General features: G+C 43.9%; 2 protein-coding genes across 9 annotated transcripts; both read right to left on the bottom strand.

The window, feature by feature from the left end:
* Positions 1-205487: 205487 nt before the first annotated feature.
* Positions 205488-711506, bottom strand: c3h8orf34 (chromosome 3 C8orf34 homolog). Of its 4 annotated transcripts, none has more exons than XM_067980317.1 (14): positions 711189-711506; positions 554633-554771; positions 552076-552207; positions 551212-551340; positions 498297-498325; positions 478315-478472; positions 472690-472856; positions 355003-355138; positions 327468-327559; positions 305710-305783; positions 291890-292010; positions 270429-270910; positions 245791-245884; positions 205488-206206 (listed from the first exon to the last, which is right to left on the bottom strand). In XM_067980317.1, the coding sequence occupies exons 1-14, from the start codon at positions 711252-711254 to the stop codon at positions 206199-206201; spliced, it is 1827 nt and encodes a 608-aa protein (XP_067836418.1). In that variant the 5' UTR covers positions 711255-711506; the 3' UTR covers positions 205488-206198. The 4 variants fall into 4 exon arrangements, with proteins under 4 accessions (XP_067836418.1, XP_067836420.1, XP_067836421.1 ...); XM_067980319.1 differs by having other exon boundaries at positions 355012-355138; XM_067980320.1 differs by lacking the exon at positions 711189-711506 and adding an exon at positions 587846-587893.
* A 13233-nt stretch (positions 711507-724739) lies between these two features.
* Positions 724740-1153201, bottom strand: prex2 (phosphatidylinositol-3,4,5-trisphosphate-dependent Rac exchange factor 2). Of its 5 annotated transcripts, none has more exons than XM_067980312.1 (41): positions 1152729-1153201; positions 1064731-1064802; positions 1064013-1064135; positions 1062902-1063006; positions 1060038-1060139; positions 1058910-1059071; positions 1043689-1043822; positions 1038910-1039022; positions 1029197-1029346; positions 1017167-1017311; positions 1014168-1014268; positions 1008613-1008716; positions 1000864-1000913; positions 992417-992492; positions 987407-987479; positions 986819-986961; positions 979932-980024; positions 972689-972837; positions 965697-965782; positions 940064-940200; positions 939662-939727; positions 935313-935430; positions 932722-932906; positions 924581-924742; positions 921629-921851; positions 918526-918733; positions 911749-911928; positions 894411-894505; positions 889237-889319; positions 887283-887373; positions 869221-869349; positions 865052-865093; positions 854374-854591; positions 842995-843097; positions 827352-827495; positions 827121-827235; positions 792299-792362; positions 791798-791988; positions 749802-749904; positions 743293-743360; positions 724740-727307 (listed from the first exon to the last, which is right to left on the bottom strand). In XM_067980312.1, the coding sequence occupies exons 1-41, from the start codon at positions 1152870-1152872 to the stop codon at positions 727265-727267; spliced, it is 4893 nt and encodes a 1630-aa protein (XP_067836413.1). In that variant the 5' UTR covers positions 1152873-1153201; the 3' UTR covers positions 724740-727264. The 5 variants fall into 5 exon arrangements, with proteins under 5 accessions (XP_067836413.1, XP_067836415.1, XP_067836414.1 ...); XM_067980314.1 differs by lacking the exon at positions 1152729-1153201 and adding an exon at positions 1077992-1078372; XM_067980313.1 differs by lacking the exon at positions 939662-939727.
* Between the last annotated feature and the right edge of the window lie 232 nt (positions 1153202-1153433).

Genomic DNA, 1153433 nt, shown 5'->3' with positions numbered 1-1153433 from the left:
CATGTGCACAATGCAGTGACTAAATGTATATAAGAACATAAGAAATAGGAGCAGGAGTAGGCCAATTGGCCCCTCGAGCCTGTTCCGCCATTCAATAAGATCATGGCTGTTCTGATCCTAACCTCAAATCTAAATTCATGTCCAATTTCCTGCCCGCTCCCCGTAACCCCTAATTCCCTTTACTTCGAGGAAACTGTCTATTTCTGTTTTAAATTTATTTAATGATGTAGCTTCCACAGCTTCCTGGGGCAGCAAATTCCACAGACCTACTACCCTCTGAGTGAAGAAGTTTCTCCTCATCTCAGTTTTGAAAGAGCAGCCCCTTATTCTAAGATTATGCCCCCTCGTTCTCGTTTCACCCATCCTTGGGAACATCCTTACCGCATCCACCCGATCAAGCCCCTTCACAATCTTATGTGTTTCAATAAGATCGCCTCTCATTTTTCTGAACTCCAACGAGTAGAGTCCCAATCTACTCAACCTCTCCTCATATGTCCGCCCCCTCATCCCCGGGATTAACCGAGTGAACCTTCTTTGTACTGCCTCGAGAGCAAGTATGTCTTTTCTTAAGTATGGACACCAAAACTGTATGCAGTATTCCAGGTGCGGTCTCACCAATACCTTATATAACTGCAGCAATACCTCCCTGTTTTTATATTCTATCCCCCTAGCAATAAATGCCAACATTCCGTTGGCCTTCTTGATCACCTGTTGCACCTGCATACTAACTTTTTGATTTTCTTGCACTAGGACCCCCAGATCCCTTTGTACTGCAGTACTTTCCAGTTTCTCGCCATTGAGATAATAACTTGCTCTCTGATTTTTCCTGCCAAAGTGCATAACCTCACATTTTCCAATATTGTATTGCATCTGCCAAATCTCCGCCCACTCACCCAGCCTGTCTCTCCCCCTGTAGGTTTTTTATGTCCTCCTCACTCTCTACTTTCCCTCCCATCTTTGTATCATCTGCAAACTTTGATATGTTACACTCGGTCCCCTCCTCCAAATCGTTAATATAGATTGTAAAGAGTTGGGGACCCAGCACCGACCCCTGCGGAACACCACTGGCTACTGGTTGCCAGTCCGAGAATGAACCATTTATCCCAATTCTCTGCTTCCTGTTAGATAACCAATCCTCCACCCATGCCAGAATATTACCCCCAATCCAGTGATTCTTTATCTTGAGCAATAATCTTTTACGTGGCACCTTGTCGAATGCCTTCTGGAAGTCTAAGTACACTACGTCCACTGGTTCCCCTTTATCCACCCTGTACGTTATGTCCTCAAAGAACTCAAGCAAATTTGTCAGACATGACTTCCCCTTCGTAAAGCCATGCTGACTTTGTCCTATTAAATTATGTTTATCCAAATGTTCTGCTACTGTCTCCTTAATAATAGACTCCAAAATTTTACCCACCACAGATGTTAGGCTAACTGGTCTATAATTTCCAGCCTTCTGCCTACTACCCTTTTTAAATAAGGGTGTTACATTAGCAACATTGGCCTCTGCACTAATTCACCTGCCATGGATCTCATTTTTTTCATTTTCTTTGACCTTATTCCACAGCATCCTAAGAAAACTATCTGGACACAGCTGACATAAAGTGTAACCAACTTTAATACCCTATCCGTGATTTGTGTATGTGCCTATTATTATGCTGCCATAGGGGGACCTTGGTGTAATATAGGTCAAAAATGCGACCATTGAGCTAAGGTTAACTGTCAGGGAGTTAAATTCACAGGATGGCAGGGCTGAGAGATATAGATTAAAATTCAGACAGATTGTCTGAACCAACAATGAAAGATAATATAAGATAAGTTTAATATTCCAGTGATCATTCACACTTACTCCTTCTGCAGCAACTCTGTTTATTCCAACTCAGTAGGGTTCATTGCCAAGTGAGGATAATAGTTCCACTCTTGGGGAAGAAGTCAATTTGAGTAAAAGCTGACACTAAACTCAGGCTGACTTGAGAAGAAACAGGAAGGTTGTGAGGGCAGTCGGGTTTATTAAAGGGAAAGCTGTGAGGGTGTTGACTAAGGCAAAGAGGTTTGAAATGTTTGAGGATAGTTGGAAGCCATCTTGTCGAAGTCAAATAAGACAATCCACTGATGTGAGCTAGTGTGTGTGTGTTCTTTATTTTGTATTATTGTGCAAAGAAAACTTGTATGGGTTGAATTAAGTGACTCTAGTCATAACAGCTGATACTCACCTTGTGAAATAAAGTCTGGCCTCGTCTCACCAATGTTTACTCAATCCGCCTTCAGAGAAATTGAAGAAGTATACATGCAAGGGCATGAATATCCAATCCAGGTTAGAAGGGGATGCTATTGTTATGTCCCTGGGTTACGCCACCATAAAAGTAGATATAGAGCAGTATGCATCAACTCCCATAAAAGTAAGATACTCAGACTGCTTGCAGGAACGACTGGTGCCACTGAACACAAGAAGGTATCCAGAGCAGGCACAAATTTGTGATGAGTGAGACCCAGTTGGTCACCCTGCACTGTAGATTGTTTGTGAGTAAATGATCACGCAGGGTAGTTATGTGGTAAGTTTGCTTTGTGGGGCACTTTTCCAAGTGGTCAATTGACAACAGCAATAAATGCTGGCCTTGCTAGTGACACCCATATCCAAAGAATGAATTTTTTTAATGTTTCAGTAAGGAAATGTGGCCTGATGCACTATGGGCACATGTTAAGCTGCAGCCATTTCTCATCCTTTGATGACGCAGTGAGGCAAGTGACTATCTCATTAGTTTCTGTTTATCGTGGATTGCCATAAATGAACCTGACACATCTGCATGTTTGGAGACAGGCATTCACTTACATGATTCTGTTTTGATGCTCACAGATGACCTGCACATTGATGGAATGAAAGCCCTTGTATTTATGAAGGTGATGGGATTGGTTGCAGGGGCCTGTGGGGCCACACCCTGGACTTAGAAAATCCTGTTATGTGAAAAATTCCAATGTAATTTCATCCAGTTGCTTGCTGCTCATGGAGAAAGTGATGAAAATGTTTGCCCTGGCCAACAGTGCGTTGGTCACCTGTTTGATACTGCTGTCAACTGTAGATTGACTGATATTGGTAACATTCCTGTGGCAGCTTGGAATGAGTCAGGCATATAAAGGTTCAGGGCTGTGACAGCCTGTATCTGTCCCATCCTCTATTAGTGCCATCGCTGTGGTGGAGCTTGGCTGGACGACAAATTCCAGCAGATGGCAAAGCTCGATCACTATCTCCCTAGTGAAGCAGTCTGCAAAAGTAGCTTTTCCTACTTGGAAAAGTACTTTTCCAGAAGTAGCAATCCAAAAGTTGTATCCCAAGGCAGGTGTGCCTTGATCTGAGATATGGCAGTTATAGTGCACATAATGGCAGTCCACCTCTGATGCAATCTGACTTCCCTCATATCCTTTCTTTCATCCCCTTCCTCATCCTCAAAGTAGCACTGAAAGAGAGAAATCTCTATTCAAAAGCCCATTCAAAAAATTATAATTGTAGCAACTAAAAATGGGGCAACCCAAACTCTGGAACAAAACCCTGCAAAGAAACAGATTAAAAAAAAGCACTGAAAATAATATCCAGCACAAATCTAAAAATAAGTGAGACTTTCAGATATTCTTTTTCATAAATACCAGGTCCCTGTTTAAGTGCTGACTTCTTGTTAACATAGAATGTGCTTGCCTCCAAGACTCATTTTATAAGGCAAACTCAAGGTATAGCCCATTCCTAGTGAGAATCATGGGAGAATACACGTGGTAATAAAATAAAACTCTCACCCGTTTTTGGCAAGAGCCTTAAGTTCTGACGAGATGGTTGCAAGTGGTATGAGTTCAAATCCCACCATAGAAAGCTGTAAAATTGAATTCAATACTTTGTGGGCTAGCACCAAATAATTACAATGTAAGCCGTTGTATTGTTGTAAAAAACCCTATCTGGTCTGGCTCCAGTCCCACACTATGTGATTGACTTTTAATGCACTCAGAAATGGATTACCTTGCCAGCATTGCCTACATCCCATGAGCACATGAAAAGGAGATCTGGCAGGATGGTTCTCTGCCTGTTTCCCTACCTCCTCCATTGCCTATCCTAGTCTGGCACTACCAGTGATGGCAGCTGGAAAACTTCTGTCATCTCAAGAAATGTTTAACTGCTTTCTACGTAGCTACTGACGTCGTACCAGGTTAATACAAATGAAATTGACTATGTCAGCAAAGTGGCAGTTACGAGTTACATCTGATTAGGTCTATAAATTGTATAAATCTGGCCATGAAGTATGCTACCAATACAATGAAGGTGTTCAGAAATATGTTCAGTTTTCTTTGCATGTATTTCTTAAATAGAATTGGAGAAATATCTGACACAGTTCATTGACTGGTCTAATGCAAACCTTTCTAAGGCGCCTTGAGATGTGGGAGTAACTTTCATTGATTTTAACAGTAACGAAAATCTGGCGGGTTCAATAACAGGGGAGCAATTCGCTCCGCCAGCTCACTACGTAACAAGTGAAGGTAAAAATTATCCCTGTGACGTGACACCAGACTAATTGAGTTCATTAGCAGGAGCCAGGTCTCCATACTGTAAAGTAATAACTGCACTTTTACAGTATTATCTTATCAGGTCTGCATTAAAATGTGACTGCAAGTTTACAAACGTCAGCTTAAACTTTCTATGAACATAAATATTACCTATTTTTGCCTGTTAGTGGTTGTATGGCAACATCAGATAATATTCTTTTTGCATGAGTCACCATATTTGCAGTTCTTTATACTGCAGTTGTTCACAGATCCCACTTTTGAACTTCACCGTGTTATCAAAAATAAATGTTTATAAAAAATACTTACTATATGAGCCTATGAGTGAAGATGATCAGTCAGAGGAAGGTTTTTATGTTCTTCATAATAATCTGGAAAGGGTAAAGAGTTTGTTTAATGATATTATTGACAGCTTAGATAAACAGTGAACAGTTTGACAACAATTTCTGCCTCTTTAAAATATCTATACAGTCTCTTCATATGGTCGCCTCTGCTGAATTTATTGAAAGGGAGGATTTCTTTAGACTGAAGGGTGCAGTCATACTGCTCTTTATGTGAAGCAGTTTCTGATTGGATGCAAAAGTGACAGTATAAGCCTGGAGTTAGGTCCCAATCTGACTCTATAAGGCAATGATGGAGGACACCTCACACCATATGGGCTTGGCACCATGTGCAGTATAACTTCAGTGCACTGTGAATCCAAGTTTAAAAATTGCTCAGGGTATCCGCTGGAACTCCTGTTAAAAATTAAAAATCTTTTGAGAAAGTAGATACTCACATCGTTGCTCTCAAAATATCCTGATATGAAGCTCTTCACATGTGCGTAAACACCATGCGGAGAGCTCCCTCCTACCAATCCGTAGCCCACAACATAATTCTACTGTTGCAGATTGCAAACCACACTTTGCAGATTCTGGACCGGAACCTCAGTATAACCGCAACACTAGAGAAAGGATAAATTTTTAACTACACTCATGGGAACGTAATGGGAAAAGACCCATCTAGCACATTCCTTCCAAGAAAGCTTTAGGAACCACTCTATTTTGTGGACTCTATCATTCCCTTTAATCTCTTGAGAAAAGGTTCTACAAAGTCTGAAATTTTATAATATCTATCTAAACCTAAATCTTATCCTATTTACCCTCCACTGGTAGCTCTCTTGGTAATGACACCACCATTGTCACACAACAGTGCAGGAGCCACAGTATCTCACACAGTGTTTGATCATTTCTGCTTGTATTCATCCTGGTGATCCCCAATCCTATTTCCAATATAAATATTCATCCAGCCGTTTTCAAAAATGGTGTTAGCTCAGCATTAACTAATTTTGGCTGGAATTTAGTCCATATTTCCATCATTCATTGGGAGAAAATGCTTTCCAATCACAAAAGTTGGTTGAGCATTGTTAATATTATTCTCATTCCCTCTAGTTCTGTAGTCCAAGTTAAATAACTGTTTACAGAAGGTGGCCATTCGGCCCATCATACCTGTGCAGGCCCTTTGAAAGTGTTATCCAAAATTAGTCCCCCTCCCTTGCACTTTTCCTATAGTCCTGCAAAAACTTTTCCTTTTCAAGTATATATCCAATTCATTTTTGAAAGTTATCATTGAATCTGCTTCCACCACCCTTTCAGGTAGATCACAGCCACTTGAGCATAAATTCTTTTCCTCATCACCCACTAGTTATTTTGCCAATTACCTTAAATATTTGACCTCTGGTTACCGACCCTCCTGCCAGTGAAAACAGTTTCTCCTTACTTACTCTATCAAAACCCTTTATATGTACTTCATTTCTCTCAGCATTTTGAAAATCTGAATCATGTCAGTTTCATCGTCCTTTCTCCAATGTAAACAACAACAACAACAACAACTTGCATTTATATAGCACCTTTAACATAGTAAAACATCCCAAGGTGCTTCACAGGAGTGTTATCATACAAAATTTTACACCGAGCCACACAAGGAGGTATTAGGACAGGTGACCAAAAGCTTGGTCAAAGAGGTAGGTTTAAAGGAGCGTTTTAAAGGAGGAGAGAGAGGTAGAGAGGCGGAGAGGTTTAGGGAGGGAATTCCAGAGCTTAGGGCCTGGGAAGCTAAAGGCATAATCACCATTGGTGGAGCAATTAAAATTGGGGATGCACAAAAGCCAAGAATTGGAGGAGCACAGAGATCAAGGAGGGTGGTAGGGCTGGAGGAGGTTACAGAGATAGGGAGGGGCAAGACCGTGGAGTTCAGTTCTGAGTCTATCTTTTCAGAGCCCTAAATTCTGGAATTATACAAGTTCTGCCCAATGCATCAATGTCCTTTTACTCCATTTACAGTCATCTACAAAGTTTCTCTTTTATCATAGTAAAGAATTCTTTCTGTTTTGCTACCTTTGCGGATTTCAGAACAAACCCATAGCAGACTCAACACAGATGATGCAGATATTGATGTTTTACTATAATCATTTGTCAAGGTCTTCTGCAGTATTAACAAAAGCATCAACACACATTTAACTTTACTTCTCTTATCACTCCTTTGAGTTTTTCTAGTTTTGAAAAGGATGGAATGTGCTAAAAATCAATGCTTGAGGTCATTCCTAATCAGTGCAATTTAGCTTAGTCAAAAAATAAGAAAGTCATATTTGTGCCAGAGCTGCCATAAAAGATAACTTAACAATGTTTCAATAAGCAAAAGTATATTCCTCACAAGTAAAAACAGGCAGCTTGAGAATAGGTTCTGAAATGTTCATCCCTTTGAATTCTTGATCTCTTTATCCATTATATGCTATTGTTACTGGTCATCTAACACATACTGTACTTGACAAATTCTACAAGTTCAAATTATAAAGCGGAATCAGTAATGTGCAACACGATTGGAAATTTCTTTAGCTGCAATAATTTTTGAATATACTAACGTGGGTTTAGTTTTCAAAAACAGACTTTCGGTAAAATCAGATTTGTTACAGAATTCTTCCAGAGATTTTAAAATACACATTACTAGATCCCAAAATGTTATTCTATATAAAAAAGGGCTGTAAATTAGAGTTGGTGATATTAGTGGATGAACTGTTATTGTGTTCATACAATATTCCTCTGCCTGCTATTTTAACAGGAATGAATCCATTTATTTTAACTCATTTCTAGGCTAAAATGCAACTCAAAATCCACACTGATACTGTATAGGAGTACGGTTAATTCTTCAAATGTTATCCCAATTGCCATTAATAAGAAAGTAGCTTGCGTTTTCTTATCATGCATCTGACAATATTTGCTAAGTATTTTACCGATCACAATATCAAATTTTCAAAAGGCATTCGATAAGGTGCCCCACAAGAGGTTGTTACACAAGATTAGGGCTCATAGGATTGAGGTAATATATTAGCATGGATTGAGGATTGGTTAAAGGACAGAAAACAGAGAGTAGGAATAAACGGGTCATTTTCGGGTTAGCAGGTTATAGCTAGTGGGGTGCCCCAGGGATCGATGCTTGGGGCTCAGCTATTTGCAATCTATATTAATGACTAGGATGAGAGGACAGAGTATAGTGTATCCAAGTTTGCTGATGATACAAAGCTCGGTGAGAAAGTAAGCTGTGAGGAGGACACAAAGAGTCTGCAAACGAATAGCGACAGGTTAAGTGAGTGGGCAAGAAGGTGGCAGATGGAGTATAAAGTGGGGAAATGTGAGGTTATTCACTTTGTTAGGAAGAATAGAAAAATAGAATGTATTTTAAATGGTGAGAAACTATTAAATGTTGGTGTTCAGAGGGATTTGGGTGTCCTTGTACATGAAACAAAGAAAGTTAACACCCAGGTACAGCAAGCAATTAGGAAGGCAGATTTATGTTGGCCTTTATTGCAAGGGGGTTGGAGTACAAGAGTAAGGAAGTCTTGCTGCAATTGTACAGGGCTTTGGTGAGACCACACCTGGAGTACTGTGTACAGTTTTGGTCTCCTTACCTAAGGAAGGATATACTTGTCTTAGAGGCAGTGCAACGAAGGTTCACTAGGTTCATTCCTGGGATAAGAGGGTTGGCCTATGAGGAGAGATTGTGTAAAATGGGCCTATACTCACTGGGGATTAGAAGAATGAGAGGTGATCTCATTGAAACACACAAGATTCTAAGAAGGCTTGACAGGGTAGATGCTGAGTGGATGTTTCCCCTGCCTGGAGAGTCTAGAACTAGGGGACATCGTCTTAGGATAAGGGGTTGGACATTTAGGACTGAGATGAGGAGGAATTTCTTCACTCGGAGTGTTGTAAATCTTTGGAATTTTCTACCCCAGAGGGCTGTGGATGCTGATTCGTTGAATGTATTCAGGATTGAGATTGATATATTTTTGGACTCTAGGGGAAATCAAGGGATATGGGGATCAGGCAGGAAGGTGGAGTTGAGATCGATGATCAGCCATGATCTTATTGAATGGCGGAGCAGGCTCGAGGGGCCGTATGGTCTACTCCTGCTCCTGTTTCTTATGCTCTTATGTTAAAATAGACTGTGATCCTATGGTACATAGTAGGATAAAAATCAGATGTAACAGGTTATTAAGCAGGACTGCATAGAATAACAGTGGCTAAAACATATTAGTCCTTGGTGAGGATTTCTTTATATTGTGACTTACAGGAATTTAGTTAGATTTAGTGATCTGTTTTTTTTCTGAAATTGCTATTTGAGATTCATGCTAAAGTTGCAAAATAAATTTGATGGAGTAACTCATGTTGCTATTGGCACAAAGTCACAAAATACATTTGATGGAGTAATGACAGTCAGCTAATAATAATAAAAAAACTAAATCCTTCTAAAACTCTCTCAGTGGGAGGCCCATCAACTAGATTTAGCTAAATTGCTACTGCATGATGTTTTATAGTGAATTCAATGTCGTATGGGCGATCATTCAGAATGTTATTATATTGCTACAGCTTTCGCTCAGATGAAAAAGTTAGTGTGTTATGGGCCAAAAGCTACATTATGTCAGCCACGTTAAATCTATGAACACACTATAGATATCACTTGAACAAACTGTGGTTTGTTAATCGCAATTCCAAAAATTACACGCTTAAGACTTAATTTCTCTAAGATTTGATCACTGCATGAAATAAAGCTTTATTTTTAGTAAAACTTGACAGGTAAATTGTTGTCTTTGGTAGACCCATGTCGTTACATGCCAGCAGTGGTTTTCCTTTATCAATTTCCCTATGGAGAAAAGTTTATTCACCTGGTCAAAGTGGTGTGGATTTCCAGATATGCTGGGTGCACGCGTAGTTTAGCTTAAAGATCAAGCTGTAATAAAACATGCGCAGCTAAGCGTCTGTGCTTTTTAAGGAAATGTTCGTTAGCCAGCAAGAAGGAAACATTCTTTTGGAGGTTTTAAATGATTCTGAAAATTGCAACCAAAATAATTGTCAAGGCAATTTATCACAAAGTTTTACTTATTATTGCCAGAACTTACTGCATCTTTACTTAAATAGTGAGTCCAACCATCAGTATCCTTTTTACAAATGCATTTGTATGAAATTCCTTTGCCAAGTATTTTAACAAAGCTTTTAATCCATTTATTTGAAAGAAGTTAAAATACCAGACAGATGAATTTCACATGAGCACATGAAGCTTCTGATCAATGATAATGCCCAGGATGCTGATGGTGGGGGATTCAGCAATATTGTTGATTGGGCATTTTCCATTGGAGATAGACATTGCCTGGGACTTTTGTAGCACAAATATGACCTACCACGTGTTAACCCAAACCTGGATGTTGTCCAGATTCTGCTATAGGCCGACATGGATTGCTTCATTATCTGAGAAGTTGATAATGGAGCTCACTATAGAATAGTCAGCAAACAGCTCCCTTCCAGACCTTATGATAGAGGTAAGGTCACTGATAAAGTAGCTGAAGATGGTTGAGCTGAGAATGCTACCCTGGGAAACTCCTAAAGTGATGTCCTGGGGCTGCAATGGTGCCTCCAACATCTTCCTTTCTGTCAGGTATGACTCCAGCCAGTGAAGGTTTTTCCCTTGACACCTTTGCCATTAACCTTAGTTTTGCAAGGACTCCTTGGTGCTATACTCGGTCAAATGCTGCCTTGATATTGAGGGCAGTTACTCTCATCTCTCTTCTGGCATGCAGATCTTATGTTCATCCCTAGATCAGTAATGACATAAAACCAATGATAATTCTTTGTGAAAGTTTGTTTTTTTTGGAGTACAGATGGTGACACACAATACTCAAATAGTCACATTTCATCTGTTTGTATTAAAGCTGGTGTATGTTATTTGATTGTACACTCCTTCTGTCACATGTAAGCTTCCTTAACAAAACTCCCATTTACATCATAAAGGGTGACTTGATTTGGATCAATTTAATCCAGATTAAAACATTTTGCTTTAGGGAGGAAAGAAAAAGATTATGTCTGTGGAATATATTTGCAGCTGCCACCAAAACAGGAGGAACACAAATAAGAAACAATGCAACCAAATTCAGAAGGATTTTGATCATTTAGGCAACTGACCCCACCAAAGTATGTGGGGTGAGGGGTAGGGTGTTGGTGGGTGCCTACACTACTACCGGGGCATAACAAGCATTCACCAGCCCCATGCTGCCAGAAACTAAATTACTAGGAAAGTGTAAACAGATTTTAATAGATGATTTGATTTATTTCTGGGGACAGAAAGGATTGAAGGATTTGGTGAGAAGGTAAATAGGTATCATTGATCTATGAAAAAGGGACAGGCCTGATTGAGCTGAAGACTCTTTTCCTGTTTCCATAAATGTTTAATCTCATTTTTCTTAGTTCAATAACAATAACTTGCGTTAATATAACTTGCCTTTAACATAGAAAAAAATCACAGAGGGGATAAGGATAAAAAGGAATGCCGAGGCAAAGAAGGAGATATCAGGAGAGGTGACTAAAAGCTTGGTCAAAGAGGTGGGTTTTAAGAAGGGTTTTAAAGGAGGAAATGCAGGTAGAAATCTGGAGGGGTTCAAGAAGGGAATTCCAGAGCATGGGGCCTGGGCATCTGAAGGCATGGCCTCCAATGGTGAGGCAAAGAGAAGGGGGGATGCAAAAGATACTAGAGTCAAAGGGACAGAGAGTTCAGGATGTTATTGTAAGGTTGAAGAAGGTTACAGAGATAGGAAGGAGCAAGACCATGAAGGGATTTAGACACAAGGATGAGAATTTTAAATTTGAGATGTTGAAGAACCAGGAGCCAAGTTAGGCCACTGAGGACAAGGGTGATGTGTAAGCATGATTTGGTGTGGGACAGGCTACAAGCAATTGAATTTTGGATGAGGTGAAGTTTACAGAGTGTGGAAGGCTGGCCAGGGGAGCATTGGAACAGTCAAGTTTGGTGGTGACAAAGGCATGGATGAAGGTTTCAACAGCAGATGCACTGAGGCAGGGCAGAGGTGGCCGATGTTACGGAATTGGAAGTAACCGAACTTTATGATGGCGAGGATATGGGATCGGAAACTCAGCAGATAGGACAGTGAGGTGGCAAACAGTTCACGTTTGTCTATTTCTATAGAAATATATAATGTATATAAAATGTTCGCAGAAATCAATATCTTGATAAAATTATTTTTTGTTCATGTGAGATAAAAATAGTTATGGCTATATTATGAGCTCACATCATTTTCTTATGACTGTAGATTGTGGCTAAGGCTGATCAGAATCTGCACATGGTTCACTTCACCAGGGAGAGAAAGCAGGAAACTGCTTTTGCTTTGTTTCCGTCTCATGCTCCTGCTGATCTACAACACTTACACGACAATTATTTGGGAACATGTTGGAAATCCAGATTCATTAAGAATTTGGTCCTTCAATATAAACCAATTCAGATATAACCTCTAACTGGGGCAATGGAACTGCAACCCATAAGTTTTGTTTCAGCAAGTATTTTACAGGTCTATTACATGAGACGCCACACTCAAGTGGCCGCAAAATTAACATAAGGTTGGAATGTTAAATTCCATTTTCTAATGTCTAAAGAAATAACTCTGGTAAAGTATGTCACTCACCCTTATGTTTTCCACTCATTCCCTGCAGGGGCTGTAGCCTGGTGAACGTCTCTGACCCTAAACCAGTTATGTCTAGAACTTCCTGAGTTAGCTCTGATTGTGACCTTAGAAGCAGTCATAACAATAAACTATGCAGGCATAAAAACCACTAAACCTGTAACATAGTATTAGTGGTTTTCATGCTTTCTGAGAATGATTGGCAGATTTGCATTTCAATTTTCTGGTGAAATAGAATAGCATTAAACACTGTGTAGTAATTGTGTTGAAAATGATAGAAGATTAGTATTTTTCAAACGAAGAAAAGAATTCCAAAAGACAGAAAATGCTTCTTTTTATTCTTTTTTACTTTCAACTTTACAAAAGAACATATTTTACAAAAAGATTAACAGCCGAATCACACTTTGTGTATAGGTGTGAAAGCTCCTTTGTTACTAACTTTGTGTAGAGTGTGTATAGTTACTGCCCAGTCTTTAGTCTGGTATTCTTTGCATTCTTTCAATGGTAGTTTTTAACTAAAGATAGGCTAAGTGACCCAGTGAAAGGTAACATGCAATTATACTAATTAAACAGTATTTCAACTGAAACTGATCTGCTTGACCTTCATTAACGTGCATAACTTATAGTGTACTGATGATAAACATAAGAAATGTTATGCAAAAACTAAACTTGTACAAAAAGTTATGGTTCAGGGACAACAGCTCAGAAAATTTGTTGAAACAATTATTTTTTTTAAAAAACAGGCCGTTGCCAACAAACTGACTACAGCTACTTGGCATAAAAATGCCTGAATAAAGATAAATCAAAAAGCATTAAACATTTCAAAAGTTACCAGGAATGGTAAGGAATGCACAAATCGCATCAATAACCGTAAAAGGATAGTATGCTTAAAGGTGGCCCATAACTGTGGGCTAAAAATAAAGGCCATGGGGTTATTAGCAAAGATGTGGAGATGCCGGTGATGGACTGGGGTTGACAATTGTAAACAATTTTACAACACCAAGTTATAGTCCAACAATTTTATTTTAAATTCACAAGCTTTCGGAGGTTTCCTCCTTCCTCAGGTAAATGTGCCTGAGGAAGGAGGAAGCCTCCGAAAGCTTGTGAATTTAAAATAAAATTGCTGGACTATAACTTGGTGTTGTAAAATTGTTTACAGTTATTAGCAAAGGCATTGATGAGCAGGCCACTAAAGCCAACCTCAGTATTCCACAGCTGAGGTGTTGGCAGTAGTGGCAGGGTCATCTCATGGGACAACAGGGCATTCACCACAGGCAAGTCAAAAGGTCCCCATTTAGGAGCACTTGCTCCTTCCACTGAGGTGGCACTTAGCAGGAACAGGAGATTAGGAAGCGGACAATAAACACTTACGGTTCTCACCAAGGGCAAGCAAACACTGATGCAGGGACACACATATGCAGGAGAGAATTAAATTAATTGCACTTTCTATAGAATGTCTAGCAATAATTTGTTGGGCAAAAGAAACATGTGACTGTTGGTGTTGGGGGGAAAACTAGCAATAGTAATAAAGGTATAGGAGATTTAATCATGTCGGGTCTCTTGGACTGCTTTTAACTAAAAGTCTGGTCAAACAGTTCTTGATTCACTAGTCTCCCTGGCCGTGTATCAGTGGGTCTGTATCTCCTTCCACCTTTTCCTCCTCTGCAAACAAGGTTGCAGGCTAACCTTATGGCTGCATGGGTTCCCCATAAGTCAGAACTGCAACTTCAACATCTCACTGGTGTGTTCCACCAGAATTCTTGTATTTTCTTTTGGCCTCAGTGTGGAAGATCCTGACTGGTGTTGCCATCCAGAGCAGCAAGGGGTATCCCTGGTCTTTCAGCAGCCATCCATCCATTCAGTCGGCTCCTTCAAATAGTTGTGGCCAAGATGAAAGCATTGTGGCTACTGCTGGGGTATCTGTATCCACCATTTTTTTTCCAGTTACAGTGGACAAGCCGGAAAATCACCATGGAAGTTAATCACCTTGGATAAAATGTGGTGTCCAATAATGATATATTTCAGACTTTAATTTTAAGTCGAGTTATGGTAATCATCATAGGCAGCATAGAAACATGATAGGGAAAAAATCCCAATTGCGAACTTCCGCCTGCCACTTTTACCTCAGCGTGACCCTCTCCCAAATTCCCAGGATGAGGTCATTTAAATAATGGGGTTGGCACTTATGCCTCTAGAGGCGCAACAGGAGTGCGGGCCTTATGGAGGCAGCGAAACTCAGAGAGGCATTGCACTGTTCCGAGACGGGGAACCAGAGGTCCAGAACATGCCAAAGACAAAGGGCCAAGATTTTTTGTATTTTTCACTGGACTTCTCAATGGCCTCCTGTAGCCATGACAATAGATCCTTCTGGGATCAATTGCCTTTGCCTTTTCTACTTCAGACCCCAATTTAGGCTCACAATGGGACCAATGCCTGCTCACAAGAGACTTTGATCACCCAGGCTATCCAGGGTGTTTCTGACATAACTCTGGGGTAGTGAAGGAAGGTCCACAGCAACGCCCCAATAAAGTTGGTTCAACGTAACAGGGTGGGCAATGGAAGCACCTGCTCCCTCTGATAGCGGAATTTCTGACCTTCTACATCTATATTAAAAATCTTAGACTAGAAATTACCGTTGGTGATATTAGTGTACGAATGCAAGGTTCTTGTAAAATTCCTTTGTTCACTATTTTAATAAGAGGTGTTAACCTGTTAAAAATAAATGAGGTAACGCCTCTTTTAATTTAACCAATAGAGAAACGTCATGCTTATGCTAATTTTGCGAACATACATTCGAGCCCTCGTGTCTCTCATTTTGTAACCTTTGTCCTTTAGGGAAGGAAACCTGCCGTCCTTACCCGGTCTGGCCTATATGTGACTCCAGACCCACAGCAGTGTGGTTGATTCTTAACTGCCCTCTGAAATGGCCTAGCAAGCCACTCAATTGTACAATCTCGCTAAAAAAAGTCAAAATAAGAATAAAACCGGACAGACCACCCGGCAGCGGACCACTAGGCACCAGACACGACAACAGCAAACCAAGCCCAGTCGACCCTGCGAAGTCCTCCTCACTAACATCTGGGGACTTGTGCCAAAATTGGGAGAGCTGTCCCACAGACTAGTCAAGCAACAGCCTGACATAGCCATACTCACAGAATCATACCTTTCAGCCAACATCCCAGACTCTTCCATCACCATCCCTGGGTACGTCCTGTCCCACCGGCAGGGCAGACCCACCAGAGGTGGTGGTACAGAGATATACAGTCAGGAGGGAGTGGCCCTGGGAGTCCTCAACATTGACTCCGGACCCCATGAAATTTCATGGCATCAGATCAAACATGGGCAAGGAAACCTCCTGCTGATTACCACCTACCGTCCTCCCTCAGCTGATGAATCAGTCCTCCTCCAGGTTGAGCACCACGTGGAGGAAGCACTGAGGGTAGCAAGGGCACAAAATGTACTCTGGCTGCGGGACTTCAATGTCCATCACCAAGAGTGGCTCGGTAGCAGCATTACTGACCGAGCTGGCAGAGTCCTGAAGGACATAGCTGCCAGACTGGGTCTGCGGCAGGTGGTGAGTGAACCAACATGAGGGAGAAACCTACTTGGCCTCGTCCCAACCAAACTGTTGCAGAAGCATCCGTCTACGACAGTATTGGTCGGAGTGACCACCGCACAGACCTTGTGGAAACGAAGTCCCGTCTTCACACTGAGGACACCATCCAACGTGTTGAGTGGCAGTACAACTGTGCTAAATGGGATAGATTCAGAACAGATCTAGCAACTCAAAACTGGGCATCCATGAGGCGCTGTGGGCCATCAGCAGCAGCAGAATTGTATTCCAGCACAATCTGTAACCTCATGGCCCAGCATATTCCTCACTTGACCATTACCAACAAGCCAGGGGATCAACCCTGGTTCAATGAGGAGTGTAGAAGAGCAGGCCAGGAGCAGCACCAGACTTACCTAAAAATGAGGTGCCAACCTTGTGAAGCTACAACTCAGGACTACATGCATGCTAAACAGCGGAAGCAACGTGCTATAGACAGAGCTAAGCAATTCCACAACCAACGGATCAGATCAAAGCTCTGCAGTCCTGCCACATCCAGTCGTGAATGGTGGTGGACAATTCAACAACTAACGGGAGGAGGAGGCTCTGCAAACATCCCCATCCTCAATGATGGCAGAGTCCAGCACGTGAGTGCAAAAGGCAAGGCTGAAGCGTTTGCAACCATCTTCAGCCAGAAGCGCCAAATGGATGATCCATCTCGGCCTCCTCCCGATATCCCCACCATCACAGAAGCCAGTCCTCAGCCAATTCAATTCACTCCATGTGATATCAAGAAACGGCTGAGTGCACTGGATACAGCAAAGGCTATGGGCCCCGACAGCATCCTGGCTGTAGTGCTGAAGACTTGTGCTCCAGAACCATCCGCACCTCAAGCCAAGCTGTTCCAGTACAGCTACAACACTGGCATCTACCCGACAATCTGGAAAATTGCCCAGGTATCTCCTGTCCACAAAAAGCAGGACAAATCCAATCCGGCCAATTACCGCCCCATCAGTCTACTCTCAATCATCAGCAAAGTGATGGAAGGAGTCGTCGACAGTGCTATCAAGCGGCACTTACTCACCAATAACCTGCTCACCAATGCTCAGTTTGGGTTCCGCCAGGACCACTCGGCTTCAGACCTTGTTACAGCATTGGTCCAAACATGGACAAAAGAGCTGAATTCCAGAGGTGAGGAGAGAGTGACTGCCCTTGACATCAAGGCAGCATTTGACCGAGTGTGGCACCAAGGAGCCCTAGTAAAATTGAAGTCAATGGGAATCAGGGGGCATACTCTCCAGTGGCTGAAGTCATACCTAGCACAAAGGAAGATGGTAGTGGTTGTTGGAGGCCAATCATCTCAGCCCCAGAACATTGCTGCAGGAGTTCCTCAGGGCAGTGTCCTAGGCCCAACCATCTTCAGCTGCTTCATTAATGACCTTCCCTCCATCATAAGGAAATGGGGATGTTCGCTGATGATTGCACAGTGTTCAGTTCCATTCGCAATTCCTCGGATAATGAAGCAGTCCGTGCCCGCATGCAGCAAGACCTGGACAACATCCAGGCTTGGGTTGATAAGTGGCACGTAACATTCGCACCAGACAAGTGCCAGGCAATGACCATCTCCAACAAGAGATAGTCCAACCACATTCCCTTGACATTCAACGGCATTACCATCGCCGAATCCCCCACCATCAACATCCTGGAGGTCACCTTTGACCAGAAACTTAACTGGACCAGGCACATAAATACTATGGCTACAAGAGCAGGTCAGAGGCTGGGTATACTGCGGTGAGTGACTCACCTCCGGACTCCCCAAAGCCTTTCCACCATCTACAAGGCACAAGTCAGAAGTGTGATGGAATACTCTCCACTTGCCTGAATGAGTGCAGCTCCAACAACATTCAAGAAGCTTGACACCATCCAGGACAAAGCAGCCTGCTTGATTGGCACCCCATCCACCACCCTAAACATTCACTCCCTTCACCACCGACGCACCGTGGCTGCAGTGTGCACCATCAACAGGATGCACTGCAGCGACTCGTCAAAGCTTCTTTGACAACACCTCCCAAACCCGCGACCTCTACCACCTAGAAGGACAAGGGCAGCAGGCACATGGGAACAACACCACCTGCACGTTCCCCTCCAAGTCACACTCCATCCTGACTTGGAAATATATCGCCGTTCCTTCATCGTCGCTGGGTCAAAATCCTGGAACTCCCTACTTAACAGCACTGTGGGAGAACCTTCACCACACGGACTGCAGCGGTTCAAGGCGGCTCACCACCACCTTCTCAAGGGCAATTAGGGATGGGCAATAAATGCTGGTCTTGCCTGCGACGCCCACATCCCATGAATGATTTAAAAAAGTCAGTGTATCTGTCATACAGGAGTGAGCCTGTAATATTGCTAACTGGTCAATAGAATTGTTGGGTTAGCATGGACCAATCATAACCACCAGAGCAAAGTTTGTTTTTTCTACTTTTATTTTTATCGTTCTATTTTACAGGAAGCTGTCATGTCTTTTTTTTAGTTTATTATGCACCTCTTAGGGTCTGTTTTAAGAGTAGCATTGGAGCAGGCTTAGTAGCAAGCCATGGTGTAAGATAACTCAACTGGGAGAAAAGGAGAAAATAACTTTAAAAAGGAGAAATACCCTCACAAAATATGGGACCAATAAGACAATCTTTGGCTTCAGTAGCACGGAGGCCTTCTAAGCAGCTGCTGTGTAGTGTGTCTCATATCGCAATTCGAAGCATCTGCCGTGCTTACAGCCTGCATACCCATTGTGCGCTAGGCTCATTAACGGCCTTATTTTTTATTTAAATTAGGGGATGTCCTCATAATGCCTTCAGAGCGCCTGCACAGCAATCCACTCATGACGTATACAAAATGGCGCTGCATTTGATGGCTCATACCTTCAATTGGAACATTGCTTTTAAAGGTCTAGTGTTCTTTTCAGATTTCTGTGCAGCTGCTTGCCATTCACTGCTACATTGCTGCTGTGAGTGAAAGCAAGTTAGTGATGCTTAATGGAGCCTTCCTAGCAGCATCTTATGGTTGTACCGCATTTGTTAAATCGAGCGGGTTCTATATCAGGCGGGAGATCCGCTTTGCAAGATTACTGCTCATAAGGTGAAGATGAAAATTTGCCCCGAAGAGTACAGCTATCAAATGTGCACTGACTGGCCAATATCTAAACAAGTAACTTTTAGCTATCAACTATGGCTATTTTTTAACCTGCTTAAATAGGTCAACCTCGGAAAAAAATTGTTGAAACAATCCACGTTATCATACAGTACAAAATGGATGTGTCATGTCAAACGTGAAGTAATTCCAGGGATACTAGCCAGCGTTAAATATAGACAGATTTACCCAGAGATTTCAGAGCCATCCTCCCATAATTCCAGTATGTCCAATCCCCCAGAGTCAGGTCCTAGTGGCCAGAGGGCAAATGTTCTGGTCACAATGACCGATGGTAAATTGGGCGGAGTTCACTCCCACCAGATCTTTGTTTAGCATGCGCTGTACACATTCTTCCTTCTCGGCTGGCCTAAAATGCTCTCACATGAAATGGGCTAGAGCTTAATTTAAATATTATAATAAATGAAAAGGGTTTTAAATGAATCACAGCACGACTTTCTATCGAAATGTTTTTGAAGAATAATTACCATAGTCCAAGTCTGACTCCCACCCACACCTGACGTAAAAGAAGTGGAGGCCAGTGTTGGGAGTGGGAATTGTCCTGTGGGAACGATCCCTGGCAGACAGGTAAGTGCACTGGGGGCATGGTTGGCAGGTGAGCACCGTCAAGGGAAGGGGGCAAGTCTGGATCAGGAGAGGCCCAAGTTTTCCTTGTGGGGCCCAGAGGAGCACACCTTTACTTACCTTCTCAGCCATCTTCTGGGCCTGCTCCTGCCTGGCACGAGGTTTCCTTGGCGAGGTTGGAACTAGGGACTGCAAGCAAGACTGCACGTTAAAATCGCACCAGGATATGAATGACGGACGACCTTGGGCCCCGACTTTTGCATTTTAATGAAGCCCTTGCCTGTCTGTGGTGTGGGCCTCTGGCGCTGCCCAAAAAATGCCTGTGAGTACAGCATGAACAAGGTGAGTACCACATGGCCGATATGTTACCCCCTCCCACACATTCCCCTTTCTCGTCGGGCATAGGGGGTTAAATTGGGCCTTTAATTTTCCATTATGTTTTTGGTGCTGCCTTTTGTTCTTTTTATTTTGTGGTTGGCGGGGGTCTGATTTCTTAAAAGTTTTTTTTGTATTTTTCTTAATTTATTTTGAGATTTTTTTTTGATAGGAGCAGTACTTAATATTGTTTTTGCACCAGAAATAGCCGAACGTTGCCTGCAAGTTCATTGGAAATGTTGGGAGTTCTTGCTTCCCCAGTTTAGGAGCAAGTTGGGACAAGATCAGCTGGTACTTCCTATGAAGGGAGGTGTACCGACCTGCTGAAAGGTGCTTGTGGGGCCTACCGTGGGCTAGACTCCTGAAAGTAGAGGTACAATTTTTTAAATATATATATGTATATATCAGTGGGTGGGTTGGGGGGGGGGGGCAAGGCATCCACCAGTGGCATTTAAGGTGACCTCCCCCTGACACTGCAAACACCAGTGGGGTCATTGGCGGAGGTCACTGGCAGATACAGGTGAGTGCCTGAATTGCTGGCCCACGTGTTTTTAGGCCCAAATCTACTGTAATGAGTAAATAAAAACTGACCTGCAAAAAGTTATTCCAATAATACATATGCTGTTAATAAAAATTTTGGAAAGACTGAAAAAAGCCAAGAAATGGCATTAGGGTATTCATTTAAATATTTTTACATGAATTGTGGGGTCATAAAGGCCCTGTGATGGATTAGAAACCTGTCTTGTTTTGAATCATAAATGACTCTATCGGGTGATCTTTCTGGCAGGCATTTTGATTCCTATCAGTGGGAGAGTAGAAACTGATAAATTGCAAAGAGGTCTTGCCCGATCTCCATTGAAATTTGCCCCATGCATATTTCCGTTGGGACTGTACATCCGTGCTGAGCACTTTAGCTCTATTTGTATGGGAGCCTTACGCATGCATGGTGCATGCTAATGAAGGCCTTTAGCAGGCTCATTTGTGTTACCAGTGTTTGGGCAGAAGTTCCAACAGGCAGTACTTCCACTCATTACAATGGGTGCTCTATTCCCATTCCAACCCAGAAACACTAGGCCAGTAGGATTGACATTCTATAAATTGAGCAGCACATATATAGTGACAGACGTGCCAAAGCTGCAGCCAATCCTGGGTTTCATTGAGTGATTGTGCACCACGCAGCTAGGTTGTGCGATCGTGCTTTTATGCGTGAATCCCTGTGAAGATGTGAGTGTGTCAAAGCTTGCTACTATAAATTACATCTGTGAATGTGCTAAGGCGTGATATTGTAAATTACAGCTGTAATACGTGCTGTATGGCTCTGCATGTTCAACAATGAAAGAGCTGTAAGGTTGTGTGAGTGCTTGGCATGGGCCAGCATTAAATATACAAGAGGTTGCTCAGCAACACTTTGCGGCACGCACATGTGGGCAATTTGCCTTCTAAATGGAACCATTGTGTACTCCTAACTTGGCACCTTCCTTAAAGTTGTGCAATTTTCTTCAACGTCTGTTCTCAGGTGGTATGGGTAATACAACTAGTGTTGACCCTGGCCATCACTTCCTGCTAGGGCATGTTGCCCATTAGTCCTCCTCACACCCATCTCATGCAACAGCGACCCCACTTTGCCAGCCATGACTCAGGGGTTTGAGAGCTCGGCTGCTCCATTACTAGCCCACAGACTCTATTTTCCTGCCTCCACATTTAAGTGGGATGAATTTCCGTGGGGTTTCTCTCACTGGTCCATAGCAACTTCAGCTGCAGAAACCCCAGAAAAATGGCAGGAGTGGCATTCACTCCATTTTTATGGGACATCTGCCGTTCTTCTGCTGAAGTTACTGTGAACAAGTGGGAGAACCCCATGGAAATTCACCTCCAATGTGTTAGTTGCCTTTTTGCCTCAAATATGGCTTAGAATTATTCACAGCATTTTATTTTGAACGAGAGTACAATTTTTGGCCCATCTAAGGTGACCTCCTTTAAAGTGGTTGCATTCCTTTAAATACTCCTTGGTGGGCTGGGGATCTTGTTTACATTATTATAATTAGACTGACTCAGAAGTTCCTGTATGGACAACCAATCAGCTGAATAAAAATTCTACCATGCTTGCCTCACACCAGGGGCATGATTTTGACCCCTAGCTGGGAAGGCGGCAGGGGGTCAAATTGTGGATGGGAAACCCGGAAGGATGGATTTCCCGCACGTTCTTATGATTTTGACGTAAGGATGCCGTTGAATTTTTTTTGTTGATTTTCCGTTCAACTGACCGGCTGATTGATAGGCTGGTCTCAGTTGGACGGGAGGGCAGCCAGGAAGAGGATGTGTTCAGATAAGCCTTCAGGTATATCTTTGATTGTATGGATAGGGGTGGAGTGGGGGGGGGGGGGCGGCATGGGTGGGCAAGGGGGGGGGGGTCAGTCATGGAGGGAGGGATCGGGGGTCAGTCATGGGGGGAGGGATCGGGGGGGGGGGGGGGGAGAACAGGGGTCATCGTGGGGCTCCATGATCGTTGGGGGGGGGGGGGGGGGGAGTCAAGGGTCGTCGCGGGGTCTGTGATCATTGGGGGGAGGGGGGGGGGGGGGGAAAGTCAGAGATCGGGGGTCCACGACCGTTGGGGGGTCGTTGCAGGTAAGCTTGTTGGGCTTGGAGCACTCCTGCTCCTCCAGGCGCACAAGCTGTGCCAGAAAGACACTTACCTGTAGTTTCAGGCCTTCTCGCCTCTGTTCATGGGGTTGAAATTGCAAATTCTGCAAAAATGAAGGCCATGCAGCCTCCTTGAAAGGTTTTAGTCACCAACCCGCCTCCTGGGAGCGGGTTGGTCGCCCGTTCCTCATCCCATCCTGGTGAAAAATGGAAATGGGCAGGGTGGAGGTGGGTTTGAAATGGTTGTGATTTTGAATGCCCCCCTGCCCCCCAACCCACCTGCCCCCCAACCCACCTGTTTTTCATCGTTAAAATTATGCCCCAGGTCTGGCCCAGGTTGTAATCACTTTAAATTGATTCGTGCACAGCTGGGCCCAGCCAGTTCAAATGCAATAAACACTGAGGTAAATTTGATGAGGTGCTACTCCTGGTCTGAATGTTTTCTTGATGGGAGTACAGATTGGAGAATCAGATATGTAAGTCAGTGCACCGATTCAGGATACTCCCAATTTTCTGGTGATTAAAATTAAACCCTACCATCTAGCCTGCATTTCTACTGTCCATGGCACCTTGGTATATAAATAACAGGACTTTGAGTTCTTTCTCTTCTCTGATGTCTGTCAATTAGATTTCAGAAAATGACACGTAACCACAGACAAGCTGTGGGAAGTGAAAGTTCCTCATCTTATTGTTTGCAAGAGAATGCCACAGTTAAGGCAGTTTGCAATGGAGAAGCCAGCCAAGTTGTCTGTCCAGACATTGTTTAAAAACTACTGGTCTGCAGGGAGGAGATGTAGCTTATTGTTTGGGATTGTTGACCCATCAGAGTGTGTGAGTTTGTTGCAGCAGGCATTTCAATCAGAGTGTCTGATGCTGGTGCTGATCAACAGCTCCATGCTCACAGCCCACCTGACAAAGATATAAATACTTAGGGTTCAATTTCAAAAGCCAAGTCCGGGTGCGTTGGGGGGGGGGGGGGCAAGGAAAATCGGAGAAATCTGGAGTGGGAACGAATCCTGGCTCCAATCCGACGACTTCTGCTTTTGACCCAGATGACCTGGGTGCGCACGCAGTTCCCAAACCTGGAAGCCGGCGGGACAATATTTAAAGCAGCAAATGTACCTCATTGCGGTACTTAAGGTAGTTTACTTTTTGCCTTTTGGGCAGTTAAAATGATTTTGAACTTACCTGGGTGGCTTTCCCACAGCTTCCAATTCACGGCTGGTGAACAGGAGTGAAGGGCCGGATCAGTAAAAAAATAAATAAACATACCTTCCAAAGATATCACCTGCACCTCCCCCCACTGAAGTCCAATGTCACTTGCACCCCTCTCCGATGTCCGATGTCACTTGCACCCCCCCCCCCCCCGATCTTTGCTCCCTCCCTCCGATGTCCGCTGTCTCCCCCCTCCTCTGATCTTTGTCTTCCCTCACAACTCTTCCCACTGGCCTTTTAAAATTGAGCCTTTTGTCTTTGGCAGTACCTTCTTGCTTTACCATTATATGACCAGAGGTTAACAAAGGGTTCTGTGGAAGATTACACTCACATAAAACTTATCATGGATGTTGGTCCAAAGTAAATATGTAATAGTGAGGAGAGCAGCCAGAACTGTAAGATGTTTATATTATTTTGAAACAAGGTCTGTGAGTTAAGTAAAATTCTGTAATCCAAAATATTCTGCTGTGTTTTCTCTTGCCCAGCACAAGAGATCCTTTGTGCTGGGCATGATAAATTTTATCCGGAGAACCCACTAAAAATGTAAGAGATTAGGGCACAAAATGGCACTCCCCCTGGCTGGGGAGTCGAGAACCAGGGGCCATAGTCTCAAGATAAGGGGCAGGCCATTTAGGACTGAGATGAGGAGAAAGTTCTTCACTCAGAGGATGGTGAATCTTTGCAATTCTCTATCCCAGAGGGCTGTGGAGGCTCAGTCATTGCATACATTCAAAACAGAGATTGGTAGATTTCTAGATATTAAAGGCATCAAGTGATATGGGGATGGTGCAGGAAAATGGCCTTGAGGTAGAAGATCAGCCATGATCTTATTGAATGGCGCAGCAGGTTCGAGGGGCCGGATGGCCTACTCCTGCTCCTATTTCTTATTTTCTTATGTACATGTGTACTAACACTCTCACGTGCAAAATGCAGCCAGCTGGAAAATTATAAGGAGATGGAATTTGGTTCAAAAAGTGCCTAGGCCTGCAGACCTAATTTTGTGATCCTTTGGTCATTTTGAGCCTGCCCAATTGGCACAGGTGATCAGAAAATTCATTCTCAAATCTTTCTGTTAAGGAAAATGTTGAACCACTAATCAATTAAAATATTTTAAAAATTGACTAGTGATGGGAGTACAAAATGGCATCTATGAAATGAATGGACTTTACAGAAAAACAATAAAAATTATGATGAGTATTTTTTCTTATATCTGCTATATGGACACCGTCTAATTATTCTCTACTTTCTCTTCTCATTGGCTTGCCATCTTTCCCTCCAATGTTATACACATTCTACATCAGAGGTGGCAGGCCTGGCACCTGCTTGTGTGACTCTTTGACACCCATCAGAAAATATGTAAGAGTAGCCAGGGATAGATTTTGCATCTAGTTTTCCCTCTGCTGCCTCTGGTCAGTGGCACCCGCTGCACCTTGCCTGGGTTTGTGAACTCAGCAGAGTGGAAATCAAAGCCATGCTGCCCTAGATAGAGAAAGTATTATCTGACTGCACTGGAACGTAATTTTATGGCTGAGGTATTAACAAAAGTTGAATAGAGTTGAAGAATTCTTAGATCGACAAGTTCGAACCAGCTGTAGCAAAGTGAGAGAGAAATTACTGACAACACCCTGTCAAGCAGAGTTTATATAGGGATAGTTCTACCATGTAGTGAGGCATTTCATGAGTGGTATCTGAGGTTATTAATCATCAAGTAGGTCAGTCAGTCAGTGAGTAGTCGAGATTTAACCCATAAATATCTGTATGTTAAAGACCCAACCCAGAAAGGAAAACATATTTCATTATCTCCCGAATAAGAATGGGAATGATTGTATCCAGAAAAATAAACACACAATATTGCCACATTCTTTTGAATGTTTGGTCTCAGAAAAATAAAAATGGAATGTTTCCTAAGTATTCATTATTGAGTTGCAGACAGTAAATTTCCAATAGTCTTAAAAAAGAATCAATAGAAAAGGGTTGCAAATGCATATATAAGTTTTTTAGTTTCTGAGGTCTCTGAGCTTATAGCGCTATGACTCAAATTCTGCTTTCGACAACATTAATGATGATTAAAAGAATATAGAACAAAAGAATTTAGCCTGGGGGAATAGGTGGTACAACAAGGTAGAATACTGCCCTTTCAATTCTGGGATCTGGATTGAAATACAGCCCAGAATGATCAGATGAAAGTTTCCTCTTTCTGTTGGCTGTAATAGTCCTATGTGAAATGAGTTTGGGCAATCTTAAATCAATTCCTAGAGGGTGTGAGTCCATAGTATAAAATTAACCATTAATTGGCAATCTCACCCAGAGAGGAGGTGGATGTGGGCAATGGAGGGGTAGAAATGAGTCTACCCCAAAAACGAGCCCAGACTCGCGCTGCAGAGGTAACAAGTGCCCGAACCACGAGGCCCGAGGATCGATAGAAATTGGTCTTCAGGCCTCATCTGAATAACTGGGGGGAGCTGCCGGCACTGGCCGCACCTTCACAAGCCGCTCGGCTTAAGGGGAAAAACAATTTTGGGCCATCTGCCTCACCGGCAGCAGCCCTCAGGTAAGTTCCGGGAGGAGGGCTTGGAGTGGGAAAAGAGTGGAAGGGACCGATCGCCAGGACTGTGAGTCAGGGGGGGGAGCACTTCTGCTCCTGCTAGCTCCACAGAAAGGTTTTTTAAAAAATAAAATTAATTAAAATCTACCTTCAGTTGGCAGCTGTTGAAGAATCCTGAGCAAGCAAACCCACCACCTGCACTGACAGAGGTCCTTCAACATGCATTAGGCCCCTAATTAACATATTCAAGGGGCCTAATGCCTGTTTCGGGTGTCCACCCGGGACTCCTAAAAAATAGGCCCCACGAATTTAGGAGTGGGACCACCGCCTACACAGATTGGGTACAGACCATCCCACTGTTAAATTGGCATGCTTTACGCCTGTTTTATACCTAAAAAACAAGCACAGCGCAAATCAATTTCTACCCCGAAAAGTTCTGACTGATGCACTAGCAAAGGTTATTTTGGGGGTTGAGGTGCATTGTTGGAGGGCAGTAGAAGTAGCTGTGCTCTGTAGTTGCCTGTGCTTTACCTCACCTGAAAATGCTTGATGCTGACAAAAGTGAAAAAAAGTATTATACTTCCCAAAACTGAAATCCTTTACCTTATTGAGCTCCAAATTCATTTACTTTTTTTTTAAGAGATTGAACTATTTTGCTTCTATAGTTCACTTAATTTTTTAAGCCTTCTTTAGGGTTGCCCCACTCCAGTATTTCCTGGCCAGGAAAGTAGGCAAGCAGGTTATTCCCAGAATCCATTTTTGGCAATGCCACTCCACATCCAGCCATTAGAGCAGGGGGTGAATTTCTCCGAGGCTTCTCCCATCACCATAACTTCTGTGAAAGTTCACCAGAGACCCCGTTTACGATGGATTGGGAGAAGGTCCACCCACCCAGGTCTCCCTCTATTCCTGTGAGAAGGTGCTTTTTCTGGTGCATCAACTGAGATTAGGAACTTTGCAAATGAAGAATTTTTGGTATATTACGCATGTGCCAGCACCCAAAGATTCAGCAGAATTAGAGAAAGAAAAAAGTTTCATTTATACAGCACTTTTTATGGCCTCGGGACATCACGAAGCGCTTCACAGTCAATGAAATATTTTTGAAGTTAAGCTAGATGGTATGAACCTTTACACATAGTCCCTAATCTGGCTAAAGCCTCCTGAATTTAAATTTGATTGATATGCAGCTCTGCTGTAGGTACTGTCAGATACTATCTAACAGCTGTTGCTAACTGCCTACAGCTAATAAACAAAGAGGGAAGTCAGGATGATAGTCACGTGGTGCTCAGTAAAAGGTTAAAAATATGGACACAGAAATCCATTGGAGTTCTGCCTGCTTCCTGCCATATCTCCAATGGGAGACCAGTGGAGCCCCACTGGGAAACAATGGAGACCCGGTTGTGATGATTCTCTGCTGACATCTGACATTCCTTGTATGTGGAGGTACCTCTGGCTGCCCCTTACAAGGCAAATGTCATCAGGGGGCCAAGACAGTGGCAGAGACTCACATAGGGATCTGAGAGGGACATGACTGGGGTTGGAGGGCATAGATGCCCCCTCCCCCCGAGGGCAGGGGGTGCTAGAAATCTGCCCATAGTAGTGCTGATGCCCACTGCACCATGTAAACTAGGTGCCCCCCTCACAAATTCCAGCTGAAAGGTGCCAGTAGACACTATCCCGGCATAACCACTGTGATGGCATCTTTAAGAATTCCGAGGCTACATACTGTTACATTTGTGACATAGAAGTTGTCTTCCATAGCCTGGAACAAGTACTCTTGGCAGATTTTCAATTAGTTTTCAAGAAAAATTCCAGCTGGCCTTATCCACCCAGTGCACTCTGCTGAATCATCAATACAATGGGAGAAAATATTTTCTACTGATATTGAAATGAAAGAAATTTGCATTTATTCAGTGCCTTTCACTATCTCAGGACATCCCAACTGCTTTACAGTCAAATAAGTACTTTTGAAATGTAGTCATTGTTGTAATGCAGGGAAATGTGGTAGCCATTTGCACACAGCAAGATCCCAAAAGTAGCAATGAGATACATGACCAGATAATCTGTGTTAATGACATTGATTGAGGGATAAATATTAGCCAGGACAACTCCTGCTCTTCTTCAAATAGCACCATGCGATCTTTGCAAGGGCAGATGGGGCCTCGGTTTAACATCTCAGTGTTGGACAGTGCAGCACTCCCTCAGTCTTGCACTGAAGTGTCAGTCTAGATTATATGCTCAAATCTCTGGAGTGGGATTTGAACCCACAACCTTCTGACCCTGAGACAACAGTGCTACCATTGAGCCAAGACTGATGACACCAAGTGAGACATGCAATCAGAAGTTGATTGTAATTAATGAAAATTATTGTCTCAACTAGGCAAAATATCACTTTTAATAATTATTCCAACACAATATTTACCAACAGCAGGATCTTTCAGTTCCTCTGATTCTAGTAATTCTGGAAAATGTTACTTTTTATTCCTCACTCATTTTCTGCCCTCTCTTCATGCTGATGGCTTTAACTCATTACTGAAGTACATAGTTCCATGGTTCAGGTGTCTCCTGATGCCTCACCCAAATTGGCTACTTTTCACATATGAGCCTTCACAGCAAGTATCTGCAAGCAACTTGACCACAAGGCATCACAGTCAAGCTCAATCCTGTTTTCACCCAACATCCACGCACGTACTTTCAGCAAGGTTCACTGGATAGGGATCTAATCAATTTCTCTTCCTAACCCAGGGCCACTGAGGTCGATTGTAGAGCCCTGGCTGGCAACATAACTCAAAGTAGAAACGGGGACTGGACGTGGACCCTTTCTGGTGTGTATGACTCAGCTATTTATTGGATATTTATCGCTGATCCATGAATTAAGCAAAACTCTTTGCTTTATATCTCTACTGGTAATTGTTATATATCCATCTTCTCCAAAGCATAACAACAGGAAGCTTTCAGATCGCGAAGAAGGATGGATCTACCTAGTATGAAGACCTTGCTGTGATGGACAAAGCATGAGAACTGAAAGGGTTCAACAAAGTCCCTGTGGTGAACATCCTATTGAGTGTATGGTGAGGCTGTAGGATGCGATCTTTCATATTAACAGCGGCAGGCACAGTAATGGGAAAAAAATGCTGACAACACAAAGCATTAAATATGTAACATATTTTTTCCAAGAAAAATTGCACTCTGTCTTGGAGACTGTGAAGTTTTTGAACCTGAGCTGGATAGCTCTATGTTTCCCCTGTAGCAGAGGGGTAAAATCATTAGTGGACGTGCATGCCAAGTGGACTAAATTAGTGGATTTTGGACTATAGAATGCTTTAACAGGCCAAATAAATATGGGGCTGATGATTCAAACTAATTGGTCAGATTTTCTGGCTGCAGAATTTACCATTTGGAAAATTTATTCCAGAAACTTCTTGGGGCTACATTCCTGTCATCAATAAAGAGAAACAAAAACATGTTTAGGACTTTTTTTTCACTAAAATGCAAACAAAATACTTATAAGAAACACAATTTAGGTTGTGGAAATAAGAAAGTATCACGGCACACCTGCATTAAAATTCTTTTTGTGTTTCTAATGCGCTAATGAGCCTCTTTGATCCTTATACATTTGAGAATCTAGATATAGAGTACTTAATTGTAGCCAAGAATGGCTCAACAGCAATAATGCAAAGACATTTTTAATAAACATCATCATGGAATGATCTGAGCACACATTTGGTGGAGAGGCCAGTTCCAAAATCATGCAAAAAAGAAATAAAACGTAACAAGCAACATATTAATAGTGAAAATATCAGGGCTTTGCAAATTACATAATGCATGCCTTGAGGAGGGCATGATGAATTAACCACATAGTGTGAGACTAGAGTCACTTGTAGGTCAGATTGGGAAGAGGTGGCAGGCTTCTTTTCCTGAAGGACATTAGTGAACTAGTTGGGTTTTTAAGGTAATTCAGTAGCTTACGTAGTTATTTTTCTGGAACCAGCTGATAAATTACCCTATTAATAAAATTCAATCTCACTATTTTATGGTGGGATTTGAACTCAGGGGTTGTAACAACAGTACCATAACTACTACACCACCAAACCCTGTATATGTCCTGTTTGGTATAAAAATAAAAACCGTGTGTGATCAACCCAGAAGATCATGAGAATCTCTATTTTATTATTTTTATAGCAATGTGTAACTATGCCTTTATTATTGTAATAATTTTAAAGTGTCTTTTTTGGTAGCTCTCTGGGAGAGAATACACTGGCTGCACAATTTCAAATGTAAATGCTGACTTCAAAGGGTGAAGATTCACCTCTGTTCATGTTAGTAGACACAAAATCCACCTGATGATATAAGTAATCAATGTTGATTACCAACTATCCATTGCCTATGCTTACAGTCTATTACACTGGCAATTATTACAGTCTTCTGTAATGCCTATGCCATCAGAAGGTCCTGTGAGTAAGATTTTCATCCATTGTGTAGCAGTTTTGCTTTTTTCTGAAGGTGTGTGAATTGTTTGAGTCCCTTTGAAATCTATTTTGATTGACAGTTTTGATTAATTCTGAAGCTACCATTATGCTCGTTTGGACATCAAAGGGAAGAGAGATAGCTCTGGGCAGAGGTTCCATGTTATTAAAGTTGTCCTGATTTGCCGTGCTACTGTTCAAGCCAGATTGAAGAAATGGATGACAAACTTCAGGGTGCCAGCCATGCATGTCCTTGTAATGTAAATACAGAGCAGGAGGAACATCAGGGGCCAAAGTCCAACCAAGAGAGTAGTATGTATTTTGTGGAGGGAGGTAGCAGTGGTAGTAAGTGCCACCTACTTGAAACCCAGGAATGTTTTGCGATGCAGAAAGAAGTTTAATGACCTCATCAGAACAGCTAAGGTAAGCTCCCTGCTCCCCCTGACCCTTTCTTGCCGTCTCTTTGTAGGTGTGGTTCTTCTTCATTCACTACCCTCATGATTCCAGAGGAGTCAGAGGTGACAGTGAGATCTGACAATAAGGAATGGAGGCTTTGTAGTAGTTAGCACCTAGCACCTGAGCCTGTGGACTCAAATCCCTGGGGTCCTGCTGTAAAACGAAAGATGCTGGATGAGTATCACAATCACATGGAGGCACTAAGGACCATTTTGTGGGACCTGAAACAGATTGAAGGGGGTCACAATGAAGTCCACTGCCTTCCTCAGTGCCAATATCCAAGAAGTATTCGACACAATGCAGCACTACCTGGAGCAGCTAGTGGCACCATGAACATCCGACACAATGGCCTCCACACCAGTCAATGCATCCAAACATAAATACTTTGATCAATGAGCTTCAGGCCTTGGGGACCATTGGAGAGAATGATGGCAAGCGGCTTCCCAGAGCTTTGGCAGGACATCTCTCAGACTCTGCAGGATAAAACTGATACCATTAGGTCTACCATTCCATTGATCAGCAGGTACTCATACCCAGGATCCAGCACAAGTGGCATGCCTAGAATCCATCTTCATGATGCTGTCCTCTCTCCTCATGTAAGGAATCTTACAACACCAGGTTATAGTCCAACAGTTTTATTTGAAAATCACAAGCTTTCGGAGCTTACCTCCTTCGTCAGGTGAGTGATGAAGGAGGTAAGCTCACCTGACGAAGGGGGTAAGCTCCGAAAGCTTGTGATTTTCAAATAAAACTGTTGGACTATAACCTGGTGTTGTAAGATTCCTTACATTTGTCCACCCCAGTCCATCACCGGCATCTCCACATCACCTCTCTCCTCATGGCAGCTCATGTGACCTTTCTTATCAGCTCCCTCAGATTCCTGCTCATTTAGGTGTCAGGATACAGGACCAGGCTCCCACTTAGCTGCAGTGGTGAAGCAACCTGCTGGAGTCCTCTCAGGGCTCAGAAGCCCTGAGACGAGAGCCATCTCAGTCCCAAAGGGTTCATGATACCACAGCACAGTCAAGCATCACCGGTGTCCTTGGCCATCAGGTACACCTTGACACAATACAGAATAAATTTAAGAACAACACAGAGGGGCACTGGGGTAGGCACACTGATAATAAGAAACACTTGCTGCAAACATATATGAGCACAGTAAAACCACTTTATGATATGAAGTCCACTGTTCTGAACCTAGTCTATTCTATGCTGTTTTACGTTTGAGAGGATGTTTGGAGGTCAGATTGCAATGGGTGACAGAATTCGCTCTATGCCTCCTTACTGAACTATTGCCTTCTTAAGCAGACCTCTTCTGAGAGATCATCAGACAGCGTGGCTTGTAGACTTTCCCAGTGTTAATTACCTCGAACAAAGCATAAGTCCAAAATGGACTGTACCTCCTTGTTGAAAATTGCTGTTCAATGTTCAGCTTCTAACCTCATCCAATTTACACAAATGTGTCTCTCTTGTTTTCATTGTTTTTTCCTAAAACATTGTAACATAAAATCTTCCCTTTAAGAGTATTATAATTTTTCCCCGCAATACTTTTGTCTTTTGTTCACAGAAAAAATACAGTTTGCATAAGAAGGCCAAATCTCACCTGAAGAGAAACCTGCGGTCTTAAACATCTGACCTGCCCTTCATCATAAGGTCAGAAGGGGGGTTGTTCGCTGATGATTGCACAGTGTTCAGTTCCATTCGCAATTCCTCAGATAATGAGACAGTCCATGTCCAAATGCAGCCTGACCTGGACAACATCCAGGCTTGGGCTGATAAGTGGCAAATAACATTTGTGCCACACAAGTGCCAGGCAATGACCATCTCCAACAAGAGAGTGTCTAACCATCTCCCCTTGACATTCAAAGGTATTACCATCGCCGAATCCCCCACCTTGACATCCTAGAAGTCACCTTGACTAGAAACTCAATTGGTCCAGCCACATAAATGCCGTGGCGACGAGGGCAGGTCAGAAGCTGGGTAATCTGCAGTGAGTGGCTCTCCTCCTGACTCCCCAAAGCCTCTCCACCACCAATAAGGCACAAGTCAGGAGTGTGATGAAATACCCTCCACTTGCTTGCAGATGCAACAACACTCAAGAAGCTCGACACCATCCAGGACAAAGCAATGCACATGATCAGCAGCCCATCAACCACCCTAAACATTCACTCCCTCCACTACTGGCGCACCGTGGCTGCAGTGTGTACCATCCACAGGATGCACTGCAGCAACTAGCCAAGGCTTCTTCGACAGCACCTCCCAAACCTGCGACCTCCACCACCTAGACGGACAAGGGCAGCAGGTACATGGGAACTCCACCAGCTCAAAGTTCCCCTCCAAGTCACACATCATCCTGACTTGAACATATATTGCCATTCCTTCATCATCACTGGATCAAAGTCCTGGAACTCCTAAAGAACAGCACTGTGGGAGAACCTTCACCACATGGACTGCAGCCGTTCAAAGAAGCTGCTCAGCACCACCTTCTCAAGGGCAACTAGGGATGAGCAATAAATACTGGCCTTGCCAGCAACGCTCATATCCCAAGAATGAATTTAAAAAAACAATTGTGTATGTATGTTAATCTGGCCAGGTTTAATAATTAACCTCTAGTTACATATATCAATCAATGGAGAATATGTAAGATGCATATTATGTCTCCCAACAAATAAACTATAACCCACAGTGAGACCAACTGTACAGGCTAAGCTACTTGGCCAGACTTAGGAGAAGTAAAACACAGCAAGATACCAATCCACAAAGAATTGATATACCCCTTATACAGCATATATCTTAGTCTGTTAAGCAACAGAAATTTGGGATGAAATAATCAGGTTTGTCTTTCAGTGGGCCTTGCACATGTAATGTAGTATTTGGGTAACATGGGAGGAGTTTCAACTCCTCATTTACACTGGAAAGCTGGGCGGCTGGCAGTTAAACTTGTTTTTAAAATTGCCTGCCCATTGGCCACCCAACATGATTTACATGGGCAGCTAGCTCTCCCACTTGAAACAAGCAGAAACCTACTTAAATATTTAAATCACGATACTACGCTGGTTGTAGGACTCGGTGCAATTTTCAAGTACCAATGGATTGCATGTGTGTCATGCTCGGTCTGCCCATTGGTACCAGGCATTGAGCGGCCTAACCAGCGGTCCTCAAAAGACTGCTGCATGCTGCTCAAAAAAAGGTAAGTCAAACTTTTTAAAATGAATCCTAGCTAATTCGAGATCCGGCTGGGTTCCTCTACTTAACCCATCTTCCATCATCCATGTGGCAGAGAAGGCGTGCTTCTTTTTAACTCTAGCTATTTTGAAATATTGCATGGAATAAAGTCAGAAATTTCCCTATTATGACAAAGAATGCCCTTTTGCATTTTACAGCTCTTGTAGCTAAGCTATTGTTGTGTGAAAACACAAAAACAACACGCACCAGAAAAATATTTATTTCCAGTTGTAGTTGGCTCTGAATTACAACCCTGCCTAATAGTTTCTTCTCTGCATTAGTTTTAACAAATTTAACGATAGCAAATAGACTTCAAGCAAAATATAAAAGGAAAGAATAGATACGTCAGTTTATTTAAATAGATAACCAGCTCTAAGGTGATAGTTAATTCTAAAACATAAAAAGGCTATTCGACCAAATCAGTCCATGTTGGTGTTTAAGCTCCATGTGAGCTGTAGTCCTAATCCCATGTGCCCACTCTGCTCACATATCCTTTTATCCCTTTTCCTTCAACCACCTATCTAACCTATTCTTAAATGGTGACTTTGGTCTCTGTTTCAATCCTGAACACCAATAGTGCATTCCACAGCCTCACAACCCTGTGTAAAAATATTTCTCCTGCTCTTACATTTAATCTAACACCTATGTCCCCTCATTCTAAACCCCTTAAACACTGGAAACAGTCTGTTTATTTCTACCCTGTCCCAAGACTTCATAATTTTAAACACCTCTATCAAATCACCTTTAAATCTCCTCAGTTCGAACAAAAACAGCCCCAATTTTTTGAGTCTTTTTTTGTATTTATATTCCATCATACCAGGCAATACCCAGAATCTGCAGCCTCTCAATTGCCTCAATAATCTTCTTATAGTGTGTTGCCCAGAACTGCACATAGTGCTCCAACTGTGGTTTTATTCCTATAGATTCACCATCACATAAATTGTCAATTAATTTATCACAATAAACCTATATTCTTGAATACCTTACATTGATTTATTGCAATATTTAATGTGACTTTATTAGAGGAGATATTAGTTGATTTGTTTCTAAAAGAAACAATATTCACACTGAGAAATGAATGAATGAAACTGTATCAGTGACAAATGACCCTCAGGGCTACCTTCCAGGATTGGTTCATCAGGTCTGCCAGTGGGAGACAAGTTAATAAGGGGAATGTGGGCGTATCCTCTCTAAATCCACCACTGATCAGTTTTAAACAGTAAATACGAGCTGTGCTGACAGTGCCCATCCTTCCTATGACTAACCCCAATCTGAAAAGGAATTCAACACTTACTTTCCTTTCTATTCCCTCCTGTGCAAATCTGCATAATTTCATTGGGGCAGAAATTGCTCGGAGCGGTGAAGTAATGGTCCCGCCGCTCCATGGTTTTAGATTAATGATCTTGCTTACCACGGTCTTTACTTCGGGCACTTCCTCCCCGATAGGAAGCGGAGGAGAGCCCAGTGTTAGTTCAAGCCGAGCTAGGACCCAAGGGAGAAGTGAGAGGATCAGACTCTCCCCTCCACCAATCAGATCGCAGCATTTTAGACAAGCTGCCAAACTGTCTGCGGGTTTGAAACGTGAAAACCAGGAAGTGAAAGGTACAACATTAAAATCGTTCTAAATACAGTTAAAGACAAGGGAAAAAAGTTTTAAAAAATTTAATTTTTTAATTTTTAGAACTTTTTCTTTAATGACCAAAAATTTTTTAAATAAGGAGTAATATGAGACTCCACATTTTTAAAAGTTAATTTTTAGTTGTTTGGCAGTCATTAAGACTTACCGTACTATTGAAACTTAGTTTAGACCTGATATTTTTAAGCGTACCTGTTTTGTGGCGATATTAGTTAATTTTCAGCTAGGCAGAAGAGCAAGTTGGCGCTGGTCCATTGATTCCACTGATTTCAGCCGGCGATATATCTTTAATTGGAAGCTGTCATATCGCCGGTGAACCACTAGGAGCAAATTCCGGTTTCTGTGTTTCACTGCGCATATGCGCACGCTGGAACTTGCTCCTCCATTTTGCCACTAACTGTTGAGTACTGTTGAGCTCACTGTTCTTCTCCAAACAATTTCTGCCTTATTGGGCTCGATTTTTGCACCCGCGATCGGGTGCGTTCGTGGCGGGGGGGGTTGCGAAAATCCGGGATTCCCGGGGCGGGTCTGGAGCCCGGCTCCAACCCGCCCACTTCTGGGTTCCCCAGTGATGCGCTGACATGCGTGCGCAGCCCCTGTATGTGGGACTCCCGCCAGCAATTAAAGCTGGCGGGGTGCCACATAAAGTACTTAAACAGGTACTTCAGGTCGTTTACAGATCTGATTGACCTGATATTTTAGGAGGGCTGCGATTTTGAAATGAACCGAGACTGTTTCCTGTACTGGGGGAAACACTCCCAGTTCAAATGGACGTGTTGCAGCCATCAGCCTGTGGTAGCTGCAAAGGTCCATTTGACAGGTGGTGGGGGGAGACCCTCACTCATTGCAGGAGGCCACTCTGTCACTTTGGACAAAGTTTGGCCTCCATCACCCTCCTCCTAACAATAAAATTCAGAAACTTCCACACTTACCCCGGTGTGCAGACACATTTACCTACCTTGTGGACCCCCTCAAATGTACATCTTCCGGATGGGGGCCACCGTAGCTGCAGACATGACCTCCTCAGAGGACGAACAGCGTCACCAGCCTCGCCGGCCACACTGTCCACCTCTGACACGTGGCGCGCAACACAGTGCTGTCCACCTGCACAGCAGGAGGGAGGGCAATAGCAGAGAGAGATGCGTCGCAGAGAGCACTACCCTCGCCACAGGGTCCACAGACCGAGGCTCAGCTTCCTGGACCTCTCTGAGCAGCAGTGCACACGGAGGCTCGGAGTCACTCAACATGTAATCGTGGACATCTGCAGCCTCCTTCATGCCGAGCTGCTCCCGGCTGGTCCGAGCACCATCTTCTTACCTGTCGCTGTCAAAGTCACCACTGCCCTCAACAACTTCTCCTCCGCATCCTTCCAGGGTGCCACCGGTGACATCGCCAACATCTCTCAGTCGTCTGCACAAAAGAGCCCTGCAAATACACCTACACCCACTCTGCAGTGACACAATGGGTGGCATCAGTTGTGGGTCTTCATAGTGATCCTCAGGAAAGTGCATTATTGCACAAACCAGACAAGATTCGCAAAGACGTGGCAGTAGTGGTGACAATATAATATGTTATGTGAGTTGATCAGAAATTAAATGTAGGTAAAAACCATGACAAACCCTCAAACACCCTTATGCATCCTCTTCATGCTCACGGCACGTTTGCCTTACGCTTCCTACTACACATATATGATGCATGCGCTGTGGCTGCAGCACAGGTAGTGGCAGGTTGGGTGAGGCTGACTGTGAAAGAGATGCATGAGAGGGTGAGTATGGGATAGAGCCATGAGATTGTATGAGGATTGGGTTGAGTGGCAGTGGTGAGATGAGCACTGGCGAGGTGAGTAAGTGCAGGTAAGATGAGGATGAGCTTTGAGTGGGTGTGAGGGGTGATGTGATAGAGTAGTGTTGGCAGTGCAGATGGAGATGAGGGGTGGGGGCGGTGATGTGGCAGACGGAGGGGAGGGGAATGAGTAAGAGTACTCACTTCGGCTGACCTACTTAGATGATTGTAGCGCCTCCTGCACTGTATGCAGGTGCTCGATATTTTGGTGGTGCAGGTGACCTCCTCTGCCACCTCGAGCCAGGCCTTCTTGGTGGCAGAGGCAGGCTGCTTTCTCCCGCCCAACGGGGGGAAAATCTCTATCCTCCCCCTCCTCCTCACCCCATCCAATGACACCTAGAGTGAGGCATCATTAAACCTGGCTGCTCCATGCTGTAATTTTTCCTTTTTCCTGCAGCATCAATCGGTGGTGGACTGCCCCTTTAAATAGGGCTCCTCCAGCTGACAGACATTGCTGTGCATGAGCAGTCCGCCTGCCGCGCAGCTTAGCAGCGGGAAACCCAGAAGCACAGGTAAGTGGATCCAATTAGCCTGCGATTGCGTGCGGAGCCCCCCAATTTCACTGGACGTGTTACCCACGTGCCCAGTCGACCCCCCGCTGAGAACCTGCCGCCCTGCTAATATCGAGCCCATTATGTTTGTCCTTTAGCAGAGCCTTCACAGTCCTTAACAAGCACAATTTATTTTTATTTCATTACTCTGCTTGCACCAATTTTCGGACTTACTATGGGAGCCATTCTTGCATCTTTCTTTGGATGGAGCAAGACTTGGAGGAGGAGCAGCTGCAGTAACAGCAAGCATCCACTTGGGATCTCAGAATACATCAGATGATGGGGGGGGGGTGCTCTGTGTGCTGAGGGGCGGTCATACTCAGTACACAAAATCTACAGGCCAAGAATCACCTTCCTGGACCTAACTGAGGAGCAGGAGGAGGCTACGCTTCTCCAGGCAGATTGTCGCAGACCTCTGCAACCTCTTGGAACAGGACCTGCTTCCTGCTGGGCCGGGGTGGTGGGGCACGGGAATGACATGCCACTGGCCCTCAAAGTCACAACAGACTTACATTTTTACCCCACTGGATCCTTTCAGCCTTCCACAGGGGACATCAGCCGCATGTCCAAGTCTGCAGTTCACAGCTGCATTAAGTAAGTGACCGACGCCCTGTTTGCCAGGGCTGAGCTGTATATCACCTTCCCCACTGACCTCAGCAGTCAAAAGGACAAAGCTTGTCCCTTTGCAGCAGTGGCTGGCTTCCCTCGCATGCAGGGTGTGATTGACTGTAGACATGAGGCCATCAAACCACCGGAACATGAGTTAGCAACATTTGTAAATAGAAAAGGATATTTTTTTTTTATTCGTTCATGGGATGTGGGCATCGCTGGTGAGGCCAACATTTATTGCCCATCCCTAATTGCCCTTGAGAAGGTGGTGGTGAGCTGCCTTCTTGAACCGCTGCAGTCCGTGTGGTGACGGTTCTCCCACAGTGCTGTTAGGAAGGGAGTTCCAGGATTTTGACCCAGCGATGATGAAGGAACGGCGATATATTTCCAAGTCGGGATGGTGTGTGACTTGGAGGGGAACGGCAGGTGGTGTTGTTCCCATGTGCCTGCTGCCCTTGTCCTTCTAGGTGGTAGAGGTCGCGGGTTTGGGAGGTGCTGTCGAAGAAGCCTTGGCGAGTTGCTGCAGTGCATCCTGTGGATGGTACACACTGCAGCCACAGTGCGCCGGTGGTGAAGGGAGTGAATGTTTAGGGTGGCGGCTGGGGTGCCAATCAAGCGGGCTGCTTTGTCCTGGATGGTGTCGAGTTTCTTGAGTGTTGTTGGAGCTGCACTCATCCAGGCAAGTGGAGAGTATTCCATCACACTCCTGACTTGTGCCTTGTAGATGGTGGAAAGGCTTTGGGGAGTCAGGAGGTGAGTCACTCGGCGCAGAATACCCAGCCTCTGACCTGCTCTTGTAGCCACAGTATTTATATGGCTGGTCCAGTTAAGTTTCTGGTCAATGGTGACCCCCAGGATGTTGATGGAGAGGGATTCGGTGATGGTAATGCCGTTGAATATACAGCTGGTGGCTGATCACAGGAACAACATTGTGCAGGTCCGTGCAAGATACCCAGGGAGCTGTCACGTGTTTTTATTCTCAGCCACTCAGACCATCCACCACTATTCAACCCTGGGAGGAGTTTGACAGGATGGCTGCTGGGGTTCAAGGGATACCCCCTGCAGACATGCCTGATGACAACCCTGCGCAACCTCACCACTCCCGAGTAGCACAGATACAATAGAAGCCAGGGCACAACTAGTATCTTTGTAGAGCACACGATAGGAATGCTCAAGCAGAGGTTTAGGTGTCTGGACTGCTTAGAGGCTCCCTGCAATGTGCTCCAGATATAGTGTCATTTATCGTCTGGTCTGCTGCATCTGGCACCACACTGCATTACCGAGAGGCCTGGAGGAGGAAGAGCAAAAGCAGCATGAGGAAGACCTGAGGGAAGGAGAGGAAGCAACAGAGGAAGGAGGGCCTTCAACTGCAACTCGGCTGCTGCCAGAGTACTCTGGCCCAGCTGACTTGCTGGTACCATGGTGGGTGCTGGTTGTGGTGGTGGGGGGGGTGTGAATGTGTCGACATGCTGACAATCTAAGAAGTCAGCATGTACTGCTCCTTTTGTGCCACTGCTGATCCCTTGGGGTTGGGGTTCATCACCTCCACTCAACTGCAGGAGGGCAGATTGTAGAAGATGTCCGACCCCTTCAAAGCCCCTATCCATCTGACTCTGGCCAGTGTGGAGCCCAGAGTCTGCATGACAGCCATTACAGCTTCCACCAAAGCTGCAAATCGTGCTCGCATGGACTCCTGTTGTGAAGACTCTGCCTGCAGTGTCCATGGAGGTTACCACACGATCCAGGGTAGATTGCAGAGTTGTGAGACAATGCGAGATGAAACCACAGAAGCTGGATGCAGACTCCTGCACACTCTCAGCCATAGTGGTGAGACTCCTTGGCACACCTTCCAAAGCCTGTGTGAGGCCAGCAATTTTCCTCTCATGGCTGGGCCCTGGAAGTCCTCATCTCTGTTGTCCTCAGCAGAGCTGGGAGAGGGCCTCTCACTCTGGCGAGGTCTCTCCTGTGCTGTCCCTGCAAACGGTTGCTGCTGTTGCCCACTGGTGCTGGTTATTTCACCACATGCAGATACCTCTAGCTCACTGTCAAGCCCACGTGGAGTGCCAATGTCTGAGCTGATGCCTGGGAGAGGTGAAGCACTTGATGGTGCATCCTCAGAGGGGTTGTCCTCCTCCGAGGTCTGTTTTTCTGCAGAAGATTTTTGGTGTTGAGGAGACCCTAGAAGAAAGAAAAAAGGGAGGCGAGTTCGGATGTCAGAGAGAAGCTGCAAATGATCAGGGAGCAGTGTTGAGAATGCAGGTTTAAGTTGCTAAGCTTGTTGCAGTAATGCATAGTTGAGTGAAGGGATACAAGTAATATGCAAACTCCTTGGGTACGCCAAGTACATCGAGCTTCCTCGATGTTCACAATCCTGCTTGGGCCAGTGATGTCCAGAGCTTCTTGCTCTGTCTGTGTGAGTGTGATTATGTTGGGGACCCTGGCCTTGTTTTATCCGACCACACCCTTCAACCAGACGAAATCGAAGTTCTCAGCCGAGGGCTCAATTTCTGCCCCACTACCAAAATGGACCCCACTAGTCTCGCGGCGGACACAGAGGAATTCATCAGGAGAATGAGGCTCCGGGAATTCTACCACAAACCCCAAGATTTCAGCAGCGAACCCAATGAGACAATCGACGATCCGGAACAGCAGACAGAGGGATCCGCGGTACAGCAACCGAAGAGGAAAGAGTCAAACTGGACTCCTCCGGAGGGTCGCTGCCCTCAGCTGGACATGTATGCTCAAGCTGTCAGGAAATGCGTCAATGCCAGATTCATCAGCCGCACTCAGAAGACAGTCCAGAATGTCACCCGAGCACAACGCAACGCCATCAACGCTCTCAAGACCAACCGCAACATCGTCATCAAACCAGCGGACAAAGGAGGAGCCATAGTCATACAGAACAGAACAGACTATTGCAAAGAAGCATACCGACAACTGGACAACCAGGAACACTACAGACGGTTACCCGCAGATCCGACCAAAGAACACACCCACCAGCTCAACAAACTGATCAAGACCTTCGATCCAGACCTTCAAAGCATCCTACGCACTCTCATCCCACGTAATCCCCGCGTGGGAGACTTCTACTGCCTCCCAAAGATACACAAAGCTAACACACCCGGACGTCCCATCGTATCAGGCAACGGAACCCTGTGTGAGAACCTCTCTGGATACATCGAGGGCATCCTGAAACCCATCGTACAGGGAACCCCCAGCTTCTGTCGCGACACTACAGACTTCCTACAAAAACTCAGTACCCACGGACCAGTTGAACCAGGAACACTTCTCACCACGATGGACGTCTCGGCACTATACACCAGTATCCCCCACGATGACGGCATCGCTGCGACAGCATCAATACTCAACACCAACAACAGCCAATCTCCGGAAGCCATCCTACAACTCATCCGCTTCATCCTGGATCACAATGTCTTCACCTTCAATAACCAGTTCTTTACCCAAACACACGGAACAGCCATGGGGACCAAATTCGCACCCCAATACGCCAACATTTTCATGCACAAGTTCGAGCAGGACTTCTTCACTGCACAAGACCTCCAACCAACACTATACACCAGATACATCGACGACATTTTCTTTCTATGGACCCACGGCAAGGAATCACTAAAGAGACTGCACGATAACATCAACAAGTTCCATACCACCATCAAGCTCACCATGGACTACTCCTCAGAATCAGTTTCTTTCTTGGACACACGAATCTCCATCAAAGACGGGCACCTCAGCACCTCACTCTACCGCAAGCCCACGGACAACCTCACGATGCTCCACTTTTCCAGCTTCCACCCTAACCACGTCAAAGAGGCCATCCCCTATGGACAGGCCCTGCGAATACACAGGGTCTGCTCAGACGAGGAGGAACGCGATGGACACCTACAGACGCTGAAAGACGCCCTAGTAAGAACGGGATATGACGCTCGACTCATCGATCGACAGTTCCGACGGGCCACAGCAAAAAATCGCATAGACCTCCTCAGGAGACTAACACGGGACGCAACCAACAGAGTACCCTTTGTCGTCCAGTACTTCCCCGGAGCGGAGAAACTACGCCATGTTCTCCGCAGCCTTCAACATGTCATCAATGAGGACAAACACCTCGCTATGGCCATCCCCACACCTCCACTACTCGCCTTTAAACAGCCACCCAACCTCAAACAAACCATCGTTCGCAGCAAATTACCTAGCTTTCAAGAGAACAGTGTCCACGACGCCACACAACCCTGCCACGGTAACCTCTGCAAGACATGCCAGATCATCGACACAGATACCACCATCACATGAGAGGACACCACCCACCAGGTGCATGGTTCATACTCCTGTGACTCGGCCAACGTTGTCTACCTCATACGTTGCAGGAAAGGATGCCCCAGAGCATGGTACATTGGCGAGACCATGCAGACGCTGCGACAACGGATGAACGGACACCGCGCAACAATCGCCAAACAGGAGGGTTCCCTCCCAGTCGGGGAACACTTCAGCAGTCATGGACATTCATCCACCGACCTTCGGGTAAGCGTACTCCAAGGCGGCCTTCGAGACACACGACAACGCAAAATCGTCGAGCAGAAATTGATAGCCAAGTTCCGCACCCATGAGGACGGCCTCAACCGGGATCTTGGGTTCATGTCACGCTACACGTTACCCCACCAGCGAACAAATGTTATCTGTTTTTAATATAATGGGTCATTTGCTGGCTCTCTCTGCCTTCCAGATGTTTCTGCCTCTCTCTGTTTTTCTTCTCTGTTTTTTTTCCCTGTTTGTTTTTTTGTTGAATGTGTATTCGGGGGTTCTGCAGGTGACACCTCTCTGTCTGAACACGGTGATTGCCTTGGCAACGGGCAGTTGCAGGGGCAGTCTGTAAACACCATGTATTGTTCTATATGTATAAATGCGTAGGCTTCAAGGAGATCCTGAACATTTACCTGAGGAAGGAGGAAGTCTCCGAAAGCTTGTGAATTTAAAATAAAATTGCTGGACTATAACTTGGTGTTGTAAAATTGTTTACAATTGTTTTGTAGAGAGTGAGTGGCTGTTGAGATGTGTATGGGTCGTACATATAGTGGATGTGGTGAGAGGTGTAGAAAAAGCAATATGGAATGAGGATGGAAGGTGCTGAATGTAAGGGGAAGTGTGTGTGACGTGAAGTGCGGAAGGAGTGGTGGAAGTGGCTTGTGGTTGTAAAAATGGTAGGATGTGAGAAGAGAATCTTGCTTGTGTGTGGTGTGAAGAGAGGAAAGGAAGAAGTGAGTGAGCTTGGAATGAACAAGCGAGGTGTCTTACTGTGTCCTTGTGATTGTACGCTGAAGGATGCGATTGAGAGGAGGTAGTAGTTGAGAGTGCTGCTGAAGGTGGGGGTGGGAGGTGTATTGTCAGGTGGTGTTGAGAGAGGTGAAGAGGTGTACTCACCCTTGTTGTTCTTGTGAGGTCACTGAACCTCATTCTACATTGGACTCAGGTCATTGGGGGTGATGCTGCTGGATCTGACCCTCGAGCCTTGGGGATGCTCCTCACACTTACATTTGAAATTTTAGCCACAGTATTGTGCAGGCAGAGGTCAAGAGGTGCATCCCCGCTTTAAGTATAGTCAGGGAACGCTCCAGAAATTGCATGGATCACAAGGGCAGGATGCCCGATTGTGCAGGCGATCGGGCGATTGGGAGGGCAGCCTATCCTTCAAATGTTAATGAAGCCCGGAAGTTAAAATGACCCGGGCCTCACGCCAACATCACAGGGTCTTGCTGCCCGCTTGCCACCCACCCAGAGTTAAAATCAGCCCTCTCAATTTTTATTCCCATCAACACTCTGAGGAAAATAGACCGAAACTGTGACTAAAATTTCAAGTTAAACTAGTACATAAGCTAGTTTAATGCGAGCATTAGACATAGGGAGCCATACACGATTTTTATAATACGACACTGAATGTGCCAGCATGGACACAATACTTTCTACAAATACTATTCTACCTTCAGTTCATTGTACAGTGGTGTTAATCTTAGTTTTTTTTTTCATGTTTTATGTTGGTATTGACCAAAATATTTTTCCTTTGCATCCTTTTCCTCATCATAACATTTCACCAAATTTAATTTAGGTGAGCTATTATATTAGTCACCTAGTTCAATTACCAATTGATAAAAGACACAGTTAGAGCTATTTGCAGATATTTCTGAGTCCTAATGACGTTTTAAACCCAGGATTTTACAAATGAGAATACTGTTGTCAATAACAACAAATGAGGCTGCATTGCTGCAGGAGTTCCTCAGGGCAGTGTCCTCGGCCCAACCATCTTCAGCTGCTTCATCAATGACCTTCCCTCCATCATAAGGTCAGAAATGGGGATGTTCGCTGATGATTGCACAGTGTTCAGTTCCATTCACAACCCCTCAAATAATGAAGCAGTCCGAGCCCGCATGCAGCAAGACCTGGACAACATCCAGGCTTGGGCTCGTAAGTGGCAAGTAACATTCGCACCAGTCAAGTGCCAGACAATGACCATCTCCAACAAGAGAGAGTCTAACCACCTCCCCTTGACTTTCAACGGGATTACCATCGCCGAATCCCCCACCATCAACATCCTGGGGGTCACCATTGACCAGGAACTTAACTGGACCAGCCATATAAATACTGTGGCTACAAGAGCAGGTCAGAGGCTGGGTATTCTGCGGCGAGTGACTCACCTCCTGACTCCCCAAAGCCTTTCCACCATCTACAAGGCACAAGTCAGGAGTGTGATGGAATACTCTCCACTTGCTTGGATGAGTGCAGCTCCAACAACACTCAAGAAGCTCGACACCATCCAGGACAAAGCAGCCCGCTTGATTGGCACCCCATCCACCACCCTAAACATTCACTCCCTTCACCACCAGCGCACAGTGGCTGCAGTGTGTACCATCCACAGGATGCACTGCAGCAACTCGCCAAGGCTTCTTCGACACACTTCCCAAACCCGCAACCTCTACCACCTAGAAGGACAAGAGCATCAGGCACATGGGAACAACACCACCTGCACGTTCCCCTCCAAGTCACACACCATTCCGACTTGGAAATATATCGCCATTCCTTCATCGTCACTGGGTCAAAATCCTGGAACTTCCTTCCTAACAGCACTGTGGGAGAACCTTCACCACACGGACTGCAGCGGTTGAAGGCGGCGGCTCACCACCACCTTCTCAAGGGCAATTAGGGATGGGCAATAAATGCCGGCCTCGCCAGCGACGCCCACATCCCTTGAACGAAAAAAAAAGATTACAAACTGAAAGGCTTCAGTCCATGCATATTGAAGAGATTTGTTTCAGTTATTATTGTCTAGTTTTATTATTATTCACGTCATTAGGTAAACAATGTAAGTGGTGGGATCTTTCCTAAAGCTATATCTAGATATCCTAACTGCTCTTATCTGATGTAATCTTCACCACCAACCAAATGTGGTCATGAATTGATAAAAGGTCTAATTTCCAATGTTTATGCGAAAACATTAAACCTACTTAGAACGGCCAACTAAATTTACATCTTCTCACCAACGCTCTGTCAGGTTCCACCATCTACTATGTCATGTTTTATTACAAAAACAAAAGAATAACTATATTTGTTACAGATACCCACAGTATTGTATTTGCACCACTGTTGTTTGCTTCTACCTTTTATATGGAGCTTTTGGCAGCAGTGTGATACTATTTTCAAGGTGTGCCATGTGACACTACTTGTGCTAGTCTTCTCCATTCAAATTTCCCAACAAAAATGACAGCAAAAATATCACACCAAAATGCTGAAATAAAGTTAAAATGTAAAATCATGATGAAAGCATCTTCAAAATAATAAAAATGAATCATAAGTAGAATGCCTTTACAAATCTACATTAGTTTCCTTAATCCCTAATGCCTCATTAGGGAGACAAAGGGCGGGGAAGAGGGGAGATGAAGGGCAGGGAAGAGGGAAAACGGAGGACGGGAAAATGGAGGACGGGGAAGAAGGGAAATGGAGGGTGGGGATGAGGGGAAATGGAGGGCATCGAAGAGGGAAAACAGAGGACAGGGAAGAGGGGAAATGGAGGGCAGTGAAGAGGCCTTCAAATCACTGTTACCATACCGAGGACATCATAAACCAATCAGAACTTGGAAATGCAATAAAACAACAATATAAATCCCACAAACACAAAAAGCTGAATAAATTAATTTTAACTCAAATTTTGGTTTAAACTTTTCAACCCTCCCCCTACAAAAAGCTAAATTTCAAAGCAATTACATCATTTACTGGAAATTGAATCGAAGAATCATCACACAATAAACAGACTCAAATTCAGGCAGCAACCTTTCTATACGTCAGCAGTGGGTTCCTACAATGTCATTCTCCTCAATGTTAAAACCAACTGCCAACACAGACTACCTGGCTTACTAATAAAATCCAGTCCTAAATTTTAGGGCCATTCTTTTCTTACTTCCCTCCAAAGTCCTCACACCATGAGAGTTACACCCAACTGCTAGGACAGCTACCATATCATTTCATGAACATGAATTCTCCATCTATTTCATTTTCCTTGATTCAAACATGTCTAAATGGGAAAATAAACACAATAGAATTACCCATTGTATAAGTGGAATATTGAAGTATCTAGGGTTGCAGGCATTCTTGAAGGTTTGATATGTGACATTCTGACCACATAACATCTGACCATGTGATGCCTGATCACATGACATCAGACCACATGACATCTACAAAAGTTATTGCATTTACCATATAAAGGTTGGGTCCCCGTATTTGAGTATTTGAGTATCATTGCTCGTGGTTTTGCGGCAGCACTTGTTGTGCGTCAAGTTCCAAGAACTAGGAGGCCTCCCGTTAGCAGGTGAAGAGAAGAAAACGGAGGACGGTGAAGAGGGAAAATGGAGGAGAGGGAAGAGGGGACACGGAGGATGGTGAAGAGGGAAAACGGAGGAGAGGGAAGAGGGGAAATGGAGGGTGGTGAAGAGGGAAAATGGAGGACAGGGAAGAGAGGACACGGAGGATGGTGAAGAGGGAAAACGGAGGAGAGGGAAGAGGGGAAATGGAGGGCGGTGAAAAGGGAAAACGGAGGACGGGGAAGAGGGAAAACGGAGGGCGGTGAAGAGGGGAAACGGAGGACGGGGAAGAGGGGAAATGGAGGGCATGGAAGAGGGAAAACAGAGGACAGGGAAGAGGGGAAATGGAGGATGGGGAAGAGGGGAAACGGAGGGTGGGGAAGGGGGGAAACGGAGGGTGGGGAAGAGGGGAAACGGAGGGTGGGGAAGAGGGAAACGGAGGGCGGGGAAGAGGGGAGACGGAGGGCGGGGAAGAGGGGAAACGGAGGGCGGGGAAGAGGGGAATAGAGGGCAGGGAAGAGGGGAAACGGAGGGCGGGGAAGAGGGGAAACGGAAGACAGGAAAGAGGGGAAACGGAGGATGGGAACAAGGGATTTCCGAAGGTGGGGGGAACGATTTGCAGAGGGAATACCAGAAGTGGGAGGAACTTTGATTCCACCAGTAGCTGATGGTAACTCACTGAAATTGCATTGATAACTAATAGTGGTAACACTCAGATTCCCCTCATAACCAACAGTAATATAATAACTCACTGATAGTCCATATGCAACTGGTCGTAATAGGTGTATTGCCTCGCTGTCCTACCTGTAACTAGTAGTAATTATTTAACCCCCTGATATTCACCCTGAAACCATAGCCAGGATCCCCCTGCACTGCACAAGGTGCAGGCGGGTTTCCCAGTCGATGCCACTTTTGACAGGCCTCATCTCCCTCCCCATCTCCTTGGACTCTGGTTTGGAATCCGGTTCCATGTTAAGGTGACAACTCTGAACTGGGAACCTTAGTCAGAGCTGATCTGTACTTGGACTTCACACATCAAAACCGGCCAGCACAGACCGACCTGAACTAAACCAAGAGATTGCACAAAATGCAACAGGCTCGGTGTTTGAGTCACTTCTCACAGGGCATGTCGATCTGAACTCAGCTCAGCACCAACATTTCGAAACCATTCCCTGAGCTCAGACTCAATAAAGGAGAGTTTCCATCGAATGAAAGAAATTACAGCACAAGAAGAGGCCATTCGGCCCCCGGTGCCTGTGCTCTCTCCTGTAACCACATTCCTTCCCAAATCTTTTTATATCCCTCCTTTTCAAATATTTATCCCATTCCTTTTGAAATTAAGTTTTAGTCTCTATCTCAATAGTCACATATGGTGAAGGATCCCACGATCCAATAGCCCTCAGTTCAAGAACCTTCCTCCCCCCTCCCCTTGGTTCATCCACTGAGAATCCTTGGTTTCCATTCCCTAGTTCCCCATTTGCCCACCAGTGGAAATAATCTTTCACTATTTACTCACAGGAAGGTCTCCAGGTTTCATTCACCCCATTACTGGCTGCCGCTCCCACTCACCACCTTGCTGCTGCTGCTCTGGGCTCTGCGGGAGATGCTGGGCCACACACCCGCCCCATTCCCAATTTCCATCTCTCCCCTCTAGCCTCCATTCCCCAGTTTCCCTCCCTATCCCGAGCCCCCATTCCCCAGTCTCCCACTCTCGAGCCCCCCCCAATTTCAGACCCTGCCCCGATTTTAGAGACCCCCCAGTTTCTGACTCTTCAGCTCCCTGTCGACCGTACCCCACACTGCAAAAGTGAGGATAACTGAAACTAAGTAAAAGAACGATAGAAAAGAATTTTAGATTTTTAGCGAAGTACATGTGAAAAAAAAGAAAAAAAGTCAAAACTGTGGGAAAGGAAAGCATGGGATGCAAAGAATGTTTCCTGAACAGGCGAATGAAGATCCTCATGGAAAGTTTTCAATTAACACAAAGAATCTTTACAACATAAAACTATATCACCTACCCATATCACCACAAGGGAAAGGGGTGGTGGTGGGATTTGGTCATGTCATCTCAGAATTCAAGGACTGGAAGGATTGTCTTAAGCAATGTAAAACAGTGTAACACTGCTTAAATGCTCAGATTCTGATCCTGAGCTCGACTCCTATACCAATACCCACAGATTAATTAACTTCTTTGGCAATGTTCTTTTGGTTTATTCCATTTATTCTCTCCTATAGAGGCTAATTGTCAACTGTGTGAAAGTAACTTCTCTGGGCAGCTCCCTTGGACGCCACCAGCACCAAGTTCTGGTCTAGTGACGTCATTTGATGCTTTGAAAGAATGTGGGGGGGGGGGGGGGGTGCTGGTGGTCGGCGAGGGAGGATTTTTACTTCTGCCCAAAACGGGCACAGAGTCGATGGAGCAGCCGTGCCAGCCACCAGAAGCCAGCATTGGGAGCCCGAGCCGTTTTCAGGTTCGGGAGTCATTTTTCTGCAGCTGGCCAGCTGTGCGTGCCAAATGGGCTCTCCACTGCAACTCAATGGTTGTGCCAGGGCGGGAAGTTGGCCGGCTGGCAGGTCATATCTGGGGGAGGGGAGCCAATGTGGGGGCGAGGAATGGGTAAGCACAGATCAGCAGCAGGCCACAGTGTTTTTGTGGACTAGCATGGCAACAAAAAAAATCACAGTAAGTAAAAGCAGACAGGACATGTTGCTCCTGTGATAGAGTCAACTACTGTTAGCCTCAGTTTATCTTCTCAAAACATTTTCCTTTGGGCAATCCTATATTCTAGCTTTGTATGGCTAACTGGAAAGTGGCCAGAGTGCACTCAGACTGGTGCAAAGATCACCCACACCGATGCCAGTAAGGGTAGAGAAGATACGCAACCACATCCTCTCGAGGAATAGAAAAACAAAAGAAAAGCTTTAGCCAGAGCCAAAGCTTGACCACAGCATTACGACGAAAGACCCACAAGCTGGTTGTTGATACTGTGCTAAAAATCAGCACCTGAGCTTCTGAGACACGGTGCGGATCAATAAAAGGAATGATTCTACAATCGATTTTTTTTTGAACTGCAACAGGATCATAACAAAATCGTTGCTGGATTAATTAAGTTCTGAGGTATGTAACTTGAACAAGACCTTGTGCAGATGCTGCTGGGATATGAAGCTGCTCTGATAACATTTTTATAAGCATTTCCTCCTACAATGTTCTATCAATGTTCGAAGGCATAAAACACAACAGGCACACCTATTGTAACAGACCATCTGATAAAGCACCATGTATTTAGAATGCCAAATTGTTGCTCTTTTACGCCTCAAGTGGTAGATTGTACTTTACTATGGGATGTAGTTTCCCCATCAATAATTTTAGTTTGTGTAAAATGGAGTTTCCTGTTTTGCATTCGCAGATTTACTTTTTTGGGTAAAATTATCAACAGGAAGAATTTCACCTATTTCTCTTTTGAAGGAATGCTGGACTACAGCAGGATCAGCAGCCAGTTTTCAATGTCATTGTCACCTGCAAAATAAAAATCCTCAGGCTACAATTCATACCATGACAGGCCAATCTTACCCACGAAAGAAAGAGTTGAATACTCACCCACCAACAGCCCTTCAGGCTGTTATCTTGTCTGAAAGTGTTTGAAAAGAGACAATTGAGGTAAAATAAATGCATTGTGACAGAATCCTGGGAAGTTTGCCAGCAAATGAGTGATGACATTTTTGACATCACTGCCTATCTGCACATTCACAGAGCACAACTTGCTCTGATTCCGGGAAAGGAATGCACTCTGTGGCAGTACACTGTACATGTTCTCATTTTTCTCAGGACCTTGAGGAAACTGAGTATGTTATTCCGGTTCCTTAATTTCCTGTCACTGACTAAAAGTGTAAAGAAAACACATTGAATGATCCGTCACCTTAAGCAAAGACGCTGTCTTATTCCGCTGGATGTTGTGGGCTCATTGTAATATCACCTGCAGGTCCTCAAAAATACCAGTAGCACAAAAGGAGACAGGGTTGTTATGTTTACTGACAGCGGCATAATCTCTCCCTCCATATAAACTCCTCTATCTGTATTCACAGTCAACCCCTCGACCCTGCCATCTCACGTGGCCTCTCTACTCCCATCGTGTCAATCATGGATAAGGCCATTTCTGATCACTTCCTTGTGTCCCTCTCCACCCACAACCCCCTCCCCCTCCCAAACCGACTTCCTTCTGTGTTTGCCCCTGGGAAAATACTCTTCCCCCAAGTCACTTACAACTGCACTTTCAAATTCCCAACTGTCTAGCCTTTGATCTTCCATTCACCACAACATTTCTGCAGCTACTGATCTGCTCAATCACACCCTCACCTCCACCTTTGACGTCCTTGTCCCCAGTAAAACCATTACACTCTCTCATCCTGGTTGTTCTCCCTGGTAAGGCCCTCATCTCCACTCACTTAAGTCCGAGGGATGCAGACTTAAACGTTTGTGGCAGACAACTGGTTCAGCCATTCATTGCCAGATCTGGGTGGACTACATAAAGCACTATTGAGTCCTGTTCTCCTCTGCCAAAGCTGCTCACTATTCCAGCTTCTGGAATGCAAAGCTAACCCCTGGCTTTTCTTCCCCACTACAAACCGTCTTCTTAAATCCCTCTCCCCTGTCTCCTCCACCCTCACCTCCAACACCAAATGCGAGGAGCTCATGGTCTTCTTGGTCACTAAGATTGAGACCACCCGTTCAGCTGTCCCTGCTGCTTCCCTTCCCCTCCCCTAGCCCACCAAGCCAAACTTCTCCTAAGGTCATCCCCTGCTCTAGCCCGAACTCGTATCTTTCTCTAGTTTCTCTTATCTCCCCTCATGCTCTCTCTAAGCTCACCTTGACCATGAGACCCACCTCCTGCTCCCTTGACCCTATTCCCATCAAACTGCTGACCATCTAACTTCCCTTCCTGGCCCCCACATTAGCTAATACTGTTAACAGTTCCCTCTCCTCAGGTACTGTCCCCCTCCTCTTCAAAATTGTGTCATCACCCCCTCCTCAGAAAACCCACCCTTGACCCCTCTATCCTTGCAAACTACCGCCCCATCTCCAACCTCCCTTTTCTCTCCAAAGTCCTTGATCGTGTTGTCGCCTCCCAAATCTGTGCCCATCTTTCCCGCAACTCCACGTTTGAATCCCTCCAATCAGGTTTCCTGCCATAGCACTGAAGCAGCCCTTATCAAAGTCACAAATGACATCCTAGGCGACTGTGACCATGGGAAACTATCCCTCCTCATTCTTCTCGACCTGTCTGCAGCTTTTGACATGGTTGACCGCACCATCCTCCTCCAACGCCTCTCCTCCATCGTCCAGCCGATGGGGCTGTGCTCACCTGGTTCCATTCTTATTTATCCAGTCATAGCCAGAGAATCACCTGCAATGGCCTCTCTTCCTGCTCCCGCACTGTTACCTCTGGAGTCCCCCGAGGATCTATCCTTGGCCCTCTCCTATTTCTTATCTTCATGCTGCCCCTCAGCGACGTCATCCAAAAACACCTCAAATTTCATATGTACACTGACAACACCCAACTCTACCTCACCACCACCTCTCTTGACTCCTCCACTGTCGCTCATTTGTCACATTGCTTGTACTGGATGAGCAAAAATTTCCTCGAACTAAATATTGGGAAGCCCGAAGCAATTGTCTTTGGTTCCCGTATCAAACTGTGTTCCCTAACCACCGACTCCATCTGTCTCGTTGGCCATTGTCTGAGGCTGAATCAGACTGTTCCCAACCTTGGCGTCCTATTTGGCCCTGAGATGAGCTTCCAACCACATATTCACTCCATCACCAAGACCACCTACTTCCACCTCCATAACATCACCCGTCTACGCCCCTGTCTCAGCTCCTCTGCTGCTCAAACCCTCATCCATGCCTTTGTTACCTCTAGATTCGACTATTCCAATGCTCTCCTGGCCGACCTCCCATTTTCCACCCTCCATAAACTTGAGCTCATCCAAAACTCTGCTGCCCGTATCCTAACTTGCACCAAGTCCTGTTTTCCCATCACCCCTGAGCTCGCTGACCTACATTGGCTCCCGGTCCGGGTATGCCTCGATTTTAAAATTCTCATCCTTGTTTTCAAATCCCTCCATGGCCTCTCCCTTTCTCTGTAACCTTCTCCGGCCCTACAACCTCCGAGATCTCTGTGCTCCTCCAATTCTTGCCTCTTGCGCATCACCGATTTTAATTGCTCCACCATTGGTGGCCGTGCTTTCAGTTGTCTAGGCCGCAAGCTCTAGAATTCCCTCCCTAAACCTCTCCGCCTCTCTACCTCTCTCTCCTCCTTTAAGACACTCCTTAAAACCTACCTGCCCTAATGTGGCTCGGTTTCAAATTTTGTTTGAGATCGCTCCTGTGAAGTGCCTTGGGACGTTTTACTACATTAAAGGCACTATATAAATGCAAGTTGTTGTGGCAAGATTGTGTTAATTGCAGAATCGTCTTTTGAATTAGTTCCTATCTTCTAATGGAAGCCAAGAACTGTTGGATTTGTCAACCAAAATCTCTACAAACAATGACTGTTGGGTCAAGTCAAAACCAGTCTCCAGCTTCTCCCCTTCTCCAGCCTCCGCAAAATCTTAAACTTCAAGATTTAGAATTTTCTCGAGTGAGTTCTAGAGCAGGGTGTCGAAACATACGACTTGCCTACACTTTAGACTTGGTAAAAGTAGACTGTAGTCATGTCTATATTGGAAAGAAGAAATGGGCTGAAAATTGTATGGGATCATAAAATGGCTTAGATGAATGAGATAGACACTGGTGTGCTCCAGTTTTACATGTGGGCATGGACATACGGGTAAGGAAAAAAAATGTGAGGGGTGGTAGAGGGCAGAGGACAATGCAGCTGAGGATACTGTCCTGACTTAGTGCTCATTTATTCTGCAGCAGCTCAGCACTTCTACAATAGTATTTGTGTGGAGCGCACGAGGGGGATTCAGTCCCAACCCTTTGACTATGTGCCGCAGATATCTTAAAATAGAGCTGTAGCTGTGACCCTTATGCTGTCAATGTAGATAAATGCAATGGCGTAGACCCATTATTGTACAGTATTTGCTTCTCACTAGTGTTTTGCAAACACCGCCCATTTCATTCAGCAATTCAGAGCAGTTTACTGTAATTTATAATTAATGCCCAAGGTTTATCTCACCAGGATTCAGAAAGGAAAATGGCGAAAAACATATACTCATATCATCATCATATTCATTAAAAATGGCATAGGCAATAATCTGTAATCTGCAAAACAAGGGAAATTTTGTGTGAAGTGCTATTATTGCCTAAAATGTATGCATGTTTTCCTCTGGCACTAATTCATTAACTAGATAACAGCAGGACCTTTTCTACAAAAGAAGAACATAAGAAAATAGATTTTGAGAAAGACCATCTGGCCCAAACCATCCCCATTTTCAATTTGTGACTTTACTCAACTTACTGATAGGCCAGTTATACTACAGATTTTAACTGCAAAAAACTTTCAGATTTGTAGTGTGTGAATTTGCACAAATCAGATGTAGGCGGTGGTCTGAGATTATCTGCAGGAAATGCTCTCATGTCGTTTGACTTCAATGTAATCACAGCTGGTATGAAGTGAAGTTTAGAAAGTTCCCAGGCTATTCATGGACCAGTTGAAAACTTTTCAGCTTTCATTTTTGCTGGAAGCAGCAAATACTCTCTCAATATTATGTTTAACTGGCATTCTGATGCTGGGGAGTCGAGCACACATAGACAGAGCTCCATTTTCCCTGGCCAAATAGCAAAGTAGAGCTGGTGATATAACCAAGGACTGCTAGCACTGCATTGCTGTAAAGAGGTTGGTCTCAAACTGGTACCTACAGGATAATGAGCAGGAAGTGACTAATCACAGTTAAATTTGTAAGAAGATGAAGGTCAGTAAAATTTATCTCTGATTGGGTGGGGAAGTTGATCCCGGGGAGCAGCGAGCATGGATTGGCAGCCCGCCACAGTATTTTTGTGGAGCCAAGAGGAGCATGAGTGCTCCACAAAAATAAAACCAATATAAAGATTTAGGGTCCTCTTGTGCAGCGGCCAGCAGAGGTCCCTTTTAAGCCGCTTACTGCCTGATACGGATTGGCAGAGAGTACGTGGTGCATGCTTTGGCCATTTGTACTTCACAATTGGGGTCCTCCAATGGCTTACGACCTTGATTTGCATATTTAAACAGCCTCCCGCTTGAAGCAGGTAAGTGTGTAGTTTGCCCATTTACAGGCTGCCTTAAAATCACAGCAGGCTGGCATTGGTGACCAAGGGGCAGTCAAGGTGCCCCCCACCCCCCCCCCCCCCCGCCACCACCGCCCCCACCCCCCCCCAGGTTTTCAGGTGAGAAACAGATGTGCGACAGTTGAAAATCACCCCAGTAGTTTTTATTTAATATTTTTAGCTCTTACCAATTTTAAAACTGCAAAATGATGGGCAAGATGCATCAATTGGATGTGGATATCTGGTATTTAGCAATACTGGGGAGGGGAAATGGGATTCAGTTGGTGACATCCAACCTTTCTTCCTTAGTTTCTTGTCCTTTTGACAAGTTGAATTGTGGCCTCTGAAGTATAAGAGACTCAAAATGTTTATGTCGATAAGTAGCGAGTTTGTTCAACAGTTGTCCATTCTATCCATTAGCCATTGAAGCTCCTAATAATTTTTATTCAGCAATTTCCCTACCGTTTTGATTCACTTTTCTGTTCTTATATTCCTGATGATTTTTTTCCCTAGTTCCTACTCACTGTGTGTTTGTGAACATTTAAGTGCTTTTTAATTAGCTCAAAGTTTCACATTAACTAAAAAGCAACCAATCAGCATGCTGTGCACTCTAAAGCTGCATCAGAAACTGTCCAACACCCTATGAAACATCCTGGATGCCATCCCTCACCCCAAACACACTGGACACACAGCAGCTGAAAAATTTTAATTATATGGATAGATGTACCTTTAGAGCTTGAAGAAGAACTGGCAATTATATAGCGCCTTTCACAACCTTCAGACATCCCAAAGCGCTTCACAGCCAATTAAGTAATTTTGAAGTGTAGTCACTGTTATAATGTGGAGAAACATGGCAGCCAATTTGTGTACCGAAAGGTCCCACAAACAGCAATGAGATAAATGACCAATTAAACTGTTTTAGTGATGTTGGTTGAAGGATAAACATTGGCCCGGGGAGAACCGCCCTGCTTTTCTTTGAATAGTGCCATGGGATCTTTTGTGTTAACCTTTTTACAGAATAAATGCTCAATCGTTATCTAAATGCCTGCAGCAGAGGCCCATTAATGTAGTACCATTATTTTCACAGGTAGTAACATAAGCCTGGATAGAAACAAAGAAACACAGACATGTTCCACATACTGTTATTAATCTGTGTGCTGTTCACACACAGAGTGTTCTGATTTTGCAGAGTATGTTGGCACGAATGCAAAATGCAAAATATGAGTTAATTGTGAATCACCTTTAAAGCATCATATCAAATGACATGGAAAGTGTCTGCATAGAAGTGCAACAGACCTTAGAGTTAATATCTTAGCAGAACTTCATTCCTTTTGTAACCCAGTAACTTTAATCCTGAATACGGGCCGTCCATTGTGTTCTGCCCCAAGACAGGTCCTAACTCAAGTCTCACACTTGGATTCTTGAACCACTTACTAGGGAAGAGTAGCTGAGGTGGTTTTCTGTTGTTTCCCTCACAGTTTTTACCTTCGGAGTACCTTCTCCTAGGTGGGCTGCAACCAAGGCTAAAGAGCCTTTACAATGGTGGGGGGGAGCTTACCCTCATTGATCGGACACAAGACCATCAACTCAGAATTCAGAGCTAGTGCTCTGGTGTCCGCTCGCGGGCTGTCCAGAGTAGGGCATGAACCCAACCCATCTGACTTCGAGGCAGGAATACTACCACAGAGTTAGTGGTCACTCCATCCAGACACGGGTACCCCACTGGATGCCATCCCAATTTTAGCGAGCAGATTCTAGTCTCCACTCGCTGGGGATGTCTGGAGTGGGGCTCAAATCCTTCATCTTCTGATTCAATACCACTAAGCCAAGGTCTCACACCCCCGAAAACTGTATTTCAGAACAAATGTGCATCATTAAAATTCAGAACATGCTGTTTCAATCCGGAAATTGTTTTTCAGGTTTTCACAGGAGCGTTCCTTACCAACAATTGGACCAAGACAATCCTGTGACCATCCAATGTGGAACACACAGCACACTACTTAGAATTTAAGACTGTAGTATCAGAGAAATCTTAGCACGGAAAGGAGACACTTGGTCCACCATACCTGTGTCAGCTCCACATCAGAGCTATGTACTCTAATCCATTTCCTGCTCTATCCACGTAGCTCACAATATTTTTACCCTTCTAGCAGGTGAAATTCTGTGGGGTTTCTCCTGCTTGTCTGCTATAACTTTGGTGGAAGAGCCATGGAAACCCCAGAAAAATGGTGTATACGGTATTTCTGCTGTTTTTCTGGGGTTCCCATGGGTCTTGTGCTGAAGTTATGGTAGACAAGTGGCAGAAACCCTGCAGAAATTCACCACCAAGTGTTTATCTAATTCCAGCTTAACTTATGTGATTGATTCACCTCCAATGTGGTGATGCATTCCATCTTCTAATAACCTTCTGTGTGAAGAAAAATTCTTCTACCTTCCCCATTTACATTTCCGGTACTAATTCTGAGTTTATGCCTCCTTGTTACTGATTCACCAAGCCGTGGATATAATCTTTCCCTATTTATCCTCTTGAAACTTTCAAAATTTTGAGCACCTCTGTAAAGGTGCCCTCTATCACATCATTGATATTCAAGAACATAATTTTTGTACAAGTTTCTGGTTGGTTTATAACAAAGAAGAAATGGTTGGATTCAAGTAAGACTAAGAACAGATTTCGATATCATGACACTTCAAATGAATAAAAGTCAAAAAGTCCTTTGCTCCAATGCTGGTTCAGAGCAATTGCTCCCGCTTGTGGGAATTGGATTTCAATTGCACTGTGATGCTGCAGATTGACATTCAGCCAGTATAATGGCCCAAGTGAATTGCCTGTCATTTTTCTGTGGTAATTTAAAACTTCTCTTGCCATGACCTGCTCAGATGATCATGAATTCAGTTTGCATCATCCAGATCAAAACAGAATGAAATCACTGGACTTCAAAGTGTAAATGAGATACATGGAAGGGCCCCTGTACGTTCTATTTAGAGACAACCTGGGTTTTTGCTGTCTGTTCCATTTGTAAGAGGAAAGTCACTGTTACTTAGCATTCAGAGTTAGTGACCACTACTGATGAATCATGTATCATACATGCATGATGATTCATCCAAAAATGGCAAACAAAAAAGACCAGGGGGTCAGTTTAAATAATAATCATCATCACAATTTCACAAGATAATTACGGATGAGGACTGCCATTTGGCCCATCTTAGTTCATCCACCCAGAGATTTTAAAGTCCACCCATTTCAGCATCTAAATGTTTCCTGAATGATTCCTGTGTTTTCACCTCCACTACTCTATTTAGAAGTTTATTGCACACATTAATCACTCTTTGTTTAAAGAAACATTTCCTGACATCAGTTCTAAATTTACCTTTTACTAGAATGAATCTGTGTCCTCTTGTTCTACTCCCACAATTTAATTTAAAGTATTTTTCCAGCTTTATCTTTTCCATTCCCTTCACTATCTTGTATATCTCGATAAAATCACTTCTTCGATGCCCCCTTTCCAAGCTGAAAAGCCCAAGTAGTTACAGTCTTTCCTAATAACTCAGCCATTTAAAACTTGGTTCCTTTCTGTACTGGCTTTTGAATGTCAGCCTTGCATCTCAGCGACCTGAACTGGACACAGTAATCATGTATAGTCTGACCAGAGCACTGTACAGTTTGATCGTGACTTCCTCCGACTTGTATTCTACTGATATGGCTATGTAGTTTCACATTCTATAGACTTTGTTGATCGCTTTTCTATATTAGTGGGATATACTGAGCATCTAGTCTGCTAAGACTCCTAGTTGATATCAATTTGGTCCCCTCACATGATGGGTGATACAGTGGTCATAGAATCATAGAAAGGTTACAGCATGAAAGGAGGCCATTTGGCCCATTGAGTCCATGTTGGCTCTATGCAAGAGCAATCCAGCTAGCCCCAATCCTCCACCCTATCCCCGTAGCGCTGCAAATTTTTTCCTTCCAAGTCCTTATCCAGTTCCCTTTTTGATGGCCATGATTGAATCTGCCTCCACCACCCCACCGGGCAGTGCATTCCAGATCCTAATCACTCGCTGTGTAAAAAAGTTTTTCCTCATGTCACCTTTGGTTCTTTTGCCAATCACCTTAAATCTATGTCCTCTGGTTCTTGACTCTTTCGCCAATGGGAACAGTTTCTCTCTATCTATTCTGTCTAGACCATTCATGATCTTAAATACCTCTATTAAATCTCCTCTCAAACTTCTCTGTTCCAAGGAGAACAACCCCAGCTTCTCCAGTTTATCCACGTAACTAAAGTCCCTCATCCCTGGAATCACCCTCGTAAATCTTTTCTGCACCCTCTCTAAGGCCTTCACATCCTTCCTAAAGTGAGGTGCCCATAACTGGACACTATACTCCAGTTGTGGTCGAACCAATGTTTTATTAAGGTTCATCATGACTTCCTTGCTTTTGTACTCTATGCCTCCATTTATAAAGCCCAGGATCCCGTATGCTTTTTTAACCACTTTCTCAACCTGCCCTGCCACTTTCAATGATTAGTGCACATATACCCCCAGATCTCTATGTTCCTGTACCCCTTTTAGAGTTGTGCCCTTTAGTTTATATTGCCTCTCCTCATCCTTCCTACCGAAATGTATCATTTTGCATTTTTCTGCGTTAAATTTCATCTGCCACGTGTCCGCCCATTCCACCAGCTTGTCTATATCCTCTTGAAGTCTATCACTATCCTTCTCACTGTTCACTACATTTCCAAATTTTGTGTCATCTGCAAATGTGGAAATTGTGCCCTGTGCACCCAAGTCCAAGTTATTAATATATATCAAGAAAAGCAGTGGTCCTAGTACCGACTCCTGGGGAACACCACTGTACACCTCCCTCCAATCCGAAAAACAACAGTTCACCACTACTCTCTGCTTCCTGTTACTTAGCCAATTTAGTATTCATGCTGCTACTGCCCCCTTTATTCAATGGGATTCAATCTTGATAACAAGCTTATTATGCGGCACTTTATCAAACACCTTTTGAAAGTCTTTGGAAAAGGTTCGGAAAAGAGCAACAAGAATGATCCCTAGTTTAAAGAACCGTAGTTACTCAGGTACACTTGAAGAGCTGAATCTATTTACTTTAGAGCAGCGTAGACTTAGAGGAGACCTGATAGAGGTATATTAAATAATTACAGGGTTGGATTGCGTGCCTCTCGATTATTTCAGTTTAACATTTTGTGGTGGACTGGGGACATAGATTTAAACTATGCAGAAGGAGGAACAGGCTAGATGTTAGGCAATTCTTCTTTTCCCAGAGAGTAGTGAAACCCTCTGGAATACATTGCCGATCGGGGTGGTGGGTGCTGACTTCAAGAGAGAGCTGGACCAGTTCTTGGTTGGGGCATTGATCACATCATATAAAAGGCAAATGTTCAATGTGATCTCCTGGACTAAGTTTGATCGCCTGAGGTGGGGGGGTCGGAGAGGAATTTTTCAGATTTTTTTCCCCATATTGGCCCTAATTTTTTGCCTCTCACAAGAGGTTACATGCCTGCAGAGGGGAGGGGGTTAGAATGTGCCCAGTCATGATGCTCCAGGCATCATGAGTGTACGGGAGGCTTGATGGACCTGCTGGTCTTTTCCTACCCCTAATTTTTATCTGTTTGTACGTTCATCCTAAGCAACTGAGCTGGCATAAAGACCAATAATGAAAGAAAAAACTGTGCAAGATTATCTTATTTTCCATACAGATCTTCAAGAAATCTGGAGATGAAATTACTCTCAGCAGTATCTGTATCTAGTGTTACCAGCTTCTATGAAATTTCTCTGCATACTACTTTAATGCATTTATTAACCCGTTTAAAGTAAATGGGTTAAGGAATGAGTTAAATATCACAGAGAGGAATTTGATAGGAGCATGCTAAAGCATTCATTAAAAAACACTGCTAAGATCAATTTTATCTCTTTTGAGACTATTATGATTTTCAAGAAAAAGAAATATAAAAATAGTTAAAATATAACAGGTAACATGGTCAGCTCAACTATGAAAATGCTAGGGCACTGGTCTCTCAACTAAGAAACTAGCCCCATCTGATATTCACTCTCAGTTTTTCTCCAAGTAAAATATCAGTATGCCATTCTTATGTTATTGGGGAAGATGGGGTGCTGGTGGTGATGATGGTGAACCAGCTTCACATGACTTTTCTTTGGGATTGTTCAAGCACTATCAGCTGAGCCACATGGCATTGATGGCATCTGTAGAAGTGACTAGAGGCTGGATTTCCCATTCTTTGACCCTGAAGGATATTGGAGAGGGGTAGGATGGAGACACAAACAATTAAATTGTAATATCCCACCACAGTAAAAGCCTTTTTAATCCAATGTTTTAAAATTCCATAAAGGGATGAATGCCTTACACATAGACTGCATTCAATATTTCAAGGTACAGTTCTATTTGAAATCTAGATTTCTGGAACTTGATACTCTTTAGTATGCACCTACCGTACAGCTTTCATTACAATGAACATTAAATCTGTCTTCGGTGAATTCTCCTTCAGATGCTCATAGACAACTGTGATTAGATAATTGCTTACTGTAGAATTTCAGATGTCAGTCACCAAGGCTCCTTTCTGTCTCTTCAGAGGAAAGGACAAAACTTTAATTTAGTTACATGTTCCATGCCATGGAATTGAGTATAGACTATTGTACTGAATGAGGAGACTGATAACAACGTAGCCTTAATTCCACAACTCAGTACACTGACAAGGCTAGTGCCGCTATTTAATCAGCCCCTGAAATGACAAGAAAATTTACCAAACTATATTCAACTGCAATTCTAGAGTCTAACTGCAAGTCTAGAGCCATCATTGCAGGAACACCATAGAAGCTTTTCTGTTGTTGCAGCCATCAATGGAGCATATGGCAGCTTCATTGTAATCTGCAATAGTCCCCCACCTAACAAGCGGCCAAGGACAAGTTGGTAATTCCTCCCCCATGGAAGCACAGACTGCTGCCCTGGTGTCATTGGGAACAGATTAGGCAGCATACTGTACACTGGGTTTTAGACACTTTGGGCCAGAATGCGTATTTAGTCATCCAGGGAAGCATGGCGAGTGAGAGGAGTAGGATGGTTTATGCTCACTTTTGAATTGCTTGCAATAAGAAAGAAGATTAACTTATTTCATGCTCAGTTATTCAGGGAGATTATAAAGATTGGGCATAGTCATGTAGGAAAAATAGGTTTGATATGCTGCAAAGTTCTAAGATGGGTGGCGCACTGAAGGAACTGGGATTTATGCAAAGGCAATTGAAATGAAGTAAAGGGAGGCTGTTAAACAGATGAGAACACTTCATTGATAAATTGAGTTCTGATGCCCCTTGTAACCGTCATTGAGAAGTCCTCCAAGACACAGTCTTCACGAAGCTCCATTCCATGTTCTTTTCCCACCAAAGCAGCTAGGGCAACCTCTCCAGGAATTGCCACGTTGAGGACTTTTTGGACTGCAAATTATATAGGTCATGGCAAACTACCACTATGCAGGTTACCCACTTGGGAGCATATCGCAAAGCCCCTCCAGATCTGTCGAGGCAGTGAAAACACACCTTTAAGCCCTTATCATTCTCTCAACAACAGCTCCTGTAGAATCATCTGCCTCAATATGATGCTTCTCAGCTGCTGATTTTGTAACTTGCAGAGAGGTCATGGTCCATGGTTGCTGGAGCTACACATTGTTGCCCATGAGCCATCTGGTTACTTCAGATTCTTCCTTGAAGAAATCAGGGAAGGCAGAATTCATGAGGGAAAAGTATCATGGCAACTTCCAGCAAATTTGGCATTTACATGGAAGATTCTTTGTATCTGGTCACGTATGATCTGTACATTCAGCGAGTGGAGACCCTTTCTATTCAGGAAGTTTGGAGGTTTACTGTAGGAACTCGCAGTGCTACATGAAGTGCCATCTATTGCACCCTGCAGATCAGTGCAGTTTTTATTCCTCAATGGAATGTATATTCATTGAGACTATTGAAATATTTCTTTAAATGTTTGCCATTGCTTATCTACCATCATACCTTATAATCTAATCTGCCAATCTACCTTAGCCAACTCGTCCCTCATACCTACATAGTTGGCTTTATTTAAGTTCCCGCCCCATCAGCAAAGTGACGGAAGGTGTCGTCGACAGTGCTATCAAGCGGCATTTACTCACCAATAACCTGCTCACCGATGCTCAGTTTGGGTTCTGCCAGGACCACTTGGCTCCAGACCTCATTACAGCCTTGGTCCAAACATGGACAAAAGAGATGAATTCCAGAGATGAGGTGAGAGTGACTGCCCTTGACATCAAGGCAGCATTTGACCGAGTGTGGCACCAAGGAGCCCTAGTAAAATTGAAGTCAATGGGAATCAGGGGGAAAACTCTCCAGTGGCTGGAGTCATACCTAGCACAAAGGAAGTTGGTAGTGGTTGTTGGAGGCCAATCATCTCAGCTCCAGGACATTGCTGCAGGAGTTCCTCAGGGCAGTGTCCTAGGCCCAGCCATCTTCAGTTGCTTCATCAATGACCTTCCCTCCAACATAAGGTCAGAAATGGGGATGTTCGCTGATGATTGCACAGTGTTCAGTTCCATTCGCAACTGCTCAGATAATGAAGCAGTCCGTGCCCGCATGCAGCAAGACCTGGACAACACCCAGGCTTGGGCTGAGAAGTGGCAAGTAACATTCGCGCCAGACAAGTGCCAAGCAATGACCATCGCCAACTAGAGAGAGTCTAACCACATCTTCTTGACATTCAACGGCATTACCATCAACAAATCCCCCACCATCAACATCCTGGGGGTCACCATTGACCAGAAACTTAACTGGACCAGCCACATAAATACTGTGGCTACAAGAGCAGGTCAGAGGCTGGGTATTCTGCGGTGAGTGACTCACCTCCTGACTCCCCAAAGCCTTTCCACCATCTACAAGGCACAAGTCAGGAGTGTGATGGAATACTCTCCACTTGCCTAGATGAGTGCAGCTCCAACAACACTCAAGAAGCTCGACACCATCCAGGACAAAGCAGCCCGCTTGATTGGCACCCCGTTCACCACCCTAAACATTCACTCCCTTTACCACCGACGCACTGTGGCTGCAGTGTGTACCATCCACAGGATGCACTGCAGCAACTCGCCAAGGCTTCTTCGACAGCACCTCCCAAACCCGCAACCTCTACCGCCTTGAAGGACAAGGGCAGCAGGCACATGGGAACAACACCACCCGCACGTTCCCCTCCAAGTCACACACTATCCCGTCTTGGAAATATATCGCCGTTCCTTCATCGTCGCTGGGTCAAAATCCTGGAACCCCTGACCTAACAGCACTGTGGGAGAACCCTCACCACACGGACTGCAGCGGTTCAAGAAGGCGACTCACCACCACCTTCTCAAGGGCAATTAGGGATGGCAATAAATGCTGGCCTTGCCAGCGACGCCCACATCCCTTGAACGAATAAAAAAAATAAAAACTCCATGGGAAAAGTGATTCGGCCATGGCTAACTAAAAAAGTTAAGGATAGTATTATATTAAAAGAAGAGGCCTATAATATTGCGAAGAAGAGTAGTAAGCCTGAGGATTGGGAGAGTTTTAGAAACCAGCAAAGGATGACCAAAAAATTGATAAAAAGGAAAAAAATAGAATATGAAAGTAAACGAGCAAGAAATATAAGAACTGATTGTAAGATCGTCTTTTAGTATGTAAAAAGGGAGAGAGTAGCAAAAGTAAACGTTGGTCCCTTAGAAGCTGAGGCAGGAGAAATTATAATGGGGAATCAGGAAATGGCAGAGAAGTTAAACAAATATTTTGTATCTGTCTTCACAGTAGACGACTCAAAAAGCATACCAGAAATAGTGGGGAACCAAGCATCTAATGAGAGTGAGGAACTTAAAGTAATTAATATCAGTAGAGAAAAAGTACTTGAGCAACTAATGGGACTAAAAGCCGATAAATCCCCTGGACCTGATGGCCTACATCTGAGGGTTCTAAAAGAGGTGGCTGCAGAGATAATGGATGCATTGGTTGTGATCTTCCAAAATTCCCTAGATTCTAGAAGGTCCCAGCGGATTGGAAGGTAGCAAAGGTAACCCCGTTATTCAAGAAAGGAGGAAGAAAGAAAACAACAAACTAAGACCAGTTAGCCTGACATCAGTCGTCGGGAAAATGCTGGAATCCACTGTTAAGAAAGTGGTAACAGGACACTTAGAAAATCATAATATGTTTCGGCAGAGTCAACATGGTTTTATGAAAGGGAAATCATGTTTGACAAATTTATTACAGTTTTTTGAGGATGTAACTAGCAGGATAGATAAAGGGGAACCCGTGGATGTAGTATATTTGGATTTTCAAAAGGCATTCGATAAGATGCCACACTAAAAGGTTATTACGCTAGATTAGGGCTCACAGGGTTGGGGCTAATATATTAGTACGGATAGAGTATTGGTTAACGGACAGAAAACGGAGAGTAGGGATAAATGGGTCATTTTCAGGTTGGCAGACTGTAACTAGTGGAGTGCCACAAAGATCGGTGCTTGGGCCTCGGCTATTTGCAATCTATATTAATGGCTTAGATGAAGGGACCGAGTGTAATGTATCCAAGTTTGCTGATGATACAAAGCCAGTTGGGAAAGTAAACTGTGAGGAGAACACAAAGAGTCTGCAAAGGGAAATAGACAGGTTAAGTGAATGGGCAAGAAGGTGGCAGATGGAATATAATGTGGGGAAATGTGAGGTTATTCACTTTGGTAGGAAGAATAGAAAAACAGAATATTTTTTAAATGATGAGAAACTATTTAATGTTGGTGTTCAGAGAGATTTGGGTGTCCTCGTACAAGAAACTCAAAAAAATTAGCATGCAGGTACAGCAAGCAATTAGGAAGGCAAATAGCATGTTGGCCTTTATTGCAAGAGGGTTGGAGTACAATAGTAAGGAAGTCTTACTGCAATTGCACAGGGCCTCACCTGGAATACTGGTCTCCTTATCTAAGGAAGGATATACTTGCCTTAGAGGCGGTGCAACAAAGGTTCACTAGATTAATTCCTGGGATGAGAGGGTTGTCCTATAAGAAGAGAATGAGTAAAATAGGCTTATATTCTCTGGAGTTTAGAAGAATGAGAGGTGATCTCATTGAAACATATAAGATTCTGAGGGGGTTTGAGAGGGTAGATGCTGAGAGATGCTGACTCTATAAGTGCAGGCAATTGGGACTAGCTTAGTGGTATAAACTGGGCAACATGGACATGTTGGGCCGAAGGGCCTGTTTCCATGTTGTAAACTTCTATGACTCTATGACTGTATTGTTTCCCTTGGCTGGAGTGTCTAGAACTAGAGGACATAGTCGCAGGATAAGAGTTCGGCCACTTAAGACTGAGATGAGGAGGAATATCTTCACTCTGAAGGTTGTGAATCTTTGGAATTCTCTACCCCAGAGGGCTGTGGATGCTGAGTCGTTCAATATATTCAAGGTTCAGATGGTTAGATTTTTGGAGAGTAGGGGAATCAAGGGATATCGGGATTGGGCGGAAAAGTGGAGTTGAGGTCGAAGATCAGCCATGATCATATTGAATGGCAAAGCAGGTTCGAGGGGTCTTATTGCCTACTCCTGCTCCTATTTCTTATGTACATTGAACTGTGTATCCATAAATTTTATGAAATAAAATATATTTTGAAATAAAAAAAACACTTTATAACAATGCTAAACCTGTAGTGTAAATGCACCCTGGAAATATAACTCTGTTTTACCCTTGAGTTAGACTGACCCCTCATCTTAGTGTAGGTGAAGAGCAAACCTGCTTTGAATCAACATTACTGTTATAGTAAATGCTCCTGGGAAAGCTATTGTCAAATAATAGTTTAGATTTGCTTCAATCAACTTATACAAACTCAAATTTCCTGTTACCTTGGGGTCCGAGAGAACATTTTGTCTATTTCCAAGACTGCACTGACCCTTCGCAGAAACCACGGAAAAAATGAAGGATATTCTTTCGAATCACAAAACTTGATCATATTGACCTTTTGGCATTCAATACACGCATACACACACACACCACACACACACACACACCACACACACACACACCACACACACACATACACACACCACACACATACACACACACACCACACATACACACACACCACACACATACACACACACACACACCACACACATACACACACATATACACACACCACACACACACACACACCACACATACGCACACACCACACACATACACACACACACCACACACCACACACACCACACACACACAACACATACGCACACACCACACACATACACACACACACCACACATACACACACACCACACACATACACACACACCACACCCACACACACAATTCTAACATTAGCAAGATTACTTTCTTCTCCACAATACTACGAAGATCCTGCCTGACAAATATTGTGAATCTCTGTGTTTCATGTAATCCTGCTTCATGCCAAGTTTCAGAATTTTATAGCATATACTAATGCAAGTTTCTGACTGAAAACGTGGTGATTTGAAAAGGTCAACGATAATTCCTTTTCTCAAAGGGTTGATAAAATTATGGCGCCATTACAACAGCATAGTTATACAATGAATAACATATTTGTAAAAAAATAAATACATGTGGAAAACATGTATTTTCAGTTGCTTCAGTTCACATAGCTTGCTTAAAGTAACTTCACAACACTTAAAATAAAGTACATTTAAAAATGGACTCTTCTAATCAACAGCAGCAGGTATTTACTTTTGTTAATCTTTTATGAAATGTAAAGACCCTACTGGACAAATCTGGTGCCGTATTTTCCTGACACACTTATAAATTTCAGACAGCTAATATGTGCCGAACCTACAATTCTCACAGCCTGCATATTAAGCACTGACAATCCCAGCTTTGGAGTGTTGCTGATTTAATCAAATTCATGCCCTATCTACTCCTCCTCCCACCAAGGTTGCCATGTCTCTTCAAACAGAGAGAAAGAATGACTGTGTCTGTTAAACACAATTCAGGTTCCAAAACTCACCCATTCAAAAGATTGAGGCACATGGAAATGAACCTCAGAAAAAGCCTAGCAACTGACTTCATACATAGCATGTGAGCTGGAAGATGAAACCTACCCTCATCTCCACATGAATAAAGAGATTAAGATTTCTTTCAGTGCTGCAAGGTCATTGACAGCCAGTGTCAACAGCCCTTTCTGCCCTCTCAAAGCCAAACTATCAAACAACAGATCTTGCCACTAATATATTTCTGATCGTTGATCATTTCCTACACACTGTTACCCCGGGAACACAGTGATCTATTTAGCTAGGCTGAGTTCTATCTCCCTAAAGTTTGCACTTCTCTCTGCCCTCAATCTGGATTTATGCTGGACGCTATCAAATTACCTGCTTGATGCATGCACTGGCATGACAGGAAGAACAGGAGACCAACAGGGATTTGAATCAGACTATTTACACCAGGCTGATTCAAATCTATTTGCTTTGGAACTAGTTTAAAACCAGCATCAGGAGATGATTGTTTAAATGCCTCGTCTTAAGAACATACCTGCCATTTATGACTCCTGAACTACAAAATTTTCATTTAAAAATATTAACTAAAGACTTGTCTTTATGCAAAGGAGCTTGATTGATCCAGACTGACAGATTTGTCGAATGTTTTTCCAGAAGCAAATCAATCACGCTGTGTTTAATAAAATTATGAATTTATTTAATGCATTTATTTTACAATAATATATTTAAAAATTAAAAATGATTCTTTCCTAATTATCTCTGTTTAAGTTGCAGCGCCTGTTAGGCAGAACCATCTGACTACAGAGCTCTCTATCACTGCTGTCAATGGTGCTTAATGATCAGCCAGCAGGAGACATGCTTCTATGGGGCGGGACAGTTCGTGCCAGTTTTTCTGCCTCCCCTGAGAGACGCAGCACTCTACAGAAACACTGGGTTTTATCCAACAGCCCAGCCAAGAACTAGCAAAACCTACCCATTCAGTGCAAATGTAAACTTAGGCTGGAATCCAAATTCAGGCCTTGTGGTTTAGAAGCAATGCTCCACTGCTGGAGCTCCTAGGCCACCCTGAGCAGCATGAGGTTTTGCACGCTACCGAATAAGTAAATGTCAGTGATTTGTACTATGACCCAACTATTTGCCTCTGTGACCCAAAGATTTCTTCTACCAAAAAGCTAAGTTTTGATTCCAGGTTTGTAATTGTTAATTAGCATTAGTAACATAGTAAACTAGTCCATATTTTAATTTTCTTCTCTCTTATCAGTACGTCTGAAGCATAGTTTTTATATACCCTAGTCTCCCAGTGTTGTGGAATCCATCCTGTTTATATCACAGGGCAGATTCCACAGCAACTAACAGGGAAGCTGGCACAGGCAGCATTAGAGGTAACAGGCAACCTGGGCGAGAAGAAACAAGCAGCAAATTACAGAGAGCCCATGTGCATATCCTTGTAACAGAGATATGGAGCTAGAGTAGGGGTCAATGGAAATGAAAACCGAGAGAGATGTGTGTTACAGGTGGCTGATTCGATATCACCCGTTTTACACTATCGCACAAAGTCAAAATTACCCCCACTGGTTTCACAAGAAGAATGGTAAAGGGAGGACACTGAAAAAAATAAATCTCACAGACTATTTTATGTAGAATATCCACTGATGAATTTATTTTTTCATTGAATAATAAATTTGTGATGATGCCCCTTTAAGAAAACTTCATCTGAAAAAATTAAGTTTTCCAAATAGGGCTGCATGGTCAATAGATTAGTGTGCAGGCAATATTCACAAATTTAACTAACAGAGCTAGAATTGGATTAAAGTATGTGTGTTTGCCAAGGTGGTTCAGTTTGTTTAGATTGTATCCAAAGATGGTTGCCCAGTAATTGCAGATCTGCTGTCAGGGGACTGGAAAAAGTACTGGAAGTTCTAAATGGCGCCAAGGTTGATAATGTGAGCTTGGTTTCATTGGGAAAGAGGGCGATTGAATCCAAAGACTTGTGTCAGAGATTATAAAAACAGAAAATTTGTATTTAATTATATGAATAGCTGAATGGCAGGATGGAACAAGGCCACTGTGCTACAGTGAGAAGTTCTTTTCCACAGATCAAGTTTATGGAACAACTAGGAATAATCTGCTTTATAAACTCAGCTGAAAGCCCATGTGTTGAGTGTTGCTGTAATAATCCATTGCAAGATTGTCTGCCAGCTGCAGTGCAAGCTCTTCCAACGACTCTATGTTTTCATCTTTCATTACAGAACAAATTGTCTCAATGGGTGAATGACAACACCTTAGTAGGTGAATGTATTGTGTGATGTGGCACTGAGCCATACAGTGGATCTCAAGTTTGAAATACAGTTTGCAATGAATTAGCTGATTTCTGGCAGGATGGCAGGAAGCTGTCTCATGACTTCTGCTGAAAAGCATGCATGTCAGGTGAGGACAGGATCAAGCTTGGTTGTGGTGCCTCCCACAGTTGAGCAGCCTGCCAAAATTCATTCTCAGGGCTGACATTTGGTGAACTACCACTGTGATGAGAGAGAAAGAGAGAAAGAAAGAAAGAAAGAACATGCATTTATATAGCACCTTTCACAACCTCTGGATGACCCAAAGCGCTTCACAGCCAATGAAGTACTTCTTGAAATGTAGTCCCTGTTGTAATGTAGTCCGACAGACAGCAATGAAATAAACTACCAACTACTTTCTTTTTGGTTATCCTGGTTGAGAGATAAATATTGGCCAGGACCCATGAGGACCCCTGCTCCTCTTCGAATAGTGCCTTGGGATCTTTTACATCCACGTGAGAGGACAGGCTGGACCTTGGTTTAATGCCTCATCCGAAATACAACACCTCCAACAATACTGGGTCAAAATCCTGGAACTCCCTTCCTAACAGCACAGTGGGAGAACCTTCACCACACGGACTGCAGCGGTTCAAGAAGGCGGCTCACCACCACCTTCTCAAGGGCAATTAGGGATGGGCAATAAATGCTGGCCTCGACAGTGACGCCCACATCCCATGAACGAATAAAAAAAAACTCCCTCAGTACTGCATTGAAGTGTCAGCCTGTATTATGTGCACAAGTCTCTGGAGTGGGGCTTGAACCCACAAAGTTGATTCAGAGGCGAGAATGTTACCACTGAGCCATGACTGGGATGCTGGTGCCTCAATTTTAGAGGCCATAAAATCAGAAGTGAAACGAATAGGGCATGCTGACCTGTGCACCAATGCTCCAATTTGTGCTTCCATCAAGTAAAATTCTGTGCCAAGCACAGTTTCACAAGTCTCACAAATCTTCAACTTCTTTCAGTTCTGACAAAGGGTCATCAATCTGAAACATTAACCCTATTTCTTTCTCCACAGATGCTGCCTGACTTGCTGAGTATTTCCAGCATTTTCTGTTTCTATTTCAAATTTCCAGCATCCGCAGTATTCTGCTTTTGACAGTCTCACAATTGTGGGACTTATATATGAAGTAGTATTTTAGGTACCTAAACAAATTAATTTGGCTTTTGTTAAGATCACTTCCAATTCTGTTTCATTCTAAGAGATGTAATGGGACCTGTACTAAATAGTTCACATCACACCAAATGTAATTTCATTATAGATGCTGAGATGAGATGAGTGCAAAACACAGCGGTAGAGATATTCTACTGTGCGGGGTTATAAACTTTCATTAGGATTTCTTGACCTGACAGACAACCAACGTCTCCTGTGACTTTGATTGTCAAAGCAATCAGTTCTTGACTTCCATCAGGAGTTGAAGGCTAATTTAGAAACAGATTATTTAGTGAACTGCTCTCGCCAGTATACTTAATTTAAAACTGTTCAAACCTTCTATGCTGCTGGCACATTTCAGGTTCCTGCAGATTTTTCTACAGGCCTTGGCTACCATACTCATTGTTTGCATAGGGTGGAATATTGGCATTCATTTTCCAGAAACAAGGGAGCAACATCAGAAAATTCATATTTTTATGAAATAACTGCCTGTTCCATAGACCTGAGAATAATAAATACACCTTGAGAGAGCCCAATCCTATTCCACAAATGCAAAGAGTTGTGCTGTGTGAACATGCTGGTCGTCTGTAATGCACACAACACCATCACCCAAATGTTAGTTATTTCTCAAGATCCTGGCACTGAGTGTTAATTCTGTCAGTAGTTGAGAGAGATGACAACTTGCAGGACTGACTGTGAATTGAGCGTGCCTCTCTGTCTTCATGTGGATTAATATGTGCAAACTTAAATTCATAGCCAGCTAATGCATTTTCCAAACTTTTTTTAAGTTGATAAATAATAATAAAAAAACAAAATAATACAAAAGTCTCAGCTAGATTTAACCTTAAGCATTGGGAAAAATGGGAGGGGTCCATAAGCAGTGAGTTAATATGGACCCTGAGAGGCTTTTATATTAATGCTAGAAATATTAAACAAAATGTTACAATTATAGTCGTATGTAGCTATGGAGATCTTAGATGTTATAGGTATCTCTGAAACCTGGGTCTGTTTTGAATCTGGGTAAATAGAGTGAGCGCAATGCCACCTGGACAAATCCCACTACATGCCCCCCTCAGCAGGAGGGCACCACTAATATGAAACGAGCGTCTGAGTCTTGGATGCAAAGTATGGGGCAGAATTTCAGTTAAAGGGATAAAAGGGATTCTGAAAGGACAGAATAGAACATAAAGGAGCAATGGAGCTCTGTTTGTTAATGAGTGTTCTAGATACAAATGATATTGGTCTGCACAGTAAAGCAGAAGCAATTGGATGCAGATGGATCATGCACTATGACTCACCTTGGGTGTCCATCACTATCCGAATCCTCTAATACGTGTGCAGCTGTGCTGATGCTTGGCGGAGATGACGGTGACATAGGGTGCTGTGAGGTGCTAACTTGTTCAGGAACTCTGTGGAAGAAATCTTTTCTTCCTTCCCTAAGAAAACAGAATGAACAAAACATCAAAACACTGCCTCAAATAACCATCTTCAAGCATTACTTGCATGTAATAATACTGTCTGTGATGTTACTGATGTTCAGCATGTGATTGACTATCTAACAATCTCTCAGTAAGACAACTATTACATGATGTGAACTTTAAGGTATTACTCATGAGGTTGGGGGAGCCTACAGTTTCACCGTATCTGCATCCCCTTAGTGCTTTCCTGGACTATTATCTTAAGAGTGACCTCCTTGAAAGGGGCGAGGGGGTTGAAATGTTGGGACTGCCAACCTTTACAAATTTGTTCCCAACAATTCTATCTTATTCTCCAAGCACAAGAATACTACAGAGACATGGAAAGTACATAGGGCATTATTTGAAGATCATCAGGGAGTTCTACTGATCAATCAAAATTACCACCTGGCTAACATTCACCCCTCAACTAGGCCAGCCTGGAGATAGTGATTTTGATTGACAGCTCTGTTTTAGATCTATGAGATAGAGCAGGGTAAATGATTGGCTGTCATCCTTTTGATGGCTAACACGGCTGGTCTTTCTCTATCCGTCTTTTCCGTATGTTCATGTTTGTATTTAACTATTAACAGTTGAAATTCCTCTGTGAGTTATTTTTAGCACAATGAGTTTGTTAAAATAGTGCATAAAAGTATTTGATGGAATGATTTTAAGTCATTCATTTTAAACAGCTTAATTATTTCTTAAAAATGCAAACAATAATTTGTCAAGAATGCATTAATTTGTGCACTAAAAATCAAATACAAAGGTATTTCAACCGACTTAGTGTACAATCAACATTTTAGGGAATTATTTGTCATAGCACTAACACATCAACATTGGAGGCTATCTATCATACAAGGTCCCCTGTAAATGGAGGAATCAAGGAACAGTGCCATTAAAATTCTAATCACCTAACCGATATTGCCATCAAGGCTGTCAGATTCCAGGCTGTCATCAATATCAAATGCTGCGTTATGGTTTCCAAATGTTATTGCTGCCAATAATTAACACTTCTGTAGAAATTTCTATATGGATATCAGCTTCCTTCCACAACTGGTGCTTTGATTGAAATTCAAATCTGAATTGACTAATGTGATGTGTTCTAAGAGCTCCAGAGAAAGTGCTCCAGTATCTGTGTGCCAGATGATCCAATTGGCATGCATTAATACAGAACCCAGTGGCCATACTCTTTCCTCCACCCTTGTCTAGCAAAGCTATTAATTTCAAGTAAAACATGAATCCAGGCCAAATTCCAATTTTTTACTGTTTCAAAATAGGATGATTGAAGTTTATAAAGTAGATCCAGCAGTTAGAATTTTGCTGTAGATGAATATCCTTAACGTTTATTTTATTTAGAAAGGAAGAACTTGAGTTTATGAAGCACCTTATCATGTCCTCAGGACATCCCAAAGCGCTTTATAACTAATGGATTACTATTTTATAATTTCTCATGAAGTACTGCAGAAAATATAAAAGCTTGCTAAATTACATATGAAAGATATGATCATAGGGACGATGTTATGAATGCGTACTTTGAACAGGATTCATGCTGCCCATGATGTTACACCCATTCATTTTAATTACGGCCAGCATGCCCATAATTTCTCGATTTGTGTGGCTAAGACTCCCGGTGAGAAGAACACATTAATGAAACCGGTCCTCACGCAAGTAGAATAAAAAGCTTGGTTAGCCAATTTATCCCTGAGTCGGATACCAGATGAGTAACAATATGGTAAATTCAGCACTCCTGCACTCCTGGTGGGGAGCTGGGTTCGGAGGGAGCACAAGTTGGTGAATTGGAGTTGTTGTAACCCTATCTCTGACTAATGCTCCCTGCACAGCAAATAATTAATGTTTCAACTTAACCATTGCAGCTGGATAAATGAATCTTATATAAGAATGATTTGTTTTTGAATTGATTGTGGCCTGAATTTCAAGTGCCAGCGGGTTCTGGCAGGAAGTTGCTCTGGTGAATTAATTTCCCATCCTCCCGTGGCAGAATGATCCCCGGCCAATTTTAATCACCGGGCCTCATTTAAATCCCGTCAGGCAACTTCTCTTCAGCCTCACTGTCGCCAACACTCCACGCTTTACCTGCCCCGATGATGTCAATGGCTTCCTCCTCCATCTGGTTGAGGGCCAAAATGGAAGCCGGCCCTCCCCTGGTTCTGGTCCTCTCCTGGTTATTGTGAGCCAGCTTCTCCTACAGAAAGAGAGAGGAGAGTTAATCAGTGGGTGTTGAAAAGGGATGTACAAGTGTGTGGGTTATCTGCATATAGTGTGCACGCTGAGTGGGAGAAACAGCAAGCTGTAAGCAGGATGGAGAGGTGGACATGTGAAGGGAAGTGACTCCACTGTGAAATGAAAAAACAGTCAACAGAGGAGTGAAATGCTTAGCAGTGACTACCAGGTAAAAGCAGACGACTGTTAGTGCTCAATGTGAGGGCAGCAGCAATAGGCGAATGGAATGAGGAGAGTTGGTGCAGTGTCTCCTTGTGATTAGTGGAGAAGCGAGTGGAGCGGGGGAGGGAAGCATTTAGCATGCTGGAGGAGGGGCGGGAATTGCTGTGGCCAGGTCTAATGCAGAGAAATCGAGATAGGAAGACCTCGTGCTCACCCTTCCTGCCCAGTTCAGGTCATTGAAGCGCATCTGGCACTGAATCCACGAGCTGGGAGTGATGCTCTGAGCATTGACATTGTCTGCCACCTCCCTCCAGGCCTGTTGAAGCATCTGTTTGGACACCTGCCTGCTATCTGATGGGAACAGGACTTGCCTGTGTGCCCTCGACTGCTCCACCAGCATCTCCACTGCTGTATCAGAGAAGCGAAATGCTCTTGGCTGCGACATGTTGAAGTGTAGAATCCTCCCAGTGGCAGCACCGAATTAAACTGAGTTGAATGACACTTTGCTGTAAGACTTGCATTCACTCTTTAAATGAGCGTCGAGCCCACTGGAAATCGCACCTTCCAATTGGGCAGGCTAAAAGTCAGCGCCAGAAAAACGAGGGCAGCCTGCCAATGAAATTTAAATGAGGCCTAACCATCAAAATGGTGCGGGTCTCAGACTGATGACATCAGGCAGGCGGTCCAATTGCTCCGCCCACCGCCCATCCAAAAACTGCCTGCAGGTAAAATTGGCCCTACTGTTTCATAATAGGTGTGTGATGTCATGAACTCACAATGTATTATCATCAGATCGCTAATTTACAGTGATCACTAAGGCGAATTCTGTTCTGTAAAATCAACCAAGTGCAACCGGGAAAGTGTTACAGGAAGTAAATGTGACATGCTTTATGCAAGACTCTTAAGAGATTACTCGTCAATCTCCCATGGCATTGTACATTGGGGAGCCAAGATCTAGAATTCGCTTTAACTCCCAGCAGGTTTCCGTAGGGAAACTGCAGGAGTCAATTAATTTGCCATCCACCCGGGAAGTGGATGCTGGCCTATGGAAGATCAAGAGGCCTTTGGCTGTCTGCCCCCACTGAGGTAGGTGTGGGGACAGAGTTTTGGGACATCTCGCAGTAGGGAAAAAGGGAAGTCCGGGGCAGGGGAGACCTAAACTTTCCTTGTGGGGCCTGGAGGAGCACTCCTAATCCTACTGGCCCAACAAGGAAGATAAAATTGCAGTCGGGGCCCAAAGATGTCATCAGACCTGATTTGTGTATTTAAAGAAGGACCTCACCTGTTTTCAGTGGGCGGTTTAACCGTCTACCTAGAAGTGGCAATAAAAATTGGCAATGGTGGGACTCGGGCGGGGCATCGGTGGATGGATTTTAACTGCTTACCCACCTGGTTTCCACCTACGGGTTTGGTTAAAACTCCCCCACCCCCCAAGTAGAGATTTCAATTGAAGCAAGATGAGATGGCGGAGGAAATTGGATGTAATTCAGTTTCCATCTTAAAGTAATTTATTCTGTCATTATTTTTATATAATACTTTGATTTGATATAATTATTTAAGGTTAAATAGCAAGACTTATGGTAATTTGAAAATCAGAGAAATAGCACTGGTTGGAGCATAGGAGTTTTTGTGCAGTACAGGCTGAGAATCTGGAAGTAACCTGAGATGGTACATGACCACCACGACTGGGAAGGTATCATGCGCGACTGGTTTAAATAGGCAATTTCCATTGTGAATATGGACATAGGAATTCATAATGGAAAAGGTTGTCAGAAAATGCACTCAAACAAAAAAACTTTAACATATTACTGTTCCATTTCCCATGGGAGTTTGCAGGTAATCAAGACAAAGTGTAGCCTTCAGGAGAGGTAGGGTTAGAGGCTGGGGAGGGTGGTAATTGGACCACAGGGCACAGCTGTAATTCAGTGCCCATTTTAAAATCAAACATTCATTCCTTATTTTTATTTTTTACATTATAAATTCCTACGTCTACATTTATAATGGGAAATGCCTATTTAATTTGTCACACTGTAATTACACCCTCCTGCCAGTGGTGATTGTTATGGCTGGCTGTTATGCTAAAGGATGCAATTTTCAGTTCTATTTCTTCTACTTAGCCCCAATGGCCTTGGTTTTCCCAGTTGGAATTCCCAGTTCTGTTATGGGCCAGAAGATCTAACTCCAGCAGCAGCTGTCTCCAAGTTTTCCCAGCCTTCCTCGTTCTCTGCTTACTATTTTCTTTTTTTCTTCCCCATTATGTATGATCTTATGTTTGTATACCTTTTTTGAAGTTCTGTGATCTTTCTGTCAAAGCCTGTTGCCCACTCTCTTTTTTTATGTCTCCTAGTCTCTTTTTTAAGGCCCACTTTGTTCTTTTTCCTTTCTTGCTCTTTTTTGAAGGTCCAATTGCTTGTCACTGCCCAATTGTGCCACCACCACTGCTGCAGCCATTACTTGCACGTCAACTGTCCCCCCTAATTTTGGAATATTTACCCACTCTTCTCCCCTAGGCTTCCTGGTATCTCATCACTGGTTTCCCAGCAATGAGCAAAAAAGGGGTTGAGCTGGCTCATGGCACAAGTTCACCTTAAATACCTGATTCAGAGGACAATTTTCACTGAATTTTGTAATTTTGAAATCCCCTAATTTGAATAGACCATTGGTGCTGAAAAACTTGTCCAGAGAACGTGGCCTGTGACATACTTGGCTGGAGAGTGTAAAATCTGGTGAGGCAGCCACTGTTAAATGGCTGCTGTTTGCCATTAAAGGGGAAGTTATGAAGGTGATAGAAAATTGGATTAAGTGTTCATAATGGCACAGCAGAGCCATTTGGGCAACAGTTCCCCTTTAGATGTTGAAGAGTTGGAGGCCCTGGTGCATCAAACAAAGGTGGTCCTCTTTGGGACTGAAGGCCACCCTCCAGTAAAAGCACAGGTGCAAGCTGCATGGGTGGAGGTTGCAACCAAATTTCCAAGCATTCTTGCAGATTATTCCCATTTTACGCCACTTGCTACTCCAATGGATATGCAAATGTGCGAACACAGGAAATTCTCATGTAAATTGTCCACAACATCAGTGATCACAGCTCATTTACTATTGGCTTAAAGATGGTGCAACTCACTGCGTGGAATTCCGAGCCCCTAGTACCTACCTCACACTGTACGTCTTCCATGTCATCTTGCTGGGAGTTCTCAGCTTTAAAATGGTAAGGGATAAAAATTAAATACATAGGTAAAGGAATATATATAAAATAAAGGCCACTCATTTATGGTTTTAACAGAATAATGGACATTATCGCAGATCTTGATCCCCAAAGCACTAGTTAAAAATCTCAGAATACCATGTAATAAAAACAGAATTTCACTTGTTCAGTCACGATAAGTTAATAGCCCTGTTTTAAAGTCATACATGGCATAATGACCCTATTGTTATGAAACAGTGTATCGTCTGACTCACCGCAAGCAATGCCATAGAAGTTATATTAGTGTGAGCGTGTGTGTGTGTGTGTGTGTGTGTGTGTCTGATGTACACCTTGTTACAAATGACAAAATAATCATACAAAAAGAGAAAGAAAGTCAATCACTGACTTGGAGCCTGAAATTAATGAACACCTTCCAATTGCAATGAAACTTTGTGGTCTTAGAGGGACACAGAGCCACGTTAGCAGCATTATGTATTACATGGTGTAATGCAAACAGCAAAAACCTGCAGATGCTGGAAATCTGAAACAAAAACAAAACATGCTGGAACACTCAGCAGGTCAAGCAGCACCTGTGGACAGAACAGATCAGCCAACGGTTCAGTTATAAGGCCTTGGGGGAGAAATTGGACATGTGACCAAAACGGGTGGTAAGTCAAGAAACAATTCAGCATTGGCCCTCATTTAAATGGAAGTGGTGAGTTGCAGGCGCTAATCAGACATCCTGATGCAGTTTGCTGGTTGGGGCCTAATGAATTCTGGCCAGCTCTGGGGGCGAGTCGGCCTGCAGGTAGGTCCCTTTAAGGACCGCTGATTAGGCTGCTCACGACTTGGTACAAATCCGCTCATTTGTTTCTGAGTTTTGTACCAGGCCTTTTGTAACCAGCATCGGACCCTGATTTGCATAGTAAAGTACCCTTACAACAACAACAGCAACAACTTACATTTATATAGCACTTTTAACATAGTAAAATTATAGCTTGATTGGTACCCCATCCACCACCCTAAACATTCACTCCCTCCACACCAGTGCACAGTGGCTTGATTGGAACCCCATCCACCACCCTAAACATTCACTCCCTTCACCACCGGCTCAAAGTAGCTGCAGTGTGTACCATCCGCAGAAGCCAAGGCTTCTTCAACAGCACCTCCCAAACCCACGACCTCTATCACCTAGAAGGACAAGGGCAGCAGGCACATGGGAACAACACCACCTGCACGTTCCCCTCCAAGTCATACACCATCCCGATTTGGAAATATATCGCCGTTCCTTCATCGTCACTGGGTCAAAATCCTGGAACTCCCTTCCTAACAGCACTTCACCTCACGGAGTGCAGCGGTTCAAGAAGGCGGCTCACCACCACCTTCTCAAGGGCAATTAGGGATGGGCAATAAATGCCGGCCTTGTCAGTGACGCCCACATCCCATGAACAAATAATAAAAACATCCCAAGGTGCTTCACAGAAGTGTTATCAAGCAAAATTTGACACCAAGCCACATTAGGAGGTATTAGGACAGGAGACCAAAACCTTGGTCAAAGAGATAGGTTTTAAGGAGCATCTTAAAGCAGGAGATTTAGAGAGGTGGAGAGATTTAGGGAGGGAATTCCAGAGCTTAGGGCCTAGGCAGCTGAAGGTATGGCTGCCAATGGTGGAGCGATTAAAATCAGGTTGCGCAAGAAGCAAGAATTGGAGGAGTGCAGGGATCTCGAGGGTTGTAGGGCTGAAGGAGGTTAAAGAGATAGGGAGGGGCAAAGCCATGGAGGGATTTGAAAACAACGATGTGAATTTTAAAATTGAGGCGTTGCTGGACCGGGAGCCAGTGTAGGTCAGCGAGCACAGGAGTGATGGGTGAACGGGACTTGGTGAGGGTTAAGATATGGGTAGCAGAGTTTTGGATGAGCTCAAGTTTACGGAGGGTGCAAGGTGGGAGGCCGACCAGGAGAGCATTGGAATAGTCGAGTCTGGAGGTAACAAAGGCAGGGATGAGGCAGCTGTTTCAGGCAGGCTGGCTGCTCGGCCTTTTACAGGCCCAGCTAAATATGGCATCAGGCAGGCCTTGGGCATCAATGGGGCAGCTAAAGTGTCCCCCCCTCGAATTTTCAGCTCCTGGCCACTCATTTTTCAGGCGCAAAATGGATGGTTGTGAGTTGAATGTCTTCCCCTTCATGTTCCAGTGTGCCAGTATTGACTGACCCCCCGCTGAGGGTTCCACCATTTTCTGCATTTGTTATACAGTACAAGCCATTTTTTTATTAAACAGTGCATCACCTGTCTTGTCATGAAGAATGTCAGGGAGATCAGCTGGTTTTTTAAAGACTTGGATTATACCTTCTTAAATTAAAAAAAATAAAATACATCTGGATCTCTTGTGTTTTTCATTGTTTGATCATCTTAAACCTGAATCCTTTCCAATTCCTGTATACCTGTGGTATCCAAAAATGGACAAAAAAAGTCCCATCTGGAATTTCTGTGGGGTTCTAAACACAGCCATTAATGCCATTTCTCTGGGGTTCCACCAATCACCCACTAAAGTTAATGGCAGGAGTTCAGGGAAACTCCACGGAAATACATGGCCTCTGTGCGCAGTCTCTATACTTTATAGTGTGCCAGTATCTTCCTTGGTTATACTTTATTCAATATGTTGTTTGCTGCTTTAACTTTTCTCATACACTGATTCTCCTTTCTTGTACTAGATTAGCAATTATGTAGTAATATTTTCAGTATATTCCAACAGCACACCTATATACATTTACCCATTTTATCTCGAAAAGATGCCACACTAACATAAGGGTTTAGGTTTTCCACTCGCTGCTGCCAATTTTTGGAAAATCTGGGCAGAATTTGAGATTATTTTATGATAAAATATTAAATTTGTGAGAATGCTACAAAACCAATCTAAGGAGCCATAACATTACCAAATAAAATATTTCCACACCAGGTTGAAATGCAGCCAAAGAAAACTGGTACCAGGCAGGAAAGTGGAGTTGAGGTTGAAGATCGGCCATGATCTGAATGAATGGCGGAGCAGGCTCGAGGGGCCGTATGGCCTACTCCTGCTCCTATTGTTTCTGTTCTTATGTTCTTATCACAGTTATTCAATTTGTCATTACTGACTAATTCACCTAATGTCCCACTGCCACGTTTGTCTTACATGAAGTTAGCCAAGGCTCTGTAATTTACTATGGTTCCGACCTTCTCTCTTGCAAAAGTCTCTAAAATGTCTGTTGTGCAGCAGAAACCTCCAGCTGTTTGTATTGCTGCCAATTTTTCCTGTTTTTGATCAAATATTTTACCTTTTCGTCATTCTAGAAAATGCATGTCATGAGAAAATGGGTGCATTTTTTTTCTTTTTAGAAAATAAACAATTTAAGCAGGAAGTGGGAGACTTCTAGCTTCAGGTTCCGATAGCACCTAACACTTCTTGCTGAGACTATGGTGGAAAAGATGGATACGAGTTAGGATAAAGATCCTGTGGCAAACAATTCTAACCCGTACAATGTTTGGTTTTTTTTCAGCATATAAAAAAACTCCATTACAGAGGTGTTATCCGCAGGCCCAAGAAAATTCAGACCAAGGACTTATCACATCATCTCCCTCAAAACTGTGGAACCCTTTAACTCCATCAGCATTTCATTCCTCCTGCACTCTTTAGGCTTTTAAAAGCCAAGCTTGGCTTCACCTAATCACTGCTTCCTGATTTACCTGGTCTCCATCACACTTTTCAGTCATGCTGGTATCCTTGGTTTCTCAATAAAAAAAAGTGCCGCACTTTATGCCTGGAGTCAGGCGTCTTCAGAGCTGTTCATAAGTTTCATTGACTGAAGATAAAAATATAGAGAATTAACTTAACCATTAGAAGAAGAACTATCTTCTAATACTACATTTTGTTAAAAAAGGGAGTTGTCGCAATATTTTTGAATGATGGATGATATTTTTCTTGAAGCTAGGGCAAGGTTGCACTGGTCAATGTTGTCAGATCCATTGCCAGAAAAACACAATAAAGTGGGCTAACTGAAATCTTAATGTAGTATGAAGATTAATAGTCCCAATCTATAAAGTTTTAATAAAAGAAATGGGCCATGAATTTCAGCATCTGGGCATTTAAACTGAAAATACCCTGTAACATCAAACTCTCCATAAATTAAATTAAAAAGGCAAAACTTATCAATATTAAAATGTTGTTTTACATGCGCAAAATTCTAATTAAAACCTCTGTATTTTCTTTGCTGCAGATCAGAAGGATATAACAAAAAGGCAAACAGTGAAAAAAACAAAATAATTTACATATGTATTTGTTTAAAGCCATTAATGTATCATTACATCTGGTACCACTCAGTTTGAAACCAGTGCTAAAATATTTGCACATTCTGTCTGGTTTTATTTGAACTCAGAGGTGACATGCAACATACAATTCAATAAGTCCCGTAAGTAATTTACCATTGTAGCTTGTGTGTGTGCTACAGTTTATAAATATAATATATATATGTATATGTATGTATCAAATAAATATGTAAGAAATCACAAATAAAATGTAAAATATTTGCAGGTGTACACATATGCACACACATACTAGCACAGACATTTTGCATTTATTCAGAAAATTCATGACACACTTTAATTAATCCCTGCTGTTTGTGCTAGACGTAATGGAATGCAGCTAGTTTTCAACACTTAGGTAGGGCGAGTAAGCTACCTCTCACAGCATGAAAATGGATTACAGTCAATTTCTTTTCAGAGGATGTAGAAAATTCCAATATAACATTTGCTTTTAGCTGAAATTGCTTTTCACAAAAATCCACCTTAATATAAACTTTGTACCAGTGGGGGATCGGGGAGTCATGACCCCTTCAATCATTTTGAGGTTGGCCAACACGGCACTGGAGAACTGTCCCAGGAACCTCTGCTGCATGCCATCGGCCTGCAGGTTTGGCCTGCAAATCTATGCGGTTTCTGGTTCAGCCTTTGAACCATGTAAGCCGGCATGCCTCAGTTCCCAGCCTGATCCCCTTTGGCGAAGCCACTACGGGCTCCAAAACCCGGAGGTTGTAGGCCGAAAGCATCTAAGCAATCAGGGTAGGGATCTGAGCAACCTGCCAATACCTCATCTGAAGCCACAGGGGATGCACCACGTAGAAGTGCTCGGAAGAGGAAGGCTGAGGTTTTGCAATCACCAAGGGCACAGGGTGTCTGACGGAATGTCATGTTTTTCATTTATGTTTGTTTTTTTGTTAAATGCACATTAAATGTTATTCTCACCACCACTGCCACATCTTGCCCATTCTTGAGTCCCATTTCTGAAAGCGCCCTTTCACGTGCTTCATCATGAACGCCAAGATATGATGCCATCTATTGGGCACGTGTACAATGGGTGTATGTGTGGTTGAAGGACTGTTTTGTGAAAACTGAAGTGGGAGATGCTGGTGTTGGTGGTGCTGGTGGTTGTTCCAGGCAGTCTGAGTCATTCACTGTCTTCAGTTTGCAGATCTCATTATGAGAACCTGTTATGGATAAGGGAGTCCCTGGCATTACGAGCAGCTCTGCGCGCCGCTGCTCTGGCGATAGGTTCTCCATCTTCATCCTCCTTCTCCTCATCATCTTCCTCCTCATCATCTTCATCAATGTTGCCAGCAGATGAGGATGCTTCATGAGCGCATTTGAGCTCCTCCACCTGTAACCCTCTCTGCTGAGCGATATTGTGCAGGACGCAACACACAACTATTCTACACACCTTCGCAGGTGAGTTCTGAAGGGCACCCCCCAGGTCGATCCACACTCCTGAAACGCATCTTCAGCATTCCTATGGCTTGTTTGATGACAGACCTGGTGGTGATGTGGCTCTGTTTGTACCACTGCTATTCCTCATTGGTGGGGTTTCTCACAGGTGTCATGAGCCACGTCTGCAGGGGGTATCCCTTGTCTCCAAGGAGCCAGCCCTTAAGTCTGTCTTGTACGTGAAAGAGGGCTAGGATGTTGGAATCATGTTAAATGAAGGAATCATGGCAGCTGCCAGGGAATCTGGCACACACCTACAGAAACCTCTTCCGGTGGTCACAAACCAGCTGAGCATTGATGAAGTGATATCCCTTTTGGTCGATGAACAGTTCTGACTCATGTGGAGGTCCTCAGATTGCTACGTGTGTGCAATCGATTGTGCCCTGTACCCGTGGTAAGCCAGCCAGAGAGTGGAAACCCACTGCCCTCTCATTCTGGCTGATGTCGGCGATGGGAAAGTTGACGTAAACAAGCCATCCATCACCTGTCATATACACTTATGGGCAGATGACTGAGAAACCCATGTGATATCACCGGTGGTGTCCTAGAAGAATCCAGAAGCAAAGAAGTTGAGGGCAGTGGTAACTTTAACTGCAACGGACAATGCATGGCCACCGGCCCAGCCGGGAGCAAGTCTGCATGAAGGAGCCTGCAGATGTCTGCGACCACCTGGCGACTCAATCTGAGCCTTCGTAGGCACTGCTTCCTCAGAGAGGTCCAGGAAGCTCAGCCTCTGCCTGTGGACCTTCTCATGTGTGTAGTACCTCCTGAAACCTCGGCCCCTCCATTGTTCCCCTCTATGCTCTTGTGGAGCTGCAACTCCCAGAACTGCACGCCCTGCCTGCCGTGGATGCTGATGTGCCTCCTCCTCAGATGTAGTGCTGAATACATCCATTGCACCCCCTATCCTGATGGTGTCGGTTTGAGGGGGTCCAAAATGTAGGTAAATATGTCTGAGCACAAGAATTCTCAGTGTGAACAAAGAAATCTCAGTCTAAACACAAAGAACTCCCAGGCAAAGGTTTGTCTGAGAGAACTGATTGCCCTGCTGCAAAAACTCACCTTTTATTCACATGTGTCAATCACTGGTTTAAATGGGCCAAATGAGGGTCGGCTGCAACTCGCCTCCGTTTCCATGCCGTGTTTCAGAGGCCACGGGAGACATGTCCAGGTACAGTTAAAATTGTTTGTGTATTCAATAAATAAAAAGTTAATTCCCTTAAGTGGTTTGAATGCCTAAATTGGCCCTTTAAATATTGGCCCACCGGCTTTAAGTGCCGGTGGAACTTCTGGGTGTCAGAAGCCCGCGTACTTCCTAATGCCTCTGGGTCAAACCTGGAAGTGGTCACGTTGGAGCTGGGATGCAGTCCTGCTCCAATTTCTTAGAATTTTCACTGCCCATCCGCCCCCAACCCACCCATTCTTGGGGGTTAAAATTACCCCCCCCCATTTCTGCCACGTTTCACCATGGTCAAAAGCATAGACAAATTTCTTTGAACTGATTGGTTCATCTACAAACTTTTTCATTTTCATAAAATGTGAACACCCTAGAATGGTAATACAAAACAACATTTCAAGCTCACTTCATTAAATTATACCTTCCAGCCTGTCATTACCAACCTGTCTGTTTTCTCTATGACAATGCCACAGGAGATCAACTAGTACATATATAAAAATGTTGCGTCTAGCTCGTAGCTTGTTCATTACACTTCAGCTATCACTCCTGTCTATATGCAAATGTATGTGTCACATTTGCATTTGAATGGCTCAAATTTTATCTTCATAAAATATCAACAAATCACAGCTGAATGGGTGTGAAATGAAACGATCAGCAAGGAAGAAATAAAAATGACAACCGTCCATCATCCAAAAAGATCCAAAAACTATGAATCAAAAATGAACAGTCAGCATAGCTACCGGTTAAAAAAAAAGGCAAATAACTCAAATTGCTCAAGGTATTTTTGACAAGTTCTTTTGCCTGCCATCTTGTGTTTAGTACTATGCAGAGGACTTGCTCACACGTGCCGACTGTTTGCATTTCCCACTGTCAGTAATTGCACTGGGAACCTGCTCAGTGTGTCAGCATCTGCACCGACAGGGCACTTCTCCCTCCTCGTCCTACTGCTACCTAAATCCAGCTGCTATTGCATGGACTGGGTCTCTCTCTGGGTCATTGCTCCCAGCGCTACTGCCAAGGATTGCAGCCTATGTATACAGTAGGTGGGACCTCTTATAAGAACATAAGGTGGTAGTACTTGTGCCCAGACCTACTGAGATGAGAGAATTTGAGCAAATCAGATCAGAGGATCTAAAGAGAGTCTGGTGACCACCTGTTGGTGGCCACCAGGCGGTTAGTACTTTTTTAATATATCACCAGGAGCACGATTTCCAGAGCTGGAGGACATTTGGCCGTTACAGACCTCTCAGGGCCGTGCTTGTGACCTGAACCCAGAAATGTAGCTGGGTTTGTGCTCAGGTCTGGTCAGGCACAGCACACTTCGGGTGCACCCCACCTGCCGGTGTCTGGGCATAGGAGCAGAGGAATATTTGGGCCTAAAATGTCTATAGTTGTGAAGTAAATATCATTTTGTGAAGTTATAACTCAACTATTGTACATTTTTTTAGTGATTTTATAAAGTTGTAGAGAGAAGCAAAAAATATACAAGTTTTTCAATTTTTGCTCTTTTGTTTAAAATAACTTGATGGTTTTATGTCTAGGCCACAGTTGATAAAAAGCCCTGATAGGTTGACTAAATTTATAGAACTGACTTCAAGTTGATGGAAAGAAGTTATTTGGTTGTTAACATACCTAAAAATTTCCACAGGTTACTTCACTCACAGTAACCTGTGACATTCCATATGGCTTACCTCCAAAAGAATTTTTTTTTAACTTGGCTCCTAAAATGTTATTTCTAGGAGCCAAATCCTCCTAGGACGAATGATTGACTGCGAGGACTGAAGTGGCAATACAATGAAGCCCTCTTGTTATTATGCCCAGCTTGCTAGCCAATTTTAAAAATATATTATGTGACATTATAAAAACAAATGAAAAGCAGAAGCAACGCCAAAAAATTAAAATGAAAGCAATGAAAGAAAATGAGAAAATAGTCCAATATACTGGATAGAGCAGAGATAGCAAAGTAAAATGATAAGCTGTATAACTGGAACAAGTGAAACTGGAAAAATCCTGTAAAAAGATAATAGGAAGACCACCAAAAAATTGGTAAAAAGGAAGAAAATAGAATATGAGAGTAAACTGGCAAGTAATATAAAAACTAATTGTAAGAGCTTCTACAAGTATGTAAAAAGGAAGAGAGTAGCAAAAGTAAACGTTGGTCCCTTAGAGGCTGAGACAGGAGAAATTATAATGGAGAATCAGGAAATGGCAGATGCGTTAAACAAATATTTTGTATCTATCTACACAGTAGAAGACACAAAAAGCATACCAGAAATAGTGGGGAACCAAGGGGTAAATGAGAGTGAGGAACTTAAAACAATTAATATCAGCAGAGAAAAAGTACTTGAGAAACTAATGGGACTAAAAGCTGATAAATCCCCTGGACCTGATGGCCTACATCCGAGGGTTCTAAAAGAGGTGGCTGTAGAGATAGTGGATGCATTGGTTATGATCTTCCAAAATTCTCCAAATTCTGGAACAGTCCCAGTGGATTGGAAGGTAGCAAATGTTACCCTCCTATGCAAGAAGGGAGACAGAGAGAAAACAGGGAACCACAGGGGCCAGTTAGCCTGACGTTGGTCGCAGGAAAATGCTGGAATCCATTATTAAGGAAGTGGTAACAGGGATCTTAGAAAATCATAATATGATTAGACAGAGTCAACATGGTTTTATGAAAGAGAAATCGAGTTTGACAAACTAATTAGAGTTTTTTTAGGATGTAACTAGCGGGGTAGATAAAAGAGAACCAGTGGATGTAGTATATTTGGATTTTCAAAAGGCATTCAATAAGGTGCCACTTAAAAGGTTGTTACACAAGGTAAGGGCTCAGAGGGTTGGGGGGAATATATTAGCATGGATAGAGGATTGGTTAAAGGACAGAAAACAGAGAGTAGGGATAAACAGGACGTTCTCAGGTTGGCAGGCTGTAACTAATGGGGTGCCGCAAGGATCGGTGCTTGGGCCTCAGCTATTTACAATCTATATTAATGACTTAGATGAAGTGACCAAGTGTAACGTATGCAAGTTTGCTGACGATACAAAGCTAGGTGGGAAAGTAAGCTGTGAGGAGGACTCAAAGGAGGTGATTTTAATCCCCAAGAACGGATGGGTTGGGGGCGGTTGGGAGTTGAAAATAGTTGTTTTTTGGGTCGCGACCGCAACCCGGCTTTATTTCCAGGTTTGACATCGGCGCAGAAAAGGACAGGCTTCCCACTGGGAATGCAAAGTCCGAAAATTTTGCGATTGTGACCCAACAAAACAATTATTTTCAACTTCCACCCATCCTCAACCCACCATTCTTAGGGTTTAAAATCACCCCAAAGAGTCTGCAAAGGGATATAGACAGGTTAAGTAAGTGGGCAAGAAGGTGGCAGATGGAGTATAATGTGAGGAAATGTGAGGTTATTCACTTTGGTAGGAAGAATAGAAAAACAGAATACTTTTTAAATGGTGAGAAACTATTAAATGTTGGTGTTCAGAGCGACTTCGGTGTCCTCATATGTCTATTAAAATATATGTCTATTAAAGAAACACAAAAAGTTAATATGCGGATATAGCAAGCAATTAGGAAGGCAAATGCCATGTTGGCCTTTATTGCAAGGGGATTAGAGTACAAGAGTAAGGAAGGCTTACTACAGTTGGTGAGGCCACACCTGGAATACTGTGTATAATTTTGGTCTCCTTATCTAAGGAAGGATTTACTTGCCTTGGAGGCAGTGCAACGAAGGTTCACCAGATTAATTCCAGTGATGAGAGGGTTGTCCTATGAAGACAGATTGAGTAGAATGGGCCTATACTCTCCGGAGTTTAGAAGAATGAGAGCTGATCTCATTGAAATATATAAGATTATGAGGGGGCTTGACAGGGTAGATGCTGAGAGATTGTTCCCCTGGCTGGAGAGTCTAGAACTAGTGGGCTTAATCGCAGGATAAGGGGTCAGCCATTCAAGAGATGAGGAGGAATTTCTTCACCCAGAGGGTTGTGAATCTTTGGAATTCTCTACCCCAGAGGGCTGTGTATGCTGAGTCATTGAATATGTTCAAGGCTGAGATAGATTTTTGGACTCTAGGGGAATCATTGGATATGGGGATCAGGCAGGAAAGTGGAGTTGAGGTCGAAGATCAGCCATGATCTTATTTGAATGGCAGAGCAGGCTCGAGGAGCCGTATGGCCTACTCCTGCTCCTATTTCTTATGTTCTTATATTAGACAAAGCTTTGCTGCAGCAACTCACTGTCAAAATTCTTTGGGATGCAATCCAGGGTCTCCACTATTTTCCGGGGGAGTTACAGCCGGAGACTGGCAGAATTCCTGAGTAATTTTGCTCCCCTTATGTTTGCTAGTCAGGAACCATCCGAAGTTAAAGCAATAGATTGTCCTCTTCATTGCGCCGAGCTCTTCAGTTCCCAGCTGATTCATTAATGTCCTGCTGCTACGTTCTGCTGGCCCCTCCATTGCTGCTAGATGCCACCTAACCTCAGTATTGCCAGAGTCTGCCCCCCCAGTGCCCTAAACACCCACCCCCCCAGAGTCCTGTTGGACTCCAGGATCCCGTTCTCCAGATTCCAGGACCTACCATACTGCATTTCCACTGCTCTCGGATCCCTGAATTATTTTTCATGCTCCCAGAGCGTGAGACCTCCCTCCATTATGCTTCTAGTGTTATAAATTGGATAGCCAGGTGATGAAGGATAGACTATTAGAGCCTGGTCTTCAGTTGCTTCCAAGCCTTTATTCACAGAGCTCCACATTACACCCACACCACACCCTAGATAAGCTCTCTTATAAATGGTACAAGAGAATTCCCAATTGATACACACCACCTGAATACAATTAACACTAATTGCTATAAACCACATGGATACAATTAACATCTAGATCCCAAAACCTCCCACTCCAATGTTCCTGAAACATTGGGCTCGATTTTTGCACCCCCAATCGGGTGCGTTCGTTGCGGGGGGGCTGCGAAAATCGGGGATTCCCGGGGCGGGTCTGGATCCCGGCTCCAAGCCACCCACTTCCGGGTTCCCCAGTGACATGCGCGCGCAGCCCCCGCATGTGGGACTCCCGCCGGCAATTGAAACCGGCAGGGTGCCACTTAAAGTACTTAAACAGGTACTTCAGGTCGTTTACAGATCTGATTGACCTGATATTTTAGGAGGGGTGGGATTATGAAATGAACTGAGACTGTTTCCCGTACTGGGGGAAACACTCCCAGTTCAAATGGACGTGTTGCAGCCATCAGCTTGTGGCTACTGCAAAGGTCCATTTGACAGGTGGTGGGGGGAGACCCTCACTCATTGCAGGAGGCCATTCTGTCACTTCGGACAAAGTTTGGCCTCCGCCACCCTCCTCCTAACAATAAAATTCACAAAATTGCACACTTACCCCAGTGTCCAGACACATGTACCTACCTTGCGGACCCCTTCAGGTGTACATCTTCTGGATAGGGGCCGCCGTAGCTGCAGTCATGACCTCCTCGGAGGGCGAACAGCATCACCAGCCTCGCCGGCCACGCCATCCACCTCTGACACGTGGAGCTCCACAACACAGTGCTGTGACACATCCACCTGCACAGCAGGAGGGAGGGCAACCGCAGAGAGAGATGTGTCGCAGGGGGCACTACACTCACCACAGGGTCCACAGACCGAGGCTCAGCTTCCTGGACCTCTCTGAGCAGCAGTGCACACGGAGGCTCAGAGTCACTCGACATGTAATCGTGGACATCTGCAGCCTCCTTCATGCTGAGCTGCTCCCGGCTGGCCCGAGCACCATCTTCTTGCCTGTCGCTGTCAAAGTCACCACTGCCCTCAACAACTTCTCCTCCGCATCTTCCAGGGTGCCACCGGGGACATCGCCGACGTCTCTCAGTCGTCTGCGCAAAAGAGCCCTGCAAATACACCTACACCCACTCTGCAGTGACACAATGGGTGGCATTAAGTGTGCGTATTCATGGTGAACCCGATGAAAGGGACCTATTCCACAAGCCAGTCAAGAATGGGCAAGACATGGCAGTAGTGGTGATAATAGTAATATTTATAGTGCATGTGGCAGAAAAGCAATATAAATAAAAAACATGACAAATCGTCAGACACCCTTGTGCATCCCCTTTGTGCTCACAAAACCTTCGCCTTGAGTTTCCGGGAACCCCTATGTGGTGCTACCCCTGTGGCTTCAGCAGAGGTAGTGGCAGGTTGCTCTTGTCCATGCCCTGACCGATTAGATGCTTTGGGCCGATGCCCTCTGGGTTTCGGTGCCCATGGGGTCCCCTCCAAAGACTGCTCCACCTGCACCTGTGCAGGGGCAGACTCGGCCACCTGGAGAGGAGGAAGCATTGTGGGTACTGGTTGAGAGGGGGCAACGGGTGAGACGTGGGAGCGCTTTGAGTGGTGTCCCCACTTCCATGTCCCCTTTCACCATCATCCCTCTCGTGGCCCAGGCCCACATCACTCCTTCCACCCTGCTGGACGGCAGTTTGGAAGACTTGTGTGAGGCCTTGGAAGGCCACTTGTAAAGTATCTGTCAGCCTGTTTAAGGCGGCAGAATGTTGCTCACCCTGCATCCGAACGGCTGTTGTTAGGGCCTGAATGGACTCATTGTTGAGCTGTGCTTGACGCTCGAGGGAGGCTAGCCTTTCCTCCATCGCAGACATTCCCGCACCTACCCGCGACACTATCACAGAGATGCCTTCACGTCCCTGCGACACTATCTCGGAGATTCCCTCCTGTACCTGTGCCACTATTCCACTCAGGCAGGAGTTGGACTCCTCCATCCTCTGCGCGATTGTGGAGAGTGCGCGTGGCACCTGTTCCAGCACCTCGGCAATGTGCTGCTGCCCCTCAACGACTCTCCTTTTCACGGCTGGCCCCCAGGGTTCAGCATCTGTGTCCAGCTGAGCAGAGCCTGGAGAAGAGTACTCCCACCGACGCAGAGTCTCCACGGCTGCCCCTGCCACCAGGGTCTGCTCGTGCTCACATGTGCGTGGTGACTCACCATGTGCAAGCCCAACTAAGTGAGGACGGGGACCCACCGAGGTGTGTGTATCTGCGCTGGTGGATGGCTGGCTCAGATGTGACGATGCCCCCTCAAAGGCCGGCAGGTCCTCTGAGGAATCGCCCTCCGCTGTCACAGCGGTCGCAGATGGCCCTGCAAGAGGACAGAAAGCAATATTAAGCATGTGGACAAATGTTGAGGTGCTGCCGATGCCAAGTGATGTTAAGATCATTCGCTATCATGAGTGCTGAGTGTTAGATTTCTGTCACCGGCCGCTTGTGCAATCCCAGCCTCGGCATCTGCCACGGACAGGCACTCCAGCGTCCGGCTGATCTCCAATGCCTGCTGCTCTGCGTCTGTTAGTGCCACCTGGTGTGGCGGGCCCCCTCCGGTCCGTGCCCTCTCCCGGGCGTTCTGGCATCTCTTCTCCTATCAAGGCAAAACACAGAGGCATGATTGAGTGATGGTTACATGGTGACCCGCTGCATGCATTGGTGTGGGTGGGGTTGAGCATGAGGGAGATGCATGGGAGGGTGCGTGTGAGATATAGCCATGAGATTGTATGAGGATTGGGTTGCGTGGTAGTGTTCGAATGGGGACAGGGGCAGTGAGTACTTGCAGGCAAGGTGAGGATGATAGTTGAGTGGATGTGAGGAGTGATGCGAGAGCATTGTGGTGGCAGTGCAGAAGGGGTTGTGTGGTGGTGGAGGTGATATGGAAGACGGAGTGTGGGAGAATGCGTAAGTTTACTCACTTTGGCTGACCTGGTCAGGTCATTAACTCTCTTCCTGCACTGGACCCAGGTTCGTGGCACATTGCCGCTGCTGGTGACCTCCTCGGCCACCTCCAGCCAGGCCTTCTTCGTGGTGGAGGGAGGGCACTTTCCCTCCTCCTCCTCACTCCATCCAGCAGCACCTGGAGTGAGGAGTCTGAAAATCTTGGGGCAGCCTTCCCTCTGGCCTGCTCCATGGTTCAGAATTGGTTGTTTGCTGCAGGAGGAGCATTGGTGGACTGCCCCTTTAAATAGGGCTCCTCCAGCTGACAGACTTTGCTGCACATGCGCAGTCCGCATGCCGCGCAGCTTTCCAGCGTGAAACCCGGAAGCACAGGTAAGTGGCTCCAATTAGCCTGCAATTCCGTGCGGAACACACTAATTTCACCGGGCGCGTTACCCACACGTCTAGTCGACCCCCCGCTGAGAACCCGCCGCCCTCCTAATATCGGGCCCATTGAGTCTCCACTCCCAATGCTGCCAGATTCTGGAAGCCACTCAAAATAATGTTGGTACTGAAAGACCCCTGAGCCTCTTCCAGGTGTTTGCAGCTTCCAGTGCTACCCTTAATACCCAAAAAAGTAACTGTCCCTGGTAATTCTATTTGGCATAAATCCATTTCTTGTAAAACCTAAAATTCACCGTCAGCAAAGCTACAGGAGATCTGCTAATATTAAAAGAAGGGATTGGGCCCACTGTAAGAGCACATGCTGGCTGCTCTGTGGTTAGACAATTGTTCGATAATTTCTGCCAAAGATCACGTTGTAACCTATTTTCTTATTTTGTGGTGTTTACTATCTTTTTCTCCCTTTGTTATTTTATCCTTTTCTAATGTTCCTGCGTTATGTGTCTCTAATCCCCAAAAGAGCGATGGGTAATTTGCTCCCAGACCTCTGGACATTGGTTTCAAGACAATTCTCCTCCTGATTTTAAACTCTTCTATAATGATGTTTCTAGCTTCTTCCCACATTGACACAGACGAGATTTCCAATTCAGTGGAATAAATGATCTAACCTGCTTGCCAGCTCTCTGCAGCATTGTGTGCTGGTGCCCCAGTGGGCTGTCCCACTGTACCTCTAGTTTCTTATATAATCTCTGGGGTAGATACTCACTGTAGCTTATTACCAACATATTATGGTAGATGACATCACATTAGCCAGACTGTAATCTTTAGTTGTGAAATATAACCTTAGAATTACTTGGCAATGCCAGAATGTAAAAATATTTTTGTAGCAAACTGCATTTACAGTACATTACTTTCTTAACACAAAAGTGAAACCTAATTCTGAAATTGCTGTGCTGCTTTATTCAGCTGGTTATTATCCTCCGCCCTATAATTTTTAAAGTGATGTTAACAAGGGCAATGTCAATGTTTTCAGATCTTGCACAGAAATATGTTGTTGTCACATTGAATGTAACAGAACTGGTTCAAATAGCATTTTATTTTAGACAAATATATACCTCAATTGTCTGGCTTAGAAATTAAAAACTAGAAATATATTTAATTGACATTTTGTTACTATAACAATTCCACTAGTCTTCTGTACAACAGTGTGACTGGCCAAACCAAACATCTGTACTCTACTGAAACACACACTTAAAAAGGGCAATTTTATGAATTTGTGCTCCCAGTGTGGAGCTTTGGCCATTGGGAATGCATTACGGGAATTCAAGCATGCTCCGCCCACAACTCTACATCCATTAAAATTAAGAGATGGAAAATCATGACAAACGAAAGCCTGAATTGCCAAAGGGTGCCGTTCCATGCTGGGGGCCATTTTAACTTTTCGGCGGTTAACCAGCGGAGCGCACCTCTGCTCAGCCATCGAGTGACTGAGGAGGCCCCAGCCATTTTGAGCTTTGGCCTCATTTAAACCTTGTTGGCAACTGCATGCCCATAATGGGCACGCTGCTGCAGCTTGCTGGCTCTGGGCTGGTACAATATTGGATGGCTTGGAAGATCATACCCCTCTATCAAATATTTTTGTTGGGACTGATCCAGCTCTCTTTTGAATTTGCTGATCCACTGTCCCCACTGCCTCCCTTGGCTGTTCATTGCACACATTCACCACAGTTTAGTAAACTGTCTTTTTCCCCTCCGTCTTTTAAGGCCTTGCCTTAAACTGTGACTATGTTAAACATATTTACATTTATCTTGTCTATACATTTTCAAATGAAGCATTTTCTATATGATCATTCCTGGCCCATCTCTTCTCCAGTGTTACCATTCCCAGCTAATGTAGCCTCTGCTCTTAACTCAGTTGGCTAATCCCAGCTATCACTTCAGTTGTGTTTCCTGCACTTTCTCCAATGTCTTTCTCATGATATGGTGATCAAAATTGTTCACAGTGCTCCAGGGTTGGACCAGCACTCCGCGTAAACTCAGCATCACTTCCTGAGATTTGTGCTCAATTCTTCTGGCTCTACACCCTAGATCAGATTTGCTCTCTTTACTGCTGCTACACACTGTGAGGATGGCTTCAGGATTGTATCAATGAATACCTCAAGAGAGCACCTTTGGCTTACTCCTACTGATTCCACTCTTTCTCCTGCTTGGGTCTGACTCTAGAGCAAAAAACTGTGAGCATTTTGATATATAAAAGGTGCTATATAAATTTGAGTTGTTATTGCTAGAATTCACTTTCGGAGCGTCTGAATTACCTTTCTATGGCAGATTTCATTTTAATAATTCCCAAACTTGGCCTGGAGCATTACGCCACTGCCATAGACCCCTGCTGACCCAAACTCAAGATTAATTCCTGTATCCTCTACCGTATATGATAAATGGGAAGTATCCTGTCTTTCTTTAACTTAATGCTTCCTTTCTCCCCATTTCCTTTCCTGAAGACATTACCTTAGAATCATAGAATAGAATCATAGAAGTTTACAACATGGAAACAGGCCCTTCGGCCCAACATGTCCATGTCGCCCAGTTTACACCACTAAGCTAGTCCCAATTGCCTGCACTTGGCCCATATCCCTCTATACCTATCTTACCCATGTAACTGTCCAAATGCTTTTTAAAAGACAAAATTGTACCCGCCCCTACTACTGCCTCTGGCAGCTCGTTCCATGTTCCTTCTGTTGGGAAATGATTTCATGGGTGCCAGGCTCTAATATTTCACCCTAGCAGTCATTTTCCAAGTGTGAGTCTAGACAGTGAGTGTTGGCAGACTATTCAACCTTGGGGTATCACAGCCAATTCAGTCTTCACCTGATATACACAACCATACATATGCGCACACACACGTATACATGCCGACATACATACACATTTCAACAGTAATCACTGGATAGCATTCAGGAGCAGGAAAACTGCCTTTTTATTCTATTGGGATGGGGGTGTGTGGTTGCATCCCCTCTTTGTAAGACTTTTGCATGAATTACGCATATAATTTGAAGTCCTTTGTGTATGCATTACACTTTATAAAATCTTTTAAGTAATGTGGAGAAACTGGGAGGAAACATTTTTTACAATAAAGAAGGCCCTGTGACTTACCTGATAGTATGATGCATTGATACCACACTCTCCAAAGGCCACAGCAAATTTTATCAATGTACCAGCCCAAATGCACACACTGACTCCCATCACTTGAGGTACCATTGGGCGGGATTCTTCTCTTTGGGGCCGAGTAGGACAGGGCAATCTTCCACCTGCCCCTCCGACTCTGCCCCAACCCCAACCCATTTCCCTGGATCAGGGGTCATTGACGATTAATAGCGGGCTCCTGGTTGGAGTCCCACTGTCAAGCGGGCGTCTACCAGTGCCCAGTTAGAGATTCTTAGTGGCAGTCACACTGCCACTACCACTGGAGTACCAGAAGAGGTGCCAGGCACTTAAAGGGACAGAAGAACCCCAAAGATCAACGAAACTGCAGCTTTGCAGCCTCACACAGCTAACTGTGTGGGGACAAGATCGGAGGGACAGGAGATCTGTACTAGGCCTTCTCCCTCCATTCCCTGACCTTAGGGTCTTTATCGCTGCTACCCCGGTCCTACCATCACCTTCCATATGGTGGTCCTGGGAAGTGGCAGCAAATGGGGTGGATCGTAGAGAAATGGACTGGGGAACTCACAACCCCCCACGCCTCACTGCTGGCATTTGCAGGTGGCAGGGAAGGGGTGGGCAATGGAACCCAGTGGAGCGGGGACGGAAATGCAGGTCAGGGCAGTGAAGCAGCAGTAGGTCTCACTGCCATATTGTTCCTCATTCTCCACTGCTATCTCGCCCCACTTAAGGTGGGATCACAGAGGAAAATCCAACACTTTGGCCCTGAATTTAACTGCCCCCGCCTGGTGGAAACCGGACAGGGAAGCAGTTGAAATGAGATCTGTCACTTACCCCTTTGATCCCACTGCCTTCTCACTGGGTCCCGACCTTAAATTGCTCTTTTAAGCAGGTGAGTGAGACACCCGCAGGAAGGAAGTGGGGTCCTACTTTAAATCTTCAAATTGGGTCCGTTGATCTCACCAGGAGCCAATCTGCTTTTTTACTTGAGGGCCTGAGCGGGGGCTTCCCGCTCAGTGATGGCTTCCCTATCAGGCCATACCTTCCAGAGGCTGGATCGGGGGGCCAGAAGAGGCCCAGCGGTAAGTTTTAAAATTTTATTTGAGGTTCCCTTGTGGGTCAGGCTCCTCCAGGCTTTACATGGAAGCCTTGGGCCTCCCTTGCCCCAGGTTCCCCCTCCCTCCCCAATTGCGGCCAGAACCCCCCCTGAAGGCAAGGGACCATTCCCACCGGTCGTCGACTGCGACCTCCTGTCAGCTAGTGGATCTGGCTGGGTTCGGACAGGACTACAGGAACTTATATGGCAATGAGGCCAGGCCTCCATGTCCCCGGACTTCCCGGATGCACCGCCCACTTCGGGGCTCGTGCGCTCCGTGCCAGCCCTCCCCATTTAAAATCGGGCCAAATCTATCTCTACAAAAGCAAGTACCACTTTAACATTTAAAAGAAATAAAAATAACTTTTACGGAATTAAAGTGCTGCCATTTCTCAATGCATTCATTGTAGAAAAAGGATACCACATGAATCTAATTGTGAGGCTAAAGTTATTGAATACTGCTTGAATATGAAGGCTTCTGAGATGTCAAGACCTTGAAAATGTCATGCTGAGGAAGTCGATGTGACAAGAAAAATAATGAAGGATTAAAAGTAGATAAATGTAAGGAATCTTACAACACCAGGTTATAGTCCAACAGTTTTATTTGAAAATCACAAGCTTTTGGAGATTATCTCCTTCGTCGGGTGAGTGAGTGAATGAAAGGTTCTCAAATCGCATATCTTATATTAGGCTGGGACACCATCACACCAATCAAAGGTGTCGTTGGTGTTCAGACAGGTTAGCCACGGAAAACAGTACGTCCCAGTATACTGAATACACAATGGGTCAAATTACACAGACAAAGAGAGAAAGAGACCCGAAAGGCAGAGAGAGAGAGAGAGAGAGAATGTCCAGTTGTACTAAAAACAGATAACTTTTTTTCCCCTGCTGGTGGGGTTACGTGTAGCGTGACATGAACCCAAGATCCCGGTTGAGGCCGTCCTCATGGGTGCGGAACTTGGCTATCAATTTCTGCTCGACTGTTGGACTATAACCTGGTGTTGTAAGATTCCTTACATTTGTCCACCCCAGTCCATCACCGGCATCTCCACATTAAAATTAGATAGGTATTCTGGAGTTTTGCTCGACTACCCTTTGGGGGATAGGGGGAAAATTTGCAGAATCTTTTCTTGTAGGTTAAATGAAGTAACGGAGAGGGTTGATGAGGGTAGGGCGGTTGATGTTGTATAAATGGACTTTCAAAAGGCATTTGATAAACTACCACATAATAGACTTGTTAGCAAAATTAAAGCCCATGGGATTAAAGGGACAGTGGCAGCCTGGATACAAAATTGGCTAGGGGATAGAAAGCAGAGAGTAGTGGCGAACGGTTGATATTCAGACTGGAGGAAAGTATACAGTAGTGTTCCCCAGGGGGTCAGTATTAGGACCACTGCTCTTTTTGGTATCTATTAATGGCCTAGACTTGGGTATAGAGGGTATAATTTCAAAGTTTGCAGATGTCACTAAACTCAGAAATGTAGTAAACAATGTGGAAGATAGTAACAGATTTCAGGAGGACATAGACTGCTGAAATGGGCAGACACATGGCAGATGAAACTTAACACAGAGAAGTGTGAAGTGATGCATTTTGGTAGGAGGAATACGGAGAAGCAATATAAACTAAATGGTACAATTTTAAAAGGGGTGCGGGAACACAGAGACCTGGGGGTGCACGTACACAAATCTTTGAAGGTGGCAGGACAAGTTGGGAAGGCTGTTAAAAAAGCACATGTGATCCTGGGCTTTATTAATAGAGGCATAGAGTACAAAATCAAGGAAGTTATGCTAAATCTTTATAAGACACTGGTTAGGCCTCAACTGGAGTTTTCTGTTCAATTCTGGGCACCACACTTTAGGAAGGATGTCAAGGCCTTAAAGAGAGTTCAGAAGAGATTTACTAGAATGGTGCCAGGGATGAGGGACTTCAGTTATGTGGAGAGACTGGAGAAGCTGGGGTTGTTCTCCTTAGAACAGAGACGGTTAAGGGGAAATTTGATTGAGGTGTTCAAAATCATGAACGGTTTTGACAGAGTAAATAAGGAGAAACTGTTTCCAGTGGCAGATGGGTCGGTAACCAGAGGACACAGATTTAAGGCAATAGAGCCAGAGGCAACACAAGGAAACATTTTTTTTACGCAGCGAGTTGTAATGATCTGGAATGCACTGCCTGAAAGGGTGGTGGAAGCAGATTCAATAATAACTTTCAAAAGGGAATTGGATAAATACTTGAAGGGAAAAAAATTACAGGGCTATGGGGAAAGAATAAGGGAATGGGACTAATTGGATAGCTCTTTCAAAGAGCTGGCACAGGCACGATGGCCTCCTCCTGTGCTGTACCTATTATGATATTATGATACTATGAAATGGGCTTGGTAGTTGACCATAGAATGGATTGTAAATTGTTTGTGGAAGGAATGACCATCTTCCTGTATATTTTCTTATGTTCCTTAAACTCTTGGACCAGATTTGATAAAATCAGTTGGTGTCTGTGGTGTTACACAGGTCCACATGGTATGATTTAGGGAAATTAATCTGACTGCATAACATTGAAAAAAATAAGGTTATATGTAATGTCAGCCAGATCCATCAGTGGGATAGTGCACCAAAAAGTTTGTGGTTTCTTCTATAATTGCACAAGTATTTTGTTCCTGTTAACAATTCCTACACTGCAGACTAGAGGGAATACTGGACTAGACCTAGCTGCTGTTTGCTAAATGGTACCAAAACTATAATCAGTTTGACAGACAACAGTGTTCATATACTTCTGAGGGAATATAATTTAGTTTAAGATCTTGGCCCATTTACAGTTAACTGAAAGCAGTTAAGGAAAGATTAAACCACTTCTATCAAGAGACACCATACACAAGTAATCCCTTGCACTGGCTCATCAAAAGTTTATAAAAATTACTAAGTGAAGTAAAAATGATCAGTCTAGTCTTGAATGTATTCTGACTGTCTGGTTTCAATTTTTAATTTTGGAACTGACAGTATAATGCCTCACAAAGAGTCTTAAAGAGAAAAAAAACATGTGCATTCACAATGAATTCATTGAAAAGAAATAATCAGTCATTGATTTTTCTTCAATATGCCTTTGGTGTAGCTGCCGACAGAAAACAAGCTCATTGTTCCATGGCTGGCATCTAGAAATGTCATTAATCCCAATTTTTAAAGTATGCTTTGATCATTATTGCTCCAGATATGCTTTATGACGTGCACAATCTTTCTCAGGGGCCTTATCTCCCGTGCAGATTCTTTTTTAATCTTCACATCAGTGTACATAAAAAAACAGCAATCTGTACGTCCTCAACAGACCCTAACAGCACCTCACTTAATCATCTTTTGAATTCACAGGGCAAAATTTATCAGCTGAACTAATTTTTCCTTGTGTACCCAAACTGGGATTGATGCCTTATCGGCAGGTGTGGGTAGCACAAATGTATTGGAGGTTGTAGGACGACATTGCAATCCACACCCCAGCTTGCTCCTTAACATCGGATAGGATCATAGGAACAGGAGTAGACCATTTAGCCCCTCGAGCTTGTTTGCCATTCGATGCGATCATGGCTGATTTGTGACCTAACTCTGTGTACCCGCCTTAGCCCCATATCCCTTAATTCCTTTGGATAACAAAAATTTATCAATCTCAGATTTATCTAATACTTAGATTTAAAATTAACAATTGAGCTAGCATCAACTGCCATTTGCGAAAGAGAGTTCCAAACTTCTAACACCCTTTGTGTGTAGAAGTGTTTCCTAACTTCACTCCTGAAAGTCCTGGCTCTAATTTTTAGGCTATGTCCCCTAGTCCTAGACTCCCCAACCAGCGGAAATAGTCTCTCTGTATCTACCCTATCAGTTCCCCTAAATATCTTGAAAACTTCAATAAAATCACACCTTAATCTTCTAAATTCCAGGGAATACAACCCTGGTTTGTGTAATCGCTCCTCGTAATTTAACCCTTGGAGTCCAGGTATTATTCTAGTAAATCTACGCTGCACTCCCTCCAAGGTCAATATGTCCTTCCTAAGGTGCGGTGTCCAGAACTGCTCACAGTACTCCAGGTGTGGTCTAACCAGGGTTTTGTATAGCTGTAGCATAACTTCTACCCTCTTGTATTCTAGTCCTCTAGATATAAAGGCCAGCATTCCATTAGCCTTTTTAATTATTTTCTATACCTGTCCATGACATTTTAATGATCTATGTACTTGAACCCCTAAGTTCCTTTGGACCTCCACTGTTTCGAGCGGGATTGGGGTAGCAAGGATGAGGTAATATGGGGAGCTTCACAGCCCTTATCAGCTCGCCACTTTATTTTTTTCCATCATCAACACAGTTGGAGTTGTATCCTCAGTGGGGCAGGACTCTAAGGAGGAGATTTTCACTGGTGACGCCAGGTGGAATCATGGTGGTAGCACCCCCCTAAAATGGTAGGGAAAAACTTATTACCCCATTCCTGCTACCGTTCTGGCTGATGCCATCTTCAGAAGGGCCTACTGCTGGGTGGCCAGAGCGTTCGCCTTTCTTTGCAATGAAATCTAATCAATCACTTAATGGACACGACCCGCGATAACAAAATGAGGACTATATTCTTTTTTAATTTCTTTTTGTGAAAGGTGAGATTCCCTCATTAAGGTATTTTCTCCCCTTTGCTTCATTTAGTTTCCTCCATGCCATGCACCACTCTCAGCCAACAAGATTCTGCCAATACTACTCTGAAACCACCTGCTGAGAGTGGCACTGTGATTATTCATTTCACTTCTGTGGGGAGATACCTTGCATCTGCTTGGCACTTCCCAGTGCTAAGATTGAGATCAGGAACTCTAAGAACTTGTCTCCCAATTTATATAGTACATTAGTAATGCAATATTATGATTGTGCAGAATATTGGTTGTGCAGTAAATTGATGGCATAATACATTGATAAAGCAATACATTAGTAGTGCAATATATTGGTTGTGTGGCACATTGCTGGTGTAGGACATTGGTAGTGCAGTATATTGATGCTGTACATTGGTAGTGCAGTATATTGATGCTGTACATTGGTAGTGCAGTATATTGATGCTGTACATTGGTAGTGCAGTATATTGATGCTGTACATTGGTAGTGCAGTATATTGATGCTGTACATTGGTAGTGCAGTATATTGATGCTGTACATTGGTAGTGCAGTATATTGATGCTGTACATTGGTAGCGCAGTGTATTGATGCTGTACATTGATAGCGCAGTATATTAGTTGGGTTGTACATTGGTGTTGCAATATATTCACGGTGTGGCATGTATTGGTAGTACACTGCATTGGTGAAGTAATATATTGGTACTGCTGTGTACTGGTGATGTAATACATTGACAATGCAGGACACTGGCAATTGTAAGAATGGTATCGATAGCCAGACAAGAATATTCATCAAAGGCACCAGACAAAACCTTAACCCTTCACTGTAACTACTCGTCAAGGAATTGTCTGAGGTTTACCACCTAGTTTATGGCTAGGAGTTAATGATGCATAAATTTGGCTTACTGAGCTGTCTTACATAAACTAGTTCAGATTATAATAACAACAATTTAAATTTATATAGCACCTCTAATGCAGTAAAATGTCCCAAGGTGCTTCACAGGAGTGTTACCAAACAAAATTTGACACTGAGCCACATAAAGAGGTATTAGGACAGGTGACCAAAAGCTTTGTCAAAGAGGTAGGTTTTAAGGAGCATTTTAAAGGAAGAGAGAGGTAGAGAGGTGGAGAGATTTAGGGAGGGAATTCCAGAGTTTAGGGCCATGGCCGCCACTGGTGGAGCAATTAAAATCGGGAATGCGCAAGAGGTAAGAATTGGAGGAGCACAGAGATCTTGGAGGGTTGTCGGGCTGGAGGAGGTTAAAGAGATAGGATGGGGCGAGGCCATGGAGGGATTTGAAAACAAGGATGAGAATTTTAAAACCGAGGCATTCCCGGACCGGGAGCCAATGTAGGTCAGTGAGCACAGGAGTGATGGGAGAACAGGACTTGGAGCGAGTTAGGATACACGTAGCAGAGTTTTGGATGAGTTCAAATTTATGGAGGATGAAAGGTGGGAGGCTGGCCAGGAGAGTTTTGGAATAGTCAAGTCCAGAGGCAACAAAGGCCGGCGCAAGGGTTTTAGCAGCAGACAAGCAGAGGCAGGGGCGAAGACGGGTAATGTTTCGGAGGTGGAAGTAGGCGGTCTTTGTGATGGAGCGGATAGGTAGTCGGAAGATCATCTCAGGATCAAATAAGACGCCAAGGTTGCGAACGGTCTGGTTCAGCCTCAGACAGTGGCCAGGGAGAGGGATGGAGTCGGTGGCTAGGGAACGGAATTTGTGGCGGGGACTAAAGAAATTGCTTCGGTCTTCCCAATATTTAGTTGGAGGAAATTTTTCCTCATCTAGTATGGACAAGCTGTGTGACAAATGAGAGACAGTGGAGAGGTCGAGAGAGCTCGAGCTGGGTGTCGTCAGCGTACATGTGGAACCTGAAGTTGTGTTTTCGGATGATGTCACCAAGGGACAGCATGTAGATGAGAAATAGGAGGGGACCAAGGATAGATCCTTGGGGGACTCCAGAGGTAATGGTGTGGGAGTGGGATGCAGGTGATTCTCTGGCTATGACTGGATAGAGAAGAACGGAACTAGGCAAGCACAGTTCCACCTAGCTGAATGAAGGAAGAGTGGCGTTGGAGGGGGATGGTGTGGTCAACCGTGTCAAAGGCTGCAGACAGGTCAAGAGGATGTGGAGGGATAGTGCATCATGGTCACAGTCGTATGTCATTTGTGACTTTGATAAGGGCCTTTTTTAGTGCTGTGGCAGGGGTGGAAACTTGATTGGAGGGATTCAAACATGGAGTTGCAACTTGTGTGGAGTATTCACACAGGGCAAAGAAACATTGCAAGCAACCATGCACTATGCATTGAGTGATGGAGCCTCTGGTGACAGCTCTGACAGCTTCGATGGAAATTTAGACTGCTGCCATCTTCGCTCTGGGTTCCATCATCTCCTCTGGCTTTCAAAGCTGGAAAGAGAGTGTGCTAGGGACTCCCAAAGGGTTATTAAGCTCCTGCACTCTGTTGTTGTGCAGAGCAGTGGGAGTGCTGAGGCACTAAGGATATGCACAAGGATTATTTTTAGTTTTCAAACTTCACTGTAATGATTCATGAAATGAACCGTTATGAACCTGTTTGCTGTTGTCATGCAGTTTCTTTACATATATTTTAGATCAGGATGAAGGCATTCATCAGATGGGTTTAAGGAGTGGATGTAATGGTAGGAAGGACTGTTGGTGCATTTGTGTGGGGGGGAATGATTCAATGGAACCATTCATTTATAATTTGCTGCCCTGGAGCTTTTTTTAAAAATTTGTTCATGGGATGTGGGCGTCGCTGGCAAGGCCGCCATTTATTGCCCATCCCTAATTGCCCTTGAGAAGGTGGTGGTGAGCCGCCTTCTTGAGCCGCTGCAGTCCGTGTGGTGAAGGTTCTCCCACAATGCTGTTAGGAAGGGAGTTCCAGGATTTTGACCCAGTGACGATGAAGGAACGGCGATATATTTCCAAATTGGGATGGTGTGTGACTTGGAGGGGAACGTGCAGGTGGTGTTGTTCCCATGTGCCTGCTGCCCTTGTCCTTCTAGGTGGAGGAGGTCGTGGGTTTGGGATGTGCTGACGAAGAAGCCTTGGCGAGTCACTGCAGTGCATCCTGTAGATGGTACACACTGCAGCCACGGTGTGCCAGTGGTGGAGGGATTGAATGTTTAAGGTGGTGGATGGGGTGCCAAGGGTTGCTTTCTTAGTAGAGTGATGTTGTGAATGCAGCAGACCACGACAATTCTGGAGACCCTCTCAGAGTTATAATAAAGGTCCCCTCCAAACATGTCAAGGTAGCGGGAGCTCTCTTTTAGAAGGCCAACTGTTTGCTGTATCAGAGCTCTGGAGGAGGCGTGGCCTTCATTATATTATCCATCTGCCTCTGTGCTTGGGTTCAAGAGCCAGGTGTCAGAGGATATTCCTTGTCCCCAAGCAGCCAGCCTGACACATGGTGGTCTGGGTTGAAGACAGAGATGGGATTGAGGACTGGCGCAGGACAAGGGCATTATGACTACTGCCAGGAAACTGGGCACAGACCTGCATGATCCGCTCGCTGCCTGTGGTCACACACCAGCTGCACGTTCAGGGAGTGAAAGCCCTTCATGTTGATGAATAATCTTCAAATGGAGCACACGGGACAACATGGGTGTAATCAATCACTCTCAGGACCCGTGGGAGGCCAGCAATTTGGGTGAAGCTCAGAGATCTCTTCTCTTGTTTAGCTGCCGCCTTAGGAAAGGACTAAAAGTTGACAAATGTCGCTTATGTCACCTGTTGCAGCCTGGATTGCCCCAAGGCATAGAAATTGAGGGCCACAGTGACCTTTGCAGCCATATGACCTGGTGCTGGGCTGCAGTTCTTGCTGCAGTGGGTGACATAGCTCAGTGACAGCCTCTCTGATAAAGTGTAGACGGCAGACACATTGCTCCTCATTGAAGTTGAGGTAGAAAGTTCTACTGTGGTACTCTCTCATGGTGTAAGGCCTCCTGCACTCTCCCTTGTTTGCCCTCTTGTGCCAAGAGCTTCAGATCTCTGCACTCTTCCTTGTTGCTGCTCCTCCTCCTCCTCACACTCGAGCCACAATGGCAGATGCAGTAACAGACTCATTTTTCACCAATAAAGAGCTCAAGCCCCTGCACAGAGAAAGTGCTGAAATTCCTAAAACTCATTTTCCACAAGTTTTGAAAACACCACAATAGCCAAAAAGAGGCCTACAAGCACACTAGCAGCCTAAAACAACTAACCAGAGACTTACCCGAGTGCAGCTGAGGATCCCTTTAAATATCATTGACGCAGCCTGCTTACCGACTGTTGGTGCCAAGAATTATTGGACGGGGTAAAGAATCGGCGAATCTGGCACTTCCACAGTTCAACTTGGCAAAAGGGTCCTTCAACAGACGAAGGATCTTTATGTTAATATATTAATGACAACCTTGCTCCATACAGGCGGCCCGTCGGGACAACTAAAAGTCGCTCAATCCGAAATAGTGGCCAGTGCACTTCCGGGAGAGATCGGGCGTGGGACATTGCGACCCGAAATTTGTCCCCCCAATTCTGATTCTACACCCAAAAAATGGGTACAGCGATGTTAAATTTCTCTCCCCCAATATCTGTCAAATAATAGCTCCCTGAAGCAATGAAAGTTTGTACTTGCAGGAATGAAGTTATACAAGGCAATGAATGTACTGTTACCGTCACTGTTCAACGTTACTATAGCTGTGCTTTACTACCAGCTGGAGTACTTTAATTTACATACCAGACAGTGTAAATAGGAACATTATTTAATCAGAATTAATTAAAATGGATCAAGCTTCAAAATTAATTTTCAGTTCTATTAAAAGGCAAAAAACAAGCTTCTCAAAGGCAGCTGAAGTGTCCTGTATAACACAGGCCTCTTTGTACACTTTAATATTGTTTCTTGGCACAGACTCGGTAATTGGTGACAAAATGCCTTGGGAGAACTTGTGCAGCGCAGACTGGCCGACATCTGTGCTGTATGCAGCTTTGTGTCTCAAGTAAGCTGCAAAAAGAATGAGAAGGATATTTTCAGACTCTTGCTTCCATTTTAAACTCTTGAGTGAGCTCCTATTCAAGTTTATAACAAAACACAAAGATACTGAGTGTCTTCAACTGAACTAACCAAGAGCTGGATCCCCATGGTCTTGTCCAGTGCCTGACTGCTGTATAAAGTGGTAACCCCTCTGACCCGAAGTTTCAGTGTGACTAGGGAATGTGTACATTGTGAACTAGAGCCAAAATTTGGAGGAGACAATCTCAGCTCTTGGTATTTTAAATATACTTGCAACAGTCTACCAGGCTAACATATCTCAAAATTGGGGTGTAAAAGGGAGACAAATGTCAACTGCGATGGGGCCAGAGGGCCCCTTCTGCCTCTCCCCTTTGATGTTGCCTCTGCCTATGTTGAATAATAAACAAGTCAGCGTCATTTTATGAACTTTAAGCTGGTGCAAGTTAGGTATTCTATAGCACAATGCAGCCAGTGTTTCAGATGAATAACCTAATGGTGCAGCACAAAGGCAAGTCAGCAGATTAGTGTAAGCAAACCTCATTTTCAGCTGATATATTCTGCCCTTGTAAAAGACTTAAAGTAAAATGTACAATAAAATCAGCTGAAAAGGATAACTGCCATCACAGCCCATCAGTGCCCACTACCTTTAAGGTCAATAAAGCATCATATATGATAAGTTTTATATGAAATCTAATTGCTTGAGTCAAAGAAGCAAATCAGGAAGAATATCTGGCTTTGCATGAATATTTGAAATTAAAATTTTAAAATCTCTTCTATAATTTATTTTCCAATGTGCAAAACAAAGCATGCTTTCAAGTTGAACTGTTATTATTAACTGCATTGTACTGCTTCACTTAATCCTTTGTGACCTGCAGTAGTACCTCTGCACTAATACAAAAGCATAATGTTTACAGTTTTCAAGATAATGCCAAGAACTTTGTGAATTAAAAACAAAACTTAAATAACTACAGAGTTCTAAGGAAGGGCCCATACCCAAAAATTCTTGCCTGTTCTTTCCACAGATGTTGCCTGGCCTGCTGAGCCTTTCCAGCATTTTTTGATTTTGTTTCATGATTTCCAGTATCTGCAGTATTTTCCCTTTGTCCACAATGACTCTTTCCATGTTGGACTAGAAACGTACTGATGTAGGAAGCAGTCCTGGGTACATTCTAAAAAGCGTTCCCCACATGACCACATGCATTACTTCTATATCAGTTTATCCTGGGATAGTTAAAATCATCCTAGGATATTGTCCTGTTGTTTTTAAATATCTCTCTCAACTTTCTGCAGATCTCCACCTCGATCCCATCTCCACTGATTACACCTCTATCCCATCTCCACCTGTAATATACATTAAGAATTGTGTCATTTCCCTTCCTATTTCTTAATTCTATCCATATGGATTCTGTCTTAACACAACTCCCTCGGACATCCTTATGTTCTAGTGCTGTGACAGAATCCCTTACGAGCACGACCACTCCACCCCATTTTTTCCTGTCTATCTTTCCTGAAAAAGTTATAACCAGAAATATTACGTTACAAATCCTGTCCAAATTTAAGCATTGCCTTTCGTAAAGCCACTATATGATATTCCTCTTTGGTTCTTACTGCTTCTAATTCCCCAATTTTGTTCTGAATGCTTTGTACAGTCACATACATACCACTCAATCCTGACGCCAATTTCTTTGGAACGTTGACCCTTATTCTTTTTCCCGATTTTCTCATTTAACAAACAAATTGTATAAAACAGTGCTCCATGGACAAACATAAATGAAAAGGGATGAAAAACACTCGTCATCCAAACAAAATTCTGCAGCTCTCAGGTAGGATTAAGAACCTGTGAGAAATCTTTTGAAGCTCTTTCGGTACTCAAGGGGTTAACTCTGTCCTGTGGTTGGCTCCATTGCTCGCTGCTAGTGCTGGCCACATCAATGAAACTAGCTTATATTTGGAAATAAGTCAATGGACTGTAGTATGTTTATCTTGCATCTGAGAATGTTTACCAAGCCTCCCAGATTCCCCCAGTGGAACAGCTGTTTTTACCAGAGGATAAATAGATCTTAACTAGGATGTGTGGTTCCCTTACCCATTGCATCATGTGCAGATCAAGGGGAAAAAAATCAGCAAAAAGGTGCATCAAAGTGTGCGAATTCAGCATGGAGTCTGTGACTCAATATTACTGCACGAGCAAACTGTGCAGAAAACTAATGGTGCATGGTTTATAGGCACTCAATCGAAATTGTCAGTTCCTATAGAATTTAAATGGATTTCAAAAGAACTTGTATCTCTGTGTCACTTACCTGACTAGAATCTTATTTCGAGTGCTTCTCAGTATATGACTTCATCATGGATTGAGCACTCAGTGCTAAATGAGGATAGAAAAAGTTCAGCAACAACATTATCGCTTTTATATAGTGCCTTTAGCATTGAAAAATGTCCCAAGGCATTTCACAGACAAAAATGGATGCTGAGCCAAAGAAGGAGCTGTAAGGAGGGGAGACTGAAAGCTTGGTCAAAGAGGTGGATTTTAATGAGGGGCTTAAAGGAGGAGAGGGAGATGGAAAGGCGGAGGGGATTCCAGAGTGCAGGGTCCAGACAGCTGAAGGCACAGCCACCAGTGGTGGGCATAGGGGGCAGTGGATGCACAAGAAACCAGAGTAAGAGGAATACTGAGATCTGGGGGGTTTGTACAGCTGGAGGAGGTTGCAGAGTTTGGGAGGATGAGGCCATGAAGTGATTTAAGCACAAGGATGAGAATTTTAAATTGGAGTACAGCCGGGTACGGTAGCATAGTGGTTATGTTACTGGACTAGTAATTCAGAAGCCTAAACTAATAATCCAAGAGTCATGAGTTCAAATCCTGCCATAACAGCTGGGGAGTTTAAATTAAATACAAATCTGGAATTTTAAAAAAAACTAGTATCAAGAATGATAGCCATGAAACCACTGGATTGTCATAAAAACCCATCTAGGTTCACAAAGAAAGGAAACCTGCAAACCTTACCTGGTCTGGCCAAAATGTAGCTCCAGACCCACAGCAATTGATTCTGAAATGGCCGAGCAAGCCACTCAGTTGTAAAATATTGCTAAAAAAAAAGTCATTTTAAGAATTTTAAGGACGGACCACGAGGCACTGGACACAACAAAGGCAAACCAAGAAACCAAGCCCAGTCGACCCTGCAAAGTCCTCCTCGCAAGCATCTGGGGACTTGTGGCAAAATTGGGAGAGCTGTCCCACAGACTAGTCAAGCAACAGCCTGACATAGCCATACTCACAGAATCATACCTTTCAGCCAATGTCCCAGACTCTTCCATCACCATCCCTGGGTATGTCCTGACCCACCAGAGGTGGCGGTACAGTGATATACAGTCAAGAGGGAGTGGCCCTGGGAGTCCTCAACATTGACTCCGGTCCCCATGAAATCTCATGGCATCAGGCCAAATATGGGCAAGGAAACCTCCTGCTGATTACCATCTACCATCCTCCCTCAGTCTGACGAATCAGTCCTCTTCCATGTTGAGCATCACTTGAATGGAAGCACTGAGTGAAGCAAGGGCACATAATGTACTCTGGGTGGGGGTCTTCAATGTCCATCACCAGGAGTGGCTCGGTAGCACCACTACTGACCGAGCTGGCCGAGTCCTGAAGGACATAGCTGCCAGACTGGGCATGCGGCAGGTGGTGAGCGAACCAACAAGAGGGAAAAACCTACTTGACCTCGTCCTCACAAATCTACCTTTCGCTGATGCAACTAGGGGGCATAATCTTAGAATAAGGGGCTGCTCTTTCAAAACTGAGATGAGGAGAAACTTCTTCACTCAGAGGGTGGTAGGTCTGTGGAATTTGCTGCCCCAGGAAGCTGTGGAAGCTACATCATTAGATAAATTTAAAAAAGAAATAGACAGTTTCCTAGAAGTAAAGGGAATTAGGGGTTATGGGGAGCGGGCAGGAAATTGGACATGAAGCTGAGTTCGGATCGGTCAATGCCCTGTGGGTGGCGGAGAGGGCCCAGGGGCTATGTGGCCGGGTCCTGCTCCGACTTCTTGTGTTCTTTAGATTTGTGGTTGGGATCAGATCAGCCATGATCTTATTGAATGGCGGAGCAGGCTCGAGGGGCCGATTGGCCTACTCCTGCTCCAATTTCTTATGTTCTTATGTTCTAGTATTGATAGGAGTGACCAACACACAGTCCTCGTGGAGATGAAGTCCCGTCTTCGCACTGAGGACACCATCCAACGTGTTGTGTGACACTATCACCGTGCTAAATGGGATAGATTCAGAACAGATCTAGCAGCTCAAAACTAGGCATCCATGAGGCGCTGTGTGCCATCAGCAGCAGCAGAATTGTATTCCAGCACAATATGTAACCTCATGACCAGGCATATTCCTCTCTACCATTACCAACAAGCCAGGGGATCAACACTGGTTCAATGAGGAGTGTAGAAGAGCATGCCAGGAGCAGCACCAGGCATACCTAAAAATGAGGTGACAACCTGATGAAGCTACAACTCAGGACTACATGCATGCTAAACAGCGGAAGCAACATGCTATAGACAGAGCTAAGTGATTCCACAACCAACGGATCAGATCAAAGCTCTGCAGTCCTGCCACATCGTGAATGGTGGTGGACAATTAAACAACGAACGGGAGGAGGAGGCTCTGCAAACATCCCCATCCTCAATGATGGCAGAGTCCAGCACGTGAGTGCAAAAGACAAGGCTGAAGTGTTTGCAATCATCTTCAGCCAGAAGTGCCGAGTGGATGATCCATCTCGGCCTCCTCCCGATATCCCCACCATCACTGAAGCCAGTCTTTAGCCAATTCGATTAACTCCACGTGCGATCAAGAAACGGCTGAGTGCACTGGATACAGCAAAGACGATGGGCCCTGACAGCATCCCAGCTGTAGTGCTGAAGACTTGTGCTCCAGAACTAGCCGCACCTCGAGCCAAACTGTTCCAGTTCAGGACAATGTGGAAAATTGCCCAGGTATGTCCTGTCCACAAAAAGCAGGACAAATCCAATCCGGCCAATTACCGCCCCATCAGTCTACTCTCAATCATCAGCAAAGTGATGGAAGGTGTCGTCGACAGTGCTATCAAGCGGCACTTACTCACCAATAACCTGCTCACTGATGCTCAGTTTGGGTTCCGCCAGGACCACTCGGCTCCAGACCTCATTACAGCCTTGGTCCAAACATGGACAAAAGAGCTGAATTCCAGAGGTGTGGTGAGAGTGACTGCCCTTGACATCAAGGCAGCATTTGAATGAGAGTGGCACCAAGGAGCCCGAGTAAAATTGAAGTCAATGGGAATCAGGAGTAAAACTCTCCAGTGGCTGGAGTCATACCGAGCACAAAGGAAGATGGTAGTGGTTGTTGGAGGCCAATCATCTCAGCCCCAGGACATTGTTGCAGGAGTTCCTCAGGGCAGTGTCCTAGGCCCAACCATCTTCAGCTGCTTCATCAATGACCTTCCCTCCATCATAAAGTCAGAAATGGGGATGTTCGCTGATGATTGCACAGTGTTCAGTTCCATTCGCAACCCCTCAAATAATGAAGCAGTTCGTGCCCGCATGCAGCAAGATTTGGACAACATCCAGGCTTGGGCTGATAAGTGGTAAGTAACATTTGTGCCAGACAAGTGCCAGGCAACGACCATCTCCAACAAGAGAGAGTCTAACCACCTCCCCTTGACATTCAACGGCATTACCATCGCCGAATCCCCCACCATCAACATCCTGGGGGTCACCATTGACCAGAAACTTAACTGGACCAGCCATATAAATACTGTGGCTACAAGAGCAGGTCAGAGGCTGGGTATTCTGCGGCGAGTGACTCACCTCCTGACTCCCCAAAGCCTTTCCACCATCTACAAGGCACAGGTCAGGAGTGTGATGGAATACTCTCCACTTGCCTGGATGAGTGCAGCTCCAACAACACTCAAGAAGTTCGACACCATCCAGGACAAAGCAGCCCACTTGATTGGCACCCCATCCGCCACCCTAAACATTCACTCCCTTCACCACCGGTGCACTGTGGCTGCAGTATGTACCATCCACAGGATGCACTGCAGCAACTCGCCAAGGCTTCTTCGACAGCACCTCCCAAACCCATGACCTCTCCCACCTAGAAGGACAAGGGCAGCAGGTACATGGGAACAACACCACCTGCACATTCCCCTCCAAGTAACACACCATCCCGACTTGGAAATATATCGCCGTTCCTTCATCGTCGCTGGGTCAAAATCCTGGAACTCCCTTCCTAACAGCACTGTGGGAGAACCGTCACCACACGGACTGCAGCAGTTCAAGAATGCGGCTCACCACCACCTTCTCAAGGGCAATTAGGGAGGGGCAATAAATGCTGGCCTCACCAGGTCGAGATTGGGGACGGTGGTGGGGGGGAGGGGTCTGATGCTGGAGGTGGAGATCGGGGGCGGGGGGGGTCTGATGCCGGAGGTGGAGATAAGGGGCGGGGGTGGTCTGATGATGGAGGTGGAGATCGGGGGCGGTGGTGGGGGGTCTGATGCCGGAGGTGGAGATCGGGGGCCGGAGGGTGGGGGGGTCTGATGCTGGAGGTGGAGATCGGGGGCGGGGAGGGGGGGGGGGTCTGATGCTGGAGGTGGAGATCGGGGGCGGGGGGTGGTCTGATGCTGGAGGTGGAGATCGGGGGCGGTGGGGGGGTCTGATGCTGGAGGTGGAGATCGGGGGCGGGGAGGGGGGGGGGGTCTGATGCTGGAGGTGGAGATCGGGGGCGGGGGGTGGTCTGATGCTGGAGGTGGAGATCGGGGGCGGTGGGGGGGTCTGATGCTGGAGGTGGAGATCGGGGGCGGGGAGGGGGGGGGGGTCTGATGCTGGAGGTGGAGATCGGGGGCGGGGGGTGGTCTGATGCTGGAGGTGGAGATCGGGGGCGGTGGGGGGGGGTCTGATGCTGGAGGTGGAGATCGGGGGCGGGGAGGGGGGGGGGTCTGATGTTGGAGGTGGAGATCGGGGGCGGGGGGTGGTCTGATGCTGGAGGTGGAGATCGGGGGCGGTGGGGGGGGTCTGATGCCGGATGTGGAGATCGGGGGCCGGGGGTGGGTGGTCTGATGTTGGAGGTGGAGATCGGGGGCGGGGGGGGGTCTGATGCCGGAGGTGGGTGGGGGGGTGCGTGGAGGAGATTGAAGGCAGATGAAAAGCAACAGCTGTAAGCCCTCTTGACAGCTGATGAAGCTGTTTGCCTCGCTCTCTCCAGAGCCACGATCAAATGAGAGGAATCCTCCCTCCACCTTTCTATATAACAGTTCCATCCCACAATCAATACAAATCCTTCCAATCAAACCTGTTCCCAAATCTTCAGGAGAAGAGTCAGATATCACAGTTTGGGAGAGAGTCAGAGGTAGCAGTTGGGAGAAGAGTCGGAGATCGGAGTTCAGGAGAAGAGTCGGAGATCGGAGTTCGGGAGAAGAGTCCGAGATCGGAGTTCGGGAGAAGAGTCAGAGATCGGAGTTCGGGAGAAGAGTCAGAGATCGGAGTTCGGGAGAAGAGTCAGAGTTCGGAGTTCGGGAGAAGAGTCGGAGATCGGAGTTCAGGGGAATAGTCAGAGGTCGGAGTTTGGGAGAAGAGTCGGAGATCGGAGTTCGGGGGAATAGTCAGAGGTCGGAGTTTGGGAGAAGAGTCGGAGATCGGAGTTCGGGGGAATAGTCAGAGGTCGGAGTTTGGGAGAAGAGTCGGAGATCGGAGTTCGGGAGGAGAGTCGGAGATCGGAGTTCAGGAGAAGAGTCCGAGATCGGAGTTCGAGAGAAGCGTCGGTGATCGGAGTTCGGGAGAAGAGTCAGAGATCGGAGTTCGGGAGAAGAGTCAGAGTTCGGAGTTCGGGAGAAGAGTCGGAGATCGGAGTTCGGGAGAAGAGTCGAAGATCGGAGTTCGGGAGAAGAGTCAGAGATCGGAGTTCGGGAGAAGAGTCGGAGATCGGAGTTCGGGAGAAGAGTCAGAGTTCGGAGTTCGGGAGAAGAGTCGGAGATCGGAGTTTGGGAGAAGAGTCGGAGATCGAAGTTCGGGGAGAGAGTTGGAGATCGGAGTTCGGGAGAAGAGTCGGAGATCGAGAGAAGCGTCTGGGATCAGAGTTCGGGAGAAGATTCCGAGATCGGAGTTCAGGAGAAGTGTCGGGGATCAGAGTTCGGGAGAAGAGTCCGAGATCGGAGTTCAGGAGAAGAGTCGGAGATCGTAGTTCTGGGGAATAGTCGGAGATCGGAGTTCGGAGATCGGGAGGAGAGTCGGAGATCGTAGTTCGGGAGGAGAGTCGAAAATCGGAGTTCGGGAGAAGAGTCGGAGATCGGAGTTCGGGGGAATAGTCAGAGGTCGGAGTTTGGGAGAAGAGTCGGAGATCGGAGTTCGGGGAAATAGTCAGAGGTCGGAGTTTGGGAGAAGAGTCGGAGATCGGAGTTCGGGAGGAGAGTCGGAGATCGGAGTTCAGGAGAAGAGTCCGAGATCGGAGTTCGAGAGAAGCGTCGGTGATCGGAGTTCGGGAGAAGAGTCAGAGATCGGAGTTCGGGAGAAGAGTCAGAGTTCGGAGTTCGGGAGAAGAGTCGGAGATCGGAGTTCGGGAGAAGAGTCGAAGATCGGAGTTCGGGAGAAGAGTCAGAGATCGGAGTTCGGGAGAAGAGTCGGAGATCGGAGTTCGGGAGAAGAGTCAGAGTTCGGAGTTCGGGAGAAGAGTCGGAGATCGGAGTTTGGGAGAAGAGTCGGAGATCGAAGTTCGGGGAGAGAGTTGGAGATGGGAGTTCGGGAGAAGAGTCGGAGATCGAGAGAAGCGTCTGGGATCAGAGTTCGGGAGAAGATTCCGAGATCGGAGTTCAGGAGAAGTGTCGGGGATCAGAGTTCGGGAGAAGAGTCCGAGATCGGAGTTCAGGAGAAGAGTCGGAGATCGTAGTTCTGGGGAATAGTCGGAGATCGGAGTTCGGAGATCGGGAGGAGAGTCGGAGATCGTAGTTCGGGAGGAGAGTCGAAAATCGGAGTTCGGGAGAAGAGTCGGAGATCGGAGTTCGGGAGAAGAGTCGGAGATTGGAGTTCTCGAGAAGAGTCAGAGATCGGAGTTCGGGAGAAGATTCCGAGATCGGAGTTTGGGAGAAGAGTCGGAGATCGGAGTTCGGGAGTAGAGTCGGAGTTCGGAGTTCAGGAGAAGAGTCGGAGATCGGAGTTTGGGAGAAGAGTCGGAGATCGGAGTTCGGGAGAAGAGTCAGAGTTCAGAGTTCGGGAGAAGAGTCGGAGATCGGAGTTCGGGAGAAGAGTCGGAGATCGGAGTTTGGGAGAAGAGTCGGAGATCGGAGTTTGGGAGAAGAGTCGGAGATCGGAGTTCGGGGAGAGAGTTGGAGATCGGACTTCGGGAGAAGAGTCGGAGATCAAGAGAAGCGCGGGGATTAGAGTTCGGGAGAAGAGTCCGAGATCGGAGTTCGGGAGAAGAGTCCAAGATCGCAGTTCGGGAGAAGAGTCGGAGATCAGAGTTCTGGAGAAGAGTCGGAGATCGGAGTTCGGGAGAAGAGTCGGAGATCAGAGTTTGGGAGAAGAGTCCGAGATCGGAGCTCGGGAGAAGAGTCGGTGATCGGAATTTGGGAGAAGAGTCGGAGATCGGAGTTCGGGAGGAGAGTCGGAGATCGGAGTTCAGGTGAAGAGTCGGAAATCGGAGTTCGGGAGAAGAGTCGGAGATCGTAGTTCGGGAGGAGAGTCAGAGATCGGAGTTCGGGAGGAGAGTCAGAGATCGGAGTTCGGGAGAAGATTCCAAGATCGGAGTTCGGGGGAACAGTCGGAGATCGGAGTTCGGGAGTAGAGTCGGAGATCGGAGTTTGGGAGAAGAGTCGGAGATCGGAGTTTGGGAGAAGAGTCGGAGCTCGGGAGAATAGTCGGAGATTGGAATTCTGGAGAAGAGTCGGAGAGCGGAGTTTGGGAGAAGAGTCGGAGATCGTAGTGCGGGAGGAGAGTTGGAGATCGAAGTTCGGGAGAAGAGTCAGGGATCGGAGTTTGGGAGAAGAGTTGGCGATCGGAGTTCGGGAGAAGATTCCAAGATCGGAGTTCGGGGGAATAGTCGGAGATTTGAGTTCGGGAGTAGAGTCGGAGATCGGAGTTCGGGAGAAGAGTCGGAGATCGGAGTTTGGGAGAAGAGTCAGAGCTCGGGAGAATAGTCGGAGATTGGAGTTCGGGAGAATAGTCGGAGATTGGAATTCGGCAGAAGAGTCGGAGATCGGAGTTTGGGAGAAGAGTCGGAGATCGGAGTTTGGGAGAAGAGTCGGAGATCGGAGTTCGGGGAGAGAGTTGGAGATCGGACTTCGGGAGAAGAGTCGGAGATCAAGAGAAGCGCGGGGATTAGAGTTCGGGAGAAGAGTCCGAGATCGGAGTTTGGGAGAAGAGTCTGAGATCGGAGTTCGGGAGAAGAGTCGGAGATCAGAGTTCTGGAGAAGAGTCGGAGATCGGAGTTCGGGAGAAGAGTCGGAGATCAGAGTTTGGGAGAAGAGTCCGAGATCGGAGCTCGGGAGAAGAGTCGGTGATCGGAATTTGGGAGAAGAGTCGGAGATCGGAGTTCGGGAGGAGAGTCGGAGATCGGAGTTCAGGTGAAGAGTCGGAAATCGGAGTTCGGGAGAAGAGTCGGAGATCGTAGTTCGGGAGGAGAGTCAGAGATCGGAGTTCGGGAGGAGAGTCAGAGATCGGAGTTCGGGAGAAGATTCCAAGATCGGAGTTCGGGGGAACAGTCGGAGATCGGAGTTCGGGAGTAGAGTCGGAGATCGGAGTTTGGGAGAAGAGTCGGAGATCGGAGTTTGGGAGAAGAGTCGGAGCTCGGGAGAATATTCGGAGATTGGAGTTCGGGAGAATAGTCGGAGATTGGAATTCTGGAGAAGAGTCGGAGAGCGGAGTTTGGGAGAAGAGTCGGAGATCGTAGTGCGGGAGGAGAGTTGGAGATCGGAGTTCGGGAGAAGAGTCAGGGATCGGAGTTTGGGAGAAGAGTTGGCGATCGGAGTTCGGGAGAAGATTCCAAGATCGGAGTTCGGGGGAATAGTCGGAGATTTGAGTTCGGGAGTAGAGTCGGAGATCGGAGTTCGGGAGAAGAGTCGGAGATCGGAGTTTGGGAGAAGAGTCAGAGCTCGGGAGAATAGTCGGAGATTGGAGTTCGGGAGAATAGTCGGAGATTGGAATTCGGCAGAAGAGTCGGAGATCGGAGTTCGGGAGAAGAGTCAGGGAATGGAGTTTGGGAGAAGAGTCAGAGATCGGAGTTCGGGAGAAGATTCCAAGATCGGAGTTCGGGGGAATAGTCGGAGATTGGAGTTCGGGAGTAGAGTCGGAGATCGGAGTTCGGGAGAAGAGTCAGAGATCGGAGTTCGGGAGAAGAGTCGGAAATCGTAGATCAGGAGAAGAGTCGGAGATCGGAGTTCGGGAGAAGAGTCGGAGATCGGAGTTCGGGAGAAGAGTCGGAGATCGGAGTTTGGGAGAAGAGTCGGAGATCGGAGTTTGGGAGAAGAGTCAGAGCTCGGGAGAATAGTCGGAGATTGGAGTTCGGGAGAATAGTCGGAGATTGGAATTCGGCAGAAGAGTCGGAGATCGGAGTTCGGGAGAAGAGTCAGGGAACGGAGTTTGGGAGAAGAGTCAGAGATCGGAGTTCGGGAGAAGATTCCAAGATCGGAGTTCGGGGGAATAGTCGGAGATTGGAGTTCGGGAGTAGAGTCGGAGATCGGAGTTCGGGAGTAGAGTCGGAGTTCGGAGTTCAGGAGAAGAGTCGGAGATCGGAGTTTGGGAGAAGAGTCGGAGATCGGAGTTTGGAAGAAGAGTCGGAGATCGAAGTTCGGGTAGAGAGTTGGAGATCGGAGTTCGGGAGAAGAGTCGGAGATCGAGAGAAGCGTCTGGGATCAGAGTTCGGGAGAAGATTCCGAGATCGGAGTTCAGGAGAAGTGTCGGGGATCAGAGTTCGGGAGAAGTGTCCGAGATCGGAGTTCAGGAGAAGAGTCGGAGATCGTAGTTCTGGGGAATAGTCGGAGATCGGAGTTCGGAGATCGGGAGGAGAGTCGGAGATCGTAGTTCGGGAGGAGAGTCGAAAATCGGAGTTCGGGAGAAGAGTCGGAGATCGGAGTTCGGGGGAATAGTCAGAGGTCGGAGTTTGGGAGAAGAGTCGGAGATCGGAGTTCGGGGAAATAGTCAGAGGTCGGAGTTTGGGAGAAGAGTCGGAGATCGGAGTTCGGGAGGAGAGTCGGAGATCGGAGTTCAGGAGAAGAGTCCGAGATCGGAGTTCGAGAGAAGCGTCGGTGATCGGAGTTCGGGAGAAGAGTCAGAGATCGGAGTTCGGGAGAAGAGTCAGAGTTCGGAGTTCGGGAGAAGAGTCGGAGATCGGAGTTCGGGAGAAGAGTCGAAGATCGGAGTTCGGGAGAAGAGTCAGAGATCGGAGTTCGGGAGAAGAGTCGGAGATCGGAGTTCGGGAGAAGATTCAGAGTTCGGAGTTCGGGAGAAGAGTCGGAGATCGGAGTTTGGGAGAAGAGTCGGAGATCGAAGTTCGGGGAGAGAGTTGGAGATCGGAGTTCGGGAGAAGAGTCGGAGATCGAGAGAAGCGTCTGGGATCAGAGTTCGGGAGAAGATTCCGAGATCGGAGTTCAGGAGAAGTGTCGGGGATCAGAGTTCGGGAGAAGAGTCCGAGATCGGAGTTCAGGAGAAGAGTCGGAGATCGTAGTTCTGGGGAATAGTCGGAGATTGGAGTTCGGAGATCGGGAGGAGAGTCGGAGATCGTAGTTCGGGAGGAGAGTCGAAAATCGGAGTTCGGGAGAAGAGTCGGAGATCGGAGTTCAGGAGAAGAGTCGGAGATTGGAGTTCTCGAGAAGAGTCAGAGATCGGAGTTCGGGAGAAGATTCCGAGATCGGAGTTTGGGAGAAGAGTCGGAGATCGGAGTTCGGGAGTAGAGTCGGAGTTCGGAGTTCAGGAGAAGAGTCGGAGATCGGAGTTTGGGAGAAGAGTCGGAGATCGGAGTTCGGGAGAAGAGTCAGAGTTCAGAGTTCGGGAGAAGAGTCGGAGATCGGAGTTCGGGAGAAGAGTCGGAGATCGGAGTTCGGGAGAAGAGTCGGAGTTCAGAGTTCGGGATAAGAGTCGGAGATCGGAGTTCGGGAGAAGAGTCGGAGATCGGAGTTTGGGAGAAGAGTCGGAGATCGGAGTTTGGGAGAAGAGTCGGAGATCGGAGTTCGGGGAGAGAGTTGGAGATCGGACTTCGGGAGAAGAGTCGGAGATCAAGAGAAGCGCGGGGATTAGAGTTCGGGAGAAGAGTCCGAGATCGGAGTTCAGGAGAAGAGTCGGAGATCGGAGTTCGGGAGTAGAGTCGGAGTTCGGAGTTCAGGAGAAGAGTCGGAGATCGGAGTTTGGGAGAAGAGTCGGAGATCGGAGTTCGGGAGTAGAGTCGGAGTTCGGAGTTCAGGAGAAGAGTCGGAGATCGGAGTTTGGGAGAAGAGTCGGAGATCGGAGTTCGGGAGAAGAGTCAGAGTTCAGAGTTCGGGAGAAGATTCCAAGATCGGAGTTCGGGGGAATAGTCGGAGATTGGAGTTCGGGAGTAGAGTCGGAGATCGGAGTTCGGGAGTAGAGTCGGAGTTCGGAGTTCAGGAGAAGAGTCGGAGATCGGAGTTTGGGAGAAGAGTCGGAGATCGGAGTTCAGGAGAAGAGTCAGAGTTCAGAGTTCGGGAGAAGAGTCGGAGATCGTAGTGCGGGAGGAGAGTTGGAGATCGGAGTTCGGGATAAGAGTCGGAGATCGGAGTTCGGGAGAAGAGTCGGAGATCGGAGTTTGGGAGAAGAGTCGGAGATCGGAGTTTGGGAGAAGAGTCGGAGATCGGAGTTCGGGGAGAGAGTTGGAGATCGGACTTCGGGAGAAGAGTCGGAGATCAAGAGAAGCGCGGGGATTAGAGTTCGGGAGAAGAGTCCGAGATCGGAGTTCGGGAGAAGAGTCCGAGATCGGAGTTCGGGGGAATAGTCGGAGATTGGAGTTCGGGAGTAGAGTCGGAGATCGGAGTTCGGGAGAAGAGTCGGAGATTGGAGTTCTTGAGAAGAGTCAGAGATCGGAGTTCGGGAGAAGATTCCGAGATCGGAGTTCGGGAGAAGAGTCGGAGATCGGAGTTCGGGAGTAGAGTCGGAGTTCGGAGTTCAGGAGAAGAGTCGGAGATCAAAGTTTGGGAGAAGAGTCGGAGATCGGAGTTCGGGAGAAGAGTCAGAGTTCAGAGTTCGGGAGAAGAGTCGGAGATCGGAGTTCGGGAGAAGATTCCAAGATCGGAGTTCGGGGGAATAGTCGGAGATTGGAGTTCGGGAGTAGAGTCGGAGATCGGAGTTCGGGAGAAGAGTCAGAGATCGGAGTTCGGGAGAAGAGTCGGAAATCGTAGATCAGGAGAAGAGTCGGAGATCGGAGTTCGGGAGAAGAGTCGGAGATCGGAGTTCGGGAGAAGAGTCGGAGATCGGAGTTTGGGAGAAGAGTCGGAGATCGGAGTTTGGGAGAAGAGTCAGAGCTCGGGAGAATAGTCGGAGATTGGAGTTCGGGAGAATAGTCGGAGATTGGAATTCGGCAGAAGAGTCGGAGATCGGAGTTCGGGAGAAGAGTCAGGGAAGGGAGTTTGGGAGAAGAGTCAGAGATCGGAGTTCGGGAGAAGATTCCAAGATCGGAGTTCGGGGGAATAGTCGGAGATTGGAGTTCGGGAGTAGAGTCGGAGATCGGAGTTCGGGAGAAGAGTCAGAGATCGGAGTTCGGGAGAAGAGTCGGAAATCGTAGATCAGGAGAAGAGTCGGAGATCTGGGTTTGGGAGAAGAGTCGGAGATCGGAGTTTGGGGGAAGAGTCGGAGATCGGAGTTTGGGAGAAGAGTCGGAGATCGGAGTTTGGGAGAAGAGTCCGAGCTCGGGAGAATAGTCGGAGATTGGAGTTCGGGAGAATAGTCGGAGATCGGAATTCGGGAGAAGAGTCGGAGATCGGAGTTTGGGAGAAGAGTCGGAGATCGGAGTTCGGGGGAATAGTCGGAGATCGGAGTTCGGGAGAATCCTCGGAGATCGGAGTTCGGGAGGAGAGTCGGAGATCGGAGTTCGGGTGAAGAGTCGGAAATTGGAGTTCGGGAGAAGAGTCGGAGATCGGAGTTCGGGAGAAGATTCCAAGATCGGAGTTTGGGGGAATAGTCGGAGATCGGAGTTCGGGAGTAGAGTCGGAGATCGGAGTTTGGGAGAAGATTCAGAGATCGGAGTTTGGGAGAAGAGTCGGAGCTCGGGAGCATAGTCGGAGATTGGAGTTCGGGAGAATAGTCGGAGATCGGAGTTCGGGAGTAGAGTCGGAGATCGGAGTTTGGGAGAAGAGTCAGGGATCGGAGTTCGGCAGAAGAGTCGGAGATCGGAGTTCGGGAGAAGAGTCGGAGATCGTAGTGCGGGAGAAGAGTCGGAGATCGGAGTTCGGGAGAAGATTCCAAGATCGGAGTTCGGGGGAATAGTCGGAGATCGGAGTTCGGGAGAAGAGTCGGAGATCGAGAGAAGCGTCTGGGATCAGAGTTCGGGAGAAGATTCCGAGATCGGAGTTCAGGAGAAGTGTCGGGGATCAGAGTTCGGGAGAAGAGTCCGAGATCGGAGTTCAGGAGAAGAGTCGGAGATCGTAGTTCTGGGGAATAGTCGGAGATCGGAGTTCGGAGATCGGGAGGAGAGTCGAAAATCGGAGTTCGGGAGAAGAGTCGGAGATCGGAGTTCGGGAGAAGAGTCGGAGATTGGAGTTCTTGAGAAGAGTCAGAGATCGGAGTTCGGGAGAAGATTCCGAAATCGGAGTTCGGGAGAAGAGTCGGAGATCGGAGTTCGGGAGTAGAGTCGGAGTTCGGAGTTCAGGAGAAGAGTCGGAGATCAAAGTTTGGGAGAAGAGTCGGAGATCGGAGTTCGGGAGAAGAGTCAGAGTTCAGAGTTCGGGAGAAGAGTCGGAGATCGGAGTTCGGGAGAAGAGTCGGAGATCGGAGTTCGGGAGAAGAGTCGGAGTTCAGAGTTCGGGATAAGAGTCGGAGATCGGAGTTCGGGAGAAGAGTCGGAGATCGGAGTTTGGGAGAAGAGTCGGAGATCGGAGTTTGGGAGAAGAGTCGGAGATCGGAGTTCGGGAGAAGAGTCGGAGATCGGAGTTCTGGAGAAGAGTCGGAGATCGGAGTTCGGGAGAAGAGTCGGAGATCAGAGTTTGGGAGAAGAGTCCGAGATCGGAGCTCGGGAGAAGGGTCAGAGATCGGAGTGCGGGAGAAGAGTCTGAGATCGGAGTTCGGGAGAAGAGTCGGAGATCGGAGTTCAGGAGAAGAGTCGGAGATCAGAGTTCTGGAGAAGAGTCGGAGATCGTAGTGCGGGAGGAGAGTTGGAGATCGGAGTTCGGGAGAAGAGTCAGGGATCGGAGTTTGGGAGAAGAGTTGGAGATCGGAGTTCGGGAGAAGATTCCAAGATCGGAGTTCGGGGGAATAGTCGGAGATTGGAGTTCGGGAGTAGAGTCGGAGATCGGAGTTCGGGAGAAGAGTCAGAGATCGGAGTTCGGGAGAAGAGTCGGAGATCGGAGTTCGGGAGAAGAGTCGGAGATTGGAGTTCTTGAGAAGAGTCAGAGATCGGAGTTCGGGAGAAGATTCCGAGATCGGAGTTCGGGAGAAGAGTCGGAGATCGTAGTTCTGGGGAATAGTCGGAGATCGGAGTTCGGAGATCGGGAGGAGAGTCGAAAATCGGAGTTCGGGAGAAGAGTCGGAGATCGGAGTTCGGGAGAAGAGTCGGAGATTGGAGTTCTTGAGAAGAATCAGAGATCGGAGTTCGGGAGAAGATTCCGAGATCGGAGTTCGGGAGAAGAGTCGGAGATCGGAGTTCGGGAGTAGAGTCGGAGTTCGGAGTTCAGGAGAAGAGTCGGAGATCAAAGTTTGGGAGAAGAGTCGGAGATCGGAGTTCGGGAGAAGAGTCAGAGTTCAGAGTTCGGGAGAAGAGTCGGAGATCGGAATTCGGGAGAAGAGTCGGAGATCGGAGTTCGGGAGAAGAGTCGGAGTTCAGAGTTCGGGATAAGAGTCGGAGATCGGAGTTCGGGAGAAGAGTCGGAGATCGGAGTTTGGGAGAAGAGTCGGAGATCGGAGTTTGGGAGAAGAGTCGGAGATCGGAGTTCGGGAGAAGAGTCGGAGATCGGAGTTCTGGAGAAGAGTCGGAGATCGGAGTTCGGGAGAAGAGTCGGAGATCAGAGTTTGGGAGAAGAGTCCGAGATCGGAGCTCGGGAGAAGGGTCAGAGATCGGAGTGCGGGAGAAGAGTCTGAGATCGGAGTTCGGGAGAAGAGTCGGAGATCGGAGTTCGGGAGAAGAGTCGGAGATCAGAGTTCTGGAGAAGAGTCGGAGATCGTAGTGCGGGAGGAGAGTTGGAGATCGGAGTTCGGGAGAAGAGTCAGGGATCGGAGTTTGGGAGAAGAGTTGGAGATCGGAGTTCGGGAGAAGATTCCAAGATCGGAGTTCGGGGGAATAGTCGGAGATTGGAGTTCGGGAGTAGAGTCGGAGATCGGAGTTCGGGAGAAGAGTCAGAGATCGGAGTTCGGGAGAAGAGTCGGAAATCGTAGATCAGGAGAAGAGTCGGAGATCGGAGTTCGGGAGAAGAGTCGGAGATCGGAGTTCGGGAGAAGAGTCGGAGATCGGAGTTTGGGAGAAGAGTCGGAGATCGGAGTTTGGGAGAAGAGTCAGAGCTCGGGAGAATAGTCGGAGATTGGAGTTCGGGAGAATAGTCGGAGATTGGAATTCGGCAGAAGAGTCGGAGATCGGAGTTCGGGAGAAGAGTCAGGGAACGGAGTTTGGGAGAAGAGTCAGAGATCGGAGTTCGGGAGAAGATTCCAAGATCGGAGTTCGGGGGAATAGTCGGAGATTGGAGTTCGGGAGTAGAGTCGGAGATCGGAGTTCGGGAGTAGAGTCGGAGTTCGGAGTTCAGGAGAAGAGTCGGAGATCGGAGTTTGGGAGAAGAGTCGGAGATCGGAGTTCGGGAGAAGAGTCAGAGTTCAGAGTTCGGGAGAAGAGTCGGAGATCGTAGTGCGGGAGGAGAGTTGGAGATCGGAGTTCGGGATAAGAGTCGGAGATCGGAGTTCGGGAGAAGAGTCGGAGATCGGAGTTTGGGAGAAGAGTCGGAGATCGGAGTTTGGGAGAAGAGTCGGAGATCGGAGTTCGGGGAGAGAGTTGGAGATCGGACTTCGGGAGAAGAGTCGGAGATCAAGAGAAGCGCGGGGATTAGAGTTCGGGAGAAGAGTCCGAGATCGGAGTTCGGGAGAAGAGTCCGAGATCGCAGTTCGGGAGAAGAGTCGGAGATCAGAGTTCTGGAGAAGAGTCGGAGATCGGAGTTCGGGAGAAGAGTCGGAGATCAGAGTTTGGGAGAAGAGTCCGAGATCGGAGCTCGGGAGAAGAGTCGGTGATCGGAATTTGGGAGAAGAGTCGGAGATCGGAGTTCGGGAGGAGAGTCGGAGATCGGAGTTCGGGTGAAGAGTCGGAAATCCGAGTTCGGGAGAAGAGTCGGAGATCGGAGTTCGGGAGGAGAGTCAGAGATCGGAGTTCGGGAGGAGAGTCAGAGATCGGAGTTCGGGAGAAGAGTCGGAGATCGGTGTTTGCGGGAATAGTCGGAGATCGGAGTTCGGGAGAAGAGTCGGAGATCGGAGTTCGGGAGAAGATTCCAAGATCGGAGTTCGGGGGAATAGTCGGAGATCGGAGTTCGGGAGTAGATTCGGAGATCGGAGTTTGGGAGAAGAGTCGGAGATCGGAGTTTGGGAGAAGAGTCGGAGCTCGGGAGAATAGTCGGAGATTGGAGTTCGGGAGAATAGTCGGAGATTGGAATTCTGGAGAAGAGTCGGAGAGCGGAGTTTGGGAGAAGAGTCGGAGATCGTAGTGCGGGAGGAGAGTTGGAGATCGGAGTTCGGGAGAAGAGTCAGGGATCGGAGTTTGGGAGAAGAGTTGGAGATCGGAGTTCGGGAGAAGATTCCAAGATCGGAGTTCGGGGGAATAGTCGGAGATTGGAGTTCGGGAGTAGAGTCGGAGATCGGAGTTCGGGAGAAGAGTCAGAGATCGGAGTTCGGGAGAAGAGTCGGAAATCGTAGATCAGGAGAAGAGTCGGAGATCGGAGTTCGGGAGAAGAGTCGGAGATCGGAGTTCGGGAGAAGAGTCGGAGATCGGAGTTTGGGAGAAGAGTCGGAGATCGGAGTTTGGGAGAAGAGTCAGAGCTCGGGAGAATAGTCGGAGATTGGAGTTCGGGAGAATAGTCGGAGATTGGAATTCGGCAGAAGAGTCGGAGATTGGAGTTCGGGAGAAGAGTCAGGGAAGGGAGTTTGGGAGAAGAGTCAGAGATCGGAGTTCGGGAGAAGATTCCAAGATCGGAGTTCGGGGGAATAGTCGGAGATTGGAGTTCGGGAGTAGAGTCGGAGATCGGAGTTCGGGAGAAGAGTCAGAGATCGGAGTTCGGGAGAAGAGTCGGAAATCGTAGATCAGGAGAAGAGTCGGAGATCTGGGTTTGGGAGAAGAGTCCGAGCTCGGGAGAATAGTCGGAGATTGGAGTTCGGGAGAATAGTCCGAGATCGGAATTCGGGAGAAGAGTCGGAGATCGGAGTTCGGGGGAATAGTCGGAGATCGGAGTTCGGGAGAATCCTCGGAGATCGGAGTTCGGGAGGAGAGTCGGAGATCGGAGTTCGGGTGAAGAGTCGGAAATTGGAGTTCGGGAGAAGAGTCGGAGATCGGAGTTCGGGAGAAGATTACAAGATCGGAGTTTGGGGGAATAGTCGGAGATCGGAGTTCGGGAGTAGAGTCGGAGATCGGAGTTTGGGAGAAGATTCAGAGATCGGAGTTTGGGAGAAGAGTCGGAGCTCGGGAGCATAGTCGGAGATTGGAGTTCGGGAGAATAGTCGGAGATCGGAGTTCGGGAGTAGAGTCGGAGATCGGAGTTTGGGAGAAGAGTCAGGGATCGGAGTTCGGCAGAAGAGTCGGAGATCGGAGTTCGGGAGAAGAGTCGGAGATCGTAGTGCGGGAGAAGAGTCGGAGATCGGAGTTTGGGAGAAGAGTCAGGGATCGGAGTTCGGCAGAAGAGTCGGAGATCGGAGTTCGGGAGAAGAGTCGGAAATCGTAGATCAGGAGAAGAGTCGGAGATCTGGGTTTGGGAGAAGAGTCCGAGCTCGGGAGAATAGTCGGAGATTGGAGTTCGGGAGAATAGTCGGAGATCGGAATTCGGGAGAAGAGTCGGAGATCGGAGTTTGGGAGAAGAGTCGGAGATCGGAGTTCGGGGGAATAGTCGGAGATCGGAGTTCGGGAGAATCCTCGGAGATCGGAGTTCGGGAGGAGAGTCGGAGATCGGAGTTCGGGTGAAGAGTCGGAAATTGGAGTTCGGGAGAAGAGTCGGAGATCGGAGTTCGGGAGAAGATTACAAGATCGGAGTTTGGGGGAATAGTCGGAGATCGGAGTTCGGGAGTAGAGTCGGAGATCGGAGTTTGGGAGAAGATTCAGAGATCGGAGTTTGGGAGAAGAGTCGGAGCTCGGGAGCATAGTCGGAGATTGGAGTTCGGGAGAATAGTCGGAGATCGGAGTTCGGGAGTAGAGTCGGAGATCGGAGTTTGGGAGAAGAGTCAGGGATCGGAGTTCGGCAGAAGAGTCGGAGATCGGAGTTCGGGAGAAGAGTCGGAGATCGTAGTGCGGGAGAAGAGTCGGAGATCGGAGTTTGGGAGAAGAGTCAGGGATCGGAGTTCGGCAGAAGAGTCGGAGATCGGAGTTTGGGAGAAGAGTCGGAGATCGGAGTTCGGGGAGAGAGTTGGAGATCGGACTTCGGGAGAAGAGTCGGAGATCAAGAGAAGCGCGGGGATTAGAGTTCGGGAGAAGAGTCCGAGATCGGAGTTCGGGAGAAGAGTCCGAGATCGCAGTTCGGGAGAAGAGTCGGAGATCAGAGTTCTGGAGAAGAGTCGGAGATCGGAGTTCGGGAGAAGAGTCGGAGATCAGAGTTTGGGAGAAGAGTCCGAGATCGGAGCTCGGGAGAAGAGTCGGTGATCGGAATTTGGGAGAAGAGTCGGAGATCGGAGTTCGGGAGGAGAGTCGGAGATCGGAGTTCGGGTGAAGAGTCGGAAATCCGAGTTCGGGAGAAGAGTCGGAGATCGGAGTTCGGGAGGAGAGTCAGAGATCGGAGTTCGGGAGGAGAGTCAGAGATCGGAGTTCGGGAGAAGAGTCGGAGATCGGTGTTTGCGGGAATAGTCGGAGATCGGAGTTCGGGAGAAGAGTCGGAGATCGGAGTTCGGGAGAAGATTCCAAGATCGGAGTTCGGGGGAATAGTCGGAGATCGGAGTTCGGGAGTAGAGTCGGAGATCGGAGTTTGGGAGAAGAGTCGGAGATCGGAGTTTGGGAGAAGAGTCGGAGCTCGGGAGAATAGTCGGAGATTGGAGTTCGGGAGAATAGTCGGAGATTGGAATTCTGGAGAAGAGTCGGAGAGCGGAGTTTGGGAGAAGAGTCGGAGATCGTAGTGCGGGAGGAGAGTTGGAGATCGGAGTTCGGGAGAAGAGTCAGGGATCGGAGTTTGGGAGAAGAGTTGGAGATCGGAGTTCGGGAGAAGATTCCAAGATCGGAGTTCGGGGGAATAGTCGGAGATTGGAGTTCGGGAGTAGAGTCGGAGATCGGAGTTCGGGAGAAGAGTCAGAGATCGGAGTTCGGGAGAAGAGTCGGAAATCGTAGATCAGGAGAAGAGTCGGAGATCGGAGTTCGGGAGAAGAGTCGGAGATCGGAGTTCGGGAGAAGAGTCGGAGATCGGAGTTTGGGAGAAGAGTCGGAGATCGGAGTTTGGGAGAAGAGTCAGAGCTCGGGAGAATAGTCGGAGATTGGAGTTCGGGAGAATAGTCGGAGATTGGAATTCGGCAGAAGAGTCGGAGATCGGAGTTCGGGAGAAGAGTCAGGGAAGGGAGTTTGGGAGAAGAGTCAGAGATCGGAGTTCGGGAGAAGATTCCAAGATCGGAGTTCGGGGGAATAGTCGGAGATTGGAGTTCGGGAGTAGAGTCGGAGATCGGAGTTCGGGAGAAGAGTCAGAGATCGGAGTTCGGGAGAAGAGTCGGAAATCGTAGATCAGGAGAAGAGTCGGAGATCTGGGTTTGGGAGAAGAGTCCGAGCTCGGGAGAATAGTCGGAGATTGGAGTTCGGGAGAATAGTCGGAGATCGGAATTCGGGAGAAGAGTCGGAGATCGGAGTTTGGGAGAAGAGTCGGAGATCGGAGTTCGGGGGAATAGTCGGAGATCGGAGTTCGGGAGAATCCTCGGAGATCGGAGTTCGGGAGGAGAGTCGGAGATCGGAGTTCGGGTGAAGAGTCGGAAATTGGAGTTCGGGAGAAGAGTCGGAGATCGGAGTTCGGGAGAAGATTACAAGATCGGAGTTTGGGGGAATAGTCGGAGATCGGAGTTCGGGAGTAGAGTCGGAGATCGGAGTTTGGGAGAAGATTCAGAGATCGGAGTTTGGGAGAAGAGTCGGAGCTCGGGAGCATAGTCGGAGATTGGAGTTCGGGAGAATAGTCGGAGATCGGAGTTCGGGAGTAGAGTCGGAGATCGGAGTTCGGGAGAAGAGTCAGAGTTCAGAGTTCGGGAGAAGAGTTGGAGATCGGAGTTCGGGAGAAGAGTCGGAGATCGTAGTGCGGGAGAAGAGTCGGAGATCGGAGTTCGGGAGAAGATTCCAAGATCGGAGTTCGTGGGAATAGTCGGAGATCGGAGTTCGGGAGAAGAGTCGGAGATCGAGAGAAGCGTCTGGGATCAGAGTTCGGGAGAAGATTCCGAGATCGTAGTTCAGGAGAAGTGTCGGGGATCAGAGTTCGGGAGAAGAGTCCGAGATCGGAGTTCAGGAGAAGAGTCGGAGATCGTAGTTCTGGGGAATATTCGGAGATCGGAGTTCGGAGATAGGGAGGAGAGTCGAAAATCGGAGTTCGGGAGAAGAGTCGGAGATCGGAGTTCGGGAGAAGAGTCGGAGATTGGAGTTCTTGAGAAGAGTCAGAGATCGGAGTTCGGGAGAAGATTCCGAGATCGGAGTTCGGGAGAAGAGTCGGAGATCGGAGTTCGGGAGTAGAGTCGGAGTTCGGAGTTCAGGAGAAGACTCGGAGATCAAAGTTTGGGAGAAGAGTCGGAGATCGGAGTTCGGGAGAAGAGTCAGAGTTCAGAGTTCGGGAGAAGAGTCGGAGATCGGAGTTCGGGAGAAGAGTCGGAGATCGGAGTTCGGGAGAAGAGTCGGAGTTCAGAGTTCGGGATAAGAGTCGGAGATCGGAGTTCGGGAGAAGAGTCGGAGATCGGAGTTTGGGAGAAGAGTCGGAGATCGGAGTTTGGGAGAAGAGTCGGAGATCGGAGTTCGGGAGAAGAGTCGGAGATCGGAGTTCTGGAGAAGAGTCGGAGATCGGAGTTCGGGAGAAGAGTCGGAGATCAGAGTTTGGGAGAAGAGTCCGAGATCGGAGCTCGGGAGAAGGGTCAGAGATCGGAGTGCGGGAGAAGAGTCTGAGATCGGAGTTCGGGAGAAGAGTCGGAGATCGGAGTTCGGGAGAAGAGTCGGAGATCAGAGTTCTGGAGAAGAGTCGGAGATCGGAGTTCGGGAGAAGAGTCGGAGATCAGAGTTTGGGAGAAGAGTCCGAGATCGGAGCTCGGGAGAAGAGTCGGTGATCGGAATTTGGGAGAAGAGTCGGAGATCGGCGTTCGGGAGGAGAGTCGGAGATCGGAGTTCGGGTGAAGAGTCGGAGATCGGAGTTCGGGAGAAGAGTCGGAGATCAGAGTTTGGGAGAAGAGTCCGAGATCGGAGCTCGGGAGAAGGGTCAGAGATCGGAGTGCGGGAGAAGAGTCTGAGATCGGAGTTCGGGAGAAGAGTCGGAGATCGGAGTTCGGGAGAAGAGTCGGAGATCAGAGTTTGGGAGAAGAGTCCGAGATCGGAGCTCGGGAGAAGAGTCGGTGATCGGAATTTGGGAGAAGAGTCGGAGATCGGAGTTCGGGAGGAGAGTCGGAGATCGGAGTTCGGGTGAAGAGTCGGAAATCGGAGTTCGGGAGAAGAGTCGGAGATCGTAGTTCGGGAGGAGAGTCAGAGATCGGAGTTCGGGAGGAGAGTCAGAGATCGGAGTTCGGGAGAAGAGTCGGAGATCGGTGTTCGCGGGAATAGTCGGAGATCGGAGTTCGGGAGAAGAGTCGGAGATCAGAGTTCTGGAGAAGAGTCGGAGATCGGAGTTCGGGAGAAGAGTCGGAGATCAGAGTTTGGGAGAAGAGTCCGAGATCGGAGCTCGGGAGAAGAGTCGGTGATCGGAATTTGGGAGAAGAGTCGGAGATCGGAGTTCGGGAGGAGAGTCGGAGATCGGAGTTCGGGAGAAGAGTCGGAGATCGGAGTTCTGGAGAAGAGTCGGAGATCGGAGTTCGGGAGAAGAGTCGGAGATCAGAGTTTGGGAGAAGAGTCCGAGATCGGAGCTCGGGAGAAGGGTCAGAGATCGGAGTGCGGGAGAAGAGTCTGAGATCGGAGTTCGGGAGAAGAGTCGGAGATCGGAGTTCGGGAGAAGAGTCGGAGATCGGAGTTCGGGAGAAGAGTCGGAGATCAGAGTTTGGGAGAAGAGTCCGAGATCGGAGCTCGGGAGAAGAGTCGGTGATCGGAATTTGGGAGAAGAGTCGGAGATCGGCGTTCGGGAGGAGAGTCGGAGATCGGAGTTCGGGTGAAGAGTCGGAGATCGGAGTTCGGGAGAAGAGTCGGAGATCAGAGTTCTGGAGAAGAGTCGGAGATCGGAGTTCGGGAGAAGAGTCGGAGATCAGAGTTTGGGAGAAGAGTCCGAGATCGGAGCTCGGGAGAAGAGTCGGTGATCGGAATTTGGGAGAAGAGTCGGAGATCGGCGTTCGGGAGGAGAGTCGGAGATCGGAGTTCGGGTGAAGAGTCGGAGATCGGAGTTCGGGAGAAGAGTCGGAGATCAGAGTTTGGGAGAAGAGTCCGAGATCGGAGCTCGGGAGAAGGGTCAGAGATCGGAGTGCGGGAGAAGAGTCTGAGATCGGAGTTCGGGAGAAGAGTCGGAGATCGGAGTTCGGGAGAAGAGTCGGAGATCAGAGTTCTGGAGAAGAGTCGGAGATCGGAGTTCGGGAGAAGAGTCGGAGATCAGAGTTTGGGAGAAGAGTCCGAGATCGGAGCTCGGGAGAAGAGTCGGTGATCGGAATTTGGGAGAAGAGTCGGAGATCGGAGTTCGGGAGGAGAGTCGGAGATCGGAGTTCGGGTGAAGAGTCGGAAATCGGAGTTCGGGAGAAGAGTCGGAGATCGTAGTTCGGGAGGAGAGTCAGAGATCGGAGTTCGGGAGGAGAGTCAGAGATCGGAGTTCGGGAGAAGAGTCGGAGATCGGTGTTCGCGGGAATAGTCGGAGATCGGAGTTCGGGAGAAGAGTCGGAGATCAGAGTTCTGGAGAAGAGTCGGAGATCGGAGTTCGGGAGAAGAGTCGGAGATCAGAGTTTGGGAGAAGAGTCCGAGATCGGAGCTCGGGAGAAGAGTCGGTGATCGGAATTTGGGAGAAGAGTCGGAGATCGGAGTTCGGGAGGAGAGTCGGAGATCGGAGTTCGGGTGAAGAGTCGGAAATCGGAGTTCGGGAGAAGAGTCGGAGATCGTAGTTCGGGAGGAGAGTCAGAGATCGGAGTTCGGGAGGAGAGTCAGAGATCGGAGTTCGGGAGAAGAGTCGGAGATCGGTGTTCGCGGGAATAGTCGGAGATCGGAGTTCGGGAGAAGAGTCGGAGATCGGAGTTCGGGAGAAGATTCCAAGATCGGAGTTCGGGGGAACAGTCGGAGATCGGAGTTCGGGAGTAGAGTCGGAGATCGGAGTTTGGGAGAAGAGTCGGAGATCGGAGTTTGGGAGAAGAGTCGGAGCTCGGGAGAATAGTCGGAGATTGGAGTTCGGGAGAATAGTCGGAGATTGGAATTCGGGAGAAGAGTCGGAGAGCGGAGTTTGGGAGAAGAGTCGGAGATTGTAGTGCGGGAGGAGAGTTGGAGATCGGAGTTCGGGAGAAGAGTCAGGGATCGGAGTTTGGGAGAAGAGTTGGAGATCGGAGTTCGGGAGAAGATTCCAAGATCGGAGTTCGGGGGAATAGTCGGAGATTTGAGTTCGGGAGTAGAGTCGGAGATCGGAGTTTGGGAGAAGAGTCGGAGATCGGAGTTTGGGAGAAGAGTCGGATCTCGGGAGAATAGTCGGAGATTGGAGTTCGGGAGAATAGTCGGAGATTGGAATTCGGGAGAAGAGTCGTAGAGCGGAGTTTGGGAGAAGAGTCGGAGATCGTAATGCGGGAGGAGAGTTGGAGATCGGAGTTCGGGAGAAGAGTCAGGGATCGGAGTTTGGGAGAAGAGTTGGAGATCGGAGTTCGGGAGAAGATTCCAAGATCGGAGTTCGGGGGAATAGTCGGAGATTTGAGTTCGGGAGTAGAGTCGGAGATCGGAGTTCGGGAGTAGAGTCGGAGTTCGGAGTTCAGGAGAAGACTCGGAGATCAAAGTTTGGGAGAAGAGTCGGAGATCGGAGTTCGGGAGAAGAGTCAGAGTTCAGAGTTCGGGAGAAGAGTCGGAGATCGGAGTTCGGGAGAAGAGTCGGAGATCGGAGTTCGGGAGAAGAGTCGGAGTTCAGAGTTCGGGATAAGAGTCGGAGATCGGAGTTCGGGAGAAGAGTCGGAGATCGGAGTTTGGGAGAAGAGTCGGAGATCGGAGTTTGGGAGAAGAGTCGGAGATCGGAGTTCGGGAGAAGAGTCGGAGATCGGAGTTCTGGAGAAGAGTCGGAGATCGGAGTTCGGGAGAAGAGTCGGAGATCAGAGTTTGGGAGAAGAGTCCGAGATCGGAGCTCGGGAGAAGGGTCAGAGATCGGAGTGCGGGAGAAGAGTCTGAGATCGGAGTTCGGGAGAAGAGTCGGAGATCGGAGTTCGGGAGAAGAGTCGGAGATCAGAGTTCTGGAGAAGAGTCGGAGATCGGAGTTCGGGAGAAGAGTCGGAGATCAGAGTTTGGGAGAAGAGTCCGAGATCGGAGCTCGGGAGAAGAGTCGGTGATCGGAATTTGGGAGAAGAGTCGGAGATCGGCGTTCGGGAGGAGAGTCGGAGATCGGAGTTCGGGAGAAGAGTCGGAGATCAGAGTTTGGGAGAAGAGTCCGAGATCGGAGCTCGGGAGAAGGGTCAGAGATCGGAGTGCGGGAGAAGAGTCTGAGATCGGAGTTCGGGAGAAGAGTCGGAGATCGGAGTTCGGGAGAAGAGTCGGAGATCAGAGTTCTGGAGAAGAGTCGGAGATCGGAGTTCGGGAGAAGAGTCGGAGATCAGAGTTTGGGAGAAGAGTCCGAGATCGGAGCTCGGGAGAAGAGTCGGTGATCGGAATTTGGGAGAAGAGTCGGAGATCGGAGTTCGGGAGGAGAGTCGGAGATCGGAGTTCGGGTGAAGAGTCGGAAATCGGAGTTCGGGAGAAGAGTCGGAGATCGTAGTTCGGGAGGAGAGTCAGAGATCGGAGTTCGGGAGGAGAGTCAGAGATCGGAGTTCGGGAGAAGAGTCGGAGATCGGTGTTCGCGGGAATAGTCGGAGATCGGAGTTCGGGAGAAGAGTCGGAGATCAGAGTTCTGGAGAAGAGTCGGAGATCGGAGTTCGGGAGAAGAGTCGGAGATCAGAGTTTGGGAGAAGAGTCCGAGATCGGAGCTCGGGAGAAGAGTCGGTGATCGGAATTTGGGAGAAGAGTCGGAGATCGGAGTTCGGGAGGAGAGTCGGAGATCGGAGTTCGGGTGAAGAGTCGGAAATCGGAGTTCGGGAGAAGAGTCGGAGATCGTAGTTCGGGAGGAGAGTCAGAGATCGGAGTTCGGGAGGAGAGTCGGAGATCGGAGTTCGGGAGAAGAGTCGGAGATCGGTGTTCGCGGGAATAGTCGGAGATCGGAGTTCGGGAGAAGAGTCGGAGATCGGAGTTCGGGAGAAGATTCCAAGATCGGAGTTCGGGGGAACAGTCGGAGATCGGAGTTTAGGAGAAGAGTCGGAGATCGGAGTTTGGGAGAAGAGTCGGAGATCGGAGTTTGGGAGAAGAGTCGGAGCTCGGGAGAATAGTCGGAGATTGGAGTTCGGGAGAATAGTCGGAGATTGGAATTCGGGAGAAGAGTCGGAGAGCGGAGTTTGGGAGAAGAGTCGGAGATTGTAGTGCGGGAGGAGAGTTGGAGATCGGAGTTCGGGAGAAGAGTCAGGGATCGGAGTTTGGGAGAAGAGTTGGAGATCGGAGTTCGGGAGAAGATTCCAAGATCGGAGTTCGGGGGAATAGTCGGAGATTTGAGTTCGGGAGTAGAGTCGGAGATCGGAGTTTGGGAGAAGAGTCGGAGATCGGAGTTTGGGAGAAGAGTCGGATCTCGGGAGAATAGTCGGAGATTGGAGTTCGGGAGAATAGTCGGAGATTGGAATTCGGGAGAAGAGTCGTAGAGCGGAGTTTGGGAGAAGAGTCGGAGATCGTAATGCGGGAGGAGAGTTGGAGATCGGAGTTCGGGAGAAGAGTCAGGGATCGGAGTTTGGGAGAAGAGTTGGAGATCGGAGTTCGGGAGAAGATTCCAAGATCGGAGTTCGGGGGAATAGTCGGAGATTTGAGTTCGGGAGTAGAGTCGGAGATCGGAGTTCGGGAGAAGAGTCAGAGATCGGAGTTTGGGAGAAGAGTCAGAGCTCGGGAGAATAGTCGGAGATTGGAGTTCGGGAGAATAGTTGGAGATTGGAATTCGGCAGAAGAGTCGGAGATCGGAGTTCGGGAGAAGAGTCAGGGAATGGAGTTTGGGAGAAGAGTCGGAGATCAGAGTTCTGGAGAAGAGTCGGAGATCGGAGTTCGGGAGAAGAGTCGGAGATCAGAGTTTGGGAGAAGAGTCCGAGATCGGAGCTCGGGAGAAGAGTCAGTGATCGGAATTTGGGAGAAGAGTCGGAGATCGGAGTTCGGGAGGAGAGTCGGAGATCGGAGTTCGGGTGAAGAGTCGGAAATCGGAGTTCGGGAGAAGAGTCGGAGATCGTAGTTCGGGAGGAGAGTCAGAGATCGGAGTTCGGGAGGAGAGTCAGAGATCGGAGTTCGGGAGAAGAGTCGGAGATCGGTGTTCGCGGGAATAGTCGGAGATCGGAGTTCGGGAGAAGAGTCGGAGATCGGAGTTCGGGAGAAGATTCCAAGATCGGAGTTCGGGGGAACAGTCGGAGATCGGAGTTCGGGAGTAGAGTCGGAGATCGGATTTTGGGAGAAGAGTCGGAGATCGGAGTTTGGGAGAAGAGTCGGATCTCGGGAGAATAGTCGGAGATTGGAGTTCGGGAGAATAGTCGGAGATTGGAATTCGGGAGAAGAGTCGTAGAGCGGAGTTTGGGAGAAGAGTCGGAGATCGTAGTGCGGGAGGAGAGTTGGAGATCGGAGTTCGGGAGAAGAGTCAGGGATCGGAGTTTGGGAGAAGAGTTGGAGATCGGAGTTCGGGAGAAGATTCCAAGATCGGAGTTCGGGGGAATAGTCGGAGATTTGAGTTCGGGAGTAGAGTCGGAGATCGGAGTTCGGGAGAAGAGTCGGAGATCGGAGTTTGGGAGAAGAGTCAGAGCTCGGGAGAATAGTCGGAGATTGGAATTCGGCAGAAGAGTCGGAGATCGGAGTTCGGGAGAAGAGTCAGGGAATGGAGTTTGGGAGAAGAGTCAGAGATTAGAGTTCGGGAGAAGAGTCCGAGATCGGAGTTCGGGAGAAGAGTCCGAGATCGCAGTTTGGGAGAAGAGTCGGAGATCGTAGTTCGGGAGGAGAGTCAGAGATCGGAGTTCGGGAGGAGAGTCGGAGATCGGAGTTCGGGAGAAGAGTCGGAGATCGGAGTTCGGGAGAAGATTCCAAGATCGGAGTTCGGGGGAATAGTCGGAGATCGGAGTTCGGGAGTAGAGTCGGAGATTGGAGTTTGGGAGAAGAGTCGGAGATCGGAGTTTGGGAGAAGAGTCGGAGCTCGGGAGAATAGTCAGAGATTGGAGTTCGGGAGAATAGTCGGAGATTGGAATTCTGGAGAAGAGTCGGAGAGCGGAGTTTGGGAGAAGAGTCGGAGATCGTAGTGCGGGAGGAGAGTTGGAGATCAGAGTTTGGGAGAAGAGTCCGAGATCGGAGCTCGGGAGAAGAGTCGGTGATCGGAATTTGGGAGAAGAGTCGGAGATCGGAGTTCGGGAGGAGAGTCGGAGATCGGAGTTCGGGTGAAGAGTCGGAAATCGGAGTTCGGGAGAAGAGTCGGAGATCGTAGTTCGGGAGGAGATTCAGAGATCGGAGTTCGGGAGGAGAGTCGGAGATCGGAGTTCGGGAGAAGAGTCGGAGTTCGGAGTTCGGGAGAAGATTCCAAGATCGGAGTTCGGGGGAATAGTCGGAGATCGGAGTTCGGGAGTAGAGTCGGAGATCGGAGTTTGGGAGAAGAGTCGGAGATCGGAGTTTGGGAGAAGAGTCGGAGCTCGGGAGAATAGTCAGAGATTGGAGTTCGGGAGAATAGTCGGAGATTGGAATTCTGGAGAAGAGTCGGAGAGCGGAGTTTGGGAGAAGAGTCGGAGATCGTAGTGCGGGAGGAGAGTTGGAGATCGGAGTTCGGGAGAAGAGTCAGGGATCGGAGTTTGGGAGAAGAGTTGGAGATCGGAGTTCGGGAGAAGATTCCAAGATCGGAGTTCGGGGGAATAATCGGAGATTGGAGTTCGGGAGTAGAGTCGGAGATCGGAGTTCGGGAGAAGAGTCAGAGATCGGAGTTCGGGAGAAGAGTCGGAAATCGTAGATCAGGAGAAGAGTCGGAGATCGGAGTTCGGGAGAAGAGTCGGAGATCGGAGTTCGGGAGAAGAGTCGGAGATCGGAGTTTGGGAGAAGAGTCGGAGATCGGAGTTTGGGAGAAGAGTCAGAGCTCGGGAGAATAGTCGGAGATTGGAGTTCGGGAGAATAGTCGGAGATTGGAATTCGGCAGAAGAGTCGGAGATCGGAGTTCGGGAGAAGAGTCAGGGAAGGGAGTTTGGGAGAAGAGTCAGAGATCGGAGTTTGGGAGAAGATTCCAAGATCGGAGTTCGGGGGAATAGTCGGAGATTGGGGTTCGGGAGTAGAGTCGGAGATCGGAGTTCGGGAGAAGAGTCAGAGATCGGAGTTCGGGAGAAGAGTCGGAAATCGTAGATCAGGAGAAGAGTCGGAGATCTGGGTTTGGGAGAAGAGTCGGAGATCGGAGTTTGGGAGAAGAGTCGGAGATCGGAGTTTGGGAGAAGAGTCGGAGATCGGAGTTTGGGAGAAGAGTCCGAGCTCGGGAGAATAGTCGGAGATTGGAGTTCGGGAGAATAGTCGGAGATCGGAATTCGGGAGAAGAGTCGGAGATCGGAGTTTGGGAGAAGAGTCGGAGATCGGAGTTCGGGGGAATAGTCGGAGATCGGAGTTCGGGAGAATCCTCGGAGATCGGAGTTCGGGAGGAGAGTCGGAGATCGGAGTTCGGGTGAAGAGTCGGAAATTGGAGTTCGGGAGAAGAGTCGGAGATCGGAGTTCGGGAGAAGATTCCAAGATCGGAGTTTGGGGGAATAGTCGGAGATCGGAGTTCGGGAGTAGAGTCGGAGATCGGAGTTTGGGAGAAGATTCAGAGATCGGAGTTTGGGAGAAGAGTCGGAGCTCGGGAGCATAGTCGGAGATTGGAGTTCGGGAGAATAGTCGGAGATCGGAGTTCGGGAGTAGAGTCGGAGATCGGAGTTTGGGAGAAGAGTCAGGGATCGGAGTTCGGCAGAAGAGTCGGAGATCGGAGTTCGGGAGAAGAGTCGGAGATCGTAGTGCGGGAGAAGAGTCGGAGATCGGAGTTCGGGAGAAGATTCCAAGATCGGAGTTCGGGGGAATAGTCGGAGATCGGAGTTCGGGAGAAGAGTCGGAGATCGAGAGACGCGTCTGGGATCAGAGTTCGGGAGAAGATTCCGAGATCGGAGTTCAGGAGAAGTGTCGGGGATCAGAGTTCGGGAGAAGAGTCCGAGATCGGAGTTCAGGAGAAGAGTCGGAGATCGTAGTTCTGGGGAATAGTCGGAGATCGGAGTTCGGAGATCGGGAGGAGAGTCGGAGATCGTAGTTCGGGAGGAGAGTCGAAAATCGGAGTTCGGGAGAAGAGTCGGAGATCGGAGTTCGGGAGAAGAGTCGGAGATTGGAGTTCTTGAGAAGAGTCAGAGATCGGAGTTCGGGAGAAGATTCTGAGATCGGAGTTCGGGAGAAGAGTCGGAGATCGGAGTTCGGGAGGAGAGTCGGAGTTCGGAGTTCAGGAGAAGAGTCGGAGATCAAAGTTTGGGAGAAGAGTCGGAGATCGGAGTTCGGGAGAAGGGTCAGAGTTCAGAGTTCGGGAGAAGAGTCGGAGATCGGAGTTCGGGAGAAGAGTCGGAGATCGGAGTTCGGGAGAAGAGTCGGAGTTCAGAGTTCGGGATAAGAGTCGGAGATCGGAGTTCGGGAGAAGAGTCGGAGATCGGAGTTGGGGAGAAGAGTCGGAGATCGGAGTTCGGGAGAAGAGTCGGAAATCGGAGTTCGGGAGAAGAGTCGGAGATCGTAGTTCGGGAGGAGAGTCAGAGATCGGAGTTCGGGAGGAGAGTCGGAGATCGGAGTTCGGGAGAAGAGTCGGAGATCGGAGTTCGGGAGAAGATTCCAAGATCGGAGTTCGGGGGAATAGTCGGAGATCGGAGTTCGGGAGTAGAGTCGGAGATCGGAGTTTGGGAGAAGAGTCGGAGATCGGAGTTTGGGAGAAGAGTCGGAGCTCGGGAGAATAGTCAGAGATTGGAGTTCGGGAGAATAGTCGGAGATTGGAATTCTGGAGAAGAGTCGGAGAGCGGAGTTTGGGAGAAGAGTCGGAGATCGTAGTGCGGGAGGAGAGTTGGAGATCGGAGTTCGGGAGAAGAGTCAGGGATCGGAGTTTGGGAGAAGAGTTGGAGATCGGAGTTCGGGAGAAGATTCCAAGATCGGAGTTCGGGGGAATAATCGGAGATTGGAGTTCGGGAGTAGAGTCTGAGATCGGAGTTCGGGAGAAGAGTCAGAGATCGGAGTTCGGGAGAAGAGTCGGAAATCGTAGATCAGGAGAAGAGTCGGAGATCGGAGTTCGGGAGAAGAGTCGGAGATCGGAGTTCGGGAGAAGAGTCGGAGATCGGAGTTTGGGAGAAGAGTCGGAGATCGGAGTTTGGGAGAAGAGTCAGAGCTCGGGAGAATAGTCGGAGATTGGAGTTCGGGAGAATAGTCGGAGATTGGAATTCGGCAGAAGAGTCGGAGATCGGAGTTCGGGAGAAGAGTCAGGGAAGGGAGTTTGGGAGAAGAGTCAGAGATCGGAGTTCGGGAGAAGATTCCAAGATCGGAGTTCGGGGGAATAGTCGGAGATTGGGGTTCGGGAGTAGAGTCGGAGATCGGAGTTCGGGAGAAGAGTCAGAGATCGGAGTTCGGGAGAAGAGTCGGAAATCGTAGATCAGGAGAAGAGTCGGAGATCTGGGTTTGGGAGAAGAGTCGGAGATCGGAGTTTGGGAGAAGAGTCGGAGATCGGAGTTTGGGAGAAGAGTCGGAGATCGGAGTTTGGGAGAAGAGTCCGAGCTCGGGAGAATAGTCGGAGATTGGAGTTCGGGAGAATAGTCGGAGATCGGAATTCGGGAGAAGAGTCGGAGATCGGAGTTTGGGAGAAGAGTCGGAGATCGGAGTTCGGGGGAATAGTCGGAGATCGGAGTTCGGGAGAATCCTCGGAGATCGGAGTTCGGGAGGAGAGTCGGAGATCGGAGTTCGGGTGAAGAGTCGGAAATTGGAGTTCGGGAGAAGAGTCGGAGATCGGAGTTCGGGAGAAGATTCCAAGATCGGAGTTTGGGGGAATAGTCGGAGATCGGAGTTCGGGAGTAGAGTCGGAGATCGGAGTTTGGGAGAAGATTCAGAGATCGGAGTTTGGGAGAAGAGTCGGAGCTCGGGAGCATAGTCGGAGATTGGAGTTCGGGAGAATAGTCGGAGTTCGGAGTTCGGGAGTAGAGTCGGAGATTGGAGTTTGGGAGAAGAGTCAGGGATCGGAGTTCGGCAGAAGAGTCGGAGATCGGAGTTCGGGAGAAGAGTCGGAGATCGTAGTGCGGGAGAAGAGTCGGAGATCGGAGTTCGGGAGAAGATTCCAAGATCGGAGTTCGGGGGAATAGTCGGAGATCGGAGTTCGGGAGAAGAGTCGGAGATCGAGAGACGCGTCTGGGATCAGAGTTCGGGAGAAGATTCCGAGATCGGAGTTCAGGAGAAGTGTCGGGGATCAGAGTTCGGGAGAAGAGTCCGAGATCGGAGTTCAGGAGAAGAGTCGGAGATCGTAGTTCTGGGGAATAGTCGGAGATCGGAGTTCGGAGATCGGGAGGAGAGTCGGAGATCGTAGTTCGGGAGGAGAGTCGAAAATCGGAGTTCGGGAGAAGAGTCGGAGATCGGAGTTCGGGAGAAGAGTCGGAGATTGGAGTTCTTGAGAAGAGTCAGAGATCGGAGTTCGGGAGAAGATTCTGAGATCGGAGTTCGGGAGAAGAGTCGGAGATCGGAGTTCGGGAGTAGAGTCGGAGTTCGGAGTTCAGGAGAAGAGTCGGAGATCAAAGTTTGGGAGAAGAGTCGGAGATCGGAGTTCGGGAGAAGAGTCAGAGTTCAGAGTTCGGGAGAAGAGTCGGAGATCGGAGTTCGGGAGAAGAGTCGGAGATCGGAGTTCGGGAGAAGAGTCGGAGTTCAGAGTTCGGGATAAGAGTCGGAGATCGGAGTTCGGGAGAAGAGTCGGAGATCGGAGTTTGGGAGAAGAGTCGGAGATCGGAGTTTGGGAGAAGAGTCGGAGATCGGAGTTCGGGAGAAGAGTCGGAGATCGGAGTTCTGGAGAAGAGTCGGAGATCGGAGTTCGGGAGAAGAGTCGGAGATCAGAGTTTGGGAGAAGAGTCCGAGATCGGAGCTCGGGAGAAGGGTCAGAGATCGGAGTGCGGGAGAAGAGTCTGAGATCGGAGTTCGGGAGAAGAGTCGGAGATCGGAGTTCGGGAGAAGAGTCGGAGATCAGAGTTCTGGAGAAGAGTCGGAGATCGGAGTTCGGGAGAAGAGTCGGAGATCAGAGTTTGGGAGAAGAGTCCGAGATCGGAGCTCGGGAGAAGAGTCGGTGATCGGAATTTGGGAGAAGAGTCGGAGATCGGCGTTCGGGAGGAGAGTCAGAGATCGGAGTTCGGGAGGAGAGTCCGAGATCGGAGTTCGGGAGAAGAGTCGGAGATCGGTGTTCGCGGGAATAGACGGAGATCGGAGTTCGGGAGAAGAGTCGGAGATCGGAGTTCGGGAGAAGATTCCAAGATCGGAGTTCGGGGGAACAGTCGGAGATCGGAGTTCGGGAGTAGAGTCGGAGATCGGAGTTTGGGAGAAGAGTCGGAGATCGGAGTTTGGGAGAAGAGTCGGAGCTCGGGAGAATAGTCGGAGATTGGAGTTCGGGAGAATAGTCGGAGATTGGAATTCGGGAGAAGAGTCGGAGAGCGGAGTTTGGGAGAAGAGTCGGAGATCGTAGTGCGGGAGGAGAGTTGGAGATCGGAGTTCGGGAGAAGAGTCAGGGATCGGAGTTTGGGAGAAGAGTTGGAGATCGGAGTTCGGGAGAAGATTCCAAGATCGGAGTTCGGGGGAATAGTCGGAGATTTGAGTTCGGGAGTAGAGTCGGAGATCGGAGTTCGGGAGAAGAGTCGGAGATCGGAGTTTGGGAGAAGAGTCAGAGCTCGGGAGAATAGTCGGAGATTGGAGTTCGGGAGAATAGTCGGAGATTGGAATTCGGCAGAAGAGTCGGAGATCGGAGTTCGGGAGAAGAGTCAGGGAATGGAGTTTGGGAGAAGAGTCAGAGATCGGAGTTCGGGAGAAGATTCCAAGATCGGAGTTCGGGGGAATAGTCGGAGATTGGAGTTCGGGAGTAGAGTCGGAGATCGGAGTTCGGGAGAAGAGTCAGAGATCGGAGTTCGGGAGAAGAGTCGGAAATCGTAGATCAGGAGAAGAGTCGGAGATCGGAGTTCGGGAGAAGAGTCGGAGATCTGGGTTTGGGAGAAGAGTCGGAGATCGGAGTTTGGGAGAAGAGTCAGAGCTCGGGACAATAGTCGGAGATTGGAGTTCGGGAGAATAGTCGGAGATTGCAATTCGGGAGAAGAGTCGGAGATCGGAGTTTGGGAGAAGTGTCGGAGATCGGAGTTCGGGGGAATAGTCGGAGATCGGAGTTCGGGAGTAGAGTCGGAGATCGGAGTTTGGGAGAAGATTCAGAAATCGGAGTTTGGGAGAAGAGTCGGAGCTCGGGAGCATAGTCGGAGATTGGAGTTCGGGAGAATAGTCGGAGATCGGAGTTCGGGAGTAGAGTCGGAGATCGGAGTTTGGGAGAAGAGTCAGGGATCGGAGTTCGGCAGAAGAGTCGGAGATCGGATTTCGGGAGAAGAGTCGGAGATCGTAGTGCGGGAGAAGAGTCGGAGATCGGAGTTCGGGAGAAGATTCCAAGATCGGAGTTCGGGGGAATAGTCGGAGATCGGAGTTCGGGAGAAGAGTCGGAGATCGAGAGAAGCGTCTGGGATCAGAGTTCGGGAGAAGATTCCGAGATCGGAGTTCAGGAGAAGTGTCGGGGATCAGAGTTCGGGAGAAGAGTCCGAGATCGGAGTTCAGGAGAAGAGTCGGAGATCGTAGTTCTGGGGAATAGTCGGAGATCGGAGTTCGGAGATCGGGAGGAGAGTCGGAGATCGTAGTTCGGGAGGAGAGTCGAAAATCGGAGTTCGGGAGAAGAGTCGGAGATCGGAGTTCGGGAGAAGAGTCGGAGATTGGAGTTCTTGAGAAGAGTCAGAGATCGGAGTTCGGGAGAAGATTCCGAGATCGGAGTTCGGGAGAAGAGTCGGAGATCGGAGTTCGGGAGTAGAGTCGGAGTTCGGAGTTCAGGAGAAGAGTCGGAGATCAAAGTTTGGGAGAAGAGTCGGAGATCAGAGTTCGGGAGAAGAGTCAGAGTTCAGAGTTCGGGAGAAGAGTCGGAGATCGGAGTTCGGGAGAAGAGTCGGAGATCGGAGTTCGGGAGAAGAGTCGGAGTTCAGAGTTCGGGATAAGAGTCGGAGATCGGAGTTCGGGAGGAGAGTCGGAGATCTGAGTTTGGGAGAAGAGTCGGAGATCGGAGTTTGGGAGAAGAGTCGGAGATCGGAGTTCGGGAGAAGAGTCGGAGATCGGAGTTCTGGAGAAGAGTCGGAGATCGGAGTTCGGGAGAAGAGTCGGAGATCAGAGTTTGGGAGAAGAGTCCGAGATCGGAGCTCGGGAGAAGGGTCAGAGATCGGAGTGCGGGAGAAGAGTCTGAGATCGGAGTTCGGGAGAAGAGTCGGAGATCGGAGTTCGGGTGAAGAGTCGGAGATCGGAGTTCGGGAGAAGAGTCGGAGATCAGAGTTTGGGAGAAGAGTCCGAGATCGGAGCTCGGGAGAAGGGTCAGAGATCGGAGTGCGGGAGAAGAGTCTGAGATCGGAGTTCGGGAGAAGAGTCGGAGATCGGAGTTCGGGAGAAGAGTCGGAGATCGGAGTTCGGGAGAAGAGTCGGAGATCAGAGTTCTGGAGAAGAGTCGGAGATCGAAGTTCGGGAGAAGAGTCGGAGATCAGAGTTCGGGAGAAGAGTCCGAGATCGGAGTTTGGGAGAAGGGTCAGAGATCGGAGTGCGGGAGAAGAGTCGGAGATCGGAGTTCGGGAGAAGAGTCGGAGATCGGAGTTCGGGAGAAGAGTCGGAGATTGGAATTCGGGAGAAGAGTCGGAGATTGGAATTTGGGAGAAGAGTCGGAGAGCGGAGTTTGGGAGAAGAGTCGGAGATCGTAGTGCGGGAGGAGAGTCGGAGATCGGAGTTCGGGAGAAGATTCCAAGATCGGAGTTCGGGGGAATGGTTGGAGATTGGAGTTCGGGAGTAGAGTCGGAGATCGGAGTTCGGGAGAAGAGTCAGAGATCGGAGTTCGGGAGAAGAGTCGGAAATCGTAGTTCGGGAGAAGAGTCGGAGATCGGAGTTCGGGAGAAGAGTCGGAGATCGGAGTTTGGGAGAAGAGTCGGAGATCGGAGTTTGGGAGCAGAGTCAGAGCTCGGGAGAATAGTCGGAGATTGGAGTTCGGGAGAATAGTCGGAGATTGGAATTCGGGAGAAGAGTCGGAGATCGGAGTTCAGGGGAATGATCAGGGAACGGAGTTTGGGAGAAGAGTCGGAGATCGGAGTTCGGGAGAAGATTCCAAGATCGGAGTTCGGGAGAAGAGTCGGAGATCGGAGTTCTGGAGAAGAGTCGGAGATCGGAGTTCGGGAGAAGAGTCGGAGATCAGAGTTTGGGAGAAGAGTCCGAGATCGGAGCTCGGGAGAAGGGTCAGAGATCGGAGTGCGGGAGAAGAGTCTGAGATCGGAGTTCGGGAGAAGAGTCGGAGATCGGAGTTCGGGTGAAGAGTCGGAGATCGGAGTTCGGGAGAAGAGTCGGAGATCAGAGTTTGGGAGAAGAGTCCGAGATCGGAGCTCGGGAGAAGGGTCAGAGATCGGAGTGCGGGAGAAGAGTCTGAGATCGGAGTTCGGGAGAAGAGTCGGAGATCGGAGTTCGGGAGAAGAGTCGGAGATTGGAGTTCTTGAGAAGAGTCAGAGATCGGAGTTCGGGAGAAGATTCCGAGATCGGAGTTCGGGAGAAGAGTCGGAGATCGGAGTTCGGGAGTAGAGTCGGAGTTCGGAGTTCAGGAGAAGAGTCGGAGATCAAAGTTTGGGAGAAGAGTCGGAGATCAGAGTTCGGGAGAAGAGTCAGAGTTCAGAGTTCGGGAGAAGAGTCGGAGATCGGAGTTCGGGAGAAGAGTCGGAGATCGGAGTTCGGGAGAAGAGTCGGAGTTCAGAGTTCGGGTTAAGAGTCGGAGATCGGAGTTCGGGAGGAGAGTCGGAGATCTGAGTTTGGGAGAAGAGTCGGAGATCGGAGTTTGGGAGAAGAGTCGGAGATCGGAGTTCGGGAGAAGAGTCGGAGATCGGAGTTCTGGAGAAGAGTCGGAGATCGGAGTTCGGGAGAAGAGTCGGAGATCAGAGTTTGGGAGAAGAGTCCGAGATCAGAGCTCGGGAGAAGGGTCAGAGATCGGAGTGCGGGAGAAGAGTCTGAGATCGGAGTTCGGGAGAAGAGTCGGAGATCGGAGTTCGGGTGAAGAGTCGGAGATCGGAGTTCGGGAGAAGAGTCGGAGATCAGAGTTTGGGAGAAGAGTCCGAGATCGGAGCTCGGGAGAAGGGTCAGAGATCGGAGTGCGGGAGAAGAGTCTGAGATCGGAGTTCGGGAGAAGAGTCGGAGATCGGAGTTCGGGAGAAGAGTCGGAGATCGGAGTTCGGGAGAAGAGTCGGAGATCAGAGTTCTGGAGAAGAGTCGGAGATCGAAGTTCGGGAGAAGAGTCGGAGATCAGAGTTCGGGAGAAGAGTCCGAGATCGGAGTTTGGGAGAAGGGTCAGAGATCGGAGTGCGGGAGAAGAGTCGGAGATCGGAGTTCGGGAGAAGAGTCGGAGATCGGAGTTCGGGAGAAGAGTCGGAGATTGGAATTCGGGAGAAGAGTCGGAGATTGGAATTTGGGAGAAGAGTCGGAGAGCGGAGTTTGGGAGAAGAGTCGGAGATCGTAGTGCGGGAGGAGAGTCGGAGATCGGAGTTCGGGAGAAGATTCCAAGATCGGAGTTCGGGGGAATGGTTGGAGATTGGAGTTCGGGAGTAGAGTCGGAGATCGGAGTTCGGGAGAAGAGTCAGAGATCGGAGTTCGGGAGAAGAGTCGGAAATCGTAGTTCGGGAGAAGAGTCGGAGATCGGAGTTCGGGAGAAGAGTCGGAGATCGGAGTTTGGGAGAAGAGTCGGAGATCGGAGTTTGGGAGCAGAGTCAGAGCTCGGGAGAATAGCCGGAGATTGGAGTTCGGGAGAATAGTCGGAGATTGGAATTCGGGAGAAGAGTTGGAGATCGGAGTTCGGGAGAAGAGTCAGGGAACGGAGTTTGGGAGAAGAGTCGGAGATCGGAGTTCGGGAGAAGATTCCAAGATCGGAGTTCGGGAGAAGAGTTAGAGATCGGAGTTCTGGAGAAGAGTCGGAGATCGGAGTTCGGGAGAAGAGTCGGAGATCAGAGTTTGGGAGAAGAGTCCGAGATCGGAGCTCGGGAGAAGGGTCAGAGATCGGAGTGCGGGAGAAGAGTCTGAGATCGGAGTTCGGGAGAAGAGTCGGAGATCGGAGTTCGGGTGAAGAGTCGGAGATCGGAGTTCGGGAGAAGAGTCGGAGATCAGAGTTTGGGAGAAGAGTCCGAGATCGGAGCTCGGGAGAAGGGTCAGAGATCGGAGTGCGGGAGAAGAGTCTGAGATCGGAGTTCGGGAGAAGAGTCGGAGATCGGAGTTCGGGAGAAGAGTCGGAGATCGGAGTTCGGGAGAAGAGTCGGAGATCAGAGTTCTGGAGAAGAGTCGGAGATCGAAGTTCGGGAGAAGAGTCGGAGATCAGAGTTCGGGAGAAGAGTCCGAGATCGGAGTTTGGGAGAAGGGTCAGAGATCGGAGTGCGGGAGAAGAGTCGGAGATCGGAGTTCGGGAGAAGAGTCGGAGATCGGAGTTCGGGAGAAGAGTCGGAGATTGGAATTCGGGAGAAGAGTCGGAGATTGGAATTTGGGAGAAGAGTCGGAGAGCGGAGTTTGGGAGAAGAGTCGGAGATCGTAGTGCGGGAGGAGAGTCGGAGATCGGAGTTCGGGAGAAGATTCCAAGATCGGAGTTCGGGGGAATGGTTGGAGATTGGAGTTCGGGAGTAGAGTCGGAGATCGGAGTTCGGGAGAAGAGTCAGAGATCGGAGTTCGGGAGAAGAGTCGGAAATCGTAGTTCGGGAGAAGAGTCGGAGATCGGAGTTTGGGAGAAGAGTCGGAGATCGGAGTTTGGGAGAAGAGTCGGAGCTCGGGAGAATAGTCGGAGATTGGAGTTCGGGAGAATAGTCGGAGATCGGTGTTCACGGGAATAGTCGGCGATCGGAGTTCGGGAGAAGAGTCGGAGATCGGAGTTCGGGAGAAGATTCCAAGATCGGAGTTCGGGGGAACAGTCGGAGATCGGAGTTCGGGAGTAGAGTCGGAGATCGGAGTTTGGGAGAAGAGTCGGAGATCGGAGTTTGGGAGAAGAGTCGGAGCTCGGGAGAATAGTCGGAGATTGGAGTTCGGGAGAATAGTCGGAGATTGGAATTCGGGAGAAGAGTCGGAGAGCGGAGTTTGGGAGAAGAGTCGGAGATCGTAGTGCGGGAGGAGAGTTGGAGATCGGAGTTCGGGAGAAGAGTCAGGGATCGGAGTTTGGGAGAAGAGTTGGAGATCGGAGTTCGGGAGAAGATTCCAAGATCGGAGTTCGGGGGAATAGTCGGAGATTTGAGTTCGGGAGTAGAGTCGGAGATCGGAGTTCGGGAGAAGAGTCGGAGATCGGAGTTTGGGAGAAGAGTCAGAGCTCGGGAGAATAGTCGGAGATTGGAGTTCGGGAGAATAGTCGGAGATTGGAATTCGGCAGAAGAGTCGGAGATCGGAGTTCGGGAGAAGAGTCAGGGAATGGAGTTTGGGAGAAGAGTCAGAGATCGGAGTTCGGGAGAAGATTCCAAGATCGGAGTTCGGGGGAATAGTCGGAGATTGGAGTTCGGGAGTAGAGTCGGAGATCGGAGTTCGGGAGAAGAGTCAGAGATCGGAGTTCGGGAGAAGAGTCGGAAATCGTAGATCAGGAGAAGAGTCGGAGATCGGAGTTCGGGAGAAGAGTCGGAGATCTGGGTTTGGGAGAAGAGTCGGAGATCGGAGTTTGGGAGAAGAGTCGGAGATCGGAGTTTGGGAGAAGAGTCGGAGATCGGAGTTTGGGAGAAGAGTCAGAGCTCGGGAGAATAGTCGGAGATTGGAGTTCGGGAGAATAGTCGGAGATTGCAATTCGGGAGAAGAGTCGGAGATCGGAGTTTGGGAGAAGAGTCGGAGATCGGAGTTCGGGGGAATAGTCGGAGATCGGAGTTCGGGAGTAGAGTCGGAGGTCGGAGTTTGGGAGAAGATTCAGAAATCGGAGTTTGGGAGAAGAGTCGGAGCTCGGGAGCATAGTCGGAGATTGGAGTTCGGGAGAATAGTCGGAGATCGGATTTCGGGAGTAGAGTCGGAGATCGGAGTTTGGGAGAAGAGTCAGGGATCGGAGTTCGGCAGAAGAGTCGGAGATCGGATTTCGGGAGAAGAGTCGGAGATCGTAGTGCGGGAGAAGAGTCGGAGATCGGAGTTCGGGAGAAGATTCCAAGATCGGAGTTCGGGGGAATAGTCGGAGATCGGAGTTCGGGAGAAGAGTCGGAGATCAAGAGAAGCTTCTGGGATCAGAGTTCGGGAGAAGATTCCGAGATCGGAGTTCAGGAGAAGTGTCGGGGATCAGAGTTCGGGAGAAGAGTCCGAGATCGAAGTTCAGGAGAAGAGTCGGAGATCGTAGTTCTGGGGAATAGTCGGAGATCGGAGTTCGGAGATCGGGAGGAGAGTCGGAGATCGTAGTTCGGGAGGAGAGTCGAAAATCGGAGTTCGGGAGAAGAGTCGGAGATCGGAGTTCGGGAGAAGAGTCGGAGATTGGAGTTCTTGAGAAGAGTCAGAGATCGGAGTTCGGGAGAAGATTCCGAGATCGGAGTTCGGGAGAAGATTCGGAGATCGGAGTTCGGGAGTAGAGTCGGAGTTCGGAGTTCAGGAGAAGAGTCGGAGATCAAAGTTTGGGAGAAGAGTCGGAGATTGGAATTCGGGAGAAGAGTCGGAGATTGGAATTTGGGAGAAGAGTCGGAGAGCGGAGTTTGGGAGAAGAGTCGGAGATCGTAGTGCGGGAGGAGAGTCGGAGATCGGAGTTCGGGAGAAGATTCCAAGATCGGAGTTCGGGGGAATGGTTGGAGATTGGAGTTCGGGAGTAGAGTCGGAGATCGGAGTTCGGGAGAAGAGTCAGAGATCGGAGTTCGGGAGAAGAGTCGGAAATCGTAGTTCGGGAGAAGAGTCGGAGATCGGAGTTTGGGAGAAGAGTCGGAGATCGGAGTTTGGGAGAAGAGTCGGAGCTCGGGAGAATAGTCGGAGATTGGAGTTCGGGAGAATAGTCGGAGATTGGAATTCGGGAGAAGAGTCGGAGAGCGGAGTTTGGGAGAAGAGTCGGAGATCGTAGTGCGGGAGGAGAGTTGGAGATCGGAGTTCGGGAGAAGAGTCAGGGATCGGAGTTTGGGAGAAGAGTTGGAGATCGGAGTTCGGGAGAAGATTCCAAGATCGGAGTTCGGGGGAATAGTCGGAGATTTGAGTTCGGGAGTAGAGTCGGAGATCGGAGTTCGGGAGAAGAGTCGGAGATCGGAGTTTGGGAGAAGAGTCAGAGCTCGGGAGAATAGTCGGAGATTGGAGTTCGGGAGAATAGTCGGAGATTGGAATTCGGCAGAAGAGTCGGAGATCGGAGTTCGGGAGAAGAGTCAGGGAATGGAGTTTGGGAGAAGAGTCAGAGATCGGAGTTCGGGAGAAGATTCCAAGATCGGAGTTCGGGGGAATAGTCGGAGATTGGAGTTCGGGAGTAGAGTCGGAGATCGGAGTTCGGGAGAAGAGTCAGAGATCGGAGTTCGGGAGAAGAGTCGGAAATCGTAGATCAGGAGAAGAGTCGGAGATCTGGGTTTGGGAGAAGAGTCGGAGATCGGAGTTTGGGAGAAGAGTCGGAGATCGGAGTTTGGGAGAAGAGTCAGAGCTCGGGAGAATAGTCGGAGATTGGACTTCGGGAGAATAGTCGGAGATTGCAATTCGGGAGAAGAGTCGGAGATCGGAGTTTGGGAGAAGAGTCGGAGATCGGAGTTCGGGGGAATAGTCGGAGATCGGAGTTCGGGAGTAGAGTCGGAGATCGGAGTTTGGGAGAAGATTCAGAAATCGGAGTTTGGGAGAAGAGTCGGAGCTCGGGAGCATAGTCGGAGATTGGAGTTCGGGAGAATAGTCGGAGATCGGAGTTCGGGAGTAGAGTCGGAGATCGGAGTTTGGGAGAAGAGTCAGGGATCGGAGTTCGGCAGAAGAGTCGGAGATCGGATTTCGGGAGAAGAGTCGGAGATCGTAGTGCGGGAGAAGAGTCGGAGATCGGAGTTCGGGAGAAGATTCCAAGATCGGAGTTCGGGGGAATAGTCGGAGATCGGAGTTCGGGAGAAGAGTCGGAGATCGAGAGAAGCGTCTGGGATCAGAGTTCGGGAGAAGATTCCGAGATCGGAGTTCAGGAGAAGTGTCGGGGATCAGAGTTCGGGAGAAGAGTCCGAGATCGGAGTTCAGGAGAAGAGTCGGAGATCGTAGTTCTGGGGAATAGTCGGAGATCGGAGTTCGGAGATCGGGAGGAGAGTCGGAGATCGTAGTTCGGGAGGAGAGTCGAAAATCGGAGTTCGGGAGAAGAGTCGGAGATCGGAGTTCGGGAGAAGAGTCGGAGATTGGAGTTCTTGAGAAGAGTCAGAGATCGGAGTTCGGGAGAAGATTCCGAGATCGGAGTTCGGGAGAAGAGTCGGAGATCGGAGTTCGGGAGTAGAGTCGGAGTTCGGAGTTCAGGAGAAGAGTCGGAGATCAAAGTTTGGGAGAAGAGTCGGAGATCAGAGTTCGGGAGAAGAGTCAGAGTTCAGAGTTCGGGAGAAGAGTCGGAGAACGGAGTTCGGGAGAAGAGTCGGAGATCGGAGTTCGGGAGAAGAGTCGGAGTTCAGAGTTCGGGATAAGAGTCGGAGATCGGAGTTCGGGAGAAGAGTCGGAGATCTGAGTTTGGGAGAAGAGTCGGAGATCGGAGTTTGGGAGAAGAGTCGGAGATCGGAGTTCGGGAGAAGAGTCGGAGATCGGAGTTCGGGAGAAGAGTCGGAGATCGGAGTTCGGGAGAAGAGTCGGAGATCAGAGTTTGGGAGAAGAGTCCGAGATCGGAGCTCGGGAGAAGGGTCAGAGATCGGAGTGCGGGAGTAGAGTCTGAGATCGGAGTTCGGGAGAAGAGTCGGAGATCGGAGTTCGGGTGAAGAGTCGGAGATCGGAGTTCGGGAGAAGAGTCGGAGATCAGAGTTTGGGAGAAGAGTCCGAGATCGGAGCTCGGGAGAAGGGTCAGAGATCGGAGTGCGGGAGAAGAGTCTGAGATCGGAGTTCGGGAGAAGAGTCGGAGATCGGAGTTCGGGAGAAGAGTCGGAGATCGGAGTTCGGGAGAAGAGTCGGAGATCAGAGTTCTGGAGAAGAGTCGGAGATCGAAGTTCGGGAGAAGAGTCGGAGATCAGAGTTCGGGAGAAGAGTCCGAGATCGGAGTTTGGGAGAAGGGTCAGAGATCGGAGTGCGGGAGAAGAGTCGGAGATCGGAGTTCGGGAGAAGAGTCGGAGATCGGAGTTCGGGAGAAGAGTCGGAGATTGGAATTCGGGAGAAGAGTCGGAGATTGGAATTTGGGAGAAGAGTCGGAGAGCGGAGTTTGGGAGAAGAGTCGGAGATCGTAGTGCGGGAGGAGAGTCGGAGATCGGAGTTCGGGAGAAGATTCCAAGATCGGAGTTCGGGGGAATGGTTGGAGATTGGAGTTCGGGAGTAGAGTCGGAGATCGGAGTTCGGGAGAAGAGTCAGAGATCGGAGTTCGGGAGAAGAGTCGGAAATCGTAGTTCGGGAGAAGAGTCGGAGATCGGAGTTCGGGAGAAGAGTCGGAGATCGGAGTTTGGGAGAAGGGTCAGAGATCGGAGTTCGGGAGAAGAGTCGGAGATTGGAATTCGGGAGAAGAGTCGGAGAGCGGAGTTTGGGAGAAGAGTCGGAGCTCGGGAGAATAGTCGGAGATTGGAGTTCGGGAGAAGAGTCGGAGATCATAGTTCGGGAGGAGAGTCAGAGATTGGAGTTCGGGAGAATAGTCGGAGATTGGAATTCGGGAGAAGAGTCGGAGATCGGAGTTCGGGAGAAGAGTCAGGGAACGGAGTTGGGGAGAAGAGTCGGAGATCGGAGTTCGGGAGAAGATTCCAAGATCGGAGTTCGGGGGAATAGTCGGAGATCGGAGTTCGGGAGAAAAGTCGGAGATCGGAGTTCGGGAGAAGATTCCAAGATCGGAGTTCGGGGGAATAGTCGGAGATCGGAGTTCGGGAGTAGAGTCGGAGATCGGAGTTCGGGAGAAGATTCGGAGATCGGAGTTTGGGAGAAGAGTCGGAGATCGGAGTTTGGGAGAAGAGTCGGAGCTCGAGAGAAGCGTCTGGGATCAGAGTTCGGGAGAAGATTCCGAGATCGGAGTTCAGGAGAAGTGTCGGGGATCAGAGTTCGGGAGAAGAGTCCGAGATCGGAGTTCAGGAGAAGAGTCGGAGATCGTAGTTCTGGGGAATAGTCGGAGATCGGAGTTCGGAGATCGGGAGAAGAGTCGGAGATCGGAGTTCGGGAGAAGAGTCGGAGATTGGAGTTCTCGAGAAGAGTCAGAGATCGGAGTTCGGGAGAAGATTCCGAGATCGGAGTTCGGGAGAAGAGTCGGAGATCGGAGTTCGGGAGAAGAGTCGGAGTTCAGAGTTCGGGATAAGAGTCGGAGATCGGAGTTCGGGAGAAGAGTCGGAGATCGGAGTTCGGGAGAAGAGTCGGAGATCGGAGTTCGGGAGAACAGTCGGAGATCGGAGTTCGGGAGCAGAGTCGGAGATCGGAGTTCGGGAGAAGAGTCGGAGATCGGAGTTCGGGAGAAGAGTCGGAGATCGGAGTTTGGGAGAAGAGTCGGAGATCGGAGTTCAGGGAGAGGGTTGGAGATCGGACTTCGGGAGAAGAGTCGGAGATCAAGAGAAGCGCGGGGATTAGAGTTCGGGAGAAGAGTCGGAGATCGGAGTTCGGGAGAAGTGTCGGAGATTGGAATTCGGGAGAAGAGTCGGAGAGCGGAGTTTGGGAGAAGGGTCAGAGATCGGAGTGCGGGAGAAGAGTCTGAGATCGGAGTTCGGGAGAAGAGTCGGAGATCGGAGTTCGGGAGAAGAGTCGGAGATTGGAATTCGGGAGAAGAGTCGGAGAGCGGAGTTTGGGAGAAGAGTCGGAGCTCGGGAGAATAGTCGGAGATTGGAGTTCGGGAGAATAGTCGGAGATTGGAATTCGGGAGAAGAGTCGGAGATCGGAGTTCGGGAGAAGAATCAGGGAACGGAGTTGGGGAGAAGAGTCGGAGATCGGAGTTCGGGAGAAGATTCCAAGATCGGAGTTCGGGGGAATAGTCGGAGATTGGAGTTCGGGAGTAGAGTCGGAGATCGGAGTTCGGGAGAAGAGTCAGAGATCGGAGTTCGGGAGAAGAGTCGGAAATCGTAGTTCAGGAGAAGAGTCGGAGATCGGAGTTCGGGAGAAGAGTCAGAGATCGGAGTTTGGGAGAAGAGTCGGAGATCGTAGTTCGGGAGGAGAGTCGGAGATCGGAGTTCGGTAGCAGAGTCGGAGATCGGAGTTCGGGGGAATAGTTTGAGATCGGAGTTCAGGAGAATCCTCGGAGATCGGAGTTCGGGAGGAGAGTCGGAGATCGGAGTTTGGGAGAAGAGTCGGAGATCGGAGTTTGGGAGAAGAGTCGGAGATCGGAGTTCGGGGAGAGAGTCGGAGATCGGATTTCGGGAGAAGATTCCGAGATCGGAGTTCGGGAGAAGAGTCGGAGATCGTAGTTCGGGAGGAGAGTCGGAGATCGGAGTTCGGTAGCAGAGTCGGAGATCGGAGTTCGGGGGAATAGTTTGAGATCGGAGTTCAGGAGAATCCTCGGAGATCGGAGTTCGGGAGGAGAGTCGGAGATCGGAGTTCGGGTGAAGAGTCGGAGATCATAGTTCGGGAGGAGAGTCAGAGATCGGAGTTCGGGAGAAGAGTCGGAAATCGGAGTTCGGGAGAAGAGTCGGAGATCGTAGTTCGGGAGGAGAGTCAGAGATTGGAGTTTGGAAGAAGAGTCGGAGATCGGTGTTCGGGGGAATAGTCGGAGATTGGAGTTCGGGAGAAAAGTCGGAGATCGGAGTTCGGGAGAAGATTCCAAGATCGGAGTTCGGGGGAATAGTCGGAGATTGGAGTTCGGGAGAAGAGTCGGAGATCGGAGTTCGGGAGAAGAGTCGGAGATCGGAGTTTGGGAGAAGAGTCGGAGCTCGAGAGAAGCGTCTGGGATCAGAGTTCGGGAGAAGAGTCCGAGATCGGAGTTCAGGAGAAGAGTCGGAGATCGTAGTTCTGGGGAATAGTCGGAGATCGGAGTTCGGAGATCGGGAGAAGAGTCGGAGATCGGAGTTCGGGAGAAGAGTCGGAGATTGGAGTTCTCGAGAAGAGTCAGAGATCGGAGTTCGGGAGAAGATTCCGAGATCGGAGTTCGGGAGAAGAGTCGGAGATCGGAGTTCGGGAGTAGAGTCGGAGTTCGGAGTTCAGGAGAAGAGTCGGAGTTCAGAGTTCGGGAGAAGAGTCGGAGATCGGAGTTCGGGAGAAGAGTCGGAGATCGGAGTTCGGGAGAAGAGTCGGAGATCGGAGTTCGGGAGAAGAGTCGGAGATCGGAGTTTGGGAGAAGAGTCGGAGATCGGAGTTTGGGAGAAGAATCGGAGATCGGAGTTCGGGGAGAGAGTTGGAGATCGGACTTCGGGAGAAGAGTCGGAGATCAAGAGAAGCGCGGGGATTAGAGTTCGGGAGAAGAGTCCGAGATCGGAGTTTGGGAGAAGAGTCTGAGATCGGAGTTTGGGAGAAGAGTCCGAGATCGGAGTTTGGGAGAAGAGTTTGAGATCGGAGTTCGGGGGAATAGTCTGAGATCGGAGTTCGGGGGAATAGTCGGAGATCGTAGTTCGGGATAAGAGTCGGAGATTGGAATTCGGGAGAAGAGTCGGAGATTAGAATTCGGGAGAAGAGTCGGAGAGCGGAGTTTGGGAGGAGAGTCTGAGATCGGAGTTCGGGAGAAGAGTCGGAGATCGGAGTTCGGGAGAAGGGTCGGAGATTGGAATTCGGGAGAAGAGTCGGAGAGCGGAGTTTGGGAGAAGAGTCGGAGATCGTAGTGCGGGAGGAGAGTCGGAGATCGGAGTTCGGGAGAAGAGTCAGGGATCGAAGTTTGGGAGAAGAGTCGGAGATCGGAGTTCGGGAGAAGATTCCAAGATCGGAGTTCGCGGGAATAGTCGGAGATTGGAGTTCGGGAGTAGAGTCGGAGATCGGAGTTCGGGAGAAGAGTCAGAGATCGGAGTTCGGGAGAAGAGTCGGAAATCGTAGTTCGGGAGAAGAGTCGGAGATCGGAGTTCGGGAGAAGAGTCGGAGATCGGAGTTTGGGAGAAGAGTCAGAGCTCGGGAGAATAGTCGGAGATTGGAATTCGGGAGAAGAGTCGGAGATCGGAGTTTGGGAGAAGAGTCGGAGATCGGAGTTTGGGAGAAGAATCGGAGATCGGAGTTCGGGAGAAGAGTCGGAGATCGGAGCTTGGGAGAAGAGTCGGAGATCGGAGTTTGGGAGAAGAGTCGGAGATCGGAGTTAGGGAGAAGAGTCGGAGATCGGAGTTCGCGAGAAGAGTCGGAGATCGGAGTTTGGGAGAAGAGTCGGAGATCGGAGTTCGGGGAGAGAGTTGGAGATCGGACTTCGGGAGAAAAGTCGGAGATCGGAGTGCGGGAGAAGAGTCGGAGATTGGAATTCGGGAGAAGAGTCGGAGATCGGAGTTTGGGAGAAGAGTCAGAGATCGTAGTGCGGGAGGAGAGTCGAAGATCGGAGTTCGGGGGAATAGTCGGAGATCGGAGTTCGGGAGAATCCTCGGAGATCGGAGTTCGGGAGGAGAGTCGGAGATCGGAGTTCGGGTGAAGAGTCGGAAATTGGAGTTCGGGAGAAGAGTCGGAGATCGGAGTTCGGGAGAAGATTCCAAGATCGGAGTTCGGGGGAATAGTCGGAGTTCGGAGTTCGGGAGTAGAGTCGGAGATCGGAGTTTGGGAGAAGATTCAGAGATCGGAGTTTGGGAGAAGAGTCGGAGCTCGGGAGCATAGTCGGAGATCGGAGTTCGGGAGTAGAGTCGGAGATCAGAGTTTGGGAGAAGAGTCAGGGATCGGAGTTTGGGAGAAGAGTCGGAGATCGGAGTTCGGGAGAAGAGTTGGAGATCGTAGTGCGGGAGAAGAGTCGGTGATCGGAATTTTGGAGAAGAGTCGGAGATCGGAGTTCGGGGAGAGAGTCGGAGATCGGAGTTCGGGAGAAGATTCCAAGATCGGAGTTCGGGGGAATAGTTGGAGATCGGAGTTCGGGAGAATCCTCGGAGATCGGAGTTCGGAAGGAGAGTCGGAGATCGGAGTTCGGGTGAAGAGTCGGAAATCGGAGTTCGGGAGAAGAGTCGGAGATCATAGTTCGGGAGGAGAGTCAGAGATCGGAGTTCGGGAGAAGAGTCGGAAATCGGAGTTCGGGAGAAGAGTCGGAGATCGTAGTTCGGGAGGAGAGTCAGAGATTGGAGTTTGGGAGAAGAGTCGGAGATCGGTGTTCGGGGGAATAGTCGGAGATCGGAGTTCGGGAGAAAAGTCGGAGATCGGAGTTCGGGAGAAGATTCCAAGATCGGAGTTCGGGGGAATAGTCGGAGATCGGAGTTCGGGAGTAGAGTCGGAGATCGGAGTTTGGGAGAAGAGTCGGAGATCGGAGTTTGGGAGAAGAGTCGGAGCTCGAGAGAAGCGTCTGGGATCAGAGTTCGGGAGAAGATTCCGAGATCGGAGTTCAGGAGAAGTGTCGGAGATCGTAGTTCTGGGGAAGAGTCGGAGATCGGAGTTCGGAGATCGGGAGGAGAGTCGGAGATCGTAGTTCGGGAGGAGAGTCGAAAATCGGAGTTCGGGAGAAGAGTCGGAGATCGGAGTTCGGGAGAAGAGTCGGAGATTGGATTTCTCGAGAAGAGTCAGAGATCGGAGTTCGGGAGAAGATTCCGAGATCGGAGTTCGGGAGTAGAGTCGGAGTTCGGAGTTCAGGAGAAGAGTCGGAGATCGGAGTTCGGGAGAAGAGTCAGAGTTCAGGGTTCGGGAGAAGAGTCAGAGTTCAGGGTTCGGGAGAAGAGTCGGAGATCGGAGTTCGGGAGAAGAGTCGGAGATCGGAGTTCGGGAGAAGAGTCGGAGTTCAGAGTTCGGGATAAGAGTCGGAGATCGGAGTTCGGGAGAAGAGTCGGAGATCGGAGTTTAGGAGAAGAGTCGGAGATCGGAGTTCGGGAGAAGAGTCGGAGATCGGAGTTTGGGAGAAGAGTCGGAGATCGGAGTTCGGGGAGAGAGTTGGAGATCGGACTTCGGGAGAAGAGTCGGAGATCAAGAGAAGCGCGGGGATTAGAGTTCGGGAGAAGAGTCCGAGATCGGAGTTTGGGAGAAGAGTCCGAGATCGGAGTTTGGGAGAAGGGTCAGAGATCGGAGTGCGGGAGAAGAGTCTGAGATCGGAGTTCGGGAGAACAGTCGGAGATCGGAGTTCGGGAGAAGAGTCGGAGATCAGAGTTCTGGTGAAGAGTCGGAGATCAGAGTTTGGGAGAAGAGTCCGAGATCGGAGCTCGGGAGAAGAGTCGGTGATCGGAATTTGGGAGAAGAGTCGGAGATCGGAATTCGGGAGGAGAGTCGGAGATCGGAGTTCGGGTGAAGAGTCGGAGGTCGTCGTTCGGGAGGAGAGTCAGAGATCGGAGTTCGGGAGGAGAGTCAGAGATCGGAGCTCGGGAGAAGAGTCGGAGATCGGTGTTCGCGGGAATAGTCGGAGATCGGAGTTCGGGAGAAGAGTCGGAGATCGGAGTTCGGGAGAAGATTCCAAGATCGGAGTTCGGGGGAATAGTCGGAGATCGGAGTTTGGGAGAAGAGTCGGAGCTCGGGAGAATAGTCGGAGATTGGAGTTCGGGAGAATAGTCGGAGATTGGAGTTCGGGAGAAGACTCGGAGATTGGAATTCGGGAGAAGAGTCGGAGAGCGGAGTTTGGGAGAAGAGTCGGAGATCGTAGTTCGGGAGAAGTGTCGGAGATCAGAGTTCGGGAGAAGATTCCAAGATCGGAGTTCGGGGGAATAGTCGGAGTTCGGAGTTCGGGAGTAGAGTCGGAGATCGGAGTTTGGGAGAAGATTCAGAGATCGGAGTTTGGGAGAAGAGTCGGAGCTCGGGAGCATAGTCGGAGATCGGAGTTCGGGAGTAGAGTCGGAGATCAGAGTTTGGGAGAAGAGTCAGGGATCGGAGTTTGGGAGAAGTGTCGGAGATCGGAGTTCGGGAGAAGAGTTGGAGATCGTAGTGCGGGAGAAGAGTCGGTGATCGGAATTTTGGAGAAGAGTCGGAGATCGGAGTTCGGGGAGAGAGTCGGAAATCGGATTTCGGGTGAAGAGTCGGAAATTGGAGTTCGGGAGAAGAGTCGGAGATCGGAGTTCGGGAGAAGATTCCAAGATCGGAGTTCGGGGGAATAGTTGGAGATCGGAGTTCGGGAGAATACTCGGAGATCGGAGTTCGGGAGGAGAGTCGGAGATCGGAGTTCGGGTGAAGAGTCGGAAATCGGAGTTCGGGAGAAGAGTCGGAGATCATAGTTCGGGAGGAGAGTCAGAGATCGGAGTTCGGGAGAAGAGTCGGAAATCGGAGTTCGGGAGAAGAGTCGGAGATCGTAGTTCGGGAGGAGAGTCAGAGATTGGAGTTTGGGAGAAGAGTCGGAGATCGGTGTTCGGGGGAATAGTCGGAGATCGGAGTTCGGGAGAAAAGTCGGAGATCGGAGTTCGGGAGAAGATTCCAAGATCGGAGTTCGGGGGAATAGTCGGAGATCGGAGTTCGGGAGTAGAGTCGGAGATCGGAGTTTGGGAGAAGAGTCGGAGATCGGAGTTTGGGAGAAGAGTCGGAGCTCGAGAGAAGCGTCTGGGATCAGAGTTCGGGAGAAGATTCCGAGATCGGAGTTCAGGAGAAGTGTCGGAGATCGTAGTTCTGGGGAATAGTCGGAGATCGGAGTTCGGAGATCGGGAGGAGAGTCGGAGATCGTAGTTCGGGAGGAGAGTCGAAAATCGGAGTTCGGGAGAAGAGTCGGAGATCGGAGTTCGGGAGAAGAGTCGGAGATTGGAGTTCTCGAGAAGAGTCAGAGATCGGAGTTCGGGAGAAGATTCCGAGATCGGAGTTCGGGAGAAGAGTCGGAGATCGGAGTTCGGGAGTAGAGTCGGAGTTCGGAGTTCAGGAGAAGAGTCGGAGATCAGAGTTTGGGAGAAGAGTCGGAGATCGGAGTTCGGGAGAAGAGTCAGAGTTCAGGGTTCGGGAGAAGAGTCGGAGATCGGAGTTCGGGAGAAGAGTCGGAGTTCAGAGTTCGGGATAAGAGTCGGAGATCGGAGTTCGGGAGAAGAGTCGGAGATCGGAGTTCGGGAGAAGAGTCGGAGATCGGAGTTTAGGAGAAGAGTCGGAGATCGGAGTTCGGGAGAAGAGTCGGAGATCGGAGTTTGGGAGAAGAGTCGGAGATCGGAGTTCGGGGAGAGAGTTGGAGATCGGACTTCGGGAGAAGAGTCGGAGATCAAGAGAAGCGCGGGGATTAGAGTTCGGGAGAAGAGTCCGAGATCGGAGTTTGGGAGAAGGGTCAGAGATCGGAGTGCGGGAGAAGAGTCTGAGATCGGAGTTCGGGAGAACAGTCGGAGATCGGAGTTCGGGAGAAGAGTCGGAGATCAGAGTTCTGGTGAAGAGTCGGAGATCAGAGTTTGGGAGAAGAGTCCGAGATCGGAGCTCGGGAGAAGAGTCGGTGATCGAAATTTGGGAGAAGAGTCGGAGATCGGAGTTCGGGAGGAGAGTCGGAGATCGGAGTTCGGGTGAAGAGTCGGAAATCGGAGTTCGGGAGAAGAGTCGGAGATCGTAGTTCGGGAGGAGAGTCAGAGATCGGAGTTCTGGAGAAGAGTCAGAGATCGGAGTTCGGGAGAAGATTCCAAGATCGGAGTTCGGGGGAATAGTCGGAGATCGGAGTTCGGGAGTAGAGTCGGAGAGCGGAGTTTGGGAGAAGAGTCGGAGATCGTAGTTCGGGAGAAGAGTTGGAGATCGGAGTTCGGGAGAAGATTCCAAGATCGGAGTTCGGGGGAATAGTCGGAGATCGGAGTTCGGGAGTCGAGTCGGAGATCGGAGTTTGGGAGAAGAGTCGGAGATCGGAGTTCGGGAGAAGAGTCGGAGATCGGAGTTCGGGAGAAGAGTCGGAGATCGGAGTTCGGGAGAAGAGTCGGAGATCGGAGTTTGGGAGAAGAGTCGGAGATCGGAGTTTGGGAGAAGAGTCGGAGATCGGAGTTTGGGAGAAGAGTCAGAGATCGGAGTTTGGGAGAAGAATCAGAGATCGGAGTTTGGGAGAAGAGTCAGAGTTCAGAGTTCGGGAGAAGAGTCGGAGATTGTAGTTTGGGAAAAGAGTGGGAGCTCGGGAGAAGATTTGGAGCTCGGGAGAATAGTCGGAGATTGGAATTCGGGATTCACGAGCCTCGGTAAAGCCGTTCTGGAGGCGTTAAATTTAAAGGTGAGTGACGTTAAATAATGAAAAACCCACAATAGCTATTTCATCATGGTTAATTGCCCCACTAAATACGCGTCAGCTGGAACTAATTGGGAATGCAACCTCCACTATTCGGCTGCACGCACGCATCCAAACGCGTCCACGTTAAACCCAGAAATGGGCGTATTGGAGCAGGATTGTAGTCGTGATTTAAAAACCTGCCATTTTGACCTCCCTCCCACCCCCAACCCACCTGTTCTTGGGAGTTAAAATTCCACCCCCCATCACTGACTGCCTGACCCACCTTCCTCCATAATGCCTGTACCATTCTGTTCTGCGGCCCCCTTTCTCGAGTGCCAAAGAGCCGGTCTCTCCTTGATCTTTCCTCAGCCAGTCAGTGGTATCTCGACACCAACGTATGACAACACAGTGTCAGAAATGGTTTAATGACCTGTTGAGGTTGTCCAAGGTAAGTAAAGGCACGAACACTCAGGAACACCCTTAAAGAATGTTGGAATCATGATTCACGCCTATACTTACCATGCCCTTGCAGTGTAAATGACAAAGTGAATGTTACAGTTAACATTCACAAGGCACCTCACGGCTTACATGCACACTCCATTCCCACCATTCCACTGTGATTATCCCAGTGGCTTGAGACCAGTGGTGGTAGAGCTGGGCCGATAAGAGAAAAGAGTGGTGTGCAGCTTGTACCTGAATCAATCTCACAATGGGAAGGGCTGCACAAACCTGGGTGAGACAAAATGTTGCGGCATCCAAGTGATTTTGTCCACAATCAGCGGCAAAGAAGAGCTGCAGTGGAGAGGATCAGCTACCATCCTACCATGGGGCGGAAGCTTTCAATTCTTCAGGACACATACCGCGAAGATGGAAAGGTTGGAGGTAAGGCATGCATTACCACAGGGTGGAGAAATGACTGCCCTTCACTGAGGAGAATAGGGACCCTAATCTCAGGGGCTCCGTTTTCAAGAGAAAAAACTGATAAAGGAGCATCAATCTTACATGGACTGGAGAATTGCAAATGTTACACCCTTGTTCAAAAAAGGGTGTAAGGATAAACCCAGCAACTATAGGCCAGTCAGTTTCAGCTCGGTGGTGGGGAAACTTTTAGAAACGATAATCCGGGACAGAATTATCAGTAGCTTGGACGAGTGTGGATTGATTAGGGAAAGCCAGCACGGATTTGTTAAAGGCAAATCATGTTTAACTAACCTGATAGAGTTTTTTGATGAAGTACCGGAGAGGGTAGATGAGGGCAATGCAGTTGATGTGGTGTATATAGACTTCCAAAAGGCATTTGATAAAGTGCCACATGGTAGGCTTATCATCAAGATTGCGGCCCATGGAATAAAGGGGGCAGTAGCAACATGGATACAGAATTGACTAAGGGACAAGAAACAGAGAGTAGTGGTGAATGGTTGTTTTTCAAACTGGAGGGAGGTGTACAGTGGTGTTCCCCAGGGGTCAGTGCTGGGATCACTGCTTTTCTTGACATATATTAATATGAACCGACCAACATACGAATTAAGAACAGGAGTAGGCTATTCAGCCCCTCGAGCCTGCTCTGCCATTTGATAAGATCATGGCAGATCTGATTGTGACCTCAACCATACTTTTCCATCTACCTACTATAACCTTTGACTCCATTGTTAATCAGGAATCTATCTAACTCAGCCTTAAAAATATTCAATGACCCTGCCTTCACCGCTCTCGGAGTTCCTCAGACTCACGACCCTCTGAGACAAAAAATTTCTCCTCATCTCCATCTTAAATGGGAGACCCCTTATTTTAAAACTGTGGCCCCTAGTTCTAGTCTCTCCCACAAGGGGAAACATCCCTCAGCATCAACCACGTCCAGTCCCCTCAGGACTTTATATGTTTCAATAAGATCACCTCTTATTCTTCTAAACTCCAGTATGTACAGGCCCAACTTGTCCAACCTTTCCTCATAAGATAACCCCCTCATCCCAGGAATCAGTCGAGTAAACCTTCTCTGAACCGCCTCTGAAGCAATGATGTCCTTTCTTAAATAAGGAGACCAAAACTGCACACAATATTCTAGATGTGGTCTCACCAATGCCCTGTACAACTGTAGCAAAACATCTCAACTTTTATATTCCATTCCCCTTGCAATAAATGACAACATTCCATTTACCTTCCTAATCACTTGCTGTACCTGCATACTAACTTTTTGTGATTCATGTACTCGGACACCCAGATCCTTCTACACCTCAGAGTTCTGCAATCTCTCTTCATTTAAATAATATACTGCTTTTCTATTCTTCCTGCCAAAGTGGACAAGTTCACATTTTCCCACATTATACTCCATCTGCCAAATTTTTGTCCACTCACTTAACCTATCTATATCCCTTTGCAGACTCCTTATGTCCTCTTCACAACTTACTTTCCTACCTACCTTTGTGTCGTCAGCAAATTTAGCAACCATGCATTTGGTCCCTTCATTCAAGTCATTGATATAGATTGTAAATAGTTGAGGGCCAAGCACTGATCCCTGTGGCACTCCGCTCTTTACATCTTGCCAACCTGAAAATGACCCATTTATGCCTACTCTCTGTTTCCTGTTAGCTAACCAATCCTTTATCCATGCTAATATGTTACCCCCTACACCATGAGCTCTTATTTTGTGTCGTAGCCTTTGACGTGGCACCTTGTCAAACCTTCTGGAAATCCAAGTACACCACATCCACAGGATCCCCTTTATCCACGTTGCTTGTTACTTCCTCAAAGAACTCTAATAAATTAGTCAAACACAATTTCCCTTTCACAAAGCCGTGTTGACTCTACCTGATTGAATTGAGATTTTCTAAGTACCCTGCTATAACCTCCTAAATAATAGATTCTAGCATTTTCCCTATGACAGATGTTAAGCTAACTGGCCTGTAGTTTCTTGCTTTCTGTCTCCCTTCTTTCTTGAATAGAGGATTACATTTGCTACTTTCCAATCTAATGGGACCCTTCCAGAATCTAGGGAATTTTGGAAAATTAATACCAATGCATCTACTATCTCTACAGCCACTTCTTTTAAGAACCTAGGATGAAGTCTATCAGGACCTGGGGACTTGTCAGCTTTTAGTTCCAATAATTTTTTCAAAACCCTTTCCCTGGTGATTGTAAATGTTTTAAGTTCCTCCCTCCCTTTCACCTCTTGATTCACAATTATTTCTGGCATGTTAAGAAAAGACATACTTGCTCTCGAGGCAGTACAAAGAAGGTTCACTCGGTTAATCCCGGGGATGAGGGGGCGGACATATGAGGAGAGGTTGAGTAGATTGGGACTCTACTCATTGGAGTTCAGAAGAATGAGAGGCGATTTTATTGAAACATATAAGATTGTGAAGGGTCTTGATCGGGTGGATGCAGTAAGGATGTTCCCAAAGATGGGTGAAACTAGAACTAGGGGGCATAATCTTAGAGTAAGGGGCTGCTCTTTCAAAACTGAGATGAGGAGAAACTTCTTCACTCAGAGGGTGGTAGGTCTGTGGAATTTGCTGCCCCAGGAAGCTGTGGAAGCTACATCATTAGATAAATTTAAAACAGAAATAGACAGTTTCCTAGAAGTAAAGGGAATTAGGGGTTATGGGGAGCGGGCAGGAAATTGGACATGAAGCTGAGTTCGGATCGGTCAATGCCCTGTGGGTGGCGGAGAGGGCCCAGGGGCTATGTGGCCGGGTCCTGCTCCGACTTCTTGTGTTCTTTAGATTTGTGGTTGGGATCAGATCAGCCATGATCTTATTGAATGGCGGAGCAGGCTCGAGGGGCCGATTGGCCTACTCCTGCTCCAATTTCTTATGTTCTTATGTTCTTATGTTATTTGTATCCTCTACAGTGAAGACGGATGCAAGATATCTGTTCAATTCATCCGCCATTTCCTTATTCTCCATTATTAATTCCCCAGACTCACTCTCTAGAGGACCAATGCTCACTTTACTTACTCTTCTCCTTTTTAAATACCTGTAGAAACTGACTTGGACTTGGATGTACAGGACACAATTTCAAAATTTGCAGATGACACAAAACTTGGAAGGGTAGTGAACAGTGAGGAGGATAGTGATAAACTTCAAGAGGATATAGACAGGCTGGTGGCATGGGCGGACATGTGGCAGATGAAATTTATCGCAGAAAAATGCGAAGTGATACATTTCGGTAGGAAGGACGAGGAGAGGCAATGTGAACTAAAGGGCACAACTCTAAAAGGGGTACAGGAACAGAGAGATCTGGGGGTGTATGTGCACAAATCATTGAAGGTGGCAAGGCAGATTGAGAAAGTGGTTAAAAAAGCATACGGGATCTTGGGCTTTATAATTGGAGGCATGGAGTACAAAAGTATGGAAGTCATGATGAACCTTTATAAAACACTGGTTCGGCCACAACTGGAGTATTGTGTCCAGTTCTGGACACTGCACTTCAGGAAAGATGTGAAGGCCTTAGAAAGGGTGTAGAAGAGATTTATTAGAATGATTCCAGGGATGAGGGACTTTCTTTATGTGGATAGACTGGAGAAGCGGGGTTGTTCTTCTTGGAACAGAGATGGTTGCAAGGAGATTTGATAGAGGTATTCAAAATCATGAAGGGTTTAGACAGAGTAGGTAGAGAGAAACTGTTCCCATTGGCGGAAGGGTCAAGGACCAGAGGACATAGATTAAGGTGATTGGCAAAAGAATCAAAGGTGACATGAGGAAAAACTTTTTTACACAGCGAGTGGTTAGGATCTAGAATGCACTGCCCAAGGGGATGGTGGAGGCAGATTCAATCATGGCTTTCAAAAGGTAGCTGGATAAGTACTTGAAAGGAAAAAAATTGCAGGGCTATGGGGATAGGGCAGGCGAGGGACTAGCCGGACTGTTCTTGCATAGAGCTGGTGCAGACTCAATGGGCCGAATGGCCTCCTTCCGTGCTGTAATCTTTCTATGATTCCACGTGCAGGCAGTGTAGTCTATCCTCATGCTTATGGTGGAGATGGTGCATAAGTTGCAGGAGTCCACTTCCCACTTCCTACCTATACAACAGCATGCAGGAAGTGAGCCAGTCCATGCAGAACACCCTGGAGAGTATGGCAGCCCAGGATATATCTGTTGCAACAAGTCATCAGGAGGAGGTTCTAAGGACAATAGTGACTTCTGGAGTGGCAACTATGACTGCTTCGCAGGTCAGCCTTTACAAGATAATTTCACAGAGACTCCAGTACTTGAAGGCCCTGAGAAAATGGTCACCTCCATTACAAGAGCCTCCTAGTAGTTTGGAGCGGCTGTCAACACCTAAGACCCCAGGCCTTCAGTTGGTACTTATCTTAAGTGTTAAAATAGGGGCACTTCTCCAGTGGAAACCAGGCATACACAGCTCCAGCATAAATTCCTGGCCCTGAAATGGCGTAATTGCTGATTTACATCCTCTCCCAATCCAAGGATTTTGGTACTTCATTATTCAAGCTTCATTCTCTTCTCCTCCAAATACTCATCATCCTCCTCTTCATAACACGAGACCAAGGGTATTACCATTGGGAAGTCCATTACGTTCCTTGACATGTTTTAAATGTTTTCATAAAGTTCTGTACTGTTGAGTGCCTGAGATGTAAAATGGCTTCACAAATTCACAATGCCAGTCAATCTGTAAAAGACCTGCAGGTTAAAGCATTGCCTGAAGCTATGGCCTCTACTCTGCACTCCCATCTCTAGGACATCATACTGGCCTTCGCAGTGCCACATTTATAGTGGCATTGTTTCCTGGGGGTGGCATAGGGACAGAAAGCAAGCAAAATAGCAGGGTCAAGCAAATCACATTTACAGGAATTGGGGTGAGCTTAGAGTGGGCAGCTGCACTGATTGGCAGTTGTCCAGCTCTTTTTGGGGTGGATTCTCACAGGACCCTGGCCACCATATTGTCACTCTCATATCCCGCCCATTTTAGCGAGGAAAATCTGGGCCACAATCTCAGGTAAGTTTATTCAAACTAGATCCACCTCCTCATAATAGATTTTAATTGGTGCTTTTTTTCCATTGGCATCATTCAATCAAGGCTATGCTAAGTATTAGGTAGGCGAATGAAAGTGGTAGTAATGAATGGAACTCATGTATTTTGTCATGCGGCACTGGGCAGTAATATTACCACCCATTGGATAATCTAGGCATTCATATTGTAACTTTGTCATTTTGTGGATGGTGCAATGGAACACTGCATAAACACCCTGTATAGCTCGTCCACCAGTATTAAAGGACCTATTTTGTTAAGGCAGCGAAAGGTGACAATCTGAAGCCATTTGTCCCAGCTGGCAAATTCTGGGCAGAATTTAGGCACCTAATGCTGATATCCATGCTCTAAGCAGAGAGCCAATGGGTTCAGTTTTGTACAATACCAAATAGCTGAATCTGATTTATGTACAGGACTGCATCATGCTTGTGCTGGATCGTTCAATGATAAATTGGGAGGAAAAAATGTAAGTATTAGTTGGTCTGTTTGACCATAACTTGGTTTGCAACCAAGCAGACTTTCGTGGTGTGTTGAAAGGAACACCAACCACAAGGGTCATCAGGGCCAAATGGAACAGTTTCAAGCAGGAAGTTGCTCCCTTGGATGGGTATCCCACCTACCATTCAAAAACATCCAGATTTCATCTGAACTCAGACCAAAAACACATCATATTCAGTGCTGAAAAAAGGCATATCCTATTCAAATATTGGTATTGGCTCACAGCCCTAGTTTGATGAATGATGTGCTATAGCATTTGCCAAAAAGTGGAAATGCTTTGATATATGAAGGAAGGTTGGGGCGGGACTTCCACCCACCCCATTAATCCCGCTTGACCCTGACCCATTTTTCTGGGATAGGGCTGTTTATCTATGGTCTACCCTCAATGGGGCTAGGAGGAACATCCAGGATCTAACTCTTTTTCCTGGACTTTGTACAGTCCAAATTAATCCAGACTTGATGAGGATGGTCTGCGGCAGAGGCATCCAACCTGCAGCCCTAAGGCCACATATGGCCTCAAGCCTTGACAGCTCAGTCCCACCTATGCCTATATTTCTTATTTGCTGGTGTGTCTTGTTTGAATTTTATAGAACTGGAGGTTTGGTTTTTAGAGCTGTTGCCTCATTGGTGGATAAATCCTAAATTAGAACACCAAGATCTGTTAGTATCAGCAACTTTAGATATATGCAAACTAATGAGAGCATGTATTTCAATTTTATATGGGGGCACCAAGGCTCCATGATATGTATCTAAGCAGCACATGCAGGAAAAAGCTTGGACACCCCTGGTCTACTGCATGCTAAAATCAACCCTCTACAGTATTGGAGAGATGCGACTAGGCTTTCAGTCTCCTACCTGTTTACACCATGAGTACCAAAGCGGCAGTTCTAAATTCTATATGGCTCTGAAGCATGGTGCTGGGTCACGCCTGTTGCTAGCGCATATCAAACAATGTCCGTTGCGCGGCCTGCGATTGTCCGATACGCATGATGATGGGTAAGATTCCTTGTTGCCAGCATTTGGCTCAGATAATTTTCTCTGTAAAGTTCTCACAAAATAGCATTAGAAGGACCGGGGACATAAATTTGAACTATGTAAGAGAACATATATATATAAGAACATAAGAAATAGGAACAGGAGTAGGCCATGTGGCCCCTCGGGCCTGTTCCACCATTCAATAAGATCATGGCTGATCTTCGACCTCAACTCCACTTTCCCGCCCGATCCCCATATCCCTTGATTCCCCTCGAGTCCAAAAATCTATTGATCTCAGCCTTGAATATATTCAATGACTCATCATCCACAGCCCTCTGGGGTAGAGAATTCTAAAGATTAACAACCCTCCAAGTGAAGAGATTCCTCCTCATCTCAGTCTTAAATGGCCAACCCCTTATCCTGAGACTAAGCCCCCTGGTTCTACGTTCGCCAGCCATGGGAAACAACCTTTCAGCATCGAGGCATAGACTGGATGTTAGGAGGTTCTTCTTTTCCCAGAGAGTAATGAGGCTCTGGAATACATTGCCGACTGGTATGCTGGGTGTTGACTCTCTGCATGACTTCAAGAGGGAGTTGGACCGGTTCTTGACTGGGGTATAGATCACGTCAGACAGAAGTGTCTTTGTTGATAACATTTGGTTCATGTGATCTCCTGGGCTGGATTCGTTCACCTGTCGGGGGGTCGTAGAGGAATTTTCCAGAGTATTTTTTCCCTTATTTGCCCTGGGTTTTTTCTCTGTTTTTTTGCCTCTCCCATGACTTCACATGGCTGTGGGGGGGTAGGGGGAGGAAGTGTTAACATTATGCTCCAGCCATCATGGTGTGGGGCAGGCTTAATGGGCCAGCTGGTCTTTTCCTGCCCATCAATTTTGTAATTGTAAACAATTTTACAACACCAAGTTATAGTCCAGCAATTTTATTTTAAATTCACAAGCTTTCGGAGACTTCCTCCTTCCTCAGGTAAATGTTTCAGGAGCTCCTTGAAGCCTACGCATTTATACATATCGAACAATACATGGTGTTTACAGACTGCCCCTGCAACTGCCCGTTGCCAAGGCAATCACCGTGTTCAGACAGAGAGGTGTCACCTGCAGAACCCCCGAATACACATTCAACAAAAAAACAAACAGGGAAAAAAAAACAGAGAAAAAAAACAGAGAGAGGCAGAAACATCCGGAAGGCAGAGAGAGCCAGCAAATGACCCATTATATTAAAAACAGATAACATTTGTTCGCTGGTGGGGTAACGTGTAGCGTGACATGAACCCAAGATCCCGGTTGAGGCCGTCCTCATGGGTGCGGAACTTGGCTATCAATTTCTGCTCGACGATTTTGCGTTGTCGTGTGTCTCGAAGGCCGCCTTGGAGTACGCTTACCCGAAGGTCGGTGGATGAATGTCCATGACTGCTGAAGTGTTCCCCGACTGGGAGGGAACCCTCCTGTTTGGCGATTGTTGCGCGGTGTCCGTTCATCCGTTGTCGCAGCGTCTGCATGGTCTCGCCAATGTACCATGCTCTGGGGCATCCTTTCCTGCAACGTATGAGGTAGACAACGTTGGCCGAGTCACAGGAGTATGAACCATGCACCTGGTGGGTGGTGTCCTCTCGTGTGATGGTGGTATCTGTGTCGATGATCTGGCATGTCTTGCAGAGGTTACCGTGGCAGGGTTGTGTGGCGTCGTGGACGCTGTTCTCTTGAAAGCTAGGTAATTTGCTGCGAACGATGGTCTGTTTGAGGTTGGGTGGCTGTTTAAAGGCGAGTAGTGGAGGTGTGGGGATGGCCATAGCGAGGTGTTTGTCCTCATTGATGACATGTTGAAGGCTGCGGAGAACATGGCGTAGTTTCTCCGCTCCGGGGAAGTACTGGACGACAAAGGGTACTCTGTTGGTTGCGTCCCGTGTTAGTCTCCTGAGGAGGTCTATGCGATTTTTTGCTGTGGCCCGTCGGAACTGTCGATCGATGAGTCGAGCGTCATATCCCGTTCTTACTAGGGCGTCTTTCAGCGTCTGTAGGTGTCCATCGCGTTCCTCCTCGTCTGAGCAGACCCTGTGTATTCGCAGGGCCTGTCCATAGGGGATGGCCTCTTTGACGTGGTTAGGGTGGAAGCTGGAAAAGTGGAGCATCGTGAGGTTGTCCGTGGGCTTGCGGTAGAGTGAGGTGCTGAGGTGCTCGTCTTTGATGGAGATTCGTGTGTCCAAGAAAGAAACTGATTCTGAGGAGTAGTCCATGGTGAGCTTGATGGTGGGATGGAACTTGTTGATGTTATCGTGTAGTCTCTTTAGTGATTCCTTGCCGTGGGTCCATAGAAAGAAAATGTCGTCGATGTTTCTGGTGTATAGTGTTGGTTGGAGGTCTTGTGCAGTGAAGAAGTCCTGCTCGAACTTGTGCATGAAAATGTTGGCGTATTGGGGTGCGAATTTGGTCCCCATGGCTGTTCCGTGTGTTTGGGTAAAGAACTGGTTATTGAAGGTGAAGACATTGTGATCCAGGATGAAGCGGATGAGTTGTAGGATGGCTTCCGGAGATTGGCTGTTGTTGGTGTTGAGTATTGATGCTGTCGCAGCGATGCCGTCATCGTGGGGGATACTGGTGTATAGTGCCGAGACGTCCATCGTGGTGAGAAGTGTTCCTGGTTCAACTGGTCCGTGGGTACTGAGTTTTTGTAGGAAGTCTGTAGTGTCGCGACAGAAGCTGGGGGTTCCCTGTACGATGGGTTTCAGGATGCCCTCGATGTATCCAGAGAGGTTCTCACACAGGGTTCCGTTGCCTGATACGATGGGACGTCCGGGTGTGTTGGCTTTGTGTATCTTTGGGAGGCAGTAGAAGTCTCCCACGCGGGGATTACGTGGGATGAGATTGCGTAGGATGCTTTGAAGGTCTGGACGCCAACGCAACGCCATCAACGCTCTCAAGACCAACCGCAACATCGTCATCAAACCAGCGGACAAAGGAGGAGCCATAGTCATACAGAACAGAACAGACTATTGCAAAGAAGCATACCGACAACTGGACAACTAGGAACACTACAGACGGTTACCCGCAGATCCGACCAAAGAACACACCCACCAGCTCAACAAACTGATCAAGACCTTCGATCCAGACCTTCAAAGCATCCTACGCAATCTCATCCCACGTAATCCCCGCGTGGGAGACTTCTACTGCCTCCCAAAGATACACAAAGCCAACACACCCGGACGTCCCATCGTATCAGGCAACGGAACCCTGTGTGAGAACCTCTCTGGATACATCGAGGGCATCCTGAAACCCATCGTACAGGGAACCCCCAGCTTCTGTCGCGACACTACAGACTTCCTACAAAAACTCAGTACCCACGGACCAGTTGAACCAGGAACACTTCTCACCACGATGGACGTCTCGGCACTATACACCAGTATCCCCCACGATGACGGCATCGCTGCGACAGCATCAATACTCAACACCAACAACAGCCAATCTCCGGAAGCCATCCTACAACTCATCCGCTTCATCCTGGATCACAATGTCTTCACCTTCGATAACCAGTTCTTTACCCAAACACACGGAACAGCCATGGGGACCAAATTCGCACCCCAATACGCCAACATTTTCATGCACAAGTTCGAGCAGGACTTCTTCACTGCACAAGACCTCCAACCAACACTATACACCAGATACATCGACGACATTTTCTTTCTATGGACCCACGGCAAGGAATCACTAAAGAGACTACACGATAACATCAACAAGTTCCATCCCACCATCAAGCTCACCATGGACTACTCCTCAGAATCAGTTTCTTTCTTGGACACACGAATCTCCATCAAAGACGGGCACCTCAGCACCTCACTCTACCGCAAGCCCACGGACAACCTCACGATGCTCCACTTTTCCAGCTTCCACCCTAACCACGTCAAAGAGGCCATCCCCTATGGACAGGCCCTGCGAATACACAGGGTCTGCTCAGACGAGGAGGAACGCGATGGACACCTACAGACGCTGAAAGACGCCCTAGTAAGAACGGGATATGACGCTCGACTCATCGATCGACAGTTCCGACGGGCCACAGCAAAAAATCGCATAGACCTCCTCAGGAGACTAACACGGGACGCAACCAACAGAGTACCCTTTGTCGTCCAGTACTTCCCCGGAGCGGAGAAACTACGCCATGTTCTCCGCAGCCTTCAACATGTCATCAATGAGGACAAACACCTCGCTATGGCCATCCCCACACCTCCACTACTCGCCTTTAAACAGCCACCCAACCTCAAACAGACCATCGTTCGCAGCAAATTACCTAGCTTTCAAGAGAACAGCGTCCACGACGCCACACAACCCTGCCACGGTAACCTCTGCAAGACATGCCAGATCATCGACACAGATACCACCATCACACGAGAGGACACCACCCACCAGGTGCATGGTTCATACTCCTGTGACTCGGCCAACGTTGTCTACCTCATACGTTGCAGGAAAGGATGCCCCAGAGCATGGTACATTGGCGAGACCATGCAGACGCTGCGACAACGGATGAACGGACACCGCGCAACAATCGCCAAACAGGAGGGTTCCCTCCCAGTCGGGGAACACTTCAGCAGTCATGGACATTCATCCACCGACCTTCGGGTAAGCGTACTCCAAGGCGGCCTTCGAGACACACGACAACGCAAAATCGTCGAGCAGAAATTGATAGCCAAGTTCCGCACCCATGAGGACGGCCTCAACCGGGATCTTGGGTTCATGTCACGCTACACGTTACCCCACCAGCGAACAAATGTTATCTGTTTTTAATATAATGGGTCATTTGCTGGCTCTCTCTGCCTTCCGGATGTTTCTGCCTCTCTCTGTTTTTTTTCTCTGTTTTTTTTTCCCTGTTTGTTTTTTTGTTGAATGTGTATTCGGGGGTTCTGCAGGTGACACCTCTCTGTCTGAACACGGTGATTGCCTTGGCAACGGGCAGTTGCAGGGGCAGTCTGTAAACACCATGTATTGTTCGATATGTATAAATGCGTAGGCTTCAAGGAGCTCCTGAAACATTTACCTGAGGAAGGAGGAAGTCTCCGAAAGCTTGTGAATTTAAAATAAAATTGCTGGACTATAACTTGGTGTTGTAAAATTGTTTACAATTGTCAACCCCAGTCCATCACCGGCATCTCCACATCATCAATTTTGTATATTCATATTAGAAAAGTTGTACACATCTTTTTCTACCGCACTTGCAACTTTTTTTTCCTCGACAGTATTGTTGCCTAAAACTCTATCTTTTGTAAAGCAGAAAATCCAGTTCATAATTAACCATCACTTGTTCAACAAGACTTACCAGAGCATGTATACATGAAAAGGAAAAACTATAAGTGCTGAAAATCCAAAACAAAAACAGACAATGCTGGAAACACAGAGCAGCTCCAACAGCATCTGTAAGGTGAAAAGATAGGTCAATATTTTGGGTATAACCCTTTGTCAGAACTGAAAACTAAGAGATAAACAAGCATTTTAGTATAGTTATAAAAGGAACCAGGGGGAAAGAAACAACAGCTTAGATTTTCTTCATCACAGTGCTCTGTTTCCAGGCACAGCGGAGAAGAAAAAGGGGTGGAGACCCATTACACCTGTTACAGGCCTTCAGACTGCAAATCAAGACTTCTGTGATCTTGCCACAAAGGAGAGCTGAAGAATCGATAATCACACCTGTGTGTTGCTGCACATCCTTGGAGATGGACCTCAGAGCCTGCATGTAGTTCCTCGAACAACTTTCTTTTCAGATGAATACCCATGAGTTCTGGGTTCTACGATTGTGAAGCTGTAGGCAGCCTTTTCCTCAGCCTCCGTTGGGAAGGTGACAATTCCTCAGTAGCACTGTCCAATTTGCACCCAGTGCCATTGCCAGTGCCAGCTCCCTAGTAACCACATTACTAGCAGGCTTGCTGGCATGGACACCCAGAAATCTGTGCTATCAATTTCAACGAGGAGGGCTTAGAGGCCCGGTGAGTGCAAATCTTTTTTTTAATCGTGTAACATCGGTGCAACTCACCACATGGAAATTCTCCCTGTTTAACAAGCAAAAATTGGCTTTTTTACTAACTTTTCGCAACTACTTTTAAATTCATTTTTGTAGGGTAGGAATCCTTGGATCAGTGGCAAATGTAGCTGAATAGTCTGTCGGTGCTTTCTACTAACATTACACTACTTTTTAATTACTTCCAGGCCCCATAAGGAAACCTAGGGCATCCCCTGCACTGGGCTTCCTTCCCACCTTGGATTTGGAACTCCCTCCCCAGGCCTTGGTTTGCGGGTCCCCAGGGGAGGCCGCCTGCCACGATAACTCGCTCCCAGCTGCCGGTGCCACATCACCGACACCAGGTTCGGGTGGGAGTCGGGTCTAACTCATTTAAATGAGACCCAGGAAATAAAATGGTCCTGACGTGCTCTCCATTGGATCCAAGGGACAGTGGCAAGATGGATCCAAAATTGGTTCAGTGACAGGAAGCAATGGGTAATGGTCAACGGGTGTTTTAATGACTGGAAGGCTGTTTCCAATGGGGTTCAGCAGGGCTCAGTACTAGGCCCCTTGCTTTTTGTGATATACATTAATGATTTGGACTTAAATGTAAGGGGCATGATTAAGAAGTTTACAGATGATACAAAAATTGGCCGTGTGGTTGATAGTGAGGAGGAAAGCTGTAGACTGCAGGAAGATATCAATGGATTGGTCAGATGGGCAGAAAAGTGGCAAATGGAATTCAATCCGGAGAAGTGTGAGGTAATGCATTTGGGGAGGGCAAACAAGGCAAGGGAATACCCAATAAATGGGAGGATACTGAAAACTGTAAAGGAAGTGAGGGACCTTGGAGGACATGTCTACAGATCCCTGAAGATAGCAGGACAGATTGATAAGGTGGTTAAAAAGGCATATGGGATACTTTCCTTTATTAGCCGAGGCACAGAATATAAGAGCAGGGCAGTTATGCTGGAACTGTATAAAACACTGGTTAGGCCACAGCTTGAGTACTGTGTGCAGTTCTGGTCACCACATTACAGGAAGGATGTAATTGTACTAGAGAGGGTACAGAGGAGATTTATGAGGATGTTGCCAGGACTGGAGAATTTTAACAATGGAAAAAGATTGGATAGGCTGGGGTTGTTCTCATTGGAACAGAGGAGGCTGAGGGGTGATTTAATTGAGGTGTATAAAATTATGAGGGGCCTAGATAGAGTGGATAGGGAGGACCTATTTCCCTTAGCAGAGAGGTCAATAACCAAGGGGCATAGATTTAAAGTGATTGGTAGAAGGATTAGAGGGGAACTGAGGAAAAGTTTTTTCACCCAGAGAGTGGTGGGGTTCTGGAACTCACTGCCTGAAAGGGTGATAGAGGCAGAAACCCTCAACTCATTTAAAAAGTACCTGGATGTGCACCTTAAGTGCCGTGACCTACAAGGCTACGGACCAAGTGCTGGAAAGTAAGGTTAGGCTTGGTGGCTCATTTTCGGCCTGCACGGGCATGATGGGCACGATGGGCTGAATGGCCTCCTTCTGTGCCATAAATTTTCTATGATTCTATGATTCCACCTGCTCCATGCTCGCCCCAGTTAAAATCGGGGCCAATGTATAGACCTTTCTATAAGCCATTAAAATGACAAGGCTGTTTGAAATCTGTATGAGCAGAGACTGTGCCTATAGCAGCTGGTGATCTTGCAGCATTAGATAACATGAATAGCAATGTTGGCATTTGGACAGATGCTGTTGGTTATAGGATGGAAGGACTGGGACATTTGTTGGATATGACTGTTAATACAGGGGACCATGCATTGTTCAACTGAAGTTCTCTTCAATAAGTTGCTGACAAATAGCTCTGGCTGCAGATAACTGTTGGACCATTCTTGCTTCCTCACCATCCTCCTTTTCATCAGTGTCCTCTCCCTCGTCATGCTGAAGGTCCTCCTCCAATGATGACTCCATGCGTTGTCTTTGTTGCAGGGCTAAGTTGTGCTACATACAGCACACCACAGTCATACAGGACACTGTCTGTGGGCTGCATTGGAAGAGGCCACCAGGCCTGTCCAGACATCTGATTCATTGTTTCAGGGTTCAATGGTCTGCTCAATGAGGGCTATAGTTTAACCATGGATCTGATTGTAGTGGAGTCAGCGCCTGTGCGTGGGTTCATAAGAGGTGTCATAAACCCGATGTGCAAGGGTTAGCCTTTGTCTATAAGCAGCCATCCTTTAACTTGTTACACAGGGTCAAAGAGTGAGGAAAGAATGACAGATGCAACATGGAAACATCATGGATATTGCCAGAAAGGCAGGCATAGACCTGCATGATGCACCACTGGTCATCACAAACCAGTTGAACATTTATCGAATGGTACCCTTTGTGATTAATGAAGGTGGCAGTACTGTGTGAAAGGACAAGCAGGGTGACAGAGGTGTCATCAACCATGGCACAAAACTGAGGGAATCCTGAAATCTGTGGAAACTCTAGACTCCCATCCTACTGCTTCCGGATATCGATGGGGAAAGTCATGGGGAAAGTTTACATCGGCAAACGAGACATCAGTCACCTGTTTAATAAAACGAGACATCAGTCACCTGTCGAGCAGAAATTGATAGCCAAGTTCCGCACCCATGAGGACGGCCTCAACCGGGATCTTGGGTTCATGTCACGCTACACGTTACCCCACCAGCGAACAAATGTTATCTGTTTTTAATATAATGGGTCATTTGCTGGCTCTCTCTGCCTTCCGGATGTTTCTGCCTCTCTCTGTTTTTTTTCTCTGTTTTTTTTTCCCTGTTTGTTTTTTTGTTGAATGTGTATTCGGGGGTTCTGCAGGTGACACCTCTCTGTCTGAACACGGTGATTGCCTTGGCAACGGGCAGTTGCAGGGGCAGTCTGTAAACACCATGTATTGTTCTATATGTATAAATGCGTAGGCTTCAAGGAGGTCCTGAAACATTTACCTGAGGAAGGAGGAAGTCTCCGAAAGCTTGTGAATTTAAAATAAAATTGCTGGACTATAACTTGGTGTTGTAAAATTGTTTACAACTGTTTAATAAAAGCATGGATTGCAGAATGACTGATGTTGCTGATCACCCCTGTGACAGCCTAGAAAGAGCCAGAGGCAAAAAGTGACAGTGACTGCAGTAGGCAATGCTGTGTTAGCAGTATCAGTTGGCTGTAAGTCTTCTGGAAGGATATGATATCACTCTGTCACAACCTCCCTGAAGAAACAAAGCCACCTGATACATTGTTCCTCAGAGAACTGCAGGTATGTTGTTCTGGGCCTATAAACTCGTTTGGGAGGGTAAGGATTTCTCTGATCATGCATCTTTCATTTGCTCTCCCTGCAGTTCTGTTTACTCCTTCCTCCTCCTCCTCCTCCTCCTCCACCTCCCAGAGTGGGATTCCTAGAAGAACCCCCATGACAATACAAATGCAATGCCAAAGTCCCCCTAACAGTTCACAGCCTACAATAGGCACTAAGAGAACTTGTAATAATCTTAAAGTTAAATACCCACAAGTCAGTGCAAGAAAAATATCTTCAGAACTTCCATACAGCTTTATCGGAGAACAGCTCAGGATTCCTTTGAATCACATTTGAAATGATCACCTCAGAACTTCAACCATTCCTGGTTGATAGGGAGGGAGCAGGAAGTGGTAAGGTTGGGAAATTGCATCAGTGTTATAAAGACATCATGTAACCCTGATTTGTATGTATTCATGAGGTCCCTGCCTGTTCAGATGGGAGCTCCGTCCACCAGGAATTATTCCCCCCTTGAAAATCAGGCAAATAGAGCAACCAGCTGAGTGCGAAGAACTTGGACTCCAACTCCACCCGCTACTGCTCCATTTTGAGCAAAAGTAGGGCAGTAAGAAGACCAGAGACTCCCTCATTACGCCTTTAGTAAAGCAAAGATTACTTACCCCACAGCACCACACTTTTCACAGTAGTATGGAAATAAATTACTGTAAACATTAGTAAAGACAGGGAACTAGGTCCCACAGGGAGCAATAAGTACTTCAGCAAAGGGAAAAGTTGGAGAAGGGCATGGACAAACATGGTTAGAAAACACATTGAGGTTTTAACAAGTTATGAGAAGGATTAATATTTCTATAGATAAATATATGCATAAAGATTGAATACTGCATGGAATACTGTGAGTCCAGTACTGACCATGGGTAATCTCATCTGTGGCACAGCACAGGTCAGCATCAAATCATGTTAGATTGGTGTCCTGAAGTTTTGTTTTGCATGATTTTCTTGTAAGATTTGCTGTATTGGTGATGATGCCACTCACAACTCAATCCTAATAACACTGCTCCTTTGAAAAAATTAAAACCAGGAAGGGCTTGTTTTATTTTACCCGTGAATACCAGCAACATTAACTCCCAACAGGAAGCAGCCCTTTCAAATTCAGGTTACAGCACAGAAGGTGGCCATTTGGCCATCGAGTCCATATGCAAGAGCATTCCAACTAGCCCCACTCTCCCGCATTATCCCCGTAGCCCTGCAAATTTTTTTCTTTCAAGTACTTATCAAGTTACCTTTTGAAGGCCATGATTGACTCAGCCTCCACCATCCCCTTGGGCAGTGCATTCCAGATCCTAACCACTTGCTGTGTAAAAATGTTTTTCCTCATGTCACCTTTGGTTCCTTTGCCAATCACCTTCATCTATGTTCTCTGGTTCATGACCCTTCTGCCAATGGGAACAATTTCTCTCTATCTACTTTGTCCAGACCCTTCATGATTTTGAATACCTCCATCAAATCTCCTCGCAACCGTCTCTGTTCCAAGGAGAACAACCCCAGTTTCTCCAGTCTATCCACGTGACTAAAGTCCCTCATCCCTGGAATCATTCTAGTAAATCTCTCTAAGGCCTTCACATCTTTCCTAAAGTGCGGTGTCCAGAACTGGACAAAATACTCCAGTTTTGGCTGAACCAGTGTTTTATAAAGGTTCATCATGACTTCCATACTTTTGTACTCTATGCCTCTATTTATAAAGCCCAGGAACCTGTATGCTTTATTAACCACTTTCTCAACCTGCCTTGCCACCTTCAACGATTTGTGCACATATACCCCAGGTCTCTCTGTTCCTGTACCCCGTTTAGAATTGTGCCCTCTAGTTTATATTGCCTCTTCTCATTCTTCCTACCGAAATGTATCACTTCGCATTTTTCTGCGTTAAATTTCTTCTGCCACGTGTCTGCCCATGCCACCAGCCTGTCTATATCCTCTTGAAGTCTATCACTATCCTGCTCTCTGTTCACTATCCTTCCAAGTTTTGTGTCATCTGCAAATTTGGAAATTGTATCCTGTACACCTAAGTCCAAGTCATTAATACATATCACGAAAAGCAGTGGTCCCAGCACCGACCCCTGGGGCACAACACTGTACACCTCCCTCCAGTCCGTAAAACCACTGTTCACCACTACTCTCTATTTCCTGTCCCTTAGCCAAATCTGTATCCATGTTGCCACTGCCCTCTTTATTCCATGGGCCACATAAGCCTACCATATGGCACTTTATCAAATGCCTTTTGAAAGTCCATAAACACCACATCAACTGTATTGCTATCATCTACCCTATCTGTTACCTCATCAAAAAACTCTATCAGGTTAGTTAAACATGATTTGCCTTTAACAAATCTGTGCTGGCTTTCCTGAATCAATTCACACTCGTCCAAGTGACTGTTAATTCTGTGCCAGATTATCGTTTCTAAAAGTTTCCCCACCACTAAGGTTAAACTGACTCGTCTCTAGTTGCTGGGTTTATCCTTACACCCTTTTTTGAACAGGGGTGTAACATTTTACAATTCTCCAGTCCTCTGGCACCACCCCCCATATCTATGGATGTTTGGAAGATTATGGCCAGTACCTCTGCAATTTCCACCCTTACTTCCCTCAGCAACCTAGGATGCATCCCATCCGGACCGGGTGACTTATCTACTTTAAGTACAGCTAGTCTTTCAAGTACCTCTTTATCAATTTTTAGCCCATCCAGTACCTCAAATACATCTTCCTTTATTGAGACTCTGGCAGCATCTTCCTCCTTGGTAAAGACAGATGCAAGGTATTCATTTAGTACTTCGGCCATCCCTTCTGTCTCCGTGAGTAGATCTCCTTTTTGGTCCCTAATTGGCTCCACCCCTCCTCTTACTACACGTTTACAGTTTCCATGCCTGTAGAAGACTTCTGGATTCTCTTTTATGTTGGCTGCCAGTCTAGTCTCATACTCTCTCTTTGCCCCTCTTATTTCCTTTTTCACATCCCCTCTGAACTTTCTATATTCTGTCTGGTTCTCACTTGTGTTATCAACCTGACATCTGTCTTAAGCCCCTTTTTTCCATTTCATCTTACTCAATATCTCTTTTGTCATCTATGGAGCTCTGGCTTTAGTTGCCCACCTTTCTGCCTCGTGGGAATGTGCCTAGACTGTACTTGAACCATCTCCTCTTTGAAGGCCAATATTCAATTACAGTTTTGTCTGCCAAACTTTGATTCCAGTTTACCCGGGCCAGATCTGTTCTCATCCCATTGAAATTGGCCCTCCTCCAATTGAATATTTTTATTTTAGAGTGGTCCGTGTCCTTTTCCATAGCTATTCTAAACCTTGTGATACTATGATCGCTGCTCCCTAAATGCTCCTCCACTGACGCTTGCTCCACTTGGCCCACCTCATTCCCTAGATCTAAGTCCAGCAATGCCTCCTTCCTTGTTGGGCCAGAAACGTACTGGTTAAGAAAGTTATCCTGAACACATTTCAAAAATTCCTCCCCCTCTGTGCCCCTTATATTATTATTGTTATCCCAGTCTATATTAGGATAGTTGAAGTCCCCAGTTATCACTACTCTATAGCTTTTACATCTCTTTGTAATTTCCCTGCAAATTTGCTCCTCTATATCCTAGTTGGTGGCCTATAGAATACATCCAGTAGTGTAATGGCACCTCTTTTATTTCTTAACTCTAACCAAATAGGTTCTGTCCTTGACCCTTCCAGGAAATTCTCTCTCTCCAGTATGCAATGTTCTCCGTAATCAATACTGCCGCCACCCTCCTTTCTTTCCTTCCCTATCTTTCCTGAACACCTTGTATCCAGGAATATTTAGTACACAATCCTGCCCTTTTTTGAGCCAGGTCTCTTTATCTTTATCGCCTCAACATCGTATTCCCATATGGTTATTTGCGCCTGCAGCTCACCAACCTTGTTTACCATGCTTCGTGCGTTTACACACATGCACTGCAAACCAGTCTTAGACTTTCTTGTACTTTCTCTTAATCTGATCCCACCTAATACTGTACTATTACTTGCTCTGGTGTTATCTTTCTCCCCTGATCCTTTGTGCCCCTTGTTTCTCCTTTCCAATGCTACATCCTGGTGCCCATCCCCCTACTAAATTAGTTTAAACCCTCCCCCACAGCCCTAGTGAACCTCCTCGCAAGGACATTGGTCCCAGCTCCGTTGAGGTGCAACCTGTCTGGCCTGTACAGGTCCCACCTTCCCCAGAACTGGTCCCAATGCCCCAGGAATCTAAAACTTTCCCTCCTGCACCATCTCTCCAGCACACATTCATCTGCTCTATCCTCCTATTCCAAAACTCACTAACGCGTGGCACCGGGAGTAATCCGGAGATTACTACCTTTGAGGGCCTGCTTCTTAATCGCCTTTCTAACTTCTTAAAATCTGCGTGCAGGACCTTACCCCTCTTTCTACCTATGTCATTGGTACCGATATGGACCACAACCTCTGGCTGTTCACCCTCCCTCCACCCCCCCCCCCCCCCCAACCCGAGAATGTTCTGCAGCTACTCAGTGAAATCTATGACCCTGGCACCAGGGAAGGAACATACCATCCTGGAATCATGCCTGTGGCTGCAGAAACGCCTGTCTGCTCCCCTAACTATAGAATCCCTTATCACTAATGCTCTCCTGACCTTCCTCCTCCCTCCCTGTACAGCTGAACCACCCGTGGTGCTGTGGACTAGCATGGAAAAATAGGTTCAGTTCTAAAGCCAATTCAATTAGAAATAGTACAGCTTTATGTCTTCTCTCGAGAAAGGTCTCCAAGGCACAAATCGCAAATCTTGTGACATGGTAACACTTAATAAATAAGAAAAATCCACAAGGACTGGTGAAGCCTATATTTTAAAAAGAAAATGTTGCATCACCAACTCAGATGAGAGATCTTTTGTTAAAAACAAAGAATCCATTATTTTCCCTTAAGAAGAAAAAATGAGCGAGTTCCACCTGAGTCCTGTGGTCCTTGTGAGCTGTCTGCACCTGCCTGAAGCCAAGTCCAGAACATTTCAAGAATTTTCTAAGCAGTATTCATCCCTCTGTGAAAAGCATCATAGTGTTAAAGGGGAAGAGGCAACACCCTGTCAGGTGCCATGGTTACTAGTAAGGAAAACAGTTTCCTAGAATTTGGAGTCAATGGAAGACCTGCATATACTGACCCTTATTTGCATTTCCTATCCAGTTACCACCAGACAGTAAAGACTGGTCACTAGAAGACAGAACCCCTTCTATCTGTGGAGACAACCCTGACTTGATGTAAAAGCAGCTTTAGCATGTCAGGGAGGACCCACAGTGAAAGGATGCCCACTTAGTCTGATCAACAAAATGATTCATCTTTGTCAAAACTACCTCATCCTAAACACAAAAGAGACCTCATTTAGAATGCATAGCACTTTCATTTGTACAAAATCTTTTATTTAATTTGAAATGTCTAGACTAATTCAAAAAGAAAACACAAAATAGGCAACTACTTCACATCGGATCTATTGCTAACTCTTACTGAAGTCTCTGAGCTGGACAAAGTCAAAAAACTGATCCTGGAGATTCAAACCCTACAAAGCTTGTCTTGCCTGATTTATGACTGTATTTAAAGAAAGGGTATTACAAATCTTTTGTAGCAAATGAGACCATCGACTTCGTTGAGTGTCTCTTTTTCTGAACTTAGCAGCAAATTAGTCAATTTCAGCAAACAGAATGCACTACATGGCTAGAATTCCTTGCAGATCCATCATTTTTTGATAGTCTCCTTCAGTACACTTGCAACTCTGCAGATTTTTCAGTTGAAGTTGATTGAATAGTTGTGCAGTGATATTCATCAAACTTCTTGCATAGATTGAATTTACTGCAAAGTTGCTGCAGACCACAAAATGTTATGGATGGAGGCCAGTTCACATATAGATGCTTCATGTATATCATATAAAATTGAAATCTTTCTGGCAGTTTTTTTTTTAAGAGAAAAACTTCTACACTCTTCTCCTCTTCTATCTTGAAGGCACACATTTTGTTGCCACGCTGTTCTATGGGTGCTTTGCATGAGCCTAGCAAGTGAGTATCAGCAGGTAATTTAATCATGGGAGCCATCACATCAGGCCACAGTTTTGTCCTGACCTAACATCCCTGTACATCCAGTGTCAAATGTATATTGAGACAAGTACACTTACCCTGCCTACGAAAAACCTGGCTGCCATAGTTCCTACTTTTTATTATTGCATTCCAACAACATGGCCCCAAAATTTCACACCGTTTTCGGTTCTTCTCAGGCCTAAAATTGGGCAACTCACAACTTGCCAACAAATGGAAGCCACTTCTACCAGTTTTCTATTCCAAGAACAAAGCAAAATTGCAATTTCGAATTGCAACTCAGACCTTCCCGCACTCCGTCCACTGAATTCACGTACCTAATATGAGAAAAATTAGGCGCAGCTGTTGCCAGGATTAGCTGAGATTGGTGGAAGTGAGGATTTTTTGAGAAGTTTTTGAAGACTGCTGAAAATTTGAGCAGAGATTATTGAAGCTGGGAACAACTTTTTGGAGTGAGTTTTTGGCAATGAGCCTAGACAGCCTTGGACTTACTTCTGACTGCCTGTGGGAATGTGAGACTACCAGGAGATTTTGATTTCTCCCACCAAAGTGACAACTTCTCAGGAGCAGGTGTGGCATTCCCTATGGGCATACCTTTCTATGCCATAATCATGCTCTGTGAATTACCCGGTACCACATCCTCACTAACACTATCTAATTTCCCTGGGTGATAGTGTCTGAGTTAGTGTGTGGGACTGAGAAAGCAAGTGACACAAGGGTGAGATAGAGGAGATTGTGACAGAGGAACGTGGGACAGGACGTTGGTGCAGTAACTTCTGGGTGGGCTTGACCTCATGGAACGAGGAAAATCCTTAACGCCTTGAAATAGTCAACCAATTGTTCTTTAGTCCCGCTGAGATGCTGTCCTATATACTTTGCAACCTGGTTGATATAGACCTCTCCAGACTGTCCCCCAGTACTTGCAGTCCTTTGTTCACTGCTGCTACATTGAGTTAACTTACTTACCTGGATCTCTCATGATGCAGGGGAAGGTTTGCAGATGTGTCTGGAGCTGCCATTTTCAGTTGCCCTGCAATAATGTGAAACCCTTTTGAATGTTGGTGCACAGCAAGGCAGTGGATGCCACTGTTATTCCAGCCACTCGGAGCACATCTTGGGAGAAGGCTGTGCAAAACCTCCATTTGGACTTGATGCTCTGCTAGCATCCTTCATTTCAAAGTGGGATCCCTGAGATCATCATTTGCATGCCCTGCAGCCAAGGGTTAACATTTCTTAAGCCTGTGCTCAGCTACATCAGGCTCCACTTCCACATCTGTGTTCTCTGGCTTCCTTGTGCTCAGTGTCTCCCTACATAACTTCTACATAATCTGAACCCCCTTGAGTGACTGTCTCTGGGATGCTAAGTTCAAGGTTGAGGATGAATAATATTGAGTGGTCACCAGTGCTGGCAGAGGTAGAGAGGACTTGGCCATCATCATCCTTCTCTTCTGTTACCTGGCTTGTAGACTCTGAAGGAAAAAACACAACGGTTAACATGAGCACCATGCTATCTAAAACCAATACTTTGCGAATCTCTTATGAGGAAAGTGGTAGCTGGCAGGAACATTGGAGAATATATGAAAACATTATATAAGAAAAGGTTTATGTGATCATGAACCCATTGAAGGCATATTCCTTCCTACAACTACATCCCCAATTGCCACTGCCATTCCAATGATTGATAGTGCCTCCTTTTCATGATGATTTAATCTGCAGCTGTGGCCTGACATTCCCATATCTTCTTCTGCAGGAGGAATGCAGGCTGTAGCAATCTCCAGATCCTACAGACACAATAATCTGTCAATATTCATGGAATGGATGGTAATAATAGTAGTTGGAAGGGATAAAGGACCTAGGATGTGAGCATTCAGTGTGCTAGTATGCATTAAAGGATGTGAGGCAGCTGACATGAGTGAAGGCATGGCAGACCGGTCAGAAAGGTAAAAGCCCATGGGATACAGGGAAATGTGGCGAATTGGATCCACAACTGGCTTAGTAACAGGAAACAAAGGGTAAAAGTTGATGGATGTCTTTGCGAATGGAAATCTGTTTCCAATGGTGTGCCACAGGGCTCAGTGTTGGGTCCCTTGCTGTCAGCGATATATATTAATGATTTGGACTTGAATGTAGGGGGCATGATTGGCAAATTTGCAGACGAAGCAAAAATTGGCCACGTAGTTGATAGTGAAGAGGGTAGCTGTAGACTCCAAGAAGATATCAAGTGGAGTGGGCGGAGAAGTGGCAAATGGAGTTCAACCCGGAGAGGTGTGAGGTGAGGTGAGAGTGACTGCCCTTGACATCAAAGCAGCATTTGACTGAGTGTGGCACCAAGGAGCCCTAGTAAAATTGAAGTCAATGGGAATCAGGGGGAAAACTCTCCAGTGGCTGGAGTCATACCGAGCACAAAGGAAGATGGTAGTGGTTGTTGGAGGCCAATCATCTCAGTCCCAGGACATTGCTGCAGGAGTTCCTCAGGGCAGTGTCCTAGGCCCAACCATCTTCAGCTGCTTCATCAATGACCTTCCCTCCATCATAAGGTCAGAAATAGGGATGTTCGCTGATGATTGCACGGTGTTCAGTTCCATTCGCAACCTCTCAGATAATGAAGCAGTCCGAGCCCGCATGCAGCACAACCTGGACAACATCCAGGTTTGGGCTGATATGTGGCAAGTAACATTCGCGCCAGACAAGTGCCAGGCATTGATCATCTCCAACAAGAGAGAGTCTAACCACCTCCGCTTGACATTCAACGGCATTACCATCACCGAATCCCCCACCATCAACATCCTGGGGGTCACCATTGACCAGAAATTTAACTGAACCAGCCATATAAATACTGTGGCTACAAGAGCAGGTCAGTGGCTGGGTAATCTGTGGCGAGTGACTCACCGCCTGACTCCCCAAAGCCTTTCTACCATCTACAAGGCACAAGTCAGGAGTGTGATGGAATACTCGCCACTTGCCTGGATGAGTGCAGCTCCAACAACACTCAAGAAGCTCGACACCATCCAGGACAAAGCAGCCCGCTTCATTGGCACCCCATCCGCCACCCTAAACATTAACTCTCTTCACCACCGGCGCACAGTGGCTGCAGTGTGCACCATCCACAGGATGCACTGCAGCAACTCGCCAAGGCTTCTTTGACAACACCTCCCAAACCCACGACCTCTACCACCTAGAAGGACAAGAGCAGCAGGCACATGGGAACAACACCACTTGCACGTTCCCCTCCAAGTCACACACCATCCCGACTTGGAAATATGTCGCCGTTCCTTCATTGTCACTGGGTCAAAATCCTGGAACTCCCTTCCTAACAGCACTGTGGGAGAACCTTCACCACACGGTCTGCAGCGGTTCAAGAAGGTGGCTCACCACCACCTTCTCAAGGGCAATTAGGGATGGGCAATGAATGCTGGCCTCGCCAGCGACGCCCACATCCCATGAACGAATAAAAAAAAGGTAATTCACTTAGGGAGGGCAAACAGTAAAAGGGAATATGCAGTAAACGGGAATATATTGAGAGGGGTAGAGGAAGTGAGAGACCTTGGAGTGCATGTGCACAGGTCCCTGAAGGTGGCAGTACAGGTAGATAAAGTTGTGAAGAAGGCATACGGAATGCTCTCCATTATTAGCCGAGGTATAGAATACAAAAACAGGGATGTAATGATGGAACTGTATAAAACGCTGGTAAGGCCACAGCTGGAGTATTGTTCGCAGTTCTGGTCACCACATTACAGGAAGGACGTAATTGCTCTGGAGAGAGTGCAGAGAAGATTTACAAGAATGTTGTCAGGGCTTGAAAATTGCAGCTACGAGGAGAGATTGGATAGGCTGGGGTTGTTTTCCTTGGAGAAGGAGGCTGAGGGGAGACTTGATTCAGGTGTACAAAATTATGAGGGGCCCAGATAGAAGTACCTGTTTCCCGTAGCGGAGTGTTCAAGAACTAGAGGACATAGATTTAAGCTGATTGGCGGGAGGATTAGAGGGGACATGAGGAAAAACTTTTTTACCCAGAGGGTGGTGGGTGTATGGAATTCGCTGCCCGAATTAGTGGTAGAGGCAGGGACCCTCAACTCTTTTAAAAAGTACCTGGACCTGCACCTAAAGTGCTGTGAGCTGCAGGGCTACGGACCAGGTGCTGGAAAGTGGGATCAGAATGGGCACCTGGTTGTTCTTCGAGCCGGCGCGGACACGATGGGCCAATGGCCCCCTTCTGTGCTGTATCTTTTCTATGGTTCTATGGTTCTAAGGCAGGTTACAATGCTTGAGGGGCGAGGAACATGATTTTGATTGATGCCCCAAAGGGCAGTATTTGAATAATGGGGCAGGAAATATCCTGCTATCTTACTGTGTCTCAGTATGCATTCCTGTTTATCAGCTGACCACTCACTTAACCTTAGCTGACCTTGTAATGTCATTGAACTTCTTCCGACACTGTAAGGGGTCCGCAGGGTTATCGAGGTGTCATTCACTGCCGCAGCCACCTCCATCCATATTACCTGTGCTGTTGCATTTGGAAGTTTCTTCCCAGTGATTCCAATAATGGCACCTCTCCATTGTTTTATTTCTGACAGCAAAGCCTCAGCAAATTTTGATGCTTATTTTGTTCCTCCTCTTGTAACTGCCAATGTGTGACATCACCTCACCTGTTTAAATGGAACCAGCCTTTTAAATCAGGATGTTGAGCCCATGTTTCACTCTCTTTCCGAATTTTCCAGTCTCCCCCCCTACCATGTATCTGGCCTACTGCTGGCCGGACTCACAGTCTTGCCCTACCCAGCATTACACAAGGCAGCTGACCCCGGGATCTCTGATGGTGTCACTGCCCTTGGATATTGGCGGGAAGACGTCCCATCCTGCCACACTTCCACCAAAGCATTGGGCACCCAGAAATTTTGGGGCCACAATGTTTAAAACAAAACGAAACAGCCACAGTATTGCCAGTTATAGCTGTCAACCAGCAACTAGTGGCAACTTAAAAGATTTGGTTTGATTGCGGAAGAGGAACCAGATGGCAGCACTAAGTGTGCTGTGTACGTACACAAGGGGAGCATTCACACATGCAGTGACAATTACCAATTTGTTTCAGACTTCACTTGGTCCCAGAGTAAGTTGGCGTTTCGAGGTAGATGCTGCTCACAGATATGAACTGACCATAAGAGGGAGCCAACAGCCATTTTCCAAGTGGTTCCCCTTCGGTGAATGTACTGGGGTGATTATGCAATGGTGAACAACTTGGGAAAATGTCTGCTTGTTATTTTTGATGCCAGCAAAATTGGTCAAGGTAAATATTCAGAGAAAACTGAAAGAAAGAACAATACCACAGATGATTTCCAAAGGGTCTCCTATAGTTTGCACCACTGCAGCACATTAGCTTCACTATTTGATGAAAAGGTGAATATTAGACTCTACAAAGGAAACATGTAAATAGAAATATTTGTATAACTACTTGTAACAAAGCATGTAGCACTCAGTTAGGGGCGAATGCTGACTATTCGGAGTAATTGTTCCTGCACTTATGTCGTCCATTAACTTTTGCCAGAAATGCTTAAAATAAACATTGAACCATATCGCAGATTTTGCAAAAATCTGCTGCCATATTTATAGAAAACCTAGTTGCCTGCCTATGATAATGCTCACAGATTATTACGGATTGGGGTGGGAGGGGGGGTGTTTCACTGCTCTCTTCAGTTGTTGGTAGGCAGTACTCATTGTTATGTGATCGGAAGCAGAGTCCTTGTTTTCCCGCCCTACTTATACCCTCTCTGAACCTTTCCTTTCAGTCCATGAGTTCATTCCCTGCCTCTCTTTCTCTCTCGTGTTACTATTTTAGTTCCTAATTGCTTCTCTCCACTACACAGCTGTGTTATGACCCGATTTGCTGTACATGTGTACTTCTTCAGGCCTGGTTGGTATCCTGCTATGTCTACCTTTTTCTTCTCGCAGCCACAAGGTTCAAAAAATAATGAAATAAAGTTGGGAATTCAGCTGAAGCTGCGATGTGCCCTGACATTATTTAATTATACTTAATTCAGTCATTTTCACACAGAGCCATTTTAAATGGGGCGGGGGGAGGTGGGGGGGGGAGGCGTTGAGACATTTTTTGATGAGCACTTTGCAAGAAAAGATAGAGGATGGCGGAGCCATTTTTGATGGACACGTTGCTCCAGTTGGGCCTCAATTAGATGGGCCAAGCGCCACAGTGAACGTTCTAGTGTCTTTATGATAGAGAAGTTTATTTTATGGAATTTGAGCTTTTATGACCAGAATTAATGAGAAAAGGTGTACCCGAGGTCAGGGATGTTCATTAGGCCAGGTGGGTGTGTCAAATAATTTTTTTTTTGCATTACTGTGTTTGGGTAAAAGTGTTTTTGGTGGAAAATGACTGGGGACAGAATTGGATGGAAATGTTTTGGGTAATATAATTGGTGCATAACAAAAGTAGAAAGTAACTAATTAAAAGAAAAACGAACGGGGTTTAAAATCATGTGAGATGTAAAACATTTGGATGAAATTCCTTTGTTCACTCTTTTAATGCAGGCATTTATCTCAAATGGAAGAACACCTGTGTTAAAATAGTCGACAAAGGAATTTCTCATGAATGTGTTAAGCGTTTGTAAGCCAATATTGCACAGCATGGTTTCACCCCCAACACAGCCAGCAGAGATTTACAACAATAACTTGCATTTATACAGCACCTTTGACGTAGTAAAACATTCCAAGGCACTTCACAGGAGCTTTATCAAACAAAATTTGACACCGAGCCACGTAAGGAGATATTAGGACATGTGATTAAAAGCTTGGTCAAAGAGGCAGGTTTTAAGGAATGTCTTAAAGGAAGAGAGAGAGATAGAGAGGTGGAGAGGTTTAGGAAGGGAATTCTAGCGCTTAGGATCTAGGCAGCTGAAGGCACGGTTAAATGATTAAAATTGGGGATGCGCAAGAGACAAAAATTGGAGGAACGCAGAGATCTCAGAGGGTTGTAGGGCTGGGGGAGGTTACAGAGAAAGGGAGGGGCAAGGCCATGGAGGAATTTGAAAACAAGGATGAGAATTTTAAACTCGAGGCGTTCCTGGACTGGGAGCCGATGCAGGTCAGCGAGCACAGGGGTGATGGGTGAGCGGGACTTGATGTGAGTTAGGATACGGACAGCAGAGTTTTGGATGAGCTGGAAGGTAGAAGATGGGAGGCCAGCTAGGAGAGCATTGGAATAGTCCAGTCTGGAAGTAACAAAGGATGTGGGTTTCAGCAGCAGATGAGCTGAGGCGGGGCGGAGACGGATGATGTTATGGAGGTGGAAGTAGGTGGTCTTGGCGATGGAGTGGATTGTGGTCGGAAGCTCATCTCAGGGTCAGTCAAGATGCCAAGGTTGCGAATGCTCTGGTTCAGCCTCAGACAGCGGCCAGGGAGAGAGATGCATTCGGTGGCTAGGGAATGTTTGTGGCGGGAATCGAAGAAAATGGCTTCGGTGTTCCCAGTATTTAGTTGATCAGTTAATCAATGAGGAAGAAGAAGAAAACTAACTGCTCCACAGACAATAGGTTTGACAGACTCAATGAACATGGCCGACACAAAAATGTTGTTATAGATATTTGGTGACATTCCAGATTTTTTTGAAGGAAATTCAATACTACATTTCAAAATAGCTAGAGTGCTTAAAATGCATATCCAGCACCTTTGATTTCTGACAGTTTGAAATTATAGGGTAAGGAAGTCATTAAAAATAGATACTCATTCTTTACATGTGGAATTTGTGTATATGAAGTATGTTTCTCCTTTGAAGCACTATTTTGAGTTTAGTCATTAACACAAAACAAGTTTAGAACTGCAATTTCTTCCAGAGCTCCTAATAACTCTTAAAAGTATTACTCACAGCATTTTGTTGTGGTAACTTTGTAGTTATTCAGTAAAAGATTGTTTAACCACTTGACTACTGACATTCAATAGATTTCTTGTCTTTGGTGTAAAAACATAACTCACAACATACTCTTAATACATGCATTTAAATCTGTTGTTGGAACTATTGGGCAGCCTGACATATCCAACACTGAGATCAGTGCTACTCATTTAAATTTTTATCAAAGGCCACACAATATCATGCTCTCAGGAATTCTGCAGCACAGTAGACCATGGAATGATGGGATGCGTGTCTGCACATGCAATTAATGTACAGCTTAGCTCCAGTTTTCAATTATACCACTGTGGGCAACTAACAAATGGAGTCCATGCGCTTTCCCATAGAAAGATTTAAAAAACTATAGGCCTAATTGTTCGATTAAATTGTTCTAATTTAAGTTTTGTTTTAGGTCAGGCAGATGTCTTAAACATACAGAATCCCACCACTGTGCTGTAAAGTTTCCAAACTAATCTACATTGATTTTCTGTTTACCCAATATGGAGTGCATATTTTAGCAGTAATTTTCCAACTTAGTGCTTCAGGCAGGGAACTTTACCAGCCAGGAGAGTATATTCAAATATTTGCATGTGACTTTCCAACCAGTTAAGTTAGAAAATTACTAATTTTCCCTCTGGAGAGACATATCACACTTACCCAAGTTGAGAGTTTAGGTGCTGGTAAGCTGCATGGATTTACCTAGTAAAATTCTAACGGGTAACAGGTCCTACCACTTGTCCAGTTAGAACCATCCAACCAATTAGGGCATTGGCTTGCAGGTTTATCTGGAGCCAACCAGAAATGATCCAAGCCCCCACTGACAGGTCTACTCCTCCAGATTCCACTTAGGACCCAGACTGGCTGGTCACTTAACAACAGCGCTCTGAAGTACTGTGAACCTGACTGGCTCAGGTTTCAGGTCACAAACTCTGCAATGAAAGGTTGACTCAGTTCCATTCTTCCATTAACAGGCATGTCATCTTGGAAACAAAGAGACCCCACTTACCTCCCTGCCCCAAAGATTCATGAACCATCTTACTGTATCCTCAGATGTCCCAAGCACTTTACAAACAATGATTTCATTTGATGTGCAGTCACTGGTGTTATTTAAGCAAACACTGCAGCCAAAGTCTCACAAACAGCAAACGAATGACTGACCGGATAATTTGTTTCTTGATGGTATTGGTTGAGGGATGAATGTTGGCCGCTCCACTGGGAGAACTCCGTGCTCCTTTTTGACTAGTGCTATGGGACCCTTTACATCCAGGTGAGTAGGCATATGTGGCCTGAGCTAAATGTTTCATCTAAACGATAATATTTCCAACAATGCAGAACTTCCTAAGAACTAATGCCAGCCTAAATTATGTGTTCAAGTCCATAATGGGGCTTGCACCCACAACCTTCTGACTCAGAGGTCAGAGTGCTACCAACTGAGCCAAACTGACACCAAGGTGAATAGTTTTATTTGGTCATTAGGCAAATCAGAAGCACAGGTTTAAGCCCTTGCTAGGTAGACAGCAAGTACCAGGAACTCCTCACAAGTGGCATGATGAGCAGTACAACTCACCATAAAATATGTGAAGATATTGCCACCACCTTTCTGACCATAGCAAGGATATACACCATTGAATGTTAGTTTCAACAGTTGGGGATGTGGAGCTTCAGGAACAACTGCTCATTTTGCCCAACTGGTCCATGCTGGTGTTTATGCTCCACACGAGCTTCTTCCCATCCCTTTTCATCTAACCCTATCAGCATAATCTTCTATTTCTTTCTTCCTCATGTGTTTATCTAGCTTCCCCTTAAATGCATCTATGAATTGCTGGAAATGCGGGGCATAAGTGCGAGCGAGGGCAACAGGGCATCTGGAACCTTAGTGAACAACAAGACCAACAATCTATCTCCTTAACCAATGAGATTTAAGGATTTAGAAAGAAACAGAGGAATGGCGGAGAAGGAAATAAGGTGAATTAGAGTCAAATTAGATAGAGAAAGAGAAATAAAGAGAGGGAAAGATAGATTGGATTAAGAGAGAGAGAAAAAAAGAGACAAAGGAAAAGTAAGAAAAAAATTTAAAATTTAACATTTAAAAAATCTCTAACAACAATTTACTTCCTGTAGGAATGAAATTTCACAGTTTCAATTGTTCCCTTTCTAGTTTGGAGAGGTTGAGTGGCATTACAGGAACATAAATCGTGTCATTAAAAAGGTACTTACGCTGTTAAGTTCCAGCCCTAACTTATTGCGACGAGTTTAATTGGCAATTAATGTGCAAATGCAGCAACTTCATGAAACTCATGGAGAGGTTGAGGATGAGCTGCCGTTTTCACAAGGCTAACGGCAGAGCGGTGCAAATCTTCCAACAACTTATGGTGATTCGCAATTCACGGGGTATCTCTTTTGAAGTACTTTTGAAGTGTGGTTATTGTTGTAATGTAGGAAACGTAGCAGCCAATTTGCACACAGCGAGGTCCCACAAATAGCAATGCGATAATGACAAGGTAATCTGTTTTAGTGATGTTGGTTGAGGGTTAAATATTGGCCAGGACACTCATTCAGACTCCCCTTCATTACTTGAGCAGAGTCACCAAAACCACTGTAAAGGGTGAATATCAAATTAAAGCGAGTAGCCAAGAGACCAGAAGTGGGCCACTTCACCTTTCTACACAAAAAATTTGGAATAATTCAGACTTTTCAAGGTTAGGAAGGAGCTTCTCCTTATAAAAATTAAAAGCAGTTCCTCTTGAGGTAATTTTGTTTTAAAAATGTTTACTACAGTACTGAGGGAAATTAGAAAAAAATATACTCACCCAGTGTGCTGATAAAGCCATCAACACATTGCCTTGGGTGTAGAGGGACACGATGACCCCAAACAGAAGGAAAAGTGACATTTCCTCTGACATCTTCTCATGGTACTGTTGCCTTTCCGAGGCTTCTTTCCTCAGCTTCACAGCATCATGGCATTGCAGCACCAGATCGCCAGCACAGAGCCATGGAGATGGGCACGGTTCAATCCAGCACAATCCAGAATAAGTCCTCAACAGCCAGTCGCTGCATGCAGCTCTCTGCTGCTCCCATGTCCATACACACACATAAGGGCCGTTCCCATGTCCATACACACATACAAGCCGCTCCCATATCCATACACACCCATGGGCTGCTCCCATATCTGTACACACATAGGGGCCGCTCCCATATCTGTACACACTCACGGGCCGCTCCCATATCTGTACACACACATGGGCTGCTCCGATGTCCATACTCACAGATGAGCCGCTCCCATGTCCATACACACACACACCAGCTGCTCCCATGTCCATTCAGCGTAAGTCCTCAACAGCCAGTTGCTGCATGCAGTTCTCCACCACTCCTATGTCCATAAACACACACAAGCCATGTTCATACACTCGGGCTGCTCCCATATCTGTACACACACCCTGACTGCTCCCATGTCCATACACACACACTGACTGTTCCCATGTCCATACACACACACTGACTGTTCCCATGTCCATACACACACACTGACTGTTCCCATGTCCATACACACACACCAGCTGCTCCCATGTCCATACACACACACCAGCTGCTCCCATGTCCATACACACACACCAGCTGCTCCCATGTCCATACACACACACCAGCTGCTCCCATGTCCATACACACAAACTGACAGTTCCCATGTCCACACGCGCACAGTTCCCATGTCCACACGCGCACACAGACAGTTCCCATGTCCACACGCGCACACCGACTGTTCCCATGTCCACACGCGCACACCGACTGTTCCCATGTCCACATGCGCACACCGACTGTTCCCATGTCCACACGCGCACAGTTCCCATGTCCACATGCGCACACCGACTGTTCCCATGTCCACATGTGCACACTGACTGTTCCCATGTCCACACGCGCACACCGACTGTTCCCATGTCCACATGTGCACACCGACTGTTCCCATGTCCACATGCGCACACCGACTGTTCCCATGTCCACATGCGCACACCGACTGTTCACATGTCCATATGCGCACACCGACTGTTCCCATGTCCATAAACATACTGATTGTTCCTATGTTCATACACACACCGACTGTTCCCATGTCCATAAACATACTGATTGTTCCTATGTTCATACACACACCGACTGTTCCCATGTCCATAAACATACTGATTGTTCCTATGTCCATACACACACCGACTGTTCCCATGTCCATACACACACACCAGCTGCTCCCATGTCCATACACACACACCAGCTGCTCCCATGTCCATACACACACACCAGCTGCTCCCATGTCCACACGCGCACAGTTCCCATGTCCACATGCGCACACCGACTGTTCCCATGTCCACATGCGCACACCGACTGTTCCCATGTCCACACGCGCACACCGACTGTTCCCATGTCCACACGCGCACACCGACTGTTCCCATGTCCACATGCGCACACTGACTGTTCCCATGTCCACACGCGCACACCGACTGTTCCCATGTCCACACGCGCACACCGACTGTTCCCATGTCCACATGCGCACACTGACTGTTCCCATGTCCATACACACACACTGACTGTTCCCATTTCCACATGCGCACACCGACTGTTCCCATGTCCACATGCGCACACTGACTGTTCCCATGTCCATACACACACACTGACAGTTCCCATGTCCACACGCGCACACCGACTGTTCCCATGTCCACACGCGCACACCGACTGTTCCCATGTCCACATGCGCACACTGACTGTTCCCATGTCCATACACACACACTGACTGTTCCCATTTCCACATGCGCACACCGACTGTTCCCATGTCCACATGTGCACACCGACTGTTCCCATGTCCACATGCGCACACCGACTGTTCCCATGTCCACATGCGCACACCGACTGTTCACATGTCCATATGCGCACACCGACTGTTCCCATGTCCATAAACATACTGATTGTTCCTATGTTCATACACACACCGACTGTTCCCGTGTCCATACACACACCGACTGTTCCCATGTCCACACACATACACCGACTGTTCCCATGTCCACACACACACACCGACTGTTCCCATGTCCACACACACACACCGACTGTTCCCATGTCCACACACACACACCGACTGTTCCCATGTCCACACACACACCGACTGTTCCCATGTCCACACACACACACCGATTGTTCCTATGTCCATACACACACACCAGTTGCTCCCATGTCCATATACACACACGACCTATTCCCAAGACCATTCACACACACACGAGACACTTCCATGTCCATACTCACACATGAGCTGCCCTCAGACATGAAGTCCAGGGAGAGCAGTATGAGCCCGTACTGTGCTTTCACACAGATGAGTTGAGGTGGATGGCAGCCTGCCAGAAGCAAACCTAAAGCAGAAATAACACTGAAATGAGTGAGTCACTGAGGACTTAAGCGGCCCCCTGAATTAGCTGTTTTTTGGGCTGCTGCACAAATGGGGGCTGAAAAAGCTGATGTTCATTCCAAAAGCAACTATGCATACGTGAGGCCTTTCGCTTTCAGTTTGTACAGAAAAACAAACTTAATTGCAGAATGTGACTGCAAAACACCGATAATAATCCTGAAACTCAATCTAATAAAAAGGAATGTAATTTATTCACTTGCTTTGAAGCACTGACTTTGGTCTTTGACCTTTTCTCAGGGCTGTTTTTCAGTTGAATATTGTTTTTTGAGTTGTGAGCATTTTTTGAAGCTGTTTGTCAGCTTTTCTGAATTTTGTAGTTTGGCATGTATGGATTACATAAAATGGTGGGGGTATACCTGAATTCCCAAAGCAAATTCCTAGGCTGTGAGGCTCCATGTCTGGTGCATGAGTCATAAAATTACCACATCTAAAAGTAGATGGATGCCCCACCCCTCACTGGCTGTCCGGTGGAAAACCAGGCAGGGCCAAGGAAACTCTCAGCCAGGGAGCCCCCGCCACCAGCCATGTTCCCTCTGATGTAGGAGACTGTGTTTGGGCTGGATGGAGGTTCTACCTCAAACAAGGTCCTCCAAAAGGGTGGCAGAAGTTTGGAACTCTCTTCTGCAAATGGCAATTGATATTAGCTCAATTGCTAAATTTAAATCTGAGATAGATAGCTTTTTGGCAACCAAAGGTATTAAGGGATATGGGCCAAAGGTGGGTATATGGAGTTAGATCACAGATCAGCCATGATCTTATCAAATGGCGGAGCAGGCACGAGGGGCTGAATGGCCTATTCCTGTTCCTATGTTCCTAAAATGTAGCAGCACAGCTCGGGAGCCCAGTGTATCTGGGCGAATTTGTGGGCCTTCCACTGCAATCTCGCCAACTTGCAATGGGAGTGCACCGGAATCCTGCAGATTTTTGGGGTTCTTATCTTACTGCAAAATTGTTCAGCTGGTCAGTGGATTCTGACCGTAACTCCAGTAGGAGTCTGGGGGAATGGTCGCAAACTCTGCCAGGGCCTGGATATGCCAGGTTCTGGCCCTTATGATGCAGCTTCCAGGAACATAGGAACAGGAGTAGGCCATTCAGCCCCTCGTGCCTGCTCCGCCATTTGATAAGATCATGGCTGATCTGTGATCTAACTCCATATACCTGCCTTTGGCCCATATCCCTTAATACCTTTGGTTGCCAAAAAGCTATCTATCTCACATTTAAATTTAGCAATTGAGCTAGTATCAATTGCCATTTGCGGAAGAGAGTTCTAAACTTCTACCACCCTTTGTGTGTAGAAATGTTTTCTAATCTCGCTCCTGAAAGGTCTGGCTCTAATTTTTAGACTGTGCCCCCTACTCCTTGAATCCCCAACCAGCGGAAATAGTTTCTCTCTATCCACCCTATCCATTCCCCTTAATATCTTATAAACTTCGATCAGATCACCCCTTAACCTTCGAAACTCTAGAGATTACAACCCCAATTTGTGTAATCTCTCCTCGTAACTTAACCCTTGAAGTCCGGGTATCATTCTAGTAAACCTACGCTGCACTCCCTCCAAGGCTAATATGTCCTTCCGAAGGTGTGGTGCCCAGAACTGCTCACAGTACTCCAGGTGCGGTCTAACCAGGATTTTGTATAGCTGCAGCATAACTTCTGCCCCCTTGTACTCCAGTCCTCTAGATATAAAGGCCAGCATTCCATTTGCCTTCTTGATTATTTTCTGCACCTGTTCATGACACTTCAATGATCTATGTACCTGAACCCCTAAGTCCCTTTGGACATCCACTGTTTTTAACTTTTTACCATTTAGAAAGTACCCTGTTCTATCCTTTTTTGATCCAAAGTGGATGACCTCACATTTGTCTACATTGAATTCCATTTGCCACAATTTTGCCCATTCACCTAATCTATCAATATCCCTTTGTAATTTTATGTTTTCATCTACACTGCTTACAATGCCACCAATTTTTGTGTCATCGGCAAACTTAGATATGAGACTTTCTGGAGACCTTGTTTTGGGGGCGGAGCCACCCCTTTCCCCAAACAAGGCCATTGACGCAGATCGGGGGGTGGGGATGTGGTCGGGGATGTGGTCAGGTACTTCCTATGCTAGAAATTTCCACTTCCTGCGCCTCAAAGGGACATGGCATAAGTTTATAGACTAATACACCAAGTGAGATGAGGCGTACCAGCCACTTGCAGGATCCCAGTGGGCCCCACCTGGAAGGCCAGGCCAGGTAAGTGGCCTGGACCCCAAAGACAAGGTAATTCTAAACGTTTTTAATTCATGATTATATCAGCCCTCATACAACAGAGGCTAGAGGGGTCACAAAAACATCATGGGCGGGGAGGGGGGTGGGGGGAAGGGGAGAGACTGGCATTGGACTTTCTGGGGGGGCTGGCGGGAATCCAAGATGCCCCGTAGTGGTGTGGGTACCTTCTGGCAATATTTAAATAGGGGCACCTCCCACTGACCCCATACACTCTGGTGGTTCATTGGTGGAGGACACTGACAGGCATGATGCCAGTGTAAGAGGGCAAGAACTTGCATTTATACAAGGTGTAACTACCAGGATTGCATCCCTAAGCAATTTCTGCAACAACGGGGGAAAAATTGGATAAGGGTCTGTTCTGGGCGATGGTAGCACAATGCGCTAACACCCCGCGCCCGATGGACCCTGGGCAGGCAAGACGCAAGTTTGGAGCCAAGGGAGCACTTACCTGCAATCAATTACCTTTCCAGGCCTTGCACGTGGAATCAATGCAATTTGCACTTTCCATCACCAGAGGGAGCGCCATCTCTTAAAGGAAGGATGTTTCTTAGAAATCTCTTAAAGGAAGCTATTTGCTGAAAATAACAGTCCACTGTCTGCATGGAGTCTGAACAGAAATCAAACATCGCACACGTAAAACACAGATGCAGATCCCATCCCTATGTTTACACACTGATGAGTTATGTTAAAACATTGAATAAAGGTTGCGCACTACTAAATCCCACATCCTCCAATTTGCACGCCAGACCTCACCAATCTGTCAGTCTGAGTTGGTACCAGGCCTGCGAGAGTGCGTGCACCAAGGTTCTCTGCTGTTGCACTGGAGACCTTGGGTGCAAGAGGTGGACAGAAGGACGGACATCCTATATCCGCTGGGGGGGGGGGGGGGGGGCGGTGGGCAAGAGGCCCTCCAGACACGTACTCAAAAGACAGTGGGAGGCAGTGGGGGACGAAGTCAATGCCAGGCACACAGCAACATGAACATGGATGCAGTGCAGGAATAACTTCAATGCTTTGACATGAATGGTCAAGGTGAGAGGTCAACTCTCAAGTGGCGTCTCCTACCAACTGCTCCACGCACTACACCCCCCATCCCCCACATGCCAATAAACTCTTTCCATCAGTACTCAACTCTTCCAATCAAATGCTTCCTCTTGCCCTTACACATTACCACTGTTTCAAGCCACCCACCCACAACTCACAGGCCACACACACTGGCAGCTATTAACCATGACAGGCACATCACCCAGGCACACGTCCTACTTCCTTGCAGGAGAAGGTGGTGCATATCAAGAGGCAGCAAATGGCAGTGGCCTTTAGCCCCTCGAGCCTGTTCCACCATTCAATGAGATCATGGAGGTCTTAGCCCCATATCCCTTAATACCCTTGGTTCACAGAAATCTATAAATCTCAGATTTAACATTCACAAGTGAGCTAGCATCAACTGCCGTTTGCAGAAGAGCGTTCCAAACGTCTCCCACCCTTTGCGTGTAGAAGCATTTCCTAACTTCATTCCTGCATGTCCTGGCTCTAAATGTTAGGCTATGTCTCTGCGGCCTAGTATTGAAGTCTAGGAGACCTCCAAAAACAGTTACAAATGTCTCGGCAGCCAGAGGCAATAATTCAGCCACTAACCTGTAAATCCTGCATGATCCCTTTAAATAGCGATGGTGGGGGGGGCCTCCAGGCACTCTAAGACACGTTCAGATGGTCGGGGTTAAGACTGTGCATTGAGTTGAACGTTAAATCCCAAAATGCTGTGTATCACTTTAAATCAGCATTGCACACTGATTGAAGCCATTTTCTCTCTACTTTACATGATTCCATCGTTCGTAATCTGCGCCTGCGCAAACTCCTATACCAAGATGACATCTGGCACACATCATGCAGGAAATGTGCGTGCGCCCGTTGCTTCGGCCCAATTTAGCGCCCAATGTCTTTATGATAGAAATAATTCATTGCAATAACAGGATTCAAATATTTTTAAAAAACACACAAAGCAACCACATACAATCCCCAGAGTGTGTGTTGAAGTACTTAAAAATATTGGGCTGGATTTTGCTCTAAAAATAACGGTGAGCCAAATAGCACTCACCGTTATTTCAGTGCAAATGGCAGAGGTACTTTCGGCGACCGCAAATGCGCAGTTAAACGTGGAAGTCCGGAAGTTCCTCTACCAAATGCCATGCTCCTCCATAAGCTATGCCGGAAAGAGATCTCGCCGGCTGGATCCCCCTTGAAATGATTGAAACAGCACGATGTTCGTGCACTGCCCTGATGGAAACAAAGTAATCTCGCCAGAAAAAGTTACATCAAGTTTTTTTTAAAAGTGTAACCAAAATTTTAAGAGGGATAAGTCTTAATGACTGCCAAACAACCTCTCTGGCACTGAAAATGTACTTTCACAAGTGTGGAGTCTCATTCCTTCTGATTTCAATTGTTGCTGTACATTATTTAAAAAAAGAATAATTTTTATTTTTTAAAAACTTTTTTGTCTCTTTTATCTGACTTTTAATTCAATATTTCTTACCCTCCCTTTATTTTGCTTTCTGTAACTGATTTTACATTGAATTAATAAACTTGCAGGATGGTCATGTAATTAGCAAATGAATTTCAATATAAATAAGTGTGAGGTGGTACATTTTCATAGGAAGAATAAGGAGGCTACATATTCCTTAGAAAATAAGAGTCTAAATGGGGTCAAGAAGCAGATGGATATAAGAATACAGATACACAAAAGTAGCAATGCAGGTTAATACGGCCATAAAAAAAGCAAACCAAGCAATGGGGTTCATTTCTAAAGGGATAGAATTGAAAAGCAGAGAAGTTATGTTAAACTTGTATAGAACCTTGGTTAGACCACACTTGGAGTATTGTGAACAGTTCTGGTCTCCATATTATGAAAAGGATATAGAGGCACTGGAGAAGGTGCAAAAAAGATTTATTACGATGATACCAGAACTGCGGGGTTATAGCTATCAGAAAAGATTGAACAGGCTGAGGCTCTTTTCTCTAGAAAAGAGAAGACTTTTAAGGGTGACCTGATGGAGGTCTTTAAGATTATGAAAGGATTTGATAGGGTAAATGTAGAGATGTTTCCACTTGCAGGGAAGACCAGAACCAGGGGCCGTAAATATAAGATAGTCACTAATAAATTCAATAGGGAATTTAAGAGAAACTTCTTTACCCAAAGAATGGTTAGAATGGACAAGGAGTAGTTGAGGCGACTAGCATTGATGCATTTAAGGGGAAGCTAGATAAACACATGGGGGAGAAAGGAATAGAACGATATGTTGATGGGGTTAGATGAAGCAGGGTGGGAGGAGGTTCGTGTGGAGCATAAACACTGTCATGGACCTGTTGGGCCAAATGGCCTGTTTCAGTGCTGTACATTCTATGTAATTCTACGAATTTACTATTCTAACTTATGCTTCCCGGTTCTGTGTCTGCGCTGCTTATTTACACGCTTCAATCTGAATGGTTAAGGGGATAGACAGCAACTTGCACCGTTCACACAGGTCCCAGATGCCCCAGAGAGGGCACCGAGCTGGATTGAGGTCCCGATAAGAGGAACTTGCAGTGCAAAAGCCCATGAAAAGTCTACAGGCAAGTCCAAGTCTATCGAGCATCAGGCACCCTTGATTCACTGCTCATAGCAAAATCCGACCCAATAAACTTAAAATATTAAAGAGCCTGACAACATGTATTTGGGACTTTGTTATAGTAAATGAGAAAATAAAGTAAGAAATGATTTAGTGTTTGCAGGTTTCGTGAGCAGAAAAGTGATCTGACAGGTCCAGATGGGAAAATACAACAGTGGAGAACTCTGAATCATTGATCTCAGCAATTTACTTTAATTATCATCATGTCATTCTCGACAAAAAGGGAAACTGCATTAAATGCCTGCATAGTGCATTCAATTTTCCTTTTGTTCCAAAGTTTTATTTTGTCGTCAATTACAAAATAAAAATACACTGATATTGTGTCAAACATTCAATTTTTTTTAATCAAGTAAAAACTCTCATTATTTATAAGTAATCCAAGCCAAAGAAGAACCCATCCCGACAACCATTAAGCTGCAGTAAAATCTAGTGTACAGGTCAGTTGCTTGAGGTCTTTTGTAAGCCCTCTAAAGCAAGGATCTTCTTTTATGTTTAATAAATAGGCATCGATTTGACAGCAACGAATTGCACAACATCTGTAGAGATAAAGGTGTGACTTATACACTAGATTTTACAACGAACATTTATGACAAAATTGCATTGAAATTAAGTATTAAAATTCCCCCAACGTAGGATACGTGGCCTTTGTAACACAATTTTAGTCCTAGTCATACTTGATTAAAATGATTTATTGCAAACAGGCCACAGTAAATGATGTGCAAAGCAATATTCTATTATTATATTCCTTATATCATTCCTCATTAACAGCGGTAGTACTTATAAAAATATAAAAATTGTGTAGCTTTAATTCAAGATACAGAAGATATTCAAACTTTCCCTTTGTCTTCAGTTGCATAATCAGTGTTAATTCTTTCTTGAAGGTCTCTGCCCAGGTCATAAACCTTGAAGAAACAGAAAGTATAGATTATTAGTACTGTACTAGACATAGAACTTTGGCAAATAATCTTGACCCCGCAAATGCATGGACCCCAATCGCGGCAGTTACACTAGGATTACACCAGCTGTTGCTCTCCAGCAATGATCCAGCTGGAGTCTGTGGGATGACATCTCATTTGCACGGGGCTGGCGGGCATCTGGGTACATCTCAGGCATGTCTGTACCGTGCTGCTGAAAATTCCTGTGTAAGGTGAGCTTTTAATTCCCATCTTCGGGAGTCCAGGACACTTACCCGGTCTCTTCCTTCCTTCCAGCCAGTAAGGCTCACTTTTGCCCTTCAGCTCACTGGAGGACATATCCCACAAGATATTGCCCCACAAAAGAATTAACAGGTCACGTGGATTGTATGAGCTCTGTGTGAGCAGAGTGCACTTCACCAAAGAGGCTATAAGAGAGCTGTGCCACCTTCTGCACTAAGGCCTACAGCCAAGATCATTTGCCTAGACAGCTCTATCTGTGGCAGTAATAGATGTCATGGCACTCAACATTTATGCCACCGGTTCATTTCAAGCAGCCATGGAGACCTGTGTTACATCACCCAGGGCACCATGCATTCATCAGGTCATTGATACTATTTGTAGGACAGCAGACGATTTTGTTCAGTCTGGCATATACGTCAAGCAGCTGCATGATAGAGGCACACAGATTTATCAAGTTGCTAGGTTTTACAAAGTTCTATTTGTAATCATATGGCACTCACATAGCATTAAGTGCTGACTAGCATGTGAGGAGTGTCTCCCAGGTACCATCAGACAGCTGACATAACCAGTCTGCTGGTAGAACCCTGCTGAAGTGAAGGAATGCTCTGCATGCAACTCATTCTTTCAAGGGCAAGTGCCAAAACATAATGCAAGCTACATAGCCAGAGAACCCCTAAACCTACAATGCAGCGAGAAGGAGGACTTGTGCAGAAAGTCAAATTAAAGGGTTAACATTGTGTTGGTGCCCATGGTGCCCAAGAACAAAAAGGGCCAGTGGCCTGTCTGTTACTTTACCTGACGTTGTCAAGTCATTAAACTTTTATGACATTGGTCTAGAGTCCTGGGGGGTGAGAGAGGTGGCACTCAGCGCTACTGTCACCTCACTCCACATGGCTCTCAACAGTTTTGAGGTTTCTTCTCATGGGCACCTAACAGTCTCTGCTGCCTTTTATCCAGGAGTGTCTGAAGGTCAGGCATTTAGTCTCGCACAAGATTCACTACTTACCTAAATTTACTGACAAACAAAGAAATAGAACAGCAGTGGGAAACATTTAAACGGTGATCAATGGAGTCCAGGAGAAATATATCCCACTAAAAAGCAAGAACTTGTCAGCAATGAGACACCATGGATGAATAAAGAAATAAGGCCAAAACTGAAACTGAAGAAAAAGGCATACACTAAGTACATGGACAATAAAGGAGAGAATGACAAAGGGGAATACGAAAAGGTTAGGAAAGAAGTCAAAAAAACAATTAGGAAGGCAAAGAGGAGCTACAAGATTAAATTATCAAAGAATATAAAAAGTAACAGTAAAGTATTCTACAGACGCATAAATAACAAAAGAAAAATCAGGATAGGGTTAAGGCCACTAAGGGATACACACAATAAACTCACAGGTAATGACAGCAAAATGGCAGAAATATTGAATAGTTACTTTGCCTCAGTATTTACCAGGGAGACTAACATGGTGGGAATGATATTAGAAGTAGAGATCAAAAAAGATATAATGACATTTAAGATGGAAAGAGGGGATTACCTGCAAATATTAGAAGTTAGGGAAGAGATAGCAGAGGCACTATTACACATATATATATAAAAAATAATTAGAAAAGGGAATAGTGCCAGAGGACAGGTGGACAGCTAATGTGATTCCGATATTTAAAAAGGGAGATAGAACAAGTCCAAGGAACGATAGAACAATTAGCTTAACATCGGTGGTAGGAAAGATAATGGAATCCTTGCTCAAAGATGCAATAGACAAACAGAAAACATAATAAAGAATAGTCAGCACGGATTTCAGAAAGGAACGTCATGCTAGACCAACCTTACAGAATTCTTTGAAGTAACAGAAAGGGTAAACAAGGGTATTACAGTAGATATGATATATTTGGATTTTCAAAAGGCCTTCAATAAGGTACAGCACAGTAAACTCATGTCTAAGGTCAGTGCATATGGAGTCAGGGGACAAGTAGCTGAATGGATAGCAAGCTGGCTACAAAATAGAAACCAGAGGGTAGGGGTTAAAGGTCGTTATTCAGACTGGCAAAAGCTGGGAAGTGGTGTTCCACAAGGATCGGTGCTGGGGCCACTGTTGTTCACCGTTAACATAAACGATTTGGACTTGGAAATCGGAAGTACAATTTCAAAATTTGCAGCCAACACCAAATTGGGGGGGCATAGTTAATATTGAGGAGGACTGCGACAAAATTCAGGAAGACATTAATAAACTTGCAGTGTGGGTGTGTAATTGGCAAATGAATTTCAATACAGACAACTGTGAGGTGGTACATTTTCATAGGAAGAGTAAGGTGGCCACATATTTCTTGGAAAATAAGAGTCTAAATGGGGTAGAGGAACAGAGGGATGTGGGTGCACAGATACACAGGTCAAACCTCCTGCTGATTACCACCTACCGTTCTCCCTCAGCTGATGAATCAGTCCTCCTCCATGTTGAGTACCACTTGGAGGAAGCACTGAGGGTAGCAAGGGCACAGAAAGAACTCTGGGTGGGGGACTTCAACGTCCATCACCAAGAGTGGCTCGGTAGCACCACTACTGACCGAGCTGGCCGAGTCCTGAAGGACATAGCTGCCAGACTGGGCTGCGGCAGGTGGTGAGCGAACCAACACGAGGGAAAAACCTACTTGACCTGTCGCAGATGCATCTGTCCATGATAGTATTGGTAGGAGTGACCACCGCACAGTCCTCGTGGAGATGAAGTCCAGTCTTCGCACTGAGGACACCATCCAACGTGTTGTGTGGCACTATCACCGTGCTAAATGGGATAGATTCAGAACAGATCTAGCAGCTCAAAACTGGGCATCCATGAGGCGCTGTGGGCCATCAGCAGCAGCAGAATTGTATTCCAGCACAATCTGTAACCTCATGGCCCGGCATATTCCTCACTCTACCATTACCAACAAGCCAGGGGATTGACCCTGATTCAATGAGAAGTTTAGAAGAGCATGCCAGGAGCAGCACCAGGCGTACCTAAAAATGAGGTGACAACCTGGTGAAGCTACAACTCAGGACTACATGCATGCTAAACGGCGGAAGCAACATGCTATAGACAGAGCTAAGCAATTCCACAACCAACGGATCAGATCAAAGCTCTGCAGTCCTGCCACATCCAGTCGTGAATGGTGGTGGACAATTAAAGATCTAACGGGAGGAGGAGACTCTATAAACATCCCCATCCTCAATGATGGCAGAGTCCAGCACGTGAATGCAAAAGACAAGGCTGAAGTGTTTGCAACTTTCTTCAGCCAGAAGTGCCGAGTGGATGATCCATCTCTGCCTCCTCCCGATATCCCCACCATCACAGAAGCCAGTCTTCAGCCAATTCAATTCACTCCACGTGATATCAAGAAACAGCTGAGTGCACTGGATACAGCAAAGGCTATGGGACCCGACAACATCCCAGCTGTCGTGCTGAAGACTTGTGCTCCAGAACTAGCCAAACTGGCTACAACACTGGCATCTACCCGACAATGTGGAAAATTGCCCAGGTATGTCCTGTCCACAAAAAGCAGGACAAATCCAATCCGGCCAATTACCGCCCCATCAGCCTACTCTCAATCATCAGCAAAGTGATGGAAGGTGTCGTCGACAGTGCTATCAAACGGCACTTACTCACCAATAACCTGCTCACCGATGCTCAGTTTGAGTTCCGCCAGGACCACTCGGCTCCATAACTCATTACAGCCATGGTCCAAACATGGACAAAAGAGCTGAATTCCAGAGGTGAGGCGAGAGTGATTGCCCTTGACATCAAAGCAGCATTTGACCGCGTGTGGCACCAAGGAGCCCCAGTAAAATTGAAGTCAATGGGAATCAGGAGGAAAACTCTCCAGTGGCTGGAGTCATACCTAGCACAAAGGAAGATCGTAGGGTTTGTTGGAGGCCAATCATCTCAGCCCCAGGACATTGCTGCAAGAGTTCCTCAGGGCAGTGTTCTAGGCCCAACCATCTTCAGTTGCTTCATCAATGACCTTCCCTCCATCATAAGGTCAGAAATGGGGATGTTCACTGATGATGCACAGTGTTCAGTTGCATTCGTAATCACTCAGATAATGAAGCAGTCTGTGCCCGCATGCAGCAAGACCTGGACAACATCCAGGCTTGGGCTCATAAGTGGCAAGTAACATTCGTGCCAGACAAATGCCAGGCAATGACCATCTCCAACAAGAGAGGGTCTAACCACCTCCCCTTGACATTCAACGGCATTACCATCGCCAAATCCCCCACCATCAACATCCTGGGAGTCACCATTGACCAGAAACTTAACTGGACCAGCCACATTAATACTGTGGCTACAAGAGCAGGTCAGAGGCTGGGTATTTTGTGGCGAGTGACTCACCTCCTGACTCCCCAAAGCCTTTCCACCATCTACAAGGCACAAGTCAGGAGTGTGATGGAATACTCTCCACTTGCCTGGATGAGTGCAGCTCCAACAACATTCAAGAAGCTCGACACATTCCAGGACAAAGCAGCCCGCTTGATTGGCACCCCATCCACCACCCTAAACATTCACACCCTTCACCACCGGCGCACTGTGGCTGCAGTATGTACCATCCACAGGATGCACTGCAGCAACTCGCCAAGGCTTCTTCGACAGCACCTCCCAAACCCGCGACCTCTACCACCTAAAAGGACAAGGCCAGCATGCACATGGGAACAACACCACCTGCACGTTCCCCTTCAAGTCACACACCATCCCGACTTGGAAATATATCGCCGTTCCTTCATCGTCGCTGGGTCAAAATCCTGGAACTCCCTTCCTAACAGCACTGTGGGAGAACCTTCACCACACGGACTGCAGCGGTTCAAGGCGGCGGCTCACCACTACCTTCTCAAGGACAATTAGGGATGGGCAATAAATGCTGGCCTCACCAGCAACGCCCACATCCCATGAACGAATAATAAAAAAACCCACAAATCACTAAAAGTAGCAACGCAGGTTAATAAGGCCATAAAAAAGCAAACAAAGCACTGGGGTTCATTTCTACAGGGGTAGAATTGAAAAGCAGGGAAGTTATGATAAACTTGTATATAACCTTGGTTAGACCACACTTGGAGTACTGTGAACAGTTCTGGTCTCCATATTATAAAAAGGATATGGAGGCATTGGAGAAGGTGCGAAAAATATTCACAAGGATGATACCAGAACTGAGAGGTTATCGCTGTCAGGAAAAATTGAAGAGGCTGCGGCTCAGACTGAGGGGTGACTTGATAGAGGTCTTTAAGATTATGAAAGGGTTTGTTCGGGTAGACGTAGAGAAGATGTTTCCACTTGTGGGGAAACCAGAACTGGGGGCCATCAATATAAGATAGTCCCTAATAAATCCATTAGGGAATTCAGGAGAATTTTTTTTACCAGCGAGTAGTTAGAATGTGGAACTTGCTACCACAAGGAGTAGTTGAGGCGACTAGCATAGATGCATTTATGGGGAAGCTAGAGGGAGCACATGAGGGACCAAGGAATAGAACAATATGTTGATGGGGTTGGATGAAGAAGGGTGAGAGGAGGCTCGTGTGGAGCATTAACACCAGCACGGGCCTGTTGGGCCAAATGGCCTGTTTCTGTGCTGTAGATTCTATGTAATTCTATGAAATACCTGCTGCTCCCCCAGCCTGCTATTGACAGTGTAGAGTGAGTCCAAGTAGGTACAAAGTGAATATTGGCACCACTGTGTCAGCCAATGAGCTGGAGGCTGGGTGGGGTGTGACTTGCGGCAGGACTTAAAGCAAACAGTCCATTTTACAGCAAACAAAGTATTTACTCAGCAAACAGAGTCCATTTAAGAAAAGTCTCCATGAACTACAGCAAACAGAACTCATGACCAAAACTACAGCAAAGTCTTCCAATAAAAGCAACGTTATTTCTCCAGCAAAATGCAGTGAGTGGAGGATAGTTACATAAAACAAATTATGTGCGTAAAATCAATCCCGGTCACTTGCAGCAGTCTCTAAGCCTGATTGACGGGGAGAATGACCCAATCGTCTCCATTCTGGCTGCAAATAGTGGTGGCACTATTTGCAGCCAAATTTTTAAAGGCTGCACTTCAAGTTTCCTCCCCTCACTTTGTATACTCCTCCCGTGTTATTCAAGGGTTGAGTTATACCAAGACCAGTGAGTGAGTATGCAAAAATACTCACACCATGAGTAATGTTAGGGCCAGCACTGAACTGGATTGGTGGATGTAAGTACCGGGTCAGTAGGATTTGTTCAAGGCAATTGGTTCTGTGCAGTCTCAGGGCATGAATGTTTTATGATTGGTTTCTGTCTCTCTGTTTGTCTGTCTCCCTGTCTGTCTCTGTCCCTCCACCTGTCCCGATCGGGTTCGGCACCCGGCTCCAACCGCAGACTTCCGGGTTCCCCACTGACGTGTCTGGGTGCGTGTGTGCCTCCCGAATGCGGAAGTCCCACCGGAAATTAAAGCCGGCGGGATGATACTTGACACAGTTGTTGAGGTAGTTTAATTAGCTGAACTACTTAATTTTCTCCACATTGAGGCAGAGATGAGACTTTGAAGCATCTTCAGCATGTTTCCCATGGTGTGGGAAACACTCCATGCTGCAACAGACATGCTTCAGCCATCAGCCAGTTGCACATTCAATGCTTCTTTGACAGATGGGGAGAAAAGGTCACTTATTGCAGAAGGGCACTCAGTTCGTTCACACAAAGTTTTGGCTGCGAGATCTTTATGGTTTCACTGAAAATTCTTACTTTCCACTCAAAATTCTTCTGTTCACAAATATTTACCTACTTTCCGAACCCCCTCAAACTCACACCGTCAGGATGGGAGGCGCCATGGCTGCAATCACCACTACATCCGAGGACAGGCAACTTCACCAGGCACAGAACCCACCGCCGACACTTGGACCTCCACTGCTGCAGGAGTTCCTCAGGGCAGTGTCCTAGGCCCAACCATCTTCAGCTGCTTCATCAATGACCTTCCCTCCATCATAAGGTCAGAAATGGGGATGTTCGCTGATGATTGCACAGTGTTCAGTTCCATTCGCAACCCCTCAGATAATGAAGCAGTCCCTGCCCGCATGCAGCAAGACCTGGACAACATCCAGGCTTGGGCTCATAAGTGGCAAGTAACATTCGCGCCAGACAAGTGCCAGGCAATGACCATCTCCAACAAGAGAGAGTCTAACCACCTCCCCTTGACATTCAACGGCATTACCATCGCCGAATGCCCTACCATCAACATCCTGGGGGTCACCATTGACCAGAAACTTAACTGGACCAGCCATATAAATACTGTGGCTTCAAGAGCAAGTCAGAGGCTGGGTATTTTGTGGCGAGTGACTCACCTCCTGACTCCCCAAAGCCTTTCCACCATCTACAAGGCACAAGTCAGGAGTGTGATGGAATACTCTCCACTTGCCTGGATGAGTGCAGCTCCAACAACATAGAAGCTCGACACCATCCAGGACAAAGCAGCCCGCTTGATTGGCACCCCATCCACCACCCAAAACATTCACTCCCTTCACCACTGGTGCACAGTGGCTGCAGTGTGTACCATCCACAGGATGCACTGCAGCAACTCGCCAAGGCTTCTTCGACAGCACCTCCCAAACCCACGACCTCTACCACCTAGAAGGACAAGAGCAGCAGGCACATGGGAACACCACCACCTGCACGTTCCCCTCCAAGTCACACACCATCCCGACTTGGAAATATATCGCCGTTCCTTCATCGTCGCTGGGTCAAAATCCTGGAACTCCCTTCCTAACAGCACTGTGGGAGAACCTTCACCACACGGACTGCAGCGGTTCAAGAAGGTGGCTCACCACCGCCTTCTCAAGGGCAATTAGGGATGGGCAATAAATGCTGGCCTCGCCAGCGACGCCCACATCCCATGAACAAATTAAAAAAAAACAGTGCTGCACCATAGACACCTGCACAAGTGCACAGAGGGCAACAACAGAGAGCGACGTTGCAGGAGGCAACAGGAGGCAACCCTCGCAACAGGGTCCACAGACTGAGGTTCAGCTCCCTGGACCTCTCTGAGGAGCAGTGCATACGGAGGCTCAGGTAGTCACCAGGTAGTCACAGACATCTGTAGCCTCCTTTATGCCGAGCTGCTCCTGGCTGGGCTGAGCAGCATCCCCTTACCTGTCGCTGTCAAAGTCACCACTGCCCTAAACGTCTTTGCCTCCGGATCATTCCAGGGTGCCACGGGGGACATCGCCGGGGTCTCTCAGTCATCTGTGCACAAGTACATAAGGCAGGTCACCGACGGCTTGTTTCACAGGGCCTCGCAGTACGTCAACCTCCCCATGGACGACCTCAGCCAGACGGAGAGGGCAGTGGGATTCCACTCTGTGGTTGGCTTCCCACGGGTGCAGAATACAATTGATTGCACCCATATAGCAATCAGAGCACCTCCACATGAGCCAGGACTGTTCATCAACAGGAAGGTGTACCACTCCATCAACACTCAACTCATTTGTGACCATCGCAAAAGATTCCTTCACGTGTGCGCCAGATACTCTGGCAGCTGCCACGATACCTTCATCCTAGAGTCATAGAGTCATAGAGTTATACAGCACGGATAGAGGCCCTTCGGCCCATCGTGTCCGCGCCGGCCATCAGCCCTGTCTACTCTAATCCCATATTCCAGCATTTGGTCCGTAGCCTTGTATGCTATGGCATTTCAAGTGCTCATCCAAATGCTTCTTGAATGTTGTGAGGGTTCCTGCCTCCACAACCCTTTCAGACAGTGAGTTCCAGACTCCAACCACCCTCTGGGTGAAAAAGTTCTTTCTCAAATCCCCTCTAAACCTCCCGCCTTTTACCTTGAATCTATGTCCCCTTGTTATAGAACCCTCAACGAAGGGAAAAAGCTCCTTAGTATCCATCCTATCTGTGCCCCTCATAATTTTGTACACATGGATTCCTCTGGGAATCCAACATCCCACCCCTCTTCCACGCACCGAACACCCGCAAGGGCTGGCTCCAAGGGGACAAGGGATACCCCCTGCACACATGACTCATGACCACCTCTACGGAACCCCATCACCGAGCAACAGCATCGATATAACGACAGCCACATCGCCACCAGGTCTACAATTGAGCATGCTATAGGGCTGCTCAAGATGCAATTTAGGTGCCTTGATCGTTTTGGGGGAGCACTTCAATACGCACCAGACAGAGTGGGATGCATTATGGATGTGTGTTGTGCCCTGCACAACAGGGCACGAGAGGGGTGCCGGTTGAGGAGACCCCATCAACATCTGCCATCACTGAGGAGGAGGAGGTGGAAGAGGAGGAGGAGCAGAAGGAATCCATGGGCATTTTTTTTTTTTTTTTATTCGTTCACGGGATGGTGTGTGACTTGGAGGGGAACGTGCAGGTGGTGTTGTTCCCATGCGCCTGCTGCCCTTGTCCTTCTAGGTGGTAGAGGTCGCGGGTTTGGGAGGTGCTGTCGAAGAAGCCTTGGCGAGTTGCTGCAGTGCATCCTGTGGATGGTGCACACTGCAGCCACAGTGCGCCGGTGGTGAAGGGAGTGAATGTTTAGGGTGGTGGATGGGGTGCCAATCAAGCGGGCTGCTTTATCTTGGATGGTGTCGAGCTTCTTGAGTGTTGTTGGAGCTGCACTCATCCAGGCAAGTGGAGAGTATTCCATCACACTCCTGACTTGTGCCTTGTAGATGGTGGAAAGGCTTTGGGGAGTCAGGAGGTGAGTCACTCGCCGCAGAATACCCAGCCTCTGACCTGCTCTCGTAGCCACAGTATTTATATGGCTGGTCCAGTTAAGTTTCTGGTCAATGGTGACCCCCAGGATGTTGATGGTGGGGGATTCGGCGATGGTAATGCCGTTGAATGTCAAGGGGAGGTGGTTAGACTCTCTCTTGTTGGAGATGGTCATTGCCTGGCACTTATCTGGCGCGAATGTTACTTGCCACTTATCAGCCCAAGCCTGGATGTTGTCCAGGTCTTGCTGCATGCAGGCTCGGACTGCTTCATTATCTGAGGGGTTGCGAATGGAACTGAACACTGTGCAGTCATCAGCGAACATCCCCATTTCTGACCTTATGATGGAGGGACGGTCATTGATGAAGCAGCTGAAGATGGTTGGGCCTAGGACACTGCCCTGAGGAACTCCTGCAGCAATGCCCTGGGGCTGAGATGATTGGCCTCCAACAACCACTACCATCTTCCTTTGTGCTAGGTATGACTCCAGCCACTGGAGAGTTTTCCCCCTGATTCCCATTGACTTCAATTTTACTAGGGCTCCTTGGTGCCACAGTCGGTCAAATGCTGCCTTGATGTCAAGGGCAGTCACTCTCACCTCACCTCTGGAATTCAGCTCTTTTGTCCATGTTTGGACCAAGGCTGTAATGAGGTCTGGAGCCGAGTGGTCCTGGCGGAACTCAAACTGAGCATCGGTGAGCAGGTTATTGGTGAGTAAGTGCCGCTTGATAGCACTGTCGACGACACCTTCCATCACTTTGCTGATGATTGAGAGTAGACTGATGGGGCGGTAATTGGCCGGATTGGATTTGTCCTGCTTTTTGTGGACAGGCAATTTTCCACATTGTCGGGTGGATGCCAGTGTTGTAGCTGTACTGGAACAGCTTGGCTAGAGGTGCAGCTCGTTCTGGAGCACAAGTCTTCAGCACTACAGATGGGATGTTGTCAGGGCCCATAGCCTTTGCTGTATCCAGTGCACTCAGACGTTTCTTGATATCACGTGGAGTGAATCGAATTGGCCGAAGACTGGCTTCCGTGATGGTGGGGATATCGGGAGGAGGCTGAGATGGATTATCCACTCGGCACTTCTGGCTGAAGATGGTTGCAAACGCTTCAGCATTGTCTTTTGCACTCACGTGCTGGACTCCGCCATCATTGAGAATGGGGATGTTTGCAGAGCCTCCTCCTCCCGTTAGTTGTTTAATTGTCCACCACCATTCACGACTGGATGTGGCAGGACTGCAGAGCTTTGATCTGATCCGTTGGTTGTGGAATCGCTTAGCTCTGTCTACAGCATGTTGCTTCCGCTGTTTAGCATGCATGTAGTCCTGAGTTGTAGCTTCACCAGGTTGGCACCTCATTTTTAGGTACGCCTGGTGCTGCTCCTGGCATGCTCTTCTACACTCCTCATTGAACCAGGGTTGATCCCCTGGCTTGTTGGTAATGGTAGAGTGAGGAATATGCCGGGCCATGAGGTTACAGATTGTGCTGGAATACAATTCTGCTGCTGCTGATGGCCCACAGCGCCTCATGGATGCCCAGTTTTGAGCTGCTAGATCTGTTCTGAATCTATCCCATTTAGCACGGTGATAGTGCCACACAACACGTTGGATGGTGTCCTCAGTGCGAAGACGGGATTTCATCTCCACGAGGACTGTGCGGTGGTCACTCCTACCAATACTGTCATGGACAGATGCATTTGCGACAAGTAGATTGGTGAGGACGAGGTCAAGTAAGTTTTTCCCTCGTGTTGGTTTGCTCACCACCTGCCGCAGGCCCAGTCTAGCAGCTATGTCCTTCAGGACTCGGCCAGCTCGGTCAGTAGTGGTGCTACCGAGCCACTCTTGGTGATGGACGTTGAAGTCCCCCACCCAGAGTTCTTTCTGTGCCCTTGCTACCCTCAGTGCTTCCTCCAAGTGGTACTCAACATGGAGGAGGACTGATTCATCAGCTGAGGGAGGACGGTAGGTGGTAATCAGCAGGAGCTTTCCTTGCCCATGTTTGACCTGATGCCATGAGATTTCATGGGGTCCAGAGTTAATGTTGAGGACTCCCAGGGCCACTCCCTCCTGACTGTATATCACTGTACCGCCACCTCTGGTGGGTCTGTCCTGCCGGTGGGACAGGACATACCCAGGGATGGTGATGGAAGAGTCTGGGACGTTGGCTGAAAGATATGATTCTGTGAGTATGGCTTTGTCAGGCTGTTGCTTGACTAGTCTGTGGGACAGCTCTCCCAATTTTGGCACAAGTCCCCAGATGTTAGTAAGGAGGACCTTGCAGGGTCGACTGGGCTTGGTGTTTTGCCGTTGTCGTGTCCGGTGCCTAGTGGTTCGATGCCGGGTGGTCCGTCCGGTTTTATTCTTATTATGACTTTTCGTAGCGAGATTTTACAACTGAGTGGCTTGCTAGGCCATTTCAGAGGGCAATTAAGAATCAACCACATTGCTGTGGGTCTGGAGTCACATATAGGCCAGACCGGGTAAGGGCGGCAGGCTTCCTTCCATAAAGGACATTAGTGAACCAGATGGGTTTTTACGACAATCCGGTAGTTTCATGGCCATCATTACTGATACTAGTATTTTAATTCCAGATTTTTATTTAATTAATTGAATTTAATTAATTAATTGAATTTAAATTCGCCAGCTGCCGTGGCGGGATTTGAACTCATGACTCTGGATTTTAGTCCAGACCTCTGGATTAAAAGCACGGCTTACCTGGCTGCTCGTGAGGCCAGGGAGTCATTGATATGTGAACGGTTCTCCTAACATCAGAAATAGTGAAGAATCCAGTCCTCACCACCTAGATAGAGCAGCGTCCCCCCCTTCCTGCACAAAAACAGTCCTGCAACTACACATACGCCCACTGTAAAGTGACCCAATGGGTGGCATCAAGTGTCGCCGTTCATGGTGAACCTCATGAAAGGGCCCGATCACAAAAGCCAGTCAAGAATAGCCAAGACGTGGCAATAGTGGCAACAATAATAATATTTAATGTGAGTTTAACAAAATGCAAATATAAATGAAAAACATGACGAACCGTCAAACACCCTTGTGCATACCCTTTGTGCTTACAAAACCTTCGCCTTTCTCTTCCGACTACTTCTACGTGCTGCATTCCCTGTGGCTGCAGCAGAGGTAGTGGCAGGTTGCTCTTGTTCATGCCCTGACTGCTTACATGCTTTGGGCCTACGCCATCTGGGTTTTGGTGCCCATGAGGGCCCCTCCAAAGACTGCTCCACCTGCACCTGTGCAGAGGCACTCTCGGCCACCTGGAGAGGAGGCGGCATTGTAGGTACTGGTTGAGAGGGGGGCAATGGTGAGACATGGGGGCACTTTGATTGGCGTCCCCACTTCCATGTCCCCTTTCGCCATCGTCCCTCCCCTGGGCCAGGCCGACACCACTCCTACCACTCTGCTGGACTACAGCTTGGAGGACATATATGATGCCTCATAAGGCCAGTGCTTGTGTATCTGTCTGCCTGTTTAAGGCAGCAGAATGTTGTTCACCTTAAGTCCGAACGGCTGTTGTCAGGGCCTGAATGGACTCATTTGTGAGCCGTGCTTGAAGCTCAAAGGAGGGTAGCCTTCTCTCCATTGCAGACATTCCCGCACTTACCTGTGTCAGTATCTCAGAGAGTGCTCATGTTCCTGTGACAATATCTCAGAGATTCCCTCCTGTACCTGTGCCACCATTCCACTCATGCAGGAATTGGACTCCTCCATCCTCTGCACTATTGTGGAGAGTGCCCGTGGCACCTGTTCCAGCACCTCGCAAATGTGCTGCTGCCCCTCGATCATTCGCCTTTTAAAGGATGGCCCCCAGGGTTCAGCATCTGCATCCAGCTGAGCAGAGCCTGGAGAGGAATGCACCCACCGACGCAGACTCTCCACAGCTGCCCCTGCCACCAGTGTCTGCTCGTGCTCACGTGTGTGTCAACTCACCAGGTGCGATCCCAACTAACTGAGGACTAGGACCCACCGAGGTGTGAGTATCTGCGATGGTGGATGGCTCTCTAAGATGTGACGGTGCACCCTCAGAGGCCGGCAGGTCCTCTAAGGAATCGTCCTCTGCCATCACAGTGATCGCTGAAGGGCCTGTAAGAGAACAGAAGGCAATATTAAGCATCATCATAGATGTATCATGTTGCGATGAGCATACTGAGGTGCTGAAGGTGGCGAGGCATGTTAACATCAATTTGTATTGTGTGTGATGAATGTTAAAGTTCTGTCACCAGACATTTGTGGGTTGCCAGTCTCGGCATCCCCGATGGACAGGCACTCGTGGGTTCGGCTGAGCTCCACCGCCTCCTGCTCTGCGTCTGCGAGGACGACGATTTGTTGCGGCTCCCCATCCTGTCCTCGCCCTCCCCCGTGCATTCTGGGCTCTCTTCTCCTATAAGGGGAGAAAGTACAGACGTGTGAGTGAGTGATGGTGAAATGGCCAACCGATGAATGCATTGGTTTGGGTGAGGCTGACCGTGAAAGAGATGCATCAGAGTATGAGACAGAGCTGTGACATTGTTTGAGGATTGGGTTGAGTGGTGGTGGTGGGTGACTAATGGGGAGGTGAGGAAGTGCTGAGGAAGTGCAGGTAAGTTGAGGATGAGCCTTAAGTGGGTGTGGGAGTGATGTGATAGAGTAGTGTTGGCAGTGCAGAATGAGTTGGGGGGGGTGGGGGCGGTGATGTGGAAGACAGATTGTAGGAGAATCAATAAGTGTACTCACTTTGGCTGACCTAGTTAGGTCATTGAAGCGCTTCCTGCACTGGATCCAGGTGCGGGAGATGTTGCTGCTGCTGGTGACCTCCTCTGCCACCTCGAGCCAGACCTTCTTGGTGGCAGAGGCAGGCCACTTCCTCCCATTTGCCAGGTAAGAGACATCCCTCCTCCTCACCCCATCCAGTAGCACCTGGAGTGAGGCATCGTTGAATCTTGGACCAACCTTGCCCTCGTGCTGCTCCATTGTGGTGTGTGAGTGTTTGCTCCAGGAGCAGCCATTGGATGACTGCCCCTTTAAATAGAGCTCCTCCAGCTGACAGCCTGTGATGCGGGTGCACAGTCCACCCGCTGCACGGCTTTTGGATGGCAAATCCGGAAGCCACGTTAAGTGGCACCAATTGAATCACGATCACGTTGGAAACAGACATTTTTTTATTGGGCGGGTTACCCACGCGTCCAATCACCCCCCCCCCCAACTCCCGCTGCCATCCAGCCTCCACTCTAATATCGGAGCCTGTCTGTCTGTCGCTCTCTCTCTCTCTCTCTGGGCATGATTTTTACCTGGAGTTGGGGACTCAGCGGGTGGGTAAATAACCACATGGGAAACCCGGACGTGAAGTTAGCGGGTCGGCATCTGCAACTAAATTGAAGGCACTTAATTTTACTTCTGGGTTTCATGTTTCCAAGCTGCGCAGCGGGCATACTGCGCACCCACATGACGCCATCTGAAGTCCACCATTTAAAGAGCCAATGCAAAAATGAATTTTGGAGGAGAAAGCAGGAAGTGAAGCGATGGATGCACAGAGAGCAAAGGCAGCACCCAGGTTCTCGGATGCGTCACTTGAAGAGTTGCTGGGTTGTGAGAAGCGGGGGGGGAGGGGGGTCATCTACCCATGTGATCGGAGGAAGAATCTTGATTCTGCCACCAAGAAGGCAGCGGTTGGAGGTGGCAGAAGAAGTCAGCAGCAGGAGCATGGTGCCCAGGTCTTGGCTGCAGTGCAGGAAGCGTGTTAATGACATAACCAGGTTGGGAAAAAAGTGAGTACATTTGCTGATTCACCCACATCCTGTGTTGTGCAACAGTCCCCCTCTCACTCTGTGTTGCCAATCCTACTCCATCATATTGCTCCTCACACCCACTTAACAGCATCAACCATCCGTCACTTTTTATGCACTTCCTCACCTCCCCACACCCACCCCAGCCACTCACCCCAATCCTGATGCAATGTGATGCATCTGTCTGATAGTCACCCTTTGATGCATCTGTTTCATTGTCAGCCTCAGCCAAAGCAATTCATCCATCGGGTGACGATGTCACCTTCAATCACTCACAGGTCTGTTCTCCCTCCCCTTGTAGGAGAAGGGAGCGCAAAACACAAGGGAGAGGATGAGGACTGTAGGTGGTGCACCACAGATAGTCCAGCTCACAGATGCAGAGGAGGAGGCCATGGAGATAAGTGGGACAGCTGCATCCCTATCCATCGGAGATGAAAAGACTGGGAAGTCGCAGATGGCTGGTGACAGAACTTAAACATCTTTCACACACATGATGTATTTATTTCATCAATCACTGAACTCTGACAGACCTCAGTATGGTGATTGGCAAGATTGTCACTGTGCCAATGACCAATTCATATCGCTTTCTGTTGTCTTCCAAGGCCTTCAAATGCACAAGAAGAATGTGGTGAGATGGAAGACATTGATTCCTCAGAAGACCTCATTCCTTATGAGGGTGCTCCATCACAGGACATACACGAGCACAGATACTGGCACTTCGGTGGGTCCTATTAGCCAGTTAGTTGGGTTGTCACCTGGTGATTCACAACTTACAAGTAAGCAGGAGCAGATACTGGGGGCAGGGGAGCTGTGGAGAGTCCGTGTCGGAGGGCACACTCTTCTCCAAGCTCTGTTCAGCTGGACACAGATGCTGAACCCCGGGGGCCATCGTTGAGAAGGAGAACGATTGAGGTAAAGCTGCACCTTTGTGAGGTACTGGAAAAAGTGCCACACACTCTCCACAATAGCAGAGAGGATGGAGGAGTCCAACTCCAACACTGGTGGACTGATGTCACAAGTGTGAGATTGTCTGCAATGGAGAGAGTGACTGCCTCCATTGAGCTTCAAGCGCAGCTCTCAAATGAGTCGCTGCAGGCCATCACCAGGGCTGTGCAGACTTTGGAAGCCAGCATATCGGTCACCTTAAACAGGATAACAAATACCTTATCATTGGCTTAGAAGGCATCACTGTTCTGCACTAAGTTGCTCTCCAGCAGAGTGGCAGGAGTGATGTTGCGCTGGCCTGGGAGAGGGATGACGGCGAAAGGGAACATGGAAGTGGGAACTGCACTCAAAGCACTCCCACATCTTACCCGTTGCCCACCCCTCAACCAGTACCCACAATGCTACCTCCTCTCCCGCTGGCCGAGTCTGCCCCTGCACAGGTGCAGGTGGAGTAGTCTTTGGCGAGGCCCTCATGGGCTCCAAAACCCAGAGGTCGTAGGCCGAGAGCATCTCAGCAGTCAGGGCAGGGATCTGAGCAACCTGCCATTACCTCTGCTGAAGCCACAGGGGATGCACCACGTCGAAGCGGTAGGAAGCGTAAGTTTAAGCAATTGTAGTTCACGAAGGGTATGCACGAGGGTGTTTGAAGAAATGTTATGTTGTTCATTATCCTTTTTCTTATATTGGCACATTACATTTATTGATTATCACCACTACCACGTCGTCCCATTATTGCGTCCTGAGTGTCAAGTCGCCCTTTCATTTGCTTCATCGTGAATGCCAATATATGACGGCACCCATTGGGCGAATGTGCAATGGCTGTATTCGTGGTTGAAGGACTGTTATGTGCAAAGGGAGCAGGGGGGGTTTAGTGGTGGTGGTCGTGACAGTGAGTATCTCAATTTCTTTATTTGCAACTTTCATTATGAGAACCTGTGAGATATAAGGGCATCCTAACATCATGGGTAGCAATGTGCATGGATGGTCTGACGATGGGTGTCCCATCTTCATTTTCCTCCTCCTCCTCTTCAATGTTGCCACTAGCAGAGGATGATTGATGAGCGCCATCGTCGTCCTCCACCTGTAAACCTTTCTGCTGCATTATGTTTGTGCAGGACGCAGCACACCACAATTATTCCGGAAACCCTCGCTGGTGAGTACTGAAGGGCTCCCCCAGACCTGAAGCACATCTTCAACATGCCTGTGGCTTGCCCAATGACACACCTGGTGGTCTTTGGCTCTGATTGTATCGCTGACGTGCCTCGTTGGTGGGGTTCCTCACAAGTGTCATGAGCCACAGTTGCAGGGGGTATCCCTTGTCTCCAAAGAGCCAGCCATTAAGTCTGTATCCTGTCTCGAAGAGGTATGGAATGTTGGACTTGCGTAAAATGAAGGACCACCTGCCGACACAATCTGAGCCCGAGTAGGCTCTGCTCCTCTGAGGTCCAGGAAGCTCTGCCTCTGCCTCTATACCCTCTCAAATGGGTAGTGCCTCCTGGGTCCTCAGCCCTCTCTGCTATTCTCCAGGTCCTTGTTGTGCACCTCTTTCTTGTGCACCAGCAGATCCCAACACAGCACCAAGTGGCTGACGTGGATTTTCATTTTCCTCCTCCTCCTCCTCAGATGTCCTCTCGAGTACATCCATTACAACCCCCCATCCTGATCTTATCAGTTTGAGAGGCTTCAAAGTCTTCCTAAAGCTGTCTCAACAAAGAACTCTCAACCAAACGTTTGCCTGAGAGAACTGAGAAACCAGTTGCAATGCTTGAGCTTTTATTCAGATGTGTCAACCACAGGTTTCAAGGGCCAAATCAACTTTTGCATGAATCTTGCCTCCTTTTCAATGGGGAGATTGAGAAGCCATAGGAAACTCATGCATGTGAGGTTAAATTCATTTCAGACTTAGAATCCACATAAAATTAGGTGCCCCAACTATTTCAATGAGGTAAATGTCCCCTTTAACAATCCACCCGCCGCATTAAGTGGGGACGGGACTGCTAGGTTTCAGATGCACACGTGCATCCAAACACGCCTCGGTTAAACCTGAAAAAGGGCGCGTTGGAGCCGGGTTGCGGTTCTGCTTCAAAATGCTGCTACTTTAACCTCCCACCCACCCCCAACCCACCTGTTCTTTGGGATTAAAATTACCGTGTCTGTCTTTCTGGGACAAAAGTCGTACCGTACCACGTAGGGTGCTGGAATTTGATAAAGTCAAATATGTCAAAATTACACCTATTCTAAAACACGTGCTAAATTACAGTGGAACTGGATGTTGGCAGAAGATGCACCTGCCTCCAAAGTAATGAATGTCTGCAAAGAACAAGATAATGAGGGCAAAAGCTGTTGTACTAGAAATTAGATTTACACCAGAATTGCACCTGACTACTTGAGCATGTGGAAAAGATGGATAAGTTACCTGCATGACTTGTTAAACCAAAAAGTAGTTAAGTTAACAGGCTGAGTATTCACAAACTTTGTCTGAAACATCAGCTTTGCCTGAAGCACGAAGAGAAATCTTTTTCTTCCCGCCTTCTGACATGGTTCCCATATATATCCTGATGAGAAAATGAGAGGCATGCAGGGTAAGGCTACACTAAAGGAGAAGACGAACAACTAGGAGGTTCCATTTCACCAGAATCCACAAACCATGTCACTCTCTTGAGAATGTATCAGAAGTGATCTGTTTAAGGAGGAGCGGCTCGTTAAAAAGGCATAGAAAGAACTACATGTCCTGATTGAAGCTGACCTCCAACATCGTTCCAAACACACAAAACGAATGTACCTTGAAACAATGGTCTTCATATCACAAAGTGCTTTTACTGTGCACATACAGGTTTACAATAGGTGCTTCTTCTTGTCAATGTGCCTATGTAGGTGGCTCAATGTGCTATTCTTAAACAGGTACTACCTGAGGGCCAGGGATGCCAGTGGTGCTTGGCTGTGCTATGGTATTGTGAGCCTCTTAGGACCAAAGTGGCCCTCGAATTAGGGCTTCTGAGTCCTGGGATGACGCTTCAGCAGACTACGTCACCATTGCTCATATGTAGGCAGTTTGGCACTGGAAACTCACATCAAATGAGCAGGCATCTGATGGAGCTGGTTGGAAAGATCACATGAGCTGTCATTAGGAGCAAGGACAATGTTATGAAGGCAGACTCTAGTCACGCCACTTATGCGGGACCCTGACCATAATTATAGGCCAGTCAGTCTAACCCTGGTGATGGGCAAATTATTGGAATTGATTCTGAGGGACTTTCTAAATCATCATTTAAAAAGGCATGGGTTAATCAAGGACAGTCAGCATGGATTTGTTAAGGGAAGTTCATGTCTGACTAACTTGATTGAATTTTTTGAGCCGGTAACAAGGAGGGTCGATGAGGGTAACGTGTTTGATATAGTCCACGTGGATTTTAGCAAGGCTTTTGACAAGGTCCCACATGGCAGACTGATCAAAAAAGTAAAAGCCCATTGGATCCCAGGGAAAGTGGCTAGTTGGGTCCAAAATTAGCCCAGTGGCAGGAAGCAAAGTGTAATGGTTGACGGGTGTTTTTGCAACTGGAAGGCTGTTTCCAGTGGGGTCCCACAAGGCTCAGTACTAGGTCTCTTGCTTTTTGTGGTATATATTAATGATTTGGATTTGAATGTGGGCGGCTTGATCATGAAGTTTGCAGATGATACAAAAATTGGCTGTGTGGTTGATAGTGAGGAGGAAAACTGTAGACTGCAGGAAGATATCAATGGACTGGTCAGGTGGGCAGAAAAGTGGCAAATGGAATTCAATCCAGAGAAGTACGAGGTAATGCATTTGTGGAGGGCAAACAAGGCAAGGGGATACATAATAAATGGGAGGATACTGAGAGGTGTAGAGGGACAAAGGGACCTTGGAGTGCATTTTCACAGATCTCTGAAGGTAGCAGGACAGGTAGATAAGGGGTTAAAAAGGCATTCGGGATACTTTCCTTTATTAGCCGAGGCATAGGATATATGAGCAGGGAGGTTACGCTAGAACTGTATAAAGCATTGGTTAGGCCACAGCTTGAGTACAGCGTACGGTTCTAGTCACACATTACAGGAAAGATGTGATTGCACTAGAGAGGGTACAGAGGAGATTTACGAGGATGTTGCCAGGACTGGAGAATTTTAGCTATGAGAAAAGATTGGATAGGCTGGGGTTGTTTTCTTTGAAACAAAAGGAGGCTGAAAGGAGATTTAATTGAGGTAAACAAAATTATGACGGGACTAGATAGAGTGGATAGGAAGGACCTATTTCCCTTAGCAGAGAGGTCAGTGACCAGGTGGCATAGATTTAAAGTAATTGGTAGAAGGAATCGAGGGGAGCTGAAGAGAATTTTTTTCACCCAGAGAGCGGTGGGGGTCTGGAACTCACTGCCTGAAAGGCAGTGGGATTGAGCTGGATAGCTCTTTTTCGGCCGGCACAGAAACGATGGGCCGAATGGCCTCCTTCTGTATCATAACTTTCTATGACTCTGATTCTACGATCAGAAAATTTATAAATTGCAATGGCAGACATAGCTGGTGATACAAGACAGATAGATATAAAGTGATAAGTAGCTCTAGCGGGAGATAGGCAGATATTAATTAATTAATTCTTTTAAATATGTAAAACTTTTACTAGACATCTTAAAAAGCCAACTTCTGCAGTAAACCTGAAGTCCTCTCAGTAGCTTATTGGCTATAAATTAGAGAGTTTACATCTCAACAATTACACAAGTCAAACTTAATCTAACTTCTTTGATACCTGAGTACAAAATATTTGTATTTAGTACACAACATAACTTTCTGACCTCTTTACAGCATAATAGAAAATTAGTGGATTCCATTTGTGATGACAACTTCTTAGGCCCTAAAAAGGTGTTGGATCATATTATGGTTTTGCCTCCAAGTCAGAAGCATTCAATATGAGACCTGAGCCCTGGCAAACACTGCATTAGTGGCACCTGACAAAAGGTGGAAACATTAGGTGTGAAATCCAGCACCCTATAAGGATCAGGAAACTAAATGTGTCAAAGAGTGACTTACGCAGTCAGATCTGATAATCTATTTTACCTGACTACTCCATTCATGTGGGAATGCAATCCAGCCACTATTTTAATCAGACCATGTACACAGTGTGGGAATTCTTCATTTTTTCATCTTTACTGATAATAAGCATGCCAGAAATGCTCAAATATATTTGATCAATATCTCAATTACAGTATCACAAACCTCCATTTCCAACCTGAGCCTCATTTAAAAAGTGACAAAATGTCATAAGTAAAATCACGAAAACTTTAGACCTTGGTTGAGCCATCTGTGCTAAAATTTGCAGTAATCTTTCAAAAATTATTTTAATGGAGTCCCTGATGGCTCCTTGGGCAAATGCACTATATGGTGTGGCACTGAGGCATAGCAACAAGATCTCAAATATGTTCCCCTGCCTATGCTGATTTAGATGAAGTTAGCTAAGGTGACAGTGCATCACTACAACTGGACACAGTGTCCCTGGACTATGAAGAAAAAAAAATATCAGCTAGTATTCTCTCTCCTGATCATTACCAGTGACATATGTGGTTCTGAATATCTGTGCACCAGAGCTAGCCACCCTCCTAGCCAAGCTGTGCAACTATGACAATGGATTCTACCCAACAATGTGGAAGATTGCCCAGGTATGGCCTATCCACAAAAAAGCAGGATAAATCTAAATCAGCCTTCTCCCAATGTAAAGTGATGGAAGGAGTCAGCAATAGTGCCATTAGGTGATATTTACTCACCTATAACTTGCTCATCAACGTTCAGTTTAAGTTCGGCCAGAACATCAGTGCCATATCTTATCCCAGCCTAAATCCAAAAGAGCTGAATGCCAGAGGAGATGTGAGAGTACCTACACAACATTGAGACAGCATTCGACCAAATATGGCACCAAGCAGTCCCAGCAAAACTGAGGTTAATTGGATCAATGGGAAAACCCTCCAGTGGCTAGAGACAAAGGACGATGGTTGTGGTTCTCAGTGGCTCATCATTACAGGAGTTCCTCAGGAAAATATCCTTGGCCCAATCTTCAGGTGCTTCATCAATAACCTTTCAGTCATAAGGTCAGATGTGGGGTTATTTGATGACAATTTCACGGTGTTCAGCTCCATTCACAGCTCTTCTGATAATGAAGCAGTTAATGTCAACCGATAGCAGGACCTGGATAATGACCAGGGTTTGTTGACAAGTGGCAGGTAACATTTGAAGTACACAGTGCCAGGTAATGACCATCTTGAACAAAAGAAAGTCCAGCCAGCTCCCCATGACTTTCAAAAGAACCACACTGCCACATTCCTCATCATCAACATCTTAGAGGTCACCACTGACCAGAAGCTGCGTACTCTAATGAACGGCTCACCTCCTGACTCCTCAAAGCCAATTCACCATCTACAAGCCTGAAGTCAGAGTGTGATGGAATACTCACTTACTTGTCCAGATAAGTACAACCGTAACAACACTCGAGAAGCTCAGCACCATTCAGACAGAGCAGTTCGAATGATTGGCACTCCTACCAAAAGACTCACTCTGTGCACTCTCCATCATTGGCATATTGTGACTTCAGTATGTACACTCTACAGAATGCAATGCAGCGACTCAAAGTTACTTTGATACCATTCCCCTCCCCAGTGATCTCTAGGAATATAGGAACAGGAATAGGCCATTTAGCCACTCGAGCCTGTTCCGCCATTCAATGAGATCATGGCTGATCTGTGACCTAACTCCATATACCCGCATAAGCCCCATATCCCTTAATACCTTTGGTTAACAAAAATCTATTAATCTCAGATTTAAAATGAACAATTGTGCTAGCATTATCCGTTTGCGGAAGAGTTCCAAACTTCTACCACCTCTGCGTGTAGAAGTGTTTCCTAACTTCACTCCTGGCTCTAATTTTTAGGCTATGTCCCCTAGTCCTAGATTCCCCAACCAGGGGAAATAGTTTCTCTCTATCTACCCTATCAGTTTCCCTTAATATCTTGAAAACTTCAATCAAATAACCCCTTAATCTTCTAAATTCCAGGGAATACAACCATAGTTTGTGTAATCTCTCCTCATTGGAATCCAGGTACCATTCTAGTAAATCTACGCTGCACTCCCTCCAAGGCCAATATATCCTTCCTAAGGTGCAGTGCCCAAAACGGAACACATTACTCCAGGTGTGGTCTAATCAGGACTTTGTATAACTTCTACCACCTTGTATTCTAGTCCTCTAGCTATAAAGGCCAGCATTCCATTAGCCTTTTTGATTATTTTTTGTACCTGTCCATGACATTTTAATGATCTATGTACATGGACCCCTAAGTCTCTTTGGACCTCCACTGTTTCCAGCTTTTTACCATTTAGAAAGTACTCTGCTCGATTCTTTTTAGGTCCAAAGTGGATGACCTCACACTTGCCTTCATTGAAATCCATTTGCCACAGTTTTGCCCATATCTCCCTGTAATTTTAAGCTTCCATCTACACTGCTTACAATGTTGCCTATTTTTGTGTCATCGACAAACTTGGATATGTGGTTCTCTATCTCATCATCTAAGTCGTTAATAAATAACAGTGAATAGTTGAGGCCCCTACACAGATCCCTGTGGGACACCACTAGTCACATCCTGCCAATTTGAATATCTGCCCATTATTCCTACTCTCTGCCTCCTGCCGCTCAGCTAATTTCCGAACCAGGTCAATAATTTGCCCTCAATCCCATGAGCTTCAACTTTAGCTAACATTCTCTTATGTGGGACTTTATCGAGTGCCTTCTGGAAGTCCATATAAACAACATCCATAGATATTCCTCTGTTCACTACTTTAGTCACCTCTTCAAAAAATTCAATCAGGTTCGTCAGGCATAACCGACCCGTTACAAATCCTTGCTGGCTCTCTCTGATCAGCTGAAAATTTTCAAGGTGTTCGGTCACTATCTTTAATTATGGACTCTAGTAATTTCCCGACAACAGATGTAAGACTAACTGGTCTATAATTCCTGGTTTCCCTCGGACACCTTTCTTAAATAGCGGTGTGACATGTGCAATTTTCCAATCTAAAGGAATGGTTCCTGAATCAAGAGAACTTTGGAAGATTATAGTTAGAGCTTCTGCAATGTTCTCACCTACTTCCTTTAAAACCCTGGGATAGAAACCATCCAGTCCTGGGGATTTGTCACTCCTTAGTGCCATTATTTTCTTCCACCACTGAGAAGGCCAAGAGCAGCAATGTCATAGGAACATCATCAAATACAAGTTCCCATTCAAGTCATACGCCACACCTTGGACATATATTGCCATTCCTTCATCATTGAAGGTAATGAATTCCAGGATATTAACCTAACAACACTGTGTGAGAACCATCATCACCACAACAACTGCAGTGTTTCAAGGAAGAGGCCAATCTCCACCTTCTCCTCAGGGCAACTAGGTTTGGGCAATAAATTCAGCCTTGCTCACATCCCAAGAACAAATAAAAATGAATGTGTAGACTTCAAATGAGCACAAGATCAAACTTGGACATGGCTGAAGTGTTCTTCATGGTGAAATAGTTTACCAACACTCATTGTCTATACTCTCAAATGAAAAATGGTGCCCTAGCGAAGTTCCACAGGTGCCCGTGGAGCTGCACTCCAAAGAAGAATTTGGAAAGTGGGGAACTTAAAAATCAATTGTTCCATTTGACCTGATCATTCCTTGAGATTGTCAGAATCATTGGGCTCGATTTTCCCAGGAAATTGAGGGTACTTTGGGGGCGGGGGTGCTCTGAAAATGGGGGAAATCCCGTTCAGGTTCGGAAGCCGGCTCCAACCCGCCAACTTCTGAGTTCCCCACAGACTTGTGTGCACGCTGGCGTCCCGAATCCGTAAGTCCCACCGGCATGATAGTTAAAGAGCCAAAGGTACCTCACTGAGGTACTTAAGGCACTTCACTTGTGACATCTTAGGTAGTAAGAATGATTTTTAAAACCAGGCACAAAGGGCCGGATCAGCCAAAAAGAAACAAAATAAATTAAATAAAAAACCATTGCACGAAGTTAAAACACAAAATCAACCTAGCTTTCCAACCTACTCAGATGTCTCCCTCTCTGATCGCCCCCTCTTCACCCAACACCCCACTACGATCTTCCCCGCTCCCCCCCACCAATCTTCTGTTCCAGTGCCGGATGACGGCTTGCTCTCTCTTTCTCTTCCCACCTCATGTTGCAGCTCCTGACGGCAGTCAGCCTGTCAATCAGGCTGGCTGCCGGGCGCGAAACCCGGAGAGTACGTTAATCACCATCAATTACAATGCGATCGTGTTGGAAACGGTAAGTTTTGTTTATTCGGGTTTGCCAAGCGCACCTTCAGCCCCCTGCTGCCAACCCACCACCAATTCAAAATTGAGCCCATTGTATTTGGAACTAAGACATTAATTATTTAGTCTGCCAATGACACATTTGGTGCTGTAGTAACCTAATTTTTTTAACATCATTTATTAAGCTATAAAACACGCAGGAGCTTCATTACTTTAAGCAAACTGTGATCTTATGATGCACATAGGACCCCAATGCAATTTTAGTGTTCCCCAATGGGTGGTGCGCATTAAACCCCGCCCTGTGGAACACAATGTAGAGCGGCCTAATCCGCAGTTTCATAAGGGACCGCCAGAAGCTTCTCCCAAAACGCTCCTTGTAAGTTACTAACTTTTGTGGAGTCAGGAATCATAGAATCGTACAGCACAAAAGGAGGCCATTCGGCCCATCGTGCCTGTGCCGGTTCTTTGAAAGAGTTATCCAATTAGTCCCATTCCCCTGCTCTTTCCCCATAGCCCTGCAAATTTTTGCCTTTCAAGTATTTATCCAATTTCCTTTTGAAAGATACTACTGAATCTGCTTCCACCACCCTTTCAGGCAGTGCATTCCAGATCATAACAATTCGCATCATAAAAAATGTTTCCTCATGTCGCCTGTTTCTTCTGCCAATCACCTTAAATCTGATTCCTCTGGTTACCAACCCTTCTGCCACTGGAAACAGTTTCTCCTTATTTACTCTGTCAAAACCCTTCATGATTTTGAACACCTCTATCAAATCTCCCCTTAACCTTCTCTGGTCTAAGGAGAACAACCCCAGCTTCTCTAGTCTTTCCACATTACTGAAGTCCCACATCCCTGGTACCATTCTAGTAAATCTCCTCTGCACCCTCTCCAAGGCCTTCCTAAAGTGTGGTGTCCAGAATGGAACACAACATCCCGGCTGGGGCCGAACCAGTGTTTTCTAAAGGTTTAGCATAACTTCCTTGCTTTTGCACTCTATGCCTCTATTAATAAAGCCAAGGATCCAGTATGCCTTTTTAAAAGCCTTCTCAACTTGTCCTGCCATCGTCAAAGATTTGTGTACAGACACCCTCAGGTCTCTCTGTTCCTGCACCCTCTTTAAAATTGTACCATTTAGTTTATATAACCTCTCCTCATTCTTCCTACCAAAATGCATCACTTCATACTTCTCTGCATTAAATTTCATCTGCCATGTGTCTGCCCATTTCACCAGTCTGTCTATGTCCTCCTCCTGAAGTCTGTTACTATCCTCCCCACTGTTTACTACATTTATGTCATTTGCAAACTTTGAAATTATGTATTGTATACCTGCTTCCAGGTCATTAATATATATCAAAAGAACCGACTCTTGGGAACACCACTGTATACTTCCCTCCAGTCTGAAAAACAACCATTCACCACTACTCTCTGTTTTGTCCTTTAGCCAATTTTGTATTCACGCAGCCGCTGTCCCTTTAATCCCTTGGGCTTCAATTTTACTAACAAGTCTATTCTGTGGTACTTTATCAAACGCTTTTTGAAAGTCCATATGCACAACATCAACCGCACTACCCTCATCAACCCTTTCCGTTACTTCATCAAAGGACTCAATCAAGTTAGTCAAACACGATTTGGGGTATACGGAGGTTCCACTGCATCTATATCCCATCAGAACCTTAAAGCTGGGCTGGGAGCACATGGGAGTTCCTTTCTGATTTCCCTGAGGCTGTTCTGCACTCCCAGCCAAACCATACCATACCATACCAATCCATACTGGCTTTCATTTATTAACCTATATTTTTCAAAGTGCCAATTAATTTTGTCTCGGATTATTGTCTTTAAAAGCTTCTCCACCACCGCCGTCAGGCTGATTGGCTTGTAGTCGCCAAGTTTAACCTGCTCCCCTTTTTTGAACAGTGTTGTAACATTTGCAATCCTCCAATCCTCTGGCATCAATTTTCTTTTGGCCCTATTCATGTCAAGCTGTCAGTCAGTGTTCCAAATGCTTGGGCAGCTTGACATGAATATTTTATCGCGGCTCGACCGGTGAAATTAATCACACAGGCGGTGGGCTCAGTGCATCTATCCTCTGCCCGATGAATAGGGCCACACGAAAATTGACCCCCATGATGTGCAAAGAGAATGGATTATTTTTGTATGTAGCAAAGAAATGACATGATTTGGTCATTCTTAGCAGTAAGGCAATGCTATAATAATTCTATTGCAGATGGCTATCTAAGACTATGGTCCCAAATTTCTACAGGGCCAGAGGCGCACTCTCGGCTTAAGTTGGCTGGGAGTGCAGAGCAGCCTCAGGGAAATCGGAAAGGAACTCCTCCCATGTGGTCCCAGCCCAGCTTTAAGGTTATAATGGGATGTAGATGCAGTGGAACCTCCGTACACCCCAAATATGGACCATGACATTGGAGGGGACGGAATGGAGAGGTGCTATTCCCATGCCTTGGCCTTGGGCTCCCTAATGCCCGATGAGGACACTGGCATCCAAGTCTTTTGAGCAGGATATTGTGGGGACAGAGCTAAGATTGGCCAAACACAAGCTGTTTGAAGCCTGTAGTTTTATGCTTGAAAACATTTAGAGAGAAAACTTGAATGGTCAGTATCACATTCTACCCTAGATTCCCATGAATTTTAATTTAATTAATAGTTTTAAAAAAATAATTCTTGGATGTGAGCATTGGTGTCAAGGCTATCATTTATGATCCATCCCAAGTTGTCCAGGTTTTATACAACTGCGTGGCTTGCTAGGCCACTTCAGAGGGCAGTTAAAAGCCAACCACATTTGTGGGGGACTGAAGTCATATATAGGCCAGACCGGGTAAGGACGGCAGCTTTCCTTCCCTAGAGGACATTAGCGAACCAATTGGCTTTTTACGACAATCGATAGATTCATGGTCAATGTTCTACCGATACCAGCTTTTTATTTCCAGATTTTTTTTAAAACTGAATTCAAAATCTCAAACCTCTATGGGTTTTTTCATTATTCGTTCATGGGATATGGGCGTCGTTGGCGAGACCGGCATTTATTGCCCATCCCTAATTGACCTTGAGAAGGTGGTGGTGAGCCACCTTCTTGAACCACTGCAGTCTGTGTGGTGAAGGTTCTCCCACAGTGCTGTTAGGAAGGGAGTTCCAGGATTTTGACCTAGCGACAATGAAGGAACGGCGATATATTTCCAAGTCAGGATGGTGTGTGACTTGGAGGGGAACGTGCAGGTGGTGTTGTTCCCATGAACCTGCTGCCCTTGTCCTTCCAGGTGGTAGAGGTCGCGGGTTTGGGAGGTGCTGTCGAAGAAGCCTTGGCGAGTTGCTGCAGTGCATCCTGTGGATGGTACACACTGCAGCCACAGTGCGCTGGTGAAGGGAGTGAATGTTTAGGGTGGTGGATGGGGTGCCAATCAAGTGGGCTGCATTGTCCTGGATGGTGTCGAGCTTCTTGAGTGTTGTTGGAGCTGCACTCATCCAGGCAAGTGGAGAGTATTCCATCACACTCCTGACTTGTGCCTTGTAGATGGTGGAAAGACTTTGGGGAGTCAGAAAGTGAGTCACTCACTGCAGAATACCCAGCCTCTGACCTGCTCTTGTAGCCACAGTATTTATGTGGCTGGTCCAGTTAAGTTTCTGGTCAATGGTGACTCCCAGGATGTTGATGGTGGGGGATTCGGCGATGGTAATGCCGTCGAATGTCAAGGGGAGGTGGTTAGACTCTCTCTTGTTGGAGATGGTCATTGCCTGGCACTTGTCTGGCATGAATGTTACTTCCCACTTATCAGCCCAAGCCTGGATATTGTCTAGGTCTTGCTGCACACGGGCTCGGACTGCTTCATTATCTGAGGGGTTGCGAATGGAGCTGAACACTGTGCAATCATCAGCGGACATCCCCATTTCTGACCTTATGATGGAGGGAAGGTCATTGATGGAGCAGCTGAAGATGGTTGGGCCTAGGACACTGCCCTGAGGAACTCCTGCAACAATGTCCTGGGGCTGAGATGATTGGTGTCCAACAACCACTACCATTTCCCTTTGTGCAAGAGTTTTCCCCCTGATTCCCATTGACTTCAATTTTACTAGGGTTCCTTGGTGCCACACTCGTCAAATGCTGCATTGATGTCAAGGGCAGTCACTCTCACCTCACCTCTGGAATTCAGCTCTTTTGTCCATGTTTGGACCAAGGCTGTAATGAGGTCTGGAGCTGAGTGGTCCTGGCGGAACCCAAACTGAGCATCGGTGAGCAGGTTATTGGTGAGTAAGTGCTGCTTGATAGCACTGTCGACGACACCTTCCATCACTTTGCTGATAATTGAGAGGAGACTGATGGGGCGGTAATTGGCCGGATTGGATTTGTCCTGCTTTTTGTGGACAGGACACATCTGGGCAATTTTCCACATTGTCGGTTGGATGCCAGTGTTGTAGCTGTACTGGAACAGTTTGGCTAGAGGCGCAGCTCGTTCTGGAGCACAAGTCTTCAGCACTACAGCCGGAATGTTGTCGGGGCCCATAGCCTTTGCTGTATCCAGTGCACTCAGCCGTTTCTTGATATCACGTGGAGTGAATCGAATTGGCTGAAGACTGGCTTCTGTGATGGTGGGGATATCGGGAGGAGGCCGAGATGGATCATCCACTCGGCTCTTCTGGCTGAAGATGGTTGCATACGCTTCAGCCTCGTCTTTTGCACTTACATGCTGGACGCTGCCATCATTGAGGATGGGGATGTTTGCAGAGCCTCCTCCTCCAGTTAGTTCTTTAATTGTCCACCACCATTCACGACTGGATGTGGCAGGACTGCAGAGCTTTGATCTGATCCGTTGGTTGTGGAATCACTTAGCTCTGTCTATAGCATGTTGCTTCCGCTGTTTAGCATGCATGTAGTCCTGATTTGTAGCTTCACCAGGTTGGCACCTCATTTTTAAGGTATGCCTGGTGCTGCTCCTGAAATGCTCTTCTACACTCCTCATTGAACCAGGGTTGATCCCCTCGCTTGTTGATAGTGGTAGATTGAGGAATATGCCAGGCCATGAGGTTACAGATTGTGCTGGAATACAATTCTGTTGCTGCTGATGGCCCACAGCGCCTCATGGATGCCCAGTTTTGAGCTGCTAGATCTGTTCTGAATCTATCCCATTTAGCACGGTGGTAGTGCCACACAACACGTTGAATGGTGTCCTCAGTGCGAAGACGGGACTTCGTCTCCACGAGGACTGTGTGTTGGTCACTCCTACCAATACTGTCATGGACAGATGCATTTGCGACAGGAAGATTGGTGAGGACAAGGTCAACTAAGTTTTTCCCTAGTGTTGATTCGCTCACCACCTGCCGCAGGCCCAGTCTGGCAGTTATGTCCTTCAGGTCTCGGCCAGCTCGGTCAGCAGTGGTGCTACCGAGCCACTCTTGGTGATGGACATTGAAGTCCCCCAGCCAGAGTACATTCTGTGCCATTGCCACCCTCAGTGCTTCCTCCAAGTGGTGTGCAACATGGAGGAGGACTGATTCATCAGCTGAGGGAGGACGGTAGGTGGTAATCAGCAGGAGGTGTCCTTGCCCGTGTTTGGCCTGATGCCATGCGATTTCATGGGGTCCGGAGTCAATGTTGAGGACTCCCAGGGCCACTCCCTCCTGACTGTATATCACTGCACCGCCACCTCTGGTGGTCTGTCCTGCCCGTGGGACAGGACATACTCAGGAATGGTGATGGAAGAGCCTGGGACATTGGCTGAAAGGTATGATTCTGTGAGTATGGGTATGTCAGGCTGTTGCTTGACTAGTCTGTGGGATAGCTCTCCCAACTTTGGCACAAGTCCCCAGATGTTAGTGAGGAGGACTTTGCAGGGTCGACTGGGCTTGGTTTGCCTTTGTCGTGTCCGGTGCCTAGTGGTCCGATGCCGGGTGGTCCGTCCGGTTTTATTCTTGTTATGACTTTTTTTAAGCGAGATTTTACAATTGAGTGGCTTGCTAGGCCATTTCAGAGGGCAATTAAGAATCAACCACATTGCTGTGTGCCTGGAGTCACATATCGGCCAGACCAGGTAAGGACGGCCGGTTTCCTTCCCTAAAGGACATGGTAGGATTTGAACTCTCATCCTCTGGATTATTGGTCCAGTAACATAACCACTACATAGCTAAACCCTGTTGTCATATGGGAATGTGTCAAAGGCCAGCCGAAAGTCCAATCAACAAAATTATAGAAAATTTACGACACAGAAGGAGGCCATTCAGCCCATCATGTCCACTCCGGCTGAGAAACGAGCCACCCAGCCTAATCTCACTTTTCTGCATTTGGTCCATAGCCCTGCAGGTCACTGCTCTTCAAATGCACATCCAGGTGTTTGTTTTTTTAAAAATGAGTTGACCGTTTTTGCCTCTATCACCCTGTCAGGCAGTGAGTTCCAGACCCCCACCGCCCTCTGGGTGAAATTTTTTTTCCTCATTTCCGCTCTCATTCTTCTGCCAATCACTTTAAATCTATGCCCCCTGGTTATTGACCCCTCCGCTAAGGGAAATAGGTCCTTCCTATCCACTCTATCTGGTCCCCTCATAATTTTGTGCACCTCAATCAAATCACCCCTCAGCCTCTTCTGTTCCAAGGAAAACAACCCCAGCCTATCCAATATGTCAGCATAGTTAAAATTCTCCAGTCTTGGCAACATCCTCGTAAATCACCTCTGCCTCCTCTCTCGTGCAATTACATCCTTCCTGTAATGTGGTGACTAGAACTGTGCGCAGTACTCAAGCTGTGGCCTAAATAGTGTTCTATACAGTTCCAGCATAACATCCCTGCTTTTATATTCTATACCTGGCTAATAAATGATTCCATTTGCCTTCTTAACCACCTTATCTACCTGTCCTGCTACCTTCAGGGATCTGTGGACATGCACTCCAAGGTCCCTCACTTCCTCTACACCTCTCAGTATCCTCCCATTTATTGGGTATTCCCTTGCCTTGTTTGCTGTCCCCAAATGCATTAACTCACACTTCTCCGGAATGGAACTCCATTTGCCACTTTTCTGCCCATCTGACCAGTCCATTGATATCTTCCTGCAGTCTCCAGCTTTCCTCCTCACAATCAACCACACGGCCTATCTTTGTGTCATCCGCAAATTTCTTAATTGTGTCCCCTACGCTTAAGTCCAAATCATTAATGTTTACCACAAAATGCAAAGGACCTCGTACCGCGTCCTGTGGCACCCCAATGGAAACAGCCTTCCAATCGCAAAAACACTAGTCGACCATTATCCTTTGCTTCCTGCCACTGAGCCAATTTTGGATCCAATTTGCCACATTCCCTTGAATCCCACAGGCCTCTACTTTTTTGACCAATCTGCCATGTGGGACCTTGTCAAAAGTCTTGCTAAAATCCATGTAGACCACATCAATTACGCTACCCTCATTCGATCCTCCTTGTCACCTCCTCGAAAAATTCAATCAAGTTAGTCAGACACTACTTCCCCGTAACAAATCCATGCTGACTGTCTTTGATTACTCCGTGCCTTTCTGAGTGACAGTTTATCCAGTCCCTCAGAATTGATTCCAATAATTTGCCCATCACCGAGGTTAGGCTGACTGGTCTGTAATTACTTAGTCTATCCTTCGCTCCCTTTTTAAACAACGGTACAACGTTAGCAGTCCTCCAATCCTCCGACACTACGCCTGTATCCAGTGAAGTTTGGAAAATGATTGTTAAAGCCTCCACTATTTCCTCCCTGGCTTCTTTTAACAGCCTGGGATATATTTCATCCAGCCCTGGTGATTTATCCACTTCCAAAGATGCTAATCCCCTTAATACTTCCTCTCACTGTTTATCCCATCCAGTATTTCACTTTCCTCCTCCTTAAATTCAATCCCTGTATCATGCTACTCATGCAGACAGATGCGAAGTATTCATTAAGAACCATACCCACATCTTCCGCCTCCAAACATAGTTTACCTTTTTAGTCTCTAATAGGCCCTACTCTTTTCCTTCGTTATCCTCATGCTCTTAATGTATTTATAAAACATCTTTGGGTTTTCTTTGATTTTACCTGCTAATATTTTTTCATGCCCTCTCTTTACTTTCCTAATTTCCTTTTTAACTTCACCCCTGCACTTTTTATACTCCAAGCTTTCCGTAGTATTGAGTTCCCGGTGTCTATCATAGGCTTTCTTTTTCTGCCTTATCCTTCCCTGAATGCTTCTTGATATCCAGGGGGCTCTAGATTTGGCAGCCCCTCCCTTTTTCTTTGCGGGAACATGTTTACCCTGAACCCCTTGAATCACCCCTTTGAATGTCTTCCACTGCTCTGATACTGATTTACCTTCAAGTAGCTGTTTCCAGTCCACTTTTGCTAAATCACTTCTCAGTTTAGTAAAATTGGCCTTTCCCCATTTGAAAACTTTAACTCCTGTTCTGTCTTTGTCCTTTTCCATAACTATGCTAAAACTAACTGTATTATGATCACTACCAGCAAAATGCTCTCCCACTGCTGCTTCTTCCACCTGCCCCTCTTCATTTCCTAGAACTAAATCCAGAACTGCACCCCCCCCCCACCCCCCGCATTGGGTTTTGTTATATACTGGCTAAAAAAAATTCTCCTGTATGCAATTTAAGAATTCTGCACCCTCGATACCATTCACACTGTTTGTATCCCAGTTAATATTAGGGTAGTTGAAATCCCCTACTATTGCTGCCCTATTGTTTTAGCACTTCTCAGAAATCTGCCTACATATTTGCTCCTCTATCTCCCTCTCACTGTTTGGGGGTCTATAGTACACTCCCATTAGTGTGACTGCCCTTTTTTGTTCTTTAGCTCAACCCATAAGGCCTCATTTGATGCTCCTTCTAAAATATCATTCCTCCTCACAACTGTAACTGTTTCCTTAACCAAAATTGCACCCCACCTCCTTTTTTATCCCCCTATCACGTCCAAAAACCCGGTAACCAGGGATGTTGAGCTGCCAGTCCTGCCCCTCTTTAAGCCATGTTTCTGTAATAGTTAAGATATCATACTGCCACGTGTCTCTCTGTGCCCTCAGCTCATCCGCCTTATTTCCTATAATCCTTGCATTGAGGTAAATACATTTAAGGACTGCCAAACTCCTCTGTTTATTTTCTAACCTTCGTTCCCTCTGCCTTCCAGACTCACTTACTAATTTTCTGCCTTCCATTTCCAATTCTGACTTTATCCGATCTGAATCCACACTCATCAGACTTGCACGGCTTCCTTTATTTGTACTATGCGTTGAGCAGCCTGCCAGAGGCCCATAAAAAGGGACTGATGCAGATCTCTCAGAAAAAAAAGGTAAATAAAAGGTTTTCTTTAGAGATTTAGCCAGAATGCTTCTTTTTATCCCTTTCCTTTCAACTTCTTTGACATCCTAATTATTCTGGACATATCCTCCCCTACTTTTTTTTGTATTTCCTGAACAACATGAGTACATATTGTATTCATTCCAATCTTGAGTTGAACCATGTTTCCACAATCCTTATGACATTATGGCACCAATTTTCCTGGCTCCCCTCTGCACGATGCTGGACAGGCACAGTGCATTGAATGTACTGCACATGTTTAGGCCGAGCTGTGGCTGATTATTGTGTCTGAGATCATGAACATGGCCCAGGGCACCTCCGGCGCAGGCCTGCCCCCTGGAAGGGCCTAGCGCCTCAAAGCAGCAGAACAAAATGGAGTGCAGCTGCAGTTGTGGGCCTGGTCACTGGCCTCGGGGCCTTCTGGTTGCTGTTCAACAGGAAAAAGTTCCCTGATGTTGCTGCATATGAGGGAAGAGGCCTCTTCTGTGACTCTTGTCATCAGCAATGGGTACGTTGTTTGTTGAACGTCCTTCTTTTCATAGCAGGATCCATGAGATCCGAATCCATGGCCTCATCAGCCAAAAGAAACCATCTCCACAGCCTTAACAGGAACAGGTGAATACTCAGCCACTCCCCACACCTCCAGTTCACTCGTGCTCTATGAGTCACTTGCTTCAGTATCTTTATGGGCTCTATCTAGATTCTCTGGGTGAAAGTCTATGGGCTGGTGTGCAGCAAACAGCTCATATAACAGGGAGGATAACAGCTAGAAGGAACCTGTGACATGAGAGGTTAGAGATGTAAGGGGCATCATATTAAAAGGGCATGTGAGTGGAGTTCCAAATACAGCTTCCAGGTGGAACAGCTAGCTAGCCATTGAACTATAATGCACTATAAATTAACACTTGTCATTCCAGTTAAGAAGTGAGTGTGATTAGTGGAGGGGCGTCCTATGGTGCCAAAATGAAAAAAGGGAAGATTTCTCATAGTGGCTGCCCTCATCATGTCACTGTACTTTTTCCAGCACTAGACCACTACTCTGGGGTGAGAGTGGTGGCACTCACTGCCACCTCCCTCCACATGGTACTGGTGACTGATTTAGATGATCTCCTTTTCTGGAGAGTCCAGCAGGTGGTGTCACCTTTGGTGGCTCTGGTCCTGGAGGGTCTGGAGCATCTAAGAAATTATTGGCTTGGCTCTTCTCCTACCACCACTTGCCTGTGGCCTTCCTTGTGAACCATCAGTGTGTGAAGTTGAAGCAATAATGAAGTTTTGAGAAATCACAAAAGAATCTTTTTGTAAGAAATCACTGCAGTTCAACATTCTGACAAAAGCCGAAGGAGAAAAAACACACCACGTACACAATGTGCCTCCAGTAAAACTGCAACCACCTTAAGTTGCTGCTGGCCTTTAAATCCTGCAGCAACAAGTTTTCTCCCCCCCCCCCCCCCCCCACCAAAAAGGCTTTCCCTTGTTACACAGAAGTTGCGCTCCTGGCCCTTCATTTAATATGCTAATGAGTTGACTGAATTACTGCAGGGTCAATGGAACAATTCACTGGTGGGCAGAAGTCCCTTCTTTCCAGCGTTACTTCAGTATAAATGGCTCCATGGATTTTAGGGGCCAGTGTGTGAGCAGGGGTCAAAATGACACTCCCTCTGATTTTCTCTCACTGACTGGGGAAGCTTGCTGCTGTCATTCAATGCATCCTCTAAAAATGATCCCGCTAAAATATAGAACCTCAGCTCTTATCATTCTGTTGTGCAGTGCATTAGAACATTAATGCATAATACCATTGCATTTGAGGGACACCATGATATTTGGCTTTAATAATTACAGGCTTACATTTGGTGCCAATTTTGATGTTTTATTGTATAATAGCAGGGCCGATTTTCTTCATGTCCTGGTGTAAGGCAGTTCTAAATGGTTAAGAACTGCAGCAAATCTCACTAGAATAGTAATGTGAGTCATACATTTGCCTGATTATTCACAGCTCCAGTGGCAGATTTGCTTGTGTGTGGGAAGTATATTACAGTTGGGGGCAGAAAATTGTCTGTAGGTGATATTTAACAGGCAAGTGATGGACTATCTAACATCTGGCTCTGTGTTTGATAGCTGTCGGCATGGGAGGTGGTACGTGGTGGTTGTGAGGAGGGTGACCCTGCTTATCACTCCATGGTACTGTGCCCATACTACACCTGTCCAGTACCTGGGCAAAAGGGAGGAAAATTAGGATTAATGGCTTATGCCCAATTTTCCCTGCACTGGTCAGTTCCTGGTCTCACCAGTGCTAGTCTGGGAAGACTAAGTGAAGGGCAGTTAGTTTTCCATAAGGAAGGAAGGAAAACTGATGAAGAATCATCCCACCTCACTCATGCCACATCCTAACAACTGTTCCATATTCTTGGCACAGTTGTTAAGTGACACAGCAAGATCAGGGACCAGAAAAAAAAAACTAAATGAAGCTTTAAATACTCTCCCTCCCTAACCCCCTTCACAAAAAGGGATGACAATGACAACAAGTTGCATTTATATATTGTATTAAAAAAAAAAGTGTCCCCCAGCACTTCAGAGGAAACAGACAAAAATGAATGCCGAGCCAAAGAAGGATATATTCGGACTGGGTGACCAAAACCTTGACCGAAGAGGTGGGTTTTAAGGAGGTGAAGATGTGGAGGGGGTTAGGGAGGGAATTCCAGAGCGTAGGCCTAGGTGGGCAAAGGGAGTGGAGGATGCACGATGCCAGAGTCAGGAGGAACAGAGAGTTCACAGTAGGGGTTGTAGTAGTGGAGGAAGTTAGAGATAGGGAGGGGCAAAATCATGAAGGGATTTAAATACAAGGGCGAAAATTTTTAATTTGAGGTATTGGGGGACCGAGAGCTAATGTAGGTTGGCATGGATAGGAACGATGGGTGAGTGGTGGGTGATGAGATATTGGTGTGGGATAGGAAATGGGCAGCAGAGTTTGGGATGAGCTGAAATATACAGAACGTGGAGATGGGAGGACAGCCAGAAAAGCACTGGAATAGTCTAGGAGGTGACAGACTATTTATTAACTTGTTGCAGGTAGTAAGATTTATCTTCAATTATCAACTGCTTTTCTGAACACCTCAGGGTGTCTTGGCATATGAAAGTATGTCTACTCTTGCTAATGTAGTGACTCATTTTCAACACCATCATTCACCAGGTAAGATAATCTTGTATATCCCTTGGGCAGTAAATGTAGATAAATCACAATGATAAAAAAACATTTGCTGTATTGATCATTTCCTTTTAGATTCCACATGAACAATAAGAGCCTCACTGAACAGTTATAGCTCACGTAGTATACCATACTTGGAGAAGTTAAAGCATGACTATCTCAAAACAGTGATGTAAGTTTTATTGATTTCCCTTCTTACTACAAAACTGCACCCACGTGAAGTGGTTCTGCAATCTGCAGGGGCTCCTATGCTCTGGAATCTGCCTATTTACATTGTGAGGTGGACTCCACAGCACCAGCAGCAATGGAGCGCACGTATGAGCTCGCACAAGTGCTGTTGAGCAACAATTGCGGCTTTCATTTTCTGGCTGCAGGCTCTCCCCACTGCCTAAAAGAAGGTTCATAGAGACCAGTAATGAGAGGCTCGCATTCCACAGAGCCATCAACCTGCAAGAGTGTGAGGGAAAAAAGGGGACTGCGCTGAACAATTATATTTGTTACCAGAAGTATTGTAGTTCTGGTAGCGTAGGCAAATTACATCTTTTGATTATGTTCTCAATTTGTTAATTGAAATGAAGGTAAGTTTTTTGAGAAAACTTGATAGAATCTGAAGTTACACTACTGTTAATTCTGTCAGCCATCTATCTAAGGAGCAGGCTGTTACTTTGAACTCTTGTACTGGATTGTTGTATTACATATGTTTAGTCTATGGGATAGGAAATGGGCAGCAGAGGTTTGGAGGAGCTGAAGTATACAGAGTGTGGAGATGGGAGGACAGCCAGAAAAGCATTGGAATAATTGAGTCTGGAGGTGACAGACTATCTATTAACTTGCTGCAGGTACTAAGATTTATCTCCAACTACTAACTGCTTTTCTGAACACCTCAGGGTGTCTTGGCATATGAAAGTATGTCTACTCTTGCTAATATAGTGACTCATTTTCAACACCATCATTCACCAGATGCTCCACTGTACCGGAGGCATGAGCGCTGCCTCATCTTTAATATAGTCCTGCCATCAAAGTTGGGACTACCATTGGCAGTAATATAAAAGGGCATAACATTCACTGTCCCAGGTCACCGTGATCGATACTCACATTTGTCTTGACCTAGATCCACACCTTCACTGTCCGTGTCACTTGGTAATGTCCATGGCTGGCGAGTAACTAACAGCTGATGAAAAGATTCATCCTAAAAAAGTTAAAATATATCTTAGGATCTATGCACATATTAATATTAAACACTTATTAAAAGGATATGGGTGGCTTTTGATTTAAATTGTATCAAAAAGCTGTAGCCACGGGAAATTTATTTTTACAACTGTTAACCAATGGAGATTTTCACAAAACTGTAAAACACACACAATAGACTTAGACATCCTTCAACCTACAAGCATTCTGTTTAATTTATTTTATATACTCTGATAAGGAGCGGCATGAATTTTTAAAAAAAACTTTTGTTGAAAGGAAGAACTTACATTTATGTAGCACCTTTCACATCCTCAGGACATCTCAAAGCATTTTACAACTATTGAATCATTTATGAAGTGCAAAGGTTCCACAACAGCATTGAGATGAATGACTAGTTAATACTTTTATGCTGGTGTTGTTTGAGGGATAAATGTTGGCCGGCACAATTCTCCTACTCTTTAAGTAGTGTCATGGGATCTTTAACGTCTACGCGAGAGGGTAGACAGGGCCTTGGTTTAACATATAATCTGAAAGACTGCACCGCTGACAACACAGCACTTCCTCAGTACTGCAATGAAGTACCAGCCTAGATTATGTGCTCAAGTCCTGATGTGGGGCTTGAAACTAAAATCTTCTAGAACAGCGACAAGAGTGCTACCACTGAACCAAATTTCAGTTGACACGATTGTATTAGAATTATAGCATTTTTAAAAAAAAATGCTGCAGTCATCAACTCTTATCATACATATAAGCAATAAATAACCTTGCATCTCATTTAAAAATCTATTTCACAATTACTTTAAAAAATCTCATGATTGCTATCTTGCACTGTGTCACGGTGTAACGTTGGCTCATTATTATTTAGGAGAAAGTATTATTATCTGAAGGATGTTTGTTGTTTTGGTTTCTTGGCAGTTATATCCATTTCGTGGTCTCCCTCAGAAAATTTAAATAATTGAAGAATTGGCAGTGATAATGTAAATCATACACTGCATATCAGAGACAATGGGATCATAGAGTAAATAGCTTTTCCTATTGCATACTTTCTTACTAATTCATCAGGATCTAACATTTTAAAACATCCACAAATAAACCTAAATTGTATTTAATGGAGAGACTAGGTGGCATGCAGCATTTGGACGGTCAGCTCTGGTACTTGGATTTAAAACCAAGCCAGGCAGTTGGCTAAAAGTCTGTTTTGCTGCTGGCTGTAAGGCCCCTACATGAAAAAAAGTTTATCACCCTCAGACAGTTCAAAGTACAGAGAAATCCTCCACAATTTGGCACAGTTCAGCAATAAATTGTCAACATTGCTCACATTAGCTAAAAGGGTGGCTGATGTGGGACGTGGACAAGATCACATTTGATCAGTACTGGTTGTTCTTCTGATGTTAGGGTTAAGGTTGAAGTGGATAGAAGGGAGCTTTGCTCTGCATCAGGCCATGCTGTTCCTGACCAGAGACTACTTCATGTTGACATTCAGCACTAACACCTGCCAGCTTAATTAGCACCTAAATTCACCAAAAATCCATACATTAAAAAAATACTGAAATTAGTAAATAGGAGAGTTGAAGGAGTCAAAAAAAAAATCTATTTCCAAATTCATATAACATCTTCCAGGGAGAGATTCTAATAAATGATACAATGGTATGCTTACAACTACTGAAACTTCTCAGCACTGACATGTTTTTATACCTTATTAAAAAATGACATTGCTCAAAACTTAGGTCAGCTGCTGGTGTTGGCTCCAACAGCTAAACAGGGAGGAAAGTCTTGAGGGTGAAACTGGTGTTTGCCAGTAACATGAAACAGGCTCATTGTGAATTGGCAGCCTGTTTTACACTGCGTCCGATTTTCTTTTCCATTGAAGCCGCTAACAATGACCTCCCCCTCACACTGTATTAAAGTTCTTGAATAGATCATCATTACTATCCAGAAAGTAGCACGGTGCTTTTTACACCTGAAAATGTTCCATCGCTCAGAGCCTTGGGTGTTTTAACCCCACAAAAAGCCTTCCATGTTATGAAATTGCTTGCTGCTATTCCACGGCATAATGTTCAGGGTGGTTGTGATCATTACAGACACTATAGTGGAGATGGACTGTAGATTGGGTTACAGTATGTGGCATAATTAATTTAAAGCTTCCTTTGTAAAGCTAAGGCTCCACAGGCACTACTATTTGGAGGTAGGAGCAAACTCAGCCTATAGGTTCTGGGATGGGTTGGTGCAGTGTGTCTCTGGCACTGCCTGACCAGCCTGTTATTCCACTGTTGGTTCTCTTCTTCATCTAAACAGTAAAAGTATGACGGAATGTCTCTAATAATGAATCAGATTAAAAAAAACGACTAGTTAGAACTCAACAATTAAACAATCAAATGCTGGAATTTCTGCAGTGGCTTGGTCAGCATTTGAAGAGACAGGTTAATGTTTGGGTGGAGACCCTTTCAGCGAATCCTTTTCTCTTAGATGCTGATACAAATTTGACACCAGATTAAGTAGGTAGTATTTAATATAATTATTCAGTAAAATGTAGGGCCCCATCCTGAACTTTTGCACGGGGTACCGCAAGGCAAACATCGTCCTTGCAAAGGAGGTAGTAAAGCAGATGGCAACAGCAAAAATGTAAAAAAGGTCCAAAAATCAATTGAGAAGTAAGAGTCCAAAGTTTCAAAATATATTTGCTGGGCTCTTTAAATTCATATCCACCATTTTCGCACCATGTAACAACCCTGCACCCCTGCTTTATATGGATGATGTTAATGAGGTTGAAATGTAAAACATGCCATCACCATGCCATTACCTCATTTCCATAGAACTACCCAAAAATGTCATATGCTTCCCCCAATGATGGCAATGACATTGGAAAACAGCTCATGTGCAAAATTGGGTTGAGTTCCAGTAGGGTGGGACTACTGTCCATTTTCTACGTCTCATTGCCTGTTTTACCTTGCTATGGTGGACAGCCAGGAGCAGAAACTCCAGGCTTTAGAGTCGATAACACTGGATGAAATTAATAAGCACTTGGAGACACATGAGCCAATCAGGACCAGTGAGCATGGATTTCTCCAAGGCAGATTGTGCTTGACCAAATTTATAGAATTCTTTGAAGAAATAACAGAAGATAGATAAAGGAAATGCAGTGGAAGTTGGTTCTAAGCATTTGATAAGAGATATATGGTGAAGATAGCACCGTATGGAATTAAGGGGAGTATAGCCACATGCATAGAGATGGGTGGAGGCAGAGCAAACAGCAGAGATAATAGGAAGTTTCTCAGAATAAAAACTAATGGTTGGTTGGCTTTGAATAGTGGTGTTCCATAGATGTTTGTGCTAAGATCATTCTTATTTACTATATTCTAAAAGGCCTGGGTGGTTGAATTTCCACAGGGATTCTCCTGATCGGCCGCCATAATTACAGCGGAATATCCACGGAAACCCAGGAGAAATGGCATTTGCAAATCTTCAACCAAAGTCACAGCGGATGATTGGAGAACCCCTATATTTGAGAATTCAGGGAACAATATCAAAATTTGCTAATGCTACCAAATGAGGGTATGGCAAATTGTGACGAGGATTGTAAAAGACTATCGAAGGTCATACACAGGCTAGCAGATGGGAAGATGGGTGGCAAATGCAGTTCACCTTAAAATGGTAAGATTTTAAATGGAATAGAGGAGCAGAGGGACCTAGATGGAAGTGCAGGTATATAAGTCATAAAAAAGGCAAACATAATCCTTGATTTTGTGTATAAAGGCATAGTATACAAAAGCAAGGCAGTTAAGTTGAATTTGTACAAAACCTTAGTTAGGCCACAGCTGGAATATTGTGCACTATTTTGAGCATTCCCTTATAGAAAGGATATAAAAGTAGTGGAAAAGTTCACTAGGATGCTAGCAGCAAAGAGGGATTACAATTAGAAAAAGAAACTTGAGAAGTTGGAGCTTTTGTCACTAGAGCTGAAAAGATTAAGGAGTGACCTGATCGTAAGCCTTCATAATCTTGAAGATGTCTATGAGGTAAATAGTGATGATTTTTTCACTGATCAGCAAGACGTTCCAATTTTAAAATATCAAGAATGAAAGGTGAGGGAGTTCATGATTATGAAGTGTTATAAGATAAATATTAATTGATTGCTTTCACTGGTCAACAAGACAGTAACATGAGGATCTAAATTTAAAAATCAAAAGAATTAACGGAGGTTATAATTTTTGTTGCCATAGAGGGTGATTAGAATGTGGAATTCTCTGCCACAAAGCGCAGTCCATAAATTATTTTAGAAGAGAATTAGTTATTTGCTTAAGAAAGAGGAATATTGAAGGGTAAGGCGAGGGGTGAACTGCAGAGTGGGTTAGACTAGAAGGCCCATGTGGAGAAAACACTGGCTCAGACTTAATGGGATAAATGGCCTGTTTCTGTGCAGTAACATTCTGCCACTTTCCTTTAAGTATCTGCATCACTTCAAATTTTACCTGAATTGCAATTTTCTGGTACCATCACTAGACTACCTCCCTGCATACATCCAAAGCTGTACCTAGGGTTATGAATAATTTTGCTGACAAGTTGACCGAAGAAAATCGTGAGCAATCACCTTCAGGTGAGCTTTGTATTTGTTTCTAGTCATGTGACTAAACTGCAGATAAAAACTTGATTCTTTAATCAATTTGTTATAGTAAAACATATTGTCAAGTAATTATAAGACCTAAGTTACCTTTACTCCATTGTTTTAGAAAATGTCAGCATTTCAGATCCTTTTTTGTAGAAAAACTCTTACACAATGTAAAAAGTGAATATTCTTGTTAATTAGTGCATTGCTCAGGGATTTCCTATACAATTATCATCAAATAAAAATCCTATACAAATATCAGGTCACTAAAATTGGTCCGGAGAGGATATCTTCCCCCTTGGGAATCCTTTTACCTTCAATCACTGATTTATCTATAATACAACACCACAAAAGATAGTTGTAACAATTGAAAAAGTCAGAAGACATTCAAAGATATTGTAGAGAGCAAAAACTTAATGGAAAGTGGACCACTGATTTGTAGTTTTCCCAGAAAAATATATATGGAATTGCAGAATACAATTCCAAAAAACACTGAGAAATCCCAGAAAATCCTGTGATCCCCAAAATAAAAATGGAATTTGACTTATTCAAATCACCATAAGCCAATGACCCCAATTATAAATGGCAGAAAATTTGGAATGTGATCCCTAAAGCACTGGTAAAAAGAACCAAGAATTCCACATAGGAAAAGCAAAAATTGACTTTTTCAGTCACCGTAAAAGAGTGGTCCTGGAAATGGCTACTGATACAAACTGTGTTCAACTGTGAACACTGATCATACAGAAACAGGGTGAATGTTTTGAAATGTTTATATCAGATAGGCTGACAAGTCTAATATTTACTCCAAAGAGGCACTGAACTTCAGGCATTGTGTTTGACAAACATAAGCACTCTCTGGAACATTAAAAATTTGTATAATTAACTGTAGATACAAATGCGAATTTGGATGAAAAGATCAATCCACTGCTGGAAAATGGTAAAGCTGATAGGAGAGGAACGGGTACGGTAGCATAGTGGTTATGTTACTGGACTAGTAATCCAGAGACCTGGACTAAAATCCAGAGTCATGAGTTCAAATCTCCACCACAGCAGCTGGCGAATTTAAATTCAATTAATTAATTAAATTCAATTAATTAAATAAAAATCTGGAATTAAAATACTAGTATCAGTAATGATGGCCATGAAACTACCGGATTGTCGTAAAAACCCATCTGGTTCACTAATGTCCTTTAGGGAAGGAAACCTGCCGTCCTTACCCGGTCTGGCCTATGTGACTCCAGACCCACAGCAATGTGGTTGATTCTTAATTGCCCTCTGAAATGGCCTAGCAAGCCACTCAGTTGTAAAATCTCGCTAACTCCCTTCCTAACAGCACTGTGGGAGAACCGTCACCACACGGACTGCAGCAGTTCAAGAAGGCGGCTCACCACCACCTTCTCAAGGACAATTAGGGATGGGCAATAAATGCTGGCCTCGCCAGCGACGCCCACATCCCGTGAACGAATAAAAAAACAACTGCTCCACAAAAATCCTTTTCCACTCCTTCAAAATAAAACAGTTGTGCTGATAAAAATTATGAGGAGGGCATGCTGTTGCTTAAACATTGACTTCATAAGGTCGCAACGGCTCACAATTGATGATGTAGTAATGGGCCTTCTGGGTTAAATTCAGCCCAATACTCAGTATACTGTCTGATGTTAATGTACGTATGCTTTATATGTTCATCTGAAATTCCTCTCTCTGCTACTTTAGTGGAGGCATTAACTCATTTAAAACAAACAAGTTAAAACCTCTGCCAACATAGCAGATAAAAAATGTTATTCAGCTAGCATCCCACTGCATAATTTCAAGGCCCTAGTAACATGATCAATGGGTCACATTTCTGAAAAGACCTTGATGTAGTTAAAAGAAATAAAATTACACACTTATTCTTTGTTTTGCGAAGCCATTTCCACCTGAAAGGATGGCAGATTAACTTTATAACATGAATATTTATCACTCAGTTTGGTGCCACCAAATAAAACCAGCTAATCCATCCCCCAAGCTATTTTTTTTAAAAAAGATCTGCCACGGTTCACTCATTTTAATTTAAAAATGAGACATCTTACAATGTATCTCATTCTGAAAAGTAAACACTATTCTGTAGGATGAAATGGATTTGCATTTGCCTCAATCGTCTTGATCATAAATTTCATTCCTAATATTTCCCTGATGTCGACAGGTCTGAGAGTCACTAAAGGACACAATGTATCAGCATAGCTGCAGACCCACTAAGAAACAGTAAATCTATAACTATTGTTTTGACTCAGATGGTACTGTAGTCATGATTGATGGCTCCGAAGATGGCCCAAGGCTGAGAAGTAAATAGTTTATGCAGTGTTCTGGATGGTTGTGGAAAAGTGGACTGTGAATTCTTTGAAATGACAGGATTTACTGCTCAGTGTACAATGTGTGATATACTGGCTGTAACTGGGTTAAGGTTGGATAATATTGACTTTGGGGAAAAAAAACTGAAGCGCTAAAATTAGTCAAGTGTATAAAAATAAAAGTAAAATGATTGAGGCCTCGGTTCTTTTCATATGTCAATTCTCAATATTGCACTCATTCATGCCAGATACATCTTTTTGAAACAAAGAAAATTTTTAACACCCTCCCCCTGGCGGAAAAGGAGTTAAAATGCAAGCACTGAAAGGTCAGCCTAGATTATGTGCTCAAGGCTCTGGAGTAGAGCTTGAACCCTTGACCTGCAGACTCTCAGGCGAGAATGCTACCACTGAGCCAAGGCTAACACTTTAATTACACAAACATTGGCATTGACCTTACTGTCTCTTACTATCAGTCAGCCTGTAGCACGGCAAAGACACTACAGTCTTAGTTACAAACAGTCACATCAAAAACCATTGAGATCTGAGCAAATATACTGACTGGAACATTTTCACTGACTTCATAGTAGAACTAAGTCCAAAGATTGAGATTTCACCTAAGATGCTGATGGTAAGAGCATTTGAGAATAATACATTAGCAACCTTATGTTAGAACACTATTAATGGAAACTGATTGAATCATGGCCAAGACCTATTAAACAATTTTTTTAAATTGTTCTAATTAAAGTGAAGGATATTAGTGCTTAGAAATATAAATTCCCATTTCATACACCCATTGTTAGCATGAAGCACTCAGAATTGGTATATTAGACATGTGCAAAGTGTGGCTGTATTCACATCAGAACAATGGGGGCTAAGTTGGGCTGCATAGCGCTCGTTCTGTAGGTACTACGCAGGCTCCAAGCCCCCAAAATGGCGTCCGAGATGCGTGCGCATGACGTGCACAGGACGCCATCTTAGTAAAGATGGTTGCACACGTGTACCTAACAAACGTCAGCAGCACGTGGAGTAGGGAGATTATGCCATAGACCAGTGTGCAACACTGCTTTGAAGCAGTCGGCGCCATTTTCAAATTCCCTACTCCACTGTCTTAACCTCGCACAGCTGAACAGGAGTTAAAGGGCATGAAGGACACCCCCCCATCAGCGCTATTTAAAGGGAGCATGCAGGATTTACAGGTTAGTTGCTGGATTAGTTATTCTGGCTGCTGGGACAATTGTAGGTGTTTGTGGAAGTTTCCTATACTTGGAGAAAGTTGCAATATTCTATAGAGCGTGGTCTGGATGGTCTTGCAGTACTGTTAGTGACATTTAAAATAGTGTGCAGAACAACATTGCTTCTAGACATGGGTAGCTTGCTAGGGCTTCCTCTGGGAATTGAAGATGACTGGGAGCATGCAGAGAGGCCAAGCTGCGAGAAGAGGGAGGAGGAGGCAGAGCAGGGCACTCAGCAGGAGGCCATATCCAGCGAGGGCCTTCAGGGAACAATTCTCCTACCTCAACTTCAGTGACGACCAGTGCATCCGATGACCACGAAAGAGGTCATGTCTGAGATTTGTCAACTGTTGCAGCCACAACTGCAGCCTCAGAGCAGGGCAAGGACAGCATTGCCTGTGGCTAGCAAGGTAACCGTGGCGCTTAATTTTTACGGCTCTGGCTCCTTTCAGGCTGCTTCTGGAGATATAAGCAACATCTAGTAGTTTGTAGTGCACTGCTGTATAAGGGAAGTCACGGAGGCTCTGTACGCACTCACAGATTCATCATGTTCCCTCTTGACAGTGATAAGGAGCAGGAGCGAGCACGAGGGTTTGATCGCATTGCATGCTTCCCCATGGCGCAGGGTGCCATTGACTGCACGCATACCGCCATGCATGCTCCACATCTGAACTTAGCCATATTCATGAACAGAAACAGATTCCACTCCCTCAATGTGGAGCTGGTGTGCGACCATAAGCAGCGCATCATGCAGGTCAATGCCCACTACCCTGGCAGCAGTCATGATTTGTTCATTCTGCGGCAGTCCACCATGCCACCTATATTTCAAACAGCATGGCAAGTCAAAGACTGGCTACTGGGCGACAAAGGTTATCCCCTCATGGAATGGTTCATGACTCCGGTCTGGAACGCACACACACACGCGCTCAGCAGAAGTACAACGAGAGCCAAGCTGCCACATGGAACATCGAGCACATCACAGGCATCCTCCAGCAACACTTCCACTGCCTGGACCGCACTGGAGGAGCCCTGCAGTATCCAGCTGAGCGAGTATCAAGATTTGTCGTAGTACGCTGCATGCTGCATAACCTGGCCATCATGAGGGAACAGCCCTTGCCACCGCCTATCAGGCGAGAACCTGAGCCAGAGGAAGAGGAGGAAGTGCAGCAGGTGGCGGAGGAAAAGGCAGGGAGGCTACAACGTAGACAGGCTCTGTCTGCCAGGGCTCTGCGTGATCAGATTATTAATGAGCGATACCAGCAACCTCAAGGACACCTCCCCATTCACCAACAGTCCCACATTCCTTCCCTTTCTGCTCCCACACGGCCATCAAATCGTCCTCCTTATGATTACACATTGCTTCCTCCCTCAGCTCATCGCAGAAATAAAAGCAAACACCAATTGCAAATCCAAATCTATTAACATATACAATAAAGCAAACAAACTGATACTATTCACCCTTATGCATTCCTTAGTGCCTGTTGCTCGTGTGCCTTACCTTTCTTCGTGTTCCTACGAGGTGCTTCCCCAGTGGCCGGAGCACGGGAGATGGAAGGCTACTGACATTCAATTGAGGAGACTGCAGATGGCCTTGGAGGACGACCTCGAGCAGCTGTGGGCCGGGAGGGCCCGGCTTCAGACAGCACCATTTTGGCCTGGCTGACTGATGGGCAACAGCAAGGGCACTGATGGAGTGGCAGGGGTGGGAGCAGGATTGCGGTCATCCTGAGAGGACAGCAGTCTTCCATGGCGCCACTGTCACTCTCCCGGGGTAGCGCCTCAGCAATCCTGGTGATCTGCTGAAGAACGGATTGAACTGCTGTGATGCCCTGGAAGCCCCGTTCAACAATGGTACCCAGAGCCATGATAGCAGCAGTCTGAGCTCCAAATGCAGCAGTCAGACCTTGGATGGCAGATGTTTTTGCTGCAATGGAAACTGAGACATCTGTCATCAGACACTGCATCATGGTGGGTTCCACAGATGTGCTGATGGAGGTGACCACCCGTTCAATGTGGGAAAGGGTGGGCTCCAAGCTCTGCGCAATGCCCTGTGCCAAGTTGGAGCTCGGCTCCTCCATGCCCCGACATTGTGCGTAGCCTTTCTGGCAGGCTTTCTAGTGCACCAAGCATTATACGCCCATCAGCCTTCTTCTGTAGCCTGGCCCATCAAAGTCATCATCTGACGCCTCAGCAGCAGAACGAGTGTGCTCTCGCCCTCCAGCAAGCTGGCACCTGCGGTATCCGTTCCCCCTACTCCGGATCCTGCGCACTTGTGCCCAGTGTCTCACCACGTGCAGATTCCTCCTCTATCCTAGCCTCTAAAGCACGTGCTGTGTCAGTCTGAGCTGGTGACAGAGTGTCAGATTGAGCGATAGTGTGTCTGTATCATCACTGTCATCTTCCTCTGCCTCCTCTAATTGTGCCGGTTCCAGTTCTTGCGTTTCTGAAATGACAAAGGGACACTGATTGAGTTGTGATGCGGGGAGAGGAGAAAGTAAGACGTGCATGCTGACACCATCTGCGGCGCATGAGTCAGAAAAAACTGGAATGAGGGAGAAGCGGGGATCGAGGAGGAGGATTCGGTACGCAGAGACCCAAATCATCGATACCTCCAGCACTGCCAGTGGCCATGGCCTCAGCAATGGCCCATCCAACGATGGACAGCACTGTCTCCTCCATGGGGGTAAGGACGTGTAGTTGTGCCTATCCTCCCCCAGGTCTTTCCTGCTGCCTGTTATGCGTCACCTTCTCCTGCAAGAGACAGAGAGTAGGGATAATGGGTAGGTACTCACATTGGCAGGATGTGACTAGTGGAGTCCCGCAGGGATCTGTCTTGGGGCCTAAATTATTCACAATATTTATTAACGACTTAGATGAAGGCATAGAAAGTCTCATATCTAAGTTTGCCGATGACACAAAGATTGGTGGCATTGTAAGCAGTGTAGATGAAAACATAAAATTACAAAGGGATATTGATAGATTAGGTGAATGGGCAAAACTGTGGCAAATGGAATTCAACGTAGACAAGTGTGAGGTCATCCACTTTGGATCAAAAAAGGATAGAACAGGGTACTTTCTAAATGGTAAAAAGTTAAAAACAGTGGATGTCCAAAGGGACCTAGGGGTTCTGGTACATAGATCATTGAAGTGTCATGAACAGGTGCTGAAAATAATCATTAAGGCTAATGGAATGCTGGCCTTTATATCTAGAGGACTGGAGTACAAGGGGGCAGAAGTTATGCTGCAGCTATACAAAACCCTGGTTAGACTGCACCTGGAGTACTGTGAGCAGTTCTGGGCACCGCACCTTCGGAAGGACATATTGGCCTTGGAGGGAATGCAGCGTAGGTTTACTAGAATGATACCCGGACTTCAAGGGTTAAGTTACGAGAGATTACACAAATTGTGGTTGTATTCTCTAGAGTTTAGAAGGTTAAGGGGTGATCTGATTGAAGTTTATAAGATATTAAGGGAACAGATAGGGTGGATAGAGAGAAACTATTTCTGCTGGTTGGGGATTCTAGGAGTAGGGGGCACAGTCTAAAAATTAGAGCCAGACCTTTCAGGAGCGAGATTAGAAAACATTTCTACACACAAAGGATGGCAGAAGTTTGGAACTCTCTTCCGCAAACGGCAATTGATACTAGCTCAATTGCTAAATTTAAATCTGAGATAGATAGCTTTTTGGCAACCAAAGGTATTAAGGGATATGGGCCAAAGGTGGGTATATGGAGTTAGATCACAGATCAGCCATGATCTTATCAAATGGCGGAGCAGGCATGAGGGGCTGAATGGCCTACTCCTGTTCCTAAGAGGGAAGTGAGTCAATGAGCGTTCTACAAGATGTTTGGGTGATGTGGCAGTCATGGTTGAATAGCTGCCAGTGTGTGTAACCCGTGAGTTGTGAGTGTGCAGCTTACATGAGTGGTAATGTGCAAGGATGAGATGCAGCATCTGATTCGCAGCATAGGTAGGTGATGGGGCAGTGTAGTGCATGGAGTAGTGGGTGAGGCTAGTGGTGCAGTTGGTGGGATATGCCACATGATAGATGAACACACTCACCTTGACCACTCGTGTCAAATCATTGAACTTCTTCCTGCACTGCATCCATGTGCATGGAGCGATGCTCCTCACATTGACCTCGTTCACCACAGCCTTGAAGATGTGTCTGGAGGGCCTCCTGCCCCCCTGCGGATATAGGATGGCCCTCTGTCTGTCCACCTCTTCCACCAAGGCCTCCAGTGCACTGTCTGAGAACCTTGATGCACGATCTCTCCCAGGCACAGCCATTCCTCAATATCTTCCATCCCTGGAATCACTTCACATCACTTTGTGCAGCCACAGTGCACCTCCCCTTTAAGAGGCGCTGGATGCCTTTAAGTAGTGCTAGTCACTCCCAATATCGGGGCCCCCTGCTGACATGTGCAGCCACTCACAGCATAGGTCACGTGGCTGAACGCAGCAATCATGTGCATCATCAGGCAGCGCAACTGTTACGTGCTGCCTGCATCTCCATGACTGGGCGCCGGTTAATCGCGCACCGCGATCCCCAGGACTGTTTTTTGGGGGTTAACCAATCCGAGAGGCATTCTGGCCCCAATTCATGAAAGCCCGTGATTCTGGCACTAGTGTCGGAACCTCCGTCTCTTACTCTGGCAGAGTTTGTGAGGTTAGGGAAAGGTTCTATGTTTTTGTAGGGGGTGCTCGCACTACTATCTCATCTCTGGAGGGACCAGTTAAAGTAGCAGTGGAATGCTGTTCCAGGAGTGCTAGTGGCACCAGTACAGAAGATGAAAATTAATAGCCTACATCAGCTCCCTTCATAGGGGCCAAAAGACTAATCAATTGCTACTAAATCTTTGAGGATCCATGCCATGCTGCAGGCCTAAGCCCCCCCCCACACTCAATTGAAGGCCCTTAATGTAACTTCCGGGTTTTGTGTCTCCAAGCTGCGCAGCGGGCGTACTGCACACCTGAATGACATGCTGTGAACTGGAGTATTTAAAGGGCCATTGAAACCATGGATTTTGAGGGAGAAAGGAGGAATGTGCAGAGATGCAGCACCAAAAGGAGTAAGGCAGCACCCCGCTTTAACAACTCAAGTTGCTACTGGCTGGTGTGAGTAGGAGGGACATACTGTAGCTGGTTGATCAGGGAAGCACCCTGCCTCTGCCACAAAGAAGGCCTGGCTCGAGGTGGCAGAGGAGCTGAGCAGCAGGAGCACGGTGGCAAGGACGAGGGTGCAGTGCAGGAAGCGCTTTAATTACCTAACCAGGTCAGGAAAAGTGAGTACAGTTACTGATTCACCTACATCTTGTGGTGTTCAATACCCCCTTTCACTCTGTCTTGCCAAGCCTACTCCAACACATTGCTCCTCACACCCACTTAAGTCTCATTATCAACTTATCTTCACTTTCTGTGCACTTCCTCACCCCCCCATTTGTGAATCCACCACTCCCACTCACCCTGATGTAATGTGATGAATCTGTCTGATAATGAAGCAGATGCATCAGAGGGTGACTGTCAGCCTCACTGAAAGCAATGCATCCAGCAGGTGACTAGGTCATCTTCATTCACATGTCTGTTCTTTCTCCCCGTGTAGAAGAGGGTACAAAATGCACAGGAGAGGAGTAGGACTGGAGGGTGGCCACCACAAATATTTCTCTGACAGAAGCTGAGGAGGCGGCGTTGGAGCTCAGCCTCACGGTTGAATACCTGACTGTTGGGGATGACGAGACTTGCACCCCGCAAATGGCTGGTGACAGAACTTTAACATCCTTCACATACATCATGAATTTATGCTGTCAACGACTGACCTGCTGCACACTTCAGTCTGCTCATTGTTAATATTGCTTTATGTTCCCTTCCAGGACCTCCAAGGAGTGAAGAGGAGGCACCCGCCATGGAAAAAGGCAATTCCTCAGAGGAGCTCCATTCCTCTGAGGGTGCACCATCACATCCAGTCATCATCAGCACAGATATTGGTACTTTGGTGGGTCCAGTTAGGCAGATAGTTGGGTTGTCACCTGGTGATTCACCACTCAAGCTTGTACGAGCAGACACTGGTGGCAGGGGCAGCTGTGGGGAATCCGCATTGAGGGGGGGTGCACACCTCTGCAAGCTATGCTCAGCTGGACACAGATGCTGAACCCCGGGGGCTATCATTGAGAATAAGAATGATTGAGGTACAGCTGCACTTTTGCAAGGTACTGGAAAATGTGCCATGCACACTATCCACAATCACCTGTCGTATACACTGAGACTCTGGAGATGTCACCGGTGGCGCCCTGGAAGGATCTGGAGGCGAAGAAGTTGAGGGCAGTGTTACTTTGAATGCGATGCGCAATGCATGGCCACCAGGCCCAGCCAGGAGCAGCTCTGCACGAAGGAGCCTGCAGATGTCTGTGACCACCTGGCAACTCGATCTGAGCCTGTGTAGGCACTGCTCCTAGTGAGGTCCAGCAACCTCAGCCTCTGCATCCTCACATGGGTAGTGCCTCCTGCCACCTCGGCCCCCTCTCTCCGCTCTTCTCCAGGTCTTTGTGATACACCTCTGCCTTTTGCACCTGCAACTCCCAGAAATGCACGCTGTGATGTGCCTCCTCCTCAGATGTACTGTGGAATAAATCCATTGTGCCCCCCATCCTGATGTCAATTTGAGGGGGTCCAAAATGTAGGTAAATATGTGTGAAGAATTCTGAGTGTGAACAAAAAAAAATCTCAGTTTAAACATAAGGAACTCCCAGCCAAAGGTTTGTCTGAGAGAACTGAGTGCCTTGCTGTAAAAACTCACCTTTTATTCACATGTGTCAATCACTGGGTTAAAAAGGTCCAAATGAGGGTCGGCTGCAACTTGCCTCCATTTCCACGGCATGTTTCAGAGGCCATGGGAGACATGTTCAGGAGAAATTAAAATGGTTTGTGTAACTCAATACACAAGTTACACAAACGCGTCTGGGTCAAACCCAGAAATGGACGCATTGGAGCCGGGATGCGGTCCTGCTCCGAAAACAGACAGTTTTCACTGCCCACACACTCCCAACCCACCCAACCTACTACACTTGGCTATTAACCCCACCACATTAGCACCCAAGCAAGCAGCTGTGGGGTGATCTGACAATCATCTCCAGGTCCAATCTTGGTCTATTTCCTTAATTCACCAGCAGCTTCTACTTATTCGAGCACCTCGTCCTTTTCCACCCTCTCACTTTTCCTTTAAGATACCCATTGTCTCCTCTGTGCTCTTTACTTACCAAAATATCCCTTTTTGCCTCACTCACTCCCCTAATTGAGTGCAGAGACTTTTAGTTCAACATGAACTCATACTGCTTTGTCTCTTCTAAATTCTCTGCTTTCAGACATTCACCCTCCACATAAGCGCAACCATCCACACACATGGACATCTCCTCAACCATGACATTATACATGGTTTCATACACAGGTATTCATAACCAACAAGGTATAACTAGAATCAAAAATAGAAAATGCTGGTCAATTGACATAGCAGGTCAATTAGCATCTGTTCAGTCCACGGATGCTGATGAACCAGCTGCGTGTTTCCAGCGTTTTGTGTTTTTGATTCAAATTTCCAGCATTTGCAGTTTTTTCCCCCTCGAGGGTATAGCAAGACATTTTGAGCTCCAACTTCCTCATCTTCCTCCTGACTCATATTTCCACTGATAACACTTTCATCTTAGCATTCCACTCTTCAAAAAACCAACTGCATCAACTACCTGCTTCAGCTCACAATTGCCTTGCTTCCATCTTCAATGCACTTTTTTTAAACCAGATGCTGTGTAGTCTCTCACCACGCCCCCCTCTGACCTCTCTCCCCCACCCGGTATAGTAACCTCAAGTATGGTGGCCGCAGACTTTGGTGCAAGTGGTGACAACCAGCCTGACCATCCACTACCAGATCTGGTTCAACCACATCATGTTACTGCTGCCTCCCCTCTATGGCCAAATCCCCCTATTATACCAGGGTCAGTCTAAAAGGCAAGAATGACCCCATGCTTCTTTTCCTCACCACAAGACCTCACCCCCTTTATGTAGCTTGTGCTTATCTTAAGGTGATGCCCCATAGTCTTTGATTTGCCTACCAGTGGAAATTATCTACACTTACCTTGTCTATTTCTTTTAGAATTTTCAAAACCTCTATCAAATTCCCCTCAATATTCTCAATTCAAGAGAAAACAGCATTAGTCTTTTCTTATAATTCAGACTCCTCGTTCCTGGCATCATCCTGGTAAATCCGCATTGCACTTTTTGCAAGAGTATTATATCTCTTTGACAATGATAAGCCTAGACTGCATACAGTATTCCAGATGTGACCCAATCATTTTATAATGAGTCACCATGACCTCTTTGCTTCTGTTTATATTCTGAAATCAATATAAATTGCCAAATCCCATTTGCTTTCTTAATGGCTGTTTTTACCGATCCACCCACTCATGTACTTGTAAGCAGCAACAACTTCTTGCATTTATATAGCACCTTTTAATGTAGTAAAATATCCAAAAGGTGCTTCACAGGAGCATAATCAGACAAAAATTGACACCAAACCAAAAGGAGACATTAAGGACAGGTGACAAAAGGCTTGGTCAAAGAGATAGGTTTTAAGGAGCGATTTAAAAAAGGTGGAAAGGCAGAGAGGTTTAGGGAGGGAGTTCCAAAGCTTAAGGCCTAGACGGCTGAAGGAGTGGCCGCCAATGGCGGGGGTAAAGGAAGTGGGGGATGCACAAGAGGTCAGAGTTCTCGAAGGGTTGGAGGGCTGGAAGTTGTGACAGAGATAAGGAGGGGCGGGGCCATGGAGGGATTTGAACACGAGGATAAGAATTTTAAAAACCGAGGCGCTGGTGAGTCGGGAGCCAATGTAGGTCAGTGACCACAAGAGTGATGGGTGAACGGGACTTGGTTAGGATATGGGCAGCAGAGTTTTGGATGAGCTTAAGTTTATGGAGGTGGGAAAAGGGAGGCCAGCCAGGAGAGCATTGAAAGAGTTTGGAGGTAACAAAAGCATGGATGAGGGTTTTAGCAGCAAATGCGCTGAGGCAGGGTTGGAGACGGGTGTTAGAGGTGTAAGTAGGTGGTCTTGGTGATGGAGACATTTCATTTCTTTCAAATGTCTCTTAAAAACCTCTAACAGTTACTTCTTAATCTCACTCATTCACATTGTTTCTCCTCATTGTTACTCACCTCATGAATGTTCTTTATATGAGGGGCACTATGCAAATGAAGGTTTCTGTTGCACTTTAAATACTTTGAAACATAAAGGGCAATTTAACCCGATGGAAATTATATTTTTTTATATACTGGCCAGCTGGAGTAAAGGGTTCATATTGCATTATCTACCTGATTGCTCTTACTTGCTATTTTTTGGTCAAGGTGCAAAAACTTCAGTGCAGTTCTCAAAGCGTTAAAGTACCAATAATTCTCCATGTGTAATTAAAAACATACTGACACTGCTTAAACCTTGCTGAGGGATATCACATCTGAATGCTTTTCTCCATACAAATCAACACACATGTTTCTGTTTTAAACAAAAATCACAAATGTTCTACCCACATCAAATACTGTGCGAGAAGGTCGCTTTTTATGCTGGAGCTCTCTGCTGGAGATAATAACACTATGAATCGAGGGCCAAGACTGCTCTGAACTCTACAAAATTAAAAAAATAAAGAAATAAAGAACTGCCCACAGCTAAAATATAAATCAAGTAACCGGCCTAAATAATGCATGAGTTGAAACAGGATCAGTACATGCAACCTTACCTGTACAAAAGAGGAATTACACTTCTACTATTTCACCGCACTAGGAATAGACAATTATTTTCCAGAAAACTGTCATTGCAGGGGACTTTCTTCTGTGATCTTTTATTTAATAAATTTCTTTTGTTAAACGCATATTCACAAATATATAGAACTTTTCTGCATATACTTCCACAAATATTTATCTGCCTGATTTAAGATAAATGTAAATTCTTAAGACCTGAACTTACACGTGTTTCTTATTAAAGCTAATTTGTGGCAAGTTGCTGACTGGGGATAATTATTGATTATCTGACTGGCATATTGGAAGGATTTTGTATGTCTTTGTATCCTTTTTGAAAGACTGCTGCACGGAAACAGATTTATTTCCGATGAATTGTAACAAGAAAAATTTACTTGTTTATGGGAACTGCGAAGGTGTTTTTACTTAATGGTCACAATTCTTGACCAGCATCAAAACTGACTCATTTGATTAATGGAATTGAGGATTTCAAATAAAATCAACAGACAGTTTTATTTGAAACAAAATAACATATCTGAACAAGGTTATTTTGCTAATGGGGCTGAAAATCCACAGGGGCTGTATCCTGGCATAAGTAGTAGGATGTGCTTACCAGGGATCTCTGGCACTGACCCTGCCAAAGTCTGTGGGGCCAAGGGGAGCTCCCTTCATATTAATAGCCTGGCAGGCACCCAGGCCATTCAGAGCATATCTGGAGCAGTTGCCTGCTCACACACTGAGGCAGACGTGTGCTAAGTTAGTAGGATGTTGGCTGAAAGCAGCCACCAGTGTCCTTGGTCCCCTTTTCAAAGGGGCGATAACAACATTTTTTTTAAACTCCAAGTCTTTGGGAGTCCAAGCAGTCACCCTTGCCTGGACTCCACAAAGACTTATTTCCACCACTGAAGTGGCCAGTACACAACACAGCATACTGGCTGCCAATGATCCACCTGACGACTAAGAGGCCGGGCGTATGGGTGCAACAGCAACAATAACTTGCATTTATATTAGTGCCTTTAATGTAGAAAAACATCCCAAGGCGCTTCCAGAAGTGCATTCAGACAAAAATGGCTGCTGAGCTAAACGAGGATATATTAGGAGGGTTAGTTAAAAGCTTGGTCAAAGAGGTGCGCTTTAAGGAGGGTCTTAAAGGAGGAGAGGGAGATTAAAAGGTTTAGAGAGGAAATTCCAGAGCGTTATGGTGGGACTGTGTTGGAAGGGCCATGGATTTTCAGTTTCAATGGATTATTCAATTGAGATACCAAGGTGAAGACCAAAGGCAATAGTGCAGAGTACCACCAAAACTGGAAAGAGTGGTAGAGAAAATGAGGTAAATTAACAACTAGTGGTTAAATTATTCCAATTTGGGGTTTTAAAGGACTGTAGAATGTAGGAGGAAGGGAGAGCTAAGAAATGTAGGGAGTTTCACTGTCTTGACAGCCAGATTTAGAATAGGAGATGGTGCAATGAGTCATGACTTCAATATACTGAGGATGCAGAAAGGAAGAAAAGTATTTAGGATATTTGAAGCATATTATGTACAAGAAACTCAGGAGTAATAGGCAGAGTAGTTTTAATAAGAGACAAGGAAGAGAGGTTGGAGGCTATAGGTGGGACAAGGAACATCTGCCAGATCACTAGCTTTTTCCTGTATTTTGTCCAGGAGTGCGAGAGAGATTTTGGAAGACCATCCATAGCTATGGGAGCTATAATTCAAGTCTTAGATGGATTTTGGCTTTATAGAGTTTAAAGACTGTCAACTTGGCTTAGTTACTTGTCAGCGTGGCTCAGTCAGTAGATTCTCATCTCTGGGTCAAAGATGTGGATTTGAGACCCACAAAAGGACACAAGCACATGCTATTGACTGACACTGCAATGGATTACTGAGGGAATACTGCATTGTTGCATGAAAGTTAACCAAGGTCTTATCTGCCCATTCAGGTGGATGTCAAAGATGCAGTGAGAAAACAGTAAAGTTGGTATTTTGGGAGGCTGGACCAAATGGCCTTCAAGATAACAAGTGGAACACCTTCAAAGGCATAGTGTTGAACATACTAGATTACTACATATCTAAGACAAGCAAGCTTAGACTAACCAAGCAAGATCCTAAACAGATTAATAAACAAATCAGAAGTGTAATTAAAAGGAAAACTTATTTTTACAAAGCCTGCAGGAAGAAAGAGGAAGGGTTTCACTGGGATGAATATAGAAACATGCAGAAATACGTTAAAAGGGTGATCAGAGATATGAATCAAGAAACTAGAAAAAAGAGATGTGAGCACCAAACCCTCCACAAACAAAAATAACCTAGACAAAGTTAACACTTTTGATATAAAGGGAGTTGGAATTCTTAGTCCGTCTGAAAAGGGCTCAAAATAAATAAATATCCAGGAATAGATGGATTTTCTGAGAGTGCTATGGGAGACTAGGAAGGAGATTTGAGACACATTAACAACTATTGTAAGAAAGCCATGGAACACTGGGGAGGTACCAGAAGATTGGAAACAGGCCATTGCAGTGCCCGTATTCAAAAAGGGTATTAAGAAAGGCAAACAAGCAAATACAGAGCTACCAGTCTCACTTCAGTTCTGTGTAAAATAATAGAATTGATAATCAGGACAAAACTTAAGGATTATCTGTACAAAAATAACTTAGTGAATGGCAGGCAACAGGAATTCAGATTGGGAAGATCACTCTTTGAGGAAGTGATAACCCAAGTGGACTGTGAAAGTGTTTCTAGATTTCCAAAAGGTATTTGACAAAATTCCACACAAAAGGCTATTAGTTAATCTCAAAGTTGTAGGCATACAGGGTAAATCTTGGAAATGGATATGAAATTAGCTGTAGGGAAGAAAACAATGGGTGCTTGTTAAAGAAGGAGGCCCTGAAATTCCATGGTGGCTCTTGCGGTCTCCCACCATAACTCTGGCAGGATGTCGGTGGAACCTCCAGGGAAATGGCGCAAACAAGCATTTACATTATTTCCCTGGGGGTTCCACCACTCTCAGCAGGAGACCAGTAGAACTCCTGAGGAATTCAGGGCCATCATGTTGGAATGAGGGAGATATGAAGTGGGGTGCATCAGGGTTTAGTGTTGGAACTACTACCGATTCTAATTTATATCAGTGACTTGGCAAATTTGCAGGTGACACCAATCTAGGAGAGACATTGGAACTAGAGAAGGCAACGCAGAAATTTCAAAATGAGCTGGTCAAAATATGTAAGTGGACAAACAATGGCAGTTGAAATTTAATACAGATAAGTGTTACAGAATGGATAAACAATATGGATGATACACGTACTCCAAATATGGTTTTGAAATAGCTAAGAATGACATTGAAAGCAACCTAGGAGTCTTGATAGACTTGATGTTCAGCATGTCCAACTAATAGAAAGCAGCAAACAAAGCCAATAGAACGTTGGAATATTCAGGTTTGGTCACTGAGATACAAGGGAGACATTCAAGCATACTGTGAAGTATACAGTGGTGTTCCCCAGGGGTCGGTGTTAGGATCAGTGCTCTTTTTGATATATATTAATGACCTGGACTTGGGTATAGAGGGTATAATTTCAAAGTTTGCAGATGACACAAAACTCAGAAATGTAGTAAACAATGTGGAAAATAGAAACAGGCTTCATGAGGATGTAGACAGACTGGTGAAATGGGCTGACACATGGCAGGTGAAAGTTAATACAGAGAAATGTGAAGTGATATATTTTGGTTGGAGGAGTGAGGAGAGGCAGTATAAACTAAATGGTACAATTTGAAAGGGGGTGCAGAAACAAAGTGACCTGGAGGTGTATGTACACAAATCTTTGAGGGTGGCAGGACAAGTTGAGAAGGCTGTTAAAAAATCATATGAACCTGGGCTTTATAAATAGAGGCATTGAGTACAAAAGCAAGGAAGTTATGCTAAAACTTTATAAAACATTGGTTAGGCCTCAGCTGGAGTATTGTGTTCAATTCTTGGCACCACACTTTAGGAAGGATGTGAAGGCCTTAGAGAGAGTGCAGAAGAGATTTACTAGAATGGTGCCAGGGATGAGCGACTTCAGTTATGTAGAGAGACTGGAGAAGCTGGAGTTGTTCTCCTTAGAGCAGAGAAGGTTAAGAGGAGATTTGATAGGTGTTCAAAATCATGATCGGTTTTGACAGTAAATAAGGAAAAATTGTTTCCAGTGGCAGAATGGTGGGTAACCATAGAACAAGATTTAAGGTGATTGGCAAAACATAGGCGACATGAGGAAACTTTTTTTAATGCAGCAGTTATGATGATCTGGAATGCACTGCCTGAAAGGGTGGTGGAAATAGATTCAATAGCAACTTTCAAAAGGGAATTGGATGAATACTTGAAAGAAAAAAAATTAAAGGGCTGTGGGGAAAGAGCAGGGGAGTAGGACTAATTGGATAGCTCTTTCAAAGAGCCAGCACAGGCACAATGGGCTGAATGGCCTCCTTCTGTGCTGTATCATTCTGTGACATTACTAAGCGCTGGAGGCATGGCAGAGAAGATTAATTCCAAGTTTCAACGGGCTGAGCGATGAGGACAGACTGGAGAAAAACTGGCTTATCAGCCTTGAAAAGAGGCATCTGAGAAGTATCATCGATAACAGTATAGAAAAGGTAAATTTAGAAAATTAATTTAAACTAAATTACAACAGTAGGAAAAGGAGAGACAGGTTCAAGCTCTCAAAAACATTTAGGATGGACATTAGTTAGTTTGTTTGCGCAGAGTGATCAACATTTGGAATCTACCCCAATAAAGAAGGAAAAGGAGGAAAGAATTTGCATTTATATAGCGCCTTTCATGACCTCTGGACGTTCCAAAGTGTTTTACAGACAATAAAGTACTTTTTGAAGTCTAGTCACTGTTGTAATGTAGGAAACGCTGCAGCCAATTTGCACACAGCAAGGTCCACTAAACAGCAATGAGACTTTTTTTGAATTCATTTGTTTATTGATCCACTCATGTTAGTTTACAAATCCAATCCTCGTATTAAAGTCAAGGACAAATTCTAGGGACTAGATAATCTGTTTTAGTGATGTTGGTTGTGGAATAAATGTTGGCTACGGCATTGAGAGAATACCCCTGCTCATCTTCAAAAAGTCTGAGAAGTCAACCGGGGCCTTGGTTTAACGTCCGTTCCAAAAGATGGCACCTCCAACAGTGCAGCACTCCCTCAGTACTACACTGAAATATCAGCCTTGATTATGTCTCAAGTCTCTGGAGTGGGGCTTGAACCCACAACCTTCAGACTGGAGAGGAGAGAGTGTTATCACTGAGCCATGGCTGTGAAGATGGGCTGAATGGCCTTCCTCATTTGTGATTACCTTGTAATCATCCAAACTTTTGGTATGAAAAAGGAAACCAAGCTAACCAGAGATAACTGGAACTATGGTGATGATGTGAGAGTTGCATTTGAGATAAGAGATAGCAATACCAAAAAGGCGAATCGATGAATGAGGAACAAGGGTGGAGCCATTGGCCCAGAATTTGCTGTCAAAATAACAGTGAGGCTAACGGCGCTCAGCGTTATTTATGTGCAAATCACACAGCAACTTCAAGCAAAGGCAGATGCACAGTTAAACATGAAAATCTGGAAGTTGCTGTCAGAGATGCGCCACTCCGCCGCTAATTTGGTGAAAATGGCATCTCATTGCATTTCAATGGTGAGTCAGGCATTGAACGGCATCAAGTTCCTGTACTTGGATGGTAGATACGAACTAAACTCACCACAGAAAGTTAGGGCTTGTCCATTTCCATCTAAGTACCTTTTTTAACGGCATGATAAGTCTTATTTACTGCCAAACAACCTCTCTGGCACTGAAAATTAACTATTACAAGTGTGGATTCTCATTCCTTCATGTTTTAATTGCTGTTGGAGATTTTATTTTTAAATTTAAATTACATTTTTTTTTTACTTTCTCTTTTCTCTCTCTCAAACCAATCTTTTGTTCCCTCTTTATTTCGCTATCTGTACCTGATTTGACATTGAATTCACTATTCTAACTTACACTTCCTAGTTCAGACTCTGCACTGTTCATTTCACAATCCTTCAATCTAAGGAGATACACAGTTGCTTGGCCTGTTGACACAGATCCTAGATGCCCTGTAGAGGGTGCTGTGCCATGCCATTTCCATCTCCCACTGACAGCAACTTCCAGTGGCATTTGCATTCCATGGAAATTAAACAGGCAAAGGCAAATCTAACAAACGGCAGGCACCATTCGTTCACTGGCTACAGTAAATTCTGGCCCATCAAACTTAAGAATACATTTTCTTCTATGAATTATGCTGTTATTTTTCATGTCCCATGTGAAAGTAAATATTCAGATAGTATATTTAAAGTACGCTTGAGCCACTTGCGTTCCTTGGCAACACTGCAAGAAAATAATGTTTCCCCTCATTAATATTAATTTAAGTTGCAATGCTCACGTCAAAACTACACACTGAAACCTTTATCCAAATTTTCCTCATGCTAAAATTATTTTCTGACAGCATTCTCATAAGTTAATGTGCATAGACAGAAAATATAATTTCCAAATGTTTTGGTTCCTTCTTCAGTCTTTCAATCATTTATTACCAACTATCATGTGAATCTCTTTATTCTCACCTCAGACAAATGGCTCCTTTGTGCAAGATTCTCAGCATTTATTCCAGCCTGGGTAGCTGGAGAACTCTGGGGTCTCCTGACTTGACTGGTGGGTGTTACCGGTCTATTCCTTGGATTGCTGAAGATGTCTTCTTTACTCGCCGGGTTGTTAGAAATTGCAGTTCGAAATAATTTACTATTAGGGGTTGCAGGCCTACTTCCTTGAGCTGATGACGTTCGAGGCCTGTTATACTGGCTGTTGGGAGTCTCTGGCCTACTCTTTTGGTTACTGGAACTCTGTGGTAATTTACTTCCTTGGAACTGAAGTGGAATTTCTTTCCCAATAAGACTTGGTGGTGTTCGAGGTCGAGAATTCTGCCCCAGTAATATCTGTGACAGACTTCCATGGTAATTTGACATATTTAATCTACTTTGAATTTTGGAACTCCTTTGCCTTTCAGTTTCAATTGTTAATACGTTTGTAGCAAGATCCTTGTCAAGTTCTGCAATAAGAACAGTTTAGTTTACATAAGTCATAGCACCAGTATAGTAAAATGAACCTTTCAAGAGTAACACTATGTGATACAAATCTTTCTAATTAAAATTGGCTGCAATGGGAGAGGACAGACACAGAATTACAGCCTGAAAGAAAAATACATTTTTAAAACTTTTTTGTCCTTGAGTAATACCATGGGAGATTAACTAGTGTTTCTTTTTTTAAAAAATGGCTGGTCCAGGAAATACTTAAACTTGGAGCTGCTGGTATCCCAAGATATTTTTTAAAAATGGGCCACTTGTTTTTTTTGCCCATTATTGTTACTTTTTAAAAATAGTTGCAATTGGTAAGAGGTGTTTGTTACCGCCATCAATCTCCTGATTAAACTATTCTTCCTGCATGGATAACAAGGGATTGTAATCACTATATATTGATTTTTTAAAAATAGGGTTACTCAAGCTTCATTTCCAAATCACTGAAAAGAACTGACACTTCCTTTTTCCCCCTATCCAGTGAATATGGAGCCCTAGCAAAACTTCTCAGCATGTGCTATTGAATCAAATTAAAAACACATCAATGAAATAACTGGATTGATGAATGTATCTGTCCTGATAATGTTTGTCAGTACTCACTGTTTACACCAAAATACTCATAGTATCATTGTAGGTACAGCACAGGAGGAGGTCATTCGGCCCATCGTGCCTGTGCCAGCTCTTTGAAAGAGCGATCCAATTAATCCCTCTCCCCTGCTCTTTCCCCACAGCCCTGTAAATTTTTTCCCCCCTTCAAGTATTTATCCAATTCTCTTTTGAAAGTTATTGAATCTGCTTCCTCCACCCTTTCAAGCAGTTCATTACAACGGGCTGTGTGAAAAATGTTTCCTCATGTCGCCTTTGGCTCTTTTGCCGATCACCTTAAACATGTGTCCTCTGGTTACCGACCATTCTGCCACTGGAAACAGTGTCTCCTTATTTACTCTATCAAAACCCTTCATGATTTTGAACACCTCCATCAAATCTCCTCTTAACCTTCTCTGTTCTAAGGAGAACAACTCCAGCTTCTCCACATAACTGAAGTCCCTCATCCCTGGCACTATTTCAGTCAATCTCTTCTGCACCCTCCATAAGGCCTCGACATCCTTCCCAAAGTGCGGTGCCCACAATTGAACACAAAACTCTGGCTAAGGCCTAACCAGTGTTTAATAAAGGTTTAGCATAACGTCCTTGCTTTTGTACTCTTATGCCTCGATTAATAAAGCTCAGGTGCTATTTTAACAGCCTTCTCAACTTGTCCTGTCACCTTCAAAGATTTGTGTATGTGCACCCCTAGGTCTTTCTATTCCCGCATCCTCTTTAAATTGTACCATTTAGTTTATATTGCCTCTCCTCATTCTTCCTAACAAAATGCATCACTTCATGCTTCTCTGACAAATTTCATCTGCCATGTGTCTGCTCATTTCACCAGTCTAAGTCCTCCTGAAGTCTGTTATTATCCTCCCCATTGTTTACTACATTTCCACTATGTGATACAAATCTTTCTAATTAAAATTGGCATCTACAAACTTTGAAATTATACCCTCTATACCAAAGTTCAGATCATTAATATATATCAAAAAGAGCAGTGTCCTCATACCGACTCCTTGGTAACACCACTATACACTTCCCTCTAGTCTGAAAAACAACTGTTCACTACAAATCTCTGCATTCTGTAAACATCCCCATCCTCAACGATGGCGGAGTCAAGCACGCGAGTGCTAAAGACAAGGCTGAAGCGTTTGCAAGCATCTTCAGCCTGAAATGCCGAGTGGATGATCCATCTCGGCCGCCTCCCGATATCCCCACCATCACAGAAGCCAGTCTTCAGCCAATTCGATTCACTCCACGTGATATCAAGAAACGGCTGAGTGCACTGGATACAGCAAAGGCTATGGGCCCCGACAACATCCCAGCTGTAGTGCTGAAGACTTGTGCTCCAGAACTAGCTGCGCCTCTAGCCAAACTGTTCCAGTACAGCTACAACACTGGCATCTACCCGACAATGTGGAAAATTGCCCAGGTATGTCCTGTCCACAAAAAGCAGGACAAATCCAATCCGGCCAATTACCGCCCCATCAGTCGACTCTCGATCATCAGCAAAGTGATGGAAGGTGTCGTCGACAGTGCTATCAAGCGGCACTTACTCACCAATAACCTGCTCACCGATGCTCAGTTTGGGTTCCGCCAGGACCACTCGGCTCCAGACCTCATTACAGCCTTGGTCCAAACATGGACAAAAGAGCTGAATTCCAGAGGTGAGGTGAGAGTGACTGCCCTTGATATCAAGGCAGCATTTGACCGAGTGTGGCACCAAGGAGCCCTAGTAGAATTGAAGTCAATGGGAATCAGGGGGAAAACTCTCCAGTGGCTGGAGTCATACCTAGCACAAAGGAAGATGGTAATGGTTGTTGGTGGCCAATCATCTTAGCCCCAGGACATTGCTGCAGGAGTTCCTCAAGGCAGTGTCCTCGGCCCAACCATCTTCAGCTGCTTCATCAATGACCTTCCCTCCATCATAAAGGTCAGAAATGGGGATGTTCGCTGATAATTGCACAGTGTTCAGTTCCATTCGCAACCGCTCAGATAACGAAGCAGTCCGAGCCCGCATGTAGCAAGATCTGGACAACATCCAGACTTGGGCTGAGAAGTGGCAAGTAACATTCGCGCCAGACAAGTGCCAGGCAATGACCATCTCCAACAAAATAGAGTCTAACCACCTTCCCTTGACATTCAACAGCATTACCATCGCCGAATCCCCCACCATCAACATCCTGGGGGGTCACCATTGACCAGAAACTTAACTGGACCAGCCACATTAATACTGTGGCTAGAAGAGCAGGTCAGAGGCTGGGTACTCTGCGGCGAGTGACTCACCTAACTCCCCAAAGCCTTTCCACCATCTACAAGGCACAAGTCAGGAGTGTGATGGAATACTCTCCACTAGCCTGGATGAGTGCAGCTCCAACAACACTCAAGAAGCTCGACACCATCCAGGACAAAGCAGCCCGCTTGATTGGCACCCCATCCACCACCCTAAACATTCACTCCCTTCACCACCGGCGCACAGTGACTGCAGTGTGTACCATCCACAGGATGCACTGCAGCAACTCGCCAAGGCTTCTTCGACAGCACCTCCCAAACCCGCGACCTCTACCACCTGGAAGGACAAGAGCAGCAGGTACATGGGATCACCACCACCTGCATGTTCCCCTCCAAGTCACACACCATCCCGACTTGGAAATATATCGCCGTTCCTTCATCGTCGCTGGGTCAAAATCCTGGAACTCCCTTCCTAACAGCACTGTGGGAGAACCTTCACCACACGGACTGCAGCGGTTCAAGAAGGCGGCTCACCACCACCTTCTCAAGGGCAATTAGGGATGGGCAATAAATGCCAGCCTCGCCCACATCCCATGAACGAATAAAAAAAAAATTCTATCACCTAGTCAATTTTGTACCTCGCTGCTACTGTCCCTTTAATCCCATGGGCTTTAATTTTGCTAACAAGTCTATTATGTGGCACTTTATCAAATGCCTTGTGAAAGTCCATATACACATCAACCACACTACCCTCAACAACCCTCTTAGTTACTTCAAAGAACTCAAATCAAGTTAGTCAAACATTATTTTCCTTCAACAAATCCATACTGATTTTCATTTATTAGCCTATACTTTTCCAAGTGCCAATTTATTTTGTTCTGGTTTGTTGTATCTGAAAGTTTCCCCACCACTAACGTTAGGCTGACTGGCCGGTAATTGCTGGGTTTATCCCTCTCCCCTTTTTTTGAACAGGGGTGTAACATTTGCAATCCTCCAGCACCATCGCCATATCTAAGGAGGATTGGAAGATTGTGGCCAGAACCTCCACAATTTCCACCCTTACTTCCCTCAGTAACCTAGGATGCATCCCATTTGGACCGGGTGACTTTTCTACTTTGATTACTGCCAATCTTAAGTACCTCTATCTATTTTTATCCTATCCAATATCGCTACTACCTTCGCCTTTACTGCTACAATGGCAGCATCCTCTTCTCTAGTGAGGACCGATGCAAAGTATTCATTTAGTACCTCAGCCATGCCCTCTGCCTCCACAATAAGATCTCTTCTTTTTATCCTTAAAATCGATCCCACGCTTTGACTATTTATGTTTATAAAAGACTTTTGGGTTCCCTTTTATGTTAGCCACTCACCTATTTTCATACTCTCTCTTTTCCCCCCTAGCTCCCTTTTTTAGATCTCCTCTATACTTTCTGTATTCAGCCTGGTTCTCAACTGTATTATGAACCTTACATTCGTCATAAGCCTCCTTTTTCTGATTCATTTTAACCCCTGTATCTTTACTCATCCAGGGAGCTCTAGCTTTGGATGCTCTTCCTTTCCCCCCTCATAGGGATGTGTCTCTGTACCCGAGCCAACTCCTCCTTAAAGGCCTCCCAGTCTTCAATTACTGTTTTGCCTATCAATTTTTAATTCCAATCCAGCTGGGTAAGATCCCTTTTTAACTCACTGAAATTTCCACCTCCTCCAGTTAAGCATTTTCACATTTGATTGTTCCTTGTCCTTTTCCATAACTATTCTAATCCTAATGATATTATGATCACTGTTCCCCAAATGCCTCCCCACTGAAACATGCTCCACCTGCCCCAATTCATTCCTCAGAACAAGATCCAGCACTGTTTCCTTCCGCGTTGGGCTGGAAACACACCGTTACAGCAAGTTCTCTTGAACACATTTCAGGAATTCCTCCCTTTACACTGTTATTGTCCCAGTCTATATTGGGATAATTGAAGCCCCCCCCACTCAAAAGAAAAAAAAAATCCATGAAAATTAATTATGATGTGTCGCATTTGAAAAGAGTGACCATAGTGAAATTCCCTATTTAACTGAGAACTTGATGGTTGAGTTAGATGGAATGCTGTGCTAGTGAGAGGACACCAGTTTTAATAGTCGGGGTGCCATGTGCATCTGTGCTCCTCTCAAGTAATTCATTTGTTTGAGGAGCATATACCAAGAGGTACATTAATCATTTCATTTGTGCTGCATTTCCATTTGCTGATTTATTGGTTGGCTCTTTTGCATCTAGAGTGCTTACAGCCACACAGTTAATAAAAAAAGAATTGGTATATATCCATGAACTCGGACATTTTACGTCAGGGTAGGAATTTTTTTCCCCTTCAGTATTAAATTTAAGAATTTGGGAAATCATTTTAAGAAAGATTCCAAGCTGCTCAGTTTCTACTTTTTGAAGAAGAGGTGAACACTATGAATGGTAAATACTTGCCCGCACATCACTTGTCCATGCTTGCCCAAAGGAATAAATTAAACATTACTTCATTTCTGTGTGGAACCCTTACAATTCTCCATTTTATTAGGAAATGAGCATTCTAACAGATAGAGTTCGGGTTCGGGTTTCTCACTAGGATTTTCGGTGAATTACTCCCTCTCCTGGAGGATGCAGCCAGCTGCTAGCGGGATTGCATGGCCAAGAATAAGTCTCACACTGCCACGTTACCAACGCCATCAGGGAAATTCCCCAATTTTAGCATTTTGACAGAGACACAATTCTCCAGTTCTGACCTAAGTTGACATTTTGCCCCGACTGACAAAGCACCCATCAGTGATGCTGCACCTCAAACTGACACCTCCAGCAGGCATGGCATCCAGACTGTCAATGCATCGAAGGCTTTACAAGCTCCAAGATCTGGTCAATTGTCTTTGCTGGCCCTTATCCAGGAATTAGCGACCCAGCTCCTCAAAAGGATATCCGAAGTTCAACCAGACTGCAAACTCCATCAAACTATCCCAAGATGACATGCCAACCGAAGCTGACCCGCACCCCGAGGAAGCAAAGCTCTGCAGGCTGACAAGAGCATTCCAGAATGACACTCACCGCCATTCTAAGGAAGTACAACTTGCTCTTCCAGCATCACTCTGAACTAACTAGTCCCACTAAACTTAGAAGTTATTCCAAAGCTCCACGGTGTTGTCCATTAGCCAAGCTGAACTGAGTACACAAACCTCCGAGGTTAGACAAGGCACCCTGCGACAGAACACAACATGCTTTATCAAAGGGTTTTAACAATGCAGGCTGCAACAGCAGCCATCACAGCAACACTTTCACCTTTGAAGCCCTTGTCCCCACTAAAACATTTCCCTCTGCCATTCTATTATTCTCATTAATCTCAGTAGTTAGTGGTGTCACACAGTCCTACCATCTTATACCCTTCATCATACAACAAACAATAGTCCTTGATCAATTCATACCAAGTTTCTTTTAATTCACTCCATACAAAGATACACTACAGTAACCTTTGGCGACACCTAGTACGCTTTCCCAATCCCAGGCTCTTGCAACTGCCTTTCAGCTCATCAGCTTCTTTACAGGCCTCAGGCCCAGCTACTGTCTCGCTTCCTCTTTGGGCTGTGTTCAAAGGGCTCTATCTCAGCAGCAGCCCCATTTCTCATGTGCCTCACCCTTTTAACTCTCACCTGACTGGGGAAAGTCTCCACCCACTCCAGCCTTAATTACTTCTTAAAATTGAGGTCTTTTAAAATGGCCATACCCCTCCACGTATAGGGGAAGTTTCTTAAAAGGGCCACACTTACTCAGGGGTCAGGGCCTCCAGCCACTCTGCTACAATGGGTTCCTAATAGTTTCTTGAGAAGGTGCTGTGCTCCATGTGGTCTCACAGTCTACAATTGATTGTCTGATTAACTACTTTAATTGTGCAATTGCAGTGCTATTAACCTCAGGCTGCTCTAACCTGCATAAGTATAGTATGTCCGCGGGTATAGTCCGCTACATGCCGCATGTGGAAACCAGTGCACTTAGTGTGCTCCATGTGAAGCCCTCTATCTCCATTGTTTGCTGCTCTTTGTCTAGTGAGTGCGTACAGAGGACAGAAGACATATGGTGGACTGCACCAAATGTGCTGCAGCTTTATGTGCAGCAAAGGACACAGGGGGAGCACATGGAGGAAACACCTGTGCACTGCAGACAAAAGGACATATTTTGGGCCTTTCCAAACATGCTACAATTTTACATTACAGCAGACGATGGGCACATGGAGCAAAACACTATGCACTCACTAGTCAAAGGGCACCAAACAAAGGACACAGAGGGTTTTACACAGAGCACACCAAATGCAGTGGACTCCACATGCAGCATGTAGTGGGCTATACTCATGGACTTTCATACAGTGAAATCAAACCCATGGATTTTCACAGAGTGAAGACCTGGCGGATTCCCCAAGATGATTTTGCACAGGATAATTAAGCCAGGAGAAGTGCGAGGCACCAGTCTTGTACAACTACCTAGGAGACCACGAGTCACTACTATGATTAATTTACTTGTTGGTGATACCATCATGAATCACTACAGAGGTTAATAGTACTGCAATTATACGACTAAAATAGTTGATCAGATAATCAATTGTAGCACTACGAATTGCAAGCACACAACTCACCAAAAGCAACTATTCTAGTGATAGATCCTTAATTTACCAGCACAGATTGATTTCAGACAGCAAGGCACTGGGCTCCTGGAAGTTTGAGGAAGAGATATCATCGAGCTGCTGTCCCCGAGCTGGCATCATCAGAGGCCTGGCCCGGAAATGACATCATTAGAGGCCCAGAACCTCTGGATTAAGAGTCAACAGCGGTGTAAATTACATCAAGAAAATGCCAGGCCTATGAATTTTTTAATGTCAGGAGTACATCCCTGGATGCCACTATTTAATTTGGTAATGCTATAATGATGATGTTTGTAAGTGAGGAAGCAAGTATGAAGCTTTGATGGTAAAATTTCACTGAAAACTAAGAGAAACACTAAGAGAAAGCAGTAGAGGCAGTTTACTGTCTGTGTAATGTTAACATGTTAAACAGGAAAACTTCACATTCCCTTCTCTAGTATAGATCTCATCACATGATGTAATCAAATTAAGTGGCGGCACCGGGGGAAACATTCCTGACTAAAAAATGATTTATATTTGTTTCTATTAAATCCCAAGATTAACAATCTGTGGATATTTATGGCAGGGATGGTATTTAACATTACTCTTTAATGGAGAATCCTTACTGATTGAAACTTGCACTAAATTACACACAAACCAAAACCAAATAAGACATCAAAAGCAAGAAAAATGAATTGGTCAGAAATAAAAGAGGTTGCCAGCTGCAAATTCATGCGAAAAATGTATTGTATCATTTTGTTTGGGGTTTTAATTAAAAACAAGAGCCTTCAGCGATTTAAGTAACCTATAATTTGGTAGAAATATGAACTAAATATTCATGGAGTGTGCCTCGCCACAACCACTTAAATCCACATGTGAATGTTACTAAACGAGTACCAACAATTCACATGCAAAAGCATCACTGCACTTTGTGAACATATGGGTTCTTATGGCTGAAGTTTGAGTGATGTTCTTGAACCAGAGTCTACACATTGTTAGGAACATGCTACAACAATTATTATAAGTATGAATTAAATATTCTTGGGCTGTCCCTGACCACAAATAATGAGGTTCAAATGTATACACTTGTAAGTAATCTACTGTCTACAATTCACACGCAACATCAGACCCAACCCACCATGCATACACGAGAACAAAATTTAAGGGCAGAAAAGAAAAAGAATTATAAATGTGAATTGATTGATAAGAAGAAGAAAATACTGGCATTGAAGGATCAACTACTAGGAATTCCACAGAAGGGAGTAAAGGATATGGCAGCTTTTAGTTTGTTTAGAATAGTTATTTGCAGTCAGCTTTATAACATGAAAGAAATATGGGCTAATTTACCTCAGTTTTGCACCTGGTCATTTCCCAGTATATATAAAAAAAGGGGTGCAGAATTGTTAAGTTAGGTCTCCACCCCTGTTGCATTGTGTTGGTACTTCTGGGGTTTCCCTCAAGAGCAGGCTATGTGCTTGTGCCTGGAGAAGGTGCAGGGATTCAAATGCCATGTAAATGAGGTGGGAAAGACATTACCACGTCTCCTCTCTAATTTTCAAGGGTCTTCACTGGGCATAGTTCAGAGGGGAGCGTTGCCTATAATTAGTGGGCACTTCTTTTTCCCAGACTTTCACAGCTCAGAGGATCTGAAAAGGGCAGGCATCAAGTGCATGGAATCACCAAAGAGGCAACACCCCTTTTTTTGCAGATGCAGCAAGGGGAGTTTGGAGCTGTTTTTGGACAGCAGCCAGAAGACCATTACTGCTGCTGCAGGCCTGCCCTCCAAAAACACCATCTCGATACAGGTATGGTAGTATAGTGATTATGTTACTCGACTAGTAATCCAGAGGCCTGGACTTATGATCCAGAGAACATGAGTTCAAATTCCACCAATTGGCAGTTTGGGAATTTGAATTCAGTTTAAAAAAACCTCAAAATAAACAGCTGGTATCAGTAAAAAAGACCATGGGCTCAATTTTAAAACGGAACTGCGGGTGTGTTGGGGGAAGGGGGGCGAAGAAAATCCGGTGGGACAATATTATAAACAAGGAATTCAATAAATCTAATTAAGAGTGAAGACAAGCAATTTCAACGCTGCCTCAACGTGTCTCCCGTGCTGTCTGAAACACGCCATGGGGAACGAGTCATGTTTCAGCTGGCAGCCATTTGGGCATTTGATAGATGGGGATAAAAGATGAGTTATTGTATGAGGGCACTCAGTTCTCTCAGACAAACTTTTGGCTGGAAGATCTTTGTGTTTAGACTGAAAATTCTTGGTTTCCACTCAGAATTGTTCTGTTTATACATATTCACCAACTTTTCAGACCCCCTCAAACTGACACCATCAGATGGGAGCACCTTGGCTGCATTCACCAGTACATCTGAGGACGAGGAACATCACCATCCTCGCCAGGCACGGCGTGCACTTCCGCCACTTGTAGCTCCACAACACAGTGCTGCGCCACAGGCACCTGCACAAGAGCACAGAGGGGAACGACAGAGGGAGTGAAGTCGCAAGAGGCACTACCTTTGTCACAGGGTTTACAGACCAAGGCTCAGCTTCCTGGACCTCTCTGAGGAGCAATGCATACGGAGGCCGAGAGTGAGTCGGCAGGTAGTCACAGACATCTGCAGCCTCCTTCATGCCGAGCTGCTCCCGGCTGGGTCTGGCGGCATCTCATTACCCGTCGCTGTTAATGTCACCACTGCCTTCAACTTCTTCGCCTCCGGATCCTTCCAGGGTGCCACCGGTGATATCGCCGGGGTCTCTCAGTCGTCTGCATACAAATGCATAGGGAGGTCATCGACGGCTTGTTTCGCAGGGCCTCGCAAAACGTAAACTTCCCCATGGACGACCTCAGCCAGACAGAGAGAGCAGTGGGATTCAACTCTGTGGCTGGCTTCCCACGTGTACAGGGTGCAATTAATTGCACCCATATAGCAATCCGAGCACCTCCACACGGGCCAGGGCTGTTCATCAACAGAATGGGGTATCATCACTCCATCAACACTTAGCTCATTTGTGACCACCACAAAAGATTTCTTCATGTGTGCGCCAGATTCCCTGGCAGCTGCCACGATTCCTTCATTCTGAGGGAATCCAACATCCAGGACCTCTTCCATGCACCAAACAGCCTCGGGGACAAGGGATACCCCCTGCACACATGGCTCATGACACCTCTGAGGAACAGTGTCGATACAACAACATCCACATTGCCACCAGGTCTATAATTGTACATATAATAGGACTGCTGAAGATGTGATTTCGGTGCCTCGATCGTTCTGGGGGAGCGCTTCAATACGCACCAGCGAGAGTGGGTCACATTATTGTAGTACGTTGTGTCCTGCACAACGTGGCACAACAGAGAGGGGTACCCGTTGAGGAGGCCCCATGTCCTCATCCACCATCCACATTTGCCATCCACATTGAGGAGGAGCAGGAGCGATAGGAGGAAGAGGACGATGAACCCATGTGCTCGCGAGGCCAGGGAGTCACTCATATGTGAACGGTTCTCGTAAGATCACAAAGTGAGAAGAATCCAGTCCTCACACCACCTGGAATGAGCAGTGCCAACACCAGCCCACCTCCCCCCCCCAACCCCGCACAAAACAGTCCTGCAACTACACATACACCCACTGTAGAGTGATCCACTGGGCGGCATCAAGGAGTCGATTTTGAAATGGTGGCGGGTTGACAGCGGAGGGGGGTGAAGGTGTGCGTGGCAAACCCGCATAAACAAAACTTACAGTTTCTGATGTGATCGCATGGTGATTGCTGATAATTAACGCCCTTTCCGGGTTTCGGGCTTGGCAGCCAGCCTGATTGACAGGCTGGCTGCTGTCAGGAGCTGCAAAGCAAGGCGGGGGGGGGAGCAAGGAAGAGAGCGAGACGTCATTCGGCACTGGAACGGAAGATCGGGGGGGGAAAGAGTGGAAGATCGGGGGGGGGGGGGGGGTGAAGAGGGGGACATCAGACATCGGAGCAGGGTGGAAAGGTTGGTTGATTTTGTGTTTTAATTTCCTTCTATGGTTTTTGATGTACTTTATTTTGTTTCTTTTTCCCTGATCCAGCCCTTCATGCCTGGTTTCACCAGGCGAGAATCAGAAGTGGTGGGCAAGCCGCCCAGGTAAGTTAAAAATCGTTATAATCACTTAATCTGTCACAAGTAAAGTGCCTTAAGTACCTCAATGAGGTACATTTGGCTCTTTAACTGTCATCTAGCCGGCTTTAATTGCCGGCGGGACTTCCGGTTTCGGGTCACCCGCGCGCACACAGGTGCGTTCTTGGAAAACTCGGAAGTCGGCAGGTTGGAGCCAGTTTCTGAACCCGAACGGGATTTCCGGAGCCCCCCCGCCCCTACAATTTCCCCCCAAAATTGAGCCCCAAGTGTCTCCATTCATGGTGAACCTCATGAAAGGGAACTATCACAAAAGCCAGGCAAGAATGGACAAGACGTGGCAGTAGTGGTGAGAATGGTAACATATAACACGACTTCAACAAAAACCAAATATAAATGAAAAACATGACAGTCTGTCAGACACCCTTGTGCATACCCTCCATGATCACAAATCCTTAGCTTTCCGCTTCCTACCGCTTCTACATGGTGCATCCCCTGTGGCTGCAGCAGAGGTAGTGGCAGGTTGCCCATGTCCATGGCCGGACTGCTTAGGTGCTTTCGGCCTACGCCCTATGGGATTTGGAGCCCATGAGGGCCCCTCCAAAGACTGCTCCACCTGTATCTGTGCAGGGGCAGACTCGGCCACCTGGTGAAGAGGCAGCATTGCGGTTACTGGTTGAGAGGGGGGCAACGGGAGCACTTTGAGTGGCGTCCCCACTTCCATGTCCCCTTTCGCCATCATCCCTCTCCTGGACCAGGCCCACATCACCCCTACCACCCTGCCAGAGAACAATTTGGAGGACATGTATGATGTCTTGTAAGGCCAGCTGTAAAGTTTCTGTCTGCCTGTTTAAGGCATCAGAATGTTGTTCACCGTGAGTCCGAACAGCTGTTGCCAGGGCCTGAATGGATTCATTTGTGAGCCATGCTTGAAGCTCAATGGAGGTTAGCCTTCTCTCCATCGCAGACATTCCCACACCTCCCTGTAACACTAACTCAGACATTTCCGCAGTTACGTGTGACACTATCTCAGACAGTTCCTCACATCCCTGCGACACTATCTCAGAGATTCCCTCCCATACCTGTGCCACCATTCCACTCATGCAGCAGTTGGAATCCTCCAACCTCTGCGCTATTGTGGAGAGTGTGCGTGGCACCTGTTCTAGTACCTCACAAAATTGCTGCTGTCCCTCGATCATTCTCCTTTTAAAGGATGGCCCCCAGGGTTCAGCATCTGCGTCCAGCTGAGCAGAGCCTGGAGAGGAATGCACCCACCGACGCGGGCTCTCCCTGCCACCAGTGTCTGTTCGTGCTCACTTGTGTGAGGTGACTCACCAGGTGCCAACCCAACTAACTGACTACTAGGACCCACCGAGAGGTGAGTATCTGTGCTGGTGGATGGCTCGCTAAGATGTGACAGTGCACCCTCAGAGGCCGGGAGCTCCTCTGAGGAATCGCCCTCCGCTGTCACTGCGGTCGTTGAAGGGCCTGTAAGAGACAGACGGCAATATTAAGCATCATCACAGATGTGTCATGTTGTGATAAGTATACTGAGGTGTTCAACATGCTAAGCATTGTTAACATCAATTTATGTTGGGTGTGATGAACGTTAAAGTTGTGTCACCAGATGTTTGTGGGGTGCCAGTCTCAGCGTCCCCGATGGACAGGCACTCGATATTGCAGCAGATCTCCAGGGCCTCCTCCTCCAAGTCTATGAGGACCACTATTTCCTGTGGCCTCCCTCCAGTCCTCGCCCTCTTGCGTGCATTTTGCGCTCTCGTCTGCTAGAAGGGGAGAAAGTACAGACGTGTGAGTGATGGTGAAGTAGCCAACCGATGAATGCATTGCTTTGGGTGAGGCTGACTGTGAAAGAGGTACATCAGAGGGAGACATCACATTGGATCAGGATTGGGGTGAGTGGTAGTGGTGGGGTCACAAATGGGGAGATGAGGAAGTGCAGGTAAGTTGAGGATGAGTCTTATGTGGGTGTGAGGAGTGATGTGATGGGGTAGTCTTGGCAGTGCAGAATGAGTTGGGGGGTGGGGAAGAGGTGATGTACACCACGGAATGCAGGAGAATCAGTAAGTGCACTCACTTTTGCTGACCTAGTTTGGTCATTGAAACGCTTCCTGCGCTGGACCCCAGTGCGGCAGATGTTGCTCCTGCTGATGACCTCCTCTGCCACCTCGAGCCAGGCCTTCTTGGTGATAGAGGCAGGGCGCTTCCTCCTGCCGGCCGGGTAAAATAGTTCCCTCCTCCTCCTCATCCTGGCCAGTAGCACCTGAAGTGAGGCATCGCTGAATCTTGGAGCAGCCTTGCCCCTGTGCTGCTCCAATGGGTCTTCTTGCTCTTCGCTGCAGCAAAATCCATTGGAGCAATGGCCCTTTAAATCTAGACGCTCCAGCTAACAGCCTGTTATGCAGGTGCGCAGTCCACCCATGCCCAGCTTTCGGACGGCAAACCCGGAAACAAGGTTAAGGGCACCAATTAAGTCGCGATCGCGTAGGGAACGGTAAGTTTTTATTATTCGGGTTTGCTGCGCGCCCATTGACCCCCGCCCACCTCGCTGCCATTCCGAAATCGAACCCCATGAATATGTCAGATTGTCATACAAACCAAATTGCTTCACTAATGCCCTTTAGGGAAGGAAACCTGTTGTCCTTACCTACTCAGTCCCACACTGATGTAGTTGACTCTTAACTGCCTTCTGAAGTGGCTCAGCAAGCTACTCAGTTGTCAGGTCAACGAGGGATGGGCAACAAATTTTGGCTTTGCCAACAACACCCACATCCCGAGAATGAATAAAAACAAACAATGAACATCTACTGAAATGAACTCTGAAGGCTATGTGGTCAAACAATTTTTACTTTCCACAACTAAGTTCACCAAAATTTCCAATAATTTCCTGCACTCTAACTGCAACTCTTTCTTACCTCTGTATCTATCCTTCATGCCAGCTACCTTACTTCCTCCTAATCTCTCAATTCTTAAAGTGATGCGAGGTTGAGAGGTAGGTGACTGCAAAGATTCCTCTGGAGCCTTCAAGGACAGAGTTGACTCTCATCTCAGTGAAGCTGCTGTCCCTCAGGACCAGCTTCTGATTGCCATTCTCATGCATTGTCAAGGGAGCCAGGCCCAGGTCTGAAACTCCCTTAGGTGCTTGCATTTGAGGGGCTTTAAAGACGTTGGTTCATTGTCACTATCATCTGTTGCCATTCCTTTCAACTCACTGGTGCATGGCACAGGCTCAGATGTACTACAGGTCGGTATCATTACAGACCAAATAGTGCCAATCAAGCCCTGTGAAAGTGTTGTTTTCAGGCTGACTGTCACAGAATCTATTGGATCAGTAGTAGTTGCCACCCCAGAAGCCACCAAAGTCATTAGAAACACCTAGTGGTACCTTATTGCTTCAGAAATCTCTCGTCACTCTCTCCAGGGTGTTCTTGCCAAGAGAAACTTCCTGCAATGTATAGCAGTGCACTCCTCCAACTTCCTTATCATCTCAACCATACGTAAGGCAACTGTCTCCAGTGATTCCACATGAGATCTATGCTCCTGAATCATTGCTCTTTTGAAGACTTAGCTGGAGATCTGGGTCCATAGGCTCCTCAGATGAGGGCGGTAATTTCTCCACAGCGCTCAGGGACAGTACTCTCTCCCTTATTCCACTCCAAGATTCTCATGCTTTCTACTGATAGGTGCTTCACATAGTGAGAACCCTTCTGACTCACTAATTACTTCCTCCTGAGTGCATGTACCTGGGCTGGCGCTGAAACAGGTAAGATGCCATGTCAGAATTGGGGAGGATGAGGGAAGAGTTATGGATCTTGGTGAGCCTGGCTGTTCATTTGAGCAGCTGGCCTCTTCCTCTATGTCATCCCCATGGATTTCAAAAACACAGAAGCTTGTTCATCTGTGTAAACATTTACATGACTCCTCCTTGAACAAATAGTGGCTGATTGCTTGGCCACTACTATACATAAGGCTAAAAAGACTTCTGCTCCCCCTTGCCCTGCCTTTAATAACTTGATCTTGGCACCTCGTCATCTACTTCGCGACCTCTTACAACCTCTCCTGTTTGTGTTCCTACAAGCTGCAAAGCTTCCCCCTCATGTAGGCGTAACGTTTCCAGTAGCCTTTTCTCAATAAACTATAAGGAGACATTGGGTTGCCCAAGTGTCATCAAACAAAAAAAAATGAACAAAACTGCCCCCTCTTTAGAGGGGCACAACTAATAGAGAACTAAACCATAAAATAAAGGAAACTTATAAAATCAAATAATAATATTACATCTGGTATCCAGTGTGCCCTCCAGTTCCGTTGTTATGCGCTACCTCTTCCTTTGCAATGTCACAGAGTTAAAGAACTATGACTGGCAAATACACTACTCATAGTATCATAGAACGGTTACAGCACAGAAAGAGGCCATTCTGCCCATCGAGTCCGTGCCGGCTCTTTGTAAGAGCAATCCAGTCAGTCCCATTCCTCCGCTCTTTTCCCATGGCCCTGCAAATTTTTTCCCTTCAAGTATTTATCCAATTCCTTTTTGAAAACCACGATTGAATCTGCTTCCACCACCCCCAACACAACTACTCACTGCGTAAAAGAATTTTTCCTCATGTCACCTTTGGTGCTTTTGCCAATCACCTTAAATCTGTGTCCTCTGGTTCTCGATCCTTCCGCCAATGGGAACAGTTTCTCTTTATTTACTTTATATAAACCCTTCATGATTTTGAACACGTCTATCAAATCTCCTCTTAAACTTCTCTGCTCTAAGGAGAAAATCCCCAGCTTCTCCAGTCTATCCACATAACTGAAATCCTTCATCCCTGGAACCATTCCAGTAAATCTCTTCTGCACCCTCTCTAAGGCCTTCCTAAAGTGCGGTGCCCAGAATTGGACACAATACTCCAGCTGTGGTCGAACCAGTGTTTTGTAAAGGTTCAAAATAACTTCCTTTCTTTTGTACTCTATGCCTCTATTTATAAAGCCCAGGATCCCGTATGCTTTTTAAATCGCTTTCTCAACCTGTCCTGCCACCTTCAAAGATTTGTGCACATATACTCCCAGGTCTCTCTGTTCCTGCACCTCCTTTAGAATTGTGCCCTGTAGTTTATATTGCCTCTCCTCATTCTTCCTGCCAAAATGTAGCACTTCACACTTCTCTGCGTTAAATTTCATCTGCCATATGTCTGCCCATTCCACCAACCTGTTTATGTCCTCTTGAAGTCTATTACTATCCTCCTCACTGCTAATTACACTTGCAAGTTTTGTGTCATCTGCACATTTTGAAATAGTCCCCTGTACACCCAAGTCCAAGTCATTAATATATATCAAAAAAGCAGTGGTCCTAGTACCTACCCCTGGGGAACACCACTGTATACCTTCCTCCAGTCCAAAAAACAACTGTTCATCACTACTCTGTTTCCTGTCACTTGGCCAATTTTGTATCCGTGCTGCCACTGCCCCTTTTATTCCATGGGCTTCAATTTTGTTGAGAAGCCTATTATGTGGCACTTTATCAAACACCTTTTGAAAGTCCATATACACATCAACCGCATTGCCCTCATCAACCCTCTCTGTTACCTCATCAAAAAACTCAATCAAGTTAGTTAAACATAATTTGCCTTTAACAAATCTGTGCTGGCTTTACTTTATTAATCCACACTTGTCCAAGTGACTATTAATTTTGTCCCAGATTATCATTTCTAAAAGCTTCCCCACCACCGAGGTTAAACTGACTGGCCTGTAGTTGCCGAGTTTATCCTTACACCTTTTTTGAACAAGGGTGTAATGTTTGCAATTCTCCACCCCCATATCTAAGGAGGATTAGAAGATTATATACCTTTGCTATCACTGGGGAAGGACCAGGCTCCATTTAAACACCTCTCCTTCAAGATTAGAAAACCCCACTGTGGCAAGCAATATGAGTTCTCACAATGGTTTGGAGTTAACATCTGCATTACTGTTTCCAGAAGCTCCTTGTGAATAGGTCAATTTTCCGGTCATCCTCAGGGAATGACAGAGAGAGGGTATTCAAGGTAATGAGGTGAGTCATGCCTTCGTCATTCCTACTATTGCTCATTACACAGTGACCCTCTGCTAAACACCCATGCCCCTTGGAGAATAACAGATCAACTCGGAGATATAAATATGCAATCACTACTTGGGTGAGGCATTAGAGGGTGCTCAACACCCGTGGACTGTGTTCCCAGCATACATTCAATGTCTTCATGAGGGAAGGGGAGAGAACTTGTGAGAAAAAGATGAAAAAAAGAAACAAAGTTATTAGAAAGTCAGGATTACTTAAAGCTTTAAGTAATCCTAAGAAGACTGCATAAAAATGAGCTACAGTGATTAAATGGGTGCAATCAGTAATTGAGATTTTAATTAAGTTTTAATATTGTATAGTGGCATTCAGTGCTTTTGTCAGTGCAATATATTATTTACATCAATGGTCCTGTATTTTTATATCAAGCTTCCCTTATACCAGCGGGATTAGCGCCACAAGGGAAAGAATTTTCAATGGAAGTACTTACTGTTTAACAAACTAAAACAGTACAAAACACGATGCGGCAGATTTTCTCCTCACTGCAATCTGGCGTAAAGAATCACCTATGTGCAGCACATAGAGGAAATTTGGGCAGGAAGGATTGTTAGCGAGCAACATGCACTCTTGATTTTCCATTCTAAATCCCAGCAGGCGGCTGCCTTTCAATTTGTGCAGGGGCCTAGGGTAGGTGGAACCTCGATTTGCCCTTAACTTGGCTCCTGATGGCAGAGGCAGTGGGTCCGAGGGGAAGGGTTTTGCACAACATGAATTTCCTCAGCCCCTACCTCCCTAGCGCTCAGTGACATGGGTGCTGGAATGAATCCAGCGTGCAGGTCAGCCAAGGGGCGGAAGTAGGGCTCAATGGATTGAAATGAAACAATGGGAAATTTAAGTCAACGCTACTGGAAAGGGAGCGATCAGTGAGGAAGTTTATACTCTAAGAGAGGGCCACCAGCAGCTTCCCGAATGGCCAGCTGCTGCCACGTTTCTGCCTCGCCATCTGCAGCCCAATATGTGTCCATACTGGTATGCATGTCATCCTAATATATATTAATGTGCTGACCCCACCCTGATCCTGATACCCCGGCGGAGTCAGGAGCACCCGCTCCAGCTCACGTACACTGGTGGCGTGAGCCAAAGGGTTTTCAGAGCCAATGGGCCTGATTTTAGCAGGCCTGTGGGTTTCCGGCGGGTTGGGTTTCGGGTGCGTGGCCTCCGCGCCCGGTGAAATTAGTGGGTTGCCCGCGCGATCATAGCAGGCAATGTACTAATTGGAATCACTTACCTGCTCCTCCGGGCTCTGCGCTGCTGGTCTGTGCGTCGGGCGGGCTGCGCATGCGCAGTACGATCTGTCAGCTGGAGGCTCTCTACTTAAAGGGGCAGTCCTCCACTGACAGATGCTGCAACCAATGGAACAAATTACAGCATGGAGCAGCCCAGGGGGAAGGCTGCTCCCAGTTTAATGATGCCTCACCCCAGGTATCATCAGATGGGGTGAGGAGGAGGGGGAGGACAGAGATCTTCCACCCGGCGGGCGGGAGGAAGCGGCCTGCCTCTGCCACCACGAAGGCCTGGCTCGAGGTGGCAGAGGGGGTCACCTGCACCACCAACATATCGCCCACCTGCATACAGTGCAGGAGGCACTGCAATGACCTCAGTAGGTCAGCCACAATGAGAACACGTAGTCTTTCCCCTACACTCCGTCTGCCACAACACTGCCCCCACCCCACATCTCCTTCGGCACCGCCAACACTACTCTGTCACATCACCACTCAAACCCCATCCTCATCTTACCTGCACCTACTCACCTCGCCAGTACTCTCCCGCCACTAACACGCAACCCAATCCTCATACAATCTCATGGCTCTATCCCATACTCACCCTCTCGTGCATCTCTCTCACGGCCAGCCTCACTCAACCTGCCACCACCTGTGCTGCAGCCACAGGGCATGCATCGCATATGTGCAGTAGGCAGCGTACGGCAAACGTGTCGTGAGCATGAAGGGGATGCACAAGGGTGTCTGAGGGTTTGCCATGGGTGTTACCTATATTGAATTTCAGAGCAACAAACATCACACATTATATTGGCACCACCACTGCCATGTCTCCGCGAATCCTGTCTGTTGTGTCCAATAATGCCCGCTCCTGGGTATCACTATGAGGACCCACCACTGATGCCACCCATTGTGTTACTGCAGAGTAGGTGCAGGTGTATTTCCAGGGCTCTTCCACGCAGACGACTGAGAGACATCGGCGGTGTACCCGGCTGCACCCTGTAAGGATGCGGAGGAGAAGTTGTGGAGGGCAGTGGTGACTTTGGCAGCGACAGGTAAGAAGATGGTGCTGGGGCCAGCCAGGAGCAGCTCGGCATGAAAGAGTCTGCAGATCTCCACGACTACATGTCGAGTGAATCTGCGCCTCCGTGTGCACTGCTGCTCAGAGAGGTCCGGGGAGCTGCGCCTCGGTCTGTGGACCCTGTGCGGAGGGTAGTGCCCTCTGCGACGCGTCTCTCTCTGCAGTAGCCCTCCCTCCTGCTGTACAGGTGGATGTGTCACAGCACTCTGTTGTGGAGCTCCACGTGTCAGAGGTGGACAGCGTGGACTGCGAGGCTGCTGGGGCTGGTCATGCTGTTCGTCCTCCGAGGATGGCAACGCACCACCCATCTGGCAGGTGTTGGTCTGAGGGGTTGTGCAGGTTCCTCGCACTGGGGCTGCGGTTTCACGTCGGTCTGTCCTCTGGCTTGGCGGGGGGTGGTGGAGGGCAGGGGTTGCCCTACGTGACGCGGTGGCCTCCTGCGTGGGTGAGGGCTCTCCCACCCGCTGTGGAGTGCACCTTGGCAGCTGCCACAGGCTGCTGGCTGGAACACGACCGGTTGAAGGGAGATTGTTTCCCCCAGTCTGTGAAATTCACTGCCTTGAAGCTAAAATCCCACACTTCCTGTTTTGACAGCTGCTTCAGCTCATTTAATGACCTCAACAAGCAAGGTAAGTACACTCAAGTGGAACCCCGCTGGCTTTAATTGCCTGCGGGATTCCCAACAGCGGGGCCTGCGCACGCAGCCCCGCACGTCAGCGCGGCACCCGGAAGTGGCCGGGATCTCGGCACGATCCGGTCACGTGACTGGTATCGGGATTTTCGGGGCCCCCCGCTGGAAACCCGACGCTAAAATCGAGCCCAATGTCTTTACAAATGGTAATAATCCTGCTTCTGTTTTTGCATAATTATCCAGCATTTATAATGTACATTTTTCATAATTATTACAGTACATAGGTATCCTATCAGGGTATCCTATTAGAAGAACTAAATAGAGACGGAATTCATACGTACCAATGAGATGCTTCTCCACCGCTAACAGTTCCTTTGAGGCCAAGGAATCTTTTGGCTGTTTCTGATTCAAAGACCCTCCACTTTGGTAAGACAATACACTAGATTCCCAGAATGGTCGGCGCTGTATGTACAGAAAATAGGGAATATATTTTACAATTCAATTCTGTGAGCTTTGTTTGAATATTTAAATACTTTTTCTTCTCCTCCTCTCCAGAATGCAGCCTCCTCTCTAGCCACTCTTTGGTACCTACCCCTTGTATGAACCTAGACAGTGAGGCTCTAAAATTCTGCACGGGCTCAATCGGTCTTTTACTATAACTCAGATAGGGGACTGGTGGAGCTCCCAGGGAAATGGAATAAATGGGTGAAAATGACGGCCCCCAAGAAATGTTAGGGCTGGAATGCCAGCAGGCTACTTGACCATGAAAGGTACCATGGCTGAACTCAGTTCTGTCCTCACTTGACGTTCACACATGCACACTTTCCGGCAGGGGTCTTCTTCAACTGTTTACACCATTTACCTGGAGTTTCACCAATCTCCTGCCAGAGTTAAAGCAGGAGACCTGGACAACCCCAGCATAATTTCAGGGTCCTGCCATTTTTCTGCAGGCAGTAAATAGGAAAAGTTGTTTGCACCTTGTCATTTTAAACCCTGCTTTCTCATTGTCTACCTGCCTCTAAATCCCACAATAGAAAGCTACCATCAAATCTCAGAGAAAAGAATTGGGTAGATTAATGAGAGCAAAACTATTGCTCCATTTTTGTTTGCTTGAGGCAGTGATCCAAATAGATCCAGTTACAGTCCTGGCCTTACCTCAAAGGTGCAGAACCCTGAAGATTACAAGAGGTCCTATTAACGCTGTTAAATGTACAGCAGAACACAATTATAATGAAATCTGATAGTGTGAAATTTGTAATGAAGAAAAATGTGTGTATCCCAATTCATTCACAATGTAACTAAGTGGACTAACCCTTGGGAAGTTGTTATTTGCTTTACAGCACATTGGTCAAAAATGAGCATCATAAATATACAGTGGATGGGATTGAATTAACAAACGATCTGAGAGTGTTGGTTGGCACATCGCTTTCAATACCTGGATGTGGTGAAGCAATTAAAAAAGCAAATAGATTACTGGGGTATATTGCCAGAACAGTAGAATGCATTCTCCTTTAGAAAATCAGGCAATTTTGCCTCAAACTTGCCTCAAAAAATGACCAGTAAATTTTGACCAGAAAAGCTCGCCAGTCGCTATTACCATCCACGCAGAGCCCATCCTGCTGCATGTAAATAGATGCGAATGGGAATGGCCAAGCTGCCCCTCAATTTCCAGCAATTAGCACCCCTAACCTGACCACAGGAAACACCACCACTTTATAATTGGTGGTTAGAACAGCAGAGCGGTATCCATGTTGCAGATACTACAAAGAGAAGGCCATCTTTGCTGAAATGGGCTGTAGATTTCCTAAACTTTTGCAGCGATTTTTGCTCTTTTCAGCTCTGGAGCTTCCAAAACGGTTCACCAACAGTTAAAGTGAGTAGTGGAGAAATTGAAGTATTGGACTGGGGAAATGGATTTCCCAATGGGAATCATTCTATTCTTGTGTCATGAAGAGAGGAATGAGAAAATGGAAGAGGCTTAGATTAGAGGAATTTAGAGTGAGGCATCACAAAGATCAAAGATGCTAGCTTCCAACATTTTGATACCCACTTCACAAGGTTCACAGACCTAAAGGGTCTTACCTAGATGTCTCTGCCTAGCACTGCCTCAGAAGGGTGCACTACCCCCTGGAGGTTATTGGAGAGTTATGCCACCACTTCAATGAGGACCACAGCATTATCTGTAGCAGTGAAAATGGCCACTGCCTTGAATTTTTTTCCAACTGGACCTTTCCAGGCAGCAGCTCACTACTGTATAAAGGTCACTGTTCAGGCAGGCTTCACCATTCATTACCCCATAAATGGAACCCGTAAAACAAAAAGAGCAAGCAGTCCAATTCTATGCACTGGCAGGAACCCCACAGGTTCAATTGATGGAACACAAGGCCTTGAAAGACCAATATGAAAACCCCATCAATTTTATTAACAGGAAAGGTTTTCATTTAATAAACATTCAGCTGGTGTGAGATGCCAATCATCTTATTTTGCACATTAATGTTGCTACCCTTAAAGCTGTCAAGATGCTTTCATCATGTGGCAATCTACCTCATTAGCCTTGATGACTCTGAACCATGGGTTAGATTTTCAACTTACCATCCAGGTGTAAAACTGGTATTACGATCGTCCATCTGCTATAGAAACCATCCGATTATCATTTCCATTGATTTCAGTATGACATCTATTGACAGAGGGGCTGAACAAATATAATGAAACCCATGGAACTACAAGAAAAATGATAGATCAGACCATTGGCATTCTGGCGTCGTTTTTTAGGTGCCTGGACAAATCTGGTGCAGCCCTGCAGTACATCTCAGCAAGAGTATTGAGAATCATAGTAGCTTACTGCCTGCTGCATAATTTTGCTATGCAAAAAGGATTACTACTTCCTGATGCTGGTGGATGACAATGAAGAGGAGGGAGATGGCCGCAACAGAAGGACGCTTCACAGGAAAGAGAGGAGACGAAGCAACAGATCAATCAGTATGCAGCTGGAGAAGGGAGGCAGCAATTTATTGATAATTGCTTTCACTATTAAAAAATAATTGAGAAGGCAAATAAAAAATCCTTCCCACATGGCAGGTTTCCTTCTCACCCTCAACTACTTCATTAAGACCGGCATTTCCAAAGGCATCTGCACCATACCTCAACAATAGAAATCACAAGGTCTCACATTATATCAATTCAGTTAACTAAGTTGCATGCACCCAGAAATATGAACTAAAGTCAATGTGGTCAATGCATTTTTACTTTCCTGTATAATAAGTTCCAAGTGATTCAGCAATTTCAAAAGTTCACTACATCTGCTTCATACCACTATGTCTATCCACTGTGTCAGCTAACTTACTTGCTCTAGCCTCCTACTTTTAAGAGGTACCCCCCATGTGATACGAGGTTGAGAAGTGGGTGGCTGGGAAGATTTCCCTGGGACCTCTGAGGACTGATGTGACTCTCTTCTCAATAAAACTGTTGACCTTGAGGGTCCTGCTTCCAGTAGCCTTTCTCTTACAATATCAAGGGGTGTTAGACCCAAGTCTGAAGTTCCTTTGTGTGCTGTCATTGAAAGGGGCTTTAAGGAAGTAGTGTCATTGTCACTTCCATGAGGCACAGTGATATCTGTTGCCATTCCTTGCAGCTCACTGGTGCTGGGCACAGGTTCAAATGTGCCATCGGTCAGTGTGAGAAGCCCTGTGAAAGTGTCATCTCAAGAGTGGACTCTCAAGGCACCTATTGAGGCAGTGGTAGCTGCCACTCGGAAGCAACCAATGTCTTTAGTGCTTCCTCCTGATGTCTTGTTGCTGCAGTTATCTACTGGACAGCCACTTTCTCCAGACTGCCCTGCAATAAGTTGAAACACTCTTAGATGTTGGCGCACAGCGCGCAATGGACTCACCAAGCCATTTGCCACACATCTCAGGAGAACCTGCAGAGAACCTCCGGCAGTGTCTGCTGCTCTGCCTGCATCTTTCTCTTCATGGCAGGACTCATGAGATAATCATCCAATGGCTGACATGGTTTATGCCTCTGCTCAATTATATCAGGCTCCACTTCCACATCTGTATCCTCTGGCTTTCTTTCTTCTGCTCTATGTGTCAATTCCTCATTTAAACTATCTGAAGCCCCTCGAGTGGATGTTTTGGCTGCTGTGTGCAAGGGAGAGTGTGAATGATGGGGTGAGTGAGTGATCCCCAGTGATGCCAGAGGTAGAGGCTACTGCAAAGTCTTGCTCTTCAGCAGTGCCCTGGCTTACAGACTCTGGAGGAAAAACAAGTTTCGTGTGCTTGAACAATATTCTACCTTAACCATCTACTTTGTGGGTTTCTCAGGAGGAAAGCAGTAACTGGTGAGGAGATTGCAGAATACATAGAAACATTAAAAAAGAAAAAGGCATACGATCTCACAAACCCACTGAAGGAACAGACACTCCCACATCTCCCTCCCAAATTGCCAAGCCAGAATGAAAGCCAATTATGGCCTGTCTCCCTGAGCCTCTGCTGTGTGTCATCCAATGAGCTGCAAAGCTTCCTCCTCATGTGCACTCATACTTCCAGAGTTTGCTTATGAATAGTGCAGGTTTCCTTTCATTCAGTTAGTGACATAAAAGGAGTGTAATAGGTAAAAGGAAGAGTCATCCATCTACCATTTATACAGAATGTGTCTTCAGTTGCCTTGGCCAATCTTGTGAGGTCATTAAACTTGTTTCTGCACTGTGTCGCAATTAGTGGGGTGCTGGAGGTTACACTGACTGCCTCTGCCACTTCTCCATGTTTGTACCATTGTCTTATTCTCAGTCACAATTATTCCATCCATTCTAGCTCTCACTTCAGCCAATAAAATATCTATGGATACTTCGGAAAACCTGGAACTCTTCCAGCTGCTAAACCCCCAACCCCAGGTTGCTCCTCCTTCAGTCATTCTTGCAGTCTTTCATTTCCTCTCATATGGTTCCAGAATCACAAAATGCACGTGGTCCTTTGATCAGCTTTATGGCTTTAAATGCCACAGCATTACTTGATTTCCCTCCCTCCCAGCAGCAGTTTTACCACTGTAGACCCACCCCAGACAAGTAATGAGAGGCATTCCAGGAAAAAGCAGCGAGTTAACGATGGAGTTATGCAGAAAATCCAGCCGCAGGTATCCAGAGGTTATGCTGGGGCTTTACAATGCATTGGCCAGATGACACTTGTACTGTATTCAATTCTGGACATCTCTCGACATAAAACACATATGCTTTGGAGAGGGGGCAGACAATAGAACTGATCCCAAGTGAAAAGGGGATGAGCTATGAGAAAAGATTAGAGAAGCCCAAGGTCTACATTTCAGAAAGGAGGTAATTATGGGGAGGAATCACTTTGAGGTATATTAAATGGTATAGATAAGGTTAATTCACAATATTACTTCAAATGAAGCTACAAAAATTAGATTAGAAGATATAAATTTAAATTGGTGAAAAGTAAATTTTAAAAAGTAATAAATGTTTGGAACAATCTGCTGGACACGGCAATAGAGGCAAAAACACTCAAAATTCAGCTGGATGCCAGAAAGGGAGAGATTGCATTCTAAAGGGATAAGTTCGTTAGTCCAAATGGACTTTTCTTGTTCTTGACTTTTTGTATGGTTTTATATTAATTGCTTAACCCAAAAGGATATGCCGATAAGGTGAGATAAAGTAAATAGAGTGGGAAGTGGCTCGTGTGGAGCATAAACTCCCTCAATAGCCTATTCCTGTGCTGTAAATTCTATGTAATTCTATTAAAAGGAGCAGTGGGATACACCTCATTGATCAATGTAATCTGGTGTCTCTGGGCAGAATGTGCTTAATCTCTGTCTACAGACCGACAGATCAATAGAAACTGGTGCCTCCAGGCAGAATGCACATAATCTCTGTCTATATACCAACTGATTCTTCTGATTACATTTTTTTTTAAAGTGTTCATTCCAGATCAACTACAGGAAACAGTCTGTCTCAGGATTGCAATCTTTTTAAGAAGCACACAAGCAGTTTCAGCAAAGACTCTGAGCTGAAACTGATTGTTTATTTGGTTAAAAAGTTGCAATCGCTATACTTTGTGTTTAGGACTTCAGAGTAACTCCACATGCACAATCCTAATGCATGTTCAGTTCCCCGGTATTGCCAAATCCTCCTCACAGAAATGGAATCAGTTTAGTAATACAAAATCAGCACTAGAAGTAGCTGCAATAAAACTCTTTATATTGTCACATAAACTAATTTTACCCTTTTTTCCACCAATACCCTTCCTTCTTCTGCTGAAAGCACTGTTAGATTTTCAGGCTACAATTTCATGGGTGCCAGCAAGTGGCCATTCTTCACGTGTGAGCTTAAGCAGCATCAGAAAGCTATTTGGCAGAAGGCAACATCACAGTAGGCCTGATCCTGCCCCCCTCCCCCGATGTCCACACTTGCACTCTCCAGCAGAGGTCACAGAATAACAAGCAGGAACTTTGGCTAAAAATTTTCCACACCCTGGTCGAGGGACACCAGTGCCAATTGTAGTGCCTATGCCTACACCAGGTCCCAGCTCAGATTAGCTCATCCAGCACAGGGGTGGGGAGATGGGGGAATCAAACCTGAGGTCTTCCTGGTCTATACTGCATTTATGTAAGGAGTCTTACAACACCAGGTTATAGTCCAACAGCTTTATTGGAATCACAAGCTTTCAGAGGCTTCCTCCTTCCTCACCTGATGAAGGAGGAAGCCTCCGAAAACTTGTGATTCCAATAAAGCTGTTGGACTATAACTTGGTGTTGTAAGACTCCTTACATTTGTCCACCCCAGTCCATCACCGGCATCTCCACATCATGTATACTGCATTTACTCACTGAGCTGTACAATTTTGTATTTACAACAGTTCCACCTTAACCACAAAGCTAAATGTGGTTATATTATAAACACAAGGTCAAGTCTAGTTTTTGAATTTATAAAATGCAGTGAAATCCAATTATAATGTTCAATGCCCTCTATTTGATCATTAATCTGGTTGGTCATTGTGTGCTTATTCACCTCTCTCCATGCATCAGAGCATTAATGAGTGTCAAATGATATAATGGATCTTATTTACATTAGAACAATAGCACAATAGTAAAAACAGAAAATAATAAGAACACGGTAGTGAAAAGTGTCTAAAGCAGTCCAGAAAAAGTCTGCAACTTTCCTCTGCTGTTAAATTGATTCTGAGAGAATGGAGAGCCAGGCTGTCTAAGTGGCAAAGTGCAGCCAATCAATCAGTGTTGTAAATTGCTTTCTCCCCATTTCCAAGTTGTGGTGTAGAGGTCATAGGCATGTCTCCATTTCTTGCTGTGTTGCTACAAGTGTTCCCTTTTTGTTTCCCCCAGTCTCATCATTACTTTTGTCTCCGGTATTCACTTATCATGTTTGAGTCCATGAGCTTGCAGCAAGTCTCAGCATGTTCCAGGTTTGTCAATGTATTAAATCCATGGGTGTCATTCCAGTTGGTGAAGGGAAGTCACCATCCAGTGCAGAAGTATTGGGCTTGGTCATTCAGAGCTGTAAACCCATATTAAGGAAGAAGTTCGCAATGCATGTCTAAGAGACTACTCCTAAAGCAGTAACGATTACTGGAGTAATCTCATTGCTAAAAATTGGCGGGTTATATTGTGTTTGTGGTTAAGGTGAGAAATGATCAGAAAATCATGCACAGCTGCACCCTACTTCTCACTACACACTGCCAGCAGGTGAGGCTTCCCACTGAAATTGCAATGTCAGAAAATTACCCCCCACCACCCAAGTGTACATCTAGTAGGTTAGCATGCCAAGCAAAGTCACTGTTTTAGTGAGGCTGTTCGCTGATGATTGCACAGTGTTCAGCTTCATTCGCAATTGCTCAGATAATGAAGCAGTCCAACAAGAGAGAGTCTAACCACCTCCCCTTGACATTCAATGGCATTATCGTCGCCAAATCCCCCACCATCAACATCCTGGGGGTCACCATTGATCAGAAACTCAACTGGACCAGCCACATAAATGCTGTGGCTGCAAGATCAGGTCAGAGGCTGGGTGTTCTGCAATGAGTGGCTCACCTCCTGACTCCCCAAAGCCTCTCCACCACCTATAAGGCACAAGTTAGGAGTGTGATGGAATTGTCTCCATTTGCCTGGATGAGTGCAGCTCCAACAACATTCAAAAAGTTCAACACCATCCAGGTCAAAGCAATCCACCTGATCAGCAACCCATCCACCACCTTAAACGTCTACTCCCTCCACTACCGGCACACGGTGGCTACAGTGTGTGCTAGCCACAGGAAGCACTGCAGCAATTCGCCAAGACTTCTTTGACTGTACCTCTCAAATCCGCAACCTTCACCACCTGGATTGACAAGGGTAGCAGGTGCATGGGAACACCATCACCTCCAAGTTCTCCTCGAAATCATACACCATTCTGACTTGGACATATAGGGCCCGATGTTACCAAGGCTGCGGGTTCTCGGCGGGGGGTCTATTGGGCGTGTGGGTAACGTGCCCGGTGAAATCAGTCAGCTCCCCGCGCGATCGTAGCCCAATTGGATCCACTTACCTTCTCCTCCGGGTTTCCCACTGCTGATCTGCGTGTCGGGCGGGCTGCGCATGCGCAGTAAGATCTGTCAGCTGGAGGAGCTCTATTTAAAGGGGCAGTCCTCCACTGACAGATGCTGCAACAAACAGAAAAAATTACAGCATGGAGCAGCCCAGGGGGAAGGCTGCTCCCAGTTTAATGATGCCTCACTCCAGGTATCAATACATGGGGTGAGGAGGAGGGGGAGGACAGAGATCTTCCCCCCGGCGGGCGGGAGGAAGCGGCCTGCCTCTGCCACCAGGAAGGCCTGGCTCGAGGTGGCAGAGGAGGTCACCTGCGCCACCAACATATCGCCCACCTGCACACAGTGCAGGAGGCGCTCCAATGACCTCAGTAGGTCAGCCAAAGTGAGTACACTTACTCTTTCCCCTACACTCCGTCTGCCACATCACTGCCCCCAACCCACATCTCCTTCTGCACTGCCAACACTACTCTGTCACATCACCCCTCATACCCACTCAAACCTCATCCTCATCTTACCTGCACTTACTCACCTCGCCAGTTCTGATCCCGCCACTACCACTCAACCCAATCCTCATACAATCTCATGGCTCTATCTCATACTCACCCTCTCGTGCATCTCTCTCACGGCCAGCCTCACTCAACCTGCCACTACCTGTGCTGCAGCCACAGGGCATGCATCACATATGTGCAGTAGGCAGCGTAAGGCAAACGTGTCGTGAGCATGAAGGGGATGCACAAGGGTGTTTGAGGGTTTGTCATGGTTGTTACTTATATAGAATTTCTGACCAAGTCACATTACATATTATATTGGCACCACTACTGCCACGTCTTTGCAAATCTTGTCTGGTTTGTGCAATAATGCCCTTTCCTGAGGATCACTATGAAGACCCACAACTAATGCCACCCATTGTGTCACTGCAGAGTGGGTGTAGGTGTACTTGCAGGGCTCTTTTGTGCAGACGGCTGAGAGACGTTGGCGATGTCCCCGGTTGCACCCTGGAAGGATGGGGAGGAGAAGTTGTTGAGGGCAGTGGTGACTTTGACAGCGGCAGGTAAGAAGATGGTGCTCGGGCCAGCCAGGAACAGCTTGGCATGAAGGAGGCTGCAGATGTCCACGACTACATGTCGATTGACTCTGAGCCTCCCTGTGCACTGCTGCTCAGAGAGGTCCAGGAAGCTGAGCCTCGGTCTGTGGACCCTGTGGCGAGGGTAGTGCCCTCTGCGACGCATCTCTCTCTGTGGTAGCCCTCCCTCCTGCTGTACAGGTGGATGTGTCACAGCACTCTGTTGTGGAGCTTCACGTGTCAGAGGTGGACGGCGTGGATGGCGAGGCTGGTGATTCTGTTCGCCCTCCGAGGAGGTCATGACTGCAGCTACGGCGGCCCCCATCCGCAAGATGTACATCTGAGGGGGTCCGCAAGGTAGGTACATGTCTCTGGACCCCGGGGTAAGTGTGCAAGTTGGTGACTTTGATTGTCAGGATGGTGGTGGAGGCCAAACTTTGTCCCAAGTGACAGAGTGGCCTCCTGCAATGAGTGAGGGTCTCCCCCCAACACCTGTCAAATGGACCTTTGCAGCTGCCACAGGCTGACAGCTGCAACAGGTCCATTTGAACTGGGAGTGTTTCCCCCAGTGTGGGAAACAGTCCCAGTTTGCTCTAAAATCCCACCCCTCCTGACATATTCCCTTAATCAGGTCAGTTAATGACCTGAACAAGCAAAATAAATAGCTTCAAGTGGCATCCCACTGGCTTTAATTGCCTGCAGGATTCTCACCAGCGGGGGCTGCGCGCGCACGCTGGCGTGTCAGTGGGGAACCCGGAAGTGCGCGGGTTCGAGGCGGGCTCCGGTCCCACTCTGGGATTTCCCGATTTTTGGGGCCCCCCCGCCAGGAACGCACCCGATAGCGGGTGCTAAAATGCTGCCCATAATCACCGTTCCTTCATCGTCACTGGATCAAAATCCTGGAACTCCCTACCTGACAGCATTGTGGGAGTACCTTCACCAAACGGACTGCAGCGGTTCAAGAAGACAGCTCTTAAGAATGGGCAATAAATGCCATCCTTGCTAGCACCACCCACATCTCAAAAATGAATTTTAAAAAAAATTTCGGCTTCCAAATTGATTATCCATCCTTGGTGAAATAGTAGCGAATTCTTTTCCTCACTATACAGTCTTCAGATTGAATATCTCACTTCCAAAGTTAAATTTGAACATGAACATTTTCATTTCTTCAGCTTAAGTCTTCTCTGTTAGCTTCTGATAGCTCAGCTAGGTGTTAGAGAATGTCAGAACAATACAGATCAGCATGGTGTCAGGTTTAATCTTCCGTCTATGGTGAGTTAGGTTATTAAGCAGTAGCGATAACACTACTGGCTTCAGTGCCCTGGTGTTAGAAAGGGAAAAATGTCAATGGCTCCTGCTCCTAATTGCTATTCAGTAACCCCTGCTGAAAATGTATAACATTAAGCAAGAACAGGATTGAGCTCAACTGTGATGCCCACACAGGACAGGGTTGGACTCAGCTGTGATGCCTCAGATGGTAGAATAGCCTGACAATATTCACTGTGTATACTAACACATGGAGAACAGTCACTTGGGTGAGGTGCCTGAAGCACATGGAACTGGACCCCACTACATAGTTAGCATCTGCTGAAGAGGTGGGGAAACAATTGGTCGAAAGAAAAAAAATCGGATGGGAGCAAGACACAGAGTGGTGGCAGAAACAGTCAGTCTCCATTTTCTACCAGTCCTGCAACCCTGTTGAAAACCATATCACCTTTTCAAAGTTGATGCATCTAGGGTAGTTTTCAAAGTTGAAGCATCTAGGTTGATGCTACTAGAAAGTAGCTTTCCATTAGCTAGTTCATTCGTGGATTTTGTAAATTTTATTGCAAAAAAATGTTAAGTCCACCTTTATTGCTGTGGTTCCTGTTATAGATGTCCAAATGATGCATTGTGCATTCACAAAAGGACATTTTGAAAAGGAACAGGTTTATCACAGTTTGAATTGAGTGAGATTTGGATTCGTGGGAGTTTTCTATTCAGCATATTAAGTTGCTTACTAGTTGGTCATTTCCACTCAGACAGGAGATAATAATGACTAGTGTAGGAAATTAAGGATCAAGTGTACAAGAATAATCTAATTAATAGCAGTCAGCCTGGATTCAGAAGGTGAAGGTCCTGCCTGACCAACCTCCTTGACTTCTTTGAGGCTATGACAACCCAGGTGTAGAGTGGAAAACTATATGATATGGTGTACCTCACTCTCAAAAGGCTTCTGATAAAGTACCACACACAAGGCTATTAATTAAATTCAAAACTGTGGGTATTCAGGGTATATTCTTTATCATCGGCCCTACTCAACTTACTTAATCTCCTGAGGGAAAATTCTGCAATTTGTTTTCCTGATTCCCCTGGGGTAATTGATTGAAATTCCAAAATATTTAACTATTCTTACACTTCCTTTATTCAGTTCTGGCTAGTTAATTTTCACAGATGACATTTCCAGGCTCTGAGCACTACAGAAACTATTTTGTTGATCATTTGTGTCTATACTGTCAATTGTTAATTTTATACATGCGCCCTGCTTCTGAATTTACTCTCTAAATAGCCTGCATTCATCCACATCAGCTAGAATTCTCAGCATGTCGCCCTCCTCTCCCAATCATCTTCAGTGAAAATAATTTCAGTTCTATGAGTCTCTCCTCATAACTTGGAGTACTAAATCTTGGAACTATTCCTATTGCTCTTCTTTGAACCCTCTCCAAAATGTAGCCTTTTGAAGGTAGAATGCCCAAAATTGCATTAAAAAGGGCTAACTCCACAATCCAATACACCCAGCGGTGAAGCTCAAAAGGAGTAGAGACCAGGGCTACAATTTTCTGACCTGTGAATGCGGGATCACAGAATTAGTCCTAATTTTCCTGTGGTTCCATCAGTAGTCTTTACAAGGTTAGAATCTCTTGTTTTGAATTGTGAACAAGTTCCATTCAGATTAAGCCTAATATTTGATTAGCCTTATTGGTAATAGCTTTGTGTTGACTGGAAGCCTTCAGTGATTGGTCAATAATCATAGAAAGATCCTTTCCCTTCCCCACCTTTACTAAAGGACACCCATTCTCTGTGGTACCTGATGATGTATCCCCATGGAATCGAGCCGCGCTGTTAACCCATGCAAAATTGAACCCCTTCATTTTGTATACATTTACACAGTCCCTGTTTGAAGATTAAAATCTATTTCCCATTCCTTAACCTTTCTGCTTAATTTATACAAATCTCTTTTGAATGCTATTTATTATCCTTACAAATGTGATACCATCAGTAATTTTTATATATAACGTGTAATTCTCCAAATTGTTTATGAATAGCGTGAATAGCAGGAAACCCTGAACAAATCCCTGTGGAACTCCACAGACTGCAGCCAACTGTTACACCTGAAAGCTGTAGTTTACCAGAAAAAAAGTAGTAATAATCCAATGAGCGGATTGACCAAATGGTCATGAGAGAAGCATGTGTAAAGTTAGACCTCATTCAGAGTGATATAAGCTCTTTCAAACCACTATATGTAAGGACTTCTGTATGTGCAATATCTGAACATAAACATTAGCAATCTGATTACATTAAAGCTATTATCTTATTTTTTAATAAAAGTCTGTATTTTATACTTTTACATAGCTGTGTTACAAGTTGCATCCCACCTTAAGGTGTCAGGTTTGGCTCAATAGTAATGCTCTGAATTAGATGGTCGTGGGTACAAACCCCACTCCAAAGACTTGAGCACATAATCTAGGCTGACACTGCAGTACAATACTGAGAGAGTGCTGCACTGTTGGAGGTGCTGTCTTTCGGATGAGGCGTTAAACTGAAGTCCCATCTGTTCTCTCAAGTGGTTGTAAAAGATCCCAGGACACTATTTGAAGAAGAGCAGGGGAGCTCTCCTGGTGTTCTGGCCAATATGTATCCCTCTGCCTACAACATTAAAACAGTTAATTTCATTAATTATATCATTGTTGTTTGCAAGACCTTGCTGTACACAAATTGATTGCAAGTTTACCTACATTAAAACAGTGACTACACTTCAAAAAGTATTTAATTGGCTGCGAAGTGCTTTAGAATGTCCTGAGGATATGAAAGGTGCTATATAAATGCAGTTCTTTCTTTAATCTTTATATTTTTAAATGCCCAAAAACAAAATTAAATGCTGGTACAAAATATCTGGACAGGAATTTAATAATTAAGGGTATAAAATGTGATGGGGAAAATTGCCACACATTTCTGCTGACAAAATAAACATAGAGACAAAAAAATGCTTAGGCTGTGAAAAAGAAGTTTGACAAAAAATAATAAGCCTTCAAAGATTCCTAAGTTTCTTTATCAATTTCCTGTAAGCAAGCTATGTTCAGTGAGTAGTCTGCAGATATTACTGATTTTATCATGCAAAAATCTATACGGATTTCTCCCCCTTAGGCTTGCATAATACTTGCAATAAAATTTAACCAAATATTCAATTCAAACAAAACTTCAGACTGGTAATGGATTTTGCAAGCGGGTTTATCATGACAGATCATCCATTGCAATAGACAAGTCATCTGTAATTCAATCTACTTACAGGCCCTGACACTTGAGAAGCACTCTCAAATTCTTCTTCATCTTGCATCACTCTTTCCACCCCAAGCAATGGAGCTGTTCCAAAAGAATACATAACTCATTTCTAGACACTTACATCATCTATTAAGCAATAATTAATCTCAAACAGCATAGTCATAAACATGTGTGTTAAATAAATAAGAACGAAGTGTGTGCATTAGAGGATATTTCAGGGCCATTTTAGTCTCTGGTGTCCCAGAACAGAAAGAGTGCAAGAGAGTATACAAACGGGCCAAAATCCATCTTGGTGGATATCCACCCATTTTGCGTGCCACAATTTTCCGGAGGGATTTGGAGCAGGTGATAGGAGCTCCCACCAGAAATTGGCAGGAGCTTCTTAATAATATTTATATGATGTTAAAGGAATTCCATGTCATTTCAGGCCCTTACAGCAGTAGATATTAATGACACCCATATCTCATGATGATCCAGTGTTGCTGGGCTTTATATGGAGGTAAATGAAAAGGGCCTGGCAAAAAGATTAATTCTGTTGTATCCGCTGTTTAATGTAATTTGTGCACTGATTTTCTGCATTTTGGGGGGGGTTTTTCTGCATCCACCTGAACCTTCATGAGCCTTTGTGGTAATTGCTCTGCTGCTTCTGTTTTTTCCAGCTCCACTGGTGCCACCAATCAACTTTCCGATGGAGGTCCCTCACTTCTCTTTCTCTAGCAAATGGTATGTGCCTCATAGCCTCCTATTCCCAAGGAAAGCTGTGAAAGCAGACCTGACTGCACAGGTTTGATATGTGAAGGCCTGACTAATATGATGGATAGTTCCTTGGAACCACCCCTATCATGGTGTATCAGGGCAATCACAGCCAGCAAAGTTCACTAAGATGATGCCACCAACCATGTTTGCAAGGATATCTAAATCTGCACCAACACCTGTCAATAATTAACTAAATGAGTTGACTCGGGAGAACTGAGTTCCATTAGTGCATTACTATTCTGGTGAGAATTGCATTAACCATTTAGAACTGACTTATTGCAATACCTGAAAATCAGCCCTGATCAGATCAAATCTGACTTATCTGACATAAGCTTCCATGCATCAACATCAGCCAATGCTTTTAATTTGTTTTGTCCAACATCACACATTTTACTTTCCAATAAAAAAAATGAACTTTTTGCCATCAATTAAAAAGCAATCACCCTAGTGTGGAATACTGTGGAGATAGTCTCAGTACTATTTACTGTCTATTCATTGCTTCCATTTTAGGACTCAGAATAACTGGAGATGAAATTGGTTAACAGCAATAACGCAAAATACACTGATAGCGAATTGGCTGCCAGTTTTACACCACGGCTGATTTTGTTTTTCGATTGAAAAAAAAAGTCGATCTCGGTGTAAAACCAGCTGCCGATTCACTATCAGCCCATTCTGCACTATTAGCTTTGACCGATTTCACCCCCAACTGTAGATAACTAAACAGTACCATGAAGCAAGGAACTTAGCTACTGTAGAACATATTGTTTATAACAGTACCTGGGAAGGGGCTGAAATACAATGTAACACAGAGTAATAACATGCAAGCTCCTGCCTTCAATTCCTCGCATTGGAGGAAGATTTTCTACCTTTGCTACTTATAAGGAAATTGTAAATGTAAATATAAAGAAAGTATTTACAATTTTAACAATAATAATGAACAGAAGAAACTCTCCCTCATGGTGATTTCCTGATCTGAGCCGTGCTGTTCTAGTGTATTAGATAGAGCAAGATAGAGATCAAAATGAGAGAGATACTCCTTGGCAGCCAATCACAGAACAGCATTATGGATAAACAGGGCATCACAGCAGAGCCCCAGATCTGTATGTAGCAAAAATAAATAACAGGTTAAAAATAAAAGTATATAAAAGTGATCTACAAGTAATGGAGTTACCTTTTCCTTTCACAAAGCTTAACACGTCTACAGAATGAAAGGATAGAAATGACTGTTGGCGAGGTTAGTATACACATGTAACATACTCGTACCAATTTCCTTTCTCTGCTACTTTAAGCACCTTGGGACATTTTACTACATTAAAGGCGCTATATAAATGCAAGTTGTTGTTGTTTTAATGTAGGTGCTAATCTTTTTATTGTAAATAACATCAGCAACAGTATATAGGTTATCTTTACATGTTACTATAGCAAGCTATATAATCAGCTTAACATTAATCTGTTTTTTCTAAAACAGTGCAATGAAAATTAAATCCTGAAAACACAGTTGCAGAATATTGGAACAGCATTTTATGGAGTCCAATATAAAAGGCAGCATATTTTAAGTGATATATTTAAAGTTTGCATTATATATACATTTGAATTTTGAGAAATCTATAACTTGTTTGGATGACAGTTGTGACTGGATTTATAATCAGATGAATGGGTGCAGGCCATTGTAATTCTACTCCTGGATCAGGATTAAGCTTAGATCAGTAATACATTCATACAGACTCCTACTTTACACACATCCTGCTACTGTAATAATGTGGTATAATTGTAGCCTGATAGGATAACAGATGCAGATACCAGATAAGATACACATTTCATAGTCCTCTGGCCATATATTTATATCCTATTATTACCTGACATTCAAATTAATCAGTCACAGGTTTCTGAGCAGCTACTAGACACATTGGTAGCAACACATATCACCACTGGAGATGTAATAATTAACAGGAGTAAACAGGGCAGCAAGTGAGGAGGATGAAATGGCATTTGTGGGGTCAAGGGTAGTTTCTTTTGGCCAAGAGGCCTTAAGTTTGAGGCCTCTGATAGGTGGCGCCTCCTGCAGTTCTGAAATGCAAATCGGCAGCTGGGAGGAGTCTTGTGGTGAAGAACGTGGAAAGAATAAGCTGATCAGGTGTAATTATAAGAAATAGGGTTAGAAATAGCAGCGTAGATTTTCTTGTCCCTTCTCCAGGGAATGGCCATTCCCCCAGGTGTAAAGGCCATGAAATAAAAATATGGAGTGTCAATTTGTCAGGTCTTTGCCCCTTTTATGTTGTCGCAGGATTTTATGGGCTTCACTGAGGTTGGGTGAGGGGCACAGAGCTGGCCCTCTGCAGCTTTGTTAATGAGGTTCCCGCCTCATTGCTGGCTGGGTGCCATACAGCAAGGATGCCCAATGGAACATGGTTCTATGGCCCGTTCCCAGTCATCTACAACCAGACAGTCTGACAGGCTAAAGACAGGAAGGCAAGGCAGGTAGATCCGTTCCTGGCTGTTTAGGGGCAATCGAGGCTGCTGATGGCCCTGATCTCAGTGGCCTGAGACCTGCAACTGTGTTCAAATAGCCTGCTTGTTCTGTTGGTGCTAGGCCCTTCTAGGGGGCAGGACTGCACCGGGGGTGCCCTTGGTCTGAATTATTGGCCCAGGGCAAGAAATCCCGAGTGGATTACTCCTGTCCAACAGCGGGCTATGGAGGCAGGGAATGCTGCAGCCACCTGCTGCCACTTACATGTGGTGGCGCAGGCTCAAAGCAGGCAGCTTAAGTAACTGGCAGGTTCACAAGAGTAAAATACTGACGGTTTGTTTTTTGGCTGGGCAGAGTTATAGCAGAGTGCCTCATCACCCCATTTTGCTGCATTAATAACTGTGAAGCCACCCGAATGCTGGCAGTTTTGCCAAGGAAATCCAGGCTGTAGCGTGGAGGCACTTGCTTGCTTGCATAGTCTGGGTGGAGGAGGGGAGATCAACACCCAATATGCTCTGCATCTGCCACGAATAATGTCATGGAGAAAAAGTTGTCTGCACTGCAGTCTGTTATTGAGTACATAGAAACACCAGTGGCATCTGCAGTGTAGACCTCAAGCAGGCCATGGATACACATTCAATTTGCTGCTATAATTGTCTGGAAATTGCACTGGGTGCAAACGAACCTCGCCCGCTGCTCAATTGTTATAAACTCACCCGCAAACTATTCGTGGGCTTCTGGGCGCTGACTTACTTCAATGGCGAGCTGCAAAAAATGCAGCAGTTTTTCCTGGTCTTCTGCCAGCTGTGAGAGCAGGGAAAGGATCTCGCTCTCCCCTCAACCAATCAGCATGAGGCATCCTTGACAAGCTGCGCTTTAATTTTTTTAAAAAATTGTCCAACAACAATCAATTTCGGGAGGAATGAGATTCCACATTTTTAGAAGTTAATTTTCAGCGGTGAAGAGGTTGTTTGGCAGTCTAACACAAAGGAAGATGGTAATGATTGTTGGAGGCCAATCATCTCAGCACAAGGACATTACTGCAGGAGTTCCTCAGGGCAGTGTCCTAGGCCCAAACATCTTCAGCTGCTCCATCAATGACCTTCCCTCCATCATAAGGTCAGAAATGGGGATGTTCACTGATGATTGCACAATGTTCAGTTCCATTCGTAACCCCTCAGATAATGAAGCAGTCAATGCCGACATGCAGCAAGACCCGGACAACATCCAGGCTTGGGCTGAGAAGTGGCAAGTAACATTCGCGCCAGACAAGTACCAGGCAATGACCATCTCCAACAAGAGAGACCATCTCCACCTCCCCTTGACATTCAACGGCATTATCATCGCCGAATCCCCCACCATCAACTTCCTGGGGGTCACCATTGACCAGAAACTTAACGGGACCAGCCACATAAATACTGTGGGTACAAGGGCAGGTCAGAGACTGGGTATTATGCGGCAAGTAACTCACCTCCTGACTCCCCAAAGCCTTTCCACCATCTATAAGGCACAAGTGAGGAGTGTGATGGAATACTCTCCACTTGCCTGGATGAGTGCAGCTCCAACAACACTCAAGAAGCTCGACACCATCCAGGACAAAGCAGCCCGCTTGATTGGCACCCCATCCACCACCCGAAACATTCACTCCCTTCACCACCGGTGCACTAAGGTGACTTAGTGTACCTTTTATCTGGAGAGATTAGTTAGTTTCCTGCTGGGCAGTGCAGCAAGTTCGCGCTGCTCCATTCATTCAGCCGGTACGCTCTCCTTCCCGAGCAGCTTTCAAATGAGCAGGGCAGATGGTTGAGCGATTTACGGATTTCCGCGATTGACTGCGCATACGCGCTCGCTGGAACTTGCTCTTCTGTTTGTCCTGAAATAATTGTGAGCCCTGTTGGCCTCGCTGTTATTTCATGAGCAATTTCTGGGCCAATGTCTTAAAAGTCCAAATTCCAAGATACAGTTATAGTTTGCAGGAACAGTGTCCCGTAAAATTGCCCAAAGGGTTGCCTTCGAAATTCGTAAGAGAAATATTCTGTAAACTGCCTTAGTATGCCCGTACAATATGGAGGTTAGCTGCTGAACTGAGTTATGGGAAATTAATAGTTATACAGGCTTTTAAGCAATTAAGTCGTAAAGTCATATTGGAAATTAAATCGTGTTGGAATCTTTACTCAAACATGCAATAGAAAAACATCTAGAAACCAAAAACGTAATAAAAAATAGTCAGCATGGACTTCAAAAGGGAAGGTCATGCTTGACCAACCTTATTGAATTCTTTGAAGAAATAACAGAAAGAGTAGAAAAGGGTAATGCAGTGGCTGTAATATACATAGACTTTCAAAAGGCCTTCAATAAGGTACCGCAGTGTAGGTTCATGACTAAGGTCAGAGCATGTGGAGTCAGGGGACAAGTAGCAGAATGGATAGCAAACTGGCTACAAAACAGAAAAGAGAGTAGGGGTTAAAGGTAGTTACTCAGACTGGCGGAAGATGGGAAGTGGTGTTCACCATTTACCTAAATGATTTGGACTCAGGAATCGGAAGTACAATATCAAAATATGCGGATGCCACCAAATTGGGGGGTAGAGTTAATATTGAGGAGGACTGCGACAAAATTCAAAACACATTAACAAACTAGCAGACTGGGCATTTAAATGGCAAATTGTTTTCAACATAGATAATTGTGAAGTGGTGCATTTTGGTAGGAGGAATGAGGAGGCTACCTACTCCTTGGAAAATAAGAATCTAAATGGAGTACAGGCACAAAGGGGTCTGGGGGTACAAATTCACAGATCATTAAAAGTAGCAATGCAGGTTAACAAAACCATAAAAAGTGCAACAAAGCATTGGGGTTCATTTCTAGAAGAAAAGAATTCAAAAGCAGAGAAGTTATGTTGAACTTATATAGAACCTTGGTTAGACCACAATTAACAGTTCTGGTTTCCATATTACAAAAAGGATATAAGAACATAAGAACATAAGAAATAGGAGCAGGAGTGGGCCAATTGGCCCCTCGAGCCTGCTCCGCCATTCAATAAGATCATGGCTGATCTGATCCTAACCTCAGATCTAAATTCATGTCCAATTTCCTGCCCGCTCCCCGTAACCCCTAATTCCCTTTACTTCTAGGAAACTGTCTATTTCTGTTTTAAATATATTTAATGATGTAGCTTCCACAGCTTCCTGGGGCAGCAAATTCCACAGACCTACTACCCTCTGAGTGAAGAAGTTTCTCCTCATCTCAGTTTTGAAAGAGCAGCCCCTTATTCTAAGATTATGCCCCCTAGTTCTAGTTTCACCCATCCTTGGGAACATCCTTACCGCATCCACCTGATCAAGCCCCTTCACAATCTTATATGTTTCAATAAGATCGCCTCTCATTCTTCTGAACTCCAATGAGTAGAGTCCCAATCTACTCAACCTCTCCTCATATGTCCACCCCCTCATCCGGGATTAACCAAGTGAACCTTCTTTGTACTGCCTCGAGAGCAAGTATGTCTTTTCTTAAGTATGGACACCAAAACTGTATGCAGTATTCCAGGTGCGATCTCACCAATACCTTATATAACTGCAGCAATACCTCCCTGTTTTTATATTCTATCCCCCTGGCAATGAAAGCCAACATTCCGTTGGCCTTCTTGATCACCTGCTGCACCTGCAAACTAACTTTTTGATTTTCTTGCACTAGGACCCCCAGATCCCTTTGTACTGCAGTACTTTCCAGTTTCTCGCCATTAAGATAATGCTCTCTGATTTTTCCTGCCAAAGTGCATAACCTCACATTTTCCAATATTGTATTGCATCTGCCAAATCTCTGCCCACTCACCCAGCCTGTCTATATCCCCTTGTAGGTTTTTTATGTCCTCCTCACAGAAGCACTGGAGAAAGTGCAAAAGATTTAAAAGGATGATTTCATCAAATTACATACAATGTACAACACGGAAACAGGCCATTTAGCCCAACAGGACCATGCTGGTGTTTATGCTCCACACGAGCCTCCTCCCACCCTTTTTCATCTAGTCCCATCAACAAATCCTTCTATTCCTTTCTCCCTCATGTGATTATCTAGCTGCCCCTTAAATGCATCTATGCTAGTTGCCTCAACTACTCCTTGTGTAGCGAGTTCCACACTCTAACCACTCTCTGCGTAAAGAAGTTTCTCCTGAATTCCCTATTGGATTTATCAATGAATATCTTATATTTATGGCCCCTAGTTCTGGTCTTCCCCGCAAGTGGAAACATCTTCTCTATCCTATCGAATCCTTCCATAATCTTAAAGACCTCTATCTGAAGACTAGTAATCCAGAGGCCTCGACGAATAATCCAGAGTCATGAGTTCAAATCCCGCCATGGCAGCTGGGGAATTTAAATTCAATTAATTAAATAAAATCTGGAATAAAAAAAACTAGTACCAGTAATGGTGACCATGAAACTACCGGATTGTCGTAAAAACCCATCTGCTTCACTAATGTCCTTTAGGGAAGGAAGCCTGCGAGCCTTACCTGGTCTGGCCTATATGTGACTCCAGACCCACAGCAATGTGGTTGATTCTTAATTGCCCTCTGAAATGGCCTGGCAAGCCATTCAATTGTAAAATCTCGCTAAAAAAAGTCATAAGAATAAAACCGGACAACTTGGCACCGGACACGACAAAGGCAAACCAAGCCCAGTCGATCCTGCAAAGTCCTCCTCACTAACATCTGGGGACTTGTGCCAAAATTGGGAGAGCTGTCTCACAGACTAGTCAAGCAACAGCCTGATATAGCCATACTCACAGAATCATACCTTTCAGCCAACATCCCAGATTCTTCCATCACCATCCCTGAGTATGTCCCGTCCCAACGGCAGGACAGACTCACAAGAGGTGGCGGTACAGTGATATACAGTCAGGAGGGAGTGGCACTGGGAGTCCTCAACATTGAATCCGGACCCCATGAAATCTCATGGCATCAGGTCAAATACGGGCAAGGAAACCTCCTGCTGATTACCACCTACCGTCCTCCCTTAGCTCATGAATCAGTCCTCCTCCATGTTGAGTACCACTTGGAGGAAGCACTGAGGGGAGCAAGGGCACAGAATGTACTCTGGGTGGGGGACTTCAATGTCCATCACCAAGAGTGGCTCGGTAGCACCACTACTCACCGAGCTGGCCGAGTCCTGAAGGACATAGCTGCCAGACTGGGCCTGCGGCAGGTGGGGAGCGAACCAACACGAGGGAAAAACTTACTTGACCTTGTCCTCATCAATCTACCTGTCGCAGATGCACCTGTCCATGACAGATTTGGTAGGAGTGACCACCGCACAGTCCTCGTGGAGATGAAGTCCCGTCGTCGCACTGAGGACACCATATAACGTGTTGTGTGGCACTATCACCGTGTTAAATGGGATAGATTTAGAACAGATCTAGCAGCTCAAAACTGTGCATCTATGAGGCACTGTGTATTCCAGCACAATCTGTAACCTCACGGCCCGGCATATTCCTCACTCTACCATTACCAACAAGGCAGGGGATCAACCCAAGTTCAATGAGGAGTGTAGAAGAGCATGCCAGGAGCAGCACCAGGCACACCTAAAAATGAGGTGCCAACCTGGTGAAGCTACAACTCAGGACTACATGCATGCTAAACAGCAGAAGCAACATGCTATAGACAGAGCTAAGCGATTCCACAACCAACGGATCAGATCAAAGCTCTGCATTCCTGCCACATCCAGTTGTGAATGGTGGTGGACAATTAAACAACTAATGGGAGGAGGAGCCTCTGCAAACATCCCCATCCTCAATGATGGCGGAGTCCAGCACGTGAGTGCAAAAGACAAGGCTGAAGTGTTTGCAACCATCTTCATCCAGGAGTGCCTTGTGGATGATCCATCTTGGCCTCCTCCCGATATCCCCACCATCACAGAAGCCAGTCTTCAGCCAATTCGATTCACTCCACGTGATCTCAAGAAACGGCTGAGTGCACTGAATACAACAAAGGCTCTGGGCCCCGACAACATCCCGGCTGTAGTGCTGAAGACTTGTGCTCCAGAACGAGCTGCGCCACCAGCCAAACTGTTCCAGTACAGCTACAGCACTGGCATCTATTGACACTGTGGAAAATTGCCCAGGTATGTCCTGTCCACAAAAAGCAGGACAAATCCAATCCGGCCAATTATCTCCCCATCAGCCGACTCTCAATCATCAGCAAAGTGATGGAAGGTGTCGTCGACAGTGCTTTCAAGCGGCACTTACTCACCAATAACTTGCTCACCGATGCTCAGTTTGGGTTCCGCCAGGACCACTTGGCTCCATAACTCATTACAGCCTTGATCCAAACATGGACAAAAGAGCTGAATTCCAGAGGTGAGGTGAGAGTGACTGCCCTTGACATCAAGGCAGCATTTGACCGAGTGTGGCACCAAGGAGCCCTCGTAAAATTGAAGTCAATGAGAATCAGGGGGAAAACTCTCCAGTGGCTGGAGTCGTACCTAGCACAAAGGAAGATGGTAGCGGTTGTTGGAGGCCAATCATCTCAGCCCCAGGACATTGCTGCAGGAGTTCCTCAGGGCAGTGTCCGAGGCCCAACCCTCTTCAGCTGCTTATAGGAACATAGGAACAGGAGTAGGCCATTCAGCCGCTCGTGCCTGCTCCGCCATTTGATAAGATCATGGCTGATCTAACTCCATATACCTGGCTTTGGCCCATATCCCTTAATACCTTTGGTTGCCAAAAAGCTATCTATCTCACATTCAAATTTAGCAATTGAGCTAGTATCAATCGCCATTTGCGGAAGAGAGTTCCAAACTTCTACCACCCTTTGTGTGTAGAAATGTTTTCTAATCTCGCTCCTGAAAGGTCTGGCTCTAATTTTTAGACTGTGCCCTCTACTCCTAAAATCCCCAACCAGCGGAAATAGTTCTCTCTATCCACCCTATCTGTTCCCCTTAATATCTTAGAAACTTCGATCAGATCACCCCTTAACCTACGAAACTCCAGAGAATACAACCCCAATTTGTGTAATCTCTCCTCGTAACTTAACCCTTGAAGTCCGGGTATCATTCTAGTAAACCTATGCTGCACTCCCTCCAAGGCCAATATGTCCTTCCAAAGGTGCGGCGCCCAGAACTGCTCACAGTACTCCAGGTGCGGTCTAACCAGGGTTTTGTATAGCTGCAGCATAACTTCTGCCCCCTTGTACTCTAGTCCTCCAGATATAAAGGCCAACATTCCATTTGCCTTATTGATTATTTTCTGCACCTGTTCATGACACTTCAATGATCTGTGTATCTGAACCCCTAAGTCCCTTTGGACATCCACTGTTTTTAATGTTTTACCATTTAGAAAGTACCCTGTTCTATCCTTTTTTGATCCAAAGTGGATGACCTCACATTTGTCTACATTGAATTCCATTTGCCACAGTTTTGCCCATTCACCTAATCTATCAATATCCCTTTGTAATTTTATGTTTTCATCTACACTGCTTACAATGCCACCAATCTTTGTGTCATCGGCAAACTTAGATATGAGACTTTCTATGCCTTCATCTAAGTCGTTAATAAATATTGTGAATAATTGAGGCCCCAAGACAGATCCCTGCGGGACTCCACTAGTCACATCCTGCCAATGTGAGTACCTACCCATTATCCCTACTCTCTGTCGCCTTTCGCTCAGCCAACTTCCTAACCAAGTCTGTACTTTTCCCTCGATTCCATGGGCTTCTATCTTAGCTAACAGTCTCTTATGTGGGACTTTATCAAATGCCTTCTGGAAGTCCATATAAATAACATCCATTGACATTCCCCTGTCCACTACTTTAGTCACCTCTTCAAAAAATTCAATCAGGTTTGTCAGGCACGACCTACCTTTCACAAATCCATGCTGGCTCTCTCTGATTAACTGAAAATTCTCGGGGTGTTCTGTCACCCTATCCTTAATTATAGACTCCAGCATTTTCCCCACAACAGATGTTAGGCTAACTGGTCGATAATTGCCCGGTTTCCCTCTCTCTCCTTTCTTAAAAAGCGGAGTGACATGTGCAATTTTCCAATCTAGAGGGACAGTTCCTGAATCTAGAGAACTTTGACAGATTATAGTTAGGGCATCCGCAATGTGCTCACCTACTTCCTTTAAAACCCTGGGATGGAAACCATCTGGTCCTGGGGATTTGTCACTCTTTAGTGCTATTATTTTCTTCATTACTGGTGCTTTACTTATGTTAATTTTATCGAGTCCCTGTCCCCGATTCAATATAAGTTTTCTTGGGATTTCCGGCATGCTATCCTCTTTTTCGACTGTAAATGCTGACGCAAAGTAATTGTTCAACATGTCCGCCATTTTCCCATTGTCAATGACAATATCCCCACTTTCAGTTTTTAAGGGGCCAACACTGCTCCTGACCACCCTCTTTTTCCTAATATAACTATAAAAGTTCTTCGTATTGGTTTTGATATCCCTTGCGAGTTTCTTTTCATACTCTCTTTTTGTAGCCCTTACTATCTGTTTTGTGACCCTTTGTTGATCTTTGTATCTTTCCCATTCGCCAGGATCTGTGCCATTTTTTGCCTTTTTGTATGCCCTTTCCTTATGTCTTATACTGTCCCTTACCTCTTTAGTTGTCCATGACTGTTTTTTTTGGCAAGTAGTGTTCTTGCCCCTCAGGGGTATAAACCGATTCTGTATCACGTTAAATGTTTCTTTAAACATTTCCCACTGACCATCAGTCGTTTTACCCATTAACAGATTTGCCCAGTTCACTGTGGACAGTCTCTGTCTCATCCCATTGAAGTCGGCCTTGCCCAAGTCTAGAATCTTAGCAGCTGATTCACTTTTTTCCCTTTCAAACACTACACTGAACTCGATCATGTTATGATCACTATTGGATAGATGTTCGCGCACAGTTAAGCTGTTAACTAAATCTGGTTCATTACTCATTACTAAATCTAGTATGGCTTGCCCCCTTGTTGCCTCCAGGACATACTGCTGTAGAAAACTATCCTGGACACACTCAAGAAATTCACTTCCTTTCTGACAGTTGCTAGTCTGCTTTTCCCAATCTATGTGAAGGTTAAAGTCCCCCATTAAGACCACTGTGCCTTTCTTACACACTTGTCTAATCTCTGCATTTATACAATCTAGCACTTCACAGCTGCTGCCAGGGCTCCTATATACAACTCCCACTATAGTCTTAGATCCTTTCCTGTTTCTCAATTCAACCCATAAGGTCTCTGTTGGCTGCTTACCTCTCGTTATATCCCCCTTTATCATTGAAGTGATTTCATCTCGAATCATTAAGGATACTCCTCCCCCTCTTCCATTTTCCCTGTCTCTCCTGTAGACCTTATAACCTGGTATAATTAGTTCCCAATCCTGACCATCCTGCAGCCAAGTCTCAGTAATAGCTATCATGTCATACCCTCCAATTTGAATTTGAACCTGTTGTTCATTTAATTTATTCCTTATACTCCGTGCATTTGTATATAGAACTCTTAGTTGGGCCACACTTCCTAGCCTGACCTTCAGCTTTGATGCTGGGTTAATCGCCTTAAGCCTTCTCGTTTTTATTTTATCTGTCTTCATCAATGACCTTCCCTCCGACATAAAGTCAGAAATGGGGATGTTCGCTGATGATTCAACAGTGTTCAGTTCCATTCGCTACCCCTCAGAAAATAAAGCTGTCCTTGCCCGCATGCAGCAAGACCTGGACAACATCCAGGCTTGGGCTCATAAGTGGCAAGTAACATTCGCGCCAGACAAGTGTCAGGCAATGACCATCTCCAACAAGACAGAGTCTAACCACCTCCCCTTGACATTCAATGGCATTACCATCCCCGAATCCCCCACCATTAACATCTTGGGGGTCACCATTGACCAGAAACTTGACTGGACCAGCCACATAAATACTGTGGCTACAAGAGCAGGTCAGAGGCTGGGTATTCTGCGACGAGTGACTCAACCCCTGACTCCCCAAAGCCTTTCCAACATCAACAAGGCACAAGTCAGGAGTGTGATAGAATACTCTCCATTTGCCTGGATGAATGCAGCTCCAACAACACTCAAGAAGCTCAACATCATCCACGACAAAGCAGCCCACTTGATTGGCACCCCATCCACCACCCTAAACATTAACTCCCTTCACCACCGGCGCAATGTGGCTGCAGTGTGTGTACCATCTACAGGATGCACTGCAGCAACTCGCCAAGGCTTCTTCAACAGCACCTCCCAAACCCACGACCTCTGCCACCTAAAAGGACAAGGGCAGTAGGCACATAGGAACAACACTACCTGCACATTCCCCTCCAAGTCACACACCATCCCGACTTGGAAATATATCGCCGTTCTTTCATCGTCACTGGGTCAAAATCCTGGAAGTCCCTTCCTAACAGCACTGTGGGAGAATCTTCACCACACGGACTGCAGCGGTTCAAGGCGGCAGCTCACCACCACCTTCTCAAGGGCAATTAAGGATAGGCAATAAATGCTGGCCTCGCCAGCGACGCCCACATCCCATGAACAAATAAAGAAGTAAAGAAATCAGGTCACCCCTCAGTCTTCTCCTTTCTAGAGAAAAGAGCCCATCCTGTTCAATTTTTCCTGATAGCTATAACCACTCAGTTCTGGTATCATCCTAGTAAATCTTTTTTGCATCTTCTCCAATGCCTCTATATCCTTTTTATAATATGGCGACCAGAACTGTTCACAGTTCTCCAAGTATGATCTAACCAAGGTTCTATACAAGTTTAACATAACTTCTTTACTTTTCAATTCTATATCTCTTGAAATGAACCTCAGTGCTTTGCTTTTTATGGCCTTATTAACCTGTGTCACTGCTTTTAGTGATTTGTGTAGCTGTACCCCCAGATACCTCTGCTCCTCTACCCCATTTAGACTCTTATTTCCCAAGGAGCATGTGGCCTCCTTATTCTTCCTACCAAAATGTACCATCTCACACTTATCTATATTGAAATTCATATGCCAATTACACATGATGCCAGAACTGAGAGGGTACAACTATCAGGAAAAACAGAACAGACTGGGGATCTTTTCTCTGTAAGAGAGAAGACTGGGAAATGAGCTGAAAGACGTCTTTAAAATGTTGAAGGGGTTCGATAAGGTAGACGTGGAGAAGACGTTTCCACTTGTGGGAGAGTCAAAACTAGGGGTCATAAATATAAGACAGTCACTAATAAAGGCATTTGATAAAGTGCCACATAATAGGCTTGTCATGAAGATTGAAGACCATGGAATAAAGGGGGCAGTAGCAGCAGCATGGGTACAAAATTAGCTAAGTAACAGGAAGCAGAGAGTAGTGGTGAAATGTTATTTTTCGAATTGGAGGGAGGTGTACAGTGGTGTTCCCCAGGGGTCGGTACTAGGACCACTGCTTTTCTTGATATATATTAATAACTTGGACTTGGGTGCACAGGGCACAATTTCAAAATTTGCAGATGACACAAAACTTGGAAGTGCAGTGAACAGTGAAGAGGACAGTGATAGGCTTCAAGAGGATATAGACAGGCTGGGGCATGGGCGAACAAAGTGGCAGATGAAATTTAATGCACAAAAATGCAAAGTGATGTTCTTCCTACCGAAATATGAGGAGAGGCAATATAAACTAGAGGGCACAATTCTAGAAGGGTTGCAGGAACAGAGAGATGTGCACAAATCATTGAAAGTGGCAGGGCAGGTTAAGAAAGTGGTTAAAAAAGCATACGGGATCCTGGGCTTTATAAATGGAAGCATAGAGTACAGAAGCAAGGAAGTCGTGATGAACCTTTATAAAACACTGGTTCGGCCACAACTGGAGTATTGTGTCCAGTTCTGGGCACCGCACTGTCGGAAAGATGTGAAGAGGGTGCAGCAAAGATTACTAGAATGATTTCAGGGATGAGAGACTTCAGTTGCGTGGATAGAAGAAAGAAGCTGGGGTTCTCCAGTCATGGAACAGAGAAGGTTGAGAGGAGATTTGATAGAGGTATTTAAAATCATGAAGGGTCTAGATAGAATAGATAGAGCAAAACTGTTCCCATTGGCAGAAGGGTCAAGACCCAGACGATATAGATTTAAGGTGATTGGCAAAAGAATCAAAGGTGACATGAGGAAAAAATTTTAAGGCAGCAAGGGGGTGTGGTGTAGGCAGATTCAATCATGGCTTTCAAAAGGGAATCAGATAAGTACCTGAAAGGAAAAAATTTGCAGGGCTACGGGGATAGGTCAGGGGAGTGGGACTCGCTGGATTGCTCTTGCATAGAGCCGGCATGGACTCGATGGGCCAAATGGCCTCCTTCCGTGCTGTAACCTTTCTATGGTTCTATAAGGTATCCAGGATAAACTTCTTTACTCAGAGAGTGGTGAGTATGTGGAAGTCACTACCACATGGGAGTAGTTGAGGAAAATGTCATTGATTCATTTAAGGGGAAACCAGAGATGTACATGAGAGAGAAAGGAATAGAAGGATATGTTGATAGGGTGAGAAGAAGGAAGGTGGAAGGAGGCTCGTGTGGAGCGTAAACCCCAGTATTGACCTGTTGGGTGGAATGGCCTGTTTCTGTGCTATAAAACTCTATGTAAAAGTCACTGGCCTCAATATTAACGCCCCCACAATGGGTAGGAGAGGGCCGGAGGGGAGGTTAAAAATTTAACAACTGGGAACGCGTCCCCAACCCACTGCGTACGCGCCTGCTGCCTTTTTTACAGTGGCGGGTAGCATGCCGCGCAAATGTTCCGCCTTACAGAGGTGGGGCTCTGCATTAATATATTTAAATTAGGCTCCACAGTGCATTTGGGAGCCTGATAAAATTTAACAGTTGCGGGCCGGGTTTCCCAGAGTTCAGAAAACCTGGCAGTAAAAGGGAGGCGGGAGCTACCAGCTCTAGAAGGTAAGTGACTTTTCCAGCAGTCCTAATGGACCAGGAGGAGCAGGAGTTCTCCCCTCAGCCCCTCAAGGAAGCCTTCGGCCTCCCCTCTGCCGATCGAGAATGAGATCGAGAGGTTTACGGAGGGAATTCCAAAGCTTTGGGCCGAGGCAGCTGAAGGCACAGCGCTAATGGTGGATCGATTAAAATCGGGGAGGCGCAAGAGGCCAGAATTGGAGGAGCGCAGAGATCTCGGAAGGTTGTAGGGCTGGGGGAGGTCACAGAGATAGGAAGGGGTGAGGCCATGAAGCGATTCGAAAACAAGGATGAGAATTTTAAAATCAAAGCGTTGCCGGATCAGGAGCCAATGTAGGTTGGTGTGCACAGGGGTGATGGGGGAATGGACTTGGTGCGAGTTAGGATACGGGCAGCAGAGTTTTGGATGAGTTCAAGTTTACGGAGGGTGAAAGATGGGAGGCCAGCCAGGAGAGCATTGGAATAGTCAAGTCTAGAGGTAACTAAGGCATGGACGAGGGTTTCAGCAGCAGATGAGCTGAGGTAGGGACAGAGACGGGTGATGTTACGTAGGTGGAAGTAGGTGGTGGAATGGATACGGGGTTGGAAGCTCATCTCAGGGTCAAATAGGATGTGAAGGTTGTGAACGGTCTGGTTCAGCCTCAGATAGTTGCTCGGGAGAGGGATGGAGTCAGTGGCTAATTTGTGGCGGGGAACAAAGACAATGGCTTCGGTCTTCCCAATATTTAATTGGAGGAACCGATCTTCGGGTAAGCGTTCTCCAAGGCGGCCTTTGAGACACACGACAACGCAAAATCGTCGAGCAGACATTGATAGCCAAGTTCCGCACCCATGAGGACGGCCTCAACTGGGATCTTGGGTTCATGTCACGCTACATGTAACCCCACCAGCGAAAAAAAGTTATCTGTTTTTAATACAACTGGTCATTCTCTCTCTTTCTCTGCCTTTCGGGTGTGTCTCTCTCTCTCTCTCTCTCTCTGTCTTTGTGTTCTGACTGTTTGTGTATTCAGTAGTCTTGTATGTAATGTTTCTCCATCTGAACACCATTCCACTCTTTTGATTGCTTTGATTATATCTCTGCCGAGGTGTGATAACGGGCAGTTGGAAAGATTATCTGTAATCACCAGGCATTGTTGTCTGACTATATATGCTGTACCTTTATGGAATCCTACACTCACCTGACGAAGGAGGAAAGCTCCGAAAGCTTGTGATTTCAAATAAAGCTGTTGGACTATAACCTGGTGTTGTAAGACTCCTTACATCACTAAAACAGAATAATCTGGTCATTATCACATTATTGTTTGTGGGACCTTGCTGTGTGCAAATTGGCTGCCGCGTTTCCTACATTATAACAGTGACTACACTTTAAAAAGTACTTAATTGGCTGTAAAGCGCTTTGGGATGTCCTGAAGTTGTGAAAGGCGCTATATAAACACCACTGGAAAGTTCATTATGACCATTAGTAGCAGTAATATCAACGCTCACGTATTTTCCATGAGTCTCACAGATTTGAGGTCCATCTCACGGTCTCACTTAAGTGTGATCTCAACTCACGGAAAATGAATTCTTTGCATTGCTGCACTGAGTTCCTGAGCACCACATCCTTCTCCACTTCTTTGCCCAACCTCAGGTGAATCAAACTCTTTCTGAACAATTGTGCACACCAAATGATTGGCAGCAAAGCCAGAACCAACTGTGTGGTCCTCAAACAACGATTGCCAATCTTTACACCAATCACACTTGAAGGAGGGTGGTGTTTCCACTAGCAAGTTGAGTTGAATCCACACAGTGGGGAAAATAATTTTCTTTCTAAGGATTGCGTAGGTCGTTCCTATGGAATCGTGTGGCGTCGGCGTATCTTTTAGTGATTCTTTTCTTTATATTCGTTCATGGGATGTGGGCGTCGCTGACAAGGCCAGCATTTATTGCCCATCCCTAATTGCTCTTGAGAAGGTGGTGGTGAGCCGCCTTCTTGAACCGCTGCAGTCCGTGTGGTGAAGGTTCTCCCACAGTGCTGTTAGGAAGGGAGTTCCAGGATTTTGACCCTGCGACGATGAAGGAACGGCGATATATTTCCAAGTCGGGATGGTGAGTGACTTGGAGGAAAACGTGCAGGTGTTGTTGTTCCCATGTACCTGCTGCTCTTGTCCTTCTCGGTGGTAGAGGTGGGTTTGGGAGGTGCTGTCGAAGAAGCCTTGGCGAGTTGCTGCAGTGCATCCTGTGGATGGTGCACACTGCAGCCACAGTGCGCCGGTGGTGAAGGGAGTGAATGTTTAGGGTGGTGGATGGGGTGCCAATCAAGCGGGCTGCTTTGTCCTGGATGGTGTCGAGCTTCTTGAGTGTTGTTGGAGCTGCACTCATCCAGGCAAGTGGAGAGTATTCCATCACACTCCTGACTTGTGCCTTGTAGATGGTGGAAAGGCTTTGGGGAGTCAGGAGGTGAGTCACTCGCCACAGAATACCCAGCCTCTGACCTGCTCGTGTAGCCACAGTATTTATAGGGCTGGTCCAGTTAAGTTTCTGGTCAATGGTGACCCCCAGGATGTTGATGGTGGGCGATTCGATGATGGGAATGCCGTTGAATGTCAAGGGGAGGTGGTTAGACACTCTCTTGTAGGAGATGGTCATTGCTTGGCACTTGTCTGGCGCAAATGTTAGTTGCCACTTATCAGCCCAAGCCTGGATGTTGTCCAGGTCTTGCTGCATGCAGGCTCGGACTGCTTCATTATCTGAGGAGTTGCGAATGGAACTGAACACTGTGCAATCATCAGCGAACATCCCCATTTCTGACCTTATGATGGAGGGAAGGTCATTGATGAAGCAGCTGAAGATGGTTGGGCCGAGGACACTGCCCTGAGGAACTCCTGCAGCAATGCCCTGGGGCTGAGATGATTGGCCTCCAACAACCACTACCATCTTCCTTTGTGCTAGGTATGACTCCAGCCACTGGAGAGTTTTCCCCCTGATTCCCATTGACTTCAATTTTACTAGGACTCCTTGGTGCCACACTCGGTCAAATGCTGCCTTGATGTCAAGGGCAGTCACTCTCACCTCACCTCTGGAATTCAGCTCTTTTGTCCATGTTGGGACCAAGGCTGTAATGAGGTCTGGAGCCGAGTGGTCCTGGCGGAACCCAAACTGAGCATCGATGAGCAGGTTATTGGTGAGTAAGTGCTGCTTGATAGCACTGTCGACGACACCTTCCATCACTTTGCTGATGATTGAGAGTAGACTGATGGGGCGGTAATTGGCCGGATTGGATTTGTCCTGCTTTTTGTGGACAGGACATACCTGGGCAATTTTCCACATTGTCGGGTAGATGCCAGTGTTGTAGCTGTACTGGAACAGCTTGGCTAGAGGCGCAGCTAGTTCTGGAGAACAAGACTTCAGCACTACAGCCAGGATGTTGTCGGGGCTGTATCCAGTGCACTCAGCCATTTCTTGATATCACGTGGAGTGAATCGAATTGGCTGAAGACTGGCTCCTGTGATGGTGGGGATATTGGGAGGAGGCCGAGATGGATCATCCACTCGGCACTTCTGGCTGAAGATGGTTGCAAATGCTTCAGCCTTGTCTTTTGCACTTACGTGCTGGACTCCGCCATCGTTGAGGATGGGGATGTTTACAGAGCCTCCTCCTCTCGTTAGTTGTTTAATTGTCCACCACCATTCACAACTGGATGTGGCAGGACCGCAGAGCTTTGATCTGATCCGTTGGTTGTGGAATCGCTTAGCTCTGTCTATAGCATGCATGTAGTCCTGAGTTGTATCTTCACCAGGTTGGCACCTCATTTTTAGGTACGCCTGGTGCTCCTCCTGGCATGCTCTTCTACACTCCTCATTCAACCAGGGTTGATCCCCTGGTTTGTTGGTAATAGTGGAGTGAGGAATATGCCGGGCCAAGAGGTTACAGATTCTGCTGCTGCTGCTGGCCCACAGTGCCTCATGGATGCCCAGTTTTGAGCTGCTAGATCTGTTCTGAATCTATCCCATTTAGCACGGTGGTAGTGCCACACAACACGTTGGATGGTGTTCCCAATGCGACGACGGGACTTCATCTCCACGAGGACTGTGTGGTGGTCACTCCTACCAATACTGTCATGGACAGATGCATTTGCGACAGGTAGATTGGTGAGGACGAGGTCAAGTAAGTTTTTCCCTCGTGTTGGTTCATTCACCACCTGCCGCAGGCCCAATCTAGCAGTTATGTCCTTTAGGACTCGGCCAGCTCCGACAGCTGTGGTGCTACCGAGCCACTCTTGGTGATGGACATTGAAGTCCCCCACCCAGAGTACATTCTGTGCCCTTGCTACCCTTAATGCTTCCTCCAAGTTGTGTTCAACATGGAGGAGGACTGATTCATCAGCTGAGGGAGGGCGGTAGGAGGTAATCAGCAGGAGGTTTCCTTGCCCATGTTTGATCTGATGCCATGAGATTTCATGGGGTCCAGAGTCAATGTTGAGGACTCCCAGGGCCACTCCCTCCTGACTGTATATCACTGTACCGCCACCTCTGGTAGGTCTGTCCTGCCGGTGGGACGGGACATACCCAGGGATGGTGATGGAAGAGTCTGGGACATTGGCTGAAAGGTATGATTCTGTAAGTATGGCTATATCAGGTTGTTGCTTGACCAGTCTGTGGGACAGCTCTCCCAATTTTGGCACAAGTCCCCAGATGTTAGTGAGGAGGACTTTGCAGGATCGACTGGGCTTGGTTTGCCTTTGTCGTGTCCCTGCCTAGTGGTCCAATGCCGGTTTTATTCTTGTGACTTTGTTCAGTGTGTACCGTATGGTTTTTCTAAACTAATACCCTGCAAGGTATTTGAAATTGGGTATATTAGCTATCTAGTAGAAATTGATTTTGTGTAGGATTTTTTGCCTGATGAATGAGTTTAGATAAGTGATATAATTTTTGAGTCTCCAATCGTCTCAACTGAATTTAAACACCAAGATTTTGAACCTATATCAGTAACTTAATATATGGATTAAAATTTGAAGTGAAGTGTATAACCTGTTTTAAAAAATTACAAGCCCCCCCCCCTTCCTTTTTAACTTTGAATTTTTTTCCCCTTAAAAATAGTTGCTGAAGATTGACAGTGATGTGAGTTAGAAACTCATCCGCTGCTCCAGACATGAGGTTTGGCATATTTTAACACCCGGGCCTCATTTCAATACCACCGGCAGACCTCCCACCTGTCCTGATTAGGAGGTTGCAGCAAGCGTCGGAATATCACATGGCCCAGAGGCCAACTGCCAAGACCAGGTAAGTGGCATGATCGGCTACCAGGGCTGTCCCATGGTGGGTATCGTGTTTGGGAAGGGAGGGGAGGCGAGTCCACGGCAGAGGAGGCCTAAGGTCTCCTTGTGGGGCACAGAGGAGCATTCCTGCTCCACCTGGTCCTACAATGAAACATTTTAAAAGAAAAAAAAAATTCTCTCTCTGGGTCTCTTCTGGCCCTGATTCTCTTCCCGACTAGCTTGGCCTGGTGGGAAACTCACCACGGCTTCCCGCTCAGGCCACCGAGTTAAAATTGAAGTCAGGTCCTGATGATGGTTTCTGTCAGGCAGGTAAAGTTAAAATCGCCCCCTGGATTCTCTGACCTGTACCACACCTCTTAGTTTATTCCAAGTAAGTAGCGACCTTTTTTTTTTAACATAGAAACGTTCTTACTCACACACTGCAAGGGTCTCAGGTACTGCTTGTTCAGGTGAGTGCGACAACTGTGTTCCATCATCAGATTCTTCCATTAAACTACCTCCCTGGAATCTAGGCAAAACAGTATAAAAATGTATTGTTAATTTCGTGCTGAGTTTCACTGTGCTTTAGTAAATCATAGGAGTTAGAATTTGAAAGTACCATTGTACCTTAAACCAGTTGACTTACTAGAACAGATCTTGCAGAGTTAATACAAATAGATTTTGAACAGTGAAAAAATATGAACCATTCCAAATTATTTTTGCAATAAAACAACAAACTCAGGTAAAAATGTTGTATGAAAACAAACTCATACAAGTGGGCTAGCTAATCATTATTGTACAGTAATCTAAACTTGGAGAAAATTTGTATGTAATAGTGATTTACATACATCAGAACTGCATAATAGAAGGTTTTACTGTAATCAGTTGGGATGTCATGAAGGCAACAATAAGAATAAATTTATGGCACTATATTGCCATTCATAGTTGACACTTATAACAGAAACTATGCAGGCAATATAGTCTTGGAAATTATGGCTTCCTTTTGGGATGGTAATTTTGTACTTTTCAACTCTTTTGTACGTTATCTGCAGGCATTATTTCATGAATATTTTACAGTATCTTTAGAGCGTGTATATATGTCAATTTGTGTGTACCTGTGAGTTAATGATGGAGAAAGAATGGAATATATCAAGGCAGGACTTTGCAACAGTAAAATTGCAACTATTAAAGCAATACATCCTCCTTACTCTTGTACTTTGAGAAACATATTTTACCAACCTCGGACTGCTTTGAATAGGCGTACAACATTTTTTGAGTGTATACACCATACTTCAAGCAAGAATGGTAGGCAATGACACTCAAACGCCATTCACTAGGAGGAACATAAGAATATTCCAGCTTGGTTCATCTCCTCATTTTCCTTCCCCCTCTATGGAGAAACGTCTGGTTTCTATTGTACTTCCTGCCAATGGTACCACTGAGATGAAAATCCATGCTTATATTTGGAACTGATATGCAAAGCGTGAAATCCACACCTTTTAACAAATGGAAAAGTCTTTCTTTTTTTAATATTTCTGAGTCAACACTGACCATTAGAGCACTGAGACTTAAAACCCACTGTGGCTAATTCTGACTTTGGGCGAGAGTGAAAAATGGGTGTTATTGATCCAGCTGCCTGTTATACACGACCTCAATGGAAATGAAAATCGTGAGAGATGTACAATGGGTGGCTGAATAGATATCACCCATCTTACACTATCACCCAAAGGTCGTATTTCCGCCCCCCCCACCCCCGACTGTACTTTCCTTCGTTTAAAAAAATTCAGGGCAACCTTTTCCTTTGTTTGCTAATGTGAGATGATAGTATAAAGTAGGGAGGTCTGCTTTATTGAGGCATACATGGTTTCTTTCAAATGTTACAAATAGTTATGAGGTAAAAGTGTATGACGAAGGACTGTAAGTCTCTTACGTATTATTGAAAAGTACTTAACATCCAGAGCTGCTTCTTTTCTTGGTAACAGCATCAGAGGTGGGCAGAGCAACAACCAATCATTTAAAAATACAACACAAGGCCCTTTGTGGATAGAACACCAACTGCAAAATCTTTACAGGATAGATATCACTGTTCCTTCATCGTTGCTGGGTCAAAATCATGGAACTCCCTACCTAACAGCATTGTGGGAGAACCTTCACCCCACGGACTGCAGCGGTTCAAGAAGGTGGCTCACCACCACCTTCTCAAGGGCAATTAGGGATGGGCAATAAATGCTGGCCTCGCCAGCGATGCCCACATCCCATGAACGAATAAAAAAAATCTGGGGTGGTCTAGGCCAAGGCCCCGACAGGTCGCATTTGTGCCCCTCAATAGACCTTGGCACTGGTATCGTTCTGGTGCCCAGATTGCTGGGCACTCAAGAGATGTGACCAAGGGAATTCTAAGGAGTGAGGCCATCCCATCAGCCCCACCTCCTTCCTGACATCATGGGCTTCTATACAGAAGGTGGAATTTCCACCCTCCTCAAGCCCCAGCAGAAATTCCTCCCACTGCATATCCAGGGCGGCGACTCTTCATAACAGGGTGCCACCCAAATTTCCGGCAGGGGTGCAACCAGACCCCAAGGAAATTATGGGGCCCAGGTGTCTAGCTCCAATTGGTGCATTTTATGTCCTATATTTCTATATATCCCCCAGCTTTAAAACTGCTAAGGGATAAAAAAATATATAGGTAAAGGAATGTATGTAAAAGGCCACTGATTTACACTTTTCACAGAATAACGGACAGGACGGTGAAATTTAATCCCCAAGGCACGAGTAAAAATCCCAGAACACCATTTAATAAAAGTGTATTTTGCCTTATTCAGTCACTATAAATCAGTGGCCCTAATGTTATCCTCTGTGCGGCATAAACACTCTTAATGTTAGAAAACAAAATATCCTCTGACTCACTGAGCAACACCACAGGAGATCTGCTAGTGAATTACAGCATTTACAGGTGTTAGATAGCAGAAAATTGCAATGATCTTCATGTATCATTAATCAAGGCTTCCAGAAACGTAATACAGGCAAGAAAAATTGAATCAGCAGAAAAAAGGGGATTTCAGTTTTATTTTCAGTCTATTTTGAGCTTCTTTACTCCATAGATTCCAAACAGTGCTCCTAACATCATCTGAGCTGAAGGTACAACTGTTAAAAAAACATTGCTGCACAATGCAGATGTAAGCATTTAACATGTTTTATAATATTTGAATGCCATGTCGAATAATTGTGAATTGCAAACTACTTAATATTATAATGGGATAACAGACGATGTTTGAAAATGTTTGAGACCACTTAGGCTTTTTCACAATCTGAGAGATGGAACATGGTTTTTAAAAAATAATATGGGTAATTTGATGCTCCTTTTTGTGGAGTTTTCTTTTCCTTAATGTTTCTGACAGCAGCCAACCGGCCAAACTAAAATTGGGATTTTACACTGCTCCTTGCCTTTAAGACAAGCATAACTTCCCGTTTGCTAATTTAAGTGAGTGCTGATTCTGGGGTGATAATTCCGCCCAGTGCTCGCTCAACAAATGCAAATTAGCTGAATCCAAAAAATCAAGCAAATTCAGTGGAGGACAAGTCAGGCACTGGGGTCACAGGTGAAGAGGAAAATCAGCCAAGGGTCCTCTGTTAATAATATCACATAGATTTCTTTACCCAATTTCAATTGATATAACTAATTGAGGATGTGGATCTTCATATGCCCTTTTAAATGAAGACACTTCAATAAGGTTCCCCAGGGAGAACATAGATTTCTTTGAAGCAACTGAGTTGAGCTCGATAGGAAGGATGTCACAGGGGTCTCCTTTTAGTTGAAAAGCAATCAAGCAGTTTGGGTAAAGGCCTCTTTCTTGACTAACTTTGATTGCACACAGGCAATAATGAATTAAAGTATCACTTTCTATAGTGTTTTCTTTTAGATCTCTTTATGCGGCCAATGCCCAAATGGAATAAATATTCTTTTGAAATATTTAACTGCAATACAATGACATATAAGATGTGTTACAACAATGATATGGACTATGTGTTACTTTATTGGAAATCAAAATTCTGCTACAGCTCCGTAGAACATGAAGGTAATTTGCACTGTAGACGTGGGCTGTGCGATCTGAACTAACAATTAAAGCTTCAGTACACTACAATTCCAAAATTATTTTTTCTCAAAGTTTAAGTAGGGGTTAACAATAGTCTGTTTAAAAACTACAAAATATTTCTTCCTGGTGCCATCTAGCATATAAAATTTCAAATTGCAAACCACATGCTCCCAAATTGTCCTCAGCTGCAAAAACGTGACATTTTCAGAACAAATTGTGCTGAGACAAACAGGGTTTAGATGGATAGGTGGAATTTTAACTCCCTCCATCTGGCAGAAACCAGACAGAACAGGAGTTAAAATCGAGCGGCTCCATTCCCTTCCCTCAGCAGGTTGAATCCTGCTGTTTTTTCCGGTGGCTGAGGCGCTCGCCTGACTCAGGCAGCAGTCTCATTAAAAGAAGATAATCAGGGTCGTATGACGTATATAGTACCTACATAGCATTTTAATGGCATTCAAGTGCCAATGACATCAGTAAAACCTGTTGCAGAAGAAGCAGAGGCCCTAAAAGGTAAGTTAGAGATTTATCTTTCTGGGGCTAGTAGAAGTAGAAGTACTCCTCCAAGCCCCACAAGGAAAGTCTGTATGGTCCTCTGCTGCCCACCTGTGAAATCTTGCCCCCCCCCCCACCCCTCCCACCCATGACTTACCAGAGTACCAGCGGGCGGCCTCAGGGGAGCCTGACCTTCCCCTCTTTATGCCCGTTTCGGGCAGGCAGCTGACCAGCAGGATATAAATGAGATCTAGCCGTTAATAGCGGCCAGCTTCCCACGGAGCCCTCTCATCAAAAGTGGCCAAGTATTTTTTTAAACTATAAATACATTAACCATACACCAAATCCTGATTTAATTAAAGCATGCTACTCTTGAACAGAAATGTTGAATTTTCAATTAAGCATGTCACGTGGATCTCAATATTTGCTTTATATTTGACAGCTTTTCTGTGTATATTGGCAAAAAAATGTTTTAACCCTGTGTGAGACACCGTACCTTTAATTTGCTGAAAACAACATTAAAACAAAAAAAAAATTAACTGCCTGGTTTTACTGCAGTAGTACTAACAGGTAAGCTGTGTTAGCAGATGTTAAAGAATAATTCACATTGCAGATTATAAACTCTCTTCCCTATTTTCTATTTATCTGGTTGGACAGTTTGTCTTTCTTATATATAAAGAATAATCCCAATGTAGATACACTGCAGAGTTCAGTGAGATTGGCAGTGTATTACTCAAATACTTGTGGTGTCAAAACAGATGGCTGCTGCCTATTTGGGCAAACGTTTTGCCATAAACCCTTTTGATGTGCTAAGCTCAATATTCAAATTGTTGCATGTTATTGCTCATCTATTTTACTTAGAAACCCACCAGTCTATAGAGGAAGGAAGCATTTTGTACCAAAACACATTTTAATTACAGAGCTATTTTATTAACCACAGCTTTGAAAGACTTTATTCATTCTTGTGAAAACTGTCTTCACTTGCAAGTGATGGTGATTAAACTCAGTCTTAGTGTGCAAAACAAGGAGTTTCCTGAATAAAATCAAACTGTAAAACCAAATATGAAATTGGTTAGTCTTTAATTCCTGTTTTTGAAAATAGGATAGTGCCTGTAAATAAAATCAAAAGTTTCACACTGAAGATAGTGAAAGTGTTTTTCAAATGTCTGATTAATGAAGTGCTGGGAATGTGGCTGGCTGCTTACAAGTGACCTGTATCTCCAGTACCGATTATCAGGCTCTGGCGTCAGTATTCAACAGAGCATGAACTGAGAACACTAAACAGCATATTAAATCAAAATTCAAATCTGCTTGCTACTGTATGAAGCAGGAAGAATAACCAGTTAACCAAGGAACACTGACAGATAAGAGTAGAAAAGCTTGCACAAAAACTGAGGAACAAAAAATCTTTCACAATAGATTCTGATAGGTGTACCAGAGGAAGCCTTGAACACAATGTTGAGAATACTTTGAAATTTGTAGGACTTGTGAGTTTTACATGGCCATCAGTGACAGGATGAGAGAGGTATTTGTGATATAAAAATGAGCTCCAATTTTAATCTTGGCAACCATTAGGTGACAATTTAATAGAAAGATTTCTCTCAATTTAGTAATCAGCAATCTCTGACTTTATTTTATCGACACCACCATTCCATATGTTTCTATAACCATCAAATGAAGTGACTTTAAAATAATCCTGGCTAACTGAATTATTGTAACTTATTTAGTTTTATTTTTAAGCAGTGATACTGGGGCCACTATCTATTGGAAGAGATGAAGATGAGGAAGACTGAAGGCAGGAATAGCAAACAGCAAGTTTAAATACATAGGCTGAAAGGGTGGAAGATTGGATAGTGAGGCTTGGTAACAAGACAGGAAGAAATTAAAGAGTAAATAACAATAAAAAAGGTAAGAGCAGAAACATGCGAGAATTTTCTAACTGCACTCAGGGCAGAAGCCTTACCCTCTCCTGGCAACACATATCAAAAATTTGAATGAACGCTGCACACGATTTAATATAATGGCACGAAAATTGTGCACAGCTTCTGCCCGCATTTCTGATGTGCAAGACTCCTTGCTGCAATTGCAAAGTCAGACAATCGTTCCTAAAACGTGGAGGAAGTTCTTTGGCTGCTAATAAAGGACACCACCCAAAATATTAACATAACTTTTTCTTTCAGGTGTTGATTAACATGGTGTGCAATTCCAGCACTATTGCCGATGAAGATCATTCTAATGTCTTACATTAAACAACATAATGCAATGTAATCATCTTCAATAAACTGCATAGATACTGAAGTATAATCAGCAATTTGATTTGTTACACAAGTGGGATTGGGAGGCTTATGCTGGTTGAATGACTTGTGAGCACAAATGGTGAATCGATTGTATTGATTCAACTCACTTGTGAATTGAAAACTGCAGAAGAAATTGAAAAAAAAACACTGCAAGAGATTTTTACAAAAATAAATTGAGCAAACTATTTGTGGTAGAGGCATTTGACATGATGGGAATTCTGTAATGGTTATTGGTCAGGGGTATGCAGCCCCAATTAAAGGAGATGGCAAGAACCAGTTGGACAATGAGAATGAGGTCAGGTACATAAGAACTAGGAATGTTGTGTACAGAAATTAAGCCTGGTGCTAGATCACAGAGAAAATGGGCCAGGCAGGAGGATGAGAAATTGAGACCACAGATTGCAGCTTTTGTATGGCTAGTCAGGAACAATGAAGATATATTCATTTTTGGCACTGGCCAGATGGACTGGTCTTTTCTGGCCCTGTACTTTCCTATGCTCCTAGGTTGCTATGTTTTATACACAAAAAAATCTGGTTGCTTCTACTGTCCTAACATGGTTTCCCTGGGGGTTTCATTCTCAGTAACTTTCCATTGAGGACTGGAGCTCTAAACAGAAGGAGTTTGTAAGAGTTCTTCTCAGATTGTGTAGTAAATATTTTTTTTTGGTTCTTGAAAAATAAATGAAGTGGTTTCCTTTCACATTACAGGCAGATAAATAAAGAAATTTCCACAATAAATATGCAGGAGCAGCTCTTTTACTGTTTAGGGTTTGGATTAAATTAATTACCTTTTCTTCCTTACCAAATATCTCCAGCAGGTCTTAATGTTACTAAATGTATGGCCCTGATTTTGGATTTAAGTTATATCAGGTGGATGGTTGGCAAAGTGACCGCAAAGCCCACCCAATGTTCTCCATTCCATTTTGATGGTTGGACCTCATTTCAATTTAACTGGCAGGCTGCCCGTGTGATTTGAGCATTGATAGGCAGCCTGCCATTTTGGGGGCTGGGAAAACCATCAAGCCAGCCACGGGCCTGCAGCACCATATTAAAGGGTAGGGCTGGGCCGAATGGGGGTGGGGACAACAGAGAGAATTATTGAGGGAGCATCGTCAGCAAAGAGTATGGACAGCAATTCTGCTCATCCTGAAAAATGCCAGATAGTGATTTTTTTCTTCTTGGCCGACTTAAGGGATGTTGCTTCTGGCCTTTTCCTGCATTGTAAAGTGGGGGGAGGGTCCAGCACTCAGCGGGTTCCATGCTATCCTCCACCAAAATGTTACTGGGGCCCTATCCTCATCATTGGACTCTGCTGTACCTGACATAAGGAGGCTGTTTCCGGTGGGAGCACTGGCTGCCTAAATTGAGGGCCCCCTCAAAGATTACAGTGCACAGGCCTTGGGCGGAAGTCAATTCTTGCAATTTTGGTCTCACTAGTGCCCCGTTCTCATTGAAAACAGGGTGGTGGAGGGAACAAAGTTGGGGCCTATGTCAGTTTATACCTCCCTCCAGATCTAAATAATGGTACAGTCCTTTCAGAACTTGTTCAGCATTGGTTGTTATTGAGTTCTGAGTATAAACAAATATAAATAAAGCTGCTTTACCCATTTAGATTACATGACAAAATACAAAGGTTTGCTCATATATCTTAGCAAACTGACTATAATGTTGGCCATGGTCAGATGATACAAAGAAATGTTATATACACATGCAAGATGCTGATGGAGTAAGAAGAGAGACTTCAAAGCCCCCTTCACAACACCACCATTTGGCTGCAATCTGAAACCACAGTACCACCAAGAGCTGCTCACGTGGAAATTTCCATTATAACTGATTACATAGGCACCTTCAAAACAAAATGTGAGGCCAAAAATCATGACCATAGGAAGTGAAGTTTCTGGACAGGAAAAATACGCATAAACAGGATTTTTTTTATACAATGGGGCGGATTTTGCTGTCAAAATAATGGTGAAGCGAACAGCACTCAAGTTGCTGTACCAAATGCGATGCTTCTACAAAAGCTGTGCAAAAACAGGCTCTCGCTGTCTGACTCCCCATTCAAATATATTGAAATGTGAAGTTCCTGTACTTACCAGATAGATACTGACTAAACTTATCAACAAAAGTTAAGTCAAGTCATTTCAGGTCTAAGTACCATTTTAATGGCGTGGTAAGTCTTAATTACGGCCTAACAACCTCTCTGGCACTGAAAATTAACTTTTACAAGTGTGGAGTCTCATTCCATCAGCTTTTAATTTTGTTGGGTAATTTTAAAAAAACATTAAATAAAAAGTTCTCTTACTTTTTCTTTGTCTCCTTTATCTCTGTCTCATAATCCAATATTTCATTCGCTCTCTTTATTTCATTTACTGTACCTGATTTGACATTGAATTCATTATTCTAACTTACACTTCCTGGTTCAGTCTGCGCTGCTTATTAACGATGCTTCAATCTGATTGGTCAAGGAGATACACAGCTGCTTACCCTGTTCACAAAGGTCCTAGATGCCCTGTAGAAGGAGCTGAGGTTTTTGGATCTCTAATGTAGAGGAACTTGCCAGGCAAAAGCTCATAGACAGTCTATGGGCAAGTGCAAGTCTAATGAACAGCTAATGCCATTCATTCGCCGCTTACAGCAAAATCCGGCCCAAAATGGATAAATTGCTGCCAATTACTTTTCTATTTCCTAGTTTTCTCTTTCGCTGTATCTGTGTTCAGTTCTTGACCATATTTAAGGGAGGTCAGGTAGCATATAGTATGCATCATTTTATTCTCAATGTTAGTTCAGAAAAGGTTGCTAGCTGGAGTTTTCCAACTTCAGCACTCACCTGCCTGTGATTTTTGACATATTAGGGGTGAATTTGTCTTGGGCAATAGCGCATCAACAGTCAATAAGAAAGAAAATTGGGCAAAGCGTAAAGCTGGCTGCCGGCCATTCTCATCAGTTTTGCCAGAAAATAATATGCAGGTGAGTGCAGGAGTGGGAACCGCCGAAGAGTTCATTCATGACTTACCTTTTTGATGTTTTATACAAAAAAAATTAGGTTTACCTTAACAGCTTAATAATGATTTCCCTGGGAGTTTTTATGTGCGGTCATTTTCAATCAGTATCAAAGAGTGCAGGCGAGTGTAGAGTTTACAAACAGTACATCCCACCATGCTTTGTGAAAGGCCCATCATGCTGACAACCATAAAATAATAGAATATATCTTTCCAGACAACTTCTAGGAGCTGTCGACTGCTAGCTTGAATCTCTTCAACTATCAGCAAAGAATCTGGGTATCTGCATTAACTCAAGGCTCAGCTATCTCATAATTGGTGCAGGTTTCCAACTGTAAACTTTGTTATAAACACTTCAAACACAAAAAATATTGTAAGAGTAATTTTAGACTTCTAGTAAATGTTGTAACTTTTTATGTCTTTATTATGTTCCAATAGTAATTGGTCAGCTTAGTGGAGTTGCCATGGGTGAAAGGATATTCAAGAAAAGTTTTAAACAATTTAAAAAGTATATATATTCTCAGGATATGGGCAACGCTGTCAAAGCTGCATTTATTACCCATCCCTAGTTGCCCTGAGAAGGTGCTGGTGGGCCTTCTCCTTGATATTGACCCAGTGATGATGAAGGAATGGCAATATATATATATAAAAAGGTCAGGTTGGTTTGTTGCTTGGAGGGGAACTTGGAGATGATGGTATTCCCATGACATTACTGCTCTTGTCCTTCTCAGCAGAAAAGGTCACAGGATAGGGAGATGCTGTCAAAGTAACCTTGGTGAGTTGATCCACACCTCCTGTAGATTGTACATACTGCAGCCACAGAGCACTATGAGTGAAGGGGGTGGAGATTGAGTCTAATGGCAGGTGCACTGATCAAACAAACTGCTCTGTCCTGGCTGGTACTGAGGTTCTTGAGTGTTGTTGCGGCTGCACCCATTCAGGTGTGTGGTGACTATTCCGTTACGCTTGACTTGAGCCATGTAGATGGTGGATAGGGGTCAGGAGGTGAGCCACTAGTCACAGAGTATTCGGCCTCTGCCCTGCCTTTACAGCCACTGTATTAATATGTCTGGTCCAGATAAGCTTCTGGTCAGTGGTGACCCCAATAATGTTAATGGTGGGGGACTCGGCCATGATGGCACTGTTGATGCTCAAGGGGAGATGGCTCGACTGTCTCTTTTTCAGATAGTCATTACCTGCATTTGTGACTTGAATGTTATCTACCAAATGTCAGCCCAAGCCTGAATGTTATCCAGGTTCTTTTGTAAGCTGCTTCATTATTGGAGGAGTTGTGAATGGAGCTGAACACTGCAGAATCATCAGGAAACAGCCCCACTCCTGAACCTTATGATTGAGAGAAGGTCACTGGTGAAGCAGCTAAAAATGGTTGGACTGAGGATACGTTCAAGGAACTGCTGCAGTGGTGTCCTCGGGCCACGATGATAGGCCTCCGACAACCACGACCATCTTCATTTGTGTCAGGCATGGTTGCAGCGACCGAAGGGAATTCCCTTTGCACCTCAATGATCTCAGTTTCGATAATGTTCCTATCAAAACTCAGTCAAATGCTGCCTTGATGTTGAGGACAGCTGTTTTTTTTTGGTAGCTATTGCTGACTATTCATTTTTGATTTGTACTTTTTTTGAACTCCTTAATTGGTTTTCATTCCAGCTTGCTACTACCTGATTTGTAGGTTCTGTATTTGTTCAGTCATGATTTGTTGCTGTATAATGAATATAAAATATGAGCCAATTAGATGGAGTGTAAAGCAAAATTTGCATAAAGAAGTGATGCCAAATGTGATGTCTGAAGTGTGATGGACAAAACGCACAAATAGGAGCATTTTCATGTATATACCAGTTCATTTCATAATACATTGCTCATGGTCAACAATACACTTTTATAGCAACAGGAGCATTACATCATGCTAACATAATGTATTATTCTGCTAGTAAAGCTATGTCCCTTTAAGGCTATAAAGTCCAGTTGCTGTTAAATAGTCACAGGTGAGCTCCATCAGAAATTAGTTGCAACTTAGTGAGGGAAGTTTATAGATTGGTAGCTTCTTGCAAGTATCAAGTGGCAGATCAGAACCAGGAATGAAATGCCTGGGGTTTTTCCCCCCCCTCTTTTAAGTGTGATTGCTAAGGTCAGTCAGAAGCCACTTACACAATGACTCTTATGCCAATAATTTATTTTCTGTTGTGGGGGAGTTTCTCCATATATTGCAATTGATTGTGGCTTTCATTCTGTTTTTTTTTTAAAATACTTTTTTGACTGTGACAAAGAAACTTGCAGACAGACAGGTGTAGCAAATGAAATGCACGTTGATGTTTTCATTTTAATAAGTATATGAGCATATTCTTAAAACACACTCCAAATCAATGAACTGTTAAATTTTTACAAATGGAATTCTTTGGCAGTTTTCATTTTTAAGCAAGTTTTATTAAGCTGGTGGGAGGCATCAGAAATGACAGTACCAGGCAGTTGACTCCTGTGATAAAATCACAGATTTGGACTAAAGTGCTATTATACCACATAATTTGAAATACAGTGATAATACAATTTATTGTCACACACCCTGTACATCCATAGGACATTGGTTTGTAACTTTAAATTGGAATTAAAAGCTTAATATGAAGTTGCAACTTGGCATATTATTTTATTGTATTTGTTTCTAAATCAGAGATGGACAAATCTGTATCTGGAACATTCATGCAGTCATATGATAGTTGTTTCACTGTATTTGGGTAAATATGATGCTGTCATTCAGGCATTTCATAATATAGTGCAGTAATATGATAGTTTTAATTGGCTGACATTAGACTGAAGATCAATGATGCAAAACCATTGTTAACCTTTTAAATATGGTTAGAAGGTCAACATGGGTCTTTCCAATAAAGTCAAAGTACCACTATTTTGAACTTGCTAATGCTATACTGAGCTGCTCTCCTGAACCGTAAAAAGTTTTATTGACAAAGTATTCTTCCAAATAACAATCATAAATTAACTGGAGGATTACACCTAGTTTTGTGTTCCACAAAAAATGGTTGGAGATAATCAGATTACTCTGATTTGGTAAGAGTCTGGTCATAACTAAAGCATTATATCAGAATGTGATAGATGAGTTAACTTATCAAAACAAGCTTATAATAACTGGCTTAACGAGTTGGCAGCTACATCCTTGAAACCTGTAAGTTACTGCAGTGTAAAACTGGCAGGAAAATAACACTGTGTAACATGGCACCTTTGCCTAAGAAAAGCCCAGACTTAGAGCAAGATGTTGTATTGAAGAAACTGGTGGTAGAGAGGAGGCAGTTGTACTTAAAACCACTAAAGCTCATTCGAGCCTCAATCCTCATACAATCGCATAAGCAGAGATCACTGAGCAGCTGATTTACTTTCTCACAATAAAAAAACCTGGGAGGATGTCAAACAGACTGCCAAGCAGAAAATCTTGATCAACCTACCAGATTCTCGGACGCACCAGCATAGCCAAAGACCATTTATGGTTTTGCCGAGGATTCTACAATCTTGTTAAATTACTTTTTAATTATACAAGGATTTACTAAATTTACAAGATGTATATCGCATTGCCTCTCTTTTTTCTCTAATGAAAGCAAGTTTAATTCTGTGAGTTTCTCTTTATAATTTTTAAATCATCCTGGTTGCCCTTTTCTAATTCCTCTCCAATATATTTATTTTTAGGGTGACCAGCTGATTTACTTTCTCACAATAAATTTGCTCAGTGATCTCTGCTTATGCGATTGTATGAGGATTGAGGCTCAAATGAGCTTTAGTGGTTTTAAATACAACTGCCTCCTCTCTACCACCAGTTTCTTCAATACAAAACTTCCAAATATGGCTTCATTGATTAGGTATCAAAAAGTTAAAAATAAAAATCTGCTTACCATAATCAAATGCAGCGCAGTACTTAATTAGCCTCATTCAATACATAATTGATAATTACACGGTCTTTTTCTTCTTGCACCTTTACCATTGAATATCCATTCATTTTCTTACATTTCTCTTTCTCTGCTTTCCTATGTTCTTATTTATACATATCAATCCACCAGATATTCTTTAAACATTCATTTAATGTTCTGAAATTCCTTTGAATGCCTTGACTTAGCCACATACTTTAGTATCCTCATGTCCCTTTCAGGTCTTGCCTTTCCCTATCTCTAACCTTTTCCACCCCTACAACTCATCGCTCAACCCACCTTAAAACCCACCTTTTTGGAGGTTTTTGGTCACCCCTCCTAATATCGCCTTCTTTGGCTCAGTGTCAATTTTTTCCTATGGGTCTGTAAAACGCCGGAGAATGTTATTTTTCTAAGTTAAAGGAATATATAAATACAAGTTGTTGTAGTAATACTGGAAAATGCTCAATGGAATTTTAAGTGATATACTATCAACGTTTCTCTAAAGAGATAGGGCCAGCACGGTTTTACAAGCAATAAGTCATGCCTCATGAATCTACGAGAATTCTTTGGGGAGGTAACTAAATTGATGGATGAAGACCATCCAGAAGATATAATTTATTTATATTTTCAAAAGGCCTTTTTAAAAAATTCTGCACCAGAGCATTTTAAGAAGAAGATAATGATAAACTGGCACTCTGGATTGAAAATTAACTTGCAATAAATAGAAGATTGTGATAAAGCTCCTTGTGTATATTCTGGTCTCTTGCTTTTTAAACTGTAGGTGAATGAAACTTTTATTACAGTTGCTGGTGATACAACTAAAACAACGAGCATTTATACAGTGCCTTTAACGTAGGATAACATCACAACAAGCTTCACAGAGGCATAATCAGAAGCAAATGGTGGGGTTTAAGAGAGGGAAGACCAGAGCATGGGATGTAGACGGCTGAAGGCACAGTCGCCAATGGTGGGACAAGTGGAGGGAGATTTCCGTGAGGGGGAAGGGGAAGAAACCTGATTGGAGAGATTCAAACAGGAATTTGTGGGAAATAGGGGCATGGATTTGAGGCAACAACACATGCAAAGACTTTGGGGAGGTTTTGGGCACCCACCTAATATCATCAGATTTAGGCCCGGGCTATTTTAACTCCTGGGTCTCATTTGCATCTGATTGGAAGGCTGCCCACCCTATCGTGCCAGGACAGACCGCCCACTTTCTGGGCAGGACTTCCGGCAGGCCTCCAGAGGTCTATGTAAAGGATGAATGCACCTTTTTAAAAGGGAGGTTGATTCATTTCTGGCAGGTTTGAGTTGCAAGGCTGCTCCCAAGATCTCTGACACCTCCCTGGAGGTCTTAGTAGAAGAGGTGAGGGCAAGGAGGGACGTTCTGTTTTCCACGAGTGGGAAGAATATTCCCAAGACATATATACACCAGGCCTGGAGAGAGGTGGCAGAGATGGTCAGTTCCAGGAACATCATCACCAGGACCTGGATACAATGTAGGAAACTCTTCAGTGACCTGACAAGGGCAAGTACAGCTCTTCATGTCTCCATTTCTCTCAATAACACTTGGTAACAGTCCTCTCCCCAACCCACCCCAGAACTCTGAACAATTCATTCCCCTGCATCACATCTGTCTCCACCCATCACAAGGACACACTATAGACCTCTCATTCTCATTCACAACACAGTATAGGAACAGGAGTAGGCCATTCAGCCCCTCGAGCCTGCTCCGCCATTTGATAAGATCATGGCTGATCTGTGATCTAACTCCATATACCGGCCTTTGGCCCATATCCCTTAATACCTTTGGTTGGCAAAAAGCTATCTATCTCACATTTAAAATTAGCAATTGAGCTAGTATCAATTGCCGTTTGCAGAAGAGAGATCCAAACTTCTACCACCCTTTGTGTGTAGCAATGTTTTCTAATCTCACTCCTGAATGGTCTGGCTCTAATTTTTAGACTGTGCCCCCTACTCCTTGAATCCCCAACCAGCGGAAATAGTTTCTCTCTATCCACCCTATCCGTTCCCCTTAATATCTTAGAAACTTCGATCAGATCACCCCTTAACCTTCGAAACTCCAGAGAATACAACCCCAATTTGTGTAATCTCTCCTCGTAACTTAACCCTTGAAGTCCGGGTATCATTCTAGTAAACCTACGCTGCACTCCCTCCAAGGCCAATATGTCCTTCCGAAGGTGCGGTGCCCAGAACTGCTCACAGTACTCCAGGTGCAGTCTAACCAGGGTTTTGTATAGCTGCAGCATAACTTCTGCCCCCTTGTACTCAAGTCCTCCAGATATAAAGGCCAGCATTCCATTAGCCTTATTGATTATTTTCTGCACCTGTTCATGACACTTCAATGATCTGTGTATCTGAACCCCTAAGTCCCTTTGGACATTCACAGTTTTTAAACTTTTTACCATTTAGAAAGTACCCTGTTCTGTCCTTCTTTGGTCCAAAGTGGATGACCTCACATTTGTCTACATTGAATTCCATTTGCCACAGTTTTGCCCATTCACCTAATCTATCAATATCGCTTTGTAATTTTATGTTTTCATCTACACTGCTTACAATGCCACCAATCTTTGTGTCATCAGCAAACTTAGATATGAGATTTTCTATGCCTTCATTCAAGTCGTTAATAAATATTGTGAATAACTGAGGCCCCAAGACAGATCCCAGCGGGACTCCACTAGTCACATCCTGCCAATGTGAGTACCTACCCATTATCCCTACTCTCTGTCGCCTTTTGCTCAACCAACTTCCTAACCAAGTCCGTACTTTTCCCTCGATTCCATGGGCTTCTATCTTAGCTAACAGTCTCTTATGTGGGACTTTATCAAATGCCTTCTGGAAGTCCATATAAATAACATCCATTGACATTCCCCTGTCCACTACTTTAGTCAACTCTTCAAAGAATTCAATCAGGTTTGTCAGGCATGACCTACCTTTCACAAATCCATGCTGGCTCTCTCTGATTAACTGAAAATTCGAGGTGTTCAGTCACCCTATCCTTAATTATAGACTCCAGCACTTTCCCCACAACAGATGTTAGGCTAACTGGTCTATAATTCCGTGGTTTCCTCCTCTCTCCTTTGTTAAAACGCGGAGTGACATGTGCAATTTTCCAATCTAGGGGGATGGTTCCTGAATCTAGAGAACTTTGAAAGATTATAGTTAGGGCATCTGCAATGTGCTTACCTACTTCCTTCAAAACCCTGGGATGGAAACCATCTGGTCCTGGGGATTTGTCACTCTTTAGTGCTATTATTTTCTTCATTACTGTTGTTTTACTTATGTTCATTTTATTGAGTCCCTGTCCCCGATTCAATATTAGTTTTCTTGGGATTTCCGGCATGCTATCCTCTTTTTCGACTGTAAATACTGACGCAAAGTAATTATTCAACATGTACGCCATTTCCCCATTGTCAATGACAATATCCCCACTTTCAGTTTTTAAGGGACCAACACTGCTCCTGACCACCCTCTTTCTCCTAACATAACTATAGAAGTTCTTCGTATTGGTTTTGATATCCCTTGCAAGTTTCTTTTCATACTCTCTTTTTGTAGCTCTTACTATCTGTTTTGTGACCCTTTGTTGATCTTTGTATCGAAGTTTACAACATGGAAACAGGCCCTTCGGCCCATCTTTCCCATTCGCCAGGATCTGTGCCATATTTTGCCTTTTTGTATGCCCTTTCCTTATGTCTTATACTGTCCCTTACCTCTTTAGTTGTCCATGGCTGTTTTTTTTGGCAAGTAGAGTTCTTACCCCTCAGGGGTATAAACCGATTCTGTATCACGTGAAATGTTTCTTTGAACATTTCCCACTGATCATCAGTCGTTTTACCCATTAACAGATTTGCCCAGTTTACTGTGGACAGTCTCTGTCTCATCCCATTGAAGTCGGCCTTGCCCAAGTCTAGAATCTTAGCAGCTGAATCACTTTTTTCCCTTTCAAACACTACACTGAACTCGATCACGTTATGATCACTATTGGATAGATGTTCGCGCACAGTTAAGCCGTTAACTAAATCTGGTTCATTACTCATTACTAAATCTAGTATGGCTTGCCCCCTTGTTGCCTCTAGGACATACTGCTGTAGAAAACTATCCTGGACACACTCAAGAAATTCACTACCTTTCTGACAATTGCTAGTTTCCTTTTCCCAATCTATGTGAAGGTTAAAGTCCCCCATTAAGACCACTGTGCCTTTCTTACACACTTGTCTAATCTCTGCATTTATACAATCTAGCACTTCACAGCTGCTGCCAGGGCTCCTATATACAACTCCCACTATAGTCTTAGATCCTTTCCTATTTCTCAATTCAACCCATAAGGTCTCTGTTGGCTACTTACCTCTCGTTATATCCTCCTTTATCATTGAAGTGATTTCATCTCTAAAAACTAAGGCTACTCCTCCCCTCTTTCATTTTCCCTATCTCTCCTGTAGACCTTATAACCTGGTATATTTAGTTCCCAATCCTGACCATCCTGCCGCCATGAATTTATGCCTGTAGTTCATTTAATTTATTCCTTATACTCCGTGCGTTTGTATATAGAATTCTTAGTTGGGCCACACACCCTAGCCTGTCCTTGAGCTTTGATGCTGGGTTAATCGCTTTACACCTTCTAATTTTCACTTTATCTGTATGCCGAAAGTACACTTTCATTCTGCTGCTCTACGCTTTTCCCTTTCACTTGTTCTTGAACAACTATTTGTATTGTAAATTTCCCCTGGGTCCTCCCTCTCTTGCTGCTTTCAACTTTACTCTCTTCTGACTCCCCGCTCAGGTTCCCATCCCCCTGCCATGCTAGTTTAAACCCTCCCCAACAGCAGTAGCAAACCCCCCTGCAAGGATATTAGTCCCGGATCTGTTGAGGTGCAACCTGTCCGGCTTGTACGGGTCCCACCATCCCCAGAATCGGTCCCAATTCCTCAGGAATCTAAATCCCTCCCTCCTGCACCAACCCTCCAGCCACGCATTCATCTGGTCTATTCTTCTGTTCCTATACTCACTAGCACGTGGCACTGGGAGTAATTCATTCATTCATGCATAAAACAGTAGCCATTAACAGCATTCTGTTTTCACATAGGCTATGGCAATGGCAATGGGCCCTGACAGCACCCGGCTATAGTGCTGAAGACTTGTGCTCCAAAACTGGCCGCGCCTCTAGCCAAGCTGTTCCAGGGCAGCTACAACACTGGCATCTACCAGACAAAGTGGAAAATTGCCCTGGTATGTCCTGTCCACAAAAAGCAGGCCAAATCCAATCTGGCCAATTATTTGGGGAATCAGGGGGAAAACTCCCCAGTGGCTGGAGTCATGTCTAGCACAAAGGAAGATGGTAGTGGTTGTTGGAGGCCAATCATCTCCACCCTAGGATATTGCTGCAGGAGTTCCTCAGGGCAGTGTCCTAGGCCCAACCATCTTCAGCTGCTTCATCAATGACCTTCCTTCCATCATAAGGTCTGAAATGGGAATGTTCGCTGATGATTGCACAGTGCTCAGTTCCATTCGCAACCCCTCAGATAATGAAGCAACCTGTGCCCACATGCAGCAAGACCCGGACAACATCCAGGCTTGAGCTGCTAAGTGGCAAGTAACATTCGCTGCAGACAAGTGCCAGGCAACGACCATCTCCAACAAGACAGAGTCTAACCACCTTCCCTTGACATTCAACCGTGTCACCATTGACCAGAAACTAAACCGGACCAGACACATAAATACTGTGGCTACAAGAGCAGGTCAGGGGCTGGGTATTCTGCTCCTGACTCCCCAAAGCCTTTCTACCATGAGACACTCGTCAGGAGTGTGATGGAATACTCTCCACTTGCGTGGATGAGTGCAGCTCCAACAACGCTCAAGAAGCTTGACACCATCCAGGACAAAGCAGCCCGCTTGATTGACACCCCATCCACCACCCTAAACATTCACTCCATTCACCACCGGCGCACCGTGGCGGCAGTGTGTACCATCTATAAGATGAACTGCAGCAACTCGCCAAGGCTCCTTAGACAGCACCTCCCAAACCCGTGACCTCTACCACCTGGAAGGACAAGGGCAGCAGGCACATGGGAACAACACCACCTGCACGTTCCCCTCCAAGTCACACACCATCCCAACTTGGAAATATATCGCCTTTCCTTCATTGTCGCTGGGTCAAAATCCTGGGGTGGATAAAGGGGAACCAGTGGACGTAGTGTATTTGGACTTCCAGAAGGCATTCGACAAGGTGCCACATAAAAGATTATTGCTCAAGATAAAGAATCACTGGATTGGGGGTAATATTCTGGCATGGGTGGAGGATTGGTTATCTGACAGGAAGCAGAGAGTTGGGATAAATGGTACATTCTCGGACTGGCAACCTGTAGCCAGTGGTGTTCCGCAGGGGTCAGTGCTGGGTCCCCAACTCTTTACAATCTATATTAACGATTTGGAGGAGGGGACCGAGTGTAACATATCAAAGTTTGCAGATGATACAAAGATGGGAGGGAAAGTAGAGAGTGAGGAGGACATAAAAAACCTACAAGGGGATATAGACAGGCTGGGTGAGTGGGCGGAGATGTGGCAGATGCAATACAATATTGGAAAATGTGAGGTTATGCACTTTGGCAGGAAAAATCGGAGAGCAAGTTATTATCTTAATGGCGAGAAACTGGAAAGTACTGCAGTAAAAAGGGATCTGGGGGTCCTAGTGCAAGAAAATCAAAAAGTTAGTTTGCAGGTGCAGCAGGTGATCAAGAAGGCCAATGGAATGTTGGCTTTTATTGGTAGGGGGATAGAATATAAAAACAGGGAGGTATTGCTGCAGTTATATAAGGTATTGGTGAGACTGCACCTGGAGTACTGCATACAGTTTTGGTGTCCATACTTAAGAAAAGACATACTTGCTCTCGAGGCAGTACAAAGGTTCACTCGGTTAATCCCGGGGATTAGGGGGCGGACATATGAGGAGAGGTTGAGTAGATTGGGACTCTACTCATTGGAGTTCAGAAGAATGAGAGGCGATCTTATTGAAACATATAAGATTGTGAAGGGGCTTGATCGGGTGGATGCGGTAAGGATGTTCCCAAGGATGGGTGAAACTAGAACAAGGGGGCATAATCTTAGAATAAGGGGCTGCTCTTTCAAAACTGAGATGAGGAGAAACTTCTTCACTCAGAGGGTAGTAGGTCTGTGGAATTTGCTGCCCCAGGAAGCTGTGGAAGCTACATCATTAAATAAATTTAAAACAGAAATAGACAGTTTCCTAGAAGTAAAGGGAATTAGGGGTTACGGGGAGCGGGCAGGAAATTGGACATGAATTTAGATTTGAGGTTAGGATCAGATCAGCCATGATCTTATTGAATGGCGGAGCAGGCTCGAGGGGCTGATTGGCCTACTCTTGCTCCTACTTCTTATGTTCTTATGTAACTCCCTGCCTAACAGCACTGTGGGGGTACCTTCATCACATGCACTGCAGTGATTCAAGAAGGCGGCTCACCACCACCTTCTCAAGGGCAATTAGGGATGGGCAATAAATGCTGGCCTTGCCAGCGACGCCCATATCCCATGAATGAATGAATTTTTAAAAAAACATGGTCGCAATTGCAAAACAATGAAATCTTCTCATGACTCCTTCCTACTTCACACCCCAGCCACTTGGTTCCATTCAACACCTCCCCATCCAGCTTGCAGCATGCTTCTTCCTGATCTCAGCATATGCACTACATGTGGAAGCCCAGCACATTTGTACTTTCCTTTTATGTAGCCATTCACTAACTCTCCCGTCTCTTTCTGCAAGAGAAAAGGGCACACAACACAAAGGAGGAGTAAAACTAGGGGAGGAACACCCAGTATCATGGCCCCCACCCAGATTGAGTTTGAAGCCCCAGAAATCAGTGGCCCTTCAAGGCTGATGCTCTTTGGAGATAGCGAAGCTAGCGGCTTATCTGAGCTCAGACCCTGCCTATTACTTGCACTCCTTCATGTACCTCAAACAAATCGCGCAGCCAGCCAGCTTGACAAATTCAAATTGCTTTTTGAAGGCTGCAACTGTGCAGCCTGTCAGTGACAGGCTAACTCTTAATCAAAAGTAAAATACTGCGGATGCTGGAATTCTATTGATTTAATCACTCCTGCCCTCCACCCTATCAGAGACTTTCCCTTTTGTTCTTTCCTCCCCCCTTTTCCCTGGCTCTGTACTTGTTTAAAAACTGTTTAATCTTCAACTTCTCCCAGTTCTGGCGAAAGGTCATCCACCTGAAATGTTAACTCCGTTTCTTTCGCCACAGATGCTGCCTGACTTGCTGAGAATTTCCAGCATTTTCTGTTTTTATTACAGGCTAACTCTTCACCCTTTTCTCTGTCCTCTCGGTCCTTCTCAGCAGCAAGACCCTCCTGAAGACAACTCAGAGGTAGATAATCCTCCTGAGGATGTATAGTCATGCGCTCCATCCCTCTCAAGCACCAACACAAATTTAGCACCCTAGGTGGGTTAGACAGTGAGTTCGAGGGGTCTGCACTTGGTGAAGCACCCAGCACGAGTGAGCAGGAGCAGGAACAGCTTGCCAGAGGGTGAAGTTGTCTCCCAGCTCTGTTGAGCAGGACAGAGATGCTGACTTCAGGGGCCCAGCTATGAAAAGATAACAGCTCGCCTTACACGAGCAGTTATACGAGGTAGCAGTAAGTCTGCCAAGGAGTTTCCGCAGTATAGCAGCAAGTATGGAACAGTCCACTTCCAGCTTGTGTGGCTTCATTTTGCAAGGCATCACCACTCTGCAACGTACATTGGAGTGTGCGGCCACCTCCAGGGACATTGCAGCCGGGCCATCACAACAGGAGTTTGGTGAGAGTTCAAACAGCCGCCATCCAGAATCTGGGTTCCACCTTGGAGAGACCGGTGAACTGAAAAATAGGGGCTTTCAAGGCATTACTCATTTCCTACAGTCTGCTCTCATGCAGATCAGTGGGGGTGATGAGCCACAGATCCATGGGAGTGGCAATGGCACAATGGGAAGTGATGTATCAGGATGTCAGCATGTCTGTTCCCTCACCACCCCCTCATCCAATACCTGCCATGGTGCCAGAAAGCCAGCTTGGCCAGACTGCCGCAGCAGCAATTGACTTCCCACAGTCTGCAATTGGGCCCTCTCAGGCTTGAGCTCCCAGAGGTCACTGGACACAAGCGTGTCAAGGGTTCCAACATGAGCAATAGCAGCTTTGTTGAAGCTACTGTGAAACTGGCACAGATTTGCATGATCTTTTTGCAGTGTTCACAGACCAGCTGGATGTTAATGGAGTGAAAGCCTTTCCTATTGATGAAAGCTGCTGACTGGTCTTCTGGTGTATTGATGGCTACATGAGTTTAGTTTATAACTCCCTGCATACAAGGAAAGCCAGCCATTGCTGCAAATTCTACATCTTTAATTTTTGTCTGTTGGCATCCATAGGAAAGGTGATGTATTGGTTGGCCTTGCCAAATAGGGCAGTTGGTGACTCGCTTGATGCAGCTGTGCACTGCAGACTGGGAGACGTGAGAGATATCCTCTGAAACACTCTGGATTGAACCCAAGGCAAAAAGAGGGCAGTGGTGATTTTCACAGCCACTGGCAAAGCATGGTCACCTTGGCCAGCAGGCAGCAAGTCTTGTTGCAGAAGGATGCAGAGACGAATGACAGCCTGTCTGGAGAAGTGCAGCCTCCTCATGCACTGCTCCTCAGCAATATGCAGGAAACTCACCTGGTCTCTAGACTCTGTGGGCTGGCTAAGGCCTTCTAGGACCTGTCCCCCTCACCTGCTGGCTTCTAACATGCTCATCTTCTGCTCCTCCTGGTTGTTCAGCCTGCTGCTGCTGCTCCTCTTCCTCCTCATTCTCTTCCTCCACCCAAAACCATGAAGCAAAAATGGCATCAATGATAAGCTGTGAGCATTTGTTTTTTTGCCTTACTCACCTTGAATAATCAGAAACAAGCAATTACCAAGTTCAGACATCCCTTGGAAACCCAAAAAACACATTAGCACACAGATCTCTATGAACAGAGTGCTTGCACGTGAGTACCACTTTAAATACTGTTTCCAGTAGCCTTCTGAAACCAGTCCTACTGGGTTTTACTTGGCAAGTTCAGCGCTGGGCTGGTCCTCCACTTTTTGGTGCTAAAAATGCCTCATGGTCCTAATGACATCATAGGATCAAAATTTACATGCAGCCCTCCTGCTTCTGCTCTCTGGGCCTCATGGTTTCTCCTCACCCTTTTCGCATATGTTAAGTAAGTTTAATTGTTGTGGCTGTATACAACTGTAACATTGGCCAGGATATTCCTCGGAGCTGTTCCCGAATCCACCGGCGTTACTTCACTGGAAGTGTAGCGGAGACCCCATTTATGCGCGCAAACAGGGTTTCTGCTGCACTTCCGGTGAAGTAATGGCGGTATAGCGGGAGCAGCTCCATGGAATTTCCCGGCCATTGTATTTAAAAACTGAGATTATAAATTATCGCTTTTGGTAATGCTAATGGATAATGTAATATTAAAACATGGTAAGCAATATTAAATACTCTTGGAGCTCAAAATTTTACAGCTGTTGAAGTCATTTATGGCTGTCCTTCAGGTTGATCTTTAAACCTACTGAAGTATAGGTTGTACTCAGTGCTTTTGTTTTTCTGATAACTGAAAAAAAGTATTTTCTTAAATGTGACTTGGATAACATAATAGAGAGCTATACATCCAAATTTGCCGATGACACAAGATTGGTGGCATAGTAAGTAGTGTAGTAAGTAGTAAGTAGCATAAAATTACAAAGACATATTGATAGATTAAATGAGTGGGCAAACTTGTGGCAGATGGATTTCAACGCAGGAAAGTAAGTGTGAGATCATCCATTTTGGACCAAAAAAGGATAGATCAGGGTATTTTTTTAAATGGTGAAAAGCTAGGAACAGTGGAGGTCCAAAGAGATTTAGGGATCCATGAACGCAGATCACTAAAATGTAGTAGTCAGGTACAAAAATAATCAAAAAGGGTATTGGAATATTAGCCTTTATAACGAGAGGGCTAGAATATAATGGGGAGGAAGTTTTTATACCTTTTGCTATACAACGCCCTGGTTAGACCACATCCGGACTACTGTGTACAGTTCTGCGCATTGCACCTTAGAAAGTATATACTGGCCTTGGAAGGAGTGCAGCCCAGATTCACCAGAATGTTACCAAGGCTCCAAGGGTTAGATTTTGAGGAGAGATTACATAAACTAGGCTTGTATTCCCTGGAATATAGAAAGTAAAGCAGTGATTGGATTGAGGTTTTTAGGATTTTGAAAGGAATTGATAGGGTAGAGGGAAACTTTTTCTGCTGGTGGGAGAGTCTAGGACAAGGGGACATAACCTGAAAATCAGAGCCAGGCCATTCAGGAGAGAAGTTAGGAAACACTTCTTCACGCAAAGGGTGGAAGTGTGGAACTCTCTCCCTCAAAATGCAGTAGATGCTAGCTCAATTAATAATTTTAAATCTGAGATCGATGGATTTTTGCTTGCCAAGGCTATTAAGGGATATGGAGCCAAGGCGAGTAGATAGAGTTCGGATACAGATCAGCCATGATCTCACTGAATGAGGGAACAGGCTCGAGGGGCTGAATGGCCTGGTCCTGTTCCTATGTATTAGCATCCAGTGCACCAATGGAAGGGCTAAGGCTGAGCTTCGGGAAGGAGTACACGCGATGATGAGATGATGTGACTGGTCGGTTTGGTGCTCAGGTTAGGACAAAAGTTCAGAGGTGAGGTAAAGTGAAAGGCTGATAGTTGGAGAGGTTTCAGCTCCTCTAGAGCAGCCGAGGAGATTGGCACCATGATACCAGCACTAAGAAAGGCGCAGGGAATCAGAGACGAGATTAAGACCAGCTAAGACTATGATTGGAGGTGCCGTGCTGATGGTGGGCGTTTAGTGGTAGAATGACTGATCTTTCTGCACCACAAATAGCAATCACTACAAAACCCTGATAAATTTAACTGAAAAGTGCTAACTTAAATTTCAAACAGGGTTGCTATAGAACTAGAGTGGAGAAGGCCATTTTATTTTCTAGGGATATAGGAGTTAGAACAGCCTATTGGAGGGCCATCATAGATCATAAGATAATTACGGATGAAGATGGCCCTTCTTAATTCATCCATCTGGAAAAGCCCTACAATCCTACCATTTCACTATCTAATCGTTTCTTAAAATGATTCCAAGGTTTTTGCCTCCACTACTTTATCTGGAATTCCACTCCATTGCCTGGCCGGTGGGCAGGAGCAGGAATTTGGCGGCAGGAGGCCGCAGCCAGGCCCCAGGCAAGTGGTGAGGTGGGGGTTCTGGAAGAGGTGGGTGGACGGGGCAGGGAGGGCCCAAGGCTCCCTGGTGAGGCCCAGGGGAGCATTCATTTAATGAGCCTCAATCATATTTTTTTAAAAACTCGCTTAGAATTTTAAGAAAACATTTGGAAAGGATCTATCTAAATTTATTCACAAATTTAGTAACCTCCTCAAAGAATTTTTTGAGGTATAACCTTGTTTGCTTCTAATACCATGCTGACTACTCCAGTGGGTTCTATACTCTTTAGATGAACATTGATAGGTTCCTGGTCTTGCTTGAAGCATTTTCCCCACAACTAATGTTAGAGACAATAAAGGAGTACTCCTAATTTTCACACTAAAAGGTGGTCTCTAGTTTGTCATTTAAATTATTTTAATAAATATTTTTAAAATATTATAACTTCAGACTGTGACCCGTTATAGTTTCTGCAGGTTATCTGTTCTAGTAATATGTCAGAGCCACAGTTTCGTCATTCGAGAGTCACATGACAGCAAAATTTCAAAACTAAAATTGAAACACATCAGGTGCTAACACTACAGGGAACAGCATGAATTTTCGAGTACAATATTTTTAATTATCTGTATCATTAGCTAGCTGAACAGCAGCATTGTTTAAATGTAGTTAAACAAACCTTCAAAAATAAACATCACTGGCTGGTTCAAGCCTGTATTGTGCTGTGAGGTAGTTACCATCAAGATAGAACTTTCTTTTAGTTTGCGGAAGTTAGAAATTTCCATTTGCTATCAGGGGAGTTAGTTTCACGATTTAGCATTGCTGGTGCAGACCTCTGCACTACAGGAGTGCAGATCAGGTATTTTAGTGCAGAAGTCAGTGTCCTCTGATTGATTTTCTATCCATTAATTTTAATGGATAGAAAATCATTTGGGTGCACTGACCTCCAAGCTCAAATTCATAATATCCAATCCAATTCCAAAAAACACTGCGCTGGGAGTGCAGAATCATAAAATATGCTCCATGGTACCCTATATCCATAGTTTCTTGATAGGTATGCTTCAATGGAATCAGGTGTTGAAGGAAACAATGCTTGACTACAATGTTATTAGAATGTAAGGATTAACCTTGAGTTATTCATGCCTGTATGTGCCTGCTCCATGAAGACGCAGTTTCATTGTTGTTTCTTAGAATGGTATAAAACTCACTGGCTTATTTTCATAAGATTACATCAGTGTTGTCAAGACAGTCTCAATCTGCTAGTGTAAATATGTGTAAGTGTACAGTAACATGACCAGTTATCTGTGATGCTCTTAGACAAGTGTGGGCGTGAACTAGCTATAGATAAGACTTTGTCATCGGCAGTCCAGCGCCTCTCAGTTAAAAAAAGGGATCAAGTTGAAAAGGAGGGTTAGGATGAACTACTAGCTGAATTTGGGAATTAATTAAACTAAAATGAGAATTTCAAAAGGCCAAGATCTAAAGGTTAAACATATTTCAGTGTTTGGAATTGTACAGGCTCACACATGTTTAGGCACAAAAGCCTCAGCTATTTTTTCGCTGTGATATCTGAAATTACTACTGTTCGGATACCTGAAGGTCCTATACTGTAGAAATAATACGCAACAGGGTGCTCAGCAGCTGGGCTTTGTGGCAGCAAGTGGGTTAAGCATTTTATAGCAGTAGAAATAGTGAACTAACTGTGTGGAGGTGAAGATTTCTTGTTTAAAATTATAACTTGAAAACTCAGATGCAGCTTAAAAGCTGTGCTGCTCAAAGTAGGAAAGCATAGTGACTTCCATATTTGGAACTCAGGAGTAGTTTTACAACTGATTAACATTTTGGCAGTGATGATACTGTATCGGTTCCTACTATACCTGGCACACCTCGAGCAGATGTTGAGCGTAACTTTGGCTTGAGGTTCTGCAGAGTACACACTTCGACCTTGGCTAAACCTGCTACCAGAAGGTACATGGTCAGTGATGCCCTCCATCCTTAAATCATCCAGGTCCTCTGTAATTCAAAGAAAATTTAATGAAGGAATCTGCTTGCAGATGAAATAAAATAAAAATGCAATGATAGAAAACAAGTGAAGATTCGGTGGCTACACTTTTCATTGTAATTTCATTGAGTTAACTTGTCTTGTCAATAGCATGATTTTTTAAAATGGTAATTATACACAGAATCCATTCTGCATCAGATTTAAATCATTCATATAAAATTAACTTCTGAAGATTTAAGAAAGAATACTTCATGGTCATCAGTGGAAGCTGTGAATAAAGGTTTGGAAGCAATTGAAGACTAGACTCTAGTATTCTATCCAGTTTATTACATGGTAGCAGAGAACGGTTGTCTAAAAAGATGAAGGAAAGAATACTAGAGCCTGGTCTTCAGTTGCTTTCAAGCCTTTATTCACAGAGATCCACATTACCTACTGCGCACCCTCTAGATAAGCTCTCATAAATGGATACAAGAGAGTCCCCAATTGATACCCACTACCTGCATACAATTAACACTAATTGATATAAATCATATGGATACAATTAACAGAAGCGACATTTTACTTCAGGGATTTAAAGTCTTTATAACTTATAAAAATTTAAGAGACCATTGGAGCTTAAATTCGGTGCACCTGCTTTACAGGCATAAAATAGGTATGGTGACCAATTTAGCAGTGGGACAGCCAGCGCCCAATCTGCCCATGTGTTTGGACCACTGCTAAATTCGTCGGGCCCATTTTTCAGGCGTCCCTGGCTGCTGCCTAAAACAGGCATTAGAACCCGACAGACGTAAACAAGGGGCCTAATGCCTATTTTAGGTACCCTTGCTGAAATTGGTTGTCAATGAGTGGAGCAGGAGTCAGGCCTGCTCCGCTCGGGATTCTTTAGCGGTCCCTGCAGCCACCAATGAAGAGCAAGTTTTTTTTTAAATTCAGAAATTGTTGCTGTGCAGCCAGGTGGAGCTGGTGTGCTTCTCCGACCCCACAGCACTCACAATCCCCTCCCACCCTGTTGCCGCTCCGCTCCTTCTCCCGGGACTTACATGCGTCTTTAGAAAATGGGTGAGCTACATGTGGCCATAACCAATTTCCATCTGATTATATTTTTCCCACATTAAATTCCATAACTTAATTTGACCAGATCCCTTTGAATAGTATCACTGACCTGTACACTGGTCACCTGACCACATGGCTTAACACTGTCAAATGTTATAATATGACTGAAAATAACTTCCTTCTAATTTATTATGAATAGAGAACAGCCCAGACCCTTGTGGAACTCAGTTTATAACAGATAACACCACCATGATATGAAGTCATATTCTGTAACAGGCCAGTCACAATTGTCAACATTTTTAAAAGTTTGGACACTCTTTTAAAAAAAAGTGCTGATGAAGAGTTAAATCTAGAGCAGGCAGGAAAACCATACCTTTTGTACACTTGGAAAAATATTAATTTTATTTGTAGATAAATTGAAATTGACTATCATATAACATGTAACAGATACCAGCAGTACAAGGAAACCTTTTTGGTATCACTCATGAGAAGGGCAGCACAGTGTAACTGAGAGGAGAGGTTTTCTCAAGCATTCAGACTTAGATTTAAATTTTCTGAAAAAAACATAACAGAACTATTCAGGTTAAGGGATTTATATAATTAAAATACTGTTCATGGAGAATGTTAGCAAATTAAGTTGTTAGTTCAAGTAACCAGTTCAAGTAGCCCCAACGTTAATCTGGAAAATCTGCAGTCAGAAGCCTAAAGATGTTTGAAAACTTCACAGGAGCTAAGTGTTGCCAAGTTCAGAAGCCAGAAAAAATAACAATTTGGATTGATGTCAGACAGCAGGATCGTTAGTTAAATGTGCTAAGAGTAAATTAAGTTAAGAAGAGTGTTACATAAAAGTCGGTAAGTGTGTTCAGCGAACAATGCAGAATGTCACTGCACTTCCCTCTACTGGTAGAACGTATCACAATTAGTTTTAGAACGGGTCTGTTATAAAATAAGTGGAATCAAACAAACAGCCTAGTTTGATCAAGTGTGTGGTTAAAATAGTTTACCTTGTTCACTGAAATAATTCATAGAGTCACTGTTGACAACTGAGCACTACAGTGGGCTGTGATTCAAATCCCACCCCAGGACTGAGCACATAATGGTGCAAAGCATCTCTGGAAATGCTGCATGGCGGAAACTCCGCCCACCTCTTTGGCTTCCCAATGACCCTGTCAAAATCCTACGGATGGGATCATTAACTTAATAGTTACGGGTGCCCACCCAGTGCAGCAGACAGAATTTCTGAGCAGCACCCTGCCATGCAGAGAAGGGGTGCCAGAGGCGTGGTCTGGCAGAAGATTGAAGGCAAGTTTCATTTTTCCCTTTGGGACCCAAGGCTGGCAGGCCCTGATTCAAACAACAGTTGAAACCTCTGGGATCGAATGTCATTTGAAATTGACATTGTGAGGCTCGCATGCAGCACAGAATGGTACCAATGCTTGCTCTCTGCAGATGCAGGTATCGCTGGGCGTCTTAGTGTTGTATATAGTGGGATTCCCGAGTAGCATAGGAATGCCCTCCAGACATGCCCCGAAACTGCAGTTGGAATGAGGGGCAAGGGCCAAAGGTCCTTTGGCCCTTGCCCCTCCCTCACCCATCCCTTCTCAGTGAGAATTTAGCGTGCCTCGAGTAATGGGGTAGAAGCCCAGTTAATCCAGGTTCTGTCCCTTGTTCTGGTGCCTCCATCAACTGCAAAACAATTCTGCCCCAAAAGAGTACGGAATTTCTGGGCTTTCATGTCCATAGAATTTTCTCTGAGTTCAGGAAAATTTGATCTTAGAAATTATTTAGATATGTCTGAAAATGTCTCTAAGTCCAAGAGGCATAGAAATGTATGAAAGGAGATTGGGTGGTGCAGTGTGTTTAAACACTTTTAGACCTGGTTCTTAGTTTTAATTCATGGGATAAAAATCTCTGGTGGCTGCTAGGGTCTTGAGTAATATGAGTTTCACCGGTCTCACCAAAGTGGGTATAAGCCAAGCACAAAATTGGTCATACTTTAACACTAAATTGACACTAAAATAATAGTTTCACACAGAGGGCTGATGCAGAAAATGGAAATGTCACAGTTGTGCAATAGGAAATGCTTTTCTGAGTTTGGCTTTAAGACTCAGTAGAGAGCACTTTGATCATCACCATCTGGTCCACTGTATATCTGACTTGCGAGTGCAGAAAAGGGTTCCATTTGACTCTGACATCCCTCAACTCAATGACAAAAATTCACCAAAAAGGAAAACAAGCAGTCCACCTAGATGATATTGGCAAAATGCAGATCTTACCTAGGGAACAGAAATAAGTAAAAACATTTCAAGAAATGAATTCTTGTGACAGGATCTGAAAAATAGAGAATGGAAACCCACCTATAGGATGAGTCCATTCCTCCCATCCATAGCTGGAAAAGGTCCAATAGAAAGTCTTGGATTGCAACACTCATCTCATTTGTATAGATTTGCTTATCTTTTCTTCCCTAGTAGGAAGAGCATTTACTCACAGATCCAAGTTAAGTTCCTTTGCACTAGACAACGAGGTTGGAAAATTCTAACCACATGCGTGAACACTGCAAAATCTCACTGCTATTGCTCAATTCTCCTCTTAATGTAATAATGTACATTAATCTTAATACTTTATGCTAGTAGTAGACAGTGCAATTCATTATTGTTTAAGCCAATGATTATATAATTATTCATAGAGTAGAATTTCTAAGAGGGGGAAGGGTTCCCCGATCTCTTGCTGTAAGTTTGGTAGAAAATTAGTCGAAACCCAGAGACACACGTATCTGTTTACGCTGTTATTCGGGGTTTCTGCCGATCTTCACTGAAGTTATAGTGGAGATTGGAAGACCCCCTGCAGAAATTCCAAGCACATGTTTTTGATAACAGTGGCACACATCGGCTGTTTAAGCCGTTTCTCTGTGGTTTTCACCAATCTTTCACCAAAGTTATGGTGGATGATCAGGAGAACCCTTATGAAAATTCTAGGCATACAAGTCTAAACAGGGCCAGAAATGCATAAAAGAGCAAAGTCTTTCAGTTACCAGACGCATGCTGATAATGGATAGCTGTGCATGGTTGCAGTTGTCAGGGAAAAATAAAGGAAACATCTTTGTAGCAGGTTTATAGATGCTGCCTAAGTTTATTTGCTTCATGAAAGAAATCAATCACAGATTTAAACTAAGCAAACAAACCCTAGTTGATCTACATGCTGACTTTTAGATAGATTTAGAATTATGGTCAACAATTCAGGCTTTCCTACTGCAAAGTAGTTGAGTAGCTGTCATCTTCTGTACTTCTGAAAATTTCTCTGGCATTCTTCAGTTTGTTGCATATATAATTAGTAGTCTTATTACTACTGCTCTAGCCAAGCAAGCTAGTCACATTCTTGATAACCAAAGACCACCAAGAGCTAATTCAACAAGATTTTTTCCCTAGACACTTCTCCAGAGTCTAAATATGCTAATAATTCCATACTCTTGAACTATGTTCTCCTTCACAGAATTAAATAATGATTTATAAACAGAAACAACATAAGGGGGTGATTTTGTGATTGCGTGCTCCCAGTGGGAAGTCATGCTTAAAAGGGAGCAGGCGAGAGGGAAAAAGCTGCAGCACTGTAGAACTGAGTCTCCAATCCTGGCTTCCTGCTGGGAGTGCAGAATCACCACTGTAATTTTATAAATATAAAGAGACCACCAATTTTCAAGATAATAACTATCAAAACCATTCAGTCTTGCTGGTGAAACATAGAATATCAGTGTAGTAGGAACAGAATTGGAGACCATTGGCATTTAAAATGCCACTAAATTGTACCACAAAATAGAAAATGCTGAAAATATACAGCTTATCAATCAGCATCTGAAAAGAGAAAGGTAGGTTATCGATAAGCTACCTTTTTCTCTTTTTCAGGTGCTGATTGACCTGCTGTGCATTTCCAGCATTGTCTGTTTCTAGTTTGGATTTTCAACATCCATAGTTTTTCTTTTTATTAAGTTGTGCCATCTAGTCCAATAATACAGTCCAGTATAGTCCTTAGAGATGTATCCTTCAGACTACATTGTTACTCATCTTGGGACCATACCCAAGTTTTCTTGGGTATTTGAGCATTATAATTGCCAATTTCATGATTACAATTTCAGGAAATCCACAGCCACAGCAAATCAGTCAAATATTTTTTTTAGAAACTAAACAGGTAGAAGTCTGTTTCGATTGAGCAACAGTAAACCGTTTTAAAGCTCCCAGTTCTGATGTACTGCTTAACCTCTGAATCCTCAAATAGCTGCCACTTAGCACCAACTAGGTGAGACAGCTAAGTGGCAGCTATTTGAGGATTCAGAGGTTAAGCAGTCCATCAGTTAAGTGGCAGTTAGGTAAACTGGTGAATCTTTATTCAGCAGTCCATGGGAGACTCAGGAACTGGGCAAAATTTTTTTTAAAGCTGTCACCAACTTAGAAATAACGTTTAAAATGTAACTCAAATGTCTCTCCTCACCAATGCACTGCTCAGCTATTTAAAGTGCCATCAAGCAGGGCGCATTGTTTAACTTACAGTAACTAGGTTGTATTAGGAGAGCTAGTGTTAAAGACCATAAGAGATAGGAGCAGGAGTAAGCCATTCGGCCCCTCGAGCCTGCTCCGCCATTCAATGAGATCATGGCTGATCTGATTTTTACTTCAACTCCACTTTCCCGCATTTTCCCCATATCCTTTGACTCCCTTGCTGATCAAAAATTTGTCTAACTCAGCCTTGAATGTATTCAATGACTCAGCCTCCACAGCTTTTTGGGGTAAAGAATTCCAAAGATTCACGACCCTCTGGGAGAAGAAATTCCTCCTCATTTCAGTCTTAAAAGGGCGACCCCTTATTCTCAGACTATGTCCCCTAGTTTTAGATTCCCCCATGAGGGGTAACATCCTCTCAGCATCTACCCTATTGAGTCCCCTCACAATCTTGTATGTTTCAATAAGATCTCCTCTCATTCTTCTAAACTCCAATGAGTATAGACCCAACCTGTTCAATCTTTCCTCATAAGACAACACTTCCATACCCAGAATCAACCTAGTAAACCTTCTCTGAACTGCCTCCAATGCAAGTATATCCTTCCTTAAATAAGGGCACCAGAACTGTACGCAGTACTCCAGGTGTAGTCTCACCAGCACCCTTACAGTTGTAGCATGACTTCCTTGCTTTTATACTCCATCCCTCTAGAAATAAAGGCCAATATTCCGTTTGCCTTCCGGATTACCTGCTGCACCTGTATGTTGACTTTTTGTGTTTCATGTATGGGGACACTCAGATCCCTCTGTACCGCAGCATTTTGTAGTATTTCTCCATTCAAATAATATTTTGTTTTTTTATTTTTCCTCCTAAAGTGGATGACTTCACATTTTCCCACATCATATTCCATCTGCCGATTTTTGCCCATTCGCTTAACCTGTCAATATCCCTTTGCAGACACTGTGTCCTCATTGCAACTTGCTTTTCCACCTATCTTTGTATCATCAGCAAATCTGGCCACAAGACACTCTGTTCCTTCATCCAAGTTATTGATATATATTGTAAATAGTGGAGGCCCCAGCACTGAACCCTGCGGCACCCAACTAGTTACAGGTTGCCATTTTGAAAATGACCCTTTTATCCCAACTCTTTGTTTTCTGTTAGCCAATCCTCTATCCATGCCAGTATATTACCCCCAATACCATGAGCTCTTATCTTGTGTAGTAATCTTTTATGTGGCACCTTATCGATTGCCTTTTGGAAATCCAAATATACTGCATCCATTGGTTCCCCTTTATCCACCCTGCCTGTTACTTCCTCAAAGAACTCTAATAAATTTGTCAGACATGATATCCCCTTCATAAAACCATGTTGACTCTCCTTGATTGTATTATGAGTCTCCAAATGTCTTGCTACTACTTCCTTAATAATGGATTCTAGCATTTTCCCAGGTGTTAGGCTAACTGATCTATAGTTATGCTTTCTGTCTCACTCCCTTCTTGAATAGGGGTGTTATGTTTGCGGTTTTCCAATCCGCTGGGACCTTTCCAGAATCTAGTGAATTCTGGAAGATTACAACCAATGCATCCACTATCTCTGTAGCCACTTCCTTTAAGACCCTCGGATGCAAGCCATCTGGTCCAGGAGACTGGTCAGCCTTTAGACCCATTAGTTTACCCAGTACTTTTTCTCTAGTGACAGTGATTGTTTTTAGTTCCTCCCTCCCCTTTGCCCCTTGATTTTCTACTATTATTGGTATATTATTAGTGTCTTCTACTGTGAAGACAGATACAAAATGTCTGTTCAATTCCTCTGCCATTTCCGTGTTTTCCATTATTATTTCCCCAGTCTCATCCTCTAAGAGACCAGTGTTTACTTTAGCTACCATCTTCCTTTTTATATACTTGTAGAAGCTTTTACTGTCAGTTTTTATACTTCTTGCTAGTTTACTCTCATAATTTATTTTCTCCCTCTTTATTATTCTTTTAGTCATCCTTTGCTGGTTTTTAAAGTTTTCCCAATCTTCGGGCTTACCAGTAATCTTTGCCATGTTGTATGCTTTTTCTTTTAACCTGATACCATCCTGGACTTCCTCAGTTAGCCATGGTTGGTTCACCCTTTTTGTGGCGTCTTTCCTCCTCACAGGGATATATTTTTGTTGCGAGTCATAAAATATCTTTTTAAATGTTTGCCACTGCTTATCCACCATCATACCATCTAATCTGTTTACCCAGTCCACTTTAGCCAATTCCACCCTCATTCCTTTATAATTGCCCTCATTTAAATTTAATACAGAAGTTTCAGACCCAAGATCCTCACTCTCAAACTGGATATGAAATTGTATCATGTTACGATCACTGCTTCCCACTTTGCGATCATTAATTAATCCTGTTTAGTTACCCATTACCAGATCCAAAATGGCCTGTTCCCTGGTTCGTTCCTCGACGTATTGGTCTAAGAAACAGTCCCTAATACACTCTATGAACTCCTCCTCAGGGCTATTTTTACCAATTTCATTTGTCCAATGTATCTGAAAGTTAAAATCGCCCATGATTATTGCATTACCTTTTCTACAAGCCCCCCTTATTTCCTGATTAATATTTTGCCCTACAGTGTAGCTACTGTTAGGAGGCCTATATACTACTCCCACCAGTGATTTCTTTCCCTTGCTATTTCTTACCTCCACCCAAATTGATTCGACATCTTGATCTTCTGAGCCAAGATCATTTCTCACTATTATACCAATTTCATCCTTTATTAATAGAGCTACCCCACCACCTTTACCTCTTTTCCTATCCTTCCGAAATGTTAAATAACCCTGAATATTTAGCTCCCAACCTTGGTCACCTTGCAACCACGTCTCTGTAATGGCCACGAGATCATACCCATTTGTTTCTATTTGTGCCGTCAATTCACTTATCTTATTACGAATGTTGCACACATTCAGATAAAGAACCTTCAATTTTGTCTTTAAATTAAAGAAAATGAAATGTCCTGAGATATTACCACTGAAGAGCGCCACTGAATATTTCTGCGATAAATGAGACTGTTATCACAACTCCCTAAAGGAAACATCATGGAAAGCTCTGCAAAATAAAGATCAATCTCCATGAGAAATTAAAGTGTCATATGAATACCCTGGGAAAAAGACCTATAAGGCCAAGCTCCAAGGTGTGTTGGGCAGGGTGGGGGAGTGGAATCTTTTCCTGAAGCTCAATGAATAAAAAATTAAAAGAAAAAATGTTGCTCAATTCTGTAGTGCCTTAGGGCCAATTTTCAAAGCATTCAAAGGAGAACTCCTGGGCTTCATTTAAATCCCATCAGCTGGCTTCTCACCCATCTGTCCCGTGTGTTGAAGTAGTCTGCAATTAGAAAGGTGGAACTTGTTATCTTATAACTTCTCATCCTTTCAGGTCTTGTATATGTAGGTCTGATGTGATCTTACATTAAAGTCATGAATTTTGTGATCCTTGCTAATGAATTCCAGAGATGTAGATAACACTACAAGTCTTTTGCAAATATGTAGCTTTGTCACAGTGTTATGGCAACTGTGATAACAGTAACATTTTTTGAAAACTAATCTATTGGTTTTCTTTCAATTTATGCAAGCAATACACAAAAACAGGGTTTGCAGCAGTGATAGATTTAGAAATTACCAAAGGGCAATTCGAGTGCTGAGGGAATGAGATTTTATTTTCTAATGCGGCCTGGTGCCACGTGCACAGAAAGTTTAGATTTTTGACACTTGATTTGGTGCAATTTTGGGTATTTTGGATCCTACTGTAATTCTGGGTGTATCTCTAATTAAGAAAAACATATTGCCATTCCAATCCACTCCCTATTTTACTTCTAGACATTGCCGATTCCACAAGTGCATTGACAGAAATGCTCAAATAAAGTCCATTAATTCATTCACACCAAGGAATAACATCTCAAAAAAAATGAAAATAAAACTTCACATAAGACAATAGTTGGGCATATTCCATAGAATTCTTTTGAGGAAAATGAAAAAAAATTGCATTTTAGTAACTTCTTGGTTATGTAAACTTCTTTGGCGACAAAGACTAAACAAACACATCTAACAGCGACTCTTAGAAACCATCAGCTCATTTCAAAATTCTCTGCCTTTACTCCTGCCTTCCAAATTATCTGTTTGTGATTGGAGCTTGTCAGTATCAACCAGTTAAAGCTGATTTTTCTTGTGAAATGCTGATAATTTGACTCATGGCCTGAAATGCTAACTATTAGCTTAAAAGGCTGACAGTTGGTATATACGTCAATTCTTGATGAAGGTAACAGCACCAAGAGATTTTGTCACAGTAAATACTAGTCAGCAATCCCCAGAGTCTTAATTAGCAGTCTGCCCCTTTCTCCTCCCCGTAGCTCCCTTTTTCACCTCATTTGTTTTCAAGATGTGGGGTACATTGGCCAGGGTGCATTTATTGTATTTCAAACTGACCATCAGCATTTCCCTACCCCCCTGAGCATTTCCTAATAGAAATCAGCAGTTCTTTCTTGTGCGCACACTCACAATTTCATGCATGAGTGAAGTTCAAGTGATTGTGCAGATGAATTGAAGCTTGTTTTATGTGTTGAAGCTGTATGGAACACATGGATCCTGCACTGACTCAAGCTGGCCGGTGAGGAGATTACAATTCTCTTTCCAGTTTGTGAGTACTGTACATAACGTACTTGGTAACTGCAGAAAAATATTTTTAAAAGAGATTGCAACAATGGAAGAGTTTATTCTACCTGGAAGAGAGCCTGCCAATAAATTGAACCATGGTAAGCTTGAGGGCAGGAAATATTTAAAAAATGAGAAATTCAAACTAGAACACTAATGTTGAACAGATCCAGCATCCTAATCCTCTGTGCACACACCAAACAAAACAACTTGAGAAGGAAGTAATATAAATAGGAAGTGACCCAGCCATTCCTAGCATAATAATAATTAAAACTTTTGTCCAAAATAAACTAAACCATTGTGGATGAAATAATTACAAAGAATATTCGGAATGAAAATATTTGGATGCAATGGAAAAGTAAATGAAAATAAAAGCAGCTAATGTGTCATAAGATAGTGACTGGGGAACTCTTGCACTGCTGACTCTCATGTCCTCTTGTAATTCATGGAAGCCCGCATGCTAATGCAACTGATCTGCTTCCGCTCATTATGTGTTATCTTCTTTTGGTACAAAAATCAAGAGTTAATTGTGACTTGTAACTATTTTTTATTTTAATACTTTATATGTAACCGGCACAGAATAAATTACTTTTGGCTTCTAAGTCTGAATGAAGTACATTTTAAAATACACCAAGTGTGTCAAAGATCAAAAGTTACTATTTGGGGGAGGGGGGGGGGGGGAGCGGAGGCATGCCTCCAGACTGTCCGAGGCAATAAGCCTTGCATTAATTCCATATACAACTTCACAAATTTCTGGATATACAACTGAAGTTTAGTTTTTCCCTGCAATACAAGTTATGGATATATTGGGTATTCTTGCAGCTTAAGTTACAATAAGCTCATGACCCACTGCATTTGCAGCAAAAGCACTTGTTTTCACATCAGAGAAAAGGCTCTTGGGTTTCAGTTTTCACAGAAAAAGGGACCAAATTGTGAAATGTGATCCCAAAATACTGGTGAAAATCCTAAAATACTATGTAATAAAACAGAATCTAATTTAGTCATTATAAAGCAGTAGCCTTGGTCATTGGCTTATATTCAGAGCTCTTTGATTTGCTTACTATTTGAGATGTCAGCTTTGAGAATGCTTTTTGAAGCTGCTCATCAGCTTTTGAGAGTTTGAGGTTGGCATGTATGAGCTCCTGCTAAGGGGTGCCAATACAAAGCAGCGACTATCACTGGTAGCACTCAGGCAGTCACATGTAGTAACTGGCCCCCCAGGCAGTCTAGCAAACTGTATTTAGTAACCACCTCCAGCAACAGTAACAGGTTTCAAAGTAATTTACTCCCTAGGATGCCTACTTACAGCAATGTAGTCTTTTAGTAGTCTTCGAGGACAATGTTCCATGGCTTGCCCAGCGTACTGTTTCGATGACTTCGACAGGAGTACGCCAGATGGGCCGGAAATTAGGCCAGGGCTTGATACACAAGGTCGCAGACTTTCATGTGAGTTTTTGTGATGGTCTGTTGGAGGCAGAGCTTCTGCTTTCCCAAACAAAGCATCGGGAACTGGGGGTGGAAGTGCGAGCACTCCCTTCATCGGGAGTTCCCATATTCCCAGCCCTCTGGGGGACTTGGCATTAGGTCGGTGGAGGTATGCCTGGTGAGACCAGGTGCACAAGCCGACTAACAGCAGAAGAAGGATCTTGACCTGGACTCCCAAAGAAAAGAACAAGAAATGTGTTAAAAATAAAATATTTCAATGAGGCCCCTTACAAAGTGGAGGTGGGGGGCACTGAAGATAGTTTAAAGATGTTGCCTGGGAGCTTACCAAAGCCCCCTCTTGCTCATGACAAATCCTGCTTTACTATTTTTTTTAAAGCTGCATTCACTATATTTCTGAACTATTCTACTTTCTCTCCACCCTCCAAAAAAGAATACTTTTCAATCAAGAGTTACTCTTCAGGTATCTGAAACCATGACATTTCTCAGCTTTAAAGGTCAGGCATGTACTTTCTATCACAAGAGCCTTTCAATCTATATCATCATTTAGAAACTTTCTCAATCAGTTTACAATGTTGGGTTGAGATAAATTATGTTCACAACTTATGTTACACAGAACGTTACACTTTCAGAGCAGCATCACAAATGAGAAAGAGGTAGGGAGAGAGAGAAAAAGAGGATAAGCCAGGATACAGCAAAAAAAAGTTTGGAGGAAAAATACAACCATAGCAGATTGACAAACCTTGTATATTCTGGATCACCCTAGATAACAAAACCTAAGGTCAAACTCGTTAATGAACATTAAAATTAAATAATGGCACATTGGATATTGTAAAAAAAGTCTCTAACTTAAAAGGAAACAATTTTGCAAAGAGTTGACCTTGCTCCAACCTACAAGCAGTTTATGCAACATTGCTGACATCAGGAAGATGACCACTCGTATTTGAGATAAAAAATATTGTAACTAATACATTAAATTTTTCAAATAAAATCAACTTAATCCATCATTAACACTGGAGTGGAGGTTGGATATGAAGCATATAAAGGCCCTGAAATTCCACAGTGGTTCTCTTGGTCTCCTGCCATTACTCTGCCGAGAGACCGGTGGATCCTCCAGGGAAATGGCGTGAATGGTGTTTCTGCCCCACTACCAGCGAAGTTATGGCAGTGGAACAAGAACAGTTCCAAGGAAATTCCGGGCCCATATCTTTATTAGTACATTGCACCATGAGCACTAGTTCTTACTACACATATTGTACCAAATAGTTAATATAATCTAATTAATTAAAATATATAGGATTTGGGGGTCAGAATGGAAGGAACACTTTTGTTGTGGACAATCCTCTCCTTTGCTGTTCTGCATCTCTTACATTGGGATTGATTGGATATATACCACAATGGCGCTCAATCAGAAGGTAAATATTGATAATAGTACTGGAATTTCCTTTTAAAATGAATGTTTTGTATGAAAACCCAATGTACGAATGCATTAAGGGTGAATTCCTCAATCCCCCCCATTCATGTCAGTGTGGAACGGCTGCATCTAGTATATTTTAGGATTCAATTTTACACAGCAAAAGAATCATAGAACCAACAATGGTCACTCTAACTTATTAGGAAAGACGATCACCTATTTTCTTTTAAAGCATGACTCACTTTGATGTATGTCACTCTTAAAAGTAAACACAGATAAAAAATGGCCATCAGCTTTGCAATCTGTCAACCTGGCTAATTAGAAATGTCATTCTACTGAACTCCCAATTATCAGCACTTAATTTGTTGATTCTAAAGCATTTTGGATAGTCTGATATATTCTACTGCTCTATCAATGAAAGAGACTGACAACTGGTAGATGGGGGCTTAAACACGAGACCTGCGATATTGCAAAGCTGTAAGCAGTACATGGAGTAGTGTCTTCCCTGCACAAGCAACACAAAAGTCAGTCATGTTAACCACTTCAACACGCTTCCAGAGAGCTTACCACATTTTTCCTATCTATAAGATGCCCTTGTACCTTACATTATCAATCACTAAAGATTGACTCCTACCCCTTCCAGGAACAGAGTAAAAATATAAAATGTAAAATAATCAACTTGGTTACATGTCTATCTATTCAGAAGTCTTTTTGTTTATTTTCCAGAATTGTATACTGTTTTACCTGCTGGTGCTTTTGAACAGTTAGCTGACACCACATTTCCAGCAGCACGCACCAATACAAGAGGGAATTTTAACTTAACCCGCCCAACGGAAAAATAACCAATGCGGGTTAGCCATCCGTTTTATACCTGGCAAGATTTTGAAGTCAAAGGAAAGCAAAATATAAAACAAGTGGCGAACCCGCACTGGTCAGTTTGCCATTGGGCGGGTTATGTTAAAATTAGCCGTAATGAGTCTGATGGGACAACTGCATGTATTGGTACACTAGTGTTATGTGGTTCAGCATCAGAAGTTTAAATGTGACATCCAGCATGATATATAATCAATCTAAATAATTTCACATCAAATACATAAAACTGAAAGCAAGTTATTTTTCAGAAATTCAGACAGAATGTAACTCAAATTAGAATAATATTGTGAGACCACCCATTGGGTGCAGAAGGCATATCTATTCTATACGGCAGAAATGTGGAGGAGTATTTGAATAAATCCACCAATAAATTAGCAAAGAACAGGTGTGGAAAACTCATTTTAAGTTTCAACAGCTGTAAACGATCAGACGGATTAGGGTTAAAGTGGCTGAACAGCTAGAACTTTTATCTCTTGCAGCTGTTATTCCTCCAAATGCGTTTTCCCACACAATTCATTAGTTTCTGACCCCTAGCCAGGTTTGAGGGGGATTATAATTCTTAGCTACTATCACATCAGCTCTTCCGTTTGTGTTACATGTAGTTACACTATAACAAACTACTGCTGATAAAATAAAGCAGTAAAACACTAAAACAAAGCTGGGTCATGGATCAAACAGAAAGCAACTGCAAAAGTTAAATTAGTAACTATTACATGAAAGGATATGAAAATGATTAAAATCTACCTACATGCCTGTTTATTTTTGAGAACTAAATTCGATGTATTTAGTTGTAATGTCTCGATTTATGAATGGAGCAGTATATAAAATCAGTATGCAACATATGTACTGAAATAAACCAAAACATAAAAAGATATAATTCCACTACTTTCCCAAGAGACTCTGCGGCACTAAACAGAATTATTTGGAAGTTCTAACTCATGGCACTTCAACATTGGAGGTCTCACATTTTCATTAAATGCAGTTTCTTTCTTTTTATAAAAAACATAAAGGAGAGAGTGTGGCTTCCTTTCCAAATCAGAGAAAGATACAAACAAAAAAAAATCATGAGGTGCTTCATCCCAAGAGATTATTATTGGCATATGAACACACTTGAAGTTTCAGTAGAAGACTCAGCTTTGGAAAGACTGTTCAGGCGGTTCAGACCATTTTAGTTGCGGCAGGAGAGAACTTGTGCGATATCTACTTCAGTGGAATCTTAAGCCCAGTTATTTGGATCTCAGTGCATAAAGTATGACAAATTTAATAATATAATTAATTTGTCGAGTTAAACAGTGATTCAATGACATCATTATGCTATCAAGCTTTCAAGACATTTTATGATTAAAAGGGCAATAAAACTGACAATGGAGTAAAAGTAACAATTTGAATGTTTTTGTTGAGCCTTTATAAAACACTGGTTCGGCCACAACTGGAGTTGTGTGTCCTATTCTGGGCACCGCACTTTAGGAAGGATGTAAAGGCCTTATCCTTTTTTAAAAATTTGTTCATGGGATGTGAGCGTCACTGGCGAGGCCAGCATTTATTGCCCATCCCTAATTGGCCTTGAGGTGGTGGTGGCGAGCCGCCTTCTTGAACCGCTGCAGTCCCCGTGGTGAAGGGTGTTCCACAGTGCTGTTAGGTAGGGAGATCCAAGGTTTTGACCCAGCGACGATGAAAGAACGGCAAAATATTTCCAATTCGGGGTGGTGTGTGATTTGGAGGGAAACGTGCAGGTGGTGGTATATTCATGAGTCTACAATGTGGTACCTTATCGAAGGCCTTTTGAAAATCCAAATATATTACATCTACTACATTACCCTTATTTATTCTTTCTGTTACTTCTTCAAAGAATTCAATAAGATTGGTCAAGCATGACTTTCCTTTCTGAAATCCGTGTTGACTATTCTTTATTATATTTTCGGCTTCTAGATGTTTTTCTATAACACGTTTGAGTAAAGATTCCATTATCTTTTCTACCACAGCCGTTAAGCTAACTGGTCTGTAGTTCCCTGGACCTGTTCTGTCTCCCTTTTTAAATATGCCCACCAATCTTCTGGTACAATTCCCTTTTTGAATGAATGTATATATATATATAAAAATATATAAATAATATGTAATAATACCTCTGCTATCTCTTCCCTAACTTTTTAATATTCGCAGATGCAATCCATCCAGACCAGGGGTTTTATTCTCTCTAATTTTGATTAGTTTATCAGTTATCTCCCCCCTTTGTATCTTAAATATCTTTATACCTTTTTTGATCTCCTCTTCTAATGTCCTGCCCACCTTATTAGTCTCCCTGGTAAATATTGAGGCAAAATAACTCTTCAATATTTCTGCCATTTCACTTTCATTATCTCTGAGTTTATCTTGTGCATCCCTTAGTGGCCCTATCTCTATCCTGATTTTTTTTTCTATTGTTATTTATGTGTCTGTAGAATACTTTACTATTTCTTTTTATATTCTTTGATAATTTAATCTCGTAGTTCCTCTTTGCTTTCCTCATTTTTTTTTGACATCCTTCCTAACCTCTTCATATTCCCTTTTGTCATCCTCTCCTTTATTGTCTACTATTTAGAGTATGCCTTTTTTAGTTTCAATTTTACCCATATCTCTTTATTCATCCATTATTGGCAAGGTTGTTCTTGTTTTTTTTAAAAAGAGGAATATATTTCTCCTGAGCTCTATTGATCACCATTTTAAATATTTCCCACGGCTGTTCTATCCTTCCGTTTGTCAATTTCTTTCCCCCAGTTTACCTTCCCTATTCTCATCCCCATAAAATTTGTTTTTTTCCAATCTACTACTTTGGTCTTTGTCTTAGTTATGTATTTCTCAATCATTATTTTAAACCTTATTACATTATGATCGCTATTCCCCTACGCTTACTTCTCTTATCTGTTCTGGTTCATTTCCCATTACTGGATCCAGCACTGGTTTCTCTCTTGTTGGGCTTCTCTCATACTGGGTAAGAAAGGAGACATGTACACACTAAAAACTCTTCCTCTTTCCCTGCCTCTTCTTGTCAGTTTATTTGGGGGTAGCTGAAATCTCCCATAGAATGGTTACAGCACAGAAGGAGGCCATTCAGCCCGTTGAGCAAGAGCAATCCAACCAGTCCCACTCACCCAAACTTTCCCCACAGCCCTGCAACTTTTTTCCCTTCAAGTACTTTTCCAATTCACTTTTGAAAGCCATGATTGAGTCTGCCTCCACCACCCCCTCAGGCAGTGCATTCCAGATCATAACCATTCACTGTATTTTTATAAAAAGTTTTCCTCATGTCACCCTTAGTTCTTTTGTGAATCACTTTAAATCCATGTCCTCTGGTTCTTGTCCCTTCCACTGACGGGAAAAGTTTCTCTCTATCTACTCTGTCTAGACCCTTCATGATTTTGAATACCTCTATCAAATCTCCTCGCAACTGTCTCTGCTCTAAGAAGAACAACTCCAGCTTCTCCAGTCTATCCATGTAACTGAAGTCCTTGATCCCTTGAACCATTCTCGTAAATCTTTTCTGCACCTTCTTTGGTGGACTAGCCACATAAATACTGTGGCTACAAGAGCAGGTCAGAGGCTAGGTAATCTGCGGCGGGTGACTCACCTCCTGACTCCCCAAAGCCTTTCCACCATCTACAAGGCACAAGTCAGGAGTGTGATGGAATATTCTCCATTTGCCTGGATGAGTGACCCATTAGGAATTGTGGAGTATGTGGAGTCAGGGGACAGGTAGCAGAATGGGTAGCAAGCTGGCTACAAAACAGAAAACAGAGAGTAGGGGTTAAGGGTAGCTACTCAGACTGGCAAAAGGTGGGAAGTGGTATTCCACAGTGATCAGTGCTGAGACCACTGTTGTTCACAATTTACATCAACGATTTGGACTCTGGAAGCTGAAGTACAATTTCAAAATTTGTGGACGACACCAAACTGGGGGGGGGGGGGTATATTTAATACAAAAGGAAGAATGAATTAAAATGCAAGACGACATTAATAAACTTGCAGAATGGGCATGTAATTAGCAAATGAATTTCAATATAGGTAAGTGTAAGTTGGGGCATTTTGGTAGGAAGAATATATTGCTTGGATAAAAAAAAATCATAATATGATTTGACAGAGTCAACATGGTTCCAAGAAAGGGAAATCATGTTTGACCAATCTATTAGAGTTTTTTTTTGAGGGTGTAACCAGCAGGGTAGATAAAGGGGAACCAGTCGATTGTATTATATTTGGATTTTCAAAAAGGCATTTGATAAGGTTGTTACACAAGATAAGGGCACATGGGTTTGGGGTAATATATTAGCATTGATGGAGAATTGGTTAAAGAACAGAAAGCAGAGAGTAGGAATAAATGGGTCATTTTCAGGTTGGCAGGCTGTTACTAATGGGTGCCACAAGGATTGGGCCTCAGCTGTTTACAATCTATATTAATGATGTAAATGAAGGGACCAAGTGTAATGTTTCCAAGTTTGCTGAGAATGCAAAGCTAAGTGGGAAAGTAAGCTGTGAGGAAGACCCAAAGAGTCTGCAAAGGGATACAGACAGGTTAAGTGAGTGGGCAAGAAGATGGCAGGTGGAGTATAATGTGGGGAAATGTGAGGTTATTCACCTAGGTAGGAAGGATAGAAAAACAGAATTTTTTTTAAATGGTGAGAAACTATTAAATGTTGGTGTTGAGGAATTTGGATGTCCTTGTACACGAAACACAGAAAGTTAACAAGCAGATACAGCAAACAATTAGGAAGGCAAATGGTATGTTGGCCTTTTTCTTAAAATTCGTTCATGTGATGTGGGTTTCGTTGGCAAGGCCAGCATTTATTGCCCATCCCTAAATGCCCTTGAGAAGGTGGTGGTGAGCCACCTTCCTGAACCGCTGCAATCCATGTGGTGAAGGTTCTCCCACAATGCTGTTAGGTAGGGAGATCCAGGGTTTTGACCCAGCGACGATGAAGGAACGGCGATATTTTTGCAAGTCAGGATGGTGTGTGACCTGGAGGGGAATGTGCAGCTGGTGGTATTCCCATGTGCCTGCTACCCATGTCCTTCTAGATGGTAGAGATCACGGGTTTGGGAGGTGCTGTCGAAGAAGCCTTGGTGAGTTGCTGCAGTGCATCCTGCAGATGGTACACACTGCAGCTACAGTGTGCTGGTGGTGAAGGGAGTGAATGTTTCGGGTGGTGGATGGGGTGCCAATCAAGCGGGCTGCTTTGTCCTGGATGGTGTCGAGCTTCTTGAGTGTTGTTGGAGCTGTACTCATCCAGGCAAGTGGAGAGTATTCCATCACACTCCTGACTTGTGCCTTGTAGATGGTGGAAAGGCTTTGGGGAGTCAGGAGATGCAAGGAGGTTGGAGTACAAGAGTAAGGAAGTCTTGCTACAATTGTACAGAGCGTTGATGAGACAACACCTGGAGTATGGTGCACAGTTTTGGTCTCCTTACATAAGGAAGGATGTACTTGCCTTAGGAGGCGATGCACGAAGGTTCACTAGATTGATTCCTGGGATGAGAGGGTTGTCCTATGAGGAGAGATTAAGTAGAATGGGCCTATACTCTCTGGAGTTTAGGGGAATGAGAGGTGATTTCATTGAAACATAAGATTCTGAGAGGGCTTGACAGGGTGTTTGCTGAGAGGCTGTTTCCCCTGGTTGGAGAGTCCAGAACTAGGGGGCATAGTCTCAGGATAAGGGGTCAGACATTTAGGACTGAGATGAGGAGAAATGTTTTCACACAGAGGTTTGTGAATCTTTGGAATTCTCTAACCCAAAGGGTTGTGGATGCTCAGTCGTTGAGTATATGCAAGGCCGAGATCGATAGATTTTTGGACTCTAAGGGAATCAGGAGATATGGGGATCGGGGCAGGGTAGTGGAGTTGAGGTTGAAGATCAGCCATGATCTTATTGAATGGCTGAGCAGCCTTGAGGGGCAGTATGTCCTACTCCTGCTCCGATTTCTTATGTTCTTATGTAGTCTAAATGGGGTAGAGGAGCAAAGGGATTTCTGGGCTACTATTACACAAATCTGGGGTACAGTTATAGCACCTCCCAATCACAGGTTAATAAGGCCATTAAAAAGGCAAACCAAGCACTGGGGTTCATTTCCAGAGGGATTGAATTGAAAAGCAGAAAAGTTATGTAAAATTGTATAGAACCTTAGCTAGACCACACTTGGAGTTCTGTGCACAGTTCTGGTCTCCATATTATAGAAAGGATATAGAGGCACTGGAGAAGGTGCAAAAAAGATTCACAAGGCTGATACGAGAACTGAGAGGATATACTTATCTGGAAAGACTAAACAGGCTGGGCTCTTTTCTCTAGAAAAAAAGCCTGAGGGGTGACCTGACAGGGGTCTTTAAGATAATGAAAGGGTTTGATAGGATAGAAGTGGAGAAAATGTTTCCACTTGTGGGGGAATCCAAAACTAACAGGTCATCATCAATATAAGATAGTCACTAATAAATCCAATAGGCAATTCAGGAGAAACTTTATCCAGATATTGGCAAGAATGTGAAACTCACTACCACAAGGAGTATTTGAAGCAAATAGCATAGCTGCATTTAAGGGGAAGCTAGATAAGCAGACGAAGAAGAAAGGAAGAGAAGGGTGTGCTGATAGAGGTAAATGAAGTCGGGAGGGAGGCGGCATAGACCAGTTGGGCCGAATGGCCGAATGGCCTGTTCCTGTGCTGCAGACTCTAGGTAATAATTTAGTTTAGAAGGCCGAGGAAATAGACTAGGACTGAGGTACGTCAGGTCCCAGCCTTCACGGCCGGTTTCCACCAGGACTCGTTTAGTGCATAATCTCTAACTGTTCCGAATAAGGTCCCTCCCATCAAAACGGTATGGCTGGGGAGTGGAGACTCCCATGCCAGGAGTTTCCTCATCCCTCGCTTGGACTCTGGTGGATAGGCGGTACACTGGGTGGGAGGAAGTATACTGGCCTGTGAAAGTGGCCTCCCCCACCCCATGTTTTCAGGCCTGAGACTTGGCCTGGACACCTCTAGATTTGTCAAAATATATTTTTTCTCCTCCTCCCCTTGCCTGGGTTCAGATTCGATATTAGGAGTTCGCAGCAGGGGGGGGGCGTCGAGTGGGCAACGCACTCAGTGAAATCGGGGGGCTCCGCACAGAATCACAGGCTAATTGGAGCCACTTACCTGTGCTTCCGGGTTTCACGCTGGAAAGCTGCGCAGCGGGCGGACTGCGCATCATAGGCTGTCAGCTGGAGGAGCCCGATTGAAAGGGGCAGTCCTCCACTGACTGATGCTGCAGGAAATAGGAAAAATTACAGCATGGAGCAGCCCAGGGGGAAGGCTGCTCCCAGGTTTAATGATGCCTCACCCCAGGTATTATTGAATGGGGTGAGGAGAAGGGGGAGGACAGAGATCATCCCCCCCCGGCGGGTGGGAGGAAGCGGTCTGCCTTTGCCACCAAGAAGGCCTGGCTCGAGGTGGCAGAGGAGGTAACCTACACCACCAACATATCGCGCACCTGCATACAGTGCAGGAGGCGCTGCAATGACCTCAGGTCAGCCGAAGTGAGAACACTTACTCATTCCCCTACACTCCGTCTGCCACATCACCGCCCCCACCCCACACCTCCTTCTGCACTGCCAACACTACTCTGTCACATCACCCCTCACACCCACTCAAACCTCATCCTCATCTTACCTGCACTTACTCACCTCGCCAGTACTCAACCCACCACTGCCACTCAACCCAATCCTCATACAATCTCATGGCTCTATATCATACTCACCCTCTCATGCATCTCTTTCACGGTCAGCCTCACTCAACCTGCCACTACCTGTGCTGCAGCCACAGGGCATGCATCACATATGTGGAGTAGGAAGTAAGGCAAACGTATTGTGAGCATGAAGGGGATGCACAAGGGTGTTTGAGGGTTTGTCATGGTTTTTACTTATATTTGATTTCGGTTCTTCTCACATTACATATTATATTGACACCACTACCGCCACGTCTTTGCGAATCTTGTCTGGTTTGTACAATAATGCCCTTTCCTGAGGATCACTATGAAGACCCACAACTGATGCCACCCACTGTGTCACTGCAGAGTGGGTGTAGGTGTATTTGCAGGGCTCTTTTGTGCAGATGACTGAGACGTTGGTGATGTCCCCAGTGGCACCCTGGAAGGATGCGGAGGAGAAGTTGTTGAGGGCAGTGGTGACTTTGAAAGCGACAGGTAAGAAGATGGTGCTCGGGTCAGCCGGGAGCAGCTCGGCATGAAGGAGGCTGTGTGGGTACAGTAACATAGTGGTTATGTTACTGGACTAATAATCCAGAGGCCTGGACTAATAATCCAGAGTCATGAGTTCAAATCCCACCACGGCAGCTGGGGAATTTAAATTCAATTAATTAAATAAAATACGTAATTAAATACTAGTATCAGTAATGGTGGCCATGAAACTACCGGATTGCCGTAAAAACCCATCTGGTTCACTAATGTCCTTTAGGGAAGGAAACCTGCCATCCTTACCCGGTCTGGCCTATATGTGACTCCAGACCCTCAGCAACGTGGTTGAATCTTAACTGCCCTCTGAAATGGCCGAGCAAGCCACTCTGTTGTAAAATCTCGCTTAAAAAAAGTCACAAGAATAAAACGGGACGGACCACCCGGCATCGGACCACTAGTGCACCGGATACGACAAAGGCAAACCAAGCCCAGTCGACCCTGCAAAGTCCTCCTCACTAAGATCTGGGGACTTGTGCCAAAATTGGGAGAGCTATCCTACAGACTAGTCAAGCAACAGCCTGACATAGCCATACTTACAGAATCATACCCTTCAGCCAACGTCCCAGACTCTTCCATCACCATCCCTGGGTAAGTCCTGTCCCACCAGCAGGACAGACCGACCAGAGGTGGCGGTACAGTGATTTACAGTCAGGACGGAGTGGCCCTGGGAGGCCCCAACATTGACTCTGGACCCCATGAAATCTCATGGCATCGGGTCAAACATGGGCAAGGAAACCACCTGCTGATTACCACCTACCGTCCTCCCTCAGCTGATGAATCAGTCCTCCTCCATGTTAAACACCACTTGGAGGAAGCATCTGAGGGTAGCAAGGGCACAGAATGTTCTCTGGGTGGGGGACTTCAATGTCCATCACCAAGAGTGGCTCGGTAGCACCACTGCTGGCCGAGTCCTGAGGACATAGCTGCTGGACTGGGCCTGCGGCAGGTGGTGAGCCAACCAACACGAGGGAAAAACTTACTTGACCTCGTCCTCTCAAACCTACCTGTCGCAAATGCATCTGTCCATGACAGTATTGGTAGGAGTGACCACCGCACAGTCCTCGTGGAGACGAAGTCCCAACTTCGCACTGAGGATACCATCCAACGTGTTGTGTGGCATTACCACTGTGCTAAATGGGATAGATTCAGAACAGATCTAGCAGCTCAAAACTGGGCATCCATGAGGCGCTGTGGGCCATCAGCAGCAGCAGAATTGTATTCCAGCACAATTTGTAACCTCATGGCCTGGCATATTCCTCACTCTACCATTACCAACAAGCCAGGGGATCAACCCTGGTTCAATGAGGAGTGTAGAAGAGCATGCCAGGAGCAGCACCAGGCATACCTAAAAATGAGGTGCCAAACTGGTGAAGCTACAACTCAGGACTACATGCATGCTAAACTGCGGAAGCAACATGCTATAGACAGAGCTAAGTGATTCCACAACCAACGGATCAGATCAAAGCTCTGCAGTCCTGCCACATCCAGTCGTGAATGGTGGTCGACAATTAAACAACTAACGGGAGGAGAAGGGTCTGCAAACATCCACATAATCAATGATGGCGGAGTCCAGCACGTGAGTGCAAAAGATAAGGCTGAAGCGTTTGCAACCATCTTCGGCCAGAAGTGCCGAGTGGATGATCCATCTCGGCCTCTTCCCGATATCCCCACCATCACAGAAGCCAGTCTTCAGCCAATTCGATTCACTCCACGTGATATCAAGAAATGGCTGAGTGCACTGGATACAACAAAGGCTATGGGCCCCGACAACATCCTGGCTGTAGTGCTGAAGACTTGTGCTCCAGAATTAGCTGCGCCTCTAGCCAAGCTGTTCCAGTACAGCTACAACACTGGCATCTACCTGACAATGTGGAAAATTGCCCAGGTATGTCCTGTCCACAAAAAGCAGGACAAATCCAATCTGGCCAATTACCGCCCCATCAGTCTACTCTCAATCATCAGCAAAGTGATGGAAGGTGTCGTTGACAGTGCCATCAAGAGGCACTTACTCACCAACAACCTGCTCACCGATGCTCAGTTTGGGTTCCGCCAGGACCACTTGGCTCCAGACCTCATTACAGCCTTGGTCCAAACATGGACAAAAGAGCTGAATTCCAGAGGTGAGGTGAGAGTGACTGCCCTTGACATCAAGGCAGCATTTGACCGAGTGTGGCACCAAGGAGTCCTAGTAAAATTGAAGTCAATGGGAATCAGGGAGAAAACTCTCCAGTGGCTGGAGTCATACGTAGCACAAAGGAAGATGGTAGTGGTTGTTGGAGGCTAATCATCTCAGCCCCAGGACATGGCTGCAGGAGTTCCTCAGGGCAGTGTCCTAGTCCCAACCATCTTCAGCTGCTTCATCAATTGACCTTCCCTCCATCATAAGGTCAGAAATGGGGACGTTCGCTGATGATTGCACAACGTTCAGTTCCATTTGCAACCCCTCAGATAATGAAGCAGTCCGTGCCCGCATGCAGGGAGACCTGGACAACATCCAGGCTTGGGCTGATAAGTGACAAGTAATATTCGTGCCAGACAAGTGCCAGGCAATGACCATCTCCAACAAGAGAGGGTCTAACCACCTCCCCTTGACATTCAACGGCATTACCATCGCCGAATCCCCCACCATCAACATCCTGGGGGTCACCATTGACCAGAAACTTAACTGGACCAGCCACATAAATACTGTGGCTACGAGAGCAGGTCAGAGGCTGGGTATTCTGCAGCGAGTGACTCACCTCCTGACTCCCCAAAGCCTTTTCACCATCTACAAGGCACAAGTCAGGAATGTGATGGAATACTCCCCACTTGCCTGGATGAGTGCAGCTCCAACAACACTCAAGAAGCTCGACACCATCCAGGACAAAGCTCGACACCATCAAGGACAAAGCACTCCTCTTGATTGGCATCCCATCCACCACCGGCGCACTGTGGCTGCAGTGTGTACCATCCACAGGATGCACTGCAGCAACTCGCCAAGGCTTCTTCAACAGCACCTCCCAAACTCACGACCTCTACCACCTAGAAGGACAAGGGCAATAGGCACATGGGAACAACACCACCTGCACGTTCCCCTCCAAGTCACACACCATCCCGACTTGGAAATATATCGCCGTTCCTTCATAGTCGCTGGGTCAAAATCCTGGAACTCCCTTCCTAACAGCACTGTGGGAGAACCTTCACCACACGGACTGCAGCGGTTCACCACCACCTTCTCAAGGGCAATTAGGGATGGGTAATAAATGCCGGCCTCGCCAGCGATGCCCACATCCCATGAACGAATAAAAAAAAATGTCCACGACTACATGTCGAGTGACTCTGGGCCTCCGTGTGCACTGCTGCTCGGAGAGGTCCAGGAAGCTGAGCCGCGGTCTGTAGATCCTGTGGTGAGGGTAGAGCCTTCAGCAACGCATCTCTCTCTGCCGTTGCCCTCCCTCCTGCTGTGCAGGTGGATGTATCACTGCACTGTGTTGTGGGGTTCCATGTGTCAGAGGTGGACGGCATGGCCGGCGATGCTGTTAGTCCTCAGAGGATGTCATGACTGCAGCTACGGTGGCTCCAATCCAGAAGATGTACATCTGAGGCGGTCCGCAAGGTAGTTACATGTGTCTGGACACCGGGGTAAGTGTGCAAGTTGGTGAATTTTATTGATAGGAGGAGGGTGGTGGAGGCCAAACTTTGTCCAAAGTGACAGAGTGGCCTCCTGCAATGAGTGAGGGTCTCTTCCCCCCCCACCCCACCTGTCAAATGGACCTTTGCAGCTGCCATAGGCTGATGGCTGCAACACGTCCATTTGAACTGGGAGTGTTTCCCCCAGTACGGGAAACAGTCCCAGTTGTTTCTAAAATCCCACCCCTCCTAAAATGTTATGTTAATCAGGTCTCAAAGTAATCATTAAGGTATTTCAGGTCGTTTAAAGTGTCACCCCGCCAGCTTTAATTGCCGGCGGGAGTCCCACATGCGGTGGCTGCGCGCGCATGTCAGCACGTCACTGGGGAACCCGGAAGTAGGCGGGTTGGAGCCGGGCTCCGGACCCGCCCTGGGAATCCCCTATTTTCGCAGCCCCCCCGCCGCGAATGCACCCGCTCGGAGGTGCGAAAAATGAGCCCTATATCTTTTTCATGAAACACACATACTTTTTGAGCTTAGTATAAATATATTGGTAGTTTTTCTGCCTATTACATAATATACAATTCCCCAAAATAAATCATACCATGTTTAGATGAAATGTGGAATTATCAGTTTTCTAACCTCCAGTCACCTCTTTATCTGGAGTTATAATAAGGCTGTATTAGAAAATGTCAAAGAGGTGGATTTTACTTTTGGTGGCTAATAATGGGATACTCATCATCTCTTGTATTTTCCACTGGCAAGAGAAAGACGGCAGCTAGTCCAGGGATGCAGGTAAGTGGGTTGGAATAAGTAGTCTCTTTTAATGTCCCTATCCCTCCTCCAGTCATTTCCATTTCAAAACATAACACAATAAATCGCTGTGCTTGGTATATATGTTCTTGCTTAAACTGCCAACTAAAATTCTTCTTGGGTGCATAAAATCTGAATCTGTTCAACTAGATTTGTCGTGCACTATATGAAAGAGCATATGAAAAAGCAAACTGTTCACTGACTATTTTCTTTCAGGCTTAAATAACTTTAATAAATCCTTCCATTGTAACTGGAAAATTCTTCAGAAAAGATATTTAATGTTGACATTTAATTTTACTTTATTTAACACCAAGGTTGGTCATTTCACAGCCCACTGTGCACTTTACCGAGATATACTTAAAGGATCCTCCTGGTCTTTGTAAGGCAGCAGAATAACACGTGGTCAATGGAGTGTGCATGTGACAAAACCAAACAATATTTTTGTCAATAGTTGTAATAAATCACTGCGATATTTGATGCAAGGACTACTTGGGGTTTGGTTCATTTGTATGACAATGGGGAATCAGCTGTCTTGTAGCCGTTGGCATAACACCTGATTCTTGTTGTTTACAGGCTAACCTACAGCATCAGCACTGTTATCATCAGCCTCTCTGGTATCCTCTAAGACATCTAACATCAGTCTTTTCTTGATTGCAAAGCTGTGAAGCACACAACTTGCTACTGCAATTTGCAAGTTGGTGCTGAATGAATACTGGAAGGCACCCGCAGACTCATCCAGACCCCAGAACCTTACTTTGAGCATTCCATTAGCTTGCTCAATTCTTATTCTTGCCTTCATATGTTTTCCTTGTAACAGTCCTCTGCAGCACTGGTGGCCCTATGAAGAGGTGCCATGGGAGTAGTGGGTATGTCCTGCCATCCAGCAAACATCATAGCCCTCACCCCTGCTGTTGAAATCGAGCTCAGACACAAGACTGACAAAGTATAAAAGCATCATTACAGCTCCCAGTATGTTTTGAACTCCCACGCAAGAATTTGTGCATGTCATTGCAAACGAGCTGGACATTTAGAGAATGGAAGCCTTTGAGGTTCATATAAATATGGAGTTTACATTTGTACCGTGCAATGCCACATAATAGCTCCCACAATCCTGAAGAATCCGTAAATTCGGAAAAATTTGATGGCCCTCTCAGTCATCTCTCTGGGGCCACCATCGAATTGTGTAAATTAAGCTGCCCTGGCAAAGAGGGAGGGCACTGCATAGCAAATTGACTGATCTGACAAAAGTCCTGTGTGGCTCCCTGGATTGAGCCTGCAGCATAAAAGTTGAGAGTGGTCGTGACTTTTTCTGTCAGAATCAGTTGTATGTACTATGGATCTTGATTGCCGATCTGGCTGCAGCAACAAACAGAACTCCTCCAAAGCTTCAGGTCTAAAGTACAGTCTCCTGAGACAGGGCTCCAGGGAAAGGTTTCGGAAAGTGCCTCTGGGTCTATACATCCTGCTGGATGGGTAGTGCCAGGATGATCTGGCTCTGCACTGATGCTGCCTGATTAATTTGGCTTCTCTTACAGCCTCTTGCTGTTCTCTTCCTCTAGCATTTAGGTCATATAAAGTGGGATTTCCATAGAAATCAGCTGAGCATAGTTATGAATAACTTTTATTTGCCAACAATGTGAATTCATTGAGTTGGCCTCACTACAATCATCAAATAACCAATCTGTTAGAAAATAAACATTTTCTCAGCAAACCAAAAATCATTGATATTAAATCATCTGCCTTATAATTCCTCCCATGCTTCCACCGTGTTTAAGAGATACAAAATAACGTCTTGAATAAAATGACTATAAATTATAATGGTCGGAAAATTCCTCGGAGCTGCTCCTGCTCCACCGGGGTTACTTTGCTGGAAGTGTGGCAATATTTGAAGATGAAAAGGCTTATACTTCCTCAGCCAGTACCACCAAAAACAGATTAACTAGCTCATTTCTGCTTGTGGGATCTTGTTGTCTGCAAATAGCTGCCCTGTTTGCCTACATAGCTATAATCACTATGGACATTATTGTACATTAAGCACTTTGAGATGCTTCGGAGACATAGTGTTACATAAATGGAACTTTTTTCAAATGCAAAATTCAATGACCTTTGGGATAGCTCATTTCTTTCATTATGTGAACATAAAAAACATAAAATTATGTTGATTTTGAGATCACAATTGCTTTGTTTCTTGATCTTATCTGTCATTTTTTGACAATTCTCCCACTTCGGGGAAGGAGCGACGTTCATAAAAGTTGTGTCAGCACTTAGTAAAACTCTCCGAAAATTCCCCAGATTCTAGAATGGTCCCAGCTGATTGGAAGGTACCAAATGTAATCCCACTATTCAAGAAAGGAGGGAGAGAGAAAGCAGGGAACTACAGGCCAGTTAGCTTGACATCAGTCTCCTGAAAATGCTGGAATCTATTATTAAGGAAGTAGTAACAAGACACTTAGAAAATCATAATATGATTAGGCAGAGTCCAGCTGTGGTCTCACCAAAGCCCTGTACAATTGCAGCAAGACTTCCTTATGCTCCAACCCCCTTGAAATAAATGCCAACATGCTATTAGCCTTCCGAATTGCTTGCTGTACCAGCATGCTAACATTCTGTGTTTCTTATGTGAGGACACCCAAATCTCAACACCAACATTTAATAGTTTCTCACCATTTTTTAAAAAAAAATATTTTTCTATTCTTTCTACCAAAGTGAATAACCTCACATTTCCCCACATTATACTCCATCTGCCACCTGGTTTATGAAAGGGAAATCGTATTTCACATATTTATTAGAGTTATTGAGGGTGTAACTAGCAGGGTAAATAATGGGGAACCAGTCAATTTAATATTTGGATTTTCAAAAGGCATTCGATAAGGTACCACATAAAAAGGTTGTTATGCAAGATAATGGCTCATGGGGTTGGGAGGTAATATATTGCATGGATAGAGGATTGGTTAATGGACAGAAAACAGCGAGTAGGGATAAGAAGGTCATTTTCAGGTTGGCAGGCTGTAACTAGTGGGGTGCCACAAGGATCAGTGCTTGGGCCTCAACTATTTACAATCTACATTAATGACTTAGATGAAGGGACTGAGTGTAATGTATCCAAATTTGCTGACAATACAAAAGGTAGGTGGGAAAGTAAGCTGTGAGGAGGACAGAGTCTGCAAAGGGATATGGACAGGTTAAGTGAGTAGGCAAGAAGGTGGCAGATGGAGTATAATGTGGGGAAATGTGAGGTTATTCACTTTGGTAGGAAAAATAGAAAAACAGAATTTTTTTTTTTAAATGGTGAGAAACTATTAAATGTTGGTGTTGAGATTTGGGTGTCCTCACATAAGAAACACAGAATGTTAGCATGCTGGTACAGCAAGCAATTCGGAAGGCTAATAGCATGTTGGTTTTTATACCAAGGGGGTTGGAGCATAAGGAAGTCTTGCTGCAATTGTACAGGGCTTTGGTGAGACCACAGCTGGAGCACTGTGTACAGTTTTGGTCTCCTTATCCAAGGAAGGATATACTTGCCTTGGAGGCAGTGCAACGAAGGTTCACTAGATTAATTCCTGGGATGAGAGGGTTGTCCTATGAGGGGTTGAATAGAATGGGCCTATACTCTCTGGAGTTTAGAAGAATGAGAGGTGAGCTCAGTGAAACATACAAGGTTCTGAGGGGGCTTCACAGGGTAGATGCTGAGAGGTTGTTTCCCCTGGCTGGAAAGTCTACAACTAGGGGACATAGGATAAGGGGTCGGCCATTTAAGACTGAGACTGAGAGGTGAGGAGGAATTCCTTCACTCAGAGTGCTCTGAATCTTTGGAATTTTCTACCCCAGAGGGCTGTGGATGCTGAGTCATTGAGTATATTCAAGGCTGAGATAGATAGATAGATTTTTGGACTCCAGGGGAATCAGGGGATATGGGGATCGGGCAGGAAAATGGAGTTGAGATTGAAGATCAGCCATGATCTTATTGAGTGGCGGAGCAGGCTCAAGGGGCCATATGGCCTACTCCTGCTCCTATTTCTTAGGTTCTCCTCATCAGTGCTTGCTGTAAATCACAAATAGTGCGAGCTCAAGCAGTTCAACCCATGGAGTATATCAAAGTTTTGAATGCACTTTTCAACCTTGGAAAGATCATTTTGGACTATTTTTAAATCATCCAACTGATTTAATTTTAAAATTAAATGACTTTCCATTACCTTTGACATTTGACATAAAAGTAGATAAGTCACCCGGTCTGGATGGGATACATCCTAGGTTGCTGAGGGAAGTAAGGGTCGAAATTGTAGAAGGACTGGCCATAATCTTCCAAACATCCATAGATATGGGGGTAGTCCCAGAGGACTGGAGAATTGCAAATGTTACACCCTTGTTCAAAAAAGGGTGTAAGGATAAACCCAGCAACAAAAGGCCGTCAGTTTAATCTCAGTGGTGGGGAAACTTTTAGAAACGATAATCCGGGACAGAATTATCAGTCGCTTGGACAAGGGTGGATTGATTAAGGAAAGCCAGCATGGATTTGTTAAAAGCAAATAGTGTTTAACTAACCTGATAGAGCTTTTTTGATGAGGAGCAGAGAGGGTTTAGGAGGCAATGCAGTTGATGTGGTGTATATGGACTTTCGAAAGGTGTTTGATAAAGTGCCACGTAATACGCTTATCAGCAAGATTGCAGCCCATGGAATAAAGGGGACAGTACCAACATGGATACAGAATTGGCTAAGGGACAGGAAACAGAGTAGTGGTGAGCAGTTTTTTTTTGGACTGGACGGAGGTGTACAGTGTTGTTCCTCATGGGTCAGTGCTGGGACCACTGCTTTTCTTGATATATATTAATGACTTGGACTAGGGTGTATAGGGCACAATTTCAAAATTTGCAGATGACACAAAACTTGGAAGGGTAGTATACAGTGAGGAGGATAGTGATAGATTTCAAGAGGATATAGACAGATTGGTGGCATGGGCGGACACGTGGCAGATGAAATTTAACGCCGAAAAATGCGAAGTGATACATTTCGGTAGGAAGAATGAGGAGAAGCAATATAAACTAAAGGGCACAATTCTAAAAGGGGTACAAGAACAGAGAGATCTGGGGGTATATGTGCACAAGTCATTGAAGGTGGCAGACCAGGTTGAGAAAGTGGTTAAAAAAGCATACGGGATCCTGGGCTTTATAAATAGAGGCATAGAGTACAAAAGTATGGAAGTCATGATGAACCTTTATAAAACACTGGTTCGGCCACAACTGCAGTATTGTGTCCAGTTCTGGGCACCGCACTTCAGGAAAGATGTGAAGGCCTTAGAAAGGGTGCAGAAGAGATTTACTAGAGCAATTCCAGGGATGAGGGACTTTAGTTACGTGAATAGACTAGAGAAGCTGGGGTTGTTCTCCTTGGAACAGAGATGGTTGTGAGGAGATTTGATAGGCGTATTCAAAATCATGAAGGGACTAGACAGAGTAGATAGAGAGAAATTGTTCCCATTGGCAGAAGGGTCAAGGACCAGAGGACATGGATTTAAGGTGATTGGCAAAAGAACCAAAGGGGATAGGAGGAAAAAAAAACACACACACACACACACACACACACACGTTAGGATCTGGAGTGCACTACTTGAGGGGGTGGTGGAGGCAGATTCAATCGTGGCCTTCAAAAGGGAACTGGATAAGTACTTGAAAAAAAAATTGCAGGGCTACAGGGAAAGGGTGTGGAGTGGGACTAGCTGGATTGCTCTTGCATAGAGCCGGTGCAGACTCGATGGGCCGAATCGCCTCCTTCCGTGCTGTAACCTTTCTATGATTGTCAAATGGGTCAGAATTTAACATGGAGCCTTGTTACATGAATTTCAATATTTATTTTCTTTGCATTCTGCAATGTAATGCTAGTTGATCATTGAAGAATATTCTGGAATTTTCATTGTTGTATAGAATGATGTGCAGCAGTAGAAATTTACATAAAAACTACAAGAGCAGTTATTGCGAGCAAGAAACAGCCTGAGTATTTTGAACGTACTCACATGGTTAATGGCACTGGGATGTGGACACATTCCTCTATATGCTGCACTGCACGGTAAAGACACACACTCACACCGAAAAAGTCCCGTCTGTGAAAATACTCGAAAAATGATTGATTTGCCTCAGGAGTAAAATCTCAACTCTGAAGGTTATAGTTATCTCTAGAGTTCCCTCTGACACAGCCCATAAGTATCAAGGGAATGAAGTTTCCAGTGTAATGAGGCAACACTTGCCACATTAGCTCGCTTGCTTTATAGATACTGTGCATGGTCAATGCTATCTATGGTCTGCTGCAGTTTAACACTGCAGAGTTCAAAAGAGAAGTTAAATGAAGCAGAGCTCAAGGCAAAAATCTTTTTTTGTAGCAGTGTAAAAGAAAACACACTGCTCCAATCTGCCCCACAGGAGCAATTAAAACATTACATTCTGGTGTGAAAAGCATATCGGTTATATTGAACCTGTGCTGAGGTCACACTGTTTTCCTGTTAATATATTTTACTTTTGGTAGAATCCCAAAATCTTTTGCTGCACTCATTTTCTCAAATAGTGATAAGCATCATATAACAATAAAGGCCAGCAGGTGTGGGCTACAGGACACTCTGCTTCCATCTGCTTCTTATTAGTGCTTTGGCATGATACTATACGATCTTTCCATTCCAGCTGTCGAAATTCATCATTAGCAGCCCCTATTTCAACCAACTAGGTGCTATAAACCAATCTCTACAGTTACCATCATTCCTTCAGCAAGTTAGATAAACAGGAAAGAACACAAAATGACTCATCCTGCTCAAAAAAAGGATTTTTTCTTAATTTAATATGTAGTCTGGTGATTGATTCCTCTTAATTCAACAATGTTCTTTTAGACATCAATTTTTGAGGATTATTTAGATTTGCCTTGTCTAAAACCCAGAGGCTAGATGAATAAGAAACTTTATTTGGACAATCCTCATGGAAACAGAGATGTTTTCTCAATCCCGCAATAAGGGCTGGCGTCAAACCATCTGACTTGGTGTTTGCCAACTTTACAATTTCTTATGAGGGAACAAAAATAGTTTTCAGTAAGGCCAACAGTGCTGTTCTTTACAACTGAACAATAACCATTTTCAATAAGGCTAATCTGCTGAATTATATTTAAACAGGGGATAATCACATCTGATGTAACTTGTTCAGGAGGAATAGTGTGATTTTAAATTTTTGCTTTCACAACACACAGGAGCTGAGATTTTAAAAAAGTTGATCAGAAAAAACTGCTGAGTGAGCACAACTCTATTTTTAATGTGTCAATTTTAAAGTATAATGGGCACATTTAAATGTGTCCCAAACTGTACTCACTTCATAGATTTCAGGGCTTTGCATTGATAGTAAAACTTACACTGTACTTACTTTTTAAAAAGTAAGAATTTACTCAGAACAAAAAAATTCTCATGGAAATATCAGTTTAAATAAATGTGTGAGGTGCATACGCTACTTGAGATAACACGTGGCAATGCTAAAGAATGGAAGCTATCCCCATTTTGCACCAAGTGACACCATCAAGTGCCCTAGGTCAGTTATGGCTGGAGTCAGTTGAAGTTCATATGTTCTCTACACATGGAAAACATGCAAAGAGATTGGAGGTCACCATGCGAAACGGCCGACCAGCAGCATTCCATTGAGACCAGGCAGTTAAAATCTGCTATGCCTCCAATGAAGACTCTTGCACTGCATTGCTGTCCACTCCCATCGGCCTCCCATCGGAAGTTAAAAAGGATCCTAATGTGTGGGTTTTCATAGCAAAAACAAAAGTTGGCCAGTGACAAGATGTGTCCTTTACAGGAAATAATTTTTGATTAGAGTTCTGCACCAATCTCTCAGGTCATCCTCCTTCACCTCTTCCTGTGGATCTGCAGCCCCACGTTACTCTGATGCATGTTTGGTCCTCTTGCATGGCAAAATTGTACAGTACACAGAGAATGGTGATGATGCAGACAATTTTATCTGGCATATGTCCCCTGCAGTGACCTGGAAGAATCCTGTTGCATAGAAACTTAATAGCATTGTGACCTTCTTAGATATGGGAAGAACAGTTCCAGTCCTTGAGGTTGTCCGTAATTCAATCTACAGCACAGTATTTAGTACTTCTGACTAAGGTCCTAACCTAATAAAGAGAAAAAGGACCTTGGAGGTAATTGCAGCCCAAATTACTGTGACCTCCCAGGTCAAAACGGATGATTGTTGCAAAAGATTCAATAACTTCTGTAGGCTGTTCAAGAAGCTTGCTGGCAAAAAACAGGGCCACTTGCACCACGTTGATGGACCACCCACTAACAAGGACCTTGTCACATTACATGGTTTCTAGTTCAGGAGTGTAAATTAGATTCAATGGACAAAGTGCTGATCAACATGATAGTAAATGACAGCCTGAAGTATCAGTTACAGATGTGGAAGAATTTATTATTGCACAATTAACAAGTTTCAAGTGAACCAACTCATTTCTTTAATATTTTAAAATTAAATAAACTTCACATTAACAGTTTGTTACATCGTGCCATAGCAGAAACTAAGAAGATGCACAGTATGTACAAATCAACTAACACTGAGCCTCATTTCTATACAGAGGCACATTAGCTGTTTAATATAATATTAATCAAAAGCAAACAGAATATATTATTTTGCTTCTTTTTCCACAGAAGGGCAAACACCAGGCTATGTCACAGAGCAAAATGTTCCAGAATGGGAGGGGCAGTTCCAAGGCTGCAGGCAACTACCAGGGGCCTTCTGCATACATGCCAACCATTTTTCTTGGACTGTCAACATTTGGGACCCAATGACCACTGCCACATTTGCTGCTAAAATCAACCTATATTCAAACTTCTCACACTCCTCCAAGCTCTCCCCACAGAGGTAATTTTATGGGTTTATGCTGCTAGGGGCAATGCAGGTTTGAAAATCGGATGCATACTGCCCACAATTTTCCAATCATTAAAATTAATGTTTCTGGCCCTTAGGATAGATTGGTGGTTGCTAGTGGAGAGGGAGAGAATTAGGTGGGAACTGAGAAACAGAGGAAATGGATGCAAAGTGCACTTTCACCCAGTTTAATTTTTTGCCTGCTCTATTAGGAATGTTAGACATTTCTGAAGCTTTCATTGCAAGAAGTCCATATTTCACTGCACTTCTGGTGTAACTACTCATTTTCAAATCAGAGGTAACACCACTGGGTTTTGGTTTTAACAAAAAGATGGAAGGGATCATGGGATGCGATCTCAAAAACTACCATAAAAATCCTGGAATCTCATGTAATAAAAATTTCACTTCTTCAGTCACTGGAAATGAATGAGCCTGGTTATAGGCCTATAGTCAGAGCTGTTTTTGAGTTGTCAACTTTCCCAGGGCTGAGTGTGTTTTTTGAAGCTGTTGGTCAGCTTTTGCTAATTTTCTAGTTTGGCATGCCTGCGGCTGTCCAGTGGCTCAAGGGCTAGGAGGAACTAACTCAGAAGAGGTCAACTAAGTCACACAGTTTATTTCAATAGATTTCCCAGAAGTTTCAGAAAGGTGTGGGTGGATGGGTTTGATAAAAGGTGCAGAGAGATTTGATAGTTGCAGCCAAACTGTGTTCTCCAGACTGATTTTGTTCAGCTGCAAGAAGCCATTCAGGCTAGAATGAACCAGTTGTATGGTGCCGTTCAAGTTCAGACTAGAAGCCTTGGCGAGTTGCTGCAGTACATCATGTAGATAGCACACATTGTAGTCACGATACATCAGTGAACATAAGAAATAGGAGCAGTAGGAGGCCATCCAGCCCCTCGAGCCTGCTCTGCCATTCAACAATATCATGGCTGATCTTCTACCTCAACACCATTTTCCTGCACGATCCCCACATCCCTTTAATATCGAGAAATCTTTCGATCTCTGTTTTAAATGCACTCAATTACTGAGCCTCCACATCCCTCTGGGGTAGAGAATTCCAAAGATTCACCATCCTCTGAATGAAGACATTTCTCCTCATCTCAGTCCTAAATGGCCTACCCTTCATTCTGAGACTGTGACCCCTGGTTATAGACTCCCCAGCCAGGGGAAACATCCTCCTTGCATCTACCCTGTCCAGCCCTGTAAGAATTTTGTATGTTTCGATGCGATCACCTCTTATTCTTCTAAGCTCTAGAATATACAGGCCTAGTCTACTCAATCTCTCCTCATACAACAATCCCACCATCCCAGGAATCAGTCTGGTGAACCTTCGCTGCACTCCCTCTATGGCAAGTATATCCTTTCTTAGGTAAGGAGACCCAAAATTGTACACAATACTCCAGTTGCAGTCTCACCAAGGCCCTATAAAATTGCAGTAAGACATCATTACTCTTGTACTCAAATCCTCTTGTAATAAAGGCCAACATACCATTTACCTTCCTAATTGCTTGCTGCACCTGCAAGTTAGCTTTCAGTGACTCATGTACAAGGACACTCAGGTCCCTATGAACATCAACATTTCCCAATCGCTCACCATTTAAAAAATACTCTGCATCTCTGTTAACTTCACATTTTTCAACATTATATTCCATCTGCCATGTTCATGCCCACTCACTTAGCCTGTCTATATCCCCTTGAAGCCTCTTTGCATCCTCCTCACAACTCACATTCCCACCCAGTTTTGTGTCATCAGCAAACTTGCAGCTGCACCCTTCCAGGCACGTGGCGAGTATTCCATCAAACTCCTGACTTGTGCATGGTAGGTGGTGGAGAGGCTTTGGAGAGTCAGGAGGTGAGCCACTCGCCATAGAATACCCAGCTTTTGACCTACACAAGTAGCCAAAACATTTATGTGGCTGGTCCAGTTGGGTTTCAGGTCAATGGTGACCCCCAGGATGTTGCTGGTAGGGGACCCAGCAATGGTAATGCCATTAAAGCTCAAACGGAAGTGGTTAGGCTCTCTCTTGTTGGAGATGGTAGTTGCCTGGCACTTAAATGGCACAAATGTTACTTGTCATTCATCAGCCCAAGCTTGGATGTCATCCAGGTCTCGCTGCATATGGGTTATCTGAGGGGTTGCGAATGGAGCTGAACACTTTGCAATCATCAACGAGCAGCACCACTTCAGACCTTATGATGGAGGGAAGGTCGTTGATGAAGCAGACACCATCCTGACTTGGAAATATATCGCCGTTCCTTCATCGTCGCTGGGTCAAAATCCTGGAACTCCCTTCCTAACAGCACTGTGGGAGTACCTTCACCACACGGATTGCAGTGGTTCAAGAAGGCGGCTCACCACCACCTTCTCAAGGGCAATTAGGGATGGGGCAATAAATGCTGGCCTCGCCAGTGACGCCCACATCCCATGAACGAATTTAAAAAGATAGTTGGGCCTAGGAGGCTGCCGTGAGTTATTCCTGCAGTGATGCCCTGGGGTTGAGATGATTAGCCTCCAACAATCACAACAATCTTTTTATGTGCTAGGTGTGACTCCAACCACTGGAAAGTTTTCCCCATGATCCCCAATGGCTTCAGTTTTACTACGATTCCTTGGCGCCACACTCGGTCGAATGCTGCTGTGATGTCAAGAGCAGTCACTCTTATCTAACCTCTGGAATTCAGCTCTTGTCCATGTTTGGACCAAGACTGTAATGAGATCTGGAGCTGAGTGGTCTTGGCAGAACCCAAACTAGACTTCAGTGAGCAGGTTATTGGTGACTATGTGCCACTTGATAGTACTTTTGATGACTGCTTCCATCACTTTGCTGATGATTGGGAGTAGGCTGACAGGGCAGTAATAGGTCTATTAACTATGAAAGGCTAGCCCAAGCTTCTATGGCTGCTCTAAAATGAGATGCAATACAATGTTGGAAAATGTGAGGTTATGCACTTTGGCAGGAAAAATCAGAGAGCAAGTTATTATCTTAATGGCGAGAAAATGGAAAGTACTGCAGTACAAAGGGATCTGGGGGTCCTACTGCAAGAAAATCAAAAGGTTAGTTTGCAGGTGCAGCAGGTGATCAAGAAGGCCAACAGAATGATGGCTTTTATTGCTAGGGGGATAGAATATAAAAACAGGGAGGTATTGCTGCAGTTATATAAGGTATTGGTGAGACCGCACCTGGAATACTGCATACAGTTTTGGTCTCCATACTTAAGAAAAGACATACTTGCTCTTGAGGCAGTACAAAGAAGGTTCACTCGGTTAATCCCGGGGATGAGGGGGTGGACATATGAGGAGAGGTTGAGTAGATTGGGACTCTACTCATTGGAGTTCAGAAGAATGAGAGGCGATCTTATTGAAACATATAAGATTGTGAAGGGGCTTGATCGGGTGGATGCGGTAAGGATGTTCCCAAGGATGGGTGAAACGAGAACGAGGGGGCATAATCTTAGAATAAGGGGCTGCTCTTTCAAAACTGAGATGAGGAGAAACTTCTTCACTCAGAGGGTAGTAGGTCTGTGGAATTTGCTGCCCCAGGAAGCTGTGGAAGCTACATCATTAAATAAATTTAAAACAGAAATAGACAGTTTCCTAGAAGTAAAGGGAATTAGGGGTTACGGGGAGCGGGCAGGAAATTGGACATGAATTTAGATCTGAGGTTAGGATCAGATCAGCCATGATCTTATTGAATGGCGGAGCAGGCTCAAGGGGCCGATTGGCCTACTCCTGCTCCTATTTCTTATGTTCTTATGTAAATCTGCCCCAACCTGTCCCATTTCCTGAGGCCAGAGGTCATCAGAGATGCACAGTGGATTCCCAGCTGCATTTCTGCCATCAAGAGGGAGCCTACCAGTATAAAGAGGAGAATCTGATGGTGCTGCAGCAGAGACAAGGCCTTCAGCAGGTAAGTGTTGGGGGATAGCCTTCATAGGGTGGGGGTTGGGGTCCGGGGGGGGGGGGGGGGGGGGGAGTGGAGGGTAAACTCAGGGCTGTTCCTGCCACTTCCATGGCAGTCCCAGAAGCAGCGATAACACAGGCAGACAGGACCCAAGCTCCACTGCCATTTACGTGCGGCAGTTGGGGAAAGAGAGAGGCCAGCGACAGTACCGGTGGGGACAGGGGCAAGGTAATAAAGGATGGAATGATGGAACAGTGGTAGGTATCACTGCCCGCATTTCCCTTCATTCTCTGCTGCTATCCTACTTGATCGGGTAGAATTGTGACGGAGAATAGTAGCCATTGTTATAATAAACTGCATCATCACATTTTTAATTAATGTAAATAGTATTCTTTTTTGGTCAAACTAAGGAAAATTATAGTGCTTGGATTTCCTTAAACACATCTTTCCAGAACATCCTTAATGTTGTTTATAATTTTATCCCAAAGGAAGTCAAAGAAGTCTATCGTAAATAATATATTTTTTAAAGCTTTTCCCGTTAAACGTGAAGTTGTCTAGACTGTTGGTAACAATTTGGATTGTAATAGTAATCTTAAAAGGCCTAGTTATTGCTAAATAGACATACAATCCTACTTGCAGCGGAATCCGGGTGGGCAGTTAAAATGGCCGTAACAATTTACCCGCACCAATCCCACTGCCTACCTGCAGGTTGCAATCTTACCCGCTGGAAGGCAGCGGAGTCCTTCTTTAAATATGCAGATCAGGCTCAAATGATGTCACTAGAGCCTGATGGCAATTTTAACCTGTGGCCTACGCAGGGAAGCCGTTGTGGTTTCCCCACCAGGCCAACCTGGTAGCATGAGGAGCCAGGGCCAGAAGTAACCCAGAAAGTTAACTTAATTTTATTTTTTTGTTTCCTTGTGGGCAAGACAAATCAAGAGTGCTCCTCTGGGCTCCACAAGGGAACCTTAGGCTTCCACTGCCCTAAGCTTCCCTTTCCCACCCCAGCCACAATGCCCTCCCAACCATTTACCTGAGTGCTGGGGACCATTCCTTCAGGTCTCCGGTGGGGGCCTGCTGCCACTTAAAACCTGCCCAGGACGCCTAATAACTGGGCATTACAAATTTAGCACTGGGACCAATGCCTGCACAGATTACGTAGAAATTGGTATGCATAGCACAATGATTTGTCCCTAACAGTCCCTTGAAGTTCTCTCAGATGGCAGCTTATCTATCTCTTTACAACAACTCTCGATCAGTCTTAAGTCATCTTTTCTATGATTTAATAAAAAGAATTCTAGCTTGCTGACTATATTAAAACTAGTCAGTAAAGAAAGCAATGATATTGACTTGATATAAATAGAACCATTGTGGAAAACCAGCAAGCTGGTAACTACAGAAACCATTCAGCAACCATTTGCAGGAGGCTGCTTCAGAATATACCAAAGCTGTCAGATTTCCAGAGGGAAGTAATTACTGGGTGTCAGCTGTCTGGAAAGCCACAAAGGAGCTTATTTGGCTTTACTTTGCATTCCATCGCACTAATAAAGTGTTATCCAGAGTGAAGATGCAGTGAAACTGGAAACCATCCCCTAACCCAATGCCTGAAATGATTTCACCGTGAAGTGACTACACAAGCACTGGATGGCAGACTGGATTTACACACTGTCCATTCAATTCTTGTATCTAGGTTTAACTCCAGCCAGACTGAGATGAAAGCTGCCACACTCTCACTGATGGACATAAGGATCTGAAGTGAAGTTAATTTATGCAGTCTCCACTCACTTCTTAGTCAATAGCAATCTTTTTTTAAAAATAACTTTTCATTTTTAGAATTTTAAGTTAGATAGGACATGTGAAGATGAGCAAATGTACAAATAAAGAAAAAGGACAGAGGTCAACGGTCACACTCTTGTGCATCAGAATTACATATTGCAACAACAATGAACTTACAAATAGGTAACCGGTCAAATGCCTGAGGCAAGATTAAGCCAATCAACAATAAAGTTGAGAATGTTAACTAAGACTAAGCTAAAAAGAGATCTGAAGATGCCAATTCATCGGTTAGTAGGGACCAGGGCACCAAGTAACAGAATTTATACTAGGAACATTTTTAGGCAAAATGGTGATTTTCAGAGCACTGAAGAATCAGCCCAACAAGAGGGAATGGGTATTCGGGGAAAACCTGTAGGAAGATAAAAATTAGAGGAAGATTGGCAAACAATAATATGGAGAGGGACAGACAGGTGCATCGGGGGTATTGCCTGGAACAGGTTCCCCCTCTCCCCATACTGAGAGAAGGGGGAAGAAAACTGACCCCAGCTCCACCAAGTTTAGGCCTGGAGAAAACCCAAAGTTTAACTGAGAACATCTGGACTAGCCCATCTCACCCATCCTTCTACACAAACATTCAAGTGGAAGATGCTACAGAAGCTCCATACAGGTTAGTAGTGCTGAAAGCACATTGCTGGTTTGTCAGGCAACTGAGAAGTTAGCAGTCCAGACTCAAATGCCACTGATGCAGTCTGTGTATATTTGTTAATGTAGGCATTTTCAGTTAGCGGTACCAGGTGTAGCCCCTCCAATGGCAACGCAATAGTAGAAAGGTGCAATGCTTAGGCAAGCTGTAAAAATGGCTCTTGCTGGAACTGGAACTTTTATACCAGTGGACTGAGGTGTTCTGAGATTCAAGCTAAGGCATATTGTTGGCACCGAATTTTTATTGGAGTGCTGATACCAATCTGATAATCAAGACTCAAATTTGGCAATTAGATTTCATTGGGACCAGATATTTCAATGCAAATTTTGAATTGAAACAGATCTGGTAAAGGTTACATATTGTAGTAAATATGCACAACAACATGTAAATCAGCTCATTTTAATTCCAAAGTGTTGAGTATTTTAGACTTTTGTATTTAGCAGGAAAGGTCAATGTGGAGATAATACTTGTCACTCAGTGCCAGCAATACCCATTGACACATTAGTTACAACATGAAACCAGGTGCACAATAAGCCTGATCGACCATTTCTACATTTCTGATGAGAAATAGGAAGATGGGACTGATAGAGATCAACTACAAAAGCAGGCTAGTTGGGCCATAATAAATGACAGCCAATCATCTCAGCCCCAGGGCATTGCTGCAGGAGTTCCTCAGGGCAGTGTCCTAGGCCCAACCATCTTCAGCTGCTTCATCAATGACCTTCCCTCCATCATAAGGTCAGAAATGGGGATGTTCGCTGATGACTGCACAGTGTTCAGTTCCATTCGCAACCCCTCAAATAATGAAGCAGTCCGAGCCCGCATGCAGCAAGACCTGGACAACATCCAGGCTTGGGCTCATAAGTGGCAAGTAACATTCGTGCCAGACAAGTGCCAGGCAATGACCATCTCCAACAAGAGAGAGTCTAACCACCTCCCCTTGACAATCAACGGCATTACCATCGCCGAATCCCCCACCATCAACATCCTGGGGGTCACCATTGACCAGAAACTTAACTGGACCAGCCATATAAATACTGTGGCTACAAGAGCAGGTCAGAGGCTGGGTATTCTGCGGCGAGTGACTCACCTCCTGACTCCCCAAAGCCTTTCCACCATCTACAAGGCACAAGTCAGGAGTGTGATGGAATACTCTCCACTTGCCTGGATGAGTGCAGCTCCAACAACACTCAAGAAGCTCGACACCATCCAGGACAAAGCAGCCCGTTTGATTGGCACCCCATCCACCACCCTAAACATTCACTCCCTTCACCACCGGCACACAATGGCTGCAGTGTGTACCATCCACAGGATGCACTGCAGCAACTCACCAAGGCTTCTTCGACAGCACCTCCCAAACCCGCGACCTCTACCACCTAGAAGGACAAGAGCAGCAGACACATGGGAACAACACCACCTGCACGTTCCCCTCCAAGTCACAAACTATCCCGACTTGGAAATATATCACTGTTCCTTCATCGTCGCTGGGTCAAAATCCTGGAACTCCCTTCCTAACAGCACTGTGGGAGAACCGTCACCACACGGACTGCAGCGGTTCAAGAAGGCAGCTCACCACCACCTTCTCAAGGGCAATTAGGGATGGGCAATAAATGCCGGCCTCGCCAGCGACGCCCACATCCCATGAACGAATAAAAAAAAAATTAGGTAGCATGTTATGGTAGCACTAAATGCCATAATAGGAAGAAACCATATGGGTTCTACAGGTCTCGCAGGGAAATGGCATCAACAGCTAAAAATGGCCATTTTCACCATTTCCCCTGGGGGTTCAGCTGGTCTCCCACCAGTGTTCTGGCATAAGACCGGTTAAACCCCATGGAATTTCAGTGCCTAATTTGGAATAAAACACATAATTGTCGGATTGATTGATTCAATACGGGTTAATTTTAAACTTCACCCCTTGGGTGGTAACCTGGTGGAGCGGATTGCCAGCCCATTGTAGAACGCGCCCAATATTCATTCCATTGAAATTAATGAAACCTGTTTTGCCAGGTTGCTGTCCAGGTGGCGTAATTGAAAATTACTCCAACTGAAGTTACTTACTAATTATATTCTAAGATGAACCACGGATGGAAATACGCACACTAATATAGATTGCACATCACTGAGCAATGCCATGGGAAATTAACTAGGGCCCAAAAACCTATGGAGCCACCATCCTCAGCATAAGTGCTGGATTGCTCCCGCCCATGACCTCTGGTAGTGACCCTGACAAAGTTTGTGAAGTTCAGAGGGATGTCACTTAATTTGAATAAAGTGGAAGGACACTCATGCATCTAGCGGTGCACAAACTGCAGCAAAGAGTCCTAGGTGTGTGGGGGTTGTCCAGGAACCCCCCCCCCCCGCCCCACCCCCTCAAACCCAGAAATGGGACAAAAATCAGGCCCCTTGTTAGTATGACAATGTTAGGCTGTTGTTTGACTAGACTGAGACAGCTCTCCCAACTTGGGCCCCAGACATTGGTGAGGATGATTTAATTTATAGTATATATTACAATTTTAAAGATGAAGAGAATTAGACATTTTTATTCAAAGTACTTTCCAATCTTTCTCCAAAAAAAGTTAGAAAAGTACAAGTTGTCAATTTACTCAACTCAGAGACCCATCATTTCAGACCTATTCTCTCCAGTAAGGAGTCTTACAACACCAGGTTATAGTCCAACAGCTTTATTTGAAATCACAAGCTTTCGGAGCTTTCCTCCTTAGTGAGCAGTTCCAATGAAATCTGTTACAGGGAGGAGCCATCTGTGCCACAGAGAATCTCCATTCATTTCAGCAGCACTTCAGACTGAATGGAGACCTGATCCACAGCCACCAAAACAATCTTGGGTATACAACTGTATTCAGCCAATGGAATGATTTCTTACAATCTCGTGATTTCAGATCCTTTCCCAGGTCTGTCTATGGCCCTTATTGAAATGAATGGTTCTGTTCTCAGTGCAAGCTTCACTTCATTTAAACTCTTGAAAAGGGAAAGGAACCCAAAATTGTGAATTTCTATAAGCCGAGAAAATTGATCACATTTTATAACTGGTATTTAATTCCTACATTTTTTTTTAGAAAAAGGATGGGGGAGTACTTTGAACAGAAAGTCTATCCTTTAGATTTTCCTTCCCCTTGAATTCTTAGTCATCAATGGGGCATAAATTGCTCACCCGAGGACAATGTTCATCAATGATGTCCTCTCTCTCCACCGGCGAAGACAGGGAGCAAGTTTGCGAATGCGGACATGCGCACAAAAACCAGGAGATCACAAGCTTGCTCCCATTGGCTCGCCGGCAGTTTCACAGGTCCAAATTAAAGGGCCACCTACACTACAATCAATAAAATCAGGGAACATTCGTAAACTTACCCATCTGCCCAGCTGGAACAAGGATACTTATGCCACCAATAGGTACGCAGGAAAATACCAGCTCTACACTACTTTTTAAATGGGAGGTCTGAATCCTTTACCTCAGATAGTATTGCTTACTGTGCCCATATTGTGTCAGTGCTGCTTTGTGCCAGAAAATTATGGGGTGATATGAGAGGTTTTCAAGATTATGAAGGATTATTGATAAAGTAAATAGTGCTAGATGTTTCAATGAATGTCAAGAAAAAAAATTCTTTCCACAGAGCGCAGTTAGAATGTGGAATTCTCTGCCGAAAACCATTGTTGAATTAAAAATTATTTATTTTTTTTACTTTTAACTTTTGTAAGTTTCATTACATTAAATCATTTGCTTGGCTTTTTATAAGATATGTTAAAGTTTTATTTAAACTAACATACAGAAGTTAACTGTAAAAGGAATAATTTCTAGTTGCCCGCTCGTGACTTCTGTTCTTGACAGATTCTGTGGGCGTGGCTTCCATTCCCACAGTCTATATTGGGTCCGAGTGAACCTGTGCTGAATTCACAGTGCTGAACTGAAAAATAATTGAAAAGAGAGCACGTGGACGTTGGAGACCATGAGGCAAGTTTCCTCGTTGTGTTTATCCGCAGGATGTGCGGACAGCCTTGCCAAGCCCAGTCGGAACAATTTCCGGCCCATTGTTATTTCACAGTAATAAAAGTTACTGACAGTCACTAGTATGAAATAAAAAGACTCAAATCGACACCTCCCCTCAAACTTCAGCGTAAACACTATAAAAACCTGCTTTCTTGAATGATTTCAGGTTGTAATCTCACCTTAGTTCAGATGACAGTAATAAATTACAACAGCTCTTGCACTTTGTGACAGGTAGCCATTATTTTCTGGGTAATTTGGATGGCTTCTATTCATGGAGAATAGAAAACCTTATTAGTTACAAATTCCTCTTATTGCTGACAATCAAATACATAAGAACCAATTTATAAATAACACATTATTGGCAAGTATTATGAGAGAACTAGCGTTGATTTCATCACCTTTACTAGAAGCATCAGAACATCAAATGAGCCAAAGAACAGCAAAACTGCAAGAGTTGACAGGGAGCCAGCTAAACTGCTGAAGGCAGGAGCAATGCAAGCATTAGCCTAATGTACTAGATCAGTCACAGAACATGGGAGGTCTCAATCCTTTACCTCAGACAGTATTGCTTACTTTACCCATATTGTGTCACTGTTGCTTTGTGCCATAAAATTATGGGGTGAAATGAGAGGTTTTCAAGATTATGAAGGATTATTGATAAAGTAAATAGTGCTAGATGTTTCATTGAATGTCAAGAAAAAAAATTCTTTGCACAGAGGGCAGTTAGAATGTCAAATTCGCTGCCGAAAACCAGAGTAAATAATTTTTTTTAAAAAAGGAAGGATATAGTTGCTTGAGAAAGAGGAATATTAAAGGCTATGGGGAACAAGCAGGAGAGAGGAATTAGACTAAGTGGTTTATGTGAAGAATACCGACATTGAGACCCTCAACCATGCTTTTGTCACATTTATCTGAACAATGCCAATGTTCTCCTGGCAGGCCTCCCATCGACCATAAATTTCAGCTCATCCAAAACTCTGCTGCACAAAACTTACCTTGCACCAAGTCCCGCTTACCCATCAACCCTGTTCTTGCTGACCTTCATTGGCTCCTTGTCCAAGGCATCAGATTTAAAATTCTCATCCTCATGTTTAAATCTCTTCATGGCCTTGCCCCTCCCTATCCCTGTAACCTTCTCCAGCCCTACAACCCTTCCAAACTCGTCATACTCTGGCCTCTTGTGTCTCCCCCCTCCTTTTGCCCCAACGTTGGCGGCCGTGCCTAAGCCCCATATTCTGGAATGCCCTCCCTGAACCCCTCAGCCTCCAAGTCCCTGACCACGTCTTTGAAAAACGCGTCTTTGACCAAGCTTTTGGTCACCCCTCTTAATATCTCCATCTTTGATTCAGCGTCCATTTTAGTCCAATTATGCCTCTGTGAATCACCTTGGGACTTTTTCCAACATGAAAGGCAATTGTATAAATACAAGTTCATGTTAATCATCTCTGTCTACATCAATCCCTATAGCCTTCAATCGCAATCCCAATCAAACCAAATATTTTTCCAGTTCTTTTTTGAAGGAGATATTCATCTCAGTCTCAATTGCTTTCACTGGGAGTCCATTCCATCTATCTGCTACTCTGTGGGGGAAAAAGGTTTCTTCTAATATCTAGTCTTGTTTGAAACTTGTCAGTTTTAAACCTGTGCCTGCTAGCTCTGTGCTCACCATCAAGTCAAAATAACTTACTTATATGTTTCAGTATTTTAAAAGACCTTAATCATGTTCTCGCTCAATCTTCTTTTCTCCAAAGAAAAGAAGTTTAGCTTTTTGAGGTTTTTCTTCATAACTTAGAATTCTAAGTCCCAAAATCATCATCATCATCACCCACAGTAAATCCAACCCAAATACATCAGTGGTCTTCTGAAGGTAAAGTGCCCAAAATTGTATAAAAATTCCAAATGTGAAAGCACAAAATCTGCATTAGCTTCACAAATGTAGGAAAGCATTTGACTCAATCTGACACAACACACAATCTAGCAATACTAAAATCACATACAACACTGGAAATTGGTGAGTATGGTATACTATAGAAATGGTACAGTAAGGTCAGCATTACTGTTAGATTAATATCTAACTGATTAGCTTGAGACCAGGATTAGATGCAAGCAGGTTGCTTGTTGTCACTCTGTCTCCTCAACATGCAAGAAAGAACTTATATAGCACCTTTCACAACCTGAGGATGTCCCAAAGCACTTTGCAGCCAATGAAGTATTTTTGAAGTGCAGTCACTATTGACTCAAAGGAGATTATGAGCAAGGTGTAAAATAGATTTGACAGTGGGGTGAAAATCCCATTGGCAACTAAATAGAAAGCACAAATAATATGAATTAAATGCTTAACTTGAACAAACTAAAAAAAAATACAATTCGGTTTAAAGAAAAATTTTAAATATATAGAGGTCAATTTTCAGTGTACACTGGTGATATGGAACCTCACCCATCCACAGTGTATACCTACTTTCTGAAATGTGCTGCCAGCGAGCGAGGTTCCCTGCTTCCAGCACGTGCACTGAAAATTACTGCCACCCTTTTAGGCTTTAAATTCATACTGTGAGATATTAGTAACAAGTGTGTTAATGTTAAATTCTTCTTCCACTATTTTCATGAAGGAGTTCCATTAGCTGCAGCAAAGCAGATAAAGTCCGTCCAAACTAATTCTATTACTCCCTCTTGTGGCAATATACTACAGTTTAAATATTGAGGATTATTTACTTTGAAAGTTAAAATATTCTTAGCACACTTTTTTTTTCTACTATATAAATCTTAATTAAATAGATGTTCCCTCAATTCCCTTTGTGCGAGATGTGTAGCTGCTCCTGATTCACTGCACTGAATAATCTTTTCTATTGCTAATTAAGAATTCATATTTTAAGACCTTTCCATTAAACAATCCTTAATTATAAACCACAATCTCAGCTCTTAAAAAGTGTTGTTTAATTTTTAACCCTATTTTAAACTGCATTAAATCTCCAGTCAATCCAAGAAAAAGGACCAGCTACTTCTAGACAGCTTTTAGGTCAATCTATGTTTGATTTATGCATTTTAGCCTCTAAAAATAGTACGGACTATCAAAAAGACACTTCATAATATTATGTGTCTTACTCACCCAAAAATAGTGCAACAGCCCAGAATCCAATTGCCACGGCTGCCTAATGGCTACACATCCCTTCCTGCTTGTAGGATTCTAGTGAGGAACATTACTAATCCATTGGAACCATTTTTTTTGGTTTGTGGAACAGTATGCATTATGGTGCAGTGATATCAGCACATCAACATCATTTCTGGTGTTACAAATGTATTATTTTAATTTTAATTTTAATTTTAATAAAATCGAAGATAACATTTTTGAAACTGCATTATGAAAATTTACAGTGCAGCAGATGTAAAGCTTCATTTACAGCATGAACTTTCCTCTCCAAGATTCTCAATATTACTTTAGAGATTCTGACTTTATTCAAGTTATAAGTAGCTTTTCTGAGCACCAAAAACAACAGCTGTTTATTTGTGTGTTATTTGTTGTTTTCCTTCCATGTGGACCTGACTTTACACTAAATACAGATGTTGATGAGGACTGCTGGACATGTAACTCCAGATGGTAGGCTCTAATATCAATCAAATCATGCAGGGTGTCTAGATATAGATAGAACTGGACAGAGGCCTATCAAATGGTATATGTTCAGCACTAAGACCAAGTAATCATGCCGTTCAGAAAGCTTTACTATGATATTGCCCACAGCTCCACTATGCGAATGTAGAAATCTCTTTTGGACCTCTATTTTAGTAATGACTTCCAATCTATGATGGAAGAAGTGGGGAAAAGATGACTGGAAAGCAAGGAGGTAAGCAGGAATTCTCAAGAAAGCTCAACCTAGCTTGTCACATTTAGTGGGTCTAAACAGCATGCTGCTGCAAGCTCTATGGGCCCGATATTAGGAGGGCGGCGGGTTCGCAGCGGGGGGTCGACTGGGTAACGCGCCCAGTGAAATCGGGGGGCTCCGCACGCGATCGCAGGCTAATTGGAGCCACTTCCTGTGCTTCTGGGTTTCGCGCTGGAAAGCTGCGCAGCGGGCAGACTGCGCATGAACAGCATAGACTGTCAGCTGGAGGAGCCCTATTTAAAGGGGCAGTCCTCCACTGAATGATGCTGCAGGAAATAGGAAAAATTGCAGCATGGAGCAGCCCAGGGGGAGGGCTGCTCCCAGGTTTAATGATGCCTCACTCCAGGTATTATTGGATGGGGTGAGGAGGAGGGGGAGGTCAGAGATCTTCCCCCCCCCCCCCCCCCCGGGCGGGAGGAAGCAGCCTGCCTCTGCCACCAAGAAGGCCTGGCTCGAGGTGGCAGAGGAGGTCACCTGCACCACCAACATATCGCCCACCTGCATACAGTGCAGGAGGCGCTTCAATGACCTCAGTAGGTCAGCCGAAGTGAGTACACTTACTCATTCCCCTACACTCCGTCTGCCACATCACTGCCCCCACCCCACATCTCCTTCTGCACTGCCAACACTACTCTGTCACATCACCCCTCACACCCACTCAAACCTCATTCTCATCTTACTTGCACTTACTCACCTCACCAGTACTCATCCCGCCACTACCACTCAACCCAATCCTCATACAATCTCATGGTTCTATCTCATACTCACCCTCTCATGCATCTCTTTCACAGTCAGCCTCACTCAACCTGCCACTACCTGTGCTGCAGCCACAGGGAATGCATCATATATGTGCAGTAGGAAGCATAAGGCAAACGTGTCGTGAGCAGGAAGGGGATGCACAAGGGTGTTTAGGGTTTGTCATGGTGTTTACCGATATTTAACTTCTGATCAACTCACATAACATATTATATTGTCACCACTACTGCCACGTCTTTGCGAATCTTGTCTGTTTGTGCAATATGGCCCTTTCCTGAGGATCACTATGAAGACCCACAAATGATGCCACCCATTGTGTCACTGCAGAGTGAGTGTAGGTGTATTTGCAGGGCTCTTTTGTGCAGACGACAGAGACTTCAGCGATGTCCCCGGTGGCACCCTGGAAGGATGCGGAGGAGAAGTTGTTGAGGGCAGTGTTGACTTTGACAGAGACAGGTAAGATGGTGCTCGGGCCAGCCGGGAGCAGCTTGGCATGAAGGAGGCTGCAGATGTCCACAACTACATGTCGAGTGACTCTGAGCCTCCGTGTGCACTGCTGCTCAGAGAGGTCCAGGAAGCTGAGCCTCGGTCTGTAGACCCTGTGGCGAGGGTAGTGCCTTCTGCGACGCATCTCTCTCTGCGGTTGCCCTCCCTCCTGCTGTGCAGGTGGATGTGTCACAGCACTGTGTTGTGGGGTTCCACGTGTCAGAGGTGGACAGCGTGGCCGGCGAGGCTGGTGATGCTGTTCATCCTCCGAGGAGGTCATGACTGCAGCTACGGCGGCCCCCCATCCGGAAGATGTACATTTGAGGGGGTCTGCAAGGTAGGTACATGTGTCTGGACACTGGGGTAATTGTGCAAGTTGGTGAATTTTATTGTTCGGAGGAGGGTGGTGGAGGCCAAACTTTGTCCAAAGTGACAGAGTGGCCTCCTGCAATGAGTGAGGGTCCTCCCCTCCCCAACCTGTCAAATGGACCTTTGCAGCAGCCACAGGCTGATGGCTGCAACACGTCCATTTGAACTGGGAGTGTTTCCCCCAGTACGGGAAACAGTCCCAGTTGTTTGCAAAACCCCACCCCTCCTAAAATGTCATGTTAATCAGGTCTCTAAACGACCTGAAATACCTTAATGATTACTTTAGGTGGCACCCCGCCGGCTTTAATTGCCGATGGGAGTCCCACATGCGGGGGCTGCGCACGCATGTCAGTGAGTCACTGGGGAACCCGGAATTGGGCGGGTTGGAGCCGGGCTCCAGATCCGCCCCAGGAATCCCCGATTTTTGCAGCCCCCCCACCACGAACACACCCGCTCGGGGGTGCGAAAAAGGAGCCTTATATGTCTGCGGGAGTTTAAATGGGCAGAAGATCTGTTGTTAGCAAGCACAAAAATCTGCTGCACCAAATGTCTGAAAGGTCTGTTGCAGGACACAGCCCTCAGACTTGCTGATGCAGATGTGGAAGTATTTCTACAAGAGGTTAGGAACAGGAGGAGACCTATTTGGAATGGAAAAATGCAGGGCTCCAAAGAGAATATCACAGGGCAGTGAAGGGAGATGGTCAGGGCTGTAAGTGCAAACTTCACAACCCCATGCACTGCATCTCAGTGCAGAAAAAAAGTTTAATGACATTACCAGTCAGCAAGGTAACAAGATGCAGCCACATCTTTTAATACTACATTCTAGTAAGCAAACCTGCCACGTAGAGTGACCTCTGCGCACAGTTAAAGTGCTTGAATTGCTTACCATAAATGCCCAGGAGACAGTGTGGAACCTTTTTACAGCACCAGCTTTCAACTGGGGCATGTATGGCTATGTGGACCTCAGGAATCCTGCCACTCAATTGCAGTGCTCTGTCAGATTGGCACTGGTCATCAATGGGGAAGCTAATGAAATTACTAACCATAAAGAATAACACATCTGTGATTTGCTTGATGCATCTGTAAACAGCTTTTTGGCTTAAATTACAGATTTTTTCCATGGCAGCATGGAATGACTCCATGGCATAGAAGTTAAATGCAGTGGTAACCTTAATAGCAATTGGCAGAGCAGCACATACGATGGAGGTAGGTTGCATGTCTACTGGCAGCATGTGGCATAATTGTGTGATTGCTTCCATTGTAAAGCAAAGTCTCCACAGAGACTGCTTCTTGGTTAAATGCAGGTAGGAGCATCTCTAGCTGTATACTCTGGGTGGGTGCCATGTGCTTGCAGTGCTGCTCATCACCCTAGCCTCATACAAGAGATGTTCTGTTGACTTCTACTTTTGGTCCTATCTACTTCTACTCTTATCTAAAACTTATCCCTTTCCGTCACAAATGGGACATAATTTACAAGCCCTTACCCTGCATACAGCAACTCACCAAGCTCTCATTTATACCAGCTGATGAAAACAACTTCTAAACCTTCGCAAGAACAATACCTGCATGCACAACAACTTTAGTGCAACTATAATTTTAATTACAAGTTATACTGGGTACATGCCTATTGTTGCTTACTATAGTGGTTCCCCTTGGTGCCAGTGTGAGAAGTATGTGTTCTTAACCCTAGTCTTGTGCTTCTTCTCGGTGCTGCCCGAGTGGAACATGTGAACCCCAACCGAGAAGCCTGAAACCAGCTCAAAATTGGGCTTTGGGGCTCATTAGCATTTAATGTGCGAGCTGCCGACGCCTGCCGTGCCCCCACAGGTCGTTTGCACATTTGGTGAGAATGAACGTTGGGTCACTTGACTCGGCAGCAGCGGCCCGGGGGCGGGTTTGGAGCAAGCAACGGGGGAAGAGGACGATCACAACGACTGCAGCATCAGGGAAGCAGTCTTTAATTTAAAAAAACTTACCTTTTCTTGGCAGCCGCAAGTGCCGCTGACGAATTCTGAGCGGGACAGGCACAACTTCTGCTTCTGCTCCACTCATCGGATACACTTTTTCCAGAGCGGTCCTTCTACACGCGCTAAGTCCCTAATTTGTCATTATTGCGCCTGCTTTATATTCGTCAAACAAGTGCAGTATTTCTACCCCAATACATTTTTATGATTTTATATGTTTTAAAGGATAGCCATTGAAGAGAGTTTGCAAGGCACTTAGCAGATCTATTAATAGAGATGGGCACAACAACTTAACTGCCTGCATAAATCTTCTAACTGCTAAATCAAAACTGAAAAAAAATCAATTGCAATTTAAAAGGGTCTACTGGAGTACAAAGTTACTTGACTTACCATAAGCAATAAAAGGGATAAATAGCTTTTAAGCACAAGTAAACATCTCTATTAAGGAGACTGTTGAGAAATTTGATGAAGTCAGCATCAGAATGAACTATTTTACAAAGGTTTGAGTCTCATCTTTTTCAAAAATGTGAATAAAATGCATGAACAGAAGTTTTAAATTTTGCCAGAACAGAAGCCCAACTCTAGCACGTCATTCGCTATAAAAGCACATTCTAAATTGAACTAAATTTTTTAAAAATCTGTGTCATTAATTTACTGATGCTAGCAGAGTGGTTCCCTGACCATGATCCCAACCCAAAGTCTGGTTTCTCTGTGGCTATGGTGAGGCAATGAAAAGGATGTTTTTTTCCACCATGCAGTTGAGTTTTTAAATGACTTTTAAAGAGAGGGTAACATCTCTTCCATTGAAAAAACTTCCCCAATAGCAACAATTTCATTTAACTCATCTATTGTGAAATCGTTGTGCTTTCTCTTCTACCTGTTTATAGAAGAATGTAGGCACAACATGATATCACTAGATCATGTTAGAGAAGCATAATCAATGCTGTATTATACAATTCCATTGATTTCTTTCCTTTTACCAGTTATTATAATTTTACCAGTAGGCAGCCTAAATGTTTTGCTTGGTCGTAATGCCAGGGTCAGGTTATTTTAAATAATTTTAGGAGGCACTTGGCCTCCACCTAGGGACCCATCTGAGAGCAGCTGGAGAATGCAGCAGGCCTTTTCAAAATCACAGGGTTAGAGAGTTCAATCGATCACCCTGCCATCAAATCTACATCTTTTAAGGAATTTAAAGTTTCAATACCCTGTCCGCCACCAATAACAACGGTCGACACCAGAAATGAAAGAGGTGTCCCTGCCATCCAGCATTGCTAAAGCACAATGGAGGGAAATATGTCATATGACGTATTCTCATAATTTGCCTCTAACTATTATACACCCTCTCACATTTGGTGGACATATTATATGCCCGATATCATTGCCAGTAAGAAATACCGGAAGTGGTGGGGTGAGTGTAGAGCCAGCAGAGTGGCTCTTGAACATTCTGATGCAGTATACTTAAATTACTCCTGGGACCCAGGTCACATGAGCCGAAAATCTAGACCAATGTTTTCATGCTAAAGTTATCCCTGTATAGAAATATTGAATTCTTTGGTATCGGTTGAAATTGAATTTCTAATGAGCCATTTTGCTTCAGACAAAGAGAATAATTTTGCCAAGATCTCAAAATGGTAATGCAGATTAGCCTGTCTTGTGACTTTCTTTTTTCAAACCAATTTTCAAAAGATGAGCTGGGAAGTCAGAAGAGGCCTGTGGGATTTTGGAAAAAGAATGAAAAACTATGCCTCATATAACTATTTTTCACTGTTTCTAAGCAGTAATTATAACAAATCTAGGGGGCATAGTCGCAGGATAAGGAGTTGGCTATTCAAGACTGAGATGAGGAGGAATTTCTTCATGCAGAGGGTTGTGAATCTTTGGCATTCTCTACACCAGAGGGCTGTGGATGCTGAGCCATTGAATATATTCAAGATGTGGAGATGCCGGTGATGGACTGGGGTTGACAATTGTAAACAATTTTACAACACCAAGTTATAGTCCAGCAATTTTATTTTAAATTCACAAGCTTTCGGAGGCTTCCTCCTTCGTCAGGTCCTTTCACATCGTTCACCTGACGAAGGAGGAAGCCTCCGAAAGCTTGTGAATTTAAAATAAAATTGCTGGAATATATTCAAGGCTGAGATCAATAGATTTTTGGACTCTAGGGGAATCAAGGGATATGGGGATCAGGCAGGAAAGTGGAGTTGAGGTCGAAGATCAGCCATGATCGATTGAATATTGGAGCAGGCTCGCGGGGCCATATGGCCTACTCCTGATCCTAGTTCTTATGTTGTTATATCTCTTACTAAAGTTTGAATCTGTCCTATTTGGTCTCATTTAGTTGTTTTTTTTTTAGGACTTTTGCATCTTGCCAGTCTGATACAACACATCCTTCTGTGTCTGCCTGTGTCCTGTTTCCAAATAAATGAGGCTACAAGTGAGATTATAACACAAACTGTCCCATTATCCTTCTGTAGGGTACCGTAAAATTCTATTTTTGAAACACTAAATTTCATCAAAACATCAGAGACTTCGCCTGCATATGTGACCTGACCCTGCTGGAAATCTGCCACATTTTCTTGGGGGCGGGGGAGCTCTAATAGCACATACAAGGCAGGTTTAGAGTGGTAGCACTGCTACTAAGAGGCTAGGAGGGAGGGAAATACTGTGTTATTGCAGTGTTTAGAATAGTACAGCTGATTAAAGGGCAAATGCCTTTTGGAATTCTGGAACTACACCACAGGAAAGGAGGGCAAGAATGACTGAAGCGGGGGCAACCTCACAGGGTTCAGCAGCAGGAAGAGTCACCAGGTTTCCTGATGTATCAGTATACTTACTGCTGATAAGTATGGGGTCAAGGATGGACCCTCTCCAGGGATGGGAAGGAAGCCACATGTCCTGACAGAGTAAATAACTGAGTGAATGCAAAACTTTAATGGTCACAAAACATCTCAGGAGTTGCTTAAGTGCCTCTTTTCTACCATACCACTGTGTGTTCTCAGTGCCTGACACAAGAATGGTAGTATGCATGTCAGTGAGGTGATTAAAGATCGTCTGCACCTGAATGTAATATCACCGTGGTATGGATGCAGACACTTGGATGAAAGCAAGTGTATTTGCCAATCAGATTCCTTTCTCAGTGAGTTTTCTCCTTGCAAAGGAAAAGGTTGCCAACAGTCAGCGCCAAAGAATTGCCATAGGGGAGGGGGAAGAACAGCCACTATTAGAACATTACGTACAGATGAGGAGGAAGCACAGTATCTCCTCGGGAGACACACAGTGGAGTTAGTGGGAGATGAGGAAATAGGAAGTAAGCTGCAAAGAATGGCTTGGTAAAGGCAGAGATATAGTACAGTAGACTGTAGCTATCTTCAGCCATTCAAAGTTTATAGCTGGTCCAATGCTGAGCTGCAACATCTTCAAAGTGACATGTGAGCGTCAATCCTCCTAAAAATAATTTCCTTTCTTTACCCTCCTAAGGGAATCTCATGAACAAGATGATGCATGCTGAGAAGAGCAGCCTGTAACATCGAACTCAATAACGCCAACCTTACCAGTTCCATCAAGGCCCCTTATGCACTCAAGTACCAGCACAGATACACCCACTTGGGAGGATTTAATTATGGAGTCAGAAGGGATATTACTGGGTGGAGCGTTAGTGAGCAGGAGCTGGGAGGGGGTGCAAGGCATTGCTTCATTTAGGGTGGAAAAATGACCACCCTTGGCTGAAGAACCTAGGGACCCAGATCTCAAGGATCCAGTCGTCAAAAAAAATGATACAGGAGCACTGATTTCATGTGCAGGTAGTAGAATCCGTTTCCATGCATGTGGTGGAGATGGTGGATAAGTTGCTGGAGAGCATTACCTGCATCTGCAACAGTATGCAGGAAGTACGCCAGGCTATGCAGAGATTGAGGGAGTCCAGGAGATATCGCCTTATTGCCACAGATAAGTAAGGAGGATGTTCTAGGGACAGAAGTGGCTTCTGGAGTTGCAGTTACAACTGCTGCAATAGATGTCTTGTGGGACACCCTTAAAAATTTCAAAATCATTTAATTTTTTTAGGACTTAATTGGGACTATTTAGTCTATTGTCATGCCCCCACTGTTAGCCCAAAAAAATTAACCAGAAAAGCACCAACATGTTATGGGGACTACCTCACACCTCCCCAGAAATGCACTACCAATTTTTGGCTTTCAACATTTGGATTTCCCCTTTCAGGCTTTCACGTACAATGGGCCAAATCTTGCTGGAGTGGGGCATCTCGCCGCGTGCCCCATTAGTTAGACTTTTTTCTGCACCCTTCAGCTCAATATTTTTTGCATTGTAACTTGCTGGAAGTGCGAGCTGATGATGATGTGACAAGGGCAACTAGGCATCTGGGACCTTAGTTAATGGTGGGACCAACAGTGCATAGCCTTAACCAATGAGATTTAAGGATTGAGAAAGAAACAGGAACGACGGAGAATGAGGGTGAATTAGAGTCAAATCAGGTACAGAAAGAGAAATAAGAGAGAGGGAAAGAAAGTTTGTTATAAGAAAGAGAGAAAAAAGGACAGAAAAGTAAGAAAAAAATGTTAAAATTTTACATTTTTAAAATCTCTAAACAACAATTGACTACATGCAAGAATGAAATTGAACACTTTAAACTGGTCCCATTCTGGGCCAGAGAGGTTGATTGGCAATGCATTAACACCTTGTTAAAAAAGGTACTTACGCTCTTAATTACCAGAATTAACTTTCTACCAATGAGTTTAATGGAGAATTAATAGACCAATCCAGCAAGTTCTTAAAAATAATGGGGATGCCATGGGTGAAATGCCGTTTGTGCGAAGCAAATGGCGGAAATCGACCAGCTCTGGAGATTCACAACTCACAGCCTATCTCTTAATCCCCTGAACTTGCTGGCCGATTTGCATATTAATAACAGCATGCATCGTTAACACATTGTTATTTTTCCTTACATTTTTCCATCCAAAGCAAACATAGAAATGTTGAGTATATGTACAGCTTATGATACCAAAGGCCATGTAACTAACTGTTTTCAAATGTTATAGGCTTATAATTAGGGTCATTCTTTACTTGTCAGTTTTTTTGGGCTGTGTCAGCTCTTTTGAAACTTTTGGTCAACTTTTGCTAGTTTTCTCAGTTATTAGATATGTTCTAATCCAGCAAGATTTGGTCAGGTGGACGAAGAGAAACCTATTGCATCCACCATGGAAAAAGATCAGTTGAAGGTGGGTTACATCTGTTCTGGTCACCCACATTATTAATTGGTGGAATTGCAATATTGGTGATTCTTCCTTTTTTTTTGCCACAATCAATTTATTCCCTTTCTTGTAACTCTTTTTCTCACTCTCTCTCTCATCCATTGGTTACTATGTGCACACAATGCACATTACACAATCTCTAGCTACCTATCAGCACAGTACTTCTTTAGGATCAGTTGGCAGTATGCTGGTGGATAGATAGATGATTCTTATGATTCAGTTAAACAGGCCACACACACTAAGTTTACCTCTAAAGCTTGGAGCACTACTGCATGTATGTATTTGTAACCACTGCTGCTATTGGTGATCATTTTCTTCAACAATCAATATTAGATTATTATTCATTGGGAGCTTCAATTCTAAGGATTTTCATGCCAATCCTTTAGAATATATACTATAATGTTAGGTACGCAGCTCATTTTCTGCAATCGTATGATAAGTACACTTTCCATTTGAGTTCTGTTGGCAGGGCTCAGCATTCCTATCTCAAATACAGTACTGTTTAGATGCAATAGCCAGCTGCCCTACAGTAATCTCAGTACAAAGTAAATCTGGGCAATAACAAAGCACAAAGGGATTTTACCATGCTGGTAATTGTTTTGCAACAAGAGGAAGTCAAGTACTAAAACAATCATCTGTTGCAAACAGTGCTGCAGTTAACCAATCATGGTGCTACTACTATATAGATATTGACAAAAGGGAACTCTGATCAAAAGAAACGCAATTACATAAAATCTGTTTACAATCGGAAATTTTGTTTCATTCTCATGATATGCATAACAGCACTAGTGCTAGGTATGGGCCTGTACTAAAACTAGAGGTCTCACACACTCAGTTCTTATGTTCTCATTAATTACGATCATAGATTGTTTTTAAACATACTGGGCCCGATTTTACCAGGCCTGCGGGTTTCCGGCGGGTTGGGTTTCGGGTGCGTGGCCTCTGCGCCCGGTGAAATTAGTGGGTTGCCCGCGCGATCGTAGCAGGCAAACTACTAATTGGATCCACTTACCTGCTCCTCCGGGGTCCGCGCTGTTGGTTTGCGCGTCGGGCGGGCTGCGCATGCGCAGTACGATCTGTCAGCTGGAGGCTCTCTAGTTAAAGCGGCAGTCCTCCACTGACAGATGCTGCAACCAATGGAACAAATTACAACATGGAGCAGCCCAGGAGGAAGGCTGCTCCCAGTTTAATGATGCCTCACCCCAGGTATCATCAGATGGGGTGAGGAGGAGGGGGAGGACAGAGATCTTCCACCCGGCGGGCGGGAGGAAGCGGCCTGCCTCTGCCACCAAGGCCTGGCTCAAGGTGGCAGAGGGGGTCACCTGCGCCACCAACATATCGCCCACCTGCATACAGTGCAGGAGGCGCTCCAATGACCGCAGTAGGTCAGCCACAGTGAGAACACGTAGTCTTTCCCCTACACTCCGTCTGCCACAACACTGCCCCAACCCCACATCTCCTTCGGCACCGCCAACACTACTCTGTCACATCACCCCTCATACCCACTCAAACCCCATCCTCATCTTACCTGCACCCACTCACCTCGCCAGTACTCACCCCGCCATTAACACGCAACCCAATCCTCATACAATCTCATGGCTCTATCCCATACTCACCCTCTGGTGCATCTCCCTCATGGCCAGCCTCACTCAACCTGCCACCACCTGTGCTGCAGCCACAGGGCATGCATCACATATGTGCAGTAGGCAGCGTAAGGCAAACGTGTCGTAAGCATGAAGGGGATGCACAAGGGTGTCTGAGGGTTTGCCATGGGTGTTACCTATATTGAATTTCAGAGCAACAAACATCACACATTATATTGGCACCACCACTGACATGTCTCCGCGAATCCTGTCTGTTGTGTCCAATAATGCCCGTTCCTGGGTATCACTATGAGGACCCACCACTGATGCCACCCATTGTGTTACTGCAGAGTAGGTGCAGGTGTATTTGCAGGGCTCTTCCGCGCAGACGACTGAGAGACATCGGCGGTGTAGCCGGCTGCACCCTGGAAGGATGCGGAGGAGAAGTTGTGGAGGGCAGTGGTGACTTTGGCAGCGACAGGTAAGCAGATGGTGCTGGGGCCAGCCACGAGCAGCTCGGCATGAAAGAGCCTGCAGATCTCCATGACTACATGTCGAGTGAATCTGCGCCTCCGTGTGCACTGCTGCTCAGAGAGGTCCGGGGAGCTGCGCCTCAGCCTGTGGACCCTGTGGCGAGGGTAGTGCCCTCTGCGACGCATCTCTCTCTGCGGTTGCCCTCCCTCCTGCTGTGCAGGTGGGCGTGCAACAGCACTGTGTTGGGGGGCTCCACGTCTCTGCGGCGGACGGCGTGAACTGTGAGGCTGCTGGGGCTGGTCATGCTGTTCGTGCTCCAAGGGTGTCCAGGCACCACCCATCTGGCAGGTGTTGGTCTGAGGGGTTGTGCAGGGTAGGTGGGTGGTTCCTCGGACTGGGGCTGCGGTTTCGCGTCGGTCTGTCCTCTGGCTTGGCGGGGGGTGGTGGGGGGCGGGGGGTTGCCCTATGTGACGCGGTGGCCTCCTGCGTGGGTGAGGGCTCTCCCCGCCGTCCCCCCCACCCCGGTGGAGTGCACCTTGGCAGCTGCCACAGGCTGCTGGCTGCAACACGCCTGGTTGGAGAGAGACTGTTTCCCCCAGTGTGTGAAACACTCTGCGTTGAAGGTAAAATCCCACACTTCCTGTTTTGACAGCTGATTCAGCTCATTAACTGACCTCAACAAGCAAGGTAAGTACTCTCAAGTGGAACCCCGCTGGCTTTAATTGCCTGCGGGATTCCCACCAGCGGGGTCCGCGCACGCATCCCCGCACGTCATCGGGGAACCCGGAAGTGGTCGGGATCGTGGTGCGATCTGGTCACGTGACTGGATATCGGGATTTTCGGGGCCCCCCCGCTGGAAACCCACAGGAAACCCGACAGTAAAATCGAGCCCACTGAGTAAAATCAGAATGTAATCTGTAACATGCTAACATGATCTGAATGTGTAATTCTTTTTAGTCAGTGCTGTTAGGACTCCAGTTAGATGGACTGTTACAGAACTGCAATCACATGCATTAGGTGCACAATTTTGAAACGGTGGCAGGTTGGCAGTGGGGTGGGGGGGGCGGGGAGGGGTGAAGGTGTGCGTGGCAAACCCAAATTAAAAAAAAACTTACCTTTTCCGACGCGATTGCGATGTAATTGATGGTGATTAAAGTTGTTTCCGGGTTTCGCGCCAATCAAGTGGGCTGCTTTGTCCTGGATGATGTTGAGCTTCTTGAGTGTTGTTGGAGCTGCACTCATTCAGGCAAGTGGAGAGTATTCCATCACACTCCTGACTTGTGCCTTGTAGATGGTGGAAAGGCTTTGGGGAATCAGGAGGTGAGTCACTCGCTGCAGAATACCCAGCCTCTGACCTGCTCTATTAGGAATAGGAAACATGGCTGACTTTTTCCCCTCCATGGCTTAGGGATGGTGACAATAAACGTGGTTCCCCCACCAGACCATAACTGAGATAATTTAACTCAGTGTTACTGATGACCGAACCAGGGACCTTCCTGATCCCTATGGATCAGTACCACACCTTGCAGTGTAATTACGCACTCATCAGGGGACTTCCCAAGAAGAACTAAATTTTGTCCATGGAAATTGCCGAGTTTTCCTGCAGATGACATTTGTTCTTTTTGTTTACTTGTTGCCGTTCCTATATATTTCCCTTCATATATGAAAATACAGACAGAGAAATGTACTCTTAACAGTTTGATTTTCTCAAAAGCAGCATGTATCCACCCTTTTCTTCATTAACGTCAGTCACTTACAGAAAAGATTTTGATTCAAAGTCATCATAATATTTGTGGCTTACTACTTCTAAATTCCTCCCTGGCGAAGGGGGAGAGAAAACTGGATGCAGGTCTTGTAACTGTGACTCAGGAACAGACTGTCTGACCCAGCCGCTTGATCATAAAAGGTTCGAGGTCCAATAGGAGGAAACAGCAATCCCCCTTGGAGTTGGAAGTCCTGGCTGTTCGAGGTGTTGGTTGTGAGTTTCTGCAGGGTTCTCACACTCAGCCACCACTACTTTGGTAGAAGAACCACAGAAAGTTTGAAAAAATGGTTTCCAGGGTTCCCCCAGGTTTTGCGCCAAAGTCACGGTGGATGATCGGGAGTACCCTCCCCCTCCCCTCCCCCCGGTATTCACTTCTTTGTCTTTGCTGATTAGGCAAGGCAAATAAACAGTACATTGGTCCGGGAGGGGTGGGGGGCGGGGGGTTGTGGGTGGTGGCGGGGACAGAGATTGCAGTAGTGGAACATTCCACTCATCACTAAGACAAAGTACTGGTCTGGTTACTTTGCAAATAAAGCCAAAATGTCCATAGTTGTTACATGCTTAGTCAACATGCCTGCACAGTTGCCTAAGACTGAAGTTATGCCTAAATACTAAATTAGGTGCTTTATGACAGTATTATACTTTTAGCCTACTGTATTATAAATATAATATATTTGACACCGATGGCAAATGCGATATATTAGCCCTGACATTTCCGGGGAGACGGTGGAGGATGTGGGGGAGGCCGAAATTGGCCGAGAAACCTGGTAAGGCCAGCGACATGGAGGTCCCGCCAGTCATGTGGGGGGGGTTACTATCGAGGCCATTGATTCTGAAGCTAAAACTTCCTGTTAGTTTTGAGATTCAAGGTGAAATAAATTCTATTTGGGATTGAGACACCATTATGATTTTTAAGATGCCAGGCAGTTCACCCTGAGAGACGGGAATTAGCTCATGTGACATACTAGAAATATTACAGCACTTGCACTTTGTAATAATCCTCTAAATTAAATACATTCATGAATATTAAAGTTATTGAATTTTAAGAGCACAAAAGCTACCTATTGACAGAAGCTTTTTTGGATGGAATGAAGCACTAAATTTCATTCACTACTAATAAATGACTCATACAGCTGGCTCAGGCAGTTCTTTACAAGCATATACTACAATGATCCACTATGAACATTAAATTACAAATCACATTTATGTTAATCAAGTTACACTGCTTTATGTAGCTTTTCATGTTTTATTTTGTTTTCTCTGTGCATTTTAATGCCATGTGGGCAGTATTGTGCCCCGTGATGGTGCAATAGCTGGAAAGCAATGATCTTGTTTTATCTTTGTTTTGTGCTGATGTGCTCCTCCATTCTGTTTAATTTCATCTGGTCTCGTGTAAATCACTGCATCAGTATCCATTCATGTCTATTCTTTGGTGCTCGGGTATTTGAGAAGCTGCCTATCCATTTTTCAGAATATCTATTGGCCATATCTATCTGCATCCATTTGATTGTCAGTCAGCTTGTCTCAGTTGACAGTACTCTTGCCTTTGAGTCAGGAGGTTGCAGGTTCAAACTTCACTCTTAGGATTGAACACATAATCTAAACAGATACTTCAGTGCAGTAGTGAGGGAGTGCTGGATTCTTGGAGGTGTTATCCTTTGCAGGTTCAGATGGACATTAAAGATCCAATTGCACTATTTGAACAACAGCAGGGAGATGTCCTTGTCAATATTCCTCCCTCAACCAACTTGATTAGTTGATCATTCATCTCACTGCTGTTCGTGAGATTTTGTGTATGAAATGGCTGCCACAATTTGCCTACGTAACAGTCACTGCGCTTCAATGTAATTGTACAGCATTGAGACAGGATAAGGTGTTATATATAAATACAAATCTTTCTTTTCAGTCCAGGAATGCTTTCCCAATGACCATTCAAATTGATGATTTGGAATTAACATTCCACACAAGCTGGGCTTACAGATGAAACCTGAAAACTACACACTGAAGGAAATGTGCACAGCTAAGAAACCGACAGATCATTCCATCAGAAGCAGAATGTAAACTGCTGTATAGAGTTTACTTTTATTCAAAGAATATAGACCACACCACCTGGAGGAGAGTAACTAACATTTCTTCATCCAGTAGACCACATATGCTAAGGGTAACATGGGCAACTTCCATAATCGCACTCAGAGGGGGTCATGTCTGACTAGAAACCAAGACAGAATTAAGCACAGGACTGACGTTCATATTAATCCCTAGCAAAAATAAGAGCCTGCATCTAAGAAAAAAAATGCAGTCCCCCTCATCTATGCCACCCATGCTCATCATGGGGCAGCCGTCTATATCGGGCAAATATCGCTAACCATTTGCCAGTGCCATAGGAATAAATTACGAAGGCACTGCTTATAACATATCAAATGCATTGGCTATTTTGAGCAGTTCAATAAGTTCTTAATAAGAACATAAGAAATTGGAGCAGGAGTAGGCCATATGGCCCCTCAAGCCTGCACCGCCATTCAATAAGATCATGGCTGATCTTCGACCTCAACTCCACTTTCCCGCCCGATCCCATATCTCTTGATTTCCCCTAGAGTCCAAAAATCTCTCAGCCTTGAATATACTCAATGACTTCAATAAGTTCTTCAATAAATTTGCACCTCTGATTCCCTGTATTTACCGATTTGTGCATGTAAAGCACTAATGGAATGCCTAGTCTTTAACCACTGCATTTGTAAAAACAGCCCTTGTCTTGGTAATTGGATTCCAGCTGAGAACAAAATGAGTTCCAACAAGGATTCTCTTCATCAAAGGCATCAAAATAGAGTCATGAAGGGGGAGAGAAGCGAGAAACACACAACCAAAACAGGCCATAAATTCACAGGCTGCTGTTTAATCCTTAGCATCTGAATATTGTTTGATTTCAGCCATGATTCTATGGCTGTTGCTGTTGAGAATATGTTAGCTAGCTTCAGTCACTAGAGAAACAAAATGAGGAGGCTTAACACTGGAGATTGATGTACAGTTCAACTTATTATGATGTGGAGATGCCGGTGATGGACTGGGGTTGACAATTGTAAACAATTTTACAACACCAAGTTATAGTCCAGCAATTTTATTTTAAATTCACAAGCTTTCGGAGATTTTGTCTGAGGATTTTGCCTGAGGAAGGAGAAAATCTCCGAAAGCTTGTGAATTTAAAATAAAATTGCTGGACTATAACTTGGTGTTGTAAAATTGTTTACAATTGTCAACTTATTATGGTTCAACCATCCACTGCTTATAGTGGGCAAATCGCATTAACACCAATGCGCTCTCTATCAGTGGTGGGAACTGCACTGCTCAGATATTTCTTATGGGCTTGTCATTGTTGGGCTATTTGTATCAATAATTCAGTGCAAAATTCGTAACTCACTGGCTCTCAAGATTTGGGGAGATTTTCCTCCACTTTGTTCCCAAAGAGTGCCGTGCCAAAAAAGGACAACTCAACCCCTGCATTGGCTATATTTTGTGCGGCATCTACAATATTCTGAGCTAAGCACAGATATGAAATCTGACATCCTAATGGTACACCACATCATAGCATCCAAGAAAGTCTGTAACTGTTGGTAGTCTATCTCTTGTTTTTGTAGATGTAGTTTCCACATTATATTGTGAGGTTTGATTAACTGTATGTACACTGAATTCACCCAGACTGACAACTGATAGATAGCAATGCAATGCAGCCCTGACCTGAGTTCTGAAAGTGCACTATGGTATCAAGATGGCTGGAGTCTCTCTCTTGGGGGATGGGATTGGAGAATTAGATTTTGTGCCTGTGGATATTTTCCATTCTGCATTTCTATCTGGTATGGAACTAAGAGAAAAATAATTGTCACAAATTGCTGGAATGCGTCCTGTATCTCTTGCCTATTCTATTCTATATAGGCCTCTTGTAAAGCATCTCATCCTATTTGTTGGTCTTTTCCCTCATTAAGTGCTCCTTGGCACTTGCAAAACCCTGTGTCTGAGAAATATGAAGCATTTCCCTAATTATTGCAACGCCAATGTTGTCAGTAGACTTGGGGACATCAGTTGTATGGAGGGAAGGCTTCTGGCACTAACTATTCTCCATGACATTGCATGTTTCTTCTTTCTCTTCACTCAACAAAACCAAGTACAGTAGTTGAAATTTTGTAGAACCACAGTTTTTGATCTGTTTCTTTCACAAATTACAACTTAGAACTGTCATTTTGCAGAGCTGCAAAATCTTCTCAATTTCTTTCATTATATGAAGCTGGAATCCAAAATAAAACCGTAAAAGCTTTCAAGACTGAAAAAACAAATGAGAAAGTTTACTTCTTAAACTTCAGTTTAGAAATGTAGAAATTATGATGCTTCTGATGAAAGGGAATTAAAAGTGCTAATTATATATGAGCATTTGGTTTTGGAGCAGTTAACATACATTTCAGTGAGTTCTCCTAGATCTTTATGTGTCTCCTGAAATCATCTGTTGTCACAAAGGAATCAACAAATGGAAATTGTCCAACCACTCGATAATTTTCTTACATTCTTCGGCAACTTTATTAAAAAATAATTATTCTCAGCAATAGTGTAGGCAAATTAATGGGAAGCCCATAAGGGGCAACTGACAACAAATCTGACACATTACATAAGCAATTAAAGTTTATGAGAACTGGGAGCAGAATTGTAATAATGAATAATTCACCCTGCAAGGTTTAACTGTTTATGTGTAAGCTATGACAGCAAAAATCTGCATTTAAATGTTCTCAGAGCTTTGGGGAAAAGTTAGAACTACATGAATTATAAAAATGAAGATAATATAGAACTAAACTTTTTTCAAAGAACATGCATTAGCACATCAGGGATGACTTTTGTTGCAGCACAACACAATCATCATTGCAGCCAAACTGATCATTCTAAGGAAGCCTGGTGGTTCATTGATATGCCAACACCTTGTGCCACAGGTAGGCAGGATTCATCCTCATGATTTCAAAATGGGGAGGGGGGGAGCACTCCCACTCCTCCTGGCCCACAAACAGTTTTGGAAAAGTACTTACTTGCTGGATCCAGCAGATCTCGCCTCCCTTTAGCTGCCGGGAGCCAGGAAACTCGTACTGGAGGCATTAAATTCAAATCACTGACAAAACCTGAGGCATGGAGCCTCATTAACATTAAATGACCAACCTGTCTCTCGAAAGCAGGTTACTTGGCTGTCCTCAAACCCCCTAAGAGGCATGTTCACAGGGTTGGTAGTCGCGGTTCCCATTTTTAACCATTCAACCCCCTGGGCCACTGTCCGGCCCATCCCAGGGAGTGGGGGGGGGGGGGGGTGTTAAAATTACCCCTGACATATTTGTTCATAAAATGAGATCTGCTGCTCTTTTTTTAAGTATTTAAATAGCAAATCTGTCCTATTCTTTGAGACTTGAGAACTGTCTGTGTGTGCCCTAAGAACTCTGTGTTTACTTGTGTGTGTGGGGAGGGGGGAAACTATGTTCTGCAATGCACCATTTCATAACACTTCCATGTCCCAGTCATTAAATCTGGCTCAATAAATTGGGTGCCAGGTCATATCTGTAACATTTTATTTTCTCTCGCACATGCTACAGCTGGAGGAATAAAATATTCACTATATTTATAATAAGTAGGTGGCAATTTAGATCCTTAAGAAGTGTGAAAGCAATATTATTACAGGTGTGTTGTGATTAACTGGTTTTCTGTCATCTCCACTATTGTGTGTTTCAAGAGGAACGGAGATTCTGATAAGCAGAGGTAATTCATCAAAGGAATGTAATAAAAGTTAGTGAGGTGTTTTATTTATTTGCAAAATGACAGATGCACAAGTCAGAATTTAAATTGCTCTCAACTTGTATTTTTGGGGGAGAGGTTATAACTACAGCAACTGACAGTAAAAAGATTTACAAAGTTACAAGCATATACAAGACTCACAAATTAGCACTCAACCTTGTGATATTTGTCCATTGCAAAGGATCAGATGGAGGATTGCAATATTCTGGGGTTATTTTCATAGTGCTTGCAACTGCTTCAATATGTTACAAAGGGCTGCCAGCACAAATGATACTTATTTAAACATCTTTTTTTTGAAAGAACAATGTAGATTTCTGGGCAATATGATGTAGGGTTTAAAATTATATTTTAAATGCAACATGGTAGATAGAAGCAGACTGTTTCCTGTAGTTGAGGGGTCAAGAACAAGGTGCCATAGATACAAGATTAAATGTAAGAGATTTAGAACAGAGAGCAAGAGAAACTTATTTATACAGAGAGTTGTGAGGCTGTGGAATTCACTTCTAGGGTTAGTGATTGAGGCAGAAACTATGTCAATATTCAAGGTTAGATTGGATAGGTGGATGAAGTAAAATGGGTTGAATGGATATAGGCACAGGGACACCCAGACCAAATTACCTCTCCAAAAAGTTTGAAGCCCTGACTTCCGTGGGGAGGATGAAGACTCTTGCAGGACCATCAATTGGATTACAATGGAACACAAAAACAAGAGATGGCTCAAGAGGAAGAGGGAGAGGGAGATTAGCAATTCAGTTGGAAATGAAGTAGTAATAAGATAGTGATAGTTAGACGATTGAACACTATCTTTTGCAGTCTAGACTGCGAGTCTTAGATAATTGTTGCCTCCTAGGTGCGAAGGTAATGGACATTTCGGAAAAATAGGAAAAGATTATGGAAGGAGAGCCAGTCATCATGGTTCAAGCGGGAGCCAATAATAAAGGAAAGGAAAGGCCTGAATTCCTGCAAAAAGGCTTAAGAGGTTAGGAAACAGGCTTAGGAACAGGACCTCGACGGTGGTAATCTCTGGATTACTCCCCCAGCTATCTGCTAGAATAGGGAAGGACAAGAGGATTAGGGAGCTCAATGCGTGACTAAAGGGGTGGTGTCAGGAAGAGGGTTTCTGTTTTATGGGGATTGGCACCAGTTCTAAGGAGTTAGCTTAAACAAAAAAACAAGGGAAATGGAGTAGGTTTAAATACAAACAAGATAAAGTGCATGTATTGCAATGCTCAAAGTGTGGAAAATAAACTGGGGGGGGGTTTGGAAGCAATTATATCATAGGAAGGTACAGATTAAATGACACCAATAGAAACTTGGCTACAAACTGAACAGGAGTAGAAATTAACATATTGGGTTATAATACCTTTAGGAGGAATGGAATAGGTAAGAAAGGAGAAGGAGTGGCAATATTGGTGAAGGGAATAAATGCTGTAGAGAGTACATAAAAAGGTTCAGACAGAGTCAACATAGGTGGAGATCAAAGATTAAAAAAAGAGATTGTTCTCTTAGTTGGGTTGTATTACAGACCACATAATTGTGGGAGAGAAATGGAAGAGGAAATCTATAAACATATCAGGGAGATGAGTAGGAGTAGCAAAATTATTGTTTTAGGAAATTTTAATTACCCACTCATTGGGGCAAAAAACTGATGATAATGATATACCCTGCCTGACTTTGCTCTCCATGGAAAAGTGAGCTAGCTGAGGTGAGGTGGAAGAGAGAAACTGGCACACAAGACTGTAGATCAATAATGGGACATTTTAAAAATGGAGATGGCAAAGATTCAGAATAAATATATACCATGAAAAAAAGTGACTACTTCAAGTTTCAGAATGCCCTAGATAAATAAATTGGAAGGCGGCCAATAATTATAATAAAAATAAGAAAGAATACAAAAAAAGGTTAAGGGATAAGGAAATCAAATACACCAGCAAAAAGAGAATTGTTAAATGAGAGATGTGATCCCTGAGGAGAGGAGAGCGAGTTAGTAAAGGATAAATGGAAAATGGCAGAGATACTTAACAAGTACTTCACTTTGGTGTTTACAAAATCTTTTTCGGCTGCTTCATCAATGAGCTTTCCTCCATCATAAGGTCAGAAATGGGGATGTTCGCTGATGATTGTACAGTGTTCAGTTCCATTCGCAACCCCTCAGATAATGAAGCAGTCCGTGCCCGCATGCAGCAAGACCTGGACAACATCCAGGCTTGGGCTGATAAGTGGAAGTAACATTTGCATCAGACAAGTGCCAGGCAATGACCATCTCCAACAAGACAGAATCTAACCACCTCCCTTTGACATTCAATGGCATTACCATCACTGAATCCCCCACCAATATCCTGGGGGTCACCATTGACCAGAAACGTAACTGGACCAGCTATAAAAATACTGTGGCTACAAGAGCAGGTCAGAGGCTGGATATTCTGTGGCGAGTGATTCACCTCCTGACTCCCCAAAGCCTTTCCACCATCTACAAGGCACAAGTCAGGAGTGTGATGGAATACTCTCCACTTGCCTCGATGAGTGCAGCTCCATCAACACAAGAAGTTCAACAACATCCAGGACAAAGCAGCCCGCTTGATTGGCACGCCATCCACCACCCTAAACATTCACTCCCTTCACCACCAGTTCACCGTGGCTGCAGTGTGTACCATCTACAGGATGCACTGCAGCAACTCACCAAGGCTTCTTCGACAGCACCTCCCAAACCCGCGACCTCCACCACGAAAAAAGGACAAGGGCAGCAGGCACATGGGAACAGCACCACCTGCACGTTCACCTGCAAGTCACACACCATCCCGACTTGGAAATATATCGCCGTTCCTTCATCGTCGCTGGGTCAAAATCCTGGAACTCCCTACCTAACAGCACTGTGGGAGAACCTTCACCACATGGACTGCAGCGGTTCAAGAAGGCGGCTCACCACCACCTTCTCAAGAGCAATTAGGGATGGGCAATAAATGCTGGCCTTGCCAGCAACGCCCACATCCTGTGAACAAATTTTTTAAAAGTACTAATGAGTACTATCCTAACCAAGTCCAGGATAGTACCTCAGCCATCCCCTCTGCCTCCATGAGTAGATCTCCTTTATGGTCCCTAATCAGCCCTACCCCTCCTCTTACTACGCTTACACGCCTGAAGACGACTTTTGGATTCCTTTTTAGGTTCACCGCCAGTCTATTCTCATTCTCTCTCTGCCCCTCTTATTTCCTTTTCCACTTCCCCTCTGAACTTTCTATATTCTGCCTGGTTCTCACTTGTGTTATCAACCTGACATCTGTCATACGCCTCTTTTTTCTGTTTCATCTTACTCACTATCTCTCTTGTCATCCAGGGAGCTCTGGCTATGGTTGCCCTACCTTCTTGCCGCGTGGGAATGTGCCTAGACTGTACCCAAATCATCTCCTCTTTAAAAGACCCCACTGTTCAATTACAGTTTTGCCTGCCAATCTTTGATTCCAATTTACCCGGGCCAGAACTGTTCTCATCCCATTGAAATTAACCCTATTCCAATTGAGTATTTTTACTTTAGAGTGGTCCATGTCCTTTTCCATAGCTATTCTAAACCTTATGATACTATGATCGCTGCTCCCTAAATGCTCCCCCACTGACACTTGCTCCACCTCATTCCTAGAACCAAGTCCAGTAACGCCTCCTTCCTCGTTGGGCCGGAAACATACTGGTCAAGAAAGTTCTCTGAACACATTTCAAAAATTCCTCCCCATCTTTGCCCCTTATATTATTATTATTATCCCAGTCTATATTAGGATAGTTGAAGTCCCCAGTTATCACTACTCTACAGCTTTTGCACCTCTCTAATTTCCCTGCACATTTGCTCCTCTATATCCTTCCCACTAGTTGGTGGCTTATAGGATATCCCCAGTAGTGTAATGGCACCTCTTATTTCTTAACTCTAACCAAATAGATTCTGTCTTTGACAGGACATCCTCTCTTTCCAGTACTGCAATATTACTCTTAAATCAATACTGCCACCACCCCCCTTCCTGTCTTTCCTTCTCTATCTTTCCTGAACACCTTGTATCCAGGAATATTTAGTACCCAATCCTGTCCTTTTTTGAGCCAGGTCTCTTATCGCCACAATATCGTATTTCCATGTGGCTATTTGCGTCTGCAGCTCACCAACCTTGTTTACCACACTTCGTGCATTTACACACATGCACTGTAAACCAGTCTTAGACTTTCTTGTACTCTCTCTTAGTCTGATCCCACCTAATATTGTACTATTTCGAGCTCTAGTGCTATCTTCCTCCCCAGATCCTTTGTGCCATTCATTTCTCCTTTCCATTGCTACATCCTAGCACCCATCCCCCTGCCAAATTAGTTTAAACCCCCCCCCCCGTCCCCCCAACAGCACTAGCGAACCTCCCCAGGAATCTAAAGCCCTCCCTCTTGCACCATCTCTCCAGCCACGCATTCATCTGCTCTATCCTCCTATTTCTATACTCATTTGCACATGGCACTGGGAGTAATCCAGAGATTACTATCTTTGAGATCCTGCTTCTTAATCTCTTTCCTAACTCCTTAAAATCTGCCTGCAAGACCTCATCCCTCTTTCTACCTATGTCATTGGTACCGATATGGACCATGGCCTTTGGTTGTTCACCACCACCACCCCCCCCCACCCCGAACACCGAATGTACTGCAACCGTATTTAAATGGGGTTTTCACTGCACTTCTGATGAAGTTACAGTGGCGGAGCAGGAGCAGCTTCGAGAAAATTCCAGGCCCATGTCAACATATAAGAATAGGTTAGATAGTTGGTTGAAGGAAAGGGAAATAAAGGGATATGGGAACTGAGCAGGCACATGGGATTAGGACTACTGCTCATGTGGAGGATAAACACCAACATGGACTGGTTGGGCCAAAAGGCCTGTTTCCATGTTGTAATTTCTATGTAATTCATAACTGATACTTCTCTACTACACTGAAGAAAGACCTATATCATGCACTGTCCTCACTTAGTATGTACTACTACAAATACAATCTCTCTGATCTGGAAATCAACCTTTAATAAACAACCTTAATTCTCCATAAATTTACTGCTGACAGAAACAAAATGCCTACTCTAGTAGCAGTCACTAATAATGTGTGCATTATCGTGATCAGTATTTGTACAAAGAAACAATTCATTGTCCTGTGTGCATTTGGGAGCACTGGAACCTCTCATAAATCTTTGATACCTTTTTATGAACCAGAAATAAGCTGACACAGGGGAATGTGAGAGGAGACAAATCTATAATAAAATGTAAATACATGAATTTTAGGAGTATTAGAAATAATAGCCTTCAGCTTCAGCATCTTGTGACAGCAATACTATGATGTGATGGAAATATCAGAATCAAACAGGCTAAATCCTGAGGATGGAAATGAATATAATATTCAGGGATAGAGAGTGTTTAGAAACCACAGAGTGGACAAAAATATTGGTGATGTAGTCCTTTATGTCAGGGACACTTAGGAGGTAAAATAAGTTGATCCTGAGGGAGGTGGATAGCTACAGAATGAACTACCCTAGTTAAATGACTCTAATGTGAATAAATCCAAGCTAACAATAGGGGTATGTTACAGGCCACCTGGTCAGGATAAAGAGAACAATTTGCTCTATGAAGAGATAGGAAGGGTATTTTTGAACAGGAAAGTTATTTTAATGGTACTTCAATCAACCAAAAAAGGTATAATGTTGAGCATGCAGGATCAATTAATCCCCAAAACCAACAATTTCCGACGAAGCAAATGTAACCCCTGAATGAATTAATACAAAAAATAAAAGTGAAATGCAGAGGAAAAATGCCTCTATAAATTCTACAGGCAGAAAGAGTAGCAATTCACTTAGATGAACATTAGAACATGCAAAAAAAAGGATGATGAGAGGGGCAAAGAGAGACACGGAAAAAGGCATAGTAGCTGAAACTAAGCATAACAGTAAAAAAAAGTTTTCAGTATCATAAAAGTAAGTGGGTAGTCTGAGAAGAGGTGAAAACGATAAAAGATGAAAACAGGTTTGAAACTGAGGATGAACATTAAATAGTAATTCTGAGTGATTACTTCCTCCAAGTATTCACAAGGAAAGGCATGAGCAACACGCCCTTCCCAAACAAAGATATCCCAAGTATAATCAATCAATGACTTCATTATAAATGAGATGGAAATCCTAGAAAGATTAAATGGGCTCAAAACAAATAAATCTCCAGAGATAAATGATATTTATCCCTGAGTGCCGGGAGAGACTAGGGAGGAGATTTGTGAAGCACTGATAATCATTATGAGGGAATCACTGAACACTGCGATGGTACTAGAATATTGAAAACTTACCTCTGTGGTGCCCATGTTCAAAAATAACAATGAAATAGACACAGGCAACTACAGTTCTATTAGTCTTATTTTCATTCATTGTAAAGTGATGGAACTGATAGTTAGGAGTAAAACTGAGGATCATCAGTATGACAATAACCTAGTTAACAAGGGTCAGCATGGATTAAGTATGGGAAGATCCTGTCTGACCAACATCTTTGACTTCTTTCAGGAAGTGACAACACAAGCAGACTGTGGTAAGCCCTATGACAATTTACCTGACTTTCAAAAGATTTCTGATAAAGTTCCATGTGAAAGGCTTATTACTTGAATTTAAAGCTGTTGTTATTCAAGGTAATCCTTGGGAATGGAAATTGGCTGAAGGGTGGAAAACAATAAATACTCATTAGAAAAATGATGTTGGAATGGGGGAGAAGTATGCAGTGGAGTACCTCAGGGCTCGCTGCTGTTTCTAATTTACATAAAATGACCTTGATTCAGGAAATCAATGCAAAGTGGTCAAATTTGCAGATGATACCAAATGAGGAGGGGCAGTGAAATTCAAAGAAGCAGCTCAAAAATTACAGAATGAGCTGGACAAAATATGTAAGTGGGAAGAGTGATGGCAGGTGAAATTTAATGCAGAAAAATGTTATATGTAGGAAGGAAAAATAGATAACACATGTACTCCATGATTAGTATTGAAATAGCTAAGGATAAAGCTGAAAACAACCAAGGAGTCTTGGTTGATTTGAGGCTAAACATGTCCAACCAATGCAGAGCAGCCAGCAACACAGGTAATACAATGTTGAAGTACATAGCCAAAAAAGTAGAATACAAGTCAGAGGAGCTAATGATCAAACTGAAAAGTATTTCATGCTGCTAAAGGGCACCTGTGTAACTTGGCCACAAGGGCAATGGCCCTCCTCATCTGTAACTATATTGTGATTAGAAAAATTCTACAATTCAGGCCTACAGAGACTTGCACTGTTTAGGGGCTTTGAAGAAGTTAACACTGCTGCCATTCCATATACTACCACCAGAGGAAGCCAGTTCACTGCTAATATAATTAAACACTTCACTCTAGTTTAGTGTTTAGTCAGCATAACAACTTCCATCTGATTGAAATAAACAGCAGTTTACAACCTCTGTTCCAAGCGCTGCTTTCTGGATCATATCAATGCTACCCAGGAGGTCAATAATGTTAAGGCCTGCTGTAAAGTGATAATCTTGTACTACTGAATACTGTTAAATTAGAAATCACTGCACAAATGCGAAATATGAGATATTTAGTTGTGTATCAGATATCTGAGTTGTCAATGTGCCAAAACCAGAGCCACAAACTTTGAGGAAATGTTTATGTAGGAAGTGGGATTGATGTATTACATCAATTGAAGCTTAAAAATCCAATGTTCATCATTACTTTTTAAATTAAAAAATCTGTGCTTCGATATTGTAACATTTTAGAGAAGATACAATGAATGGTGCAGATTCAGCCGTTTTTACATGAGGTGCATTTTGTGAGGCTCTGTGCAAGCAGCACGACCTTGCATATAATCAATGCCTATCAGAAAATTATGGGTGCACTGCCAGTGATTTTCTAATATTTGGTGGCTGCATTCAGACCAATAGCACGAAAGGGTGCTACAAGTCGCGTGGGACCCTCATTTAAATATGATAATGAGGCTTTTAAATGATTCCCGTGCACGCCCTGGATGTCTACGGAGGAGCTTGATCCAATATAGTGCGTGGCGTGGAATAATTGCGTACATGCCACCCACCATATTGGACCCTTAGGTCCCCGTTTTATGCCTATAAAACAGACATGGTGCGATGAAATTTCTGGGCTGTGAACTCTTGCATAAGTCCCTTGCTCAATGTTATCACTTCTCCACATGACTAAAAAGTAGAAACTAAGTTTTGTACTTGTAATTTATATTTAAACAACTGAAAATTTTAAAATAATCAAAATCATACATTTGAAATGGGACATTGAAATGGTACACTATGATAGTAATAAAAAATTACTTTTGTGTGATCAAAATAGTAACTCAAGGTTATTTACAATAAATAGCACCCACTGCATATGTAATGCTGCTGTTTCATTCATCCAGACTTCATACACTTGGAAGACTTCAACTGTGTACACAGATCCTTTCCATCATTGTATATTGACTGCTGGTATGGTATGAAAAATGTCATAACACGTGTCGGCCAATCACATAGAATAACAAGATTGCAGCACTAAAAGATTAATCAAATTGCAGGATTTAACTTGCACTGTCAAGCATCAAGTTTTTTTTAATATTGATTGAATTTGTAAGTCTGGATTGTAGGTGTGGATTGTACTGTTCTCCTCAGACTGTTTCTGCATGGGAGGTTGGGGACACTCATTCCTACCTCTGTGATCATCTGGCTGGATTTTCTCCTTCACAGAAGGATTCATCCACTTGCCAAGATGATGTCAATCTAATATCGGGTTCCCAATGCTCCCGTTTTCGGCGCAAGTCTGCCGAAATCAGTGGTTCATTGCCCGAGCACTGCCACTGGCAACTTGGGAGAAAAGGTAGTTGGGAGATGACCTACCTTTTGTTGTAAACAATTTTACAACACCAAGTTATAGTCCAGCAATTTTATTTTAAATTCACAAGCTTTCGGAGGCTTCCTCCTTCCTCAGGTAAATGTTCAGGAGCTCCTTGAAGCCTACGCATTTATACATATAGAACAATACATGGTGTTTACAGAATGCCCCTGCAACTGCCCGTTGCCAAGGCAATCACCGTGTTCAGACAGAGAGGTGTCACCTGCAGAACCCCCGAATACACATTCAACAAAAAAACAAACAGGAAAAGAACAGAGAGAGGCAGAAACATCCGGAAGGCAGAGAGAGCCAGCAAATGACCCATTATATTAAAAACAGATAACATTTGTTCGCTGGTGGGGTAACGTGTAGCGTGACATGAACCCAAGATCCCGGTTGAGGCCGTCCTCATGGGTGCGGAACTTGGCTATCAATTTCTGCTCGACGATTTTGCGTTGTCGTGTGTCTCGAAGGCCGCCTTGGAGTACGCTTACCCGAAGGTCGGTGGATGAATGTCCATGACTGCTGAAGTGTTCCCCGACTGGGAGGGAACCCTCCTGTTTGGCGATTGTTGCGCGGTGTCCGTTCATCCGTTGTCGCAGCGTCTGCATGGTCTCGCCAATGTACCATGCTCTGGGGCATCCTTTCCTGCAACGTATGAGGTAGACAACGTTGGCCGAGTCACAGGAGTATGAACCATGCACCTGGTGGGTGGTGTCCTCTCGTGTGATGGTGGTATCTGTGTCGATGATCTGGCATGTCTTGCAGAGGTTACCGTGGCAGGGTTGTGTGGTGTCGTGGACGCTGTTCTCTTGAAAGCTAGGTAATTTGCTGCGAACGATGGTCTGTTTGAGGTTGGGTGGCTGTTTAAAGGCGAGTAGTGGAGGTGTGGGGATGGCCATAGCGAGGTGTTTGTCCTCATTGATGACATGTTGAAGGCTGCGGAGAACATGGCGTAGTTTCTCCGCTCCGGGGAAGTACTGGACGACAAAGGGTACTCTGTTGGTTGCGTCCCGTGTTAGTCTCCTGAGGAGGTCTATGCGATTTTTTGCTGTGGCCCGTCGGAACTGTCGATCGATGAGTCGAGCGTCATATCCCGTTCTTACTAGGGCGTCTTTCAGCGTCTGTAGGTGTCCATCGCGTTCCTCCTCGTCTGAGCAGACCCTGTGTATTCGCAGGGCCTGTCCATAGGGGATGGCCTCTTTGACGTGGTTAGGGTGGAAGCTGGAAAAGTGGAGCATCGTGAGGTTGTCCGTGGGCTTGCGGTAGAGTGAGGTGCTGAGGTGCCCGTCTTTGATGGAGATTCGTGTGTCCAAGAAAGAAACTGATTCTGAGGAGTAGTCCATGGTGAGCTTGATGGTGGGATGGAACTTGTTGATGTTATCGTGTAGTCTCTTTAGTGATTCCTTGCCGTGGGTCCATAGAAAGAAAATGTCGTCGATGTATCTGGTGTATAGTGTTGGTTGGAGGTCTTGTGCAGTGAAGAAGTCCTGCTCGAACTTGTGCATGAAAATGTTGGCGTATTGGGGTGCGAATTTGGTCCCCATGGCTGTTCCGTGTGTTTGGGTAAAGAACTGGTTATCGAAGGTGAAGACATTGTGATCCAGGATGAAGCGAATGAGTTGTAGGATGGCTTCCGGAGATTGGCTGTTGTTGGTGTTGAGTATTGATGCTGTCGCAGCGATGCCGTCATCGTGGGGGATACTGGTGTATAGTGCCGAGACGTCCATCGTGGTGAGAAGTGTTCCTGGTTCAACTGGTCCGTGGGTACTGAGTTTTTGTAGGAAGTCTGTAGGTGACCACGGACCCACGGACCAGTTGAACCAGGAACACTTCTCACCACGATGGACGTCTCGGCACTATACACCAGTATCCCCCACGATGACGGCATCGCTGCGACAGCATCAATACTCAACACCAACAACAGCCAATCTCCGGAAGCCATCCTACAACTCATTCGCTTCATCCTGGATCACAATGTCTTCACCTTCGATAACCAGTTCTTTACCCAAACACACGGAACAGCCATGGGGACCAAATTCGCACCCCAATACGCCAACATTTTCATGCACAAGTTCGAGCAGGACTTCTTCACTGCACAAGACCTCCAACCAACACTATACACCAGATACATCGACGACATTTTCTTTCTATGGACCCACGGCAAGGAATCACTAAAGAGACTACACGATAACATCAACAAGTTCCATCCCACCATCAAGCTCACCATGGACTACTCCTCAGAATCAGTTTCTTTCTTGGACACACGAATCTCCATCAAAGACGGGCACCTCAGCACCTCACTCTACCGCAAGCCCACGGACAACCTCACGATGCTCCACTTTTCCAGCTTCCACCCTAACCACGTCAAAGAGGCCATCCCCTATGGACAGGCCCTGCGAATACACAGGGTCTGCTCAGACGAGGAGGAACGCGATGGACACCTACAGACGCTGAAAGACGCCCTAGTAAGAACGGGATATGACGCTCGACTCATCGATCGACAGTTCCGACGGGCCACAGCAAAAAATCGCATAGACCTCCTCAGGAGACTAACACGGGACGCAACCAACAGAGTACCCTTTGTCGTCCAGTACTTCCCCGGAGCGGAGAAACTACGCCATGTTCTCCGCAGCCTTCAACATGTCATCAATGAGGACAAACACCTCGCTATGGCCATCCCCACACCTCCACTACTCGCCTTTAAACAGCCACCCAACCTCAAACAGACCATCGTTCGCAGCAAATTACCTAGCTTTCAAGAGAACAGCGTCCACGACACCACACAACCCTGCCACGGTAACCTCTGCAAGACATGCCAGATCATCGACACAGATACCACCATCACACGAGAGGACACCACCCACCAGGTGCATGGTTCATACTCCTGTGACTCGGCCAACGTTGTCTACCTCATACGTTGCAGGAAAGGATGCCCCAGAGCATGGTACATTGGCGAGACCATGCAGACGCTGCGACAACGGATGAACGGACACCGCGCAACAATCGCCAAACAGGAGGGTTCCCTCCCAGTCGGGGAACACTTCAGCAGTCATGGACATTCATCCACCGACCTTCGGGTAAGCGTACTCCAAGGCGGCCTTCGAGACACACGACAACGCAAAATCGTCGAGCAGAAATTGATAGCCAAGTTCCGCACCCATGAGGACGGCCTCAACCGGGATCTTGGGTTCATGTCACGCTACACGTTACCCCACCAGCGAACAAATGTTATCTGTTTTTAATATAATGGGTCATTTGCTGGCTTTCTCTGCCTTCCGGATGTTTCTGCCTCTCTCTGTTTTTTTTCCTGTTTGTTTTTTTGTTGAATGTGTATTCGGGGGTTCTGCAGGTGACACCTCTCTGTCTGAACACGGTGATTGCCTTGGCAACGGGCAGTTGCAGGGGCATTCTGTAAACACCATGTATTGTTCTATATGTATAAATGCGTAGGCTTCGAGGAGCTCCTGAACATTTACCTGAGGAAGGAGGAAGCCTCCGAAAGCTTGTGAATTTAAAATAAAATTGCTGGACTATAACTTGGTGTTGTAAAATTGTTTACAATTGTCAACCCCAGTCCATCACCGGCATCTCCACATCATACCTTTTGTTGCACATTATTTTACTTAGATGGAGAGATTCAAAGGTCGCCGGGCTGATGTTTTTAAAGGTGTAGCAGTCAGTCCATCAGCTGTTTGCCCCACCCCCACCTGCTTGTTGCACTTTCGAATCTCTGGAAGTTTGTATTGGAGGGAGCTGCTGCCTGGGTGCATCGAATGTGCAAGGCCAGGAGCAGTTACAGCACGTGGTAGAGCTGCTGTGGATCAGAGGAGGATGGACTGTAAGCAATTAGAGTTTGTGTTTAAACACAAGCAATTGTTTGAAATGAATCACTGCCTTACTTAACATTTCATTTGTTTCGTACAGGTACACCTTACCTTGCAAAACTATGTAGCAGTTCCTTTTTGGAGTATCACTTGCCATGGTTTGAAATTGAATTTACATTTTCTGAGCGAAACAGTACAGGTACAAAGTAAAAGGTGCTCCATGATTTTTTTTTGCCCGCAAAAAGCGGTGCATTTAATTGGATTACATTTGTTTCAGGAACCAGGAGCCTCAGGAGTGGCGGATGCAGGGAGATCAGGAGTTGGGATTCGAGGAGAGAGGGTGATCGGGTATTGGGAGATCTGGGGGTATATGTGCACAAATCTTTGAAGGTGCCAGGACAGGGTGAGAAAGCGGTTGAAAAAATCATACGGGATCCTGGGCTTTATAAATAGAGGCAAAGAGTACAAAAGCAAGGAAGTTATGTTGAACCTTATAAAACACTGGTTCGGCCACAACTGGAGTATTGTGTCCAATTCTGGGCACCGCACTTTAGGAAAGATATGAAGGCCTTAGAGAGGGTGCAGAAAAGATTTACGAGAATGGTTCCAGGGATGAGGAACTTCAGTTATGTGGATAAACTGGAGAAGCTGGGGTTGTGGTTGTTCTCCTTGGAACAGAGAAGGTTGAGAGGAGATTTGATAGAAGTGTTCAAAATCATGAATGGTTTAGATAAAGTAAATAAAGAGAAACTGTTCCCATTGGCGGAAGGGTCGAGAACCAGAAGACACAGATTTAAGGTGATTGGCAAAAGAACCAAAGGCGACATGAGGAAAAACTTTTTTTTTAAAAACGCAGCAAGTAGTTATGATCTGGAATGCGCTGCCTGAAAGGATGGTGGAAGCAGATTCAATCATGGCTTTCAAAAAGGAATTGGATAAATACGTGAAGGGAAAAAATTGCAGGGCACCGGGGAAAGAGCGGGGGAATGGAACTAACTGAATTGCTCTTACAAAGAGCAAGCACAGGCTGGATGGGCTGAATGGCCTCCTTCTATGCTGTAACCATTCTATGATTCTATTCTAGGGAGAGAGGAAGACTGCGAAATGGGAGCTTGGGGGAAGAAAAGAGAGGTAGACTGGGGGTTGGAGGAAGATATTGGGGTTGGGGGAGGGAAAAGAGACAGTGGGGAATGGGTTGGACGTGGGGATCAATATTTTCTGCACAGTCAAGAGCAGCAGCAACATGCGTGGGACCAGCACCATGAGAGAAGCAGCCAGCAAAGGGGTGAGTGAAACCCTGGAACTGACCAGACCTTGTGCAGTGCAGAAGGATTCTGGCTGTAGTTTCAGGGTGCGTATCAGTGGGTTATAGGATTACTACTAGTTACAGGTAGGATATTGGGACTTTACACCTATTACTACCAGTTATATATAGACTATCAGTGAGTTATTGTATTACTGTTGGTTATGAGGGAAAGCTGTATTATTAATTATTGGTACACTTTCAGTGAATTACTATTAGGCAGTGGTGGAATCACAGTTCCTCCCACCTCTGGTTTCCCCCTGCGAATCGTTCCCCCGCCCTGTTTCCCTTCTTCACCTACTCACAGGTGATCTCCTGGTTCTCAAAACTTCTCACACAACAGCTGCTGGCGCAAAACCACAAGCAAAGATACTCGACTACAGGGGGACACAACCTTTGTAAGGTAAATGCAGTAACATTTGCAGATGGCATGTGAACATGTGGTCAAGACATCACATGGTCAAACCTCCAGAAATGTCTCCAACCGGAGTTGGCAACCCTAAACTAATAAGAATAATAGTATTTTAAATATTGCATAGCATTCAAGCAGCAAATCACATTTAGGCGTTGATTTCAACTTGGGGAGCTTGTGGAGCTGCAGGGAACACCCCCCCCCCACACACACAGAGTTGAATGTGCAGGTCATTTTAACTCCTAGGCCTCATTAGCGTTTCCAGAGCTATCTCCTGCCCGAAATTGGCGGCAGTGACCTCAGGGCTGGCAGGTGGAAACGGGAATTCAAATGGGACCCCAGGCCACAGAGGACCCAAGGGAACGGTCCTTGGCCCAAAGTTAGTACGGGCGGGGTGGTGTGGGGGGGGGGGGAATTTGGAAGGAGGTGCCAGCATTTGGAGGGAAAGGCAAGGCTGGGGAAGAAGTCTATAAAGACTCCTTGTGGGGCCCAGGGAGCCCTCAGCCATGATCTTATTGAATGGCGGGGCAGGCTCGAGGGGCCGATTGGCCTACCCCTGCTCCTATTTCTTATGTTCATTCCTGCTCCCCCTGGTCCAGAAGGAATCCTTGAAAGAGTTAAATAAAAATACTTATCTTGGCCTCTTCTGTCCATTCTTTTGACTCCCGCTATGGTCTGGCTGTCAGGTTTGGCCAACATCATTATCTTTTGAATTTAAATTAAGCCTCCGTCTGCCAGGAGTGGCCCTCCTGTGCCTGTTTTGAGGTGAGTTACAATGGTGGCAGGCAGGAATGTGGTGTGAACCCCACCACCCCCCCCAGCCGCCATTTTATTGACCCTCCCTGCTGGCACAAACAGGGTTAAAAATCTACCCCACAGTATCATTAATCCTGATGACCCAAGATAGACTTCAGTATTACATACAATTTTATTGTAGATTAAATTTTCACCAGCTGTTTTATATCTGTTTAATTGTCACAGAAATAATTTGAAAAATTGAATAATTGGATACTGTTTTATTGCCAACCACCCATGCCCTTTTTAATGCTTTTCTTCTCTCATATTTCATTCATGAGTAACCATTTGGGCAACGAGTTTAGAATTCTCAATTATTTCAGCTCAGCATCATTCTCTGTTAATCAGCCATCGATGCTACATCTGCAACAGACCAATAGGTAAAGATTTTTTTTCTAGCAGATGAAATTTGTAGAAATTGATTTCTGTTTATTGCACATATTGTACCTTGAATACAGATCTTCACCTAAATTGGCACCAACACGTAGCGAGGTGCGCTGTGTTTACATTTTACTGATGAAATAGTAGGGCTGATCTTCCTCCTCCCCCAGCCTGAGCATAAGTCCAGCAGTGTGCTGCTGGAATGCGCCCAACTGGAGCGTAACAGAACCCATCTAAACATCTGGCTTCAGGTCATTAACATGCGGGCATGCAGCCGCTTTAAAAGGATAATCTTTTTGGAATATTGGCTGCAGAAAGGAACAATGAGCTGAAAAAAAACATCTGGCAGCAGTGAGTGAAAGGTGAGGCCATAGAAACCTTGCTTTAGCAAGTGCAGCTCAGGAGGGACCTCCTCTTTTCTCAAGGTGTCAGATGAGCAAGACAGTGGGACGATGAGCTTGGCAGGAGGTGGTAAATTCCCTCAATCCAAGCAGCACAACATAGCAGGTATGGGTCCAGTGTCACAGGAAATTCAATAGCCTCACCAGGAGGGTCAAGTTAAGGAAATGCTGCATCAGTTCATCTTTATGAACTGGACCAACTATTACTATCATGAACTGTTTCTTCTTACCCATAGATCCCTTCTCTTTCTCTCCACTATGCCATGGAGGTCCATTATGTTGCACCGTTCACTTCCCAGCACCTCCCTTGCACAGCACCACTTCCTCCACTAGAAGGCTGCACAGGACAACCTGCTGTGAACTCTCGCCATGACCAGCACCCTCATACAGTACATTTCTGTCTTCACACTACCTACAGAAAGCACCTGACTCACAGGTTTTGGGAGATTTCACGCCGCCAATGTCAGCTAATCAATGCATACTTCTACTTTTGTAGTAGAAGATGGCACATAACAGGACAACTACTGGAGTAAGTCTGGCCACCTTGCATCCTCTGACCACTTTTGAGGAGCAGACCATTCAAGTTCAGGAATGAGGCTGGCCCAGGTATTGCTGGAACGGAAGGAATGAGATGCCACACTTTTAATTGTTCACTTTCTGGGCGAGAGGTTGATTGGCAATTAACAGTTATCACGTCGTTAAAAGGGTACTTCTGCTGTTAATTACTAGACTTAACATTATGTGACGAGTTCAATGGGCAATCAATGTGCAAATGCAGCAACTTCATGAAAAATCACAGGGAGGTTAAGAACAAGATGCCGTTTTCGTGAAACTAATGGCAGAACAACTTGCGGCGAATCTCTTTCTCGCCACAAATTGCTGGCCAATTTGCACATTAATAACGGCATGCGTCATTCACACGCCATTATTTTTGCAGCAAAATCTGGGCCAAAGTTATTGACTTGTAATGTGACCAAAATTTGCTTGTAAAGAATCTGTCAAATGACACATCCAGTATGTTTTAACCTGATATCTCCCCATTACAAGTAAAATAAATTCAGGAACAAATGACGAAACAATCTCCCTTCATTAAGAAACATGACAGTTTCACAGTCTGTTATTTTGTGTGCAGAATGAAAAGGCAACTATTACCAGAGGAGGTGAATGCTTTGCTAAGGTTAGGGGTAGACCAAGACTGTACTGTGAGGGTAATACCACAGCTGCAATGCAATGCCATTGGCATGGTGCCTACCTGACCTCAATTTGTACTGACACCAGATGTATAATGGATGAATTACATTTCCAAGCACCATCAACTGATAAGCAGAAAGCAGCCATGCATTTTACTCCATCAGGAGGAAACCAAATAGCATATGCCTTTTAATTGCTCCACACTCATGTATAATGTCTCATTGTAACACTTAGCATTATCTACAATTGAGGAGGTTTTTTTTAAATTAACAAAGCTTGGTGATGGGTTATGTCTTATAGTGCAAGACACCGAAGTTGAATAGGACAGAAGACGAGATAAATAAAAGCGGTGGTTAGCTAAGATTAATGCTTACTTTAGAGAACCTCTAGCCACTAAATACATACTTAATTGTTCCTAACTTAAGAAATGTTTATTTTCATTAGAATTTACTTGTCAATGAAAGTAAATATTGTTAATAAAAGCACAAAGGAAATTAATTTTAAAAGACCAAGAAACAAGGAAATAGGGCAAAAGATAAGAAATGAGGGTGCAAAGAGAGGAAATCAGTATTCAGAAAAAGGGAGCAAATATTTTTTTAATGACATGGAGAATTCTTTGATTCTATTGTGGACTATTAGGATATTCATAGACAGACATCCTTTTCTGTTGATAAACAACATAGGATGTTGCACACTTGCTTGAATGGCCACCTTATTGTGGTCAATGGCACACTGTGCCCTGTAGTGTCATGTTTTTCCAGTGAGCCTGCTGCTGCTGCATCCCAGTGCTGAATTTAATGTCCTGGCCAATATTTATCCCTCAGCCAACATCACTGAAACAGATCATTTGGTCAGGTAGCTCATTGCTGTCTGTGGGATCTTGCTGTGTGCAAATTGACTGCCATGTTTCCTACATTACAACAGAGATTGTACTTCAAAAAAGAACTTCATTGGCAGTAAAGCACTTTGGGATGTCCTGAGGTCATGAAAGGCCCTTTATAAATGCAAGTCCTTCTTTCTTTATGTGGTATGTTAGAACAGGGCGATGTCACATCAGTAATGCTGCAGTGAAAGGCAAAATCAGCAAAGTGAGCTGATCCTTGCCAAATCTCCTGTCACTGTATGGAAGGACCCTGTGACTAAAATTTAAATGTCATTGTTACTGTTGTTGCTGCTGGGAGCTCAGCGCTGATGTTGTTCCCGGCTGCAAATCCTTTTCCAGGAGCTAGCACATCTTCCTTGACGAGCCCCCTGCAGAAATTAACTTTTATGGCTGAGAAGAACTGGAAAAATATTTCGAACCGATCACTGCTACTGGACTTTGTTATTGGTTTTATGCAGCTTGGCTAGAATATTGACATGTCCTGATCACACTTATACTGTGTGCCAATTCAATAAAAAGTTGATACAGTAAATTATTAGTAGATTTTCCAGTCCTGGAGCTGAAAAAAAGCAAGCTTTGTGCTCACTGTGGTTGTGCAAGGTTAGCATCATTAAGTATGTACAGTAAGCTCCCACCCTGGACTGCTTCTACCCTTGGGAGTTCACTAGCAGCAGGTACAGAAAATAGAACACAGGGGCTGCTCTTTAGAACTGGAGCTGCTTCAATCTGGCTGAGACCTGACAATGGCTAGGATAAAAACAAAGCATTTTTTTGTCTTTGCTGGTTACAATAGGGTTACTGCAAGCTGTTTCTTCAAGCTGCATTCTAGTCTGGTTTGTCAAAAGCATTTATGTGCATCTTTGCCTGGTTCTTATCAAGCTAAAAGGGGATTAATATGCTAAAATCTGTTGAATACAAAGTCATTAGTCTCAATCTGTTGTGTAGTGCCCTTGATACTTGGCTGGGCAACACGATAACTTCCAGCAATCACAGGTCATGCAAAGTGGTTTGGACAAACATCCTGTGTGGTTAACATCCTGGGGTCTTTTTGGGGTAGTGGGTTTGATTGACTGCTGTGTCTGGAGTAAAGGTGTGGGTGGGATCAGTGAGTGGCAAGGACAGTGATTTTTTTGTAGTCCTTTTGATGGATAGTTCTGTGGGCAGGAGCTCCAGACTGCAGGCTTATATTTTTGGTTGCCTGTGCTCAGTTCACCAATCAGCCTGTAGCCAGCAGGGATACTGGGCCATGCAGAGGCTCCATGGTAGTGTTTTGCAAAGTAAAAAGTGAGTGACTGTCTCTCAGAGGTCAGCTGTATGTTGAGGGTTGGAGCAGCAGAACTGTTCTTGTTGTTTTGAGATTTCAAGGAGAATAATAAAGTTTATAATCATTGCAGGTATACAGATTGTACTGAATACTGGCAGTGCAGAAACCAGAAAATGGCAGAGGTGAGTCTTAGAGTACCTTGATTTCCTTATGAAGCTTTGGAGGTGCTGCTGCAGGGCATGCAGCAAAAGGAGTGTTCTTCGTAACAAGCTCCAGCACTGCTACATCCACCCTGGGGGAATTTAGATAAGCAGTTTGAAGAAGATGCACCAGATAAAACACAGAGCATCAATGAACAGGAGCAGGTGGTGGCAGTGCAGCAGCAGGAACCAGCTTGCAATCTTCCTTAGCTGTTCAGTCACGTAGGGCCTCTCCTCTCGTGTTGCTGGCCAGAGGTGTCCTTTCATGCAGGTCAGTTGACATACTGCAGCAATGCCCATAGCCGCAGCAGGCACAGGTGAGATTGGTGTCTCTTAGGGAAAAGGCACATTGACACCATTCTAGCCAGTCCCCTCAAATTACTGTAGACATGCCAGAAAATGGTCAGCCAAGGCAGCCACTGCAGCAGCAGACATGGCAGAAGCAGTTGCACAATCATTTCATGACCCAGCACAAGGAGGCAGAGAACCAAGAAACTCCTACTGACATCCAGCAGCTAGCCACCTAACCCACTCCTTCCACTAGGACAGCAACTATAAAAAAGGAGCAAAAGGATAGGAACTAGAGCACACACATACACTTTCACCAAGGGAAGCATCAGGGCAAAAAAATATTAGACGTGCGCACAATTCATTATGAGGGGTATTAAATTTGGTTGCACTTTATTTCAGCTGTGTCCAGAGTTTTCTTCTGGTGGTGTGGAAGAAAATATTAACAGATCAAAAAAGACGATCATCCATAATACTGGGGTTAGTGCAGTGGCCAATGTTGTAGGAGGTGTATTGGGTCATTGCACTGTCCAATGGTATAGGGCATTGGATTGGCATGGCATTCGACTGAAGGCATCATTCATGAGAGCCTGTAGTTGCTGCCTGCAAAAGTCTTTTAGCAGGAATATATGTTTCTGGCTCATGTCAGGGTCTTACTCTGCTCTTGCTCCTCAACCTGCTCCATAGTTATGCCTTGCTAAATGGCAAACTGCAGCATGCAAACACACAAAAAGGAGAAAAGATCATCACATCCATTAATCCCGCCCCTTTCAGAAATCATGCAACAACAGACATCATTTACCCAATCCTTAACCATACAATCTCCTGGGAGTGGCAGAAAACCAGAAGAAAAAAAACTGATGATCAAGCAAGGTGTCAAGAGCCATTGATAATCCATTACTCATCATCATCCCAGCTAATCACCTTGCATAATTGAAAAGTTCCTTTTCATTCAGGAGCTTGTCAAGTTCCCTTTCAAAGGGCTGCAGTGAATCGGAACATCTACAATGTTCAGCTGATCTGTTTCAGAGGACAACGAACCTCTGAAAAGAAATGCTTCCTGCCATCCAGCTTAACTATTTGCCTAAGGATTTTGTATGCATGCCCTCTGGTATTACCACCCCTATCCATCTCAAATAATTTATCCGTGCGTGTGGCAGCCTAGATAACCTTAGAGACCCTGACAGACCGAGCTCATAAGACACTCAAATGTCCAGGGACTAGAAGTGCTGCTCCAAGATGCCTTTCGTGGATAAATAATTTGTTGCAATGAAGTTCATGACAACTTCAATGATGCCATGAGCCAGGGTTGAAGACAGCCGTGCGGACTTCCTTCTCCTTCAAATAGTCCTGGCACACAAGATCGTCTTGAAATAGTCATGACAGCTGGCTTGAATGTAGGCTTTATCAGCATGATCCCGTGTTGCTGGTCACTGACCACCTGAACATTGACAGAATGGAAGCCTTTGCAGTTCATGAACATCATGGAATTCTCAGTAGGTGCCAAGATGGCACATGGATTACGCCAATCACTCCACGCATTCTGAAGAATCTTGGAAATGGAAAAACTGCAAAACTCTCATTCTATGCTCAGATTTTCATGGGGAAAAATGATGAAGGTGTTTTCCTTGGAGAATGATGCATCACTAGCCTACTGGATGCATTTGCATGCTGTGAATTGATTAATGTTACTGATGTGTCCTGTGGTAGCTTGAAATGAGCCTAAGAAAAAAATGGTCAGGGCTGTGGTGATCTTGACTACAAACCTGAACAACTATAGGCTCATTAGTCTCACAATGGTGACAGGCAAAATAATGGAATTGATCATTAGGAACAAAGTTGATGAGCATCTAAATGAAATAACCCAGTAAGTGGTATCCAACATCATTTTTAAAGGTGCAATCTCCTTGACTTTGTTCAGAAAGTGACATCCAGTTGACATTGGAAAGCCCTATGATATAGTATATTTAGACTTCCAGAAAGCTTTTGATGAGGTTCCACATAAAAGGCTGCTACACAAGCTTAACGGAGTTGGTATGCCGCATGAAATTTGAAAATGTATAAAGAATTGATAGAAAACAGGTAGTAGTGGGTACTTGTTAGGGGAGTAAAGTCAGGTTAGGAAGATGTACTGAGTGGAGCGTCTCAGGGATCAGTGCTGGGGCTCCTACTGTTTCTAATATACAAAAATGACCTAGCTTCAGAAATACAATGTAAGTTGGTCAAATTTGCAGAAAGTACTGAACAGCAGAATCTGATGAAGCAGCTCAGTCATTACAGAAGGACCGAGATAATATTTGCAAGTGGACAGAACTTTGGCAGATGAAATTTAATAGACAAATGCAATAAATTGGAATACAAATGAGATATACTTAATGAATGATGCTGAATAAATTGGGGTAGTGTCTGAAAGAGATCTGGCAGTATTTGTAGATTCAATACCAACTATGTCAAGTCATTGCAAAGGAACAACGAACAAAATAAACAATGCTGAGCTACACTGTCAAATCAGTAGTGTTCGAGGGCAGCAAGCTGAAGCTGTATAGTTATCTGATCAAGCTGCACCTTCAATATTACTTTCACGTCCTGGTTACTGAGGCATAATGAAAACATTCAAGCGCTTGAAGCAGTGCAAAGAAAAGCCATGAGGCTCATCCCTAGTGTCCTAGGAAACTGAGTTATGAGGAAAGATTAGAATAACTTGGACTCCTCAGTCTTTAAAAGATGATTTAGCAAGTGATTTAGAGGTAATCAAGATGCTAAGTGGAATAGAAAGGTTAGTCCTGAGCACTGTTTAAAATTAAATCATGACTACTGGACAAGTAGATGCAGGTATAGACTGGTAATAGTGGCAATGATAAAATCTTGCTGTCAAAAATCTCTCAAATAAACAAGTTGCCCAAAAATTCAGGTCCAAAAAAACAAAGTTATGTCCACTTTCATTTGTGCTCCAAAGAAAAATCCTGTTGGTCCCCTTTTAAACATTGACTCCTTGTCAGTGCAAAACCTGCCTGCATTTTTTTTAAAAAGCACATTGCCAGAGAGAACATCAGGGAATCATGCCCGTACTCAATTCAATCTCTTTACCATGAAATCTCATGGCATCAGGTCAAACATGGGCAAGGAAACCTCCTGCTGATTACCACCTACCGCCCTCCCTCAGCTGATGAATCAGTCCTCCTGCATGTTGAGCAACACTTAGAGGAAGCACCTAGGGTAGCAAGGGCACAGAATGTACTCTGGGTGGGGACTTCAATGTCCATCACCAACAGTGGCTTGGTAGCACCACCACTGACCGAGCTGGCTGAGTCCTGAAGGACATAGCTGCCAGACTGGGCCTGCGGGAGGTGGTGAGCAAACCAGCACAAGGGAAAAACTTACTTGACCTTGTCTTCACCAATCTACCTGTCGCAGATTCATCTGTCCATGACAGTAATGGTAGGAATGACCACCGCATAGTCCTTGTGGAGACAAAGTCCCATCTTCACACTGAGGACACCATCCAACATGTTGTGTGGCACTATCACCGTGCTAAATGGGATAGATTTAGAATAGATCTAGCAGCTCAAAACTGGGCATCCATGAGGCACTGTGAACCATCAGCAGCAGCAGAATTGTATTCCAGCACAATCTGTAACCTCATGGCCCGGCATATTCCTCACTCCACCATTACCAACAAGCCAGAGGATCAACCCCGGTTCAATGAGGAGTGTAGAAGAGCATGCCAGGAGCAGCACCAGGCGTACCTAAAAATGAGGTGCCAACCTGGTGAAGCTACAACACAGGACTACATGCATGCTAAACTGCGGAAGCAACATGCTATAGACAGAGCGAAGCAATTCCACAACCAACAGATCAGATCAAAGCTCTGCAGTCCTGCCACATCCAGTCATGAATGGTAGTGGACAATTAAACAAATAACAGGAGGAGGAGGCTCTGTAAACATCCCCATCCTCAATGATGGCGGAGTCCAGCACGTGAGTGCAAAAGACAAGGCTGAAGCGTTTGCAACCATCTTCAGCCAGAAGTGCCAAGTGGATGATCCATCTCGGCCTCCTCCCAATATCCCCACCATCACAGAAGCCAGTCTTCAGCCAATTCGATTCACTCCACGTGATATCAAGAAATGGCTGAGTGCACTGGATAGAGCAAAGGCTACGGACCCTGACAACATCCTGGCATTAGTGCTGAAGACTTGTGCTCCAGAACTAGCTACGCCTCTAGCCAAGCTGTTCCAGTACAGCTACAACACTGGCATCTACCTGACAATGTGGAAAATTGCCCTGGTATGTCCTGTCCACAAAAAGCAGGACAAATCCAATCTGGCCAATTACCGCCCCATCAGACTACTCTCAATCATTAGCAAAGTGATGGAAGGTGTCATTGACAGTGCCATCAAGCGGCACTCACTCACCAATAACCAGTTTGGGTTCCGCCTGGACCATTCGGCTCGAGACCTCATTACGGCCTTAGTCCAAACAGGGACAAAAGAGCTGAATTCCAGAGGTGAGGTGAGAGTGACTGCCCTTGACATCAAGGCAGCATTTGACAGAGTGCGGCACCAAGGAGCCCTAGTAAAATTGAAGTCAGTGGGAATCAGGGGGAAAACTCTCCAGTGGCTGGAGTCATACGTAGCACAAAGGAAGATGGTAGTGGTTTTTGGAGGCCAATCATCTCAGCCCCAGGACATTGCTGCAGGAGATCCTCAGAGCAGTGTCCTAGGCCCAACCATCTTCAGCTGCTTCATCAATGACCTTCCCTCCATCATAAGGTCAGAAATGGGGATGTTTGCTGATGATTGCATGGTATTCAGTTCCATTCACAACCCCACAGAAAATGAAGCAGTCCGAGCCCGCATGCAGCAAGACCTGGACAACATCCAGACTTGAGGTGAGAAGTGGAAGTAACATTCACTCCAGACAAGTGCCAGGCAATGACCATCTCCAACAAGAGAGAGTCTAACCACCTCCCCTTGACATTCAACGGCATTACCATCGCTGAATCCCCCACCATCAACATCCTGGGGGTCATCATTGACCAGAAACTTAACTGGACCAGCCATATAAATACTGTGGCTACAAGAGCAGGTCAGAGGCTGGGTATTCTGTGGCGAGTGACTCACCTCCTGACTCCCCAAAGTCTTTCCAAGACAAGGCACAGGTCAGGAGTGTGATGGAATACTCTCCATTTGCCTGGATGAGTGCAGCTCTAACAACACTAAAAGTTCAACACCATCCAGGACAAAGCAACCCGCTTGATTGGCACCCCATCCACCACCCTAAAAATTCACTCCCTTCACTACTGGTGCACCGTGGCTGCAGTGTGTACCATCCACAGGATGCACTGCAGCAACTCGCCAAGGCTTCTTCGACAGCACCTCCCAAACCTGTGACGTCTACCACCTAGAAGGACAAGGACAGCAGGCACATGGGTACACCACTACCTGCACGTTCCCCTCCAAGTCACACACCATCCCAACTTGGAAATTTTTCGCCGCTGGGTCAAACTCCCTATTTAACAGCACCGTGGGAAAACCTTCACCGCACGGACTGCAGCACTTCAAGAAGGTGGCTCACCACCACCTTCTCAAGGGCAATTAGGGATGGGCAATAAATGTTGGCCTTGCCAGCGGTGTCCACATCCCATGAACAAATAAAAAAAACACTCCATTATTACATTTAAACTAAACTTTCATGTAATTTAGGCAAGAGCACTGTAGCCTGACCTAAAAGGCCAGCTGGAAGATGACATGCAGTTCAATAATATCATAGATGGGGCAAGATGAATACCTGTCCCAGTTTCCAGGCCCCCATTGTTCCACACTGGCACCACTGGTAATAAAGGTCTTGAAATTGCATTGCATGAATGAAATAAATGGACTAATACCTCCATTAAATAGTGGAAAGGGCAGCTGTTACAAATATTTAAAGGGTTGTTACACTGATATTCATGCAGCATAAGCTTTGAATTATTTTAGTATTTGTTCACATACATACATCATACATACATATGTATGTATAATTGAAGAAAACCCACTTCTTACCAACATTACTCTGCACTTTAAATTATTCTTTGAATCTCAAGTTAGCACTTAAATGCATTGCTGCAAGTGCTCTTATGTGCTTGAGTAAATTGCATTTAACTGTCTTCAGTTGGTTATGCTAATTATGTAAGAATCAACAAAATAAGCACTAACCATAGGATACCGTGGTCACTACAAATACAGAAAAACACATCACATAAAACATAATGGGTAAAATGTTCCACTACTTTTTGCCAGTTTTCCAGTGATAGTGGTGGGGGTAGGGGGACAGGAGCAGGCATTGGTGGAAAATGGGTCAGGAAAATGCTGGATCCAACCCCATTTTTGTGTCAGATTTTTGGCATCACAATATGGATGGGCATATTTAAATGAGACAATAATGGCAGTGTGATATCATACATCACATTTTCATCATCATTGCTTTGACAATGTTGAAGGCTAGGGAATAGGAGGAAGTCCATTAAATATAATTAATTCAGGCAGCATAATTGTATTAATTTGTGCATGACACACCATAAATGATTAACTAATGGGTGTCAACACACATTTCTGCTTTGTGTTTATATGTTTATTAAAATTTCAGGCACTGAAAGTTTTACTAAAGTATTCAAATTATTGTAAATACAAAATCACTATTGCTGAATGTGCAGATGTTCCTTCATGTCTCTATCCACTTTCTCTGCTGAGATTAACTTTTATCTTTAATGCTGATGATTTCTGAATCTTCAGTCTCTTAAAAAGAGATGGCAAAGAAAAGCATAATTTGAAAGTTAAGAAACAAAACCACTGAATCATACACAGAAGATCAACTAAAATACACAGGCAAAAAGTGCAGGTCAGCACCACAAGTATAGAAACCACATAATCCCTGATGGTAATTTCTGGTTAACATTACATATATAAAAATGCAAAAACAAACATTTTTTTTCAAACAAGCTTTTTTAGCTTAAACTTTATGTGGAGAAAATGTCGTTCTGAAGCATTGCAGCTTTATTGCCTCCAATCTAGCACTGTAAGCTTTATAACAATTCCTTAGCTAAGCTAGGGATTGACTGACCAACCTTTAGAAGCTCAAGAGCCGCAGAAAGGCAATTTTATCTAACAAAGAGCTGGAAGTGTTCAAGCACTTTTAGATTAAGGTTAGGTCCTGGGAGAGTGCAACAAAAGTGAATCTCCAGTGCCATCAATTCGACAGGGGTTGGGTCAGTTACATTCAGGAATGTCATTGACAGTTTGAGAGCAATCCACTTGCAGCTCATGGTATTCCATTATAGTAAAAGTACCTTAAGTTAAAAGGTGTACGAGTATGGATATTTTCTGTGTAATCTGTGGCACATTTTTTTGTTGAATAGAATCTCACATCACATCCCTCCAAAACTCAGCTCAGAACCAATATCTTTAAAACAACCTGTGGCACACTCTCGGCCTCAGGCTCCATAATGGAAGGAACTCAGATCAGCACCAACATTTGTAAATATTTTGTAGCCCATTGCTTCTATCCAAGGGGGACTCATTTTATATTATAATGGGATGGGGGACAGAAGCTCATGTACTGAAAATGATACTTTTTTTAATATACCAATGTTCTACAGCAGGGTTCATTTTTGGTTTCCCAATCCCCATAAAGATTCCAATTAAACAGCACTTGACATCTCAAAATCTTAGCATTTCAGCTATATTAAGCATGAAACTCTACCATTACCAGCAACAAGCCACACTTTTGAAACTAGAATCATATTGACCTTAGAATCAAGGAATTGTACAGCACTGAAGCAGGCCATTCTATTATTAATTTTTATCCTTTCATTGCTTTCTATCACTTAGTTCTATTATTGATTCCTATTCCTTTATTGATTTCATGGAATTATATAAGCACAGAAGGAGGCCATTCAGCCCATCGTACCTGTGCCAGCTCTTTGAAAGAGCTATCCAATTAGTCCCACTCCCCTGCTCTTTCTTCATAGCCCTGCAAATTTTTCATTTTACACCAAGTTACATCGAAACTACAGCACAGAAACAGGCCACAGAAACAGGCCATTCGGCCCAACTGGTCTATGACCAGTTTTGCTCCACACGAGCCTCCTCCATCCCTAATTCATCTAACCCTACCAGAATACTCTTCTTCTCCTTTCTCCCTCATGTGCTTATTTAGCTTCTCCTTAAATGCATCTATGCTATTTGCCTTGCGGTAGCATGTTCCATATTCTTACCACTCTTTGGTAAAGAAGTTTCTCCTGAATTCCCTGTTGGATTTATTAGCGACTATTTTATATTTATGACCTCTAGTTTAGGACTCCCCCACAAGTGGAAACATTTTCTCTATGTTTACCCTATCATTATCTTAAAGATCTCAATCAGGTCACCCCTCAGTCTTCTCTTTTCTGGAAAAAGGAGTCCCAGACTATTCAGCCTTTCCTGATGAGGATATCCTCACAGTTCTGGTATCATTCTTGTGAATCTTTTTTTGCACCCTCTCCAATGTCTCTACATCCTATTTATAATATGGAGACCAGAACCGTGCACTATACTCCAAGTGTGGTCTGACCAAGGTTTGATACAAGTTTAACATAACTTTTGATTTTCAATTCTATCCCTCTAGAAATGAACCCCAGTGCATGATTTGTCTTTTTTATGGCCTTATTAACCTGCTTCATTACTTTTAGTGATTTGTGTATCTGTACCTCTAAATCCCTTTGCTCCTCTATGCTATTATCCAAGTAATATGTGGCCTCCTTATTCTTCCTACCGAAATGCACCACCTCACACTTACATATATTGAATTTCATTTGCTGTATTCTAAACAACCTTTGTGTTCACATGTCAGTCAATTAGTCTGTAGGCCAAACATCATCTGCTGATGCATCACATTCCTTAACAAGGTAGTAACACATCTCATGCCACCATGTTTATAAACATCAAAAGTAAAAAGTAACCTGAGACATTGCATCTCAAATTGACATCAACCAAAGACATTCTGAGTCAACAATCTTGAATACATGCAAACAAATCTCTGACAAAGACCTTCATAGAAAACTGCTGGTACTAACACACCCTTTCAGGCAGTGTAGTCCAGATCATAACAACTTGCTGCTTAAAAAAAAATTCCCCTCATCTTCCCACTGGTTCTTTTGCCAATTATCTTAAATCTGTATCCTCTGATTATTGACCATCCTGCCAGTGGAAACAGTTTCTCCCTACCAACTCCATCAAAACCCTTCATAATTTTGAGTACCTCTATTAAATCTCCCCTTAATCTTCTCTGTTCTGAGGAGAACAATCCCACATCTCTGGTCTCTCCACATAACTGAAGTCCCTCATCCCTGGTACCATTCCAGTAAATCTCCTCTGCACCCTCTCCAAGGCCTTCACATCCTTCCTATAGTGTGGTGCCAGAATTGGACACAATACACCAGCTGAGGCCTAACTAGTGATTTATACACCTTGATCCATAGCAAAATTACCTGATTTACTAGCTGCTCCTTCCTCAATGCCACTACTCTCTTAATGCTGCCACCTGATCAACACATTGACTGATGCTTTCCCCTCTTTAGAAAATGCCAGTTCCATTGCAGTCTTGCTCGTAAATGCTGATCCTATCTCATCTAAGCTCTAGTCCCACTCCCTTAAAAGCTCTGGACCATAAAAAATCATGCTGGAGTGAATCTAGTTTGCAGCTGCCCAATCAGAGAGCGACACTAACATCAATCATGTTGAAAAGTCACAGGGTTGCTTTTCAGCAACAAAAGAGCCGCATGCAGTCCATGAGCTTCATATGTTGGCCACTAATGAGCTAAACATAACCTGATGCCCAATACAATTTATCCAGTGGAAACCCAAAGATAAGTCTCATCTCCACTGAGCCCCAACAGCATTGTAAAGTATAAGGTAGTAATTAACCTATCAATAAATGAAAGCTGAACAAATCTCTGACAAGCATTCCTGTTGCTTCTTGTTCGGGACATTTGTTGGAAAAGCACAAAAGGATTACATTCTTGTTATAAAATGTCTTAAACTGTCCATTTATCAGTAATCAGTCTTTTATCTGAATGTTGAGGGTCTGCTACATAAACCTCATTAGCAATGTCATTTACACATCACTTCAGCTGATCTATGAAATAATTCTAGTTCAAGTGAAATTCTTCCATGTTGCATCTCTATTACTTAATGGAAGTAACAACCCAGTAACGATCCTTTATGTTCCTACACTGGTGCTAAAAGCAATTCCGACTTCAGCAGCAACAGTGTAAACTAAATAAGGAGGCACTGCTGATTCAAGATGCATCAAGAGCTGCTTCAAGAGATAGCAATGCCTTAATCGGCAAATATAAATGTTACTGACAGCAATGTGGCTGTTATTTTTTCTGGTTGTGGTCAAGACAAGTGCTCAGCTCACCTACACAGAGCAGGGATCAACAGGTCCTAACTGCTGACTATTACAGACCTTCTCCACCCAACGGGGTGGACTGACAGCCAAATCATCGTGCACGTTGTCAACAGTGCTGTGGATTCTAGGCCATTTACCATTTCATAGCACCAGGAGCTTCAGAATATTATCAAACCACTTTTATTTGAAATAATTCTGCAATATCAATAAGAAAGAAAAAAGAAAGAACTTGCATTTATATAGCACCTTTCACATCATCAGGACATCCCAGATCAGTGAAAAATAAACTAAATAAATTAAATAAAATTACATTTCCCATTGTAAAAACATAAATAAACATATTTTACAAACGATGTCACCTCACCCCCCCTCCGATGTCCAACACACCCACCCCCCGATGCCTCCCCCCCTCCGATCTTTGTCTCCCCCCCCACCCCCAATCTCTCTCCCAACGGCTGATGAGGTCTCTCTCTCTCTTTCTCCCCCCCCCCCCCCCCCCCCCACCACCATGGATGTGCAGCTCCTGTCGGCAGCCAGCCTGTCAATTCGCCAGGCGCGAAACCCGGAAGAGGCTTTAATTGGCCTCATTAGGGTTGCGATTGAACCCACCTACTTCCCTTCTGGGTTTGGCACCCCTAAATCACCCCCCCCCCCCCACCCTGGACTCTTCCTGCTGGCATATGATGTTGTGACCGCTACAGATAGACCTCACTGTGAATAGCAAAAGTTGATGCTATTTCTTATAAAGTCATGGAAGAATAGAGCTGATTTTCACTTCTGCACTCCTGTCGCAGAGCATTTATGTCAAGAATGCATATCAGAATATTGGGTGTCGAGGATCATGTGCCTGTTAGGCAGTCTGCACAACTTTCTGTCCATTAATTTAAATGGATGGAAAATCGGGCAGGTTGCCTAATATGTACTCCCAGCACAATGCTGTGTGTCGGAAGCAAAAAGAGGGAAATTCCCTCTAAAATTTCCTTTTGTTTGTAAATTTGGAGGAAATTATACCACTAAGATAAATAAAATACATTTTCTTTGCGTTTACACGCAGAAGAAATTATATTTCCATTTTGTGGTACAGTTCAATTCTATGAAATGTAACAATGTATATACCAGCTTTAACAAGACACTTCAAAAAGGGGGAAGGAGGAGTAACAGACACTGAGCAAAAATGTGCATTAAAATGTGCTTCTGAGGAAAGTGTTGAAAATTATTGTGGAGAATTCGATTACGTACTCAAGCAAGCAGACTGCTTATAGCTCTTACTAACAAGTACAACCTTGCAATTTTCTGCTGTAGATTTCTTCTACTTTTCCCAGCAAAGCCAAACAGTTGTGATACAAGGTGCCCTTCACAAGGAGCAAGTCCTCAGCTTTGACCTTATCTTATGACTTTCAAAACAGGAGGCAGCACTATTTTTAGATCAAAGCAGCCACATCAGAGCATTTGGTTCTCAAATCCAAACTGTTTGTTCATCTTTATTTCAAACACATATTACAAAATATTTTTTAAAAACATTATTATATCCTTGAACTAGAATATGATTGGCTGAAATTATCAGACAACCTTGGGATAGTGTTCATATATGGCTGCAGGGAAAGTATTTCTCAAGACAAACTAGATAACAACAGATCCAGTCATCGACATTCCCACCAAATCAGCTGAAACAAAGTTATTCTTAAATTGGTCTATATTGAGCCTGAATTTAAACAAAAGAAAAATACCCTGAATGAACTGGAGATAAGTCTGGTAAGCTCCTGGCTTACCAATGAAAGAAAATCATCTTATATTCTGCCATCTTAGTATGTGGAATAGCTGGAAGTAAATGTCAGGATCTCAGAATTGGTGTTTTTTTCAAATGGGATCAAAAACCTAGGGAAGTACTTTCTGTTTAAAGTAGTCCCTATCCGTCTCTATCCGATCAATATATATGGAGTAATTTTGCGAGGCTCTGCTGTGGCCGTGAGCAGGGTTGCAGATAATGCTCCTGTTCTACTATCTACACTCGCCACTTGTGAAGCTCGACACTGGCAGTGGAGCCTCACAAAATTACCTTAAAAAAGTACAAGTATATTTATCGCTCTTATTAGAATAACTTTGATTTTGCCCACTGAGAGATCTATCATTTCTGTCCAGGGTTTTCTTGTCTCTATGGCTGCTGTAGTGACTGCAGTCCCAAAGAAGTTCCATTCTTTTCCTTGGGGCCTGAAAGGTAATCTGCAGCCATTGCTACTGATAAATAAACCACTGACAGCATATGCAGTAGTATACAGCTGATGGTGTGTTTTTGGTGGTATTGGGCTCGATCTTGAAAGTAAAAACAGGTGGGTGAGGGGCGGGGGGGTATTGAAAATTGTCACCATTTCAGACCCACCCCCAACACACCTATTTCTGGTTTCCATAGGGGCGGGACAAGGGGCAGGCGGCCAACCCGCTCCCAGGAGGCGGTAATACCTTTCATGGTGGCTTCAGGCCTCCATTTTTCACTAATTCCCAATTTCAACCCCGGGTGGGCCGGGATTCTCGGGCCTTCTGTTTTACGCCTCATGAAAGGAGGTGAGAAGGCTCGAGACTGCAGGTAAGTGCCTAGAAAGGCACAGCTTGTGAACCCGAAGGAGCAGGAGTGCTTCCCCCAAAGCCCAACAAGCCTACCTGCACCGACCCCCGCCACCCCAACCCGATCGCGGACCCCCTCCCAATCACAGACCTCTGACCCCCCCGATTGCGGACTCCCAACCCCGATCGTCCAAACCCGACGCCGACCCCGATCCCGATCCTCCCCCTCCGACCCCGATCCCGATCCTCCGACCCTGACCCTGATCCTCCGACCCCGATCCTCCGACCCCGATCCTCCGACCCCGATCCTCCGACCCTGACCCTGATCCTCTGACCCCGATCCTCCGACCCCGATCCTTCGACCCCGATCCTCCGACCCCGATCCTCCGACCCTGACCCTGATCCTCCGACCCCGATCCTTCGACCCCGATCCTCCGACCCCGACCCCGATCCTCCGACCCCGACCCCGATCCTCCGACCCCGACCCCGATCCTCCGACCCCGACCCCGATCCTCCGACCCCGACCCCGATCCTCCGACCCCGACCCCGATCCTCCGACCCCGACCCCGATCCTCCGACCCCGACCCCGATCCTCCGACCCCGACCCCGATCCTCCGACTCCGACCCCGATCCTCCGACTCCGACCCCGATCCTCCGACTCCGATCCTCCGACTCCGACCCCGATCCTCCGACTCCGACCCCGATCCTCCGACTCCGACCCCGATCCTCCGACTCCGACCCCGATCCTCCGACTCCGACCCCGATCCTCCGACTCCGACCCCGATCCTCCGACTCCGACCCCGATCCTCCGACTCCGACCCCGATCCTCCGACTCCGACCCCGATCCTCCGACCCCGACCCCGATCCTCCGACCCCGACCCCGATCCTCCGACTCCGACCCCGATCCTCCGACCCCGATCCTCCGACTCCGACCCCGATCCTCCGACCCCGATCCTTCGACTCCGACCCCGACCCCGATTCCGATCCTCCGACCCCGATCCTCCGACCCCGACCCTGATCCTCTGACCCCGATCCTCTGACCCCGATCCTCTGACCCCGATCCTCTGACCCCGATCCTCCGACCCCGACCCCGATCCTCCGACCCCGACCCCGATCCTCCGACCCCGACCCTGATCCTCTGACCCCGATCCTCCGACCCCGATCCTCCGACCCCGACCCCGATCCTCCGACCCCGACCCCGATCCTCTGACCCCGATCCTTCAAACCCGATCCTCCGACTCCGACCCCGATCCTCCGACCCCGATCCTCCGACCCCGATCCTCCGACCCCGACCCCGAACCCGATCCTCCGACTCCGACCCCGATCCTCCGACTCCGACCCCGATCCTCCGACTCCGACCCCGATCCTCCGACTCCGACCCCGATCCTCCGACCCCGATCCTCCGACCCCGACCCCGAACCCGATCCTCCGACTCCGACCCCGATCCTCCGACTCCGACCCCGATCCTCCGACTCCGACCCCGATCCTCCGACCCCAACCCTGACCCCGATCCTCTGACCCGATCCTCTGACCCGATCCTCTGACCCGATCCTCCGACCCCCGACCCCGATCCCCCAAACCTCCCCTCAACGATCGCGGACCTCCGCGATGAACCCTGAACCCACCCCACCCCGTGACTGCCCCGATCCCATCCCCCATGACTCGTGACCCCCATGCCTACCTATGCCCCTTGCCCTCCTATGCCCCTTGCCCACCTATGCCCCCCGTTCCCCTCCACCCCTCCATGCAAACAAAGACTTACCTGAAGACATCCTCTCCCTGGCTGGTCTCTCGTCTGACTGAGACCAGCCTGTCAACCAGGCGGTCAGTCGGATGGGAAACCGACAAAAAAAAATAAAAGACATCTTTACGTCAAAATCGTAAGAACGTCCGGGAAGCCCGTACTAATGGGTTTCCTCACCTTAAATTGACCCTCCCCACCCCCTTCCCGGCTCCGTTTCAAAATTGAGCCCATTAGGTCTAGAATTTTCTGCTCATTAGGGAAAACTGTAACCCAGAAAAAAAGCCACGGCTCCTGAAAATAAACATTTCTGCCTTCACCATTTCTGCTATAGGTTGGTTCTATCACTACTTTCATCAAAGAAGTTCAAACATGCCAACCTAGAAAACTAACAACAGCTGATCAACAACTTCAAAGAAGCTGATACCTCAAGAATGGCTCTGATTATCAGCCCATGATATGTAAAAACAAGTAGTTGTACAAGCTTTGTAATTAAGTTGTTGATGTACATAGCATTCCTTTACTTGTATCGAAAAAGAAGCATGAGAAAATGAAAGCTTGGAGTGGGAAATCCAAATGTTGAAGGCACAAATTTTTGGTGTATTTCTATGTGGGTCTGCAGAATGCCTTCCTGGAAAATGTTGATTTTCTATTCATGTTAAAAATATTGCATTCTGGTTCATTTTAAGAACATTTTAGATTTCATAATGAATAGATTTTTTTATCTAAAAAAAGAAAAACAAAGATGCATTTAGATTTTCAACAAACCAGCTAAACCATTGCTCCCCCAAAAGTTATCTAGATACTCAACCTCTCACCTATGCCCAGTTCAAAGAGATGCTCTACCCTCTCCAAACAGAGACATTGGGCTCGATTTTAGGGTCGGGTTACCTGCGGGTTTCCAGCGGGGGGGCCCCGAAAATCCCGATCTCCGATCACGTGACCGGATTCGGACGAAATCCCGGCCACTTCCGGGTACCGCGCTGACGTGCGGGGCTGCGCGCTCAAGCCCCGCTGGTGGGAATCCCGCAGGCAATTAAAGCCAGCGGGGTTCCACTTGAGAGCACTTAACTTGCTCGTTGTGGTCAGTTAATGAGCTGAAGCAACTGTCAAAAGAGGAAGTGTGGGATTTTACGTTCAAAGCAGTCAGTTTCCCACACTGGGGGAAACAGGACCCTTCAAACCAGGCGTGTTGCAGCCAGCAGCCTGTGGCAGGTGCCAAGGTACGCTCCACGGGGGAGCGCCCTCACCCACGCAGGAGGCCACCGCGTCACATAGGGCAACCCCTGCCCTCCACCAACCCCCGCCAAGCCAGAGGACAGACCGACACGAAACCGCAGCCCCAGTCCGAGGACCCACCCACCTACCCTGCACAACCCCTCACACCAACACCTGCCAGATGGGTGGTGCATTGACATCGTCGGAGGACGAACAGGATGACCAGCCCCAGCAGCCTCGCAGTCCACGCCGTCCGCCTTGGAGAGGTGGGGCCCCCCAACACGGTGCTGCGGCACACCCACCTGCACAGCAGGAGGGAGGGCAACCGCAGAGAGATGCGTCGCAGGAGGCACTACCCTCCGCACAGGGTGTACAGAGCGAGGCTCAGCTTCATGGACCTCTCCGAGGAGCAGTGCACACGGAGGCTCAGAGTCAATCGCCAGGTAGTCGCCGACATCTGCAGCCTCCTTAACGACGAGCTGCTCCCTGATGGACCAAGCAGCATCTTCTTACCTGTCGCCGTCAAAGTCACCACTGCCCTCAACTTCTTCGCATCCGGTTCCTTCCAGGGTGCCACCGGGGACATCACCGGGGTCTGTCAGTCCTCTGCACACAAGTGCATAAGGCAGGTCACCGATGGGTTGTTCCGCAGGGCCTCCCACTACATCAACTTCGCCATGGACAAGCGCAGCCAGATGGAGAGGGCGGTTGGATTCCATGCCATGGCCGGCTTCCCACGGGTGCAGGGTGTAATCGACTGCACCCACATCGCAATACGGGCACCTCCGCATGAGCCAGGGCTGTTCATCAACAGGAAGGGGTATCACTCCATGAACGCCCAGCTCATCTGTGACCACCGCCAGAGATTCCTACACGTGTGCGCCAGATACCCCGGCAGCTGCCACGATGCCTTCGTCCTCAGGGAGTCCGCGGTCCCGCCCATCCTGCAGGCACCCAACGCCGGCAACGGCTGGCTCCTCGGCGACAAGGGGTATCCCCTCCACACGTGGCTCATGACACCTCTGAGGAACCCCATCACCGAGCCGGAGCGTCGGTACAATGACAGCCACACTGCTACCAGGTCTACAATTGAGCAGACCATAGGGCTTCTCAAGATGCGCTTCAGGTGCCTTGATCGTTCTGGGGGAGCGCTGCAATACACACCATTCAGAGTGGGACGAATCATAGTTGTCTGCTGTGCCCTGCACAACATGGCCCAACAGAGAGGGGTGCCGCTGGAGGAGGCCCCATCCACACCCGCCACCCACATTGAGGAAGGCGAGGGCGAGGAGGAGGAGGAGGCGGAGGAGGAGGAGACGGAGGAGGAGGACGCGCCAGAGGATAGTGGACGACCCATGCGCCGAACCACGACTCACCGGGATGGTCGCCGGGCCAGGGAGGCACTCATACGTCAACGGTTCTCCTAGAGTCAGACAGTGCGAGGCGCTCGCATCTCCTCACCTGCACATGCGAGCGGCCATACCAGCCCCCTCCACTGAAGACTGTTGCCAGTACTCCTGCACCCACAGCAGTGTGCCCAATGGGCGGCAGCAGGTGTTCGCCGTCATGATGGCCTGCACGGAACGCACCTATTGCACAGGCCGCGGAAGAATGGACGAGAGGTGGCAGGAGTGGTGAGAATAGAGTATTTAATATGTACAATGTGACATGATATAAAAAAAATGTACAAATTAATAGACACCCTGGTGTATTCCCTTTGTGCTTATAACGCCTTTGGATTTCTTTTGCGGGTACCCCTACGTGGTGCTACCCCTGTGGCTCCAGCAGAGGTAGTGGCAGGTTGCTCGTGTTCTCGCCTTGACCGGGTAGATGCTTTTGGCGGACGGCCCCTGGGTTTCGGTGCCCGTGAGGGCACCTCCACAGACTGCTCCTCCTGCACCGGGGCAGGGGCAGACTCGGCCACCTGGAGAGGAGGCACCATTGCGGGTACTGGTTGAGAGGTGGGCAACGGGTGGGACGTGGGGGCGCCTTGAGAAGCGTCCCCTCTTCCATGTCCCCGGTCACCATCATCCCTCTCGTGGCCTCGGCCCACATCACCCCTTCCACCCTGCTGGACGGCAGTTTGGATGGCATGTGTGAGGCCTTGCAAGGCCACCCCTAGTGTATCCCTCAGCCTGTTGGTGGCGTCGGAATGTTGCTCACCCTGAATCCGTACAGACGTTGTGAGGGCCTGCAAGGACTCGAAGTGGAGCTGTGCGTGACGCTCGAGGGAGGCCAGCCTGTCCTCCACCGCAGACAGTCCCGCACCTACCCGCGACACTGTGTCGCCGGTACCCTCCTGTGCCTGCGCCACCAATGCCCACATGCAGGAGGTGGACTCCTCCATCGCCTGCGCTATTGTGGACAATGCGCGCGGCACCTCTGCCAGCACCTCAGCAATTAGCTGGTGGCCCTCGACGACTCTCCTTTTCTCTGGTGGCCCCCTGGGTTCAGCATCTGGGTCCGGCTGAGCAGAGCCTGGAGATGAGTGCTCCCTCCGTCGCGGACCCTCCGCGGCTGCCCCTGCCACCAGGGTCTGCTCATGCTCACTCGTGCGCAGTGACTCACCAAGTGCTACCCCAACTAGTTGGCGAGGGGGACCCACCGAGGTGCGTGTCTCTGCGCTGGTGGATGGTTGGCTCTGATGTGACGATGCACCCTCAGAGACCGCCATGTCCTCTGAGGAATCGCCCTCCACGCTCGCTTGACCCAAAGACGGACCTGCAAGAGAACAGAGGGCACTTTGAGGCATGTGGACCAACTTGACAGTGCGCCTGATGGCAGGTGATGATACGGTCACTCGCGATCATGGGTGTTGAGTGTCAGCTTTCCCTTACCGGCCGTTTCGGCAGCGACACACTCGCCATCGGCCACCGACAGGCAATGTCGCGTGCGGGCGAGGTCGAGCGCCTCCACCTCTGCGTCGGTGAGCTCCACCACTTGCGGCGGCCCACCTCCGGTGCGTGCCCTTTCGCGGTTGTTCTTGCTCCTCTTCTCCTGTGAAGGCAAAACACAGATGTGTGAGTGGGTGCGTCTTGCATCGTGAGACGCATCGAGCATCGGTGTGGTTGGGTTGAGCGTGGCGCGGAACGGATGGGAGGAAGTGTGGGCCACGTGCCCATCCCATTGCATGGGGATTGGGGTGTGTGGTAGTGTTCGGGTGGGGTCAGGGACGGTGGGTACTTGCGTGCACGGCGAGGATGGTGAATGAGTGGCTGTGAGGATTGCTGATGGAGCGCAGTGGTGGCTGTGCAGGAGGGGGTTGTGATCTGCTTGGCGTGATGGTGGGGACGGGATGTGGGAGGGTGCGTTGGTGTACTCACCTTGCCAGACCTAGTCAGGTCATTGAAGCGCTTGCGGCACTGCTCCCAAGTCCTTGGGGTGTTGCCCCTGCTGCTCACCTCCGCCGCCACCTCTGTCCATGCCTTCCTGGTTGCGGCGGCAGGGAACTTGCGCCCATCCTCAGGGAAGAGTGTTTCCCTCCTCCTCCTCACGCCCTCCAGCATCAGCTGCAGTGCCAGATCTGAAAAACGGGGCGCAGCCGTTCCCCTTTGTTGAGCCATTCTCCCAGACCTCTTGCTTGCAGCAGGAGGGGCTTTGGGAGACTGCCCCTTTAACTGGAGCTCCTACATCGCGTCGACGGTACTGCGCATGCGCAGCCGGCCGGCACGCAGCTGGGGAGCGCAGAACCCGGAAGCTGGGCTTAATGGGTCCAATTATCCCGCGATCGCGTGGGGGACGCACACAATTACCCGTCCGCGTTTTCCACGCTCCCGGAGGACCACCCGCTGGGAACCCGCAGGCCTGCTAAATTCGAGCCCATTGGGCCCGATTTTAGCACCCGCTACCGGGGGCGTTCTAGGCGGGGGGGGCCCCGAAAATCCCGAAATCCAGGTGCGGGACCGGATCGCGCCTCGATCCCGCCCACTTCCGGGTTCCCCGATGACGCGCCGGCGTGCGCGCGCAGCCCCCGCTGGTGGGAATCCCGCAGGCAATTAAAGCCAGCAGGATGCCACTTGAGAGTATTTACTTTGCTTGTTCAGGTTATTAACTGACCTGATTAAGGGACTGTGTGTGATTTTGGATAAACATGGGACTGTTTCACACACTGGGGGAAACACTCCCAGTTGAAATGGACCTGTTGCAGCTGTCAGCCTGTGGCAGCTGTAAAGATCCATTTGACAGGTGGTGGGGGGTGACCCTCACTCATTGCAGGAGGCCACTCTGTCACTTGGGACAAAGTTTGGCCTCCACCACCCTCCTCCTGACAATCAAAGTCACCAACCTGCACACTTACCCCGGGGTCCAGAGACATGTAACTAACTTGTGGACCCCCTCAGATGTACATCTTGCGGATGGGGGCCGCCGTAGCTGCAGTCATGACCTCCTCGGAGGGCGAACAGCATCACCAGCCTCGCCATCCACGCCGTCCACCTCTGACACGTGGAGCTCCACAACAGAGTGCTGTGACACATCCACCTGTACAGCAGGAGGGAGGGCAACCGCAGAGAGAGATGCGACGCAGAGGGCACTACCCTCGCCACACGTTCCACAGACCGAGGCTCAGCCTCCTGGACCTCTCTCAGCAGCAGTGCACACGGAGGCTCAGAGTCACTCGACATGTAGCCGTGGACATCTGCTGCCTCTTTCATGCCGAGCTGCTCCTGGCTGGCCCGTGCACCATCTTCCTACCTGTCGCTGTCAAAGTCACCACTGCCCTCCCGAACTTTTGCTCCACAGCCTTCCAGGCTGCAACCGGGGATATCCCCGATGTCTCTCAGTCGTCTGCGAAGAAGAGCCCTGCAAATACACCTACACCCACTCTGCAGTGACACACTGGGTGGCATCAGTGGTGGGTCCTCATAGGGATACCCAGGAGTGGGCATTATTGCACAAACCGGACAGGATTCGCGAAGACATGGCAGTAGTGGTGCCAATATAATGTGTGATGTGAGTTGTTCTTTAATTCAATAGAAGTAAGAACCATGACAAACCCTCAAACACCCTTGTGCATCCCCTTCATGCTCACGACACGTTTGCCTTACGCTGCCTACTGCACATATGTGATGCATGCCCTGTGGCTGCAGCACAGGTGGTGGCAGGTTGAGTGAGGCTGGCCGTGAGAGAGATGCACGAGAGGGTGAGTATGGGATAGAGCCATGAGATTGTATGAGGATTGGGTTGCGTGGTAGTGGCGGGATGAGTACTCGCGAGGTGAGTAGGTGCAGGTAAGATGAGGATGAGGTTTGAGTGGGTATGAGGGGTGATGTGACAGAGTAGTGTTGGCAGTGCCGAAGGAGATGTGGGGTGGGGGCAGTGTTGTGGCAGACGGAGTGTAGGGGAAAGACTACGTGTTCTCACTGTGGCTGACCTACTGAGGTCATTGGAGCGCCTCCTGCACTGTATGCAGGTGGGCGATATGTTGGTGGCGCTGATGACCTCCTCTGCCACCTCGAGCCAGGCCTTCTTGGTGGCAGAGGCAGGCCGCTTCCTCCCGCCCGCCGGGTGGAAGATCTCTGTCCTCCCCCTCCTCCTCACCCCATCTAATGATACCTGGGGTGAGGCATCATTAAACTGGGAGCAGCCTTCCCCCTGGGCTGCTCCATGCTGTAATTTTTGCTGTTTGTGGCAGCATCTGTCAGTGGAGGACTGCCCCTTTAAATAGAGCGCCTCCAGCTGACAGATCTTACTGCGCATGCGCAGCCCGCCCGACGCGCAGATCAGCAGCGGGGAACCCGGAGGAGCAGGTAAGTGAATCCAATTAGTGTGTTGCCTGCTACGATCGCGCGGGCAACCCACTAATTTCACCGGGCGCGTGGCCCAACCGCCGAGAACCCGCACCCCTGGTAAAATCGGGCCCATTGTACCTCATCCAACTCACATACCCTCTCCTCTTCCACCCTACCGGTTCAGACTGGTACTCAACTTCCATGCCCTCCCAATTTAAACTGGCATTCTTCCTGCCTACTCTCTGTTCAAGCTCGCACTCATTTCCACCTCCCCCCAGTTCATGCTGATGCTCCTTTCACACCTTCAGTTCATGCCAGCACAATTACCAACCCCCCCAGATTATGCTGGCACGCTTTCCCCCTTCCATTAATATTAACATTCTCCTTCCTTCCCCACCTGGAAGTGTTGCTCTCAGCTTCTATCCCTTCCCTCTCCTCTTAATTTCTCTTTTCATTTCCGTCTATTTCCTTCATTCCCGTCCATTGCTCTTATTCATTGCCATTCTTTTTCTCATTCATCCCATCAATTTCCCCATCAATTATATCCATTGCCCCTTCATTCCCATCCATTTCCCCCTTCAAATCACTATTCAATGTAATCTATTATCATCCATTTCCACCTCCTTATTGTCATCCATTCCCATCCTTCCCCACTTCTACCTGAGTCCATTGCTAATGGGTCAAATCAGGGTGCCTCTTTCCTCAGCCTGGATAATGGTAGTGATATCTACTATTGAATACTGTGGACAGGAAGTCCTCTTCGCATGAGAACACCTGGCTACAGTATGCAGCGACTGGGATTACTGCATCAATGCTGTTGATGAGATAGGAGCTCCAGTCAGACCCATTAGCAGTGAACCAAAGCAGGGGTGGGAACTAAGGTTGCAGCTGGAAAGAGGGGACTAGCAGATGAATAGATAAAAGGGCCCAACTGACTGGGACCCCAGATGGTGACTGAGTGTAAAACACTGATGGTTAACATGTATGGAGTTTCTCAGAAACCTCAATCTGCTAAATTAGCTGTAAGAGAGAAACCGAGTTTTAGACGAAGCTTCTCCCTTAGCTTGCAACCCTGCTGAAACAGCTTTACTAATGCAGCAAAACAGCTGTATCATTTAAGGAAGGAGAGTTTGCTGGTCAAAGGAAATGACCAAATAATCTCTTTCCTCAGGTGTAATTATTTATTTAGTTGCTCCAATATTCCTTGCTAAAACCCCTCTTCTGAAGGCACTGACTCACACGTATAGTTCTATGGACAAAAGGGATTGAATCAGCAACCTTCACTTTTGCTGCTTAAAACAAGTTGCATCAGTATTTGGGGATTTCACGACAGTTATTAGCATTACCATCTTTGCAGAATGGAGATTTCCCCTCCATCAGAACAGGTGTATGAATTTCTACTATGGTATAACCTTTTTGAAAGCCACAATTGAATCTGCTCCCACTACCCTTTCAGGCAGCGCATTCCAGATCATAACTACTCGCTGCGTAAAAAAGGTTTTCCTCATGTCGCCTTTGGTTCTTTTGCCAATCGCCTTAAATCTGTGTCCTCTGGTTCTCGACCCTTCCGCCAATGGGTACAGTTCCTCTTTATTTACTTTATCTAAACCCTTCATGACTTTGAACACTTCTATCTAATCTCCCCTTATCCTTCTCTTCTCTAAGGAGAACAACCCCAGCTTTTCCAGTCTATCCAAGTAACTGAAGTCCCTCATCCCTGGAACCATTCTAGTAAATCTTCGCTGCACCCTCTCTAAAACCTTCCCATCCTTCCTAAAATGTGGTGCCCAGAATTGGACACAATACTCCAGCTGTGGTCGAACCAGTGTTTTGTAAAGGTTCAAAATAACTTCCTTTCTTTTGTACTCTATGCCTCTATTTATAAAGCCCAGGATCCCTTATGCTTGTTTAACCACTTTCTCAACCTGGTCTGCCACCTTCAACGACTTGTGCAAGTATACCCCCAGGTCACTCTGTTCCTGCACCCCCTTTAGAGTTGTACCATTTAGTTTAGTCTTCCTGCCAAATCTATCACTTTGCACTTCTCTGTGTTAAATTTCATCTGCCATGCGTCCGTCCATTCCTTCAGCCTGTCTATGTCCTCACTGTTTACTACATGTCCAAGTTTTGTGTCATCAGCAAATTTTGAAATTGTGCCCTGTACACCCAAGTCCAAGTCATTAATATATAATCAGAAAAAAAAGTAGTGGTCCTCGTACAGACTTCTATGTACCTTCCTCCAGTCTGAAAAACAACCATTCACCACTACTCTCTGTTTGCTGTCAATTAGCCAATTTCGTATCCATGTTGCCACTGCCCCTTCCTGAACTTGCTTCAAATCAATACATCTAAAAAGCCTTTTGAGAGGTGCCAGGAGAAGGGAATTCAATGTTTATATTGCTACATGTAATTACTGTCCCAGATATTACTTATCAAGAACAGAAATAGGACAGACATCAAAAATTGTCACTACTTATTAAAACCAAAAATTTAACAATCTTTTGCGATTATTATAACACGCTAGTCATCTACCTATATTCTTGTACAAATGGACCAAAACCAAGTATGCTAAACACTGGTTAGGCCTCAGCTGGAGTATTGTTTTCAATTCTGGGCACCACACTTTAGGAAGGATGTCAAGGCCTTAGAGAGGGTGCAGAAGAGATTTACTAGAATGGTACCAGGGATGAGGGACTTCAGTTATGTGGATAGACTGGAGAAGCTGCAGTTGTTCTCCTTAGAGAAGAGAAGGTTAAGGGGAGATTTGATAGAGGTGTTCAAAATCATGAATGGTTTTGATAGAGTAAATAATGAGAAACTGTTTCCAGTGGCAGAAGTGTCAGTAACCAGAGGACACAGATTTAAGGTGATTGGCAAAAGAACCAGAGGTGACATGAGGAAACATTTTTTTACAGAGAGTTGTAATGATCTGGAATGCATGGCCTGAAAGGGTGCTGGAAGCAGATTCAACAATAACTTTCAAAAGAGAATTGGATAAATACTCGAATGGAAAAAAAATTACAGGGCTATGGGGTAAGAGCAGGGGAGTTGGACTAATTGGACAGCACTTTCAAAGAGCTGGCACACAGGCATGATGGGCCGGATGGCCGCCTTCTGTGCTGTAACATACTATGATGTTAAGTGTAGTCTTCAGATGAAGCTTGGTTAAAGAATGGGAGATAATTGGACCAGGTGGCACAAATGTAACTATGTCCCTGTTTTAAAGTCATGCGTTCTGCCCTTATTTTCATGTAATATTTGCTTTGACATTATAATCTACAATATATTAAAGACCTTACATCTCGCACTTTCTGTCAACTTTTTCGATTATAAATTTCTATGTCTAGACCTATAATGAAAACTGCCTCTATAAACTTGGCACTTTGAAATTACACAATGCAGCGCCACCACTGCTAAGAGGGTTTCATTATACCATGACAAGTTTACACAAGTAGTTTCCATTGTAAGTGTGGAAATAGTAAATTATAATGGGAAAAGTTGACAGGCAGTGAAAGCAGATCCAAGATTTTTAATTATGTTATTTGGATTATATTCAATTAACCAGGAAACTTTGCCTTGAAATGTATATGGGAGAAGAATTTGCATAAGAATTTTGCTCAGAAATTGGGTGGTGTAGAAGACAGTTGACTGCGGTAGGTTTTAAGATTTAGTGCTCCCAGCACAGAACTTTGCATGAAGGAAGCACATATTGAGAATTGAGATAGTCTATCCCCTCCATCAGAGCCAATGCGTACAGGGAGCACATTCTAATCCAGTAAATGCTTGAACTCATGAACTTGGGTGGGGGCCAGGTCAGTGCGGCAGTGTCATGTCATCCTGCTGCTCCTGTGACAGAATCACATATATCAATTATATATCAAAGGAATATGAAAGAGTCTGAGCACCAATGGATGCATAAATCTAGTATTTTTACTGGATACAGAAAAACCTACTGTATTGAATACAAAATGCTTATTTCCCAAATGTACTGTAGAGTGAAAGAAAGTGACAGCATAACATGTTACCAATTTCAAACCAACAAGGTTTTTAAATTGTTTATTACTGCTCTTGAATCAGCTACCAGGAAGTGTACAAAAGCTACTGGCATTACTGACAAACCTGATTTCCTGCCCAGACCCTTTCTAAAAATTTCAGAATATTTCTCTCTTTGGTGACAGATTAAAGAATCGCAGTGCTGAGAATTATGGGCACAAACTTATGTCCTCCTAGTTTAAAGCACATCAGGCTGATTTTCATGTCTCTAACACCCATCTGTGCAAGTTCCAGTTGTGTTCGGGACAGGAGGTAGGAAAGAGATCTGTATCATTATATCTCTGCCTCACTTGCACAAGATTTACATTTAAAGTCAGTGGAAAGTAAAATCAGACAGGCTGTGAAATATCCGGCCAATCTGGTCTGGTCAGTTCCCGCCAAGCGGGTTAGGTTAAAATTACCCCCTATATTGTTTTAAGAACTAGGAGTTAACAGAAAGAAACATCAGATACACTATTACTGGAGATAATAGTATTGAATATGCTATCCTTATTTTAAAAGACTACTATGATTAATTTCATGGGACTGTCATTCTATATAGGCAGATAGAAGCAGGACTAGCTTTGTTTATAAATATAATTAATACATTCTTCCTTGAATAAATGTAAAGCGAAGACTGGGGAAGGTATAAAATGGCCACCGTGTTCCACTGTATCTGGTTTCCAGAATGTAGCTTTTATCTTCAGCTTCCAAACAGAATTTACGGGGAAGGCGGACCTCATTAGAATGTTTTTACTCAGTTTCCCACCCGGCAGCCAGCCAGATTGAGAGGCTGGCTGTCAGGTGGGAAAGCCTGCTGTACAAGGCCGCAGCCAAGGACCAGAGAGGAGGGAGGGAGGAAGATTATAGTGGGTAGACGGGAAAGTAGGGTTGAGGTCGCAATCAGATCTGCCATGATCTTATCAAATGGCAGAGCAGGCTTCAGGGGCTGAATGGCCTACTCCTGCTCTTAATTCGTATGTTCGTATGTAAGAGATCGGGTTGGGGGGAGGATCAAAGGGAAGAGGTCGCAATGGGAGGAAGAGATTGTATCGTTGCGAGGTGGGGAGGGGGGCGTCTGAAGATCGCAGCAGGTTCGCTTGGGGGGCCGGGTGGAAGCACTCCTGGTCCTCCTGGCCCACAAGCAGTGCTGGAAAAGCACTTACCTGCTGGATCCGGCAATTTTCGCCTCCCTTTAGCTGCCGGGTTTCCCTGCTGGAGAAGTACTTTTAAAAGACTTAGTTGTTTCTGATATCATGCTGTTTCGTATGGAAAAATTCTCAGATCCTGCACCACCAGCACAGCTTCACACACATCAGGCAGCTTATCAGAACATTGCAAGTGCACTGCCTGCGATTTTTCCATAAGGTGCCTGCTACATGTGAGTCCCCACTGGTGAAATGGGATCCCAGAAAATTTGACTATAGGAGATGTGTTTTATTTGTTTAATTTCTGTGATTAATTCTAGTTAATTAATTCAGCCTAGCTCGAGCGTGGTATGTTAATAACACCATTTACTGGAGGAGCAGTGTTCCTCCTGGCTCCCCAAAAAACTCCAGGCCACTGCCGGTCCTACCCAAGGTGCCTCTGCCCAGGCTCTGTTGGCCGGCTCAGCAAGGGAGCCAGCTGATTTTCTACCCCCTCAGAACCAGCAAGCTGCAGCAGGGCATCCGCTTCATGCCCACACTTACCAGCAGCATGGAAATGAGGCCTGGGCCTCAAAGCAGCTCATACCACCAGGCCTCATACCGGCAAGAACAAGTGCCTGCCCGTTCTCCACCTGTAGTTAAAATTGGCCCCATTTTGAACCCAGGTTTGAGACTTTTCATTCACAAAGATACAGCCTCCTCCCAATGCAGTCACATGCGAGGGTTACAGATCATAAGACTGGTGAGGCATCTGTCAAGGCGGCCTCAGACAGCTGAGGCTCTTAAAAACTTCCCAAATAGTCACACATTCAGGAATGAAATGTCACGTAAGAAAATAAGAAATAGGAGCAGGAGTAGGCCATACGGCCCCTCGACCCTGCTGCACCATTCAATAAGATCATGGCTGATCTTCGACCTCAACTCCACTTTCCTGCCCCATCCCCATATCCCTTGATTCCCCTAGAGTCCAAAAATCTATCCATCTCAGTCTTGTATATACTCAATGACTCAGCATCCACAGCCCTCAGGGGTAGAGAATTCCAAAGATTTACAACGCTCTGAGTGAAGAAATTCTTCCTCATCTTTGTCTTAAATGGCCGACCCCTTATCTTGAGACTATGCCCCCTAATTCTAGACTCTCCAGCCACAGTAACAGCCTCTCAGCATTTACCCTGTCAAGCCCCCTCAGAATCTTATATGTTTCAATAAGATCTCCTCTCATTCTTCTAAACTCTAGTGAGTATAGGCCCATTCTACTCAATTCTACTCATCCTTTTAGGCTTTGCAAAAACTAATTTCAAAGGGGCCCATGCCCCAGGGTGGGGGTTGCCTGTTCAACTGGCCAGCCTCTGGCTAGCCAGAGGTTTGAAGATCATGCCCCCCAATTTCCTGTGGACACTGGGAACAAATAGAGAGTGAAATACTGTCATGGGGTTAAATGATGAAATTGTTTTCCCTTGCAAAAATGCATGTCACCTGCTGCATACGTCTGTGAACTGTAGGTTGACTGATATTGCTAATTCTCCTTGTGGCAGCTTGGAATGAACTAGATGGATAAAAGTTCAGGAGGTCAGATTCTGGGAAATACCACAACTCTGTCATTACCTCCCTAAAAAGCAGTCTTGTTGCAACATTCAAATTTAGTGCGTCTCTGCCTGTAAATACATTTTCTTCAATGATGGTGGTGTAGGCACTCTGCCTCTGATACCATACGACCTGCTTCATATCCCTTTTTCTCATCGTCTCCTTCATTCTCCAAATAACATGAATAAAAAGGGAGAAGAGTGTGCAGCTTTTCAAATTATAATTGCAGTAACTTAAAAATATTTGCAGCCAAACCTCTTGCCCAAAACCCTCAAAAAACAGACAATAATTGGCACTGAAATGAACACCCAGCGCAATGTCCAACACAAAGCTAAAGCATGATGCTGAATTTGGAGATTCTTCTCAAAAAATAGTGGGTCACCCTTTCAATGCTGACTTCCTATTACCCCAGAATCAAAGAATTCCTATGATTTATAAAAGTGTCTTTAACTCTGAGATTCACATGGGAAATTAAATATGCAGCAAGCTACATTTAAATTTCTCACATGAATCGCAGATATTAAAAAAAATTCTGCTAATTGTGAGCCTCACATGTAAATCACAAGAGTTAGCAATGCTGTAATTAGCATAGCTCTGCTTGTCGATTTGAACTGCTTTCCCCTCTCTGCTTTCTTTTGCTCAGGCTTAAAAAATGGTCTCTCCGCCTTCCTGCAAGAGTTCTGATGAAACGCCTCCATCCAAAATGTTAACCTGTATTCCCCTTTTCAGATGCTGGTGGGACTTGCTTTGTACTTCCAGCACTTTCAGTTTTTTTTGTAGGGCAAGTACAATCTGCATAATAATCTTAGACCACAGATAATACAGAGAACACTATAATTAAGAAGTACTGTGCTAAATTGCAGTCTCATTCTGAGATGAAAGATATCTTCTTATAGAGCAGCAAGGTCACAAAGCTGATCTTTTCCACACAACGTCATGTGAAATACTTTGAATAAAAACCGTAATTTGACACTTATGAATGCTGTCCTATATACAGTGTTATGATGCTGCCAGGTGTCTTACCCAGTAATTCCATGGCATCGTCCACATCGTCTATGTCTTCTTCTGCCACAGATGGTACAGCACTGTTCACAGAGTCAAAGGAATCCTGGGATAGCATTGCAGCTAAAAGCTTCTTGTGCTGTTGCTGCTGTTGTCTTAAGCCTTTACTCTTCTGCTCCAATTTTGTGCTGCAAGAATATTTTAGAATAAACTTCTCAATTTTGAATGATAAAGCTAAATACCCGCAACATGTAGTCCAAATCAGCTGATGAGTGATAAGTCAAAAACTGTTCATCGTGATGAAGCACTGTTTCGATTAAGTCATGACAAACTGCATTTTAAAAAAAATGATAACATGGAGACAGCATTTGAATTGAAAACAAATTGAACGTTAATTCTTGAATAACTTTTCAGCAAAATTTGAGCTTTCTGGTAACTGCTAATAATATTGGATTGACAAGGCTGATGAAAACTCAGGAGAGACAATTGGTTGAGAGAACATTCTAGTTACGGCTGCAGACAGCCCAAATTAGCAGAAAATGGTCATGAATGTGGACATATTGTAAGACCAAGGCTTAGAAATTCTTGTGAGAGTACAACGGCAGCAGATAGCCAACAAGGCAAGACTTCTGCCCATTCGCTTGGATGTGCACCTATCCCAATTTCCCGGGTCAAGGACACTTAAATATTTAGGGTGGGTGCCAGAGCAATTTACGGCACTGCTGGGGCAAGTACCTCAGGTGAGGGGAAATTGTTGTGTTTTGTTAGCACAGAGTAAGCTGGCCCATGGTTTTGGCTGAAGATTTTTTTTTTAAATTGAGGCTCAGAAAATTTGTGACTGATCTCGCAGACTTCTGCTGTAACTTCAGTGAGAGCCTGCCACAATTAGACTGGGACCAGAATATGCCCGATTCTAGACTTGCATCCAAATTTCCAGGATAGCCTGGTGGGGGCAGAGTTTGCTCCTATCCCTTACAAGGTTATCAGTAAAGGGGGGTGGGGCCAGGAACTTCAAATGTCGGAGTTTCTACGCCTCACGTTTTCTTTGGGATCCGGTGTATGGTCAACACTGCTATGCCCCGAGACCAGGTGTGCCAGATGACTAAGGGCACACCTGGGTGGGGGGGGGGGGGGGTCCAAGCTGGTGTTGAGGCATGGACTCCCGAAAATCTGTCCAAGATTTTTAAAAAATTTGTGAAGTGGCACTTAGACTTTTCTTCCCAGAGGGTGTTGGGGGGGTGGGGGGGGGGGGGAGCAGAAAAGTCTTGGCCAGACTTTAAGGCCTTTGGCCCCAGATGCACACTTTGTCCACCAAAGACATTTAAATAACGGGACCTCCCTCTGACCCTTCAAACTTTGGCAGGGTCAGCCGCAGTGATCAAGGCAGATGCACCTAAGCATTACACTGAGACACGCTACCCCCGCCCCCCAGATATTCGGGGCCTGAAAAATGTGATCGTTTTCAAGTATGGCAGTTTCTTAATGCAGTTGACTGCTCTACAATCAATTACATTAGGGAATCTGATATTTTAAATTTAACCCCTCCCCTTCTCCTTGGCCCAGCATTGCCTCAACAGAAATGGTTTGGGAAAATGTTGTATGAAGTAGTCCCGTCATTTACTTTTCATTATAGTATGCTCTCCTATACTGGGTGGATATATTACACACACCTGTCAGTTTGAGCAGAAAATGCTGAAAGTGCAGTGATGGGGAGGCGGGGAGCCAGTGGAATGATTTCCCACCTGATTATCCTCCTCCGCCTCGAAATTTAGGCCTCAGAACTACGTTAGAATCTGGCCTCTACAACTCAGTGCTGGGGAGCACTTTCCAGTTTAATTTCCCCAAGATTATAACATTTAATCGAGTTTAAATTTCTATACTATGACTCAACTCAATTCAAGACTTCCTGTGTCCTTCAAAATCAAGTGTTATTGCTTGTAATTGTTTACAGAAAAAGGAACATCTCTTTCAAGTTTAAGAGAACCTCTTAAAGATTTGAGGCTGAAAGTTATCTCTACCAGGATAAAGTGAGCAATCAGGTTCAGAACTTCCGAGGCCATATCAAGATGCAGAGCCTGGTATTACAGGACAACAAGAGTTTGTAGTAGTATAAATAATGGAGTTTGTGTGAATTGGACTATCTGTATCTTTGACTATTATAAGATCCTGTACTCTGTAAAACAAATAATAATTACACTTCCTCATTAGGTAACACAAAATAGTTGTTAACTTGATTTAGAGAATGCTAACTGAAATATTAGTTTCTGCAACAGATTTTGATAAAATCTAAATGAGCTTTATTCTTGAGAAATGCTAATTGTAATATGGGGCATGATTTTAATTCAGACAAAAGTTGTGGGCTGGGGGCGGGGGGGGGAGGGGCAGTATAAATTTTAAAAATCCACAACCCACCCATTTCCTGTTTTAATGGAGGCGGGTTGGTCACTAAAAGCTTTCAAGGAGGCTGCGGGCCTCCATTTTAACAGATTTTTTGTATTTAATTCCTGGGGGCCGGGATTCCCGGGCCTTCTCCTTCACGCCACGTGAGAGGAGGCGAGAAGGCTGGAAACAGCCTTTATAGCACAGCTTGTGGGCCTGGTGGAGCAGGGGTGCTTCCTCCAGGCCCAACAAGCTCACCTGCAGCGAACCCCTCCCCTCACGATCTCTGACCCCCCCCTCACGATCTCTGATCCCCCCTCGCAATCTCCGACACCTCCCCTCACGATCTCCGACCCCCGCGATGACTGACCCCCCGCGATGACTAGCCCCCAACGACCCCCGACCCCCCCCATGACTGAACCCTCTGATGACTGAAACCCCGATGACTCCAGAAGACTGAGCCGCCCCCGATGACTGAACCCCCCAATGACCCCCGACGACTGAACCCTCTGATGACTGAAATGCCGATTAATCTGATGACTGAGCCCCCTGATGACTGAACCCCCCCCCGATGACCCTGATGACTGAACCCCCCGATGACTGACCCCCCAACGACTGAGCCTCCCCAATGACCCCGATGGCTGAGCCCCCACAATGGCCGAGTCCTCCCATGACTGAGCCCCCGATGACTCAACCCCCCAATGGCCCCGAACCCCTCCCGATGATCCCCCCCACATCCAAGACTTACCTGCACGCATCCTCTTCCTTCCTCTTCTCCTGTCTGACTGAGACCAGCCAGTCAATCAGGCTGGCCTGTTGGGCGGGAAACCGTTAAATAAAAAGACATCCTTACATCGAAATTGTAAGGACATCCGGGATTCCGGTCAGGAATTCCACCCCCCTGCCCCCTTCCCAGCTCCCCAAAAAAATCATGCCCATGGTACCTAAAAAGGCATTGCATTTCTGTTCCTTAGATTACTTTAAATGTTTAGTTGGGAAAAACAAAAACAAATGTAAGTATATTTAAAATGCAAAAGCTCATGACTGACTAAATGATACAAAGATGGGAGGGGAAAGTAGAGAGTGAGGAGGACATAAAAAACCTACAAGGGGATATAGACAGGCTGGGTGAGTGGGCGGAGATTTGGCAGATGCAATACAATATTGGAAAATGTGAGGTTATGCACTTTGGCAGGAAAATTCAGAGAGCAAGTTATTATCTTAATGGCGAGAAACTGGAAAGTACTGCAGTACAAAGGGATCTGGGGGTCCTAGTGCAAGAAAATCAAAAAGTTAGTTTGCAGGTGCAGCAGGTGATCAAGAAGGCCAACGGAATGTTGGCTTTCATTGCTAGGGGGATAGAATATAAAAACAGGGAGGTATTGCTGCAGTTATATAAGGTATTGGTGAGACCGCGCCTGGAATACTGCATACAGTTTTGGTGTCCATACTTAAGAAAAGACATACTTGCTCTTGAGGCAGTACAAAGAAGGTTCACTCGGTTAATCCCGGTGATGAGGGGGTGGACATATGAGGAGAGGTTGAGTAGATTGGGACTCTACTCATTGGAGTTCAGAAGAATGAGAGGCGATCTTATTGAAACATATAAGATTGTGAAGGGGCTTGATCGGGTGGATGCGGTAAGGATGTTCCCAAGGATGGGTGAAACTAGAACGAGGGGGCATAATCTTAGAATAAGGGGCTGCTCTTTCAAAACTGAGATGAGGAGAAACTTCTTCACTCAGAGGGTAGTAGGTCTGAGGAATTTGCTGCCCCAGGAAGCTGTGGAAGCTACTTCATTAAATAAATTTAAAACAGAAATAGACAGTTTCCTCGAAGTAAAGGGTTAGGGTTTAAAAAGAAAACAAAGAAATTTTTAAAATGTGGCAAAAGATAATAGTAAAACTTAGACACCCTTACTGCAGATGAAGGTCTGATAGCAGTTAGGGACGTCATAGGAGACAATACAGTCCAAAAACATGAACATCATGGGCTCGATTTTACAATGATGGCGGTTTTCAGCGGGAGAGGATGAAGGTGCGCACGGCAAATCCGCATGAACAAAACTTACCGTTTGCGATGATTAACGTCCTCTCGGGGATTTGAGTCCGGCAGCCAGCCTGATTGACAGCCTGGCTGCCGTCAGGAGCTGCAATGCGAGGGTGGGGGGGGGGCGGGGGGGAACGAGAGAGAGAGTGAGACGTCATCCATGGAGTGGAAGACCGGGGTGGGGGGGGGGGGGGGGGGGGGAGAGTAGAAGACCGGGGGAGGGGGTGAAGAGTGGGGCATCGGGAGACCATCGGGGGGGGGGGTGGTGAAGAGTGGGACATCGGGAGACCATCGGGGGGGGGGTGGTGAAGAGTGGGACATCGGGGGGGTGGTGAAGAGTGGGACATCGGGAGGACATCAGGGGGGGAGGTGAAGAGGGGGACATTGGGGATGTGAAGAGTGGGACATCGGGGGGGGGGGGTGAAGAGTGGGATAACGGAGAGGGAGACATCGAACATCGGAGCAGGTTGCAAAGGTAGGTTCATTTTGTGTTTTCACTTCAGTCTATGGTTTTTTATTTAATTTATTTAGTTTCTTTTTGCCTGATCTGGCCCTTCGAATCAGAAGCGGTTGGCAAGCTGCCCAGGTAAGTTAAAAATCGTTCTAATTACTTCATCTGTCACAGGTAAAGTGCCTTAAGTACGTCAATGTGGTACATTTGGCTCTTTAACTGTCATCCCGCCAGCTTTAATTGCCGACGGGACTTCAGTTTTCAGGTCGTCCGCACGGACACAGGTGGGTCCCTGGGAAATTCGGAAGTTGGCGGGTTGGAGCCGGCTTCTGTACCCAAACGATATTTTCCGTGATTTTCAGAGCCCCCCCACCCCAACTCACCCGAAATTGCCCCTAAAATCACCCCCCCCATATCTCATGGTGTGTTATCTCACAGACTGAATAATACAGCCCATGGAATAAAATGGACTTCAGCATAACATATAAATATTAGATAGTCATTGAACACATCTCCTTAACATAGTGGGCAGTGCAAACTTAAATATTTTGGTACTATGCTAAGGAACGCCAGAAGATGCTCAATGCACTTTAAAGCATTTGCCTCTGGCTGTGTTTTAGTAAATTGTCTATAGAAGCTTGTTACATTTATGATGTTTATTGGCATTATCACAATAAAATACTGGCAGCTAAAAGATTTAACAAGAATGAAATTAGATGGGAATATCAGGCACTAGAAGCCTTGCTAACCTATTTCCTGGTATTTACCTTCCTGGGCTGTGGCTCTCTTCATTTTCATCTTTAATTCTGGGTACTGGAGGTTGCAGCATCTCTGCAGCCAAAGGATCAGCATCAGTTTCCTCACGACCAACCCACTCTCCAACCACTCTGGGTCTGACAAGGGATGAATTATAAGCCCGTAAATCCTTAAACAAAAAGATGAAAATGTTAAGTGATGGTTTTTTGATCATTGTACAAAAAAGTAGACTTAGATTTAACAATGGGCAGATAGATGACCCCAATAAAAAATGCTACTGCAAATGCATACAGAACTCATTTAATCTGCAGCCAGTGAATTCCCTCCCTAGACCCCTTTGCCTTCTCACTTCCCTCTCTGCCTTTATAAACGTCCTCGGAGCCCATTTCTTGACCAATGGCGGCACATGCATCCCCAAGGGTGCATCATCAGTGCTCAAAAGAGGGGCAGGAAATGCGGTACAGATTATTGTTATTATTAAGGCTGATAAGTGGCAAGTAACATTCGCGCCAGACAAGTGCCAGGCAATGACCATCTCCAACAAGAGAGAGTCTAACCACCTCCCCTTGACATTCAACGGCATTACCATCGTCGAATCCCCCACCATCAACATCCTGGGGGTCACCATTGACCAGAAACTTAACCGGACCAGCCATATAAATACTGTGGCTACAAGAGCAGGTCAGAGGCTGGGTATTCTGCGGCGAGTGACTCACCTCCTGATTCCCCAAAGCCTTTCCACCGTCTACAAGGCACAAGTCAGGAGTGTGATGGAATACTCTCCACTTGCCTGGATGAGTGCAGCTCCAACAACATTCAAGAAGCTCGACACCATCCAGGACAAAGCAGCCCGTTTGATTGGCACCCCATCCACCACCCTAAACATTCACTCCCTTCACCACCGGCGCACAGTGTGTACCATCCACAGGATGCACTGCAGCAACTCGCCAAGGCTTCTTCGACAGCACCAACCAAACCTGCGACCTCTACCACCTGAAAGGACAAGAGCAGCAGGTACATGGGAACAACACCACCTGCACGTTCCCCTCCAATTCACACACCATCCTGACTTGGATATATATCGCTGTTCCTTCATCGTCGCTGGGTCAAAATCCTGGAACTCCCTTCCTAACAGCACTGTGGGAGAACCTTCACCGCATGGACTGCAGCGGTTCAAGAAGGCGGCTCACCAGCACCTTCTCAAGGGCAATTAGGGATGGGCAATAAATGCCGGCCTCGCCAGTGACGTCCACATCCCATGAACGAATTTAAAAAAAGCCTGATAGAGATTTCTGGCAGGGTGTCACTACGATTTTCTGGTATCTCTTTGGAGCTGGTGCCTCTAGAGTTGTGGAAAATTTGCCCTGAATTTTAAAATCATACTGTCCCTGCAATTTAGATGGGCCCAACACTCTTAGCAGCCAATAGCTGGAAGCCTCACCCCACTGCATTTCCTGTGGTGGAGTAGGAGGTTAGGTTAGCCCATTTTCATAGTGTTCTCTTCCATTCCAGCAGCTGTCAGAAATGGTGAGGAAGCTGCTGTCCGGACAACCACAGGACATACAATATACTCTGCTCCAAAACGTCATTCAAAACACTTGTAATATAATGATAGTGTAAAGCTGCCATATCCCACTATACTTTGGGTGCATTGACTCCACAAAGACCATCCAAGTTGGAAGGTATCATGTGGTACAAGAGCTGGTCTTGGTACAACAATCCAGGGGGATTCAATGATGGCCATGATATTACAATGTTGATACTTTTATAATGGCCACATACAATTGGGAGCTCCAACTTCCTCTGCGCTATGCATACATACGCCGGCAAATGATGCAGTAAACACATGCCTGAACATGCATAATAGCAGTCTGAGTTTCATTGGAACCGAGAGTGATGTGAGTGGCAAGTACAATCTGGTTTTATTTAGTGCACTTCATTTGATTTTACATAATTTGCCTCACCTATGGTGACTAACAGGAGGTGTGATGCCAGAGGAACTGTAAATGCACACTACCATACTGATTTTAATATAAGATGGATACATAGATGGAGAAAGAGAGAGAGAGAGATTCATTATATTCCCTTTTCTGAAGGCCCTGATTTATGCTGGGAATCAGATAAGGTTCCTGATTGGTAGATAGTGGCTCCTGTTAAAATGTATGATTACTTGAGAATGCGCATGGATGGACATTGAGTAAAGACAGGATTGGTCACAAGGTGGAATAGCCTACTGACACTCATGTCAAAACTCACATATGCAGAATGGACCCGAGGTGAGATGCTGATAATGTTGATAGCAGAGTGTTGTTGGCTGGAACTATATCCTAGATATATCCGAGATAAGCTTGAACAGGGCATGAAGGAGAAACTAGAACGAGATGGAGGTTCAGGCTAGCATGTAGGGGGAAATTGGGGACAGCTTTGGCTTGATGTGTAAGTGGAAGGAGGGGAAATGTCAGCTGGTCTCTATTTTGGTAACAATGAAATTCATAAGTTCCTTGCACATATTGTTCGAGTTGAGGGTTAGAGGAGACTGGGAAAGGGGTTTAAGGAGGTAGAAGGTAGTAGGGAAAAGAAGCTTGAGGTTATCATTGCCCGCCAGGATGAAACTAGAGTAGTGGACAGTTTCTGCAGATGAGGGCGAGGCCCAGTAGAACTTGATGTGTTCGAGTCAGTTCTGTGATGGATGGCTAAGCCAAGTATGCTCAAGTTTGTACCACTTGGACTTGAAGGAGTGAAGCTGGGAACCATTTCGGGGACGATGACTGGGATGGAAGACAGTGCAGTTTTTTCTGGGGACAAGGGCATTGGAGGTGGAGGACAGGGTAGATAGAAGCAAATTGTTTCCAGTAGTTGAGAGGTCAAGAACAAAGAGCGATAGATACAAGATTAATTGCATGACATTTAAAACACAGGGCAGGAAAAACCTCTCCAAACCGAGACTTGTGAGACTGTGGAATTCACTTCCAGGGTTAGTGGTTGAGGAAGAAACTATGTCAACATTCAAAATTAAATTGGCTAGGTAGATGGAGGAAAAGGAGTAGAAGGGATATAGGATCAAAAGCAAAATATTGCGGATGCTGGAAATCTGATAAAACAGAAAATGTTGGAGAAGCTCAGCAAGTGAGGCAGCATCTGTGGAGAAAGAAATAGGGTTAACATTTCAGGTCGAAGACCTTTCATCAGAACTGGGATATGGGAACAGGTTCTAATTGTGATTAAAACTATTTGCTCCCGTGAAGGATAAATGTCAACACAGACTGGTTGGACCGAATGGCCTGTTTCTATAATGTAACTTCAATGTATTTGTATGTATTTCTATAAGGGAGTGGTTGATCAAATCAACAGCTGCAAAGGTATTGTGGCAACTGGAGGGTGAAAAGCTAAGCAATATCGAGTTCAAGAGGTAAGTGACTTGGGGGAGAGTTTTTTCCAAGAGCAGATGCAGAAGGAAGTGTGGATGTAGGTGGTGAGAGACACGAGGAAAATAGTTGGAGATGGCTTTGTCAGTGATTGAGACCACAGGATATGGCGAGGTTGAAGGGTGGCCATGAATATGGGTAGGAGAGTTTATATGGAGGGGCAGGTTTAGGGAGGGCAGAGCAGAGGGGCCAAGGGAAGCTGAGATGGTGAATGAAATCGCTGAGGTGAGGAGGTGCTTGGTACAATGTCGGGAGAGAAAAGCAGGGAGGATATCATGGTGAGAAATATGGGGTGGGGTTTGGGGTGTGGCAGACAGTGAGATATTAAAGGTGAGGTAAGAGGAAGAGAATAGGGTGAGGTGTTCCTCAAAGGGTAGAAATGGTGCCAGGGGAGCAGGGGAAAGGCCAAGGTGTGTCTCAATGATGATGGGCACGTTGCCACCGTGGCAATTTGAGTAGGTGATGGAAAGTATAGCCAGGTGAGGAGGCTTCAGTCCAGGTGCAAGCGAAACATTCAAACATCGGAGACAATTTAGAGAAGTGCCACAACGCTGATCACTAGTGTCAGAAGTATGAGGAATGAGAAGGTGAACTTTTCAGATTCAACCGGAGGCAACTGAACACTGACCATATAGAGGTATGTAAGATAGTAAACCGTATGGAAAAGCAAATGCTCTTAAAGAATCAGATAATTTGCAAATTTTACAATAATATGAACAAAATAAAAAGTAATTAGTATTTAAAAAGTAATAGTATTCCTTTGAAAATGTTTGTTCATGTCCAAGCTTATTGAAAATATAATAGAATAAGCACTGAAGCAGATTCTTCATCATTATAAACATCCTCATTCTCATCCGGACGTTTCATTAACTGCGGTTTACAAAGGAAGTGTCACTATCAAGCCCCATCAAAGCCAACTATGTACAGAAAATTATGAGAAATTTAATAAAATGCTTTTTCAAAATCTTTATTTCTGCTGATTTTCTGCATGGCTTTCTTTAATAGTAAGTGTTGATGGCATAATTGGGAGAACTGACAAGGTGTTACTGAGCCCAACACCATCACATAGGAAACCCAAGCAATGGCTTTCTGATCATCAAAGTTCATCCCTCTAATAACCCTAAAGACAGGACTTTTCACTTTGGCAGATCCTGGTAAGAAGTTGGCAAAGTCTGCTTACGCCCATCTGACTTGCCCATTGCTGATCCCAGTTAATTTTCCTCTGGGGTGAAACCAATTTAAATATATCTGGAGGGTGCCCACCAGGATTCATGCCTGCGCTGAGGAGTCTGCCTTGAGGGAGAGGAAATGGCTGCAACAGGCCTCGGATACCTGCGGCAACAGAGCTAGCAACTGGCTACTGCCTGTGGGGCAGCTAAATAGGATTGTGAACTTGCCCTCCCCCCTTGCTAGCAACATCCTCTCTGCCTGTGCATTGTTATTGTGGTTGTGTGCTCCCAGTCCGGCAATGCCTCGATTTCGAAATTCTCATCTTTGTTTTCAAATCCCTCCATGGCCTCGCCCCTCCCTAAACTCAGCAGGGAGGAAATTTAATATCTGAGCATATACAATCATTAACCCAGGGATTATCAGTGATATTGTTATTTCACATTAACATGTTAATTCAGCACCTTTGACAGAGTTGAATTAGCATGCACATATGAAATGTTAAGATCACTGAAACATCCGGGTTCAGTAACTCCTTCCAGTCAGTGTTTGGTATTCATTGTGTTTGAACAAACACATTTCAAATTAGACAAGAAAGTTTATCAAGGTGATGGATGTTAGTGCTGGCAACGCTATCGTATTCCAGCCATTCAATGTGAGCCTCAAATACTCCACAGTCAGGTATAGACTAAAACTTCCTGCAGCCTGCCCCAACACACTACCCTAAACCCAACCTCAGAACAGCAACACTTCCTGCAGCAGTATCCTTTCTTTGATCTCCCAAATTAGCCATTATTATTGCCTGCGGAATGAGTTTACTAATGTTAATAACAACTTTTTGAGGTGGGCCTGTCTTATTCAGCGATGGGCTGAGACAACCCATGCCCATTTCACATATAACAGTCAGGGTTGAATTTAATTTCCATTCCCCACACCAGCCATCCTATGGCCTCTCAGATTGCGAATTAACAGACGACTTTCCACATGCACGGTCCTAGCACAGGGCCTCACCCGTTGGGACTAGGTATGAGGAAATCGTAGGTATGCTTTCCATGATTTTGCATTCATTAAAGCTAATGATTTCTTGATGTGCTTTTCCCTGCTGGAAACACAATTTTGTATAATCAGCTGTCTAGTGCCCAACTAGGGTAACTTTTTGTTCTGTGGATCCGTGCTCACTACATCCTGGCTTTAGACTGATCAAACCCATTCACCTGGCATGCTTATTGCTAGAAGATACTTCATACTATCTGTCTCGGCTAGATTTGAATCTATGGCCCAGAGATGAAAGGCCCACAGGGCAGTCCTTACTAATATAATTAACAAAAAACTGTAAGCAAATTAACACTTCTGAATCAAATGATTGATTTCTTGTGAGAGCCATGATAAAGATGCTACAGCAGGGGTGTCAAACTCAATTTACATGGTGGACCTAATCAGACATCCTGACACTTGGCATTGGCAACATTCAGCAAAAGTTATTTGGGGTAGAAATTGGTATTCATTTTCCTCATTTTTTGGGGTGTAAAACAGGCACAATGCACACCAATTTCTGGGCGCAAAATCCTGCACCCAATCTGCGCCAGAGAAATGGCTGCCGCCATATTGGTCCTCAGTATTTTTAGGCAGACCTGGCAGATGCCTGAAATAAGCACTGATTCAATTTAAATACGCAAAGATGGGTCCTGTACCTGTTTCAGGACTCTTCTGCAAAATACGTGAAAAACTAGGTGGAAAGTGTGCCGTGCAAGCTCCGACAAATTTTTTCAATTCTACAGCGAACCACTGGAGAGACTGCTGGAGAGACGGTAGGGAAAGTTTTTTTTAGCTTCCACTTCTGTGGAGCATGGAGGAGCAGGAGTGCTCCTCCCAGCTGAAGAGCACTACTATGGCCTGCTGCCAACCAGTACTCGGCCCTCCTGCATCTCACTCACACACAGGGAGAATCCTCAGTCTCCGTCCCTTTGTTCACCATTCACCCACCAGTGGAAACAATCTTTCACTGTTTACCCACAGTAAGGTCCCCTGGTTTCACTCACCCCTTTAATGGCTGCTTCTCTCTTAGCGCCGCTCCCACTTACCATTTGCTGTTGCTGCTCCCGGCTCTGCTAGAAACGCTGGGCCTCACATGCCTAACCCATCACGTTCTCTAGCCCTCTCTTCCCTTACCCCCCCCCCCACAACCCAAGCTTCAATCCCCCGACCCCTAATTCTCAGTTTCCCTCTTCCCCTGCCCAAGCCACAATTTCCCACCCTCATTCCCTAACCTCTCTCTTTCCCCTGAGCCCCCATCCCCAACGCCCATTTGCCAGACTCTGACCCCCCTCGAGCCATCTCTCAACCCTTATTCGCCAGTTTCCATTTCTCCCCCGAGCCCCATCCCGATCCCCAGTCCGTCATCTTCTCTCCTGACACACAGTCCCCGTCACCTTCTCCCTGACACCCCGTCCCTCGTCACCCTTTCCCTGCCCCCAATCCCAATCTCTCAATGCACCCCCAGCTCCCGTCTCTGGGCTCCCAACTGCACCCCCTCCCACCCACAATTGGATTCTCATTCCCCAAACCACCCTTCCTCCCACAGTCCCAATCTCCTGCCCCCTAGTCCCTGTTGACCCTCTTCCAGCCCAGCCCAGCTCCACACCTCTTCCAGCTCCGTCCCCCTCTCCTCTCCACCATCCTGTTCTGTTTCCGATCAATCTTTGCGGGGGTGGGGGGGAGGGGGGGGGGGGGAAGGGGAGAGGGGGGTGACATCACTGGCGGGGGAAGGGCACTGCTGCGACACAAAATTTAAAAAGGCATATTTCTCCCGGGCTGTTAGAAGCAATGCACAGGAGAGTCATGTCCCATTCCAGGAGATTCAGCACAGCACACTGTTCTGCAGGCCGGATGAAACTGTTCCGCCGGCCAGATGTTTGACTCCCCTCTGCTACACTGATATTTGCTTGCATTGGCTGTTCCTAAAAGCAGAACAATCTGTTTAGTCATAGGCTGTAATGACAGCCAGTAGTGCAATGAAAGGGAGGGGGATCCAGCAAAACAAATTGCTGTTTCATTTTGATAAACAGATCTAGATTCCACAATTTGCTGGCTTTGAAACAGTGTCCTCCAAGCTCTGTCAGCACTAGTTAGAAAAGATTGAGGACACAACACATCTTGATGCAGATTAAGACAACAATTCAAATTCAGACTCATTTGTTTTATTTGGTTTAAAACACTGCTGACAGTGATGAGTGGAATACCCATGGTTGCATTGATCATGAAAAAGCAATTAATAATCAAACAGACCTCCCTCTTGAAGTAATGATTTATATATGAGACATCATTCCTAATATGCTTATAAATTCACTCAACAAATCCTCCACAAAAAAAGTTCTTCTTGTATCCTTGACCTATGCCACATATTTGAATTAATCCAATAAATTCATGTACTCTGAATGCAGAGTTAGCAATATGGTAAATTGTTGAGGAGGAGTTGCTCTAAAGCTAAAGCAAAGATATATTCAGAGGATAATAAAGCACTGGTACCAGTATAAAAGTATGAAAAAATTATACTGCATAAAATACTAGCGGTGAGGTTACTTAAAGAGTATTGACAGGTTACATTCATCTGCTTTAAGGTGCCATTTTAAGATAAGCCTTCAGAAAGGCCAATGAGATTAGTGCTCACTATATAGCCACTAAACCAAATAAATCTGTGAAAGTTAACCCATTATATGTACTTTCATAGGAACATAGGAACAGGAGTAGGCCATTCAGCCCCTCGTGCCTGCTCCGCCATTTGATAAGATCATAGCTGATCTGTGATCTAACTCCATATTCCTTAATACCTTTGGTTGCCAAAAAGCTATCTATCTCAGATTTAAATTTAGCAACTGAGCTAGTATCAATTGCCGTTTGCAACTGTAAGATCCGTAGTTAGAAATATTCACAGGTCATCACTCAAATAAAGATTTCATCTGGATTTATCCAATCACAAAGACATGATCTAGACCATGGGTTAAAACGTATTCAATTGAAAATAGATACATCAGGAAATCAAAATCGCTCCTTGGATATGCTAATTATTTTTGACTTTGTATTTCAGTATTTAACTTAGTGATTACAAATGCAATGTTTGGTCAATTCTTTCCCTTCATAGTTTTCATTCCTCATCTGCTGAAGGCACTGACTCATTGTAGTGTATGATTATACGGTCCCTCCTTTACCTAATCCAACTGCCATTCTTCATGTGTTACAACAACAACTTGCATTTGTTTGGCGTCTTTAACATAGTAAAACATCCAAAGGCACTTCCCAAGGAAGTGGGCGATGCACAAGAGGCCAGAGTTGGAGGAAAGTAGAGTCCTCTTATGGTTGTAGGGCTGGAGGAGGTTACAGAGAAAGGGAGCCACTGTAGGTCAGTGAGCACAGTGGCAATAGGTGAATGGGGCTAGGTATGAGTTAGGATATGGACAGCAGCAGTGGATGAGCTCAAGATTATGGAGGGTGGAAGATGGGAGGACGGCCAGGAGAGCATTGAAATAGTCAAGGCTAGAGGTAACAAAAGCATGAATGAGGGTTTCAGCAGCAGATGGGCTGAGGCAAGGGTAGAGGTGAACGATATTATAGAGGTGGAAGTAGGCGGTCTTAGTATGGAGAGGATATACGGTCAGAAGCTCAGGTCAGGGTCAAATAGGAGGCAGAGGTAGTGTACAGCTTGGTTCAGACTGAGACAGTGGCCAGGGAGGGGGAATGGAATCAGCGGCCAGGGAATGGAGATTGTGGCGGGGGCCAAAGATAATGGCTTCTGTCTTACCAATGTTTAATTGGAGGAAGTTTCGGCTCATCCAGGACTAGATGTTGGACAAGCAGCCTGATAACACAGAGGCATTGGTCGTGAGGTAGAGCTGGGTATTGTCAGCGTACATGCGGAACCTGAAATTGTGTCTTCGGATGATGTCGCTGAGAGGCAGCATGTAGGTGAGAAATAGGAGGGGGCCAAGGATAGATCTGTGGGGGATTCCAGAGGTAATGGTGCGGGAGCGTGGAGAGAAGCCATTGCAGGAAGTTCTCTGGGTATGCCTGGAGAGGGTGGAACCAGCCCAGGCCAGGGCAGTCCCACTCATCTGTACAACAGGGTAGAGACATTGGAGGAGGATGGTGTGGTCAACCTTGTCAAAGGCTGCTGACAGGTCGAGAAGGACGAGGAAGGATAGTGCTCTATGGTCACAGTCACATTTGTGACTTTGATTAGGACTGTTTCAATGCTGTGGCAGGGGTACAAACCTCATTGGAGATCCATACCTTTGAATGTTGGGAGGCTATTTGACTATAGGGAACGTTATAACCAACCCAGCTCCTATCCTCATCTCACTGCAACATATGCACACTTTTTAGCAGGGGTCACTGGATAACAATCAACAACAGGAACCCTGGCCAATTTTCTTTCCTCTAACCAACTGAATAAGCCTTATCACCATCCTGGCTAAGACCAGCTAACTCAATGTGGACTAATCGCCTTTCTGGTCTGTATACTCCAGTTCCAGACTTGGCAGTGCAGTTATCAACTGAGCTATCATGCGAGTTAGATTAACCTTTTAAATATAAGAACATTAGAACATAAGAAATAGGAGCAGGAGTAGGCCAATCGGCCCCTCGAGCCTGCTCCGCCATTCAATAAGATCATGGCTGATCTGATCCTAACCTCAAATCTAAATTCATGTCCAATTTCCTGCCCGCTCCCCGTAACCCCTAATTCCCTTTACTTCTAGGAAACTGTCTATTTCTGTTTTAAATTTATTTAATGATGTGGCTTCCACATTTAATGATGTAGTTTCCATTTTAATGATGTAGCTTCCACAAATATATAGGAAATAGAACAAGGTTTTGGATTCCTATTCTGAATGAATACAACTAACTATAACTGGCAGGGGGAGGGGAACCAGGACGTAACAGCAGAAAACTGGGAAGGACAAACAGCAACAGAACAAAGAACAGCATAGAAAGAGCAGGAACTAGATGGAGGAAAAACGCAAAGCCGACTAATATGGTTTTGGAATGCATGTGTGTTAATGCGAGGAGTGTTACAAATAAGGTTGACGAGCTACAGGTGCAAGTTGCCACATAGAGTTATGATAAAGTGGCTATAACGGAGACCTGGCTTAAACATGGGCAGGAATGGGAACTAAACATTCCTGGCTACAATCTATTCAGGAGAGATAGGGAAGGAAAAATGACAGGAGTGGGGAGTGGCAGTATTGATCAAAGATAATATTACAGTTCTACAGAGGGTTCAAAAACTGAATCTATTTGGTTAGAGTTAAGGAATAGAAAAGGAGCTGTTACATTGCTGAGTGTTTAATACAGACTCCCAAATAGTGAGGAGGAGATAGAGGAGCAAATCTGGAGGCAAATTTCAGAGAAATGTAAAAATGATAGAGCAGTAATAGTAGGGGACTTCAATTACCCTAATCTAGACTGGGAAAAAAACAGAGTGAAGGGTAAGGAGGGTGAAGAATTCCTAAAATGTGTACAAGAGAACGTTTTTCGGTCAGTATATTTCTAGCCCAACAAGGAAGGAAGCAGTGTTGGATCTAGTTCTGGGAAATGAAGTAGGGCAAGTGGAGTGTGTTTCAGTGGGAGAACATCTGGGTAATAGTGATCATAATATAATTAGGTTTCAAGCAGTTATGGAAAGGGACAAAGAAAAATCAAAGGTGAAAATACCCAATTGGAAGAGAGCCAATTTCAGTGATTTGAGAAGTGATCCAGCACAGGTGGACTGGAAACAAAGATTGGCCAAGAAAACAGTAAATGAGCAATGACAGGTCTTCAAGGCAGAGATAGTTCAGGTACAAACCAAAACATATTCCCATACAGAGGAAAAATGAGGCATCCAAAGTTAGAGCTCCCTGGATGATAAAGGAAATAAAGGTTAAAATAAAACAGAAAAAGGAGGTTTATAACAGATGTCAGGTACAGAATACAGTCAAAAAGCAGGCAGAGTACAGAGAATGCAGGGGGAAATTGAAATATAAGAAGTGCAAAGAGAGAGTATGGGAAAAGATTAGTGGGTAACATAAAAGGGAACCCAAAAATCTTTTATAAACATATAAAAAGTAAAAGAATAGTTAAAGGAATGGTGGGGTCGCTTAGGGACAAAAAAGGAAATGTGGAGGGAGAGGGCATGACTGAAGTACTGAATGAGTACTTTGCATCTGTCTTCACAAAAGAAGAGAATTAAGTTAATGTCGCAGTAGAGGAGGGGGGAGTAGAGATATTGGATAGAATAAAAATAGATAGAAAGGAGGTGCTAGATAGGTTGGCATAACTCAAAGTTAACAAGTCACCCAGTCCAGGTGGGATGCATCCTAGGTTACTGAGGGAAGCTAGCATGGAGATAGCTAAAGCTCTGACCACAATCTTCCAATGCTCCTTGGATATGGGAGTGATGCCTGAAGACTGGAGGATTGCAAATGTTACACCCCGTTCAAAAAATGAGAGAGGGATACACCTGTTAACTACAGAACAATCAGTCTGACGTCAGTGGTGGGAAAACTACTAGAGACCACTGTTGAGGACAAAATTAAATCAAAAGCAAAATACTGCGGATGCTGGAAATCTGAAATAAAAACAGAAAATACTGGAAAAGCTCAGCAAGTGAGGCAGCATCTGTGGAGAAAGAAACAGTGTTAAATGTTTCAGGGAAGACCTTCTATTGTCAGCACTGGTCGAGGACAAAAATAATTCTCACTTGGAGAAGCATGGGTTAACAAGGGACAGCCAGCACGGATTTGTTAAAGGTAAATCATGTCTAACTAACCTGATTGAGTTCTTTGATGAAGTAACAGAGAGGGTTACAGTGCAGTATATGTTGTATATATGGACTTTCAAAAGACATTTGATAAAGTACCATGTAACAGACTTATTCAGAAAATAGAAACACACGGTATTAAAGGGACAGTGGTAACTTGGGTATGTAATTGGGTAAGGGATAGAAGGCAGAGTAGTGGTGAATGGATGTTTTTCTGACTGGAGAGAAGTATGCAGTGGGGTCCCTCAGGGATCAGCATTAGGACCATTACTTTTCTTGTTATAAATAAATAACCTGGACTTGGGTATAGGGAGTACAATTTTGAAGTTTGCGGATGATACAAAACTTGGCAACGTAGTAAATAGTGAGGCGGATAGTAGCAGACTTCAGGAGGACATAGACAGGCTGGTGAAATGGGCAGATACATGGCAGATGCAATTTAATGCAGATAAGTGTGAGTGATGCACTTTGGAAGGAACAACATGGAGAAACAATATAATCTAAACGGTACTATTTTGAGGGGGGTGCAAGAGCAGAGGGACTGGGAGTGCACATTCACAAATTATTGAAGGTTGCAGGGCAAGTTGATAAGGCGGTTAAGAAAGTGTATGGGATACTTGGTTTTGTAAATAGAGATGTTGAATACAAAAATAAGGAAGTCATACTAAACCTTTACAAATCACTGGTTAGGTTTCAGCTGGAGTATTGTGTACAATTCTGGGCACTACACTTTAGGAATGAAGTCAAGGCCTTGGAGAGAGTACAGAGGAGGTTTACCAGGACGATACCTGGGATGAGGGGCTTCAGTTATGTGAAGAGATTGGAGAAGCTGGGATTGTTCTCCTAGAGCAAAGAAGGTTAAAGGGAGACCAAATAGAGGTATTCAAAATTATGAGGGGTTTTGATAGAGCAAGTAGGGAAAAACTGTTTCCTCGGGCAAGTGGGTCGGTAACCAGAGGTCACTGATTTAAAATAACTGGCAAAAGAACTAGAGCAGAAATGAGGAGAAATGTTTCACACAGAGGGTTGTTAAGATCTGGAACGCACTACCTGAAAAGGTGGTGGAATCAGATTGCAGAGGATCTGTCAAAAGGCAATTGGACATGTACTTGAAGAGGACTAATTTGTAGGGTTATGGAGAAAAAGCTGGTGTGTGGGACTAAACTGAACTGCTCTTTCAAAGAGCCGGCATGATGGGCCGAATGGCCCCTTTCTGTGATGTAAGATTCTATGATTCTAATTGATATAAAAACCACCTGCTTATAATCACTGAGAAAAGGAGTTAGTATCACTCCAAACATTTTAGGCTGTCCCATATTAATCCATGCCTCTCCAAGCAAGAATTAATTTTGTCCTTGAAAATGGCCTCTAGTAGTTTTCCCACCACGGACGTTAGACTGATTGGTTTGTAGTTACCAGGTTTATCCCTCTCTCTTTTTTTGAGTAGGGGTGTAACATTTGCAATCCTCCAGTCCTCAGCACCACGCCCATATCTAAGGAGCTGCTATTGTTTTGTAAGTAAATACGCTTTTATATAAGTTTTAAAAATATTCAATAAAAAAGCCCACTAAAATTCTTTGTCAGGTTTTCTTTTAAAGTACATAAACATAGCTGAGTTTTTAAGATAAATATATCTAACTGAACATAAGATATCAATTGTAAACAATTTTACAACACCAAGTTATAGTCCAGCAATTTTATTTTAAATTCACAAGCTTTCGGAGGCTACCTCCTTCCTCAGGTGAACGATGTGGAACTGCCAGCTTTACAATTGTCAACCCCAGTCCATCACCGGCATCTCCACATCATAAGATATCAAAGTAGAGGAACAAGTATGTATGTATGTATATATATATATTCTGGCCATATGATTTCTGGTCATCAACTACAAATTATTTCTTGGTGAACTTGTCACAGTCCTGAATCTTTCAGTGTGGACATAATGAAATAATGCACAAGCGGCATCTGCATTTAGAGCTGTTGATGACAACAAAAGGGATCAAAAACTGAATAAAACCATTCCATGAAGTATATATTGAAAGTCATGAGTCTGCACACACTTATCATTTACCACACGTATGGCCTGTGTCACAACGAAAATCGGGTGAGATGTATGATGGGTGGCCGATCTAATACTGCCAGCTTTAAGCCTCCAAAGTTTAAAGTTACCTCCCTGTTCACACTATTGCTATAATGCTTCAATGTTGGAGTTTAATGCATTCTTCGTCGTGTTCAATAACAAAAGTTTTCTCCCTTTTTAAGAAATCCTTTATTAGCTACTTGCAATTTCTTGACACGTGCACAAAGTAATTTAGTTCACGACTAACATTGTAACATCATCTGCATACCATCTGGGTTGGCTTAGCACTTTTTAGGATTTTATTTTTGGATTTGCTGGACTGCAGTAGGTCAGAAAAAGTATTTGACAATTTCTATCTCAAATTCCTATGTAGACATCATAACACCAGAACCATTATCCATTAAATTTAATTATCACAATGGACACTATACGATATGCTCAGATTTCAAACAAAACTGCAATTTACAAGTGTTCAAGTTTTTGAAAACAGAACAAAAGAACATGAAAATCCTCGTCTGCACAACTTTCTCCCATTTGTGCTGAAACATTGCACAATCCAAAGTTATCATCCCTTTGTCATTATGATTTGCAGAGCCAGTGGAATAGAAATGGGCTATTTGAAAATCTTTTTTATCCAATCAATTTAAATAAGATTCTAAATACTGAACGTGATCATTACACAGCCGTACACATATATCAAACATAACACATCCAGCCTTGATAATGGAATTCAAGACGCCTTTAAGAATGGTGTATTGGGAAACATATCTTAAACTGATATTTAACATCTTTCTATCACAGCAGTAACTATCCACTCTGTACATGTAGGTAGGCTGGACTCAAAAAAACCCTCAAATGAACATAACATTCTCCCTTATTCTCACTGTGAAATTCAAGTACGTTTACAGAATGATAAGTCCAATACAGTCCATAAAAATACATTGCTGGATTTAAATGGAAATTCTACACAAAATAATGCACTTTGAACTTTGATAGAATAAACTTAAAAAGTAAATTACATAGAAATTACAACATCAAAACTGGCTGTTCACTTCAACCAGTCCATGTTAGTACTTATCCTTCCCATGGGAGTAGTCCTGTTCCCGTGTGCTCGCTTAGTTCTCATATCCCTTTATCCCTCTTTCCTTCAACCACCTCTGCATAAATGTTGACATACCTCTGCTTCAATCACGAACGTTCGTAGTGTATTCCACAGCCTCACAACCCTCTGTGTAAAAGGTTTCTCCTGCTTTCTGTCCTAAATCTCTCATGTTTAATATTTTATCTTTTGGACCCCTCATCCACTGGAAACAATTTGTTTCTATCTAGTGTAGCATCCCTTCATCCCAGATTTTGCTGCCAAAATAACGGCGAGTTTAATGCACACTGCATTATTAATGTGTTAATCATCAGGCAGCATCCCAGTGAATCTGCACTGTACCCTTTCTGTTGACTCAACATCCTTCCTATAGTGTGGTGCCCAAAACTGCTCACAGTACTCCAACTGTGGTCTGACTGAGGTTTTGTATAGATTCACCATTACATCTTCACTTTTATCTTTATAACTCTTTCCATAAAACCCAGTATTCCATTAGCTTTTTTATGGCCTTACCCACTTGAGATGCTACTTTTAATGTCTTGTGAACCCGAACCCCCAAATCCCTCTGCTCTTCCATGTCACACAACTTTCCCCCCAAGTATAATTATAATTTTTTTTAACTAATACGTACCACCTCGCATTTACTGACACTGCCACTTTTTTGCCCATTCCACCAACTTAGCAATATTCAATTGCAATTTCTATTGGTCTTCAGAATGATTTACTGTAACTCCTATTTTAGTACCATCTGCAAATTTGGACACCACTCCCTCTAGTCCAATATTCAAGTCATTGATGATTGTAGTGAACAGAAGCAGTATCAAAACAGAACTCTGAGGAACACCATACAGCCTGATTCTTAAGACCTGAACAGCAGCTCTGGAAACAGTAGCAGTAGTTTTTTTCTGGAAACAGTCTTCCCCTGAACCGCACCCAGCGCGATTACAGGAAATCTATGCACAGAGGCACCTGACATTCATTTGCATGTAATTTACATTGCTGGGCCCTCTCAGGCAGTCGGGTGCAGCCACCTGAAAGCCATGCAAGAAATTCAGGGGCAGTGCTATTCAGGTGCAGAGTGATGACAAAGGATTAGTGCCCAATTTGCATCTGCATAATGCTTATTTTTAAAGAACTATTTGGACACCAAACCCAGAAAAATATGCCCTAATATTTCTTACATATTTTACTTGATTACTCATTTATGCATCTTATAAATATTTCCTTAACTTTTGCATACACAGCACAAAAACTAAATTTTTTCTATCGTCTCTCTCATTTAAAGTCATTCATGGATAAGGGCCAAGTGAGACTACCACAAAACATAGCAACCATCAGGACATAATTAATTCACTCACTAAGAGCATTAAATGCATTCAGTTTGTTGCTGTTGATATTCATAAAAATACCGGCACCCAATTAACAGAAGATATAATGGAACACTGTTCATGACTCAAGCACTGCTCAATTGTCCAAAATCACTACATAACATCATTTTAATAAAATCTCAACAACTACTCCAGCATTATGAATGAAATAAAGTATTTTTGTTGATTTATTCAGAAGATGTAAATGTTTTTAAATTGATAACTTTCTATTAATCATTTTGAATGTAAAATATAAATTTATACTCATATTCAGATTTTAAAATCTGGGAATTTTTCTGAATCTAGAATAGAGGATTTCAGAGTGCACAAATGCAGACCCGGATTAACATCCAGACATCCGCTCTTTTTCCCTGATCGTCCAAACATTTCATCAGCCTGACACATAGAAACCTTTTATAGATTTAATTTCACACTTATCAATGCTTCGCACACTCCGTTTACTCAATGCAGTATTATGATTGGTCATGAATTTCTTCTTTAAAATACGTGTCTATTGCCAGAAGCAGCATTGGAATTTACTTAGGAAACTGCTTAAAACACTCTGGCATGATTTTATTGCAACACAAAATAGCTGTAGGCTTCAGACAACTCTTTGTAAGCCTAGTGGATGTCTGGTGAGTGTTATAAATTATAACTGCAATTTCAGAGCAATAAATATTTCATTAGTGCCTTATGGGGCAAAACTGGGCACTCTACATGTGCCTGCAGTGCAGATATAATGCGCTCATTTTTTATATATCGCGTACATCGGGCAGTCGGTGCAGTGAAGTGTCCTGTTGTAGTTGCAAAAGTGGCATGGGAAGCTGCGGAGAGAAGTATTGGTAGTGCTGCAATTAAAGTAGGTTGGTGCAGGACTGTGCAGACAGTAAGAGGGATGTGAAAAGGGATCTAACCTTGGCAGTCCTGGTGAGGTCTTTAAATTTCTTCCTGATGACGTTAATGGGAGGCATGATCCATTTTCGTGGTCTGGCCTTATTATATTTAGGGTAAGCATTACTCACGCTCCCTATAGTCAGCTCACTGATTGGGAAGGTGGAAAATCTGTAGAGGATGTTTCTATTTAAAAGCAGCCTGAATTTCTTAAAGGGAAGGTGCCATTTTCATATGCTACGTATTAGAACTCATTTTTCATATTCTGCTGACAAGTGACTGCAGCCAGGAACTTCAGGTTTTTAGGTGGCGTAGTGAAGGTGCTCATAAAGCAAGTGAGCAGCAGAAAGGAGGTCATCTTCCCAAATGATGGTTGCTGCGCGCCCAGGCAATTTTCTCAGCAGCAATAAGGAGAGGTGACGGAACATGTAAATGCCAGAAACATTGTTCCTAGGACCTGGCAGCAGTGCAAGATAAAATTTAATGACCTCACCAGGACTGCCATGGTTATACTTCTTTTCACATCCCTCTTACTCTCTGCACAGTCCTGTACCACCCTACTTTAGTCGCAGCACTACCAATACATCCCTCCCCAGCTTCTCATGCCACTTCTGCAACTACCACAGGACACTACATTGCATTTACTTCTGCATGCACTTGTACACTCAGGACCTGCTGTTCCCCTCACACGGACTGCAGCGGTTCAAGAAGGCGGCTCACCACCACCTTCTCGAGGGCAATTAGGGATGGGCAATAAATGCTGGCCTCGCCAGTGACGCCCACATCCCGTGAACGAATAAAAAAATAGCTTCTTCCCCACATCTGCTGGGTCTTCCTCTCATCATATACACTATGCTTAGCTGCCTCACAGATCTTCAAAACCCTTCAACAGGACACCCACTAACCCATTTCCACAATTCTTGAAAGACTACTTGCAACAGGAGGGAGAGTACATCAAGAGGAGTTCCCTCCTTGATGCAAACCAACAAAGGAGGCCACCACTGACATAACTAACAGCAATCTTGGCTCTGCTCTGCACAACAGAGACCACCATATCTGACCACAACTCCACTACTAAAAACTTAACTGATTTTAACTTTATAATATAATAACATATAATTACAACACATATGGATAGAATACTGCACAAGATAAGACAATTATTCAATGAGATCTAAATAGCTCACTTTCAAATTCTGTCATTTGCAAGTTATATGTTTCCATAGAATGAACAGGGTATTCAACAATTCCATATGTCATATACTCTATTTCATATTTTCCTTTGGATGTAAAGTGCGACAAAAAGGTAAATAAGTGAGCAAGACTGGTAGTAAGTGAAACAGATCAAAATGTTCACTTCTAGTGCTATTTCGTAACAGTCTTGAGTTTCATATTTCAATGTGGAAGTATTCTGTTTATCTCATTCCTATCATTATAAAACACTATAACATAATCAGACTTATTTTTCCATCCTCACCAATATTAAGAATGGCTGACTTATCAGCTGTAAGTGCAATTACTTAATTATATGAGCTACCAGCAGGAGTCAGGTTGAGTTTGGTTGGATAAGAGCTGCCAATCAGTGTTGAGTTGGGTCAGTGCTTCCAGCAGGAGTCAGGTCAAGTGCAGTCATTGCTACAGACAGGAATTGGCTTAAGGCAGCACGCATTTTGGGCAAGCAAGTATCAGAAGTCTAAGTCTGTAAAATGGGCTTCTTTCTTGGGCCATTCAAATAAGCTTTCACTATCAACAACTAGATGAACAAAATATTCACCAGTTATGCCATTTACATGCCAATTTAGCTGATTGAGAAGCACGAGATAAGCATTAATACATATACGTAATGACTGGCCAGTTTTCTATTATTCCTGGTTTTCAATTTGTGTTGGATGAAACCAGCCAAAATAAAATCTGGAATAACAACCACATTTATTGGCAGCTGTTAAACATATGTCTCATCCTCCAGTTCCTTCCCCAGACTTCACATAATAATCCTCTGCAATACTTAAAAGCATTATTAGTATAGTTCATATAAGTTGTTTGTAACATTTAGTTACTAAAATCCATGTTTAAAACTTTGCAACATAACTAGATTATATTAGTGGAAAAAATAAGTCTTTACAATATTTCATTCCTGTTTAATGAAATGAAAATACAAAAACTAGCACCTACCTGGTCAAATTCATCAGGAGTAGCAATACCTGGCCAAAACAAAAAAAAGAGAAAAAATTAAAATTGAAATAAATTTAAAAGGTTGGGCTCTTTTAACAAATGGATTGCACTGTTTTTGTATCATGTGTAAAATTCCTATGTTAAGTTAAACAAATTGAATGAATTGTTAACAATGTTAGTGGCACTTGTATTATTCCTACTGCCAGCAGTGAAACTGTGATGAAGTATGAGTGACGGATCCTAGAACCTGCAAAAAAAAAATCAATATTTTTTAAAATTTCAACCCATTTCGTTACACAAGCCCAGCTACTGGAGTATTGAGAAGAGAGCTCATACCTCCAACAAGGGCAACAGATTATAGTTTCTTGAAATTAAATTGCAAACATATTGCTCATTTCTCATCAATGTAAATTAGTTGACAGACTACAACACGGAGCTTTGAAACCGTGCTTAAAACAAGGCAAAAGGTGATTGCAACACAATAACAATTTGAATATAGGGTCGATGGATGGTAACTTACAACATTTTCTATACTCAATGCTTACATTAAATTAAACTGTATAAATCCAGCCATTCAGAAGCGGGGGCACAATGACATTCTGAGGTACAAGGCAGAGCTGGAGTTGCAACTGAGGAATATAGGTCAGATTTCAAACCTGTGTAAGAGCTCGAATAAAGTTTAGTAAGTGTTCAACTTTCTGTCATTTTATTGCAGATTCAAGCACAATACCAAACCTAACATCCAAGATAATCAAAATTTAATTGATGACAATATTTTCCCCTGAAAAATAAATAAATTTGGCCAATACAGACTCAGACTAGTGTTCCACATGAGTCAGCCTGTATTTATTATTGTCGATCTGCAAATAATTTGGAGTTAGTTCCACTTCCAATTTTATGTCAAACTATTGCATTTTTACCCCCTGGAAGAATCAACTTCAAACAGACTCCAGCCCTTTTGCATCTAGCAACTGCAGAGATAATTTCAAGAGAAGCATTACTTCAAAGGTGTCTTGTCAGAATAACTGTTTCACACACCGAACTAGTATGCACTTCAAACATTGTGTTTCTCTCAGCAAGTGACTGTTTGAAATTAGAAAGTACTAAAATTAGAATACTGCTGCTTTTATAGTTTTACAGGACTGCAGCTGGAATACCAGATAGTTCATTTGCCACAAGTAGCTCCTCATAGCACTTGATTGGCTTTGAAGATTCTGTACTGTCAAACTGCTTGGCCAACAACCAGTCTTGGGTAAGTCTCATTTCTTCGAACTAAACAGTGGAAGACCAAACCATCATCTTCTGCCCCTGCACAAACTCTGTACCTTCATCACTAACTCCATCCTCCTCCCCGTCCACTGTTTTAGACTGAACCAGACTGTTCACAACCTCGACATCCTATTTAATCCTGAGCTGAGCTTCCAATCCCATATCCTCTCCAACACAAAGATTGCCTACTTCCATCTTCATAACATTGCCTGCCTCTAACCCTACCTTGAACCAATGAAATCCTCATTCATACATTTGCCTCCCCTCGACTTGATTACTCCTATGATCTCCTGGCTGACTTCCTATTCTCCAGCCTCCATAAAACTTAAGCTCATCCAAAACTCTGCTGCCCATACCCTATCCCATATGCTGGGTGACACTCACCTATCACCTCTGTTCTTGCTGACCTACATTGGCCCCCACTCTTATTCACATTCTCGAGTTCAAATCCCTCCGTACCCTCACCCCATCTCATCTCAGTAGCCATCTCCAACCCTACAATACCCCACTGAACTCTTTGTTTCTCTGATTCCTGACATGCGTCAAGGAAGGACCTCCTTTTGATGTTGTATTCTCTCTCCTGTTGCAAGTTGTGCACCCCCCTCCCTTTGTCCTACCATTGGCAGCCATGCTTTCAGTTGCCTAGGTCCCATGCTCTGGAATTCCCTCCCTAAAGCCCTCCAACTCTTTTCCTTTAAGATCTCTTGAACATCCACCTCTTCGACCAAGCTTTTGGTCCTCCTAATCTCTCCTTCATTGACTCAGGCTCCATTTGTTCCTCACACCTCACTGAAGTGCCTTGTGACGATTTATATTTTAAAGGCACTATATAAATGCAAGTTGTTGCTCTTGTGCGCTTTTCTGAAAATGTGCTGATATTTAACTCTATTTAAATGGAGTTGTGTTGTGACAAATTTTCTGTCAGTTTATTTAGTTTTCTGGTTTTAACAACTGATACTTTGCGAAATGTGATCTTTTGTATTTTTTTTAAGGGGAGACTCGTTTTTTCTGGTATTTTTCTCAGCAAAATTGCCCACCTCCTCCTGCATCTCATCCATCGTCTCCGCCACTGAAACTATTATACGTGCCTTTAACACCTCCAGTCTCAACTGTTCCAGTGCTCTGCTTGTGGACCTCCCATCCTCCACCCTCCATAAACTCCAACTTGTCGAAACCTCTGCCACAAGTATCCCACCTCTCAATATGTCCCACTTGCCAATCATCCTCATCCTTGCTGACTTGCACTTGCTCCGTTTCCAAACAGCAGTAAATTCAAAATCCTTGTCCTCATCTATAAATCCATTGGTGGCCTTGCACCACCTTATCTCCTCCAACCCTATAGCCCTCCTCCCCTCCCGAATGCTCTGTTCCTCTGACTCCAGCCTTTTGTGCATCCTCTCTCCATTTGCCCCACCACTGGTGGCAGAACTTTCAGTCACCTTGATGCTACTTTGTGGAACCCCCTCCCGAAACTTTTCCACCTCTCCACCTTTATCTCATGTTTTCTTTCAATTTTTCCAGTGCTGTTCCTAATTTTTAAATCGCTGTACAGATTCACAGTTGGTTTCAGATTTGTAAAGTGGAATAGGCGGGGGAAGCAGGAATCTGACTTCAAACCCGCTTGCTCATTCGTACCTGAAAGTTATTTGTGGAGTTTCTTAAAGTGGTGTTTGCAACCGTTTGCATTCCATTTAATAGCGATGTAGGTTCCAAAATGCTATGAACTACATAGTTAACTTGTCGTTGCCATATAGAGATCATTCATGCCGGCCACATATCTTTCATTAATATTTTGTTTGTTTGTTTTCCTATATTTCCTAATTCTGGTAATATTACCACTCAAAGGAGCTTAACATCTTAAATTAGATTTTAATTAGGGATTGTAATGGCCTTAATAATAACACACTGAATTTTTATCCCACCAATTCCCAAACTATTTGCCTGCCTTTATGAAGAACAACATTAACCTTTTCTTAACAAAAGTCATGTTATCTTATGTTCTTAAACTCAGCTGAAATGAAACCAGTTTAATGGTGAAGGGTAACAAATTGGTTGGGAATATTGTGGTTTAGTATAGGAGCTGTAAACTATTGGATTTACCGCTGGATTTAACATCCAATTCATCCCCACCATTAGGTGAGAGAAAAACATAGTTCTAAATTAAAAACATTGCAAGAGCAATAAGTCATAAAGTCAGTTTGCAATATTTCACCACCGTTGTTTCTTGATGTATTGCTGGTGCTGATGATTGCCTTACTTGCTGTTTCAACTGGAATAATAACTTACGATTATCTCATGGACCCCATTAACAAGGCATGACAAGATATACTTCTGAAATACTTCTGTGGTACATTTGTTTTTTTGATTGTGTTGCTAAGCTTGGGAGCTCAAGAATTGCAATGCCAGAAGCAGTTTAAAGGGCCACCAGAATCCCTAAAGTTTCCCATCCAGCTGCTTTCACTTTGAAAATTTACTGCAGCTAGTAAGGAACTTTAAATGGAACATCCCTCTCTTATTTTAAGTGCCTGCTATGTTAAGTTGCCTCTAATTTTCCTGTTGGCTAGTTTTATACAGGCATGACTAGCATCCAGTGTTACTAAAGATGGAAAATGACATACGATATCAGTCCATCAACACCACCTTATTAGAATACACTTGTCCTTATTTGGTTGGGCACTTCTGGCACCCAGCAGAAGTGACAACAGAAGATTAAAACCCTGACTGATTTTTCATCTCCCTAACCAAGGACAATTGAAACCTATTGGAGCATCTCCACTGCAGTAATGGCTGAGATCAGCCGACTCAGCACAGACTGGCGACCTTCCTGGTATGGCTCAGTATCTTCCTGGCAGTGCATTTACCCACACAACCAGCAGGGGAGATAACTTTGGAGGAAAGCTTAATGAACAACAATCATTGGGCAATTGGAAAATTATATTTCCTGGTGTTGCCATTCTGATGTCAGCCTAGAGAATCTAGAAACAAATAACAGAATTACAGTACAAGAATATCAGAAGTGTGATCATTAAATATAATTGTGGTACTTGTGTTCCTAAAGAACAGTTCCAGAAAACCTGGATCCTGATCACTTTATTTTCTTCATTAGCAGAAGAAACATATTCAGCACGTTATTCCATCGGAGAAGAACTGTGTTGACTCTTCCCATCCTGAAATAATGCAGCATTTAATCAGTACCCCATTAAGCATGACCTTATTAGATGACTCACACTGTATAGGTTACCTTTGAAATCTCCACTTCTCGTATAATGACAGTGAAATATGGCAAATCTAAGAACATGCATGCGCGGCTGTGCTCAAAATTAACAAGAAACCAAATGTTGGCTGCAGTCAGCTGAGAAGAACCAGCTCCTAGAACTCTTCTATCTGACAGCTGATGCCTGTTTTTAAAAGCAGGTCTTCAGAAAGACTTTCAAGTAAGTGGATAGTGTTTCCCTGATTAGCTGAGAATAACTTTAGAAAGGAATATTTTCCATAATCAAAAAAAATCTTACTACACCTATATCATTCTGATATCAGAAAATGCTGGAAATACTTAGCAAAAACAGAATTAACATTTCAGGTCGATGACCTTTTGTCAGAACTGGAAGAAGTTGAAGATTTAACAGTTTTTAAGCAAGTACAGAGCCGGGGAAGGGGGGGGGGGGCAGGAAGGGGAGGGGAGGAAAGGAAAAAAGGGAAGGTCTCTGATAGAGTGGAGGGCAGGAGTGATTCAATGACAAAAGGGATGATGGTGTAAGGCAAGGAGGGTGGTAATTGGTCAGGTTGAAAAACAAAAGATTGGTCTAGAAGAGCTGTAAATGGCAACATCAGAACCAGCTGTCTGAAAAAAATCATAGAATCATAGAAGTTACAACATGGAAACAGGCCCTTCGGCCCAACATGTCCATGTCGCCCAGTTTATACCACTAAGCTAGTCCCAATTTCCTGCACTTGGCCCATATCCCTCTATACCCATCTTACCCATGTAACTGTCCAAATGCTTTTTAAAAGACAAAATTGTACCCGCCTCTACTACTGCCTCTGGCAGCTCGTTCCAGACACTCACCACCCTTTGAGTGAAAAAATTGCCCCTCTGGACCCTTTCGTATCTCTCCCCTCTCACCTTAAATCTATGCCCCCTCGTTATAGACTCCCCTACCTTTGGGAAAAGATTTTGACTATCTACCTTATCTATGCCCCTCATTATTTTATAGACTTCTATAAGATCACCCCTTAACCTCCTACTCTCCAGGGAAAAAAGTCCCAGTCTGTCTAACCTCTCCCTATAAGTCAAACCATCAAGTCCCGGTAGCATCCTAGTAAATCTTTTCTGCACTCTTTCTAGTTTAATAATATCCTTTCTATAATAGGGTGACCAGAACTGTACACAGTATTCCAAGTGTGGCCTCACCAATGCCCTGTACAACTTCAACAAGACATCCCAACTCCTGCATTCAATGTTCTGACCAACGAAACCAAGCATGCCGAATGCCTTCTTCACCACCCTATCCACCTGTGACTCCACTTTCAAGGAGCTATGAACCTGTACTCCTAGATCTCTGGGAGCAGTGGTTATGATAGACAAGTTCCTCTACCTGACCCATTACCACCCTCCTTGCCTTGCATCATCATCCCTTTTGTCATTTAATCACTCCTGCCCTCCGCTCTATCGGAGACCTTCCTTTTCGTTCTTTCCTCCCCTCTCCTTCCTCTCTTCCCTCCCCCCACCTTTGCCTGGCTCTGTAGTTGCTTAAAAACTGTTTAATCTTCAACTTCTTCCAGTTCTGACGAAAGGTCATCGACCTGAAATGTTAACCCTGTTTCTTTCTCCCAGATGCTGCCTGACTTGCTGAGCTTCTCCAGCATTTTCTGTTTTTATCAGATTTCCAGCATCCGCAGTATTTTGCTTTTCATTCTGATATCGGTTTGGGACATTTCCAATTCCTCAGTGAAAAATTAAGAGAGAAGACAGATTAATTTGGAAAGAAGGTAGAATGAAGACTAACAGATTACAAAGGAAAGCAAAATTAAACAAAGACGGAAACGAAGCAAAACATGGCAGACACATGGCAGATGAAATTTAATGCAGAGAAGTGCGAAGTGATACATTTTGGCAGGAAGAATGATAAGAGGCAATATAAACTAAAGGGTACAATTCTAAAGGGGGTACAGGAACAGAGACATCTGGGGGTATATGTGCACAAATCTTTGAAGGTGGCATGACAGGTTAAGAAAGCGGTTAAAAAAGCATACAGGATCCTGCTCTTTATTAATAGAGGCAGAGAGTACAAAAGCAAGGAAGTTATGTTGAACTTTTATAAAACACTGGTTTAGCCACAACTGGAGTATTGTGTCCAATTCTGGGCACCACATTTTAGGAAGGATGTGAGGGTGCAGAAAAGATTTACTATAATGATTCTAGTAATGAAGACTTCAGTTACATGGATAGACTGGAGAAGTTGGAATTGCCCACCTCAGAGCAAAGAAGGTTAAGAGGAGATTTGATAGAGGTGTTTAAAATCATGAAGGGTTTAGATAAAGTAAATAAAGAGAAATTGTTCCCATTGGTGGAAGGGTCGAGAACCAGAGGACACAGATTTAAGGTGATTGACAAAAGAACCAAAGGCGACATGAAGGAAAACTTTTTTACGCAGTGAGTAGTTATGATCTGGAATGTGCTGCCTGAAAGGGTGGTGGAAGCAGATTCAAACGTGGCTTTCAAAAAGTAATTGGATAAATACTTGAAGGGAAAAAATTTGCAGGGCTACGGGGAAAGAGCGGGAGAATGGGACTAACTGGATTGCTCTTACAAAGAGCCGGCAAATGCTCGATGGGCCGAATGGCCTCCGTCTCTGCTGTAACCATTCTATGATTCTATAATTATGCAGACTTAGAATATTTACCATGAGCTGATGCAGCTGAAAAGGCAAGGCTTTAGCTGAGCCCATTAGCTGTACTGACTCATGATAACTGTCTCGATAACCCTTCAGCATTCTTATTTATTTGCCATTTATTAAAAAATTTGTGAAAAATGATAACAAATTATCTGTTAAATCACATTCAGTTGTATGATTAAAAAACAGCCGATCATAATCTCCGTACTTGCACACAGGCCTGACGCTGGGACTAGTGAATAGCTAAAGGAAGAATAGATCAGCGATTGTTGTGTATATATTTTTCTGATGACTGGAGCTCTGAATATCAGATTCCAGCAAATAGAGAGTGTCTGGGTTCAATAATATTTGCAATATTAATTTAGTTTTAAAATTTAATTGATATGATTAGCAGCACCAGGCGTACATAAAAATGAGGCGCCAACCTGGTAAAGCTACAACTCAGGACTACATGCATGCTAAAAAGCAGAAGCAACATGCTATAGACAGAGATAAGCAATTCCACAACCAACGGATCAGATCAAAGCTCTGCAGTCCTGCCACATCCATTCGTGAATGGTGGTGGACAGTTAAACAACTAATGCGAAGAGGAGGTTCTGTAAGCATCCCCACCCTCAATGATGGCAGAGTCCAGCACGTGATTGCAAAAGACAAGGCTGAAGCGTTTGCAACCATCTTCAGCCAGAAGTGCCGAGTAGATGATCCATCTCGGCCTCCTCCCGATATCCCCACCATCACAGAAGCCAGTCTTCGGCCAATTTGATTCACTCCTCGTGATATTAAGAAATGGCTGAGTGCACTGGATACAACAAAGGCTACTCGCCCCATCTCAGCACCAGAATATTGCTGCAGGAGTTCCTCAGGGCAGTGTCCTAGGCCCAACCATCTTCAGCTGCTTCATCAATGACCTTCCCTCTATCATAAGGTCAGAAATGGGGATGTTCGCTGATGATTGCACAGTGTTCAGTTCCATTCGCAACCCCTCAGAAAATGAAGCTGTCCTTGACCGCATGCAGCAAGACCTGGACAACATCCAGGCTTGGGCTCAAAAGTGGCAAGTAACATTCGCGTCAGACAATTGTCAGGCAATGACCATCTTCAACAAGACAGAGTCTAACCACCTCCCCTTGACATTCAACAGCATTATCATCGCCGAATCCCCCACCATCAACATTCTGGGGGTCACCATTGACCAGAAACTTGACTGGACCAGCCACATAAATACTACAAGAGCACGTCAGAAGCTGGGTATTCTGCGGCGAGTGACTCACCTCCTGACTCCCCAAAGCCTTTCCACCATCTACAAGGCACAAGTCAGGAGTGTGATGGAATACTCTCCACTTGCCTGGATGAGTGCAGCTCCAACAACACTCAAGAAGCTCAACACCATCCAGGACAAGGCAGCCCGCTTGATTGGCACCCCATCCACCACCCTAAACATTCACTCCCTTCACAGGATGCACTGCAGCAACTCGCCAAGGCTTCTTCGACAGCACCTCCCAAACCCGCGACCTCTACCACCTAGAAGGACAAGAGCAGCAGGCACATAGGAACACCACCACCTGCATGTTCTCCTCCAAGTCACACACCATCCCGACTTGGAAATATATCGCTGTTCCTTCATCATCGCTGGGTCAAAATCCTGGAAGTCCCTTCCTAACAGCACTGTGGGAGAACCTTCAGAACACGGACTGCAGCAGTTCAAGAAGGCGGCTCACCACCACCTTCTCAAAGGCAATTAGGGATGGGCAATAAATGCTGGCCTCGCCAGCAACGCCCACATCCCCATGAACAAATAAAAAAAAAACTCTTTTGTGATTCTAAAGGGACTAGATAACATAGACCGTGTCAAGACTTTTCACCTTGTCCAGAACAGTAGGGCCAGAGGACACAGCCTGCGATCGAAGGGCGGTAAATTCAAAACTAATCTGCAGAAACAATGGGCTTGATTTTAAAACGGAACTGCAGGTGCATTGGGGACAGGAGGGGCGATGAAAAGGAGCGGGCTGAAATCCCGGCTCCAACACGCCTAAGAACGCGCACGACCCAGAGTCACCTGTTCCTGCTCCTGTGCTTCAATACAAACCAGCAAGAGTGGGTTGCGTTATAGTAGTGTTGTGTCCTGCACAACATGGTGCAACAGAGAGGGGTACCGGTTGATGAAGCCCCATGCCCTCATCCAGCATCCACATTGATAAGGAGGAGGAGGAGGAGAACCAACCCATGGGCAGAGCAACGGCTCACCTGGCTGCTCGTGAGGCTAGGGCATCATTCATATGTGAATGGTTCTCGTAAGAACAGAAAGTGAGAAGAGTCCAGACCTCACACCACCTGGAAAGAGCAGCGCCAACACCAGTAACCCCCCCCCCGCACACAGTCCTGCAACCACACATACACCCACTGTAAAGTCACATTTCACATGATTACATTTAATGTGACTCTAACAAAAACCAAATATAAATGAAAAACATGACAATCTGTCAGACACCCTTGTGCATACCCTCCATGATCACAAATCCTTAGCCTTTCTCTTCCTACCGCTTCTACATGGTGCATCCCCTGTGGCTGCAGCAGAGGTAGTGGCAGTTTTCTCGTGCTCATAGCCAGACTGCTTAGATGCTTCCCAGCCTACGCCGTCTGGGTTTTGCAGCCCGTGAGGCCCCTCCAAAGGTTGCTCCACCTGCACCTGTGCAGCGGCAGACTCGGCCACCTGGATAGGAGGTAGCATTGCGGGTACTGGTTGAGAGGGGGGCAATGGGTGAGACGTGGGAGCGCATTGAGTGGCATCCCCACTTCCATGTCCCCTTTCGCCATCATCCCTCTCCTGGACCAGGCCCACACCACTCCTACCACCCTGCTGGAGAACAGTTTGGAGGACATGTATGATGCCTTGGACGCCCAGTTGTAAAGTTTCTGCCTGCCTGTTTAAGGTGGCAGAATGTTGTTCACCGTGAGTCCAAACGGCTGTTGTCAGGGCCTGAATGGACTCATTTGTGAGCCATGCTTGAAGTTCAATGGAGGCTAGCCTTCTCTCCATCGCAGACATTCCCGCACTTACCTGCAACACTATCTTAGACATTTCCACGGTTATCTGCAACACTATCTCAGACATTTCAGCAGTTATGTGCGACACTATCTCAGACAGTTCCTCATGTCCCTGCGACACTATCTCAGAGATTCCCACACGTACCTGTGCCACCATTCTACTGATGCAGGAGTTGGGCTCCTCCATCCTCTGCACTATTGTGGAGAGTGTGCGTGGCACCTCACAAATGTGCTGCTGTCCCTTGATCATTTTCCTTTTAAAGGATGGCCCCCAGGGTTCAACATCTGCGTCCAGCTGAGCAGAGCCTGGAGCGGAATGCACCCACCGACACAGATTGTCCCTGCCACCAGTGTCTGTTCGTGCTCACTTGTGTGAGGTGACTCACCAGGTGCCAACCCAACTAACTGACTACTAGGACCCATCGAGGGGTGAGTATCTGTGCTGGTGGATGGCTTGCTAAGATGTGACAGTGCACCCTCAGAGGCTGGGAGCTCCTCTGAGGAATCACCCTCTGCCATCACTGCGGTCGTTGAAGGGCCTGTAAGAGAACAGAAGGCAATATTAAGCATCATCACAGATGTGTCATGTTGCGATGAGTATACTGAGGTGTTCAACATGCTAAGCATTGTTAACATCAATTCATATTGTGTGTGATGAACGTTAAAGCTGTGTCACCAGATGTTTGTGGGGTGCCAGTCTCAGCGTCCCCGACGGACAGGCACTCGAGGGTACGGCTGATCTGCAGGGTCTCCTCCTCTGCGTCTGTGAGGACCACTATTTGTTGTGGCCCCTCTCCAGTCCTCGCCCACTCGTGTTCATTTTGCACTCTCTTCTAGAAGTGGAGAAATTACAGACGTGTGAGTGAGTGATGGTGAAGTGGCCAACCGATGAATGCATTGCTTTGGGTGAGGCTGACCGTGAAATAGGTGCATCAGAGGGTGAGTATCAGACAGAGACATCACATTAGATCTGGATTGGGGTAAGTGGTAGTGGTGGGGTCACAAATGGGGAGGTGAGGAGGTGCTGAGGAAGTGCAGGTAAGTTGAGGATGAGCCTTAAGTGGGTGTGAGGAGTGATGTGATGGAGTAATCTTGGCAGTGCAGAATGAGTTGGGGGGGTGGGGGAGTGATGTACACCATGGAATGCAGGAGAATCAGTAAGTGTACTCACTTTTGCTGACCTAGTTGGGTCATTGAAACGCTTCCTGCACTGGGCCCAGGTGCGGCAGATGTTGCTACTGCTGGTGACCTCCTCTGCCACCTCGAGCCAGGCCTTCTTGGTGGCAGAGGCAGGGCACTTCCTCCTGTCGGCCGGGTAAAATAGTTCCCTCCTCCTCCTCAACCCAGCCAGTAGCACCTGAAGTGAGGCATCGCTGAATCTTGGAGCAGCCTCGCCCCTGTGCTGCTCCATTGGGTCTTCTTGCTCTTTGCTCCAGTAAAATCCATTGGAGCAATGGCCCTTTAAACCTAGACGCTCCAGCTGACAGCCTGTCACGCGGGTGCACAGTCCGCCCACTGCACAGCTGTTGGACGGCAAACCCGGAAATAAGATTAATGGCCACCAATTAAGTCACGATTGTGTGGGGAACGGTAAGATTTTATTATTCGGGTTTGCAGTGCGCCCATTGACCCCTCCCTGCTGCCATCCCGCCGCCCTTTTAAAATCGAGCCCAATATTTCAGTGAGCGAGTGATCACTCTATGGAACAAGCTCCCTGGTGAGACGGTGGAAACAGTTAGTATTGATTCATTTAAATGCAAATCAGAGATTTCTTTCAGAAAATAACATTCTGGGATACAATATATGAGTAATTTGATGTGGAGATGCCGGTGATGGACTGGGGTTGACAATTGTAAACAATTTTACAACACCAAGTTATAGTCCAGCAATTTTATTTGAAATTCACAAGCTTTCGGAGGCTTCCTCCTTCCTCCTTTCCAACAACGTTCACCTGAGGAAGGAGGAAGCCTCCGAAAGCTTGTGAATTTAAAATAAAATTGCTGGACTATAACTTGGTGTTGTAAAATTGTTTACAATTGAGTAATTTGAGACATGATTTGCAATAAGTGTAACATGCTCTCCACCTCTGGGGTTTTCCTCACTTCATGTCTGGGTCTGTTGTAGACTAATTGATAGAGATTGATTGTTATAATTAGTCAACAACTCCATTATCGTTGTATCTTGCGACTACCAGGATAGTAGAAGGCGAACGTGGTCTTTTTTCATCCAGCAATTCCGATGTTCCCAATAGGTGTGGTGGGTGAATGGTTTATAAAAGTAGCATTTCAAATGTTCTCAAAGCAGACTATGTGCCTGTCCACTGCGAGGGATCACCAATCCAGATACATACACACTCGACAGCTAACTAAAGGCATAAATAAGAACTGAAAAGCACAAAATATAATCAAATAATATGCGCATTTATATAGTCCTTTATTATATCAAGACATGTGAAAGCTCTTTACACAATTAATTATTTCTTGAAGAGCGGTGATTTCAGCCGTCGAGACTCTACAATTACCTCGAAACCTCTCAGCCTCTCCACCTTCCTCTCGTCCTTTGAGGCCCTCCTTTACCCCCCTCCTTAAAACCCACTTCTTTGACGAAGCTTTTAGTCACCCCTCTTAATAACACATCCATTTTTCTGTGATTACTCTTCTGTGAAGCACTTTGTAATGTTTTTCTATGTTAAAGGCATTATATAAATGCAAGTTGTTGTTGTTGTTGACTGTTGTTATGTTGGTAAATGGGTAAACATGCTGCACCAGCAACATGCCATAAACAGCAATCAGGCCCAATTGGTCTGTTTTTTGGTGGTATTGGCTGAAGGAGGAATGTTGATCAAAAAACTCTGCTCTTCTTCTAATATTGCTATGGGATCTTTGACATCCACCCAAATCATAGGAACAGGCAGACAGCACCTCAGTTTAACATCTCGTCTGATAATACTGCATCCTCTCTGTACATAACTGGAGTGTTAGACCAGATTGTGAGCTCAAACCCTGGAAAGGGGCTTGAGCTCATGACTTTCTGACCCTACAGTAAATGTATTACCAATACATTAAGCCAAGGTGAAAAATAAAGAATAGCTAATCATAGAATCATAGAATCATAGAAGTTACAACATGGAAACAGGCCCTTCGGCCCAACATGTCCATGTCGCCCAGTTTATACCACTAAGCTAGTCCCAATTGCCTGCACTTGGCCCATATCCCTCTATACCCATCTTACCCATGTAACTGTCCAAATGCTTTTTAAAAGACAAAATTGTACCCGCCTCTACTACTGCCTCTGGCAGCTCGTTCCAGACACTCACCACCCTTTGAGTGAAAAAATTGCCCCTCTGGACCCTTAATTGCCCCTCTGGACCCTAATGAAGAAGCAATAAAGAAAAAGTAACTTTGACATGCAGGGCAAATAGGGAAAGAATGACAGAAAGGAGGAATCATGAAAATCAAGCCTAGGTTCTATCAGCAAATTGTAAAGTTGGCCTGGTAACAGCGCATGGTAATAGAAATTAAAACAGATGAAGAGAGAAAAATACAATGTAACATTAATAAAACCCTTTACCACCTACACTTTATATTGCTGCATTTAGGACTTTAATAAATAAATCAATCAATCTTACTTCAGCAAAAATTCATATTGTACTTGTGCAAACTGTAGCCTTCTGCTTTAAATAGTAGATATGTGTTACAACAAAAAGAACAACTTGCATTTATGTTCTGTTTTTAATATAAGGAATGTCCCAAAGTTTAGAGAACTAACACTGGAGAATATCAGTTTTCAAAATGATAAAGAAATAGAAGTGGCATTTATAAAGCACCTTCTCTCACATCTTCAGAATAACCCAAAATGCTTTACATCCAATGGATTACTTTTGAAGTGTAGTCACTGTTGTTATGTAAGCAATCATGGCAGCCAATGTCCCATAAACAGCAAATTAATAAATGACCAGTTAATCTGCTTATGGGGTCATCAGCTGTTGAAAAAATGTTGTCATGGGCATCAGGAGAAGTCCCTGCTCTTCTTTGAATAGTACCAGTGGTCTTTTACGCCCACCTGAAGCAAGCAGATTGGTTTGACATCTCATCAAAAAGATAACATCCCCAGCAACGCAGAAGTCACTCATTATGGCACTGAAGTACCAGCCTAGATTATGTACTCAAATCTTTTGAGAGTCTTAAAGTAGTAACCTTCTTACTCAGAGGAAAGGGCAGCTTTTTTTTTATTCGTTCATGGGATGTGGACGTCACTGGCGAGGCCGGCATTTATTGCCCATCCCTAATTGCCCTTGAGAAGGTGGTGGTGAGCCGCCTTCTTGAACCGCTGCAGTCCGTGTGATGAAGGTTCTCCCACAGTGCTGTTAAGAAGGGAGTTCCAGGATTTTGACCCAGCGACGATGAAGGAACGGCGATATATTTCCAAGTCGGGATGGTGTGTGACTTGGAGGAGAACATGCAGGTGGTGGTGTTCCTATGTGCCTGCTGCTCTTGTCCTTCTAGGTGGTAGAGGTCGAGGGTTTGGGAGGTGCTGTCGAAGAAGCCTTGGCGAGTTGCTGCAGTGCATCCTGTGGATGGTACACACTGCAGCCACAGTGCACCGGTGGTGAAGGGAGTGAATGTTTAGGGTGGTGGATGGGGTGCCAATCAAGCGGGCTGCTTTGTCCTGGATGGTGTTGAGCTTCTTGAGTGTTGTTGGAGCTGCACTCATCCAGGCAAGTGGAGAATATTCCATCACACTCCTGACTTGTGCCTTGTAGATGGTGGAAAGGCTTTGGGGAGTCAGGAGGTGAGTCACTCGCCGCAGAATACCCAGCCTCTGAACTGCTCTTGTAGCCACGTTATTTATATGGCTGGTCCAGTTAAGTTTCTGGTCCATGGTGACCCCCAGGATGTTGATGGTGGGGGATTTGGCGATGGTAATGCCGTTGAATGTCAAGGCGAGGTGGTTAGACTCTCTCTTGTTGGAGATAGTCATTGCCTGGCATGAATGTTACTTGCAACTTATCAGCCCAAGCCTGGATGTTGTCCAGGTATTGCTGCATGTGTGTTCGGACTGTTTCATTATTTGAGGGGTTGCGAATGGAACTGAACACTGTGCAATCATCAGCGAACATTCCCATTTCTGACCTTATGATGGAGAGAAGGTCATTGATGATGCAGTTGAAGATGGTTGGGCCTAGGACACTGCCCTGAGGAACTCCTGCAGCAATGTCCTGGGGTGGAGATGATTGGCCTCTAACAACCACTATCATCTTCCTTTGTGCTACGTATGACTCCAGCCACTGGAGAGTTTTCCCCCTGATTCCCATTGACTTTAATTTTACTAGGCCTCCTTGGTGCCACACTCGGTCAAATGCTGCCTTAATGTCAAGGGCAGTCACTCTCACCTCACCTCTGGATTTCAGCTCTTTTGTCCATGTTTGGACCAAGGTTGTAATGAGGACTGGAACTGAGTGGTCCTGGCGGAACCCAAACTGAGCATCGGTGAGCAAGTTATTGGTGAGTAAGTGCCGCTTGATAGCACTGTCGATGACACCTTCCATCACTTTGCTGATGATTGAGAGTAGACTGATGGGGCGGTAATTGGCCGGATTGGATTTGTCCTGCTTTTTGTGGACAGGACATACCTGGGCAATTTTCCACATTGTCGGGTAGATGCCAGTGTTGTAGCTGTACTGGAACAGCTTGGCTAGAGGCACAGCTAGTTCTGGAGCACTAGTCTTCAGCACTACAGCCGGGATGTTGTCGGGGCCCATAGCCTTTGCTGTATCCAGTGCACTCAGCCATTTCTTGATATCACGTGGAGTGAATCGAATTGGCTGAAGACTGGCTTCTGTGATGGTGGGGATATCGGGAGGAGGCTGAGATGGATCATCCACTCGGCACTTCTGGCTGAAGATGGTTGCAAACGCTTCAGCCTTGTCTTTTGCACTCATGTGCTGGACTCCGCCATCATTGAGGATGGGGATGTTTACATAACCTCCTCTTCCCGTTAGTTGTTTAATTGTCCACCATCATTCATGACTGGATGTGGCAGGACTGCAGAGCTTTGATCTGATCCGTTGGTTGTGGAATTGCTTAGCTCTGTCTATAGCATGTTGCTTCCGCTGTTTAGCATGCATGTAGTCCTGAGTTGTCGCTTCACCAGGTTGGTGCCTCATTTTTAGGTATGCCTGGTGCTGCTCCTGGCATGCTCTTCTACACTCCTCATTGAACCAGGGTTGATCCCCTGGCTTGTTGGTAATGGTAGAGTGAGGAATATGCCGGGCCATGAGGTTACAGATTGTGCTGGAATACAATTCTGCTGCTGCCGATGGCCCACAGTGCCTCATGGAAGCCCAGTTTTGAGCTGCTAGATCTATTCTAAATCTATCCCATTTAGCACGGTGGTAGTGCCACACAACACGTTGGATGGTATCCTCAGTGCGAAGATGGGACTTCGTCTCCACGAGGACTGTGCGGTGGTCACTCCGACCAATACTGTCATGGACAGATGCATTTGCGACAGGTAGTTTGGTGAGGACGAGGTCAAGTAGGTTTTTCCCTCGTGTTGCTTCGCTCACCACCTGCCGCAGGCCCAGTCTGGCAGCTATGTCCTTCAGGACTCGGCCAGCTCGACCAGCTATGTGAAATCTATGAGCAATGAGAGATAATGTGTGTGTGTGTGTGTGTGTGTGTGCGTGCGTGCGTGGGTGGTGGTGCTTATGATGTACAGTTGATCAGTTGGGACTGTGAGGAACCCATGGGATCATATTTGCAATCATAAGAATTTTTACTTTTAAGGAATTTGGAACTACACCAATATTATAACAACTTTGAAGTGATTAATTGTTGAGAGATATTTTCTGATGTCTTTGTTTCTTTATATTGGAGGAAGATGAAAAATCCGAGTAAGAATGGGACTGAAAACTAACAAATCCCCTGGACCTGATGGCTTACATCCTATGGTTTTAAAAGAGGAGGCTGCAGAGATAGTGGATGCATTGGTTTTGACCTTCCAGAATTCCCTAGATTCTAGAACAGTCCCCATGGATTGGAAGGTAGCGAATGTAAACCCGCTCTTCAAAAGATGAGGGAGAGAGAAATCAGGGAACTATAGGCCAGTTAGCCTGACATCAGTAGCAGGGAAAATGCTGGAATCTATTAAGGACATAGTAAAAGGGCTCTTAGAAAATCATAATATGATTAGGCAGAGTCAATATGGTTTTATGAAAGGGAAATAGTGTTTGACAAATTCATTCGAGTTTTTTGAGAATGTAACTAGCAACGTAGATGAAGGGGGACTGGTGGATGTAGTATATTTGGATTTCCAAAAGGCATTCGATAAGGTGCCACAAAAAAGGTTGTTACATAAGGTAAGGGCTCATGGGGTTGGGGGTAATAATATATCAGCATGGATAGAGGATTGGTTAAAGGACAGAAAACAGAGAGTAGAGATAAACAGGTCATTCTCAGGTTGGCAGGCTGTAACTAACGGGGTGCCGCAAGGATCAGTGCTTGGGCCTCAGCTATTTAAAATCTATATTAATGACTTAGATGAAGGGCCCAAGTGTAATGTATCCAAGTTTGCTGACGATACAAAGCTAGGTGGGAAAGTAAGTTGTGAGGAGGACGCAAAGAGGCTGCAAAGGGATATCGACAGGTTAAGTGAGTGGGCAAGAAGGTGGCAGATGGAGTATAATGTGGGGAAATGTGAAATTATCCACTTTGGTAGGAAGAATAGAAAAACAGAATAGTTTTTAAAAAGGTGAGAGACTAGTAAATGTTGATAATCAGGGATTTTGGGTGTTCCTGTACACGAATCACAGAAAGTTAAAATGCAGTTACAGCAAGCAATTAGGAAGGCAAATGGTATGTTAGCCTTTATCGCAAGGGGGTTGGAATGTAAGAATAAGGAGGTCATGCTGCAATTATATAGGGATCTGGTGAGACCACACCCTGAGTACTGTGTACAGTTTTCATCTCCTTACCTAAGGAAGGATATACTTGCCTTAGAGGGGGTGCAATGAAGGTCCACTAGATTGATTCCTGGGATGAAAGGGTTGTCCTTTGAGGAGAGATTGAGTAGAATAGGCCTATATTCTCTGGAGTTTAGAGGAATGAGAGGTGATCTCATTGAAATGTATGAAATTCTATGAAGGCTTGACAGGGTAGATACTGAGAGGCTGTTTCCCCTGGCTGAAGAGTCTAGGACTAGGGGTCATCGTCTCAAAATAAGGGGTTGGCCATTTAGGACCGAGATGAGGAAAAATATCTTCACTCAGAGGGTCGTGAACTTTTGGAATTCTCTACCCAGCGGGCTGTTGATGCACAATCGTTGAGTATATTCAAGACTGAGATCGATAGCACCTCCCAAACCCACGACCTCTACCACCTAGAAGGACAAGGGCAGCAGGCGCATGGGAACAACACCACCTGCATGTTCCCCTCCAAGTCACACACCATCCTGACTTGGAAATATATCGCCATTCCTTCATCGTCACTGGGTCAAAATCCTGGAACTCCCTACCTAACAGCACTGTGGGAGAACCTTCAGCACACGGACTGCAGCGGTTCAAGATGGCTCATCACCACCTTCTCAAGGGCAATTAGGGATGGGCAATAAATGCTGGCCTTGCTAGCGACACCGACGTCCCATGAATGAATTTTTAAAAATAGATTTTTGGATACTAAGGGAATCAGGGGATATGGGGATTGGGCCGGAAAGTGGAAATGAGCCATGATCTTATTGAATGGCAGAGCAGGCTCGAGGGGCCGTATAGCCTGCTCCTGCTCCTATTTCTTATGTTCTTCGGTTCTTAATCCACAGCCCTTTCTAGTTTGCAGATATTTCTTCAAAAGGGAGCGATGAGTTACATTTGTTTATGTTGCTTGCCTACCAAGTAGCAGAAGACACAAAGACTAAACAGCAGACAGAAATAATTCATATTTATCACTGGACTATCCTGCTGGGGGTCTTGCAAGCAAGCGAGAGTTCTCTTTTGTCTTGAAGGTTTGTGAATGCTTCATGCAGGATTCTACGAGGCCACTGTTATGATTTTTAAGTCTATTCTGATTGACAATTTTAATTAATTCTGAGGGTACTTTTGTACTAGCTTTCAAAGGGAGGAGAGGTATGTAGCCTGGGGTGTTAGCATTTGCTTTTCAGCATTTTCCTACTTTCCTGTTCCATTATACATGCTGCGCACTGATCGGATACTCTGTAAGAGTTCAGTCTCACATAAAACTTGTCATAATGGATGCACGGTCCAAGTTATGGGAGAGAACGGAGAAAATCTTAGAGCTTCTATTATTTTATAACAGATTAAATAAAGTTAAGAAAATATTGCAATCTTATCAAAAGCTGCTATTCTATTTTTTGCTTCTTAATAAACACAATTTAGTAGTTTTAGTCTAAACTAGTGATCAGTCACTATTGTATTTACTATTTCCCAGTCAATAACTAGAGGAGCGGGAGCAACTATCCTGGATACTTTGCACGCAAGGTCAAATTTGGCTCATAGGAAGCATGTATTTCCCTATGGAAGTTAACTTTTACATGAAGCATGCATCAAATGTATCTAGAGAGAACTCAAATCATAAGAGGGGCCACAGCAAGCTCGATGACTGTGAAATTATGGGGGCAAAATTCTGCATGTCAGAAATTTGGGACTTTACCAGACCAATGTCAAATGAGGAACAATTTACAAAGGTGAAAACACTCAACTTTTCTCTGAGCACCTTAATGCTTTATTTTTGTTCATGGGTTGGGGCTGACAGGTGTGTGTCTGAGAGGGAGACAGAGTGACAGGTCAGAAAGTGAAGTCAGGGTGTTTGAGTGAAAGAGAAAGGCTGATCGACAGTTTCTTTTCTCATTATAATTAGATTTTTTTTAAGTTGAATTTTGAAAGTGAACAAAGCCTTTTTGAGGGAAACAGATAGAAAGGGAGGCCAGGAGGGAGGAGAAAAACTGGCTGAGGGCGATGGGGATTCTGACCTCAGCACCCACCCAGTGACAGTGAGTGGAAGTAGATAAAACAGGATGCCGGGTTAAGAATGAGGTAAGTTACAGTGGAGCGAGGGAGAGGGGAGGATGTTGGGGTTAAGGAGTAGTTCAAGAGTGATTGGAGGAAGTCCAAAGTAATTAAAGGAACTTTTATGGCTCTGAGGAGGTGCCATCTTTCTGGTGAAATGTAGGCTTCTGTGGTTGATAATGCATTTGTTATGCAGAATCAAGCAATTTTATGTTTGATGACTTTTTTGACAAGGATAAGGAGTACAGCTTCAGAAACATATGGATATATTTTCACTTTTGTTTTGGTATCCATTCTTCTCTTGGCAGATAAATATCTATCCAGCTGTGCTGAATCCAACCCTGAAGCAATTACCATCTGAGAAGAGTAGTGACAAGGCTCAAAAGGGTTAGGAGAACCAAAAACAACTATCAAAAGCACACCAGCCAGAGATTGGATTCCATGCTGTCTTGTTAAGTGGCAGGAAGACCCTTCACCTGTCACCCTGTCCTTCCTAGGGTCTTCTCTGCGATATAACCAGAGGCTATGCAATCACAGACCATGGTTCATGTCAGTCTTACAAGATAGATTCTGGCACTTCACCCCCAGAATATTAGACAATTGACAATGTCCATATCATTGTGCCATCTGGAAATATCCAGGTGTACAATAACTTGGTATGCAGTTTGGCTGGGCAGAATTGGTAGAATAGATTGGCTCTCTGGTCAATCTGCTCATCACACTGACACAAGTTCAGCAAATTTCCTCTCCACAGCTCCAATATGTCGCCATTCAGAGCTCCATCAAGCAACTGAATAACTTTCTGGGCAGACTATGGGGCCTGAACTTCTTATTTCTGTGGCAAAAATGACCCAAGGAACACATTGTAAAGGATCACTTAAGGGCAGAATTGGCTAAAGTGGACTGAGTAAACAGATTAGATGGTATAATGGTGGATAAGCAGTGGCAAACATTTAAAAAGATATTTTATGACTTGCAACAAAAATATATCCCTGTGAGGGTGAACCAACCATGGCTAACTAAGGAAGTCAAGGATGGTATCGGGTTAAAAGAAAAAGCGTACAACATGGCAAAGATTACTGGTAAGCCCGAAGATTGGGAAAACTTTAAAAACCAGCAAAGGATGACGAAAAGAATAATAAAGAGGGAGAAAATAAATTATGAGAGTAAACTAGCAAGAAATATAAAAACTGACAGTAAAAGCTTCCACAAGCATATAAAAAGGAAGCGGGTAGCTAAAGTAAACATTGGTCCCTTAGAGGATGAGACTGGGGAAATAATAATGGAAAGCAAGGAAATGGCAGAGGAATTGAACAGATATTTTGTATCTGTCTTCACAGTAGAAGACACTAATAATATACCAATAATAGTAGAAAATCAAGGGGCAAAGGGGAGGGATAAACTAAAAACAATCACTATCACTGGAGAAAAAGTACGAGGTAAATTAATGGGTTTCTAGGCTGACAAGTCCCCGGGACATGATGGCTTGCATCCGAGGGTCTTAAAAGAAGTGGCTACAGAGATAGTGGATGCATTGGTTGTAATCTTCCAGAATTCACTAGATTCTGGAAAGGTCCCAACGGATTGGAAAACCGCAAACGTAACACCCCTATTCAAGAAGGGAGTGAGACAGAAAGCAGTTAGCCTAGACCAGTTAGCCTAACATCTGTCATTGGGAAAATGCTAGAATCCATTATTAAGGAAGTAGTAGCAGGGCATTTGGAGATTCATAATACAATCAAGGAGAGTCAACATGGTTTTATGAAGGGGAAATCGTGACTGACAAATTTATTAGAGTTCTTTGAGAAAGTAACAGGCAGGGTGGATAAAGGGGAACCAATGGATGCAGTATATTTGGATTTCCAAAAGGCATTCGATAAGGTGCCACATAAAAGATTACTGGACAAGATAAGAGCTCATGGTGCTGGGGGAAATATACTGGCATGGATAGAGGATTGGCTAACTAACAAAACAAAGAGTCAGGATAAAAGGGTCATTTTCAAAATGGCAATCTGTAACTAGTGGGGTGCCGCAGGGATCAGTGCTGGGGCCTCAACTATATCAATGACTTGGATGAAGGAACAGAGTGTCTTGTGGCCAAATTTGCTGATGATACAAAGATAGGTGGAAAAGCAAGTTGCGATGAGGACACAAAGTGTCTGCAAAGGGATATTGACAGGTTAAGCGAATGGGCAAAAATTTGGCAGATGGAATATAATGTGGGAAAATGTGAAGTCATCCACTTTGGGAGGAAAAATAAAAAAGCAAAATATTATTTGAATGGAGAAATACTACAAAACGCTGTGGTACAGAGGGATCTGGGTGTCCTCGTACATGAAACACAAAAAGTCAACATACAGGTGCAGCAGCTAATCTGGAAGGCAAATGGAATATTGACCTTTATTTCTAGGGGGATGGAATATAAAAGCAGGGAAGTCATGCTACAACTGTACAGGGTGCTGGTGAGACCACACCTGGAGTACTGCGTACAGTTCTGGTGCCCTTATTTAAGGAAAGACATACTTGCATTGGAGGCAGTTCAGAGAAGGTTCCGGGAATGGAAGGGTTGTCTTATGAGGAAAGATTGAACAGGTTGGGTCTATACTCATTGGATTTTAGAAGAATGAGAGGAGATCTTATTGAAACATACAAGATTTTGAGGGGACTCAATTCGGTAGATGCTGAGAGGATGTTCACCCTCAGGGGGAATCTCAAATTAGGGGGCATAGGGTTCGATATTGCCAGGGCTGCGGGTTCGCGGCGGGGGGGCTATTGGGCGCGTGGGTAATGCACCCGGTGAAATCAGTCTGCCCCGCGCGTGATCGCAGCCTAATTGGATCCACTGACCTGGTCTTCCGGGTTCCCCACTGCTGATCTGCGCGTCGGGCGGACTGCGCATCCGCAGTAAGCTCTGTCAGCTGGAGGAGCTCTATTTAAAGGGGCAGTCCTCCACTGACTGATGCTGCAAGAAATAGGAAAAATTACAGCATGGAGCAGCCCAGGGGGAAGGCTGCTCCCAGTTTAATGATGCCTCACTCCAGCTCTTATTGGATGGGGTGAGGAGGAGGGGGAGGACAGAGATCTTCCCCCACAGCGGGCAGGAGGAAGCGGCCTGCCTCTTCCACCAAGAAGGCCTGGCTCGAGGTGGCAGAGGAGGTCACCAGCACCACCAACATATCGCCCACCTGCATATAGTGCAGGAGGCGCTGCAATGACCTAAGTAGGTCAGCCAAAGTGAGAACACTTACTCATTACCCTACACTCCATCTGCCACATCACCACCCCCACCCCACACCTCCTTCTGCACTGCCAACACTACTCTGTCACATCACCCCTCACACCCACTCAAACCTCATCCTCATCTTACCTGCACTTACTCACCTCGCCAGTACTCATCCCGCCACTACCACTCAACCCAATCCTCATACAATCTCATGGCTCTATCTCATACTCACCCTCTCATGCATCTCTTTCACAGTCAGCCTCACTCAACCTGCCACTACCTGTGCTGCAGCCACAGGGCATGCATCACATATGTGCAGTAGGAAGCGTAGGGCAAACGTGTCGTGAGCATGAAGGGGATGCACAAGGGTGTTTGAGGGTTTGTCATGGTTTTTACCGATATTTAATTTCTGAGCAACTCACATCACATATTATATTGTCACCACTACTGCCACATCTTTGCGAATCTTGTCTGGTTTGTGCAATAATGCCCTTTCCTGAGGATCACAATGAAGACCCACACCTGATGCCACCCATTGTGTCACTGCAGAGTGGGTGTAGGTGTATTTGCAGGGGTCTTTTGTGCAGACGACTGAGAGATGTCGGCGATGTCCCCGGTGACACCCTGGAAGGATGCGGAGAAGAAGTTGTTGAGGGCAGTGGTGACTTTGACAGCGACAGGTAAGAAGATGGTGCTCGGGCCAGCCGGGAGCAGCTCGGCATGAAGGAGGCTGCAGATGTCCACGACTACATGTCGAGTGACTCTGAGCCTCCTTGTGCACTGCTGCTCAGAGAGGTCCAGGAAGCTGAGCCTCGGTCTGTGGACCCTGTGGTGAGGGTAGTGCCCCCTGCGACGCATCTCTCTCTGCGGTTGCCCTCCCTCCTGCTGTACAGGTGGATGTGTCACAGCACTCTGTTGTGGAGCTCCACGTGTCAGAGGTGGACGGCTTGGCCGGTTGATGCTGTTCGCCCTCCGAGGAGGTCATGACTGCAGCTACGGCGGCCCCCATCCAGAAGATGTACATCTGAGGGGGTCTGCAAGGTAGGTACATGTCTCTGGACCCCGGGGTAAGTGTGCAAGTTGGTGAATTTTCTTGTTAGGAGGAGGGTGGTGGAGGCCAAACTTTGTCCAAAGTGACAAGAGTGGCCTCCTGCAATGAGTGAGGGTCTCCCCACCCCCCACCTGTCAAATGGACCGTTGCAGCTGCCACAGGCTGATGGCTGCAACACGTCCATTTCAACTGGGAGTGTTTCCCCCAGTATGGGAAACAGTCCCAGTTGTTTCTAAAATCCCACCCCTCCTGAGATATTCCCTTAATCAGGTCCGTTAATGACCTGTAATAGCAAGGTAAATACTCTCAAGTGGCACCCCGCCGGCTTTAATTGCCTGCGGGATTCCCACCAGCGGGGGCTGCGCGTGCACGTCGGCGCGTCTGTGGGGAACCCGGAAGTGGGCGGGTTGGAGCCGGGCTCCCGACCCACTCCGGGATTCCCCGATTTTCGGAGCCCCCCCCCGCCAGGAACGCACCCGATAGCGGGTGCTAAAATAGAGCCCATAGTCTCAGAATAAGGGGTCGCCTGTTTAAGATGGAAATAAGGAGGAATTTATTCTCCCAGAGGGTCATGAATCTTTGGAATTCTTTACCCCAAAAAGCTGTGGAGGCTGAGTCATTGAATACATTCAAGGCTGAGTTGGACAAATTTTTGATCAGCAAGGGAGTCAAAGGATATGGGGAAAAGGCGGGAAAGTGGAGTTGAGGTAAAAATCAGATCAGCCATGATCTCATTGAATGGCAGAGCAGGTTCAAGGGGCCGAATGGCCTACTCCTGCTCCTATCTCTTATGGTCTTATGGGATCATCCCAAACCTCGTCAACCAGTACACTGCAAATCTATGAATAGAACAAAGTTACATATTTTTAAAATATACATCATAGTAAAATAACACTGGTGAAACTGCTTTTATTTTACTCATTTTGTTTAGCAGTTAAGGCTATCAAAATTGAATAGATCTACTGTGACATTGCAAGCATTGCACAAGGAAACTTAATTTTTCAATCTCATTTTATGTGTAGATTTGAGTCCTTCGGCTTGTTGCCTGTTCATTCTCCTGGATGCAACTGCCAGTGTTTCTGGAATATTCAGTCACATGTGGTGCTCTTCTATTGCATGAGTCTTAATATCATTAATATATTCATGGAGCTTGACTTAAACCATTTGCAACAGAGAAATTATGACCCCCATTTAAATGTTGCATTTGTATCTATTTCCTGTAAAACTCAAATTATGAAAATTCACTCCTGATGCAGAGTCTCACTTGACAGGAGAGGAGATTTGAGAATCGGGATCAGAGGTGAGTGCGCATGATTCACAGTGCTCTCAATTTTCCAGCCATTAGAATCAAGAAAGAAGGTTAGGAGTGCTGTGAATTGGCTGCCTCTGCACCTGATTCATCAATTTCCACTCCGGCAACTCGGCTTAGCATGGCTTGACTAGTGGAGTCTGCCATTTTAAAACTGAGAATATGAAGCATGACTTGGCCCACAAATATAAAGCATTTTCCACCATATTAAACTTACACTGGAATATGTAAACTGGTGTTAGTAGCACCCCAAGTAGCCTTAACTGCCATTTCTCTTTTGTCAGTAGGTCAACCAACTATTCAAAAATAACCCCACTGAAACTTTCTTTTATTCACGAAAAAATTGATGACAGAAGAGGTTTAGTAGTCAGGCCAATTTTCACGTGTCGGTGTAAAACCAGTAGGAATCAGATGTTAACTCCTGCCTACTTAGCTGACTTTCCAGATGCAACATAATAAGGGCAAGCTGCCGGCATAAATAGTGTCTGAAAACGGCATGAAAATCACATGGTGCTGCAAGTCTTAAAAGCCTGAAGCACCTTAAAAGAGCATTGCACCTTTGCTACTCTTCGAATGTCTGGAACTGAATAATGTTCATGAGCAGTCAAGGGAGTGGCAGGTCGCCTCAATTTTTCAGTGGGGTCCCATAAGTCTTGGTAGATAAAGTTGCAAGAGGAAGGGCATTTTATTCCCCATGGATGGACTCCATGTCCCATGGTGCATTGGTAAAAGGCTTTGCAAGAGAGATCAACTATGTTAATGCCAGCAGCATATACCTCAGGTATATATGAGTGTTATACGAGTCTACAGTGCTGAAAAAAATTCAATAATCTCACCGGGTGTGCTAAGGTAGGAAACCTTACTCACATCGCTCATATGTTTAAACTCTGAAGAGCATGACCTGCACCCTTACTGCCTCCCCGGTCAGTCATTTCCTTAAAGCTTCTTATAGTTGCTCACTAGGCAGCAGATAAGATTTTACTGCACCTCCTTTCTGCTTTTCCTCACACTATGAAAAGCTGCTCTCCCAACTCCTTCCATTGATTATTATATACTTGTTCCTGTCATCATACACACTATGTTCAGCAGGCTGATAAATGGTGAAACAGATAGTTATTTTTCCAATGTCAGTTATTTATCCCTCTACTCTTGGAGGAGAAGACTGCCCAGAACATGGAGGAGATGGCTCTCCAAAATTCCAGACTCTCAACCCTTTTGAAGAGAAATTTCACGAGTTTAGAAGTATTCACTAGAATTTAGAAGAATGAGAGGGGATCTCATTGAAACATAAAATTCTGACAGGGCGAGACAAACTGTATGCAGGGAGGATGTTTCCCCTGGCTGAGGGGGGTCCAGAACGAGGGGTCACAGTCTCAGGATACAGGGTAGGACATTTAGGACTGAGATGAGGAGAAATTTCTTCACTCAGAGGGTGGTGAACCTGTGGAATTCTCTACCACAGAAGGTTGTGGAGGCCAAGTCACTGAATATATTTAAGAAGGAGATATATTTCTAGACACAAAAGGCATCAAGGGGTATGCAGAGAGAGGAGAAATATGGTATTGAGATAGAGGATCAGCCATGATCATATTGAATGGCGGAGCAGGCTGAATGGCCGACTCCTACTCCTATTTTCTATGTTTCTATGCAGGCCTAGTCCCAGTTGAGGGTGTGGCCAACTTTTCTGCCTCCTTTTTCAGGCCCTACTACTTCACTCACTGCCACATCAGGAAATGATCCAAACCTTGTCTGGCATAGCGCAGAAAGTGTCCAGACATGTAATTTCTCTCCAAGCTACTTTTGTCCTTCCTCTCTTTCTGTAGGTTCGGATGTAGGTACCAGGGAGGGGGTGAGGAAAGCAGTCCTGAAAATGCACCATCACTCATTCTTACTCTGCCAAGCACAAGCTCAGAAACAACCACCTTGTGGGATTTTAAAAGTGACTTGGAAAGGAATGCACCAGGTAATCGGTAGAGCACAAGTAAAAGTGGCAATAGCAATGGAAGAAAAGTAATCAACTGTCTGGAGGACTAGCTGAAGAGGACAGGTATGCAGGCCTAAATGGCTCAGCTTTTAAAAGGATACTTAATGAGCATGATAGATTACTGGAGGCTTGCTTAGGAGCTTTTACTACTTTAGCTCGTGTGAAGGATTCCACAACCCACATGTGTGGGGTTCTGATGGGTGGCACTGAAATTCTGCAGTCCACCATGCAGCATGTGGTCACTCCAGGGACATCTGCAGCATAGTCCCTTCCCATGACAGAGTCTGTAACATCAGTAATAACATCTCTCTGTGATGCTTATACTCCCTGGACTCTATTAACAGCTCTGCATTGGACAGGCTTGGAGAGTGTATGAATAGGGGCTTCAGTCAGCTCAATATTATCCTCGAGTCTGCTCTCCTTCTAATCAACGAGCATGTGGAGGCAGACCCAGTAGCAGGGGCTGGCGTGCAATGGGTATGGATGATGTTGCTGTCTCTGTAGATAGCACCACATCTATACACTTATGGACCCTTCGACCAATGCCTGTTTGGGGGCCGGAAAATGTGCTGGGCCAGACTGGCTCTGGCAGCTGCCGAGATGGATTAGCCCTCAGTCAGACCCCCTCAGGTCCATGCTGGTATTTATGCTCCACATGAGCCTCCTCCTTCCTACTTCATATAACCCAATCAGCATATCCTTCTATTCCTTTCTCCCTAATGTGTTTATCTAGTTTCCCCTTAAATATATCTATGTTATTCGCCTCATCTACTCCTTGTGGTAGCGTGTTCCATGTTCTAGCCATTCTCTGGGTAAAGAAGTTTCTCCGGAATTCCCTATTGGATTTATTAGTGACTATCTTATATTTATGAGCCCTCGTTCTGGTCTTCCCCATAAGTGGAAACATCTTCTCTATGTCTACATATCAAACAAACCCTTTCAAAATCTTAAAGACCCTCTATCAGGTCACCCCTCAATCTTCTCTTTTCGAGAGAAAAGAGCCCCAGCCTTCTCAATCTTTCCCAATAGGTATGACCTCTCAGTTCTAGTATCATCCTAGTAAAATTTTTTTGCACCTTCTCCAGTGCCTCTATATCCTTTTTATAATATGGAGACCATAACTGTTCACAGCTCTCCAAGTGTGATCTAACTAACGTTTTATACAAGTTTAATATAACTTCTCTGCTTTTCAATTCTATCCCTCTAGAAATGAACCCCAGTGCTTGGTTTACTTTTTTTTTTAAATGGCCTTATTCACCTGCATCACTACTTTTAGTGATTTGTGTATCTGTACCCTCAGATCTCTCTGCTCCTCTACCCCATTTAGACTTTTATTATCCAAGAACTATGTGGCCTCCTTATTCTTCCTATCAAAATGTAATACCTCACACTTATCTATATTGAAATTCATTTGCCAATTACACGCCCATTCTGCAAGTTTATCAATGTCTTCTTGTATTTTGTCACAGTCCCCCTCACTATTAACTATGCCCCCCAATTTGGTGTCGTCCGCAAATTTTGAAATTGTACTTCCGACTCCCGAGTCCAAATCGTTTATGTAAATGGTGAACAACACCGATCACTGTGGAACACCACTTCCCAGTCTTTTGCCAGTCTGAGCAAGCACTTTTAACCCTTACTCTCTGTTATCTGTTTTGTAACCAGCTTGTTATCTATTCTGCTACTTGTCCCCAGGCAAGAGAACGCTAGGGAATCACTGGAAAAGCAGGGATGACTGCAGAATTTTCATGAGTAGTCTCCCACTGCAAACTACAAAGAGAGTGAAAACCACCAGACCAAGCCAGATTTTGCTATGATCTAATCCCATTCTTTGAGGTGAGACCAGTCTTCGTAGGCCTGCTGTTATATCCCATTCCTGGATTTAATGCTCACTGGAAAGATAGCAAGCTCCCCAAGACTTTAGGTCAGGATTATTTTGATCTGGGCCAATAGAGTGGCAGCAGGCATGAGCTTAAGAGCACCGGGACAATGCCAACCTACAAAACTCCGAAAAGCTGACTAACAGCTTGAAAAAAAAGCTGACAGCCCAAAAAAAAGCTGGCAATGAAAAAAAAACATCTGAATTTATGGCTTCAAGCCTTCTGAATAAATTGAAATCCTTTATAATACATTGGATTTCAGGATTTCTACTAGTGTTTTGAGATCACATTCTGCAACACTTGTTTGTTTTTCTGTGAAAACTGAAACCCAGACTGTCAACTAACTTTATACCGACTGCATTAATCTAGTTTTTTTTTCAAGAGATCATAATCTGGTCCATTTCTATAACCTTTGCACCCGTAATTTCAAATTAGTTATGATTTTTACACTAGTTTTTACATATTGTCATGGTGTTTTGTTTTCTAGTTAGTTCCTTTTTGTTTATTTCAAACCTACAAAAGATTGGTGCCTAATTACATGAATTGGTATGATCTATCTTTACATCAGAAAGAGTGCATGTTCAGAGTCTGATACAAATAAAACAAGACGGTTTCAGATTGTAATAAGACTTTAAATCCTTAGGATTGTGATTTCAGCTGTATTTAAGCACTGAACAACTTCACTCATTTCTGTTGGAGATATCACAAGTATCATAAAATGTGCACACTGGACTATGCCTCAGTATTATATACTCAACAAAAGAATAACTGAGAAGGCACAAGGCAGATGCAGAGCAGAGATAATTTCAACCAAATGAAAAGGGTCTGACTGAATTATCTAGAATGTCAGTTAGCAAGGTTCACAAATACAACTCTTAAACAAGTCTGAGTAAAGTAAAAAGGATGAATCTAAAATTAGATGAATCTTTCAGAAGCTGCTGCCAGGTCTCCATGCTTGGGGTTATAAGAAAGTTGTTATATGATGAAAACAATAATGATATCACTGCAAAACAAAGAGATGATGACAGTCCTGTTGATGTTAACATTAGTTTTTTTTTTAAATGAACATTAAGGGCAGTTCTGATTTCTGTTAAAGTCCTTATGATAGTAAGAAACTGATTATGAAATATATAGTAATATATTAGCATATGTTCTGGGACTGCAGTTATAATACAACATAATATTGTAAGAAAATTATTTCTTCAATGCTTTTTATATTAAAGAGCTCGTATCCCTAAAGATAACTGTGAGGAAGCAAGACTGAGCAGGTATTGAACAATCTAACCTTCACCAGCCTCTTTTATTACCTCAATTATTTAATCATGTTCAATGCAATTTTCCAAAAAAATTAATTTTGTCCTCAAATGTTGATGACAATGTCCAAATTTTTAAAAATTCAAATTTGATTTTGAGAAGTCTTAAACTTACAGGCATGATTTTCTGGACAAATTGCAGGCATAAATTGAGTATTCACAGAAACCAAAACTTTGACCTTTTGTTCACTATTAATTGGACAATTCTGCATGTGGCTTGACTAAAGGACAGACATTGATATGAGTGGTACAAAATGGAGGACCTCCCCAATGGCAAACAGCAATGCTCCTACACCCTGATCAGACTTTGCAGCTTCATCACCCTCTATTTTTGGTTCAATTTTTCCTCGGTATTTTCTAGTATGCTTCCAGTATATAAAGGCATGCTGCTTCTATGCTTTTCTTTACATGTCACTCATGCACATAAAATAAAGCTAATTTAATGCTTAACAAAAGATCAGACCTTATTAGTACCCATTATAAAGCCACCCTTCTGCACCTCTGCTTCCTTTTTACTGTTTTTCTTTCCTGACTGTTCTTTGCTACTTGTTTCTTTTATTTCTCTTTGCAAAATTTTCATTGCTATTTTATTTTTTCTACTTTTTCTGTAGTTTCCTACATTTCTCACACTCCTCCAATTCTATACCTTTACTTTCACTGATTCCTTGGGTCGCCACAGCTAGGAATTTATTACATATATATCTATCTCCAATACTGTTCCTTCACTCCATGCCCCTAATACTCCCATGTCCTCCCTCATGCATTTAATGCCTCTCAGATCTACCTCCAGTTATTCAGCATCCCTGTCCCTCTCCCATTCGATTGACTGCATACTCCCCTCCAATTCATTCTATCTGCCAGTTTGAGTCTGAACACAAAATCTTTTTTGATAAAATACCTGGGGGCCAACTTTCCTGGCCCTCTGCCTATGCTGGACAGGCACAGAATGCACAAAGTGCACTGCACCTATCTAGGCCAAACCTGGTCTCACCCCTGGCACAGACCCATCGCAGCAAAGCTTTGCTCTGGTAATTCGGGCCTGATAAAGGAGCAGATCTGCCTGTCTGCCATCCACGCGGCCTACTGGATATTGATTGAGAACAGCCAGAAAGTCTCCACATCTTCAAAAACAAGGCCCACTTATCTTTGAGTCTGTCTTTCCCTTGCTGCCAGGCCCCCTCAGACCCTCCACCCTGAGGAGGGTCCTGGCAAAAGACCCCACTGCTTGCTTTGAGAGACATCAGTGTATCAGAATACCCAAGATCCACAGAAAGGAAATTGAGGCAGGACTGCTGGAATTGTCCCTTGCACTTCATTTGCATGAATACATTGGGCCTGTGTCTATTGCTATGACCCCCTGTTATCTGTTGTTCTTGTTATCTGAAACTCAGTATTAGAGGACATTACCATTAGGGGGCAGGGTTATCCCAGATTCTCCTGTGAAGTGAAACTGGTTGAACTGAATATGCAGAGAAGAGCAACAAGACCGATCCCAAGTAGAATCATAGAATCATAGAATGGTTACAGCACAGAATGAGGCCATTTGGCCTATCGAGCCTGTGCTGGCTCTTTGTAACAGCAGTCCAGTTAGTCCCATCCCCCTGCTCTTTCCCCGTAGCTTTGCAATTTTTTTCCCTTCAAGTATTTATCCAATTCCTTTTTGAAAGCCACAACTGAATCTGCTTCCACCACCCTTTCAGGCAGCATTCCAAATTATAACTACTCGCTGCGTAAAAATGTTTTTCCTCATGTCACCTTTGCTTCTTTTGTCAATCACCTTAAATCTGTGTCTGGTTTTCGATCCCTCCGCCAATGGGAACAGTTTCTCTTTATTTACTTTATCTAAATCCTTCATGATTTTGAACACTTCTATCAAATCTCCTCTCAACCTTCTCTGCTCTAAGGGGAACAACCCCAGTTTCTCCAGTCTATCCATGTAACTGAAATCCCTCATCCCTGGAACCATTCTTGTAAATCTTTTCTGCACCCTCTCTAAGACCTTCACATGGCCTTCACAACCAAGCTGACGCGGACACAATGGGTCGAATGCCCTCCTTCTGTGCCATAAATGAAATTTCTATGAAATTTTCTATATCCTTCCTAAAGTGCGGTGCCCAAAATTGGACACAATACTCCAGCTGTGGCCGAATCAGTGTTTTATAAAAGCTCAATATAACTTCCTTGCTTTTGTACTCTATGCCTCTATTTAAAAAGCCCTGGATCCCGTATGCTTTTTTAACCGCTTTCTGAACCTGTCCTGCCACCTTCAAAGATTTGTGCACATATATCCCCAGGTCTCTCTGTTCCTGCACCTCCTTTAGAATTGTACCATTTAGTTTATATTGCCTCTCCTCGTTCTTCCTGCCAAAATGTACAACTTCGCAGCTCTCTGTGTTAAATTTCATCTGCCATGTGTCCGCTCATTCCACCAGCCTGTCTGTGTCCTCTTGAAGTCTATCACTATCCTCACTGTTACTACGCTTCCAAGTTTTGTGTCATCTGCAAATTTTGAAATTGTGCCCTGTACACCCAAGTCCAAGTAATAATATATAAAAAAGCAGTGATCGTAGTACCGACCCCTGGGGAACACCACTGTACACCTTCCTCCAGTCCGAAATACAACCGTTCACCACTACTCCCTGCTTCCAGTCACTTTGCTAATTTCGTATCCATGCTGCCACTGCCCCTTTTATTCCATGAGCTTCAATTTTGCTGACAAGCTTATTATGTGGCACTTTATCAAATGCCTTTTGAAAGTCCATATACACAACATCAACCGCATTGCCCTCATCAAAAAATTCAATCAAGTTAGGTAAACATGATCTGCCTTTAACAAAGTATAGTAGGATTGAACTACGAAGAAAGATTACGGAAGCTTTAGCAAAAAGCACTTTATAGACAATGAAATATTTTTGAAGTGCAGTCGCTATTGTAATGTAGGAAACGGAGCAGCCAATTTGCACATATCAAGATCCCACAAACAGCAATGCAATAAATTACCAGATCATCTGTTTTTTAGGTGTTGGTTGAGGGATAAATGTTGACTAGGACACTGGGAGAACTCCCCTACTCCTCCTTGAAAAGTGGCGTTGACTCAGCAGATGGGTGTCGGTTTAAGGTCTCATCCAAAAGATGGTACCTCCGACAGTGCAACGTTCCCTCAGTACTGCAGAGAAGTGCCAGTGTAGATTGTGTGCTCAAATCATAGCATTCAACAGGAGGATTTAAGGATAGTGTGTAATTTGATGCTTCCTTGGAAGCACCCAAGCACATTATAATGTGGTTTCAGTAGCAGTGTATGAGAGAAGGTATACCAGAGTGGTCAATAGCCAGGATACCCAGATTGGCCACACCCACACGCTACTAACAATCATATATTTTCAGGCCCTGGCACACTTATCTAGCCATGATAATGGGAAATGGTCTTCACATGGTCCAGGTCAGCTGTCAGATTCAGAGGTGTGCCACCTGCTGCAAGGACACCTGCAGCTGCAGTGCAGCAAAGGGTAAGCAAAACCAGTCCAACTATGGCATAAAACCTGCTCAACCTCCTTCTAGTCAAGCTGCAACACTGACATGTAGGAATGGAACCATGGTGTGGCCACACTCTTCACAACCATCTCATGCAGCATCACCTCCACTTCAGCAACCATCAAACAGGGGGTTGGATGCTGGGCTAATCTGCCACCTGCCTGCACTCATTCCTGCACATTGGGTTCCTTTCCCTTCGTTTTTGCTAGTCATGTCTTTGGTTTCTCTCCCTTCAGTCTTGGCAAAGGTTGTCATGGATTGCAATGACTTTTAAGCTTTTCCAAAGATTATAAGAATCTCCCCTTATTTGGCCACTTCCCTTTAATTGCTTGCATCTCTTTAAATTTCACTTATATACAATTTTCCACTCCCACCACTTGCTTACTCCCTATACCTGTCCAAGTCTGCATCTGAAGCTGGAAATAATTTATGCAAATTCACTGACTCTTGAGAATTGACTACAATGAGCACCTTACCATTCTGGCCAGATTTGCACCAGTTTTTTAACCATTTAGAACTGACTTAAACTAGTACACGAATTCCAGTCCCATAGTATTGAGAAGCTCTCATTAAGCTGGGCTGAGGTTCAAAATTGAAGTAAAATGTCATTCATGGTGAAAATTCAATCAGTTCACCCTTACCTAGAAATATCAATACATGCAGTCAAACTTGTCCCATGCAAGGAAGACAGTTCAAGCCATGTTTAACAACAAAGCAAATACCAGGTCAATGATAACAATAGCCTCCTGAGTGGTAAATTAACAGCTCTGAATGAGTTTTATGTAAATTCAATGTGTGTTTAATTCAGAAAATGCAGCTTTGTAGCATCTGTTTTATTATAACCTAGTTAAAGTTGCAATGACATGAAAAATTACATACACTGCAATCTCTATTAAATTTGATAATGGCTCTTTTTGGAGATAAATTTATCATTTTTACACATCTGTTAGTAATATTACTAAGAAACAAATATTGATGAAGGTTTATATAGGTGTCTTTAAAGCTTCCTTCCAAATAGCCACCTTCCCCCTTTCAGATACATTCCCAATTACAGATTGCATGTTACTAAGATTAAGATGACTCAGTAAAAGATGTATTTCAACGTTAATCATCACTAATTTGCACCTTATTGGTGTTTGTTTCAAATCATTGTTTCTCTTACTATCTCTGATCACTTTCTACACCAATACTCAGAATGACTCCAGTAGCCTTACTGTGCCAACAAGTTTAAAATTTACTCAGGTCTAGATAATTCAGTTTTCAGTTTCAGATTAATAGAATCTAATGACCTTGTTATACCAACAGCACTGATCTAAGTGAAGTATATTAAATAACTATGTCTTACATTGACAGAGTTATGCTACCCTTAATTAGTGAAACTCAGAGTGCAACTCTGCATCAACAAACATTGCACATGATTTTGTGTACTTGCCTGCACATGTGAAGTGGCATGTAGTTTTAGAGAACACCAGTGTGTGCAGACAATTTCCTCTGACCACATGAGCTTAAACATAAGCAACAGTCTGTCAACTGGCTTGAGGAGGGTTAGATTCATACTAGTAATTAGTCGGAGGAGGTTCATTGCGCATTATGATTTGATGATATCATGACACTCACTGGATTCCAGGGCTGTGAGCTGGTTCCAATTGTTATACTGTAGCCAGTACAGTGCTAACCCCTCTGGCTGTCTAGCCTGGAGTGTCCAAATCAACACCCCACAAGCCTCATACAGCTCACAAGCTCTGACTCGCCAACTCGTCCAGCCCAGTTTCTATTTATGCTTATATTCTTACTCTGCTGGTTACTCCAGCTTGAATTTCACAGCCTGGAGGTTTGGAAAGCAGTGTTCTTAGTATTAATCTCTCATTAGTGGATAAATCTAACTTTGAACATCAAGATTTGTTTGAGGTACGTGCAAATTAATGGGAACATTCATTTAAACGTTATATACAGCCCATGGGGTTCCATGGTACAACACCTACATGGTCCATGAAAACAAAAGGGTTGAACGAACACTCCTGGTCTCGCTGATTTTCCTTCCCTCTCCTTCCCCAAATTGATGAGGCTCAAATCTGGGAATCAATGATATGATACATCATAGGCACTAAAGTCCACGTCCCACCTTGGTACTATGGCACTGTGTGTTGTGCCTCTGTAATCCACTGTCCTTTAACTATAACACTTTCTCCCACAAAAAATTTACGCAATAGGATTTAAACTTGATAAACTGGAAACTTCAAATTCAGCTTCTGACTTCTTCATCAGAGGCTACACTGTGCATGTATTGATACTTAAGTAGACTAGCTTAAAATATTTCATACTTATTAGGAGCCAATGGTTTAGAATTTTCCATATGTTATGAACATGGGAACACTGAAAGGTCCATATTTTTGCACTGAAATAGGGGACTGAAAACTGATTAAAACATTATGGCCAGCCTCCCCTGTATAAAACATGCTGCAGCATTTATTGTAACTGTTATTAAATACATAAATTAAAATTGTGGTAGTACTGCTGACACCTCGGGGTAGTGCAGTCAGGAGTAAATCCACGGCATCGTGGGAGACTCGGCTGCACGGGGGGGGGGGGCAAAAGCAATGTAGTTATTGGAGATTTCATAGTCAGGGAGATAGACAGGCATTTCTGCAACCGCTGACGTGAGTCTCGCATGGTGTGTTGCCTCCCTGGTGCCAGAGTAAAGGACATCACTGAGAGGGTGCAGAACATTTTGAGGGGGGAAGGGGAACAGCCAGAAGCCATGGTCTATGTGGGAACCAAAGACAAATGAAGGAAAAGGGTGGAGGTCCTGCAGTCAGAGTTTCAGGAGTTAGGGAGGAAAATAAAAAAACAGGACCTCAAAGGTAGTAATCTCTGGATTACTCCCAGTGCCACGCGCTAGTGAGTATAGGAATAGTAGGATAAATGGGTTAATGTGTGGCTGGAGCAATGGCGCAGGACCCCCGATGACCCCCGATCCCATCCCCCATGACTCATGACCCCATGCCAACCTATGCCCATTGAAACCCACCCATGCCCCCATTCCCAACTAATACCCCCCCATCCATACAAATAAAAGCTTACCTGCAGACTTATCTGAAGACGTCCTGGCTGTTCTCCTGTCCGACTGAGACCAGCCTGTCAATCAGCCAGTCAGTCGGACGGGAAACTGGCAAAAAAACAGACGCCCTTACGTCAAAACCGTAGGGATGTCCAGGAAACCCGACCTCAATTTGACCCCCCGCCCCCTTCCCGACTCCGTTTTAAAATCACCCCCAATGTGTTTCCAGCCCAACCAGGAAGGAAATGATATTGGATCTAGTTCTTGGGAATGAAGTAGGACAGGTGGAGCATGTTTCAGTGGGGGAGCTTTTGGGGAACAACGATCATAATTATAAAGTGATCTTGCCCAGTGGATTGGAATCAAAATTTGGCAGGCAAAACAGGAAATGAACAATGGGAGGCCTTCAAGGAGGAGTTGGTTCGGGTACAGAGTTGACATATTCCTACAAGGTGGGGTTGGAGGAGAAGGGAGAGCATCCAAAGCTTCAGTTCCCCGGATGACTAAAGGTATAGAGATTAAAAAGAAACAGATAAAGGAGGCTTATGACAAATGTAAGGTTCATAATACAGTGGAGAACCAGGCTGAAAATAGAAAGTACAGAGGAGATCTAAAAAAGGGAATAAGAGGGGCAAAGAGAGAGTATGAGAATAGCTTAGCAGCTAACAGAAAAGGAACCCAAAAGTCTTCTATAAACATATAAATATTAAAAGGTTAGTCAAAGGAAGGGTGGGACTGATTAGGGACAAAAAAGGGGATCTTCTTGTGGAGGCAGAGGGCATGACTGAGGTTCTAAATGAATACTTCGCATCTATCTTCACTAGAGAAGAAGATGCTGCCATTGTAGCAGTAAAGGAGGAGGTATTAGCGATATTGGATAGGATAAAAATAGATAAAGTGGAGGTATTTAAAAGATTGGCAGTACTCAAAGTAGAAAAGTCGCCCGGCCCAGATGGGATGCATCCTACCTTACTGAGGGAAGTACGGGTGGAAATTGCAGAGGGTCTGGCCACAATCTACCAATCCTCCTTAGATATGGGAATGGTACCGGAGGATTGCAAATGTTATACCCCTGTTCAAAAAAGGAGAGAGGGATAAACCCGCCAATTACAGGCCAGTCAGCCTGATGTTGGTGGTGGGGAAACTTTTAGAGACAATAATCTGAGACAAAATTAATTGGTATGGGCTAATAAATGAAGGTCAGCATGGATTTGTTAAAGGAAAATCATGTTTGACTAACTTGATTGAGTTTCTTAATGAAGTAACATAGAGGGTTGATGACGGTAATACGGTTGATGTTGTGTATATGGACTTTCAAAAGGCATTTGATAAAGTACCACATATTAGACTTGCAAGCAAAATTAAAGCCCAAGGGATTAGAGGGACAGTGGCAGCGTGGATACAAAATTGGCTAAAGGACAGAAAGCAGACAGTGGTGGTGAACGGTTGTTTTTCAGACTGGAGGGAAATATACAATGATGTTCCCCAGGGATCAATATTAGGATCACTGCGTTTTTTGACATATATTAATGACCTGGACTTGGGTATAGAGGGTATAATTTCAAAGACTGCAGATAACATGAAACTCAGAAATGTAATAAACAATGTGAAGGATAGTAACACACATAGACGGACTGGTGAAATGGGCAGACACATGGCAGATGAAATTTAACGTAGAAAAGTGTTAAGTGATACATTTTGGTAGGAAGAATGAGGAGAGGCAATATAATCTAAATGGTACAGTTTTAAAGGTGGTGCAGGAACAGAGAGACCTCGGAGTGCATATACACAAATCTTTAGGAAAAAGAGGGTGGTGAAGAGCAATAAAAACTGCTAATGGTAATATTGTAAATGAAAATAAGGAATTGTCGGACATGTTAAATAATTACATTGCTTCAGTAATTACAGTAGAAGACTGGACACCCCAAGGAAACTAATTTTGAATCGGGGACGAGGACTCACCATAATTAACATAAGCAAATTAACAGTAATGAAGAAAATAATGGCACTAAAAAGTGAAAAATCCCCAGGACCAGATGATTTCCATCCCAGGGTTTTAAAGGAAATAGGTGAGAACATTGCAGAAGCCCTAACTATAAACTTCCAAAGTTCTCTCGATTCAGGAGCTGTTCCTTTAGATTGGAAAATTGCACATGTCACTCCACTATTTAAGAAAGGTGAGAGAGGGAAACCAGGGAATTATAGGCCAGTTAGCCTAACATCTGTTGTCTGGAAATTATTGGAGTCTATAATTAAGGATAGAGTAACTGAACACCTTGAAAATTTTCAGCTGATCAGAGAGAGACAGCATGGATTTGTAAAGGGTAGGACATGCCTGACGAACCTGATTGAATTTTTTGAAGAGGTGACTAAAGTAGTGGACAGGGGAGTGTCTATGGATATTGTTTATATGGACTTCCAGAAGGCATTCAATAAAGTCCCTCATAAGTGACTGTTAGCTAAAGTTGAAGCTCATGGAATTGAGGACAAATTATTAACCTGGTTAGGAAATTGGCTGAGCAGCAGGAGACAGAGAGTAGGGAGATTGGGCAGGTACTCAAATTGGCAGGAAATGACTCGTGGTGTCCCACAGGTATCTGTGTTGGAGCCTCAACTATTCACTGTATTTATTAATAACTTTGATGACGGGATAGAGAGCCACATATGCAATATTTGCCGATGACACAAAGATAGGTAGCATTGTAAGCAATGTAAATGGCAGCATGAAATTACAGAGAGATACTAATAGATTAACTGAATGGACAAAACTGTGGCAAATGGATTTCAATGTAGGCAAGTGTGAGGTCATCCACTTTGGATCTAAAAAGGATAGATCAGAGTACTTTCTAAATGGTGACAAGCTTGAAACAGTGGAGGTCCAAAGAGACTTAGAGGTCCAGGTACATAGATCATTAAAATGTCATGGACAGGTACAGAAAATAATCAAAAGGGCTAATGGAATGCTGGCCTTTATATCTGGAGGACTAGAATACAAGGGGGTAGAAGTTATGCTACAGCTATACAAAGCCCTGATTAGACCACACCTGGAATACTGTGTTCAGTTCTGGGCACCAAACCTTAGGGAGGATATAATGGCCGTAGAGAGAGTGCAGCGTAGATTTACTAGAATGATACCTGGACTCCGAGGGTTAATGCTACGAGGAGAGATTACACAACAGGGTTGTATTCCCTGGAATTTAGTAGATTAGGGGTGATTTGATCGAAGTTTTCAAAATATTAAGGGGAACTTAATATTAAGATGAAGGCAATAGTGAGAAAGCATCTTAGCTCAGAAAATTAGAATGTAGAATCAGTATGGGTGGAGGTAAGAAATAACAAGGGGCAGAAAACGCTGGTGGGAGTAGTTTATAGGCTTCTTAACAGTAGTTATAGTGATGGACAGAATATAAATCAGGAAATTAGAGGAGCATGTAACAAGGGTAATGTAATAATCGTAGTGAAGTATAATCTTCACATAGACTGAGCAAACCAAATTGGCAAAAATAGTTTGGAGGACAAGTTCATGGAATGTATTCGAGACAGTTAGAACAATATGTCGAGCAGCCAACTAGGGAAGAGGCTATTTTAAATCTAGTATTGTGTAATGAGACAGGGTTAATTAGTAATCATATAGTTAAGGATCCTCTGGGGCAGAGTGATCATAATATGATAGAATTTATATTGAGTTTGAGAGTGATGTAGTTAAATCTGAAACTAGGGTCTTAAATTTAAACAAAGCCAATTATGTAGGTGTGAGGGGCAAGTTGGCTACGGTGGGATTGGAAAATTAGATTAAAAGATATGATGGTAGATAAGCAATGGCAAACATTTAAAGAAATAATTCATAATTCTCAACGAATATACATTCCCTTGAGGAATAAAAACTCCAATGGAAAAATGTTCGAACCGTGGTAAACTAGAGAAGTTCAGGATAGTATTGGTTTAAAAGAAGAGGCTTACAATGTTGCTAAAAAGAGCCTGAGGATTGGGAGGGGTCTAGAAATCAGCAAAGGATGACCAAGAAATTGATGAAGAGGAAGAAAATTGAATATGAGAGTAAACTAACAAGAAATATAAAAACAGATTGTAAGAGCTTCTGTAAGTATGTAAAAAGGAAGAGAGTAGTGAAAATAAACAAGGGTCCCTTAAAGGCAGAGACAGGAGAAATTATAATGGGAAATAAGGAAATGGCAGAGACGTTAAACAAATAATTTGTATCTGTCTTCACAGTAGAAGACACAAGAAACATATTGGAAATAATGGGGAACCAAGGGTCTAATGGGAGTGAGGACTTAAAATAATTAAGATTAGTAAAGAAAAAGTACTGGAGAAATTAATGGGACTAAAAGCTGACAAATCCCCTGGACCTGATGGCCTACATCCTAGGGTTTTAAAAGAGGTGGCTGCAGAGATAGTGGATGTATTGGTTTTGATCTTCCAGAATTCCCTAGATTCTGGAACAGTCCCTGTGGATTGGAAGGTAGCAAATCTAATCCCACTATTCAAGAAAGGAGGGAGAGGGAAAACAGGGAACTATAGGCCAGTTAGTCTGACATCAGTAGTAAGGGAAATGCTAGAATCTCTTATTAAGGACATAGTAACAGGGCACTTAGAAAATCATTATGTGATTAGACAGAGTCAACACGGTTTTATGAAAGGGAAATCATGTTTGACAAATCTATTAGAATTTCTTGAGGGTGAAACTAGCAGATAAGGGGGAACCAGTGGATGTTGTATATTTGGATTTTCAAAAGGCATTTGATAAGGTGTCACACAAGAGGTCGTTACACAAGATTAGGGCTCATGCGATTGGCGGTAATATATTAGTGTGGATTGAGGATTGGTTAATGGACAGAAAACAGAGAGTAGGAATAAACGGGTTATTTTCAGGTTGGCAAGTTGTAACTAGTGGGGTGCCACAAGGATTAGTGCTTGGGCCTCAGCTGTTTACAATATATATCAATGACTTAAATGAGGGGACCGAGTGTAATGTATCCAAATTTAGAATCATAGAATCATAAAAAGGTTACAGCACGGAAGGAGGCCATTCAGCCCATCAAGTCCATGCCAGCTCTATGCAAGAGCAATCCACCTAGTCCCACTCGCCCGCCCTATCCCCATAGCCCTTCAAATTTTTTCCTTTCAAGTACTTATCCGGTTCCCTTCTGAAAGCCACAATTGAATCTGCCTTCACCACCCCCCCGGCAATGCATTCCAGATCCTAACCACTCGCTGTGTAATAAGTTGCTGACGATACAAAGCTAGGTGGGAAAGTAAGCTGTGAGGAGCACGCAAAGAGGCTGAAAAGGGATATTGACAGGTTAAGTGAGTGGGCGAGAAGGTGGCAGATGGTGTATAATGTGGGGAAAAGTAAAATTATCCATTTTTGTAGGAAGAATAGAAAAGCAGAATATTTTTTAAAAGGTGTGAGACTAAGAAATGTTGGTAGTCAGTGGGATATGGGGGTCCTTGTATATGAATCACAAAAAGTTTACATGCAGGTACAGCAAGCAATTAGGAAGGCAAATTGTATGTTAGCCTTTATAGTAAGGAGATTTTGCTGCAATTATATAGGGCTCTGGTTAGATGACACCTGGAGTACTGTGTACAGTTTTGGTCCCCTTATCTAAGGAAGGATGTACTTGCCTTGGAGGGGGTGTAACGAAGGTTCACTAGATTGATTCCTGGGATGAGAGGGTTGTCCTTTGAGGAGAGATTGAGTAGAATGGGCCTATACTCTCTGGAGTTTTGAAGAATAGAGGTGATCTCAGTGAAACATATAAAATTCTTAGAGGGCTTGATAGGGTAGATGCGGAGAGGCTGTTTCCCCTGGCTGGAGAGTCTACAACTAGGGGTCACAGTCTCAAGATAAGGGGTCGAGATGAGGAAACATTTCTTCACTCAGAGGATTGTGAATCTTTGGAATTCTCTACCCCATTGAACACCTCTATCAAATCTGTTCTAAGGAGAACAACTCCAGCTTCTCCAGTCTCTCCATGTAACTGAAGTCCCTTATCCCTGGTACCATTCTAGCAAATCTGTTCTACACACTCTCTGAGGCCTAGACATCCTTCCCAAAGTGTGGTGCCCAGAATTGAACACAATACTCCAGCTGAGGCTATTCAAGACTGAGTATATTCAAGATTGAGATCGAGGGATATTTGGACACTAAGGGAATCAAGGGATACAGGGATTGGACTGGAAAGTGGAATTGAGGTAGAAGATCAGCCATGATCTCAATGAATGGTGGAACAAGCTCGAGGGGCCATATGGCCTATTCCTGCTCCTATTTCTTATGTACTTATGTTCTTAATTGATAGTTTTTCCCTATCTACCCTATTTCCGCTGGTTGGGAAGTCTAGGACTAGGGGACATAGCCTAAAAATTAGAGCCAGGACTTTCAGGAATGAAGTTAGGAAACACTTCTACACACAAAGGATAGTAAAAGTTTGGAACTCTCTTCCCCAAATGGCTGTTGATGCCAGCTCAATTGTTAATTTTAAATCTGAGATTGATAGATTTTTGTTAAGCAAAGATGTTGAGGGATATGGGGCTAAGGCGGGTATATGGAGTTGGGTCACAGATCAGCCATGATCTCAATGAATGGCAGAATAGGCTCGAGGGGCTAAGTGGTCTCCTTCTGTTCCTATGTTCCTTTGAAGGTGGCAGGACAAGTTGAGAAGGCTGATAAAGAAGCAAATGGGATCCTGGGCTTTATTAATAGAGGCACAGAGTACAAAAAAGCAAGGAAGTTATGCTAAACCTTTAGAAAACACTGGTTAGGCCTCAGCTGGAGTATTGTGTTCAATTCTGGGCACCACACTTTGGGAAGGATGTCTAGGCCTCAGAGAGTGTGCAGAACAGATTTGCTAGAATGGTACCAGGGATAAGGGACTTCAGTTACATGGAGAGACTGGAGAAGCTGGAGTTGTTCTTCTTAGAACAGATTTGATAGAGGTGTTCAAAATCATGAACGGTTTTGATAGAGTAAATAAGAAAAAACTGTTTCCAGTGGCAGAAGGACACAGAGGACACAGATTTAAGGTGATCGGCAGAAGAGCCACAGGCAACATGAGGAAACATTTTTTTACGCAGGAATGCACTGCCTGAAAGGGTGGTGGAAGCAGATTCAATCGTGGCTTTCAAACGCAAATTCGATAAATACTTGAAGGGAAAAAAAATTTACAGGGCTATGGGGAAAGAGCAGGGGAATGGGACTAATTGGATAGTTCTTTCGAAGAGCCGGCACAGGCATGGTGGGCCGAATGGTCTCCTCCGGAGTGCCTACTATGATACTATTGAAATGCAGAGGGCATCGTTGTTCCAAAATCCTGGACTTTTTCCGCTCAGCTGCAAGTCAATCCATTAGATAACTCGACTAATGAAAAGTAATAGTGTGTACAAACAAAACATCAGAAATACCAATTACAGTTAAAAATAAATGTCATTAGTAAAGGTACTAGATGGTCAATCAGTCTGATTGATAATACAATCGTTTTTATTAATCTATCAGTTTGACTGGCAGATGATGCTGGTCTGCTGAGTTCCTATTATATTTCTGATTTTAACAAAACACTGGGAGTGTTCTCACTGATGCTGACTTGTGCACTAGGAATTATGTATGGTTTGAGATGGGATAAGTAATGGGTCTCACTACTGACAGCTGTAATTAACATAGACCCCATTTCAGACAGGGGACACACTTTTATTGAAAGAAACAGCATTTTTAAGATAATCAAGGTATTCAACTTTGTGGCCAAGCTCAGAATAAAATGTTGATAATACTGATTATTGTGACAACAATAAATCTAGGGAGATTCCTTACTGGCATGTGTGTGCTGATGTGCATGACAGTTGTATTCTTGAAGGAATTGTTATAGACATCAGACCATGCACACGGTACATAAAGAAGCTACATGTCAAAAATAAGCTCAAAACTATTTTTAAACTGAAGAAATAACTGAAAATGTTAACCCATAGCATTTGCAAGAAGCAGGATCCAGTTTTAACCGGTTCTCTCAATCCTGATTTATTAAATAAAAACACTGCAGCAGTGTACTAGCTGCTTGCTGGGATAGCCAGTCTACTTGTGTCCCCGATGTAAGCAGGTTATTAAAACTGTGGTGGCAGAACTTGAGGGCACAAGTAGAAAATTATCATCCCTCATGTGAGATGAGAGATCAGAAGCAACAATAAAATAAACTCCCACCAAAATTAGCTAATGTGTTGATTAGGCCCTTAGGAAAAAGCATGCGCATGGTTCGAAGGACATAGGCATAAATAGAGACACAGATAATCAAGTGTTCCATGATGCTGACACCATGGAAACGCATTTGTAGAATACAGTTGGGCCAGGTTGAATAATAGAATTTGTAGTGTTAGATTATTACCTAGTGTTCCATAAGAGTACCCTGGGAGTAAGGGAGACATTTCTCACTCTTTGTAAAAGTTTGATCCGTTGCTAGTCACCTTTCTCAGCGTGTTCAACGCTTAGCATATTTGGCTATGCAGCAGCATGGCACATTCACAGGCTGCAACTTACATCTGAAACTGTCACAATAAAATCTTAACGGTATTTAATGCAGTGTATCCTAGCTGCATGGTCAGTTACTGACATACAAGATAGGCTGCATGTCAGTCAATCATTGCACATGCACCTTAAATTTAAGGAATCTTACAACACCAGGTTATAATCCAACAATTTTATTTTAAAATCACAAGCTTTCGGAGATTATCTCCTTCGTCAGGTGAGTGAGTGAAAGGTTCTCAAATCGCATATCTTATATTAGGCTGGGACACCATCACACCAATCAAAGGTGTCATTGGTGTTCAGACAGGTTAGCCACGGAAAACAGTAGGTCCCAGTATGCTGAATACACATTGTGTCAAATTACACAGACAGAGAGAAAGAGACCCGAAAGGCAGAGAGAGAGAGAATATTAAAAACAGATAACTTTTTTTCCCCTTGCTGGTGGGGTTACGTGTAGCGTGACATGAACCCAAGATCCCGGTTGAGGCCGTCCTCATGGGTGCAGAACTTGGCTATCAATTTCTGCTCGACGATTTTGCGTTGTCGTGTGTCTCGAAGGCCGCCTTGGAGAATGCTTACCCGAAGATCGGTGGCTGAATGTCCTTAAATTTACAACATTTAAGACAGCTATCTCTGTTTGCAGGACAAAATGGCACATAATAAGGGGCACACCAAAAGTGGAGAAGGGCCCAGAAATTACAAGCTCTTGATTCCCTTTGAGAAAATCCACCTGAACATTCCTGCCTAGAAGAATATCAAGGGAATAGGGGAAGGTGAAGCTGGAGTTCTCTGCCAAGCTCAGGGTTAAAACCACCTTATTCTTATGTCTTTTTCCCCTTCTCACTCACACACAGGCATATAAAGAAACACCAAAACATCACACACACTATCTTGCAATAAAAGTTCTGTTTGAAGGTGCCTTTGGAGCTAATAGTCTAACATTTGTTCCTCTTTTGTTATTTTAATCCCAGAAGAGCAGTCTGCCAGTGGGCCAGAACAAGAGAATACCTCACAGCATTTCATCAACATTTCCAAGCAGCAGCTCAGCTACACACACCCTGGAGGATGCAAACAGTGAAATAGGTGGCACAGAGTGAGTCACAGTGCATCGGTGAGGAGGAGCAAGTGTGGTGACTTCTGGGATGGGCACAGAATGTCATCAATAATCCCGCAGGACAGTGACTTTACATAGCTATGTCATGCTCCTACTGCTGTTAGGTGGGAAAGGGGATGAATGTGCTGCCCTGCTCAACAATATATTAGTCATTTGTCTGATACATCTATGGGTAGCACATTAGCTGATAGAATAATTGAGGAAGAAGGTAAACTTGAGTGCTACTAGCAGTGATGTCCCAATGGTGGAGGTTGGCAGCAGCCTCCTTGCAGTAGAAGGCTCTCTGTGCAACTGCCTCCCTACTGAATTAAAGCCTGCAGAGGCAGTTCACTTTTGTCATTGCCAGATAGTTGTGTGTGGACCTGTAGGTATGGTTGGTGGCATGACAGTAGTATGCCTCTAGTGTCATCTGATCTCTCCCTGGCATACTTCCTTTGACCTTTCTCCTCTTGTATGAAATCCTGTGATTGGAGCACGGCGAAGTCCCCATTTCTTGCAATAGACTAGCAAGTTAAAAATTAATACTGCACCTTTTACCTCAGCCATATTTTCTAAATAAAGGGCCTCAGGATTATAATGTCAGATGCACCAAACTTTCAAGACTGAGATCGATAGATTTTTGTTGGGTAAGAGTATCAAGGAATATGGAGCTAAGGCGGGTAAATGGAGTTGAGGCACAGATCAGCCATAATCTAATTGAATGGCAGAGCAGGCTAGAGGGACTGAATGGCATTCTCCTGTTCCTATGTTCCTAACTGCACTGGGGATTCATCGAGCACAATTGAGAAGGAGCAGTGAGAACAAGCAAGGAAGGCGAAGGGACAGGCTAACCAGAGGGTTAGCTCACATCCTAGATCTGCTGAAGAGGGCAGACTTCAAGGGCACAGCATTTATAAAAAGATGATTTCTGTGCACCAGTAATTGCTGAATGCAAATCTTATTTTGGGGCTGTTTCTACTCAAGTTCACATCATTTATATACATTGATATGAGCAATGGTTCCAACACTGTCCCCTGGATGCCATCATTTTTTATATCCCTTCATTCCAAAAATATTAATTAACCACTCCTCTGTTTGTTTGTCCTTTAACTTACTTGCTTTCCATGCTGCCACACTCCCATTAATACACAATCTGGATGGAAATATTTCCAAAGAAGTTGGTGATTCTTATAAGCTAAATCTTAGTTGGGTTCTGCCATTTTGCCCACAACTGTTAATAGCAGCATGTAAAGGAAAAGTATCTCAGATACAAAGAAATACTTTGAAATTCAGTGACTGAAAGTAATAACAGCACCTGTGAGATGAATGACCAGTTAAATCTGTTTTTGGTAGTATTGGATGCGGGAGGAATGTTGGCCAGGATAACCCATTGCTCTCCTTTGAACAGTGTCAAGGATCTTTAATGTTGCCCTTCATTTAATATCTCATCTGAAGGATGGTACCTCCGTCAAGTATTGGGGAATGTTAGCTTAGATTATGTGCCCAACTTCTAGAGTGGGTGTTGAAAAGCAAGACTGCCACCAACTGAGCCAAGGGCCCCACTGCTAACTTGAAGCCGGGAAGAGAGTAGGGTTTGCGGACGGGATACTCGGGAGTAAGGGTTTCCTGCCGGTCCGACTGAATTTAACGGTAGGACCTGCTTTAAAATTTTTCAAAAGGTTTCTCGCCTGATAGCCAGTTTGGTTGACAGGCTGGCTGCCTGTCGGGCAGGAAAGCATCCAAATGGGCCTCCATTAAACCTGGAAGTGGGCGCGTTGGAGCCTGGTTGCGGTCGTGCTCGAGCTCGAATAATCAATTATTTTAATTACCCACCCGCCTTCAGTCCCCCGTTCTTGGGGGTTAAAATTCCCCCAAGGTGTTATACAAGTACCCACAATTTGGCTACGGGCTATAATAAAATGATCCACACATACGTACATATATAGAGTTCAAAGCCTTTACAATAACAAGTTAACTTTTTTAAAGTATTTTTGTTGGCTTGTAATGCTTTGAGGATCAGAATTTCAGAATAACAAAGTATTTTTTGGAATTGAGCAATATTAAAAATTAAGAAATGTTTTTTCTTCTGTAGTTCTATAATTTTATAACATTCACCAAAAAAAGATGTACATATTCTGAAAATTGAAAAAATCTGTCAGGCCTCAGAATTTTTTTTTTTTTTTTATTCGTTCACGGGATGTGGGCGTCGCTAGCAAGGCCGGCATTTATTGCCCATCCCTAATTGCCCTTGAGAAGGTGGTGGTGAGCCGCCTTCTTGAACCGCTGCAGTCCGTGTGGTGACGGTTCTCCCACAGTGCTGTTAGGAAGGGAGTTCCAGGATTTTGACCCAGCGACAATGAAGGAACGGCGATATATTTCCAAGTCGGGATGGTGTGTGACTTGGAGGGGAACGTGCAGGTGGTGTTGTTCCCATGCGCCTGCTGCCCTTGTCCTTCTAGGTGGTAGAGGTCGTGGGTTTGGGAGGTGCTGTCGAAGAAGCCTTGGCGAGTTGCTGCAGTGCATCCTGTGGATGGTGCACACTGCAGCCACAGTGCACCGGTGGTGAAGGGAGTGAATGTTTAGGGTGGTGGATGGGGTGCCAATCAAGCGGGCTGCTTTATCTTGGATGGTGTCGAGCTTCTTGAGTGTTGTTGGAGCTGCACTCATCCAGGCAAGTGGAGAGTATTCCATCACACTCCTGACTTGTGCCTTGTAGATGGTGGAAAGGCTTTGGGGAGTCAGGAGGTGAGTCACTCGCCGCAGAATACCCAGCCTCTGACCTGCTCTCGTAGCCACAGTATTTATATGGCTGGTCCAGTTAAGTTTCTGGTCAATGGTGACCCCCAGGATGTTGATGGTGGGGGATTCGGCGATGGTAATGCCGTTGAATGTCAAGGGGAGGTGGTTAGACTCTCTCTTGTTGGAGATGGTCATTGCCTGGCACTTATCTGGCGCGAATGTTACTTGCCACTTATCAGCCCAAGCCTGGATGTTGTCCAGGTCTTGCTGCATGCGGGCTCGGACTGCTTCATTATCTGAGGGGTTGCGAATGGAACTGAACACTGTGCAGTCATCAGCGAACATCCCCATTTCTGACCTTATGATGGAGGGAAGGTCATTGATGAAGCAGCTGAAGATGGTTGGGCCTAGGACACTGCCCTGAGGAACTCCTGCAGCAATGCCCAAGAATGTCAAAGAATCAAACAGTTTCCACTGATGAGCTATTTGCTGCCTAGTTGAATGCTGCAATCATCTTACAGCAATGCAAGTGCCAACAGCTCTAAGTTTGGTGACAGCATTGTGGGGTAAATGAGGCAGTGCTGTAACCTTCAGAATAATCTAGACCCTTGTGTACTCTACAGCAGCAATAGAAACTGTTTGGTTACGGGCACGCTGAAGGCTTGATCACCTGTTCAGGCCACCAGTACGGTTTTCGACCGATAGCTATGGATATTCCCCATCCATCAGCAGCCAGACATGAAAGTTGCTAATTGTGAATTTTAACCTCTCACAACTGAAAATGGCTTAAAGAGCATGACGGACCCCCCCCCCCCTCCCCACCCCACCACCAGCGATATTTAAAGCAATCATGCAGGAGTTACAGGTTGGTGGATTATTTCTTCTGGCTGCTGGTGCATTTAGACGCGTTTTTGGAGGTTCCCTATACTTGGATAAAGTTTCAATACTCTACGGGGAGTGGGCTGGCAGGCTGACAGCAAGGGCACTGGCGGAGTGTCGGGTGGGAGCAGGAATGCTGTCATCCTGAGAGAGAACAGCAGGTTCAAGTTCCATGGAGTCACTGCCACTTGCTGCCTCCTGTTAAGCGCCACCTTCTCCTGCAAGAAAGAGGGAAGTGGGAAGTGCGTCAGTGAGTTTCCTGCAAGATGTTTGGGTGATGTGGCTGTCGTGGTTGAATAGCTACCAGTGTGTATGAACTGTGAGCTGTGGGTGTGAGGGTGAGATAAAGCATATGATTTGAACAGTTGAGTACCGATTGAAAGAGATTGGTGGTACGTGGGTGATGGGGGTGTATTGAATTGAGCAGTGGATGAGGCTAGTGGTGCAGTCGGTATGACATGCCACTTGAAGCTTGAACTCACTCACCTTGACAACGTGTGTTAAATCATTGAACTTCTTCCTGCATTGCATCTATGTTCTTGGAGCTATGCTCCTGGCATTTACTTCATCCGCGACTTCCTCCCACTGCCTCTTGAGCATATATCTGTAGGGCCTCGTGCCTCTCTGTGGATACAGGACGCCCCTCCTTCTCTCCACCTCTTACACCAAGGCCTCCAGTGCATCATCAAAGAACCTTGATGCATGCTCCCTCGCAGGCGCAGCCATTCCTCAAAGTATCACAGCACAGATTCAATTCCCACCACTTCCTGCAGCCAATGCACCTCCCCTTTAAGGCGTGTAGGCTGCCTTTAAGAAGCGCGAGTCACTCGTGATATTGGGGCCCCCTGCTGATGCGTGCAGCCAATCAACAGCGCAGGTAGCACTGGCTGCACGCAGCAATCATTTAAAACAGCAGGCAGCACAAATGGAACGTGCTGCCTGCATCGCAACGACCGGGCACGGGTTAATCGCGGACCGCACTCCAAGCGCCCATTTTCAGGGGTTATCCAATTTAACCCCAATTAAATTTTAAATCTGTTGCTACAGGCGCTGTGAAATATTTCCCACTATACAGAATGGGATTACAATTTTGTGATGCATAGTACATAAACTCCACCTGTGTTTTTGTATTTATCAAGGAATGGATCACTTTTTGGAAACCTAATGCTAAAGCATTAAGCATGGCTAGATACAGCATGGCAGTTATACTGCCCCAAAAATATGCTCAGCTATGACTTTAGAAGAGCACCATGGTAACTTTTTTTTATTTCCCACACCAGTCATCCGTGGCCTCTATGAATGAGATTATCAATTTAGTACCAATTAGTCACAAGATAGAGGAATTTTAATGGTATGAGCTCCTACCTTCAAGGAACTGGATTAAGGCTGCCCAAATTCTCCTGACTTTTACAATATTCATAGTCGTGCACTTTCCGAAATGGGTTACTGGATTGTGATTAACAGTGGAAACCCTGGCATTTTTTTCTTCCTTCCCTTGCTAAATCAGCACAGACCATGAATCAAAACTAGGACCTTCTGATCTGTATTACTTAGTACTATGTCAAACTTTTGTCCATTAGATCACATTGGATTAATTTTAGAATAAAGGGTTGGATTCTCCTCAGCGATCTCACCCAAGATGGGGCTGAATAGCAGCAGAGAACAAGGCAAAATCTGGTAGTGAGGCCTCCTGCCGCCTCAGCACCACAACCTCAATTTTCCCCTTACCCCCGCTGGAACCACTGCAGCCTACTCCTTCCCCATGCCGCATGAAAATGCCATTGGGTGGTGGCAGGGACAGGGTAGGGCCCAGGTACCCAGTCCATTTCCCTCCAGTCCACCTAGTTATCATTTTCTTTGATCTGACAGTAGTTTTACTGCCACTTTTGATGCACATCTAAAACTTCAAAAGGTACCAATTTAACTTAGGAGTAAGATCGAGACCCGACCGTCAACACGATAAAATAAAACTCCAGCCCGGTAAAAGTATTTTATGTCAATCAATCTTGTAGGACACAAATAGGGTGATTGTGATTTCCTGCTAAATAGGGTGATTATGACTTCCTGTCACTATGCTAATCATAACAAATAATACTCACTACGAGAGAGGTTCTCCAGCGCCTTGCCCAACTTCTTACTTTCCTGAAGGATGTGATTCAGTTCATCAAAGTTGTGGCTTTCTGGTTTTGTTCGCCAGTCCCATGCAGCATGCTCTATTGATCTTGGCACTGCAAACATTAAGGAAGTTGTAATTACAAGTCAACAGCTTTTCCTCACTGATTCTCACTGACATTCATGCGTATTCTAAAGACTTTTCATTAATAGCGGGTTAACTTTGCTTGACACTTTCGCAATAACTAATTTAACTGAATAGTGCAGGTTCAGCAATATCAGTCTCAAATGGGAAAATGGGAGATCAAATTAATTTTATCTATCTGTATATATTTGCATAAAGCTTGTAAATATTTGCATTAAGATGAAAATGTTGTCTAAAAGATAAACTGATTTCGAATTTACAGGGTTATGCAAACTACTTTATCTATTTGAATTGTCTTGTTTTTAGTTCAAGCACCGACCTGCTGGTATTAAGAATATTTTCAGAAGCTTTATTTAGAAGTCACTTGCCCTAGTTTTCAAACGTCAACAATATAATTCAATTTTAAGTCTGAACGACAGCTTATACATAACCTAATTGGTTCACTATTGTATTATCTGCTGCATCATTGATAATTTCAAGCTCGCTCACACCATTGAATTGTTCTGGAATATAGCCAGTAAAAGAAGAACCTCCCTAAATAACCAGTAAGAGATTTCTATTTTTCAATATTGTACAATATTCCAACAGTCCCAAAATATTAGGCATATAGATATATCGGGTTTGATTACAACAGGTCACAAGAGCTGCAGCACTGAAATTAAGTAAGTAACCCAAAGGAAGAGCAACTAAATGAAAATATGCTTACAGGATTTTGATTCTGCCGATGGTGGCGATAGGTTGTTGACGGTAAGGTCACTCTTTGACTTTTTTGGCTTTTTGGCATTTGTTAGCCAAGGTTTATCATAACCTCTACAATCTCGCCGTGTCCCTTTGTTTTCTGAAAGAAAAGCAAACACTAAATCAGCATAAGGAACTGGAAACTGGCTAAACTAATGTGCCATTTATTAAATAAGAAATCTGTGGATGTTTATATATGCTTATTAAACTGAGATGTTTTGGTATTACTTATTTAAGGGCTCAACAGTATCCCCAAACTGTTCAGCTACATGTCATTATAAAATTTCTTCCTTACATTAGATATTTTCAGAACTTATCGGCTGGATTCTCCTCTTCGGGGTGAATATCTACCTGCCCCTCTAAAGCTGTCCCAACCCTGAGCCATTTTCCAGGATCGGAAAGATGCATCCTGAGGTTATATTGAGCTAACCAGAGTGAAAAGTGATAAAATTGCCCTCAGCATCCTTAGGCAGCAAAAAAAAGCCAGGGTTCCTACACCTAATTACTGGCCAGTGACCTCTCCTTTCCTCCACGTGGCTGGGGTTTCCGAGACTTGAGCATGAAACAGTCATTTGGTAGCAATCTGAAATCACTGTTTTCTTTTATCTTCCAAATCCGTGACCTCTACCACCTAGAAGGACAAGGGCAGCAGGCACATGGGAAAAACACCACCTGCACGTTCCCCTTCAAGTCACACACCATCCCGACTTGGAAATATATCGCCGTTCCTTCATCGTTGCTGGGTCAAAATCCTGGAACTCCCTACCTAACAGCACTGTGGGAGAACCTTCACCACACGGACTGCAGCGGTTCAAGAAGGCGGCTCATCACCACCTTCTCAAGGGCAATTAGGGATGGGCAATAAATGCTGGCCTTGCCAGCGATGCACACATCCCATAAACGAATAAAAAAAAACCACGCCAGTTGAAGCAACACTTTATACTCTGCCACAATATGGAGATAGGGCAAAGGCAGGCACTTGCTGAAGAGGAAACTATAAATCAAAGAAATGAATCTTACTATCATAACTAATCAAAAGCTTTGTTTCATGAAGATGTCCTGTGGTAAATCCGCAAAAGTAGTCTTCATAGAGAGAAGTGAGCCATCACACAGCTGATGAGTTAAGGACAGCAAGGTACATAGTTTGTTAAAACAATTTTACCAATCACAGAATACCTATTTTTACCTTTGAAACTAGTAAAATGAGGATAATGATTATGGCTGCAAGCTCACATTCTCTGCGTTCAACACTGTCGACCACTCCATACTCCTCTAATGTCTCTCCTCCAAAGTCTACTTGTGGCACTGCTCTCTCCTTATTCTACTTCTACCTGTCACGCTGTACACATGACTTCACCTCCAATTGTTTCTCCTCCCGTGCCCACCTCTGGTGTAATCCTTGGTCCCCTCCTTATCATCACGTACATGTTACCTCTTGGAGATGTTATTCAGAAGTACAGGGTCAGCCATCATGTGTATGCCAATGGCACCCAGCTCTACTTCATCATCTCCTCCATCGACCTCACACCTGTTGCCATCATATCTTCTCCAACTGCCTATCTGACATAGACCTGGATGAGACAAAACTTTCAGCGGGTTAATGTTGATAAAATTGAATCAATTCTCTTTGACTTCCACAAACACGTATGCATCTCTAGCCTTGACTCCACCTCTCTACCCGGCTGCCACCTCCGGCTTAGCCCAGAGGTGTAATATTAGCACAATGCTCTACCCCGAGCTCAGCTTTCTGTCCCACACCCAAGCTGTCACCAAGGTCATTTTCCATCAACTCCGCAATGTCATCTCTGCTACTCTCACCTCTGTTGTTGAAATGTGAATCCATGTTTTTATCACTAGTACTTTCCTTGCTGACCTCCCTGCTTTGACCAATCATCCAAAATACTACAGGTAGTAAGGACAGTGTTCCCATCACCCTGCCTTCGTCAAGCTCCTGATTCCTACAGAATAAACTTTAATATTCTTGAACGTGCCTTCAAATGCCTCACCCTACCTCTGTGATCTCCTACGCCCTTATGTCCCTGCATACACCCTCCAGTTCTCCAAAAGCAGCCTAGATGGCCAGCCAATACATCAAGCATGCCTGCTTCATGCAGCTGTACTTACTGTTGGTTGTGCAGGAGATGTAACTGGTAGGGTTTCTGGGAAAGCCCGGAATCCCACCAGACACCCCCAAAAGGGACAGGAAAGAAGAAACACTCACCCTGCCTTCCATCAGAAGTTCAGATGGGTGCTAGTAAAGAGTTGAAACCCAGCAGAAATGGGTTCTGTCTCAATTTCGTGTTCCGCCACTGCCAGAACACAGGATTTCCGCCTCATGAAAGTGTGGAATTTCTAGCCCAGTATTCTTTTACATAATTTAATTTCACAACAGAGCCATAAGATAGTAAAGTGACCTGTTGTGTGAACTAAACTTTATTCCTGAGGAAAAAAAGACATTCATAGGATTACTGCAACAGTTAATACCCTACATGTTTGAAGAAATGTACTGAAGTTTCTGTCATTACCAGTTTCAGCCCACAGAGCAGCTGAGCCTGAAAGTGTTCTTTGTAGCTGGCTGGGACTTCCTTGCTTATTTTGCAGGTGACTTATTAAAAATGGAATTGGCTGGTCAGGTGTCTCCGTTATCAGTTTTGTCATCATTTCCTAAGGGAAATAAACAAGAACAGGAAAAATGTCTGTTTCAAAGATTTGTTATTTAGCACCATCATCTTTTGCCACATTTTTATTTGCTAAACACATAAGAATGTGTCTGTTGGATAAACCTTGGCAGCAATCCTGACCAATAAACTTCACTTGCACAATACATTACTAAGGCTACATGGATGCAAGTGACATACCTCAGGTTAACACACAATGGAGGCTATACAATCATAATTAACACAACAGCTGGGGTCAGGGGGAGTAAAAAAACAATTGGAATCACAATTTAAAGTTTCAGTAATAGCATTAATTATATTTCTATACATTTGACATAATGAGCTTAGAATTCTATTAAGAGGAAGAAAGCACAGCACAAATATTACCAATGTTAGAAGTCTCCCCAGGAGCCTCTGCTCTCCCAGTGATGCCATAGAACCATAGAAAAGACACAGCACAGAAGGGGGCCATTCGGCCCATCGTGTCCACGCTGGCTCGAAGAAAAACCAGGTGCCCATTCTAATCCCACCTTCCAGCACCCGGTCCGTAGCCCTGCAGCTCACAGCACTTTAGGTGTAGGTCCAGGTGCTTATTAAAAAAGAGTTGAGGGTCCCTTCCTCCACCACCAATTCAGGCAGCGAATTCCATACACCCACCACCATCTGGGTAAAAAAGTTTTTCCTCATGTTCCCTCTTCCACCAATCAGCTTAAATCTATGTCCTCTAGTTCTTGAGCTTTCTGCTCGGGGAACAGGTACTTCCTGTCTATTCTATCTGGGCCCCTCATAATTTTGTACACCTCAATCAAGTCACCCCTCAGCCTCCTCTGCTCCAAGGAAAACAACCCCAGCCTATCCAATCTCTCCTCGTAGCTGCAATTTTCAAGCCCTGGCAACATTCTTGTAAACCTTCACTGCACTCTCTCCAGAGCAATTACGTCCTTCCTGTGATGTGGTGACCAGAACTGTGCACAATACCCCAGCTGTGGCCTTACCAGCGTTTTATACAATTCCATCATTAAATCCCTGCTTTTGTATTCGATACCTCGGCTAATAACAGAGAGCATTCCGTATGCCTTCTTCACAACCTTATCTACCTGTACTGCCACCTTCAGGGACCTGTGCACAAGCACTCCAAGGTCTCTCACTTCCTTGACCCCTCTCAATATATTCCCGTTTACTGCATATTCCCTTTTACTGTTTGCCCTCCCTAAGTGCATTACCTCACACTTCTCCGGGTTGAACTCCATTTGCCACTTTTCCGCTCACTCCACCAACCCATTGATACCTTCTTGGAATCTACAGCTATCCTCTTCACTATCAACTACACGGCCAATTTTTGTGTCGTCTGCAAATTTGCCAATTATGCCCCCAAAGTTCAAGTCCAAATCATTAATATATATCACAAACAGCAAGGGACCCAACAATGAGCCCTGTGGCACACCACTGGAAACGGATTTCCATTCGCAAAGACATCCATCGACTTTTACCCTTTGTTTCCTGTTACTGAGCCAATTTTGGATCCAATTTGCCACATTTCCCTGTATCCCATGGGCTTTTACCTTTCTGACCAGTCTGCCATGTGGGACTTTGTCAAATGCCTTACTAAAATCGATGTAGACAACATCCACTGCACTACCCTCATCAATACTCCTTGTCACTTCCTCAAAGAATTCAATCAGATTTAAAAGGCATGACCTTCCCTGAACAAATCCATGCTGACTATCCCTGATTAAACCATGCCTTTCCAAGTGACAGTTTATCCTATCTCTCAGTATTGATTCGAATAGTTAGCCCACCACTGAGGTAAGACTGACCGGCCTAGAATTGTTCCGCCTTTCCCTCGTACAATGGTACTACGTTTGCAGTCTTCCAGTCCTCCGGTACCTCTCCTGTATCTAGTGAGGATTGGAAAATGATCCTCAGAGCATCCGCTATTTCCTCCCTGGCTTCCTTCAATGTCCTAGGAAACCATCCATCCGGCCCTGGTGACTTATCAACTTTCCTCTCTCGTAATATTTAACTACTATGTCCCGATCAGCTCTTTCCTTTGTGAATACGGAGACAAAATATTCATTTAAAACCCTACCCACATACTCTGCTTCTACATACAAGTTACCCTTATCATCCCTGATAGGTCCAACCTTTTCCTTAGCTATCCTCTTGTTCTTAATGTACTGATAAAACATCTTTGGGTTTTCTTTAGTCTTACTAGCTAATATTTTTTCATGCCCTCTCTTTGCTTTCCTTATTTCCTTTTTTATGTCATCCCTGTACTTTCTATACTCCTCTAGGCTTTCTGCAGTATTTAGTTTTCTGTGACAGTCATAAGCTTTCTTTTTCTGCTTTATCTTGCTCCGTATACTTCTAGACAACCAGGGGGCTCTAAATTTAGCAGTGCCACCCTTTTTCTTTGAGGGGACGTGTCTGCATTGTACCCGTAGAATTTCACTTTTTAGTGCCTCCCACTGATTTCTCTTCAGTAGTTGTGTCCAGTCCACTTCTGCCAAATCACCTCTTAGTTCTATAAAATTTGCCTTCCCCCAATTTAAAATGTCTACTCCTGATTTATCTCTGTCCTTTTCCATAATAATGCTAAAACGAACTGAATTGTGGTCACTATCCCCAATATGGTCACCCACTGTCACTTCACCCACTTGCCCAGCTTCATTTCCCAGGACTAAATCTAGAATTGCAACCCCTCTTGTTGGGCTTGTCACGTACTGGCTAAAAAAGTTCTCCTGGACACCGATCAAGAATTTTGCGCCCTCTGTGCCCCTCACACTGTTTGAATCCCAGTTGATGTTAGGGTAGTTGAGGTCTCCTACTATTGTTGCCCTCTTATTTTTGCACTCAGAAATTTGCCTACATATTTGCTCTTCTATCTCCCTTTCACTATTCAGGGGTCTATAGTACACTCCTAGTAGTGTGACTGCCCCTTTTTTATTTCTTAGCTCAACCCATATGGCCTCAATTGATGATCCATTTAGCATATCATTCCTTCTCACAACTGTAATTGATTCTTTAACCAATAATGCCACCCCCCTCCTTTTTTATCACCCACTCTATCCTGCATCTAAACTCTATGTACAGGGATATTGAGCTGCCAATTATCCCCCTCTTTAAGCCAGGTTTCCGTTATAGCAATGATATCATGCTGCCATGTGTCTATCTATGCCCTTAGCTCATCTGCTTTGTTTGTAATACTCCTTGCATTGAAGTATATACCCTTTAGCCCCATCAAATTCCTTAAGGATACTTAAGGACCAGTTAAAAGACAAGAACTAATCTACAAATTAGAAGGAAACATGGAATGGCTCCTTCTTTCAACTGCCATACAATTGACCATTCTAAGACTGTATTCACACGACTCCAACCTACGCTGCAGAGCTGTTTGGCTGACATCTTGGGGAACCCTTTAAAACCTGTATCCCCTTAGAGTGACATGGGCTGGCAGACTTGAGATACATTGCCAGCTCTGCATCAATCTCTCTTGACTTAATCGTAATTACAATGTGCCATTTACATTTATCCAAATCAAAACTGGTTGGCATCAAGGAAGAGTGTTCTATGTGGCCTATTGGGAGCGCCACAGGTCTTTGGAGACTGTCCCAAGAATATCTTCAAACAGTAAAGTACCATGAACAACTATTACATATTTATACTAAAGCTGTTCCAGCAGAGGAAAATATGCCCATATTTATTGGAACAAGTTTCACTTCAAATAAATCCAAAAATAATCGTGTCACTTCAAACCATTTTGCTCTTACCACTGAATATAATTTCAGCTATCTTTGCTGTATGGATACTATGCAATCGACTACTTAAGAATAATTTATTAAAAATAGCCCTATTAAATATGTTTAATAATGCCAATATTTTGGCACACAAAAATGGTATCAATATTTAGGCTGGAAGTTTCAGCTTGTAGATGCCATACTGAAACAGGAGCTATGGCTTTTGGCTTGAAACCTGTAAATGCTGTATCCACAGTTATGAGATGTAACATTTGTCAAAAGTGGAAAATGTTGTGTTATTAGCTTAGAAACATTGAATGGTGCGTTGCGAGTTCTAGTCCAGCTGTACTTTGGTTGCTTTGAAGCAATTTGAGCTTTATAACAGAGCAGTATCACTGCAGCGAAGCCCAGGCTTTAACTCTGGATACAAGTGCACGAGATGACTTCACACCACCTCAGCTTAACATCGGCCGCGGTGTTACTGTAACCAATACGAAAGAAACATTTTTTACTTTAAAGTTTTAAAACAATAAAATTAGGAGGCGAAATTAGGCCGTGTAGCACCTGTTGTGGAGGCCCTATGCGGACACCTAAGTCACGAAAATGGCGTCCGAGATGTGTTCGCATAGTTCCGATGTGCAGTATGCAGGACGCCATCTTGGTAAAGGCGTTTGCGCACGCGCACCTAACGAACGCTGGCAGCATGTAGAGTAGGGAGCTTATGACTTGAATCATTGGTGCAACACTGATTTGAAGCAGCTGCCGACATTTTGGACCTGCATGCTCCAGCCAATGCACTGTCTTAACCTCGCACAGATGAACAGGACTTAAACGTCATGGAAGCCCTCCGACCCAGCACTATTTAAAGGGATCACGCAGGAGTTACAGGTTAGTTGCTGCATTAGTTATTCTGGCTGCTAGTACAATTGTACATGTTTTTGGAAGTTTCCTATACTTGGATAAAGTTGAAATATTCTATAGAGAGTGGTCTGGCTGGTCTTGCAGTACTGTTAGTGACATTTAAAATAGTGTGCAGAACAAAGTTGCTTCAAGACATGAATGGCTTGCTAGGGCTTCCTCTGGGAATTGAACATGACTGGGAGCATGCAGAGAGGCCACACAGAGCAGGACAAGCTGCTAGAAGAGGAAGGAGGAGGAAGAGGAAATGGAAGAAGAGGCAGGGAGGTAACAAGGTAGACAGGCCCTGTCTGCCAGGGCTCTGCATGATCAGATGATTAATGAGCGAAATCAGTAACCTCAACCACATCTCCCCATTCACCAATAGTCCCACACTCCTTACCTTTTCTCTCCCACGTGACCATCAAATCGTCCCCTTATGATTACACATTGCTTCCTCCCTCAGCTCATTGCAAAAATGAAAACCACCACTCAAATCAAATTCAAAACCACATTGAAAGAATTACACATGAAATCATTCAAACAAACTGATACTATTCACCCTTGTGCATTCCCTTAGTGCCTGTTGTTCGTGTGCCTTTACCTTTCCTAGTGTTCCTACGAGATGCATCCCCAGTGGCTGGAGCGTGGGTGATGGAAGGCTGTTGACCTTCAATTGAGGAGAGTGCAGATGGCCGTGAAGGACAGCCTCGAGCAGCTCTGGGCCGGCCTGGCTGGCTGGCTGACAGACAGGCAACAACAAGGGCACTGACGGAGTGACAGGGATGGGAGCAGGAATGCTGTCATCCTGAGAGAGGACAGCAGGTTCGTCTTCCATGGCGCCACTTTCACTCTCTCGGGGCAGCGACTCAGCAATCCTGGTGATCTGCTGGAGAGCAGATGGCTGGACTGCTGTGATGCCCTGGAAAGCCTTTTCCAAAGTGGTACCCAGAGCCACGATAGCAGCAGTATGAGCTTGTAAGGCAGCAGTCTGAGCTCCAAATGCAGCAGTCAGACCTTAGATGGCAGCTGTTTGTGCTACAATGGAAGCTGTGACATCGGTCATCAGACGCTGCATCATGAATGCTGATGGAGGTGACCACCCGTTCCATGTGAGAAAGGATGGGCTCCAAACTCTGCACAAAGCCCTGTGCCAAGTTGGAGCTGGACTCCTCTATGCTCCTTGACATTGTGCGCAGGTGTTCTGGCACGCTTTCCAGTGCCCCAAGCATTTGGTTGTGTACACCCAACAGCCTTCTTCTGTAGCCTGGCCCATCAAAGTCATCATCTGACTCCTCTGCAGCAGAACTAGTGAGCGACCTCGCCCTCCAGCGAGCTGGCACCTGCGGTATCCGTTTCTCCCACTCCAGCTCCTGCGCACTCGTGCCTGGTGTCTCACCACGTGCAGATCCCTCCTCTATCCTAGCCTCTAAACTACACGCAGTGTCAATATCTGAGCTGGTGGCTGCGAGTATCAGATTGAGTGATGGTGTGTCTGCATCATCGCTGTCGTCTTCCTCTGCCTCCTCTGACTGTGCCGGTTCCAGTTCTTGGGTTTCTGAAATGACAAAGGGACACGGGTTGAGATCTTGTGCGGGGAGAGGAGAAAGTAAGACGTGCGCGCTTACACCATCTGCAGCACGTGAGTCAGAAAAGATTGTGGGATGAGGGAGAAGTGGGAAGCGAGAAGGAGGATTCAGTATGCAGCGACCCTCATCATCGATATCTCCAGCACCGCCAGTGGCCATGGCCTCAGCAATGGTCCTTCTAATGATGGACAGCACTGTCTCCTCCATGGGGACGAAGACATGTCGGTGTGCCTGTCCTCCTCCAGTTCATTCCTGCTGCCTACTGTTACTCCACCTTCTCCTGCAAGACAGAGGGAAGTGTGCCAGTGAGCGTCCTGTAAGATGTTTGGGTAATGCGGCTGTCATGGTTGACTAGCTGCCAGTGTGTGTGACCTGTGAGTTGTGGGTGTGCGGCTTGCAACAGTGGTAATGTGTGAGGGTGAGAGGAAGCATCAGCTTTGAAGAGTTGCGTACCGATTGAAAACGTCTGTCGGTAGGTGGGTGACGAGGGGGTGTAGTGCGTGGAGCAGTGGATGTGGCTAGTGGTGTAGTTGGTAGGAGATGACACTTGACAGTTGACCTCACTCATCTTGACGACTCGTGTCAAATCATTGAACTTCTTCCTGCACTGCATCCATGTTCGTGGTGCTCTGATCCTGGCAATTACCTCATCCGCTACTTCCTCCCACTGCCTCTTTAACATGGAGGGCCCCTGCCCCCCTGCGGATATAGGATGCCCCTCCTTCTGTCCATCGCCTCTACCAAGGCCTCTAGTGAACCATCTGGGATCCTTGATGCACGCTCTCTCGCTGGCGCGGCCATCCTTCACCATTTTCCAGCACAGATTTACTTCCTAATGGACTTCCAGCACTTCCTGCAGCCATAGTGCAGCTCCTCTTTAAGAGATGCAAGCTGCCTTTAAGTAGTGTTAGCCATTCCCAATGTCGAGGCCCCCTGCTGATGCGTGCAGCCAATTAACAGCGCAGCTAGTGCTGACTGCACGCAGCTATCATTTAAATCATCAGGCAGCATGAATGTTACACGCACCGCGATCCCAGTGACTGTTTTCAGGGGTTATCCCCCAGTGACTGTTTTCAGGGGTTATCCAATATAACCCCCAAAAAGTTTTAAAATTTCCACTAAACCACTCCAATGTTAGTAAAGAGCCCACAGGATAGTCAGCCCTTTACCAACATTAAAATGTCCCCTGCATTGAGGCAGTGATTAGCAGAACTCCACACTTTTAATGCATGTATAATGTTTTGCTATTCCCCAGTTTGAGGACAAAGTGGAGCCGGTAATATAGCACAGTGCTCCCAGCTAACACGTCTCTCAGAGTAAGTACTGCTCTCAAATGATACCTGTAGTCCAATCGTACCATTAATTATTCGCACACAATACAGGCATTAATTCTGCGCGAGTCCTACTGCATGCTTACAAAAAGCAAGTATGCCATGTGTGACATTAGGACCTTAGCTGATGGCACTTTTTTTCTCACTTCATCACACAGGACAGTTCTTAGAAATGTTACAAAATATCAAGTCTCCTTGACATGAGAAGATGTCTGTGATGGTATGCAGTGTGTCTCCCTCTGTTTCTTAAAGTAAACAGCAGTCAACAAGTTTCTTAGATGTTTAAGTAACGTTAAAAAAAATTCCATGGCTGTGGTCAGCAGACTTATCACTCACATGAACTGAGGTTTGATTATTTTGATTTAAAAGCATAGATGTGTGTGGAATTTTCTCTGTGCACCATAGGAACAGGAGTGGGCCATTTAGCCCCTTGAGCCTGTTCCGCCATTCAATGAGATCATGGCTCATCTGTGACCTAACTCCATAAAACCGCCTGAGCCCCATATCCCCCAATACCTTTGGTTAACAAAAATCTATCAATCGCAGATTTAAAATTAACAATTGAGCTAGCATCAACTGCTGTTTGTAGAAGAGAGTTCCAAACTTCTACCACCCTTTGTGTGTAGAAATGTTCCTAACTTCACTCCTGTAAGTCCTGACTCTAATGTTTAGGCTAGTCCTTGACTCCCTAACCAGCGGAAATAGTTTCTCCCTATCTACTCTATCAGTTCTCCTTAATATCTTGAAAACTTCAATCAAATCACCCCTTAATCTTCTAAATTCCAGGGAATACAACCCTAGTTTGTGTAATCTCTCCTCGTAATTTAACCTTTGGAGTCCAGGTATCGTTCTAGTAAATCTAGGCTGCACTCCCTCCAAGGCCAATATATCCTTCCTAAGGTGCGGTGCCCAGAACTGAACACACTAATCAAGGCTTCGTATAGCTTAGCATAACTTCTACCCCCTTGCATTCTAGTCCTCTAGATATAAAGGCCAGCACTCCATTAGCCTTTTTGATTATTTTCTGTACCTGTCCATGACATTTTAATGATCTATGTACATGGACCCCTAAGTCTCTGGACTTCCAAAAGCTTTGGAGCTTGTCACCATTTAGAAAGTACTCTGATCAATCCTTTTTAGGTCCAAAGTGGATGACCTCACTTGCCTACATTGAAATCCAGGTGCCACAGTTTCAATTAATCTTTTGATATCTCTCTGTAATTTTATGCTTCCATCTACACTGTTTACAATGCTGCCTATCAACAGGTGAAGTAAAAATCTGTTCTTTATAAACGAGTTTATGATTTCACTATTGCTAGTGCACAAAGGAAATCTTCCCCGTGACCTATTTGAATGTATCTTACCCTGATAAGTTAACACTACTATGTATGATTAAGTGGCTTTGCAATTGAATGGTCTTAGTCTTTTTGATCACGAATCTCACTCATAATTTATCCCCAATAACTGGTAGTTAATTTGTATGTGGAAGGCTTATTATGTAAAGAAACAACCGTTGATTTATTGATCTATTGTAGTTTAATCTCTGCCTGGGCTAGTCATTTTAAATTTTCGGAATGACATGATTACAGGACATAATATTTCACAGAAAAAAGAGCTGCATAACATTTAAGATCGGGGTTAAATTTTCCTCTGTGACAGCAACACTGCTATAAGTGTGGTGGAGCAGACCTTCTACTTGCATAATAGAGGCACTGCAGACCTGGCAAATTTTCCAGGTTCAATCTAATTTAAATATATTCAGCAGGTTCTCAGTAGGGTTTCTGCCTGTACTGCAGAGCCCATGGGGAGGAGGTGTTGCAGGCAAAATGCCCTAATAAGTGCTTTAATTGAACAAAAATGCCCTAAGAATTGTCCTAATTAAAGAAAAATATCCAAAGAATTGCCTTAAATGTGTCCTCAAAGTGGAGTCAGTAGTCTTAATGTTGGGAAATCAAAATGGCTAATGCTAATTAAAATCATGACGGTTTACAGAAACAAAAGAATTCCTTACTGGTACTGGGAGGCATAAAAGTCATCAAGGCAACAGGCCCTAAAACATATTAGGGGGATATAAATACGTCACTCATCTGAACGTGTGTAAGACTCTTTGTTGAAAAGAAATTGAGAAGTTAGGGAGTGAAAGTTTGATCTGGCATGTCTGAATACTGATGCTTCGTTAACTGGAGGTCATCAGGGGGTACCAACATGGCTGTTTGAGGTTATTGGCACCAAAAGGATTGAACTCTTCTGACACGTCATTCAGATTGGTTCATAAAATCAAGGAGGTTTCTTCGAGAATAAAGGATATACAAGATGGTGTTTTGACACTAAAAATGTTAGTAGCTCTTGCAGTAGTAATAGAAGTGTAGAAGTTTTAAGTTAGCTTTAAGCTTTACATGGTAGTATTAAGTATTACACATAGCAGCTCTTTGTCTAGAGCATGTAGAAATATCTCTATCAAGGACAGAAAGAGCATCTCCGGGCAAGTCAGCCCCCATCCTCCGACAGGAGAGCGAGGGAGTGGGAGAGGGAGAGATTAAGATTGCACAGCTATGCTAACCAAATCTAAGTGTATCACTTATATTTACAGGTTTCCTTTAAACATGGAAATACACAAATTACCACACAGAAACAAGCTATTTGGTCCAACCAGTCCATGTTGGCATTTAGTCTCCATGTGAGTAAATAGTTCTAGTCACATTTACCTGACTTGCTCCCATATACCTTTATCCATTTTCCTTCATCCAACTATCTCCTTTTCCTTCATTCGCCTATTATTGAATATTGATGTAGTTTCTGCCTCAACCACTAACCCTGGACATGAATTGTACAGTCTCGCAGCTCTCAGTGTAAAGACGTTTCTCCTGCCCTCTGTTCTAAATCTCTTAAATTTAATCTTGTATCTATAGCTCCTCAACTACTGGAAACAGTCTGCTTCTATCTACCCAGTCCCATCCTTTCATATTTTTAAACACTTCTATTATATTGCCCAATGATCTGCGTTATTCTATTGAAAAAAGACACAATTTTTTAAGTCTTTCTTCGTATCTGCATTTCCTTGTACCAAGCAGCATTCTAGTGAATCTGAATTGTATGCTCTCCAAAGCCTCAATATGCTTCCGATTATTGTCGCTAAATACTGCACACAATACTCTAAGTGAAGTCTTAAGTTTTTAGATCAAGGGACGTGAGACTTAAACCAGCTAGGCCAGATACAGCTACCAGGTGAATTTACCCAGGAGCAGAGGACCCAAGAGGAACAGCTTTCACCTCTACATCAATGTGAAGTCTCTGATCATCATAAAACCACCATCCCAGTGGAAAACCAGGCAACCAGCTCTTAAGATCGAGGTTATATAGGTTCTAGAGACATTGCTCACTAGACTGGCTAACTAAAGAATCCAACCACAAATCAAACTACCAATTAATTGATGATTTGGCAAGAGAGGTTTAAATCATTATCTCTGTAGCCTGTGTGGAGGTTGGTCGTGTAATCCAAAATAGTTGATGTAAGACAGTTTAGAGAGCCAATTTTAGGCATCATTCACTGCTAGTCATAGACTGGGCGGTAAACCCTAGATGGACAGTTTCTTGACGAGGAGTTAAGGTGAAGGGGTCAAGGATTTGTCTGGTGCCCTTGATAAATGCTCTCGTCAGGTACCTATCCTCTAGTGTTTGTACAGTGTGGGTGCGGAAAGTTTCTACTGCAGGTCCCTGTCATCTGTGACAGCTTTACGGGGTTGTGATGCCCTTATCCCCAGTAAAACCGTTACTCTCTCCCACCCTTGTTGCTCCCCCTGGTATGGCCTCCATCTTCACTCCCTCATCCAAGGGGCTCAGCCTGGAACATATCTGGCACACAACTGGATTAGCCGTCCATTGCCAGATGTAGCTGGATCACATCAAGCACTATCGGGTCCTGTTCCCCTCTGCCAAAACGACTCACTACTCCTGGATTGTTCTGGAATACAAAGACAAATCCCGGCTTCCTTTCTCCAATCAACTACCAATCAACTCCTTAAACCCCTCTCCCCTGTCCCCTCTGCCCTCACCTCCAACAACATGCGAGGAGCTCATATACATCTTTGTTACTAAGATTGAGACCATCCGTTCAGCTACCTCTGCTGCAACCCACCCGCCCCGCCCACCAAGCCAAAATTCCCCCATGGACCCCCCTGCCCTAACCCTGAACCCACATCTTTCTTTAGTTTCTCTCCTATTTCTCCTCATGCCCGCTCCAAACTTATCTTGTCCACAAGACCCACCTACTGCTCTTGACCCCATTCCTGCTTAACTGCTGACCACCCAACTTTCCTTCATGGCCCCTGGAATGCTGGAATCCATTATTAAGGAAGTAGTAACAGGGCACTTAGAAAATCATAATATGATTAGGCAGAGTCAACAAGGTTTTATGAAAGGGAAATCGTGTTTGACAAATTTATTAGAGTTTCTTGAGGATGTAACTAGCAGGGGAGATTAAAGGAGAACCAGTGGATGTAGTATATTTGGATTTTCAAAAGGCATTCGATAAGGTGCCACATAAAAGATTGTTACACAAGATGAGAGCTCATGGGGTTGGGGGTAACATATTAGCATGGATAGAGGATTGGTTAAAGGACAGAAAACAAAGAGTAGGGATCAGCGGGTCATTTTCAGGTTGGCAGGCTGTAACTAACGGGGTGCCGCAAGGATCGGTGCTTGGGCCTCAGCTATTTACAATCTATATTAATGACTTAGATGAAGGGACCGAGTGTAATGTATCCAACTTTGCTGATGATACAAAGCTAGGTGGGAAAGTAAGCTGTGAGGAAGACACAAAGAGTCTGCAAAGGGATATAGACAGGTTAAGTGAGTAGGCAAGAAGGTGGTAGATGGAGTATAATGTGGGGAAATGTGAGGTTATTCACTTTGGTAGGAAGAATAGAAAAACAGAATATTTTTTAAATGGTGAGAAACTATCAAACGTTGGTGTTCAGAGAGATTTGGGTGTCCTCCTCCAAGAAACACAAAAGTTAGCATGCATGTATAGCAAGCGATTAGGAAGGCAAATGGTATGTTGGCCTTTATTGCAAGGGAGTTGGAGTACAAGAGTAAGGAAGTCTTACTACAATTGTACAGGGCTTTGGTGAGACCTCACCTGGAGTACTGTGTACAGTTTTGGTCTCCTTATCTAAGGAAGGATATACTTGCCTTAGAGGGGGTGCAACAAAGGCTCACTAGATTGATTCCTGGGATGAGAGGGTTGTCCTTTGAGGAGAGATTGAGTAGAATGGGCCTATACTCTGGAGTTTAGAAGAATGAGAGGTGATCTCATTGAAACATTGAAGATTCTGAGGATGCTTGACAGGGTAGTTGCTGAGAGGTTGTTTCCCCTGGCTGGAGAGTCTGGAACTAGGAGGCATAGTTGCAGGATAAGGGGTCGGCCTTTTAAAACTGAGATGAGAAGGAATTTCTTCACTCTGAGGGTTGTGAATCTTTGGAATTCTCTACCCCAGAGGGCTATGGATGCTGAGTCATTAAGTATATTCAAGGCTGAGATAGATAGATTTTTGGACTCTGGGGTAATCAAGGGATATGGGGGATCGGGTGGAAAGTGCAGTAGAGGTAGAAGGTCAGCCATGATCTTACTGAATGGCGGAGCAGGCTCGAGGGGCCATATGGCCGACTCCTGCTCCTATTTCTTATGTTCTTAGACTAACAGACGACTTTCTCAGTTTCATCCACTGCCTTGCTTGTTCCTATTTTTTAAAATCTCATATTCCATAGCTGTGTTTTTTTCTCCTATGCTATTTGCTCCACAACTCTTCCCCATTTGTCTGTTTTTCTTCCCCTATTTGATTTATGTTTGTTTTGTTGCTCTTTGGCTCCAATATTGTCCCTCTGTTATTGGCTGTTTCTCTCCCCCCGATGTTTGGGTTTATTTTTCTCTGCCTCTAATTTGATTCCCTGTTGTGTGCTACCTTGTGGCTGATCAAATAGCAACATTGGTGGAGGTTCTGGAGCAGGTCACTTGCCACCCTCACACCTCAGTTAACGTGATCCTTGCAAAAAGAGGAAAAAAAGACTGCTGACAAAAACATTTCCAAGTAAAAGGCACTGGGGTATAGTGACAGTAAATCTTCCACCTTAACTAATCAGTCATCAATAATCCACTATTCTCATCAACATATTCACTAATTCAAGCATTCAGGTTAAATTCAATTCATTCAAATATTACGTATATTACATATGATATAAGCTCAACAAAGTACAAATATTTCAGGCATGTGAAATTGAAAGCTTATTTAGAAAAGCATATTTCCTTTAATTCTATCTGTAAAGTAGTTTATAGTAGATCGTCCATAAAAGAAAAAATGGAAGTACTTGGCTCCAATACAATGCTGAGCAGTCAATGTCAACACAGTGAGACCACCACTAATGTGCAATTACACACTGCTTAACTGATATGTAGCTTCATTTTCCAGGGTGATTATTTAGCATTACTTGCTGGTTCGAGCGATTTGCCAATCGTTACATAAAGATGCAACTAGAAATAAAATTAATCAGATTACTGCTTTAATCAGATTTAATTACTGCTACAGCAAATGTATTTAAATTCTACTAAAGCAAGAAAAAAACTGTCACTGGCTCATGCCTTATTGATAATTTATTAGAGAATGACTAAAATAGACACCATCTTCAAATCAGGATTGGTCATGATGAATAATTCCTTCATTTTGCACTGTACTGAACCCCTGGGCCCTGATGAGTTATGCGCATTTTGATGAAAACAGACAGTGCGCTTTCACAGTTTGCAATCACCCAGTACAAAACAAACAGCAATCTATCTCAGTAAAATTTCTGGCACTGACTGATAAGAGCAAAGGTAGCAAATCAGAAGGTGATTTCAAGTCTCTCAAGATAATTTGATTCAATTCCTTTTATTTTTTTTAAAGGCGATAACATGGTTACGCATTTCCCACTGGAAGTAATTCATAAGAACTATGATTTCACACAGTGCAAAGAGTAATGTTCATCTGCAAGGCTGCACAATGCTAGCTCAGATTGAATACCTACAGCTATGCACTAAATCCGAGGTTCCCAAACTGGAGGCACGCCGAGGTTATCAGGGGCGCAAGGACGACGGGCTGGCCAAGAACAACAGCCACTGATGCAGCCTCATATAGCAAGGGGAAATGCATTATGGGGTGATCGCAGCTCAGGATGTTAGAATCCCCGCTGTTTCTCTAGAATTGGACAGTGGATCTATTAGAGCTGCTTCTGGCTCTAATAAATCCAATCTAATTGGTTACCATGCAACCGATAGGTCCGATGCCCACTTCTAAATAGCGGCGGGGATGCAAACATCCCACCCTGTGCTGGGATCGCCCTATAATGCACCTCCTTTGGCTATGTGAGGCTATATTAGTTAAAGTGAATGACATTTCTGTGGCATCTCCTGATTGCTGCATGAAAACAGAGATCCTTGGAGCAGTTGGCTATTTTGAGGCACACAATCCCTACATGACTAAAGGCAGGGTGAACATTTTGAACTTCTCTCAATTTTTCACCCCAGTTTTTGAAACCAATAGGATGGAACTCTGCCATCTTCTTGGGGACTATAAAATACTGTTTACGTAGAAAAAGCAGGGACATGAATGGAACATGTATCTCCAAACAGTTGGGCACAGCAAAAAAACTTGGTAACATCTGCACTAAATAAACGGACTAGTTCTGGTGAGCAATTCCTCAGTAATGTTTGGCCCAGCAGCTCCTGCTACCCAATTTGGTTGAAAAAAGGTTCAAGTTTATTATTTTCAATGGTCACCTTTCAGTTGCTGATGCAGCATTAATACAAAGGCATTCATCTGAAGGAAGGGGAAGTGGGGGTTGGTCTCCATTTGGAGGAAAGCTTTCAATGGCTATTCCTGGAGCTGCTTTTTAGATTGTTAATCCAATTAATGGGCCCACCTCTAAACTTTTCAACAATATCGAATTGTTGCTGCACATCTTAATGCTAAAATGCTGCATGACTACTTTAATATTCACAAATCATACTCATCACTCAAATAAAGTTAGTGAAAAAGCCTCAAGTTCCAGCTTGGTAAACTAAACATAATGACTATTCAATGCGCACTGGTCCCGGGATCCTGACCAATATTTTTCCCTTAATCAATGCCACAAAAACAGATTAATTGGTCATTTGTTTCATTGTTGTTTGTAGGATTTTGCTGTGCTTGCCTACATAACAACAGTCACTAGTTTTCGAGTAATTCATTTTACATGAAGCAATTTTAGCAGCATCAGAGAGGGTGAGGGGTTTCTGGGTCATATTTTCCAGAATGTGGTCATCTAAGAGGTAGTGCTGGACAGTCCAAGGCACGGGAATAGTGGAGAGGGAGAAAAGTGAGTGACCATCTACACGACCAGCAGAGGAAGACAGGACTCAGAGGTGCAGGGATACATAAGGGGGAATATTAAATCCCAGGCAGTCAGCCAACAGAATGTGCAATCCTGCCACCTGGAAGGTACGACAAGGCCCAGTCCATTTTAACAGCCAGGCCTCATTAACATAGATGTGGCAAGCTGTCAGCCCAGAAGAGCTGGAGGCAGTTGGTGGGGTTCCGGCTGACAGATATCGGGCAGCCTGCAGGCCACCTGGCTGGCACTCAATTAAGTTGTTGGAGGAAGTTTGCAAACACAGAAGGCGGAGATCCTGAGGCAGAAGCAGCCCAAACTTTCTTGGTGGGGCCCGAAAGAACCTAAACCTCCTAGCCTCACAAAAATAATGTCTAAACTCACCTGTAAAGTCCTTTGCCCCTTGCCCGCCAGGTTTGACCGTGGCGTCCATGTGGACGTGCCATCCAGTAGGCTGTTAAAATAGCTTCAGGGTCCTATGTACATCATAGAGCTATGATTACGTTTATTCGGAGGTTCCCACATCCCACGAATGAATAAAAAAGTCAGGCGAGCACTTTAAACACCCAAGAAAACAGCTCGTTAAAATGGCCACAGGGCAGTAATAGAGCACTAAGTGTTGGATTTTAATTCACGTTCAACCTGGCTTCCACTGGGCAAAGGGGGTTAAAATTCCCTCAATAGTGTTGGATAGTCACAGTGACTAAGAGGGTGGTCCTGAGCAAAAATGCAGCACCATGGATCAAGGGACTAACCATTGGAAGAGAAGCAGGTAGATTACAAGAATAGGTAGTAGTGAGAGATTCTATAGTCAGGGGTAGGCACAGCCTTTATTGCAGTTGTGACTGGGCGTCATGAATGGTACTTTGCCTGACGTGGTGCCACGTTGAAGGGCGTCGCAGAATGGTTGGAAAAACTTCTGGGAAGGGAGGGGAGAGCAGATGAAAGTCATGTTGGAACTAAAATCATAGATTATAAGTACATTTGAGGTATTGCAGAGGGAGTTTAAGGAGTCAGCCACGAGATTGAAAAACAAGACTGCGAGGACAGTAATCTCTGGATTGCTTCCTGTGGCAAGCACTGGACAGGTTAAGGCGAGGAAGATTAGGAAGGTCAACGCATAGCTGCAGAGTTGGGAAAAGGGGTTCACGTCCTTCAAGTACTGGAGCTAGTTCGGGAACAAGGGAAGGTAACATTGAAGGGACGGCCTTCACCTGAACTGAAGTGGCATCAATGTCTTTGTGGAGATGGTAAATAGACCAGTGCAGTGGGGGAGAATTTAAACTAATATGGCAGATGTGGAGAAAATCCAGGTTTGAAGCTAGAGAGGGAGAGCAGGATTAATAGAGCTCTTGGAATAGAGGCAGCAAGCTTTGCTGAAATAAATGAGAAAATATTATTGGAGAATAAAAAGAAATAAACAAGCTATGAGGTAGTGAGCGATAAATGCACTGTTGTAGAAGGAGCAAGGGTTTTCTAAAAATGACATGAGAAAACCAGAAAAAAGAATGAGGGTCAATTATTCAAAAAAAATTGGAATCAGGATTGATTTGTACATGAATGCACAAAGCATTCAAAATAAAATTGAAGAGTTAGAAGCATCAATAACTATGGAGGGATATGACATAATAGTTACAATGGAGATGTGGCTTAGGTTTGGACAAGTCTGGGAACTCAATATTCCTGATTATAGCATCTTCAAGAGACATAAGAAAGGAAAAAAAGGGGATGGGGTGGTTGCAGAAAGTTCTGTCACTGCACTAGGACAGAGGATGTCATGCAAGCTGGTATTAAGACAGAATCCATTGTTTGGCAGTAAGAAATAGGAAGGGAAATGGTACAATACCTGGGATGCATACAGACTACCAAACAATGGAGATGAGAAAATGAAGATGTCCAGCCAGTTCAGAGAGATATACAACAACATGCATAGTTAGGTTCAATGTAAGAATACAAAAGGATAAAGAAGAATCAAAGACAAGGGCTCTGAGCTTAAGAAGGCTACTTTCAGTGAGATAAAGATGGATCTGGTCCAAATTAGCTAAGCAGAAAAGTTAGCAAACAAGTCAATGGATCTGCAGTAGCAATCTTCAAAAGATACATAGAAGACAAAATAAATATATTTCTATGAAGCGAATAGGGGCTGCATCAAAGTAGAGAGTTCCATGGATAAAGAGAGATTAAATGTAAATGGAAACTTAAACAGGAGACATATGATAAAAGTTAGGACCATAAAACTAAAGATGATTATGAAGAATGTAGAAAGCGTAGAAGGGAAGTGAAAAGTGAGATCAGAAAGGCTAAAAGGGAATATGAAGAAAAAGGGTTAATGAGGCCTTTTATAAGCATGTAAAATGCAAAAGAATAATTGAAGAGAGAGCAGGACTGCTCACAGTTGAAGGATGGAGTGAAATTGTAGAGGTTGATAGTATATTGGAGGCATTTTTTTTTTTAACAAATTAAAGTAGAAGTGAGAATGCCAGTGTACTAGAGGAGCAAAGATTGGGTGAAAGTAGACAGCTCAATTTCATTTATTCAGCCTCCATTTATTTATAGCTGACCTCCCCAATTACATTTATTTAACTCATTAATTCACAACTGACCTGCTCCCCCAGAAGCCCATTTACATTTATTCACGGCAAATTTATTTAACTCGTTAATTAGCAAATAGCCCATTCCGCATGGGGCCTGATTACAGCAGGCACATTTATTTATTTAATTAATTCAAGGCCAGCTGGCTGGCTTTTACAAAGCCCAATTCCATCTATTAAGGGCACATTTGTTTCATGACTTCATGGCTGGCCTACTCCCCTGAAGTCCAATTGCATTTAATCAGGGCACATTTATTCATTTAATTAAATTGCAGTTAGTTGGCTCCACTGAAGCCCAACTTGAGATCTGAGGCCATATTTATTTAATTGATTTGCAGCTGGCCCAGCTCACCTGAAGCCCGATTCCATCTGTTGAGGGATTGTTCATTTCACTAATTTGAGACTGGCCCCACTGTTAAAAGTTCTATTAATTTTAAAAATATAACAAAACAGAAAAGTTGGTTGTGGACAAAGCAGAGTGTTGCAGTTTAGAGACACGGCTGTACCTCCTAGTGTTGGGAGGACTGAAAGCAAAGTGTAATGGTACGTTTGAACAGTTTAGCTTACTTATAGAGAGGTGACAAAGTTAACAAAAGTCTGACAAAATTATAATACAAGGAGTAAATGTGAAGTAGGGAGTGCTTGTGCACATATTTTTTAAATATTACATATTCAAGTTTTGAAACCATCACATGTTAAAAGGTCACACTTCAAAGTACCATAGTTGGTTAGAGATGTAAAAAAGTGTCTTAAAAAAGACAAAGTGTGCCAATTAGTGACTCCTGATTTTTTTGAACTGTGTGGGCAGTGATTTACAACCAGCTGCCAATCTACAGGGAAACAATTGCTATTTAATTGACTACCAATATTCATGAGGAATTGGCCTCTAATTATCTTTAGAATGGGCCTATTTACAGCAATTAGACTCTATGACCTTAAAGGGTCTCAGGTCCACCTTTGCAGCAAAATAATACAATGTGCATTACATGGTATTATCCATCTGTCCTTATAACACAGTGGATTTGTTGCCTTACTATGAGCAACACCACATGAGATCTGCTAGTACATATAAATTTTGAAAATAAAATGGCCAGTGCATCCTCAAACAGTTTTCCAACTTGAAATATTCACTAATTTTTTTTTTACGAAGTCCAGACTGCACGTCTCTCCAAGTAAGGGGTACAAGACAACGTTTAATTCTGACAAAATTACTAAACAATAAAATACAGGAAAGGATTTGCATTTATATAGCGGCTTTCGCTATTTCAGGACATCCCAAAGCGCTTTACAGCCATTAGGATCATAGAAAGGTTACAGCATGGAAGGAGGCCATTCGGCCCATTGAGTCCATGCTGGCTCTATGGAACAGCAATCCAGCTAGTCCCACTCCCCACTATCCCCGTAGCCCTGCAAATTTGTTCCTTTCAAGTACTTATCCAGTTCCCTTTTGAAGGCCATGATTGAAACTGCCTCCACCACCCCCTCGGGCAGTGCATTCCAGATTCTAACCACTCGCTGTGTAAAAAAGTTTTTCCTCGTGTCACCTTTGGTTCTTTTGCCAATCACCTTAAATCCATGTCCTCTGGTTCTTGAACCTTCTGCCAATGGGAACAGTTTCTCTCTATCTACTCTGCCTAGGCCCTTCATGATTTTGAATACCTCTATCAAATTTCCTCGCAACCTTCTCTGTTCCAAAGAGAACAACCCCAGCTTCTCCAGTCTATCCACATAACTAAAGTCCCTCATCCCTGGAATCATTCTGGTAAATTTCTTCTGCAGCCTCCCTAAGGACTTCACATCTTTCCAAAAGTGCGGTGCCCAGAACTGGAGACAATACTCCAGCTGTGGCCAAACCAGTGTTTTATAAAGGTTCATCATGACTTCCATATTTTTGTACTCTATGCCTCTATTTATAAAGCCAAGGATCCTGTATTCTTTTTTAATCACTTTCTCAACCTGCCCTGCCACCTTCAAAGATTTGTGTACATATACCCCCAGATCTCTCTGTTCCTGTACCCCTTTTAGAATTGTGCCCTTTAGTTTATATTGCCTCTCCTCATTCTTCCTACCGAAATGTATCTCTTTGCTTTATTCTGCGTAAAATTTAATCTGCCACATGTCCGCCCATGCCACCAGTCTGTCTATATCCTTTTGAAGTCTATCACTATCCTCCTCACTGTTCACTACTCTTATAAATTTTGTGTCATCTGAAAATTTGGAAATTGTGCCCTGTATACCCAAGTCCAAGTCATTGACATCAAGAAAAGCAGTGGTCCTAGTACCAACCCCGGGGAACACCACTCTCTGTTCACTACACTCCCTCCAGTCTGAAAAACAACCGTTCACCACTACTCTCTGTTTCCTGTTACTTAGCCAATTCTGTATCCATGCTGTTACTGCCCCTTTTATTCCATGGGCTTCAATCTTAATAACATGCCTACCATGCGGCACTTTATCAAACGCCTTTTGAAAGTCCATATACACATCAACTGCATTGCTCTCATCTACCCTTTCTGTTACCTCATCAAAAAACTCAATCAAGTTAGTTAAACATCATTTGCCTTTAACAAATCCGTGCTGGCTTTCCCTAATCAATCCACACTTGTCCAAGTGAGTGTTAATTCTGTCTTGGATTATCGTTTCTAAAAGTTTCCCCACTACCGAGGTTAAACTGACTGGCCTATAGTTGCTGGGTTTATCCTTACACTTGAACAAGGGTGTAACATCTGCAATTCTCCAGTCCTCTGGCACCACCCCCGTATCTACGGATGTTTGGAAGATTTTGGCTAGTACTTCCGCAATTTCCACCCGTACTTCCCTCAGCAACCTAAGATGCATCCCATCCAGACCAGGTGACTTATCTACTTTAAGTACAGATAGCCTTTCTAGTACCACCTCTTTATCAATTTTTAGCCCATCCAGTATCTTAACTACATCTTCCTTTACTGAAACTGTGGCAGCATCTTCTTCCGTGGTAAAGACAGATGCAATTTACTCATTTAGTACCTCAGCCACCCCTCTGCCTCCATGAGTAAATCTCCTTTTTGGTCCCTAATCAGCCCCACCCCTCCTCTTACTACCCGTTTACTGTTTACATGCCTATAGAAGACTTTTGGATTCCTTTTTATGTTAGCCACCAGTCTATTCTCATACTCTCTCTTTGCCCCTCTTGTTTCCTTTTTCACTTTCCCTCTGAACTTTCTATATTCAGTCTGGTTCTCAGTTGTATTATCAACCTGACATCTGTCACACACGCCTTTTTTCTGTTTCATCTTACTCTCTCTTTTGTGATCCAGGGAGCTCTGGCTTTGGTTGCCCTACCTTTCTCCTTCATGGGAATGTACCTAGAATGTAACCAAACCATCTCCTCTTTAAAGGCCACCCATTGTTTAATTACTGTTCTGCCTGCCAATCTATGATTCAATTTACCCAGGCCAGATCTGTTCTCTTCCCACTGAAATCGGCCCTCCTCTAATTGAGTATTTTTCCTTTAGTGTGGTCTTGGTCCTTTTTTATAGCTATTCTAAATCTCATGATACAATGATCGCCGTTCCCTAAATGTTCCCCCTCTGACACTTGCTCCACTTGGCCACCTCAATCCCCAGAACCAAATCCAGCAATGCCTCCTTCCTCGTTGGGCTGGAAACATGCTGGTCAAGAAAGTTCTCTTCAACACACTTCAAAAATTCCTCCCCTTCTTTGCCCCTTGTATTATTATTATCCCAGTCTATATTAGGATAGTTGAAGTCCCCAGTTACCACTACTCTACAGCTTTTGCACCGCTCTGTAATTTCCCTGCAGATTTGCTCCTCGATATCCTTCCCACTAGTTGGTGGCCTATAAAATACACCCAGTAGTGTAATGGCACCTCTATTGTTTCTTAACTCTAACCAAATAGATTCTGTCCTTGACCCCTCCAGGACATCCTCTCTCTGCAGCACTGCAATATTCTCCTTAATCAGTACTGCCACCCCCCACTCCTCTCCTTTCTTTCCTTCCATATCTTTCCTGAACACCTTGTATCCAGGAATATTTAGTACCCAATCCTGCACTTTTTTGAGCCAGGTCTCCGTTATCGCCACAGCATTGTATTCCCATGTGGCTATTTGCGCCTGCAGCTCACCAACCTTGTTTATCAAACTTCGTGCGTTTACACACATCCACTGTAAACCAATGAAGCACTTTTGAAGTGTAGTCACTGTTGTAATTTTGGGAAACTAATTTGGTTTATTGAAAAAGAAAGTAGTAAAACTTTTGTAGTGAACAAAATGTTTCATTTTGTAAAAATGAAATGCCTTTTACTTCACCTCTAAGTAACTTGCATTGGCTTTCTTATTCAACCTTTAACAGTTTTGGCTCAGTGCCCAGCAGTCCAACTGGGTTTTTCTGTCAGCAGAAACATCTATCCTTGTCCACTGATGCTGCACCCATGGCACCTGCCAGGTGCAGTCCATGAAGAGAACATTCATCACTCAGTTCTCATCCATGACTGCCCTTTTGAGAGAAGCAAATAAGCATACGTGTAAACAACCACACTTCCCCAAAAATCTCTTAGCAGAATTACACATATGCCTCCCTTTATTTTGTTGAATGAATGTAATATGGAAGGACTTGTTACTTTTTTAAATTCAGCCAGTTTTACCATATTCTCGGTTTTAAATTTCTACAATTTTTATTTAGCTCAGACAGTGAATGGGTCAGAGAAACCTTTGTGGCTTCCGATACTAATGCTATGGGTGACTCATCTAACAGGTGTTATGCTGCTCATAAGAATTGTGGAATGAGAGATGCAGTGATTGTGGGGACACATTGCCAGCCACTGACAAATTTGCAAATGTATCAAAGGTATAGGTTGGCAGCTAAGAGTTCAGGACTCCACTGTGACTTTAGCCCATGACTACAGCTTTATCAAGCAAATGTCCTAAATACCGCACTGTTGCAGCTCAACATTTGGCCTTTTCCAGTCACAAAATGATCAGTAGCCTCCATGCTTTCTAATTGAAATACTGTTCACTTCTTGTCCTTGTGGCAAACACACAGAAGTATACAATAAATGTTCCTATGTGAGGATGCAGGAATGAGAAAGACTACTCATCTCATCTAATTAGCCCCATCATAATCAATACCCAAAAAACTAATTTCATCACCCTTCTGCCTTACTGTCAAACCCTAAGTTATCCGTTTGGTGGGTTTTACCTTTACAACCAAACGATCCTTAGGTAATGTCACAAAGAAGTCCCAAAATTACCTTGTACAGTTCATTAACTCTGGGCTCCCACATTTCTCCCTTTATTTCTGGTGCAATGCTACAATTGTTGGGCCCTCAACATTTTTTTTAGTAACTGTTTAAACTTGTTTTTAAAGCTTTATTGATCAAATTGTAAACTTTGAACTACAAAAGCTTGCACCTCATAATATGTGGCAGAGTCCACTAAAAATAAACGATTATTTACTTTCCCTATGGGACCAGCAGGAGCAGGTATGCTGCCCAACATTCTGTTCCCACCCACCAACCAGCTGCTGTTTCCCACCAGTTTTGGGAGAACAACTGACTGGGGGCATGCAGATGAGGCCCAGTTATTAAAATCTCCTGGGATTCATGCTGCAGAGATTAGGTGGGTGGCAGATCCTGCCTGCCCGATTCCCAAGTTAAAGTCAGAACTATAGAAATTACAGCACAGTAGGAGGCAGTTTTCATGTACCAATGCCAGCTCTCCAACTACATTTGAAAATTGAAGATCAAACTGAATGTCACTGAATTTCAAATGTAATTGACTAAACTGTAATTAAAATAGCAAAGAGTTCCACTTCCGTCACATATAAAATGTTTTATGCTGACAGTCAGTGTTTTTGGGGCCCTGTTGCTTTCAGCATTTGCTGACAAACATCAACATGGACTGTGCCACTCTCTCCTCAGCACCAATCGGACTGTTACTGGTGCCGGATCAAGCCTGTGCATACTTCAGGTGGAAATTCTCACAAGAACAGAAGTTCCTGCTTACGCAGTGGCTGGAATCACTTCAAGCTGCAGTACTCAGTTAGGAATGGCTCAGAGTGGAGAAGGAAGGGATGAGAAAAGGATAGTAATGAAGGGCAGAGAGAAGGGGAAAAATAGAAGAGAGGGAAGACGGCAGAAACTGGAGTGGTGTTTTGGAGGGTCAAGCTGGAAATGGAGCTTTGAGCTGGGGCAAAAGGAGAATGTCAACATTAAGAGTGACAGCACAAACTGGGTGGGGGGAGGATGGGGTGAGGAGCGCTATTTGAATCTGACGGGGGGGGGTACAAAGTGCCAGCACAAACTGAGTGGGCAAAGAGTGCCAGTATGAATTGAGGAGGGGGAGGAAGAGTCGCTGTTTGAACTGGAAGGAAGAGGGAAAGAGTGACAGCTTTAATTGAGGGGTTTAGAGGGGAAAACTGTTCCAGCTTGAACTGGAAGGGGTGGAAAAAAGTACTAGCTTGAACTGGTTTCGAGAGAGGAGTGGGAAGGGGGGTGAAAGAGGGAGAAGTGTGCGGGATGAACTAGGAAGAGAGAGTTGGAGGAAGAGAATATGTCTCTGACCTCAAAGTGAAGAGAGTAGACTGTCTCTATGAACTGGGTTGGGAGAGGTTAAAGGCAGGACAGTAACATGTTGAGGTAGTTTCTGGAGAAACAATGGTCTGTTTGGTTGAAAACAAATCCAAAAGTCATTTAGTCATTCTTTCTTTTAAGATTAAAAATATATCAATTGTGAAGTTTAAAAGTGCTTGAAAATTAACCAGAATGCTTATATTTTAATGTAAAATTTCAAATTTCCATGGCATCATACCCCTGAATCCCTCCTTAAAACATACCAATGCCGTGTCTTCAGCATTTGGATTCCCCCTTCAGCCTTTCATGTTGTTATGTTATTTTTTCATCCAATACAAACGATATACCAACAGCTTAAGTTGCAAAGCCCACGTAACTGCTTGCTGTCACATATCAGAGCTGTTTTTGGGTTGTCAGCTTTTTGAGGCCTGTGAAAGCTTTTTTGAAAGTTCTGGTCAGCTTTTGGTAGTTCTCTAGGATGTCACGTATATTTACAACCATCACTCCTTCTGCATTCCCTGCTCCAGAATACCTATTGTAAAGGTTTTGAGCTGCAGTTTGAATCCAGCTGATTTGTAATTTTTTAAAATTATTCGTTCATGGGATGTGGGCGTTGTTGGCGAGGCCGGCATTTATTGCCCATCCTTAATTGCCCCTGAGAAGGTGGTGGTGAGCCGCCTTCTTCAACCGCTGCAGTCCGTGTGGTGAAGGTTCTCCCACAGTGCTGTTAGGAAGGGAATTCCAGGATTTTGACCCAGCAACGATGAAGGAACGGCGATATATTTCCAAGTCGGGATGGTGTGTGACTTGGAGGAGAACATGCAGGTGGTGTTGTTCCCATGTGCCTGCTGCTCTTGTCCTTCTAGATGGTAGAGGTCGTGGGTTTGGGAGGAGCTGTTGAAGAAGCCTTGGCGAGTTGCTGCAGTGCATCCTGTGGATGGTACACACTGCAGCCACTGTGCGCCGTTGGTGAAGGGAGTGAATGTTTAGGGTGGTGGATGGGGTGCCAATCAAGCGGGCTGCTTTGTCCTGGATGGTGTCAAGCTTCTTGAGTGTTGTTGGAGCTGCACTCATCCAAGCAAGTGGAGAGTATTCCATCACACTCCTGACTTGTGCCTTGTAGATGGTGGAAAGGCTTTGGGGAGTCAGGAGGTGAGTCACTCGCCGCAGAATACCCAGCCTCCGACCTGCTCTTGTAGCCACAGTATTTATTTGGCTGGTCCAGTTAAGTTTCTGGTCAATGGTGACCCCCAGGATGTTGATGGTGGGGGATTCGGCGATGGTAATGCCGTTGAATGTCGAGGGGATGTGGTAAGACTCTCTCTTGTTGGAGATGGTCATTGCCTGACACTTAACTTGTGCGAATGTTACTTGCCACTTATGAGCCCAAGCCTGGATGTTGTCCAGGTCTTGCTGCATGCAGGCTCGGACTGCTTTATTATTTGAGGGATTGCGAATGGAACTGAACACTGTGCAATCATCAGCGAACATCCCCATTTCTGACCTTATGATGGAGGGAAGGTCATTGATGAAGCAGCTGAAGATGGTTGGGCCGAGGACACTGCCCTGAGGAACTCCTGCAGCAATGCCCTGGGGCTGAGATGATTGGCCTCCAACAACCACTACCATCTTCCTTTGTGCTAGGTATGACTCCAGCCACTGGAGAGTTTTCCCCCTGATTCCCACTGACTTCAATTTTACCAGGGCTCCTTGGTGCCACACTCAGTCAAATGCTGCCTTGATGTCAAGGGCAGTTACTCTCACCTCACCTCTGGAATTCAGCTCTTTTGTCCATGTTTGGACCAAGGCTGTAATGAGGTCTGGAGCTGAGTGGTCCTGGCGGAACCCAAACTGAGCATCAGTCAGCAGCTTATTGGTGAGTAAGTGCCGCTTGATAGCACTGTCGACGACACCTTCGATCACTTTGCTGATGATTGAGAGTAGACTGATGGGGCGGTAATTGGCCGGATTGGATTTGTCCTGCTTTTTGTGGACAGGACATACCTGGGCAATTTTCCACATTGTCGGGTAGATGCCAGTGTTGTAGCTGTACTGGAACAGCTTGGCTAGAGGCGCAGCTATTTCTGGAGCACAAGTCTTCAGCACTACAGCCGGGATGTTGTTGGGGCCCATAGCCTTTGCTGTATCCAGTGCACTCAGCCGTTTCTTGATATCACGTGGAGTGAATCGAATTAGCTGAAGACTGGCTTCTGTGATGGTGGGGATATCAGGAGGAGGCCGAGATGGATCATCCACTCGGCACTTCTAGCTGAAGATGGTTGCAAACGCTTCAGCCTTGTCTTTTACACTCACGTGCTGGACTCCGCCATCATTGAGGATGGGGATGTTTGCAGAGCCTCCTCCTCCCGTTAGTTGTTTAATTGTCGACCACCATTCACGACTGGATGTGGCAGGACTGCAGAGCTTTGATCTGATCCGTTGGTTGTGGAATCACTTAGCTCTGTCTATAGCATGTTGCTTCCGCTGTTTAGCATGCATGTAGTCCTGAATTGTAGCTTCACCAGGTTGGCACCTCATTTTTAGGTATGCCTGGTGCTGCTCCTGGCATGCTTTTCTACACTCTTCATTCAACCAGGGTTGATCCCTGGTTTGTTGGTAATGGTGGAGTGAGGAATATGCCAGGCCATGAGGTTACAGATTGTGTTGGAATACAATTCTGCTGCTGCTGATGGCCCACAGTGCCTCATGGATGCCCAGTTTTGTGCTGCTAGATCTGTTCTGAATCTATCCCATTTAGCACGGTGGTAGTGCCACACAACACGTTGGATGGTGTCCTCAGTGCGAAGACGGGTCTTCATCTCCACGAGGACTGTGCGGTGGTCACATCCTACCAATACTGTCATGGACAGATGCATCTGCAAAAGGTAGATTGGTGAGGACGAGGTCAAGTAAGTTTTTCCCTCGTGTTGGTTCCCTCACCACCTGCCGCAGGCCCAGTCTGGCAGCTATGTCCTTCAGGACTCGGCCAGCTCGGTGAGTAGTGGTGCTACCGAACCACTGTTGGTGATGGACATTGAAGTCCCCCACCCAGAGAACATTTTGTGCCCTTGCTACCCTCAGTGCTTCTCAACATGGAGGAGGACTGATTCATCAGCTGAGGGAGGACGGTAGGTGGTAATCAGCAGGAGGTTTCCTTGCCCATGTTTGGCCTGATGCCATGAGATTTCATGGGGTCCAGAGTCAATGTTGAGGACTCCCAGGGCCACTCCCTCCTGACTGTATATCATTGTACTGCCACCTCTGGTGCATCTGTCCTGCCGGTGGGACAGGATATACCCATGGATGGTGATGGAAGAGTCTGGGACATTGGCTGAAAGATATGATTCTGTGATTATGGCTATGTCAGGCTGTTGCTTGACTAGTTTGTGGGACAGCTCTCCCAATTTTGGCACAAGTCCCCAGATGTTAGTGAGGAGGACTTTGCCGGGTCGACTGGGCTTGGTTTGCTGTTGTCGTGTCCGGTGCCTCGTGGTCCGATGCCAGGTGGTCCGTCCGGTTTTATTCTTATTATGACTTTTCGTAGTGAGATTTTACAACTGAGTAGCTTGCTGGGCCATTTCAGAGGGCAATTAAGAATCAACCACATTGCTGTGGGTCTGGAGTCACATATAGGCCAGACCGGGTAAGGACAGCAGGTTTCCGTCCCTAAAGGACATTAGTGAACCAGATGGATTTTTACGACAATCCGGTAGTTTCATGGCCACCATTACTGATACTAGTATTTTAATTCCAGATTTTTTATTTAATTAATTGAATTTAAATTCCCCAGCTACCGTGGTGGGATTTGAATTCATGACTCTGGATTATTAGTCCAGGCCTCTGGATTACTAGTCCAGTAACATAACCACTATGCTACCGTACCCTATATATCTCCTCTCTCTCATTAGAAATGAAAGAAAATGAAATTGGTTAGAATAAACATAGCTCTTGATCAATAAACTGTCACCAACAAGTTATGCAAGAAAGACAACTACAAAATAACACTAACACGGTTAGCTGTTCAGGGTCACTTCAGCTCAATTCCTTCCAAGTACACCTTCCACTGGATGAGTTGGAACTTATGCTTCTTCTGTTGCGAACACTGAACTGCACATGAATGAGACTGAAAGATTTTTAAAAGAAATCAGTGAAAGCAGAGAAAAAGAAACAAACTAAAGAAATGAATTGCCAAATTTCAAAAATAAACAATCTGCAGGAGTATATCCACTATACAGTTCTGCATACAATGCTCATCTCGATCATTTTTTTACTTGGCTTCCCATAACAGAAATTGGATTCAGGGAGAGCTGTATTTACAAAAGCTTCCCTAATAGAATATTGTTTGTATTTTTATGGGTATTGGCTTGGGGGGTGGGGCGGGGGGGAAGAGGGAGGGAGGGAGTGAACAGAGGCCAAAATTAGAATAGTGTGGACATATTATCTATCGATAAAATGAACAATTTTCCATCTCCATGTGTCCAAGGTATACATTGTGTGTGGGAAAGTGTTGGACATACTTGTAGGGCATTAAGATTCCTGATTGGTTCGGTTTTTTTCAGAAACTTGAGCCAGTTAAAAAACACTTCAATGGTTACAAATACACTTTCTTTCAAAAAACTGCCATTCAAAAAAGAACAACGAATCACATCCCTCAAAAAAAATGAACACGATAGCATATTTCTATTTTCCCCTCTTTTAACCTCCCGTCCCCATCATTTCCACTCATGATACGCAAACTTTGATTCCTAGATCTGCTGCTATCTCCTCATGCCCTTAGTCATATTTCTCCAGTATCTTACTGGTCCTCCTATCTTTTTCACAGGCAGCATTCTCTTACCAGCTGGCATGCAATGTGGACCTAAGCTGGGAAAGGCCCCCCCCACCTCACCCTACTTCATTCCCTTATGGTCTCTAGCCACAGAATTTGGGCAGCTCTTTCCTCATTGGAATTCAATGGCCAATAGTTGCACGGTCCCCCTCTAGTCTAAATATGCTCAGAGGTGTTAAGGGCAGCCTTTTCCTGTAAGCAGATATAAAAAGTAAACGTGATGGAATTTGAAAGAGCAGGGACAGTGTCACCCAACTGTCCATGAACGTGCTGTAGTGAAGCAACAACAAGGGAGCGTGAACTCTGGCCAACACCCATCATGCAGCCATATGATAAAAGGTGGCAACATTTAGCTATTCTTTCATTAGCAATCTTCGTAAGTCCGGAAAATTTCTGCTCCCACAACGTATGGATATAAGAGACAACAGTGACTCGCTCTGCCATCCCCACCCAAGCAATTCGAATCAGGATCCTGATCGGGAGTGCCCCATAGCTCCAAAGAGGGCAATCCCCCAATCTGCAGCACCTACTCAAGTTGCTACAGAGCTACATCCTCAAAAATGGCAGTCCTGCTCCTCTCTTTCCTTGTTGCCTTAGTTCAAGTGTTGTCTGGAAAAGTTGAAAATGGAAAATCTGCATTTCATTTTTAGTTGCGAGCAGCAGCCCTTGCTGATTCACTCAGTAGACCATTCTGCAACCCCAGCATCTGCCAATCAGCTCAGTATTTTCAACTGTCGTCTGCCCATTTCTCACTTCAAAAGCAGGAAACCAGCAGAGGAAAATCTGGTGGGGAACCTGTACAACTATTTGCCTACCTCATTCAATTTCAGGCAGGTCTTTAAATGGCCGTTCAGCACCCCCATCCAAAACAGGTAACAACTTAAATATGCAAATCAGGGTACAACGCTTGATGTAGGACGCCGATTGCAATTTTCATGGAGAGCTGGGCGGAACATGGACGGCGCATGCTGTTCCCACTTTCTCAGTGTTTATAATTATTTATACACACACACACACACACATATACTTCCATTTCAAAGAAAGACATTTAGAATATTTTATTATATCATGTTTCATATATATATTGGTTGAGATATTGATACGGCAAAGAGATTTTAGTTTATTAGTCTCTGAGGAGATTTCCTCCTTCAGTCCTATGTAAATCAATCAAATTGAAAGTGGCAGAGCTACAAAAGACTAATAAATATCCACATCACATGCAAGACTCCATTGTTATAATTGCATCGTTTGATTGGATCTCCAAGTACTGATTCAGGTCAGAATAATTTATATATTTTGATTAACATCAAAGAAAGTGATTATAGTTAGCTGCTCTCTTGCACACAGAGATTTCTTAACCCCTTCAATTGCCACTTTAGACCTAAAAAGGATAGATCAGAGTACTTTCTAAATGGTGCAAAGCTCGAAACAGTGGAGGTCCAAAGAGACTTCGTGGTCCATGTACATAGATCATTAATATGTTATGGACAGGTGCAGAAAATAGTCAAAAAGGCTAATGGAGTGCTGGCCTTTATATCTAGAGGACTAGAATACAAGGGGGTAAAAGTTATGCTACAGCTATACAAAGCCCTGGTTAGACCACACCTGGAGTACTGTGTTTAGTTCTGGGCACCTCACCTTAGGAAGGATATAGTGGCCTTGGAGGGAGTGCAGTGTAGATTTACTAGAATGATACCTGGACTACAAGGGTTAAATTACAAGGAGAGATTACATTAACTAAGGTTGTATTCCCTGCCATTTAGAAGATTAAGGGGTGATTTGATCAAAGTTTATAAAATATTAAGGGGAACGGATAGGGTGGATAGAGAGAAACTATTTCCGCTGGTTGGGGAGTTTAGGACTAGGGGACATAGCCTAAAAATTAGAGCCAGGACTTTCAGGAATGAAGTTAGGAAACACTTCTACACGCAAAGGGTGGTAGAAGCTTGGACTCTCTTCCGCAAACAGCAGTTGATGCTAGCTCAATTGTTAATTTTAAATTTGAGATTGATAGATTTTTGTTAACCAAAGGTATTAAGGGATATGGGGCTAAGGTGGGTATGTGGAGTTAGGTCACAGATCAGCCATGATCTCATTGAATGTCTGCACAGGCTCAAGGGGCTAAATGGCCTACTCCTGTTCCTATGTAAGTAATCCAATTTTGACCGTGGTCCTGTGAACTGGCATTCCATCCACCAGTCAATAGTTCCAAATTTCATCTCCGCTCAGACCAAACTGTTCAGATGTAGTGCTGTCGCAAACCCTTCAGTAACAAATGTAAGGCCTAACATTGTGCGACTACCCTCCTGATATGGACTCTTGCAATTTCAGGCCTCTGATGTACAGAGAGGAAAGTGAAATGATGCATATAGCTGGAAGAAAAATTGATAGAGGGGTGGGAATCCTCAAAAAAAAAGCTTGGCCCTACTTGTCACTGTCAAAAAAGATTATATCCATCCAGTGATGGAATATGCCTGTTAGGTAATTGCCAGAAAAACCATCACTCAGCATGAACACGAAATGCCTTGATAAAGGCCTACTCCCTACTAGAGTCCACTGACTACGGGAAGAGGCTTTCACCAGGTTGGCAGGATTATGATTGGAGGAGTCTTTTCAGAGCTCCACCGGAGAAGCTTCACACACTGCTTTTCTCTCTGGAACTTGTTTCACTAACTGGAATGCTTGACAATTGTAAACAATTTTACAACACCAAGTTATAGTCCAACAAATTTATTTTAAATTCCACAAGCTTTCGGATGCTTCCTCCTTCGTCAGGTGAACGGTGTGGAAACCGTTCACCTGACGAAGGAGGAAGCCTCCGAAAGCTTGTGGAATTTAAAATAAATTTGTTGGACTATAACTTGGTGTTGTAAAATTGTTTACAATTGTCAACCCCAGTCCATCACCGGCATCTCCACATCATGGAATGCTTGAGTTCTACATAGAAACTTTATGCAAATCTACTCATCAGCCAAATCCGAGTTGTTAGAATGTGCAGCAGGTTTTGGGAAACATGTAATGTACAAATTTCCACATTTTTTTCAGCTTCCAGCGACCACCATGATCATTTATTCTTACTACAATATTTATGGACCCCTTATTAATTATCAGTTGAACCCAAAGGGACTCAGTCTGAACAGTACCTGAGATAATTATTTTCTTCTTTCTAATGCTGTAATTGTGTCCTTAGTTAGTGATGCCATTCATTTTTGCTTTTTGCTTCCCCTATTATCTTCTGAGATTAGTGTCAGGAATGTTTTGTTCCCAGCATTGAAGCCAAGTTTCTGTCAAACATATTACATCACAGCCTTCATGTTCTGATCAGGTTCAAATTCAAGTCTGCTGAGAGAAAAGCAAAAAGGCATAGGCAGTTTACTGACTAGTGCCAACAAAGCCCATGTAAGTCCTGGTCTGTTCAATGCTAAGACATACTAAAAACAAATCTATTTAGCCCACTTACCGGGACAGGGCTGCATGGTTTATATTTTTCTTATTCGTGAGGAGGGTTTGAAGTTAGACGAAGCATGTAAGTTTTGATTATAACTGTTAGACGTACAATAAAGCAGTTTAACGATTTGTATCTGGCTTCATCTCTTAAAGTCTTATCAGTCCACCTACTGAAAAATTGGAGGAGCACACATGTGAAAGGCACGCTATCTAGATCAGATCACAAGTCTATTGTTTCACCTCTGGGTTATGCTATCGTATGATTAGATATTGGGCGGGATGGGCACACTTCTGAATGCAAGATTCTGGAACTGTTTCCAGAAGTAATCAGCGCTGCTGAACCTGACAGAATATCTAAGGCAGATTTAAAATTGTAATAAGGATATTTGACATCACCACGTTATTGCTACCGCACTTGAATTTGCCCATCCAGAAATGGATGTTGGAAATAGCAATAGATAATGGGTTGGGATCCTGGCAGAATGAATCTCCTGCCAATTTTCCACTCCTGGCCACCTATGCCAGTATAATGGGTGGTCAAGAGCAGAAGATCGACGCTTATAGTTCCCATGGAAATTAATCATTTTAGTTACGAACATATGAACAATGACGGGCAGGAAGAGACCCTCTGGTCCATCCAGCCTGTCCCACACAATTATGTGTATCACAATATATACACTCTCCATCCCACCCAAAACCATGTGATCTCCTGGCAGAGGCAAAAAGTCAGATAAAAACCCAGGCCAATTTTGGGGGGGGGGGGGGGAAATCTGGGAAATTTCTCTCCGACCCCCCCCACCTCCCACCCCGGGCGATCAACACTAGTCCAGGAGATCACTCTGGCCCTGATAATTCTATGTAGTACCTACGTTTTGTAAGAGGTGATCTCCGCCCCAGCCAGGAACAGGTCCAGCTCTCACTTGAAGGAATTCAGTGAATCAGCGTCCACCGCACGAGCCGGCAGCCTGTTCCAGAGGTCCACTATTCTCTGGGAACAGAACTACCTCCTGACATCTAACCTAGATCTGTCCTTATACAGCTTAAAATTGTGTCCCCCTGGTACTCCCTAACCTATTTAATTGGAACAAACTGTCAACTCGAACACAGTCTAGTCCCTTCATCATCTTACAAACCTCAATCAGATCACCCCGAAAACTATGCTTCTCCAAAGTGTAGAGACCCAACTCTTTTAGCCTATCTTGAGGACTATGATGATTTAAACTGGGAATTAGCCTATTGGCCCACCTCTGCACCCTTTCCAAAGCCTCAATATCACCCACCATGTGAGGAGACCAGAACTGGACACAGTATTCCAAATGAGGCCTGACCAAGGTCTTATATAGGACAAGTTCCTAGATTTTATTCATAATGCTTCAGCTATTCATGTATAAACTCTTTTATCCTGTCCTGTTATTTTTTTGGTCCCATTCTCCTTTCTTTTTTTCCCTTATTCTTACCTCCAATGAACTTAGTCTTGACTACCCCCCAACCTTCTCTAAAGCAAGTCTTTCCTTCCCAAATCTCTGCATTTACTAGTTTGGGGTTGGTTAAATATTGTAGAGAGACTGGAGAAAAGCCAACATTTTAAGTTGATGATATAAACTAGAAAACAAGTCAAATTGATGTTCCATTGTTCATTCAAGACAAATCAGTATACAGGAAAATGCAAGAAAAACCTTGGAAATAAATGCAGACATGGTCTTTTTGACAGCTGGAGATCAATCGAAGCTGATGATTCACACAGCTCCTGCTTTGTGAATTACTCTGCGCTGCAAAGCTTATTAATGTGACAATCTAACTGAACAGTAACTCAAAAAGGGAATCAAGGCACAAAACATTGTAAATTTGCTATGAAAGAAGATCTGAATGGAGAAAACAATACAGTCACTGTTTCATTAATGGATGTTGCGAATTTCTCATTGCACAATTTAATAATAGAGCAAAGATCTAGAGTCAAATGGCATCAATTTAGAAAATATTTTTGCCACACAATTATCTGTAAATCAATATTAGATTGTATATAAAGTCCATATATAAATTTCATATATTGAGATGAGCACATTAATAGAGAAGCCACACTTCAATATATGACAGACAGCAGAAAAAGTTGTAAAGTATTTATAGTTCAAATTCAAACCAGCTCTATATAGTTCAGTGAATATTGATTATTATGAAGCGTGTAAATGGCTTGGAGTTTTACTGTGATTGTTACTATTATTATACAGCCAATTTTCCAAATGCCCACTCCTGGCACGGAGCCTTGGTCGACAAAAGTGCATATGGGGAAATCACAAGCACGATCCCTCAACATGCACTGTTGGTGGTCAAGGCTCCATGCCACAAAGACCAATCAGAGTATTTTCTTAATGGTGAGAGACTAGGAGCTGTGGAAGAGCAGAGGGATTTGGGTGCCCATGTGCAAAAATCACTAAAAGCTACTACACAGGTATAAAAAGTAATCAAAAAGACTAATGGAACATTGGCCTTATCTTAAGGGGGTTGGAATACAAAAGTGAGGAATTGATGCTGCAGTTGAACAGAGTCTTGGTCAGACCCCATCTCCAGTACTACAATCAGTTTTGAGTAACGAACCTCAGGAAAGATATATTAGCCTTGGAGGGGGAACTGCAAAGGTTCACCAGAATTATAGCAGGGTTAAATTATGAGGACAGGTTGCATAAGTGTGGTTTGTATTTCCTCGAGTTTAAAATGATGGGGGGTGATTTAATCAAGTTTTTTTAAATGATAGAGATTCCATAGGGTAGATTAAGAGAAACTATTTCCAGATTCGGGGGAATCTAGAACAAGGGAACACAATCTTAAAATTAGAGCTAAGCCATTTAGGAGTGAAATCAGGAAGCACTTTGTCACACAAAGGGTAGTAGAAATCTGGAACTGTCTCCTCCAAAAGGTTGTGGATGTTAGGTCAATTGAAATATTCAAGACTGCGATCGCTAAGATTTTTGTTAGGTTGGGGTATCAAGGGATATCGATCAAATGTGGGTAAATGGAGTTGACATACAGATTAGCCAAGATCTGATTGAATGGTGGAGCAGGCTCAAAGTACTGAATGGCCTACTTCTGTTCCTATTTTCCTTCAAGAAGGATTGGGGTAGGGGCCTAGATTCATGCGATCAATAATGCCCTGCAATTTGGGGAAACCTTCCACATTGTAAAAGTGCAGTGTTCTCTCGTGCTGCTGTATGGTTTCCATGGGTAAATTGATGAAGGAACTTGCAGTGACAAAAAAGGAAGTTGTCACCTGCTTGATACATTGGCACTCTATTGATTGTGAGATTTGGAAGATACCCTCTGGTGTTGTTTGTTTTAAAAGTTGAAGTACTAGTCACCTTGACAGGCCATGGTGGAACAGTCTCTGTCCTACTGTTGATCTAATGGTCCGACTCCAGGAGACTACATATTTCTGTCACTGTCTCCTTTATGGATCAGTGCCACTTAAGACAGATCGTCTCTGATATGTCAATGTAGGTCTATATGAATAGGTCGTTGCAAACACTACTGGCACAAAACACCACAGAATTAGATAGAGTCTGAGTGGAAATTTTAATTTTGCAGGAAATCATGTTCACGAACGACAAGTCATGAACTCTTAATGTTCATCTTTTCTTCAATTGTTTAAATCCTTTTCTTTGTCTTTTATCATCATTTTTTCCCCCTCTAATTTTTCCTCATATTTTGTCCTTTTCACTCAGGGCCACAGTTGGTGCTACAAAACACAATGCCATTGAATCATCAGCCCAACCATTTCTACAGCAGTGCTTGCAACAAGGACAGATCCATTGACATAAATTCTGCCGGTGAGTATTTTGCATTTAATCAAATGTTCCAATATAATTTTGTCTTAAATTGGCTAAACATCTTATGTCAACAGATTCAAGCAGTTAATGAGTATGGTGTTGGTGGGATTTTAATTTTTGCCAATTTTCTCCCTCCTGATGATACTGACTCCTTGCTGGAATAAAGTCCTATGGGCGCTAGGCACTCGCCAGTACCTCATCCAAGCAGTTATTCTTTATATGTGAGCTCAGACAGTGAATGTCAATAGGCAAAGAGCATCATAGCCCAGTCATAGGAATATAAGTACTTAGGAACAGGAGTGGGCCATTTTGTCCCTCAATCCTGTTCCGCCATTCAGTGAGATCATGGCTGATCCATGACCTAACTCCACATACCCGCCTTAGCCCCATATCCCATAATACCATTGGTTAACAAAAATCTATCACTATCAAATTTAAAATTAACAATTGAGCTAGCATCAACTTCCGTTTGTGGAAGAGAGTTCCAAACTTTTACCACCCTTTGCATGTAGAAGTGTTTCCTAACTTCACTGCTGAAAGTCCTGGCTCTAATTTTTAGGCGATGTCCCCTAGTCCTGGACTCCCCAACCAGCGGAAATAGATTTTCTCTACCTACCCTATCAGTTCCCCTTAATATCTTGAAAACTTCGATCAAATCACCCCTTAATCTTCTATATTCCAGGGAATACAACCATAGTTTGTGTAATCTCTCCTCGTGATTTAACCCTTGGAGTCCAGCTATCATTCTAGTAAATCTACGTTACATTCCCTCCAAGACCAATATATCCTTCCTAAGATGCGGTGCCTAGAACTGAACACAGTGCTCCAGGTGTGGTCTAACCAGGGCTTTGTATAGCTGTAGCATAACTTCTACCCCCTTGTATTCTAGTCCTCTAGATATAAAGGCCAGCATTCTATTAGCCATTTTGATTATTTTCTGTATCTGTCCATGACATTTTAATGATCTATGTACATGGACCCCCAAGTCTCTTTAGACCCTTCCGCTAAAGGGAACAGTTTCTCTCTATCTACTCTGTCTAGACCCTTCATGATTTTAAATACTTCAATCAAATCTCTTCTCAATCTTCTCTGTTCCAAGGAGAACAACCCCAGCTTCTCCAGTCTATCCAAGTAACTAAAGTCCCTCATCTCTGGAATCATTCTAGTAAATCTTTTCTGCACCCTCTCGAAGGCCTTCACATCTTTCCTGAAGTGCGGTGCCCAGAACTGGACACAATACTCCAGTTATGGTCAAACTAGTGTTTTATAAAGGTTCATCATGACTTCCTTGCTTTTGGACTCTATGGGCTCGATTTTCGCACCACCGAGCGGGTGCGTTCGTGGCAGGGGGGGCTCCGAAAATTGGGGATTCCCGGGCGGGTCCGGAGCCCGGCTCCAACCCGCCCACTTCCAGGTTCCCCAGTGACGCGCTGACATGCGTGCGCAACCCCGGCGTGTGGGACTCCCGCCGGAAATTAAAGCCAGCGGGATGCCACTTAAAGTAATTAACTAGGTACTTCAGGTCGTTTACAGACCTGATTGACCTGATATTTTAGGAGGGGTGGGATTTTCAAGTCAACTGGGACTGTTTCCCCTACTGGGGGAGAAACTCCCAGTTCAAATGGACGTGTTGCAGCCATCAGCCTGTGGCAGCTGCAAAGGTCCATTTGACAGTTGTGGGGGGAGACCCTCACTCATTGCAGGAGGCCACTCTGTCACTTCGGACGCACCCGCTCGGGAGTGCGAAAATCGAGCACATAGAGTACAAAAGCAAGGAAGTCATGATTGACCTTTATAAAACACTAGTTTGACCACAACTGGAGTATTGTGTCCAGTTCTGGGCACCGGACTTCAAGAAAGATGTGAAGGCCTTAGAGAGGGTGCAGAAAATATTTGGACAAAGTTTGGCCTCCACCACCCTCCTCCTCACAATAAAATTCACAAACTTGCACACTTATCCCGGTGTCCAGACACATTTAACTACCTCGCAGACCCCCTCAAACATACATCTTCCAGATGGGGGCCGCCGTAGCTGCAGTCATGACCTCCTTGGAGGACGAACAGCATCACCAGCCTCGCCAGCCACGCTGTCCACCTCTGATATGTGGAGCTTCACAACACAGTGCTGTGACACATCCACCTGTACAGCAGGAGGGAGGGCAACCACAGAGAGAGATACGTCGCAGAAGGTACGACCCTCGCCACAGGGTCAACAGACCGAGGCTCAGCTTCCTGGACCTCTCTGAGCAGCAGTGCACACGGAGACTCAGAGTCACTCGACATGTAGTCGTGGACATCTGCAGCCTCCTTCATGCCGAGCTGCTCCCAGCTGGCCCGAGCACCATCTTCTTACTTGTCGCTGTCAAAGTCACCATTGCCCTCAACAACTTCTCCTTCGCATCCTTCCAGGGTGTCACCGGGGACATCGCCAACGTCTCTCAGTCGTCTGCACAAAAGAGCCCTGCAGTCTGCAGTGACACAATGGGTGGCATCAGTTGTGGGTCTTCATAGTGATCCTCAGGAAAGGGCATTATTGCACAAACCAGACAAGATTCGCAAAGACGTGGCAGTAGTGGTGACAATATAATATGTAATGTGAGTTGATCAGCAATCAAATATAAGTAAAAACCATGACAAACCCTCTAACATCCTTGTGCATCCCCTTCATGCTCACGACACGTTTGCCTTACGCTTCCTACTGCACATATGTGATGTATGCCCTGTGGCTGCAGCACAGGTCATGGCAGGTTGAGTGAGGCTGGCCGTGAAAGAGATGCATGAAAGGGTGAGTATGAGATAGAGCCATGAGATTGTATGAGGATTGGGTTGAGTGGTAGTAGTGGGATGAGTACTGGCGAGGTGAGTAAGTGCAGGTAAGATGAGGATGAGCTTTGAGTGGGTGTGGGGAGTAATGTGACAGAGTAGTGTTGGCAGTGCAGAAGGAGATGTGGGGTGGTGATGTGGCAGACGGAGTGTAGGGGAATGCGTAAGTGTACTCACTTCGGCTGACCTACTTGGTTGATTGAAGTGCCTCCTGCATTGTATGCAGGTGCACGATATGTTGGTGGTGCTGGTGACCTCCTCTGCCACCTCGAGTCAGGCCTTCTAGGTGGCAGAGGCAGGCTACTTCCTCCCGCCCGCCGGGGAGAAGATCTCTGTCCTCCCCCTCCTCCTCACCCCATCTAATAAGACCTGGAGTGAGGCATCATTAAACCTGGGAACAGCCTTCCCCCTGGGCTGCTCCATGCTGTAATTTTGCCTATTTTCTGCAGCATCTGTCAGTGGAGGACTGCCCCTTTAAATAGAGCTCCTCCAGCTGACAGCCAATGCTGCGCATGCGCAGTCCGCCCAACGCGCAGCTTTCCAGCGCAAAACCAGGAAGCAAAGATAAGTACCTTCAATCAAGCTGCAATCACGTGCAGAGCACCCTGATTTCACTGGGCGTGTTACCCACGCGCCCAGTCGACCCCCCCGCTGCCAACCCGCCGCCCTCTTAATATCGGGCCCAATGCCTCTAATTATAAAGCCCAGGATTCTGATGCTTTCTTAACTGCTTTCTCAACCTGCCCTGCCATCTCCAACTATTTGTGTACATATACCCCGAGATCTCCCTGTTCCTGTACCCCTTTTAGAATTGTGCCCTTTAGTTTATATTGCCTCTCCTTGTTCTTCCTACCGAAATGTATCGCTTTGCATTTTTCTGCCTTAAATTTCATTTGCCACGTGTCCGCCCATTTCATCAGCCTGTCTATATCCTCTTGAAGTCTATCACTATCCTCCTCACTGTTCACTACATTTCCAAGTTTTGTGTCAGAGAATCATAGAAAACTTACGGCACAGAAGGAGGCCATTCGGGCCATCATGTCCACGCCAGCCGAAAATGAGCCACCCAGCCTAATCCCACTTTCTAGCACTTGGTCCGTAGCCTTGTAGGTCACGGCACTTCAGGTGCACATCCAGGTACTTTTTAAAATGAGTTGAGGGTTTCTGCCTCTACCACCCTTTCAGGCAGTGAGTTCTGCAAGTGAGAGTGAACTGACCATGAGTGTGAAAATAAAGCAGGTGAAACACCACAACCCTTGTGAGTCAATTATTGTGTTCTATGTCAGTTATATTTTATTCCTTGCTATGTTACAGTTACCATTTATGGCTGTTCGAGCTTGTTCTGTTTGAACTTGTGCTGCTGTAAATTTTGGTGAAGCCGATCTGCTGTGGACAATAATGCAAGTCAAAAACAGTAATAAAGCCTGGTGGACCTGATGGCACTGCATCATAATTGTTGTTATAGTAGCAAAGCCTAGGAAAATATAACACCTAGTGTGAACATACAAACAGCGATTGACAGGAAAAGACCCTCTAGTCCAGCCAGCCTGCCCCAAACAATTGTGATACCTTGTGTATCACAATATATACACATTCTCCACCCCACACCATGTGATCTCCTGGGAGAGGCGAAAAAACAGGTAAAAACCCAGGCCAATTTGGGGGGGAAAAATCTGGGAAATTCCTCTCCGACCCCTTTGGCGATTGAAACTAGTCCAGGAGATCACACTAGCCCTGAATTCTATGCATTACCAACCTTTTGTAAGAGGTAATCTCCACCCCAGCCAGAAACAGGTCCAGCTCTCACTTGAAGGAGTTCAGTGCATCGACATCCACCACATGAGCCGACAGCCTGTTCCAGAGGTCCACTATTCTCTGGGAAAAGAACCACCACCTAACATCTAACTGAGATCTGATCTTATACAACTTAACATTGTGACCTCTGGTCCTGCCTAATGTATTTAATTGGAACAAACTGTCAACTGGAACACAATCTATTCCTTTCATCATTTTATAAACCTCAATCAGATCACCCATAAGTCTACACTTCTCTAAAGTGTAGCGAACCAGCTGTTTTAGCCTATCTAGATAATGAAGATGCTTTAAACTGGGAATTAGTCTAATGGCCCTCCTCTGCATTCTTTCCAAAATCTCAATATCACCCACCATGTGAGATGACCAAAAGTGGACATAGTATTCCAAATGAGGCCTGACCAAGGTCTTGTACAAGGACAAAATAATATACTTTGTCTTATAGTCAACTGTCATATAAATGCACCCCAACATCTTATTCGCTTTAGCAACTGCTTCACAGCATTGCTCATGAACCTTTGGAGACCTATGCACTAGAACACCCGGATCTCTTTCTTTCTTCACCTGCTTTAATGCTTTTCCCTAAAGAGTGTATGTATGTTGAGCATTTGTCCTCCCTACATGCATAACGCTGCACTTCTCCAAATTAAACATCATTTGCCAGTCACAAGCCCAGTTCCCCAACACATCAAGATCCGCCTGAAGCAGTTGAGCATCGTCTATAGTCCTGGCACACACACAGATCTTGGTATCATCTGCAAATCTGCAGATTGTACCCCCAACACCTACATCTAGTTCATTAATAAAAACAGAAAAGAGCAATGGTCCCAACACCAATCCCTGCGGGACACCATTGGTGACCGGTCTCCGAACAGATTCAAATCCATCTAGAACTACTTTCTGCCTATGGCATTCTAGTGCATAGGTCTCCAAAGGTTCATGAGCGTTGCCATGAAGCAATAGCTAAAGCAAATAGGGTGTTGGGGTGCATTTATATGACAACTGAATATAAGACAAAGCATGCTATTTTGTCTTGTACAAGACTGTGGTCAGGCCTCAGTTGGAATACTGTGTCCAGGTTTGGTGGTTTGGTCGTCTCACATGGTGGGTGATATTGAGACTTTGGAAAGAGTGCAGAGGAGGGTCACTAGCCAGTTCTCAATCCAGCTCAATATATTATCTTATAGAGAAGCCTCTTATGTTGTACCTTGTCAAAGGCTTTTTGGAAGTCGAAATAGACAATGTCTACTGGGCTTCCTTCATCCACCACCTTGGTAACTTCTTCAAAAAATATAATCAAATTTGTTGGACCTGACCTTTTTATGAAGCCATGTTGGGTGTCCCCAGTATGTCCCCCTCTATCCAAGTAATCATATATTACATCCTATTACTGATATCAAACTAATGAGCCTTTAGTTACCTGTAGCATACTGTAAGAAAACAATCATCATCTTCCCTGCATGATTCTGCTAATCAGTAATCTTAAGTGGTTTCTACTGCATTATATAGTTTTCATTTAGTTGGTAAAATAAACTAGATAGTCATTACACAAACAATGGAACACTGCATTGTGAGAAAACTATAGAATTAATAGAGTAGGCTTGTTCAATTTGGACTCAGGTCCACCAAAATATTTATTTACTAGCTCCAATCCCAGAAATAAACTAGGCTTTCAAAAACAATCTGATCTATAGGATAGAATGAATCATGTTTATTTCCCTCCCCCAAATAAATTGTCATAAATTGAGTTATTATATGTTTTGTGTAGTCCTTATTCAAATGTTCAAAATGACATGAACATATTAATTTTGTTACATAGTGTTACATTACATATTATTTACAGCACAAAAACAGGCCATTCATCCCAACAGGTCTATGCCAGTGTTTATGCTCCACATGAGCCTCCTCTCACCTCACTTCATCTCATCCTATCAACATATCCTATTCCTTTCTCCCACACGTACCTATCTAGCTTCCCCTTAAATGCATCTATGCTATTCACCTCAACTAATCTCTGTTTTCTGTTTTGTAGCCTGTTTGCTATCTGCTACTTGACCTCATGCTCTGATCTTAGTCATGAGACTACTATGTGGTACCTTATCGAAGGCCTTATGAAAATTCAAGTATATTAGATCTACTGCATTACCCTTATCTACTCTTTCTGTTACTTCTTCAAAGAATTCAATAAGGTTGGTCAAGCATGACCTTTCTTTTGAAATCTGTGCTGACTATTCTTTATTATATTTTCATTCTCTAGATGTTTTTCTATTACATCTTTGAGTAAGGATTTCATTATCTTTCCTAGCACTGGCATTAAGCTAACTGGTCTATAGTTCCCTGGACTTGTCCTATCTCTCTTTTTAAATATAGGAATGACATTAGCTATCCGCCAGTCCTCTGGCACTATTCCCTTGTTTGACTAGTTTATTATCTTCCCCCTTTCTATCTTAAATGTCTTGATATCTTTTTTGATCTCTTCTTGTAATGTCAAGTTCATTTTGTTAGTCTGCCTGGTAAATTCTGAGGCAAAATAATTATTCAATATTTCTGCCATTTCGCTTTCATTACCTGTGAGTTTATCTTGTGCATCCCTCAGTGGCCCTATCCTTATCCTGATTTTCCTTTTGTTATTTATGCGTCTGTAGAATACTTTACTATTTCTTTTTATATTCCTTGATAATTTAATTTCGTAGTTCCTCTTTGCCTTCCTAATTGTTCTTTTGACTTCTTTCCTAACCTCTTCGTATTCCCTTTTGTCATCCTCTCCTTTATTGTCCATGTACGTTTGTATGCCTTTTTCTTCAGTTTCAATTTTACCCTTATCTCTTTATTCATCCATGGTGTCTCATTATTGGTTAGTTCTTGTCTTTTAGTAGAATTTATTTCTCCTGAACTCTATTGATCGCCATGTAAAATATTTCCCGCTGCTGTTCTATCTCTGTCAATATTTTTTCCAGTTTATCTTCCTGAGTTCCATTCTCATCCCCTCAAAATTAGCTTTTTACCATTCTATTACATTGGTCTTTGTCTTACTTATGTCTTTCTCAATCATTATCTTAAACCTTATTATGTTGTGATCGCTATTGCCTAGATGTTCCCTGACGCATACTTCTCTGTTGATCACTGACTAATTGTTATGTCAAAATGCACAAGCAAATGTACTTCAACTAGTTAAAATACCAATTCCACTGGGCTTTTACATTTTGTATCGGCATACTATTGTAAAAATATCAAATCGAGAATCTCCTCAATACTTAAATATACGGGTGAAACATTAACTTTACCTACCGTCGTACATCATATCAATGAAATTCAGCTGCATATCCACAAAGGTACAATTAAATCCCAAATGTATTATGTAATAGATGTAGGATACAAAACAATATTGACAGTATAATGAAAAATTCTGTGAGCATAGGTACATCCAGTATATTATCTCCCTCAATATTAGGCAGTACTCCACAGGAAAAAAATAATACTGATTAAAATAGTTCAAGTAATCCTGTGTGAATGATTCTTTTACTACAGGTTTATAAATTTATTATCTTCAAGAGTTAACACAGGTGTCAATGGATACTCATTTCTTTGCTCTCTCAATTTCCAGACTTCTTTTATCACAACCACTAAAGCAGCTACGCTGAATCATTTCCAGTCTTAACCAGGAAGAATTACACAGCACAGTCTTCAACAAATATTTATTAACCCAAATAAGCCTAACAAATCAGCATCAAGATTTATTCCACCCAACAATATTTTGTGTTTACAAACAAAATGCACCATTTACATTTGAGTAACTAAAGTTCAAGGAAAGTACGGTTCACAGATGCCTTTTTAAGATTAACAACGCACATTATTTGTGGGTGCAATACCCACCAATACAGTAGTTGTGGGAAAGAATTACAAAATAATTTCATAGAATCATAGAATCGTTACAGCACAGAAGGAGGTCGTTTGGCCAATCGAGCCTATGCCGACTCTTTGTAAGAGCAATTTCACATGAAGTTGGTGTAGATTACCATACAAGAACATGTCAAATGTAATTAATATGGTTTTCTCTATCAGTCTGTTTCATTGCATTTCAACCATAATATAGTGGAGGATAGACGATGTCCTGAAATGAATATTTCTATAAGCAAGACTGACTCGATAACTCAAGAATTACATGCTGCAATGTCATCAGCATAGGAACATAGGAATTGCTAGACGCAAAAAGACAAAGGTCCATTTAGTTTGCCTTCTACCGTCCTGATAGTCACAGGATACAACGATAATGGAGTTGCTGACGAATCATAGCAATCAATCCCTATCAATTAGTCAACAACAGACCAAAACATGACGGAAATCCCCTAGTGGAGAGTTTTGGGAAGCAAAGGTCCAAGGTCACCTGTTCCTCCCAAGCATGCTACACTAACCACATGTCATATCTCAAATTACTTGTACACTGTATCCCAAAATGTTATTTTCTGAAAGAAATCTATCTAATTTGTATTAAAATGAATTAATACTAACTGCTTTCACTGTCTCCCTTGGGAGCTTGTCCCATAGATTAACCTCTAGCTCACTGAAATATTGGCCTGAACTTTTACTTTGAGCCGTGGAAAGTCGGGGGGGGGGCAGGGCGGAGGATTTCTGGATGGGAAACCCATTAGAATGGGTTTTCCACACGTCCTGAAGGTTTTGACATCAGGATGTCTTTTAAATTTGTTCCCTGCCTGACAGCCAGCCAGATTGACAGGACAGGAAAGCAGCTGGGGAGTGGATGGCAGGTAAGTCTGACATCGGGGGGGCTTGGGCCTAGACACTGGGGGGGGGTGGGTGGTCAGAGACATCGGTGGGGTGGTGGGGGTCATGGATAGATCGGGGGGGTTGGCAGATTGCTTGTGTCAGATCGCAGCAGGTAAGCTTGTTGGGCCTGGGAGAAACCTCTTGGCCCACATACAGTGCAATAAAGACACTTACCTGTTGATCAGGCCCTTCTCGCCTCCTCTTACATGGTGGGAATCAGAAGGCCCGGGAATCCTGGCCCTCAGGAGTTAAAAATAAAATAGTAATTAAAAATGGATTATACTGACCGACCCGCCTCCTGACAGCGGATTGGTCACCCACGCCACCCCTCCCCCGCCTCAATTTTTACAATTTTTATCTTCCCACCCGTTCCCAACCCACCCTTCCTTGGGGGTTAAAATGACCCCCCCTTGTTTCCACAGATTAGTTTTGAATTTACCACCCTTCAAGCGCAGGCCTTGTCCTCAGGTACAGAGATTGCATTTTGGAAAAATGAGTGCACAAATGCTTACCTATTTTAATAGAGGCATTAATCTATTTAAAGTAAATGATTTAACACCCGTTAAAATAGGAAAAGGATTTGCATATGAACGTGTTAAGTGTTTGTATACTAAACGTGTACAGATCAATTTCAATGCAATGACATGCACGTGCTCAATGGAAACAAAATATTACAGGCACGGAGCTGCACCTGTGAGAGGCAGCTTTACTTAATCCACCCATAATGGGACTCAGTAAAACAGGCTTCTTTTTCTCCATGCTAGGGTTCAAGTGCAAACCATCAAAAGTAAACATTTGCATCATCGTTTATATATACTAAAAATATTTAATTCTTTCAAACATTTTGTTTTTCTTTCACTCCTTTTTTGTTTAAAAACAATTCAATGGGATTGGTTTAGAGGAATTACTTAGCCTGGTTAGATCCACTAATATTATTTGCCTTTTTTTTTAGTAAAATGTCTTATACGTGGCACCTTATCAAATGCCTTATGAAAATCCACATATACAACATTCACCACATTCCCTTTATCTGTACACTCTGTGATTGCCTAAAAATCCAATTAGTCAGGCACAACCTGTCCTTTATAAATCCATGCTGACTGCTTCTGATTAGCCCATGTATTTCTAATTGCTCACTAATTTCAACATGTATTATGGACTCCAGATTTTATCCATTACATAGCTAATTAGCCAATGATTCCCTGGATGATCCTTTACCCTTTTCTTGAACTGGGGTGGAACATAGCATGCAAGACAAACACTATGGGCCTGAAATTCCTGGGCTGGAAGAGGGTGGAAAGGATGACCACAAAGGGGGCTGGAAATTGGAGAGTACGCTGATCTGCTGGGTTTCTACCCCTTTATACTGAGACCCAAATTTAGATCAGGAATGGGAAGAATTTGATCCACCCCTACCACTGCTCAGTGGAGTGAGTGTGGGGACATTCCTGGGCTACCCATGGAATTTCAGCCAATATGTCCTGGTTAGGACCAATGGAAGCCACACCAGATAAGAGCAGGATTGGCTTCTGTACTAGGCTTTAAAAAAGACCCCAAGCATCAGAGGGAGGCAAGGTAATCATTCCCAATGGACACTAACCTTGTAGACCCAAACGTTTCATGTCCTGCGGAAAGTGACCGAGCTTCCCAGAACAAATTGCAGGGGTCAGGAGGTGCCCCAAAATTTTGCCCCTTATTTATTTCGCAGGAACCAATCAAAAAATGCTGACTTCACTGTCTGAGCACATCGCTGGCCAACTTCTTTCCAAATCCTTTCAGTGACCAATGTACCCCTCCTCTAATACTACATCCGAGCACTACCCCAAAACTTCTGGCTCACCACAGGCAATACTTCGGCAGATCTGCTCATTGTGAACGCTTTATAGCCAGATAATATTGTTTGTGTGCTTCAGAACTTAATGCTTTAAGCATGTCTCCAGCTTTGGTAAGATAAAAACTGAAATGCGTGTTCAGATTACAGCTTCACCTGCTTAGCCCATCATGCTTTCAATGTTAAGACCATCAGCAGGAATGCTAAAAATTCCCAAGTTCAGTCTCCTGGGCCATAATACTACAGTTACTGGTCTCACGCAGTATCTGTATATCATAATTTGCAGCTGTCAAATCGAATTTATACTGCCGACTGTCTCTCGCTGCCGGCCGCATTGATCTTAGCAACAGAAGCATACTGGGCTGGTGTGCTTGAATGCATGCACAGAGCTCCACTCTCCGGGGTGGCTAATTTTTAATGTTATGAGAGAGGGCACGGGACTGTCAGTTTTCTCATAACATTAAAAAGCCTTGAAAGTAAGTTTATAAAGTTGGCAATGGTACTGCTTGGGCATTTTTAAATCATTGCTTCACACTGGGCTGCAGTTATACTACAACCCAAGCAGTGTGAAACTACAGATTGGGCACCAGACAAGTTATACTACCGCTTTCATCTCAATGTACATCAAGATCACTTTGCAGCAACAGCCTTAAATGTCCAATAAGTTCTTTCTCTGTCTGTTATTTGAGATTGTATTTGGTCTGTTTTACTGTTAATAAAATAATTACAATGTAACCAGCAGCACAACATATTTCAAAAGATGTAACTCATTCAGACGTAGTGAATGCTCCCAATGATTTTCTTTTACCTGTATCTTGTTGATATGCAAGACGAGCGATGAAGCTTCACCATCAACCAGTGAAACCAATACAATGGGCCGGAAATTGCTCCGAGCAGCGAACCAGCAGTGCTCGCCGCTCATTAGATTTGAAGTCGCTCACTAAGTTACTCTTTTTGGTGGCAACTTCCTTCTAATCAGAGTTCAAAAACTTCAGTGTTCTTTCTCGGACTGTGTGAGTGGTTAATGCCCCTCAACCAAATAGCTTCAAGCAAGCCACACTGTGAGAACCAGGAAGTGCAGTTCATTACAAACCATGCAAACTAACAACCAGGAAGTGCAAGACAAGGTTGGTAAATGTACAATAAAATGAGATAGAGAAAGCAAAATAAAGAGAGGGTGAGATTAAAAGACTCAGATAAAAGAAACAGAAAGAAAAATTGGCAGGATGTGACTAGTGGAGTCCCGCAGGGATCTGTCTTGGGGCCTCAATTATTCACAATATTTATTAACGACTTAGATGAAGGCATAGAAAGTCTCATATCTAAGTTTGCCGATGACACAAAGATTGGTGGCATTGTAAGCAGTGTAGATGAAAACATAAAATTACAAAGGGATATTGATAGATTAGGTGAATGGGCAAAACTGTTGCAAATGGAATTCAATATAGACAAATGTGAGGTCATCGACTTTGGATCAAAAAAGGATAGAACAGGGTACTTTCTAAATGGTAAAAAGTTAAAAACAGTGGATGTCCAAAGGGACTTAGGGGTTCAGGTACACAGATCATTGAAGTGTCATGAACAGGTGCAGAAAATAATCAAGAAGGCTAATGGAATGCTGGCCTTTATATCTAGAGGACTAGAGTACAGGGGGGCAGAAGTTATGCTGCAGCTATACAAAACCCTGGTTAGACCTCACTGGAGTACTGTGAGCAGTTCTGGACACCGCACCTTCGGAAGGACATATTGGCCTTGGAGGGAGCGCAGCGTAGGTTTATTAGAATAATACCCGGACTTCAAGGGTTAAGTTACAAGGAGAGATTACACAAATTGGGGTTGTATTCTCTGGAGTTTCGAAGGTTAAGGGGTGATCTGATCGAAGTTTATAAGATATTAAGGGGAACAGATAGGGTGGATAGAGAGAAACTATTTCCGCTGGTTGGGGATTCTAGGAGTCGGGGGCACAGTCTATAAATTAGAGCCAGACCTTTCAGGAGTGAGATTAGAAAACATTTCTACACACAAAGGGTGGTAGAAGTTTGGAACTCTCTTCTGCAAACGGCAATTGATACTAGCTCAATTGCTAAATTTAAATGTGAGACAGATAGCTTTTTGGCAACCAAAGGTATTAAGGGATATGGGCCAAAGGCAGGTATATGGAGTTAGATCACAGATCAGCCATGATCTTATCAAATGGCGGAGCAGGCATGAGAGGCTGAATGGCCTACTCCTGTTCCTATGCTACAAAAAAAAGTTTAAAAACATTTTTTTAAATGTCGAAAAATCTATTAAAATCAGGAGTAATGAGACTCCACAAAAGTTAATTTTTCATGCCAGAAAGGTTGTTTGGCAGTCATTAATACTTACCATGTTGTTAAAACTTAGTTTAGACCTAAAAAAACTCAGCATACCTGTTTTGAGGCGAGATTAGTTTGTTTCCAGCGGGGAGTGGAGCAAGTTAGCGCTGGTCCATTGATTCCATTGATTGCGGCCGGCGAGGTCCCTTTAATGCAAAGCTGACAGATCACCGGTGAACCAGGAAGAGCAAGTTCCGGATTTCCACATTTGACTGCGCATGTACGGTCGCCGGAACTTGCTCTTCGATTTCACCATTAATAACGGTGAGCACTGACTGCTATTTTAAAAGCAATTTCCAGCCCCATGCTTAATCAGAGCACCTTTAACTAGCTAACTGAGAAACTGAGACGACCAGTTTTGGAGCCACCTTTCAGTTTTTTTCAATTACAACAAATGAGCTGTTCTTTTTTTAAATTAAAACTTCTACATGTGCAATTTTGGTCCAAAGCTGATAAGCATAAGCTGTACAATCGAAACTTGTATGGTCACTTGAACTGCTGCAACTACACTATGAGGTATAGGGCACTTACAAGTTCCCCTTTGGTGAGGTATAGGTAGCAGAAGCAATTCATCACTGACTATCTCGGTTACCTTGTTCCATGGTCCCAACAAAATAATTGAACTAATAAATCATTGTGGCCCTCCTGACGAATCAGGAGTGCCTGTTTGTAAGCCCTGGAGGACACTTTCAAAAAGCAGAGGTGGCTGGAACGTACATTGTTAAACCAAGGGTATTCTATTTCCTCGGCATCCAACATTCTCTGGGTCAATTTATAAAAAAGAAATGTGCAATATCACTCGGAGGACTTACCTTTGCTTTCAGAGTGCTGTCATAGAGTTATACAGCACGGATAGAGGCCCTTCGGCCCATCGTGTCCGCGCCGGCTCCCTCACACCATAAGTATTCTGCTTTTGCCTCACAGTTCCAGTGAAAAAGGGGTCTTGCTCAACATGACTCATTTCTCTCTCCAAACAAAAGAGGGAAGAAATTGAGCATTTTTAACGTAAATCTTGTAGGGGGTTGTTGAAAAATAGAGCAGAACTCAAATTCCCTTCAAATTGCAATTTGGGGACACTTTGGGCCCGATTTTAGCAGGGATGCGGGTTCTCGGCGGATGGGCAAGCGGGCGCGTGGGTAACGCGCCCGGTGAAATTAGTGGGTTTCCCGCGCGATCGTAGCAAGCAACCCACTAATTGGATTCACTTACCTGCTCCTCCGGGTTCCCCGCTGCTGATCTGCGCGTCGGGCGGGCTGCGCATGCGCAGTAAGATCTGTCAGCTGGAGGCGCTCTATTTAAAGGGGCAGTCCTCCACTGACAGATGCTGCAACCAATAGCAAAGATGACTGCATGGAGCAGCCCAGGGGGAAGGCTGCTCCCAGTTTAATGATGCCTCACCCCAGGTATCAATACATGGGGTGAGGAGGAGGGGGAGGACAGAGATCCTCCACCCGGCGGGCGGGAGGAAGCGGCCCGCCTCCGCCACCAGAAAGGCCTGGCTCGAGGTGGCAGAGGGGGTCACCTGCGCCACCAACATATCGCCCACCTGCACACAGTGCAGGAGGCGGTCCAATGACCTCAGTAGGTCAGCCAAAGTGAGTAGACGTAGTCTTTCCCCTACACTCCGTCTGCCACATCACTGCCCCCACCCCACATCTCCTTCGGCACTGCCAACACTACTCTGTCACATCACCCCTCATACCCACTCAAACCTCATTCTCATCTTACCTGCACCTACTCACCTCGCCAGTACTCACCCCACCACTACCACGCAACCCAATCCTCATACAATCTCATGGCTCTATCCCATACTCACCCTCTCGTGCATCTCTCTCACAGCCAGCCTCACTCAACCTGCCACCACCTGTGCTGCAGCCACAGGGCATGCATCACATATGTGCAGTAGGCAGCGTAAGGCAAATGTGTCGTGAGCATGAAGGGGATGCACAAGGGTGTTTGAGGGTTTGTCATGGTTGTTACTTCTATTGAATTAAAGAACAACTCACATCACACATTATATTGGCACCACTACTGCCATGTCTTCGCGAATCATGTCCGGTTTGTCCAATAATGCCCGCTCCTGGGTATCACTATGAGGACCCACCACTGATGCCACCCATTGTGTCACTGCAGAGTGGGTGTAGGTGTATTTGCAGGGCTCTTCTGCACAGATGACTGAGAGACATCGGCGATGTCCCCGGTTGCACCCTGGAAGGCTGTGGAGGAGAAGTTCGGGAGGGCAGTGGTGACTTTGACAGCGACAGGTAGGAAGATGGTGCACGGGCCAGCCAGGAGCAGCTCGGCATGAAAGAGGCAGCAGATGTCCACGGCTTCATGTTGAGTGACTCTGAGCCTCCGTGTGCACTGCTGCTCAGAGAGGTCCAGGAGGCTGAGCCTCGGTCTGTGGAACCTGTGGCAAGGGTAGTGCCCTCTGCGATGCATCTCTCTCTGCGGTAGCCCTCCCTCCTGCTGTACAGGTGGATGTGTCACAGCACTCCCTTGTGGAGCTCCACATGTCAGAGGTGGACGGCGTGGATGGCGAGGCTGGTGATACTGTTCGCCCTCCGAGGAGGTCATGACTGCAGCTACGGCGGCCCCCATCCGCAAGATGTACATCTGAGGGGGTCCGCAAGGTAGGTACATGTCTCCGGACCCCCGGGTAAGTGTGCAGGTTGGTGACTTTGACCGTCAGGAGGAGGGTGGTGGAGGCCAAACTTTGTCCCAAGTGACAGAGTGGTCTCCTGCAATGGCTGAGGGTCTCCCCCCCGACCTGTCAAATGGACCTTTGCAGCTGCCACAGGCTGACAGCTGCAACACGTCCATTCGAGCTGGGAGTGTTTCCCCCAGTGTGGGAAACAGTCCCATGTTGATCAAAGATCACACACAGTCCCTTAATCAGGTCAGTTAATGACCTGAAATACCAAATTAAATATTGTCAAGTGGCATCCCGCTGGCTTTAATTGCCTGCGGGATTCCCACCAGCGGGGGCTGCTCGCGTACGGCGGCGCGTCAGCGGGGAACCCGGAAGTGGGCGGGATCGAGGCGCGATCCGGTCCCGCTCCTGGATTTCGCGATTTTCGGGGGGCCCCCGCCGAGAACGCACCCGATAACGGGTGCTAAAATCGAGCCCTTTGTCTCCTTATCCCACTAACATTGTGGTAGCTTAGACACCTTCTTGCTCCCCTTTATGGAGCAGCAGGGTGGCACTCTGTTTGGGCACCTCTGTTGCACCGCACCAGGCGCCCCCCACTATTACTTAAGTGTCCCTGTCCTCGGGATTTAGGACAGGTGAAAGTAGGGGGGGCAGAAATTCTACCTAGCTGTGCTTCCTGTGGCACAACAGTGCTGGGAAGTTTCCAATTTTTCAGGAAAAGTGTTCTTTCAATTCAAAGCAAATGTAAAAATATGGAAATTACAACAAAAGGAAAAGAAATCGCACTATTGTCAGCTGCAGTGCAAACTTCAGTTTGTCTTAAAACTCCACAAAATGTTATCATACAAACCCGCACCCCCAAATCTTCAGATGTGTCTGTAATCTTGAGAGTACAAAGGTAATTAAATCAATTTATCTTCTCATCCCAAGTGCCCAGAATCACAATCTGAGCTTCTACAAATATCATTTGATAGCATTTCCCTGAATAAACTCATTTCCTTTCCCAATGAACCCAATGAACCCAGTTTGACCATAGCCTTTAGAACAACATCTGTACTAAAAGGTGGCACAGAATGGTTGCAACAAGTTCGTTGTTACCATCATCATCAGTTGTGTCATTCATAGTCTGAGATCGTCCAGTACCGGTCCGCATTCGTTTGATGTCTATAGAACAATAGCTAGTGTAAGCTCCATACGACCATAAGAGATAGGAGCAGGAGTAGGCCATTCGGCCCCTCAAGCCTGCTCTGCCATTTAATGAGATCATGGTTGAGGTGATTAACTTCCTTTTTGTGTTTTTATTTTGCAGAGATGTAATTTTATTTTTAGCCTTTTTTTTAAAATTCAATTTATTCAGAAGACACAGCTGCAAGATTAACTCATTCTAGTCAAATCATTTGGATTTTACCTCAACTCCACTTTCCCGCCCTTTCCCCTTATCCTTTGACTCCCTTGCTAATCAAAAATTTGTCTATCAGCCTTGAATGTATTCAATGACTCAGCCTCCACAGCTTTTTGGGGTAAAGAATTCCAAAGATTCTCGACCGTCTGGGAGAAGAAATTCCTCCTCATTTCCATCTTAAACAGGTGACCCCTTATTCTGAGACTATGGCCCCTAGTTTTAGATTCCCCCATGAGGGGTAACATCCTCTCAGCATCTACCCTATCGAGTCCCTTCACAATCTTGTATGTTTCAATAAGATCTCCTCTTATTCTTCTAAACTCCAATGAGTATAGACCCAACCTGTTCAATCTTTCCTCATAACACAACCCTTCCATATACAGAATCAACCTAGTGAAGCTTCTCTGAACTGCCTCCAATGCAAGTATGTCCTTCCTTAAATAAGGGCAACAGAACTGTACGCAGTACTCCAGGTGTGGTCTCACCAGCACCCTGTACAGTTGGAGCATGACTTCCCTGCTTTTATACTCCATCCCCCTAGAAATAAAGGCCAATATTCCGTTTGCCTTCCGGATTACCTGCTGCACCTGTGTGTTGACTGTTTGTGTTTCATGTATGAGGACACCCAGATCCCTCTGTACCGCAGCATTTTGTAGTATTTCTCCATTCAAATAATGTTTTGCTTTTTTATTTTTCCTCCCAAAGTGGATGACTTCACATTTTCCCACATTATATTCCATCTGCCAAATGTTTGCCCATTCGCTTAACCTGTCAATATCCCTTTGCAGACACTTTGTGTCCTCATCACAACTTGCTTTTCCACCTATCTTTGTATCATCAGCAAATTTGGCCACAAGACACTCTGTTCCTTCATCCAAGTCATTGATATATATTGTAAATAGTTGAGGCCCCAGCACTGATCCCTGCGGCACCGCACTAGTTACAGATTGCCATTTTGAAAATTACCCTTTTATCCCGACTCTTTATTTTCTGTTAGTTAGCCAATCCTCTATCCATGCCAGTATATTACCCCCCAACACCATGAGCTCTTATCTTGTGCAGTAATTTTTTATGTGGCACCTTATCGAATGCCTTTTGGAAATCCAAATATACTGCATCCATTGGTTCCCCTTTATCCACCCTGCCCATTACTTCCTCAAAGAATTCTAATTTGTCAGACATGATTTCCCCTTCATAAAACCATGTTGACTCTCCTTGATTGTATTATAAGTCTCCAAATGTCAACAAGCTCAAGTCAACAAATTATCTACAACGATGCCTGCAACTCCTCTGGAAATTCCCCACTCACAAACAAAACAAAGAAAGACACAAGCTTCAAAACTGAAGTGCCTAATAAATATGGTAAAACTATCCCCTTCCCACATCACATGTAGGAAGGAGCGAGCTAAAGAAGCCAATTCTTGTTGGTGGACTAGCATGTATTAATATATGTACTATTTTTGGACAAACTATATTGGTTTGTGTGTAAATACACTGTGGTTTGAGTGTGAATTATATTGGTTCGTGTGTGAATAATAAAATTTTGTCTGTGGTTTATATTGGCTCTTGTTTGATTTATGTTGGGAGATATTTAAATTATGTTTTGTTTGTGAATTAGAAGATTAGAGGGTCGATGTTAACTTTCATTACCGCTGGGTAGAAAACTGGTGGGAGCAGATCGGTCACTCATTGTACACCATACCATTGACTTCGGGGTGTATAATGAGCAGCTAATCCGCGACCACCAGTTCTCCGCCACCACTAAAAGTTGAAACCAGCCCTAAGATTTCCTGAGGCGGTTTGATGCAGTAAGTTATAAGGGGGTATTTTATCATTTGAGCAGACAGCCAGCTGAACACGCCGGCTGACCACTGAAGTGGGAGACCTGGACCAAATCCAAGGGCTGAGCCTCACTTAAATAGAACAAGCGAACTTCCGAATGCAACTCATCGGATCTGGGCCAGCGCGATATCGAACGGCTCAGAGGCCACCTGGCCAGCAGCAAGGCAAATCCTCAGGAAGTGGAGGGGTCAATAATTGCAGGAGGCGGGTGAAGCCCGGGGAAGCAGTGACCACATAAATCATTTTTTAACCTGCCTTTGAGAGCCTTCTTTCCTTGGCCGACAGGCTTTACTGAATGGAACGACCACAGCAAACTCTTCGCCCTGTAACACGTAAAAATGGCTTCAGGGTCCTAGCTACATAATAGGACACCAATTTAAATGTATTTACGAGGCTCTCACCTAAGTCGGGCGGGTGGATCCGCATTTGTTACACGAGTGGAGGGAAGATGGCTGCAGGGCAGAAAAACAGTGGTAAGTCTGCGGCTCTGATTTGAACTCCTGTACTGCCCAGTTTCCACTACAGCATTTCCACATCGTTCACCTGAGGAAGGAGGAAGCCTCCGAAAGCTTGTGAATTTAAAATAAAATTGCTGGACTATAACTTGGTGTTGTAAAATTGTTTACAGTTTCCACTGGGCGGAGGGAGTTAAAATTCCCCCTATAATGTCTTACCAAATCAGACTGCCTCAAGACATCGCTGGATCGCTCAAATTAATTAAATTGGTTTGCATCGAAAGCACGACAGCTTAAGTATAAATTATATTGGTTTGAAACCTATTAATATACTGCATTCTGCTGCGTAATCTTGAGTGCAATGGATTTTTACATTAATAATAAATCAAGTGCATTTTTCGAGAGATGCTGCAGCTATTCTTATGCATGTGCTGCAGTGTTACATTTATCATAGTTCTCTTCTGCTCTAAGCACAAAGTACTGCATCCCATCATTTTTACAAGCATCATTAATGTCTAAAATTTTCCCTTTTCCAAAAGCAGGGTTCTAGTCACACAACCCATAAAGTTTCAATCGATTATAATACTTCGATTCATGTACAAATATTTTGATATGAATTACCATTTGTTTTTACACAATATAAAAGAAATGATTACCTTATATTTGTGTTTAATTCAGCCAAAGGAGCACTGTGGATATTGGTAGTGGCAGCATTAAACCTCATTCTAATTTCAAACATCAACAGCTTTACCTTCAACCTTCCCCATTCAATAATTATTTTACAAAAAGAAAGTGAACATTAATTTTAGAAATAAGTTCATTGTTATTTCATGCCAGAAATAATTGTGAATCAAGAGGTGAAAGGGAGGGAGGAACTTAAAACATTTGCAATCATCAGGGAAAGGGTTTTGAAAAAAATATTGGAACTAAAAGCTGACAAGTCCCCAGGTCCTGACGGACTTCATCCTAGGGTCTTAAAAGAAGTGGCTGCAGAGATAGTAGATGCATTGGTATTAATTTTCCAAAATTCACTAGATTCTGGAAGGGTCCCATCAGATTGGAAAATAGCAAATGTAACTCCTCTATTCAAGAAAGGAGGGAGACAGAAAGCAGGAAATTACAGGCCAGTTAGCTTAACATCTATCATAGGGAAAATACTAGAATCTATTATTAAGGAGATTATAGCAGAGCACTTAGAAAATCTCAATGCAATCAGGCAGAGTCAACACGGCTTTGTGAAAGGGAAATCGTGTTTGACTAATTTATTAGAGTTCTTTGAGGAAGTAACAAGCAATGTGGATAAAGGGGATCCTGTAGATGTGATGTCCTTGGATTTCCAGAAGGCTTTTGACAAGGTGCCACATCAAAGGCCATTACACAAAATAAGAGCTCATGATGTAGGGGGTAACATATTAGCATGGATAAAGGATTGGTTAGCTAACAGGAAACAGAGCGTAGGCATAAATGGGTCATTTTCAGGTTGTCAAAATGTAACGAGTGGAGTGCCACAGGGATCAGTGCTTGGGCCTCAATTATTTACAATCTATTTCAATGACTTGGATGAAGGAACCGAATGTATGGTTGCTAAATTTGCTGATGACACAAATGTAGGTAGGAAAGTAAGTTGTGAAGAGGACATAAGGGGCCCGATTTTAGCACCCGCTATCGGGTGCGTTCTCGGCGGGGGGGGCCTCGAAAATTGCGAAATTCAGTATCCCGACTGGATCCCGCCTCGATCCCGCCCACTTCCGGGTTCCCCGCTGACGCGCCGGCATGCGCACGCAGCCCCCGCTGGTGGGAATCCCGTAGGCAATTAAAGCCAGCGGGATGCCACTTGATAATATTTAATTTGATATTTCAGGTCATTGACTGACCTGATTAAGGGACTGTGTGTGATTTTGGATCAACATGGGACTGTTTCCCACACTGGGGGAAACACTCCCAGATCGAATGGACGTGTTGCAGCTGTCAGCCTGTGGCAGCTGCAAAGGTCCATTTGACAGGTTGGGGGGGGGGGGGGGAGACCCTCGCCCATTGCAGGAGGCCACTCTGTCACTTGGGACAAAGTTTGGCCTCCACCACCCTCCTCCTGACGGTCAAAGTCACCAAACTGCACACTTACCCCGGGGTCCGGAGACATGTGCCTACCTTGCGGACCCCCTCAGATGTACATATTGCGGATGGGGGCCGCCGTAGCTGCAGTCATGACCCCCTCGGAGGGCGAACAGCATCACCAGCCTCGCCGTCCACGCCGTCCACCTCTGACACGTGGAGCTCCACAACAGAGTGCTGTGACACATCCACCTGTACAGCAGGAGGGAGGGCTACCGCAGAGAGAGACGCGTCGCAGAGGGCACTACCCTCGCCACAGGGTCCACAGACCGAGGCTCAGCCTCCTGGACCTCTCTCAGCAGCAGTGCACACGGAGGCTCAGAGTCACTCAACATGTAGCCGTGGACATCTGCAGCCTCTTTCATGCCGAGCTGCTCCTGGCTGGCCCGTGCACCATCTTCCTACCTGTCGCTGTCAAAGTCACCACTGCCCTCCCGAACTTCTCCTCCACAGCCTTCCAGGGTGCAACCGGGGACATCGCCGATGTCTCTCAGTCGTCTGCGCAGATGAGCCCTGCAAATACACCTACACCCACTCTGCAGTGACACAATGGGTGGCATCAGTGGTGGGTCCTCATACTGATACCCAGGAGCGGGCATTATTGCATAAACCAGACAGGATTGGCGAAGACATGGCAGTAGTGGTGCCAATATAATGTGTGATGTGAGTTGTTCTGAAATTCAATATAAGTAACAACCATGACAAACCCTCAAACACCCTTGTGCATCCCCTTCATGCTCACGACACGTTTGCCTTACGCTGCCTACTGCACATATGTGATGCATGCCCTGTGGCTGCAGCACAGGTGGTGGCAGGTTGAGTGAGGCTGGCCGTGAGAGAGATGCATGAGAGGGTGAGTATGGGATAGAGCCATGAGATTGTATGAGGATTGGGTTGCGTGGTAGTGGCGGGGTGAGTACTGGCGAGGTGAGTAGGTGCAAGTAAGATGAGGATGAGTTTTGAGTGGGTATGAGGGGTGATGTGACAGAGTAGTGTTGGCAGTGCCGAAGGAGATGTGGGGTGGGGGCAGTGATGTGGCAGACGGAGTGTAGGGGAAAGACTACGTGTACTCACTGTGGCTGACCTACTGAGGTCATTGGACCGCCTCCTGCACTGTGTGCAGGTGGGCGATATGTTGGTGGTGCAGGTGACCTCCTCTGCCACCTCGAGCCAGGCCTTCCTGGTGGCGGAGGCGGGCCGCTTCCTCCCGCCCGCCGGGTGGAAGATCTCTGTCCTCCCCCTCCTCCTCACCCCATGTATTGATACCTGGGGTGAGGCATCATTAAACTGGGAGCAGCCTTCCCCCTGGGCTGCTCCATGCTGTAATCTTTGCTATTTGTTGCAGCATCTGTCAGTGGAGGACTGCCCCTTTAAATAGAGCGCCTCCAGCTGACAGATCTTACTGCGCATGCGCAGCCCGCCCGACGCGCAGATTAGCAACGGAGAACCCGGAGGAGCAGGTAAGTGAATCCAATTAGTGGTTTGCCTGCTGCGATCGCGCGGGAAACCCACTAATTTCACCGGGCGCGTTGCCCATCCGCCGGGAACCCGCACCCCTGGTAAAATCGGGCCCAAGGAGTCTGCAAAGGAATATGGATAGGTTAAGTGAGTGGGCAAAAATTTGGCAGATGGAGTATGATGTGGGAAAATGTAAACTTGTCCACTTTGGCAGGAGGAATAGAAAAGCAGTATATTATTTAAATGGAGAGAGATTGCAGAACTCTGAGGTACAGAGGGATCTGGGTGTCCTCGTACATGAATCACAAAAAGTTAGTATGCAGGTGCAGCAAGTGATTCAGAAGGCAAATGGAATGTTGTCATTTATTGCAAGGGGAATGGAATATAAAAGTTGAGATGTTTTGCAACAGTTGTACAGGGCATTGGTGAGACCACATCTAGAATACTGTGTGCAGTTTTGGTCTCCTTATTTAAGAAAGGACATAATTGCTTTGGAGGCGATTCAGAGAAGATTCACTCAAATGATTCCTGGGATGAAGGGGATTATCTTATGAGGAAAGGTTGGACAAGTTGGGCCTGTATACTCTGGAGTTTAGAAGAATGAGAGGTGATCTTACTGAAACATGTAAGATCCTGAGGGGACTGGAAGGGGTAAATGCTAAGAGGATGTTTCCCCTTGTGGGAGACACTAGAACTAGGGGCCACAGTTTAAAAATAAGGAGTCTCCCATTTAAGACGGAGATGAGGATAAATGTTTTCTCTCAGAGGGTCGTGAGTCTGTGGAACTCCCTTCCCCAGAGAGTGATGGAGGTAGGGTCATTGAATATTTTTAAGACTGAGTTAGATAGATTGCTGAATAACAAGGGAGTCAAAGGTTATAGTAGGTGGACGGGAAAGTAGGGTTGAGGTCACAATCAGATCAGCCATGATCTTATCAAATGGCAGAGCAGGCTCGAGGGGTGAATGGCCTACTCCTGCTCTTAATTTGTATGTTCGTATGTTGTCTACACAAGTTATTTATCGTATGTAACAGAGAAAACCTGTCAGGAAACTCATTTTTTTTGATTATTCTGTGCTGTCACATAATTTAACGATTTGTTCTGCTGGTTAACAGATTGATGCATGGGGTCGTGACCTTCAGTGATGTCAGTGACATTAACACTCTAAGGACAGCAGCAGCACTTCTACACCAAGTTAAAAAAATTACACAGTTTGAAGTTTTTAAAATTATTTAAGTAGCAATATTAAGCATTCCTATTAGTGAATATTACAGAATAGAATTAAGCCAAGATTATCCTGCTGTTGGTAACCAGGATTGATGTCAGTGCCTGGGGGAAAATCCTCCCCACGTGGTTTTTGATCTTAATTATGCTGTTCAGAAAGCATTCTAATGCAGCACCAGATTACATTTATTTATTTTTCTATATTGCAGGCAGGAATAGCCTGTATATTGACACTAATGAATTATCATCAATGCTCCTTTAAAATGCTCTAACAATTATCCTTTAAATATCCTTTCTTTGGACTATGTATATTCATTTTCTAAAAATATATTTTTGTTTAAATGGTGAGTGCACATATTATATCACTGGGGATCTGTGTGCGAAATCTTAATTAACATCAACGGTGTTACCTACAGCTGAGATCATCAATTTAGCCTCCTTATTCAGCCACACTCATCAAGCCCTCCAAACTAATTCTTTCAATATTGTCAACGCACACTTAAATAAAAATAGATAAAAATCAACAAAAATACATCGTTAATTAGATGACTTGAATTTCAGCCAACTTAACTTAAAATAAAGTACAAGTACCAAAGTGTACAGTAATGATTTTGGATGAGTATTTATTTCCTGATATGAACAGCTAAAGCAGTTGAGCCCCTTAATGTTGACGAATCTGGAGGAAAATCAAATAACTGAACATGGACAAAAACTAAAAATTGGTTAAATTCTGATTTGGCTCTGTTTCTCTGTCAAGTCCCAGTTGAGCACAATATAGTCATAGCACTAACTCCGACTCTTTCCCCACCCCACTCCACCCATGTCCTTATTTATGTACATGTATAAGATTGTGAAAATTATGGTGAGTCTCATACATACACAGACTGTGCCATGGCCTTCCCCATCACTTTCAAACACACATACACATCAATCTGCCTACAGTTCTGGTCACCACATTACAGGAAAGATGTGATTGGACCAGAGAGGGTACAGAAGAGATTTACAAGGATGTTACCAGGATTGGAGAATGTTAGCTATGAGGAAAGATTGGATAGGCTGGGGTTGTTTTCTTTGGAACAGAGGAGACTGAGGGGAGATTTAATTGAGGTGTATAAAAATTATGAGGGGCCTAGATAGAGTGGATAGGACTATTTTACTTAGCAGAGAGGTCAATAACCAGGGGATTTAAAGTAGTTGGTAGAAAGTTTAGAGGGGAGTTGAGGAGAATTTTTTTCACCCAGAGGGTGGTGGGAGCCTGGAACTCACTGCCTGAAAGGATGGTAGAGGCAGAAACCCTCATCGCATTTAATATGCACTTGAAGTGCCGCAGCCTACAATGCCACGGACCAAGAGCTGGAAAATGGGATTAGGCTGGGTGGCTCTTTATCTGCCAGCACTGACACGATGGGCCAAATGGCCTCCTTTTGTGCCGTAAATTTCTATGATTCTATCACTGATTATGCCAAAAGCAACAATTTCACAATACTGTTGCAAATCTAAATACACAACTGTTTACACATACACAGACTAATCCAACTTCTAAACATCAGAAGTACTTTCTATCAATGTAATTTAAAACAAATACAAGAAATTACAAATATATGGATTGGAGTTCAGCCAAATGAAGTAGGTGAGGCTAATCTGAATGGAGAATTGAGACCTTAATTGGCTATATCCAGGTCACAAAAAGCAAACCTTGACTGTGAAGGTGGTCTTCTGTAAATCTGTAATGCTTATTATTGAGGAGATACTGTGAAAACACATAAGCTGCAGTTATATTCGAGACACCGGTTTCAGACCAGTAGAGTGCCCTGTACAGCTGACAAACCCAAATAATGCTGCCTTCTGCTGACTGTGCCTTACACTGAGCTGAGTGACTGCAGATTTCCACTCTCTAGATGGCTAATTTTTAATTTATGTGAGAGCTGTAGGAGTGGCACCTCTCTCATAAGAGTCAAAACCAAGATTAAAATGTTTCCAGAAGATTTAACTGACAATGTGCGCACTTTTTAAAAACATGACTTTACAATAGCTGAAGTTCTACTGCACTCAGCATGAAGCCCATGTGGTGTGAGACTACCTATTAGTGTACGAGGGAGTCAGTTCACCTTCCTAATTCCCAAGTTATGCTGCTGTTTGCATACCCAAAATCTCTCCCTGGGATTTGCTTTACTTGAAAAAGGCTAAACATTATTTTGCTTTGTAATCTGTTGGTGGTGTTGTGCAATGACAGTATTAATGATTCTACCATTAACACACTCCAGTTAAAGCTCACCATTTGTCAAATCATTCTTCAATTTAAAAAGTCTTTATGTATATTTTGGTGCTAAATATCTCTCTTTAATAATATCTGGATTGTGTAGTATTTAAATTATGTAAATATGCATGTTAATGTTAAATATTATTTAACAAAAATGTGACTTTACTGTTGTCATAATTGGCTAATGCATATCTCTGGTAGTGCAGGCTCTCAAATTTTTTAATCTGTTATCACATGCTACATTGCTCAGATTAGATTGAGTGAATTCATACTAATTGTGTAATTTAAGTGGGATTGAAGAAATCTATTTGATTGTCAGCTGGCATTTGTTTACGACATCAAATTGATCGACACAGATCTCCCGTGACCAGAAGGATCACATAAAACTGCTGTTCATGGTATTTTCTTATTCTTTTGTTCATGTAGTATTAAGACATTTATGCATTTGTAGGTAATTCAATTGTCTGCTATTTTAACAAAGCTATTAGTCTGTTTAAAACACACTTGTTACTTTTTTTTCCATTCTTGGGATATGGGCATTGCTGGCAAACCAGCATTTATTGCCCATCCCTAACTTGAGAAGGGGATGGTGAGCCTGCTTCTTAAACCGCTGCACTCCATATAGTGAAGGTACTCCCTAAGTGCTGTTAGGTAGGGAGTTGCAAGATTTTGACCCAGTGACGAAGAAGGAACGGTGATATGTGTCCAAGTTGGGATAGAGTGTGACTTGGAGATGATGGTGTTCCCATGCATCTGCTATTATCACAGAGTGTGGTTTGAACCCATTTTAGTTGTATATACTCCAATAAAATATCTATTTTCTATAACGTTCTAATACTATTTGATTTATTTTGTCTATTAAATATTTCATTGGGGGACAGGCAACCAATGTAGATTAGAGAGGACTGGAGTGAGAGACTTAGTCCAGGACAGAAAATGTGCACCATAGTTTTGTAAAGGTTGGAGTCGACGTAAAGTAAAAGATGGGAGGCGTGCAAGGAGAGCACCTCTGTAGTTACGTCTGGAGGCAACAAAGGCAGGTATAAGGACTTTAGCAGTAGAAACCCACATCAATTGACTTGCGGCAGCTGGCGAGCTATTCATTTACTTCCACTATTCTCTTCTTTTTCCAGAGACTGATAACACAGAATACACAGCTTGTTAGCCCATCTCTTACTTCAGTTAGGGACCAACCAAAGCATTTGGGGAAGCAGGATTAGATTTCTCTAGTGTCAGTGCTAGCTAACAGTTATTTTTATTCAATGTTTGACAAGAAGTATAAAAAATTAATTCAACTGTGGAAAAAGATAATAGCATATATTATTTACCACTGTATAATTTATATTTGGCTACTCAAAAACTTTGTTGCATGAACCTAAACAAATGCAACCAATGCTGTTCCCATTTCACATGATCATGTTATAGTACCTCTAAGAGGATAAGTAAATGATGCTTAGAATAATCCTCGAAAATACCCTGAATTCTCATTTACTAAACATTACAAGAGTGATTAATAAACAAACTGAATTTAATTTGCTTGAGAGCAAAGCAGCATTAATCCACATTAAAGTCCTGTATTCAGAGAACACAATTTAAATTTCAAAACAGCATGAGATTTCTCTCTACTAATGGTTACAGTGAATGATCTGGTGAGTTCTATGCTGTAATTAGGGACCTTGTGGTGATTGAAGCACATGGCTATCACCATGTGCTTTATTGAGCTTTGTATTTCATGTTCAACATTAAACCCACTTGATTATTTACGACAGCCTGATAAAATTGCAATAGCTTCTAGAATTTTCATAATACACTGCTCCAGCTGCATGTATTCACAATACAAAGGATACAAATATGGTCCCAGAGCAGGCCCTGAATGGGCCAGGCTTGGGCCAAAGATTTTATGTGCGCCATGAAGGGGCATTTTTGCTCCTCCTGGCCCCCAAAAAAATAAAAATTAAAAAATTCCTGGACCATTTTTTTCCATGACCGCAAATTGGGCCACTCATTGCCTGTTATAAATAAATAGTCGGAGTGTGCACGATGTGCACTCCGCCCAATTGCTGGGCCTCTCTCTCGGACACCTGATTCAAACAAACAACTGATTCTGCAACAATTGTATCCAATTAAATTGGGATTTTGTCCCCCCCATGAGCAAAGATGGTTTTCAACTCTTTGTGTATCATAACATAATTAAAGAAGCCAATTTAAAGAGTTGGGTATCGTCGCTTTCTTGCTCCCCCCTTCTTCCCAAGATCCTGAAGCCCTCCTTGGCAGGCTGTGGCTCCCAATGTTGTTGTTGTTGTTGTAACTTCTGCTGTTGCTCCTCCTCCACCAAACATGTAGGGGCAGCCAAATCTACAGACTTTCCACCTACTAAGAGGCTTCCCAAGTACAGAAAAAAAGCCTTCAATAACTTTTCTACACATATGTGGAAATGCATAAAGAGATACCTGACCATATTAACTTTCTAATACACCTAAACCATAAATGTGGACCTGGCCATATTAATTTTCTAATACCCTTAAACCATAAAAAGAAGAAATGCATGATGGATAGTTGACCATATTAACTGACCAGCTGAATATAATAGAAAGCTTATGTTTTAGTTCTCACCAAAGACATACAGAAGCACTATTGTTCACTTATGTTGATAACTGTCTGACTAACAGAAATGAATGACCATATAGCCTTGAGACTCGGTACAGACCAACTGATAAAAAAGACTGTTTATTAAGGAAAATTACTTTCCCATGCTTGTGTGTAACATCACGAGGCAGTCATGAGGAACCAGAGGGTGGGTTCCCTATTTTGATTGATTAACTACCTGAACCAATAAAGAATATACATGTACGCCCATATTCTACGACAGGTGGGCGTTACTAATTTAACTGTATAAACATGAGCTGTTTCCTTTGTTCAGGGAAGACGTAGCCCTAACCATTGTTTAGGGTACAGCTTCCCTTGTATACAAGTTTCTTTTAATAAATTCTTACTTGTCTGAAAATAAGCGTTTGGAGTTAATGCATTGTATACAATAGGTAATTAAGTTTTTGACACATATATGGCACGCTTGCAGAAACCAATAATTCCTACCAGAAGAGATCCTATGATCCAGCTGCTTACATGTGAGTTCCTCTTAAAATTGTGCTCCACTCAATTTACTGCAATTCCCAGTTTCCTGTGGAAGTCCTGCTCTTAACATTAGTCCCACTGAATCACCTGAAAATTGCAATGGGGTCCTATCTGCATGACAGAATCTCTCTCAATATTCAAATAATGCTTGTCCCCCAAATGCGCAGTGTTTTGTTTTTAAGAACTGCAGCAGTTGATTCTATATACAAAGCATTAATAAGGTGTTCCTGAGAGTCATGGCTTCCAGTAACAAGAGTGGACAGTAGTGCCAGACCATGCCCTATAGCTGTTAATTACATGTATTCCCATTTCATTTTTATTTCAGCCACAAATCTCCTCTATTGGATAAAACTGCATGATGCATTTAAGGGGATGCTAGATAAACACATGAGGGAGAAAGGAATAGATGGTTACACTGATGGAGTTAGATGAAGTAGGGTAAGAGGAGGCTCATGTGGAGCGTAGACACCAGCACAGACCAATTGGGCTGAATGGCCTGTTTCTGTGCTGTAATGTGTGTAATTCTATGTAAAACTCTCTTGCCCCTCTAAGCTTCCCAAAAGAGAAGGTTTGTACTTGGATCAAAAACTCCAACAGAATAGTAACTTCACATGATCTTTCATAGCTACACAACAATTGCCAGAGATACAAACAAAATCAAATCACTCCTGAGAAAAGGGACTATCTAGACCATTTCACGTAGGAAATTAACCGTGTCCTGTAGCTGAATTGTTGATCAAATCATGTTCATGGAATGGGGACTAGAGGTACTTTCAATGGTTTATTCTTTATAAATTCTGTTCCTAAATCCATTTTGTAAAGTATAGTGTACTATAGTCATCAACATCCAACTGTGGCAGTTTAACAATTTATTCTGCAAAAATGGACGTTATCAATTATTTGATTTGCATTGGACCTATTCACACTGAAGTTCTCAAAGTGTTTGATACAACAAATTGCTTTTTGAAGAGCAATGACTGTTACTTTGTAGACAAACTTGCTTTTAGCATTTTTAGCTTTCTTTTTCTTTATACTTTCCTATTCCCCTTTGTTTATTCTCTGAATCCCTCCATATAAAGATTGCTTTAACACCTTTGTATTAAATCTCTGTCTGCTATTTTGACAAAGGCATTTATTTTAAATGTGTTGATTACCAATTTCACAGAGTGGTTCCACCATCTGTATCTTTTTCTGCCCCTTTATATCCCTTTTAATTTACCAGTGCCCCCATATAAGACCACCTGGTTAGACAAAGAATAGCAGCAAAGGAGATTGCTAAATGCTCTACTTCTGCTGCAGTTCTCTAACTGACCAACTGTTGGGCCAATATTGTACAAACTACAGAAAGTGAAAATGTACGACACAAATGCAAGTATCATTATTGGGGTAAATGTGTGCAAAATAAATTGTTATGTTGTTACAGTTGCATATTGATGATTAAGATGCACTTGGGTTGTGCACTCATCTCACACAACACCATTCCTAGACAAAGACAACCTGCTCCAAGATCTCTCTCTGTAACTGCATGCACACCAGCTGTGTGGGTGTCTTGCCTTTGATTATTTACTTCTTCCCTACAAGCAAATTTCTGGCCTCAGCTTAGTGCCTCCTTTAACAATCCAAGCAAGATCACAACATATCCATGTGGAATATGATAGGCATGAGCCTATATAGAAGTACCCCATAATGTGTCACATTATGCCACCAGCTGAGAAACATGCGGAGCATTTTCAATGAAAGTTTATGGGTGAAGCTTTTCCAGTTTCTCACCGATGGTAAAACTGTGCATTGTGGATTGGGTGTCAAGCCCTGAACCAACATCAGCGCAAAGCAGAGTGAGACTACCTCTTCCAGGGAATCTCACTCTTCTTCATTCTAGTGTCAGGTCAGGCATACAGTATTTTATGACTGTATATAGGCAAAGATATATGAACTACTCCAAAGGCTTAGTGTTTAGATGCACTATCTAGTTTATCACTGAGTCATAGACATCAAGAATGTCTTCCTGATCCCCAGTCTACACTGAAATAACCAAGCTCAGCCAGTCAGAAGTAGGGGTGCTACAGTTGTCCTCAGTGCATCTGGACTAGGGAGGGGAAAAAATCAGCCAGGGTTTCTGCTCAAGATCACTATCTAGTGACCCCTATGAGAAAGCATGGCAGTATGGACATCAGTGGGGATGATTTTCTCTAACTACCCTATAGAGCAGCATTATAAACTCTGGTTGGTATTTCTAGTGAAATCATAAGCACATTCTTTTTGAAACTGTAAACACGTTTGTTTATGATGTAAATGTAACACAAGTCTGAAGTTCCAGCCCGATCCATAGGGGAAAGAGGAGCTAGCATGATCTTTCACCCACACACTCCACATCACACCTTTAAAAAATCTCAACAGAACTCTCGTCAGTTTAGAGCTGGCAGGAGTCCTTCTGAAAGACCCTTGACCTTATCAGACCGATCTTAGTGGGGGTCAATTACGTTCTGTCTGGAAGCACAATGGCTTCTTTCGAAACTGAACGCTGTTGCTGCTCATTGTTTTCTTTGGCCCAGAAGGGCCTCAGAACACCTCAGGCAGAGTGGCTGTGGGCTGCTCTACCTTACAAGGGTGGGTCAGGGCAGGCGCTGCCAAAATGCCCTTGCAGCCACTGGCAGCCCATGCTGACCCATCAATTTGGGACAGGGTCTATATCTTTGTACTTAAGCAGACAGGGATTACACCATACTGCACTTGTGCCAGCTCAGCAGGATCCCTAGAATTTCAGGTCCATAGTGACTAGAAGAAATCATCTCCACAGGGTGAGGAAAAGATGCAGCTCAGTTATGATGTGATCAACTAGTCTTCCGACACTCATCGCCTAGGCTCACAAATGAAGAATGGCCATTTAGGTGAAGTACTGCATGACTGCAACACTTGCAGAGATCGGCCAAGACATACATCAGGACTTTCAGGAGAGGGGTAGAAAAAGAGAGAAAGTCTGTAGGAAAAACTGGATTATTTTGGAATACTTCAATAAATATACAGATCATTCAGGTCCAATTCCTCCATCACAATATAAGCTTTCAAAACTGCTGAGTCAGGTTTAATGCCTGAAAATATGTGCTATAAATCTTACAGGAAAATGCAGTTATCCAGGGGTTCAGTAGCACTGTTGACCCTGATTAAGCTGAAATCCTCCTACCATAAAGGCAACAATGATCAATTTAGCAGAAAGTTAGTCATGCAAAGAGTGAGCTATGTGGAGCATTTAAATGTCACAGAAGCATTGTGTATGGAATTCTAGTATACTGTATCTAAAAGCACTTTTGGAAATGATTACCTATGCAATGATTTATAAAAGAGAATACCTAAATACTCCAGCTTTCTCTAGCTTTTCAATTTAATTCTACTTTCTTCTTGCTCCTTTGAAAGCTGAATATGTTTGTGTTACAATTTATGGTTTTCAGGTTTTGGTTTTATTTTTTATATCTAATTTGATGTTTTATTAGTGCCTTTATTTGCCTCTCAGATTATTTTCAATGGAACCAAGTTTTATGGACGCCTTCAGTGAGACTTTTTTTGTCCAAGTAATGCTTAAGTTTTTGTGTGCCTCTCATCTGAAGGCACTGCTTCTTATTTGGCCATCAAGATCCTGCCCAGGTTCTTTCTTATTAAACTGTTCACAAACTGTTTCCTTCATGGCCTGAATGGTTAACAGTTACTATGTTGAGGGACCATTATCCACCTCACTCCTCCCAACTGAAAACCCACGTGCCCAGATTTGAAAGGAGGTCATTGTCACTGAACAACGTTGAGCTGTAGGACAGGGTCTTTTGGCAGCAAGAACAAACACAGCCCACATGGTATTTTTAGGGCTTTCAGTTTTCAGATTGCTGGGTTTCATCAGTGTTAAACTCAAGCTCAAATGTACTTGTTTAAACATCAGCTCCAAATTTTCTTATTCAGTACAGTTTTACTGGGATTCATGGATCTACCCTGAAAAATGGGAGTGGAACAAAAAGTATTTCACTGTACATGAAATAACACTAAGCATATATTCTCCTGGAAGTTAATTAAAGAGGGGATAATGGATATTTGAGCATGAATAACATAGTGGTTAATGGATACCTGGAAATTCCTACCTAATACCATTGTGGATGCACTGTTACCACAAGGATTGCAGCAGGTAAAGAAGATGGACCATTTCAGGGGAAACAGGATGGGCAATAAATGTGGCCGAGCCAATGTAACTCACATCCCAAGTACAAATGAAAAAAATAAGCTGGAATGATTATATTGGGGTTTGAGTTATATAGGGGATAAGAAGAAATCACGTAGGCCCAAGAAGTTATATTTCAGGGTTCTGTTAAGTGTGGATGTGTGCTGCAATACTGGAGAGTGGCTAATGTAATACCCATTTTCAAAAAGGAAACAAGATTAATCCACGGAATTACAGGCCAGTTTGTTTAACATCTGCGGTAGGAAAAATTGGGGAATCTTTATTTAAAGATGAAATTATTAATAATATAGACAAAGAGAAAATAATTAGAAGCACCAACATGGATTTCAGAAAGGAAGATTGTTCTCGACAAGCCTGATAGAGTTCTTTGAGGAGGTTACAGATATGGTGGACGGGGGAAATACAATGGATGTGGTGTACATGGACTTTCAGAAAGCCTTTGACAAGTTACCACACAGGACACTACTGGAGAAGATTAAGTGGCATAGAATTAGGGAAAAGGTAGCAAATTTGATTAAAACGTGGTGAGAAGGGTAGAAACACAATATAAGAGTTACGGGCAATTTCTTAGTGTTGGGAGTGGTTAGCAGTGTCCCACATGGTTCTGTTCTGGAACCTCTTCTGTTCATTGTGTACATCAATCATTTGGATATAGAGCTACAGGGAGCGATGTCCAAATTTGCAGATGATACCAAAATAGGAGGTATAGTAAATAATTCTGAGGACCAAAGAAAGCTGGAAGGGGATATTGGTAAGATGGTGGACTGGGCAAAAAAGTAGCAGATGGAATTCAATATCACAAAGTGTGAAATGGTACAGTTTTGTAAAAATAAAATTAAAAGTAACAATTAGAATTTGAATGGGGGAAGGCTGGGTGATGTGGAAGAGCAGATGGATTTAAAATTTCAGGTCCATGAGACATTAAAAGTAACACCTCGTATGGATGAGGCCATTAAAAAAAAAACCTAATGGAATGCTGATTTTTATAAGAGGTAGAGAATATAAAAGTCGAGATGTAATGGTGAATGTATATAAAATCTTAATGAGACCAGTACAGTGTGTAGTTCTGGACTCCACATAAGAAGGATGTTGATGTAATAAGCAGGGTAGAGTGCAGATTCACTAGGATGCTGCCTGATGAGGAAATACAAATACAAAGACAGACTTAAAGAACTTGGGCTGTTTTTGTTTGAACAGAGGAGATTATGGGGCAATTTGAAGCAAGGTGTTTAAAATTATTAAGGGATGGGGTAGAGTAGAATGAAACAGGCTATTTTCAGCGTTGAGGTGTCTAGAATGAGGGGACATAGGTACAAGTTTAGATCCGAGATTTAGAAGAGAGCGCAGAAGGAACTTTTATTTTAAACAGATGGTTGAGAGGCTGCAGAATGCAAGATCTGAGATAGTGACTGAAGCAAAAACCATGCTAACTTTTTAAGAATAGGTTAGATTGTTGTTTGAAGAAAAAAGGGATAAAGGGACATTGGAACAGGTTGTACACATGGGATTAGAACTATTGCTCATGTGGAGCATAAACACCAACACAGACTGGTTTGGCCAAACAGGCAGTTTCCATGTTGTAATTTCTATGCAATACATAGGAGGTGAGTTATACTGGGAATAAAGGATACCATACGCATTACTGAGAGTGATTTATGTTGGGAATAATACATGAGTGAGTTACATGTGGGTGAATAGATACCAGGGAGTACATTACACTGGGGATAGTGGATGCCTGAGAGTTAGTTACATATGGATTAATTTAACACTTGGAATTTATTACTTGTGGATAATAGAGCTGCCTGTAAGTCATGTTACTGACAATGGATCCTTAAAAATGAGTTATAGTGGGTAGAATGGATCCCTGAAATTGAGTTAATGGGAACTGGAGAGTGAGGTTTGATAAATGATTACCTGGAGAGAGTTACACTGCGTGGAGATGGCTATGTGGGAGTTTTGTTACATTGGGAATAATAGAAACGTAGGACTGAGTTACAAAGAGTTAATGGATACCTGGCGTGATTATGTTGCAAGTAATTGGTAAGTGTAAGTGAACAACACAGGGAATATTTGGAGTGAGTTATATTTGCAATAATGGATACCAGAGATGACACCTCTGACAGCGCAGCATTCCTTCAGTTTTGCATTTAAGTGTCAGTAAGATTATGTGCTCTGGAGTGGGGTTTGAAACCACGACCTTCTGACTTATAGGCAAGAGTGCTATCACTGAGTCAAGGCTGACACTTAAAATGTAGTAAATAATTAATGCATGGAAAACTTAATTTATGCACCGTTGGTAGCATGATAGACTCTGCATAGTATCCACAGATTGTCACTTAACTACGTGGGTCCGAATGAGGGATCATTTATTTGATGCCACCTTCTACACAACCACTGCAGCACATTGAATTCTTAACAAATGTATCATTTATTTTAAAAACATATTGTGGTGTGACACACATGCATTTAAGTGTAAAAGGCTGGGTGGACTCCAACAAAGATCCAGTGGCGGGGTTTGCAGCTGAACTTGTGCTCCCTCTCTGGAGACATTTGGTAGATTGATGTGGCAGGAAACAAGCATTTCCAGTTATCATGGAAGCACCATGCTCATAAACCGCCATTCATACAAGCTCTTTTATGCAGAAGACTGAGCCCTGTGGAATACTTTACCATCTGAATGCTTTTACTAATGGTTATCAAAAGAACTACAAACACGCAGGATAACTGTGCTAATCCAACAGCTGTCTTATCTTTCATCCTTAGAAATTTGAAAGTATGTACACAACAGGCAAAGTCCCTACAATGGTCTTATACTCATATGATCCACTTCTGTGAAAAGGAACGCCCTATATAAAATGTAGAAGAGTAAACCAGGGTAAACGCAACCTAGGGCTGCGAAGTCTGCTTCACATCCAAGGCTAAGTATGAAAACTCGATATCTCTGTATGCACCCTGGAACCAAGTGACGACTGTTGCACCCCATTTTCAGTGGGCAACACAGGATGCTAGGAGACAAGGCTAACAGAAGATGCATCACTTTCCACTGCTAGCCTTCAAAATGCAGCAAACATGGCAGTCCAAATTGTGACACAAGTCATTTGTAAGTGTCCAATTCATTTTTTCCAAATATATTTGTTATTTATTTCTTTCAATTATTTACAGCACTGTATTTATTTATTTATTTCTCTCTCTGTTTTATGGGTCCAAAATTCCACAGCTCTGGGGCTGCAAATGGAATACTTTCTGGGTGCACAACAACAACAACTATTACTACTACTACTACTACTACTACTACTACTTGCATTTATATAGCGCCTTTAATGTAGTTAAATGTCCCAAGACACTTCACAGGAATGTTATCAAACAAAATTTGACACCGAGCCACATAAGGAGATATTAGGACAGGTGAGGGTAGGTTTTAAGGACTGTCTTAAAGGAAGAGAGAGAGGTAGAGAGGTGGAGTGGTTTAAGGAGGGAATTCCAGAGCTTAGGGCCGAGGCAACTGAAGGCACGGCCGCCAATGGTGGAGTGATTAAAACTGGGGATGCGCAAGAAGCAGGAATTGGAGGAACGCAGAGATCTCGGAGGATTGTAGGGCTGGAGGAGGGGCAAGGCCATGGAGGGATTTGAAAACAAGGATGAGAATTCCAAAAATCAAGGCAGTCCTGGTCCTGGAGATGGAAGAATATGGTTTGAAGCCAAGCATGATCAATATCCCATCTCCCATAGCTCACATAAAGCTCCCAAACATTTAGCAAGAGGTTAATAGGAGGGGGGGGCCAAGTCGTATCTCGGTGTGTCTGTGAAAGACAGTTTGTAAGAGACAGAGCTTGCTGAAACTTCAGAACTATAAACACCCAAAAGTCAAGAGGTGGCCTGTTTCTAGATGCTATAAATGAACCAGGTTCCATTCGGGTTCAAGAGAAGGGGGATGTAAGATGGTTTAAAATAATCATAGAAAATACTGGTTCGCATAGTGCCATGCATCTTAGCAAGAGGGCGGGTGTACATAGGAGGGCAAAGGTCGCATCTCTGCGAGAAAAATCACTTACAGAAACTCAAGAAGTCATTGAAAGAGTGCTGAGGCATTAGAATAGTGAAAAACAGTAAGATTCAAGAGGTAGGTTGTCCTAATCTAGTATAAACATACTAAGACCTGATAACAGTGAAAGGTTATGTTAACACTGAGATATTAAACAGTCCTTGGTGGTTTTTGGAGAGTCAGCACAGTAGGATGGTTTACGACCATGAGATAAGACCAGCGGTGCTCATGTACAGAACAATGCAGCCAAATAGTATAAAGATGGGGCATGCTCCCTCCCGAAAGTTAGAGCTCTCAAGAGGGGAAGGTCGGGAGACCATTGCCACAGGCAATCCGCAAAGCTCAGGTCTGATCTACCTGGATTCGTGGACAGATCAGGTAGTATTGATTGCTTGTCATCAATGTAATCTGTAGACAGCTGTATTGTAACTGTAATACCGTTGAATGTAATGTTGAAGACAGCTGTACTGCAACTATGCTGTAAGTCAATCTATTAAACTTGCTATTTTATAACCACTTAGGCCAGAATCAAGCGGAAGTTATTGTTGATGGATTAACAACCCATAGTTGCAAAAGTAACGGGAGAAATCTGCAAACAGGAGCCAATGTAGGTCAGCGAGGACAGGGGTGATGGGTGAACAGGACTTGGTGCGAGTTAGGATATGGGCAGTAGAGTTTTGGATGAGCTCAAGTTTACGGTGGGTGGAAGATGGGAGGCCGGCCAGGAGAGCATTGGAATAGTCAGGTCAGAGGTAACAAAGACATTGATGAGGGTTTCAGCAGCAGATGAGATGAGGCAGAGGCAGAGGCAGAGGTGGGTGATGTTATGGAGATGGAAGTAGGCGGTCTTGGTGATGGAGTGGATATGTGGTTGGAAGCTCACCTCAGGGACAAATAGGATGCCAAGGTTGCGAACGGTCTGGTTCAGCCTCAGACAATGGCCAGAGAGAGGAATGGAGTTGGTGGCTAGGGAAAGGAGTTTGCGGCAGGGACCAAAGACAGTGGCTTCAGTCTTCCCAATATTTAGTTGGAGGAAATTTTTGCTCATCCAGTACTGGATGTCAGACAAGTAGTGTGGCAAATCAGAGACATTGGAGGGGTTGAGAGAGGTGGTGGTGAGGTGGAGCTGGGTTTCGTCAGCGTACATTTGGAATCTGACGTGTTTTCAGATGATGTCGCCAAGGGGCAGCATGTAGATGAGAATTGGGAAAGGGCCAAGGATAGATCCTTGGGAGACTCCAGAGGTAACGATGTGGGAGCGGCACAAGAAGTCATTGCAGGTGATTCTCTAGCTACGACTGGCAGGGATAAGAATTTAGGGTGAGACCAAATTATGCTGAGTCCCGGGCCCTTTTTGTTTCAAACAGAAATTGTGGTGGAGTTATGGGTTGGCGCATAATACGCCTACCCACAAATTAGCGTGCTTATTATGACATCATGCAAATGTGGGAAATAGGTCATTTGCTTCTTTCCCTTCATGCACCATAACAATGCTGGGATCAATGCTGAAGTCCAGCACTGCTAAGGGATCAAGAGGGGGGAATTACGAAGAATGGTTTCCTTACTGCAATTGATCACAGGGCAGAATTCAAATCCTGGCCACAATGTTGATTTTTTGAAAATCTTCAGCCAGCAGAGAAAGCCTAATTACACTGCGTATCACAGCAAAATCCACCCCAAACCTCAAACCCGAGTCATGTGCCCCAGTTGTGCTAAAAATGGTGTGGATCGGATGAGGGGCACAACTATGGAATGGGCCTCCCAACAAGCCTACCCAGAATTTCAGGCCAATTTGTCGATATGATTACAATTATTGTGTATAATATGCATCACTCATTAAGTCTATATCACAATGCATATATCCCTGTAACAGTAAAAAAAATTGTTTCCGATTCTCTCAAGTAACCACCATCTATTAAGCTAACCCTGTTGATCGGCAGAGAAGAAAAGCTACCAATCAGGAATAAGGAAAAGTTACCAAGCATCAACACCCAATGAAGTCACTCAATTCTTTTTCAAACCCAACAATCTGGAATTAGCAACTACACAATATGAACCAAATCACTTAAATAATTTCTTCAAACTGCACATTATTTTCTTCTTCACTTAGGCCAGTATATATGTATATACACAGCTAAAAGTAACATTTGTAAAGTAAAAAAGATTTACATAATTCTGAAAAAAATTAAGTCGTTCAAAGTTAGAAATGCCTGCCCAAAGTTTTCCTGCACAACCTTGGCCCTCTCTCTGGAAACTCCCAGAGTTAAAAATTTCACCTGAGCCTTGGGAGCTGGGCAATTTGCAACTTCTGTTGTCAAATTCTGTACCTATGAGAATGAAGCATTATGAGAGTTGGAGTTTTCATCCTGCTGCTGTACAACTTCAATACCCAGGATGAGACAACTGATGATGCCACTGTCAGAATACTTGAGGAGAAGCGATGGAGGTTAACGGCAATTGATACTAGCTCAATTGCTAAATTTAAATGTGAGATAGATAGCTTTTTGGCAACCAAAGGTATTAATGGATATGGGCCAAAGGCAGGTATATGGAGTTAGATCACAGATCAGCCATGATCTTATCAAATGGCAGAGCAGGCACGAGGGGCTGAATGGCCTACTCCTGTTCCTATGTTCCTATGAATGGTCCTGTATCTATCAGATGACATTTAATGTAGATAAATGTGGTGTTATGCACTTGGGCAGGGCTAATACCAAGCGTATATGTATATAATTTCTATTAGTTCATGGGATGTGGACGTCGCTGGCAAGGCCAGCATTTATTGCCCATCCCTAATTGCCCTTGAGAAGGTGGTGGTGAGCCGCCTTCTTGAACCACTGCAGTCCATGTGGTGAAGGTTCTCCCACAGTGCTGTTAGGTAGGGAGTTCCAGGATTTTGACCCAGCGACGATGAAGGAACGGCGATATATTTCCAAGTCAGGATGGTGTGTGACTTGGAGGGGAACATGCAGGTGGTGTTGTTCCCATGTGCCTGCTGCCATTATCCTTCTAGGTGGTAGAGGCCGCGGGTTTGGGAGGTGCTGTCGAAGAAGCCTTGGCGAGTTGCTGCAGTACATCCTGTGGATGGTACACACTGCAGCCACTGTGCGCCGGTGGTGGAGGGAGTGAATGTTTAGGGTGGTGGATGGGGTGCCAATCAAGCGGGCTGCTTTGTCCTGGATGGTGTCGAGCTCCTTGAATGTTGTTGGAGCTGCACTCATCCAGGCAAGTGGAGAGTATTCCATCACACTCCTGGCTTGTGCCTTGTCGATGGTGGAAAGGCTTTGGAAAGTCAGGAGGTGAGTCACTCGCCACAGAATACCCAGCCTTTGACCTGCTCTTGTAGCCACAGTATTTATGTGGTTGGTCCAGTTAAGTTTCTGGTCAATGGTGACCCCCAGGATGTTAATGGTGGGGGATTCAGCGATGGTAATGCCATTGAATGTCAAGGGGAGATAGTTAGATTCTCTCTTGTTGGAGATGGTCATTGCCTGGCATTTGTCTGGCGCAAATGTAACTTGCCACTTATCAGCCCAAGCCTGAATGTTGTCTAGGTCTTGCTGCATGCGGGCACGGACTGCTTCATTATCTGAGGAGTTGCGAATGAAACTGAACACTGTGCAATCATCAGCGAACATCCCCATTTCTGACCTTATGATGGAGGAAAGATCATTGATGAAGCAGCTGAAGATGGTTGGGCCTAGGACACTGCCCTGAGGAACTCCTGCAGCAACGTCCTGCAGTTGAGATGATTGGCCTCCAACAACCACTACCATCTTCCTTTGTGCTAGGTATGACTCCAGCCACTGGAGAGTTTTCCCCCTGATTCCCATTGACTTCAATTTTACTAGGGCTCCTCAGTGCCACACTTGGTCAAATGCTGCCTTTATGTCAAGGTCAGTTACTCTCACCTCACCTCTGGAATTCAGCTCTTTTGTCCATGTTTGGACCAAGGCTGTAATGAGGTCTGGAGCCGAGTGGTCCTGGTGGAACCCAAACTGAGCATCGGTGAACAGGTTATTGGTGAGTAAGTGCCACTTGATAGCACTGTCGACGACACCTTCCATCACTTTGCTGATGATTGAGAGTTGACTGATGGGGCGGTAATTGGCCGGATTGGATTTGTCCTGCTTTTTGTGGACAGGACATACCTGGGCAATTTTCCACATTGTCGGGTAGATGCCAATGTTGTAGCTGTACTGGAACAGTTTGGCTAGAGGCGGAGCTAGTTCTGGAGCACAAGTCTTCAGCACGAAAGATGAAGACTTTTGCCGGATCCTCTCGGCACTGGTCACGAACTTTTAGAGACTAATGCCCTATAACACCTAGGTCTCTCTCTTCTCACTCAACAGACTTTATTTCGGCATATCTGGTTCATGACCAGCGCCAAGAGGATCTAGCAAAAAACTATTTGGAAGTATAGGTAGAATGATCCAATATAAAACAAAAAGCACCGTAGTGTCCTTGTACAAGACATTGGTTAGGTTCAATCTCGAATATTGTGTCCAGTTCTGGTCCCTTCATGTTGTGCAAGATATGGAGTCCATGGAAAAAATTCAAAGCAGAGCCACTAGATTAAAAATCCTTAGCTATCATGGTAGGCTCAGAGAGCTGGGTCTTTTTACTCTAGAAAAGCATAGACGTTGAGGTGATTTGATTGAAGTATTTAAAATGATGGGGACTGGACTGTGTCCATGTTCACAAGTTTATTTAGATTGGATAAATTAGGGATGACCAGGGATCATGCATATAAATTACATGAGCATAGAACTAAGTTAGATATCAAGATTAAGTTCCTGGCCTGTGCAGAGTGTGCATTCACCGCAAACATTCATAAGGGAGCTCGATGAGTTTCTGGAGGAAACTGATATCACTGAATATGAAAGATAGGTGCGATGTTAGATGATGTACCACTTAGTCACTGATATCGCCTGGAATTCGTTTTTGATCTCCTTGGATCGGGGGGGGGGGGGGAGAATCTCCCAGATTTTTTTCCCCCACTGAATTGGCCGAGAGTTTTGCCTCTCCCAGGAAATTACATGGCTGCTGAATCAGCATGCTTGAATAGGGCAGATTCGATGGATAAAGTAGTCTTTTTTGAATGTTTGTATGTACATGACAAACAAGCAGAAAATTTACAAACAACAATCATGAGGTGCAAATGGCAGAAAAAATATATGAAGTGAAAAAATATAATTTTTCCAGCATTTTATGCAGTTTAAACCAATAAAAATTCGAAACTAATGGTGTGTGAATGAGGTTTCATGTATCGCTGAGGGAGACTGCTGTTGGCACTGGATTGGGAGGGGACATTTAATGTGAGATGCTTTCGACACAGCAGGTATTCCAATCAGGCCTGAATCGTGGTGAATGAGCCGAGAGTAAGAGATTCTACAAAGAGTAAGAGATTCATCATGGCTACTATCGACACCACAAACTGCCGGCTCACAGTGGAGAGGATATCCAAGAAGATCGCGCATATAGACACAGACATCAAGTTTTTACAGAGCTGCAAGAAAGCAGACAAGATCCCGAAAGGACTACAGATCACGAACCCACTCAAGTCGACATCATGTCTACAAAGAGACAAAGAGTTGTTTGCACCTTAATTAAGTTTGTAACGTGTTGGTCAATGGTATTACAAATAATATATCTGTGAGGGTTGTAGCTTTCAGTATCAGCATGATGTGTCATATTTTCACCTCATGTCAGTGACGTGATATCTTGTTTCAGTAAATTTGCTCCATTACAGCAATGGGCAAACTGAAGTTATGTTTAGATTGCTGCAAGATTATGGTAAGCATCAAAAATCATGTTCCAGTTTGAAGTCTACCCTTCAAGAACACTACAAGAGATCTTAAAGTATGATACTCATTGGTTTCATGGCAATGCTGAGACAAAATATTCAAGAATGTTTTAATTTGAGTGCATCTTTGTTTCTGTTTGTGTTCCACTTTCTCCCTCTCTCCATACGGCTATCAAACATTTTCTCTTGTTATTTCCATCTTTCTGTTCATCTCTTTTCTTCTCTCCCTCTTTTGAGTCTCTTGTTGGCCCTCTCATTTCCTGGGTATGCCTTCCACTGTGACACAATTTCTCCATGTGCCTCCTTCAATCATTTTCTATGCATGTCTTTCTCTTTCTAAATGTCTCCCACTCTCTCTTTCCTTCAGTATATGTCAATGTCTCCTTTTCCTCACACCTCTTTAGCTTAGATGAATCAGTAACCTGGATGGTCTTCTATTTTGGGCCAAGTTTTCATTTAATAGTAATCCTTTAAAAACTCAAGTAATTTTATTAACTGATAAAGTTTTGTAGCGGGTTTTGCACCTGCTACAATGTTGCAAGGTTTTCAGTTGTGGTCTCTGTGGTAACAGAGTGGGCATCTCACACAAAATTGTTACATATATACAGACTTCATGACTGATGATTCTTTCTTGAATTTAGTTGGTTAATTATTCAAAATCCATGAAGTTCCAGTAACAGTCTTCCATGATTTAAAAGAAAGGATTCTCATGAATAGTGGATAGTTGATAGCGAGAAATTAGATAAGGGCCAATTATGCGTGTCCATAATCCGGGAAGTGCCAGGATGCGACTGCCAGGTACTTCCACTACCGACCCAACTGGTTCCTCTGCACTTTCATGGTGGGCATCCACACCCCGACGGATGCATTTCAAGCAATCGCTGGAGTGGGGGTGGCAGGGGGCGGGGGGGGGAAAGAAAGATAGTATGCGGCACAGGCCAGCCATTTGTGGGTCAGCCAGTGTCACCAGGTACTTTAATGAGTAGTTGGGGCTTATCTTATGAGTACAAGAGGTGAAATAATCTATAAAAGACCCCAAAACATAAGTCTTCCCATCCACAACAAAGAATTGCAACACACGTGAGAAAAATTGGGGGTGCGGACCTTGGTGGGGTAGTGGGGGGAGCACTGAGGGAGGCAGAGACGGGAGCGCTGAGCTGTGACTTAAGTTAAGGAGCAAACACAGGGCCACAATATGGGCTCAGAAACAATTGGTCAGGTTCTAACTAATTCTGACAAAGGGTCTATGCTTAAAAAATCTTGCTTTTCCTTTTTTTTCATATTTCCAACATGTGTACATCTCTCCCTTCCCCATCATTAACGTATATTCAGAGTGCATCACTCAGTCCAATTTAGAGCTGCAGGATCAAGTACTGACTAAATCCTGAAAAATAATAGACCAACTCACTATCCCCAATAGGTGATATTCAAAGGTTCTGTGTCGCAGAAATGTTCTATCCCTTTTGTTGCGTGAATCGCAATATCAACAACATACAAATATCTTTTATTTAGCAAGAAAAGATGGAAGTGATTCAATAAAATATTTAGCAGTATAAAAATACCTGTCCCCTTCATACACATTGATTGTTATCATGGACAATTTTCCTTAAATAAATAAAAGGCCATTCCTTTTTGAATTTAGTTGGATGATTATTCAAAATCCATTAAGTCTTCCATGATATAAAAGAAGGGATTCTCGTGAATAGTGGACAGTTGGTAGCGAGAAATTAGATAAGGGCCAATAATGTGCGTGTCCATGATCCAGGAAGTGTCAAGATGCAGGACTGCCAGATACTTCCACTACTGACCCAGCTGGGCTCTCTGGGGTCAGAAGAAGGTTCCTTAATCTGCACTTTCCCCAATGATGGGCATCTACACCCAGTGTCCTTATTTTATTTTGCTGAAAACATGCTGCTAATTCTCCAAATAGTTCACTCATCCTTACTTAATGCTTTATACTTTGAATATTGCACATTCTATACAAATGGACTGACTTTAAAAGCTGTAATCATATCTCCTTGAAAATGGTTCTCTGTACATTTCTACTGTGCTCAATAGAATAAGCATTAAATAAATGCAACGTTCTTTGAAAGATTTATATATAAATATATACACACACACACAAACATGTGATTTGAGATGCCATAACATTTGAACAAACCCAAGAAAAAAATCTCAAAAAGGTGAATTCATAGTCAGCACAGAGGGGGGAGCGGCAGAATCCAAGGAAATTAAACAAAGTCTTTAATTTACTATACATACTATATCTTTAGCTATAAATCGGTTAAATAAATAATTAATGATTAATTAATTTAAAATCAAGCTAAAATCCATCTACTAAATATAATATAGACCTTAGTGTTAATTTAATTCTAGAACTAACAAATAAATAAATAAAAATTTGAAATGGCCGTGCAGGCTGTGTGTCAGGACTGGGGTATGGGGGAGGCTGTGGACAGCGAGACTGTCCCGGATTGCCACATCTGCAGGAATTGTCTCTGCCTAGAGTCACTCCTCCTCAGAGTCCTTGAGCTGGAGTGCGAGTTAGAGACACTCAGACGCATTGCTCAGCGGGATAAGGGGAACCAAGGGGAGGTAGAGAAGGAAGTCCTGCAGACACTGGTCCTATCCAACAGGTACAATGTACTTGCTACCTGTGAGATAAGGATGTAGGCTGCAGGGTGGATAGCCAGAATGCTAACCATGGCACCGGGGAGCAGGAGGCAGTCCAAGGGTGGTGGGGGGGAAATGATGGGAGGGTGGGGAGGAGCAAAACAGAAAGATTGTAGTCATAGGGTATTTGATGATTGGGGGGATAGATAGCATCCACTGCAGTTGCGACCAAGAGTCCAGGGGTTGTGTTGCCTACCCAGTGCAAGGGCAAATGACATCCTGAAGCAACTGGAGAGGAACTTAGAAAAAAAGGGGAAAGATCCAATTGTCGTGGTCCATGTTAGGATCCACGACATAGGGAAGAAGAGGGAAGTGGTCCAGCTGAGGGAATATCAGCAGCTAGGAACTAAATTAAAAAACAAGACCTCACAGGTGGTAATGTCTGGATTAGTACCCGAGCCACGTGCTAATTGGCAAAGGGACAGACAGATCAGTAAGGTGAATGTGTGGCTGAAAGAGTGGTGTGGGAAGGAGGGGTTCCATTTCATGGGACACTGGGCTCCACCTGAACCAGAATGGGACTAGTGTCCTCGTGGAAAGGATAAATAGAGCGGTCCACAGGACTTTAAACTACTCAGATGGGGGAGGGATCTGGGGAAGATAACATAAGTCTGAAGAAAAAAGAAATAGGAAATGAGAGTAAAGATCAGACCGAGTTAAGGAATGAGGGTAACAGAGGAATTATAATGGGGAATAAGGAAATGGCAAAGATGTCAAACAAATATTTTGTTTCTGACTTCACAGTAGAAGACACAGAAAGCATACCAGAAACAGCGGGGAACCAAGGGTCTAATAACAGTGAGGAACTTAAAGTAATTAAGATTAGTAAAGAAATTAATGGGACTAAAAGCCAACAAATCTCCTAGATCAGATGGCCTACATCCTAGGGTTTTAAAAGAGGTGGCTGCAGAGATAGTGGATGCATTGGTTTTGATCTTCCAGAATTCCCGAGATTCTAGAATGGTCCCTGTGGATTGGAAGATAGCAAATGTAACCCCGCTATTCAAGAAAGGAGGGAGGCCGAAAACAGGGAACTCTAGGCCAGTTAGCCTGACATCAGTCGTTGGGAAAATGCTAGAATCTATTATCAAGGATGTAGTAACTTAGAAAATTATAATATGATTAGGCAGAGTCAATACGGTTTGATGAAAGGGCAATCATGTTTGACAAATCTGTTTTTGAGGGTGTAACTGGCAGGGTAGATAAGGGACAACCAATGGATGTAGTATATTTGGATTTTCAAAAGGCATAAGAGACTGTTACACAAGATTAGGGCACGTGGAATTGGGGGTTATATATTAGCAAGGATTGAGGATTGGTTAACGGACAGAAAACAGATGGTAGGAATAAATGGGTCATTTTCGGGTTGGCAGGTTGTAACTAGTGGGCTGCCACAATGATCAGTGCCTGGGCCTCAACTGCTTATAATATATATATATATATATATATATATAAAAGTGTAAGATGAGGGGACCGAGTGTACTGTATCCAAGTTTGCTGATTATATAAAGCTAGATGGGAAAGTAAGTTGTGAGGAGGATGCAAAGAGGCTACAAAAGGATATAGACAGGTTAAGTGAGTGGGCAAGAAGGTGACAGATGGAATATAATGTGGGGAAATGTGACGTTATTCACTCAGAGGGTTGTGAACCTTTGGAATTCTCTACCCCAGAGGGCTGTGGATGCTCAGTCATTGAGTATATTCAAAACTGAGATCAATATATTTTTGGTCACAAAGGGAATCCAGGGATATGGGGATAGGGTGGGAAAGTGGAATTGAGGTAGAAGATCAGCCACGATCTTATTGACTGGAGGAGCAGGCTCGAAGGACAAATGGCCGACTCCTGCTTCTATTTCTTATGTTCTTATAAACGGTCAGGGAAGAAATACAGTTATAGAATATTAGTACAAAATGACTCTTAAAAACAAAGGGAGGGGAACAATTAGTAAAAACAAATTAAATTGCCTGTACAGCAATGTGCACAGCATCTGAAACAAAACGGGGATCAGAAGGCAACAGTTCATAGTGAGGAGCCAGATGTGGTAGGGATAACTTAAACCTGATTACATAAGGAACAGGACTGGCAGTTAAATATTGCAGGATATAATGTATTTAGAAAGAATAGGGAAAGAAGAAGGGGGTGGGTAGCTGCACTAATTAGAGATACCATAATGGCAGTAGAAAAAAGGGACATAAGTAACATTAAGATAGAAACAGAATCCATATAGATTGAGACAAAGGATAAAGAAGGGATTGACCACGTTAACACACATTCTAAAGACCACCTAATAGTGGAAGGGAAGTGGAGGATGAAATAGTCAAATCTATAAAATGAGTAAAAAACATTGAATAATCATGGGAGATTTCAATTACCCCCAAATAAACTGGCATGAAGAGGAAGAGAAAGGAGAAAAGGGAATGGAATCTTTACAGTGTACATGACTCCTTTCTTACCCAGTATGTGAGAAGCCCAACAAGAGAGGAATCACTGCTCGATCTAGTAATGGAAAATGAACCAGAACAGATAAGAGAAGTAAGCGTAGGAGAACATCTAGGCAATAGCGATCATAACATAATAAGGTTTAAAATAATGATTGGGAAAGACATAAGTAAGACAAAGACCAAAGATTGGAAAAAGCTAATTTTGAGAGGATATGAGTAGAACTAGGGCAGGTAAACTGGAAAAAAATGTTGACAGACAAAGAAAGAGAACAGCAGTGGATAATATTGAAAACGGTGATCAAGAGAGCTCAGGAGAAATATATTCCTCTAAAACGCAAGAACAAACTAGCCAATAATGAAACACCATGGATGAATAAAGAGATAAGGTAAAATTGAAACTAAAGAAATAGGCATACACTAAGTACATAGACAATAAAGGAGAGAATGACAAAAGGGAATACGAAGAGGTTAGGAAAGAAGTCAAAAAACAATTAGGAAAGCAAAGAGGAACGACAAGATTAAATTAGCAAGGAATATAAAAAGAAATAATAAATTATTCAACACACACATAAATAACAAAAGAAAAATCAGAATAGGGATAGCGCCACTAAGGGATGCACAAGATAAACTCACAAGTAATGACAGCGAAATGGCAGAAATATTGAAGAGTTACTTTGCCTCTGTATTTACCAGGGAGACTAACAAGGTGGGCGGGACATTAGAAGAAGGGATCGAAAAAGATATGAAAACATTTAAAAGAGAAAGGGGGGAGATAATTGATAAACTAATCAAACTTAGGAGGATAAGACCCCCTGGTCCGGATAGATTACATCTGTGAATATTAAAAGTAGTAGGGAGGAGACAGCAGAGGCACTATTACATATATATAAAAAGTCACCAGAAAAGGGAATAGTGCCAGAGGACTGGCAGACAGCCAGTTATTCCTATATTTAAAAAAGGGAGATAGAACAAATCCAGGGAACTATAAACCAGTTAGCTTAACGTCAGTGGTAGGAGAGATAATGGAATCCTTACTCAAAGATGTAATAGAAAGACATCTAGAGAACAAAAGTACAATAAAGAATAGTCAGCATGGATTTCAAAAGGGAAAGTCATGCTTGACCAACCTTATTGAATTCTTTGAAGAAGTAACAGAAAGAGTAGACAAGGGTAATGTAATAGATATAATATATTTGGATTTTCAAAAGGCCTGCGATAAGGTACTGCATTGCAGACTCATGGCTAAGGTCAGAGCATGCGGAGTCAAGAGACAGGTAGCAGAATAGATAGCAAGTTGGCTACAAAACAGAAAACAGAGAGTAGGGTTTAAGGGTAGCTACTCAGACTGAAAAAAGGTGGGAAATGATGTTCCACAGGGATCGGTGCTGGGACCACTGTTGTTCTCAATTTACATTAACGATTTGGATTCGGGAATCGGAAGTACAATTTCAAAATATGCGGACGACACCAAATTGGGGAGCGTAGTTAATACAAAGGAGGAATGTGTCAAAATGCAAGAGGACATTAATAAGAGTGCAGAATGGGCGTGTAATTGGCAAATGAAATTTAATATATGTACATGTGAGGTGGTGCATTTTGGCAGGAAGAATAAGGAGACCACAAACTGTTTGGATAATAAGAGTCTAAACGTGATAGAGGAGCAATGGGATCGAGGGGTACAGATACACAATTCACTAAAAGTAGCGACACAGGTTAATAAGGCCATAAAAAGGCAAATCAAGCACTCGGGTTCATTTCTGGAGGGATAGAATTGAAAAGCAAAGAAGTTATGTTAAGCCTGTATAGAACCTTGGTTAGACCACACTTGGAGTATTGTGCACAGTTCTAGTCTCCATATTATAGAAAGGATAGGGTGCAAAAAAGATTCACAAGGATGATACCAGAACCAAGAGGATATCCTTATCAGGAAAGGCTGAACAGGCTGGGGCTCTTTTCTCCAGAAAAAAGGCTGAGGGATGATCTGATAGAGGCCTTTAAGATAATGCAAGGGTGGATATAGAGAAAGGGTGGGTACAGTAGCATAGTGGTTATGTTACTAGACTAGTAATCCAGCGACCTGGACTAGTAATTTGGAGTTATGAAGTTCAAATCCTGCGACGGCAGCTGGGGAATTGAAATTCAATTAATTAAATAAAATCTGGAATTAAAAATACTAGTAGCAGTAATTAATGGCCATGAAACTACTGGATTGTCATTAAAAACCCATCTGTTTCACGAATGCCCTTTAGGGAAGGAAACCTGCCATTCTTACCTGGTCTGGCCGAAAAGTGACTCCAGACCCACAGCAATGTGGTTGATTCTTAATTGCCCTCTGAAATGGCCGAGCAAGCCACTCAGTTGTAAAATCTTGCTTAAAAAAAGTCATAATAAGAATAAAACCGGACGGACCACGAAGCACTGGACACGACAAAGGCAAACCAAGCTCAGTCGACGCTGCAAAGTCCTCCTCATGAACATCTGGGGACTTGTGCCAAAATTGGGAGAGCTGTCCCACAGACCAGTCAAGCAACAGCCTGACATAGCCATAATCACAGAATCATACCTTTCAGCCAATGTCCCAGTCTCTTCCATCACCATCCCTGGGTATGTCCTGTCCCACCGGCAGGACAGACCAAGCACCAGAGGTGGTGGTACAGTGATATACAGTCAGGAGGGAGTGGCACTGGGAGTCCTCAAAATTGACACTGGACCCCATGAAGTCGCATGGCATCAGGTCAAACATGGGCAGGGAAACCTCCTGCTGATTACCACCTACCGTCCTCCCTCAGCTGATGAATCAGTCCTCCTCCATGTTGAGTACCACTTGGAGGAAGCACTGAGGGTAGCAAGGGCACAGAATGTACTCTGGGTGGGGGACCTCAATGTCGATCACCAAAAGTGGCTCGGTAGCACCACGACTGACCGAGCTGGCCGAGTCATAGGAACAGGAGTAGGCCATTCAGCCCCTCATGCCTGCTCCGCCATTTGATAAGATCATGGCTGATCTGTGATCTAACTCCATATACCTGCCTTTGGCCCATAACCCTTAATACCTTTGGTTGCCAAAAAGCTAACCATCTCACATTTAAATTTAGCAATTGAGCTAGTATCAATTGCCGTTTGCGGAAGAGAGTTCCAAACTTCTACAACCCTTTGTGTGTAGAAATGTTTTCTAATCTTGCTCTTGAAAGGACTGGCTCTAATTTTTAGACTGTGCCCCCTACTCCTAAAATCCCCAACCAGCGGAAATAGTTTCTCTCTATCCACCCTATCTGTTCCCCTTAATATCTTATAAACTTCGATCAGATCACCCCCTAACCTTCGAAACTCTAGAGAATACAACCCCAATTTGTGTAATCTCTCCTCGTAACTTAACCCTTGAAGTCTGGGTATCATTCTAGTAAACCTACGCTGCACTCCCTCCCAGGCCAATATGTCCTTCCGAAGGTGCGGTGCCCAGAACTGCTCACAGTACTCCAGGTGCGGTCTAACTAGGGTTTTGTATAACTGCAGCATAACTTCTGCCCCCTTGTACTCCAGTCCTCTAGATATAAAGGCCAGCATTCCATTTGCCTTCTTGATTATTTTCTGCACCTGTTCATGACACTTCAATGATCTATGTCCCTGAATCCCAAAGTCCCTTTGGACATCCACTGTTTTTAACTTTTTACCATTTAGAAATTACCCTGTTCTATCCTTTTTTGATCCAAAGTGGATGACCTCACATTTGTCTACACTGAATTCCATTTGCCACAGTTTTGCCCATTCACCTAATCTATCAATATCGCTTTGTAATTTTATGTTTTCATCTACACTGCTTACAATGCCACCAATCTTTGTGTCATCGGCAAACTTAGATAAGAGACTTTATATGCCTTCATCTAAGTCGTTAATAAATATTGTGAATAATTGAGGCCCCAAGACAGATCCCTGCGGGACTCCACTAGTCACATCCTGCCAATGTGAGTACCTTCCCATTATCCCTACTCTCAGTCGCCTTTCGCTCAGCCAACTTCCTAACCAAGTCCGTACTTTTCCCTCGATTCCATGGGCTTCTATCTTAGCTAACAGTTTCTTATGCGGGACCTTATCAAATGCCTTCTGGAAGTCCATATAAATAACAGCCATTGACATTCCCCCGTCCACTACTTTAGTCACCTCTTCAAAAAATTCAATCAGGTTTGTCAGGCACGACCTACCTTTCACAAATCCATGCTGGCTCTCTCTGATTAACTGAAAATTCTCGAGGTGTTCAGTCACCCTATCCTTAATTATAGACTCCAGCATTTTCCCCACAACAGATGTTAGGCTAACTGGTCTATAATTCCCTGGTTTCCCTCTCTCTCCTTTCTTAAAAAGCAGAGTGACATGTGTAATTTTCCAATCTAGAGGGACAGTTCCTGAATCTAGAGAACTTTGAAAGATTATAGTTAGGGCATCCGCAATCTGCTCACCTACTTCCTTTAAAACCCTGGGATGGAAACCATCTGGTCCTGGGGATTTGTCACTCTTTAGTGCTATTATTTTCTTCATTACTGTTGCTTTACTTATGTTAATTTTATCGAGTCTCTGTCCCCGATTCAATATAAGTTTTTTGGGATTTCCGGCATGCTATCCTCTTTATCGACTGTAAATACTGACGCAAAGTAATTGTTCAACATGTCCGCCATTTCCCCATTGTCAATGACAATATCCCCACTTTCAGTTTTTAAGGGGCCAACACTGCTCCTGACCACCCTCTTTTTCCTAATATAACTATAAAAGTTCTTTGTATTGGTTTTGATATCCCTTGCAAGTTTCTTTTCATACTCTCTTTTTGTAGCTCTTACTATCTGTTTTGTGACCCTTTGTTGCTCTGTGTATCTTTCCCATTCGCCAGGATCTGTGCCATTTTTTGTCTTTTTGTATGCCCTTTCCTTATGTCTTATACTGTCCCTTACCTCTTTAGTTGTCCATGGCTGTTTTTTTGGCAAGTAGCGTTCTTGCCCCTCAGGGGTATAAACCGATTCTGTATCACGTTAAATGTTTCTTTAAACATTTCCCACTGACCATCAGTCGTTTTACCCATTAACAGATTTGCCCAGTTTACTGTGGACAGTCTCTGTCTCATCCCATTGAAGTCGGCCTTGCCCAAGTCTAGAATCTTAGCAGCTGATTCACTTTTTTCTCTTTCAAACACTACATTGAACTCGATCAGGTTATGATCACTATTGGATAGATGTTCACACAGAGTTAAACCGTTAACTAAATCTGGTTCATTACTCATTACTAAATCTAGTATGGCTTGCCCCCTTGTTGCCTCGAGGACATACTGCTGCAGAAAACTATCCCGGACACACTCAAGAAATTCACTACTTTTCTGACAGTTGCTAGTCTGCTTTTCCCAATCTATGTGAAGGTTAAAGTCCCCCATTAAGACCACTATGCCTTTCTTACACACTAGTCTAATCTCTGCATTTATACAATCTAGCACTTCAGAGCTGCTGCCAGGGCTCCTATATACAACTCCCCACTATAGTCTTAGATCCTTTCCTGTTTCTCAATTCAACCCATAAGGTCTCTGTTGGCTGCTTACCTCTCGTTTATATCCCCCTTTATCATTGAAATGATTTCATCTCGAATCATTAAGGCTACTCCTTCCCCTCTTCCATTTTCCCTATCTCTCCTGTAGACCTTATAACCCGGTATATTTAGTTCCCAATCCTGACCATCCTGCAGCCATGTCTCAGTAATGGCTATCATGTCATACCCTCCAATTTGAATTTGAACCTGCAGTTCATTTAATTTATTCCTTATTTGTGCATTTGTATATAGAACTTTTAGTTGGTCCACACACCCTAGCCTGACCTTCAGCTTTGATGCTGGGTTAATCGCCTTACGCCTTCTAGTTTTTATTTTATCTGTCGTGCCTAAAGTACACTTTCTTTCCGCTGCTCTACGCTTTTCCCTTTCACTTGTTCTTGAACAACTGTTTGTACTATTTGTATTGTGGATTTCCCCTGGGTCTTCCCCTCTCTTGCTGCTCTCAACTTTAATCCCTTCTGACTCCCCGCTCAGGTTCCCATCCCCCTGCCACTCTAGTTTAAACCTTCCCCAACAGCACGAGCAAACACCCCCGCGAGGACATTGGTCCCGGTCCTGCTCGGGTGTAACCCGTCACGCTTGTACAGGTCTCACCTTCCCCAGATCCGGTCCCAATGTCCCAGGAATCTAAATCCCTCCCTCCTACACCATTCATCCTGTCTATTCTCCTGTTCCTATACTCACTAGCACGTGGCACTGGTAGTAATCCTGAGATCACTACCTTTGAAGTCCTGCTTTTTAATTTCTGTCCTAACTCATTAAATTCACCTTGCAGGACCTCATCCCTTTTTTTACCTATGTCGTTGGTACCGATATGGACCACGACTACTGGCTGTTCACCCTCCCCCTCCAGAATGCCCTGCAGCCGCTCCGTGACATCCTTGACCCGAGCACCAAGGAGGCAACATACCACCCTGGAGTCACGTTTGCGGCCACAGAAACGCCTATCTGTCCTGAAGGACATAGCTGCCAGATTGGGCCTGCGGCAGGTGGTGAGCGAACCAACACGAGGGAAAAACCTACTTGACCTCGTCCTCACCAATCTACCTGTCACAGATGCATCTGTCCGTGACAGTGTTGGTCGGAGTGACCACCGCACAGTCCTCGTGGAGATGAAGTCCCGTCTTCGCACTGAGGATACCATCCAATGTGTTGTGTGGCACTATCTACGTGCTAAAAGGGATAGATTCAGAACAGATCTAGCAGCTCAAAACTGGGCATCCATGAGGCGCTGTGGGCCATCAGCAGCAGCAGAATTGTATTCCAGCACAATCTGTAACCTCATGGCTCTGCATATTCCTCACTCTACCATTACCAACAAGCCAAGGGATCAACCCTGGTTCAATGAGGAGTGTAGAAGAGCATGCCAGGAGCAGCACCAGGCATACCTTAAAAAGAGGTGCCAATCTGGTGAAGCTACAACTCATGACTACATGCATGCTAAACAGCTGGAAACAACATGCAATAGACAGAGTTAAGCGATTCCACAACCAACGGATCAGATCAAAGCTCTGCAGTCCTGCCACATCCAGCCGTGAATGGTGGTGGACAATTAAACAACTGAAGGGAGGAGGAGGCTCTGTAAACATCCCCATTCTCAATGATGGCGGAGTCCAGCATGTGAATGCAAAAGACAAGGCTGAAGTGTTTGCAACCATCTTCAGCCAGAAGTGCCGATTGGCCAATAACCCCACCATCATAGAAGCCAGTCTTCAGCCAATTCGATTCACTCCACGTGATATCAAGAAACGGCTGAGTGCACTGGATACAGCAAAGACTATGGGCCCCGACAGCATCCCGGCTGTAGTGCTGAAGACTTGTGCTCCAGAACTAGCCGTGCCTCCAGCCAAACTGTTCCAGCACAGCTACAACATTGGCATCTACCCGACAATGTGGAAAATTGCCCAGGTATGTCCTGTCCACAAAAAGCAGGACAAATCCAATCTGGCCAATTACCGCCCCATCAGACTACTCTCAATCATCAGCAAAGTGATGGAAGGTGTCGTCAACTGTGCTATCAAGTGGCACTTACTCACCAATAACCTGCTCACCGATGCTCAGTTTGGGTTCCGCCAGGACCACTCGACTCCAGACCTCATTACAGCCTTGGTCCAAACATGGACAAAAGAGCTGAATTCCAGAGGTGAGGTGAGAGTGACTGCCCTTGACATCAACGCAGCATTTGACCGAGTGTGGCACCAAGGAGCCCGAGTAAAATTGAAGTCAATGGGAATCAGGGGGAAAACTCTCCAGTGGCTGGAGTCATACCTAGCACAAAGGAAGATGGTAGTGGTTGTTGGAGGCCAATCATCTCCACCCCAGGATATTGCTGCAGGAGTTCCTCAGGGCAGTGTCCTCGGCCCAACCATCTTCAGCTGCTTCATCAATGACCTTCCCTCCATGATAAGGTCAGAAATGGGGATGTTCGCTGATGATTGCACAGTGTTCAGTTCCATTCGCAATCCCTCGTATAATAAAGCAGTCCGTGTTCGCATGCAGCAAGACCTGGACAATATCCAGGATTGGGCTGATAAGTGGCAAGTAACATTCACGCCAGACAAATGCCAGGCAATGACCATCTCCAACAAGAGAGAGTCTCACCACCTCCCCATGACATTCAATGGCATTACCATCGCCGAATCCCCCACCATCAACATCCTGGGGGTCACCATTGACCAGAAACTTAACTGGACCAGCTACATAAATACTGTGGCTACAAGAGCAGGTCAGAGGTTGGGTATTCTGCGGCGAGTGACTCACCTCCTGACTCCCCAAAGCCTTTCCACCATCTGCAAGGCACAAGTCAGGAGTGTGATGGAATACCCTCCACTTGACTGGATGAGTGCAGCTCCAAGAACACTCAAGAAGCTCGACACCATCCAGGACAAAGCATCCCACTTGACTGGCACCCCATCCACCACCCTCAACATTCATTCCCTTCACCACCGGCGCACAGTGGCTGCAATGTGTTCCATCCACAGGATGCAATGCAGCAACTCGCCAAGGCTTCTTCGACAGCACCTCCTAAACCTGCGACCTCTACCGCCTAAAAGGACAAGGGCAACAGGCACATGGGAACAACACCACCTGCACGTTCCCCTCCAAGCACACAGCATCCCGACTTGGAAATATATCGCCGTTCTTTCATCGTCACTGGGTCAAAATCCTGGAACTTCCTTCCTAACAGCACTGTGGGAGAACCTTCACCACACAGACTGCAGCGGTTCAAGAAGATGGATCACCACCACCTTCTCAAGGGCAATTAGGGATGGGCAATAAATGCTGGCCTCGCCAGCGATGCCCACATCCCATGAACGAATAAAAAAAAACTTGCGGGGGAGTCCAAAACTAGAGGACATAAATATAAAATAGTTGCTAATAAATCCAATAGTGAATTCAGGAGAAACTTCTTTACCCAAAGAGTGGTTAGAATGTGGAACATGCTACCACAAGGAGTAGATGCATTTAAGGGGGAGCAAGATAAGTACGTGAAGGAGAAAGGATTTGAAGGGTATACTGATACGGTTAAATGAAGTAGGGAGGCTTGTGTGGAGCATAAACGCAGGCATAGACCAGTTAGGCCGAATGGCCTGTTCCTGTGCTGTAGTTTCGATGTAACTCGATGTATATTTCGACTGTGAAAGTGGGTAATTTTAATATGAAGATTTTGATCATTTATTGCTATGCTGGATCATGGGCCTCAGCAACTATATGCAGAAAGGGCTCCATTTTGAAATTTTCAGGATTTTTTTTTATTGAATATGACACATCTACCCCAGAAGGCTGTAGATGCTGAGTCATTGAGTATATTCAAGACTGAGATGGATAGATTTTTGGACACTAAGGGAATCAAGGGATATGGGGATAGGGCGGGAAAGTGGATTTGAGGTAGAAGATCAGCCATTATCTAATTGAATAACTGAGCAGGCTCAAGAGGCTGTATGGCCTACCCTGCTCCTATTTCTTATGTTCTTATGTTCTTATCTTAGGATCAGATATAGCAGAAAGTTATGTGTTGCCTTGAGTCTCCAAGCAAGATGTGGTGGTTTTGTAAAATTCACATTGATAAACACCACATACAAAATAGGGAGTGCTGAGGAACATTCAGGCAACGAGCATGGTCAAATTCAGTCTCTTTTTAATTTGCTTTGTGCGGTGAAAGCTGATCCACGTGCACTCACATATTCTGGGTGTCAGCTTGCAGACAATAGATAATGTATGGTTTAAATAATGTGGCTCAATTTAAAGGAATGAAAGAGAAGCATAAAAAGGAAAATTGACACGTTCCTCTCCTTTCCCAAGAAATAGATAGGAAACCATCATGCCTGCAAAAATTAATGTAAAAGAGAGCTACGTGCTTATGGAAAACTCCAGAACGTTGCACATTCTGGCTAACTACACCACAGACATAGTTAAGTTTACGGATAAAATTGAAATCCAGGTATTAAGTTGTTGAAAGACTTTCAAAATGAAAAAGTAGAACAAGAAACTTAAAATCTTAAGAAAATTCTCAGACTATAATAAGGAAACTGGAGAGCATAAAACACAATCTTGGTAACCCAAAGCCATTAGTTGAATCTCCAGATTGCAGGCTACAGACAATTCAATTTCTCATGAACAGCACCACCAGCAATCTCGCTCTCTCTCTCGCATTCCCAGAGAACTGTCTGGAGGGAATGTCACTCAGAGGGGTTACTAATGGACTGATTTACCCAAGTTGCTTTCCATGTTTTAGGGTCGGTCAGCTTGTCACTGTTGATTTTGGGATTTTTCTTTGCACAGAAATGCTTCAGAAATTGAAATGTTTTTGTACCTTTGAAACTAAACATTAAAAATCATTGAAAATTAGCTTACATAAATTTTAAATTTTTGTAGTATTTTTGGCAAACAGTATAAACGCTATTTCAGTACATTGGGTGTTGTGAATGTCATTCACCACTTTGCAACATTTTATAAAACCGATTTTCAGTGATCTAATTTTGCTGGGATAGCTCTGTTAAATGTTCTCTCCATTTGTTTATTTCTTGTCAACAAATCAAACGTACATGTGCAGCTTGCAACTTGTCCTGGGCCTGCCCCCTTTAAAGAGATGTTGTCTTCAAGTACTCAGTATTCCCAAGACAATTTACCAGGTTAATACACAAAAGAAGATTTTGATGAAACAAATTAGCAGCAGAGTTGCAAAGCAGCATGCTGTTCTTGTACAGGTCTTTCCTGGTTCTACAGGATTACCTAACCTTCTCTTCCATGATTGCCAACATGGTCAACCGGTCCCTGTCCTCTGGCACTGTCCCCACCCTATCCAAAATTACTATGACTGCTTCTTAAAATAGTCTAACCTTGACCCCTTTGTCTCAAATTTCTGCCTATTTCCAAACTATCCTTTCTTGCCAATTTCTTGAACACTTCTGCCATTCAACTCTACACCCACTTCTCCCAATTCAAGTCTCTTGGATCTGGTTTTTGACTACCCATAACACAGGCTGGTCAAAGTAACCAATGACATCTTGTGTGATAGATAGGGCTGCCCAGGAATCTCCCAGAATGAGGCATGAATCTTCCGGGCTGCTGGAACTTTGCACTTTAAATTTCCCGCCGCAGTAGCGGCCTCCCTGCTCCGTGAAGTTACCAGCTGCTGCTATGGCAGAGAAGCCTCCTGCTCGAAGACGTCACCCCCTACCCAAATGGCCGCCTCCTATGCTGTAATTTCTATAATTCTATGAAAACTCTCCTTTGTTGAGTCTGAGCCCAGGGAGTAATTTATAAATGTTGGTGCTGAGCTGAGTTTAGGATGAAATGCCCTGAACACTGAGCCCGTTGCCCTTTTGTGTGATCTCTATTTGGTTCAAGTGGATCTGTGCTGGCCAGCTTTGACATGTGAAGTCCAAGTACAGATCGGCTCTGACTGAGGCTCCCAGTTCAGAGTTGTCATCTTCACAGAGAATCCCTTCCCGCCCTCCAATTCCCCTCTTCCCCTGCTGGCGGGTGGCCTCCTAGTTCTCTGAATCACTCACACACTGCTGCTGGCACAAAATCATGAGCAAAGATACTCAACGAAAGGGGACCCAACATTTATAAGGTAAAGGCAATAACATTTACAAAGTCACGTGGTCAGACATTAAATTGTCAGACTTCCAACGACAGTTCGCAATCCTGGTGATGGGGCTTGCTGCACGTCCTCTACCGTCTTCAACATCAACAACAATTCCACTTTGTTTCAACACATCTCCTCCATAGTGCACCTTCCTAGCACTTCACTCTCCAGGTTCCATTCCTATCTTGTGTGCCTACCTCTCTCCCTTTGCCACAAAACTTTAATCCACACTTTCATTCGATCAAGGAACAGTTTTTCATGTGCTTTCCTTGTTGGTCTCCTCCCCCCCTACCCTTCACAAATTTCAGTTAACCAACAACTCAATAGCCCAAATTCTTTCTAGCTTAAAGTCCTGCAGAACCATTATCCTTGCCTTTCCCAAGCTTCACTGACTTCCTGTTACTCAGCATATTGGGGAAGAATATCTGCAGGATTCTCCCAATCTACTGCCATAACTTCAGCAGAAGATCAGTAGAATTCCTGTACAAATGGTATAAATAGCTGGTTTTGCCCTTTCTCTACAGTTTCCACAGATCCCCCCGCCCCCCCCCCCCCCCCCGCCAAAGTTACACAGGAGACGTGCAGAACCTCCACAAAGAAATTCCAGGCAATCAATTCCAACGTCCTCAACCTCATTTTAAAAATTCCTCCATGGTCTAGCTTTACCTTATTTGAATAATCTTCTCCCAACTGCATGTCCCAGGCCACATCTTATGCTGCTCTGAATCTGGACCACTGTTCATACTCCCACCAGAGGCCAAACTTTCATCCAATATACCCCTTTACCTTACTGCCTCCCTTTCTTCAAAAATTTCCTTAGGCTCTGAGCAAAGCTTTGTTCCCCCTTTCTTAATCTTTCCTGTACCTTGCACAGCATCAATCTCCCCCATTGTATATGAGGGGCACTATATAAATGTTTGTTAAGATTACAAATCTGGTCAGTCCTTAAAAGGCAGCAATTCAATCCAGTGGCCCTGATGTGTCAGCAGAATCATTACCTTTTACTCATTAATCAATATTTGTTATTTATATTATACTGTATACTTTTTTTTAAATGTCATCATTACAGATGGGCTGAACACAGTCGAGTTATTGTGATGTGGGCGAAAGGTGAGTAAAAATGTTAGGACATGAAGCTATAGGCAGTTTTTGATTCAATACACTTTCAGTTCCCATGTCGTAATACCAGATTTTGTATTAACAGGGAATACAGTATAAAATAGAACAGAATAAACGTACATAACAAAGAATAGCACTTCTTTTACATTCTGAGTATTCTCAAATGGTCATTTGTATTTTTCTTTTAAAATTTTGGTACAGATATGCTGTTGCAATCCTCAAAAGAAGCTATAACAACCCTATGATACAAACACTTTCCAAAGTAAAATGGACCCGAGCCCATCGCTTCTATTTACCCTTTTTTCTTCTTTTCTCTTTACCCCTGCTAAGCCCCTCTTTCCTGTCATCAGGCCTTCTTTCATTTCTCCCCTCTTGGGTACTCTGACCCCCAAATCCCGACCACAACCCTTCAGCACTCCACGACCTTCTTACTCGCCTGCCGTTGTCCCAGGCTTGACTCCCTCTTAGATAAGCCCACAGATCCCTCTGTGCCTCTCTTGGCATTCTCCAAAGGGCCCATTGAGGCACTCGTCACTGTCTCCTTAAGAGCAGCAACCCCAAATGCACTATTCTACTGACTCACCGATTTTCCCGCCCAGCGTGCTCCTGGGGGCTAATCTTGCCAAACTCCTTCCCGTCCCACCCATCCCTCCCAGGGCTGACCCTGTAGATTCTGCCAGCAGATCAACTATCACCACCCCTCTCCGCATCTCCCTCCAGAATGTCCGTTCACTTGTCAACAAGGCCCTTGCTATCCATCAGCTAAATGGATGATTGCATTGACATCATGGCCTTGACGGAAACCTGGCTGATGGGTGATGACACCTTCCCCCTTAATGAAACCTCTCCACCTAGCTCTATCTTCCACCACTTACCCCGTTCTGACTGCCGTGGTGGTGGTGTGGCCCTGATCACCAAATCACACTTTGGTCTGTCCCCCTACTCCTCTGGCACCTTCTCTTCCCTTGAGCATCTCACCTTGTTTCAGCCCACTCGGCTCTCCTTTAAAATCCTCATTCTCTACCGCCCACCCAAGTACCACGCCAAATTTCTCACCGAGATATCTTCACTGCTTTCCTCCCTCAGCACTGAGCGAATTCTCATCCTCGGCGATTTCAACCTCCATCTCAACTCATCGTGCTCTCTCTCCTCTAAGTTCATTGCCCTCCTATCCTCCGTTAATCTCTCCCTCCATATAAACGCTCCTACCCCTATTCATGGCCACCCACTTGACCTTGCCATCTCACATGGCCTCTCCAATCGTGTCAATCAAGGAAAAGGCCATCTCTGATCACTTCCTTGTATCCCCTGGAAAAAACTCTTCCCAATTTCTTCACTCAGAGGGTTATGAATTTTGGAATTCTCTACCCCAGAGGGCTGTGGATGCTGAGTCGTTGAATATATTCAAGGCTGAGATGGATAGATTTTTGGACTCTAGGGGAATCAAGCGATATGGGGATTGGGCAGGAAAGTGGAGTTGAGGTTGAAGATCAGCCATGATCTGATTGAATGGCAGAGCAGGCTCGAGGGGCCGTATGGCCTACCCTTGCTCCTATTTCTTAGGTTTTTATATTCAAAGACAATGGCTTCGGTCTTTCCAGTATTTAGTTGGAAGAAATTTTTGCTCATCCAGTACTGGATGTCGGACAAGCAATGCGACAAATCAGAGACAGTGGAGGGGTTGAGAGAGGTAGTGGTGAGGTAGAGCTGGGTACCATCAGCGTACATATGGAATCTGACATTGTGTTTTTGGATGATGTCGCCGAGGGGCAACATGTAGATGAGAAATAGAGGGGGCCAAGGATAAATCCTTGGGGGACCTCAGATGTAATCATGCGGGAGCGGGAAGAGAAGCCATTGCAGGTGATTCTCTGGCAACGACTATATAGATAAGAATGGAACCAGGCAAGCGCAGTCCCACCCAGCTGGAGAGGCGTTGGAGGAGGATGGTGCGGTCAACCATGTCAAAGGCTGCTGACAGGCTGATAAGGATGAGAAGGGATAGTTTACCATGGTCACAGTCACATAGGATGTGACTTTGATAAGGGCCGTTTCAGTACTGTGTCAGGGGCGGAAACCTGATTGGAGGGATTCAAACTTGGAGTTGCGGGAAAGATCAGTACGGATTTGGGAGGCGACAACACGTTCAAGGATTTTGGAGGGGAAAGGGAGTTTGGAGATGGGGCGGTAGTTCGCAACGACAGAGGGGCCAAGGGTGGGTTTTTTGAGGAGGGGGTGGTGACACAGATTTGAAGGGGAGGGGAACAGTACCTGAGGAGATGGAACCGTTAACAATATTAGCTAATGTGGGGGCCAGGGGAAGGGAAGTTGGGTGGTCAGCAGTTTGTTGGGAATAGGATCGAGGGAGCAAGAGGTGGGTCTCATGGTCAAGTTGAGCTCGGAGAGGGCATGAGGGGAGATAGGAGAGAAACTAGAGAAAGCTGCGAGTTCAGGGCTAGAGCAGGGGGAACCTTAGGGGAAGTTTGGTTTGGTGGGTTAGAGGAAGGGAGGGAATCGGCAGAGGCAGCTGAACGGATGGTCTCAATCTTCGTGACAAAGAAGTCCATGAGCTCCTCACACTTGGAGGAGAGGGTGGTGAACCTGTGGAATTCTCTTCCACAGAAGGCTGTGGAGGCCAAGTCACTGAATATATTTAAGAAAAAGATAGATAGATTTCTGGACACAAAAGGCATCAAGGGGTTTGGGGAAAGAGTGGGAATATGGTATTGAGATAGAGGATCAGCCACGATCATATTGAATGGCGGAGCAGGCTCGAAGGGCCGAGTGGCCTACTCCTACTCCTATTTTCTACATATTTATGTTTCTAAGTTACAGCCTACCAACCTGAAAATGACCCGTTTATCCCTACTCTCTGTTTTCTGTCTGTTAACCAATCCTTTATCCATGCTAGTATGTTACCCCCAACCTCATGAGCCCTTATCTTGCTTAACAACCTTTTATGTGGCACCTTATCGAATGCCATTTGATAATCCAAATATATTACGTCCACTGATACCCCTTTATCTACCCTTCTAGTTACATCCTCAAAAAACTTTAATAAATTTGTGAAACACGATTTCCCTTTCATAAAACCACGTTGACTCTGCCTAATCATATGTTGATGTTCCAAGTGTCCTGTTGCCACTTCCTTAATAATGGATTCCAGCATTTCCCCGACGACTGATGCCAGGCTAACTGGCCTGTAGCTCCCTGCTTTCTCTCTCCCTCCTTTCTTGAATAGCGGGGTTACATTTGCTACCTTCCAATCCATTGAGACCGTTCTAGAATCTAGGAAATTTTGGAAGATCATAACCAATGCATCCACTATCTCTGCAGCCACCTCTTTTAGAACCCTCGGATGTAGGCCATCAGGTCCAGGGGATTTGTCAGCTTTTAGTCCCATTAGTTTCTCCAGTAATTTTTCTCTACTGATAATAATTACTTTAAGTTCCTTACTCTCATTAGCCCCTTGGTTCCCCACTATTTCTGGTATGCTTTTTGTGTCTTCTACTGTGAAGACAGATACAATATATTTATTTGACGCATCTGCCATTTCCTCTTTCCCCATTATAATTTCTCCTGTCTCAGCCTCTAGGGAACCAATGTTTACTTTTGCTACTCTCTTCCTTTTTATATACAATCTGTTCTTCTATTTCTTGCTAGTTTACTCTCATTCTATTTTCTCCCTCTTTATTAATTTTTTTGTCATCCTTTACTGGTTTCTAAAACTCTCCCAATCCTCAGGCTTACTACTCTTCTTCGCCACATTATAGGCCTCTTCTTTTAATCTAATACTATCCTTAACTTCTTTAGTTAGCCACAGATGGATCATTTTTCCCGTGGCGTTTTTATTTCTCAATGGAATGTATATTTGTTGAGAACACTGAAATATTTCTTTAAATGCTTGCCATTGCTTTTCAAACATCATACCCTTTAATTTAATTTCCCAATCTAACTTAGCCAACTCACCCCTCATACCTGTGTAATTGGCTTTATTTAAGTTTAAGACTCTAGTTTCGGATTTAAGTACGTCACTCTCAAACTTAATGTGAAATTCTATCATATTATGATCACTCTTCCCCAGAGGATCCTTTACTGTGAGATTACTAATTAACCCTTTCTCATTACACAATGCAAGATCTAAAATAGCCTGTTCCCTGGTTGGTTGCATAGCGTAATTCTTTAGGAAACCGTCTCAAATACATTCCATGAACTCGTCCTCTAAACTACCTTGACCAATTTGATTTGCCCAATCTATATGAAGATTAAAGTCCCCCATGTTTACTGCATTACATTTGTTACCAGCTCCTATTATTTCATGATTAATACTCTGTCCAACATGTAGCTACTATTAGGGGGCCTATAAACTACTCCCACCAATGTTTTCTGCCCCTTGTTATTTCTTATTTCCACCCATACTGATTCTACTTCCTGATCTTCCGAGCCAAGATCCTTTCTCACCACTGTCCTTATGTCATCCTTTATTATTAGGGCTACACCCCCTCCTTTTCCATTCTGCCTGTCTTTTCTAAACGTCAGGTACCCTGGAATATTTAGTTCCCAATCTTGGTCACTTTGCGACCATGTCTCTGTGATGGCTATTAGATCAGTTCCATTTATCTCTATTTGTGCAACTAATTCTTCTTTCTTGTTACGAATGCTCCGTGCATTCAGATAAAGAGTCTTAATTTTGACTTTTTACCATTTTTCCTGCTTTGACCTTAGTTGTTGTTGCACTATTATTGGGTAAACTCTCTGTCCCTTCCTGCCATACTCTGCTTATCTTTACCAAATCACTACGCTGTTCTATTGCCTTAACTTTTCTCATTAGATTTCTAAATTTCCCCTCACCTGACCTCCCCCCCCTACCCCCGCCATTTTTAGTTTAAAGCCCTATATACAGCCCTAGATATTCGATTCACCAGGACGTGTCCCGGCCCGGTTTAAGTGGAGCCCGTCCCAACGGAACAGCTCCCTCTTTCCCCGTACTGGTGCCAGTGTCCCATGAATCACAACCTCTGTCTTCCACACCACTCTTTGAGCCATGCATTTAACTCCATTCTTAGTTCTACCTATGTTGTTGGTTCCTACGTGGACCATGACAACTGGATCCTCCCCCTCATGCTCTAAGCTCTTTGCCAGCCGCGAGGAGATGTCCCTAACCCTGGCACCGGGCAGGCAACATAGCCTTCGGGACTCTCAGTTGCGGCTGCAGAGAACAGTGTCTATCCCCCTGACTATACTATCCCCTACCACTACCACATTCATTTTTACTCCCCCCACTTGAATGGCCCCCTGTACCACAGTGCCATGGTCAGTTTGCCCATCCTCCCTACAGTCTTTGCTCTCATCCATAGAGGTAGAAAGTATCTCGTACCTGTGGGACAAGGGCAAGGGCTGAGGCTCCTCCATCACTCGATCTTGGGTCCCCGTAAGTGCCTGACTTGGAGTCACAACCTCCACTTCCTATCTACACTATCTAACCTAAAGTTGTGTGGCTACCTCCTGGATCAAAGTGTCCAGATAACTCTCCCCCTCCCGGATGCATCGCAATGTCTGAGTCGAAGTTCCTCGAGCTGCAGATACTTACTGCAGATGTGGTTGCCAGGGATCATGCTGCTCTCCACCAACTCCCACATGCTGCAGTTATGACACACCACCTGCACTGCCAGCGCTTGTCGAAACAGAATTTATTTATTTACTTTATTAGAGTTTTTAATCTCCTGTTATTCTTAGTTTTATTAACTAATTAATTTATCTAGTTTAAGTTATTGATTTAAGCTCTTAGTAAAATGCCTGCCCTAACTTAGAGAGAAAAAAAACAGTAATACTCACCAATCAATTACCTACCTGCTGTCTTGTGATGTCACTCTTTCAATTTCTTCCTTTGGTCCCCACCCCAAACTCCATTCCCTAGCCACCGGCTCCATCCCTCTCCCTGACCACTGTCTGAGGCTGAACCAGACCATTCACAACCTTGGCGTCCTGACTGACCCTGAGATGAGCTTCTGACCACATATCCGCTCCATCGCCAAGACCGCCTACTTCCACCTCCATAACATCGCCCGTCTCAGCCCCTGCCTCAGCTCATCTGCTGCTGAAACCCTCATCTATGCCTTTTTTACCTCTAGACTCAACTATTCCAATGCTCTCCTGGCTGGCCTCCCATCTTCCACCCTCCATAAACTTGAGCTCATCCAAAACTCTGCTGCCCGTATCCTAACTCGCACCAAGTCCTGTTCACCCATCACCACTGCGCTCGCTGACCTAGATTGGCTCCCCATCTGGGAAAACCTCGGTTTTAAAATTTTCAACCTTGTTTTCAAATCTCTCCATGGCCTCACCCCTCCCTATCTCTGTAACCTCCTCCAGCCCTCAAACCCTCTGAGATCTGTGCACTCCTCCAATTTTAATCACTCCACCATTGGTAGCCGTGCCTTCAGCTGCTTAGGCCGTAATCTCTGGAATTCCCTCCCTAAACCTCTCCGCCTCTCTACCTCTCTCTCCTCCTTTAAGACGCTCCTTAAAACCTACCTCTTTGACCAAGCTTTTGGTCACCTGTCTTAATACCTCTATGTGGCTCGGAGTCAAATTTTGTTTAATAATGCTCCTGTGACGCGCCTTGGAACATTTTATTACGTTAAAGGTGCTATTTAAATGCAAGTTGTTGTAAAATAGTACAAATCATAGACATTAAAGCAAAATAACACTGTTATAGACTTTGTTTGAAAGTGTTTCAGTCGATGCTTTTAAGGGGAAGCTGGATAAGTGCATGAGGGAGAAAGAAATACAAGGTTATGCTGATAGAGTTAGATGAAATAGGGTGAGAGAAGGCGCTTGTGGAGCATAAACACCGGCCTAGGCCAGTCGGGCCGCATGACTTGTTTCTATGCTGTAAATTCTATGTAATTCTAGTCTTACTGTCAGTAATTATCTTCTGTTTACATTCTATTAACATTTTTATGCTATTTGTTTGTATTCTATTACAGGCATTTGCAACCCAAGCTTGCTATTGACTAGCTGCTACTTCTCACCAGACCCTATCTTCTCTCCTACTCTTTTCAATTTTGGTGGTTTCCTGCATTTGGTGGCTTAAAGAATTCTCAATATATTAAAATCTTTTGTCTGAAATAAGGAAGGAAGGAATAGATGCACTATCACTTCAAAACAGTTGATTTCAGTATGGGAGAAAATAATTCTTGAGGCATCTGTGGTTGTTCTGCAGTCAGAGCAAGTGCTGCTCACAGTTTCTCACAAAGGATTTCTTTAGATTACTGCTGCATTTGGAAAAACAAATGAGCTCAACCTTGTAAGATTTGTCTCAAAAGTAATAAGTTTCTTTCAGAAAAAATATCAAGTATTCCTTCTCCTCACGTAGAAGTGACAGCTTCAGAGATCTATCCCTAATTTAAAAAAACCTTTGAGAACTTGCTGTCCTTTGCTGTTCTGAAATTCCATTAACATTTTCTACTCCATCATGTAATAGAAGCTGAAATGATTTTATTATGGGCTGCAATATCCAATCTATGGTGCAACAATGAGGTATGCATTTTGCAACTTCAGCAAAATAGATGTTACATTAGCTCATCGTTCCTTGTTTGAAATAATCCTGCCACTTCCAAGAACACATTTATTTATTCACATTATTTACCACTTTTAACTTTGTATTTTCATCCTTGGTATATACATTTTGGGCAGACATTGTATGATAATTCTTCTAAATTGACAGACGCAGTATGGTAGCATATTTGCAACTGCATCACTACTGCATTACTGCATCAGGCCACATCCTTTAAGAAATATTAGCCGGAAATTGCTTTCAAAGTAATGGTGTGCCCAACAGCGTCACCGTTAATAGTGACGAAATCAAAGAGCAAATTCCGGTGACCGCACATGCGCAAACGAGGAAATCCAGAACTTGGTCTTCCTGGTTCACCAGCAATTTGTTAGCTTTGCCTTAAAGGAACATCGCCGGCTGCAATCAATAGAATCAATGGACCAGCGCCATCTTGCTCTCATGCCTAACTGAAAACTAATTAATATCGCCACAAAACAGGTATGTTCAAATATGTCAGGTCTAAACTAAGTTTTAACAGTGTGGTGAGTCTTAATGACTGCCAAACTATCTCTCTGGCACTGATCATTAAATTTAAAAAATGTGGAGTCTCATTCATTGTGATTTTAATAGTTGTTGGACATTTCTTTTTTCAAATAATTTTTTTTACTCTTTCTTTCTGTCTCTTTTAAATCGATATTTCTTACCCTCTTTATTTTGCTGTTTCTAACTGTTTTTACAATGATTCCATTATTGTAGCTTTCACTTCCTGGTTTTGACTCGCTGCAGCTTGCACTGACTGTGCGCAGTTTGTCAATAATGCTACAATCTGATTGGTCGAGGGGACAGCGCGATTCTCTCGTTGCTCGCATGGATCCTAGCTGCGCTGGAGTTAATGCTGGGCTCTTTTCAGGTTCACATTAGAAGTTGTTTCCCATAGTACAGACCGTATTAAGTTTGTGGGTGAGTATAAATCTATGGAGCGGAGAGCGCTGTTCATTTGCCACTGGGAGCAATTTCCAGCCCAATATTGCCTCCGGTGGGTGCTAAGCATTTCTATTTTTTACTTTTATTCTTCAATTTCCACCCCATCTCTTCCAATGGAATAACTCATGCTGAGGTACTGTTTCACAGGCAATGGAAGCTCTTGAGAATCTAACTCAAATGGCAGTTCCTCATATGTGAACCTAGACAAGGAGTGTTAGCAAGCTAGTTAATAATAAAGGAAACCTCAGTTGAGATCTAGTAGCTAACACAGCACAATTCTAAGATTCTCCTGGTCTTATAGCTCCATCCATATCAGGTAGTGAATTTACCTAAAACCAATGGTGCAGATCCTTCTGAAAGCTTCTAATACTGAGTATTTACAAAATTACGTAAGAGAAATTGATAAAATTGAAGAGCATTTCCTAACACAACATTCACTGAGTGAAGTGGAAACATTTATGCTTGTTAAAATATTTTAATAATTTAAGTTCACAAATACCACAGTGAAATATCCTAGAGCAAATAATAAAATTATGGGTCTACCTGGTAATTGCTTTCCTCTCTAACATTCACCTATGATGCTGTATATATTAGACCCCAATCAGTATCTGTCAATCTGGCAACTGCATTTCTTGAACTTCTCTCTCAATGCACCGTATGTCACTCACATTTGTTACAGCCACCAAATTTACAGACACACACTGGCTAAACTTCAGTGTGAAACTCAGATGTTTCATTTGAATTTTTTAGTTTTGCATTAAATGACTTTGATTTTCCTTGACTACGGTCCATTTTCCGGCGGTTTCGGGGTGGATAAAGACGAAAATGGTTTGGGGAGGCGTAGTGCCAAATCCACACTCGTAAAATTTACAGCTATTCCTGCTTAACTACAAACAGTTTTTAAAAATGTATTATTGGGATGTGGGTGATTCTGCCACTTTTTGCCGATCCCTAGCTAATCACAGAAGTTGGTGGCGGTGAGCCTGCTCTTTGAACTGCTGCAGTCCTTGCAGTGATGGTGCAAATTATTCTGTTTGGTAGTATCATAGAATCATAGAATGGTTACAGCACAGAAGGTGGCCATTTGGCCCATCGTGCCCGTGCTAGCTCTTTTTACGAGCAATTCAGTTAGTCCCCTTCCCCCGCTCTTTCCCCATAGCCCTTCAAACCTTTTCCACCTCAAGTATTTATCCAATTCCTTTTTGAAAGCCATGGCTGAATCTGCTTCCACCACCCCTCCAGGAGAACAACCCCAGCGTCTCCAATCTATCCACGTAACCGAAGTCCCTCATCCCTGGAACCACTCCAGCAAATCTCCTCTGCACCCTCTCTAAGGCCTTCACATCCCTCCCAAAGTGCAGTGCCCAGAATTGGACATAATACTCCAGCTGGGGCCGAACCAGTGTTTTATAAAGGTTCAACATAACTTACTTGCTTTTGTACTCTATGCCTCTATTTATAAAACCCAGTAGTTTTTTTTTAAACAAGGCCACTTCAGAAGGCAGTAAGAATCAACCACGTATTGTGGGGCCAGAAACACATGTAGGCCAAATCATATAGGGGTGGCAGGTTCCATTTCATGAAGAAAATTAGTGAGCCAGTTGGGTTTTAACAACAATCTGGTTACTTTTTATGGTTATTCTTCTGATGCTAGCTCACAAATTACCAACCTTATCGAATTCAATTTCACAAATTGCCATGGTAGGATTTGAACTCAATCTCTGTGTTGCTATTCCAGTACCACAACCACTAGGCTACGTTAACCAATAAATATCCCTTTAAAGTGTACATTCCATTCTCCTCCCTTGCCGCCTGTGGCCCACCTCCTGTAATGAATGCCAGTATAAAAAAAAGCTTAATAGTTGCTAGGTGACAGTACTGGCCAAAGTGCAGTTAAAAGGTCACTTTCTGAAGATCATTTATTAGGCAAAACTTGACTAGTGAATAGTCATTTTCTTCTGCTTTTTCCAGTTTAACCTTCCTAATAGGTTCAGCGTCACTCCTGGAGTTGTGGTCCTTTTTTTTTAAATATCACTTCACTCACCACAGCCAACAATTTGCTTTACGTTGTTATGTGAAGAACAAAGAGGAGCTGTGCATGGAGCCCAAGGTGATCAGACACCACGGAAGGTAACTGACAGCTACATCTCTGTATACAGACCAAGATGCTCAAGAATCAGCAATGTTGAAAAAAGCTTTGCTTCCCTCATGACGCAATAACAGGATTGTGCCACAATGGCACTCAACTTCTTTACCACTCTTTTCAGGCAGCATCAGGATACATTTTCAAGTAACCATGGCATTATTTGTTCAAGGAGCCCAGTTCATAACCTTTTCTGTGCACCAGCATATCAATGTCAGAGGGCTGTAAACTTTTATAGAGTGGCAGCAATTCCATTGATGGAAGGTGCAATTGGTAACACCCAAGTTGTTTTCCACAATTCCATAAACTATCTCAACAGTAAAGAGTTCCACTCTTTGAATGTACAGTGGGTATGTGATCCAATGCAGTGAGTTAACTCCTCTAACTAAGTCACCAGCAGATTATGACACAATGTCCCTAGTGCCTGAACTTATATGTGATGCTCTACAAGCATCCTTCTATTAAATGCCAGATCACTGGGATCTGGATCCTGAGGCTCCTCAGCCCAGGGCTGACATCTCCAAACCCTCCCGCGGGCAATAACTGCATCTTATAGCTATCCGCCTGCCAGGAGGATAGAGAGGCCCAAACAAGCATGTTTTTTTATTATTCTTTTTCCCACAAGGAAAGTTGCAGCCTCCCCTGTCCTGGCCTTCTCCTCCCCCCCTCCTTCCATCCTGCAAGAGCCCACTTCCCATCCACAACAGACGAGAAGTGGATCGGTGGCATGTGAATGAAGCCAAGGAGTTAAAATAGCCCGAGTCTCAAATTTTCTTCAGCAAGTGGATTTTGCACTCATGCTCAAGGTCTGTGCCCTTCAATACCTCTCTAGGGCCTCTTTGCACGTACAACTTGTATCCAACTCCCAAGTCGCCCCCATTGGGCTCTTCCACATGAGATTATTTTGTATTGATTAATATGGCAAGCAGTGCTTTAAAAAACAAAAGACTGGCTTCATCCAAGAAATGCTTTAGTTTCAGAGCAGAAGGCTGCAGCAACTTGAAAACACAAAGCAACTGAAAGGCTGCTGAGCTGTGTAGAGGTGGTGAGTTTGCTAATGGTAAATCTTTCTATTCGAGTTGCAGAAAACTGCTCACTCTCAAGCCCCATCTTCCAACTGGCTAATGTTTCTGAGCTGTTTTTTTGTCAAACCAAAAAAATCCACTCATCTCTACAATCATTTTCTATTCCTATTCAACTATGTTGTTGGAATAAATTTGGCATGGCTCATTCACAGTACTCAATTGTGTGTCAGAATCCACAGTCAGTGGCTTGGAATTGCAGTGAAAAACAAACAGGACATCCCAACTATTGCTCAAATTGTGCACCTACTCACGGTAAAATATAAGCTCTCATCAAAAAAAGATTATATCACTGAATGTTGTTACACATTGTCTACCAAAACATGGCTGCATTTTAGGCTTGTGAATGTCTCCATGTGTTGCATTACACAAGATGGTAACTTATATTGTGACATTTTTCTTATTAGCAAAGTTTATGTTACCATTATACTTTAATGTTGTTTTGCTGAAGTTATAGTCAATGGTATAGTCAATGGTATGCAGGTTACCAAAGCAACAGTTCTTCTCAGTGCTAAGCATATCTTGCAAATAGGAAAGATAGGGAAAGAAAGAAAGGAGGGTGGTAGCAGTATTGATCAAAGAAACTATTACAGCACTGGGAAGGGATGATGCCATTGTGGGGTTAAAGACAGAATCTATTTGGTTAGAATTAAGGAACAATAGAGGAGCTATTACACTACTGGGTGTTTACTATGGGCCACCAAATAGTGGGAAGGAGATAGAGTAGTAAATTTGCAGGCAAATTATAGAAAGATGCAAGAACTATAGAGTAGTGATAATGGGGGATGTCAATTATCCCACTTTAGACTGGGACAGTAACAGTGTAAAGGGCAAAGAGGGGAGGAATTCCTGAAATGTGTTCAAGAGAACTTTCTGGAACAATTTGTTTCTAGCCCAACCAAGAAGGAAACAGAGCCTGATCGAGTTTTGGGGAATGAAGTGGGGTAGGTGGAGCATGTTTCAGCGGAGGAACATTTAGAGATCAGTGATCAAAATATCATCAGGTTTAGAATAGTTATGGAAAAGGACAAGGAACAATCAAAAGTGAAAAAGCTTAACTGGAGGAGGGCAAATTTCAGTGAGTTAAAAAGGGATCTTGCCCAAAAATCGGTAGGCATAACAGTAATTGAACAACAGAAGGCCTTCAAGGAGGAGTTGGTTCGGGTACAGAGCAGACACATCCTTACGAGGGGGAAAGGAAGGGCATCACCGCTATACAAAACCCTGGTTAGTCCGCACCTGGAGTACTGTGAGCAGTTCTGGGCACCGCACCTTCGGAAGGACATATTGGCCTTGGAGGGAGTGCAGCGTAGGTTTATTAGAATAATACCCGGACTTCAAGGGTTAAGTTACGAGGAGAGATTACACAAATTGGGGTTGTAATCTCTAGAGTTTCGAAGGTTAAGGGGTGATCTGATCGAAGTTTATAAGATATTAAGGGGAATGGATAGGGTGGATAGAGAGAAACTATTTCCGCTGGTTGGGGATTCAAGGAGTAGGGGGCACAGTCTAAAAATTAGAGCCAGACCTTTCAGGAGCGAGATTAGAAAACATTTCTACACACAAAGGGTTGTAGAAGTTTGGAACTCTCTTCCGCAAACGGCAATTGATACTAGCTCAATTGTTAAATTTAAATCTGAGATAGATAGCTTTTTGACAACCAAAGGTATTAAGGGATATGGGCCAAAGGCAGGTATATGGAGTTAGATCACAGATCAGCCATGATCTTATCAAATGGCGGAGCAGGCACGAGGGGCTGAATGGCCGACTCCTGTTCCTAAGTTCCTATGTTCCTGTCCAAAGCTAAAGCTCCCTGGATGACTAAAGATATAAAGATTAAAAATGAAAAAGATAATGGAGGCTTATGATGAATGTAAGGTTCGTAATACAATATAGAGAACCAGGCTGAATACAGAAAGTGCAAAGGAGATCTAAAAAAAGGGAATAAGAGCGGCAAAGAGAGAGTATGAAAATAGCTTAAAAGGGAACCCAAAAGTCTTTTATAAACATATAAATAGTAAAAGTGTAGGCAAAGGAACGGTGGGACTGATCAAGGTCAAAAAAGGAGATCTTCTTGTGGAGGCAGAGGGCATGGCTGAGGTACTAAACGAATACTTCGCATCTGTCTTCACTAGGGAAGAGGATGCTGCCATTCAAACAGTAAAGTGGGAGGTGTTAGTGATATTGGATAGGATAAAAATAGATAAAGAGGACACACTTAAAAGATTGGCAGTACTCAAAGTAGAAAAGTCACCCAGTCCAGATGGGATGCATCCTAGGTTACTGAGGGGAGTACGGGTAGAAATTGAGGAGGCTCTGGCCACAATCAAATAATTCACAATCATTCCAATCCTCCTTAGATATGGGGACTGTGCCGGAGGACTGGAGGATTGCAAATGTTATACCCCGTTCAAAAAAGGGGTGAGGGATAAACTCGACAATTATAGGCCAGTCAGCCTAACGTAGGTGGTGGGGAAACTTTTAGAGATAATAATCCAGGACAAAATCAATGGGCACTAGGTAAAACATGGGCTAATAAACGAAAGTCAGAACGGATTTGTTAAAGGAAAATCGTCTTTGACTAACCTGATTGAGCTCTTTGATGAAGTAACAGAGAGGGTTGATGACAGTAGTGCGGTTAATGTTGTGTACATGGACTTTCAAAAAGGCATTTGACAAAGTGCCACATAATAGACTTGTTAGCAAAATTAAAGCCCATGGGATTAAAGGGACAGTGGCAGCGTGGATACAAAATTGGCTAGGGGACAGAAAGCAGAGAGTAGTGGCGAACGGTTGTTTTTCAGACAGGAGGGAAGTATACAGTGGTGTTCCCCAGGGGTCTGTATTAGGACCACTGCTCTTCTGATATATATTAATGACCAGGACTTGGGAATACAGGGTATAATTTCAAAGTTTTCAGATGTCATGAAACTGAGAAATGTAGTAAACAATGTGGAGGACAGTAACAGACTTCAGGAGGACATAGACAGACTGGTAAAATGGGCAGACACATGGCAGATGAAATTTAACATAGAGAAGTGTGAAGTGATACATTTTGGTAGGAAGAATGAGGAGAGGCAATATAAACTAAATGGTACAGTTTTAAAGGGGGTGCAGGAACAGAGAGACCCAGGGGTGTACGTACACAAATCTTTGAAGGTGGCAGGACACGTTGAGAAGGCTGTTAAAAAAAAATGGGATCCTGGGTTTTAATAATAGAGGCATAGAGTACAAAATCAAGGAAGTTATGCTAAACCTTTATAAAACACTGGTTAGGCCTCAGCTGGAGTATTGTATTCAATTCTGGGCACCACACTTTAGGAAGGATGTCAAAGCCTTAGAGAGGGTGCAGAAGAGATTTACTAGAATGGTACCAGGGATGAGGGACTTCAGTTATATGGAGAGAGGAGAAGCTTGGATTTTTCTCCTTAGAACAGAAAAGGTTAAGGGGAGATTTGATAGAGGTGTTCAAATTCATGAACGGTTTTGAGAGAGTAAATAAGCAGAAACTGTTTCCAGTGGTAGAAGGGTCAGTAACCAGAGGACACAGATTTAATGTGATGGCAAAAGAGCCAAGAGCAACATGAGGAAACATTTTTTTATGCAGCGAGTTGTAATGATTTGGAAAGCACTGCCTGAAAAGGGTAGTGGAAGCAGATTCAATAGTAACTTTCCAAAAGAGAATTGGATAAATACTTGAAGGGAAAAAAATTTACAGGGCTATGGAGAAAGAGCAGGGGAATGGGACGAATTGGATAGCTCTTTCAAAGAGCCAGCACAGTATGATGGGCTGAAGGGCCTCCTTTTGTGCTGTACTACCATGTTACCATGAAATCAATTATGAGCAATGTTAAGGGAGATCCACCAGTGAGTAAGGAAGGATTTAAAAAAGCCAAGATAAGACTTTTATAAAATTAAAGAAAGTTGGTCCATTGTCTTACATATGTGATATCAGCGAACAATCAGCATAGTGGCTCCGCAAAATGAAGCACACATTGAGTCTACAAAAGTACTACATCCGACTGCACCAAGATACAGGACAGAACCAATGATTCCCGACACAGTTGCTGGTTCCAAAAATGTGTAGCTCTTACTCAGTTGGCAGGAACCAGTGTAAACCTACCAGATTCACTATGGCTAAAAGATTCTAGCAAGATCCTGTAAAATATTGATCTTAAAAAAAAGTTAAAATAGTAGTGAGTTTCCAAACTTAACTAGACCCATAATGGGAAGGGGCAAGCAACAGCTCTTCTTCTCCACAAGAAAAGAGAGAAAACTCAGAGTACAGATGAATATGCACTGCTCTCAAATACCCTCCAGGGGTTGGATACACAGGAACATTGGAACACGAATAGATCACCTACCCGTTCCTCCTGGTTAACAAATAAATCATGGCAGAAAGCAGAAAAAATAATTTGAAAAATGATTGATCAAAATATATTTGGTAAAAACAATAGGCACAAAAAAAGATTAGTTGAAAGAAAAGATTAGAACCTTCAAATGTGGCAAAGTATTATTTGATCAAAATGGTTACGATAAGGTGAAGCAAAAGACAAAACATCAATTATACCAAGATAAAGAATTTTTCACAGGATTTCTGTAGACCTTGCTCAGTCACTAAGACCATACAATGAGAGCTTGTAATAAGGATAAAGTTAAATGTAACATAATACAGTGCTTTTATATTTAGCAAGTTTCATTGATGGAATACAAGCTTTAAATACAAATACCACCATTCTTTTTTACAACTGAGGTAAAACGGAAGCCTAATATTGAAGTGTAATTAAGTCATAAGGGAAGAAAGTAATATTCATTTATCAAATTTCTTGCATTGCTATTCTCATTAACTACTTCAATGGGTTTAATTCAAAAATGATTACATTGTATATTACCTTTCACTACATTATAAATAAGTGCAGCTCTTTTAGCCACCAAAATGAAGTGAATGCACACATGTTTGAAAGAATGCAGTAAATAAATTAGCTGAACTAAAATGTACAATATTCATACAGGTGGGCCCAAATGGTGTTCAGATCAACATTTTCTGGGATACAGATATTGTCAAGAAAATATAAAATTTTTCTGTCAACTTTTGTAAATTATTAATCATCCATTCATAAAAGTGCCAATAATTCCCAAATTATATAATCAAATAAAAAACAATAGTATTTATTAACATGTAGATATATTTTATCCATCTGTCTATAGTACTTTAATACTTCTTAAATTGCCGAGTTCTACCAGCTCTTTATAATGTTATGATTCATTAAAGTTTTGAATTTTCTAATTTTATGAGCAAATATCCAAACTCATACTTTCATTGAAACAGCACCAAGATCCATTTTTACTTAGCATTAGGGGTAATTTTAACTCCCTCCACCCGCTGGAAACTGGGCAGAATAGTAGAAAAAATGGAACGGCTCGATTTCCACACCACAGAAAATTGAATCCTGCTGTTTTTGCTAACAGCTGAGGTGACTAACTAACACAGGCAGGAGTCTCATTAATAAGATAATCAGGGCCCTGTGATGTACATAGGCATTTTAACGATCTACTAAGCGGGGCGTCTAGCTCAGTAAAACCTGTCAGGGAAGAAGTGGAGGCTGTAAATGGTAAAGTTTTAAGAGTGCTCCTCTTTGTTCCACAAGTAAAGTCCGGGCCCCTGCTGCCACAGGCTCCCTTCTTTCCATCTGTAAAACCCTGCCGACCCCTCCCCATGTGACTTACCCGAGTTCTAGCCGGCTTCCTCTTAATGCCAATTTTGGGTGAGAAGCTGGCCGGTGGGACATAAATGAGGCTCAGTAGTTACTGGAGGTGAAATTCAACTTTGGCAGGGGCGCAAAACAAGTGCTAGCGATCAACGGCCCATTTTACACAACACCCAATTTTTCTCTTCGTTGAAGTTAATGGAAAGGGAAATCGAGTGGGGTGTATAATGGGTGGCCGATCTGATATCATCTGTTTTGCACCCCTGGCAATTTGAATTTCAGCCCCAATATCCCTCGGGTGAGCATACTGCCGGCTTGCCACCTGGGAGTTAAAATTCTGCCTTAGTAGTGAAATACTGAATGGATGTTCAAAAGGTTTGCATTAAATACTGTTTGACCCATTGAAAACCATAGATCTAGTTAGGTATAACTACTTTGTTTTCAGTTAAACATGAAAAAATATTGATGCAGTCTTCTGAGTGCCACTGTGCCAAGGTCTATGGACAGTTTAAAAAAAAACAGGATCCGGTTTCTTGTGTGACACCTCAAGGAAAGTGATGTTCCTGCCCCTGTCACTTTGAGCACTAAAACACATTGCAGTGGAAAAATAGCACTTTCTTTTTCCAGTGGCACAAAATAACTAGCACACAATGTGGCATTAATACATTGTGTGCAGCACAAAAATGATAAACTGCTGTCCAGTAACTGCAGGATGTCTTCATTATCTACTCCAATTGACTGACCAGTGCTAAGATAGTTATTTAGAAATGCATTCATATTCCACTCTCGGTGTGTACTAGTTACTAATTCTCCAGGACTAAAACAAAGACATTGCCTGGGGAAAGCAATAGAACTATTAAAATACACAAAGAAAAACATTGGAGAAGCTTTTACACAAACCAAGTTAAAGGCATGTCACAAGAAGTTTTTTCTTTCCATTTTATTGATTTTCTTGTTTGAGCAATTTTTATCTTTTATTTTGCTTTTGCCTCTCCAACCTTGTGTCTCCACATCCCCTACCTTTATGTTTAATGCTGTAGTGGCTACATTTCAAGTTTACAACATATATTAAATACTTTCATTGAAAAAACTTCACAATCACATTGTTTCCACAAACAAATCTGTGCAGAATCATGTTTAAGAAAGAGGTCACTGTTGTGTTTTAATGCTCTGACCACATACATCAATGTCTCAACTTCTGTTATTTTCATCTTAAATATCTAAAAACAGCTGGATGAAAGCAGATTTACTCAGTGAGAACTTTGATTTGATAAGTATTTTAAAAGCTCTAAATGCATTGTCTTTCGCTCCTGTAGTTTTAAGGTTTCTCTTGCTTTCAGGCATCACCCATATCTGCATTTCAGTCAACAATTATCCTTAGTGTAGCAAAAATACAAAATGGATCATGAAGTGCACCAGTTAACTCTAACAAAACCAAGCTGCAGCCCCAAGGCTAGAAATTTGTTAGAGGAAATTTACCCAAAAAACATGTGACAGTTGTGAATAAAATCAGGAAATTCATGGATTTTGGGTCAAGGGGCAAACAAGAAAAACAAATATTTAACGTATTAGTCACGACATCTGAAGGAGAGGGACACGCTAGTTGTCAACAGTACTCACCTCCACTGAATTTCCCAAAAAGATCAGGAGACATTGCACAACAAACCCACCAGCTAATCTACTGGCCCACAGCTTCACCATGAACGTGCTCACATCTCCAGCTGGTGGACTCACCACAGACTCGACATTTAACAAGATTATTCCCTATGGTACAAGATGATTTCTTTTGACTTTGTTTAGATTGGGAGCACTAAGCCATTCAATCACCTAGCTACAAAGATAAATGGTAATGTTGGACTGATTTTTGTGTCTGTAATGCCCCAATTTCAGGTGCTGTTGGAAGGTGGAGGCCCTCATTTGAAAGTCATGGGAGCTTCACCAATTTATTTAAACATGGCCAAAATGACATCAACTCTAGTTTGCATTGTTCACACTCCGATAATGCCAGTTTCTGCCCACAAACCATGAGCAGTAGTTTAAGTTTATTTTTTTCTTTCAAATGGGAAGCATTTAACCATCATGGTTGAGGAATATTCTAGCCACAATCTTTCAATCTTCCTTGGATATGGGAGCAGTGCCAAAGGGCTGGAGGGTTGCCAATGTTACACCCCTGCTCACAAAAAGGGGAAAGAGATAAACCAGGTAACTCCCGGTCAGCCTAACATTGGTGGTGGGGAAACTTTTAGAGAGAGACAAAATTAATTGTCATTTAGAAAAACATGGGTTAATAAATGACAGCCAACATAGGTAAATCGTGTCTGACTAACTTGATTGAGTTCTTCGATGAAATAACAGAGAGGGTTGATGTATATATGGACTTTCAAAAGGCCTTTGATAAAGTGCCATATAATAGACTTGTTAGCAAAATTGAAGTCCATGGGATTAAAGGGGCAGTGGCAGCGTGGATACAAAATTGGCTGAGAGACAGAAAGCAGATAGTAGTAAATGGTTGTTTTTCAGACTGGAGGGAAGTATACAGTGGTGTTCCCCAGGGGTCGGTATTGGGACCACTGCTGTTTTTGATATATATATTAATGATTTGGACTTATGTAGGAGGCATAATTGCAAATTTTGCAGATGACACAAAGCTTGGAAATGTAGTAAACAGTGAGGAGGATATAGACAGATTGGTAAAATGGGCAGATGAAATTTAATGCAGAGAAGTGAAGTGATGCATTTTGGAAGGAAAAATGAGGAGAGGCAATAAAAACTAAATGGTACAATTTTAAAGGGGGTGCAGGAACAGAGATACTTAGCATAGGGTACGGTAGCATAGTGTTATGTTACTGGACTAATAATCCAGAGGCATAGCCTAAAATCCAGAGTCATGAGTTCAAATCCTGCCTCATGGATGCCCATGAGGCAGGATTTGAACTCATGACTCAAACAAGAAAATCAATAAAATCTGGAATTAAAATACTAGTATCAGTAATGATGGCCATGAAACTACCGGATTGTCCTAAAAACCCATCTGGTTCACTAATGTCCTTTGGGGAAGGAAACCTGCCGTCCTTACCCAGTCTGGCCTATATGTGACTCCAGACCCACAGCAATGTGGTTGATTCTTAATTGCCCTCTGAAATGGCCTAGCAAGCCACTCAGTTGTAAAATCTTGCGACGAAAAGTCACAATAAGAATAAAACCGGACGGACCACTAGGCACCGGACACGACAACGGCAAAACACCAAGCCCAGTCGACCCTGCAAGGTCCTCCTTACTAACATCTGGGGACTTGTGCCAAAATTGGGAGAGCTGTCCCACAGACTAGTCAAGCAACAGCCTGACATAGCCATACTTACAGAATCATATCTTTCAGCCAACGTCCCAGACTCTTCCATCACCATCCCTGGGTATGTCCTGTCCCACCGGCAGGACAGACCCACCAGAGGTGGCGGTACAGTGATATACAGTCAGGAGGGAGTGGCCCTGGGAGTCCTCAACATTGACTCTGGACCCCATGAAATCTCATGGCATCAGGTCAAACATGGGCAAGGAAACCTCCTGCTGATTACCACCTACCGTCCTCCCTCAGCTGATGAATCAGTCCTCCTCCACGTTGAGCACTACTTGGAGGAAGCACTGAGGGTAGCAAGGGCACAAAATGTACTCTGGGTGGGGGACTTCAATGTCCATCACCAAGAGTGGCTTGGTAGCACCACTACTGACCGAGCTGGCCGAGTCCTGAAGGACATAGCTGCTAGACTGGGCCTGCGACAGGTGGTGAGCGAACCAACACGAGGGAAAAACTTACTTGACCTCGTCCTCACCAATCTACCTGTCGCAAATGCATCTGTCCATGACAGTATTGTTAGGAGTGACCAACGCACAGTCCTCGTGGAGATGAAGTCCCGTCTTTGCACTGAGGACACCATCCAACGTGTTGAGTGGCACTACCACCGTGCTAAATGGGACAGATTCAGAATGGATCTAGCAGCTCAAAACTGGGCATCCATGAGGCGCTGTGGGCCATCAGCAGCAGCAGAATTGTATTCCAGCACAATCTGTAACCTCATGGCCCAGCATATTCCTCACTCTACCATTACCAACAAGCCAGGGGATCAACCCTGGTTCAATGAGGAGTGTAGAAGAGCATGCCAGGCGTACCTAAAAATGAGGTGCCAACCTGGTGAAGCTACAACTCAGGACTACATGCATGCTAAACAGCGGAAGCAACATGCTATAGACAGAGCTAAGCGATTCCACAACCAACGGATCAGATCAAAGCTCTGAAGTCCTGCCACATCCAGTCGTGGAATGGTGGTGGACAATTAAACAACTAACGGGAGGAGGAGGCTCTGCAAACATCCCCATCCTCAATGATGGCGGAGTCCAGCACGTGAGTGCAAAAGACAAGGCTGAAGCGTATGCAACCATCTTCAGCCAGAAGTGCCGAGTGGATGATCCAGCTCAGCCTCCTCTCGATATCCCCACCATCACGGAAGCCAGTCTTCGGCCAATTCGATTCACTCCACGTGATATCAAGAAACGGCTGAGTGCACTGGATACAGCAAAGGCTATGGGCCCCGACAACATCCCGGCTGTAGTGCTGAAGGCTTGTGCTCCAGAACTAGCTGCGCCTCTAGCCAAGCTGTTCCAGTACAGCTACAACACTGGCATCTACCCGACAATGTGGAAAATTGCCCAGGTATGTCCTGTCCACAAAAAGCAGGACAAATCCAATCCGGCCAATTACCGCCCCATCAGTCTACTCTCAATCATCAGCAAAGTGATGGAAGGTGTCGTCGACAGTGCTATCAAGTGGCACTTACTCACCAATAAGCTGCTCACCGATGCTCAGTTTGGGTTCCGCCAGGACCACTCGGCTCCAGGTCTCATTACAGCCTTGGTCCAAACATGGACAAAAGAGCTGAATTCCAGAGGTGAGGTGAGAGTGACTGCCCTTGACATCAAGGCAGCATTTGACCGAGTGTGGCACCAAGGAGCCCTAGTAAAATTGAAGTCAATGGGAATCAGGGGGAAAACTCTTCAGTGGCTGGAGTCATACCTAGCACAAAGGAAGATGGTAGTGGTTGTTGGAGGCCAATCATCTCAGCCCCAGGACATTGCTGCAGGAGTTCCTCAGGGCAGTGTCCTCGGCCCAACCATCTTCATCTGCTTCATCAATGACCTTCCCTCCATCATAAGGTCAGAAATGGGGATGTTCGCTGATGACTGCACAGTGTTCAGTTCCATTTGCAACCCCTCAAATAATGAAGCAGTCCGAGCCCGCATGCAGCAAGACCTGGACAACATCCAGGCTTGGGCTCATAAGTGGCAAGTAACATTCGCGCCAGATAAGTGCCAGGCAATGACCATCTCCAACAAGAGAGAGTCTAACCACCTCCCCTTGACATTCAACGGCATTACCATCGCCGATTCCCCCACCATCAACATCCTGGGGGTCACCATTGACCAGAATATTAACTGGACCAGCCATATAAATACTGTGGCTACTAGAGCAGGTCAGAGGCTGGATATTCTGCGGCGAGTGACTCACCTCCTGACTCCCCAAAGCCTTTCCACCATCTACAAGGCACAAGTCAGGAGTGTGATGGAATACTCTCCACTTGCCTGGATGAGTGCAGCTCCAACAACACTCAAGAAGCTCGACACCATCCAAGATAAAGCAGCCCGCTTGATTGGCACCCCATCCACCACCCTAAACATTCACTCCCTTCACCACCGGCGCACTGTGGCTGCAGTGTGTACCATCCACAGGATGCACTGCAGCAACTCACCAAGGCTTCTTCGACAGCACCTCCCAAACCCGCGACCTCTACCACCTAGAAGGACAAGAGCAGCAGGCACATGGGAACAACACCACCTGCACGTTCCCCTCCAAGTCACACACCATCCCGACTTGGAAATATATCACCGTTCCTTCATTGTCGCTGGGTCAAAATCCTGGAACTCCCTTCCTAACAGCACTGTGGGAGAACCGTCACCACACGGACTGCAGCGGTTCAAGAAGGCGGCTCACCACCACCTTCTCAAGGGCAATTAGGGATGGGCAATAAATGCTGGCCTCGCCAGCGACGCCCACATCCCGTGAACGAATAAAAAAAAACTTGGGGTTTACATACACAAATCTTTGAATGTGGCAGGACAAGTTGACAAAGCTGTTTAAAAAAAGCATACAGGATCCTTGGCTTTAAAATAGAGGCATAGAAGAAGCGATGGTAAACCTTTATAAATCACTGGTTAGACCTCAGCTAGAGTATTGTGTCCAATTCTGGGCACCACACTTTAGAAAGGATGTCAAGCCCTGGGGAAAGGTTGCAGAGGAGATTTACCAGAATGGTACCAGGGATGAGGGAATTCAGTTATGTGGAGAGACTAGAGAAGTCGAGATTGTTCACTTTACAGTAAAGAAGGTAAAGGAGAGATTTAATAGAGGTGTTCAAAATTATATCGGGTTTTGATAGAATAGATAGGGTGAAACTTTCCACTCGGAGGAGGATCAGTAACCAGAGGACACAGATTTAAGATAATTGGCAAAAAAGCCAGGGGAAGATGAGAATTTTTTTTTACTCAGCGAGTTGTGATGATCTGGAATGCATTGCTTGAAAGGGTGGTGGGAGCAGTTTCAATAGTAACTTTCAAAAGATAAGTGGATGTATACACTTGAAAAGGAAAAATTTGCAGGGCTTCAGGAAAGAGACTATTTGGATAGCTCTTTCATTGGCATGATGGGCCGAATGGCCTCCTTCTATGGTGTATGATTCTATGAAAAGGGTTCAAGAGGTTATCCAAGTTATTTGCAACAAAAAGTGTAATTTTTGTCTACTTTCATTTTTTTTAAAAAGAGCTTATATTTTGTACCGCTGGAAGCAGCATGTAACAGGTTAACATCCAAGGTCCCACAAGGCATCTCGTCAGTTGAAGTATCAGCTCAGAACAGATATGTTGTCTGGGAAATGACTCCAAGGTTGTAAGTTTGCTTCGGCCCACTCAGTGATCATCTGAAGTACTGATTGGTTAATCAATGCAGGGGGCAATTATTTGCAATCCCAAACATCTTACGTGATTGTCAAACCCACATTGTGTCTCGGCCGGGCTTGGGAACACCTTTCCACTTAAGCTGTCATTCTATTCAATTCACCCAGCATGGCATGTAATCAATCACTGCCAGAAGCTCAGATCTCAAGGATAGGCTGCACCAGGGTAGTGACTTTGATTGGCAGATTTTTGAAGCCATTGGGAAAAGGGCAGGTCCTTTGATTGGCTGGAGTCCTCTGATTTGCAGCTTGTGATCAATGACTTCCTCATGGATTTATATTATCAGTTTGAAAAGAAAGAAAATTGTTCCTTTGTTGTTTTATATATCAAGTAAAGTAGAAAAAATATAATTCAGTGTGTTAAACAGTGCACTATTCGTTCATCTATTTCACGTAAATAAGACTACTCATTGGTGCAAAGCCTTTGGACTCAATTTTAGGAGGGAGGCGAGTTGGCAGCGGGGGGTCGACTGGGCACGTGGGTAACGCACCCAGTGAAATCGGGGTGCTCTGCACCCAATCGCAGCCTAATTGAAGGCACTTACCTTTGCTTCCGGGTTTCGTGCTGGAAAGCTGCACAGCGGGCGGACTGCGCAATCGCATCATAGGCTGTCAGCTGGAAGAGCCCTATTTAAAGGGGCAGTCCTCCACTGACTGATGCTGCAGAGAGGAACCAAAATTACAGCATGGAGCAGCCCAGGGGTAAGGCTGCTCCCAGGTTTAATGATGCCTCACTCCAGGTCCTACTGGATGGGGTGAGGAGGAGGAGGGCAGAGATCTTCTCCCCAGCGGACAAGAGGAAGAGGCCTGCCTCTGCCACCACAAAGCGGCAGTGGAGGTCACCAGCACCACCAACATATCACGCACCTGCATACAGTGCAGGAGGCGCTTGAATGACCTAAGTAGGTCAGCCAAAGTGAGTGCACTTACTCATTCCCCTACACTCCGTCTGCCACATCACCGCCCCCACCCCACATCACCTTCCGCACTGCCAAAACTACTCTATCACGTCACTCCTCACACCCCTCAAAGCTCATCCTCATCTTACCTGCACTTACTCACCTCGCCAGTACTCATCCCACCACTACCACTCAACCCAATCCTCATACAATCTCATGGCTCTATCTCATACTCACCCTCTCATGCATCTCTTTCACAGTCAGCCTCACCCAACCTTCCACTACCTGTGCTGCAGCCACAGGGCATGCATCGCATATGTGTAGTAGGAAGCGTAAGGCAAACGTATTGTGAGCATGAAGGGGATGCACAAGGGTGTTTGTGGGTTTGTCATGGTTTTTACTTATATTTGATATCTGTTCAACTCACATAACATATTATATTGTCACCACGACTGCCACGTCTTTGCAAATCTTGTCTGGTTTGTGCAATAATGCCCTTTCCTGAGGATCACCATGAAGACCCACACCTGATGCCACCCATTGTGTCACTGCAGATTGGGTGTAGGTGTATTTGCAGGGCTCTTTTGTGCAGACGACTGAGGGACGTCGGCGATGTCCCTGGTGGCACCCTAGAAGGATGCGGAGGAGAAGTTGTTGAGGGCAGTGGTGACTTTGACAGTGACAGGTAAGAAGATGGTGCTCAGGCCAGCTGGAAGCAGCTCAGCATGAAGGAGGCTGCAGATGTCCACGACTACATGTCGAGTGGCTCTGAGTCTCCGTGTGCACTGCTGCTCAGAGAGGTCCAGGAAGCTGAGCCTCGATCTGTGGACCCTGTGGCAAGGGTAGTGCCTTCTAAGGCGCATCTCTCTCTGCGGTTGCCCTCCCTCCTACTGTGCAGGTGGATGTGTCACAGCACTGTGTTGTGGAGCTCCACGTGTCAGAGGTGGTGCTGTTCATCCTCCGAGGAGGTCATGACTGCAGCTATGGCGGCCCCCATCCGGAAGATGTACATTTGAGGGGGTCCACAAGGTAGGTACATGTGTTTGCACACGGGGTAAGTGTGCCAGTTTTTGAATGTTATTGTTAGGAGGAGGGTGGTGGAGGCCAAACTTTGTCCAAAGTGACAGAGTGGCCTCCTGCAATGAGTGAGGGTCTCCCACCCCCACCTGTCAAATGGACTTTTGCAGTTGCCACAGGCTGGTGGCTGCAACACGTACATTTCAACTGGAAGTGTTTCCCCCAGTACGGGAAACACGCTCAGTTGAGTTGAAAATCCCACCCCTCCTAAAATATCCTACAAATCAGGTCTGCAAACGACCTGAACTATCACATTAATTGGTTTAAGTGGGTTCCCGCTGGCAATTAAAGCCGGCAGGAGTCCCGCATGCGGGTGCTGCGCGCGCATCTAAGCGCGTCACTGGGGAACACGGAAGTGGGCGAGTTGGAGCCGGGCTCCGGACCCGCCCCAGGAATCCCTGATTTTCAGAGGCCCCCCCGCCACAAACCCGCTGTTTCGGACGTCAGAAAATCGAGCCCTTTGTCTCAATTTAGTAAGTGTGATTAATCAGTCTGATGCTCTGAAAGGAGAATGAACGTGGCAGCACATGATACATTATAGTAGCCAATGTACACAGTCAAGGCTGTTACCCCAAATCATACTATTGTCTACTTGGATATTGGGCAGAAACAGATGGTGGGGCAAAGTGATGCTGAACCCAAGAAAATATTTAGTGTAATAACTCAAAAACCCGACAGTAACTTTGAATTTATTTTTGGCTGTAGTTAGTGATTTGGTAATAAATAGAAGCACTTGGTGTGTGAAGGAATTGCCAGGAGCGATCGTTCCAGGGCCCAATGTTGCAAGTAGCTTAGGCTTTGCTCCATGGTGGTGCGTCCAGGATTCCCACCATATTTTATGTTTGGTGTAAGAGGAAGGAAACAGTTGAAGGGACAGGAGGTGGGGGAGGATTGGTTGCTCCCACCTCCGTTCGCCCAACTAAGTGTGCAGGCCGCACAAATTGTTCCTGTACTTAACTGAATAGCAATGAACGAGGACGCTACGCTTCTCCTGGGAGCCAGCAAGAGTCTGGTCACCTGCAGCCATCCTCTAGGCATGCATGGCAATGCCCGCTGCAAGAAAGGTCGCTATGCTTTTTTGCCTCTGGCTCCTTCCAGGCCGCCCAAGGGGACTTAATTAATCAGCTATGCTGCAGTCCCTCAAGTATCAAGCAGGTGACTAATGTGTTTTTCCATCGATATCTAGAAAAAGCGGGAGAAAGACATTGGGCTTTGCACAGATTGTAGGATTCTCCAAAATACAGGGCATCATTGACAGCATGTTGCTTTGCAGATTCCTCACCACAATATTGTAACCTTCATTAATCACAAAGGATTCCACTCCACCAGTGCATACTTAGTTTGTCACCATCTGTACAAGATTATGTGGGTCACTGCCCACTTTCCCAGCAGTTGCCATGGTACCTTTATCTTATACAAGTCATCCAGTCTCCCAGTCATTGATCCTGCACAACATGCACAAGGTTGGTACCAGGTAGACCAAGGCTACCTATTACAAATCTGGCTTATGAAATCCATGCAACATCTATATACACCTGATGGTACTGTGAGGTACAGTGAGATTCATGAAAGTATACCATAGGAATATTGAAATAGGGTTGATTTTAAGTGTCCAACTTTCCATTTTGAGGACTGGGCCTCATTACCATATCACCGATAGGCTGCAGGCATGAAACAGATGCCCCGCTGCAGCTCCAGGCCAGCTCAATGTCAGTGGCCCATGGTCCAACCCAGCCGACAGCAAGATAGTTTCTGGGGGAGGGGGCAATTGCTGGGGAGGATCCAAGGTGGCAGCAGCCCACATTATTCTTGGAAATGTTTCTGATCCTCTTCAGCTGTACCGCTAGGCAAAGCTGGGTAGAGTAAGCTCTTCTCAGTTGTCTCCCAAAATGGCAATTAGGATCCTGTATACAGTGTAGAATAGCTGATTTGCATGCTAAAAGGGTCTACCGCAAGGTTGTAATATGGGTAAATAACTGATATTGGCTTTCCACCTTTGGCATGTATCAGCCTGCTGAACAGTGTGTACGATGACAGGAACAAGTATCATGTTGTTACAGTAAATGGAAGAAGTTGTGGGAGCACTTTTCAGAGTGTGAGGAAAAGCAGAAAGGAGGTGAGTGAAGTATTCCCAGCTGCCAAAATGGTCAACTGTGAGTAGCCTCAAGGAAATGACAAATTGTGGAGAAGGCAAGGATACGAGTCCTGCCCTGCAGAGTTTAAACATTGAGATGTGAATGGGGTTTCCTACCTTAGCACATGAAAAGGATGTTCCTCCTGTCTCGAACGTGGTCCACCAAGATCTCCACAGCCCTGTCCGCTAATCAATGCAACCTGCCACTCCCTCAACTGCTGGAAGACACGTGAGCAAAGAACCTCATCATTATTCTCCACCTTCCCCCACTCCCAACCCCTGCCACTACCCGTTTAAGACCGACAACAGCACTCTATTTTCCACCCACTAATGGGTAAACTGCCTATCCAAGGTGCAGCTCGCCCACAAAATACTGACGTGTTCAGCTCTGGTTCAGGCAGGTGGTAATCCTAACCCACCTACCTCTTGTCAGTTTTTTTATATCTGATGAGGAAAGCTGATCCCTATGCTCTAACCTCCCAGCGATTACTGTGCTAAGATCAGTGCTTTTATTCCCATCATTCAATCAAATAGCTTTCATGCCATGATCCTATTGGTAATATGATTTAGTGGCACTATGAAATTGCAGCAAATTTTAATTATAAGATGTCTGCAAAATTGTGCAAAGGAAAGGAAAATCCTATTAACTAGACCACTTACAATATAGCTAATTAGGCCGTAATGAACAAAGAATTGTATATATGCCATGTGAGGGATTATTTAGGCTTGAGGTAATGCCAATTACTAGCATGACCCCTGGAATTTTAAAAATCCTGACAACGTACATTTGAGTTCATTATTCCCATTAGCTTGCTGGAGTTGTTCATGATGCTTTGCATTTGTTTAAACAAACAAAATTTAAAATAATTGGATTGCTAGGAAATACAGTAATTGTATTTCCAAGCAATTCAATAGAGCAATGTACCCATGGTCCCTTATGGGCTAGGAAGAGTGATGTGCTGGAAGTATTTTGTTTCCACCGAACCTGACTTTCGCCACAAAACCTTTGCCCCAAAAAAGCAGACATATCTACAATCCATCTATCGGTTGTGTTCTGCCCTAGGACCGGTCCTAATTCAAGTCTCGCACATGAGGTTCTAGCTACTTACTGGGGAAAGAGTAGGTGAGGTGGTTTCACATTGCCTGCCTCGCGACCTTTATTTTCGGATTACCTTCGCCCAGGCAGGGGGCTGCAACCAAGGCTAAAGAGCCTTTACAATGAGAGGGGGGGTCACCTGCACCCATCAGACATAAGTGCCCCTGCTGGACATCAATCCAGTATTCAGATCTGGCGCTCCAGTCTCTACTCACCAGGGCCGTCTGAAGTGGGGCCTGAACCCAACCTTCTGACTCAGAAGTGGCATTACTACCACTGTGCCAGTTGTCACGCCGTCCAGTCGTGAGTACCCCTCTGGATGTCAACCCACTATTTAGAGACCGTGTGCGCTAAATTGGGCCAAATCTAGCGCCCATTGTTTTAGCGCTGCATGGCCTCCTGGAGATCCAAGGTGGCATCTTGGATGTGCACGCGTGTGCGCTGGAGTCCATCTTGGTAAAGGGTTTAGCGCCTGTGCAAATAACGAACACCGGCATTGTGTAAAGTAGGGAGAAAATGTGTTTGATCAGTATGCAATGCTGATTTGAAGTGATAGACCCAACACACTGTCTTAACCGCGACCTCTGACCATGTCTTAGAGTGCCTAGAGGACTCCCCACCAGCGCTATTTAAAAGGGACCATGCAGGATTTACAGGTTAGTTGCTGGATTATTGCTTCTGGCTGCTGATGCATTTGTAACTGTTTTTGGAGGTCTCCTATACTTGAATACTAGGACACGGGGACATAGCCTAACATTTAGAGCCAGGATGTGCAGGAGTGAAGTTAGGAAATGCTTCTACGATCAAAGGATGGGAGAAGTTTAGAAAACTCTTCTGCAAATGACAGTTGATGCTAGCTCAACTGTGAATTTTAAATCTAAGATTGATAGATTTCTGTGAACCAAGGATATTAAGAGATATGGGGCTAAGGCGGGTATATGGAGTTAGGTCACAGATCAGCCATGATCTCATTGAATGGCGGAACAGGCACAAGGGGCTAAGTGCCACTGCCACTTGCTGCCTCCTGATATGTGCCACCTTCTCCTGCAGAAAAGCGGGACGTGTATCTGGGTGATGTGCCTGTCATGGTTGAATAGCTGCCAGTGTGTTTGGCCTGTGAGTTGTGGGTGGGTGGCTTGCAACAGTGGTAATGTGTAAGGGTGAGAGGAAGCATCTGATTGGAAGAGTTGAGTACTGATGGAAAGAGTTTGTTGGTATGTGGGTGATGGGGGTGTAGTGCGTGGAGCAGTGGATGCGGCTAGTGGTGCAGTTGGTAGGAAACGCTACTTGACAGTTGACCTCACTCACCTTGACCATTTATGTCAAAGCGTTGAATTTCTTCCTGCACTGCATCCATGTTCATGATGCTGTGCGCCTGGCATCGACTTTGTCCCCTGCTGCCTCCCACTGCCTTTTGAGCATATGTCTGGAGGGCCTCTTGCCGCCACTCCCCTGCCCTTCCCCCTCAGCGGATATAGGATGTCCCTCCTTCTGTCCACCCCTTGCATCAAGGCCTCTAGAGTATCAGCAGAGAACCTTGGTGCATGCACTTTCACAGGCCTGGTATCAACTCGGACTGGCAGATTGGTGAGGTGTGGTATGCAGATTGGAGGATGTGGGATTTAGAGGTGCGCAACCTTTATTCAATGTTTTAAATAAACTCAACAGCTTTTTTTTTATTCATTCATGGGATGTCAGTGTCGCTGGCGAGGCCAGCATTTATTGCCCATCCTTAGCTGCCCTTCAGAAGGTGGTTGTGAGCTGCCTTCTTGAACCGTTTGAGTCCATGTGGTGAAGGTTCTCCCACAGTGCTGTTAGGTAAGGAGTTTCAGGATTTTGACACAGCGATGATGAAGGAACGGTGATATATTTCCAAGTCAGGATGGTGTGTGACTTGGAGGGGAACATACAGGTGGTCGTATTCCCATGTGCCCTTGTCCTTGTAGATGGTAGAGGTCACGGGTTTAGGAGGTGCTATCGAAGAAGCCTTGGCGAGTTGCTGTAGTGCATCTTGTAGATGGTACACATTGCGCCGCTGCTGGAGGGAGTGAATGTTTAAGGTGGTGGGTGGGATGCCAATCAAGCGGACTGTTTTGTCGAGCTTCTTGAGTGTTGTTGGAGATGCACTCATCCGGGCGAATGGAGAGTATTCCATCACACTCCTGACTTGTGCTTTGTAGATGGTGGAAAGGCTTTGGAGAGTCAGGAGGTGAGTCACTCGCCGCAGAATACCTAGTCTCTGACCTGCTCTTGTAGCCACAGTATTTACGTTTGTAAACATAGGGACGGGACCTGCATCTGTGTTTTACGTGTGCAATGTCTGATCTCCGTTCATACTCCATGCAAACTGTTATTTTTAGAAAATTATAGGTACCGGCTACCTTTATGAGATTTTGGCCAGCTATCAGAGAGACAGCCTGCCTTTAAGAGATTCAGGCTTCCCCTGCTGGTGGAAAGTGCAATTGTCCTTGAATCCTTGTGTCAACGCAGGTTTTTAAAGCTTGGCTGAGGTAGAACGAATGTCTCATCCTGCCTGCAACAGAAGCACCGGGCACCGATTAATCGTGGATCGCAGTACCCATGCCCGGTTTCATGCCTTATCCAATTTAAGCCCCAATATTCTAGTTTTCACTCACTGTCTGTAGCGGGGCTCAAAGCCTTCACCTTCTGACTCAGAGGCAGGAATGCTAGCACTAAGCCAAAGGTCACTCATATCTACTATTCATGCATAGAAATAAATGTACAAACCTAGGATTTAGGGGAAAAAAACTTGAATCTATATTGTGCCTTTCACATCCTCAGGATATCCCAAAGTGCTTCACTGCTAATTAATTACTTTTGAAGTGTTGTTTTAAAGGCAAATAAACACTATAAATACAGATGGCAACTGTTTCTAACAATTACCTAACTAACAAGCAACTAGTGGCACCAAGCGGTTGCTTTCTGGACTCATGGCAGAAACATAATGTGTATTTAACAGCTTTTAAAACCTGCTTTTACTTAAGGGTTGATCAATTTTCAAGTCTACTGTTACCATTTTGGATCTGCTAGAGCTATCTACTCGAATTCAGCGGTGTAAGTCGCTCCCTTAAGCGGCCTGGTTGCATATTTTTTTTTAAACTGAAGTTGACACCCACTGCCCTGTATATGCTAGTGTGGTAGCTGGACCAGAACAATGTAACAATGAAACTCCCTTATGATCTGAACCAGATCTCTTTGTCTTAAGCATAGGTAATTTTTCTGCTGCTTACCTGACTGGCTTCTGGGGGTGGGGGGGTGAGATTTTAACTATCGGGTAGCCAACCGCTGGACTGCACCGGCTGGCGGGGTCTTGTTACCAGGTCATCAGTGAGATGCAAGCGCCAAACGGGTGCACCGCTGCCGCTTACCAGCTCTCAGCGAGCTCAATATCAACCGATATGGAAGTCGATCTGGTCCACAGGGAGGTAGGGGATGTGTTCACGAAAAAGGGGTGCGGAGCCCAGGGTGGCAGCTGCACACATTATACTTGAGGAGCTGGAAGAAGCACTCCTGCTCCTCCTGGCCCCATGAAAATAATTTTAAGCTTACCTTTTTGTGGCATCTTCTGCTGCACTGACAGTTTTTACTGAGCAGCGTGAACACAGTGCATGCTCTGCCCAGTAGGCCTTTAAACATGCATCAGGGTCTTATGTATCTCATAGGACCCTGATTTGCATAGATTAATGAGCCTTCCGCCTGATTCTGGAGGGCTCCTCGGCGGCCCAGCAGAAGGCCCTGGCGCAAATGGCAGCAGAACACCACCACCTCCATTTTAGCTCCTCTAGTGCCCTCTTTCTGCCAGCCTGAGGGAGCTAAAATGACCCTGCAAAAGTCTAAAAAAAAGTTTTAGATATTTATCATTTAAAAATGGTTTCTCATTTTCATTCAAGTCACAAGAGACTGCTTTATTCACACAGATTGACAATTTGTTTCTCATTATCAAGTTGTTGAAATTTGAGAGACTGGGAGACTATTGATGCCACAGTGAATTAGCACATGGCCCTTAATCTCTGTAATATGATTCCATATCTAGCCCATATTAATAAAATCAGTGTCTTGCTCTCTCTCATTTGTATTCCAAATTTTGCTGGTTTCCAACTATTAAATATTACTAAATGATAGATGCTCGCAGTAAAGTGTCTTTTCCAAAACAAACATCGGCAAACACCGCTGACCCTCAGCATAAATTCTTTACTCTGAGGAATACAAATCACTGGGACTTTTTGAGGTGATTTAATGAGCTTCAATCAAAAGGGGACCCAGCAATCACCTGCAAATTCTGCATTGTCAAACATCATTCAGATGCTTCCAAATTCTGCCAGTACGTGAGAATCTTTAACATGACTACGCCATTACTCAACCAGCAGAAGCGAATGTTCAACATCTTCCTTTAAGAAAAAAATATCAGAGGTATACAAGTCAGAAAATATGATAATTGAGGGAAAATAAACTCCATATCAGCATACCGACAAAAACTAACGACTTTGAAAGCAAAGCAATGCAAATTCCACAGTTAATTTTTCTTCCCTGCTTTCATTAGCTTCCTCTGAAATATTAACAAGCTGGGCCAGTCAGCATTGAAAATTAGCAGATATGACTCACAACTGGATTACTCTTTGGCTAGCAGCTGGATACAAATCTCCTGCAAATCACTAGTAATACCCAGACTGAAAGTATATTAAAACATCTGATTTCCTGGAGAGAGATGAAAATTTTCTTTCTTAAATTAATGTCCCTAGAAAGTATATTTTTTTCTTTTTTAAAACTCTGTCACCATCATAAATACCTGACATAAGTTTGAGAAATCTAACAATTCAAGTCTTGGCAAATTAATTTAGACATTAAGGACGTACAGTAATTATTTCATTTTGATTTTTTGATCTGTAAACTTTTAATCAATTTAAGATGTGAAGAACTATTTGCTAAGTTTTCCAGAAGGCAGGTACATCTGTTTGAACAATGGGAGTAATTTTTACGAGTATGTGCTGGTAATAGGGAAACTCGCCCACCATCGGTGCATATTGGAAAGTTCCCCCACCCCCCTCCCCCCAGCATCTCCATAGAATTGATACAACAGCCGAGAAATTGGACTTCCACCTAAAACAGGCACGAGGTCGGCAAAGCAACCGCTTTGCCCACCAGTATGTTCCATAGTGAGGCCCGAACCGGATTCGGGTTCGGGCCTCATTTAAATGCTGCTGGCACCAAATGGGTGCTCTGCTGCAGATCGCCAGTTGTCGGAGGGCAGGAAATTGACCAGCACTACACTGAGCCGGCTGGCAGGTCGGGTCCGGGGAAGGGGTTGCCTCGAACAAGTTTTTTTTGTGGGCCCAGAAGGAGCACTCCTGCTTTATAGACTGCTGGTTAGGCCGCTCAACACCTTGTACAATTAGGCCAAGCATGTGTGACACACGCTCTGTCCGTTTGTACCTGAATTTTGCAATTTGGGTCCTACAACCAGGGTAGATTTGCATATTTAAGCAGCCTTACACCTGTTTCAGGTGGACAAGCTACTTGCCCATTTACAGATCCATCTGAACATTGCATCAGACAGGTAGGCCATAGGTGTTGGTGGTGAAGCCAAGGTACATATCACAGCTCCCCCCACCCCAATTTTCAACTGTGGTCACAAAACAGGCAGCCTTGAGTTAAATTTCTCCCCCAACCAGTGTAGAAAGATCCTTTTATAAGCATGTACTGATTCTTTCTTTGCCTTTCGTTCAAAAAGTCACAAATCAATTGACTTTCACTGTAATGTGATACTTCTGTGCTAAATCCACTTCTTTGCCTATTTTATTTTGTTGTGCTTAATTTAAGCTCAAAGTATCTGATATTACAATTCACCAGCAATTCAGTTGAAAAATTGAATCTACAAATTAAAATTAAACAGAACACACATTCATTTGTTCAAGTTCATATATTAAAATTCCTGCAACTCTATGATGGAGATTCACTTTAAGCACTCAATTATTTTCCTAATTGCCTTTAACCCCTCTGGTGTCATGCATTCTCTCTCTCTAGTCTTAACAGTGACTTAACCAAATTATTGTTCTATTATTGGTCCTTAGGTTTCTGCCTTATTGAACCTGTTATAACAGTAATTATTTTAGTTTAGAAACCATGAGAATTGTGTAATACTTGATTTGATCATTTGGAGTATTTTAATACTTTTTGAGATATGCAACCTATTGTGAAGTTTTTAAAAAAAATTGTTGTAATAATTGTTTGGCCAATTGTATATTTCACTCAACGGGAAAGCTGAATAATGGCCTGCAGCATTTGTTTTTAAATTAGCACAGACACCTATAGTCTTAGTAAATATTAAAATTTACAATTTAAAAAAAAAGTCCCTAACTTTTTTATTGCCCTGACAGTTGGAAAATAGATTTAACACCCTGCTGTAGTGTCACAATACCTTTTATTTTATTTGTTGTCAGGATTTGAGCAACATTGGCAAGGCTGCATTTATTCCCCGTCCATGAATGCCCTGAGAAGATGGTGGTGGGCCTTCCCCTTGAACTGTTGCAGTCCTTGTGCTAATGGTGCTTCCACAATGGTGTTAGTTAGGGAATTTCAGGATTCTGATCTAGTGACGATGAAGGAATGGGGATATATGTCCAAGTCAGAATCATGTGTGATTTGGAGGAGAACTTGCAGGCGATGGTGTTCCCATGGTATTGCTGCTCTTGTCCTTTTTGTTGGTCAAGGTCACAGGGCAGACTGCTGAGAACTTGTCCATTGGATCTACCAAAATGTTTTCTTTGATTTACCATATGCTTCGGTAGAGTCAGCTCAAAATTCAAATAAAAGTACAAGGTGTCAACGCCTTAGCAAACATTCTATAACGCCACTGTAAGCTGCATTTCTGCCCTTTATACTGAGTGCTTAGTACCGCTGTATTTTAAAAAGGTCCACTTCAGCAGTATACAGCAGTTATGGAGATGCTATTATATTTTAAACTTAGAGAAATAGAAGGAAATCTGCAGTATTGCATTGGCCCAGAATTTGCTCTGAGCAGCAAACGAATGGCACCCGCTGCTCATTAGTTTTAAACTTACCCACAAACAACCCACGGGCTTTAACGTGGGGACTTCCTCTAATGATGAGCTACAAAAAGTGTAGCGTCCTCTCCCGGACATCTGGGAGCTGTGAGAGCTGGGAAAGGAGCTCTCTGTCCCCTCAACCAATCAGATTGAAACATCCTTGACAAGCAGACACAGAGCCAGGAAGTGAAAGCTACCACAGTAAATTCAATGTAAAATCAGTTAGAGAAAGCAAAATAAAGAGGGTAAGAAATATTGAATTAAAAGACAGAGATAAAAGAGACAGAAAGAAAAAGTAAAAATATAAAAATTTAAAATTTTTAAAAAATCTCCAACAACAATTTAAAATCGGAAGGAGTGAGATGCCACATGTTTCAAAGTTAATTTTCAGTCCCAGAGAGGCTGTTTGGCAGTCATTAAGACTTACCACACCGTTAAATGTGTGCTTAGATCTAAAAAAAACTGAGCGTACCTTTTTCTGTGTGGATTAGTTTGTTTCCAGCTGGGCAGGAGAGCAACTTCGCGCTGGTCCATTCATTTTACCAGCAAGCTGTAAATCCCACACAGCTTTTGGACAAGCAGGGTATCTGGTAGAACAACTTCTGGATTTGCACTTTTGACTGCGCATGCCAGAAGTTGCTCTTCCATCTGGCTTTAAATAATGGTGAGCGCTGTTCAGCTCTCAGTTATTTCTGGAGCAAATTCCTGGCCATTGGGTCAAAATAATATTTTTACTTTGATATTCAGATTAATTAAGCTTGATAGACAATTCTAACTTCTAAAAGGGAAAAGTTTCCTTAACACAGGACAAACTCCATTTTGTAAATTGGCATTGCAATAACACAAGGAGACCTCAAAACCAAAACACATTTCTAGAAGGTTTATTGGACTATTTGGCTGGAAAATGGGATGGGGGGGGGACTTACCGCTGGATCCCCGACCCTTAAATCACCACAGGAAATTTTCCTCCCTCCCTTCTCTTCACCTGCCTCCCAAGCAGGGATCTCAGCTGAACAACCCCGCATTTAAGTGACAGCGGATGTTGGGGGGGGCAGATGGGACGAGGGAACCAGGCCACTTTCCCTGCCTTACCGCTGATGTACAGCTGACCCCAGGATAGGACAGAGGTGGTACTGATTGTGGTAGCAGCAGGAAGATTGCTGAAAGGACTGAAGGAGCTCTCTCTCTCCTGGATGCTCCATGCCTACAGCCTCCAGTCAACTCTTCACAAGCAATTAGAAGCAAAGATTTTTGTCATTCAGCTTTTCCCCATTCTGTTGCTTCAGTGAGTGTCCCACTGCAGCACTGCTTTATTTTACTCATTGGCAGTGGCAGGTTCCCTCAATTCTACAGAGCAGAGACACCTTCAGGTATCCACCATTTATGTTTCATGAGTCCCGACCCAGAAAAATGGATTAAGGTCAAGGCAGCGAGTGAAAATCCCACCCCGACACCACTTCATAGTAAAATCCAGCTTTTGTGTAATTTAAACCACAAAAGACTTGTTTTGCTAAAGGAAACCTGGGAGAGCTAAGGACTCTAAGAGAATGTGTCTATGCTGGGAATGTATGACAATATTGCCCTTTGCTACAGCGTGGTCTAGTTCCTAAACATCTACATGTTCTTTAATGTATCATTTTTGTATCTGAATAGGCTGAAGACTTGGTAGCTATCCTAAAAGACTTAACATGCAATTTACCTCAACTGGGTTAATTGTTAGACTTGAACAGCGTCTGCAGGACACAGAACTCTTCCTCATTTAGGTAACCAAAGGCAATGAGTTCTACTAGGTTTATTTATTTATTGAGATAATTAAAATACATTTTCATAAGATACCTACAGATGAAGAAGGCATTCATCTTAACTGTTCCATCTAAAACAATCATACTCCTCCCACTGCTGCTTCTAATTGCTACTTAAAGGATTCCAAAGGTTTCATTTGCCCAGAAGTCAATTCCAAGTGTTGATCAAACTCTATGTAAAGAAGCAGCTCTTGATATCGGTCCTAAAGTTATCTTTTATTAGTTTGAACCCGTGTCCCCTTGTCAAAATTCCCACAACTTAATTTAAAGTATTCTGGATTAACCTTTTCCATACCAGCTACTATATTATATACCTCTGCAAAATCACATCTCAGACACCTCCTTTCCAGACTGAAAAGACTAAGCCTCTCCAGTCTTTCCACATAACTCAGAACCCTGACACTAGGGATCAACCTTGTGGCCCTTCTCTGCACTGCTTCCAACGCTTGACTGCCTCCTGTGTTTCTCTGCAACCAAGGTGTGGTCTGACCAGAGCATTGTAGAGTTTAATCAGGATTGCCTCTGACTTTTATTCTACTGTTTTGGCTATGAAGTTCAAAATTCTGGTGGTTTTGATGATTGGTGCTCTGCATTGGCTGGATATATTTAGTGTTGAGTCTATTTTAGAACCTGGATTTTTCCCCACCCCCACGATAAATGGAATTGTGATGAGTTAAAATAAGGAACCCTAGCTGACTTTTCCCATTCCTAGCCAAGGACATTGATGCAAATTCTAACACTTCTACTGCAAAGATCAGCTAACTCACGCAGACGAGGAATTAAACCTTGGCCTTCCCTGAGCGGCATGGCATGCCACACCACATGGTGCAATTGTCTCTTAAAATACATTGGGAGCTATCAGGTTCTGTAGTTTTTAAACAATAAAAATACAGACAAATGGACTACATTTACTTGAAGCATCATTACACCAATCTTTCTATAGAAGCTTACCTTTTTACATAAAGAAATCAATAGAATTTTCATCCCTTTAAAATCGGGTAGGTTGCGATATATTGGTATACTTTTCTGGTTTTATTATTTCAATTACAAAATAAATGTTTAAAATCTGATATATTTGAGTAAATTTGACTTGTTACTTTAATAAAAATACAGAAATCAGTAAAATATGCATTACAGCTGGTACGGTATCACAACTAAACATAGTGTAAATAATTTGAAGTTTTCTCACATTGTTAAAAAAAATGCTGAAATGCAGTTTCATTAAGCTAAACATTAATCATAAGTTAAACATTAATCATAAGCACTTCCTTAAACAGCCAATCATTTAGTAAGTATATTCAAACAATACAACTGTTTTTACTACACATATTTCCCAATTTTGATTAGGACCATTTAATTACCTTTTGGGATTTAAACTGAATTCATTCTAAACTCTTACGGTTGAGAAGCTGGTTGATGTAGTTGTTAGACACTGGGACTAGGCTCAAAATCCAGCCCAAACCGATGGGTTTGAAATGTCCCCCGTCTTCTGGCTAGAAGGATCCTACATGAAATGAGTTTAAGTTGTCTCAGTTCAGTTCCTAGTGACAATAGATCCACAGCATAAAACTGGCCCAATTTGGCAATCTCACTCACTCAGAGGCCACAGGACAGTTCCTGTATCCCCGTGTCTAATACCTTTAATATTCATCTTTGTTCAGTAATTTTAAATTCATTACTACTGCAAACTACTGTTGTGTACTTTAAGATTTTTTCCCTACAATAATAGAGTACTGGTTAAGTTATGACAAGCCCTTGTCCCGCTGCACGGTGTCAAATTCCTCATCTTCTAAGCTCTACATTCAGGGCTATTTTTCAACCTTGAGTTTTTTGGGGACTTTGTAAGCTTTTTATTTTGAAGTTGGTCAGCTTTTGATAGGTTGGAATATATGCAAAATGTACTGAATGGAATAGTATAGAACATTATGATCAAAAAGAGACTGAAACCTTTATGTAGAAACGTCACTGAAACCGTCATCTCAGTTTGTGGCTGCAAGGCCTGCGTACATTAGCAAAGGAATGGAATACAAATCAACATTAAGTGATTTTGTCACTGTACAGGTTATTTTTGAATTTATATATTAGATATTCTGCTTGGGTTCAGCATCACCAGTCATGTAAGGAGACCTCACATCCGCTACAATCTGGAGCACGCCTTTAACTGCCCAATATCTAAGTAAACAACTGCAAGAACCAATGATTGAACAGAGAACCCTTGCTACTGTACTGCAATGTATCACGTCGCTGTATGATTCTCGTTGTCTCTGGTAGGCATACCGAATACAGGCTCTGAATCAAACCAAAGCTAGGGAAATAAACCAACAGTTTATTCTTGTAAACAATTTTACAACACCAAGTTATAGTCCAGCAATTTTATTTGAAATTCACAAGCTTTCGGAGGCTTCCTCCTTCCTCAGGTGAATGTGAGGAAGGAGGAAGCCTCCGAAAGCTTGTGAATTTCAAATAAAATTGCTGGACTATAACTTGGTGTTGTAAAATTGTTTACAATTGTCAACCCCAGTCCATCACCGGCATCTCCACATAACAGTTTATTCAGCAGAGAACAGATAAAAGAACAGTATTTAGTACAAAACAATGTACTTACAGTAGTTTACAAACATCATTAATCTCAATATATCAAAAACAAAACTTTTCCTGAGCCATCGCTGAATGGTTGTTCACTTCTTACATGATGAAACACTTCCACACAGTCAAAATAGCCCAGACTCTCTGCTGGCTATAGTGACCAACTCCAAAAGTAAATTCAGCCACAGAAATATCACTCCAAATACTTTAAAGGTGTACTGAAACAAAGAACACAACCATCCTCCCATTTAAAAAATGGCATTTTCCTTAACTAGATTAGAGTCACTACAGCATAGCATCACCAGAATGATACCAGCACCCGGAAATCATAGTTATGAGGAATCACTTGAGATAATGGGATTTTTTCCAACAGAGCAGAGACGGCTAAGAGATTTAATTCATGTTTTTAAAATTATGAAGGATTTTGATAGAACGAATAGGGAAAGACTATTTCCCCAAGGCTGGGGAATCAGTGACAAGGAGAGATCAATTTAAAATTGTCACAAGGCGCAAGGTCAGCAGAAATTTCTGTACTCAAAGTTGTTAAAGCATGGAATGCTTTGCCACATGGACTAGTTGAGGCAAAGACATTTAATCTTTTAAGAGACAAGTAGATAAACATTTGAAGCAGAATATACAGAACTATAGGGAAACAGCAGGGCAGTGAAATTTATTTTGGATTCTCTGGCAAAGCCAGCATGAACACGATGGGTAATGTGGGCTCCTTCTGTGCTGTAAACTTGTATGGTTCTGTAAGACTTTTATGGTTAAGTGGTCTGTCATTCTTTGTCAGTTTCTTAAGATATTGTCCACCAGTTTGAACAAACTTGAATTTAGCACCATCCACCCAGGTATCAAGGTCACTGCTCAATCAATGGATACTGATGACGGTGCATTCAACAGACATTAAACCCTATTATGTTCAATAGGAACCAACCGCAGACTTACTAATTTAATATAAGTGTTCCATCAAAACCCACTGTATCAAATCATCTGTGTTATGAGCTTTTGTGTATTGAAAAGGCAAGCCAATTTCTGAGAACTTAGGTTTTCAACCCCTCATGTGTACTTGCCAGTAACAAAGAATCCAAATGAATAAGCTAGAAGACAAAAGGCTTCATTTTTGTCACATAAAAGTCACTGGTTAAATGCCATCTTATAAGTGATCTGCAGCTGGAAGTCACAAACACAAAAGCTAAATTTGCAGATGATACAAAGCGAAAGAAGGTGGCAGACTCCAAAACTGAGCAGGATAAGCTAAGGAGGATTTGAACAGACTTGGGAATTGGGCAGACAGAAATATAACGTAGAGAAACGCAAAGCACTTTACATGAGGACGTAAAATCAAGGTAGGGACTGTTACTTAAATGGAAAAAAAAATGAGCATGGAAAATGAAAGAGATCAGGGAGTCCTGATGGACAATAAAGTGAAGTTATCGAAACAGTGCTCAGTGGCAGCGAGTAAAGCAAATCAGATGTTAGGACGTATAAAAAAGGTCAATATTGAGCCAAATTAGTGAAGTAATCCTGCCACTTTATAAATCATTAGTGCGACAATGCTTAGAATACTGTGTACAGTTCTGGTTGCCGCAGTTTGGACCTATGGTTCCCAAAACTTTCTACCACTGGGGGGGATTTTCATGTTTGGGTCTGTTGTGCACTAATTGATAGAGATTGATTGCCATGATTAGTCAACAACTCCATTATCATTGTATGATGTGACTATCAGTCTGGTAGAAGGTGAACTAGATGGACCTTGGTCTTTTTTCGTCTTGTAACTCCTATATTCTTATGTTCCATCTGCAGTACTGCATGCAGCACTACAACTATACCATAGGAAGGATAATTGAAAGATTGCAGCATAAGACAACTACAAAGACACAAACAATAGGAAAAGACAATTGAGCTTATTCTCATAGAAAAAAGGAGACTTCAAGGTGATCCAATATAGCCTTTGAAAATTAACAGAAATAGTATTTATTCTGACGAAGGAGTCAACAAAGGGAATATGTTTTAAAAATTAGTAGATAGGGAATTATCAGAACTATTTCACATAAAGGGTAATAAACATACAAAGTAAGTTATCACAGAAAGCCACTGAAGAAAATAGTATACTGACTCAGGAAAAAAGCAACAATGTACTTCTGGAGAAAGGGATTAAGGGATGTAATGAGAAGATTGAGATAACGCAAATAGGGAAAGTTATTGAGTCAAAAAGCCCTTTACTACTCTTCAAATGTTATATATTCCTAGCCCTTTAAACACCTTCTCCCACAATCCAAAAAATCAGGCATGTAGTTAACATATCCTTACCTCAGCCCCTCTGCCACCCGAAACCCTTATAAATGCCTCTGTCAATTCAAGACTTAATTACTCCTGGCTGGCCTCATTATTCACCATTCATATGGAGGAAAAATCTTGCTGACACTTAAGTACGGTGGTCTTGCTAATGTTAAGGATGGTGATTTATTGCAGAGGGACAGGGAAGAGGGCGAGAGGAGTGAAATTGGAAGGGTTCTTAGGTATTCGTAAAAAAGTGTTCTGAATCAAGGTCTGACAAATGGATCTGTGGTGCGAGCTCCTCTGAATTGTCCTGCTCATCCAATCATTCAGCACAGTGGGAAGACCCAAAGAGATGCCCATCTTCAGTTTTTGCTGAAACTTGCAATCCAGCAGTGAATGAAAAAGACTGTGGCAAAGCAAAAACTTTTTCAAAACTGCACAAGTAAAAACAGCTATGCAAGAATTGCAGATGGTGTTAAATGCTCACTTAGTGCATCACCACCTCCAACAACAGCAACTTTCACTGTTATGTTAAAGTGATGGGGCTGTCGTGCATCCATTTCATACGGCCAGATGCACGCTGGGGGAGCAGGGGTAGAGCTTTGCTCAGTAATAAAATTCAACATTCAAGCAATTATAGAATTTACATCAGGTGTGGCCATGCCTGCAGTGCTGCTTCTTATTCCCCAGCCAAATCAGACCTTGCAAAATTCAGCACAACAATGCTATGCACCACCAGCGGAGCACCATATAAACATCGGGGCTACGGTTTTGAAATTTAGATGTTGCATACACAGTGTATGTTTAATTTGCATCGAATATCTCTATCTTGAAGGGTTTCATTGTTAATGTAACATGGTATGGAAATCTATTATCCTAATCCTATACCACTTTTGAAGTGTTAAAATAATCACGTTATTCATTCTGCATGAACACCTTGAAAATATCATACAGTGAAATTGAAGATTTTTTTTTTAAATTTCTTGGAGACTGTAGATGAATGGCCACACCTATGCTAAACCAATTTTCAAAAGACAGAGAAGGAAACTAACTTCATAGAATTATGGAAAGTTACGGCACAGAGCTATCCAGCTTAATCCCACTTTTCAGCCCTCTAGATTATGGCATTTCAAGTGCACATCCAAGTACTTTTTAAATGAGTTGAGGGTTTCTGCCTCTACCTTCCTTTCAGGCAGTAAGTTCTAGACCCTCACCACCCTCTGGGTGAAAAAAATTCTCCTTAGCTCCCCTCTAATCCTTCTACCAATTACTTTAAATCTATGCCCCTGGTCACTGACCCTTCTGCTAAGGGAAATAGGTCCTCCATATCCACTCTATCGAGTCCCGTCATAATTTTATATACCTCAATTAAATCTCCCTTCAGCCTCCTTCGTTCCAAAGAAAACAACCGCAGCCTATCCAATCTTTTCTCATAACTAAAATTCTCCAGCCCTGGCAATATCCTCGTAAATCTCCTCTGAACCCTCTCTAAAGCAATCACATCTTTCCTGTAATGTGGTGACCAGAACTGTACGCAGTTCTCAATCTGTGGCCTAACATAGAAACATAGAAAATAGTTGCAGTAGTAGGCCTTTCAGCCCTTCGAACCTGCTCTGCCATTCAATATGATCATGGCTGATCCTCTATCTCAGGACCATATTCCCGCTCTCTCCCCATACCCCTTGCTGCCTTTTGTGTCTAGAAATCTATCTAACTCCTTCTTAAATAGTGACTTGGCCTCCATAGCCTTCTGTGGAAGAGAATTCCACAGGTTCACCACCCTCTGAGTGAAGAAATTTCTCCTCATCTCAGTCCTAAATGTCCTACCCCATATCCTGAGACTGTGACCCCTTGTTCTGGACCCCCCAGCAGGGGAAACATCCTCCCTGCATCCAGTCTGTCTAGCCCTATCAGAATTTTGTATGTTTCAATGAGATCCCCTCTCATTCTTCTAAACTCGAGTGAATACAGGCCCAGTCGACCCAATCTGTTCTCATACAATAGTCCTGCCATCCCAGGAATCAGTCTGGTGAACCTTCGCTGCACTCCCTCTATGGCAAGTATATCCTTTCTTAGGTAAGGAGACCAAAACTGCACACATTACTCGAGGTGTGGTCCCACCAAGGTCCTGTATAACTTCAGTAAGACATCCTTGCTCCTGTACTCAAATCCTCTTGCAATGAAGGCCAACATACCATTTGCCTTCCTAACTGCTTGCTGCACCTGCATGTTTGCTTTCAGTGACTGGTGTACAAGGACACCCAAGTCCCTTTGCACATCAACATTTCCCAATCTATCACCATTTAAATAATACTCTGCCTTTCTGTTTTTCCTTCCGAAGTGGATAACTTCACATTTATCCACACTATACTGCGTCTGCCATGTATTTGCCCACTCACTCAACTTGTCTAAATTGCCTTGAAGCCTCTTTGCATCCTCCTCACAACTCACGATTCCACCTAGTTTTGTGTCGTTAGCAAACTTGAAAATATTACATTTGGTTCCCTCATTCAAATCATTGAGATATATTGTGAATAGCTGGGGCCCAAGCACTGATCCCTGCGGTATCCCACTAGTCACCGCCTGCTAAGCCCAAAAAAGACCCATTTATTCCTACTCTCTGTTTCCTGTCTGTTAACTAATTTTCAATCCATGCCAGTGTATTACCCCCAATCCCATGTGCTTTAATTTTGCACACTAACCTCTTGTGTGGGACTTTATCAAAGGCCTTCTGATAATCCAAATAAACCACATCCACTGGTTCTCCCTTATCTATTCTACCAGTTACATCCTCAAAAAACTCCAGTAGGTTTGTCAAACATGATTTCCCTTTCATAAATCCATGCTGACTTTGTTTAATCCCGTAAAACCAATGTTTTACACAATTCTAGCATAACCTCCCTGATCTTGTATTTTGTGCCTTGGCTAATAAAGGAAAGTATCCCGGGTGCCTTTTTAACCACCTTATCTACCTGTCCTGTTACCTTTAGGGATCTGTGGACATGCACTCCAAGGTCCCTCACTTCCTCCAAACCTCTCAGTATCCTCCCATTTATTGTGTATTCCCTTGTCTTGTTTGCCCTCCCCAAATGCATTACCTCACACTTCTCTGGATTGAATTCCATTTGCCACTTTTCTGCCAACCTGACCAGTCCACTGATATCTTCCTGCAGTCTACAGCTTTCCTCCTCACTATCAACCACCTGGCTAATTTTTGTTTCATCTGCAAACTTCTTGATCAAGCCCCCCACATTCAAGTCCAAATCATTAACTTAAACCACAAAAAGCAAGGGACCTAGTACTGAGCCCTACGGGACCCCACTGGAAACAGCCTTCCGGTCACAAAAACACCCATCAACCGTTACCCTTTGCTTTCTGTCACTGAGCCAATTTTGGATCCAACGAGCCACTTTCCCTTGGATCCATAGGCTTTTACTTTTTTGATCAGTTTGCCATGTGGGACCTTGTCAAAAGCCTTGTTAAAATCCATATAGTGTACATCAAAGGCTTTACCCTCATCGACCCTCCTTGTTACCTGCTCAAAAAATTCAATCAAGTTAGTCAGACATGGCCTTCCCTTAACAAATCCATGCTGACTGTCCTTGATTAACCCGTGCCTTTCTAATTGAGGATTTATACTGTCCCTCAGGATCGATACCGAGGTTAGGCTGACTGGCCTATTATTACTCAGTCTATCTATTTCTCCCTTTTCAAACAACGGTACAATGTTAACAGTCCTCCAATCCTCCAGCACCATACCTGTATCCACTGAGGTTTGGAAAATGATGGTCAAAGCCTCCGCTATTCCCTCCCTTGCTTCTCTTAGCAGCCTGGGATACATTTCATCCGGGCCTAGAGATTTATCTACTTTAAAAGATGCTAAATCCCTTAATACTTCCTCTCTCACTATGTTTATCCCATCCGATATTTCACACTCCTCCTCCTTAACCACAATCTTTGCATTGTCCCCCTCCTTTGTGAAGACAGACGCAAAGTATTCATTAAGAACCATACCCACATCTTTTGCCTTCACACATAGGTTACCTTTTTGGTCTCTAATAGGCCCTATACTTTCCTTAGGTATCCTTTTGCTCTTTATGTATGACAACTTGACAAACAGCCAAGGGGGAAATCATTTTCTTGCTGCTAAACTTCATAAATGCTTTCATAAAGGCGTAGGGGTAAATTTTATCATTTAGCCTTCAGAGTGTGGAGCTTCACATAATGAAAATTAATGGATGGAAAATCATGCAGGCTGCCAATTGAATGGTGAACACCTTACAGATGTTTGCATTGTGTGTAACACAATTGGAATCCAAATGTGAGAGATGTAATTAAAAAGGCAGTATTCCAGCCATTCTGACCAGGCCGAATAATGTATTTGGACTAATCATAGTATCAACAAATTAACTTTAGCCGCATGTGAGCATTTACTGAGTATGGAGGATGTAGTTGGGTTTGACAACGTTTTTCTGTGTAGACCTCCTAAGTAATCAGAAGCTTCAACAATTTGCAATTTAATTTAATCCCCCCACCAGTTAATGGGCTTCATTACTATTTTCCTATCAGTTTCACAAACCATTTCCTTATACTATGTCAGAAAATGGAAAGCTCCATCAGCAATGGCTAACAAATTTGATATAAACTGTACTATTGTTTCAACTAGTTGCTAGACAGCCAGAAATACTACCAACACCTGGAAACTTACCCCATTGTTTAAAGAAAGGGGGTTTTATGCTGCATATAGCCATGCTATAACTAACCTGAAGATATTTGATGGTGACACTGGGCAGATGTATTCCACTCAAACACTGATTTGCTGTGATTAGCACAAATATTCACCAAAGAGGTCCAAATTTCACCTTGTGGTTTCTTGACATTTAAGGCAGCGACTTCCACTTTACAAACTTTGAGCCACTGAGCAAAATACATGGCAAGTGGAATAGCTTCCTTCTTGCTAATGAAACTGCGGTCATCTGTCCTTCTGGACTCACAATTATCTTCACTAGCATTAAAAACACCCTTAACAGGGTTTTCTGCTGTAGGGTATTTTTTATTTGCTCGCACAGAGGGAGAAGATTTCCACTATGTGTTATGTGTAACAAAACCGTAAATCTGTTTATGAAGAACAGGAACAGGAGGAAATCTACCCTTCTCCACCCAGCATGAATTTGAATACTCTTAAATGGAGGGCTTTTTTAATCCCTTATATGTTCCATAAACTGAAATTACCTGGATTAACCCATCTCTCTAATGGATGGTGAGTAAGTTATTCCACACAACAGCACCGAATTTCTCTGAAATATCCTTTATAATTTGGGACAGCAACAATAGCAAAATAATAGCGCCTGGTAATGCTGAGACAGTGAAAAATCAGTAAGTACAATATTGGCCTTTTGCTATATTTAGTTATTTGAAGACATCTCAGCAGACTGCTGTGCGAATAATAAATCAGGACAATGAAGATACATATTGTTGGAATCTGCATTTCTTTTCACATTCTTCAATTTAAATATTTTTATTAACAGTTGGTCTCCTGTAGCATTGCATACTGAAAGTCAGCAAATATGGTCTCTGTCTAACCTCTCTTGGTTGTCCTTGTGTTGCTATTTCTTTGTATCACCTTTTCCTCTTTTCTCTCTCAGTGCTCTATTGTTTCTATCCCTCTTTCTTTTTCCTTTCCAGTGGCAGATGGTGGGTGCCCTGGTATGGATGGCAGGGAAAGCAGCGCTAAAGGATGCATTATAGCGAAGATTCCAGGAAAAGTGTGGCTTTGCAGCCCTCAATAGCTCCTTTACCATCACCTTCCTCCAGCACTTGTGCTTCTCTCACCCCTTCACTCCCATCAAGTCCCTACCTTCCAACTACCCCCTCTCTTTTTTGGGTCACCTCACTCCCGTCACTAACTCATCCCCTTTGAACTACCTGTTCGACTCCTGTATCAACCCCTCCCCCTGTTGTCACTCACCTCACCCTTAACCCTCCATTCACTCACCCCTCACAGGTAGGTAGTGAGGTGCTCAACGCCCTCTCCTACCCTCCCTTCATAGCTGATTCCCTCAAAGAGGCTTTGTTTGCATTTAAATACAACTTAAAAAAATATCAAGTGAGAAACTGCTGTCTGTCTTCCTCTCTCGACCAGAGTCTCTCTTTTCTCTCCTGCAGCAGGACCTCCAACGCTTGATCATGGAATGGAGCCATTCTTCCACACAATTTTGCTGCCAAAAATTAAGCACACCTTTAAGAACAGCGAGCAAGAGCTGTTGGCACCATAAATCCAATCTGGCAACCATGGCACATTTCTATGCCATGAACTACATGCTAGGAGCACTAAGTTTTTTTTGTTGTAAATCCATTCTTGGGATGTGAGCATCGCTGGCAAGGCCAGCATTTATTGTTCATCCCTAGCTGCCCTTGAGACGGGGGTGGTGTGCCTTCTTTAACTGCTGCAGTCGATGTGGTAATATATATGAATTAACTGACCTCGCATTATGAGGTGAGGTTAGCCATGGTGCTCGGCCACCTTCATCCCAAGCACTGGCACCAAAAAGTCATCCACCTTACTTCTCCTCTTCCCACTAGAGAACACTTAGGAAGTAGAAGATAGGCACATGCAAAACCTGAGGACCGGTGGTCCCAGCAACATTGTGCTGCAATATATTCTACATGTTTTCTTCCGATATGTAATTTTTTGCACTTATCTGTATTAAATTGCATCTATCATCATTTTACCCAACTGCAAAATTTATTTAGATCCTTCTGTAGTTCCTTGGATGCTTAAGAAGACTAGTCAGAAAAGACCTTCCGCTTCTGAAACCGTTCAGGCTGCCATTTTTAAAGTTATTTTCATAAAGGTAATCCTGAAGTTTTTTTTCCTAATGATCAATTCCATTATCTTGCCAGTTACTGATGTGCTATTGACCCCCAGCAAAAACCATTTGATGCTGTCTCAATTAACTCATTTGAAAAAGAACAGGTAGGTAGATAGTTTTTTTAAAATCAGGGCGCATTTATGCAAAACTTTCCCTCCGCAGATGTAATGGACAGGACAGAGATCATAATAAGTTACATTGTACGAGGTCTTCGGGGGATAAAAAGCTTGATAGACATAATCTTGTTCTATGCTTTATGTTCTTAATGTATCAACCAGCAAGTCACATAAACCATCATACCGACGTCGAAGTTTACTTACAGAGAGAGTGAAGTTTAGTGTTCTGTGGATCAAAGGTCCACCTATAGCACCTGGCTCAAATTTTCTGCTGGCTGCAACACTTCTTTTACATGTGTTTGGGCAGTCTCAATCCAATTGCTATTGGGAATGAACCTATAGCACAAAATTGCACCCAGTTCAGCACAGAATTGACAATCTCAAAGAGATGAATACAGATTAGAATGATCTCTGCTTCATGTCTACCTTGGGTGTTCCATTCCCCAGCGCTAACATCCCTCGTCTTGACCACAAATATTTAAAATTTACAACAGCTAGAGATTAGCTCAAAGGCTGGAGTAAAAGTATTAGATTTTATGGTCAGTGGTTGCTTCCAGATTACTCTATTGCTTAATTTTCTATACTGCATTCTTCACTACTGCTGATAACTCTCAGATTCAGTTTGAGTGCCTGGAGGTTAAACGCAGCCAGAATTGCAGGAAACATAATGGTAGAATTTCCAGCTGAGTAGAAAAGTAAGGGTGGTGACAGAAATGGAGCTTTAACCTGCTGTGGATTATAAAATTGTGATAGTTCATGCTTTTTTTGTTTTTATAACAAGTATAAAAACAGAACAAACTAGGATAGAAATGAAATTGCCTTTCCTCATAAGAGCACCAGCTAAGAACATGTCCAGGCTATCTGAGGGAGGGAAAGCGAAACTGTTTGAACTAATAATTTATCAGATAAGGAGACAGCCATTGCCTATACTGGCTTATCAAGGATTATCCAAACGTCTTTTATAAACATATAATTAGTAAAAAGGTAGTCAAAGGAAGTGTGGGGGATTAGGGACAAAAAAGGAGATCTTCTTCTGGAGGCGGAGGGTATGGCTGAGGTACTAAATGAATACTTTGCATTGGTCTTCACTAGAGAAGAGGATGCTGCCCATGTAGCAGTAAAGGAGGAGGTAGTGGTGATATTGGATAGGATAAAAATAGATAAAGAGGTACTTAAAATGTTGGTAGTACTCAAAAGCAGAAAAGTCACACGGTCCAGATGGGATGTATCCTTGGTTACAGAAGCAAGTGAGGGTAGAAATTGCGAAGGGTCTAACCACAATCTTCCAATCCTCCTTAGATATGGGAGTGGTGCTAGAGGATTGGAGGTTTGCAAATCTTACACCCCTGTTCAAAAAAAGGGAGAGGGATAAACCCAGTAATTACAAGCCAGTCAGCCTAACGTTTAGTGGTACGGAAACTTTTGGAGTCATTAACGGGACAAAATTAATTGGCACTTGGAAAAGTATGGGCTAATAAATGAAAATCAGCACGGATTTGTTAAAGGAAAATCATGTTTGACGAACTTGATTTAGTTCTTTGAAGAAGTAACGGAGCGGGTTGATGAGGGTAGTGCAGTTGATGTTGTATATATGGACTTTCAAAACGCATTTGATAAAGTACCAAATAATAGACTTTTTAGCAAAATTATAGCCCCTGGAATTAAAGGGCCAGTGGCAGCGTGGATACAAAATTGACTAAGGGACAGAAAGCAGAGAGTAGTGGTGAATGGTTGTTTTTCAGACTGGAGGGAAGTATACAGTGGTTTTCCCCAGATGTCGGTATTAGGACCATTGCTCTTTTTGATATATATTAATGACCTGGACTTGGGTACACGGGGTAGAATTTCAAAGTTTGCAGATGACACAAAACTCGGGAACGTGGCAAACAATGTGGAGGATAGTAACAGACTACAAGAGGACATAGACAGACTAGTGAAATGGGCAGACACATGGGTATTAAAATTTAATGCAGAAAAATGTGAAGTGATGCATTTTGGTAGGAAGAATGAGAGGCAATATAAACTAAATGGTACAATTTAAAAGGGGTACAGGAACACAGAGACCTGGGGATGTATGTACACAAATCTTTGAAGGTGGCAGGACAAGTTGAAAAGAGTGTTAAAAAAGTATATGAGATCCTGGGCTTTATTAATAGAGGCATAGAATACACAAGCAAGGAAGTGATGTTAAACCTTTATCAAACACTGGTTAGGCCTCAGCTGGAGTATTGTATTCAATTCTGGGCACCACACTTTAGGAAGGATGTCAAGGCCTTAGAGAGGGTGCAGAAGAGATTTAGTAGGATGGTACCAGGGATGAGTGACTTCAGATACGTGAAGAGACTGGAGAAGCTGGGGTTGTTGTCCTTAGAGCAGAGAAGGTTAAGGGGAGATTTGATCGAGGTGTTCAAAATCATGAAAAGTTTTGATGGAGTAAATAAGGAGAAACTGTTTCTTGTGGCAGAATGGTTGGTATCCAGAGGACACAGATTTAAGGGATTGGCAAAAGGACCAGAGGCGACACGAGGAAAATTTTTTTTTAATGTGGTGAGTTGTAATGATCTGGAATGCACTGCCTGAAAGGGTGGTGGAAGCAGATTCAATAATAACTTTCAAAAGGGAACAGGATAAATACTTGAAGGGAAAAAATTTACAGGGCTATGGGGAAAGAGCAGGGGAGTGGGACTAATTGGATAGCTCTTTCAAACAGCTGGCACAGGCACGATGGGCTGAATGTCCTCCTTCTGTCATGTGACATACTATTATCCTGATGGTAAAACAGTGGTAAAACATTAATGTCAGTGACACAAAAAGTCTGCTTTGATCCAGAAGAAGGCAAGTGGATGTTCTTCAAATGAACCTGACTTTTACTTCAAAGGAAATGATAGGTATATTTTAGGTTCTTGAGTTCACTAGTTTGGCCAAGTCAATGCAATGAGATTGAACTCCATGGAGCTAGAAACACCTCTTTTATATCTTTCTAAGACTTGTTATTTTGGCATCAAAAACAGTTTTAAAGTAGCTGAGTTAAGTTCTGTGTTGTCATTTGATCTGTTTGCTTTTATATTAGGTTATGTCTGACAATAAATTTGATTGAGTAGTTGCAGCCTGCATTATATGGCCTGTCAGCATCTCTTATGGGAGAGATCAGAAGTGTATGGTGGGAAACTGGTACTATTTCCGATATAACCCTTTAGTTAAAAATGGTATATTACTAGTCCTGACAGACACTACATCCCTTTCACTACACACACACAAGAATAACTTTTGGTTCATAAGAAATGAAGAGGTCTCTAAAAGCTGTCTTTTTCATTAAGCTCAATTAAAGATTATTGGGCAATGCCTGAATCACGACAGGGGCCACAACGCGACAGGCAAAGTCTCTCTCACAAACCTATTTCCCTAATTCCAATGTGAATGCTCTTAAATTGCACAACTCACGTCCTCTGTCTAAGACAAAATAGACCAGTCCAAAAAAGGGAAAAACCGGTGTTGCAGAAAATTCTGATCACTGTTCAATCAGTAAATCCGACAAAATGTAACCCAATTACTCCATCTTTCTTTGACCATGAAGTGTTAACACCAGTGGGTAAAATTGTTTTAATTGGCCGTGCTTATGATTGGCAAGTAAAACTCTCTAAAAACTCAAGTTGTAAACTTACATCCAGGAGGGAAATCTAGTCCAAATTTTCTTTATTTTCTTGGATGAAAACCAGAATTGTGGAGGAAGAAATGGTTATTTTTCTACTGAAAAGTAAAGTTAATCGTGTATCATGAAAAGGAAAAGCCTTAATGCTGTGAAAATGGTCTGCTGGACAGTGGCTCAGTGATATGTGTAGCTGCCTTTGAACCAGGCTTTTAAGGTATACAGAAAATAACCACTATTTTTACTCAGAAAGCTTTGGGTGCCAGCCATCGTCAACTAAAACATGTTTTTTTCTGGTCATTCATTCATTTACTGTTTGCAAAATCTTCCTATGTGCAACCTGGCTGTCATGTTTGCCTACATAACACAGTGACTGCACTTCAGAAGCAAGTTATTGGTTGTAAAGTGGTCTGGAACATGATAAGGTGCTCTATGTAAGTTCTTTCTTTAGTAATTTTTCCAGTAAATCTTCATCTGCATGAATCTAGTGTATCACTTGTAATGATTGTTGATAAAGTAATTTGTTAAAAAGGTTCCTCTTCGAAATATTGCACCAACTGAAAATTACTCAACATCTAGTCTTCAGGAAATGTTACAGAACATATCAAACTACTTTGCAACTCCAAGACTTGCACTGCTGATTAAAGTATGTGAAATGCTGAATGCATATTCAATACTTATCAAAAAACATCTGTCCAACAGATGCAGTTTCTATGTTTACAACCCAGAACATACACACACATTTCAAATGTTTCCTAATTAGAAAAGGAATGAAAATATCTGGCATAAATGGATTATGCTAAAATCATGTGACTTTGAAATACAAAAGATTTGCAGTGTTCTAACTATATATATATGATTAGAATGGGTTTGTCCACCATGGGTGTTATGTTACAGTACATTCACAGAACTTGCAACTGGGTGCATTGTTATCTTCAACAAATTGACTTGCTATCCATTATTTTTGTGGTTATGATTGATCACAATTAACTAACACAAGTATGTTGTTCACAAATGATAGCACCATTACAGAAAGCATACCAAAGGCCCTGCTACTCTGTGACAGACCACAAAACACACTGGCAGACTTTTAAAATACTATTGATCTGGAGCCATTAGCAACAAAAGCACCTCTCAGTCGTATCCAGAATGTAGGATTTCAGCCTATTGTCCTATCTCCTCTCAGTATTACAGTCTTATGTTTTACTACTATTGATTGACAGTGTTACCATGGCTACTGCTTTCACAGGAAAATATTCCAGAGCATTGCATATAATTGTTCATGTCCCAAAGATTGAAATTGGTAGTATTCAAATTTACTAATTAAGGTTCAAAATTGACAAATCCCCTCTTACCCACCCCCCCCCCCCCCAACAAATTGTCTTCATTTTCAAATCTATTCCTTAAATTAATAACTTGAGTATTCAACATAAGTAGAACAACGAAGATACTAGATACTGAATACTGAGTACAGGAAGACCCACTATCTTTACTGGCACGACAAGAGTCTATGATAATATGGAGAAAAGATTAAACTGGAGAGAAAATGGGCCAAGCAGGGAAAAATACCACTGCTACAAAGAAATATGAGCCTCCGTGCTTTAATTGTGCAAATGACTATGATGCATATTAAAAACAGCGTGCGCAACACTAAATACTGTATTCATTCTTGTAATTTTTCTTCACGATCTGCTGACTCCGAAAATACCCATTGAATAAAAGATACTGTGATAAAAGGGCACCGTTTTCATTCAGAAGTGTTGGACAAACCCTTTTTTCTTATTTAAGCAAGGAGAGGAACCAGAGGTATGTCCATTCCGTCAGGATGACATTGCGCGCCAGCGGCTTAACGATGTATTTGAAAACAGTCAAATACATCGTCAGGTTGTGCAGTTGTAAGCAAACAAAAGATATCCACACTTATTTCACAAAGGCAGTGCCCCTTTAAAAATCACTCCAGAGAAACCAGAGACTTGTCGCCCTGGTGCTGTTGAAAATCGCATGCGCGCTCACAACACACACAGCGCTGACTCCCACAGCTCATCATTTTCGCCGAAGGGACTTCCACCACTTGCAATGGGCTCAGGTACACAATCTACTCGCGGCAGAAATTTCCTTTTTCTCTAAAAGGATGATTCCCCCGCAAATTGCGGGACACGTTATTCTGTCGGTGACCATGAAGGGTTTTTACCACAAATGAGAGCTATCGGAAATATTAAACACAGTCACTGGGTAAAAGCATAGCGAGATGATATGTGGATTAGAGAAGACACTTTCAACACTGTGAAAGTGTCGGGAAGAGGAAAGCTTTGCTTCACTCGTCAAAGTGCTGTTTATACACTTGTGACAAAGTCTCCTGTTTGTGACTCCTTCGAGCGCTGTCATGTCTGTCTATATGACAAAATGACAAGTTCACAGCATGACTCACTCGGCACTGAGATATTTATCAATTTTAAAAAGGCCATTTGTTGTCCTAAGGAGTTCGTTATGACAACTTCTGTAAGAGAAAAAAATGAACTAACTACCGCACGGTCTCATAACCATTTCCTACTTCATGTAACTGTCACTTAAACCGTAAAGAACCATGATCAATTTACACTAAGGCTTCTGAAATATGTTCCAGTGATCATAAAAAATCCCCACATAATGTGCAACCATAAGATTTAAGGCAGACTGCCCAGTAATTTCGGTGAGATATTACATATTTTCTGGTTTAATACATTTCAACAGATTCAATTATTTCACATCCCAATATCCCATTCTCGACCAAGAACTGGCTATAAGTTACCACATGTAAAACGTTGCAGGTTTAATACTCCCCTCTAGTTTTAATGTATGTTGTGTCACCCTTGCTAAATTGACGACATCTCAGGTAACAGGACTAACTCCAGCTTTCGACGACTACCCTTTTCACATTTCGTTCCTCGTGTGCCGCATTTTCGCCCATTTGTAAATATTGTATCGTTATCGTTACGTTAAAGCAGTCTCACCTCGAACAGAGGACCAATCTTGTTTTTCTCCAGGTAGGCTTGAATTCTGGACTGCTGAGACGCCATCAAAAATATCCTCCTGTCTCTGTGCAACAAACGGGGTTTTTCTTTTACACAATTTTATAACATACAAAAATTGTAAAACAATAACACGCGTGACGACGGACTCTGCAAACTTTCTTCTACTGGAAAATCTAATGTTTCACGAATGTAACTTGCGGATAATGCACTTTTCCTAATTGCATCGCAGTACTGAAGTTGTGAAAGCCGGGGAGCTGTCTGCATTTCTAATACAGAGGCTCAAGTTGTTAGTTGCTGTTTCCTGGCAAACATAAGGCGTTGCGTCCTCGGTTTGCTCCCTGGCGACGGAATTTGCACGATCAGCCCTCCTGTCAATCTAGAACAGGATGACCTCGCCCATTGGCCACCGACCTGGTCAATCTGCAGACAACCTCAATGGCGCGTGAAGAGCGAGCTCCTCCTTGTTTCTTCGTTGCCTTCTTACCAAATGGAGAATAATCCGCGAGCATCAAAGCCCCGCCTTCCGAGTGCGTCCATCGCCTGCATTGCAAATAGCAACCATTCCAGTCCTTGATTGTGGGATTGGAGTAAATGAAGAGTTGCTGCCTTCCAATGTGGTTGAGGTGGATTGGGCCAGAGGAAAATTAATGAATCATACAATTTATTTTCTAAAGGCTTTCATGAATTTATATCTGTCCTAGCAACCACATCTGCAGTAAGTGTCTGCAACTGGAGGAACTTTGGCTCAGAGTTGTTGAGCTGGAGTCCGAGCTGAAGACATCGCAATGCAATGGGAGAGGGAGTGTTATCTGGACACTTTGATCCAGGAAGCAGTCACACTTATTAGATCTGGTCAGTGGTCAGGGACAGGAGGATGAGACTGCAAGTCAAGCAGGTAAGGGGACACAGGATGCAGTGATGGAGGAACCTCAGCCTTTGACCTTGTCCAACAGGTACAAGGTACTTGTTACCTGAGTGGATGAGAACAAAAACTGTAGGGAGGATGGACAATTTGACCACGGCACTGTGGTACAGGAGGCCATTCAAGTGGGGCAGTAAAAAGGAATGTGGTAGTGATAGGGGATAGTATAGTTAGGGGGATAGACACTGTTCCCAAAGGCTGTGTTGCCTGCCCAGTGCCAGGCTTAAGGATATCTCTTGGCTGGAGAAGAACATGGAGCATGAGAGGGAGGATCCAGTTGTTCTGGTCCATGTAGGAACCAACGACACAGGTAAAACTAGGAATGAGGTTCTGCTGAGGGAGTTTGAGGAGCTATGGTCCAAATTAACAACCTGACCTCAAATGTAATAATCTCTGGATTACTACCGAAACTATGCGCAATTTGGTATACGGTCAAACAGATCAGAGAATTAAATGCGTGGCTCAAAGAGTGGTGTGGGAGACAAAGATTTCAATTCATGAGGCACTGGCACCAGTAGTGGGGAAAGAGGGAGTTGTTCCATTGGGACAGGCTACATTAAACAGGGCTGGCGAATCGATTAACTAGGGCAGTAGATAGTGCTTTAAACTAATAAAGGGGCGGGGGTTTCAGGTAAGGGTAAATTTATAAATCTAAAGAGAAAAGTCAAGGCCATGGAGCAGCATAGCAAGTTGGGTAAAGATAAGCAGGGTGTGTCAGGAAGGGACAGAAGTTTAACAGTAATAGTGCATCATTGAAAAAGATCAAATCAGGGGAAAATAGCAAAAAGTTAAAATTAAAGGCTGCTTCATCTGAACGCATGAAGCATTCATTAAAAGATAGACGAATTAATGGCACAAATAGGAATGAATTGGTTTGATCTAGGAGCCATTATTGTAAGGTGACCAAGGTTGGGAACTAAATATTTCAGATCTTCATTTTTTGAAAAGACAGACAAAATGGAAAGGTGGGGGGAGGGGAACCCCTGATAATAAAGGATGATGTAAAGACAGTAGTGAGAAAGGATCTTGACTCAGAAGATCAGGAAGTAGAATCTGCATGGGTGGAGATAAGAAATAACAAGGGGCAGAAAACACTGGTGAGAGTAGTTTATAGGCCCCCTAACAGTAGTTACACTGTTGGATAGAGTATTAATCAAGAAATAAGAGGAGCTTGTAACAAAGGTAATGCAATAATCGTGGGGGACTTTAATCTTCATATAGACTGGGCAAGCCAAATTAGCAAAAGTTGTTTGGAGGACGAGTTCATGGAATGCATTTGAGACAGTTTCCTTAAACAATACATCATGGAACCAACCAGGGAACAGGCTATTTTAGATCTTGTCTTGTGTAATGAGACAGGGTTAATTAGTAATTTCATAGTAAGGGATCTGCTGGGAAAGAGTGATCATAACATGATAGAATTTCACATTGAGTTTGAGAGTGACGTACTTAAGTCTGAAACTTGAGTCTTAAACTTAAACAAAGCCAATTACATAGGTATGAGGGGTGAGTTGGCTAAAGTTGATTGGGAAATTCGATTAAAGGATATGACAGTAGATAAGCAATGGTGAACATTTAAAGAAATATTTTGTAACTCTCAACAAATATACATTCCATTGAGGAATAAAAACTCCACAGGAAAAGCAATCCATCCATGGCTAATTAAAGAAGTTAAAGATAGTATTAGATTAAAAGAAGAGGCGTATAATGTTGCCAAAAAGAGTAGTAAGCCTGAGGATTGGGAGAGTTTTGGAAACCAGCAAAGGTAGACAAAAAAATTTATAAAGAGGGAGAAAATAGAATCTGAGAGGAAACTAGCAAGAAATATAAAAACAGATTGTAAGAGCTTCTACAAGTATGTAAAAAGGAAGAGAGTAGCAAAAGTAAATGTGGGTCCCTTAGAGGCTGAGACAGGAGAAATTATAATGGGGAATAAGGGAAAGGCACTGACGTTAAACAAATATTTTGTATCTGCCTTCACAGTAGAAGACACAAAAAACATACTGGAAATAGTGGGGAACCAAGGATCTAATGAGAGCGAGGAACTAGAGACAATGTTGTTCTACACATTGTCAGCAACAAACGCACTCAGGTCAGTATACCACAGAGTAGATTTGGATAAAACTTCTTCATCATTGCCCCAATAATATACCTGAACTCCAAATTACATGAACACGAGTGCAACAATTTATTTTTCTGCAATAATCATTCTTACGGCTTCCTTGAGTGAGCATACCAATTTAGTGTAATTGGTGCTCAGTAAGGAATTATGAAGGAACTGAAATGAACACAAGAGCATAAGTAATAAGAACAGGAATAGGCCATATGGCCCCTTCAGCCTGCTCCACCATTCAATTAGATCATGGCTGATCTTCTAACACAACTCCACTTTCTGGCCCTATCCCCATATCCCTTGATTCTCTTAGTGTCCAAAAATCTGTCGATCTCACTCTTGAATATACTCAACGACTGAACATCTACTGTCCTCTGGGGTAGAATATTCCAGGTTCCAGGAATGAGGTTGCTTAAAATCATATCAAGTAGGAACCTTACAGCTAAAAGAGAGGAAACTTTCATCCCTTTAGTGCAAGCCGGATTCAAACATGGCTTTCAGAGTCGAAAAGACAATTCTAGCCCATTGCAACACCTAGAACATTAATTGCACAACTTTCAAATAATAGATGTTTGAATGTAAATTAGCTGTTTAATATTATTAATGATAAATGGATAAGTGTAGAAATGATTACTGATGTTCTTTTATATTTCTGAAAGACTTGTAACTAGTGAGTTTATCATGAATTATGCAATCATGCACGATTCAGGGAGTACACTGGGAGGATATTGAGAGGTGTAGGGGAACAAAGGGACTTTGGCGTGCATGTCCACAGATCCCTGAAGGTAGCAGGACAGGTAGATAAGGTGGTTAAGAAGGCATACGGGATACTTTCCTTCATTAGCCGAGGCATAGAATATAAGAGCAGGTTGGTTATGCTAGAACTATATAAAACATTGGTTAGGCCACAGCTTGTGTACTGCGTACAGTTCTGGTCACATACAGGAAAGATGTTGGTACAGAGGAGATTCATGAGGATGTAGCCAGAGCTGGTGAATTTTAGCTATGAGAAAAGATTGGATAGGCTGGGGTTGCTTTCTTTGGAACAAAGGAGGCTGCAGGGAGATTTAATTGAGGTATGTAAAATTATGACAGGACTAGATAGAGTGGATAGGGCGGACCTATTTCTCTTAGTGGAGGGGTCAGTGACCAGTGGGCTTAGATTTAAAGTAATTGGTGGAAGGTTTGGAGGGGAGCTGAGGTGAAATTTTTACACCCAGAGGGTGGGGGGGTTTGGAACTCAGTGCCTGAAAGAGTGGTAGAGGCAGAAACCCTCAACTCATTTAAAAAGTACCTGGATGTGCACTGGAAGTGACATAACCTACAGGGCTATGGACCAAGTGCTGGAAAGTGGGATTAATCTGGATAGCTCTTTTTTGGCCGGCATGGACACGATGGGCCGAATGGCCTCGTTCTGTGCTGGAATTTTCTATGATTCTACACGGTCTGTGGTGCTCTTGTGTCCGAGCCTTTTTGAAATGAATAGTTAACCACAAATACCAGGATGATCTTCAAGAAAGGTTTCATCTAAGAAAATTTTCACTCGAAATTTTGAAAAATATGTATCTTATTGTTTATCTCTGTACAATTTTTATAGAAAGCAAACCCCTGGATCTCCCTAGAGGTGTAGTTATTTTCCTATGAAAATGTTAAGAATATAACAAATTCTGTATATATAGCGCCCTTAACATGCAAAATGTCCAAAGTGCTTTACAGAGTAGCAGGAAGAGGAAAGGAATGCTGAGCCAGGGGAGTGAGATTTGGAGGGATAACGGAAGGTTGGATGAAAAAATGGGTTTTCAGAAGGTTTTTAAAGGAGGGGGAAAATGTAGCGAGCCAGAGGAGTTTGGATGGGAGCTCCAAAGAGCAGCATCTAGGCGGCTGAAAGCTCTGCCACCAATAGTGGGGTGAAGGAAGATGAGAGGGGTTGCACAGGAGGCTATAGTTGGAAGACCAAAGGATGCAAAAAGAAAATTAAGCCTGTGGGTGGAGTGAGACCAAGGAGGGATTTGAAGAACAAGGATAAAGATTTTGAATTTAAAACATCCTTCTTTTCATGACAAAACCTGAGATATCATTGTCTAAGGGCTGCAATTTCCTTAGCCTTCACTGAGGAACATCCTTCTCCACTTCCTACACCTCTTCTTTCAGCTTCCTTGTGTGTCATGCAGCACCCAGTGTCCACTCTGTATCTGAATAATCTATATCCACTCCCCCCCACAAATTATTTTGTCTAGGCTGGTGATTAAGTGAAAAGGTGACATTTGTGTGAGTAAATATGTACTAGCTAACTGTTCCATTGAGGGTTAGACCCTGGGTCTTTATCGTTATTTGCTTCTTCTTCCCTGCTTCCAGTGGAGAGAAAAACAGAAATGCAGATAATTTCCAGCTGGGCACCATTTTCTTACTGTTTGGCTCATGGGTGGAAGTCCTGACCCACTACACTTCTGGTGGCAGATCACGGAACTTGAAATTTCAGGGCTGGTGTCTAACTAATGAGATCACTCCACTTCCAGCTTCTAGCCATTTAGGTTTAGCAGGTATAGAATAGCATGATGCACTAGCCCTGAATTCGCATCTTTCTCCAGTTTCTCTCCTATCTCCCTGATGCCCTCCAAGCCCATTTCGTCCATGAGACCCATCTCCTGCTCTCTCGACCCTATTCCCACTATACACTGAACACCCAACTTCCTTTCCTGGCCCCCATGCTAGCTCATATTTCAAACGTTTCTTTTCCTCTGGTATTGTTCCCTTCCCTTTCAATTCTGCCATCACCACCCCCTCCTCAAAAAACCCACCCTTGACCCCTTTGTCCTTGCAAATTACCACCCCATCTCCAACCTCCCTTTCCTTTCCAAAGTCCTTTAACTTGTTGTTGCCTCCCAAATCTGTGCCCATCTTTCCCGCAACTCCATGTTTGAACCCCTCCAATCAGGTTTCCATCCCAGCCGCAGCACTGAAACGGCAATGACATCCTATGTGACTGTGAGCGTAGTGCACTATCCCTCCTCATCCTACTGGATCTGTCTGCAGCCTTTGACACGGTTGACCACACCATCCTCCTCCAACTCCTCTCCTCTGTTGTCCAGCTGAATGGGACTGCGCTCACCTGGTTCCATTCTTATCTATCCAGTCGCAGCCAAAGAATTTGCTGCAATGGCTTCTCTTCCCACTCCCACACCGTTACTTCTGGAATCCCCCAAGGATCTATCCTTGCCCCCCACCTATTTCTCATTTACATGCTGCCCCTTGGTGACATCATCCGAAAACACGACGTCGGGTTTGGCATGTACGCTGACGACACCCAGCTCTACTTCACCAGCACCTGTCTCGACCATCCTCTGTCTCTGTGTTATCAGGCTGCTTGTCCGACATCCAGTACCGGAATAGCAGAAATTTCCTCCAATTAAATATTGGGAAAACCAAAGTCATTGTCTTTGGCCCCCGCCACAAACTCCGTTCCCTAGTTAGCGATTCCATTCCCCCTCCCTGGCCATGTCTCAGGCTGAACCAGATTGTTTGCGTCCTATTTGACCTTGAGCTAAGCTTCCTACCCCATATCCTCTCCTTTACAAAGACCGCCTACTTCCATCTGCGTAATGTCGACCCTCTCCGCCTCTACCTCAGCTGAAACACTCATCCATGCTTTTGTAACAAATGGAAGTCCAGACTCAACTATTCCAATGCTTTCCAAAACTCTGCTGCCCATATCCTAACTCGCAACAAGTCCCGTTCACCCATCACCCCTCTGCTCGCTGAAATACATTGGTTCCCTGTCCACTAACGCCTCGAATTTAAAATTCACATCCTTGTGTTCACATTCCTCCCTGCCTATCTCTGCAACCTCCTCCAGCCATACAAACTTCCGAAAACTCTGCATTTCTCCAATTCTGGCATCTTGTGCATCTCCAACTTAAGGAAAAACACAGGCAGCACTGTTGGGGTATTAAGATTCTGCCCAATTTTCTGTTGTGTTTCACTCTGAAATGGATGCTAATCAGGTGCAATGCTGAGGAAAATCTACCTTCGATACTTCTAGTTTTATACAAATACCAAATTATCAGTAAACCTCCGTTTAGAACAGGGGTATCAAACTCAATTTACATGGTAGGCCTGATCCGGCATCCTGTCACTTGGCATGGTCTACAATCAGTAGAAGTTATTTGGACACATTGGGGTAGAAATTAGTATGTGGTTTGCCCATTTTAGGGCGTAAAACGGGCGCAATGTATACCAATTTCTGGGCACGAGGTCCTGCACCTAATCTGTGCAAAGATATATTAAATCCCATTTGTACATATTGGTCCTCAGTTTTTAGGTGCATCTGGCGACTGCCTGAAATCAGCATTGGATCAATTTAAATATGCAAAGAAGGGTCCTGCGCCTGTTTCAGGACCCTTCTGTAAATTGAGTGAAAAATTAGGAGGAGTATGTGCCATGCCATCTCCAATTAATTGTTCCAGTTCTACAGCGGCCTAAACAGCGATCCTTAAAGAGACCACTGGAGGCTGCTGACGAAATGGCAGGGAATTTTTTTTTACTTCCCCTTCTGTGTAGGAGCAGGTGGAGCGTGAAGGAGCAGGAGCGCTGCTTACAGCTTCGCAGCACTACTGTGGGCCACTGCTAGCCGTACTCGGCCCTCGTGCATCTCACTCCACCATGTATTGGAGCTTGTGGTGTGAAATCAGGGTGTGCAGCTCCCTGCATGGAGGGAGAATCCTCAGTCTCCGTCCCCTTATCCCCATTCATCCATCAGTGGTAACAATCTTTTACTATTTACCCACCGTAAGGTCCCCGGGTTTCACTCACCCTTTTACTGGCTGCACCTCTCTTGGCACCGCTGTCACTCAACATGTTGCTCCTGCTGCTCCCGGATCTGCAGGAAAGGCTGCATCATATGCCCACCCCATTCTCCAATCCTCTCTTGCCCCCCCCCGCCCCACCCAAGATCCCCAACCCTCTCTTAAGCCCCAATCGCCCAGTCCACAGTTTCGCTCTCTCCCTCTGTCTGAGCCCCAATCTACCGACCCCCATTCCCTACTTTTCCTCCCTCCACCGAGCCCCCATCTCCGACCCTCAGTCCATCACCTTTTTCCCGACCCCCAGTCATGTTACTCTCACCCCTGCTCCAATCTTCTGACTCCCCCCCGCACCTGAGTCCCGTCTCCTGCCCCCCCCCCGCCCCCCGAGTCCTGTCGCCTGAGCCCCCCCGCCCCCGAGTCCTGTCTCCCGAACTCCCCCCGAGTCCGGTCTCCCGAAATCCCACCCCCCCCCACCCTGAGTCCGGTCTCCCGACACCGACTCCCCCCCGAATCCGGTCTCCCGGCCCCGACCCCCTCCCCCGAGTCCCGTCTCCCGAACGCCCCTCCCCCGAGTCCCGTCTCCCGACCCCCCCTCCCCCGAGTCCCGTCTCCCGACCCCCCTCCCCCGAGTCCCTTCTCCCGACCCCCCCTCCCCTGAGTCCCGTCTCCTGAACGCCCCCCTCCGAGTCCTGCCTCCCGATCCCCCCCCACCCCGGTCCCATCTCCCGACACCCTCCCCCCCCCAACCGGGTCCTGTCTCCCGACCTCGCTCCCACCTGGTCGCCCGCCCCTGACCCCGCCCACACCCCATCGCCCCACCCCGTGTCCCGTCCGCCGACCCCGTCCCCACCCCGTGTCCCGTCCCCCACCCCCACCCCGTGTCCCGTCCCCACCCTATGTCCCGTCCCACAACCCCTGCCCCCACCCCGTGTCCCGACCCCACCCCCACACCCACACCCATCCCGTGTCCCCTTCCGTGTCCTGTCCCCCGCTCCCACCCCGTGTCCCGTTGCCCGACCCCGCCCGCACACCATGTCCCGTTGCCCAACCCCGCCCGCACCGTGTCCCCGACCCCGCCCCCACCCCGTGTCCCCGACCCCGCCCCCACCCCATGTCCCCTCCCCTGACCCCGCACCCACCCCATGTCCCCTCCCCTGACCCCGCACCCACCCCATGTCCCCTCCCCCGCCTCCATCCCGTGTCCCGCCGCCCGACCCCGCCCCCACCCAGTGTCCCCGACCCCGCCCCCACCCAGTGTCCCCGACCCCGCCCCCACCCAGTGTCCCCGACCCCACCCCCACCCCGTGTCCCGTCCCCTGACCCTACCCCCATCCTGTCCGTTGATCCCGCCCCCACCCCGTGTCCCATCTCCCGACTCCCACACCCGTGTCCCATCCCCCGCCCCCACCCCGTGTCCCATCCCCCGCCCCCACCCCGTGTCCCATCTCCTGACCCCACCCCGTGGCCTGTACTCGGCCCTCCTGCATCTCACTCCACCATGTATTGGAGCTCGTGGTGTGAAATCAGGGTGTGCAGCTCCCTGCGTGGAGGGAGAATCCTCAGTTCTCCGTCCCCTTGTTCCCATTCAGCCATCAGTGGTAACAATCTTTTACTATTTACCCACCTTAAGGTCCCCAGGTTTCACTCACCCTTTTACTGGCTGCGCCTCTCCTGGCACCGCTCCCACTCAATGTGTTGCTCCTGCTGCTCCCGACTCTGCAGGAAAGGCTGGGCCATATGCCCATCCCATCCCACCCCATTCTCCAACCCCCTCTTGCACCCCAACCCCCAGTCCACCCCCTCGAGCCCCAATCGCCCAGTCCACAGTTTCCCCCTCTCCCTCTGTCTGAGCCCCAATCTACTGACCCCCATTCCCTAGTTTTCCTCCCTCCACCAAGCCCCCATCTCTGACCCCCAGTCCATCATCCTTTTCCCGACCCCCAGTCATGTTACTCTCGCCCCCGCTCCGATCTACCAACTACACCCCCCCCACCCCCGAGTCCAGTCTCCTGAACTCCCCCCAAGTCCCGTCTCCCGACCCCCCACCCACGAGTCCCGTCTCCTGACCCCCCCGAGTCCCGTCTCCTGACCCCCCCCCCCAAGTCCTGTCTCCTGACCACGCCCAAGTCCCGTCTTCCGAACTCCCCCCGAGTCCCGTCTCCCGACCCCCCCCCCCCACCGAGTGCCGTCTCCCGACCCCCCCGAGTCCTGTCTTCCGACCCTGACGGGCCCCGCCCCCACCCCATGTTCCATTTCCGCCCCTGCCCCCCACTCCGTGTCCCGTCTCCCCACACCGCATCCCGTCTCCCACCCCCACCCCTTATTCCCCCCCGCATCCCGTCTCCCGACCCCACCCCGTGTCCCGTCTCCCGACCCTGACCCCGCCCCGTCTCCCGCCCCCATCCTGTCTCCCGACCCCGCCACCACCCTGTGTCCCGACCCCACCCCGTGTCCCGTCTCCCGACCCCGCCCCCATCCTGTGTCCCGACCCCGCCCCCACCCCGTGTCCCGACCCCACCCCGGGTCCCGTCTCCTGACCCCGCCCCGTGTCCCGTCCCGTCTCCCCACCCCGCCCCCACCCCATGTCCCGTCTCCCCGCCCCCGCCCCATCCCGTCTATTGAACCCACCCCCAACCCGTCTCCCCCCCGCCCCCACCCTGTGTCCCGACCCAGCCCCCACCCCGTGTCCCGTGTCCCGACCCAGCCCCCACCCCGTGTCCCGTCTCCCGAGCCCGCCCCCACCCCGTGTCCTGTCTCCCAACCCCGCCCCCACCTCGTGTCCTGTTTCCCGACCCCGACCCCACCCCGTGTCCCGTCTCCCCACCCCACCCCGTGTCCCGGCTGCCCACCCCGCCCCCACCCCATGTGCCGTCTCCCCACCCTGTGTCCCATCTCCTGACTCCCCTCCCCCCACCCAGTCACATCTCCCGGTCATCCAGGGACCAGTTCTCTGTGATGACGGGGAGGTCACAGAGGGGGTGGATGGCACTGCTGCGGCGCAAAATTAAAAGGCGCAGTTCTCCCGGGCTGTTGGAGGCAGTGCCCGTGAGACTTGACACAGCACACCATTTGACACCCCTGGTTTCGAAGCTGAATGTGGTCTATGCTTTGTACAGCACTAGCACCAACATACTCCTCCATTTATTCCAGATATTTAATGCTTTGGCCGTCTCCAAAATAGTGGGAATTATATTTATTTAAATTAATAACCGTACTTTTTAATCAAAAGTTATATGTTTTTACCAAGCGATGAAAATTTTCAGCTACTTTGTAAAATATAATATTTTATTATTACAAACTGGCATTTTGAAACCATAGCTGATTCTATATTTAGCAAGTTCATATGATTATAGTATCCTGCACATGTTATTTTTGAACACATCAGTTGAATCTGATTGAATTTCTACAACAATATAGAAATCAAAACTGTAATTAAAAATGTAAAGCAAATATAACATAGTTTTGCTTTAAATACCATACTCAATGTCTGCAACAAATGTTTAATATATAAGTCAGATTAAATAGTCAGTATAATTTAACAATACAGATTTCACAAACAGTTTTATGGTAGACTATATTTAGGTATTTACAGAAAAGATATTCTTTTAATAGATGCACAGGCAACAGTTTACAATTATCTAAGGAAAAAAAAATCACATTTAAAACATGTTATGCTAAAGGATCGAAATGCTAATGTTATATACATAGAACAAAAATGCGTGGTGATACATCCATGTTTGGTACCACAGTGGTGAAACACCATTGTAATAACAAGCCTTAATTTCAATTGTATAGCTTATAAGATTCAGAACCATTCATCATTTCTAGAATAAGTTATCTTCATGGCTTTATCCAAACAATGCACCATCGCATCACAATAAAAGTTAGCCAGTTCAAGTTATTCACAACCAGAGTGCACATCTTTTGAAACCGTTATACTCTAGTAAAGACTAAAGAAACATTAAAAGAACATGGAAGGAAATTGGATTTTATATTTTATAGTCCATACTAAATACTTTTCTATTTAGCATGGACTATGCAGTTTGCATTTTACTTTAATTGACACAGCGTAAATAAACTCTTATTTATAGTTTATCTGTAAAAAAACTAAAAAAAAGAATCTGCTACTTAAAGTTAATAACTATTTGCATTGTTGTTTGTCTAACAGTTAAAGACCATAAAACATTTCATCATAAATCCCGAGAGAATGCGGTGCTTCATCTTTACATAGTTTCCTCCTCTCCCCAGCCAACATTATATTTTTGTTTTTCATTGTAATAACCACCACAAAGAATTTAGGGAAAATATCAGTTACAGCAACACTAACGTTTTTGGTAACTCTAAAAGAGCTTAAAACTATATTGGGTCATGGTAAATGCACTGTGTGACAGACCAGGAATGTCCTTGGATCAATCCTTGGTTAACTGAATTTTCTGATATTCAACTGATATTATCATTCACTTCTTTTATCTTTCTCCATTTTGATTACAAGACTTCGGAATGTAGGAATAAGCAAATTTCTGTGTCAGGCAGGTTCTGTTTCAAGACCCAATCTGACCATGTTTTTAATCATCATTTTCCGACCCTAATGCCATCTCCCACTTCTACTTCTACAACATTAGGTTAGCGTAACATTAAAATACTTCAAAATATGAAAAAAATATTGGCTGTAGAAGTAGTAAAAAAGTCGATTAATTAATAGAAAGCTCATATAAAATCCAGCCCTTGAGTTTCTTTTAAATTTAACTTACAAATGGTATTTTTAAAAAAAATAATGTGGATTTCGCAGACCAGTATTCAGGGATAAGGCCATTGTAAATACTTAGCACGAAGAATTCCTGTGAAATAATGGGGGTAATTTTAACCTAACCCACCCAGCCAGATACTGACAGGATCGTATCGCCACCCATTTTACACACCGCCCATTGGTTACAATGGAAAGTAGAATCATGTGGCATGTAAAATGGATAGTCGATTTCATAGGTTCATAGGAACATAGGACCAGGAGTAGGCCATTCAGCCCCTCGTGCCTGCTCCGCCATTTGATAAGATCATGGCTGATCTGTGATCTAACTCCATATACCTGCCTTTGACCCATATCCCTTCATACCTTTGGTTGCCAAAAAGCTATCTATCTCACATTTAAATTTAGCAATTGAGCTAGTATCAATTGCCGTTTGCGAAAGAGAGTTCCAAACTTCTACCACCCTTTGTGTGTAGAAATGTTTTCTAATCTCACTCCTGAAAGGTCTGGCTCTAATTTTTAGACTGTGCCCCCTACTCCTTGAATCCCCAACCAGCGGAAATAGTTTCTCTCTATCCACCCTATCCGTTCCCCTTAATATCTTATAAACTTCGATCAGATCATCCCTTAACCTTCGAAACTCCAGAGAATACAACCCCAAATTGTGTAATCTCTCCTCGTAACTTAACCCTTGAAGTCCGGGTATCATTCTAGTAAACCTACGCTGCACTCCTTCCAAGGCCAATATGTCCTTCCGAAGGTGCGGTGCCCAGAACTGCTCACAGTACTCCAGGTGCGGTCTAACCAGGGTTTTGTATAGCTGCAGCATAACTTCTGCCCCCTTGTACTCCAGTCCTCTAGATATAAAGGCCAGCATTCCATTTGCCTTCTTGATTATTTTCTGCACCTGTTCATGACACTTCAATGATCTATGTACCTGAACCCCTAAGTCCCTTTGGACATCCACTGTTTTTAACTTTTTACCATTTAGAAAGTACCCTGTTCTATCCTTTTTTGATCCAAAGTGAATGACCTCACATTTGTCTACATTGAATTCCATTTGCCACAGTTTTGCCCATTCACCTAATCTATCAAAATTGCTTTGTAATTTTATGTTTTCACCTACACTGTTTACATCCCATCTATTTCCTGCCAGGTAGATTAGGTTAAAATTAGCCTCAATAACTTCACAAATTCAAAAAAACAAAGGGAAGGCATTGTTCTACAAACATCTCAGAGCCAACACACGGCACTAAAAGTGATGCAACTTAGGTTTGCATGCTGTCATGAGGAGCTGCCAAGCAATGGTCAGTCACTTCTCCATAAGGAAAAAAATTGAGAGAGAGTGTTTTCCCAGGACACACTTGTATACCTCCAAACACTTGCTGAAAAGCAGCACTGGCTGATGCCTAAAGCAGATTATTTGCCTTCTAGGTTAGGGATGGAGCATGGTACAGAAAGGCTATCAGAAATGAAATTTAAAAAAAATCTTGAAGAATGGGTTTCACCCTCAAAGTAACCTACTCTGCTTGTGGCATTTAACTTTCCTTTAGTTGGATAGGAACCATAAATCCCACCAATAACACTGAGATATTTAAGAGCCAAATCTGAAGTACCTATGGCTTGGGGAGGACATTGTCATGTGACATATGTGATGGTTTACAAAATACCATGCAGAGGAATAAGCTTATTCGCTAATACATGGAGGAAAATAAAGGAAAAAAATAATTTATTTATGAGAACACCAACTTTCTACTTAATGAAGAACATCTTAATAGAAAGTAAAACTTACTTGAAGGAAATGAATATTCGCTAATACATGGAGGAAAATAAAGGAAAAAAATAATTTATTTATGAGAACACCAACTTTCTACTTAATGAAGAACATCTTAATAGAAAGTAAAACTTACTTGAAGGAAATGAATATTAAAGGATATTGGGAGCGATCGGGTGTGGGATTGTACTAGCTGGCTCATGAAGAAGACTATCACCATCACAGACTTAATGAGCCAAATAACCTGTTTCTGTCCTGTAACATTCGATGATTTTGAAATTGATAAGCAATGGATTTGGACTGGACATAAAAATGTATTATCAGAATGTTTGAGTGTGTGCATTTGTACACGCGTATGTGTGTGTTTTGTAGGTGGCAGTAGTTTCTGTCTGGAAATACAGCTGTGTATTCTAAATCAGAGCTATGCCTGGGTACTTTCAATATGATTGTCTATTTCATTACATGAAGGCAACCTAGATTTGCTGAAAAAACAAAGCATTATATTGCTACATTGACATTGGTGGGGAAAATAGATTAAGGCCAACGGTTAAGAAACACAAATGAAACAATAATAAGGCCCTGATGCTAAGTTTACACATTATTTATATTAGTCATAAGTAAAAAGAAAACTTAGTCCTGAGAAAATGTCATCCAATATTTTTGTTAATTATACAAATGTAAATGTTTTCTCAATCAGCAGTTCTTATCTAATGAAAAGGCCCAATGAAAGTTATGATTTATATATATATATAAAATATATATATTATATATAGGTGTGTGTGTGAAAACATGGCCAAATTTTGTGTGTTTACAACATGTGAAAGACAGTGAATATCCTGCAAAAATATAACTCTGTCATGTTCCCCTCTTGTCATATGATGCTGAAGTACTGAGACCACTTTCATCTCCACTGCTTGCTGTCACATGATACAAATACTACTATGGAGTATTCCACACACAAGGGAAGAAAACAGTAGGCCAGCGCTCTTTTATTACCTTAAAAACTCAAATTTTATATCATATATAAAATAACATATGACGGGGACTGGGTGGAAGGTTATAACACATTCTCAGCCTTAATGTAGCAAGATTAAATTATGTTTGTGCTATATAAAACATTATCTAAAATCTTGGTTATATTACAGTCTTGCCACACACTCTGGGCTATCTGTAAACTGCTTAGGGCAACATCTGACAGTATTATGCATTTGTAAATGTTCCTATGCCTGACAATAGCCAGCTACAATGCAGGATATCATCTTAAATAGTGAACTGTTCAAATATACAAAATGGTATCAACAAATTATGCTTTAATAATACAAGAGGTCAAGATAGAAGGATTGTAACAGTTCAAGTTGAGTATAGCTTCTTAAACTGATAGTTAATAAGAAAAATGATGCTTTGTAAATTTACACAAAGCAATTTTAATTAAATTTAGAGTTTAACAAAGATATTTACTAAATGACAACCCTAGTTTGAGTCTGTTCAGTGTGGCAAAGAAAAAGTTATTCCAGTTATATGAATGCCCAAATTTTATCTTGGGGCAGTTCATAAAGGCAGCACATCATTTTACCAGCACTTTCAAGCAATATCTTGTAAGTAAGCCAGGTTCATTGTATTATCTGCACTGGAAATGCTCTTTGAATTGTTTGAAGAGTCTATGCCTAGGTATCTCTGGGTTAAATATGAGGCAGGAATCTTCATGCGTCTCCATCAGGGGGTGGCTGACACAGCTTGTACAATCTAGTAGAAACAGATGGCAGATGTTACATAGTGAAAGGTCTGAATGCATCTATGATTATCAGGTTTATTGAGCATTCACTATAGAAAACTGGAATGAAGTAAACAATAACAATCACACTGAAAGGCCTGCCACTAATAAGTATTGCACAGTGCAGTTCACTATATTTCATAACAAGCTTTACTAAGCTATGTTGTTACAGATTGAGCTTCTGAACATCAGTGAAAATTAATTTAGTGTGAATGTTATCATGGAAAAAACAACTTGCCTGGGCAATGAAAATAAATTAACTCATGGAAAATAAATAAACTTTCCATTATTTTGTAAGAAATCATATCAGATTGTGCCATCTTGCTAATACATCATTATTCTCATTGAGTTCTTTGATCTTGCTTACAATACAGTGAATTAAAGAGCAAGTGACTAGACACTATAAAGAGACATCCCAGTCATTCGCTTTTTAAAATCTTTAATATATTTTCACATCACTAGTGTTCATTTGAATCAAAATGAAATGCTGAAAACTGCAATAGATTTTTAAGTGTTAGTTATGCATTGAAAAAAAAGAATGTAGCAAGGAATGAGGTTGTGACTATTGATGTCCTTAATTATTACTGCAACTATGTGATTCAGATCACCCATCATTGAATCACATATAGCTAACAAATCATCAGAAGTGATTGGAGCTTTTTTTAAAATTAAGAAACCAAGTTGAAAATAGGAGAGAAGGCATGGTAAATCAAGAGGTAGTGGTTAGGTGGAATTGCATTGTTAAAGGAATATAATTATGAATTTGGCTTTGAGGTTTTATTAATATCATACACTATGAATTTAATGCAGAATTTAACACTGCCAAAACCCAAAGTGGCACACTTAAACTGACTTCAGTGAGACTCAATAATTGGGTGGTTCAAACAGTATATTAGCTTAATGTCACCACCAGTATGGGTTCAACTACTTTAACTGCAAAAAGCATCTCAAAGTGCTTTACACAGGTACATCAATTCATAGTGGGAGAGTTAGGAGTGGTGACTGAAGGCTTGCTTGAAGGGACAGGTTGTAAGAAAACTTTCAAAGGCTGCGAGAGAAAAAGAAGCAAAGGGTTCTGGGATGGAGCTCCAGAGAGTAGATTTGAGGCCCTGTCCCCAGTCGTGAGATGAATGGAGCGGGGATGCACAGAAGATTTGAATCAGAAAACCAAAGGGCGCAGAAAGGGAAGACTGGAGGAGGTTACAGAGATATGGTGGCGCGCAAGGCCATGGAGGGATTCAAAGGAGCAGTGGAGAGAGCAGAGAAACCGCGGGAAAACCCCGCAGTGGCCCGGTATAAATGAGCAGCGGAGAGAGAGAGAGCAGCCCAGAGAAAGTGCGGGAATCCCCCCCCCCCCCACAGGGCCTGATATAAATGAGCAGTGGAGAGAGAGAGAGAGCGAGCAGAGAAAGTGCGGGAATCCCCCCCACAGTGGCCCGATATATAGGAGCAGTGGAGAGAGAGAGAGAGAGCGAGCAGAGAAAGTGCAGGAATCCCCCCCCCACAGTGGCCCAATATATAGGAGCAGTGGAGAGAGAGAGAGAGAGCGAGCAGAGAAAGTGCAGGAATCCCCCCCACAGTGGCCCGATATATAGGAGCAGTGGAGAGAGAGAGAGAGAGAGCGAGCAGAGAAAGTGCGGGAATCCCCCCCCCCACAGTGGCCCGATATATAGGAGCAGTGGAGAGAGAGAGAGAAAGCGAGCAGAGAAAGTGCGGGAATCCCCCCCAGTGTAGGCGGTGAGTCTGAAACAGACAGAAAAAAAAAATCAAAAAGTAAGGTCACAAAACAAGGCGGAGCAGCGAGAGTAAGTTACAGATAAGTATTTCATTTTTTGTTTAAGTGTGTTGGTGGTTAGTGTAAGTATTTAGTTTCTTGGTTAAGTGTTATTGGCGTTTTGTGTAAGTGGCTGCAGGGGAGTGGTTTAAACTAGGAGCCTAGTAAACTAGGAACCTAGAACTTGCCAATACTTATTAAATTAATAACTTAAACTAGATAAATTAATTAGTTTAAAAATAATAACTACAAATAAACCAAGTGAAGTAATTACATAAAAACTTTAAGTATTTAAATTAAACAAGGTTAGCTAGAGATGGCAGTGCAGGTGGTGTGCCGTAACTTCAGCATGTGGGAGTTTGTGGAGAGCAGCGTGATCCCAGCCAACCACATCTGCAGTAAGCGTCTGCAACTCGAGGAATTTCGGTTCAGAGTTGTTGAGCTGGAGTCCGAGGAACAGACATTGCGATGCATCAGGGAGGGGGAGAGTTACCTGGACAACTTGATCCAGGAGGCAGTCACACACCTTAGGTTAGGCAATGGTTTAGATTTGGTTCGTGATCAGGGGCAGAAGGATGTGACTGCAAGTCAGGCAGGTATAGGGACCCTAGATGCAGTGATGGAGGAGCCTCAGCCTTTGCCCTTGTCCAACAGGTGCGAGGTACTAGCTACCTGTGTAGATGAGAACAAAGACTGTAGGGAGGATGGACAAATTGACCATGGCACCATAGTACAGGAGGCCATTCAAGTGGGGGGAGTGAAAAGGAATGTGATAGTATAGTCAGGGGGATAGATACTGTTCTCTGCGGGCGTGACCAGGAGTCCCAAAGGCTGTGTTGCCTGCCTGGTGCCAGGGTTAAGGGCATCTCCTCGCGGCTGGCGAAGAACTTGGAGCAGGAAGGGGAGGATCCAGTTGTCGTGGTCCACATAGACATCAACGACATAAGTAGAAGTAGGAATGAGGTTCTGCTGAGTGAGGGAGTTTGAGGAGCTAGGGTCCAAATTAAAAAGCGGAACGTCAAAGGTAATAATCTCTCGATTACTACCTAAGCTACATGCAAATGGCAGTGCGACAAACAGATTAGATGGTTAAATGTGTGGCTGAAAGAGTGGTGTGGGAAGCAGCAGTTTCAATTCAAGAGGCACTGGCACCGGTACTGGGGTCAGAGGGAGCTGTTCTATTTGGATGGGCTCCTCTTAAACCGGGCTGGGACCAGTGTCCTGGTGAATTGAAAGCAAGGGCGGTAGATAGGGCTTTAAACCAATAAGGGTGGGGGGTTCAGGTAAGGGTAAATTTATAAGTCTAAAGAGAAAAGTCAATGCTGTAAGGCAGAGTAACGATTTGGGTAAAAACAAGCAGAGTGTGTCAGGAAGGGACAGAGAGTTTAACAAAGGTAATAGGGCATTAGTGACTAAGATCATATCAGGGAAAAACAGTAAACAGTTAAAATTAAAGGGGCTATATCTGAATGCATGAAGCATCCGTAAAAAGATAGATGAATTAATGGCACAAATACAGATAAATGGGTTTGATCTATTAGTGAGACGTGGTTTCAGGGTGACCAAGGATGGGAACGAAATATTCCAGGGTACTTGACTTTTGGAAAAGATAGGCAAACTGGAAAAGGATGGGGGGTAGCCCTGATAATAAAGGATGAGATAAAGACAGTAGTGAGAAAGGATCTTCGCTCAGAAAATCAGGATGTAGAATCAGTATGGGTGGAGCTAAGAAATAACAAGGGGCAGAAAACACTGGTGGAAGTAGTTTATAGGCCCCCTAACAGTAGTTATAGTGTTGGACAGAGTATTAATCAGGAAATTAGAGGAGCATGTAACAAGGACATTGCAATAATCGTGGGGGACTTTAATTTTCATATAGACTGGGCAAACCAAATTGGCAAAAGTAGTTTGGAGGTTGAATTCATGCAATGCAATCGAGACAGATTTCTAGAACAAAGGGCGCTAAATTGAGCCGTGTAGCGCCCATTGTTTCGGCACTACACGGCCTCTCCGACATCCAAGATGGGCGCAGATAAGGAATGCTGGAATCATGTAAAATAGGGAGAAAATGGCTTCAATCAGTGTACAATGCTGATTTAAAGTGATGGACACCATTTTGGGACTTAACACTCAACTCAACGCACAGTCTTAACCCCGACAATCTGAACGTGTCTGGAGGACCCCCCCCACCGGCCCTATTAAGGGGACAATGCTAGGATGCGGGGACATAGCCTAACATTTAATCCTCACTATAATCTTTCAAAGTTCTCCAGATTCAGGAACTGTCCCTCTAGATTGGAAAATTACACATGTCACTTCGCTTTTTAAGAAAGGAGAGAGAGGGAAACCGGGGAATTATAGACCAGTTAGCCTAACATCTGTTGTGGGGAAAATGCTGGAGTCTATAATTAAGGATAGGGTGACTGAACACCTCGAGAATTTTCAGTTAATCAGAGAGAGCCAGCATGGATTTGTGAAAGGTAGGTCGTGCCTGACAAACCTGATTGAATTTTTTGAAGAGGTGACTAAAGTAGTGGACAGGGGAATGCCAATGGATGTTATTTATATGGACTTCCAGAAGGCATTTGATAAAGTCCCACATAAGAGACTGTTAGCTAAGATAGAAGCCCATGGAATCGAGGGAAAAGTACGAACTTGGTTAGGATGTTGGCTGAGCGAAAGGCGACAGAGAGTAGGGATAATGGGAAGGTACTCACATTGGCAGGATGTGACTAGTGGAGTCCCACAGGGATCTGTCTTGGGGCCTCAATTATTTACAATATTTATTAACGACTTAGATGAAGGCATAGAAAGTCTCATATCTAAGTTTGCCAGTGACACAAAGATTGGTGGCATTGTAAGCAGTGTAGATGAAAACATAAAATTACAAAGGGATATTGATAGATTAGGTGAATGGGCAAAACTGGCAAATGGAATTCACGGTCGACAAATGTGAGGTCATCCACTTTGGATCAAAAAAGGATAGAACAGGGTACTTTCTAAATGGTAAAAAGTTAAAAACAATGGATGTCCAAAGGGACTTAGGGGTTCAGGTACACAGATCATTGAAGTGTCATGAACAGGTGCAGAAAATAATCAAGAAGGCAAATGGAATGTTGGCCTTTATATCTAGAGGACTGGAGTACAGGGGGGCAGAAGTTATGCTGCAGCTATACAAAACCCTGGTTAGACCGCACCTGGAGTACTGTGAGCAGTTCTGGGCACCGCACCTTCGGAAGGACATATTGGCCTTGGAGGGAGTGCAGCGTAGGTTTATTAGAATAATACCCGGACTTCAAGGGTTAAGTTATGAGGAGAGATTACACAAATTGGGGTTGTATTCTCTGGAGTTTCGAAGGTTAAGGGGTGATCTGATCGAAGTTTATAAGATATTAAGGGGAACAGATAGGGTGGATAGAGAGAAACTATTTCCGCTGGTTGGGGATTCTAGGAATAGGGGGCACAGTCTAAAAATTAGAGCCAGACCTTTCAGGAGTGAGATTAGAAAACATTTCTACACACAAAGGGTGGTAGAAGTTTGGAACTCTCTTCCGCAAACGGCAATTGATACTAGCTCAATTGCTAAATTTAAATGCGAGATAGATAGCTTTTTGGCAACCAAAGTATTGAGGGATATGGGCCAAAGGCAGGTATATGGAGTTAGATCACAGATCAGCCATGATCTTATCAAATGGCGGAGCAGGCACGAGAGGCTGAATGGACTACTCCTGTTCCTATGTTCCTATTTAGAGCCAGGACGTGCAGGAGTGAAGTTAGGAAATGCTTCTGCACGCAAAGGGTGGGAGACGTTTGGAACGCTCTTCTGCAGACAGCAGTTGATGCTAGCTCACCTGTGAATGTTAAATCTGGGATTGATAAATTTCTGTGAACCAGGGTATTAAGGGATATGGGGCTAAGACGGGTATATGGAGTTAGGTCACAGGACCACCATGATCTCATTGAATGGTGGAACAGGCTCGAGGGGCTAAATGCCACGGCTATTTGCTGCGTCTTGATATGCGTCACCCTCTCCTGCAAGAAAGTGGGACGTGTATCTGGGTAATGTGCCTGTCATGGTTGAATAGCTGCCTGTGTGTGGTCTGTGAGTTGTGGGTGGGTGGCTTAAAACAGTAGTAATGTGTAAGGGTAAGAGGAAGCATTTGATTGGAAGAGTTGAGTACTGATGGAAAGAGTTTATTGGTATGTGGGGGATGGGGGGTGTAGTGCGTGGTTCAGTTGGTAGGAGACACCACTTGACAGTTGACCTCACTCACCTTGACCACTCATGTCAAAGCATTGAACTTTTTCCTGCACTGCATCCATGTTCATGATGCTGTGTGCCTGGCATTGACTTCATCCCCCGCTGCCTCCCACTGCCTTTTGAGTATATGTCTGGAGGGCTCTTGCCCCCACCCCCCCCCCCCCCCCGCGGATATAGGATGTCCCTCCATCTGTCCACCTCTTGCACCCAAAGTCTCTCACGCATCCGCAGAGAACCTTGGTGCATGCGCTCTCGCAGGCCTGGTACCAACTCAGATCAGCAGATTGGTGAGGTCTGGCGTGCAGATTGGAGGATGTGGGATTTAGTAGTGCACAAACTTTATTCAATGTTGTAACATAACTCATCAGTGTGTAAACATAGGGATGGGATCTGCATCTGTGTTTTACGTGTGCAATGTCTGATCTCTGTTCAGACTCCATGCAGACGGTAGACTGTTATTTTCAGCAAATAGCAGGTACAAGTAACCTTTAAGAGATTTCTGAGAAACATCCTCCCTTTAAGAGATGGCGCTCCCTCTGGTGGTGGAAAGTGCAAATTGCATTGATTCCACGTGCAAGGCCTGGAAAGGAACGCCGATTGCAGGTAAGTGCCCCCTTGGGTCCAAACTTGCGTCTTGCCTGCCCAGGGTCCGTCGGGCGCGGGGTGTTAGCGCATTGTGCTACCATCGCCCAGAACAGACCCTTATCCAATTTTTCCCCCAATATGTTGAAGAACCAACTGGGGAACAGGCTATTTTAGATCTAGTATTGTGTAATGAGACAGGGTTAATTAGTGATCTTATGGTCAAGGATCCTCTGAGGGAGAGTGATCATAATATGATAGAATTTCATATTGGGTTTGAGAGTGATGTAGTTAGGTCTGAAACTAGGGTCTTAAATTTAACAAAGCCAATTAAGTAGGTATAAAGGGTGAGTTGGCTAAGGTAGATTGGGAAATTAGATTAAAAGATATGACGGTAGATAAGCAATGGCGAACATTTAAAGAAATAATTCATTATTCTCAATGAATATACATTCCTTTAAGGAATAAAAACTCCACGGGAAAAGTGTTCCAACCATAGTTATCTAGAGAAGTTAAAGATAGTATTAGATTAAAAGAAGAGGCTTACAATGTTGCCAAAAAGAGTAGTAAGCCTGAGGATTGAGAGGGTTTAAGAAATCAGCAAAGGATGACCAAGAAATTTATAAAGGAGAAAATTGAATATGAGAGTAAACGAGTAAGAAATATAAAAACAGATTGTAAGAGCTTCTACAAGTTTGTAAAAAGGAAGAGAGTAGCGAAAGTAAACGTGGGTCCCTTAGAGGCTGAGACAGGAGAAATTATAATGGGGAATAAGGAAAGGGCAGAAACGTTAAACAAATATTTTGTATCTGCCTTCCCAGTAGAAGACACAAAAAACATGCCGGAAATAGTGGGAAACCAAGGGTCTAATGAGAGGGAGGAACTTGAAGTGATTAAGATTAGTAGAAAAAAAAGTATGGAGATATTAATGGGACTAAAAACCAACAAATCCCCTGGACCTGATAGCCTATATCCTAGGGTTTTAAAAGAGGTGGCTGCAGAAATAGTGAATGCATTGGTTTTGATCTTCCAGAATTCTCTAGATTCTAGAATGGTCCTCATGGATTGGAAGGTAGCAAATGTAACCCTGCTATTCAAGAAAGGAGGGAGAGAGAAAACAGTATAGGCCAGTTAGCCTGACATCAGTAGTAGGGAAATGCTAGAATCCATTATTAGGGATGTAGGAACAGGGTACTTAGAAAATCATATTATGATTAGGCAGAGTCAACACAGTTTTATGAAAGGGAAATCGTGTTAGACAAATCGTTTAGAGTTTTTTTGAGGGTGTAACTAGCAGGGTAGATAAGGAGTCATAGAGTCATAGAGTTATACAGCACGGATAGAGGCCCTTCGGCCCATCGTGTCCGCGCCGGCCATCAAGCCCAGTCTAATCTAATCCCATATTCCAGCATTTGGTCCGTAGCCTTGTATGCTATGGCATTTCAAGTGCTCATCCAAATGCTTCTTGAATGTTGTGAGGGTTCCTGCCTCCACAACCCTCTCAGGCAGTGAGTTCCAGACTCCAACCACCCTCTGGGTGAAAAAGTTCTTTCTCAAATCCCCTCTAAACCTCCCGCCTTTTACCTTGAATCTATGCCCCCTTGTTATAGAACCCTCAACGAAGGGAAAAAGCTCCTGAGTATCCATCCTATCTATGCCCCTCATAATTTTGTACACCTCAATCATGTCCCCCCTCAGCCTCCTCTGCTCCAAGGAAAACAAACCCAATCTTCCCAGTCTCTCTTCATAGCTGAAGCGCTCCAGCCCTGGTAACATCCTGGTGAATCTCCTCTGCACCCTCTCCAAAGTGATCACATCCTTCCTGTAGTGTGGCGACCAGAACTGCACACAGTACTCCAGCTGTGGCCTAACCAGTGTTTTATACAGCTCCATCATAACCTCCTTGCTCTTATATTCTATGCCTCGGCTAATAAAGGCAAGTATCCCATATGCCTTCTTTACCACCTTATCTACCTGTTCCGCCGCCTTCAGGGATCTGTGAACTTGCACACCAAGATCCCTCTGACCCTCTGTCTTGCCTAGGGTCTTCCCATTCATTGTATATTCCCTTGCCTTGTTAGTCCCTCCAAAGTGCATCACCTCGCACTTTTCCGGGTTAAATTCCATTTGCCACTGTTCCGCCCATCTGACCAACCCATCTATATCGTCCTGCAGACTGAGGCTATCCTCCTCGCTATTTACCACCCTACCAATTTTTGTATCATCAGCGAACTTACTGATCATACCTTTTACATTCATATCCAAGTCGTTAATGTAGACCACAAACAGCAAGGGCCCCAGCACAGATCCCTGTGGTACCCCACTGGCCACAGGCTTCCAGTCACAAAAACAACCTTCGACCATCACCCTCTGCCTTCTGCCACTAAGCCAGTTTTGTATCCAAAGTGCCAAGGCACCCTGGATTCCATGGGCTCGTACCTTCTTGACCAGTCTCCTGTGCGGGACTTTATCGAAGGCCTTACTGAAATCCATGTATACCACATCCACTGCGTTACCCTCATCCACGCGCCTAGTCACCCCCTCAAAAAATTCAATCAAATTAGTCAGACATGATCTTCCCTTGACAAAGCCATGTTGACTATCCCTGATTAATCCTTGCTTCTCCAAGTGGAGACTAATTTTGTCCTTCAGAATTTTTTCCAATAATTTTCCTACCACTGATGTTAGGCTCACTGGCCTGTAGTTCCCCGGTTTTTCCCTACTCCCCTTCTTGAATAAGGAGGAACCAGTGGATGTAGTATCTTTGGATTTTTAAAAGGCATTCGATAAAGTGCTACACTAGAGGTTGTTATACAAGATTAGGGCTCATGGGATTGGCCGTAATATATTAGCATGGGTTGAGGATTGATTTACGGACAGAAAACAGAGAGTAGGAATAAAAGGGTCATTTTCAGATTGACAGGTTGTAACTGGTGGGGTGCCGCAAGGATCGGTGCTTGGGCCTCAGCTGTTTACAATCTATATCAATGACTTAGATGAGGGGACTGAATATAATGTATCCAAGTTTGCTGACGATACAAAGCTCGGTGGGAAAGTAAACTGTGAGGAGGATGCAAAGAACCTGCAAAGGGATATCGTCAGGTTAACTGAGTGGGCGAGAAGGTGGAAGATGGAGTATAATATGGGGAAATGTGAAATTATCCACTTTGGTAGGAAGAATAGAAAAGCAGAATATTTTTTAAAAGGTGAGGGACTAAGAAATGTTGGTAGTCAGAGGGATTTGGGTGTCCTTGTACACGAATCACAGAAAGTTAACATGCAGGTACTGCAAGCAGTTAGGAAGGCAAATGGTATGTTAGCCTTTACTGGGGTGTTGGAGTATAAGAGTAAGGAGGTCTTGCTGCAATGGCTCTGGTGAGGCCACACCTGGAGTATTGCATACAGTTTTGGTCTCCTTACCTAAGGAAGGATATACTTGCCTTAGAGGGGGTGCAACGAAGGTTCACGAGATTGATTCCTGGGATGACAGAGTTGTCCTATGAGGAGAGATTGAGACAAATGGGCCTATATTCTTTGAAGTTTAGAAGAATGAGAGGTGATCTCATTGAAACGTATAAAATTCTTAGAGGGCTTGACAGGGTAGATGCTGAGAGGTTGTTTCCCCTTGTTGGAGAGTCTGGAACTAGGGGTCATGGTCTCAAGATAAGAGGTCGGCCATTTAGGACCGAGATGAGGAAAAATTTCTTCAATCAGAGTTGTGAATCTTTGGAATTCTCTACTCCAGATGGCTGTGGATGCTGAGTCCTTGAATATATTCAAGACTGAGATTGATATAGATTTTTGGACACTAAGGGAATCAAGGGATAAGGGGATAGGGCAGGAAAGTGGAGTTGAGGTAGAAGATTAGCCATGAACTTATTGAATGACACAGCAGGCTCAAGGGGCCATTAGGCCTACTCCTGCTCCTATTTCTTATGTTCTTAATGTGTTGGGTAACGTGGAGCCAGTTTAGGTCAGTGAGGGTGGCAATAATGATGGGTGAATGGGACTTAGTGGGGGATGATGTGGACAGAGAAGTTTTGGATGAGTTGGAGTTTACAGAGAGCGGAGGATAGGAGGTTGGCAAGGAGGATGTTGAAGAAATTAACAAAAATGTCGGTAAGGAATTCTACAGTAGTGAGGTGAGGTAGCGGCAGAGATGAACAATATTGTGGATGTGGAATGATAGAATTTTACAGCACAGGAAGAGGCTACTCTGTCCGTAGCACCTGTGCTGCTTCTCTGAAAGAGTTATTAAATTAGTCCCATTCTCCTGCCCTTTTAAATTTTTCTGTTAAATATTTATCCATTTATCTTTTAAAAGCTATTATGGAATTTGGTAAGGTATTCCATGTCCTAGCAACAATCAGCATTAAAACAAATTCTACTAACTTCTCTTTGGTGATGATCTAGATTTAGGCCCTTTAGCTACCAATTCACTGACCAGTAGAAATAGCTTTTCCTAATTTACCTATTCCCCCTCATGATTTTTAACACCTCTATTGAGCTCTTCTTAACTTTCCTTATTCTAATGAAAAGAGACCCAATCTCTCCTCACAACTAAATACTCTCATCGCTGATGTCGTTTTACTGAATCTTTTCTGCACCCTCTCCATGGCCTTGACATCCTTCCTAAAGTAGGGGATCTAAAACTAGACAGCCGATTTTCCTGGGCAGATGCTGGAAGTGCACTGTGCCTGAGGAAGAAATGGAATGCAAGGATTTCCTGCTGCCCCTCATTATAATGAAGAGGTCGGAGTCCAGATGATGTGTGGGAAGCACTCTCTTGGGCGGAGGGTCAGAGTGAACAGAAAGGTTGGGAGTAATTCAGACCTTAAAGGCAGCACCATTCTGAAAGGGGAAGGAACAGTAAAAGCCCCATGAGTGATACAGAGGGGGTGAAAAGTTGGCAGAGCAACTGCTCTGCCTGTCCATAGGTGCCAGCAGGAGGCTCGAGCCATTTTGAGGTCCGAGCCTCATTTAAATGCCGCCAGTGAGCTGTGGGCACCAAGCAGAGGTCCCACCTCAGCTCACCGGTTCTGTCGGGGTGGGGGGGGGGGGCGGTGGGGAAGGACGGGAGAGAAAATCGGCCAACTCCCACACTTTGCTGGCCGGCAGGTCAATCCCGGGTGGAGACCTCGAACAAGCCAGCAGCGGGGCGGAGTTCTTTGAAGGAAATTCTGCTATAGTGCTATTCGAGCAAAGAACAGGCAAAAGGATTAGTAAATAATGCTCATTTTTCAGATCCTATTTGGGCACTGAATCCAGAAAAATCGACCTATATATTCTAACTAAAGCCTAACCGATGATTTGAATAAGTTTAGCGTTACCTCTGGTTTTTTATTCTATAACCCTTTATATAAATCCTAGGATCCTATATGCATTTTCTTATAATTTGTTCATTAGTCCCCCACACTTTTAAAAACTTATGTATCTGAACCCCTAAGTCTCAATGTTCCTCTACCCTTTTTAAAATTTTACCTTTTAGTGGATATGTTCTGTCATTATTCTTCTTCCCAAAATGTATCAACTCATATTTCTCTCCATTAAATATCATCTGAAACCTATCTGCCCAATCTAGTATTTTATCCATATCCTCCTGAAGAATTTTACAGCACAGGAGGAGGCTACTCTGCCCATAGCACCTGTGCTGCTTCTCTGAAAGAGTTATTAAATTAGTCCCATCTTGTTCTCTTGTAGTAAGCAGTCTTGGTGGTGGACAGGATATCAGGTTTGAAGCTCAGTTCGGGGTCAAACAGGAAACTGAGGTTTTGCACAGCCTGATTAATGGTCAGGGAGCAGAATGAAGTCAGTGTTAAAGGAGCAGAGTTTATGGTGGGGACCAAAAATTATGGCTTCAGTCTTTGAGGAAATTTTGGCTCATCTGTGACGTAATGTCAGGCAGGCAGTATTCAAAATGTTATAAGTATGTGGGCTAAAGTAACAAAGAACATCATGTCAATGAGATATGCATGGTTGGAGTTCAAGTAAATTAAGTCACGAACAATACTGATTGACATACATTTAAATGACTCTGGGCTGAATCACTGAAGGTGTCTACTGGGATAACATATTCCTGTCCAGAAATTGAGATACCAGCAAGTGACTATCAATCAATCTGTTCATTGAATATTGATGAGGGGAAAAGATTGAGTGGGAAATATTAATATTGATAAGCAGCTTCGAATTCCAATCCTTACTGAAGAACCGTTATTAATATTGGGATGGTCCATCAGGACACTCTTTCTATCTGTAAGAGAAGAAAATCCCTCTCTCCACCATTTTGAAAACAAAGGAAATGTTTTATGACAAGAACATCCAAAATGTTGATTATTTGTTCAAGGCACTTTACTGTTTTGCAGTAGTCTCTCAAAAATGAATTACTATATGTATATCATTTTTTAAAAATGCTCTAGTCTTCTGAGAAACAGACTTTTTTTTGTCAATAAACTGATTATTTTACAAAATTGTGATCCTGACTTAGAACCTTTCCCACCATGAGCAGCTAATGCGAATTCAAACACTGTCCTCACAATTCTTGCTCCATTAAAATTAACAGATGGAAAATCATGGGGGGGCACTCATTGCAAAATTGTGATTTTGTAAAATTATCCCTTAAGATCCATATTGAACAAGGCTCAGTGTTCCACAGCGCAAATAATATGGTGGGTGCTCGAGGCATTAAAGTGCATCAGGTGCACACTCCCAGAAAATCAGGCACAGAAATCTGAAGCTCACCAGACACCCAAGGCGCTCAGGGAAAACTCCCCTGCTCTTCTTTGAATAGTGCCATGGGATCTTTGATGTCCACCTGAGAGGGCAGACGAGGCCTCAGTTTAATGTCTCATACAAAAGACGGGACCTCCAACAGGGCAGCACTCCCTCAGTACTGTACTGAAGTGTCAGCCTGGATTATGTCTCTGCAGTGGGGCTTGAACCCATAACCTTCTAACTCAGAGGCAAGTGTGCTACCACTGAGCCAAAGCTGACAAATAATCATTAGCCAGAAAAAGGAACATGCTCTAAAATGGGTACTTGGGGCTAAGATGTATTTGTGTGTGCAAACGGCACTAAAATTCTTTAGAGAAAATGAAGTGATGAAAACTCTTGTGAGGAATATGTAGGACAGGTTGTGGCTTTATATGAGACCGTGGAAGGCCGCAAGGCTCAGGGAAAACCCACTTACAATGCTTTCATCAACTTTCATAAGGCTTTCAACCAAGTGCTTTCTGCAGCCCTGATGAAGAAGCTGTAAGCTATGGGAGTACATGGCCAAATCTTAGATTTTATTCTGGATGTGTATTTCAGTTCCAAGATTCATGTGAGGGTAAATGAGAGAATTGCTGAATCTATCTCTCGCAAAAGGATGGTGTCAAGGTTGTGCACTGTCAACCGTCCTATTTGACATCTTCATTAATGATGCGCTGAATGGCATCGTAAGAGCGTCCGTACCAGGCATTTCTGAAACTACTGCAGCAGTCATTTTTGTAGATGGCATTGTATTGTTACCGGATTCACTTGAGAATCTAGTGAGTTCTACTTACGATCTTGGAAGGATAGGCTAACCAGTGGGATATGGTGGTAACTGTTCTCAGATCCGTACTGCTATTTTGCATGGCTCAAGAGGTTTTTTCCAAAGGTAATTATTGGAAGATACTAGGAGCATCCTTCCAATTGTTAATTCATATCCATACCTGAGGGTCCTGGTGAATGCTAACTTCAGCCTGGACACTTTTTTGTGACTGCATTGATAAAGGACAAAGATCATGTTGGTCTTTCTCATCATTTTTCAGTGACAGCTAGATGCCAATGTAGTTTAAGCTTATGCAATATAAATCAGGTGTCCAACTAGAACCTATGGGTTCAAAACTCATAGGCATGTAACAGAAGATTTTTTTCTTATGTGAGATCCAACAATAAGCTATGAGGTGGATTTGTGATAAAAAGGGAAAATGGTTGCAGAGTGGAAGGGTTCTGACCTGTCACTGAGTACCCTGCAGGGGGATTCAGCTTCATGGCGGGCATGCCTCTTAACTAAACCCCCTCACGCAAGAAGCTGTTGGTGATGAGTAAGCCTGTTAGAGGATATTGGACTTGGAGGTCTAGAACATCAAGGTAGCTGCCACATTATGAACTGTCCTCTGTAGGTCCTTCTGCTTTGCTGAGAGTAGATATTCATCATATAGCTGATGAAGAAATGCTAAGACTTGGGATAAGAACTACTGAAAGATGTTACCTTGGTGCTACAAGTAAGAACATTAGCTCATATATCCACGGCTTGGTGCCTACTGTAACTGGATTCTAGAAAGGAAAGTAGCTGCTTCAGAATCTCTGCACCTCCAACTGGATGGGATATGTTGTGTGCCTGTGCTGTGGTCAGCAGGATGGTGGAAATGCATTCACACATCTTATGGACAGTTGTGCTGCTCACCAACTAATGAGGAGCTCCTGGTACACAGTGAACACCGACGCAAGGTTCAAACTCATGCTTGTAAGTTGTCTAACGACTGAGTAGAGACTATCCTCCTTTGGGGTGGTCAGAATTGAGTGGTACCTCTTTGGAGTCGTGGTAGCCCAAGATGAAATGCCTGGCAATGGAAGCTTGGAACCTCTGTGGCAGACTGAAAATTCAATTCCTGAGTTGGGCAGATCTGCAGTACTTTAGGGCACTATTGATGATTGACCAGCCAGTCTGAACATAGGAACAGGAGTAGGCCATTCAGCCCCTCGTGCCTGCTCCGCCATTTGATAAGATCATGGCTGATCTGTGATCTAACTCCATATACCTGCCTTTGGCCCATATCCCTTAATACCTCTGGCTCATGAATGAGACCTAGAGGGTAGATCAGGGGACTGAGATACTTTCCACTTAGTTTCATAACATTAATTGATTAAAATCCAGCAGTATCCCTGTGCACACTTGTGGGTCTCTAAACTTTGGTTATACCAAACTTTGCCTATGTGGTCTGACATTAGATAAATGGGGACTAACCTACATTTTAGGACATAAGTGAACCAGCTGAGTTTTTAATGATAATCCAAAAGCTTTCATGGCCATTTTTTTCTGGTGCCAGCCAACAAATTCAATCTCAAATAACTTTCTATGGTATTTGAAGTCACAAGCTCTGGGTTGCTAGTGCAGTACCATAATCACTCTGTCCCAGTATGATAATCACTATGCCACCATATCCACATTTGTGTAAATAAGGGCATGATGAATTGCATGTACCATAATCAGACATTAAATATATCTTTCTAGTTCAGTGGCTAATGTTTTCATAGAGTAATAGGAAACAAATCAATATGACATTCCACTGTTTCAATTATGCAGAGCAATTACCTTGGGGCAGAATGTGGTGTTCGGTCCCTCACTCCAAGATTCTTAGCAGAATTTTGCACTCTTGCTCCCTGAAATAAAGCAAACACTTTCTTACTGGCACATAAAACTAATCCAATTGTTTTAATGCATGTCTTGGAAAAACCCACGGTGATAAAAATACATAATGAAATTAACTTTACTCATTCATAATGTATAGGAACTGTAGTGCAGAGTTTCATGGACTGCGGAAGATTAACTGATTCCTTCAAGGAAATTGTAATTTTATTTCTAAGAGGATACACTGAAAAATGATAATGTTCTAAAAGTAAGAAAAACGTACATTTATATGCCACCTTATCATAAATGTCAGAAACATTTCAAAGCCATTAACATATAATTAATTACTTCGTAATGCAGTGACCCTTGTCATGTAGAAAAACATGTTACCAAAGATCCCAAAAACAACAATGAGATGAATGAATTTGTTTCTGGTGCAGTTGGATGAGGGAGGAATGTTGGCCAGGACACAACGAGAGCTTCTTCCTTGTTTTTAAATAGTGTCATGGGATTGTTAATGTCCATCAAGACCATTGGACCAGGCATATGGAACTTCGGCTTAACATCTCATTTGATAGGTGGCACCTCCAACAGTACAACATTTTCCAGAGGATTAAGTGCAATGTCCTAAATGACAAAAGTGACTACACTTCAAAAACGCTTTAGGACGCTATAAACAGTACGCACTTAATACTGCAATGGAGTGCAAACCTAAATTATGTGTTCACTTTGGTACAACTTATATGATTCTCTTGAAATATTTCCCCCTCAGGTTGAATAAGTTAACTTTCAATGTTTTCAACAGTCACAGAATTTCTAGACCAATACGATTTTGCAAAAAGGAATAATTTCAACTTGCCCAGTGCAAGAGTGAACTGTAAGGATGTAACGTGCCAAGTATTAGTAGGTCAAATGACTGCCAGCTCTAACAAGTTTGCAAGAAGTTTCGTTTATAAAATGTTTAAATATTTGCGTTTTATAAAAAACCTTACGGATATACTAAAACGGCTTTCATAATATTTTTCAATAGGATTCTTCAAATTACATTTTGATTCAGATCTTCTGTTCAAACACGAGGCTTATTGGAAAGTTACTGATTAACATTTACATAGAATTCAATAGCAACAGCTCATTTATTTCATACTTTTTTTTTGTTTTAACCTGATTTTTCACAAGTTTGCAAATTAAATATGCTATTTAAAGAAATATATTCCATGTGTAATCATCAGAGCAGTAATTTAAATATTCATGACTTCTATTACTTTTTCATCAAAAAGTTTCCAAATTTTTCATTTTCTAGACATTGAAAGTTAATTTGAGTAACAAAATTAATTTTTAAATATATTCATTACACAAGTTGGCTTCACCTTGTCCTCCGGCAATTTACAGTTATGTAGCCTGTACCTAGCATCACTCTATATTTTGCTATTGGTTAATGTTTTAAGTAATTAAAAGGGACTCTAATTAAATATACTGTAGTGCCAGAGGATTACATACAAAGGACTCGGGGAAAAGTAATCAATGCATCTGAAGACATCATTGATATCTGTAGCAAAGTGTTCTTTGTAATAGCTGAGAATAGATCATTAAGCCATCGATAGTCTTTGACTAAATTGAAATGCTGGCTGGTCTATTCTTCTGTCTGTGCAGAGTCATTACATTTTCATGTCTGCATTGTAACAAAATATATGTGTTGTGGCTAGTGTGACTTGAACCCTACTGATTCTTAGTCTTCTTAGCTCCCATTGTGTGTGCACAATGACAATGATCAGAGTACAATGAAAGATCTTCCTTAACAACTTTACTACCGACACTATTCTATGTAAAAATAAACATCCTTCTTACTGGTATTTGGTTTCCTAATGTCTATAGATTTTGCAAAAGGTTATGAGAAGTTGTTGATAAATTGATAGATGGAGAGAATAATCCCACCATTGTACAACCTGTAACACTGCTTGATGGCAAAACTGTGAAAGAGCTAGCCAAGAATACAAACACAATCTAGTAATAGAGTTATAGATAGTTTTGTACAAATCAGAGGTCTGACTAGTATCATCAGCTTTTCGATTTGTACACTCAACTGTTAAGTGAGTCTCATCCACAGTTGCATTGTAATTTGGTTCTCATTTAACCACTGTTGGTGTACATGTCAATTCACTAATGTATGCTAATAAAACAATTTGATTGGTCATTGATGATAATTCCAGGGTATACTACTGACAATGCTACATTGTAGCAAATTCAGAATTAACTGCTTGGAGATGCTATGGTTTATATCCACACCAAAATGATAGGAGCTGTGACCAGTTCAATCTATTAAACCTTCATGGATGGAGCTACCATTTATGTTTCTCCTGTTGATAAGCATCCATGGTTAGGGCAACTATTTCTGTCTCTCCTACTTTTGCTGGAACTTTTAATTTTGGCGAGGGTATAAAAAGGGCAATATCAGATCAGCCGCCTGAAATTCCAGCATTTGTCTTTGACGCTAAAGCCTTTCCCATAATTCTTATTCTTTATACCAAATTGAATGCTTGGTTTAAATCTATAAATGTTTTACCAGTTGCCTATTCAAATGGTTTCCCTAACACCAGAGGGTTCATTAATTACAGAAAGCCACCCAATATTTGGATTAACTAAACTTGACTTTGTTCTGCTGTCTATTTCCATTTTGAGTCTATTTTCAGTTCACAGCACAATAAACTGTTTCATTATTAGCTTTCAGGAGTACGCCCCTGGAAATTACCATTGACATGAGCTATAACACCTGTGTTACTTAGGGGTTACCAAGCAATAATATCTGCAGTGTGGACCATGAAGACAATTTTCCTGACCACTTATTGCATCACAGGAAATTGCTGATAAAGTTAAGTGTACACTACTGTGCTGAAGACTAGCATTAGGCTAGTTTAACTCAGTATTGCTGACATAATAGGTACTTAAGGGAAAAATGCATCATATTGCAAGGTTAATACATCGCAAGTGTGGTGCATTCCTACTACCCACATCAATCGAGCCTTGCAACAGACCACAGAAAACTACTTGTTGATTGTGACAGGTAATCTGTAGAATTGTTGATTTTAAGATATTGAGCTCTCATTATAATGGCTATTGTAGTCAACGGTCCCCCAGCAATGTTTTTGGCTGAGGACCAGAAAGAGCAGCTGGACCATCAAAGATGTCAGGTGGCATTCAAGGTTTACAGTCTGGTCCTGTCAGTCTGTTATTCACTGGATCTACCATTTCAGCCACAATCACTGAGGAATAACCAGAAGCACAGCATTCTGTAGCTTAACAGGGGGTAGTGTCGGAAATGTGCCATTTCCTTCAGGTAGTTTCCATCCGTATGTCACTACTAGTGGCCATCACAATAGCATTCAGTTTTTATATGCCCAGCTCCTTTCAGGCAACCACTGAGGACATCTGCAGTGCCAGCCAGTTTATTGTACACACACGCATCAAGGAGGTGCAAGGTGCAATATTTAGCAGAGCCTTCACCAGGGCAACAGCAGCTGGAGAGGGCTACAAATTTCTACAGATATGTTGGCTTTGCAAGATTCTAGGGGTTACATGAACCAACAGAGTTTTTATTGTAGCAATACACAGCAACATGTAGCCACCGGCACCGAGTCAATCAGGGATGTTCAACCTTTGGAAGCAATACCTCCATTTATAAAGAGAGCCCCTATGCCCCCTTATCCTCCCCTGCTTCCTTCTCCTTTCCCAAATCACCCTCCTCCTCTTCCCATCATTACCCTTCCCCCATCCTCTTCATCCTTTACCCCATCCAGCCATCCTCTTTTCCCATATCCTGTCTCCTCCCCATATGCACGATAACTTGGAAGCATCAAATTCCACCAATTAGGAAACTGCCTTTTCCAGGCCTGGAAAGTTTAATGAGCTGAAGTAGAAATTGTCTTTGCACTGAAGCATGCAAAGAAGAAAATAATAGACAGGGGATTCATGGACTAATGGGCGGAATGAAACAGAGGAGATGCTATGCAGTAAAAAGTTGAACGAAATGCAGTTAACAATGATTAAGTAGTCACATGATCTGAAAATCATGCAAAAAGTGGAGTAATATGAATCAGACAAAACATATGAGAGAAAGAAACAAAAAGATTGTAAAATAGCAGGACATCTCACTTTGTAAACTCCTACCAGAAGATTAACAAATTCTTAAAAATCAAATTAAAAGCCCAAATGTTATTATTAAATTATTTATTAGAAGTAAAATTTGGAAACAGTAAAGTACTTTTAGTAAATAAGGATTTCTATAGGATAGCTCTGTGATTAATTTGTTTGGAATAATTCATTAGTGGAAAATTGTCTGTAAATTATGGAATGAGTTTATCTGAAAGTGGAGTGTAAATATGAAATAATTTGACGAACAGTGGGTAATATTATGAGTATGTGTTTCCGGGCGGTGCCTCACCCACTGGGAGCACATTTTGTCCACCTGAGTTCCTTCTTGTGCTCCTGGCGGGCAAATTCTGGTGCACAAATTCAAAGTCACCCCTGTAATGTAAATATGGAACAATTCAATGGCCCAGAAAGTGCTTTTAAAATAACGGTGAGCCAAACAGCGAAATCAAAGAGCAAATTCCAGTGACCGCACATATGCAGTCAAACACGGAAATCCGGAACTTGCTCAACCTGGTTCACCAGCGATGTGACAGCTTCACCTTAAAAGGATATCGCCGGCTACAATCAATGGAATCAATGGACCAGCGCCAACTTGCTCTCCTGCCCAGCTGGAAACGAACTAATCTCGCCACAAAACAGGTACGCTCAGTTTTTTAAGTCTAAACTAAGTTTTAACAGTGTGGTAAGTCTTAATGACTGTCAAACAACCTCTTGAGCACTAAAAATTGACTTTTAAAAATGTGAGTCTCATTACTCCTGATTTTAATAGCTTTTGGAAGTTTTTTTAAAAAATTTTAATTAAAAAATTAAATTTTTTAAAGATATTTTTTCTTTTGCCTCTATTATCTCAGACTTTTAATTTTATCCTCTCTTTATTTCACTTTCTCTATGTCATTTTATAATACCTTTTCGGGCACATCCAGGTTTTTAGACTGCACTGTTTGTGAATGAACTGCACTTCCTGGATCTCACAGCGTGGCATGCTTCAAGCTGATTGGTTGAGGGGCCTTAGCGATCCTTTCATTACTCACACAGCCCAGGAAAGAACATTGATGTTATTTGAAGACGCAGTTCAAGGAAGTTGCCGCAAAATAGAACGCGCTGACTTAGTGGATGAATTTAAATCTAATGAGCAGCGACCGCTGCTGGTTTGCCGCTCGGAGCAATTTACGAGCCATTTTCTTAGAGTAGGCTATACGTATGAAATAATTAATTATTTGGCCAAGTAATTTGTCACTGGCCGACACATACCATGAATTTCTACACTTGGTGCACTTACTGAAGTTTGCTGGAAATTTTCATAAGTCCTGGAGGGAATTTACAGTGTTGGTTTCTAAGTGGATCTGAGCACTAACAAATCAGTTACTGCACCAAATCGCTTGCCGTATTCATTATCTAACTGAGTTTGTGCAACACACTGAGAAACAACCAGAAAGAAAGAGTGAGAAAGACATAAAGTGTGTGAGGCCTTTAGAGAGATACAGAAAAAGAGTCACAAACAGAGATGCTAATGCAAGAAAATTTGAGAGAGCATAACGGGAGACAGAAACAAAAAGAGAGCGATGGTTACTGTGAAACAACTGCGTCAGCGTAACACCTCCCATTTTCCAATCTATAACACTCTTTCTCCTTCCACCTCTCATTTGCATTCAGATTTCTCTTCTTCAGCTGCACTTTTAACTCTAGTGCTTTGAACTTGGTTATCCTGTGCACCTTGCACATGTAGGCAGCGGATGGAGCCCTAACCTTCTCCATCAATGCAACCCCTTGCTTTCACAACACTTAGATCAATAAGATGTTAGTTTCCCTCAGCCGCAACAATGCTGTTTGCTTGGCCAGGATACTTGTTCCCACTTTACAGGCATTGGTGGAACAGGCAGCAAACCTCAGGCTGAATGTTTCCACTTAGCATTACTGGGCAACATCATACCAATACATAAATATCCCACCGCAGCATTACTGTGTGACCATCTGCACTAATCTCATGTATAGAAAATGTATATTGTTTTAACCAGATATATACAACCATGTGAAAGCTTCAAAATTAATTTTTAAAATAGCATTCACAGCTTGGCAGCTTTGAATCTTATGATAAATGGCTCCTTTCGTCAAAAGAACTGAATCAAGCTCTGCCAATGGCTCAATTAATAAGTTTGCTGTTACAGTGGAACTAAGTCATATAGGTGAGGAAGGGCTCAGATTCTTCAAATGTATTATCATAACCCAATACGTTTTGTCCCATGGTATGAAAGATCAGCCAATACTGTATACATATTTTTTTATAAAAAATGGTATATCTTGAAAAACGTGATTTTCTATTAGTATACCTGTTTCCTCATCATATCGGTAGCCTGCATAATGTAGCACGGAGGTAGTCCATGACTTCTTGCAAGAATGATTGCCTGTTCTAAAGTGACACTCAGTGTACATCTGGAAGAGAAGGAAGATACTAATCAAAGCCCATTCCTTTGGGGTTAGATACATTTTTCAGACAATTGGAGTTAGTGTATTATGTTTATGCTGTCAACAAAATGTAGTTCTTCACAAAAACTATATTGAAGTTTGAAAAATATATTAAACAAAATGAAAATTTGAAATTTTCCCACTTTTAAAATTTTAATTTTATTTGTTTTGATTTCCTTGTTGAAATTACGGTAATTCTGCAGCACGCGTCCATCTTCAACTGGAAGGGTGTCAACTGACAATTAGACTATTGACCTGAATGTACACTGTACTCAGCAGACAGAGAGGGATAGATGAAGTCTATGGCCCCAATATTTACAGGGAGGGAGCGAGGGTGACTGTCAGTGGCCGAGAAACCCGGAAATACAGGAAACACAGTGGGCCTGCTGAATTTAACGCCAGGGAGGGGGTGAGAGATCGCAGGGAGGAGGGCGAGAGATCGGCGGGGAGGGGGGCAAGAGATCGCGGGGAGGGGGGGCGAGAGATCGGCGGGGAGAAGGGGGCGAGAGATCGCGGGGAGGGGGCGAGATCGGGGGGGGACGGGGGGGAAGAGATCATGGGGAGGGGGTCTGGAGATCACGGGCAGGGTGAGGGATCGGATCGCGTGGGGGTCTAGAGAACCCGGGGAGGAGGTCTGCCGATCGTGGTGGGGGGGTGGGGGGGGGGGGCGGTGTTAGGCAGATCATGGTAAGCTAGCTTGGGAGTACCAGGGGGAAGCACTCCTGCTGCTCCTGGCCCATAAACAGTGCTGGAAAAGCACTTACTTGCTGGATCAGTCAGTTCTCGCCTCCCTTTAACTGCCCACGAAACCCAGCCCGCAGCCATTAAATCCAAATGCTGCTAAAATCTGAGGCATGCAGCCTCATTAACATATAATTACTGACCCGCCTCTCGAGAAGAAGTTCACAGCTGGTTGGGGTCAGGTTTCCCATTTTTAAGAATTTAACCCCTTTCCTGCCCATCCTGGGGGTTAAAATTCCCCCTATATTTCCAAAAGTAATCGCACTTTATGGACAAGCTAAGAAACTCAGCAATGATATAGCTGGTGAATTTGAGTATGAGCTCCATCCCAGGTGTGCAGCAATGTGGAGCAAGTATCTTTAATGGCCATGCTAGTGGGCAGCCAACAAGTTTGCTGAGAAAAAACAGGGTTTCTGTTGATTTCCACTGAAGTTATGATGGCGGAGTAGGAGAAACCCTGAGACAATTCACCCCCATAAACTACTAAATAAAATACTGTCAAATAAATGCTGGGATTAAGGAGCCAGATAAGAGGCATATCATAATACAATTACAGACAAAAAATTGAGAGTACTTTGTACCGTGCCTCACTGACAGTTTTTAAATATTCAATTAACTCAAATTAATTTTAAATGGATGCATGTCATTAGCTTAACTTCTTTTTGAACATTGTCAAAAATAACTTCCACAACAAAATCAACTTTTCTCAAGATCAAAAGAATCCAATGACTATATTTTTAGAAATTAAGATCAGTAACCTAAGACCTGATTGTTGTTCAGCCTTCAGCCACCTCGCCCCAAATTCTGGAATACTTTCCCTAAACCCATCCACATTACGACTTCTCCCTAACTTCAAAAGCAGCCTGAAACCTACCTCTTTGATCTTGCATTCAGTTATTTCCCCTAATTCTTCTCCCAACATTGCTTAGCATCTGTTTTTACCTCTACAGTGCTTTGGGACATTTTATTATGTTAAAAATGCTATATCAATATAATTTGTTGTAGTTTCTAGTTTCATACAAATTAAATTTTTAGAGATAAAAATAAATTTTATTGGCATTACATGTTTGAAGCAGAACAGTTTTGGCAGCAAACTTTCCAATTCCTTGTTTTATTTCTTATACAGGTGATGTTTTTCATACCGTATCAGTTCCATTTCATTGCATCAGACATACTGTTTCACTCACTACTCTTACAAGATCGTATTTCCTTTATTGTACAGTATCACATCCAAGTCATTCGATCACATTTCATCAGTCACAGTCCAAAAACCTTTCAATTCTTTCTGGTATGAAAGCTAATTCTGTATTTTGTCTGCTAATTACATCTGTTTAATAACAATTAAATTAATGTTCCACTCTTTAGAACTAATACAATTCTAATTAGTCGGGAATTGAAGGTTTATCTCTGAACAGGCTCAATGCAAGCAACGGTGGGGGAAGCATGTTTCCCTTCCAGACAATATAGGCAATTCTTGTCAAAGAAAAAGGGAATAAAATTGATCCAGTCTTCAGATTGTGTCACCTTCACTGAAAGAACAACAATTTGGACTTGGTGTAGTTGAATTACTTCCAGGTTTTTCATAATGCTATTAATATTTATTTTGCTTGTGTTTACCATTTGAGTTTAGTTCAGGTTCATATCTTGGGAGTTTATGTTACATGTTTTCATCCTTTCTTTGTAATGAGGGAATTTTGATTTTTTTACCCCGGATTGGTGTATGCCTTCTCCCCTCTTACCCCATTTTCAAACAATGCGGTTAAACATGTTGATCCATTATGATGTATGTTGATGTATCATTTGCTTACTTTGTTTGCTGTTGGAGCTGATAGGGCCATTTAGAGTTGATGATGTAAAACCTTGATTTCTATTTCTCCACAGAATAAATACAATCAGACACCCAAGAGAAACTCTAACTCATATTATTCTTAAATGCAAAACTTATCATGGCAAGTGGTCTCCAGCTAATTTTTTTAAAGCTCTGATTTCTATAGATAAAACACTTCTCTTTTACATAGCGCCATCTTATCTAATCTCTGTCTGGCTAGACTTCCTTAGGCAGAAAACAGCTATTTCAAGTGTTGGACAGCTCCGTCTTATCTAATTTACTTAGGAATATAATTTGTGCGTACAGTTAAAGAAACAATCTTTCACTAAACTTAATTATATAGGCAATTCTTATCAAAAAACAATGAGATAAAATCAATCCACACAGTTTTCAGATCGAGGCACCACAAGTAAGACTGTGTCATCTTCAATGAGAGCAAAGCAATTTGGATTGGGTGTAGCTGAATTACTTCCAGAGTTTTCATAATGATGATATTTGTTTTGCTTGTGTTTATCATTTGAATTTAGTTCTGGTTCATATCTTGGGAGTTTATGGCACATGGCTCCATCCTCTCTTTGTAATGAGGGAATTTTAATTTTTTGGATTTGGTGCATACCTTCCCCTATCTTACTCCATTTTAAAAAAATATGGTTAAATATGTTGATTCATTATGATGTACGTTGTTGTAACATTTGGTTAATTTTTATCAAAATGCCAGTTTAGTGAAATAATTTTTTAACAACAACTTGCACCTTTATATAGCACTTTTAACATAGTAAAATGTCCAAAGGCGCTTAAACTTTACACACAGAGGAAAAATTCACCATTTTGTGATTGTAACCTTCTATTTACTGAACAAGCTCTTTCGAGATGAAATCAAACTGATTATTATAAATTTTGGGTCTGCTTTAGATATTCTGAACCGTTGGGAATGGTAGCTCTCTGATTCCTTCCACAATCAGTGATTGGCCAGTAGGCCTGTCAATAAAACTGACTGCCTTTCCTCCCCCCTGGAGGTATGGGCACAAAGAAAATATCACATGACATTCTTCAAATGAATAGGAGTCACGCTGACTTAATGGGCTTGGGATTACAACTAACCCAATTTGTATCAGGTTGAAATAGAAGATGAGCTGCAACATTCCACATTCTGGTTTGACTGGTTTTAATGCACACCTTCAATGCTTGCAGCCTGTGACTATTTTTTTTTAAACTGTGAATTCACTTTGTTTTAAAATATAGCTTTTGAACAAGAGTAAGGAAGTCTTGCTGCAATTGTACAGGGCTTTGGTGAGACCCCACCTGGAATACTGTGTACAGTTTTGGTCTCCTTATCTATGGAAGGATATACTTGCCGTAGAGGGGATGCAACAAAAGTTCACTAGATTAAGTCCTTTGATGAGAGGGTTGTCCTATGAGGAGAGATTAAGTAGAATAGGCATATACTCTCTGGAGTTTAGAAGAATGAGAGGTGATCTCATTGAAACATGTAAGATTCTGAGGTAGCTTGACAGGATAGATGCTGAGAGGTTGTTTCCCCTAGCTGGAGAGTCTAGAACTAGGGGGCATAGTCTCAGGATAAGGGGTCGGCCATTTCAGACTGAGATGAGGAAGAATTTCTTCACTTCTGAGGGTTGTGAATCTTTGGAATTCTCTACCCAAGGGGGCTGTGGATGCTGAGTCATTGAGTATATTCAAGGCTGAGATAGATTTTTGGGGCATGATTTTGACCCCGAGCCGGGAAGGGGGCGGGGGCAAGTTGCGAATGGGAAACCCGACGTCTTTACGATTTGTTTTTGCTGGTTTGCAGTCCCACTGACCGGCCTGATCGACAGGCTGGTCTCAGTTGGATGGGAAACCAGCCAGGGAGAGGATGTGTTCAGGTAAGTCTTCAGGTAAGTCTTTGTTTGTATGGATTGGGGGGGGGCATAGGTGGGGGCATGGGTGGGCAAGGGGGCATGGGTGGGCACAGGGGCATGGGTTGGCATGCGAGTCATCAGTCATGGGGGGAGGGATCGGGGGTCAGTCATGGGGGGGTGTCGGGAATGGGGGTCCGCAATTGGGGATTGGGGTCAGGAGTCCCACGATCGGGGATCGGGGTCAGGTGTCTGCGATCGTTGGAGGGGGTGATCAGGGATTGGGGTCGGGGGTTTGCAATCATTGGGGGGTTGCTGCAGGTAGGCTTGTTGGGCCTGAGGGAAGCACTCCTACTCCTCCGGGCCCACAAGCTGTGCCAGAAAGGCACCTACCAGTTAGTCTCGGGCCTTTTCGTCTCCTTTCATGAGGCGTGAAAGAGAAAGCCCAGGAAACACGGTCCCCCAGGACTGAAATCGGAAACTGTGGGAAAATGGAGGCCTGAAGCATCCTTGAAAGGTTTTAAGGCCCAACCTGCCTCTTGGGAACGGGATGGTCGCCCGCCCCGGTGAAAACCAGAAATGGGTGGGTTGGAGGCGGGTCTGAAATGGTTACTATTTTGAATGCCCCCCTGCCCCCAACCTACCCATTTTCCACAGTTAAAATCGTGCCCTTGGACTCCAGGGGAATCAAGGGACATGGGGATCAGGCGGGAAAGTGGAGTTGAAGTCAAAGATCAGCCATGATCATATTGAATGGCGGAGCAGGCTCGAAGGGCCGTATGGCCTCCTCCTACTCCTATTTCTTATGTGCTTATAACACATTCACAAATGCTTTCTGTGAAGAAAAAAATGATCAAAAATCCCAAAACGTGACAGTGATATTAGTGTACAAACACCATTATTTTGAACAGGTTAATGTTGCAGTTACAATCGCAGTCTAAAGCATTTTGTCCAAATATTTAATGCATTTGTATGAAATTAATTTCTTTGTTATTTTAAAAGAGGTATTAATGCTCTAAAATTAACATTCTGTGCTGATACTGCACAGTGTGATTTAATCTCATCTGTTACTGACTCATCATCTAAACAAACTTTAGAATTTAATTAAACTGGCTACAATCGGTAACTTCAAAGCAATTACTAAGTTGTCTACCTTGCCTGCAGTTAATCTTTCCTACATTTTGTTAATGGGAAGAAAATCAGAGCACTTTGAGATAAATTTTATGATCTAGCGCTCAGCATAGGACTTTACGTAACAGGAGTGCATATTGGGAATTCAGGTATGAAAATCAATATGCCTTATTTGATGATTGCATGATTATTGATTTTAATGGGCAGAAAATTATGCGGGCCACAAATCAGATACAATGGCCCCCGCAACCAAATTTCTGATACACACTCCTGTCATGCAAAGTTCTGTGTTGGAAGCATTTAATCATAAAATTTATCTCCTTGTCTCCTGGTCAGGTTTGTATTTTTCTACAATGTGAACTGTCTCAACCAACTGTACCACATTGGCCAAATATGTGTTCTAATTAATTTACCTCATCAGTTCCATAGAACACTTACAATTGCAAGTACCTTACTGGAATAGATAATTTAATTGCCTACTGTCAAACATTAGTCTCAAATTTATGACCAAGCACTAAGAAATATACATAATATTAACTGATTATTTATACCTCAATCATTCATACTTATTGCATTCTAATAGCAAAAGGACGTGTTAACTGAAATACCATTCAAATTTCTGCTGCAAATATTTCACTCAATTTTACTGACCATAAACAATTTAATTATTCATGACTTTTTACTTTTATAGATCTGACCTCTATAATACCAAAAGAATACAACAATGACTGTTTATAAAGCATCACTGTATCAGTTCGTAAAATGGAGGCTGTTTATAGTCAACTGGAATGCAGTGAAACTTTTTATAGTGCAAGCTAATCCTATTTATTTACTCTGTAAAAAACGAATGCATTCCTGATGTAGTGAAACTGTCGTCTGCTCATAATAAAAACAAGTGTTAATCTTCCATTATCTAGCTCATAGAGGAGTGAATGTGCCTCACAATTCTACAGAACCAGTGTCTTTATCTCAAAAAGGACTTGATCTTTGGTTAATTCTCTTAAACTGCCATTGCAATATAGCTACAGATTTTGAATTTTCAGCTTTGTGCTTTATGAAACTCAGCATAAAGAGCCAGGAGTTATTTTATCTGATCGTACATCAGAATAAAAGGTCCTATGTCTTTTCCTCAGTGCAGGTCTCAACTGGAAGGTTGAAGATTCACATCTAGCTGCTCTTTCATATCAGGCTTCCTTAACATTGAATTAGAACTATATCCAGTTACTGACATACATGTCCTGATGTAAATCTCTGGATTTATCCTAAAAATTAGTCTCAGCACATATACTCAGTAATTGAATACCTTCCAGCACACATAATGACTCAGAGACAGCCTTCCCTAAAAACCTAAAGGATTTGCATCAGGACGTGTATGCCAGTAACTGGATATAGTTTTAGTTCAGTGTTAAAGCAGTCTGATATTGTGGAGCAGGGTGGTACCCTTGAAGTCGAGGGCAGCTACCCTCACCTCTCCTCTGGAATTCAGCTCTTGCGTCCATCAAGGCCGTGATGAGGTCTGGAGCCATGTATTCTGGCAGAACCCGAAATCAGTGCTGGCAAGCAGGTTATTGGTGAGTCAGTGTTGCTTGATGGCACTATTACGACTTGAACTTGCTATTTTTTCCATTTCATCAAAATGTTAGTTATACTCAACAAGTAAACTCCAGAAACAGTGGGCTCGATTTTACCAGGCCTGCGGGTTTCCGGCGGGTTGGGTTTCGGGAGCGTGGTCAACACGCTCGGCGAAATTAGTGGGTTGCCCGTGCGATCGTAGCAGGCAACACACTAATAGGAATCAATTACCTGCTCCTCCGGGGTCCGCGGCGCTGGCCTGCGTGTCGGGCGGGCTGCGCATGCGCAGTACGATCTGTCAGCTGGAGGCTCTCTAGTTAAAGGGGCAGTCCTCCACTGACAGATGCTGCAACCAATGGAACAAATTGCAGCATGGAGCAGCCCAGGGGGAAGGCTGCTCCCAGTTTAATGATGCCTCACCCCAGGTATCATCAGATGGGGTGAGGAGGAGGGGGAGGACACAGATCTTCCCCCCGGCGGGCAGGAGGAAGCAGCCTGCCTCTGCCACCAAGAAGGCCTGGCTCGAGGTGGCAGAGGGGGTCACCTGCGCCACCAACATATCGCCCACCTGCATACAGTGCAGGAGGCGCTGCAATGACCGCAGTAGGTCAGCCACAGTGAGAACACGAAGTCTTTCCCCTACACTCCGTCGGCCACAACACTGCCCCCACCCCACATCTCCTTCGGCACCGCCAACACTACTCTGTCACATCACCCTTCATACCCACTCAAACCCCATCCTCATCTTACCTGCACCAACTCACCTCGCCAGTACTCATCCTGCCACTAACACGCAACCCAATCCTCATACAATCTCATTGCTCCATCCCATACTCACCCTCTCGTGCATCTCCCTCACGGCCAGCCTCACTCAACCTGCCACCACCTGTGCTGCAGCCACAGGGCATGCATCACATATGTGCAGTAGGCAGCGTAAGGCAAACGTGTCGTGAGCATGAAGGGGGTGCACAAGGGTGTCTGAGGGTTTGTCCTGGGTGTTACCTATATTGAATTTCAGAGCAACAAACAGCACACATTATATTGACACCACCACTGCCATGTCTCCGCGAATCCTGTCCGTTGTGTCCAATAATGCCCGCTCCTGGGTATCACTATGAGGACCCACCACTGATGCCACCCATCGTCCCATCGTGTTACTGCAGAGTAGGTGCAGGTGTATTTGCAGGGCTCTTCCGCGCAGACGACTGAGAGACATCGGCGGCGTAGCCGGCTGCACCCTGGAAGGATGCGGAGGAGAAGTTGTGGAGGGCAGTGGTGACTTTGACAGCGACAGGTAAGCAGTTGGTGCTGGGGCCAGCCAGGAGCAGCTCGGCTTGAAAGAGCCTGCAGATCTCCACGACTACATGTCGAGCGAATCTGCGCCTCCCTGTGCACTGCTGCTCGGAGAGGTCCGGGGAGCTGCGCCTCGGTCTGTGGACCCTGTGCCGAGGGTAGTGCCCTCTGCGATGCGTCTCTCCCTGCGGTAGCCCTCCCTCCTGCTGTGCAGGTGGGCGTGCAACAACACCGTCTTGGGGGGCTCCACGTCTCTGCGGCGGACGGCGTGGACTGCGAGGCTGGTCATGCTGTTCGTCCTCCGAGGGTGTCCACGCACCACCCATCTGGCAGGTGTTGGTCTGAGGGGTTGTGCAGGGTAGGTGGGTGGTTCCTCGGACTGGGGCTGCAGTTTCGTGTCGGTCTGTCCTCTGGCTTGGCGGGGGGTGGTGGAGGGCAGGGGTTGCCCTATGTGACGCGGTGGCCTCCTGCGTGGGTGAGGGCTCTCGCCCGTGGAGTGCACCTTGGCACCTGCCACAGGCTGCTGGCTGCAACACGCCTGGTTGGAGAGAGACTGTTTCCCCCAGTGTGTGAAACTCACTGCCTTGAACCTAAAATCCCACACTTCCTCTTTTGACAGCTGCTTCAGCTCATTAAATGACCTCAACAAGCAAGGTAAGTACACTCAAGTGGAACCCCGCTGGCTTTAATTGCCTGCGGGATTCCCACCAGCGGGGCTTGCGCGCGCAGCCCCGCACGTCAGCGCGGTACCCGGAAGTGGCCGGGATTTCGGCGCGATCTGGTCACGTGACCGGATATCGGGATTTTCGGGGCCCCCCCGCTGGAAACCCGACGCGAAAATCGAGCCCAGTGAATTTTCTGATATGGTATAATTATGTTGTGACACAAGGACCTCGATATTAAACCCCCCCAACCCCTACCCACACGACGGGCGGCAGAGGGTCAGGGAAGGGGGGGGATTAAAAATTAAAAATTGGAGAACGCATCCCAAACCCACCGCTTACCTGCCAGCCGCCATTTTTACGGAGGCGGATTGCGTGTCGTGCGTCTTTCCCATCTTGGAGAGGTGCAACAGATGACAGCCAGATGTCCCCGATCTCGAGCCTCCTGCTGGGCTCTGACCCCCACCCCGCCAAGCTTCAATCCCAAGGCCCGACCTCTCCCTCCTTCCCTCTCGATTGCAGGGCTCTTCCCCCCCCCACCTCTAAGCTCCAATCTATCCTGATTGCCGGGGACCGCTGCAATCATACACCCAGCAGCCGGCCAGCCTGTCAATCTGTCTGGCAGCCGGGAGGGAAATGAAAGAAGAAAATGATAATGAGGTCCTGTCATTAATATCAGCAGAACCTCCACATCCCCGGACTTTCTGGGTTTCATACCCGCAACCGTGCTCCCCCATTCCCTCTGTGCCTCCTCGAAAATATCGGGGCCAAGGTTTCAATATAAAAGAATCCCATTGTATATTTAATTAGAATAGGATTCTTTAACTACATAACTACACTGACAGCACTTAAAAAGCAATTCTTTGCCTATGAGTTGCTTTCAGACATTCTGAGAGATGTGATAAAGCAAGTTCCTTCTCTCTTTTTCATATATCTTTAATCTACTACAAGCTGCCTCCTTACCCTACATCTTTGTCGTGCAGTATTTTGGGGAGAATTATTTATAAACCAGTAACATTGACTTATTTCAAACTTTAACTAGCAATACGAGTCAGACTGCATAATTATGCAAAAGTATATATGTCAGAATTCAATTATGAAATTTTGAGGCTAAAATCTTCAGTTCTTCGGTTGCATCCCCACTGCAAATCTAGCACGAGTGCAGCAGAAGGGCTGGAAAATAGTCAGGATCCAGAGAAGCTGAGTCCCAGTCTGGCATGGGAGTTCCCACAGGGCCTGCCCCCTACAAGGCTATAGTCACAGAAAGGGGGCGGGAACTCCCAGCCTGGTGAGACATCAGCAGCTGCTGCGTCAAGTGGGAGCAGGTGTACTGGCCTGTCCAATGGTAGAAATGCGGTCCACCTTGGAGGTCCGGCTTAGAACATGGCCCTGGACCCCCAAAGAAATATGAATTTTCCCGGTAAAGTTTGGCCCCTCATAAAGGGGAGGAGAGGGCCCAGCACACTCCACCAGATTTCCCGACATCTGGGGCTCGATTTTACCGGCGGGTTTCCTGTGCGTTCCCAGCAGGGGGGCCCCGAAAATCCCGATATCCAGGCACGTGACCGGATCGCGCCACGATCCCGACCACTTCCGGGTTCCCCGATGACGTGCGGGGGTGCGTGCGTAGCCCCCGCTGGTGGGAATCCCGCAGGCAATTAAAGCCAGCGGGATGCCACTTGAGTGTATTTACTTTGCTTGTTCAGGTCATTAACTGACCTGATTAAGGGACTGTGTGTGATTTTGGAGAAACATGGGACTGTTTCACACACTGGGGGAAACAGTCCTAGTTGAACTGGACGTGTTGCAGCCGTCAGCCTGTGGCAGCTGCAAAGGTCCATTTGACAGGTGTGGGGGGGGTGGGGGGGAGACCCTCACCCATTGCAGGAGGCCGCTCTGTCACTTGGGACAAAGTGTGGCCTCCACCACCCCCCTCCTGACGGTCAAAGTCACCAACCTGCACACTCACCCTGGGGTCCGGAGGCATGTGCCTACCTTGCGGACCCCCTCAGATGTACATATTGCGGATGGGGGCCATCGTAGCTGCAGTCATGACCTCCTCGGGGGGCGAACAGCATCACCAGCCTCGCCATCCACGCCGTCCACCTCTGACACGTGGAGCTCCACAACAGAGTGCTGTGACACATCCACCTGTACAGCAGGAGGGAGGGCTACCGCAGAGAGAGTCGCGTCGCAGAGGGCACTACCCTCGCCACAGGGTCCACAGACCGAGGCGCAGCTCCCCGGACCTCTCCGAGCAGCAGTGCACACGGAGGCGCAGATTCACTCAACATGTAGTCGTGGACATCTGCAGCCTTTTTTATGCCGAGCTGCTCCTGGCTGGCCCGAGCACCATCTTCTTACCTGTCGCTGTCAAAGTCACCACTGCCCTCCACAACTTCTCCTCTGCATCCTTCCAGGGTGCAGCCGGGTACACCACCGATGTCTCCCAGTTGTCTGCGCGGAAGAGCCCTGCAAATACACCTGCACCTACTCTGCAATAACACAATGGGTGGCATCAGTGGTGGGTCCTCATAGTGATACCCAGGAGCGGGCATTATTGCACAAAACAGACAGGATTCGCGGAGACATGGCAGTGGTGGTGCCAATATAATGTGTGATGTGAGTTGTTCTGAAATTCAATATAGGTAACACCCATGACAAACCCTCAAACACCCGTGTGCATCCCCTTCATGCTCACGACACGTTTGCCTTACGCTGCCTACTGCACATATGTGATGCATGCCCTGTGGCTGCAGCACAGGTGGTGGCAGGTTGAGTGAGGCTGGCCGTGAGGGAGATGCACGAGAGGGTGAGTATGGGATAGAGCCATGAGATTATATGAGGATTGGGTTGCGTGTTAGTGGCGGGGTGAGCATTCGCGAGGTGAGTTGGTGCAGGTAAGATGAGGATGGGGTTTGAGTGGGTATGAAGGGTGATGTGACAGAGTAGTGTTGGCGGTGCCGAAGGAGATGTGGGGTGGGGGCAGTGTTGTGGCAGACGGAGTGTAGGCGAAAGACTACGTGTTCTCACTGTGGCTGACCTACTGAGGTCATTGGAGCGCCTCCTGCACTGTATGCAGGTGGGCGATATGTTGGTGGCGCAGGTGACCTCCTCTGCCACCTCGAGCCAGGCCTTCTTGGTGGCAGAGGCAGGCCGCTTCCTCCCGCCCGCCGGGTGGAAGAGCTCTGTCCTCCCCCTCCTCCTCACCCCATCTGATGATACCTGGGGTGAGGCATCATTAAACTGGGAGCAGCCTTCCCCCTGGGCTGCTCCATGCTGTAATTTGTTCCATTGGTTGCAGCATCTGTCAGTGGAGGACTGCCCCTTTAACTAGAGAGCCTCCAGCTGACAGATTGTACTGCGCATGCGCAGCCCGCCCGACGCGCAGACCAGCAGCGCAGACCCCGGAGGAGCAGGTAAGTGATTCCAATTAGTGCATTGCCTGCTACGATTGCGCGGGCAACCCACTAATTTCACCGGGCGCGGAGGCCACGCACCCGAAACCCAACCCGCCGGAAACCCGCAGGCCTGCTAAAATCAGGCCCCTGGTGTGGTCAGTGCCAGAGGTCACCGGTGGGTGGTTTCCTGCATTTATACTGGGATCAAAGGTTTTCGGTCCTGGTCTCTTTCTTTAATTATCTGGTATAAAAGGAGAATTCTTGATTCAGCAGTTTGATAGGCGCTACCTTTTAAAAAGTAGAAACACAATGTTTTCCATATTTTTGATAATCATTACATAATATTACTGCCTTGTATAAGTGCATTTTTAAAAAGATACCTTTTTCAGGAGTTTAACTCTTTAATGAAACCAATAGGAATTTCACAATCATATTAGTGCTCCCACTATGAACAGAAAACCTTCATTCTGCTATTAAAAAAAAATAAACTGCAAGCTACATTTAATAGGAATGTACTGATATAAGATACAGTTGATCATAAATGTTAATAAATGATTGTTAGCTGAAGTTTTATGAAACACAGGGGTATAAATTGGGCCTTGTTGTGTCTGATTTTGGGTTTGAAATGGGGGAAAACGGTTCAATTTTGCACCCAAAGGAGGCCTGAACTATGTCAGACGCCATATTGTCTCGGGCAATATTCAGGCGTCCACCTGAAAAAAGCGTTAGGCCTCTTGCTAGTGAGGAGCCTAATGCCTGTTTAAAGACCCCTCTGGCAAATTGGTCAGTGCTGAGTGGAGCAGGTACTCAAAATAATTAGGAGTGAGTGTGGGCCTGTGCACAGTATGGGAATCCCTTTGATGGTTCCAATTGCACTGCACAACTTAGATGAGAAGACAAGAGACGCAGATGTAATCACATCTGAGACATTATGTACACACCCAGCCTCACTCCAGGACCCACATTTACAGATCAACACAGACCTACTTGGGAATCTCAGAGGAGATCTGTCTTCAACACTTCTGCTTTACAAAGAAGGTTGTCACAGAGTTAGACCATCTGCTCCAAGCTGCCCTACAGACAACTTTGAGAACAAGGATGGCTCTTCCATACCTGTGAATGTCAGCATGGCATTAAGCTTTAATGTAGCCAGATCCTTCCAAGTCACCATGGGGACATATGACAGATCAGCTACTTTGCTATCCATGGGTGTACCAAGCAAGTGACAAGATGTTGCCTGTTAGAGGCAACACTTTCCCTATCAAAAGAAGACATCAGCTGGACAGGACACAGATGTTTTACCGCATGACAGGGTTTTCAAAAGTACAAAGCACAGTAGATCACACCCTTTATCTCTACAGCAGTCCATTACAATGCAGTGACTCTGGTGGGAGTGTTGGCTTGAGTCACATCTTACAAGATTTATGTGCAACAGTGCAAGCTATTCAATGCCATACGTAAAGTGTGTCCTACAGCTTTATTGCCATGAACGCACGTGTGAAAAAGATCTGCACGCTGCCTCCCTGAAGACGCACCACATTACAAGTTCTGGTTGTGCCATGCACGGTGAGCACCAATTTTAATACTCTGTCCAAATGTGAGTACACGTACGTAGGCATTCCTCCTAAGACCTTCCCGTGTATTTGCCCCCAGGTCCTAGGGAACTGCATTTACTCTTTTGGGAACCTCCATCCAGGCAGCTTGGACCTCTGTTTTAACAGGAAGGTGCCCTTTAGCTCCTTTGCCCTCACTGCCTGGTGGGTATCATCAGTTTTTTTTTGGTTTAATTGAAGATATTGGAAAAATATTTACATACATACTTTATAAATATGTGTTTCTTTTTACAACTTGTTTTGTATTTAACTCATTTGGCCAAAATGCAATTCTAGCATTTAATTGGAAAATTATGACCCCACAACAGGCTAAGCAAATATTAATTATTCAAAGTACTTACTAAAGTATCAGATAAGGAAAGAAATGTAGTGCCAGTAAACACCATGGATCACTTTTCTGAACAGGATGAATGTGGGCTTGATTCCCCATAAGATAAATGACTTTCCTCACCTGCTGAAAGGGACCCAGCTAAAAGTTGCTGACTGGTGTATGTTACAAGATCACTCACATCATTACAATGTTCTAGTAAATTCACCATGCATCTGTTAAGCAGAAAATGCTTATAATAAATGTGCCTCAGAAGTGCTTTCATTTACATTTCAAGTAATGTAAAAATACACCTTTAAAAAAAAGTTTACCACTAAGGTACATCAATAACAAATTAAAAGGCAAACATGATTTCATGTTCTGCAGCCATCAGTTTGCCAGTGGAATGCATGGTAGATGATAACACAATAGCATTAAAACTGGATTTAGTGTGCATTACATGTCTGTTCACTTTGTGTCCACAAACCTTACTTCCTGTTGTCACATTTTGCATCAACTTTTTCCATGATAAATTCTTATATCCACATTTAGAACGAAAATTGTCTATATAAACATTTTCCACTGTGACGACGCTCTCACACGTGTGTGGGGGGGGATGCTGGGCGCAGGTTTCTGGAAGATTTCCCTCCCATACGACCGTGTTACCACCACTTCCTTGGGCCACTATGAGAAAAGTGGCGGTAAGCCCTGGGAAGCAGTGGTAATGGTCCTGAATTTCCCCCACAAAGGGAAAGGGCCTTATAGCAGCCACTTTACCCTCCATTCAGTCCCCAATACTTACCTACTGAAGGCCCCAGTCTGAGTTGAGGTCTTCAGTGGGACATCTGTTTCGATCTTCAGGGTGCTTCGTCCCCTTTAATGATGCTCCTGGTTCTTCTGGCGCTGCAGCGACAGTGCAGTAAGCCACGGACCTCGTTTTGCTAGACTGGAAGATAATGGCCTGGAGACTGGGAAGTCCTGCTCACCAGGATCCCTCCCCCAACTCGAATGTAAAAGTCATGGCCTGAAAAAACATAAAATCTTCTCAACTTCCCCTGCCCCCACTTGATGGGTGACCACTGGGTGGCTCTGCAGCATGTGAGCTTCTCTGGCCACAATGTCTTAGTATGAGGTAAATTTATTAATTTTTGTTGTAGTTTTATTATCTACTGATAAAAAAAAATGTAATGTAATTTGGAAGTGGTGGATTCACGTGTGACTTGCCTAGATTCACAGTTATGATTGCTGTCCTTATAATGTCCTTATAGTGCTGATGCATGCTATATCCCTGAACCTGTTGTTTGTGTCCATAATGGGATTTGGTCCCCCTTACCAATTGGTTAAATGGTAAAGGCGGACGGTCAAGTTGAATTATAGTCTGCGGAGTGCCCTTATGGAAAACAATTCCACAAAACACTGTCAGGAAGTCAGGCATCAAATTACAAATCCGCAAGCCAGATTTGCGGGTTAAATCCATGTGATCTTCTAAGACATCTCCCCGCACTAAGGGATAAATCAGGTCCTACAGAAGGGTAAGTGAGCTCACCAGCACACCCTCAACCCACTGAGATTTTTTTCTGGTCCCAGCAGAGGGAAGAGTGGTGTACCTTCCTGCCCTCCCCGAAGAAAGTTTGCCTCCTCCCCCACCGACGCAGTTCCCCTCTTTTGTTCTCACATCTCTACCTCCAAATGCTTTATCCTATTTCTGCTGAAGGTAACACCTCTCAAATACTAGTTTATCAGCACTGGTGCTGGAAACAAACCAAAATTTAATTTTTTTTAGAAATAGGAGCAGGAGTAGGCCATACAGCCCCTCGAGCATGCTCCGCCATTCAATAAGATCATGGTTGATCGTTGGCCTCAACTCCACTTTCCCGCCCGATCCCCATATCTCTTGATTCCCCTAGAGTCCAAAAATCTATCTACTTAATCTCTCCTCATAGGACAATCCTCTCATCCCAGGAATTAATCTAGTGAACCTTTGTTGCACTGCCTCCAAGGTAAGTATATCCTTCCTTAGATAAGGAGACCAAAACTGTACACAGTACACAAGTGTGGTCTCACCAAAGCCCCGTACAATTGCAGCAAGACTTTCTTATTCTTGTACTCCAACCCCTTTGCAATAAAGGCCAACATGCAATTTGCCTTCTTAGTTGCTTGCTGTACCTCCATGCTAACTTTCTGTGTTTCTTATACCAGATCTCTCTGAACACCAACATTTAATCGTTTCTCACCATTTAAAAAATATTCTGCTTTTCTATTCTTCCTATCAAAGTGAATAACCTTATATTTCCCCACAATATACTCAATCTGCCACCTTGCCCACTCACATATATCCAATATCCCTTTGCAGACGCTTTGGGCATCATTTTAGCACCCGCTATCGGGTGCGTTCCTGGCGGGGGGGCTCCGAAAATCGGAGAATCCCGGAGCAGGTCGGGAGCCCGGCTCCAACCCGCCCACTTCCGGGTTCCCCACTGACGTGCCAGCGTGCGCGCGCAGCCCCCGCTGGTGGGAATCCCGCAGGCAATTAAAGCCAGCGGGGTTCCACTTGAAGGTATTTATTTTGCTTGTTCAGGTCATTAACTGACCTGATTAAGGGATTATGTGAGGAGGGGTGGGATTTTATAGCAAACTGGGACTGTTTCCCACACTGGGGGAAACAATCCCAGTTCAAATGGATCTGTTGCAGCTGTCAGCCTGTGGCAGCTGCAAAGGTCCATTTGACAGGTGGTGGGGGGAGACCCTCACTCATTGCAGGAGGCCACTCTGTCACTTGGGACAAAGTTTGGCCTCCACCACCCTCCTCCTGACAATCAAAGTCACCAACTTGCACACTTACCCCGGGGTCCAGAGACATGTACCGACCTTGCGGACCCCCTCAGATGTACATCTTGTGGATGGGGGCCGCCGTAGCTGCAGTCATGACCTCCTCGGAGGGCGAACAGCATCAGCAGCCTCACCAGCCTCGCCATCCACCTCTGACACGTGGAGCTCCACAACACAGCGCTGTGACACATCCACCTGCACAGCAGGAGGGAGGGCAACCGCAGAGAGAGATGCTTCGCAGAGGGCACTACCCTCGCCACAGGGTCCACAGACCGAGGCTCAGCTTCCTGGACCTCTCTGAGCAGCAGTGCACACGGAGACTCAGAGTCACTCGACATGTAGTCGTGGACATCTGCAGCCTCCTTCATGCCAAGCTGCTCCCGGCTGGCCCGAGCACCATCTTCTTACCTGTCACTGTCAAAGTCACCACCGCCCTCAACAACTTCTCCTCCACATCCTTCCAGGGTGTCACCGGGGACGTCGCCGACGTGTCTCAGCCGTCTGCACAAAAGAGCCCTGCAAATACACCTACACCCACTCTGTAGTGACACAATGGGTGACATCAGTTGTGGGTCTTCATAGTGATCCTCAGGAAAGGGCATTATTGCACAAACCAGACAAGATTCGCAAAGACATGGCAGTAGTGGTGCCAATATAATATGCAATGTGAGTTGGTCAGAAATTCAATATAAGTAACAACCATGACAAACCCTCAAACACCCTTGTGCATCCCCTTCATGCTCACGACACGTTTGCCTTACGCTGCCTACTGCACATTTCTGATGCATGCCCTGTGGCTGCAGCACAGGTAGTGGCAGGTTGAGTGAGGCTGACTGTGAAAGAGATGCACGAGAGGGTGAGTATGGGATAGAGCTATGAGATCGTATGAGGATCGGGTTGAGTGGTAGTGGCAGGATGAGTATTGGCGAGGTGAGTAAGTGCAGGTAAGATGAGGATGAGGTTTGAGTGGGTATGAGGGGTGATGTGACAGAGTAGTGTTGGCAGTACAGAAGGAGGTGTGGGGTGGGGGCGGTGATGTGGCAGATGGAGTGTAGGGGAATGAGTAAGTGTACTCACTTTGGCTGACCTACTGAGGTCATTGGAGCGCCTCCTGCACTGTATGCAGGTGGGCGATATGTTGGTGGTGCAGGTGACCTCCTCTGCCACCTTGAGCCAGGCCTTCCTGATGGCAGAGGCAGACCACTTCCTCCTGCCCGCCAGGGGGAAGATCTCTGTCCTCCCCCTCCTCCTCACCCCATGTATTGATACCTGGAGTGAGGCATCATTAAACTGGAAGCAGCCTTCCCCCTGGGCTGCTCCATGCTGTAATTTTTTCTATTTGTTGCAGCATCTGTCAGTAGAGGACTGCCCCTTTAAATAGAGCTCCTCCAGCTGACAGATCTTACTGCGCATGCGCAGCCCGCCCGACGCGCAGATCAGCAGTGGGGAACCCGGAAGACAAGGTAAGTGGATCCAATTGGGCTGCGATCGCACGGGTGGCTGACTAATTTCACCGGGCGCGTTACCCACGCGCCCGATAGCCCCCCCGCCGCGAACCCGCAGCCCTGCTAACATCAAGCCCTTTGTGTCCTCCTCACAACTTACTTTCCCACCTACCTTTGTATCGTCAGAAAACTTGGATATAATACACTCGGTCCCTTCATCTACGTCATTAATATAGATTGCAAACAGCTGAGGCCCAAGCACTGATCCTCGCGGCACCCCACTAGTTACAGCCTGCCAACCTGAAAATGAACCGTTTATCCCTGCTCTCTTTTCTGTCCGTTAACCAATCCTCTAAATGTTATAGATGCTGGCACTAACTAATGCTACTTGCCAACTAGCTATAGGGGAAAGAATGGCAGTTACTTTCCAATTTTATTGAGCGTCAAAACAAAGCAATTCATCAGCTTTCAAGCAATGCTGGTGTGTTTCTCTCTCTATTTAATTACTTTTTTCTTTGCTTTCTTGCTGGAATGTAGGCACTGAGGCCTGGGTGACAAAAGAGGAAAGGGACAACATTAAACTAAAAGAAAAAGCATACAAAAATGCAAAAAATAGCACAGATCCTGGCAACTGGGAGATATACAAAGAACAGCAAAGGGTGACAAAAAAGATAGTAAGAGCTACAAAAAGGGAGTATGAAGAAAAACTTGCAAGGGATATCAAAATCAACACAAAGACATTTTACATTTATATTAGGAAGAGGGTGGTCAAAAGCAATGTGGGCCTGTTAAAAACTGATAATGTTGATATTATAAATGAAAATAAGGAAATGGCGGACATGTTAAATAATTACTTTGCATCAGTATTTACAGTAGAGGAAGAGGATAGCATGCCGGACACCCCAAGGAAACTTATTTTGAATCGGGGACGGGGACTCACCATAATTAACATAAGCAAATTAACACTAATGAAGAAAATAATGGCACTAAAGAGTGACAAATCCCTAGGACCAGATGGTTTCCATCCCAGCGTTTTAAAGGAAGTAGGTGCGAACACTGCAGAAGCCCTAACTATAATTTTCCAAAGTTCTCTCGATTCAGGAACTGTTCCATTAGATTGGGAAATTGCACGTGTCACTCTGCTATTTAAGAAAGGTGAGAGAGGGAATCCATGGAATTATAGATCAGTTTGCCTAGCATCTGTTTTCGGGAAATTACCAGAGTCTATAATTAAGGATAGAGCGACTGAACACCTTGAAAATTTTCAGCTGATCAGAGAAAGCCAGCATGGATTTGTAAAGAGTAGGTCATGTCTGACGAACCTGATTGTATATCTTGAAGAGGTGACTGAAGTAGTGGACAGTGGAATGTCTATGGCCGTTGTTTATATGGACTTCCAGAAGGCATTCAATAAAGTCCCTCATAAGAGACTGTTAGCTACAGTTGAAGCTCATGGAATTGAGGGCAAATTATTGACCTGGTTAGGAAATTGGCTGATCGGCAAGAGACAGAGATTAGGGATAATGGGCAGGTACTCAAATTGGCAGGATGTGACTAGTGGTGTCCCACAGAGATCTGTGTTGGGGCCTCAACTATTCACTATATTTATTAACGACTTAGATGATGAGATAGAGAGCCACATATCCAAGTTTGCCGATGACAAAAAGATAGGCAGCATTGTAAGCAGTGTAGATGGAAGCATAAAACTACAGAGAGATATTAATGGATTCAGTGAATGGGGAAAACTGTGGCAAATGGATTTCAATGTAGGAAAGTGTGAGGTCATCCATTTTGGACCTAAAAAGGATAGATCAGTGTACTTTCTAAATGGTGCCAAGCTCGAAACAGTGGAGGTCCAAAGAGACTCAGAGGTCATAGAAACATAGAAAATAGGAGTAGGAGTAGGTCATTCGGCCCTTCGAGCCTGCTCCGCCATTCAATATGATCATGGCCGATCCTCTATCTCAATACCACATTCCTGCTCTCTCCCCATACCCCTTGATGCCTTCTGTGTCTAGAAATCTGTCTATGTCCTTCTTAAATATATTCAGTGACTTGGCCTCCACAGCCTTCTGTGGTAGAGAATTTCACAGGTTCACCCCCCTCTGAGTGAAGAAATTTCTCCTCATCTCAGTCTGAAATGTCCTACCCCATTTTCTGAGAATGTGACCCCTTGTTCTAGACCCCCCAGCCAGGGCAAACATCCTCCCTGAATCCAGTCTGTCTAGCCCTATCAGAATTTTATACGTTTCAATGAGATCCCCTCTCATTCTTCTAAACTCTAGTGAATACAGGCCTAATCTACCCAATCTCTCCTCATACGACAGTCCTGCCATCCCAGGAATCAGGCTGGTGAACCTTCGCTGCACTCCCTCTATAGCAAGTATATCCTTTCTTAGGTAAGGAGACCAAAATTGCACACAATACTCCAGGTGGGTCTCACCAAGGCCTTGTATAACTGCAGTAAGACATCCTTGCTCCTGTACTCAAATCCTCTCGCAATGAACATACCATTTGCCTTCCTAACTGCTTGCTGCACCTGCATGTTTGCTTTCAGTGACTGGTGTACAAGGACACCCTTTGTACATCAACATTTCCCAATCTATCACCATTTTAATAATACTCTGCCTTTCTGTTTTTCCTTCCGAAGTCGATAACTTCACATTTATCTGCGTTATACTGTATCTGCCATGTATTTGCCCACTCACTCAACTTGTCTAAATCGCGTTGAAGCCTCTTTGCATCCTTCTCACAACTCACAATCCCACCTAGTTTTGTGTCATCAGCAAACTTGGAAATATTACATTTGGTTCCCTCATCCAAATCATTGATATATATTGTGAATAGCTGGGGCCCAAGCACTGATCCCTGCGGTATCCCACTAGTCACGCCTGTCACCCCAAAGAAGACCCATTTATTCCTACTCTCTGTTTCTTGTCTGTTAACCAATTTTCAATCCATGCCAGTATATTACCCCCAATCCCATGTGCTTTAATTTTGCACACTAACCTCTTATGTGGGACTTTATCAAAGGCCTTCTGAAAATCCAAATACACCACATCCACTGGTTCTCCCTTATCTATTCTACCAGTTACATCCTCTAAAAACAAAAAAAGTCCATATACATAGATCATTAAAATGTGATGGACAGGTACAAAAATAATCAAATAGACTAATGGAATGTTGGCCTTTATATCTAGAGGACTAGAATACAAGAGGGTAGAAGTTATGCTACTGCTATAAAAAGCCCTGGTTAGATCACACCTGGAGTACTGTGTTCAGTTCAGGGCACCGCACCTTAGGAAGGAGATATTGGCCTTCGAGGGAGTGCAGCATAGATTTACTAGAATGATACCTGGACTCCAAGAGTTAAATTACCAGGAGGGATTGCACAAACCAGAGTTCTTTTCTCTGAAATTTAGAAGATTAAGGGGTGATTTGATTGAAGTTTTCAAGATATTAAGGGGAACTGATAGGGTAAATAGAGAGAAACTATTTCCGCTGGTTGGGGAGTCTAGGACTAGGGGACATAGCCTAAAAATTAGAGCCAGGACTTTCAGGAATGAAGTTAGGAAACACTTCTAAATGCAAAGGGTGGTAGAAGTTTGGAACTCTTTTCTGCAAACGGCAATTGATGCTAGCTCAATTCTTAATTTTAAATCTGAGATTGACAGATTTTAGTTAACTGAAGGTATTAGGGGATATGGGGCTAGGGCAGGTATATGGAGTTAGGTCACAGATCAGCCATGATCTCAATGAATGGTGGAACAGGCTCAAGGGGCTAAATGGCCTACTCCTATTCCTATGTTCTTTCTTATCTGACTGAATAGCCCCTCATTTACAGCAAGGAACTGATTTTATTAATACTAATTGCTGCTGCTTAAAGTTGAATTAACACTTTTTGGAGTGTTACATTTATATTAGATGAGGCAGTGGTGTGTTGATGGGAGAAATCCACGTTTTAAAGCATTTATCCACTGCTATGGTAATCACTTTACTGTAACTGCACCAGGCATAAATAGTACTTAACTGTGGCAAAAGGTATACTTATCAGTATCATAAGAGGTTTTCTTAAATTTCAGATGTGTTCCTTTCACTCAACAACTCAAATCTTACAAAGATACTGGCATCTCTGAAACTCTGATGTCAATACTACAATTCATACCAAATGCCAGATTTAAGTTTCAAAAACAATGTTGTCAGGTGTGGGATTTTGTATTTTAAAAAACAAACTTGTGGGGAAAAATTAATTGTTATTAACCTATAAAGAGATTATTTCAAAGGTACAACTCCTTTAATTCACAACTGGTTCCATACATGTGGGCTTTATTTATAAGTGCCAATTTTATGAATGAGCAGTACAAGCATGGATCCTGGCCTGCTGGCTGTGCATATCAAAAATCATGGGCAACTAACGCAATTTCCTGTTACGTGTACCTGCCATGCAAAGTCTGCCGATAGGATTCCTAAAATCAATCCTATATTATACAGGTCATCCATGTGACGAAGGATGATTATTAACCTATAAATATTTTAACATGAATTCTTAGTTACAATAATCTATAATAGGGCAAATGAGCCCAAAACAAGAAGTATAGGGAAAGAAGTACTATATACCAACATATACTTCTATACCATTAAAGCAGCAGGTTTGTCTATTTTCTTGTTTGCAAGTAAGAAAAAGATAGCAAATGCAATAGCAAGTCCAGTCTGGACAGCTATTTTCGGATGTTTGTGATAGTGAGCTGCTTGTAACCAGACTAGAAGATCTCACGAGATAACCATTCCAAACACAATGACAAGCTTGACCTGTCCGCTGCTAACTGATATAAACAGAGTTGTGTAGTGAACAGTCCCGTGGCAAACACCTACACCATGGGCTCGATTTTGCGATCGCGTTTCCGGCGGGTTCCCAGCGGGGTGGCCCCGAAAATCCCGATATCCGGTCACGTGACCGGATCGCGACGAAATCCCGGCCACTTCCGGGTACCGCGCTGACGTGCGGGGCTGCGCGCGCAAGCCCCGCTGGTGGGAATCTCGCAGGCAATTAAAGCCAGCGGGGTTCCACTTGAGAGTACTTACCTTGCTCGTTGTGGTCAGTTAATGAGCTGAATCAGCTGTCAAAAGAGGAAGTGTGGGATTTTAGGTTCAAGGCAGTGAGTTTCACACACTGGGGGAAACAGTCCCTTTCCAACCAGGCGTGTTGCAGCCAGCAGCCTGTGGCAGGTGCCAAGGTGCGCTCCACGGGGGAGAGCCCTCACCCACGCAGGAGGCCACCGCGTCACATAGGGCAACCCCTGCCCTCCACCACCCCCCGCCAAGCCAGAGGACAGACCGACACGAAACCGCAGCCCCAGTCCGAGGACCCACCCACCTACCCTGCACAACCCCTCAGACCAACACCTGCCAGATGGGTGGTGTGTTGACATTGTCGGAGGACGAACAGGATGACCAGCCCCAGCAGCCTCGCAGTCCACGCCGTCCGCCTCGGAGACGTGGGGCCCCCCAACACGGTGCTGCGGCACACCCACCTGCACAGCAGGAGGGAGGGCAACCGCAGAGAGAGATGCGTCGCAGGAGGCACTACCCTCCGCACAGGGTGTACAGAGCGAGGCTAAGCTTCATGGACCTCTCCGAGGAGCAGTGCATACGTCGGCTCAGAGTCAATCGCCAGGTAGTCGCCGACATCTGCAGCCTCCTTAACGACGAGCTGCTCCCTGATGGACCAAGCAGCATCTTCCTACCTGTCGCCGTCAAAGTCACCACTGCCCTCAACTTCTTCGCATCCGGTTCCTTCCAGGGTGCCACCGGGGACATCACCGGGGTCTGTCAGTCCTCTGCACACAAGTGCATAAGGCAGGTCACCGATGGGTTGTTCCGCAGGGCCTCGCACTACATCAACTTCGCCATGGACGAGCGCAGCCAGATGGAGAGGGCGGTTGGATTCCATGCCATGGCCGGCTTCCCACGGTTGCAGGGTGTAATCGACTGCACCCACATCGCAATACGGGCACCTCCGCATGAGCCAGGGCTGTTCATCAACAGGAAGGGGTATCACTCCATGAACGCCCAGCTCATCTGTGATCACCGCCAGAGATTCCTACACGTGTGCGCCAGATACCCCGGCAGCTGCCACGATGCCTTCGTCCTCAGGGAGTCCGCCGTCCCGCCCATCCTACAGGCACCCAACGCCGGCAACGGCTGGCTCCTCGGCGACAAGGGGTATCCCCTACACACGTGGCTCATGACACCTCTGAGGAACCCCATCACCGAGCCGGAGCGTCGGTACAATGACAGCCACACTGCTACCAGGTCTACAATTGAGCAGACCATAGGGCTTCTCAAGATGCGCTTCAGGTACCTTGATCGTTCTGGGGGAGCGCTCCAATACACACCATTCAGAGTGGGACGAATCATAGTTGTCTGCTGTGCCCTGCACAACATGGCCCAACAGAGGGGGGTGCCGCTGGAGGAGGCCCCATCCACACCCGCCACCCACATTGAGGCAGGCGAGGGCGAGGAGGAGGAGGAGGAGGCGGAGGCGGAGGAGGAGGACGCGCCAGAGGATGTTGGACGACCCATGCGCCGAGCCGCGACTCACCGGGATGGTCGCCGGGCCAGGGAGGCACTCATACGTCAACGGTTCTCCTAGAGTCAGACACTGCGAGGCGCTCGCATCTCCTCACCTGCACATGCGAGCGGCCATACCAGCCCCCTCCACTGAAGAGTGCTGCCAGTAATCCTGCACCCACAGCAGTGTGCCCAATGGGTGGCAGCAGGTGTTCGCCGTCATGATGGCCTCCACGGAACGCACCTATTGCACAAGCCGCGGAAGAATGGACGAGAGGTGGCAGGAGTGGTGAGAATAGAGTATTTAATATCTCGAATGTGACATTATATGAAAAAAAAGTACAAATTAATAAACACCCTGGTGTATTCCCTTTGTGATTATAAGGCCTTTGCAATTCTTTTCCGGTAACCCCTACGTGGTGCTACCCCTGTGGCTCCAGCAGAGGTAGTGGCAGGTTGCTCGTCTTCTTGCCTTGACCGGGTAGATGCTTTTGGCGGACGGCCCCTGGGTTTCGGTGCCCGTGACGGCACCTCCACAGACTGCTCCTCCTGCACCGGGGCAGGGGCAGACTCGGCCACCTGGAGAGGAGGCACCATTGCGGGTACTGGTTGAGAGGTGGGCGACGGGTGGGACGTGGGGGTGCCTTGAGAAGCGTCCCCGCTTCCATGTCCCCGGTCACCATCATCCCTCTCTTGGCCTCGGCCCACATCACCCCTTCCACCCTGCTGGACGGCAGTTTGGATGGCATGTGTGAGGCCTTGCAAGGCCACCCCGAGTGTATCCATCAGCCTGTTGATGGCGTCGGAATGTTGCTCACCCTGAATCCGTACAGACGTTGTGAGGGCCTGCATGGACTCGATCTGGAGCTGTGCGTGACGCTCGAGGGAGGCCAGCCTGTCCTCCACCGCAGACAGTCCCGCACCTACCCGCGACACTGTGTCGCCGGTACCCTCCTGTGCCTGCGCCACCAATGCCCACATGCAGGAGTTGGACTCCTCCATCGCCTGCGCTATTGTGGACAATGCGCGCGGCACCTCTGCCAGTACCTCAGCAATTAGCTGGTGCCCCTCGACGACTCTCCTTTTCACTGGTGGCCCCCTGGGTTCAGCATCTGGGTCTGGCTGAGCAGAGCCTGGAGATGAGTGCTCCCTCCGTCGCGGACCCTCCGCGGCTGCCGCTGCCACTAGGGTCTGCTCATGCTCACTCGTGCGCGGTGACTCATCAAGTGCTACCCCAACTAGTTGGCGAGAGGGACCCACCGAGGTGCGTGTCTCTGCGCTGGTGGATGGTTGGCTCTGATGTGACGATGCACCCTCAGAGACCGCCATGTCCTCTGAGGAATCGCCCTCCACGATCGCTTCACACAAAGACAGACCTGCAAGAGAACAGAGGGCACTTTGAGGCATGTGGACCAACTTGACAGTGCGCCTGATGGCAGGTGATGATACGGTAACTCGCGATCATGGGTGTTGAGTGTCAGCTTTCCCTTACCGGCCGTTTCGGCAGCGACACACTCGCCATCGGCCACCGACAGGCAATGTCGCGTGCGGGCGAGGTCGAGCGCCTCCACCTCGGCGTCGGTCAGCTCCACCACTTGCGGCGGCCCACCTCCGGTGCGTGCCCTTTCCCTATTGTTCTTGCTTCTCTGTTCCTGTGAAGGCAAAACACAGATGTGTGAGTGGGTGCGTATTGCATTGTGAGACACATCGAGCATCGGTGTGGTTGGGTTGAGGGTGGCGCGGATGGATGGGAGGATGCGTGGGCCACGTGCCCATCCCATTGCATGGGGATTGGGGTGTGTGGTAGTGTTCGGGTGGGGTCAGGGACGGTGGGTACTTGCGTGCACGGCGAGGATGGTGAATGAGTGGCTGTGAGGATTGCTGATGGAGCGCAGTGGTGGCTGTGCAGGAGGGGTTGTGATCTGTTTGGCGTGATGGTGGGGACGGGATGTGGGAGGGTACGTTGGTGTACTCACCTTGCCAGACCTAGTCAGGTCATTGAAGCGCTTGCGGCACTGCTCCCAAGTCCTTGGGGTGTTGCCCCTGCTGCTCACCTCCGCCGCCACCTCTGCCCATGCCTTCCTGATTGCGGCGGCAGGGAACTTGCGTCCATCTTCTGGGAAGAGCGTTTCCCTCCTCCTCCTCACGCCCTCCAGCATCAGCTGCAGTGCCAGGTCTGAAAAACGGGGCGCAGCCTTTCCCCTTTGCTGAGCCTTCGTCTCAAACCGCTTGCTTGTAGCAGGAGGGGCTTTGGGAGACTGCCCCTTTAACTGGAGCTCCTACATCGCGTCGACGGTACTGCGCATGCGCAGCCGGCCGGCACGCAGCCGGGGAGCGGAGAACCCGGAAGCAGGGCTTAATCAGGTCAATTATCCCGCGATCGCGTGGGGGACGCACGCAATTAGCCGTCCGCGTTTTCCACGCTCCCGGAGGACCACCCGCTGGGAACCCGCAGGCCTGCTAAATTCGAGCCCCATTACTAAAAATAGCCAACACTTTTATGCTTAGGCTCAAAGAATGAGAAATATGGGATTTCATTTACTTCTTCAGTGTTTTAATTACAATAATTTTCTACAATATTATATTTTTCTTAGTCTAGTGCTTTATTCTCTTCCAATCTTTACCTTTAAAATGATGACCTGGACATTAACAAAAGTTTTAACTTGAAGAAAAATGTTTTAAAATCGGTGACTCTGGGCATAATGCTGCCAATGTTCCACTGATATTCTTCTAAATCAGTTCACTGATGCTGTAAATAGTGTAGGCTTTGAAATATTAAAATCCACAGAAGGTGAATCTTGTTCGTAAATTCTGAGGGTATTATAAAATAGTGTAGTCAGATTAATAACGTAACTGTACATCATGTATTGCTATCAAAAGCTTCTCTTGAATACTGTGACACATGAAGAAAATTGGCTTAAAATGGAGGAGGTAATATAGCTGCACTTAATTTGTCACTGCTCATGTTGTGTTGTTCACATTGACTTGTGGTCAATGAAGTGTGCTGGCACAATTCCTAAGGTTAATAAAGAGGGCTAAATCTGAAAGCTCATCCAAAGTTTTCAATTAGGAGTCTGGCAGTCCATTGCTCTAAGTTTCATCAAAATGTCAGTCACAAATAACAAACCCTGTTCTGGTACTTAGATGAGAGGAAACAACTAAGTACAATATTAAGCCTTTAGTCTATACTGTGTTTTGTAGAGGACACAAAACAGCTGGATTACAGGAGTGGTGTCATTGTCGATAAGTGTGAAAGCCTAGGCGGAAGATTGTGCCTCGATCCCACATGAAACTAATAATCTGAGGCCTAGCGTCTTTTTCATCAATTGCTATAACAATTATTCTCTGGCTTCGCTGTCACAAAGAAACACAGCATCAAACATAATATCTATATTAAAATAAGAGAATACATTTTTGCTGTAAATTAAAGATTACTTTAATAAAACTAATTATGTTATTAAATGAAATTGCTTGATCACTGAAAGTTCATCTATTTTTGCGTAATTATTACACCTGAATGTCCAATAAATCACCTAGATAGATATTATTGTTATTACAAATAACCAAACAATATAACTGGAAGATTTTGAATTAAAACCACTTGAAAATGAACGCTACGGATAATTTCTTACTGACTGGGAGAAAACAGAGTTTTAATTAATTTTCTTTCTCCCCCCAAACTGCAGCAAATACAGGATTTGAACTCAGTTTTATTGATCATAGGATCATTCCAGTGGTCGACTTACCGCCCTGTTCCTGCTCTGCTGCCATTTTTCCCTGGGTTTTCCATTGGGCAGCCAAGGTGCCTACCTGAATCAGGCAGGAGCCTCATTAATCAACAAAAATTGGGATCCTGTGATGTAAATATGACCCTGATGCCATTTTCACTGTCCACTGGGTAGAGCATCTGCAGTGGATGCTCAGCTCAGTAAAACCTGGCAGAACAGAAGAGGCCTGATAAATTAAGTGTCGAAATTATTTTTGTAGGGCCAGGAGGAGCAGGAACAATGTGAGCTGCTGCCGCCCCCAGGTTTCCCCCCATCCTTCACCCCAGGCTCTATCTTATTACTGGCTGGATCAGTCTCTGGGCCCAATATTGCTATTGTTAACGAGGCCCGCCCTCAAAATGGACAAGGCCTCCCGTTGGCATCATTGGGCTGCCGGCCAGCACACTCCACCTGGTGGTTGCTCTATAGCTAAAATTCAACCCCATATGTCAAACTTTCAGTGATATTGCATGAAATTGTCCACTTCCCTTTAAATTCCACTCATGCAATTTAATGCTCCCACCATTCGTGTGCTGCCTGCACCAGTCCACCAAAAGTTTTGTATATGAGCTAATCTTAGCAAATTGGGTGTAAACAGCATACTTCAGTGGAATGCTGGGCTTTGAATTCCAATCATGCTCTGGTCGGGTGGTGCAGGCAGATTGCCGGATGGAGGAACCACCCCATTTACGTTGGTGAGAAATTTTTCAGTGGGGGAAAAGTTCCTTGGAGGGTTCTGCTGTGACTCCGGTGGGGCACCGGCAGAACCTCCAGGAAGACGTCGGAGACCCAGTTGCATCACCGTTTCCAGGAATTCGCCAACTGACTCATTAGGAACAGAACCTTCTTCTCCCCATACAAGGCAAATGTCGGCCAGGTGTTGGACCCAGCGGTAGGGACTCCCTATGCTGCGAGTTCCTGCCCCTTAGGCTCATTTGGGACTCAGCGTATCAGTGGAGCCGGTACGCCGAGTGTGTGGAGGCATATTGCCTGTGCAGATTGGGTGCAGGCCATCCCACTGCTAAATTGGTATGCTTTGTGCCCCCAATGCATACCAATTTTTACCCCAGAATTAATCTAGCTGACTTTACCCGCAATTACCGAATAAGCAGTCTTATTGTTAAATGACCCCTTTCCTAGGATATGGAATTTGGCCATGGTAAGGTCACGTGGGTAGGTGAAAGTTCTGCCCTGTTGCATCTCCAGTGACTTAGGTGCACTGCCAGAATTTTTAGCCTGGTGTATAAATTCAGATATTTGAATAATAGTACAACCCTTCCAAGATTTAATTTCTTTGAGTTAATCCTTTCTTTGCTGTTCTTGTTATATTCGCTGTCAGATATACATACACACACACAAAAGGGATTCAACTGTTCCCAATCACTCAAGAACATATTACACAATAAACATGCAATGCAAAATTTTACTCATCATAAATTCCACAAGCAGTTTCCTCTCAACCTGTTACTACTTCACTGAGGATGCATGCAAAGCAGTCATACAGTTTTACAGATTCACATGCATGCCCATATTGCTGCAGGGTAAAATTTGGAGCTACCTTGCCATTGAAGTCTGGAACTACTGTTGCATTTACAACCGTAAGGTTGTGTCCCCAAACCAAGATTTAAACAAAATCATAATCAACACAAGTTGTGATGCACAGTGTGCACCTCGTTGTGAATGTCAAGATCTTTAATCTCCAGCATCTCAACATTATTGATCTCTGTGCAGACAAAGCCTCACATTACAGGAGGGAGCGAAGGTGTATGGGACGAGGGCACTGCAACCTCTGGCACATTTGAACAGACTACGCTACAAATCCTTTGGCCATAGGCCACAGAGAGAGAGGGGCGGGGTGAATCCATAGCTATCCCAAGCCTCTGGATCCACCCTTCCACATTTCCTCCTAGATCTTTTTTTCATATTACTGGTCAACCTTCCATGGCATTGCACATGGGCAGTTAAGATCAATTTGAATTTTTTATCAGATCACGCAGGGTTAGACGGTGAGGGAGCAGAGTCGGGGGGAGGGAGCGGAGGATGAGGCAAATAGAAGGGGAGCAGCAAGGGGATGGTGGGGAGGGGAGATGGAGAGCAGAAGGGGAGCAGGGAGAGGACGGAGGGAAGAAGGCAGTGGGAAAGAATGGGACAGGGTACAGGAGAGGAGGAGAAATGGGAGGGAGAAGAAGGGAGGTGGGAGGGGGAAAGGAAGGGAATGCAGTGGAAGGAGAATTCACATCATTGTTAGTGGGGAATTGATGCATGGAACTGCCAGCCATTGAGGGAGGGAAAATACAGCCGGCTTTATCTTCCCAGCTTATTTCTCTTAACTTCCTCCAGCTAAATACTGAAAAAAACAAAGCCACCATCTTCAGCCCCTGCACAAACCATGTCCGTTGCCACCAATTCCAGCTCCCTCCCCAGCCACTGTCTCAGGTTGAACCAGATTATTTGCAACCTCAACGTCTCATTGGACCCCGAGCTGAGGTTCTAACCCCATATCCTCTCCATCACAAAGACTGTCTACTTCCACTTCTGTAAAATTGCCCGTCTCCACCCTTACCTCAGCCTATTCACTGCTCAGACACTCATCCATGCCTTTGTGACCTCCAGATTCCATTTTCTACTATCCCTAAACTTCAGCTCATCAAAATTATGCTCCCTCTTCCCTATCTTGTATTAAGTCCCACTGGCCCATCATCTCGGTCCTCACTAATCTACATTGGTTCCTGGTCATCCAAAGCTTCTAATTTAAAATTCTCATCTTCATGTTTAAATCCTTTCATGGCCTCACCCCTCCCTATCTCTATAAATGATGTGGAGATGCTGGTGATGGACTGGGGTGGACAAATGTAAGGAGTCGCACAACACCAGGTTATAGTCCAACAGCTTTATTTGAAATCACAAGCTTTCAGAGCTTTGCTCCTTGTGATTTCAAATAAAGCTGTTGGACTATAACCTGGTGTTGTGCGACTCCTTACATTTATCTCTATAAACTCCTCCAGCCCTTCAATGCCCCCCAAACCCCAAAATCTCCATTCCTCTGACTCTGACCTTCTGTGCATCTCCATTCCCTTCAGCCCACCATTGGCAGCTATACCTTCAGCTGCTTAGGCCCCATGCTCTGGAATTCCTTCCCTAAACCCCTCTGTTTCTCCGCCTCCCTCTCTTCCTTTAAGACTTTCCTTAAAACTCACCTTTTTGACGAAGCTTTTGGTCACCCCTCCTAATGTCTCCTTCTTTGGCTTGATATCTATCTTTTTATTACACCTCTGTGAAGGTATAATATAAAACTAGTACATACCCCTAAAATGCAAAAGCTCTACTTATGTAGTTAGGCAACCACGATAAAGAAATGAAGTAACTGATAATATCAAACTAAAAGAAAAGGCTTACAAAATGCAAGGAATAGTGGAAATCCAGCAGGCTAGCGGGGTTATAGAAAGCAACAAAGGGATACAAAGAAAGTAACAAGAGGTGCAAAATGGGAATATGAAATAAAAACTTACAAGGGATATTAAAGTTAGCAGCAAAAGTTTTTATTAATATATTGAAAAAGAAAGTGGTAAGGGGGAATGTGGGCCCATTAAAGACAGATGCAGGCGAGATTATAATGGATAACAAGGAACATAGGAACAGGAGGTGGCCATTTAGCCCCTCGAGCCTGTTCCACCTTTCAATGAGATCAAGGCTGATCTGTGACCTAACTCCATATCCCTTAATACCTTCAGTGAATAAAAATCTATCAATCTCAAATTTAAAAGTAACAATTGAGCTAGCATCAACTGCCATTTGCGGAAAAGAGTTCCGAACTTCTACCACCCTTTGCGTGTAGAAGTGTTTTTTAACTTCACTCCTGGCTCTAATTTTTAGGCTGTGTCCTCTACTCCCCAACCAGCGGAAATAGTCTCTCTCTATCTACTCTATCAGTTCCCCTTAATACCTTGACAACGTCCATCAAATCACCCCTTAATCTAATAAATTCCAGGGAATACAACCCCGGTTTGTGTAATCTCTCATTGTAATTTAACCCTTGGATTCCAGGTATCATTCTAGTAAATCTATGCTGCAGTCCCTCCGAGGCCAATATATCCTTCCTAAGGTGTGGTGCCCAAAACTGAATGCAGTACTCCAAATGTGGTCTAACCAGGGCATTGTACAGCTGTGGCATAACCTCCACCCCCTTGTATTCTAGTCCTCCAGATATAAAGGCCAGCATTCCATTAGCCTTTTTGATTATTTTCTGAACCTGTCCATGACATTTTAATGATCTATGTACATGGACTTCTAAGTCTCTTTGGACCTCCACTGTTTCAAGCTTTTCACCATTTAGAAAGTACTCTGATCTATGCTTTTGAGGTACAAAGTGGATGACCTCACAATAGCTTACAGTGAAATCCATTTGCCACAGTTTTTCCCATTCACTTAATCTATTAATATCTCTCTGTAATTTTATGCTTCCATCTACACTGCTTACAATGCTGCCTATCTTTGTGTCATTGGCAAATTTGGATATGTGGCTCTCTAACCCATCATCTAAGTCATTAATAAATAGTTGAGGCCCTAACATGGATCCCTTTGGGACACCACTAGTCACATCCTGCCAATTTGAGTACCTGCCCATTATCTCTACTCTCTGTCTCCTGCCGCTCAGCTAATTTCCTAACCAAGTCAATAGTTTGCCCTCAATTCCATGAGCTTCAACATTAGTTAACAGTCTCTTATGAGGGGCTTTATTGAATGCCTTCTGGAAGTCCATATAAACAACATTCATAGATATTCTCCTGTCCACTTCTTTAGTCACCTCTTCAAAAAATTCAATCAGGTTCGTCAGGCATGATCGACCCTTGACAAATCCATGCTGGCTCTCTCTGATCAGCTGAAAATGTTCAAGGTGTTTAGTCACTCTATTCTTAATTATAGACTCTAGTAATTTCCTAACAACAGATGTTAGGCTAACTGGTCTATTAACCAGGAAATGGCAGACTTGTTAAATGGGTACTTTATATATGTTTTCACAGACAGCAGAGGAGGAAGACAAAATATCAGCAGTACAAGGGAGCCTAAAAATAAGTCAAGGGGAGGAACTTAGTGAATTTAATATAATTAAAAACATGGAATAGAGAAATCAATGGAACTTAGATACACAAATCTCCAGGACCTAATTATTTCCATCCCCGGGTTTAAAAGAAACAGGTGAGGAAATTACAGATGTGTTAGGCATAACTTTCAAAAGCTCTCCAGATTCATGAATTGTGCCTTTGGATTGGAAAATTGGAAATATCACTTCATTATGTAAGGGAGGGAGGGGAAAACAGGTAACTACAGACCTGTCAGTTTAATATCAATTGTGGGGATGTTACTGGAATCTGTCCTCAGAGACAGAGTGACTAAGCACTTGGAAAAATATCAACTGATCAAAGAGAGTCAGCATGGATTTGTGATGGGTCTCACTAATCTAGTTGAATTTTTTGAGGTGCTCATCTCTGGATGTTGTCTATATATACTTTCAGAAAGCATTTAATAAAGTTCTACACAAGAGATTATTAGCAAAAATAAGAGTGTGCAGAATTGGACTAAACCTTGTGACATGGATCAGTAATTGGTTGGGAGGTGGGAGACAGAGAGTCGGGATAAAGGGTTTGTTCCTGATTGGCAGGATGTGACAAGTGATGTTCCCCAGGGATCTGCACTGTGACCTCAGCTTTTCGCCATATATATTAATGACTTGGATGAAGGAGTAAAGAGTTGCATATCCAAGTTTGGCGATGATACTAAGTTAGGAGGTACAGTAAGTTGTGTGGATGGGAGCAGAGAGTTACAAAAGGGACAAAGACAGACTAAGTGAGTGGGCAAAACTAAGGCAGATGGAATTTACTGTGGGGAAGTGTGAAGTCATGCACTTTGGATCTGAGAAAGACAAATATTTTCTTAATGGTGAGAGATTAGGAGTTGTGGAGGAGCAAAGAGATTTAGGTGCACAGGTACATGAAGTGACCAAAAGGCTAACAGAATGTAAGCCTTTATCTCAAGGGGGTTGGAATTCAAAAGTAAGGAAGTTATGCTTTAGTTGTACAGAGCCTTGGTCAGATCTCATCTGTGATAAGTTTTGGGCACCGAGCCTCAGGAAAGATATATTGGCCAATAAGGAGGTACAGAGCAGATGTACCAGAATGATAAACTAATCGAGGTGTTTAAAATAATAAAGGGATTCAATAGGGTAGATATGGAGAAACTGTTTCCTCTGGTTTGGGAATCCAGAGGACATAATCTTAAAAGAAGAGCTAAGCCATTGAGGAGTGAAATCGGGAAGCACCCATGCCCCTCCAACAACTTCTTGCACCAATACTTCCTGTGGCCTTCCTCAATCCTCCCTGCCTCTTGCCCTCATGGCCTGGTGCACATTCTGCTCTACCAGGAAAGGGCATGGTGCATAATGGGCAGTCAGCAGCATTCACTCACTCGCGAGTCATGAAAGATGTACCATTTTAAATAATGTGCCTTGCAGCAGTGTTTTTTTTATTCGTTCATGGGATGTGGGCGTCGCTGGTGAGGCCGGCATTTATTGCCCATCCCTAATTGCCCTTGAGAAGGCAGTGGTGAGCTACCTTCTTGAACCGCTGCAGTCCGTCTGGTGAAGGTTCTCCCACAGTGCTGTTAGGAAGGGAGCTCCAGGATTTTGACCCAGCGACGATGAAGGAACAGCGATATATTTCCAAGTCGGGATGGTGTGTGACTTGGAGGGGAACATGCAGGTGGTGTTGTTCCCATGTGCCTGCTGCTCTTGTCTTTCTAGGTGGTACAGGTCACGGGTTTGGGGGGTACTGTCGAAGGAGCCTTGGCGAGTTGCTGCAGTGCATCCTGTGGATGGTACACACTGCAGCCACTGTGCGCCGGTGGTGAAGGGAGTGAATGTTTAGGGCGGTGGATGGGGTGCCAATCAAGCGGGCTGCTTTGTCCTGGATGGTGTCGAGCTTCTTGAGTGTTGTGGAGCTGCACTCATCCAGGCAAGTGGAGAGTATTCCATCACACTCCTGACTTAGAAACATAGGAACATAGGATCAGGAGCAGGCCATTCAGCCCCTCGTGCCTGCTCCGCCATTTGATAAGATCATGGCTGATCTGTGATCTAACTCCATATACCTGCCTTTGGCCCATATCCCTTAATACCTTTGGTTGCCAAAAAGCTATCTATCTCAGATTTAAATTTAGCAATTGAGCTAGTATCAATTGCCGTTTGCGGAAGAGAGTTCCAAACTTCTACAACCCTTTGTGTGTAGAAATGTTTTCTAATCTCACTCCTGAAAGGTCTGGCTCTAATTTTTAGACTGTGCCCCCTACTCCTAGAATCCCCAACCAGCGGAAATAGTTTCTCTCTATCCACCCTATCTGTTCCCCTTAAATATCTTATAAACTTCGATCAGATCACCCCTTAACCTTCGAAACTCTGGAGAATACAACCCCAATTTGTGTAATCTCTCCTCGTAACTTAACCCTTGAAGTCCGGGTATCATTCTAGTAAACCTATGCTGCACTCCATCCAAAGCCAATATGTCCTTCCAAAGGTGTGGTGCCCGAACTGCTCACAGTACTCCAGGTGCGGTCTAACCAGGGTTTTGTATAGCTGCAGCATAACTTCTGCCCCCTTGTACTCCAGTCCTCTAGATATAAAGGCCAACATTCCATTTGCCTTCTTGATTATTTTCTGCACCTGTTCATGACACTTCTATGATCTATGTACCTGAACCCCTAAGTCCCTTTGGACATCCACTGTTTTTAACTTTTTACCATTTAGAAAGTACCCTGTTCTATCCTTTTTTGATCCAAAGTGGATGACCTCACATTTGTCTACACTGAATTCCATTTGCCACAGTTTTGCCCATTCACCTAATCTATCAATATCGCTTTGTAATTTTATGTTTTCATCTACACAGCTTACAATGCCACCAATCTTTGTGTCATCGGCAAACTTAGATATGAGACTTTCTATGCCTTCATCTAAGTTAATAAATATTGTGAATAATTGAGGCCCCAAGACAGATCCCTGCGGGACTCCACTAGTCACATCCTGTCAATGCGAGTACCTTCCCATTATCCCTACTCTCTGTCGCCTTTCGCTCAGCCAACTTCCTAACCAAGTCCGTACTTTTCCCTCGATTCCATGGGCTTCTATCTTAGCTAACAGTCTCTTATGTGGGACCTTATCAAATGCCTTCTGGAAGTCCATATAAATAACATCCATTGACATTTCCCTGTCCACTACTTTAGTCACCTCTTCAAAAAATTCAATCAGGTTTGTCAGGCACGAACAACCTTTCACAAATCCATGCTGGCTCTCTCTGATTAACTGAAAATTCTCGAGGCGTTCAGTCACCCTATCCTTAATTATAGACTCCAGCATTTTCCCCACAACAGATGTTAGGCTCACTGGTCTATAATTCCCCAGTTTCCCTCTCTCTCCTTTCTTGAAAAGCAGAGTGATATGTGCAATTTTCCAATCTAGAGGGACAGTTCCTGAATCTGGAGAACTTTGAAAGATTATAGTTAGGGCATCTGCAATGTGCTCACCTACTTCCTTTAAAACCCTGGGATGGAAACCATCTGGTCCTGGGGATTTGTCACTCTTTAGTGCTATTATTTTCTTCATTACTGTTGCTTTACTTATGTTAATTTTATCAAGTCCCTGTCCCCGATTCAATATATGTTTTCTTGGGATTTCCGGCATGTTATCCTCTTTTTCGACTGTAAATACTGACGCAAAGTAATTGTTCAACATATCCGCCATTTCCCCATTGTCAATGACAATATCCCCACTTTCAGTTTTTAAGGGGCCAACACTGCTCCTGACCACCCTCTTTTTCCTAATATAACTATAAAAGTTCTTCGTATTGGTTTTGATATCCCTCGCGAGTTTCTTTTCATAGTCTCTTTTTGTAGCCCTTACTATCTGTTTTGTGCCTTGTAGATGGTGGAAAGGCTTTGGGGAGTCAGGAGGTGAGTCACTCGCCACATAATACCCAGCCTCTGACCTGCTCTTGTAGCCACAGTATTTATATGGCTGGTCCAGTTAAGTTTCTGGTCAATGGTGACCCCCAGGATGTTGATGGTGGGGGATTTGGCGACGGTAATGCCGTTGAATGTCAAGGGGAGGTGGTTAGACTCTCTCTTGTTGGAGATGGTCATTGCCTGGCACTTGTCTGGCACGAATGTTACTTGCCATTTATGAGCCCAAGCCTGGATGTTGTCCAGGTCTTGCTGCATGCGGGCTCGGACTGCTCCATTATTTGAGGGGTGTAGCACTGCTGGTGGTGCTGGCTGAAAATTAAGAAAACTTTTTGAAGATTGAAAGATTGAACGAATATACATTCCATTGAAGAATAAAAACTCCACATGAAAAATGATTCATCCTTGGCTAACTAAAGAAGTTAAGGATAGTATTAGACTAAAAGAAGAGGCTTATAATGTTGCCAAGAAGAGTAGTAAGCCTGAGGATTGGGAGAGTTTTAGAAACCAGCAAAGGTTGACCAAAAATTGATAAAGAGGGAGAAAGTAGAATATGAGAGTAAACTAGCAAGAAATATAAAAACAAATTATAAGAGTTTCTAAAACTATGTAAAAAGGAAGAGAGTAGCGAAAGTAAATGCGGGTCCCTTAGAGGCTGCGACAGGAGAAATTATAATAGGGAATAAGGAAATGGCAGAGACATTAAATAAATATTTTGTATCTGTCTTCACAGTCGAAGACACAAAAAACATACCGGAAATCGTGGGGAACCAAGGGTCTAATGAGAGTGAGGAGCTTAAAGTAATTAATATTAGTAATGAAAAAGTACTGGAGAAATTAAGGGGACTAAAAGATGATAAATCCCCTGGACCTGATGGTCTATATCCTACGGTTCTAAAAGAGGTGGCTGCAGAGATAGTGGATGCACTGGTTGTGATCTTCCAAAATTCCCTAGATTCTAGTGAGAGAAAACAGAGAACTAAGGACAATTAGCCCATTCTACCCAATTTTTGCTTGATCCGGCCCTTCATGCCTGGTGGGAAAGCTGCCCAGGTAGAACTAGAGGTCATAGTAGCCTGACAGTAGCTGGGAAAATGCTGGAATCTATTATTAAGAATGTGGTAATGGGGCACTTAGAAAATCATAATCTGATTAGGCAGAGTCAAAATGGTTTTGTGAAAGGGAAATCGTGTTTGACAAATCTGTTCGAGATTTTTGAGGATGTAACTACCAGGGTAGATAAAGGGGAACCAGTGGATGTAGTATATTTGGATTTTCAAAAAGCATTCGATGAGGTGTTACACAAGAATAGGGCTCACGGGATTGGGGTAATATATTAGCATGGGTAGAGGATTGGTTAACGGACAGAAAACAGAGACTAGGAATAAACGGGTCATTTTCACGTTGGCAGGTTGTAACTAGTGAGGTACGGCAAGGATCAGTGCTTGGGCCTCAGCTATTTACAATCTATATTAATGACTTAGATGAAGGGACCGAGTGTAATGCATCCAAGTTTGCTGATTATACAAAGCTAGGTGGGATAGTAAGCTGTGAGGAGGACACAAAGGGCTCAATTTTGAAATGAAGGTTGGCAGCAGGGGGGGAAGGTGCGCGTGGCAAACCTAAATAAAAAAAAACGTGCCATTTCCGACGCGATCGCAATGTAATTGGTGGTGATTAAAGTTCTTTCCGGGTTCCATGCCCGGCAGCCCCTGATTGACGGGCTGTCTGCCGACAGGAGCTGCAACGCTGGGGGTGGCGGGGGGGAAGAGAAAGAGAGAGAGCGAGACATCATCCGGCGCTGGAACAGAAGATCGGGGGTGGGGGGGAGAGGGGAAGATCGGGGGGGGTGGAGAGTGGAAGATTGGGGAAGGGAGGGGAACATCGGAGCCACATTGGTGGCGGGGGGGGGGGGGAAGAGGAGGAGATCGGAGCGGGACATCGGGGGAAGTGGAGGAGATTGTAGAGGGAGACATCGGGGGCCGAGAGGGACATCAGAGAGGGAGACACGGACATCGGAACAGGGTAGAAAGGTAGATTGATTTTGTGTTTTAACTTTGTGCAATGGTTTTTTATTTAATTTATTTCCTTTATTTTTGCCTGATCCGGCCCTTCATGCCTGGTGGGAAAGCTGCCCAGGTAAGTTAAAAATCATTCTAACTACCTAATATGTCACAAGTAAAGTGCCTTACGTACCTCAATGAGGTACATTTGGTTCTTTAACTATCATCCCGCCAGCTTTAATTGCCGGCGGGACGTCCGGATTCTGGAAGCCCGCGTGCACACAGGTGCGCCTGTGGGAAACTCAGAAATCGGCGGGTTGGAGCCAGCGTCCAAACCCGCTCTGCATTTTTGCAATTTTCGCAGCCCCCCACCCCCAACACACCCACAATTTATGTTTAAAATTCAATCCAAAGAGTCTGCAAAGGGATATAGACAGATTATGTGAGTGGGCAAGAAGGTGGCAGATGGAGTATAATGTGGGGACATGTGAGGTTATTCACTTTGGTAGGAAGAATAGAAAAACAGAATATTTTTTAAATGGTGAGAAACTATTAAATGTTGGTGTCCAGAGAGATTTGGGTGCCTTGTACACGAAACACAGAAAGTTAGCATGCAGGTCCAGCAAGCAATTAGGAAGGCAAATGGAATGTTGGCCTTTATTGCGAGGGGGTTGGAGAATAAGAATAAGGAAGTCTTGCTACAATTGTACAGGACTTTGGTGAGACCATACCTGGAGTACTGTGTACAGTTTTGGTCACCTTACCTAAGGAATGATATACTTGTCTTAGAGGCGGTGCAATGAAGGTTCACTAGATTGATTCCTGGGATAAAAGGGTTGTCCTATGAGGAGAGATTGGGTAGAATGGGCCTATACTCTCTGAAGTTTAGAAGAATGAGAGGTGATCTCTTTGAAACATATAAGATTCTGAGAGGACTTGACAGGGTAGATGCTGAGAGGCCATTTCCCCTGGCTGGAGAGTCTCGAACTAGAGGTCATAGTCGCAGGATAAGGGGTCGGACATTTAAGGCTGAGAGATGAGGAGGAATTTCTTCCCTCAGAGGGTCATGAATATTTGGAATTCTCTACCCCAGAGGGCTGTGGATGTTCAGTCATTGAGACTGAGATCGATAAATTTTTGGACTCTGAGGAAATCAAGGGATATGGGGATCAGGCGGGAAAGTGGCATTGAGGTCGAAGATCAGCCATGATCTTATTGAATGGCGAAGCAGGCTCTAGGGGCTGTATGCCCTACTCCTGCTCCTATTTCTTATGTTCTTATGTTCTTTTAAATTTGCTGCTTTGACTAAGGCAATCAATCTGCCTTAATCAAAGCACTCCTTTAAAATTTAACACCACGCTCCCAACCCCTGCAGTCAAGAGCAATGCTGGTTCCAAGGAATGCACCAGCATTGTAGAGGTTCAAATGATGGGAAATATATTGTAGGACACCATTCCATCATTTGAGTCCTATTATAAAACACCCACCTGTATTTAGTGGACGTATTACATGACCGACATCACTTCTGGCAGGAAATCCTGGTAGTGGCGTTAGGCAGCAGAAGAAAGCCAGCGGATAAGTTCCCTAGCTAGTTTTCCTCCCCTGCCTGACTAGGTTCCATTGATCTACCCATCACCCTTTTTAAATGCTGTTTACATGCGATTTGCTACACCTACTCTGGCGAGCTCCCAATGCTGGTTTACTGACCTAACAAGTGAAGAAATTCAGTTCAATTTTCTTTGAATGGGGAAATGTCCATTTAATTCTGATGTGCCAGAAGGTGATGATTTTGACCACACAGTTTATAATGCAGAATACAAAAGATGTAGGCTCTCATACCGGTGGACTCCACTATTACACATCATGATGTGGCAGGCTCCCAAACGATTGCAGAGCTCAGAAGAGACTGACAGCAAGCCAATGCCAGAGGCACTACAGGCTGTATAAGCACAAGCTGCTGTACGTTTTGACCTGATAAAGGATTCCATCAATCGATAAAGTTCGTCCAATGCATTGAGGGGCCGCATAAGCTGTAGGGAGAAGGCAGACAATACTGAAGTCAATACTATTTCTTCAGGTAACTTACGGAAAAAAAGTTAACAAGATAGGGAAGTTAATTAAGAACAAATTTTTTTTCAGTGCCACAACTGCATACAATTTTCTGGACTGTGCAAGGAAATTAAAGATGTTTATTTTCTTACAAAAACTTGACAATATAACTCTACTTTAAAAAAAAGGTTTTTTTAGAAATTAAACAGTCCTACAAATTTTAATCCATTCAGTGAATGAGTGAAATCTATATCTATTTAAATATAAAGATTCTCAAGATATCTTAATTACCTTATCTATTGCAGCAGCTTTGGATGAACTCGGAGGCAAATTTGATTTGTCCAGATAGAAAGCCCTGTTTAAGGAATAAAGCCATTAGACAGAGTTCCCAGAAAAAGCTAAAAAATGCACAAAAGATAATGGGCCAGAATTCCAGGAGTCTTGCTTTGCTGGTGGAAGTGCAGTGGAGTGGAAGTCCTGTCTGCCCATAGTGAAGGGCATGGATCCTGTCCCAAATTCTGGGGATAGGGGTCATTAATGTCTGTCAGAGTGGGCAGCCCACGCTTGTAAGGGCGCATCAGAGGGACTCACAGCAGACTGGCCAGTGGAACTACAGCCCCTCCACTAGGAGGACTCAGAGGCCCTTCCCAGGCCAAAGCAAAAAGTAAATGAATTGTTCTTCAGCCCCAAGGGAGCCATTATCCATTTAAATAAAGGTAATTGATCCCCTCCAGATTCATTACGTTATTCTTGGCAAGTTCTGGGGTCTTTCTAAGGGCCTCAATAGAAGTCATGCCAGCTTTCAGAATTTAGGTCAGAAGTTAAACAGAGAGCAATCCATTTAACTTCTGACCTAACAAAGTTTATTGCCCATTATCCTTAGGGATGGGCAATAAATGCTGGCCTTGCTAGCAACACCCATATCCCGAGAATGAATAAATAAAAAAATAAATCTGGCTCCACCTTAAATTGTGGTCCCCTGGTGGCCTGCTCTCCACCCTCTCTGGCTTTTGGCATTTCAGGCCCTATGTTCTTATGTGATTATTACATCCAGCAAATTTTGGTAATCAATAAGTCAAGAGCTTATCAAATTCCTCATTGGTTTATTACAGCAGCTTCTGTTGGGGTGATTCCATGATCCGGTGCTCCCAGTGGGGAACAGCACTTGCAGGGAGAGTGCATCCTGAGAAATTACAAGCATGATTTTGTGAGATGCAGTATCAGTAACCACCACCCTCCACTGGGAGCATTAGATCAAGGATACCCCTATGGAAATGACCGTATTTAAACATAGGATTTGATGAGCTCTTGAATTATTGATAGTATCGTATCAATGTAATTATTGAATTATCATAGTAAATGTCCAAACACTAATTCAACATCAAAAACAGCAATGTATATTTATATTGTACCGTTCACTTAATAAAACTCTCCAAGGTGATTGACAGGAAGAGTGGTGAACACTGAGTAAAAGGTATTAGTAAATTATGGAAGGTGACTGAATACATGTGAAAGAGGTAAGTTTGAGGAACTTTTGAAGGTGCGAAGAGAGGTAGCAAGGCAAAGGGGTTTAAGGGAGAATATTCTAGGTTGCAGAGGCATGATGGCTGGAGGCTCTGCCATTGAGGGGGTGAGGCACAGTAAACTGAAGCCGAAGGAACAGAGAGATGCTGGGACATAGAACAGAAGAGAAAACAAAGATGAGAATGATGAAATCAATGTACTCAGGGATAGGGAGCTGGTGAAGGTTGGTGAGAATAGGGGTGTAGGTGTGTGGCTCATAGTGATATAGGATACAGGTGTCATGAATTCTGGATGAGTAGGAGCTCACATAGAGTAGAGTGGGGAAACTAGCAAGGAGAGGATTCGAGAAGTCAAGCCTTGAGACGATGAAAGAATAGATGAGTGTTTCTGTGGTGGTGCTGGTAATGTAGAGCCATAGGTGGGTGATGTTACAGAGGTGGAATCATTTCACTGGAAATCAGTATCAGCTTAAAAAAACACAGTGAGATTATACTGAAGATTGATTATGTGTAACAGAAATTAATTGGATTTCTAAGTCAACTCAAGCTGCTATATTTTAGGTGAGCTGTGTAAAATTCCTGGCAATTTTCCACCAGCTAGTGTTTGAAGGTAATTAACAAAAAAGGATTTAGCAGCTTGCACTGGTGCAGTTGGTGCTATAACTACTAAAAACAACTCACATTTCTATAGTGCTCCTCATACAGAAATGATGTGGAGATGCCGGTGATGGACTGGGGTTGACAATTGTAAACAATTTTACAACACCAAGTTATAGTCCAGCAATTTTATTTTAAATTCACAAGCTTTCGGAGGCTACCTCCTTCCTCAGGTGAACGATGCGGAAATGAAGTCCTTCATTTGAAGGACTTCATTTCCGCATCGTTCACCTGAGGAAGGAGGTAGCCTCCGAAAGCTTGTGAATTTAAAATAAAATTGCTGGACTATAACTTGGTGTTGTAAAATTGTTTACAATTCTCATACAGAAAGACATCTCAAGCTGCCTTAAAGAATAGGGGGAGGGGCAGAGAATAGTTGATGTTTAGCAGGAGGGAGAAAGGGAAAACAGAAATAAAACCTTAGGATGGCCCGATAAAGAGAAAGGTTTTTTGGAGGCTCTTGAAAGCAGGAAGAGAGGTACAAGGTGGAGGGGTTTGAAGGAGAAATTGCACACAGCAAAGGAAAAGAAAAACAGACGTCCTGTAGATCAACAATGCAGTTTTCAACTGCTTTCAATATAAGAACAGTAAATCGAGGGCAAATGCAGTCTGTGCAAAACTGCAATGGTCACATTACTCCACAAGTGAAGATGTCATAACATGAGCAGGTAATAAAAGTTTTTCTTCCTTAGAACAAAATTAATATTCTAGTGTTTACTAAGGACATTGTAAGTGTGCTGAAATTATGAAAACTTGGTGACTGTTAAGGTACTTTATGAGGACACAAGCAGAGATGACCATATAAACTGTACTATTTCCAGCAGAATGTGAGATATTGTAAAGTTATTTCATGAAGCTGACATATTTACAAGTTTATTACATGTTTGTAAGTTTTTTTATGTTGAATCTGCTGATTTCCCTCCCTGGCTTCCCATCTCTCTCTCCTCAGCCTCCTATCACCTCCCCCACACCCCGGCCTCCTATCACCTGCTCCCCGGCCTCCTATCACCTCCGCCAGCCCCCTCCCCCATGTTGGGCTTAGAGGGCAGTAAACCCCATCAGAGCATTGTGCAGACTTCCATCACCCCAAGAACTGCCACAGACTGCCAGAAGAAGTTCTATGACCTCATAGGGTGTTAAATATATCCATATGATTTATATCAATTAGTGTTAATTGTATTCAGGTGGTGGGTATCAATATGAGAGCTTATCTAGGGTGTGGGGGGTAATGTTGATCTCTGTGAATAAAGGCTTGGAAGCAACTGAAGACCAGGCTCTAGTATTCTATCCTTCACCACCTGGCTATCCAATTTATTACATAAGGGTAGGTAAGGTAATTCTGGGCATTCTTGCCAATACACATCCTCTACCACTCAGACAGACTTCACTGACCTCCTTACCTCTCATACTCCTTCTGTCTCACCATTTGGGTACAGGGGACCTCACTTCTGCAAAGGGCAACCTCCAAAAACACTCAGGCACATTCTTTACTCAAAACCATTCTGTCAACTCAGATTGCCTGCTGCAAGGGTTATTGCTAATGGCCAAGGTCACGATATTTAAAGGGACAATATACCTCTGTAACTCATCATCATGGAATGCATGCACTCATGAGGGAAAGTATCTATACCACTCATTTGCCCAAAACATTGTCTTCTTTTCCACCAAGATATACAACTGGTAGAGCAGCATTGCTGATAACCCTGAGTGCACACGAAGAACAGGTGCTGCACCTCATGGGCAGGCAAACAGGAGAACCTGTGGGAGAGGGTGAGGTGGCAACAGCTGCCAAATACTCATCACAAGTAGTCTAAGCTTTATGTACTTTATTGCAATGCCTTTACACGCAGCCATTAGTTCTTCTGTGTTGCACATCACATGGGGTGCCTTGCAGGAAGAGGCTGACCATTATGATAACCACCCAGGGACATCCACTGGGTAATTAGTTGCTGAAACCACAGCCTCAACTGCTGCCACTTCCTCAACAACTGTGCCATGGCATCTTGTATCAGCACCAGCATATAGAGTTTTGAGTTAATTTCAGCTTTTGGGGGTTGAAATGATAGCAGGGAAAATGTAGACTTCTGTCTTATGAAGTCTTTGATAGTGAGGGACTTTGTGAAGGTGGGGTTGGAGAACAGGTAGGTGTGAAGTGACCTTTTTCTGGTGAGTCGAGCTTTATTTATTGAAAGTGTTGGGCTAGTAGATGCGCCCCCCTCCCCTTTTCTGTGGCTACTGGTTGTGCAACCTCCAACCTCCTCATACTGTGGGGAGGGAGGTCCTTTCACCCCCTCTTCATTATCATCGTGTTCAGCTTCTTGAAGAAGCAAGCCTTTTTTCACTGTGATATTACGCAGAACAGAGCAAGCTAAAATGATTCTTGGGACTCTCACTGGACTGTATTGTAGAGCTCCACCACATTTACTCAAGCGCCTAAAATGACAATTCGTATATATGCTCTCTGATACTTGTTGTAGTGGCAGGGGCCTCATTGTATCTGTTATTCCCCTCTGTGTGCGGAAGCCAGGACTGCAGGAAATAGCACTGATCACCAACAACCATCCGAATTACATGCTTCCAAATTACGAGGGCTGTGATGGTGAATTGTTGCATGGTGAAAGTGTTATGGCAGCTTCCTCGGTATCTGGTAATTGATGTGCAGAATAAGGTGTTTGGCATCACGCACGAACAGGACATTAATGGAATGAAAACCTTTCCTGTTCATAAAATTGAGGGGATTGTCATTATGGGGCTTTTAGCATTACATGCCTTCCTTCAATTGCACCTGTGGGAACCTTGCCACTCTGTCGATTTGGATGGCTCCCTCTCTTTGTTTGTCTGCTTACGTTGGGAAGCATATGGATTGTGCAACCCTTCTGAATGGAGTGTTAGTGACCTTGGGTGCAGTGATGAGCAGCTGCTTGGCTGGTGTGGCAAAGATCACCAGCTGCTGCCTGGAAGGATCCAGTCACAAAGGCAGTGGTAACTTTGACTGGTACAGGCAATACTGTTCTCCTGCTGGAATTGGGCTGCAGGTCTTCACCCAGCAGTTGACATATTTTCCCAGTAGCCTCTGCGGGGGGGGGGTGGGGTGAGCGGGGTGGAGTGGTGAAAGTGCAGCCTTCTGGGACACTGACAGAAAATGTCTAAGACTTTCTTGGATTGTACACACTGGTGAGTGGGTATGAGCACATAGAGAAGGGGAAATTGCTGTGGTACCTAACTTTAAGAACTTCTAATCTAGCCTCTTCCATAACCTTATCATCCTTTTCACTGCCTACGAATAGAGGTGCTCCCATTGGAAAATCCATGTCCCCCATGCAAAGCAGTACTTTGATCAAAGCTGAGTACAACTATCAGTAAAATAGTCCCGGCTGAACCTCCAAAGTACTAAAGAGATCAACGTGTAGGCGAAGTAACACCAACCTTCAGCACCACAAAAATCAACAAAAGCCTCACACTTGTTAGAGGTGACGGTGCAGGGGGCAGGGGAAAGTGGTTTAAGGAGACAGTTGGTAATAGCAAAAAGGTCCATGGGGTTATCCTTGCTCTTCAGTAGAGTAGTGGACAGTTTAAGCAGAGGAGACTGAGGCACAGTAGAATTTGATGTGGCCAAGCCAAATCTGGCGATGGATGCCTAAGTCACTTGTGTGCCAGGTACAGTCAAGTTTGCACCACTTGTACTTGAGGGCATGAAGATGGGGGTCTTACCAGGGGGAATGACAGAATAAGAAATACTGCATGGTTTATGAACTGATGCTCTTACATTGAGTAATAACAAATGCCTATATCCGACTCTTGATGCCGTATATTTTCAGCTTAAATATCACAATCAACTTTATTATATTTTAATTTCATCATGCTGTTACACTGCACAACCTCCACTGAATTGAAGCCTTGCAGCTAGACTGTGTATGATATTAATCTATATCACGTCCCCTGCAGCTGGGAAGTTCCACATAGTGGGTCACCCTGGAATTGTATTCAGCTGGTGAAAGTGAGCAGCAGGAGGGTACAATGGGTTTGTGATTTGAGAGCAGGTGGAATGTGTAGCCTTGTAAACCTCATTGAACACCTTATAACGGTTACCTGTCCACCTCCCACCAGGAGTTACAGAAAAAGGTAGCTGCAATTCTGCTTTAGAGTTTCCCCCAGCTGTTCCCTATTAGGTTGGCCAATACACAAAAAAATTGTACTATTACTTCTAACACCTTGAGCAGTACTAATTTAGCCATTCTGAATCTCGTGTTGGATTGGAGGTGCGATAATTAGAGCTACTGGAAGAAATGTCAGTCCATGACGGAAATTACATTGATGAGTATTAGTGATAAGACAAATCAATTGTGGCTTAGAAAAAGATTCTTTTGAGATAAATATGTTAGTTGGGACAATCACAGGTGTTCCAATTTACTTCTATTGCCCTGAAAATGTAAAACCAATTTAAAAGTCCTATCATTCTTATGCTTTCTGCAAAGGGACTTGAAACTCTACTCTCATGAGCATTCACGATAAGATTTTTGACTAACAGCATAGAAGGCTAATCAAAGGAATCTAATTCATTAAATTGTGAGAAGAACACAACAGTTCAACACATGCTATTATTAACAGCATTACAACTAATATATGTTAACAGGGAATTCAATTAACCAAATATTACAATTTTAATTACTTCACACATCTCTTGTCAAATTGAACTACTGAGCAAATGTGAAATTTGCCTTTGATTTCCATAAAATACATTTTGATAATGTCAAACCCATAATGTTTTTCAATACAGATAATTTGCCAACCTAATAGGGAACAGCTGGGGGAAACTCTAAAGCAGAATTGCAGCTACCTTTTTCTGCAACTCCTGGTGGGAGGTGGACAGGTAACCGTTATAAGGTGTTCAATGAGGTTTACAAGGCTACACATTCCACCTGCTCTCAAATCACAAACCCATTGTACCCTCCTGCTGCTCACTTTCACCAGCTGAATACAGTTCCAGGGTGACCCACTATGTGGAACTTCCCAGCTGCAGGGGACGTGATATAGATTAATATCATACACAGTCTAGCTGCAAGGCTTCAATTCAGTGGAGGCTGTGCAGTGTAACAGCATGATGAAATTAAAATATAATAAAGTTGATTGTGATATTTAAGCTGAAAATATACGGCATCAAGAGTCGGATATAGGCATTTGTTATTACTCAATGTAACAACATAAGAAATAGGAGCAGGAGTAGGCCATCCGGCCCCTCGAGCCTGCTGCACATTCAATAAGATCATGGCTGATCTTCTACCTCAACGCCATTTTCCTGCACCATCCCCATATCCTTTGATGCCTTTAATATCTAGAAATCTACTGATCTCTGTATTGAATGTACTCAATGACTGAGCCTCCACAGCCCTCTAGGGTAGAGAATTCCAAAGATTCACTACCCTCTGAGTGAAGAGATTTCTCCTCATCTCAGTCCTAAATGGCCTACCCCTTATTCTGAGACTGTGACCCCTGGTTCTAGACTCCCCAGCCAGGGGAAACATCCTCCTTGCATCTATCCTGTCAAGCCCTGTAAGAATTTTGTAAGTTTCAATGCGATCACCTCTCATTCTTCTAAACTCCAGAGAATACAGGCCTAGTCTACTCAATCTCTCCAAATGTAACAATTCCGCTATCCTAGGGATCAGTCTGGTGAACCTTCATTTCATTCCCTCTATGGCAAGTATATCCTTTCTTAGGTAAGGAGACCAAAATTGTACACAATACTCCAGTTGCTGTCTCACCAAGGCCCTATATAATTGCAGTAAGACATCTTTACTCCCGTACTCAAATCCTCTTGAAACAAAGACCAACATACCATTTGCCTTCCTAATTGCTTGCTACACCTGCATGTTAGCTCTCAGTGACTCATGTACAAGGACACCCAGGTCCCTTTGAACATCAACATTTCCCAATCTCTCACCATTTATAAAATACTCTGCATTTCTGATTTTCCTACCAAAGTGGATAACTTCACATTTTTCCACATTATATTCCATCTGCCATGTTCTTGCCCACTCACTTAGCCTGTCTATATCCCCTTGAAGCCTCTTTGCATCCTCCTCACAACTCACATTCCCACCTAGTTTTGTGTCATCAGCAAACTTGGAAATATTACATTTGGTCCCCTCATCCAAATCATTGATGCAGATTGTGAATAGCTGGGGCCAGAGCACCGATCCCTGCGGTACCCCACTAGTCACAGTCTGCCAACCTGAAAAAGACCCATTTATTCCTACTCTCTGTTTTCTGTCTGTTAACCAATTTTCAATCCATGCCAGTATATTACCCCCAATTCCACATGCTCTAACTTTTTTCACCAACCTCCTGTGTGGGACCTTATCGAAAGCCTTCTAAAAATTCAAATACACCACATCCACTGGTTCCCCCTTATCTATTCTATTAGTTACATCCTCAAAGAACTCCATTAGGTTTGTCAGACATGATTACCCTTTCATAAATCCATGTTGACTCTGCCAAATCCTATTACTATTTTCTAAGTGTCCTGTTATCACATCCTTTATAATAGATTCTAGCATTTTCCCTACTACTGATGTCAGGCTAACAGGTCTGTAGTTCCCTGTTTTCTCTCTCCTTCCTTTCTTAAATAGTGGGGTTACATTTGCTACCCTCCAATCTGCAGGAACCATTCCAGAATCTTTAGAATTTTGGAAGATGACAACCAATGTATCCACTATCTCAATAGCTACCTCTTTCAAAACCCTGGGGTGTAGATCATCAGGTCCTTGGGATTTATCGACTTTCAGTCCCATTAATTTCTCTAGAATTATTTTTTTTACTAATACTAATTTCTTTCAGTTCCTCATTCTGTTCCTGTTATTTACAATTTATTATTTGGTATTTTTCACTAACAACCATTCTATAGACCTTGTTTTGTCTGCTGGAAAATATCTAGTCAGAAAAGCTCCCAGGATTATAAAGTGCCAGATCATAGAATTAATGTACACTCCTGATCACTGTACAATCAGAACTAAGTGAATAAAACCAATAGTAATTTTCATGCTAAGTACTATCAGAATTACTGAAGAATACATTAGTAATTATTATTCATTGTAAACCATTACAATGCAAATGCAGGCACTCCAATGGCTCAGTATGTAAATGAATGGTGTAATGCGGTGCAGAGGCTTATGGATTGCAAATGTGCCAGTTTTGATTCTGGTCTAACTGATCTAGTCTGAAGCTGAAGTGGCTCCACAATTAATGCACTTATGTCTGGTACTTCTCAAAATTATTCTTTTCTGGTCCTACTTCTTGTAAACTATAGGGTAAATTCCCTGATCCAACGCTCCCACAGGGGAACTGCAATTGAAGAGAGTGAGGGTCAGAGAATCAGGGTGACAGTAGATCTACCTCCAACCCACAATCCCTGGGAGAACATGATTGGGGAAATTACCCTCATGAGTACTACTTAAACAAATTATCACAAGATAATTACATATAAAGAAGGCCATTCGGCCCATCTTAGTTCATCCATCCAGAAAGACCCTAAAAACCCTGCTATTGCAGCATCCAATTGCTTTTTAAGTGATAGCAAGGTTTTTGTCTCCACTGTATCTGGAAGTCCATTCCCTGCACTGATCACTCTTTGTGAACTTCCAAAAATCAATACTAAATTTGCCTTTTACCACTTTGAACTTGAGAGCTCTTGTCCGAATCTCACAACTTTGTTCAAAGTAATTTTCCAGATTTATCTTTTCCATACCATTTACTATATTATATACTTTGTCAAGATCAGCTGTCTAGAGACCAGGGGCATGATTTTAGCATGGAGCTGGGAACTGAGCGGGTGGGTTGATTTTTGCAAGGGAAACCCGGAAGTCAAGTGAGCGCGCTAGAATCTGCGATCGCAATTGATTTTACTTCCAGGTTTCCTGCACGACAGCCAGCCAGATTGACAGTCGGGAGGGAAAGCAGCCAGGGAGTGGATGCCAGTTAAGTCTGAGATCGCGGTGTGGGGGAGGGCGCGAGAGCAGGTCAGCCATCGGAGGGGGGGGTCTTGGGATGAATGTTGGTTTATTGTTTTTTATTTGACAATTCTCCTAGTTATTCTTTCTAGAATTCAAGTTCACAGCTTGGTATATGAACTCATGACCAACAGATTGCTAGTCCAGGACCACAACCCCCTATTTTGCCATATTCTTACAGAAAAAGCAGCAGGAAGTGTAATAAAATGAGGTACTGGACAATTACCGAATAACATTGTTTTTAGTGAGTTCTCAGCCTGCGTCTGGCAGCAGACTATGTAATTCATTTGGTTGATAATAATTTGTGCCCAACCTCAAACAGAAAACCTGCGGTATAACAGTGCATTTGGAGGAAAAAGAGCTGCCTCATCTATGGGGTTCAGTTGGAAAAAAATTACAAGGAAGTAAAATGAAAATTTAGTGCCGTGTAATTTGATGTCGATTTCTGACCAAAAAAAATGCTAGGTGTCCATGATGTTTAGATTGGATTCAGAATTCTGCTTTGCTCAGATAAGCAAATAGTGTTGATAAAAACACCAGAGTGGCTCTTCCGTTATCTGCACTCCAGTTATCTGCCTGCTCAATTATCGATCAGAATTCTTATGGACAAACGTGAGCTGTTAGGTTATTGTGCAGCCTGCTCATATTTCATTAGTTATTTGTACTCCGTGTCCTTTTTTTGTTGAATAAAAACAACAATTTCTTTTACTTTGTATTGTCTGCATCCCTCCCCATTACTAGGATATTGCTGGGCAAGATAAAAATTTGTGGTCATTCAATTATGCACCAATTTCTATTATCCATGCCGGTCTGCATTGAGGCTACACGGGGAGGAGGACATGGGGAGCTGGCTCCAGATTCAGGCCTGGAATAAGGAACATATACCAGGATAAGCAGGAGAGATGCGATTTGATGATCAGTGCAATAGAAGTAACATTCATATTTTGAACTTCCTAACAGCACCAGCACTATTTTTTAAAATTCATTCATGGGATGTGGGCGTCACTGACAAGGCCAGCATTTATTGCCCATCCCTAATTGCCCTTGAGAAGGTGGTGGTGAGCCGCCTTCTTGAACCGCTGCAGTCCACATTAAAAGATGAAAAGCATAACGGATGTCCCTGGCAGTTATTTTCTGCTGCATATGGGAAATGTGGTGGAATCGGTCAAAGGGCCTGTCAACCACTGCTGAGGAAAGACTCAGCTGAGGAAAAAGGACCATTAGCAACTCTGGTGTGGAAAGTAGATTTATTAGAGCAAATATGACAGAGAAGGAGAAAATTAGAGAAAGGAATGAAGTATTTACTGGAAGTGGGATGGGAAGAAACACAATCCAAATAGTTGTGGGAGTCCGAGCTTATAATAAATATCTATGGAAAGCTTATTGCCAAAGATGGAGAGAGAGAAAGCCAGAAAAAGGGGAGAGATGGACCACACAAAGGCAAAGAATGGGTTAGAATTAGAAACATATTTGGAGTGCTATATTTATATTAGCAAAAGACCCAAGTTGTTATAAAATTTTATGATTCTTTCAACTAACTTGACTGCAGAATATTCCAATATTTCAGATTTTGTCATCATTCTTACAAATATAAGCTTGTGCACATACTCAAGATTGATTTAGGATGTTAACAATTGATTATTTTCTGTATACTTAATTTAATTGAATGGTGGCTGGAAGATTGAATGGAGACCCAACAAAAAGAACTCTCAGCCACTCTCATGTCATCTGCAAATTCTGTTGATTAGAAAAGCAGTGGTGCCAACACCAATCACTGGGACACCCCATTCAGTATTTCCCCCGACCAGACTTAACTCCTGCAGCAAATGCCCATTGTGTTCCACCTTTCAGCCAGTTTCTTATCCATTTCCAACATTTATCCTATGTATGAGTGCTGTTGACTGTCTTCTTTGGTGGGGGTGGGGTGGAGTGGGCGGGGAGGTGGGGGCGGCAAGTCGTTCTTCTTTACAATTGAGTTGACTCCAAGATGGTGCACCTGGCAATGGAAAATTAGAACTATGGCATACTTAGCAATCTGATACCTTAGGCAGGCAGGTCTGCCGTATTCCAGGACTCTGTCAATGTTTGACTAGCCAGTCTGAAGGGGTAGACCTATCACGGGGTGGGGGAGGGGAGCTGCATTCATCCAACTTGGGTCCAGATAATCCTGTCAGCCAATGCCATAATGCATAGGGTAGTCCTTGTTTGACAAGAAGCTGGAAACATAGCAGTGGTCTGTGCTGGTAAGGTGCACAGTTTTACCTTACTCCAACAGGATCCTTATGCACACTCAAGGGTTCCTAAGCTTTGACTCTTGCCACTCTGAAATTAAGTTCCCTGGATGAGGGTAAGTGAAGCATATCCCTATGGGAAGAAAGTGTGCATGCCGTAATTGGGAAAACAAAAGCCCTACTCTTGTGGATTGCTGATTGGTAGGTTTGGAGACTCTTCAGCATGGTGATCACTCTCTGTATATAACAGACACCTGGCCCACCAAAACAACTGCATAAACAAAGGTCATTGACTTGAAATGTTAACTCTGTTTCTCTCACCACACCCGCTGAGTGTTTCCAGCATTTTCTGCTTTTATTTTGTATAAACACATGATTAAACTCAGACTTCCTGGCACAGCTTTAAACTAGATAGACAAGATGAAGTGGCTAAGGCGTCAAGTGAGCTACAGCAGTAGCCCTGTTCGGTAGGACACAAGAACTTGTACAATTATATATAAATATCGATATACTGGATCTGGAATATTCTGGTAATCAGTGGCAGCCGACAGCCCTAATTTTCCAAAAATGGCAGAAATGGAGTTGAGCTGGCCTATGCTGGCAGCTCAGAGTGCGGCTGTGCCAAATTTTCAATGGGAGTGTCTCCTCCTAATTTGGATAGGCTACTACCACATTAAAACCTTGTATACAGGTAGATTGGCTCGTAGTGCACTTGGCTGGACAAAGTAAATCCAGTGAGGCAATACTGGACACCACTGCTACTTTCGATGCTGAAGAGTTGAAGAGTTCTGTTGCAGAAGGTAAACCAAAGAACGGTGGCCCTATCTGGGACTAAAGGCTACCTTCTAGTAAAATTACAGGTGCCAGCTGTACAGAGAGAGTGCATCAACTGCATTTATACAGTCACCCACTCCAAATTATGAATAAGTTGGTGGTATCAGGAAGAAGACAAAGGTAATCGTACTCCTCAACTTTGCTCATATCAATCATAGCACAAACCTAAGTGGAATTGCCACACCCTTTGTGAGGTCCTATTGGAATTATTGTACACAACCACTGTTCTTTTGAAAACACTCTTTAATTGTGCTAAAGCTGCATTGCACACTCTTCTTAAAAGTGCAGGTGCCAGCCAAGGAACAGCTAATAGATGCTGAAGCAACCAGACCAAGGTATTTCTCTGTTAGGGGATTTCTCGACAGCATCAGCAGCCATGGATGCTGAGGACCGTACTGTTCTTCCAAGAGCCTTCTACCCAGTGTTTCTTCTCCTTCAAATAGTGGGAGCACTGTGAACTGCTGCACAATAAAACTATCGGGACTGCTTCCTGGATAACTGCTACTGACATGAATAACAAAGTTTCTGTGGTCAGATGCCGCTTGACTATTAATTGAGTTCAAACCCTTTCTGTTCATGTAGGCAATGAAGAGCCCTGATACCTACATGAATGCCATCATACAATTCCTGCTGCCTGAGGGAAAGCTCTGTGGCCCATCCACAGGAAATGTGATGATGGCGTCACCCCATGCAAAAGTAGCATTTGCCACTTGCTTGTGCACTACAGACTGCCTGCTGCGGCAGATGTTCCATGTGTTGGACTGGAATGATTGAGTCACAAGAAAGCTTCATTTTGTGGTAACCTTCCCTTCTATGGAAGAGCCGTCTCTGTTCCAGATATTGGCTCCAAGTTATCCAGGAGCAGATGGTACAACTCTGTAACAGCTGCTCTTGTGAAGCCAGCAAAGACAGATCTTTTCTCACATGTCTATGTAGATGTAGCTAGTTGTTTGAATATGGATGCCAATGTAGTGACAGGTGTAGTCAAACTATCTCAGGTGTTGTTCCATTTGCATTTTTTAAGCTACCAGCAAACTCGTCTTTCTCATCTAAATAATGCAGCACTATCAAAAAACCAAAGAAATTCCCACCTTCACCACAAATAATGGATTACCCAGCACAATCAATTAATACATGGAACAAAATGAGGCTAAATTAAACTGAAAACACAAAACTAAAACCAAAATCTTTCATAACAACCATGCAACATTAATCTGCTTGAGCAGACCAAACTCAGGGTCCCCAGTTTGCCCATTTTATATTGACAAAGTGCACGTTGAGGACTTTCCTCAAGTCAGGAATTTGGCATGGGACCTGATTTGCAAGTTGTCATAATGTAACGTTGGTTACACATGCCTGCAGTCGGACCTGTGTATTCTGCCCCAAATCTCCGTTGGGCGCACAGCAAATTGGCACCCTATGCCGGAATCTGATTTTATAACCCAGTCCTGCCACCAGTGAGACCCTGTACCTTGGGAAATCTGAGCTCATTTCTCAACAAACCTGCAGTTAATCTTCTAGTGAGAATGCCATCACACAGCAAGGATGCAGAAAGTACTGACAACCCATGTCCTAACTGGCATCTGCTGCCAACATAAATACCAATTAAAAGATAAAACCTCAAATATCATTTACATACACACACACTGCCCACCTGGTCACACCTTAACAGCCTTTTGCACCCAGCAGAGGAAGCAATCACCAGCGACTTCTGCCTCCCACATCATTGATATGAGCACTTCTGCTTTCAACGAAATATCTCCCATGTAATGTCCCCCTACTGTAATGTACTGACAGCACTCATGACAAGTCCAAAGTTCTCTTTCTGTTCTCCACAATCCTTATTTCTATCTGCCCATTCTGATGCATAGCTTCGTAGCCTGCATAAACGCATTTCCTTGGCTTATTAAATTCATTGAGACGACCTGTGCCTCTCTAGTGTATCTTCCACCATGACCACCTAAGTGTAACTCGTATCTCAACTCTGCCGTGCTGAACCCGCTTGTCCGACAATCTATAGATAGTTGTAATTACACCAGTTGAGGCATTTATCATCAGTCACCCTCGAGAGTGATTTTTAGTTCTCATATCTACCCTGCTGAGAATAATTACTCTCAACCCCAAAGCACAATCCCCCCCCCCCCCCCACCACTCCCCGTCTCCTCCACCCCACCACTGAACAAAAATCAGAGCTTGGAGAGAGAATTCCACTCCCATGGAGCAGAGACTTGGAGCCATGGGGAGGGCCTACCCCCTTTCCCCTTCCCCAGTAAGCATAGAACCATGGTATCATGTAATCCCCACCCCGATTGAGTAGACAAATGGATGCTAGGGGAGACAAGTTCACCTCCACACCTGCTCATCATTGAGAAAAAAGTCTAGGCCTGGCAGAGGGAGAGGGAGCTCACCACCTTTTCTTCTTCCGCCATCTCCCGTCCACCTCCCCTATTCCCCTTCGCACATCCCCTATCCTACTCCTCCTTCTCCAGTCCCATGTCTTCCTCCCTCTCCTCTGCCTGAGTTCAGTTATCATCCCCAACCTTGCTGTCCAAAATACTGCACTTGGCCATGATTCCTGGTGTGCTATGCCACAGGGGGATCAATGTGTGTGTGCAAGAGAGAGAATGTGTTCTAGGCTGTAATTTTCCAACTACTCCAGGGTATTGATTATTCCATGTAGTAATAGCTTTTCAGTTTACACATGAATGCTATCAAAACAGAGCTGTCCCCCCGGCTTGATTTTAACCCTAAGAGGCCCAAGGAAATCACTGACTCTCCTGGTTAGGTTGGCTTCAGCTTGCGCATTGTTGAAAATAACAGGAATAATGTAATAAAATAACTACTCACACAACAGAAGAAGTTTTATCAAGAAAGAAATTGCATTTATATAGCATCTTATCATGGATATCCTCGGAATGCCCCAAAGCATTTTATATCTGATGGATTACTTTTTAAAGTGTAGTCACTGCCATTATGTGCACAACTATTATTACTATAATATTAGCTATTACTGTAACATTAACCCTATACAGTGAACATAAGTGCTTAAATACAGTTTTAAATGAAGATAAACCCTGTTTAAATCTTGCTCAGGCTGTCGTCTCTACTTTTCCACCGTTCTCTCTTTTCCCATTGTACCTTTACTTTTTTATCTGTTTGAAACTAATATAACCCATCCTATCTATAACTTTTTCAATAAACATTAAGCTTTAAACCTCCTATCCAACTTGTTTCTTTCTCTTTCTGGCTCCCACTGCCCATTTTGGAGGTGCTGGAAAGTTTATAAAAATGGTTTACACTGGATGAAAACAGGCTTTAGATGCCAGTTTCACAACTAGTTGAAAGCTCAGACTTAGAAAACTGACAATATTTTTTTCCAATATATTAGTAACATCTTAAAACAAAATTATAAAAAGTGACCTGGATATTTTGGTATTTTGACCAGAATGGATGAAAATAAAAGTCCGATTTCAAGTCCAATGAAATGCTTATTAAATTGCTGTGCATATTGTACTTTCATTTCATATGTAAAGTATAGAATCTTCTGCTAAAAGAAACTCTGACCCAAAGCTGGATACCTCATTTTTTATTTTAGCAATGAATGGATTTTTAAAACAAAGACTGTTGGATCGACTAAGGTTTTAAAGCATTTTGAAACATTCCCTATAATCAAAATCTGAGTGCTTCCCTCACCCCCAGTCTAATTTTGCTGGCGGGTCATGATGGAAGATTTGATGTTTGCCGACAAAGAACATTTAATTAAATACATCTAAATTAAAACAGTTCCAATTCATGCAGCTGAAGCACAAGCAGGATGAGTCATAAATGAAGTACACTTTATGGTGAGTTCATAAGTCAAAGCACTTGACCGTTGTAAGTGTAATCAATCCTCAAGGGAAATGAACACAATCTCAGCATCTAATCAGACAGCATGTGAGATGCCCACTCAGAACCACAATTCTGCAGCAAAACTAAAATAGTATTTAATCAGTAAATGTAGGACAGAATAATATTTGCTTATGTGCTTTATGCCTGAATAAAATATCTTCAGAGTTCATTTGGAGCTTGGGGTACTTCATGGGATATAAAGTATTAATAGGGTCATCATGGATCTATGGTATGTCAAAAGGCTGTGGGTTTAAACGCCACTCCAGGACTTGAGCACAATATTGAGCTTGACACATCAAAGCAGTACTGAGAAAGTGCTACATTGTTGGAGGTGCTGTAATATTCATCTGAACATTTTTGTAATCAGAATCTTTAACTGTAAAACTGGTTTAAGCCATTACAGCTGGCGAAGAATTCATCCAGATTGATCTAGCCTTACAACATCGGGTCTCATGAGACCCAGCCCTCAAAATAGCTCGGGCCTCTTAGCAAAGACTTTGGGCAGGTAGTGTGATCAAATTGTCTGCCGCCTACCTGAAGTCCGCCCAGACTTAAAATCGAACCCATGTATTTCCAGCAGGGATTGCTGGACAGCAATCAGTGGCAAGATCCCTGCTCAAATTTTCCCCTCCCTATCCCAGAAGTGCTGAGACCAGCTCACTCTGCATGGGCTAAGGATTGAATATGGGACCTTCCTGTTTTGAATGCGGCAGGTACTTACTGAATAAACTCACTGAGATATCGTGGGATCCCTTCCCAGTTTTTCAAATAATGTATCTTGTTTTCAATTCTTTTTTAGGCCCCTTAAATTACTTCCCATTCACTAGTCAAGAGAATGTGCAGGTAACTTGCACCCTGGCCTCTGTCAATACTTCACTGTAACTAGTCACAAGTCACACAAGAGTGGCTTGGAGTGACCCACTCTCCAATAGAGGGTGCAAAACTGTTGAAACTGTGCCCCTAATTTCTGATATGCACTCCCAGCAGGCAAAGCTCCTGACTGGGAGCCGAAGTCGGAAAATTACCCCTTAAATTCCAACTTGTATCCTTCTTAGCTTATTAACAAATGGAATAAAAGTTCTGAGATTGTAAATATAAAAAGCAAAGTTTTCCAATTAAGACTAATCAGTCATCTAACTCTGTATCTACCAGTACCTGTCTCCGATGTATTTTGCCATACTGTATCTCCATGGGGACCTTGAAAATGTGCACTGACTGCAAGTGTTAGTGCATGGTGGCAGCCACATGTGATTACTCAAATGTACACAAAGATACTCTAACTATGCGCAAAAAAGTAGTTTTGATCAAATTTTAAAATATAACAAAGAAAGAAATTGCATTTATAAAGCACTTCCACGACCTCAGGATGTCCCAAAGCACTTCACAGCTAATGAAGTACTTTTGAAATCTAATCACTTTTGTAATGCAAGGAAACGCAGCAGCCAATTTGCGCACAGCAAGGTCCCGCAAACAGCAGTGATATAATTGACCAGACAATCTTTTTAGTGATATTGACTGAAGGATAAATATAGGCCAGGACACTGAGAGAACAGTCCTGCTCTTCTTCAAATAGTGATATGCGATCTTTTACATCCACCTGAGAGGGCAGACAGGGCCTCGATGTAACATCTCACACAAAATTACTTTAGGGTGAAGCGGAGAAGAGGCCAGAAAATAATTACATCAAGTTTCAGGACAATCATCCAAGTGGAGACTCAAATGCAGGGTACAGGGAGGAGGGGGGGGGGGGTTGGGGTGGAGAGAAGGTCTCCCATTCTCCCTGCATAACTTCAGTAGGAGACTAACAGAACCCCTAGAGAAACAATGCAAACAGCTGCAGAATCCTTCGAAAAAATGGCGCAAACTGCTGAAAATGGCCGTTTGTCTGAGGTTCCGCCAAAGTTACAGCAATATTTTACGTTATTTTGCATGTATTTCTAGCCATGTTATGTGTTAATCATACCAGCACTTGATATTAAACAACAATACAGTAGATTTGTTTTATAAATGATACAATTGAGGGGAGTGAATTTTTATTTCACAGAAAGTGAATGGCTTTGATGAAGGGACCAAGTGTAATGTATCCAAGTTTGCTGACGATACAAAGCTAGGTGGGAAAGTGAGCTGTGAGGAGGACACATGCATAGGGATATAGACAGGTTAAGTAAGTGGACAAGAAGGTGGAAGGTGGAGTATAATGTGGGGAAATGTGAGGAAGAATAGAAAAACAGATTATTTTTTAAAACGATGAGGAACTATTAGGCTCGAGGGGCCGTATGGCCTACTCCTGCTCCTATTTCTTATGTTCTTAAAGCAATATATAATTCTACTGGATATATAGATCAGCCTGAAGAAACCTCACATTCTTGCTGCAAGAGATCTGAGATACAACAGCATTGAGCACTTCTTATATTTAATATAAGGATACCTAAAACAGTGCCAGACTGCCAGCACTCAAAGATTAGGGATGTGTTTCACTGATATGATAGCACTACTTACACTGCTTACCTAAGGCATTTTGAAACAAACAGAATTTTCCAGGGTTTGGAATATGTGTTGTTGACACTGCAGAATAATTATTACAACTGCTCTCCAGGGACTGACTGATATTTCAGACTGATGTCTATAGAAGAACAATTCTATCGTAACCGAGACTGAGTGGGAACTCACAGCTAGATCAAGCTTTGAGTTCTGAGGCCTCTTTTCACTTGATCTGCCTTCTTGTCATATCATTTACTGAATTTGTTTTCAATATAATTTTTGCAGCACATTGTTCAAAATAAACAATGAACATTCATTGTAATAAGAGAGAATATGATAGTTATGAAGGAGGCTGTAATGTGGTTTGGAATTATACTTGGGTCTGCTTCAGGGAAATGGGTAACTGATGTGCTGAAAGCTTCAAGCCTGCTTTCAAATTGAAAGGCAGTGTAGTTTGACATTAACCCTAGATGATTGTGAAACAGAACTAGATAGCTTTCCATCTTCCAGATGGCTAAATTAGATTTTGGAGGAAGATTATAATTGTATAATCAAGTAGGGAATCAACATAATTAGAAAACAAACTTACCTGCATTTCTATAGATTAATCAGCTGAATTTTAAAAAATATATTGTTGCACAACTATTTTTTTCTCGCATTTTAATTGTAAATTGCTTTGTAAGCTCGGCAGTGTCGACCAGTTATGTTTCAAGGACATAGGAAAGTATAGGACTGGACAAGACTTTGCAGTCCATCAGTCCTGTCCCAAAAACTAGTTTCTCTTAATTGCCGACTCACTAAAATATCGAATCAATTCTCCCTTAATTTTCTTCACATTAGTTGCATCCGTTGCCACTGCACAGTTTCTGCGGCATGTTCACCACCCGTTGGACAAAGTTGTTAATCTATACTGTCTGCACCTTCCCTGTTCTGTTTCCTCTGCTTCTAGAATTTGTGGTAATCACAAACATATATGCAAAGTTCAATTTATCAACATCCAACTCTCTTAATACAAAGTTATATCATTCAAATTATCTGAACATTGAGTTTTAGCAATGAATTCCCACTTTTCTATTATTTGCAATGCTTAATTGAATTTTTTTGCAGCAAAAAACAACTTTGAATTCTTAAAAGTTGACTGTACACTTCTCCACAAGTTATCCAAAATAAAGTGGCAAAACTTGAGAGCAAATCTAACTCCATGGGGAGTCGCTGTAGTTTCTATGGACAGTGTTGGTCCGTGGTACAATAATGGTGCTGTGACTTTAGAGAATGACACACTTAGTGAGCATTTAACCTTCGTATAGAAACTCCGTGGCTGGAGCCAAGTAATTTGCGAGGGCTTTGTAAACTGATTCCTCCTCTGATATGTTTACTGATATGTGGGCCTAGATTCTGTTCATCAATTTTAGCAAAAACAGTGCTTTATACTCCTCACTTTTTTGCTTAAATTGGCAAACAGAACAAAATATGTCCCTAAATTACCAGCATCATCATCAAATTTTACAGGCTTGCAGAATGAGATTATTCTTTATTCTGTACATTATATCACGGTGTAATGCTAAAAATCATAAGGGAAAGTTATTAAATGAACAGTATTGCTGCTATTTTGTTCTATCCTGTTGGTTTAATTAATTTTCAATGACTTAGTTGCAACCATTACCACAGGCCACTAAAACCTATTGGAAACTATGATCTAAGATCTGGTAACTCCAGCAACCATTAATTTACTCACTGATTTTATTTTTCATGATAGGATCAACAATCCTCTGTTCACTAATCTTTGTAAAAATAGGTGGTAAGAGCTTGCATTGATATAACACCTTCCATGTTAATCTGTATTGGTGACGTTGGTTGAGGGTTAAATGTTGGCTAGGTCACCAGGGGAACTCTCCTGCTCTTCTTCAAATAGTGCTACGGGATCTTTTATGTCCGCTTGAATAGGAGCATGGTTTAACGTCTCATCTGAAGGATCTGATAATATAACATTCCCTCAGTACTGTACTGAAGTGTCAGCCTAGATTATGTATTCAACTGCTGCGTTGAGTCTTTAACCCACAACGTGCAGATCCAGCAGTATGAGTGCCTTCACTGACTTCAGTTATTATGCCATTTGGACCATCTAGGCTCCCACAGAATAACAGACTACAGGATATATTAAAAGTGAATTCATTTTATTACATTGTACATTGCACATTGCTACGAGAGTACATGTGTTTTGTTGTCTCATTTGCTCCCTGCGTGATATGAACTTCTTTGAGGTGGTTGGGTTTGTGTCCTATTCTCCAGTTGAGGGCATCAAGTGGTGGATGCATAGACAACTGGTACACTTCTGGAGATATAGAAGTCCTGCATTATTGCCAGGACTCTGTTACTGTGCTAGCTGCTGTCCTAGTACTTACAAGGGTGACACTACTGTCACTTGTGCAGGGCTACATGATGGTACAGAACTGTTTGAGTGCCAACCACCTGCTCCTATGCTATTTCATACATGCCACTGCTGGAAAGCATCTCCTCATAATGCCCACTGATCTTCGTGAAAATAGAAAAGTGGGCAACTATGAGTTTTTGGAATCCCTCCATCATAGTTATCTGTAATCCTACCTCATGCAATTTGAAGTTGCCGTGACTGCATTTTGAGATTTAAAATTAAAAACCCCATTGCAGCAGTGGGAACATTTATGAGAGTTGATTCTACTCTGCTGTTCAATGGCAGACTGCAGTCCAGATAACCAGAGCTGCATGACATCACCTGAGTGGAAAACAGCAGAGCATATCTAGGAGTTGGACTCCTCCACATCAGCCAGACTACCTCCCACTATCATGTTCAAGGAGGCATATGAGCCCATAATACAATGCTGCTATACCAGGCTCTGTTTCAAAGTAGTTCCGCTATGGACTGTAACCATATACAACTCAGTAGGGGCACTCAGCATGCTGAGTATCTGCCCTGCACTAGTTGGCCCCTCATCAATGGTTACCACTACTCGGTGCTTCCCGTTGTATAACTGTGCTGTTTCCATTAGAGGTGGCAGTGGTTGGTCATTACATAAGGACCTGGATTAAACAGATGGCGATGAGCAAGCCTGGTATACAGCACTGCATTTGGAGTCACGAAGATCAAGGTGACTGGCATGTTGCAAGTTGTCCTTTATAAATCCTTCAATCGCACCAAAGGAACATGTCAATCATATAGCTGATCAGGAAACTGAAATTTGGGACAACAGTTGCTGGAAGGCATGACCTATAGGCTGGATAAATGACCCCAAGGTTATATATCCTTGACTGAGTTGCACAGACAAGCAGTTCCACACCTACAACTTATGGAACCATGTTTCAATGTAGTAAATGTGCCCAGGTTCTGTTCAGGAGGATGGTGGCAATGCGGTCACACATTTTTTGGTGAGCTGTGCTGCTGATCATGCCTATAGGTCATGCCTTCCAGGAGGAGGTCCTGGTACCTGCTGCTCACCAGAGAGGGCTGCAGCCTGCACTTGTCAGTTATCTAGTAACTAGACTCTTTGAGGTTGAGTTGGCCCAAAAGAATACACCTCATGATGGAAGATAGAAACTGAATCAAACTTACAACTTGTATCAGGCAGATCTCCAATGCTCACTGGCTTATTTAAAGGATTCATATAGGTAGAAACCTGTGCGCTGGGATTCTTCCCACTCATTTCCAGAAATCTCTACAAGTTAATGCCTCAATAGTTCCTAGCTTAACAACTAACAAAGGTTAAACTCCAGTGATATCTCAGCCATACGCTGGGTGCACAACATTCAACTCTTGCCGTGATTATGTTAGTGGTTCATGAATTCAGAAGAAAACATACATTGCTCCCTTTTATCATGAAAAACGTCAAACTTCATATTATTTTTTCTTAATTGCTAAACTAATAGGAAAATCTAAACGATAGTATTTTGTTTATAGTGTCATTAATCTCTCACTTCATAGAAAAAAAACAAAAATAGGAGCAACACCTTTCTACAACATTAAGTAATCAGCTTTTCAGCCTGAAGGTGGTCACAGGAACAAAGCATTGTACAGATGTTAAAGTTGTCATTGGTAAAACTTGTGCTTGAGGCAGTAAGGGACCCTATTTCCTCCAGAATCTGGTTCTGGCACATTAGTACACCTGTATCATGCAGATATACTTAGCACTGAGGGAATGGAGGTGGAACTGATGGGATTTCTAACAAATGACATCATCCTGCCAGTCCGACCTCTTCTGGTGACATCTGCACGGATTGGAGGGAAGCGGGTGCAAGAAGTGCCTGCCCGACTTCTGGCAAAATTTTCAAATTCACAAAGGGCCAAAGTCCCATGCTTCTCTGCAAGTTTGTTAAGGAATGGTGTTGGAAATAGTGTGCTGATAGATTTTAAATGGATTCAGCTACTTACCTTGAATGGGAGTAAAACTTTTGCAGCCTTTACAAAGATTGTAAATACCTTAAAACTATACTTAGCTTTTACAAATTCCATAAGGGGCAAAAATAGCTGGCAAAAAAATGTGGAGACAGGAAACAGAGTTTCGCAGCATGTGATGGAGCGATAACTACTTGAACCCCATTTGATGCTGGTAAAATGAAGGTGCTGCTGCATGGGGTGGTTGCAAGGAGAGTTGCTTTCTGTATAGTATTGTAAACTTTGTTAGGGAAAAGCATTTTGTCAGTTTTCCCTGTGAACAAAGGCTTTGTGTTTATTCAAAACAAGCTTTTTATGACCTTGTGCAAAAGAGGGCCTGTAAGTAATGAGCATCTGGTGTCATCCCCATCTCCTGTTTATAAGTTAGGAAAGGGGAACTGTCTCTAGCTTTATTATGCTTTGGATAAAGATAAGCGTTCTGGACAACTCCAAAGCAACTAATCATGAGGGACATGGTAAAGTCAGATCTGTGTAAAAGGGAATAGGACTGATGACAGCCCCATGAAGCAGAGAGGATAATTGGTTGGAGATCCACATAGAGCTAATTGTGTCTAAAACATATATAAAGTTGAGTATTTCTTTGTATTGATTAGAACGTTCTCAGAGCGAGGCTGGACCGCTCATCTAATCAAGACCTTTGAAAGTGCACTTCGAGGTCTTGGACAGTGATAAACTTTGTCAGGTTGTATTCATCTTATTAGCATGTTTAATTGTACTCTTGTATTTTAACATCTTTTTTACTTATGATAACTTCTTAATAAAACTATTATACTTTGGAACAAAACACCTTGCAGCTTGTTTGCTCAAAGACTCAAACCGTAAAATATATTACTTACAGTATTACAAATTTAGGACTGCCGTAGCGACCTTCTCAGGTTCAATAGTGTTAGTCACTCCCATAAGCGGTTTGACACAATCTTACATTCCTGGCAGCTGACTCACACTATCTTATACCTACTTGCATGTTAGCATAACCTGTAGGTGTAACAATAGTATCCCACTGGGACATGAACTAGATATCTATGACTTTCTCACCTATACTTCTGCAATCTCTCTCAAGTTAGACCGAGCGAACACTTGATGAGATAAAACCAGATACGAATTGTTAAGCTGCTTTATTTCACAGCAAGTGAACATACTGAGCAACAGTTATAGTCAGATTAACTTAGTTCAACTGGTACAACTTGTCTGTGTGTAATGATACAAAATAAAGAACATACCATACTCCTTCACTCCACATCAGTGGGTCCTCTCACTTGACTTAAACAAGATGGCTTCTAACTAATCTCCAGAATGTCCAACCTCTTCACCCCCAGCTTTTTCTTTAACAAGCCTGACTGCCTTTGCAGCCAGGCAGTGGAAAAGCCTTTTACAGATGATTGATTCCAGACTTTGTGAATCTTTAAATGTTATGTGTGGAAACATATATTTCCACACCATTTTACAGAATTGCTCTTTAATTGAGTTCAGACTTTTGAACTGCATTCAGTTAAAGTAGTTCACAAATCCCAGTTATTTTATAACAAATTGCACAGAGCTTATGCCACAATATTCTAAGATTCACAAATCTTATAAGGTAGAAGAAGTCAGCAGCAGGAGCACTGTGCCCAGGTCTTGGCTGCAGTGCAGGAAGCATTTTTAATACCTGACCAGGTCAGGAAAAGTGAGCACATTTGATGTTTCATCCACATCCCGTGTTATGCAACACCCCGGCCCCCACACCCCTCACTCTGTGTGGGCACGTCTGCTCCATCACATCACTCCTCACACCCAATTAAGTTTCAGTCTCAACCACCCTTCACTTTCTGTGCACTTCCTCACCTCCCCATTTGTGCTCCCACCACTGCCACTTACCCCAATCCTGGTGCAATGTGATGTATCTGTCTGATAGTCACCCACTGATGAATCTGTTTCAGTCAGCCTCACCCAAAGCAATGCATCCATCGAGTGAATACGTCACCTTCAGTCACTCACAGGTCTGTTCTTTCTCCCCTTGTCGCGGAAGAGAGCGCAAAATGCAAGGGAGAGGATGAGGACTGGAGGTGGTCCACCACAGATGGTCCAGCTCACAGATGTGGAGGAGGAGGCCATGGAAATAAGTGGCCTCCCTATCCATCGGAGATGGGAAAATAGGAATGGGAGTAGGCCATTCAGCCCCTCGTGCCTGCTCCGCCATTTGATAAGATCATGGCTGATCTGTGATCTAGCTCCATATACCTGCCTTTGGCCCATATCCCTTAATACTTTGGTTGCTAAAAAGCTATCTATCTCACATTTAAATTTAGCAATTGAGCTAGTATCAATTGCCGTTTGCGGAAGAGAGTTCCAAACTTCTACAACCGTTTGTGTGTAGAAATGTTTTCTAATCTCGCTCCTGAAAGGTCTGGCTCTAATTTTTACACTGTGCCCCCAACTCCTAGAATCCCCAACCAGCAGAAATAGTTTCTCTCTATCCACCCTATCCGTTCCCCTTAATATCTTTTAAACTTCGATCAGATCACCCCTTAACCTTCGAAACTCCAGAGAATACAACCCCAATTTGTGTAATCTCTCCTCATAACTTAATCCTTGAAGTCCGAGTATCATTCTAGTAAACCTACGCTGCACTCCCTCCAAGACCAATATGTCCTTCCAAAGGTGCGGTGCCCAGAACTGCTCACAGTACTCCAGGTGCGGTCTAACCAGGGTTTTGTATAGCTGCAGCATAGCTTCTGCCCCCTTGTACTCCAGTCCTCTAGATATAAAGGCCAGCATTCCATTTGCCTTATTGATTATTTTCTGCACCTGTTCATGACACTTCAATGATCGATGTACCTGAACCCCTAAGTCCCTTTGGACATCCACTGTTTTTAACTTTTTACCATTTAGAAAGTACCCTGTTCTATCCTTTTTTGATCCAAAGTGGATGACCTCACATTTGTCTACATTGAATTCCATTTGCCACAGTTTTGCCCATTGACCTAACCTATCAATATCCCTTTGTGTTTTATGTTTTCATCTACACTGCTTACAATGCCACCAATCTTTATGTCATCGGCAAACTTAGATATGAGACTTTCTATGCCTTCATCTAAGTCGTTAATAAATATTGTAAATAATTGAGGCCCCAAGACAGATCCCTGCGGGATTCTGCTAGTCACATCCTGCCAATGTGAATATTTACCCATTATCCCTACTCTCTGTCACCTTTCGCTCAGCCAATTTCCTAACCAAATCCGTACTTTTCCCTCGATTCCATGGGCTTCTAACTTAGCTAACAGTCTAAGTGGGACCTTATTAAATGCCTTCTGGAAGTCCATATAAATAACATCCATTGACATTCCCCTGTCCACTACTTTAGTCACCTCTTCAAAAAATTCATCAAGTTTGTCAGGCACGACCTATCTTTCACAAATCCATGCTGGCTCTCTCAGATTAACTGAAAATTCTTGAGGTGTTCAGTCACCCTATCCTTAATTATAGACTCCAGCAATTTCCCCACAACAGATGTTAGGCTAACTGGTCTATAATTCCCCAGTTTCCCTCTCTCTCCTTTCTTAAAAAGCGGAGTGACATGTGCAATTTTCCAAACTAGAGGGACGGTTCCTGAATCTAGAGAACTTTGACAGATTATAGTTAGGGCATCCGCAATGTGCTCACCTACTTCCTTTAAAACCCTGGGATGGAAACCATCTGGTCCTGGGGATTTGTCACTCTTTAGTGCTATTATTTTCTTCATTACTGTTGCTTTACTTATGTTAATTTTATCAAGTCCCTGTCCCCGATTCAATATAAGTTTTCTTGGGATTTCCGGCATGCTATCCTCTTTTTCGACTGTAAATACTGACGCAAAGTAATTGTTCAACATGTCCGCCATTTCCCCATTGTCAATGACAATATCCCCACTTTCAGTTTTTAAGGGGCCAACACTGCTCCTGACCACCCTCTTTTTCCTAATATAACTATAAAAGTTCTTCGTATTGGTTTTGATATCCCTTGCGAGTTTCTTTTCATACTCTCTTTTTGTAGCTCTTACTATCTGTTTTGTGACCCTTTGTTGATCTTTGTATCTTTCCCATGCGCCAGGATCTGTGCCATTTTTTGCCTTTTTGTACGCCCTTTCCTTATGTCTTCTACTGTCCCTTACCTCTTTAGTCACCGGTTCTGTATCTCGTTAAATGTTTCTTTAAACATTTACCACTGATCATCAGTCGTTTTACCCATTAACAGATTTGCCCAGTTTACTGTGGACAGTCTCTGTCTCTGTCTCATTGAAGTCAGCCTTACCCAAGTCTAGAATCTTAGCATCTGAGCTGATTCACTTTTTTCCCTGGGAACCCGCAGATGCCTGGTGACAGAACTTTAATATCTTTCACACACATGATGAATTTATTTCATCAATGACTTAAGTGTGACATACCTCAGTATAGTGACTGGAAAGATTGCCACTTTTCAGATGAAAAATTAATAGCGCTTTCTGTGGCCTTCGAGGGCCTTCAAGAGTTGAAGAAGATTTTGGCGAGATGTATGACATCTATTCCTCAGAGGACCTCATTCCTTCTGAGGGTGCTCCATCACAGGACATACAGCTATGCACCAGCGCTGATACTGGCACTTCAGTAGGTCCTGTTAGACAGATAGTTGGGTTGTCACCTGGTGATTCACCACTCACAATTGAGCATGAGCAGACACTGGTGGCAGGGGAAGCTATGGAGAGTCCGCATTGGGGGGTGCACTCCTCTCCAGGCTCTGCTCAGCTAGACATAGATGCTGAATCCCGGGGGCCATTGTTGAGAAGGAGAATGATTAAGGTACAGATTCAGCTTTGCGAGGTACTGGAAAAAGTGCCACACACTCTCTCCATAATAGCTGAGAGGATGGAGGAGTCCAACTCCAATACTAGTGGATTGTTGTTGCAGTTAAGTGCGAGAATGTCTGAACTGGAGAGAGTGCCAGCCTCCATTGAGCTTCAAGCACAGCCCTCAGATGAGTCTATGCAGGCCATGGCAATGGCCGTGCAGACTTTGGATGCCAACATGTCTGCTCCTTAAACAGGCTGATAAGCGTACCTTATCCATGGCCTTACAATTATACAATTGGTCACGAAGCTGCTCTCCAGCAGAGTGGTGGGAGTGATGTGGCACTGGCCCGGTAGAGGGAAATGGCGAAAGGGGACATGGAAATGGGAACTCCACTCAAAGTGCTTCCACGTCTCACCCGTTGCCCCCCCCCCCCACCCAAACAGTACCCGCAATGCTGCCTCCTCTCCCGATGGCCGAATCTGCCCCTGCACAGGTGGAGGATTCTTTGGCGGGGCCTTCACAGGCTCCAAAACCCAGAGGTCGTAGGCCAAGAGCATCTCAGCAGTCAGGGCAGGGATCTGAACAGCCTGCCACTACCTCTGTTGAAGCCACAAGGGATGCACCACATAGAAGCGGTAGAAAGTGTACGGTTAAGCAGTTGTAGTTCACCAAGGGTATGCACAAGGGTGTTTGAAGATATGTTATGTTGTTAATTTATGATTTTTCTTATTTTAGCACATTAAATTTATGGAGTATCAACACTTCGACATCTTGACCATTATTGCATCCCGAGTCTGAAGTCGCCCTTTCATTTGATTCATCATGTATGCCAAGACATGATGGTACCCATTCGACGGATATGAAATCGGTGTTTGCGTGATTGAAGGACTGTTTTGTGCAAAGGGGCGGGGGGGGGGGTGGTGGTTGTTGTTCCAGTTAGCCTGAGTATCTTAAATTCTTTATTTTGCAACTCTCACAATGAGAACATGTGAGAGATGAGGGCATCCCTGGCATCACGGGCAGTAATGTGCATGTGGCGATGGGTGACCCATCTTCATTTTCCTCCCCCTCTTTCTCATCCTCTTCTTCAATGTTGCTGCCAGCAGAGGATGATTGACAAGCGCCATCGTCGTCCTCCACCTGTAAACCTCTCTGCTGTACTACGTTGTGCAGGACGAAGCACACCACGATTATTTTGGACACCCTCGCTGGTGAGTACGGAAGGGCTCCTCCAGATCTATCCAGACACCTAAAGCGCATCTTCAACATTCCTATGGCTTGCTCAATGACACATCAGATGGTCTTTGGCTCTGGTTGTAGCGCTCTTGTGCCTTGTTGGTGGGGTTTCTCACAGGTGCCATGAGTCACGTTTTCAGAGAGTATCCCTTGTCTCCAACGAGCCAGCTCTTAAGTCTGTCTCCTGTTTGGAAGAGATGTGGGACGTTGAACTAGTGCAAGATGAAGGAATCATGACAGCTGCCAAGGAATCTGGAACACACCAGCAGAGATCTCTTCCTGTGGTCATATAACAGCTGTGCATTGATAGAGTAATAGCCCTTTCAGTTTATGAAGACCCCTGGCTCATGTGGTGGTCTTCGTTTGGCATGTGTGTGCAATTGATTACACCCTGCACCCTTGGGAAGCCAGTCAGAGGAGCGAAACCCATTGCCCTCTCAATCTGGCTGATGTCATCGTGGGGAAAGTTCACGTGGTTGGACAGCATGGCAAAGAGGCCATCCATCACCTGCCTCACACACTTATGTGCAGACAATTGACACACCCTGGAGATGTCACCAGAGGCGCCCTGCAAGGACCCAGAGGCAAAGAAATTGAAGGCAGTGGTGACTTTAACTGCGATGGGCTTTGCGTGGCCACCAGGTCCAGCAGGGAGAAGCTCTTCCTCAAGGAGGCTATAGATGTCTGCAATCAGCTGCCTACTCAATCTCAGCCTGTGTAGGTACTGCTCCTCAGAGAGGTCCAGAAGCTCAGCCTTTGCCTGTAGACCCTTTCACGTGGGTAGTGCCTCCTGCGACCTCGGCCCCTCTGTTGCTCCCTTCTCTGCTGTTCTCCAGGTCCTTGTTGTGCACTGCTGTCTTGTGCACCAGCAGATCCCAATGCAGCACAATGTGGCTGCCATGGATGGTCATTTTCCTCCTCCTCAGATATCCTCTGGAATACATCTATTGTGCCCTCTAACCTGATCTTGTCAGTTTGAGAGGCTGCAAAGTCTTCCTAAAGCTGTCCCAACAAAGAATTCTCACTCTCAACAAAGAATTCTCAGTCTCAACAAAGAACTCTCAGTCTCAACAAAGAATTCTCAGTCTCAACAAAGAATTCTCAGTCTCAACAAAGAACTCTCAGTCTCAACAAAGAATTCTCACTCTCAACAAAGAATTCTCACTCTCAACAAAGAATTCTCACTCTCAACAAAGAATTCTCAGTCTCAACAAAGAACTCTCAGTCTCAACAAAGAACTCTCAGTCTCAACAAAGAATTCTCAGTCTCAACAAAGAATTCTCAGTCTCAACAAAGAACTCTCAGTCTCAACAAAGAATTCTCAGTCTCAACAAAGAACTCTCAGTCTCAACAAAGAATTCTCAGTCTCAACAAAGAATTCTCACTCTCAACAAAGAATTCTCAGTCTCAACAAAGAATTCTCAGTCTCAACAAAGAATTCTCACTCTCAACAAAGAACTCTCAGTCTCAACAAAGAACTCTCAGTCTCAACAAAGAATTCTCACTCTCAACAAAGAATTCTCAGTCTCAACAAAGAATTCTCAGTCTCAACAAAGAATTCTCACTCTCAACAAAGAACTCTCACTCTCAACAAAGAACTCTCACTCTCAACAAAGAACTCTCACTCTCAACAAAGAACTCTCACTCTCAACAAAGAATTCTCAGTCTCAACAAAGAATTCTCAGTCTCAACAAAGAATTCTCAGTCTCAACAAAGAATTCTCACTCTCAACAAAGAATTCTCAGTCTCAACAAAGAATTCTCAGTCTCAACAAAGAATTCTCACTCTCAACAAAGAACTCTCACTCTCAACAAAGAACTCTCACTCTCAACAAAGAACTCTCACTCTCAACAAAGAACTCTCACTCTCAACAAAGAATTCTCAGTCTCAACAAAGAATTCTCAGTCTCAACAAAGAATTCTCACTCTCAACAAAGAATTCTCACTCTCAACAAAGAATTCTCAGTCTCAACAAAGAACTCTCAGCCAAACGTTTGCCTAAGAGAACTGAGAGGCCAGCTGCAATACCTGAGCTTTTATTGAGATAAGTTAGTCACAGGTTTAAAGGGCCAAATCAAATTCTGCTTGAATCTCGCCTCCGTTTCACTGGCGAGTTTGAGAAGCCATGGGAAACCCATGCAGGCAAGGTAAAATTAGTTACAGGTTCAGAATTCACAAAAAATTATCTGCCTTAAGTAATTGAAGTAGGTGAATCGCCCCTTTAATGATCTGCCCATCAGCATTAATTGGGGACGCGACTTCTGGTTTCGGATGCGCACGCATCGAAACGCGCCTATGTTAAACCCAGAAGTCGGCGCGTTGGAGCCGGGTTGCGGTCCCACGAAAGAAATCAACAATATTTACTACCCACCCGCCCCCAGCCATCCTGTTCTTGGGAGTTAAAATTACCCCCCAGCTAACTCAGACCTGTCAGTTTAACATCAATTGTGGAGAAGTTACTGGAATTTATCATCAGATAGAGTGACTGAGCATTTGGACAAGTATCAGCTGATCAAAGAGAGTCAACATGGATTTGAGATGGGCAGGTCATGAAGAGGTTTTTGATGAGGTCACTAGCACACTGAATAGGGGGATGATTATGGATGTTGTCTATATGGACTTTCAGAAAGTATTTGATAAGATGCTTATTAGAAATTATTAGCAAAATGAGAGCGCATGGAATTGGAGGTAACTTTGTGACATGGGTCAGTAACTGATTGGGAGGTAGGAGGCAGAGAATAGGGATAAAGGGAATGTTCTCTGATTGGCAGGATGTAACAAGTGATGTTTCGCAGCATGTTTACTGGGGCCTTAGCTTTTCATGATAAATCTTAATGACTTGGATGAAGGAATAGAGAGTTTTTTTCATTCGTTCATGGGATGTGGGCATTGCTGCCAAGGCTAGCATTTATTGCCCATCCCTAATTGTCCTAGAGAAGGTGGTGGTGAGCCGCCTTCTTGAACCGCTGCAGTCTGTGTGGTGAAGGTTCTCCCACAGTGCTGTTAGGTAGGGAGTTCCAGGATTTTGACCCAGTGACAATGAAGGAACAGCGATATATTTCCAAGTCGGGATGTTGTGTGACTTGGAGGGGAACGTGCAGGTGATGTTGTTCCCATGTGCATGCTGCCCTTATCCTTCTAGGTGGTAGAGGTCGCGGATTTGGGAGTTGCTGTCGAAGAAGCCTTGGCGAGTTGCTGCAGTGCATCCTGTGGACGCTACACACTGCAGCCACAGTGCGCCAGTGGTGAAGGGAGTGAATGTTTAGGATGGTGGATAGGGTGCCAATCAAGCAGGCTGCTTTGTCCTGGATGGTGTTGAGCTTCTTGAGTGTTGTTGGAGCTGCACTCATCCAGGCAAGTGGAGAGTATTCCATCACATGCCTGACTTGTGCCTTGGAGATGGTGGAAAGGCTTTGGGGAGTCAGGAGATGAGTCACTCACCGCAGAATACCCAGCCTCTGACCTGCTCTTGTAGCCACAATATTTACATGGCTGGTCCAGTTAAGTTTCTGGTCAATGGTGACCCCCAGGATGTTGATGGTGGGGGATTTGGTGATGGTAATGCCGTTGAATGTCAAGGGGAGGTGGTTAGACTCTCTCTTGTTGGAGATGGTCATTGACTGGCACTTGTCTGGCGTGAATGTTACTTGCCACTTATCAGCCCAAGCCTAGATGTTGTCCAGGTCTTGCTACACGCGGGCACGGACTGCTTCATTATCTGAGGGGTTGCGAACGGAACTGAACACTGTGCGAACATCCCCATTTCTGATCTTATGATGGAGGGAAGGTCATTGATGAAGCAGCTGAAGATGGTTGGGCCTAGGACACTGCCCTGAGGAACTCCTGCAGCAATGTCCTGGGGCTGAGATGATTGACCTCCAACAACCACTACCATCTTCCTTTGTGCTAGGTATGACTCCAGCCACTGGAGAGTTTTCGCCCGATTCCCACTGACTTGTATAAATACTTGTGTATATATACAAGTTTGCAAATGGTACTAAGTTAGAAGGCAGGGTAAGTTGTGTGGATAGGGACAAGAAGTTACAAAGGGACATAGAGGAGTGGACAAAAGTATGGAGCTCTATTTCAAGTTAAACCAGGGGAGCAGGACAAGGGCACATAGTTCCAAACTAGTAAAAGGCAAGTTCAGGAAACATATCTTTGCACAATATTTTCTAAGGAAGGTAGTGGAGGCAAAAGCTCTGGAATCATCCAAGAGGCAGATGCTCTGACACAAGGTTACGTATTTCTCTGGAAGGACGAGCGAGAGGGGCCAAATGCCACCTTCATCTGTACTTATTTTTGTGACCTCAGTGGGAGGGAAAAGTGGTTTTGGGAGCTGGATTATATAATCTACAAGTAACTATATCAAAAGAGGGGCTGTGAATTTTTTTGATTTTATAAAAGGAGGTCCTGATATAATAGGATTGAATACTGCTGCCACAGATAGGTAAATTTAAAAGTAGGTTTCAGTGGATTTTGTTATAAGAGACCCGAGTCTAGATTTTCCGATATTGATGTTTAAATGAAGCACCTGCCTATCTGAGGTGGTAACTACCACTGCTACTGATCTCGCCGCATGGAATATGCGTCAGTGGGCAGAGAGGGAAGGAGTTCCACCAGGCGGACCCTGGTGCCCATTTCCTGATTCCAGTCACCCGATTTTCACAGCAACAACAGGCGGCCAGTATCAGAAAGTCCAGGTTATGGAGTTTGGTATTTAGCTGCAGTTGGCTAATCGCCTGACTGCAGAGTTTTCTGGCAGGTTCAACTCCTGGAAAAAATCAAATTAGCTACAATACTGCTATAGTCTATCATTCTATTTTGTAAACTGATTTGCTTTTCAGTGATCGACCCACTCAGCAATACCATGATGTAATGGTGTTACCAATTGGAGTTACTGTGCTTTCTTCTATTTACTAACTGCTAAATAGCATTGCAAGATAATTTACAAGAAGAGAATGCCTTTTTTGAATGATTCCCAACATTCAGAAACACTTTTATCAACTGGAATTGTTTATCACAAAATATAGGACAAATTGTGCCCTTACCTGAGCTTTTGACAGTATCGTTTTACGTTCTCCAGAGAAGCTGCATTGATCTGTGCCTGGAATTCTTCCACAGAAATATTGTCCGTATAGTAATAGCCGTCCATGCTTTCCATTGCTATATGGGAGAGGCATTTCATTACTCAGTTTTATGAATTCAGCTTCTAAGCAATAAGCAGGATCAGACAAAATGCAGCAACAGCAAAACTGTGATATATGGAAAGCATCCCATACCTTGTGTAAAGAGCACTGGGTGAACTTTAATACCTCCTCCATTCTTTAACCTCTGAGGAAGCTGTTCAAAATTGTAATTCTCAATGTAGAGAAACACTTTTAAGGCTTGTCGATTCCCTTCTACTTTGTATGTGACAGGATTGTCTGCATGAAACAGAAAAACCAAGTAAACACAAGTCACCTTATTCTCCTTACTCTAACAATGACCCCAATTTTTACTCAGGGTGGCAGCGGAGGCAGGCAGCAAACCATCACGAACTCAGCAGCATGTGGCCCAAGACATCGGCAGGTGAGTCCCACAGGCTATTTATTGCCCCACCTCACCATGGTTTCCGCCATGCAGGTAGGGTTAAAATTGACCCTTAAGTTTGAACACTGCTAAAAGCTAAAGGTAGTGAAGGGATTCTAGTAATATTGTGTTTGAATTTTTTTGAGATGGTAACAATCCCTCCTTTTAAGCTATTTTTACCCTTTCCCTTTTGGGTTCCCTGTGCAATGCACCAATGATGACTCAGATGGATAGGTTGGCAGCCTACTTCCAGAAGTACAGCAATACTTTGGCTCGTTGTTCACTTTTTTTTATGACGCCTCTGTGAAGCACCTTGGGACGTTTGTCTATATTAAAAGTACTATATAAATGCAAGCTGTTGTTGTGGTGATGATGATGATAGTGCATCCAATGTGGTGTTAGGTGGGGATATCCAGGATTCTGACCCCACGACGATGAAGAAATTAGAGTATATCTCCAAGTCAGGATGTTGGATGCCTTGGAGGTGATAGTGTTTCCATGACGTTCATGCTCTTGTCCACTTGAAGTGATGGAGGACATAGAATACATTTACAATATGGATGGGGTATTCAAAGGCTATGAAAATTTCAGGAATACATCATTCAATATAATTCCCAGCATTTGTGCCTTGCTAACACTGTATGTTGGGAATGCCTATACATTCCAAGTGTACAGGGCGGCAATGATGACAGGACAGAAATTTAGAATTTAGAAGGCTGCTACAGCCTTCGCAATTGATCATGGAAAGATCGATTGCATCGGCTATGGTCATTTTTTAGCCAGGCACAGAGGCCATTGGTCACACTACACTGCAGCAGCCTTCTGAGATCTGCCATAGCCATTTTACAACCCCTTAACCTGAAGGGATCCTGCAAGAAGCTTGCTCAAATTACTTGAATGATCCTGAAAAATTGGCAATTCTCCAGTTCTCTGGCACCACCCCCGTATCTAAGGAGGATTGGAAGATTATGGTCAGTACCTCCACAATATCCAACCTTACTTCCCTCAGTAACCAAGGATGTATCCCATCTGGACATGGTGTCTTATCTACTGTAAGTACAGCCAGCCTTTCTAGTATCTTCTTTTTATCAATTTTTAGCCCATCCAGTATCTCAACTACCTCCTCTTTTACTGTGACTTTCGCAACATCTTCTTCCCTGGTAAAGACAGTTGCAAAGTACTCATTTAGTACCTCAGCCATGCCCTCTGCCTCCATGCGTAGGTCTCCTTTTTGGTCCCTAATCGGCACCACCCTCCTCTTACTACCCATTTACTATTTATATGCCTATAGAATACTTTTGAATTCCCTTTTAAATTAGCTGCCAGTCTATTCTCATACTCTTTCTTTGCCCCTCTTATTTCCTTTTTCACTTCCCCTCTGAACTTTCTATATTCAGCTTGGTTCTCAATCGTGTTATCAACCTGACATCTGTCATACGCCCCCTTTTTCTGCTTTATCTTATTCTCTTTCTCTTTTGTCATCCAGGGAGCTCTGGCTTTGGTTGCCCTTCCTTTCCCCTCGTGGGAATGTACCTAGACTGTAGCCGAACCACCTCCTCTTTAAAGGCCGCCCATTGTTCGATTGCAGTTTTGCCTGGCAATCTTTGATTCCAATTTACCTAGGCCAGATCCGTTCTTAACCCACTGAAATTGGCCCTCCTTCAATTAAGTATTTTCACTCTAGATTGCTCCTTGTCCTTTTCTATAGCTAATCTAAACCTTATGATACTATGATCACTGTTCCCGAAATGTTCCCCCACTGACACTTGCTCCACTTGACCCATCTCATTCCCCAGAACCAGATCGAGCAATGCCTCCTTCCTCGTTGGGCCAGAAACGTACTGATCAAGAAAGTTTTCCTGAACGCACTTCAGAATTTCTTTCCCCTCTTTGCCCTTTACACTAATACTATCACAATCTATATTAGGATAATTGAAGTCCCCCATTATTTCTACTCAATGGCTCTTGCACCTCTCTGTAATTTCCCTGCAAATTTGCTCCTCTATATCCTTGCCACTAATAGTTGGCCAATAGAATACACCAAGCAGTGTAATGGCACCTCTACTGTTTCTTAACTCTAACCAAATAGATTCTGTCCTTGACCCCTCCAGAACATCCTCTCTCTCCAGCACTGCAATATTCTTCTTAATCAATACTTCCACCCCCACCCCCTCCTTTCTTTCTTTCCTTCCCTTCCTTCCCTATCTTTCCTGAACACCTTGTATCCAGGAATATTTAGTACACAATCCTGCCCTTTTTTGAGCCAGGTCTCCGTTATTGTCATGACATCATATTCCCATGTGGCTATTTGCACCTGCAGCTCACCAACCTTATTTACTACGCTTCGTGCGTTTACACACATGCACTGTAAACCTATCTTAGACTTTCTTGTATTCTCTCTTAGTCTGATCCCACCTAATACCGTACTATTTCTTACTCTATTGCTATCTGTCTCTCCCAATCCTTTGTGCACCTTGTTTCTCCTTTCCAATGCTAAATCCTGGTGCCATCCCCCTACTAAATTAGTTTAAATCCTCCCCCACAGCCCTAGTGAACCTCTCCACGAGGACATTGGTCCAAGCTCTTTTGAGGTGCAACCCGTCCGGCCTGGACAGGTCCTACCTCCTTCAGAACTGGTCCCAATGCCCCAGGAATCTAAAGACCTTCCTCCTGCAACATCTCTCCAGCCACGCATTCATCTGCTCGATCCTATTTCTATACTCACTAGCGCATGGCACTGGGAGTAATCCGGAGATTACTACCTTTGAAGTCCTGCTTGTTAATCTCTTACCTGGCTCCCTAAAATCTGCCTGCAGGATCTCAGCCCTCTTTCTACCTATGTCGTTGTTACCGATATGAACCACGACCTCTGGCTGTTCACCCTCCCCCTCCAGAATGTTCTGCAGCCGCTCAGTGACATCCATGACCCTGGCACTGGGGAGGGAACATACCATCCTGGACTCACGTCTGCAGCTGCAGAAACACCTATCTGTTCCCCTAACTATTGAATCCCCTATCACAATTGCTTTCCTGACCTTCTTCCTCCCCTCCTGTACAGCTGACCCACCCGTGGTGCCATGGACTTGGCTCTGGCTGTATAATAATCTAACCGTTTGTCCATCCAAAGATATGATGGGGATTGATCTTCCTCCCTACTTTCTGCCTGAGTCCAAGTTGAAGTGCCCTCAACCTGCGGATTCAGATCACTACCAGGACCCCAGTGTTCTGCTGACGTAGGAATGCCCATTGAAAGAGACTTGTGCACAGAGCAGGGAACGAAATCAACAGCTTTGAGATCTTCTGGCTGCAATCCTAAAACAACAGCCAAAAGGCCTTAAACCCCGAAGATTCTCATTGCTTTACATGGAAAAAAAATACTAGTGTTCTCAAGGCAGGAGGAGGTGCCAGGCTTCTCTCAGGTCCTTCAGTCTGAGGGGTTTTGGCTGTAATCTGTAAATTCCATTTATCATGGTTGTTGCTGCGTTTGTGACACCACCAGGCAGAGATCTCGGAAAAATGTGGCGGGAGGCATGTGTACATCATTCCCACATCAAGTATTTACATGCTTGTCCAGGTAGAAGTGCTCTGCCTCCCCTAAGGGAAATCCCTATAAGTGCATATGAATTGCAAAGAGTGTAGGAACCAGCATAAAGGGGTCTCCAGCCCTTTTTCTTCTGCTTTTTGCCCAAGAAATAAACATTTTCAGATGCAGAGCATTGGAAAATCGGCTCTAAAAAAAACTACTACTACCTGTCCCTCACAGCTCAACACATACAAAAATACTTATACACAGAATCATTAAATATTATAGCACAGAACTAGGCCATTATCTTATCTTATCCACAAGCCATCACCAATATCTTTCACCACATGGCTACCTAGTCTAATCCCACTCTCCTGCTCAAACCTCTTTTTTTTAAGCAACTATCTGATTCCTTTTGAAAAGAATTTATGGACTCTGCTTTGTGGGAGAAATTTCCATATCATACCCCTCTCTGTGTAAAAAGAGTTTTTCTAACCTCCCCTTTAATTCTTTCTCTGATTATCTTAAATTTCTGTCTGCTTATCTTGCTGACCAAGGGAAACAATCCATCACTGTTTACCTTATCATAATCCTCCCTAATCTTGATGATCTCTATCCCTTAACCTTCTCAGCTGTGGTGAAAAAAGCCCTAACTTCTCAAGTCTCTCTTCCTAACTGTAACCCCCTCATCCCTGGTGACATGAATAATGACATTTAAGAAAAAGCTGTTTCCATGCCCTATACCATGCATTCAAAACCTATTAACACAGTACTCGCTGATCTTTCTCCCATTACGTTAATTGATCATTTAATTTTCTAGTTGCAACTGTATTATGTACATTTCATTCGCAGGATTCCAAACAGATGTGAAATTCTAACTGAGTTGATGCAGGTAGCTATAAAGACAAAATATTACCATAACATTACAGAAATGACAGATTATAGTTCTGATTTTAACTCAGGACACGAGTTTGGCATGGGAGCTTCAGGGTGAGTGTCAAGTTTGTCTGGTCATGCCGGAGTGATGCCCGGGCCATTTTAACTCCCAGACCTCATTTCCATCTCTCCGGAATCAGTACCTGGCCAGTGGGTGGGAGAAGCAGGGGAGCTCCAAGGTTTCTTTGTGGGGCCGAGAGTAGCACACCTGCTCCTTTGGGCCCACATGGAAACCGTAAAAAATTTGAAAACCTTTTGAAAGCACTTTTCTGGGCCTGCCCGGCACTAGTCATAGGTCGTGTGAATGATGCGATTTTAACGCATCACAATTCTATTTACGTCATAGGATCTCAACTTTTCCATATTTATGAGGCTCTTGCCTGCCTGCAATGAGGGCCTCACACAGGGCGAAACATGTCAGTTAAACTGCTGGCGGGCATGAGTGCGACGTCAGCCCAGAGGGGCGGACACTGCTTCTATTTAAACCCCCACATTCCCCATTCTCATCAGCACAAGAGGATAAATCAGCCCTCATATTATGGGCTCGATTTTGGGATCGTGTTTCCGGCGGGTTCCCAGCGGGGCGGCCCCGAAAATCCCGATATCCGGTCACGTGACCGGATCACGACGAAATGCCGGCCACTTCCGGGTACCGCGCTGACGTGCGGGGCTGCGCGCGCAAGCCCCGCTGGTGGGAATCCCGCAGGCAATTAAAGCCAGCGGGGTTCCACTTGAGTGTACTTACCTTGCTCGTTGTGGTCAGTTAATGAGCTGAAGCAGCTGTCAAAAGAGAAAGTGTGGGATTTTCGGTTCAAGGCAGTGAGTTTCCCACACTGGGGGAAACAGTCCCTCCTCAACCAGGCGTGTTGCAGCCAGCAGCCTGTGGCAGGTGCCAAGGTGCGCTCCACGGGGGAGAGCCCTCACCCACGCAGGAGGCCACCGCGTCACATAGGGCAACTCCTGCCCTCCACCACCCCCCGCCAAGCCAGAGGACAGACCGACACGAAACCGCAGCCCCAGTCCGAGGAAACACCCACCTACCCTGCACAACCCCTCAGACCAACACCTGCCAGATGGGTGGTGCGTTGACATCGTCGGAGGACGAACAGCATGACCAGCCCCAGCAGCCTCGCAGTCCACGCCGTCCGCCTCGGAGACGTGGGGCCCCCCAACACGGTGCTGCGGCACACCCACCTGCACAGCAGGAGGGAGGGCAACCGCAGAGAGATGCGTCGCAGGAGGCACTACCCTCCGCACAGGGTGTACAGAGCGAGGCTCAGCTTCATGGACCTCTCCGAGGAGCAGTGCATACGTCGGCTCAGAGTCAATCGCCAGGTAGTCGCCGACATCTGCAGCCTCCTTAACGACGAGCTGCTCCCTGATGGACCAAGCAGCATCTTCTTACCTGTCGCCGTCAAAGTCACCACTGCCCTCAACTTCTTCGCATCCGGTTCCTTCCAGGGTGCCACCGGGGACATCACCGGGGTCTGTCAGTCCTCTGCACACAAGTGCATAAGGCAGGTCACCGATGGGTTGTTCCGCAGGGCCTCGCACTACATCAACTTTGCCATGGACGAGCGCAGCCAGATGGAGAGGGCGGTTGGATTCCATGCCATGGCCGGCTTCCCACGGGTGCAGGGTGTAATCGACTGCACCCACATCGCAATACGGGCACCTCCGCATGAGCCAGGGCTGTTCATCAACAGGAAGGGGTATCACTCCATGAACGCCCAGCTCATCTGTGACCACCGCCAGAGATTCCTACACGTGTGCGCCAGATACCCCGGCAGCTGCCACGATGCCTTCGTCCTCAGGGAGTCCGCCGTCCCGCCCATCCTGCAGGGACCCAACGCCGGCAACGGCTGGCTCCTCGGCGACAAGGGGTATCCCCTCCACACGTGGCTCATGACACCTCTGAGGAACCCCATCACCAAGCCTGAGCGTCGGTACAATGACAGCCACACTGCTACCAGGTCTACAATTGAGCAGACCATAGGGCTTCTCAAGATGCGCTTCAGGTGCCTTGATCGTTCTGGGGGAGCGCTGCAATACACACCATTCAGAGTGGGACGAATCATAGTTGTCTGCTGTGCCCTGCACAACATGGCCCAACAGAGAGGGGTGCCGCTGGAGGAGGCCCCATCCACACCCGCCACCCACATTGAGGAAGGCGAGGGCGAGGAGGAGGAGGAGGCGGAGGAGGCGGAGGAGGAGGAGACGGAGGAGGAGGACGCGCCAGAGGATAGTGGACGACCCATGCGCCGAACCACGACTCACCGGGATGGTCGACGGGCCAGGGAGGCACTCATACGTCAACGGTTCTCCTAGAGTCAGACACTGCGAGGCGCTCGCATCTCCTCACCTGCACATGCGAGCGGCCATACCAGCCCCCTCCACTGAAGACTGTTGCCAGTAATCCTGCACCCACAGCAGTGTGCCCAATGGGTGGCAGCAGGTGTTCGCCGTCATGATGGCCTCCACGGAACGCACATATTGCACAGGCCGCGGAAGAATGGACGAGAGGTGGCAGGAGTGGTGAGAATAGAGTATTTAATATCTCCAATGTGACATTATATTAAAAAAAAATGTACAAATTAATAGACACCCTGGTGTATTCCCTTTGTGATTATAAGGCCTTTGGATTTCTTCTCCGGGAACCCCTACGTGGTGCTACCCCTGTGGCTCCAGCAGAGGTAGTGGCAGGTTGCTCGTGTTCTCGCCTTGACCGGGTAGATGCTTTTGGCGGACGGCCCCTGGGTTTCGGTGCCCATGAGGGCACCTCCACAGACTGCTCCTCCTGCACCGGGGCAGGGGCAGACTCGGCCACCTGGAGAGGAGGCACCATTGCGGGTACTGGTTGAGAGGTGGGCGACGGGTGGGACGTGGGGGCGCCTTGAGAAGCGTCCCCGCTTCCATGTCCCCGGTCACCATCATCCCTCTCTTGGCCTCGGCCCACATCACCCCTTCCACCCTGCTGGACGGCAGTTTGGATGGCATGTGTGAGGCCTTGCAAGGCCACCCCGAGTGTATCCGTCAGCCTGTTGATGGCGGCGGAATGTTGCTCACCCTGAATCCGTACAGACGTTGTCAGGGCCTGCAAGGACTCGATCTGGAGCTGTGCGTGACGCTCGAGGGAGGCCAGCCTGTCCTCCACCGCAGACAGTCCCGCACCTACCCGCGACACTGTGTCGCCGGTACCCTCCTGTGCCTGCGCCACCAATGCCCGCAAGCAGGAGTTGGACTCCTCCATCGCCTGCGCTATTGTGGACAATGCGCGCGGCACCTCTCCCAGTACCTCAGCAATTAGCTGGTGCCCCTCGACGACTCTCCTTTTCACTGGTGGCCCCCTGGGTTCAGCATCTGGGTCCGGCTGAGCAGAGCCTGGAGATGAGTGCTCCCTCCGTCGCGGACCCTCTGCGGCTGCCCCTGCCACCAGGGTCTGCTCATGCTCACTCGTGCGCGGTGACTCACCAAGTGCTACCCCAACTAGTTGGCGAGGGGGACCCACCGAGGTGCGTGTCTCTGCGCTGGTGGATGGTTGGCTCTGATGTGACGATGCACCCTCAGAGACCACCATGTCCTCTGAGGAATCGCCCTCCTCGAGCGCTTCACACACAGACGGACCTGCAAGAGAACAGAGGGCACTTTGAGGCATGTGGACCAACTTGACAGTGCGCCTGATGGCAGGTGATGATACGGTCACTCGCGATCATGGGTGTTGAGTGTCAGCTTTCCCTTACCGGCTGTTTCGGCAGCGACACACTCGCCATCAGCCACCGACAGGCAATGTCGCGTGCGGGCGAGGTCGAGCGCCTCCACCTCGGCGTCGGTCAGCTCCACCACTTGCGGCGGGCCACCTCTGGTGCGTGCCCTTTCGCGATTGTTCTTGCTTCTCTTCTCCTGTGAAGGCAAAACACAGATGTGTGTGGGTGCGTATTGCATCGTGAGACGCATCGAGCATCGGTGTGGTTGGGTTGAGCGTAGCGCAGATGGATGGGAGGATGCGTGTGCCACGTGCCCATCCCATTGCATGGGGATTGGGGTGTGTGGTAGTGTTCGGGTGGGGTCAGGGACGGTGGGTACTTGCGTGCACGGCGAGGATGGTGAATGAGTGGCTGTGAGGATTGCTGATGGAGCGCAGTGGTGGCTGTGCAGGAGGGGGTTGTGATCTGTTTGGCGTGATGGTGGGGACGGGATGTGGGAGGGTGCGTTGGTGTACTCACCTTGCCAGACCTAGTCAGGTCATTGAAGCGCTTGCGGCACTGCTCCCAAGTCCTTGGGGTGTTGCCCCTGCTGCTCACCTCCGCCGCCACCTCTGCCCATGCCTTCCTGGTGGCGGCGGCAGGGAACTTGCGTCCATCTTCTGGGAAGAGCGTTTCCCTCCTCCTCCTCACGCCCTCCAGCATCAGCTGCAGTGCTAGGTCTGAAAAACGGGGCGCAGCCTTTCCCCTTGGCTGAGCCATCGTCTCAAACCTCTTGATTGCAGCAGGAGGGGCTTTGGAAGACTGCCCCTTTAAGTGGAGCTCCTACATCGTGTCGACGGTACTGCGCATGCACAGCCGGCCGGCACGCAGCTGGGGAGCGGAGAACCCGGAAGCAGGGCTTAATCGGTCCAATTATCCCGCGATCGCGTGGGGGACGCACACGATTAGCCGTCCGCGTTTTCAACGCTCCCGAAGGACCACCCGCTGGGAACCCGCAGGCCTGCTAAATTCGAGCCCTATAAGTCTAAATTGAAGGCATAGGTCACTTGTACGTACTTCAATTCTATACTGAAATCTTAGCACTCATAGGCAGAAAAATGTAGTCACGATTATCCCCCTCCAATTTTTATTGCAATTCTTCTTTGTTTACAACACATAGATATATATAAAATTTATAGTATATATCGTACATTGTGGTAGTTGAGTGAGCTTTACTAAGTGGCTTGGGTAGTGGATGACTCCGAATCCAGGAAGTGACAGTGGGGTTAGTGTAAACTGCTCTGCTTGTCTGCTGTATCAGTCCCTGATGGGCATTGGTTGCATCACTAGAGTTTGGGTGTTATCCTATTTCAGTGTGGTGAGCATGCATCAGATGTTTCTATATGATTTATGTGGCGAAGTCATTATACAGATCACCACTATCTTTGTGTTTAACATATATTTCCTGAGACATTCCCCAGTAGGTGGGACATTTAACTCATATGGTAATGACACTGGAGTGACATCGAAATGCTTCCTGCGTCGCTTTCCTTGGTTTCCATCTGGAAGACACCAAAAAAGGTTGCCGAAAGAAAGTGGGATTTGGAGATTGAGGCCTGCACTTTCAGATTGGAGGATCTGAAAAGAGGCTGCATGCAACCTCCTAACATCTCTGGAAAGGTAACTTTTAAGGCCATCAAGGATGGAGAAAATCTGGTTGCTGTCAGGCCTATGGCATCCACCCTATCCTTGGGATAGAATCACTTCCAAATGAGGGTCATAGCATGAAAATGAGCTAAACCTGGAAACTCAACTGGGTTCAACTGCACTCTGGTTGGATGCATGTGGGGGGGGGGGCGGTGGGAGGGGAGAGGAGAAGTTTCATCCCCATTGTTTTTGTCGTACTGTTGCAAGCTTCCCCTAAATACTATTGTTTTACATAACTTCCATTTCAATGCCAAAAATGCTTATCTACACCAAGGCACAAAATAACCTATTTATACTGCCAGCAGTTATTTTTTTCATGCCACAGTGATGATTGTATTCTTCTTACCCCATTAATGATGCTATTATTATCCTTTTACTGGTCATGTCAACTTTGTGCTATGAATGTCTGAACAACTGAATTGAAATTAAATGACAGATCAATTAAGGGGTCATTTGTAATTTTCATATTTGTTTGCCACTGTACAAAGAACTAGTTTGCATATCTGCCTTGCAAAGCCATATTGTAGAAATGATTATAGCAAGAATTATTACAAAACAGCAAGAAAAAATTTATTGAAATTTAAACAGAAAATCATAGGGATCATGTGCCCAAATTTTCAATAAATGCTCCCGGCAGGCAAAGCTCCCTACACGGGAGCACAATTTTATAATATTACCCTTAGTTATTCATGTTTTGTGCCACCTTTCAGTGATCCATCAGGTTACCGGAGTACCAGTTGCTAAGGGTGATCAGTACTGGTTTCTATGAATAAACATTTCTTTATATTTGGATTGGAAGTTTCAAAATTAACAAGTAAATTTAAAAGTAGGAACTGCCTCCAACAGACTGTCAGGAAATTCAAAACAGGACACCAGAAGCTTGAAGGTATTTCTATCACTATTACCAAGGGCTGAGAAGTACACCTACTAAATGATCATGAAAATAGGCATGTACCCCTGTACCATTGCACCAACTCTGCAGCCCTTCTCAAACAAACCCACCACTTATTGTACCTTTAGAGGAGTTGTTCTCTTTGCTCTGAGTTATCATAGTATCTGTGCATTAACTGTAAGGCCACCTTCTATTGCTGGTGCCAACTCCTATGAACGTTTGGCCTTCAGTCCATCAACCTCCCTTGCTACCACCTCAAACTGAGACAGGAAGTGCAAAACCTTGACATCCTGTTCAATCTCAAGATCAAGTTCTTCCCCACATCTGCACTGTTATCAAAATTGATTTCTTTCACCTCTGCAACATTGCCACTTCTGCCCCTATCTCTTCTATTGTGCCGTTGAAGCCTTAGTCCACACCTTCATCACCTCAAGGCTTAACTTCTCCAATCCCCGTCTAGCTGGTTTCCATGCATCAACCTTCCATAAGTTTCAAATCATCCAAACGCCGCAACTCACATTCTCATCTATACTAAATGCTACAATCCCATCAACACTATCATCACCTCACCCTACTTGAATAATCTCTTCCTGTTTTATGCCCCAGTGTGCACTGCCCATTCCTCTAACACCAGATTTTTCCTTGCTCCCTGCCCCAATGTTTCACCAGTGGTAGCCACTCATTCAGCCACTAAGCTCCTGCCCTCTAGAAATCTCTACCAACTTCCCTCCACCTTGCCATCTCTTTCCATGCTTTCGAAACCACCTCAAAATCCCTCCTCTTCAACAATGCCTTTGGTTCCCCATCTGTCTCCCCCAGTCCCTGCCCTTTCCCCATGCTTGGTGCCTATTTTATTACAAAGCACTTTGAAACATTTTCCTGCATCTGTGGAATGTTAGTGTTGTTGTAGAAGTAATTTTGTTAGTGTTATTATAGCAGATGCTATCTTTTGCACATGCGGCTAAATTGCTCCTGGCAATAAATAGTTGTAAAAGATAATCATGTACTGATCCAATGTTAACAGTTTTTTTTTTGCTTGTGAACTGTTTGTTCAACTGGAATTAATGGGATATTGACAATTTTACTTAGGAATTACAGAATTACACAATGCACTAATTTGAACATGTGAAGCTAATGTAAAATGCTGGACACGGCAGGTAGAGCAGGAGATAGCAGTAACAGCTGGAGAGATAAACCCAATATTTCCATTGATGTAGCATTCCTCAAGTACAAGACACCATTGATTGCAATCAAGTTTCCATCCATGCAGCTGCAGTCAATACCATGCATTTTATCAAGATGTAAGGTTAATGTTTCCTCAATGTTCAAATGATAGGCAGTCACTGGCAAAAAAAAATTCTACAAATCAATGCTCATTCTCCAAAGAGTACTCATGATGCACAATTTCACTGGCTGCCTACACAGTCCTGCCTGCGTGCCAGGTATAACTTTCCCAATTCTAGTTGTTGGGAGATTTAAGACTTTGCAATACTTCTCCTATCACTTACCCAGCAGCAGTTGCTGGCAAGGGTCTGGCGGTGGCCTAAGGAGTACTCATCTGTTCCTGTGCTTTGGCATGCATGGTACTTCTGGAGGCCAAGTCCTTCCTGCAGTCACTGATCTCTGTGTATAAACTACCATCATATTGCTGCAAAGTCTGTCAATGCCTCCTTCATGAGTGTTGCAAGTCAAAAGTGGTATCCATTGCATCTTTGTCTGTGGACCTTAGCATCTCTCTATCATCAATGGAGCATTCCTAAGAGATGTTCCAATTGTGCGTGCTAACCACATGCCAGATGTCTTGCCAGAGATGCCACTGATGTTGCATACTGCTCAATGACAGACTGCAGAGCAGAGAATTCTCGTTTCATGACAGTGCCCAAGCTGGAGATAGAATCCACAAGTGCAGATAGACCAGATGCGTGGTCTTATGCAATGATACAAGTGAATTGCTCACCAGTTCATGCTTGTGAAGTATCCTAAATTTTATTCATGGCTTCATGAGACTAGAATAACAAAGCAAGCTAGCAGTGCCCATGGTCCTGCTGTACCACCGCACAGCAACAGCCAGTCCTTCTTCACCAGCCACCTTCCCCCTTCTTCAGTGATTCAGTTTGTGTTGCCTTGTCAAACACAGTAATAACTTCCAAAGTGCTTAGCTGGAAGTGATGTGGATGCCACAGAGTGCTGAGGTGAGTGTGACAATTGCAGTTATAAAAGCTTCCTTCTTTTCGGCTTGTAGCCATTCTGCAAAAAGATGGCACAGGTTGAGCACGTAGGCATTGTTTTGCATATTGTTGTAGCAATGACAGTAAACACTGTGTTTTGTAGAGGAACACAAACACTGCTTTGAATCTGATGACAGTGAAAATCATTGCTGTAGTGAACGTGTGCACCAACAGCATTGCTGATTCCACAGCATCCCCCAGTGCACTGTACAGACTCCCAGGCTATAATATCCATAATGGGCCACTCAAATCAGGTAAAAGGTTTTATTTGCTGAATGTCACCACCAGTCTCAATGTGCTAGTGCCCACTGAAGGCGTCATCCTTGGCCAAGAAAAGAACAATTTATATTACTTGAGATGTAAATTTTCAGAAAAAAGCAGAGGATGCACAACATATATATAAATTGGCAGGTCTCTTAGCATTAAATGTGTAATATCTTGCTAGTTGAAAATGGAAAAACATACTAAGTATATAAGTATAGCTAGGGAGCAACCTTTTGCAGCCTCTAAAAAGCATGTGCCTTTTTCCAACTTTGTAATAGCATCATTACATCTCATACTGCACAGCAAGGTGCTTGTTAAATTTAGGTTAACAATACTCTTCCATAAAATTATACAGGCAAACATGTCTGTCTCCTGCTAGCTCTGCAGCCTCCTTGTATAGGCGTTTCTAACAATGTAGGATAATTGGGACTCATATCCATATATAGCAATGTAAAGTAACTGGCAGTTATCCCCGTATACAACAATATAAGATAATTGACTGATTCTAAATGCTTACCTTGTTACATTTTTAAAATTGGGCAACTTCTTCTGCACATCCTTCCAAACTGTGTTAGCATTCCACACGATTGTCTCATACACCCATCTGCTTTATTGCAGGTCATTCTTCTGAACTATAGACAGTATTTCTCCATTTCCTTTTACTATTTACAGTGGCTTGCATGGTCTCATCTGTGATGTGGGTCTTTCTATACCTTACTCCCTCTATCAGTGGTTAACTTTATGTACTTTGCAGCTGGATTGAGTACTGTCCATTATTTAAAGCAATAATATGTCCATTAATGGAATTAACAGGTAATTCAGTACCATTATTCTAAGCTTTTTCTGATTGCTCCCTTAATTGTGCTAGAAAATAAAACAAAATTAACTCATTTAACACACTAAGAGCAAATTAAATCCCTCGGTGTGAACATTTGGCAATAAAACAAACTTCTGTTGTCTGTCTCTGTATGAATGCGCAGCCATTTTCAGTAACAAACTGTAACTATATCCAAGTAGAGTAAATCAAAATATGCCCGAAGAATCAGTTTAGTTCAGACCAGATTTTGTACTCATCTCTAGATTTTAGGTCATATTTTTACGACTCATAATAATATTGCAATAATTCAGTCAGCCTAACAGGAAGTAAAAATTAATTTGTTTTGCACTGCACTAATATAGAACATTTCAGTCTCAGTATTCAGTGATTGTAATAGCATCATTACCTCTCTTGTACTGCACAGCAAGGTGCTTGTTAAATCTAGGTTAACAATACTCTTCTGTGAAATTACACAGGCAAACGTGTCTGTCTCCTGCTACCTCTGCAGCCTCCTTGTATAGACGTTTCTAGCAATGTAGGATAATTGGGACTCATATCCATATATAGCAGTGTAAAGTAACTGGCAGTATACACAGACGTCAGTGCCCGATCGGGCTGTCGAGCACTCTGAAGTAAGGAGGTGCAAGTCACCCTCCAGGAAGCTGTCACGCTAGTTTGAATTTATAGTGTAACATGAGAACACTACATTGGACTTCCTGCGCATCTATAAACTTACTTTTCAATGTTTCTTAATATTAGGAGAAAGTGGATGATCCCACCAACTCTCTCATAGCATTAAAAATTAATTACCAGTATGTGGCGCTCTGTGGACGTATCCAAGAATGCACACCCAATACTTCTTTATAGCTGGCTTCAGTGTAACCCACAATTATATGCAATCAGCAGTAGAACTATAGTCTGCCACCTATGCATCACACGCCATAGGTACTATGCTGAGACTTGTAGGTGCAGTATGACTGCAGTCTTAGAGACTGGAGACTGGAGACTGTACCTAGAAGTATTAGCAGGATATTCTCTGCATAATGGGGAATTCAGATAAATTTAGGAAATTCCAATTTAGTATTTTTGGGCAATATAAAAACCAATAGATGATTCAGAATTTAAACAAAAATGAATATTTTTAAGTCTGCACTTCAGCAAAGCAATCTGCTAAAGCATATGCAAATACCATGGTTATGATTGAATAGTAGCACTTTAACAGAGAGTCACTTTAGCTGGCCTCTTTCACAACATTTCTATAGAACTGATGTTTAAGACTACACAATGGGAAGAAAGTGTCTTACTTGCTACTAGTGGTACTTCTTCAGACCGTCGTAAATAGAATGTGACCTTTTCCAAGTCAGACAAGGCAACCAGAGTGTCTTCCAACATAGCCTGCTCGTCCATCTAGAAGACATTAGCAAACAGAAAATATCACATAGAGGCTCAACAGGAGACTGGACTGAGTTGGATACTTACTTAATGTACCACAACTCAAAATGTATTTGCATGAATTGCAGTAGCACTACATGTGATGCAGTACCCTAAATGACTCAAGTTATATCATCAAATATACTGTGATATTGGTAAAAAGTCAATGCATATCATAATGTACTGACATTAAGATATGAAATATTCTAATGCTGCAATATCCCACTGATGTAAGTGATGAGAAAGCATGGAGCCATCAAATAGTTTAAAACAGATCTGTATACCAGTTGGAATATATGTTTCAATTGTTTGTAAAATGGATTAGAAAATGTAAAGGGCCTCATAGTAAACTTTGATCTCAGTCTTCACCTGCTGCTAGCTGCCCCTAAAGAATCACTTACTTTGTTCCACTTGTTGCTGTCTCAGTGTGTAAATTGTGAGAACCAATTATCTTGTCTGCTGGTTTCCTAAGGCACTCCCACCTTTTGGGGTGAACAAACTTTGTTTTGAGGGATTTATAATACATCATTGATGGGGAAGATATGAGGGTGGTGCAGGTGCAGCTCCGAGGAAATTCCTGTACTTTATCTTAGGCTGCTGCTACTGTTTTAGGCCTCAGCTGATGTATGATTACTGTAGCTATTTGTTAAATAAATATTTTGTTCTGCCATGCAAATCTACTTAAATAACAGTTATTCTTCGCATCCCTATTATATTGCCCAAGATTCATTGCTACAAAGTATACAAAGTGTTGCCTGTCAACCTTTTTGATGTTTAATGCTCACCCATGCTAAGTCTTCACACAACCTTCCAACTTTTTCATTGCATCTTATGTATAACCATTTATCAGCAGGGCACAGCCTCAAGATACAATGTACAATTGAAAATCTTGCTACACTCACATCTTCCCAAGGCCTTGACACCTCAAGCAATTGTAAAACAACCTAGCTGTATGACACATAGTCACTTACTGATACTCAGTTTGGTATGCAGGTTGTGCATGTTGACACTGTGCAAACAATCCTTACAATTCCAGTATCTTAAGACTACTTTCTGCTTATATTAGATGGCACATTGAGGGCACAATCCAACGGAGGAAAGTCTCTGTATTCAAGTACAGCTAGCAAAAGCATGTCTCCTCTGACAAGTTGTTCTTGCAGGATGACAAGTAGACCTGGGATGAGAGGGTTGTCCTGTGAGGAAAGATTAAGTAAAATGGGTCTATATTCCCTGGAGTTTAGAAGAATGACAGGTGATCTCATTGAAACATAAAAGATTCTGAGGGGCTTGACAGGTAGACGCTGAGAGGTTGTTTCCCCTGGCTGAAGAGTCTAGAACTAGGGGGCATAGTCGCAGGATAAGGGGTCAGCCATTTAAGACTAAGATGAGGAGGAATTTCTTCACTCAGAGGGTTGTGAATCTTTGGAATTCTCTACCCCAGGGGGCTGTGGATGCTGAGTCGTTCAGTATATTTAAGGCTGAGATAGATAGATTTTTGGGCTCCAGGGGAATCAAGGGATATAGGGATCGGGCGGGAAAGTGGAATTGAGGTTGAAGATCAGCAATGATCTTATTGAATGGCGGAGCAGACTGGAAGGGCCATATGGCCTACTCCTGCTCCTAATTCTTATGTTCTTATGATCTGTGGACCCACATATTTTGGTAACAGTGGGTCAGTGCCGCCCACCTAAAGTGCAAGCGGATCTCCCCCATATAATTTCTCTGGAACTCCTCCTTGTCCTAGTTTTCTAAGGACAAGAGGAATTCCAAAAGGAATGCCCATCCTAGCAATGCAGGCTGTTATAAATCACACTGAAAATCCCTTGAATAGTAGGTGGTGTAAAGCAAAAAATGAAAAGGCAAAGATCAGGAGGCCACTTCATTTGGAAATGTAGTTGTTTTATACAGTGATGCTGTTGCATTTTGAGAGCAAATGAAAGAAAATGCAGGGGAGGGAAACCACACCTTCAGTAACATAATTTTCCAGGGTTTAATGAGGCTTTCAAACTCCAGCAGTGTGCATTCCCTGCTCCCTCAGTGCTGCCCAGTAAGAAAATACCAGGCAGCACACTCCCAATGCACTTCTGGTGCTCAGACATGGTGCCCAGCTTTCTGACCTCCAGCACTTGCTTGGACCATGTGCATGGGAATGGAAAATATCCCCATATACGTTCTATTTATATATGTAATGTCATATATTATAAACTTTCCCAAAGCTCATCTAGTCCACTGTTAATCCTTATATATACACATGCCAGACATGCCCTTTACAGTCAGAGTTTTTTTTCTCTATCTTGATATACAGATATAACTGACTACAGGAAAGTACCTAGCATGTTTTTCCATTTTCAACTAGCAACATGTGACGCATTTCATTCTAAAAGACCTGCCAATTTGTGTAGCCTCTGTTTTTCTCTGCAAAGTTACATCTCAAGTAATGTCAATTATTATTTTTCTTGGCAAAAGAAGACACCTTCAATGGGCAATGCCAAATTGAGACTGGTGTTGACTTTCAGAAAATAAAACCCTTTACCCAATTTAAGCAGCCCATTAGGGATATTATAGCCTGGGAGTCTGTATGGGGTATGGGGATTGCTGAACTTTATGGAAAACAGCAATGCTGCTGGTTCACGTTCAGAAGAACATAAGAAATGGGAGCAGGAGTAGGGCATACAGTCCCTAGAGCCTGCTCCGCCATTCAGTAAGATCGTGGCTGATCTTCCACCTCAACTCCACTTTCCCGCCCCATCCCCATACTCCCTGATTCCCTTAGTGTCCAAATATCCATTGATCTCAATCTTGAATATACTCAACGATTGAGCATCCACAGCCCTCTGAGGTAGGGAATTCCAAAGATTCACAATCCTCTGAGTGAAGACATTTTTCCTCATCTCGATCCCAAATGGCCGACCTGTTATCTTGAAACTATGCTCCCTAGTTATAGACTCTCCAGCCAGGGGAAACAGCCTCTCAGCAGCCACCCTGTCAAGCCCTCTAAGAATTTTATATGTTTCAATGAGATCACCTCTCATTCTTCTAAACTCACTATAGCAATGATTTTCACTGTCATCAGATGCAAAGCAGCATTTGTGTTCCTCTACAAAACACAGTGTTTACTGTCATTGCTACAACAATATGCAAAACGATGCCTATGTGCTGAACTTGTGCCATTTTCTTTTTGCAGAATGGCTACAAGCCGGAAAGAAGGAAGCTGTTACAAATGCAATTGTCACACTCACGTCAGCATTCTGTGGCATCCACATCACTTTCAGCTAAGCACCAGCCCCGGCACATGCACTTTGGAAGTTATTACTGTGTTTGACAGGGCAACAAAGGCTGAATCGCTGAAGAAGGGGAAAAGTGGCTGGTGAAGAAGTTGCTGTGTGGAGGTACAGCAGGACCATGGGCACTGCTAGCTTGCTTTGTGATTCTAGTCTCACAGAGCCATGAATGAAGTTTAGAATACTTCACAAGCATGAACTGGTGAGCAACTCACTTGTATCATTGTATCATTGTATCATTCCATAAGACAATGCATCTGGTCTAGCTACACTTGTAGATTCCATGACCTGCTTGGGCACTGTCATGAAGCAAGAGTTCTCTGCTCAGCAGGCTTTCATCGAGCAGTATGCAACATCAATGGCAACTTCAGGGAGACTTCTGGCATGCGGTTGGCAGGCACATTTGGAACATCGCTCAGGAATGCTCCATTGATGATAGAGAGGTGTTGCAGTCCACAGTCGAAAATGTAACAAATACCATATCTGATGCGTTTGGAAATACATTGGAACACTCATGAAAGAAGGATTCACAGACTTTGTAGCAGTATTATGGTCTATACACTCAGACCAGAGACTGCAGTTAGGTCAAAGAGGAGGGATTTTGAAAACATGGAGAGAGATGGTAAGGTGGAGGGAAGTTGGTAGAGAATTCTAGTGGGCAGGTACTTAGTGGCTGAGTGAGTGGCAACCACGTGAAACATAGGGGCGAGAAGTCCGATATTTCAAGAGTGGGACTATAATACCGGAAGAGTTTATTCAAGTAGTGTGGGGTGACACCATGGAATGATTTGACATGCTGGGGCACAGGGACCTTGTGGAATTTGAAGTGACGGGTGTGTAGTCTAGATGAGGATGTGAGTTGCGACATTTGGATGATTTGAATCTTATGGAAGATTGATGTGGGGAAGCCAAGTAGAGGGGGATTGGAGACATCAAGCGTTGAGGTGATGAAAGCATGGACTCGGGTTTCAATGGCACAAGGGAAGAGAAAGGGGGAGAAGTGGCAACAAGGGGGAGGTGAACAAAATCAGCGCTAACAGAGCAAACGTGGGGAAGAACTTGATTTTGGGATTGAACAGGAGGCCAAGATTCTGCACTTCCTGACTCAGTTTGAGATGGTAGCTGGGGCGGTAGATGGACTAAAGGCTAAATTCTTGGAGGAGCTGGCAGCAGCAATAGGAGATGGCCTCACAGTTAATGCACAGATAACATGCCTGATAACTCAGAGCAAAGGAAACGCCTCCTCTAAAGATACAATAAGTGGTGAGTTTGTTTGAGAAGGAACAGTGATATAGTGATAGAAATACCTTCAAGCTTCTGGTATCCTGTTTTGAATTTCCTGACTGTCTGTCGGAGGCAGTCCCTGCTTCCAAATTGACTTTATTCTTTGAATTTTAGCGAATCTTAATTTTGAAACTTCCAATTCAGATATAAAGAAATGCTTATTCATAGAAACCAGTTCTGATCACCCTAAGCAACTAGCACTCCTGTAACCTGTTGAACACCCATAGGTGATGCAAAACATGAATAACTAGGGGTAATATTACAAAATTATGCTCGCAGTGTGGCGACTTGCCTGCCGGGAGCACATATTGGGAACTTGCGCACATGATCCACTTGATTTGTTGTCCAAATTTCTGTAATTTACCCTTACTGTTTTGTAATTTTTGCTGTAATCTATTTTACAGTTTTTAAAATTCATTCTTGGGATGTAGGCGGCACTGGCAAGGCCGGTATTTATTGCCCATTCCTAGCTGCGCTGGTAGTGGTTTGAAACAACTGAGTACCTTACAGGTTACCTGTGTCCTCTGGCACTGGGTATAGGCGCAGGCGCAAAGGGTCCACTGCCATGGAAACAAGCTGGCTTGTTAGGCATGCATAGGGTATGCCTCATGTGTCTGAGAGATCACCAGCCTGGATGGTACCCTGATTGATATTGCACAGATTCCCCGTGGTTGCTTGAAATGACACGGTGATGTAAAAGTTGAGTGCGGTTGTGAACTTACAACCACTGGCAGAGCTGTCTGGACAGGAGATCGTGGCCATAGGTTTTCACAGTTCCTCTATTGTGTCTTTGGTGAAGTGCACTCTTACAACACAGAGCTCCTCACTCAGGTCTGCATGGGAGCCGTGTGGCCTGGAAACTCATTGTGGAGGGCAGTAATATCTTCAAGGGTGCATCCCTCTCATATGCTGCCTTATACTTCTTTCTTTCATTCTCTCCTGTTGTTCCTCCTCCTCCATTATAACAGCAAATAAAGGAATAGCCATTTGGAATCCCGTATCTGTTCCCAGGCAAAAATATCCCTGGGGTCTCAATAGCCCACAAGCAGTCAGAGGCGGATTCAACACTGGCTTGGGGAGAAGCAAAACAAATAGAATCCAAAAACTCTTTCCCAGTTCCAGTAATCAATAGGCAAAGTTTCTGCATTCTTCAGGCTCAAAAGTTCCTGACGTCCACGAGACTCAGCTGATTCCAATAATGCGTATACCTTATAAATCCTATTCTAAGTTACCCCTCCTGCATTGCGCACATAACTTCTGGAAGTTCAGCACACCAGCACCATCAGTCCTCATTTTAATTTGTCTAAATGAGTTCTGTGGGGACTTAGCAGGCGAATAGTGGGAAGTGCCAATTTGCAATCGCAAACTTGGGAGCATTGATTTTGGGGCAGAAACCCTCATAGAAATAGCTTCTGTCCCAATTTGTAGACCAGTATATCGTGTTCTCCCAATTTTAGATCCCAGAAATGGTAAGACATTTTGGGACTGATAATTTTAATCATTTATCTAATTAATAATATAAACAGAACTGTGCTGAGGACCTGTGGAAGTGTAGTTATGCGTGTGATCTATTCCCCATTCATAATGCTGGTCATAACTCACTAAGAACTTTGAGGATTGCTGATGTGGAAAGTGGAAAATGTCTGAGGTATATTGTTGGACAGAATAGATAGAGCTTTACTTTACATCTCCGCATGTTTTACCTGCCCTGGGAGTGCCTGATGCTAATGTTACATAACCAAATTAGAAAGTGCTCCATTCCCAGGACCAATATCCCTCACCTTGATGAGCCCAATTTTTTTTATAAATGAGTGGTATCATAAAATGATGGCTAGAATAATTATGTAACATGTTTGTTCAGAATAACTGAGCAGGTAAGTGCAGATCTAAATATGACTCTGAAAACACTTGACATGTCCTAAAAACCTGAGGGTATCATAACATCCTTGGTAAGCAGAGTCACTGAACTAATTAAACATTGAAGACCTCTGGGATACAGAAGCAGAGCTGGGAAACTTTTTAAAGACAGGGTCACATTGCAAAACACTTCTGCCTTTAAATTAGAATATACTCTACTAAGTCCCTCAGCGAACAAATCACATGTGTTTAGTTTAATGTAGTGTCATGCATGTTGGTAGGGCAAACACAGAATACACATATCACTTGCAGGGAACAATACTGAAAGAGGTTGAGTGTCAAAAAGATTGTGGTGTTATTGTGCACAGATCACTAAAGGTTCATGACCAATGTGGAACTGTAGTTAAAGCTAACAAAGTATTGGGTTGTATTAATAGAACCATTCAGTATAAATCAAAGGACACTATTTTGACACTATACAGGTCACTGGTCAGACCATATCTAGAGCACTGATATGGTCTGACCAGTTTTGGTCCCCCAACATGATGGGTGATATAACGGCTATGGAAAAGGTGCAGAGGAGAGCTACAAGAATGATTCCTAGCTTAAAGAACATGAGCAACTCAGATTGGTTCAAGGACCTTTGGTCTATTTACTTTAGAGCAGAGTAGACTTAGAGATGACCTGATAAGAGGTCTATAAAATAATTAAAGAGCTGGATAGCGTCCCTATTGATAGAAGTGTGCCACCTGCCATATTGGTATAGGCAAAAAAAAAAGCCATCCAGGGCCCGCGCCTGAAACAAGCATTAGTCCCTTTGCATATTCAAATAAGAGGCCTAATGTTTGTTTGAGAACCCCTGCGCAAAATTGGCTTGCCCTGAATGTGATCTACACATTGCCTAACCAGCAGTCCTTAATGGGACTGCTGCAGGCCTCCACCAAAAAGGTAAGTTTAAAAAAAACTTACCTGAATATGGAACTGGGAGGTGCAGGAGTACTTCTCCCATCTCCACTGTGCTGTAAGTTCGATGTAACTCGATGTAACACTGTAGTCCTGCAGACCATTGCTGGCATCCCAGTCATCCCCCCTCCCGATCGCCTTCCCTGTCACTTTAAGCACATACCTGAGGCCACTGCCATTGACACAGCAGCCCGATATTCCAAGCATCTAGCTCAGCGAGCTGCCTGAGGACACCCAACAGGTGTCTGTAGCTCGCCAGTCTCATTTAGATGAGGTCTGAGGCCCAAAACCGGGTGCGCCTCACGCCTACCCATTCATCTGCAGGGATTGTTTCGTGCACCTAGTTTGTGCCAGCAAGCCAGTGCGAATGAATGTTTAGGCCAATTTGTTCAAGTAGAAAATTCTTTCTTTTTCTGTAGTGTTTTCTTTAAACTCAGAAGGCTAATAATGTGACACATAAATATCTGGGTTATTATTTTATGTTTTACTCGCAGAAATTTATCTGAAACATACATGAATTTGACAATCTGGCATGCATTATGCATGACACACTGTGATGTTAAGGTAAAAATACAATCTAGTTCTTGAAAATGTGTTAAATTGATTTACATTCTTGGATTTCCTACCTTGCAACAAACCTTTTTCTTGATTGTTCTCTCATGCCATAAATTTATAATTAAATCAAAAAATAAGACAGGATTTCATGTATTGTCTTGAGGAGTGAAAAAGGAAATATTTAAACAAAACAACCACTGAATGATTAATTGATTTCCTTTCATCATCGTGTTGTAGGTTGCACGAATACATGTCTTAAATACAAACAGCTATAAATGGTATAACTGCACAAACATGAGCACAAATAAGCAGATGGGATGGTGAAATGTCATTGCATCTCACATGGCTTTCTGCATGCCAATATTTATATCTGATAGTTCTACTCTTTGAAAATGTATTTATTCATGGCATGGGAGGAATAAAATCCATTGCCAAAGAAAGCAAGCCAGCATGTATCCATTTTTAAATTCTGACATGTGAACATTCACTTTGTGCATTCTGGGCGATTTAGATTCTACATGCATTATTTTTTGTCAATCAATGCTATTTACGAACTCCTTTTAGGTTTCTAAATGCTTTGGTGACACGGTAATCACAATTCCATTTTGAAATGGAAGCAATTCCTGTGGTTCAAGCATTTTGTACTTAGGACTGCAATTATTATTAAGCATACAAAGCTCTGTTTGAAATTATGACACATTTGCTTCGATGTTACAGTAATATTATATTCAGTTGACAGAACTATGCTGCTCTGAGATCAAACCCTATTCCAGTAAAGTGAACAAATTGGTGTAAGTAATAACAAAAAAAAATCTTGTGGGAAAAAACTGATTATTAGAACTCCTGTCAAAAATAGTTGTGCAAAGCACTTACAATTGGTAAAACTGACACTGGAAATCACTGGCATGTAGATACAGATCTTTCAGCTGATAACCATATAGCACTCACTAGTTGTGATAAGTTAAAAAAAAGAACCGGTGCAGAGTGGTTCAGCAGTCCCAGCTGAGATAGTTTTCCTTCTCATTACTTGCATTTGCAATCTTGATGTTTTACAAAAGAGGTTATGCAAATAACAGAAGTCCTCAAGGGCCCATTCCACATACAAGGGAGTTCAAAGGGGATGTCATTAAATTATTTGAACTGGTGCTGTAAATATTGCAAATTTTCTGTAACAGGTAAAATCACAGCCACCATTTCACAATAACATATTGATTATATCCTCTGTAACAAAAACAAAGCAGTTCTTCTTTGTTTTAGCTTTGTAGATATTCGTTTGATTCATTCAATAGTTCTAAGGAGATAACAAAACTGGCCACAGTTAGACTCTTGTCCCAAATTTAAATCAATATAAATGTTGCAAATTTTGTTAGCTATGTGCAAATCTTGAGAAAGGAGCCAAACTACTTTTGAACAAACAGAACTGTGTGATTTGAGTAGCTAAGTCTTCTACTGACATTTACTTCCACATGATCGATGTTATTCAAATAAAAGAAGTCTCAGTAACTGTTTTGGGGATCCTTACGGAGCTGTTGGAATCCCAGATTGAGTTTAGAACTTCCAATAGATATTGTTCAGATTAGCACAACTCCCACATTAAAAAGGAGTATACATCGCCCATATAAAGTTATATGTAAAGGAATAGCCTAACATTCCTAGAAATTACAAGATGGAAACAGTCTATTCAGCCCAATCAGTCTGTGTTGATATTTATCCTCCACATGAGCAGTTCTTCCAATCCCAAGTGCCCATCCTGTTCCCATTTCTTTTATCCCCCTATCCTTCAACCGCCTATCTAACCTATTCTGAAATGTTGACGTGGCCTATGCTTCAATCACAAACTCCAGTAGATTCTATCTACTCTGTCCCACCCTTTTAATTTTAAACACCTCTATCAAATTAATTATTCAAATTGTGGCCTTTTATTGTTTTCTTTTCAAGGAGTATGTATATAGAGTCATAGAGTCATAGAGTCATAGAGTTATAAAGCACGGATAGAGGCCCTTCGGCCCATCGTGTCCGCGCCGGCCATCAGCCCTGTCTACTCTAATCCCATATTCCAGCATTTGGTCCGTAGCCTATGTATATATGTATATACATACAAATATATATATGTTGCAAATTATGTGTAAAGCTGGAGGGAGGAACCAAACTACATTTGAATAAGCACAATTGTATTCGTATTATTGCTATTTATTCACTTGTTCATATTTTGTTAAATAAATATACTCAATTGTCTCGCAAGGCCTGATGTTGTAATGTTCTACCACTTAATGAAGATAGGAAATAGATTCTATGAAAGCAAAGAATAATTCCAGTAGCTAAAATAATTAATGGGCAGATTTTTCTGTTCATTATCCTGGGCACATTCCCAAAAGTTTACCTAGAAATCAACACTAATGAAAATGCAAAGATGTGTTCAAAGGCATAGGGAGTTGGGATGCTGAGTCAATTGGAGCTTTCAAGGCTGAGATAGATAGATTTTTGTTAGGTATGGGTATCAAGGGATATGGAGCAAAGGCAGAAAAATGGAGATGAGGTGCAGATCAGCCATGATCTAACTGAATGGCGGAGCAGGTCCAAGGGGGTGAATGGCCTACTCTTGTTCCTTATGTTCCTAATTAGAGCTACATCTAACACAATAGGTTCCACGAAATTCACTTTCAGCACAGGACAGTGGCAGGCTGTCCATGCCTATATATTTTTGATGTGGAGATGCCGGTGATGGACTGGGGTGGACAAATGTAAGGAATCTTACAACACCAGGTTATAGTCCAACAAATTTATTTTAAAATCACAAGCTTTCGGAGATTATCTCCTTCGTCAGATGATTGAATGAAAAGGTTCTCAAATCGCATATCTTATACGATGTTGGGACAGCATCACACCAATCAAAAGGTGTCGTTGTTATTCAAACAGGCCAGTCACGGAGAACAGCACGTCCCAGTACACTCGATATACATTGTGTCTTTTACACAGGCAGGCAGAAAGAAACTTAAAATGGCAGAGAGAGAGAGAGAGAGAATTTTAAAAAACATATATATTTTTGCTAACACAGGTGTTCCTTTTGCTGGCTAAACCATCCAGAGTATAACTTCAAAACTTCATGGCATATGAGATCTCTTCAAATCGGGACTTAAATATTTTATTCAGCAACTTTGTATGCAATGTCCTGATATCATGCCTGCAATCTATAATATATTCAGTTTTGAAACTGCAGGTGGTGTTGCTAAGCCAGATACTTCTTAAACAAATCATATCAATTAGATGGCTAACATAACTTAGTAGTAAATTCTGCATGCTGCAGCATCTTACCAGATTAGGAGAGAGCAGTGACTGGAAATTAAAGAGGATTCCTGCATTGGCAATTTGCTCCAACCACTTTCTACTGGACTCCTGTGTCTCGATTTCATATTCCCTGTTGGTGTCATACATCTGATGTAATGCAGCCAATAACTGTTCTGAAAAAGCACAAACCGTGGCCACGAGACTTTGGCAAAACACCATGTCTTGTCTGAGCTGAATCTCAGTATCTGAGGGTGAAAAAAACAAAACAATAGGGAAGAAAGAGAAGATAAACTGTAGATTATAAAATATCTGCCCAGATTTTTTCTTCTAAAAATAAATTCATGCTTTGATAGCCAGCTATGGTCCTTCATAAAGAATGTAAGTGTAAAAATTTTGAAAAATCAATGAACATAATGTAGCTATTACATCATATGATACTGTTAAATGATTCTACAATATGTGAGACTGTTCTAGAATATCCCAGGATGTTAATGTTGCAACAATGTTCTAAAGTGAAAGTTATTGCAAAAGCATGATTGATATACATAACTGGCAGAGTGTACAGTCAGCATGCTAATTGTTTCTTTTTGAAGTCAAAATGGCGATACTATACTTCTGTAATATGCAGAAGAATGACAGATGGAAAGATACATTTAATAAGTATAGAACTCCTCGTTGACATTAATAATTAGGGTCAATTGACCAAGATAGAACAACAGCAGGTCTTAATTAACCAAGCACTGAGAATGGTGTTGAATTGAAGACAGTAGGAGAATAGGATCCGGAAAACAGCAAACGAGTAAGCTTTATTGATGGAGGAATTTATTTGAATCAAGATGTTGTCAATGACCAACAAGAAAATTCTATCCTTGAATTAAAAATATTGACAATGCACAATCCTGATCTATTAGGACAAGAAGAGACTATTATGATTCTTGTTAAAGCAACACGTTGGCCCTGAATTTCCTCGGACTTTCTAATGCTGCACCGTTGTAACCTCATTGGAAGTGTGACGGCAACCCCAAGATTCAGGGCCGTTATCCGAAGTGTGTCTCACTTCAGATTGTTACACTTGCAAGTTTTGTTTTTGAATGATTAGCATCTTCATGAGGATAAATTAATCCACTGTAAATGTCAGACCTCTTGCAGAAATGTATTAATTACAGATTTATTTTGGGACATTCCATTATAAACTCTATGCATTCCCAATTCTTCCTTGCAAATGTAATAACAGCTTTGTTAGGGTAAAACATGGCTCAGGAATGAGTTCTCTTTGGTTAGATGCCAGTGGATATCAAACTAGACCAGCTTCCACTGGCACTAGATTGAAAGTAGATTGCCTTAGCAGTTAATTTTGAGAGTAGAGAAGTTTAGGGTCTCCAATGTATAAGTGTAAGATTCTCAAAATTCACAAATCCCCCAAAACTTGGAGAAAAACCCCAAAGAAAAGGACTTTGGACTCTTTTCTAACCATTTCAGGGTGATGAAATATTGGGCCTAACAGAGGGTGGTTCAAGGTTAAAAACCAAGATTTGGTATTTTAAAAAGGCCTGTTTGGGCTTGTAAAGGAAAAAAAAGGCTGCAACAGGAGTTGGGATCAACCTCCGTAATAGACGGTTTGAGTATTGGAGTTAATCAAACTGTCTGGGGAACTGTGTGACCTCACTCAGCCCCTACCAGACATTTACATTCAGACAATAGACCCGCGGAAGAGCAGTCCCCACCCAAATTAAAGGACCCATCCAAAACATGCATAAAACAAATCCAATCAGCCCACTCCATAGAAATCTCAGGCCCAGTCAGGAAACTCGAAACCTGAGCACAATGACTACAATCAAGCAAGAGCTCAACAACTCATGAAACCATCCCGAAACCACTTCACACATTTCATAAACAAGTTACTCTTAACGAGCCAGCCAAAATCTTACAATAAACCGGGTCAGATTAGGCCCGCAGATAAGGAGGCTTTAATTAGTATAATTGAAGGCCCATTTTCTCAAGAAGTTCAGTTCAGCCAGGAGTTCGACAGCTCGGGAGACAACAGTTCAACAAGGCGAGGGGGCAACAGAAAGCAGTTCGACAGAGGAGGTCAGCAGCTCTAGAAGCAGGCCGACACACAAGAAGAAACCAGAGCAACAGCCCCAGTGACCATCGGACACCTCGCGGCAACAAGGGCCTTACGAAACAACCAACCGAATATTACCACCAACCAACCGGGTAATATTGGGCCACCGCGACCAAAGAGAACCAACTCGGGAGAAAACCGAAGATCCGCAAAGTTTCCACTCTACAATCTATTCCTGACTTACCCCTGGGTGAGTTTTCTACTCAAAAGACTCTAAATCCTATCACTTTACGAAGAAAAGTGGGTACTCACCCGATAGATCCAAGACGCACCCTACTGTATCAGTGGACTCGCGAAGACTGACCAGCTACGCAGTTGAAGTCCTCTACCGCGTCCTGGGTACGGCAGACACCAACCAACACATACAGCAAACCCCAAAATCGCGAACCAGCTCAACTGTCAAGGATTCATTTGGTGAGCATTATCCCTGGTCCTTTAGAGCCCAACTTAGCTAGTGAAGTGGGATTGGGAGGGGTGAGGTATCTTTCTACTGTAATTTCCCTCGTGTGTACCGAAGTGTTCCCCATTTTATTAGAGTGTTACGATTGTTGTGTTGTATTTCCTCTCTTGAATAAAGATCAAAGTTTCTTGCACCAAAACCAGTTGTCTGCTGCACTTTTGTCACAACCCCCAAATAAGTCCAAGGTCTGGAACCAAGGGAGTGGGAGCGATTCGAACCGCTCAGAAGTCAGAGGTGAAGCTGACACACACCACCACCCCCTACATAAGTTAGATGCCTTGAAGGACTACTAGTAGTGATAACTTTAGAATGGACAGCTTTTGAATAGCATTAGATATTCTAAGGTACTTAGGCAGAATACTGTGAGAACACTGGTAGTGGAATTAACATTAAACAAAACTGTAGGATTTAAGTAAGATGACGAATAAAAATCAGTGACTAGGCTGTGGATATCAGCTAGAGATCGGGACCAGCAATGGGTTACATAGAATTTACAGCACCGAAACAGGCCATTCGGCCCAACTGGTCTATGCCTTACTTCATCTCCCCCTATCAACATATCCTTTCATTAATTTCTCCCAGATAGTGCCTCTGCTATCTCTTCGAGTATGCGTGAATGCAATCCATCCGGATTCGGGGTGTTAACCTCCCTAAGTTTGGCTAGTTTATCATTTTTCTCCCTCCTTTCTATCTTAAATGTCTTGATATCCTTTTTGATCTGTTCTTCTAATATCATGTCCACCTTGTTAGTTTCTCTGGTAAAAACTGAGGCAAAGTAACTATTCAATATTTCTGCCATTTCATTGTCATTACCTGTGAGTTCATCTCATGCATCCCTATATGTTTTTTAGTGGAATTTATTTCTCCTGAACTCTATTGATCACTTTTTAAAATATTTCCCACTGCTGTTTTATCTCTTTGTCAATATTTTTTTCCAGTTTACCTTCCCCAGTTCCATCCTCATCCCCTCATAATCAGCGTTCTCCCCAATCTATTACTTTAGTCTTTGTCTTACATCTCTCTCAACCATTATCTTAAACTTTATAATGTTGTGATCATCATTGTCTAGAAGCTCCCTTAAGCTTACTTCTCTTATCTGCACTGGTTCAGTTCCCATTACTAGATATAGCATTGCTTCCTGTCTTGTTGAGCTTCTTATGTACTGGGTAAGAAAGGAGTCCTGTACACACTGTAAAAACTCCATTCTACTTTCCCCTTTCACTACCTCTTCTTGTCACTTTATTTGGGGGTAGCTGAAATCTCCCCAGATTATTCCATGCTTTTTATTCATTTCATAGATTTGCCTACATAGTTCTTCCTCCACTTCCCTTCCACTATTCAGTGGTCCGTAGAATAGCCCTATTAGCATGATCGATCCCTTCTTATCCTTTATCTCAATCCATATGGATTCTGTTTCTATCTTAATGTTTCTCTACTGTCATTATGTTATCTCTAATTATTCCACCCGCTTCTTCCTTCCCTATCCTTTCTAAATACGTTATATCCTGCAATATATACCTGCCAACCCTGTTCTTTATGCAGCCATGTTTCAGTTATCCCTACTCTAACTCATTCCTCTCTGCGAATGTTTGCCTCCCGTTCTCCCATTTTCTTTCAGTTGCTGTGTACATTGCTATACGGGCAATTTAATGTGTTTTTATTAATCGTTCCTCTCACTTTATTTTTAACAGATATTTTATACTTGTGTTCTATAACTTTATCTGATCCCTGACTGTTTGTGTTATCCTTATTCCTTTCCTTGGTCTGACCTTTACTCTCATCTCTTATTGCTTTTATCTTCAGGCTACTGTTATTTCTACCAGATCCCTCTGCCGTCTTACTGTTTGTAAAGGAAACAGTGAAATGATATAAGAATTGGCTCTGACATTGTCCTTAGTTTACTTGAATCAGTTCAGAATGATAAATCTTAGACAGATTCTCATTAATTGTTGCTCTTCACGATCCTATAAACAGTAATGTGTCCTATAAGTCTAATTTATTTGCCTCTTAACAAAAGATTGCAATCCAGTTGTTTATTTTGTCAGCTTTTTATCTTCTGCAAAGTTATTAATATTAATTCCAACTTTGTTATGCACAACTTTAATTATTCTCATCAGGCAACTATGTGCTTGCCACTGCAATTAGAATGGTGAAGACACTGGATTAAAGATTTCCTATTGAAATATCTAAATAAATCAATTCTTTATTATATGCATTGTTTTTTGCTGATATAACATAACACCAAGGCAATTATTAAGAAACAGTATGTGTTCTTAAGATTGTTTTTGGTCCTGCTTGGCAGCTCAGGGACATAGTTCACTAGAGGGCTCTTTATCCTGCTGGTTGGGAGTTATGATGGATCTGGCCAAATCGCACAATTTGCCAGGGAGACATGAGGGAAGCTGTGGACTCATGCTGTGTCTCTGCAGGTTTTTAAGCTTCTCTGATGAGGCATGTACAACAACCACATTACTTGTACCACAGCTTGGACACACTTTTGTTATAAATCCCACTCTTTTTTTTGTATTTGCAATTGGTTTTCCTCATGATTTCCTCAAAACATAACAATGAGAAAGCACAGCAACAATGAAAAGGCTTCCATACTTTTATTTAGGTTTTCTCACTTATATACATACAGGAATTTTAAAACCTATGGCTGTGTTACAATAGTCATAACATACAGCTAACTCTCCAATTAGTTGACTCTATCCAATCCTTTACTTTGCTGGGTTTCTTTTGACACTTATTTTCTCTGATATCTGTGTTTCTTTTTTTCTTCTTTGTTTCTCCTGTTTTATTTCTCATTACTGTTTCTTTTTCTTTCCCTTCTGCTGTTTCTTTCCTTGTTGCTTTCATTCTCTCCTCCTGCTGTTTAATACCAATGTCCAATATAATTCCCACTATGCCTCTTCTGTCCCTTTTGTATGTTTGCCAATCTCCTTTCCTGTCACTCTTTCCTGCCTGTTCCACTCTTACCCCTATTTGTTTTAGGTCTTGATCCTCCCTTAATGATGTGTTTCTCTCCCATCCCTCTCCTATTCATGCTCAATTTGCCTACATAAATACCTGCTCATATTATGTAAGCAGTATGTCAGGGAGACAAGCACCATTCGACCAAACCCTGAAGGTTCACAAAGCTACAGTGACAAGATCAAATGCATATCAGCACTGCTGCAACAGACAGCTACTGCAATAAAAAAAATACCATTCATCAGAGCCAGCTCCATGGGGCATCCGTAAACCATAATGCAAGATGCACTCCCTATCAGACTATATCTCTGTTTTATTGTCTATGCCACTATACTGTATACAACACAAATAACATATGAATGTATTACTGTTTTTTGTAACTGAGAATAATTGAAATAAAAAAATCAATACAATTTTGCTCACTCCTGCTCTCACAATTAGTGTCAGGGAATGTTAAAATTGGTTAGCCATGTGGTGAAGGATAGAATACTAGAAACATAGAAAATAGGAGCAAGAATAGGCCATTCAGCCCTTCGGGCCTGTTCCGCCATTCAAAATGATCATGGCTGATCATCTAACTCAGTACCCTGTTCCCGCTTTTACCCCATATCCCTTGATCCCTTTAGCATTAAGAAATATATCTATCTCCTTCTTGAATACATCTAATGACTTGGCCTCCACTGCCTTCTGTGGTAGAGAATTCCACAGTTTCACCACCCTCTGAGTGAAGAAATTTCTCCTCATCTCAGTTCTAAATGGCATACCCCGTATCCTGAGACTCTGACCCCTGGTTCTGGACTCCCCAGCCATTGGGAACATCCTCCCTGCATCTAGTCTGTCTAGTCCTGCTAGAATTTTATATGTTTCGATGAGATCACTTCTCATTCTTCTAAACTCTGGTGAATATAGGCCTAGTCGACCCAATCTCTCCTCATACGTCAGTCCTGCCATTCCAGGAATCAGTCTGGTAAACCTTCGTTGCATTCCCTCCATGGCAAGGACATCCTTCCTCAGATAAGGAGACCAAACTGCACACAATACTCCAGATGTGATCTCACCAAGGCCCTGTACAACTGCAGTAAGACATCTCTGTTCCTGTATTCAAATCCTGTTGCAATGAACGCCAATACACCATTCGCCTTCCTAACTGCTTGTTGCACCTGAATGCTTGCTTTCAGCGACTGGTGTACAAGGTCACCCAGGTCTCGTTGCACCTCCCCCTTTTCCCAATCTATCACCATTCCGATAATAATCTGTCTTTCTGTTTTTACAACCAAAGTGGATAACCTCACATTTATCCACGTTATACTGCATCTGCCATGTTCTTGCCCACTCACCCAACTTGTCTAAATCACATTGGAGCCTCTTTGCATCCTCCTCACAGCTCACATTCCACCTCAGCTTTGTGTCGTCTGCAAACTTGGAAATGTTACATTTAGTTCCCTCATCCAAATCATTGATATATATTGTGAATAGCTGGGGCCCAAGCACTGATCCCTGCGGTACCCCACTAGTCACTGCCTGCCACCCGGAAAAAGACCCGTTTATTCCTACTCTCTGTTTCCTGTCTGTCAACCAATTCTCAATCCATGCCAGTATATTCCCCCCAATCCCATGTGCTTTAATTTTGCACACTAACCTCTTGTGTGGGACCTTATCAAAAGCCTTCTGAAAATCCAAGCACACCACATCCACTGGTTTGCCCCTATCTATTCTACTAGTTACATCCTCAAAAAACTCCAGTAGATTTGTTAAGCATGATTTTCCTTTCATAAACCCATGCTGACTTTGTCCAATCCCGTTAATGCCTTCCAAGTGTTCTGTTATCACACCCTTTATAATAGACTCTAGCATTTTCCCCACTACTGATGTAAGGCTTACTGGTCTGTAATTCCCTGTTTTTTCTCTCCCTCCTTTTTTAAATAGTGGGGTTACATTTGCCACCCTCCAATCTGTAGGAACTGTTCCAGAGTCTATAGAATTTTGGAAGATGATCACCAATGCATCCACTATTTCCAGGGCCACTTCCTTTAGTACTCTGGGATGTAGATTATCAGGCCCTGGGGATTTGTCAGCCTTTAGCCTCATTAATTTCCCTAGCACTATTTTTTTACTAATACTGATTTCCTTCAGTTCCTCCCTCTCACTAAACCCTTGGTTCCCTAACATTTCCAGGAGGTTATTTGTGTCCTCCTTTGTGAAGACAGAACCAAAGTATGTGTTTAATTGTTCTGCCATTTCTTTGTTCCCCATTATAATTTCCCCCATTTCTGACTGTAAGGGACCTACATTTGTCTTCACTAATCTTATTCTCTTGACATATTATAGAAGCTTTTACAGTCAGTTTTTATGTTCCCTGCTAGTTTACTCTCAGAGCCGAAGAGCATGGTCTTTAGTTGTGTAAGGATTTTGGATATTGGGTCAAACCCCATTTTACTCTTTTGAACTACTGGACGGTTCAACATAAAGGGTTAACCAGTCCCTTTAAGGATTTGGACATTCATTTGGATAATACATTTACAGTACATTTGAAAGCAAGAGTTAACTGGCACTGGACAGTAGAGTATAAATGCACAATTGCAAAACAGCAAAGTGCAGACTGTGTAAAATGGACACCTGGACATCAGTTTAACACTGCAGAAGGAATACAGTACAGGCTGCGCTTTCAATGACAACTGATAAGGAGAAGCTTCCAGAAGGTTTTCAACGTCAACAACAACTATAAAGGAAAAAGAACTGATAGGACATCTGGCTTCACGTAGAGAGGGGGGAATATAAGGGGTTCATAAGGTCTGTAAGTGGTCCAACCAGCCAGCCTCTTAATGCTATCGACAAACCGGGCCTTCTCGTAACTTGGTTCACACCTATTTGCTCAGGAGCATATAAAGATAAGATATCGTAGTAGTCAAAACAACAGACAACATCGGAGAAGCTAGAAGAAACTTCAAGAGTTAACAACTGCAGCATGAACTCCTCCAACGAGACTTTGTTTCTGAATTTTGACTAAAAGGCTTCAATTCTGAGATTTGACCAAACCACTTTGTCTCTAAACTTTGATGAAAAGACAAACCTTGATGAGAAGAACCTCGACACATCACTCAACACAAGACTCAATACATCTCTCAACAACGCACCTGTTACCGCAGCAATTGAGACCCTACTTCTAGACCTGGACACCTGCTTTGATGCAGAAGGTTGTATATGCTACTTGCTCACTTTGCTTCATGCCTGTCTATGTGCTCTTTTAAATCATTAAATAAAGAATATTGCAAACCCCCACTTGTATTATCAGGTAGAGTAATCCACATATTGATTGAGTTGCTTCATGCTTGCTATGTGCTCTTTTTAAATTAATAAATAAATAATCACTTTGATTAAGGAAATACCGCATCAGAGTGACTTTCTTTTTCTGAACTATCGTCCATGTTCACAAATCTCTGGGAAAGACCCTAAATTCCTTGCAGTTGTTTCCAAGCCTTTATTCACTCTCACTCACACTCACACTCACACTCACTCACTCACTCACACACCACTCGATAAGCGCTCCTATAAAAAGGATACAAGAGAGTCCCCAATTGATACACACCACCTGAACACAATTAACACTTTTTTTTTATTCGTTCATGGGATGTGGGCGTCGCTGGCATTTATTGCCCATCCCTAATTGTCCTTGAGACGGTGGTGGTGAGCCACCTTCTTGAATCGCTGCAGTCCGTGTGGTGAAGGTTCTCCCACATTGATATAAATCATACAATTAACAGGGAACACAGTTGAGAAGTAGAGCTATCCCACCCTCCTAGACATTATTATCCTTACTGTAGGAATTGGTTGGTTTCACATTGCAGAGGAGACCTCTCCTTCCGCCCACCCTCCCTCCCCCCATCCCTTCAGCATTCTTTGATTTTCACTTTGACAAGAGCCAGAAGAAATTTATGGGGGGAAATCAGGTAGGAAGATTGGATTACTGTAACTATTCAAAGGGTCAAGAGCACTAGGATTTTCCATTGCACTCTGAGGTCTGCTTGTTCTGAACAAAATGCTTCACAATAATTGAATACATCATGAGAGTCACTTAAAAAAAATTCTGTTAAAATGTGATAAGCTCGTTCAGCACTTTTGCAAATAAAGCAAAAGAGTCCATCACTGAGGAACTAATAGCCTTTTTATATCGAGAATAGTACCTGCACTAGGGCACTGAGAGCCAGCAGCAGTGAATTACACTGCTGGCTCCAAGCCACTCTGTTCTCTTGGAGGAAGCCATATTCCGAAATAGGGCTACAATACTGTAGCAAACTCCAACCTGCATTTTCTTCAAGTGGAGCAATGCACTTGCCTGCTCAGGATGCGGTTAATTCCTTAAATTAATCAAGAATGGATTGCGCTGTCAGTTCTTTAGTAGCATTTTAAGCTTATAAAACATGGTCCAGTGGAACACCAAGAATCTTTTTATCGTCAAGATTTTAAAAGATAGCTTCACATTAATTGCCAGTGTGAAGCCCAAACAGTATGAGATCACCTCCTCACTTAGTAGAATTCATTATGATGTCAAATCATTTATTACATTCCCCAATTATCCTGCTGTTTTTGTATCATTGTGACCTGCATGTCGATGCAGTGGCTACAGTATAATTGGGCAGTAAGACCTTTATTATTCTTGTCCCTTTGATACTCAGTGATCCAATCTGTTTCTGTTTGAGCCAGTAAATTCCCAAAATGACAAGAAAAGATTAATTTAACTATAAATCCAGTAGTTTACTCTGTGACAATTATATTTGAATAAATCAACAGAAGAGCTACTGTTTTCGTAAAAAAAAACTCAAGTTAAATTTCGATTGGGAACTTTTGTTATAGTTACTACTTTATGGAATAAATTCAGCAATCCTGCATCCTAGCTTAGAACCAGGTTTGAAGGAAGCCATATTCGGAAATAGCGCTAGTGTCGTGCTCTGACCTGCACTCTCCAAGTGTGATCCCCACCTAGAGTGCAGGATCACTGGATGTAACCTGATATTAATAGGATATTCCATAGCTCTAACATGAATAAAAAGAACATGAGCAATTTACAGCTGGATGCAGGCTCTGTATTAACCTAGTATGATATATACCTCCTCCAAAGTAATTTGTTTCAGTTTAATAAGCTCTGACATTACCTGTATTTTCAAGGAGAGCCAGGAATACTCGAATCTTCACCTCTGAAAAAAACAACTTGATTAAAAAATGCACTGAGGAGAGAAATTCTACAAACTTCATACACTACTACACATACACTATATAACCTAGCATGGGCTGAGAACTGCACAATACATGGGAATCACACAATATATCATAAACCTTTAGATTTACTGGTAAAACTCAGAAAATCCACAGATTAAGCAACATTTTCTTCTTGAAAATAACTTCATTGATTTTTAGAGAGCATTCACTCCTGTAAAAATATTCAATGCTTCAAATTTCAGTTTCCTTATTAGTTTAGTATTCAATTACACCCAACTTTGCTGATTTTCAAATCACAGGGATTCCTTTACAGAAGTAAGAGCACGATTACACTGAATGTCATTGATTTTTAGACTACAATAATGGTGATGGAAATATTCAATACATTTATTTTCATTGCTTTCATTACAGTTGGTTTGATTTAATGATAACATTTTATATTTCATATTAAACAAGATTACAATAGTGGAATCATGAAGTAGCAGAAGGATAATAAGATAATCCAAAGAATAATTATTTCTGAATCCACTGAGTGATGCTTCAGCCAATCTTCTTTTACCCATGTGATGTGGGAAAATTGCTAAAGGATTTATGTAATTTTACCATACATTATTTATGTGAATAGCTTTGTAATATTAATATTGTAATATTTATAGAGGCTTTGCCGAGTAAAATGTTTTGTGAACCAAATTATTTTTTTAAAATGTATTATTCACTTTGATTTTTTTCTCCTCTTCTCCTGAAGGCAGTCATGCTGGGATACTGTTTATCATGTGCAAGATTGCTTCTGGTACCTCACCCACATAGTTATTCGTGTGCGAGCCTAGTAGGTGATGAAGGCTATTTGACTGTGGTGGCATCACAGCTGAACCTGATCTTATAACACTGATGTCCATACATACATATTTTCCTGCACATACGTCACTGAATTGTGATCATGACCAGCTGATTTTAACCCTCCCCTCCCTAGCCCAGAGGTGCTGAGCCCAATTGTAACATCCCTACTGCCAACTCATCTGAGATTAGCTAGTTCAGCACAGACTGGGGACTGAACCCAGGACCTTCTAACGTTCTATATCATTCTGTTTTATGGCATACTCTGCAATCATACACATGTAACAAGGCAGATTCATTTAATCCTTTTCACTTTTATGGATGCTTGTGAAAAGGTAGAGTCACTTCAGTTAGTTTTCATCCAAGATCAAGGCAATACACATTGCATGTGTATGATTGAGGTACTAGGCAGAATAATAGAGGCTGTGCTACACTTTGAACACCGATTCGGAAATTTCAGTTCAAATAAAGACAGATTAAAAACAGCTTGTGCAATTTTATTATGGAATAATTACTCTCAATTGCAGGTCAGAATCAAAAATATCATAAGCTTCAACTGGGTGGTGTAAATTAAAGGGAAAACCACTCAGTCTGAAATTTGGATCCAGTGAATCTAAAGTGCACATTTCAAATTGGCCAGTATGCGAACCAATTCCTTGTGATCCTCGGCTCTCTGTCTTCGGATCATTCCCTGTGGCCATTTGGCGACCAAAAATTGACCTAAACCAATTTCTACCCCAATGACTCTATTCTGCAAAGTTTTAGCAGTGTTCCCTCCTGGTGAACAATTCTCTTCAAAAAGATATACAAATATAAAGAGCATGATACATCAGCTGAAAGCTGCTAATTTCCTTATTGTAATCCTCCAATGTTGTGCTGTTTTGCAGAGACTGCTTTATGATAATCATGAAACCACTAGGTGAGTATTAAATTTGAATGGTAGAACAAATATTAATGATTAAGCTTTCAGTTTAACAGAAATAATTAGGATTTGGAATCAAGATTGTTCATGGCCTTCACCTTTGGCTGAGAATAACAATCAGAGGATCCAGGAGTTCCCAGAGAGTGCACCAGCTACACCGTGTCAGTAATCTGCACAACAATAGCCAACAATAATATTTACAAACTCGGGGGAGACCACTGCTGGCTTTCCTCACTTTCCTTCCCTCTTTATCATGAATACCTTCTGCTGGAACGAGGAAGTAAATAACTCTGGTCTTCTCCTTCAAGATTACTTCATTTGTTTCATGTGAAGGTCTGATCAATCATATTTCCCATATTGCAAAAGATTTGAGTAAGCAAAGCAGAAGACTGGTAGGAGCCAAAATATATCATAAATTCCCCATCAGAAGCCATTATTCTTGTCAAATTGGTATTACTTTACAATATTTCTATTAATACTTGTATTTTGAGACAATCTATTTGTATTCTTAAACTTTTTTCCCCATTTTATGTTTTGAGAATCATGTCATAAGCCATGCAATCAGGTTAAAATAGCTAAATCACTAAAAGTAGCGGTGCAGATTACTAAGGCCATAAAAAAGGCAAATCAAGCAATAGGGTTCATTTCTAGAGGGATAGAATAGAAAAGCAAAGAAGTTATTTTAAACTTGTATGGAATCTTGGGTAGACCACACTTGGAGTATTGTGCACAGTTCTGGTCTCCATATTATAGAAAGGATGTAGAGGCATTGGAGAGGGTGCAAAAAAGATTCACAAGGATGATACCAGAATTGAGAGGATATCATTATCAGGAAAGGCTGAACACAGGCTGAGGCTCTTTTCTTTAGAAAAGAGAAGGCTGAGGGATAGAGGTCTTTAAGATAATGAAGGGGTTTGATAGGCTAGACGTAAAGAAAATGTTTCCACTTGTGGGGGGGTCCAAAACTAGAGGTCAGAAATATAAGATAGTCACCAATAAATCCAATAGGGAATTCAGGAGAAACTTCTTCATCCAAAGAGTGGTAAGAATGTGGAACGCACATGTGGCGTAGCTGAGGCAAATAGCATAGATGAATTTAAAGGGAAGTTGGATAAGCACATGGGAAACTAAGGAATAGAAGGGTATGCTAATAGGGTTAGATGAAGTAGGGAGAGAGAAGGCTCACGTGGAGCATAACCACTGGCATAGACCAGTTGGGTCGAATGGCCTGTGTAAGAAAAGCATTATACAAGCTTTCTGTATAATATTGTTAACCTTGTTCGGGAAAAGCATTATGTCAATTTTCCCTATGAACAAAGGCTTTCTGTCTATCCAAAACAAGCTTTTTATGGGCCTGTAAATAATGGGCATCTGGTGTTATGTCCATCTCCTCTTTATAAGTTAGGAAAGGGGAGTTGTCTCTAGCTTTATTATGTTTTGGTTAGAGATAAGAGTTATTGATAACTTGGAGGCAACTAATCATGAGGGATGTGGTAAAGTCAGATGTTGTGTGTCTAAGGGATTAGGACTGATGGCAGCCCCATTAGACAGAGAGGATGATTGATGGGATGCTCATACAGAGCTAATTGTGTCGATAACGTATATAAGATGGCTGCTTCTTCGTATTGATTAGAACGTTCTCGGAGCGGCTGGACAGCTCAATAGTACAGGGACCTTCTGGATTTGATCAGCCTGGAAGCCTTGGACAGTGATAAACGTTGTCAGCTTGTATTATGTTTAATTGTACCCTTGTATTTTAACATCTTTGTTACTTATTATAACTTCTTAATAAAGCTATTATACTTTGTAACAAAACACCTTGCAGCCTTTTTGCTTAAAAACTAAACCCGTAAAATAGATTACTCACAGCCTGTTTCTATGCTGTAGTTTCGATGTAACTCGATGTAAAATCTTATGACATAGGTTGCTTGCTGTATTGTAATACAGACTATGCCATGTGAAGGAGGAGGCAGGAAGATAGCAACATTTATAGCAAAATTCAACTTAAAGAGCAATGTTTGTAACATTAAAAATTAACCTACCTTATATGTAAATAATGTCAAAATTATTTTAAAATATTACTGTTTTAATTGGTGCTTCTTATATATGGACATTTTGTCTGTTATGTATTTAAACATTTAATAGCAGCAGAAATTGGTTAAAACTAAAATAAACACTGTAAAAGTGACTTATTTTACTGGATGAAGCAATAACATACTTAAAAGTAAGGACATTTTTTTCCAAAAAGTATTTGCTCAGGACTTGAAGTCATCCAGTTTCCCAAAAATATGTTGTCTTTTATACCAATCATAATAAATTTCATTAGCAGAGCCAGCACTTGTTACAAACCTTCTACAAATCTTGTAATAGCCTGAATGAGGTTGTGCACACCACTGGGTAGGTTCCACGGATCCCTCTGCACATGAATTCGGAGCTGTGTTATGCAATTGACTTTTGACTCCATTTCCTTCTTGAATTCTGTCCAACAACAAAAATTTAACAACTGTCACTCATTTTTCATTAGTGTATATTTTGGCATCTATCACATCACATTGTACTGCTGCAACAATCTGTACTGTTAGTCTTATCCATAAGAACACCATGATCTCTTCAGATTTTTCCAAAGGATGTTATTCAGCAAAAAAAATGACCAGGAATGAATAAAAGACAGAAATTTCAAATTCATCTACTCGCCTCCATATTTAACTTTAGTTAATTCTTTCATATCGTAACCATGCTGTATTATATAACTATATAGGTGGTAGCACTCTCGCTTCTGAATCAAAAGGTCGTGGATTCAAGCTGCACTCCAGACACATAAATAAGCACATAATCTCGGCTGACCAGTGCAATATTGAGGAAGTGCTGCATTGTTGGAGGTGCCGTCTTTTGGATGAGACGTTAAACCGAGGTCCAGCTGCCTTCTTGGGTGGATGTAAAAGGTCCCATGGCATTACTTGAAGATCAGCAGGGAGTTCACCCAGTGTCCTGGCCAACATTTATATCCTTCAACCAACACCACCAAAAAAAACACATTATCTGGTAATAATTGCTGTTTGTAGGATCTTGCTGTGCACAATTAGGCTGCCACATTTCCCTACACTACAACAGTGACTGCACTTCAAAAATATTTTATTGGATGTGAATCACTTTGAGATGTCCTGAGGTTGTGAAAGACGCTACATAAATGCAACTTCTTTCTTTCATGATGTGGAGATGCCGGTGATGGACTGGGGTGGACAAATGTACGGAGTCATACAACACCAGGTTATAGTCCAAAAGCTGTTGGACTATAACCTGGTGTTGTACGACTCCGTACATCTTTCTTTCATGGCTGATTTCTTGGTTTGACTGAATATTGTCAGGTTGGCTCAGTTGGTAGCACTCCTGCCTCAGAGTCAGAGATTGTAGCTTCCAGTCTCACTACAGGATTCAAGCGTATAATCTAGGCTGACATTCCAATGCCGTAGTGAAGGAGTGCTGTGCTGTCAGAGATGTTAGAGATGTTAAACTGTGCCAGTGGTTCAGGTCGATGTTAAAGATCCTTTGTCATTATTCTTTCCACAACAAAAAACAGTCATCCGTCTCATTGATGTTTGTGAATTCTTGCAATGTGCAGAATGCCTGCATGACAAGTCACTGCACTTCAAAACAGTTCATTGTATGTGAAGTGCTTTGAGATAGTTCTGTAAGATGTGACAGTGAAATAAATGTAAGTCTTTCTTTCATTGTAAAAAGTGCAGTGGACTCCTCCTAAGATCATGCAGAATTTTGCAGCCTGAAAGTTGCTTTTGGCAAGATTTTGCAAAGTTACCATAAATATTGTTTCAAATGAGGTAAACTAAAATGATCAACCTTTTCTGTACAACTGTCATTTTAAAAATGTAATACCTCGCAGCTGTGCTGATGTTGAAGTTTATTTTAGCATTACGTTTGAACAGTTTAATGCTATTAACCTTCTTAACTTTGTAACTACACAGGATAGGCTTTCTAGCCCCTCCCACTGATTTTCCAGCAGATCTGGAGCAGATGGGGCTGGAAAAGTGCTTGAGACGCACTACAGCATATCGCACCCCCACCCCCCACCCCTCTTTTCCAGAGGGTGGGTCTGGCAGTGTAACATGTGCACATTCACATGCAAAACTAGGGAAACACAGCCTCTGCCATATTTCCCGCCATTTATCCTGTTTGAGCACTGGATGCTATGATAACCTGTTAGGCAGAGAGAGCTTCAAAGATTTCTTCACAGAGAGGCTTCTGCAATCATTTTCAGAACATTGTCATGCAAAGGCCCCATGAGCAGCAGTAAAACTTTTTGGAGAAATTTTTTTTCAGGCAGTTTAAGGGGCTGCCTTCTTCTTCCCCCTCAGACAGGCATCCAAGTCGCATCGTAGCAAGTTTATATCCCCAGCTCGGTGCAATTCCTCAGCAGACACCGGGGAGCCTACCTCCAGCAGGCGAATGATCCTAGCGCTGGACAACTAACTGGGGTCAGGTGGCCTCTCCATGGTAGGCAGTAGTCCTGCCCTACTGGAGATGAACCCAGTCACTTGAAGTCTGGGAAGCCTAGGTGCAGCTTTCTCCAAAAATAAAGGTCGTCCTATTTTTATTTCTGTTGAGGAAATTCAGGTATGAAAAGTTGGCAAAAGTTTTGAACAATCACATTGTTCTGGTCCAGAAAAAGAAAAGGACAGGAATTGTAGAGTAAATAATGATACTCCAAATATAAAAAGGCCAAAAAAAACTTCATCAAGATCTTCAAAATGAACGTTTTCAAGATGCAGTGAAAATAGTAAAATCAGATTGTTTGTAGTTGAGTTGTTTGAAGATTCTTTGGCAGTGTGGTTCAACAGAGCAATTCAGATGAATGTGAACAGAGCACACTGGAAAGCAACACCCACAACTGGTCCAATTTTTCTATGTTCACTGTGTTCTATGTTCATCGAGTTACGTTGAGCCAACAGCACAGAAACAGGCCATTTGGGCCAACTGGTCTATGCCGGCGTTTATGCTCCACCCAAGCCTCCTCCCTTCCTACTTCATCTAACCCTATCAGCATATCCTTCTATTCTTACTCCCCCATGTGCTTATCTAGCGTCCCTTTAAATTCATCTATGCTATTGGCCTCAGCTACTCCACATGTGTGTTCCACATTCTTACCACTCTTTGGGTAAAGAAGATTCTCCTTAATTCCCTATTGGATTTATTAGTGACTATCTTATATTTCTGACCTCTAGTTTTGGACTCCCCCACAAGTAGTGGGCTAGAAATTCGGCCGTATAGGCCCACTGTTTCGGCTACACAGCCTCCTGAAGTTCCAAAATGGCGTCCAGAATGCACGCACATGCTTCTAGCATTACGTGTGCCGAACACCATTTTGGTAGAGGGTTTCACACACGCACAGATAACAAACGCCAGCAGCATGTAAAGTAGGGAGAATATTCAGTAGGAATAAAGTAGGGAGATCAGTGTGCAATGCTGATTTAAAGTGATAGAAACCATTTTGGCATTTAACGCTCCACTCAACGCATTGTCTTAACCACGAACACCTGAACATGTCTTAGACGGCCTGGAGGACCATGCAGGATTTACAGGTTAATTGATGGATTATTGCTTCTGGCTGCGGATGCATTTGTACCGACCGGTTTGTGGAGGTCGCCTACACTTGAAAACTAGGATGAGGGGACAGAGCCTAACATTTAGAGCCAGGACTTGCAGGAGTGAAGTTGGGAAATGCTGCAACACGCAAAGGGTGGTAGAAGTTTGGAATGCTCTTCTGCAAATGGCAGTTGATGCGAGCTCAATTGTGAATTTTAAATCTGAAATTGATAGATTTCTGTGAATCAAGGGTATCAAGGGAGATGGGGCTAAGGTGAGTATATGGAGTTAGGTCACAGATCAACCATAATCTCACTGAATGGTGGAACAAGCTGGTTCTTGGTTGGGACAATTTAGATTTTATTGGAGCAGGTCCACCAGAGAAGCAAGGCCTTCTTTCCAACTAAGAGTCAGCAGTCTCCAGACGGTGCCTGGCAGAAGGCAGCACAAATGCAAACGTCCACTGCACCAGTCAGTTACCTGGCTGCAGTGCCATAAAAAGTTTAATTACCCGCACCAGATCTACCAAGGTAAGAAACCCACCATAAACTTATATCAATGTTATGTATCATTTGTGCATTATTTATAACAAACGCCAGCAGCATGGAAAGTAGGGAGAATATGCAGTAGGAATAAAGTAGGGAGATCAGTGTGCAACGCTGATTTAAAGTGATACTCACCATTTTGGCATTTAACGCTCCACTCAACACATTGTCTTAACCACGAACACCTGAACATGTCTTAGACGGCCTGGAGGACCATGCATTTTACCTCCCCACCAAACAGCTTTACAGCACTTTGAATGCTGCCCCTGAATGCCAATCATGCAGCAGGGTACACTTTGTGGCAACAACCTTCCCTTGTAAGTGCTTCTTTCCTAACATTCTTAATTGCTTTTTCCCCTGACAAACCCTTCCATTTACTGTAGCTTCATGATCAATGTTCCTGTAATCACACCCACTATAGGCTGCATTCTGACACATGGGTATGTTCTTCTGGCAATTTCAGTCTCTCAACTTTTTTACTCTATTTGCCAGAGAAACGGTGTTTAAAAAGTAGGAAACTTGCATAGGAAGAGAACTCTCCAATCTCTGCACTCTTATCCCTTTGAGAAAGTGGCTCAGGTGTTCCATGGCAAAGAGACCATTGAGGGAGAAGGGAATAAGGAAGTAGAAGATCTGGCTTGAGTTCAGTTTGTGCTAAACTTCTGTCTTCTTTTTCCTAATGCTATTCCTATTCAATCACTCACTCACTGTCACCAAAGAATGCACTGAAGCACTCATTCTGCTGAAAGCTACATATGAAGACAACTCATAAAGACAGCACTGTAACTTTTGTTCCTCTTCTCTTTAACCAGGTATGAAGCTAAGTTAGGGCCTTGGGAAATGGAGGAAGTTAAAAACTTACCGTACGCTGTTCCCCTCACTCTAAGCCTGAAAAGACAGCACTTCCGGAAATACAGCGCCTCCTCAGTCCTGCATTGACGTGCTAGCTTTGATTATGTGCTTAGGTCTCTGGAGCAAGACTTGAACCCATGTTGGGGTCATAGCCTTCCACCCCCCTCTCAATTATGCCTAGAGCCTTTTCCACCCAAACACCCCCACCCCCGATCGTGCCCAGAGCCGTCCCCCCCTCCACCACTGACTGCTGGCCGGGTTTTGGGTGGGACTCTGCAAATATTTATTCAAATGAGGCCCTGCCGCTAAGATTGGCAGGGCCATCACGTCCCCGACCTTGCTGGTTTTGTTGTCCGCTAATGGGCTCCCACACACCTGAATTGTTTGTTTTGAGCTCTAATTCCAAGTAGTAATGGTAAATTAAAATCAGTAAGGTTCCGATCATCAATTTTTGCGGCACTTCACTCCACAGTGACATTATTCCCCAAAAAAGTATCTGTTCCTTCCAAACTTTCAGCCAATTTCTTATCATTTTCCAGATTTCGTATGGAAATCCCACCACTTTAAGCTTAAGTATCAACATTTCCTGCAAAGTTTTTCAGAAGTCAAAGTAAACCATATCACAGAGTTTTTCTCAGTCTAATCACTTCCTCAAAAACAATCAAGAAGGTTGGTCAGTTAGAATCTTTTCCTTCTAATTCAAAGTTGATTATTGTTTACTAGGTTATCATACAGATAATCCTCAAGATTACTCCTGTTAATCATTATTTTACCCAGTATTGATAAAAGACTGAAGAGTCTGCAGTTACCTGGGTCTGTTTTGTCACCCTTTTTGAAAGAGGCACTACCTTGACACATGGCAACAGGATTTCATAACATTAACCAACTCCCACATAATGACCGTCAGCATCTCACAAATCCCATCCCTTAAAACCCTAGCATAAGCATGATCTATATTGAGAGATTTAACTTGTCCAGGACCTCCATCTCCTCCTTGTTGAAAGATCCTTTATGTGAAGAAGAACTTTATGAAATTAATCCTAAATTCACTGTCACGGTTTAATTTAGTGGTCTGGATTTTCTATACTATCTGACATATACTTCCTCAAGGTTCTTCTGAGGCTCCCCTTTCATGGTTAAAAAGTCCAGGTTTCTTCATTCTTTCATTATAATTCAGTCCTCTGATACTAAGGATGAATCTCATGGCTCCTCTCCTCAACACCTCCATGGCTTGATTGTGTCTCAGTGACCAGAAATGGACACTGAAGATTAGTGAGTAAATGTAGAGAAATACTTTATGCAAATCCAGTGGAAGATAACCAAGGGATTAGATTTTAAGATAAGGAAACTGAACTAAATACAACTCAGGGAGTAATTACTTTTCAGTCAATGTTCTTAACTGAGGGAACAGACTGCCATCTAGTGCAATGAATGTAATGATATCGATGTCCCACATTATCCATTTAACAATTAAGATTCTATTAAATTGTATGCACTAAATTAATGTTATTACAATGGAATTTGATAGAATTGAAGGCTAAACATGTCATATTGATACAAAATCACAGTGCACAGGCAGCAGTGACACATTTTAACAGTGATGTTCAGGGAAAATTGTTCAAAAATAGTCACTTTTACTATCATTCTATTCTATTATTTTATTTGCAGAAACATACACACATGCTTTATTAGCTTTAACATTTTCTGTTATTATGTAATTATCTTATTCCAGTCAGGATGTGACAAGTTGAAGCATGTGCAAATCAGCTTTGCTTCAAACTGTCAATTTAAGGCACTTATGGTTTCAAAGATCATCTGCGTAATGGAAATTGCAGAGAGAATGCCTCCAGAAATTGTGAAAAAGCTATTCTATGCTGTTTCTTCTCCAAACAAAATGTAATTGTGTGACTTAAGAATTTTGCAAGTTTTACACGATGAGCTGATTGGTAAAAGAACCAAAGGTGATAGGAGGAAAAACTTTTTTACACAGCGAGTGGTTAGGATCTGGAATGCACTGCCCGAGGGGGTGGTGGAGGCAGATTCAATCATGGTATTCAAAAGGGAACTGGATAAGTACTTGAAAGGAAAAAATGTGCAGGACTGTGGGGATAGGACGGGGGAGTGGGACTAGCTGGATTGGGATTGCTCGTGCATAGTGCCGGCGCGGACTCGATGGACTGAATGACCTCCTTCCATGCTGTAACCTTTCTATGATTCTATACACACAAGACTCCATCCACTCAATCAATAAAAAAAGAGGTGAGCCTGGAAATTCCAGGGGTAGCTTCCTGGGAGTGGATTTGGGGCTTAATGGAACCTTTTTTTTATTCGTTCATGGGATGTGGGCGTCGCTGGCAAGGCCGGCATTTATTGCCCATCCCTAATTGCCCTTGAGAAGGTGGTGGTGAGCCGCCTTCTTGAACCGCTGCAGTCCATGTGGTGAAAGTTCTCCCACAGTGCTGTTAGGAAGGGAGTTCCAGGATTTTGATCCAGCGACGATGAAGAAACGGCGATATATTTCCAAGTCAGGATGGCGTGTGACTTGGAGGGGAACGTGCAGGTGGTGTTGTTCCCATGTGCCTGCTGCCCTTGTCCTTCTAGGTGGTAGAGGTCGCGGGTTTGGGAGGTGCTGTCGAAGAAGCCTTGGCGAGTTCCTGCAGTGCATCCTGTGGATGGTACACACTGCAGCCACAGTGCGCCGGTGGTGAAGGGAGTTAATGTTTAGGGTGGTGGATGGGGTGCCAATCAAGCAGGCTGCTTTGTCCTGGATAGTGTCAAGCTTCTTGAGTGTTGCTGGAGCTGCACTCATCCAGGCAAGTGGAGAGTATTCCATCACACTCCTGACTTGTGCCTTATAGATGGTGGAAAGTATTTGGGGAGTCAGGAGGTGAGTCACTCGCTGCAGAATACCCAGCCTCTGACCTGCTCTCATAGCCACAGTATTTATGTGGCTGGTCCAGTTAAGTTTCTGGTCAATGGTGACCCCCAGGATGTTGATGGTGGGGGATTCGGTGATGATAATGCCGTTGAATGTCAAGGGGAGGTGGTTAGGCTCTCTCTTGTTGGAGATGGTCATTGCCGGCACTTGTCTGGCGCAAATGTTACTTGCCACTTATCAGCCCAAGCCTGGATGTTGTCCAGGTCTTGCTGCATGCGGGCACGGACTGCTTCATTATCTGAGGGGTTGTGAATGGAGCTGAACACCGTGCAATCATCAGTAAACATCCCCATTTCTGACCTTATGATGGAGGGAAGGTCATTGATGAAGCAGCTGAAGACTTGTGCCCTTCCCCAGGATGTGTCCTGACCAGTCTCAGAACCAGGGTTATTTGCAAATTTTTGGGCAGGCGCCCATGTGATTTTCGGCATGGTTGGGGCACCCGGGGATATCACTGCAGCACCCAGTCGCTAAAGAAGGTTTATAGCAGTGGGAGCGAGGGAGACAGAACTAGTGGGATTTCTGCAGATTAGCCCATCAGTCCTGCCTTTTTTGTGGCACCTGCATGAATGGGAACGGACACAGGAAGCACCAATTCGAATGGGCCAAAAAAGGGCAAAGGTTCATATTCCTCGTTCACCCCAACCCATGTTTCTCCAGGGGTTCCACTGGTGTGTGCTGAAGTTATAGAGGGAGGTCGGGTGAACCCAAGAGTAAACAATTAGTTTTAAGTGATTTAACTATTTCTAATACCCAAAGAAAATAAAAACATCTCTTAAAGCAGTGATTTTCCATCTTTTCTATGTGGGGGGACTCCGTGTCAATAATGACTTATTCCTGGGGATCTTTTGTCCTAACCACACTTGTGCTGTTGGAATCCGACATTGGGTCATGGATGAGCCACAAGGTCCTCCAGTTGAACATCAGGAAGATCAAAGGCATCATTTTCTGCCCCTGCCACAAACTCTGCTCCATTGCAATGAGTCCCTTTTCTCAGGCAGAACCAGAACATGTGCAACTTTGGAGTTCTGTTCAACCCTGAGTGGAGCTTTATCTCCACATCCTATCCATCACCAAGACCATTTATTTCCATGTCTGCAACATTGTCCTTCTCCATCCCTACCTCAGCCCCTATATATGCCTTTGTAACCTCCAGGCTCCATTACACAAATGCTCTCTCCCATCCTCCATCTTCATGAACTCTAACTTGTCCAAAACTTTGCTGACCTACTTTTCATTCCCTGTCCCCCAACACATTAAATTTTAATTCCTCAACCTCATCTTCAAATCCCTCCATGACCTTGCCGCATCCTATCTCGAACAACCTCCTTCAATCGTATAGCTCCTCCTATGCACTCTGGTTCTCTGACTCTGGCCTCGTGTGTAGCCCCTGTGCTCTTCGCTCCACCATTGGTAGAAGATCTTTCAGTCACATCAGCATTCTGAAACTCCTCCCTAAACCCCTCTGCCATTTCACCTCTCTCGCCACCTTTAAACGCCTTCTCAAAACCCATATCTTCGATCAAGCTTTCAGTCAACCCCTCCTCACCTCTCCTTACCTCTCCTTCTTTGGCTCAGCATCCGTTTTATCATCTATTTCTATTTTGTGAAGCTGTTTGTTTTTTTTTTACTTTAAAGTCGCTACAGAAATGCAAGTTGTTATTATTCTTGTTGTGTACACCTTCTAAGTGTCTCATCAGCGGAATGAGAAAGTGAAATGTCTGGTACTGGGAGTCAGTTTTTATCTCTAAGGCACTGTCTCCTTGTGCAAGGTCAGTAGATGACCCTGCAATTGCAGAAGTGATGGCTTCATGGGTCTATGCTATGCAGCTAGGTGAAATAGATGTGATCTCATACTGACACCCAACAGCATCATCCGTGTTTGCTCTTGCCATTCCACTGCTGCAGGGTAAATCCAGAGGAGAAAGACTGCTATAGGTTGGAGTCCAAGGTCTCCAGAGCCTCAGTTACCGCACTCATTAAGGAAGCCATGGCTGAGGATAGGACCTGGGCTAAGGTTGGGGGATCCACTGCAGAGAGCCCTGGAGTGGCTGCACTCTCCATGGTGGTCTGCAGCTCAGTCAAGTGGGCATGTAACACTGCACAAATGTGGGTTATGCACTCCCCCATAGATACCCACGGACTGTACAGCCCCATAATCTTTTTAAAGATTAGTTCATTTTGGTGCAACTTGGTGTCGGCTCCAGAGCAGCATGTGCTCTGATTCATCCAATGGAAGTGGCACTGTGAATGAACTAGCGTCAGACTGACCCCAGACAGACGAGCAACAGTACATGCCTTCTGCCAAACAGTGTGTTGCATCAGCACCCCATAATGTGGAGAGTTGGCAGCTGATATGCATCAGCACCATGGATGCTGAGGATCGCATTATCAGCCCCATGGTCTTACTAGTAATGCACCATACTGTGCCACTATAATAAAGCTGGTCTTTAAACTGCAGCAGATGGAGTCTCATTCCATATGAACATTACAGTCTTTTGACAGACATAGATGTGTTTGGCAAACAAAGTGCAGGACTCTTGTGTTAATTAAGTGAATGGTCCTTGTTGGCAGGCGATAGTTGGGAGGAGTTTTGGGCATCAAAGGAATGCTAGACATCAAACAGGCTACACCTTGTGGTCCCTTATAATGGAGAAAATGTGGCTGTGTACTTACATATCTTCAGCTCTGATGTAAAATTCAGAATTGGGAATGTAGGAGCAGGAGTAGGTCATTCAGCCCCTTGAGCCTGTTCCGCCATTCAATGAGATCGTGGTTGATTGTATCCTAACTCCGCTTACTCACCATGTCTCCATATCCCTTAATACCCTTAGCTAATACCCTCAAATAATGAAGCAGTCCGAGCCCGCATGCAGCAAGACCTGGACAACATCCAGGCTTGGGCTCATAAGTGGCAAGTAACATTCGCGCCAGACAAGTGCCAGGCAATGACCATCTCCAACAAGAGAGAGTCTAATCACCTCCCCTTGACATTCAACAACATTACCATCGCCGAATCCCCCACCATCAACATCCTGGGGGTCACCATTGACCAGAAACTTAACTGGACCAGCCATATAAATACTGTGGCTACAAGAGCAGGTCAGAGGCTGGGTGTTCTGCGGCAAGTGACTCACCTCCTGACTCCCCAAAGCCTTTCCACCATCTACAAGGCACAAGTCAGGAGTGTGATGGAATACTCTCCACTTGCCTGGATGAGTGCAGTTCCAACAGAACCTCGACACCATCCAGGACAAAGCAGCCCGCTTGATTGGCACCCCATCCACCACCTAAACATTCACTCCCTTCACCACTGGCGCACAGTGGCTGCAGTGTGTACCATCCACAGGATGCACTGCAGCAACTCGCCAAGGCTTCTTCGACAGCATCTCCCAAACCCGCGACCTCTACCACCTAGGACAAGAGCAGCAGGTACATGGGAACAACACCACCTGCACATTCCCCTCCAAGTCACACACCATCCTGACTTGGAAATATATCGCCGTTCCTTCATCGTTGCTGGGTCAAAATCCTGGAACTCCCTTCCTAACAGCACTGTGGGAGAACCGTCACCACACGGACTGCAGCGGTTCAAGAAGGCGGCTCACCACCACCTTCTCAAGGGCAATTAGGGATGGGCAATAAATGCCGGCCTCGCCAGCGACACCCACATCCCATAACCAAACAAAAAAAAAAATCTATCGATCTCAGATTTAAAATTATGAATTGAGCTAGCATCTACTGCTTTTTGTGAGCGAGAGTTCCACACTTCCACCCTTTGGGTGAAGAAGTGTTTCCTAACTTCTCTCCAGAGTGGCCTGGCTCTGATTTTAAGGTTATGTCCCCTTTTCCTAGACTACCCCACCAGCAGAAAAAGTTTCTCTCTATCTACACAATCAATTCCTTTCAAAATCCTAAAAACCTCAATCAAATAACCCCTTAACCTTCTATATTCCAGGGAATACAAGTCTAGTTTATGTAATCTCTCCTCATAATCTAACCGTTGGAGCCCTGGTAACATTCTGGTGAATCTGGGCTGCACTCCTTCCAAGGTCAATATATCCTTTCTAAGGCACGGTGCTCAGAACTGTACACAGTACTCCTGATGTGGTCTAACCAGGGCTTTGTATAGCTGTAGCAAAACTTCCTCCCCATTATATTCTAGCCCTCTAGATAGAAAGGCTAACATTCCATTAGCCTTTTTTTAAAATTATTTTTTGGACCTGACTACTACATTTTAGTGATCTGTGTACATGAACCCCTAAATCTCTTTGGACCTCCACTGTTCCTACCTTTTCACCATTTAAAAAGTACTCGGATCTATCCTTATTTGGTCCAAAATGGATGACTTCACACTTACCTGTGTTGAAATCCATTTGCAGCAGTTTTGCCCACACACTTAATCTTTCAATGTCTCTGTAATTTTATGCTCCGTCTACACTACTTAGTACGCCACCAATCTTTGTGTCATCGGCAAACTTGGATATATGGTTTTCTGTTGTGTTATCTAAGTCATTAATAAATACAGTGAATAGTTGAGGCCCCAGTGCAGATCCTTGTGGGACACCACTAGTCACTTCCTTCCAATTCGAGTACATAGCCATTATCCCTACTCTCTCTGTCTTCTACCACCTAACCAATCTCCTAACCAGGTCAATAATTTGCCTTCAATTCCATGAGCTTTAATTTTAGCTAATAGGCTCTTATGTGGAAGATTATTGAAAGCCATAGATATTCGGCCTACTAGGTAAACCAGATAAGGATGAAGTGAGGCAATCAAGACTTGTAAATATACTGTTTGTGACGTCCAGGAAAAAGAATAAATGGGTTTAAACATGGTACCATTCCACGAAACTCAAAAGTTTTTAGAAGTATAATGGAAAGTAATAACCCTAGAGAATTCTGCTCTTGTAGTGATCCCTTTGACAAATTGTGGAAGCCTTTAATAATGTTGTAGTTTAAAAAATTTTTTTTTAGTATTAGTTCACCAAGCACAGAATAAAGCTCCAGCAGAAAAGTAGGATATTCCCAACAAGGAAAAGGAACCAAGGCATTTAGTTTGTTCTTTACCACAAACTTAAATTGGAGTGCATTTAAGGAGAGACTTGCCTACCTGAGGGAGAAAGGAATAGAGGGATTATGGGGCCAGGATGGGAAGAGGTAATTAGAGCAGGAGGAGGCTTGTGTGGAGCATAAACACCAGTTGGCCCAAATGGCCTGTTTCTGTGTTGTCGATTCCACGTAATGCATGCCTCAGATAAGTTGAATACACTGGGAGCCTACTGTCCAATGTTAATCGCTGTTGTTGTTTATATTTATCACAATGCAAATCAAAACTAATTGACTTTCAGTGACATCAAACAGCTGTCATTCATTGACCATCTTTTCTATTTATGTATGCCTCTTTCACAAAAATAAAAATATCATCCAAAAGTAAAATCTAATTTCATTCCATAAAGGTCACTTTATTTAGCGTTATCAGCCACTATAAATGAATCAGGAGTTCTTGAGGTTACAACAGCATACATATGTTCAGAGACACATCTCTAAGCACATTACAAGGCAAAGTAAAAAATAGTAGATGGACTGCAGAATGGAAAGGGAAGCAAAATGGAAGAAAAAGTTAGAGGGGGCAAGACATGGTTAAACAAAAGAAATATAAGGAAGCTTTTGTAAGTAAGGAGAGAGGTGGCAAAAGGAGTTCCAAAGGGCATAATGACTGAAAGAGCCACAATATTCTGGATCTGTTGTTAATTGTGGAAACTGGGAGACTGGCTAGGAAAATGCTAGCGAAGTTGCACATCAGGTGACAAAGGCCAGGGCTGGAGTTTCAGCAGAAGTGCCAAATTTCTTTAGTTTTTACAAACATACGAAAAAAAAGGATAGGTAAAGACCAGCTGGTCCATGGAGCCTGTCCAATACAGACATGGTGTAACGTCTGCACGCTGTCACACCCATCCATCCCCCCCACCTACGCAGCCACATAATCATCTGGGAGGGGCAAAAATATCATAGGAATTTTATGAAATTCCTTTCTGACCCCCCCCCCAACAAAAGTGGTCAAACAAGTTCCAGGAGACCATGGTGACTGGGCAACAGATCCTCTACCTTCCATATACGATTATGTTGGCCACTCACAAGAACTCACCTAGCTCTCTTTTCAACACTTGCAGCGAATCCATATTCATTGCATTTGCCAGCAACTTGTTTCAGAGGTTGACGACTGTGATAAGAAAAAGCTCCGAGCACGTAACCTCACACTATGCTTACATAACTTATACTTATGTCACCTGGTCCTCTTTAACATATCTAGCTCCAGAAGACACTGATAAATTATTTAATTATACAACTCTTTATCTAATTTTATTATTTAATCTTGTGTTTTTAATTTTTTTGCAGTATTACTGTTATGGACAACATGAAATTAGTAGAAAACAAAAAGCAGGCAACCATCAGGGTCACCATGGCGAAGCCTGGTCGTATCCTAATCCAATGTCCAAAACAAAGGGACTTGCCAACAGCAATGAGTGAATTGAGATCAGAAGCCACACTCCTGCCTGACTTTTCTCCTTGCTTGCCCAAGGGCACTTTAACATATTATTACAACCGAAGAGCTAAAGTTGTATAGGGCCACAGAGTGGTCAGAGAAGGGATTAATATATAAATATTATGGGCCTGAATTCCAACAGCATCATTGGAAGTGAGGCAGACCACTAACCCTAAAGTAGAATGGTAGGGCAAGATGATTAGCATATCCGAGGTGTGCAGGCTGTATAAATCCAGGTAAAGGGGAGCAGAAAGAATGGAAAGGGACGAGAGTTAAACCTGAAATGTGTCCCGAATGTTTGCCAGGCTGGGTGGGAGGGGAGGGGGAAACGGGAAAATAAGCTGGAGGTGGGGTGGAAACCTAGTGCTGCTTAATGGGATAATGGATGTACTGGAGGACACAGGCAACCTGGGCAAGAAGAATGACATCAAGGGTCAAAAGAATAGCAGCCAACTTCCTGGAGTCTTACCTGGATACCCTCCTAACAGAGTTACAGAGTTGTTGGGGGTCGAGGGCTGAAGAACTACCAAACACATGATACACAATGTGGAAGGAGTTGGCTGTTCCACTTCCTTGATTCTCAGGACTCCTTTGCAGTGCAAGAAGCAGTTTAATGGCCTCACCACAGCAGCTGAGGGTAATCCATCTGCTCCAATACCTTGCAGTCTCTTCATATGTGTGACACTCTTCCATTCATGACCTTCTCTTGCTATAGGGCTGTACTCGGAGACTCTGCTGCTTCGCCCATCCTGTTTCACCTGCTACACACAAATTTACCTTCCCTCACGGTGTCCCGTGTGCAGAAGGCTCCTTAGCTCAACACACCTGTCCTTTCTTGCTTTCTGCCTCTCTTATAACGTTAACATTAATGGGGTGAATTTTGGTGGGGTTCTCCCACTTGTCTACTATAACCTCAGCCGAAGAGCTATGGAAACTCCAGAAAAAATGGTGCGAACACTGTTTACGCCATTTTTCCAGGGTTTCCGTGTCTCTTCCGAAGGTACAGCAGACTAGTGTGAGAACCCCAGTGGAAATTTGCTCCTATGTGTCTAACTGTTGTAACAAAAGACTCTGCCCAGCCTACACTGTTATATTCATGTCTTCTCCTTTTCTCTCACAGGTGAAGGTGGCCCATAGCCACCAGGAAACAAATGTTGTACCCCCACCTTGACAATAAACCTCAATACATTTGGACCATCTGCAACTTGCCCGTAATGTGGTTTGGGAGCACACAGTGACAACAAACATGATTGAGCACCTTCAAAAGCTGCAGAGGGACACCACGGCAGACATATAACATTATATGATTGTTTCATTTTCTTTGCCTCTAGATTACCCATAGCAAGTTGCCACAGAGGAAGAGGAGGACGAAAGAGGTGAGAGGCCATTCAGTACTACCTAACCAGTTGTATCTCACCCAAACTGTCATTCACCCCTTCTCTCTCACTCGCCAGCCCAGAGAAATCAATTTGGGGACATCTGGATAGTTTCAATGAAGATTTTTCATTCGGTGAGACAAAACGCACTAGAATGCAGGAGGATTGTGAGGTAAGAGTGGGGTCTGACAGTGGGAGCAGAGGCTCTGCAGAAGTCAGCCCCTAGTTCCAGAGGACTCCATTCTCTGGATTCCTGCTTTAAAATGTAGAATGCTGGGTGAGAATCACACTCACATAGAGGCACTAAGGAACATCTCGAGGAACTGAAACAGATGGCAGGGTCATGGTGGAGTCTAATGCCATCGTTGGTGTCAATATCTGAGAAGGATTTGATACAATGCAATGCGACCTGGAATAGATGATTGCACCATGAACATCTACATCCACTCCCCTTGATGGAGAGGCCTCCAAACCAGTCAGTGCATCCAATGTGGGTGCTTTGACTACTGGCCGTCAGGTCTTTGGGGACTGTTTGGAAAGAATAATAGCTTCTGTGAGCTTCCGGGTGACATCACTCAGGATCTAACTGATACCATCAGGTCTGTCCTCTCATTTATCAGTGGGCACTCAGGTTCAGGACATGACTGGTGTCTGTCTTCGTGATACCATACCTTCTCCTGATGACAGCTCATGTGCCCTTTCCAGCCAACCCTCTCAGATACCTAATCATGGAGGTGGCAGGATACAGCACCAGGTTGCCCAAACACCTGCAGTGGCAACATTTCCTATTCCTCCTGCTCCTGTTATGCCTACAGTGTAAGGACATATATGGGAATACTCATAGTGAGCCCCATGTTATGGCCTCCATGAGAGAAGGGTGGAAAGCAAAGCTGATATTTCAGAAAAAGTTTGTGGACAGTCAAAGCCTATAAACTCAGCCACTTTCCTGGTTTGACAAGTCATGCAGGTAACTTACCCTCTTTTCTACAGGCTTAGGTAAGGTGCAATTCTGGGTAAATATTTGAATTTCTTGTACAGTTGCTTTGCCTTTATTAATCTATCATTTCATACGTGCACCACTTTGAGGGTGAGCGTATCTTCTGACAGCATCCAGTTCCACCAGAATTTAGCATGTGTTTTAGAATGGGCATAACTCAGGCACATCTGACTTATGGACCAAATTCCGACACCCTATGCCTCTTTTGCCACCAAAAGATCATGAATTTTTGAGTCCCAAGTGCTTAGAGAAGGAAGCTGATATGCTGAATAAAGTTTGAGATGTGCTGCAGTCACCTGAGAGTTGCTGTTCAACAGGCTACAAACCTTTACACCCGTCATCACCCCAGCTGAAATCAGGTAATTCAGCTTAAATGAGCTTTGGATCTTTCTGGTCTTTATGTCTCAATACCAAGTGTTGCCTTTACCCACTGAGTCTTTAGAGAATTGGTAATGTTCGTTAATAGAATTTGAAAGATTTTATGTACATGTATTATTGAAATGCCATCATCAGCAGTACTAAAATTTCTAAGGGTAGAGGGAAGATTTCTTCCATGTTATGTGAGTGAGATTATTGTGCATCTACAAAGAATACACTTAAGATTTGCAACACATTGTGCGTAGAGGAAATCATCCCGTATGCAATTTCTGTTCATTCTTAATTATGTTCTGAGAGTATTGAGTTAATTCCTTCACTGACAGTAGAAAACTTTTGATTGATATTTTCTTTCTGCAGTGATTAGATCTTTTGTTGTGACAACAATCAGAATAAGGCTTCTTCCTAGTTTTATTTGAAGGATTTATTGTTCATTTTAAGGCAATAATCCTTCAAATCCTTCCATAATTCCATGAATATTCCAGGTAATTCTTGCAGTCACAGGCCACGTACATTTCATGGTCATTCTGGTGTACTCCCACTGTAAGCCTGGCTGGTGTGCACCAGAACAGCTGGGACTCTGATATGGCAAGTCATGGCTTTGTGCTAAAGTTTTGTCAATGGCAGGCGAATCTTCTACTAACCCCGGAAAGTTTGCCAGGGTCAACAGTGGAAGTTCCCAGTGGGCATTGGGATCGCTGATCAGCATAATGTCAGGGCCCCAGTATTTATTGCACTAATTGTAAGGAGCTCTAATTTAATTAGTAGAGTAAAGATTAATTCATAATTTGACTAATTTGTAAAATTCACTGTGTGAAGAATTTCAAATAGATGGTGCATTGATAATTCATGAGAAATCTTGTTGTCTATATTCAGCTCTAAGCAAAATCTCTGGATGATAATATCATCAATGCAGCAGTTGCAGCCCATTCAAACCCACAGGTATACAGAAATAACTTACTGATTCAAGAGAACAAATATCTACAAGTCTTACTAGGTTTGCTATATTAAACCCATTGAAGTAAAGCAAAGCACTTAATCTTCCACGTAAAGAAATTCTGAAGCCCTCAAGTTCCTAATAATAAGTACACCAGATTTATCAAATTCTTTAGCATGTGATAAACATTATCCCTGCAACATACTAGGGAACCTGCAGCTCTTCAAAGCTAATTCCAAATGTTACCTTGTAAACTTCGTTTTGGGATGAAGTTCTTGGTTTGTTCAAATGCCTTTGCCACAGCTGGTCCCTTCAGAAGATTACTGACTGCGTCCACCTGATGGGATCAAAGCAATGTCACTAGCAAAGCATTCTTTGCACAGTCTGATCAAGCCCATCTACACATAAATGTGAACAATCTATCATAGAGACTTTTAATAGAAAGAATAATTTAAGCCAAGATTTTCAAAGAATAAGTTTATGATATATCTAGAGCTGACATAGTTTTAATGTATGAATGGATACATTTCAGCCTAGAAGAGTTCAACTCTCCTCCAAACCATTATACCACAGAAGCTTAGAGGGTTGAATGCTATTACTTTAAAGTTTCCCCAACAGATACTTATCTAACTTCTCTGAGTAATTTGTCTCAGCCTCAATTGGTTTTGCTGGGAGTCGATTCCACATATCCACTATTCTGTGGTGGGAAAAGATTTGTAATAAAATCTAGCCTTGCTTGAGGCTTGTTAATTTCAAACCTGTGTCCTCTCGTTCTGTGCTCACAGTCCAGTCATTTGTGATACAGAAGGGACTATTCTTCTGAGGTTGTTGCTTATATACATTCCCAGGGTAGTGGACTGCTGTACACTGCCATGTCTCACATGAGAGTTCTTGATGTTGGCTTTGAGTGTATTGAGGGGAAATTTGAAAAATTTCCATGCCCCAGCACTTGGTTCAGTACAAAGAAAAACATAATTGCTGATGAGAATAACACTCAGTCAGACCTTCTTATTCTAAACTCATGAACACTTGTAAAGCATACTTATCAAGGGATCACTTTATCAAAGTTTGAACTCCTCTCTAAACTGCAATTCAGCATCTGCTGGCACCAGGGAAATTGTTTGTGACAACGAGAGATTTATAACAACAGCATTTGTAATAACCATGTTCCACTATAGTTGTGCTGAGATGTTCAGCCTGGTTCCCAGTATACAGTTTCACACACAAGCAAAGCAATAATAAGCTGGGGGAGAAATTCAACTCATGGTTGAATTCTGGCCAGCTCCAACGCCAAGCCAGCCTGCAGGTTAAGTCCTTAGACTGGGAGAGGGGGAGCAAAGTGGAGAGGGATGAGCCAAGCTCTATAGAAGGATATGCTGATAGGGTTAGATGAAGTAGGGAGGGAGGAGACTCGTGTGGAGCATAAACACCGGCATGGACCTGTTGGGCCAAATGGCCTGTTTCTGTGCTGTACATTCTATGTAATTCTATGAAATGTAACTTTTAAATTTTTTGTGGCCATTTCATGAGGAATCTCCAGTGTTCCCTTCAAGCACCACTATATAGGCCGCTCAAGACCTGGTACAATTAGGCAGAGGTTGCACAGCGCAAGCTCCACCCATTTGTATCCAAGTTTTCTATCGGGGTCCTACAACCAGTGTTAGGACCGTGATTTGCATATACAAGGCACTTAATGTTTGTTTCAGGCAGGTGCCCTGGACATCTTAAAGGCACTTGCTTCCAATATCTCGACCGGCTTACTTGCAGAGCAGATTGGGCACAGGAGATCGCCACCCAATATTTGCAGGCCCAGCGACCTTTTTACGCCCAAAAACAGGCAAAGATAAGTTGAATTTCTCCCCTGTTGTGTTTAAAACAGTAAAGCAAAATAGTTTTATGAATGCTTCAGAATGTTAACACTCCAATAAAGTCCACATTCAGCAAAGGACACATTTCAACAAGCTGGGCTCTTATGAGCATATAGAATACACACAATGCAGGGGTCTTATAGTGCAAATACATTTTGTAGCAAAGTTACCTGTGAAAGAGCATTAAATCATCCTGAGAATGTTCATAAGAATCCCAATATATTCACCTCGCTTTTAATAATGTTCAGAGTTTAACTTCTGATTGGGTGGAAAAAGGGAGAATACCAACAAATATTTGAGAACACGGCTGGATCTGGTTTGCTTTGACTCACCTGGCTAAAGAGATGCTCTAAACAGCCATGCAGCTTATCCTGCTTATCATGGGAAATGCGTACACTACAAGGTAGCTCATCGCCTGTGAGATACAAAAACAAAAGAAATACACTTATTGTTGATTCACCATCACAAAGGGTTCATTTTACATGGAGTGGTTTATAGATTTTTAATCATGCTTATCATATTTCATTAACCTATTGGACTTGTATTTAACATATCAACTACTGATGCAGTTAAGAGGGTACAATTTACAATATACTTTGGTAAACAACAAACATTATTAGAAAAGCTATTTTTTCCCCAATTATTACCTTTCTTATGGTCTAATACATAATGTCAATTCTAAACTATATAAAGAGGATTACTGAATTTAGATGGCAAAACTGATCACATTTCCATTGGGGGTGGCACTTATGGCTCGACCTCCTTAGTCACAACCTGTAGCAGTTCAATAGAAACCCACTTGAGGTTTATGAGCCTGAAAATCCACAACCCCTCTGAGATGCCCTGGCTGTAATTCCGGCAGAAATGCAGCAGTATGGCCTTTAATGGATACATGATCTATCATAGGAATTTCCTGATGGCCTTCTAAGGAGCGGAGCCCCCACCTGCCCCAAACAAGGCCAGAGACACAGCAGGGGGTGGGGCCAGGGACGGAGAATCTTAATGCCAGGACTTCCCATATCTCGGCCTCTCAGTAGCTAGGCAGATCATTGGCGGCTGATACACAAGTGATATATTAATTTTCTAATATCAAACAATGAGAGAATGGAAGTGGAAATGCGATGTTCCTATTTTGTAGCCTGCAGCCAGTACAATCCCAAAAGATACCGAAATGCGAGTTGTATCAGCAGCTTGCATGGAAATGTTTATTTTCATTATGACAACATATCTATTTGTTTTCCTGGCATTAAACATTGTGTACCTATGAGAAAAGTGTACGGTCTGAAATTCCAATGGCGCCATTGCACCAGCAAAGGTGAAGTTGAGTGAGACCTGCACCTGCCATAATGTCACGCCACTGACACCATTGTAGATTATGGGCTCAGATAACTTAAATATGGCGAGGCATGCAGGCTATGTAAAAGCAGCCCAGTGCCTCTGATAACCTGGGAGGCAAAAAAAAATGTGCAGATGCAGGAATTAGGCCCCAAGTGCACCCTGAAAGATTGTCAAAAGGGGGAAATGGGGGCGGGGGGGGTTGGAATAGCTGGAGGAGAGGCAGAACTTGATACAGTAGCGGGATATAAAACGTGTTGCTGCTTAAAGGGAAAATGGCAGCACTGCTGGAAGGTTAACCTAGGCCATAAGAATGGCAGGTAAATTGAAGAGAAAAGCACCAAACTTCAGATGGTCTGGCCTTGATGTCCACCTAATAGATTTATGGATGGATGGATGGGCTGTTTAGGGTTGGGGGTTGGAGACCCGCCAAAAATGTAGCAGTGAGTGCGAGCTCCTTGTACCCTAAGACTGCTTCGCAGTGCAAGAAGTTGTTTAACGACCTCACCAGAGCAGCCAAGATAAGCTACCTGCTCCTCCCCCCACTTCCTTCAGTCTCTTTATATGTGTGGCACTCCTTCGTTCATTGTGCTCTAGAACTGTAGTCTGAATCTCTAAATGGGAGGAGAAGGAAGAAACAGGCTCATGGCCTCCTAACTCTGCCCAACAACCACATCCTCACCCACCCCATCATTCACCCTTTCTCTCTCACTCGACAGCCCTGAGAAATCTACTCCTGTGGGGAGTGAGGGCAGGGGGCGGGGGAGGGATATAGAGGGACCCAATTAGAATTTTCACTGGGTGAGACACAACACATGAGGGTACCAAAGGAGTCAGAGGTAAAAGTTAAATATGATAGTGGATAGCAGCGGTTCTGCAGAAGGCGGTGCAGTGTCTGGGGTCCTGCTCTAAAAGGATGCTGGATGAGTGTCACACTCACATGGAGGCACTAAGGATCATTTCAGAGGACCTGAGACAGATTGTCGGAGACACTGCAGAGTCCAATGCCATCCTCAGTGCCATTATCCGAAAAGGATTTGATACAAGGAGTGCTACCTGGAGCAAGTTGCGGCATCAAGAATATCTGCATCAATTTACATAAGAACATAAGAAATAGGAATAGGAGTAGGCCGCATGGCCCCTCGAGCCTGCTCCGCCATTCAATCAGATCATGGCTGATCTTCGACCTCAACTCCACTCACCTGCCCGATCCCCATATTCCTTGATTCCCCTAGAGGCCAGAAATCTGTCTATCTCAGCCTTGAATATATGCAACGACTCAGCATCCACAACCCTCTGGGGTAGAGAATTCCAAAGATTCACAACCCTCTGTGTGAAAAAAATTCCTCCTCATCTCAGTCTTAAATGGCCGACCCCTTATCCTGCGACTATGCCCCCTCGTTCTACACTCTCCAGCCATGGGAAATAACATCTCAGCATCTACCCTGTCAAACCCCCTCATAATCTTATACGTTTCAATGAGATCACCTCTCATACTTCTAAATTCCAGAGAGTATAGGCCCATTCTACTCAACCTCGCCTCATAGGACAACACTCTCATTCCAGGAATTAATTTAATGAACCTTTGCTGCACCGCCTCTAAGGCAAGTATATCCTTCCTTAGGATACCAAAGGAGACCAAAACTGTACACAGTACTCCAGGTGAGGTCTCACCAAAGCCCTGTACAATTATAGTAAGACTTCCTTACTTTTGTATTCCAACCCCCTTGCAATGAAGGCCAACATTCCATTTGCCTTCCTAATTGCTTGCTGTACCTGTGTGCTAACTTTTTGTGTTTCTTGTATGAGGACACCCAAGTCTCTCTGAACACCAACATTTAATAGTTTCTCACCATTTAAAAAATATTCTGTTTTTCTATTCTTCCTACCAAAGTGAATAACCTCACATTTCCCCACATTATACTCCATCTGCCACCTTCTAGCCCACTCACTTAACCTGCCTATATCCCTTTGCAGACTCTTTGTGTCCTCACAGCTTACATTCCCACCTAGCTTTGTATCATCAGCAAACTTGGATACATTACACTCGGTCCCTTCATCTAAGTCATTAATGTAGATTGTAAATAGCTGAGGCCCAAGCACCGATCCTTGCGACACTCCACCAGTTACAGCCTGCCAGCCTGAAAATGACCTGTTTATCTCTATTCTCTGTGTTCAGTCCGTTAACCAATCCACTATCCATGCTAATATGCTAACAACCTTTTATGTTTGTAAACAATTTTACAACACCAAGTTATAGTCCAGCAATTTTATTTTAAATTCACAAGCTTTCGGAGGCTACCTCCTTCCTCAGGTGAACGATGTGGAAATGAACATCGTTTCCACATCGTTCACCTGAGGAAGGAGGTAGCCTCCGAAAGCTTGTGAATTTAAAATAAAATTGCTGGACTATAACTTGGTGTTGTAAAATTGTTTACAATTGTCAACCCCAGTCCATCACCGGCATCTCCACATCATGGCAACCTTTTATGTGGCATCTTATCGAATGCCTTTTGAAAATTCCCTGTGACAGAAAGGTCTCCAGACTAGTTAGTGCATCCAATGTGGATGCTTTGCCTACTGGCCTTAAGGGACCATTTGGACCAAATAAAAGGGGACCGTCTTCCAGGAGTGTTGGGTCACATCTCTCAGGGTCTGCAGGATCTAACTAATAAAACCACGTCCTGCCCTTCTGATCAGTGGGAATTTACTGCCATGGAAAAAGAAAATTGGGTGAGGTGTAAAACGTGTGGCTGACCTGCTGCCACTCGTTTCCCGTCCTGTGGGAACAATTCAAATCAACACCACTGTCCTGGAACAGGTCATTCTGAATGGAATGTAACTTTGTGAATAAATATAGCTAACAATTTATTTTTCGGTCTGTCTTCAATGTATTTTAGCCGATTAGATTTATATTTTGGAAGAAAAAAACTATCAGTGCACACAAACATTGAAGACTTTGGCACAAATATATGATTCGCAAAACACCAAGAACGTCAGAAAGTCCAGAGAGAGAAAATAACATTCAGCCCATCAAGCCCACTCCATCCAGAGTCCATGTATGTTGATTCTATTATCAACTCCTCCCCACCCTTACTTTAAAGAACACTAAATTCCATCAAGTAGTGTCATTCTAGTCCTCAATTCCCCATTTTCAACAAATACTGACCCAGCTTCCTTTTAAAGGCAAATCGACTACCTTCTCTGGGAGTCTGCTCCACATGTCTGCTATTCTATGGAGAAAACAACTATTTTCCCAATCTCTAATCTTCCTCAGGGCTTGTGTCTTCTTGTCCCAAATTATTATTTTAAAGACCTGTGTCTTGTTCCGTTTCAGTCTTTTATTTTCTAGCAAAAATTTCAGTCACTTTAGCCTTTCTTCATAACTTAATCACAACCTTGTTATACTCATTTTGTCATAATACCTTACATTATAGTGTCTATATCTTTAAACAACAGCTGTACACCTTGATATGGCTGCAGAGGCATCCATATATTTGCCTGAATCAGTTCTACTTTTGCCAAGTAAAATTGCAAAGACATCAAAGCCGAGTTTTTGCACTCCCAGCTGTCTGTTGTAGCGAAGTTAAATGGGGTGGCTGGAAGCAAAAATGGATGGAAGTCTCACTCTGCCACACTTATGGGGAGGGGAGAAGGGGAGAGATCACACACTATCAAGGCTCATATTAATAATTTTAACGATCTGTAGTGCATCAAGTACATTAAATGTAATTTCATTTGAACATACCTTTTTTAATTTCATTTTTATGGTGATTTTATGCATTATATATTTGATTTACTATGACTGTATAGATTTTAGCTTTATCATCTGAAACTCACCATAACCACAGAAATCAAAAAATGTGGAAGTAAAAGATATAACATAGAATAAATTTAGGGGAAAAGGAAAAGCAAAAATACAATTATAACAAGAAAAATGTTTAGAAAAAAAGGAGATAAATAAAAGAAAGCAATGACAAATGAGAGACAAGAGGCAAAGGAAAAAATTCTTTGAACGGGAGATAAAATTCTTATGTGTGAAATCTAATTTTTGCTATGATCTCTGTAACTCTGCTACTAGCAGAGCTTCTGGTTGCATTTAGTGCCCTCTTTCTACCTAAGGCAATATTCTGCATGGTACACATTGCATTTTACATCATGTGCAGCTTACCAGAGTCCATGTCATCACTGTGCACATAGGAATCGCAGTGGCTACTGCAGATACTTGTAAAAGAAGCAATGGAATTCCTATTACTGTTGCAGTCACTGGGGAAGAAAGAAAACAAGTTAAGCCTCATTTCTTACAAATTATGTGCAGTTCATGTTGAATATTGTTTTACTCTGTGCATTTTGGCTTGTGATGCATCTTCAGTATGTATCTTCAGTATGTATGCATAGCTGGGCCTTTATTCCGATGGAGAATGATGTAACACTGATAAATTATGCATTATATATGATTTGACAGCTGTCCAACACAAAACATAATTATCCTGCTCTCAGTATGTTCTTGGGGTTTAGATTCTGGAACAAATTTGCAAACAGTTCTTTTTTTCATGATTATTACTTATTCCAGATTGTTTTGACCGGTGCCTTACCTTAGAAACTGTTTTACCTTTTGAACCTTTATCTTGTAGTTAAATGGTTTGATCACACATACTAATAAAGCTAAGAAAAGGGTCTTACCATGAATATTTTTTTAACAATCAATTTATGACCAACTTAATAGTATTTTGTTTTGCTGTCCATCTCCATAGTTTTTCGAGTGCTATTAGCAGCATCACGAACATTGCGTTGGACCTGACAAGCAGGATAATATGAGCAAGATCAATTGGCATAATCACTGAAGTGCTCTAAGTTATGTTTTTATGAACTGTTGTTAATTCAGTTCACCGATACAATGTGGGTTAGCTCCAAGCCAGTTCGCCTATGATGGTAACTTGGTATTTTCCGATAGGTAAAGTTCAGATATAAACGCTGAATACATTCGTATTAAATTTCTTTGTGCACTACTTTAGGCAGGTGTTAACCCATTTAAAATAAACAGTTTGATGCCTGCCTAAAATTAGCACAGAGGATATAGTATGAGTACAGTAAGCATTTGTAACTGAACTTCACCAACTGAAAAATATAGCCCAGTAAATATTTGTAGCCAGAGATTGGAATTTCTGTTGGTGCACTATAGAGGAGGTAATTGATTGTTAGTTTTGGTTTTTCAGCATGTTGGCTAGTCCCCCCTTTACTGTTTCCTGTTTCAAGGGATGGGCCAATGTGCAGCCATTAAACTGCTAAAGTATATGTTTTAATACTGCACAATGAGCCATCCATGAAGTGGCAGAATTAATATTCCTGATAATCAGCTGTCAATTATAATCATAAACCATTTAAACAGCTGAAATAGCACAGGGGAGACCCGAGGAATGGAGCATAGCAGAGGAGCGAAAGCCAGGTTTACTGACTCAGTGCTGGAAAACCTATTGGAAGGAGTCAAGGAGAGGAGGGGTACATGGTGTGACATCAATAGCCACTCCTCATCTTCTCCCTCCAAAAGACATATGATGCAGGAGCCACAGGAAGGGTTGAAAAGGTACGTGCAGTTTCCAGGACTCACAGGAGTTGGCAAGGCATCAGGAAGATGATATCAGACCTCAAGACCGAGATAAGTCACTTTCACTGGGGGTTAAATAACTTACGAAATGGCCGCGGGGATCGTGCTCCGCGATTAACCCACGCCCGTTCATTGCATTGCAAGCAACACGTTAAATTGATGCTGCCTGCTGATTTCCATGCTTGCTGCATGCAGTCAGCACTATATACGCTGTCGATTGGCTGCACGCATCAAGGAGCATGGAGGAGTCCAGCTCCAACTTGGCACAGGGCTTTGTGCAGAGCTTGGAGCCCATCCTTTCCAACCTGGAACGGGTGGTCACCTCCATCAGCACACCTATGGAACCCACCATGATACAGCATCTGATGACTGATGTCACAGCTTCCATTGCAGCACAAACATCTTCCATCAAAGGTCTGACTGCTGCCTTGCAAGGTCAACCTGCTGCCATCGTGTCTCTGGGTGCCTCTGCAGATAGGGGCTTCCAGGGCGTCACAGCGGTCGAGCAATCTGTTCTCCAACAGATCACCAAAATTGCTGAGGCGCTGCCCCAGGAGAGTGACATTGGCTCCATGGAACACGAACGTGTCTTCTCTCAGGATGACAGCATTCCTGTTCCCAGCCCTGCCACTCCGCCAGTGCCCTTGCTGTTGCCTGTCATCAGCCGGCCCAGTCTGCTGCAGCCCACGGAAGATGATGCAGTCTGAAGCCAGGCCCTCTAGACCCAGAGCTGCTTGAGGTCGTCTTCCAAGGCCATCTGCATGCTCTTCAATTGAATGTCAGTAGCCTTCCATCTCCCATGCTCCAGCCACTGGGGATGCACCTCGTAGGAGCACCAGGAAAGGTAAGGCACACGAAAGACAGGCACTAAGAGAATGCACAAGGGTGAATAGTATCAGCTTGTTTGCATTATTTCATGTGTTCATTTATAAATACGGATTTGAATTTGCATTTTGTGGTGGTTTTTATTTCTGCGGTGAATTGAGGGAGGAACCAATGTGTAATCATAAGGCGGATGATTTGATGGTCATATGAGAGAGGAAAGGTAAGGAGTGTGGGACTATTGGTGAATGGGAAGGTGTAGTTGAGGTTATTGGTATCGGTCATTAATAATCTGATCATGTAGAGCCCTGGTCGAAAGGGCCTGTCTACATTATAGCCTCTCTTCCTCTTCCTCCATGTCCTGTTGCACTTCCTCCTCCTCCTCCTCCTCCTCTCTCTCATGCTCCTCAGGTTTTTGCCTAATAGGCAGTGGCAAGGGCTGTTCCCTCATGATGGCCAAGTTGTGCAGCATGCAGCGTACTACAACAAATCTTGATACCTGCTCAGCTGATACTGCAGGGCTTCTCCAGAGCAGTCCAAACAGCGGAAGCATTGTTTGAGGATGCCTATGGTGTGCTCTATGATGTTCCTTGTGGCAGAATGGCTCTTGTTGTAGGCCTGCTGTGCACATGTGCGTGGGTTCCTGACCGGGGTCATGAGCCATGTCATGAGGGGATAACTCTTGTCGCCCAGTAGCCAGCCTTTGACTTGCTGCACTGGTTAAAATACAGATGGAACAGAGGACTGCCGCAGAATGAACCAATCATGACTGCTGCCAGGATAGTGAGCATTGACCTGCATGATGCACTGCCTGTGGTCGCACACCAGCTGCACATTGAGGGAGTGGAATCCCTTTCTGTTCATGAATATGCCCGAGTTCAGATGAGGAGCATGCAAGGCAAAGTGCGTGCAGTCAATGGTACCCTGCCCCATGGGGAAGCCTGAAATGTGATCAAAACCTCGTGCTTGCTCCTCCTGTTTGCCTCTGGCAAGAGGGAATGAGATGAATGTGTCTTCCGTTGTATAGAGCGCCTCAGTGACCTCCATTATACAGCAGTGCGCTGCAAACTGCGAGATGTTGCTTATATCTCCAGCAGCAGCCAGAGCCATAAAAATTAACAGCCACGGTCACCTTGACAGCCACAGGCAATGCTGTCCTTACTCTGCTTTGAGGCTGCAGTTGTGGCTGCAGCAGTTGACAAATTTCAATCGTGACCTCTTTAGTGAACCGAAAACATCTGAAGCATTGGTCGTCGCTGAAGTTGAGGTAAGAGAATTGCTCCCAGTAGACCCTCTGTGGATATGACCTCCTGCTGAGTGCCCTGCTCCTCCTCCTCCCTCTTCTAGCAGCTTGTCCTGTGCTGCCTAGCCTCTCTTCATTCTCCAAGTCATCTTCAATTCCCAGAGGAAGCCCCACCAGGCCACCCATGTCTGGAAGCAACTTTTTTTGGCACGATGTTTTAAATGACACAAAGAGTACAGCAAAACCAACCAAACCACTCTTCCTGTAGAGTACTGAAACTTTATCCAAGTAGAGGAAAGCTCCAAAAATATGTACACCTTTACCAAGATGTCGTCCTGCGCACTTCCCATTGGAAGGTGCACATGCATCTTGGACCCCATTTTCAGAACTTAGGTGTCTGGGTAGCACCTAGAGTACGGGCGCTACTCGCCAATTTCATCCCCAATACCTCCACAATATTCCTCTGCTTGTAGGACAAGAGTGCTTTCAGTTGCTAGGAACAAAGAGGTATAGGGAGTGTTCCAAAGTAATAGACCGCTTTCGAATAAGTCACCCTTAGAATCATTGGCTGTCAGGGCATCAAGGGAGTGGCGAATGATGAAACTGGAGCTCAGGGCTAATACCACAATGTCATGTTGACCCACTCAGTGACTGTCATACAGGCATTATCTTGCTTGGATTGTTGAAAGCAATAACAACTTGCATTTATATAGTGCCTTTAACATAGTATAACGTCCCAAGGCACCTCAGAGGAGCATTATCAAACAAAATTTGACACCAATCCACATAAGGAGATAGTAGGACAGGTGATCAAAAGCTTGGTCAAAGAGGCAGGTTTTAAGAAGCCTCTTAAAGGAGAAGAGAGGTAGAGAGGCGGAGAGGTTTAGGGAGGGAATTCCAGAGCTTAGGGCCTAGGCAGCTGAAGGCATGGCCGCCAATGGTGGAGTGATTAAAATCGGGGAAACGCAAGAGGCCAGAAGTGGAGGAGCGCAGAGATCTCAGAGGATTGTAAGGTTGCAGGAGGTTATAGAGATAGGGAGGGGCAAGGCCATGGAGTGATTTGTAAACAAGGATGAGAATTTTAAAATCGAGGCATTGCTGGACCGGGAGCCAGTGTAGGTCAGCGACCACAGGGATGATGGGAGAACGGGACTTGGTGCAAGTTAAGATACTGGCAGCAGAGTTTTGGATGAGCTCAAGTTTATGGAAGGTGGAAGATTGGAGGCCGGCCAGGAGAGCATTGGAATAGACCCGGTGCCAGGCGCTAGTGAGTACAGAAATAGAAGGATAGAGCAGATGAATGCGTGGCTGGAGAGATGGTGCAGGAGGGAGGGCTTTAGATTCCTGGGGCATTGGGACCAGTTCTGGGGGAGATGGGACCTGTACAGGCCGGACGGGTTGCACCTCAACAGAGCTGGGACCAATGTCCTCAGGGGAGGTTCACTAGTGCCGTGGGCGAGGGTTTAAACTAATTTGGCAGGGGGGCAAGCACCAGGATTTAGCATTGGAAAGGAGAAACAAGGTGCACGAAGCATTAAGAGAGACAGATAGCACTAGGGTAATAAATAGTACGGTATTAGGTGGGATCAGACTAAGAGAGAATGAAAGAAAGTCCAAGATAGGTTTACAGTGCATGTGTGTAGAAGCACGAAGCATGTAAATAAGGTTGGTGAGCTGCAGGCGCAAATAGTCACATGGGAATATGATGTGGCAATAACGGAGACCTGGTTCAAAAAAGGGCAGGATTGGGTACTAAATATTCCTGGATACGGGTTGTTCAGGAAAGATAGGGAAGGAAAGAAAGGAGTGGGACAGGGTGGTGGCAGTATTGATTAAGGAGAATATTGCAGTGCTGAAGAGAGAGAATGTCCTGGAGGGGTCAAGGACAGAATCTATTTGGTTAGAATTAAGAAATAAAAGAGCTGCCATTACACTATTGGGTGTATTCTATAGGCCACCAATTAGAAAAGTGGCAAATGGAGTTCAATCCGGAGAAGTGTGAGGTAATGCATTTGGGGAGAGCAAACAAGGCAAGGGAATACACAATAAATGGGGGGATACTGAGAGGTGTAGAGGAAGTGAGGGACCTTGGAGTGCACGTCCACAGATCCCTGAAGGTAGCAGGACAGGTAGATAAGGTGGTTAAGAAGGCATATGGAATGCTTTCCTTTATTAGCCGAGGCATAGAATATAAAAACAGGGATGTTATGTTGGAACTGTATAAAATACTAGTTAGGCCACAGCTTGAGTACTGCGCACAGTTCTGGTCACTGTATTACTGGAAGGATCTAATTGCACTAGAGAGGGTACAGAGGAGATTTACGAGGACATTGCCAGGAATGGAAAATTTTCATTATGATGACAATTTGAATAGGCTGGGGTTGTTTTTCTTGGAACAGAGGAGGCTGAGGGGTGATTTGATTGAGGTGTACAAAATTATGAGGGGCCTAGATAGAGTGGATAGGAAGGACCTATTTCCCTTAGCGGAGGGGTCAATAACCAGGGGGCATAGATTTAAAGTGATTGGTAGAAGGATTAGAGCGGAAATGATGAAAAAAACTTTCACCCAGAGGGTGTGGGGGTCTGGAACTCACTGCCTGAGAGGGTGGTAGAGGCAGAAACACTCAACTCATTGAAAAAATACCTGGATGTGCACCGGAAGAGCCTTGACCCGCAGGGCTACAGACCAAATGCAGGAAAGTGGGATTAGGCTGAGTGGCTCGTTTCTCAGCCGGCACAGAAACGATGGGTCGAATGGCCTCGTTCTGTGCCGTAAATTTTCTATGATTCTATGATTCTAGTGGAAAGGATATAGAGGAGCAAATTTGCACGGAAATTACAGAGAGGCGCAAGACCCATAGAGTAGTGATAATGAGGGACATCAATTATCCTAATATGGACAGTGATAATAATAGTGTAAAGGGCAAAGAGAGGGAAGAATTTCTGAAGTGTGTTCAGAACTTTCTTGATCAGTATGTTTCCAGTCCAATGAGGAAGGAGGCATTGTTGGATCTCATGCTGGGGAATGAGATGGGTCAAGTGGAGCAAGTGTCAGTGGGGGAACATTTAGGGAACAGTGATCATAGTATGATAAGGTTTAGATTAGCTATGGTAAAGGACAAGGAGCAATCTTGAGTGAAAATACTTAATTGGAGGAGGGCCAATTTCAGTGGGTTGAGAACGGATCTGGCCCGGGTAAATTGGAATCAAAGATTGGCAGGCAAAACTGTAATCGGAAAATGGGTGGCCTTTAAAGAGAAGATGGGTCGTGAACAGTCTTGGTACATTCCCACGAGGTGGAAAGGAAGGGCAACTAAAACCAGAGCTCCCTGGATGACAAAAGAGAAAGAGAGGAAGATGAAGCAGAAAAAGGGGCCTATGACAGATATCAGGTTGATAATACAAGTGAAATCCAGGCTGAACATAGAAAGTTCAGAGGGGAAGTGAAAAAGGAAATAAGAGGGGCAAAGACAGAGTATGAGAATAGACTGGTGGCTAACATAAAAGGGAATCCAAAAGTCTTCTATACGCATATAAATAGTAAACGGGTAGTAAGAGGATGGGTGGGGCCGATTAGGAACCAAAAAGGAGACCTACGCATGAAGGCAGAGGACATGGCCGAGGTACTAAATGAGTACTTTGCATCTGACTTTACCAATGAAGAAGATGCTGCCAAAGTCATAGTAAAAGAGGAGGTTTTTGAGATAATGGATGGGCTAAAAATTGATAAAGAGGAGGTACTAGAAAGGCTGGCAGTACTTAAAGTAGATAAGTCACCAGGTCCGGATGGGATGCATCCTAGGTTGCTGAGGGAAGTAAGGGTGGAAATTGCAAAGGTACTGGCCATAATCTTCCAATCCTTCTTAGATACGGTGCCAGAGGACTGGAGAATTGCAAATGTTACACCCTTGTTCAAAAAAGGGTGTAAGGATAAACCCAGCAATTACAGGCCAGTCAGTTTAACCTCGACGGTGGGGAAACTTTTAGAAACGATAATTCGGGACAAAATTAACAGTCACTTGGACAAGTGTGGATTAATTAAGGAAAGCCAGAACAGATTTGTTAAAGGCAAATCATGTTTAACTAAACTGATTGAGTTTTTTGATGAGGTAACAGAGAGGGTTGATGAGGGCAATGCGGTTGATGTTGTGTATATGGACTTCCAAAAGGCGTTTGATAAGGTGCCACATAATAGGCTTGTCAGCAAAGTTGAAGACAATAGAATAAAAGGGGCAGTGGCAGCATGGATACAAAATTGGCTAAGTGACAGGAAACATAGTGTTGAACAGTTGTTTTTCGGACTGGAGGAAGGTATACAGTGGTGTACCCTAAGGGTCAGTACGAGGACCACTGCTTTTCTTGATATATATTAATGACATGGACTTGGGTGTAAAGGGCACAATTTCAAAAGTTGCAGATGAAACAAAACTCAGAAGTACAGTGAACAGTGAGGAGGACTTCAAGAGGATAGAGACAGGCTGATGGAATGGGCGGACACGGGGCAGATGAAATTTAACGCAGAGAAGTGTGAAATGATACATTTTGGCAGGAAGAACGAGGAGTGGCAATATAAACTAAAGGATACAATTCTAAAGGGGGTGCAGGAACAGAGAGACCTAGGGGTATATGTGCACAAATCATTGAAGGTTGCAAGGCAGGTTGAGAAAGCGACTAAAAAAGCATATGGGATCCTGGGCTTTATAAATAGAGGCATAGAGTACAAAAGCAAGGAAGTTATGATGAACCTTTATAAAACACTGATTCGGCCACAACTGGAGTATTGTGTCCAATTCTGGGCACCACACTTTAGGAAGGATGTGAAGGCCTTCGAGAGGGTGAAGAAAAAATTTACTAGAATGGTTCCAGGGATGATGGACTTCAGTTACTTGGATAGACTGGAGAAGCTGTGGTTGTTCTCCTTAGAGCAGAGTAGGTTGAGAGGAGATTTGATAGAGGTATTCAAAATCATGAGGGATCTCGACAGAGTAGATAGAGAGAAACTGTTCCCATTCGCGGAAGGGTCAAGAACCAGAGGACACAGATTGGCAACATTTTTTTTACACGGTGAGTGATTAGGATCTGGAATGCACTGCCTGAGGGGTGGTGGAGACAGATTCAATCATGGCTTTCAAAAGGGAACTGGATAAGTACTTGAAAGGAAAAAATTTGCAGGGCTATGGGGATAGGGCGGGAGAGTGGAGCTAGCTGGATTGCTCTCAGAATCATAGAAAGGTTACAGCACGGAAGGAGGCCATTCGGACCATCGAGTCCACGCCGGCTCTATGCAAGAGCAATCCAGCTAGTCCCTCTCCCCCGCCCTATCCCCATAGCCCTGCAATTCTTTTCCTTTCAAGTACTTATCCAGTTCCCTTTTGAAGGCAATGATTGAATCTGCCTCCACCACCCCCTTGGGCAGTGCATTCCAGATCCTAACCACTCTCTGTGTAAAGAGTTTTTCCTCATGTTACCTTTAGTTCTTTTGCCAATCACCTTAAATCTATGCCCTCTGGTTCTTGACCCTTCTGCCAATGGGAACAATTTCTCTCTATCTACTCTGTCTAGACCCTTCATGATTTTGAATACCTCTATCAAATCTCCTCACAACCATCTCTGTTCCAAAGAGAACAACCCCAGCTTCTCCAGTCTATCCACGTAACTAAAGTCCCTCATCCCTGGAATCGTTCTAGTAAATTTCTTCTACACACTCTCTAAGGCCTTCACATCTTTCCTAAAGTGTGGTGCCCAGAACTGGACGCAATACTCCAGTTGTGGCTGAACCAATGTTTCATAAAGGTTCATCATGATTTCCAGACTTTTGTACTTTATGCTTCTATTTATAAAGCCCAGGACCCCATATGCTTTTTTTAATCGCTTTCTCAAACTGCCCTGCCACCTTCAACGATTTGTGCACATATACCCCCAGATCTCTCTGTTCCTGTACCCCTTTTAGAGTTGTGCCCTCGAGTTTATATTGCCTCTCCTCGTTCTTCCTACCGAAATGTATCACTTTGCATTTTTCTGCGTTAAATTTCATCTGCCACTTTGTCCGCCCATGCCACCAGCCTGTCTCTATCCTCTTGAAGTCTATCACTGTCCTCCTCACTGTACACTACCCTTCCAAGTTTTGTGTCATCTGCAAATTTGGAAATTGTGCCCTGTACACCCAACTCCAAGTCATTAATATATATCAAGAAAAGCAGTGGTCCCAGCAATGACCCCTGGGGAACACTACTGTACACCTCCAAAAAAACAATTGTTCACCACCACGCTCTGTTTCCTGTCACTTAGCCAATTCTGTATCCATGTTGCTTCTGCCCCCTTTATTCCATGGGCCACAATCTTGATGATAAGCCTACCGTGCAGCACTTTATCAAATGCCTTTTGAAAGTCCATATACACCACATCAACTACATTGCCCTCATCTACCCTCTCTATTACTTCATCAATAAACTCTATCAGGTTAGTTAAACACGATTTGCCTTTAACAAATCCGTGCTGGCTTTCCTTAATCAATCCACATTCATCCAAATGACTGTTAATTCTGTCCCAGATTATAGTTTCTAAAAGTTTCCCCACCACTGAGGTTAAACTGATTGGCCTCTAGTTGCTGGGTTTATCCTTACATCCTTTTTTGAACAAGGGTGTAACATTTACAATTCTGGCACCACCCTCTTATCTACGGATGTTTGGAAGATTATGGCCAGTACCTCCACAATTTCCAACCTTACCTCCCTCAGCAACCTAGGATGTATCCCATTCAGACCGGGTGACTTATCTACTTTAAGTACTGTTAGTCATCTTAGTACCTCTTCTTTATCAATTTTTAGCCCATCCAGTATCTCAACTATATCTTCCATTACTGAAACTCTGGCAGCATCTTTTTCCTTGGTAAAGACAGATGCAAAGTACTCGTTTAGAACCTCGGCCAACCCCTCTGCCTCCATGAGTAGATCTCCTTTATTATCCCTAATCGGCCCCACCCCTCCTGTTACTACCCATTTATTGTTTACATACCTGCAGAAGACTTTTGGATTCCCTTTTATGTTGGCCGCCAGTCTATTCTCACACTCTCTCTTTGTCCCTCTTATTTCCTTTTACACTTCCTCTCTGAAATTTCTATATTCTGCCTGGTTCTCACCTGTGTAATCAACCTGACATCTGTCATACGCCTCTTTTTTCTGCTTCATCTTACTCACTATTTCTTTTGTCATCCAGGGAGCTCTGGCTTTAGTTGCTCTACCTTTCTGCCTCGTGGGAATGTGCCTAGACTGTACCCGAACCAAGTCCAGCAATGCCTCCTTCCTTGTTGGGCTGGAAACATACTGGTCAAGAAAGTTACCCCGAACACATTTCAAAAAATCCTCCCCTCTCTGTGCCCCTTATATTATTATTATTATCCCAGTCTATATTAGGATAGTTGAAGTTCCCAGTTATCGCTACTCTACAGCTTTTGCACCACTCTGTAATTTCCCTGTAAATTTGCTCCTCTATATCCTTCCCACTAGTTGGTGGCCTATAGAATACACCCAGTAGTGTAATGGCACCTCTTTTATTTCTTAACTCTAACCAAATAGATTCTGTCCTTGACCCCTCCAGGACATCCTCTCTCTCCAGCACTGCAATATTTTCCTTAATCAATACTGCCACCCCCCACTCCTCTCTTTTCTTTCCTTCCCTATCTTTCCTGAACACCTTGTATCCAGGAATATTTCGTACCCAATCCTGCACTTTTTTGAGCCAGGTCTCCGTTATCGCCACAACATCCTATTCCCATGTGGCTAATTGCGCCGGGAGCTCTCCAACCTTGTTTAACATGCTTCGTGCGTTTACACACATGCACTGCAAACCAGTCCTAGACTTTCTTGTACTCTCTCTTAGTCTGATTCCACCTAATATTGTACTATTTCTTCCTCTAGTGCTATCTTTCTCTCCCTATCCTTTATGCCCCTTGTTTCTCCTTTCCAATGCTAAATCCTGGTGCTCGCCCCCCTGCCAAATTAGTTTAAACCCCCTCCCCCCCACCGCAGCATGAGAGAACCTTCCCGGGAGGACACTGGTCCCAGTTCCGTTGAGGTGCAACCCGTCCAGCTTTACAGGTCTCACCTTCTCCAGAACTGGTCCCAATGCCCAGGAATCTAAAGCCGTCCCTCCTGCACCATCTCTCCGGCCATGCATTCATCTGCTCCATCCTCCTATTTCTATACTCGTTCATAGAGCCGGCAACGGCTTGACGGGCCGAATGGCCTACTTCTGTGCTGTAACCATTCTATGATTCTATAGTCAAGCCTAAAGGTAACAAAGGCATGGATGATGGTTTCAGCAGTAGATGAGCTGAGGTAGGGGCGGGAACTGGCAATGTTACGGAGGAACAATGAAAGTGGTGCTTAAAGGGGGTTATTTGAGATAGCATTTTGGATTTTTCTTTCTCTGCTACCATCTTAGAAATGGAAGAGCAGACAGCTGGCAAGGCTGGTGACGCTGAGTGACACAGCACCTCACAGCATCCTGAGCTATTATTAGCCTTAAGAATGTAGATTGTGAGATTGATGAAGTAGCACAGGACGAGTCACAATGCCTGGTTGAGGAAAGGCAAGTTGTAGTGGCTGCTCAAGGCCAGCCACCTGCTGACTGGAAGACGGCAGGCCGATTCCTGCCTCTGCTGCAGCGATTTAGACTTCACAGGGCCTCCTTACAAATGTAGGTTGCTGTCTGAGTATGATTGTCTGTTTGCTCATTTGTGTCTTTGCAAAATACTCTGCAAGGTCTGGGTAAAACTATAGGAGAACTACTAGCCTGGATCTGTACAGTCATTGATGAATGGGTTGTCTGCACTGCAGTCTACCATGGGGCAAATGGGAACTCCTGTGGTATATGCAGTGAAACTCTCAGGGGAACAATGGCTGCATTTCTTGTCAATGCTCTGACAGTTGTTATCGAGGCCTTAGGCTCAAATCTTAAAGGTGCCCTCGACCAAATTCAACAAACCAGGAGATTGTATGGAGACAACCTTGAAGCAGAAATTCACCAATCTCATTGCTATCCAAAGTTTTGCTTTCAGAGATATTAATAGATATGCTGAGTTGGTGCCCAGGAACAGGAGCATGCCTAGTGTAGTCAGGGCTCGGATGGCTGGCTCTCAAGCCGACCTTACACCTGGTCTATCAAGCAGCAGGCAATCAGTGAGTCAAATAGCCAGCAGACTTACTCCTTTCACAAGGGAATCACCTTGAAGTAGTAGTCGGTTAGGTGTTTCACAACTGAAACAAAGGGGCACTCTAACAGATCATATCAACAACACCACACAATTGATGAAATAAATGCACTGCATTTAATTTCAACATTGTGCCAAGTATTTATGTGCTAAAGTTAGGATAGTATTTAAGGAAAATGGAGAAGCTGTTTTGCAAACAATTAATTTGCAGATGTGGATTGCAGCTTTATTAAATGGTGCAGCTGTGGCACACATTGGAAGGCATCTTGAATTAGTACCAGTCTTCTTTGTTATATTGCTGGTTTGACAGATTGTTCATTGTTGTCACCTTCATCTACTTGTCCTCTCTTAGCTTCACCATCTTGTCCTTTGACCTGTACGGCAAAGCTTCTTGGCAGAGCAAAGTTATGGAGCTTGGAGCAGATGACAATTATTTGTGAAACTCTGAAGGAACCACACTACAAGGCACCCCCGATGGGTTGACACTTCTGAAATGCTGCTCTCTGCCCAATAGTACACTCAATCAACATTCTGGTTGTAGCATGATCCTCATTGTATCTGCAATCTACTTCTGTCTATTGTTCACCCAAGGATGTCACGATTCCTGGCTGCAGATGGCAGCTTTGGTTTCCCAGGAGCCATCCTTTCACTCTTCCTTTTTCTTCAAATAAGGTTGGCACTGATGATTGCCTTAAAATTATTTATCAGTATTCTTGGAATAAACTAAAACCTTTTCGATAATGACTATGGCTCCTGACAAATAAATTTCTATTTCCCATAACTATTCCATTCAGTGACCACCTCTTTTCCTCTACACAGCATGGTGCTCTGTGATGTTTTCCTTTGCATGCATTATAGGAAGTTAAGTTGTTGCTGTTTAAAACATGGTTCTTGAGAGACTGCCATATAATAATTCAGGGAGGCATCAGATGTTCAGGGCAATTTTACTTCTACTATTATTTCAATTTTCTTACTGGCCTTGCTTTCCCAATCGTATTTTCACCAACTCCTAGGGGGAATTTTAACCTCTAGTCCTCAGTAGCGGCCTCCTGCTGCCCGATTTTAATGGTCAGGCAGCTGCTACCCGCTGACATCCAAGCCATTTTGGTCAGGTTGTCAGACAGCAGCATGCGAATGAGGCTGGGCTTCCCCACTACCACTCCCGGACGGGCCGGCCACTCGCTAGGCCGCATTCCCGCCCAGGACTTCAAATCGACCCTCAAAGTTAGAAATCAGTTTCAAAAATAGAAACTTCATCTTAAATATTGTGGGGCCAAGCAGCTTTAAAAAACCTCATGGGAAAAAAAGCATATGCATAAACAATCTATAGTTAAAGCTCCCAAGAAATATAACTGATTGAGAAAATGTTTTCATTCGTTGGTTTGGTCAAGTTGGGATTTTTATGATTTTTTTCTAGTGTTTGCACGGGTGACACATAACCAGATCTGAGGTATACCTGTGTGTTTTTCCTCCTTCCTTTAATACTTTGAGTACTGAAAAACTTCTTTAACTACCAAGATAAGTGCATTCCCTTTGTAGTACTTAAAACATTTGTGATTTGTATGTTTCTAAGTATTAGTAACACAGACCCCCCCTCTCCAGATTCAGAGGCATGTACACAAATGCAGAACATTTCCCAATTCACAGCAGTTTTTATACTTTGTTTTATTCAAGAGAATTCTACGAGTCAGTCTTGAAAGGTGATATAAACACATCATTAGAACCCTGGAAGACTAAACATGTCTACCTTGAGGTTATACAAAGCTTTACCAAGGCAAGGTTATACTTTGGCCTTGGCTCATCTGACCCACTGTTTGGTCATTTACATCTTCTAGCTTCCACTTAGCAAGAAGAGCCCCATAAGCATGATTTGTCACTACTAAACACAACAACAACAACAACAACAACAACAACAACTCGCATTTATATAGCACCTTTAACGTAGTAAAACGTCCCAAGGTGCTTCACAGGAGCGTTATCAAACAAAATTTGACACCAAGCCACATAAGGACAAGTTGGTCACAGAGGTAGGTTTTAAGGAGCGCCTTAAAGGAGGAGAGAGAGATGGAGAGGCGGAGAGGTTTTGGAAGGGAATTCCTGAGCTTAGGGCCTCGGCAGCTAAAGGCTGCCAAAGGTGGAACAATTATAATCAGGGATGCACAAGAGGCAAGAATTGGAGGAGCGCAGAGATCTCGAAGGGTTGTAGGGCTGGAGGAGGTTACAGAGATAGGGAGGGGCAAGGCCATGAAGGGATTTGAAAACAAGGATGCGAATTTTAAAATCGAGGAGTTCCCGGACCAGAAGCCAATGTAGGTCAGTGAGCACAGGGGTGATGGGAGGATGGGATTTAGTGCGAGTTAGGATACAGGCAGCAGAGTTTTGGATGAGCTCCAGCATATGAAGGAGTGGAAGATGGGAGGCCAGCCAGGAGAGCATTGGAATAGTCAAGTCTGGAGGTAACAAAGGCATGTTTGAGGGTTCAGCAGCAGATGAGCTTAGGCAGAGGCTGAGATGGGCGATGTTACGGAGGTGGAAGTAGGCGGTCTTGATGATGGAGCGGATATGTGGTCGGAAGCTCATCTCAGGGACAAATAAGACGCCAAGGTTGCGAACGGTCTGATTCAGTCTCAGACAGTGGCCAGGGAGAGGGATGGAGCCAGTGGCTAGGGAATGGAGTTTGGGGCAGGGACCAAAGATAATAGCTTCAGTCTTCCCAATATTTAGTTGGAGGAAATTTTTGCTCATCCAGTGGGACAAGCAATGTGACAAATGAGAGACAGTGGAGGGGTCAAGGGAGGTGGTTGTGATGGTCACAGTCACATAGGATGTCATTTGTGACTTTGACAAGGCCGTTTCAGTACTATGGCAGGGGTGGAAACCTGATTGGAGGGATTCAAACATGGAGTTGCGGGAAAGATGGGCATGGATTTGGGAAGTGACAACACATTCAAGGATTTTGGATTGGAAAGGGAGGTTGGAGATGGGGTGGTAGTATGCAAAGACAGAGGGGTCAAGGGTAAGTTTTTTGAGGAGGGGGGTGCTGATGGTAGATTTGAAGATGAGGGGGACAGTACCCGAGGAGAGGGAACCGTTATCAATATCAGCTAACATGGAGGCCAGGAGGGGAAGTTGGGTGGTCAGCAGTTTAGTGGGAACAGGGTCGAGGGAAAAGGAGGTGGGTCTCATGGACAAGATGAGCTCAGAGAGGGCATGAGGGGAGATAGGAGAGGAACTAGAGAAAGATGTGAGCTCGGGGCTAGGGCAGGGGAGAACCGTAGGGCAAGTTTGGCTTGGTGGGTTAGGGGAAGGGAGGGAATCGGCAGTGGCAGCTGAATGGATGGTCTCAATCTGAGTGACAAAGAAGTCCATGAGCTCCTCACACTTTTCATTGGAGGTGAGGGTGGAGGGGACAAGGGAGAGGGGTTTAAGAAGGCGGATTGTAGTGGAGAAGAGAAGCCGGGGGTTATCTTTGGATAATCCATCAGGATGATCCTAGAATCGTGAGCAGTTTTGGCAGAGGAAAGCAGGACCCGATAGTGCTTTATGTGGTCCAGCCAGATCTGGCAATGAATGGCTAAACCAGTTGTCAGCCACAAACATTCAAGTATGCGCCCCTTGGACTTAAGTGAGCGGAGATGAGGGCCGTACCAGGGAGAATGACCAGGACGAGAGAAAGCAATGGTTTTAATGGGACAGGCTATCAAAGGTGGAGGTGAGGGTGTGATAGAGCAGATCGGTAGCTACAGAAACGTCATGGTGAATGGAGGACCAAAGGCTAGACAGTTGGGAATTTGAAAGTGCCGTTGTAAGTGACCTGGGGGAAAGAGTTTTTTCCAGGGGCGAACACAGAAGGAAGTGGGGTTGGGAGGGGGAAGGGGATGTGGGTGGAGAGGGTGGAGATGGATAAAAGGAAATGATCAGAGATGACCTTATTTGAGATTGGCACGATGGGAGTAGAGAGGCCATGTGAGATGGCAAGGTCGAGGAGGATGGCCGTGAATATGAGTTGGGGAGTTTATATGGAGGGAGAGATTAAGGGAGGATAGGAGGGCAGTAAACTGAGAGGAGAGAGAGCACGATGAGCTGAGTGGAGGTTGAAATCACTGAGGATGAGAAGTCGCTCGGTGCAGAGGCTGAGGGAGGAAAGCAGTGAAGATATCTTAGTGAGAAACTTGTCGCGGTATTTGGGTGGGCGGTAGAGAACGAGGATTTTAAAGGAGAGGCGAGAGGGGTGGAACAAGATGAGGTGCTCAAAGGAAGAGAAGGTGCCAGAGGAGTAGAGGGACAGACCAAAATGTCATTTGGTGATAAGGGCCAGACCAAATCAAGTACAACAATCATAGGCACAATGATTGGAACAGATTTCCTTTGCTACCAAAATATTTATCAAAACGTGATTTCATAGAGAAACCTAACATGACAGAACAAGATGCTCAATATAAATAACCAAAACAGGACAAAGAATCTAACTGCACAGCAACAGGCACAGACACTTGTCATTATGATCGAAATAAAATGTTTTTAAGGAAAGCTGCAATAATAATACTTTCTTCTTAAATTCTCAGCATTAATTTTAAATTGAATATTCAGTCTAACTCCATTATAGAGTAATCTAAAGCAAATTATACCTGTAGGAATCCCTGTTGCTTATTGTATCGTGACCTGAATCCTCTTGGTCATCTCCGGTTACCACGAAGCAGACCTTTTTGCCATTCCGTTCAGCCTTGTCAGCGTCATTCTCCCCTGTTATTAGCGACTCTGACATCTTGGTCTCTGATGTAGTTGGATGTGTTATTGATGAGAGGAGGCTATAAAATGGGAAATAAAATAAGTATTTCAGAGTTCTTAAGACTTTTCGGTAAAGAAAATAATGCAGTAAATTCTTTCCTACAGGCAAATTGAAAAAAAACCGTGTCTGTATTTACATTTACCAGTGGATGTAACCAGAACACTTTGTAAAAATGTAATGTTGTCAGTAGGGATTTTTTCAGAATACTGTTGCTTCTACATAACCATAGAGTATCCAGTATTTAAGGGAAACTCCAGGACCCAAACACTCCCTGACAACACAAAACACTCATCTAATGTTTATTTTATTTATTTTTGTAATTTATATGGTAAAAACAAGTTTCAAAGGCCCGATATTAACACGGAGATGGGAATGGAGCAGGGTGGGTGGGGGGGGGGGGGGGGGGCGGGGGGACAATAGCCGGCGACAAACGTGGGACGTGTGGAAAAGTCCGATTTCAATCGGGATGCCTCATTATCATTTTATTTCCGGGTTTCGTGTCTCCACTGTGCATGAGCGGGCGTGATACAACCCACATGATGTGAATTCACATCGACTATTTCAAGACCCAGTTCACAGATGCAATGGAAGACAAGGTTTGGAGTTTGTTATGTTGGTTTTGAAGCACAAAATTATGAGTTATGGAAGGAAGGAGAGCTAAGGCTGCACCCAGATTTAATGAGGCGTCTCTGAATGTCCTGCTGGGTGCAGAAAGGGCCAGGAAGAAGGTCCTCTTTCCCAGCAATGGGAAAAAGAAACCTGCAGCCTCCACAAAGAAGGCGTGGCTGGAGGTGTCCGAAGAAGTAAGTAGCAGGAGCGTGATCATGAGGACCTGGATCCAGTGCAGGAAGTGTCATAATGACCTAACCAGGTCAGGAATAATGAGCAACGTTGTAGATTCACCTACATCATGTAGTGCACTCCCTCTCACTCCGTTTTGTTGAGCGTACTCCATTCACATCACCCGTCACACCCACTTAACTTTCAGCAGCACCCATTGTTCTGTTTTGATGCACATCCTCATCTCCCCCTTCCTCCATCCAGCACTCACCCCAATCCTCATGTAATCTGATACCACCTCAGTCAGCTCCCCCGATTCTCAACACATATCCTCAAACGGCACTGTCAACGCATTCCTCAAATGCTTGCCAGTGCCACTCGTGATGCATCTGCCTGATGGTCACCCACACCAAATGCAATGCCTCCATCGGATGCACACAAGCCTTACAGACACTCTGTCGTGCCACCCTTGCAGGGGAAGAGAGCACAGAATGCCAGGGAGAGGGTGAGGAGTGGATGTGGACCCCAACAGATCGTGGAACTTAGCACAACAGAAGAGGAGGAATTGGAGATAAGCGGCACCTCTGCCTCCCTCAGTATCGGAGATGGCGAGATTGGTAGTGTGTTGTAGCAGGGTGACAGAATTAATCTCTCAGATGCACATCTCCCATAAGACAAAGACTTTTCAGGAAAAATTACACATTATATAACAAGTATTGAGTTGATTAGAATTTTAGTCCTTCTGAATAAGACATAAATTGTTCCGTTATGTCAAAGCATCAATAGCCCACACCTGCAGGGTCTAAACTTTTGTCATTCTTGCCCTTCCTGAATGCATCTCACACCAGGCCCTCTGGCTAGCTTGTTTCCTGTTGAATGTTGACATTCTTTCAAACAATTAAATTTGTACGTACAAGGCCACATGGGAAAAGAGGTAAAATACAATTCAGACTAGTTAGTTCATGCACCTGGATTGTCCAATTTATTTTCTAGTCCTAGTGACATCATCTTGAACACCAGCTTTGAATATTAACCATTTGACATTTCTAATGTCAGTATTTCAAATGATTTCAAACTATTTGGCTTTCTCTGGGGCTTGGTAATTTCGGTGGTGCAACACACAATTATTGCTGGCACTCAATGTAATGTCAGCAAGAACTATTCAGGCTTCAATCTCTTACATCACAAGGGATTTACTAGGTTGCAATTGGGCCACTTCCTGTGCTGCAGTGGAGTGCTCAATTTCATTGAGGAGGGGGATAGGGGTTCAGAATAGGCCAGTCCCATGCACAGAAGAAGCATCAACGACAACTTGCATTTATGTACTGCCTTTAATGTAGAAAAATAACCCAAGGTATTTCAAAAGCATAATGAGACAAACATGGACGCTGAGCCAGAGAAGGAGATATTGCTGACCAAAAGCTTGGGCAAAGAGATGGGATTTAAGAAGGGTCTTAAAGGAAGAGATGGGGGAAGAGCTTCATCTCCACTAACCTGCTAGCAGTCAACCCATAGCCCCCATTACACCGCCACTGATCACGTGAATACTAAGAATGGTGATTTCGAAGAGGCTGCCAAACAATAAGCCAACTTGTAAATATAGGTATGATATAGAAAATTCTAGAATTGCGCGGGAAATCAGTTAGCATTTCAAATTCCCAGCATTTGCAGGTTTTTTTGTTTTTATTTCAGTTGTGAAATAGTTATGTGTATTGATGTTGTTACATCAGCCTGTATAATAAATTTGAAAACTTTTAAGTGAAATAAAGAGAAGCTTCAGCAACAACCCAAAAAGGATTAAAGTCTGTACTGCAGGCCAGAGAGAGAGAGTCTGCCACGCACAAGTGTTTCCCAGGCAATTGGCTGTCAGGTTCTGGGCCATATCAAGAACTAAACCAACCCCAATATTCACCAAAAGTGATAACAAATTTCATTTAAATTTTTAAATAAGATAGGGGCCAAAAATCTGCATCCCCTCAGCTGCACTCCAGCTATCAGTCTGGTGCAGCAAAAGGGTCACAAATTAGGCCAAGGTGCGCCCTAGAGACACGGATGCCCGCTCCCATTATTTAAATAATGGGACCTCCCAGTGACCCTGCTCACTTTGGCAGGGACCATCAAATCACGGAATGTTAAAGCAAAGTAACAGCCCATTGGACCCATCAAATCTGTGCTGGTGTTCTTCTCCAAGAAAGCAGAGACTTGAGCACATAATCTAGGCTGGCACATTTGTGCAGTACTGAAGGAGTGCTGCACTGTCGGAGGTGCCGTCTTTCGGATGAGATGTTAAACCGAGGCCCCATCTGATCTTTAAGGTAGATGTAAAAAATGCCATGGGACTATTCGAAGAAGAGCAGGGGAGCTCTCCCTGTGTCCTGGCCAATATTTATCCCTCAACCAACATCACTAAAACAGATTATCTTGTCATTCATCACATTTATGTTGGTGAGACCTTGCTGTGTGCAAATTGGCTGCCATTTTTCCGACATTACAACGGTGACTACACTTTAAAAAATACTTCATTGGCTGTAAAAGGTTTTGGGGTGTTCTGAGGTCATGAAAGGTGCTATATAAATGCAAGTTCTCCTTCTATCTTTTACTTTATGATATGCACACTAGATGTTACTGTTTTTTGCCTCAGTGCTTTCCCTTTAGCTTTAGTATATTGTGTGCGTCTCTTTACTCCTAACCAGTGAATTCTTCTAAGTGACTCTCCATGGAATAAACACATGCTAACTACTGCTGGATCTCAGCCACTTCTAGATCTTAGTGGGAGCCACTTGGGATTGAGATGGTCCTGTATCTCATTATGTGGTCCCTGAAATGCCCCTGCAATTGCTTTCACCACATCCCCTACCATGCTGGCTAGACAGTCCTGCCCCTGCATTCTGTGGTGGGCGGGTGCTAAATGTGCCCGCTGTGGTGTCGCTTTGAGAGACTGCAGCCTCACACATACCTACTCCAGCCATGCAGTCCATCTGGCAGGCCCCAACTAGGATTTTAACTCTGCCCTGAGCAGGGATGTCACCGCAGCTTTTCTACCAGGCAGTAGAGTCAGGACCTGCCAGAAAGATAAACTGGCCCAAAGAAGTATTTCCTCCAGGCCCCACAAGGGTCTCACCTGCCCCGGACCCTCCCCTTACCTCCCACAAGACCCTCCCAGAACCCCCTTTCCCACACCTACTTTCATGCAAACTGGCAACCAAGGGTTGCCCAATTTTATGGAGGCTAGCAGCCGTTTCTTACCCACTTTCCGCCAGGAGCAGCGGCATGTTAATGAGGCCTCAGAGATAAAAACCGTGGGCCGGTTTCTAACTCGCTCTGCCACTCACCTGCCCAAAGCCCACCTAGAGTTAAATCGGGGCCTAACAGTGTGGCGCCTACAGTGGGTACAATGACACCTATCTGCAACATTCAGCTACATTAAATAGCAGGATTTCCTTGGGCTGAATGTTTGTACTGCTGTGAGTGAAGGAACAGATGCGGGTAGGTGCACCTTTCTACGTCAGAGACATTCATGGTAAGGTTTCAAAGTAGTTATCAACAGTCGGAGGGGGAGGAAGCTGTAAGTGCCAGACTTAGCATCTTACATTCATGGAAGGTCATGGTGGACTCTCCTACCTTGGCTGACCTGGTACGGTTAAAAATTTCTTTGAGATGTGCTGTGCGGTGGAGGTGATATTCCACACTGGTGATCATCTGCTTCAGTTACCTTGAGCTTCTTTTAGTGGAGGCCTGTGGCACTCATTGTCAAAGAAGGACCCTTTCTTCTGCCTCACTTACTTTGGCAACATTTTCAGACCCCCCCCCCCACCCATTAGAGGAATGGGGTGTTCTGCCTTCCTTCACTCCTTCCAGATGTTTTTTTGGTTACAAGCTTGATGTCTTCCAAATTTTAAAAGTCACAATGCCTGTCCCTTTAAACTCCTGCAGGACTTTAAATTCAGCAGAAGCACACGATTTCCCACCCACCAACAGGTGACTTTCCAATCGCATATACTTTCCAAACCTGGAGCTCATCCAGAATATTAAAATGAGACTGACCCCGGAAACACATTTGATGTGCAGACTTGCAAAGCTATTCCTAGGACATCAATTTTCTGCTAAATTCGTAATGGTTTCCAGAATACAAGGTATTTTTTTTTGAAGGTCATCTAATTTCACAAAGTTTTTTTTTCCTCAGCCTATGTCAGTCAATACTACTTAACAGGCTTTTTGCATAAATCAGTCATATATCTCAGCTAAAATCTATGATATCATTATGCGGCTTAAAGTTAAGAATATAATTTCTACTTTAATGTTTTGACAGGTTTATTAGTTAAGTACAACTACACAAATATTTCTAATTCAATGGCCTTTGTGAACTGGAAAGGTCTCTCCAAAATGATACATTTAACAAGGAAATGTTCCAGATGGCCGTTCCTTTCTACTCAGGCAGATATTACTTATTCAGTCACTTCTGAAGAGCTATCTCATTAAAATGCTCCAACATTAATTTTTATGTGGTTAATAAACTCTCCACAGGTCGATCCATCACTGAGGCCCTTATGCCTCAAGCCACGTTTGTCCCCCAAATAGTGCTTCAGCTTTAAGTGCAGTCAGCAGTCCTCTAATAGCTGCTGGCAGTCAACCATCCAGCCCCCACCACTCCCCCCCACCGCCCAACGCCAAGAACACCACAAAAATATTTAAATCCGACGATTTTGCATCGTCGCGTGAGATCAGCAATATAGGGTGTTGGTATGTGCAACATCAGGCTCAGGAACATTTACTGACTTTTTTGAACTGAACCAAAAACTTAAGGTAGGACTCTGCTTCTGTATCAGATATTTGGCCACTAGCAAATGAAAATGGATGTGTTCACCTGCTGTTTTTTACCATGCCATTAGTGTTTTATCGACACCAATGTCCTTACACTTTTTAGTTCATTATTGCCCTTATCGTCACTAGACTGCTAGGGATCTCAAATTTCCCATTTTATGGCCAGAGGAGGACTCACTCCTCACAACAGTGCCATAGAGAGGACACTAGCCTATCAGATGACTAACATTTTAAACAAACGTCCTTCGTGTCTGTGAGTTGAGCTAAACGGAGCTGTTCCGTTATCATCAGGAATAATGGTGGGATATTTGGTGACACTTTTACTTTTTGCACCAGTGTTCCTGTTATTCAAAGAGGAACAGCACTGTGAATTAGAAATTAATCCAAGATGTGCAACATTTAGTTACGTTTGAATTAATCCCAAATGGCCCATTTTGATGACTTCAGGTTCTGATTCCCATTCGGCTTTCATCCCCGGAGATTACAGATTTAATTTTGTTCAAACACCAGCCTATTTGAAGGTGCTCTTTGGTATTCTCCTCAGTACTGACTGGTTGCTGATTTTACCTGTAAAATATCTAATTTAACATCAGAATGCTTAATGGATGCTTTAAGATATATTTGTCTGTACACTGTTGATAAAGTTGAATACGCTTTTATAAAGCATGTACTTTGTACTCTGCACAGAATAAGTTAGAGGCATTCTGTACTCCAGTTAAACGGGGCAAGGATGGTTATCAGGGGTGACAGGTTAACAGTGTTATGCTAGAGAATTTAGCTAGGTAGGTGAGACATCCATTGCTGAATGGAAACCTTCAATGGCACGGACAAGGGCAACACTGGTCACATGTTCAGGACATCACCAAGTAGGTTTACTGTAAGAAACACTGATAAGATGGGTATTATGTTGTTTTATAATAACATTTCCCCCAGAGGAAATTTACTTAACTGTAACTTATAGTTTTCAGTCTTGTATCTTGGTCAGCATTCAATAAGAAATGGCTAGTATACTCACTCATCTATCTGAGCGATATAGGTTTCCAGTTCCTTTACAACTGTCTGCAGCTTATTCAGAAGCTTTTGGTACGCATCTTGAGTTTCCACATCCTTTTCTTTCAAGAGGAAGTGCAAGCCATGCCCATTTTGCTGACCCAAGCTGTGTCCAGAGGGAGCTGCCATGGTGGTGATGCAATGATGGACATATTCCACTGGGTCCAACTTATCTATGAAATAACGGCAATGTGAAAAACTGAGTGAAAAATGTTGAATTCCCTTCATAGTAAAGGCATTATCTGACAATATTTTAATGCATGTCAATATAAAATATTTGTCAAATAAGAGTATGATTCCAGTCATTTAACAAGCCTTAGTTGCAATAATTGAAATGCAAGTTCAAAGTCTTGTCTGATGAAATGACCACACGCATGTCGCTGCCAGGTGACATTACAATGTTTGTAAAACTCCTAAGTATATCTACCTGTCATTCTCATTCAAATACAATAAGAATGATTTTTTTTTGCCAGTAGATGGTTTAAGTTTTCACATGGTTTTCATTTGTGCACTAGGATTGAAGGAGCATTGGGGTAAATGTTAAGAATATTTAAAAGTCAGATTCTGCCAAGCCTTCTTTAGAGGTCAGTTAGTAGATATCTATTACCTCTTAAAAGTGGTCATTCTGTGATCTGGCACTCCCAGAGGGGAGCAGCGCTTGTAAAAAATGTTCCTCAGCTCATGTTTTACTCCAGCTTCCTCCAGGCAGGGGGAGTTAAAATAGACTCCTGTGTGACCCATTGCAAACTGACCTCGAAACATCCTCTCAAACATAAAAACCAAAAAACAGACATACTTCAGAACACTGGGCCTCATATCATAAATGGGTTTTAGTGTGCATATGCATATTTACACAAATGCTTCATTTTTCATCATGGCTACCCCATCGCCTCTCTGTTCTGTTGCTAAACTTATCCTGGTGCTGTATCAAGGTGCTACCTAAGGACTAGGGAAGTCAGTGCAACTTGGCTGTGCTGTGGTATTGTGAGCCAATAAGGTAGCCCCCATCTCAGGGCTCCTGGATACTGGGAAGACTCTTGGGCAGCCTGGTTCTGTATCCTGGCACCTACATGATCAAACATCTGAGTGAACTAGTTGGAAAGGGCAAATGAGCTGTCGTCAGGAGAAAGAATTATATCATGAAAGCAGATTCTAGGCATGCCACATGCTGAATTGTGGATCTGAGTGCCCACTGATCACTGGGAGGGCAGATCTGATGGTACCAGATGGATCCTGCTGATCTTTGAGCACCCTGAAGCTCTCGGAAGCTGCTTCCCATCAATCTCTCCAAACGACCTCGCCTGAAGGGCAATGCTCAAATCATCCACATTGGATGCACTGACTGGTCTGGAAGCATCTCTGTCAGAGGAGATGGATGTAGATGTTCCTGGTGTCACCATCCACCACAGGATTGTGTTCAATCCTTCTCAGATATTTTTTTTTAAATTCGTTCATGGGATGTGGGCGTTGCTGGCAAGGCCAGCATTTATTGCCCATTCCTAATTGTCCTTGAGAAGGTGGTGGTGAGCTGCCTTCTTGAACCGCTGCAGTCCGTGTGGTGAAGGTTCTCCCACAGTGCTGTTAGGAAGGGAGTTCCAGGATTTTGACCCAGCGACGATGAAGGAACGGCGATATATTTCCAAGTTGGGATGGTGTGTGACTTGGAGGGGAACGTGCAGGTGGTGTTGTTCCCATGTGCCTGCTGCCCTTGTCCTTCTAGGTGGTAGAGGTTGTGGGTTTGAGAGGTGCTGTCGAAGAAGCCTTGGCGAGTTGCTGCAGTGCATCCTGTGGATGGTACACACTGCAGCCACAGTGCCATATTGGCACTGACGGCGACACTGATGAACTTCACTGTGACCCCTGCCATCTGTCTTGGGTCCTACAAAATGGCCTTCACTGCCTCTATGTGAGAGTGATGGTCATCCATCATTCCTCTTTTTCGAGCAGGACCCCCCAAGCATCTGCGTCTACAGGCTCAGGTGCCAGTGACTGACTTTTGCGGAGCGTCCATTCCTTGTTGTCAGATCCGACTTTCACCTCTCACTCCTTTGGTATTAGGCGTGTAGTGAATGAAGGAGTACCACCATATAAAGAGGCTGTAAGGAAAGGTCAGAGGAAGCTGGTAGCTTATTTTAGCTGCTCTGTGGTTTTTAAACTTCTTCCTACACTGCAAAGCAATCTGTGGGGTGGAAAGAAGGTGACACTGATTGTCACAGCCGCAGTCACCTCCCTCCACAAAGTACGTATTACATTCTTGGCAGCTTTCCAGTTCTTGGCCCCAAACAAACCGCCCTCATGCTTTATTACAAGAAATTGCAGGTTCAGCTCCATGAAGTTTGTGGTCGTTTCTTTGATCTGGCTACTCACCTTGTCCCTGTTTCTTCTGATGCTGCCTCTGCCCCTTTTAAGCAGCAGTAGGTTGTCTATCCTGCCTTTGCACTAGGTCTCTCTGCCTCTCCTCTGGGTATTTTCCAGTCCTCAACCCCACTCTCCCTTCCAACCTTTTCCATCCGCCCTCCCCAACCCCCAGACCCCATCCCTCTCACTCCCCCTACTCTCTCCTCCCCGTCTACTGTATTTACATAGGCAGCAAGCATTAGCTGACCCCAGCGCAAAAGTGCCCATCAGGGCTCAAACCTTTTTTTCATCTCTATTTACCAAGCAATCGAAAAAAGACAAATAAATTTTGTAAGTCAGGTTTGGAAAAGTGTATCTCACTGAACATAATTATCGCCACCAACAAGTGTAGGATCTTCACTAAAAACATGTTCTTGCTTAGCTGTTACTCTTGAAATCAAATTATTTTCAGTATAAAAACTATAGCAAACTTAATTTGTTTGCCAACTTTTTGATACTGCTACATCGGCAATTCTGTCAACAGCAGTATCATCATGTAATTAATTTTTGTAATCAAGAATTTCTGAATGGTAAGTCAGAAACTGCAGATAACATATGGCCTTTTAAAGTTGGGTAATAAATAATTGCACAGCTTGTACACCTGCCAGGTTTGTATTCCCCAGTTCAAATTTGCATAACACATCTTCAGCAAAATCACACGGAGGTCTTACCTCGATCTAAGCTTTTCTGGTCGACGTCACTGGTGGACTGTTTCCGACTGTCCAGTTGCACACCAAATGCACTACCCAATGACGCAACATTTTTAGGATAGGACACTTCCATCACATTTATATGGCAATTGGTGGGACAGAAATCACTGCTGTGCAGTGGAGAAATCTTGGACTTGGCTTGCTTGAAAGTTGGCCAGGCTCGGTTTTTTAGAACTCGTGAAAACTAAACCAAAAGAGTTGTAAAAAAGTCACAAATTGTCACAGTTATAAATTACATTTATATTAATCCCATAACTTTTAACAAAAACAAAGATAAAAAAATATGAAAACTGCATCAAAGACCCTCAGTGGCTCAGTAGCTAATTGCACCATATATTGTGACACTGAAACATGCAGACAAGAAAGGTTCCAAGTTTGGTCCATGGTCTGTGAGAAGTTAGTCAATGTCAGCTGAAGCAGCATTGAGATAAGAGAATTCAGTGTCCCTAAAGATGGTTGGGGGGAGGGGGAGGGGGGGGAAATCGCTATTCAGCAACCCCTCCCCCACCGCCCAACCCTGTTGATAATGCATAGGTATCAATGTCAGATTAGGACACAATCAATCTTGACTGATTCTCTAATGACTGAATAGCTCACCAACACTTGCTGTCAACTCACAGATGAAAAATGGCTGCTTTGGTAAGGCATTGGAGGGCTGCCACCACACTTGAAGCCATAATCCAGCATGAGCTATTGCGTTCAGGAGAGGAGTAGGTGAGGGATTGGAAGAGAAAAAAAAGTCATGGGAAAAGTTAATTTGTAAAAGTGCAAAAGCTAGATTTAATGAGCTCTATAAAATCTGCTGCTGCAGTAGGTTTGAGCTGAGTAAATAATATATGGCAGGCTATTTCAGGGACTTAAGAATAACCATGTCCCTCACTTTAAGTGACATCATGAGCTTTAAAGCTGCTTAAACACAAACATATGTTAGTGTGTTTGATACAAGAACATAAGAAATAGGAGCAGGAGGAGGCCACTCGGCCCCGCGAGGCTGCTCCGCCATTCAACGAGATCATGGCTGATCTTTGACCTCAACTCCACTTTCCTGCCTTATCCCCATATCCCTTGATTACCTTTGTGTCCAAAAATCTATCAATCTCAGTCTTGAATATACTCAATGACTGAGCATCCACAGCCCTCTGGGGTAGAGAATTCCAAAGATTCAAAACCCTCTGAGGGAAGAAATTCCTCCTCATCTCGGTCCTAAATGGCCAACCCCTTATCTTGAGACTATGACCCCTAGTTGTAGATTCTCCAGCCAGGGGAAACAGCCGCTCAGCATCTACCCTGACAAGCCCTCTTAGAGTTAGATACGTTTCAATGAGATCACCTCTCATTCTTCTAAACTCCAGAGAATACAGGCCCATTCTACTTAATCACCCCTCATAGGACAACCCTCTCATCCCAGGAATCAATCTAATGAACCTTCACTGCACCCCCTCCAAAGCAAGTATATCCTTCCTTAGGTAAGGAGATCAAAACTGTACAAAGGTGTGGTCTCACCAGAGCCCTATATAATTGCAGCAAGACCTCCTTACTTTTATACTCCAATCCTCTTGCAACAAAGGCGAACATACAATTTGCCTTCCTAATTGCTTGCTGCACCTGCATTTTAACTTCCTGTGATTCGTGCACAAGGACACCCAAATCCCTCTGACTACCAACATTTTAGTTTTAAAAAATATTCTGCTTTTCTATTCTGGGCAGAAGACAGGTGCAGTATAACAGAGGTGCTCTACGACCAAATTTCCTAGCCAGGGTCATTAGCATGGTCTGGGCATCCTCCCTTTTTTATTTCTGTCCCCAGACAGGGTCCTGCACAGAAACAGAAGTGGAGCTGTGTTCCTGGCCACCAGCCTTGGGCCTTCTAGCTGCTGCTCTCTGAGAATCCACCTGCAAAAAGAAGAGGTAAGGAAATATACTTACCTTCAGCTAGACTCCATCTCTGGGGTGCTCCAGGACCCTCACAGACCCTCCGGTCCGCGGGGGGATCTGGTTCAAGCCCCACCCCCAGCTTTTTGAGAAGTGCAGGCCCAGGCCACCCACGGAGGACATCCCCAGAAATTCCAGGGTAAGGTAGTGGGGACCACGACTTGATGGAACAGGACTCTGCCTCTTTTTTCTTTTCTCGGCTGAGCATTCGCCAGCCACTGCAAAGAGGAAAATCCACGAAAAAATATGAGAGAGAATTTTATGGTCAGATTTTGTTGCCTGTAATGTGATCTGTATTTGATGGGATAACCAAGTGCTGTTTAAAAAAAAACTAGTGAGTAAAAACTGAATGTAGCACAATCTGAATACAAGTTGGACATTATATATATAACATATATGTACATTTTATATATATATATATATATATATATATATATATATCTATACATTTGATTTCATAGCTGCCTAATATATATTGTAATCCAGACTTTCATTAAACAGCAAAATAAATACTTTTTATAAATTGTTCCCAGTATCTAAATATTAAAATCTTGTGGTAGGCATTTCAAAACAAAATCCTGTTTCCTGATAGAACGTTTCTCTGGAAATATATAGAAAATATTAACCCCACCCCCGCAAACCTAGTTTGTGAGACCACATTTAGTGGTTTGAATTCCTGGAAGCTAATCTTTACACATTTCATACAACCACTCTCGTGATGTCAGGAGACATATTAACGCTAGCAGTGGGATTTAGAAAGAGCTGACTATTTTACCTGCACTATAATGCAGAAGCTTCTCCATATTTACTGTCCTCATTTTGTCACAAATGCATGTGAGTTCTTAAGGTCAGTAGATTTAAGCACTGGCATAATCACCAAATATTTAATTGTGTTTTAATGAAATTCTCCATGTGAAGTCTGCAACTGTGCAGTAGGAAGTGCGCTTCCTTGAAATCTCAGCACCTCAAAGACCTGCTTACCTTCTTGTAGTTTGTGATCCTTCGGTTAATGTGTTCGAGCTTTTCACTGCGCATAATGCTGAATTTTGAATGAAGTTCAAGAGGCATCGCTTCACTTAAGCAGTTTAGCCTGCTGCAACTTTCTACAAACTGCTCATCATTCTTAGCCAAACACTCAAGGATCTGTCAAAGAAATGTTATATATTAAATTGTAGTTCATAGCTCATTCCAAACTATGGAATGAAGAAAGAAAGTACACCTCATGAACTTACCATGCAACAGGCTCATTTATCATCAAGATAAAAATAGTGGAGATGCACGGAACACTTCCAATGATTCTCAGGTGGTGAGTTGCCTACTATTAGTTATGCCACGATAGGAAACAGTGAGTACAAACCAAGTTATTGCTCCCAGGACTGTTCTCATCGTGTTCCTAGCAAACGTGTTATACAGCAGAGTAGTAGTGTCTGCCACCTCTTGATTATGGAAGATATCGTAACATAAAAGTAAAGACAAAAATAAGTTGCGAGGGCAGCCTGGTGGCACAGTAGCTTGATTTGACAGCACGATACTCTATTCACCCCAGCAATTTCCCACATTGTGAGTTCTTGATTTGGCTTGTTTGTCAGAGGAGGCATGGCTGCAGGTCAGGCGTTTCCCCCAATGTTAGTAAGAGATTTGTAAGCAAGTCACCCCAGGAGTTATTTACGCTTGGTTAAAGAGCATCAGGCAAAATGTTTGTCTCCTTTCTCAGTTGGCAGAAGTACACTGCATAAATAGTTTAAGTGGGAGGATTTTTTTGAATGGGAATACATTATTTTTTTTAAAAGCATGTGAATTTAGCATGGGCCAGATTTTGCTCTAAAAATAACGGCGATCCAACAGGGCTCACCGTTATTTCAGTGCAAATCGTACAGCAACTTCCGGCGACCGCACATGCGCAGTTAAACACGGAAATCCAGAAGTTGCTCTACCAGATGCCCTGCTCCTCCATAAGCTGCGTGAAAACTGCATCTCACCGCTGACTCACCATTGAAATGAATGCCCAGTTCCTCTACTGCCCTGATGGAAATGAAGTAATCTTGCCAGAAAAAGGTATGTCAAGTTTTTTTTAAGTCTAAGCAAACTTTTAACGGCGTGGTAAGTCTTAACAATTGGCACTGAAAATTTACTTTTACAAGTGTGGAATTTCATTCCTTCAGATTTTAATTGTTGTTGGACATTTTTTTTTAAATGCTAACATTTTTATTTTTTTACTTTTTCTTTCTATCTCTGTCTTTTAATTCAATATTTCTTACCCTCTCTTCATTTCGCTTTCTGCAACTGATTTGACATTAAATTTACTATTCTAATCTAGACTTACTGGTTCTGTGTCTGTGCTCCATGCTTCAATCTGATTGGTTAAGGGGATACACAGCCGCGTGCTCCGTTCAAACAGGTCCCAGATGCCCGGGAGAGGGCACTGAGCTGGACTGAGGTCCCGATAAGAGGAACTTGCAGTGCAAAAGCCTATGGGCAAGTTCAAGTCAACGAGCGATGGGCGCTGCTTGTTCACCGCTCAGAGCAAAATCTGGCGCATTATATTTAATTCTACATTCCTCTAAATTATACATTCCTCTAAAGCTCATTCTCCTCTGGAGGTCAGAGGAGTAAACTAAGCCAAAAATAGTAACACCACTTTGGAAGACCTTTGTGAATTTCAAAATCCACGGAGCAGATCTCCAATGGACAAACCCATGTTTAGCATTTTGGTTTATAACAGAAATTAAGAATTTAGTTTAAAATAACATCTTATGCCATGTAAATGATTGCCATGCAATCAACTGCACAGGCTAAGGTGATAGTTTAAGTTTTACATCCCCCCTCAATGGCATAGTAACCCTGGACACCAGGAACACTCACACATTCCTAACGTCCAGCGATGCCAGACATAAATGAGAGGAAACATATTAGATGATCTGTTATATGTCCCCCATCATTTTTGCGGGTAATTTCCAGAAGTGGTGGAGGGTAGTAGACAGAACAGCCCCTCAGAATTTGCAGCTGCATTATAATGGAGCACATACCATAATACCAGGGAGCCTGCATAACTCCATTTTTTTTTTGTCCATGAGCAATGCCACAAGTTATCAACTACATTATAATACAATGACTACAACTTGGAACAAGGCTCCAGTCATGGTGTATCCTCTGACCCAATGCGAACTATGCAATGGGAGATATGCTAGCATCCATTTCAAATTATTATAATAAAAAGGATAGGTCTAACAAGCAATTACTGTCCATCACATTTCTCATCACACTGCAAAGTTCTGTGTCACACTAATTTAAAAAAAAACTATGAGAAAACAATGACAATAATTTATAATGTACAACATTCCCCAATAAATACCTTAACTAACACAGGAACAAAAAGCCTGTACGCCTGAGTGACCTTACGAATCACACTTAAAAAAAAAAGAGAAAGAAAGCCAAGATTCCGACCTGCAGGCTGAACAGAAATTAAATTCTGATCTCACCCAGTGTTTAATTAAGGGCAATTGGATTTTAAGGCCTTTATGAGACACAATTCCTTCTTAGCAGCAAAACAATACATTAGCAGTTCTTCTGGCAATTCCCGGACAGTGAGAGGTATCAGAAACCAAGGCCTAGCTTCCAGTGAGGACAAAAGTGAGGTGAATGAAGACCCACATCTTAGCAGTCAAGTTTTTAAAACAGAAAAGGCTGACAAAAGCTTTAGCAGACTCAGAAATGCTTGGGGAAATGCTATAAGACATCTTGTTTAAGTCCAGTAAGATGACTCACTGGGGAAGCATGGTGTGCTTCTTATTTTGTATCATTACACAAAGGTAAGTTGCACTGATTGAGCCTGCTCTTAACTGTCGTTCTGTATGTTCACTTGCTGTGAAATAAAGCAGCTTAACAATTCATATCAAGTGTGACCTGCTGCTCTTGTCCTTCTTGGACACACGAATCTCCATCAAAGACGGGCACCTCAGCACCTCACTCTACCGCAAGCCCACGGACAACCTCACGATGCTCCACTTTTCCAGCTTCCACCCTAACCACGTCAAAGAGGCCATCCCCTATGGACAGGCCCTGCGAATACACAGGGTCTGCTCAGACGAGGAGGAACGCGATGGACACCTACAGACGCTGAAAGACGCCCTAGTAAGAACGGGATATGACGCTCGACTCATCGATCGACAGTTCCGACGGGCCACAGCAAAAAATCGCATAGACCTCCTCAGGAGACTAACACGGGACGCAACCAACAGAGTACCCTTTGTCGTCCAGTACTTCCCCGGAGCGGAGAAACTACGCCATGTTCTCCGCAGCCTTCAACATGTCATCAATGAGGACAAACACCTCGCTATGGCCATCCCCACACCTCCACTACTCGCCTTTAAACAGCCACCCAACCTCAAACAGACCATCGTTCGCAGCAAATTACCTAGCTTTCAAGAGAACAGCGTCCACGACGCCACACAACCCTGCCACGGTAACCTCTGCAAGACATGCCAGATCATCGACACAGATACCACCATCACACGAGAGGACACCACCCACCAGGTGCATGGTTCATACTCCTGTGACTCGGCCAACGTTGTCTACCTCATACGTTGCAGGAAAGGATGCCCCAGAGCATGGTACATTGGCGAGACCATGCAGACGCTGCGACAACGGATGAACGGACACCGCGCAACAATCGCCAAACAGGAGGGTTCCCTCCCAGTCGGGGAACACTTCAGCAGTCATGGACATTCATCCACCGACCTTCGGGTAAGCGTACTCCAAGGCGGCCTTCGAGACACACGACAACGCAAAATCGTCGAGCAGAAATTGATAGCCAAGTTCCGCACCCATGAGGACGGCCTCAACCGGGATCTTGGGTTCATGTCACGCTACACGTTACCCCACCAGCGAACAAATGTTATCTGTTTTTAATATAATGGGTCATTTGCTGGCTCTCTCTGCCTTCCGGATGTTTCTGCCTCTCTGTTTTTTCTCTGTTTTTTTTTTCCCTGTTTGTTTTTTTGTTGAATGTGTATTCGGGGGTTCTGCAGGTGACACCTCTCTGTCTGAACACGGTGATTGCCTTGGCAACGGGCAGTTGCAGGGGCAGTCTGTAAACACCATGTATTGTTCTATATGTATAAATGCGTAGGCTTCAAGGAGCTCCTGAAACATTTACCTGAGGAAGGAGGAAGTCTCCGAAAGCTTGTGAATTTAAAATAAAATTGCTGGACTATAACTTGGTGTTGTAAAATTGTTTACAATTGTCAACCCCAGTCCATCACCGGCATCTCCACATCTTGTCCTTCTAGGTGGTAGAGGTCGCGGGTTTGGGAGGTGCTGTCGAAGAAGCCTTGGTGAGTTGCTGCAGTGCATCCTGTGGATGGTACACACTGCAGCCACTGTGCGCCGGTGGTGAAGGAGAGAATGCTGCTCCTAACATTGGGGCAGACCACGTAACACGTGCCACCTCAACCAACATAAGGAGCAGAACTCTCCAAATAACTGGGATGGTGGCCACTGAATGAGTGGATGAAGGAGCTTGTTGGACTTCCTACCAGCCCAACAAGGATTCACTTCAACTTTATCTTCCTGCCAGTATTCTACAGTGAATAAGTGACTAACTAGCTGCCACAGCTGCCCCTCTACCTCAACAAACCATTTATGCCTTGCTACTCTGTACACAGGCATAGGCTGCATATACCATGCTAACACATTCTCTTTTCTTTGTGTAGGGTTCTCCAAGATTAGGATGTTGGCATGAGGGAGGAGCAGGAAACAGCCTCTTCAAATGAGCACCTGACAAGCACTGCAGACGCCGTAAGCAGCAGCACAGAAACATCCAATTCAGGAGAATCAGAGAGGAGGAGTCAGGAGGGAACACCTGGTGAAGCGTGGAGCATTAGTGAGGAGAAGCAAGTACAGATGGCAACAGACAAGCAGTAACAGGAAGAAGGGAGGGTTAGGATCAGATGCACATTTGTTGTAGGTTGCACAGAGTAATCAGCATAAACTCTTCGTGCATTACTTTGAGAATCTTCAGAGCTTCCTGAATGGATTGGTGGTGAATATGCAGCAGTGCTGCTCCAGTATCTGTACAGGCATCCAAGAGGGTTTCAGGAACCTGCAGAGTACAATGGGGTGAGGGCATCCTGCAGGGGAGTCCCCAAGAACAAAGGGTCCAAGCACTGATGCAGCTTTGATTGCCAGCATTGTATCCGTCACTGTTGAGACTTCAACATCCAATTCACAGGAGTCTCTTACTTCTGGTCAACTGATGCCAGGAAATCAACTTGAGAGCACCAAGGCTTCATGCTCTTGAGGGGTGGCCAAAGTTCTGACCCTAAGCAAATCTTTGGTCATCTGCAAAAGGAAGCCAACAGCAGGGAAATGGCAGAAAGGGTCATAGATGAGGACATCACCTCTCAGGCTGAGGATCTATCTACCCCTCGCAGTCAGCCTCCTCAGTGGGCTTCTCAGGTGTGGAACAGCAGCAACCAGCCAGCATGGATACCAAGGTGCTGGCGGTAGTGGCAGAGTCCTTTCCTGGCCCAGCAGAAACAGGGGATGCACTACAAGTGAGTCATGAGGTCCCCGCCGAGAAGCAGCAACGTGATACCTCACTTGCTGCCCCCACTATGGTGGCACTTACAAGGAGCAGAAAATAAGAAAGTAGATGACACACACTCTGCACTATCACCAAGGGCAACCATGGGGAAGCAAACACTGATGCAGGGACACATATGTGGAGTGGGGAAAGAAGCTTCGTGCATCTTCTTTAGATGATTGTTTGGACTGAAGGGACATAATGAATGTTGGTGTTGGGGGATAATATATAGGGATGATAATGAAGACAGGTTTGTTATGGAACCAGTATACTGCAGACAGGACCATAGGATGTTTCATGTACCAGCTGCAGGGTTGCATTAACTGAAATCCTGTCATTCCTTAACTCATGACCATGACCTGCTATGTATTTCCAGCATTTTCTGTTCTTATGCCAGCTCTCTTTCCTTCCTTTACATCTCCTCTTCCTCTTCTCCCTCCTCTACAGCCAAGGCTACGGGCTCATCTTGTAGCCCTTTGGCTGCATGGGTTTCCTTCTATAAATGCAGACTTGTGCAGCAGACAGAAAAAAGGTGCGTATCATCTAGGATACTTTCTCAGGGCTGTAGATTAGGACCTCACCTAATCTGTCCAAACATCAGAAGTACTGCTTTAACATAATGATTGTATGTTCCACCAGAGTACGAGCAGAGGCATAAACTTCATTCAGGATTTTTGCTCCATCTTGGGGTGGGGGCTCCTGACTGGTGTTAATAGCCAGAACAGCAAGGGATATCCCTGGTTCCCCAGCAGCCTTCAAACAGGAATGTAGGAACATGATTGGGCCATTCAGCCCCTGGAGCCTGTTCCAGCATTCTGTTAGATCATGGCTGATCTGTACCTCAACTTCAGCTGCCAGCTGATTCAGCAGAACTACTGGTGAGGGGCTGCTCGCTGTGCACAACATTGGGAATCAGCCCTCTATATTGGAATGAAACCTGCTGTAACCTCTAGAGTAATATATAATCCATCTAAAATCCCAGAGCACCAATATGTTTCAGTCTGTTTCTGACCAGGTCTCAGCCATTACTTTTTAAGTCAATTTTATGATTTCTACATTCTTAAATACTATTCACACTTAATTATTTCCTGTCTAGCAATTTCTCATTTTCCCATATTTTTCTTCTTCTAACACTTCCACATTATTCCCATATTTTCTCCTAATATTTCTTAATTTTTCCCATTTTTTTCAATCATGGAATGTTTCTGTAACTCTTTCCTCAATGCTTTAGCTAACCTTTGTGCTGCATCATGCTTTCCTTTCATTCTTTTAAAAAAAGTACAGTAAAACATACTGCCCCAAACCATACTGCTCCATCACCAAAACAATGACAGAGAGGGACTTCCTGGGGTTAGGGGCATTTCTATCAATCAGGCAGGCACCCATGACTTATTAAAACACAGCTGGAATACCCACTTGGTGGGGGAAGGTGGGAAGGTGAGTTGGAGTCACAATATCACAGTGCCGGTAGAGCTGGACAAAGACGGTTTTAATAGTTGAAAAAGTGGCTCGTTTCTAAAAAAAGAAAGCCATTTTCCTTATGAAAACCAGCCTTTCAAAATCTTTAGGGCCCTACTGCTGCCAGGATACGGTCATGGTATACCTGAATGCCTGCTTCACAGCTTTGGAAGCAACTCTGGCAGGAATTTTGCCGGATGACATCATCTTGCCAGGCCTGCCTCTTTTAGTGATGTCCGTATGGAAGGGGCCGGTGTAAGCAGCACCTGTCCCCACTTCCAGCATAAACCCTGATAGATTCCCAACAGGCCGGAGACCTGGCAGACCCAGATGTCACCCCAATTTGAGCCCCCACAGTCAAACTAAAATGTGGCATCATTACGTTGAAATGGACATGGACTTTCATGGCTGTTAGATGCTAAAGGAAGCATTTCTTCCAGGTTTGTCATATTAAGGTAACAGAATATCAATAACAGGAGACAATGTATTAAAAATCTTATGTTTGTATGCAATTCCTGCAAACTTTTGCCATTATTAATTCCTGTGTTAACATTTATAATAGAAACTGCCTCTGTAAACTTGTCACACTGTTATTACATCCTCAACTAGTGGTGGCACTGAAACACCTCAGTTTTGTATTTCCCAGCCTGTACTACAGAGAAAACCCTATGCTCCAATGAACATCCGTGCTTCCCAAATTATTGTAACCCATGTAGCGATTTACCTTTACCAAACATGTCAGAATTTTAACACTGAATTCCCCCCTACTAAATAATACCAGCCTTTCATCGCCCGCCCCACAAAATAATGTTCCCAGCCCTTCATTCCCTACCCGCCCCCAACTTTATAACCCCTGTCTCACTTGAGACACCAGTGGGAGGCATCCTCAATAGCAGTCAATGTCCTGCGACAACCTCCATCAGCCCAGAGAAAAGAGTAGGCTTGCCCTGCCCCCACATTAAAAATGTATGCCAGCCCCTCAAATCAGTTGTTGATAAACCAAATCTTGTTGATAAAGCATTATATTTTAAGAACACATATGTCAAGCCACAGGAGTCTTTATTAGTCCTTCCAATCATACCTTTGCAGTTAGGCTGAAGAATCCCTTTGGTTCACTCATTTTCTCCAGAACATGGCATTTTGTTCCAGCAGTGCTGTCGTATTCATATACAACACCATATTCCAAGTGAACATTATCTACTGTTAGGCTCACATGATCCTTCTTCCCATCAATTAAAGCCATGGTATTAAACTTATCGAAGACCTCTGGGGGAAAAAACATGGTGTCATCCTGGCATCCTGTTACTTCAAGACAAAATAAAACAAATACATAATCTGTGTCATATAAACTTTGCAGATGGTGAACATCTAATAGGAATACATTTTCTTTTTTTAGGAACTGCAGTCAAATCCACTGATGGTTTAAGAGCAATGTTATTAGCATGCCTCTGCTCTTTTGAAGCTAAACTAAGAATCACTGCATAAAGCAGCAGCCATCTGTTTCCAGTTTCATTTCCAAAATAATTACGCTATGATTCTATGATTCTTTGTAGTAGAGCATTCAGTTTGCCTTATGAACCAAAGTATGTGTTTAATTGTTCTGCCATTTCTTTGTTCCCCATTATAATTTCCCCCATTTCTGACTGTAAAGGACTTATATTTGTCTTCACTAATCTTATTCTCTTGACATATTTATAGAAGCTTTTACAGACAGTTTTTACGTTCCCTGCTAGTTTACTCTCATACTCTATTTTTCCCCTCTTAATCAATCTCTTTGTTCTCCTTTGCTGAATTCTAAACTGCTCCCAATCCTCAGGCTTGCCGCTTTTTCTGGCAATTTTATATGTCTCCTCTTTGGATCTAATACTATCCCTAATTTCTTTTGTAAGCCAAGGTTGAGCCACTTTTCCTGTTTTATTTTTGCACCAGACAGGAATGAATAATTGTTGTAATTCCTGCACACGTTCTTTAAATATTAGTCATTGCCTATCTACCGTCATCCCTTTTAGTAAAGTTCCTCAATCTATCCTAGCCAACTCACACCTCATACTTTCGTATAAATCTAATTGGGATGGTACACTTTGATTTCTGTTTGATTCCCAGAAATCTGGGGTCATCTGACATCAGGTACAATGAAACTATCAGTTTGACACAGTCATCACTAAGGAAATGGTGTCAGCCTGCAGCAGTGAAAGCATCCTGCTGAATTCAAATAAACAGAATCATCTTTCCCCTCCCAAAACACCCACACAAGGATCCAAAACAGAAGGCACAGCATTCGAGAAGGATTATTCTCTCTCCACTTGCACTATGACAATAAACAACAAAAGAAGCTAACTTTAATAAGTAGCTCATTTGATTTGCTGCTTGCAGAATTCTTACCTTAGTGAGTTTACTATCTGTTCATTTAGAAAGGATATTATTAAACTAGAAAGAGTGCAGAAAAGATTTACTAGGATGCTACCGGGACTTGATGGTTTGACTTATAGGGAGAGGTTAGATAGACTGAGACTTTTTTCCCTGGAGAGTAGGAGGTTTTGGGGTGATCTTATAGAAGTCTATAAAATAATGAGGGGCATAGATAAGGTAGATAGTCAAAATCTTTTCCCAAAGGTAGGGGAGTCTATAACGAGGGGACATAGATTTAAGGTGAGAGGGGAGAGATACAAAAGGGTCCAGAGGGGCAATTTTTTCACTCAAAGGGTGGTGAGTGTCTGGAACGAGCTGCCAGAGGCAGTAGTAGAGGCGGGTACAATTTTGTCTTTTAAAAAGCATTTGGACAGTTACATGGGTAAGATGGGTATAGAGGGATATGGGCCAAGTGCAGGCAATTGGGACTAGCTTAGTGGTATAAACTGGGCGACATGGACATGTTGGGCCGAAGGGCCTGTTTCCATGTTGTAACTTCTATGATTCTATGATTCTATGAAGTGTACCGGGTTTTTTTTGTCTTTTAGGGAGAGAGGAAAGAGAGGACCGTGCAGATTTATGAATCAACTGATATGTAACAGTGCATTTGCAGTCTGATGTGGGGCTTGTGTGGTTTCTATAAATTAGATTGTGCTTCTTCTGATGGGTGAAGTTGCCAGTCCCAAGCAGCTTGACACTACACTTTTGATGTTGACGCCATGCTATCTTGGGCATTGAACTGATGCCAAGAGTGTAATACAAACATGACAAATGCACACTACCTGAAAATTCAGAGCAGTAGTTAGACCATTTGGAAGAGATGGTCTCGCACCAGTATTACTGCATATCAGCTGCAGTATAAACATAGCCCATGCAATACTGGCCTCAAAGTATCTGATGTTGTGAACATGCATGCTGGTGTGGATTTGCATTCAACTGCACCAGCAGGGAACTTCAAGACCTGCAATCTTTAGGCTGGATTCCTTTTTGCATTGCTCAATCATATCTCATGATGGCTTAACTACAAAAACCACCAAGTGCATCTGTGAAGAATGTCATTTAATTGGACCATCAGATAGTTGAAATAAAGCAGGACTGGATGAATGTGGGTAGGGCTAACTTGAGCTGGAAGAAAGAAAAGGAGCAGCGAAGCTGGAAAGAAATAATTCTAACATAAAAAGAAAAAAGAAGCAACATAATGCACATTGGAATCACATGTGCGTACAAAGTGTCAACCTCAGGTAATATCTAACTCTGACATACCTTCATTAAATCCATCTTGCATGTCACTTTCCCCCAAAGCTGGAGGTTTTAAACTGATTTTCTGTAGATCCTCCTGACCACTTTCAGTATTATTGTACACCCACTGAATGGAATCTTGCTGTATGACCAAAACAGAAATATTATAATGTGTAAAATTAATTTTATCACTTTAATTCCACACAATTTTATTTATTTACTGTTATAATAAGATAACACAATTAGGTGGAACTGCTGGGTCAGACTGGAAGTGAGGAAATCTGCATATTTTCCTTTTTATAATTTGTAGCAGTGTTTTGGTGTGAAAAATGTTCAGGATGAAGATATTTCAGTTTACATTCAATTAGGCTTTTCTTTTATAATAAGAGCAATTTTGTACTGAACTTTGTAAAGTTAGTATCTTAGTTCATATATAACCAAAAGTGCATTCCAACAACACTGTTGTACATTCATATAAACAGGTGTATCTTATTGAAAGGAGAGGAATTTAATCCATGTTTTTGAAGCTGAGTGTATAGCTGGTGTAATAGTGATGACCCTGAAATTCCACAGGCCTTTGATCCCAGCGTAATGCTGGGATCTGCTGCTGGGATGCTCCATTGCTGGAGTATCAGGGATCAGGGGAGACTCCCTCATTTCAATAAAAGTGAGCAGGGGCGGGGGGGAAGGAAGGGAGGACTATGGGTCAGCCACTCAGTGAGTCAGCGGTTATCCCCAGCCTGTTGTATAATTTTTAAAGGGCTTACCTGCCCCCTTGTATCCCCTCGTGGGCCCCATATTCACCAGTAAACAGGTCAGCATACATTCTTTCTCCTAGTGTACCAGCCACCTGGTGGAACCCAGCTCAGGGCTAAAGAAACTCGTGATCAGGGAATTCTCTCCCCCTTGACCATACCCCGCTAATGTAGGGAGCCATGTTTGGAGTGGACAGAAGTACCGCCACAAACAGGCCCCCTTCCCAGATACTGGTAAGGAAGGCCTGTGGATTTTTGGAGCCAATATCTTTTGTTACATTCCAGCTTCAATTGCTGGGATTTAGCAGCTCAAAACTGGGCATCCATGAGATGCTGTGGGCCATCAGCAGCAGCAGAATTTTGTACCATCACAATCTGTAACCTCATGCCCAGGCATATCCAGCACTGCTCCATCACCATCAAGCCAGATGACCAAGCCTGCTTTAATGAGGGGTGCAGAACAGCATGCCAGGAGCCGCATCAGGCATACCTGAAAAAGAGATGCCAACCTGGAGAAGCTTTAACACTGGACTACATACATGCTAAACAGCGGAAGCAGCATACTATAGTCAGAGTTAAGCGATCCCACAACCAAAAGATCAGGTCAAAGCTCTGCAACCCTGCCAATCTAGTCATGAATAGTGGTGGACAATTAGGCAACCAATGGGAAGAGGAAGCTACATAAACATCCCCATCCTCAAAAATGGAGGAGCCCAGCACTTATCCACCAATGCAAAATAAGGTTGAAGCATTTTCATCCATCTTCAGCCGAGTGGATGATTCTTCTCAGCTTCCTCCTGAGGTCCCCACCAACACAGATGCCAGTCTTCAGTCAAATCAATTAATTCTACATGACATCAAGAAATTCCCACATGCATTGGACTCAGCAAAGTCTACAGGCACCGAAAATATCCCAGCTGTAGTGCTGAAAACTTGTGCTCCAGAACTAGCCGCGCCCCTAACTATACTGTTCCAGTATAACTACAACACTGGCATCGACCCAAAAATGTGGAAATTGCACAGGTATGTCCTGTTCACAAAAAGCAGAACATATCCAACCCGGCAATTACCGTCCTTTCAGCACATTCCCAATTATCAGAGAAGTGACGGATGGAGTCATCAATGGTACTATCAAGCGGCACCTACTCATCAATACTCAGTTTGGGTTCTGCCAGGACCACTCGGCTCCAGACCTCATAGCAACTTTCGTCCAAACATGGATACAAGAGCTGAATTCCAGAGGTGAGGTGTGAGTGACTGCCCTTGACATCAAGGCCACTTGACTAAGTGTGAAATCAAGGAACCCTAGTAAAATTGAAGTCTTTGGGGGGGGTCAAACCTAGCACAAAGGAATATAGTTGTAGTTGTTGGAGGCCAATATCTCAGCCCAACGACATCGCTGCAGGAGTTCCACAGGGCAATGTCCTCGGCCCAACCATCTTCAGCTGCTTCATCAATGATCATCCCTCCAGCATAAGGTCAGAAGTGGGTCTGTTCGCTGATAATTGCACAGTATTTAGCTCCATTTGCTATTCATCAGATAATGAAGCAGTCCATGCCCTATGTAGCAAGACTTGGACAACATCCAGGCTTGGGCTAATAAGTGGCAGGTAAGATTTGCAGCACACAAATGCCAGGCAATGACCATCTCCAACAAGAGACAACCTAACCATTTGCCCTTGCCGTTCAATGGCATTACCATCACCGAATCTCCCCCATCAACATGCTGGGGGTCGCCACTGACCAGAAACTCAACAGGACCAGCCAAATAAATGCCATGGCTACTAGGGCAAGTCAGAGGTTGGACATTCTGTGGTGAGTGGCTTACCTCCTGACTCTCCAAAGCCTCTCCACCAGCTACAAGACACAAGTCGGAAGTGCAATGGAAGACTTTCCACTTGCTTGCATGGGTACAGCTGCAACAACACTCAAGAAGCTCAACACCATCTAGGACAAAGCAGTCCGCTTGATCGGCTCCTCATCCACAAGTCTACGTATCCACCATCAGTGTGCAGTTGCTGCAATGTGTACTAGCTACAGGATGCACTGCTACAACTCGCCAATGTTTCTTCGGCAGTATCTCCCAAATTCACAACCTCCATCACCTCGAAGGACAAGGGCAGCACCATCACCTCCAGGTTTCCCTCCAAATCACACATCTTCCTGAGTTGGACATATATATCGCCATACATTCACCGTTGCTGAGTCAAAATATTGAAACCTCCTGCCTAACAGCATTGTGGGAGCACCTTCTCCACATGGACTTCAGCAGTTTAAGAAGAAGGCTCACCAAGGTCTCAGAAGAGCAATAAATGCAGCCTGTGACACCCACATCTCAAGAATGAACAAAAAAATGATAGAAGCAGAGTGTTTCCAGTAATTCAGGGGTCTAAAATGAAGGGCCATAGATGCAAGATTCAATGTAAGAGATTTAGAAGAGAGGGCAGGAGAATCTTCTTTGCACAGAGAGTTTTGAGGCTGTGAAGTTCACTTGCAGAGGTAGTGGTTGAGTCAGAAACAATGTCAACTTTCCAGATTAGATTGGATAGGTGGATGAAGGAAAATGGGAGGAAGAGATATGGGAACAGGGTGGGTAAATATGATTAGCACCATTTGCTCATGTGGAGAGTAAACACCCACATGGATGGGGGTTTTCACCATACTTAAAGGGAAATACATTCTACCAAATTATCACATAATCCTAAATGCACAAAAGTAGCTAGCTGCACGTTTAATAGTGTCCTTCACTCACTTTTTGTTACAATGTTTTATTTTTTATTATTACTAATAAGACTAAGAATATCTGGTTTGTGTCAAAGTCTCTGCAGTGAAATTCCACTTTGGTGAATGAGAATACTGTGCTTCAGCAAGTATTTTATAATATATGTCTGGACCCCATATCTGCTCCATCACCAAGACCGCCTACTTCCATCTCCATAACATCGCCGGTCTCTGCCCCTGCCTTAGTTCATTTGCTGCTGAAACTCTCATCCATGCCTTTGCAACCTCTAGACTCAACTATTCTAATGCTCTCCTGGTCGGCCTCCCACCTTGCACCCTCCTTAAACTTGAGCTCATCCAAAGCCCTGCTGCCTGTATCCTAACTCGCACCAAGTTCCGTTCACCCATCACCTCTGTACTTGCTGACCTACAGTGGCTTCCGGTCCGACAACGCCTCGATTTTAAAATTCTTATCCTTATATTCAAATCCTTCTATGGCCTCACTCCTCCCAATCTCTGTAACCTCCTCCAGCATCCGAGATCTCTGCGCTCCTCCGGTTCTGGCCTCTTGCACATTCCCAATTTTCATCGCTTCACCTTTGGTGGCCGTGCCTTCAGCCTAAGCTCTGGAATTCCCTCCATAAAGCTCTCCGCCTCTCTACCTCTCCTCCTTTAAGACACTTCTTAAAACCTACTATATCTCCTTATGTGGCTCGGTGTCAAATTTTGTTTGATAGCGCTCCTATAAAGCGCCCTGGGACATTTTACTACGTTAAAGGTGCTATATAAATGCAAGCTGTTGTTGTTCTTAAAAATCCACAATTCAACAGAGATGGGGCATTGAAATTCTGGCCCCTGAACCCTGGCAACCCAGCCCGAGAAATGCAGGCTACTCACATGGTTTATCTTGTTTGAATTTTGTGGGCCTGTTTTTAGCGCTGCTTTCTCATTGGTGGACAAATCCTAGATTAGAACACCAAAGTCTATTAGTACCAGCAACTTCAGATATTTACAAATTAACAGACACATGGATTTAAACTTTATATGTGGCCTCCAACTCTCCATGACACATGCCTATGTGGCCCACAAAGACAAAAGGCTTGGACACAATTCTCTTTTGCCCACAGTGTAAAGAAAACTGTTTCAAAGGGTACACATTCAATTTAACAAAACCTTATCAGGTAAAAAACATTATAATTTTTTTTTAAAAGGACAAATATGTTTGCTGTTTTTTTTTAAAGTCTGAGTAAATTGAGTCAGGAGACGATGAGTATGAAGACGAAGAGGTAAGTGACTTACCTGTGAAGGGCGTTTGTATTTCCGACACGCTGTAACATGTGCAATCACACTTGCATGGCTCTCTTTGCTCACATTGATCCCATTTACTTTGATGATGCATTGACCAGGATGCAGTCCGGCTATCGCTGCCACAGTTCCTATACAACACAAAAGGGGCATTTAAAGACTTGCAGTTCACAGCTGATGTTGGTATTTATTGTTAGACAAATGAGAAATAAAGAAATTGGTATATTATGGGGTTTTTTTCTCTTTGGTACGTCAGCAGTGAATAATAATTGATTATTAATGAAATATTCCACAATAAGTTAATCCTCATTATTTCTACTAATCATACCAACAATAAGATGGTAACGAGTGTTGAAAAGTTACAGCTGGCAATCCACCAGGAGTGATCAATTGAAAACTGAAGTCGGATTTATATTAATATCAGCTTAATTGTCTATCTCTGACCTGTCCTTACACCAACTACAATGTCCCACCGCTGCAGTCCCATCATAAAAACCTCACATTTGATTATAAATATTGAGGTTGCAAAGAAGGCAACAAGGATAAAATTAAAATTAAATTCCTAGCTACAAGACTGAGATTTGACAGATCGGGTTATTCATTCTGGAGAAATGTAGATGATTTGATTGAGGTTGTTAAAATTATAAAAGAATTGCCTGTGATGGATTTAGATTACATATTCAAAATAGTGGGACTAGAGGACATGATGCTACAATATGTAGGCAATAAGCCAGTTAAATGGCAAGAACATAAGAATGTAAGAAACAGTAAACTGAGAAAAAGCCATTCAGCTCATTGAACCCATCCAGAATAGTTAAGGAAATGAATAATAGGCCAATTAGAGATGAAAAAGGAAATAAAAAGCATAAATTTTGGAGAACAAAGAGAGAAATTAGAAGAATTTATTCAAGTAAAGTATTGTTAGGATATGCAATGTCCTATCAGAAGGAAGCAGACTCCATAATAGCTTTTAAAAAGTAAGTGGATAATAATTTGAAGAATAAAAATTTCTTCTTCAACTTGGTATCAATTTTTGTCTGATTATGCCTCTGTGAAGCGTCATGGGACATTTTCTATGTTAAAGGCATTATATAAATGCAAGATGCTGTTGTTGCTATTTTATATAGACTGAAAGAGGGAGCTCAGAGGCGATCATATTGATCCAGGTGTCCAGGATGTTACATTCATAATTAAAACTGACCAGTGATGCACAAATTGTACATGATATTGCAAATTGCAATGAAAGCATTCAAACACTATACAAGCCCAAAAGAAAAACAAAGTGCAATGCTTAAGTGCATGTACTAAATGCTTTTATCTATTCATACGCTTTTGAGTCTTTGCAAACATTAAAGAAAGTGCATTTAACTGTACATTTCACGTTAACTGAGTACTAAGATAACACAATAGAGAGCCATATATCCAAGTTTGCCGATGGCGCAAAGATTGGTGGCAAAATAAGTAGTGTAGATGGGAGCATAATATTACAAAGTCACATTGATAGATGGATTTCAACGCAAGTTTGAGGTCATCCATTATGGACCAAAAAAGGAATCATCTGAGTATTTTTTAAAATGATGATTAGCTAGGAACAGTGGAGGTCTTAAGAGATTTAGGGGTCCATGTACATAGATCACTAAAAGGTGAGGTACAAAAAAATAATCAAAAAGCCTAATGGAACATTAGCTTTTATAACTAGAGGGCTAGACTATAAAGGGGAGGAAGTTTTGCTACAACTCTTCACAGCCCTGGTTAGACAACATCAGGAATACTCTGTATGGTTCCGGGCACTGCACCTAAGAAAGGATATATTGGCCTTGGAAGGAGTGCAGTGCAGATTCACCAGAATGTTACCAGGGCTCCAAGGGTTAGATTATGAGGAAAGATTACATAAACTAGACTTGTATTCCCTAGAATATAGAAGTGGTGATTTGATTGAGGTTTTTAGGATTTTGGAAGGAATTGATAGGGTAGAAACATAAAAACATAGAAAATAGGAGCAGGAGTAGGACATTCGGCCCTTTGAGCCTGCTCGGCCAATCAATATGATCATGGCTGATCCTCTATCGCAATACCACATTCCCGCTCTTTCCCCATATGATGCCTTTTGTGTAAAGAAATCCATCTAGCTCCTTCTTAAATATATTCAGTGACTTGGCCTCCATAGCCTTCTGTGGTAGAGAATTCCACAGGTTCACCACCCTCTGAGTGAAGAAATTTCTCCTCATTTCAGTCCTAAATGTCCTACCCCATATCCTGAGACTGTGACCCCTTGTTCTGGACCCCCCAGCCAGGGAAACATCCTCCCTGCATCCAGTCTTTCTAGCCCTGTCAGAATTTTATACGTTTCAATGAGATCCCCTCTCATTCTTCTAAACTCGAGTGAATACAGGCCTAGTCAACCCAATCTCTCCTCATACGACAGTCCTACCATCCCAAGAATCAGTCTAGTGAACCTTCACTGCACTCCCTCTATGGCAAGTATATCCTTTCTTAGGTAAGGAGACCAAAACTGCACACAAAATACTCCTGGTGTGGTCTCACCAAAGCCCTGTATAACTTCAGTAAGACATCCTTGCTCCTGTACACTAATCCTCTTGCAATGAAGGCCAACATACCATTTGTCTTCCTAACTGCTTGCTGCACCTGCATGTTTGCTTTCAGTGACTGGTGTACAAGGACACCCAGGTCCCTATGTACATCAACATTTCAGGAAGAGAGAATCTTTTTCCGCTGGTGGGGGAGTCTAGGACAAGGGGACATAACCTTAAAATCAGAGCCAGGCCATTCAAGAGAAGTTCGGAAACACTTCTTCACGCAAAGAGTAGTAGAAGTGTGGAACTCTCTCCCACAAATTGCAGCTCAATTAATAATTTCAAATCTGAGATCGATAGATGTTTGCTAGCCAAGGGTATTAAGAGCTATGGAGCCAAAGCGGGTGGATCGAGTTAGGATACCGATCGGCCATGATCTCATTGAATGGCGGAACAGGTTCGAGGAGCTGAATGGCCTACTCCTGGTTCTATGTTCCTATATTCCTATGTTCCTAATGCATCATTGCAGCTCTTAAGGGGCATCCAGAATTTTTATGAGTCTAAACTATACTTTTCCACTATTCACACTCTAAAAATACACCATAAAAATTATTATACAGAAGTGCTCACTGAGCAATTGGTTCTTGCCCTCAGCCACACAGAATTTCTGAACTTTTGGGAAATATTTGACAATTATAGTCGGTCCAATAACTAAATTTCACTTCCCCCAAAATAAAAAAGAGACATGTAGTTAGTACTTTGCACAAAAGCACTGTTTATTCTTTGAAAAATTCCTACTGTGAACCATAAATAATAAATGGCTGTGTTTGGGTACATTTTTGCTAATTAAAATAAAATAATGAAAACTATTACAGTAAAAATTTTACAGTTAAAACAAGAAATATTTAAACTGTCATAGCTTGTGCTGAATTCAGTCACCAACTCTCACAGACATATTGAGGTGGAGATGCCGGTGATATTGAGCTGTGCCTTCTCACAATTCATCCCTAACCATATAGACATGACAGAGATCATAGAAATGTCCTTTAAACTTACTTTGGAAACTTCTCCAATAAGATAAAACCTTTTTCAGACAAAGCATATTTTCATTGTCTGTGCCATATAACTTTAACCCATCAGCCACTGCACTTTTTCTTTCTTACATAACCTGTGCCAGAAAACCATGCCACTGTTGTTCTGCATCAACCAGTTTCACTTGAATGCCAGCTTTAGTGCAATGTGGATCTGGCAGAAACAAGTTATACTGAGTATAACTCTTGCATGGTGCACACATATATTCTCAAATCAATAACATTAAGGTGGTATGCTAATCTATTAAACTTTACATGGTATAGGTGTAGACTGGCACAGAAAATGGGGTGGGGGCCCATTACGTTTTTAAGTTATTCATTCTCAGGATATGGGTGTCGCTGGCAAGGTGGGCATTTATTGCCCATCCTTATTTGCCCTCGAGATGGTGGTGGTGAGTCATCCCTCTAGAAATGAATTCCAACACTTTGTTTGCACTCTTTACTGCCTTATCAACTTGTGTTGCTACTTTTAGTGATATACGTGTCCGTATTCCCAGATCTCTTTGCTCCTCTACACCATTTAGTTTCTTACCTTCCAAGGAATAAGTGGTCTCCTTATTCCTCCTAGCAAAATGAACCACCTCACACATAGATAGCTACACTGAATTTTATTTACCATTTACCCGCCCACTCTGCAAGCCTATTTATGTCTTCCTGTAATTTGGTGCAGTCCTCCATATTATTAGCTTTACCCTCCCAATATGGTATCATCTGCAAATTTCAAACCCATAACTCCAATTTCTGAGTCCAAATCATTAATATTTATGGTGAACAAACGTGGTCCCTGCACGGATCCCTGCAGGACACCACTTCCCACTTTCTGCGAGATACTTCCCTTAACTCCGAACATCTTTTCTGGTTTGTAACAATCTTTCAATCCATTCTGCTACATGGCCCTTGACTCCACACGAACTGACCTTTGTCATGAGTGTCTTATGTGGCACCTTATCGAAGGCCTTCTGAAAGTCTATATATATCACATCCACCGCATTGCGCTTATCTACTCTTCTGTTATTTCTTCAAAGAATTCAATGAGGTTGGTTAAAAATGGCCTTCCTTTTAGAAATCCATGCTAAGTATTTTTTATTATATTGTCTGCCTCTAGATGTTTTGTTATTTGATCTTTTAGGAAAGATTCTAGTATCTTTCCTACCACTGATGTTAAGCTAACTAGTCTATAGTTCCCTGAGTTACTTCTATCTCCCTTTTTGAAGATAGGAATTACATTTGCTGTTCACCAGTCCTCTGGTGCCATTCCCTTTTCTGTTGAATCTTTATATATGGATACTAAAGCCTTCGCTATTTCCTCTATTTCTTACCAACTCAGTGAATATAGGGGAACAGCTGGTCCTTATTATAAACTCCAGTATTCAGCAAAGTTGAAAGTCCAGATAGTCAGATAGTCCAAAGATCAGTTCCAGATTTTCAACTCACCTGAACTTGTCACGCAGGTACCATACAAAGAATCAAGCTCATTTCTAAGGACAGGAATGAAGTGGAAGAAGCAAATAAATAAGTAGACCGACAATGCATAAGGCTTTCATATCTGATTCTTTTATATCAGGCCAAAGTCTTAATAGTTGGGAGATTTTCTATTTGTTTCCGGTCCACAATTTCCAATGAGAGGCTGCAGCGTCTTCTTTTTGATTTCAAATACTAACAGTTGGGTTCTTCCACCATCCATCTGAAAATGTGTCTCGAAGAGCAAAGTCTATGAACAATCTAGTACTCAATACCATCTACAGGTTTGTAAAAAAAAAATCAGCATTTGAGCACTCTCCATTGGGCAGATATTATGACCAATTATAATACAACTCACGGACCTCCTATGACATTGCTCACAAAGGGTCAGAGGATATGCTGTTTTATGCAATATAGAATTTATTATCTGAAACACTAATTTATAGTGATTGAATAAGTGAAATGGTGTGTTTATTAAAAATAGTTAAAGGCACTTTTAGGTTCAATTATGTGATTATGTCAATATCTTCACAGGAATTGTTTATCCATGCCACAATTTTACATCTTCACTTTTTTTAAAAAAGTGCAGGCTACACTGTAAGATGGTAGGGAAGATGCTTGTTACTTTTCTGGATTTTTATGACCACATTTTCACAGAAATTACCTAGTTATGAATTATTTTAAAATGTGCTTTAAATTAAAGCTTGCTTTAAAGGGGTTGAATTCACAGGCAGTGGGGCTGACAGCTGTTTACTGGACTTCAGACAGGATGTCCGAAACCAGCATCCTAGAGACAACGAGGGGTAGTTTGACATTCTAGCAACCATTCACACTCATTGCTGCTACAGTTCTATTAAATTGAACTCAGTATGAATCAATGCCATGCTCAGATGTTGGGCTTTGCGCCTGGGGAGCAGGAAGTCAGTTTTATCTAAAGAGCTGACACAGCAATCAGGCTTTTACAAAAGAGGCAAAAACAACAAAAATCAGTCTGATATTTGAAAGCAGGGCTGCAAAGGCAGCCAGGCAGAAAAAATGGCTGCAAAGGAACCATAGTTTTGCTTTAGAACTATAGGACACAATGCAGAAAGTTTATTATGTTTAAATTACAACAACTCACCAAAGTAGGAAAGTGGGATAGCATTGCATATTTATTTTGCATCATTACACAAACATAAGTTGCTCCGATTGAACTAAGCAACTCTGATCATAACTGTTACTCTGACTCAGAGATGAGAGTGCTAGCACTGAGCTAAGGCTGACACCAGGAGTAGCATGTTGGGTGTTGGGGAATAGTGGGAGGTGAATGGTGGATTTTGGGAACAGCGAACGGGGACCTGGGGCATGATTGTAGCCGGAGCTGGGAAGGGGGCAGGGGGGTGGAATTCCTGATGGGAAACCGGGAAGTACAGATTTCCCAGACATCTTTACGATTTTGACGTATGAACACTGCTTTTTCTTTTTTGCCAGTTTCCCGCCCAACAGGCCAGCCTGATTGACAGCTGGCTCTCAGTTAGATGGGATAAGAGCCAGGAAGAGGATGTAATCAGGTACTTGTTAGATTTGGGGGGGGGGGGTCGCTTGTAGGTAGGCATGTTGGGCCTGGGGGAAGCATTCTTGCTCCTCCGGGCCCACAAGCTGTGCTATAAAGGCATTTACCTGCACTTTTGGGCCTTCTCGACTCCTCTCACGCTTCATGAAGGAGAAAGCCCAGGAATCCCAGCCCCCAGGGGCTAAAATCAAAAAAGCTTTGAAAATGGAGGCCCGCAGTCTCCTTAAAAGCTTTTAATACCCCTCCCACTCCCTGCGGGCGGCTTGGTTGCCCACCCCTCATCCCGCCCCCGTGAAAACCATAAATGGGCGGGTTGGGGGCAGGTTTTAGATTTTTGCAATTGTTACTGCCCCCCTGCCTCAAACCCACCCGTTTTACCAGTCTAAAATCATGCCCTTGGTCTCTGGGAACATTGGTGAAGGAGATGTGTGGGTGTGGTACTACTGGGAGAGGCGGGCTGAGGGGGCTGCTAGATGTGCAAGCAGAGGGAAGGTACAGAAATACCGAAGAGAGAGGCACAAGGGTCTCAAGACAGTTTGGGAGAGGCCCAAAACAATTGGAAGAGGTTAGGAGGTGGAAATAATGAGGAGGGGGCAAAGATGGCAGTTGGTAGTAATTTGGTGGCAGGGTGGCAAAGCAGAATTCAGGCTATAAGCCTTCAAGAATTCCCCATCCTCACAGAGGTTTTACAAGAGTGCTTTCCCAGGACTGAATAAAAATGCAGTAAATACTTTAAAGAAACTTGTAGCTGCTTTCTGCTTCACAGCTGGGAATGCAGCTATGTGGCTTTTCTTGCCGAGGTTGATCAGCAGTGGGCAACGGGAAAGAAGCATCGCACTTGGTGAGAGCAGAAAGAGGCAGCAGGAGAGAGATGGAGACAGAGTATGTGATCTGTGTATAGTAAGTATTTTTGTATAACGTGTATTTGATTGTATTGTTATTTTAAATATTTTTTTACCTAGAATTATATAGAATGTACTGCACAGAAACAGGCTATTCAGCCCAACAGGTCCATACCAGTGTTTATGCTCCACACGAGCCTCCTCCCTCCCTACTTCCTATCAGCATATCCTTCTATTCCTTTCTCCCTCATATGTTTATCTAGCTTCCACTTAAATGCATCTATACTAGTCGTCTCAACTACTCCTTGTGGTAGCGAGTTCCACATTCTTACCACTCTTTGGGTAAAGAAGTTTCTCCTGAATTCCCTATTGGGTTTATTAGTGACTATCTTATATTTATGGCCTCTCGTTCTGGTCTCCCCCACAAGTAGAAACATCTTCTCTATGTCTAGCCTATCAAAGCATTTCTTAAAATTGAAGACCTCTATCAGGTCACCACTCAGACTTCTCTTCTAGAGAAAAGAGCCCCAGCCTGCTCAATCTTCCCTGATAGGTATAACCTCTCAATTCTGATTTCATCCTAGTAAATCTTTTTTTTGCACCTTCTCCAATGCCTCTATATCCTTTTTATAATATGGAGACCAGAACTGTTCACAGTACTCCAAGTGTGGTCTAACCAAGGTTCTATACAAGTTTAACATAACTCCTCTGCTTTTCAATTCTATCCCTCTGGAAATGAACCCCAGTGCTTGGTTTGCTTTTTTTATGGCCTTATTAACCTGCATCGCTACTTTTAGTGATTTGTGTATCTGTACCCCCAGGTACAGATCCTCTACCCCATTTAGACTCTTACTATTCAAGCAGTATGTGGCCTCCTTATTCTTCCTACCAAAGTGTAATATCTCACACTTACCTATATTGAAATGCCCATTCTGCAAGTTTATTAATGTCTTCCTGTATTTTGTCACAGTCCTCCTTGGTATTAACTATACCCCACAACTTGGTATCGTCTGCAAATTTTGAAATTGTACTTCTGATTCCTGAGTCCAAATCGTTTATGTAAATGGTGAACAACAGTGGTCCCAGCACCGATCCTTGTGGAACACCACTTCCCACCTTTTGCCAGTCTGAGCAACTACCTTTAACCCCTATTCTCTGGTTTCTGTTTTGTAGCCAGCTTGCTATCCATTCTACTACTTATCCCCTGGCTCCAAATGCTGTGACCTTAATCATGAGTCCACTATGTGGTACCATAACGAAAGCCTTTTGAAAATCCAAGTATATTACATCTACTACATTACCCTTGTCTATCCTTACTGTTACTTCTTCAAAGAATTCAATAAGATTGGTCAAGCATGACCTTCCCTTTTGAAATCCGTGCTGACTATTCTTTATTACGTTTTTGGTTTCCAGATGTTTTTCTATTACATCTTTGAGTAAGGATTCCATTATCTTTCCTACCACCAACATTAAGCTAATTGGTCTATAGTTCCCTGGACTGGTTCTATCTCCCTTTTTAAATATAGGAATCACATCATTCTCTGGCACTATTCTCTTTTCAAATGAATTTTTATATATATGTGTAATAGTGCCTCTGCTATCTCTTCCCCAACTTCTTTTAATATGCGTGAATGTAATCCATCCGGACCAGGGGTTTTATCTTCTCTAAGTTTGATTAGTTTATCAGTTATCTCCCCCCTTTCTATCTTAAATGTCTTTATATCTTTTTTGATTTCTTCTAATGTTATGCCCACCTTATTAGTCTCCCTGGTAAATATTGAGGCAAAGTAATTATTTAATATTTCAGCCATTTCGCTGTCATTACTTGTGGGTTTCTCGTGTGTATCCCTTAGTGGCCCAATCTCTATCCTGATTTTTCTTTTGTTATATATGTGTCTGTAGAATACTTCACTATTTCTTTTTATTTTCCTTGATAATTTAATTTCGTAGCTTTTCTTTGCCTTCCTAGTTGTTTTTTTTAAGCCTCTTTTCTAACCTTTTCGTATTCCCTTTTGAAATCCTCTTCTTTGTTGTCTATATACTTAGTGTATGCTTCTTTCTTTAGTTTCAATTTTGCCTTTATTTCTTTATTCATCCATGGTGTATCATTACTGGGGTTGTACTTGGGGTTGTATTCTCTAGAGTTTCGAAGGTTAAGGGGTGATCTGATTGAAGTTTATAAGATATTAAGGGGAAGAGATAGGGTGGATAGAGAGAAACTATTTCCGCTGGTTGGGGATTTTAGGAGTAGGGGGCACAGTCTAAAAATTAGAGCCAGACCTTTCAAGAGCGAGATTAGAAAACATTTCTACACACAAAGGGTTGTCGAAGTTTGGAACTCTCTTCCGCAAATGGCAATTGATACTAGCTCAATTGCTAAATTTAAATCGGAGATAGATAGCTTTTTGGCAACCAAAGGTATTAAGGGATATGGGCCAAAGGCAGGTATATGGAGTTAGATCACAGATCAGCCATGATCTTATCAAATGGCGGAGCAGGCACGAGGGGCTGAATGGCCTACTCCTGTTCCTATGTTCCTATGTACTGGTTAGTTTGTTCTTGCTTTTTAGTGGGATATATTTCTCATGGACTCTACTGATCACCGTTTTAAATGTTTCCCACTGTTGCTCTAGTTCTTCATTTGTTAGTAAATTTTTCCAGTTTATTTTCCCTAGTTCCATTCTCATCCCCTGAAAATCAGCTTTTTTCCAATTTATTACTTTTGTTTTTGTCTTACTTATGTCCTTCTTAATCTTTATCTTAAACCTTATTGTGTAGTGATCACTATTGCCCAGATGTTCCCCTATGCTTACTTCTCTTATCTGTTCTGGTTCGTTTCCCATTACTAGATCCAGCAGTGCTTCCTCTCTTGTTGGGCTTTTTACATACTGAGTGAGAAAGGAATCCTGCACACATTGTAAAAACTCCATTCCCTGTACCCTTTTACTTACCTCTTCTTGCCAGTTTATTTGGGGATAGTTAAAATCTCCCATGATTATTATTCTTTGTCCTTTACTCATTTCACATATTTGCTTTCATATTTCTTCCTCCACCTCCTTTCCTCTATTAGGTGGTTTGCAGTATACCCCTATTAGCATGATCAATCCCTTCTTATCTTTTATTTCAATCTGTTTCTATCCTTCTATTAATTATGTCCCTTTTTTCTACTGCTATTATGTTATCTCTAATTAGCACAGCTACTCCACTCCCCTTCTTCCTTCCCTATCCTTTCTGATTATGTTATAGACTGCAATATATTTTTAGTTGTTATAATTGCTCGTCCTGTTCTTTAAGTAGCCATGTTTCAGTTATTCCTGCTACATCTGGTTCCTCGCTATGGATTATTGCTTTCCGTTCCCCCCGTTTTATTTTGGACACTGTATACATTGCTGTACAAGCAGTTTATTTCATCTTTAATAGTTGTTCCTTTTACTTTATTTTTAACTGTGCCTTTATACTTCTGTTTTATAACTGTATTCATTCCTTGACCAATGATGTTATCTTTATTCCTTACCCTGGTCTGACCTTAATACTAATGGCAGCAATTGCTTTAAGCAGCATTTAGTAGGTGCTTGGGTGATCACTGAGTGCCTTCATCAGAACTGATTTAAAGAAGGAAAGAGATCAAGTTAGAATTTACAGAAATATTTTTAATGCATGAATATTAAGAGCTGCTGCCTGTAAAGAAGAGGTAATTTATCACCTCTGTTAACTAAACAATGAAAAATTCTAACCATCTCAAGAACACATATATGGAAGATAAGGGAGGAGAATAAAGGACTAACACCACTTGTGATTTTGTTCCACAAGTTTTAAATTACAAATGTGAGCCTATTGAGATTGGCAATGTAAAGCATGTTAGACAGTTTTCTGACATTTATCATCAGCATGTAATTAGAGCACTACTGGCAAGCAACACACTACATATTGGGAGCACATCAGAATTAAGGGGCCGATTATCCAGTGCCAGCAGCTCTTGGAGGGCTACTGGTTGCTTTTAAAGCTGTCCTGGAGTAAGTCTTGTCTCACCTGTGCACTGAATCTGGAAGTGAGGAAGAAATTTGTTGGTCTCAGGAAGTTTGCCAAGATGGAATTTTGTTTCTTTTTACAAAGTTGCTTTACAACACATGTTAACAGCATTTCACTGTAAACACGGTGGGCCATCACAGAGGGAGCGCACAACACTTTGGCAACAGACCACAAGGTCATTGAAAGAAGGAAGACTGTTTGCTCTATGAAGAAATAGGAAACAGATGAGAGAAAAAGGTTAAGTTATTTTAGTGGGTAACCAAATATAAATTGGGAACAGCCAAGCGGTTTAAAGAGTCAGTGTTGATAAATGCAATGCATCACTGCTTCATTATCCAATGCGTCGGGGAAACCATGTAAGGCAGTACATATCTTGCATTGGTATTTCTAAGTGACCCAGGCAACATATGGGAAATATAAGTTGTGACACCCTTGGGGATAACCACAGAATGATTATGTTTATACAGCCTTGGACTCAAAATAACCAAGGACCAGGGGCCAGGGATGTAACTTTAAAAAAACTATAACTTCAACAAAATGAGGGAACAGTTTAAGCAAATTGACTGGGGGGTGGGGTTGTTCAATGACACATCAATGAAGGACAAGTGGAACACCTTTAAAGAGATAATGCTGAGCTTGCAGGATAAATACATATCTAGCAATTGCCAGTTTAGACTAAACAAGTGTGACCCTAAATTGATTAATAAATTAATCAGGAGTGAAATGAGGAGGAAGAACAAACTCTCCAAATCATGTCGGGAGAAACGGGAAGGAGCTCATTGGGATGAATATAGGAACATGAAGAAACCTGTTGAGAGGGTGATCAGAGGGTCAAAAAGAGACCATGAAGTATAGCAAAGGTAACAGTAAGAAATTCTATTAGTACTTCAACAGTAAGAGGACAGTCAGAGAAGAGGTGAGAATCATAAATGGTGCAAATGGCATTGTTGAAAAGGAGAATTTTAACTCCCTTTGCCTGGCACAAACCAGGCAGAATGGGAGTTAATAGCACTTGTTTCCCGCCTAGCAGACATTTTAACACCGCTGTTTTTTTGCAGTCGAGACGCCTGCATGATGTAAATCTGGGTCCTATGATGGCATTTTGATCCCAACACAATGTTAACTGTCTGCTGAGCGAAACGTCCGCTGCAGACGCTCCACTCCATAAAACCTGGCAGACAGTGGTCATGTCCGGTAACTTTAAAACATATATATCTTCATGGGGCCCAGAGAAGCACTCCTCCACCCCCACAAAAACATTTGGGCCAATACCACCCCGGGCTACTCCTATGACCCGCAAAACCCTCTTGAACCCCCCACCTACGACTTACTTAACTGCCTGACTGGTAGCCTCTGGGTTGCTCATTCTTCGCAGCCCTAAAGCTGGCAAGCTGCCTCTGGACACCCATTTCGAGTGGGCAGCTGGCTAGTGGAATGTTAATGAGACCTGGTCATTAAAATGGACCTGTCCTCCCACTGCAGGCGACCCACACATCCCACCAGCTTTCTGCCCAGGAGTCAAAATTCCTACCTAAAGAGTGAGTTCAAGATAGTTAATATTCTGAATGATTACTTCTTCCAAATATTCACAAGAGAAGAAATGAGCAACATGCCCTCCCTAGGCAGAGAGAACCTAAGCAGAATTAATGACTTCGATATACAGGTAAATGAAATGGATGTGTTCAGCTAAAAGAGCTCAAAATAAATAAATCCCAAGAGATGGATGGTACTTCTCCTAGAGTACTGAGAGATTAGGAAGGACATTTGTGAGGCATTGATGGTAATTATGAGGGAGCGTTGGACACTGGAGAGATAATAGTAGGCTAACATAGTGTCCATTTGCAAATGAAGCAAACAAAGGCAACTGCAGACCTTTTAGTCTTACTTGAATCCTGGGGGAAATTTGAAGATTGTGTGTACAATAATTACCTGGTAAACAGCAGTCAACATCGATTCAGAAAGGGAAGATTCTGCCTGATCGAGCTTTTGAGGAAGAGGCAACCAAAGTAGACTGTAGAAAGCCCTACAATATGATGTACCTAGACTTCAAACGGGCATTTGACAAAGGTCCCATATGAAAGGATATTAGTTAAGCTCAAAGCTGTGTGGATTCATTGTAAATCTTGGGAATGGATAAGAAATAGGATGACGGGTGGTAGAGGGTGGGAGTGCTTAGTATGGTGCCCCAGGGATCAATATCGGCATCACTACTGTTCCTAAAATACATCAATGACATGAATTCAGAATCTAAATGCAAATTACTCAAATTTGCAGATATGAAGTTAGGAGTAGTGGATTCAGAGGAGGCAGTTCAGAAAGTACAAAATTACGTAAATGGGCAAAACAACGAAAGATTAAATTTAATGTTGACAAGTATTGCACATTGAAAAGAAAAAAGGTGATATGCCTACACCATGAATGGTGCTGGAATAGCTAAGGATGACATTGAAAGATACTAGACTCAATATTCAATATACTCAACCAATGCAGAGCAGCAATCATAAAAGCCAACAGAATACTGAACTATGTAGTCAAAACATTAGCCGTTCAAATTGTATAGTGCTCTGTTCACCTCACACCTTTTGAGTACTGTGGTCTATTTATGACCACCAAGACATAGGGAAAACATTGAAGCTTTGGAAACAGTAGAGAAGAGGTGGACATGGCAGCCAAGGCAAAGCAAACAAATAGTTGAGGCATGAAGGCAAAAAAGTGCTTCTCAGCAGCATCAGCAACCATATGTGCAGAGGATAGCTATGTTCTCCAAAGACACCTTCAACTAGTGTTCCTTCTCCTTCAAATAATGTGGCCACCCTGGACTGCCACACAATGTAGGCATCATGGCTGCCTCCTGGCTAACAGCCATTGACATGCACACTGATGTTTTATAATCAGATACTTAATTGAGTCTAAACCGTTTTTCCTCATGGGATTGATACCAAGAATCCTGATGCCCACTTGACTGCTACGTGTGACTGTTTGCACTCAAAGAAACCCTACCATCTGGTGAAAGCTGTACAGCCAGTCCAGCTAATGCCTCCTTTATACAGGAAAAAACATAGCAGTTGTCACTTTACTAATATATGTTTGCACTGCAGACTGCTGGATGTGACAGGTGTCTCCTGTGGTGCTTTGGAAGGTTGAGGTGGCATGAAAGCTTCAATCTATTGAACCTTGACTTCTTTGGAAAGAACCATCACTGATACAAATATTGTGTACCAATCATTGGACAGCGGATGGCACATCGCTGTGGCAAGCCTGTCTTGTGAAGTAAAGGCAGAAGTCCTCTGATACGTCCAGGGTAGTAATGGGTGTGGACAAAGCACTTCAAGCTGGTCTGTTAGCCCCTTATGAACTCCACTTTCTCATTTCAATTATACGGTATGTTCAAAAGCCCCATAGGAATACTCATCCTCACAACTTATCTTATACATTGTGTAATGTATAAGATAAATGCTAACAGAAACTAAGAATAATTAAGAAATGTATTAGTGGGAAAAAACCCAAACATGCAAAAATGGAGGACTACCCAGCAAAACCAGCTAATGCATGAGCAAAATGCAGCCAAGGAAACACAAAAATAACAAAAAAAATTAAAAACTTACCTTCTCTCCCTAAGAGGCCTTCTTGAGCAGGCAAGCTCCCAAACATTCCAGTGTGACCAGATTTTATGGGCAAAGCTTGCACTGTGGGTGGAGCCTCACCCAAAGTCATACTATTCAAGCATGGGAATTTAATATATTCATGAGTTTGTGCATGCCAGTAGTGCCCCAAATCAAGCATCATAAAATTGGGTACCTAATTTTACAATCTCCATTGACTGCATGTGAGATCCCACCAGCGGCATGCGGCTTGCAAAATTAACCCTAGAACATTTTGGAAAATCCGAGATGAAAGATTTTACCTACTATTTTCCACTGAGTGACATGTATTCTCAAACAGGTTATGATTAGGCAAGTGATTTGTTATTGCTCAGAAAATGGTGCTTTTACTCTGGAACTATTTGTTACAGATTACAGTATTCAGGAAGCAAGTCATGCTACATGTGGTAAATGTAGAAATTTGTTATGGGATGTCATGCTGCATCAAATCACTTGCTCTATGATCTGGAGTGCTGTTGAGTCCTTTATAGTTTGCATTTTAATCTTTGATCATGCACAAGTTAATATCTCTCTGATCTCAGCTGCAGAAGTAGCCAGATTCAAGAGTTGGAGATTTAATACATCCTTTCTCAGCAGGACAGGGTTCAATACTTCTCTTGACTCAGGATGGAGAACTTCCTCTCCCCTAATAATAGTAATCTGACATAACACTGGATATCAGTGAGATTATAGCCCAAAACAGACTTGTATTATCAACTCTGAGTTTCCGTTCTGATCTTTTATCAATCGTTCAATATAAGGGTTCTTTTTAAAAGCATGAATTGTCCTCTATATTGAAGTATCACTGTAATTGATTCAATGACATTGAATAGACCTAGTTAGAGTTTGACATATTTATTTTTGGATATTAATATAACCTAATTTTGTAGGAACAGAACTAAATAATTGACAATTTGATGTATTTAACTGTTACTAATTTTATATTAATTATCCATTTATCTAATTAGACAACTGTTTAATACTTACATATAATAAACTGGTGAGTATTGCTGATTGATGTGAATACTTACCTGCTCTGCATCTTAGCCTTGGGACATCAGCATACATGCATAAATAAGGAACATGGGAAGAGCTGTGGGCCATTCAGGCCCTCGGCCCTGTTCCACCATTCAATTAGATCATGGCTGATCTGTACCTCAACTTAATTTACTACCTTTGTTCTGTATCCCTTGATACTATTATCTAACAAACGTATATCAATCTCAGTCTTGAAAATTTGAATGGGCCCAGCATCCACAGCCTTTTGGGGGAGTAAGCTGGTTCTGACTCTTCGCTGCTCATCAGATGCTTTAATCTGATTGGTTAAGGGGATACACACAGGGTCTAGCTGCACTGTAGAGGGCGCCATTTTGGATTCAGCGCCCCAGGAGAGGGACTTGCTATGAAAAAAAACAAGAAAAGTTAATGGGTAAATGCAAGTCTAACGAGCAGAAGGCACCGTATGTTCGCCACTCAGAGGAAAATCCGGGCCATTATGTCCCATTGGTCTGCATTCTTCTACCAGAGGAAATAGTTTCTCTGTATCTACCCAATCGAATCCCATTATCATTTTAAACACCTCAATTAGATCACCCCTCAATCTTCTAAACTCAAGGGAATACAAGCCACATTTACGCCTCCTGTCCTCATAATTTAACCAATTAAGCCCTGGTATCATTCTGGTGACTGTGCGTTGTACCCCCTCCAAGACCAATATATCTTTCCTGAGATTCGGTGCCCGAAAGTGAGCGCAGTACTCTAGATGTGGTCTGACCAAGGCTCTGTACAACTGAAGCACCACTTCCTCACTTTTGAATTCCAACCCCCTTAGCATAAAAGCCAACATCCCATTAGTCTTTTTCATTACACTTTTTACCTGCACACTAGTTTTTAGTGATTTGTGTGCATGGACACCTAAATCCCTTTGTTCCTCCACAGCTCCTAGTTTCTCATAAGGTGCCATAAAGCTCTTGACAAAGGTCAGGGTGTGTAGAATCAGGGGCCAGATAGCAGAATACATTGAAAGATGCCTACAAAGCAGAAAATAGAGTGTAGGAGTTAAGGGATGTTTCTTTGACTGGCGGAAAGTGGAAAGTGGTGTCCCACATGGAACTGTGCTGGGACCACCCTTGTTCATCATAAATACAAATGATTTGGGCTCAGAAATTGGAGGTATGGTGTCAAAATTTATAGATGATACCAAATTGGGCAGGGGGAGGCATAGCTAATAATGTGGAGGACTGCACCAAAATACAGGAAGACATAAACAAGCTTGCAGAGTGGATGGATAAATGGCAAATAAAATTCAATATAGCAAAGAGTGAGGTGGTTCATTTTGGCAAGAGGAATAAGGAGACCACTTTTTCCTTGGAAGGTAAGAATCTAAATGAGGTAGAGGAGCAAAGAGATCTGGTAATACAGATACATCAATCATTAAAAGCAGCAACGTAAGTTGATAAGGCCATAAAGAGTACAAACAAAGTACAGAGGTTCATTTCGCGAGGAATGGAATACAAAAGCAGGGAGGTAATATTAAATTTATATAGTACCTTGGTTAGAGCACATTTGGAGCACTGTGTGCAATTCTGGTCTCCTTATTACAAAAAGGATATTGAAGCACTAGAGAAAGTGCAGAAAAGAATTACAAGGATGTTACTAAAATTAAGAGGATACAACTATCAGGAAAGATTGAGCAGGCTGGGGTTCTTTTCTCTGGAAAAGAAAGGACTAATCGGTAACCTGATACAGGTCTTTAAAATTATGAAGGGGCTCAATCGGGTGGATGTGGAGAAATATATTTCCACTTGTGGGTGAGCCCGGAACAAGGGCCATGAATAGAAAATAGCCATTAACAGGTCAAATAAAGAATCTAGGAGGAATTTCTTTCTTTTTATTCGATCATGGGATGTGGACGTCGCTGGCAAGGCCGGCATTTATTGCCCATCCCTAATTGCCCTTGAGAAGGTGGTGGTGAGCCGCCCTCTTGAACCGCTGCAGTCCGTGTAGTGAAGGTTCTCCCACAGTGCTGTTAGGTAGGGAGTTCTGGGACTTTGACCCAGCGACGATGAAGGAACAGCGATATATTTTCAAGTCGGGATGGTGTGTGGCTTAGAGGGGAACATGCAGATGGTGTTGTTCCCATGTGCTTGCTGCCCTTGTCCTTCGAGGTGGTAGAGGTTTGGGAGGTGCTGTCGAAGAAGCCTTGGTGAGTTGCTGCAGTGCATCTTGTAGATGGTACACACTGCAGCCATGGAGCGTCAGTGGTGAAGGGAGTGAATGTTTAGGGTGGTGGATGGGGTACCAATCAAACGGGCCACTTTGTCCTGGATGGTGTCGAGCTTCTTGAGTGTTGTTGGAGCTGCATTCATCCAGGCAAATGGAGAGTAGAGTATTCCATCACACTCCTGACTTGTGCCTTGTAGATGGTGGAAAGGCTTTGGGGTGTCAGGATGTGAGTCACTCGACACAGAATACCCAGCCTCTGACCTGCTCTTGTAGCCACTGTATTTATATGGCTGGTCCAGTTAAGTTTCTGGTCAACGGTGACCCCCCAGGATGTTGTTGGTGGGGGGTTTGGCAATGGTAATGCCATTGAATGTCAAGGGGAGGTGGTTAGACTCTCTCTTGTTGGAGATGGTCATTGCCTGGCACTTGTCTGGCGCAAATGTTACTTGCCACTTATCAGCTCAAGCTTGGATGTTGTCCAGGTCTTGCTGCATGCGGGCACGGACTGCTTCATTATCTGAGGGGTTGCGAATGGAACTGAACATTGCACACTTTACATAGAGAGTGGTGAGAATGTGAAACTCGCTGCCAGATGGAGTGGATGGAGCAGAAAGCTTTGATGTATTTAAGAGGAGGCTTGCTGTATACATGAAGGAGAAGGGAATAGAGGGATACGGGAGCAGGGTGAGAAGTGATAATTAGAGTGGGAGAAGGCTCGTGAGGAGAATAAACACAGTCATAGGTCAGTTGGGCTGAATGGCCTGTTTCTGTGCTGTAGATTCTATATGTGTAATTCTAGTAAATAAGAAGTACCCATTCATTGTTGTGCTCTTTGTGCAAACCCAATAAAAAATTAATTTAGAAGAACAAGTGAATAAATATCAGCACTTTCAGTAGTTAATTTCCTTCGCACTATCATGATTCAACTCTTTTCTACAACTGATCACTTTACCGTGATAATACAATTGAGTATTTGATATATATACACCATAGTTTGAACATCACTGGTGTGCCGGATTTAAAAAAAATAACTGATTATTCTGTAATTGACAATCAAATGTAGAATTGTAATAAAATGTCTTTTGGACAACTCACTTTTTAATGTCATAATTATTTTTAATAATTAAAATAATAATTTTTTTAATCAATTTCCAATGAATTTCATTAGATCTTTTATTGTTGTTACATCATAATGGTAACTTTTATTGCCAATTTCCACCATATAATTTTTTCCCCTCAAGTGAATTTTCCTACACGCCTACATTCTATTACACTGTCCTTGTCACTCTGGTCAGATTAAATCAATGGTAATTCTCTTCAAATTGCAAATCAAAGTCTCTGTAAAACCTTAGGAACTGATTTATTTTATCATAATTTACTGCAATGGGTTCATCTTAAATGCTTTTTGAAGGAAACTTACCGTGTCAGTGAATTCCTATTACTGTCAATTTGTTTCTCAACTTCCTCCAGCTAAATATTGGAAAGGCCAAAGCCATCATCTACAGCCCCCGCCACAAATTTCGTATGCTTACCACTCACTCCATCCCCCTTCTTGGCCACTGTCTCAGGCTGAACCAGACTGTTGGTAACCTCGGCATTCTGATCAACTCTGAGCTTCCAATCCCTGATCCTCTCCATTACAAAGAACAGCTATTTCCACCTCCATAACATCACCTGCTTCTACCATTACTTCAGCCAATCCATAGAATTACATAGAAATTAGAACATGGGAACAGGCCATTTGGCCCAATGAGTCTGTGTTGATATTTATCCTCCACACAAGCAGTAATCTTAAACCCATGTGCCTGTCCTATTCTCATATCCCGTTTCCCCCTATCACCTGTCCAACCTATCGTCAAATGTTGGCATGATCTCTGCTTTAATCATTAACTTTCGTAGTACATTCCACAGCCTCACAACCCTCTGTGTAAAAAACGTTTCTCTTGCTCTCTGTCCGAAATCTCTTACATTTAATCTTATATCTGTATCTCCTCATTCTGGACCCTTCAGTTGTTGGAACAGCCCATTTCTAACTACCCTGTCGCAACTCATCATAATTTTATACAATCTATCAAATGACCTCTTGATCTCCTCTGTTCTAACAAACATAACCCAATTTTTTCAAGTCTTTCTTCATATTCTTATACTAGGCAGAGAGGGTATAGCTCATCATAAATCTGAGCTGTACCCTCGCTCAGCATCCTTCCAATAGCGTGCAGTCCGAAACTGCACACAGTATTCCAAATGTGTTCTTACTAAGGTTTTATATAATTTCACCACTACATCTCAAGTTTCATATGCCATACTTAAGAACATAAGAACATAAGAAATAGGAGCAGGAGTAGGCCAATCGGCCCCTCGAGCCTGCTCCGCCATTCAATAAGATCATGGCTGATCTGATCCTAACCTCAAATCTAAATTCATGTCCAATTTCCTGCTCGCTCCCCGTAACCCCTAATTCCCTTTACTTCTAGGAAACTGTCTATTTCTGTTTTAAATTTATCTAATGATGTAGCTTCCACAGCTTCCTGGGGCAGCAAATTCCACAGACCTACTACCCTCTGAGTGAAAAAGTTTCTCCTCATCTCAGTTTTGAAAGAGCAGCCCCTTAGTCTAAGATTATGCCCCCTAGTTCTAGTTTCACCCATCCTTGGGAACATCCTTACCGTATCCACCCGTTCAAGCCCCTTCACAATCTTATATGTTTCAATAAGATCGCCTCTCATTCTTCTGAACTCCAATGAGTAGAGTCCCAATCTACTCAACCTCTCCTCATATGTCCGCCCCTTCATCCGGGCCCGGTATTAACCGAGTGAACCTTCTTTGTACTGCCTCGAGAGCAAGTATGTCTTTTCTTAAGTATGGACACCAAAACTGTATGCAGTATTCCAGGTGCGGTCTCACCTATACCTTATATAACTGCAGCAATACCTCCCTGTTTTTATATTCTATCCCCCTAGCAATAAAAGCCAACATTCCATTGGCTTTCTTGATCACCTGCTGCACCTGCATACTAACTTTTTGATTTTCTTGCACTAGGACCCCCAGATCCCTTTGTACTGCAGTACTTTCCAGTTTCACGCCATTAAGATAATAACTTGCTCTCTGATTTTTCCTGCCAAAGTGCATAACCTCACATTTTCCAATATTGTATTGCATCTGCCAAATCTCAGCCCACTCACCCAGCCTGTCTATATCCCCATGTAGGTTTTTTATGTCCTCCTCACTCTCTACTTTCCCTCCCATCTTTGTATCATCTGCAAACTTTGATATGTTACACTCGGTCCCCTCCTCCAAATCGTTAATATAGATTGTAAAGAGTTGAAGACCCAGCACCGACCCCTGCGGAACACCACTGGCTACTGGTTGCCAGTCTGAGAATGAACCATTTATCCCAACTCTCTGCTTCCTGTTAGATAACCAATCCTCCACCCATGCCAGAATATTACCCCCAATCCAGTGATTCTTTATCTTGAGCAATAATCTTTTATGTGGCACCTTGTCGAATGCCTTCTGGAAGTCTAAATACAATACATCCACTGGTTCCCCTTTATCCACCCTGTACGTTATGTCCTCAAAGAACTCAAGCTACTTCGCATAAATCCCAGCATTACAATAGCTTTTTTTTTATCCATTTGTGGGGTAGCTTTTAATGTCTTATGAACGTGAACTCCCAAATCCCTCTGCTCTCCCACATCATCCAACCTTCCCCCAAGTAAAATTACTTATATTTTTTTACCAAAATGTACCACCTCACATCCACTGACATTGATCTTCATCTGCCACTTTTTAGCTTATACTTCCATCTTATCAATATCACTTTTTATTTCCTTTCCTCCTCATGATTATTTTCTATGCCTCCTGTTTTAATATCTCTGCAAGTTTGGACACCACTCCCTCTAGCATTATATCCAAATCGTTGATGTAAGCAGTGAACAGAAGCAGTCCCAGGTTTTGAATCTTTAGAATTCTCTACCCCAGAGGGCTGTCGATGCTCAGTCGTTGAGTACATTCAATTCTGAGATCAATGGATATTTGGACACTAAGGGAATCAAAGGATATGGGGATAGGGCGGGAAAATGGAATTGAGGTCGAAGATTAGCCATAATCTTACTGAATGGCGGAGCAGGCTCAAGGGGCCGTGGCCTACTCCTGCTCCTGTTTCTTATGTTCTTATGTCGAACCATGTTGGATGCCACTACCCACTTCCAACGACTCTGAGAAATTGCCTTCAACTCCTACTGCTTCCTCCCTTCTAACTAATTTTTAATCCAAGTTGCTATTCCCCCCCCCACCCCCACCAATTACATATCCCTTAATGTTCTCCAATAGTCTCCTTTGTGGAACATTTTCAAAGGATTTCTGAAAGTCAATGCAGACTACATCCATTGCATTTCCCTCAATAATCATATCTGTCAACTCTTCAAAGAACTCAAGGTTTATCAAGCATGATCTACCTTTCTGCAATCCATGTTAGCTGCTCCTAATTATTTTCTCTTCTTCTAGATATTTAGTCATTTCTTCTTTAATTAAAGATTCCAAAATTTTCCCTATCACAAAACATTAAACTAACTGGCCTATAATTACCCGGGTTAGTTCTCCCTTTCTGAAAACACTCTCCTGTCTTCTGACACACATCCACTCTCAATAGAACTCTGAAATATAATTCATAGGGCCTTCGCTATTTCTTCCCCATTTCCCTTAGGATCCTTGGATGTATTCAGTGAGATTCTAGCACTTTGAATCTGGCACTGAAACCCTCAAACAGGCCCTTCTCACCTCCAGACTAGATTACTGCCAGTCTCTTTGCTGGATTCCCATCCTCCATCTTCCATAAACTTCAGCTAAGCTCTGCACCGGTATTGCTCACCCTTTACCCTTACCTCACTAACCTACATTTCCTCCTGGTCTCATAAATTTAACATTTTTGTTCTTGTGTTTAAATGCCTCCATGGTTACCCTATCTCTTTAACCTCCCCCAACCCCCACCTTTCCAGAACTCTCCATTCCTCTAACTCCCGCTTCCTTTGCATCCCATCCTTTTCCCCACCATTGTGGGCCATGCCCTTAGCTGCCTAGATTCCATTCTCCAGTATTCCCTCCCTAAACCCTACCAGCTCTCCACCTCCCTCTCCTCCTTTAAAAGCCCTCTCAAAACCCAGCAAGCTTTTGGACACCACTCTTTAACTCTGTGTAAGTTATCCTCACGCCTCTGTGAAGTGTTTTGGCACATTTTTCTACATTAAAGGCACTATACAAATGCAAGTTGTTGCTGTTTCGCTGGCAAATTGAAAGAGTAATAACAGAGATCCCAAGAATGATCAACGCTAGCAGCAGGTCAATACTGTACTTTGTTTTGCTGACATTGTACTACTTTTTTCAATCAAAAAAGGACAGCTTTGTTAGGCCTTATGATCTCTTCTCTTTTCCTAAAAATCCTCATGTCCTTACCGCTACAGGTACCAATACTTGAAGCAAGAGAATTTTTGTTTGTAATACCTGTGTATGTTTCAGCAATGAAACCAACATTATTCAATTAAGGAAATAAGCTAACCTGCACATTATTATAAAAAAAAACTGCCATAGATAAACTTTTGGCAAAGTACAAAAGACAGGGCAAAATAGATAACCTTGATGAGAACAGAATGATACGTGTGACGCATGGGGTGCAGCAAATGAAATGGAAGCTAAGTGAAACCAAAATGAAACAAAACAGGTGGTTACACTTTTTATTAATATTCGTGTGATCACAGCTCTTGCAGCTGGAGCTTATGTTTGATGGAATACAACAATTATTTTTAAATGTCCTCAGTTGGTATATTGCATCTGAGCTTTAAGATGGTAAGGATTCATATTTCCCTTGAACAAGAATAAGACATTTTTTGATAATGATTATCAAATTACTTTGTTTTCAAACCCACTTATAGTGAACTCCCATATAAGGAAAAATTCTAGTATCTCAATTCACTGACCATGTAACTGAATTGATCAACACTGACAATGTAGACGATAAATAATATTCTTCCTTCAGCTTTTTTAAGCTTGTTATTTTTGTAACGTTGAATAATAAAGCAATTGCTACAATGTGAGAAAAATACTCAATCAAAAATGCAAATAAAACAAGAAAAAAAAAGGTCAGCACTGCATTAAATACAGCAATAAATTAAAATACCTGAGGCAAAATTAAACCAACATTAATGCTGAAAGATCAGGCATTGCACTCTTGATATATTGAACTTTGATATTCCTGCATAACAAAGTTTAGGCCTGGTACCCGTCACTAGAATAAAATTGTATTGAATTTTGTTTCTATATATCAAAGTAATTTTGTGACTCCACTTTTCTTCAGTAATATGCCCATGGTCTACTCCCATTTTTCTACACTCTCCAGCTGACCACCTGGACTCAAGGTGTTGCCTGTACCTGCAATTATGTTTAAAACTGGCTCAGCTTTCTCCCTAGAAATCTCGGGGTAGCCACCACAGGATTCTGCAGCACCAGTGTGCCACTCTCCTACTCTCCCCTCTGACTTCCATTCAGTGCCTGTAGCCAGTCATTGTGCATTGTGCAGAATAGTCCACAAAAGCTAATAATCATAATAGTCAACACTATTCTTATCTGCATGGTTGGGTTCATGTGTTTGATTGAAGAATGCATTAACAATTTTGCTACAAAGTAAACCTTGTCCCATAATCTATTTCTTGTTTCATTTATCCCTTCTGCATAAAGAACAATCTGTTCAGTTTTTGATAAAAATATAAGACAGAAAATGTGTCCAGGAATAACTAATATTAGCAGCTGGTACCCATATTTTGATGACTGCCGTATGTTACTGGCTGCTTATAAAAAAATCACAACTGTTTGTTTTGAGAACAGACATCCATTATGTGAAAATAGATGTTTTTTGGCTAAAATCACACATTTGTTGAAAGAAATTGGTTTATGTGTCTACAGTCTTCTGCTGTTTCCAAATTATACTTTGTCCCTGAAACAAGGCTTTAAGACTAATAAATAATAGCCAGCTGTATACAGTATATCCACAGAACATATATTACAAGTTTTAACAGCACAACATGTGAAAGAAAAAAATTGGTGCTATCCACTGTTGAGAATATGTGCCAAGCTGTAATGAGGCTGGTTTAAAACAGTAGCTGAGAATAATCTACCTTTGACTGGCCTCAAAGCACAGCTGTTAGCCAGCTGTGTGCAAGTGGCTAGTGTTAAACATGTCTAGAAAAAGTTCTCTTTTTACCTCTGCCAACAGCATGGACAACTGATGGACCAAATCCTCGGATCTGGAATCCAAGTCCATCTGCAGAGTCTGGGATCTTTATTGTTCTGTTCAAAGAAAAATCCGCTTGTTAATGAATGCAGTTTTGTGGCAGATTAAATGAGACAGACACTCTTAAAAGTAAAGAAACCATTTAAAACTGGTCTCCAGAAACCAAATCAGATAACAGCTTAATGTAAACCATTTGCATAGCAACAGTCTAACTACTATAGGTAATTTCTATAAATGGGTTGATGGTACATTGAAATTCAAATTTATTTTCCTTCATGTTGTGAAGCTTCTTGTGCTTCTCTCTTTAGGTCCCATTGCAAGAGTCAGAATGAAGGCAAGCAATCTATCTGAGGCAAAGACAGGAAATGCTTGGATCGCACAGGTTAGTCAGCGTCTCTGCAGGGAACAGACAAATTTACATTTTGGGTGTGGACCCTTCTTCAGAACTGAAAAGTAAGAGGCGAACAAATATATAAATACAATGAGAATAATGGTAGGAGGGAAATATATAAATAAATAAAGATTGAGAGGAATCATGAGTGGAATGATGCATCAGATCATCTCAGTCAAGTGATGGACAAAAGTAATAAGGCATTAAAGAAACAAATTTATGTGTAAATAGCTAAGGAAGTGGGGGCCCAGGAAAGTGGAAGATCAGGAGAGATGAAAAACCCGGAGGTCAGGTACGAAATTAAAACATGTTGGAAAATAAGGATATAATTAAAGTCTTAAATAACTGAAGTCAATTCAGACCAGAAGATTACAGGGTGTCTAGGAGAAAGATAAGGTATTATTCTCAAAGTTTGTGTTGAGTTTCATTGGAACAGTGTATGAGGCCAATGATAGAGAGGTGAGAGTGGGAATGGGAGGCAAAATTGAAGTGATGAGCCACAGGTGGTTTGGGTGCACAGTTGCAGACAGAATGGAGGTGAGACCGCACTCTGAGTAGCGAAATCATATACTAGGTTGGAGGAAGTACACGTAAATTGCTGCCTTACACAGAAGAAATGTTTGGGGCCCTGGACAACGGTGTGGGAGGAGGTGAGTAGGCGGATGTTGCATCTCCTGCGTTTGCACTGGAAAATGCCGAGGAAGTCGGAGTGGTGCAAGAGTAATCCAGAGTGTCACGAAGGTAAAGGGAGAGAGGAGGAGTGGAGAAGATGTTTTTGGTGGTAGGATCATGTTGTAGGTGGCTGGAATGGGGTGAGATGATCTGGTGAGTGCAGAAACTGGTGGATGGAAGATAAGGACCAGGGAGACAGAGATGGAGAAACTGTGAGAATTGGATGGAGTCTTTACAGTATGTGGGGTGGGAAGAAGCACACTCAGGTAGATGTGGGGATTAGTGGGCTTGTAATAGATGTTAGTAGAAAGACAATTGCCAGAAATAGAGAAAATTCTCGAGCAAAGCAAGAGCAAGAAGCAGCACCACAAAGTCATCAATGTAGTAGTTTTTCCCCTCTAACAGTGTTCCCCAGTCCAGTTTCCCAAGCTCACTCCTCAAAATCTTCCTTTCTAAAGTTGAACAATTCTTTTGTAGTCATTCTTTTTCCCTCATAACCCTAGCCTTATTCTTCATCATATTGTGGTCACTTTTACCACGGTGTTCTCTGACTCTGACCATTTCCTAGTCATTACCTAATATCAGAGGGTAGATTTTTCTCTTCGTTGCACCTACAGAACGCTCAGTTCCAAGGTGTAGCAAAGAGGACGTGAGGGTGGAGACCCGTTCTGTCAAATATGCATCCCCACAATGCTGCTTTATATTTCCAGGAGTTCCCAAAATGAGTGGGATGGTGGCCGCAGCTACAGAGGCATAAGACCACCACTGGCAGTCACATGAGTCAGGAGTGGATGATCATAGTCATCCCACCTCACTTTCCTCTGTGTGTGTCCATAGGGTGTCAAAAAATAGAAGCGCAATCGAAAAATCTGGCAGTGGAGCTCACGCTGGGATCCTCGGCAAGCCAGGCGGTCTGTGGGGGTTTCAGGAACACTTGAAAGATGCACAGGCTGAAAGCATGTTGAATTACTCCTCCCCCCTGGCCCCCCAAAGCCCCAGGGGTGATCTTCAGGCCCCAACGTTGGTGGCCAGAACTGCAAGCCTCTCCTGTTTCCACCCTTCCCCCCATCCCAATTCAAAGTCCTTCCACGAGGCAAGTAATACAAATGGCCCAAGTCGGAAGTTTGAGTGAACTTCTTCATCTGCAAGTTCAGAGTACCTAAGGGACACCTGTCTGGTGCCGAGTGGAGGGCCAAAGCGGAAAATTAGCATTCCTATACAGTACTTTGAGGCATCCATTTCCCTCACTCCCTGGACTGATGTGTTTGTTTTGCCATCATTTCCCCTGTGGTCACATCCTGATATTGTGATTTATTTAAGGAATACATCCAAACTGAAGAAAATTTTCCATTAGTAAAACTATGCAGAATTGATTCTATGGCAAACACTAAAGAACACAATTCAATTTACATTATATACTTTATTAAGTACTACAATCAATTTGAAAAGCTTTAATATCAAATGCAGACAAAAACATAATTTTACTAGGTTCCTGCTAACATTTATTTAATCTTTATAATATTATTAGGGAAAGTGATATATCATTGCAAAGAGAGTTTAAAAAATAATGCAGGATTAGGGGAAACCAGGGGAATCATAAAGCAGCAACAACATTTCAGTCATGATGTGGAGATGCCGGTGATGGACTGGGGTTGACAAATGTAAAGAATCTTACAACACCAGGTTATAGTCCAACAATTTTATTTGAAAATCACAAGCTTTCGGAGATTACCTCCTTCGTCAGGTGAGCGAGTGTGGGACTCCTTGAACGTTTCGCATTTATAGTCAGAGAACAATACCTGGTGATTACAGATAATCTTTCCAACTGCCCGTTGTCAAGGCAATCAAAGTGTTCAGACAGAGAGGTGTTACCTACAGGACCACCGAATACACAAACGGCCAGAACACAAGACAGAGAGAGAGAGGGAGAAACAGCCGAAAGGAAGAGAAAGACTGAGAATGACCCGTTGTATTAAAAACAGATAACCTTTATTCGCTGGTGGGGTTACGTGTAGCGTGACATGAACCCAAGCTCCCGGTTGAGGCTGTCCTCATGGGTGCGGAACTTCAGCAGTCAAGGACATTCAGCCACCGATCTTCGGGTAAGCGTTCTCCAAGGCGGCCTTCGAGACACACGACAACGCAAAATCGTCGAGCAGAAATTGATAGCCAAGTTCCGCACCCATGAGGACGGCCTCAACCGGGTGCTTGGGTTCATGTCACGCTACACGTAACCCCACCAGCGAATAAAGGTTATCTGTTTTTAATACAACGGGTCATTCTCTGTCTTTCTCTTCCTTTCGGATGTTTCTCCCTCTCTCTCTCTGTCTTGTGTTCTGGCCGTTTGTGTATTCGGTGGTCCTGTAGGTAACACCTCTCTGTCTGAACACTTTAATTGCCTTGACAACGGGCAGTTGGAAAGATTATCTGTAATCACCAGGTATTGTTCTCTGACTATAAATGCGAAATGTTCAAGGAGTCCCACACTCACTCACCTGACTAAGGAGGTAATCTCCGAAAGCTTGTGATTTTCAAATAAAATTGTTGGACTATAACCTGGTGTTGTAACATTTAAGTCAGGTGTGCTGAAACTTCAATGACTAGGTGATGCCCATATGGAATGATGGGAATGGAAGTAGTGCACATATAGGATGACAGCAACTGTAACAAACCACTTTCTCCAAATATCATTCTTATTTGAAGACTATTGCACTGAAATAAAATGAAAACAAGTAATATATCTATAGACATGCAAACAGTAAACGGGTAGTAAGAGGAGGGATGGGGCTGATCAAGGACCAAAAAGGAGATCTGCTCATGGAGGCAGAGGGGATGGCCGAGGTACTAAATAGGTACTTTGCATCTGTTTTTACCAAGAAGATGTTGCCATAGTCTCAGTAAAGGAAGATGTACTTGAGATACTGGATGGGCTAAAAATTGATAAAGAAGAGGTACTAGAAAGGCTAGTAGATAAGTCACCTGGTCCGGATGGGATGCACCCTAGGATGCTGAGGGAAGTAAGGGTGGAAATTGCAGAGATACCGGCCATAATCTTCCAAACATCCTTAGATACAGGGGGTGGTGCCAGAGGACTGGAGAATTGCAAATGTTAACCCTTGTTCAAAAAAGGGTGTAAGGATAAACCCAGCAACAATTGGCCAGTCAGTTTAACCTCACTGGTGGGGGAAACTTTTAGAAACAATAATCCAGGACAGAATTAAGTCACTTGGACGAGGGTGGGTTGATTAGGGAAAGCCAGCACGGATTTGTTAAAGGCAAATCGTGTTTAACTAACCTGATAGAGTTTTTTGATGAGGTAACAGAGAGGGTAGATGAGGGCAATGCAGTTGATGTGGTGTATATGGACTTTCAAAAGGCGTTTGATAAGTAGGCTTATCATCAAGATTGCGGCCCATGGAATAAAGGGGGCAGTAGCAACCGGCATACAGAATTGGCTAAGGGACAGCAAACAGAGTAGTGGTGAACGGTTGTTTTTCAGACTGGAGGGAGGTGTACAGTGGTGTTCCCCAGGGGGCAGTGCTGGGACCGCTGCTTTTCTTGATATATATTAATGACTTGGACTTGGGTGTACAGGGCACAATTTCAAAATTTCAAATGACACAAAACTTGGAAGATTAGTAAAAAGTGAGGAGGATAGTGATGGACTTCAAGAGGATATAGATAGGCTGGTGGCATGGGTGGATACGTGGCAGATGAAATTTAATGCAGAAAAAAGCAAAGTGATACATTTCAGTAGGAAGAATGAGGAGAGGCAATATAAATTAGAGGGCACAATTCCAGAAGGGGTATAGGAACAGAGGGATCTGGGGTATATGTGCACAAATCGTTGAAGGTGGCAGACCAGGTTGAGAAAGTGGTTAAAAAAGCATACGGGATCCTGGGCTTTATAAATAGAGGCATAGAGTGCAAAAGCAAGGAAGTCATGATGAACCTTTATAAAACACTGGTTCGACTACAACTGGAGTATTGTGTCCAGTTCTCGGCAACGCACTTTAGGAAAGATGTGAAGGCCTTAGAGAGGTTGCAGAAAAGATTTACTAGAATGATTCCAGGGAAGAGGAAATTTACTTATGTGGATAGACTGAAGAAGCTGGGGTTGTTCTCCTTGGAACAGAGAAGCTTCAGAGGAGTTTTGATTGAGGTATTTAAAATCACGAAGGGTCTAGTCTGAATAGATTGAGAGAAACTGTTCCCATTGGCGGAAGGGTGAAGAACCAGAGGACATAGATTTAAGGTGATTGGCTAAAGAATCAAAGGTGACATGAGGGAAAACTTTTTTTTTTAAACATAGTGAGTGGTTATGATCTGGAACGTACTGTCAGGGGGGAGTAGTGGAGGCAGATCCAATCATGGCTTTCAAAAGGGAACTGGATAAGTAGTTGAAATGAAAAAATTTGCAGGGCTATGGGGATAGGACAGGGGAGTGGGACTCGTTGGATTGCTCTTGCATTGAGCCGGCGCGGACTCGATGGGCCGAAAGGCCTCCTTCCGTGCTGTAACTTTTCTATGATTCTATGATATTATATCTAAACTAATCAAAATGATAGTCCAGGATAAGACTGCATTGCATTATGCACGAGTGTTCATTAGAAAAATACCTACCCTCATTGTGTTCAATTTCAAACAGAATTATTGCCGCTGAGCAAAATTATTTATTTTTGTTAGGAGTAAAACACCAAATTGTTTTCTCTAATTGTATCTTCTCTTGTACAAGCAACATAAATTGGGCAGCTGACTGGCTCCCAGGCATCAGCCATCGTCAGTCTTAACCGGCTTTAAGTTGGTTTGTGGGAGCACCCCAGGGATCACTCTCCTCAATTTATCCTCTGATCAGTGTTCTCCCATGGCAACACAGCTGAGATCATAAACATTATAGGCACAAGCTCATATGCCACCATTCCATGATGTCACTTATTAGTGCTCCAAAAAAGATGCATAAATTTTAAAATAATCACATGATGGCCTGGCTGCCCAATCAAAAACACCACTTCCATCATCCTAAGGTTGGACATGGAAACACGATGGCCCTGATTTTTTTCATTCTCTGACCTCAGTGAGGTTGTGTGGTGAACCTTTCATAAGTGCCCAATTTGGGAATCAGTGTCAAGCTGTATGCTGTTGCTGGAGGTCTTGAAGTCCGTAGCAGCAAAAATGCTGGGAGATGTTTTGGCCATCTGATTGTTCTGAGAAACAGCAACCAGTTAGCTCCAACCCTGCTACACCCTAATAAATCCTGAGATCCCGGGAGGTCGATAGAGACCCCTCCGATCTGAAGAGACAGCAAGCAACCTCCATTGCCCAGTTTCCTTGTGTGGTCCTTGGGGCAGGCATTCCGCTCTGGGAAGTTCTCAAAGAATGACACGGAAAGTATTATGACATCACCTCCACATCACTTACATAAAATTAAATGTTTCTGCCAGTTTCTAATGGGAGTTTCCCACGAAATGCATGTCAAGCACATAGGAGGCAGAGAGCCAGCATTACAGGTCTCTGTTGCCATTTCCTCTGGTACGTTGGGAACTGGTGCACATGGAGTTAGGAAGAGGGAACTCAGCCTCGATGTCTCTTCACAAATTCTCTGCACTCTCAATACTTTCAGCAGAGCAGCAGGAGCTGCTGGGATCTGACACTAATCTGAAAAACAGCACAAAGTTGGTGGTCCTAAACTGGAGGTTAGCCAGATCATGCTGAGTTTTAAAAAAAAACATTTTTTTTGTTTTTGAATTAGATGGAGGGTATTTTCCGAATGGAGACTTGAGGCTGACAATTGCAAGGCTTGATCCTGGAGCAGTTCTTTAATAATTAAAAACAAAAAAGTGACTTTCAGTGGCAATACTTCAATTATTAAACTTAAGCTCGAATATGACACATCACTTACTCTCGTGGCTTTGTGCTCAGAAGCACCCTGAGAGGCCTCTTGCTATTGAAGCATTGCTGCAGGAAGCATTCAACTTCCTGAAAGGGTCTTAGGAAAACCACATCTCCATTGATAGCAAAAATCTTTTTCCCAACCTCTAGACCTGCCATCTGGGGTGAAATCACAAAAAATTTAAATGTACATAGGTTTTACACAGAAAATGATAACTCTTGCATAAACAATAGAAAAATTACATCATATAAGATTACTATGATCCATTTAAACCCTATGTTTACAGTCCTTTTCATGGGTGTGGACACAAACATCATATTCAAATAATATAAGATCTTTCATGTATTTGAGGTCTCCATAATGATTGCTAAAAATTACTTACAGTATAGGAGCCTTTCTATTTTCTCAGAATTTTGTTTTCCTTTTCTCAGGACTTTGCATGCTATAATCTTTGATTTAAAAAATTTAAATAGGCATTTATTATTTTCTTGCCTTTGTCTGCTTCAAACACCATGTCCAGCTAATGACAGCTGAGTGATCTATTCCCAGCCTTCTGCCCAGGTCATCTAAATTCAGTCACTGGGAGGAGTCGGAGTTCCAACATACTACACAATCAAACTGCTCTTAACTTTAACCTCAACAAAACAAGAGGAGGCAGAAATTGCATGGAAGAGAACGGTGAGCACGTTAGTGGCGAAATGGAGGAGCAAGTTCCAGCGTTCGCATATGTGCAGTGAAACATGGAAATCCGGAACTTGCTCCTACTGGATCGCCAGCGATATGACAGCTTCGAATTAAAGATATATCGCCGGCTGGAACCAGTGGAATCAATGGACCAGCGCCAACTTGCTCATCTGCCCAGCTGGAAAGTAACTAATATCGACACAAAACAGGTACACTTAAAAATACCAGGTCTAAACTAAGTTTTAATAGTGCAGTAAGTCTTAATGACTGCCAATTAACTAAAAATTAACTTTTAAAAATGTGGAGTCTCATTACTCCTTATTTTAATAGCTTTTAGTCATTAAATTTTTTATTTTTTTCCCCTTCTGTCTCTTTCATTTAATTCAATTATTTCTTACCCTCTCTTTTTCTCACTGTCTCGAACTGTTTTTACAACGATTTTAATGTTGTACCTTTCACTTCCTGGTTTTCACGTTTCAAGCCTGCAGGGACAGTTTGGCAGCTTGTCAAAAATGCTGCGATCTGATTGGTGGAGGGGAGAGTCTGATCCTCTCACTTCTCCCTTGGGTCCTAGCTCCGCTTGAACTAACACTGGGCTCTCCTCTGCTTCCTATTAGAGGAAGTGCCCGAAGTAAAGACCATAGCAAGTAAGATCGCTAATCTAAAACCATGGAGCGGCGGGACCATTACTTCACCGCTCCGAGCAATTTCTGCCCCGATATTACTGATTACTTGCAATAACTGACAATTGACATTATTGTTAATAAGTTGCACTTATAAAGCACCTTTAACTTAGTAAAACTTAGTAAAACATCCCGAGATGATTCGCATAGGAGAAAGCTGGCATGATTGACTGGATGGGCTTTTCCAGTCCCTTACCTACCTTTTTGCCTATGAAAATGAATGTCAAGCAGTAGAACAGGAGTTAGGAAAAGGTGAAAGCACGCTCAATGTCCCCTTGTCATCACCAATTACTCAACATCTCCCTCATCTGCCACTTCACCTGTTAAAGTTCCCACCTTCGCTACCTAAAGTGAGACAACCACAGACTTCGGCACATTTGGTGCATAACCAATCTTGTGATCAATCATAAGACCTGGCTCAAGCAAGTCAAGCATGACCACAGATCCTTCCCCATGCCAAATCCATTCTAGCACTTCAGAAACTTCCTGAAGGTGAGGGCAATCTACAACTCCTTTTCTCCATTACAAATCATCTTTTGAAACCTCTGACCAGCCTCCTCCATGCTCACCTCCACCAAGAGCAAGGAGCTCATGAACTGCAGTTGAAACCATTCATGCCGTTGCCTCATCCATCACCACCCCTCCTCTTCCCCATGCACCTGGTTGCCCTCCAGTCTCTCACCCACCAAACCCTGACTTCTCTGTATTTTCTATTTCCTCCTTGCCGTCGCCCTACTTATCTCCCTTCACTCTGTCTTTTTCCTTTTTCTTTCAAAACTATGACCATTACCCTCCTATTCAAAAATCTCATGCTTGACCCATCTACCTTCCTCAGTTACTATCCTATCTCTAACTTCCCTTTTCTCTGCAAGCTCCATGAATGTGTTGACACTTCACAGCTCTCTGTCCATCTCTCCCACAACTCTGTTTAAATTCCTCCAGTCAAGTTTCCATCCCCCTCACAGCATTGAGACTCCGCTGGTAAAATCAGGATCCTCTGTGACTGCAAGCTTGGTGCATTATCCCTTCTTCTCTTTCTTGACCTCTCCATGGCAGTTGACAGTCAACCTTACTATCTTCCTCTACAGCTTCTCCTCTGCAGTCCAGCTCCATTGGACTACTCTTGTTTTTCCACTCCTACTCTTGTCCCAACACAGCCAGAGCATCTCCAGCAATGGCTTCTCCAAACCCTGCTTAGTCACCTCCAGAGTTATTCAAGAATGTAACCTTGGTCCTCTCTTTTTATGCATCTACACGCTGCCCCTCAGTGATGTAATCTGTCAGGGAGGTATTTGTAAATGAGGATGACAATTTTAAAGTCTATGTTTTGGGCGACAGGGAGCCAGTGTAGGTCAGGAAGGATGAAGGTGAATGGGGCGGGGGGACCTAAGTACAGAAAATATGGGCAGTGAAGTTTGGGGCAAGTTAGCATTAGAGTTTGTCGAGAATGCAAGTGGAAGGCTGAAGAAGAAATTGAATCTAGGTGTCAAAAGAGTGGGTATGGGTTAGTACGGTGGTGGGGATAAGATTGAACAGAGGCTGGCCATTTTGCAAAGGTCAAAATAAATGGCTTTAGTGATGGATTTGGGGTTTAAAGCACAGTAGTAGATTGAACCAGTTGCCATGGATTTACATAATCTGATTTAGCCTGAGTGAGCGTCCAGTTTCTTGACACTTCCTTTCATTTTTGTGTATTAAGAGCTATGCATTTTATTTTCTAAAACATTATTTTAGTGTATTTTCAGTATAAATAAGTGATTATTTATCAAACATTTTTTGTAGAAAAATTCTGAATTATGTGATTGATCTAGAATTTAAGATTATTTTACTTATCTACCGAAAACCACGCTCCCACTGTTTCCAACTGCTTAAACATGTTTATATAATTCTAACAAACTGTTTTGTTCACTGTGAAAACAAAACATTCACTGCTGACTGGTCCTTGAAAAGAACTGAAGGCTGCTCTGTGGAGAGGTTGGGGACTAAGTATTTTGAAACGGTATATGCATGAGATTGCACAGGATCACATGACTACAATAGCATGAAGTTCCTGCAGGGATAATGTTCCAATGATTTCTCCCAAGGGAGCAGGGCTGTGAGCTCCAAATCAGTCTTTGTAACCAAAATGTTCATGTGTGTTCCCATGAAGCTTTAAAAACCAGTTCCCCCCTCTCCAGCCACCACCAACGCCCCCCCCCCCACCCCCCCACCCCCCCACACACCACCACCGTCCCCCACACACTACCACTGCCACACCCCCAGCGCCCCCCCACCACAGCCCTGCCCGATATACTTTTGCTTTGCACTGACAGCAGTCAAAAGGTAGCTACAGCAGAAATTCTTTTGAAACATTAAAATTTGATATGATTTTGCTAAATAGCAAATCAATCCCAAAACAACTTAACTATGACATTGAACAGCAGCAGCTCTGCCTCGCTGAACAAAAGCTAGCAAAATGGCTCATGACCATTTAGCAATATCTTATTACGTTATGGTTGCTAAAACTGCAAGAATTGAAGGACTCAGAACTTTTCTTACCAGGAAACAATAGCAAGATTCTGCTATTGACAGAGAAAAAAAACATGAGGATTGGTCTACGAGCTGGAGTTTTATATGGCACAGGAGTGGGTGATGATCCCTTGCCTATCCAATGACTCCAAAGAGTACTAAGTCACTGGAAACACACTGGACTTAATTCTCCTCCCATTGTCGAATTAGCGGGGCAGCAGGAGTATCACCCGCCAACAGGAATCCGCTGCTAACATGCTGCAATTTTCTCCTGGAGCTCTCAATGGCGGTAATATCATTCATGATGGTTTACCACCTCTGGGAGGGAGATTAATACAATTGCAGACAGTTAAAGGGGAGCATCAGGAAGAAGGGCAGCAACGTTTGAAGCAACAGCAGCAGCAACAGCCAACTGAGGGAATCAGCAGCTACAAATGCCCCCATATTCTCAGATGGATCTCTGGAGGTGTTGCTGGCTAAAGACTGGGACAAAATTGACAGACTGCTGGGCACTGAGGGCAGGACATTCCAAAAGAGGTTGGTGCAGGTTGTCTGAAGGGAGGTAACAGCCTAAGAAATGCCAGGAAGAGGTTCAATGACCTCCCAAAGGTAGCTAAGATAAGTCAAGGCACTCTTGCCAAGAAACATCCTCTACCACTCTTATAGCTTCATCCAGCTCCTTACCTCTCATATTCCTTCAATCTCAGCATCTGGGTGTCAGGAAAACTCACTTCTCAAAGTAAACACTTAAGCACCTTCTTTACTGAAAACCACTTGACCATTTGTATTTTCTGCCACAAGAGCTATAGGAGGACGCTCCATTTAAAGGGACAATGCACCTCCACATCTCATCATCATGGATTGCATGCATTCAGATAAGGAAATTATCTATGGCGGTCACATGCCCTTAACAGAAAGGAAAAGATGGCTGACAACTAGTATCAAAAACAAGAGCAGCAGTGCTAAAAGTCCTGAGCACATATTGAGAATCCCTACATGGTCAGTTTTCGGTAAAATATTAAAATGTCTACGTGGCAAAGAAGCAGAATGCAAAATGGTTAGAAAGGGTTAATTAGTTAGTAACTGAGATTGATACAAGTGGCCTGGCCCTCCTGCTGGGCCATATGTTTGCTTAGTCAGCAGGCCTGCATTGTCTTATCAATGATAGGTCTTTGATGTGAGTCAAGGACTGGTCTGAATGTCTCCATGTTTATGGCAGATCAATATAGGTAACGAGCTTAGCCAAAGTTGAAAGACATTCCAGGTTGGGAGATAAGGAACAGAAGGAACAGGGAAGAACATTCTAAGTTGGAAAGTGAGGAAGTTATCCCCTTTGATGTCTAACAGCAGCATGATCAGCACATGGACGATTTATGATTGGCCGGAAATAATGTAACCTCGCATGGCAACCTATGCCCGGCTTATGATTGGTGTTGACCCTCGTTAAGTATGTTCCAACCCTATTCATCTGTATAAAAACGTGTGGATTTCTGTATGTTTTTGTTCTTACTCTGCCAGCATAGAGGGACTCTATCAGGAGTCCAAATCAATGCTGCAGACTAAGAACCCTGCTATTAAAGATGTGTTGAACTTTAAAATGTATTCGACTTCAGTTATTACTGAACCAGACTGAGGGGAAAGAATCCGGATCGTCATTATGAAGAGTTGGTTCTGCCCATTGTGAGCAAGCAGAAAGGAGAATCTGTGGAAGAGGGCAGGGTTAAAGATGATCTGGCAGCAGAAGTTTGGCAAAAGCTGGGAAATGGTCATTACAGGTGGGCTTAGCTTTATGTGCATTCTCAAAGTATTGCAATGTCCTTGCACTCAGCTACTTTTTCTTCAAGGAGAAATGTCATTCTGAATGCAGCTAAACAAACTCCTCTGTGTTTCACATCATAGAGGCTGGTCAGGACGATGACCGGGGAATGAACTGCCTGATCCAAAGTCTCAACTTCCTCACCAATTCCGTCACGGCATCTTACTTACGCAAGCACCAGCAATAGAGACAAACATTCGGGACAAGATAGTTAGTGAATCGGAAGGACTGACACTGGGTAAGGTGCGGAGAATCAGGAGCTGGGAGTGGAGGACTGGGAATGAGGAACATTGTCATTCCTCCATGGAGAGTGAAGAACTGACGACCCTCAGCTGAGGGGCCTAGGAACCCAGATCTGAGGAGCGCAATCTCCAAAAAAACTGTGGGAGTCATTTTGACAGAATGATGGTGTAAAACAAGTAATATCGGAGCAGCCACTCGTTATACATCTCTCCCGATTCTTATTTCCATTGAAGTCACGCAAGTCTCTTGGTGGAAGTAGGCTGCAAGTGTTTAACCTGCTGCTGACATTTATCCTATTAACCCGCAGGAAGGAGCGCAGCCTTCTGAGGCACTGACAGTCAGAAAAGTCTAAGTAAGATCTTCTTGGTCTGTAGGCCCCGGTAAGTGTGCATAGGCATGTAGAAAAGAGACAATTTCTGTGATGCCTGATGCAAAGAACCTCCAATCCAGCCTGTTCCATGTCTTCATCTCCATTTTCATAGCATAGGAATAGAGGTGTTCCCATTTGAAAATCGATATCCACAATGTAAAGCAGTACTTTGAACAGAGCTCAGTAAAACTATCAATAAAAGTCCTGATGGCTCTCCAAAGTATTAAAGGGATTGATATGCAAGCAAAGTAACACCAACCTTCAATAAAAGGACACAAAATGGCCTCCTCAGTGTGGTATCCACCTCAGGAATATCTTCCTCCAGCTTGTACTGCCATTGGGCAGGAAATTGGACATGAATTTAGATTTGAGGTTAGGATCAGATCAGCCATGATCTTATTAAATGGCGGAGCAGGCTCGAAGGGCCGATTGGCCTACTCCTGCTCCTATTTCTTATGTTCTTATTATATAGTCCTTTCCTCCTCCTCCACTTTCCTTCCCACCCCACCCCTTCACTGCTTCTTCTCTCATCCTCCTGCTTTCCACCATCCTCCCCTCCTTCTGTCTCTTCCCTCCTTGCCCTGCTGCTCCCCTGCCCTTTAATAACCTTGCTTGACAGGAATACTGCCTTGGTCTTGACACCCCATGTGCAATGCCATGGGAGATCGACATATTATTCAACAATAAAAATCTGAACAACTGAACCATAAAATAGTTTAATATCTTGTTACAGGATTGAAGTCTCAGTGGACCGAAAGCAACTGAAACACAATTACCAGATCAATACAGAATCATACATCTGAGGATGTGAATACAGACAGGTACAAATCCTTTAACCCAATAGTTCTCCAAGACTAAATATTTTGTGATGCATTTTACAAAATTAAGTTCATTCAGAATTGCAGCAGTTTACCCCAAAAAGAGTTTTTTAAATATGCTGAACGTTACCTCAGCATAAGATCCCTTCTCCACCAATTTCACAATAGGAACCTTGTTTCTCTCCTCCAAAGTAAAACCATAGCTTCCGTCTTGGGCTTTAATCTAAGGACAGTAAAAGGTCATATTTGAATGTTAGACCATAGCTTGAATAATTTATTACAGACATTTACACTTCTGTATATCCTGACACCAATGGGTCACATATGTTGCTTACCTAAATATGTTGTATTGAACCAATTACTTTACTTTTAATTACGCAAACAGCCACATGTGCTTGTTATTATTCTCATTTAAGTCCATTTTAAGATGCTTTAATAGAAAAACTGCTCTTACCTGAAAGCATTCCATGTGGTACTTGCATTTATATAGTTCCTTACCACATCAAATGTTTCAAAGCACTTTGACATAATGGCCCAGATTTTTGAGCAATGGCGAGGTACAGCATAAATCTTGCCATCTAGCGCGCCGATCTCGCTGTTGCTAACTTGCGCCAAACTTTGCTGGTTTTCTAATTATGCATGTGCCCGTGACAGAAAGATTAAGCAAATAATTGACTTGGCTAAATAAACTAATTAAACAACTAAATAAACAAATGAGTAAAAACTGCCTTGGTTCCACTGTCATTTGAGGCAAATGAAACGTTGCCAGGATAGTCACCATCACAAAATTATAGCATCAAACTTCTGAGACTACACTTAAAAGTACTTTATTAGCTCTAAAGCACTTTAGGGCATCCTGAGGTCATGAAAGGCGTTATATAAATACAAGTCCTTTCCTTTAAAGGATAAATAACACCATGGAATACAATTTGATCTTGGCTCTCCATTTTCCAAACTGACCTTGGAGCAATGACGCCACTGCCAGGCCATCATTTTTAAATCTAAGTGGCAGCAGCATGAACATTGGCTTAAATTATGAAAATATAAATAGCCACTGATTTTAATCGGGGCAGAGCGATGATAATTACCCTCTACATAATTTCCCAGTTTTAACAAAAGGTCATCAACCTGAAACGTTAACTCTGTTTCTTTCTCCACAGATGCTGCCTCACTTGCTGAGTATTTCCAGCATTTTCTGCTTCTATTTCAGATTTCCAGCATCCACAGTATTTTGCTTTCAGCGAGGGTAATGGCGAAATACCGCAAAAGTCCCAGGAAAATATGGAGTGGCACAGTTACTGGCATAAATCACTTACTTCGTAATTTTCTCTTTTGCGCCGTTCAAGGGTCCCTACGACATTACAGGAAAATCTGCACCAATAAGTTTCTATCCAGCATGAATAAGTAGACAATCTCTTTTTTCAGTTGGGGGGGGGCATTTTTTAAATTTGTTCATGGGATGTGGGCGTCGCTGGCAAGGCCAGCATTTATTGCCCATCCCTAATTGCCCTTGAGAAGGTGGTGGTGAGCCGCCTTCTTGAACCGCTGCAGTCCGTGTGGTGAAGGTTCTCCCACAGTACGGTTAGGTAGGGAGTTCCAGGATTTTGACCCAGCGACGATGAAGGAGCGGAGATATATTTCCAAGTCGGGATGGTGTGTGACTTGGAGGGGAACGTGCAGGTGGTGTTGTTCCCATTTGCCTGCTGCCCTTGTCCTTCTAGGTGGTAGAGATCGCGGGTTTGGGAGGTACTGTCGAAGAAGTCTTGGTGAGTTGCTGCAGTGCATCCTGTAGATGGTACACACTGCATCCATGCTACGCCGGTGGTGAAGGGAGTGAATATTTAGGGTGGTGGATGGGGTGCCAATCAAGCAGCCTGCTTTGTCCTGGGTGGTGTTGAGCTTCTTGAGTGTTGTTCCCTCAAAAATGGCTCAACTTCAGGAGCAGCCAGAGGAGCCAAAGGAAACAAATGGTCCACTGAAAGGAGGCGGCAAAAAGAGCTCATTACTCTTCTACGAGTCTGACCATCAGAATCCTTATGAGTATATTGCAAATAAAGAAAGAAAGACTGCTGGGATCTCCTGGTTGAAAACCACAAAAATGTGTCTCTCGTGCCATGTGAAAGGAGACAGCAGTGACACTGAATGCTTCTTCTTTGATCCCTAGAATAGCAGACCAATGTGGAAATACTTCAGTGACCTGATGAGGATGGGCAAGATAAGAGAATGGTTACTGTCCCTTTTCTCTGTTGGGCATCTTGGGAACAAACACTCTGATCATCCTCTTTACTACTTGGAGCATTAATCTTTCTTCACACTGCACCTTGGTTCAATGGCTTTCTGACTCTTCATCTTGCAATATGTTGTGCCATCTCCCCTTACAAGCATCACTTGCAGGCAACTACTTAAAAATCCTTCATCTATTTTAACAAGATGTGGAGATGCCGGTGATGGACTGGGGTTGACAATTGTAAACAATTTTACAACACCAAGTTATAGTCCAGCAATTTTATTTTAAATTCACAAGCTTTCGGAGACTTCCTCCTTCCTCAGGTAAATGTTTCAGGAGCTCCTTGAAGCCTACGCATTTATACATATAGAACAATACATGGTGTTTACAGACTGCCCCTGCAACTGCCCGTTGCCAAGGCAATCACCGTGTTCAGACAGAGAGGTGTCACCTGCAGAACCCCCGAATACACATTCAACAAAAAAACAAACAGGGAAAAAAACAGAGAAAAAAAACAGAGAGAGGCAGAAACATCCGGAAGGCAGAGAGAGCCAGCAAATGACCCATTATATTAAAAACAGATAACATTTGTTCGCTGGTGGGGTAACGTGTAGCGTGACATGAACCCAAGATCCCGGTTGAGGCCGTCCTCATGGGTGCGGAACTTGGCTATCAATTTCTGCTCGACGATTTTGCGTTGTCGTGTGTCTCGAAGGCCGCCTTGGAGTACGCTTACCCGAAGGTCGGTGGATGAATGTCCATGACTGCTGAAGTGTTCCCCGACTGGGAGGGAACCCTCCTGTTTGGCGATTGTTGCGCGGTGTCCGTTCATCCGTTGTCGCAGCGTCTGCATGGTCTCGCCAATGTACCATGCTCTGGGGCATCCTTTCCTGCAACGTATGAGGTAGACAACGTTGGCCGAGTCACAGGAGTATGAACCATGCACCTGGTGGGTGGTGTCCTCTCGTGTGATGGTGGTATCTGTGTCGATGATCTGGCATGTCTTGCAGAGGTTACCGTGGCAGGGTTGTGTGGCGTCGTGGACGCTGTTCTCTTGAAAGCTAGGTAATTTGCTGCGAACGATGGTCTGTTTGAGGTTGGGTGGCTGTTTAAAGGCGAGTAGTGGAGGTGTGGGGATGGCCATAGCTATTTTAACAAGGTTTGACCAGACAGTCCATAATATCAGTTCTTTATCACCTGGGAGACATCCTTCACTTGCTAGCCTTCACCTAATGCACTCAATCAAATTTCAGGAAGCAGTAGCTGCTGATGCCTACAAAAGGCAGGTGATTGGGGGTGACATTCTTGACAGCAAAGGACTAACCCCCTATAAAAAGCAGGCCATGAGCTCTTGGGAAGACACTCAGCTCTGACTGCGGGAGATGGCGAGAGTGGTGGTATTCTGCAGGCTGCAGGTTAGTTGATGCAGAAATAGATATTCACCCATTGCAGTGCTTTAAGGCAGTAAGCAGGCAGAAAAATCCTCAGCTTTCACTGTTTCCTCAATCTCTCTGGGTCTGAAAACCCATTCATAGCTCATGCTCTCGGTACCCGCAAATCGATCAGCAACTGTGGATACAGGAAGATATCTAGAGGATGATGAGGAGAAAGAGGAATGAAATTCCTTACTCCTACAGCAGGATGAGGATGATGGCCATGCATCTCAAGAGTCATTCAATCCAGATCCTGGTCTGCTCTAGCCCCCTCAATAACTTACTTCCTTACTCCCAGTCACCAGCTCAGATATTTTCAGCCAGAGGGATGTAGCTAGTGTAAGTGAGGATGTGGCACTGGGGGATTCAAAGAACAAAAGGGAGCCAGAGGAGTGACGAATGGATGAGCGTGCGGAGGCAGCTGCTCTTGGCCACAGACTCATGGGACTCAGATCTCATGGGTCCTTGCCTGAAAAGAAGGATGTTCAAAAAACACTCCACCTGCATCAGTCTTTGAAGATGACAGGTGTGACTCTTGACACCTACATCCCTCACTGCTGGCATCAATGTAGCACGTGGCAGCTTCATTGAAGTTTGTAACAGTCCTCCACCTCAGAATGACCAGTCTGTGCCTCCTCCTCCTCCTCCTCCTCCTCCACCACAGAAGCACAGGATGCCACGCTGGAGGCACTGGGGACAGGTTATTCAGAACACGCTGCTCAGAATTTCAGACACTTGGGTCAGGATACAGACCACACTCTCTCAGGGCTTTCAGGATCTGGCTGGAACCATTATATCTGATTTCCCACTGATCAGTGGCCACCTACACGCTGGGCCTCATAGAAAGGCAATATTACAGTCCTCATCCTGATCTGTCCAGCCAACAAAATCTACCCTTCAGAGCTCCTATAGTTCTTTCAATGACCACTCAACTTGATGAATGGGACTTCAGTTTTTGTTCGCAGAGGGGCCATGATCTATGCAAGCTAGGAGTAAGCCTTATTGCCGAAAAGTCATCCAGACATGACTCTCTTTCCCTCTCTTTTCTTCAGGGAGGTTGGAATTCCTGAGCACAAGGGAGGTGATAACTGCCTGCAAATATGACATTGACATGCAGACTTCTTTGGAACCGGTCACATTAAATGACTGGTATTCCTTCCTGTTTAGAAAGTTGAAAGGGCTGATTTCTGGAGCTCACAGTGCAACATGTGTGCCATCTATTACATCCTGAACTTTGGGGAAACCAGCAACATAATAAATTGTGTAACCATATCATGCTGCTACCTTGCAGTCATCCCAAACTGTACAAATTCCCCAGCTCTTCTGAAGGTTGTACCCATGATCTGACGGATGCATGCCTGGAACCCTGGATAATGTTTCCAAGGTCCCCAGTTGCTGCTTGAAACAAGTCAGAGGCAAAAAACAATTACCAAGATAGGGTCCTTTCACAACCACTGGCAGAGCTGTTCAAGCAGGTCTTCTCGTATGAGCTGACAGAGTTTAGCTATAGTTTCTTAGTGATCCTCAGTCTTCTCACACAAAGCTTTTCACTCAGACCTTGATGTGATCTGCATAGCCTACTGACTCTTTGTGGGGGTAACATCTGCTGAGCTGCATCCTCCTCAGATGGTACCTCACTCTCCTTTCCTTCCTTCCATTTGCCATCTTCTCCATTAATATGGCAAACAAAGAAATCCCCAGAGGGAAATTCATGTTGATAAATAAGAAATCCTTATTCTGGTTGGGGGCAAAAATTTTCGAGAGGCCCGATAGGCTCTCAGTCTAACAGATGCAAGTCCATCTCTGTATATCACCAAAGCAAACAAAGGTTTCAAAACGATCATTTCCCAGTTTAAGTCCAGATATTTCTTTAAGTCGATTCTCCAGGCTGCAGGGTTTCCCCAAAGCTAACTGCAGAGAACTAGCAACGCTTAGTTTTTTTAAAAACAATCTTTGCATTTTCCAAGTGCGTTATCACATCATCAAAACATCTCCAACACTTCACACAATCAATTTTTTTGTAAGTGCAACTATTGTTATTTAGTTTGTATATCCTGATGATCTTGTTGTACATCTGCAACCTTAAGTCAGGACATCCTATATAGTAACGGAAGAGAAATGACATGACAAAAGGACATTAACAATAGAAAGCCTCCAAATCAATGAGTTCAGCTTTTTAAAAAATCCCACCTTGCTATAACCTGTTTGTTAACTATACGGAGCATGCCTGTTGTCAGAATAGAACGCAATACGAATAAGCGTGATACTCACAGGACCTGAAATCCTTGGGTTGGGAAATGACATAAGTCTGATTTCTACCCAGGGGGCCATGATATGGGCCAGAACCAGATGAGACTCTCGAGGCCTCCTGAAGACCCCAAATCTTTACTGGAATAAGGTTGCCGATCCCGGAGGGGATCGCTTATCTCTTTCAGCATCAGAGTGTCACTAGTGGGAGCCAAAGGTTTTTTTTAAGAAATTATTTTGACTAGTTAGTCCTTGGGTAGACCTCGGGCAAAGCAGCAAGGCACTGGTCCATCTTAGAACAGTGGACTGAATCAGGTCGCGCTGGAGCAGGCGCAACTGAGCTGCCCTTGCAGTCCCAGGATTTGCAATGTGGTCTCCAGCCTGGAGCTAACACAGGTGTGCATTTCGCAGGTGAGGGAAAGTCAGAGATCATAATTTGTCAATCTCCTTTGATATGAAAATTGTGCTGGGAGACTGGAAGGTAGCCAGCCTAACACCTCCATTCAAAAAGGGAGAAAAGCAGGTAACAATAGAATAGTTAGCCTAATGTCAGTTGTGGCAAACTCTTAGAATCTCTGGAGTGAAGCTGGAACCCATAACCTTCTGACTCAGGAGGTGAGTGCTACCACTGAGCCAAGGCTGATACCTTGGATATCCTGCAAGAAGGCAAAATTGAGCTGAAAGACAGTATTCATTACATTTGAACTCATACCGCTTTTGTAATTTTTTCTTATATTTTCTAAATTGATTCATTTTAATTAATTTACCCCAGTTTACGTCACTAATCATGTTATCAATACACATTCCAGATTAATTTAATAACATCAATCTTAAAACATTAAAGTAAATGCACAGGTGTCAGACCAATAGTAATTTCTACTTTGAATACTTGTTAATTTTCTTAATGTATTTTTGCAGTAATCCAAATAACTTATAAATATTTTGAATATTGTAACTAAGGAGTTTATATGCAATTGTAATGTATCTTTGAGGAAAGACACATATTTCCATTTCAAAATAACTATTGTTTCTGCTTTGAATGCTTATATTTGTCATCCAAGTACCTCCCATTTAAAACCATTTCCCATTACATGAATCAATGCTACTTACCAACAATGACTTGGCTATGACATTTTCAACTATTTTCAAATCATGTCGCATGTGCCTCTGCCTTAAGTTCAAGCCTTCTATTTCCTCATCAGCAAAAAAACGGAATAAAAGAGGTTCATCCTTAAATTCACTCTTTTCCAGTACTATAAGGAAAAACCAGATGTAAAGCACCACATAAATCTCAAGTACAAATCAAAGTATATCACCTACTGTAACAGCTGGCCTTTATTTATCTTACAGAAATAAAAGGTAAACATCAGTGATGTTCAGTGACTATGGGGTGTCCCTTGTCTTTTACCACAGTACCTTAATCTAGGCGGTAATAATTTATTAGGTGAGATAGTTTTCTACCATGTTTATGAAGTAAAAGGTGAGGTTCATTGCAACAATATGGGACATGGGAATGGTATGCATGTAAAATTGCAGTTAACAGAAGAGTCAGAAAAAATAATTTAAACTGAAAAAGTCACAGCATAGTTAACTTGTAGCAGCACTGAGATTCAACAACATAAATTTGTACCATTTTACCGTTCTAAGAAGAGCTGATGTCAGAAGGATGTTTGAATAATGCACTGAATTTAACCTTACCGTGGTGCATAAAACCATTGTCACACAGTTCCACACCCAGGATTATTGCTTCCTCTTTGGTTCTACAGTCCCCCTGGTGACAAAGTAATAGACATTCTACATTGCATGTTCTAATAACACGATAACTACCAATTCCAGTCTGAGTTCTTTCAGTATCTTGTTCATAAAGCCAACTATATTAGAAACTTTTCAATGAAATATAAGGGGTAATTCCACAATCCTGCACTGCCACTGGGTAAAGCCTTACTCAAAGGTAGCTTGGGTCAGAGATAGGGCGTGTTGTAGCCCTGATTCTCTGCGCCATGCTTCTTGGGAGCATGGCTCCCTACTGGAAGTGCAGGATTAAGAAAATGCCCTTGTAAGAGCAACGTATTTATCTTTTCATCCTTTGAAGTAAACAGTATCATTCTTGCATAAAAATAAAAAGCATTTAGTCAGAAACTACCTTAATTTAAGATACTTCTTTATTTTAAGATTTTACTGAAAATAATCACTAATAGAAGTACAGTACTATTTCAAAAGGATTGGAAGGTGTGGTGGGTTACTATCTCTTTCCTTTCACCTCCTAGTTTGAATCCAGTCTGGACTGATCAGATGAAAGTCTCCTCTCTCTGGCAGTTTAAAGGTCCCAGGTGAATTTGGAAACTTTCAACCCTGTTCCCAGTGGACATTGCCCCACAACACAAGATTGCCCAGAACTCAGCATAAACCAGTAATAAGCTGTCAATCCCATACTCTTGCAATGCTTCAGTGAGGAAGTGTACACTCAATGTAGTACTGAGCCACACAGATCAAGTTGAAGCCCTCATCTGTTTTGAATTAACCAATCTCAACCAGGGAGATAGCAAAACGCGCCACAATTCGTTTCAGTACCTCTTGACTAGTAAGGGGAAAAATTAAGCCACAGATCCTATTCCTAACTGCTACTCCATGACCCTTCCTTGAAGAGCACCTGTGAGATTTATTGGCAAGTCCTGAATCAGACAGAGGTGTCACAGACTCCATAGTCCAAGGGTCCAATGATACTCACTGTTCATTATTACAAGAGAAGAAAGTAAGTTGGTTGAGGTATCAGTGGTACCCAGAAAGTATCATCACCTTCTGTAGTAAAGGGAGAAAGTTGGGGGGGAAAAAAGATGCAGTAGCAATCTCACTCTGAGAGGCAATGAACACAGCTGGTGTTGGAAGCTGGGGCCGCTCTTCGTACATTGGGATTAAGGCACATTGTCATAGCTTTAATCTGCATCTGGTCCATGCTATACTGAACCTCAGAGTGCCTGCTAAGAACATAAGAACATAGATAAGTCACCCAGTCTGGATGGGATGCACCCTAGGATGCTGAGAGAAGGGTGGAAATTGCAGAGGTTGTGGCTATAATCTTACAAACATTCGTAGATACAGGGGTGGTACCAGAGGACTGGAGAATTGCAAATGTTCCACCCTTGTTCAAAAAAGGGTGTAAGGGTAAACCCAGCAACTATAGGCCAGTCAGCTTAACCTCAGTCATGGGGAAACGTTTAGAAACGATAATCTGGGACAGGATTAACAGTCACTTGGACTAGTGTGAATTGATTAGGGAAAGCCAGCATGGATTTGTTAAAGGCAAATCATGTTTAACTAACCTGATAGAGTTTTTTAATGAGGTTACAGAGAGTGTAGATGAGGGCAATACAGTTGATGTGGTGTATATGGACTATCAAAAGGCATTTGATAAAATGCCACACGGTAGGCTTATCATCAAGATTGAGGCCCATGGAATAAAGGGGGCAGTAGCAACATGGATACAGAATTGGCTAAGGGACAGGAAACAGAGAGTAGTGGTGAACGGTTGTTTTTCAGACAGGACAGTGGTGTTCCCCAGGAGTCAGTGCTGGGACCACTGCTTTTCTTGATGTACATTAATGACTTGGACTTGGGTGTACAGGGCACAATTTCAAAATTTGCAGATGACACAAAACTTGGAGAAGGATAGTGATAGACTTCAAGAGGATATAGACAGGCTGGTGGCAAGGGCAGACACGTGGCAGATGAAATTTAACGCAGAAAAATGCGAAGTGATACATTTCGGCAGGAGGAATGAAGAGAGGCAATATAAACTAGAGGGCGCAACTCTAAAAGGGGTACAGGAACAGAGAGATCTGGGGGTTTACGTGCACAAATCGTTGAAGGTGGCAGGGCAGGTTGAGAAAGCGGTCAAAAAAGGATACGGGATCCTGGGCTTTATAAATAGAGGCATAGAGTAGAAAAGTATGGAAGTCATGATGAACCTTTATAAAACACTGGTTTGACCACAACTGGAATATTGCGTCCAGTTCTGGGCACCGCACTTTAGGAAAGATATGAAGGCCTTAGAAAGAGTGCAGAAGAGATTTACTAGAATGAGTCCAGGGATGAGGAACTTTAGTAACACGGATAGACTGGAGGAGCTGGGGTTATTCTCCTTGGAACAGAGATGGTTGCGAGGAGATTTGATAGAGGTGTTCAAACTCACGAAGGGTCTAGACAGAGTAGATAGAGCGAAACTGTTCCCATTGGCAGAAGGGTCAAGCACCAGAGGACTTAGATTTAAGATGATTGGCAAAAGAACCAAAGGTGACATGAGAAAAAGCTTTTTTACACATCGAGTGGTTAGATTCTGGAACGCACTGCCTGAGGGGGTGGTGGAGGCAGATTCAACCATGGTTTTCAAAAGGGAACTGGATAAGAACTTCAAAGAAAAAAAACTGCTGGGCTACGGAGATAGGGTGGGGGAGTGGGACTAGCTGGATTGCTGTTGCATACCTTGAGTCCGACGCGGACTCAATGGGCCGAATTGCCTCCTTCCGTGCTGTAAACTTTCTACAATTCTATGATGAGAATATAAGAAATAGGAGCAGGAGTAGGCCATCCGGCTCTTCAAGCCTGCTCTGCCATTCAACAGATCATGGCTGGTCGTCTGCCTCAACGCCATTTTCCTGCACTATCCCCATATCCCTTGATGCCTTTAATATCTAGAAATCTATCGATCTCTGTTTTGAATGTACTCAATGACTGAGCACCACAGCCCTCTAGGGTAGAGAATTCCAAAGATTCACCATTCTCTGAGTGAAGAAATTTCTCCTCATCTCAGTCCTAAATGGACTACCCCTTATTCTAAGACTGTGACCCCTGGTTCTGGACTCCCCAGCCAGGGGAAACACCCTCCCTGCATCCACCCTGTAAGAATTTTGTCAATTTCAATGACACAAGGTGCCTAAAATGGAAAAGTGCTTCTTTTACATTGATGACATCTTTTACCTTGATGAACACAAAAATTCAGAAAAAAATTAAAGGAAAACAAGAGAGTACAAAATATATTTCTGTAGATGTTGTGCTCTGATATAAACAAAACTTGGGACACATTTTGAATCTTGTAAAGGTCATTAGATTCTCAAAAATATCAAATGTTTATAAATTAAACTACAAACATGGTCAAAATTAATCACAGATTAAAGAATGGAGGGTCAGTACGAACTCTGAACATTTTTGACGACCAATATTAAAATTCAACAGATACTTCATGCCTTCCTTCTCTAACAAAGTGAGAGAGTCAGCTCTAGAGATGCTGTCAAGGATGCTTCATAGTCAGCTTCCAAGCTGGGCAGTGCACTTTAGGAAAGATATGAAGCCCTTAGAGAGGGTGCAGAAAAGATTTACTAGAATGGTTCCAGGGATGAGGAACTTCAGTTACGTGGATAGACTGGAGAAGCTGGGATTGTTCTCCTTGGAGCAGAGAAAGTTAAGAGGAGATTTGATAGAAATGTTCAATATCATGCAGGGTTTAGATAAAATAAACAAAGATAAATTGTTCCCATTGGCAGAAGGATGGAGAACCAGAGGACACAGATTTAAGGTGATTGGCAAAACAACCAAAAGCAACATGAGGAAACGCTTTTTTACGCAGCGAGTAGTTGTGATCTGGAATGCACTGCCTGAAAGGTGGTGAAAGCAGATTCAATCATGGCGTTCATAAAGGAATTGGATAAATACTTAAAGGAAAAAAAATTGCAGGGCTACAGGAAAGAGCAGAGGAATGGGTCTAACTGGATTGCTCTTATAAAGAGCCAGCATGAGCTCGATGGGCCGAATGGCCTCCTTCTGTGCTGTAACTATTCTATGATTCTAAGCAGCTTACAATAAGGCCACTTTTTAAAATTTATATACAGGAAGTCTGGAAAGCTTCAGTTATAAAATGAAAAGTAGGACATTGTACAAATTATTTTGTTTGTGTATTTGCAATTCAAGAGTTAGCAAAGGCAAGAGTGCTACCATATTAATGTATTTTTGTTTTTAAAAAAAAGTTTCTTAACAATATGGTGTAACTGTGTAAGATAGTTGACTTAAAGCAGTGTTTATTTGTTGCCTAAAGAGGCTCTAACTACTCCAGTTACCAATTTTACTTCCATTACCTAACATGTTTAATCTCCCTTTCCAATTAATTGTTTACATTAGCCCCAAACTTTGTTGCTCCTCAGCATCATACCTTATTCCTGCTTATTCCAGACTCAACCCACTTGACCTAAGTTCCCTTCTCCTTGGCCTCCTCACTTACACTCCTACCCTGTATACGATCCTCATTTCTTGTCATCTCTAATCCTTACTCCACTGTTCTCCTGATTCGATTCCCTTTGGTTCCAGGCCCAAGCATAACATTAACATACATCTGATTGCTAAATCCTACCTTGTAACTCAAATCCCTCTAAAAAAAAAAGGATGTGCAGTATAAATGGAACACATGACTTCAGCTTTGTGAATTAGACCACATAATTCACAAACCTTTGATTTATGCAGCAAATGTCACTGGTTGATTTTTCAACAGCCCTACTGTGTATCCTCTAAATAATATCCCCTTCCATTACTTCCAATATATTTCCAATTAAAGAAACAACGGCTTCAGTGACAGATTCCCTCTTATTTAGGATGTTTCTTCAACCCAATCAGACTAATGATCTAATTACCAGAGTTATACAAAAAATATTTTTGTTACTTTACCTGTGCAACTAGCCAGTCTATCAGCTTGTTTGCCATGACCACTGACTTATAACTTCTCAGATGGTAGTCTTTATCTCTGCATATGAGAATCATATCAGTTAACAGTATAGTTATACACAAAAACTCAACATGGCCTATGCTACAGATATGACACTTCAATCTGACAAATGTTTAGTAAAAAAAAAAGCAACCCTCTCTCCTATCCTGCAATTGCTTTCACTATTAAATATCTATCAAGCTTCCTCTTAAATTTGTCATCATTATCTGCTTCCACTGCCATCCCAAGCAGCTTGATCTATGGATTTTCCATCTTTGGAGTAAAGGAGTTAAATCTAAACTGTCTGTTCACTTCCCCTCTTCTGAGTTTGTGTCTGTGCACACGTGTACAGAATGTGAAAGCTTTGCTGGAGACTGAGTGGTGCAGTGGGTTAGACACTGCTCTTGCACCTCTGGGACCTGAGTTTGAGGCCAGCTCTGGCTGATGGGATAACATGTCTGCTGACTGAAAGTGCCTGATGGGCATGAGACAACAGAATAAGCCTGCTCCAAATTCAGCACTTAATGCTATTAATTTGGCAAGTAAGGAAGCCTCAGGATAACTAGTGTAAAAAATGTAAAATGGCACCCAGATTCAGTATACGATGCTCTCCTGAGGTTGGGGCTGTGGCACATTTTAGAGCTGTACTCTACATCTAACTGTGCAGACCTGGGAGTGCTCGATACTGACACTGGGTGCCTGAAATGGAATCCGGATCATTAACATCTTTCACCTCGAACACAAAGTTCATTAAAAAAAAGTAATGTTTTGATATTGCCGAAAATAAAAAAGATCTTATATCAACAGGGCAGTAACCCATTGGTTATTTGTGCAATTTTCTTTTTTTTTATTTGTTCATGGGATGTGGGCGTCGCTGGCAAGGCCAGCATTTATTGCCCATCCCTAATTGCCCTTGAGAAGGTGGTGGTGAGCCACCTTCTTGAACCGCTGCAGTCCGTGTGGTGACGGTTCTCCCACAGTGCTGTTAGGAAGGGAGTTCCAGGATTTTGACCCAGCGACGATGAAGGAATGGCGATATATTTCCAAGTCGGGATGGTGTGTGACTTGGAGGGGAACGTGCAGGTGGTGTTGTTCCCATGTGCCTGCTGCTCTTGTCCTTCCAGGTGGTAGAGGTCGCGGGTTTAGGAGGTGCTGTCGAAGAAGCCTTGGCGAGTTGCTGCAGTGCATCCTGTGGATGGTACACACTACAGCCACTGTGCGCCGGTGGTGAAGGGAGTGAATGTTTAGGGTGGTAGATGGGGTGCCAATCAAGTGGGCTGCTTTGTCCTGGATGGTGTCGAGCTTCTTGAGTGTTGTTGGAGCTGCACTCATCCAGGCAAATGGAGAGTATTCCATCACACTCCTGACTTGTGCTTTGTAGGCTTTGGGGAGTCAGGAGGTGAGTCAGTCGCCACAGAATACAGAGCCTCTGACCTGCCCTTGTAGCCACAGTATTTATGTGGCTGGTCCAGTTAAGTTTCTGGTCAATGGTGACCCCCAGGATGTTGATGGTGGGGATTCAGCAATGCCGTTGAATGTCAAGGGGAGGTGGTTACACTTCCTCTTGTTGGAGATGGTCATTGCCTGGCATTTGACTGGTGCGAGTGTTACTTGCCACTTATCAGCCCAAGCCTGGATGTTGTCCAGGTCTTGCTGCATGCGGGCACAGACTGCTTCATTATCTGAGGGGTTGTGAGTGGAACTGAACACTGTGCAATCATCAGCGAACATTCCCATTTCTGACCTTATGATGGAGGGAAGGTCATTGATGAAGCAGCTGAAGATGGTTGGGCCTCGGACACTGCCCTGAGGAACTCCTGCAGCAATGTCCTGGGGCTGAGATGATTGGCCTCCAACAACCACAACCATCTTCCTTTGTGCTAGGTATGACTCCAGCTACTGGAGAGTTGTCCCCCTGATTCCCATTGACTTCAATTTTACTAGGGCTCCTTGGTGCCACACTTGGTCAAATGCTGCCTTGATGTAAAGGGCAGTAACTCTCACCTCACCTCTGGAATTCAGCTCTTTTGTCCATGTTTGGACCAAGGCTGTAATGAGATCTGGGGCTGAGTGGTCCTGGCGGAACCCAAAATGAGCATCGGTGAGCAGGTTATTGGTGAGTAAGTATCGCTTGATAGCACTGTTGACGACACCTTCCATCACTTTACTGATGATTGAGAGTAGGCTGATGGGGCGGTAATTGGCCGAATTGGATTTGTCCTTTTTGTGGACAGGACACACCTGGGCAATGTTCCACATTGTAGGGTAGATGCCAGTGTTGTAGCTGTACTGGAACAGTTTGGCTAGAGGCGCGGCTAGTTCTGGAGCACAAGTTTTCAGCACTGCAGCTGGGATGTTGTCGGGGCCCGTAGCCTTTGCTGTATCCAGTGTACTCAGCTGTTTCTTGATAACACATGGAGTGAATCGAATTGGCTGAAGACTGGTGGTGGTGGGGATATCGGGAGGAGGTCGAGATGGATCATCGACTCGGCACTTCCGGCTAAAGATGGTTGCAAACGCTTCAGCCTTGTCTTTTGCACTCACGTGCTGGACTCCGCCATCATTAAGAAAGGGGATGTTTACAGAGCCTCCTCCTCCTGTTAGTTGTTTAATTGTCCACCACCATTCACAACTGGATGTGGCAGGAATGCAGAGCTTTGATCGGATCCGTTAGTTGTGGAATCGCTTCGCTCTGCCTATAGCATGTATGTAGTCCTGAGTTGTAGCTTCACCAGGTTGGCGCCTCATTTTTTAGGTACGCCTGGTGCTGCTCCTGGCATGCTCATCTACACTCCTCATTGAACCAGGGTTGATCCCCTGGCTTGTTGGTAATGTGTTAATGGTAGAATGAGGAATATGCCGGGCCATGAGGTTACAGATTGTGCTGGAATACAATTATGCTGCTGCCGATGGCCCACAGCACCTCATGGATGCCCAGTTTTGAGCTGCTAGATCTGTTCTGAATCTATCCCATTTAGCATGGTGATAGTGCCACACAACACGTTGGATGGTGTCTTCAGTGTGAAGACGGGACTTCATCTCCACGAGGACTGTGCGGTGGTCACTCCTACCAATACTGTCATGGACAGATGCATCTGTGACAAGTAGATTGGTGAGGACGAGGTCAAGTAGGTTTTTCCCTCGTGTCAGTTCACTCACCACCTGCCGCAGGCCCAGTCTGGCAGCTACGTCCTTCAGGACTCGGCCAGCTTGGTCAGTAGAGGTGCTACCGAGCAATTCTTGGTGATGGACATTGAAGTCCCCCATCCAGAGTACATTCTGTGCCCTTGCTACCCTCAGTTCTTCCTCCAAGTGGTGTTCAACATGGAGCAGGATTGATTCATCAGTGAGGGAGGACGGTAGGTGGTAATCAGCAGGAGGTTTCCTTGCCCATGTTTGACCTGATGCCATGAGATTTCATGGGGTCTGGAGTTAATGTTGAGGACTCCCAGGGCCACTCCCTCCTGACTGTATATCACTGTACCGCCACCTCTGGTGGGTCTGTCCTGCCGGTGGGACAGGACATACCCAGGGATGGTGATGGAAGAGTCTGGGACGTTGGCTGAAAGGTATGATTCTGTGAGTAGTTCTATGTCAGGCTGTTGCTTGACCAGTCTGTGGGACAGCTCTCCCAATTTTGGCACAAGTCCCCAGATGTTAGTGAGGAGGACTTTGCAGGGTCGACTGGGCTTGGTTTGCCTTTGTCGTGTCCGGTGCCTCGTGGTCCGATGCCGGGTGGTCCGTCCGGTTTTATTCTTATTATGACTTTCTTTAGCGGGGTTTTATAACTGAGTGGCTTGCTCGGCCATTTCAGAGAGCAATTAAGAATCAACCACATTGCTGTGGGTCTGGAGTCACATATAGGCCAGACCGGTTTCGTTCGCTAAAGGACATTAGTGAACCAGATGAGTTTTTACGACAGTTTCATGGCCACCATTACTGATGCTAGTTTTTTTTTAATTCCAGATTTTATTTCATTAATTGAATTTTCTGATCTCATTGTGGAAATAATTCCCTTTAAATTTACACATAGGCCAGGAATTTCCTTGGAGCTGCTCTCACTTCGCCACCTTATCTCGACCAGTAATGCAAATTACGTGGATAATCAGGGCATCCGCCATACTTCCGGCGAAATTACGGCAGTGGAAATGGAGCAGCTCCAAGGAAATTCCCGGCCATAATTCCTTTATTTCAAAGAACCAGTGCAAAAATGCAACAGAACACATTTAAATTAAATTAAAATTTACTTCTTGGTATAAAACTGGGCCTCAGACCACCTAACAGACTTTTTTGCCCACAACATGCAAAGCTCCATTTGAAATATAACCAATACAAATAACATTTATGCCTTGGATACAGAATTATAATATAAACAGAACAATCTTAGGATTCATTAAACAACTATTTTGTTAAGCATTTAATTAGGTCAAACCATTAAATAATTAGATTGACTTGAGGTGTCTAGGTCCCAGGGGAAACAAGTACATTGTGTTTAACCTCAGCCACTCCTTAAACAAAAGCTTTCAGTTCATCAACATTCTTCAAATAGTGGAAAGAATCCTTCAGAAAAATATCAAGCACAGAAAGTGCTCCATCATTAGCTTTGGGACATTGACAGGCTGCACCCGGCACCAGTGCTATCATCAATTGCAGTCTGGAAAATGTTTCCATTTCACAGGAAGGAAAGCCTATGTTACTTTTTGTTACCTATTCAAACTTTACTAGGCCCACATTGCAGCCTAATTGATTTACAATCAGCTGACAGGAAACTGAAGTTGGTTCTCCATGATGTCAGGAAATCCCTCTCTGGCAATGCTTTCTTACAGATAGAATTAGATTACACAGATAATACATATTTAACCCAATTAGATTTTTTTTAATATGCATACATTACTTTAAAACACACTTTAAAAAGCTTTTATAAAAAGTAAACATTTAAGATGATTCAAATGCAATTATATGGGGTCACAGGGCATTGGTGAAAACTATTTATGGTAAAAGTATCCACTGCAGGCAAACGTTCACTACAAATTACAATCATATAAATATATACTTTTTAAGATTTTAAGTCGAACAGGCATTTAGAAAATATCTAAAGTGACTCAAAAAGACCAGGATCATGCACACCATGACCAACATGCACAGCATGCTCTAAATGTAATCAGTAGGGTGCCGGAAGATTCCATTTTAAATAAAAGACGTTTTCAGCTGCTCATCGGTTTACCAGAATGAACAAAGTCTACAAACCTTGTAAGCAGACTTTTGGTTTCCCGCCCCAAAACATGTCTGTCTTCACTAATTAAAAAAACGTTATTGAAATGATCTAGTCTCTGCTAAAAACTGCAATCCTTGTTTGAATATGCACCGGAGGATACTGTATAGTATATTGGAAGAGAACAATTCATTAAGAGGAATGTATTCCATGGCATAAATCTCCACTTTGCTTCTAGAACAGGTTTCTTCATAGTGTGATATCATTTGTGCAACAAAGAACAATTACTAAAAGAAAATAGCTTCACATCTGAATTGTATTCTGGGCTGAAATTTGTGTATGAAAAAGATTAAAATTCAATGGTAACATTAATTATATTATGGAGCAAAATTCAAACAACTGAAGCATTATATACCGATAACCAGACAAGTGCTGTAATCAGAGCTTTTCATGGAGCACTGCAGATCACTAAAGGGGTTAAACTGATTAACTTTGGTTTAATCATGAACAAATCTCCTACCATTGTAGTGTAGCCTGAGATTGCTTCTATGTTATTACAAAGTACACAACATATGCAGGGCCCCGAGTGCTCAGTAATTTTGACTGTGGAACTGGCAGAGTTTTGTCTTTGTCATGGAATTTCTCCCATGTCTTTTCTTTCCTTCCCCAAACAGCTTTCACTACTGGAACCAATAATTAAGGTACCAATACCAATGGAATCAGCCAACAACAATCTTCTAATCCACATTAATTTGCAGTTTAATGATTTCCATACAGCTCCTTAATTAGATGGCTTTGCAGAAGCTCTGAAACCAACTTATGAGCCCCTGATGGGTGCTCTTTGTTCAAAATGTTTAAAGTGCTGGTATTTACAAATTATGGCCTAGCCTTTTCGCTTTCCAAACCCAATTCATCAGCAGATCTGGGGCAGGCAGAGGTGGAAATCAATTCAGGGATGCTTCCCAATCATTTGAGTGCCCAATCCTTTCAGGGGAAACTGCACCTACACATACCTACCGTTGGTTAGTGCATGGTAATGATGTGCAAATGGAGAAAATAGAGCCTCCACTGTGTTTCCCGCCACTTGCTTTCTTGGAACGCCAGATGCTGCAACCAGGCGTTCGGAGGTCGGCAGTGGGGGCACCAGGTCAAAAACTGAAGAGGGGCCCGTTCAAGCATTCTCAGAGGACAGTTGTGCCCAGAACCCATAAGTGTAATGCCATATTCTTGAAATCATTTTTTGTTATACAAATGCAGTTCGCTGGCCACCTCTCTCCCACTGCGACAGGCCCTGAGGTTTGTTGCAGCAACTCCCTGGCAGAGACCAGGGTGCCCATCTCCCATATGTAAATGAGCATAGGGCCAGAACTATGGCTGGAGTCAATGGGGCAGGTCCCCTCTCGCTGATGGAGGGCGGGCGGGGGGGGTGGGGTGGGAGTGAAGGCAGTGAGCTAAGGCCCGTAACTCTTAGTATGGTGAACACTGACATTAAGTTATACCCATTTGCAATTCCAAAAATGTATGCTCTTGTCTGTTAAATTTGCAATGATGCCTCCCCATCATTTGAGACAAGCATATGTTATTGATACAGTAACATCATCGGGTTACTGTATCTTGCTGTCAACAGCAAGCACTGAACTTATCAGCACTTGAAACATACAAGGATATAAAATACTGTAAATTTAAACTTTAATTTGAAATGGGAAAAGTTGTTTGAATAGTATTTAAATAATTAGGTTCCACTCGTCATGTCAGGAATATAGGAACACAGGAACAGAAGTAGGCCATTCCGCCATTAGAGCCTGTGCTGCTGTGCCCATTAAACAAAAAAAACCAGCTTATCCAGACTCCACTTTATATTTAACTGTCACATTTTTAAAAATTTGTTCTTGGGATGTGTGCAACGCTCACAAGGTCACATTTATTGCCTATCCCGAGTTGCCCTGAGAAGGTGGTGGTGGGCCTTCTCCTTGAACTGCTGAAGTCCTGTGATGATCGTGTTCCCACCATGGTGTTAGGTGGGGCCGTCCAAAATTTCTCTTATGATTCTGTTCTGTAGCATTTTTTTTATAACTAAGTGACTTGCTAGGCCATGTCAGGGGGGCATTAAGAGTCAACCACATTTACATCACGTGTAGGCTGGACCAGGTAGGGATGGCAGGTTCCCTTCATTACTGAACCAATTAGGCTTTCATGACAATCCAGTAGCTATGGAAAATAAATTCTTGGTGCTGGCCCATAAATTACCAGACTTATTGAGTTCACTTTCCCAATTGGCATGGTAGGCTTTCAGCTCATGACCATAAACACGACACTACCTGTCTCACCTGAATTTTTACCTAACCAGGTGAGACAACTAGATGTTGAATCACATCTGTTACTGTGAAGAGCTGAGCAGCACAGCGGAAGACTCAAGGGCAGGTGTCCAAAGCAAAGTAAATAGTTTAATATGTCCAATTTTCTAAACAAAGCTGATCAGTTCAGTATTGTTTCTTATGGTATTTAAAATATTTGTCATATTTCTTATATTGGGGGTATTTTAAAAATATTTATTACATTGAGATTGGACAGACTTATCACAGAGTTGATAATCTTTTTGAGCAGAAATCAGCCTTGTGGTTCGTAGAATTCTGGGGGCCCTAGTTATTTCTACATTACAACAGTGACTACACTTCAAGAAGTACTTCATTGGCTGTAAAGCGCTTTGGGACGTCCTGAGATCGTGAAAGATGCTATCTAAATGCAAGTTCTTTCTTTTATATGTATGTGCAAAAGTTTAATGGTTTTAGGACTCAACGGCTAACCTGTGCCAGAATTCAAACTTCCTTTTCATGTTAATCATTAAGTCAAATGTTTAAAGAAATGCGAGCTCTAAAGTAATCACCAGGCATTGTTCTGTGATTTTAAAATGCGAAGGATTCGAAAATGTCATTTCCACACCACCTGAGGAAGGGGGAAGCCCCCGAAAGCTTGTGGGATTAAAAATAAAATTGTTGGACTATAACTTGGTGTTGTAAAATTGTTTACAATTGTCAACCCCAGTCCATCACCGGCATCTCCACATCATCTCAGCTCTAAAGAAGGCAGTAAATCAGTGAAATGCCTATTGTTTACCAGCTCACTGCATACAGCAGGTTTCATTAGCACTCTGTTCAAAGTGACACAATATAAATTGAAATAATACTTTCTTTTACTTACTTGATCACGGGAGTAAAGAGACTATGGAGTCGGTAGTAAAGCCTCACACCCTGTTGAACAAAAGAAAAATTATTTTTTCTGCTGGGAAAAAAAATCACAAGTAATTTAGACACTCCAATTAGCAATATAGTATTTATTACTTTCCTATTCCTTATTCTTCTCTGACTTCAGGGATTGTGTTATTGATCTGATGCCCTAATTATTCTTCTGTACCATGCTTTCTAAGTACTTCCTAAAATTCCTTTGTCTTTTAACATATACACAATATCAACTGCATTGCCCTCATCAACCCTCTCTGTTACCTCATCAAAAAATTCAATCAAGTTAAACACTATTTGCCTTTAACAAATCAGTGCTGGCTTTCCTTAATTAATGCACACTTGTCCAATTGACTATTAATTTTGTCCCAGATTATCGTTTCTAAAAGCTTCCCCACCACCGAGGTTAAATTGACTGGCCTGTAGTTGCTGGGTTTATCCTTGCACCCTTTTTTGAACAAGGGTGTGACATTTGCAATTCTCCAGTCCTCTGACATCACCCCCATATCTAAGGAAGATTACAGCACAGAAGGCGGCCATTCGGCCCATTGAGTCCGTGCCGGCTCTTTGTAAGAGCAATCCAGTTAGTCCCATTCCCCTACTCTTTCCCATGGCCCTGCAAATTATTCCCTTCAAGTATTTATCCAATTCAATTTTGAAAGCCATGATTGAATCTGCTTCCACCACCCTTTCAGGCAGCGCATTCCAGATCATAACTACTCACTGCATAAAGAAGTTTCTCCTCATGTCGTCTTTGGTTCTTTTGCCAATCACCTTAAATCTATGTCCTCTGGTTCTTGACTCTTCCGCCAATGGGAAGAGTTTCTCTTTATTTACTTTATCTAAACACTTCATGATTTTGAACACTTCCATCAAATCTCCTCTTAACCTTCTCTGCTCTAAGGAGAACAACCCCAGCTTCTCCAGTCTATCCACGTAACTGAAGTCCCTCATCCCTGGAACCATTTTAGTAAATCTTTTCTGCACCGTCTCTAAGGTCTTCACATCTTTCCTAAATTGCAGTACTCAGAATTGGACACAATACTCCAGTTGGGGCCGAACCAGTGTTTTATAAAGATACAACATAACTTCCTTGCTTTTGTAATCTATGCCTCTAGTTATAAAGCCCAGGATCCCGTATGCTTTTTTAACCATTTTCTCAACCTGTCCTGCCAACTTCAAAGATTTGTGCATAAATACCCTCAGGTCTCTCTGTTCCTGCACCCCTTTATAATTGTACCATTCAGTTTATGTTGTCTCTCCTCATTCTTCCTGCCAAAATGTCTCACTTCGTACTTCTCTGCATTAAATTTCATCTGCCATGTTTCCACCCATTCCACCAGCCTGTCTACGTCCTCTTGAAGTCTATTACTATCCTTCTCAATGTTTACTACATGTCCAAGTTTTGTGCCATCTCCAAATTTTGAAATTGTGCCCTGTACACCCAAGTCCAAGCCATTAATATATCAAATAAATATATACAAATCAACTGCATTGCCCTCATCAACCCTCTCTGTTACCTCATCAAAAAACTCAATCAAGTTAGTTAAACATGATTTGCCTTTAACAAATCAGTGCTGGCTTTCCTTAATTAATACACACTTGTCGAAGTGACTATTAATTTTGTCCCGGATTATTGTTTCTAAAAGCTTTCCCACCACCCAAGTTAAACTGACTGGCCTGTAGTTGCCGGGTTTATCCTTACACCCTTTTTTGAACAAGGATGTAACATTTGCAATTCTCCAGTCCTCGGGCACCACTCCCGTATCTAAGGATGTTTGGCCAGACCTCTGTAACTTCCACCCATACCTCCCTCAGCAACCTAGAATGCATCCCAGGTACTTTAAGTACAGATAGTATTTCTAGTACCTTTCTAGTATCTCCTCTTTATCAATTTTTAGCCCATCCAGTATCTCAACTACCTCCTCTTTTACTATGGCTTTGACAACATCTTCTTCCTTGGTAAAGACAGTTGCAAAGTACTCATTTAGTACCTCAGCCATGCATTCTGCCTCCATGCGTAGATCTCCTTTTTGGTCCCTGATCGGCCCCACCCCTCCCCTACTACCCGTTTACTATTTATATGGCTATAGAAGACTTTTGGATTCCCTTTTATGATAGCCGCCAGTCTATTCTCATACTCTCTCTTTGCCGATCTTAGGCAATAAATGCTGGCGTTGCCAGCCAAGCCCACATCCCATGAATGAATTTTTTAAAAATTCCTTTTTCACTTCCCCTCTGTACTTTCCATATTCAGCCTGGTTCTCACTTGTAGTATCAACCTGACATCTGTCATGCACCCCCTTTTTCTGCTTCATCTTAGTCTCTATCTCTTTCATCACTCAGGGAGTCTGGCTTTGGTTGTCTTTCCTTTCCCCCTTAAGGGAATTTTGCCTGCCAATCTTTGATTTCAATTTACCCAGGCCAGATCCATTCTCAACCCATTGAAATTGACCTTCCTCCAATTAAATACTTTTACTCAAGATTGCTCCTTGTCCTTTTCCATAACTAATCTAAACCTTATGATACTATGATCACTAAATGTTCCCCACTGACACTTGCTCCACTTCATTCCCCAGAACTAGATCCAGCAATGCCTCCTTGCTCATTGGGCTGGATACATACTGATCAAGAAAGTTCTCCTGAACACACTTCAGAAATTCCACCCCCTCTTTGCCCTTTACACTATTACTATCCCAGTCTATATTAGGATCGTTGAAGTCCCCCATTATCACTACTCTATAGTTCTTGCACCTCTCAGTAGAATACACCCAGTAGTGTAATGGCACCTCTATTGTTTCTTAACTCTACCAAATAGATTCTGTCCTTGATCCCTCCAGGACATCCTCTCTCTCCAGCATATTCTCCTTAATCAATACTGCCACCACCCCCCCACACTTTTTCTCCTTCCCTATCTTTCCTGAAGACCTCGTATCAGGAATATTTAGTACTTAATCCTGCCCTTTTTTGAGCCAGGTCTCCGTTATCGCCACAACATCATATTCCCATGTGGCTATTTGCACCTGCAGCTCACCAACCTTATTTACTACGCTTCGTGCGTTTACACACATGCACTGTAAACCTATCTTAGACCTTCTTGTATTCTCTCTTGGTCTGACCCCACCTAACACGGTGCTATTTCTTACTCTAGTGCTATCTGTATCTCCCAATCCTTTGTGCACCTTGTTTCTCCTTTCCAATGCTACATCCTGGTGCCCAACCCCCTGCTAAATTAGTTTAACCCCTCCCCCCATAGCACTTGTGAACTCCTCGCAAGGACATTGGTCCCAGCTCTGTTGAGGAGCAACCCGTCCGACTTGAACAGGTCCCTATTGCCCCAGAACTGGTTCCAATCCCCCACGAATCTGAAGCCCACCCTCCTGCACCATGTCTCTAGCCACGCATTAACCTGACTCATCTTCCTATTTCTTTACTCACTAGCGCGTGGCATTGGGAGTAATCCAGAGATTTTTACCTTTGAGGTCCTGCTTTTTAACTTCCTCCCTAGCTCCTAAAACTCTTACCGCAGGACCTCATCACTTTTCTTTCCTATGTCATTGGTACCCACAAGGACCACGGCTTCTGGTTGTACCCCTTCCCCCTGCAGAATGTTCTGCACCCTCTCCGTGATGGGAGGCAACACACCATGCGAGACTCACGTCAGCGGTCATCTCCTCTCCACCTCACCCATCCGAATCCCCCTACTCATTCTCACCCTCTCCCTCCTTTCTCCCCCTTTGCCTTCCCCTTCCTCTCCTATCCCCCTCTTTTCATCTCCCCCTCTCCACAACACCATGTTCCCCTCTCCCCCACCCTCACCGTCTCCCCTTCTCTCTCCGTCTCCCTCTCACCCTGTCTTTTCCTCTTTTCTCCTCGCCTCTTCTCTTCTCTTCTCTTCTCTTTCCCCTTGAAAAATGTCCTTGGTCTTGACTACTGATGTGCAATATCACAGCAAATTGACTAGTCTGTATTATAACTGTAGTCCAAAAGTTGAATAACAGATACCAAAGTTGGACTCTTTTGGGTCTTCTGTAAGTGATACCATTGTAAGATGTATTAAGCCTGGCTATTCCTTTACTGGAAATATTAATACCAGACTGAAAGACCTCTTAAAGAATTGGGTTGCACAGGGCCCAAAATGCAGGGGGCTGGGGAGGGTGTAAAGCAGGTGGATCGCCCTCTGGTTGGGGTGGGGGTGATATTTGAGGTGTAATGGTTCCATTTAAATTCCAAAATTCCAGACCAAATTCCAACTGGGGGAGGAGGCAGGCGGGATTGCTTTTGGGAGTTCTCGAGCAACTCCAGAATTCCGCTCATTATGCCCCTGTTAAGCCCAATGAATCGTTCACCAGAGTTGGCATGAGTCCTATCGAGGGCCGAGTAAAGATAAATTTGAAAAGTGCTTCGGTCCACACAATCTATATTTAAAGTTCTTCAACTTTTCCCTCAACAATTGCCACAAAAGTAATATTGGGACATAACTTAAACCTTCCCACAAGTGTTTGAGAGCCTGTAAAACATCTGATCTCGCACCCACAAGAATTCAATACGTGCAGAGGAGCTGAGCTAAGATACATTATAGGGCGAGTACAACTAGCCACAGATCAGCGCATTTTGCAGTACCACTGGCAGCAGTAAGGAAAGTGTACTGTCCATTCCAAAAGCAGACAGTTGGTAACCATGTGGACCATTGTAATTCTCTCTATTCTGTGTGAACATGTGCCACTCATCACATGATCTGTTCAATTTACAATTCATTAAAAATCTTGGAAATGCCTGATTAAAATGTAACATTTTCTCCAAAATTTCAAGCTTTCTGCAGCATGGAATCTGTCAAAATTCCAATGATCTAGTTTCCACAGTCAGTACAGCCATTTTAAGAGATCCATGGGGTTTTATCACTAGTAAACTCACTCCACGGTCATTTTTCTCTCCAGCTAATTAGTGTAAGACTATTTTTTCCTGAAGGCTGCATAAGGTCAGCAGGAAGTATGGAACATCAAAAGCTCATTTGTCGAATTTTTTGTCGTCATTTTTGGCATTTGGGCAACACTTGTGAGGCCAGCATTTATTACCAATCTTGAGAAGGTGATGGTGGGCCTTCTTCTTGAACCACTGCAGTCTGTGTGCTCCCACAGAGCTGTTAGGTAGGAAGTTCCAGGATTTTGACCCAGAGACAATGAAGGAATGGCGATATATGTCCACTTCAGGATGGTATATGGGTATTGAGTCTGTTCCTTCCAACAAACCATGTGTAATAAGCACCATCATGGATTCTACTTGATTAATTATATCAGGAAGGTGTCTGATCACAGATTGAGCTCCGTAAAGTTCTCCCTGACACCTAAAAGTAATTGAGTGAATCTCCAAGATATCAGGCAATCATTAAATTGTTCAACTCTGACCACTTGCATTTCCCCAATGATATTTTTACGCTTCAAGCAGCACAGTCTTCCGAATGTTATATACGGCAACCAGTCATCCAAACTCATCCTTATAACCTCAAACAGGTTCTAAATTAGAGATTCATTCTGTTTATTTTTAAAGATACTAACTAACCAGCAGACAGTTGAGGTGATTCCATTCTATATATCTAGCACTCAGTGAGGAAAACAGATTTGATCATTAATTTTGTTTGAAGATTATTAATTCTGCAGTTATGTCATCTAGTTCCATTATTTAGGTTCACCAAAAAAATCAGAAGGTCAATTCCATAACAAATTTATGATGAAGACATGTACAATGAATGTAGTAAAATTATCAAACCTACTTTAAAATATCTAGCTTGAAAAATCGAGGAGAGCCTGTCAGCATCCAAAATTTTCACAACAGTATACTCTTGCGAGACATGATTCCAGCAAATTTAAAATTCTTGGAATTCATCCGAATAACACAGAAACCAAAGGCATTACCTACGATGTATAAGTGTATGATTCACTGATTTTTAACCAAAAGATGCAGAATTATTGCTGTTGTTTTTGATTACTACTTGGAACCAAAGAGGTTGAAATGATAACGGGAAAGTTTTATCGTATTCAAGAATCTTTAATTCTGCTGTTTAAAGCTGTGTGATTCCATAATTTATATTTTAGATTGCCAGGGTATTTATATTATTATTGCATAAGAATTTTTTGGTCAGCATAAATACCAACATTGTAAACATGTTTAAATACTTTCTTTTAGAATGTGTACAAAATTTTGCTAAAACTTTTAAACAAAGAAACCTGCACAAAAGCATTTATGATGTCACCGCACATAGCAACCAAAGGAACTCTCATCCTTATATGGCACATTCAAAATCCCTAAATTATTAGCAATTTATTGTGCCATCTCAACAATCTGTCCCATTTTATTTACAATAATTACTTTGATAATTCCATTTTATTGATCTGTTCTGTAGGATAGTAATGGCAGTCAGTTTGTAATCAGGTCTCCAAACAGCTAGGCTATTCATGCATTTAGCATAGCAACACAGTAACATTAATTTCTGTTGAAGTTGCTTAAAAATTTAATCTTACTGCTGGTAGATGCTGAGAGTAAATGCTTCAGTACTAACATTATTCTTCAAAAAAAAATCTACAGCTAATATTAAACCATACAGCAGGTTTGAGTTGAACAAACTGCATTTTCTAACAGGTAATGTGAATTTCAAAATGAATATCATCTAAAATCTACAAACCTATCAGCAACTTTTTAAAAGATGTCTAATAACTATTAAGAGGTGCATTTAGGAAAATGGAATAGGCAGTTTTTACCTAACAAAAATGTAACAGAAAATCCTATTCCCTACATTTTGTAAAATGTTATTTTTTGTTGAGTGTTTCTCCAGCAATGTGAGAATGCCAACGCTGGGGAATGGATTACTTTTCCACTATGAACACCCAGTATCGGTATCAAGCACTCCTCGGTCATATATAGCACAGGATACATGCAGAGTGAGCTCCATCTGTTCTGCTCCAACAATGTATGCCTTAAACCCACACTCGGAAGGGCACCCACTACTATTTCAGTTTGATTTCTTTCTATTTTAATACAACTATTTCATTACTGTCAATTTCCAGTTTATTGTCAAATTATGGGTTGCTTGGTGCTGTGGTCTCATGTCCACTAAGAAACTGGGTTAAAACTGCCCAAACTACTTAATATAGAAAGAGTCATTACAACCAGCAGATAGAGCAGACTCTAATCCCTTTGGCCTGGGCCACATTAAAATACAAGTCTCAGAGATGAAAGTGCATGTGTGCACCCACTATGGCACTCAGTCCCCTCTCTTCAGCATTTTCTTTCAACTGAATACACATTCACTGAGTCAAATTTTTAAGTCCTACCTGTTACTGAACTGTTTGCAAATGCTTTCAAGCTCTAAGATCAGTATCCAGGATCGGGAAGGCTACCAACTTATCTCTTTAAATTTTAGTCATTCACTAATGGATCTACGACAAAAGTCGGTGGAGTAACTGTGTCAGTGAAACACGTCCTAATGGGCATCCAGCAGATTGAAGGAAATTTGAGAAATGTCTTCTCATTAAATGAAGAATTGTAAAGTATGAATGAAACAATCTATATTGAAATCACTTCCCCCAAAATAATGTTCACCATCAAGAAATCTAAACAGGATAAATCAATTCTATATTAGCTTTTCTTTCTTTTGCGTTTGAAATGCATAAAATACAAATATACATTATCAGTAGGTTCCTTATGAGATCAGTACCTTGGAGATAACATCTTGAATTTCACTTCTTGGATGGTATGTCCCATCGTCGTATCGAAATCTGTACAGCATATGATCAGGTTTAAACTGGTGTTTGTCTGTTACTGAATACCAAAGGGTATTAGTCAAAAATGAGCAGCCACAAAGATAACAAGATCATTGTTGTTTCAAAGCAGTGTACAGTTGAAACATAATTAAATATTTTTTGACAAGAGTAAACAGTTTAGCAATAGTAAATTAATTGTTATTTTGTGATATTAAGTATGCATAATCTGGTATAACTGGTGTAACTTTTCTACTATTACAATTTCTAATATATATATATGAAGCTTTTTATTAATCAGTTCCATATTAATAACTGGTAAATGCTAATTACGTTTAGACAAAATGAGGGTAGGAGTTGATCATTGTGGGATAGTTCACAGATTTAAATGAACTCAGTTAACTTTTTAACCCTGATAAATGTCATTACACAGTGCTTGTCTGTGCGCTGTGTTAGTTGTTAAATCTATTCTGCCCATAATTGCATTCAGCATTTAATTGCTGTGTATAGAGCTACTGCTGCAAAGTCGAGCAAACCACAGACAATGGAGGAAAATATATTAAAAACGTACACCTGCAGTCTAATTGCAATAACAAACTTAAGTGTGTGCATTTGTCTTTGTCATGAGAGAGTACTTGTACATCCTACATTATCGTGAAACAAAGCATCTCTGATTATAGTAGATTAAAACCACAGATAAACACAAATACTTCTTTCATTATTTCAACAAAAAATGTGTGTGAATCTGCATAATTCTCAGACTCTGCTCCGTAATATTTACTATTGAAAATTTACAGAAACTTATGTTGCAAACGTCACAGGCAAGTTGAATATATAAGTGGGCAGGCCACTATTAACAAAGAATAATGAGACTCTAACATTGGAGAGCATCATCGGACCAAGGGCTGATTTTCCTCTGAATTCCCATCTATTTGCTGGCGATAAACAGATAAAATGAAGTGGTAATGCCCACCACCTCAAAGCCACTAGACTAAAGTTGCATTAGAATTATCCTCCCAAAAAAATCCTGGCACCCCTTTATGGAGACAATAGGCATTTTGGAATCTGATTTTAGATGAAGCCCTGCAATACATGCAGCCAGAGATTCCAGAATCATTGTAGCTTAGCTGTGTACTATATAATATTGTGAAGAAGTACAGCATGCTGCTTCTGGAAGCTGAAGGCAACGACAGTGATAGGGCGGTGGGCGGGGGCAGGCGGAAAGGACCTGCTTCCTCACAGCGTGAGACGGGTGCACATGAAGAAGTGAGCATGGAACAGGACTGCTAGCAGCCAGAGAAAGGAGGCCACAATTGAAAGCTCAGTGTTTTCAATGAATAAAAGTCGACATACCCAATAAAGTAACTTCACACTTGCCTGCGCCCCCCCTCACAAATTCCTCTATTATCAGATTTCAGCCTATTTCCTTCATAAGGTAAAAGTCTATCGGTCCACTGCCATCATCCAAGACCAAAAATTAAGCAAGCATGGGCAGAAATGAACTCTGAACTCTAACTGGTCAAGCTGTGCTTACTTTGCACAGAAATATTCATCAAAAGGTGGCAACAAAAACATTCACTATCGACAGCTACTTCTTAACACCCAGTCTCCCCTTTGTGCCAACCAACTTACTTGCTCTAGCTCCTAAGTGAGATGAGGTTGAGAGATGGATGGTTGGGAAGGTTCCTCTGGAACCCAAGACGCCTGAGGTGACTCATCTCAGTGAAGCAGACGGGGCCAGCTTCCAGCAACCTTTCTCTGGCAATGTCAAAGGTTGCCAGGCCTATGTCTGGCATTCCCTTATGCAAGCGTTGGAGACCCCCTTAAGGACACAGGTTTACTGACAGTCTCTGAAGAGACAATGATATTTGCACCCATTCTTGCAGCCCACTGGTGCTGGACACAGGCTCTGAGGTGCTACTGGTCAATGGCATCACAAAATTGAATAGGTCTAGTCAGGCCTTGGAAGTTCTGTGAAAGTGCCCTGTTAAAAGCTACTATTGCAGCACTGTCAGTTGTCACTTCGGAAGCCACCAATGTCCTTGGAAGCTCTTCCTTGCATTGGATGTCACAGAAATCTCCCAGACTGTCACTGTCCCCACAGTGTTCTGTAGATCATAAGAAACCTCCTGCAATATGTTGCAGATATGGGTAGTAGACTTTTCCCATTTGTTCATCATTTGCTCCCTAATCACAATTCTTTTGAAAAGGGGTGTTCGACCCGATCCTGTGGGTTTCTCGCTCGGCTAGTTAGGTTAAAATTGCCCCCAGAGTGTGTAGAGCAAGGCGATTTGGAGTCTGAGTCGGATTAGATGGCAGGGTCAAAGAGTGTGCATGCCTGCCAACTATGCCATCTAATCCCATAAACCTAAATTACAGGACTGTTATGAGGCCACCAATAAAAAAAAATTAGCTCATTCACAGGACGTAGAGCTGAGATTAGCGTCCTTTCATAATACACTTATGAAATCTGAATTCACTCTTTACACTGTCTGCAAATATTGACATTAATCATAATAAATGTTTTCCACAGCTGATGTTGACGGAAGAGGAAACTGGGCCCCTGAAATCTAGGTCCCCGAGCTCCTTCAACCTCCTTAGATGAAAGGCTGTCCCCCTCTTCCACTCCCAGAACCTCATGCTCACTGGTGCTCAGTGCTTCACCCAGTAAAACCCTTCCAAATCTCTAACTACTTCCTCCCAAGTGGCTGTCTCTGGTCTGGTGATGGAGTAGGTGAGAAGTGTGGATAGAGTAGGTAAGAAGTGTGGATGGAGTTACTGAGAATGGGGCAGCAGCTGTGGCTTTGGATGTGCCAGCAGATTCAGATATGAAAGTGCCTGGGTGGTAACCTGAGTGGCCAGCCTCTTGCTGCAAGCCATGCACTATGATGTGAAAAACAGAAAAGATTGTTTAGCTGCACACACAGTGACGCTCTGCTATGAAGAAATCGCAGGCGAGTGTAAGGGCATTGCAATATGTTTTACAAAACACATGAAGCTGACCCAGCCTATGATGAGAATTTCCCAAACGTAGAATCATAGAATGCTGCAGAAGGAGGCCATTTGGCCCTTCGTGCCTGTGCCAGCTCTTCGAAAGAGCTATCCAATTAGTACCATTCCCATGCCCTTTCCCCATAGTCCTGCAATACTTTCCCCTTCAAGTATTTATTCAATTCTACTAGTTACTATTAAAAGTTACTACTGAATCTGCTTCCACCACCCTTTCAGGCAGTGCATTCCAGATCATAACAACCCACTGCGTAAAAAAAATTCTCCTCATCTCGCTTCTGGTTCTTTTGCCAATTACCTTAAATCTGTCTTCTGGTTACTGATCCTTCTGCCACTGGAAACTTATTTACTTTATCAAAACCCTTCATGATTTTGAACACCTCTAATAAATCTCCCCTTAACCTTCTCTATTCTAAGGAGAAAAACCCCAGCTTCTCCAGTCTCTCCACATAACTGAAGTCCCGCATCCCTGGAACCATTCTAATAAATCTCCTCTGCACCCTCTCTAAGGCGTTGACATCCTTCCTAAAGAGTGGTGCCCAGAATTGAACACAATACTCCAGCTGAGGCCTAACCAGTGTTTTATAAAGGTTTAGCATAACTTCCTTGCTTTTGTACGCTATGCCTCTTTTTATAAAGCCAAGGATACCATCTCAACTTGTCCTGCTACCCCAGGTCTCTCTGTCCCTGCACCCCCTATAAAATTGTACCATTTTGTTTTTATTGCCTCTCCTCATTCTTCCTACCAAAATGTATCACTTCACACTTCTCTGTGTTAAATTGCATCTGTCATGTGTCTGCCCATTTCAGCAGTCTGTCTATGTCCTCCTGAAGTCTGTTACTATCCTCCTCACTGTTTACTACATTTCTGAGTTTCGCGTCAGCTGCAAACTTTGAGCCAGGTCTCCGTTATTGCCATTATATCATATTCCCATGTGGCAATTTGTGCCTGCAGCTCACCAACCTTATTTACCACGCTCCGTGCACTTACGCACATGCACTCCAAATCCATCTAGTCTGCCTTGCATTTCCCCCTCTCCCTCCTATTTCTGAACTACTCTTTACTCTAATGCTGTTTGTCTTTCCCAGTCCTCTGTGCACATTGTTTCTCCTCTCTAATGTTTCATCCTGGTCCCTCTATCCCTTTACCAACCTTATCTTCCATCTTGCCTCTAATTTGACCATCTCCCACAGCCTCTCCTATCTGCCTGCCTATGATGGCTATCACTTCCTCTTCATCGGCACTCATGTATTTTGGGATGGTGTTCCTCCCTCGGTTACACTTCTCTGGCGATGGTTATAGGCCAGCTTTTCAAAGGCATGTGGGAGGCAAGGATATTTCCTCGACATAAACACCTACATCCATGATGATGAAAGGTAAATAAGCATTGTCCCTTTAAATCATGCGTCCTTGAAGACTACCAGAAGTCCTTGTGGCAGGCAATATGAGTTGACAAGAGTGCTTTTAGTCTATTAGTGGTACACAGGAAGTGGATTGGAAAAAGTGGCTTGACTAACCTTGGGCAGCCTTGAGAAATCATTGAACCTCTTTCTGCATCCCTCATCATAACATAGGAATAGAGGGGTTTGCATTGAGAAATCCATGTTCCCAGTGAAAAACTGTTCGTTCTGTGGAGCTGACTAAACAGAGCAGTAAAAATCCTAACAGACTCTCCAGAGCAATAAACAACTAAAATCAATATGCAGGCAAAGTGGAACCAACCTTCAGCTGTAGCAATCAACACAACCTGCTCAATGCTGTATCCGCCTCAGGGATACCATTCCTGAGTTCATACCGCCATTTATACCATGGCGGTAAGAATTTGGAGCAGAAGTTGGGGAAAATGGGGTGGGAGTTTGGCCAAACCCAGTTGATACCATTTACATGCAGCAAGATGTCCTATGGGTGGATTATAGGGGAATGGTGCATTTTTCAGTCAACAATTCAGCTGTAGTTTTTTAGCAATGAATTTCAGGTGGTATTCATTACTGTCCCATTTTACTCAGTTTAGCGCCCCAAAACCATTCCAAAACAGGTGGTAAATCAAAGGAAAATTCAACCCTTACAGAAAGGAGAAACATCTGCACATTCCAAAGCAGGTAGATAACATTGCCAGGATAGAGATAAAAGAAATTTGTATGGAGACAACTGATTTCAAAATTGCCAATTCTGTGATAGACCGTGACCAAAGCATTATTATAAATAAATAAACCCCTAAAGGTGGGATTTTGAAAATCAGTTTATTAATTCTCTATACTCGAGTTGTTGAATTCATTGCTTCAAACCAACTAGAATTATAAAATTAAACTTTTCTAAAGTCAACAGTGGAACTTCACATTCTATATTTCATCTTATTTATTTCAATAGCAAGAGCTGCCAATAAAAAAAATGCTGTAAATTTTGAAGACACAGCAATTGAAGTGATATGCAATCCATATTGATGGATATACATCTCCCTCCATACACCCAGCCAGCACATGTATTAACCCCACAATCACTCACCATGATGGATGATCCCATTCTCTAGCAGTGCCTGGCCCAGGTGGACTCCTTCTTCAGATTTACTGATCTCTTTAATTTCCATTAACCAGGCGACAAACTCACTAAAGCAACAAGAAATAGAAACAGGACTTAAACCTTTTGTTCCTTAAAATAATATCATTCCCAAATAGTCATTCAGCATTCTGCCTCATACTGAATTTTATCCTGTCAGGATTTCCTTAAGTACAAGTTCTCTGGAACTGTGGATAATTGGGAGTTCCTATTGCACACTTTAAATATCTTTAACAACTATATTTTGTGCAAAGTTGTACTGTGGTAGTTGAGGACAATAAAGCTTTGTTGAACCTGGCCAGATAAATGTCTACGCTGCCCCAAATGGGCAGAAAATCATGAGGGATGGCCTACCGCCAAATCTCCACCATAAACTAATTTTTCCTCATCACGCCCCAACAGGGAAGGCCACTGGCCACCCCTTCACTGCTCCCTGCATATAAGTGACTCAGGGGTGGAAAGCATTCCTTCCACCACTGATCAGCCAACCCAAGGACAGCCAGGACAAGGGTGGTGGTCCCCAGGGCAGCGGCAGAAGGTCCAGTTCCAAGACCTAAAACAAAAATCAACTGTAAGATCTTGAGGGTTCCTCAGCTCCCTTTCAGCTGGTCCCCTCTTTCTCTTGTGCTGTAGTGGGACTCATTGGCAGCAGCAAGCTCCCCCTTGGTGGCAAGGATCCTATCCTGCATATATAATGAGCCTTAGCCCAGGAAAATGGTTCGGGATCACAGTGGGGTTGGGGTAGCAGGTGGAGGGAAATCCAGCCTACACGTTCTACCTATCAGTATGCTACAATCCCTGTGTCCTGCTCTCTTTTAAAGGGGCTCATTGATATAACAATAACCATCTTCAGTCAGAGTGACCTTCCTGAATCTTTTTTCCAAAAAGAACCAGTGTATTCTGTCAGTGTAAATTTTGCTCTCATATTGCCCTGTGTACATACATCAAGAAATAAGGAAATGGTTTCAATAATTTTCTTAAATATAGAGGAAATTTTCATCCAAGTTTATACTGCAGCATTTATATTTCACTCTTTTAGCTCACTTTTATTCTCTTTTATTTTTCTTCTTGCATTTTTTATCATTTCCAGTCTCTTTTATCTTGATGCTTTATATTCCTTTCTGCTTCCTCCTCTCTATTCACTTTCTGCTTGCTATTTTTCATTTCCTCCTGGCTTTCTCACTGCTTGATGCTTGTTATATCTTTCTTTCTCTTACTCCACGTCACTGTTTTTCCACCCCTCCTACTTTATTACCCGCCATCATGACCTCATGCTACAATAAAACAGTCACCAATATTCACAGAGGGTATATCTGGTGTATGTATTCAGAGAATCTTAGAAAAACTATGCAGCCATATAAGAAGTTTACTTGGTGTAGAAAGCACAGAGAAATGGCTGTAGGGAAAATACACACCAGTGTTTTATTTGAGGTTCCCACGAACTACCGTAACCCTAACCCTAACCCTTCTAGAGATGGAAGTATTAGCATTTGTGTTGCAGACTGACTAAAGAAAACCATTTATTTTTAATTCACATGTACATTTCATCCCTATTTAGTGCCCCCTCCCCCCACCCCCAATCCCTGACTAAAAGGGAGAAGAAGGAAAAATATTTCCATGGTTCTGCCACTAACATTCTTTAACTGGCCAGTAGGAGGTAGACACAAACAGGCTACTCTTCTTTTGAGGAAGCAACTAAACAAAATGGGCAAGCTCTGAGATAATGGTTGTTGATTACAGTCTACTACAAAACCAAACAAATAGTTTAATGATGTGGATTTATTTTTATTCACTTAGGATAATTTTATTTTAAATGTTGTAATTATGAAAATGTCGAATCACCATTCTATATCATCTAAACAAGATTGATATCAACACCAAGATTGATATCAACACCAAGCTTGAAGAAATTACATCTGGTTTGGGTCTCGTTGGAAGCAAATGAAAGTGTTGAGGTAAATTCTGTGGCAGTTTAATGAGGCTCCAGGAACTCACCCAACTTTGATTCTGGACTATGGATGTTGATCATCTAATTCTTCTCACTTGATACCTTCCAGTTTTACATTTTCATTGTGTGGCCACTGCTGATGATTCAATGGGGCTAATAATGCAATGGCATGGCACCCATATTATTGTGCACTGAGGCCAGAGGCATGCTTCTTGCCGGATATGCTCAGTGCACCCCACAGAGTAGTAGTCTGTGCAGCAAGGTTTAATAAGGCCCCGGAAATTATTAAACTAAGGGCCACCTCACAATGCAACTGAAGTGCCTGAGCAGAAGTGAAGCATCCGCTTAGGTCAGACACTTCAAGAGAGATCCTGCACTTGAATGACACCCAACATTCTGTCCTTCATCCCTATGATATTTCCAGTGCATCATGTGCTAAACATTGAGAATGCTACTAAAATAATGTTTGCTTTATCAGTACATTTGGGTGCAGGTACAGACAGACTCTAAGGAGAAGTGGTCCCAGAAGCTCAGCAACAGGACTACATTATCGGCTCCAGCAAGTTTTTCCAGTAAGTAGCCATACAAACCACAAAGGTTCAATCCACTGTCTTTGATAATAGGGCTGATCTCAGGCAGGGTAGCGGTCGTGGTGCTAGCTATAATTAGCCTCAATGCACATGAGTTAGGAAAAGTGATCTATGCTTCCTATTCCTGATCACTGACCCCTGTTATAAAGCACATGCATGAGCATTGGGTGAGGGCAAGTTTAACCTCAGTTATGATGACCCCTACAGTTGAATAGCCTGTGAACACTCACTGTCAAGGCTTACATATCAACTTCAATGAAGTATCAGAGGGCACCGGATACCATAAGAACTTTATCCTAGGGCTGATTCATCATTTTCAGGAGAGATGGGAAAGAGGGAAAATTATCAGGGAAAAATTAAGGTAAAACTATTTTCATTCCATTAGCTAATGTTGAACCCTCAGACCCTACCTGCCCAAGAAGCACTTCGGAAAAGTGCTGAGTTTCCGTTTTCTGTCCTTGATTACATTTTCCTGTTTACACATCATATGATAGAGCTTTTCCCCTTTTTCGGAGATCATCACCCAGGTATCTTGTTCCACGCCTAGTTTCAAACCTAGTGAAAAAAGTCAACATCTTTTACTTTTCAAAACTACTACAGAAATTGTTGTACACAATTTACAGTAGAAATCTGTTAAATTAAGTGATTTTTCCACTTATCTGGAAAAATCATTTTCTAGAACTCCTCTCTTTCCTGATCCACAAACTCTTTACTGAATTACACTGGCAGTCGCATAAAAGAAGTTGGGAAGCCCAGGAGAATCTCCAGAGCAATTTTTTAAAATTACCTCCATTAAGGAACCCAACAAATCTAACTGAATTTAGAGGAACGCTAAAGTTGTACCGTTGTTTAAAAAGGGAGAAAGAGATAGACCGAGTAATTACAAGCCAGTCAGTCTAACCTCAGTGGTGGGCAAATTATTGGAGTCGACGAGGGACAGCATAAATCGTCATTTAGAAAGGCACGGGTTAATCAAGGATGGTCAGCATGGATTTGTTAAGGGAAGATCGTGTCTGACTAACTTGATTGAATTTTTTGAGCAGGTCGATGAGGGTAATGCTTTTGATGTAATGTACATGGATTTTAGCAAAGCTTTTAACAAGGTCCCACATGGCAGACTGGTCAAAAAAGTAAAAGCCCATGGGATCCAAGGGAAAGTGGCTAGTTGGATCCAAAATTGGCCCAGTGGCAGGAAGCAAAAGGTAATGGTTGACGGATGTTTTTGAGACTGGAAGGCTGTTTCCAGCGGGGTCCCACAAGGCTCAGTACTAGGTCCCTTGCTTTTTGTGGTATATATTAATGATTTGGACTTGAATGTGGGGGGCTTGATCAAGAAGTTTGCAGATGATACAAAAATTGACCGTGTGGTTGATATTGAGGAGGAAAGCTGTAGACTGCAGGAAGATATCAATGGACTGACCAGGTGGGCAGAAAAGTGGCAAATGGAATTCAATCCAGAGAAATGTGAGGTAATGCATTCGGGGAGGGCAAACTAGAAAGGGAGTACACAATAAATGGGAGAATACTGAGAGGTGAAGAGGAACAAAGGGACCTTGGAGTGCATGTCCACAGATCCCTGAAGCTTGGAGCACAGTAGATAAGGTGGTTAAGGAGGCATATGGAATACTTTCCTTTATTAGCCGAGGCATAGACTATAAGACAGGGAGGTTATGCTAAACTGAACTGTATAAAACATTGGTTAGGCCACAGCTTAGGCTACTGCGTACAGTTCTGGTCACTACATTACAGGAAAGTTGTGATTGCACTAGAGAGGGTCCAGAGGAGATTTACGAGGATGTTGCCAGGGCTGGAGAATTTTAGCTATGAGAAAAGATTGGATAGGCTGGGTTTGTTTTCTTTGGAACAAAAGAGGCTGAGGGGAGATTTAATTGAGGTATATAAAATTATAAAATTATGATGGGACTAGATAGAGTAGATAGAGAGGACCTATTTCCCTTAGCAGAGTGGTCAGTGACCAGGGGGCATAGATTTAAAGTAATTGGTAGAAGGATTAGAGGGGAGCTGAGGAGAATTTTTTTCACTCAGAGGGTGGTGGGGGTCTGGAACTCACTGCCTGAAAGGGTGGTAGAGGCAGAAACCCTCAACTCATTTAAAAAGTACTTGGGTGTGCACTTGAAGTGCCGTAACCTACAGGGCTACGGACCAAGTGCTGGAAAGTGGGATTAAGTTGGATAGCTCTTTTTCGGCTGGCACAGACACGATGGGCCAAATGGCCTCCTTTTGTTCCGTAAATTTCTATGAAATCAAAACTTAACTTTCACTGGGAGGCATAGCTGAAGATTCAGAAATCATTCAAAAATGATAGCCATAGAACTGGAAACCACAGTGAAAAACCTTGAATAAATTGAAGGTGTCCCATTAATAATCTAAGCAAAGGAAAAAAAAATAGAAAAGGAAAGCACATGTGAAAACCTAAGGAAATTATTCAAATCCACCATGGAAAAAGATATGTTCCAGTGAACCCTCAAAATCTCAGATTGAAAAACATTTGCCCAATTCGGGATTTAAGAAGTTCATTGATTAATTGAACTGGGCATCTTACATACAGCAAAAGGAAGCAAATTCTGAAAAGAAAAATCTAATATTTGGAAAAAAAACTTTAACCCTCAATTTTAACCTAACCCATCCAGCACGAATAGGGTGGGGGATTGGATCGGATGCCTGTTGACACCTTGCCCAATTTATCTCTGAAATGACTTCGTTCCCGTGATTTCCCCAGTGCCACTTTGAGCCAGCCACTTGGAAATCTTTATTATCCATCCGGGATGGTGGCGGGAGGAAGGGAGAACACACTCTTATCTTTGATCCATCCTCCTCCAACTTGGGAAGACACCTGGCCTTCATTTGATGTGGTTGAATTGGGCAATTCAGTAATCTGGTTGATCAAAATTGCCTTTCCCCACTTCAATCTTTCACCATACACCATACTCCAAGACACAAGGTCGCTCTAGACTTTCGAAGTATTTAAGGAATCTTCTTTTTTGAAAGTATAAATATATTTTTGGCTTCTCTCAATGGCTCAGTGAATGTTGATAGTGAGTAACTGAACCATCCGGATCAGGAAGGTCCCAGATTTGATTCTGTCTGTCCTGAGTTAGTTAAATCTCAGTCAGGACAGTTGTAGGGATGCAGTAATTTTCAAAAGTCTGAGATGCATTCTTCTGTCACGCTGTGAATATTAAGAGGATATCTGCCTTTTGTGACTTAATCTTACTTGGTCTTGACAGAAAACAAATAGCAGGTATGGCATAAAATCAGAATTCCCAAACCAGGAGCAGAAAAGCTTCAACTGCGTCTCCTTTGGATGAGGAAAACCTATCACACGATATCCAGAGCTTTCCATGTTGGTTTGATGTAATTTTGAAGAGACTCAGTTCTTTACCCAAAGAAAGAGGTTGGATCAAGTTCCGGTTCTCATGGCAGCACGTCATATGATTTCACCATTCTGCACATTTAAGACTCTTAACAAATAATGTGTTACAATCCTCTACACCCATGATAAAGTGCTAAGTCATTGTTGAGAAGTTTCCTGCTCCGGGTGTATGCCATGGTAGCTGATCCATGCTCGAAATCCCACTGTTGAATTGTTTGATCATATCTGGAGTCTTGGCGGAACAGAAGGACCAAATGGAGTTCCTGAGTTTCAGGAAATGAATTTGTTTCATCGATTTTTCTTGCAACCTTTAGGCTAGAGAGCCTCTCAGACTCCAGGAGTGCAGCATTAAGGCAGAAAAATTGAACATTCTCTTAGAAATTTTCTGTAGCTTTGTTTGGCACGAAATACTAATAGAACAAGAGCTGATCAGAAAATTAAGAAAAGCTGTAGAACCAGGAAGTATCCTACTGTAGAAGAGATAAAACAAAAGAAATGTTGGTTATGCTGAAGCTGGTATAGCTGAATCAGGGACGTTCCCCTGAGGTTGTTTGGGCCACCCCGACCACCTTGATGACCATGGATATTCTGGCTTGATGATCCGTGGAACATAGACACCAATGGCCACATGCCATTGGCAAGTGTGCAAATCTGTGAGCCACAATATTAGGTCCACAGTAAAATCATAACTCTGTTGAATATCATGTTTTAGAACCATGCTTCTTCTTAAAAGAATGTATATGGTTTCTGCCCTGTCCTCAGACATCAATACTCTGGGGCATGAAAAATGTCTTCCATTATAACAGAAATTGTAAAGACTTGAGAACAGTTCAGGAAGCTGACAACAAACCTGTGGTTTTGAAATGCCCTTGTTGTCTTTTCTGCCACCTCTCTGGTGTTCTCATTAACTGCTGACTCTCACAAAGTAGAAGCAGGGTTAAATTTAAACAACTCCCTTGTCTGTTATAACAACTACAAAATTTGGTAAACACCCCAGTAGCCAAACAAGACCAAAGAGAAATACATCATATCAGCTGGAAACAACAGTGAACCACAGAAACCTCTGCATGTCTCTCAGTAATGGCCATAAGCAATGTTCAGATTCAATCAATAAATAAAGTACTAGTGGAAGGCATACGCAATCACATTAAAATTATCTTTTGAAATTAAATTATTTAATCTGTAATCACAGGATGGACCCAAGAACCCTTCTCTATCAATATGTGCAGACTAGTAAAAATCCTAACCCTGATTGCTCTGAAAGTCACATGGCATTTTTCAACTCCTTATACAAAAGAGGGGAATAGCACAGATCTCAGGCTGTAAGGGAAGTGGTGATACTTCAGGATATTCCATTACATTAAGAACCCATATTGTAGAAACCTTTGAAGAAACTCGAAAAGTGGAATATCTGGGAAGGGGTCTTCTGAAATCAGCATGGGACTCGCTTATGGCCCACTACCCACTCACCTGCCCTCAACACAATAGATGCAGAAATCCGTGAACTCCAGCTGCAAACACCCGAACAGAGCACCCCTTCGACATGCTGGAAGCCAGCCCAGCCGCAGGTCATAACAATCTCACAGAAACCAGAAGGTGGTGCAAAGATAGACGACCTCAACAGCAGGGATCAACACAACAACATCTACATGTTTGGCATTCCCGAGGGACTCCATGTCCTTCATCCATGACACTTTATGATCCATGGTGGACTGGAACAATTGATTGGACGTAACTCTTTACAAAGTCCACAGGACAATTGCTCCCATACCTTCAGATCCATATTGCCAGGTTTCGCTGGGCAGCATGGCAGCAAAGAAAATGCCAAAGATGGCTCCAACTCTCCAAAAAAGGTAGCTTTAGTGTTATTACGGGGCCATTCAATTACAGGGCATCATTGCCTGGACAAGGTCTCCCCAAAATCTTTGGCTTGGCTTGGAAGCAAATATCACCCTAACAATTTCATTACACACTCCCTCCTCTCATAAGACCCATAGAGGAACAATGGGTGCACAGAAGCACCCAAATTCTATCTCTGACTAGAAATATGAAAAGAATCAGAGGATCTTCGTGCCACCTGCTTCAAGTTGTGGCATAAAAAAGACATCATTGGGATAGACAAACTGCTCCACCAAGGCTGGATCATGTCCCTCCAGCAACTGGCCAACAGATTTCATCTCGCCCAACACAACTACTTTCACTAACTTCAGATCCACCACTACATCCAAGACCCCACCACGCTCAGTATAATTCAACGCAAACAAACCCTGTTAAAACTGGCCCTCTACAACACACAACTGCCTGACAAGCACACCTAGCAGACAACATAGAAAACCTACATGATTCCTGGAAGAACAACTTGGGAAGTCTGTTTTCAAGGGAAGATTGGAACGGGGTGTTGATATTGCCTCACAATGTCCATCTGTAGCAGAATGAAAGCCAACTCAGAATCCTCCAGCAAACGTACCTCAGCCTGCACAAACTTAGAAAATTGCATCCAAACCAAATAGGTAAGTGCTGGTGTAACTGTGGTCACAAGAGCATACTCATTCAGGTCCTGCCCCTCCTGCCGATCCTTCTGGACAGTGCTGCTGGAAGCCAGTGAAGCGATGACAGACCCAACCATACCTCTGGATCCAAGCTCATGCATACTCAGCCTACTACCATACAACAAGGAATTTCTTCCACTCACCTGCTCAGACAGCCTGTACCCTGGCAGGAAAATGCATCCCCCTGTCAGGGCTCAATACAAGACCCCCCGCCCCCCCACAACAAAAATGTGATCTAAGAAAATGTGAGACATATGCCAGTCAGAACAAGTAATGTATGGGCTGTGCATGGAGCTGGAGAAACACCAGAAGATATGGGACCCCTTCCTGAGGACCAGCCACTCATCCACCCCAAAGTTTCCACATCCAGAGCAGTGCCAGGGCTACTTGTTGAGGAGACAGTACTCATGATGCACAAAGCTGACAAGGCCCTGCTGCTGCTATAACTTATTGCAGCACCTCATCTGTCTCTCCTGTGCAGTCCTGTGTTTCTAAGGTATTTGGGATATAGGGGAGTGAGAGATGGGGGATGGGTTAGTCAAATATGTCTACTGATATGTCACAGGAACTATAGTTTTTAGAGCTTGCTTGATTGCAAATATGTGAAAAGAAAGATGGGAAAAGACCATCAGATCCATCAATGTTCATCCTATCCTTAAATGATTACCTTAGGGAGTTAGAGAGAAAATTCCCAAAGTTTTTCCTGAAATTGACCACAGGCTTTTTCTGTTTTTAGGATGAACATTCATGGATCTGATGGTCTTTTCTCACCTTTCTTTTTTGTTTATATGTAGAGAATCCAAAGCCCTGGACGTAAACTAGGAAACAGTTGAGGTACTACCATGTGGCAAGAATGACAAAAATGGAATAAAACTTCAACTTTTGGGATTTATTCTGGGACATTTTGCTGAAGCAAATGAAGATGGACAGAGAGATAGAGTATTTTTTTCAGAAAATTGTGCTTAGTTTTGTTTGGCCTAAATGCTAAAGACAAAAATATAAAGGTATAGAGAAAACTGGGTAAGAAGAACAAAAACAAAAAGAAATGCTGTAAGCAGCAGAGATGCACACGCTATGTCCAGTTGTGAAGGAGACAAAAAGAAAACAGATGGTTTATGTTGCAGCTGGTGTACATTAGCATCTCCTAAAGGATTCAGACTTCCTCGGTGATGTCACTGCCTCTTGTTATGTGGATGCTAAGGTAAGGGTTCTGTGATCAGGAAAGACAGAAAATGATTGAGAACCTCTATTAGCAGATAGTGGGGTAGAAATTTGGCCACAGCCATTTTTAGGTTCGCGGGTGGCACAGGATATTGGGCCTCGGGCCTCATTCCTGTTGAGCTGGCGGGGCGCGAAGAGACCGTCGGCGATGAGTCTTCGAACATCAGGACAATTAAGTGAGGACCGAGTCGGGGGGGATCAGAAGCTGGGGCGAACGGAGGCGGAGGGGGGAATCAGAGGCTAGGGGAATCGGAGGCCGGGGGGATTGGAGGCCAGGGGGGTTGGGGGAATCGGAGGCCGGGAGAATCGAAGATCAGCAGTGATGAGGGGGGGGGGGCGGGGAGTGGTGGTGACCCATGTTCTTTAAATGTGGGGTCAGGAAGAGCACTCCTGCTCCTCCCGGCTCCACAATCAGTTAAGTATATTTCAAGAACTTACCTTGTTGGTAACAAGCAGCCTCAAGGTCTGGCTTCCCTGAGTGCAGCCAGAACCGGCTGCCTCAGGGCAAACCAATCTTGCTTCAAGCAGGCATTAGGCCCTTATTTGCATAATCAAAGAGATTAACGCCTGTTTCAGGCATGGGCTTTGAATGAAGATTATTTGTCCTTTCCCAATATAGCAGGCAGCACACTTGCGGCTGGAAATATGCGTGCACTTCCTGCCCTCCTTACCGGGGGCTTATTGGCCGATTAGCACCCAAAAAAAAGGCGCTGCACGGCCGAATTTATAGGCCAGCGTCTAAGGCTACAAAAGATGATCTGGTCATTTATCTCATTGCTGGCTGTGCACCTTTCTGTGTGCAAATTGGCTGCCGTGTTCCCAACTTCTCGAAGCATATTTCTTTCATTTCATTTTAGTGTCTCAGTTGAATTTAAAGTGTACTATGGAAAAACAATAGGATATTTTCATATTCTAAAGACACCATGTATGACACTTTATACTTTAGAATAATTGGGTTGCCACGTTGTTAATGGGAGAAAAAAAAATCTTCCTCTCCTATTCTGTACCTTTCTTTGTTTGTTCTGCCCTAACTCTTTCTGTCTCCTATTTGCCTTCGACTCTTTCTATCACCCTCTTTCTCTGACATTCTCTACACTTCACATACTTGTGTTATGTTTGTATCCCTGTCACTGACTCTTATTCTTATTCTTTCTCTTTCTGTCAGTTTTTCTGCAGTTTTCTCTCTTTTGTATGTTTCCTACTCTCTCTGTATGTACCTCACACACCTTTCTCTCGACAAGTCTCTCTCTTTTTCTGTATGCTTCTTACAAACTTCATTTCTCTTTCTCTCTACATATCTCCCTTTCTTTCTGTACGGGCCAGATTTTGCCGTGAAAGTAACAGCGAGGCTAACAGCACTCACCGTTATTTCAGTGCAAATCGTACAGCAACTTCCAGCAACCGCACATGCGCAGTTAAACACGGAAATCCGCAAGATGCTGTACCAGATGCCCTGCTCCTCCGTAAGCTCCGCCAAGACGGCATCTTGCCACCAGGTTCCCCATTCAAATGAATGGAACAGCGTGAAGTTCCTGCACTGACACTGTACAAACCGACTTATCTCGCCAGAAAAAGTTAGAGCTTGTCCATTCTGATGTAACTACCCTTTTATCGGCATGGTAAGTCTTAATGATTGCCAAACAACCTCTCTGGCACTGAAAATTAACTTTAACAAGTGTGGAGTCTCATTCCTTCAGATTTTAATTGTTGTTGGACATTTAAAAAAATTTAAATAATTATTTTTAACTTTTTCTTTCTGTCTCTTTTATCTATGTCTCTTAATTCAATCTTTCTTACCATCTCTTCATTTTGCTTACTGTACCTGGTTTAACATTGAATTCACTATTCTAACTTACACTTCCTGGTTCAGTATCATGCTTCAATCTGATTGGTTAAGGGGATAGACAGTTGCTTGTCCTGTTCACACAGGTCCAAGATGCCCTGCAGAGGGTGCCAGGCTTTTGGCTCTCTAATTTTCAGGAACTTGTCATGCAAAAGCTCATAGAAAGTCTATGGGCAACAGCAAGTCTAATGAGTAACAGGTGCCGTTCGTTTGCTGCTCACAGTAAAATCCGGCCCTATGTCTTTCACTCTCTTTCTATGAAGACCTATAGCCAGACTGGGGCATCAACTCTCTGATGTCCCCAGAAATGATTTCTTCTCACCTTGGGAGCAATGCCAGTTTGTGTGTTAGCTTATTCAGTTTTTGTGTCCCAGTCCCAGACAGCAGACCCCAAACCACATCTGGGCTTGCTTCTCTCCAATTGCTTCCTTCCAGGCCAAGGAAAAGTGAGAGCAGTCATGTCTCGGAGGAAGCAAACGTGGAGGCTGGAGCCAAAGGGAGAGGAAGTGACTAGAAATGGTAGGGATCTGCCTGGCTCTGGGAGGGGGAGTGTGGAGCAGGTGGGAGCAAGTAGAGAGTCAGAAAGGGGCTGGAAGAGAGTGAGCAGAGATGCTGATTCTGGAAGTGGGTAATGAAGGAATAAGCAGAGTGGCAGCATCAGGGTCTTGAACTGGGGAACTAGGACAGATAGAGATTTTGCAGAGAAGATAATGGGGAACTGTCATAGCAGTAGAAATTAGGCTGACATTTTTTTTTTGCCAGGTTTGATTTGTGAAAGTAGAAAAAAAAAGAAGTTTTTTAGCATTGGTGACATAATTGCACCAATCAGCAAACATGAAAGTAGCACTACTGTCACCACAGATACAGATAATTGTGTTAGGTAGATATGGGCACACACCACAAACATCCGATTAATGAATTAATAAAACAGCCTCAGTGTAATCTTTTACACTAGATATGTCACAAACATCTGCAGCAAATTTACACTTAGCTGCTTGAATACAGATTCTTTATACTTTAAATCATCTGACAAATAACTGTTTATTGTTGTCCATCTCAATTTTTGATTGCTTTAACTCTCATTCCTTGTCTGTTTAAATCATCCGTTATCTGCACTCTCTCATACAACACATCAGCTCTGCCCCTCCTATCCAACTCTTCTAACTCTTCACATAGTCCCTACAGCCAGATTTCTCTAGCTTCATCAGTCTCTCTCCTGAGCTCGCTGTTCAATCTCCTGTATGTTCTTTTGCCCTCCTCTGTGTTTCCTTTGTTCATCCATTTTAACCAGCATTTCCTCGGTTACCCATAATTGTTTCGCCCTTTTGCCCTTCATCAGTCCTACCGTTTGCTCGGCACTTTCCCTGAAAAATAAAGATGGACAGCTATTGACTGACCCAACTGAAGTAAGAAACAGATGGCACAAATATGTTGAAGAACTGTATGCCAAAAAGGAAAACCCAGTTGACATTGAAATATGGAAGGAAGATGAGGGGGTAGTTGATTGTATGGACCCTGAAGTCCTTGAGTGTGAGGTGAGGATTACAATAAATGAGCTCAAGAATGGGAAAGCCGCAGGCATTGGTGAGATTCCAGCAGAATTAATTAAAAACATGGGAGAGAAGGCAATAAACAAACTCGTTGATTTGTGTAAAACCATGTGGTTGAAAGGGGAATGGCCAGATGATTTCATGAAAATAATCCTGATACCATTGGGGAAATAAGCTAAATACTAGCAAATGTGACAAGTTTTGTACCATCACTGTGATTCCATTTGCCTCAAAGATTATGCTCAGATTACTTACAAGAAGGTCAAGGGCAAAAGGAGAACAATATCTTGGATTTCGAAAAGGATGTGGATCAAGGGAGGTAATAGGGGTAATGAGAGTTCTGTGCAACAGAAATATAAAATATAAACAACGGATGTGCATTTTCTTTGAAAATTTTGATAGAGTGAACTGGATCAAACTAATGAAGGTACTACAGAGTATTGGTATGGATTGAAGAGATGGACACCAGATAAAGGCTTTGTACATGGGACAAATTGCAAGTATTAGGGTAGCAGATGGAGAGTCAGAGCCAGAAGTGATTGGAAGAGGAGTGCGACAAGGGTACTGCTTGTCACCTGTGTTGTTCAACGTGTTTGCAGAAGCAATGGTAGAGGAAGGAGTGAAATTTAGAGGTCCTAGTAAAAGCTGTCAGATTTGCTGATGACAAAGCCCTGGTAGCAAGTACCATGAATGGAATACAGTGGTAGATAGAAAGCCTGAATGCTGCAGTAATAGATTATGGAAAGAAGATCAATATGGGTAAGACCAAAGTTATGAATGTTTCCATAAATGCAGGTGAAAGAGTGAGCATTTTAATAAATGAGGAACAGTTTGATCAGCTGACACAATCTAAATATCTGAGAAGTATAAGGACTGAAGATGGCAGGTTTGCCAAGGAAGTGAGAGTTAGGATTACAATGGGAAAAGTTGCATTTAATGAAAAGAATAGGATATTGACTGCACAACTGAATAGAGAACGGAAGAAAAGATTAGTGAAGAGCTTGTTATGGACTGTGGTGCTGTATGGTGCTGAAACATGGACACTGAGGAAAGAGAAAGCCAGGCTTCCGAAGAGCTGTGAGCTGTGGGTTTGGAGACGCATGGAGAAAATAAAGTGGATAGATAAGAAAAGTAATGAGAAGAACGTAGTTTGATTGATGTCATCACAAAATGGCAAATTAATTGGATTGGGCATGTGCTGAGAGCGGTTGGACAATGAAAGAAGCAATACAAGGACAGTTGGAAGGAAAACAGACCAAGGTGGAAAAGAAGGATGCTTCTGGACCGCCTGAAGAAGGGAGATCTTCTGAAGAATTGAAGAGAGGAACACAAGACAGCAATGAGAATTGATTTATAACTTGCCTTAGGCAGACCACTGATGATGATGTTCTGTTCAAAGGAATAGTTTAATCTAACTTTATTCTCAGATACTTGCCTATTATCATTAATTTAAAAAAATAAGAAATCAATGGGCTATCCAGCTGATAGAAGTAGAAATACTCACAGTCACAAACTATACCAACTCTGGAACACTCTTTTAAAAGAAACTCTATAAGCTGCTTTTTTGAAATCATAATCATTTTTCCCTAATGTGAATGTGCTATGTTCAATGTCCTGAATACTGACTGTAGAAGAATCCAAGTTTGCATATAAAATACTGTTAAGATAAGAAATTAATTCACATGTTTTTGTAGCTTTTATTGCATACTGGCTATCCGAACTATCTGCCAATATACCATAAATAAAAGGACTGCAAAATTTAGCAATTTAAGGTCAGAACTAACACTATATAGATACATTTTTGCTTGTTTTATCTTTCCTGAGATTATTCATGGTAAATTAATTTCATAAATGCATTTATAAGTATGAAGTTTTAATCTTACTCTTTCTTCGTTCTCGCTCCTTTAGAAAGGCCTCCAACCATTCCTGTTTGTCTTCTGATGTCTTTGCCATACAGACAAACCATTTATTTTTGGCAGTATTGTGTATTTTCCAACCATTGATCACCGTATGACCACTGCTGTGATAATCCGCTAGAAGAGAGAACAATGCTAGTTATACAGACGCACAGCATGTACTCTAAAACCCAACAAAGGGAATATTTTTAAAACATCACAAATGTTTTGAAAAGATTTGATCATATTTCTCCTGCTTCCTTGAGCATCAACAATGTATGGCATAAACATGTATAAAGCTGTGAGAGACGCTGAAATACTCAGTTCACGAACACTGAAAATGACCAATTTTTAAAAAAGGAATTGAAAGGTTTTCATTCATTTGTTCGGAATGCATATTTGGATAAATACAACACAATGGTAAATATGAATAGCTGCATCGAACTTGAACTAATCATTGGTAGCAGAGGTTATTATGCCTATTATACATTAAAGGATATCATACTGTTAATCATCAATATGAAAAAAATAAAAATGTATCTGTATAATGTATCTATTTTCTAATCATTTGAATTCACTAATTCACACTCCAGGCAGTCAAACTAATTGCACCATATCAAATTATTTGTAGCACCATATAATATCTCTTGAATGACATCCATAACCAATATTGTTCTGCAGCTGAACGCAGCATGTCTTTCACCCAATCCAGTGTACTACATTGCAAATAACACTGAAAAAATCTCACCCAATTACTTACAAAATTAGAGACAGCCTTTAACAGTACAAATTCATAACCAGCGCAGAGGCAATAGTTCCCATTTTTGTCTATACTGTGAGCTCTTCTATAGTTGCAGTTAAAAGCTACTTTAAATAAAGCAACTCTCTGTAATTTGTGATTGTTTTTATTTATCCACTCTGCTATTTGTATATGAATACACAGAAAGCAAAGCAGATTTTGATCCTTTTTAATGAAACGATTAAAAGTTTGAGAACAAGAAGTTTATTGTTAGTGAGTAGTCCAATGATTACTGTGAAGAATACTCAGAGTGGGGTCAACACATAATCATGAGCAGCCAGGTCACATGCCAATTAGCCTATAGATTGCTAAGAGAACAAAAGCCCTGAAAATCCATAGGTGTTCCACCTGTCTCCTGCTGTATCTCTGGGACACTACTGGAAAATGGTACAGACTCGGATGCACTTGGTCGCTACCATTTCTGGGATTTTACCAACATGTCTTACATAAGATAATACTGTATGAGAATAAAAGTAGCTGGATTTTACTGAAAAGTGCCCAGAGTACAAAGGGTCATATAGAAGAATGGAATATAAAAAATACAAGAACTGGCAGTTCTGCTGATAAGAGATCTCCATTGATCAGGGAACAGATGTCGTTCATTGAGACGGTCAGTCTGTATGAAGCAATTGTCAGCAATAGGTGTCCTGTACAAGGTAATTGTCAAATCAAAGAAGTCAAAAGACATCCAAGCCTAGCCATTGACTTTCTATTGTATAGTCACAAATGGTGTCACTCGAGACCACATGTTTGCCCTGGAAAGTATAAGAGAAGAAGTTTTGACCAGCTCTGTCTTATCACAGGGTCTGCTCAGACGAGGAGGAACGCGATGGACACCTACAGACGCTGAAAGACGCCCTAGTAAGAACAGGATATGACGCTCGACTCATCGATCGACAGTTCCGACGGGCCACAGCGAAAAATCGCATAGACCTCCTCAGAAGACTAACACGGGACGCAACCAACGGAGTACCCTTCGTCGTCCAGTACTTCCCCGGAGCGGAGAAACTACGCCATGTTCTCCGCAGCCTTCAACATGTCATCAATGACGACGAACACCTCGCTATGGCCATCCCCACACCTCCACTACTCGCCTTCAAACAGCCACCCAACCTCAAACAGACCATCGTTCGCAGCAAATTACCCAGCTTTCAGGAGAACAGCGTCCACGACACCACACAACCCTGCCACGGTAACCTCTGCAAGACATGCCAGATCATCGACACAGATACCACCATCACACGAGAGGACACCACCCACCAGGTGCGCGGTTCATACTCCTGTGACTCGGCCAACGTTGTCTACCTCATACGTTGCAGGAAAGGATGCCCCAGAGCACGGTACATTGGCGAGACCATGCAGACGCTGCGACAACGGATGAACGGACAACGCACAACAATCGCCAGACAGGAGGGTTCCCTCCCAGTCAGGGAACACTTCAGCAGTCAAGGACATTCAGCCACCGACCTTCGGGTAAGCGTACTCCAAGGCGGCCTTCGAGACACACGACAACGCAAAATCGTCGAGCAGAAATTGATAGCCATGTTCCGCACCCAAGAGGACGGCCTCAACCGGGATCTTGGGTTCATGTCACGCTACACGTAACCCCACCAGTGAACAAATGTTATCTGTTTTTAATATAACGGGTCATTTGCTGTATTTCTCTTCCTTCCGGATGTTTCTATGTTTCTGCCTCTCTCTCTTTTTTTTTGGTTGTTTGTATATTCGGTGGCCTTGTAGGTAACACCTCTCTGTCTGCACACTGTGATTGCCTTGGCAACGGGCAGTTGGAAAGACTATCTGTAATCACCAGGTATTGTTCTGTGATTTATAAATGCGAAGGGTTCGAGGATTTCATTTCCACATTCACCTGAGGAAGGAGGAAGCCTCCGAAAGCTTGTGAATTTCAAATAAAATTGTTGGACTATAACTTGGTGTTGTCAAATTGTTTACAATTGTCAAACAAAGGAAACAAAGATAATCCCGTTAACTGTTGAATTACTTTAAGGAGTTTTTGACCTTGTTACTTGATAAACAACAAACAAAGATCAATCAAGTGTATGGGAGGGAATTCACACCTAATTGAGGCAAACAAGGACACAGCAATCTTTGTAAGAAACAAGCTGTTTAAAGCCAAATCAAGCAAAGACACTCAAGTCTGTGCCTTTTAGATGAGTTTAGCTAAAACAAGAATGGGCGTATCCAACAAAAGTATAACAAAAGATATAAATCAAAAATCACAAAGGATCTAAACACAGCAGAGAACAAGATTTACCGTGCTGCACTGTTGTCCAGAAGACTTGGAACCGGGTAATACCAACCTTGTATTCTGTTATTGTTGCTTAAATACTGTGTGTATTGAGGATTTTGCTGATGTTATAATAAAGCCTTGTTATACCCAATTGGAAACAATTTTACAACACCAAGTTATAGTCCAGCAATTTTATTTTAAATTCACAAGCTTTCGGAGATTTTCTCCTTCCTCAGGCAAACATTTGCCTGAGGAAGGAGAAAATCTCCGAAAGCTTGTGAATTTAAAATAAAATTGCTGGACTATAACTTGGTGTTGTAAAATTGTTTACAATTGTCAACCCCAGTCCATCACCGGCATCTCCACATCATACCCAATTGGGACAGCCAAGCGAATTATTGGAAGGGTAACCTACGGCTGAGCGCCCACAAAAGGGGACCCTATTTCAACACTTAGGAACATAGGAACAGGACTAGGCCATTCAGCCCCTCGAGCCTGCTCCACTATTCAATTAGATCATGGCTGATCTGTGCCTCAATTCCATTTACCTGCTTTTGCTCCATATCCTGTGATACCCTTACCAAGTAAAAATCTATGGTCTCGAAAATTTCAATTGACCCAGCATCCACAGCTTTTGGAGGAGTAGGTTTCAGATTTCCACTACGCTTTGTATGAAAAAGTGCTTCCTGATTTCACTCCTAAATAGCCTAGCTCCAATTTTAAGATTATGTTCTCTTGTTCTGGATTTCCCCACCAGAGGAAATAATTTCTTTGTATCTAACCTATCGAATTCTGTAATCATTTTAAATACTTCAATCAGATCACTCCTCAATCTTCCATACTCAAGGGAATACAAGCCAAATTTATGCAACCAGTCCTTATAATTTAACCATTTAAGCTCCGATATCAATCTGATAAATCTATATTGCACCCCCTCCAAGGCTAATATATCCTTCCTGAGGTGCGTTGCCCAAAACTGAACGAAGTACTCCAGATGGGATCTGACCAAGGCTTTATACAATTGAAGCACAACTTCCTCACCTTTTATTCCAGACCTCTTGTGATAAAGGCCAACATTCCATTTGTCTCTTTGATAGTCTCAAGATAAGGGGTCGACCATTTAGGACCAAAATGAGGAAAAATTTCTTCACTCAGAGGGTTGTGAATTTTTGCAATTCTCTACCCCAGAGGGTTGTGGATGCTCAGTCGTTGAGTATATTCAAGACTGAGATCGCTAGATTTTTGTACACTAAGGGAATCGAGGAATATGGGGATCGGGCAGGAAAGTGGGATTGAGGTAAAAGATCAGCCATGATCTTATTGAATGGCGGAGCAGGCTTGTGGAGTCGTATGGATTACTCCTGCTCCTATTTCTTACATTGTTATTACTTTTTTACCTGTGCACTAGCTTTGTGATTTCTGTACATGTACACCCAAATCTGTTTGCTCCTACAGTTCCTAGTTTCTTACCATTTAGAAATCTTTCTTGAATCCAAAGTGGATGACCTCACACTATCCCACAATGAACTCCATCCGCCAGAGTTCTGCCCACTCACTTAATCTATCTCTATCCCTTTGTAACTCCCTGCTCCCTTCTGCACTACTTACTGTGCCTCTCAACTTAGTGTCATCTGGAAACTTGGATATACAATTGTCTATTCCTTCATCCAAATCATTGATATATATGGTGAAAAGCTGAGGACCCAGTGCAGATCCCTGGGGAACACCACTTGTCACATCCCGCCAATTAGCGTGCGTTCCTTTATTCTTACTCTCTGTCTCCCATCTCCCAACCAATTTCCAATCTATGTCGCGAGGTTGCCTCCAATTCCATGCACTTTCATTTTTGCTAATAATCTCTTGTGAGGAAACTTTCTGGAAGTCCAGATAGACAACATCTATAGACACTCCCTTATCTACCATGTTATTGACCTCCTCAAAAAATTCAACTAGGTTAGTCAGACATAACTTACCCTTCACAAATCTACGTTGACTCTCTTTGATCAACTCATATTTGTCCAAGTGCTCGGTCACTTTGTCCCTAAAGACAGATTCTAGTAGCTTCCCCACAAATGACGTTAGACTGACAGGTCTGTAGCACAGATTTTTCTCTCCGACCCTTCTTAAAACATGGAGTGACATTTGCAATCTTCCAATGCAATTAGGTCACAAGAGGAACTGTATATTGAGAACTGCAGACTGCAACATTTACTGGCAAACTGGGGGCCCTCCATGCATTGGGGACTTCTTACATCTGAGTTTTATGAGTACCTAACACTGAGTCATTGCAAAAAAACTTGAGGCTAAAATCCCCTGGGTGTCGCATCCTACGTAATCGTTGGGATACGCCAACTCGGGACCTCCGCTACCACACCACTAAGAGAGCATCTCGACTGCCTGCCAGCTCCAACATGCCAGAAAATCCAGTGAATGCTGCTCTGCACCAAGGCGGGGGGTGGGGGGGGGGGGGCAAATCCCTGCCTCCACAAGTTAAAAAAAATAACTAAGTGCCTCCCTTTTGTAAGAGAGCTGAAATTTTCTTCTTCTATCTCTGAACTCTCTGGAGATGCAGGCCACGATCGAAGCCTGGACCCTCAGGTGGAACCGGCATGCACCACTTGGCAGCTTAGAATGCCGATTCAAACCGACGATAATAGCCTGCCAAGTGAAAGAACAGGGACGTGAGAGCTCCCAGCATCGGTTATTCCCGCCCACTCGTATGCTGCTAACCTTGTAATGGGTGTGTAATGGTTCCGTCCCTTGCAAGGCATGCAGAATCCCCGATACAAGACCAGAACTGGCATATTTAGGTTATTTAGGTCCTGGCCTAATTTTTAGCTCTTCTGGTGCATTCCCAATGGAGTTGCAATGGGAGTACGCTGGAAGGACCACAGATTGTCAACCCCTTTAACAGCACTGAATGTACTGTAACCTGTAGTCACCTTTAAAAAGAGGTTGGCAGTCCTGCACTGTGATTTCTGTATAAGACATTAGACTTTATTATTCATTCATCTGCATTTTCATTTAATATTTTGGTTCATGTAACTGACCAGTTTCAGTTTTTTTTAAATCTAGTGGGTAGAGTTGCTCTAGTCGCTGAGTAACAACATTGTAAATGCTTTTTTAAAAAAGTGTTTGTGATGTTGCTACATATTATAGTGACCAAAGCAATTCTTAACCCACCCACCCCCCCCCCGCATCACCCCCACCCCCCCAAAGTTGGCACTTTCATTTATAATAAAGCTGACTAATCAAATATTCTGCTGCACAACGCAGAAAATTTCTAGCAGTGTGGCTAGGTTTTAGAGACAAAAAGTACTTTCCTTCTAAATGTCAGAACAGCTGCCAATTATTTGTCTTGTGAAAGACTTTAATCGTACAGAAATTGAGTTTGTACGGTAAATTTCACGAATACGTCCAGAAAATTATTGGTAGCGCATCAACGATTTCCTGATATATTCCCGGCACATGATGCTCCACACCAGAAGCTTGCATTCATTAAATTTACCTTTATAAATAAGTTTAATATCTTTGGTCTCATATTTTGATGATGAGCATAATGGTGTCCGAGATCATCACAAGGCACTAGATGTTATGGTAACTTTGGATTTTCAGTGATTTTCTGAAATACTGTAAGTGTTTAACTTCCTTCTGGTCTGATCACATTATTTCCCTGACAGTTCTGTTCTTCTGCATATGGAAGGAACGTTCTTAAGAGTTGTGTTTAAAAGGTTTCCCTGGGCCCTTTATAGCCATTCACTGTTGTCACTGTCGATCCAATCTGGTATCTTTAAATGTGTTTTTCACACAAATTGTTTCTAAATACATTACTGCACTTTGCTTGCCTAGTTATTATGCTTAACAGATTATTTGCCAAATTTGAAGCAATGCAATATGTAGTATATAAAAATAGTTTATGTAGTGGGAATTAAACCACAAATGGTGGGCTTGCACCAATATCCTATGGTCTCTATGTTTGATCTGTAAAAGACACAAAAACATTCCATTAAGCTGACACAGCAGCCAAAACATTTATTTTTTCCTCCTTTCCACATCCTTGTGAAATATGATAATCAAAGAAAAATGGTCTTATGGGAGAAAACTCAAAGTTTCCATGAAAATGTAATCCAAAACTATATTCTAAATCCCATCCAACCTGAAGACACTCAGCGATGCAAAAAACAGTTCTCCCGTTGTATTGGGAATAATGCCTCAAGACATAACAGCAAAGATCTTCCGATAGTTTATAACAGCAAGTTGGTGAAAGAAATGGTGGCAGAAGTCAGAAATAATCGATTATGACGCACTTTCCCAGACCTAAGGGGCAGGAAGTTCTCACCGAAAACAGGTGAGGTGAGAAATTAATTTAAAATATTATAGTAAAATGCAAATTAATGTAGACAAACAAATGTGTAATTTCCCATGATTCATACCACAAATATGATGTATATTTATCCCACCCATATAAAATGGACATTCAAGGTTGCTAAGCATGTGCTGGGAAGTCAGCGTTTGAAGAGGAACCGACATTTACTTACTTTGATTTTTGAAACCTATATAAGAATATTGTAAATGTTTTTTGGGTGTTTATTTTTGGCGCCACAAGAGTTTTGCCATTTTCAGCTTCTATAATTTAAATTTCAGTCATTGGCCATCCAATGGGAATACCTTTATATTTATGTTATTTATAGAAAATAAAGGAAGAGCAAAGGTGGGATGCCAGGCAAGTGAGGTTCCACCAGGGCTACACAGCCTGCATCTGCCATTACCCAGAACCAGGACATACGAAGGGAACAGTGTCATACCCCTAAATACTTCTCTAGCTGAAGGAGTACTGGTGATGGGTAGACATTCAGCCAATTGGCCAGTTGCATAGGATACAGGAGGTTTCTTACTTATACTTCTAACTTTTCCTAATGGGGTAAACTTTATAGATTAGCGCTCCCAGCAAACAGCTTTACTCAAGGGGAGCATAGAATGGGAATGCAGGCATTCAGTTCAGCTGCCTTGCACGATTTCCCATCCATTAAAGTTGGATAGAAAATTGTGCAGAATGCCCAAGTTGCCTCTACATGTTCCTGCACCAGAAACATTAATTATTAAAATTTACCTGAGTATTTCTTCGTCAGTGCCAGGATTTTCTGGTGTTTGAGTCACCTTGGCTCATTTCCTTGAAGAGCTGTCCCCTCCAGTCGCATGTGAGAATCAATCGTGGCACAGAAATGGCACTGATATGAGAGGCAACTGACTGCTCATGTTCTTCGATATGCATGCTACTGAGGGGCATTTCCTAACAAGACTCCTTATCTATTTAAGCATGAAACTGTGTTCTGCAGTGATTTCTCTAAAGGCCTGGCTCATAGTTGCCTGTATGTGTTCTTCAAGCAAGTTGAATGTTACATTTTAACTTCAGGGCGTTCAATTGATCAAAACAAAATCTTGAACAGTGTTGCAGGTTTTTTGTACTTAACAGAGATGCTCAATCCTGCTCAATCCTCAATGCCACATAAACAGTTTGATCAGCAATTAATCACCATTGTATGAACATTTGAAATTAACATATTTACCATAAGCAGAAATACGTCATTTTATTTGATTAAATTGATATTCCCACAAAAGACATATTGACCCCGATATTTATGGGGAGGCGGGGAGGGAGCGGGCGGGATTTTTAACGGCTGGGAAACCCGAAAATACAGGGAGCGCGGGGATCCTGCTGAAATTTAATGGCAGGACCTCATATGAATTTTTTTTCTCTGTTTCCCACCTGGCTGTCAGCAGGAATGCCGGTGGCAGAAGGGGACCAGAGAGGAGGGAGGGAGGAAGAGATCACGGGCGGGGGAGTGGTTCAGCCTGCAGATCGCAGGGTGGGGGAGGGGGGTAAGATATTGCATGGGGTCAGCCTGGAGATTATGGGGAAGAAGAGATCGTGGGGGAGGGGTAGAGATCGCGAAGAAAAGAGATCGTGGGGTGGAAGAGATCGGGGGGGAAAAAAATCGCAAGGGGAAGAGATCGCGGGTTACGAGATCGCAGGGAAGAAATTGCGGAGGGGAAGAGATTGCAGTGCGTCGGCCTGGAGATCGCCGGGGGAAGGGCGGCCTGGTGATTGCTGGAGGGCAAGAGATTGCAGGGTGGGTCGGCATTGGATCGGGGGGAGTCTGGCGATCGCGGGGAGGGAGTCTGGAGATCGCGGGGAGGGAAGCAGGTTAGCTTGGGGGGCCGGGGTGCAGCACTCCTGCTCTTCTTGGCCCAAAAGAAATGCTATAAAAGCACTCTCCTGCTGGATCCGGCAGTTCTCTCTTCCCTTTAGCTGCCGGGTTTCCCGGGCCGTTAAATCTGAATGGCTGCTAAAATCTGAGGCACGCAGCCTTATTAACATTTTTAAATTACTGACCCGCCTCTCGAGAGCAGGTTACTCGCCCACCCCCCAAACCCGCTCTGGTTAAACCGGAAGTAGGTGTGTTCGCGGTGGGTTGGGGTCGGGTTTCACATTTTTAAGAATTTAACCTGGCACCTCCTCTCCCACCCGACCCGGGGCATTAGAACTTCCCCCATTCTTTATACTTGGGAATATTTTGAATCCAGCATATAAATAATAAAATAAATAAGAACTTTTTAAAATCAGTTTTGTCAATTCAAAAAAAGAAATACCTGTTCCATCATCCACATTTTCCACTTCCATGACCTCTGTATTGATTCTGCCACGAAAGAGATATCGGTGTCCATCAGCCACTTTCTTAGGGTGTGAGGTGTTCTTTAATCGCCTGAAAATTTAATAACAGTACCTTTTATTAATTTAGGTCAGAAACCGAGGTTTGTACCTCCTTTTCTTTGAGTGCATTCCAATCATATTATGAAGTGAGTTTATGGAGTCTCAATTTAATTCTGAGCTATCATGAGTACACCATCTTAACTTATTATTTAATATAAGAATTCCTTTATATATGGAAACAGTATTTTAGTCTGAATCTAGCCCTGGCAGATAGGATGGAAATTTACTTTGTCTGTTGTTATTACAGATCCTAAGCGAATTTGGTTTATGCAAGCTCACTCTAATTCTCAGTCATCAGGAGTATACCAAAAAATTGCTCATTAATCAGCAATAGTTTTGCAATTTCACTTGGGCACTGGATGTCAGGGATCGTCATGTGAAATGGAAATCCCACAATGGAACAGTGAAAGATTTTTGCTGAGGCTGGAGTTATTATACTTGTCATAGAAGAGCACCACTCATCCCACCCCTGCCCTCCCTCCCTCCGATCTCCTTGACAGAGACAAACACTTACATGTGTAGGAAAGCTGCAAGAGGTTTTCATCTCCAATTTTCCCTACCTGATTTCACAATGGCTACTGAGAGGATCAACAATTTAGCTGGGCATTTACAAAATTGTCTCTGAGACTTACAGTGTAACTAATGTCTTGCTGCAGGTGTACTGAAGAATAAAGATTTGTTCGAGACCTGAATGTTAGAGTGCAGTAAGTAAATGGCAAGCTGATTTGGACTGGGGGAAGGGATGAGGAAATAGGAGATGGGAAGTGCTCAAACTGGCCAGCTTAAGATAAATCAAAGTTTCATAAATTGAATTTTGCATTTATTTTCTGCTCCTTCCAGTTGAATGCAACTTTTCAGGATCAAGTTCACACCAAGATATATTTTAGTCAGCTGGTCACTTTTTCAATTGTATGTGAGCAATAAATTATTGGGCAATGAAGATTATATAAAATAAATTTTATTTGTACAAGCTTAAATAAAATCAAAAACAATAAATAACTTTGTGCATTGCACATGCACCATTGCAGACAAGACCAATCTGTAGATAATTATATAAAACTTATCAAACATGGAAATTGGGCTTGAAAAATGAGAATCAACTACAAAAACCCTGATTTTAACCTGGGGTGAGAATCAGGGGCATGGGGGCCAATACCAGCTCCACAAAGCAAAAGGCCCGGGTGGTTTTAACTCTCGGGCTTCATTTAGATAGTGAAGCCAGCGGGAATGTGAACGCCGGCAGCAAGACGGTTGTCACCAGGAACCAAGGGAACGATCCCCAGCTTAAGGTTAGTGCTTGGGGGGAAGGGGAGAGGGGTTACCCACAGATGCCGGGGCTGGGGAGGTCCAAGGATTCCTTTCGGGGAATGGAGGAGCGCTCCTACTCGTCCTAGCCTGCAAGGAATCCTCACAGAAATTCTTTTTAAAACTTACCGTGGCTTCCTCTGACCACTCTGCTGCCTGCTCCTAAGTTTCACTTGTGGTTTTGACGCCATGCAGGCCTCCAGGTTTCCAGAGTTAAAATCACAAAACAGCACCATTGACATGAATGGGCCACAACTTCACCATGTTAAGTAGGCCCCTGCCTGCCTGGAGCGGGCGGCCCTTCGGCATCTAAACTCCGCCTGGTTAAAATGGCGGGGGCTTGAACTGGTCAAGAATGTGGCACGACCGCCATTTTAGCGACCCACCCAACCCGTTTGAGTTGGGTTAAAATCAAGGCATTGTATCAGATGCTCAACACTGTACCTAACTATATAATCTCACAGCAAAGTATTTTAATAGTTCATTGTGCATTACTGTGACTTGTATCTATACAGGGAAATTAGAAAACCACCACAAAAAAAATGCAGTGTACCTGAAAAGTCTGATCATGATCTGAGACCACTACCTTTGACCAATTTTAATCTCTAACATTACCATGCACTAAACAGGCCTCTTAGAGATAACTGCTGAGTAAAAAGGTCTGGTTACTATTCTGCGCATTTTCAAATACATACTATTTTATGCTTTTTATTCTGTGACTACCATTTTTGGGATATTGTTTACATAATGAAAAGGTTTTAAATCAAAATTCAATCATCAGAAAACACTAAACTATAAAATTAAGCAGATCCAGCTTGAATCTTTTGAACTTCAAACAAATGTATAGCATATGCAATGCATTACCAGCTATTCTTATGAAAAAAGCAGTACAGGGTGAAATACTCAATTTGATTTACAGCTGCTGCAAATGATAATTGAAAGCACCAGCATGAATACAAACTTACTTCCAACACAAGACAGGACTTCAATAAAATATCTGCTATACCCTTTAGAACAACACCACCTGCACGTTCCCCTCCAAGTCACACACCATCCCGACTTGGAAATATATCGCCGTTCCTTCATTGTCGCTGGGTCAAAATCCTGGAACTCCCTTCCTAACAGCACTGTGGGAGAACCGTCACCACACGGACTGCAGCGGTTCAAGAAGGCGGCTCACCACCACCTTCTCGAGGGCAATTAGGGATGGGCAATAAATGCCGGCCTTGCCAGCGACGCCCACATCCCGTGAACGAATAAAAAAAAAATCACAACAATATATAAATGTTACAAACACTATTGCATCTCTCATGGCGTTGCTTATAGGTGAAATGATAAAAGGTAAGGAATGAAGAAAGAAAGATTTGCATTTATATTGTGCCCTTTACAACTTCAGGACTTCTCAAAGCGCTTTACAGCCAATTAAGTACTTTTGAAGTGTAGTCAGTGTGAAGCGTAGGAAGCATGACAGCGAGGTGCCACAAACAGCAATGGGATAATAACCAGATAATCTGTTTTTAGGTGTTGGTTGAGGGATAAATATTGGTTAGATCACCGGGGAGAATTCCCCTGCTCTTCTTTGAATAGTGCCATTGGATCTTTTACATCCACCTGAGAGGGCAGACGGGGCCTTGGTTTAACGTCTCATCTGAAAGACGGCATCTCCGACGGTGCAGCACTCCCTCGGTATTGCAGTGGAATGCAGATTTTGTGCTCAAATCTCTGAAGTGGGACTTCAACCCACAACTTTCTAACTTAGAGGCGAGAATGCTACCCACTGAGCCATGACTGACACCAGTGGAAGATGACAAAGGACAAAGTCTGGGGTAGAACCGGGCTTCCGTCAGAGAAAAGTGAGCCCCAGGACCCCCGTACACGGATGGGCCTCTAGAAAGAAATGGTAAAGTAACGATGTGGAATACCACAGAGGGAAATATATGAGTAACTTTCATGAATTCTAATTTGTTAACGGGTTTGATTGTTGTAAATGGTATATATCAATTGGATTAGAACTAAAAATAATGACTGGAGCCACTTTGAAAAAATACATTCAGTTATGTGATTGCTTGGCATTCAAGCCTTTAAAATAAGCTCTTCGCTGGTTCAAATTTCAGCAAATTAGTGTGTTTAAGTAGTTATTTGAACCAATGAGACAAGTATAACATTTTTATTTTCCTGCCAAGGACAGATTCAATGTGTGATGCAAGATGAGCAAAATTTCAAACTATACAGGTAAATGATGCATCTTAGGAAATCTGTCTGTACCTAGTTTTGGAAGCCCTACTTTACGAAGGACGTCAAGGCCATGGATACGGTATAGAATAAATTCACTGAGATGATGCTTTGGTTGTAAAGAGTGACTAGAGAAACTAGATCTCCGACCAAGAAAGGAGGAAATCTGACAGAGCTGTTCAAAATTATAAGGGGTTTTGATAAGGGAAACAGAGAACTCATTGATCAGTGAGTTGATAACTAGTGGGCATAAATTTAAGATCTTCACCAAAAAAATGAAGGGACAGAGTCAAAGGTTTTTTCTCATGCAGAAGGTTATTAGGACATGAAATGCCCTACTAAAAACATTGGTGGAAGCAGAATCCTTAATAGTTTTTAAAAAGTTCACATAAATTCTATTGTGATGAGCACGGGCAGGCATCGGGCCTGTCCCGCTCAAGATTCTAAAACAGCCACTGCAGCCTAGGTAGCAGTCGTCAACTAAAGGTTAGGTTTCTTTTTAAATTTCAAAACCTTTCTGTGGAGCCAGGAGGAGCAGGAATACTCCGCCGATTCCACAGTCGCTGCAAATGCACCCCCCACCCCCCCCCCCACCATCGCCCGCTCCAACCCCCCATCGGAATTTACTTTTAGGCCGCCTCCAGCAAGGCATTCCACTACTGTCAATCATTTCATCTGGTAACCCAATCAAGGACTGGCAAATCTTACTAACACAGGACAGCCAATTCTGAATGCGTGTTGGAGTTGAAATTTTAATTTAACTCTCTCAGTTGGAGTCCCAACATTCTACCACTGCCAAGGTGCCTCATTTTTAAATGAAACACGCAATTTAAATCTTGGAATCACATCTTTGAAACATTTATCATCAATAGAAAAGAAATAGTTGAGATTTTTAAAGTTCCAAATTTCTCAGTGTTTAACGCAGGATTTCTAGATACTCTTGAAGTTGAGAAAGTAGGTTATTCTGGGTTAAAACATTATTTCTTCTCTATTCAGCGTACTATAAACTTTCATATATTGCTGATATATGATTCTAGCTTTCTTAAATTACTTACACCATGTGAAGCATAGTTCACTTCAAAGCATTTCCAGATCATAAATACTGAAGCAACAACACCTACCTATGCTTTTTTTTGCAGTATACCAGCAAGTTATCAAAGAGGAAGAAAACTCGTTCCTGGATGTTCCCAGCTGAAATTTTCAGTAAAATCCCTTGCATCAGCATTTCAGTACATGAATCTGTTATGTTGGATCCCTAAAAAAAACACAAAGTAAAATAATAATAATTCTCGGCAGCTCTATAAGTCTACTGAAAATGTACTTCTTCTGTAATGGCTGCATTTCCAAAACAAATAAATCTCCACCTTTATTTACCAAATCATGTATCTTTTACTTTTAAATAAAACTTAATGCAGGCAAATTTCCAAGGAGATTCTCTCGCTGCTCTGCCGTAACTTTGGCAAAAAAGCCAGGGAAATCCCGGAAAAATAGTGTCGACCACATTTGTACCATTTTTCCAGGGTTTCTGCGGCGGACCAACCAGAGAATCGCCACAGAAATTCACCCCCAAAATGTATAATTAACAACTTACCATGTCCTTTAAGTTACATGTAAAAAGAGCAAATTGAGAAATAGTGATCAGAAAGCTTGCTCCGTTTCATCTTTTCTTTCTTATTTACATAGGAAAGCAGTAAATTGGATTTTGATGGGTGCACACTGTATATTCACCATTGCAATTTCTTTATATCTCAGTGTACAATTGATTATGACACTTCAATCCATTTTAGCAAACAAGATTCATAATCTTTAACCACCAGCTGTTGGGGAGGATGAAAATAAAAACTTTTCTTTCCCCTCATACATTCACTTCAAGAATATTATTAATATTGAATTATGGTTACTTTATTAACTGTTGTCAGGTTTCCAAGCATTTCATTACAGTGTAATTTCAATTTAAATCCAGCTTTTACTCACTGAAAAGTACCAGTTGATCTCCTGTGGCATCTTTAAAAAGGGAAAAGATGGTGGGAGTTAAATTCGATAACCCCGAATCCGGGCGCGGGGATCGCGGTGCGCTGTTAACCTGCGCCCGGTCATTCCGATGCAGGCAGCATGTGAGATTCGTGCTGCCAGATCATCTCCATGATTTCTGCGTGCAGCCAGCGCTACCTGCGCTATTGAGTGGCTGCACGCACCAGCAGGGGGCCCGATATGGGGCGTGGCCAGCACTACTTAAAGGGGAGGTGCACTGTCAGTGCAATTGGTGGAGGAGGACAAGTGGAATGGCTGGACCTGCAAGAGAGCATGCACTGAGGTTCTCCGATGACGACTGGAAGCCTTGGTGGACGCACGGAGGGCCATCCTGTACCCGCAGGGTGCCAGGAGACCCTCCAGACACCAGATGCGGAGGCAGTGGCCCTGGAGGTGAATGCCAGGAGCAGTGCCCCACGCACGTGGATACAGTGCAGGACAAAGCTCAATGATTTGACACAAGTGGTCAAGGTGAAATCAATGCAAGTGTCAAGCAGCACATCCTACCAAGTGCACCACTGCTCCATGCACGACACCTTCCATCACCCACCAACAAACACTTCCCATCTGTACGCAATGCTGCACTTCGGGTGCTGCATCTCACCCTCACATAGTACCACTCTTGCAATCCACACACTCACAACTCACAGGTCATACACACTGGTAGCTATTCGACCATGACTGACGCATCACCCAAACATCTTGCAGGACACTCACTGACACATTTCTCTCTGTCTTGCAGGAGAAGGGGGCGCATAACAGCCAGCAGCAGCAGAGAATGGACGGAGGACAGGAACGCTTACACATCCTCACCTTCATGGAGGAGACCGTGCTGGGGAATCATTGGACTGGCTGTCACTGTGGCTGTGGCCACTGGCGGCATTGGAGGTATCAAAGATGAGGGTCTCTGCATACCTAATCCTCCTTCTCATTTCTCATATCTCCCTCATCCCACAATCTTTTTGATTCATGTGCTGCTAGTGGTGTCAGCACGCATGTCTTACTTGCTCCTCTCCCCGCTCCACAATTCAACCTGTCTCCCTTTGCCATTGCGGATACCCAATAACTGGAGCCGGCACCGTTCAAGGAGGAGGAGGAGGCAGAAGACTCTGAAGCTGCACCGTCACTTGATCTGACATTCGCATCCACCAGCTCAGATACTGACGGTGCGCGTCCTTTCGAGGCTAGGTTAGAGGAGGGATCTGCACATGGTGAGACACCGGATAAAAGTGCGCAGCAGCCGGCGTTGGGGGGAACCGATACTACAGGTGCCAGCTCGCCGTAGGGTGAGGTCGCACACTAGTTCTGCTGCCGATGAGTCAGATGGTGACTTTGATGGGCCAGGCTACAGAAGGTGGCTGATGGGCATACACAACCAAATGCTTGGTGCACTGGAAAGCGTGCGAGAAAGCCTGCGCACAATGTCAAGGGGCATGGAGGAGTCCAGCTCCAACTTGGCACAGGGCCTTGTGCAGAGCTTGGAGCCCACCCTTTCCCACATTGAACGGGTGGTCACCTCCATCAGCAAACCTGTGGAACCCACCATGATGCAGCACCTGATGACCGATGTCACAGCTTCTATTGTAGTACAAACAGCTGCCATCCAAGATCTGCATGCTTCATTTGGAGCTCAGACTGTTATGTTGGAAGCTGAGACTGCTGCTATCGTGGCTCTGGGTAACTCTGTGGAACAGGGCTTCCACGGCATCACAGCACTCCAGCAATCTGTTCTCCAGCTTATCACCAGGATTGCTGAGGTGCCATGCGAGTGGCAGTGGTGCCATGGCTGTCCTCTCTCAGGATGACAGCCTTCCTGCTCCCACCCCAGCAACTCCGCCCAGTGCCCTTGCTGTTGCCTGTCGGCCAGCCAGGCCAGCCTGCTGCAGCCCAGGCCAAGATGGTGCAGTCTGAAGCCAGGCCCTCCCGGCCCAGAGCTGCTTGAGGTCGTCCTCCCAAGGCCATCTGCACGCTCCTCAATTGAAGGTCAGCAGCCTTCCACCACCCATTCTCCAGCCACTGGGGAAGCACCTCGTGGGGGCACTAGGAAAGGAAAAGGCACACGAAAGACAGGCACTAAGGGACTGCACAAGGGTGAATAGTGTAATGTTGGATACATGATTTCATGCTTAAGTTCAAAATTTGTATTTGAATTCACATTTGGTGGTGATTTTTATTTATGCGATGAGCTGCAGGAGGATACAAAATATAATCAGAAGGAGGACAATTTGATGGTCATGTGGGAGAGGAAAGGTGAGGAGTGTAGGACTGTTGGTGACTCAGGAGGTATTGTTGAGGTTACTGATATCATTCATGAGTAAGGTGAGCACACAGAGCCCTAGCAGGCCACCCATGGTTGCCAGAAATCTTGTTCAGCAAACTGTTGTAAATGCCACCAACAGTGATCCAGGACCTGCCAGACCACTCTCTATTTCCTATTGCAACTCTCTCCAAGTATAGGTAGCTTCAACAAACATACAAATGAATCAGCGGCCAGAAGTAATAATCTAGCAAATAACCTGCAACACCTGCATGATCCCTTTAAATAGCGCTGGTGCGGGGTCCTCCAGGCTGTCTAAGACATGTTCAGCTGTGCGTTGGCTGGAGCGTTGAGTTCCAAAATCGCACCTGTCCCTTTAAATCAGCGTTGCACACAGATCTAATGCATATTCTCCCTACTTTACATGCTGCTGGCGTTCGTTATCTGCGCATGCTCAAACGCCTTTACCAAGATGGAGTCCAGCGCATGTCATGCTAGAAGTGCGCGCGCGCATTCCAGATGCCATTTTGGGTCCTTAGGAGGCCATGTAGCATCTACAAAACGGGTGTTACACGGCCCAATCTATAGCCCGATATCTCTACTTTTTCTACATTCTTTAATTTTTGCAGTTACTCTGTCTTTCTATTTGCCTTCCACTCTCTCTCTTCCCCTTGTGGTGTCTGTGTCTTTCAGTTTATCCCCAGCTCTTTTTCTCACTAGTTCTCTCTCATTCTTTCTTTAAGTCTCCCATCCTTTATATCTCTTCTGTGTATCTCCCAGTGGCTTTTACAGATGTTCCTTTACTAGTGTACTCAATTTCCATCTCTTACCTTTTTTTTTTAAAAGAGGCCAGGGTACACAACAAGAAGCATCTACCAAATTAAAGATGAGTATTGGGACAGGGCAGGCAAAAACTGTCAGAGGCAACACAACCCAAGTAGGTCAAAAATAAGATTGGTCTAAGAGTGGAACAGAATGAGCCATGAAGGCTGGGGAGACTCCAGCCGAGAGGCACTTGGAGCTTCAGCCAAGAAGAAACAGGTGGTTGTGAGCTGGCACATGGAACAGAGTGGGCAGAGGGTGCTGCATCCTGGAAAGGATTAGGGGTTCTTGGGCCTGGGAGTAATAGGGATAATAAGAGACCGAGAGAACTCCCAAGTGGCTCCAGCACTTGTGCAGGAGATAGGGTTGGGTGTGGGAGTACTCACAGCGTAGATTGTGAATTTAACATTCAAGAGGCTGGGGTTCTGAAAGGAAGGTGCTTCTGTTTGAAAGCACAAGGGAGAGTGTGAGGCCAGGAGGTACTTTTGAAGGTGGTTGAGAGCACAGGGGGGTTGAGATCTCTTTTGTTACTTCTCAACTGTTGATCACCTGTTCTTATGATGTATGATCCCAGCTTGTCATATCAGGCCAGAACAAGACATCTCTTGCTAATGTTTTGGATTTTTCAATTCCTTGGTAGCTTTGATGTATTTTTATCCAACATAAATTTTGTTAGGCTGCCAGTCACAGCAGAGTTGTGACTTTTGAAGACAAGTCCCTCTTTAATAGTCAATTCATCTCAAAAGTCCTAATAATGTTGTAGGTCAGAATCAACTTCAGGTTATTTGTCTGGAAATCCTTCCAAGTTCAGGAATTTCAACTTTTCTAATGGCTTGTCTTTCTCAGTTTCTAATATATTCTCATATAGCCTTGATTATATCAGGAGACAGGATATCCTGCACAAAGTTATTTTTTCATCTTTGCTATCTATGCTGTCCATGCTATGGAATGGTACTTCTGTAATGATAGTGCATCCATTCCTGAATACTAATCTTTGGTCATGGCGTGGTATTTCAGCACTGGAGTTTCTGTCATCAGGTACAGTGCTCTTGAAAATTCCCATCATGTCCATCAGTCCAATGACATGCTACGTCTTTTTCAAATGGTTTTCTTAGCAGTTTTGTTTTGTCTGAAAAATTAGGCAGGAACTTGCCTAAGCAGGTTACCATGCCAGGATACTGTTCCAAGTCTTATTTTGTTGCTTGTTTTTTGATGTGTTTGATTGCTTCCACCTTTTGGCATCAACCTTGAGTTCTTCTGCTGTAAATGTAACTATAACTGACTTCTTGCACTTTGAATTTGCACTTATTCCAATTCAGCTTCACACTGTGTTTACTTACTCACTGTAGGACTATTTCCAACCTTTTATATGTTCCTGTTCATTCTCTCTCCAAATCAGGATATCATCTAATAATAATTTCCACTCCTTTAATGTCATCTAGCCTCTGTAATATCACATAAAGGGCACACTAGTATATGCATATCTGCCAAAAGGATCATTAAAGGTGCAAGACTTTGACAAGGCTTCATCAAATTCTACATAGCAGTTGCCATAATTTCCATCAAGAGTGCTAAAGATTTTGCTGTTAACCATGACATTACTTCCTCGATGGTCCATTTTGCATAATGTTCTCTTTCTATAGTTTTATTTAAATCTTTACAGTCAAGGCATATTTTCACTCATTCACTGTTTGGCTTGATTACTATACTGCTGCTGCACTGGCTTGGTTCTTTCATTTCCTTTATTACATAAAAGTTGTCAGCCTTGGCTCAGTAATAGCACTCTCACCTCTGAGTCAGAAAATCATGGGTTCAAGCCCCGCTCCAGAGTCTTGAGCACATAATTTAGGCTGACACTTCAGTGCACTAATGAGGGAGTGCTGCACTGTCAGAGGTGCCATCATTCGAATGAGAAATGAAATCCCTTCTGTCCTCTCAGGTGGACAGTAAAAGATCCCAAGGTACATTTCAAAGAAGAGCAGGGGAGTTCTTGTGTCCTGGCCAACAATTTCCCCCTCAACAAACACCACCAAAAACAGATTGTCTGGTTTTTATCGCTTTGCTGTTTGTGGGACTTTGCTATGTGCAAATTCGCTGCCACACTTCCCTGCATTACAACAGAGAATACACTTCAAAAGTACTTCATTAGCTGTGAAACACTGTACAAAGTAGGCATTTTCCGAGAAATCTGAAGGAAAACTGTAACTTGGTGATATCTTACATTGCTCTGATTTGAAATATCTCTCGAATAGATACTTTATATGGAAACAATGGGAAAAAAGATTTTGGAGCCAACTTCCCCCCCGTTTGCCCTAGAGTAAATTGGATGGTACCCTTTTTGTATGCATCTGGCTTGGCCTCGGCTGAACCCAGCCAATTTCCCAGGTTCGGCTAATTCTAACTATTGGACAAGTGCCCAGCCCAACCACTGCCTCAGAATCAACACTTGCTCCAAATCAGTGGGAGGGAACACCAGGCCTCAAACGCCTGTAGCAGTATAAATTCCAGGTAGATTTCTGGCCTGCTGGCAGCTGTCAGAAACTGCAGCCAAATTGCCTCCATTCCCACAACACAGCCCTGCTGCACCAAAGAACTTAATAAAAAAGACTTGCCTGAGTATGGAGGAGGTTGCTGCCTGGACTTTTACAGATTATCCAATCTGAAGGGCAGTCCCTAACACTCAGTTTCGATGGACATTCTTCATTCCTGGTGTTCACCCGGTGGAATGCCTGGAAAATTATGTGGGAGGCATTATTACGGCACTCCCACGTCATATGCGTATGATTTGAGTGCTCCCGCCAGTTTCAGCTGGGAGCTTCCCATTCCCATGCATTGCCCCCCAGGAGATACAGGTTATTCTCAACTAGGGAGGCGACTAACAATACAAATCTCCACTCCTCTTTCCTTTCCCTAATGCTCTGGCAAGTCACGTACTAAGCAGAGGAAAATTGGCCTCTATATCTTTAATAAAACACCAGAATCTTCTATGCTATTGGAATTGATTCCTTTGTCATCAAAGGTACACAATCCTCCTCAGGCTGCATAGTCTACTTTTCTGTTTCGGAAGATCTTCTCCCTGGTAACACTTTACACATTGAGGCAGTCCTTACAATTCTATTTCATTTGAGACACTACATTTATATTAATTCAAATGCAAATTAGATAGATTTCTTTCAGAAAATAACATTATGGGATACAATATATGAGTAATTTGAGAGATAACATGTGATAAGTGTAACATACTTGGGAGGAACAGGTGACGTTGGACCTATGATTCCCAAAGCTCTCCACCATTGGGGCTTTCCTCGCATCATGTCTGGGTCTGTTGTAGACTAATTGATAGAGATTGATTGCTATAATTAGTCAACAACTCCATTATCGTTGTATTATGCGACTACCAGGATGGTTGAAGGCGAATTAGATGGACCGTGGTCTTTTATCGTCTAGCAATTCCTATATTCACACCTGTTTCTTGTAGACAGCATGATACTGTGTCAGAGTAGTACCATGCCTTCAACAACCACAGACAATCGTTCACCATTTCAGGGTTCCTTTAATGAGCGACTCAGCTTCAACCTTTCTGAGATGTAGTTTGTGCTTTTATTTGTTCTGAGATTTTTACGCCTCAATTGAAAGCAGAAATAGCTTCAGATTCATTCAGAAATATCAAGAGACTAATTTTTGTGCCATTAAGCTGATTAATTTCCATGAACTCAGCTTCTATTTAATTATACAACTTAATTTAACACTGGAAGATTTCCAACTACAGCAACAGCAGAAAACTCCCATTGTCGTTTTGGAGGTAAATGAGCAGGTATAGTGCCATTTCCCAACAGAAAGCCAAAATCTGGACCTAAAGTTTTAAAAGTAACCCTATGCCCCATTGGGGAACATTAATTCAAAAAACTATTCACAAAGTCATGTGTTGGGTGACATCCCATCTGTGTTATCAGATCTTGGTAAGTTGCTTGAAGAATATAATTAAGGTGAAGGGAGAAAAATTAAATGATAACATTAAATGATGTGTGTAATATTGTGATGCATGGTATAAGCATGTAAACCTGTGACGTAATGTATGGTATAAGTGTGTAAAACAGTGATGAAATGTAAGGCACAAGTGATACTCGATGTGTATAATATAGTTGTTTAGTACTATAAAATATGTATGATAAGTGTCCAATACTGTATATGTATAATACAAGTGTGTTATACTGTGATGATGTGTTTGATACAAGTGTGTAACACCTCATGTGTATGGTATAAATGTATAATGCCGTGATATGTATAGTATGTGTGTAACACTATGGTGACATAAGTACTAGCACATATAGTATTTTATTGCCTCCTGAGAACATCCTGAAGCACTTCATAACCAATAAATTATTTTGGCAGCCAACTGGGCACAATGAGGTCCCACAAACAGCAAATAAAAAGCAGAAAGAACTTACATTTACTTAGCAACTTTCACATCCTTAGGACGTTCCTCCCAAAACACATCACAGCCAGTTAATTACTTTTGAAGGCACTGTTGGTTTATAGGCAATGTGGCAACTCATTTGCACACAGCAAGGTCCCAAAAACAGCAATGGGATTAATGACCAGTTCATTTGTTTGTGGTGGTGTTGATCAAGGAATAAGTGTTGGCCAGGAGTCCAAAAGAACTCCTTTGCTCTTCTTCAAATAGTGCCATGGAGTCTTTTGCAACAACAACAAAAACAACTTACATTTATATAGCACCTTTAATGTAGTAAAACCTTCCAAAGCTTCATAGGAGCATCATCAAACAACATTTGACACCGAGCAACATCATGAGATGTTAGAACAGGTGGTCACAGAGGTAGGTTTTAAGGAGCATCTTAAAGAAGAGAGCGGCAGAGAGCTTAGGGAGGGAATTCCAGAGCTTAGGGCCTAGGCAGCTGAAGGCACAGCCGCCAACGGTGGAATGATTAAAATCAGGGATGCGTAAGAGGCAAAAATTGGAGGAGTGTAGAGATCTCAGAGGGTTGTAGAACTGAAGGATGTTACAGAGATAGAGAGGGGGCGAGAACATGGAGGGATTTGAAAACAAGGATGAGAATTTTAAAATCGAGGCGTTGCTGGACCCGGAGCCAACGTAGGTGAGCGAGCACAGGGGTAATAGGTGAACGGGACTTGGTGCGAGTTAGGATAAGGAAAGCAGAGTTTTTCCTGAGATGGCGGGATTGTCGTATGAGGACAGATTGAGTGTTCTCTAGAGTTTAGAAAAATGAGAGGTGATCTCATTGAAACATACAAAATTCTTACAGGGCTCAACAGGGTGGATGCAGGGAGGATGTTTCCCCTGGCTGGGGAATCTAGAACCAGGGGTCACAGTCTCAGAGTAAGGGGTAGGCCATTTAGGACTGAGATGAGGAGAAATTTCTTCACTCAGAGGGTGGTGAATCTTTGGAATTCTCTATCCCAGAGGGCTGTGGAGGCTCAGTCATTGAGTACATTCAAAACAGAGATCGATAGATTTCTAGATATTAAAGGCATCAAGTGATATGGGGATGGTGCAGGAAAATAGCGTTGAGGTAGAAGATCAGCCATGGTCTTGTTGAAAGACGGAGCAGGATCAAGGGGCCGGATGGCCTACTCCTGCTCCTATTTCTTATAATACCATAAATGACATGTAGGTAATACTATGATGATAGCAGCAATTGTAGAAATAGCAGTAACAATCACGCCTTAGCTACATGACAAGTTTTATTTTCTTTACATAATTGATTATGCTCATCACAGTAACTACTTTTCCCCTCTTGTTTAACTCCACACAGGAACTATAACTATTCTTTGATCCTTTGTTAAGTCTAAAAATAACCAAACTGTTTCCTCACAAGTCCAAGCAATAAGCTAAACATTTCCTTCTGGAAGAAAATCTTAAGCTTTTCCCTTTTGTATTTCAGCTGTTTCACCCAGGACCAGATGTTTATGTTTTTTTAAAGACTATCCATGCCACGACAAAGTTTGGGACTCCATCTAAGAGTTATTATAAAGGTCTGGCAGCAGCCCTGAATAATTTGTTCTGTTTATTCTGACTTCAGAAATGTGTTCCACTTCCTGTCTGGTGAACTTCAGCCAGTTATAATCTCTCTGAAATTAAAGGGCACCCCCTAATAAGTATTTTTGTTTCCACAAGTACATTTATTTCATGGTAACAGATACCTAACTGTATCAAACACTTCAAAATGATTTAATACTTGTTAAGCGAGGGGATGGAAACAGATAATTTTAACAATATTTTAAAGCAACACAAGACACTTTTAGGGGCCGATAATGCGTACTGACACAGTGGCTATGCATCAGGCGTGGGGTGTGTCTGCGCCCAGAAGACTGATTATGTATATCATCACAGAGGGAGAATGCAAGGAGCATTGCTAACTGCTCATCTTTGTAAATGCACAACTATGCTCGTTTTCTTCTGTTTCACTGTGTCATGGTGCCTGAGTTGGCAATTATGTGTCAAATATCAGCACCAAGAACTATGCCAGCACACGGTTCCTTACAGCTGCATATTCACACACTCACAAAAGGTGACGGCTGCCTTGGGCAATTTGGTCAATTGCATCTTCTCTCTCACTATCCTTTTTTATATCTGCTTGTGGGAACAGACAGCATTTGCAGTGGCCTTGACTCCTTCTGAGATGAAGGGTGTGGAGACAAGAGAGAGTGTGGAGGAAGCCTTCCCCTAGGTCAAGACCAGTATCTTTTGCTTTTTGTTGCTTATAACTTTGACGTGATGTGGAGATGCCGGTGATGGACTGGGGTTGACAATTGTAAACAATTTTACAACACCAAGTTATAGTCCAGCAATTTTATTTTAAATTCACAAGCTTTCGGAGACTTCCTCCTTCCTCAGGTAAATGTTCAGGAGCTCCTTGAAGCCTACGCATTTATACATATAGAACAATACATGGTGTTTACAGACTGCCCCTGCAACTGCCCAAAACTTTGCAGAAACAATGGGCATAATTTTAGCACGGAGCTGGGAACCCAGCGTGTGTGTAGATATTCGCGTGGGGAACCCGGAAGTCAAGTGAGTGCATCGCATTCTGTGATTGCAACTCAATTGAAGGTGAGTATCTGTGCTTCCGGGTTTCCCATGTGCCAGGCAGCCAGCCTTTCGAAAGGGAAAGGAGCCGCAAATCGGAGAGGGGGGAGTGAGTGAGGGAGAGATAGATCGGGGGGGGGGGGGGGGGGGGGTGGGGTGGGGGGAGGGGTCCATCAGGTGAAGGGAGGTCCACCATGTCGGAGGGTCCACCATCGGGGATTGTGGCCCACTATCAGGGGTCGGGGTCGACCAATCGCACGCATCTGATCACGCCAGGTGAGCTTGCTGGATCTGGATGAAGCACTCCTGCTCCTCCTGGCCCACAAGCAGTGCATAAAGGCTATAAGTGGGGACTGGACTTCCGGGATTCTGTTGCATGATCATATCCAAATATGCCAACGTTAAACCCGGAAGTGGGCGCGTTGGAGCCGGAATGCGGTCCTGCTCCAAAAACAAACTATTTTTACTGCCCACCTACCCCCAACCCACCCGTTCTTGGGGGTTAAAATTACCCCCAATCAGTTCCTAGGAGATGCAGCAAGAACAGCAATGTGCATTTAACAACGAGGACCCAACTGAAAGGATATGCCTCCCTCGCAGCTCCTATTTTATACTGGCAGTCAGGCTATTGTGCATCGCCGATGCTTCCCTTTTGATGCACTATACACATCAGGTGCATGGTAGGCCTCAGCTTTCTGCACTCATTAATACATGTAACTGATGCATAATTCACAGCAATTCTTCAGGTACCTGCCATTGCATTGTCAGCCCTATAATTTTAAAAGAGCACATGTGCAATTAGCACTTATTTTTCAGCATGCTGTATAAATAAACAATGCCATATAGCCTGTACATACAGTACTGTCTATATCAGAATTATTTCATTAAATCAGGTTTCACAGTTTATTGTGACACCAGTACCTCCCTCCTGCTGACTCTGAAATGGGGCAAGTTACTCTACAGTCAATGCAGTACGAAGAAAGAGGCAAACTATATCACTTTTCACATAAAGTCACAAAATGTAGCCTTTCACTTATCTATCTGCCAAAAGCACAAAATAACAATGAATTATTATATATATATATATATATATATATATATATATATATAATCACTTGACAGATCTGTAGCTATATGGAGCTTTGGCAACCACCTTCTAAAGTATTCTTTTAGCAATTATAGGTGGACTCCAACAGCAGTAGCTACTCATGTATTAAAAGTGCTTGCAAACACACAATTTGGTTTCTTCCCTTAAATATTTCTGTTTTACTATTTCCAGAAACAATAGTTCCAGAAACAATAATGCTGCCTCTTTTTATATACTTTGCTAATAGTCTGTATAACACCAACTATTGGATTTAATGACTAATGTATGCTAATCACAACAACAACAACAAAAGCTTGCATTTATATAGCACCTTTAACGTAGTAAAACATCCCAAGGCTGGAGCATTATTAGACAAAATTTGACATCGAGCCATATAAGGAGATATTAGGACAGGAGACCAAAAGCTTGGTCAAAGAGGTAGGTTTTAAGGAGCATCTTAAAAGGAGGAGAGAGAAGTAGAGAGGTTTAGGGAGGGAATTCCACAGCTTAGGGCCTAGACAGCTGAAGGCATGGCTGCCAGTGGAGGCGCAAAGGAAATCGGAGATGCACAAGAGGCCAGCATTGGAGGAATGCACAGTTCTTGGAGGGTTGTAGGGCTGATGGAGGTTACAGAGATAGGGTGAAGCAAGGCCATGGAGGGATTTGAACACAAGGATGAGAAGTTTGCTGGATTGAGAGGTCAATGTAGGTCAGCGAGCAAACGGGTTATGGGTGAACAGGACACAGTGTGAGCGAGGATACGGGCAGCAGAACTTTGGACGAGCTGAAGTTTACAAAGGGCAGTTGATGGGAGCCCGGCCGGGAGAGCACTGAAATAGTCAAGTCTGGAGGTAACGAAAGCATACTTGAGGGTTTCAGCAGCAGATGGGCTGAGGCAGGGGCGGAGAAGGGTGATATTATGGAGGTGGAAGTAGGCGGTCTTGGTGATGGAGAGGATATGTGGCCGGAAGCTCAGCACAGAGTTAAATAGGACGTTGGGGTTGCGAACAGTGTGGTTCAGCCAGACACCATGGCCAGGGACAGTGATGGAATCAGTGGCTAGGGAATGGAGTTCATTGTGGGGCACAAGTCAGAAGTGTGATGGAATACTCACCACTTGCCTGGATGGGTGCAGCTGCAACAACACTCAGGACTTGAGACCCTCTAGGACAAAGCAGTTTGCTTGTTCGGCACCCCATCCACCGGCTTAAACATTCACTTCCTCCATCACCATCGTACCATGGCAACATCTAGAAGGACAAGGGCAGCAGGTGCATAATAACACCATCATCCCCAAGTTCCTCTCCATGTCACACACTATCCAGTCTAGGACATACATCGCCGTTGCTTCATTGCCACTAGGTCAAAATCCTGGAACTCACCACCTAACAGCATTGTACGAGTATCTTCACCACACGGACTGCAGCTGTTCCAGATGAAGGCCCACCACCACCTCCTCAAGGGCAACTAGGGATGGGCAACAATGCTGGCCTTGCCAGCAATGTCCATATTCCAAGGATGAAAAAAAATCATCAACATTAAACAACAACTCCCGCTTCCCAACAATCTAATCTATCAATGTTGCTCTCTATTTCAATGTTGTCCAATAGAAATTGCTGAATAGACACGAGTGGCTACAGCAAAACTGTTTCAGCCACATGTACTACTTTTAGTGAAAAACACCCTACGTACACTCACACAATACACGTAAATGTACTTCACATGTGTATTTACTTAACAAACATTTACCACCATTCAGTAGCTCCCAATGCTGCCATGGGCTGGGAGCTCACTCATACTGTGGAAATTAAACTTAACTTCGCAAAATAAGCTGGAGTCACTAACGTTCAGGCAGGTTCTAATACAACACACAAACGCTCAATCAGAAAATCTACCCAATTAGCTTTGATGAATTGTTGGATTAACAAAGCAATAATTTGCAGATATTTCTTTGAATTTGTGCTATTGGCTCATAGTAATATTGAGGCTGCTATGGTATTAAGAGCTATTATATGGTCTTATGAGTTTACCAAATAAGAAAACAGTAGGTCTGAAATTCAACTTTGGTAGGGGCGCAAACCGGGTGATAAAGGATCAGTCACCCATTGTACAATGGCAATGGAAAGGAATACCGAGTGGGTGTATAACGGGCAGCCGATCCACAACTGCTTGCTTTGCATCCGAGCCAAAGTTAAATTTCACTCCCTCGTATTATCAAACATTTATATTATTTAAAGATAATACATTTATTGCACCATTTTCATGGAAATCGGGAATGATTAATGGTCATATTATCAACTAAAAAATGTATAGGCCTGACAAAAGGCCAGATAATGTTGGCAAAGATTTGAGTGTAAAGTAGATAATTTGCAGCTCACATAAGACCATATGCACATAAAATTAATATGCAAAACCTTTATGAGCTGCAAGTGATAACTGTCTTTGGCAGTAGCTGGTTCCTCCCCAATAACTCTGCTACAAATATAAATCGAGGAAAGGAGGTGATTTTTGTTTTTCTCCTCTCCCCTACTAAAAGTAGGTTTGTGGAACTTTGTTGATCGTGATGATCTACGAATGACTTGGCCTAGGAGTCTTTGATATTCTCATTGTTTGTGAAGTGGAAAACATTTTATTTTTAAGTAATAAGACACAGCTTTAAGTCAGAAGCAATCAATCTGTCAGTAGTTATGAAACACATGTAAAAATCAGAGTCATAACAAGTACAACATATCCTACTAATAGAAAATATTAGGAGAGAATACGGAGCATGCTGCAGTTAGATTTTTTGATCCTTGACAGCTGGGAATGATGAGCTAATTGTGTAACTCCAATAAAACTTAACGATAATATAGATCTTTGCCAAAACAAATGTGAATTCTGCATGCAAGATAACACTGGATCTTTAAAAGGTTGGCACATAGTTTATTTTTATTTTTGTCATATGTCAGACATCTTTAAAACTTCAAAAGCTCTAGTCCAGCTAACTTTCAACTAGGAAAACATGTTTTTGAATCTGCTCATAGCATAGCTTTAAGGTTGGAGTAACAAAAGTTTAAACTAGGAACAGTAGCTATACCTCCCATCCTTCTATATGTGACTGCCATTCTTCTAGAATTTCTAGTTTTTCCATTTGTCTCTTGGCTTCATTGATGGTGGAGCATACGGTTTTCATGGCCTGAAGAGCCTCGAGCACTGCTGCATAGTCATTATGCCTCCTTGGAGTCCTCTTCATCAGTTCCTAAATAAATGTAAATGCAGATTTCCTCAAAAAAAAATTCTCAAAATTGTTAACAACTTTCAGTGACTTTCAGTAATGAAAGGAAATGAGATGGTTTTCCTTAAGGAGTTCTTTCTTCATGAAGAAGTGTTTGGTAAACCTTTTTTATTTGCCGAGGTTGAGAAGCCAGCATCATTTCATCACAATGACATTATTAATAAGCAATTTTGTATTTTGACAATTCTTCATGCTTTGTATTAGTAAGCAAATGGAAAAGGTTTATTAAACACTTTTTCATGAATATGAAATTATTGACATCCCACTCTTAGAAATTCCAAAAATACTAATTCATTAATGTTCCAGATTGCATTTTAGAAAAACAGAGACAAAGACAACAACCATCAGCCAGCATTCTTACATTAAAAACTCGTAAAACTAATTCAAACACTCTCACATGTCTCAATATCAAATATAAATAGACACTAGTCCACAAAAATACTTCATTCAACAAAAATATACACTTGCCAAAATAATTAAAGTCTTAAGCAATTCTAAAGTGAGCCTTCATAAAACAATTTGTTGTTCTTTAGAAAGACACATTGCTCCATTTGTTTTTCCTTATTTGTGGAAACTCGACTTTGTTGGTCTTACTTCGCTGAACCACAGTCTAGACAGATGTATCCACGCCAATGTTTAAACTTACTTTTTTCAGTAGAGCTGCATATGCTGCAGATTTAAAAATATCCTAGTAACTATACACAAGAGACTATACTAACAATGCTCCAAAATAACAGTGAAACGGTTACAAAAATGACACCAAATTAAGGAAAGTGTAAAAAAAAAACAAATATTCATGAATTTTTTTGCTAAGGACCAATCCTAGTCTGAATACTACTTCATTCTTTGCATGTGGGAGGGGGAGTAACACAATGACCTATTCAAAAAGACAGTATCTGTCATGTAACAACTTATGATTATTTTAAGTACCTTGAGCAGAAGTGGATACTTGCATATCCTTTGAATGGGAGCCACCAGATATCCTTCAAGTGGAACGTCGGGGTTCTTCTGTCCCGCTAGCAGCATGCAACCCTTGTGTTTCAAGATGCAAAAATGACTAATTGGATCTTATGTATATTGATATTTGCATAGTTTATTAAGCAGTTACGAAACAGTTCTTATACCTGTAAATCACTTGCAAGTGCAATTACTACAAATGCATTAAGTCAAAGGTGATATAGAATATACAAAGTTATCAAAACAATTTTTCTTTCTTTCTAGTCATCCTTCTGCATTTCCATAATTCACACTTTTAACACCACAATATCACAACAGATTCTCAATATTTTTTTTTCACATGAAGGCGACATGTTTTGATGGTTTACAGTCCAGCAATAAGAACTTTAAAACTGTGGTAAATCACAACACAGTGATTAGCTGACACCAAGCTTGGTTTCACATCTCTGAAGATGGTAGAAGGAGGGGTGAACAGGGGAATGCCACAGTTTTGAGATCCTGTAAAAGAACGAATAAGAGTAGGAGTCTGTGTGGTGAGTTTTGATTGAAACACCAGTTAGGATGTAGGAAGGGAGGAAAGTGTGGGACCGCATATTTTCAATTGACAAGAACGGAGAGGTAATGAGGTGAAATGAGATAAGCTGGATGAAACCTGGAAGCACAGTGAGCCATGTGTTAGTGACTACTGATCTGGATTTGAAATGTGGTTAGTGATTGCAATCCTGGTCTGTCAAACAATCATATTAGTCAATACATGAGAAATTGCCCTCTTTGACACAATGGGGGGGAATTATAACCCCCCTCCCGAACATGTAGGACAGTGACGGTGGAGGTGGCGGGGAGGGGTTAAATTGTTAAAAATGGGAAACCCCAACCCTAACCCACCACGAACATGCCTACTTCCGGGGGTGGGTTAGGGATTGCCAAGTAACCCGCTCAAGAGGCGGGTTGGTATTTATAATATGCTAATGAGGCTCTGTGCTTCAGATTTTGTCAGCTATTTGGATTTAACTCCGCTAGCACGAGTTTCCCTGGGATAGGGAAACCCGGTAGCTAAAGAGAGGCAAGAACTGCCAGATCCAGCAGGTAAATGCTTTTCAAGCACTGCTTGTGGGCTAGGAGGAGCAGGAGCGCTTCCCCCAGCACCCCAGACTAACATGCCGTAATCTTCCGACACTCCGCAATCGGCCTAAACCCCCTCCCCGTGAACTCCAGGCGCCCCTGCGATCAGCCAACCCCCCTCCCCTCGTGATCCAATCTCTCCTCCACAAAATCTGATCTACTGTTGTGCAAAGGGCTGAATTACCAGCACAGGTAGCTTAGCTCGCAGATATTATTTGACCAGGATTATGGATTATAGTTGGCAGTATAGATTGAATGGCTAAACTAGTGCATGGCGCAGTGATGTGTGTATGAAAGACAGAATTACAAGAATAGGTTTTCAATGTGTGAGGGATTAATAAATCAAGATTTACTCCAAGGTTTGTGGTGTCAGCAACAAAATAATTAGACTAAATTATTGGCTTGCTGGTTCCCAGTTCCATCACTAGGTTTGATAGGAATGTGTGAACTTTCCTGTCACCCACGAAATCAAAAAAGAGGCACTCTTCGGTGCACCATGTAGGACTGAAAATCTATGGTGCTTCCGGCATACTCCCACTGTAAATTTGGCGGGAGTACACCACAGGGTCAGAAATTAGGCCAAGACCTTGATACCCTGGGTCCTGGCCTTACTGGGAATTCCAAGGACCCTTGTTTTGGTTGAATATCTGCCTTACTGGGAATTCCAAGGACCCTTGTTTTGGTTGAATATCGCACACAGTCTGGACATATCAGGTAGCCGAATGGTGGATTTGGGCCCCATCTGAGATTCCAGACCTGGGTCACAGCCTGGACCCCCAAAGACTCAAGAAAAAAAACCTTTCAATATATTATCAGCCCACTTGCACACGTGTGTGGGGATGCGTCCCTACGGATTTTTAGCCCCAAACTATCTAGGGTTCTGCACGGATGGAAAAAAATCCTTGTACCTGGACCACAATATTAATTAAATTAACTGTTTAAACAATCAATTCACCTTAATATATTAATTGTTTAGATTAATATTTGGAAGAGAAAAAACATTAGTCTTATCTTTGAAGATACAATTGTAATTAATGGAGTCCATTAATGTTCTAAAAAAAAAGCAAAATACTGCAGATGCTGGAAATCTGAAACAAAAATAGAAAACATTGGAGACACTCAGCAGGTTAGCATCCGTTGAGAAAACATGAGTCACTTAACGCTTCAGGTACAAAACCCTTCCAGTAATGTATTACCTTACTTCATAGACAATCCTTTTCTGCTTTTACTGGTCCCCTTCAGTCAACTGCAGTACAAGTGGAGCACTGAATCTAGTACCTATTGTTGCTACAGTTCTGTAGCAGATCACCTGTCAGTTCCACCAGAAAGCTGGCCACGTATGGTTATGTGGGGTTAAATGTGGATCATTTTGCATTCCCGAAAGTACTAGTACATAGCCCATGCTTGGTACACGTGGTAATTGCAATGCCAACAGTAACCTACAAAAATAAGTGACGATTTTAACCCTGCCTGCGCCCGCCCAGTGAAAACTGGGCAGGCAGGCAGTTAAAATCAGCCATGTGACTTACCTGCACCAATCCTATCCACAACCACCCACCTACACTTCCACAGCGCCTTCACTGAAAGTCATATTTATGAGCGAAAGGGAATTACTATTATTTTTAGTGCAGAAAAATGTTTAGTTCTTTTTTGTCTTTAAAGCATTTCGACCAATTGCTTTTCTCAATGATCAAAAAGAAAGAAAAAGTCCTTACCAGCAAAAATGTCCGCACAGTCCGCATTTTATTCAGTTCCAATAGTAGCCTTTGTGCTTTTTCATGATTACTGCAGTACTCATCATAGATAGAAAATCGGTTTTTCTGTGTTTCCAAACAAAAATCACAATAAGCAACGCTTTTGAATTATTGCTTGCTGTTGAAAAATATTTCAGAATATTATGGATAAAATCTCTTAACCATCCCAAATTACAGTAGAACAATTTTGCAGCAGGATCCTATAATGAGCCCTTGCTCAGTGATGAAGGACTTTTTTTTCCAGGAAAATGGCATGGCATTTTTTGTTGTTGGAGGTGATGTAAATAAAACATGCAAGTGATAGAAAAAGTATTCAATTAAGCCTATTAGAGTTTTCTACATATCAAAGCTTTGGGGTGGGGGGTGGGGGCGGGGGTGAGGGTGGTGAACGACTATTCTGCCACTTGAGTAGTTCAAATCCAAGGAGGCATCATCCAAGCTATAACTGATTTTCCAGATGGAAAACAGCAATCTTCTCTTCCATTCAAAGCTGTATTAAATATTTCCCACAGATTTTATCTAAAGTTCCAATACCTACCAAAATGAAATCAGAAATTACATCAGCTGCTTATTTTTATACTTATTTGGGGTTGTTTCCTTAAACTAGTGGATTTCTTCTGGCCTTGCCCATAGAATAACATGTACAAAACATATTTCTTTCAGAGTATATTAGCAATGCTGTAGATATAGGTTTGGGAATCTGCAGCTTCTGAAACTTATGTACCTCCATCTAGGGGTAAAAATGTGACGGTCACAAAACGGGGGTACCCAAATACAGAGTGCGCACAGCAAATTTAATGCATTTATAGATGTACAAAAATGTTGCACATGGAATTTTTGTAGCTTTTTACAGTTACTGGACTAGACCGTGCAATCAATATGTGCTTCATAATTTGATACATGACTTTTTTGGTAGAGAAAATGGAGTAATAACACTATTCATTATTCAAAATAGTTTTACACACAAACATACATACAGAGTAAAACTGGAAACCAGAGAGTTAAAACCATTTTGTCAAGAACCTAAGAAAAGATTGTAATAGTTAGCCCAGCCAGAGCCAGTGATACATACAAACTGAAGAAAGCAGCTTCCTAATTCATGTTGGGCACTAGGTTCAGGCTGCAGGCACTCCTCAATCATACTCAGGAATTCTTTGTGGACTGCAAGAATGTCCTCAATATTAGAAAACAATGTCTGAAAGTAAATATCAAAAATCACATTATGCACAAAGTCAGAGCTGTTGAAAATGATCAAACGTTATTGTCAAATCTATGTCACTTTCCTTGAAACTAGATTTCCATGAAACACAGCCTCCCTTCTCCTTCGACACCCCCACCCCTCCTAACACTGCACATAATTTTCTCTCCTACTTTGCTGAAAGCAATGGCTAATGCTGAGATATGGATCCACGTGCCCCAGCAGCTTTCCAGCACAACACCCAAGTGGTTTTCTTTATGTGCGACCATTGTCCAGGCTTCTTGACCACAGAGGGCACCATTGCTGGGCTGATCTTGTTCACACCCACATCACATTTCTGCACTTTCAGGGAACAATATATGAATAGAAACAGGAACCCTTGGTGATTTTTTTTCAGCTCCCTATCCTAAGGATTTCTAAGGTCATGCCTACAGTCTACACTGCAGCTTCAGCTGAAATGCAGTAGCTCAGCGTGGACTAGGGATTCAACGTCAAGCCTTCTAGATATGCAGGGTTCATGTGGTGCATTCATGGTGGAACAGGCTCGAGGGACTGAATAGCCTTCTCCTGTTCCTATTTATACAGTGCTTACCTTAACGATTTCTTCAGTCACATTCTTGTCAACTCTAGAAGCAGCATGCTGGATCATTCGCTGCAGGAATGCCTGATAAAAATAACATATTTGTGTTACATTATGTTCAGATTGGAGATAGTCTTATAAATGCTTTACTTTCTGTCATGGCAATCCTAAAGGCAGCTGTGTGATTGTGAGGACAGGCAAAGTATACTCTTGGAATGAGGTATATTTTCCTCCATTTATTAATTTAGCAAAACGGATCAGCATAAGTATAAAGTGGTGGACCCACTGTATATTTACATAGAATTTTTAATCTAATGTTAGCAAACAGAAAAATATACCCCATAATATTTCAACTGGTTTCTTTCATCAATCTCCAAAAGAAGCAAACTTATGTTGTTTCATTTAAGAGAAAACCTTGCTCTCAGCAAGCTTCTATTTGGAGTCACCTTTTATCTGTACCCATTCTTCATTTGTATATTGTAGTGCATAGACATATGACTGGAGCTGCGTATAACACCACTGTGGAGAATTCAACAGTGTAGGTTGAATTAATGGATCACATTCAGAAAAAGCTTCCTATTCCTAGCCACTAACATTTTATATAGTAATTTTACTACTTTTTTTTTTAAAACTACCTAATTTTTCCCTCTTTTCCCAAAATTACACACTTATGGTGGGGCTGACTTCCATGGACACCCTTAGACATTTGCCAATGGGATCATTTTTCATGGGTGAGCCTCAATGCTGGGCGTTGGGAGGTAATTTAGTTATGGAAGGGTATCAAAGTCAATCCAAATCCTGATGATCTCCTTACGTGATGTCCACATCAGTGCAATTTTCAGCAGGAACCACTGGATAGCCATCAACAGTATAAACCCTGGCTGATTTTTTCCCCTTGAACCGCTGATCAGATTTTGTATGAATGCAGGAGTTGCCAACACCTAAATCCAGGCTACACATTGGGAGTAAAAATCAATCCAGAGTGGTATTGCTGAGAGAACAGCAGGAGAGTGACTTGGGGATTGGGAGGAGTCTGCCTCTGCCATAGTAAACAACCACATCGCTACTTTAATAAGAGCTCCTTCTACTTAGTTACTTATCTAACATACCTTAGGTAAAACCCCAAAGTTCGGCACCATCGAGGCCATTCAACTGCTACCCTCTGGCTGAGATCAGACACCTATGCACTGATCAAAACTGGAGCCTTGCTGGTGCATATGGTTCAGATTCATAATATATGACGCACTTACCTAATAAGACATTGGCGGAGCCCAAAATATTAACTATGGATGAATTTTGTTTGAGAACCACAATATTATTTATCCATAATTAGTCCATCCGACTAAAATTAGTCAAGTTAGGCCCAACAAAAAACACACGCTGTCAGACTAAGAAGGCAGGCAAAAGGTTTATTAATAATGACTGGTATCATAAACTACATCTAAAGAAATTATCAATTTTCCGTGCTTTTTAGAATCTAACATCTGCATACTTAAATTGGTTGCTATTTAACCTAAATAAAACACCAATATTTTATTCTTTTTTGAAAAAAAGTTATATCAAAGAGAGTTGCACATTAATAATTCATTGTCCATTATGGTCATCAAAATACTGACATATACTTTGGAAGTCTTAATCCTTGCTAATGTTGCATATTGTTTGCAATGGTTCCATTAAAAGAAAAAAAAAGCCCAGATCTGAGAGTTAGTTTTGTGGAGGATATAAAATGTATTATTAGAATATATTTGGATCAGTCAAGGACTATATTAAAATAATACAGCATATAGTCATTTTGCTGCAACTCAGTAATAACTCATTAGAAAATAAAATTGACATTATTAAAAACATACATGGAGCCCATACTACAGATGACTGAATGTATTAATTTAATCCCATCTTAATTTGTTTTGTTTAATTCAAGTAGTCAGGACCACTTATAAACCTTTATGTACAAAAAAGCATGCACACAGGAAAAAGTTATGCACTTATTTTTCTACTTTCTTACTGAAAATAATATTTCAGCTGTCAGCTAGCACAGAGATATCCATGATAGAAGCACTCAGTTCCCAATGCCCACAATGGGGGACAATCCAGCTCAGGATACCCATCCATTTGTCCTTCCTGCGGAACCATAGCCAACAACCTACTCATGCATGTAGAGCCTTGCTACCATTCAAACTACACATCTGTAAGATATCAGTGTACCAAGTATCATGGGGATACAATGTCAATGGACTCAAGCTGATATAGCAACTTTAGTTAAAGTTTACAAATGAAAAAGGAAGACTATTTAAAAGTAACAGGAAATTAATAGCTCAAAAGAATTTAAGAACATTAGAACAACACTGTAATAGCCAGTCTGGTCAGAGTCTGATTTACATGTAGACTGAAGAAAGCAGTTTCCTAATTCACTTTGAGCATCAGATTGATTAGAATCTATCTGAAATAAATCATTTTCCACAGGTAACTTACGTGACCCTTGTTTGACTCTAAATAAAAAAACTGGAGAACTAGTATTCATTCCAACTATTTATTTAAAATTTGCTATTTTTGGGAGCTACCATTTACATATTTCTTTAAATATTGAATTTCTTTTTAGAAGTTTCTTCTTGGTCCATGTGTTCTCTCCAAGTTTCCCTGATTTTCAGTCTATTTTTGAACATTTTTTAAAATGCTTCTTGGGCAATTAAAACAAATACAAATAAAAATCCATTTTATGTTTTGATTGAACTTTTCTAAATTTTATATTACATTTTGCCTAGGTCTCTCAAACTTTTCCCATTTAGGTATTTTCCTAATAGGCCATGGAGCTGGAAACTCTCTGTAGGCTAGCATTAGTGTTATATGCTCATTGGTCACAACATGAACACATCAGTCAGTTTTAATGGTTAGTTTTCTCAGCTGTGTGCTTCCATTGGTCAACATTTTTTTTTTTCCTAGGGTCAAATATTGACATTTTAATTCATATATTTCTTCCATCATGGGTGATAAGTCCCACTCACCAGATGTAAAGTCTTGTCCTGAGAGACAAAGTGATTTTGTGAGGTCAGAGTACAACATATAACTGTGCAGCTGCTGCTTAATACAATTTTACAAGTTGGTAGATTTGACAAAATTGAGGGCTTTTCGTTGTATGTAATATCACAAACCAGGTGTTTAAAATGCTAGTTTTAGACTTTGAGTGTTCCTTCTACTGCTCACTTGTGGAACTATATTATAACACAGCTGTTAAGAATATAAGAGCTACACATGGAACAAATCTCTGGGCATGACAGTGAAACTACAAAACAGAAATTAACTGTACTAAATCATCCCAACAGCAGAAGAAATTGATTTTTTTCTTAATTCTTTCTTTATGTAAAACCCAATAGCATCTACAAATAGCTGTGTGTTCTTTTCCTTAATTGTCTATTATGAGTTGACTCACTTCTTCCTAAATGACGTAAATTGCCTGTCAGCTTTTTCTCAACAGTCGTCTTCCGTGTATTTCAGGATCTCCCTTTCCGGCATTTGTTATTGCAGCACTTGTCTGGGAGTTTGCTCTCATCTATTCCATAACAAAACCAACTTAATTCTTTTATTCTGTAGTGCTTTGTGAGACTGACCCTGTTCTATCTCTTGCCTCTCAGCTGTTGCCATCTAATTTTTAGATTTTCAGTAGATATTTCAATAGGGTCCTGGTATCTACAGCACGTCAACAGGAAAATAAAAAGGTTGCTTGCAACCAGACTTGTAGAAGAGGGAGAGTTAACTCTGGATTACTATATAGCAATCAGAGCATGAAGAAAACTTGCACATCACAGTGATATATGCTCATCAGAATTATTTATAAGTTCTGCAATAAATATAAATTTGTGTTATTTTTGTACAGACCAGTTACGCTGTACATTTTATTTTGATGTGAAACACTTTCGATCCAGTACTGAGCCAAACTGTGTAGTATAATTCAGGTGCAAAGTCACCCAAATTGAAGATAGGAAAGTGATATGGGACCATCTTGAGGACGTAGTCTCACACTGCTTTACCTCTACACTGATTATGGAACCATCAGGAAACTTTTAACGTTAACTTAACAAGTTTAAGAGTCAACAGAACATCTTCAATATTGCACAAGAATTCTCCCACTGAGCACAAAGTATTTAAATTCAAAAATTGTAATAACAAACAGACAGGCAGGCAGAATTGTCTTACTGAATATGATACACTAGTATAAACTGAATTATGTGTGCTAAATATATTTAAATCAATAGAAGAGGATTTTTTTTTACACAAAAATGGAGCAGAGATGCTACGGTATCATGTGGGCCAAAGTTTTTAAATGCTACCACAGAAGTCTTATTTGAGAAAATGCAGTAGTGGCTCTCTTTAGTACCATAGGCTGGAGGAAAGGAGCATAGAATGTGGGAGGTGGCATGGTATGTCAATGCAGAGAGCAATACCCAAAGGAGCTGGCTACAAGTGAATAAGATGTCTAAATATCACATCAGATCAGCCAAGGTAGTACTACCCACCATTTCCTTTCATCAACCAGCTGTGACACAAAGTGATTCCTGCCCCTCACATTATCTTACAGCCCTTTCATTGCTTATTATGCGTGGAAATTCTGCAGCAGACACACTGTACACTAGCAACTTAAACCTATAACTTTCTTTCAGTCATGGCTGTAAAAGGATTCATCCCAATCTGAATATAGTTGCATGATGTACATGTGATTACAACCACTATGGGCTGTAGGATGGCATTTAACTCTCAAGGTATGTCCTTCTGTCAGTTTCAAGCTCTCAACCCATCTCCTCAGTTTGCAAAAACAAGTAGACCCTGCAGCTACAGAAATGGTGGCGCTATATGCTGGGTTGTGTCATAAGGAAGTAGAGGGTCACCTCACACCCAAGAAGCTCCAGCTGACACACAGCACCCAGCCATCTTAGGTACTCTGGCAACAGTGAACACCTAGAAGAAGTATTTAGTTAGGATCTAAATCACACAAATCATACAGCATCACCAAAGGGCTTAACTCACATACAAAACACTAGGCGCTTTAGGGCATTAAATTTTGATTGGACTCAAGTTATGCTGTGCCCAAAAAGTATTCTTATTATAGTCAAAAAGCAAAATACTACAGATGCTGGAAATCCAAAAAGAAAAAGCTGGAAATACTCAGCAGGTCAGGCAGCATCTGTGGAGAAACAGAAGTCAGCCAGGTGACATTCCAGGTTTTAAGACCCTTCTTTAGGAGTGGAAGATATCACATTTAAAAAAGGAACAGGGCCAGGAAAAGGGGGAAAAGAGAAAAAAAATCTGTGAAGTGCTTGAGTGGAGAACAAATGGTTAAATGGCAGAACTGATATTGGCAGGAGACAAAATGAGGTATAATAAGAGAAATAAAAGACATATGCGAGACACAGAGAGCATGTGAGTAACTAAAGGAGAACAGGTAGAAAGAGAAGCATGGAAAACTGGCAGGTTGGAGCAGGCTCCAGTGGCCTGGGAATCTGATGGAAGAAAAGAAGAGCAGATCGATGCCAAGGGTGCAGATCAAGCTGTCAGTAGTTGTTCCAACGGGGTGGGGGAGGGAGGGAGGGAGGTCCCAGCCCCAAGTACCAACCCGATCAGTCCCACATCCTTGGATACATTGGCACACCCATGCCAGAGAGACGAAGGGAGCTGTAGTTAAGATGATCTGTCAAATGTGGAAGCTGGTGGGGTGGAAAATGAACCACACATTAACCTGCATTAGTCTATGCTGATGGCCACAATCCGGCTGCACGTTCAGGAAATAGCAGCCCTTGCAGTTCATATAGATGGCTGAATTCTGGGCAGGAGTTCGTAAGACCACATCGGAACCACCAGTTATCTTCTATTCTCTGGGAAATCTTGTCATTTGGAAAAAAATGCAGAGCGCTTGCATGCTTCTGCTGGTTATCAACGAGGAATAAGATGAATTGGTTTGCTTAAAAATGCATTGCCCACCTGCTTTATATACATTCCCATTGCTCACTGACTTAATTATGTGACTGATGTCTCCTGAGGCACCCTGGAAGGATCCAAGTTATGATAATTGATGGATCTAGTAATCTTGTCAAGCACCAGCAGTGCCATACCTGAGGTGGAGTTTGCCTGAAGGTCCGTATGTAGCAAACAACATAATTTGGTCATAGCCTCTCTTGTGAAGCATTGCCTGTGGAGGCAACTCCTTAGACCCAGTCAGGTAAGTGCACCTTTGCATCTTTGCAGGAAGATGTGTGCGTAATGTGCACAGTAAGTACACCTCTGCTGCAAACTCACATTCCCATCAGAACACTCATGTTGTTAGTTGAAATGGTATCAAAAAAGCAAAGATAATATATTGCAGGCTGAAAAGCTGGGCAACAAAAAAATTAAAATGCAGTTTTTAATCTTTAGTATTATCATGTCAAAACCTCGTAATTCTGGACACCAGGGGACATGATTTAAGGCACAGCACAATCCCAGTATCAAACACAGGAAATTGCATATGCCTTCATTTGCCTGCATTTAAATCTAGTTATAATACTGTGATGAAGCTACAATTTATTTTTGGCAGGAATCTCCTGTCCCCAAATCCCCTCAACCAGAAGTTGTCAGACAACATGTTATGGGCAAATATCCAGAGACCACTAAGTCCACAATGAATTCTAATACCACAGGCGGCATAAGCTATCAAATCACTCCTAAGTTCAAAGTGTTGACAGTCTTAAGAACCAACTGACCAGTTCTTGAGAGGTTCTTCCAATTGCAAAAGCTTTTTTGTGACACGAGTCCTCTCTGATCTCGAACTGCTAATGTCTTCCTATCTATCCCGACCTTTCTTGTCTCTTTCTGCGTCATCAATACAACTGTTGGCATTACCCACCTGAGCTTTCCCTCATATTCCACCTTAGCTGCAAATATGCTGTTTTACCTGCTCTTACTCCTCCCTAAATCCTCATCATGTTGAAATTAAAATACATGGCAATCTCCCACTCCATCTCACTCTTTTACTGTGGAGCTTATTGCTTTCCACAGTCTTTCTTTCCTTCTTCAGGCTTTTAAACTCAAGCTGGTGTCACCTTGCTACATTGTGTTCGAGTAGCCACAAGACCAGAGAACAGACGCAGAAGGCAATAACACACCTTAAGAAAGTTGTCAGAGTAAGACTACCCAACAGTACCATAGCTGGCTCAAGTATGTATGTTGCAAAGCTTTGCCTGGCATCCTGCTACCCAGTTACTGATGTCCCATACAAAGCAATCAACCTCACAGTTCTTTGATTGCTTAAAATTAATGGCCAAATTCAAAATTCAACTTGCAACTGGAACTTCTGTCACACTGACATCTTCAAAGGGCTACACAAAAAATCCTTCCAATACAACCTAGCCTCGATGCATGTTCATATCTTCACACTGATGTGGGATGTAGGTTGGACACTTGGAAGTGCTTCCTCACATCCAATATTATGGCACACTGGGGGGAAAAAAAAAATTGGATAAGGGCCGTTTTTGGGTACGGGTAGCGTGATGTGCTTTTTCAAAATCTACAAAGCAAATGTATACCTCGATTGTGTTCTCTACTCCTCTCACACAGAACTCTCATTATCCCTAGTTACTCTCTTGTTCCACCTCCTCTGCGAAACCCAAATTGATCTTTGCCAAGATATTGCTCTACTTTTGCTCTTAACCTTCTTGTAAAGTAATCTGAGCATAATCTTTGCGACAGGTGGAATCAAACTGATGGTACAAAATTCGTCACATTTGCTAGTATTTAGCCTTTTTCTCCCAGAGGTATGATGATTATTTTCATGAAATCTTATGGTCATTCCCCTTTCAACTACATGGTTTTTCACAAATCAACAAGGTCGTTCATTGCCTCCACTACCCAATTTTTAATTAATTCTGCTAGAATCTCACCAACACTCGCAGTCTTTTTATTCTCAAGTTCACTTTATTGCAACCCTCACTTCACACTCAAGGACTTCAGGGCCCATAAAAATCAAGAGTTAGTTCATATTTGGTTCTACTTCAACCACACAGGAAAACTTGTGTTTTCTGAATGTTGCCAGGTGCTAAGAATGATTAGAACTGGGAAGGTGTGATTATCACTGAGATGAGACTCGTTTCTTGACTATTAATATGTGGTTTGCTGTGAAGTTTGTGTGTTAAGCTCAAATCTTGAAAGGCTCTGCATTTATGTCAAAGAAAAGGCACCAATGTAATTCAAAGATTGTCTCATTGTCTTCAGTTCTCTATTTTGACTTGATGCTGACATCTGCTGGAGGCCAATTGAGGCTACATAAGTAACAATCTCACGTATCTACCATCAAAGAATATATTTTCCAAGAGTTTGCTGAGAGGTGACAGCTTTCAAAAAAGGGTATGTAACCTCTTGTGGACTGAGTCTAGTTCTTTTTTTAAAATAATGTGCTGTTTTAATATTTTGCTGTGTCCTTTTGCTTTTGTATATTATTTCACCCATAAATAAATCTTATCAAGCACCTTTAGCCTGCACAAATTGTTCTGGCAATGTGTTACTTCTTGCCTTTAAAAAGGTGACGGGAGAATATGGTGGGCATCCCACATATTCTCCAGTAAGCGGTTTACTGCTTAATTAATGATTAATGGGTACACTAAGGGTTAGCCAGGGTACACTACTTTGTATGTAGTGGTGAATAAAGACTCAAATTTCAATACATTAAGGACACAGTCTGCTTATGGAAACTGCCATTTAGCCATAAAGATGAGTAGTAGTGTTGGGAAAGAGCCTAAACTGTAAAAGTTACTTCAGAAGAGTATCCATTACTGCATAAATGTTAATGTTTCCACTTCTCATATAATTAGGCTAATACCCTATTGAATAAAATTGTCAATTTAGTACCAATTTATGCTGAATCATGACCAACACAATGTTGTGTGTCAACACCAACTGGATAACGAGGATGAATTATTATTTCATGTTGGGACTTTATAACTAACAGAAAGATGTTCTGTTTGAGTGGATTCAACATGAAGTCTGAGTGCCGAAATTCTGATAATTCATAACCCACTGTACTATTAAAAAAGTTTGCTCATTGCCACAGTACTAATATTTGAACGTCTGAATAAGACAGTTTATTTAGTTTCACACATATAAAAATTTGTGGGCCCTTGATCCTGGCTAAGGAATTGAGATCATCCCATCATGAACCTCCACTGCTGACCACACTGGAGTATTCAGGATCGGGGGAGGTTCCCCAACCTAAATAATACTGGTGGACGCCCACACTGGGGAGAAGTGGCAAAGGTCCACCGCTCATACACAAAGAAACAACCCCAGCCAAAATGAAAAATTTCGAAGAGTCTACCAGTCTGCTTATAAAGGGAGCTGAACAGGCCATAAACTGTCAATGTTCTTTAGGAGTCCAGGCCAAGACCCAAGCCTAAACCCCCAAGTGGGCTCCATTTCCAACAGACAGGAGTCGTATCGACCAGCGTACTGGCTGCCCGCTGTATCCTAAGCAGAGACTAAGGAAACTCCCAGCCTGGGAGTTCCTTCCATTCTGATACAGGGGCCCATATTTGGGGTGTATCCAGGTTCCAACCTAATTTGCAGGCCTTCCACCACACTCCAACTTATGGTGGGAATGTGCCAGAAGACCCATAGATTTTCGGTGCAAAATACAGGACCATTGAAAGGTTTCATAACAGGCATCTGCCATAATATTTGCAAATGTGAACTTTTGTAAGTTTTATTGCCTGTTTTGTAAATAGGAGTATTACAGAAATACCCTGAATCATGGGCTATTTCTCTATTTGCAAGATTCATGGAATAACATAACAATCTTAAGTATTTACATGTATTTCGGTGCTCACCTAGCACTGTTTGACTAGCTGCTTAGCAATACCTGAATATGGGCAATTACGAGAACACAGATACGATAGAATAAAAATCTCTTGTGCTGTGATTGTTTTTTTGCGTCAGCAATGCACATTTATTAAAACTATTTCTGCTATGAGTGGTGCAGTGCTTGCAACATAGCTTTCACCTCTTGGACTTGAGTATCTGAGTATAAATCTAGCCCAGACTAACTGGATAATAGCTTCCTCTCTCAGATGACAGTAAGAGCTTTGAGTGAAATACACTTGAACACTTAACCCTGTCCTAGTGGGTGTAAGGAGAGAGCAAGATGCACATTCTTCCAACTATATTTTCCGTTATTCTCAAAAGAAAATTATCAGGGTAGTCAAACATGAATTCCCGTCACAAATCCAATTTGACTATTTCTAATCAGTCTGTACCTTTCTAAGTACTCATTTATTTTATCCCTATTTATGGTCTCTAGTAATTTTCTTACTATTGATGTAAAGCTAACTGGTTGATCCTTTTCCCCTTTTTTTCAACCAAGCTGCAAGAATTGTTACCCTCCAGTCCTTTGGTACAGCTTCTGTCTCTAATGAATTTTGAATAATAATTGTTAGTTTATCACTACTTCCTCATTAATCTTATTTCTGTATTTTGGTCCTGCACATCTATCAATACTTAGCACCCTCTAGCCCTTAAGAACCATTTGTTATTAATGCATATATCTATTGTCTTTTCTCAATTCTGATCTATTTTCTCATGCACAACCTTTGAATACTTCCTTCCCTCTCTTTTCTAAACACTGAAACAAAATATGTATTAAGCAATTCTGCCATTTCCTTCTCTGTCACAATAATCTCACCATGGCCATTTTTGAGTGATCCCATCCATTCCTTAATGATTCCATCTTATTTAAAATATTTGTAAAAACCTTCCTAATTTTCCTTTACATTGGCTGCAAGATGTCTCATCTTGTATAACCATGCTTGTTCGAGCAATTCAGGAAAATGGTATAAGAAAAATTGTAGCAACATGAATAAAAGATTGGTTGATGACCAGCAAGCAAAGAGTTAGGATAAATGGGAGTAGCTCAGACTGGAGAAAGGTTAGAACTGATGTACCCCAGTGGTCCACTTTTGTTCTCAGTATACAAGAATAACTTAGGCTTGGGTATAAGGAATGCAGTCTCAAAGTTTGCTGAAAGTAGGAGATGTGGCAAACAGCGAGGAGGAATATAAAAAACTTCAGGACATCAGACAGATTGGTGGAATAGGCAAACAGATGCCAGATGTAATTTAATGTGAAAAGGAAAGAAAGAAGGAAGGAAAGAAAGACTTGCAATTATATAGCGCCGTACATGACCACAGGACGTCCCGAAACGGTTTATAGCCAATGAAATACTTTTAAAGTGTAGTCACTGTTGTAATGTAGGAAACGTGGCAGCCAATTTGCACACAGCAAGGTCCCAAAAACTGTAATGTGATAATGACTAGATAATATATTTTGGAAGTAAAAAGAATGGGAGAATATACTCAATGGAAAGAAATTAAAGCTGGTGTGAATGGAGAGACCTGGGAGTTCAAATACATAATTCCCTGAAAGTGCGCTTACCAGGTAAATAAAGCCATTAAAAAGTCCAATAGAAAATTGGATTTTATCAATAAAGGCATAGAATTCAAGAATAAAAGTAGTATTTATACAAAACATTAGTTAGGATGCCAAATGCAGTTTTGGGCATCCCATTATAGAAAAAAACATTAAAGCCATAGAAATGGTACAGTGTAGATACACAATGATGATGCCAGGCATGGGAAACTATAGTTATGAACAGAGAGTTGAGATATTGGGATTTTTTTCCACTGGAGCAGAGAAGGCGAAGAGGAGAATAAATAGAAATTATGAAGAGAAAGACTATTTCCTCTAGTTGGGGAGTCAATGATGAGGAGTCATCAATTTAAAATGATTACTAAGAGAGTGAGGAGGTTAAGAAAATTTCCTTACACAGGCTGTTGGGAGCATGAAAATGCTTTGCCACAGGGAATGGTTGAGGCAGAGACCATTGCATCTTTAAAGGGAAAATTCGGTAAATATTTGAAGCAGATAGAGATACAGAGCTATGGGGAGACAGCAGAGTAATAGGATTAGTTTTGGATTGCTATGCCAGCACAACCACAATGGGCCAAATGGCCTCATTCTGTGCTGTAAACTTTAGGTTTTCTTAACCATGTTGACATTCTCTGACAAATGTTCTAATCAGCTGGCTCAAATTCTCATATGGATGCATCAAAATGTTTAGTGTGTTTTTCCCAACCTCCAAAATGTTCCTGGAGTCTGACAAAGTATTGTTCCACCCAAACCGTTAAAAAACAGCCCTGCATCTTTGATACTACAACTCTCTAAGCAAAAGAAGTTTTTCACATTTGATTTTACTGATAAGAAAACATAGTAGATTCAAATAATAAAATCTATTGTTCTTAATTACATATTTTAGTTCATCTATCATGATACAGCATGAGTACTCAATAATTGAAACAAGACACTTTGCTGATAAAAACCTTCATAGGAAATGGATAGTCTCGCTAGTGAGATACTGCAAGTTGCAATGAATATTTCAACAGAAATATGAGAAATCAACTGATTTTTTTTTCAGAACAGCAATTTCAGAACAAGTGTAATCAACCATGACATTTACTTAGACAAAAGAAAGTAGGAATCTCATCATCCATTGATTTTTTTTCCCTCTCCGAGGATATGGCTACATTTGAAACCACAGATCAATAAACACTCAACCAACTTTTGAACAGTCATGTTGCCCAGCAACTAGAAAAAGGTCTACTTCTTGAATGGCAAATATAAACAAAGTGTGTTTTAGAGGTGCATTACGCAAATGATCGTTTTAGGACACGAAGTGAGTTGGAAACAATAATATTTATTGTGCTTTGATACATGGATAGCTTGTCAAATTAAAATCACAAATAGTCACGTAACCAATGCATTCAGACATTAGAATGAATGTTCAAACAATCTGTGAAAATGCAATTCTTTCAAGGCAGGTCACTCATAGCAGGTTAGAGGAAAGAATGAAACAGATTAGAAAATATAAACATGGCCCAAAAGCAGATTGATAGGGGGAGAAATTGGTTACAACCATTTTTGGATCTATAACTAACGGCGCGCAGACAGTGCATGCCTGCAATGGGAGGCTCAGAGGTCGCCCTAAATTGGCCCTCAGGCCTCATTTGATTCATTTGTGCGAGCAGCCGGCACCTGTTGCGCCTCCAGAGGCAATTTGCCAAATTCAAGGGGATCAATCTTGGGTCGGTGCCTCTCCAGCAGCGGCCCTCAGGTGTGCCCGGGAGGGGGGGTCAATCTTGGGCTGGAAGTGAACCTCGGCTGCTGCTCCTGGCTCCGCATCAAACTTTAAAAAAAATGTTTAACTCACTTTATCGTTGGCGGTCGCTGCGGTGAAGAATCCTGAGCTGAGCAGAATAGACCTGGCGCCTCCTCCGCTCAGCGCCATTCAATTTAGCGTTAGGAGCCAATGCCTGTTTGAGGCGACCGCCAGTGGCATCTGAAAAACCGGCCGATCCAATTTGGGGTGACGGCACCATGAAATTGATGCTTTCTTTCCTCGGTCTGCGACTGAGACATGTGCGCTGCGAGGTCCAGTGTCTCCCCCGCAGACTAGAAACTTATTTTAGCATAGACTCTTGGATTGGGAGAGGGGTCATACTGTTTATAAGCCGCCCCCCTGCACCAAAATGTTATCATGAGGTCATTTTCAATTCTGGCGGGGACGGAAAACCGACCGTAGTGGGTTGGCTGCCCATTATTCAACTCGCACATTTTCCTTTGCATATTCTATATATATATATATATAAAACAGGTGGTCAATCTGCTACCACCAGTCTTCCGTCCCAGCTGAAGTTGAAAATTACCCCACATGTTTCTCCAATAAACACTTTGGAAGCAGATTTCGAATCGGGTCATTGAAGCAGGCTTTTCTTTGTGGTTGCAGAGCCATTGTTGAAAACAATTGCTGACTCAGCAGCTGCATTAACTAATTTTCTCCATCTATATCAGTAAAGTGGCTCATCTCAGGGTTTTAAAGGAAGTAGGTGAGATGGGAACGTTGCAGAAGCCCTAACTATAATCTTCCAAAGTTCTCTCAATTTAGGAACCGTTCCTTTAGATTGGAAAATTGCACATGTCACTCTGCTATTTAAGAAAGGTGAGCGGGGGAAACCAGGGAATTATAGGCCAGTTGGCCTAACATCTGTTGTCGGGAAATTACTGGAGTCTATAATTAAGGATAGAGTGACTAAACACCTTGAAAATTTTCAGCTGATCAGAGAGAGCCAGCATGGATTTGTAAAGGGTCAGTCATGGCTGACAAACCTGATTGAATTTTTTGAAGAGGTGACTAAAGTAGTGGACAAGGGAATGTCTATGGATGTTGTTTATATGGACTTCCAGAAGGCACTCGACAAAGTCTCTCATAAGCGACTATTAGCTAAAGCTGAAGCTCATGAAATTGAGGGCAAATTATTGACCTGGTTAGGAAACTGGCTGAGCGGCAGGAGACAGAGAGTAGGGAGAATGGGCAGGTACTCAAATTGGCAGGATGTGATTAGTGGTGTCCCACAGAGATCTGAGTTGGGGCCTCAACTATTCACTGTATTTATTAACGATTTAGATGACGGGATAGAGAGCCACATATCCATGTTTGCCGATGACACAAAGATAGGCAGCATTCTAAGCAATGTAGATGGAAGCATAAAATTAAAGATATTAATATATTAAGCGAATGGGCAGGATATATTGACCTTGGAGGGAGTGCAGTGTAGATTTACCAGAATGATAACTGGACTCCAAAGATTAAATTACGAAGAGAGGTTACACAAACTAGGGTTGTGTTCCGTGGAATTTAAAAGATTATGGGGTGATTTGATCGAAATTTTCAAGATATTAAGGGGAACTGATACGGTAGATAGAAAGAAACTATTTCCGCTGGTTGCGGAGTCTACGACTAGGGGACGTAGCCTAAAAATTAGAGCCAGGACTTCCAGGAGTGAAGTTAGGAAACACTTCCACACGCAAAGGGTGGGATAAGTTTGGAACTCTCTTCCGCAAACGGTTGTTAATTTTAAATCTGAGATTGACAGATTTTTGTTAACCGAAGGAATTAAGGTATCTGAGGCTAAGTCGGGTATATGGAGTTAGGTCACAGATCAGCCAAGAATGGCAGAACAGATTCAAGGGGCTAAATGGCCTACTCCTGTTCCTATGTTCCTAGCTGCTTCAGAAGTGTTAACGACACAATACTGCATAATATAGTTAATTCAGAACTCTTGCGTATCCAGCAGATAGCACTCCCTTCAAGCACGACTTCTTACCGGAAATTAAGGCTGTTGAACTTTTATGGACATCTTTGACGCCAAGTTTGAGACCATCCATTCAGCAACTTCATCTTACCCAATCTCCCCCAGACTCCCTCTGCCTTCACCCTGATCCCATGCCTTTCTTTAGTTTCTCTCCTATCTCCCTCATGCCGTCTGAGTTCATTTTGACCGTGAGAACTAACCTCCTGGTTCTTGGACTGCATTCCCACTAACGTGCCGACTACCCAACTTCCTTCCCTGGCCCCTATGCTAACTGACATAGTAAATGGTCCCCTCACTCTTCTCAAAAAATGCATGCTTGACCCTTCTGTCCTTGCAAACTACAGCCCCATCTCCAACCTCCTTTTCCTCTTCAAAGTTCTTGAACATGCTCTCGCCTCCTAAATCTTTCCTGCAACCCCACGTTTGAATCTCTCCAATCAGGTTGTACCCTTGCCACAGCACTGTAACGGCTCGAATCAAAATGCTAGATGACATTGTCTAACAATGACCATGGTGCATTTTCTCTTCTCACCCTCTGTGTAGCCTTTGACACAGTCAAGCACACCATCCTCCTCCAATGCCTCTTCTCTGTTGTCCAGCCATGTGGGATTGTCCTCACTTGGTTCCACTCTTATCTATCAAATCATAGCCAGAGCATCTCCAGCAATAACTTCTCTTACCACTCCTATACCATTAACTATGACATCGCCCTAAGGATCCATCCTTGGTCCTCTCCTCTTCCTCATCTACATGGTGCCCTTTGACGACATCATCTGCAGACATGGGGTCAGCTTCCAAAATACGCTGATGACATCCAGCTCCACCTCTCCACCAGCTCTCTTGACCCTTCCACTGCCTCGGTGTTCTCAGACTGCTTGTCTATCTTTCAGTCCTGGATGAGCCACAATTTCCTCCGATTAAACATTGGAAAGACCAAAGCAAACATCTTCAGCCCACACCACGCACTGCGTAACTTTGCCAAATTCCATCTCCCACTGCCTCAGGCTGAACCAGACTCTTTGCAACCTCAGTGTCCTATTTGACTCTGAACTTCCGACCCCATATGCTCTCCATACCAAAGACGGCCTACTTCCACTTCCATAAATTTGCCCGTTTCCATCCCTACCTCAGCCCATCCATGCCTTTGTCACCTCCAGACCCAATGCTCTCTTGACCCCTGTGTAGCCTCCAATCCTCCATGCTTTGTGAACTTCAGCTCATCCATAACTCTGCTGCCTGCAGCAAGTCTGCTCACCCAGTACTTCTGTTCTTCCTGCCTTACATTGACTTCTGGTCCCCCAATGACTCCAAATTAAAATTCACATCCTCATGTTTAAATGCTCTTACTCCTGATACCTCTATATCACTGTAACCTCTTCTGGCCCTACAACCACACCTACAAATCTCCATTCCTCCAACTCCGGCTTTACTGGATTTTTTCTATGTTAATGGCGCAATATTAGATATATTAATGACGCATTATATATGGGAGAACCTTCACCACACAGACTGCAGTGGTTCAAGAAGGCGGCTCACCACCACCTTCTCAAGGGCAATTAGGGATGGCCAATAAATGCTGGCCTTGCCAGCGACGCCCACATCCCATGAACGAATAAAAAAATATATAAATGCAAGTAGTTCTTGTTGTTGTCAAAATCCTGATTGATTTTGTTGACTTCTGAGCCGGAGAAGATTTTAACCAATTAGAGCACCATCTTTGTTGAAATTAACTCAGACTCGGGAGGTGGGGGGGTGGTATTTTAACCTAACCCGCAGGGTGGGTAACCCACAGGTTCGAGTGGAATGCCAGTTTTACACCCTGTGCAATATTACTCTCCATTGACCTCAATCCATCCATTACTAATATTACAAGGAGTAATTTCAACCCATTAGTTTTCAAGATGTGATAACCAATGGAACATTGTTGGATCCATTGAACTTCAGCAGAATATTCTTAACACTTACTTAGGAATTTTGCTTTCCATTATTTGCCGACTTTGCAATGGAAATCTTGTCAGTCAAATCAAAGCCTAGTATCTACTCTGGCTCAGATGACACATGTATAGCATTGGGATTAGCCCAGGATGCTGGGCGAAATTATGCCCCTTAGTCTGGACTATACTGTCTGTAGCAATTACTGCTTAAACTCTCAGAACAATAATTACGCTTTACTGCATAATTCTTCAAAATAAATCTTTAAGAATAAGATTGTATGTGAAGTTAAGTATAGGAACACATTATTTACCATCGTACACCTCAACTTTATAAGTTGCGAATCCCATAGACTGTTTTTCTTGACCTTAATATAAAAATAACCTATTTATTTCAAGATTATTACAAAATTGACATTTATACTTCCTTTTTATGGTTTACTTTGTGAGACAAACACAAGCCATAAAATGGCTTTATTTAATACATATTTCTATTCTGAAGAAAATTACCACTTGTACGAATGTTTTCTTAATTTTCACTGATTAATCAAACTGAGATGTTGAAAATGGCACTGAACTAAAACCACATATAATTAAAATGATAATGCAAGACGTGACAACTACTACATAAGTAGTATTTAAAGAAAATTCAAAGCTCTGAAAAAGACTTCCATCTAAAGGGGCACAATCTTCACAAGAAAGTGCCGAGCAATTTTTTTTTATTTGCTGATAAACAATTACTTGAATCTCATTGAAATACATTATTGTACAAGTTGCAAAGTATGGCACCATAAGAATAATGCTTGGCTTTTTTGGTTCCTCTACTTCAAAGAAATAAAGGTTTGCCAAACACTTGTTAGTGAAGAGATGGCCCTTTTGTCTGCAGACCACACCATCAATATTTGGTTAAGATGATTCATCTTCATAATTTCACCTCGACAGTAAGAAAATACATTTCAAAGTCTGTGTTTTACTACTTACCTGGTAAGATCCGTTAGTTTTGGAGAGATTATTAGCAGCTTTTTTATATCAGACCATTTAGTTACAAGAGTACAAAGGGTAGTGTAGTGGTTATGGTACTGGACTAGCAACCTGGATTTTGTGAGTTTAAATCACAAGTGACAAGTTGTAAAATTAAAAATCAACAAATTTGTGGGCTGCTGGAAAAACCAAATTGATTCACTTCTATCCATGAGACCATAAGAGATAGGAGCAGGTCATTCGGCCCCTCGAGCCTGCTCCGCCATTTAGTGAGATCATGGCTGCTCTGATTTTTTTACCTCAACTCCACTTTCCCGCCCTTTTCCCCATATCCTTTGATTCCCTTGCTGATCAAAAATTTGTCTAACTCAGCCCTGAATGTATTCAATGACTCAGCCTGCACAGCTTTTTGGGGTAAAGAATTCCAAAGATTCTCGACCCTCTGGGAGAAGAAATTCCTCCTCATTTCCATCTTAAACAGGCGACCCCTTGTTCTGAGACTATGCCTCCTAGTTTTAGATTCCCCATGAGGGGTAACATCCTCTCAGCATCTACCCTATCGAGTCCCCTCAGTATCTTATATGTTTCAATAAGATCTCCTCTCATTCTTCTAAACTCCAATGAGTATAGACCCAACCTGTTCAATCTTTCCTCATAACACAACCCTTCCATACCCGGAATCAACCCAGTGAACCTTCTCTGAACTGCCTCTAAGGCAAGTATGTCCTTCCTTAAATAAGGGCACCAGAACTGTACGCAGTACTCCAGGTGTGGTCTCACCAGCACCCTGTACAGTTGGAGCATGACTTCCCTGCTTTCATACTCCATCCCCCTAGAAATAAAGGCCAATATTCCGTTTGCCTTCCGGAATACCCGCTGCACCTGTATGTTGACTTTGTGTTTCATGTACGAGGACACCCAGATCCCTCTGTATCGCAGCGTTTTGTAGTATTTCTCCATTCAAATAATATTTTGCTTTTTTATTTTTCCTCCCAAAGTGGATGACTTCACATTTTCCCACATTATATTCCATCTGCCAAATTTTTGCCCATTCGCTTAACCTGTCAATATCCCTTTGCAGACACTCTGGGCTCGATTTTAGCGTCGGGTTTCCTGCGGGTTTCCAGCGGGGGGGCCCCGAAAATCCCGAAACCCAGTCACGTGACCGGATCGCGCCGCGATCCCGACCACTTCCGGGTTCCCCGATGACGTGCGGGGCTGCGTGCGTGGCCCCCACTGGTGGGAATCCCGCAGGCAATTAAAGCCAGCGGGGTTCCACTTGAGTCTACTTACCTTGCTTGTTGAGGTCATTAAATGAGCTCAATCAGCTGTGAAAAGAGGAAGTGTGGGATTTTACCTTCATCGCAGAGTGTTTCACACACTGGGGGAAACAGTCTCTCTCCAACCAGGCGTGTTGCAGCCAGCAGCCTGTGCCAGGTGCCAAGGTGCACTCCACGGGGGAGAGCCCTCACCCACGCAGGAGGCCGCCGCGTCACATAGGGCAACCCCTGCCCCCCACCACCCCCCGCCAAGCCAGAGGACAGACCGACACGAAACCGCAGCCCCAGTCCGAGGAACCACCCACCTACCCTGCACAACCCCTCAGACCAACACCTGCCAGATGGGTGGTGTGTGGACACCCTCGGAGGACGAACAGCATGACCAGCCCCAGCAGCCTCGCAGTCCACACGGTCCGCCGCAGAGACATGGAGCCCCCTAACACGGTGTTGTTGCACGCCCACCTGCACAGCAGGAGGGAGGGCTACCGCAGAGAGAGACGAATCGCAGAGGGCACTACCCTCGCCACAGGGTCCACAGACCGAGGCGCAGCTCCCCGGACCTCTCCGAGCAGCAGTGCACACGGAGGCGCAGATTCGCTCGACATGTAGTCGTGGAGATCTGCAGACTCTTTCATGCCGAGCTGCTCCTGGCTGGCCCCAGCACCAACTGCTTACCTGTCGCTGTCAAAGTCACCACTGCCCTCCACAACTTCTCCTCCGCATCCTTCCAGGGTGCAGCCGGGTACACCGCCGATGTCTCTCAGTCGTCTGCGCGGAAGAGCCCTGCAAATACACCTGCACCTACTCTGCAGTAACACAATGGGTGGCATCAGTGGTGGGTCCTCATAGTGATACCCAGGAGCGGGCATTATTGGACACAACAGACAGGATTCACGGAGACATGGCAGTGGTGGTGCCAATATAATGTGTGATGTTTGTTGCTCTGAAATTCAATATAGGTAACACCCATAGCAAACCCTCAAACACCCTTGTGCATCCCCTTCATGCTCACGACACGTTTGCCTTACGCTGCCTACTGCACATATGTGATGCATGCCCTGTGGCTGCAGCACAGGTGGTGGCAGGTTGAGTGAGGCTGGCCGTGAGGGAGATGCACGAGAGGGTGAGTATGGGATAGAGCCATGAGATTGTATGAGGATTGGGTTGCGTGTTAGTGGCAGGATGAGTACTGGCGAGGTGAGTAGGTGGAGGTAAGATGAGGATGGGGTTTGAGTGGGTATGAAGGGTGATGTGACAGAGTAGTGTTGGCGGTGCTGAAGGAGATGTGGGGTGGGGGCAGCGTTGTGGCAGACGGAGTGTAGGGGAAAGACTTCGTGTTCTCACTGTGGCTGACCTGCTGCGGTCATTGCAGCGCCTCCTGCACTGTATGCAGGTGGGCGATATGTTGGTGACGCAGGTGACCCCCTCTGCCACCTCAAGCCAGGCCTTCTTGGTGGCAGAGGCAGGCCGCTTCTTCCCACCCACCGGGTGGAAGATCTCTGTCCTCCCCCTCCTCCTCACCCCATCTGATGATACCTGGGGTGAGGCATCATTAAACTGGGAGCAGCCTTCCCCCTGGGCTGCTCCATGCTGTAATTTGTTCCATTGGTTGCAGCATCTGTCAGTGGAGGACTGCCCCTTTAACTAGAGCTCCTCCAGCTGACAGATCGTACTGCGCATGCGCAGCCCGCCCGACGCGCAGACCAGCAGCGCGGACCCCGGAGGAGCAGATAATTGATTCCAATTAGTGCATTGCCTGCTACGATCGCGCGGGCAACCCACTAATTTCACCAAGCGTGTTGGCCACGCTCCCGAAACCCAACCCGCCGGAAACCCGCAGGCCTAGTAAAATCGGGCCCTCTGTGTCCTCATCGCAACTTGCTTTTCCACCTATCTTTGTTTCATCAGCAAATCTGGCCACAAGACACTCTGTTCCTTCATCCAAGTCATTGATATAGTTGAGGCCCCAGCACTGAGCCCTGCGGCACCCCACTAGTTACAGATTGCCATTTTGAAAATGACCCTTTTATCCCAACTCTTTATTTTCTGTCAGTTAGCCAATCCTCTATCCATGCCACTATATTACCCCCCAACACCATGAGCTCTTGTGCAGCAATCTTTTATGTGGCACCTTATCGAATGCCTTTTGGAAATCCAAATATACTGCATTCATTGGTTCCCCTTTATCCACCCTGCCCGTTACTTCCTCAGACATGATTTCCCCTTCATACAATCAAGGAGAGTCAACATGGTTTTATTATGAGTCTCCAAATGTCCTGCTACTACTTCCTTAATAATGGATTCTAGCATTTTCTCAATGACACAGCAATGGGAATCTACCTGGTCCAGCTTACACATGACTCCAGTCCCACACTATGCCATTGACTTTTAATACCTCCAGAAATGCCACTCAGTTGTTAAAGCACGCACTACCAGTGGATCTCCTGAGGCGCAGCACAATGGTAAGTCAGAGAAAATGATCTTTTTGTTGTTTTTGTGTTAATGTTTCTCCTCTTCTGATTTTGTCTATCTTTCTCTTCTGCTTCTGTCTCTATAACTCTCATTTTTGCTTGTTTTTCTGTCCTTTTCTTCTATCCTTGTAGTGGGAGATGGTAGATGGCATGGCATGGTGTAGTGAGGAAAGGAGCCACGACAGCTGCAGGCTGCATTTTTTCCAGAGTGGATTAGAAGGAAAATATGGCCCGCAGTGGCTTCCTTCCCATCCCCTCCCCCATCATCCCTTGTTTCCCATCAGATCCCCTATCCCTTTGGATTTGCGTGCCAGAAAAGAGGCCCGAGGATAGTTCTAAATTAATCCTTGGGCATCCTTGAATAAATCTGGCAAATCTGTGCCAATCGGGAGCCCTGACACCGCTTGCTAATTAGGGCCCTCTGAATTTTGTTTGGCCCGCAGGTAAGTCTGGGAGGGGAGGCAAACAGGAGAGAGGGGCGAGCATGAGCCGGCAGCAGCCCGCAGTTGTAGTGTGGAGGCAGCAGGAGGACTGAAATGTGTCCTAGTTAACGACACAGAATTGTATATTATGTTAAAGCTTCGGAAGCATACAGTAAGAAGAAAAACTACAAATGCTGGAAAACTGAAATAAAAACAGAAAATATTGGAAATCCATCAAGAGAAAAGACAATGGGCCGGAACTTGCTCCGACCAGCATGGCAAGGCTGTCCGCACATCCTGCGGACAAACACCATGAAGAAACTTACCTTGTGGCCTCTGTCGTCCGCTTGCTCCCTCTTCAATTTTTTTTTAAGTTCAGCGCTGTGATTTCAGCACAGGTTCACTCTGATCCGATAGAGACTGTGGGAATGGAAGCCACGCCCACAGAATCTGTCAAGAAGAGAAGTCACGAGCAGGCAACTAGAAATCATTCCTTTACAACTAACGTCTGTTATGTTAATTTTTTATTTAAACTATCTTATTATAAAAAGCCAAGCAAATGATTTAATTTAATGAAACTTACAGAAGTTAAAAGTAAAAAATTTTTTTTAAATTAATAAAAAAATTTGTAATGATCAAAAAATATTAAGAGTAATATTACACATATAATCAAAATGATAATGCAAGACAGTGCTTCCCATCTAAAAATTTAATGTCTTTAAAATTTAATTTTTTGTTGTTTCACAGTCATTAACAGTCATCGTGCTTTTAAAAAGTAGTTTGGAGCTGGTATTTTCCAGTGTACCTATTGGTGGCATAAGTATCTTCGTTCCAGTTGGGCAGATGGGTAAGTTTATGAATATTTAATGATTCTATTGATTGTAGCGTAGCGCGGCCCTTTAATTTGGAACTGTCAAACCACCGGCAAACCAATGGGAGCAAGCTCATGATTTCGGGGTTTTAGTGCGCAAGTCCGCATTCGCGAACCTGCTTCCTGGATTTGCCGGTGGAGAGAGAGAGGACATCATTGATGATCGGCGTCTTCAGGTGCGCAATTTATGCCACAGTGTTATGTTAAGCAATCTGTAGCTCATTCTACCTATTTACTCCCTCTTTCTGATTGGCATATCTGTTGACTTTATCCCCCTCTCAGTCCTTTATCCCTATTTTTTCAACCTTTCTAAAATGCATGCAGTCTTCAGTTCTGTTGAGGGGTTACACACCCAAAACATCAATAACCTATCTTTTCTATTTACAGATGCTGACTGACCAGTTTTATATTTCCTGAAGTTTCTGTTTTTATACAATGCACTTTTACACTGTGTTTAGGCCATTTTGATATGTTTACTGCAAACCAAACACATAATTCCGCCTGGCTGGAATGTAGCCATCGTAACCCTTTGAATCAACAAAGCATTTTGATATACTGTCTTGGAATTCGAAGGTTGTTACTGGGAAGCCCTCCTGTAATTTCTGTGGAGACAGACCACTTGCTTTGTTCTGAAAATAGTCAATTAAGGTAAAGGTACTTGGAACCAAGTGTCAAAGGAGTCCAGAAAATAGGAAGAACATAGGAACTGGAGTAGGCCATCCTCGAGCATGTTCCACCATTCAATTAGATCATGGCTGATCTATATCTTAACTCCATCTGCCCGCCTTCATTCCGTAACCCTTAATATCCTTGCCTATCAAAAATCTATCAATCTCAATTTTGAAATTTTTAATTGACCTAGCTTTTTGGGGGAACAGTGTTCCTGATTTCCACTATCCTTTGTGTGAAGAAGTGCTTCCTGACATCACCCCTGAATGGCCTAGCTCTAATTTAAATGTTATGCCCCCTTGTTCTGGACTCCCCCACCAGAGGAAAGTTTCTCTCTATCCACCCTACCAACTCCTTTAATCATCTTAAATACCTAACCTTAAATACTCAAGGGAATATAAGCCTAGTCTATGCAACCTGTCCTCATAATTCAACCCTTTTAGCCCGGTATCATTCTGGTGAATCTGCACTGAACCCCACCACCCACCACACCCCCCACCACCTCCCAACACCAAAGGCCAATATATCCTTGCTGTGGTGCGGTGCACAGAACTGAATGCAACACTCATCATAACTTCAATTTGATAGCTCTGTTCAGTTACTTTTCTGTTATAGTCTTCGAAGATCACAGGGGCCACAAAGTTATAAGCCTGAAGCGAATTACTGCTCGCTAATTCCTTCTCTTCTACTGTGTAAGTGTGAGCATGCGTGAGCTCCATTGGGTGGTCTCAACCTCGCATACAAGATGTGTGTTACAAATGCTAGTCCTGCTTCAGTGATATTAGAAAAGTCCATGAAACATCTTGTTTACTTTATAAGATTTTTTTGAACTGAGAAGTTGCAAGTTAAAAGTTGTAATTCAATGGAATCTGCTGGATTGATCCTTTGGTGCTTAATTTTTACTTTTAATAAACCCAATTCCTGGATTTTAACCGAAATCACGCAGTCTGACAGTGTTATTCTTCTCCATTAGCTGAAGACTAGGAAGACGTCAATTAGGGTGATTAAGGCATTCAGTTCAACCCTGGCTATTGTTACATGACCAGATATTGTACATATAAGGTTACCCTTCAGTTCTTAGGGTGAAAGGCCTTGATTACGGGAGTGGTCCTTCGTGCTGAGCATGTGAGAAATATTTGGCTTAGTGCGAAAATCGTAACAGAGTAAATTAGTGGATGAGAACCATCCAACAATTGATAATAACTTTGAATTATAGAATCATAGAATGGTTACAGCACAGGAGGAGGCCATTCATCTCATCTAGCCATTGCCAGCTCTTTGTAAGAACAATCCAGTTAGTCCCATTACCCTGCTCTTTCCCCAGAACCCGGCAATTTTTTTCCCTTCAACTATTTATCCAATTCCTTTTTGAAAGCCACGATTGAATCTGCTTCCACCACACTTTCAGACAGCACATTCCAGATCATAACTACTTGCTGCGTAAAAAAGTTTTTCCTCATGTCGCCTTTGTTTCTTTTGCCAATCACCTTAAATCTGTGTCCTCTGGACCTCGACCCTTCCACCAATGGGAACAGTTTCTCTTTATTTACTTTATCTAACCCCTTCATGATTTTGAACACTTCTACCAAATCTCCTCTCAACCTTCTCTGCTCTAAGGAGAACAACCACAGCTTCTCCAGTCTATCCACGTAACTGAAGTCCCTCATCCCTGGAACCATTCTAGTAAATCTTTGCTGCACCCTCTCTAACAATACTCCAGTTGTGGCCGAACCAGTGTTTTATAAAGGTTCATCATAACTTCCTTACTTTTGTACTCTATGCCTCTATTTATAAAGCCCAGGATCCCATTTGCTTTTTTAACCACATTCTCAACCTGTCCAGCCACCTTCTAAGATTTGTGCACATATATCCCCAGGACTCTCTGTTCCTGCACCCCCTTTAGAATTGTACCATTTATTTCATATTACCTCTCCTCAATCTTCCTGCCAAAATGTATCACTTTGCACTTCTCTGCGTTAAATTTCATCTGCCATGTGTCCGCCCATTCCACCAGCCTGTCTATATCCTCTTGAAGTCTATTACTATCCTTCTCACTGTTTACTACACATCCAAGTTTTGTGTCATCTACAAATTTGGAAATTGTGCTCTGTACACCCAAGTCCAAGTCATTAATATATATCAAAAAAAGCATTCAAAAGTAAAGTTACATCATCAAAAGTTACGGCAGAGAAGGAGGCCATTCGGCCCATCACGTCCATGCCGGCCAAAAAAGAGCTATTCAGCTTAATCCCACTTTCCAACACTTGGTCCGTAGCCCTGTAGGTTACGGCATTTCAATTGCACATCCAAGTACTTTTTAAATGAGTTGAGGGTTTCTGCCTCTACCTTCCTTTCAGGCAGTGAGTTCCAGACTCCCACCACCCTCTGGGTGAAAGAAATTTCTCCTCAGCTCCCCTCTAGTCCTTCTACCAAATACTTTAAATCTATGCCCCCTGGTCACTGACCCCTCTGCTGAGGGAAATAGGTCCTCCCTATCCACTCTATCTAGTCCCATCATAATTGTATATACCTCAATTAAATCTCCCCTCAGCCTCCTTCATTCCAAAGAAAACAACCTCAGCCTTTCCAATCTTTTCTCATAACTAAAACTCTCCAGTCCTGGCAACAGCCTCATAAATCTCCTCTGTACCCTCTCTTGTGCAATCACATCTTTCCTGTAATGTGGTGACCAGAATTATACGCAGTACTCAAGCTGTGGCCTAACCAATGTGGAGTTTTAAAATAAAAAGTCAAGAATCATGGAATTAACAGCAAGTGAACTATATGAATTGCAAATTGGCTTGACAATAAGAAGCACAAACAGTGTCTGGTGGAGTTCTGGGCACCTGTTGTTCAAAAAATGCAACATTATAAATTTTGCTGACGATAACAAGCTATATGGCCAGGTTGTGAGCATAAAGAAAAATGGTACCATTCACATAGCTAATGTCCAATTAAGTAAATGTCTTGGTGCTAGATGGATTTTAGCATGCATAAATGGAAACCAATGAATAGTGGAACAGAAAGCATAAATCATATATAAAAATGAAATGATTTATGTTACTGAAGACAGGAAAGGAAAAGGATTTGAGATTTGCAGGGAAACAGAGGAGCTTACATAAAAAGGGAGTGATGGGAATGCGGGGCTTTGTGTGGGTGAGGATGTACGCCACAGTATTCTGAATGAATTGTAATTTGTAGCGAATGGAGGCAGGTAGGCCAGCTAGGACGGTAATAGAGAAATCAAACCCTGAGGTAATAAAAGTGTGGATTAGAACTTCAGAAGTAGTGGAGAAAGGTAGGGCACAGGCAATCAATGTTATAAAGGTGAAAGAAAGCAGATGTAGGGAGGAATTTCAGCTCAGGATCAAGCAGTACACAGAGGTTACATACCTCTGGATTTACCTGGAGGTGGCAGCTGGGGAGGTTAATGCAGTCAAGGCCAGAGCCATGCAGGTGCTGCAGAGGATGACTTCAGTTTTCTCAGATTAAGTTGAATGAAATTTCAGTTCATCCAGGACATGGACAGAGATAACCAAATACTTAAAGGAACATAATCCTAAAGGGGTTGCAGTTACTTTAATTACTTCCAGTGATTTGAGATCTAGCAAGATGCTTTCTCTACATTGGTGTTTAATTCACAGTTACTTATCTTCTGGGGATGCCCACCGTGAAGGAGTTCTGCTCTTCTCTCCAACTGGATTTTTTTGCCTCTTTTACCTTGTTATAAATTGTTAAGTCTCTAACTTCTTCCAGTTCTGATGAAAGGTCATTGACCGGAAACGTTAACTCTGTTTCTCTCTCCACAGATATTGCCTGACTTGCTGTATATTTCCAGCATTTTCTGTTTACTTATTTTTGTGTCTGAAAATATTTAGTTATTTTATAAGAATCAATCAAAAATTGCTCATATCTGGAATGGTCTCCTGCAACTTCTTTTCAAATCACCCTGCCCCCCATCCCCCAGGCGCTGCCAGACCCAGAGACCCTTTGCCCATCTTTGGTGTCAAGCCCACATTCCACCCTTGAGTTCTATCAAACCGCATCTTCCCCCTCGCAGTGCTAATAAGTTGCAGCCCCCTCCAACAATTGCAAACTCCAAGACCTCCCTCCCCAATGCTACCAAAGCATAAGATACTTCCTGAGGCTGTTAAACCCCAGGACCCCCACAGTACTATGATAAAACTCTAGGACTACACCTTCAATGCTAGTGAAGCTTAGGACCCCCTCCTGTGCTATTTAACTCCAGAAATCCCCAGTGCTGAAAAACCCAGGACCCTGACCCCAGTACTGGCAAAGTCCAAGGCCAGTCAGTTTCACTCACACCATGAGCTTTGTATTTCCAAAGTTAATTTCCTTCTAGACAGACAGGATATATATAATATATATACATATATATGCACACATACACACACACACAAGAGAAAGATAAAGAAGTTATAAATGGAAATAGTTTTTGATTTGCTTAGAAACCAGCACTGAATTATTCTTTTTTTGTTTTCACAAAGCATGTTTTTGGCTCACAGGGGGGAACTGGCTCCAGTGAAAGAAAAGGATTATAAAATCTGATCTGCATCATGAATTGAACTGAAAAGCTGCAGTGACAGCACTCACAGATAGAGGCTGGGCCCAGCGCCATCCCTGTGTCTGTGAATGAAACTGCAGCTCGGCCTCTGCCCCCACCTCTGATGCAGCCAGGGAATCCAGCAGCTTCCTGTTGTTAGTGCCACGGAACAGAGTGTTTGTTCGTGGGATGAATGTGACCCAGCTTAACCAGCCAGGCCCCCTCGTCACACTCTGTGAAAGGGGTCTTGGCAGTGGTTCCCTACTAACTGTTACAACAACTCTAGCTTCCTCATCAGATTGTGATCTGACAACTATCCACTTCTAAATCATTCAAGTGAGGAAACAGTTCAATAAATAGTTTTGCTCAATCAATCCTCTTTTCCCTGTCATCTGCCATTGGATCTGCAGACAAGTCCCACAAGTATCCTCATGCTTTTGACTCCTCAGGGATTTGCACTTGGCCCCAGAGTCTTATATAAACATATATCCTCCATCAGCTTTATACCCAAATATTCAAGAGCCTGTTGTAATGGATAGAAAAGAAAGAAAACCTATTTTACACCTTCAAGATTTTCAACTGGGAACTTTCTGCAATTGGCAGCTTTTGTCTTAAACAATTACCTTCCTTTATTCTGAGTACTGAGTAGTCAGTGTACTGCATGATTTGAATCAGTATTTATGCAACATTTCTATTGAGCATGTCCCAATGCTGATTTTCCAAACAGATGTTATATAGACTGGATTAGTTGGATTGTCAGTCATCTTTACAAGGATGATTTTCTTCAAATCAGACCCAGCACTTTACAATAGCAACAAATGTACTTTTGCTCTGAACCAAACTCTCCTACTTGTCTGCCAAACCCTACAGTTTAATGGTAATGACAGTAATGAAAGACAGATTTTCAGCACAAAAGAGTGGAAAAGGCAGAGAAAAGAAAACAAAAAAACACAGAAAAAAATATGATGGAGGGGAAAAGCGTTAAAAAAAAGGAAACTTTTCTTTTGCAAACTTTTATAGGAAATTATTGATCGTAAACAACACACACACACATTATAGAAATGGCAGAGCAGCGTACCTCTGACCGGGAAAGAATCATAATTAATTTTGAAAATATTCAGTTTTGAAACTGAAGTACAGAACCAAAATATTAATTAATTTTACACGCTCATCTGTGCTATTTACCAACACCTGAAACAAAGCTCTAAAATACCCAGCCTCCTACCAAATCAGAGCCCAGAAACTGGAAAAGACGGGCAGCAATTGAAAATTGTCCCATGATCTCCACTACCAAGAAGCTAATAAAGACCAAAGTACTCCATTAGAAATACTTTAGCTCTACTTTACACACAAGAATACATAATTACAAATATCATACAAGGTTATTCAGTTGGGGCACTTTTTTATATTCGTTCATGGGATGTGGGCGTCGCTGGCGAGGCCGGCATTTATTGCCCATCCCTAATTGCCCTTGAGAAGGTGGTGGTGAGCCGCCTTCTTGAACCGCTGCAGTCCGTGTGGTGAATGTTCTCCCACAGTGCTGTTAGGGAGGGAGTTCCAGGATTTTGACCCAGCGACGATGAAGGAACGGCGATATATTTCCAAGTCGGGATGGTGTGTGACTTGGAGGGGAACGTGCAGGTGGTGTTGTTCCCATGTACCTGCTGCCCTTGTCCTTCTAGGTGGTAGAGGTCGCGGCTTTGGGAGGTGCTGTCGAAGAAGCCTTGGCGAGTTGCTGCAGTGCATCCTGTGGATGGTACACACTGCAGCCTTGGCAAGTTGCTGCAGTGCATCCTGTGGATGGTACACACTGTGTGCCGGTGGTGAAGGGAGTGAATGTTTAGGGTGGTGAATGGGGTGCCAATCAAGCAGGCTGCTTTGTCCTGGATGGTGTCGAGCTTCTTGGGTGTTGTTGGAGCTGCACTTATCCAGGCAAGTGGAGAGTATTCCATCACACTCCTGACTTGTGCCTTGTTGACGGTGGAAAGGCTTTGGGGAGTCAGGAGGTGAGTCACTCACTGCAGAATACCCAGCCTCTGACCTGCTCTTGTAGCCACAGTATTTATGTGGCTGGTCCAGTTAAGTTTCTGGTCAATGGTGACCCCCAGGATGTTGATGGTGGGGGTAATGCCGTTGAATGTCAAGGGGAGGTGGTTAGACTCTCTCTTGTTGGAGATGGTCATTGCCTGGCACTTGTCTGGCGCGAATGTTACTTGCCACTTATGAGCCCAAGCCTGGATGTTGTCCAGGTCTTACTGCATGCGGGCTCGGACTGCTTCATTATTTGAAGGGTTGCGAATGGAACTGAACATTGTGGTATGGTACTACTCTGGGCAAAAGAGAGAGCCTTGAACTTTTTCACCTCTTTTGTCCAGCCTTTATAGTACATCACAGATCTGGTTCCGATAATAATTTCAATAGATGAATGTTTTAACCAAATTAAGTAATTCAATGTCCATGTGTTTCATGTCACTGATTACATTATTACCAGGAATGCAGGAAGTCTCTAAGTTCAAATAGTAGAAAATGGAAGAAATACGTCCAACTCGTAGCAAGCCACATGTTCCAACATTCCAGGAAATGGGCTTGGACTGAAACAAAGCTCTAAAATACCCAGGGCTCAATCATCCACACATATTTTGGAAGCTTTACAGGCCACAAGTATAAAACCAGATCATGTTTATGCACCCATAAAAAAGAATGAAAATATTAAAAAGCTATGGTTTGGGTCACTGCAGAAGGGCAAAAAGTTCATGTTATATTAGTAAAACTAAGCAAATCACGATGACTGTTTACTTGTCCATTATCTTAAAATAGAGGTTTCAAACTAAGGTCCCTGGAACTTTAGGGATCCATGAATGAATCTGAGGTGGTCATTGAGGTCTGTATTTTTCTGTATTTGCTGACTTACCAGCACATTATTTTTGTAGACTGTGTACTAATTTTTTTTTAAATTGCCATGACAACAGTATTTTCCTTTGACATTATCTGTAATATTGACGCTGTTTTTTCTTTCAGAAGTCAGGTCAAGTGGCCCTGGGAGTTCATCTAATCCATATTAAAAAATTCAATTAATATCTGTAAAACTTAATAGTGCTTATTTTTGGCAAATTTGCACATAATACTTTCAAATGTTTCGAGAGTGTGTCTATAGTTTTAAGGGTGCTCAATGTTTGTCAATATTCGCGGAGGATCCCCCACACAAAAAAGTTTGAAATACACTGGTTTAAGAAGTAATTGTGGTAATTTTGCAGAAACACCAAACTACAGTACAATTAAAGCGTTTATTTCAAAAATAGCAAACTCAAAAAAAAGTTAATTGCCATTCTTATAAACCAATTCTATCTTTTTGCTCTGAGAAACTGAATCAACCAGGATTCCCCCTTCTGATTGTTATCCATTGACCCCAGGTGGAAAGTGTACATAACATAAGAACATAAGAAATAGGAGCAGGAGTAGGCCAATCGGCCACTCGAGCCTGCTCCGCCATTCAATAAGATCATGGCTGATCTGATCCTAACCTCAAATCTAAAGAACACAAGATGTAGGAGCAGGACCCGGCCACTCAGCCCCTGGGTCCACTCCGCCACCCACAGGGCCTTGACCGATCCAAATTCAGCTTCATGTCCAATTTCCTGCTCGCTCCCCGTAACCCCTAATTCCCTTTACTTCTAGGAAACTGTCTATTTCTGTTTTAAATTTATTTAATGATGTAGCTTCCACAGCTTCCTGGGGCAGCAAATTCCACAGACCTACTACTCTCTGAGTGAAGAAGTTTCTCCTCATCTCAGTTTTGAAAGAGCAGCCCCTTATTCTAAGATCATGCCCCCTCGTTCTCGTTTCACCCATCCTTGGGAACATCCTTACCGCATCCACCCGATCAAGCTCCTTCACAATCTTGTGTTTCTCAATAAGATCGTCTCTCATTCTTCTGAACTCCAATGAGTAGAGTCCCAATCTACTCAACCTCTCCTCATATGTCCGCCCCCTCATCCCCGGGATTAACCGAGTGAACCTTCTTTGTACTGCCTCGAGAGCAAGTATGTCTTTTCTTAAGTATGGACACCAAAACTGTATGCAGTATTCCAGGTGCGGTCTCACCAATACCTTATATAACTGCAGCAATACCTCCCTGTTTTTATATTCTATCCCCCTAGCAATAAAAGCCAACATTCCATTGGCCTTCTTGATCACCTGCTGCACCTGCATACTAACTTTTTGATTTTCTTGCACTAGGACCCCCAGATCCCTTTGTACTGCAGTACTTTCCAGTTTCACGCCATTAAGATAATAACTTGCTCTCTGATTTTTCCTGCCAAAGTGCATAACCTCACATTTTCCAATATTGTATTGCATCTGCCAAATCTCCACCCACTCACCCAGCCTGTCCATATCCCCTTGTAGGTTTTTTATATCCTCCTCACTCTCTACTTTCCCTCCCATCTTTGTATCATCTGCAAACTTTGATATGTTACACTCGGTCCCCTCCTCCAAATCGTTAATATAGATTGTAAAGAGTTGGGGACCCAGCACCGACCCCTGCGGAACACCACTGGCTACTGGTTGCCAGTCCGAGAATGAACCATTTATCCCAACTCTCTGCTTCCTGTCAGATAACCAATCCTCCACCCATGCCAGAATATTACCCCCAATCCAGTGATTCTTTACCTTGAGCAATAATCTTTTATGTGGCACCTTGTCGAATGCCTTCTGGAAGTCCAAATACACTACGTCCACTGGTTCCCCTTTATCCACCCTGTACGTTATGTCCTTAAAGAACTCAAGCAAATTTGACTTCCCCTTCATAAAGCCATGCTGACTTTGTCCTATTAAATTATGTTTCTGTACTTGGTGAGGTTATGAGCAGGTTCTGTTCTAATGCTCCCCATAGTGAAATGACCTGCTGAGACTCACTGTCTAAGCTCACCCGTGAATGGTCATTTGGTCGAGATATCAGATGGCTACCGACACTCATGGAACTGTAGCCCAGCTTGAATTACCTCCTTCAGCAATGGAGGTGATAAAAAAATGGGAGGAAAGCACATTGGTTTCTAGACATGCTGTAACAAGATGTAGGCCGACACTCACAGGGCTCGATTTTTGGACGTCCAAGCGGGTGGGTTCGTGGCAGGGGGGCTCCGAAAATCGGGGATTCCTGGGGCGGGTCCGGAGCCCGGCTCCAACCCGCCCACTTCCGGGTTCTCCAGTGACGCGCTTAGATGCGTGCGCAGCCCCCACATGCGGGACTCCCGCCGGCTTTAATTGCCACTTAAGGCAATTAATGTGATAGTTCAGGTCGTCAGCAGACCTGATTTGTAGGATATTTTAGGAGGGGTGGGATTTTCAACTAAACTGAGAGTGTTTCCTGTACTGGAGGAAACATTCCCAGTTCAAATGGACGTGTTGCAGCCACCAGCCTGTGGCAGCTGCAAAGATCCATTTGACAGATGTGGGGGGAGACCCTCACTCATTGCAGGAGGCCACCCTCCTCCTCACAGTCAAATGCACAAACATGCAACCTCAACCCCGGTGTGCAGACACATTTACCTACCTTGCGGACCCCCTCAAACGTACATCTTCCGGATGGGGGCCGCCATGACCTCCTCGGAGGACAAACAGCATCACCAGCCTCGCTGGCCACCTCCGACACGTGGAGCTCCACAACACAGTGCTGTGACACATCCACCTGCACAGCAGGAGGGAGGGCAACCGCAGAGAGAGATGCGTCGCAGAAGGCACTACCCTCGCCACTGGGTCTACAGACCGAGGCTCAGCTTCCTGGACCTCCCTGAGCAGCAGTGCACACGAAGGCTCAGAGTCACTCGACATGTAGTCGTACACATCTGCAGCCTCCTTCATGCCGAGCTGCTCCCAGCTGGCCCAAGCACCATCTTCTTACCTGTCGCTGTCAAAGTCACCACTGCCCTCAACAACTTCTCCTCTGCATCCTTTCAGTGTGCCACCGGGGACATCGCCGGTGTCTCTCAGTCGTCTGCACAAAAGAGCCCTGCAAATACACCTACACCCACTCTGCAGTAACACAATGGGTGGCATCAGGTGTGGGTCTTCATGGTGATCCTCAGCAAAGGGCATTATTGCACAAACCAGACAAGATTTTCAAAGACGTGGCAGTAGCGGTGATAACAATTTTGATTTTTTGCAAAACAAAGGAAAATAAATCAAAAACATGACATTTTGTCTTACACCCTTGTGCATCCCCTTTGTGCTGTCAAAACCTTCGGCTTACATTTACGGGAACCCCTACGTGGTGCTACCCCTGTGGCTTCAGCAGAGGTAGTGGCAGGTTGCTCTTGTCCATGCCCTGACCGATGAGATGCTTTGCGCGGACGCCCTCTGGGTTTTGGTGCCCGTGAGAGCCCCTCCAAAGACTGCTCCACCTGCACCAGTGCAGGGGCAGACTCGGCCACCTGGAGAGGGGGCAGCATTGTGGGTACTGGTTGAAAGAGGGGCAACGGGTGAGACGTGGGAGCACTTTGAGTGGCGTCCCCACTTCCACATCCTCTTTCATCATCATCCCTCTCGTGGCCCAGGCCCACATCACTTCTTTCACCCTGCTGGACAACAGTTTGGAGGACTTGTGTGAAGCCTTGGATGGCCAGTTGTAAGGTATCTATCAGCCTGTTTAAGGCGGCAGAATGTTGCTCACCCTGAATCCAAATGGCCGTTGTCAGGGCCTGAATGGACTCATTGTTGAGCCGTGCTTGACGCTCGATGGAGGCTAGCCTTTCCTCCATCGCAGACATTCCCACACCTACCCGCGACACTATCTCAGAAATGCCTTCATGTCCCTGTGACAGTATTCCACTCATGCAGGAGTTGGACTCCTCCATCCTCTGCGCAATTGTGGAGTGCGCGCGTGGCAACTGTTCCAGTACCTCGGCAATGTGCTGCTGCCCCTCGATGACTCTCCTTTTCACGGCTGGCCCCCAGGGTTCAGCATCTGGGTCCAGCTGAGCAGGGCCTGGAGAAGAATGCTCCCACCGACGCGGAGTCTCCACAACTGCCCCTGCCACCAGGGTCTGCTCATGCTCACATGTGCGTGGTGACTCACCATGTGCAAGCCCAACTAACTGAGGACGGAGACCCACCAAGGTGTGTGTATCTGCGCTGGTGGATGGCTGGCTCAGATATGATGATGGACCCTCAGAGGCCGGTAGGTCCTCTGAGGAATCGCCCTCCGCTGTCACGGCGGTTGCTGATGGCCCTACAAGAGATCAGAAAGCAATATTAAGCATGTGGACAGATGATGAGGTGCTACAGATGCCAAGTGATGTTAAGATCATTCTCTATCATGAGTGCTGAGTGTTAGATTTCTGTCACCAGCCGCTTGTGCGCTCCCAGTCTCGGTGTCCGCCACGGACTGGCACTCCAGCGTCCGGCTTATTTCGAGTGCCTGCTGCTCCGCATCTGTTAAGACCACCTGGTGTGGCGGGCCCCCTCCGGTCCTTGCCCTCTCCCGGGCATTCTGGCATCTCTTCTCCTATCAAGGCAAAACACAGAGACATGATTGAGTGATGGTTGTATGGTGACCCACTGCATGCATTGGTGTGGGTGGGGGAGAGCGTGAGGGAGATGCATGGGAGGGTGCGTGTAAGACACAGCCATGAGATTGTATGAGGATTGGGTTGCATGGTAGTGTTCAAATGGGAACTGGGGAGGTGAGTACGTGCAGGCAAGGTGAGGATGATAGTTGAGTGGCTGTGAGGAGTGGTGCGAGAGTGTTGTGGTGGCAGTGCAGAAGGAGTTGTGTGGTGGTGGGGGTGATGTGGAAAATGGAGTGTGCGAGAATGTGTAAGTATACTCACTTTGGCTGACCTGGTTAGGTCAATAAATCTCTTCCTGCACTGGACCCAGGTTCTGGACACATTGCCACTGCTGGTGACCTCCTCAGCCACCTCCAGCCAGGCCTTCTTGGTGGTGGAGGGAGGACGCTTCCTCCCATCCGATGGGAAAAAAAATTCCCTCCTCCTCCTCTTCACTCCATCGAGCAGCACCTGGAGTGAGGAGTCAGAGAACCTTGGAGCAGCCTTGCCTCTGGCCTACTCCATGACCCTAAATTGGTTCTTTGCTGCAGGAGGAGCAATAGGGCTCCTCCTGCTGACAGCCTGTAATGCGGTTGCGCAGTGCGCCCGCTGCGCAGGTCTCGAACGGGAAACCCAGAAGCCAAGGTAAGTGCCTTCAATTAGGCTGCGATCACATGCGGAGCACCCCGGAGGGTCGACTGGGCGCGTTACCCAAGCGCCCAGTCGACTCTCCGCTGCCAACCCGCCTCCCTCCTAATATTGAGCCCATGATTCCTTACATTATAAGTTCCTGAATCTGGTCAAGCATCAGTAGGAAGCAAGACCCTGAGAAGTGACAAAAACTCGAAAGGAGGGAAGGACAACTCCTTAAACTATCACAAAACTATGGTATTCTGAAAAATGCATCCAATTAGTCTAAAAATTTCAATATAGATTTGCACTCACACTGAAACTTAATTTCTTCTCAGGTGTGGCATATTTGGACTTGATATTTTTAAATATTTGCATTTTGATTAATCATTTTTTTTAAAAAGGCTTGAAAAGCACATTATCAAGTAATTATTAAAAGGTGCTATTTTGCAAATCTCAATACTTTTCACGGCAACTTAGTGTCATGGGAAAATAGCAGACTTGGCGTTTAATATTCATTTAGGTGGTGCCAACGCCAAGTTTCATTTTCCGATGTGGGTGTAATTCAGTAGGAAGCGCTTACTACCAGTGTATTAAAAACACCCACTGAGCCAATTATTAGGCAGATTATCTAATTAAACTAAGTAGCGCACCATTGCTACTTGTGCAAAAAGACACTAGGTTTTAATGCCATTGACAGTTAATAGATATTAGAAAGAAAACCTTCTGTAAAATCAGTTGCTACCTTACAGATGCAGCATTTTACATCATGAAACAGCACTAATAACTTTTAGCAATATTTATGGTTTGTGCAATACAAATGCAATTGACAGTGGGGTATGCCATTTTTGAATCTGTTCTCAGTGAACTCACGGTAAGATTTCCATTTGCAACAATTTGCAAAAAAACATTTTTGATATGGTAAACTGCAAACCACCTTCAGAAAATCATAAGATTTACAGCAGAGAAGGAGACGTTCAGCTCATCATGCCTGTGCCAGCGCTAACTCTTCAATTGGAGCTTCTAGTCTACTGCCATTTCCCTGCCCTTTGCTCATATACTTTTGCAATGTTCCTTTTCAAATACTTATCCAATTCCCTTTCAAATGAACTTGTAGTCTCTGCCTCAATAGCCACTTGTGGTAAAGCATTCCATATTCGAATAACCCTCCATGTGGAAAAAAAATTCTAACTTGAGCGGGAGCTTATTTATAAGAGGAACCACATAATAAAGCAGACGAATATTTCAACAGCCAGGAAACTTGGGTCTGGGAGAGGGAAAGGCATCTTGATGTAGGGCTGATGTCTGTACATGAAAACTAAATAAAGGACTGGGGTGAAAGACAAAAGATACCAAATTAGGAAATAGTAAAATATACTGTGCAATTAGAAATAGTAGGGATAAATAGATACATTTTTGTGTTTTTCCATAAACGTGCTTACATTTGCCATAAAATTCCTGTGGTGGCCTGAGAGGGGGGAGGGGTCAGATCTCGGACAAAATGAAACTTTGCCTACTCACTGCCAGTGTCGCTGACCATGTCCGCGAAGATTTCTGGAGCATCTGCTTGACCTGTGGGGGTGGGGTTGGAAAGGAATTTTGCAGTGGCTGTTTGACACAGCATCCTGCGGAACTTGAAGAACAGTCTTCAAAAGAAAAATTATATCATGGCTGTCCTATTCTGCTAGTTTAGGTAATCCAGTCAATCAATTGCAAGGCAAGGCAAGACTTTTAAATTTCAAACTGCTCCCCGCCACCCCCCCACCCCACCCCTCCACAGCCCTAGCAGTGCAGGGCATAGTGATTCATTGACATCCCTGGCTTCCAGTTCTGACGTAAGTAAGGAAAATACATCATACATGCCATTGTAATACACTCACCCATATGTAGATCCACCACCTGGATTTATGACAGGGCCTTTAAAGGCTCGGAGCCCTGGTGAATCTGGATTTCACCCCAAATTCCAACCCTCCCACTGGTAGCCCACCGTGCTAACGTCCTCCTTGGCCCAGAAATTTTGGAGCCATAATGTCTTCATTATACTTTGCTTAAAACAACCTAAATATAAATAATTAAAGGGGAAGTTTGAAAAAAATTATTTAGAGAGTACAGTTAGAATGTGAAATTTTCTGACACAAACCATTGTTGAAGCAGAGTCCATAAATCCTTTTTAAAATGGAATTAGACAGTTGTTTGAAAAAGGTAATGATCAGTGAGCAAGAGAGTGAGAAATGGCTCGTGGAGATAAACACCAGTACAAACAGATGGGCCAAACAGCCTGTTTTTGTACCACAACATTCTTAGGAACATAGGAACAGGAGTAGGCCATTCAGCCCCTCGTGCCTGCTCCGCCATTTGATAAAATCATGGCTGATCTGTGATCTAACTCCATATACCTGCCTTTGGCCCATATCCCTTAATACCTTTGGTTGCCAAAAAGCTATCTATCTCGGATTTAAATTTAGCAATTGAGCTAGTATCAATTGCCATTTGCGGAAGAGAGTTCCAAACTTCTACCACCCTTTGTGTGTAGAAATGTTTTCTAATCTCGCTCCTGAAAGGTCTGGCTCTAATTCTATAATTCTAACCCCAAAGTATTATGTACTTCTGTAGCAATGCGTGAAAATAATAGCAGATAAATAATGAACTTGTGTGTTGATTGTGCTGAACCTATTGGGATGCGTTTATCATAAAACTATGTGCCTTCTTTCTGTTTACAGGTATCTGAAGGGACCGATAAGATCCTCTGCAAGATGGCATTTGAGATTGGATTTACATTACTTGAAGACCATGCCAATGAATCTGGTGCTGACCCCACCCCAATGCAAACAGACCCTCAGCGAACCCAGAGTTGGAGGGAATGGACAAACCTTACCTGGTTTCTCACCAATGTGATGAACAGGAGAGCCAACCTGCTCTGCCAACTGTGCCCAGCCTAATTATGCAATGTTACGTAATATGGGGATGCATATACACAAATCTTTGAAGGTGGCAGGACAAGTTGAGAAGGCTGTTAAAAAAAGCATATGAGATCCCGGGCTTTATTAATAGTGGCATAGAGTACACAAGCAAAGAAGTTATGCTAAACCTTTATAAAAACACTGGTTAGGCCTCAGCTGGAGTATTGTGTTCAATTCTAGGCACAACACTTTAGGAAGGAGGTCTCGGCCTGAGAGATGGCACAGAAGAGTTTTACTAGAATGGTACCAGGGATGAGGGACTCCAGTTATGTGGAGAGACTGGAGAAGCTGAGGTTGTTCTCCTCAGAACAGAGAAAGTTAATGGGAAATTTGATAGGTGTTCAAAACCATGAACAAGTTTGATAGAGTAAATAAGGAGAAACTGTTTCCAGTGGCAGAGGGTTGGTAACCAAAGGATACAAATTTAAAGTGATCAGCCAAAGAGCCAGAGGTGACATGAGGATACATTTTTTTTATAGCAGTGAGTTGTAATGATCTGGAATGCACTGCCTGAAAGGGTGGTGGAAGCTTTCAAAGGGTGGTGGTAGTAACTGTCAAAAGGGAATTGGGTAAATACTTGAAGGAAAAAAATTACAGGGCTATGGGGAAATGGCATGGGAATGGAACTAATTGGATAGCTCTTTCAAAGAGCCGGACCAGGCCTCCTCCTGTGCTGTACCTACTATGATACATCCACTGACTCAGCACTGGATAACAATATAGGAGCAGTAGTAGGCCATACAGCCCCCCGAGCCTGCTCCACTATTCAATAAGATCATGGCTGATCTTCTACCTCAACTCGACTTTCCTGCCCTATCCCCATATTCCTTGATTCCCTTAGAGTCCAAAAATCTATCGATCTCAGTCTTGAATACACTCAACGACCGAGTATACACAGCCCTCTGGGGTAGAGAATTCCAAAGATTCACAACCCTCTGAGTAAGAAATTTCTCATCTCGGTCCTAAATGGCTGACCCCTTATTTTGAGACTGTGACCCCCCAGTTCTAGACTCTCCAACCAGGGGAAACAGCCTCTCAGCATCTACCATGTCAAGTTCTGTAAGAATTTTATGCATTTCAATGCGATCACCTTTCATTCTTCTAAACTCCAGGGAATGTAGGCCCATTCTACTCAATCTCTCCTCACAGGACAACCTTCTCATCCCAGGAATCAATCTAGTGAACCTTCATTGCACTGCCTCTAAGGCAAGTATATCCTTCCTTCAGTAAAGAGACCTATATAATTGCAGCAAGACCTCCTTACTCTTATATTCCAATCCCGCTGCAATCAAGGCTAACATACCATTTGACGACCTAATTGCTTGCTGTACCTGCTTGTTAACCTTCTAGTGATTTGTGTACAAGGACACCCAAATCCCTCTGACTACCCACATTTCTTAGTCCCTCACCTTTTAAAAAAATATTCTGCTTTTCTATTTTTCCACCAAAGTGGATAATTTCACATTTCCCCACATTATGCTCCATCTGCCGCATTCTCATCCACTCATCTCTATAGACTCATCTCTGCAGACCTAAGAGACAATTGGCATTACTACATTTTGAATTATGCATTATGTTCCAATGCTTGTTTAACAAGAAGACTGTTTCTGGAGAGGGAGAGAGGGTCATTACATTATTTACTTGGACCACAATAAACAGTTATGAACATGGATCGTTATTTGCTAAGGATCTGCAAGGCTTTATTTCACATTGTTGGCAGGTATATTACAGTAGACTTGGTAAACATCATGATATTATGCATTAACGACAGCAAGAGACAAGAAATATGCTGATGTTACGGACCAGCAGCAGAATCTGTGCAGTGTTGGTGTTATCCTTACCTAAAATTTTGAACTCTGGAATAAATTTCTCAAGTCATGAGATTTTTATTTGGTGGCCTCTGGTTTGCCTATTCAATGTTTCCGTGCTTGTTGTGCTGCAGTTTCAATTTTACTATCCTTTTCAGGTCAACGATTCTCTTGCAAAAGTAATCTGCAGTTTAGTACCTTTTTAAATATCGACTGACGTTTTCACAAAGAATGAGCCATACAGTTTGATGATCTTCTGTTGTTGTTAAGTTGATGAACAACCTATTGACTTGATTATTGTACAAGCATGAGAAGTTGCAGAGAAGCATGAGAAGTTGCAGAGAAGCACGCTCTTCAGTAGTTGGTCTAGGCTGCCATTTTCTGCTCTTCACCACCACTCGTGTAATAGGTCACTTCATTTGCATAGGTTGGTTGTCTTATTTCCCTAGGTATTTTGGTGTTGGGAAGGTGAGATGGAGTCATCAATTTATTCTTAATTTCAATTTAACTTTAAATTTAACAGAATGTTACAAGATTAGCATGGATTAGATGCAGAGGTTATATATTTATTTTCTAGTTATGCCCTTAGCAGATCACATCTAATCAGTCAGCTGCACATTCACTTAAATATATTAATTTAGTTCCCTTGATAATTAAGTTGTTAAAAGCAATGTCTAGGCTAGTCAGCCCAGGTGGCAATAGTGACACTCATTAGTCTCAGTGATCGTAGACCAAGGAGGGGAATGACCAACAAGGACTCTGGCTGACTATTCATTGACCCATGGTGGAGAGTGTGCACATGTGGATGTTGAATGATGACAGACCTGGGCCAGAAGCCTTGCATGGTCAGAAAGCCAGCCAACATTCACTCTCTAAGCTCGTACATAAAGAATGGCCTTGTGGGCAAGTTAAACAGAGAAAAAATGGCATATATGGAACTCTACCCAAGGAGTCAAGCCTACAAGAGAGAAGTGGGAGGGGGAGAAAAATCATTTCAAAACCACAAGATTAGTGATTTTACTAATGAATTCAGGCAGGAGTGAATTTCCTCTGTACCATGTGTAGAGGAATAGGAATTGTCTTCTTTATAGTCATTTATGATTTTGCTACATATAGCACAACAAAGCAAATCTTCCTTCACAGAGGCCTTGCATGTTAACTTTGGCCTACTAAAATCCAAGTCTTTTGAAAAATATACCTTAGGTGGTTATAAGTGCTATAATTAATACACATTAGTAGCTTTCCCAACACATTACTTACAGATAGTTTTGGGCCTGGAACATGAGTTCTGCTATTTACATTGGCCCTGCTCTGAAGTTGAGGAACTCCCATTCCCCTGTAAAGAAGCTCTATGACTGTGCTCTTCCTCAAACACTGACAATGTTATCCTGACTAGATCCCAGGCATTAATCATGAGGAAGAAAAAAAGATACTGAACCAGTGAGGAAGAAGAAAACAGATGTTAACGATCGACTGCAGTCTTTTTAAATTATTTATTCTCAAAACGTGGGTGATGCTAGCATGGCCGCATTTGTTGCCCATCCCTAATTGCTCTGAGAAAGTATTGGTGCATCTTATTCTTGAACCGCTGGAATCCATGTGGTGATGGTGCTCCTGCAATGGTACTAGATTGTGAATTCCAGGACTTTGACCCTGTGATGAAGAAGGAACAGTGATAGATATGCAAGTCATGATGGATGGAAATTGGGAGATGATGGTACTTCCATGCTGCTCTTGTCGTTCTTGCCAGTAGAGGTCGCAAGACTGGGAGGTGCTGTCGAAGTAAGCTTAGTGAGTTGCTGCAATGCATCCTGTAGATAGTACATACTGCAGCTACAGTGCATTAGTGGTGAAAGGAGTGGAGATTGAGTCCAGTGGCAGGAGTACTCATCACGTAGACAGTTCTGTCCTGGATGGTGTCCAGCTTTTTGCGTGTTGTTGCAGCTGCACCCATCCAGGTGAATTATGTATATTCCATCATACTTGAGCTTTGTAGATGGTGGAAAGGCTTTAAGGGGTCAAGAGGTGAGCCACTCATTGCAACATACCCAGCCTCTGTCCTGCTCTTGTAGCCATGGTGTTGATATATTTCTACTCAATGGTGACCCCCAAGAAGGTGATAGTGGGGGCTCAAAATTGTCATGCTGTTGAAGGTCAGAGGGAGATGGTTGGGCTTATTTTTGTTATGGATGGTCACTGCATGGCACTTACATGTCTGTAACTTCTCATTCTAAGCCTGGGTGTTGCCTTAAGTCCTGTTATAGGCTGATGTGGGTTGCTTCATAATTGGAGAAATTGTAAATGGAGCTGTGGAGTCAGCAGGGAACAGCCCTCTTCCTTATTTCAGAAAAAAAAAGTTACATTAAAGGCATTAAGAAGATTAGTGGGTAAAATGCTAATGAGCTAAGCTTTGATGTTGTTAATGGAGTCGAAAACCCTGGAATCATGTAAGAAACAATTGGATACTATGATGGGAGGACATTAGGATCTTTCTGGATGGATGATTCAATGTGATGCAAATGGCTTTCCTCATCCATAATTATTGTTATTTTGGGTTATTAGAAGTGCCACATACGTATGCACTTCCTATGCCACACGTATTTCTTGTAACACTTTCCTAACACACCTATTCCCATCATATTATTTCCATCACACCTGTCTGTCTTGCTTTTTTGTCATGATGAAAATTACCTATTCCTTTTCATTACTCCTGATTGAGGCTTCCAATCTTGGTTTCCAAGGCACTGTGCTTACTCACTGTGAGATCTTACAGCTGTACCTCCAAGATACATGGTGCTGTTGTTTGCAGTGTCATCCATCCTGGAGTAGCCAAAATCTGTCCAGCTGCCAGGATATATTGTACATTCCATGGTACAAAATTTCTATCCTTATAGACAGCGTATCATTCAACTCACGATGAGCAATACTGCATGAGGTCCGCTGTATTAAAAAAAGTGTATGCAGACATCACACTCCAAATGTCATACTTTGTTACAGTTGCAAAACAATCTTAAAATGCTGGGTGCATCTGACCTCCAACCTGAAACAAGAACCTTCCAATCTTCAAATTCCCTTAATCAAAAAATTAAACTTTGAATGAGATGACTTTCTATTTACTTAACAATTAGATATAAAGGGAGATCTAAGCAGAATAGTACCTTGTGCATAACATAGTACAATATAACATACCAGTCCAGGACAGTACTTATTCTTATTTGTACAATAAAATTCAAGCTAATTGGACTTAAATAGGCAAATTTGAAATAGTGTATGGGATAAAAGAAGTGCCACATCACTGTAAAATCTTCATTCCAAAAAAATCCTAAATAACTGAAATTAGAGATAACTATTGGTCCAGACATTGACCTGAATAATGGAATGGTATTGTGAAATATAAATTGCAAAATGCTGCGTTATAGTCTGTGCTATTTTCAACTTTTTCCACAAAAATGAACTAAATATATTTACCACCAAGAGTATAAACACTGACAACTGTGAGTAACACAATCATTTAGTAATGCATAACAGACCGTATCACTGTTTTGACTTGCAATGTATATATATCGATATTAAAAATCACATGGCTGTATATCTGTAATATTGCATGTTTATAATATTGTGTTTATAATATTGTGGTACGCCTATAACATTGCTAATTGGTCAATGCTAACCTCATCACTCCGCAAGTTAGTCAGGTCCCAGTATAGCTTCATACAAACCACATGACATCCCAAGCCAATCAGATAGTCATTTCAACTCTCATGATAGTTCCTTGATTCTCCCCCTACCCTTATGTTAATCCTCCACCCTGGCCACTTCACCATCCTTACCTGGCCTCTGCCGTCAAGCCCAACCAAGGGTTCCAATTCTGATACTACTCTCTGGGCTGCAGCAAATTCTCCAGTTATGTTCTACTCCCTCCCAAACTCCCACCCAGTGGTACAGCCCTGTCGCTCCCAATTGTTTTAGGTGTGGCCCACTTCCCATCACTCTCTTTAGCATGAGGTCTTGTTCTGGCTGCTCTCCTGGGTTCATGTCATCCCTACCACTGCTCTCTCCAAGTTAAAGACCCAGCAGCTTGCTGCTGCAGACGTTGTGTGTAAGTTTTAAACCATATGGACAGCCTTGCTCACCATTACACTATAAACTATTGTGGCAGCTTCTAAAACTTAAAGTAGAGAAGCACCAAGATCAGTTATACCAGTTGCACACTGCTGAGCCCCCAATCCCGACACTAGCAAATGCACTAAGGCACAGACAGACCCAGCTGTTGGGGAGTGGGGTGGGGGGGTGGGGGTGCAGCGAATGAGGGAAATGTATCTCCCACAATTTTTTGGGGCATATCAGTTATGTCCCCTCTTCCTACTGCTCCAAATTCCAGAATTGCCTCACATGTGTCTATTATGTTTTTGGAGTTCTTTACCCTTTTAACGCAGATTTTTTTGAGCCCTAACTCCCTATGTCCTAGAGACTATTTTCCCCAACTATTTTCACTTGCCCAATATCTAGGTAAAATCATGTCATCTGCCTAGGAAACAAACAGTCAGAGAATAGGTGAAAACTATAAAATAATCAAACGAAATTGAAACTGAGGATGAGCACATGACAGTAAATATCCTGAATGATTACTTCCTCCCAATATTCACAAGGGAAGACATGAATAACATGCCCTCTCCAAATCTATAGCCTAAGTAAAATCAATGATTTCAATTTAAATAAGATGGTATTCCTAAAAGGGCTTAAAATTAAACGGGCTTAAAATTTTAAAAATCATCTAAATGATATTTATCTCAGAGTTTTGAAAAAGACTACGGGAGAGATTTTTGAGGCTTTGACAACCATTATGAGAGGATCAATGGACACTGGGGAGATACCAGTGGATTGAAAGCAGGCCAATGTGGTGCCCATATTCAAAAAGGGGGATAAAACAGACACAGGCAACGACAGGCCCATTAATCTCACTTCATTCTATGTGAAATAATGGACTTGATTATCAGAAGTAAACTTGAGCAGCATGTGTCCAATAATAACCTAATAAACAGCAGACAGCATGGATTTAGAAGTGGGAGATCAAAACTGACTTGCCTCCTCGACTTCCTTGAGGAAGTAACATTGCAAGTGAATTGTGGAAAGCCGTATGATATATTAAAACTGGACTTCCAAAAAGCATTTGATAATGTCCCACAGGAAGGGCTATTAGTCAAGCTCAGCACTGTGGAAATTTGGAGTAAAGAATGTGAATGGATAAGGTATTAGCTGAAGGGTAGAAACCAATGAGTATTCATTAGAGGAGTTATGCCAGGATGGGGGTAGGAAATAATATATATACCATAATGAGTGGAAAGCCCCAGGCATCGGTGTTGAGACTACTACTGTTTATATAAACGATCTGAACTCAGAAACTCAATGCAAAGTGGTCAAATTTTCTGATGATATCAAACTGGGTAGGGGAGTAGAATTGGAGGAAGCAGCTCAGAAATTAGTGAGTGAGTTAAACAAACTATGTACATTGGCAGATCAATGGCAGGTGGAATTTAATGCAAGGTACTACAAATAGAATCATAAGAACATAAGAACATAAGAAATAGGAGCAGGAGTAGGCCAATCGGCCCCTCGAGCCTGCTCCGCCATTCAATGAGATCATGGCTGATCTGATCCTAACCTCAAATCTAAATTCATGTCCAATTTGCTGCCCGCTCCCCTTAACCCCTAATCATAGAATGGTTACAGCACAGAAGGAGGCCATTCGGCCCGTTGATCCCGTGCTGGCTCTCTGCAAGAGCAATCCACCTAGTCCCACACCCCTGCCCTTTCCACGTAACACTGCAATTTTTTCTCCTTCAAGTATTTATCCAATTCTCTTTTGAAAGCCACGATTGAATCCGCCTCCACCACACGTTCAGGCAGCACATTCCAGATCATAACTACTCGCTGCGTAAAAAAGTTTTTCCTCATGTCGCCTTTGGTTCTTTTGACCTTAAATCCATGTCCTCTGGTACTTGACCCTACTGCCAATGGGAACAGTTTCACTCTATCTACTCTGTCTAGACCCCTCATGATTTTGAACACATCCATCAAATCGCCTCTCAACCTTCTCTGCTCGAAGGAGAACAACCCCAGCTTCTCCAGTCTATCCACGTAACTGAAATCCCTCATTCCTGGAACCAATCTAGTAAATCTTTGCTGTACCCTCTCCAAGGCTTTCACATCCTTCCTAAAGTGCGGTGCCCAAAATTGGACACAATACTCCAGTTGTGGCCAAACCAGTGTTTCATAAAGGTTCATAATAACTTCCTTGCTTTTATACTCTAGGCCTCTATTTATAAAGCCCAAGATCCCGTATGTTTTTTCAACCACTTTCTCAACCTGCCCTGCCACCTTCAGTGATTTGTGCACATATACCCCCAGGTCTCTCTGTTCCGGCACCCCCTTTAGAATTGTACCCTTTGGTTTATATTGCCTCTCCTCATTCTTCCTACCAAAATATATCACTTCACACTTCTCTGCGCTAAATTTCATCTGCCATGTGTCCGCCCATTCCACCAGCCTCTCTATGTCCTCTTGAAGTCTATTACTATCCTCATTGTTTACTACACTTCCAAGACGATAAGAGATAGGAGCAGGAGTAGGCCATTCGGCCCCTCGAGCCTGCTCCGCCATTCAATGAGATTATGGCTGATCTGATTTTTACCTCAACTCCATTTTCCTGCCCTTTCCCCATATCCTTTGATTCCCTTGCTGATCAAAAATTTGTCTAACTCAGCCTTGAATGTATTCAATGACTCAGCCTCCACAGCTTTTTGGGGTAAAGAATTCCAAAGATTCTCCACCCTCTGGGAGAAGAAATTCCTCCTCATTTCCGTCTTAAATGGGCAACCCCTTATTCTGAGACTATGCCCCCTAGTTTTAGATTCCCCCATGAGGGGTAACATCCTCACAGCATCTACCCTATGGAGTCCCTTCAGTATCTTATATGTTTCAATAAGATCTCCTCTCATTCTTCTAAACTCCAATGAGTATAGACCCAACCTGTTCAATCTTTCCTCATAACACAACCTTTCCATACCTGGAATCAACCTAGTGAAGCTTCTCTGAACTGCCTCCAATGCAAGTATATCCTTCCTTAAATAAGGGCACCAGAACTGTACGCAGTACTCCAGGTGTGGTCTCACCAGAACCCTGTACAGTTGTAGCATGACTTCCCTGCTTTTATACTCCATCCCCCTAGAAATAAAGGCCAATATTCCGTTTGCCTTCCAGATTACCTGCTGCACCTGTATGTTGACTTTTTGAGTGTCACGTACGAGGACACCCAGATCCCTCTGTACCGCAGCATTTTGTAGTATTACTCCATTCAAATAATATTTTGCTTTTTCATTTTTCCTCCCAAAGTGGATGACGTCACATTTTCACACATTATATTGCATCTGCTAAATTTTTGCCCATTCACTTAACCTGTCAGTATACCTTTGCAGACACTTTGTGTCCTCATCGCAACTTGCTTTTCCACCTATCTTTGTTTCATCAGCAAATTTGGCCACAAGACAATCTGTTCCTTCATCCAAGTCATTGATATATATTGTAAATAGCTGAGGCCCCAGCACTGAGCCCTGCGGCACCCAACTAGCTACAGATTGCCATTTTGAAAATGACCCTTTTATCCTGACTCTTTGTTTTCTGTTAGTTAGCCAATCCTCTATCCATGCCAGTATATTACCCCCAACACCATGAGCTCTTATCTTGTGCAGCAATCTTTTATGTGGCACCTTATTGAATGCCTTTTGGAAATCCAAATATACTGCATCCATTGGTTCCCCTTTATCCACCCTGCCCGTTACTTCCTCAAAGAACTCTAATAAATTTGTCAGACACTATTTCCCCTTCATAAAACCAGGTTGACTCTCCTTGATTGTATTATGAGTCTCCAAATGTCCTGCTACTACTTCCTTAATAATGGATTCTAGCATTTTCCCAATGACAGATGTTAGGCTAACTGGTCTATAGGGTTACCTGCTTTCTATCTCACTCCCTTCTTGAATAGGGGTGTTACTTTTGCGGTTTTCCAATCCGCTGGGACCTTTCCAGAATCTAGTGAATAAGGTATAAGAGGAGGGGGGGGTCGCAATATTAACTAAAGAATCAATTACTGCCATAAGGAGGGATGATATATTAGCAGGTTCCTCAAATGAGGCCATATGGGTGGAGCTTAAAAACAAAAAGGGGGCAAGCACTTTGATGGGAGTGTACTATAGACCCCCAAACAGTCAGGGGGAGATAGAGGAACAGATATGTAGGCAAATCTCAGAAAATTGTGCAAATAATAGGGTAATAATAGTGGGGGATTTCAACTTCCCCAATATTAACTGGGATACTCAGACTGTAAAAGGCTTAGAGGGTACAAAATTCTTAACGTGCATCCAGGAGAGCTTTTTGAGCCAGCATGTAGAAAGTCCTACAAGAGAGGGGGCGGTACTGGACCTAATTCTAGGGAATGTGGCCAGCCAAGTGGAAGAAGTGCTGGTAGGAGAGCACTTTGGTGACAGTGACCATAATTCAGTGAGATTTAAGGTGGTCATGGAAAAGGACAGGGAGGGGCCGGAAATAAAGGTTCTAAATTGGGGGAAGGCCGATTTTAATAGGATAAGGCAGGATCTGGCCAAAATGGACTGGGATCAGCTGCTTGTAGGAAAATCCGCATCGGAGCAATGGGAGTCTTTCAGAAGGGAGATTGAGACCATACAATGGCAACATGTTCCCGTAAAGGTCAAGGGTGGTTCCAAGAACTCCAGGGAACCTTGGATGTCAGGGGATATACGAGAATGGATTAGGAAAAAAAGGAGGGCTTTTGGCAGATACAAAAGGCTAAGGATGGAGGAAGCCCTAGAGGAGTACAAAAAGTGCAGGGGGATACTTAAAAAGGAAATTAGGAGATCAAGGCAAAGGTGAATCCAAAGAGCTTCTACAAATACATAAAGGGCAAAAGGGTAACTAGGGAGAGAGTAGGGCCTCTTAAGGATCAACAAGGTCATCTATGTGCGGAACCACAAGAGATGGGTGAGATCCTGAATGAATATTTCACATCGGTATTTACGGTTGAGAAAGGCATGGATGTTAGGGAACTTGGGGAAATAAATAGTGATGTCTTGAGGAGTGTACATATTACAGAGAGGGAGGTGCTGGAAGTCTTAACGCGCATCAAGGTAGATAAATCTCTGGGACCTGATGAAATGTATCCCAGGACGTTATGGGAGGTTAGGGAGGAAATTGCGGGTCCCCTAGCAGAGATATTTGAATCATCCACCGCTACAGGTGAGGTGCCTGAAGATTGGAGGGTAGCAAATGTTGTGCCTTTGTTTAAGAAGGGCGGCAGGGAAAAGCCTGGGAACTACAGACCAGTGAGCCTGACATCTGTAGTGGGTAAGTTGTTAGAGGGTATTCTGAGGGACAGAATCTACAGGCATTTGGAGAGGCAGGGACTAATTAGGAACAGTCAGCATGGTTTTGTGAGAGGAAAATCATGTCTCACGAATTTGATTGAGTTTTTTGAAGGGGTAACCAAGAAGATAGATGAGGGCTGTGCAGTAGACGTGGTCTACATGGACTTCAGCAAAGCATTTGACAAGGTACCGCATGGTAGGTTGTTACATAAGGTTAAATCTCATGGGATCCAAGGTGAGGTAGCCAATTGGATACAAAATTGGCTTGACGACAGAAGACAGAGGGTGGTTGTCGAGGGTTGTTTTTCAAACTGGATGCCTGTGTCCAGCGGTGTGCCTCAGGGATCGGTGCTGGGTCCGCTGTTATTTGTTATTTATATTAATGATTTGGATGAGAATTTAGGAAGCATGGTTAGTAAGTTTGCAGATGACACCAAGATTGGTGGCATTGTGGACAGTGAAGAAGGTTATCTAGGATTGCAACGGGATCTTGATAAATTGGGCCAGTGGGCCGATGAATGGCAGATGGAGTTTAATTTAGATAAATGTGAGGTGATGCATTTTGGTAGATCGAATCGGGCCAGGACCTACTCCGTTAATGGTAGGGCGTTGGGGAGAGTTATAGAACAAAGAGATCTAGGAGTACAGATTCATAGCTCCTTGAAAGTGGAGTCACAGGTGGATAGGGTGGTGAAGAAGGCATTCAGCATGCTTGGTTTCATTGGTCAGAACATTGAATGCAGGAGTTGGGATGTCTTGTTGAAGTTGTACAGGGCATTGGTGAGGCCACACTTGGAGTACTGTGTACAGTTCTGGTCACCCTATTATAGAAAGGATATTATTAAACTAGAAAGAGTGCAGAAAAGATTTACTAGGATGCTACCGGGACTTGATGGTTTGACTTACAGGGAGAGGTTAGACAGACTGGGACTTTATTCCCTGGAGAGTAGGAGGTTAAGGGGTGATCTTATAGAAGTCTATAAAATAATGAGGGGCATAGATAAGGTCGATAGTCAAAATCTTTTCCCAAAGGTAGGGGAGTCTATAACGAGGGGGCACAGATTTAAGGTGAGAGGGGAGAGATACAAAAGGATCCAGAGGGGCAATTTTTTCACTCAAAGGGTGGTGAGTGTCTGGAACGAGCTGCCAGAGGCAGTAGTAGAGGCGGGTACAATTTTGTCTTTTAAAAAGCATTTGGACAGTTACATGGGTAAGATGGGTATCGAGGGATATGGGCCAAGTGCAGGCAATTGGGACTAGCTTAGTGGTATAAACTGGGCGACATGGACATGTTGGGCCGAAGGGCCTGTTTCCATGTTGTAACTTCTATGATTCTATAAGGAGGGGCCATGAAAAAACACTGGCGAGCAAAATAAAGGAAAATCCTAAGATGTTTTATAAGTATATTAAGGGTAAGAGGATAACTAGGGAAAAAATAGGGCCCATTAGGGACAAAAATGGCAATGTGTGTGTGGAGCCGGAAGATGTAGGAGGGGTTCTAAATGAATTTTTTGCATCTGTTTTCACTATGGAGGAGAAGGACGACGTAGTCAGAGAAATACGACAGGGGGACTGTGATATACTCGAACATATTAACATCGAGCGGGAGGAGGTATTGGCGGTTTTAGCAGGCCTAAAAATGGATAAATCCCCAGGCCCGGACGAAATGTATCCCAGGCTACTGTGTGAGGCAAAGGAGGAGATTGCGGGGACTCTAACACATATATTCAGAACCTCTCTGGCCACAGGGGATGTGCCAGAGGACTGGAGAACCGCTAATGTAGTACCATTATTCAAGAAGGGGAGTAGGGAAAAACCGGGGAACTACAGGCCAGTGAGCCTAACATCAGTGGTAGGAAAATTATTGGAAAAAATTCTGAAGGACAAAATTAGTCTCCACTTGGAGAAGCAAGGATTAATCAGGGATCGTCAACATGGCTTTGTCAAGGGACGATCATGTCTGACTAATTTGATTGAATTTTTTGAGGGGGTGACTAGGCGTGTGGATGAGGGTAACGCAGTGGATGTGGTATACATGGATTTCAGTAAGGCCTTCGATAAAGTCCCGCACAGGAGACTGGTCAAGAAGGTACGAGCCCATGGAGTCCAGGGTGCCTTGGCACTTTGGATACAAAACTGGCTTAGTGGCAGAAGGCAGAGGGTGATGGTCGAAGGTTGTTTTTGTGACTGGAAGCCTGTGGCCAGTGGGGTACCACAGGGATCTGTGCTGGGGCCCTTGCTGTTTGTGGTCTACATTAACGACTTGGATATGAATGTAAAAGGTATGATCAGTAAGTTTGCTGATGATACAAAAATTGGTAGGGTGGTAAATAGCGAGGAGGATAGCCTCAGTCTGCAGGACAATATAGATGGGTTGGTCAGATGGGCGGAACAGTGGCAAATGGAATTTAACCCGGAAAAGTGCGAGGTGATGCACTTTGGAGGGACTAACAAGGCAAGGGAATACACAATGAATGGGAAGACCCTAGGCAAGACAGAGGGTCAGAGGGATCTTGGTGTGCAAGTTCACAGATCCCTGAAGGCAGCGGAACAGGTAGATAAGGTGGTAAAGAAGGCATATGGGATACTTGCCTTTATTAGCCGAGGCATAGAATATAAGAGCAAGGAGGTTATGATGGAGCTGTATAAAACACTGGTTAGGCCACAGCTGGAGTACTGTGTGCAGTTCTGGTCGCCACACTACAGGAAGGATGTGATCGCTTTGGAGAGGGTGCAGAGGAGATTCACCAGGATTTTACCAGGGCTGGAGCGCTTCAGCTATGAAGAGAGACTGGGAAGATTGGGTTTGTTTTCCTTGGAGAAGAGGAGGCTGAGGGGGGACATGATTGAGGTGTACAAAATTATGAGGGGCATAGATAGGATGGATACTAGGGAGCTTTTTCCCTTCGTTGAGGGTTCTTTTACAAGGGGGCATAGATTCAAGGTAAAAGGCGGGAGGTTTAGAGGGGATTTGAGAAAGAACTTTTTCACCCAGAGGGTGGCTGGAGTCTGGAACTCACTGCCTGAGAGGGTTGTGGAGGCAGGAACCCTCACAACATTCAAGAAGCATTTGGATGAGCACTTGAAATGCCATAGCATACAAGGCTACGGACCAAATGCTGGAATATGGGATTAGATTAGACTGGGCTTGATGGCCGGCGCGGACACGATGGGCCGAATGGCCTCTATCCGTGCTGTATAACTCTATGACTCTATGACTCTAAGATTACAACCAATGCATCCACTACCTCTGTAGCCACTTCCTTTAAGACCCTCGGATGCAAGCCATCAGGTCCAGGGGACTTGTCAAGCCTTTAGACCCATTAGTTTACCCAGTACTTTTTCTCTAGTGACAGTGATTGTTTTTAGTTCCTCCCTCCCCTTTGCCCCTTGATTTTCTACTATTATTGGTATATTATTAGTGTCTTCTACTGTGAAGACAGATACAAAATGTCTGTTCAATTCCGATGCCATTTCCTTGTTTTCCATTATTATTTCCCCAGTCTCATCCTCTAAGGGACCAATGTTTACTTTAGCTACCCTCTTCCTTTTTATATACTTGTGGAAGCTTTTACTGTCAGTTTTTATATTTCTTGCTAGTTTACACTCATAATTTATTTTTTCCCTATTTATTATTCTTTTAGTCATCCTTTGCTAGTTTTAAAGTTTTCCCAATCTTTGGGCTTACCAGTAATCTTTGCCATGTTGTATGCTTTTTCTTTTAACCTGATACCATCCTTTACTTCCTCAGTTAGACATGATTGGTTCACCCTTTTTGTGCAATCTTTCCTCCTCACAGGGATATATTTTTGTTGCAAGTCATAAAATATCTTTTTAAATGTTTGCCACTGCTTATCCACCATCATACCATCTAATCTGTTTACCCAGTCCACTTTAGCCAATTCCACCCTCATTCCTTTATAATTGCCCTCATTTAAGTTTAATACAGTAGTTTCAGACCCAAGATCCTCGCTCTCAAACTGGATGCGAAATTCTATCATGTTATGGTCATTGCTTCCCAAGGGATCCTTTACTTTGAGATCATTAATTAATTCTGTTTCGATACCCATTACCAGATCCAAAATGGCCTGTTCCCTGGTTGATTCCCCGATGTATTGGTCTAAGAAACGGTTCCTAATACACTCTATGAACTCCTCCTCAGGGCTATTTTTGCCAATTTGATTTGTCCAATATATGTGAAAGTTAAAATCGCCCATCATTATTGCATTACCTTTTTTTACAAGCCCCCCTTATTTCCTGATTAATATTTTGCCCTACAGTGTAGCTACTGTTAGGGGGCCTATATATTACTTCCACCAGTGATTTCTTTCCCTTGCTATTTCTTACCTCCACCCAAATTGATTCGACATCTTGATCTTCTGAGCCAAGATCATTTCTCACTATTGTACCAATTTCATCCTTTATTAACAGAGCTACCCCACCACCTTTACCTCTTTTCCTATCCTTCCAAAATGTTAAATAACCCTGAATAGTTAGCTCCCAACCTTGGTCACCTTGCAACCATGTCTCTGTAATGGCCACGAGATCATACCCACTTGTTTCTATTTGTGCCGTCAATTCATCTATGTTATTACGAATGCTGCGCGCATCCAGATAAAGAACCTTTAATTTTTTCTTTTTACCATTCTTTCCTACCCCAGCCCCATTAGCTCGTGCACTCTTTTGCCTGCCAATCTTTGATTCCTTTTACCCGGCCAGATCTGTTCTCAACTCACTGAAATTGGCCCTCCTCCAATTAAGTATTTTTACTCTAATTGCTCCTTGTCCTTTTCCGCAGCTAATCTAAACCTTATAATACTATGATCACTGTTCCCTCAATGTTCCCCCACTGACACTTGCTCCACTTGACTCACCTCATTCCCCAGAACTAGATCCAGCAATGCCTCCTTCCTCTTTGGGCCAGAAACATACTGATCAAAGAAGTTCTCCTGAACACAATTTAGAAATTCTTCCCCCTCTCTGCCCTTCACACTATAACCATCCCAGACCACATTGGGATAATTGAAGTCCCCCACTATCATTACTCTATGGCTCTTGCACTTGTAATTTATAATCCATAATTTTCCTGCAAATTTGCTCCTCTATATCCTTCCCACTAGTTGGTGGCCTATAGAATACACCCAGTGGTGTAATGGCACCTCTATTGTTTCTTAACTCTAACCAAATAGATTCTGTCCTTGACCCCTCCAGGACATCCTTTCTCTTCAGCACTGCAATATTCTCCTCGATCAGTACTGCCACCCCGCCCCCTCCTTTCTTTTCTTCCCTATCTTTCCTGTACACCTGGTATCCAGGAATTTTTCATACCCAATCCTGCCCTTTTTTGAGCCAGGCCTCCATTATCGCCATGACATCATATTCCCATGTGACTATTTGCGCCTGCAGCTCACCAACCTTATTTACCACGCTTCATGCGTTTACACACATGCACTGTAAACCTATCTTTGACCTTCTTGTATTCTCTCTTAGTCTGATCCCACCTAATACCATACTGTCTCTCCCAATCCTTTGTGCACCTTGTTTCTCCTTTCCAATACTACGCCCTGGAGCCCATCGCCCTGCCAAATTAGTTTAAACCTTCCCCCACAGAACCAGTGAACCTCCCCGCGAGGACATTGGTCCCAGCTCTGTTGAGGTGCAACCCATCCGGCCTGTACAGGTCCTACCTCCCCCAGAACTAGTCCCAATTCCCCAGGAATCTAAAACCCTCCCTCCTGCACCATCTCTCCAGCCACGTATTCATTCTATCCTCCTATTTCTATTCTCACTAGCGCGTGGCACCAGGAGTAATCTGGAAATTACTACCTTTGAGGTCCTCTTTCCTAGCTCCCTAAAATCTGCCTGCAAGACTTCATCCCTCGTCAGGCGGAAAAATAAGCAATACACATACTTCATGAATGGTGTTGAAATAGCTAACTATGAGACTTAGGAGTCTCAGTACAGTCAACGCTAAACATGTCCAGCAATGCAGAGTAGCACTCAATGAAGTGTTGAACCACATAGCCAAAACAACTGAATTTAAACCAGAGGAGGGCGTGATCAAACTGTACAGTACTTTGGTCAAACTTCATCTTGAGTACTGTATGACCAGCTATGTCACTGTGACAGAAGGGAGACATTCAAGTGTTTAACTCCTTCTGTAACATAACAGAATTATGGAAACCAAAATCATGCTAAATTTAAATAAAAGTGCTCGGGACAGTTGCTCCAGCCCCAACCAGCTTCTGACCTGGCTACATTCCCCTCCACTCCAACTTCAGACCCCAGGACCCATTGCACTCTCTGCTCCAGCTTTGGGCCCCAAATGGTTGAGGAAGGAATGCTGGCCAGAACACCAGGAGAACTCCCTGCTCTTCCACAAATAGTGCCATGGGATCTTACATGTCTCGTTGTACAGGCGGATGGGAATTTAGATTAAAATCTCATCTGAAAAATAGCACTTTTGACAATGCAATATGCCATCAGTACAGCACCGAGGAGGTGGGGAACCTTTTAGAAGTGATAATCCAGGACAAAATTAATAGTCACTTGGACAAGTGTGGATTAATTAAGGAAAGCCAGCACGGATTTGTTAAAGGCAAATCGTGTTTAACTAACTTGATTGAGTTTTTTGATGAGGTAACAGAGAGGGTTGATGAGGGCAAAACGGTTGAAATGGTGTATATGGACTTTCAAAAGGCATTTGATAAAGTGCCACATAATAGGCTTGTCAGCAAAATTGAAGCCCATGGAATAAAAGGGACAGTAACAGCATGAATATGAAATTGGCAAGTGACAGGAAGCAGAGAGTAGTGGTGAACGGTTGTTTTTCGGACTGGAGGGAGGTGTACAGTGGTGTTCCCCAGGGATCGGTACTAGGACCACTGCTTTTCTTGATATATATTAATGGCTAGGACTTGGGCGTACAGGCCACAATTTCCAAATTTGCAGATGACACAAAACTGTAGTAAACAGTGAGGAGGATAGTAATAGATTTCAGGAGGACATAAACAGGTTGGTGGAATGGGCAGACACATGGCAGATGAAATTTAATGCAGAGAAGTACGAAGTGATACATTTTGGCAGGAAGATTGAGGAGAGGCAATATAAACTGAATGGTACAATTCTAAAGGGGGTGTAGGAACAGAGGGATCTGGGGGAATATGTGCACAAATTTTTGAAGGTGGCAGGATAGGTTGAGAAAGCAGTTTAAAAAAGCATATGGGATCCTGGGCTTTATAAATAGAGGCAAAGAGTACAAAAGCAAGGAAGTTATGTTGAACCTTTATAAAACACTGGTTCGGCCACAACTGGAGTATTGTCTCCAATTCTGGGCACCGCATTTTCGGAAGGATGTGAAGACCTTAAAGAGGGCGCAGCAAGGATTTATTAGAATAGTTCCAGGGATGAAGGACTTCTGTTACATGGATACACTGGAGAAGCTGGGGTTGTTCTCCTTAGAGCAGAGAAGGTTAAGAAGAGATTTGATAGAAGTGTTCAAAATCATAAAGGGTTTAGATTAAGTAAATAAAGAGAAACTGTTCCCATTGAGAGAAGGGTCGAGAACCAGAGGACACAAATTTAAAGTGAGGAAAAACTTTTTTATACAGCGAGTAATTATGATCTGGAATGCGCTGCCTGAAAGGGTGGTGGAAGCAGATTTAATCATAGCTTTCAAAAAGGAATTGGATAAATACTTGAAGGGAAAAAATATGCAGGGCTACAGGGAAAGAGCGGAGGAATGGGACTATCTGGATTGCTCTTACAAAGGGCAAGTTATGTTGAACCTTTATAAAACACTGGTTCGGCCACAACTGGAGTATTGTGTCCAATTCTGGGCACCGCACTTTAGGAAGGATGTGAAGACCTTAAAGTGGGCGCAGCAAGGATTTATTAGAATGGTTCCAGGGATGAAGGATTTCAGTTACATGGATACACTTGCTAGATGGGCCGAATGGCCTCCTTCTGTGCTGTAACCATTCTATGATTCTATGTGCTGATGTCCTGGGGTAGAGCTTAAACCCATCATTTTCCAACTCAATGAAAACAACTTGCAGTTATATAGTACATTTAACATAACACTTTGAAAATAGGTGTAGGTAAAAAGGATGCTGATCCAGGAAAGGAGAGATTAAGAGAGCTAACTGAAAGTTTAGTTCTTGAGATGGATTTTGAGAAGTTTTTAAAGATGGAGTTAGAGGTGCAGAGGTGAAAGAGTAAAAGTAGGGATTTCCAGAGAGTTGGACTATGGTGGCTAAAGGCTTGACCATCAACGGTGAGGTGGAGGGGAGGATAAACAAGGGTTGAGGTAGGAGCAAAGACAGGCAACGTCATGGAGGTGAAGGAAGCAGTCTTGGTGATGAATAGGATGTGGGGTTTAAAACTCAGCTCAAGGTTGAACAAGATGACAAGGCTGTGAATCATCCAGTTCAGCCTGAGACGATGGCCGGGGAAGGGATGAACTCAGTGGCAAGGGAGGGAGGTTTGTGGTGGTGACCAAATACGATGGCACTGAGGTGTAAGAGTGCTCCCAACTGATCTGACACTTACTGTGTGCCTAGCTTTAAAAAGTCACAAATTTAGTAAATCAGAAAAGGAACTTAATCAAATAGACACAGCAGGAAACATGCAGAATACAGAATGAAGAAAAAAACAAGAAAGAAAGAGCAAGAAAAAGTGTCCGTGACTGCCAGAAGTATTCAAATCACAAAGGGTTAAAATTTTCAACTGGTGAGAATGTTCGTGAATCAGGTGAATCTCACATTCCACAATCTCACCCAGTCTCTACGTGAAACCTCCTTCCACACAAATTTGCAGCCAACCTTTACGCTGCTGTATGATGCTGTCACACAGAATGCTCAAGAGCTTCATAAAGCATATGCTCGGCATACAAATAAGGGTCTTTTTGTAAAAGTAAGGGTTCTCAACCTTCAGCCGAAAATCCTGCCCAGTGTTAATTCAGTCCATTCACAATGGATGTTAAAGTTAAGCATTATATGGAAGGGAGCTCTTAGAGGCTCAGAAGCATTTTTGGCAAGTCAATTTAAAATTAGTGAAGGAGTTTGCTTTTAAAGTCGTCGAATTGCAGTACTTAACTGTTGAAATGGTACAAAATGAAAGGTGGCATGAGAGGGAAATCAGCTGACAACAGAGCTAACCATGTCTACAGACCTTAGTACATTTACCTAGCTATAACCAAGGGGAACTGCCTTTCCAAGCTCGAAGGGAACTAGTTGCAGAGCCATAACACTAGCAATATAGATAGCTTCAGAAAATTTCCACCACAAGCCTCAACTTCTAGCCTTTGCCCCTTTCAAGCTAGCTGCAGTGTTTTCGGATTTTTGACCATTTTTCCATAGGAAGGGTTTAGAAAAGAGTTTTATTTAAATGTTGGGTTTTTAAACCAAAGTGTATTTACACTAATTTTTACTTTTAAAAACACTAAGAAAAAAGGTGGTTAAAATGCTAATAAGCTAAGCATTGAAATTGTTTCCCCAAAGCCTGAAAACAATAAGTAGTTTTTTAGCCTGTCTCCATTACCGATAAACATCTCATCACCAATGATGTCTAGTGTGGCCTCTTTGAAGGGACCCATGGGCATGCAATTATGAGGGCCTTCCCCTGTGCAGATTACCTTCCTCCTGAGACCCAGAGAAATACACGGAAAAAATTAAAGAGAGGGAGGGAAACAGAGAAAATAACATAAAGCGAGATGTAACTTTTAATTATACTGTTGTTCATGAGCAATATTATGGGAGAATTATGGGGCACTAAAATGCATCATGCAAGCAATATAAAAAAGCAACTTTATACTAATTGAGTCATCACTAATTAGAATTACAAAATCAGCCTCAGTATTTAAGTGGAAATTTACAGGTCCACTGTCTTCTCAGTGAAGTGTCACACAAGATATCTTAGAAGGTCTACTCATGCTGGGCATATGAGGAAGTCAGAATGGATGATGATGTCACACATGGATGCCTACACATGCACTGTAAGAATATAGCTATGATTTTACATTATTCTAATACAGAACAAAGACAGAACAGCAAACCTGGACAGACTTGATTTAAACTGTGTGCTCGCAAATTCTATCTTTTGATCACAATGACGCTGATAATATTGGAGAGGATGAATTTCAGGGCCGAAGACATTGTACTGTAAGGATAGGTACATATATGTTATTAAATAAATAAGCTAGTTGGCATTAATTATATAATATGGAGCTAAAAGGGTTGTTAGGCTGAAACATAGGCTTTTGAAAAGCAGGTTTCTCATCATAGCAGGGGCAGTGTAAAAGAAGGAAATGGCTGCAGTATAAATAAAGCAATGGGTTCCATTTACTATAGAGATTGCAAGGGCTAATACATCAAAGGCTTGTACAACAAAGCCATGGTTCAGGAAAAGCAAGGATAGGAAGCGTCAGTACAATGTGACAGGGTATGGGGCCCCTCATTCTAGTGCAGCAATCCATTCAATGATCCGAGGGTCATAAAACATCCATTTGAGTTTGAATATGACAGGAAGCAAAACAATGAAAGAAAATGGTATAAAAATAGATACAACATTTAACTCATTCGGAACTTTTTGACTACCTTCAAGGCCAGGTAACGCTGGGATAAGCCACGCTAATGATTTCCCGCTAGAAGTTCCCTACACTTTGGTTTTAGACGCAAGGCTAAATGTGTACTATTCTTGTATGAAGTTTTAAGATGAATGTTCTTAAACAATAAATGAAGTTAATTGTCACACATATTACCGTCTCTAGGTATATGAATCTGTTAAAAGAATAAAGAAGGAATTATCCTAACACACACAGTGTGAGTTTATATTTTAAGCTATCTTGCATGATGCTTCTCAAGAAGATAATACCCATTTAAGACAGTGTAAAGTGGGAACTAGCTCAAGTGTTCCCAGATGAAATTAATGCAAACTATCACTGAGAGCTAAAGGGAGAACATCTGCACTAGAACAACTGGTCATCATTACAACCACGAACTGCATTGCCAAGGAATTCCGCTATAAACCTCCAGCTCTTTTCACTGAAGAAGCACAAGTTCACTGAATAATATCTTGCTTGTACAGAGACCATGGCTGTAATCCAGGCTAGGAATTTGAATTTGCGTAGGTGGACTAAGTGAATTTGTACCATTTACACAATCAGACAACTCCATAGCCAAAAGTATTCTACAGATGCATGTTTTGTACATCAAACTATGTGCTCAGATTTACAATCAGTTTTTCAAATCCTGTCCAATGGGAAGGTGACAAGACAGATGGCAGGCAATAACTGCATGTTGCAGCAAGTGGTACAAATTCCAGTTGCAAGTCTGCTGGCAATTGATATTGGTATGTGCTAAAATTAAGCACTGGCAAGAACCCACCATGTCGGGATTTTGTTTGCACTACCGTAGTTTCAGAATGTACAATTCTGCCAATTTTAAGTGGTAAACAAAAGTTAGTGTTCATTATTAGACTCCAACCCTGCCTCAGCCCATCTGCTGCTTGAACTCTCATCCATTCCTTTGCCACCTCCAGACTCGACTATTCCAATTCTCTCCTGGCCAGTCTCCCATCCTCTATCCTCCGTACACTTCAGCTCATCCAAAACTCTGATGCCCGTATCCTGTCACAATGGCTCATCCATTATCCATGTTCACTGACCTAGGTTGACTCCCGTTTCCCCAACACCTCAAATTTAAAAAAGGGAAAAACAAAGTTCCTAATACTACCTGGAGAACTATATCTCAAATCCCAATAATTACTATTGCTTAGGAGACAGATCTGAGCTTCCCTGGTGGCCTACCTTTTCATCACCATGGAAATTCTGAAATATCTTTACCCCAGCAGCAACTGCCACAATCTATGCGAACAAAATAAAATCCAATTCGAATCATGCCCAGTAAGCTGCCGATGGTTATGAATGGTATAGGTCTGACCTTCATATAACACTTACTGAGTAGGGATTTGGTTACACTAGCAAGGAATCAGAAAGCACAGTGATATGGTCAAGACCAAGATCATCTCCATTTTTAATGTAATTGTTGGTAACTGATCAACCAAAAGAGGCGTTTCAGCCAGCATTCGGTGTTCTTTCTGTCCTACTCCACAGACATACACAGAAATGGAGTGCTTTCCAAACACGTGATGCTCTATCCAGTACCTCAGCTGAACTCAATGGCTTAGCTAAACTATGATGAGAAGAAACTGATGCCAACTGTGTCAGTGCATTTTGAGTAACAAGTAGGCTCAGGGTCAAAACCTACAAATAGCATCATGTATGCCAGAACTCCCAACTGCTGGACGACCCAACAGCATAGTGGGGTTTGATCTTTTTGTACGTGGTGTTATATGTTGCAGAAGCACAGATCAAGTAATAGTCTGTCCAACCATTTTTTGTACTGTCTATGCAGACTATACTGTAATGTCCGGCTTTATCTTCAACAATCATTTAGCTCCAGCCTCTTATGAAATTCAGACAAGATGCACATTTCTATCAAAGTTTTACTCTTGTTTTAGTTTTTGCACTATGACATGCTTTACAATTATCAGGACTTCCTTAATTTTCTTGGATTACTTGACTCTACAAGTAATGTTGGGTAAACTGTTTTGCTCGCTTCTTAACTTCTATTCACCACTTCGAAAGTTAGATTATTCTGATTCCCATCATGACCTAGCATTAAACAAAGTAGCTACATACAGAAATACCCCGTATCCTCAAGCAGCTTTGATAATTTAACATGGCAAAAAGTCAGATTTCATTTTCTTGCTGTTGTAATTTAATATTTCAAACAGGATTTTCATCCGCAAAAACTGTCAACATGATAGTATAATTACAGTTAAAGAGACAAAACATTAAGGTAGTGAGTATGAAAACATTTTTGTCAAAAACTATTTCTGTTTACTGACTGACATTCTTCTATCAAACCTGTTGAGAAACACAACCAGAATTAGGTCTGACCTATTACTGTCCTGATGGGAAAAGAACATCAATTTCTTAAAATTATCATATTGTGTACTAAATTTTTCAAGTTGAGTAAACGCCAGGAATCCCATCCTATCAAACAATAATCATCTCTTCAAGATATTGTATACATTAAAATCTAGAGAGAAAGAAAGAGGGATGTGTGTATATATGTGTGTGTAGACCCAAGTTGTGTTTAAGCAAAACATTGCTGATTCTTCTGTAAATATATCTTGGAACACTCAAGTACTTAAAGAGGGATACGATTACATCCAATTACTTGTAGACTATTGGATTACTTCCATTATCATAGGAACAGGAGGAGGCCTTTCAGCCCGTCGAGCCTGTTCTGCCATTTAATTAAATCATTAGACTGATCTACATCTCGACTTCATTTGGTTCCACATCCTTTAATACCCTTGCCTAATAAAAATCTATCAATCTCAGTTTTGAAATTTTCAATTGACCTAGCCTCAACAGCTTTTTTGGGGGAGAGAGTTCCAGATTTCCACTAACCTTTGTTAGAGAGAGAGAGAGAGAGACCCAGATGGAAAGTGAGAGTGAGAGGCCCAGAGAGCGCGAGAGACCCAGACAGAGTCTGCAACCCAGAGAATGAGAGAAAGAGAGCGAGAGAGACCCAGAGGGAGAAAGAGAAAGATCCAGGATGAGAGAAAGAGCGACCCAGAGAGGGAGATAAAGAGATAGACAGCCAGAGAGAGAGATAAAGAGATAGACAGCCAGAGAGATAGAGAGTGAAGAAGTACTTCCTGACATCACTCTTGAACAGCCTAGCTCTGAATTGAAGAATATCTCCCTCCCCACATCCCCCCCAGTATGTATATTGGAGTACATACCCATTATCTCTAGTCTCTGTCTCCTACCTCCTAACCAATCCCCTACCAACGTCAATAGAATATCTCCAATTCCATGTGCTTTAATTTTTGCTAACAGTCGCTTGTGTTGCAGATATGAAGTTGATCTCCAGTCAGATATATGTAATTACTTTAAATGTTATTGCATTAATCTTCATAATGAATCATATAAACAGATATATTGGCCCCAAAAATCTGCAAAATTTTGTAACTGTCTTCACAGTTGAAGACATAAAAAGCATACCAGAAATTGTGGGGAACCAAGGGTCTAATGAGAGTGAGGAGCTTAAAGTAATTAATATTAATAAAGAAAAAAAGTACTGGAGAAATTAAGGGGACTAAAAGCTGACAAATCCCCTGGACCTGATGGTCTACATCTTGGGGTTCTAAAAGAGGTTGCTGCAGAGATAGTGGATGCATTGGTTTTGATCTTTCAGAATTCCCTAGATTCTAGAACGGTCCCCATGGATTGGAAGGGAGAAAATGTAACCCCGCTATTCAAGAAAGAAAGGAGAGAGAAAACAGGAACTATAGGCCAGTTAGCCTGACATCAGTCGTCAGGAAAATGCTGGAATCCATTATGAAGGAAGTGGTAACAGGGCACTTAGAAAATTGTAGTACGATTAGGCAGAGTCAACACAGTTTTATGAAAGGGAAATGGTGTTTGACAAATCTATTAAGATTTTTTTGAGGATGTAACTAGCAGGGTAGATAAAGAGGAACCAGTGGATGTAGTATATTTGGATTTTCAAAAGGCATTCAATAAGATGTCACTGGAAAGGTTGTTACCCAAGATAAGGGCCCATGGGGTCGGGGGTGATATATTAGCATGGATAGAGGATTGGTTAACAGTCAGAAAACAGAGTAGGAATAAATGGGTCATTTTCAGATTGGTAGGCTGTAACGAGTGGAGTGTCGCAAGAATCGGTGCTTGGACTCAGCTATTTACAATCTATATTAATGACTTAGATGAAGGGACCGAGTGTAATGTATCCAAGTTTGCTGATGATGCAAAGCTAGGTGGGAAAGTAAGCTGTGAGGAGGACACAATGGGCACGATTTTAAAAGAAATCTGCGGGTGCATTGGGGGCGGGGGGCAAAGAAAATTGGGTTTTTTTTGGAGCGGGCAGGAATCCCGGTTCCAACACGCCGAAGAATGCGCCCGGCCCAGGGTCATCTGGGTGCGTACGCCATTCCCGAATCCGGAAGTCCCACCAGCAATTAAAGCCGGTGGGACGATATTTAAACCATTAAATTAAGTACTTAAAGTACTTGAAGTGTCCATAAATCCACTTAACAATGAAGGCAAGCGATTTTAATGTGGCCTCAACGGGGTTCCCATGCTGTGTGAAACACGGCATTGGAAAGTAATCGGGTTTCAGCCGGCAGCCATTCTAGGTTTCCACTCAGAATTGTTCTGTTTACACATATTTACCAACTTTTCAGGTCCCCTCAAATTGACACCATCAGGATGGGAGCACCTTGGCTGCATTCACCACTCCATCTGAAGAAAAGGAACATCACCAGCCTCGCCAGGCACGGCGTGCATTTCCGCCACTTGTAGCTCCACAACACAGTGCTGTACCACAGGCACCTGCACAAGAGCACAGATGGGAACAACAGAGGGAGCGATGTCGCAGGAGGCACTACCCTCGTCAGAGGGTCTACAGACCGAGGCTGAGCTTTCTGGACCTCTCTGAGCAGCAGTGCATATGGAGGTTGAGAGTGAGTCGCCAGGCGGTCGCAGACATCTGCAGCCTCCTTCATGCCGAGCTGCTCCCGGCTGGGCCTGGCGGCATCTCATTATTAAAGTGACCACTGCCCTCAACACCTTTGCCTCCGGACCATACAGGGTGCCACCAGTGACATTGCCGGGGTCTCTCAATCGTCTGCCCACAAGTGCATAGGCAGGTCACCAACGGTTTGTTTCACAGGGCCTTGCAATACGTCAACTTCCCCATGGACGACCTTAGCCAGACAGAGAGGGCAGTGGGATTCCACGCTGTGGCTGGCTTCCCACGTGTTCAAGGTGCAATCGATTACACCCATATAGCAATCAGAGCACCTCCACACAAGCCAGGACTGTTCATCAACAGAAAGGGGTATCACTCCATCAATGCTCAGCTCGTTTGTGACCACCGCAAAAGATTTCTTCACGTGTGCACCAGATTCCCTGGCAGCTGCCATGATTCGTTCATTCTGAGGGAAGCCAAATCCAGGACCTCTTCCATGCACCAAACAGCCTCGGGGACAAGGGATACCCCCTGCACATATGGCTGATGACACCTCTGAGGAACCCCATCAGCGAGCAACAGCGTCGATACGACAGCCACATCATCATCAGGTCTGTAATTGAACATGCGATAGGATTGCTGAAGGTGCGACTTTGGTGCTTCAATCATTCTGGGCGAGTGCTTCAATATGCACCAGCGAGAGTGGGTCGCATTATAGTAGTGTTGTGTCCTGCGCAACATGGCGCAACAGAGAGGGGTACCGGTTGATGAGGCCCCATGCCCTCATCCAGCATCCTCATCTGCAATACACATTGAGGAGGAACAGGAGCAAGAGGAGGAGGAGGAGGAGGAGGAACCCATGGCTCACCTGGCTGCTCGTGAGGCCAGGGAGTCACTCATATGTGAACGGTTCTCATAAGATCACAAAGTGAGAATAGTCCAGTCCTCTCACACCACCTGGAAAGAGCAGCGCCAGCACCAGCACCAGCCCCCCTCGCCGCCCCCCCCCCCCAACTCCCTGCACAAAACAGTCCTGCAAGTACACATACACCCACTGCAAAGTCACCCATTGGGTGGCATCAAGTGTCGCCTTTCATGATGAAGCACATGATAGGGCACCATCACAAAATCCAGTCAAGAATGGGCAAGATGTAGCAGTAGTGGTGAGAATGATAACATTTAATGTGACTTTAACAAAAAAACAAATATAAATGAAAAACATGACAGTCTGTCAGACACTCTTGTGCATACCCTTCGTGATCACAAATCCTTAGCTTTCCGCTTCCTACTACTTCTACATGGTGCATCCCCTGTGGCTGCAGCAGAGGTAGTGGCAGTTCGCTCATGTCCATGCCCGGACTGCTTAGATGCTTTCAGCCTACGCCGTCTTGGTTTTGGAGCGCGTGAGGGCCCCACCAAAGACTGTTCCAACTGCACATGTGCAGGGACAGACTTGGCGACCTGGAGAGGAGGCAGCATTGCGGGTACTGGTAGGAAGAATAGAAAAACAGAATATTTTTTAAGAGTGAGAAATTATTAAATGTTGGTGTTCAGAGAGATTTGGGTGTCCTTGTCCATGAAACACAAAGTTAACATGCAGGTACAGCAAGCAATTAGGAAGGCAAATGGTATGTTGGCCTTTATTGCAAGGGGGTTGGAGTACAAGAGTAAGGAAGTCTTGCTACAGTTGTGCAGGGCTTTGGTGAGACGACACCTGGAGTACAGTGTACAGTTTTGGTCTCCTTATCTAAGGAAGGATATACTTGCCTTAGAGGCGGTGCAACAAAGGTTCACTAGATTGATTCCTGGGTTGTCCTGTGAGGAGAGATTGAGTAGAATGGGCCTATAATCTCTGGAGTTTAGAAGAATGAGAGGTGATCTCATTGAAACATATAAAATTCTTAGAGAGCTTGACAGGGTAGATGCGGAGAGGCTGTTTCCCCTGGCTGGAGAGTCCAGAACTAGGGGGCATAGTTTCAGGATCAGGGGTGGGCGATTTAGGACCGAAATGAGGAGGAATTTCTTCACTCAGAGAGTCATGAATATTTGGAATTCTCTACCCCAGAGGGCTGTGGATGCAGAGTCATTGAATATATTCAATGCTGAGATCGATAAAGTTTTGGACTCTAAGGGAATCAAGGGATATGGGGATTGGGTGGAAAAATGGAGTTGAGGTAGAAGATCAGCCATGATCTTATTGAATGGCGGAGCAGGTTCAAGGGACCGTTAGGCCTATTCCTACTCCTGTTTTTTTATGTTCTTATGTTGTTAAATCCACGTGCCAACCATCTCAGCAATTATGCTAGAGTCACAGCCATCAGGAATATCTTCCACTGACCCCAACAGAATTTCTGGACTCAGCGGAGGTTCCCCACTTTTAATTCCTTTGACAAGCACCCACACAATATCTACGGCACTTGCCACAGCAGCAAGGCTGAAAAATCTGGCTGTACAATGCTGGGTCCCCTCCCCAGAAATACCTGTAGGTGCACCCCATAGCTCTCTTACAAAGGGGTCTGCTTCAAAAATGTTTTTTAAAAAATTATGGCCAAATATTCATGGGTCCAGGCCTCAATCCCAACCTTGACCCCAGGAAGTCCCCACATTCACAGATGGACTGGGAAGTACACCTGATCCGATAAGGCACAACCAACCATATGCTGGGTCTCCCTGAATGCGCAATGTAGAGAGTTCCTGCCACCCAATCCCACACCCCGTTATGATGACGTAAGGCATGAGTTCAACTCCCACAATGCCATCCCAGAAAGTTTGCTGTAAGGGCAGGACATAGCATATCTGGGTCCCAACCTAGTTTCTAACCGCTTCAGTGTACTCTCACCAAAGTTAGAGTGGGAGAACACTGTAACAGCTGCAGATTTTCAGAGCCAATTAGTACTAATTTAGATGTGATGTGAAATTTTTGATGGGTCTTTTGTTGGTTTTAATGACTGTTAAAGTTGCAGGTTTATGTCCCAGTACTGGCAAACATGCAAGGCTGCTTATTGTAAGCAGCATGAGGTTCATCCATTCTTAGTTTGTCACAAATGGTCCTAGAGGATATTCTGATTGCTGTTTAGCTCAGTGCATCTACCTCTATGCAGACATGTGATTAATGAGGAACTAATGTGGAAAGTCAATCCATTCATTATATTGCTCATGTTTAATTACTTCTTGTAATTTTTTCCAAAAGCATGACACAAATTAAGGAGAAAAATATTGTACCCACTTGAGATATCTGGTCATTAATGAATACACACAAGCAGAGTGAATTCTATCATTTGCATCTCATACTTCATTTACAGAATAGAAAACTGAAGCTTTAATGTGTACAGTTAATAAAAAGCATTGGTCCTAACCTAACAAAACTTCAGGTATTTCCTTCAGATAGTTAAAAAAGATATGTGCACAAGCCTGGTTGCGTCAATGCTGGAGGGAGAAATAATTGAGGGACATGGTGAGAAGATGGGTAGGTGAGGCTGATGTTTCAAAAAGTTGTTGGCATTTTCATATTGCTAAAAATTCTTATGTTCTTACTTGAGCACATCATGAATAATGAATTATCTTGTTCTCTATTAAGTTTGTTCCAATATTTCTCTTAAATAGACCATAGGAGTTTACAGCACTGGAGGCCATTTAGCCCGTTATGTTTGTGTCAGCTCTTTGCTAGATGCAATCCAAAACTAATTCCAGTGCCCTGCTCTCCTTCCATAGCTCTGCATCTTCCTCTGCTTCATTTAGCCAATTTTGACTTAAAAGATGCATTGGTCTCAGCCGCAACCACTCCCTCTGGCAAAGCATTCCATCCTCCAGGCAATCCTCTGAATAAAGAAAGTATTCTTAACCTCTCTCCTCACTCCTTTTAAATTAATGACCCCTTATCACTAACTCCCTAACCAGAGAAAATAGAGGTTTTAGAAACCTCTATTAAATCTTCTCTTAGCCTTCTCTGCTTCAGTGGAAATAGTTCAAATATCTCTCTCCACATAACTATAGTTTCCCAACCCTGGCATCACCCTGGTGAATCTATGCAGTACACTTTATACGCTTTTAATGTTTATGATGGGGTGCCCAAAACTGCATAGAGTAGCCCAACCAACACTTTTTATAAATACTACTTTATTCTTGTGCTCTATGGGGTGCCCAAAACTGTGGCCTCACTAATGTTATGTACGAATTTATCTTGTGTGTAGCCTCCAATTATCTTCTTATTCCAATGCACTAATATGTTAATTCTTTTCAAGAAATCAAACAGGGAAAAAAAATGTTTATTTATACATTGGGTACAATCGGTTAACGTCATGGTTCACATGCACTAAATATACTTTATCTTACAGATATGGATCAAGTGTGGCCACAAGGCTGTCCAGCTTTGGGTGACATTAAGCTTAAGAAGTGAGATTTTGAATGTAGCTTTCCAAGGGGTAAGTGGCACAATGGTGATTTGCCCCCCAATAGCCCACATTATAGAGTTTTAGATAGACAGCTCCTCTTTCAATGTTGTGTGTGAACAGATTGGTCCTTATTTGGGGGGGGGGGGGGGGCATTGCAACATTCCACTAAGTAGTGCTGTAAGGAAGTGCCAAAGATGGCCTACTATTTCTCCATTTCCAAATGCACATTGTACATCATATTTTTGGATTGGCATATATTTCTTATGTGCTTCATATTTTTCCACATTATGGGAGCAGTTGAATTTTACCACAGTCTGTGTTCCAACTTCCTGCCAGTAGAAAGAACTGAACGAATCAATACACCACAGAGATTCTCGGTCTCTGACAATTAAGTCCAGCAAGCATAACAGCTTCAAATGAACATGCAACACGTGATGCCTAGGTCTAAAATCATTTATTTTCAAATTCCACTGAATGGAGCAGTGGAGCTATTTAATACATGGGGGTTTCTCAGCTAAATGGTTCTATTTGTGCGACAATGGACAGACTCTGCAAAATTTGGTCTTTTTTTCTTCTTTTAGTATCAAATGACATGTATGGAAAAACTAAGCATTCCTTGATATTAATGTTCAAAAATATTGCCATTTTCAGTTAACTATCTGGTTCTGTGAAATATCAACTATGGAAATGGGCAGACATCTCCTGATTTTGTATGATTAGCAAAGTAGTTTGGGGATTTTTTCTATAGCAGGAACGCTGTAGCATTAATTTGTTTAATTAAAGTTCCTGCTAGACAGGCATGAAGAAAGGCAGAAAGGCTGTCCATGATCAGTGGAGAATGTGATATTCTTCAGTTAGTGTACTGACAAATACTGAAAGAAAGACTTGGCTGATTTCTGCATGAAGCCAACTGAGAATGAATTACAAGGCCATAATTCTATGGAGCAAGAGCTGATGACATCATAAACCAAAAGAGTAAAGTCAGAACAGATTATTAATGTCAGTAGACCCCTTTCTTGAATTACAGCATTGAAGTTAGCATTTGTTTCTGAATGCTGTGCATCATACATGCTGGGCCCAGTTGTGATGCCTGAAGTGGCACGTTAAGGAAAATAAGTTATTCTATTGGATTATGATGTCTAACATAGTTCAGCATCATGAGGCAGATGCTACAGTATTCCAATTTTTGTTTCCAGAGGAGTGTACTGGTTTATAAACCATTTTTATATATTACATTTTAAAGTTTACTATCAGCACTGTGTATCTAAAACAAAAGCAACGCTTTCTTTAAGTACTACAAAATTAGTGACTTTGATATAAATGAGATGGAAGTTCTAGAAGTGCTAAAAAGGCTCAAAACCAATACATCCCTAGGGCTAGATATTGTTTATCTCAGAGTGCTAAAAGAAACTACAGAAGAGATTTGTCAAAGCACTAACAATTATTATGAGGGAGTCACCGGACACTGGAAGTAGATTGGAAATAGGCTAACTTGGTGCCAAGAATCATAAAGGGCAACAGAAAAGATAGAGGCAACTAGTGGCCCATTAGTCTTACTTCAATTCTGTATAAAATAATAGAATCTATTATCATGAGTAAACTTGAAGAATATCTGTACAAGAATAACCTAGTAAACAGCAGTCAAGAGGGAATCAGAAGAAGGTCCTGCCTGACCAGCCTCTGACTTTTTTGCAGCAATGACAAGCCAGTAGACTGTGGAAAGTCTATGACATGGTGTACCCAGACTTCAAAAGAGCATCTGACAAAGTTTTTATAAAAGGCTATCAGTTAAGGTCAAAGATGTGGATATCCAGGGTAAATCTTGGGAATCGATAAGAAACTGGCCGAGAGTAGAAAACAACAGGTACTTGTTATTCGAGTGAGAGGAGGTACTGAGTGGGGTGAACCAAAGAGCAATGTTGAGACCAATACCGTATCTAATTTACATCATTCACTTGAGTTCAGAAACTCAATGCAAATTGTTCAAAGTTGCAGATGATACCAAACTAGGAGGGGCAGTGGAATTGGAGACAGCAGCTCAGAAACTACAGAATGGGTTGGTATAACAATGGCCAATGAAATTTAATGCAGACGTATGTTAAGTACTGTGCATAGGAAGGAGAAATGGGGCACACACATATTCCATGAATGGTATCAAAACAGCCAACGATGAAGTTGGAAAAGAACTAGGAGTCTAACTAGACTCGACACTCAACATGTCATCTGAACAACAACAAACTTGCATTTATATAGTGCCTTTAACGTAGTAAAGCGTCCCAAGGTGCTTCGCAGGATTGTTATCAAACAAAATTTGACACCTAACCACATAAGGAGATATTAGAACAGGTGACCAAAGCTTGGTCAAAGAGGTAGGTTTCAAGGAGCATCTTAAAAGGAGGAGAAGTAGAGAGACAGAGAGGTTTTGGGAAGGAATTCCAGAGCTTAGGGCTTAGGTAGCTGAAGGCACAGCCGGCAATGGTGGAGTGAAGAAAATCAAGGATGCACAAGAGGCCAGAATTGGAGGAGCGCAAAGATCTCGGAGGTTTTTTTTATTCTTTCATGGGATGTGGGCGTCACTGGCGAGGCCAGCATTTATTGCCCATCCCTAATTGCCCTTGAGAAGAAGGTGGTGAGCCGCCTTCTTGAACCACTGCAGTCCATGTGGTGAAGGTTCTCCCACAGTGCTGTTAGGTAGGGAGTTCCAGGATTTTGACCCAGCGACGATGAAGGAACGGCGATATATTTCCAAGTCGGGATGGTGTGTGACTTGGAGGGGAATGTGCAGGTGGTGGTGTTCCCATGTGCCTGCTGCCCTTGTCCTTTTAGGTGGTAGAGGTCGCGGGTTTGGGAGGTGCTGTCGAAGAAGACTTGCTGAGTTGCTGCTGTGCATCCTGTGGATGGTACACACTGCAGCCACAGTGCACCAGTAGTGAAGGGAATGAATGTTTAGGGTGGTGGATGGGGTGCCAATTAAGCGGGCTGCTTTGTCCTGGATGGCGTCAAGTTTCTTGAGTGTTGTTAGAGCTGCACTCATCCAGGCAAGTGGAGAGTATTCCATCACAATCCTGATTTGTGCCTTGTAGATGGTGGAAAGGCTTTGGGGAGTCAGTAAATGAGTCTCTCGCCGCAGAATACCCAACCTCTGACCTGCTCTTGTAGCCACAGTATTTATATGGCTGGTCAATGGTGGCCCATGGTGGCCCCCAGGATTTTGATGGTGGGGGATTCAGTGATGGTAATGCCGTTGAATGTCAAGGGGAAGTGGTTAGACTCTCTCTTGTTGGAGATGGTCATTGCCTGGTACTTGTCTGGCGCGAATGCTACTTGCCACTTATCAGTCCAAGCCTGGATGTTGTCCAGGTCTTGCTGCATGCGGGCACGGACTGTTCATTATCTGAGGGGTTGCAAATGGAACTGAACACTGTGCAATCATCAGCGAACATCCCCATTTCTGGGTTGTAGGGCTGGAGGAGGTTACAGAGATAGGGAGGGGCGAGGCCATGGAGGGATATGAAAACAAGGATGAGAATTTTAAAATCAATACGTTGCTAGACCAGGAGCCAATGTAGGTCAGCGAGCACAGGAATGATGGTTGAACCCAATGCAAAGCAGAACCCAACAAAGCCGATAGCATGTTGAGTTATACAGCCAAGACAGTAGAGGACAAGTCAGAGAAAGTTACAATCAAACTGTACAGTGCTCTGGTCAGTAAGATATAAAGGAGGCATTCAAGTGCTGGAGATAGTGCCAAGAAGAGCCATGAGGCGGATTCCTAGTGTCAAAGGTCTATTATGAGAAAAGACGGAAGAAACTTAGGCTTTTCAGCCTTGAAAAGGGCATCTGAGACGTGATCTTAGCAAGGTATATAAGATAGTAAATGCTAGGGATAAGTTAAATCTGGAAAATTACTTTAAACTAAACTGAGAGAGTAGGACAAGGGGGCTCAAGATTCCAGCTGGTAAAAGGCAAATTTAGGACTGATATCAGGAAGTTCTTCATGCAAAGAGTAATCAATAAACAGAATGGACTCTAGGATAGACCAGTGGAGGCAAACACCCTAGAATCATTGAAAAGAAATAATTTGGATATTGCAATTTGGGGGCTTAAAAGTCTTTCTAGATAGATGAATTAAAATTTGCTGAGCAGCCTTCCTCAGTCATAATTATCTTGTGATCTTATGTACATGGTATCAGCAGCAGAAATGTATGTAGTACTGAGAATACTGGAAGCAGGCGGAGAAAGATCCAAGAGATGAATCATCAAGATAACTCTAGATAAGGGAGTTTATTGGATTTTTTCAGAAAAAGGGCCCTGATCGTAATCTCTTTGTTCCAAATTCCTAGTCTTGTGTAGAATTTGAATAATATACTAGCAACAGGTTAATAGAAAATGTTTAGATCATAAACCTGAAATATTTTTGCACTCTTGTAATAGTTCACAATAGTGCATAAACCGGTGATTAATTATGGGTGTTTAATTTTTTACACTAGCCTGTAAACTATATATTATATGGAACATTGTTTATTCTTATTTGATTACATTGTTGAGTATGCACATAGTCACTTAGCGTCTTCTACAAAGAACTTCACAAAGATAATGGAGATAATTCTGCCCATCCTTCCATAGAAACCCAGAGTCCTCCAATCACATTATTCAAGTGCCTCATCATAGGGCTTCTCACTGTCTCAAGAAGAAACGCCTACTCAAAATAATTGCCTTGAAGTTGGATTTGTAGTTTAGGTCCTTATTAAAGACTTAATGGCCTAGAAATTCAGGAGCGCCCATCTGTACATTGTAATAGAGCCGGCGTGGTAAGAAGCAGGGACTGGTAAGAAACCCACTTAAATCAGGTAAATGGGTCCAGGGATTGGGCCCAGAGTGCAGAGCCACGGGCTAAGAGTCGCGGGAGCCAGGGGAGGGAGATCAGGGGTCATGGGGCCAGGAGGATGGGGCGGGGATTCGGCTGCGGTGATTGGCTCATTTAATGTGAGGTCGGGAAGAGCACTCCTGCTCCTCATTCAGGTAAGTTACCCACCTTCTTTGTTGTAGGCGATGGCGCTGGCTCCCTCAGAACAAACCAATCAGGGAGAGGGGACCTCAAACAGGAGTTCGGGCTCTTATTTGCATATGCAAACGGGCTAACACCTGCTTCAGGCGTGAGTAAAGGACGCCTTTTGTTTATCCGAACCCCAACATGGTGGTCGATGCACTTCTGGCCAGATGTGTGCGCACGCTTCTTGTCTGCCATTTTGTGGTCCTAGTAGGGCGCTACACGGCCCAATTTCTAGGCCAATGATTGTTATTTCTGTTCGGCTAAAGTCAAGATGGTAGCAAATTAGCTTCACATTAAAAAAAGTTTAAGTTGGAAATATGGATTTCAGAGCAACTGTTTGGGGGTGTAAAGACATAAACAACATGATGGTTACATATAACATTAATTTAGAACACTGGGAGCTGTCCACGAGGGAAGTATAATACTATTGATAGTGACAGATTAAGTAACTGATGAACACTTCCAAACCAAAAAGTTTGACAGTCTCGTATAACATTTCTGCCCCATGGGTCGTTAAGTATATTTCAGTTAAATACATTCCCCTTAGACTAAAAGGTAAAGAGGTTAAGTCCTCTTCCAGGAGGTTTATACAACACCACCATAGAACATTCCTTAAGAGAGAGAGAAGCAGGCTAACAGGAAAGAAAAGACAGGAATACACTCTCCACCAGAATTGCAACTAACCAAAGTGCATGCTGGACAAGGGAAGGTAGTTTCCAAGTTCCCAAGCCCAGTCAATTCTCCCTTTCCCCTTTGACTTCCATTGCCACCACCAGGAAAAAAATCTGATCGCAGCATCTGTAACTTTACAATACTAGTTTACAACAATTGCATCAGTGATATTTGCTCCTAAAAGTGCAACGTAAATCAAATGTGCAATAGCTGTTAAAATGTGTAAATCAGTGTAAGATTCTGGGAAAAAACTAACAAAGAGGTGCAGAAACTATTTCTTGTGATGAAACCTCATTGAAGTACCAACTATTAATGAGCTCAAATGCCACAGATAAATGGACTGGTCACAGAAAACATCAGTCAACTACACAACATATGTAACAGACACAGATAATAATTTACGAGCCTGTAACTCATCCAAAACAGGAGACAGAAACATGATGTGACCAGATGTTTACATAAATATGCAAACACCATTGAGAAAGACATTTTATTTTTAAATATTTAAACTGAAAATAAACATTGATGCAAATACCTAATCTACTGGACAGACAAAGATAAAATCAGACAGAATGTGAAAGTACATCGAAATTCCATCTATTATTGCTATATAAACAATTATTTATAGCTGTTTATTCAAAACATATATTTATATGATGTCCTGTGGCGATGCACACACGGAGTCCAGACCAAGCACGGTCTTCAAGCTAAGCAGGGTCGGAGGGCAGGGGATAATTGAACCAAGGTCAACTATGACTATGGAGACTAGAAAGGCTAAGTTTGGGATAGGAAAGGAAGAGAGAGAGGGGCAACAGAAAGGTCAGAGAGAATAGTGGAGGAGGGGAGATGGGAAGAGGAAGGCAGGGACATTGGCTGGAGGAGGGGGGGGGGAACAGGAGAAGGATTGAGGAGGGGATATGGTATAATATAATAATAAAAAAAGTGGGTTGCAATATTCCATTTCAAAATGCATTGAAAAATCTTAGGTCAAACACTGTCAACAGGAAAACCCATATTAAAATTCCCAATACTTATCTGCAGCGTCCTCGACACAAAAATGTTCAGCTGCTTTAATCAATGACCTTCCTTCCATCAGAATGTTAGGAATGGGGCTGTTCAATGAAGTTTCTACAGTGTTCACAACTCCTCTGATAATGAAGCAGCCCATGCCAGCCTCCCGACTTGGACTGCCAAGTGACAAGTAACCTTTGCACTATATAAGTAATAGCCAATGACCATCTGCAATACAATAGAGTACCCAACCACATCCCCCCTGACCTTCAGGGCACCACCATTGCTGACTACATACTATCATGAACATTCTGGGGGTCACCATTGACCAGAAGCTTAACTGGCCCAGCTGTACCAACAGCATGGCTAGAAGAGCAAAACAGAGGCTGGGGACTCTAAAGAATAGCCCATCTCCTGTCCCATCAAGGTCTCTCCACCATCAGTAAAGCTCAAGTCAAGAGTGTGACAGAATACTCACCACTTGGCTGGAGGGGTACAGTCACAACATCCCTTAAGAATCTCAACCCCATTTACAACAGAGCAGTCCACTTGAATGGCACACCTGCCACTGAACTCAATGTCCACTCCCGCTATCACCAGCGCACTGTGGTTGTAGTATATACTATCTACAGGATGCAATGCAGCAATTCACCAAGCTTACCACGACAGCACCTCCCAGTCTCATAACCTTTACCATCAAGAAGGACAACAGCAGAAAGGTCATAGGAATGCCAACACTGTACGTTCCCCTCCCAGTTAAATGCCATTCTGACTTGGACATTTATCACCATTCTATCATCGTCACTGAGTCAAAATCCTGGAATTCTCCACCTCGCAACGATCACCACAAGGTCTGCAGCAATTCAAGGAGAAGGCCCACTACCACCTTCTCAGGGATGGGCAATAAATGCAGTGTTGCCAGCATTGCCCATATCGCAAGAACAAATAACAAAAATCAGTTTGAAATGAACACTAATTTATGAGCCAGCTAATTTTGAAAACATAACTAGCTGAATGCCTAATATAACTAGATTACAATTCACTCTCACTACCCATGGCACCTCTTAATATTGAGAGATGATGCATATTGATTTTTTGCATCAGGAAGCATTTCCTCTGCTGTTCAATGTCCTCATTCTGAAACCTCAATTCACCAGAACTACTTAAAAACCTTACATTTCCAGTGCACAATAGTGCCATGAATGCACTTTCAACATGAAGGTAATACCTCTGAGTGCTGTCTCATTGTTACTTCACGCAAGAAACTTAACAATCCAAGAGCAAAATGCTGTAGATAATCTCATTGATATCTCAGATGTATAATGTGATTATAAAATTAGAGTGTTCCATGCATGCTTGTTTCCGTTTTAAAGTATGATTCCCTAAGAATCGCTTTATATTTAAAGTAGGAGAATATCAGTACTGGGGAACAAAACATTTACCCATGTTCTTAACTTCAAACCACACACAAGAGCCCTCTACCAAATTTTTCCACATTCCATACCACCCATCTTTTCTTCAATGAACTCACACCCACAAGCAACTTGGGTACAACTCACATAGTACCGCTACAGCTGAATGCGGAGAGACTTTCATCCATCAGCGTTGAATGGACCTGAACGCAGATTAGAGTTGAAAGAATAGTTTGCTAATACACCATACTATCCAGTTACCTATTCTGGGTACATTTCAAGACCAGTATGATACAGTATCATACTGGTCTTGAAATGGTACAGTATATTTTAATTTTCTTTGATCATGTCATTGGAATTTTAAGAACTTTGCTGATTTCTTTAGGGTCACTCTGAAATCTACCAATTTTTGTTACTGCAATAATAAATCAGCAGTGTTCTGACAACTAAGACATCTGGAGCTTCTTTTGGTGGGAAAAAAATGAATATGAGTGCAGTCCCTCTTAATCAACAGGGGAATAATTCCGCACTGACAGCAATTCCTACGGGGCAGAATTTGGAAGAATTGGAATATTTCTGAGGATGCTTATCAGGATGATAAGCTTTTCCTTAGGAAAGCAGCACTACAGATATGTCTGGAAAGTCCCCCCAGATGCCTTCACAAGTGGAAGAAACAGAGCAGAGCCAGTCTGAGGATGAGTCAATATCAAATACACAAACTATTGTGGGTCCATCTCAGCACCCAACGGCTCCGAGTGAAGGGTCATCTCCATCCCAAGAAACTCTTAGTACTTCTGAACAGCCATCGATATTCCAGTCTCCTGAACTCCAAGTGGCACTTAGACAAAATGTTAGAATAGGCATTAGGAAAAGTAGCAAAGTCACCAGTTGTTTGCACAGTGAAAATTATTTGTATATATTCTAAGATAGGTTTTGTTGAGTTATTAGAATGGTTTATATTGTGAATTTGTGTTTATCTAAAGACAGTAGTGACTTTATGTTTGCCAGTCACTGTTTCATACAAGGAAGAAAGGAGAAACTTTATATAAAAGTCTGTTGGTCGAAATGGAGCTTCTCTATGAAGGGAAATGTGCTTTGGCCATCAGTGGTTTAGGCTTCAGTGACAATGTCCTGAATAAGTCTCAATCACAGTTCTACTGCTGATGTTGGACTTGCTTTGCTTGCTTCCTCTTCCTACATCTGATATTCAGCCATCTACCATCTCCTTCTCCCTCCTCCTCAGCCTCGTCTGGCATGTCAACCTCTAGGCCCTTCTGGATAGCGAAGTTGTGGGGGACACAAGAGGTCACAACAATTCATGATATAATCCTAAGCAGACATCTAAATCTTCCTTTCAGCATGCCTACTGATTGCTCAATGTGAATTCTTGTTCTTATGCAGGGATCGTTAGGCTGGATTTTCCTCCGATTGGTGAGTTAATGACAGGGCTGGATTTCCACCTGCCAACGTGACCTAGCCGTTAACCCCCTGCTTTTTTCCTGAAGTGGCTCTAATTATGTATGCAGGATTGGTCTAGAGCAGTAAAACCACCGGTCCTTAGTTTACCACCATTCGGAGGGACGGAAATCATGTTGTGCTGCTACGTTTGAAACACTGCAGATAATTAAAGAGCCACATGTATTTTGATCATTCATATTACAGGAAATGAAAGGATGCAATAATGAATGAAGAAGGAGCAGCCTTGGTGGCGGCGGGGGTTCAGCAGCAGGTAGAATCCCCAAGTTTTCTGAAGTATCCGCCCATGTTGTCTACCTGAAGTGAGGGCTAGAAGGGATAGAACCCCAGGGACTAAGAACATCAACTCAATAGACGGTGGTATAAACAATTAAATGGGAAAGACAGGAAAGTATATTTTATATTAATAAAATGGATCACATAGGACCACAGAACCTGCTACTGAACTGATCTTGATCCTGACAAGCTATAGCCGTTAACATTATATTTGGCTCCATTTAGTGTTTTCTGCCAAGCATACTGCTCCATAAAACCATATTCAATTGTTGCAGGCACCTTTCTTCCCCCCGTACTTTATGTCCTCCCATGAACTTAGCAGACATCTGTACAAATCAGTGAGCAGCAATAAACCATCAAAGGAACTAGAGTGGATATTTATATGATTGCAGATATAGTAGCCCTTAACAGTTTTTTGTCACCGTGCCTTCTCAGTGCCTGAAACTGTGTGCCCATTCAAACTTAGCCTCCTACTCCCATCAGTTGGAGGAGTTTGGGAAGGGACTGGTTGGTGCCATGAGGGATTTGTGTATAACCATACAATCAACCCTGGAGCAGAGTGAGTTTGCTGACGATACAAAGCTAGGTGGGAAAGTAAGCTGTGAGGAGGACACAAAGAGTCTGCAAAGGTATATAGACAGGTTATGTGAATGGGCAAGAAGGTGGCAGATGGAGTATAATGTGGGGAAATGTGAGGTTATTCAATTTGGTAGGAAGAATAGAAAAACAGAATATTTTTTAAAGGGTGAGAAACTATTAAATGTTGGTGTTCAGAGGGATTTGGGTGCCTTGTATGCGAAACACAAGAAGTTAACATGCAGGTACAGCAAGCAATTAGGAAGGCAAATGGTATGTTGGCCTTTATTGCAAGGGGGTTGGAGTACATGAGTAAGGAAGTCTTGCTACAATTGTACAGGTCTTTGGTGAGACAACACCTGGAGTACTGTGTACAGTTTTGGTCTCCTTACCTAAGGAAGGATATACCTGCCTTAGAGGCGGTGCAACGAAGGTTCACTAGATTGAGTCCTGGGATGAGAGGTTGTTCTATGAGGAGAGATTGAGTAGAATGGGCCTATACTCTCTGGAATTTAGAAGAATGAGAGGTGAGCTCATTAACATATAAGATTCTGAGACGGCTTGACTGGGTAAATGCTGAGAGGCTGTTTCCCCTGGTTGGAGAGTCTAGAACTAGGAGGCATAGTCTTAGGATAAGGGGTCAGTCATTTAGGACTGAGATGAGAAGAAATTTCTTCACTCAGATGGTTGTGAATCTTTAGAATTCTCTATCCCAGAGGGCTGTGGATGCTCAGTCATTGAGTATATTCAAGGCTGAGATCGATAGATTTTTGAACTCTAAGGAAATCAAGGGATATGGAGATCGGGCAGAAAAGTGGAGTTGAGGTAGAAGATCAGCCATGATCTTATTGAATGGCGGAGCAGGTTCAATGGACCGTTTGGTCTACTCCTGCTCTTATTTCTTATGTTCTTATGTAAGGTAAGATTTGAATTGTCAGGAGGACACATACAAAGCAAATGTTATTATTTTCAGAATCTCTCCTGATAAGATTCTTATGCTCAGTGCCAAGTAACACAACCGTATGTGAGCATTCGCTCCCTATAAATCAAAATCTCATCTCATCTCATTCACACATTATCTGATAATGTAGCATTGCCCAGGTCAAACAGAAATAACTCATGTTATTCTAATTTGCTTACTGCAAATGTCACAAGCTCTCTCATGTTCACCCAGTCTTTGGATAGTGGAAGAATAATCACTTTATCATGCTGTTTGGCTTTGGCTATAACTTAAGAATTAGATTTATTAAAAGTATGGATTAAACACTTGTCGAAGATCAACACAGCAGATTTCATTCAATTACAACATTTAATTTATAGCTCCACAGTTCACAAAATAATAAAAGACGCAATGATTCACTAACTCTCTTGATAACATTGAACATGGACCAGCATCCATAACGCAAAGCTTATTGAAGTTGAGTCCACTCCCACAGAGCCTTCAAGTGTTCACTTCTACATCAATAGAACAAGAAGAAATGCAGAACTGGCAGGAAGCTCCTGAATATACTTCTCTGCCTGGCCACAGAGCTGTCAATCAACCCTTTCCTTCGAAGACAACATGTGGGACATCCCCACATGAGAACTGGGTTCAGATTTTACAGGCATTGCCACTCATTGGTCAACGATGACAGCCTGTCTCCACAGAATCTACAGGAAGCCTTCCCGGTAATGATTCTTGTTCCTTCAAAGGGCTACATTCCAGAGTTTGTGGACTGTGTTTTCAGCAAACACATCACAACTGCCTAAAAAGTGAATTTGTCCATGGAAAAATATACAAGAACATGGGAAAATGCAGGATTGCAATGGACTCTACATTCCATCTGTCCAGTATCAAAAACTAATACCTCTGCATCACTTACTCCTTCAAATACTTAACCAATTCTCCACTGTGACCCTGGACAGTCCTTTCCACTGGATCACCACAAGAACATGATCGATTTTGCTAGCCACCTGGGTCAAGTGCCTTGTCTTCCTACAATTTCCTCATTTGAAATTTATTTATTTTGTTACTTCCTCTGATTTCCAAATACCCCAGAAATTCTGTTGGGGAGACTAACCATAGTCTCCTCCATCAGCATAGAAAAGAAGAATATTCCCTGTTATCCTAACCTCTTTTTTAAAATTTTATCTCTCCTGACCAGTTACTTAACATGTTTTACCATGTTATTTATCTCGAGCCACTGTGCTATTTGTAGCTTTATAAAGTACTTCAAGAGCAATCTTTCTTTTTGCCCTTATCCCTGTATTTCTCCTATGATTTCCCACATTGGGTTTTTCCCTCTGTTACCCTTTTTCCCTAGGGGTATGCATCAGTTCTGTACTCTGTGTATAGTATTTCAAACATGATCCACTTTTTATCCATGCTTTTTTCCTTTAATACTGAGATGAGGAGGAATTTCTTCACGCGGACGTTGTGAATCTTTGGAATTCTGTACCCCAGAGGGCTGTGGATGTTGAGTCGTTGAATATCTTCAAGGCTGAGATAGACAGATTTTTGGACTCTAGGGGAATCAAGGGATATGGGGATCGGGCGGGAAAATGGAGTTGTGGTCGAAAATCAGCCATGATCTTATTGAATGGTGGAACAGGCCCGAGGGGCCATGTGGCCTACTCCTGCTCCTATTTCTTATGTTCTTAACAGTGTTGTCCAGTCAGTTTCTTTAGCTCACCTTTCATCCCCTCAAAATCTTCTCTTCTAAAGTTGAATATTTTTATTGTAGTCATTCTCTTTCCCATCAAAAACCTAACTTTAAGCTTCACCTTATTGTGGCCACTTTTTGCCAAAGTGTTCTGACTCTAGGCTGCTCTACCATCTCCTGATTGCTACTTAAAATCAGGTCCAATAGTTCCTTGACCAATTGTCCCATGTAACGATCCAATATTGTGCCTAGGATCCAACATTGCAAGTTTTATAATTTCCCCAATCGCTCTCTGATAATTTGAAGTCACCCATAACAATTGCATCTGTTCCTGTACTTGCTTCATTTATTTGGCGGTAAAATTATTGGCCCACTCTCTCCTCTTGACCTGGCGATCAATAGCAGATGCCCACAATTAATTTCCTTCCCCTTATGTCGCTTATCCTTATCTACAGGATTTCCACCTTTTCCACACCCATCCACAATAGGTCAATACCGAACTGGGTCTCCGTGATGCCAAGGATATAATAACCTCCCTCTCCAGCAAGAACCTGCAGATATAGGATCATAGCAACAGGAGTAGGCCATTCAGCCCCTCGAGCCTGTTCCACCATTCAATTAGAACATGGCTGATCTATACCTTAACTCTATTTACCCGCCTTTGATCCCTATCACGCGATACTCTTACCTAACAAAGATCTATTGGTCCAGTCTTGAAAATTTCAATTGACCTAGCAGTCGCAGTCTTTTGAGGAAGAGAGTTCCGGATTTCTACTACCTATTATGTGAGAAAGTCCTTCCTGATTTCACTCCTAAATGGTCTAGCTCTAATTTTAAGATTATGCCCTCTTGTTCTGGAATTCCCCATCAGAGGAAATAGTTTTTCTGTATCAACCCTATCGAATCCCTTTATCATTTTAAAGACCTTGATTAGATCATCCTTTAACCTGCTAATGGGAATACAAACAAAGTTTATGCAACCTGTCCTCATAATTTAACCTTTTAAACCCTGGTAACATTCAGATGAATCTGCACCGTACCCCTCCAAGGTCAATATATCTTTGCTGCGATTCAGTGCCCAAAGCTGAGAGCAGTACTACAGATGGGGTCTGACCAAGGGTCTGTACAACTGAAGCATAACTTCCTCACCTTTGTATTACAACCCCCTTGAGATAAAGGCCAACATTCTATTAACCTTTTTGGTCACTTTTTGTACCTGTGCTCTAGCCTTTAGTGATTTTTGCACATGGACACCAACATCCCTTTGCTCCTCCACAGCTTCTAGTCTCTCACCATTAAGAAAATGTTCTGATTTGTCTTTCTTGAATCTAAAGTAGATGACCTCACACCTCTCCACATTGAACTCCATCTGCTATGGTTTTGCCCACTCAGCCTGTCTACATTTCTTTGTTGAGTCTATATCTCTAGTCTGTTTATGTCCCTTTGTAACTTCCTGCTCCCATCCACACAACTTACTATGACTCCTAACAGTACCATCTGCAAACTTGTTTATACAACTCTGCATTCCTTCATCCAAGTCATTAACATATATGGTGAAAAGCTGATGCCCCAGTACAAATCCCTGGGGAACATCACTTGTCACATCCCACCAATCAGCGAACATTATCTTTACCTCTACTCTCTGTCTCCTACCTCCCAACCAATTACCAATCCATGTCACAAGGTTACCTCCAATTCCATGCGCTTTCATTTTTGCTAATTATCTCTCATGCTGAACCTTACGAAATGCCTCTTGGAAGTCCATTAAGACAACATCCATAGACACTCCCCTTTCCACCATGCTAGCAAACTCCTCAAAATTTCAACTATCGATTAGTCACGCATGACCTACCCTTCACAAGTCCATGCTCTCGTTGATCAGCGGATACTTGCCCAAGTGATCAGTCACTGTCTCTAATTATAGATTTCAGTAACTTCCCATAATTGGTGTTAAACTTACAGGTCTGTGGATACCTGGTTTCTCCCTCCCTCCCTTCTTAAATAATCTCTTATTTTGTCCTGAAGACTCCTATCATTCATACATAAAAGTTCCCACCCTAGACTGATGTATTTACTTTGTCACTATTTTCCCATGTTGTCATATCCTTATACTTCCCACACTTACCTGTGTCTGCACTTGGAACTATCATCTACCAGGCCTTGGTTGACTCAAAAGTTTAACATAAACGTGACAATTGGAAGTAAGTTTTTGTAGACAGGAAATGCATACTGACACAAGTTTTGTGATATATTATTAGTTGATCTTCAATGGCATGACACACAGTCAAAATAAGTGTAGTCTCTGGGTGAAGCAGGCTTAGAAGGGAATGGATAGTTGAACCAGGGTGTGCAGAGGTAATTCAGTCCCCACTTTAAATTTATGTATTCTGTACTTATTTTTATATAATATTTTGATTGTATATTATAGTTAATAACATAACATACAGAAATGTGGGAAGCAGAGAAGTTGTGTGGAGTATTTCTCTGCAGTACAAGCTCGGGAGCTGGGAGACACAAAACTAAGGTGCTACCACGCCGCCACTGGTGGGTGGGTGTAATTACAGCATGACAATTTTACAGATGGACATATTATATATAACATGGGCAGGGGAATTTATAATGGAAAAACTGACAGGAACTGTGTGCTAATGTAACTTTTTTAATTTATTGTGTAGATATACCTGGCAAGTTTCTAAAAAATCTAGTTATCTGACTGTTTAGGCAAGATCTAACTATTCAATCAGAAAGTCAGAACCAAGTCAAATCCTGTTTTCTAATTGGATCGATATGAATCTGCTGCAATGTTTATTTGTATGAGGAATGCCTGGCTTTGCAGTGCCGACACACATATCGGTTTGCAAGTATTATGATGTTAATTTTGTGAATGGGCCAGTTTAACACTGCAACTTTAACGATGTAAACTGAATGCCCAAACTGTCGGGTTTGGGCATTCAAAACAGATTTTGTTCTTCTGATTTATTGGGAATTCTCGTTGAAAATCGTCCTCGCCCCGCTTAACGGCATTCTAAATTGCGACGATATTATATAATGTAACTCAATTACATGACCATGTTATCGCTGAAATTTACAAGGCAGTTAAAAGCGTCCAAAAAGAAATCCCATTTTTGGTTTTGTTGTATTTTTCCTTCAGGATACCAACCATTTCACAGCCTATTGTCTGGTCTCTTTCCCAGTCCCTCAGGGCTCCCTTAAGTACGGAAATAAAGTTTGTATAAATAGGCACCAAATTCCCGGGATTCGCGTCATTTCCTCTCTAATTACAGAAAAGCCAAATCGCCTTTTTCCAAGCATTTCCCGCAGGGCTACTCATTGTGCTGTGCAAATTTTCTCACCATCTGCACAGTTTCTACTGATAAAAACATTGTTGGCATTTTCGGTATTTCTTAGAAGGCACCTGAACTGTATTTATTCTGCAGACTGGGTCGCCATTGCCACAATATGGAACAGTAGGACTGCTCTTGATTATAAAGCTGATCAGGACATTCAACCACATGGGGGAAAGCTGTGTACGACGCCGACCACAGCAATCCGAAATGTAACTGTTAGAGCCCATTGAAATGGTAAACACAAAACCTGAACTATCACAACATTTATTTGGCGCTCAAAAAAATAAGAATGAAGTTTGTGCCATATATGTCGTGGGGCACAGATTGGCGTTTACAGGTATCGCTTTATGATGAGCAACGTGTTTGGACTTGTAACCATACCAGGACCTTTACTGCAATACTTTTAAGGGGGGTGGTCTTCAGAAATGATTAAAAAGTGGATCTATTTTGTCTTCACTCAGTCATACGTGCTATGTATGCAAAATTAAATGTGACAGATTTTTACTCTTCCAACGATTCGCCAATCAATATTAAATCAATCAATTATCTGATTATAACACATTGAGCGAGATTCATAAACTTTCACCTGGCTTATTAACAAATTAATAATAGCAGCACGTTCTCTCAAACACAATCTATCATTCGACTTTAACCAAACTTCACTATAGCAACTCAGTTTTTGAAGACCTTTGTGACGCTGACAAAAATATACATTACTACAGCTGTAACTTAAACAGGTCTATGAAACTTGTTCAAGTTAGAAAGAGATAGTTTAAAAAGCAACAAATGTTTGTAAACTTACGGAGACGAGAAACTCCAGTGTCTCCACATAATCCCTCTCAGTCTTCAGGATTTCAGTCAAAACACAAACTCGAAGGCGAAGCTGCTTCTCCAAATCTTTGCCGCTAATTTCTCCTTTACTCTCCGACTTTCCCTCTTCGGTCATTTTACTTCAGCGATACCTTTTTATTTAACCTATTACCAGCAGCTCACGCCGTTGTACCACTACTTCGTTTCCCTTTTTTAAAAAAAAAGTTTTTTCCTCGTCACTTCAGAGGCATCAATCCGTCAACAAGAGGAGAAATGAACATTGTTTTCCTCAGATTTCGGCGAGTTTGAAGCTAATGTTTAAGAAGTGGGGTGGGGGGTAGTTTCCCGTCAGCTGGGCGATTCGAATAAATCAAGGAGGCAGCCGAGTCGGGGAGGGCAGTAGAGGGCATGGGAGGGCAGGCGGTCCGTGTTGACTAAATGTTGCGGGGAGCAACCACATGGAATAAACTGTGGGAAAGGCACTGTTACATTTACACATTCATCAAAAACTTCCATGTGACGCCCGGCGGTCTCAGGAAAGAGGAAAGGAAAACAACCTTGGAAATTGAAGCGTGCGACACAGCCACACAAGTGTCATTGAAAACGCACTCCTTCTGTTTCACAACATTGTGCACACTGCAAGCTCTTAACATTAATAATGTTTCCATAAAGTCTGCATTCAGTCCTGGTTTTGTAC

This window comes from Heptranchias perlo, chromosome 3 (assembly GCF_035084215.1).
Source record: "Heptranchias perlo isolate sHepPer1 chromosome 3, sHepPer1.hap1, whole genome shotgun sequence".
NCBI classification, from domain to species: Eukaryota; Metazoa; Chordata; class Chondrichthyes; order Hexanchiformes; family Hexanchidae; genus Heptranchias; species Heptranchias perlo.
This window is presented reverse-complemented; position numbering and strand designations above follow the sequence as displayed.

Coding starts and splice junctions, on each gene's coding strand:
- c3h8orf34 (XM_067980317.1), bottom strand. CDS start 711,254: ATGGCGTCTCAGCAGTCCAGAATTCAAGCCTACCTGGAGAAAAACAAG. Junction 478,473..498,296: donor CTCCTGATGAATTTGACCAG/GTAGGTGCTAGT, acceptor TTTTTGTTTAAG/GATTTACGGGCTTATAATTC. Junction 472,857..478,314: donor GAGAGCCACAGCCCAGGAAG/GTAAATACCAGG, acceptor ATATTCTTGCAG/CACAAAATTGGAGCAGAAGA.
- prex2 (XM_067980312.1), bottom strand. CDS start 1,152,872: ATGACCGAAGAGGGAAAGTCGGAGAGTAAAGGAGAAATTAGCGGCAAA. Junction 1,064,803..1,152,728: donor CACTGGAGTTTCTCGTCTCC/GTAAGTTTACAA, acceptor TATTTTTATCAG/GCATTCCTGCAGCGAATGAT. Junction 894,506..911,748: donor AGCAACAGGGATTCCTACAG/GTATAATTTGCT, acceptor TTTCTTCCCCAG/TGACTGCAACAGTAATAGGA.